This window comes from Cryptomeria japonica, chromosome 10 (assembly GCF_030272615.1).
Source record: "Cryptomeria japonica chromosome 10, Sugi_1.0, whole genome shotgun sequence".
Classification (NCBI taxonomy): Eukaryota; Viridiplantae; Streptophyta; class Pinopsida; order Cupressales; family Cupressaceae; genus Cryptomeria; species Cryptomeria japonica.
Genome location: NC_081414.1, coordinates 140,875,357 through 142,028,789, shown reverse-complemented (window position 1 = coordinate 142,028,789; position 1,153,433 = coordinate 140,875,357).

Here is a 1,153,433-nt window from a genome sequence, read left to right as displayed (position 1 = left end):
GGGTTCTGACTTTTTTATGGTGACTCATGCGTAGACGGTTTTGATATACCTGGAGATGATTCAAGGCCTTGAGGCACCTTTCATCTAACAATTCTAGCTCTTGTAAGCAAACAATTCTATATTCCTCATCTGGTAAGATATTTTGTAACAATACCCTTAGAGAGGGGTTCTTAATCTCAAGGGGAAGGATGGCTTCAGAACCAAATACTAGGGAATAAGGAGTGGCACCTGTGGGGGTGCGGATGGAGGTGCAGTAGGCCCACAACACAAGATGGAGTTGGAGGTGCCAATCATGGCCTGCTTCATTGACTATCTTTTTGAGGATTTTTATTAGGGTTTTATTAGAAGCTTCGGCTTGGCCATTGCCTTGGGGGTAATATGGAGTGGAGAAGCGGTGTTGGATGTTGAATTTTTGGTAGAGTTCTTTGACATCTTGGTTTTTAAATTATCTTCTATTATCTGTGATGATAACTTTTGGGATGCCATATTGGCAGATTAGGTAGTTCAGGATGAATTTGGATATTTGCTTGCCAGTGGTGAAAGTAAGAGGGATAGCCTCTACCCACTTGGTGAAGTATTCGGTGGTGGTGATAATGAATTTATGTCCATTGGATGATGAAGGATGGATTTTTCCAATGAGATCGAGCCCCCACTATGAGAAGGGCCATGGTGTTATAAATGGCTACAATTCTTGTGACGGTGCATGAATTTTGTTGCCATGTTGCTAGCAAGGGATGCATTTCTTCACATAATTATATGCATCTACCTCCATTTTAGGCCAATAGTATCCTATTCTAAAAATATTTTTAGCCAATGTGAGCCTACTTGAGTGTGCCCCACAGATACCCTCGTGTACTTCGCATAATTCCCATTCCACCTCTTGTTTATGTAAACACCTTAGGAGGGAACCATCGAAATGCCTTTTGAATATGGTATCTCTGAGGATGGTGTAACGAGCACATCGACGGATGAAGGTTTGTTGTTGGGTTTTTGTGAGATGTGGGGGAATGGTGTTGTCTTTGAGGAAAGCGAAGGTTTCTTGGTACCAAGGGGACTCAGGACCAATGAGAACACACACCATTTCAGACTCTGGTAGGTCATATGCTTGTATTAATAATTGCTCAACCAAGAACTTGCACTTCTGACTATGTGCTAGCATTTGAAGGAGGGAGCCAATGGTGGCCATTGCATCTGCAACCCTGTTGTTTGCTCGTGGGATTTGATTAAATATGATTGCTATGAAATGTTGCTTAAGATCTTCAACCATGGTACGATAAGGAAGGGGTTTATCATCTTTTCTCTAGTATTCATCATTGACTTGTTTTATAACGAGCTGAGAATCACCATAAACTTGTAACTCCTTTATTTTCCAGTGGATAGCCAGACGCAAACCTGTGATGAGTGCCTCGTATTTTGCTATGTTATTGGTACATGCAAAGGCTATTTTGTATGATTTGGGGATGCCATCTCCTTGAGGTGTAATCGATAATATTCCTGCCCCCGAACTGTTTTGAGTGCAAGAGCCATCAAAGTATAATTGCCATGTGGGGGATGTGGTGACAGCCATAATGAACTCATCTGGTAATTCTGTGAGAAGAGGATGGTCACCTGGAAGTGGAGCTTCAGCCAGCTAATCTGCAATAACTTGTCCCTTGATTGCCTTTCTGTCCACGTATTCAATGTCAAACTCACTCAAGAGCATGATGCATTTAGCAATTCTGCCAGTGAGAGTAGCTTTAGACAAGAGATATTTAAGTGGGTCTATCTTGGCAATCAGCTTTGTTTTGTTGTTCAGCATATAGTGTCGAAGTTTTTGTGTGCTAAACACTAATGCCAAACATGCTCTTTCAATGGGGGTGTAATTGAGTTCATATCCTACCAATGTTTGACCGATGTAGTAAATGGTGTGTTCCTTCCCTTGATCATCTGTTTGAGCCAATAATGCCCCCAATGCCACTATAGTAGCACATATGTACAAAATGATGGGTTTTACAGGGGTAGGTGGCATCAAAACTGGAGGTGATGCTAGATATTCTTTTAGTTTGTCAAAGGCCTTTTGAAATAAGCAATCCCATTTGAATTTTGTGTCTTTATGCAATAGGTGTGCAAATGGATGGCACTTGTCTACTAGCTGTGAAATGAAACATTTGACTAATTGAAGTTTTCCCTGGAGACTCCGCAGTTGTCTGAGAGTCTTTGGTGGAGGCATTTCCATAATAGCTTTTACCTTTGCAGGATCAACCTTAATGCCTCTGTGGGAAACAATGAATCCTAGTAGTTTTCTCGATGTGATGCCAAACACACACTTTTTGGGATTCAGGCGTAACTTGTATTTTTCCAATCTTTCAAAGATCTATTTTAGAATAGGAATGTGCTCTTGTCTTGTCTTGGATTTGCCTAGCAGATCATCCACGTAGTCCTCCATAATTTTGTGAAAGAGGTCATGAAAAATTATTGTCATTGCATGTTGATATGTAGCTCCAACATTTTTAAGGCCAAAAGGCATGACCCAGTAACAAAAAGTACCCCATGGTGTTGTGAATGCGATTTTATGTTGATCCTCATCTGCTATCCTGATTTGGTTGTATCTAGAAAACCCATCCATTAGTGATAGCATTTCATGTCCTATTTTAAGGTCCACAATCATGTCTATATTGGGGAGCGGGAAATCATCTTTAGGACAAGCTCTATTTAGATCTCAAAAATCTATGCAGATGCAGATGCCCCCGACAGGTACAATGTTAGAGACCCATTCAGCGTAGTTTATGGGTTTGATGAATTTTGCATCTAACATCTTTTGGAGTTCCACCTTGACCAGGAGAGCAATATGCGGGTGCATTTTGCGTAGTTTTTGTTTAATAGGTTTTGCATCTAGGCAGACAGTAAGATTGTGAACCACCAAGGCAGGATCCAACCCTGGCATGTCGCCATAGGACCATGCAAAATTTATTTTTACCTCTATAAGGAAGTTGATGAAATCTTGTTTCTCTTTTTCTGTGAGGGACTTGGCAATGAGAACATTTTGTGAGATGGCTTCAGTGCCCATGTTGATGATGTCTGTTTCTTTTATCAGTAAATTTGATTTGTCCTGTGGAGGGTAACCAATGGTAGGGAGGTCAAATCCCTCATCGTCAAGTGCCTTTTCCAAGTTTTCACTTTCGGATATGCCCTTTGTTTTTATTTTTTGTTCATCCAAAGGTGCCTCAGGGAGGTTTTCACCTAGGGAATCATGTCTTTTCCTTTTATTATCTTTTTTGTGGCTAAGGGTATTGTCCCGATTACCAAAGTATCCCTTTTCATGTAGTTGAATACCTTCGATTCTGTTACAATCTTCCAGATTTTGCACTGTCAGGAGAGCAATGAGAGCATTATCGTCGGCGCAGATATCCAAAGTGGGTTTGTCTTGTTGGCCCCAATCAATGAGTTCAGGATGGACAAGATGTAGCTCATGTGAAGTGGGAGGGGTTAAGGGGGTGATGGTATTGATGTAAGCATCAAAGAAGATATCTTTCTCGTATTTATAAGGCATTTCATGGAATTCCTCTTTGTCAACACTTTCGATATCCAAAGAAGGACTAGAAGGGGCACCAGTGATAGTAATCTTAGGCACCGGGGTGTACCCTAAGCCTCTGTTGTATTTGTAGAAGATAGGATTTATGGGTGTTTTTCTTCCTTTCTCCTCTGGTCCTAGGCCATGTCCTTTGTAACCCATTTTCCAACTATGACAGATGCTTTTGGGTACATTTTTTTGGATACCTTTGCTGGATCGTCATCCTCTTCCTGGTACAACCAGGAAGAGACATCTGCTTCAAGGCTCTCCTCATTAAGTGGGCCCCATCATTGGAAGGTGGTATTTTGGCATCGCATGACTGGTTTCAGTCCTTTTTTACCTCTTTTGGTTTGCCAAATGACTTAGGAGAGAGAGGGAGGTTGCCTATTAATAAGATGTCCTCCAATTTGTATTCTCCAGAGCCATTGTCCAAGATCTTGATTTGATTATCTGGTAGGGATGAAGTGGAGGCAACATTTGATGTGTCAGATGGAGGCATTGGTGAGGGTCTATTTAGTGGACAATGATACGGATGCTTCCCCTCTAATAGTTTGCAATATTGATAAGGTTGGGGATCACCTTTGATAGTGATCTCTCTTCCATTATAAGGGAATTTGATGCATTGGTGATAAGTGGAGGGTACGGCCTACAAGGAATGAATCCATGGCCACCCGAGGAGAATTTTGTAGGGGAGATCAAGATCTAGCACTTGGCAAGGGGTTTCAATTGTAATGGGGCCCACTTGAAGAGGTAAGGTGATCATGCCCTTTGAAACTCTTTCTGCATCATCATATGCCTTTATTGTGATCCTTCCTGATGTGTCTACCAGATCCTCAGAAAGTCCACATTGTTTTATTAATTTGTATGTACACAGATTAAGCCCGGATCCACCATCTATTAGGATACATTTGATCTTATTCTTGTGGATAAGAGCTTCGACGTGCAAAGGTTTGTTATGATCTTCATCTGTGGAAGCATCTTAGGAACTAAAGACAAGGTGCTATTGGGCAGCAAGGTTTCCAATGAGGTCTTGGAATTGGGTGGTGTTGATGTTATCAAGAATGCGTGATTCAAAAAGGGCTTGTTCCAAAATTTCTTTATGGACCAGGGAAGTCTTGAGAAGTTCCAAAATGGAGATCTGTGCGGGGATCTTCCCAAGTTGGTCAAGGAGGTCATATCGGTGGGTAGAGGACATGGGCGGGGGGTTTGGTGGGTGATGGACTCCTTGGATGGTGACCTTACCTCGGCGTGTAGTTACGTTGTAGTCATTCTAGAAATGGGAGGACTATCCTAGCAGGATTTGGTGTGCTTTGGGAAGAAGGAGGATTAACTCCTTGGATGGTTATGACATTGACATGATTGTCTCTAGGTTCGATGTGACCTATTAAAAAAACAAAGTCAGTTATGTGATTAGCATAGTCATAACCCATTGCGTTAGATGATGAGCCTTTTCCTTTATCATTCTTTGGGAAGGTTTCCTGGTACATTTTGAGTTTGTCATTGTTATTACCAGGTTTTGCATTTGCTACTTCAATCTCACCTCTATCAATGAGATCTTGTATGTAGATCTTTAGTTTCATACACTTTCGTGTATCATGTCCCTTGATACGATGGTATTCACAATACTCATTTTCATTATACCATCTTGGTTTAGGTTGATTGGGGTCAAACAGGTGAGTGATTGGAAAAACCACTACACCTGCTTGGATAATTTTTTGAAACACCATTTCAAAAGGCTTAGCCAGAGGAGTGAAGTCTCTTGGAGTCTAGTTATTCAATTGGGGTGGTCGTCCCTCAATTGAGACATTGTTGTGAGGTTTTTTGGATTTATTTTGATTGTTTTGATTATTGAATTGATGATCATTGGTGGTGGATTTTGGGGGAGTGGCCACGGTTTGGACCTACTTTGCTTCAGTTACACCATCATTGACCATGTTTTTGTTTTTAGAATAGAAATTTGGCTTGTCGTTATGATAAGAGGGAGAACTTTGTGTCGACTTCTGGTAATGCTTCAAGGTTCCTTCCTCCAACAAGACACGTTTGAGGGTGAGGCCCTTATCGATCAATTTTTGGAAGGATTTGATACATTGGGATATTAAGGGTCTCAAAAGTTTAGGTACCAAGTTCTTTTGAAATAGTTCAATTTGATGTTGTTCTGGCATGTCCCACTGGAATTTCTTGATAATATGTTGCCATCTTTATAGGAAATTGGCAAAGGTTTCTCCGAGCCATTTTTTTGTATTGCATAGGTCCATCATAGAAACATCATTAACCATGTTGTAAGCATAGTGGGCCACAAATTTATCTGCCAAGTCTGGAAAGGAGAAAATGGAACCTCGTGGTAGAGATGAGAACCATGCAAGGGCATCTCCTGAGAGACTCTTGGGAAAGAGTCTGCGAAGATAAAGGTCACTATAGGAGACTTCTTGGCATAAGATGTGGAATTCTTGGACATGGTTGTGGGGGTCTCCTTTGCCTTCATACTTGGTGAATTTGGGGATCTCAAATCCTGGGGGGTAGGGTGCGACTGATATAGACGTGTCATAAGGACAAGGGAAAAACTCCTCAAATGAGTAAGTTTTCCTTTTGTTAGTCCTTTTTTTCATGTCCTTGATGATATTTTTCATGTCTTGAATTTCCTTAATGAGGTCTTGTTGTGGACTTTGATAATGATGAATCGTATTTGCCCCAAGAATTGGATGAGCCAAAGATGGTGCACCACCACTGATATATTGATATGATGAGGAGGTGAGAACTTGGGATGTGAGGACCGATGTCATAGGGATTTGTGTGATAGTTGGTTGCGGTCCACAAACTGTTGTGATAGGATTGAGTATAGCCTGGAGAAAAATTGCGACATTTTTGGCACAAAGGGAAGTTTGTGGAATAGAAATATGTGGTTGAACGGAAGGAGGTGGTATAGAAGCATGTTGGAGAATGGATGAGATTGGATTCGATAATGGTATAGATGGTAGAGAGGAAGGAGGCGGAATGGAGACCACTGTGAGGCACTGCGGGTAGCATTGATTGATCCTGGATGATTGATGGGGCTGCAATTGATTGAGTTTGGATAATAGGTGCAGCACTTTGTGTGGGAGCAAGGTGTCCTTGTGGTGGCTGGGCGAGAGCGGATCTATTGAATTCGAGCAGAAGTTGAGCTCCATTTTCAAGGAGAGATTTTAGAAGTGCAGTAGGATTGTGTTGAATAAACTTTTCCATCATCTCTTGGTTATAAGAATCTGCTAGGAAAGTTTTCACTTCCAGACAGAGTTCATCTTGGCTAACCATGTTAGGATTTTGGCTTTGATCTTGATTTCTAGGTTGCCCACTTTGTGTAGGATCTTGCGTGGGATCTTCATATAAGACAGTAATGTCCGACATGCCATATTGTTGTTCAACCATCTTTCTCTTTTGGGATTGAGTTGTGACCATACATGAATAACCTTAGAAAATCTTGGAGGAAGAAATTTGTGATGAAGGACTTAGCAAGATATTTGTGGAATTTTGGATTTTGTCTTTTATGACAAGGGATTTTGTTGATTGGTGGGGTTCTTGGATTAGAGCCCAAATTTGATTAGGATTTGTCACCTTAGTTCTTGGGTGAGGATTTTAGGTGGTGAATGAAACCACCTGAAAGGTAATGACCAAGTTGGCTAAAATTTAGACCTGGGAATGATGATTAAAAAGCCTCTCTTACACCAAGGGTTGACTAACGACCCTAAGCAAAGTGAAGACGTGAGTCAAGAGTCTTGATTGAATCAAAAAGGATTAGGCAAAAGGTACTTGGAGAGGATTCTTCTTCAAGCACAAGAGCCAATTGATTAATGACGAGGTCTAAATGAAACTTCACAAGGCATGTGATCTGAACGTGAGGTTAATTTGGATGAAAGGATGATTGGATTTGAATTTTGATAATTGATTTGATAGTGGAGGGAGATTGATTTGATGTGCTAAGTCCTTGGGAAATTTGAGGATGATTGATGGAGGAGGCGTGATAGAGGTGACTTAGAGGAAACTTTATGACTAGGTTGTTCTTGGCATGAACATGACTCAATAGAGGATTAACTTGAATGGCAAAAGTTGTATGAAGGGATACGACCACCCTGATTTTGGTGATGATTGGTGTTTTAAAGGATGAGTCTAAACCTTGATGGAGAGCATGAACTCTTAGTTTCTCACTTAGGCTTATGAGACATGGGACAGACAGAGTTTTGATGCAATTTGGGACCTTGTGTGGGTAGTGATTTGGATAGTTGTTTGTGTTTGGACAAATGTTTTGCAAGGTGCTTGAGGACAATGACAAGTTTTTAGTCTTCTCTTGGCAAGTATGTATCAGACAAAGAAAACACAATGATTAAATGCATTTTGATTCAAAGACACTCATGCTCATATACAACACTCTTAAGGCTGGCAAGGACAATAGTCATTGGATCCCAATCAGTTTCCCAGCTACGCCTACCTAGAGCGAACACTTAGATGCTTGCCCCACTAGCTCCCCTCCATGGCACTCACTTCTCCTACCTTTATGCTTTTCTTAAACACACATAAGACAATGGTTCATTCCATTTTAATTAACATGTAGGTGCCTATCTTAAATACATGCATAATATTTGGTTGAATCAGCTAGGCAACCTGCAAAACAACGAGACTAGTAGTTTTTTCTGATTTTCTGAGTCTTGGATGGTTGTATTAAACTGCAAAACTAAAAGACTAGAAATTATTCCTAACTGCACTGTACAGATAGTGCATGCGTTGAAGTACAGTCAGTCACACCGAAACGCCTGTGCAGGCACCAAAATGCCTCCGTATGTGCTGAACTAAATAAAATAGTAAGGAAAAAAAATGACAGAACCCACAAAACTAGAAAGGATTTTATACCTGTCTATCCCACTAGTTGAAATTGCTCGCATTGAAATGCCTATGCTCATGCCAAAATGCCTTCGATCGCACTGAAATGCCTATGGTCGCACAAACCAAGAACATATATCAGCAGGAGTTAGTTGGTAAAGTTTTCAAAATTTAAATTGAAATAAACAAGGTGAGAATGACATAAAAACGCTCGCGTTGATTTAAATATGATGCGCTAAAATGCCTACGCTAGCACCGAAATGCATGTGCACATAGTGAAAAAAAAAAAAGAGAACAAAAATTCAAAATATGTCAAATAGCCGCGCTGATGTGCCTCCACTCGCGTTGATGCATCTATGCTCACGATGAAGTAGGTTTTTCTCTCGTGTTGAACTCATGATGCTCACGCTGGTTTGCACTCTCTCTCACTATTCAGAAACCTGCATCTCACAACTCACAAAAACTCACAAAAACATTAGTTTTTAGGGATGTCGTCCCACTGGGCATGCCAGAATGAAGAAGGGAAAAGACCTGTGAGGTGGATTAGATGACAAATATTCAAATCAAACATATAATCACATGAAATCAAAAGACATGCATTGAAATGCTCAAAACATGCATGAAATGCATATACCTCACAAACCAATACCTTCTCCTTCGGATGGAGCTTGATCAAGTGAAGGCACCCTTGGATGATGCTCCACTTGATGTGCTCCTCTTTCTTGCTTGATGTGGATTCCTTCTCATTTACCAATGCTAAGTCATTCTCTTTTGATAGTTTACAACCAGTTATCATTGGTGTACCAACCAGTTTGTTGTCTTCCATGCCAAAGGTCTTCAATACCTCTTTGACATACTTGGACTGAGTAATAAAGATTCCATCTTTCATTTGCTGAATCTGTAGTCCAATGGAGAACTTAATCTCCCCTATGAGTGACATTTCAAACTCCTTCTTCATCTCATCAGAAAATTCATGACTCATCTTGTCATCACCACCAAAGATTATGTCATCAACAAATACTTCATAGATCAGAATTTGATCTCCTTTTTCTTTCAAGTAGATATTGCTATCTTCACTTGTTCTTTCAAATCCAATCTTCACAAGATGGGAGTGCATGTGTTCATACCATGCTCTAGGTGCCTGGTTTAGTTCATACAAGGCTTTATGTAGCCTGCACACCATGTCACTATCCTCAGATAGGGTAAACCCATCTGGTTGCTTCATATATACCTCCTCTTCAAGTATTCCATTTAGAAATGCAGATTTTACATCCATTTGGTATACCTTGAATCCTTTAAAAGCTGCATATGCAAGAAGCATACACACTCCTTCCAATCTTGCTACTGGAGCAAAGGTTTCTCCATAGTATTCTCCTTCTTCTTGGGCATATCCTTTACATACTAGTCTGGCCTTGTTCCTTACCACTGTGCCATCCTCATTCAGCTTGTTTCTGAAAACCCATTTGGCTCCAATGATAATTTTATGCTCCGGTCTGGGTACCAAAGACCATGTACCATTCTTCTCTATCTGATCAAGTTCTTCTTCCATAGCCTTGATCCAGTCTTCATCTTTATGTGCCTCTTTGAATGATTTAGGCTCAAATTCAGAGATCATGCATGAGTTTTCTCTAACCTTTCTTCTTGTAAGAATTCCTGCATCTTTGTCTTCTATGATCTGCTTTGGATCATGATTGAGTTTTACATACCTAGGTATATTCTTAATAGATTCCTCTTGCTTCTCTTCTTCATCCTCATCTTCATTAGCATCAACATCCACCGGTGTAGGAGCACTATTACTAGTGCTTGGCTTTTTTGCAAGCGGTTCCGAGAAGGTTACTACCGGTTCATCTCATAGTTTCTCACTGCTAGTTTCCTCAGATTTCTCAGTGGTTTGATAACCTCTAACATTGATGCTTTCAACAATTATTTGAGTCCTATTGTTGAAACATTTGAGAGATTTACTTTTGGTGGAATATCCTAGGAACATTCCTTCATCATATTTTGCATCAAACTTGCTCTAATGTTCACTCCTCTTGATATAACATTTTCTACCAAATACTCTAAAGTAGCCTACCACAGGTGTCTTACCGGTCCAGTACTCATAAGGATTCTTATCCTTTCCTCTGTTGATGAGTACCCAGTTCGTTGTGTAGACTGCAGTGCTCACCGCTTCTCTCCAAAAGGTGTGAGCAACCTTTCCTTGGATCAAAAAAATTCTAGCCGCGTCAACCATAGTCTGGTTGTTCCTCTCTGCTAACCCACTCTGTTGTGGAGTCTGTGGAGTAGACAGTTGCCTCTTGATGCCATTCTCTTTATAACATTTGTTGAATTCACCGGAAGTGAATTCCCCTCCTTGATCAGTTCTAAGGCATTTGATTCTATTATCACTGATTAAAAATGGGTTTTTCTTTTCCCATAATTGGCTATGATTTTTTGAAATTTTGAGTAAGGTGCATTTTCAATTGCTTCAGCTCTATGTTAGGTCTTAAAGGTTTAAGGTTTTTGATTTTAAATTGCCTAATGTCTGATAAAAAACCTTCTGGTTTCTATTCTTTCATTACTTTACCTACTTAAGTAATGGGTCATCAGATCGTAGAAAGTGTCCCCCCTTGTTTTCTTTGCCCAAGCGGTCATGTGAATTAATCGCAAAAATTTATGCCTTATGTGTATCCCTCCTAAAGTTGTTGGGCCTAGTAAGTAGTGTGCATCTCGCAGGTGGATCTATGACTTTTGCTATTTCACTAGGCAAAGTTGCACATGGTTTAAAGCCAGTGAAGTTGCGAAAATGACATGGCATGCCAACTGGGCGGTCTAGCTGGTTAATAAATCAACTAGAATGGCACCGTACAACATAAGCTACAACAGTCAGCAAGTCAGGATTAAAGGTTAAAGGGCGGGACCCAGAGGTGAGTCGGATCGCAAGATGGGAGATGACCTGGTAGATACAAGTGTCAAGAATTAATCGGAGCCCATTGCTTTCTATTAGAAAATGAAAAAATGACATGTCAGCTCTAAAGGTGACTGGATACCAGGCGTTCAAAGTTGAGTTAGATGGCCCACCCCTCTCGGAGTCCGTTTAGATGGTTAAGCACCGAGCAACTAGAAAATGATATGACGGCTCACGCTATTTCACAAGGGTAAGATGGTCGTGCTTTATACCCTGCGAAATAGCAAAAGTAAATGAGGACCATCCATGTGTCATGATAGATGGTAACATGTCCATGGACACATGGTCTTAGAAGAAGCCATGGGCCTGCCAAGGTGGAACCGGTGGTATAAAAGAAAGACACGCGGCCGATGTTGAGTTGAATGCAAAAAGTCTTTCAAAGCCAGTAGTCGAGTGCCATGTGGTAGCATGTAGTCAACAAAGAAGCGGGACCCAGTGCGGAGCCAAGGTTGTTAGTGTAATGGCTGATCAATTCTCATTTAACCAGATGGTCCGCGTTATTTCACGAAGGTGAAGTGCTCCCATTTTAATTCCTATGAAATAGCAAAAAGGTTTTTCATTCTTAAAGGCAAAGAGAACATGAAGTGTAAAAGACGATCGAGTGTGCTCTGATCTAACGGCTGGTGCTATTTCGCACTTGTAAGATGCCTGAAGGATATGCTCAGCGAAATGGCAAAAGTAAAGGAGATTCACTTCGATGCCAGGCTAAACGGTGACGTGTACATGAGCACGTGGCTTCCACAGAGATTGAAGGTGCCAAGGTGGAACCAGCAGTTTTAAAAGGAGGTATAACATGCGACTGACTTAGATTAATCTTAATAAGTTTCCTAGGGAAAATGGTTAGGTGCCATGTGGTATCCAATAACTAGAAGAGGAGCGGAGTAAGTACATTAGTATAAGAGTCTTCACTTAAAGGACAATCAAGTGTGGTTTCATTTGACGGTTGGCGCTATTTCACAGCCTAAAGTTGAGTGCAAATTAAGCTATGCGAAATAGCGAAAACCCATTAGCTGTCAGGTGAAGGCACAGTTAGTGAAAAAGCTAACTGTCCAGGTAAAGGTTAAAGGTCATGCAGTTCAGGTCCCATCCAACACCTGGTGTGGTTTCGCAAAGGTAAAGTGCTCACTAGATAACACTTGCAAAATGGTGAAACGAAATAAGGCCCAGTGAAAAGGGTAGAAGTATTAAGCTAGTGTAAAGGCCAATCAACTCTCATTTGATCGGACGATTGGCATTATTTCGCAAAGCAAAGTTGCCAAGAAATTAAGTCTTGTGAAAAAACAAAAAGAAAATTTGCATGGGCTTTGTGAACCATTGGAGCGAAAACTTTGAATTCTTTCATGAATTCAATTCTGAAAGGATGGCCAAGCATGTGGAATCAATGTCGGAGTTAAGAGAACAACCGCCATATATGATTTTGTATCAATTGAATTGAGATATCATTCTGAAGAGCACTTGTAAAGAAGCAGTTGCAGAGTGGACTTCTTCAATTGCAAAGTTAATTCCTTCGAATACAAACAGGTTTCTCTATACTCTTGTTCAACCATCATTTTTTAAATTGTGTACGTTTGATTGAGGTTTTAATTTGTCATAGAACAATTGAAGGAAATTGTTGAATCACTTGCTTAACTTTCTAAAAGAGATGGCACCTAAAAGGGAGTTCTCAGGAAAAATCAATTATCATGAGAGGGCAATTTGTGATGATTTCCTTGAACAGTTGACATTGTCAACTAATGTAGCTTCCAAAATGAAAGAATTGGTGCCAAGAGCTTCTCGCTTGAAAATAGGAGAGGGTTTATATGATAAAGGGAATTGGTTAAGAGACCCTCAAGTAGGGATGTCTAGGTTAGGATTATTCAAGGTTGGGTTTAGTATGAGAAATTCTCAAGCCCCTTAGAACAGTATATGGGAATTGGATGTTGGAAAGTTGGTGGTTCCAGGGGTTTTCTTTGATGCAGATCTTCTGACTCAGATTGCACATAGCTATGACCCAACTTCAAGAAGTGTAAAGGATATCAGTGGGAAGACCCTCATTGAAATTAACAATGAGGAATTCAAGAATTCCTTTGGGTTAAATGAATACACTAATTTTCTGGAGCCTATTGATTTTAAATCATTAGCTCAGGTGTATAATGTGCGAAGAAATCACCTAAGAAATGGGCCACTCAAAGAATTCTTTTTGAAGATAGGCGGGTTGACTGTTGTGGGACCTAATAATGAAGAGCCCTTCTCTCTAAATTTGTTTACCCTTAGGGCTAAAGGATTATAATGGTCACTCTGCCAAATCCTAGGGGAAGATGCTGAAGTGAGTATGCCCACTCATTACATGTTGATGGTTACTCAGATTTTGAATCCTTTTGTGGCAATAACATTTGATAATACTTCTTTTATAACTGATGCTATCCATAATGGATTGATAGGGATCAGGAATGGGAAAGTAGATAGGCCCTTCAGGTGGTACTCCCTTCTTATGCATTTTTTTTTATTCAAGGGTGGTTACTATTTTGCAAGTGGGATGGACATTGTAAAAGAAAAGGATGGGGAGAAGATGCCAGTGCAATTATGGAGCACTGTTCTATCATGGGACAGAGAGGATGCAAGCATCCTAAGGTTTGATAAATATTTTGCATAAAAAATTAGGACCCTTATCTGTTTGGAGAACCCAAGAGTCCCTAAGGTGCTTTTGGAATTCATTAGGCCACAAGAGTTTACAAAGGACATAAAAATTGTCCACTATTGGGGTGATATCCACCTATACCTGTTTCAATAGTTTTCAGAATATATGGTTTCACAGGTACCCCATTTTTGTTACCTTATCAGGTCCCTCTTAAAGTGGGAATTGCAGAGATACTTACGCAGATTGGTGCTGTGCAAGAGGCAGAATTGACAGGTAGAGGCAAAGGGACAATTTTCTCTACAATTACCGTGGCACACCAATTTGTAATAACTAAAGGAGGTTGGAAATGTTTTGGAGATTTTCTCTAGCCATATCATTTATCAACTACAGTCTCTCGATGTGCTGACCCCAAAGATTTATTCAATGGTATGTTTAGGAAGAGGGCTATATGCAAGGCCAAACCCCATCAATTTTAGTTCCTTGAGGACCTCATCAAGAATGAATTTGATTTGGATGAACAAGAGCTGAGAAAGGAAAAGTAAATAGCCTATAAGAAGGCCTTAGACTTGGTGCATCAACTTGACATAAGCTATGACCCTTTGTCTATCTTTCACCCCTTTGTAGAGAAGATGAAGTTTTTAATTCTTAGTTTTGAGGAGGTGATGCAAACACTAAAAGAAAAGAGGGAGGTTGTAATCAAGAATAACCCTGAGAAAGCAAGATTGATTTTGAATAGGTCTGTATCTACTAGGCCGATTCCTCTAGGTAATTATATGTTACATTAGAGGTCTAATTATAGTGTACTTATGCCTGCTTCAGGGGAGCCCTTTACCTCTAAAGGTAAAAGGAAGATACATGATGTCATTGATATCCCTAGTAGCCCAAAGAAACAAAGATTGGGAAAAGAGGTACAACCTGAAGAACCTGTGTACTCCCCATCTCAATCACCTATCCATATAGGAGATGAATAGGCAGCAGCTGAGCAATTATTGCAGTTAGGCAGTCTAGGGGAAATTGCCTACACCTATGATGAAGTAGAGGAAGGAATGCCAGAAGAGCCCTTAGATGCTGAAATGAATATCACCACTAGTGAATTCAAAGGCTGAGAATGGGACCCTAAGATCAAGTGAGCCAATGAAGATTTCTTAGATGATGACAAGTTCATCACATCATAAGCATTCATGCAATTTGTGTGGAAGCAGAGCATTGATAAATAGAATGCAAGGTGCGAGAAAAGGAAGGGTGGGCAGCCTCATAAAGAACTAGCTACAGTTGAGGAAGAAATAAAGCAAGAAATGGCTGAAGAATTTAAGACCATCACTCCTCAGCAAGGAAGAGACATGGTGGGGAAGGCTGGGGTACTTATTCTCCCTGAATTGGATATAGCAGATGCTCTACTCCTGGAAGGAATAAGAAAGGAGACTAAACCTATGGAGGGAGTCACTTTCAGTAAAGACAATGTTGCATTAGTTATGTGGTCTCTGAAAAGAGATGAAAATAATAAGAAAAAGGACACCTCAATGTCAAGTTACCTTGGGGGGATGATGGTAAAGAGGGTGCAGACTACTGGGGTAGTGGAAGCTACTAGCACTATACTAGAAACTGCAAAATCTAGTGTTGCAGTGGTACAAAGGGAAGCTAAGGAAAAGGCAGATCTCTAGGTTAAATTGGAGACAATTTTGAAAGCTTACACTAATGCTCAAGAAGAGGTAAGGAATAGAGATAGCATCATTGCTAAATTGCAGAAGCAACTAGCAGGACATCATCATCATGGTGAATCCTCAACACTGATGATTTCCTCTTCTCCTGCTAGACCTCCACCTACCAGCCCTATTATTGAGTTCCCACCGTCTCCAACACCTTCTGGCTCCTAGATGATTGAGATTACTCCTCAAGAGTTAGAGAATATAAAACAAGCCAAAGCTATGTATGCAAAGAAGTATGAGGATAGAGTGAAGGCCACTGTCACTAGTTTTGCAGATACCGTGAATGCCTCATTGTTATACAATAATGTAAGTAAAATTGTGGTTATATGGAATGAGCTCAGGGGAGACAAGGCCATATTTACACTTATTTTTGACAAATGGAGGCCTAGGGAGCAAGATTTAGAGTTTATGTGTGTATCTTGTGATGAAGCAAGAACCAATCCTATCATTAGATCCACTTCTAACATCACTAAAGATTTAGTACAATTAGAAGCAGGGGTGGATAATGTTGATAGGAAAGTTAATTTGTGCAAAAAGGAATATGCTGATCAAGTTTTTGAGTTGCTCCCAGGAGTTTTTGCTAGCCCAGATCAACTGAAGGACAAACAAATGTGGCTTAAGGAGATAGAAGCCAAACTGTCAGCAAGAATTAAGGGAATTATTTATCTAGATGATGCTTCTTTCTTTGTTGTAACAATACAAGAGATAGAGAAAATTAAGGCACATTATAGTTTTCTCAATTCAAAAGTCAACAAAATGAGAAACTCTTGGACAAGGTTGACTAAGGCTGAGGCTAAAGTGATTAATTTATCATGGCCAACAGATGATGTGTATGATGAGTGGACAACAAAATATGCCACCCATGATTTGGAATAGTTGGGAAGTGCCCCTAAAAAGGTAGAAGAGGTTACAACCAAATAGCCTGTTGAAGAAGCTGTAGAGGCCGAAAAGAACTTGTAACTATTTTTGTGAAAGGCTTGGAATTTCTTTGTTTTGAAAGAAATGATTGTAACAAACTCTCCTCAAAAAATCCAAAGCTTTGTACATCCATGTTGTTATAAATGGATACCAGGACTAGAGGAAGAGGGATCACAAAATAATTGTAAGTAAATGTTGCACAAATTCATCTGATCTTTTCTAAGTCTAATGGGGAATATTCAAAAACTTCTTGTAATATTTTTCTGAATATAATATCAATATACAGGCCAACGGTTTTGAGTAAAGCTTTGTGTTGTCTTCAAAGTGTGTTTACAATTTGTTTACTATTTTCATTCTAAATAATCCAGGGTTATTTTGTTTGAATGGGGTAGCAAGGCTATTTTCAGTAGATGTGCTCACTGGCTTTTCTCTTTAGGAGGGAAATTAAAGATGCGAGGATCACTCATACTAGTAAATTCTTTGGAAGAAAATTTGAATCTTGATGATCATAGTTTAATTTGGGATGCATAAATTCTTATAAGTGTTAGGCATGTATAAGGATTAATAGAAACTAAGCTAATGGGATGCATAAAGATATTTTGTTTGATGAGTATTATCTAAGTTTTAGATGACTCTGTGACCTTGGATAAGGCACTGGTATTGATTGAAGTTGTTTATTGCATGTTTTGTTGATCAAAATACTGAATTTGAGTATAATTTTCATTCCTTTGTTTCAGTTAGTTTCAAGGTGAATAGATCCACTGGTTTTCTGGACTGGTTTGCTGTGGATTTATCTTTTGAAAGTGTGAATTCAGTTCACAAAGGTATACCTGCCTGGACTCTGAATAAGTCCAAAGTGTAGAAGGTTGAATCAAACCTTGTCATATGTTGTCCTAAGAGTTTCCTTCCCCTTAACATCCTTCTTGCATAGAGTTTGATCATCTTATTATAAGGATGTTGAAATGAGTTAGATTTTGAAGACAACAAAAGTGGAGACTCTGCTGGGGAAAGTCAGAATAAGGATATAAATGCAGATTTGTGTTGAGGCTTATAAAGAAAATTGTTGTGTGTTTGTGGATTAGACTGCTTGTTTTCATAATTCCCATAGTTTTGTGGGTGGTGACTCTGTTACTTTTGAACCAGACCTTGTGAGATACAAATATTTCTAAAAGGAAGACAAGCAAGATGTAAGGAGCAAAAAACACAAGATCATTCATGAAGAAACATCCTCGTGAAACCTTGCAAGAAGGTCTGCCAGAATAGTCACGAAGAGGCTAGAAGAGGTCAGTGCTTTACGAACCATCGAACACTACTTGGATACAGAAAAACAATAATACTAGTAAGATGCATGATCGACCTATTTATGCAAAGTCTAATTCATCTTCTAGAGATTCAGAACATGATATATTAGGTTTCCATTCAGGATTGTTTGGAAATATTGATAATGCACCTATTTTAAATCAAGATTTATCTCATGTTAGTGTTTTTGCAAAAGATAGAACCAGTTCAAATGCAATTAGGCACTCTGTTCCCAGGACAATAGATGGGAACATTAGTTTCATTGACATAGATCAAGTTAATGCATCAGACTCTGAAGAAAACTTCCTTGATGAGGATAAAGTGTCTCAAGAGATTGAAGACTTAAATAGAAGAGTCCACCACTTAATCTCCCTAAGAGCCAGAAGAGTCCACCACTTAATCTCCCTAAGAGCCTAAAAGGAAACAAATAAGAAGGAAGTCAAAGCCAAATTAATGGAAAGGGATAGGCTTCTTAGACAGATAGCTGATCTTGAAGTACTTGCTAAGGAGAAAGAAAAGAGTGATGAAGAAGGCCCTGTGATTAGAGAGATTCTAATTCCCAAAACTAAACAAGCTTGTAAGTCAGTAGTTCAGCCAACTAGGGAAGTATTTAGTGACTCCTAGCTTCCTAGAGCTAATATGGATAAAGGAAAACAAAAATGGGTAGATGATGGAATAGAATATAAAACTATAGAAGAGATCTCTCATAAGCTTCTAGCACATGAGAGAGAAATGGAAAAGATGAGGAAAGAAAAGGAAGATCTCCAAATGGAATTAGAAAAGGCTAAGTTAGAAGCAGCTAATCAAGAAGTAAAAAGAAAGATCAACTACTTAAAGGTTCCCCCTATTACATTTCCATCAGAAGATCTTAGCAAGCCTAATCCTCAACACATCTCCCTTCCTCAGGCCAATACTCAACCTGCAGTGCAAGCTAATATTACCTCAGTAAGTCAAATCCCTGTGAATAAACAGTACACTCAAATACCACAATCTCCAATCCCAAAAGTTAAAATGACCATGGGAAATAATAATGCTATTACCCCTTTTCAAAGAAGTCCAATCAATTTAGAACAATATAGACAATTGTTCTTTGATGGGATCCTGGGATATCCAAACCATCTTCCTACTGAGTTAAGAGACAGACTCCATAAATTTGCTGGGAACAATGCAATTAGCACTGAAGAGCATCTGAAATCCTTTGGGGATCTAATAAATGATTATGAGATAGTAGATGAAGATGTTATTATGAAACTGTTTGTTCAATCCCTGGTTGATGATGCAAGAGATTGGTACAGAGGTCTCCCGGTTAATAGCATAGGGTCATGGGAAGAGTTTAAAATTTTTTTTCAAGAGCAGTATGGTGACAAGACTAATGTGAGTTTCATGCTAAATGAATTCAACAATATCAGAAAATCTAAAAATGAAATGGTCACTGATTTCAATGCCAGATTTCAGAAGGCCATGCACAGATTGTATCAAGTGATGAGGCTAGATGATAACATGTGTCTTAATACATATTACAATGCATTTGATTCTAAGATGGCCTATATCTTGAGAGATAAGAACCCACATAGCTTGAGAGATGCTTTTAGAATTGCCATTAACATAGAAAGTAATAGAAAAGCATCCGGGAAGTTAGGAAGAAGGACATATGGTAGATTGTGGCAAGAAACAAAATAGTAACCTAATAAAGTTGCTAAGGAAGCTGATAAGATAGAGAAATTGGTTACTGCTATGAAGGATCTGACTGCCAAGGTTAACAAAAATGATAAATGTCATTATAACTGGCAAGATAGACCTCCTAGATTGCATGATATGCCATATAATACCAATTGGAAAGATGGAAAGCCCCAAATTGAGAAGCCTAAAATTGCCCAAAGTCAAGACACTCCAGATCCCTGGAAAGGGAAAGTTGTTCACAATATAGAAAATACTCCTTGGTGTATTGCTTGTGATGGACCACATTCTCCTTATCAGTGTGTAGTGGCTCAGGCTCTTGAAGAATCTATGAGACCAGAAGCAGAGCCTGACATTAATATGTTTGAAACCATCATAGAAAGTGATGACGAATCTATGCAAAGTGGATATAGTGATGTGTTGGATAATGAAAGGTTAGTGAAAGGAAAGTTAACCCTAGATTGGCATCCTATATTGAATGTGGTAACAATTGAGGATGAAGAGGTTCATCTTAGAAGGCCTAGTGAGGAAGAAGTTAGAAATCTCACTAAAGCTGCAATTGCCAAAGCAAAACACAATTATAACTTGAGAAGCACTAAGAGAGATACTGATCAGGGTGAGCCAGGTTCTATGTTCATAAAGGAGGTCACTAAGAAGGGGGCATCAAGTAGTGCTACCACTGTTCCCAAGGCCGGTCAAGAGAAAGAGGAACAAGTTAAAGATGTACCCAAAGGAAAAAATGATAAAAATGTTGATGATGTACAAGGAATAGCAACAGTGAAAAAGGCAAGCCAGTTCAAGACAGAAAGGGTCAGAACTAACACTAAAACATGAAATAGTTCTACATTTGACATGGCCCAAGCTCTTACTCAAATGAAGGTCACTGTTCCATTAGTAGAATTACTAAAGATTAAAGAACATAAGGATGCAGCTTTGTCTCTATTCTCTAGTATATCTGACAGTGACACAGTCTTACCCACTGGTTCAACTAGAGTTGGAAAGGATCAAGAGTTCCAAACCCCAGAGGTTTATGTTGGAACCACTATCACTCAAGAGCCCTCATAGGTAGATCCCTTCTATGTTACCCTATTAGTCAATAACCGACTGATTAAAAACTGCATGATAGATTCAGGAGCTGCTGCTAATGTAATGCCCTATGGTGTTATGAAAGAATTAGGATTATTAGTAACCACTATGTATGGGAAGTGCTATGCCATGGATAATAGAGAAGTTCCTGTGATAGGCACAATGAAAGATGTTGAGGTAAAAATAGCAGCATTCATTGCTGCCACTTACAAAATGGATGTTATTGTTACTGACACTAAACCCCATTATGGTATGTTACTTTCTAGATAGTGGGCAGTAGCAGTAGGTGGAAATGTTCAACTAGACTTATCCTATGCTACCATTCCAATCAATGGAAGTTAGGTCAAATTGTATAGAGAGCCACGAGCTCCTAGGGTAATTGAAAATGTAGACCCTAGTATGCTCAACTGTATGATGGATATAGATCTAGATAACTTTAGGTTTCAACCAATTCTACCTCAACTAAAGAATACTAACCCTATTGTGATTGAATTACAAGAACAACAGTGTGGACTATGGCAGATGTATTTTGATGGAGCTTGCTCCAAGGAAGGATTAGGAGCAGGGGTTCTTTTTGTGTCCCCATCAGGTATAGCTTTTAAATATTCATTTTTGCTGGCCTTCTAGTGCACAAATAATACTGCAAAATATGAAGCCCTGTTACTGGGACTTGAGGTTGCAAAAAGGCATGGAATCCAACTGTTGAAAGTGATGGGGGATTCAGAATTGGTTGTCTCTCAGGTCAGATCTAAATAAGCATCCAAGAATGATAGATTAAAGTAGTATAAGCATGTTGTTTGGGATGTTATTGAACATTTTGATGCATTTTCTATTAATTGGATAGAGTGAGCAAAGAATATTATGGCAGACTTCCTAGCTAATGTTGCTTTGAAAAATGATGATGCAACACTAACTGGTATCTCCACTATGGAAATAAAATCTAGGCCTGCTATTCCTGACAATGTGTACAATTGGCAAGTTTTTGCTGATGATGAAGACATTCTTAGGTTTATTCAATGTGTTGATGATTATGATGGACAAAATATTGATTGTAATGCATTGGTGGAAGTGGTAGATAATAGAGAGACAGTGTTTGGAAATGATTTGGTCCAGTTGGAAACTAATGAAATACCTAAAGGGCTGGTAGAGCTGGAGAGCATGTTCAGTTACAATGATAGTCACTTACGTCAGCAATCTACCACCAAATTAGAAGAGTTAGAGGAGGTAAATTTGGGGACTGAGTCATCCCCTAAGTTAGTATATATTGGCAAAAAATTACCTTCTCATGTCAGGACTAACCTTATTAATTTATTGAAAAGGTATAAACATGTTTTTGCTTGGTCTTATGAAGACCTAAAGGCGTATAGACAAGATCTTTTTCAGCATGAGGTTCCTTTACTTCCAGATGTTAAGCCTTTTAGGCAAAAACAGAGACCTATTAACCCCTTATTAGAAGCTAAGATGCCGCAGGAGCTGACTAAATTAAGGGAAGGGGGGATTATCAAACCTATAAGGCATTCTTCATGGGTCTCCAATCTGGTCCCAGTAAGGAAGAAGAAAGGGGACATTAGATTGTGTGTAGATTTTAGGAATTTAAATGTTGCTTCCTTGAAGGATAACTACTCATCCCCAAATATGGAAGCCATGCTATAGAGAGTGACAGGATGTGACCTTTTATCCATGATGGACGGTTTCTCAGGATATAATCAAGTGTTAGTAAAGGAGTTTGAACAGTTTAAAACAGCCTTCACTACTCCATGGGGAACTTATGTTTATGTGAGAATGCCATTCGGATTAAAAAATGTTGGAGTTACATTTTAGAGAGCCATGGATGTAGCTTTTAAAGAATTCATTAACATCATCATGGTGGTTTATCAAGATGACCTAACTTGTTTCTCTAAGAAGGTTGATGATCATTGTGGACATCTGGAGAAGGTGTTCAATAAAGCCTTGAAATTTGGTGTATCACTAAATCCCAAGAAATGTCATTTTGGGGTCACTGAAGGAAAGCTATTGGGACACATAGTTTCCAAGGAAGGGGTAAGGATAGACCTTGAAATAATTGAAGCAATCAATAAGGTGTTTGAACCAAGAAATGTGAAAGGTATTCAATCTTTTTTAGCCAAAATAAATTTTGTTAGAAGATTCATTGCAAACTTTGCAGAGATAGTGAAGCCTATTGTCAAGCTCCTCAAGAAGGATACCAGATTTTATTGGGATCAAGAAGCCTCAAAAGCTTTTGCTGAAATTAAGAAGGCAATCTAGGAGGCACTAGTGTTGAAATCTCCTGATTACAGTAAGTCTTTTTCTCTATTTTCCTTCACTTCATATCATACAGTAGCAGCAATATTGTAACAAAAGGATGAGGAAGGATATGAACATCCTATAGCCTTCTACAGCAAGTCTTTGCAACCAGCAGAATTGAAATATGAGACCATGGAGAAACAAGCTTATGCTCTAGTTAAAGTTGTTAAGGATTTTAGGCCATACTTAGTGAATGCAAATATCATTGCTTATGTCCCACATGCTGCAGTTAAGGATATTTTGTCTCAATCTGAGGTTACTAGGAAGAGATACAGATGGATTAACAGAATTCAAGAATTTGACTTGGAAATAAAGATCACCAAATTGGTGAGAGGTTCAGGTTTGGCTAAGCTCATGACTGAGGCTAATCTCATGAATGTAGAAGTACATAATGTTGAAGTTAGAGATGCTTTAATCACTAGTATTGAGAGGCAACCTTGGTACATAGAGATAGTCCAATTTTTGAGAGGTGCTACATTCCCAGAAGAAATGACACATAATCAGAAAAGAACTCTGAAACTCAAGTCCCAAAAATATGTGCTCATTCAGGGTGATCTTTTTTGGAGGAAAAGAGATGGAGAGCTACTAATGTGTTTGGATGAATTCCAAGCTAAACGGGTGTTGACTGCAATGCATGACGGAGTATGTGGAGGTCCCTACTCTGCTAAGACTACTGCTAGTAAGATAATCCGGGTTGGATACTATTGGCCCACTCTATTTAAGGATACTCATGCATATGTTCAGAAATGTGACCCATGTCAGAAATTCTCATCCAAGCTGAAGTATGAAGGAGCCTTACCCTTAAATCCAGTCTTTGTAGAAGCTCCTTTTGTTCAATGGGGCATTGATTTTATTGGAGAGTTTCTTGAGATGTTAGGGAGAGGTCACAGATGGATCATAGTGGCCACTAATTATTTCACAAAATGGATAGAAGCTATCCCTACTAGAAGAGCTACTAGTAAAGTTGTCATTGATTTCCTGATGGATAATGTTGTAACTAGATTTGGAACACCTGCAAAATTGGTGATGGATAATGCCATGTGTTTTGAATCAGAAGAGTTTGTAGGCTTTTGTACCAGTCATGGTATACTCATGTCATACTCTTCACCTTATCACCCTCAGGGGAATGGACAAGCAGAATCCAACAATAAAAGCCTTTTGAATATCATTAAGAAAATCCTGGAAGAGAATAAAAGATCATGGGATCAAAAATTGAAGTTAGCTCTATGGGCAGATAGAATAACAGTTAAGAAATCCATTGAAATGTCACCTTTTGAACTAGTCTATGGTGCCCAAGCCAGATTGCCAGTAAACAATCTTCTTCCAGTTTATAAGTTTTTGTAAAATGAGGATATGGAAATATCTGAACCGATGGAGAATAGAATGATCCAAATTGTAGAGATGGAAGAGCTTAGAACTTCTGCCCATAAGAGAAATCAGAAGATCCAATTGCAGTCAAAATACCTTTTTGATAAAAGGACATCACTAAGGAAATTTCAAATTGATGACATGGTTCTTCAGTGGAATGCAAAAGGACAGGATAAGGGAAAGCACAAGAAATTTGAATCACTGTGTATTGGCCCTTTTGTGGTCTGTGACTTAAATGGTAAGGATTCATATTTCTTGAAGAATATGAATGATGAAATACAGGAATTTCCAGTGCATGGACAATTCCTGAAGCATTATTTCTCTTAGTGTCCATGCACAGTAGGTCCTTTGTTTGTACATATGTTGTTTCTTTCCTACTTTTCTATTTGGGTCTGTGTTTTGGTTTGTTTCTCTAGAGTTTTTGAGTTTTCTTGTGTTGACCTTGCAATCAACCATCCCTAGTCAGAGCTGTTGTTATCACTGATTAAAAATGGGTTTTTCTTTTACCATAATTGGCTATGATTTTTTGAAATCTTGAGTAAGGCGCATTTTCAATTGCTTCAGCTCTATGTTAGGTCTTAAGGGTTTAGGGTTTTTGATTTTAAATCGCCTAATGTCTGATAAAAAACTTCTGGTTTCTATTCTTTCATTACTTTATCCACTTAAGTAATGGGTCATGGGATCGTAGGATGTGTCCCCCCTTGTTTTCTTTGCCTAGGCAGTCATGTGAATTAATCGCAAAAATTTATGCCTTATGTGTATCCCTCCTAAAGTTGTCAGGCCTAGTAAGTAGTGTGCATCTCGCAGATGGATCTATGACTTTCGCTATTTCACTAGGCAAAGTTGCATGTAGTTTAAAGCCAATGAAGTTGCCAAAATGACATGGCATGCCAACTGGGCCATCTAGCTGGTCAATAAAGCGAGTAGAATGGCGACGCGCGGCATAAGCTACAATAGTCAGCAAGACAAGATTAAAGGTTAAAGGGCAGGTCCCAGAGGTGAGTCGGATTGCAGGATGGGAGATGACCTAGTAGATATAGGTGTCAAGAATTAATCGGAGCCCATTGCTTTCTCTCAACAAATGAAAAAATGACATGTCAGCTCTGAAGGTGACTAGACGCCAGGTGTTCAAAGTTTAGTCAGAGGGCCCACCCCACCCGGAGTCTATTCAGATGGTTAAGCACCAAGCAACTAGAAAATGATTTGACGGCTCGCGCTATTTTGCAAGGGTAAGATGCTCATGTTTTATACCCTATGAAATAGAAAAAGTAAATGACAACCATCCATGTGTCATGATAGATGGTAACGTGTCCATGGACACGTGGTCTTAGAAGAAGGCGTGGGCCAGCCAAGGTGGAACCGGCGGTATAAAAGAAAGACATGCGGCCGATGCTGAGTTGAATGCAAAAAGTCTTTCAAAGCTAGTAGTCGAGTGCCATGTGATAGCATGTAGTCAACAAAGAAGCGGGACCCAGTGCAGAGCCAAGGTTGTTAGTGTAACAGTCGATCAACTCTCATTTGATTGGATGGTCCATGTTATTTTGCGAAGGTGAAGTGCTCCCATTTTAATTCCTGTGAACTAGCGAAAAGGTTTTTCGTTCTTAAAGGCAAAGAGAAATTGAAGTGTAAAAGATGATCAAGTGTGGTCTGATCTAACGGCTGGTGCTATTTCGTGCTTGGAAGATGCCTGAAGGATATGCTCAGTGAAATGGCGAAAGTAAAGGAGATTAATTTTGATGCCAGGCTAAATGGTGACATGTACATGAGCATGTGGATTCCACAAAGATTGAAGGTACGAAGGTGGAACCAGCAGTTTTAAAAGGAGGTATAACATGTGGCTGACTCAGATTTAAACTTAATAAGTTTCCTAGGGCAAATGGTTAGGTGCCATGTGGTATCCAGTAACCAGAAGAGGAGCGGAGTAAGTACATCAGTATAAGAGTCTTCACTTAAAGGACAATCAAGTGTGGTTTGATTTGACGATTGGCGCTATTTCGCAGCCTAAAGCTGAGTGCAAATTAAGCTATGTGAAACAGCAAAAACCCGTTAGCTGTCAGGTGAAGGCGTGGTTAGTGAAAAAGCTAACTGCTGAGGTAAAGGTTAAAGGCCATGTAGTTCGGGGCCCATACAATGCCCATACAATGCCCGATGTGGTTTCACGAAGGTAAAGTGCTCACTGGATAACACTTGCGAAATGGCAAAACGAAATAAGGCTCAGTGAAAAGGGTAGAAGTATTAAGCTAGTGTAAAGGCCAATTAACTCTTGTTTGATCGGATGGATGGCGTTATTTCACGAAATAAAGTTGCCAAGAAATTAAGTCTTACGAAACAGCGAAAAGAAAATTTGCATGGGCTTTGTGACTTGTTGGAGCAAAAATTTCAAATTCTTTCATGAATTCAATTCTAAAAGGATGGCCAAGCATGTGGAATCAATGTCGGAGTTAAGAGCCCAGCCACCATATATGATCTCGTATCAATTGAATTGAGATATCATTTTGAAGAGCACTTGTAAAGAACTAGTTCTAGAGTGGACGTCTTCAATTGCAGAGTTAATTCCTCTGAGTATAAACAGGTTTCTCTATACTCTTGTTCAGCCATGATTTTTTAAATTGTGTATGTTCGACTGAGGTTTTAATTTGTCATAAAACAATTCAAGGAAATTGTTTAATCACTTGCTTAACTTTCTAAAAGAGATGGCACCTAAAAGGGAGTTCTCAGGAAAAATCAATTATCACGAGAGGGCAATTTGTGATGATTTCCTTGAATAGTTGATGTTGTCAACTAATGTGGCTTCCAAAATGAAAGAATTGGTGCCAAGAGCTTCTCCCCTAAAAATAGGAGAGGGTTTATATGATAAAGGGAATTGGTTAAGACACACTCAAGTAGGGATGTCTGGGTTAGGATTATTCAAGGTTGGGTTTAGTATGAGAAATTCTCCAGCCCCTCAGAATAGTATATGGGAATTGGATGTTGGAAAGTTGGTGGTTCTAGGGGTTTTCTTTGATGCAGATCTTCTGACTAAGATTGCACATAGATATGACCCAACTTCAAGAAGTGTAAAGGATATCAGTGGGAAGACCCTCATTGAAATCAACAATGAGGAATTCAAGAATGCCTTTGGGTTAAATGAATACACTAATTTTCTAGAGCCTATTGATTTTAAATCATTAGCTCAGGTGTATAATGTGCAAAGAAATCACCTAAGAAATGGGCCTCTCAAAGAATTATTTTTGAAGATAGGTGGGTTGACTGTTGTGGGACCTAATACTGAAGAGCCCTTCTCTCTAAATTTGTTTACCCTTAGGGCTAAAGGATTATACTGGTCACTCTACCAAATCCTAGGGGAAGATGCTGAAGTGAGTATGCCCACTCATTACATGTTGATGGTTGCTCAGATTTTGAATCTTTCTGTGGCAATAAATTTTGATTATGCTTCTTTAATAACTAATGCTATCCATAATGGATTGATAGGGATCAGGAACGAGAAAGTAGATAGGCCCTTCGGGTGGTACTCCCTTCTTATGCATTTGTTTTTATTCAAGGGTGGTGACTATTTTGCAAGTGGGATGGACCTTGTAAAAGAAAAGGATGGGGAAAAGATGCCAGTGCAATTATGGAGCACTGTTCTGTCATGGGATAGAGAGGATGCAAGCTTCCTAAGGTTTGATAAATATTTTGCATCAAAAATCAGGACCCTTATCTATTTGGAAAACCCTAGAGTCCCTAAGGTGCTTTTGGAATTCATTAGGCCACAAGAGTTTGCAGAGGACATAAAAATTGTCCACAATTGGGGTGATATCTACCTATACCCAATTTCAATAGTTTTTAGAATATATGGTTTCATAGGTACCCCATTTTTGTTACCTTATCAGGTCCCTCTTAAAGTAGGAATTGCAGAGATACTCAGGCAGATTGGTGTTGTGCAAGAGGCAGAATTGACAGGTAGAGGCAAAGGGACAATTTTCCCTACAATTACCATGGCACACCAATTTGTAATAACTAAAGGAGGTTGGAAATGTTTTGGAGATTTTCTCCAGCCATATCATTTATCAACTGTAGTCTCTCGGTGTGTTGACCCCGAAGATTTATTCAATGGTATGTTTAGGAAGAGGGTTGTATGTAAGGCCAAACCCCATCAATTTCAGTTCCCTAAGGACCTCATCAAGAATGAATTTGATTTGGATGAACAAGAGCTGAGAAAGGAAAAGTGGATAGCCTATAAGAAGGCCTTAGACTTGGTGCATCAACTTGACATAAGCTATGACCCTTTGTCTAGCTTTCACCCCTTTGTAGAGAAGATGAAGTTTTTAATTCTTAGTTTTGAGGAGGTGATGCAAACACTAAAAGAAAAGAGGGAGGTTGTAATCAAGAATAACCCTGAGAAAGAAAGATTGATTTTGAATAGGTTTGTATCTACTAGGCCGATCCCTCCAGGTAATTATATGTTACATAAGAGGTCTAATTATAGTGTACTTATGCCTGCTTTAGGGGACCCCTCTACCCCTAAAGGTAAAAGGAAGATACATGATGTCATTGATATCCCTAGTAGCCCAAAGAAACAAAGAGTGGGAAAAGAGGTACAACTTGAAGAACCTGTGTACTCCCCATCTCAATCACCTATCCATATAGGAGATGAATAGGCAGCAGCTGAGCAATTATTGTAGTTAGGCAATCTAGGGGAAATTGCCTACACCTATGATGAAGTAGAGGAAGGAATGCCAAAAGAGCCCTTAGCTGCTGAAATGAATATCACCACTACTGAATTCAAAGGCCGAGAATGGGACCCTGAGATCGAGCGAGCCAGTGAAGATTTCTTAGCTGATGACAAGTTCATCACATCATAAGCATTCATGCAATTTGTGTGGAAGCAGAGAATTGATAAATACAATTCAAGGTGCAAGAAAAGGAAGGGTGAGCAACCTCATAAAGACCCAGCTACAGTTGAGGAAGAAATAAAGCAAGAAATGGTTGAAGAATTTAAGACCATCACTCCTCAGCAAGGAAGAGACATGGTGGGGAAGGCTGGGGTACTTATTCTCCCTGAATTGGATATAGCAGATGCTCTAGTCCTAGAAGCAATAAGAAAGGAGACTAAACCTATGGAGGGAGTCACTTTCAGTAAAGACAATGTTGCATTAGTTATGTGGTCTCTGAAAAGAGATGAAAATAAGAAGAAAAAGGACAACTCAATGTCAAGTTACCTTGGGGGGATGATGGTAAAGAGGGTGCAGACTACTAGGGTAGTGGAAGCTGCTAGCACTGTACTAGAAACTGCAAAATCTAGTGTTGCAGTGGTAGAAAGGGAAGCTAAGGAAAAGGCAGATCTCTAGGTTAAATTGGAGACAATTTTGAAAGCTTACACTAATGCTCAAGAAGAGGTAAGGAATAGAGATAGCATCATTGCTAAATTGCAGAAGCAACTAGCAGGACAACATCATCATGGTGAATCCTCAACACTGATGATTTCCTCTTCTCCTGCTAGACCTCCACCTACCAGCCCTATTATTGAGTTCCCACCGTCTCCAGCACCTTCTGGCTCCTAGATGATTGAGGTTACTCCTCAAGAGTTAGAGAATCTAAAACAGGCCCAAGCTATGTATGCAAAGAAGTATGAGGATAGAGTGAAGGCCACTGTCACTAGTTTTGCGAATACCATGAATGCCTCATTGTTATAAAATAATGTAAGTAAAATTTTGGTTATATGGAATGAGCTCAGGGGAGACAAGGCCATATTTACACTTATTTTTGACAAATGGAGGCCTAGGGAGCAAGATTTAGAGTTTATGTGTGTATCTTGTGATGAAGCAAGAACCAATCCTATCATTAGATCCACTTCTAACATCACTAAAGATTTAGTACAATTAGAAGCAGGGGTGGATAATTTTGATAGGAAAGTTAATTTGTGCAAAAAGGAATATGCTGATCAAGTTTTTGAGTTGCTCCTAGGAGTTTTTGCTAGCCCAGATCAACTGAAGGACAAACAAATGTGGCTTAAGGAGATAGAAGCCAAACTGTCGGCAAGAATTAAGGGAATTATTGATCTAGATGATGCTTCTTTCTTTGCTGTAACAATAAAGGAGATAGAGAAAATTAAGGCACATTATAGTTTTCTCAATTTAGAAGTCAACGAAATGAGAAACTCTTGGACAAGGTTGACTAAGGCTAAGGCTAAAGTGATTAATTTCTCATGGCCAACACATGATTTGTATGATGAGTGGACAACAAAATATGCCACCCATGATCCAAAATAGTTGGGAAGCGCCCCTAAAAAGATAGAAGAGGTTACAATCGAATAGCCTGTTGAAGAAGCTGCAGAGGCCGAAAAGAACTTGTAATTGTTTTTGTGAAAGGCTTGGAATTTCTTTGTTTTGAAAGAAATGATTGTAACAAACTCTCCTCAAAAAGTCCAAAGCTTTGTACATCCATGTTGTTATAAATGGATACCAGGACTAGAGGAAGAGGGATCGCAAAATAATTGTAAGAAAATGTTGCACAAATTCATCTGAGCTTTTCTGAGTCTAATGGGGAATATTCAAAAACTTCTTGTAATATTTTTCTGAATATAATATCAATATACAGACCATTGGTTTTGAGTAAATCTTTGTGTCGTCTTCAAAGTGTGTTTACAATTTGTTTACTATTTTCATTCTAAATAATCCAGGGTTATTTTGTTTGAATGGGGTAGCAAGGCTATTTTTAGTAGATGTGCTCGTTGGCTTTTCTCTTTAGGAGGGAAATTAAAGATGTAGGGATCACTCATACCAGTAAATTCTTTGGAAGAAACTTTGAATCTTGATGATCATAGTTTAATTTGGGATGCATAAATTCTTATAAGTGTTAGGCATGTATAAGGATTAATAGAAACCAAGCTAATGGGATGCGTAAAGATATTTTGTTTGATGAGTATTATCTGAGTTTTAGATGACTCTGTGACCTTGGATAAGGCACTGGTATTGATTGAAGTTGTTTATTGCATGTTTTGTTGATCAAAATACTAAATTTGAGTATAATTTTCATTCCTTTGTTTCAGTTAGTTTCAAGGTGAATAGATCCACTAGTTTTCTGGACTGGTTTGCTATGGATTTATCTTTTGAAAGTGTGAATTCGGTTCACAAAGGTATACCCGCCTGGACTCTGAATAAGTCCAAAGTGTAGAAGGTTGAATCAAACCTTGTCATATGTTGTCCTAAGAGTTTCCTTCCCCTTAACATCCCTCTTGCATAGAGTTTGATCATCTTATTATAAGGATGTTGAAGTGAGTCAAATTTTAAAGACAACAAATTCTTCTACCACTTTCTTTTTCTACCAGTGCTCTGAAAGCTTTGAACTTTCCAAAGGCTTCAGACTTGTCCTTCAAGAATGTGACCCACATCATTCTTGAGCAATTATCTGTAAGAATCATAAAATACCTATCTCCCTGCACACTCCTAGTTTTCATAGGACCACACAAATCAGTATGCACAAGATCAATGAAATTGTTTGTTGTGAAAGATTTACCTTTGAAAGTTGAGGAAGACATTTTCCCCAGTTGACATTCTCTACACAAAGGATTTTCCAGTTTGCTCAACACCGGCAATCCTCTAACTACCTTGATCTTATTGGCCTTCACAATGTTATCAAAGTTAACATGGCAGAGTCCCCTATGCCATATCCAGCTATCATCAAACTTAGCCATAAGACATATACTAACATTTACATTAAGCTGAAATAGGTTACCTTTGGTCTGCATACCAGTGGCCATCAGTTCACCATTCTTTTCTTTGATTTTGCACACTCCATTTTTGAATTCTAGAGTGAGTCCACTATCATTTAGCTGGGCAACACTCAATAAGTTGTGTCTGAGACCTTCCACCCAATACACATTGTTAGCACTACTCTTTCCATTCACAGAGATGGACCCTCTTCCTTTGACCATACATGGTGCATCATTACCAAAACGAACCACACCACCATCATATTCTTCGAAAGATAGAAAATTTCTCTAGTCACTAGTCATATGGTGAGAACAACCACTGTCAATAATCCACTCATTCGAATTATCAAAGCGGGAGACAAGAGCCTTCTTGGCTGATATATCTTCCTTTACTGCAACAAACACAATATCTTCATTTTTCTTCACGATCTGATTCCTCATCTGTTACACCTTCATCAACTGCTACAAAATAGTTTCTCTGGTTTCCACCTTTGAATTTCTTGAACCTTTCTGGTTTGTCCTTGTTGTCACCATTAGGACAGTTTACAACAATATGTCCTATCTAGTTACAAAAAAAGCATGTCAAAGTGAGATTACATTTGTATTTACTGGTTACCTTAGGAAGTCTCTTGGCAAGTAGAGCTTCAAATTCAATTAGAATCTCCTCATCATCCATTTCTCTACTCTATCTTGGTTCACCATTGGTACTTGCTTCTTTTCCATTTCTGGATGGTGCAGTAGAAGCTCTAAAAGTTGATTTAGTCTTTTGAACACTACCATCAAAACTATTTAGCTCATAGGTTATCAATTTTGGAATGATGGAGTCTAGGGATACCTTAGTCTTGTCTATTGACCTCAACTTCTGAATAGCAGTGACCCTTATTACATAGACCGGTAACAAGGACCTCAAGACTTTACTAATAATAGTAGAATCTTCCATTTTACCACCTGCACTCTTGATATCTCCAACAATAGTTTTGATTATTATTCCATATTGTTGAATGGTCTCTCCTTCAACCATCTGCATGTCTTCAAACTTTCCCCTAAGGCTTTCTTCCTTATCTTTTTTTACATGCTCATCACCACCATAGATATCCTCAAGAGTATCACATACTTCTTTGGGATTATCTTTATCCTTGACATCAATAAACTCAATGTCAGAGAAGTTGCTGATTAGGGCTTCCATGACTTGATCATTCTCTTGTCTCTCTCCCTTTTTATCATCGGTAGAAGTACCGGTAGGAATAACAAAAGCATTCTCAACATAGCTCCAGTGTTGAGCACACATGCTTCTGATTTATATTTTCATTTTGTCCTTCCATATTTTGAAATTGTCTCTATTGAACTTTGGACCTTCCCTCTTCATCATTACTATAGGATCTTTCCCTCAAGCAATTAATCTTAGAACACAAAGGACCTAGAGGATGCTCTGATACCAATTGATAACTCAATGATCAACAGTGAGTACAAAATGGGTACTTAGAGGGGGGGTTGAATCAGTACAAACACAAAAAAATTTCCTCAACTAGTTTGACTGCAAAGAGTGAACCTGACTGACAATCACTAACACTAGTCTGAACTAGATTACTTCTAGTTAAACACAATGCGACTGTGAAAGACATAAACTGGAAACACTTGTCTTTCCACACAACTTACACCTTTATTTCCACTTTATCCTTATGCATAAATAGGTAATCTACCATCAGAAATATATAAAAACTTGCTAGATCAACATGATTCACCACTAATTAGGAAATAACAAAACATCATAGGAAATAGGCATCACCCATAACACACATATTTTTCACGTGGAAACCCAACTGGGAAAAACCATGGTGGGGATGAATACCCACAAGCTATTTTTGAACTCTTTAGAAGTCCGCTTTGTTAGTAGCCTAGTCCAGTTAAAGACTGTTGCAACAGGTTCTGTTAGGAACCGATCCTATTAGGGCTCACCCGGTTAAGGGATGGCTAGAATACCCAGTTAAGGGTTAAACCCTGTTAGAGGTTACCTTATTAGAGGATTTTCTGAACTCAATGGCTTTGAGTCACCCTATTAAAGGATTTATAGAAAGCTGGTTAAAGCTAACCTGTTAAGGGATTTTCCAACTGTTGAAGTGGTTAAAGATCAACAGGTATTACAATGATCTGGTAACAACACACAATGCCAATGCAGATCTGGTTTTGTTCCTTCCTTTTTCACAAACACTTTGTAGGTATCAAATCTCTTATTTAGTCTGGCAAGAACCACATATCTTGGCACTTAGATATACACACAATATTTGCCAACAACCTCAACAAGGAACACAACATCAACCTTATAGGAAACAGATAGGTCGGTAGCAAAACCCTTAAACCATAAACTTTTAGGTTGAGCAATTCAGTCGGTTCAATCCTGACCATTGAACACTTTGCATTTGAATACAATGGTCTCAAATAGATCTCAAGACAATCTCCATTGTTCATTCTTCACCACTTCATGGAGGCGATAACCTGTCATGCGTTCTCCACCATTTGTAGAGACTTCGCACATTCCTGAGGTAGATAGGATCAATCCCCTTCATTCAAGATCCTTCATGCACATGAGGCTGACATGGCAACATGATCTGATCACTATCACAATGATAACTCATCACATAATGTCATCGGTTGAGTCGCACAGGCTCAAGTCACTCCAACTGGAAACCCTAAGGCTAAGACTACCAACCAGTAGTCATACTATATTAAAAATTAATAGAAAACATTCCATATACTGGTTCACATTACATCATACCAGCTCACCTAAACAAGCATACAACATATCCTTTTGCACATATACGGGTTCACAGTATTATACCAGTTCACTTTGCTAGTTGCTTAATCAGTAGTTTCTTAACCGGTTCACCCATCAACATATTGACATCAATGACAACATAATATCATCATGTCAACATACTCTGCACAAAAGCCAACAATCCCCCCCTTTGGCATTGATGGCAATATACAAAGATATCTCTCTTTCTGCATCACATCTTCTCCCCCTTTGACAACAATGCCAAAGTGAAGGCACGAGCTTCCCTCTTCCACTATGTTGCTCCCTCTGACAAGTGCCATCCTTCAACACATCAAATTTGAAAAGATATAGCAAAGTAGAATCTGACTGATGTGGAGAACAAATGTTTAGTTTACCTCTTGAAGGGGCACCACCCCTAATTCACCTCTCAAATAGGTAAATGTAGCCTTTGGTAGAGGCTTGGTGAATATGTCTGCTAGCTGCTCCTTACTGGAAACATGTTCCAATACCACCTCTTTGTTCTGAACCTTTTCCCTTAAGAAATGATACTTGAGTTCAAAGTGCTTGGTTCTAGCATGTAAAACCGGATTCTTGGAAATGTTAACTGCACTTGTATTGTGACAAAATATACTTACCAGTTCAGATACAGGAACTTTGAAGCCATTCAATACATGATTCATCCAAATAGTCTGGGTGCAGTTCATAAAAGCTACAACATACTCCGCTTATGCTGTAGACTGAGAGATACAAATCTGCTTTTTACTCATCCATGAGACTAGTCTACCACACAAAAATAATGCACCACCAATTGTGCTCTTTCGGTCATCCACATTACCAGCCCAATCAACATCTGTGAACAATTTCAGGTTGAAATCATCACTGTATGGATACCATAATCCATAGTCAATAGTTCCCTTTAGATATCTAAGAATCTGCTTGACTGCTACCAAATGGGATTCTCTTCGGCTTTTCTGAAACTGAGTGGTAATACCCACTACATGTGCAATGTCTAGTCTGTTATGCACTACATAATGCAACTTACCAATCATTGATCGGTATTCCATCTCATTTACCAAAGTTGAGTCATTCTCCTTTCATAGTTTACAACCAGTTATCATTAGTGTACCAACTGATTTGTTGTCTTCCATGCCAAAGGTCTTCAATACCTCTTTGACATACTTGGACTAAGTAATAAAGATTCCATCTTTCATTTGCTAAATCTGCAGTCCAATGAAGAACTTAATCTCCCCTATGAGTGACATTTCAAACTCCTTTTTCATCTCATTAGCAAATTCATGACTCATCTTGTCATCACCACCAAAGACTATGTCATCAACAAATACTTCACAGATCAGAATTTGATCTCCTTCTGATTTCAAGTACATATTTCTATGTTCACTTGTTCTTTCAAATCCAATCTTCACAAGATGGGAGTGCAAATGTTCATACCATGATCTAGGTGCCTACTTCAGTCCATGCAAGGCTTTATGTAGCCTACACACCATGTCACTATCCTCAGATAGGGCAAACCCATCTGGTTGTTATATATATACCTCCTCTTGAAGTATTCCATTTAGAAATGCAGATTTTACATCCATTTGGTATACCTTGAATCCTTTAAAAGCTGCATATGCAAGAAGCATATGCACTCCTTCCAATCTTGCTACTAGAGAAAAGGTTTCTCCATAGTCTTCTCCTTCTTCTTGGGAATATCCTTTACAAACTAGTCTGGGTTTGTTCCTTACTATTGTGCCATCTTCATTCAGCTTGTTTTTGAAAACCCATTTCGTTCCAATGACATTTTTGTGCTCTGGTCTGGGTACCAAAAACCATGTATCATTCTTCTCTATTTGATCAAGTTCTTCTTCCATATCCTTGCTCTACTGTTCATCTTTATGTGCCTCTTTTAATTATTTAGGCTCAAATTCAGAGATCATGCATGAGTTTTCTCTGACCTTTCTTCTTGTAAGAATTCATGCAACTTTGTCTCCTATGATCTGCTTTGGATCATGATTGAGTTTTACATACCTAGGTATATTCTTAATAGATTCCTTTTTCTTCTCTTCTTCATCCTCATCTTCATCAGCATCAGCATCCACTGGTGTAGGAGCACGTTTACTGGTGCTTGGCTATTTTGCAACTGGTTCCCGGAAGGTTACTACCGATTCATCTCATGCTTCCTCACTGCCAGTTTCCTCAAATTTCTCAAAGGTTTCATCAACTCTAACATTGATGCATTCAACAATTCTTTGATTCCTACTATTGAAACACTTGAGAGCTTTTCTTTTGGTAGAATATCCTAGGAAGATTCCCTCATCACATTTTGCATCAAAGTTTCTCTGATGTTCAGTCCTCTTGATATAACATTTTCTACCAAATACTCTAAAGTAGCTTACCACTAGTGTCTTACCGGTCCAATACTCATAAGGAATCTTATCCTTTCCTTTCTTGTTGAGTACCCAGTTCATTGTGTAGACTGCAGTGCTCACCGCTTCTCTCCAAAAGGTGTGAGCAACCTTTCCTTGGATCAACATAGTTCTAGCCGCTTCAACCATAGTCAAGTTGTTCCTCTCTACTAACCCATTCTGCTATGGAGTTTGGGGGTAGACAATTGCCTCTTGATGCCATTATCTTCACCGATGTAGGAGCACGTTTACTGGTGCTTGGCTATTTTGCAACCAGTTCCCGGAAGGTTACTACCGATTCATCTCCTACTTCCTCACTACCAGTTTCCTCAAATTTCTCAAATCTTTCATCAACTCTAACATTGATGCTTTCAACAATTCTCTGAGTCCTATTGTTGAAACACTTGAGAGCTTTACTTTTGGTGGAATATCCTAGGAACATTCCCTCATCACATTTTGCATCAAAGTTTCTCTGATGTTCACTCCTCTTGATATAACATTTGCTACCAAATACTCTAAAGTAGCTTACCATTGGTGTCTTACCGGTCCAGTACTTATAAGGAATCTTATCCTTTCCTTTCTTGATGAGTACCCCAGTTCATTGTGTACACCGCAGTGCTCACCGCTACTCTCCAAAAGGTGTGAGCAACCTTTCCTTGGATCAACATAGTTCTAGCCACTTCAACCATAGTCAGGTTGTTCCTCTCTACTAACCCATTCTATTGTGGAGTCTGGGGGTAGACAATTGCCTCTTGATGCCATTATCTTCACAATATTTGTTGAATTCACCGGAAGTGAATTCCCCTCCTTGATAAGTTCTAAGGCATTTGATTCTTCTGCCGCTTTCTTTTTCTACAAGTGCTCTAAAAGCTTTGAACTTTCCAAAGGCTTCAAACTTGTCCTTCAAAAATGTGACCCACATCATTCTTGAGCAATCATCTATAAGAATCATAAAATACCTATCTCCCTACACACTCCTAGTTTTCATAGGACCACTCAAATCAGTATGCACAAGATCAAGTAAATTGTGTGCGGTGAAAGATTTACCTTTGAAAGTTGAGGAAGACATTTTCCCTAGTTCACATTCTCTACACAAAGGATTTTCTGGTTTGCTCAGCACCAGCAATCCTCTAACTGCCTTTATCTTATTGGCCTTCACAATGTTATCAAAGTTAACATGGTAGAGTCTCCTATGCCATATCCAGCTATCATCAAACTTAGCCATAAGACACGTGCTGACATTTGCATTCAGCTGAAATAGGTTACCTTTGGTCTGCATACCAGTGGCTATGAGTTCACCATTCTTTCCTTTGATTTTGCACACTCCATTTTTGTATTCTAGAGTGAGTCCACTATCACTCAGCTGGGAAACACTCAATAAGTTGTGTCTAAGACCTTCCACCCAATACACATTGTCATTACTACTCTTTCCATTTAGAGAGATGGACCCACTTCCTTTGACCATACATGGTGCATCATTACCAAAACAAACCACACCACCATCATATTCTTCCAAAGATAGAAACTTTCTCTGGTTAGCAGTCATATGGTGAGAATAACCACTATCAATAATCCACTCATTGGAATTATCAAAGCAGGAGACAAGAGCCTTCTTGTCTGACACATCTTCCTTTACTGCAACAAACACAATATCTTCATTTTCTTCATCTTCTGATCCTCATCTATGACACCTTCATCAACTGCTACAAATAAGTTTCTCTGGTTTCCTCCTTTGAATTTCTTAAACCTTTCCGGTTTGTCCTTGTTGTCACCATTAGCACAGTTTACAACTATATGTCCTGTCTAGTTACAAGAAAAGTATTTCAAAGGGAGCTTACCTTTGTATTTGTTAGTTCCCTTAGGAAGTCTCTAGGCAAGTAGAGTTTCAAATTCCATCAGAATCTCCTCGTCATCCATTTCTCTACTATTTCTTGGTTCACCGCTGGTGCTTGCTTCTTTTCCTTTTCTGGATGGTGCAGTAGAAGCTCTAAAAGTTGATTCAGTCTTTTGAACACTGCCATCAAAACTATTTAGCTCATAGGCTGTCAATTTTGCAGTGATGGAGTCTAGGGATACCTTAGTCTTGTCTATTGACCACAAATCCTGAATAGCAGCAACCCTTATTACATAAACTGGTAACAAGGACCTCAAGACTTTACTAATAACAGTAGAATCTTCCATTTTACCACCTGCACTCTTGATATCTCCAACAACAATTTTGATTCTTATTCGATATTGTTGAATGGTCTCTCCTTCAAACATCCGCATGTCTTCAAACTTTCCCCTAAGGCTTTCTTCCTTAGCTTTTTTTACATGCTCATCACTGCCATAGATATCCTCAAGAGTATCCTATACTTCTTTGGGATTATCTTTATCCTGGACATCAATAAACTCAATGTCAGATAAGCTATTGATTAGGGCATCCATGACTTGCCCATTCTCCTGTGTCTCTCTCTTTTGATCATCGGTAAGACTACCGGTAGGAATAAAAAAAGAATTCTCAACATAGCTCCAGTGTTGAGTACCCATGCTTCTGATGTATATCTTCATTCTATCCATCCATATTTTGAAATTGTCTTTATCAAACTTTGGTCCTTCCCTCTTGATCATTAGAGTAGGACCTTTGCCTCAAGTGGTTAAGTTTACAACACAGAAGACCTGGAGGACACTCTGATACCATTTGATAACTCAATGATGAACAGTGAGTACCATACCAGTACTGAGAGGGGGGGTTGAATTAGTACAGACATAAAAACTTTTCTGTAGATAGGAAAATGGAATGCATCAAAAGCAACTTTAAACTAGCTCAACCACAAAAAATAGATTGCAATGACAAATCCTAATTACAATCAATAAAGGGATGAAGATGAAATACTAAAACGAAATGCAAACAAAAGCATGTATCTCCTTAATTGTTCCTCCATTGTCCTTCTTTCTCCTTCAAATTAGTGTGTTTGTGGATCTCACCTACAAGTGCAAAAGCGTAGTATAAAAGCAAGATGACTAGAAAAATGGCAGCATAGGGATACTAGAAGCATGGTTTATTGATTGATTTGATTCGAAAATGTGATTAATTGATTTTTTCATTGAAGAAAATCATCCAATTTATAGACAAATTGGAGAGAGGACAAGATTAGCATGAAGAGATTTGAAAGGAAATTCAAATCAAGAATGGCAAAATTATGACAAGTGTATGACAAATTTCTATGCAAGGTGTTATGACAAATTATGACAATTTATGATAAAATTATGACAAATTGCTATGCAAGATGTTATGACAAAAATTTGAAATAGAAATAGAAATTAGGAGAAATTAGAAAATTAGGTTAGAAATGATGAATTGGAAATTAGGAAATTAGAAATTGATGAAATTAGAAAATTAGGTGAATTAATTAATAATTTTCCATTCATTAATTAATTCACAAAAAGAGAGGGAATTAATTATCCAATTAAATAAATATTTAATTGTGACAAGAAGACTTAGGATAAATAAATAAATTATTTAACCTAGAGGGAAAATGACAAACAAGATTAAATGAATAAACCATAAAACCCTAGAAGATGAATTAGAAATGCAAGGACGACAATTAGGTATTGACAAAAGATAATTGATGTAGGGTCGATCATGATTTTGACTAACAAAGGACCAATGTTGATAAATGATTAAAATTGGTTGACAAAAATCAATGACAAATTGACCAAGATTGACAAGGAGACCAATTGATAAGCGCCAATTGACGAGGAACAATGACTAATTGATCCAAATTGACATGATTGAAAAGGACAAAGATCAATGACGAATCAATGACAAATCGATCGCAAAATGACAAGATTGACAAGGACAAGGATCGATGACAAATCGATCGCAAAATGACAAGATTGAAAAGGACAAGGATTGATGACAAATCAATCGCAAGGTGACAAGATTGACAAGAGGAAGGTTCGATGACAAATTGATCGCAAGATGACAAGATTGACAAGAGGACAAAACCCTAATTCTATCATCGATTAGGATTGACAATGTCCAAAATGATGATAAATGAGCACACACATTGATGCGACAGGATAAGATCGACCAAAATCATGATTGAAGATTGTTATCGACAAGACCAAATTCGAAAGCAAGAAAAATGAAGAATGCAGAAGAAGTACTCAATGCTTGCAAATGATAAAGACCAAGTGCACAACATCGAAGAAATGTTAATGCGATGCAAGAACTCTAAAATAAGGCAATGCACCAATGTTAAAGTATGACTCCGCAAGCGTTGACCATTTTTAGATGTCTACATTTTGCCCCTCTTTGAGACAATAAGATTGTAAGCGTTGTTTCAAAGAACAATAATGAAAATGCCCCTAGACAATAACAATGACATATGCATGCCCCCTCGAGGAATTTGCCAGAAACATCCAGAAAAGAGGCCAATTGATCGATAAGAATGACAAAAGAGGATTTATTTGAATGGACGGCCAAGACTGACGGAAGAAATGTTAGTGAGAAGAAATTAGATAGAGGACAGTTAGAGATGAAGGAAAACTTTCTTTCACAAATGCACATAAGTAGGTGAGAACCTTTATTTAATGTAGCAAAGTGGATGTAGAGCATCATGGCATTGAAGGCCAGAGCTGGAACGCAACCCCTTTTGCAAAAGATAGACACATCGCACACCAGGAATGAGTGAAGCATCCTAGGGTGCCTACATCAAGGGTAGAGGTATGTGTAGTGTTCACCAAGTGAACGTACTTATCTCAGACACCCAATGATATAGTTGCCCCAGTTTGTGACAAACATTCCACAAACAGCAAACACAACAAAAAAGGAAAGGGACCATGAACCATCCCGGTCACTCTAAATCACTCAGTGACATCATCAAGCAACATAGGAACATGATCTAAGCCAAAGATAAATCATTAAAAAGATAAGATGCACAAACTCAACCAAGTCAAACAAACAGTCTGATTGTCATTGTCAAAAGTGGAAAACAAGAATGGTCATGCTGTCTGGTTCCAGGGAATGCGGTACCCCATCTAAGACAGGACACAGTCTGGTTTCGAGTATAGCACACCCTGTATAAGACCCATGATAATGTTGACAAGGACCAATGGTAATGTTGATGCTATTTTGATTGATGTGACACCTGTGATCAGGTTGAATGCCTGGTTTGATTGAAAAGTTCATTTGTTAATACATGATTTCATTAAAGCACAATGTTTGATTGATTGTCATTGGATGTATGCTCAGCGATCTGTCTATGCACAAAGGGAACCATTTATTGACAAAATGCAAAATGCCAAAGAAATTGTTTTTGGATTTTGATGTTTTTCACTTTGTAGGAATTTCGAGTTTTTACAAATTTTTTGCTCATTTTTCAGGACTTTATTTGACATTTTAGGGATTTTTTCAGGACATTATTTGATTTTTAGGGATTTTTTTCAAGACATTATTTGATTTTTTTGGATTTTTTCAGGACATTATATGATTTTTAGGGATTTTTTTAGGACATTATATGATTTTTAGAGATTTTTTCAGGACATTATATGATTTTTATGATTTTGCCCCCAATGTCTAGCAAGGCAAGGAATATGACAGGTGACTAAGTAGGCTTTCTGAAATGTTGGTGGATAGAGGGAAGACAAAGGCCTTTTATCATGGAGACAATACAGATGCAATTTTCAAGGGCTATTGCGTGATGGGACAAGAGATTGGATATGACAATGTAAAGCAGGAACATGGCATGAGGGATATGTTGAGGTTTTTGAAAAACATGTTTTGCATTTCACGTCCTTATGTCAGACCAAGATCAAGGAATGAAAAAAAGTGTATGGATAGTGATAAGATATGGATAGGATAAGAAAGACCAAGAATGGATAAGGGACATGGACTAAAGGTCGGGATAGGATACGGGATAGTGGCAGAAAGTTGCAATAAGCCAGGGAATATGGATGAAAGGTTGTAATAAGAAAATGGATAAAGACCAAAAGCTATAATGGACTAAAAGTTGCAAACAAGATGCATGATGCTCATGATGATCCTCAGCCTTGTCAAGATCAAAGGTGGAAAGAGGAAATGGATATGAGGGACAATAGGATAATGGAGGAGTATGACATGGTATGATAGGATAATGAAGGGCAATAGGATATGAAGGAGGAAACTTGCCCCCAAGTATGATGTGTAAGAATTTCATAAATTACGCATGATGCCTATTTGCCAGGTTTTCATCATGGTACTTTCCCAAGGTGCTTGTTTACCAGGTTTTCACCAGTGGACGGATTATTTTTGCTTTACTTTTTTTCTTTTTTTCACCCCTTTTTTTTTTGTATTTTGACTTTTTCAATAGAAGATGGACACATGATAGGGGATGGAAGAAGGACTCAAGCATCTTTTTTTTTTTTGTTTTGGATAGTAGCCTTGAAAAAAATGGACCATGACCGTTAAAAGTATGCTCAAAGACGTTGGTAGGATAAGGTCATGGAAAATAAGATGAAACTAAGGAAAGGATTTATGCAAAGGATTGGACCAAAGGAATGGAAGGATGGAAAATATGCATTGGATAATAGATAGGGTATTGGAAGAATTGGGCTTCAGTGAATGGAAATGAAGGCAAGATCAACATTGGCACACACCTTGACGGGTGGTGAATTGATGGAGGAAAAATGGATCTCAGATTGTGAGATTTGGATGGAGGAATAACTTGGGATTTTGGGACATAAGGGCCAAAAATGGATGAAGAAGGTGGTGGAGAAATAGACTTGGAAGGTTTGGATGGAGGAATAGCAACTTTGGATGCCAAGTTGGATGTTTCTTTAGGCTTTTTTGCTTCAAGGAGCCACTTAGGGATCCACATGGTTTTTTATTTTTCATGCTTTTGTGGTTCCTTGGAGTGCATTGCTTGCACAAGGGATTTAGGAACACATATATATTTTAAATTTTGTTTTTGAGCAATGGGCCATTGTAAGCTTTTGGATTTTTATTTTTCTTTAGAGATCATATTTTTCTTTCTTTTGACATGTTGATTATATTGGACATGTTGATCCTTGAATACATGTGGATTGCTAGACTTATGACTTTTATACTTGGCATCCAAATTGCTTGGAGGGGGAAATGAATGCATGGATGGATATGAATGCAATGGAGTTCTTTTGGATTGATGAAATTTACTCAAGGATGTGTGCCTTTTCTGACCTTGCATAGAGAACGAAGGAATATAAGGACCTAAGATGGATGGAAAGTATGATGGGGAAGGGATATGTTTGGATTTTGATGGAGGGATACCAACGTCTTGAGAAAGAGTTGTGTAGACATGACCCTTAAGATCTTCTTTGATATGGAGGGGTTCTTTCTCATGAAGGTCTACTCCTTTTCCTTTATGAATATCTTGACTTGTAGCATACTCTTTTCTTTGGGAAGAAGACGCGAGTCCATTATGAGGTGGATATGATATGAGAGAAATAATGAGATCTTGGAGTGGATCGGATTGCACCAAAGTGGAAGAACCCATTATGCATGTCGAGGGTTCATGAACATCTTGCACTAACACATTAGAATCATGAGGGGGATTAGGATCATTAGGGGGACTAGGATTGTGTAGTGGACATGGTTCAATGACATGCTCTTCAAAAGATGGAATGGGAGAAATAATGGGATCATCAAAAGAAATGCGATCTTGGAGTGTATATGGAGCATTAAGACAAGGAGATGGAGGAACAAAAGGATCTTGTGGAGGATTTAAAGGAATAATTTGATCTTGAAAAGGAGGAAGATCATTGGAATCCTCTTTAAAGGTTCTTTTCTCTAAACTTTTAATGAGATCATCGGAAAGGATGGAAGGGATATCTTGATCTTTCTCAGGGAATGGAGTGTCAATGGGACTTTGGATAGGATGGACAAGAATAAGGGAATCATCGTGAGTGTCTGGGGAAATGGGATCTTGGTCAAAAATTGGATGGGATGATAAGAATTCAAGATCTTGATCTTCATCTATTTCGAGACACGTTTCTTCATGCTCTAAATTATCCTCTTGACATGAGGTTGGACTTTGGATATGCATGGGGGATTCTGACAAGAAATCAATGTTTTGGCATGAAGGAAATGCACTTTGAACATTTGTGATGGGTTCTGGCAAGGAATCAATGCTTGAACATGAGGAAGAGGGACTTCGAATGGGGTCCTCTAAAATAGGTAATGGCAATAAAGTGCATGGTGGCATTGGGTCTTGTATTTCTGAAACATGACAAGGATGTGAATCATGAATTGGATTATCTTGGCAATCAATTATGGATAGCCCTTGGATAATTGTATCCTTGGGTGTATTATTTGATGAGGACAATATGGAAGGTTCTTGTGAAACTTCTAAAGGTGTAGGGATAGATGCCACTGGAGAGTCAATTTGTTTGTGGGGGGATGAGGCATTGCTAGACATAAGTGTATTATCTTGATCTTCCTCAAAGAATTCACTTGGTAGGCTCCTTTAGATCCTTGCAATAAGGCCACCTTTCTTTCGAGGTTTTGACATAGTTGAATCTGGAATTTGAACTTGTTTGGAAAGAATTTGGTCTTGGTTTGATGTCATGTTTTGATATTGGACTTAGTTCAATTGTTCCAACATGTTTGAAACTTGGCTTGGTGTGGGCTGCAACCTTTGTTTTTGAATGTTTGGTTGTGGTTGTTGACATTGATATGTTGGTTGAACTTGTTGATATTCCACCATTGGTTGTGTTGGTTGTATATGTTGGACCATTGGTTGTGTCTGTTGGATATGTTGTTGATTCGAGATTTGATTGAATGAAATTTGACCAAATGAATTTTGATTTGGGACTTGATTGAAATTTGTGCTTGTTTTTTGAAATTGTTTCATCATCTCTATTTGAGAGATGAGAGCTGGTATGTCTGATCGTTCGATAAGAGATTTTACATCAATTGGCTCAAATTTTGGGTTTGGACCTTGAAATTTTTTAAATGTTTTGTACATTTGTGATCTATTCTTCTCAATGTTTTTCACTTTTTGTTCCAAAATCTCCTTTTCTTGAACTAGTTTCTCCTCTAGTTTTTGTATTTGGACTTTTACATCATCATGATAAGTTTGATCCAAGCTCCGAGACATGTAGAGATTGGATTGACATGATTGATTTCTCAATTGTGATGACATGGCTTCGTAAGAAGGTTGAGACCTCATTTCAACAAACATATCACTATGCAATGCAACTAATGGGATTGACAAATGCAACCTAAAAGGATGACAATGCAACTTAATGTTTTTGTACATTTTGAATTTTTGGAGACAAACTTTTGAAATGCAAAGCTAAAGACACAACCTTGGGAAATTGAAATGAAGTCAAGACCTTAAAGGACAAAGGACAAAATGACAATAGGAGAAATTGACAATGTCTCACCTATATGCTTGGATACTAAGCTAGGTTTGACAAAAATGATATCAATGAAAGGACAAATTTTAGACAAGGTCAAGACTCCCTAACAACAACTTAGGGTATCATCCAAAGTTTTGATTTTTCAAGTTTGACAAACCAAATTTTTGAGACTAAATGCAAGAAGGCAATGATTATGACAACGACTTAGGATATGACATGAAAATGATCAAAGGATATGATATGACAGGATGAAGCCAAGACAAGATGACAATACAATGATAAGGATATGCAAAGACCAATGACTTGGAATATGCAAAATGCAACCTAGGCAAGACCTAATTTTAGCATGACAAGGATAATGCACAAATGTCACCTAAATGGAAATCTAGCTTGGATATGACAATGAAATGCAAAATTAGGGAAATGATTTTGAACCTAAGTGCAAAATGAGGACGCTTGCAATGAAAAGGACTAAAATGAAGGGAGATGACAATATGCCCTAGGACCTAAGTTGGACTATGCAAAACCTAGCCTAAAGTGACATGAATTTTGAAACAAAGATATTCAATGTTTTGACAAGCGATGTTCAAATGTTGGATGAATACTTGGACAAATTTGGACTTTTGTTTGGATTTTATTTGAATTGAAGGTTGTTAATTTTGAAAACCCAAGTTGATTATGAGCACTTTTGAAAGTTTGTTTTTGATTTAACCTTTGACAATCATGGAAGAAAAAATGTTTGTTTGACTTTGACTCAAGACAATCAAGCACATTCACAACAAATACTATGGTTGGCAAGGGCAATATCTGTTGAATCCTCTAACCATAAAATACAACACTTAGCCGGATAGCTAGACACTTGGTAGCACTGGCTCCCCCTTACAATGCACTCACTTCTCGGGCATACCAAGCTTCGAGTTCAAGGGGCATCACTTCCCAAGAACTTGCTATCTCTAACAGAGGAGCATGCACGTATCACAACGCTTGAGCCAATAGATAGAAGGATTTTGGCATCTAAACAAGAGATTCTAGTAAGGGCATCTGTTCGGGTGGGTATTGATCTGGTGATTAAATCATCGCAATACCATTCCAGCACCCATTGTCTACAACTTTTGTTGCATCCACAGTTATTTAGAGTGGTTCGGAAGAGCTTGGCTTTAGCCCGTCACCACTTTGGGTCGTTCCCTCTCACCAATGCCTGTGCGAAGTGCTAGGCAGATCGGGAGGCAGGCCCAATTCTAAGGGTTAAAACATGCAATCAAATAAAAAACAAACAAAGCATGCATGGTGTTTCTTAACCTTTAAGAAATGAAATGTGCAACTACTTAAAAAAATCGCAAGCAAGATGTTTAAGTGAAAGTCTTTGACCGCGTCCTGCATAAGATTCGTTAGTAGTTATATTTTTAGTCTTCGTCACACATAATGCCAAGATGCTGCACAGAGAATTAGCACCAAAGAAAAACCAGAATGAAAACAAACAAATTTGCAAGTAAAAACATTTTTTTTTTTTTTTTTTTTAACATAGGTGTAGAAGTATTAACACACACGCAAAATGCCTCAACACAAGCACAATACCCTTCTACACAGGCACAGAAGTGCCCAAAAAGCTCCGAGTCACCTTGTTTCTTGAGTTTTTCACCTGCAAACAGCTCAAAAGCACTCAAAACATGGTTAAGGGGTTAGTTCATGTTGGGTTCACCAAAAATGTAGATAGGAAAATGGAATGCATCAAAATCAACTTTAAACTAGCTCAACCACAAAAACTAGATTGCAATGACAAATCCTAATTACAATCAATAAAGGGATGAAGATGAAATACTAAAATGAAATGCAAACCAAAGCATGTATCTCCTTCATTGTTCCTCCATTGTCCTTCTTTCTCCTTCAAATTAGTGTGTTTGTGGATCTCACCTACAAGTGCAAAAGAGTAGTATGAAAGCAAGATGACTAGAAAAATGGTAGCATAAGGATACTAGAAGCATGGTTTATTGATTGATTCGATTCAAAAATGTGATTAATTGATTTTTTCATTGAAGAAAATCATCCAATTTATAGACAAATTGGAGAGAGGACAAGATTAGCATGAAGAGATTTGAAAGGAAATTCAAATCAAGAATGGCAAAATTATGACAAGTGTATGACAAATTGCTATGCAAGGTGTTATGACAAATTATGACAAATTGCTATGCAAGATGTTATGACAAAAAATTGAAATAGAAATAGAAATTAGGAGAAATTAGAAAATTAGTTTAGAAATGATGAATTGGAAATTAGGAAATTAGAAATTGATGAAATTAGAAAATTAGGTGAATTAATTAATAATTTTTTATTCATTAATTAATTCACAAAAAGAGAGGGAATTAATTATCCAATTAAATAAATATTTAATTGTGACAAGAAGACTTGCGATAAATAAATAAATTATTTAACCTAGAGGGAAAATGACAAACAAGATTAAATGAATAAATCATAACACCCTAGAAGATGAATTAGAAATGCAAGGATGACAATTAGGTCTTGACAAAAGATAATTGATGTAGGGTCGATCATGATTCTAACTAACAAAGGACCAATGTTGATAAATGATTAAAATTGGTTGACAAAAATCAATGAAAAATTGACCTAGATTGACAAGGAGACCAATTGATAAGCGCCAATTGATGAGGAACAATGACTAATTGATCCAAATTAACATGATTGAAAAGGACAAAGATCGATGACGAATCGATGACAAATCGATCACAAAATGACAAGATTGATGAGGACAAGGATCGATGACAAATCGATTGCAAAATGACAAGATTGACAAGGACAAGGATCGATGACAAATCGATCGCAAGGTGATAAGATTGACAAGAGGAAGGATCGACGACAAATCAATCGCAAGATGACAAGATTGACAAGAGGACAAAACCCTAATTCTATCATCGATTAGGATTGACGATGTCCAAAATGATGATAAATGAGCACGCACATTGATGCGACAGGATAAGATCGACCAAAATCATGACTGAAGGTTGTTATCGACAAGACCAAATTTGAAAGCGAGAAAAATGAAGAATGCAGAAGAAGGACTCAATGCTCACAAATGATAAAGACCAAGTGCACAACATAGAAGAAATGTTAATGCGACGCAAGAACCCTAAAATATGGCAATGCGCCAATGTTAAAGTATGACTCCGCAAGCGTTGACCATTTTTAGATGTCTACATTTCCTCAACCGGTTTGACTGCAGACAGTGAACCTGAGTGACAATCACTAACACTGGTTTGTACCAAATTACTGGTAGTTAAACACAATGCGACTGTGAAAGACATAAACTGGAAACACTTGTCTTTCCACACAACTTACACCTTTATTTCCACTTTATTCTTGTGCATAAATAGGTAATCTACCATTAGAAATATATAAAAACATGCTAGATCAACATGATTCACCACTAATCAGGAAATAACAAAACATCACAGGAAAGAGGCATCACCCATAACACACATATTTTTCATGTGGAAACCCAACTGGAAAAAACCACGGTAGGGATGAATACCCACAAGCTGTTTTTGAACTCTTTAGAAGTCCACTCTATTAGGAGCCTATTTCGGTTAAAGACTATTACAACAGGTTATGTTAGGAACTGATCCTATTAGGGATCACTCAATTAAGGGTTAAACCCTCTCAGAGGTTACCTTATTAGAGGATTTTCTAAACTCTATGGCTTTGAGTCACCCTGTTAAAGGATTTACAAGAAGTTGGTTAAAGCTGACCTATTAAAGGATTTTCCAATTATTGAAGTGGTTAAAGATCAACAGGTATTATGATGATCTGGTAATAGCACACAATGCCAATGCAGATGTGGTTTAGTTCCTTCCTTCCGTACACACACTTTGCAGGTATCAAATTTTTTATTTGGTCTAGCAAGAATCATGTATCTCTGCACTTAGATACACACACAACATTTGCCAACAACCTCAACAAGAAACACAACATTGACCTTATAGGAAACAGATAGGGGGGTAGCAAAAACCTTAAACAGTAAACATTTAGGTTGAGCAATTCAGTTAGTTCAATCCTGACCATTGAACACTTTGCATTTGAATACAATGGTCTTGAACAGATCTCATGACAATCTCCATTGTTCATTCTTCACCGCTTCATGGAGGTGAAAACCCATCACGTGTTCTCCACCATTTGCAGAGACTTCACACATTCCCGAGGTAGATAGGATAAATCCCCTTCATGCAAGATCCTTCACGCGCACAAGGCTGATGTGGCAACACAATCTGATCACTATCACAATGCTAACTCATCACATAATGTCATTGATTGAGTCAAACAGGCTCAATTCACTCCAACCGGAAGCCCTAAGGCTAAGACTACCAACCACTGTCATACTATATTAAACCTTAATAGAAAACATTCCATATGTTGGTTCACATTACATCATACCGGTTCACCTGAACAAGCATACCGCTTCTCCTTTTGCACATATACCGGTTCACAGCATTATACCGGCTCACTTTGCCAGTTGCTTAAATGGTAGTTGCTTAACCGGTTCACCCTTCAACATATTGACATCAATGACAACATAATATCATCATGTCAACATACTCTACACAAATGCTAACAATCTCCCCCGTTGGAATTGATGCCAATATACAAAGATATCTCTCTTTCTGCATCACATCTTCTCCCCCTTTGACAACAATACCAAAGTGAAGGCACGAGCTTCCCTATTGCACTATGTTGCTCCCCCTAAGAAGTAGCATCCTTCAACAGATCAATCCTTAAAAGATATAGCAAAGTAGAATCTGACTGATGTGGAGCACAAACATTTAGTTTACCTCTTGAAGGGGCACCACCCTAATTCACCTCTCAAATAGGTAAATGTAACCTTTGGTAGAGGCTTGGTGAATATGTCTGCTAGCTTCTCCTTACTGGAAACATGTTCCAATACCACCTCTTTGTTCTGAAACTTTTCCCTTAAGAAATGATACTTGAGTTCAAAGTGCTTGGTTCTAGCATGTAAAATTGGATTCTTGGAAATGTTAATTGCACTTGTATTGTCACAAAATGTACTTACCAGTTGTAATGCCCCGCCAGAAAACCCCTAAGGGTTTAAGTTAAAAACACTCAAATAGAGTGTAAATATTTTTTTTTTAATAATAATTAAGAGCATTAATAATAAGTTACAACATTAAGATAATTAGGAGCCATCTAAAACTTAGATACCACAGCGCAAGGCTAAACGAACCTAAGGAGTTTCCCAACGTGATTACGTAACCTTACTCCCAACTCAACTCATGTGAATTGATCCAATAAGCCGGATATCTTAATTACAAGATAACACATAAGACATGGTTATATATATGTTCAATGATTTGACATCTTAGAATTTTTAGGAAGCATTCATTTATTTTGGGTGGATAGGAGGCCATCACGTGGTTATTTACTCATTGCACTTTAATTCATAATTACATTAAGAGGCCTCCCAAAAGGTTCAAAGCGTTTAATATAATGAAGTTCATTCATTTGGGTTTAAGGCAACCACCCACAATTGTTATCATCCTTTATAATTAAAAGTATGGCTAATAAGGTGAGATTCATTCATTAAGGATTAAACTACAATTAATACAATGAGGTTCCCTCATTAAAGTTTAAGCATAACCAAACTAAAGAGTCGTAGTTCTTTTATGGAGGATAAAATGTAAGAAGCCATAGAATTCATTCATTGAAGTTTTAATAATGCTAATAAATGGACTAATTTCATTAAGGTGAAAAAGTATTAGGAACACATGAATTCATCCTTTAAATTGAAATATAGTTAGCAAGGTGATATTCATTATTATAGGATTAAAACATAAGTACATAGTGACGTTCTTCCATTAGGATTAGAATATAACTATCTTATTGCATGCCACTCCTTTTAGTTAAATGAAGTTAATATGAAAAGATAAATTTACTAAGATTAAGATATAAACAACTATACGAATACTTCCCTTTTCAGTTCAATTTTAGCAAACATAAAGAGATTCTTTTATAAGGGTTATAATTATGGATAAATAGTTGAGTTCACCCAATTATCAAGTTAATTTGGTAGGGATTATTTGTTAGGATTAAAACATAAATAACTAAACAAATTCATCCAATATAGTGAAGTATGATTAACATGGCGATACTCATTTAAGAAGATAAAAAGTAAATACCTATATGATGTTCATCCTTTAGATTTTCAACTTAGAAATTACAACATTAATTCTAACTTTGTTACCCATTCACATTCATTCAATTTACCAACTTATATCAAGCTAAAACAATAATGGTAACCTAGCGATATTCATTCCCCTATTACTTCTTTATTTAACATAAACCAAATACTTTTCCATAATCATAATTTACAATGTTTTATGAACCTGATTACTAGATTTATCAAGATGAATAATTTTATGCACTTGATTTAGCTTCATTAAATTCCCATTATACACTTATGAAAAGCAACCATACATGATAACTTAAAGTATGAAATAAAAGAGACAAGGCATCGCATAACATGGATATGATCTCAGAGTTCACCCCTAAAGGGCTACATCTCCGGGTCTGCTCAACTGCAAGACCCCTCTGACATTCAATATAGTTAGGAATTTACATAATCACATGTCTTTTACATCTTTTCCACTTAGGCAAACACAACCAATATACAATAGACACCTGGGTCAGAATTTACATAATGATCCCTTTTGAAGCGGATCCAACTGAACACTTCAAGCAATTATAAGTTCAAATGACGGACGCTACTCTATCTAGGGACGTAACCAACCATGACCTACACAAGTAAACAGATGACAGAGTCCAAAACAAACCTAGCAAAGCCTTGCTAGTACTTAACACAAGCAAAAAACATAAAATAAACTTGCCATCTTTTCCATTATCTATTTCACATCACCAGGGAAGAAATAACTAAACTATTTATTTTACTAAAAGAAGGTATCATTTTCTTCCAAACTTCCAATCGACACATTATTAAGTTTCTGATGATCTTGTTAGCATATCAGTTGAGTTTTCAAAATTTCCATGACGAACTTTAAATACTTTAACATTTTTGATTCCTATTTCTAAGTTCTCAGAATGCTCAGATAGAATCACTATGTGTTTTCTGAATATTGTATTAATTAAAGATCACCAGTTATTAATTACTATTCGATATATTATATAAATTTCCTTAAAAATATATATATAAAAATATAATTTAATAACTTACAAATTTCATATTAATTATTTATTAATATATATATTAATCCTCACCTAAAATATATATATTAATAAAAAAAATAATTATCAACAAAGAAAAACTATATTTAAAAGGGCTGTCATTAAAATTAATTAATTTAATTTATTATATATATATTTTTTAAATAATAAAAAAAAAACCTAAAAAATAAAAATAAAAAATAAAAATGGGGGCACTGCGGGCCCACCTTCCAACCCGGAAGGTGCGGAAACCCCACAGCTCCCTCGCTGCCTTGCTACAGGCACAGGGACTCCCCCTGCGGGCCACCGTGGACGCAGGGTTTCCCTACAGACATTGTGGTCGCAGGTTTTACCCTGCGGCCACAGTGGACACAGGGATTCCCTGCGAAGCCACGGGGGTAGGGAGGAAATGGGGGAGGGGGCGGCAGCGCGAGCTGAGCTTTGGCTCTTCCGCCCACCAAACCCTAACCCAAAATATATAATTTCTTTTTTGTTTCTTTTTTTTATATTTTTTTTTTTTTGTGTTTCTTCTTTATTTTTTTGGAAGATTCACAGTGTATAGCTAAGTCCAATTTTTTTTTTTAAATATGGATACAAAAAAAAACCAAAACACAGTCACAGCCATAGTCATTTGTTTTATACATTTTTTTTTTGTTTCCCCTTTTTTTTTTTTCAGAATGTTTAAGCAATAAAATGGGGAAGATTTTCTCCTTTCAATATGTTCAAGAAATCCATAACAAATTCTGAATCCAAGAACAACCCAAAATTCAAAACTGGAACTAAATCTTAGAAACATTCATGGGTATTTTTCTTTCCTTTTCTTCTCCAGCATTTCATGGAGAACATTCAAACACCATTTTTTCTTATTCAACAATAACTAAAAGGGTAAATGAAATCCTACCTCATATCGCATTTCGAGCAAGCCTTTGAAGGAGAGCTCCACCTGCAACTCAAAGCAAAACTCCATCTTTTCCAAAATTTCCGCATCTCCATTTTTTTTTTTTCCAAAAAAAAAACCCAAGGAAAGAACCCCCAAAAATATTTCAAAAACTAGGTTAAATGTGAAACCCCCTTTTTTGACCTAATTTTCAATTTCGAATTTAGGCATTTATTTTTAAAATAAAAGAAAATGAAAATGGAAATCATTCCTTTCCATTATTCAATACATCTTATTCGCTTTTCTTATTAAAATTAAAATGCTTCTATTTCTTATTTAATTCAAATTTTAATTTCTCCATATTACTTTAGCCAACATTTATATTTTGAACTATTAACAAGGGTAAGGTATTTAAATTAATTTAAATTTCCAAAAATCAATCCTTTATACTATATCAACCTAACAAGTAAAAAGAATAATTTCCTTTAAATAATAAAATTTACCCTTTTCTTTTCCAAAATGCGAAAATGATTAATTTATTTCTATTTCCCAAATGACTTTAAATCCTTCCTTTCTAAAACGCATAACTCATTGAATTCGTTATTTTAAAATTAACTATTAAATTAACTCACTGTAACATAATAAAGCGACCTTTTTATTAAATGACTAATCTCATGAAAGAAATCTATTTATTCTAATTTTCTCAACTACTAATGCGTAAATGAACACATTAATTCAAGTTAAATACTTTAAGCTTGCTACAATTATAATTAAAGCGATCTCTTTAACTTAACAATTAATCATATAAAAGAAAACTACCTCTTTTAAATTTCTAAATTACAAATGCGTACATCCTCATATTAAATTGGATTAAATACTTAGGATAACAAACTCCACTTACCCTGCGCAAGGCATGCAAACCGAGGAAGTCCACCAAATCACACGACATGCAACCCAACGAAAAGAAGGCCCCATGAACCACAGATGACGCTCACCTGACCATGGCTACGGCAAGACGAGAGTTTTATGACCACCAAATCCGAATTCTAAGGATGGAGGTATACTCAACCCTGCAAATCCCAAAGGAGATGAACCTCACCCTAGGCGGTGTTGTACCTGCAATCTCCTGCACCCATGAATTAATGCAAGCATACATATACATATACATATTGAATGAGGGCGTTAGCTTGAGATTTATCACAAGAGTTAGGAAACAATTACATTTACACAAGAATCGACGCAAGAGCACAATAATAAGTATGCACAATTATTTATATTATCTAAACTACACATTGCATCATAGATAACCTACCATTCAAGAATGCCACATAGGAAGTCAATCAAGGTCAAACGGGTTTTACAAGTCTGACTAGGGGAGGGCCATTACATTCTCCCCCCCTAGGCTCCGACTTACTCGTGGAAGTCACAAGGCTAAACAGAAGTCATACAACATGTATTAGCCCTTAAACTCAATTAACAATTATCAATTTGCACAACCAACTATTTTGTCATCATCTTAGAACATTATTCATAAATCCTCTACGAGTGTCATTATCCATTAACAAAATGCATCTAACATCATTCACATCTTAGAATATTCTAGAATTTACACACAATCATAGTAGAGAAATGAGACTTTTTCCCTTTTTATTACACCAAATTTGAGCAATTTAAATATATAGACACCGTTATCATACTCATTTATCAAACATGACAAGAAAATATGCTCTCAAGGTCAATTTCTTTCACCAATTCATCTCTTTCACAAAACTTTATTGCATAGAACTAGCTTCAAATATCAATTTCTACAACCAAGTTAACTTTCGACAAATATGAGCAACATAAGAACTCAATTGTTTACACTTTTCAGACATACAAGAATCCTTTCCAATGACTATGCCCCATAACATAGTGACAAGTTAATACCATTTAATCCATGATAACACAAAATATCCATTCACAAGACTGGTTTGCACAACACAAAAGGCCACATGTGAGCATGTCTAATGCTCGGTCAAAGGTAACATATACAATCCACATCTCTATGCCTGCTCTCAGAACAAGTACATAATCAACAAATATCCAACATCTCACTCAAGGTCTTGATGGTGCTAAGGTACACCATAGCGGTGCTACCTTCCATACAAGTCCCTCATGAATATCCCTTGTTGCGTAAGGTGTTTAGCCTCCAAGAGATAGTCACCACTCATAGGTAGGTAGTGGATCCTAGCTATCTCACAACCTCACACACCTCCATCCTCAAGGTTCCCTACGTCTACTTCCTCGTATACACTCATCCAAGACCGTCTCCTACATTCTTGGAGAGGAATTCACATTGCAACACAAGACCAGCATATGAAAACAACAAGGATAAACTAGTTTAGCCACCAAAGTACAAAAGAATAAGGATAATAATTGTCAATTCCAACAATAAGACAAGAAAATAATTTCCAGATTTGCAACATCAAATCAAGTAAAATCAAGATTGCAAGATCATGGCTAAACTGTCAAGGTCAAAGTAAAATAAATTGCTGGCCCACAAGGAAATAAATAAATAAATAAAAGAAAATCATAAGTGCACATTACATCACTACGTGACTAGCAGCTAGCCACCAACAAGGAAGGAAGGGACAATCATCTAGCTATCATAGCAGCTCATCATGCGGTGTGGCCAAGTCACACATCCGCATGGCATGGCAGTGTGCACCTTGACATCACCCCGCATCACGTCATCACGCGGCATGGCTCTACCCTATACCTATCGGTAGGCCGCATGGAAATGTCTACTACATCTCGCATCATGTCTCAGCACGACATGGAAAAACTCCAAGTAGACAGGGCACGCAATGGACGTATCCCACATGGCAGTGTACCCCACAGATAAGGCATGCATCGGTCACACTCCGCATAGCGATGTTCCTCTCAGGATACTCGCCATAATCCAGAGGTATACATGGCTAAGGTCTACCCACAAGTCTACCAACACTAGTCTGTTGGCAACTCATGTAAGAAAAATACCACGCCTCTCATGAAAACAAGGCAAAAGATGCTCAAATAAAATCCATCCATATGCTCAAGAACTGTCGTCTATATACTCAAAATAAAGGATAGGAATTAGGCTAGCACACTCGTAAATTGGTTCATCACAAGGGGAAGTATTGAGTACACCTATGTTATAGTTTCATTACAAAACTATATTTTTCCTCAAAATAGGGAAGCTAAAGTCACTTCGCGTCGATATTACTCATACGCTGTTCATACTATTCAAGGAATGGTGACTTCTACTACTACCCCTTCACATACTGACTTATCAACAACCCGTGGGTTGGCACTCAGTAAGGAAAAAAATAAGAAACATCACATAGATAGGTATGGTTTCCCATACTCATAAGAAAACATATTCCCTAGGGTTGATTACTTCACCATCCCATGGGCACACATAGCAAGTACGGGTTTCTTACAACACACACAAAATAGCACCATTACTAGTTTAGTCACATTTACGGGGAGTACTTTACATTATGCTAACATATACTTAAGGGAAGTTTTAATTATGCTTTACACAAGAATCACTAAATAAGGTTTACTCTAGATACACGTACTGAAATTCTTAACAATTCAAATTTACACAAAGAAATAACATCATCCTGATATCTTTCTCAATTTCCCCTAGGCATTTTCATTCACATTACTAACTATGCAATTCCCTTTCCAAGACGAAAAACTTTCCCCTTTCAATTAGAAGCCCAAAGCAACATACAATTTCACATGCGTTATAAGAATTTCCTTTAAGTCACTGCATTCTAAATAGTATTTTAAAAACAACGAATCCTATATTTTAGGCAAGAGGAGGAAAAGAGTTGGAAAATCAACTATTTCCTACGAATACACAAGAATTTCAAGATCACACCATATGCTCGGACATATGTCTATCATTTTAGTTGCATGGTTTTCATTTCACTATCTTTTAGGAAGGTGTCAAAGCATCCTAACATGACATTTCTAATCATTATTGTTGCACTATAATGTTCTAGTTTTCCGAACAAGAATTCAAGACAACCAAATTTTCTTTTGTAATACAAGTCTTCTTGAGAACAATCACTATTCGTAACACAATACAATACAATAACACATCAAATCTAACATTGAAAATTTGTAATACGACAAGAAGGTAAATGAAGAGCTATCTACTAGATATTACACATTTAATGCATACAAATTAACAAGTCTTTCATTTACTCTTTTCTAAACGTAATAAGACAATTACCCATATCCAAAGCAAGTTAAAAGGTGCGTTACTAAATTATATTACTCCTACCAAGCGCATGGAGAATCCTTAAAGCAAACATATAATTTTCTATCATTAACCAAAAATTAAATCCCAAACCAATTCCCTTTTACAATCTAAAACACAAAAACGTTATAAGGCTCACACAAGGGCTCAAGATATATCATCCTTTCTCTTGCAATAAGAGATAATTACACATATCAATTCCTTTTAATTTACTAGAGTGAGAAGAGGAAGAGTCATAATCACTCAATTTACCACATAATAAGCATTAATATTTGCCATACTAGTCTTTCAGGTGGACAATCATTAAGAAAGATCAAAACCATTAACAAACACATTTCGTACTTTTAGATTCAAGATACTACCAACCAACCCAGATGGATTAGTCGAAAGAGTAAAAAAAATCAAGAACGAAGGTACATATGACTCCCTTTCAGAGTAAGATAACTCGTAGACCAAAACCTCAATAAGTAAACAAAACCCCTATAACTATTCCCAAAACACCCACATCAATAAGGTGAAAACAAGGTGTGAACACTCACGTTACACACAAGTAGGGTTTGTTAAATCACACCCTCACATCAAGCTGGACAAGCACACAACATAAGGTAGACACACACACACCGACTAAGGGCACAAGCGAAACCAGAGATCCCAGTGTTGCAACTTGGCTCTAATACCAAGTGTAATGCCCCACCAGGAAACCCCTAAGGGTTTAAGTTAAAAACACTCAAATAGAGTGTAAATATTTTTTTTTTTAATAATAATTAAGAGCATTAATAATAAGTTACAACATTAAGATAATTAGGAGCCATCTAAAACTTAGATACCACAGCAGAAGGCTAAACGAACCTAAGGAGTTTCCCAACGCGATTACATAACCTTACCCCCAACTCAACTCACGTCAATTGATCCAATAAGGCGAATATCTTAATTACGAGATAACGCATAGGACATGGTTATATATATGTTCAATGATTTGACATCTTAGAATTTTTAGGAAGTGTTCATTTATTTTGGGTGGATAGGAGGCCATCGTGTGGTTATTTACTCATTGCACTTTAATTCATAATTACATTAAGAGGCCTCCCAAAAGGTTCAAAGCATTTAATATAATGAAGTTCATTCATTTGGGTTTAAGGAAACCACCCACAATTGTTATCATCCTTTATAATTAAAAGTATGGCTAATAAGGTGAGATTCATTCATTAAGGGTTAAACTACAATTAATAGAACCGAGGTTCCCTCATTAAAGTTTAAGCATAACCAAACTAAAGAGTCATAGTTGTTTTATGGAGGATAAAATGTGAGAAGCCATAGAATTCATTCATTGAAGTTTTAATAATGTTAATAAATGGACTAATTTCATTAAGGTGAAAAGGTATTAGGAACACATGAATTCATCCTTTAAATTAAAATATAGTTAGCAAGTTGATATTCATTATTATAGGATTAAAACATAAGTACATAGTGACGTTCTTCCATTACGATTAGAATATAACTATCTTATTGCATGCCACTCCTTTTAGTTAAATGAAGTTAATATGAAAAGATACATTTACTAAGATTAAGATATAAACAACTATACGAATACTTCCCTTTTCAGTTCAATTTTAGCAAACATAAAGAGATTCTTTTATAAGGGTTATAATTATGGATAAATAGTTGAGTTCACCCAATTATCAAGTTAATTTGGTAGGGATTATTTGTTAGGATTAAAACATAAATAACTAAACAAATTCATCCAATATAGTGAAGTATGATTAACATGGCGATACTCATTTAAGAAGATAAAAAGTAAATACCTATATGATGTTCATCCTTTAGATTTTCAACTTAGAAATTACAACATTAATTCTAACTTTGTTACCCATTCACATTCGTTCGATTTACCAAATTATATCAAGCTAAAACAATAATGGTAACCTAGCGATATTCATTCCCCTATTACTTCTTTATTTAACATAAACCAAATACTTTTCCATAATCATAATTTACAATGTTTTATGAACCTGATTACTACATTTATCAAGATGAATAATTTTATGCACTTGATTTAGCTTCATTAAATTCCCATTATACACTTATGAAAAGCAACCATACATGATAACTTAAAGTATGAAATAAAAGAGACAAGGCATCGCATAACACGGATATGATCTCGGAGTTCACCCCTAAAGGGCTACATCTCCGGGTCTGCTCAACTGCAAGACCCCTCTGACATTCAATATAGTTAGGAATTTACATAATCACATGTCTTTTACATCTTTGCCACTTAAGCAAACACAACCAATATACAATAGACACCTGGGTCGGAATTTACATAATGATCCCTTTTGAAGTGGATCCAACTGAACACTTCAAGCAATTACAGGATCAAATGACAGAGGCTACTCTATCTAGGGACGTAACCGGCCATGACCAACACAAGTAAACAGATGACAGAGTCCAAAACAAACCTAGCAAAGCCTTGCCAGTACTTAACACAAGCGAAAATCATAAAATAAACTTGCCATCTTTTCCACTATCTATTTCACATCACCGGGGAAGAAATAACTAAACTATTTATTTTACTAAAAGAAGGTATCATTTTCTTCTAAACTTCCAATCGACACATTATTAAGTTTCTGATGATCTTGTTAGCATATCAGTTGAGTTTTCAAAATTTCCATGACGAACTTTAAATACTTTAACATTTTCGATTCCTATTTCTAAGTTCTCAGAATGCTTAGATAGAATCACTATGTGTTTTATGAATACTGTATTAATTAAAGATCACTAGTTATTAATTACTATTCGATATATTATATAAATTTCCTTAAAAAAATATATATAAAAATATCATTTAATAACATATGAATTTGATATTAATTATTTATTAATATATATATTAATCCTCACCTAAAATATATATATTAATAAAAAAAATATTTATCAACAAAGAAAAACTATATTTAAAAGGGCTATCATTAAAATTAATTAATTTAATTTATTATATTATTTTTTTTTAAATAATAAAAAAAAACTAAATATAAAAAAAAACTAAAATAAAAATGGGGGCACTGCGGGGCCCACCTTCCAACCCGGAAGGTACGGAAACCACACAGCTCCCTCGTTGCCTTGCTATAGGCAAAGGGACTCCCCCTACAGGCAGCCATGGATGCAGGGTTTCCCTACGGTCGCAGGTTTTACCCTGTGACCACAGTGGACGCAGGGATTCCCTACGAAGCCATGAGGGTAGGGAGGAAATGGGGGAGGGGGCAGCGGCGCGAGCCGAGCTTCGGCTCCTCCGCCCACCAAACCCTAACCCAAAATATATAATTTTTTTTTTGTTTCTTTTTTTTATATTTATTTTTTTTTGTGTTTCTTCTTTATTTTTTTGGAAGATTCACAGTGTATAGCTAAGTCCAATTTTTTTTTTTAAATATGGATACAAAAAAAAACCAAAACATAGTCACAACCATAGTCGTTTGTTTTATACATTTTTTTTTTTGTTTCCCCTTTTTTTTTTCAGAATGTTTAAGCAATAAAATGGGGAAGATTTTCTCCTTTCAATATGTTCAAGAAATCCATAACAAATCTTGAATCCAAGAACAACACAAAATTCAAAACTAGAACTAAATCTTAGAAACATTCATGGGTATTTTTATTTCTTTTTCTTCTCTAGCATTTCATGGAGAACATTCAAACACCATTTTTTTTGATTCAACGATAACTAAAAGGGTAAACGAAATCCTACCTCATATCGCATTCCAGGCAAGCCTTTGAAGGAGACCTCCACCTGCAACTCAAAGCAAAACTCCATCTTTTCCAAAATTTCCCCATCTCCATTTTTTTTTTTCCAAAAAAAAAAAACCCAAGGAAAGAACCCCCAAAAATATTTCAAAAACTAGGTTAAATGAGAAACCCCCTTTTCTTGACCTAATTTTCAATTTCGAATTTAGGCATTTATTTTTAAAATAAAAGAAAATGAAAATGGAAATCATTCCTTTCCATTATTCAATACATCTTATTCGCTTTTCTTATTAAAATTAAAATGCTTCTATTTCTTATTTAATTCAAATTTTAATTTCTCCATATTACTTTAGCCAACATTTATATTTTGAACTATTAACAAGGGTAAGGTATTTAAATTAATTTAAATTTCCAAAAATCAATCCTTTATACTATATCAACCTAACAAGTAAAAAGAATAATTTCCTTTAAATAATAAAATTTACCCTTTTCTTTTCCAAAATGCAAAAATGATTAATTTATTTCTATTTCCCAAATGACTTTAAATCCTTCCTTTATAAAATGCATAACTCATTGAATTCGTTATTTTAAAATTAACTATTAAATTAACTCACTGTAACATAATAAAGCGACCTTTTTATTAAATGACTAATCTCATGAAAGAAATCTATTTATTCTAATTTTCTCAACTACTAATGCATAAATGAACACATTAATTCAAGTTAAATACTTTAAGCTTGCTACAATTATAATTAAAGCGATCTCTTTAACTTAATGATTAATCATATAAGAGAAAACTACCTATTTTAAATTTCTAAATTACAAATGCGTACATCCCCACATTAAATTGGATTAAATACTTAGGATAACAAGCTCCACTTACCCTACGCAAGGCATGCAAATCGAGGAAGTCCACCAAATCACATGACACGCAACCCAATGAAAAGAAGGTCCCACGAACCACACACGATGCTCACCTAACCATGGCTACGGCAAGACGAGAGTTTTATGACCACCAAATCTGAATTCTAAGGATGAAGGAGGTATACTCAACCTTGCAAATCGCAAAGGAGATGAACCTCACCCTAGGCGGTGTTGTACCTACAATCTCCTCCACCCATGAATTCATGCAAGCATACATATACATATACATATTCAATGAGGGCGTTAGCTCAAGATTTATCACAAGAGTTAGGAAACAATTACATTTACACAAGAATCGACGCAAGAGCATAATAATAAGTATGCACAATTATTTATATTATCTAAACTACACATTGCATCATGGTTAACCTACCATTCAAGAATAGCACATAGGAAGTCAATCAAGGTCAAACGGATTTTACAAGTCTGACTAGGGTAGGGGCATTACATTGGTTCAGATATAGGAACTTTGAAGCCATTCAATACATGCTTCATCCAAATAGTCTGGGTGTAGTTCATAAAAGCTGCAACATACTCCATTTCTGCTATAGAATGAGAGATACAACTTTGTTTTTTACTCATCCATGAGACCAGTCTACCACCAGGAAAGAATGCACCACTGGTTGTTCTCTTTTGGTCATCCACATTACTAGCCCAATCAGGATCTGTGAACACTTTCAAGTTGAAATCATCACCGTATGGATACCATAATCCATAGTCAATACTTCCCTTTAGATATCTAAGAATTTGCTTGACTGCTACCAAGTGGGATTCTCTTGGGCTTTTCTAAAACTGAGCAGTAATACCCACTGCATGTGCAATGTCGGGTCTGCTATGCACTACATAATGTAACTTACCAATCATTGATCAGTATTCCTTCTCATTTACCAATGATGAGTCATTCTCCTTTCATAGTTTACAACTGGTTATCATTGGTGTACCAGTTGGTTTGTTGTCTTCCATGACAAAGGTCTTCAATACCTCTTTGACATACTTGGACTGAGTAATAAAGATTCCATCTTTCATTTGTTGAATCTGCAGTCCAATGAAGAACATAATCTCCCCTATGAGTGACATTTCAAACTCCTTTTTCATCTCATCAGCAAATTCATGACTCCTCTTGTCATCACCACCAAAGATTGTGTCATCAAAAAATACTTCACAGATCATAATTTGATCTCCTTCTAATTTCAAGTAGATATTGCTATGTTCACTTGTTCTTTCAAATCCAATCTTCACAAGATGAAAGTGCAAGCATTCATACCATACTCTAAATGCCTGCTTCAGTCCATAAAAGGATTTATGTAGCCTCTAGACCATGTCATAGTCCTCAGATATGGAAAACCCATCTGGTTGCTCTATATATACCTCCTCTTCAAGTATTCCATTTAGAAATGCAAATTTTACATCTATTTGGTATACCTTGAATCCTTTAAAAGCTGCATATGCAAGAAGCATATGCACTCCTTCCAATATTGCTATGGGAGCAAAGGTTTCTCCATAGTCTTCTACTTCTTCTTGGGAATATCCTTTACATACTAGTCTGGCTTTATTCCTTACCATTGTGCCATCCTCATTCAGTTTGGTTCTGAAAACCCATTTGGTTCCAATTACATTTTTATGCTCTGGTCTGGGTACCAAAGACCATGTACGATTCTTCTCTATTTGATCAAGTTCCTCTTTCGTAGCCTTGATCTAGTCTTCATCTTTATGTGCCTCTTTTAATGATTTAGACTCAAATTCAGAGATCATGCATGGGTTTTCTCTGACCTTTCTTCTTATAAGAATTCCTGCATCTTTGTCTCCTATGATCTACTTTGGATCATGATTGAGTTTTACATACCTAGGTATATTATTAATAGATTCCTCTTTCTTCTCTTCTTCATCCTCATCTTCATCAACATCAGCATCCACCAGTGTAGGAACACTATTACTGGTGCTTGGTTGATTTGCAACCAATTCCCAGAAGGTTACTACCGGTTCATCTCCTACTTGCTCATTGCCAGTTTCCTCAGATTTCTTACAGGTTTCATCAACTCTAACATTGATGCTTTCAACAATTCTTTGAGTCCTATTATTGAAGGATTTGAGAGCTTTGCTTTTGGTGGAATATCCTAGGAACATTCCCTCATCACATTTTGCATCAAAATTTCTCTGATGTTCACTCCTCTTGATATAACATTTGCTACCAAATACTCTGAAGTATGTTACCATTGGTGTCTTACTAGTCCAGTACTCATAAGGAGTCTTATCCTTTCCTTTCTTGATGAGTACCCTGTTCATTGTGTAGACTACAGTGCTCACCGCTTCTCTCCAAAAGGTGTGAGCAACCTTTCCTTGGATCAACATAGTTCTAGCCACTTCAACCACAGTTCGGCTGTTCCTCTCTGCTAACCCATTCTGTTGTGGAGTCCAAGGGCCAGAAAATGGTCTCTTGATGCCATTCTCTTCACAATATTTGTTGAATTCATCAGAAGTGAATTCTCCTCCTTGATCAGTTCTAAGGCATTTGATTCTTCTGCCACTTTCTTTTTCTACCAGTGCTCTGAAATCTTTAAAATTTTCAAAGGCCTTAGACTTGTCCTTCAAAAATGTGACCCACATCATTCTTGAGCAATCATTTGTAAGAATCATAAAATACCTATCTCCCTACACACTCCTAGTTTTCATAGGACCACACAAATCAGTATGCACAAGATCAAGTAAATTGTGTGCTATGAAAGATTTACGTCTGAAAGTTGAGAAAGACATTTTCCCCAATTGCCATTCTCTACACAAAGGATTTTCCGGATTGCTCAGCATCGATAATCCTCTAACTGCATTGATCTTATGGGCCTTCACAATGTTATCAAAGTTAACATGGCAGAGTCTCCTATGCCATATCCAGCTATCATCTAACTTGGCCATAAGACATGTACTGACATTTGCATTTAGCTGAAATAGGTTACCTTTGGTCTGCATATCAGTGGCCATCAGTTCACCATTCTTTCCTTTGATTTTGTACAGTCCATTTTTGAGTTCTAGAGTGAGTCCACTACCATTCAACTGGTTGTCCATTTTTGAGTTCCAAAGTGAGTCCACTACCATTCGAGATCAAAATCTGGATATTATCCTGGTTCAGGAAACCAAAATGAGTAAAGAGAAAGTGGAGAAACTAAAGTTTTTTAAAAATGGAGGGGTTTGTGGCAGTAGCTCAAATGGAACCTCATGAGGGGTTGCTATATTCTGGAATAAAAGCACAACCCCTAGAGATATGATAGATGTGGATGGCAATATTTTATCCCTAAAAGCTAGAAGCATCTTTGATGGTAGGGATTTTGTTATCACTAATATCTATGCCCCTAACTCCAAATCTGCTAGAAGTAAATTCTGGAATAGAGTTCAGCATAAAAGGAAAAATTTCTCTATGCATAGTTGGGTTGTGATGGGAAATTTCAATACTCCTCTGCAAGACATAGAAAAATTTGGAGGTAGTCAAGCTCAACCAGATAGAAGATCTGACCTGATGGACTTTATTAATGACAATGCTCTCATTGATTTGGATCTCAATGGGGCTTCCTACACTTGGTCTAACCGAGGAGATGGTGATGATCTCATCTAGGTAAGACTTGATAGATCCCTTATCTCTAATGATTGGATTCTTTCTCATAGCTATTCCCTTTCTGTTATTAATAGAATTGGGTCAGATCATTATCCCATTTCCTTTGTTGTTGAGAACTCTAAGAATAATCAGAGATTCCCTTTTCATTTCGAAAAGATGTGGATCTCCCACCCTAATCTTGAAAACTCCATTGCTGAATGGTGGAATCTTGATGTTAATGGAACTACCATGTATAAAGTTGCCAAAAAACTTAAATATGTCAAAACCAATATTAAGACCTGGAACAAGAAGGTCTTTGGTGATATTTTTTATTCAAAGAAAAAATTAAAGGAGGAATTGGACCAGATACAAAAGTTCATCCAGAAAGAAGGCTATAGAAAGTATTCCAAAGTCATGGAAGATAAGGTCCTAGGCAACATCGACAACATTATTTCTAGGGAAGAAATATATTGGAGACAAAGTTCTAGGGCTATATGGTTGAAGGTAGGGGACAAAAACACTAAATTTTTTCACGACTTCTCTAAAACATAAGGCAGCAAATAGAATTACAAGACTAACTGTTGAGAACAACACTCTGCTTAATAAGGATGATATTAGGGATGAAGCTATTATATTCTTCAAGTAGCTCCTTTCTAGTAACAAGGACCTTGATCAGACCCATCAACTCAATTTGGTTAATAATATTCCTAAGATCATAAACCCTATGCAGAATAAGGCCCTTTCTGTCATCCCGTCTGCTGAAGAAATAAAAAAAGCTGTCTTCTCTTTTTAAGGGGATAAAGCTCCAGGCCCTAATGGCTTCCCTATGTTCTTCTTCCAAGAATTCTGGCATATTGTGGGGGAGGATACGGTTAATGCGGTTAAAGAATTTTTTGGATCTAGAAGAATCCTTAAGGAATTGAATTCCACTTTTATAGCCTTAATCCCCAAAGTTGCTGGGGCAGATTCTATGGGAAAATTTAGGCCAATTAGCTTATGCAACTCTTTCTACAAAATTATATCCAAAGTTTTGACTACTAGAATTTTGGCGGTGCTTCCCTTCATCATATCTGAAGAGCAAAAAGGCTTTGTTCCTGGTAGGAAGATTCTGGACTCAATCATTCTTGTTCATGAGAACATTCATTCCCTCAGTGTTGCAAAGAAAGAAGGTTTCTTGATAAAGCTGGATCTAGCAAAGACTTATGATAGAGTTGAGTGGGATGTTCTATTTAAGATCATGGGGGCTTTTGGTTTTGATGATAAGATTATCAAAATAATCAGAAAACTAATCACTACTCTTATGTTCTCTATTTTGGTTAATGGATCTCCAACAAACTTTTTTAAAACTTCTAGAGGGGTAAGACAAGGAGATCCCATATCTCCTATCCTTTTTACCATTTTGGCTAAAAGTATGAGTAGATTGTTTATAAGTTGAAACAAAGCAAAACTATCAAAGGTCTTCAACCTTCCTCTGCCAATGTCTTTTGCACTCATCAACAGTTTGTTGATGACACTATCCTCATGGGATATTCTTCAGTCAAGGAGGCTCATGCCTTCCAAATAGCTCTCAACTCCTATGCCTTGGCAACTGTTTAGCAAGTAAAGTGGGACAAATCGGCTATATACTTCCTCAATACTTCGGTCATAAGACAACAGAAAATTGCTAACATTATTGGGTGCAAAGTGGAAATGCTCCCTTCCACCTATCTGGGTCTTCCTTTAGGGTTGGCACCCCCAAATTCCTTCTGGAATATGATCATTGATAAAATTAATAAGAGACTTGCAGGATGGAAAGGCTCAATGTTCTCTCAGACTGGGAAAATGCAGCTCCTCCAAGCTACCCTTCAAAATCTCCCTGTTTATGCCCTTAGTCTGTTTGGTATTCTGGCTAAATTTGTTGAAGCTATGGAAAGAATCTAGAAGAGATTCTTATGGTCAAGAGTGGAAGAAAAAAAGAGAATACCTTTGATTGCCTGGGACAAAGTGTGTAGACCAAAGAGCAAAGGAGGGTTGGGGATAAAAATTATAAAAACCTTTAACAAAGCTCTTCTTGCCAAGCAGTTATGGAGAGCCTATGATACTAAGAAAGACTGGAATCAAATTTGGTTTGACAAATACATTAAGAGTCAGACTATCCAAGGAATCCTTAACTTTGAAGATATCCCGGTCGGATCCTTCATCTAGAATAGTATAACCAAATCCACAAAAGTTGCAAAAGCTGGGGTTGGATGAGTCCTTGGAAAAGGTGACAGAATAAGGTTTTGGGAAGACCCCTAGATGAAAAATGAAGCCCTTTATGATCAAAACAATAGTCAAATTATTGAAGAGTGTAAAAGGACGTTTGGGATTATGGTATGTGACTATTGGAAGGAGAATAAGTGGGTTAGACTTGAGGACATCCACTCTGGATTTTCCTCTCTCCAGAAAGAGTTGCTGTCCTTTTCCCCTAATAAAAGCCACGATGATGTTTTCCTTTGGAAAAGTGATCCTAAAGGTGAATTCATAGTTGCTTCTGCCTATAAAAACACTTTCTCTCAAACTAGCAATCCCATTTGGAGCAAAGTTTGGAACAACATCCTAATCCCTAAAGTCAACATTTTCTTTTGGCTTGCTTATCATAATAGCACCCTTACTCTTGATAATTTAATCCGAAGGGGCTTCAAATTCCCTAACAGATGTGAGCTCTATCAGAAGGAGGGGGAATTAGTTGATCACCGATTTTTTCATTGCTCCTTCACATGGGAAATTTGGTGTAAAATGTGGGAAAAATGGAAAATTAACTAGGTCATGAACAAGAACATTAAGGATATCATCTGGCAATGGAATTTTCCTACCAAATGTCAAATCATCAAGAACCTATGGTCTTTGATCCTCCCCATGATATGCTAGGGCATTTGGAAAGAAAGGAATAACATGATATTTAGGGAAGATAAGTGTAATACTTAGGTAGTTTTTGAAAAAATATGCAGGGCTATAAAGAAGAACATCAACATTCCTCACAAGAATAATCAACAATGGGCTATTATTGATATGAATGATATGGAAAAAGACATCCTTACTAAATGGAACCTAATACATAAGGTCTACAAATCAGACAATAAGAAGAATAGAGATAACATTGTATGGAGATTTTCTGATTATGACTGGATAAAGGTTAATTTTGATGGGGCAACTAAAGGGAACCCTGGAAAGGCTGGTGGAGGTGGAGTTATTAGAAATGATCAAGGAATTTGCATTGCTTCTTTTGCTTCCCCTTTTGGAACCCAAAATAACCATGTGGTTGAAGCTATGGCCATGCTAAAGAGCCTCCAGTTAGCTCAGGAATTCAAATTCAAAAAAATTTGGCTCGAAGGGGACTCTTTAAATATAATACAAGCCCTTAAAGGTATTAATTCTGTTTCTTGGAATATTTCCAATATTATTAAAGATGCTAAAGATATTCTAAGTAACTATGTTAGCATTATTATAACCCACACCCTTAGAGAGGGCAATAAGGTAGCGGATATCCTTGCCAATGAAGGGGTCAAATTGGAGAAGGACGTCAAATACATAGGGGAAAATCACATCAAATGGGAGATTAAGGAGCAATTATACTTTGATCGCCTCAATGGATCAAGCTAATATTATGATTAATTTATGGGGAATGAGTACCAATGACAGATTTTGGGGGCGAATGAACTGTCGGATGATGAGTGTTTCTTGGCATCATAACCAAGATCATATGTGTGCAAAAGATAATAGTAATAATAGCTGGGTTTGTATGAACATGAGTAGCAATCTCAAAACTGTGAAAGAGTCTTTACAAGGGGAAACCAAAAAATCAGAGCTTTATCCATGGATTGAGACCTGCAGTAGAGGATATCATTACTTCGAAAGCAAAATGGGAGGCAACCCAAACAGGAATGAGCCTTCAGGTTGTGAGAACTGGAAGAGCGAAAGAAAGGTGTGGAGAAGGCTCCACAGACACGGTTTCACTGATTATATGGAGAAGCTCCATGGTAGTAGAAACTCTGTGTCTCATGGTTTTGCTAAAAGCTAGAGCAATAACAGGGCTACCCTGTTTGGGGAAATTTGGCAAATCAATGAAAATTTGATCTCGGAGGTCACAGGACTCAAGATGGAGGGGACAAAATTCTACAAGGATAGAAAGTATGCTGCTGAGGCCTTCAAAATTTTCCCAAAGATGGAGGATGAGAAGGGAAACCTGGCGAAGAAGGACAACATATCATACTACACCTCCCAACAAGTAAAAGCTTTCTAGCAAATAGTTCTTAGGGCTTTAATGGAATATTTGACTGTGGATGGCAGATTTATGAAAATTTACAACTATCATTTCGCTATCCTGAACCACTTCCGCCATGGGGCTAAAATATCTTTGCCCTTCTATTTAGCCTCCTCTCTAAATGAGAGCCTGGCTAACCATGCAAAAAAGCCCAGCTCCTATCCTCTAGCGCACCAGGGACTCTTTCTGTTGATTTATGAACATATTAAGGATAAGAGTAGGGCTACCAAGGATGATCCTTTGATCATCAATGCTCAGATATCTGAAAAATGCATTGACTCTGATTCGATTGGGGAGCCCAACACCCCTACCCATAAAAAAAGGAAGGTTGAAACCGAGGAGGATGAAAAGGATGTGCATTTTGATGAAGAAGAGGGAAAGGATAAGGAAACTGATTCTGAAATGGAGCTTAACAAGGAGGAGAACTATGGGGAAGGAGAGGAAGGGGGAAATTCTGAGAATCATCACCCCAACCTTAAGGGATTAGAAAGTGAGAAAGAGGTTCTGAAGCCTAAGGAAGATGAAAACCCTAATGCAAAGGAGACTGAACAGAGCAAGGACTTTGCGGATACCATTTTGGACACCGCCCACAACTGCACCCTTGAATTCTTCAATTTTTAGAAGTGGGTGGTTCAAAACATCACCAACATGTAGGGTAAACAAAGGGAGTTGGAAGTTAAGTTCAACAAGCTGATGAAGATGTCTGACTCTGGGAAACAGAATGAGGAGATGGAAAACAGTGAAGCAGAGGAGGAAATGGAAATGGAAGACTGGCTGGAGAAAGATCTGATAAAAGGCGACTTGAAACATTTGGAGGACGTCATTAAAATCATGAAGGAACAGGTAGAGGAGGAAAAGGACAATGTCAATGCCCGAATTGCTTGAAATGAGAAAGCCTTATGAATCACAGCCTCCAGGTTCTTAAAGTCTCCTCCCAGAATATGAATGCGCTGGTGAATCATCTAGAAAAGAAAAACCAGGAGAAGAACCTGGTAATTATTGAAGATGCTCCTACCTCCAGCCTAACCCATCAGACCCCTAGGCACAGAACCAGGCAGACTACGACTGAGAAGGACACGAAAATGAAAGAGAGTCAGATTGCTCAGGAAAACACCAACTTGAAGGAAGTGGCCAAGGCAATGATGCTCTTGGTGTAGGATGCAGAAGAAACCATGAAGAGTTTTTAAATTTCTTGCTATGTTGGGCTTGGGGTCAATTTCTTCCTGGCCTCTTGTTGTCCTTTTCTCTGTTGCTATTTTTTTTGCTGGTCTTTTGCAGCTGTTGTGTTTTATTTCTTTCCTGAATATCTTTTGAATGTAAATGGGTTTCGGGTCCCTTAAAACCTATTTTTACTTAATCAAAAACATGATAAACCACTAATCAGGAAATAACAAAACATCACAACAAAGAGGCATCACCCATAACACACATATTTTTCACATTGAAACCCAACTGGGAAAAACCACCGTAGGGATGAATACCCACAAGCTATATTTGAACTCTTTAGAAGTCTTCTCTATTAGGAGCCTAATCAGTTTAAAGACTGTTACAATAGGTTCTGTTAGGAACTGATTCTGTTAGGGATCACCCTATTCAGGGATGGCTAGAATACCCGGTTAAGGGTTAAACTCTATTAGAGGTTACCTTATTAGAGGATTTTCTAAACTCAATGGCTTTGAGTCACCCTATTAAAGGATTTATAGCAAGTTGGTTAACGCTAACTTGTTAAGGGATTTTCCAATTGTTGAAGTGGTTAAATATCAATAGGTATTACAATGATCTGGTAACAACACACCATGCCAATGCAGATCTGGTTTAGTTCCTTCCTTCTGCACACACACTTTGCAGGTATCAAATCTCTTATTTGGTCATGCAAGAATCACGTATCTCTACACTTAGATACACACACAACATTTGCCAACAACCTCAACAAGAAACACAACATCGACCTTATAGGAAACAGATAGGTTAGTAGCAAAAACCTTAAACCGTAAACATTTAGGTTGAACAAATCAGTTGGTTCAATCCTGACCATTGAACACTTTGCATTTGAATACAATGGTCTTGAATAGATCTCAAGACAATCTCCATTGTTCATTCTTTACCGCTTCATGGAGGCGATAACCCATCACATATTCTCCACTGTTTGGAGAAACTTCACACATTCCTGAGGTAGATAGGATCAATCCCCTTCATGCAAGATCCTTCACACGCATGAGGCTAACATGGCAACATGATCTGATCACTATCACAATGCTAACTCATCGCATAATGTCATCGTTTGAGTCACACAAGCTCAAGTCACTCCAACCGGAAACCCTAAGGCTAAGACTACCAACCGATAGTCATACTATATTAAACCTTAATAGAAAACATTCCATATGTCAATTCACATTACATCATACCGGTTCACCTGAACAAGCATATCGCTTCTCCTTTTGCACATATACCGGTTCACAACATTATACTAGTTCACTTTGCTAGTTGCTTAACTAGTAGTTGCTTAACCAGTTCACTCTTCAACATATTGACATCAATGACAACATAATATCATCATGTCAACATACTATACACAAATGCCAACAATCTCCCCCTTTGGCATTGATGGCAATATACAAAGATATCGGTCTTTTTGCATCACATTTTCTCCCCCTTTGACAACAATGCGAAAGTGAAGGCACGAGCTTCCCTCTTCCACTATGTTGCTCCCCCTGAGAAGTAGCATCCTTCAACACATCAATCCTGGAAAGATATAGTAAAGTAGAATCTAACTGATGTCGAGCACAAACTTTTACTTTACCTCTTGAAGGGGCACCACCCCTAATTCACCTCTCAAATAGGTAAATGTAGCCTTCGGTAGAGGCTTGGTGAATATGTCTGCTAACTGCTCCTTACTGGAAAAATGTTCCAATACCACCTCTTTGTTCTGAACCTTTTCCCTTAAGAAATGATACTTGAGTTCAAAGTGCTTGGTTCTAGCATGTAAAACTGAATTCTTGGAAATGTTAATTGCACTTGTATTGTCACAAAATGTACTTACCGGTTCAGATATAGGAACTTTGAAGCCATTCAATACATGCTTCATCCAAAAAGTTTGGGTGCAGTTCATAAAAGCTACAACATACCCCCCTTATGTTGTAGACTGAGAGATACAACTCTGCTTTTTACTCATCCATGAGACCAGTCTACCACTGAGAAATAATGCATCACCAGTTGTGCTCTTCTGGTCATTCACATTACCAGCCCAATCAACATCTGTGAACACTTTTAGATTGAAATCATCACTATATGGATACCATAATCCATAGTCAATAGTTCCCTTTAGATATCTAAGAATCTGCTTGACTGCTACCAAGTGGGATTCTCTTGGGATTTTCTGAAACCGAGCAGTAATACCCACTGCATGTGCAATTCCTTGTCATTTACCAATGCTGAGTCATTCTCCTTTCATAGTTTACAACTGGTTATCATTGGTGCACCAACCGATTTGTTTTCTTCCATGCCAAAGGTCTTTAGTACCTCTGTGACATACTTGGACTCAGTAATAAAGATTCCATCTTTCATTTACTGAATTTGTAGCAAATTCACGACTCATCTTGTCATCACCACCAAAGATTATGTCATCAACAAATACTTCACATATTAGAATCTGATCTCCTTATGATTTCAAGTAGATATTGCTATGTTCACTTGTTCTTTCAAATCCAATCTCCTCAAGATGGGAGTGCAAGCATTCATACCATGCTCTAGGTACCTGCTTAAGTCCATACAAGGCATTATGTAGCCTACACACCATGTCACTATCCTTAGATAGGGCAAACCCATCTAGTTGCTCTATATATACCTCCTCTTCAAGTATTACATTTAGAAATGCAGATTTTACATCCATTTGGTATACCTTGAATCCTTTAAAAGCTGCATATGCAAGAAGCATACACACTCCTTCCAATCTTGCAACTGGAGCAAAGGTTTCTCCATAGTCTTCTCCTTCTTCTTGTGCATATCCATTACATACTAGTCTGGCTTTGTTCCTTACCACTGTGCCATCCTCATTCATCTTATTTCTAAAAACCCATTTGGTTTCAATGATATTTTTATGCTCTAGTCTGGGTACCAAAGACCATGTACCATTCTTCTCTATCTGATCAAGTTCTTCTTCCATTGCCTTGATCCAGTTTTCATCTTTATGTGCCTCTCTTAATGATTTAGGCTCAAATTCAGAGATCATGAATGAGTTTTCTCTAACCTTTCTTCTTGTAAGAATTCCTGCATCTTTGTCTCCTATGATCTGCTTTGGATCATGATTGAGTTTTACATACTTAGGTATATTCTTAACAGATTCCTCTTGCTTCTCTTCTTCATCCTCATCTTCATCAGCATCAGCATCCACCAATGTAAGAGCACTGTTACTGGTGCTTGGTTATTTTGCAACCGGTTCCCAGAAGGTTACTACCGGTTCATCTCCTGCTTTCTCATTGTCAGTTTCCTCATATTTCTTAGAGGTTTCATCAACTCTAACATTGATGCTTTCAACAATTCTCTGAGTCTTATTGTTGAAGCATTTGAGAGCTTTGCTTTTGGTGGAATATCCTAGGAACATTCCCTCATCACATTTTGCATCAAATTTTCTTTGATGTTCACTCCTCTTGATATAACATTTGCTACCAAATACTCTAAAGTAGCGAGTACTCATAAGGAGTCTTATCCTTTCCTTTCTTGATGAGTACTCGGTTTGTTGTGTAGACTGCAGTGCTCACCGCTTCTCTCCAAAAGGTGTGAACAACCTTTCCTTGGATCAACATAGTTCTAGCCGCTTCAACAATAGTCTGGTTGTTCCTCTCTGCTAACCCATTCTACTATGGAGTCTGGGGGGTAGACAATTGCCTCTTGATGCCATTCTCTTCATAATATTTGTTGAATTCACCGGAAGTGAATTCCCCTCCTTGATCAGTTCTGAGGCATTTGATTCTTCTACCACTTTCTTTTTCTACCAGTGCTCTAAAAGCTTTGAACTTTCCAAAGGCTTCAGACTTGTCCTTACAAAATGTGACCCACATCATTCTTGAGCAATCATCTGTAAGAATCATAAAATACCTATCTTCTTGCACACTCCTATTTTTTATAGGACCACACAAATCAATATGCACAAGATCAAGTAAATTGTGTGTTGTGAAAGATTTAACTTTGAAAGTTGAGGAAGACATTTTCCCCAGTTCACATTCTCTGCACAAAGGATTTTCTGGTTTGCTCAGCTCCAGCAATCCTCTAACTGCCTTGATCTTACTAGCCTTCACAATGTTATCAAAGTTAACATGGCAGAGTCTCCTATGCCATATCTAGCTATCATCAAACTTAGCCATAAGACACATGTTGACATTTGTATTCAACTGAAATAGGCTACCTTTGGTCTACATACCAGTCGCCATCAGTTCACCATTCTTTCCTTTGACTTTGCACAATCCATTTTTGAGTTCCAGAGTGAGTCCACTACCATTAAGCTGGGCAACAGTCAATAAGTTATGTCCGAAACCTTCCACCCAATACACATTGTCAACACTACTCTTTCCACTCAGAGAGATGGACGCTCTTCCTTTGACCATACATGGTGCATTATTACCGAAATGAACCACACCACCATTATTATCTTCCAAAGATAGAAACTTTCTCCTGTCACCAGTCATATGGTGAGAACAACCACTGTCAATAATCTACTCATTGGAATTATCAAAGTGCGAGACAAGAGCCTTCTTGTCTGACACATATTCCTTTACTGCAACAAACACAATATCTTCATTTTCTTCATCTTCTGATTCCTCATCTGTGACACCTTCATCAACTACTACAAAACAGTTTCTCTGGTTTCCTCCTTTGAATTTCTTGAACCTTTCTGGTTTGTCCTTGTTGCCACCATTAGGACAGTTTACAGCGACATGTCCTATCTAGTTACAAGAAAAGCATTTCAAAGGGAGCTTACCTTTGTATTTGTCTATTCCCTTAGGAAGTCTCTTGGTAAGTAGAGCTTCAAATTCCATCAGAATCTCCTCATCATTCATTTCTCTTCTCTATCTTGGTTCACCACTGGTGCTCGCTTCTTTTCCTTTTCTGGATGGTGCAGCAAAAGCCCTAAAAGCTGATTCAGTCTTTTGAACACTGCCATCAAAACTATTTAGCTCATACACTGTCAATTTTGCAATGATGGAGTCTAGGGATACCTTAGTCTTGTCTATTGACCACAACTCCTAAATAGCAACAACCCTTATTGCATAGATCGGTAATAAGGACCTCAAGACTTTTGTAAGAATAGTAGAATCTTCCATTTTACCACCTGCACTCTTGATATCTCCAATAACAATTTTTATTCTTATTCCATATTGTTGAATGGTCTCTCCTTCAACCATCCGCATGTCTTCAAACTTTCCCCTAAGGCTTTGTTCCTTAGCTTTTTTTACATGCTCAGTTTTCTCAGCACCGACAAACCTCTAACTACCTTGATCTTACTGGCCTTCGCAATGTTATCAAAGTTAACATGGCAGAGTCTCATATGCCATATCCAGCTATCATCAAACTTAGCCATAAGACATGTGCTGACATTTGCATTTAGCTGAAATAGGTTACCTTTGGTTTGCATACCAGGGGCCATCATTTCACCATTCTTTCCTTTGATTTTGCACACTCCATTTTTGAATTCTAGAGTGAGTCCACTACCATTCAGTTGGGCAACACTCAATAAGTTGTGTCTGAAACCTTCCACCCAATACACATTGTCAGCACTGCTCTTTCCATTCAGAGAGATGGACCCTCTTCCTTTGACCATACATGGTGCATTATTACCAAAATGAACCACACCACCATCATATTCTTCCAAAGATAGAAACTTGCTCTGGTCACCAATCATATGGTGAGAACAACCACTATAAATAATCCACTCATTTGAATTATCAAAGTGGGAGACAAGAGCCTTCTTGTCTGACACATATTCATTTACTGCAACAAACACAATATCTTTATTTTCTTCATCTTTTGATTCCTCCTTTAAATTTCTTAAACCTTTCCAGTTTGTCCTTGTTGTCACGATTAGGACAGTTTACAGCGATATGTCCTATCTAGTTACAAGAAAAGCATTTCAAAAGGAGCTTACCTTTTTATTTGTCGGTTCCCTTACTAAGTCTCTTGGCAAGTAGAGCTTCAAATTCCATCAGAATCTCCTCATCATCCATTTCTCTGCTCTGTCTTGGGTCACCGCTAGTGCTTGCTACTTTTTATTTTCTGGATGGTGCAACAAAAGCTCTAAAAGATGATTCAGTCTTTTGAACACTGCCATCAAAACTATTTAGCTCATAGGCTGTCAATTTTTCAATGATGGAGTCTAGGGATACCTTAGTCTTGTCTATTGACCAAAACTCCTGAATAGCAGCAACCCTTATTGCATAGACCGGTAACAAGGAACTCAAGACTTTACTAATAATGGTAGAATCTTCCATTTTACCACCTGCACTCTTGATATCTCCAACAATAGTTTTGATTCTTATTCCATATTGTTGAATGGTCTCTCCTTCAACCATCTGCATGTCTTCAAACTTTCCCCTAAGGATTTCTTCCTTAGCTTTTTTGACATGCTCATCACTGCCATAGATATCCTCAAGAGTATCCCATACTTCTTTTAGATTATCTTTATCCTGGACATCGATAAACTCAATGTCAGATAAGCTGCTGATTAGGGCTTCCATGACTTGCCCATTCTCCTGTGTCTCTCCCTTTTGATCATCGGTAAGAGTACTAGTAGGAATAACAAAATCATTCTCAACATAGCTCCAGTGTTGAGCACCCATGCTTTTGATGTATATCTTCATTCTATCCTTCCATATTTTGAAATTGTCTCTATTGAACTTTGGACCTTCCCTCTTGATCATTACAGTAGGATCTTTACCTCAAGTGGTTAATCTTACAACACAGAGGACCTAGAGGATGCTCTGATACCAATTGATAACTCAATGATGAACAGTGAGTACCCAACCAGTACTGAGAGGGGGGGGTGAAATAGTACAAACACAAAAAACTTTTCCTCAACCAGTTTGACTGCAGACAGTGAGCCTGACTGACAATAACTAATACCGATATGAACCAGATTACTATTGGTTAAACACAATGCGACTGTGAAAGACATAAACTAGAAACACTTGTCTTTTCACACAATTTACACCTTTATTAGCACTTTATCCTTGTCCATAATTAGGTAATCTACCATCAGAAATATATAAAAACTTGCTAGATCAACATGATTCACCACTAATCAGGAAATAACAAAACATCACAGGAAAGAGGCATCACCCATAACACACATATTTTTCACGTGGAAACCCAACTAGGAAAAACCACGGTGGGGATGAATACCCACAAGTTGTTTTTGAACTCTTTAGAAGTATAGTCTATTAGGAGCCTAGTCTAGTTAAAGACTGTTACAATAGGTTCTGTTAGGAACCGATCCTGTTAGGGATCAACCAGTTAAGGGATGGCTAGAATACTCAGTTAAGGGTTAAACCCTGTTAGAGGTTACCTTATTAGAGGATTTTCTAAACTCAATGGCTTTGAGTCACCCTGTTAAAGGATTTATAGGAAGATGGTTAAAGGATTTTCCAACTATTGAAGTGGTTAAAGATCAACAGGTATTACAATGATCTGGTAACAACACACAATGCCAATGCAGATCCGGTTTAGTTCCTTCCTTTTGCAAACACACTTTGCAGGAATCAAATCTCTTATTTGGTTTGGCAAGAATCACATATCTCAGCACTTAGATACACACACAACATTTTCCAACAACCTCAACAAGAAACACAACATCAACCTTATAGGAAACAGATAGGTCGGTAGCAAAAACCTTAAACCGTAAACATTTAGGATGAGCAATTCAGTCGGTTCAATCCTTACCATTGAACACTTTGCATTTGAATACAATGGTCTTGAATAGATCTCAAGACAATCTCCATTGTTCATTCTTCACCACTTCATGGAGGTGATAACCCGTCACGGGTTCTCCACTGTTTGCAAAGACTTCGCACATTCCCGAGGTAGATAGGATCAATCCCCTTCATGCAAGATCCTTCACGCACACGAGGCTGACATGGCAACATGATCTGATCACTATCACAATGCTAACTCATCGCATAATGTCATCGGTTGAGTCACACAGGCTCAAGTCACTCCAACCAAAAACCCTAACGCTAAGACTACCAACCGGTAGTCATACTATATTAAACCTTAATAGAAAACATTCCCTATGCTGGTTCACATTACATCATACCGGTTCACCTAAACAAGCATACCGCTTCTCCTTTTGCACATATACCGGTTCACAGCATTATATCGGTTCACTCTTCAACATATTGACATTAACGACAACATAATATCACCATGTCAACATACTCTGCACAAATGCCAACAATCTCCCCATTTGGCATTGATGGAAATATACAAAGATATCTCTCTTTCTACATCACATCTTCTCCCCCTTTCACAACAATGCAAAAGTGAAGGCATGAGCTTCCCTCTTCCACTATGTTGCTCCCCTTGAGAAGTAGCATCCTTCAACACATCAATCCTGAAAAGATATAGCAAAGTATAATCTGATTGATGTGGAGCACAAAGATTTAGTTTACCTCTTGAAGGGGCACCACCCCTAATTCACCTCTCAAATAGGTATATGTAGACTTTGGTAGAGGCTTGGTGAATATGTCTACTAATTGCTCCTTACTGGAAACATGTTCCAATACCAACTCTTTGTTCTGAACCTTTTCCCTTAAGAAATGATACTTGAGTTCAAAGTGCTTGGTTCTAGCATGTAAAACTGGATTCTTGGAAATGTTAATTGCACTTTTATTGTCAAAAAATATACTTACCAGTTCAGATACAGGAACTTTGAAGCCATTCAATACATGCTTCATCCAAATAGTCTGGGTGCAGTTCATAAAAGCTGCAACATACTCCACTTCTACTGTAGACGAAGAGATAGAACTCTTCTTTTAACTCATCCATGAGACCAGTCTACCACCGAGAAAGAATGCACCACTGGTTGTGCTCTTCCAGTCATCCACATTACTATCCCAATCAGCATCTATGAACACTTTCAGGTTGAAATCATCACTATATGGATACCATAGTCCATAGTCAATACTTCCCTTTAGATATCTAAGAATCCTCTTGACTGCTTCCAAGTGGGATTCTCTTGGGCTTTTCTGAAACCGAGTGGTAATACCCACTCCATGTGCAATGTATGGTCTGCTATGCACTACTTAATGCAACTTACCAATCATTGATCAGTATTCCTTCTCATTTACCAATGTTGAGTTATTCTGCTTTGATAGTTTACAACCAGTTATCATTGGTGTACCAACTGGTTTATTGTCTTCCATGCCAAAGGTCTTCAATACCTCTTTGACATACATCGACTGAGTAATAAAGATTCCATCTTTCATTTGTTGAATTTGCAGTCCAATGAAGAATTTAATCTCCCCTATGAGTGACATTTCAAACTCCTTTTTAATCTCATCAGCAAATTCATGACTCATCTTGTCATCAACAAATGCTTCATAGATCAGGATCTGATCTCCTTCTCATTTCAAGTAGATATTACTATGTTCACTTGTTCTTTCAAATCCAATCTTCACAAGATGGGAGTGCAAGCGTTCATACCATGCTCTAGGTGCCTACTTCAGTCCATACAAGGCTTTATTTAGCCTGCACACCATGTAACTATAACCAGATAGGGCAACCCCATCTGGTTGCTCTATATATACCTCCTCTTCAAGTATTCCATTTAGGAATGCAGATTTTACATCCATTTGGTATACCTTGAATCCTTTAAAAGTTGTATATGCAAGAAGCATACGCATTCCTTCCAATCTTGCTACTGGAGCAAAGGCTTCTCCATAGTCTTCAGCTTCTTGTTGGGCATATCCTTTACATACTAGTCTGGCTTTGTTCCTTATTACTATGCCATCATCATTCAACTTGTTTCTAAAAACCCATTTGGTTCCAATGACATTTTTATGCTCTAGTCTGGGTACCAAAGACCATGTACCATTCTTCTATATCTGATCAAGTTCTTCTTCCATAGCCTTGATCCAGTCTTCATCTTTATGTGCCTCTTTTAATGATTTAGGCTCAAATTCAAAGATCAGGCATGAGTTTTCGTTGACCTTTCTTCTTGTAAGAATTCCTACATCTTTGTCCCCTATGATCTTCTTTGGATCATGATTGAGTTTTACATACCTATGTATATTCTTAACAGATTCCTCTTGCTTCTCTTCTTCATCCTCAACCTCATCAGCATTAGCAACCACTGGTGTAGGAGAACTGTTACTGGTGCTTTGTTGTTTTGCAACCGGTTCCTAGAAGGTTACTATCGGTTCATCTACTACTTGCTCATTGTCAGTTTCCTCAGATTTCTCAAAGGTTTCATCAACTCTAACATTGATTCTTTCAACAATTCTCTGAGTCCTATTGTTGAAGCATTTGAGAGCTTTGCTTTTGGTGGAATATCCTAGGAACATTCCCTCATCACATTTTGCATCAAAATTGCTCTGATGTTCACTCCTCTTGATATAACATTTGCTACCAAATACTCTAAAGTAGCTTACCACTGGTGTCTTACCGGTCTAGTACTCATAAGGAGTCTTATCCTTTCCTTTCTTGATGAGTACCCAGTTTATTGTGTAGACTGTAGTACTCACTGCTTCTCTCCAAAAGGTGTGAGAAACCTTTCCTTGGATCAACATAATTCTAGCCACTTCAACCATAGTCCGATTGTTCCTCTCTGCTAACCCATTCTGCTGTGGAGTCTAGGGGACAGACAGTTGCCTCTTGATGCCATTCACTTCACAATATTTGTTGAATTCACTGGAAGTGAATTCCCCTCCTTGATCAGTTCTAAGGCATTTGATTCTTCTACCGCTTTTTTTTTCTACCAGTGCTCTGAAGGCTTTGAACTTTCCAAAGGCTTCAGACTTGTCCTTCAAAAATGTGACCCACATCATTCTTGAGCAATCATCTGTAAGAATCATAAAATACCTATCTCCCTGCACACTCCTAGTTTTCATAGGACCACACAAATCAGTATGCACAAGATCAAGTAAATTGTGTGTTGTGAAAGATTTACCTTTGAAAGTTGAGCAAGACATTTTCCCTAGTTGACATTCTCTGTACAAATGATTTTTCAGTTTGCTCAGCACCAACAAACCTCTAACTACCTTGATCTTACTGGCCTTCGCAATGTTATCAAAGTTAACATGGTAGAGTCTCGTATGCCATATCCAGCTATCATCAAACTTAGCCATAAGACATGTGCTGACATTTGCATTTAGCTGAAATAGGTTACCTTTGGTTTGCATACCAATGGCCATCATTTCACCATTCTTTCCTTTGATTTTGCACACTCCATTTTTGAATTCCAGAGTGAGTCCACTACCATTTAGTTGGGCAACACTCAATAAGTTGTGTCTGAAACCTTCCACCCAATACACATTGTCAGCACTGCTCTTTCCATTCAGAGAGATGGACCCTCTTCCTTTGACCATACATGGTGCATTATTACCAAAATGAACCACACCACCATTATTATCTTCCAAAGATAGAAACTTTCTCCTGTCACCAGTCATATGGTGAGAACAACCACTATTAATAATCTACTCATTGGAATTATCAAAGTGTGAGACAAGAGCGTTCTTGTCTGACACATATTCCTTTACTGCAACAAACACAATATCTTCATTTTCTTTATCTTCTGAGTCCTCATCTGTGACACCTTCATCAACTGCTACAAAACAGTTTCTCCGGTTTCCTCCTTTGAATTTCTTGAACCTTTCTGGTTTGTCCTTGTTGCCACCATTAGGACAGTTTACAGCGATATGTCCTGTCTAGTTACAAGAAAAGCATTTGAAAGGGAGCTTACCTTTGTATTTGTCTATTCCCTTAGGAAGTCTCTTGGTAAGTAGAGCTTCAAATTCCATCAGAATCTCCTCATCATTCATTTCTCTTCTCTGTCTTGGTTCACCACTGGTGCTTGCTTCTTTTCCTTTTCTGGATGGTGTAGCAAAAGCTCTAAAAGCTGATTCAGTCTTTTGAACACTGCCATCAAAACTATTTAGCTCATAGGCTGTCAATTTTGCAATGATGGAGTCTAGGGATACCTTAGTCTTGTCTAGTGACCACAACTCCTGAATAGTAGAAACCCTTATTGCATCGACCGGTAATAAGGACCTCAAGACTTTTGTAATAATAGTAGAATCTTCCATTTTACCACCTGCACTCTTGATATCTCCAATAACAATTTTGATTCTTATTCCATATTGTTGAATGGTGTCTCCTTCAACCATTCGCATGTCTTCAAACTTTCCCCTAAGGCTTTCTTCCTTAGCTTTTTTTACATGCTCATGACCACCATAGATATCCTCAAGAGTATCCCATACTTCTTAGGGATTATCTTTATCCTAGACATCAATAAACTCAATGTCAGATAAGTTGCTAATTAGGGCTTCCATGACTTGCCCATTCTCCCGTGTCTCTCTCTTTTGATCATCGGTAAGAGTACTGGTAGGAATAACAAAAGCATTCTCAACATAGCTCTAGTGTTGAGCACCCATGCTTCTGATGTATATCTTCATTCTATCCTTCCATATTTTTAAATTATCTCTATTGAATTTTGGACCTTCCCTCTTCATCATTACAGTAGGATCTTTCCCTCAAGCAGTTAAGCTTACAACATAGAGGACTTGGACGATGCTTTGATACCAATTGATAACTCAATGATGAGCAGTGAGTACCAAACCGGAACTAAGAGGGGGGGTTGAATCAGTACAGACACAAAAAATTTTCCTCAACCGGTTTGACTACAGACAATGAACCTAACATACAATCACTAACACCGGTTTGAACTAGATTATTGCCAGTTAAGCACAATGCGACTATGAAAGTCATAAACCGGAAACACTTGTCTTTCCACACAACTTACACCTTTATTTCCACTTTATTCTTATGCATAAACAGGTAATCTACCATTAGAAATATATAAAAACTTGCTAGATCAACATGATTCACCACTAATCAGGAAATAACAAAACATCATAGGAAAGAGGCATCACCCATAACACACATATTTTTAACGTAGAAACCCAACTAGGAAAAGCCATGGTGGGGATGAATACCCACAATCTATTTTTGAACTCTTTAGAAGTCTGCTATGTTAGGAGCCTAATCCGGTTAAAGTTTGTTACAACAGGTTCTGTTAGGAACCGATCCTATTAGGGATCACCCGGTTAAGGGATGGCTATAATACCTAGTTAAGGGTTAAACCCTATTTGAGGTTACCTTATTAGAGGATTTTTTGAACTCAATGGATTTGAGTCAACTTTTTAAAGGATTTACAACAAGCTGGTTAAAGCTACCCTATTAAGGGATTTTCCAACTGTTGAAGTGGTTAAAGATCAATAGGTATTACAATGATCTAGTAATAGCACACAATGCCAATGTAGATCCGAGTTAGTTCCTTCCTTCTGCACACACACTTTGCAGGTATCAATTCTCTTCTTTAGTCTAGCAAGAATCACGTATCTTTGCACTTAGATACACACACAATGTTTGCCAACAACCTCAACAAGAAACACAACATCAACCTTATAGGAAATAGATAGGTTGGTAGAAAAAACCTTAAACCCTAAACATTTAGGTTGAGCAATTCAGTCAGTTCAATCCTAACCATTGAAAACTTTGCATTTGAATACAACGGTCTTGAACAGATCTCAAGACAATCTCCATCATTCATTCTTCACTACTTCATGGAGGCGATAACCCATCACACGTTCTCCACTATTTGCAGAGACTTCACACATTCCCAAGGTAGATAGGATCAATCACCTTCATGGAAGATCCTTCATGCACATGAGGCTAAGGTGGCAACATGATCTGATCACTATCACAATGCTAACTCATTGCATAATGTCATCAGTTGAGTCACACAGGCTCAAGTCACTCCAGCCGGAAACCCTGAGGCTAAGACTACCAACTGGTAATCATACTATATTAAACCTTAATAGAAAACATTCCATATGTCAGTTCACATTACATCATACCAGTTCACCTGAGCAAGCATGTCGTTTCTTCTTTTGCACATATACCGGTTCACATCATTATACCGGTTCACTTTGTCAGTTGCTTAACTGGTAGTTGCTTAACCGGTTCACTCTTCAACATATTGACATCAATGACAACATAATATCATCATACTCTACACAAATGCCAACACCTAAATGATAAGTCATAAGCATTTGAGAGATTCAATATTTTTGGGTAGATGGTAGAAAATGAAAGTGGATATTGGATAAAATGCTTAAGATCAGACCAGGGTGGAGAATTTTCTTCCAATGAGTTTGTTGAATATTGTGAGAGACATGGAATACGAAGACAGTATTCAGCTACAAAGACACCTCAACAGAATGGGGTGGTAGAAAGGAAAAAATAGGACTGTAGACACCTAAAATTAATTAAATTAATATTTAATTAATTTAAGCCTATCAACATAATTAATTAATTTAACTGTGTTGTCCGCATTCCTCTCAGAATCAATTAAATCTAATTTAATTAATTCTATCACTATTGTCCAATAATTAATTTATCAAATAAATTAATTATTCCCCTATTCTTCTAAAGTCCACTCCAATAATTATTTCCTCTGAACCCACTCAGTTAATTAATTTTAATTAATTAACCTAGTCATGTGATTCCTACAAATCACTTTTTGTAGTCCCACTCAACCTAAGTAATCCTTCTAGAATCTCCCATAATAATGTTTATCATTATCCCTGAATTTTTAATTCCCACTCATGTCACATCAACATTGAGTCTCTCAAAGAAATTCAAATTTCTTTGAATCCCTCAATGCATCCTTATTTTGGAATTTTTAATTCTTCATATTTGAAATTCAAATTTCTCCCCCCTTTTTCCCAAGGGATTTTATATTCTTGTTTATTTTCCCAAGACACCCTTGATCCATGCCTTTTATCTCAAATCAATCTCAACCCTTCATGATTATTGTTGAGAAAAGGAGATCAAGCAAGAAGCACATAAGGTGGAGCATCAAGGGTGCATCCTCATCCATCCACTTCATCAAGCTCTATCTAAGGGAGAGGTAAAAAATAGCATGGTATAAATGGTTATTCTTTGTGTTTTGTGTGTTTGAATGCTTCATTTGAAAACTAACCATCTAATCTTACCTTGCTACGTTTTTATCCTCTTCAAGGACAATGAAGGAGATGGCTAGGACAATGTTGAATGAGGCCAACAATCGGATATATACTGGGAGGATGTAGTTCATACTATAGTCTACACATTAAACTGAGTACAATTAAGAGTGAACAGTAGAATGACTCCTTATGAGTTATGGAATGAGAGAAAACCATCACTCAAGCACTTTAGAGTGTTTGGAAGTAAGTGTTTCATCAAGAGAGATGTTGATGGATTAGGAAGTTTTGATTACTAGAGTGATGAAGGAATCTTCTTGGGATACTCAATGAATAGTAAAGCCTAAAAATGCTACAACAAGAGATTGAGAAGGGTGGTTGAAAGTGTAAATGTCAGAATAGATGAAGACTCACATAGAGGAAAATCTGCACCGACACCTTACATTGATGATTCAGATGTTGAATATGAAGAACAATTTGACAATGGACTGGTAGAAGATGCACCAAACAAGATCCCCAACCGGTATGTGCAAAAGAATCATTCGGAAGAATAAATCATAGGAGATAGGAATGAAGGTGTGCAGACCAGAAGGAGATTAGCCCAGGAAAGTGAACAGGTAAATTTCTGCCTCATGATAGAAGTAGAGCCCAAAATTTTTGATGATGCTAGCAAAAGTGAGAAGTGGGTAGATGCCATGGATGAAGAATTGAGACAAATTGAGAAAAATCAAACTTGGGAACTTGTTCCTAGACCAGCAGACAAGAATGTCATAGGTACCAAATGGATCTATCGGAACAAGATGAATGAAGAAGGTAAGATAGTCTGGCATAAAGAAAGGTTAGTTTGCAAAGGGTATGCTAAAGTGGAAGGTATTGATCTTGAAGAAACCTTTGCACCAATAGCTAGGTTAGACGCAATAAGAATTTTTTTATCCTTCTTAGCCTATAAGGGATATAAAGTAAATCGGGTGGATATAAAACATGCCTTTCTCAATGGTAATCTTGAAGAAGAGGTGTATATAGAACACCTGGAAGGGTACTTGTTGCATGAAGATGAGAGTTTTGTATGCCAGTTAAAGAAAGCCTTGTATTATTTGAAGTAGGCTCCCAGAGCATGGTAATCCTGGTTAGACAAATACTCGAAGGAGCAAGGATTCCGGAAAGGGATTGCAGACAACAACTTGTATTTCAAGATAAATGGAGATCATATGATTACAGTTGTTGTATATGTGGCTAATATTATCTTTGGTGGAGACAAGAATATCATGTGCAAATAATTTGCAGATCAAATGAAAATAGAATTTGAGATGTTCATGCTGGGTGAGTTGTCCTATTTTCTTGGTTTGCAGATCTCACAACAGGAGAAAAGAATTTTCATCTCCCAAACCAAGTATGCAAAAGACATGCTAAAGAAATTTCAAATGGAGGACAACAAACTAGTAAGTACTTCCATGGTTACCTGTTGTAAGATGAGAAAACTAGATGAGTCACAGGAAGTTGAGAAAACACTGTATAGGTCTATGATTTGTAGTCTGTTATATTTAACAGCCTCTAGACCAGATATAGTATAAGTTGTTTACATGGTAGCAAGATTCCAAGTTGCTCCTTAAAAATCTCACCTAAATGCAGTTAGAAGGATCTTCAGGTATCTACAAGGAACTATTAGCTATGGTTTGTGGTATCCAAAGAAAGGAAACTTTTCTTTGCAGGCTTATACTGATGCAAATTGGGTAGGAAGTATAGATGACCGGAAAAGTACAAGTGGAGGTGCTTTATACTTAGGAGACTAGTTAGTATCATGGCACAACAAGAAGCAAGATTCAGTGTCATTATCTACTGCTGAGGTAGAGTATATGGCAACTACTACATGTTGCTCATAGGTTTTATGGATGAAGTAGACACTGAAAGACATATAGGTGGAGATACTGGATCCTATTCCAATCTGGTGTGATAAATCAAGTGCAATAAACATCTCCAAGAATCCAGTAATGAATCCAGTAATAAACTTCTTGAGGGAGAGGGTAGCAGACAAGGAGGTCATTGTAGAATATATTCCAACTGGTGAGCAAATTGCTAACATATTTACCAAGCCACTTCCTTTGGGCCCATTTGAGTACTTAAGACAAAAGATGGGAGTTGTCCCAACATCTGGTAGCACTTAAATGCATAAGAGGATGCATGATTCAAGGGGAGTCAACCATAGTTACTATCTTATGACTCTTGAATCATGAAGCATGGACACAGGGGGAGAGTGTGTCTTAACCAGATGTAGTCAAGGGAGAGATAATTGGTGTTAGACTAAGGTTCCCTTTGCCATTGCTATCAAAAGGGGAGAGAAACTAGAAAAGACAATGTTGACATCAATGCCAAAGGGGGAGATTGTTGGCATTGAGTTGTCATTGATGTTAACCAGTATCATAGGCTACCAGTAAAGGTATGTCACCCCCGATATAAAGAAGATTGAACTGGTATAAGGAAGATTAACATGAAGGCTTGTCAACCAGTATGGTGGAAGACACGTAGGTATTGAGACTATGAGTAACTTCACAGGTATGAGGTGAAATGCATGTGTATGTTAGTATGTTGAGTGATAACCAGTAGAGCATAAACTGGTTTGGAGGTTGGATTCCTGTTTATGATGAAGAGGCTAAATGTTAAAATGATCACAAACCACCGGAGGTGAAGATGTGCTACTAGTGTTGTGTGCACTAGTGGTTAGCAGAAAGAGAAGGTCTCACTAGTAAGGGCTTGTGTCAGTATGAGTTTGTTGAATGTTCAAGTGTAAATTGACCTTGTGTCGGTGAGATGAGTGTATGATCAATGTGATGCAAAGTGGAGCTGAGGTGGCAACCATGCAGAGGTCAGTGAAGTTTCCATCAACATGGTAGTTGAAACAACTAGTCGATATTAATGAAATAACCAAAAATCATAGGATAATAACAGATTGATGTGGCTCGAGGAAGAAAGAGTGACAAAGAAAGATTAGGGAGTTGTTGGCACCTAGATCTAAGAAAAGAAATTAGACTAGAAGAGGATGTCGAGAAGGAAATAGCTGGGTCATAAATGAGTCGACATATTTCAAGGCCAAAAATCATGGTCGGGATTGCTATCTTTAGCAAATATGCATTGGATAATGGAAAATGCGTACAGATGCATTTATCCAATGTAGGTGATCGATCCAAGGCAGATTGGATCAAATCTAATGCAGATTTGGTCGGGTGAAGGAAACCCTAACCGCCCTTAGTTGGAATTGATTCTTGGTGGGAAAGATCAAGTTTAAAAATAATGTCTTGAGACTATGATTGCTACTGCTGTAGAGAGAAGGCAAGTGTGAAATTGTTGTCTGAGAGCCGAAGAGAAAAACACTTGAAGTGTTTATGAGTGAAGACAATACTGTTAAGGAGAAGTAGGTTAAGCATGTGTAAGGAACAAATTGGTAGAGTGAGAATAGAACTTAGAGGTGACAAACCAACAAAAGTTGTACCTGATAAAGAGAGATCAAATGTGAGTTGAAGAGTGAACATTGTGAGAGGGGACTTAGTATAGTTATCAATAAAGAAAATTTGCAGAGTGGGTGGAGAGAACATAGACCGGTAAGGTTGAAACTAGCATAGCTAAATATTGTAAGGTTGCAAAACTTATTTTGCAATAGAGATCTCATTTTGTATTTAGAATCTTTATATTGTTTTTCACTAAGTTGCAGCTTAGTGCAGGGGTTGTAGCTCCTTTAAGTTGTAACCTATAAATTGTGCAGGGGTTGGTGCTCGTTTGAGTTGGTGCTCATAAATCAGGGGTTCATGCTCTTTGGGTTGGTGCCCTAAAATTATAATCAAATCTTTTACATTGTGAGGTTGGATTGGAGCAGAAGATCTCTAGCTGCTATTCTCACCGAGGTTTTTCCCACATTGGGTTTTCCTTGTATATCTGGTGTTGTGTGATGCATTCTTGTGCATTTGTTATGTTAATGTTTTAGAAAATACTTTCACACACCAAGTTTGCACTGTTTGAGCTACCGGTTAGCACTTAGTTTATTTTATATATTACCGATATCTCCCTATTGAAGAAAAAGTTTTTAGATCACTGATTCATCCCCCTCTCAATGCTCCATTGTGTCCAACAACACTTTGTGCACATTTGAAAGAGTTCAAAACAATGTTGAATTTCTATATGACCTCATACCTTGTGTATGCAGCCACCTTTATGAGGAAATATCCATGTTTGTCTACAAAGGGAGATAGAAGGTTAGTACCTATTTGGAACTATTATGATTATCTCACAATGAATAATCAGAAAATTCATTTCACAAGGGTCAATGATGCCTTATTTGTTGTCTGGAAATGTATGTTTGATAAATATTTAGATAAAAGAAGACTTCCAGAAGCGGCTTATACTAGAATTTCTTTCTTTGGCTGTATGTTTCTCCAATTTCCCACTTTCACATATATCCATATAGGATGTTATATAGGTGAACCATTCATGCTACCAAGGTATCCTTCGGATAAAATTGTTCGCATGGAATTATGTCAACAATTGATCAATGTGCATGAGAAGTAGTCACAAGCTCATAAGATTGGCCTAAAATTTCCATAAGCCATTGGTCGATATTCAGTTATGACGAACCCAAAGGCAAAAAATATGGAAGAGGAGATGCAATGGAACACCATGAGGAGGTTTAAGGCTCAAAATAATTTTGATTTTCATGGAATGAAGAAGAAAATTAAAAGGATCTATACACATGTATATCAGCTCAAGGATGTTTGGGCAGACTGTGAAAATGAGGAAGATGCGAGGAGAATGGATTTTAGTCATCTCACTCTGGAACATATTGAGAATCTAGATTTTGTTAAAATCCCAATGACAATGGAGGATACTTATGATATAATAGATCCGATCTATTTTGAATGGAAGATTTTTGATTATCAATTTCCACCCATCCAATGGTATAAAAAGGAAAAAAGTCTATTACTCAAAGAATTGCCCCTATTCTAGCCAATGCTAATGCATGGTTATTGAAAAAGAAGATCAAAATGAAGCAACTTCCTACTAGTTCTGGGATGATGATAATAGTGATGGTCCAGTTGGTAAAATGATTGAATTGAGAACCAAAAGCAAATCGGATGTTTAAGAACCTCCATCAATCTATTCAACACGATCTAAGGGAAAAGAACATAAAATCAAATTCACTATCAAAGGGTCAAAGAAAGGAGAATCTTCATCAGCTGCACAAGTGACACAAGTAGAAGAGCTTGAGAAAGCTGTTGAAGATTCTGAGAAAGATGTTGAAGAGGCTGAGAAAGAAAAATAACAAAAAGAAGGAGAAATTCCTCATGAAGAGGAAATGCAGGATGAAGAACCAACTTATCAAGGTGACAGTGATACCCCTGCCACTTCATAGGTATCAACTCCTACACAAGGAATCATTCATTCTATTGAATCAAATTCAGATCAAGAGGAAGAAGAATATGATAATGAAGGGTTGAATACAAAAATACCACACCAAGAGGGTGATCAACAATATGTTACATTGTCTAGTCTGTCAAGTTTTGATGATGTTCCCACATCCATTATTGAGTCTTCAATTTTGGACTTTATAGAATCGATGGAACTGGTAATTGTAGAGAAACAGTTGATGACCCTACCTTCCACAACAATCATCACTGAAGCTCCACCTAGCATGAGCACCATTGTTTCCACTAATGCACCATCCACAATTGCAACCACAGTTGTTTCCAAGGAGGCATGAATAATAGCTACAACTGCTTCATTAACAGAAACACCATCTGTATTCACAACCCTAGTACCTATAATTCCATCTTCTACTACTACAACTTCAAGTCAGAATTTTCCTCATATATCGGTTGCCATTTAGAAGGACACCACAACTCCATCTACTAAAGCAGATTTACCACCATGGATGGATATAGTAGCACCTAAAAGGAAGAAACATGTAATTTCACCAGATGAATTTGATTTTGAATAGTTGGCTACTCCCAAATCCAAAAGCACTAAAAAGCCAAAGACCATTTCTCGGGTGCTGGTGGATCCTGCTACAAAAAGAAAATATGTTGAGGTTATGGTGCCATCTTCAGATAAGAACAAGGATAATATTCAACCTGAAGATTATACTATGCAAACTATAGAACTTCGAGTAGAGACACATGAGAATGTCAAGTTAGACTCTCAAACTGCTTTCAATTATGTTATGTGAAGGTTTGATCAAAAAAGAGATGAAAAGAATGAATTGAACCAGAAATGTGAGTAGTTGACCAGTGTGCTTCTTAAGGTCACACAATCTTATCAAGAAGTTGAGCCAATTCTTTTCTCAATTGATACTGAGGCTCTCAAGAAAGTGGAACAAGTGGGCATAAAGGGCCGAGTAGTGGATGAATGGATTGCTCATTTGAAATCAGAAGGTTCTCATCTTCTGGATTCAACAATTAAATTGTTTACTGACTTTGAAGTTGTTCAAATTCAAAGGCAAGGTGTCAAAACTTCCTTATCTCAAGAGGTAGATGATATTGAAAAGAGCGTAACTCTTTGGGGTAAAATGGAGGATTTCAGAATTGACGTCCTTGTAGCAAAGTCTTCTATTGGTTCATCATTAAAATCTATAATGTCTTCCTCATCTGATATCTAGGGTTAGGCTTAAATGATCTTATAACTCTTTCTTCAAATCTTGAATTCCTTTCAAGACATCTAGATGTAAAATGACCAATCTTATTACATGCAAAACATTTAAAAGGTTATTTTCCTTCATACTTACTTCCTACCAGTCCGTTAGATACTCTTCTAGAAAATAGTGCTTCAAGTTTCTCAAACTCATCATCTTGTTTCTTCATATATTCTAATTCCTTTGCATACAAAGCTTTCTAGCCTTTCTTACCGGTTGTAGATGTAGATGCATGAAAAGCAGGTTTAGTCTTCACAACTCCAGAAGCTCCAAATTCTTCAAGATCAAAAGTAGACAGTTTCCCAACCAAAGTATCTATATTGATAGATGTATTAGTCATTGTTCTCAACTCATTAATAGTAGTAGCCTTCATTTTGTAAGCCAGTGTTAGGGCTCTCAGGACTTTAGAAACAATTTCATCTTCGCTCAGAGTTCCACCACAACATTGAATTCCCATAACAATCTCATTTAACCTTTCCATGAATGCAGTAATCCTTTCATCTTGTTCCATCTTCAGGTTTTCATATCTCACCCGATAACCATAAATTTTAGCAATATTCACTGTAGGTTCACCTTCATTAAGAGTCTCCAACTTATCCCATATAGAATTTCTAGATGATTTATCAGTTGATCCCATTATTTTCTCATTAGAACGTGTACACAAGAGGGCTTCTCTTTCTCTACAATCATTCTCAAGCTCCTTGTCTAGGTTTGTTGGGGGAGGATTGCTAGATCCTGAATTATAGGGTGTGACACCATTCTATGTGATCTCCCAAATCTCCTTGCCAAGACATCTTAGATGAGTTTCCATCTGAATCTTACATACTGTGTAATTTGTTCCATCAAGCCTCAGAATATCCCTTTGAAATATATCTCCAGAAGAACTGGATGAACTTGAATTGTTATTCACCATAGGATATTCCTCAAGTAGTTAAGCTTTCTGTAGAGAGGACCAAAGCTCTAATACCAATTGTTAGATAGTTCAAATAGCTGGAAGATAATTGTTAGGGGGTGGGGGGGGGTGAATCAGTTGTCATAGATTATCGGAACCATTAGAAATTTAAACTTTAATACCGAAACCCAAAACATTAATACCAGAATAGTAGTTAAACCAATTAAGCATAAACAATAATCATAAAATAAAATCCATCCATATAACACCAAGATTTGTACTTGGAAAACCTGGCAAAGGGAAAAACCATGGTGGGAAGTCTTCCCACAGTCAAATAATACTTCTGTAGTAAGTATGTGAATTACAATTGAGGGGCGTACACTTGCAAGAAGGCCAACAGCCTAGAGCGTACTGCTCATCACAAGAGGAGCCTCACTGACTACATATAAATCTAGACTACAATCTGGAGAAGTGTTAAGCTCAATACCGGAGGATTAAATCCAGACTATAAATACCTGAGAATAGTTCTAGTTAAGCTCAATACCGGAGGACTAAATCATCTTACACAAAACTAGTTTGATCTCCAATGATCAATGAACTACTCTGCCTGAATGATATTACATTATTCGCACATTACATTCCCTGACCATGACCTCTAACATAACCATGATGATCTACAATAAGATCTTACATCTATATATACAAACCCTCGACCATAAACAATCAGGTTGGGCACCAGATAATAAACCAATTACATCATTACAAACCTTGTCAGCTTTAGACCAAACAAATAATATCCAACACATAAGACATCCCGAAAATACATTGATAGGTCCAATCCACATGTTACATTAAAGTCGGTCCATAACCTAGATCAACTGAGACCCAATATAGGTCCACATGCTTCATAAATGATCTCCATCCACCAAGTCTCGAACATGATCACCAACAACATCCTGAAACTCCACCAGAAGCTACACCAAAACCACTTATGCAATTCATCAAAGATCTCCACCAAAAGCTTTGCCGATGAAACCCTCGCCAGAACCAGAAACCAAGCCTCCAAGCAAGCAGGATAGCATCCAATCACTAGACCAAAACCAACTAACCAAATATGAGCATGAGTATCATGAACAAGCCAATTCCAACACCAAACTATATCGGAGCCTACCGGATCATGCCGGATCCAGATCAACCAGAAACCACTCATCCTACTAGGACTAGAAGGGTGTCCATAAAGCATGAAAACATCTAGTGTTGGCATCAATAACAAAACATCAATGCAACACATAATCAATTCCACCAAATGGCCAACAATATATACCAGTAACTGGTAACACAATGCAAGAAATAACAGAAAGAACAATCAGTAACATCTCAAAATACATAACTAGTAAATAGTATGAACAAATATTATTATAGTCTGAAGAATTACATATGCCACATGCTGGACCACAGCCCAGGATTACAAAACAACTCTTACAACTTGGATCTATGATCCACAGATAATTCTCTCAACAAATCATCATTCGGTAACATCTTCCATTGTTCTGCATTAATCCAAACCTCAGCCATCCATACTTCAGTCTCCCCAGACCAAAATCTTGCCGGAATCAATATACAAATCTAAGATCCATAGATTTTTTGCTTGACGAATAGGTCTCTGGTAACATTCGACACTGTTCTGCACTAATCCGGACTCCAGTCATCCCAACTTCAATATCTCCAGACCAAAATCTCTTCAGAAACTACATCTTGCTTGATCTTGAACTTTAGTCTTATATCCTCTATCTTCTATCTTCTATCTTCTCAAATGATTCACAAACTTCTATTTATACTATCTACAAATAATTAGCTTTATCAAGTCGGCCCAAAGACCAACCGGTTCATGAAATGTGTAAACAATAACAAGTCAGCTCAAATCACTAAGAACATCTTCCAAAATGCATAAAATATCACATGGTTCTCTGAGAACATCATAGAAGGAACAAGAAACATAAATCAATGATCCACAAGTCATGGGAATCAATAGCAACCCGATCCAACTTTGCCCAACACTCTGCCAGACTAACCGGTAAGAACATATTAACTAGACCAATACTAGAATTGATATCTCACCAGGATCAGATCCAAATGCCATGAAACTCGAATAGAAAAAAGAAAATGAACTCAAGGAAATAAACCCAAATCCACAATGCTAAACTCTCAAACAAGAAGAAATGCCATGATCTCCGAGCAATTCTATTGCTAACTGCCTCAACCGGTAAGAACTACACCGGTGCTCCTATATCAAAGAGAAAGAAGGACCTACAAAGAGTTGCATGGATAAAGGACAAGTTGCAGAAGAATTGGAATTGTACGTTAGGAAATAGGAAATCATCACAAGACAAGATAAAAATACTAATCATTTAGCTCAATCACAAAAGCACTCATTGCAATGATCTATCCTAAACACACTCAATAGAGACATGAAATAAAAACATTCACAATTAAAGACATATGCAAACCAATGGTAGACTTGAATGCTTCTTCATGCGGCTCCATTGTCCTTCTTTCTTCTCCAAATAGCCTTTGTTTGTGGATCTCACCTTCAAGTGCACAAACCTAATGTGAAAGCAAGATTGATATTGGCACAAGAGTACTAGAAGAAGTGATTATTTCTCATTATCTGATTCTATGATTATGTGAATGCAAAAGTGATTACCAAATTAGCTTTGATTGATGAAGATCATCCAATTTATAGATAAATTGGAGATAGGATCAAATTAGCATGAAATGGATATTAGAAGCAATTAATTTCAAAAATGGCACAATTGAGTCAAAAGAAGAAGGTTATGACACCTTCTATGTCATGAATTATGACATATTGCCAATGCAAAGCTTAGAAAACTAGAACCTTATGACATCTTGCTATGTCAAGAGTATGATGCATGAGAAATTCATGCTTCCACCGAAGCACAAAAATAGGGAGAACTAGAGACAAGTTAATTAGGTGGAAATTAGGAATTAGGAAATTTAGAAAATTAGAAATTAGGAAATTAAGAATTAGAAATGATGAAATTAGGAATTTAGTAAATTAATTAATAATTTCTCATTTATTAATAATTCACAAAGAGGGAAAATTGATGAAAGATTAGGAAATTTGGTGAATCAATTAATAATTTTTCATTTATCAATTAATTCACAAAAAGAGGAATAATTAGCCAATTAAATAAACATTTAATTGTGACAAGAAGACCTAGGATAAATAAATAAATTATTTAACCTAGAGGGAAAATGCCAAACAAGATTAAATGAATAAATCATAAAACCTTGGAAGATGAATTAGAAATGCAAATACGACAATTAGGTCTTGACAAAGGATAATTGACATCGATTCGATTTGATCATGATTCTGACTGACAAAGGACCAATGCTGACAAACGATTTGATTGATAAATGCACCAATTGATGAGGAACAATGACAAATTGATCCAAATTGACATGATTGAGAAGGACGACGATCGATGACAAATCGATCACAAAATGACAAAATTGACAAGTTGATAAGGATCGACCAAAATCATGACTGAAAATTGCTATCGACAAGACCTAATTTGAAAGCGATAAATGAAGAACACAGAAGAAGGACTTGATGTTCGCAAATGATAAAAACCAAGTGCGTGACATAGGAGAAATGTTAATGCAATGCAAAAACCTAAAATGAGGCAATGCGCAAATGTTAAAGTATGATACTGCAAGTGTTGACCATTTTTAGGTGTCTACATTTTGCCCCTCTTTGAGACAATGCGATTTTAAGCGTTGTTTAAAAGAATAGTAATGAAAATGCCCTAGACAATGACAATGACATATGCATGCCCCCTCGAGGAATTGGCCGGAAGCATCCAGAAAAGAGGCCAATTGATCGATAAGAATGATAGAAAATGATAGGTTCGAATGGATCAAACGGACTGCCAAGACTGATGGAAGAAATTTTAGTAAGAAGAAATTAGACAGAGGACAGTTAATGACGAAGAAAAACTTGCTTTCACTAATGCACTTTGTAGGTGAGAACCTTTATTTTAATGTAGCAAAATGGATGCATAGCAACATGGCATTGAAGGCCAGAGCTGAAATGCAACCCTTTTTGCAAAAGACAGACACATTGCAGACAAATAACAATCACAACAAAAAAAGAAAGGGACCATGAACCATCCCGGTCACTCTAAATCACTCAGTGACATCATCGAGCAACATAGGAACATGATCGAAACCAAAGATAAAATCAGTAAAAAGATAAGATGCACAAATTCCAACAAATCAAACAAACACCTTGATCTTTGTTGTCAAAAGTTGAAAGTGTTGATAGGATGATCATGCTATCTGGTTTCAGGAATTGTGGTACCCCATCTAAGATAGGACATAGTCTGGTTTCGAGTATACCATGCCCTGTATAAGACCCATGATAGTGTGCCAAGGATGAATTGATTTGCGGTTGATTGACATGACAAGTGCGATCAGTTCGAATGTCTGGTTTGAGTAAAAAGTTCATCTGTTTAAGCGTGATTTCATTAAAGCCCAATGTATGATTGCGTGTCGTTGGATGTATGCTTAGTGATTTGTCTATGCACAAAAAGAGATCCTTTATTGACAAAATGCTTGTTTTTTTTTGGATTTTAATGTTTTGAAATGTTTTTGTTCATTTTTTTCAGGACTTTTTATGACTTTTTAGGGATTTTTTTCAGGACATTTTTCAATTTTTTATTGAATTTTTTCAGGACATTATTTGATTTTTTTGGATTATTTCAGGACATTTTTCAATTTTTATGATTTATTTCAGGAAATTTTTCAAGTTTTTTGAATTATTTCAGGACATTTTTCAATTTTTTTGAGGTTTTTTCAAGACATTTTTCAATTTTTATGAGATTTTTTCAGTACATTATTTGATTTTTTTGAATTATTTCAGGACATTTTTCAATTTTTTTTGAATTATTTTGCCCCTAGTGTCTAGCAAGGAAAGGAATATGACAGGTGAATAAATAGGCTTGCTGAAATATTGGTGGATAGAGGGAAGACAAAGGCCTTTTATTATGGAGACAATGCGGATGCAATTTGCAAGGGCTATGGCATGATGGGACAAGAGACTGGATATGACAATGTAAAGTAGTGACATGGCATGAGGGACATGTCAAGAGGTTTTTGAAAAATATGTTTAAATTTTGTGTCCTTATGTCAGATCAAGATCAAGGGACAGAAAGAGTGTATGGATAATGATAAGATATGGATAGGATAAGCAAGACCAAGAATGGATAAGGGACATGGACTGAAGGTCGGGATAGGATACGGGATAGTGGCAGAAAGTTGCAATAAGACAGGGAATATGGATGAAAAATTATAATAAGCAAATGGATAAATGACCAAAAGCTATGATAGACTGAAAGCTGCAAACAAGATACATGATGCTCATGATGATCGTCAGCCTTGTCAAGATCAAAGGTGGAAAGAGGAAATGGACCTGAGGGACCATAGGATATGAAGGGTAATGACATGGTATGATAGGATAATGAAGGGCAATAGGATATGAAGGAGGAAACCTGCCCCCAAGTGTGGTGTGCAAGAAGTTCATAAATTACGCATGATGCCTGTTTGCCAGGTTTTCATCACGGTACTTGCCCAAGGCACCTGTTTGCCAGGTTTTTACCAGTGGACGAATTATTTTTGCTTTACTTTTTTTCTTTTTTCTTTTTTTTTTCTTTTTTTTTGAATTTTGACTTTTTCAATAGAAGATGGACACATGATAGGGGATGGAAGAAGGACTCAAACATCTTTTTGTTTGGATAGTAGCCTTGAAAAAAATGGACCATGACCTTTAAAAGTATGCTCAAAGACGTTGGTAGGATAAGGACATGGAAAAAGAGATGAAACTAAGGCAAGGATTTATGCAAAGGATCGGATCAAAGGGATCAAAGGATGGAAAATATGCATTGGATAATGGATAGGGTATCGGAAGAACTGGGCTTTAGTGGATGGAAATGAAGGCAAGATCAACATTGGCACACACCTTGAGGGGTGATGGACTGATGGAGGAAAGATGTATTTTGGATATTGAGATTGTGACGGAGGAAAGGCTATGGATTTTGGGACATAAGGGCCCAAAACGGATGAAGAAGGTGGTGGAGAAATAGACTTGGAAGGTTTAGATGGAGGAATAGCAATTTTGGATGCCAATCTGGGTTGTTCTTTTTGTGCTTCAAGGAGCTTCTTAGGGATCCACATGGTTTTTGATTTTTCATGCTTTTGTGGTTCCTTGGAGAGCATTGCTTGCACAAGGGATTTAGGAACCCATATATATTTTGACTTTTCTTTATTTTTCTCAGTGGGCCTCTGTGGCCTTTTGGATATTTCTTTTTCTTTATCGATCATATTGTTCTTTGTTTTGACATGTCGATTATATTGGACATGTTGATCCTTGAATACATGTGGATTGCTAGACTTATGACTTTTATACTTGGCATCCAAATTGCTTGGAGGGGGAAAGGAATGCATGGATGGATATGAATGAAATGGAGTTCTTTTGGATTGATTAAATTTACTCAAGGATGTGTGTCTTTTCTGACCTTGCATAGAGGACAAAGGGATATAAGGACTTAAGATGGATGGAAGGTGTGATGGGGAAGGGATATGTTTGGATTTTGAAGGAGGGATACCAACGTCTTGAGAGTGAGTTGTGTAGACATGACCCTTAAGATCTTCTTTGATATGGAGGGATTCTTGCTTATGAAGGTCTACTCCTTTGCCTTTATGAATATCTTGACTTGTAGGATACTCTTTTCTTTGGAAAGAAGATGCGAGTCCATCAAGAGGTGGATATGATATGAGAGAAATAATGAGATCTTGAAGTGGATCGGATTGCACCAAAGTGGAAGAACCCATTATGCATGTCGAGGGTTCATGAACATCTTGCACTGACACATTAGAATCATGAGGGGTATCAGGATCATGAGGGGGACTAGGATTTTGTAGTGGACATGGTTCAATGACAGGCTCTTCAAGAGATAGAATGGGAGGAATAATGGGATCATCCAAAGAAATGGGATCTTGGAGTGTATATGGAGTATTAAGACAAGGAGATGGAGGAACAAAAGGATCTTGTGGAGGATTTGAAGGAATAATTTGATCTTGACAAGGAGGACGCTCATTGGAATCCTCTTTAAAGGTGCTTTGCTCTTGACTTTCAATGGGATCATCGGAAAGGATGGAAGGGATATCTGGAATGTCAATGGGATTTGAAAGGACATTTTTTTCATGAAATGGAAGGGGATCATTTGGGATTGGATGGACTAGGATATCTTGATCTTGCTCGGGGAATGGAGTGTCAATAGGAATTTGGATAGGATGGACAAGAATAGGGGAATCATCGTGAGTGTCTGGGAACATGGGGTCCTAGTCAACAATTGGATGGGATGATAAGATTTTGGGATCTTGATCTTGATCTATTTTAAGACACATTTCTTCATGCTCTAAATTATCCTCTTGACATGGGATTGGACTTTGGATATGCATGGGGGATTCGGACAAGGAATCAATGTTTTGGCATGAAGGAGATGCACTTTGAACATTTATGATGGATTCTGGCAAGGAATCAATGCTTGAACATGAGGAAGAAGGACTTCGAATGGGGTCCTCTAAAATAGGTAATGGCAATAAAGTGCATGGTGGCATTGGGTATTGTATTTCTGAAACATGACAAGGATGTGCATCATGAATTGGATTATCTTGGCAATCAATTATGGATAGCTCTTGGATAATTGCATCCTTGGGTGTATTGTTTGATGAGGACAACATGGAAGGTTCTTGTGAAACTTCTAGAGGTGTAGGGATAGATGCCACTGGAGAGTCAATTTACTTGTGGGGAGATGAGGCATTGCTAGACATAATTGTATTATCTTGATCTTCCTCAAATAACTCACTTGGTAATTTCCTTAAGAGCATTGCAATAAAGCCACCTTTCTTTCGAGGTTTTGACATAGTTGTATCTGGAATTTGAACTTGTTTGGCAAGGAGTTGGTCTTGGTTTGATGTCATGTTTTGATATTGGACTTGGTTCAATTGTTCTGACATGTTTGAAACTTGGCTTGGTGTGTGTTGCAACCTTTGTTTTTGAATGTTTGGTGATTGTTGTTGACATTGATATTCCACCATTGGTTGAACCATTTGTTGACATTGTATAGTTGGTTGGACATATTGTTGAAATTGGACCATTGATTGCGTTGGTTGAATATGTTGGACAATTGGTTGAACCATTGGTTGTATTGGTTGAAAATCAGATTGATAGTAAACACCTTCTTGTTCTTGTTGTGGAGGCACATAATGTTGAAATTGATGTTGTCTCCTTTCTTGAAATTGTTTCATCATCTCTATTTGTGAGAGGAGAGCTAGTATGTCTGATCGTTCGATAAGAGACCTTAGATCAATTGGCTCAATATTTGGATTTTGACCTGGAAGTTTTCGAAACATTTTGGACATTTGTGATCTATTCTTCACAATGTTTTTCACTCTTTGTTCCAAAATCTCATTTTCTTGAGCTAGTTTCTCCTCTAGTTTTTGTATTTGGAGACTTGTTTCATCATAAAAAGTTTGATCAATATTGCCTTGTTGTTGGGTTGGATAGAATTGTGATTGCATTATCGGTTGATATGTCAAACTTTGTTGCATCATTGGTGCTTGGAACCTTGTTTCAATAGACATGTCACTATGCAAATGCAATATTTTTGGAATTTTTCAAGGATAATGTATGATATGCAACTAAATGCAAACTAGATAGACGAGCATGCAATCTATGTTTTTGGTTGTTTTGAAGATTTTGACAAACTTTTGAAATGCAAATCTGAAAAGAGACCCTTAGGAAATTGGAATGATGTCTAGACCTCAAAGGACAAAAGGACTTAAGTGACAAAAGGACAAATGACAAAGTCTCCCCTATATGCTTGGATACTAAGCTAGGTTTGACCAAATGATATTGATGACAAAAGGACAAAAGGTTGACAAGGTCTAGACTTCTTAACAATGACTTAGGGTTGCATCAAAGATTTGGATTACCCAAGTATGACAAAACCTATTTTTGACACTATATGCTAAGGGACAATTAATATGCAAGTGACCGTAATATGATATGATAATGACCTAAGCTTAATGAAGAGACCTAGGGTATGAAATGTATGACAATGGTATGACTTTAATGCAAGAGGACATATGCAAATGGGTGACCCTTATTGATATGCAAAGGAGTATGACTTAGGTGAAACATAACCTTGGTACTTGACAATGACTTTTGCAAAATGCAACCTAGGATGAACCTAAATGTAAGTGACATGCTTCTTGAGACAAGATCTTGGACAATATTTGACAACCATGTTTGAAGATGAGTTTTAAACTTTGTTGAACCTTTGTTGGATGAATGTCTCTTGTGTTTAATCTTATGTTGGATCAATTTGTTTTGCTCTTTGAAATGGGATGCAATTCAACTTTTGACAAGCAAAGAATACAAGATATTGCAACTTAGACTCAAGACAATCATGCTCATTTCCACATTTCTTATGGTAGGCAAGGACATTAGGTACTTGAGAGGTAGAATCATTATGGGATTCAAGGAGAATACATAGATGCTTGACCCCACGGGCTCCTCTCCATGACACTCACTTCTTAGGATAGCCAAGCATCAGTCCCCATGGAAATCTCCCCATGGCGAACTTAGTATCTCTTCCAAGTATCCGAACTTGTCCTTCTCAAGAAACTAGAAGGGTTTTTGGCCTCTAAAAACAAGGTGTTTAGTAAGGATTTCTGTTAAGCGTTACTCCTTGATTTCACGCAAGCGTGATTGAGACATTAAGCCCATCAAGATACCAAACAAATGTAGTCGCGCAAGCACGATTTAGACCAAGAGGCCCTACTTAGATGTTGATATGAGAAAGAGTCCAAGGGTCATCACTTCCCAAGTAACTACAATTCCCACGTAACCCTTCCTTCAAAGCTTTCACTCATCCAACATTTTTTTATAGTGAGTTAGAATGCCAAGGTATTCTAGCCATACTCACTTTGGGTCGTTCCCTTCTCACAATTATCACTTGCTTGCAAAAACAAATGGTCGGGAAGGCAGGCCCTCTAAAGGTGACACACAATCAAGACAATAACCATGGTATCAAAGATCTGGATTTCTGATCACCCTAAGAAGGATGAGAGCATACTTTCCTACTCCAATGTCAAACTCAACAATCAAAGCAAAAATACATTCATTCCAACCTATTTAGAAATCATACTAGGTGCCTAATTAAAAATAACAAACACAAAGTTTGGTTGGAATATAAGGCAACCTACAAAATCACTAAGTTAGGAGTTTGATTCGTTTGGTCTTTGACTAGCAAACCTGCAAACAATTCATTAGTAGTTTGTGAAATAATTATTTGTCAAGCGTTTCACAACAAAGCTACCAACAATGTTAGAGAATCAAGAGAAATGAATCACCATAAAAATTAATCCATAAAAGTTGTGATTCTTTATCCTTTTAGATTAATCTATGTAAAATTTATCAAATTTACCACCCTAGATTAATCTAGATAAAATTTGCATGAATGCATGATTAATTTGCCAAGCTAAATTAATCTAGATGAAGGTTGCATGATTTTGTTTTTTTGAAACTTTTGACCATTTACAGCAGCCTAATTAAAAATGTCATAACTTCCTCAATATTTATCCAAATCACAAACCGTAAAATTATCTGGAAAGGTAATAACGTGATATAATAAACCCAGAAATAGTTTATTTTAATTCTGTACGAAATTTTTTACGTGATCAATTGATTATGACTATTTTTTTTTTTGAAGAAAAATCTGCAATTTCTCCACAAAAAAATCTGCAACTTCACAAAACATTCAAAAAAATATTAGATCCAAGCATGTTCACGTCGGGTTCACCAATTAATGTAGATAGGAATCTAGAAATCATCAAAGCAAATATAAACATTAGCCTAGCTCAATCACGAAAACTAAAATGCAATGATCTATCCTAAACACACTCAATAGAGACATGAAATAAAAACATTCACAATTAAAGACATATGCAAACCAATGGTAGACTTGAATGCTTCTTCATGCGGCTCCATTGTCCTTCTTTCTTCTCCAAATAGCCTTTGTTTGTGGATCTCACCTTCAAGTGCACAAACCTAATGTGAAAGCAAGATTGATATTGGCACAAGAGTACTAGAAGAAGTGATTATTTCTCATTATCTGATTCTATGATTATGTGATTGCAAAAGTGATTACCAAATTAGCTTTGATTGATGAAGATCATCCAATTTATAGATAAATTGGAGATAGGATCAAATTAGCATGAAATGGATATTAGAAGCAATTAATTTCAAAAATGGCACAATTGAGTCAAAAGAAGAAGGTTATGACACCTTCTATGTCATGAATTATGACATATTGCCAATGCAAAGCTTAGAAAACTAGAACCTTATGACATCTTGCTATGTCAAGAGTATGATGCATGAGAAATTCATGCTTCCACCGAAGCACAAAAATAGGGAGAACTAGAGACAAGTTAATTAGGTGGAAATTTAATTTGACAAATTAGAAAATAGGTGGAAATTAGGAATTAGGAAATTTAGAAAATTAGAAATTAGGAAATTAAGAATTAGAAATGATGAAATTAGGAATTTAGTAAATTAATTAATAATTTCTCATTTATTAATAATTCACAAAGAGGGAAAATTAATGAAAGATTAGGAAATTAGGTGAATCAATTAATAATTTTTCATTTATCAATTAATTCACAAAAAGAGGAATAATTAGCCAATTAAATAAACATTTAATTGTGACAAGAAGACCTAGGATAAATAAATAAATTATTTAACCTAGAGGGAAAATGCCAAACAAGATTAAATGAATAAATCATAAAACCTTGGAAGATGAATTAGAAATGCAAATACGACAATTAGGTCTTGACAAAGGATAATTGACATCGATTCGATTTGATCATGATTCTGACTGACAAAGGACCAATGCTGACAAACGATTTGATTGATAAATGCACCAATTGATGAGGAACAATGACAAATTGACCCAAATTGACATGATTGAGAAGGATGACGATCGATGACAAATCGATCACAAAATGACAATATTGACAAGTTGATAAGGATCGACCAAAATCATGACTGAAAATTGCTATCGACAAGACCTAATTTGAAAGCGATAAATGAAGAACGCAGAAGAAGGACTCGATGTTCGCAAATGATAAAAACCAAGTGCGTGACATAGGAGAAATGTTAATGCAATGCAAAAACCTAAAAAGAGGCAATGCACAAATGTTGACCATTTTTAGGTGTCTACAGGAATAATGGGAAGAATGAGAAGACTAGCATTCAAGAGGACTTGAATTTTCTTTTCTCTGGGAGTTTGGTGTAGGAGCACCTAGTAGACTTGATGCCTGCATGAGGCCATTTTGTAAATATTTTATTTAAATAGTTTTTGGGTAATGTAATAAGGTTATTTATACCATATATAACATGTTTGAGTCATTCAATAGGTTATTAGATGATTATGATTTCATTTTGTCAAAAAATGTCAATTCTTGGAAAAATTGTCTTGTTGTAAAAATGAAAAAATTGGGAATATGAAAGGTCGTCATTTGAAAAGTCATGTGGGAGTTGGTTGGAAAGTTACCAATAGTTAAGAATTAATTTAAATATGTTAAAATACTTCATATAAGGTCTAGAGGAGAAGGGTAGAAGTGGAATGTAAAGTTTTGAGAACTTATTGAATAAAATACATTGTGTTTTTTGCATTTTCCAACATTCTTCTCTTCTCCAAACCATTGTATGGCCTTGTAAGGCCTATGGGTTATTTTTCATGCATTGGGATTTATGAAGATCTGATCCTCTTTCATTTAATTTTTGTTTCATTTATTTTCACTAAGTATTTTAAAAGTTATGATCATTTTAGTGACTGCAACTTCTAGATTTTCGAGTAACAGTCATGTTGCAGTGAATAGTATGAATTTGTATGGATTTTATATGATATTAAATTGGAATGGTTGGATATATTATTGAATAAAATTTCCATTTTGACTATTCTCATCCGTTTTTGTTTATTTTTTAGTATTTTACAGATGTTTTACTGAGACAGGGTCTTAAAAACCTTGGTGGATGAGCGTAATGCAGATTACCAGTCAATTTTAGGCCCTTGTGTTGCAAAACAATCTACCCTAAATTTTATATATGCTATATAAATCCCAAATGGGTATAAAAAAAAAAGTCTTAAATCCTCTAGGTCAGGTTTTGATCAAAAGTTATGACCAAAAAACTCAATTTGTTGTACCAATTAAGCCTAGGATTAGAATTACCAATCAATATTTAATCCTGATGTTCCAAAAAAAACCTATTCTCATTATTAAATATGTTTAATTAATTTTAAAAGGTTACTCAAAATAGGTTTTTTTTGTGAAGATCACACTTGGGCTGAAAGTTATGCCCTAATTTGCAGTTTGGAAATACTACTAGCCTATAGGTCTATTGGAGGGGTAAGAATGTGAAATACGTACCTCCTAAATTATTGGAATCCCAATCAGTTTAGTCATGTCATTTACACATATTTTTCAGTGTTGCATGAGTTTTTTTAATGGATTGGAGAGTTGGAGCCATTTGGTGATATGAAACTTGAGTAGACCTTGTCGAGTTAAGGTGCAAGTGGAAGTGATCCCTCATTGTACTACATCATACGCAGACTTACCAAAATACCATTAAATCTAATAATTTTTTTCCTTGGATAAATCAGTTATGTTTTATTTTTCTTTTCTTTTAATTCTTGTCCTTTGAATCTTGTCAAAAAGCACACATGCAATGGATAAAATAATTAAGAATTTAAGTGACCTACCACAAGACTATGGCCTAAAAATATTGAAAGCACATGTTATAAAGTGCGATTCTTAATTTTATACAAAACATATACATATTTTATAGGAATAAGACTTAGTATTTGAGCATGTTCTAATAGTTGTGATAGCATTTTTTGATTTAATATTTAACATTTTATAATAGTATAGCATGAATAGTTGTGAAATGAAAAATTGTTAGTTTTCATCATGAATACTCATAAATCTGAAATATACTTCATAGATCTAGAAAAAAATAAAGTATGTGATGCTGCATTGGCACATCAATAAAACATGAATCAATGCACAACTATTAGTCTACCTTTGTAAGGGGATCAATTTTTACACCTGGACAAAAAAGATACTATGTGACATCATATTGATGATATAGACCTAAAACTTAATTATAGATAAGTTCTATTTTAAATAAATCTGTAATCGTTGGACAATTAGGAATTAGGGTTTCAATTAATAAAACCACTAAGAAGCAAATTTTACCATTACATTGAAACATGAGTGAACCTAATAGATCTAGCCACAATCCAAATAAGGAAAGGGTTGAATTTTGACTTGATTCACTAGATGGTTAATTGTTGTTGAATTTGGAATGTAATTGTGAAATTAGGGTAAAACAAGAAATGATTGAATTCAACTATCGAAAATATATTGCTACAGATATCCCACAAAGACACAAACTAAGATCTAGGCAATTTAAGATATTTAGACCTATTCCTAGAAGTTTGTCTTGATTTTTTGGGACCAGGTAGTACGGATTCACCCTGGTCCTCTAAATTTCCTCTATTGAAAGTTGAACCTATTCATCACTATTGACTCTACTAGAATTCTCAAGTCAACTCTTGAACCTATTCCTGCACATAGAAAGAAATAAAAGAGGGCTCTTAATAGGGGTTTTCCTTAGGTCAAACCCTAGTTTAGGAATTAAACTTGAACGGAATAATGCAAACACTAAAATAGCTACTACAAAGATATACCTCAAATTGGAAATTGTTGATGATGATGCAGTTCTCTTTGAATTAAATCACAAATGTTGAATTTAATGGAATGAAAAACACATAAACATGAAAAACCTAATCACAAACACATATGGTTGCATGAAGATTGAAGTAACTTTTATCCACAATGCTTGAAGGATGAAATGCAACCTTGAATCTCTGAAAATGCTTGATAAGGAATATTTCACAAATGCTCGAATATTGGGTATAGAGGCTTAAATCTAAATTGAATTGATAAAATGTTTTAATATGAGGTTCCCTATGTAAATTTCTGATTAAGCTGACCTCTAATGGTCAAGTGTAGCGATGGGTACCGAAATCCATTTGGGAGATAAGGCCCTACCTCATTTCAAATTAGGGATTGTTTATGGGGGACCAGGGTATTTTGGGGTGCCCTTATCTAGACCAAGGTGCTCCATGCCTCAGTTGTCCAACAAAAACCACAAACATAAAGGAAAATGGAGAAGAGACCTCTAGGAAGGGGCCCACTCAATGGTGTTCATGACATTAGGGTTGGAAAAATAGACCAAAATGGACCTAGAGAGGGGATGGTGATAGGACATGCTAAAGTAGGAGCACAAACATGAGATGTAAATTAGACCATTTACAATCCAAATGAATCTAAATTTAGCCCCCAATTTAATGAGAGTATGAACTTGTGTATATACTCATGGTAAAATAGAAAAAAGAGAGAAGAGAGATTAAGAATGAGATCATAAGGAGATAAGACATCGGTAGTTTTGAGGAACCAAGCCCCTAATCTTAAGATCTTAATGTTGGAAATTGAAACTCATTGGATTCATATGTTGTCATTGATGGAAACAAGATTCTATAGAAGGCATGTACCGACAGATATCGACATTGGAGGCATACACTGGGAGATATCAAAATTGGAGTAATTAGGATCATCATCGACACTGACACCGACATCCAACACTTCAGTGAAGCCGACATCAATCTAGGATCCAAAAAGTTTTATTTGTAAAATAATTTTGTAATTATTGTATAGGGCCGACATTGAATATCTTTTGTAATGTATTGTAAGCTGACATAAGGCATATTATTTGTAAAGGGTATATAAGTCAGTCTGTCAGGTCATTTTGATGAAAAGGTAGTAGAATAAAGTGATGTGAAGGATATGTATGTAGATTATTTGCATGTGAAAGTAATATCATGCAATGATCAGTAGATGGTTTGTAAAGCATTCTTGGAGGAAAGGAGATACCGGTAAAAGGGTTCAACATTTATGAACCGGTACAGAGCAGAGTTATAACCGAAACTCTTTTTGGCATTGCAGATGCATTTTGTGAGTTCACCATTACTATTTTATCTCAGCAGAAGCTTGTAGTCAATGAGACTCTTTTGTGTTGAGTAGTGTGCTCTATGAAGTGTTCCTTCCTACATGTGCAAACCCCCATGCTATGTAATATCTTTCATATGGCTAGTGAATTGATATTGTGGGTCACAAATCCCACCATGGTTTTTCCTCTTTGAGGTTTTCCATGTATAAAATTTTGTGTATTATGGTGTTCATTCATGTGGCTGGTTTATTTACTTCATGTTATATGTTTCTTCATTTACTAGTTTATATGTGTATGTTATAAAAAGTTAAAATCTTGTTTTACCAGAAGAACACTGATTCACCTCCCCCCTCTCAGTGTTCTTGGATTCATTGTATTGCAACAATTGGTATTAGAGCTTGGTACATCGGAGGAAGTTTAACATCTTGAGGAAGATCCTGAAGCCGGAATCATTGAACATGGCTTTGGAGAAGCAACTTGAGATGGCCCTTGAGGATTATGATGTTGAAAGGATGAAGAACTTAAAGATTCAAGATGAATTGAATTCTGCTAATGAATTCATTCTTGTTCTGCAAGAAAGGTTATCATCAACTCAAGCTAGGAGGAAGGATCTTTTGCAAAACCAGGATGATGAATAGAAAAATGCACTTAAGGAAAAATATCAAAAACTAAGTCAAGAAAACATTCTCACGAAGAATGAAATGCAAGACCTAACTATGAGGATGTCAAAAGATATTGAGGACAAAAAGAAGAAGGAAGAAAATCTTGTTGTATCTCTGAAGAACAAATTTGAAGAATGTGGCAGATTGGCTCATGAGAATGATCTATTGAGAATTGATTTGGTACAATCCCAGAATAATGAACAAGAGTTAGAGAGACAAACAATGAATCTGAGAGATGATTTGACTACTGCAAGTGAGTATAAAGAAAAATTCAGGATTAGTGTTGCACAGTTGGTGTTGGCAATATGACGGAATTGATTATGTGTTGCATTGATGTTTTGTCATTGATGTCAGTACTAGCTATTATGACTGGTTACTAGTAGACAGGTTTTGGTTACCGGTAGAAGAACTAGTGTTACCAGTAAGGGTTTAAGGTTTTACCAATAGAGCTTTTACTGAGAATCTTTGACAGGATGCATAAGTGGTGTTGGTGTGACTTCTATATGGAATTTAGGATGCAGAAGGTGATCTTTGTTCATGCCTTGACTGATTGGAGACATTGCTTTGGCATGGTGAATCTATTTGGGTCCAGGTTATTGACTAGTATCATGTTAATGTGTTCTCTACACGTTACTGAGATGTTTTATTGATTGGTTAATGTTTTTTTGGTCTAAAGACGACATGGCATATCATTGTAATATGTTTGTATGTAATGATCTTATTGTAATATATTTTAGGTGGCCAATCTAATTGGTTTAGGCCTTAGGGTTTGTATAAATTGATGTAAGATCTCATTGTAGATCATGGTGGCAATGGTTGTGATCATGTAATGAAATATCATATGCGAAGGAGATTTGGTCAATCAGAGGTGATCGAATTGGGTTTAAGTAAGAGGTCAAAGGCCTCTGCTATTGATCTTAACCGAGACTGTAGCAGGCATGGTAGATGCTATCTCTGGTAGTTCATTCTTCTAGATTGTTGTCCAATTATATTGAGGTGGTTATAACCTCTCTGTAGTTAGTGAGATTGCTTTGTAATGAGCAGTAGGCTCTAGGTAGTGTGCCTTTCTACATGTACAGGCCCCTTATTGTATCACATACTTTCTACAGAAGTATTATCTGATTGTGGGTAGGATTCCCACCATGGTTTGTCCCTTTACCAGGTTTTCCATGTACAAATCATGGTGTTATTTGGTATGGTTGCATTGTGTTAACTCTCTATTTCATTCTTAAGTTTTATTGCTTACCGGTATTTGTTTCTACTATTCTGGTATTCAATGTTTATGTGCTCCGGCTAAAGGTTATAAAGTGTTTTGATTAATATAATCTATTGACAACTAATTCACCTCCCCCTCTCAGTTGTCCACTGGTTATTCTAAAAATTGGTATCAGAGCTTTGGTCCTCTCTTGCAGAAGCTTAACCGCTTGAGGTAGATCCCATGGAAACTAATACTTCAAATCCACCGACAACTATTTTCAGAAGAGAAATCCCTAAGCTTGATGGAACAAATTATGGGATATGGAAAATCCGAATGGAGACTCATCTTAGATGTCTTGGCAAGGATATTTGGGAGATCACTAAGAAAGGATATACACCTTATGATCCGACATCTGGCAATCCTGCTCCTGTAGACTTGGACAAGAATATTGAAACTGATTGCAGAGCAAGAGAATCCCTCTTGTGTGCACTTTCTGATCAACAAATCATGGGATTGACTGATAAATCATCTCCAAAGGTTATGTGGGATAAATTGCAAACTTTGAATGAAGGTGATGCTACTATCAAAATTGCTAAACTTGATGGTTACCAGGTACGATATGAGAACTTGAAGATGGAAGATAATGAAAGAATTGCTACATTTATGGAAAGAGTAAATGAGATTGTCATGGGAATTCAATGTTGTGGAGGATCTCTAAGTGAAGATGAAATATTTTCTAAAGCCTTGAGAACCCTTCCACCTGCTTACAAGATGAAGGCTACTGCAATTAATGAATTAAGAACAATGGCAAACACGTTAGTTAATAGAGACATTCTGATTGGGAAATTATTTGCTTTTGAGCTTGAAGAATTTGGACCCTCTGGAGCTGCAAAATCTGAACCTCCTTTTCATGCATCGTCATCTACTGGCAAAAGTGACTGGAAAGCCCTATATGCAAAAGAATTGGAAGATATGAGGAAACAGGATGAAGAATTTGAGCAACTTGAAGCCTTATTTTCTAGAAGAGTGCCTAAAAGACCGACAGGAAGTAAGTATGAAGGAAAAACACCTTTTAAATGTTTTTCATGTAATAAGATTGATCATTTTACATCTAGATGTCTAAAAGGAATGCAATATTTGAAGAAAGAGAACAAATCATTTCAGCCTAATCAGAACAGATATAGATTCAAGAAAGACAAACATTGCTACATTGTGGATGAGGAAGGAGTAAGTGATGATTTAGAGGATGAATTGGCAGTAGACTCTACTAGTGGATCCGACAATGGAAAGGAATGGGTGTTCTATGCTTTAAAGGAAGATGAACCAGAACCAACTATCAAGAATGAAGAAAATGCCTTGGCAGCAAAAGTTGAAGATAGACATGAATGGGTAATTGATAGTGGATGCTCACATCATATGACTGGAGAGAAAAGAAAATATTTGTCCCTGCAAGAATAAAATTCCGGTCAAGTCAAATTTGGGGATGACAAAGAATGTATGATGAAAGGTAGAGGTATCATTTCTTTGGATGGCAAGCATAATACTAATAATTTCTATTATGTAGAAGGTTTAAAGCATAATCTTTTAAGTGTTGGTCAATTGGTGGACAAGGGATTCCACCTTCAATTCAAAGATAGAAAATAAAAAATCATTAACAAAACTAGCTTGGAGATTGCAACCGGTACTCAGACTGGAGGTAATATTGTTGAACATAGAGTACCACTAAGAGGGGGGTGAATTAGTGGTTCCTAAACTTTTTGACTTTTCAAAGCAACTTTAGAATATTGATTATTAACTTAAGCACTAAGCAATCAAACCGGTGAAGTAAAAAGGAAGACCAAAGAGATCAATCACACAAATGCAACCCACAACACCAGATATATGAGGAAAACCCAATATGAGAAAAACCTCGATGAGAAATTTTGTTGGAGACTACTACTCCAATCCAGCCTCACAAGTAAAATACTGGATTACAAAGATTTAGGGCACCAACCCAAGGAGCATCAACCCCTGCACCAATCTCCAACTTGGTGATGTATATTGAAATACAATTCAGATATAGTTAAGGCTTCTTGTTGCAAATAAATTCTACAACTCTTGATTAAATATCTTACTGTTGATTGACTGTCTTTTCTCCTCCACTGAATCTCACACTACCAGTTGTGAGATCACTTTCTCTGATTCTTGGCCTCTATTATCTCTCTCTCTCTCTCTCTCTCTCTCTCACACACACACACACACACACACACACACACACACACACACATACACATTGTCTCACAACACACTATGTCACACTTGGATGTTGTCTTTCTCTACCACACCTCACTAGTTTCCCTAACTGTTGTACTATAGTTATACCGGTACTCAATCACTGCCAATTAAACCCTTTCACCAGTTTGCTTGCTCACTTACTCTACAACTTTCTTAGAATAAATTCTAAGGAAAAATGATCCTATTTTGCACTTAATCTCTCTTCTCTCTTTTTCTTCTCTACAACATCACCTTGCTCTGTTTCAAGCTCATCTATTTATCACCATGGTTTCCCACCAAGAATGCATCCAAATACTGAGCGGTTAGGGTTTCCTTTACCCAACACAATATTCATGAGATCTGATCCAGTTTGTCTTGGATCGATCACCTATACTCTAGGAATGCCTTTGTATATATTTTCCATTATCCAATGCATACTTGCTAAAGATAGCAATCTCGTAAATGATTTTCTACCTTGAAATCTGTCAACTCATAAAACACTCAATTGTTTCCTTTTTGAAGTCTTCTTGCAGTCTGATTTCCTTTGCATTGATCTAGGCACCAACTACTCCCTGATCTTCCTCTGTTATTCTTTATTCCTCAAGCCGCATCAGTTAGTTACAATCTTGTGATTTGTGGTTGTTTCATTAATGTCAACTAGTTGTTTCAACGACCATGTCGATGAAGGCTTCACTGACCTCTGCATGTTTGCCGCTTCGGCTCCACATGGCATCACAACGGTCAATAACTTAGCTAACCGACACATAGTAGGTTCATACTTGAACATTCAGCAAACTCATATCGGTACATGCCTTTATCGGTGAGACCTACTCCTTCTGCTAACCAGTAGTGCACACTACACCAGTAGCACATCTTCACCTCTAGTAGATTGTGATTACTTTAACATTCTGCCTCTTCATCATAAATAGGAAGCCAACCTCCATACTAGTTTATTTCTCTACCAGTTATCACTCAACATGCTAACACACACAGCCTTAATCCCGATTTTTGCCTTACCAGTAAGCCTTCCTTTTGTCTACTCACTCTCATGTGTATTTCCATCATATTGGTCACCCCTTCTTACTTATCGGTGACCTTGCCAAGCCAGTTGACATCAATGACAACTTCATGCCAAAATGCCAACAATCTCCCCCTTTGGAATTGATGTCAACTTATCGCAAGACACTTCATACCGGCACTTTTCTCCCCCTTTGACACAATGAAAAAGGGTATGGTACACTCCCCCTTTTATCCATATCGAGCTCTCCCTATGACAGCTATGAACTCCCCCTGAGCCACACCAATTGTTCCTAGGTAGATGACACAACTCCCAACTTGTGTTGGAGGTACTCAAAAGTGCTTACCGATAATGGTTTGGTGAAAATGTCTACTACTTGTTCTCCAGTAGGGACATAATCCATCCTCACCTCCTGGCCTTTAACCTTCTCTCTAAAAAAATGATACTTAATAGAAATGCGCTTTGTTCTAGAATGCATCACTAGATTCTTTTCTATATTGATTGCACTCAAATTGTCACATCAGATGAGAATAGGAGCAGTGATGTCCAACTATATGTCTTTGAGGGTCTGCTTCATCCAAAACACCCAAGAGCAACATTTAGCAGTAGCAATGTATTCAACTTTGGCAGTGGATAGAGAGACTAAGTCCTGCTTCTTGGTATGCCATGAGACGAACTAGTTGTTGGCATTTTCAAATTGTTGGCATTTTGCATATAGATTGCACTAATGATATGTTGTCATTGATGTCAATTGAACCAGTAAATGATGTTCATGATATTGTTGATGTTATTGTTGTTATTGCTATTGTCTTGAAATCAGTATGATTAACTTTTAGGAAGATGTTGTAAACCGTTATATGGTAGTTTGTAAGTTGAACCAGTGTGAAGGGTTAAACCTTTCTATGTTATGTAACTGGTAAACCCTACCAGTTGTTTTATGTTAAACCCTAACCGATCAAGTTTGTTGGTTTAAGATCTTATGTTCAGTGGTAATGATGGAGACATGTGTGATCTTTGAATGAGGATTAGTTTAGATTGATTTTTTGTGTTTGTTATCTTGGAAAGGAGCAAAGTGGATTGCATCTAATGCATAGTGCATGATGAGTTACAAAGTCTGATGAAGCAATGATCATGGAGTGGTTATAATTTTCTTGAAGAATGTGAAGAGATTGTTATGATTTCTAATGGTCAAGATTGTATCAACTTGTTTGTAATCTCGATGATGAGAATTAGGTTTTTTTTGTGTTACTGACCTAGTTGATTTGTATTTAAGGGTGATGATATTATTTTGTTAAGTGTTGGAAAAGTTGACAAGATTGGCAGAAACCAATTGAGTGTGTGGTTGTCTAACTGACGGATGGATCTGTAGTATGAGTAAAGGTAGATTGAAGCTTAAGAAGGATCTGATCAAGTAGATGTAGTGCTATTCAGATAGATCAAGAAAACCTATTGTTTTCTAACAATTATAGCAGAAATTGAAATCCCCTAACCGAGTAAGCTCTAAAAAGCTTGGTTACTTTCTAAATCCTCTAACAAGGTGGTCCATTAGTTTGGATTCTCAAATCCTCCAGTGAGCTTACTCCTAACAGGGTATTGTGCTTTTCATCAAGGCATATTTGTAAATCCCTTAACCAGGTGATTCCTAACAAGAATTAGTTCTTAACAGGACTTATTGTAAAAGCCTTAAGAGGCTTGGCTCCTACCAGGGCAAACTTTTGAAGAGTTCAGATAGCTATCATTTTGAGTCTCATCTCACCGTGGTTTTTACCTATTTGGGTTTTCCACATATAAATATTTGTGTCAAGTGGTGAATACTTTTGTGGTTATGATCTTCTTTGTTGATTTGGTTAACTACTTAACTACTTTGATAAGGCATGATAATTGGAAGAATTGAGAGATGAATATGTTGACATATGATTAAGAAATTTTTATTTTTACAAGATTGAAGTTGTTTATTATTAAGCTGTCATAACAGTCAAACCGGTTGATATTGGTTGATGTTGAGTATTGATCTTGATAAGTGAAAGTTTACTTTGTGAGTTTGAATTTAAGTTTGGGAGTTTGTATTAGTTTTTCAGTATACTGATTCACCCCCCCTCTCATTATTCTACCAGATACTTATTCTTTCATCATACGGTAGACATCTAAAAATGGTCATTGCTTGTGGAGTCATACTTTAACATTTGCGAATTGCCTTATTTTAGGGTTCTTGCATCGCATTAACATTTCTTCTATGTTGCGCACTTGGTCTTTATCATTTGCGAGCATCAATTCCTTCTTCTGCATTCCTCATTTTTATCACTTTCAAATTAGGTCTTGTCGATAGCAATATTCAATCATGATTTTGGTCGATCTTATCCTATCACATCATGGTGTATGCTCATTTATCATCATTTTGGACATCGTCAATCCTAATCAATGATAGAATTAGGGTTTTGTTCTCTTGTCAATCTTTCAATCATCTTTATCTTGTTAGTAATAATTTGCGATTATCAACTTGTCAATCTTGTCATTTTGCGATCGATTCATCATCGATCCTTGTCATTGTCAATCTCATCATTTTGCGATCGATTCGTCATCAATCCTTATCCTTGTCAATCTTGTCATTTTGCGATCGATTTGTCATCGATCCTTGTCCTTTTCAATGATGTCAATTTGGATCGATTAGTCATTGTTCCTCGTCAATTGGCACCTATCAATTTGATCTCCTTGTTAATCTTGGTCAATTTGTCATTGATTTTTGTCAACCAATCTCAATCATTTATCAACATTGGTCCTTTGTCAATCAGAGTCATGATCGAACCTACATTAATTTCTTATTGTCTTGACCTAATTCCTTGTCCTCTTATTTCTAGGGTTTTATGATTTGTTCATTTAATCCTTTTCTTCTTCTTTGTGGGTTAAATAAATCTATTTATTTAGTCCTAGGTCTCTTTCATGAATTAATTAATGGATGAAAACCTATTAATTAATTCACCTAATTTCTATTTCTCCTATTTTCTTTAATTTTTTCTAATATTTCCCCTAATTTCATTCCCTCATTTTCTCCTATGTTTATGCTTCCATTTGTTGCAATCATGGAGGCTATTTTCTCTCTTCCCTTTTGTCATGGGAATGGAATTTCAATCTTGTCATAATTTGTCATAATTTGTCATACACCTTGCATAGAAATTGTCATACATTTGTCATAATTTTGCCATTCTTGATTTGAATTTCCTTTCAAATCTCTTCATGCTAATCTTGTCCTCTCTCCAATTTGTCTATAAATTGGATGATTTTCTTCAAAGAAAAGGAGATCAATCACATTTTTGAGTAACCTTATACTGCGAATTTCATCTCTCAACAACTTTCTTTCCACTTGCATTTTACACTTGTAGGTGAGATCCACATAAAATTTGAAGGTGAAAGAAGAACAATGGAGCCACATGAAGGAGATATCTGCATCGGTTTGTTTCGATTTCATTTGATTTGAATATCTTGTCTTTATGTCTTCATTGATTGGATTGGGATTGCTTTCATAGCAGCTTTAGGTTTTGTGGTTGTCCTAATTGCTATTATTTTGATGATTTTCAATTTCCTGATCTACATTTCTAGTGAACCTGATGTGAACTAACCCTTAACCATGTTTTGAGTGCTTTTCAGCTGTTTGCAGGTGAAAAACTCAAGAAACTAGGTGACTTGGAGCTTTCTGGACACTTCTGCGCCTGTGTTGACATTTTATGTGCCTGTGTTTGAGTTTTCTGCACCTGTGTTTGAGTTTTTTGCGCTTGTGTTGAAGTTTTATGCACCTATGTTGATTGGTTATGCGCCTATGTTGAGGCATTCTGCACCAAGGCCAGAAACAGAGGTGAAATTAGTTGTTTTTACTTGCAAATTTGTTTGTTTTCATTTTGTTTCTTGCATTCTGGTTTTTCTTTGGTGCTAATTCTCTGTGCAGCATCTTGGCGTTACATGTGACGAAGACTAAAAATGCAACTACTAACGAATCTTATGCAGGATGCAGTCAAAGACTCTCATTAAAACATCTTGCTTGCAATTTTTAAAGTAGTTGCACATTTCATTTCTTAAAGGTTAATGAACACCATGCATGCTTTGTCTATTTTTAATTTGATTGCATGTTTTAACCCTTAGAACTGGGCATGCCTCCCGATTTGCCTGGCACTTCGCACAAGCATTGGTGAGAGGGAATGACCCAAAGTGCTGATGGGCTAAAGCCAAGCTCTTCCGAACCACTCTAAATAACTGTGGATGCAATGAAAGTTGTAGACAATGGGTGCTGGAATGGTATTGCGACGATTTATTCACCGGATCAATACCCACTTGAACGGATGCCCTTACTAGAATCTCTTGTTTTTAGATGCCAAAATCCTTCTATCTGTTGGCTCAAGCATTGTGATATGCGCATGCCGAAGGCACCTCTCATGTACTCCTTAGTTAGAGATAACAAGTTCTTGGGAAGTGATGCCCCTTGAACTCGAAGCTTGGTATGCTCGAGAAGTGAGTGCACTGTAAGAGGGAGCTAGTGCTACCAAGCGTCTAGCTATCCAGCTGAGTGTTGTATTTTATATTTAGAGGAATCAACAGATATTGCCCTTGCCAGCCATAGGATTTGTTGTGAATGTGCTTGATTGTCTTGAGTCAAAGTCAAACAAACATTTTGTCTTCCGTGATTGTCAAAAGTTAAATCAAAAACAAACTTTCAAAAGTGCTCATAATCAACTTGGGTTTTCAAAATCAACAACCTTCAATTCAAAACAAAATCCAAACAAAATTCCAAATTTGTCCAAGTATTCATCCAACCTTTAAACATGGCTTGTCAAGACATTGAATATCTTTGTTTCAAAATTCATGTCACTTTAGGCTAGGTTTTGCATAGTCCAGCTTAGGTCCTAGGACATATTGTCATCTCCCTTCATTTTAGTCCTTTTCATTGCAAGCATCCTCATTTTGTACTTAGGTTCAAAATCATTTCCCTAAGTTTGCATTTCATTGTCATATCCAAGCTAGATTTCCATTTAGGTGACATTCGTGCATTATCCTTGTCATGCTAAAATTAGGTCTTGCCTAGGTTGCATTTTGCATAATCCAAGTCATTGGTCTTTGCATATCCTTATCATTATATTGTCATCTTGTCTTGGCTTCATCCTGTCATATCATATCCTTAGATCATTTTCATGTCATATCCTAAGTCATTGTCATAATCATTGCCTTCTTGCATTTAGTCTCAAAAATTTGGTTTGTCAAACTTGAAAAATCAAAACTTTGGATGATACCCTAAGTTGTTGTTAAGGAGTCTTGACCTTGTCTAAAATTTGTCCTTTCATTAATATCATTTTTTGTCAAACCTAGCTTAGTATCCAAGCATATAGGTGAGACATTGTCAATTTGTCCTATTGTCAGTTTTAGGTTGCATTTAGTTGCATATCATACATCATCCTTTTAAAATCAAAAAAATCCCAAAGATATTGCATTTGCATAGTGACATGCCTGTTGAAACAAGGTAAAAATCTAAGAAGATCTATGAACCAACATATCAACCCATTGACAACGTATCAAACTCATAGTTTCAACCTAGTCAAACATTACAAATTGAAGGTTCATCAAACACATCATTACCACAATATGGAATGGTTCAACTTGGACCACCTCCATTATATGAGCCAGTGTTTGTACCCATGAAACTGAGATATGGGAGTGTTCCACCAATGCCAAGGGAAAATGCACCTTTTGACTGGAATCAACTAAACCTGCAACATGAAATTCAAACTTAAACATTACATGAGGAACAAACTCTTTCACAACTATATCCAACCCAACAACAAGGCAATATTGGTCAACCTTTTTATGATGAAATAAGTCTCCAAATACAAAAACTAGAGGAGAAACTAGCTCGAGAAACAAAGATCATTGAACAAAAGGTGAAAAACAGTGAGAAGATTAGATCCCAAATGTCCAAAACATTTAAAAAATTTCAAGGTCCAAACCCAAACTTTGAGCCAATTGATGTAAGATCTCTTATTGAACAATCAAACATACCAGCTCTCCTCTCACAAATAGAGATGATGAAACAATTCAAGAAATGAGACAACAAAATTATGTACCTACACAACAAGAACAAGAAGGTGTTTACTATCAATCACATTTTCAACCATCACAACCAATTGTTCAACAGTTCCAACATTTCCAATAGACACAACCAATGGTCCAACATATACAACCAACACAACCAATGGTCCAATTTCAACAATATGTCCAACCAACTATTAATTATCGACAACAAACTCAATGTCAACAACTACAACCAAAAGTTCAAAAACAAAGGTTGCAACACACACCAACCCAAGTTTCAAAAATGTCAGAACAATTGAACCAAGTCCAATATCAAAACATGACATCAAACCAAGACCAAATTCTTGCCAAGAAAGTTAAAAATATAAATCCAATCATGTCAAAACCTCGCAAGGATTCAAATGCATCTCCAAAGAAAGGTGGCATTATTAGACAAATCTTAAAGAGAGTCCTAAGTGATTTTCCTGAGGATGATCAAAATCATACACCAATGTCTAGCAATGGCTCATCTATCCATCAAGAATTTGACCCTCAATTTGCCTCCACTTCCCCTCCCATTCCATCATATTTTAAAGTTTCACAAGAGCAATTTACACCATCGCCTCCAAATGATGTATCAAATAATTCATCCTCCCAAGGATTGTTTGCCACAGAAATACATGCTAATCAATTCATTTATACAAATCCCTTGTACTATTTGCAAATGCAAGATTTAATGCCATCAACTGCTTCTCTTTTAGAGAGTCCCATTCAAATTCCATCCCCTTTGTGCCAAAGCATCAATCCCTTGCCAAAATCCCCCATGCATATCCAAAGTCCAACCCCATGTCAACAAGATAATTTAGAGCATGAAGAAATGTGTCTTGAAATAGATGAAGATCAAGATCTTGAAACCTTATCATCCCATCCAATTATTGACCAAGATCCCATTTCCCCAGACACTCGCAATGATTCACTTATTCCTATCAATTCTATCCAAGAACACAATGTCCTTTCAAATCCCATTGACATTCCACTTCCTAAGAAAGATCAAGATATCCCTTCCACCCTTTCCAATGATCCCATTAAAAGTCAAGAGAAAAGCACCTTTAAAGAGGAATCCAATGATCTTCCTCCTTGTCAAGATCAAATTATTCCTTTAAAGCCTCCACAAGATCCTTTTGTTCCTCCATCTCCTTGTCTTAATGCTCCATATACACTCCAAGATCTCATTTCTTTTGATGATCCCATTATTTCTCTCATTCCATCTCTTGAAGAGCCTATCATTGAACCATATCCACTACACAATCCTAGTCCCCCTCATGATCCTAATCCCCTTCATGATTCTAACGTATCAGTGCAAGATGTTCATGAACCCTCAACATGCATAATGGGTTCTTCCACTTTGGTGCAATCCGATCCACTTCAAGATCTCATTATTTCTATCATATCATATCCACCTCACAATGGACTCGCGTCTTCTTCCCAAAGAAAAGAGTATCCTACAAGTCAAGATATTCATAAAGGTAAAGGAGTAGATCTCCATAAGCAATAATCCCTCCATGTTAAAGAAAATATTAAGGGTCATGGCCTCAGTGAATTCCTCAAGACGTGGGCACCCCTACTAAATCCAACATCCCTTCAAAATCCAAACATATCCCTTCCCCTTTATCCCTTCCATCCATCTTAGGTCCTTATAATATCCCTGCATCTTGTATGCAAGGTCAACAAAGGAACACATATTTGAGTAACTTTCATCCATGCAAAAGACCTCCACTTCATTCCTATCCATCCATGCATTCGTTTCCCCCTCCAAGAAATTTGGATGCCAAGCATAAAAGTCATAAGTCTTAAAGTCCACATGTATTCAAGGATCAACATGTTAAAGAAAAGAAAAATATGATCCAAAAAGAAAAGGAAAAATCTAAAAGGTCACAAAGGCCCATTGCTCAAAAACAAAAGGTAAAATCTATAGGGGTTCCTAAATCCCTTGTGTTGGCAATGCACTCCAAGGAACCACAAAAGCATGAAAAATCAAAAACCACGTGGATCCCTAAGCGGATCCTTGAAGCACAAAAGCCTAAAGAAACATCCAACTTGGCATCCAAAGTTGCTATTCCTCCATCCAACCCTCTCAAATTTGTTAATCCATCACCTTCTTCATCCATTTTGGGCCCTTATGTCCCAAAATCCCAAGCTATTCCTCCATCCAAATCTCACAATCTAAGATCCATTTTTCCTCCATCAATCCACCACCCATCAAGGTGTGTTCCAATGTTGATCTTGCCTTCATTTCCATCCAGTGAAGCCCAATTCTTCCAATACCCTATCCATTATCCAATGCATATTTTCCATCCTTCGATCCCTTTGATCCCATCCTTTGCATAAATCCTTGCCTTAATTTCATCTCTTTTTCCATGTCCTTATCCTACCAACATCTTTGAGCATACTTTTAAAGGTCATGGTCCATTTTTTTCAAGGCTACTATCCAAACAAAAAGATGTTTGAGTCCTTCTTCCATCCCCTATCATGTGTCCATTTTCGACTAAAATGTCAAAATACAAAAAAAAAAAAAAAAAAGTGAGAAAAAAGGAAAAGAAAAAAAAAAAGTAAAGCAAAAACAATTCGTCCACTGGTGAAAACCTGGCAAATAGGTGGCTTGGGAAAGTACCATGATGAAAACCTAGAAAATAGGCATCATGCGTAATCTATGAACTTCTTCCATAGCGTACTTGGGGACAAGTTTTATCCTATCATATCCTTTTGTCTTTCATTGTTCCATTATCCTATTGAACCCCTATCATTACCCTTCATATCCTATTGTCCCTCATGTCCAGTTTCCCTTTCCACCTTTGATCTTGACAAGGCTGAGGATCTTCATGAGCATCATGCATCTTTTTTGTAGCTTTTAGTCCATCATAGCTTTTGGTCTTTATCCATTTGCTTATTATAACCTTTCATCCATATTCCCTAGCTTATTGCAACTTTCTGCTACTATCCCTTAGCCTACCCTGACCTTCAGTCCATGTCCCTTATCCATTCTTGGTCTTTCTTATCCTATCCATATCTTATCACTATCCATACACTCTTTTTCATTCCTTGATCTTGATTTGACATAAGGACGCAAAATTTAAACATAGTTTCAAAAACCTCTTGACATGTCCCTCATGCCATGTCACTACTTTACATTGTCATATCCAGTCTCTTGTCCCATCACACAATAGCCCTTGAAAATTGCATCTGTATTTCCATGATAAAAGGCCTTTGTCTTCCCTCTATCCACCATCATTTCAACAAGCCTATTTATTCACCTGTCATATTCCTTGCCTTGCTAAACACTGGGGGCAAAATCATAAAAATTTAAAAATGTCCTGAAATAATCAAAAAAATTGAAAAAAATCTTGAAAAACATTCAAAAACATCAAAAAAATCATGTGTTCATTTTAAGCTAAAATGTCAAAATACAAAAAAATCATATAATGTCCTGAAAAAATCCCTATAAATCAAATAATGTCCTGAAAAAATCCCTAAAAAGTCAAATAAAGTCCTGAAAAATGAACAAAAAAATTGTAAAAAACTCGAAATTCCTACAAAGTGAAAAACATCAAAATCCAAAAACAATTTCTTTGGCATTGTGCATTTTGTCAATAAATGGTCCCCTTTGTGCATAGACAGATCACTGAGCATACATCCAATGACAATCAATCAAACATTGTGCTTTAATGAAATCACACATTAACAGATGAACTGTTCGACCAAGCAAGCATTCAACCTAATCATAGCTATCATATCAATCAAAATAGCATCAACATTACCATTAGTCCTTGTCAACATTATCATGGGTCTTATACAAGGTGTGGTATACTCAAAACCAGACTCTGTCCTATCTTCGATGGGGTACCACATTCCCTGAAACCAAACAACATGATCATTCTTGTTTTCCACTTTTGACAATGATGATCAGACTGTTTGTTTCACTTGGTTGAATTTGTGCGTCTTATCTTTTTACTGATTTATCTTTGGCTTAGATCATGCTCCTATGTTGCTCGATGATGTCACTGAGTGATTTAGAGTGACAGGGATGGTTCATGGTCCCTTTCCTTTTTTTGTTGTGTTTGCTGTTTGTGGAATGTTTGTCACAAACTGGGGCAACTATATCATTGGGTGTCTATGATAAGTACATTCACTTAGTGAACGCCGCACATACCTTGACCCTTGATGTATGCACCCTAGGATGCTTCACTCATTCCTTGTGTGCGATGTGTCTATCTTTTGCAAAAGGGGTTGCGTTCTAGCTCTAGCCTTCAATGCCATGATGCTCTCCATCCACTTTGCTACAATAAATAAAGGTTCTCACTTATGTGCATTTGTGAAAGCAAGTTTTCCTTCATCTCTAACTATCCTCTATCTAATTTCTTCTTACTAACATTTCTTCTATCAGTCTTGGCAGTCCGTTCGAACCTATTGTCTTCTGTCATTCTTATCAATCACTTGGCCTCTTTTCTAGATTTTTCCAGCCAATTCCTCCAGGGGGCATGCATATGTTATTGTTATGGTCTAGGGAATTTTCATTATTGTTCTTTGAAACAACACTTAGAATCGTATTGTCTCAAAGAGGGGCAAAATGTAGACGTCTAAAACTGGTCAACGCTTGTGGAGTCATACTTTAACATTTGTGCATTGCCTTATTTTAGGGTTCTTGTGTCGCATTAACATTTCTTCTATGTTGCACACTTGGTCTTTATCATTTGTGAGCATCGAGTCCTTCTTTTGCATTCCTCATTTTTATCGCTTTCGAATTAGTTCTTGTTGATAGCAATCTTTAGTCATGATTTTGGTCGATCTTATCCTGTCGCATCATGGTGCATGCTCATTTATCATCATTTTGGACATCATCAATCCTAATCGATGATCGAATTAGGGTTTTGTCCTCTTGTCAATCTTTCAATCATCTTTAGCTTGTTAGTAATCATTTGCGATTATCAACTTGTCAATCTCATCATTTTGCGATCGATTCATCATCGATCCTTGTCCTTGTCAATCTCGTCATTTTGTGATCGATTCATCATCAATCCTTGTCCTTGTCAATCTTGTCATCTTGGGATCGATTTGTCATTGATCCTTGTCCGTTTCAATCATGTCAATTTGGATTGATCAGTCATTGTTCCTCGTCAATTGGAGCCTATCAATTTGATCTCCTTGTCAATCTTGGTCAATTTGTCATTGATTTTTGTCAACCAATCTCAATCATTTATCAACATTGGTCCTTTGTCAATCAGAATCATGATCGAACCTACATTAATTTCTTATTGTCTTGACCTAATTCCTTGTCCTCTTATTTCTAGGGTTTTATGATTTGATCATTTAATCCTTTTCTTATTCTTTGTGGGTTAACTAAATCTATTTATTTAGTCCTAGGTCTCTTTCATGAATTAATTAATGGATGAAAACCTATTAATTAATTCACCTAATTTCTATTTCTCCTATTTTCTTTAATTTTTTCTAATATTTCCCCTAATTTCATTCCCTCATTTTCTCCTATGTTTATGCTTCCATTTGTTGCAATCATGGAGGCTATTTTCTCTCTTCCCTTTTGTCATGGGAATGGCATTTCAATCTTGTCATAATTTGTCATAATTTGTCATACACCTTGCATAGAAATTGTCATACATTTGTCATAATTTTGCCATTCTTGATTTGAATTTCCTTTCAAATCTCTTCATGCTAATCTTGTCCTCTCTCCAATTTGTCTATAAATTGGATGATTTTCCTCAATGAAAAGGATATCAATCATATTTTTGAGTAACCTTATATTGCAAATTTCATCTCTCAACAACTTGCTTTCCACTTGCATTTTGCACTTGTAGGTGAGATCCACATCAAATTTGAAGGTGAAAGAAGAACAATGGAGCCACATGAAGGAGATATATGCATCGGTTTGTTTCAATTTCATTTGATTTGAATATCTTGTCTTTATGTCTTCATTGATTGGATTGGTATTGCTTTCATAGCAGCTTTAGGTTTTGTGGTTGTCCTAATTGCTATTGTTTTGATGATTTTCAATTTCCTGATCTACACATACCATCAATTGGTATCAGAGCATCTCAGGTCCTCTTTAAGCTAAATCCTAATAGCTTGAGGAAAAGATCTTGTAGATCATGATGAAGAAAAAAGGTCTGAAGGTCAACAAAGATAACTATAGGATATGGAGTGATAGAATGAATATTTACATTAAGAGTCTTGGTAGTTAGTATTGGGATCATATAGAAACTAAGTATATTGCACCTACTGGAACTCTGACTGATGATTAGAAGAAAGAACAACTAGAGAATGATCAAGCATTAGAGGCTATTATCAGTTCCCTGTCTGATGTTGAATATGTAGATGTTCATGATCTTGAAACTGCATATGAAGTATGAAAAAAACTTGAAGATATTAATAGCGGTGATGAACATGTTAATATTGCTACAGAGGATAGTTTAAGAGGAAAATTTGATGACATGAGACTGTCTGAAGGTGAGAATATCCAGTAGTATGGTCAAAGGATAAAAGAGATAGATGGTGAAATAAAAAGTACAGGAGGGAAAGTGGATGATGCCACAGTGATCAATAATATACTGAGAACCTTGCTACTAGTGTATGCTATCCGAGTTGTAGCTATTCAAGAGCTAAAATCCATTGACAAAACAAAGGTAACTCTTGACTCTATCATTGGCAAACTTACTACTTTTGTACTAAATGGCTATGATGGTAGTGTAAAAAAATCAGAATTTGCATTCAGAGCTTCTATCTCTAACCCATTTGTGAGAAGAAGTAGAGATACCAGCCATAGCTATGAATCTAGATCTAGCAGAGATGCTGATGATGAAGACAGTTTAGTGGAGCTTGAAGCATTATTGGCAAAATGACTGCCTAGAGGCATTGGTAAATACAAAGGTAAGCTACCATTGAAATGTTTTGATTGCAACAAGATTGGTCATATAGAAGCTAATTACCCTAATGGTTAAAATGAATATAATAGAGGCAAATTTAAGAAGTATAAGGGTAAAGGTAAGAGAGATTGTCTTGTAGCTATTGATAGTGGTATTACTAATGAAGAATTTGATGATGATGCTAGTGAAGATATTGTGTTTGTAGCTATTAAGGAAGAGATATCAGATCAGAAGCACTAGTGTCCAGGATGGATAACTCTGATGATTTGGTCATTGATAGTGGCTGTTCACATCACATGACCGATGATCGAAGCAAATTTCTTTCCTTGAACGAATTTGATGTCGGTGTTGTAAGATTTGGAAATGACTCACCCTATATGGTTAAAGGTAAGGGATTTATTTCTCTCAATGGGAAGAGTAGTGCTAATGATGTCTATTGGGTTGAAGGCCTAAAGCACAATCTTCTGAGTGTGGAACAACTTAATGATAGAGGATACCCACTAAAGTTTAGAAATGGTATGTGCAAAATCTTTGAAAATAAAGGTGAATTGATTGCAACTGGGAAACAAACCAAACGTAATCTATTTCATCTTAATCCTAAAGTTAGCAACTATTTGACTGAAAAAATAGATGATAGTTGGCTTTGGCATAGGAGATTTTGTCATATAAACTTTGATAACATTGTTAAAGTGAGCAAGTCTAAGACAGTAAGAGGTCTACCTCAGCTAGGCAAACTGGTTAATGCTCTTTGTAAAGAAAGTCAGTTAGGAAAGATGACTTCTTCAACTTTCAAGACCAAGTCCTTCTCAGCAAAACACTTGTTAGATTTGGTTCATACAAATCTATGTGGACCAATAAGAACTAGAAGCATTTCAGGTGATAGATATTTTATGATCTTCACTGATGATTGTTCAAGGATGATGTGGGTCACATTCTTGAAGGATAAGAATGAAGCTTTTGGTAAATTCAAGGCATTCAGAGACTTAGCTGAGAAAGAGAGTGGCAAAAAGATAAAATGTCTGAGAATAGATCAAGGTGGTGAATTTACTTCTGAGGAATTCACTAAGTATTGTGATGAGAATGGTATTAAGCGATAGCTGTCTGCACCAAGGACACCACAACAAAATGGTATAGTAGAAAGGAACAACCAGTCAGTAGTTGAAGCAGCTAGAACTATGTTGATACAAGGAAATGTAGCAAAAACATTTTGGAGAGAAGTTGTAAGTACATCGGTCTACACAATGAACCAAGTTCTAGTGAAAAGAGGTAAGGACAAGACACCTTATGAGTACTGGTATGGAAGATCACCTGATGTTAGTTGTTTTAAAATATTTGGTAGCAAATGTTTTATTAAAAGAGGTGATTACATAAAAAAGTTTGAAGCTAAGAGTGATGAAGGCATATTTCTTGGCTATTCCACCAAGAGTAAGGCCTACAAATACTTCAACAACTGGACACAAATAATTGTTGAGAGTGTTGATGTTCATGTAGATGAATGTCCTAAAATTTCAGAAGGAACCAGTTCAAAGAGAAAGGATGAAGATCCTTGCATTTTTCTTTTGGAACCTAAAACTATTAAATCAGAAATCGATAAAGCAAATCTTGATGTACTTGTTTAACCGGAATAAATAAATTCAGAGGAAGAAGACAATGAAGAAGTTGAACCTGATGAGAATGATTATGTTATTCCTAGGTATGTGAGACTAAATCACAGTCCTGAGTAGATTATTGGGGATAAGGATGTTGGAGTACTAACTAGTAGGAAAATTAGAGAGAACTCTTGCATGATCTCCATCATTGAACCTAGAAGTGCTAAGGAGGCATTTAGTGATGATCATTGGGTGAAAGCAATGGAGGAGGAATTGGATCAAATTGAGAAGAACAACACTTGGACCCTGGTAGCTCGACCGGTAAACAAGAATGTTATAGGTACTAAATGGGTGTTTAGAAACAAGTTAAATGAACATAGTGTTCTAGTTCAGAATAAGGCAAGATTAGTTTGCAAAGGTTATGTGCAAGAAGAAGGAGAAGACTATGGTGAAAATTTTGCACCAATAGCAAGACTAGAAGGAGTTAGAACATTACTTGCATTTCCAGCCCATAAGAAGTTTAGGTATACCAGATGGATGTTAAGTCTGCATTTTTGAATGCGATATTGGAAGAAGAGGTTTATATAGAGCAACCTGATGGTTATGCATTGACAGTTAAGGAAGACATGGTATGGAGATTGCATAAAGCTTTGTATGGATTAAAGAAGGCACCCAGACCATGGTATGAATGGATTCATACACATCTAATGAAGATAGGCTTTGCAAGAACCAATGATCACATCAACATTTATCTCAAGTCTAAAGGAGATGAAATACTGGTTAGTGATGTATTTGTTGATGACATTATATTTGGAGGTAATGATGTCATGAGAAACAGTTTTACAGATGAAATGAAGAATTATTTTGAGATGTCATTAGTAGGGGAAATAAAAAAAATCATAGGCTTGCAGATGTAGCAGATGAAGAATGGTATTTTCATTACTCAATCTAAGTATGTGAAAGAAGTTATGAAGAATTTTGGCATGAGTGCCTATAAACTAGTTGGAACTCCAATGATTATAGGTTGTAAATTGTCCAAGGAAGATGCATCTAAGTTTGTAGATGAAAAGGAACAAAATTCAATGATTGGTAAATTACACTATGTTGTTCACAATCAACCAGATATTGCCCATGCAGTTGGTATAGTTGCTAGATTTTAGAAAAATACAAAGGAAGCACATCTGATAGCAACCAAGAGAATTTTTAGATATCTGAAAGGTGTAGTTGACTATCTGTTATGGTATCCATATGGAGGTGTAGACGTCTAAAACTGGTCAATGCTTGTGGAGTCATATTTTAACATTGATGCATTGCCTTATTTTAGGTTTTTGTATCGCATTAACATTTCTTCTATATTGCATACTTGGTCTTTATCATTTGCGAGCATCGAGTCCTTCTTCTGAATTCTTCATTTGCCTTGCTTTCGAATTTGGTCTTGTTGATAATAATCTTCAGTCATGATTTTGATCGATCTTATCCTGTCGCATCAATGTGCGTGTTAATTTGTCATCATTTTGGACATCGTCAATCCTAATTAGGGGTTTGTCCTCTTTTCAATCTTTTCATCTTGCGATCAATTCATCATCAATCCTTGTCCTTCGATCAAATTGTCATCAATCTTGTTGTCTTGCGATCGATTTGTCATCGATTGTTGTCATTTTCAATCTTGTCGTTTTGCGATCAATTTGTCATCGATCGTTGTCATTTTCAATCTTGTCATCTTGCGATCAATTTGTCATCGATCCTCGTCCTTCTCAATCATGTCAATTTGGATCAATTAGTCATTGTTCCTCGCTAATTGGTGCATTTATCGATCAAATCATTTATCAATTCAAAATCATAATCGAATCGACATTAATTATCTTACATCAAGACCTAATTGTCATCCTTGCATTTCTAATTCATCTTCTAGGGCTTCATGATTTATTCATTTAACCTTGTTTGTCATCTTTCCCTCTAGGATTAATAATTTATTTATTTATCCTAAGTCTTCTTGTCACAATTAAATGTTTATTTAATTGGCTAACTAATTTCTCCTCTCTTTGTGAATTAATTAATGAATGAAAAATTGTTAATTAATTTACCTAATTTTCCAATTTACTAATTTCTCCTAATTCCTAATTTTCTAATTTCCATCAATTTTCTAATTTCCTAATTTCTAATTCATCTAATTTTCAATTTTCTCCTATATTTCTCCTAATTTCATGGGAATGACATAGTAAATTTGTCATAATTTGTCATAATTGACAATCAATCAATTTTGACATAGCAATTTGTCATAATTATCAATCAATCAATCTTGCATAGAAAGTGTCAATTTGTCATAATTTGTCATAATTGTCATTCTTGATTTGAAATTTCCTTTCAAATCTCTTCATGCTAATCTTGTCTTTTCTCCAATTTGTCTATAAATTGGATGAATTTCTTCAATCAAAGCCCCTGGTCGAATCAATCACGCTTCTAGTACCCTTATGTTGTCATCTTGTCTTGACAAATCTTGCTTTCACATTAGGTTTATGCACTTGAAGGTGAGATCCACAAAACAAAGCTATTTGAAGGAGAAAGAAGGACAATGGAGCCACATGAAGGAGACATCTACATTTGGTTTGCTTAGATTTCATATTGAATGTCTTGCTTTCATGTTTTCATTGAATGTTTTTACGATTGTTATCACTGCATTTTAGTTTTCGTGATTGAGCTAGGCTAATTTGCTATTGCTTGTGATGAATTCTCAATTCCTAGCTACATTAATTGGTGAAACCGACGTGAACTAACCCCCTAACCATGCTTTTGAGTGCTTTATGTTGATTTGTAGGTGAAAAACCCAAGAAACAGGGTAATTCAGGGCTTTCTGGGCACTTCTGCGCCTATGTAGGACGGATCTGCGCCTGTGTCAGTGTATTCTGCGCCTATGTTATTGCATTTTGTGCCTATGTAAGACATTCTGCACCTGTGTAAGGACAGAAACAGAGGTTAAAAGTAGTGTTTTTACTTGCAAATTTACTTTGTTTTGCATTTTGTTCTTGTATTCTGGTTTTCTTTGGTACTGATTCTCTGTGCAGCATCTTGGCATTACGCATGGCAAAGACAAAAATGAAACTACTAACAAAGTTTATGCAGGTTCGCTAGTCAAAGACCAAACCAATCAAACTTTTAACTTGATGATTTTGTAGGTTGCCTTGTATTTCAACCGAACTTTTGTGTTTGTGATTCATAATTAGGCACCTAGTATGATTGCTAAGTAGGATGGAATGAACGTGTGTTTTCTTTGATTGTTGAGTTTGACATTGGAGTAGGAGAGTATGCTCTCATCCTTCTTAGGGTGATCAGAAATCCAGATCTTTGATACCATTCTCATGGCTCATATTGTTTGTTACCTTTAGAGGGCCTGCCTTCCCGACCATTTGCTTACTTTTGCAAGCAAGTGACAATCGTGAGAAGGGAACAACCCAAAGTGAGCATAGCTAGAGTACCCTGGCATTCTAACTCACTATAAATAAATACCTGATGGGTGAAAGATTTGAAGGAAGGGTTACGTGGGAATTGTAGTTACTTGGGAAGTGATGACCCTTGAACTCTTTCTCATATCAACATCTAAGTAGGACCTCATGGTCTAAATTGTGCTTGTGTGACTACATTTGTTTGGTATCTTGGTAGGCTTAATGTCTCAATCATGCTTGCATGACACCAAGGAGTAACGCTTAACAAAAATCCTTACTAAACACCTTGTTTTTAGAGGCCAAAATTCCTTCTAGTTGCTTGAGAAGGACAAGTTTGAATACTTGGAAGAGATACTAAGTTCGCCATGGGGATTGATGCTTGTCTGCCCTGAGAAGTGAGTGTCGTGGAGGGGAGCCTGTGGGGTCAGGCATCTATGTATTCTCCTTGAATCTCATAACGAGTCTACCTCTCAAGTACCTATTGCCCTTGCCATCCATAAGAAATGTGTGAATGAGCATGATTGTCTTGAGTCTAAGTTAAAATATCTTTTCTTCTTTGCTTGTCAAAAGTTGAGTTGTGTCTCATTTCCAAAAACAAGACAAATTGATTCAAAACAAGGTTAAACACAAGATTATTTCATTCAACAAAGTTCAAAAACACCTTCAAACATGGTTGTCAAACATTTTTCAAAATCTTGTCTCAACATTCATGTCACTTAGCTTTAGGTTCATCCTAGGTTTGCATTTTACAAATTCATTGTCAACTACCAAGGTTAGGTTTCACCTAGGTCATACTCCTTTGCATATCAATAAAAGTCATCCATTTGCATGTGTCCTCTTGCATTAGAGTAATACCATTTCATAATTCAACCTTAGGTTTTGCCTTAGGTTGACATTGTCATACATTTGCATTTGCATACCCTAGGTCTCTTCATTAAGTTTAGGTCATTATCATATCATATTAGGATCATTTGCATAGTAATTGTCCCTATGCATATAGTGTCAAAACTAGGTTTTGTCATACTTGAGTAATCCAAATCTTTGATAAACCCTAAGTCATTTTTAGGAAGTCTAGACCTTATCAAACCTTTTCTCTTTTTGTCATTATTGTCATTTGGTCAAACCTAGCTTAGTATCCAAGCATATAGGGGAGACATTGTCATTTTGTCCTTTTGTCACTCGGTCCTTTTGTCCTTTGAGGTCTAGACATCATTTCAATTTCCTAAGGGTCTCTTTTTAGATTTGCATCCCTAAAAGTTTGTCAAAATCTCGAAAAGAAACAAAAACATAGGTTGCATTCTTGCCATAGATTGCATTCTCATCTATTTTAGTTTGCATTTAGTTGCATATCATATATTATCCTTGAAAAATTCCAAAAATATTGCATTTTGCATAGTGACATGCCTGTTGAAACAAGGTCAAAATCTAAAAAGATGGGCAAACCAACGTATCAATCCATTGACAACATATCAAGTTCACAGTTTCAAACTAGTCAAACAGTACAGATTTAAGGTTCATCAAGCACATCATTACCACCATATGGAATGGTTCAACTTGGACCACCTCCATTATATAAACTAGTGTTTGTACCCATGAAACCAGGACATGGGAGTGTTCCACCAACACCAAGGGGAAATGCACCTTTTGATTGGAATCAACTGAACCTGCAAAATGACATTCAAACTCAAACATTATATGAGGAACAATCTCTTTCACAAGGATTTGGTTTAGATCAAGGCATTCAACAAGAAACAAATCCAAATATTTTACCAGATTCTTCATCAGATTCCGATGCCTCTAATGATGTTGATATGTTCCTTCAAGATCCAAAGTTGATGAAAAAGATGGATAAATTCTTGAACAAGGTCTTTAAGATGTTCCCACAAAAATATCTTGACATGATGAGTAATGTGACCTCCTCAAGTGAGCAAATCAATGTGCAAAAACAACAAGGCAGTGAGCTGTTAAGTTTCTCCCCGCATCCAAATGAAGAACATGTGCAACAAGAAACTCAACCTACCTTGATGAGTAAATGTGCTTCAAAGGCATTGACAGTGACTATTCCTCAAAAGTCACCATTTGAGACAATAAATAATCCATTATTTAACACAACACCTGTAACACAAGATCAAATGAGGACCACACAAATATTGACAGTTGTCCCTCAACAAGAAGTGGTTCCTCACATGCATAAAATTGGATCAAAATCTAAGATGCAAGAAAGCTTCACGACTGGAATGCCTGATCTCACCAATATCCAAAATAATTCCACAATGCAACAAAGTTCCTATGCCCCACCAAGTTCAATATATTTGCCAAACACTCAAGTACCTATTATGCAAACTATTGTGACAGATCCGTCGATAATGGCAACACAAAGAGCTACAGATAATGGTTTACACCCACAACAAATGTTGCAACAATTGAGTAATACACAAAAGGTACAATCGAATGTGCAAACAAACAATGCACAACAACAACAATGCCGCATTCGAGAACAAGTTGTAGTGCCCTGTACACCATTACAAGTTAATGCAAACTTGCAACCACCACAATGGATTGGACAAACAACACAGCAAGTCAATGCAAGTGCCACACCCCATCTTAAGGAGAAACAACAAAAACCACCCAAACAAAGTTTTTTGCAAATGATGGGATTTACACCGTGACAACAATTGGCACAAAGTTAACAAATTTTGATTCATCAGCATCAACAACAACATGTGCCTCAATATGTGCCAAGACAAACAAGCTATCATACTTCACAACCACAATTGACGTTTGTGTAATATCAACAACACCCTCAATTGCAATATCAACCTAGGCTACAAATGATGATTCCACCACAAGAAGCACAACAACAAGGTCAATATCAAGGCATGGCACAACCACAACAACAAGAGGTGTACCAAGAACATTATATGCTGGAGACACCAAAGATGGCAATTTCAGAGCATCAACAACCAATCGCAAACATGATGTATCGACAAAGAGTACCCACCAGGATTAATGATGGACCTCCAAAATCTGACACAATTGCACAATAGCTTGAGAAGTTGCAATGACAAGTCGACGCATTAGAAACCAAAGGAACAAAGAAGTTGTACACAGATCAAGATTTATGTCCTAATCTATTTGACAAGAGCTTATATATGCCTCCCTTACCTAAGCATTTTGAGGCACCTAATTTTGAGAAATATAAAGGGAATGGCAATCCAAAAGACCACATTCGAGCATTTTTCACGGCATGTACTGAAGTGAGTTATGAGGAAACATATTTAATGCACTTATTTGCACGAAGTCTCATGGGACAAGCCATGGATTAGTATTTGCATCCGCCAGGAAATATAACGACTTGGTCAGAACTGGCTCAAAAGTTTATATCTCACTTCGCATTCAACATCGACAGTGACATGACCATGTTAGATTTATGTAATACCAAGCAAAAGCAAGGTGAACCATTAGTGACTTTCTTGCAACGATGGCGAAGCTTGTATAGTCATTCTTCCCTAGATATACCTGAAGAACAACAAGTGAACTTGTTTATCCAAAATTTGGTCCCAGAAATGATGTATGAACTCAAATTGAAAAGTCCCAGTACTATTGAGAAACTCATTAAGAAAGGGATGAACATTGAAACTGCCCTTGTAGAGAAGGGAATCATTAAGCTCAATAAAGATAGTGACAACACAAACAATTTGGGGGACCAAAATAGATTTTGGTACAAAAACAAGAATGTCACTAATGATGGAGTTGTTGACACAAGAGCGGTGAATACAAATCAACCCCCATTCACAATAAAGAAATTGAGTGCTCCTAATATGTCAACTATGGAACAAAATCAAACACTAGTGAGCAATGCTACTCAACAACCGCCATATCAACAATACACTCAACAATATAATCAACAACAAGGTCAGCAACAAAACCAGCAACGAAGACCTTTCCGATCAAGGGATGGGCCTCCTCAAAAATTTACGCCATTGGGAGAGCCTATTGAATTTGTAATGAAACAATTAATACAAGCAAAATTTATCAAGTTACCAGATATCAAGGCAGAACCATTAGTAAAGCCGCATTGGTGGAATGATAATGCATATTGTGAATACCATCGGTCAAAAGGACATAAAACTGCATCATGTTTTCAATTGAAACATATGATTCAAGACTTGTTAGAGCAAGGAGTAATTGAGGTAGATCCACCCAACATGACCTCTAACACTGATCACACAATTTTCAAAACTCCTTTGCTTGATCATGACAAGGGTAAAGCATCTTCTTCAAACTCTACCCAAACAGCAAATTATGCAAATACTGGTTATAACAATGTCATCAATTGTTTTCGAGTGTCAAATGAGTATGTTTCCACCCTAAGAATAAAGGGACAAGATCCTTCTTGTGCAGTCACCACTCGTCGATCCAAAATAGTCCTAAAAGGAGCTCTTATAGTTCCTCCCAAACCAACTCCTGCAAATCAATATAATCTTTTAGATCATTTGGGAGAGACACCTGCACAAATATCTATCCTTGAGTTGTTGAAAATGTCCCCTATGCATCATCCAGTCTTAGATAAAGCTTTAATTGAGTCCACTATCCCGATAGACATTGATGTTGACCAGTTTCAAGCCCAAATAGGACATCTAGTTGTTTCCCAACACATTGCATTTTCTGATAACGATATTTCACCTAATAAGCTCCCTCATAATGATCCTTTACATCTTGAAGTCTTTGTCCATAATTGCAAAATCCGACGAGTCTTGATAGATGGCGGAGCAGGTCTTAACATCGGCACCTTGAGAGTGGTCATTGGTCTTGGTTATACAGAAAATGATATTCATTCTTCTAGAAGAATAACAATCAAAGCATATGATGATGTTGAGTGCCCATCTAAAGGGATAATTACATTGCCTATCAGAGCTGGTCTAGTAATAGAAAACACTTTCCTGTAGGTCCTAGACCTCGATCTCCCTTACAATATGATTCTTGGTCGTCCGTGGATGCACACAATGAAAGCAATTCCATCCACTTATCATCAATGTTTAAAATATCCTTACAATGGAACTGAGATAACAATTTCAGGAGATCCTAATCCATTTCAATTTTGTGCTACTCTAAAGGATTCCCCACAGTAGCAAGTCCCAGTCAATAGGGAGGCCAAATCACATAGTTATGTGGATCCTAATGAATTGTTAGAAGCTGTCAAAGGTAAACTGAAGATACAGGACCAAGGATGCAAAGAGTATTCAATGGCTCAAACATTCCTCATTGGGAATTTACCAATATCTCCAAAATCACATGGCAAACCACATTTGTTGCAAAAGGAACCTAAGATAGTCATTCAATATCAGCCCCCCACTACATTTACAAGATGGGTTGAACTTGACAAAGAAACCTTGGATGACGATGTCATAGATTGGCTTTATAAGGATCCGACTGAGACCCCACCTATCAGGTTTCCAGTGGAACGATACGGCAAAGGATTTACTATGCTACAGAAGAAAGGATATGATGGCTGCAGTGGCTTAGGCCCTGACAAAAAAGGATGGCTAGAACCTATTATACCCAAGATGCGACCTCCAACTTTAGGGTTAGTTTTTGTACCATTGCGAATTGGACCCTTGTCTACCAAAATGACCATGTGTAGAAAGGGGCATGACTCTAATGATGAAACAACACCTGAGGATACCCGACCCGAAACTGATTCCAATGAATGGGAGTGGAGTTCTTTTTCCTCTAGTTCCTATGCCCTTGACAATGTTTTCCTTGACCCTGATGATTTACCCATGGAAGACAAACATGAAATAACTCCCCCTCCAAAAACATGTCCTAATGCTTGGATAAAGTCATTCTGGGACCCAAGCTCTGAATCAGATGCAAGCAGTTCAGACAGTGATACCATAGACATTTACATTTTTACCATCTCAGCCCTCTCTCTCCTTCAAACTAATGATGACATGCCCCTCGTTTATCCCCAGCTTATCCAACATGACCAACAAGAACCACTCACATTGGACTATTTTCAAAATGATGAAGCAATTGCAGAATTCTTGGGACTACGAGAAGGCATACCACAAGGAGATCATAAGGCAGGATTTGCTATTGATCTAGATTCCATAGTGTATTTTGGGGAGTCAACTCCATCTTCCAGTCATCAAAAGGAAAAAAGAAAAGAAAAAGTACAAAATCAAAAAGATAGGTCTTTGAGTGAAAACCGTAAGGCACTCTCTGATCATACAAAAGTAAAAATAAAAGACGTACCTGCGGATGAAAACCTCTCTGAGGCACCCAAAGGTAGAAGAGTGGACATACCCCTATCAAGTTAGGATAAATCAACATTGCTTGTGGAAATGACCGTGGAAATCAATCTGGGTACACCTAACAACCCTAAGGTCATTCATTTCACTGCTTCTTTATCAAAATAGGAAAAGATAGATTTTGTCAATTTCTTCCTTGAGAAAAAGATCAATTTTGTGTGGTCCTATACAGATATGCCTGGCCTTGATCCAGAATTAGTCCTTCATCACTTGCCATTAAAAGCAGATGCTAAGCCTATCAAACAGAAACTCAGAAAGATGCGTCCCTAGGTGGCTCTTTTGGTCAAGGTAGAACTGAAAAAATTACTAGATGTGGGCTTTATTAGACCCATTGATTATGCAAACTGGATTTCAAATTTAGTACCAGTTAGCAAGGTAGCTGGGGGCATCAAAATCTGTATGGATTTTAGGGATCTGAATAAAGCATGCCCTAAAGATGATTTTCCACTGCCAAATATAGACATCATAGTTGACATGACTGCTGGATATGAGATGCTCTCATTGATGGATGGTTTCTCTGGCTATAACCAAATTCGCATTGCTCTTGAAGACCAACATAAGACTACATTCACCTATGCTTGGGGTACCTATTGTTGGAATGTGATGCCCTTTGGTCTTAAAAATGCTGGCGCAACATATCAAAGAGTGATCACGACAATTTTCCATGATTTCATGCATACTTTGATGGAAGACTATGTTGATGACTTATTATGCAAATCTGTCACAAGAGATAGTCATCTAGCCATCCTGGGCCTAGTCTTTGACCGAATGGAGACCTACAAGCTCAGACTCAATCCAAAGAAGTGTGTCTTTGGTGTAACAGCTGGCAAATTACTAGGGTACATTGTTTCTCATAGAGGCATTGAAGTCGACCCTGCCAAGGTTAAAGCAATAATGAATATGCCTCCTCCTTCCAATCTCTGGCAACTAAGAAGTCTACAAGGAAAGCTACAGTCAATCTGCTGCTTTATAGCTCAATTGGTAGACAAATGTCATCCATTATAGCATTTATTGCATAAATGAGTCACTTTTAAATGGACTGAGCAATGTCAATCAGCATTTCAAGCTCTCAAGGATTATCTGTTGTCGCCACCTATTCTAATGCCTCCTATAGAAGGAAAGCCATTTATATTGTATATTTCTACCACTGAGATGTCACTAGGAGTTCTCTTGGCCCAACAAGATGAGAACGGTAAAGAGCGAGCTATTTATTATATTAGTCAGACACTAGTAGGCTATGAGTTGAATTATTCAACTATTGAATGGGCATGTTTAGCAGTAGTCTTTACAACATAGAAGCTTCAACACTATATATTAAGTCATCAGACATTGCTAGTTGCAAAAATTGATCCCTTGAAATACTTGCTTAGTAGGGCAGCTGTGACAGGTCACCTCGCAAAGTGGGTGATGATCCTCAGTGAGTTTGATATTGAGTACATGGAGCGAAAGGCAATAAAAGGACAAGTCATAGAAGATCAACTTGTAGAGGTTCCTATTTATGATGATCATCCCATGTTGACCGATTTTCCAGATGAATCAGTCTTTGCTCTTACATCTTCTAATGAATGGAAGTTATACTTTGATGGATCCCATACCAAGTTCGGGTCCAGAGTAGGCATATTGTTTGTCACCCCTCAAGGTGATGCTATTCCAAAATCCTACAAAATAACTTTCCATTGTACCAATAACATTGCCAAATATGAAGCTCTGGTCACAGGACTCTGAGTAGTGGTCCACTGGAATATCACACATTTGCAAGTCTATGGAGATTCTCAGTTAGTCATCCGTCAGGTGAATGATGACTACGAAACAAAAGATGAAAAGCTTATTCCCTACAAGCACATGGTAGATATCTTCAAGACAAAATTCATGGCTATCCATTTCAGTCAAGTTCCAAGAATTCAAAACAAGTCAGCAGATGCGATGGCTACGATTGCTTCCATGTTGAATATGCCCCACAATATGGACAAATGTGAATTTTTGGTCAAATAGTTGCTTGTCCCTTCTTTTGAAATTCTGACAACAGATGTGATGTGTGTTCTTGTTGGCCCTAACTCCCCATGGTACAATGACGTCTATCAATATTTGAAATCCCAAACCTTACCACCTAATCTTTCCACTAACCAATGTCGAGCCTTCATCTGACAGACAACCAAATATGTCATCATTGCCGACACCCTTTACCGTCGTTCCATTGACCATACCCTCCTTAGGTGTTTGGATTCTGACGAAGCACAAATGACTTTACATGAGGTTCACGATGGTATATGTGGGGGCCATTTCAATGGTCTTAGCTTAGCCAAAAAGTTGATTCGTGCTGGGTATTATTGGCCCACTCTGGAAAAGGATGTTCATGATTTTGTTAAGAAGTGCTACAAATGCCAAATCCATGGAAATTATATTCATGTGCTAGCCCAAGAGCTTCATTCTGTCATATCTCCATGGCCCTTTTCTCAATGGGGATTGGATCTTATTGGCAAGATTCACCCGACATCTACAAATGGACACAAGTTCATCATTATAGCCACAGAGTATTTTACAAAATGGATCGAGGCTATCCCCATGACCTATATCACTGGTGTGCAAATTTCAAAATTCCTACAGAATTATATCATATGCCGATATGGGGTTCCCCTTGCCATAGTCACTGATAATGGTCGTCCCTTCAAGAATAAAGATGTCAAGGAACTCTGTGAAAAGTTTCATATCCAACATTGTTTCTCCAGTCCATACTATCCACAGGGTAATGGTCAAGTCGAAGCATCAAATAAAACCATTATCAAGATCCTGAAAAAGGTTGTCAATGATGTTGGTCGAGATTGGCATGTACAATTGAATCCAGCACTATGGGCTTATCGCACTTCTATCCACACACCTACTGGAGCAACACCTTATTCTTTGGTGTATGGTGCAGAAGCCATTTTACCCTTGGAAGTGGAGATTCCTTCTTTGCGTGTTTCTTTGCAACATCTAATTGATGATGAAATGCATAGAGTCTCTCGATTGCATCAGCTTGAGATGTTAGATGAGAAGCATCAGACAACTCTGACACATTTGCAAGCATATCAAAACCGTCTCCGTCGCTCTTATAACAAGAAGGTCAAAGGGCAACACTTCGAAGTGGGAGATCTGGTTTTAAAGGAAAACCCCAAGAATGCAAAATCTACTGACGTCATCAAAGGAAAGTTTGAACCTAATTGGGTTGGGCCTTTCATAGTAACTATAGCCTATGGCTCGGGGGCATATCAGCTTGCCACTCTAGAAGGTGAACCTTTATCAGATCCTATAAATAGCATGCACCTTCGCAAGTACTAGGCATAATTTTTTATCTGCACTTTTTCAAATATGATCCTAAAAAAATACAAAAAATCAAAAAGCTCAAAAAAAATACAAAAAAAGTGAAAAAAGAGAAACAAAGAGAAAGAACAAAAAAGTAAAGAAAAATGATTCGCCCTCTAGTGAAAACTTGGCAAACAGGCACTTTGGGCAAGTACCATGGTGAAAACCTAGCAATTAGGCGCCATGTGTAACGAGATCATTGCTCCGTCATCTGTCATGACCTCTAGCTATGTTGTCTCTCTGCAGGTTTATCAAATCTATCTTTGTCCTGACCTAATGTTCTATTCCAGGCCTGTGATTGGTCAACATCATTGTCTTGCATACTCCAGTTTCTTGTGCATATGTTTTGGTCCTGGTCTCTATATATGTCTCTCTGATATGCATTGGGTGTGTTCCCCTTGTCATGATCAATCATTGGAACTTAAAAATTGAAAAATGTCCTGAAAAAATTATAAAAATCAAATAATATCCTGAAAAAATCATAAAAATTGAAAAATGTCCTAAAATAATTTTAAAAAATTGAAAAATGTCCTTAAAAAAATCCAAAAAAATCAAATAATGTCCTGAAAAAATCATAAAAAAATCAAATAAAGTCCTGAAAAAATGAACACAAAAAAAAAATAGTAAAAACTCGAAAAACAAAACAAAAATATCCCCTTTGTGCATAGACCGATCGCTGAGCATACATCCAACGACAATCAATCACACACTGCGCTTTAATAAAAATCACGCATTCACAGATGAAATTTTTCAATCAAACCAGACATTCAAACTGATCATAATTGTCTTCTCAATCGAACATCGACATCAATGTCATTTGACCTTGTCACTACTATCATGGGTCTTATACAGGGTGTGGTATACTCGAAACCAGACTGTGTCCTATCTTGGACGAGGTACCGCATTCCTTGAAACCAGACAGCATGATCGTCCTATCCACACTTTCAACTTTTAACAATGACGATCAGACTGTTTGTTTGACTTGGTTGAATTTGTGCGTCTTATCTTTTTACTGATTTATCTTTGGCTTTGATCATGTTCCTATGTTGCTCGATGATGTCACTGAGTGATATAGAGTGACTGGGATGGTTCATGGTCCCTTTCCTTTTTTTGTTGTGTTTGTTGTTTGTGGAATGTTTGTCACAAACTGGGGCAACTATATCATTGGGTTTCTGTGATAAGTATGTTCGCTTTGTGAATGTTGTACATACCTCAACCCTTGATGTATGCACCCTAGGATGCTTCACTCATTCCTTGTGTGCGATGTGTCTGTCTTTTGCAAAAGGGGTTGCATTTCAGCTCTAGCCTTCAATGACATGATGTTGTGCATCCGCTTTGCTACATTAAATAAAGGATCTCACCTACTTATGTGCATTTGTGAAAGCAAGTTTTCCTTCATCTCTAACTATCCTCTGTCTAATTTCTGCTTACTAACATTTCTTCCATCAGTCTTGGCAGTCCATTTGATCCATTCAAACCTATCGTCTTTTGTCATTCTTATCGATTAATTGGCCTCTTTTCTGGATGTTTCCGACCAATTCCTCAATTGGGCATGCATATGTCATTGTCATTGTCTAGGGCATTTTCATTATTGTTCTTTGAAACAACGCTAAGAATCGCATTGTCTCAAAGAGGGGCAAAATGTAGATGTCTAAACCTGGTCAACACTTGCGGAGTCATATTTTAACATTGATGCATTGCCTTATTTTAGGTTTTTGCATCGCATTAACATTTCTTCTATGTTACATACTTGGTCTTTATCATTTGTGAGCATCGAGTCCTTCTTCTGCATTCTTCATCTGCCTTGCTTTTGAATTTGGTCTTGTCGATAACAATCTTCAGTCATGATTTTGATTGATCTTATCCTGTCGAATCAATGTGCATGTTAATTTGTCATCATTTTTGACATCGTCAATACTAATTAGGGTTTTGTCCTCTTTTCAATCTTGTCATCTTGTGATTGATTCATCATCAATCCTTGTCCTTTGATCAAATTGTCATCAATCTTGTCATCTTGCGATCGATTTGTCATCGATTGTTGTCATTTTCAATCTTGTTGTTTTGCGATCGATTTGTCATCGATCATTGTCATTTTCAATCTTGTCGTCTTGCGATCAATTTGTCATCGATCATTGTCCTTCTCAATCATGTCAATTTGGATCAATTAGTCATTGTTCCTCATTAATTGGCACATTTATCGATCAAATCATTTATCAATTCAAAATCATAATCAAATCGACATCAATTATCTTACATCAAGACCTAATTGTCATCCTTGCATTTCTAATTCATCTTCTAGGGTTTCATGATTTATTCATTTAACCTCGTTTGTCATCTTTCCCTCTAGGATTAATAATTTATTTATTTATCCTAAGTCTTCTTGTCACAATTAAATGTTTATTTAATTGGCTAACTAATTTTTCCTCTCTTTGTGAATTAATTAATGAATGAAAAATTGTTAATTAATTTACCTAATTTTCCAATTTACTAATTTCTCCTAATTCCTAATTTTCTAATTTCCATCAATTTTCTAATTTCCTAATTTCTAATTCATCTAATTTTCAATTTTCTCCTATATTTCTCCTAATTTCATGGGAATGACATAGCAAATTTGTCATATTTTGTCATAATTGACAATCAATCAATTTTGACATAGCAATTTGTCATAATTATCAATCAATCAATCTTGCATAGAAAGTGTCAATTTGTCATAATTTGTCATAATTGTCATTCTTGATTTGAAATTTCCTTTCAAATCTCTTCATGCTAATCTTGTCTTTTCTCCAAATTGTCTATAAATTGGATGAATTTCTTCAATCAAAGCCCCTGGTCAAATCAATCACGCTTCTAGTACCCTTATGCTATCATCTTGTCTTGACAAATCTTGCTTTCACATTAGGTTTATGCACTTGAAGGTGAGATCCACAAAACAAAGCTATTTGAAGGAGAAAGAAGGACAATGGAGCCACATGAAGGAGACATCTACATTTGGTTTGCTTAGATTTCATATTGAATGTCTTGCTTTCATGTTTTCATTGAATGTTTTTAGGATTGTTATCACTACATTTTAGTTTTCGTGATTGAGCTAGGCTAATTTGCTATTGCTTGTGATGAATTCTCAATTCCTAGGTACAGGAGGAAACTTTGATTTGAAGGCATACACTGATGCTAATTGGGTAGGAAATATTGATGACTGGAAGAGTACTACTGGTGGAGCATTCTTTCTAGGAAGAAGGATAGTTTCATGGAGTAGTAAGAAGCAGAGTTGTACTTCACAATCTACTACGAAAGCTGAGTATGTAGTAGCCTACATGAATTTCACACAACCTATTTGGATGAGGCACATTTTTGAAGGTTTTAAGATGAAGATATCAGAACCTATAAAGATTTTGTGTGATAATACAAGTACAATAAATGTTTCTAAGAATCTTGTTTTGCATGCAAGGACTAAGCACATTGAATTGAAGTATCACTTTTTGAGGGAAAAAGTTCAAAGTAAAGATGTTATCTTAGAGCATGTTTCTACCTAGGAGAAGCTTGCATATATCTTTACCAAACCTCTGCCTAAGACAACTTTTGAGTATCTTAGAAGTTAGTTGGGGGTTGTCCCTCTTCATGAAGTCAGTTGAGCCTGATGTTAATTGCTTCAATCCCTAAATTACTTGGAAAATCTTACATAGATTGATTGTTTTTAGAAGTGGATGTATTCCATAGGGGGAGCATCAAGTTGGAGTATTTTGATGCATAGTGAGAATTTGGAATTACATGTTTTACTTTCAATTTGGCATTACTGTCAAAGGGGGAGAAGAATTATGTGATTGAGGAGAAGAATTATGTGTCTGATTAGGTGAACCAGTGACAGACTGAAGACATATAGACCATGGTGAAAACTTGGTAATGTAAACTAGGATTCCTATTCACCAATCCATAGTAGCAATCAGAGGCATTGATATTTGTATTGCCATCAATGCCAAAGGGGGAGATTGCTGTTATTTTTGGATTGTTGGCATTTTGCATATAGATTGCATTAATGATATGTTGGAATTTATGTCAATTTAACCAGTGAATGATATTCATGATATTGTTGATGTTATTGTTGTTATTTCTATTATCTTGTAACTGATATGATAAACTTTAAGGAAGATGTTGTAAACTGGTATATGGTAGTTTGTAAGTTGAACCAGTGTAAAGGGTTAAACCTTTCTATGTTATGTAACCGGTAAACCCTACTAGTTGTTTTCTATTAAACCCTAACCGATCAAGTTTGTTGCTTTAAGATCTAATGTTGAGTGGTAATGAAGGAGACACATGTGATCATTGAATGAGGATTAGTTCAGATTGATTTGGTGCATTTGTTATCTTGGAAAGGAGAAAAGTGGATTGCATCTAATGCGTAGCGCTTGATGAGTTACAAAGTCTGATGAAGTGATGATCATGGAGCAGTTGGAATTTTCTTAAAGAATGTGAAGAGATTGTTATGATTTCTAATGGTCAAGATTGTGACTTGTTTGTAATCTCGATGATGAGAATGAGGTTTTTTTTGTGTTATCGACCTAGTTGATTTGTATTTAAGGTTGATGATATTGTTTTTCTAAGTGTTGGCAAATTTGACAAGATTGGTAGAAACCAATTGAGTGCGTGGTTTCCTAACCAATGGATGGATCTGTAGTTTGAGTAAAGGTAGATTGAAGCTTAAGAAGGATCTGATCAAGCAGATGTAGTGCAATTCAAATAGAACAAGAAAACCTATTGTTTTCTAACAATTACAACAGAAATTGAAATCCCCTAACCGAGTAAGATCTAACAAGCTTGGTTACTTTCTAAATCCTCTAACAAGGTGGTCCATTAGTTTGGATTCTCAAATCCTCTAGTGAGGTTACTCCTAACAGGGTATTGTGCTTTTCATCAAGGCATATTTGTAAATCCCTTAACCGGGTGATTCCTAACTAGAATTAGTTCTTAATAGGACTTATTGTAAAAGATTTAACAGGCTTGGCTCCTAATAGGGTGAAGTTCAAAAGAGTTTAGTTAGCTATCCTTGTGAGTCTCATCTCACTGTGGTTTTTACCTATTTGGGTTTTCCACATATAAATATTTGTGTCAAGTGGTGAATGCTTTTGTGGTTATGATCTTATTTGTTAATTTGTTTAACTACTTAGCTACTCTGATAAGGCATGATAATTGGAAGCATTGAGAGATGAATATGTTAACATATGATTAAGCATTTTTTATGTTTACAAGATTGAAGTTGTTTACTGTTAAGTTGTTGTAATAGCCAAACCGGTTGATGTTGGTTGATGTTGAGTATTGATCTTGATAAGTGAAAGTTTACTTTGTGATTATGAATTTGAGGTTGGGAGTTTGTATTAGTTTTTTAGTATACTGATTCACCCCTCCCCTCTCACTATTCTACCTGACACTTATTCTTTCATCCTACCATCATCGGTCACATAGAAATAATGCACCACCACTTGTGCTCTTCTGATCATCAATGCAACCCTCCCAATCAGCATCAGTGTATACTTCCAAGATAAAATCTCCTTGTTTTGGATACCACAATCCATAACTGAGTGTCCCTTGTAGGTACCTAAAGATTCTTCTTACAACATTCATATGTGACTGCTTAGGTGCAACTTGGAATCTGGCCACCATGCATACTTCATGTACTATATCCTATCTAGATGCAGTTAGATACAATAGACTTCCTATCATGGATCTATATAGAGTCTGATCCACCACTGGTGATTCATCATTCTTGCTCAATTTACTGTCGGTCACCATGGGGCTACTTACTTTTTTACAATCCTTGAGTTGGAATTTCCTCAACATTTCCTTTGCATACTTGATTTATGAGATAAAGATTCCCTTATCTTACTATAGTATCTACAAACCAAGGAAGTATTTCAATTCACCAAGCATTGACATCTCAATTTTTGACTACATTTGATCAGAAAATTCTTTGTAGAGGGTGTCCTTGTTGCCTCGAAAGATAATGTCATCTACATACACAACCACAATGATCATGTGGTTCCCATATTTATTTATGTACAAATTGTTGTCAGCACTCCCCTTTTTGAATCCCTACTCCTTCAAGTACTGATCTAATCTTGAATACCATGCTTTGGGAGCTTTCTTTAGACCATACAGGGCCTTCTTCAATTGACACACAAATGTTTCATCATCATGCAACAAAAATCCTTCCGGTTGCTCCATGTACACTTCTTCCAAATTTCCATTTAGGAAGGCAAATTTTACATCCATTTGATATACTTTATAACCCTTGTAGGCAGAGAAGGATAGAAACATTCTAATTGCTTCTAATCTAGCTACCAGTACAAATATTTCTTCAAAGTCAATCCCCTCTACCTAAGAGTATCCTTTGCACACTAGTCTATCTTTATGCCTAACAATCTTACCTTCTTCATTAATCTTATTCCAATAGACTCATTTTGTGCCAATGATGTTCTTGTCTTCCATTCTAGGGACTAATTCCCAAGTCTTGTTCTTCACAATCTATTGCAGTTCTTCTTCCATGGAATCCATCCATTCTTGTCTTTTGTTGGCCTCATTGAATGTTTTGGGTTCAACTTCATTCATGAGGAAGAGGTTGACTTGTTCATCAATCCGGGCAAGTCTTCTTGTTGGGATTTTGGCACTATGTTGTCATTGATGTCAACCGGCATGATGACAATCCACATAAGGTGAGCATAAAGATTGAAGTTCTACTGGTAAAGAAACTGGTCTGCAGGATACAGAAACCGATCTGAAGGATGGTTGCTTGTTTATGACGAAGAGACAAAATGTTAAAGTTGTCTCACACCACCAGAGGTGAAGATATGCAACTGATACAAGATGCTCTACAGATTAACAAAAGAAGAAAACTCTATCAGCAAAGGGATATACCTATATGTGTTTTTTGGACTGACTGTGTGTTGGTGGGCCATGTCTTGATTGTTATGACGCCATGTGAAGTAGAGGTGGAAAACTAGTTGTGGTTGGTGAAGCCTCATCGACAGGGATGATGAAACAGATAATCACCATTAATGGAGGAGCCACAAATCATAGGATTATATCTGACTGATTGCGGCCTGAGGAAGAAGGAATAATAGAGGAAGATCAGAGATTAGTTAGCGCTTGAATCTATGCAAGGGAAATTTGATTCAGGAAGTCCTCAAAAAGAAAACTTCTAAAGTGCCTTATGTGTCGACTGATTTCAGGATAGAAGATCTGATTTGAGATTGCCATTTCCAGTAAATGTGCATCCTTCTAGGATAGGTGATTGATCCAAGATAGCTGGGATGGGATCTCATGAATATTGTGTTGGAAAGAGGAAACCCTTACTGCTCACATTTGTGAATTGCATTCTGGCGTGAATTCACCGTATAAGAAATGAGAGCTCCAAACAGAAAATGTTGTTGATGTTGTGAAGATTGAGTAGAGAAGAGAAGTGAGAGGGAGGAAGGAGAAAAATTTAGAAGGAGTTCTGAGAAAGTTACAGTGTGAGTGAGCAAGCAAACCAGTGAGAGGATTCTAGCAGTAATAGCATAGTCTTGCAGTTGAGCCCAAATGGTTAGGTGTGCCAGAGAAGGAAGCATCCTAGTGTGACACAGAGTGTTGAGAGATTGTGTGTGAGAGGGAGAGAAAGATAACAGAGGATGAGAAATAGAGACAACAATCTCACAACTAGCAATTTGAGTTTTAGTGGAGGAGAAAAGACTATCAACCAACAGAGAGTTATTTGATTCAAGAGTTGTAGAATTCATTTGTAACAAGAAGTCTTAATTGTATTTAAATAGTATTTCAATATACATAACCAAGTTGAAGCTTGGTGCATGGGTTGATGCTCCTTGGGTCGCTTCCCTAAAAGTGCATGGGTTGGTGCCCAAAATATTTGTAAATCTATGTTGTACCTGTGAGGTTGGATTGGAGCAGTAGTCTCCAGCAGCTTTTCTCACTAAGGTTTTTCCCATATTGGGTTTTCCTCATAAATTTGGTGTTGTGAGTTACTTGTGTGTGAATAGTCTCTTTGGCTTTCTTTCTTGTATTACCAGTGTGACTATTTAAGTGGTTAAGTAAATAACTGATATTCTCAAGTTAGTTCAGAAGAGGAAAAACTTAGGAACCACTGATTCACTCCCTCCTTAGTGGTATTTTGTGTTCAACAATTGGTATCAAAGCTTAGGTTCCCAGTTATCTTTAAACATTGGGTAGATTCTAGATTTTGAGCACAATGGCAAGAAGTGAGTTTGCTTCCTCAAAAGCCCCCATGTTTGATGGATCCAACTATGCCATCTAGAGCAGAAGAATGGAGACCTATATTTCATCTCTTGGTTTTGATGTGTAGATGTCGGTCAAGAATGGGTATTTTGTTCCTAATACTCCTCCCTCTGATCCGGATGCAAAAAAGGAGTATGAGAATAATGCAAAGGAAAGACATGCTATCTTGAGTGGACTGTCCGATAATGAATTTGTCAAAGTCATGCACTGTATTTTAGCAAAGGATACATGGGACAAATTACAGAGGTTGTTTGAGGGAGATGCAAAAGTCAAGGAAGCCAAGTTGCAAACACTAAGGTATTAGCTTGAAAACATCAAAATGAAAGATGATGAAAATATTGTAGACTATCTTCACATATTTGATGAAACTATGAATACCATTAGAGGACTTGGAGAAGATATTGCAGATGAGATTCTTGTCAAAAACATACTTAGATCTCTCACTCCCAAATATGATACTAAGGTGTCATCCATTGAAGAAGCCAAGGATCTGAAGACTTTTACAATGGATGAGCAATTTGACTCCCTGACAATCTATGAGGAGAACAATCAGTGATACTTCCTCAAGGAAAGAAGCAACATTCAACTTCACCAAAAAGGGAAAATAAGTTGTTACTCACAAAGAATCTAGTGAAGATTCTGATGCAGAAGTAGCAAAATTTGTCAGGAAGCTCAAAAGAGGATCCGACCGGTACAAAGGAAAGCTACCACTTAAGTGCTTCAACTGTGGAAAGGTAGGACAATTCATTGCAAATTGTCCCCACAAAGAAATTGGTGGAGTTGAGTCAAGAGAGTTCAGAAGATCTGACAACAAAGATAGTGAAAGGAATGACTACCGATAGGGAAGAAGAGGCTACCGGAACCAGAACAACTTATATAACTTTGAGGAGGACACAATAGATGATGAAAATGCATCAGAAGATGATGAGCATGAGAACAACATAAAAGTCAATCTCTTCATGGCACTTGACAGACCAGCTGATGAAGATGAGGAGGAAGTGGATGTTGAAGCTGAAGTGGATTTGGAGAGAAAACTTATAAGTTCTCTTGAAGAATTGAGTAAAACAAGAAGAGAACTCAAGAGGGTTAAGCTTGTTGCAGTAGATGAACAAGATCTTTTGAAACAATCTCTAGAAGACTTCGATCAAGTCATATCTGAATTGAAGCTACAACTAGAAGAAACTAAGAGGATTAGTGAAGCTACAACCTTTGATCTGACAAAGAAAGAAAAGGATCATCAAGAGCTAGAAGCTGAAATAATAAGGCTCGGAAAAGGAGCTTGAAGAAAGCAAGGAAGAAATAAAAATAAGGAGTAAGTATGAAGCCAACAATGAGGCCTTAGATAAGATGTTGAGAAAACAAAAGAAATCCAAAGACACCGATGGATTAGGTTTTGAAGAAGGTCAAAGTTCAACCCACAAAGATAAATCCAACAAAGAAACAATGTTCACCTCTTCAATTGAAGGTGAAGGACAGAAGACATTCATTGTAGGCAAGGATACCAGCAAAAAGACATATGTAGAAGCTGTTGGAAATCATCACTCAAACTGGTATGCAAAAATGAATTGAAGGCCACACTTCTTACACCAAAATGCAGATCCAAGGAAAATTGCTAGAATTTATCACAAAGGATTCACTAGATTTAACAACATGAAGGGAAGACCCTCCATGAGGTAGTTCCATTTAGGACCAAGATAGCTTAATTGGTATGTTTCAAACTTTCATGGTTACTATTACCGGTGCAATAAATTTGGAGACAGAATAGATGATTGTAGATTAAAGAATAAGCCTTCTATGAATTATGAAAGTAGAAACCCATTTAATACACCCCAGGATATGAATGTTCTCTACTATCAGTGCAATGGATATGGTCATAAGAGTTTTGATTGTAGGAAGAATAAACCTACACCCTAAAATAATTTTAAGGACATTCCCTTTAATGAAAATGTAAAATGCTATAACTATCAAGAATCTGGACACATAGCGAAGTTATGCAAAAACAAGAAGATCAAGCAAATGAAGGAAAATCCAGATCAAGGGTCGGTAACTGAACCCGAGCTAAATATAGCAGCAAATGAGAAGAAGGAAATCAAACCAGTTTGGGTTGAGAAAGAAAAGGAATAGGCCGAATCAAGTCTCTTAGTACAGATGACCTTGCATGCTGAAAGGAAAAATATATGGGTGGTAGATAGTGGTTGTTCAAAACATATGATTGGTGACAAAAAGAAATTCATCAAACTTGAAGACTACAATGGTGGATCAGTAAGGTTTGGAGACAACTCTAAGAATTGATGGAAAACTGAAGGCACATGATGTATATTATGTTGAAGTCCTCAAACATAATCTGCTAAGTGTGAGTCAGATGTGTGACAAAGGTTACAAACTCACCTTTGACTCAACCAATTGCCAGATAAAGAAAGACAGTACCAGTAAAGTTGTGCTAGAAGGAAAGAGGACTGATGGAAATGTTTATAATCTCAAGGAATGCTATGAGTCCCAATGCATGTTAGGACAAGTAGATGAAAGTTGTCTATGGCACAGAAGATTAGGTCACATCAATTTTGATAGCTTAGTTGCAGTAAGAAAAAAGGGGTGTGTGAGGAATATTCCACCCATCATCAGACCGGTAAACACATTTTGTGATGAATGTTTAAAAGGTAAGCAAACAAAAGTGAGTTTTAGGAAAAAGGAGCACAACGCCTCAAGACCACTTGAAATTGTGCATACAGATCTGTGTGGTCCAACTCAAACAAGAGTACTTGTTGGTGAAAGATACTTTATTCTCTTCATTGATGACTACTCAAGGATGACATGGGTCACCTTTCTACAAGATAAATCAAAAGCATTTGAAAGATCCAAGATCTTTCGGAAAATGGTGGAAAAGGAAAGTGGGAACAGATTAAAATGTCTAAGATCGAACAGGGGTGGAGAGTTCACATCAAATGAATTTGAAGATTATTGTGAAAAAAATGGAATTAGAAGGCAATACTCTACTCCTAGAACACCGTAGCAAAATGGTGTGGTAGAAAGGAAGAATAGGATAGTCAAGGAGATGGCTAGAACCATGTTAAATGAGGCTAGTCTACCAAATACATATTGGAAAGAAGTTGTTCACACTTCTGCATATACTTTGAATTGGGTTCAATTAAGAACAAATAACAAATTGACACCTTATGAGTTATGTTATGCCCGGAAGCCGTCTGTGAAAAGCTTCAAAGTATTTGGAAGCAAGTACTTCATCAAGAAAGATGTGGATGGTTTAGGAAGTTTTGACTCTAGGAGTGATGAAGGAATCTTTCTTGGTTACTCATCTAACAACAAAGCCTACAAACGCTACAATAAAAGGCTAATAAGGGTCATTGAGAGTGTGCATGTAAAATTTGATGAAGATATGCATAGAGGATGTCAACCACAGGTTAACTGGTATGATGACTACGGTGATGAATATTGTGAAGTTCAGATAGATACTAAACCAGAGGTAGCATCCAAGAAGGCCCCCAACCGGTATGTATAGATAAATCACCCAAAAGAGAAAATTTTGAGAAATAAGAGTGATGGTGTGCAAAGTAGAAGAAGACTTGCCTGGAATGATGAAAAAGTTAACCTATGCCTCATGACTGAAGTTGAACCCAAAAATTTCAATGAGGCTAGAAAGAGACAAGAATGGATGGATGTCATGGAAGAAGAACTGCACCAGATTGAGAAGAACAAGACATGGGAATTAGTCCCTAAACTAGAAGACAAGAACATCATTGGCACAAAGTGGGTCTACCGGAACAAGATGAATGAAGAAGGTAAGATTGTAAGGCATAAATCTAGACTAGTGTGCAAAGGATACTCTCAAGTAGAGGGGATTGACTTTGAAGAAACATTTGCACCGATGGCTAGATTAGAAGAAATTAGGATGTTTCTATCTTACTCTACCTACAAGGGCTATAAAGTATACCAAATGGATGTAAAATCTGCTTTTCTAAATGGAAATTTAGAAGAAGAAGTATACATGGAACAACCGGAAGAATTTTTGCTACGTGATGATGAGACATTTGGGTGTCGTTTAAAGAAGGCTCTATAAGGTTTAAAGCAAGCTCCTAGAGCATGGTACTCAAGACTAGATTAGTATTTGAAGGAGTAGGGATTCAAAAAGGGAAGTGCTAACAACAATTTGTACATAAGGAAAGATGGGAATCACATGATTATTGTGGTTGTGTATGTAGATGACATCATCTTTGGAGGTAACAAGGATACTCTCTGCAAAGAGTTTGCTGATTAGATGAGGTCAGAATTTGAGATGTCAATGCTTGCTTAATTGACTTACTTCCATGGCTTGTAGATATTATAGAAAGATAAAGGAATATTTATCTCACAAGTAAATTATGCAAAGGAGATGCTGAAGAAATTCCAACTGGAAGATTGCAAACCAGTAAGTACCCCTATAGTGACCGACAACAAATTGAGCAAGAATGATGAATCACCGGTGGTGGATCAGACTCTAAAAAGATCTATGATAGGTAGTCTACTGTATCTAACTGCTTCAAGACCGAATATAGTTCAGGTAGTGTGCATTGTAGATAGATTCCAAGCTGCACCAAAGAAGTCACACATGAATGTTGTTGGCAAAATTTTTAGGTACCTACAAGGAATGCTCAGCTAATGTTTATGGTATCCTAAATAGGGAGATTTTATCTTGGAATCATACATTGATGTTGATTGGGTAGGATGCATTGATGATAGAAAGAGCACAAGCGGTGATGCATTCTTTCTAGGTGACCGGTTGGTCTCTTGGCATAGCAAGAAGTAGGACTCAGTCTCCTTATCTACTATTGAAGTTGAGTACATTGTTGCTACTACATGATTCTCTTAGGTGCTTTAGATGAAGCAGACTCTCAAAGATATACAGGTGGACATCACTGAACCTATTCTCATCCGGTATGACAATTCGAGTGCAATCAACATAGAAAAGAATCTAGTCATGCATTCCAGAACAAAACACATTGCTATCAAATATCACTTTCTTCAAGAGAAGGTTGAAGGATAGGAGGTAAGGATGGATTATGTCCCCACTGGTGAACAAGTAGCAGACATTTTTACCAAACCGTTACCGGTAAGCACTTTTGAGTACCTCCGACACAAGTTGGGAGTTGTGTTATCTGCCTAGGAAGGCATTATGTGGCTCAGGGGGAGATGAGAGTGATCAAAGGGGGAGCTTGGTATGGATCAAAGGGGGAGTGCACAAGTACCCTTTGTCATTGTATCAAAGGGGGAGATTGTTGGCATTTTGGAACTATGTTGTCATTGATATCAATCGACATGATGGCGATCCACATAAGGGGAGCATAAAGAATGAAGGTCTATCAAAAAAGAAACTAGTACAGGATGGTCGCTTGTTTATGATGAAGAGGCAGAATGTTAAAGTTGTCTCACAACAATGGAGATGAAGATGTGCAACTGGTACAGGATGCTCTACTGATTAACAGAAGAAGAAAAATCTATCGGCAAAGGGATATACCTGCATGTGTTTGTCGGACTGATTGTGTGTTGGTGGGCCATGCCTTGATTGTTGTGATGCCATGTGAAGAAGAGGTGGCAAACATGTTATGGTTGGTGAAGCCTCATCGAAAGGATTGATAAAATAGATAATCACCATTAATGGAGGAGCCACAAATTGAGGGATTGTATCTGACTGATTGCTACTCGAGGAAGACAGAATGATAGAGGAAGATCAGAGAGTAGTTGGCACTTGAATCTATGCAAGGGAAATATGATTCAGAAAGTCCTCAAAAAGAAAACTTCTAAAGTACCTTATGTGTCAACTGATTTCGGGATAGAAGATCTAATTCGAGATTTCCATTTCCAGAAAATGTGCATTGGATAATGGAAACCGTGTGCAGGTTCATCCTTCTACGATAGGTGATTGATCCAAGATTGGTGGGATTGGATCTCATGAAGATTGTGTTGGAAAGAGGAAACCCTTACTGCTTAGGTATTTGAATTGCATTCTGGCGAGAATTCACTGTATAAGAAATGAGAGCTCTAGATGGAAAATGTTGTTGATGCTATGAAGATTGAGTAGACGAGAGAAGTGAGAAGAGCAAGGAGAAATATTTAGAAGGAGTTTTGAGAAATTTGCATTGTGAGTGAGCCAGCAAACCAGTGAGAGGATTCTAGCAGTAATACCATAGTCTTGCAGTTGAGCCCAACCGGTAAGGTGTGGTAGAGCAGGCACCATCCTAGAGTTACACAGTGTGTATGAGAGGGAGAGAAAGATAACAGAGGTCAAGAAACAGAGACAACAATCTCACAACTAGCAGTGTGAATTTCAGTGTAGGAGAAAAGATTGTCAACCGACAAAGAGTTATTTGATTCCAGAGTTGCAAAATTCATTTGCAACAAGAAGCCTTAATTGTATTCAAATACTATTTCAATATACATTGCCAAGTTAAAGCTTCGTGTAGGGGTTTTTGCTCCTTGGGTTGGTGCCCAAAATCTTTGTAATTTTGTGTTTTACCTGTGAGGCTGGATTGGAGCAGTAGTCTCCAACAACTTTTCTCACTGAGGTTTTTCCCATATTGGGTTTTCCTCATAAATTTGGTGTTGTGAGTTACTTGTTTGTGAATTGTCTCTTTGGCTTTCTTTCTTGTATTATAGTGTGATTGTTTAAGTGGTTAATTAAATAACTGATATTCTCAAGTTAGATCAGAAGAGGAAAAACTTAGGAACTACTGATTCATCCCCCTCTCAGTGGTATTTGTGTTCAACACTTCTTCTAATCAGCACACCATCACTCTTATTTCCCATAATTTTCTCTTCTGGGTGATTCAATTGTACATATCGGTTGGAAGCCTTCTTGGATGCTTCTTCTGGTTCATTATATGACTAAGATTCATCATCTTCATCACTAGAATCATCATTTCGATTAACCTGTGGTTGACATCCTTTGTGCATATCCTCATCAACTTTTACATGCACACTCTCATCGACTCTTCTTAGTCTTTTGTTGTAGTATTTGTCGGCCTTGCTGTTAGATGAGTAACCAAGGAACATTCTTTCATCACTCCTAGAGTCAAAACTTCCTAGACCATCCATATATTTCTTGATAAAGCACTTGCTTCCAAATACTTTGAATTATTTGACTGATGACTTCTGGTAATACCACAACTCATAAGGTGTCATACTATTTTTTGTTCTTAATTGAACCGAGTTCAAAGTATATGCAGTAGTATGAACAACTTCCTTCCAATATGTGTTTGGTAGACTAGCCTCATTTAACATGGTTTTGGCCATCTCCTTAGCTATCTTGTTCTTCCTTTCTACCACACCATTATTTTGTGGTGTCCTCGAAGCTGAGTATTGCCTTCTAATTCCATGTTTTTCACAAAAATCTTCAAATTCATTTGATGTAAACTCTCCACCCCGGTCTGATCTTAGGCATTTTAACTTGCACCCACTTTCTTTCTCCACCATCTTCCTAAAGATCTAGAATCCTTCAAATTATTGTGACTTATCTTGCAGGAAGGTGACCCATGTCATTCTTGAGTAATTATCAATAAAGAGGATAAAGTATCTTTCACCTGCAAGTGCTCTTGTCCTAGTTGGACCAAATAGATCTGTATGCACAATTTCAAGTGGTCTTGAGGTGTTGTGCTCTTTTGTCTTGAATCTCACTTTAGTTTTCTTACCTTTCACACATTCATCACAAAATGTTCTTACCAATTTGATGATGGGTGGAATATTCCTCACACACCCCTTTCTCCTTACTACAATGAGGTTATCAAAGTTAATGTGACCTAATCTTTGGTGCCACAACCAACTTTCATCAACCTATCCTAGGATGCATTGGGACTCATAGCATTCCTTCATATTATAAACATTGTCATCCATTCTCTTTCATTCTGCCACAATTTGACCGGTACTGTCTTTCTTTATCTGGCAACTGGTTGAGTCAAAGGTGAATTTGTAACCTTTGTCACACTTCTAACTCACACTCAGCAGATTGTGCTTTAGGCCTTCCACATAATATACATCATGTGCCTTCAATTTTCCATCAATACTTAGAGTGCCTTTTCCCTTTATTTTGATGGATGAGTTGTCTCCAAACCTTACTGAACCACCATTCCACTCTTCAAGTTTGATGAATTTCTTTTTGTCACCAGTCATGTGATTGGAGCAACCACTATCTACAACCCATAGATTTTTCCTTTTAGCATGTAAGGCAGTCTCCACTATGAGACTTGATTCTGCCTTTTCCTTTTCTTTCTCAACCCATACCGGTTTGGTTTCTTTCTTGTTAGCTACTATATTGTGCTCAAGTTCAATTACCAGTTCTTGATCAAGATTTATCTTCTTTTTCTTGATCTTTTTGTTTTAACAAAACCTTTCTATGTGTCCAAACTCTTGATAGTTATAGCATTTTACATCTTCATTTAAAGGAAAATCCTTAAAATTATTGTAGGATACTGGTTTATTCTTCCTACATTCAAAACTCTTATGACCATATCCATTGCACTGATAATAGACAACATTCATATCCCAGAGTGAGTTAAATGGATTTCTACTTTCATTTCTCATAGAGGGCTTATTGATTAATCTACAATTGGCTATTCTATGCCCAAATTTGTTACACCAGTAACAATAACCATGAAAGTTTGAAACATACCAGTTAGGTTGCCTTGGTCCTACAAAGGATTGCCTCATCAGGGGTCTTCCCTTCATTTTGTTCATTTTGGTGAATCCTTCATGGTCAACTCTTGCATTTCTCCTTGGATCTACATGTCGGTACAAAGAGTGTGGCCTCTGGTTCATTGCTTGTGTATACCAGTTTGTGTGGTGATTTCCAAAACATCTACATATGTCTTTTTACCGGTATCCTTGCCTATAGTGAATGTCTTCTTTTCTTCACCTTGATTTGAAGAGGTGAACTTTATTTCTTTGTCGGATATATCTTTGTTGGTTGAACTTTGACCTTCTTCAAAGCCTACGCCACCGGTGTCTTTGGATTGCTTTTGTTTTCTCAATATCTTGTCTAAGGCCTTGGTGTTGCCTTCATATTTGATCCTTGCTTTTATTTCTTCCTTACTTTCTTCAAGCTCCTTTATGAGCTTCACTATTTATGTTTCCAACTCTTGATGCTCCTTTTCCTTCTTTGTCAGATTAGAGGATGTAGCTTCACATATCCTCTTAGTTTCTTCCAACTGCAATTTTAAGTCAAATATAACTTGACCGGACTCATCCAAGGATTGCTTCAAGAGATCTTGTTCATCTACTGCAACAAACTTGACATTTTTTATTTCTCTTCTTATTTTACTCAATTCCTCAAGAGCACGGATAAGCTCACCTTCCAAATCCACTTCAGCTTCAATATCCTCTTCTTCCTCATCTTCATCAACTGGTTCATCAAGTGCCATGAAGGGATTGATTTTTCTGTCATTCTCATGGTAATCATCTTTTGATGCATTTTCTTCGTCTGTTGTATCATCCTCAATAGTATATAGGTTGTTCTAATTCTGGTAGCTTCTCCTTCCTTGCTGGTAGATGTTTATTTCTCTATCTTTGCCAGCATATTTACTGAACTCTCTTAACTCATCTCCACCAGTTTCTTTGTGGGGACAATTTGCAGCAAAGTGTCTGACCTTACCATAGTTGAAAAATTTAAATGGTAGCTTTCCTTTATACTGGTCGGATCCTCTTTTGACCTTCCTGACAAAGTTTGCCATTTCTACATCAGAGTCTTCACTAGATTCTTTATGAGTAGTTGCTTCTTTGCCCTTTTTAGTGATGTTGAATGTTGCTTCCTTCCTTAAGGAATTATCACCGATTGTTCTCATCTCATAGGCTGTTAGTGAGCCAAATAACTCATCCATTGTAAAATTCTTCAGATCCTTGGCTTCTTCTATGGTAGACACCTTAGTATCATAGTTGGGTGTGAGAGATCTAAGTACCTTCTTGATAAGAATTTCATCTGCAATTTCTTCTCCAAATCCTTTGATGGTGTTCACAATTTCATCAAGTCTGTGAAGGTAGTCTGCAATGTTTTCTTCATCTTTCATCTTGATTCCTTCAAGTTTTCCCCTTAGTGCTTGCAGCTTGGCCTCTTTGACTTTTTCATCTGCTTCAAATAACCTCTATAGTTTATCCCAAGTCTCCTTGGCTGATACACCGTGCATGACTTTGACAAACTCATTATCAGACGACCTGCTCAAGATAGCATGTTTGGCCTTTGCATTTTTCTCATACACCTTTTTGGAATCCAAATCAATGGGAGGAGCACTAGGAACAACATACCCATTCTTGACAAACATCCACACATCAAAACTAAGAGAGGAAATATATGTCTCAATTCTTCTGCTCCAGAAGGCATAGTTGGATCCATCAAACATGGGGGCTTTCGAGGAAGCAGACTCATTTATTGCCATTGTGTTCTAAGTCTTGAATCTACCCAAGGTTTTAGATATAACCAAGAACCTAGGCTCTGATACCAATTGTTGAACATAGAGTACCACTGAGAGGGGGGCGAATCAGTGGTTCCTAAAGTTTTTGACTTTTCAAAGAAACTTCTGAATACCGATTATTAACTTAAGCACTAAACAATCAAACCGGTGAAGTAAAAAGGAAGACCAAAGAGATCAATCACACAAATGAAACCCACAACACCAAATATATGAGGAAAACCCAATATGGGAAGAACCTTGGTGAGAAATGTTGCTGGAGACTACTTCTCTAATCCAGCCTCACAAGTAAAACACTAGATTGCAAAGATTTAGGGCACCAACCCAAGCATAACAAACCCCTGCACCAAGCTCCAACTTGGTGATGTATATTGAAATAAAATTTAGATACAGTTAAGGCTTCTTGTTGCAAATGAATTCTGCAACTCTTGATCAAATATCTTACTTTCGGTTGACTGTCTTTTCTCCTCCACTAAATTTCACACTATTGGTTGTGAGATCACTTTCTCTGATGCTTGGCATCTATTATCTCTCTCTCACAGTCTCACAACACATTGTGTCACACTTAGATGTTGTCTTTCTCTACCACACCTCACCAGTTTTCTTAACTGTTGTACTACAGTTATACCAGTTAAACCCTTTCACTAGTTTTCTTTCTCACTTACTTTGCAACTTTCTTAGAATAAATTCTAAGGCAAAATGATCCTCTTTTGCACTTAAACTCTTGGTGCAGGGCACCTAACACTCCAAGCATGCAATTTTGTTTTCTTCTAATTTTTTGTGTTTTCTTTCATGATGTAGTAATGGACCAACCATTTGGGACTTAGTAGAGCCATGGTTGAGTTGTCCAAGTTTTTGGTTGTGTCATTTGTGTTCAGGATGCTATTAGCCTAGGAGGTTGTAATGCTAATGTTGATCACAGGCATAGTACTCTAGATCATTTTAATCATGTAATAGGGATCTATTTTATTATGTTTAGGTCTTTTAGGATGCTTGAGGGCCTTTAGGAGCCATGGAATGCACTTGAGTGCAAAGTTGCAACCAAGGTGTCAAAAGATGTAAAAGTTGTTGAGAAACATTTTGCAACATTTTGCAAAAGTTGCATTTTTATTATTCGCGTTGCAAAGTTGGTTCAACCAACTAAATTTGTTAGGACCCGAAGGCAACTAAGAGGGGGGGAGGTGAATCAGTTGTTTATTAATTTCAAACCAAATATAACTTAATCAAACTTGATACATAATACTGGTAAACCAAACTTAATGTCGGTTAATAGATTAACAGTTAATATCAATACTGGTGAAATTTAATGCATGAAACAGAAAGAGAAACAACATCCACAACACATGAAATAGAGATTTGTATGTGGAAACCCTATAAGAGAAAAAACCATGGTGGGAAATCTTACCCACAATCAGATGATACTACTGTAGATAGTATGTGTATACAAATGGGGCCTGCACATGCAAAAAGGCCAGTTGCCTAGAGCTCACTTCTCAATCACAAAATATGAGTCACATTGACTACAATTGGATGATTAAATCCAATAATAATGTACTAGTCAAAGTAGCATCTCCAATGTTGGATTCAATACTAGTTAAGCTCTTATTATCTCCTTCTCTATGGTCTTCTCATATGATCTTCAATATTCACACATACCATGTTACAATACCATAACCTTACATACCATGTTCATACATCTCATAATTGACATCTTACATATATACCAAAACCTAAGACCAAATGTGTAGGTCGGCTCACTAAGAATATTACAATAAAATCATTTACAAGTAAGTCAAGATGTGATGCATCAAGTCAGCTCAACAATAATATCAATTGATTAAATCATCTCCATAATGTGTCGTGCTAATCTGGAATAGATAATGCATGTTGGTCCATAACCTAGACCAATTTGCTAGTAATAGCAAATATGTCAACCTGATTAGACCAAAAACCAAATCACCAAAACCAAGTGTCCAAACCATGTCTTCAACATAACCAAGTGTTCTCCAGATGAACCAAATATAATCTGTCGATGAACCAAATACCGGTGACTGTGCATAAGTCACTGAACTTGGCAGTGAACATAACCAAAGATCTCCAGAAGGATAAGTGTTGATAAGTGTTGACATCAATGACAAAACCAATGCAACATATCCATAATACCAACAATCTCCCCCTTTGAAATTTATGGCAACACAAAGATGGAAAAACCATCTAAGTGTCAAAGCAGAAATGCCAAAAACCAAAAACCAACAATCTCCCGAATAGATCAATACCATAAATCAAAATACAAAAGCAGAGAGTAAAAAAAACTCTCCCCTAATGAATAATCTCTCCCCAAAGGATAATGTTTTTCCATAGATATCTCTCCCCCTTTGAAATCAAATACCAAAACAATATAAATAACAAATACAACCAGTTCATATAACCAATTACAAATACCAACTGTTATAACCAACTACTCCAACTAATCCCCTTGAGAAGAAGATCTCCTCCATCAAAGCTAGAAAAAGGTTTCTCTATAAATTTTGTTGGTTTGATGCCAAGCATCAACTGTCTAAGTCTCTACTAGTGAGGGTATAACCCCAAGTTGCTCTCTAAGATATTCAAAAGTTTCCTTAGGCAAAGGCTTAGTAAAGATATCTGTAATCTGTTCTTTAGTATTCACATAAACCAATCTCACTTCTTTTGCTTCAACATTCTCTTTCAGAAAATTGTATTTGATAGAAACATGTTCAGTTTTAGAGTGAAATACCAGATTCTTAGATATATCAATGGTTACTGAATGATCACAATAGATGATTATAGGTTCTTTTCAATTTACCTTTATGTCCTTCAATATTTTCTTAATCCATAATACCTAAGTACAATTATTTGTTGTTGCAACATATTCTAATTTTGTTGTTGATAATGATGTACAACTCTGTTTCTTTCTCAACCATGAAATCAATCTGCTACCAAGAAAGAATGCCTTGCCAATGGTGCTCTTTTTGTCATCTACATCTCCTACCCAATTTGCACTGTTGTATGCACATAAATAAACAAATTCATCTTTAGGATACCATAGACAGAGATTTGTTGTGCCTTGTAAATACCAAAAATTCCTTTTTACTATTGATTCGTGATTTTCTCTAGGATTACTCTGAAATATTGAAACAATACACATTGCATTCATTATATCAGGTCTTGTTTGTGTCAAATATAGTAAACCTCCAATCATATATTTGTATCTTGTCGGATTAACAGGAGCTGAATCATCCTTCAATGATAGTTTATTAGTTGTAGTCATAGGAGTACTTACTAGTTTAGAGTTTTCCATACAAAATTTCTTCAGTAGTTCCTTCAAGTACTTTGTTTGACATATGAATATACCTTTATCAGTCTATGAAATCTGCAATCCTAAAAATAATTTTATCTCCCCAATCATAGACATTTCAAATCCTTCCTGTATCTTATTAGAAAAGTATTTACATAACCCATCTTCTCCTCTAAAAATGATGTCATCAACAAAAAACTTCAATAACCAAGATGTCTTCATTAGTCACTTTGAAATATAAGTTGTTGTCAGCATTACCTTTACTATAACCAAGATTCATAAGATATTTTTCCAATCTAGCATACCAAGCTCTAGGAGCTTGCTTCAATCCATAAAAGGTTTTCCTTAATCTGCAAACAATATCTTTATCATTTATCAATGAAAATCCATTAGGTTGTTCAATGTAAACTTCCTCTTCAAGATCACCATTCAAAAATGCACATTTTACATCCATTTGATATACTTTATAGTTCTTGTGTGCTGCAAATGCAAGAAATAATCCGATTGCCTCAATTCTAGCTACTGGTGCAAAGGTTTCATTGTAATCAATTCCCTCTTTCTGTGAATATCCTTTACACACTAACCTTTCTTTGTTTCTTATTACCTTACCATCTTCATTAAGTTTATTTCTGAATACCCATTTAGTTCCAATTACATTTTTATCTTTATGTCGGGGAACCAATGTCCATGTATTGTTCTTTTCAATTTGTTCCAATTAATCTTCCATAGCTTTAATCGAATGTTTATCTTCACATGCCTCAATAATAGATGTTGGTTCAATTTGAGAAATTAAACATACCTCTTCATTTTCCAATCCTCCTCTTGTAATAACTCCTTGATACTTATTACCAATTATCTAACTTTCAAAGCAATTCAGTCTTACATACCTGGGTGTGTTCACTTGCGGTTGTTCTTGAGTCACTATGGAATTCTCTGATGATGCCGGTGTGACTGGATCAACATTTTGTGTTGATGCATTCTGTATAGGTTCATTTGTGATTATCTCAACTACCACTTTAGAATCCATAGACCTTGAATTTCTTCTAAAGTGTTCATCTATCTTCACATTTGCACTCTCAATGATTTTCTGTAATCTTTTATTAAAACATCTATATGCTTTTCTCTTAGATGAATAACCAAGAAATATTCCTTCATCACTTCTAGGATCAAATTTACCAATATACTCATCTCTCCTAATGTAACATTTGCTTCCAAATATTCTGAAGTACTTAAGAGTAGGAATATTACCAAACCATAATTCATAGGGTGTCTTACCGGTTTCACCTTTGATGTGAACTCTATTGAAAGTGTAAACCACTGTATTCAGTGCTTCTCTCCAATACACATGAGGTACATTTGCTTCTGATATCATGCTTCTAGCTACATCTAGAATAGTTTTAGTCTTCCTTTCCACAACTCCATTTTGTTGAGGTGTCTAGGGTACTAATAGTTGTCTTCTAATTCCATTCACTTCAAAAAATATATTGAACTCCTTAGATGTAAATTCACGTCCTTGATTTGATCTCAAACATTTGATTTTCTTACCAGTTTCATTCTCCACAAGTGCCTTGAATAATTTGAATTTCCCAAAAGTTTCTGATTTTTCCCTCAGAAAGGTAACCCAACACATTCTACAATAATCATCAATAATTAGCATAAAGTATCTATCTCCCTGTAGACTTCTTGTTCTTGCCGGACCACATAAGTCAGTATGAATTAAATCAAGAACATCATTTGTTTTCTCAGAAATACTCTTGAAAGTTGTTCTAACTTGCTTTCCCATTTGACATTCCTTACATACCAGATTATGAGGTTTTACAATCTTAGGTAAATCCCTTACTGCCTTAGATGAACTAATCTTCACAATGAAATCAAAATTCACATGACAAAGTCTTTTATGCCATAACCAACTTTCATCAATATGTTCAATCAAGCATGTCTTTTGATTGTTATTCAAATGAAAGATATTACCTCTAGTTTGATTACCGGTTGCAATTTCCAAACCAGTTCTGTTCATGATTTTGCATTTACCATTCTTGAATTGTAACTGAAATCCCTTTTTAACTAATTGACCAACACTCAAAAGATTATGCTTCAAACCTTAAACATAAATAACATTGTCAATATTGTGCTTACCATCAAAAGATATAGTGCCTTTTCCTCTGATCAAACAAGCTTTGTCATGTTCAAATCTTACTAGACCTCCATTGTATTCCTAAAAAGATAAGAATTTAATTTTATCACCATTCATATGATGTGAACATCCGGAATCTATAATCCATTCATCCTTTTCTTCAATTTTAGCTGCCAGGGCCTGCTCTACCGGTGGAACAATAGGTGTCGGTTGAACTTCTGTTATTGCAACAAAATCCCATCCATTGTCTTCCACTTCTTCATCAAAATCATCAGTAACTCCTTCATCAACATAGTAACATGATTTGTCTCTATTCATCTTAAATTTGTATCTTTGATATTAAGGGTTAGGCTTGTATGTTCTTTTAGCTTCTTCTCTCAATCTTGCATGTCTGTCAGGGCATCTAGAAGCCATATGACCAACTTTATTGCAGCTAAAACATTTAAAGGGTTCTTTACCTTCATACTTACTTCTAATAGGACCTTTAGGCATTTTCCTTGCAAACAGTGTTACAAGATCTTCAAGTTCTTCATTTTCCCTCATGATGTCTTCAAGTTCTCTTACATATAGTGCTTTCCAATCAGATTTATTAGATGATGATGATGTATATGATGATTCTTTGAAGGCTAAATCTATTTTAATTGTAGCAACAAGACCAAATTATTCAAGCTCAAATGCTGAAATTTTTCCATCCAGGGTATCTCTAGATACTGATGTATTAGGCATTGTTCTCAACGCAGTTACTTTCATTTTGTATGCCGGTGGCAATGCTCTTAAAACTTTAGAAACAATTTCATCTTCACTTAAGGAACCTCCATAGCATTGTATTCCCAAAACAATTTCATTAACCCTTTCCATAAAAGCAAAAATTCTTTCATCTTCTTCCATTTTCAAATTTTCATACCTGACCCGGAAGCATTCCAGTTTTGCAATTTTGATAGTGGTATCTCCTTCATTCAATGTCTCCAATTTATCCCAAATATCTTTAGCAGTAGATTGGTCTAATAATCCCATGATTTTCTGATCTGACAAGGCACTCAAAACTGATTCTCTTGCTTTGCAATCATTCTCTTGATCCTTACCCAATGTAGGTGGATTAGATTCACCCAGTGTAGGGCCAACATAGCCATTCTGTGTAACATCCCATATGTCTTTTCCAATGCAATTCAGATGTGTCTCCATTCTGATCTTCCATATACCGTAGTTAGTTCCAACAAGTTTTGGATTGTCCTTCCTGAAAAAGTTAGTTGCCATAGAATCTCCTCAAGTTGTTAAACTTTTGCAAAAAGAGTACATGGCTTTGATACCAATTGTTAGGATCCAGAGGAAACTGAGAGGGGGGGAAGGGTAAATCAGTTGTCTATTAATTTCAACCCAAATATAACTTAATCAAACTTGATACATAATACCAGTAAACCAAACTTAATGTCGGTTAATAGTTAAAATCAATACCGGTGAAACTTAATGCATGAAACAGAAAGAGAAACAACATCCACAACACATGATAGAGATTTGTACATGGAAACCCTATAAGCAGAAAAACCATAGTAGGAAATATTACCGACAATCAGATGATACTACTATAGATAGTATGTGTATACAAATGGGGTTTGCACATGCAGAAAGGCAAGCTGCCTAGAGCTCACTACTCAATCACAAAATAGGAGTCACACTGACTAAAATTCGATTATTAAATCCAATGATAATGTATTGCTCAAAGTAGCATCTCCAATGATGGATTTAGTACCGGTTAAGCTTTTATTATCTCCTTCTCTATGGTCTACTCATATGATCTTCAATATTTGCACATACCATGTTACAATACCATAACCTTACATACCATGTTCATACATCTCACAATTGAGATCTTACATATATACCAAAACCTAAACCAAATGTGTAGGTCGGCTCACTAAGAATATTACAATAAAATCATTTACAAGTCAAGATGCGATGCATCATGTCAGATCAACAATAATATCAATTGATTGAATCATTTCCATAACATGTCATGCTGATCTGGAATAGATAATGCATGTCGGTTCATAACCTAGCCCAATTTGCCGGTAACAACAAATATGTCAACCCGATTAGACCAATAACCAATTCACCAAAACCAAGTGTCTAAACCATGTCTTCAACATAACCAAGTGTTCTCAAGATGATAACAAGTCATCTTCAGTGTTGGTGAACAATATAACCTACCGGTGAACCAAATATCGGTGACTGTGCATAAGTCACTAAACTTGCCGGTGAACATAGCCAAAGATCTTTAGAAGGATAAGTGTTGATAAGTGTTGACATCAATGACAAAACCAATGCAACATACCCATAATACCAACAAAATCATGATCATATAAGCCAAAATTAACTTCATTGTATGGGTTGGAGAATTTGGAATGCAAGAACAAGTTTTTGAGTTGTAAGAAAATCTTGTTTTCTTCACCGTTTAATAGTTTTCTTGGTTTTTGTTGCATTGTACGGTCTAGTACAAACTTTTCAATAGAATCTATTGTATGAAATTAGAGTTTTTTGAAACATCTTTCCAGTAAGGTAGATTAGCAGTTCTAAGTTTATTTGGTTGCAGAGATCTCATTCATTCTTTGTAACTAGGTCTAAAACCCTTGCAAGTAGGGTTTAAGAAAAAAAATGGCTCTAACCTGGGCATACATTGATGGCACCTATTGAAATCAAGTGGAATTATACGTTATGATCTGTACATATGAGTAGAGTAGGTTTTTTTGTTTTGCAGGCCTTTGTGGTGTTGGTGCAATGAAGCCTTAGACTCACAACTAGGGGTTGGTGAGTTAGGATGACAGGAGATGTGTGGTTTCAAAGCACAAGTGGGTTGGTAGAAGAAAAAATGACACATGGTTGGAAAGCCCTTTGAGTTCCCTTGAATACTCCCCAATTAGCTTTGGCAGATGATTTTACTGGTGAACCTTTTCAAGCACAAATTTGTGAGTCACGCAGGTAGGCTTAAACCCTTCAAAATAGGATAGTTTTGGTGCCCACCTATGTACAGGAAACCTAGTTGCAATTCTTCAATATTGTATGCAACCATGAAAAGGGTACTCGAATCTACAAATTATTTGTGGCCTTGTTTAGGGAAATTTCAATCTAAGCCCTAAAAACCGCCAATGGAGGGCTAATTGAATTAGGCCTATTTGAGCCTGGTGGAGACAAAGAGAGGTTAGGAAACCTTAGTGATGGGTTTGAAGGTGCACAAACCCCTAAAAAACTTCAAACACACTATGTAAATGTATTTTTCCCACCTATAACAAGTTGGTGTGTTGTGATCCTTTGTAGAGGTTGTTAGAGCCTTAGTAGTGGTGTTGGGGATTGAGGTGGAAGCCTCAACAAGAGGTGTTGGTTGTCTAAGATCAATGGTTATACCTTGGAGGAAAGCCAAAGTGGATCAAACCTTGGATGTCTAGATAAAAAACCCCTACCAAGTGCCTTTGGATGGGCTTGAGGAGTTAGAGGGTTGAGTAAGACAAGAAACCAAGAAGGTGAATAGAACAAGCTCCAAGACTCTCTGCATCAAAGTGGTATCAAAGCCACCCTTTGAAAGATTTGGTGTATGTTAGATTGTGAAGAATCATAAGAAAGTTCAATGCCTCTAAAAGCTATGACTCCAGAAGCCGTCCAATAGATGGTGGCAGAGATGATAGAAGGATTGAAGGATGAAGGAAGTAAGGGAACCAGAGATGTTAAGAAGGGGAAGGAGAAGGTTAAGATAGAATGGGGAGATGAGACAGATGAAGAAGTGGAAGATGGAGAGGAAAAAGCTATAGTAGAAATGCCTCAAGACCAAAACATATTCTTGGATGTAGTCAAAGCCATCTCCAAGGATAATTTGGATGGATTACCCAACTATGGAGGAAATCTCAATGGAGAAGAGTTGCTAGATTGGATACAGGCCCTAAATAATCACTTTGATTATAAGGAGGTAGTTTTGGTATTATGGATGTGTTTCATTGGTTTTGTCATTGATGTCAACACTTATCCTTCTGGAGATCTTTGGTTATGTTGAACTAGCACATTATGTTCACCAGTAAGCTTAGTGACTTATGCCCAATCACTGGTATATCACTCACCGACAGGTTATACTGTTCACCAACAATGAAGATGATTTCTTATCATCTAAAGATCACTTGGTTATGTCGAAGACATGGTTTGGACACTTGGTTTTGGAATTTTGGTTATTGGCCTAATCGGGTTGACATATTTGTTATTGTCGGTAAATTGGTCTAGGTTATGATTGGCACACATTATCTATTCTAGATCAGCACAACACATTATGGAGATGATTTAATTAATTGGATATTGTTGTAAATGTATTGAGCCGACATGATGCATCACATCTTGATTTAATTGTAATATTCTTAGTGAGCCAACCTACACATTTGGTCTTAGGTTTTGGTATATATGTAAGATCTCATTTGTGAGATAATGCAAGAGAATAGAGAGAAGGTATATGGTTATTGTATTGTAACATGGTATGTGCGAATATTGAAGATCTTATGAGCAAACCATAGAGAAGGTTCAAGGAAGGTTTGAAGGTGATTAGAAAAGCTTAACCAGTACTAAATCTAGCATTAAAGACGCTACTTTGAGCAGTACATTATCATTGGATTTAACCATCCAATTCTAGTCAGTGTGACTCTTATTTTGTGATTGAGTAGTGAGCTCTAGGCAGTTCCCCTTTTTGCATGTGCAGACCCCATTTGTATACACATACTATCTGCAGTAGTATCATCTGAATGTGGGTAAGGTTTCCCAACGTGGTTTCTCCCCTTACAGGGTTTCCATGTACAAATCTTTGTGTTATGTGTTGTGGATATTGTTTCTCCTTCTATTCTATGCATTAAGTTTCATCGGTATTAATATTAACTACTAATCTATCTACCGACATTAAGTTTGGTTTACCGGTATTAAGTATCAAGTTTGATTAAGTTATATTTGGGATGAAATTAATAGACAACTGATTCAGGCCCCCCTCTCAATTGCCTTTGGGTCCTAACAATTGGTATCAGAGCTAAGTCCTCCTTTTGCAGAAGTTGAACAACTTGAGGAGATTCTATGGCAACTAACTTTTTCAAGAAGGATAGTCTGAAAGTTGATGGAACTAGCTATGGTATATGGAACATTAGAATGGAGACACATTTGAATTGTATTGGAAGAGACATATGGGATGTTCCAAAGAATGGCTATGTTGCTCCTTTACTGAATCAACCTCATCCACCAACATTGGCTAAGGATCTAAAGAATGATTGCAAAGCAAGAGAAGCACTTTTGAGTGCATTGTCAGATCAACAAATCATGTGATTATCAAACCAATCTACTGCTAAAGCTATTTGGGATAAATTGGAGACATTAAATGAAGGAGATACCACTATCAAAATTGCAAAACTGGAATGCTTCCAGGTTAGGTATGAAAATTTTTAAATCGAAGAAGATGAAAGAATTTTTTCTTTTATGGAAAGGGTTAATGAAATTTTTTTGGGAATACAATGTTGTGGAGGTTCCTTAAGTGAAGATGAAATTGTTTCTAAAGTTTTAAGAGCATTGCCACCGACATACAAAATGAAAGTAACTTCTATTAATGAGTTGAGAACTATGCCTAATACATCAGTATCTAGAGATACCTTGGTTGGAAAACTTTCAACATTTGAGCTTGAGGAATTTGGTCTTGTTGCTACAATTAAGATAGATTTAGCCTTCAAAGCATCATCATCTGGAAAATCTGTTTGGAAAGCACTTTATGCAAGAGAACTTGAAGATATTAGAAAGGAAAATGAAGAACTGGAAGAACTTGAAGCACTATTTGCAAGGAAAATGCCTAAAGGTCCTATTGGTAGTAAGTATGAAGGTAAAGCACCATTTAAATGTTTTAACTACATTAAAGTTGGTCATATGGCATCTAGATGTCCTAATAGACATGCAAGATTGAGAGAAGAAGCTAAAAGAACATATAAACCTAACCCTGAATATCAGAGATACAAATTTAAGAAGAATAGAGACAAATCATGTTACTATGTTGATGAAGGAGTTACTGATGATTTTGATGAAGAACCAACAAACATTGGATGGGCTTTCGTTGCAATAAAAGAAGAGAAATTGACACCTATAGTTCCACCGGTACAGCAGACCCTGACAGTTAAAATTGAAGAAAAGGATGAATGGATTATAGATTCCAGATTTTCACATCATATGACTGGTCATAAAAGTAAATTCTTATCTTTTCAGGAATACAATGGAGGTCTAGTAAGATTTAGGGACGATAAAGCTTGTTTGATCAGAGGAAAAGGGACTATATCTTTTGATGGTAAGCACAATACTAACAATGTTTATTATGTTGAAGGTGTGAAGCATAATATTTTGAGTGTTGGTCAATTGGTTGAAAAAGGATTTTAGTTACAGTTCAAGAATGGCAAATGCAAAATCATGAATAGAACTGGTTTGGAGATTGCAACCGGTAATCAGACTAGAGGTAATATCTTTCATTTGAATAACAGTGAAAAGACATGCTTGATTGCACATATTGATGAAAGTTGGTTATGGCATAAAAAAATTTGTCATGTGAATTTTGATTGCATTATAAAGATTAGTTCAACTAAGACAGTAAGGGATTTACCTAAGATTGTAAAACATCATAATCTGGTATGTAAGGAATGTCAAATGGGAAAGCAAGTTAGAACAAATTTTAAGAGTATTTCTAAGAAATCCAATAATGTTCTTGATTTAATCCATACTAACTTGTGTCATTCAGAAAGAATAAGAAGTCTACAGGGAGATAGATACTTTATTCTAATGATTGATGATTATTCTAGAATGTGTTGGGTTACTTTTCTTAGTGAGAAATCAGAAGCTTTTGGGAAATTCAAACTATTCAAGGCAATGGTAGAGAATGAAACCGGTAAGAAAATCAAATTGTTAAGATCAGATCAAGGAGGTGAATTTACATCTAAGGAGTTTAATGCATTTTGTGAAGTGAATGGAATTAGAAGACAACTATCAGCACCCCAGACACCTTAGCAAAATGGAGTTGTGGAAAGGAAGAATATAACTATTCTGGATGTAGCCAAAAGCATGATATTAGAAGCAAATCTATCTCATGTGTATTGGAGAGAAGCAGTGAATACAACAGTTTACACTTTTAATAGAGTTCACATCAAAGGTGAAACCGGTAAGACACCTTATGAACTATGGTTTGGTAATACTCCCACTCTTAAATACTTCAGAATATTTGGAAGAAAATGCTACATTAGGAGAAATGAGTATATTGGTAAATTTGATCCTAGAAGTGATGAAGGAATATTTCTTGGTTATTCATCTAATAGCAAAGCATATAGATGTTTTAATAAAAGATTGCAGAAAATCATTGAGAGTGCAAATGTGAAGATAGATGAACACTTTAGAGGAAATTCAAGGTCTATGGACTCTGAACTGGCAGTTGAGATGATCATAAATGAACCTATACAAAGTGCACTGGTACAAAATGTGGATCCACTCACACCAACATCATCGAAGAATTCCACAGTGACTGAAGAACAACAGCAAGTGAACACACCCAGGTATGTAAGACTGAATCACTTTGAAAGCCAGATAGTTGGGAATAATTATCAAGGTGTTATGACAAGAGGAAGACTAGCAAATGAAGAGGTATGTTTAATTTCTCAAATTGAACCAGCATCTGTTATTAAGGTATGTGAAGATAAACATTGGATTAAAGCTATGGAAGATGAATTAGAACAAATTGAAAAGAACAATACATGAACATCGGTTCCCTGGCATAAAGATAAAAATGTAATTGGAACTAAATGGGTATTCAGAAATAAACTTAATGAAGATGGTAAGGTAATCAGAAACAAAGCAAGATTATTATGTATAGGATATTCATAGAAAGAGGGAATTGATTACAATGAAACCTTTGCACCGGTAGCTAGAATTGAGGTAGTCGGATTATTTCTTGCATTTGCAGCACACAAGAACTATAAAGTATATCAAATGGATGTAAAACATGCATTTCTAATGGTGATCTTGAAGAGGAAGTTTACATTGAATAGTCTGATGGATTTTCATTGGCAAATGATAAAGATATGGTTTTCAGATTAAGGAAAGCTTTGTATGGATTGAAGCAAGCTCCTAGAGCTTGGTATGCTAGATTGGACAAATATCTTTTGAAGCTTGGTTACACTAAAGCTATTGCTAATAGAAACTTATATTTCAAAGTGACTAATGAAGACATCTTGGTTATTGAAGTTTTTGTTGATGATATCATTTTTGGAGGAGAAGATGGATTGTGTAAAGACTTTGCTAATAAGATGCAGGAAGAATTTCAAATGTCTATGATTGGGGAGATAAAATTCATTTTAGGATTGCAGATTTCACAGACTGATAAAGGTATATTCATATGTCAAACAAAGTACTTGAAGGAACTATTGAAGAAATTTGGTATGGAAAACTCTAAACCGGTAAGTAATCCTATGACTACAACTGATAAATTGACAATGAAGGATGATTCAACTCCTGTTAATCTGAGAAGATACAAATATATGATTGGAGGTTTACTATATTTGACACAAACAAGACCTGATATAATGAATGCAGTATATATTGTTTCAAGATTTCAGAGTAATCCTAGAGAAAATCATGAATCAGCAGTGAAAAGGATTTTCCAATATCTACAAGGCACAACAAATCTTGGTTTATGGTATCCTAAAGATGAAAATTGGGCAGGAGATGTAGATGACACAAAGAGCACCATCGGCAGGGCATTCTTTATTGGTAGTAGATTGATTTCATGGTTGAGAAAGAAACAAATTTGTACATCATTATCAATAATAGAATCAGAATATGTTGCAACAACAACTAATTGTACTTAGTTATTATGGATTAAGAAAATGTTGAAGGACATAAAGGTAAAATGCAAAGAACCTATAATCATTTATTGTGATAATTCAGTAGCAATTGATATATCTAAGAATCTAGTATTTCACTCTAAAACTAAACATGTTTATATCAAATATAATTTTCTAAAAGAGAATGTTGAAGCAAAAGAAGTGAGATTTGTTTATGTGAATACTAAAGAGCAGATTGCAGCTATCTTTAGTAAGCATTTTCCTAAGGAAAATTTTGAATATCTTAGAGAGTAGCTTAGGGTAATACCCTCACCAATAGAGACTTAGACAGTTGATGATTGGCATCAAACTGACAGAATTAACAAAGAAAACCTTTTTCTGGCTTTCATGGAGGGAAGCTACTTCTCAGGGGGAGTAGTTGGTTCTAACAACTGGTTATTGTAATTGGTTCTATGAATTGATTTTATCTGGTATTTATATTGCTTTAGAATTTGATGTCAAAGGGGGAGAGATATTTATGGAAAAACATTATTCTTTGGGGAGAGATTATTCATTGGGGCAGTGATATATACTCTCTACTTTTGTATTCTGATTTCTGGTATTGATCTATTCTAGAGATTGTTGGTTGTTGGTTTTTGGCTTTTTTTTTTAGCACTTAGATGTTTTTCCATCTTGTGTTGCCATCAATGCCAAAGGGGGAGATTGTTGGTATTATGGATGTGTTGCATTGGTTTTGTCATTGATGTCAACACTTATCCTTCTGGAGATCTTTGGTTATGTTGAACCGACACATTATGTTCATCGGCAAGTTCAGTGGCTTATGCATAGTCACTAGTATATCACTCACCAACAGGTTATATTGTTCACCAACACTGAAGATAACTTGTTATCATTTGGAGATCACTTGGCTATGTTGAAGACATGGTTTGGACACTTTGTTTTTTTATTTTGGTTATTGGCCTAATCGGGTTGACATATTTGTTGTTACTGGCAAATTTGTCTAGGTTATGACCGGCATGCATTATCTATTCCAGATCAGCACGACACATTATGGAGATGATTTAATTAACTAGATATTGTTGTAAATGTATTGAGACGACATGATGCATCACATCTTGATTTAATTGTAATAATCTTAGTGAGCCGACCTACACATTTTGTCTTAGGTTTTGGTATATATGTAAGATCTCATTTGTCAGATAATGCAAGAGAATAAATAGAAGGTATATTGTTATGATATTGTAACATGGCATATGCGAATATTGAAGATCTTATGAGAAGACCATAAAGAAGGTTTAAGGAAGGTTTGAAGGTGATTAGCAGAGCTTAACTGATACTGAATCCAACATTGAAGATGCTACTTTGAGAAATACATTATCATTGGATTTAACCATCCAATTGTAGTCAGTATGACTCTTATTTTGTGATTGAGTAGTGAGCTCTAGGCGGTTGGCCTTTCTGTATGTGCAGACCCCATTTGTATACACATACTATTTGCAGTAGTATCATCTAATTGTGGGTAAAGTTTCCCACTATGGTTTTTCCCCTTACAAGGTTTCCACGTACAAAGCTTTGTGTTATGTGTTGGGGATATTGTTTCTCCTTTTGTTCTATGCATTAATTTTCACCGGTATTAATATTAACTGCTAATCTGTTTATTGACATTAAGTTTGGTTTATTGGTATTAAGTATCAAGTTTGATTAAGTTATATTTGGGATGAAATTAATAGACAACTGATTCACCCGGCCCTCGCTCGTAGTTGCCTCTGGGTCCTAACATGTAGCAGAGGAAAAGATTAAATATGGCCAAATCAAGATTGAGGGGATCATCCCTAGCTTGGTGGAACATGATGCAAGAAGAAAGGGTACAAGAAGGTAAGAAGAAGATAAATTCATGGGAGAATATGAAGATAAGGCTTAAGGCTCAATTCCTACCAAGGTATTATGAATTTCAATTCCACAAGAGACTACAAAATTTGAAATAGAGGGAAATAGATGTCAATGCATACACTGAGGAATTCCACAAACTTAGTTTGAGGGCTAAGAAGCATGAGAATGAAGTGGAGAAATTGGCAAGGTACATGAATGGACTTAGGCAAAACATACAAGATGAAACAAGCATCCTCACACCAGACTCTATCCATAAGTTTTTTCAATTGGCATTAAGGGCAGAGGAAAAGACCAAGAGGACAAGTGAGCACAATCATAAACATAGAGGTGGCAAGCATTTTAGAGGTAGAGGAACGTTTGGTAGAGGGCAGAGTGCTCCAAGAAATGAAGAGTAAACAAACCAAGAAGGAAGTGGGGACATATAAAGAGGAACATTTAGAGGATCCTTTAGAGGAAGAACCAATTTTAGGGGCAGGTTTGGAAACTCAAGAAGAGGAAATATAGACTTCACCGACAGGTATTATCACTGCAATCAAGTTGAACATGCCATGGGTAGGTGCCCGGGAAAAGCCTCAAGTTCAATAAAATCATACATGGGTGAAAGGAGGACTCAGTTAGTGCAGGAGGAGGATACTCAAAGTGTGGCTTCTCTAATCAGCAAGGCAAGGCCAGTGATAGATGGAGAAAATCTGATGATGAGAAGATCAATGCTCAAGATACTCGAAGCTCAAGAGCCATCATAGAGTAAAAGATTATTTAGGACCACTTGTAAGTCACATGGGAAAAATTGTAAGGTGATTGTGGATTCAGGTTCCACAGAGAATATTGTGTCAGTTGAAATGGTGGATAAGCTTAAACTGAAAAGGTTACCTCATCTCACTCCCTATAAGGTGTCATGGCTCAACCAGGGTCAACATGTCTTAGTTGATGAACAAGCATGGGTGGACTTTGAAATTGGTGAGTATAAGGAGAAACTACTATGTGACATATTGCATGTGGATGCTTGTCATCTGCTTTTGGGCCATCCATGGCAATATGATGTGAAAGCTAGTCATGATAGAGTAAAGAACAACTATCTCATCACCAAGAATTGCAAGAAGTATCAAATGTATCTATTACATAATCCAAAAGAGGAAAAGGAAGTAGGGTCAAGTGTCATGTTGTTGAGTGGTAAAGAGTTTCTCAAAGTATTGAAACAAAAGGGTAATTGGGGCTATGCTACAGTGTTAAAGCCTAAAGATGAAGCTAAGGTAGATCCAATGAGTGAAGTGCCCCAAGAGGTGCAAGATTTATTAAACCAATATGAAAAAGTTATAGGAGATGATATGCATTATTCTTTGTCTACAATGAGAGATGTAAATCATCAAATAGACCTGATACTAGGGGCAAATCTGCCTTACAAAGATGCTTATAAATTGACACCTAGTCAAAATGAAGAGATCACAAAACAAGTGCAAGAAATCTTAGACAAAGGGTTTATTAAAAAGAGTTTGAGTCCATGTGCTGATCCTACTTTACTAGTGCCTAAAAAAGGAGGAAAATGGAGGATGTGCACTGACTCAAGAGCAATCAATAAGATAACTATAATGTACCTGTTTCCCATGCCAAGGATTGAGGATCTATTGGACGATTTAGGTGGAGCGAGATACTTCACAAAGGTGGACTTGAAGTCTGGTTATCATCAGATAAGAATTAGACCTAGTGATGAATGCAAGAGAGCCTTTAGAACCAATCCAGGCCTATATGAGTGGTTGGTGATGCCTTTTGGCCTCACCAATGCACATAGTACCTCCCAAAGGCTCATGAATGAGGTCTTAGTTGAGTTTATTGGTAGATTTTTTATTGTGTATCTTGATGACATTTTGATCTTCAACAGGTCCAAGGAGGAACACCTTAAGAATGTGGAGATGCTCTTGAATAAGTTGAAGGAGGCTCAGCTCAAAATCAATCTTGAAAAATGTGATTTTTTGAAAATAGAGTTAGTTTACCTTGGTTTTGTTATTTCACAAGGTTGTTTAAAGATGGATCCAAGTAAAGTAGAAGAAATACTTAATTGGCCTACACCTAGGGGTGTAAGTGATGTTAGGAGTTTTCATGGAGTGGTATCTTTTTATAGGAAGTTTGTGAGAAACTTTAGCCAAGTTTGTGCTCCTATACTCAAGACCATTAAAGGAGGGATTAAATGTCACTTTAAGTGGATAGAGGAAGCCAATAAGGGATTTGAATTTTTGAAAGCTAAGATATTAGAGTTAACAACCCTTAGATTGTCTGATTTTAGTCAGTAATTTACAGTAGAATGTGATGCCAGCCAAAGGGCAATAGGGGCAGTTTTAAGCCAAGAAGGTCATTCTATAGCCTTCTTCTCAAAGAAGTTAAATTTAGCTAAGAAAAGATACTCCACATATGACTTGGATTTGTATGCAATGGTACAAACATTGAATAAGTGGTGTCATTACCTGCTGCCTAAAGAGTTTGTAGTTTCACTGACAATCATGCCCTTATTTTCCTGAATGGGCAAGATAAGTTGAACCAGAGACACCTAAAGTGGTTTGAATACCTACAATCCAATACCTTCACTATTAAGTACAAAAAGGGCGCAACAAACAAGGTACCTGATGCATTAAGTAGGAGAGTCATGACTGTAGGATATACTATTTCTCAACCTCTGTGTTGGAAATTTTCTTTCCAGACCCTTGGGTAAGCCAGTGGCAGCTTGAATATCCTCCTTCGTGATCATGTAAGGCCTATCTATCCAAATAAATTTGTTGTGAACCCTTCTCAAAACATATCTGATAACTTCATCTTTGAATTCCAGTATGTACAAAATAAAGGTTAACCTTAGATCCTCAATTGATTTGTATTTCAATTTGATGGTTCCAGAGTCTCCTAGTATCATAGATTGATACATTCTTTTGATGTCCTTTGTTCCCAAATCCTCAAGGGTCCAGTGAATGTATGCCCTCACATCTTCAACATACATTACGTCGTCAGGAACCCTAGAAAATTCTCTCACTGAGTCTTCCTTTTTAGCAATTTTGGGAACCTCCTTAAATATTGTCCTTAACCTATCCTTGAATTAGACAATGGTGGGATTTGCAATAAAAGTAGGAGTTGAAAATCCATATGCCATTTCGAAAAATACCTAAAAGTGAATGTCAGTGGAAGATGAAGTGCTTCAGATAACTACTCAAAAATCTTTTCATAATGCTTTTGCTCATTCTTAACTCGTCTTTACTTCGCTTTGAATGCTTGAATGCTCAGTGAGTGAAAATGAATTCACTTAACCCTTTTTATTAGGGAATAAAACCCTAATTATCTATGACAAATTCTTCACCAACAACCCTATGAATGTCAGTTTCACAGTCATGTGTTGGGTGAACCTTCATCGATGATGAGCACAATTCTCCAGATCTCTTTCAGATCTCCTTATGTCTCTTCCAGGGTAATATGAAATATTTAGCAATGAATTTCCCAACCCCTTAGGCTTATGCCTCATTTATCGATGGAATTTCCTATCGGAGCAGGAATACTTTGTTCTACCAGTGGAGTTACCAGTGTAGATCCATCTCCACTTGGTTCTTCAAATTTTCTAACCCATCTCTTGGTGTGATCTTGTTCTATTTCATCTACCTTCTTCTTTCCTTTATCCTTATCTTTATCATTATTAACCGGTTGAGTCTTGCTTCTACAATACTTAGCAATATGACCTATTTTGTTGCATGCATAACATGTAACATTATTCTTCTGAATTGCTTTGACATATCCAATATCATTTCTACAACGATTAGCAAAATGTCCAAACTTTCCACATGCATGACATTTAACATTCATTCTGCAATCTTCTGATCTATGACCATATTTCTTGGAATTTGTGCATTGACCGGGAACATAATTATAGTTTTGATTTTCCTTTATTTCTACATTGTTTAGCCATATGCCCAAACTTATTGCAAACAAAAAATCTACCATTGAATTTATAAGCATTAGATTGCCTTATCGGTTTCCTCTGTTCTGATGAGTTTTGCATATCAGTTGTCTGATCTTCATTTGCAGTACCGGAGCTTTCACCTTGTACAAATCCGAGTCCTCTAAAATCATCAATCTATCTTTGTCTTTTCAATAAGTCATCCAACTGTGTAGCACTGATCCTAAAATTTTCTTTATACTCACTTGCAGTAGTCAAATCATCTCTTAGAGTAGTTACTTGTCTTTCAAGTTCTTGTTCATTGTTCCAGGAGTGTGCCAAATTAGTTCTCAACAAATTATTCTCATGAGTCAATCTACCACATTCATCAAATTTGTTCTTTAGAGATATAACAAGATTATCTTCCTTCTTCTTTCTATCCTCAATATCTTTAGATAACCTCATAGTTAGATCTTCCATTTCATTCTTCATTAGCATGTATGCTTGACTTAGTTTCTGACATTGTTCCTTAAGAGCATTCTTCTCCTCATCATCCGGTTTTTGCAAATGTTTTTTTCTCTTGTCTTGAGAAGATGATAACCTTTCTTACAGGATAAGAATGAATTCATTTGCAGAATTCAATTCTTCTTGCAATTTCAAGTTCTTCATCCTTTCAGCATCATAATTCTCAAGAGCCATCTCAAATTGCTTCTCCATAGCCATGTTCAAAGATTTTGGTTTCAAGATCTTCCTCAAGCTGTTAAACTTCTTCCAAGGTACTAGGCTCTGATACCAATTGTTGGGATCCAAGAACACTGAGAGGGGGGGGTGAATCAGTGTTCTGCCAGAATGAACAATTTTTATCTTTTTATACCATGCATATATAAACCGATAAACAAGAAAACATATAACAAGGAGCAAATAAACCATCTACATAAATGAACACCATAAAACATAGGATTTATACATGGAAAACCTCAATCAGGAAAAACCATGGTGGGATTTGTGACCCACAATATCACTTCACTGGCCATATCAAAATATATTACATATAATAGGGGCCTGCACTTACAGGAAGGCACACTGCCTAGAGCATACTACTCATCACTAAAGAGCCTCACTGACTACAAGCTTTTTGCTAAAGTAAATTACTGAAAATAAACTCAAGAATGCATCTTCTATGCCAAATAGAGTTCTGGTTCTGGTTCTACTCTATACCGCTTCATAAACTATGAACTGCTAGCGATATCTCTTCACCTCGAAGAATTCTTTCCAGACTATCTACAGATCATTGCATACAAAATGATCTTCATACATATATTTTGCATTATACAGTTCTTCTATGTTCTCCTATATCCACACATATCATGTATCACATTACTTATATTATATCTCAAAATAACCTAGCAGATTGACCTATATACCCATTACAAATGATATGCCTTATGTCATCTTAAAATACATTTACAAAAGATATTCAATGTCAGCCTTGACAATATTTACAAAATGATTTATTAAGTAAATCCTCCTTGATGTCAGCTTCCAAAGAAGTATTGATGTCGGTGTCGGTATCGGTGTTGGTGTCGGCATAGCCCTGAATGCTCCAAATTCAATATCTGCTGGTATATACTTCCTAGTGTCGGTTTAGGACTTCCATTAGATCTTTTTTCCATCAATGACAAAAAAATGAATCCAATGAGTGTCAATTTCCAACATATGTAGCATATAATAACTATAAGGTCTATCAAATGCATGTTAAATGTGGATTTTTGAATGGTGAACTTGAAGAAGAGGTATACAATGAGCAACTTGATGGATTTTCACTGACAGATGATAAAGATATGGTTTTCAGGTTAAGGAAAGCATTATATGGATTGAAAGAATCTCCTAGAGCTTGGTATGCAAGATTGGAAAAATATCTTTTGAAGCTTGGTTTTACTAAAGGCAGTACTGACTATAATTTATATTACATGATCACTAATGATGTTATTCTGGTTATTGAAGTATTTATTAATGATATCATTTTTGGAGTTGAAGATAATTATCCATGGAATTCTCTAATAATATGAAGAATGAATTTGAAATGTCTATGATTGGTGAGTGTTGTTCTCCATTTTGAAAATTTTTGTTCCTTCTCTTTAAAAGTGAAAATTACTGCCTCTGTGCTGCAATGGAAAAGAACAAAAAAAGTTTGAAATAAAGACAACAATATGAGGTTATAGAATTAGAAAACCTCCTACACTTTAAGCTTATAAAAGATTGGGTAGGTGAACCCTTTTAAAGACTATTTTCTCACAAAAATAGTAAATGGTTTGCAGAAAACCAGTGTAAATTCCTGCAAACATTCCTTACTGACCAGTACAACTAGCCTAAATGGAAAATAGATTTGACTTTTTTTTTAAAGGATCACAAAATGTAACAAAAACCAATAGATAAACCAGTTCCTTATCTGGGCAATAGAGTCATCTATAATAGACTGCAACCTAACAAGAGAAACTAGTACACAAGTCACAAGTTCCTAATCTATCAACTCTGAATATGCCTAACATACACAGAGTCCTAATTCGCACCAGATTTCATTATCAAATCCACACCAGAAATGCTGATATCAATGACTTTGTTCAAAGTATATTTATATTTTTCTCCTTAAGAAAAAGACTCAAAACAACTTCATTAGATGCCTAGCAAATCATTCAAATAAGCAATCCTTGATTACTTAAATGGAATGAACACCAGTACAATGACATAGAGACAATACAAATCTGAATTAAAATTCTCAAGACTGTATATTTTATTCCTCTATCAGAAGGTTACAAGTACTTCATATTTGACTCAGAAATTGCTAAGACAAAGGCCTGTATTAATTTTGTCAGAGTTTAGCTACAAAATTTGTGTCCCCCTTTTCTAGGTAGCCTTGGTATCCTTTTATAGAAATCAGGATGCAACAAGCTTCAGACTACCTAGAAGAAAAATCTTACCCTAACAGTCATATTTATGTGCCATTGCAGTTGAGGGAGAAACCTAACATTCTTTCTAGGATACGTGCTTCATTAATTCATGGGCCATTCATTTGGAAAATGGTCGAAAGGGTAGGCCCCTATTACCCAAAATTGGTTACAACAACCGCCAACCTCATAATGTCAGTGTATTATCTTGAGCTAGAGCATTGATGGTTCTACCTAAGAAAAAATAGAGTCGTGCACCATTATGTCCTCTGCAGATCTCCCTATAGATCTCCCTAGATACCTCTCACCAACCCCTTTTCACCTTGAAGCAATGTCAAATGTAACTTGCACACCTTTGTTGCTATTTCTTTTGAATATTTAAAATTTTTGGTGCCAACGGATCAAGAGGTCTCCTTTCTAAGCACCTTTCCTTTAGTTGCCATGTTGCGGCCTTTAAAGTTTGGACGTGTTTCCATTGCAGTATAGAGATAGTCATCTGATAATGGGAAACTAACACGCCCCTTAACTTTCTTGAGTAATTTTTTTAGAAATGAGCCCTACCACTTGGTCTCTAGTTGTTAAAAACTTAACCGCTACCCCTAGTTTGCCGCCATAACCGCTTACCTTAACTATTGGCATTAACCACTGTCACACTTGGTCTACAGAAAATCATCACCTTTTGTCTAAGAAATAACTTCTGAGATCCCAAGGTCACTGCATCAAAAATACTTTACGTGGGCTACACTTGAATATAGAATCAGATTCCTCAGATCGAGAGCTTTCCAACGATAAATCCATATTTGGGCAAAAATTCAACCCTCAACCATCAATCCCTCTGCAAGTCAGTCATTTAAGCTTTTTCCTTTTCACCATAGTCTGAAACTATATTTTAACATGACTTTCCCACACAGGTTTCATCCACATGTCAACTCCTAGTTCGCTCGTGAGTCCCTCTGGACTCCACCTATCTTTCCACCTCACTAGTCGCCAAGTCACGACCATTAACATTCGACCACCTCCATCTTGCGGTATGGCAACAACCGTAGATCTTCCTTGAACTTGCTTATTCTTTATTTCCTCTATACTATTCTTCCTACAGGTCCCACTGCTTAGTCACCAAGTCATGCCTCTTAGCCATTGAGCATCTTTCCATCATGACATGGTGACCACTGTCAGATCCCTCTTGACATGCCCATCGGTTAATTCACCTAGGCTACTCTCTCCTCTGGCAGGCCCGCCATGTGTCACTTCCTAGTTTGTTAGGCCTCAGTCTTTCGGCCAAACCTCCCCTTCAGCAAGCTGCTTTCATGTTTTATCAAAACCCTAGTTTCATCGACACCTTTTATGTTGATGAAACTGATGCCTTCGGTGAGTCCCTATAGTGATCCATCGAAGCCAAGGTCTCATCAATGTTCATTTTGATGACACGCCACTTGTCTTCCTCCTATTACCACTGGACCTTCCACCTAATTAGTTGCATGTCACCATGTGGCACCTCATTATTTTCTCAGAGTCCACCTCGGCACCACCTGTTGTGAGGGTATTCACTCTAGGCACTTCACAACCATAGTACAGCGACAATCATGGTTAGCCCTGGAATTTCACCCCACCATTGATCTATCGTTGGATATCAGTGATTTGCTCAATCATTAGCCTCTCTTGAGTGGCTCTCTCTTGTGCCACGGCATCACCACATGTCCACCACTTGTCTACCACCTCATCAGTCACCAAGTCGCGGTTATTAACATTTGATAACTTTCACATGGCCGTATAGTGATAGTCGTTCGATCGACTCAAACCTGCTCGATCCTTAACCTGAACTGTCTACCCCTTTTCGACATGTGCTTTTTTTCCAAGTTGCAATGATATCTAGCGATAGTTGTTGGATCTTTTGTGATCACCATTGATCTGCCTGACTTGCTTGATGATTATTTTTCCTTTTCGCTGCAAAATTTGGGCACTTTGAGATGCACGCGAGGGGTCCATCACTTCTAAGCTGCTACTTGCCAAAAGCTTGTAAGCTTTGACACTTAATATGTATGGGGCTTTGCCTTTAAATACTAAAATGCTCCTCCCTACAACTAATGTGGGATAAATGGACCATGCCTGGGCCTTTCCATTGGGTCATCGAGACCCCTCCAAACATACTAACCCAATGGCTGATGGCATCTTCATGCTTCGTACCTATTTGCACTATCCATCGGGTCATTGGGATAACTTCATAACTTCACCTCCAATGGCCGATGACTTACCACGCACTGGATGATGTTCCATCGGGTCATCAGGATAACATTATATTGCGTTATTCCGATGGCCGATGTCACCAATGTATATCTCCCCTACTTGCACCATGTCATCAGGTGGTTGGGATAGCATGAAACCACTCCACCCAATACCCAATAACACTACACACACTACCTACAACCTCATTAGGGTGAGTTCTGTCGATCAAGGTAGGTCTTGTTGATAAGGCAAAATTTCAAAACTGCCAAAAACACGCCAGGAGGAAGTGCACATGCAAAATTTTGAAATGGGCCTCCCAAAATACTCAAATTTTTATGAGTCCCAATAGCTTTAACCTTGAACCAATTTGCAAATGGTTCAAAACTAACATAACACATTCTCACTTGCTTATTAAAATACATGACAAAGCCACGACTCAAAAAAGAGAAACAGTTGAACCTTGAACCTTGAACTGAAAAGGTTCAAGGGTTCAAGTTCAATATGAATTACAATAATGTGCTACAAAGGTATAATTTTTCCTAAATGTTTTCATGAAAAAGAAAAAACCCTAAACCCTCAAGATTTTATAGGTCCCAATAGTGAGATGAGATTTTTCTTAGGTTTGTAGATTACTCAAATTGACAAAGGCATTTTTATCTGTCAAACAAAGTATCTAAGGGAATTGTTGAAGAATTTTGGTATGGATAATTCCAAACTGGTAAGTACTCCTATGGTGACAAGTGATAAATTATCTATCAAAGACACATCTGCACTGGTAAGTTTGACAAGGTATAAGTCTATGATTGTTGGCTTGTTATATCTAACTCAGACTAGATTGGATATTATCAATGTAGTAAGTATTGTTTCAAGATATCAAAGTAATCCTAAAGAAAATCATGAATGTGCAGTAAAGAGGATATTACGATACTTGCAAGGAATAACAAAATATGGCTTATGGTATTCTAGAGATGATAACTTCACTTTATATACATATACAGATTCAGATTGGGCAAGAGATACTGATGATAGGAAGAGCACTTCTAGTGCAACTTTCTTTCTTGAAAAGAAATTGGTTTCATGGATCAACAAAAAATAGTCATGCATTTCTTTATCTACTATAGAAGTTTAATATGTTGCAGCAACAAATAATTGCACTCAAGTCTTGTGGATGAAGCAAATGTTGAAGGATGCCAAGGTAAATTGTAGTGAACTGTTAGTTATCTATTGTGATAACTCTACAGCTATTGACATGTCTAAGAATCTAGTATTTCACTCTAAGACTAAGCACATTTCAATAAAATATAACTTTCTGAAGGACATAGTGGAAGAAAATAAAGTCAAATTTGTTTATGTGAAAACTAAAGAACAGATTGCATATATATTCAGTAAAACACTGTCTAAGGAATCATTTGAGTATTTGAGAGACAGGTTTGGGGTATGTACCCCTCTAGAAGATACTTAATTGATGGAGTAGACCATCAGTCCGGTATGCATCATCAACTATATCCTTTGCTCTGGGTTGATGTAGTTGTGCTACAACTCAGGGGGAGTGGTTAGCTTTGAGATTCACAAAATTTTGATATCTATGTCATATCTTTGGCATTAATGTCAAAGGGGGAGAGTTATATGTGAAAAATAATGTTATATGGGAGACAGATTCAGATCAGTTTCAGATTCGAATACACTCGTCAAGGGGAGTTGCTGGGATTTTTCAATTTCTCATTGTTATATCTTCTATGAGAAATGTTTAGCATTTCTTGGCACTTAGATGTTTTTTGTTTCACATCTAGTGTTTCCATCAATGCCAAAGGGGGAGATTGATGGCAATATGACAGAATTGATTATGTATTGCATGTTGGCAAATGCACACTCCAATGAGACATTGTAGGTGATTGAAGGTATTGTCATTGATGGCAACCATACAATCATGTCATATCGGAAGGCAGACATAGGCACCGGCACCGACAGACTCTACATTGGCATACAGATCACCAGCATTGAAAAGGAAGATTACTGACACCTTGGCCAATAGCAATTTTGTATAAATGTATTTTGTAATTAATTGTAAAATATTTTGTAAGTTGACATGGCGGATTGTAATATGACTCATAGATGTAAGGAATATAGCAGACCTAATGTGTGAATTATTAGGTTAAGGGTTTATGTATATTGCAGAGCTTAAACCGGTATTGAATCTGGCATAGCAGATGCTGATCTAAAGTAGTACAAGACACTGGATTAGTATAATCTATTTTTGTAAGTCAGTGTGACTTCTTTTGTAATTGAGCAGTGAGGTCTAGGCACTTGGCCTTCCTACATGTGCAGGCCCCTATTGTAAAGCAATAATATTCTCTTATTGGCCAGTAAGTGAATATTATGGGTCACAAATCCCACCGAGGTTTTTCCCACACCAGGTTTCCTCGTTAAAATATTTTGTTATGGTGTGCTTTTCATGTTGTGGTTGTTATTCTTATTTGCTGCATTATTTATGGTTTACCGGTACACAGTTTTAATATGCTTTTCATGTTATAAGTCAAGAAAACTCTTACATCAGTTAGATACTGATTCAGCCCCCCCTCTCTCAGTATCTCTGGGAATCCTAACAATTGGTATAAGAGCCTGGTCTTCTATTTTCAAAAGCCTAACAGCTTGAGGAAGATCTTGTCACCAGTAGAGATGGAAAACTTGAGAAAGCAATTGGAAACATCTCTTTCTGACTATGATGCAGAAAAAGTAAAGAATATCAAACTTGAGGATGATCTGAAGGCTGCTCAAGATATTATTCAAGGACTTCAAGAAAATTTCACTATAGCAAGGAATAAAAGAAGAGAACTTTGTGAGAAGATGCAGAATGAGGAAGATGAAAACAAAACTCTTAATGATCTGGTGAACCAACTGAGACAAGATAACTATACAATGAAGAATGAGATGCAAGATATGACTATGAGATTTTGTAAAGAAATTAAAGATAGAAAGAAGAATGAAGATGACTTGGCTAGAAGACTAAATGATGCTAGAAATGAAAACACAAGACTCGGTCATGAAAATGATATGTTAAAGATAGATTTGATGCACACACATAATGACATAACAGAACTCATAAGACAAAATGGAATCTTGGAAAATGAACTAACTACTGCAAATCAACACAAGGATAAATTCAAGAAAAGTTCAAAAGAACTTGTTGACATGCTGAAGAATCAAAAACCTAATGGTGATACAAATGGCCTTGGCTTTGAAACTGGTGAAAGCTCCAGTACTGCAAACAATCATGATCATAGCAAACTAGTAAGACAACCTAATGCTTACAAATTCAATGGGAAATGCTTTAACTGTAACAAGTATGGTCATAGAGAAAATCAGTGTAGATCTAGAAATTATCAGAACACTAATACACCCACCGGTCAATGTTCTAAATGCAACAAAGTTGGTCATATTTCAGAAAATTGCAGAATGAATGTAAGATGTTATGTTTGTGTAATATTTGGACACCTATCTAATCAATGCAGAATACATACTGGCATAGGATATGGGAAAGCTATTCAGAAAAACAATGTGACTTGTTATGCTTGTAACAAAATTGGACATATTGCAAAATTTTGTAGAAGCAAGACCCCACCGACAAATAACAAAGGTCCTAGTTTGAAGGGTAAAGATAAGGTTGAAGAGGTAAAGAACGAATTCTCAAAACAATGGATCAGAAAGTTAGATATGAATGTTGATGGGAATACTCCTCCACCGGTAGAATAGAGTATCACTCCACCAGCAAGAGACTCTTCATCTAATTGAAGAAAACTCCTTTGGGCGTTTAGCAACAAACTGAAAAATATGCTATCATACCCTTGGTTGATGGTGAGAAGTTGAATTACTTCTTTACAAGCCGATAAGTTAATTTATGACTTAACCGACAAGCATTAAATGCAGTAGTTGGAGAAAAGAACATTATAAAGCAAGTGTTTTGGCTCCTTTTTATTCACCGAGCAGTCAAATCTTTGAGAGCGTGAAAATTCTCGAGCAAAGGAATTCTTAGCAAAGAAGAAAAGTAGTTCATCCAAGCAATCATACCTAAGGCAGATTGAGGTATTTATAAACATGGCATCCTCCTCTTTTCCAGAATTTATAGCAAACCCTACTGTAATTGAGGTTATCAAGTACCCTAGACCCATTTTCAAGCTTGTTCCCAAAATAGCTAAGAGAGATGATAACATAGGTGCATTCTCTCAAATTCCTAAAGGAGTAGTATATGTTGAAGATCCTAGAATATACATACACTGTCATATAGAGGAATTAGGAGGTGATGAAATCAAGAAAATCTATAGCACTGTGATTTGTGATGAAAACGACAATGTCAAGTCGGAACACAAGGTAGTAGAAACCCTAGGTTTTCTAGATATTCATAACATTCCTGATTTTCCTAAAGATGTGATAAGAATAGTTTTAAGAAGAGTCCATGGTTACTTCTTCTAGTTAGATTTGATTCATAAAATCACAAAAGAAGTCGTTAAAGCAGTAACAGGGTTACCTTCCACCGGTAGCCGACCTGATAGAACTAAAAGGGTCTCAAATGACATAGTGATAGATCTAACCGGTGCAACATCTAACAAAAGGTCTCTAAGGGTAAATGATGTAAAGGAAATCAATGTCAGATTTATTAGTATGATCTTAGGCTACAAAGATACACATGCAAATAGGTTGAACGCAATTTCTAGCCTATGTATTAAAAGTGCATATGACATGGTAAATGATAATGCTAGAATAGATGTGTGTGAATGGCTCAAAGATGAATTGATAGACAATCTAAAGAAGTTTAAAGGAGATAAGAAAGGAACCTTTAGATTTGGAAATTTTCTTGTTTTTTTAATGTTGTATATTACTAAACAAGTACCCAGTATTGGTAGAAGAGATTTTGTCTTTGATATACTAGTAGGAAAGCAACTATTGGATCTATTAAACAATGTGGGAGAAAATAGAGAGAAAAAACATAAATGAACATTTTCAAGCATTAAAGGCTCGAATGAAAACAAGAGTAAGACTGTCACAGGCAATTGTGGATAAATATTAGAAGGAAATATGTTTTGTAATCAAGAAAGATGAAATCTAGATGAAGGTAGTTGTCCCTAAAGCTATCTGGGTAACTAGAATGGGCTATGAAATAGATGATAATATCATAGAAACTTATGCAAAAGTCCTCCTTGAAGCACCAAAGGAACCCACTGAGAAAGTCTTTGCAAATGCATAAACAATTGAAAGTGGAATTCAGTCAAGAAAAAGGGTTAAGAAGGTTGAAGAAAAAGTAAGGAAAGGAACCCAACAGGCAAAGGCAATTAAGGAAGATGTTTGAAACAAACTGGTATAAAAGAAAATGAGTTGGAAGGACTTCAACCGGAAGGTCATCTTTCACTGGTTGGAACTTCCTCTGAGAGTGATATGCTAGCAGTATTCAAAAGGGTAGAAAGGAAAAGAAAACCCTCACCGGTACCCTCACCCACTCTTAGAAAAATAAGACAAAAGCAACAGGCAGTGAGGCCTCCAGTGAAGAAGTTGACTCCTAAGAAGAAGAAGAAGGTAAAACAAGATATTGCTCCACTGGATAAACTCTTAAGTGAAATAACTGAAGATGGAAAGTTGAAAAACATTAGCAAACTATACAGCACACTATCTGTTGATGAAAAAGAAAGCATAGAGAATAGTGTAATTTTACACTTGGACATCTACAAGAAATTCTTGATGGAAATTATTGATGAAATATCAAATGATTCGTATAGAAGATTAGAAGCTAGAAGGGTAGCCATTGTTGAGCTGGATGAGAAAATAAAAATTGAAAAATTACTTGCAGTGCATCCAGTTAACTCACCTGATGAAACAGACAAATTAATCAGTGAAGCTAACTGGACAGTATTTTCAACTGCTCATCGGCATGTAGCACTAATGGCAGGTAGAGTAAATGAAGTCTCTGAGGAAATAGTAGATGCATGGGACATATTCTCTGTAGAAAAAGAGAAACATGAAGAGTTACTAAGACCCAAGAGTATAAGAGTATACCAAAAGGATAGGGATAAGGGAAAAGGTAAGGTAGGTGGACCTCCAAGCCTTAAAATAACTGATAATGTGCTCCCACCTCTTATTGATACTCCACCGACACATACTATAGACAGTCAACCGGCCACTGAGACTATGGAGACTCCACTAGAGGATACTAATCCTAAGTCCAAAATTTTATACATTGTAAATATAGACACACAGGAAGTAAATGTTGTGGTTGACAGAGAAACCACCAAGGATAAGAAGGAAGAAGTGACTACTGAGTCACCGATTGCGGATGTTGAGGTTGAGGTTAATAACACTGTAAACATGAGCATAGAAAAACCTACTCTAACAGAGCAACTAGTAGAGGACACCACTGATAAAACATTAGAAGAACAGGTAGATAAAACTAAAAAACAATCAGGAGAACTAGAAATGGATAGTCCATAGGTACAAACTAAGAAACCGGAATTGCATATAGAGACATAGATTGAGAAACTGGTTGTTGAGAGCTCAGAGAAACCCTCTGAGACATAGATGGAGAAACTGGAACATAAATAGATTGAGACACAAGTTCAGACAGAGACAATGCCACTGGATAAAAGTGAAAGGCCTAAACATTTGATAGTAGAAATGCAAACACAGATTGACCTACCAAAGGTTGAATCAAGAAAGGTAATTACTACAACCGACAGCATGGATATTGTGAAAACAGTTGGACAGGCATCCAGTACTTCAATAGAAGAATTCTGACCTACAAATGTAATAGAGGTCTTATTGGATTCAATAAAGAAGATCACAGAGTGCAATGCACAAGCCTATAAGGCTATAGATGATACAATCCCTATTCTTAAATTGATAGCACCTAAATGCATTGTGAATAATAAGGATTCTTTAGGTCAATTAGACACATTGTCTAAGTTCATCACTGAAAACATTTTGATAGTTGATCAAATAAATGAGGATACATTTAAGGAGAGAATGATTAAAGAAAAGGATAAATTCTTTGAGGAAATTGTGAAGAAGAATAAGAAGAAAATGGACACCTTATTACCGGATCTAGGAAAAACAACTTTGGATTTTAAGAAAATGTATAGGGATACTTGCAAAACAGACATCTTGACACAGGATATAGATTCAGAGATCAGCATAACTCAAACTGAAATAAACAATGTTGCTAACAATCTGATAGGTACATCCGATTCATTTTCGGAGATAGAAAAGAAAATTGCAGATCTAGAAGAGAAAATTGAGAAGTTAGAGAAGGACAAAGAGAAAGTTAAAGATAAGGCAAAGAGTTTAAATTGTAAACTTGGTCCAAAACTAGACTACCTCATTTCTTTGAGAAAAGAAATTTATGCGGCTCTGGTTCCCGGACTTAAGACACCGGAAGAGAAAATGCACATACTCACTAATACAGTTCAGAGAACACAAGAGGCATTATAGGAAAACAAAAGATTCAGCAACAATTTAAATCTGGTTTTGGCAAATATATTCCAGATTGTAACCCATCGGTTACAAAAATCTAGGCAGGAACCACACTCCACTGACAACGAATGACAACCTTTGCCATTGATGTCAAAGGGGGAGTAGTGTGATGAGAAAAATGATCAGAACAGGACATCATTAGCTTAGGGGGAGAATACATTTTTGGGCACAAAGTTTTGGTAAGACAATTTTGGCAAACCATTGTTGGATATATTCTTTTTTATTTTTCTCACGAGTGTTGTCATTAATGCCAAAGGGGGAGATTGTTGGCAAATACACACTCCAATGAGTAATTGTAGGTGATTGAAGGTATTGTCATTGATGGTAACCTTACAATCATGTGATACTAGCAGGTAGACACAGGGACCGGCACCAGCAGACTCTACATGGGTATATAGATCACTGGCACTGAAAAGGAAGATTACCGACACCTTGGCCGACAACAATTTTGTATAAATGTATTTTGTAATTAATTGTAAAATCTTTTGTAAGCTGACATGGTGGATTGTAATATGACTCATATATGTATGAGATCATTGTAGATCATTTAATAAGTGATAGATGTAAGGAATATAGTAGACCTAATGTGCGAATTATTAGGTTAAGGGTTTATGTATATTGCAGAGCTTAAACTGGTACTGAATCTAGCATAACAGATGCTGATCTAAAGCAATACAAGACATTGGATTAGTATAATCCATTTTTGTAAGTTAGTGTGACTTCTTTTGTAAATGAGCAGTGAGCTCTAGGCACTTGGCCTTCCTGCATGTGCAGGACCCTATTGTAAAGAAGTAATATTCTCTTATTGGCCAGTAAGTGAATATTGTGGCTCACAAATCCCACCGATGTTTTTCCCACACCGGGTTTCCTCATTAAAATATTGTGTTATGGTGTGCTTTTCATGTTGTGTATGTTATTCTTATTTGCTGCATTAGTTTTGGTTTACCAGTACATAGTTTTAATATGCTTTTCATGTTATAAGTCAAGAAAACTCTTACACCAGTCAGATATTGATTCACCCCCCCTCTTAGTATATCTGGGAATCCTAACATTGCATTGATGTTTTGCCATTGTTTTCAAGACTAGCTGTTATGATTGGTTACTGATAGATAGGTTTTGGTTACCGGTAAGGGTTTAAGGTTTTACCAGCAGAGCTTTTACTAAGAATATTTGAGAGGATGCATAAGTGGTGTTGGTGCGGCTTCTAGATGGAATTCAGGATGTAGAAGGTGATCTTTGTTCATGCCTTGACTAATTGGAGACATCACTTTGGTGTGGTGAATCTATTTGGGTCTAGGTTATGGACCGGTATCATGTTAACGTGTTCTCTACACATTACCGAGATGTTTTATGGATTGCTTAATGTTGTTTTGGTCTAAAGCCGACATGGCATATCATTGTAATATGGATGTATGTAATGATCTTATTGTAATATCTTATAGGTGGCCGACCTAATTGGTTTAGGCCTTAGGGTTTGTATAAATTGATGTAAGATCTCATTGTAGATCATGGTGGAAATGGTCATGGTCGTGGAATGAAATATCATATGCGAAGGAGATTTGGTTGATTAGAGGTGATCGAATTGGGTTTAAGTAAGAGGTCAAAGGCCTCTGGTATTGAGATTAACTGGGATTGTAATCAGGCATGGTAGATGTTATCTCTAGCAGTTCATTCTTCTAGATTGTTGTCCAATTATATTGAGGTGGTTATAACCTCTATGTAGTCAATGAGACTTTTGTAATGAGCAGTTCACTCTAGGCAGTGTGCCTTCTTGCATGTGTAGGCCCCTTATTGTATCACATACTTTCTATAGAAGTATTATCTAACTGTGGGTAGGCTTCCCACCGTGGTTTTTCCCTTTACTGGGTTTTCCACGTACAAATCACAGTGTTATATGGTATGGTTACATAGTGTTAATTCTTTGTTTCATTCTTAAGTTTAATTGCTTACCGATATCTATTTTTGCTATTCCAATATTCAATGTTTATGTGCTCCAGTTAAAGGTTATAAAGTGGTTTGATTAATATAATCTATTGACAACTAATTTATCCCCCCCTCTCAGTTGTCCACTGGTTATTCTAACAGTTGGATGATTTACTGAAATGACAAAGGCAGATTGAAGATTCTAGAGGACTTGGATTTGTACAAGGCGAAAGCTCTTGTACTGCAAATGATGATCAAACAACTGGTATGAAAAACTCATTAGACCAGAGGAAACTGGTAAGGCAATCTAATGCTTACAAATTCAATGGTATATGCTTTGTTTTTAATTAAATTGGGCATATGGCTAAACAATGTAGAAATAGAGAAAATCAAAACTACAATTCAGTTCCCGATCAATGCACAAATTGCAAGAAATATGGTCACAAGTCAGAAGATTGCAGAATGAATGTTAAATGTCATGCATGTGGAAAGTTTGGACATTTGGTTAATCAATGTAGGTCAAGGAATGACACCGGATATGTGAAATAAATTCAAAAGAACAATGTTACATGTTATGCATGCAATAAAATAGGTCATATTGCTAAGTACTACATAAGAAAGACTAAACCGGTTAGCAATGACAAAGCAAATGACAAAGGAAAGCAGAAGGTAGATGAAATACAACAAGATCACACCAAGATCACACCAAGAGATGGGTTAGAAATTCTGAAGAACCTAGTGGATATGCAACTACACCGGTAGAACATAGCATTCCAACATCGACAGGAAATTCAACTGGTAACTGAAGCATATGCCTTAGGGGTTGGAAAATTCATAGAAAATATTGTATATTCAATAAAAGAGATCTGGAAGGAGATCTAGAGAGTTGTATTGATCATTGATGGAGGTTTACCCAACATAAAACTAAGAAACCGACATCCGATAGGGCGCACCGCTAAGCATTTATGATAGTGAAGGATTAGGGTTTATGCACTGATAAAAAGGGAAAATGGACTCATTTTCACTCACCCAACACTAGAGAAAACCAGAGCGAAGCAAAGGAGAATCACAGGTGATCAAGAGTGAGCAAAGGCATTCTAAAGGATTTCCAACAGTTATCTGAGAAGTAATCAAAAGCTTTCAACCGACGATCGTTATCCAAGCATTTCTTTGAAATGGCATCTGGATCATCATCTGATCCTACTTTCATTGTGAATCCCACTATTCTTGAGGTTAAGGATAGGCTTAGACCTATTTTCAAGGAAGTTCCTCAAATTGCAATGGAGGAAGACTCTATGGGCGCATTTTAAAGGGTTCCCGATGGCATAGTTTATGTGGAAGATGTCAGCGTTTATATTCACTTCACCTTGGAGGATTTAGGCACTAAGGAAATCAAGGGACTGTATCTATCAGTGATACTAGGCAGCTCCAGAATAATCAAGCCGAAATATCAAAATATTGAAGACCTAGGGTTAACCAGAATCCTGTATATACCAAAATTCAAGGATGAAATGATTATATATGTTCTGAGCAAGGTCCATAATGAATTCATTTGGCTGGACCGACCTCACATGATCACCAAAGAAGCAATTTAGGTGGTCACCGGCTTACCCAAAGTTGGACAGGAACTAGGGAAGAAGATCTCCAACACTGAGGTTGAAAAGCTCATCGATGCAACCCATGATGGGAGGTCGATGAGGGTCAGCACCATCAAAGATACATATGTAAAATTTTCCAGCATGATCATCGGCTACAAGGTAACACAATCAAGTTGATTAAACTCTATTTCCAGTTCCTATATCCATATTTCATATCAAATGATAAAGAATAATGGAAAGTATGATTTGTGTGAATGGTTGAGAAGTGAATTAATGTTAAATCTTGGCAAAAATCAAAGGTGTTAAGAAAGGAAATTTATGGTTTGGCAATCTTATTGTCTGCTTGATGTTATATTTCATGAATGAGCTACTAGGTTTGGGAAAGAAACGTTGGGTTCATGACATACTAGTAGGTATGCAGATTAAAGATGCAATCACCAGTCTTGGCAGCAACACGGATGAGAAGTTATGGGGATTCTTTAAAACTTTTCAAGAGAACATGAGACTGAGGGACAAAATCTCCAAACACATTGTGGAGAAATACTCCACTAAAATCTGCTTCATGGTAAAAAAAGATGAGACACTCATGGAAGTGGTAGAACCTAGTGTTGGCATTATAACAGACAAGGGGAGATTGTTGATATTCAGTAAGGATATTAAGAAGGTTGTTAAAGATTATTGATATAACTAAAGAAGGATGATAACTATCTTTATAACATTATTTTGTCATTGATGTCAAGAGATTGATTATCTGATTCAGTATGATGTTGCCATATCTTGAGAAGATTCATTAGAAGAGAATTAAGATGTTGGTAAAAGACACAGAAAGAATGTGATGAATAAAGGGAGGAATAAGTTATTCAATGGGCAACTATTACCGAGTTAGACAATGATGAGATTATGATGTTTATATTGTTTTGATATTCTACATATGTTGTTAATTGTAAGGTTTATACTATACTATGTTACCGAGCAAAGAACCTAGTCGGTAAACCCTAAGGAACCTAGTCAGTAAACCCTAAGGTTATCGATATCGGTTAATGAAGGTGACATGTCTACCAAGTAAAGTTTAGTATTTACCAAGTTGCAACTGAGTTATGACAATGCGCATGGGATGGATAAAAGCATTATTTAATGAAGGACAATGATTAGCTCGAGATGTATAAATGATTAGAATGTCGTGCATGAAGTTTGTTAATGATCTATGGCAAAGGAAAATCGGCAGGAAGATCTACAACGTAGATTGAACCGTAATAACCTTGTGCAAGTTCCAAGAAAGGACTGCAAGTCCCGAGGTGATGTAAAACATTTTTAGATCGAAGGATACATTGAACCTAGTCAAGTTTGAAGATCTGATGGCTAAGATTGATCATGGGAAATGTGATCAAGGAGATTAAGCGGATAGCAATTATTTATAAGTAAGAATTTATTGATAAACAATGTATGCGGGCAAGTGTATGCACAAGGATGCTACATAGTGATTACCGAGCACAAAAGCTTGAAGACCTGTTTGAATAATAGAGTATGAAGCCCAACAAAGGGACAAGATAAGTCCTATGACTAGATTGTTTTGAGCATATAAGAATCTACTTTAGCATTTTCGATGTGAAGTTGCAGATAGATTTGTATTACGGTTATTTTGTAAGTGACAGAAAATCTCTTAACCGAGTGGACTTAACAGTCTTATATGTAAACCCTCTAGCAAGGTGACATTCTGATTGAGTGTTTGAAATCCTTTAACTTGGTCACTTCAAAAAAAAGTGAAGATCCTAACTGATCTAAGGGAAATCCCTTAACCGGGTCAGATCTAGCAATGCGTTTGTAATCTTTAACAGGATTTGCTTTTAACCAAGCATACTCTAGAAGAGTACATTTCTTAGTGGGTCCGAAATCCCACAGTGGTTTTTCCCTATTTGGGTTTCCACGTTAAATCTAGTGTTATGTGTGTTATGATGATTTTATGCTTATGAGTTTGCATGTTTGGCAGTTTTGGTTATATTACTGAAATATAAGTTACCGAGGTTGAATCTGTTGTTTTTATGGAAGTTTAAGTTTGTATGATTCACCCCCCCCTCTCATCTTGTTAGCTATTGGCATCTATACTTACATTAAGTATCAGAACTATCAATTGATATCAGAGCTTTGGACTCCAGAAGAAAAGTTTTAAGGTACTTGAGGAAAAGATCTGAAGATGTATAAAAGGGATGCACTGAAGCTAAACAAGTCGAGTTTCTCCACATGGCAGAAAAGGATGAAGCTGCATTTATCAAGAATTGGAGAATATGCAACATATTATCTAGAGAATGATTACATTGCACTGAGCACCAACCCTATGACCTTGGAAGAGATTAAGGAAAAGCAAGAACATTTTCAAGCTATGATTGAAATAACATCTGCATTGACTGATTCAAAGTTTAATGATCTAGAGGGCTATAATGATGCAAAGGCAATGTGGGACAAGCTCATATCTATGTATGGAGGTGATGAACATGTTCAAAGAGAAAAAGTAGATAGTCTAAGAGGACAACTTGAATCCATGAGAATGAATGAAGGTGAGAACATAACCCAATACAGTACAAGACTAAAGGAGATTGTCAATCAAATTAAAGGACCAGGTGGAACTATTGAAGAAAAGGATATAACAAGTAAGTTGTTAAGAACCCTTCTACCAGCCTATGCTATTCGAGTCTCTACAATCAATGAATTGAGGTTTGTACCTTACATGCTAGTTTCTTTAGATGCTACTATTGGTAAGCTACATGCATTTGAGTTAAGTAATTTTGATAATAGTGGGTCTTCGGTAAATAAAGTTGAATCTACATTCAGTTCTTTTCATATTAGTGAATCTAATGATTACAATGATTGAATGAGTAAGTACTCTAAAGGAGATCACAGTGGAGCAAGTGAAAGATTTCGCAAGAACATGGAAAAAGTGCACAAACTATATGAGGAAATCAAGAAGCAAGAAGAGTTTGAAGCATTATTAGCCAGAAGGTTACCGAGAGGCAAAGGTAAGTATAAAGGGAAGCTACCTTTAAAATGTTTCAATTGTGATAAGATAGGACATATGGCTTCTAACTACCTTGACAAAGAATCTAGTGAAAAGAAAGAATACAGAGATAACAGGTAGAAAGACAGCCAATACAGAGGACACCGAGACTTCAGAAGGAGAGATAGAAAGACATGTCTAATAGCTGATGAGGAATCCAATGATGATGAATCTGATGAAACTGATACTGAGGAAGTTGTTAATGTGGCTATTAAGGATGGATCTGATAAAGAAAGGTATGAAGAAAAAGCCTTAATATCTCACATAAATAATAATGATTCTTGGATCATAGATAGTGGATGCTCACATCATATGACAGGTGATAAACACAAGTTTGTTAAATTAGAAGACTATGATGGAGGCTATGTAAGATTTGGTAATGATGCACCATGTCTAGTGAAAGGTAAAGGATCTATAACACTTCTTGACAATGCTAAATGTGATGATGTATACTGGTTTGAAGGATTGAAATACAATTTGTTAAGTATAGCACAGCTAAACAATACAGGATACCGAATAGAATTTCAGAAAGGAATTGTCAAAGTTCATGACAAGCATGGAAAGTTAGCTGCTACTAGGACACAAACAAAAGGTAATACATTTCATCTTGACTCAACTCAGAACAAGTGTCTTTATGCAAAGATAGATGATACCTGGTTATGACATAAAAGGTTTTGTCATGTAAATTTTGATAATCCGATCAAAATAAGTAAGAAGAACTAAGTAAAAGGTCTACCAGGTCTTGAAAAACCTAAGAATGCTATGTGCCAAGGATGCCAGATGGGTAAGATGACAAGATCAAGATTTACAAGTAATTCCTACACTTCAAAAGGAATTTTAGATCTAGTACATACTGATCTTTGTGGTCCTATGAAAGTTCAAAGTTATTATGGTGATAAATACTTCATATTATTTGTGGATGATTACTCAAGGATGATGTCAATCATGTTTTTAAAAGAAAAATCAGAAGCTTTTCAAATGTTTAAATGGTACAAGGCAACAGTTGAAAATGAAACAGGAAGACAACTGAAATGTCTTAGATCTGATAGAGGAGGAGAATTCACTTTTGATGAATTTAACTTATTCTGCAATGATCATGGTATAAAGAGGCAGGTATCTACACCGAGAACACCTCAACAAAATGGAATAGCTTAGAGAAGAAACAAATCAATTGTGGATTGTGCAAGAACCTTGATGATTGAAAAGAGGGTACCTCAAACATTTTGGAGAGAAGCAATCAACACTGCAGTCTATACCCTGAACCGAGTTCAATTGAAGAAAGGAACTATGAAGACAAAGTATGAGATCTGGTATGACAATAAACCTAATGTAAGTTATTTTAAAATATTTGGAAGTAGATGCTATGTTCACAAAGATGATAGAAAAGGAAAGTTTGATCATAAAAGTGAAGAAGGAACATTTCTTGGTTATTCTTCTAGATGTAAAGCATTTAAATGTCTGATCAAATCATCTAACAAAATAGTAGAAAGTGCAAATGTGAAAATTGATGAATTTGCAAAAAGAAATGATGAAGGAAATTCTAAAGAACCAGAAGATTATGAAGAATTTGTATATGTTCAACCGACAAGTCCTACCGAGAAAGCTGCTGAAGAAAATGAAGATAATGTCTAGTTACCGAGTGATGAAGAAGATCATACAGAACCTACCGAGCCTATATTAGCCAAATATGTCAGAAGAAATCATGCAGAAAGTCAAATGATAGGAGATAAAGATGATCCAGTGATGACAAGGAACAAACTGAGATAGAACACATGTTTAATATCTAAATTTGAACCGAGAATATTGAAAGAGGCATTTAACAGTGAAGATTGGGTAAATGCTATGACAGAAGAGATTGATCAAATCAGGAAGAATGACACATGGACACTAATCCCAAGACCAAAGGACAAAAATGTAATTGGTACTAAGTGTATTTTTAGAAACAAGCTAAATGAGAAAGGTGAAGTTATTCGCAACAAAGCAAGACTAGTTTGCAAAGGTTATGCTCAAGAAGAAGGAATTGATTATGGTGAGACTTTTGCACCTGTGGCTAGACTTGAGGGACTAAGAACATTATTGGCATATACTACTTTCAAAATTTTCAAAGTATATCAAATGGATGTTAAATCTGCATTTCTAAATGGTATATTAGAAGAAGTTTACATTGAACAACCTAAAGGATTTGTTGAAGACAAGAGTAAAGATCAGGTATGCAAACTAAACAAAGCTTTATATGGTCTGAAACAAGCACCTAGAGCATGGTATGAAAGATTGCACTCTTATTTGATCAAGATTGGTTTTATAAGAACAAGTGAAAACAACAATATGTACATGAAGAAAGATGAGGACAATGGAATACTGATCTCAGCCATATTTGTTGATGACATTATATTTTGTGGAAATGACTCCTTATGCAGGAACTTTGGAAATGAAATGTGCAAAGAATTTGAGATGTCACTAATTGGTGAGATAAATTATTTTATAGGTTTACAGATATTGCAAATGAAAGATGAGATTTTCATTACTCAATCAAAGTACAGAAAGGAAATCTTGAAGAAATTTGGAATGGAGGATTCTAAACCAGTAAGTACTCCTATGACTACTAACTGTAAATTATCAAAGAATGATGAATCTGCATCTGTTGATGAGACACTTTACCGATCTATGATTGGAAAATTGCAATATGTTGTGCATAGTAGACTGGATATAGCACATGCAGTAGGTATTGTAGCAAGATTCTCTATAGATCCCAAGGAAACACATATGACAGCAATCAAGAGAATTTTCAGATACTTGAGAGGCACTGAAGATTATGGCTTAGTATATGAAAAGAAAAATAATTTTTTATTTAAAATTTTATACTGATGTTGATTGGGCAGGCAACATTGATGATAGGAAAAGCACAAGTGGTGGAGCTTTCTTCTTAGGAGAAAGACTAGTGAGCTGGTTTAGCAAGAAACAAGGATGTATCTCACAATCAATAGTAGAAGTTGAATACATTGTTGTAGCATTGAATTGTACCAATATAGCATGGATCAAACAATTGTTGGAAGGTATAAATGAGAAAGTCACTGAGCCAGTAACTATATTTTGTGATAATACTAGTGCCATTAACATTTCAAGGAATCCAGTGATGCACTCTAAGACAAAGCACATATCTATAAAGTATCATTATCTTAGAGAAGAAGTTCAAGAGAAGAAAGTGGTGTTGGTGTATGTTAGCACAAAGGAACAAATAGCAAATATCTTCACCAAGCCACTGCCAAGGGACACTTTTGAGTATCTCAGAAGCAAGTTAGGGGTCCAACCATTATCTTCTACTCACTAACCGAGTTTGGTGAAAGCATCAGTTTGATGAGTCTATAGAATATTATGTGTGGATTGATGCTAATTTATGCACTTTAGGAGGTCACCTAAAGTTGTGCAGGAAAAAAGTGAATAGAACCAGTTACTCTAACCAAGACTGAGATGTTACACAGCAAGGTAAATCACTTCATAGAGGAAGTTATCATGATTTAGTTCTTTTACTTTTTGGCATTGTTGTCAAAGGGGGAGAAGACTAAATGGTTGAAAGGCTAAATTGTTGACTGAATGAAATCCCTGAATGATGGAAATAACAAAAGACTAATGACAGGGGGAGAAGATTGCAAAGAAATGGAGAAAATTAAATGCAAGTCAATAGCTCAAACGCCTAATGAAAAGGAAGAAGACTTCAGAAGATTTTAACAACTCAAAGATAACAGGAGAAGTCTTATAGCAATCTGAATCCGAATCAATTTGAAAATCTTGTTGGTATTACCATTTAATTGTTAGTTTTGCCATCAATGCCAAAGGGGGAGATTGTTGGCATTATAACAGACAAGGGGAGATTGTTGATATTCAGTAAGGATATTGAGAAGGTTGTTAAAGATTATTGATATAACTGAAGAAGGATGATAACTATCTTTATAACATTATTTTGTCATTGATGTCAAGAGATTGATTAGAAGAGAATTAAGATGTTGGTAAAAGACACATAAAGAATGTGATGAATAAAGGGAGGAATAAGTTATTCAATGGGCGACTATTACTGAGTTAGACAATGATGAGATTGTGATGTTTAGATTGTTTTGATATTCTACATATGTTGTCAATTGTAAGGTTTATACTATACTATGTTATCGAGCAAAGAACCTAATCGGTAAACCCTAAGGAACCTAGTCAGTAAACCCTAAGGTTATCGATATCAGTTAATGAAGGCGAAATGTCTACCGAGTAAAGTTTAGTATTTAACGAGTTGTAACCAAGTTACGACAGTGCGCATGGGATGGATAAAAGCATTATTTAATGAAGGACAATGATTAGCTTGAGATGTATAAATGATTAGAATGTCGTGCATGAAGTTTGTTAAGGATCTATGGCAAAGGAAAATCGGCAGGAATATATATAGTGCAAATTGAACTACAATAACCTTGTGCAAGTTCCAAGAAAGGACTGCAAGTCCCGAGGTGAGGTAAAATGTTTTTAGATCAAAGGATACATTGAACCTGGTCAAGTTTGAAGATCTGATGGCTAAGATTGATCATGGGAAATGTGATCAAGGAGATTAAGTGGTTAGCAATTGTTTATAAGTAAGAATTTATTGATAAACAATATATGCGGGCAAGTGTATGCATAGGGATGCTACATAGTGATTACCAAGCACAAAAGCTTGAAGACCTGTTTGAATAACAGAGTATGAAGCCCAGCAGAGGGACACGATAAGTCCTATGACTAGATTGTTTTGAGCATATAAGAATTTGCTTTAGCATTTTAGATGTGAAGTTGCAGATAGATTTGTATTACTATTATTTTGTAAGTGACAGAAAATCTCTTAACCGAGTGGACTTAACAGTCCTGTATGTAAACCCTCTAGCAAGGTGACATTCTGATTGAGTGTTTGAAATCCTTTAACTAGGTCACTTCTAACAAAGTGAAGATCCTAACAGATCTAAGGGAAATCCCTTAACCGGGTCACATCTAGCAATGTCGTTGTAATCTTTAACAGGATTTTCTTTTAACCGAGCATACTATAGAAGAGTATATTTCTTAGTGGGTCCGAAATCCCATAGTGGTTTTTCCCTATTTGGGTTTCCACGTTAAATCTAGTGTTATGTGTGTTATGATGATTTTATGCATATGAGTTTCCATGTTTGGTATTTTTGGTTATATTACTGAAATATAAGTTACCGAGGTTGAATCTGTTGTTTTTATGGAAGTTTAAATTTGTATGATTCACCCGCCCCCTCTCAGCTTGTTAGCTATTGGCATCTGTACTTACATTAAGTATCAAAACTATCACCTAGAACAACATGGGTCACTGAACTGGGATATAAAGTTGATGACAACATTCTGGAACTATATACCAAAATACTGATTGATGCTCCTTTGGATGATAAGGCTGAACACTTTGGTACTGTAGAGGAGAAGGCTCTTGAAGTTAAAATTGGTTTCAACAATAAAAGAAGGGAAAAGAGAATAGAAAAAATGTCTACCTTCATTCAAAATGTAATTCACAAGATAGATAAAGAACTAGGTTTTGGATCTAAACCAGTAGATCAACCGACAATGGCAGTTGTAGCAACTGTGGTGAAAAGTGCTCCTGAGGTAAAGAGGCCAGCAAATTTAATATCTCCTATCACTTCTAACTTTGATCCAGAGGATAATCAACCTCTTACATTTAGAAGGGTATAGAGGGAGAAAGTTGACAAGCCTCCGGTGAAAGAGAAGAAGCTCGAACCAAGGAGGAAGCTAGTAGTAACAAAGGTGACAACAACATCCACACCTTCGGCAAGGAAACCTACTCAGAAGAGGAAACCTGCTCCATCCACTCCTACAACCCCCAACAAGAAGAGTAAGAGTGATGAAGCAAATAAATTTGGTAATATGACTTGTGCAGAGTTAATTGATGAGGTAACAAAAGATGGAATTTTGAAGAATGTGTCAAATTTATATGACCGTTTAGATGACAATGAACAAAATGAAATAGAAGAAGCAATTTTGTTACATTTAGACATATATAAGAAGGCTTTGGTAGAGATTTTGAAAGAAATTCCTTTATCATTGTATAATAGGTTAGATGCAAGGAGATTAGATGCAATCAAGAGGGATAGAGAGATTAAAGAAGTTGAACTTTTGAGTATGTGTGGTTCTATATATAAAGAGGAAATGACAATATGTATAGAAGTTGCAAATAGAACAATCTTTAGCAGCAAACCCCAACAAATAAACTTAATGTGGACTTGTAAATAACTGAGCGAGGGGGGGGGTTGAATCAATGACACCAAAAATAGTACTACTTTAAACACTGACCGGTAGATAAACTTAACAAGTTTGTTAAACAATATGCATGCAATAAAAAATGATATAACAACATCCACAATAAGTAAAACATCCACCATAACATGTGTTTATATGTGGAAAACCCAAATAGGTAAAAACCACAGTGAGATGGGACTCACAAGTTAACTATCTACACTAATAGATAACTGGCTAGATAGGGTCTACAAAATGCTCTTCTAGGAGCGAATCTTGTTAAAGATCCCAAAGCGTAGTTAAAAGATATACCCTGGAAGGAGTAACCTCGATGGAGGATTTCTAAATCCAAACTAATGGACCACTCGGTTAGAGGATTTGAACAATGAAGCTTGTTAGAGCTTCTATAGTTAGGTGATTTGACTGTTGCAGTGAATAGAAAACAATAGGTGATGTGATCTAGTAGTAGCACAAATTGCTTGTATAGATCCTCTTCTATGCACTTAACACTTCTGCCTTTACACATAGCATATCACTTTTTCTCATACAAAATAATTCAATGTGATGTCAATATATAAACATTTAAGATTTCATGTCGGCCTCTATAAATCATAACACAATTACCTGGGTGCAGTGTATCTAGTCAAGTGATCATAACTCATCACAAAAATATCGCCAAATCTTGTCAGTAAGGATAACTCATCACATAATCAATGAATACCGGTTGGAACAATCAATACTGGTTGGAGTTAAACATATAAACCATTATCCTTGATGCTCATGTGATAATCTCCATTGGATCTTCATGTTGATGCCGACTTATGTATATCCACTAGTTGTCTCCATGCATATAGATACCGGTTGTCACCATGTACCTGTTAGAAATAAACCTCTAGTATATAGGTTGTACTATAAACAACTTTGAAGTTACACCAATAGACAATATGAACATATGTGTGTGTATGTGTTTCATCAATGACAACATATGATGAATTCATTACAATCATCATCAAGCCAACAATCTCCCCCTTTGGTATTGATGGCTACACTTAGAAAATTTTACAATAATACTGCTAAGTGTGCTTACCAAAAAAATTTATACACATATACGCATACTCCCCCTTACTACATACATCATACAAAATTTTCAAAAACACACTTACATATTTCTACTCCCCCTTTGACAACAATGCCAAATTAAAAAGAAATATATATATATAGAAAAGTTTGTATCAAAATTTTTTACATATACAAAAAATTTGAAAAACTGAATCAAGATTCATGCATTTGCAAGTCTCATAAAAATAACATTAAAGTTCCTCTTGAACTATGATAAGGTATGTTTCCATGTTTCCAGCATGTTCTCAGTGTAGACATAATCTGTGTATGGAACTCTTCCATGGAATCAAGTGTATAGGTTTCTAGAGTAGATAAAATAGCTTCTGCATTCGTGTAGGCTCTCTCTAGTATGTCCACTTGGGATGTGAGTAGACTCTTCAATTCCTTCAATGACTAGAGTATTTTTGCTTTCTCAAGATCATAGGTATCCAACCTGTTGTGCAAATCATCCACAGATTTGCTAAAATAAAAAATAGAGTCTTGAAGTGGTATATATTAATTGCATATATTTTCTAGCTCTTGCTCTATTTCAGTTCACCTTTTATTGATATCAAAATAAAAGAATGAAACATTAGAAGTAGAAGCAAGATATTTGCCTCTTGTTTCAATAGCTTTTCTTAACAAATCTTTATCGAAAGATAGAGAAAGTTTCCCTGAATCAATCTCTTTCATAAGTTGCTCTCCATACTTCTTCATGTAACTTTTTTCAGCATAAGTTTGTGATGCTTCTTCAAGTGACTTAATTTGGTCAGATGCATCAGCAACCAATTGACAAAGTTTGCTAATAGGGGTTGTCAGATGTCCTATATAATTTTATGGTAGTAGACTTGATAAAATATCTACTACATTTTGAATTGTTTCAACTTCCATTCTTTTCTCTTTAAGTCTCTTCTTGTGTGCTCTAGATTGCATGGCAGTTGCAATCTTCATCATTTCAGATGCACTCATATTATCAACAATTAAAGGCTCTGATATGCCTAATGAGTCATCATCAGCTTCATCAGTATGTTGAATGACTAATGTTTTTGCCAGTTCAAAAGATGTTACCTTAACAGTTGCTTTCTCTTTCCCTTTCTCCATTTCCTGTTTAGAAATCTGTGTATCAATTTTTTCATTAGATACGTTCTGAATGTTCTATGAAACTAGTGGGGATTGGGGTTTCTCAAGTTGTTCCTTTGCTTGTGGAATATCCACTCTTGGTTGAGTTGCCCATTTCTCAACTGAAGTAAGCTGTAATTCAGTGATTTCAGGTGGTTGTTGTTGGAATTTTTTATGATTATGCTATGATTGTCATTGATGGACACACACTTGCTATGTGATCACCTTTTGTATGTATAAGTTAAAGCTCAACTGGCATTTGTTCCAACTGGTATGATGTATTATATTCTTTAGACTATCGATGTTTTATAGAAAGTGTTTATCGATCTGAAGCGGTACGTTGACCCCAAGTGGTTCAAGGATCTCAAGCGTTATGAAGGATCAAAGCGACAGAACACATATTTTCTAGTCTTCATTTTGTCAAACCGGCAACCAGTATTTTTCTTCAACCGGTATTCTGTATGAACCGGTAATACTCTGTGATGAGTTACCAACCGGCATTTTGTGATGAGTTACCATCCACCGATTGTTTGGTAGTGCCGACAATCTGGCAGTGCTTTTTGTGTCATGTTACCAAATATTTCTAGATGCATTGAACCTAGGAAATTATATTGTAATCCTATTGGACCGACATGAAATCAGATTCCTTTATAAGGACATCATGTCTAGGGTTTTATGGTGTTGCAAGGGTTTAAGGTGGTTGATGAGTTTTTGTAAGTGTGAACATAGAAGAGAAGTTCAGGTCTGCGAGAAGAGGCAGAGAGTGAATGTGTTGAAGACTGAAGTAATGCTGGAATGCATTAGGAATGAGCTATCAAGGATCTAGCCAAGCAATATGTGTTATTTGCTAGATCACTCACTTGTTGATTACTCACATCTTTGACAAGTCTGTAGCCCTTAACCGGGTAGGCCGAAAAGCCTTTTGTAAATCCTCTAACAAGGTGGTTCACATTTGTGGATCTAAAATCCTCTAGCAAGGTAGTCTTTAATCAGACTTATCTCCTAATAGAGATTGAGATTCCTAATAGGATTTGTTCTGGTAAAGAACATTGTATGACCTTAACCGGTCTGGTTCCTATTTTGCAGATAGTTACTTGTGAGTTTCATCTCACCGTGGTTTTTCCCATTTGGGTTTCTACATCAAAATCTCTTGTGTTATGGCATTTGTGCTTCTGTGGGTGAATGCATTATTTTCTATTTGGTTTGCATGTGTGATAATCGGTTTTTTTGCTAAACTATTTTACCGATCTATTGGTAGTCTAGTAAAGTGTTTAAGTACATTGATTTTTGGCATACTAATTCACCCCCCCCTCTTAGTATTCATCAATTGGTATCAGAGCCAAACTTTCTATAAGTCTAACCACTTGGAAAGAGATATGGGGGAATACACATTGAGGGAGCTTACTCATCAGCTCACTCAGTCTGAGCAAGCCTATGATGATCTTATGGTCAAATATAAGGCCTCTCAAGTAAAAAGGAGAGAACATGCTTAAAATCTAATGGAGCTATCTGAAAATAGTTCTTCTGATGAAGCGAACATGGAAGCCCTGATTCAAGAAGTAGAAAATATGAATAAATCCAATTCCAACCTAAGAAAGGAGTTGGAAGGACTGACTATTCGAATGTGTCAAGAGCTTGAGAACTGGAGGAAGACTAAAGATCTGATCAAGGACAAAGATCATGAAATCTTCAAGTTGAAGCAAGAGATCAGTGCACTTACTACTCACCTTCATGAGAGCAGAATGGAAAAAGAAGAAGTACAAGGTGAACTGAACATAGCCATCTCTAAGAATACAAACTTGATGGAGACAAATGCTGCTATTTCCAAAGAACTCTCTAAGTCAAAAGAAATACTTGCTAAGTTCAACAAGAGTATTGTTAAGCTAGAGAAAAAGCTTGAATCAGCTAAACCGATAAAGAATACCAATGGACTTGGTTTCTCTAATCATGAGCAAGGTGAGACCTCAGGAGAAAATGTTGAAGCATCAAAGAAGCAACCGACATTCAAAGGTAAAGGTAAGAAAAAGTTCAAACCTGTTTGTTTTAACTATCTTAAAGAAGGACATACTACCAATGTATGTAGGAGAAAAGCCTACAATAATTTTCCTTACTTTATAAACAATGTACCTAGATCCAATAAGTTCAATGGTAATTGTTATGCATGCAACAAGTTTGGGCATAGAGCATCTAAATGCAGGTTTGTTATGAACAACACTGGAAGATATCCTTAGAGGAATCAAGGAGTTGGTCCAGAACCTTTTGTGAACCGAAATCACAACCAGTTTAATACCTATAATCATCAGTCATATAGCAGTGGCTATCAAGCAGCAACTGGATGGAGAGCAAACGATTGGATTTGCCATGGTCATGGTCACACTGCTCCAACATGTAGGAGGAAGAATGGAAACATGAATAATGGACCTTGGAGAGCACCTGGAATGGTTTCTTATCATTGTGAAAAACCGGGTCATTCAGCGAGATTGTGCAGACATAGAAAGAGTATATCAGATGATATACCAGTCACTCCAAAAGCAAAGATTGATGTTGAAACCGTTAAAGCGGATATGAACAAAACCTGGAAGAAGACACTAGCTGTGTTGCAAGAAGAACCGATTTCTGCACCTAGTGTGGAAATCACGAAACCGGCAAATGATGAATACTAAGAGGGGGGGTGAATTAGTATGCCAAAAATCTTTGCACTTAAACACTTTGCAAGACTAACAGTAAACTGGTAATACAATTTAACAAACAAACCGGTTATCAAACATGCAAACCAAATAGCTAATAATGCATTCACCCATAGAAGCACAAACAACATAACACAATAGATTTTGACGTGGAAACCCAAATGGGAAAAACCACGGTGAGATGGAACTCACAAGTCACTATCTACAGAATAGGAACCAGACCGGTTAAGGTCTTATAATGTTCTTTACCAGAATAGATCCTGTTAGGAATCTCAATCTCTGTTAGGAGATAAGTCTGATTAAAGACTACTTGCTAGAGGATTTTAGATCCACAGATGTGAACCACCTTGTTAGAGGATTTACAAAAAGGCTTTTGGGCCTACCCGATTAAGGGATACAGACTTGTCAAAGATGTGAGTAATCAACAAGTGTTTGATCTATCTAATAGCACAGACTACTCGGTTAGATCCTTGATAGCTCATTCTTAATGCACTCCTGCATTACTTCAGTCTTCTACACATTCATATTCTTTCCAACTCCTCAACCACCTTAAGCCCTAGCAACAACATAAACTTTTTGCTACGACCTCATCAACAACCTAAAACCCTAGACATGAAGTCCTTATAAAGGAATCTGATTTCATGTCGGTCCAATAGGATTACATTACAATTTCCTAGGTTCAATGAACCTGGACATACTTTGTACCACAACACAAAAAGCACCATTAATGTGTCAGCACCGTCAAACAATCGGTGGATGGTAACTCATCACAAAATGTCAGTTGGTAACTCATCACAGAGTATTACCGGTTCATACAAAATGTTGGTTGTCGGTTTGACAAAATTGAAGACTAGAAAAAATGTGTTATGCCACTTTAATCCCTCATACCACTTGGGATCCATGAACCGCTTGGGGTCAACATGTCGCTTTAGATTGGGAAACATATTTTACAAAACATCAATAGTCTAAAAACTATAATACAACATACTGGTTGGAACAAATAACGGTTGTGCTCTAACTTATACATATAAAGAGGATCTTAATGCAAGTGTGAGGCCTCACCTCGACTCAGTTTGACATTCAGTGGATTTTATATTTTAGACTACTATGGATACTTTGTTTTGATGCATTTTGAGATTTAGAACTTTTATGATTTCAGGATATTGGATAACATTGCTATGAATTGATGTTTTACTTACATGCTTTATGAGATAGAACACTACATGATTATTAGAAAGAATGATATTGCAATGATAGATGTCGTTATTGAATTTGCAGGACTTTACTTTGAATATAGAACTATGATGTATGTTTAGTTTATGTGAATTGGGATGAAAATTGTTTATGTGAATTTGCTTGACAAAAGATGTATTCAATCTGTGCAGATGAAAATTGTATGCAAGTAATGATGTGCATTGTTGTATTATTGAATTATATTTTATATGAATATTTGGGAGTACTAATGTGTAAATTGAGATGCGCAGGAAATTTACCATGTGACCATGGAAAATTACGGAGAATCAAACCTAGACTTATGTATGTTCGTAAAGCCAGGGTTTGTCTATTTGGAGAGACAACACCCCGTTTGTGTTGTATTTTATTCGTATCAGTATATGCTGCATGTGTGCTATGTGTTATTTAAATTTATTGTGTAAAAACCTCAAGAGACAATTTCATGTTTATTTTTGTAAAAGTATTTTATTAGTGTCACTTGACACATGTGTGGATTTAAATTTAAATATTTTATCTTGTCTCTTGATGGGAAAGTGTTAATTATTATTAATTTTAAATAAAATAATGTGTTGTCAAAAAGATATTTTGAGAATATAATATTTGGAGTGGTCAACTTATGTTTGACCCGAAAATAAACTTCAGAGGGGTTTAAAATGGGTTAAATGAACACCTAGGGGTAGTTTATTAGGGTTTCCTGAAGCCCATAAGGTATACCTAGGGGTTAGGGGTAATTTTAGGCAAGTTTCTACCTTATTATGATCTTTTTAACGCTTTAAAAATTGGTTTTTTTTGAGTTGAGCGAAAATGGAAAATGGAAGTGAAATCAAATCAAGATTTTTCCCTCTTGGAAGGAAAGTCTTTTGTGCATTTTTGCTTTCTTCCTTCTTTTTGTTGATTTTTTTTAGAATCCTGTGAGAACTCAGAGAGTGAGCTTCTTAAGGAAGATTTTTGGGAATAGCTGGTTAATCACCCACTCTCCATTTTTGGAGACAGAAGAAAATTTGGAAGAAAAATAATGTTATGGGATAAAGAAATTGATTAAGGAAAATAAAGAATTGTGGATTGGGCAGCTCTTCTTCAGATATCATTATAACCTTTGGGCAGATTAAGGTTGGTTTCATTTTTACTTTTAATGACTTGTTTTTTGTTTATTTCTGAAAGTTGTTGAATAAGAAAATCTGTATTCTTGAAAACGAATGTTTGAAAATCTTTTGGTTTTGTTTAATGAATGAATGTGTTTTGGGAGTTTTCTCAAGATTTCTCTTTCTCTTGGGAGAGAAGAGGATCTTGAGGGTGGTAGCAGTGACAGCCCTCGAGTGAGAGACTCTCTTTAGAGAGCGATCACAAGGGATCTTTGTGTGACCCTTGCTGCATGGCCTGTTTGTGCAATGGGGGTCATAAGGAGGGTTATAAGGCTAGAATGCCTTTGGGGGGCATAAGGAATTTATGGGGTTGAGATTTTGATATGTTATTTGTGCCATGAGGTGGCTTCTTGTTATTACATACTTGCAGATTCTCCTCAGGGTATTTGGTCCACTACCACCCTTTGAAATTATTCACCACCAGAGTGTGGTGCTGTGAAAGCCAGGTTGGGAATGTGTCTGTAATATTTGTATGTTTTGTGTTTCTTTGTGTTGCCTGTTTGTTACCCGTCTAGGAATTGGTTCTCCGAGCTCGGGGGTGGCTACCAGTTAGCCTAGGCTGGGAGGTGAGCACTCCGTGGTCAGTTTTGTGTTTTCTTTTATGCAGGAAATTCAGAAGAAAGAGGATAGGATTCATGAAAGATATTCAGAAGATTGTATTTGAAGATATTTGAATTCAGTTGCAGATGTATGTTTAAAGTTGTTGTAAATAAATGCCTCAAATTCAAGAGAAAGGAGAAGCAAGTTGAAATTTGTAATAGTAGACTTGAAGTCTTAATGTTGTGACTGTTCAGAGAAATCATTCTGTAAATTTGGTAGAATAATTTAGAGATGTTTTAAAGAAAGAAAAGCTTGTTATTTCTACTTCTGGTTTATAAAAAAAAAGGGTTAAATTGTGTTGCATGCAAAAAGCTTCTTGTATTATGGAAAGAAATAAAAGATTTGTTTTTTTCATTTTGACTTTAATTATATTTCACTTGTGGCAAATAAAAGATTATTGTTGTTGAAAGATTTCTATGTATTTTTTTATAAAAAAAAGTTGTTTTAAGTGAATATTCTATTTTAAAAAAAATATATATAAATGGCTTTCTTTATTTCCAGAAAAAGTATAATGTATCTTTATAAAATACTTTGAATTGTATTTTGGTTAACATTGATTTAAAAGCTAGTTTTATAAATGAATTTATATATATATATATATATATATATATATATATATATATATATATATATATATATATATATATATATATATATATATATATATATATATATATATATATATTTCTATTTTTGATTAAACTTAATGTTATCTTTTTCTTTATTATATTAGTTTAGAATTTTGTATGTAAAATTCTCTTAAAAAAAAAACCTTATATAAATTTATATTGAAATAAACTTCATTTTTATTTTTACTATGCTTATTTAAGTTATATATATATATATATATATATATATATATATATATATATATATATATATATATATATATATATATATATATATTTATATTTATATATATATATATATATTTATATAAATATATATATTTATATATATATAAATATAAATATATATATTTATATATATATATATATATACATATAAATATTATTATGTATTTTAATTTTAAAAAAAAATTTATAAAAAAAAAAATGTTTGGGGCCCCCCGCGGACTCCACTGTGTGTACGCACAGTGGACGACCGCGCGGCGCCCACTGTGTGCACACACAGTGGAGCCGCTTGCGGCACCCATTGTGTGGGCACACAGTGGACGGCCACGGCCGCCACTGTGTGGCCACACAGTGGGGAGCCGCTAGCGGCGCCCACTGTGTGGGCACACAGTGGTGCCGCGGCACCACTGTGAGCTCACACAGTGGTGCGCGCGGCCAGCCACCACTTGAAACCCCAGCGACCGGCAAGCTTGGTATTCATGGCCGCTTGTTAGCTCTTCGGCCCAGCATGAATCTTCATCTGTTAAAAAGGAAATGGGTTAAACCCTAGCCCGATAGGGGCTAGGGAAGTTTAGTTTTTAAAATATATAAAAAAAAAATAATATGTATTTTGGGTTTAGGTAATGGTTAAATAAGAATTTAGAACCCTAATTAGGGTTGAGGAATTAAGAGATGATATTTAGAAAGTTGCAATGGATTTAGGAGGTTAGGATTAAAATATTGGTATATATGTAGAATATATATATATAAATATATATGTTTTCATATATATATATATGGGAATATATATATGTATATATATGTATGTTTTTTTTGAGCTTTATTGATTTAATAAATTAAATTATTGATATTCAAAATATATGCATAATCTATATGTATATATGTGCATTTTATATGTACACAATATTGATTTGAAAAAAAAAAATTGTAAAGGAGAAATTAATTAAATTGCTAAGACTATATAGTCATAGTGGGAAATAAATTAAAATATCTCTCCTAATACTTTTAGTTTGTTTAATATAATAGAGCTATTAACTAAATATCTTTTGGAAATAGAATCTAAACTATTAGGCTTTTCCGCAATTAAGATATAACATTTTCAACGAAGCTTAGTTCGTTCGAAATTAGTCAGAATTTAATAATGAAATTTTCTTTAACGCTTGTCGCAAGAGTGTGTTTATTAATTAAATTAGAATCTTTAAAAAAAAATTTGTACCGTTTTTTCCCTAAATTTTGGGCATGACAGCAAGTGTGTGTCCATCAATGACAATCACAACATAAACATCAAAAATGCCAACAATCTCCCCCTTTGGCATTGATGGCAACACTTAGGAAAATAAAATTTTGACATCTAAGTGTTTTACAACAAAATCATGCCATTAACAAAATTGCTCCCCCTAAGCATATACATTATCCCTTTAACAATACAATGTATAACACTTTTTCATATAGAGCATAAACATTGAGATACTTAGAGCATATATCAAAATTTTGATTACCAGATACTTCTCCAAATAGAATTCTTCTCCCCCTTTGCCAACAATGACAAAGTATAGATGAACAACCCTATTTTCATTTGATATTAAAATAATAAAAGTTTATGACAATAAGGATGAATACTTGTCAAAAACTGATTTAAAGTCCTATAAGAATTGTTTCATCGATAAAGACTAGGACTCAAGTAGGGAGGTGGCTACTTCTTGCTCTATCTGCATCTGGGAGACCTGTTCTTCCATGGCATCAATTGTGCTCATCTCCTATGTAACTATTAAGGCATCCAAGTTCAGATAGCACTTCTGAAGAATTTGCAATCGTGGGAGTAGAACCAGTTGTAGCTCCTGCAAATCTCTAGACTGAGTGTTGATCTCTTGCTCCATTTTTGCTGACTGGATGTGAAACCGGTGAACGGTTTGCCCATAAGTTGTAAAGGAATCATAAGGCGGCTTGAATGTGCTCAAGTAGGACTGCAAGTCCATTTCAAGTTTTTGCTTTTGAGCTAGCACATCATCATAGAATAGATGGTGCTGGCAGATCTTGCTGAGTAGCAGATTCCCCTCATCTAGAGCATTCCTTATGTCCTTTTGGTCTTTTTGCAATTCAGACCAGAGCTCATTCAACTTCTTCACCAAATCTATATTAAGAGCTTTTTGATGCTCCTTCTTGACATTTTCCTCTACTGCCTCTTCTAGGCTCTACAACTGATCATCCACTACTGTACATAGGAGCTTAAGTTTAGCTAGTGATGAATCGGTGTTTGGAAGATTTGTATCGGGTATCAAACCAGTAAGAGTGTCCACAACTGCTTGAATTACGTCCTGTTCCTTCTTCCTTCAAATAATTTCAAGGCGCTCTTGAGCAACCTTGATGCTCTACAGTAGCTCCATTTCACTTGCAGACTGGAGATTGATAGGACTGGTGAGGTCAGTCGGTTTGGCTTGACTACTAGTTGCCTTCAGAGTCTCCATCTGGGTTCTCTTTACCACTTCTCTTTCCTTATCCTCTTCTACTTTCTTCCTTGCCACTTCTCTTCTCTTTTCCTCTACTTTGTCTTCCTCTACCTTTTTCTTTTTCTATGCTTCTCTCCTCTTCTCTTCTTCCTTATCTTCCTCTTCCTTCTTGTTCCTCTCTGCTTCCTTCTTCTTCTCATGTTCCTTATCTTCCTCTTCCTTCTTTTTCCTTTCATCTTCATGCTTCTTTTTATCTTCATCTTCTTTTCTTTTCTCTTCTTCCTCCTTTTTCTTCTTCTCCTCTTCATCTTTCTTCTTCTTCTCTTCTTCATTCTTCTTCTTTTTCTCTTCTTCATCCTTTTTCTTCTTCTCTTATTCATCCTTTTTCTTCTTCTCCTCTTCATCCTTTTTCCTCTTCTCTTCTTCATCCTTTTTCTTCTTCTCCTCTTCATCCTTTTTTCTCTGCTCTGTCTGTTCCTTTGCCACTTCCTATCTATCCTCGGCTTGCTTATTAACCTGTTCAACCTGTTGCTCCCATCCTATTGCCTTAGATAGTGTTTCCTGTGTAACATCTTCTTCATCCAAGGCATCGACATCAATAGTGTCGACCGGTTCATCAACCGGATTTCCTTCATCATCAAGTACTTCACCCGGTTTGGATATAACCGGTTCAGTTGGCTTCAGCCACTCGATGCATCTTCAGAGCATCTAGAGCATGAGTGTGTGTATCCTTGACCACTTCCTTACCCTTTCCTTCCAGTAACAGGAGTCTTCTTCTTCTCATGAAGAAAAGACCTTTGTATTTGTTCATTACATCGAACAGTTCCGAATTTGATACATTAGGAAAATGTTCAGGAAAAACTTTTTCTCTCATTTCCTATTCTTTCTCTATGGCAATGTGCCATTTATTGTCTAAGGACTTATACAAAGAATCTGGTGTTTCAGATCTAATTTCTGAAGGGGACCGGTCATTAACACATAAATATTGAATTGTTTATTTTTCCACTGCCTCCTTTTCATCATCATTAAAATCATCAAAATAATCAATTAAATCATTCAATACTTTTCTCCTAATGTTTTTGATGGTTCTTTGATAATGTGTCAAAGGTTTGTAGGAGGAGATATCAATATTTACCAGTGCCGATGATGTCGGTTCATTCTTTGCCTTCCTTTTTGCTTGACATGTTTTCTTTGGCTTTTCCTCAGACATAGTTTCTTTTGAGTCTAGAGAGGTATTCCTTGTCTTCCTCTTTCTCTCGAACACTTTAGCCGGTGCTGCTTCTGGTTTCTTCTTGGTTGGTGACCGCTTGGTCACTTTTGGAGTTGCAGTAGTAACCAGTGCTGATGCTGCAGGCACTGCGTCTGCCTTCTTTACTACTGGTACTTTTTCTTTCATTGCTGGTGGTTCCTCAACCAATGCTATCCTCTCTAGGTAGGTGTCGGTTCTCTTTGCCTTAGGATCAAGTGGTGAGGCAATAAGGGTAGAGGCATACCCTTCTAGCATATCGTACATCACCTCATAGCCCATTGGCTCCACTTCTTCCTGTCTAGGCTCAACAGCCTCCATTATGCATTTATCCACTTGGATGATGAAACAGATATCATCTTCATATTTCTTGACGATGTCACCTGATATCCTCATTCTTTGGCTCATTTTCCATCTGAACTCATCAAAATACTTGTTCAAAACATCAGGGTAACCAGTTCCAATTGCTTGAATGCTTTCCTTGATTTGCTTGGTCACCAGTTGGTTAGCAGACCACTGGACATCTCCTACTCCTGGAAAGTAGCCTTGGAAATAGAAGAACAACCCAACCAGTAGTTTTCCAAACTTGAACCTTAGTGCATTATCCTATTTGATCGACTTCAGATTCAACAGGAGTTGTCTCTGCATACCGGTGCACAGATCAAATGATGCATCCTCCTTTATCATCTGGTAAACAGCATTTACCGCTGCAGCAGATACAGAGTTAATTCTGCTGGCTGAGAATGTCCGGTATCTAGTCACCATACATGCATACTTCACCAGATCATCCTTGATAGAATTGATTGTCATGCCTCATGAGTCGCTCACTGAACTGGTGAGCTTAGTCATTTCAGTTTTCCTTATTGTCCTAAGGGCTGGCACTTCCCCTGTGTTGTAGAGTCTGGTGACTACATGAATTTCCTGCGGCGTGATGTCATGTGTTCTCTCCATGTACATCTTATCACCATGGACTCTACTTAGAATGATCCTTATATGATCCTCTATGAAATCTTCCAGGAAGTAAACAGCATTGTGGAGCTTTTTCTTCTCCAAAATATTGTACTCCGATTTGATCTTCTTATCCTTTCAGCAAAATAAACCTAATTGGGAGTGGATAGCTAGAGACCCTAGGTCTTAAATCTTGCAATCTATGTATTCATAAATTCTCTCTTCTACTATCACACCAGCCAGAACTTGTGATAGGGCATTATACTTGGACTTTCTTTGAATAAAACTTACAGACTCGATAGATGCACTAGAACTAGTATGAGATGCAGAAGCCATGATAGAAATCTTAAGAACTCGAGAAATATCTTTTGAAACACATGAAATTAGGGCTTGCTGATTCTCCTTCACTTCACACTCCATCAGTTGCTGAATCACTGCTTTGTGTTCTCCACTTGACCATTTGTAGTTTGAATTTGAATCTCCTTTGCAGTTTCTAAATTTCTCAAAATCTCTGCTCAAATTGCTTTATCATCGCTCTGCTCTTTGAAAAACTTTTCTTTACTCGAAAACTGATAGTGAGAAATGATTTGAAAAATGCTTTTAAACATATTCCTCACCTACCGTCATTAATGCTCCTCCATTAGGGCGTAAACCCTAATTTGCCTTTTTACCATTTCCAGTCTTCTGCCAAACGACAGGTATCACATACCAGTTAAGGTCTTTTACTGGTGTAAACTGGGGGTTTGAAACATTTTGCCGTTTGCTCCCCCTAATCTTTTTGAAGCTTAGTTTGCCGGTTCCATGATTTCCACACTAGGTGCAGAAATAGGTTCCTCTTGTAACACCGCTAGTTTCTTCTTCCAAGTTTTGTTCATGTCCACTTGAACAGTGTCAACATCAATGTTTCCTTCTGGAGTGACCGGTATATCATCAGATATGTTCTTTCTTGATCTACAGAATCTAGCAATGTGACCTGGTTTGTTGCAGTGATAGCAGACCAATCCAAGGGCTCTCCAAGGTCCATTGTTCATGTTTCCATTCTTTCTTCTGCATGTTGTAGTTGTGTGACCATGACCATGATAGATCATACAATTTTCTCTCCATCTGGTTGCCGCTTGATAACCACCACTTCTTGGCTGATGATTGAAGGCATTAAACCAGTTGTGATTCCGGTTCACAAAAGGTTCAAGACCAACTCCTTGGGTCCTCTAAGGATATCTTCCAGTGTTATTCACAACAGACCTGCATTCCAATGCTCTATGCCCATACTTGTTGCATGCATAATAGTTACCATCAATATAGGATCTAGGCTTATCATTTAGAGAATAAGGAAAATTATTGTAAGCCTTACTCCTACACACATTTGCAGTATGTCCTTCTTTAAGACAGTTGAAACAAACAGGTTTAAACTTTTGCTTACCTTTATCCTTTGATGTTGGTTGTTTCTTTGATGTTCCAGCATTTGTACCAGAGGTCTCACCTTCCTCATGACCGGAATAACCAAGTCCATTGGTATTCTTGACCGGTTTGGCAGATTCAAGCTTTTGCTCTACCTTGATAGTGGTCTTGTTGAACTTAGCAAGTATTTTCTTTGACTCAGAGAGTTCTTTGGAAATAGCAGCATTTGTTACCAATAGGTTTTCATTTTCAGAGATGGCAGTGTTCAGTTCTCCTTGCATGTCATCCTTTTCCACTTTGGTTACATGGAGTTGAGCATTTAGGGCACTGATCTCTTGTTTCAGCTTGGATATCTTATGATCTCTTACTTTCCTTAGATCTTCAGCTTTCCTCCAGTTCTCAAGCTCTTGACACATCTGGATAGTCAGTCCTTCCAACTCCTTTCTTAGGTTGGAGTTTGATTCATTCAACTTATTTACTTCAGCAATTAGGGCTTCCATGTCTGCTTCATCTGAAGAACTATTTTCATATACTTCCATCAACTTTCTACCTATTCTCTTCTTTTTGCTTGAGATGACTTGTATTTGACTATAAGATCATCATAGTCTTGCTCAGACTAAGTGAGCCAGTGGGTAAGTTCCCTCAAAGTGTATTCCCCCATATCTCTTTCCAAGTGGTTAAACTTATAGAAAGGTTGGCTCTGATACCAATTGATGAATACTAAGAGGGGAGGTGAATTAGTATGCAAAAAATCTTTGCACTTAAACACTTTGCAAGACTAATAGTAAACCAGTAAAATGGTTTAATAGACAAACCGGTTAACAAACATGCAAACCAAACAGCTAATAATGCATTCACCCACATAAGAACAAACACTATAACACAATAGATTTTGACGTGGAAACCTAAATGGGAAAAACCACGGTGAGATGGAACTCACAAGTCACTATCTACAGAATAGGAACCAGACCAGTTAAGGTCAGACCGGTTAAGGTCTTACAATGTTCTTTACTAGAACAGATCCTATTAGGAATCTCAATCTCTGTTAGGAGATAAGTCCGATTAAAGACTACCTTGCTAGAGGATTTTAGATCCACAGATGTGAACCACCTTGTTAGAGGATTTACAAAAAGGCTTTTGGGCCTACTCGATTAAGGGCTACAGACTTGTCAAAGATGTGAGTAATTAACAAGTGTTTGATCTATCTAATAGCATAGACTTCTTGGTTAGATCCTTGATAGCTCATTCTTAATGCACTCCTGCATTACTTCAGTCTTCTACACATTCATATTCTTTCCATCTCCTCAACCGCCTTAAGCCCTAGCAACAACATAAACTTTTTGTTGTGACCTCATCAACAACCTAAAACCCTAGACATGATGTCCTTATAAAGGAATCTGATATCATGTCGGTCCAATAGGATTACATTACAATTTCCTAGGTTCAATGAACCTAGACATACTTGGTACCATGACACAAAAAGCACCGTTAATGTGTCGACACCGTCAAACAATCGATGGATGGTAACTCATCATAGAGTATTACCAGTTCATACAAAATGTCAATTGCTAGTTTGACAAAAATGAAGACTGGTAAAAATGTGTTATGCCACTTTAATCCCTCGTACCACTTGGGATCCACGAACCGCTTGGGGTCAACACGCCGCTTCAGACCAGGAAACATATTCTGCAAAACATCAATAGTCTAAAAACTATGATACAACATACCGGTTGGAACAAATACCGGTTGTGCTCTAACTTATACATAGAAAGAGGATCTCAATGCAAGTGTGTGTCCATCAATGACAATCATGAACATAAACATCAAAAATGCCAACAGCAAACTAAGCATCAAAAAAGCTTAGGGGGAGCAAACGGTGAAATGTTTTGAACCCCCGATTTACACTGATAAAAGACCTTAACCGGTATGTGATACCTGTCACTTGGCAGAAGACCAGAAATGGTAACAAGCCAATTAGGGTTCCTAATGGTGGAGCATTTATTATGGTAGGTGAGGAATATGTTCAAAAGGAATTTTCAAATCATTTCTCACTATCATTTTTTGAGCGAAGAAGTTTTTCAAGTGCAGAGTGAAGAAAAAGTGATTTGTGTTGCGATTCAAAGAAATTCCAAAACCCTGAAGAAGATTCAAAAGCAAATATCAAATGGTCAAGAGAAGAACTCAAAGTGGTGATTCTACAACCGACAAAGTCTGAGGCGAAGTGGAGTTAGCAAGCCCTAAATTCTCGATTTCCAAAAGGTATTTCTGAAGTTTTCTGTTTTATCATGGCTTCCGCATCTCATGATAGTTCTAGTGCAACTGTTGATTCTATGGACTTCATTAAGTGAAATTCAAAATACAATGCCCTATCTCAAGTACCGGATGGTGTTATAGTAGAAGAAGGGATTTTTGATTACATAGACTACAAAATCGAGGACCTAGGGTCTCTCGCAATCCATTCTTAGCTAGGTCTATTCTATGGGAAGGATAAAAAGATCAAACCAGAGTATAGCATCTTGGAGAAGAAGAAGCTTCACAATGCAGTTTACTTCATAGAGGATTTCATAGATGACCACATTTGAATCATTCTGAGCAGAGTTCATGGTGACAAGATGTATCTTGAGAGAACACATGATATCACATCGCAAGCTCTTCATGTCATCACCTATTTTTGTAATATAAGGGAAGTGCTAGCCCTAAGGAAGGTTAGCAAAACTGAAATGTCAAAGCTCACTGGTTCAATGAGCAACTCACATGGCATGAGTGTCAACTCAATCAAGGATGATCTGGTCAAGTATGCTTGCATGGTGATAGGCTACTAGACATTCTCTGCTAGTAGAATTAACTCTGTCTCTGTTGCAGTGGTAAATGCCGCATACAAGATGATCAAGGAGGATGCATCATTTGATCTGTACACCTGTATGCAAAGATAATTTATGTTGAATCTTAAGTCAATCAAACAAGACAATGCATTGTGATTCAAGTTTGGACAACTACTGGTTGGGTTGTTCTTTTACTTCCAAGGCTACTTTCCAAGAGTAGGTGATATTTAGTGGTCTATCGACCAACCGGTAACAAAACAAATCAAAGAGAGCCTGCAAGCAGTTGGAACCGGTTACCCTAAATTTCTGAACAAGTACTTTGATGAGTTCAGAAGCAAGATGAGCCTAAGAATGAGGATATCTAATGACATTGTGAAGAAATATGAAGAGGACATCTGCTTTATCATCAAAGTGGATGAATGCATAATGGAGGCTGTTGAGCCTAGACAGGAAGAAGTAGAGCCTATGGGCTATGAGGTAATGTATGATATGCTAGACGGGTATGCTTCTACCCTACTTGCCTCGTCCCTTGATCCTAAGGCAAAGAGAACCGAAACTTATTTAGAAAGGGTTACACCTGTTGAAGAACCCTTAGCAAAGAAAGAAAAGGTAGTGCCTTCAGCATCAGCACCGGTTACTATAGCTAGTTCCAAAGTGACCAAGTAGTCACCAGTTAAGAAGAAACCAGAAGCGGTACCTACAAAACTCTTCAAGAGGAAGTGGAAGACAAAAAAAAATACACCTGACTCAGAAGAAACGGTGTCAAAAGAACCGCCTAAGAAGAAGACTAGGCAATCAAAGAAAAAGACAAAGAATGAATCGGCATCATCTGCACCAGTCAATATTGACATTTCTTCTTACAAACCTTTGACACATTGTCAAAGAACTACAAATAATATTAGGAGAAAAGTGCTAAATGATTTAATTGATTCTTTTGATGATTTCAATGAGGATGAAAAGGAAGTAGTTGAACAGGAAATCATTAAGTATTTGTATGTTAATGACCAGTCGCCTTCAGAAATTAGATCTGAGACATCGGATTCTTTGTATAATTCTTTAGACAATAAATGGTGCATTGCCATAGAAAAGGAACAGGAAATGAGGGAGAAAATATTTTCTCAACATTTTCCCGATGTATTAGATTCAGAACTTTTCAAAGTTATGAATAAATACAAAGGCCTCTTCTTCATGAGAAGAAGAAGACTCCTGTTACTAGAAGGAAAGGGTCATGAAGTGATCAAGGATACACATACTCTGCTCAAGAAGCTCTTAAGATGCATCAAGTGGTTGAAGCCAACAGAGAAGCTGAGCGAGAACCAGAAATTGGCAAACTGGATGTAGTGTATGACAGTGAAGAAGAACCGGTCACAGAACAAATGGACCCCATTTATTTAGACGCCTTAGATGGTGAAAATGTTACTCAGGATGCACCATTAGAAGCAACAGGATAGGAGAAGCAGGTAGAACAGGTAGAAAAACAAGAGGAAGAGAAGAAAAAGAAAGAAGCGGAGAAGAAAAAGAAGGAGGATGAAGATGAAGAGAGGCGGAAAGAAGAAGAGAAGAGGAAAAATGAAGAGAAGAAGAAGAAGAAGGATGAAGAGGAGAAGAAGAAGAAGGATGAAGAGGAGAAGAAAAGGAAAGAGGAGGAAAAGAGAAAAGAGGAAGAAGAGAAAAAGAAACAAGAAGATGAGAAGAAGAAGAAAGAAAAAGAGGATAAGGAAGAGGAAAAGAGAAAAGAAGCGGAGAAGAAGAAAGCAGAGAAAGAAAAGGAAGAGAAGAAGCTGAAAGAAGTAGAGAAGCAGAAAGTAGAGAAGGAAAAGGAAGAGGAGAAGCAAAAAGAAGCGGAGAAGAAAAAGAAGGAAAAAGAAAAAGAACAAGCAGCAAAAAGCACTGAGATGGAAACTCTAAAGGCAACCAGTAGTCAAGCCAACCCGGCTGACCTCACCAATCCTATTGACCTCCAGCCTGTAAGAGAAATGGAGCTGCTACAGAGCATTAAGATTGCTCAAGATTTCCTTGAAGTAATAAGGAGGAAGAAGGAGGAAGATGTGATCCAAGCTGCGGTGGACACTCTTACCGGTTTGATACAAGGTAGAAACCTCCCCAATACTGATTCATCCCTGGCACAATTGAAGCTCCTATGCACAATAGTGGATGATCAGGTGTAGAGCCTAGAAGAGGTAGCAGAGGCAATTGCCAAGAAAGAGCATCAAAAGGCTCTGAACATTGCCCTAGTGAAGAAGCTAAATGAGCTCCGGTCCAATCTGCAAAAAGCTCAAAAAGATATAAGGGGTGCTATAGATGAGGGCAATCTACTTCTTAGCAAGATATGTCAACCTCATCTATTTTGTGATGATGTGCTAACCCAGAAGGACAAACTGCAATCAGATATGTAGTCATTTATCAGCACCTTCAAGATGCCATATGATTCCTTCTCCACATATGGGCAAACTGTTCACAGGCTTCAACTCTAGTCTGCAAGAATTGAGGAAGAAATAAGCAACTGGACAAGGAACTTGCAGGAACTCCAACTGGTCCTACTGCCCAGGCTGCAAATTCTCCAAAAATGTTATCTCAATCTGGATGCCTTAACAGTGACTCAAGAGATGAGCATGATAGATGCCATTGAATAATAGGTCTCCCAGATGCAGACAAAGAAAGAAGTGGCTATCTCCCTACTTGAGTCATGGTCCTTATCTATGAAGAAATTTTTGTAGGACTTTAAATCAGTTTTCGACAAGTTTTATTCCTTATTGTCATAAACACTTATTATTTTAATACAACTGAAACAGGAGTTAGTCTGCAATTTTTTTTGGTCATTGTTGGCAATGGGGGAGAAATATATAAATTTTGATGTTTTTTCATGTCTATCTCTGATAAAGAGTAGTATACATGTATTTTCTGCAAAAGGGATAGTGTATATGCTTAGGGGGAGTAATTTTGATTATGGCATATTTTTGTTGTAAAACACTTAGATGTCAAAATTTTCCTAAGTGTTGCCATCAATGCCAAAGGGGGAGATTGTTGTCATTTTTGATGATTATGTTGTGATTGTCATTGATGGACACACACTTGCTATGAGATCACCTTTTTTATGTATAAGTTAAAGCTCAAATGGCATTTGTTCCAACCGGTATGATGTATTATAGTCTTTAGACTATCGGTGTTTTGCAGAAAGTGTTTACTGATATGAAACGGTATGTTGACCCCAAGTGGTTCGAGGATCTCAAGCGGTACAAAGGATCAAAGCGGTAGAACACATATTTTCCAGTCTTCATTTTGTCAAACTAGCAACTGGTATTTTGCTTCAACCAGTATTCTATATGAATCGGTAATACTTGTGATGAGTTACCAACCGACATTTTGTGATGAGTTACCATCCACCGATTGTTTGGTGGTGCCGACACTCTGGCGGTGATTTTTATGTCATGTTACCAAATATGTCTAGATGCATTGAACCTAGGAAATTGTATTGTAATCCTATTGGACCGACATGAAATCAGATTCCTTTATAAGAAGGACATAATGTCTAGGGTTTTATGGTGTTGCAAGGGTTTAAGGTGGTTGATGAGTTTTTGTAAGTGTGAACATAGAAGAGAAGTTTAGGTCTGTGAGAAGAGGCAGAGAGTGAATGTGTTGAAGACTGAAGTAATGCTGGAATGCATTAGGAATGAGCTATCAAGGATCTAACCAAGCAATTTGTGCTATTTGCTAGATCACTCACTTGTTGATTACTCACATCTTCGACAAGTCTATAGCCCTTAGCCGGGTAGGCCCAAAAGCCTTTTGTAAATCCTCTAACAAGGTGGTTCACATCTGTGGATCTAAAATCCTCTAGAAAGGTAGTCTTTAATTAGACTTATCTCCTAATAGAGATTGAGATTCCTAACAGGATCTATTCTGGTAAAGAACATTGTATGACCTTAACCAGTCTGACCTTAACCGGTCTAGTTCCTATTCTGCAGATAGTTACTTGTGAGTTTCATCTCACCGTGGTTTTTCCCATTTGGGTTTCCACGTCAAAATCTCTTGTGTTATGGTGTTTGTGCTTCTGTGGGTGAATGCATTATTTTCTATTTGGTTTGCATGTGTGATAACCGGTTTGTTTGCTAAACTATTTTACTGATTTACTGGTAGTCTAGTAAAGTGTTTAAGTACATTGATTTTTGGCATACTAATTCACCCCCCCTCTTAGTATTCATCAGTTGTATATCTGGTACAATGATGTCTCCAGATAGATCAACTGTATCCTGAATATCATCAACAACTTGGATGATAGTACCATCCTTCTTTTTGATAGGATATACAACATCAACTTGCACAATTTCTTCTTCATCCATTTCAGGTCGATCAATAGTATCTTTCTTATTCTTAGAAGAATGTATAAGATCTTCCATGTGTTTGATATTACAAGCAATCTGATGAGTCTCAGTCTCAACAAATTGCACTTTTCCATTGATTAGCTTCAATCTTCTCATTTTGTAAGCAAAATAAACTTTATACTTATCAACCAATTCATTCAACTCATCCTTTGACAACTTAGGAAAATTTTGTACAAATACATCATCTATGATTCCTTTTTCTTTCTTTATTGCTTCCTGTTGAATGCTTTTCTCCTTTTCATCTTTAGTGAAAGAATCAAAATGTTCTTTGACATTGTCAAATCTGTTTCTCCCTAATGTCTTCACTATCCTCTCAAAGGTAGTCTCAGGCTTGTAAGTAGAAATATCAAAAGGCACAGTTGCCTTTAGCACGTCCTTCACTTGCTTTGTTGCTCTACCGGTTGTTTTCATTTTCTTGGGTTCTTCTTCAGTGTTAGTACCTTTAGATTATTCTTGTAGAATTAGTTTCCGACCTCTTTTCTTAGATGTATTCTCCTTCTTTGCATAAACTTTGGGTGTTGGTTCCTTTTTGGTTTGGACACTTCGTGTCACTCTTGTATTTTTCATCACCGGAGGTGCTTGCTCAACCTTCTTTTTCTTGCCTTTACAGCTCGTGGTAGGAACAATATTGGTTCCAGCTTGTGCATTTTGATCTTCAACAATATTCAATTTTTCCTTCCTTTTATCCTTTGGAGATGCTAACAGGTTATTAGCATAACCAATCAGTAAGTCATAGTTGACCTCATAATTCATATCTTCTATTTCCTCTTCTCTAGGCTCAATTGCCTCCATCAAATAGAAATTAGTGGTAACTATGAAAACAATGTCCTTAGCAAAGTGTTTTACCACATCCTTAGGCAATCTTACTCTCATGCTCATTTTCTTTTGAAATTCATTGAAGTATTTGTTCATTGCAGAAAAAAAAGGTGTTCTTCACAGCTATGATACTATTCTTAATATGGGTAGATATTGGTAGATCCTTAGATTATTCAAGATCACCTATTCCCAATAGGAAATTATGGAAATAAAAGAATAGACCAATCAATAACTGTCCAAATTTAAACTTTAGACTGTTGTCCTTCTTGATAGAGTGAAGATTCAATTATAATTGGCTCCTTATGGCCTCACATAGGTCATAATTAGCATTTTCAGCTATCATCTTGTAAGCAGTATGCACCGCTGCTGATGGAACACCATTTAATCTGCTAGAATAAAATACCCTATGGCCTATAACCACAGCTGTCGATTTTACCACTGGGTCCCTAATGTTATTGACAGAAAATGCATGCTTATCAAATGTTGATCTGGTTAAAGTGTATACTGTCTCTTTTGAAATACGCCTCAACACAGGTACTTCACTGATTGAGTAAAACCCAGTTACAGCTTGAATATCTTCCTTGGTTATAGTATGAGTCCTTTCTAAATACATGTTTTCTCCATGAACTCGACTCAAAATGATTCGGATATGTTCTTCTTCAAAATCTTCAAGAAAGTAGGCTGGATTATGAAAACCTTTTTCATAAACCCTAATATATTCTGATTGAATCTTTCCATTTTCATCGCAAAGGGATTTTAACTAAGAATATATCGACAATGATCCTAAATCCTTAATCTTGCAATCAATGTAGCCTGACAAATCTCCTTTCACTATAACACCACTAGGAACTTGTGATAAAGCATTATAAGACACAATTTGTTTCACTTCAACAACTTCCATAGGTTCAGATATAATCATTGATCTCTCTATTGGTTTAGAAGATGATGTCATTCCTAATAAACTAGATTCAAAGTAGGATTTTTCAAAGAAATACCTTATTTTACGCATGCTGCCTCATTTACCAGCTGAATGCTCAAGTGCACACAAGTTTAGTCTTCACCAACCTTCAAATCTACTTGATTACTCAATCACAATGCAACTTCGACAAATATCAGCCAACAATCCTTTCTTAGCTCTGTAAGTGCTCAAAGATTCTTTCTCGTATGTGTTAGGGTAAAAATAACAAAGTGAAAACTTGCTTTTATCCTTTTTACCTACTGCATTAAATGCTCACTCATTAGGGTTACAAACCCTAATTACACCGCTTAATGATACATAGATGTAAAACCGGTTGATAACCGATTGACAAAAAGTGATCAAAATTTCATGCATTTAAATTCTCTTACCACAAATGTATTTATCATTAAGCTCCCCTTAGCCATATTCAAAAGGCTTAATTCACCGGTGTAGGATTCTCCATATTTGGCGGTGAAGGAACAATTTCTTCTCTAGGTGAGTCATCACTCTTCTTCTTCCATATTCGATTCATTTCTTCTTTGGTTTCTTCAATATTAACTTTTTGCTTTCCTTTCTAGTCTTTAGAATGATTGACTAGTTTCCTCTTTCTAGATCTACAGAATTTTGTCAAGTGTCCCAATTTGTGATAATGATAGCAGGCCATACCAGATGATTTCCAAGGTATTGCATTGCCTCTCCTAGTTCTTCTTCTACAATTCATAGCCACATGACCAAAGTTGTTACAGATGGTGCAAATGATATTTGTTACCTTTTCCATCTCAAATGGACTAAACCGGTTGCCGTAGGATCTTTTCCAGTTCATTTTGACCCTATTGTCAAAATTTCTCATCTAGTTGCCATTTGGTCTTGAATGCATATGTGGTACAGGATTATTCGCTCCATATCTGCATTCAACTGATCTATGTCCATACATTTTACATGTGAAGCAATGACCTTCAAATTTCTTGGATACATACCTAGCATTAGTATTGTAGCTTGCATTTCCACTAGGTTTGTTTCTATAAACATTTGTAGTGTGACCAGGTTTATGACAAAAAAAAACAAATAGGTTTAAAGACCTTCTTACCAATAGGCTTTTGACCTTAGGAGCAGATTTATTCTTAAGAGTGTTGCTCTTGGTACCAGAGGATTCATGTTTTTTAGATGTGTGAAAACCAAGTCCAGAGGTATCACCATTCATCCTTTGTAATTGAATTTGTTCTTCCAGCAAGATAGAACTTATGTTGAACTTCTCCAATTTGCCATTCGCTTCAGTGAGCTATCTGAAGAGATCTTCATTATGTTTTGACAGGTTCTCTCTCAGAGATGAGGCTAATTCAAGATCTAGTTGTAGGTTCTCTTTTTCTTCTCTTTCAGTATTCAAATGCTCATGCAAGGTAGCATTCTCTTGCTTGATCTTTGCAATCTCATGATCTCTTTCTTTGGTGAGATCTTGAGCAGTTCTCCTAGCTTCCATTTCCTGACTCATGCAGATAGTAAGACCTTCTAGCTCTCTCCTCAGATTTATCTTTTCACTGTTTAGTTTTTCAACTTCCTCAGCTAAAGCATCAATATTGGCCTCATCTGAACAATGATTATCAGATATTTTTAATAGTTGTTCAGTCATCTCTCTTCTTTTGACTTGAGAAGCTTTTAGTTTGACCCTTAGAGTTTCAAGCTCATTCCTACTAGCCTCAAGCTCTCTAGCCATCTCAAAGTAGCTCATATCCCCCATGATAGCTTTATGATTTTCTTCCAAGCGATTAGGCTTTAAGGAAGTTAGGCTCTAATACCAATTGATGGACTTGTAAAGCACTAAGAGCGGGGGGCTGAATCAGTGACACTAAAAATAGTACTATTGTAAACACTGATTGGTAGATCAACTTAACAAGTTTGTTAAACAATATGCATGCAATCAAAAATGATATAACAATATCCACAATAAGTAAAACATCCACCATAACACAAGTATTTATACGTGGAAAGCCCAAATAGGTAAAAACCATGGTGAGATGGGACTCACAAGTTAACTATCTGCAGCAATAGATAATTGACCTGTTAGGATATACAAAATGCTCTACTAGGAGCGAATCTTGTTAAAAATCCCAAAGCCTAGTTAAAAGCTATACCCTGTAAAAGGTAGTACACTGTAAGGAGTAACCTTGGTGGAGGATTTCTAAATCCAAACTAATGGACCACATGGTTAGAGGATTTGAACAATGAAGCTTGTTAGAGCTTACCCAGTTAGGGAATTTCACTGTTGTGGTGATTAGAAAACAATAGGTGATGTGATCTAGTAGTAGCACAAATTGCTTGTATAGATCCTCTTCTATGCACTTAACACTTATTTACCAACATACTTTGTGACTTAACACTTCTTCCTTTACACATAGCATATCACTTTTTCTCATACAAAATAATTCATTGTGATGTCAATATATAGACATTTTAGATTCCATGTCGGCCTCTAGAAATCATAACACAATTACCTAGATGGAGTGTATCTGGTCAAGTGATCATAACTCATCACAAAAATACCACCAAATCTTGTCGGTAAGGATAACTCATCATGACTTGTGATAACTCATCACACAATCAATGAATACCGGTTGGAGTTAAACATATAAACCATTATCCTTGATGCTCATGTGATAATCTCCGTTGGATCTTCATGTTGTTGCCGAGTTATGTATATCCATTGGTTGTCTCCATGCATATAGATACCAGTTGTCACCATGTACTCACTAGAAATAAACCTCTAGTATACTGGTTGTAGTATAAACAACTTTAAAGTTACACTAGTAGACAATATGAACATATGTGTGTGTATGTGTTTCATCAATGACAACATATGATGAATTCATTACAATCATCATCAAGCCAACATAATGATGGGTAGAGTCAATGAAATAATATATAAGACCAGAGATGGTTGGGTTAAATTCTTCCAAAAGAATCCTAATTTCCTTACTTCTAAAGAAGAATTTGCTAAGGCAACAACTCCCACCATTCCGAACAAATCTAAAGGGAAAGTAATTTTGGGAAGTTTAGATCAAATTTTGAATGAACTTGTAGTTAATACTTAAATTGATGATAGTGTACAGACTAAGCAAACAGATACAACATTTGTACAACCTGAGCAAGGTAATATATTCAATGTACAGGATACTGATAATATTGTGGATAATACTCCACTAGTAGTAACAAATATTGCACAAAGTGGTGAAGCCACCAGTGAAAAAGAGGATGAGAAAAGAGATAGACCAGGAGAGGATAAGGAAAAGGAGACTGATAAGACACCCAGTACCATACCGGTAGTTGATTCCCCAACAAAACTTTTGGAAATTGATACTTCTCAAGTTGAGAACAAATCAATCATAGAGATGAGTCCCGCGGAGCTAATGATGATGGCTACTCAAAAGCTAATGAAGGAGAGATATGTAGACAAAGGAATAATAGATCAGTAAATAACAGTTTTGCATAGATTGACTCTTGATTGTATGATTGAAAATGAAGCAATCCCTTCTGATAAGATTAAGGTATTGACAGAGCACATATCTAAAAACTTTCAATCATTACAGTAGATTTCCGACCGGAAAGCACTTGAAATATTTACTTTGGCTAAGAAAGCCCCTTTTGACTAGATTATTGAGACAAAAAAGAGGAAGGTTGAAGAGAAACTTATACTTATTGAAAATTATTTGAAACAATTTACTAACATCTATAGGGTCTGTTGTAATATAGAGATTCTTACAGCAAATGTAGATAAGAGGATAAAGGAGTTACAAGAAAAGATTGCTAATATTGCAAATTCTTTTGATGGACTAACTTCACTTACTGGACAAATTTTGACTTTGGAGAGCCAAATTTTTTCTTTTGAAAAGGAAAGAGAAGATTATTCAGAGAGAAAGAAGTCTCAGAGGTTTGGTGAGTCCAAGATTGGATTCACTTGGTGTACATAAGAAGGAATGCATGGAGATGCTTGCAAAGCCCACACCGGCAAAAGTCATTGCGAAAGAAATACTTGCACATTTACTGAGTGGACTTGTATCCATATCTGGAAAACTCAAAACCGGTTGGGATACCTATATACAGTTACTAGAGAAATCTTATCCAAAAATCTTGAAATTGGTCAAGCTCCGATAAAGTAATCTGTAATTGTTCTTTCAATTCTTTCACCAGTATTTTACATTGATGACAAAGGGGGAGTATATGTATGTGAAAAATATGTATGTGTATATAATCCTAGGGGGAGGATATCAGACAGAGATTATATTGCAAACATAGTCAATCAGCTCAGGGGGAGCATGTTTCAGTTGAACCAGTAGGGAATCCACTTTTCACATGAGTGTTGCCATCAATGCCAAAGGGGGAGATTGTTGGAAATTGACACTCATTGGATTCATATATTGTCATTGATGGAAACAAGATTCTATAGAAGGCATATACCAACAGATACCCGCATTGGAGGCATACACTGGCAGATACTGACATTGGAGTAATCAGGGTCATCACCAGCACCGGCACCAACATCCAACACTTTAGTGAAGCCGACATCAGTCTAGGATCCAAAAAAATTTATTTGAAAAATCATTTTTTAATTATTGTATAGGGCTAACACTGAATATCTTTTGTAATGTATTGTAAGCCAACATAAGGCATATTGTTTGTAAAGGGTATATAAGTCAGTTTGTCAGGTCATTTTGATAAATGACAAGGTAGTAGAATAAAGTGATGTGAAGGATATGTATGTAGATCATTTGTATGCAAAATTAATATCATGCAATGATTAGTAGATGGTTGTAAAGCATTCTTGGAGGAAAGGAGATACCAGTAAAAGGGTTCAGGGTTTCTGAACCAGTATAGACTAGAGCTATAACTGGAACTATTTTTGGCATTGCAGATGCATTTTGTGAGTTCACCATTACTACTTTATCTTAGCAGAAGCTTGTAGTCAATGAGACTCTTTTGTGTTGAGTAGTGTGCTCTAGGGAGTGTGCCTTCTTGCATGTGCAGGCCCCCATGCTATATAATATATTTCATATGGCCAGTGAATTGATATTGTGGGTCACAAATCCCACCGTGGTTTTTCCTCTTTGAGGTTTTCCACATATAAAATTCTTTGTGTTATGGTGTTCATTCATGTGGTTGGTTTATTTACTTCATGTTATATATTTCTTCATTTACCGGTTTATATGTGTATGTTATAAAAAGTTAAAATCTTGTTTTACCAGTAGAACATTGATTCAACCCCCTCCCCTCTCAGTTTTCTTGGAATAATTGTATTCCAACATTTAACTCACACAGTCTCATGCAAGGGAACAAAAAGAAAGAAAAAGACAAAAGACACACAACACAAGGAGTTAGTACTAAGAACAAAAAGGTTCCATGTAAACTAGTTGTAGAGACCTAGATAATCAGATGTCTTAACCACTAATATCCTTCTAGGAATGCTATCACAAGAACACAACTAGTCACATAAAAAGAGAAATAGCATGCATCAAATGGAACCATGATCCATAAATAGAAAAGATATGAGTTCATGGGAAAGAGAAGGGAAAAAACATTGACACCATGGGTTGGTAAGTTGTGTTATGCTAGGTGATCCATGACAAGAAGAGAGAAACCATGGAATCAACAAGCTAGCAAGTTGTGTTATGCTAGGTAACCCACGGGAGAACCTGAATACTCATGAGACAAAAAGTTGTGTTATTTTGTGTGATTCATGTAAAGAGGGAGAGTCAGAATATTCTATCAAGTTTTTTTATGCTAGTCAACTCGCCCTACTACATTTGTTATTGTCTAGTTTTAGGAGTTAAGCATCTCACATAAGAATTGGTGGTCTAGTTTTGAGCATGCAACAACCTATATAATACATGTAATAAAAAAAAAATGTATATTTTCAAGAATGAAGCATCTCATATAAGACTTGTTGGTTTGGTTTTGAGAATGATTATCATGTATAAGAAATATAAAATGCTATGTCTGGTTTCAGGCATGAAACATCTCATATAAGACTTGCTGGTCTAGTTTTGAGAATGAACACCCTGTATAAGACATGCAATATATAGTACAAAAATATAGTACAAAGTGAGCGTTATGCAATGCCCCACCTTAAGATGTCCACATAGTCCTATGTTGATGTCTTGAGAAAGCTACAAACAAGGATACACACCTTCAACACCAAGGAGATATTCTTTTAGGCAATAATGTACATAATTCCAAGCTAAAGTGATAGGACTCTTAGAAGCAAGGAAAATATAGTTGAAAAAGAGATATCTTGCAACAAGTGTAAAGGGAATCCTTAGGAGGAGAAGGAGGAAGAGATCTTTGCTCAAAAGACATCTACCTCCAAGAGGAGATTTTTAACAAAAATATACATTCCCCCTATTGGTAAGTAAAAGAGTTTCTTGATGAAAGATAAAACACTTTTGACACAAAGTGATAGGTTTGTTTATAATAGATATACATTTCCAAGTGAAGAAGAGGTTGTACACAAGGATACACACCTCTTGCATAAGAGAGAATCCTTGAGAAAAAAAGCCACATCACACAAGGAATAACATCGTATTGTAAGAAAAAACCACTTCAACAAAGGAAAAGTGGATCCTTAGAAAGGATAGGAGAGATCAATGCTCCCCAATCATGGAGACAATGAGAAGGATTACACAAGTTTCAATGAGAGATTATTCATGAGAACATGAAGAACTTCAAGAAAAGAAAAGGTCCTAACAGGGAACACACATGTACTCACATGAAGCAATATTCAATGCGAGAAAAGACATCAAGATATACAAAATGCAACTCTAAACAAAAGGTAATCTTCCAAAAGGAGAGAGAGTTAAATATATTTTCCTTTCCCCCCAACTGAGGACACAAGGAAGAATTATGTTATTGTCCAAGTATGATTGGTATTGAAAAAGAATCACCACTCATGACAAAGAGCCCCCAATGAAGTTTACTATTATTTCCATAGGGTGAGGAGCAACATGATAAGGTTATGGAGTGCCAAGGTACTACCTCTTCACTAATGAAAAGTGTAAGATCAGTTGTCAGAACCATGTGAGCTCAATCATATTGGTCTTGAACAAATTCTTTAAAAGATTTACAATTTCTAAGAGAATGAGAATAACTACAATGAAAAAGGTAATGGTTGTCACCTTCTTTATTCTTATAATTGTAAATCTAATGAAGGGAAAAACAACATTCTTATCATACTTCAACCTCCAAAATATTCTTGTAGCCAATTTCCCTTGATTATCAATAGGGGTAGGTTTTTTCTCTTGAGATGTAGGACAAGGCTTGCTAGAAGAAGAAGGGTTGTTTTATATGATTTTGATAGTTCCATTCTCAACGAGAAATTATTTTAGTCCCTTTTGAAAATCGGGATATTCATTCACATGATGATCATTAGTTTTATGATATGAGCAAAAAGAATTATTTGATGAAGAAGCACCTTTAGATGGATGATAGAGTTTATGTCTTGCAAAATACTTGTTAAGATTTTAAACTTTAAGGACATCATGCATAGGTGAATGATGAAGATGTCCTAAACCATCTATAATAGCTTGTGAAGAAGGTTTTATAGGGACTTTGATTCCTTGTTCATATTTTCCAAGTCCTTGTCCAATGTAACCTTGTTTTGAGATTAATATTATAACCACTCCTATAAGAACTTTTCAATTGTGAAGAGGGACTATGATCATGAATTTCTTTAAAAAATTTAGTGTAAGGACACACAGAAGGGTCAAAGGGAGAATGAGATGAAGAAGGAATATCCTTGATAGGGAAATTCTATTTTCTATCACCATTATTCATACCCTCTTTGATTGGTTGGGAAGGATGGTCCTTATCATCTAAGACTTAATCTTTTAATCCTATGTGAGGAGATAGATCATGAATAAAATGCATAAAATCATCTTCTCTAAAAATATATTGATGATTAAAATAAGTACTAGGAGAATAAGTAGGATCTAAGGAGATTGATAAACCAATATTTTGATCTTTCCCCTCTTTCACTAGAGTATGAGAAGAAGATGGTGTCATGTTTCTCTACATTGGTTCCTCTCCATTGGAGAGATCATTGATAGGAGTATTGAGTCTTTCCTCATTCTCATGAGATACCCTAGGAGAGGGGTATATGCACGAAGTTGTGGTACCAAAAAGGTGCCACACTTCAAAAAAAATGAAAAATTCTCATAAAGCACATGCCTTATAAGGCACGCACACTATAGGGTGCATGCCCTATAGTGCATGCACCTTATAAGGTGTGTGCCTTATGTGCATTTAAAACTTTAAAAAAGCCTTGGTCTACATTTTGGATGCATTCTGCATTCCCAAACCCGCATTTTGGCGATTTTGGGTATCATTTTCTTGTGCTCGCCCTTTGTAAAAGCTTGATATTGGGCACTAAGTTGTCCATCTCTCATCAAAATTCCGCCACGCCATCGAAGATCTTGAAGAGGTATGTATATTTATTTTCTTATTGTCATTTTTTTATTAATTTGAAGATTAAACTAGGCTTATTGATTTAAATTTATTTTCATTATTAGGAAATGAGATTAGATAAGAAAATGTTGAAAACACTCAATCACCTCCTCATGAAGACCATATTGAAGAATAAGCACATCAATCACCTCCGCATGAAGATCATATTGAAGAAGAAGCACATCAAGAACCTCCTACAATCCCTAGACTTCCCATAGGTACACAAGAAAACCTATTAGGTCAAATAGAAAATAGTCAAAAAGAGCTTGAAGGTTTAATCACAAGGCTAAAAGATCCCATTGGAACAAACTCCCATAGGACAAACCTTGCTAGTTCTTTGCAATCTATTGTATCTCACATACAATCTGTAAGTGGGCAAATAAATTTTTGGTCCAGTAAGAAGGAAGAACAAAAGCAATTTTATGCTGACAAATTATCATATGTGGCAGTGCAGAAAAAGAAAATTAATAAATTTGACTTGTGTGCTCTTTTTACAAACCCCCGAATGAATCAACCTTTACACCCTAGATGTAGGAGATTCCCTATTCATTGGTCTCATCATGAAGGGATTAAGAACAATTTTTGGGATAGGTGGTGGATGGTATTTGATCAGCCCCCATGCAATAATCATGAGGTACCCCAATACTTTTTGAGAAAACTGTATTGTGAGTTTGTCCTTAATGAGATCCTGAACTATTTTGATTTTCTAGATTTCCAAGGTAGAGGTGGGGGTTCCTCGCATGATAGAGAGGGTGCACACCGTGACCTAAATCTCCCACCAAGACCCTTGGTGAGACCTATGGTGTAGCATGTTATTATTCCTTCCATTGTGAAGGAGAGTATTGAGGTCAAAACTCTAGACTCGATTAGCTCACTCACTCAGACCCTTATACAGTATGTTAGGCCTCTAGTAGACGGTGATGCGAGTGATGATGTTGATTCTTCTAGGCATCTATTTCTAGCTCATTTTTGTCGATCTTGTGGTTCTCTTTGCACTTATGATCCTAATAGTTCTAAGAATGCACGTGCACGAATGAAGTTTGCTACAGAGAACATTGTCATGACAGAATCCTTGCTGAACGAAAAATTTGGCATTGATACCCAGGTGAATTTCATTACAAGTTCATTTAATTCTTTTTATTAAATCTTATATGTAAATTTGAGAATATATCTAAATTAGTAAATTATTATGATAAAAAATCAGGGTCAAAGTGTTCACAATACTAGCAAGATTCCTACAACACCCTTTTTCATGACTTTGTCAAATCCACGGGTATACAACGAGTGAAGAAATATAATTATTATATGTAGATAGTTGAACCTTATGTGAATGATTTTCTAATTGCTCATTTTGGATGTCAAATAGTTTGATGCTAGAGCTTCAACATCAACACCTCGTAGTGTATTTCATCGACAATCTTTCACCCAGGTAAACAATTTATCTTTAATGTTGTTATTAAATAATATAGATAGTTTTGGCGATTAATCAATATACTTTGTTTAATTTTTAGATGTTGACATTAGAGACTCCTCCTACTGTCCGCATGTCAATGGAGCACGGTGTTGCTGCAGCAATAGCAAGTTTAACTGCTTTAACAGAAGTATGAGACATATTTGTAAATTTAGTAAATTTAACATTACATTTGTTATCTTAATAATATGTTATTGAAAATTTTAACGACACTTGTATTTAGTTTAATTTATATTGTGATGCTTACAGGAGGGGCTTGTCACTCCAGATCATGAATGTGCACCTGTTGTGGATGAAAATCATGATTATTTGTATGTGGTAAATGACTATTCTATTATATGACATTCTAAAATTCAATTTTTGTATATGCTAACATCATTCTTTTCATTGTATCAAGTGGAGTTTTAAAAAGTCTGGAGAGGAGGTCGAGTGGATGTACTCGAAAGACACCTGCATCATATACATCTCCATTCCCTCGATAGGAAAAGATATCTCATGATCTGTTTGCTTCCCCTAGAGGGAAATGAATAGAATAGGGTCCTATGTTGTATGCCTATATGGAAATTTTGAAAATATGTTTTGTATTACAAATATATGACATTCTATCTCCATATGGCTTTTGGCAAGCTCCTATTTGACTTTATTGGATACCATGTTGTATGCCTATATGGCAAATTTGAACATATGTTTTGTATTACAAATATGTGACATTCTATGTCCATATGGCTTTTGGCAAGCCCTTATTTGACTTTATTGGATATCATGTTGTATGCCTTTATAGCAATTTTGAACATATATTTTGTTTTATGAATATGTGAAATTCTATGTTCATATGGCTTTTGGCAAGCCTATTTGTTTTTATTGGATATATTTGATAGTTTTAACAGTATACAATGTTGCATGGATTTGTAGCTTTTTGGTTAATGCAAATAATTTATCATGGTTATCCATAATTGCAGTAAAAATGATTAAATGAATAATTGCACAAAGTTTATTGTTACTTAAGCTTTGAACCTAAATATGTGTTTGTAATCCAAGATATAAGCTTATGGAGATCAACACAAATTCAATAGTTATAGCCGAAATAAGACTATATAAAGGAAACATGGAAAGAACCAAAATTAGACAATGTAAGACACCATTGTACCAATACCCATTCTACAAAATTGCATAGCCCATAAACTTATATTCATCTAATGCATGCACTTAGGCGATTTTGCTGCTAGGGTGTGGCCCGCAATGATCGGGTGAGTTGGAGAGTAAAACAAAGGCATTCCTAGCGTAAACTCGACCACCCCGACACGTAGGAGCTGACGGTTCAGTGCTACAATGAGTGGATTGAAAGATGGGGCATTGTGCAACTTTTCATTGAACTCATCTAATGCTTTTTGTTACAACAGAGAAAGTGTCGCCACGAGCAACTGGATCCGAGTCTACCGAAACCAACAGAGGGTTTTTTAGAGTGCCATAACACGACCCCACAAGATCAGACGACTCGGTCTTATGATTAATGGGCGCCAAGAAACGCGATGTCAAATATTGACAACTTTGAGCAACTTGAGCACTTAGGCAATTTCGCTACCAGGGTGTGGCCTAGAACAATCAGGCGAGTTGGAGAGAAAAAAGAAGGCATTCCTAGCATAAACCTGACCACCCCAACGCGTACGAGCTGATGGTTTGGTGCCGTGATGAGCGGATTGAAAGATGGGGCATTGCACAACTTTTCATTGAAATCATCTAACACTTTTTGTCACAACCGAGAAAGTGTCACCACGAGAAACTGGATCCGAGTCTACTGAAATCGAGAGAGGCTTTTTTAAAGTGCCATAACACGACCTCAAAGGATCAGATGGCTTGTTCTTATGATTAATGGGTGCCAAGAAACGCGATGCCAAATATTAACAACTTTGAGCAACTTGAGCACTTAGGCGATTTCGTTGCCAAGGTGTGGCCCGCAATGATCAGGTGAATTGGAGAGAAAAAAGAAGGCATTCGTAGCATAAACCCGACCACCCCGACACATATAAGCTGACGGTTTGGTGTTGCGATGAGCGAATTGAAAGATGGGGCAATATGCAACTTTTCATTGACATCATTGACGCTTTTTGTCGCAACCGAGAAAGTGTCACCACGAGCAACTGGATCCGAGTCTACCGAAATTGAGAGAGGCTTCTTTAGAGTGCCATAACATGACCCCGTAGGATTAGACGGCTCATTCTTATGATTAATGGGTGCCAAGAAATGCGATGCCAAATATTGACAACTTTAAGAAACTTGAGCACTTAGGCTATTTCGATGCCAGGGTGTGGCCCACAACGATCAGGTGAGTTGGAGAGCAAAAAGAAGGCATTTCTAGTGTAAACCTGACCACCCTGACGTGTAGGAGGTGATGGTTTAGTGCTACGATGAGCGGATTGAAAGATGGGGCATTGTGCAACTTTTCATTGAACTTACATGACGCTTTTTGTCGCAACCGAGAAAGTGTCACCACCGAAATCGAGAGAGGATTTTTTAGAGTGCCATAACACGACCCCGCAGGATTAGATGACTTGTTCTTATGATTAATGGGCATTGAGAAATGCGATGCTGAATATTGACAACTTTGAGCAACTTAAGCACTTAGGTGATTTCGCTGCCAGGGTGTGGCCCGCAATGATTAGGTGAGTTGGAGAGAAAAAAGAAGGCATTCCTAGCTGATGGTTTGGTGCCGCGATGAGCGGATTGAAAGATGGGGTATTGTGCAACTTTTCATTAAAGTCATCTTACGCTTTTTGTCGTAACCAAGAAAGTGTCACCACGAGCAACCGGATCCGAGTCTACCGAAGATGAGAGAGGCCTTTTTAGAGTGCCATAACATGACCCCACAGGATTAGACGGCATGTTCTTATGATTAACGGGCACCGAGAAATGCGATGCCAAATATTGACAACTTTGAGAAACTTGAGCACTTAGGTGATTTCACTGCCAGGGTGGGCCTGCAACGATCGGGCGAGTTGGAGAGAAAAAAGAAGGCATTCCTAGCTTAAATTGGGCCACCCCGACGCATATGAGATGACGGTTTGGTGCCGCAACGAGCGGATTGAAAGATGGGGCATTGTGCAACTTTTCATTGAACTCATCTAACGCTTTTTGTTGCAACCGAGAAAGTATCACCACGAGCAATTGGATCCAAGTCTACCAAAACTGAGATAGGATTTTTTAGAGTGCCATAACACAACCCCGCAAGATCAGATGGCTCATTCTTATGATTAATGTGCGCTGAGAAATGCGATGCCAAATATTGACAACTTTGAGCAACTTGAGCACTTTGGCGATTTCGCTGCCAGGGTGTGGCCCACAACAATCGGGTGAGTTGGAGAGAAAAAAGAAGGCATTCCTAGCACAAACCCAACCACCCCAACATGTACGAGTTGACAGTTCAGTGCCGCGACGAGCAGTCTGAAAGATGGGGCATTGTGCAACTTTTCATTGAAATCATAAGACGCTTTTTTCGCAACGGAGAAAGTGTCGTAACGAGCAATTGGATCTGAGTCTACCGAAACCGAGAGAGGTTTTTTAGAGTGCCATAACATGACCCCACAAGATCAAATGGATCATTCTTATGATTAACGAGTGCCAAGAAACGAGATGCCGAATATTGACAACTTTGAGCAACTTGAGCACTTAGGCAATTTTGCTACCAAAGTGTGGCCCGCAATGATCAAGTGAGTTGGAGAGAAAAAAGAAGGCATTCCTAGTGTAAAACTGGCCACCTTGATGTGTATGAGCTGACAGTTCAGTACCATGATGAGCGGATTAAAAGATGGGGCATTGTGGAACTTTTCATTGAACTCATCTGACGCTTTTTATCGCAACTGAGAAAGTGTCGCCACGAGCAACTAGATCTGAGTCTACCAAAATCGAGAGAATATTTTTTAGAGACTAATAACATGACCCCATAGGATCAGATAGCTTATTCTTATGATTAATGGGCACCGAGAAACACGATGCCGAATATTGACAACTTTGAGCAACTTGAGCACTTAGGCGATTTCGCTGCCAGGGTGTGGCCCACAATGATCAGGCGAGTTGGAGAGAAAAAATAAGGCATTCCTAGAGTAAACCTAACCACCCTAATGCGTACAAGCTGACGATTATTGAAAGATGGGGCATTGTGCAACTTTTCATTGAACTCATCTGACACTTTTTATCCCAACCGAGAAAGTGTCACCACGAGCAACTGGATCTGAGTCTACCAAAACTGAGAGAGGTTTTTTTAGAGTGCCATAACATGACCCTACAAGGTCAGATGGCTTGTTCTTATGATTAATGAGTGCCAAGAAACGCAATGCAGAATATTGACAACTTTGAGCAACTTGAGCACTTAGGTGATTTCATTGTCAGGGTGTGGCCCGCAACGATTGGGCGAGATGGAGAGAAAAAAGAAGGCATTCATAGCGTAAACCTAGCCACCCTGACGCATATAGGATGATGGTTTGGTGTCATGACGAGCGGATTGAAAGATGGGGCATTGTGCAACTTTTCATTGAACTCATGTGACACTTTTTGTCGCAACCAAGAAAGTGTCGCCACAAGCAACTAGATCTGATTCTACCGAAACCAAGAGAGGCTTTTTTAGAGTGCCATAACATAACCCTATAGGATTAGATAGCTTGTTCTTATGATTAACAAGCGCTGAGAAACGCGATGCAGAATATTGACAACTTTGAGCAACTTGAGCACTTAGGCAATTTCACTGCCAAGGTGTGGCCCACAATGATCGGGCAAGTTGGAGAGAAAAAAGAAGGCATTCCTAGCATAAACACAACAACCCTGATGTGTATGAGCTGACATTTTGGTGCCAGAACAAATGGATTGAAAGATGGGGCATTGTGTAACTTTTCATTGAACTCATCTAACGTTTTTTGTCAAAATCAAGAAAGAGTCGCCATGAGCAACTGGATCTGATTCTACCAAAATTGAAAGAGGCTTTTATAGAGTGCCATAACACAACCCCACAGGATCAAATGGCTTATTCTTATGATTAATGGACACCGAGAAAAATGATGCCGAATATTGACATCTTTGAGAAACTTGAGCACTTAGGTGAATTCGCTGCCAGGGTGTGGCCCACAATGATCGGGTGAGTTGGAGAGGAAAAAGAAGGCATTCCTAGTGTAAACCTAGCCACCCTAATGCATACAAGCTGATAGTTTGGCGCCGCGACGAGCGGATTGAAAGATGGGGCATTGTGCAACTTTTCATTGAACTCATCTGATGCTTTTTGTCGCAACTGAGAAAGTGTCGCCACGAGCAACTAGATCTGAGTCTACCGAAACTGAGAGAGGTTTTTATAGAGTGCCATAACATGACCTTGTAAATTTCTTATGATTAACACGCACCGAGAAACAGGATGCTGAATATTGGCAACTTTGAGCAATTTGAGCACTTAGGCAATTTCACTACCAGGGTGTGGCCCGCAACAATCGGGCGAGTTGGAGAGAAAAAAGAAGGCACTCCTAGCGTAAAATCATCCACCCCAATGCATACAAGCTGACAGTTTGGTGCCGCGGCGAGGGGGTTGAAAGATGGGGCATTGTGCAACTTTTCATTGAACTCATCTGATGCTTTTTGTCGCAACCGAGAAAGTGTCGCCATGAGCAACTGGATCTGAGTCTACCAAAACTGAGAGAGGCTTTTTTAGAGTGTCATAACACGATCCCGTAGGATTAGATGAATCATTCTTACATGTCACTAACATCGAGAAAAACCATGCCAAATTTTGACAATTTTTCACACTTTGAGTGATTGACAACAAATGAGCAATTTTTACATCTTTTACCATATTAGCAGGGTATACTTCATGAAATGATCCCCTGTGATCTCTAATGGTCTGAAATGACATTATTTACATAAAATCACACAAAACAAGACAAAAACACATTTTTTTATATTACAATGCCTTGAGTAGTCAAAAATAGAAGTCATGTACATATATCAAAATAAGATTTATATTACAATTTTTTACATTTACATTTAATCCAATGAGCCATCTGGATCTTCTCTACTCTTTATCATGTATAGTATGCCCTCATGGTCAAACTCACGAACCTTTCATAGGTTCTTGTTTAGTGGTCTACCCCCATATCTGATCAAATAAACATTTGAAGCTACAACAAGGTTAGAATAATGAAGAATCTTCCTATGTGTCTCGAAGTCCTCGAACAACCACAAGTTAGACTTCTTCACTGGGTACCTTCTAAGCCATGTACCAGTAACAACTACTGATCCTATGGGGTACTCAATATTTTCTCCATCTACCACAGGGCCATCCAATTTCTGTTTTGCATCCACACAATGACACAGGTAATAATATGTTCCTTCTTCATTGTCTTCAGCTGCAATTACTACATAAACATGCCCTACAATGATAAAGTGAGAAGAATTTAGCAAGCAACTGAGGTAAAATATTAAAGTACAAAAAATTGCATGTGGATAATTTACCTGGTTGGACTAAATCTGACACATGGTCAAAGTCAATTGATGCTTCCATCTATGTGAGTTGTAGTGCACTCGGAGATCAGTATGTCTCAAGTGGGATTAGAGGCCTCATACACCATTTTTCCACCCACTCCTTTGACTCACACTCATTATAGGTACCATCTCTACATGAATAACAATAACATGCCATCCACTACGTATGGATAGTCCATGAACCTGCATTAGAGCTTTTGAAAGAGTGTAGCTCACTCGATCCTGTCAATGTACAACAATCTTCTAATTTTGCAATGTTAGTATCATATACCAGCCAAAAAAATCTACGAACTAAAGACTTACCTTGATTACCTGGACCAATTGTACCATTGCACCACTAAACAATTGATTTTACATCTTTCAAGTTTGCATTCCCTTTGTACTTTAACTCTTCTCATGCTAAAGCTCTTTTAATACATGCTCCTGCACCATCATGCTCCCATTTTCCATGCCCAACCTCAGAAAAATTCCACATATGTTGAATAGCAGTCAACTTATGCATCCTACTCAAACAATAAAATATCCGAGAGTTCTTAAATTGCGATGCACAATTATCTGACCATATGATATGTTGATAGAATGATATGCCTCGGCTAGCCAAATCATCGTAGAATATCTAAAAACAACCTTGCACAAACTCTATAGAGTGTGAGCGATCATCACTGATGTAAAAATGATACTCCCTCAATATCTTCCTATCCTCTTCCATACAATCATGTGCATGAATGAATGCTATATGCACAAATATAGCAACTTGTGTGGAGTTGTAATATTGTTATTGCACCTCATTCTGCGGTTGTAGTGTGTAGTTCTCTGCAAAGTCAACAATTGAAACGATTGTATGAAGTGGAAATGTGTCCTTGCATAACTTAAATTGTGAGTCCAACCAACGAGCTTGATGGTTATGCCTTGAATACTCATACAATATATTCTCATGAAAGATGCCCATAAACTGATACACTAGAATCTTCTCACTAACCAATTCACACCTTTTTGCTTCTTTTCCATCTTTTAGCATGTAGGCCATTGCTTTATATTTTCCAAATTCAACTAATTCATTACCAATTTCTTGTCCAATATCCATATGTTGAAAAATATGTAAATGTCGCAATCCACCACAATCGACACATGTGCCATCCAAGCAACACTTATTGTAATATACTTGACCATCTACTCTTTCACATAAGACGCTAGATATGAATTCCCTTGAAGATGTCAGTGGACCATTTATGTTGCATTCCTTCAAAACATTGTTAGCATGCAAATTTCTACATATGTGTATATAAACATCATAATGGTTAGAAAATTCAACATGTACTCTACAACAACAAGTTGTGCATGTGTGATTTATTTTGACATATAAAGGCTTTACCATTTCAAAGAATCTTTGACTAATTTTTATTTGAGGATACATATGTTGAAACTTGGCAAAAAATTATGTTTGAGTCATATCCAAAAAATGTTTCGGATGTAGATCACAGATTTTACTACAAATCCTCCTTCTTACAACATCTCTTTGATTTGGAGAGACCCTTGTGTTATTCTTCCAAAAATCTTCTATTAGGGATCTCAAGGCTTCAACAATTGCTTTATCTTTAAGTGGTAATCTACTGGAAAATGTCCATAACTCATTGTTATATGGATCCTCCACTCTTTGTCACCTTCCCATAGCTCTCATTAGAGTTTATCTACTTATCTTCAATTGTTTACTTGTCTTTCTAAGGAGGCGAGCTTTCTTAGTTTGAGTGCTTACAATTGTTGATGTAATGACATGTCATGTGGCATTACTATCTTTTGTGCGTGAGTTAGAACCAAAAGTATCATATGCATTCATCAGATTCTTCACAATAGATTTGTCGCTTGATTCAATTGATGTTCTTAGCCCAAGAATCTTCATTATGTGCCTAAATTTCAGATTTCTCATCATTTCAACAAATACTTGACATCTTCCTGTCTCATTTAAAGGCTCAAAAAATATTTGCCATATCCGGTTAGCATGTCTTTGACAAGTACGCTTTAGAATCTTGTCAACCATTGGTTTCAAAACATTAGCATCAATATCAATCAAATTCTTAGCCTTTCTATGCAAAACTCTAGGAGGTGTTCTCAAACTTTGAGTTACCTCAAGATTAGGAATGTCAACAACATTAGGGATAGGTGGCATACCTTCAACCGGAGATGAAAATGATGACATACCTTGAAATTGAGGTGTACAAGATGGTGTAGCTCCAATACTTGATGTCAGTCATGAAGTACTTGCAATGTCAAATATCATAGAGGGAGTGCATTCAATATGAGACGTTGTAGACACCAACGGTGTGCCAATAAGAGATGGTGAGCCTTCAACTTGAGATGTAAGAGATGGGGTGCCTTCAACTTGAATTGTGGTAGACATGCTCTCAACCTCAAGATTCAATTGTCTCATTGCACAAAGGTTTTGCATCTGTTGCCTTTGTGTGGCCAATTTTGTCTCTCTCTTAGATTGGATGGATATTTCCTGTTCCTCTTCTTCTATGGTATTCAATTTCCTTTATTCATGAAGTTGCTTCATTCCTTCTCTTTTTTTGCATTCTTAGATTCACGCTCTTCCGGTGTTACATTTTTTGGTCATTTCCTCGGCATGATGATGATTTCTACATGTACATGCACATAAAAGAGAATAAAGTGAATTCATAAAGAGATTTCAAGAGGCATAAGGGGAAGTCCTAATGGATCTATGGCTGTCCTAATTATGTTAGGACATTCCTAATGCATCTATGATTGTCCTAATTATGCATATGTTAAAATGGATATATGAAATTGAAATTATTTCATGTATTCCTTTTTTAAATTATTCCATAAGATCTTAAAAAGGATGTATGAAATTGCCAATTTTGTTTTAAACCACTAAACAAATAATTTTCTTATGCAACTTCCTTCAAATGCATTGTTAAATCTAATGTAAATCTAATAGGATTATAATAAATTTTGAATCACACTTTTATTCTAACATTTAAACAAAATAACACTTAATAAATATTTGAATTCTAAAAACAAGAAAATATTACCTCAATTATTCAAATTTGATAAAAAAAACTATGTTCTTCCTCTTTGACGTTGCCAAATGAAAAAAAAGGTGGTGGAGAGCTAATGGAATGTATAAAATAACCTTGCATAAAATGTCAACACCATGCAAAAAGCATTTTTTTGTCTGATCATGCGCAAAAAGAAGACAAAATGAGAGAATGTGGGCTTGGATCATGGGTCAAGGGTCCCATATAACCGTTTTTTAGTGCAGCTCATTTGGCTAGCACCAAATGACTTCCATTGAAATTTTTTAACCTTTGATAAATTTCTACTCTATACCCTATAACCATTTTTTAGTGCAGCTCATTTGGAAATGACTTCCATTGAAATTTTTTAACCTTTGATCAATTTCTACTCTATACCCTATAATCTATACTCTATACCCTATAGTTTGATAGCCACAACCATACAAACTAAACCATTTCAAACCTATAACAAATACCCTAGATTGTATGACCAAATATGCTAAATCTTCAACCCTATACAATAACCATAGACCCTATAACCCAATATGCTAGACTATATGGTGTTCTAAGGGGTCACATGGTGTCATAAGGGGTCATATGGCATCCTATGACCCCTTAGGACACAATATGGTGTCGTTATGGGTCCTATGGTGTCGTAAGGGGTCATATGGTATGCTATGACCCCTTAGGACACCATATGACCCCTTAGGACACAATATGGTGTCGTTATGGGTTGTATGGTGTCCTAAGGGGTCATATGGTGTCCTATGACCCCTTAGGACACCATATGACCCCTTAGGAAACAATATGGTGTCGTTATGGGTTGTACGATGTCCTAAGGGGTCATATGGTGTCCTATGACACCTTAGGACACCATATGACCCCTTAGGACACCATATGACCCCTTAGGACACCATATAGTGTCATTATGGGTCGTATGGTGTCATAAGGGGTCATATGGTGTCCTATGACCCCTTTGGACACCATATGGTGTCTTTATGGGTCGTATGGTGTCCTAAGGGGTCATATGGTGTCCTATGACCCCTTAGAACACCATATGACACCTTAGGACACAATATGGAGTCATTATGGGTTGTATGGTGTCGTAAGGGGTCATATGCTGTCCTATGACCCCTTAGGACACAATATGGTGTTGTTATCGGTTGTATGATTTTGTAAGACGTCATATGGTGTCTTATGAACCCTTTGGACACCATATGACCCCTTAGGATGTTAGGATTCCCATAGATACTGAGAGGGGAGGGTAAATTAGTATCTAACCGGTGTACAAAATTTCTTATCTTAAAACATGCAAAACATATTTTAACAGTGTACCGGTATGCAAGAAATAATGCAATGAACATAATCAAAAACATCCACATGAAAAGCACACCATGACATAAGGATTTAATGAGGAAAACCGGTGTGGGAAAAACCTTGGTGGGATTTGTGACCCACAATATCCACTTACTGGCCAATAAGAGAATATTACGTACAAGAGGGGCCTGCACATGCAGGAAGGCCAACTGCCTAGAGCTCACTACTCAATGGGAAGTCTCACTGACTTACAATGTGGATTATACAAATTGAATATCTTGTACTACTTTACAATAGCATATATAATGCCTGATCCAGTACCGATTGCTCTACTCCTTACATAAACCCTTTAACCTATATTTTGCATAATAGGTCTGCCTTAATATTTCACATACATCACTTTTCTTACTTGCTTAAAAAATGTCTACAATGATCTCTTTTATATATAAGAGTCATTTTACAACATGCCAAGTTGGCTTACAAATTTTTTACAATAATAATAAAAAATATAATCTAACAAAATCTTGTCGGCCTCTATGTTGGTATACTTCTTTTCTTTGTGTCGGTGCCGGTGTAGAGTGTGATCTGTTGATGTCGGTGAACAATCTTGCCGGTGTAATGCCTTGTCGGTATAATGCCTTGCCAGTGCCATAGGATTGTAAGGTTGTCATCAATTACAAAACCTTCAATCACCTACAATGTCTCATTGGAGTGTGCATATGCCAACAATCTCCCCCTTTGGCATTGATGGCAACACTCATGAGAAATTTCAAAAGTGCATCCAAAAATGTGAAGTCCAAAAAATGTTACCAAAAATGTGTGCTCCCCCTGAGTATATGATTCCCGTGATATTTGAATTTTCTCATCCCACTACTCCCCCTTTGGCATCAATGACAAAGGTTGTCAAGATGTCAATAGAGTTTGTAGTTTCAACCTTGTAACTGAGTAGTTACAATTTGAAATAGATCCACGAAAATCAAATTTATACTCTCCATAAACTTTTTACTATCTCTTATTGTTGTCTCTGTTCTTTTAGTTGTACCGATGAGATGTTGCAAATGCTCTGTCAATGTTTTCTATCCTTGTATTAGTGCCTCAGATCCTTCCTTCCTCAATGATGCTAGATAGTCCAATCTTGGACTCAGTTTTAATCTTAGATGCTTTGCCTTAATCACTATTCTCTCTTTTTCTCTTTCTAATTTAAGTATTTCTTCCTCAAAATTTGTTATCTTCTGTTCAAAAACTGATAATGTATCAGGTGAGTTAACAAAATTATCTGCAAGTTTATTGATTTCATCCTGTACCTTTCTCATCTTCTTATCTATATCTACAGTCAAAAATTTTGTCTTACAGGTGTCTTTGTACAGAGTTTTGAACTCTTTCAATAAATTAGACAGTTTCGGTAGAAGTGTGTCAAAATCTCCGATGCACTTCTTTATCTGCTCATCAAAGAACTTTTGCTTTTCAATTTCCACTTTGTCCTTCAATGTCTCTTCCTTTATTTTCTCAATGTTTTCTGTGATATATTTGATGTCATGGAAATGGGGACAAGGCAACAACAAAGTTCAATGTTAATAAGTTAGTTTCAACCATAAAAACAAAACAAAGAACTAAAAACCATTCCAAACATATCAAGAGAGATTTCAAAAAGTATGAAAGAAGTTTAACAAAATAAAAGAAAGGAGAAGAGCCTCCCTAAGATGCTTCCATGATGCCTTTTGATGCTTCTCCCTTGTTTCTCTCCTCTCCAAGTCCCAAATGAGTGTAGCTCTCAGCTTTTAGCACTAGCCATGGATGCCATATGGAGATTCAAGATGGTTGAATATGATAAGCAAATACTATGCAAGAGTAGATAGTGATGCTATGAAAAAGCTCTATGCTAATGCCAGTATAACAACAATACTCTAAAATGCTTCTCTTTGCTTGAGGAGAAGGGTTCTATTTATAGAAGAAATGGGGAAATGAAGGGTTAAGATTGAATGGTTTAATCAAGGGTCAAGTTTGAAAGTTGGGGATCCATGTGCACAATTGGCACCAATAAAATGGTGACAAGTGTCAACATAGGATTGGGTTGAGAGAAGAGGTTGGAGGCATTAAAGGCCTGAGAAGACCTCATGGTTATCTAGAAGGTAAGGGTCAAGTCTAAATTAAGATTACCCACTGGATTAAGAGTTAATCCAAGGATAAACCTTTGTGCAAATGTTTAAGAGATAATCATGGTCAAAGCATTAATGGCCTGATGAGACCCTTGGGTTGGGTAGAGGTTGAGTCAAAACAAATGTTTTAACCATGTGGGAGGGTTGAATTAACCATTAATGGTTATTGGAGACTTTGGGGATTAAGTGGTTGAAGATTGAAAGCTTTCAAAGGTTATCCAAGACTTTGAGGGTTAATTTGTTGAACACACAAAGCATTAATTGCTTTTCAAAGACTTTGGAGTCTTTGAGAAGTGACTCCAATTTGCTTAGGAATGTGACAATATTTAGGGGATGGATTAGGCTAATTAGGAAGGGTTTAGAAGAATCTAGAAGGGGTTTAGGCATACAAGTGGATTTTGTAGGAAAATGCAAGTGGGAGAAATTTTGGTATTTTCAATTAAAATAAAATCATTTATTTCAATTAAATGGTGTAAGTTGAATTTGGATAAATATTTAAATAAATATTAATTTATTTAAATGAGAAAAAGAAGATAAAGAATTTAAAATGCTTGAAGACTTTGAGGGAAACCATTAAAGGCTTGAAGACTTTAAGGAAAACCATTAAAGTCTTAAGAAGACTATAGAAGGAAGCCATCAAGTTTGAAGACTTTAAAGCCATCAAGTTTGAATACTTTAAGGGAAACCATTAAAGGTTTCAAGTGGGTGAGGATAAATAGGATTTTAAATAAATAATTTATTTAAAATAGTTGTGCAACTTGCTTTTGTAGGAAAATACAAGTGGGTGGAGGATAAAGGTGATTTAAATAAATTATTTATTTAAAATAATTGTGCAACTTGTATTTGTAGGAAAATGCAAGTGGGTGGAGGATAAAGGTGATTTTAAATAAATGATTTATTTATTTAAATGTGAGAGGTGGGATTTTGGGGGTTTTAAATAAATATTAATTTATTTAAATGTGAGAGAAGATTTAATTAAATAAATATGATTTATTTATTTAATTAATGGTCTGAATTTGGTTAAGTGAATTAAATCAAATAAATTGAATAATTTATTTAATTAATAGGAGAATAGGGTTAAGATGAATTAATTAAATATTAATTTAATTAATTATTAATTGATGGTTAAATAATCAAATAAATATTAAATATTCATTTAATTAAGTGGACAGATTTATGTGACTACATTTGCCCCTCTTTGAGACGGTGCAGTTTATCACGTCGTTTCAAAGAAATAAAAATAGGTGTGAAGAAATGCCCCATAAAATGTAAATTTAATGGGTGGTATGCCCCCTCGAGAGATGGGCCGAATGTTTTTTTTTTTTTTTGAAAAATCGGGCGATCTCTCGAAAAAGAATGCAAAGTGGAGGGGAGGTAGAATAGAAGAAATTAGAACTAATGATGAAAGAATGGGAGAAAATGGAGTGAATATGAAGAAACAACAAGCCAGCGAGTACCCTGAGGTCATGCAAGAGATACATAGCAGATGTAGTGTGGGGTTTTGATTGATGCTATACAATTGATCAAAATTGGTTGGACAATCTGGTGCAATCGGTTGAATTGCCCCGGTCAAGTCAAAGCGTGACAGTTGATGTCAGTTGGTCGCTTGAACATGATAAAGTCTGAGTAAGTGAATCAAAGTGACCTGATGGTGACTTAGACAATTGATGTAATTGTCCGATGAAGTCAAGGTATATGAAGCAAAATACTCGTTGAGACGTAGACAATTGATGTAATTGTCCGTTGGATTGTGTTTGATTGGTTGATCAATTGATAGTGTGTACGTGTGATGGATGGTTGTGGGGAATCATGGCAACCCTGTTGAGACTAGGTCATTATGATAAATGCCTGTTGTAGTCTAAGTTTTCCATAATCGATTACCTGTTGAGACCCGAAGATACTTGATCAGAGTATCTGTTGATAGTCTAGGTGTGTGGGAGTCGATGTATCTATGTAGACAGAGTAACTAGCTTGACTTATTGGATGACTTAGGATAGGAAACACAATCCCTCCTATTTAGAGATGGATGGTGATGAACGTGGCTTGATTAGGTTGATTGGGACACGATGTAGGGTATGTGATGCTGATTGTTGAGATGGGGAGGGTGGGGGGGGGGGGTTCAATGTTAAATAGAAGAAATGGAGGACCTATTACATTCCTATGGAAGAAGAGGAAAAATAGAGTATCCATTGTCATTACTATGTATGAATGATATGCAGCTATTTATGAATGTATGGATGGATGGAATGCAACGGAATGCAATATATACAAATGAGATGGAATGATGATCCATGGTGCATTATTTTTCATCATTGAGCTTTAAAATGTTGTAAGAAAATACAAGCAACTTGACATAAAGATTCAAGATGACCAGAGTCTTTCTTACATGGATTTTGATATAGCAAGTTAATACAAGCAACTTGATATAATGGATCAAGTTGACCTGAGTATTGCTTGCGGAACAGATAAGGATTATCTCCTTTCATGCATGACTTGGAACGTCCTCCTTGATCTTAGGTTGATCATATCCTGAGACAAGTGCATACTGTAATAAGAGATAAAACCTTTATCCAGTTTGGATGAGGTAGGAGGAACCAAAGAAAGAGAATTGTACCTGCAAACAAACAATATATACATAAAGAATAAAGAATATGGATCCTTGGTAATGGTTCATGCTCATATGGTCGAGGTATACGTTGTAGTCAGCAAGCCGTAATGATCTATGACTGCATTTTGCATAAGATCATGTAGCTTGGTGAACTTCCCACGTAGACACCATTAGTACATGCCCCAATACTTCATCGGAAGTAATGCACAAACGATACAAAACAATGTTGAAAGATCCCGATACAGATAAACAAATGATTGTACTCATAAATCAACCAAGTATTTGATAGCTTAACATAATTTTCTTGTCAAAGAAAATGTCATCTTGTCTTTGTTTTGATAAGGAAGGATGCATCCTTGTTTAAGACAGTTTGGATTGTTGATGTTGATTGTGTTGGTCGTTTGGTAAGTGGTCATTTTGTGAGTATTTTATCAATGCTTGTTTTGGTATCGGCATGGATGAGTATGTACAATGTGTTGCCATGTTTTTGTGTGATTTTTCAATGGTTTTTCAATGTTTTTTGGATTTTTGTATTTGTTTTTGAATGTTTTTGGTATTTTGAAAGTTATTTTTGAATGTTTTTGGATTTTGTATTGTTTGTGAATGTTTTTGATATTTTCTGGGACATTTTTGAATGTTTTTGTATTTTCTGATGATCGCCTGAATGAAGAGTGTAATGACACATAAGACAATGTAGAATCCACTTCCATTACTAGGATAAGGGTATTGCTCCCAGTTTGTAGACCTGACTATGAAAAGGTGGGATGCTAGACGCATGGAGTACTTATCATAATTGCAGAGAAATAACAAGCCATGGTTTTCGGATGGATGGATGTATGTGTGCATGAATGTGATCGCAACGAGCCTGAAAGATACTGGAGCCATTGCCTTTACGAGTGGCGCCTGTTTGCCAGGTTTTCACCATCGCACTTACCCAAGGTGCCACTGGAGTGGTTGTTCACCGTTTGGATGCATGATTTTTCTTTACTTTTTTTTGTTTTGAATGGTTTTGTATTTTCTTTAGGACATTTTCTGAATGTTTTTGATATTTTCTAATATGTAGGGGAGCCTGATGCTCTGTATACCTTAGGTATAAAACCGTTTGAGGTGCATGCTATTGATTGGATCTGCAAGCGGTTCTCCGTCTGATGTAGCCAACTGATATGCCCCGGACCCGAATACAGCAGTGACAACATATGGGCCCAACCAGTTTGATTCAAACTTGCCTTGATGTTCTCTGTTTGGTTGGTTGCGAGGATTTTCTCGAAGAACAAGATCACCTACCTCAAATGTACGAGATCTAACTCGGTGATTGTAGCTTCTACGCATGCGCTGCTGATAGGCTTTGAGGTGATTGTATGCAGATTGTCGCTTCTCATCTAGTAACTCTAAGTCCTGAAGACGAGATACTCTGTATGCTTCATCATCGATGAGATTGTGCAATGAAACTCGTAAGGATGGTATCTCGACCTCAATAGGTAAGATAGCTTCAGTACCATAGACCAATGAATAAGGAGTTGCACCTGTAGGGGTCCGAATGCTAGTTCGATATGCCCATAGCGCTGGATTCAATTGAACATGCCAATCATGGCCGACATCATTGACTATCTTCTTTAGGATCCTCAATATGTTTTTATTGGATGCTTCGGCCTGACCATTGCCTTGTGGGTAATAGGGAGTGGAAAAGCGGTGTTGGATATGAAATTTCTCACAAAGCTCACGAACATCCTGATTTTTGAAAGGAAGACCGTTATCTGTGACAATGGACATGGGCACACCATACCGGCAGATGATGTAATTGAGGATGAATGAGGTGATCTGCTTGCCGGTGACTTGGGTAAGTGGAACAGCTTCGATCCACTTGGTGAAATATTCGGTGGCGGTAATAATGAATTTATGGCCATTGGATGAAGATGGATGGATTTTACCCACAAGATCAAGACCCCATTGACAAAAAGGCCATGGTGTTGTGATTGGTTGTAGTTCTTGAGCTGGTGCATGTATCAGGTCACCGTGAACTTGACATTTCTTGCATTTCCTGACAAAGTAGTAGGAATCCTTTTCCATAGATGGCCAATAGTATCCAGCTCGCATGATCTTCTTAGCTAGTGATGGACCACTTGAGTGAGTCCCGCAAATTCCTTCATGTACCTCTTCCAAAGCCTTTGTTATCTCATCTTGTTCCAGACACCGAAGGAGAGTACCATCAAGACTGCGTCGGTATAGGGTTTCGGCAATAATGGTATATCGAGCAGTTTGGCGAATGAAGGTTTTTCGTTGGTTATTCGATTGGTTGGGAGGAAGGGTGTGATCACGGAGATAGGTGTAGAACTCACCGTACCATGGGGATTCAGAACCGACAAGGTGACATATCATCTCGGATTCAGGGATATCATAAGCAGGGATCCAAAGTTGTTCTACCAAGAACTCGTAGCGTGTTGAATTCTGTGGAAGATCTAGTAGAGATGCGATGGTAGCCATAGCGTCAGCAACTCGATTCTGATCTCTTGGTATCTGCTCAAAAGTGATAGTAGTAAATTATGTCTTTAGATTGTCCACCATTTGCTTGTATGGCATGAGTTTATCATCTTTGGTCTGATACTCATCTGTTGCTTGTCGAATGACCAGTTGTGAGTCGCCATATACTTGTAGTTCTTGTAATTTCCATTGTACGGCTAACCTGAGTCCTGTGATCAAGGCCTCATACTCTGCTATGTTGTTTGTGCATGGAAATGTGAGCCTGTAAGACTTCAGGATGCTATCACCTTGAGGTGTGATAAACAGAATGCCTGCCCCCGAGCCGTGCCTAGTGTATGAACCATCAAAGTATAATTTCCATGACTGTGCTTCTATGATCATGAATACCTCTTCATCTGGAAAATTGGAAATGAGAGGATGATCGCCTATGAGAGGTGCATCAGCCAACTGATCTGCAATAACTTGACCTTTGATAGCTTTACGGTCCACATACTCAATGTCAAATTCACTTAGAATCATTACCCATTTGGCGAAGCGACCTGTCAATGCTGCTTTGCTGAGTAAGTACTTGAGTGGATCAATCTTTGCAATGAGTTGCACCTTGTGTGTCAACAGATAGTGCCTCAGTTTAGTGGCTGCTAAGATTACTGCTAGGCAAGCTCGCTCAATAGGTGTGTAATTGAGTTCATAGCCCACCAGTGTGCGAGAGATATAGTAAATAGCACACTCTTTTCCTTCTGCATTATGTTGTGCCAGTAGCACACCCAGTGCTGTACTTGTCGCTGAGATATAAAGTAACAATGGTCTACTTGGATCTGGTGGCATCAGCAATGGTGGATTCATGAGATAGTTTTTAAGTGCCTGAAATGCTTGCTGGCATTTGTCATCCCACTGAAAGCGGATGTTCTTGTGTAGCAGGTGTGTGAATGGGTGACACTTATCAGCCAATTGTGCAATGAATCTGCGGATGGATTGAAGCCGTCCTTGTAGTGTTCTTAGCTGACTGATATTCTTTGGAGGTGGCATGTCCATGATTGCTTTAACCTTTGCTGGATCGACCTCAATGCCTTTGCTTGAGACAATGTATCCTAGAAGCTTCCCGGAGGTCACTCCGAAGACACATTTCTTTGGGTTGAGTCGAACATGGTATTGTTCCAGTCTATCAAAGATTTTATCTAAGATGTGAATATGTCCTTCTCTAGTAAGTGATTTTGCTAGTAAATCATCCACATAATCTTCCATCCTAGTATGCATCATGTCATGGAAGATGGTGGTCATTGCTCTTTGATAGGTCGCTCCTGCATTCTTTAGACCAAAAGGCATTACATTCCAGCAGTATGTGCCCCATGGACATGTGAAGGCTGTCTTATGTTGGTCCTCTGGTGCGATCTTTATTTGATTGTATCCTGAAAAGCCATCCATGAGTGAAAGCATGGCATGTCCTGCTGTCAAATCTACTATGATGTCGATATTTGGTAGAGGGAAGTCATCCTTAGGACATGCCTTATTCAGATCTCTGAAGTCTGTACAAATGCGGATGCCCCCTTTTGGTTTTCCAACTGGTACAATCTTGGAGATCCATTCTGCATAATCAATTGGTCTAATGAAACCAACATCCAGGAGTTTCTTGAGTTCTGTTTTGACTAGCACGGCAATCTGAGGATGCATCTTACGAAGCTTCTGCTTGACAGGTTTGGCTCCTTTTGCTACTGTGAGATGATGCATGACTAAATCCGGATCAAGCCCAGGCATGTCTGCATATGACCATGCAAAGTTGATCTGACGCTGTTGGAAGAACTCTATAAATTGAGGCTGTTCCTCTAGAGTGAGAAGAGATGCCAGATGTATGATATGAGGGTTTTCAGGAGTCCCCACATTGTATTCTTTAGTCTCCTCAATGAGAATCGTTGATCGTTCCTGTTGTGTATTAGCAGGGAGAATGTCAAACCCTTCATCCTCAGGCGCCTCAGAGAGGTTTTCACCGTTGGATACGCTCTTTCTTTTTACTTTTGTTGGATCAAACAGTGCCACAGTGTGGTTTTCACTGGAAGATCCATGTTTTAATGTTATATTTTTGCAGCTGAAGGGTTTGGCATCCGCCCCGAAGTATGCTGCGCTATTAAGTTCAATGGCGAATCCAGCTTTGTGATCCCCGCTTGGTAGATTATCCCTTAATTCCAAAAAGTCAATGATAGCCTCATCGTTTTGGAAGAGGTCAAGACATGGGGGATTTGGTTGGTTCCATTCGATGAGTTCAGGGTGGATAATGGGCATTACTTCATCGATTAAGTTAAGTGCGGGAGATGTATCAGTGAGGGTTAAGACAGTGTGGTGAAGGTCGTTGATGGTACTCTCCCTATCAGAATCCGGCGTAGGATGAGACGTAGGGTCTGTGGAAGATGTTTCCAGCTCAGGTACCCAAGTGGTCTTTATCTGTGCTTCTCCGAAAACAGGAATGTCTTTGCGTGGCGGAGGTGGTGACGTGTCTTCCTCATCTGAAGTGTTAAGTTGTACAGAATCAAATTCCCACTCACGTGAGTCGGTCTCTGAATCACTCTCCAGCATCCGATTGCTATACCATACTGGGATGTCTTTGGAGTTAAACACGGCAGGTGTGATTGGTTTATGTATCTTTGTAGTGATCGGTGTTGCAGGAACTATGATGGGGATTAAAGGATTTGTTACTGGAAGTATCGGCAATGTTGATTTAGTGGCTTTTGTTGGAATGGCTGGTGCCATACATGTTGCTGTAGGTTTCCATACAGTTGTTGCTACAAATGGTGTTGTTGATGGGATTACTGGTTCGTTTGGTGGGATGAATGATATTGATGATGGTTGCGGTGGGGTTGTGAGCCTCGATGGGGCAGTGGGGATAGTGCTTGATGGTGCTTTGATTATGAAAGGTGTCCTCTTTACAGTAGGTGGGCAAAATGGTTTGCTAGGTTTTCCTTTAAATCTGAGTTTAGGAAGGATCTCTTTTTCAAAGCCTAGGCCTGTATTACCTTTGGGCTTGAATTCTGGTAGTAGAGGTTCGTGTCGTCCTTGTTGGCAGGATCCCAAAGCACTCTGACCATCATACCCCATTCTCTGCATAATGAGGAGGCCTTTACCATACTATTCCGTAGGAAGTGTAACTTGCGGTTTGTCAGTGGTGATGGGATCTTTATAGATCCAGTCCGCTAGGTCCTCATCTTGTGTTTCTTCCTCTTGACTCTTTCCAAGGATGAAAGGCATCCAAGCACATGCTGGTGTGATTAGTCGTTGCTGGAGTAACTGCTGTGGTTTACCATGTGTTCTAGGAGAAGTGGGCATTTGTCCCACACAAAAGAGTTGACTTAATTTATATTCCCCAGGACCTTCCTCTGCGACTTTCATCTTAAGCTTTTCTTGCTTGGGTATAGGAGTGTTCGAACTGGCAAGAGAGGTGGGATTTACATATGATGTGGAGGAAATGGCTTCCCTATTATTAGGAACAGTAATCTCTGGTTGATGGTTGATATTATGGCAAAATGCAAAGGGATTTGCATCGCCCAGGATTGTGATCTCTACACCGTTATGTGGGAACTTGATACATTGATGGTAGGTAGATGGCACAGCTTGCATGGCATGTATCCAAGGTCTCCCTAATAATAGATTATATGGCAGAGGAAGGTCCAGAACCTGACAAATTATGTGTTTTACCACAGGGCCCACTCGGATTGGTAGGACCACAGCTCCTTTAGATGAACGCTCTGCATCATCATAGGCTTTGATGGTGATCTTCTTGCGAGGATCCACTGATTCTATTGCATATCCCAATGCTGTGACCAATTGCAGTGTACAAATGTTTAGGCCTGCTCCATTATCAATCAAGACTCGCTTGATCCTGTGTTGGTTGACAAAGCCTTCAATGTGTAGCGAAGCATTATGAGGTTGTTGGAAAGAAGAGTTGTCACTTTCAGAAAAAGTGAGACAAGGTGATGACTTTAGATTTCCAACCATAGCTTGAAATTGGTCCGTATTTAGATTTGTGGGGACTGACGCTTCTTGGAGTGCGTGATCCAAGATAGTTTTATGAGAGGGTGACAGACGCAAAAGCTCCAAAATGGATATAAGCGCAGGGGTTTTGTCTAATTGTTCCACAAGATTGGACTGCTTTGGGATGGAGGTGGTGCCTTGTGGAGCTGCCTTTATGGTGACCTTGCCACGACGTGTAACAACATTGCAATTTGAGGTGGGATTTTTGAAGGTGATAGTTGCAATTTGTTCACTGGCATCATACAGGTGATTGACAATGTAATTATACGCAGCTTGCGTATAATCAGTGGTATCAGGACCTCGTCTGGAAGTGGAAGGACCCCTTTGATCTTACGATGGAAGTGGATTTTTAAACATCTGATGATCATTATTTGTCATTTTCGGATCATGTCCTTCAATCTCAATTTCTCCTCGATCAATAAGATCTTGAATGAGATCTTTCAATCGGTGACAATTACTTGTCTTGTGTCCTCTTCCTTGATGGAACTCACAGTGTTCAGTATCTCTCCACCATGCTGGTTTGACTTGAGGCTCATAATTCGATAACTTAGGTAGAGTGATCAAATTCTGAGAAATGAGTTGTCGCAACACTGTTTCAATGGGTTCCCCTAAGGGAGTATATGCGCGTTTTTGTTTTTGTGGACGAGGTCTTGGTTCATCATGAGATGTGATGCGACCTTGATTAGGAAGAACATTTGTGTTATTTTGAGGTGGAGGATTTTGTCCTGCAAATCGAACCACAGGTTGTGCATTTTGGACAGTTCGAGCATCCACAACTCCATCGTTGACGATATTCTTATTCTTGTTCCAGAAGTTTGGTTTATCGCTATTGAATTGCGGGCGAGGACCATCTTTTGGTTCATTAAAGATTTTGATGAGTCCTTTCTTGATGAGTGCCCTTTCACATTTTATACCCTTGGTGATCATATCGTTAAAGGAGTCTGTGTCTTTGACATCCAAGTGAAATTCTATTTCTTCGTTTAAGTTGGAAATGAAAATTTCCACTAGTTCTTGTTCAGGTAACTGAAGAGAACGTCTGCTAGACATTTGGTGCCATCGTTGCAGGAATACTGAGAATAATTCACCTGGTTTTTGTTTGGTGTTGCATAGATCAGCCATGGTGATGTCGCGTTCAATGTTATGAGAGTAATGAGATAGGAACTTCTGGATGAGTTCCTCAAATGTTCTAATGCCACCTGGTAGTCGGGAAAACCATGATGTGGTGGTTCCTCCCAAGCTTTGGGGAAAAAGGCACATTAGGTATGTGTCCTCATAAGCGACTTCAAGACAAGCGGAATGAAATTCTCGGACATGATCGCGGGGATCTCCCTTTCCTCTATATTTTTCGAATTTTGGTGTTTCGAACCCGCGTGGAAAGGGTGGCATATAAAGATTCCTATCAAACGGATAGGGACAGATGTCGTTAAGTGAGAATTGATTGGTCTTAACACCACTATGAAGTTGTTGGGCGAGATTCTCGACTTGTTGCCGCAACATCTCCATTTCATTTGGAGGAGGAGGTGGTGGGTTACCTCGAGGGATGTTATATCTGATGTGATTTCTACCTCTTTCCTCCTCATGGCAACTTTGTCTTTCTGATGCTTGTCTTAATTGGGCAAGATCAAAGTCTGAGGGGAGTTTGGCTCCTTCTTGAGCGAGTCTTAAAAAGTGAGCATCCGCATTGCTCCTTAATATTTCATCAAATAATCTGTTAAAATGAGGGTTATGCTGAACCCTTTCGATTGTAGAAGGAGTGGGAGTACTTGGGTTTTCATCATTCACATTTCCTCCAAGTGCTTCTTGAAATTCATTGAGGTTGTCCTCTTCTTCCTCAATTTCTATTTCTCGTTGCCTTGATCGTGATCGGGTTTGAGCCATTTTGTTTGCAAGTTTGTTTTGAAGTTGATTGAAGATGATGATGAGTTGGTGATGAAATGAAAGATTGATGGTTGGTGGATTATAGATCTCTAGCACTCTAAAGGTAAATGTAACCAGAATTCTTTCTTTGAATTGCTTGTTTGTTTTGATGATTTTGGATGTGATAAGGTGTAGAGAAATCTAAGATGTGTTACAGATTTTGACTACCTAGTAATGAGAGGATTCACTCATGAACTAGTTTTAACCTGCGTAGATGTGTCTCTTAGGATGAGCTTATCCTAGATGTAGAAACAATCTAAAAGTGATGTGATGTGTTTGATTTCAAGCAATATCTAAAAAGGAATCGTGGGACAAGAACCTCTTAATGTTTTGAGAGTTGGGATGGATTGATGATGAAGTGATGATGTATGAGTGGGATGATGGATGAAAATGTTTTCAACTTTCAATAAAAACTTTGTGTCACAAATGGGACAAACTCTTCTTCTTCCCTTTCAGACGTTGGTGGCACTTCTCGAGCTGTGTTGTAGGTGATACAGATGTTTGGGAAGAAATTGGGATTAATCTTTCCTCCTTGATTTTTGTGATAACTCAGAGCTCTATATTGCATAAAAGCTCTGCGGTTCAATGATTCTGAATCAAACTCATTTGTTTTACCTTGAAGGTATAGACGCATGCGATGTAGAAAGACTCTATGGGAGACAAAGATTTGTCGATTGATATAGAAGAATTTCCTCCTTTTGATTAAAGCCTTTGAGCTTAGTGGTCTCCTTTTCAAGGTGATACTCTGATGACACTTCTTCTTTCGCAAGATGTGAAGAATGGTCATAAATTTTTGACTCTTTGTTTGTTTGCACTTTGTTTTTGGTATTTTTGGTTGTGTTGACAGATGTTGGATGAATACTTTGTTTTTGGGATTGATTTTTTGATTTTTCTTTGACAAGAAAACAAAGCAAGCACACAAACACAAAATTGTAGCCTCAAAGGCACAAATGAGTATGGGTCTAGATCAACCCAATCCTTGGACTTGTTTTTGACCCTTCCTTTAGATGTATTTTAAGGTGTATTTCCAAAGCCTGAAGTCGGCTCAATTTGCACTAGGTCTGTAAAATGAACACACTTCAAACACTTTTTATCCCTAAGGTCAAATGGCCAGTTGTGATAAATTTAGCCCACATCTTGATATTTCTTCGACTTTGGTACTACATACCTTATGAATCCCGCCGTGGCAGGTAAGGATGTGATATACTAAGTCTTGCACGAGCATAACAAATAGATGATCCCTATGATGGGGGAGTCACCACTTTTATCAAGCCACAAGTGACTTTTCAAAAAGCTATGTTTCTACTCAAGGAAATATGTATGGTGAGTATCTTGGGAGCAAAACCTTCTATGCTCTTGCACTAAATTATACCTCAAATATCCTCAATCAATAGAACAGGTGGGCTACTACTTAAAGATGTTTAGTCATGTTCGATGTTTTTGGACATAAGTTCATTCTGCAGTGACTCACTTAAGAGCCTTGTAACTGGTGGTGGGGCCCATTTGTCCTTTCGGCCAGTTACACTGTAGGAACAGCTATACCCAAGGCTACAGCTTTCGCTCTCACCTGATTTCTATAGCGACTCGAAGGATTTACCGCTCGAGGTCGTTCCCAAGAGTATCGATCCCTTGGCAGGCCTCTCTTAAAAAGATAAAATTTGAGTGTTACTAACACTTTTCTCTTGCACGTAGGACCACGAAAGCCAAGGGAGAGGATAGTGTGTGTTAGAAGTAGGACCACTCGACTAACTCTTTGCGCAAGTGTGCCAAGCACGAAAAACACTTGTTCTTTTTAATCTATCATTGCAATGTGATCTAACTATTTGGAGATGTTGCTCCAACAATCATGGTGTTCTTTTTAATTTTCAAAGGCAATTGTTTGAGTAAACTAGAATTTGAAAATCCTGGTCAACTTAATGAAAAACACGTTTGCCTGAAGTAAAATTGCTTTAAAAATGAGACAAGTTGATTGTGAATTTTATTTGCACCAAAAATGGAAGTGTGGATTGTGAGTTTTATCTTGATGCAAGAAATAAAATTTGCCTTGTTGATTTTAAGCACCAAAACGAAGTTTGTTTCCTAACTTGCAAAAAAAAAAAAAAGTTGTTTTTGTATAAGTTTGTGGTTCTTTTTACCTTGGAACAATGAAATTCTTTTTAAGAGCCCCAAACAAATGTGTGATTCTTTTTTTAAAAGCCCAAATTTGAAATGCGAAGTTAATTTTAAACCAAAATAAAAAGTGAATTCATTTTTAAAACCAACTTCAAAAAACAAGTTAGTAAAAAATATAAATCTACTTTTTAATCTAATTTAAATCTGCACAAAAGAGAAAAATAGTTAGTAAAATCCGCCTATTTGGTGGGCTTCTACAAGCCTAATTTTTTTTTTTTTTGGTTTTTTTTTTTTTTTTTGGTTACAAGGTGATTTGTACAATGTTTTGTTACAATAGCGCTACTCTGCGTTTGAACAAAGGCACTATTTAACACAAATGCACTAAAAGAAAGGGAAAGACAGAGAAGGGAAAAGCACTGAAACAGAGTGAATAGTGCCAAAATAATGTCAAACGCACCAAAACAGTGTCAAAAGCGCAACCTGTGTGACATTTTCAACATTCAAACATGTTATTGGTTAAAAAAAAGTTGATCTTTTTGGTGTTGGATTCACGTCGGGTTCACCAAATGATGCTCTGCAAAAAGGATTAGAAAATCTGTTTGATGGCAACACACACAAGAGCACAAGAAACAAACGTTAGTGTTAGCAACAAAAGATTATCCTAAACAGGCATATCAAGAGAGATATTAAGCATGAAATAGAAAGCATATAAACATAGAATGAAATAGCTAATCAAGATGCTCATAGTTGCTCCTCCCTTGTTCCTCTCCTCTCCAAGTCCCAAATGAGTGTAGCTCTCAGCTTTTAGCACTAGCCATGGATGCCATATGGAGATTCAAGATGGTTGAATATGATAAGCAAATACTATGCAAGAGTAGATAGTGATGCTATGAAAAAGCTCTATGCTAATGCCAGTATAACAACAATACTCTAAAATGCTTCTCTTTGCTTGAGGAGAAGGGTTCTATTTATAGAAGAAATGGGGAAATGAAGGGTTAAGATTGAATGGTTTAATCGAGGGCCAAGTTTGAAAGTTGGGGATCCATGTGCACGATTGGCACCAATAAAATGGTGACAAGTGTCAACATAGGATTGGGTTGAGAGAAGAGGTTGGAGGCATTAAAGGCCTGAGAAGACCTCATGGTTATCTAGAAGGTAAGGGTCAAGTCTAAATTAAGATTACCCACTGGATTAAGAGTTAATCCAAGGATAAACCTTTGTGCAAATGTTTAAGAGATAATCATGGTCAAAGCATTAATGGCCTGATGAGACCCTTGGGTTGGGTAGAGGTTGAGTCAAAACAAATGTTTTAACCATGTGGGAGGGTTGAATTAACCATTAATGGTTATTGGAGACTTTGGGGATTAAGTGGTTGAAGATTGAAAGCTTTCAAAGGTTATCCAAGACTTTGAGGGTTAATTTGTTGAACACACAAAGCATTAATTGCTTTTCAAAGACTTTGGAGTCTTTGAGAAGTGACTCCAATTTGCTTAGGAATGTGACAATATTTAGGGGATGGATTAGGCTAATTAGGAAGGGTTTAGAAGAATCTAGAAGGGGTTTAGGCATACAAGTGGATTTTGTAGGAAAATGCAAGTGGGAGAAATTTTGGTATTTTCAATTAAAATAAAATCATTTATTTCAATTAAATGGTGTAAGTTGAATTTGGATAAATATTTAAATAAATATTAATTTATTTAAATGAGAAAAAGAAGATAAAGCATTTAAAATGCTTGAAGACTTTGAGGGAAACCATTAAAGGCTTGAAGACTTTAAGGAAAACCATTAAAGTCTTAAGAAGACTATAGAAGGAAGCCATCAAGTTTGAAGACTTTAAAGCCATCAAGTTTGAATACTTTAAGGGAAACCATAAAGGTTTTAAGTGGGTGAGGATAAATAGGATTTTAAATAAATAATTTATTTAAAATAGTTGTGCAACTTGCTTTTGTAGAAAAATACAAGTGGGTGGAGGATAAAGGTGATTTAAATAAATTATTTATTTAAAATAATTGTGCAACTTGTATTTGTAGGAAAATGCAAGTGGGTGGAGGATAAAGGTGATTTTAAATAAATGATTTATTTATTTAAATGTGAGAGGTGGGATTTTGGGGGTTTTAAATAAATATTAATTTATTTAAATGTGAGAGAAGATTTAATTAAATAAATATGATTTATTTATTTAATTAATGGTCTGAATTTGGTTAAGTGAATTAAATCAAATAAATTGAATAATTTATTTAATTAATAGGAGAATAGGGTTAAGATGAATTAATTAAATATTAATTTAATTAATTATTAATTGATGGTTAAATAATCAAATAAATATTAAATATTCATTTAATTAAGTGGACAGATTTATGTGACTACAATATTTACACAAGGTATCAAGTTGTCCTAAATAATCTTTATTGTCTATATTACAGTTAGGAGCAATTACCTTCAAAATTGGTATGGTGTCATCTATTGCCTTATAAGCTTGTTAGCTGCAATCTGTTATCTTTTTAATTGAATCCAATAGTACCTCAGTCACATTAATTGATTTGTATCCTGATGATGAACCTACATTCTGAGTATCGCCAGTGGAAGTAACCAAGCTTGTATTAACCTCTGGTAGGTATGTTTGTGTTTGCATTTCCTTAAGCAATGGTTTTTCCACTTCTCCAGTTGCCGGTGGCACTATTTCCTTATGAACCTGTTCCTGTTTCTGTTGTTGTTCCTATTCAGGAGCCTTTTGCCCTGTTTGTTTCTCTGTTTGTTGCATTGTCTCAGTTTGAGTCTGAGTTTCTACCTATTGCTCTTTGTCATTTGTTGGTTTCTTTTGTGTGTTATCAGTTTGCTCAGCTACCGGTGGCTCACTAGCCATTTCAGTCTTATCAGTTATATCTTTGTCTACCACAATGTTGATCTTTTGAGTATCAACATCCACTGTATATAAGACTTCAGGATTAGGATTGACATCATCTACATCCATACTTTCAACTACCAGTTGATCTTTTGTAGCTGTTGTTGTTACCGGTGGAGTAATAAAAGGAGGTGGGGGTAAGTTGTCTTTAACCTTGATACTGGGTGGTCCACCAACTTTACCTTTACCCTTGACTCTTTCTTTCTGATATACCTTTATAGGTTTGTGACTCATGTATTCTTCTTATTTTTCTTTTTCCACTAGGAAAATGTCCCATGCATTTTCTGTCTCCTCAGTCACCTCATTAACTCTTCCAACCATTAAAGTAATGTGTCGGTGTGCAGTAGAAAATACTGACCGGTTGGCTTGAGCAATTAAGTCATCAATTTCTTTGGGTGAGTTCACTGGATATATAGCAAGTAGCTTTTCTATCTTTATTTTCTTGTCAAGTTCTACTACTACTTGTCTCCTTGCTTCCAATCTCTTAAATAGTTCATTTGGTAATTCATCTACTACTTCCATCAAAAATTTCTTATACATATCCATATGCAATATATATAACACTGTTTTCTACTTGTTCTTTTTCATCAGCTGTTAGAGTGTCATATAGTTTCTCTATATTCTTCAATTTCCCTTCCTCTGTAATTTCATTCAACAGTATGTCAAGAGGGGCCAATTCCTTGTTTGTCCTCTTCTTCTTCTTGGGTGTCAGTTTCTTCTTCTTTGGTGTAGCCTTTCTTACCAGAGATCTCACTACTTGTTGTTTTTGTCTTGTCCTCCTAGGTGAGGGTGTGGTTGCCGGTGAGGGTGTGGTTGCCGGTGAGGGATCTCTTTTCCTTACAACTCTCTTGAAAGTTGCAGGCATGTCATTCTCCGAAGAAGTACCTACCAGTGATAGGTGAGTTTCAGGTTGTGGAGCTACTAACTCATCCTCTGATATACCAGTTTGTTCCATTACTTTATCCCTAATCTCCTTTGCTTGCCTAGAACCTTTTCTTACAACTGCCTCAACCTTTTTCACTCTTTTCTTAGATTGTATTTGGATTTCAATAGTTTCTGCACTACCAAATATTTCTTCCTTAGGTTCTTTAGGGGCTTCCAGAAGTGCTTTAGCCTATGTTTCAATTATATGATCATCTATTTCGTAGCCCATCTTTGTTACCCAAACTGTCCTAGGGATGACTGCTTCCATCCAGATCTCATCCTTCTTGATTACAAAGCATATTTCATCCTTATATTTGTCAACAATCTTTTGTGATAATTTGATTATTTTCTTCATTTTGGCCTTAAGTGCTTGAAAGAAATCATGGATATTGTTTTCCTTATCTTCTCCCATATTATTGAATAGTTTTGTTAACTGTTTACCTACTAGTATATCATATCCAAGTTCTTTGTAGCCTATACCGGGAACTTGTTTGGTTATATGTAGCATCAGACATACTAACAGATTTCCAAATTTAAAAGTTCATTTCTTGTCCTTCTTAATCTTGCCTAAGTTGTCAATTAATTCATCCTTCAACCACTCACATACATCAATCTTTGCATTATATGTGACCATATCATAAGCACTCTTAATGCATAAACTTGAAACTGAATTGAGTCTATTTGCATGAGTAGCTTTATATCCTAATATCATGCTGATAAATCTCACATTAATATCTGTTACATCATTTACTCTTAAGGACCTTCTGTTGGATGTGGCACTAGTTAGGTTTATAACTAGGTCATTGGATACCTTCTTAGTTTTGTCTAGCCTTTTACCGGTGGTCAGTAACTCTGTGACAACTTTCACAGCTTCCTTGGTAATTTTGTGAATTGCATCTAACCAAAAAAATTCACCATGTACCCTACTTAAGACTATCCTAATCACATCCTTGGAGAATTCAGGAATGCTAAGGATCTCTGTAAATCCTAGGGTTTCAATGATCTTGTGTTCATCTTTTACATTGTCGGATTCATCACATATGACAGTTTTAAACATGGTTTTAATCTCTTCATCTCCTAGTTCCTCAATGTTACAATGAATGTAAATTCTGGGGTCTTCAGCATAAACAACTCCCTTAGGAATATGAGAAAAAGCACCTAAGGTATCATCTTTCTTTGCTACCTCGGGAACTAATTGAAATACGAGCCTAGGTCTTTTTATAACTTTGACAACAATAGGGTTTGCTATATATTCAATTGCAGAGGTGGATGCCATGATAAAATACCTTTTACTACCTTTAGGATGGATGATTGCTTGAAGTGTTCTTACCTCTTGCTCAAAATGCCTTAGCTTGGAATCTTCGCGCTCTTCGTAGGTTTGAAATCTCGGTAAAATGAAATGGAGCCAAAACCTCAAATTTATAGTGTCTTTTTGCAATCTACCACATTAAATGCATGCTGGTTAAGTATTCACTTAACATTGTCTGCGGGTAAAAAGTAATTTTGAACTTCTCATCTCTAACCGAGGGAATAATAGCACATGTGTCATTAGATTGCCAAACCCTCAAGGAAACTTTCTTCAATTAGATGAAGAACTTCCTGTCGGTGGAGCACTGCTCTATCCTGTCGGTGAAGCATCACTCTATCCTGTCGGTGAAGCATTGACTAGTTCTACTGGTGGAGGAATATTCCCAATATTTAGATCAGCTTTTCTAATCCATTGTTTTGAGAATTCTTGCTTAACCTCTTCAACTTTTTCTTTACCTTTCAAGCTAGAACTTTTGTTGTCTACCGGTGATCCTTTACTTCTACAGAATTTTGCAATATGCCCAATCTTGTTACATGCATTACAAGTTACATTATTCTTCTGAATAGCTTTCCCATAACCTATGCCGGTTTGTGTTCTGCATTGATTAGATAAATGTCCAAATCTTCCACAAACATAACATCTCACATTCATTCTGCAATTTTCAGAGTTCTGACCAACTTTGTTGCATTTTGAACATTGACCAGTGGGTGTGTTGATATTATGATAATTTCTAGATCTACATTCATTTTCTCTATGACCATACTTATTACAGTTAAAGCATTTTCCATTGAATTTATAAGCATTAGGTTGTCTTACCAGTTTGTTGTGATCCTAAGTATTTGCAGTACCAGAGCTTTCACCAACTTCAAAGCCAATTCCAGAAGTGTCACCTTTAGGTTTTTGATTCTTCAGCAAGGTGCCAAGTTCCTCTGAGCTTTTCTTGAATTTTTCTTTATGTTGATTTGCAGTTTCTAGTTCTCTTTCTAAGACCTCTTTCTATCTCATTGGTTCATTGGAGTCATTCTGAGTGTGCATCAGATTTGTCTTCAACATGTCATTTTCATAGCTAAGTCTTGTGCTTTCATTTGCTGCATCACTTAGTCTTCTGGTCAATTCTTCTTCATTCTTCTTCCTATCCTCAATTTCTTTACAAAAACTCATAGTCATATCCTGCATCTCATTATTTGTTGTCATGTTCTCCTGTTTCATCTTGCTTATCTGATAATTAAGTGATTCCATTTCATCATTCTCATTTTGCATTTTTTCACAAAGTTCTCTTCTCTTGTTTCTTGCAACAGTAAGATTCTCTTGAAGTGCCCGAATGATATCCTGAGCTGCCTTTAGATCATCTTCTAGTTTGATGTTTTTCAATTTTTCTGCATCATAGTCTGAGAGAGCTCCTTCAAGTTGCTTCATCAGATTTTCCATCTTTACCTGTGTCAAGATCTTCCTCAAGCTGTTAGGCTTCTGAAAATAGAGGATCAAGCTCTGATACCAATTGTTAGGATTCCCACAGATACTGAGAGGGGGCGAGTGAATCAGTATCTAACCGGTGTATAGAATTTCTTATCTTAAAACATACAGAACATATTATAACAGTGTACCGATATGCAAGAAATAATGCAATGAACAAAATCAAAAACATCCACATGAAAAGCACACCATGACACAAGGATTTAACAAGGAAACCCGGTGTGGGAAAAACCTCGGTGGGATTTGTGACCAACAATATACACTTACTGGCCAATAAGAGAATATTACTTACAAGAGGGGCTTGCACATGCAGGAAGGCCAATTGCCTAGAGCTCACTGCTCAATGGGAAGTCTCATTGACTTACAATGTGGATTATACAAATCCAATATCTTGTACTTCCTTACAATAGCATCTATAATGCTTGATCTAGTACCGGTTTCTCTTCTCCTTACATAAACCCTTTAACCTATATTTCGCATAATAGGTCTACCTCAATATTTCGCATACATCACTTTTCTTACTTGCTTACAAAATGTCTACAATGATCTCTTTTATATATAAGAGTCATTTTACAACATGCCAAGTTGGCTTACAAAGTTTTTACAATAATAAACAAAAATATAATCTAACAAAATCTTGTCGGCCTATGTGCCGGTATACTTCTTTTCTTTGTGTTGGTGCTAGTGTAGAGTGTGATCTGTTGATGCCAGTGAACAATCTTGCCAGTGTAATGCCTTGCCGATATAATGCCTTGTCAGTGCCATAGGATTGTAAGGTTGCCATCAATGACAAAACCTTCAATCACCTACAATGTCTCATTAGAGTGTGCATATGCCAACATAGGATACAATATGGTGTCGTTATGGGTCGTATGGTGTCCTAAGGGGTCATATGGTGTCCTATGACCCCTTAGGACACCATATGACCCTTTATGACACAATATGGTGTCCTAAGGGGTCATATGGTGTCCTATGACCCCTTAGGACACTATATGACCCCTTAGGACACAATATGGTGTCGTTATGGGTCGTATGGACACCTAAAGGGTTATATGGTGTCCTATGGGGCCATAGGACACCATATGACCCCTTAGGTGTCATTAGGGGTTGTATGTTGTCATAAGGGGTCATCTGGTGTCCTATGACCCCTTAGGACACCATATGACCACTTAGGACACAATAAAGGTGTTGTTTTGGGTCGTATGGTGTCCTAAGGGGTCAAATGGTGTCCTATGACCCCTTAAGACACCATATGACTCCTTAGGACACAATATAGTGTCGTTATGGGTTGTATGAACACCTAAGGGGTCATATGGTGTCCTATGGAGCCATAGGACACCATATGACCCCTTAGGTGTCGTTAGGGGTCGTATAGTGTCGTAAGGGGTCATATGGTGTCCTATGACCTCTTAGGACACCATATCAACCCTTAGGATGCAATATGGTGTCGTTATGGGCTGTATGGTGTCATAAGGGGTCATATGGTGTCCTAAGACCCCTTAGAACACCATATGACTCCTTAGGACACAATATGGTGTCATTATGGGTCGTATGCTATCGTAAGGGGTCATATGGTGTCCTATGACCCCTTAGGACACCATTTGACCCCTTAGGACACCATATGGCCCCTTAGGACATAATATGTTGTCGTTATGGGTCGTATGGACACCTAAGGGGTCATATGGTGTCCTATGGGGCCATAGGGCACCATATGACCCCTTAGGTGTCGTTAGGGATCATATTGTGTCTTAAAGGGTCATATGGTGTGTTATGACCCCTTAGGACACAATATCGTATCGTTATGGGTCGTATGGTGTCATAAAGGGTCATATGGTATCTTGTGACTCCTTAGGACACCATATGACCCTTTAGGACACAGTATGGTGTTGTTATGGGTTGTATTGTGTCCTAAGGGGTCATATGGTATCCTATAACCCCTTAGGACACCATATGACCCCTTAGGACACAATACGGTGTCGTTATGGGTTTATGGTGTCATAAGGGGTCATATGGTGTCCTATGACCCCTTAGGACACCATATGACCCCTTAGAACACAATATGGTGTCGTTATGGGTTGTATGTTGTCCTAAAGGGTCATATGGTGTCCTATGACCCCTTAGGAAACAATATGGTGTCGTTATGGGTCGTATGGACACCTAAGGGGTCATATGGTGTCTTATGGGGCCATAGGACACCATAATACCCCTTAGGTGTCATCAAGGATCATATTGTGTCTTAACAGGTCATATAGTGTGTTATGACCCCTTAAGACAACATATGACCCCTTAGGACGTTGTGCAACCCATAACGATGTGTAAGGGGTTATATGGTATCCTAAGTGGTCATAGGACACTATATGACCCATTAGGACACCATATGACCCCTTAGGACACCATATGACCCATAACAACACTATATTGTGTTCTAAGGGGTCACATGGTGTCGTAAGGGGTCATATGGTGTCCTATGACCCCTTAGGACACAATATGGTGTCTTTATGGGTCGTATGGTGTCCTAAGGGGTCATATGGTGTCCTATGGGCCCATAGGACACCATATGACCCCTTAGGTGTTATTAGGGATCATATTGTGTCTTAACAGGTCATATGGTGTGTTATGACCCCTTAAGACACCATATAACCCCTTAGGACACCATACAACCCATAATGACACCATATGGTGTCCTAAGGGGTCATATAGTGTTCTAAGGGGTCATAGGACACCATATGACCCCTTAGGACCCAATGTGAACCCTAACAACATGTAAGGGTTTATATGGTATCCTAAGGGGTCATAGGACACTATATGACCCATTAGGACACCATATGACCCCTTAGGACACCATATGACCCCTTAGGACACCATATGACCCATAACGACACTATATGGTGTTCTAAGGGGTCACATGGTGTCGTAAGGGGTAATATGGTGTCCTATGACCCCTTAAGACACAATATGGTGTCGTTATGGGTCGTATGGTGTCCTAAGGGGTCATATGGTGTCCTATGAGGTCATAGGACACCATATGACCCCTTAGGTGTTGTTAGGGATCATATTGTGTCTTAATAGGTCATATGGTGTGTTATGACCCCTTAAGACACCATATGACCCCTTAGGACACCTTATGTTGTCATTATGGGTTGTATGGTGTCCTAAGGGGTCATATGGTGTCCCAAGGGATCATTTCACACCATAAGACCATACTAACCCCATATGGTGTACTAGGGGCTCATATGGTGTCCTAAGAGGTCATAGGACACCATACGAACCATACTGACAGCATATGGTGTACTATGGGGTTATATGGTGTTCTAAGGAGTCATAGGACACCATATAACCCCTTAGGACACAATATGACCCCTAACGACACCTAAGGGGTCATATGGTGTCCTATGACACATTAAGACACCATATGGTGTCATTATGGGTTGTATGGTGTCCTATGACCACTTAGGACAGAATATGGTATCGTTATGGGTCCTATGGTAACCTAAGAGGTCATATGGTGTCTTATGACCCCTTAGGAACCATATGACCCCTTAGGTGTCATTAGGGGTCATATTGTATCCTAAGGGGTCATATGGTGTCCTATGACCCCTTAGGACCTAGAGAGAGGAGGGAGTGAGGAAGAAACTGAGGGAAAGAGGTGAGAGAGGGCATTAGATAGGTGTAAGGATGAAGAGGGAGATAGCTTGAGGGATAGAAGAATAAGGGAATTGTGAGAGATAGAGAGGGGAGGGACAATGAAGAGTATGCATCTATAAGAATGAAGAGCTCGATAAGAGGTAAGGGGAGAGAGAGAATATGAGATCTAGTTCATAGAGAGAGATGGAACTACGAGGGAAGGGAGATAAAGAAGGGAGAGGTGAGATGGGGGTTTCTATGTACACATTTGGCGCTCTCCCTATTTGGCGATAAAGAAGGGAGAGGTGAGATGGGGGTTTCTATGTACACATTTGGCACTCTCCCTATTTGGCGTGAAGGGAGATAAAGAAGGGAGAGGTGAGATGGGGGTTTCTATGTACACATTTGGTGCTCTCCCTATTTGGCGATAAAGAAGGGAGAGGTGAGATGGGGGTTTCTATGTACACATTTGGCACTCTCCCTATTTGGTGCACGCCAAATAGGGAGAGCACCAAATGTGTACATAGAAACCCCCATCTCACCTCTCCCTTCTTTATCTCCCTTCCCTCATAGTTCCATCTCTCTCTATGAACTAGATCTCATATTCTCTCTTCATTCTTATAGATACATACTCTTCTTTGTCCCTCCCCTCTCTAGCTCTCACAATTCCCTTATTATCCTATCCCTCGAGCTATCTCCCTCTTCATCCTTATTTGGTGCATGCCAAATAGGGCGAGCACCATATTTGGCATGCGCCAAATAGGGCAAGTGCCATATTTGGCGTGCGCCAAATGGCCTGCTTTGGGAAACACCAAACCTATGGTTTAGATTTTCCTTGGGCATCCAACCCAAAGGTTTGGACAACCATTTTAGGCTAGAGATGTGTTTTTATCAGAACATTGAAAATTTTGACATATTTTTGGTCGTGCTCTCCGTCAGGTTTGCACGTGTTTCAATGAAGTTAAAAAAAAATATCGTGGTAAAGTTGAGCTCCCTCTTAGCTATCCGACAATGTAATTTATTTCAAATTTTGATTTCGTTAAGTCTTTCATCTATAATTTCTTTTGTCAGTGTGTCTGTTTTTTGTCAAAAACCAACGTGCACTATTTTGGGTATAGATTTTTACACATTCGTCAGATTTTGAAAAAACTTACATGTTTAGAAACTAGACTCCATTCTACACCGTTTAAAAAAAAAAAGTTTTGATTTTTGATTTGTTTTCAATGATTTTAGGGAGCACTCTCAAATTTTTGTTTTTCAGGATGTGTCCACTTCGAAAATTAGTAAAAAATCATGTACTCATTAAAAAATTAGCTGAAAAAATTGGCATAAACTACAAGGTGTTAGCTAATTTCTCATAGAAGCAATTTTAAAAATTCAAAAAAAAAGTTAACATTTTAGGGGGGCCACTAGACGCTATGTTATGTTTTTTGCATAAAAACAGGACCACTTTTTGTGGCCCCCCTTTTTGAAGCCCTTAATCTCCACCATTTTCAAAAAAAATTAGTAGTTTAGAAAGTAGACTCGAAGCACTTTGACTCTTGTTCTTGTTGCACCTTCAAATTTGGAGTGTAACTATCTTCAATTTGTCGTTGAAGTTCCGACTTTGCTGATTTCAGAAAAAAAAAGTGGCATCTTAAGACCCCCTTTTGGTACCACAACTTGGGGCATATACCCAAAGGTACAAGTGTTAGCTTTGTCAATAATGAGTCTACAAAAGATTTTATGTGATCTACACATGTAATGCATGTTGTTAAAAATGTCATCATGAAACAACATATAACATGGATAAAAGCTTTGAGATATGATTTTCAAGTAGGAAATATCTTTGAAACTCTAAAGATGCAATACGTAAGAGTATTATTAATAAAAAGAAGTAATGTGAAGTGAAAGAAACCATTATCCAACACATGGTTTTGATAGATGTAACTAAAAATAAATTTAATCATATGTGAAATGGTAAGCAAATCATATTTAGTAAATTACATTATGAAAAACCCTAAATCAAATCTAAAAACACAATTGAAAAATTATGCAATCCATAAGTCAATTTTCTATTAAAAAAATTAGGTTTTTTATGAAATCAACCACTAAATTTATGTAATTTAATTGCAAATATGATCTATGAGTGCAAAATTTTATTATTTAAATGTCTACCAATTAGATTTGAGATCATAAATTAGAAATATGCATGCAAGGAGTCGGGTTCACCAAAATGTATTGGTGGGAAAATAATAGGAATCATGGTTTCAATTAATAAAATCACTACAAGCTAGATTTTCCATTACATTGAAATATAAGTGAACCTAATGGATCTAGCCACAATACAAATAAGGAAAGGGCTAAAATTTTGATCAGATTCATTAGGAAGTTAAGCTTTATCCTCTTTCATAGTTAAATTTGGAATGTAATTATCAAATTAGGGTAAAACGGTGAATGATTGAAGTCAATTGTCTAAAATAGACTGCTACAGATATCCCACAGAACCATAAACTAAGATTTGGGCAAAATAAGATATTTATAATTTGTTCCCAGAAGTTCAACTTGATTTTTTGGGACCAGGTAGTATAGATTCAACCTAGTCCTCCAATTTTTTCTCTATCAAAAGTTGAACCTATTTGTCACTGTCAACTTTGTCGAAATTCCCAAGTATAGCTCATGAGCCTGTTCCTACACATAGAAATAAAGGGAATAGGGTTGTGGATAGGAGTTTTCCTTAGGTCAAATCCTAGTTTTGGAATTAACCTTGACTGAAATAATGTAAATAATGAAATAATGAAAAGGAGATATACCTCAAATCTATAATTGTTGATTATGATGCAATTCTCTTTGAATGTAATCACAAATGTTGAATGTAATGGCATGAAAAACATGTGAACATCAAAAACCTAATCACACACACACACACACACACATGCTTGCATGAAGATTGAAGTAACTTATCTCCACAATGCTTGAAGCATGAAATACAACCTTGAATATCTGAAGATGCTTGATGATGAATTCTTCATAAATGCCTGAATATTAGGTATAGAGACAAATCTAAAATGACTTGATAGAATATCTATATATAGGGTTCCCTAGGTAAATTAATAATTAGGATGGTCCTCAATGATCAAGTGTAGCCATGGGGACCGAAATCCATTGGGGAAATAAAGGGCCTATTCCATTTTAAATTAGGGCCTATTTAAGGGGGACCAAGGCATTTTGGGGTGCCTTGGTCTAGACCAAGGTGCTCCACACACAAGTCCTCCAACAAATAGGACCATCACAAAGGGAAATGGGGAAGAGACCTCTAGGATGGGCCCCACTCAATGGTCTTCATGATATTAGGGTTGGAAAAGGGACCAAAACGGACCTAAAGAGGCAATGGAGATAGGACATGCTAAAGTAGGAGCACAAACATGAGGTGTAAATTGGACCAGTTATAATTTATGACACTACAAAACCATTTAAATTATAAGTGGTTTTCAATTGTCACATATGATTTTGAAAGAAATGAAGAAGTATCCTCAAGTAATAGAACTTATCTCCTAGTAATTCTTCCTTTCTAGGGCTCGACTAATTCAATCACCTAAAAAACCATTATATGTGACATTGTATTGATGATATAGACCTAAACCTTAATTATTGATAAGTTTGGTACTAAATAAACCATTGAAAAATATAAGTGATTTTCAATTTCTATGTGTGATTTTGAAAAGCATGAAAAATATCCTCAAGTGCTAGAACTTCTCCTCTAATAACTCTACCTTTCAAGGGGGATCATTTTGAACACCTCAACAAAAAGGATTCTATGTGACATTATGTTACTGATGTAGACCTAAATCTTAATTATGTATGTGTTCCATACTAAATAAACCATTCAAAGAAAACATGTGATTTGTAATTGTCATGTATGATTTTGAAAGGCATTGGAAAAGATCCTTGAGCATTAAAACTTCTCCACTAGTAAGTCTACCTCTCTAGGGGGGTCATTTTGAAGAACTCAAAAACAGATTTTATGTGACATCAAATTGATGATATAGACCTTAACCTTAATTATTAATAAGTTCAATACTAAATAAACTATTTAAAAAACTAAAAGTGGTTTACAATTGTCCTGCATGTGAAATGCACGAAAAAGTTCCTCTCCCACTAGTACATGGCACTAGAGAAGGCTTAAAATGAAGCAACTTAAACAATTGGCACATTTATCTCACACCTACTCATTCAATATAACTATACAACATTTTATCCTCCCTAAATCAAAGGAAGTATTGCAAAGCTTGTAATATTGAATCTGATAGCCTTGAATTCCCCACTAGAATTGAGTGACCTACCACAAGACTATGGCCTAAACAACAAATTGAGAACACATGTTATAAATTATGATCCTTCTTTTTCTGCAAAACATATACATATTTCATAGGGGATAAGACTTAGTAGTTGAGCATGTTCTAATAGTTGTGATAGCATTTGTTGATTTAATATCCAACATTTATAATAGTATAGCATGAATAGTTGTGACATGAAAGTTGCTATTATTCATCACAAATGCTCATAAATGAATGAAATATACTTTATAAATTTAGAAAGAAACAATTTGTGATGCTGGATTGGCACACCAATAATACATGACTCAATGCACAATTAGTCATCTATCTTTCTAAGGGGGTTGATTTTTACACCTGAACAAAAATGATGTTATGTGACATCATATTGATGATATAGACCTAAAACTTAATTATAGATAAGTTATGTTCTAAATAAACCATTTACAAAATAAAATTGATTTGCAATTGTCACGTATGATTTTGAAACACATGAAAATAGATCCTCAAGTGATAGAACTTATCTCCTATTAATTCTACCTTTCAACACCTCAAAAAAAGATTCTATGTGACATCGCATTGATGATATAGACCTAAACCTTAATTATTGATAAGTTTGGTACTATATAAACCATTTAAAAATAAAAGTGATTTGCAACTGTCATGCATGATTTTATAAAGCATGAAAAAATGTCCTCAAGTGCTAGAACTTCTCCCCTTGTAACTCCTCCTTTAAAGGGGGATCATTTTGAACACCTCAACAAAAAGGATTATATGTGACATTATGTTACGAGTATAGACCTAAACCCTAATTATACATAAGTTCCATACTAAATAAACCATTTAAAGAAAAAAAGTGATTTGCAATTGTCATGTATGATTTTGAAATGCATTGAAAAATATCCTCAAGTGCTAAAACTTCTCCCTTAGTAAGTCTACCTCTTAGGGGGTCATTTTGAACACATCAAAATAAGATTCTATGTGACATCATATTGATGATATAGACCTAAACCTTAACTATTGATAAGTTCAATACTAAATAAACTATTTAAAAAAATAAAAGTGATGTACAATTGTCACATATGATTTTGAAAAGCACAAAAAAAAGATTCCCTTCCATAGCACATGGCACTAGAGATGGCCTAAAATGAAACAACTTAAACAACTGTCAAATTAATCTCACACCAACTCAATCAATATCTACAACATTTTATCCTCCCTAAATCAAAGACGATAAAGGGGAGCTCGTAATCTCGAATTTGACGGCCTTGAATTCCCCAAGGAATTGAAAAATATCCTCAAGTGCTAAAACTTCTCCCTTAGTAAGTCTACCTCTTAGGGGGGTCATTTTGAACACATCAAAATAAGATTCTATGTGACATCATATTGATGATATAGACCTAAACCTTAACTATTGATAAGTTCAGTACTAAATAAACTATTTAAAAAAATAAAAGTGATGTACAATTGTCACATATGATTTTGAAAGGCACAAAAAAAAGATTCCCTTCCATAGCACATGGCACTAGAGATGGCCTAAAATGAAACAACTTAAACAACTGTCAAATTAATCTCACACCAACTCAATCAATATATACAACATTTTATCCTACCTAAATCAAAGATGGTAAAGGGGAGCTCGTAAGCTCGAATTTGACAGCCTTGAATTCCCCAAGGAATTGAAAAATATCCTCAAGTGCTAAAACTTCTCCCTTAGTAAGTCTACCTCTTAGGGGGGTCATTTTGAACACATCAAAAAAAGATTCTATGTGACATCATATTGATGATATAGACCTAAACCTTAACTATTGATAAGTTCAGTACTAAATAAACTATTTAAAAAAATAAGAGTGATGTACAATTGTCACATATGATTTTGAAAGGCACAAAAAAAAGATTCCCTTCCATAGCACATGGCACTAGAGATGGCCTAAAATGAAACAACTTAAACAACTGTCAAATTAATCTCACACCAACTCAATCAATATATACAACATTTTATCCTCCCTAAATCAAAGACGATAAAGGGGAGCTCGTAATCTCAAATTTGACGGCCTTGAATTCCCCAAGGAATAGAAGTAACTGTTCTAGACAACCCATAACTGACTATACATATAATACAAAATTCTTTTTTTTTTTTTTTTGCTCATTAAAGAACTGAAGCCGAATCGCTTTTATCTCGAGCTACAAACCAGTAAGATCACATGTTCCACATTAACAACCTATATATAATACAAAATTCTTGATACAGTGGTATTTTTGTTTTAACCTTATCATAGCTAAACTGGAGAACGACGGATGGGCTATCAAGTCAATGGAGGAGACAAAGATTTGAGCTGCATGTTAATGATGATGATGACGACGTATTTACCGTAGATTCTCAATGATTTAGATGTAGAAACAAAGTGAGCTGATAATTGAAAAGAAATTCACAATGAATAAAAAATATCTGTAAAGCTTTTTCTTCACTTCGAACGATTTTGGGGAGTGTCGTATGTCTGAGTGGAATCCATTATTTCCACAAGGCGGCCCACGTGTCTTTTGTTTGAGGAAAGCAGAAAGTCAGTCAAGAACAAATGGCCTCCTTATATTACGCTAGGTATTCATTGCCGTGTAGGGCTCGGCAAAAAAAGAAGAGAATCTGATTTGGCAAGTCCCAAGTACTGAAGTGATGGACAAGTTTTAGGGCATGCTCGAGTGAAGAAGTGATTGATTTTATATTTCATTTTTAGTGATTGTCACTTGAAGGGGGTTTTTGATTTTTGTGGTAAGTCACTTCATTATGAGGTTCAAGAGTTTCAATAGGGACAAAATCTGGTTCACTTGATGTGATTTAGGGGTGTCTATGCAAATTTTTTAGTCAAATGTTTTGAAAGGAAGTTCATGTCATTTTTAAAAGTGTTCAATGGGCATGAAATTATTTAGAAAAGTGAAATTATACAGTTATTTTATGATGATGTATTTTATATGTAAGGTGAGAGAAAATGGTATTTTTTAATAAAAAAAATTAATGGTCAAAAGAATCAAAACTAATAAAAAACAGAACTTTCGTTCAAAAGTTGCATCATTAAAATAGCAACATGGATAGAGATGGAAAGCTATAGTGTATAGTTCATGCACTATGGTATGTTCCAATTCATCAAAATAAATTAAAAAATGTCAATTCTTTAGACAAAAAAATGCACATCTTAGGACGAGTTGGGGCTTAAAGTGATTGATTTTATGAAAGTTGTATGTTTTGATTTGAATAAAAAAATAATTGAAATAAGTGAATGTTATTTTTATAGTCACTGTGATAAGTTAAATAAATCAATACTTTTAAGCTTTGGAATATGTATTTTATCTAATTCTATGGGTTAATTGAAAAAAATTTGTGAATTGGATAGGTATGAGGGTTGGAAACTTACACAAATAGAACACTATTATAAGATGAACGTCAAGTACAATTGGGTAAGTGCACCAAGATGTGAGACCAAATGGGGGTCTTAAATTGCCACTTCTTTTCTAAAATCAGTAAAGTGTGAACTTCAACAAGAAATTGAAGATAGGTACACTCAAAATTTGAAGATGCAACAAGAACAAAAGTTGAAGTGCTTTGAATCTACATTCTATGAAAATGATGGAGATTAAGGGTTTCAAAAAGGGGTCCCACATTTATTGGTCCTATTTTCACTAGAAAAACATAACATAGCACCAAATGTGGTGACCCTAAAATGTTAACTTTTCTTTAGAATTTTGAAAATCATTGTGCTGAGAAACTAGCTAACACCATATAGTTTGTGCCAAAATTTTTAGCTAATTTTTTGATGAATATATGTTTTTTTACGAATTTCCAAAGTGGACACATCCTAAAAAATGGAAATTTAAGCATGCTTCCCCCTAAATTATTTGAAAACTAATCAAAAATCAATTTTTTTTTCAATCCATGTAAGAATGAAGTCTAGTTTCTAAAAATGTAATTTGTTTCAAAACCTTATCAACAAGTAAAAAACTATGCCCAAAATAGTAGATGTCAATTTTTGACAAAAAAATGACACACTAATAAAAGAAAATAGAGATGAAAACCTTAACATAATCAAAATTCGAAAAGAATTATACAGTTCAATAGATAAGAGAGATCTTAACGTTATTGTGGTATTTTCATATTTCTATTGAAACACATGTAAACCTGATAGAGAGTACGAATGAAAGTGTGAGAAATATTTTTTTCAAAAAGACACATTTCAGGCTTGAAATGGTTGTCCAAGGCTTTGGGTTGGATGCCCAAAGAAAATACAAATGAAAGGCTTGGTGTTTTCTAAAGAGAGACATTTGGTGTGCACCAAAGTTAAAAAATACATATTTTGTATTTGACATGCGCCAAAAGCTTCACATTGAAAACATATATTTCTATTTCTCTCTTTCTCCCCCAAATTATGGATTGAATTTTGTCTCCTACTCTTATTGTTTATATCTATTCTATGTTAGAATCAATGACAGTCCCAAAGACACTGAGAGGGGGGGGGGGGTGAATTAGTGTCTAACCAGTTAGCAGAATATTTAAACTTATTAAGAACTTTGTATCCCAAAACAGTGTACCGGTAAATAAGAATTAATGCAGCAATTAAGAATAACAGAGACATCATAGAGAACACACCATAACACAAGATATTTAACAAGGAAACCTAGTGTGGGAAAAACCTTGGTGGGATTTGTGACCCACAATATTTACTCACTGGTGAATGAATAAATATTACTTACAATGAGGGGCCTGCACATGCATGAAGGCTAGTAGCCTAGAGCTCACTGCTCAACTACAAAATAGAAGTCTCACTGACTTACAAATGGATTATCAAAATCCAATACAATATACTGCTTCAGATCAACATCAACTATGCCAGGTTCAGTACCAATTTAAGCTCAGTCTATAACCAAAACCTTCGTTGTCAACTATATCACCTTATACAAAATTGCCTTATACTTATCATCTATATTCCCCTCTCTCTCTCTCTCATATCTAAATGACCTATAAGATCTCATACATGTATGACTCTTTTACAATATGCCATGTTGGCTTTTACAAGAGATAATTACATTATAAAACAATAAACAAAAGTTTATTCCTTGTTGGCCTGAGTGTCGGTATGCATTGTTGTTGTTGCCAGTGAAGTGTCTGTCGGTGTATGTAGAAGTCTATTGCCGGTGTCGGTAACTACTGATGGGTTTCCAGATGATTGCCAATTGGTTGCCATTAATTACAACATCAACTATTCTCATAAGAGTGTAGAATGCCAACAATCTCCCCCTTTGGCATTGATGGCAACACTCATGAGAAAAATCCAAACACTATTTCCAAAAACTGGTCTAAAAAAGTTTCCAAAAAGATGTGCTCCCCTTGAGCAAATGATCTCCTCTAAATAAGCATTTTTCTCTCCACTACTCCCCCTTTGACATCAATGACAAAGGTTGTCAAAAATAGTCAAATGAGTGCAAAAATTTCACCTCAAAGTCTGTAACGAGTGCCAACACTAGATTTAGACTTTACATAAACCTTTTGTTGTCATTCAAGGTTACCTCAGTTTGTTGGATCGTGCCGGTGAGATAGTGCATGTGTTCTTCCAGTGATCACTCTCCCTGAAGTAATGCCTTAGATATTTCAATTCTCTGAGAGAAAAGATTGTCCAACTTGGGACCAAGTTTATTTTTAAGTTCTCGGGCATTTGACCTTATCCTTGCCTTCTCTTTCTCAAGTATCTCTATTTTCTCCTCAAAACCTGTCATTTCCTGCTCAAAAACTGATATATGTCCGGATGAACCAATTATGTTATCAGGTATGTCATCAATTTCTTTCTGTGTTCTACCGATCTAATTATCTATGTCCTCTGTCAGAAGGTGAGGTTTGCATGTTTCCCTATAAAGCTCTTTGTACTCCAAAATTGTAGAGTTAAGTGTCAGTAATAATGTATTCAAGTGTTTTGTACACTTCTTTATGGTGTCTTCAAAGAATTTGTCCTTCTATTTTTTAAATCTCTCCTTTATTATGTCATTCACTTTATCAATGTTTATTACATTGTCAGCAATAAATTTGGACAATGTGTCCAATTTACCTAAAGAATCCTTAATATGATCTATGTTACAATTTGGTGCAATCAATTTAAGAATAGGTACAGTGTTATCATTTGCCTTGTATGCCAATGCATTGCAATCAGTTATCTTTTTTATTGAATCCAAAAGTACCTCTGTAACATTTGTAGGTTTGAATTCACTTGTAGATGTGTCGGGTGTCTGGCCAATTACCTTTATTACCTTTGTTCTTTCAACAGGTATAACCACTTTGCTTGCATTTACCTCTGGTGGATCAGTCCAGGTTTGCATCTCAACCTGCAAAGGTTTCTCAGATTGTTTTAATGTCTTAGTGATTGCCGGTTTTTTTGACTCAGTGTGTACCTCTGCCACAGATTGTTTTTCTGAAAGTTCAACTGTTGGTATCTCTATCTTCGGTGGCCCTGTGCCAGCATCTATACCTTCAGTAGCTTTTTCAGTTTCTGATGGTTGCTCTGTTTGGGTTGGGATCTCAACTTCAACAGTTTCTACCGTTTTTTCTGTCATGTTGCCACTGTCAACATTGTCTACCTTAACCTCTGAACTATCCTTATCCACAACAATATTTACTTCCTGAGTATCCACATTCATGGTAAAGAGTATCTCAGATTCAGGATTTGTATCATCATGTGTAATACCTTCAGTGTCAATAACTAGTGGATCATCTGTGTGTACTGGTGCAATATCCAAAGGTGGTGGCGATAGATTGTCAGTAATCTTGATGTTTGGAATTCCACCAATTTTTCCTTTGCCCTTGTCCTTGTCCTCCTGATACACTTTAAATGTCTTTTTCGGTCGGTTCATTTCCTCTTGTTTAAATCCTTCTCCACAAAAAATATATCCCAATTATCTACAGTCTCATCTGCAATCTCTTTTACTCTTCCTGCCATTAAGCTTACTTGTCGGTGCCCACTGGCAAAAATGGATCGGTTAGCCTCAGAAACCAATTCATCAATTTATGCTTTTGAATTAACAGGATGTACAACTAGAAGTTTTTCAACTTTCAGTTTCTTGTCTAATTCCATCACTGCTATCCTTTTTGCTTCCAATCTTCTATACAATTCATTTGGTAAATCATCCACAACTTCAATTAGAATCTTCTTATACATGTCTAAGTGTAAAATAATAGTGTTCTCAATGCTTTCCCTATCAGAGTCATTAAATGTATTATATAGTTTATGTACATTAGCCAAATTGTTGTCATCAGTTATTTCATTTAGTAAATCATTCAAATAAGGGTTAACAGGTTGTTGTTTCTTCTTTGGTGTTAGTTTCTTGGGCGGTCCCCTTACTGCCTCTTGTTTCTTTCTCAAGGTCCATGTTCTCTTAGGTGAAGGAGAAGGTACCGGTGAAGGTTTTGTCTTCCTCCTTTCAACTCTTTTAAACTCTATTGCCTTCTCACTGTCAGCTCCAAAAGATGTGTCAACCGGTGAAATATGTTCCTCCGGTTGAAGTCCTTCAAGCTCACTATCTGATATGCCACTAAGGTTCATGACATTTTCTTTGATTTCCTTTACTTTCTTAGAAGCATCTCTAATATATTTTTATCTTTTCTTTATTTGCTTCAACATGTTTACATCGCTCTCAATAGTCTCAGCACTACCAAAGACCTATTCTAATGGTTCTCTTGGTGCTTCTAGTAAAGCTTTGGCATATGTCTCCAGAAGAGTAAGATCTACTTCATATCCCATCTCGGTGACCCAGATAGTCCTAGGGAGTACTGCCTCCATCCATGTCTCATCTCTTTTGATAACAAAATAAATCTCTTTGTTATATTTGTCTACTATATTCTATGGTAACCTTTCTCTAGTTCTCATTTTAGCTTGGAAAGTTTAAAGTAGTCCGTTATGTTGTTGTCTCTAGCAGTTCCCATGTCGGTAAAAGCTTCTTGTAGTTGCTTTTATACTGCTATATCATATCCAAAGTCTTTGGGTCCAGTACTAGGGATCTCTTTAGCAAAGTACAACATCAAGCATACCAAAAGATTTCCAAAGCGGAATGTGCCTTTCTTATTTCATTTAATCTTTTTCAAATTGTCAATAAGCTCATCTTTTAACCATTCACACACATCTATCACTGCATTGTTGTTTACCATCTCATAAGCACTGTGTATACAGAGGCTAGAAACAAAGTTGAGTCTGTTGGTATGTGTGGCCATGTAACCTAGCACCATACTAACAAATCTCACATTGATGTCCTTAATATCATTTACTCTTAATGATCAATTGTCAGATGTTTCTCCAGTTAGGCTTATCACTTTGTTGTTGGGAATCTTCTTTGTCTTATCAAGTTTGCTGTCGGTTGAGGGTAAACCAATTACTGCCCTACTTGCTTGCCGGATTATTTTGCAAACAGAATCCAACCATAAGAATTTTCCATGTGCTCTACTCAATACAATCCTTACTACTTCCTCTGGAAATTGAGGGATATTCAGTATTTCCACAAAACCTAGAGTTTCCATAATTTTATGTTCGGGTTTAACAACACCATGTTCATCACAAATTACCTTTGTAAACATTTTCATTAGTTCCTCAAAACCTAGTTCTTCTATCTTGCAATGTATATAAATCCTAGGGTCTTCTGCAAATGCTACACCTTTAGGAATTTTTGAAAATGCCCCTACAGAGTCATCTTGTTTAGCAATTTTGGGAATTATCTTAAACACGGGCCTAGGGTGTTTCACATTTTCTACAATGGTAGGGTTTGGAATAAACTCAGGAGAAGAAGAAGATGCCATTGAAAAAATACCTTTTACTACTTGAAAATATTCTGAATGTCTAAAGAAATCACTCCACACCTTCACCTTGAATGCCTTCACTTAGTTTTCATGCTCTCTGCTAATTTGAATGTTTGGTGAGTCAAAAATGAGGGAAATCAATTGATTTATAATGATATTTCTTCCACCAACTGCAATAAATGCTCATCGGTTAAATGAAAACTTAACAGATCTGCCGGTAAGGAAGAAATCTATCTTCTCACCATTGACCGAGGGTAATCTGCATGATTTTCAACTTGCTGCAATACCCCCAAAGGGTTACTTCTCAGTTGGATGAAGAATCTCCTGCCGGTGGAGGATTACTCTATTCTACCGGTATAGAGATAGTTTCATCAACTTTCTGATCTCTCTTTTTAATCCATTATTTTGAAAATTCTTTCTTTACCTCATCTACCTTTTCTTTGCCTTTCAAACTAGATCCTTTATTGTTTGCCGATGAAGTCTTGCTTCTACAAAATTTAGCAATATGTCCAATTTTGTTACAAGCATAACAAGTCACATTATTCCTCTCAATAGCCTTTCCATATCCTACGTCAGTTTGTGTTTTGCATTGATTAGATAAATGTCCATATCTTCCACAAACATAGCATTTCACATTCATTATGCAATTTTCTAAATTATGACCAACTTTGTTGCATTTGGAACATTGATCGGTGGGTGCATTAATATTCTGATTATTTTTGAATCTACACTGATTTTCTCTATGATCATATTTGTTGCAATTGAAACATTTGTCATTAAACTTATAAGCATTAGGTTGTCTTATGAGTTTGTTTGCAGTACCAGAACTTTCTCCAATTTCAAATCCAAGCTCATTAGTATCTCCATTTGGTTTCTGACTTTTCAGCATGTCATCAAGCTCCTCTGAAATTTTCTTGAATTTGTCTTTGTGTTTATTTGCAGTAGCCAACTTATTTTCCATAATTCCCATTTGTCTCACAAGCTCAATTTTATCATGTTGCATGTGAATCAGATCTATCTTTAGCATATCATTTTCATGTCTAAGTCTTAGATTTTCATTTCCAGCATCATTAAGTTTCCTAGTCAACTCTTCTTCATTCTTCTTCATGTCTTCAATGTCTTTACATAACCTCATAGTCATATCTTGCATTTCATTCTTCATATTATTGTTTTCTTGTCTCAACTTGTTTGCAAGTTCTCTAAGAGTTTCTTTTTCATCATCATCTTTTTGCATCTTCTCATGAAGTTCTTTTCTTTTATTTTGTTTTATGGCAAAGTTATCTTGAATTCCTTTAATAAATTCTTGTGCAGTCCTTAGATCATCTTCAAGTTTGATATTCTTCAATTTCTCTACATCATAATCTACAAGAGCTCCTTCCAATTATTTTCTTAAGTTTTGTTGGTATTTTGGTATGGTTTTTTCATTGATGTCAACACCTATCAACACTTATCAACTCTGGCACTTTGGAGGATTGGAAAATGTTCACCAGCAAGCAAGTAACTTTATGCACAGTCATCAATATCTGGTATACCAGCTGGATATATTGTTCACTGACACTTGGAATGACATGGAAAACATCTAGTTATGTCGAAGACATCATTTGGACACTTTGTCTTGGAGATTTGTTCATTGGCATATTTGTATTTGCATATTTGTTGTTACCAGCAAATAGGTCCAGGTTATGCATCGACAGGCTTATCAATTCCAAATCAGCACGACACGCTTTGGAGATGATTTTGTTGTTATTGTAAATACACATTAAGCCGACATGCTGAATTAGATATTGCATCAGTTATTGATTTACTTGTAATTTTTTTATTGTAATATCTTATAGAGCCGACCTACTAAAATTGGTCTTAGGTTATGGTATATATGTAAGATCTTATTTATAAGATCGATATGCGATTGGGATAAGGAATTGTAAGAAGGTATATGCGAGATTAAGAAGAGCTATACATGCAGACATCATTTGAATGTGAAGCAAGGTTTTTGTAAAGACAATCAGAACTACACCGGTACTGAATCCAGCATATGAAGATGTTATTTTGAGCAGTACCTTCTTATTGGATTTAACCATCCAATTATAGTCAGTGTGACTCCTATTTGTGTTTGAGCAGTGAGCTCTAGGCACTTGGCCTTTCTGCATGTGCAGACCCCTTTTGTATACACATACTATTTGTAGTAGTATCATCTGATTGTGGGTAAGGTTTTCAACTATGGTTTTTCCCCTTACAGGGTTTCCACGTACAAATATTGGTGTTATGTGTTGTGGATGTTATTGTATTTCTATTTCATGCATTAATTTTTACTAGTACTACAATTAACTGATAAAATGTCTACCGACATAAAGTTTGGTTTACCGGTATTAAGCATTAAGGTTGGTTAAGTTGTTTTGGTTTGAATTTATTTGACAACTGATTCACCCCCCCTCTCAGTTGTCTCCGGGACCTAACAATTGGTATCAGATCCTAGTCCTCTTTTTGCAGAAGTTTAACAGCTTGAGGAGATCCAATGTCTACTAACTATTTCAAGAAGGTCAGTCCTAAACTTGATGGAACCAACTATGGTGTATGGAAGATCAGAATGGAGACACATCTAAATTGCATTGGAAAGGACATCTGGGATGTTACAAAGAATGGCTACATTTCTCCTACTCAAAGTCAGCCTAATCCACCTACCTCAGGAAAAGATGAAGAAAATGATTGCAAAGCAAGAGAAGCACTTTTGAGTGCATTATCAGATTAGGAAATCATGGGATTATCAGATAGGTCTACTGCTAAAGCTATTTGGGATCATTTGGAAACATTAAATGAAGGATATTCCAAAGTCAAAATTGCAAAACTTGAAAGCTTCTGGATCAGGTATGAAAATCTGAAAATGGAAGAAGAGGAAAGGATTTCTGCTTTTATGGAAAGAGTAAATGAAATTGTTTTGGGTATTAAATGTTGTGGAGGAACCTTAAGTGAAGATGAAATTGTTTCAAAAGTTTTAAGAGGATTGCCACCAGCATATAAAATGAAAGTTACTATTATAAATGAGTTGAGGACAATTCCTAATACATCAGTAACTAGGGATACATTGATTGGAAAACTTTCAGCTTTTGAAATTGAGGAATTTGGTCCTATTGCTACTATAAAGATAGATTTAGCTTTTAAGGCATCAACATCATCTGGACCATCTTTTGACAAATCTGATTGGAAATCCTTTTATGCAAGAGAACTTGAGGAAAGTAGGAGAGAAAATGAAGAACTTGAAGAACTTGAAGCATTATTTGCAAGGAAAATGCCTAAAGGTCTAGTTGGAAGTAAGTATGAAGGTAAAGCACCCTTTAAATTTTTTAACTGTAATAAGATTGGTCATATGGCTTCAAGATGCCCTGATAGACATGCTAGACTAAGAGAAGAAGCTAGAAGAACATACAAGCCTAACCCTGAATATCAGAGATACAAATTTAAGAAGAATAAAGATAAATCTTGTTATCTTGTTGATGAAGGAGTCACTGATGATTCTAATGAAGATCCGACAGACAATGGATGGGTTTTTGTTGCTATAACAAAAGATCAATCGGCACCTACTGTTCAACCGGTAGAGCAGGCCTTGGCAGCTAAAGTTGAAGTTAAGGATGAATGGATCATTGATTCAGGATGTTCACATTATATGACTAGTGATAAAGGTAAATTCTTGAACTTTTAGGAATATAATGGAGGTCTGGTAAGATTTGGAGATGATAAAGCTTGTTTGATCAAAGGAAAAGTTACTATATCTCTTGATGGTAAGCATAATACTGATAATGTTTACTATGTAGAAGGTTTAAAGCATAATCTTTTGAGTGTTGGTCAATTGGTTGAAAAAGGATTTCAGTTACAATTCAAGAATGGAAAATGGAAAATTATGAACATAACTGGTTTGGAAATTGCAACTGGTAATCAAACTAGAGGAAATATATTTCATTTGAATAACAGTGAAAAGACATGCTTGATTGCACATATTGATGAAAGTTGGCTATGGCATAAAAGACTCTGTCATGTACATTTTGATTGCATGGTAAAAATCAGTACTTCTAAGGCAATTAGAGATTTACCTAAGATTGTTAAGCCTCACAATCCGGTATGTAAGGAATGTCAATTTGGAAAACAAGTTAGAGCATCTTTTAAAAGTATTCCAGAAAAATCCAATAATGCTCTTGACTTAATTCACATTGATTTATGTGGTCTAGCTAGAACTAAAATCTTACAAGGTGATAGATATTTTATGCTAATCATTGATGACTATTCTAGAATGTGTTGGGTTACTTTTCTCAAAGAAAAATCAGAAGCACTTGGGAAGTTCAAATTATTCAAAGCAATGGTAGAAAATGAAACTAGCAAGAAAATCAAATGTCTGAGATCGGATCAAGGAGGTGAATTCACATCTAAGGAATTTAATACATTATGTGAAGTGAATGGAATCAGAAGACAATTATAAGCACCCCAGACACCACAGTAGAATGGAGTTGTAGAAAGAAAAAACATAACAATCTTCGATGTAGCTAGAAGTATGTTATCTGAAGCAAATCTACCACATGTATATTGGAGAGAGGCAGTAAGCACAATGATCTATACATTCAACAAAGTTCACATCAAAGGTGAAACTGGTAAGACCCCTCATGAACTATGGTTTGGTATTACTCCTACTCTTAAATATTTCAGAATATTTGGAAGTAAATGCTATATTAGAAGAGATGAGTATATTGGCAAATTTGATCCTAGAAGTGATGAAGGAATATTTCTTGGTTATTCATCTAAGAGAAAGACATACAGATGATTTAACAAAAGATTGCAGAAAATTGTTGAGAGTACAAATGTGAAGAATGATGAATAGTTTAGAGGAACTTCAAGGTATTTAGACTCTGAACTGGCAACAGAGATACTGACAAATGAATCTACATTGAATCCACCAGTACAGAATGAAGATCTAGTTACACTGGTATCATCTGAAAATTCCATTGTAACTGAGGAACAACAACAAATGAAGACACCCCGGTATGTAAGATTGAACCACTCTAAAAATCTGATAATTGGGAACAAGTATCAAGGAGTTATGACAAGAGGAAGACTGACAAATAAAGAGGTATGTCTTATTTCATAGACTGATAAAGGTATATTCTTGGGTCAATCCAAGTACTTGAGAGAGTTACTAAAGAAATTTGGGATGGAAAACTCTAAACTAGTATGAACACCTATGACTACAAATGACAAATTATCACTAAGGGATGAATCTACACCTGTTAATCCAACTAGATACAAATATATGATAGGAGGCCTACTGTATTTGACACAAACAAGACTTGATGTTATTGTAGCGTCATAAATTGTACGCACTTGCTAGGGTGGTGCAATTTCACACCTAGTTTAGCACCCGCCTTGGCGCATTTTGCATTTTGTATTGCATTTCCCCTTTAGCACTTAATTAATCAAATTAATTAGGTCTAAGGTTCTATTTTATCATCTCCCACATCATAAAGTTGGGCCCTTTCATTAAAGTGTGCCCTTTTCATTTTATTCCTCCTATACATCATTTAATCAAAAACCCTAATTAGGTCCTATTTCGAACTTGGGGGCTTGATTTCGGGGTCAAAACATCTCGAAATCACCTGTAACTTTGGGATTCTCTCTAAAATCATCATATCCGACGGCCCTGAAAATTTGGTGAAAAGTTGTCGGGACCATGGCGCCCGGACTGCAACATGGTCCCGGACATTTTTCCCGAAATTTTAGGAGCGCGATCCAATCATAAAATAAAGCTTAACCCCAAGAAATTGGTGGGATATTCAATCTCTAGGTCAGCCAAAATACGAATTTATGATGTAGGGTTTCCTACATAAGAGCTCTCTTTCTTCATTTGAAGGGATCCGATTTTTGGTTTTTAGGAACCTCATATGCAGCGAAAGAGAAGATCTTTGAAGACTTCAACAACATTCAACATTCCTCTATCAAGCACTTATCAAATTCATTCATCCACTTAGGGCTTGGAAGACATTGAAGAACAATAGGAAATTACCGACTGAAGATTGGCTTGTACTCCTCCCTTGAGGGTTGGGTATGATTTCATGTTGTTTTCATGTCTTTGCATAAGCTTCAATATATCCTTTATTCATGCTTTAGATCACTTTGCATCTTGATTTAGAGAATTTACATTATCATTTACAAGCAATTAGGGTTTACTTTCTAGGTTGCTCTAGTTTGCTTTCTTACATTTTAGGACCTTGCACACACACTAGGTCTGCACACACAATACATTTTACAATACAACTTGGCTATTCATAGAGGTGGAAATCACCGAAGCGGGGGTTTGACTAAGGCAAAACCCTATATAGCCACCCAAACACCTTTTTAGATATAAGTGCAGGTTTCAGAATTCGGACGACGCCGCAAGTTGCAGATCCGGAAGAAGCAGACTGAGACCGACCTTCCCACCAAATCTCAGAGCAAAAGACCAGGACAAGGGCGTGGGGCACCCTGGTCCTACCAGGACAGGGGCACTGGGCGCCCTGGTCCCTGGGACAGGGGCGCTGGGTGCCCTGGTCCTCCTGACAGACAGCAAGTTTCAGCATTTTGACAGCTTTTTCAGGTTGCAAAACAGCAATTTTCGGAGCAGTTTCAGGGGCAGAATCAGGACAGTGGCGCCCGCGCCCCCATCCTGAACATTTTCAGTCAGATTTTAACTCCAGGTACGCATTTGCATTCTTTTCTTGTCCTTGTGTTTACAGCTTTCCATTGTTTAAGTTCAATTCTGCAATCTTTTTATTAGTTCATACTTGCACTTTGGGGTTAGGGATTGAACTTGCATCATTTCATCTTTCAATTGCAACAAAGGAATAGAAATCCTAATAGGTAGCCCGTGGCTCTCTCTTCCACAAGAAGAAGTAGCCAATTGTGTGATACCTCTAGGCTCTTTCGTATTCCACAAATGTGTGATTGAAAGTGAGATTAAGGCATGTTTGCTTAGTGTCACTTTTTCCCCCACACATTTTGGTGAACCCGACGTGAATTCCAATCTTCTCTAATTCTGATTTATGTTTTCAAATTTGAGTGTTTATGCTATTCAAATTTGCATTTACAAGTTCTAATTTCTTGCAAGATTCAAAAAATTTAGAGGAAATTTTTGCTAAAACACTAATTTTGTTGAACTTGTGGATAGCTTAATTGGGATCAATAATTTCAAATCTGATTTAGGAACTCATTTGAATCATAAATTTCATTGTCTAAATCTACATTCTAAGTGCTTTCATTGAACATTTCCTTCTATTTTGCATGTGTTATCATTTGAAAGAGGAAAATTGTTGTCATGATGCATTCATCTCATAGATGTGATAATGGGTTAGCTTCCCTTGTTTCAATTTTTCCTTCTCCTAAGGAATCTCCCCCCATCTATAACAACATTTTAGTGCCTAAAAGAGTTGCTACCAATCCCTTTGAGACTCTCCCATGCTCTAAGGATGAAGACTTTAAGAGTGATCTTGACAATTCTCCTGAAATGTGCCCTTCCTATTTATCTATCCTAGAGGAAGAGAATGATATCATAAACACATTTCTTAATGTTACTTTACCTTCCCTACATGATGCCTCTCTAAGTGAAAAGGTATTGATTGACATTGACTTATTTTCTCCTAAATTTGGTCCTTCCAATGGGGGCATGTTAGTGCAACAAGAGGTTATGAACACTTCTTTCAAAGATCTCTTTCCTAAGCATGAATCTTTGGAGAAATATGTTCATGTTCCTCCCAAAAAACACTCCCTTCATGAGGATCCTTTTGTGCAAGAAGATGACATGATCCCTACATTCCCTAGTGATGGAATTTCCTTTTCCAACAAAATTCCAACTAGAGATGATGAATTAATGATAAATGCTTACCCTTCTCCTAAAGTTTGTCTTACCCATAAGCATCCCTTAGAGAAAGAAGATGAAATAATAAGCAATTTCCTTAATTCTCTCTCCCCTATTGAACATATTTTGAGGAAAGAGGATGAGTTTAACACGTCTATTGATGCTCTCCCTCCTAAGGATGAGGAATTAATAAACAATGTTATCTCCTCTCCCGAAATTGACAATACTTCAAACATTCCTTTCAACAACTTCAGTATTTGGGATGAACCATTAGAAGAAGGTATAGATTATTCTCTACCCCTAGCCAAAGGGGATGAAATCAAGATTGGAAACTCCCTTGATAGTTTCTCTCCTTCCTTGAATCTCAATTATTCTCCCTCTAAAAATAAAGCATCTCCCTCTCCTCAACTTGGTTCTACTCATAAGCATACCCTAGTTCAAAGCAAGATGGTTAACATTTCTTTCAAAGATATCCCTCTCAAAAGTGAGACTTTAGAGAGTAGTGTTGATCCTTCTCCTAGAGAGTTTATTCTCCATGTAGATCCTATGATGATAAAGGATGATATGACCTTTCCTAGTGTTACTCTCCCTACTAGAACATCAATGCCTATCCCTTGTCTCCCTCCTAAAATTGATTTGATCCGTGATAAGATTTTAGTGCAAGAGAAGACTATCAATAATTCTTTCAACACTTTTGTTCATTCCTCTAAACCATCCTCAATCAATTTGATACATGTGAATGAGACACCTAACAAACCTCTCTTCACTGTCCAAGGTGCTTGTCCTTCTCAAAATTCTCAACCTTTAAATAAGCCTATCTTAGTGGTTCAAGGTGGTTATGTTAATGATTCTTTTTGCACTCCTAAGAAACCTATTATTACTGTGCAAGGAGGTTATTCTTCTAAGAGCCCTTATGAGTATGCTAAACAACTGACTAGAGAGAGTTATCATGCGATTGCCCATACCTATAACACAAGAAACAATACGCAACCTAATCCTCCTCTAGTTATCCCCACTTCGCTTCCTCCTTCCCAACCTATTCTTCCTCAAGCTCCACGTATTTCACAAGTTCTTGGTAAGGAATATGATCTCATAGAACAACTTAAAGCTACCCCTGCTAAGATATCCCTTTGGGATTTGATCCAAACTTCTTTTGTTCATCATGGAATGTTACAAGATGCCTTGAAAGATTTGAATGTTCCTCCACCTAATACATCTAGTAATATAGTGTCTTTGGTTAACTCTGTGATGAATCCTAAAGCTCAAATTGTGTTTACTCAAGATGAGTTGCCTACTAGTGAAATTCAACATCAATATGATCCCTTGATGATTGTGGTTATCATAAATGACACGGCTATAAGATGAACACTGGTAGATAATGGCTCTGGCCTTAATGTGTGTAGCATTAATCTATTGCATAAGATGAATGTAGATACATCCCTTATTGAGCCTGACTGTCATCCCATTCGAGGCTTTGATAATGTGGCTAAGTCTTCATTAGGTATTATCACCCTACCCATCACAGTGGGACCTGTTACTTTGCCTACTCCTATCCATGTTATGTTGGGAAATCTAACATACAACTTGTTATTAGGGAGACCTTGGATTCACAGTATGCAAGCTGTCCCCTCTACATTGCATAGACAAGTTAAATTTATTTATAACAATAAGACATATACCTTGATAGGTGATACTAATCTTCAAGCTTGTTTGCAAACATCTACTTCCAAAGGGAGTTTTTCTAAATCTTCCTCTTCTAATGACGACTCTTTAAACAAGATACCTATGGATGAATCATCACCCTCTAATAATCAAAATTCTTTGGATGAGTCTGAAGCTCCTGAAGAAGATCCTTCTCGACTTGAGCCTACACATGAAAAGGATTTTGATCCTGAGAAGGTTCTCGCGGAAGACAATTGGGGATCTCTTGATTTTAATCCCACCTTTGTAGGTGAGTATAGGGTTCCTCCTAGAGAGCTTAAAGTTAAAAAGAAGGAAGAAACTAGAGATCAATCAGTCTTACTTGAACCTATGAGCAATAATTTTGTGGCCACCTCTCAAACTTCTTCTCCTCACACCTCTAATTATGAAGAGTTTGATTCTTTGTCTTATGAAAAACCACCTCCTCTTTCTGAAATGGCTGATCGTTATGGTCGTGGTTTTCGTATTTTTTCTAAGCATGGGTATCATGGAAAAGGTTGTGGTGCTCATGAACAAGGGATAAAAGTTCCTCTAGAGACTAATTTTCACAATTATGCCTTTGGACTTGGCTATAATCCCTGCAAACGCACTAAGGCATCTAAAAGACCATCTCTTAATGTGAATGCTATATTTAGTAGTGATGATGATCTCACTTCAACTAAATCATCTTCTACTTCTATCAACTCTCATTCCCCTCATAAGGAAATCTTGGTGATGAGAAAATCTCTTTATGACTCCCCTCAAATTTCTAAATCCACTTATGAATCTTTATCTCCTATTCATCATAAAGTCCTTTCCTTTAGGGATAAGGCTCTAATAAATTACACTTATCCCTCTTCTAAGATTTCTTGTGACTTTTCTTCTTCAATTTTTATCATTTTATACATGTTTTTGATCTCACTTATAGTTGAGCATTTAGCATGTCATATTCAAATACCTCATTCAATCTATCATGTCTTTAAATAACATTAATGGCTATTATGTTGCTCATCATTATGTGACATTGGTAGCTCATTTACTGGGGGCTCATTGTCATTCATGATGGTACAATTTCAAGTGCAATCATATTTTTGAAGCAACATAATAGCCTAATTTTTCTATGTTATCTCTTGTTCCTATGGGGTAATAATGTGGAAATATTGATCATCTTTTCTTTAGAATCCTCTTTTCCTAGATATGGGAGAAGATGTGTATTCTCTTTCTTACCTTACCCACTTCTTGTGAGGAGCATTTTACATACACTAATGTCTTTCTTGCATGAACTCATGTGAGTATGTAGTACATTTTGTTCATGTCTAAATCTCTCCCTAGAAGATTGTGTAAGTCCTTCTCATTATCCTTATCCTTGGGAGGCAATGATCTTTCCTTATTTTTTTCTAAGGATCCACTTTTTCCTATTTCGTGGATGGTGTGAACTTTATTACTTGATGTTATTCCTTGTATGCATTTGTTGTTGTTTGTTCAAGGATTCTCTCTTACAAGAGGTGTAAGTCCTTGACTACAACCTCTTTTGCACTTGGTAAAATACATCCATAATGAATTCACTCTCTCAATTGGGTTAAAAAGAGCATCATCCTTCATTAAGAATCACTTTCACCTCGCAAAAGAAGGAAGTATTGCATTCTTATTCTCTTCTTTGTCTTATTCTAGAAGATGTTATATTTGTCTAAGACAATTCCTCTCGGGGATAGGTGTCTTTTGTACAAAGATCTCTTCTCCTCTAAGGATCTCCTTTACACATACTACAAGATATCCCTTTTCAACTATCTTATCCTTGCTTAAGGAGTGCAGAACTCTCTTGCTTGGATCTATGACGTTGTTGCATTTTTGGGGTATCTTCTTGTGTGATGAAGGTAGGTATCCTTGTTCTACTTTTCTTATGACATAAAACTTACACTTTTTGAACAATGGGTCATTCTCGGAACTAGAGCACAGACTCTTAGAGCGAGATGTCATGCTTTTGTATTATATATATACAGGTTGTAGCATACTCGGGCATAGACTCCTATGAGGTGCTTCTAACCTCCCTTACACACACATGCACGAGGTTGAGTGGAACTAGCGGCATAAGGATAGACTTTCTCACTCTCCTCCCTTACATGGATCACCTAGATAGACTCTAGGGGCTAGTTTTCCATGTCCTTTTTCCCATGGATCACCTAGACATGATCTAGGGGCGAGAAGTCCATGTTTTCTCTCTCACTATTCTTCTCATGGATCACCAATATGTGTATTCATGCTTTTTTGTCTTTCTTTTCTTTTCTTTGCATTTTGTTTCCATTTACATACTTCATCTTATGTTAGAGAACTCTCAAATCCTCACACTCTTTGTTGTGTTGGAATTTAGGTTTAGTCCTCTTTCTTACCAAATGATTCTCCATTAGTTTTTGATCTCATATCAAATCTTCTTGTGAGTATTTGTCATCAATATTCTTTAACAATTCGAAGTGGTAAACATGATACCCTGTTTCAACTCACCAAAATTAGCAAGCCGAAACAGGGGGGGGCATATAGCTACCCTCGAATTTTCATCACCTTCCTTAGTAAGCATTAGGTGATTTTGTGATCTAACGTGTGTTTTGTAGGGTGCGGTTCCTAACTGTGTACTGCAGATGCCGCTGGGGGCTTCGTCCGACAACTTATGGATATATCCTTTTTCAAATAATGTTTACTTTTCTGTACTTTAGCTTGCATATGCACGTAGTGTTCATATGACCGCTAAAGTGGGGGCTAAATGTAGCGTCACAAATTGTACGCACTTGCTAGGGTGGTACAATTTCACACCTAGTTTAGCACCCACCTTGACGCATTTTGCATTTCCCCTTTAGCACTTAATTAATCAAATTAATTAGGTCTAAGGTTCTATTTTATCATCTCCCACATCATAAAGTTGGGCCCTTTCATTAAAGTGTGCCCTTTTCATTTTATTCCTCCTATACATCATTTAATCAAAAACCCTAATTAGGTCCTATTTCAAACTTGGGGGCTTGATTTCAGGGGTCAAAACATCTCGAAATCACCTGTAACTTCGGGATTCTCTCTAAAATCATCATATCCGACGGCCCTGAAAATTTGGTGAAAAGTTGTCGGGACCATGGCGCCCGGAGTGCAACATGGTCCCGGACATTTTTTCTGAAATTTTAGGAGCACGATCCAATCATAAAATAAAGCTTAACCCCAAGAAATTGGCGGGATATTCAATCTCTAGGTCGGCCAAAATACGAATTTATGATCTAGGGTTTCCTACATAAGAGCTCTCTTTCTTCATTTGAAGGGATCCGATTTTTGGTTTTTAGGAACCTCATATGCAGCGAAAGAGCAAATCTTTGAAGACTTCAACAACATTCAACATTCCTCTATCAAGCACTTATCAAATTCATTCATCCAATTAGGGCTTGGAAGACATTGAAGAACAATAGGAAATTACCGACTGAAGATTGGCTTGTACTCCTCCCTTGAGGGTTGGGTATGATTTCATGTTGTTTTCATGTCTTTGCATAAGCTTCAATATATCCTTTATTCATGCTTTAGATCACTTTGCATCTTTATTTAGAGCATTTACATTATCATTTACAAGCAATTAGGGTTTACTTTCTAGGTTGCTCTAGTTTGCTTTCTTGCATTTTAGGACCTTGCACACACACTAGGTCTGCACACACAATACATTTTACAATACAACTTGGCTATTCGTGGAGGTGGAAATCACCGAAGTAGGGGTTTGACTAAGGAAAAACCCTATATAGCCACCCAAACACCCTTTTAGATATAAGTGCAGGTTTCGGAATTCGGACGACGCCACAAGTTGCAGATCCGGAAGAAGCAGACTGAGACCGACCTTCCCACCAAATCTCAGAGCAAAAGACCAGGACAGGGGCGTGGGGCGCCCTGGTCCTGCCAGGACAGGGGCGCTAGGTGCCCTGGTCCCTGGGACAGGGGCGCTGGGTGCCTTGGTCCTCCTGACAGACAGCAAGTTTCAGCATTTTGACAGCTTTTTCAAGTTGCAAAACAGCAGTTTTCGGAGCAGTTTCAGGGGCAGAATCAGGACAGTGGTGCCCGCGCCCCCATCCTGAACATTTTCAGTCAGATTTTAACTCCGGGTACGCATTTTCATTCTTGTCTTGTCCTTGTGTTTACAGCTTTCCATTGTTTAAGTTCAATTCTGCAATCTTGTTATTAGTTCATACTTGCACTTTGGGTGTAGGGATTGAACTTGCATCATTTCATCTTTCAATTGCAACAAAGGAATAGAAATCCTAATAGGTAGCCCGTGGCTCTCTCTTCCACAAGAAGAAGTAGCCAATTGTGTGATACCTCTAGGCTCTTTCGTATTCCACAAATGTGTGATTGAAAGTGAGATTAAGGCATGTTTTCTTAGTGTCACTTTTTCCCCCACACAGTTATGAATGCGGTATGTATTATTTCATGATTTCAGAGTAATCCTAGAGAAAATCATGAATCAACAGTAAAAAGGATTTTTCGGTACTTACAAGGCACTACAAATCTTGGTTTATGGTATCCTAGAGATGAAAACTTTGAATTATGTGGATACACAGATACAAATTGGGTAGGAGATGTGGATGATAGAAAAAGCACCACTGGTGGAGCATTTTTTCTTGGAAGTAGTTTAATTTCTTGGTTGAGTAAGAAACAAAGTTGTACATCTTGATCAACAGCAGAATCGGAATATGTTGTACCAGCAACTAACTATACATAGGTATTATGGCTTAAGCAAATGTTGAAAGACATAAAGGTAAAATGCAAGGAGCCTATAACTATCTATTGTGACAACACTGCAACAATTGATATATCTAAGAATCCATTAGTACATTCTAAAACTAAACATGTTTCTATCAAATTGAATTTTTTGAAAGAGAATGTTGAAGCAAAAGAAGTAAAACTGGTTTATGTGAATACTAAAGAGCAGATTGTAGATATTTTCACTATTCTTTGCCTGAGGAGACTTTTGAATATCTCAGAGACCAACTTGGGGTCATACCCCCACCAGTAGAAACTTAGACAGTTGATGTTTGTCATCAACTGGTAGAATTAACAGATAAATCTTTTACTCTGGCTTTGATGAGGAGAGCTACTTCTCAGGGGAAGTAGTTGGCATACTGAATTGGTTGGTATTTTGTATTTGAACCTGGCTTTTGTATAGGCTTTGGCATTTGATGTCAAAGGGGGAGAGATTGATATGCAAAAACACAAGGAAAACACATGTTACTCTCAAGGGGAGAGATTGTTACTTTGGGAGAGATTGATTACTCTCTGTATCTGAATTTTGATTTTTGGTTATGATCTCTTTTGGGAGATTATTGGTTTATTGGTTTTTGGCACTTTGATGGTTTTTCCATCTTGTGTTGCCATCAATGCCAAAGGGGGAGATTGTTGGTATTTTGGTATGGTTTTGTCATTTATGTCAACACCTATCAACACTTATCAACTCTAGCACTTTGGAGGATTGGCAAACGTTCACCGACAAGCAAGTGACTTTATGCACAGTCACCGGTATCTGGTACACTGATAGGATATATTGTTCACCGGCACTTGGAATGACATGGAAAACATCTAGTTATGTTGAAGACATCGCTTGGACACTTTGTCTTGGAGATTTGTTCATTAGCATATTAGTACTTGCATATTTGTTGTTACCAACAAATAGGTCCAGGTTATGCACCGGTAGGCTTATGTATTCCAGATCAGCACGACACACTTTGGAGATGATTTTTTTTGATTGTAAATACATTAAACTAACATGTTGAATCGGATATTGCATCGGTTATTGATTTACTTGTAATTTTTTTATTGTAATATCTTTTAGAGCCAACCTACTAAAATTGGTCTTAAGCTATGGTATATATGTAAGATCTTATTTATAAGATCGATATGCGATTGGGATAAGGAATTGTAAGAAGGTATATGTGAGATTAAGCAGAGATATACATGCAAACATCATTTGAAGGTGAAGCAAGGTTTTTGTAAAGACAATCAGAACTACACCGGTACTGAATCCAGCATATGAAGATGCTATTTTGAGTAGTACATTCTTATTGGATTTAACCATCCAATTGTAGTCAGTGTGACTCCTATTTGTGTTTGAGCAGTGAGCTCTAGGCACTTGGCCTTTTTGCATGTGCAGACCACATTTGTATACACATACTATCTATAGTAGTATCATCTGATTGTGGGTAAGGTTTCCCACCGTGGTTTTTCTGCTTATAGGGTTTCCACATACAAATATTGGTGTTATGTGTTGTGGATGCTATTGTCTTTCTGTTTCATGCATTAATCTTTACCAGTGCTGCAATTAACTGATAAACTGTCTACCAGCATAAAGTTTGGTTTATCAGTATTAAGCATTAAGGTTGGTTAAGTTGTTTTGGTTTGAATTTATTTGACAACTGATTCACCCCCCCTCTCAGTTGTCTCTGGGACCTAAGAAGTTCTCCATTTGTACCAGTGTTAGAAACTTCCTCAAGTTGTTAGGCTTTTGAAAATAGAGGACCAGGCTCTGATACCAATTGTTAGAATCAATGATAGTCCCAAAGACATTGAGAGGATGGGGTGACTCAGTATCTAACTAGTTAGCAGAACATTTAAACTTATTAAGAACTTTTTATCCCAAAAAAATGTACCGGTAAATAAGAACTAATGCAACAATTAAGAATAACAAAGATAGTATAGAGAACACACCATAACACAAGATATTTAATGAGGAAACCCCGTGTGGGAAAAACCTTAGTGGGATTTGTGACCCACAATATTCACTCATTGGCCAATGAATAAATATTACTTACAATGAGGGGCCTTCACATGCAGGAAGGCTAGTAGCCTAGAGCTCACTTCTCAACTACAAAATAGAAGTCTCACTAACTTACAAATGGATTATCAAAATCCAATACAATGTACCGCTTCAGATCAACATCAACTATGCCAAGTTTAGTACCAGTTTAAGCTCAGTCTAGAACCAAAACTTTAGCTGCCAACTATGTCACCTTATACAAAATTGCCTTATACTTATCATCTATATTCCTCTCTCTCTCTCATATCAAAATGACCTATAAGATCTCATACATATATGAGTCTTTTACAATATGCCATGTTGGTTTTTACAAGAGATAATTACATTATAAAACAATAAACAAAAGTTTATTCCATGTCGGCTTTAGTGCCGGTATGCATTGTTGCCGCTGCCAGTGAAGTGCCTGCTGATGTATGTAGATGTCTATTGCCAATGTCGGTAACTGCCGGTGGGTTGCCAGATGATTGCCAGTTGGTTTCCATCAATGAAAACATCAACTATTCGTGTAAGAGTATATAATGTCAACATTTTGTCTATCATTACATATCCCTCCGAACCTTTATTTTCCTCCCTCTTTACCTCAGTACCTCTCTACCCCTAGGTCTCTCCCTCACTTTCCTCCTCTCCTTCTCTATCTCCCCATCCCTCCTCACCTCTCTCTCTCTATGAAATTTTGTCTCTTGGGACCTCTCTCTCTCTCTTGTTTTCTCTCATGTCTTCTCCCTCCATTCCCTCTATTGTGTTGGTATTATGGATGTGTTTCATTTCTTTTTTCATTGATGTCAATACTTGTCAACACTTATCCTTGTGGAGATCTTTGGTTATGTTCACTGGCATGTTCAGTGACTTATGCACAGTCATCGGTATCTAGTTCACCAGTGGGTTATATTGTTCACCAATAGTGAGGATGATCTATTATCATCTAAGATTACTTGGTTATGTTGAAGACATTGTTTGGACACTTGATTTTGGTGATTTGATTATTGGTACAATCAAGTTTGCATATTTGTTGTTACTGACATATAGGTCTAGGTTATGGACTGACAAACATTATCTATTCCAGATTAGCACGACACATTATGGAGATGATTTGTTATTATTGTAAATGCATTGAGCCAACATCATGCATCACATATTGATTCATTTGTAATTGATTTAATTGTAATATCTTAGTGAGCCGACCTACACATTTGGTCTTAGGTTTTGGTATATATGTAAGATCTCATTTGTGAGATTAAGTAGTAGAGGAGAGTGAAAAAGGATTGTAATAAGGTATATGTGAATATAAGAAGTGTTAGGATTCCCAAAGATACTGAGAGGGGGGGATGAATCAACATCTAACCAGTTAACAGGTTTTCTGATCTTAGTAAACAAATTGCATTCCAAAACAGTGTGTCGGTAAACAAGAATTAATGCAGTAAATAAGAACAATAAGCACAACATAGAAAGCACACCATAACACAATATTTTTTACGAGGAAACCTGGTGTGGAAAAAACCTTGATGGGATTTGTGACCCACAATATTCACTCACTGGCCAATAAATGAATATTACTTACAATAGGGGCCTGCACATGTAGGAAGGCCAACTACCTAAAGCTTCACTACTTAATTAAAAAGGGAAGTCTCATTGGCTTACAAAATGGATTATGCAAATCCAATATAATGTACTCCTTCGGTTCAACATCTTCTATGCCAAGTTTAGTACTGGTTTAAGCTCATACAATAACCATAAACCTTATTCCAAAATCTGCCTTAATATTTGCATGTTCGCATCTACCTCTTACTTACATAAATGATCTACAAGATCTCATACTTAAATATGAGTCCTATTACAATTCGCCTTGTTGTCTTACAGAAAGATATTAAAATTAAATACAAAATGCAATAATCAAAATCTTGTCGATTGGGGTGTCGGTAATCATCTTTGTCGCTACCAGTAAACTATCTATCGGTGTAGAGTCTATCAGTGTTGGTGCTTACTGGTGCCATAAGATTGCAAGGTTTCCATCAATGACAATACCTTCAATCACCTACAATTTCTCATTGGAGTGTACAATTTCCAAGAATCTCCCCCTTTGGCATTGATGTCAACACCCATGAGAAAAATCCAAAAATGTATCCAATATTGAAGTCCGAATTTTTTTTTGCCAAAATTGTGTGCTCCCCCTGAGAAGATGATCTCTTATGTTCATTATTTTTCTCATTCCTACTACTCCCCCTTTGAAATTAATGACAAAGGTTGTCAAAAATGTCAACTGAGTGTAGTTCTCAATTGGATCCCTGTAACCAGTTGGTTACAATCTGAAATAGATCTGCCAGTACAAAATTTAAGTTGTTAGTGAACCTTTCACTGTCTTTTAATATTGCTTCTGTCCTTTGTATTGTATTGGTGAGTATGTGCATTTTCTCTTCCAATGTCTTAAGTCTAGGAACAAGTGCCTCTGATATCTCTGATGTCAAAGAGATGAGGATGTCAAGTTTCGGACCAAGTTTGAATTTTAGTTCCTTAGCCTTGAACTTTATTCTTTCCTTTTCCTTCTCCAATTTCTCAAGTTTTTCCTCAAATTCTCCTATTTCCTTCTCTATTACCAATAATGGTTTAGGTGAACCAATGAGATTATCAGCAATATTATTTATTTCTTTCTGTGCTTCACTGATTTTCTTGTCTATATCCATTGTTAAAACATCAGTCTTGCATGTCTCCCTATACAACTCCTTGAATTCCATTATTGTTTTTCCTAGTGCCGGTAATAAGGTATCAATGTGTTCCTTGCACTTCATTATTGTCTCATCAAAGAATCTTTCTTTCTCTTTATTCATTTTCTCACTGAATGTCTCCTCATTAATCTGATCAACTGTCAATAGGTTGTCGGTGATATACTTAGACAATGTGTCTAGTTGACTCAAAATCTTTATTCTCCACATTGCACTTGGGTGCAATCAATTTGAGGCATGGTATCATCAATTGCCTTATATGCAAGTGAATTGCAATATGTTATTTTCTTGATTGAATCCAACAATACCTCTATTACATTTGTCAGTCTGAATTCTATTAAGGAGGAACCAAAAGATTGTCCAACTACCTTAACAATCTGCATTCCGCCGGTGTGAGTAACCTCTTTGCTTATGGTGACCTGTGGTAGGTCAGTCTGAGTCTGCATCTCAACTAGCAAAGGTTTGGGTTTCTCAACTATTGACGGTGGCACTATCTTTGTCTCAACCTTTTTCTCTTATGATTTCTCAGTGTGTACCTCAGTATGTTTCTCCATGCTTTCTTCTATCGGTTTCTCTGATGAAGTCTCATTGTTTTCTATTGGTTTCTCTGTGTATCTCCGAACTAGTAGTATTCCTCCTCGTTTCAACTCATTAGACTCATATTTTATTGTTGTTTACTTTCAGTGGATACATTACCATGATGTGTTATTTAGACTTATATTACATTATTTCATGCTTTATCTGGATATGAGATGCATAATTTATTTGCAGTATTTCAGTACTTGTGATTTTTTGCATTTTATGGATTATTGCTATGTACTGACACTTTACTTTATCTATGCAATGTGAAATTATATGTTGTGTGTCTGTGAGTGTATTTGATGCAAGGGGATGATTTTCCTTCACTCACTCCGGTGAGACAGGGAATGTCGTGATTGTCCTTCATCGGTGTGTATGTCATGTTTTCTATATTGTATATATGCATGTGTGGTTCGGTGATGCAGGATATTGCAAGTACAAGTACTGGGTAGGTATGGGGTATCATCTCCACCTAGCTTCACAAGTCTAAGCGTGCCTTATATTGTCCAATGGAAGTGGAGGAGGTAGTAGTTGACCCTATTTTAACCAGTTACACTCTTGTGAGTGTCGTCAGTTGGTCGTCCTGTCAGATTGTTCGGCCTTCGTGTATTGTCGTTTGACTTTTTCTGAGTCTTTGTTTGGGGTTTGTTCAGTTTGTGTGTTTTAGTGGATTTAATTAATTAATTAAATTTATGGAGTTATCTCATAGTTGGTATTTTTGAATTATATATTTTATGCATTGAGATTATAAATTTAATTAATTAAAAGAAGATATTAAATTAAGTTGCAAGCTGCATGATATTAGAAATATATTTTATTTAAATTTAAGTGAAAAATAAATTTGATTAATTTCATTTATTGTTTCCTAGAATTTTAAATAAATAAAAGAATAACAGAATAAATAAATAAATGAATAAAAGAATAAATTAGAATTAAAGTGTTGCTTTAATTTCTTTTTTTAGGAGATTAATTAATTTGCATGAGAAAAGAAAAGAAAAAAAAATGATTTTGTTTATTGCATGTTAACTTATTCCTTTGTGAGGAATTAGAAAAGAAAAATTAAATTGATTTTTAATTACTAAAATTAAATATTAGGGTTTTTTGGGAAAAATATATGCAACCTAGAATTTTAGTTTAAAAGGGGAATATATCTTTTTTATTTAAAAAAAAAAAGTCATGGGAAAGAGGCAGAGATTTTGGTGAAGAAAAATAATTGGAAGCTTAGATTTTGGTGAAGAAAAATTATTGGAAGCTTGTTGAAGAATTTAATCTCTCCTACAAAGTTCTTCCAAGAAAGCTATACCAGTTTGGGTGGCTTCTTCTGGTTGTTTTTAACAAAAATATTTTATTTCTTCCCTCTTTCTGAATGATGTGTGTGTTAAAATGTTTGTCAAATCTAAAATTCTTTCTGGTTATTTCTTGTTCTTGGCTAAATTCCATTTTTGAAGTTAGTTTCTAGTTTATGGAAAGAATTTTTTTCCTAGGTGTTTGTAGATTAAAATTTTGAGAAAATTGGGAAAACTTATTCTCACAAACTTTGCCAAGATGCTTTACTGTGCATGAAAATTGGAAGATTTGGGAGAAATGGGTTTTGCAAGATAAAATGTCCTTTGGTTTCACTTGCTATCATAAGGTAGCATGTTCTACCGATGGTAGTACCTGCTACCATACAGTAGCAGGGGGGTTTTATTTTCACTGTTCCCTAAATAAATTTTGTGCAAACCGAAATATTGTACTTTGGATTTTTGTGCCAGAAATATAAAATTTGGTTTCTAATTAATTTATTATATATATATATATATATATATATATATATATATATATATATATATATATATATATATATATTAATATATAAGTTTACTTTAATTTTTGGACATTATATCATTTAAGTATTATTTTAATACTATGCTAATTAATTTAGAATTTAGGTATTTTCAGAAAAGCTTATAATTTAAGATTTTATATTTATGCTTGGAATTACATTAGGGGGTTAATTTTAATGCAATTTTATTTAACCTTATTGGACAAATGACAACATTGATTTCTTTGTATTAATATAGTTGTATTTTCTTATGTTCTCGAAAAATCTTTAATTGCAAGAATTTTATGCTTTTGGCTGTTTAAAGAAAAGATTGCCTGTATTAGGATCTTGTGTAAATGGTATTTGTAGTCAAGCTTAATTTCATTGCAATTCTGGTTGAGTTGTCGTTATGTCATATGTGGTTATACCCCCTTGGTCAGGTGTTGTTGTATAACCTCGTTGATGTGAGCCATTGTGTGTTTTGTTCCAAATGGTCAATCCTGGGTTAGTGATTGTGTATCCATCACCTATGGTTTGTTAGGATTAGTTATGGTTGTCTATTTCACCACAAAGTTCTCATAGAGAGACCTTTCCTGTTAGTGTCCTATGAGAGAGAGTGGCTTTCAAGCGGGAGTCGCGCCCGAAGTGGATGGCATGATAACCCTTTGAAAGTCAGTTAAGAAGTGATAACCTAATGATTGATTAGGGGGTGGGCAGTTTAAATATTAATTAAGATAATGTGCCTCGCACATGGTTGGGTGCTTGTATAGGCTCAAGATGTGGTGAGAAGGCCTGGAATGGTAAACCTATCACCTTGTCTTCATGAAAGGATTGGTAGGGTCCGCATGAGGCTTAGATGGAGCCAAAGGTTCGGGAGAGGTTACCAGGATAACCCAGGATGGGGGCCGAGACCTATGGAGGCCTACCAGGGTCACCACCTTAAGCCATGCAATGACACTCTCTCCTTAGAGTCACTAGTGTTATTCAGTTGAGTCACATGGATGTTTGCGAAGTTATGTAGTTTTGTCATACTTGTCTTATTTTGCTTGCTTGAGGGTCTTCTACTATCTCCTAGCACGGTGGGGTGGTTACATTTTGGGATCACATGGTCAGGGGTGGTAGTGCCACTTCCCATTGGATGTTCTGTATTGTATCTTCAGGCAACGAAAGGCTTCGCTGGTGTTTCTTGGTCTATGGTTCATGTACCAGCTCTTGTTCATGAACATTGTTCCATTGAGACCTTGTGGTCATTGTATCAAACTTTTATGTAACCTTGATATTGTAAATTTTGTATTCTGTGGTATTTTTGGAAGCCATGTATTTATGGATATTGTAATATTATGTCAGTGGAATGTATGTTAATTCAGTTGCTTTGATCTTTTGTATAGATGGTTTATGGATAAACAAATGCATTGGAATACTTTGATTCTTTCATTATGGAATTTGGATGTATGTGTAGGTTTTATCTTAAGCATTTAATTTTCCTAATTGGATGGACAATTGGATTAACCATGGTGTTAATATAATCTGTGAATTTAATCTTCATTGGTAATCCTTAGGAAATCATGTGTTAGACTTTCGCTATGTTATTAAACATGCTATTGTTATAATTAATGCACTTAATCTTTTAAAAAAAAAAATTTCACCCTTTAGTTGTCTAGTTGTGTTGTTTTCCTTTAGGGTTCCTGGCAAGGCATTACATTTGGTATCAAAGCCCATGTTTCAACACTAGGTACTCTAGGTTTGTAGTGAGCACATTCAGTTTGACCTTTTTACTTAGGTCTTAATGTTTTTGTTTTCATTGGATATTCGTGGTATGCCTCCGTAGTGAGACATAGACTTTTGCATTGATTTGGTTCATGGTGCAGAACCAATTTTGAGAGCTCCATATCGGATGACTACTTAGGAGTTGAGTGAGCTGAAATTTTAGATAGAGGAATTGTTGGCCAAGGGATTCATTCATCCTAGTGTTTCTCCTTGGGGTGTGCCTGTTATCTTCGTTAAGAAGAAAAATGGTTCTCTTCAGTTATGCATTGATAATCAACAACTGAATAAGGTGACCATCCATAACCGATATCCATTGCCTTGTATAGATGATCTTTTTGATCAGGTTAAGGGAGCCAAGGTCTTGTCTAAGATTGACCTGAAACCTGGATATTGTCAGTTGTGCATTCAGGATGTAGACATTCATAAGACAACGTTTTGTACTTGTTATGGTCACTATGAGTTCACAGTGGTGCCATTTGGTTGACGAACGTGCCTTTAGTTTTCATGAGCCTCATGAATGGGGTTTTCTGCACCTACCTTGATCATTTTGTAATTGTATTCTTAGATGACATTCTGATTTATTCTAGAACTATGGAAGAGCATTAGGGTCACTTACGTCAGGTATTGCAGTGCTTGAGGGAAAATCAACTTTATGCAAATTTGGCAAAGTGTGACTTCTTCCAGTTTGAGGTGAACTATCTTGGTCATGTGGTTTCGGGAGAAGGTATATCCATGGATCCTTCAAAGATCCAAGCCATTATTTATTGGCCAGCACTGACCAATGTTTCAGAAGTTAGGAGTTTTATGGGTTTGGCTAGATATTACCGTTGCTTTATTGAAGGCTTTTCCTAGATAGGACACCCAATTACTTCTCTTCAGAGGAAAGGGAAGAAGCTTGTTTGGTCAGAGCAGTGTGAGGTAGCTTTTCATACCTTGAAGGAACTCCTTGTCAATGCTTCGATTTTGGCAGTTCCTAATCCATCTAGAGATTTTATGGTATGTATAGATGCCTCCTTGGAAGGTATAGGTGCAGTGCTTATGTAGGATGGACGTGTGGTTTCTTATGAGTCTCGCAAACTCAAGAACCATGAGTTGAACTATCCAGTTCATGATTTAGAGTTGGCAGTTGTAGTTCATGCTTTGGTTAGATGGCAACATTTCCTATTAGGGCATTGGTTTGAGCTGCATAGTGATCACCACAGTCTACAGTATATATTCACGCAGCCAAACTTGAATGCTCGATAGTAGAGATGAATGGAATTCTTCTACGAGTATGATTTTGAGGTTCGTAATATTCAGGGGAAAGAGAGCGTAGTGGCAGATGCTTTGAGTCATAGATGGCATGAAGTTTCAGCATTGTCCCTTAGAGTAGACTTGAGAGAGAGGATTCTAGGATTTCTTCCTCAAGATACTTGGTATCGGGATGTTAGAGCCATGATAGAGTCCAGAAGGCCTTTAGAGGGTAGATTTTCTGGATATAACCTTGAGGTAGATGGACTTCTTCGTCACCTTGGATGGATTTATGTACCTCCTTTGGAGGGTCTTCGTCTTTTGATCATGACTAAGGCCCATCATGCACCTTATTCAGCACATCCAGGTGTCAAGAAGATGCACACAGATCTTAGACAGGTTTATCATTGGGCTGGTATGAAATGTGACATAGCTGATTTTGTGTCAAAGGGTTTAGAGTGTCAGCAGGTGAAGGAAGAGCATAAGCACCTAGCAGGTTTTTTGCAGCCTAATTTGGTATCGGATTGGAAATGGGATATCATTTCCATGGATTTTATTATTGGGTTGCTTGTCTCTTCATGTCATCATGATGCTATCATGGTCATTGTTGACAGATTGACAAAGGTTGCTCACTTTGTTCCTATTTGAGCTTCCTATATGACAACAGTGGTGGCACGAGTCTTCTTGGAAGATGTAGTGAGATTGCATGGCATTTTGAGGTAGATCATCTCTGATAGAAATCCTATCTTTACCTCAACATTGTGGACCTCACGTCAGCATGCTTTGGTGACTCAGTTGAAATTTAGTTCAGCATATCACCCAGAGATAGATGGTCAGACCAAGCAAGTGAATCAGGTTTTGGAGGACATGCTTTGCATGTATGTTATGGACCAACAGTCATGATGGGAGGATTATATCTATCTAGTGGAGTTTTCTTATAAAAATGGATATCATAGCTCCATAGGTATGTCCCCCTTTCAGGCATTGTATGGTTGTCCTTGCCGCACTCCTTTGAGTTGGGATCAGCTAGAGGATAGGGTGCTTATAGGACTGGATATTCTTCGAGAGATGGTTCAACAAGTAGAGTGGATTTGCGAGCATTTGGTAGTTGCACAAGATAGGCAGAAGAAGTATGCAGATGCTCATAGAGTAGATCGTCAGTTTTCTATTGGCAACCGTGTGTTCTTGAGGGTGCGTCCATGGAAGAGTCTGATCCGTTATGGAAAGGGTTCTAAGTTGGCACCTCAGTTTGTTGGCCCTTTTGAGATCCTTGAGAGGATAGGACCTGTTGCCTACCATCTTGCCTTGCCACTGAGTCTATCCCGCATCCATGATGTCTTTCATGTTTCAGTTCTTTGACCTTATCATCTTGATGTGACACATGTTCTTGATTGGAACTCCTTGCAGGTCGAGGACGGGCAGCTTGCCATGGAGCCCGTGCATATTCTTCAGCATCGGGATTTGATCCTCTGGGCTCACACCATCGACCAGGTAAGGGTTGTATGGGACCCAAATAATGAGACCTTAGCGACTTGGGAAGATGCAGCAAAGATGAGAGAGCTGTATTCTTATTTATTTTAGGCTTCCTGGAGTAAGCCTAGTTTTGGGGGGGAGAATGTAGTACCCCTCCTCATTTGAACTCATTAGACTCATATTTTATTATTGTTTACTTTTAGTGGATACATTAGCATGATGTGTTATTCAGACTTATATGACATTATTTCATGCTTTATCTAGATATGTGATGCATAATTTATTTGTAGTATTTTAGTACTTGTGATTTATGGCATTTTATGGATTATTGATATGTACTGACACTTTACTTTATCTATGCAATGTGAAATTATATGTTGTGTGTCTACGAGTGTATTGGATGCAAGGGGACTATTTTCCTTCACTCACTTTGGTGAGACAGGGAACATCACAATTGTCCTTCATCAGTGTGTATGCCATGTTTTCTATATTGTATATATGCATGTGTGGTTTAGTGATGCAGGATATTGTAGGTACAAGTACCGGGTAGGTACGGGGTATTGTCTCCATCTGGCTTCATAAGTTTGAGCGTGCCTTATACTGTCTGATGGAAGTGGAGGAGGTAGTAGTTGACCCTATTTTAACTCTAGTTACACTCTTGTGAGTGTCGTCAGTTGGTCGTCCTGTCAGATTGTTTGGCCTCCGTGTATTGTCGTTTGACTTTTTTTGAGTCTCTGTTTGGGGTTTTTTCAGTTTGTGTGTTTTAGTGGATTTAATTAATTAATTAAATTTATGGAGTTATCTCATAGTTGGTATTTTTGAATTATGTATTTTATGCATTGATATTATAAATTGAATTAATTAAAAGAAGATATTAAATTAAGTTGCAAGCTGCATGATATTAGAAATATATTTTATTTAAATTTTAGTGAAAAATAAATTAGATTAATTTCATTTATTGTTTCCTATAATTTTAAATAAATAAAAGAATAACAGAATAAATAAATAAATGAATAAAAGAATAAATTAGAATTAAAGTGTTTCCTTAATTCCTTTTTTTAGGAAATTAATTAATTTACATGAGAAAAGAAAAGAAAAAAAAAATGATTTTGTTTATTGCATCATAACTTATTCCTTTGTGAGGAATTAGAAAAGAAAAATAAAATTGTTTTTTAATTACTAAAATTAAATATTAGGGATTTTTGGGAAAAACATATGCAACCTAGAATTTTAGTTTAAAAGGGGAATATACCTTTTTTATTTAAAAAAAAAAAGTCATGGGAAAGAGGTAGAGATTTTGGTGAAGAAAAATTATTGGAAGCTTGTTGAAGGATTTAATCTCTCCTACAAAGTTCTTCTAGGAAAGCTATATCAGTTTGGGCGGCTTCTTCTAGTTGTGTTTTCTTAAAGAAAATATTTCTATTTCTTCCCTCTTTCTGAATGATGTGTCTGTAAAAATATTTGTCAAATTCAAAATGTTTTCTGGTTATTTCTTGTTCTTGGCTAAAGTCCATTTCTGAAGTTAGTTTCTAGTTTATGGAAAGAAGTTGTTTCTTGGGTGTTTGTAGATTAGAATTTTGAGAAAATTGGGAAAATTTATTTTGGCAAATTTTGCCAAGATGTTTTACTGTGCATGAAAATTGCAAAATTTGGGAGAAATGGGTTTTGCCAGAGAAAATGTGCTTTGGTTTGGTATTGGATTCGATATTTTGCTATGGCTATTCCTTATGTATATTTGTGCATCTCTGTATATTTAGTTGTAAAATTATTTGGGAATTAAATCTAGTAGTTTATTAAGTGTATGGGAAAATTTGTATTAAGTAGATTCCCTTGAAATAAATTTTATTGGAAATAAAATTTAATATTTTTTTTAGGTTATTGAAATTTAATATTATTAAGTTATTGAAATTTAATATATTTTAGGAAATAAAATTTATTGTTTTTAAGTTATGCAGATTTTCTTTTAAAAAAAATTATAAAAAAAATAATATTTAAAAAAATGGTTTTGGTGGGGGGTCAGTAGCACCTACGGGCGGTAGCAGCGGCTACCGTGCGGTAGCACCTGCTACCGTAAGTTAGCATGTACTACCGATGGTAGCACCTGCTACCGTAAGTTAGCATGTACTACCGATGGTAGCACCTGCTACCGTAAGTTAGCATGTACTACCGATGGTAGCACCTGCTACCGTAAGTTAGCATGTACTACCGATGGTAGCACCTGCTACCGTAAGTTAGCATGTACTACCGACGGTAGTACCTACTACTGCAAGGTCTTTGTGCAAACCGAAATATGGTACTTTCGGATTTCCATGCCAGAGATATAAAATTTGGTTTCTAATTAATTTATTATATATATATATATATTTAAATAAATATATATATGTATATATATATATATAAATATATTTAAGTAAATATATATATATATATTAATATATAAGTTTATTTTAATTTTTGGACATTATATCATTTAAGTATTATTTTAATACTGTGCTAATTAATTCAGAATTTAACTATTTTCAGAAAAGCTTATAATTTAAGATTTTATATTTATGCTTGGAATTACATTAGGGGGTTAATTTTAATGCGATTTTATTTAACCTTATTGGACAAATGACAACATTGATTTCTTTGTATTAATATAGTTGTATTTTCTTATGTTCTCGAAAAATCTTTAATTGCAAGAATTTTATGCTTTTGGCTGTTTAAAGAAAAGATTGTCTGTATTAGGATCTTGTGTAAATGGTATTTGTAGTCAAGCTTAATTTTGTTGCAATTTTGGTTTTGTTGTCGTTATGTCATATGTGGTTATATCCCCTTGGTCAGGTGTTGTTGTATAACCTCGTTGATGTGAGCCATTGTGTGTTTTGTTCCAAATGGTCAATCCTCGGTTAGTGATTGTGTATCCTTCACCTATGGTTTGTCAGGATTAGTTATGGCTGTCTGTTTCACCATAAAGTTCTCATAGAGAGACCTTTCCTGTTAGTGTCCTATGAGAGAGAGTGGCTTTCGAGCGAGGGCCGCACCTGAAGTGGATGGCAGGATAACCCCTCGAAAGTCATTTAAGAAGTGATAACCTAATAATTAATTAGGGGGTGGGTAGTTTAAATATTAATTAAGATAATGTGCCTTGCACATGGTTGGGTTCTTATATAGGCTTAGGATGTGGTGAGAAGGCCTAGAATGGAAAACCTGTCACTTTGTCTTCACGAAAGGATTGGTAGGGTCCGCATGAGGCTTAGATGGAGCTAGAGGTTAGGGAGAGGCTACGAGGATAACCCAGGATGGGGGCTGGGACCTATGGAGGCCTACCAGGGTAACCACCTTAAGCCATGCGATGACACTCTCTCCTTAGAGTCACTAGTGTTTTGGAGTTGAGTCAGATGGATGTTTGTGGAGTCATGTAGTTTTGTCATACTTTTCTTATTTTGCTTGCTTGAGGGTCTTCTACTATCTCCTAGCATAGTGGGGTGGTTCCATTTTGGGATCACATGGTCGGGTGGTAGTGCCACTTCCCATCGGATGTTCTGGATTGTATCTTCAGGCGAGGAAAGGCTTCACTGGTGTTTCTTGGTTTGTGGTTCATGTACCAGCTCTTGTTCATGAGCTTTGTTCTGTAGAGACCTTGTGGTCATTGTATCAAACTTTTATGTAACCTTGATATTGTAACTTTTGGATTCCATGGTATTTTTGGAAGCCATGTATTTATGGATATTGTAATATTATGTTAGTGGAATGTATGTTAATTCAGTTGCTTTGATCTTTTGTATAGATGGTTTATGGATAAATAAATGCATTGGAATACTTTGATTCTTTCATTATGGAATTTGGATGTATGTGTAGGTTCTATCTTAAGCATTTAATTTTCGTAATTGGATGGACAATTTGATTAACCACGGTGTTAATATAATCTGTGAATTTAATCTTCGTTGATAACCCGTAGGAAATCATGTGTTAGACTTCCGATGTGTTATTAAACATGCTATTGTTATAATTAATGCACTTAATCTTTTAAAAAAAATATTTCACCCTTTAGTTGTCTAGCTGTGTTATTTTCCTTTAGGGTTCCTGGCGGGGCATTACAAAATTGTTCATTGCTGGTATCTCAAAAGATTTTACTATGTTATTAGTAACATGTTTCTCTAACTCAATAGGTTTCTCAGTGTGTGCACCAGTGGTATCTATCACCATTTCAGTTCCAGGGGGGTCAACTGATTGTTCAACATGTGTTTCAGCCCCAATCTCAACATTTCCAATTGTATCCTCAACATGTGTTTCTATAACAATATTCTCAGTCGGTGGCTTAGTTGCCACATCTTTCTTCTCAGTGGTTTCCTTATCAACCACAATGTTAACCTCTTGTGTGTCAATATTCATAGTATATAACACCTCTGAATCAGGATTGGTGTCTTCAAGTGTAGTCTCCATACTCTCAATATTATCAATTATCGGTGGTGTATCAATAGTTTGTGCTGGTGGAGTATCAGAAGGAGGTGGGGGAAAATTGTCTATTACTTTTATGCTGGGAGGACCACCTACCTTACCTTTACCTTTATCCTTATCCTTTTGATAAACTCTGAAGGCTTTGGGCCTTTTAAGTTCTTCTTTCTTTTCTTTCCCCACAAAGAAGATATCTCATTTGTCCATTGTCTGTTCAATGATTTCATTCACTCTTCCAGCCATTAAAGCTACATGTCGGTGACTAGTGGAAAATATAGTCCTATTAACCTCACTTATTAGTTCATCAATTTCTTCTACTGATTTCACTGGGTGAACTGCAAGTAATTTTTCTACCTTTATCTTCTTATCTAATTCCACAATTTCTAATCTCTTTGCATCTAGTCTCCTATAGAAGTCACTTGGTAAATCATCTACAACTTCTATCAAAAATTTCTTGTAAATGTCTAAGTGTAGAATGACACTATTTTCTATGCTTTCCTTTTCTTCATTAGTGAAAGTATTATACAACTTGTTGACATTGGACAAGTTTCCTTCTTCAGTAATTTCATTTAGAAGATTATCAAGTGGAGGGATAAATTTTTTTTCCTTCTTCTTCCTTGGGGTCATTTTCTTTGTTGGTGGCCTTACTGTCTGTTGTTTCTGTCTTGTTCTCTTGGGTGAAGGAGAGGGTACCGGTGAAGGTTTCCTTTTTCTATCTACTCTTTGAAACTCTGTCGATATTTCATTATCAGAGGAGGTACCAACTGGTGAAAGATGTGCTTCCAGTTGTAACCCTTCCAGGTCACTTTCCTTGATACTAGTCTTATTCAACAAGTCTTCCTTGATTTCTTTTGCCTATTTGGTTTCTTTTCTGATTGTTTGTTCTCTTCTCTTCCAATGTTTTATGGTTTGTACTTTGCTTTCAATGGTTTTAGCATTTGCAAATACTTCTTCTTCTAGTTCTTTGGGGGCTTAGAGGAGGGCTTTAGCATATGTTTCTATTATGTTTTCATATACCTCATAACCCATTTCAGTTACCCAAATTGTTCTTCGAACCACTGCTTCCATCCAGATTTCATCCTTCTTTATAACAAAGCATATCTCCCTTTGGTATTTGTCAACTATGGATTGAGATAATCTTTCCTTTGTCTTCATTCTAGCCTTAAATGTCTGAAAGTATTCAATTATGTTCTTTTCCCTATCATCTCCCATGTTGTTAAAGATATCCAAAAGTTGTTTGCCTACTGGTATGTCAAAACCAAATTCTTTTCTACCTATGTCGAGAACTTCCTTAGTGATGTATAGCAATAGACATACAAGTAAGTTACCAAATCTGAATGTTCCTTTCTTCCCACCCTTAATTTTCTTCGGGTTGTCAATCAATTCATCTTTTAGCCATTCACATATGTCAATCTTAGTGTTACTATTCACCATGTCATAAGCACTATTTATAAATAAACTAGAAACAGAGTTTAATCTGTTGGCATGTGTAGCTTTGTATCCTATAATCATGCTAATGAATCTTAAATTATCATCCTTTACATCATTTACTCTCAAGGATCTGATGTCATGGGTTGCACCGGTTAGGGTCATCACAATGTTGTTTGGAACCTTTTTAGTTTTATCATGCCTGCTACCGATGGAAGGTAAGCCAGTCAGTGCCCTAACTGCTTCTCTTGTAGTCTTATGGATAAAATCTAGCCAAAAGAATTCCCCATGAACTCTGCTAAGTACAATTCTTATAACTTCTTTGGGAAAATCAGGAATGCTAAGTATTTCCACAAAACCTAGGGTTTCAATTATCTTGTGTTCCGGTTTCACATTACCATTTTCATCACAAATTAGAGTCCTATACATGTTCATTATCTCATCAGCACCAAGTTCCTCAATATGACAATGTATGTATATCCTAGGGTCTTCAGCATAAGCAACTCCTTTGGGTATTTTAGAAAATGCTCCTAGGGTATCATCCTGCTTCGCTATTTCGGGTATGATTTTAAATACGGGCCTAGGGCATTTAATCACTTCAATTATAGTAGGGTTTGCAATGAATTCAGGTGTAGAGGAGGAAGCCATTTGATAAATACCTTAATCTACCTTTAGGTTTGAATGCTTGATAGATTTTGCTTCACTTCTTGTTGTAGATTCCTTCTCTCAGGTTTTTTGCGCTCTTAGGAAATTTGAATGCTCGGTGAGTGAAAAAGAGTGAAAACACTTGCTTTATAATTTCAATTCCTTCAACTACCATAATAAATTCTTGTCGGTTAAGTGAAAACTTAACTCATCTGCTGGTATAGAAGCACTTCATCTTCTTACCATCAACTGAGGGTAAACTACCATGTTTTCAATTTTTTGCCATACCCCCAAGAGATTTCTTTTCATTTAGACGAAGAATCTCCTGCCAGTGGAGTGATACTCTATTCTACCAGTGAAGGAATAGCCTCATCAACATTCTAATCTATCTTTCTAATCCATTGTTTTGAAAATTCTTGCTTTACCTCATCAACCTTCTCTTTACCTTTCAAACTAGGTCCTTTGTTATTTGTTGGTGATGCCTTACTTCTACAAAAGTTTGCAATATGTCCAATCTTGTTACAAGCATAACAAGTCACATTATTTTTCTGAATAGATTTTCTATATACTATGTCAGTATGTGTTCTGCATTGATTAGATAAGTGTCCAAATCTTCCACAAACATAACATCTTACATTCATTCTGCATTTTTTTGAATTATGACCAATTTTGTTGCATATAGAACATTGACCAGTGGGTGCATTAGTGTTCTGATAGTTTCTAGATCTACACTGATTTTCTCTATGACCATACTTGTTACAGTTAAAGCATTTCTCATTAAATTTGTGGGCATTAGGTTGTCTTACCAGTTTACTATGATCATTATTGTTTGCAGTACCAGAGCTTTCACCAACTTCAAAGCCAAGTCCATTTGTATCTCCATTAGGTTTCTGATTTTTCAGCATATCATCAAGTTCTTCTGAACTTTTCTTGAATTTCTCCTTATGTTGATTTGCAGTAGCCAACTCATTTTCTAAAATATCTTTTTGTCTCATGAATTCAGCTTTATCATGTTCCAAGTGAATCAGATCTGTCTTCAACATATCATTTTCATGACCGAGTCTTATATTTTCATTTCTAGCATCATTGATTCTCCTAGCCAAGTCATCTTCATTCTTCTTTCGGTCTTCAATGTCTTTACAAAATCTCATAGTCATATCTTGCATCTCATTCCTCAAGGTCATGTTTTCTTGCTTCATCTTGCTTACAAGATCATTAAGAGTTTCTTTTTCATCATCATCATTATGTATCTTCTCATGAAGTTCTCTTCTTTTTCTTCTAGGAATAGTAAGATTCTCCTAAAGTCCTTGAATGATTTTCTGTGCAGCCTTCAAATCATCTTCAAGTTTGATATTCTTCAACTTTTCTTCACCATAATCTGCAAGAGTTGTTTCCAATTTCTTTCTCAAGCTATCCATTTGTACCGGTGTCAGAATCTCCCTCAAGCTGTTAGGATTTTGAAAAATGAGGACCAGGCTCTGATACCAATTGTTAGGATTCCCAAAGATACTGAGAGGGGGGGGTGAATTAGTATCTAACTAGTTAACAGATTTTCTGATCTTATTAAACAAATTGCATTCCAAAACAGTGCATCGGTAAACAAGAATTAATGCAGTAAATAAGAAGAATAAGCAAAACATAGAAATCACACCATAACACAAGATTTTTAACAAGGAAGCCTGGTGTGGGGAAAACCTCGGTGGGATTTGTGACCCACAATATTCACTCACTGGCCAATAAATGAATATTACTTACAATAGGGGCCTGCACATGTAGCAAAGCCAACTACCTAAAGCTTCACTGCTTAATTACAAAGGGAAGTCTCACTGACTTACAAAATGGATTATGCAAATCCAATATAATGTAATGCTTCGGTTCAACATCCACTATGCTAGGTTTAGTACCAGTTTAATCTCATACAATAACCATAAACCTTACTCCAAAATCTGCCTTAATATTCACATGTTTGCATCTACCTCTTACTTACATAAATGATCTACAAGGTCTTATACTTATATATGAGTCCTATTACAATTCTCCTTGTCGACTTACAAAAAGATATTACAATTAAATACAAAATACAATAATCAAAATCCTGTCGGCTGGGGTGCTAGCAATCATCTTTGTTGCTGCCAATAAACTATCTACTGGTGTAGAGTCTGTCGGTGCTGATGCCTGCCAGTGCCATAGGATTGCAAGGTTGCCATCAATGACAATACCTTCAATCACCTACAATTTCTCATTGAAGTTTGCATTTTCCAACAAGTAGAGCTATACACGGAGACATCATTTGAAGATTTAAGGAAGGTTTGGAGAAGGCAAATTAGAGCTTAACTGCTACTGAATCCAGCATATGAAGATGCTATTTTGAGCAATACATTATCATTGGATTTAACCATCCAATTGTAGTCAGTGTCACTCCCATTTGGTGATTGATCAGTGAGCTCTAGGCAGTTGGTCTTTCTGCATGTGCAGACCCTATTTGTACACACATACTATCTGCAGTAGTATCATTTGATTGTGGGTAAGGTTTCCCATTGTGGTTTTTCCCCTTACAGGGTTTCCAAATACAAATAACTATGTTATGTGATGTGTATGTTATTTGTCTTTCTATTTCATGCATTAAACTTTACCGGTATTGTTATTAATTGCTAAACTATTTACCGGTATTAAAGTTTGGTTTACCGGTATTATGCAGTAAGTTTGGTTAAGTTATATTTGGGTTGAAATTAATAGACAACTGATTCAACCCCCCCCCCCCCCACCCTTCTCTCAGCTGCCTCTGGGTCCTAACAATTGGTATCAGAGCTAAGTCCTCTTTTTGCAAAAGTTTAACAACTTGAGAAGATTCTATGACAACTAACTATTTCAGGAAGGATGGTCTGAAACTTGATAGAACCAACTATGGTATATGGAAGATTAGAATGGAGACACATCTGAATGGCATTGGAAAAGACATATGGTATGTTACAAATAATGTCTATGTTGGTCCTACACAAAGTCAACCTAATCCACCAAACTTGGCTAAAGATCAGGAGAATTATTACAAAGCAAGAGAAGCACTTTTGAGCGCATTGTCAGATCAACAAATCATGGAATTATCAGACCGGTCTACTGCTAAAGCTGTTTGGGATAAATTGGAGACATGGAATGAAGGTGATACCACTATCAAAATTGCAAAACTGTAATGCTTCTAAGTTAGGTATGAAAATCGGAAAATGGAAGAAGATGAAAAGATTTCTACTTTTATGGAAAGAGTTAATGAAATTGTTTTGGGTATACAATGTTGTGGAGGATCCTTAAGTGAAGATGAAATTGTTTCTAAAGTTTTAAGAGCTTTGCCACCGGCATACAAAATGAAAGTAACTGCTATTAATGAATTGAGAACAATGCCTAATGCATTAGTATCTAGAGATACTTTGGTTGGAAAACTTTCAGCTTTTGAACTTGAGGAATTTGGTCGTATTGCTACAATTAAGACAGATTTGGCTTTCAGAGCTTCATCATCTATAGCATCATCATCATCATCTGAAAAATCTGATTGGAAAGCACTCTATGCTAGAGAACTTGAAGAAATCAGAAAAGAGAATAAAGAACTTGAAGAGGTTGAAGCACTATTTGCAAGGAAAATTCCTAAAGGTCCAGTTGGAAGTAAGTATGAAGGTAAAGCACCATTTAAATGTTTTAACTGCAATAAAATTAGTCATATGGCATCTAGGTGTCTTGATAGACATGCAAGATTGAAAGAAGAAGCTAAAAGAACATATAAGCCTGACCCTAAATATCATAGGTACATATTTAAGAAGAATAGAGACAAATCATGTTACTATGCTGATGAAGGAGTTACTGATGATTCTGATGAGGAACCGACAGAAAATGGATGGGCTTTTGTTGCAATAAAAAAATATCAACCGACACCTACTATTCAACCGGCAGAGCAGGCCCTAATAGATAAAATTAAAGAAAAGGATGAAGGGATCATTGATTCCGGATGTTCACATCATATGACTAGTGATAAGAGTAAATTCTTAACATTTCAGGAATACAATGGAGGTCTAGTAAGATTTGGAGATGAAAAAGCTTGTTTGATCAGAGGAAAAGGGACTGCATCTTTTGATGGTAAGCACAATACTGATAATGTTTACTATGTTGAAGGTTTGAAGCATAACCTTCTGAGTGTTGGTCAATTATTTGAAAAAGGATTTCAATTACAATTCAAGAATGGTAAAGGCAAAATCATGAACAAAATTGGTTTGGAAATTGCAATGGGTAATCAAACTAGAGATAATATCTTTCATTTGAATAACAATGAGAAGACATGCTTGATTGCACATATTGATGAAATTTGGTTATGGCATAAGAGATTGTGTCATGTAAATTTTGATTACATTGTGAAAATCAGTACAACTAAGGCAATAAGGGATTTACCTAAGATTGTTAAACTTCACAATCCGATATGTAAGGAATGTCAATTTGGAAAGCAAGTTAGAGAAAATTATTAGAGTATTCCAAAAAAATCCAATAATATTCTTGACTTAATTCATATTGATTTATGTGGTCCAGAAAGTGTAGGATAGGAAATAGGAAATCATCACAAACAATGATAAACATAATCATCAATCACAAGTGCATTCATTGCAATGATGTAATCCTAAGACACATTCAATAGAGACATAAAAACAAAGCATTCAAAAATGAAAGATTATGCAAACCAAATGCAGACTTGAATGCTCCTTCCATGCGGCTCCATTGTTCTTCTTTCCTCTTCAAATGGTTGGATTGTGGATCTCACCTACAAGTGCACACACACAATTGAAAGAAAGATGGATATTGATGATTGTTGATCAAGAGTACTAGAAGCATAAGTTCGATAGTTTGATTAGGGATTTGGGGTTCGGGATTCGGGATTCAAGGGATTAGCTTTGATTGAAAATCATCCAATTTATAGAAGAATTGGATAAATGACAAGATTAGCATGATGCAATTCAAATGGAAATTGCAAATCAATATGACAAATTATGCACTTTCCATGCACAATTTGATTGATTGATAATTGATGACAAATTATGACACATTCTATGTCAAAATTGATTGATTATCAATTATGACAAATAATGACAAATTTCTATGTCATTTCCATGAATTTAGGAGAGAAATAGGAGGAATTTGAAATTAGGAAATTAGAAAATTAAGAAAATTGAAATTGATGAAAATTAGGAATTTGAAATTAGGAAAATTTGATAGAAATTAGAAATTAGGTAAATTAATTAATAATTTGTCATTTATTAATTAATTCACAAAGAGGAATAATTAGCCAATTAAATGAACATTTAATTGCAATGAGAAGACTTAGGATAAATAAACAATTTATTAATCCTAAAGGAGGAAATGACAAACAAGGTTAAATGATTAAATCATGAAACCCTAGAAGATGAATTAGAAATGCAAGGATGACAATTAGGTCTTGACAAAGGATAATTGATATCGATTCGATCATGATTTTGAATTGATAAATGACCAGTGTTGATAAATGATTTGATTGAGATTGGTTGACAAAAATTAATGACAAATTGAGCAAATTGACATGATTGGAAAGGACAAGGATCGATGACGAATCGATCGCAATATGACAAGATTGACAAGGACAAAGATCGACCAAAATCATGATTGAAGATTGTTGTCGACAAGACCAAATTCGAAAGCGAGATAGATGAAGAATGCAGAAGAAGGACTCGATGCTTGCAAATGATAAAGACCAAGTGCGTGACATAGGAGAAAATGTTAATGCGACGCAAAAACCTAAAATGAGGCAATGCGCAAATGTTAAAGTATGACCTCGCAAGCGTTGACCATTTTTAGGTGTCTACATTTTGCCCCTCTTTGAGACAATGCGATTTTAAGCATTGTTTCAAAGAACAGTAATGAAAATGCCCCAGACAATGACAATGACATGTGCATGCCCCCTCGAGGAATTGGCCGGAAACATGTAGAAAAGAGGCCAATTGATCGATAAGAATGATAGGATCGAACGGACTGACAATCAGAGATTGGATGCATGAAGGACAAGCCATTTATGGTGCAAAAGACCGCAACCAACATAAGATGGAGAGAGTGCATGTCCATCTATGCACTGACAAAGATCTATAAATGAAGCAAAGAGAATGAAATTTGCTCATTTGCACTAGCCCAAGAAGAGGATTTGGTCCTCTGGAAAAGGACACTTGCAGAGACAGGGCGAACATTCTAATGGCAGATCACCTTGGAGAACATGTACACTTGTACAAATGACCGGACGATGTGGGAGAAGCGATATGTATCTCAAAAACCCATGTTTTCAATTTCATGAATTTGACTTGCTTGCGGGACATTATGGGGCCCACAGGGGATGCAGAAACTGACTTCTGCGCTTGTGTAGGGTCTTTTGTGCTTGTGTCATGTCTTCTATGCTTGTGTGATCTCTTCTGCACTTGTGTAAGGGTACACAGGTGCAAGAGTCAAGACACAGGCGCAAGAGTCAAGACACAAGCGCAATTGTGCATGTAAGACTCAATTTAGGTTCAAAACTGCATGCAAAGGACCTGAAAAGGGGGGACAAGGGTAGGATAGGTCAGAATAGATGAAAAACACCTTGATTTGAACATGAAACAAGGAAATGCAACCCGTAGGAGCAAACCCTAAAACTGACAAAAATATGCCCCAATTGTGATGCAGAGTCGACAGTATCCGTTGATCACGCGGGAGAATCGACCAGACTGCTTCATGCTACAACACAGACTTAGGAGCATAGAGAGAGATACTTTAGAAAGACTTGAGACATGGTAGGGATGAGGAGGATAGAGGGAGAACTCAGTGACAGAGGCACGTGCTCCTTATGACAGATAGTGGACATTATGTAGTTCGACATTATATAGTCAGCCTGCGGGCCATACTTAGGATAGATAGTCCAATTTTGTACTCCGATATTATTTTGACATATGATATGATATGCATCGATATGATGGGATGCAATGTGTTATGACTGATGTTATTTTCCATGTATGGATGACTTATGCACTGTTGATGTATGAATTGTGGAACATGTATGGATATATTTTTTTATGTGTTTTTGATGCATTGATAATATGAAATGGATAAAATGCTTGATATGATGCTTAATGTAATGCAAATGTACTAACCAAATGGATGCAGGATGCAGTATGTATGGTTGGAAATCGGAGCACTAGACCAAACTGACCAGCCGACCGGACGGAAGAAATGTTAGTAAGAAGAAAAATGAAATAGAGAATAGTTAGAGATGAAGAAAAACTTGCTTTCAGGAATGCACTTTGTAGGTGAGAACCTTTATTTTAATGTAGCAAAATGGATGCGTAGCATCATGGCATTGAAGGCCAGAGCTGAAATGCAACCCATTTTGCAAAAAATAGACACATCACAGACAAACAACAATCACAATCAAGAAAAGGACCATGATCCATCCCGGTCACTCTAAATCACTCAGTGACATCATAAAGCAACATAGGAACATGATTGAAGATAAATCAATAAAAAGATAAGATGCACAAATGCCAATAAATCAAACAAACATCTGGATCTTCATTGTCAAAAGTTGAAAGTGTTGATAGGACGATCATGCTGTCTGGTTTCAGGACATGCGGTACCCTGTCTAAGACAAGACATAGTCTAGTTTTGAGTATACCACACCCTGCATAAGACCCATGATAATAGGAACAAGGAAAATGATTTTGATACTGATATTTGATTGATATGACAATTGTGATCAGTTTGAATGTTTGGTTTTGATTGAAAAAGTTCATCTGCTTAAGCGTGATTTCATTAAAGCACAATGTGTGATTGCGAGTTATTGGATGTATACTCAGTGATCTGTCTTATGCACAAAAGGGATCATTGATTGCAAAATGCTTGTTTTTGGATTTTAATATTTTGAAATGTTTTTGTTCATTTTTTCAGGACTTTTTATGATTTTTAGGGATTTTCAATTTGTTGATTTTTAGATATTTTTTTTTTCAGGACATTTTTCAATTTTTAAGAGATTTTGCCCCTAGTGTCTAGCAAGGCAAGGAATATGACAGGTGAATAAATAGGCTTGCTAAAATGTTGGTGGATAGAGGGAAGATAAAGGCCTTTTATCATGGAGACAATACAGATGCAATTTCCAAGGGCTATTGCATGATGGGACAAGAGACTGGATATGACAATGTAAAGTAGGAACATGGCATGAGGGACATGTCAAGAGGTTTTTTTGAAACTATGTTTTGCATTTCGCGTCCTTATGTCAGATCAAGATCAAGGAATGAAAAAGAGTGTATGGATAGTGATAAGATATGGATAGGATAAGCAAGACCAAGAATGGATAAGGGACATGGACTAAAGGTTGGGATTGGCTAAGGGATAGTGGTAGAAAGTTGCAATAAGACAGGGAGTATGGATGAAAGGTTATAATAAGCAAATGGATAAATGACCAAAAGCTATGATGGACTAAAAGCTGCAAACAAGATGCATGATGCTCATGAAGATCCTCAGCCTTATCAAGATCAAAGGTGGAAAGAGGAAATGGACATGAGGGACAATAGGATATGAAGGGTAATGATAGGGGTTTGATAGGATAATGAAGGGAAATAGGATATGAAGGAGGAAATCTGCCCCCAAGTGTGGTGTGCAAGAAGTTCATAGATTACGCATGACGCCTATTTGCCAGGTTTTCATCATGGTACTTGCCCAAAGCGCCTGTTTGCCAGGTTTTCACCAGTGGACAAATTATTTTTGCTTTACTTTTTTCTTTTCTTTTGTCTTTTTTTTTTTCACTTTTTTTTTTTTTTTTGTTTTGTATTTTGACTTTTTCAATAGAAGATGGACACATGATAGGGGATGGAAGAAGGACTCAAGCGTCTTTTTGTTTTTTGGATAGTAGCCTTGAAATAAAATGGACCATGACCTTTAAAAGTATGCTCAAGGACGTTGGTAGGATAAGGATATGGAAAATGAGATGAAACTAAGGCAAGGATTTATGCAAAGGATCGGATCAAAGGGATGGAAGGATGGAAAATATGCATTGGATAATAGGTAGGGTATTGGAAGAATTGGGCTTCAGTGGATGGAAATGAAGTCAAGATCGACATTGGCACACACCTTGAGGGGTGATGGACTGATGGAGGAAAAATGTATTTTGGATATTGAGATTTCGATGGAGGAATAGCTTGGGAGTGTCGGACATAAGGGCCCAAAATGGATGAAGAAGGTGATGGAGGAACAAATTTGAGAGGGTTGGATGGAGGAATAGCAACTTTGGATGCCAAGTTGGATGTTTCTTTAGGCTTTTGTGCTTCAAGGAGTTGCTTAGGGATCCACATGGTTTTTGATTTTTCATGTTTTTGTGGTTCCTTGGAGTGCATTGCTTGCACAAGGGATTTAAGAACCCATATATATTTTGACTTTTGTTTTTGAGCAATGGGCCTTTGTGGCCTTTTGGATTTTTCTTTTTCTTTATAGATCATATTGTTCTTTGTTTTGACACGTCGATTATATTGGACATGTTGATCCTTGAATACATGTGGATTGCTAGACTTATGACTTTTATACTTGGCATCCAAATTGCTTGGAGGGAATGAATGTCGGTGTGGATGGGAATGATATGGAGGCTTTTGGGATGGATGGAAGGTTCTCCAAGATGTGTGCCTTTTCTGATGTTGCATAGGAGATGGAGGGATATAGGGACCTAGAATGGATGGAAGTGATGATGGGGAAGGTGGACATTTGGATTTTGACTTTGAAGGGATACCAACGCCTTGAGTGTGAGCTCTATAGCCATGACCATTAAGATCTTCTTTGATATGGAGGGGTTCTTCCTCATGAAGGTCTACTCCTTTGCCTTTATGAATATCTTGACTTGTAGGATACTCTTTTCTTTGGGAAGAAGACGCGATTCCATTATGAGGTGGATATGATATGAGAGAAATAATGAGATCTTGAAGTGGATCGGATTGCACCAAAGAGGAAGAACCCATTATGCATGTCGAGGGTTCATGAACATCTTGCACTGACACATTAGAATCATGAGTGGGATTAGGATCATGAGAGGGACTAGGATTGTGTAGTGGACATGGTTCAATGACAGGCTCTTCAAGAGATGGAATGGGAGAAATAATGGGATCATCAAAAGAAATGAGACCTTGGAGTGTATATGCTAGATTAAGACAAGGAGATGGAGGAACAAAAGGATCTTGTGGAGGATCTGAAGGAATAATTTGATCTTGACAAGGAGGAAGATCATTGGAATCCTCTTTAAAGGTGCTTTGCTCTTGACTTTTAATGGGATCATCGGAAAGGATGGAAGGGATATCTTGATCTTTCTTAGGAAGTGGAATGTCAATGGGATTTGAAAGGACATTTATTTCATGAAATGGAAGGGGATCGTTTGGGATTGGATGGACTAGGATATCTTGATCTTGCTCAGGGAATGGAGTGTCAATAGGACTTTGGATAGGATGGACAAGAATAGGGGAATCATCATGAGTGTCTGGGGAAATGGGATCTTGGTCAACAATTGGATGGGATGATAAGGTTTCAGGATCTTGATCTTGATTTTCTTTAGGATTCATTTCTTCATGCTCTAAATTATCCTCTTGACATGGGGTTAGACTTTGGATATGAATGGGGGATTCTGACAAGGGATTAATGCTTTGGCATGAAGGAAATGCACTTTGAACATTTGTGATGGATTCTGGCAAGGAATCAATTCTTGAACATGAGGAAGAGGGACTTCGAATGGGGTCCTCTAAAACAGGTAATGGCAATAAAGTGCATGGTGGCATTGGGTCTTGTATTTCTGAAACATGACAAGGATGTGCATCATGAATTGGATTATCTTGGCAACCAATTATGGATAGCCCTTGGGTAATTGCATCCTTGGATGTATTGTTTGATGAGGACAATATAGAAGGTTCTTGTGAAACTTCTAGAGGTGTAGGGATAGATGCCACTGGAGAGTCAATTTGTTTGTGGGGAGATGAGGCATTGCTAGACATAATTGTATTATCTTGATCTTCCTCAAAGAACTCACTTGGTAATTTCCGTAAGAGCATTGCAATAAAGCCACCTTTCTTTCGAGGTTTTGACATGGTTGTATCTAGAATTTGAACTTGTTTGGCAAGAATTTGGTTTGATGTCATGTTTTGATATTGGAATTGGTTCAATTGTTCTGACATGTTTGAAACTTGGCTTGGTGTGTGCTGCAACCTTTGTTTTTGAATTTGTGATTGTGGTTGTTGACATTGATATGTTATTGAACTTGTTGATATTCCACCATTGGTTGAACTATTTGTGGACATTGTATAGTTGGTCGGACATATTGTTGAAATTGGACCATTGGTTGTGTTTGTAGGAAATGTTCGAAATGTTGAACAATTGGTTGTGATGGTTGAAAATCTGATTGATAGTAAACACCTTCTTGTTCTTGTTGTGGTGGCACATAATGTTGAAATTGATGTTGTCTCTTTTCTTGAAATTGTTTCATCATCTCTATTTGTGAGAGGAGAGCTGGTATGTCTGATCATTCGATAAGAGATCTTACATTAATTGGCTCAATATTTGGATTTCGACCTGGAAATTTTCGAAACACTTTGGACATTTGTGATCTACTCTTCTGAATGTTTTTCACTCTTTGTTCCAATATCTCTTCTTCTTGAGCTAGTTTCTCCTCTAGTTTTTGTATTTGGAGACTTGTTTCATCATAAAAAGTTTGATCAATGTTGCTTTGTTGTTGGGTTGGATAGAATTGTGATTGCATTGTCGGTTGATACGTCAAACTTTGTTGCATCATTGGTGGTTGGAACTTTGTTTCAATAGACATGTCACTATGCAAATGCAATAGTTTTGGAATTTTTCAAGGATAATGTATGATATGCAACTAAATGCAACCTAAATAGATGAAAATGCAATCTATGGCAAGAGTGCAATCTATGTTTTTGGTTGTTTTTCAAGATTTTGACAAACTTTTGAATGCAAATCTAAAAGAGAGACCCTTAGGAAATTGAAATGATGTCTAGACCTTAAAGGACAAAAGGACCAAGTGACAAAAGGACAAATGACAAAGTCTCCCCTATATGCTTGGATACTAAGCTAGGTTTGACCAAATGACAATAATGACAAAAAGAGAAAAGGTTTGATAAGGTCTAGACTTCTTAACAATGACTTAGGGTTTATCAAAGATTTGGATTACTCAAGTATGACAAGACCTAGTTTTATATGCAAAGGGACAATTGCTATGATATGATAATGACTTAAGCTTAATGAAGAGACTTAGGGTATGCAAATATGAATGTATGACAATGGTATGACTTTAATGAAAGAGGACACATGCAAATGGATGACTCTTATTGATATGCAAAGGAGTATGACTTAGGTGAAACTTAACCTTGGTACTTGACAATGAACTTTGCAAAATGCAACTTAGGATGAACTTAAATGTAAGTGACATGCACGTTGAGACAAAATTTTGAACAATGTTTGACAACCATGTTTGAAGATATGTTTTGAACCTTGTTGAGCTTTTGTTGGATGAATGTCTCTTGTGTTTAATCTTATGTTTTGAATCAATTTATCTTGTTTTTGAAATGAGACAAAATTCGATTTTTGACAAGCAAAGAATACAAGATATTGCAACTTAGACTCAAGACAATCATGCTCATTTCCACATTTCTTATGGTAGGCAAAGACATTAGGTACTTGAGAGGTAGACTCATTATGGGACTCAAGGAGAATACATAGATGCTTGACACCACGGGCTCCCCTCCACGACACTCACTTCTCAGGGCAGCCAAGCATCAGTCCCCATGGAAATCTCCCCATGGAGAACTTAGCATCTCTTCCAAGTATCCGAACTTGTCCTTCTCAAGCAACTAGAAGGGTTTTTGGCCTCTAAAAACAAGGTGTTTAGTAAGGATTTCTGTTAAGCATTACTCCTTGATGTCACACAAGCATGATTGAGACATTAAGCCCATCAAGATACCAAACAAATGTAGTCGCGCAAGCACGATTTAGACCAAGAGGCCCTACTTAGATGTTGATATGAGAAAGAGTCCAAGGGTCATCACTTCCCAAGTAACTACAATTCCCATGTAACACTTCCTTCAAAGCTTTCGCTCATCGGGTATTTGTTTATAGTGAGTTAGAATGCCAAGGTATTCTAGCCATACTCACTTTGGGTCGTTCCCTTCTCACGATTATCACTTGCTTGCAAAAGCAAATGGTCGGGAAGGCAGGCCCTCTAAAGGTGACAAACAATCAAAGACATGAGCATGGTATTGAAGATCTGGATTTTTGATCACCCTAAGAAGGATGAGAGCATACTCTCCTACTCCAATGTCAAACTCAACAATCAAATCAAGCATAGATTCATTCCATCCTATTTAGAAATCACTAGGTGCCTAAAAATTAATTGCAAACACAAAGTTTAGTTGTAGTCCAAGGCAACCTACAAAACCCAAGTTAGAAGTTTGAGGTGTTTATTCTTTGACTAGCGAACCTGCAAACAATTCATTAGTAGTTTGTGAAATAATTCTTTGTCAAGCGTTTCGCCACAAAGCTACCAACAATGTTAGAGAATCAAGAGAAATGAATCACCATCAAAATTAATCCATAAAAGTTGTGATTCTTTGTCCTCTTAGATTAATCTATGTGAAATTTATCAAATTTACCACCCTAGATTAATCTAGATAAAATTTGTATGAATGGATGATTAATTTGCCAAGATAAATTAATCTAGATGAAGGTTGCATGATTTTGTTTTTGAAAATTTTGACCATTTATAGAAGCATAATTAAAAACATCATAACTTCCTCAATATTTATCCAAATCACAAACTGTAAAATGATCTGGAAAGGTAAAAACGTGATCTAATATACCCAGAAATTGTTTATTTTAATTATGCATGAAATGTTTTACGTGATCAATTGATTATGACTGTTTTTTTTTTTAGAAGAAAAATCTGCAACTTCTCCACAAAAAAATCTGCAACTTCACAAAACATTCAAAAAAAATAAATATTAGATCCAAGCATGTTCACGTCGGGTTCACCAATTAATGTACATTAGGAAATAGGAAATCATCACAAACAATGATAAACATAATCATCAATCACAAGTGCATTCATTGCAATGATCTAATCCTAAGACACATTCAATAGAGACATACAAAACAAAGCATTCAAAAATGAAAGATTATGCAAACCAAATGCAGACTTGAATGCTTCTTCCATGCGGCTCCATTGTTCTTCTTTCCTCTTCAAATGGTTGGATTGTGGATCTCACCTACAAGTGCACACACACAATTGAAAGCAAGATGGACATTGATGATTGTTGATCAAGAGTACTAGAAGCATAAGTTCGATAGTTTGATTAGGGATTTGGGGTTCGGGATTCGGGATTCAAGGGATTAGCTTTGATTGAAAATCATCCAATTTATAGAAGAATTGGATAAATGACAAGATTAGCATGATGAAATTCAAATGGAAATTGCAAATCAATATGACAAATTATGCACTTTCCATGCACAATTTGATTGATTGATAATTGATGACAAATTATGACACATTCTATGTCAAAATTGATTGATTATCAATTATGACAAATTATGACAAATTTCTATGTCATTTCCATGAATTTAGGAGAGAAATAGGAGGAATTTGAAATTAGGAAATTAGAAAATTAAGAAAATTGAAATTGATGAAAATTAGGAATTTGAAATTAGGAAAATTTGATAGAAATTAGAAATTAGGTAAATTAATTAATAATTTGTCATTTATTAATTAATTCACAAAGAGGAATAATTAGCCAATTAAATGAACATTTAATTGCAATGAGAAGACTTAGGATAAATAAACAATTTATTAATCCTAAAGGAGGAAATGACAAACAAGGTTAAATGATTAAATCATGAAACCCTAGAAGATGAATTAGAAATGCAAGGATGACAATTAGGTCTTGACAAAGGATAATTGATATCGATTCGATCATGATTTTGAATTGATAAATGACCAGTGTTGATAAATGATTTTATTGAGATTGGTTGACAAAAATTAATGACAAATTGAGCAAATTGACATGATTGGAAAGGACAAGGATCGATGACGAATCGATCGCAATATGACAAGATTTACAAGGACAAAGATCGACCAAAATCATGATTGAAGATTGTTGTCAACAAGACCAAATTCGAAAGTGAGACAGATGAAGAATGCAGAAGAAGGACTCGATGCTCGCAAATGATAAAGACCAAGTGCGTGACATAGGAGAAAATGTTAATGCGACGCAAAAACCTAAAATGAGGCAATGCGCAAATGTTAAAGTATGACCTCGCAAGCGTTGACCATTTTTAGGTGTCTACAGAAAGAACTAGAAGTTTACAAGGAGATAGATATTTTATGCTAATAATTGATGATTATTCTAGAATGTGTTGGATTACTTTTCTCAGGGATAAATTAGAAGCTTTTGGGAAATTCAAACTATTCAAGGTCATGGTAGAGAATGAAACCGGTAAGAAAATCAAATGTTTGAGATCTGATCAAGGAGGTGAATTCACGTCTAAGGAATTTAATACATTCTGTGAAGTGAATGGAATCAGAAGACAATTATCATCACCTTAGACACCCCAGCAAAATGGAGTTGTGGAAAGAAAAAATAGAACTATTTTGGATATAGCTAGAAGCATGATATCAGAAGCAAAACTACCTCATGTGTATTGGAGAGAAGCAGTGAATACCGCTATTTATACATTCAACAGAGTTCACATCAAAGGTGAAACCAGTAAGACCCCTCATGAACTATGGTTTGGTAATACTCCTACTCTTAAATATTTCAAAATATTTGGAAGCAAATGTTAGATTAGGAGAGATTATTATATTGGAAAATTTGATCCTAGAAGTGATGAAGGAATATTTTTTGGTTATTCATCTAAGAGCAAGGCATATAGATGTTTTAATAAGAGATTACAAAAAATAATTGAAAGTGCAAATGTGAAGATTAATGAACAGTTTAGAAGGTCTATAGACTCTGAAGTAGTAGTTGAGATAATCACAAATGAACCTACTATGAGTACACCAATATAGAATGCTGATCCAGTCACATCGGCATCATCTAAGAATTCCACAGTGACTGAAGAACAACATCAAGTGAATACACCCAGGTATGTAAGATTGAATCACTCTGAAAGTCATATAATTGGGAATAAGTATCAAGGAGTTATGACCAGAGGAAAACTGGCAAATGAAGAGGTATGTCTAATTTCTCAAATTGAACCAACAACTATTAATGAGGCATGTGAAGATAAAAATTGGATTAAGGCTATGGAAGATGAATTGGAAGAATTTGAAAAGAATAACACATGGACATTAGTTCCTCGACCTAAAAACAAAAATGTAATTGGAACTAAATGGGTATTCAAAAATAAACTTAATGAAGATGGTAAGGTAATCAGAAACAAAGCAAGATTAGTGTGTAAGGGATATTCATAGAAAGAAGGAATTGATTACAATGAAACCTTTGCACCGATAGCTAGAATTGAGGCAATTAGATTATTCTTAGTTTTTGCAGCACACAAGAACTATAAAGTATATCAAATGGATGTTAAATGTGCATTTCTGAATGGTGATTTTTAAGAGGAAGTTTACATTGAACAACTTGATGGATTTTCTTTAATAGATGACAAAGATATGGTTTGCAGGTTAAGGAAAGATTTATATGGATTGAAGCAAGCTCCTAAAGCTTGATATGCTAGATTGGACAAATATCTTTTGAAGCTTGGCTACACTAAAGGTAATGCTGACAACAACTTATATTACAAAGTGACTAATGATGACATCTTAGTTATTGAAGTTTTTGTTGATGATATTATTTTTGGAGGAGAAGATGAATTGTGTAAAGACTTTTCTAATAAGATGCAAGAAGAATTTGAAATGTCTATGATTGGGGAGATAAAATTATTTTTAGAATTGCAGATTTCACAGACTGATAAAGGAATATTCATAAATCAATCAAAGTAATTGAAGGAATTACTTAAGAAATTTGGCATGGAAAACTCTAAACCGGTAAGTACACCTATGACTACAACTAATAAACTATCATTGAAGGATGAATCGACACCGATTAATCCGATAAGATACAAGTCTATGATAGGAGGTTTATTGTATTTGACACAAACAAGACCTGATATTATGAATGCAGTATGTATAGTTTCAAGATTTCAGAGTAATCCTAAGGAAAATCATGAATCAACAGTAAAAAGGATTTTCCAGTACCTACAAGGCACAAAAATCTTGGCTTATGGTATCCTAAAGATGAAAATTTTGATTTATGTGCATACACAAATGCAAATTGGGTAAGAGATGCAGATGATAGAAAAAGAACCACCGGTGGAGCATTTTTTCTTGGTAGCAGACTAATTTCATGGTTGAGCAAGAAACAAAGTTGTACATCACTATCAATAGCAGAATCAGAATATGTTGCAGCAACAACTAATTGTACATAGGTACTATGGATTAAGAAAATGTTGAAGGACATAAAGGTAAAATGCAAAGAACCTATAATCATTTACTATGATAATATGGCAACAATTGATATATCAAAGAATCTGGTATTTCACTCTAAAACTAAACATGCTTCTATCAAATTCAATTTTCTGAAAGAGAATGTTGAAGCAAAAGAAGTGAAATTGGTTTATATGAATACTAAAAAGAAGATTGCAGATATCTTTACTAAACCTTTGCCTAAGGAAACTTTTGAATATCTAAGAGAGCAGCTTGGAGTTATACCCTCACTGATAGAAACTTAGACAGTTGGAGCATGGCATCAGACCGATAGAATTAACAGAGAAACCTTATTCTAGCTTTGATGAAGGAGAGCTACTTCTCCCAAGGAGTAGATTGAATAAATTTGGTTATAACAATTGGTTTTTGTAATAAGTTCTATGAACTAATTGTATTTGGTTTTGTATTGCTTTGGCATTTGATGTCAAAGGGGGAGAGATGTATATGGAAAAACACATTATCGTTTGGGGAGAGATTATTCATTGGGGAGAGATTGTTACTCTCTATATCTGTATTTTGATCTCCGGTTAATGATCTCTTTGGGAGATTGTTGGTTTTCGGTTTTTGGCACTTAGAAGGTTTTTCCATCTTGTGTTTCCATCAATGCCAAAGGGGGAGATTGTTGGTATTATGGATGTGTTGCATTGGTTTTTTCATTAATGTTAACACTTGTCAACACTTATCCTTGTGGAGATCTTTGGTTATGTTCACCGACATGTTCAGTGGCTTATGCATAGTCACTGGTATCTGGTTCACCAGCTTATTATATTGTTCACCGACACTGAGGATGATTGTTATCATCTGAGATTACTTGGTTATGTCGAAGACATTGTTTGGACACTTGGTTTTGGTGATTTGATTATTGGTACAATCGAGTTTGCATATTTGTTGTTACCGGCAAATAGGTCTACATTATGGACCGGCAAGCATTATCTATTCCAAATCAGCACGACACATTATGGAGATGATTTTTTATTATTGTAAATGCATTGAGCCAACATCATGCATCGCATATTGATTCATTTGTAATTGATTTAATTATAATATCTTAGTGAGCCAACCTACACATTTGGTCTTAGGTTCTGGTATATATGTAAGATCTCATTTATGAGATTAAGTAGTAGAGGAGTGTGAAAAAGGATTGTAATAAGGTATATGTGAATATAAGTAGAACTATACACATAGACATCATTTAGAGATTTAAGGAAGGTTTGGAGAAGGCAAATCAAAGATTAATCGGTACTGAATCCAACATATGAAGATGCTATTTTGAGCAGTACATTATCATTGGATTTAACCATCCAATTGTAGTAAATGTGACTCCCATTTTGTGATTGAGCAGTGAGCTCTAGGTAGTTGGCCTTTTAGCATATGCAAACCTCATTTGTACACACATACTATCTACAATAGTATCATCTGATTATGGGTAATGTTTCCCACCGTGGTTTTTCCCCTTACAGGGTTTCCACATACAAATACCTGTGTTATGTGTTGTGTATGTTATTTGTCTTTCTGTTTCATGCATTAAACTTTAGCGGTACTATTATTAACTGCTAAACTATTTACCGACATTAAATTTTGGTTTACCGATATTATGCACTAAGTTTGGTTAAAATATATTTGGGTTGAAATTAATAGACAACTGATTCATGCCCCCCCTCTCAGTTGCCTCTGGGTCCTAACATATGGGTCTCCCCCCTCTCTCTCTCTCATTATCTCTCTCTTGTTTTACAATTTGTTGAAGGTTAAAAAATTTCAATAGAGAGCATTTGGCATGCACCAAATTTGGTGCTTTCAAAATGGCTTGCACGTGAAATAGAAAGGCCCACATTGTCTAGTTTTGTTTGTTTTTGCTCTGATTATGACAAAGAAACACATTTTCATGTTTAGCATATTTAGCATATTCCATTACCATTTGACAACCTTCTCATTGGTTGGATAAGGTAGAAGACAAAAATTTGAAGGTTTTGGAGTGATCTTTATTATATGAGGTAATTTTCTCATCTTTTTATAGTTGAAATGCTCATTATGAGATTTTTTATTTAAATTTTGCAATATAAACTTGTTATTTTTATTATTTTTACCAATCATATTAGCTATTTACATCTGAGGTTTACACTAGGCATGCCCCTATTTCTCTAGCAAGGTCATTGGAAATGTTTCAAGCCATACCCTAGCCATGCATTCTCTCAAGTGCCCTAAGTGTGTAAATTGTCAAACTTTGATAGAGCATTTCTTAAAATCTATGGCACACACAAACAAGTCATTTGAAACTATGTGATCATGTTAGATTCCTCTCTCCAATAACCTCTCTCATATTCCAAATTCTCAAATCCATTTTCCTATGGCGAGGCTTTTTTAACTGCCCTAGAAAGCATTATATGCATCTAATGAAAAGTTGTAATATACCCTAAATTTCATTCTATTTGTTGTGGGCACAAAACATCAATGTGAGAACATCCAAGAGGTTTTTTTTTATGCTATGTATGCTGCTATTTTTATTTCCAAGTTGCCCAAATGTTCTGGATCATACCCTAGCCATGTGTTCTCTTGAGCATCCTAAGTGCAAAAATTGCCAAACTTTGATAGAGTGTTTATCAAAGTCTATGGTACATACTAACATGTTGTCTAAACCTACATGGTTGTGTCATGACCCTCTCTAATAACATCTCTTAAATTTGAAATAATCAAATCCATTTGTTCATGGTGAGACTTTTTTGTTGTCCCAAAAAATGATATGCATTCAATAAAAAATTTCAATTTACCCTAACTTTAATTATATTCATCATGGCCACAAATTGCTAATGCAAGTGCATGTGAGATGTTATTTTTATGCTAGGAATACCCCTATTTTTCTTTCCAAGTTGCCCAAATATTATAGGTCATACCCTAGATACACATTCTCTTGAGTTCCCTAAACTCAAAAATTGTCAAACTTTTATGGAGAATTTATTAGAATCTATGGCATGTACCAAAAATTTGTTTGTGTTGGTATTATGGATGCGTTGCATTAGTTTTATCATTGATGCCAACACTTATCCTTCTGGAGATCTACATTGTTGATTTGGTCTATGGTTATATCGGTTTACTGATGAACTGGCACATTATGTTCACTGGCAAGGTCAGTGACTTATGCATAGTCACTGGTATATGCTCACCGGTAGGTTATATGGTTCACCAACACTGATGATGACTTGTTATCATTTGGATATCACTTGATTATGTCAAAGACATGGTTTGGATACTTTGTTTTGGTGTTCTAGTTATTGGTCCAATCAGGTTGACATATTTGTTGTTACCGATAGATAGGTCTAGGTTATGGACCGATATACATTATCTGTTCCAGATCAGCACAATATGTTATGGAGATGAATTATTGATTGGATATTGTTGTAAATGTATTGACATGTTGTATCTCATCAAGACTTATTTGTAATTGATTTAATTGTAATATTCTTAGTAAGCTGACCTACACATTTGGTCTTAGGTTTTGTATATATGTAAGATCTTATTTGTGAGATGTGATATGGCATGGTTATTGTATTGTGGTATTGAGGAATCATATGAGTAGATGATAGAGTGAATCAAGAAAACATCATTTGAAGGTTCAAGGAAGGTTTGAAGGTCTTTATCAGAGCTTAAACCGATACTAAATCCAGCATTGGAGATGCTATTTTGAGAAATACATTATTCTAGGATTTAACCATCCTATTGTAGTTATTGCGACTCTCATTTGAGAAATGTGCTCTAGGTGGTTGACCTTTCTCCATGTGCAGACCCCATTTGTATACACATACTATCTATAGTATTATCATTGGATTATGGGTAAGGTTTCCCACAATGGTTTTTCCCCTTATAGGGTTTCCATGTCAAAATCTTTGTGTTATGTGTTGTGGATGTTGTTTCTCTTTCTATTTCATGCATTAAGTTTCACCGGTATTGTTAATAACTGCTAATCTGTTAACCCACATCAAGTTTGGTTTACCGGTATTAAGTATTAAGTTTGATTAAGTTATAATTGGGTTGAAATTAATTGATAACTGATTCACCCCCCCTCTCAATTGTCCTTCTAGTTCCTAACAATTGGTATCAGAGCTAAGTCCTCTTTTTGTAGAAGTCTAACAGTTTGAGGAGATCCTATGGCAACGAACTTTTTCAAGAAGGACAGTCCTAAACATGATGTGACTAACTATGGTATATGGAAGATCAGAATGGAGACACATCTAAATTGCATTGGAAGAGATATATGGGAAGTTACAAAGAATGGCTATGTTGGTCCTGTTCTGAATCAACCTAATCCACCAACATTGGCTAAGGACTTGGAGAATGATTGCAAAGCAAGAGAAGCACTTCTGAGCATATTATCAGATCAACAAATAATGGGATTATCAAATCAATCTACTGCTAAAGCCATTTGGGATAAATTGGAAACATTGAATGAAGGAGATATAACTATCAAAATTGCAAAATTGGAATGTTACTGGGTCAAGTATGAAAAATTGAAAATGGAAGAAGATGAAAGAATTAATGCTTTTATGGAAAAAGTTAATGAAATTGTTTTAGGAATACAATGTTGTGGAGGTTCCTTAAGTGAAGATGAAATTGTTTTTAAAGTTTTAAGAGCTTTGCCACTGACATACAAAATGAAAGTAACTGCTATTAATGAGTTGAGAACAATGCCTGATATATTAGTATCTAGAGATACCTTGGTTGGAAAACTTTCAGCATTTGAGCTTGAGGAATTTGGTCATGTTGCTACAATTAAGATAAATTTAGCCTTCAGAGCATCATCATCTGCATCATCATCATTTGACATATCTGATTGGAAAGCACTTTATGCAAAAGAACTTGAAGTTATCAAAAGGGAAAATAAAGAACTGGAAGAACTTGAAGCACTATTTGCAACGAAAATGCCTAAAGGTCCAGTTAGAAGTAAGTATGAAGGTAAAGCATCGCTTAAATGTTTTAATTGCAATAAAGTTGGTCATATAGAATCTAGATGTCCTGATAGACATGAAAGAATGAGAGAGGAAGCTAAAAGATCATATAAGCCTAACCTTGAATATCAAAGATACAAATTTAAGAACAAAGATAAATCATGTTACTATGCTGATGAAGGAGTTACAAATGATTCTGATGAAGAACTGACAGAAAATGGATGGGCATTTGTTGCAATAACAGAAGATCAACTGGCACCTACTGTTCCATTGGTAGAGTAGGCCCTAATAGCTAAAATTGAAGAAAAGGATGAATGGATCATCGATAGTGGATGTTCACATCATATGACTAGTGATAAGAGTAAATTCTTATCTTTTCATGAATATAATGGAGGTCTAGTAAGATTTGACTATGATAAAGCTTGTTTGATCAAAGGAAAAGGCACTATATCTTTTGATGGTAAGAACAAAACTGACAATGTTTATTATGTTGAAGGTTTGAAACATAATCTTTTGAGTGTTGGTCAATTAGTTGAAAAGGGATTTCAGTTACAATTCAAGAATGGTAAATGCAAAATCTTGAACAAAACTGGATTGGACATTGCATCCAGTAATCAGACTAAAGGTAATATCCTTCATTTGAATAACAGTGATAAGACATGCTTAATTACACATATTGATGAAAGTTGGTTATGGCACAAGAGACTTTGTCATGTAAATTTTGATTGCATTGTAAAGATCAGTTCAACTAAGGTAGAAAGGGATTTACCTAAGATTGTGAAACCTCATAATCCAGTATGTAAGGAATGTCAAATGGGAAAGCAAGCTAGAACAACTTTTAAGAGTATTTCTGAGAAGTCCAATAATGTCCTTGATTTAATTCATACTGACTTGTGTGGTCTAGCAAGAACTATAAGTCTACAAGGAGATAGATATTTTATGCTAATTATTGATGATTATTCTAGAATATGTTGGGTTACTTTTCTCAGGGAGAAATCATAAACTTTTGGAGAATTCAAGTTATACAAAGCATTGGTAAAGAATGAAACCGGTAAGAAAATCAAATTTTTAAGATCTGATCAAGGAGGAGAATTTACATCTAAGGAATTTAATGCATTATGTGAAGTGAATGGAATCAAAAGATAACTATTAGCACCCCAGACACCACAGCAGAATGGAATTGTGGAAAGAAAGAACATAACTATTCTGGAAGCAGTTAGAAGCATGATATTGGAAGCAAATCTACCTCATGTGTACTGAAGAGAAGCAGTGAATACAACGACTTACACTTTCAACAAAGTTCACATCAAAGGTGAAAGTAGTAAGACCCCTTATGAACAATAGTTTTGTAATACTCCTACTCTTAAATACTTCAGAATATTTGGAAGCAAATGTTATATTAGGAGAGATGAGTATGTTGGTAAATTTGATCCTAGAAGTGATGAAGGAATATTTCTTGGTTATTCATCTAAGAGCAAGACATAGAGATGTTTTAATAAAATATTGCAAAAAATCATTGAAAGTACTAATATGAAGATAGATGGTCACTCTAGAGGAAATTCAAGGTCTGTAGATTCTGAACCAACCGTTGAGATGATCATAAGTGAACCAATACAAAGTGCACTGGTACAGAATGTAGATCAAGTCACACCGCCATCATCAGAGAATTCAATAGTGGCTGAAGAACATCAACAAGTGAAATAACCTAGGTATGTAAGACTAAATCACTCAGAAAATTAGATAATTGGGAAGAAGTATCAAGGTGTTATGACAAGAGGAAGACTAGTAAATGAAGAGGTATGTTTAATTTCTCAAATTGAACCAGCATTTGTTATTGAAGCAAGTCAAAGATGAACATTGGATAAAAGCAATGGAAGATGAATTAGAACAAATTGAAAAGAACAATACATGGACACTGGTTCCCTGGCCTAAAGACAAAAATGTAACTGGAACTAAATGGGTATTCAGAAATAAGCATAATGAAGATGGAAAGGTAATCAAGAACAAAGAAAGATTATTTTGTAAAGGATATTCACAGAAAGAGGGAATTGATTATAATGAAAATTTTGCACTGGTAGCTAGAATTGAGCCAATCAGATTATTTCTTGCATTTGCAGCTCATAAGAACTATAAAGTATATCAAATGGATGTAAAATGTGCATTGCTGAATGGTGATCTTGAAGAGGAAGTTTACAATGAATAGTTTGATGGATTTTCATTGACAAATGTTAAATATATGGTTTGCATATTAAGGAAAGCTTTGTATGGATTGAAGCAAGCTCCTAGAGCTTGGTATGCTAGATTGGACAAATATCTTTTGAAGCTTGGTTACACTAAAGGTAATGCAGACAACAACTTATATTACAAAGTGACTAATGATGACATCTTGGTTATTGAAGTTTTTGTTGATGATATCATTTTTGGAAGAGAAGATGGATTGTGTAAGGATTTTGCTAACAAGATGCAGGAAGAATTTGAAATGTCTATGATTGGGGAGATAAAATTCTTTTTAGGATTTTAGTTTTCACAAACTGATAAAGGGATATTCATATGTCAAACAAAGTACTTGAAGGAACTACTGAAGAAATTTGCTATGAAAAACTCTAAACTGGTAAGTACTCCTATGACTACAACTGATAAATTGACATTAAAGGATGATTCTTCTCCTATTAATCTGACAAGATACAAATCTATGATTGGAGGTTTACTATATTTGACACAAACCAGACCTGATATAATGAATGTGTTGGCAAATGCACACTCCAATGAGAAATTGTAGGTGATTGAAGGTATTTTCATTGATGGCAACCTTACAATCCTATGGCACTGGCAGGCACTGACACATGCATAGGTAGTGGCACCAACAATGACAAAGATGTTTACCAGCACCCCAGCCGACAGGATTTTGTTTATTATATTTTGTATTTTATTGTAAAATCTTTTTGTAAAGCCAACAAGGTGAATTGTAATAGGACTCATTTAAGTATGAGATCTTGTAAATCATTTGTATAAGCAAGTAAGGAATGTAATAGGCAGATGCAAATATTAAGGCAGATTTTGGAACAAGGTTTATGGAACTTGTATGAGCTTAAACTGGTACTGAACCTGGCATAGAAGATGCTAAACCAAAGAAGTACACGATATTGGATTTGCATAATCTATTTTTTTAAGTCAGTTAGACTTCGCTTTTGTATTTATGCAGTGAGCTTTAGGCAGTTGGCCTTCTTGCATGTGCAGGCCCCTATTGTAAGTAATATTCATTTATTGGCCAGTGATTGAATATTGTGGGCCACAAATCCCATCGAGGTTTTTCCCACACTAGGTTTCCTCGTTAAAAATATTGTGTTATGGTGTGCTTTCTATGTTGTGGTTATTGATCTTATTTACTGCATTATTTCTGGTTTACTGGTACACTGTTTTGGCATGCAATTTGTTTAATAAGATTAAAAAATTTGTTAACCAGCAAGATACTGATTCACCCCCCCCCCCTCTCAGTATCTTTGGGAATCCTAAAAATTGGTATCAGAGCTTGGTCCTCTATTTTCACAAGCCTAACAGCTAGGGGAAGATTCTGACATTGGTATAGATGGAAAACTCGAGAAAGCAATTGGAAGCAGCTCTTGCAGATTATGATGCAGAAAAGTTGGAAAATATGAAACTTGAAGATGATCTTAAGGCTGCATAGGAAATCATTCAAGGACTTCAAGAAAATCTCACTATTGCTAGGAACAAAAGAAGAGAACTTCATGAGAAGATATAGAGTGATGATGATGAAATAGAAACTCTTAATGATCTTGTAAGCACGTTGAAGCAAGAAAACATGACCTTGAGGAATGAGATGCAAGATATGACTATGAGGTTTCGTAAAGACTTTGAAGACCAAAAGAAGAATGAAGATGACTTGACTAGGAGAATCAATGATGCTGGAAATGAAAATCTAAGACTCAGTCATGAAAATGATATGTTGAAGACAGATATAATTCGCTTGGAGCATGATAAAACTGAACTCATGAGATAGAAAGATTTCTTAGAAAATGAGTTGGTTATTGCAAATCAACACAAGGAGAAATTCAAGAAAAGTTCAGAAGAACTTGATGACATGTTGAAAAATGAGAAACCTAATGGAGATACTAATGGTCTCGACTTTGAAGTTGGTGAAAGCTCTGGTACTACAAATAATCATGATCACAGTAAACTGGTAAGACAACCTAATGCCTACAAATTTAATGGGAAATGTTATAATTGTAACAAGTATGGTCATAGAGAGAATCAGTGTAGATCTAGAAACTATCAAAACACCAATGCGCCCACTGATAAATGTTCTAAATGCAACAAAGTTGGTCATAATTAAAAAAATTGCAGAATGAATGTAAGATGTTATGTTTGTGGAAGATTTGGACACTTATCTAATCAATGCAGAACACATACTGGCATAGGATATGGAAAAGCTATTCAGAAAAACAATGTGACTTGCTATGCTTGTAACAAGATTGGAAATATTGAAAATTTTTGTAGAAGGCATCATCGGCAAATAATAAAGGACCCAATTTGAAAGGTAAAGAGAAGGTTGAAGAAGTAAAGCAATAATTTTGAAAACAATGGATTAGAAAGTTAGATATGAATGTCAATGAAGCTATTCCTTCACCGGTAGAATAGAGTATCACTCCACCAGCGGGAGATTCTTCATCTAATTGAAAAGAAATCCTTTTGGGGGTATGGCAACAAATTGAAAAACATACTAGTTTACCCTCGATTGATGGTGAGAAGTTGAATTACTTTTTTACCGAAAGATGTGTTAAGTTCCACTTAACTGGTAGGCATTTAATGTGGTAGTTGAAGGAAATGACATCATAAAGCCAGTGTTTTTCACTCTTTTTCACTCACCGAGCATTCATATTTCCTTAGTGTGCGAAAAACCCGAGCGAAGGCATCCACAACGAGAAGTGAAGAAAATCATTCAAGCATTCAAACCTAAAGGCAGATTAAGGTATTTATACAGTGGCTTCCTCCTTTGCACCTGAATTCATTGCAAACCATACAGTAATTGAAGTGATTAAACGCCCTAGGCTCGTATTTAAAATCATTCCTGAATTATCGAAGAAGGATGATAACCTAGGAGCATTTTCTAAAATACCCAAAGAAGTTGCATATGTTGAGGATCCTAGAATTTACATACATTGTCATATTGAAGAACTAGGTGCTGAAGAGATTATGAACATGTATAGGATAGTAATATGTGATGAAAATTGTAATGTAAAACTGGAACACAAGAAAATTGAAACCCTAGGTTTTGTCGAGATACTTAGTATTCTTGATTTTCCCAAGGAGGTTATAAGGATTGTATTGAGCAGAGTTCATGGGGAGTTCTTTTGGTTAGATTCTATTCATAAGATAACAAAAGAAGCAGTTAGGGCAGTGACAGGCTTAGCTTCCATCGGTAGCAGGCCTAACAAGACTAAAAAGGTTCCAAACAACACTGTAATGACCCTAACCGGTGCAACCTATGATAAGAGATCCCTGAGAGTCAATGATCTAAAGGATATCAATGTAAGATTCATTAGCACGATTCTTGGATACAAAGATACACATGTCAATAGATTAAACTATGTTTCTAGTTTATGTATCAAGAGAGCTTATGACTTAGTAAAAAATATTGCAAAGATTGACATATGCGAATGGTTAAAAGATGAGATAATAGACAATCTGAAGAAACTTAAGGGTGATAAGAAAGGCACATTCAGATTTGGCAGCTTACTTGTATGTCTATTGTTGTATATCACCCAAGAAGTTCCCGGTATTGGTAAAAAGGATTTTGGTTTTGACATTCCGAAAGGAAAACAAATTTTGGATATTCTTAATAACATGGGAGATGATAGGGAGAAGAACATAATTGAAAAATTTCAAGCACTAAAGGCTAGAATGAAAATTAGGGAAAGACTATCTCAATCCATAGTTGATAAATATCAAAAAGAGATATGTTTTGTTATAAAGAAGGATGAAATCTAGATAGAGGCAGTGGTTCCAAGGATAGTTTGGTTTACAGAGATGGGTTATGAGGCTGATGAGAACATAATAGAAACCTATGCAAAAGCACTTCTAGAAGCCCCTAGAGAACCAACAGAAGAAATATTTGGTAGTGCTGAAACCATTGAAAGAAAAGTTCAATCACAGAAATGAATCAAGAAAATAGAACAAACAATCAGAAAAGCAACAAGATAGGTAAAAGAAATCAAGGAAGATATATTGAATATGACTGGTATTAAGGAGAGCGACTTGGAAGGATTACAATCAGAAACACATCTATCACTGGTTGCTACCTCCTCTGACAATGAAATACCGACTGAATTCAAAAGAGTAGTAAGGAAAAGGAAACCTTCACCGGTACCCGCTCCTACTCCTAAGAGAGCAAGATAGAAACAACAAGCAGTAAGGCCTCTAGCAAAGAAAATGACCCCAAGGAAGAAAAAGGAAAAACAAGTTACCCCCCACTTGATAATATTTTGAATGAAATAACTGAAGATGGAAACTTGTCAAATGTCAGCAAGTTGTATAACACTTTTACTAATGAAGAAAATGAAAGCATAGAAAACCGTGTTATTCTACACTTAGATATTTATAAGAAAATTTTGATAGAAGTTGTAGATGATCTACCCAGTGAGTTGTACAGAAGGTTAGATGCAAAAAGGTTAGCAATTGTGGAACTAGACAAGAAGATTAAGGTAGAAAATTTACATGTAGTTCACCCAGTAAAATGAGTAGAAGAAATTGATGAAGTGATAAGTGAAGCAAACAGGACTGTATTTTCCACCGGTCATCGACATGTAGCATTAATGGCTGGTAGAGTAAATGAGATCACTGAAGAGACAATGGTCAAATGGGATATCTTCTTTGTAGAAAAGGAAAAGAAAGAAGAGCTTAAATGACCAAAGACTTTTAAAGTTTATCAAAAAGAAAAGGATAAAGGTAAAGGTAAGGTAGGTGGACCTCCAAGCATAAAGATAATAGATATCTTGCCCCCACCTTCTTTTGATACTCCACCGACACAAACTGTTGATACACCATCAGTAACAGATAATATTGATAGTATGGAGACAACACATGAAGATACCAATCATGATTAGGAGGTGTTGTATACCATGAATATTGACACACAAGAAGTCAACATTGTGGTTGATAAGGAAACAATTGAAAGAGAGATGTGGCAATTGAGTCACCGACAGAAAACATTGTAGTTGAGACAAATGTTGAGGATACAGTTGGAAATGTTGAGAATGGGATTGAAACACATACTGAACAATCAACTGATCCCCTAGTTACTAGAAAGGAAGACACCACTGATGCACACACTGAGCAACTGGCTACTAATAAATCTATTGAGATACCGACAGTAGATAGTTCAAAGGTACATACAAAAAAACTGATAGCTGACACTGAGACAGAATCAAAGAAACCTGAAGTGGAAAGCACAGAGAAATCGACAGAGGTACATTCTAAGAAACATGAAGAAGAAAAGGTTTAGACAGAGACAGTGCCACTGACAACAACTAAGAAACCCAAACCTTTGCTAGTAGAAATGCAGACTCAAACTGACCTACCAGAGGTCAACATAAGCAAAGAGGTTACTCACACCAGTTAATTTCAGATCATTAAGGCAATTGGACAATCATCTGGTTCCTCCTTAACATAATTAAGACCAACAAATGTAATAGAGGTATTATTAGATTCCATCAAAAAGATCATAGAGTGTAATGCACAAGCATATAAGGCTATTAATGACACTATTCCTTTATTGAAATTTATTTCACCCAAGTGTAATATGGTAAATAAAGATTCTTTGAGTAAACTAGACACATTGTCTAAGTACATCACAGACAATCTTTTGACAGTTGATCAGATTAATGAGGAGACATTCAATGAGAAAATGAACAAGGAAAAAGAAAAATTCTTTGAAAAGACAATAAAGAAGTGCACAAAACACATTGACACCCTTCTATCGGCACTAAACAAAACTTTAACGAAATTTAATGAGTTGTATAGAGACACCTGCAAGACTGATCTTTTGACAGTGGATATCAACAAGGAAATTAGCATAGAACAAAAGGAAATAAATGATATAGTTGACAATCTCATTGTTTCATTAGAACCTATATCATTTATAGAGCTAGAGATAGAAAGGTTTTGAGGAGAAACTTGGGAAATTGGAAAAGGAGAAGGAAAGAATAAAATACAAGGCTAAGGAACTCAAATGCAGACTTGGTCCGAAGCTAGACATCCTCATCTCTTTGAGAAAAGAGATTTATGAGGTTCTTGTTCCAGGACTGAAGACACTAGAAGAGAAAATGCACATACTCACCGGTACTATCCAAAGGATAGAAGCACATTGAAGGATAGTGAGAGGTTCACTAACAACTTGAATTTTGCATTAGTGGATCTATATCAGATTGTAACCCACCGGTTACAGAGATCCTGAGAAGACTACACTCAATTGACATTAATTGACAACCTTTGTCATTGATGCCAAAGGGGGAGTAGTAGAATGAGAAAAATGATTGCTAGTAGACATCATCTACTCAGGGGGAGCACACAGTTTTGGAGCACACGGTTTTGGAAGATATTTTGGACAACACATTTGGATACAATTTTGACTTTTTCTCATGAGTGTTGCCATCAATGCTAAAGGGGGAGATTGTTTACAAATGCACACTCCAATGAGAAATTGTAGGTGATTGAAGGTATTGTCATTGATGGCAACCTTACAATTCTATGGCATCGGCAAGCACTGACACAAGCACTGGCACTAGTAGCGACAAAGATGTTTACCGACACCCCAGCTGACAGTATTTTTTTTATTATATTTGGTATTTAATTGTAAAATATTTTTGTAAAGCCGACAAGGTGAATTGTAATAGGACATATAAGTATGAGATCTTGTAAATCATTTGTGTAAGCAAGTAAGGAATGTAATAGGCAGATGTGAATATTAAGGCAGATTTTGGAATAAGGTTTATGGAAGTTGTATGAGATTAAACTGGTACTGAACCTGGCATAGCAGATGCTGAACCAAAGCGGTACATGATATTGGATTTGCATAATCTATTTTAGTAAGTCACTGAGACTTCCCTTTTGTATTTAAGCAATGAGCTTAGGCAGATGGTATTCCTACATGTGCAAGCCCCTATTGTAAGTAATATTCATTTATTGGCTAGTGAGTGAATATTGTGGGTCACAAATCCCATCGAGGTTTTTCCCACATCGAGTTTCCTCATTAAAAATTGTGTGTTATGGTATGTTTTCTATTTTGTGGTTATTGATCTTATTTACTTCATTATTTATGGTTTATCAGTACACTGTTTTGGCATGCAATTTATTTAATAAGATTAAAAAATCTGTTAACCGGCAAGATATTGATTCACCCCCACCCCCCCCTCTCAGTATCTTTGGGAATCCTAATAGAATGCAACATGTACTGTTTCAATATTTTAGAGTAATCCTAAAGAAAATCATGAATCAACAGTAAAAAGGATTTTCTAGTATCTACAAGGCACAACAAATCTTGGTTTATGATATCCTAAAGATGAAAATCTTGATTTATGTGCATACACTGATGCAAATTGGGCAGGAGATGTAAATGACATAAAAAGTACCACTAGCGGAGCATTCTTTTTGGGTAGAAGATTGATTTCATGGATAAGCAAGAAGTAGAGTTGTACATCATTATCAATAGTAGAATCAGAATATGTTGCAAAAGCAACTAATTGTACTAAGGTATTATGGATAAAGCAAATGTTGAAGGACATAAAGATAAAATTTAAAGAACCTATAGTCATTTATTGTGATAATTCAGCAGCAATTGATATATCAAAACATTCGGTATTTCATTCTAAGAGTAAGCATGTTTCTATCAAATATAACTTTTTGAAAGAGAATGTTGAAGCAAAAGAAGTAAGATTGGTTTATGTGAATACTAAATAGAAGATTGCAAATATATTTACAAAGCCTTTGCCTAAGGAAACTTTTGAATATCTCAAAGAGAATCTTGGGGTAATACCCTCACCGATAGAGACTTAGATGATTCGAGATTGGCATCAAACTGATAAAAACTAACAGAGAAATCTATTTCTCGGCTTTGATGGAGAAGAGATACTTCTCAGGGGGAGTAGTTGGTTACTTGATTATTGGTTAATTGATTGATTGTATGTTTTGGTATTTATTCTTAAACTACTTTGGTATTTGATGTCAAAGGGGGAGAGATATCTATGGAAAAATACTATTCATTGGGGAGAGATATATACTCTTTGTATTTGATTTCTGGTATTGACCTATTTTGGAGATTATTGGTTTTTGGGTTTTGGCATTCTATTTTGGCACTTAGATATTTTTTCCATCTAGTGTTACCATCAATGCCAAAGGGGGAGATTGTTGGTATTATGTATGTGTTGCATTAGTTTTGTCATTGATGTCAACACTTATCCTTCTGGAGATCTACATTGTTGATTTGGTCTATGGTTATATTGGTTTACTGATGAACTGACACATTATGTTCACCATCGAGGTCAGTGACTTATGCATAGTCACCGGGGTATATGCTCACCGATAGGTTATATGGTTCACTGGCACTAATGATGACTTGTTATCATTTGGAGATCACTTGATTATGTTAGAGACATGGTTTGGATACTTGGTTTTGGTGTTTTGTTTATTGGTCTAATCAGGTTGGCATATTTGATGTTACCGGAAGATAGGTCTAGGTTATGGACTGGTATACGTTATCTATTCCCGATCAACACAACACATTATGTAGATAATTTATTGTTTGGATATTGCTGTAAATGTATTGAGCCGACATGTTGTATCACATCAAGACTTATTTGTAATTGATTTAATTGTAATATTTTTAGTAAGTCGACCTACACATTTGGTCTTAGGTTTTGTGTTGGCATTTTTGATAATAATGTTGTGATTGTCATTGATGGACACACACTTGCTTTGAGATCACTTTTTGTATGTATAAGTTATGCTCAACCGGTATGTGTTCCAAATCGGTATTATGTATTATAGTCTTTAGACTATCAGTGTTTTGCAGAAAGTGTTTACCGATCCCAAGCAGTATGAAGACCTCAAGCGGTTCGAGGATCTCAAGCAGTATGAAGGAACTGAAGCGGCAGTTATGATTTTCCTAGTCTTCATTTTGGACAACCGGTAATCAGTTTAATATTTGAACTGGTATTATTTTGTGATGAATTACCAACCGGTAATCGGTAAAGTTGTATGAACTAGTAATACTCAGTGATGAGTTACCAACCGGTATTTTTGTGATGAGTTACCATCCACCGACACTTTGATGGTGATTTTGTGTCATGTTACCAAATGTGTTTAGATGCAATGAACCTAGGAACTTGCAATGTAATCCTATTGGACTAACATGAAATCAGATTCCTTTTTAAGGACATCATGTCTAGGGTTTTAGATGAGGTAGCTATTAGGGTTTTTGGTGGTTGATGAGTTTTTGTATTTGTGATCTTAGAAGAGGAGATCGAGTCTGTGTGCTATAACAGAGTGTGGATTTTATTGAAGACTGAAGTAATGCTAAAATGCATTAGCAATGAGCTATCATGGATCTAACCAAGAAGACTATGCTATTTGCTAGATCATTCACTTGTTGATTACTCACATTTTCAACAAGTCTGAAACCCTTAACTGGGTAGGCCCATAAAAGCCTTTGTAAATCCTCTAACAAGGTGGTTCACATATGTGGATCGGAAATCTTCTCACAAGGTAGCCTTTAATCGGACTTATCTCCTAACAGAGATTGAGATTCCTAATAGGATCTGTTCTGGTGAAGAACATTGTATGACCTTAACCGGTCTAGTTACTATTCTATAGATAGTTACTTGTGAGTTTCATCTCACCGTGGTTTTTCCCATTTGGGTTTCCACGTCAAAATATCTTGTGTTATGGTGACTGTGCTTCTGTGGGTGAATGCCTAATTTGTTATTTGGTTTGTATTTGTGTTAATCGGTTTGTTAGTAAAACTGTTATATCGGTTTACTGCTAAAATGTTTAAGTGTTTAAGTTCAGTATTTTTTGGTATACTAATTCAGCCCCCCCTCTTAGTATTCATCAACTAGTATTAGAGCCAACCTTTCTATAAGTTTAACCACTTGGAAAGAGATATGGGGGAATACACTATGAGGGAACTTACTCATCGGCTCACTCAGACTGAGAAAGCCTATGATGAACTCAAAGTCAAATATAAGGCCTCTCTGGCAAAAAGAAGAGAGCATGTTGAAAAACTAATGGAACTAACTAGAAATAGTTCCTCTAATGAAGCGGACATGGAAGCCCTAGTTGAAGAAGTTGAAAAATTGAATGAGTCTAATGCCAACCTAAGAAGGGAATTGGAAGGACTGACTATGAGGATGTGTCAAGAGCTTGAGAACCGAAGAAAATTTGAAGATCTAGTAAAAGACAAATATCATGAGATCTCCAAGTTGAAGCAAGAAATCAGTGCACTTACCGGTCATCTCCAAGAGAGAAAAGTGGAAAAAGAAGATATGTAAGGTGAACTAAACATGGCTATATCTGAGAATGCAACCTTGAAGGAATCTAATGCTGCTATTTCCAAAGAACTCACTGAGTCAAAAGAAATACTTGACAAATTCAATAAGAGCAATGTTAAGCTTGAACAAAAGCTTGAATCAACTAAACCAGTAAAGAATACTAATGGACTTGGTTTCTCTGAATATGAGGAAGGTGAGACCTCTAGAACAAAAGATGGAGCATCAAAGAAGCAACCGACACCAAAGGCTAAATGTAAGAAAAAGTTCAAACCTGTTTGCTTTAATTGTCTCAAGGAATGACATACTGCTTATGTATGTAGAAACAAGGCTTACAATAACTTTCCTTACTTTCTAAACAATAAGCCTAGATCCAATAGATTCAATAGAAATTATTATGCATGCAAAAAGTTTGGGCATAGAGCATTTGAATGCAGGTCTGTCATGCACAACACTGGAAGGTATCCTCAAAGGAGTCAAGGAGCCTTTCATGATCATGGAAGATGCCCCATTTGATTTATGCACCTATATGCAAAGGCAAATTATGGTGAACCTGAAGTCAATCTGTCATGCCCAAAATTTGGGCAAAAATGGAATGATTTTTTTTTTTTTAAAACAACTAGTTAATTAACAAAGTTTGCTATCACGACATGTGTTAACATGTTGGCCATAACAAACAAAAATCGAACAACTCTGATACTAACTAGGTATCGAACTTAATTAAAATTCATTTGCGGAAACTAAATGTTTTAATCTATTTTCTCATCAAATATAGTCGTTAGTTTAATTTATTAAACTCATTTAAAGTGGTAGACGTAGATAAAAATTGATCTCCAATAAAGCCATATTGTCTAATTTTCATTTTAAATCATTAATTAATTTAATGGATTAAAGTGTCAAATTAATTTCTAAATGACATTATTCGATGAGGAAAATTATCTCTCCAAAATCAAATTTAGTTTTCAAGGAATTAATTTCCCTTTCCATTTAACCAAGGCTTCACCATGAGTTAATCTAAATATAATTAATTGGAATTTAAAAAAAAAACAACTCCTACGCCTATTTAGAATTGAAACCCTGACTTCTTTTAAAAAAATAAATTTCTACAACCTTAATGATAACTTTCATGATAACCCTAATTTAATTCATAATATATAATTACTTCTTGACACTTTTTTTTTAGAAAGAAACCATAAACTTGTTTAATTTTCCCCTCTACCCTAGCTCTAACCGAGGTAGGGTTTTCTCTTTTTAAATTTATTATTATTATTATTATTTTTTGACCCCATTAACACGTAGGACGGCCATGGTGGCGGGCGGGTTGAGCGAACGCAGAAGGAGGCGAAAGCAGGGAGGAGGCGCCACCGAAGTCTCCACTGTGCAAGGCACAGTGGGCTCGGCCGCCGGCCATTGTGTATCACACAGTGAGCATGGCCGCTGGCCACTGTGCAGTGCACAGTGAGCTCGGCCCGTCGGCCACTATGAAATACATAGTGGACTTGGCTACCAGCCACTATGCCATGCACAGTGCGCTCGACCGCTGGCCACTGTGCATTGCACAGTGCGCTCGGCACCCGGCTGAAACCCTCCGCTTAAACATTTTTTTTGTTTTAAATTTTAAAAAAATATATATATCTACATATATTATATATAAATATATATATATATAAATATATATATATATATATATATATATTTGTTATTATGAATATTAAAAAAAACAGTGAAAGAAGTTTATTTATATTTTCAATTACAGAGATGAATAATGTTTTTTTTTTGTCCATTTGCTTTATGAATAAAGGATTTAGATGGAATTTATATATTTTTAACACTCTGATTTTTTTTTCTTACTGTATATTATCAAAGGCATAAATATGATATTGCTGGAGTCTAAGGTAAATAAATATAAAAAGAAAAAATAGCAAAGTAAATAGCTATAGATTTATTTCCTACAATAAAATAACCATAGATATCAATAAATTTAATAGCAACTTAAAAATCTAAAGTTTAATAAACTCAAGTTAAGGGGTTAGAAGAGAGGTATGCTTAAGATTTTATTCCTAAAATTAATTGTGAAATTTCACTTCTTGCAACTAATATTTTCTAGGGTTCATAAAGCTTAGATCTTACAATAGGAAAAATAATCTACATTATACACCTTTAAAACAACATGCATACATTCATTAAAATGTTAACAATACATACTACTCATATTTTTCTGCAAGTAGAATGAAGGTAAAATTAATTAAAAACTGATTTTTCCATATTGCAAAAAAAACTATCGCATGCAAATCAAAGCAACCCCTTTTTTTTTTAAAATAGAAAATAGAAGCATATCTAGCTTTTTACAACTCTATCAATATTCTACAAATTTACAGAATGTTTCTTTATTTAACTACAACAACAAATCTCATGTCTATTTTCAAAATTACAACTTGCCTCTCATTTCTATGAATGAGGATGTATTTCTCCTATCAAATTTTAAAACTAATAACTGCAAATAAATCTGAAAATTCTTTCAACAATATTCTTCTGCAACCTTTCACTTTTCCTAGTCTTTTCTCCTGGCATTCCTGCATAATAGAAACACAAATATGACCACGGAGTGCTCACCTCCCAGCCTAGGCTAATTGGTAGCCATCCCCGAGCTCGGAGAACCAAGCCCTAGATGGGTAACAAACATGCAAACACATAGAAGACAAAAATACACACACAGATATTTAGACACACTCCCAACTTGGCTTCACAACACCACACTTTGGTGATGACCTTTTTAAGGGTGGTAGTGGACCAATACCCTGAGGAGAACTGCAAGTATGGAAAAACAAGTAGCCACCTCATGGCACAATAAATACATCAAAAAAAAATCTCAACCCCTTATTCCTTATGCCCCCCAAAGGCATTCTCGCCTTATATCCCTCCTTATGACCCCCATTGCACAAATAGGCCATGCAGCAAGGGTCACACAAAGATCCCTTGTGATCGCTCTCAAACGAGAGTCTCTCACTCGAGGGTTGTCACTGCTACCACCCACAAGATCCTCCTCTCTCCCAAGAGTAAGAGGTCTTGAGGAAACTCCCAAAACACAACAAAGCATAATGCAAAAATTCCAAATGAAATTCTAAAACAAGACATTCAAAAACACAGATTTCTTACACCAATCATACTCTCAAACACATAGAAGAAAATAGACATTTTAAAGAATAATCAAACCAACCTTAATCTGCCCAATGGTAGTATAATATTTGAGGAAGAGCTGCCCAATCCATGGATCTTCTTCTTCTACCCTTAGTCAAATTTTCTATTCCAAACTATTATTTTCTTTTCAAAAATTCTCTTGTCTCCAAAAATGGAGAGTGGGTGATTACCCTCCAAATTTTCCAAATCTTGCTTAAGAAGCTCATCCTCTGAGTTCTCACAAGTTTCTAAAAACCAAAAAGGAAAGTAAAGCAGAATGCAAAAAGACTCCCATTCGAATAGGAAAAATCTCAATTAGATTTAAACTTCTAATTTTCAATTTTCGCACAACTCAAAAAAGCCAATTTTTAAAGCGTCAAAAAGGTCACTTAAAGGTAGAAACTTGCCTAAAATTACCCCTAACCCCTAGGTATACCTTATGGGCTTTAGGAAACCCTATTAAACTACCCCTAGGTGTTCATTTAACCCATTTTAAACCCCTCTGAAGTTTATTTTCGGGTCAAACATATGTTGACCACTCCAAAGATTTCTTTCCAAAGGTATTTATGACAACACGTTATATTATTTAAGAAAAACTATAGTTAAACACTTTCCCTCCAAGAGACAAAAAATATACATTTAAATTTAAATCCACACATGTGTCAAGTGACACAAATAAAACACTTTTACAAAATAAAACATGAAATCGTCTCTTGTGGGTTTTACACATTAAATTTAAATAACACTTAACACTCATGCAACATATACTGTTACGAATAAAATACAACACAAACGGGGTGTTGTCTCTCCAAATAGACAACCCCTGGCTTACAAACATACATAAGTCTAGGTTTGGTTCTCCGTAATTTTCCATGGTCACATGGTAAATTTCCTGCGCATCTCAATTTACACATTAGTACTTTCAAATATCCACATATAATATAATTCAAAGGAATAACAATACACATCATCACTTGCATACAATTTTCATCTGCACAGATTAAATACATCTTTTATCTAGCAATTTCACATAAGCAATTTCATTCCAATTCACATAAACTTAACCATACATCATAGTTCTATTATCATAGTAAAGTCCTGCAAATTTAATAACGACATCTATCATTGCAATATCATCCTATCTAACAATCATGTAGTGTTCTATCTCATAAAGCATATAAGTAAATCATCAAAACATAGCAATGTTATCCAAATCCTGAAATCATATAAGTTCTAAGTCTCAAAATGCATCAAAATAAAGTATCCATAATAGTCTAAATATAAAATCCACTGAATGTCAGACTGAGTCGAGGTGAGGCCTCACACAATCAATCAAGACAATGCCTTGAGATTTAAATTTAGACAACTATTGGTCGGATTGATCTTCTACTTCCAAGGCTACTTCCCAGGAGTCGGTGATATTCAGTGGTCTACTGACCAACCAGTTACAAAGCAAATCAGGGAAAGTCTTCAAGAGGTTGGAATTGGTTATCCTGACGTTTTGAACAAATACTTTGATGAGTTCAGATGCAAGATGAGCCAAAGGGTAAGAATATCTAGTGATATTGTCAAGAAGTATGAAGAGGACATCTTCTTTATCATCAAAGTAGATGAGTGCATAATGGAGGCTGTTGAGCCCAGAAAGGAAGAAGTGGAGCCTATGGGTTATGAGGTGATGTACGACATGCTAGATGGGTATGCTTCTACGCTACTTGCCTCACCTCTTGGTCCTAAAATGAAGAGAACTGACACCTATCTGGAAAGGGTTACATTGGTTGAGGAGCCCTCTATGAAGAAAAGAAAGGTAGTACCATCTGTATCGGCACCAGTTACTTTGGCTAGTCCTAAAGTGACCAAGCAGTCATTGGCAACGAAGAAACTAGAAGTTGCACTTGCCAAAGTATTTGAGAGAAAGTGGAAGACAAAAGGCAACACACCAGACTCAAAAGATACAGAATCTGAAGAACAACCTAAGAAGACTAGGCAAACAAGAAAGAAGACAAAGACAACCAGCAATGAACCAACATCATCAACACTAACAACAAATGGCACATTGCCATAGAAAAGGAATAGGAGATAAGAGAGGAAATCTTTGCTCAATACTTTCCTGATGTGTCTAATTCCAAACTTTATGAAGTTATGGAAAAATATAAAGGCCTCTTCTTTATGTGAAGAAGGAGACTCTTGTTGCTAGAAGGGAAAGTCCCAGAGGTGGTGAAAGATACCCACTCTCATGCCAAGGCAGCTCTGAGATTTCACCAAGTATCCAAAGCCAACAAAAAAGTTGAACAAGAACTAGAAATTGCAAAACCGGATGAGGTGTATAATAGTGAAGGAGAACAGGTCACTGAGAAATTGGACCCTATTGATGTTGATGCTTTGGACGGTGAAGATGTTACTCCGGATACACCTACAAAAATGACAGGACCGGAGAAACAAGACAAGGAAAAGATAAAGGAGGAAGAGAAGAGGAAACAGGTAGAAGAAGAGAAGAAGAGAAGAAGCAAAAGGAAGAGGAGAAGAGAAATGAAGATGATAAGAGAAAAGAGGAAGAGAAGAGAAAAGAAGAAGAGAAGAGAAATGAAGAGGAGAAGATAAAAGAGGAAGAGAAGAGAAAAGAAGAGGAGAAAAAGAAGAAGAAGAAGGAAGAAGAGAAGAAATAGGAAGAGGAGAAGAAGAAGAAGGAAGAAGACAAGAAATAGGAAGAGGAGAAGAAGAAGGAAGAGGAGAGGAAAGAAGAAGAGAAGCAGAAAGAAGAAGAAAGGAAGAAGGAAGAAGGAAGAAGAGAAAAGAAAGAAAGAAGTTGAGGAGCAGAAGAAGGTAGAAGAAGATAAGCAAACAACCAAGGAAAAGGAGGAAGCAGCAAAGAGTGTACATGTAGAGACCCCAAAGGCAACTAGTGGTAAAGCCAAACCAGCTGACATCACTAGTCCCATTGACCTCTAGTCTACAAATGAAACAAAGCTACTACAAAATATTAAGCTTGCTCAAGAGAAATTGGAAACACTAAGGAGGAAAAAGAAGGAAGATGTGATTCAAACTGCGGTGGAAACTCTCACCAGTTTGATTCCCGGTACCAATCTCCCAAGTACCGATTCCTCTCTAGCTCAATTGAAGCTCCTATGCACAGTTGTAGAGGACCAAGTACAATGTCTGGAAGATGTTGCTGAAGCCAATGCAAAAAAGACGCATCAAAAGTCTCTGAGCATTGCTTTGGTAAAGAAGTTAAATGAGCTCCAGTCCGATCTACAGAAAGCACAGAAGGACATAAAAGATGTTCTGGATGAGGGGAATCTACTGCTCAGTAAGATATGTCAACCCCATCTATTCTATGATGATGTGCTTGCTCAGAAAGACAAACTGCAAACTGATTTGCAGACATTCATAAGCACCTTCAAGATGCCCTATGATTCCTTCATCGCTTATGGGCAAATCGTTCACCGGTTTCAACTTCAAGCTACAAGAATAGAGCTAGAGATCAGCAACCGGACCAGAGATTTGCAGGAACTTCAACTAGTTTTACTACCACAACTCCAAATACTTCAGAAATGCTATCTCAATCTAGATGCCTTAATGGTGGTAACTCAAGAGATGAGTACCTTGGATGCCATGGAGGAACAGGTTTTCCAGATGCAAACGGAAAGTGAGGCTGCTACCTCATTTCTTGAGTCATGGTCTATATCCATGAAGACATTTATGCATGACTTTAAATTAGTTTTTGACAAGTTTCACTCTTTATTGTCATAAACTCTTATGATTTTAATGATAATGGAAATAGGGGTTATTTAGCTATAATTTGTCATTGTTGGCAAAGGGGGAGTAGTATTATGTATTTAAAATTTTGATGCATGTTATATATACTTTCATGTTTATCTCTGTAAGGGAGTAGTATACATTGTATTTTCTACAAAAAGGGTAGTGTATATGCTTAGGGGGAGTAATTTTGATTATGGCATATTTTTGTTGTAAAACACTTAGATGTCAAAATTTTTCCTAAGTGTTGCCATCAATGCCAAAGGGGGAGATTGTTGGCATTTTTTATAATAATGTTGTGATTGTCATTGATGGACACAAACTTTCTTTGAGATCACTTTTTGTATGTATAAGTTATGCTCAACTGGTATGTGTTCCAAACTGGTATTATGTATTATAGTCTTTAGACTATCGGTGTTTTGCATAAAGTGTTTACTGATCCCAAGCGGTATTAAGACCTCAAGCAATTTGAGGATCTCAAGCAGTACGAAGGAACTAAAGCGACAGTTATCATTTTCCCAATCTTCATTTTGGACAACCAGTAATCGGTTTAATATTTGAACCGGTATTATCCTATGATGAATTACCAACCGGTAATTGGTAAAGTTGTATGAACCGGTAATACTTAGTGACGAGTTACCAACCGGTATTTTTGTGATGAGTTACCATCCATTGACACTTTGATGGTGATTTTGTGTCGTGTTACCAAATGTGTCTAGATGCAATGAACCTAGGAACTTGCAATGTAATCCTATTGGACCGACATGAAATCAGATTCCTTTTTTAAGGACATCATGTCTAGAGTTTTAGATGAGGTAGCTATTAGGGTTTTTGGTGGTTGATGAGTTTTTGTATGTGTGATCTTAGAAGAGGAGATCGAGTCTGTGTGATATAACAAAGTGTAGATTTTATTGAAGACTGGAGTAATGCTGAAATGCATTAGCAATGAGCTATCATGGATCTAACTAAGCAGACTATGCTATTTGCTATTTGCTAGATCATTCACTTGTACTCACATCTTTGACAAGTCTAAAACCCTTAACCGGGTAGGCCCAGAAAAGCCTTTGTAAATCCCCTAACAAGGTGGTTCACATATGTGGATCAAAAATCCTCTCACAAGGTAGTCTTTAATCAGACTTATCTCCTAATAGAGATTGAGATTCCTAACAGGATCTGTTCTGGTGAAGAACATTGTATGACCTTAACCGGTCTGGTTACTATTCTGCAGATAGTTACTTGTGAGCTTCATCTCACCATGGTTTTTCCCATTTGGGTTTCCATGTCAAAATCTCTATTGTGCTTCTATGGGTGAATGCCTTATTTGTTGTTTGGTTTGCATTTGTGTTAATCGGTTTTTTAGTAAAATTGTTATACCAGTTTACTGCTAAACTATTTAAGTGTTTAAGTTCAGTATTTTTTGGTATACTAATTCACCCCCCCCTCTTAGTATTCATCATTTTGTATATATGTAAGATCTCATTTGTGAGATATGATATGGTATGGTTATGGTATTGTGGTATTGAGGAATCATATGAACAGATCATAGAGCGAATCAAATAGACATCATTGGAAGGTTCAAGGAAGGTTTGAAGAAGTTTATCAGATCTTAAACCGGTACTGAATCTAGCATTGGAGATGCTATTTTGAGTTGTACATTATTCTAGGATTTAACCATCCTACTATATTCATTGCGACTCCCATTTGAGCATTGTGCTCTAGGCTGTTGGCCTTTCTGCATGTGTAGACCCCATTTGTATACACATACTATCTGCAGTAGTGTCATTTGATTGTGGGTAAGGTTTCCCACCATGGATTTTCCCCTTAGAGGGTTTCCACATCAAAATCTTTATGTTATGTGTTATGGATGTTGTTTCTCTTTCTGTTTCATGCATTAAGTTTCACCGGTATTGCTAATAACTGTTAATATGTTCACTGGAATCAAGTTTGGTTTATCGGTATTAAGTATAAAGTTTGATTAAGTTATAGTTGGGTTGAAATTAATTGACAACTGATTCACCCCCCCCCCCCACCTCCCCTCGCCCCAATTAGTTGTCCTTCTGGTTCCTAATAGTTTGAACCTTTGAATCCATGTGAGGCCCCTCTGCAATAACCTCTTTCAGATTTTGAATACTCAATTTCATTTTCTCGTGGTGATACTTTTTTTGTTGCAACAAAAAGAGTCAAATGCATTCAATGAAAAGTTACAATATACCCTAACTTTAATTTGGTTTGTCATGGGAATGAACTATCAGTGTGAGCACATCTAGGAGGTTGGTTTTACACTAGACATGCCCCTATTTGACTCACCAAGTCACCTAATCTTTCTAGGCCATAACCTAGCCACACATTCTCTATAGTGCATGAAAGTCATCCTTCTTGTCATAACTTCCTCAATTTACCTAATAATTAAGATCTAAGACTGATTTGATATACCCTTTTCACCCTTATTAATCACATGTGAAAATTAGATAGGGTTGTTTTGTATGGAATAGATAAAATTTGTTGTTTACAATCAAATTAAACATATTTTTAGGACTATTTTAGGACAACGAATATCAAATGGATTGATCAGGCCCTAAGATTTATAAGGAAGGTGTAAATAGATATATTATCATGTTTAAACAATTTAACAAAAAATACTCATTTAGGCACTAGAAATCACAAAAATTTAGTTTGCACGTGTGCGAAGAGTATGAAACTTGGCACACTTTTTTGTAAGCATATAAGCATCAAGAATCCTTCTCTTTTTTAATTCCTCCAAGATGATTTTTGTAAGGGTCTTCACATCTCCATGAACTATGAAAAAATTGAAATTGTATTTTAAATCTTGGAGAACCTACTTCCAACCTAGGCATTCAAGAGGGTACAAATTGTAACTTGCATTCTTATGTTGAGTGCTTAGATAGTGATTGGTGCAATAGAGACTTTCCATTATGATTATATCAATCAATACCTCATGGCACCCCATGTACTCAATGCACCTTATCTCATTGAACAAAGGTATACACAAATAAGACATGCCACGACTTCCCATGCACCATGTACTTTATTGTTATATTATTTGGTTGTACTCCATGCACCTTGTCCCATTGAATAAAGGTATGCACAAATAAGACATGCCATGACTTTCCATACACCATGTACTTCATTCTTATATTCTTTGGTTATTTTCTTAGCATGATGATGATATATACATGTATGCACAAATAAGATGTAGATATTAGTTCATAAAAAAATAGGATTATCATAACTTCATTAGGAATGTCTTAGCTTGATTGTTAATATTATCAAAACTTTACTAGGATAGTCATAGGTTCATTAGGACTATATGTTACATTCTTAGGGTAGTGATAGGTTCAAATTGGGGTATTCATAACTTCATTAGGACAATCATAAGCTATTTAGGACTTTCAAAGTTTCATTACACATGCCATAACCTTGTTAAGATAGGATTTAGCTTCATTAGGACTTTCATAGGTTTTGAAAAAGTAAAATTTTCCAGACCCTTGTCATTTTCTAGTTGTTCCTAGTTTTTATATAGTTAAGAAAGATCATATTATGTAACTAATTTTAACTCTTAATTAGCATGTAAATCACAACCTTCATGTCTCTATGGACTATGAAAAACATGAGATTATAGGCATGAAACTATAAAATATTTCATAGTTACAAACTTATGAAATTGAATTGTGGAATTAAAATTGATTTCAGTTAAGAGTTAAATAAGAATTATAGACAAAATAGATATAATAAATATAATAACTTGGAGCACATACCTTAACAACCTCTTAAGAACCTCACAACCTTGCTCACAACACAAAAAAAACTAGTAGAAACTTTGAAATATCCATCTAAAATGTTACTCTAAATCATTTTCTTACCCTCCTTGATGCTTAATTCAAACTTTTGATTATTTAAAAAGTTAGGTAGAATTTAAGAAATCCCTAGACTAAGTAAGAGAACATTTATATTATCTAATTGTCACAATATAAAAAATATTGATACAATTAGAGAATCTTGATTTCAATCATCAAATGTATATGCAATTGTGGATAATAGTTGTAAAAATGATTTGCATTAACCAAAAAACCATAAAGTCATACAACATTTCAACTCGATAAGAGTATAACATATATATTAAATACAATGATACAGGCTTGCCAAAAGTCATATGGACATATAATGTCCCACATCTGTAATACAAAAAATATGCTAAAAAATGCCATATAGGCATACAAAAAAGGTAGCTACTCTACTGATTTCCCCCTAGCATGAGGAAAGAGATCACAAGTTGCCTTTGATTGTTTAGGGAATGGAGATGCATGTGTTGTTGGTGTCTTTCAAATATAGACAAATTATTCCTTATTCCTTTATGGTGGCACTGATGGATAGTTGATTGGTTCGAGGGTCCATGAAATATGCACACAAGTTAACACTGTTAATTTTATTTTTCTTTACTTAAGCATATGATAACATGTGATGTAGGAGCACTAGAGTAGTTCAAACTAGTATTTGGATTTGTTTCTAGTGAGACATCGATCCCAGTAGTAGCCTGGTATTGTTATGTTCTTATCGGTGGGTCTTGCAATGTATGGAGAGAAGATGAATCGGGTTGCGGGTGGTTCCTATAACTTGCCGATCATTGAGAGATGTTGTTTTGAGCCTTGACCGATATTCTCGGAGTTTTATGCATTTTGGAGGTGTTCTCGGTGATGTGGGCAGACATGTTATTGTTTACACATTTCATTTTGAACTGGTTGGTCTTAGGCCAACTTGATTGAGTTGTATTGCTTGCAAATGGTGTAAATAGGAAGTTTAGAGATTCATTTTGCAGGATGAAGGTCCGAGGAGGAAGAGATCGAGTGAAGATGTAGTTTTTAGAGATATTTTGGTCGGGGGGGATTGAAGTTCGGAGGGACTAAGGTCCGGATCAGTGCAGAATAGTGGAGATTGTTATTAGAGGCCTATTTATCGAGCAGAAGATTTGCGGATCTCTGATTTGTGTTGCATGGATTGTTTTCCTAGGTTGCGGTCCAACATGTGTAGCCACTGAAGGCATATGTAATTCATTAAATGGTTATAATTATTAATTTATCTGGTTACCAGTTATATCATATGTTACTTCTACTAGCTGGGTTGCTATTTATCTGCTTGCCGGTTATATCATATGTTACTTCTACTAGTTGGGTTGCTATTTATCTGCTTGCCGATTATATCTTGTGTTATGTTATTGGTTGCTGGTATCTTGCATGGTGTTCTCTGTTATAGGCTGCAAGGCAAGGATGTCCTTCACTAGATCTCCCTACCTTGAGTACATCAAGTGCTATCGAAGCTGGTTTGTGAACCTATTTATGGAAGAAGACCTGGTTATGTACCAGTTGGAAGAAGACCTATTATGAACCACTTGGTTGGAAAGGAAGTTGAGGTAGCTTATGGACTTGTTCAGATCACCGAACACTGAGGCAGTACAAGGCTTGCAGGTAGACCTTTGAACCTAGAGCTTGACCTTGAGGTAGTTAGTGGGTGGAGACTTGAACAGATCGTCGAACCGAGGCAGGCTATAGGGTGCACTGGTAGATCGCCAAGGAGAGGCAACCAAAATCTGTAGTCAGACCACCGAACCCCTGAGGCAGTTGCAAGTACCTACTAACAAATCGTAGAACCAGATCAAGTGATGGGACTCACTTTTCAATTAACCCCAAGAGTCTGATGTAGGAGCACCAGATTAGTTCAAACCGCCATTTGGATTTGTTTCTAGCGAGACATTGATCTTGGTAGCCTAGTATTGGTATGTTCTTACCAGTTGGTCTTGCAGTGTATGGAGTGAAGGTGAATCAGTTTGTGGGTGGTTCGCATTACTTGTGGATCATTGAGCAATGTTTTTTTGAGCCTTGACCGATGTTTCCATAGTTCTATGCATTTTGGAGGTGTTCTTGGTGATTTGGTCCAACATGTTATTGTTTACATGTTTCATCTTCAACCGATTGGTCTTGGGCTGACTTGATTGAGTTGTATTGCTTGCAGATGGTATAAATTGGAAGTTTAGAGATTTATTTTGTAGGATGGAGGTCTGAAGAGGAAGAGATCGAGTGAAGATGTAATTTTTGGAGAGATTCTAGTCTAGGGGGACTGAGCTCCGGATCAGTACAGAACAATGTAGACTGTTACCGGAGGCCTATTTGTCGAGTAGAAGATCTGCGGATCTTAGATTTTTTTTGTATGGATTGTTTTCCTGGGTTGTGGTCTAGCATGTGTAGCCATTGAAGGCATGTGTAATTCATTAAATGGTTATAATTATTGATTTATCTGGTTACCGGTTATATCATGTGTTACTTCTACTGGTTAGGTTACTCTTTTTCTTGTTACTGGTTATATCTTGTGTTGTGTTACTGGTTGCTGGTATCTTGCATGGTGTTCTATGTTATAGGCTGCAATGTGGGGATGCCCTTCATTGGATCACTCTACCTTGACTGCATCAATATGTTTCCATAAAATTATTTTTATTTTTGTCTTTTATTGGACCACATATTAATTTGTCTACTCACTGAACCTACATGGGCCATGATAAATTTTAGGGAGTCAACAAGGTTTATCCTATGAGAGGTTGTGGAAGCAAAATCTTTAAGCCTATTGATCAACTCAAGTTATTTTTTGTTATTTTCAATTTTCCCTAATATGTTTTCTTGTGTGTCTGGGAGATGTTTGTGAATTAAAGGAGGGGTTGGTTGTTACTCTTCTTCAGAAGGCTCTTGATGAGGAGGTGATGGTGGGTTTTGAATATTTTCAAATGGATTTTCAATTCTTGAAACTCAAAATATTTTTTTATTTAAAAACCTAATTTAATTGAAATTTGTGAGTAAAAAATTAAAATACCCACCTCTTTGACCCCTTGACATCACACTATCATTTTGATGATCTCACACCTCCAAGAGCAAAAACATGGTCTTCTTTTGGTGTGCACACTCTATAGGGCAAAAGAACTAGAGAAACCCAAGGGATATAATAGAAAAATGAGACAAAGGGTACAATTTTTTGTTTTTATAACATTTAACATATTTGGAACATGCCAAATGTGGTTTACACCCTATTTGGTGCATGCCCTATATGGCATGTGCCAAGTGCTTGATGGGGGTGAACATAATTTTTTGACAAATTTTTGGTCCCCCATATTCGTGCACTCACCCAATTGTTTTTCAAACAAAAGGTAATAGATTTTAGTTTTAAAATAATTCTAATTTATAAAAAAATGTGTCTACTATAATAATTTTCTTTTCCCATTCAAAGAATTTTTTTTGGTAAAAAAAATAAAATTATTTAAATAAATTAAATCGAAAGACAACAAAGATACTCCCAAACAACAACAATTGTCATAACAAACACAATAAGAAAGGCCCATAAGAGGTACCTAAAAACCATTCGACAACATGCCTACCAAAATGAGAACTCCAACTAGGATCTATGTGAATAAGCTTTAGAATTTGTTGGGATTTAAGTAGATCCAAATCTCCCCAAATACCAACATTCCATACTCTCTCATAATTCCATTTTGCCAAATAATTAGCTACCTTGTTCAATTCGCCATAAGCTTGAACAAAGTAAATAGAGTCACGGTTTTTTGCCAAATCAAGAATCAACTTTTTGACCAAATATAGTCTCCAAGAAGCATCTTATAACAAGTTTTCCTTAAAAGGAGAGACCAAAATTAAATATAATCTTTTTCGAAAATAAACTATTAAATATTTTTTAGATCTTTAATAATTTTCAATGATTCCATCAGATTATAACAATATTTCCCTCCATAGGTAGAAAATAATAATCCTAAATTACTATATTTAAAAATTTGGTTGTTTATGATATTTTTTATAGTAATTCAAAGCAATAAGAACTTGAATAATAATATAAATAGAAATCCATTATATTACACATTTAAGAGTACCTCTCAAGTCCACATTATGACAAACATGTTCGAATTATTTATGACATTATAAATTAATCTAGTTTATTCAAAATGTGTGTAATTTTATAAATATTTATTTCAAATAATTTTAAATATGTTGCTCATATAAGGGAAATTAGATCTCTAGATTGTGAAAAATAAGTGGAAACTATGTAGAGAAAAGACTCCAATTTATTTGGAATTAAATTATGTCTAATCCAAAAAAGGGGCCATGGATCCATATCATTTGAAATGGTAAACAATGGGATATTAATTAGCACATTGAGATGCACCATTTTACAATCAAGAGTTGGATCTAAAGGATTAATAATAGAATTGGTATTTTACTTGGGGAAAATATTAAACATATAGAGCTATTCTACTAGATCTTAAACTAATGTGTTAAATTTGTACATGAAGGAAAATTAATAATAAAAAAAGGGATAATCATAAGTCAATATTTGATAGATGGCTCTTCACATTAGACACATTTTTTAAGACATCATGTGGTGTGCCTTATATGATTTACACAAGATACATTTGGATGAATTGTACACACCCCAAATTTATAACCAATTTGGTAGACTAACTTCATCGTAAATTAATTAAATAATTTATTCTTTATTTAATTTTCTTCATCATTCATAATTAATTAATTTTTTTCTAAGGTTGACTAATTAATTATTTGTAAGGTTGATTAATTAATTTTAGAAACAAATGGCCAAAACATATGAGACTAAGAGGGTCTTTGAGTATGAACTGCTCATCCAATGTCCTGGATCAAAAAAGAAGCCAATAAACTTGCCTCATAAGAAAAAGGGCGATGAAAAGAAGAAAACTTATGAGAAGTTTGTAGATGCTCTAGGATGGGTTAGACATGTAGTTGTTCCATCTCCTAGGTGTTATCTATTTGAGCATTGGTACATAAAAATATATTCAAGGCTCCCTTTGAGAAATGGATGGTATTTGGAAATGGGGAAGGTTGTGTTACCTAATGTGTTTGTGAGTGCAGAATTTGTCAAATCAATGGCAAAGAGATACAATGTCCAATAAAAGATGGTTTTAGTATCTATTGGAACCCCAATCATTGCATTCACAAACTCATATATATGTGAAGGGGGAAAATGATTTCCCTAGAGCTTCCACCCAAAAAATGAAAACAACTAGAGAAATTTTTCACATGAGGCCTCCACATTCAAAAGAGGATGGGAAATTCACTAGATCCAGTCATGAATTAGATGAAGGATAAATGCTAACTAAATTTGGATTAAAGGGGATTTCCTCTTTTGTAAGTTGAAGTGCTAAATTACGTAAAATGCTGAAAAATGAAGGTAAGAGCATGAAAACATTGAGCTACAGTCGTAGGATTTTTGCACACACTTGAAATTAAGCAATGTAAGTTGAATCTAATCTACTCCCTGAACTGCTAATAAATTATCGGGACCATGGTGCATCACAATGGTCCTCTAAAATTTTCGCACACCAAAGGGAGATGATTTGTCATTGTGAATGAAGCCTAATCTGAGGAGTATAGCTCTGTACTTGTTTCCTACACACATAAAGAAAGGGAAATGTGTTGGGAATAGGGGTTTGCCTTAGGTCAAACCCCGGTTTTGGAATTAACTAGATGTAATTGTTGGAGATTGTTGGCATTTTGAGTTTGTTGGCATTTTGCATAGAGATTGCATTAATGATATGTTGTCATTGATGTCAATTGAACCAGTAATGGTATTCATGTTTTTGTTGATATTATTGTTTTTGATATTGGCTAGTAATCGGTAAGAAGAGATTTGTGGAAGATGTTGTAAATCGGTATGTAAAGTTTGTGAGTTGAACCGGTGAACTGGTGTAAAGGGTTAAACCTTTCTAAGCAATGTAACCGGCAAACCCTATCAGTTGTTAAACCCTAACTGATCAAGTTTGATGGTTTATTATTTTATAAGCGGTAATCATGGAGACATGTGTGATCATTGTATGAGGATAAGTTCAAATTATTTTGGCAATTTTTTTTTTTGTCTAGGGAAGGAGCAAAGTGGATTGCATCTAATGCACAACATGTGATGAGTTACAAAGTCTGATGAAGTGGTGATCATGGAGCGGTTGGAGTTTTCTTGAAGAATGTGAAGAGATTGTCATGATTTCTAATGGTCAAGATTGTACTGACTTGTTTGTAATCTCGATGATGAGAATTAGGTTTTTGTTGTGTTACTGACCTAACTGATTTGTATTTAAGGTCGATGAAGTTGTTTGTAAAGGTTGTTGGTAAGATTGATTGAAACCTGTTGAGTGTATAGTTGCCTAACCAGTGAATGGATCTGCACTTTGAGTGAAGGCATATTGAAGCTTAGAAGGATTTGATCAAGAAAATGTAGTGCTACTTAAACAGATCAAGAAAACCTATTGTTTTCTAGTAATTACAATAGAAGTGAAATCCCTTAACTGGGTAAGCTCTAACAAGATTGGTTACTAATTAAATCCTCTAAAAAGGTGATCCATTAGCTTGGATTCTTAAATCCTCTAGTGAGGTTATTCCTAACAGGGTATTGTGCTTTTCATCAAGGCATATTTGTAAATCCCTTAACTGGGTGATTCCTAATCGAAATTAGTTATTAACAGGACTTATTGTAAAGTTTTAACAGGCTTGGCTCCTAACAAGGTGAACTTTAGAAGAGTTTAGATAGCTATTCTTGTGAGTCTCATCTCACCATGGTTTTTACCTATTTGGTTTTTCCATGTATAAACATTTGTGTCAAGTGGTGAATGCTTTTGTGGTTATGATCTTATTTGTTGATTTGGTTAACTTCTAATAGGGTATGATAAGTAGAAGAATTGAAAGATGAATATGTTGAGTTATGATTAAGCATTGTTGATGTTTGCGAGATTGAAATTGTTTACTATTAAGTTTTCATAGTAGTTAAACTGGTTGATGTCAAGTATTCTTATGAATATTGATCTTGACTGAGATATGTTTACTTTGTGTGACTAAGTTTGAGATTGGGAACTTTGTATCTATTTTTCAATATACGAATTCACCCCCCTCTTAGTATTCTACCAGATACTTATTCTTTCATCATACCATCAGTAATTGAAATAAATGTAATTGAAATGACTAAAAGGAAATTATCTCCTTTCGAGGGAGATGTTGAATTATGGCTTTAGAATTGAATTATGATACCTTGTGAAGTTTTGCTTGCCTCCACATGGATTGAAGTCTTCAACAAAATAGGATGAATAATGTCTCCTTCAATGCTTGAAACTTGACTTTACATTTTCTCCTAAGATGAAAGAAGATATATTATGCTCAATTGCTCTTGGATGCTTAAATGCTTTCTTGATTTCTTGTTGATAGATTGATGTGATGATAAAATGAGAGGGGAAATCCTCTTTATATACTTGTCTGTTAGTAAAATTGGCCAATTTTCTGACATGAGCTAACATAGAGAGGGAAATCCTGCTTAATTTTGAGATGGGTAAAGGGGTTTGAATTGGGCCCCAACTAAGGAGGACCATGGTGTGGTGCCATGGTCTTGCACTATTTTGGGGTAGGCACAAGGTGCCAAGTGAGGTCCCATTTGAGTTATATGTCATTTGTGATGTGCAAGAGCATAATCAGGTCTTCAGTCGAGCTGAGGGGTGCAAACACTAAGGTGAAGACCCAAATGTAGTTGAAATTGCAAAGGGTGCAATTTTTGGATGCTATATTTAGTCCCCACTTTAGAAAGCATATGAAGTCTATCATACTCTCGGTAAATTACAAAGAGTTCAAATTGAAAAAATTTCACCAAGTCATCAAGGAAGCAAGATACACCAAGCCCGTAGTGGACTTTAGGATCTTAAAACTTTGATAACAAGATAAAAGGGACATTATGAGAGAGATAAAGAGAGAACCATGACTACACACTAGTAAGGTTCTCTTACTATAAGTCATGAAAAGAAAAATACAAAAAATTACAAAGCAAAAGGAAATGTTTTCTAAGTAACTTAAGTATCAAGAGAGAAATCCATTGAGTGGAGTGTATGCCCACACATTAATGTTGGAATCAAGGAACACTGAGAGGGGGAATGAATTTCTGCAATTTTTAACTTTTTCAATCTATCCTTTAAACCACTTAATGCATATGAGGGAAATTAAAGTGCAGAAACATAAAGTAAAGATCATCAACACCATAACACTAATATTTTAATGTGGAAACTCGGTTAAGGGAAAAATCACAATGAGATTCAAACCCACAATATTAATATAATCTGTTAGAAGTATAAAAATATTACATAAAGGGAATGCACATGCATTTAGGCACACTACCTAGAGCTCACTGCTCAAAGTTTACAATAAGGGCTACAACCCAGAAGGCTCACTTCCTTAAAAAATCAATGTAAGAGATACAAGAGAGTTTGAACTATTTGATAGCATCAACAAATGCTTGAGTATAGTTCCAGTTAAGAAAAAAGCACATATTCTTACTCTACTCTGCAATACTGCTCTGTTATGATATTTTGCAACTTACCGAAGCACAAATCTTCACCTTGCACATGTGAAACTATGCACAATCTATCATTCACACATCCCACATAACCATTGATCTCAAAAATGATCAAATCAATCCATCTTATATATCTGCATCACCAATTTTAGGTCAATTCCATGTTGGTCCAAAAATGACATACACACACAACATGAAACTCTTGGAATCCAAGAACACTGAGAGGGGAAGGTGAATCATTGTTTTCCCAAAATGATTGATTTTAACCTTATTAACACAACAACTTAGCAACGGGTATGCATAAAAGAAAATAACAACAATTAATAATGTAAACACAAAGATGAATACCATAACACAAAGATTCATATGTGGAAAAACTCAATGAGGAAAAACCATGATGGGATTGGAGACCCACAATATCTATCCATTGATTAGATGAATAAATATTACATATAAGGGGTTTGCACATGCAGGAAGGCCAATAGCCTAGAGTGCACTGCTCATCACAAAAGGAGCCTTGCTGACTACAAGAAATATTTGGACTATAATCCGGAAATAAGAATGAACTACAAGAATAGCATCTCCTATGCTTGAGTACAACTCTGGTTTAAGGTCAATGTCGAAGGTCTTAAACATCTTACACAAAACTAATTCAACCACCTATGATCAACCAAAACCTCTGCATATGATTACAGCCTTATTCACACACAGATAATCCCATAACCCATGACCATGATCTACAAAGAGATCTTACATCATATTTATACCAACCTGGGACCTAAACAATTAGGTCAGCCACCTAAAAGATAATACAATAAATCCATTACGTAAACTTGCAAACCAATGATAATCCAAGGTGACCTAAGACTGAAAAAAAATTAACCAAATAATAAATCCAATTGGTAACACATCAAGAGCATCCACCAACATGTTACACAAACCAACACTTATTGAATTCATCAAAATATCTTCAACAAATCTCTATCGGTAAAACCCTTATTGGTAACCAAAATGCTTACTAGAACATATGATAGATTTCAAATCACCAAATCCCAAACCAACTTAATGTGAAATGCACATGAATGACCAAACCAAATCAATTCCACCAATCTAAACATATCGAAGAATACCGGAGATGATCTATAGATCAACATCATAATCCAACCACTCTACTAGAACCTGATAGACAGCCAAACAAGCTAGTATTGACATTAATGACAAACATCAATACAACACATAATCAATTCCTCCAAATTGCCTACAATCTCCTCCTTTGGCATTGATGGCAACACTAAATGTGAAAAACATCCAAGTGCCAAGAAATGCCAAACAAGTCTTCCCCAATGGATGACATCCAATAAATGATATAACAATGAAGTTCTCAATCAGTTATCTCTGCACCAATTAACCATCCATAAACCTGAACCAACTCCCCCAGTGGGATACAACTAATCTAAAATTTTGTTCCTCCCCCTTTGACTGATATCTCTTTTAAGCTCTATTTTTCACATGTATATCTCTCCCCCTTTGACATCAATGCCAAAAATCTAACATAAACATCAAAGAAAAACCATAGATCCTCTAAACCACACAGCTAACTACTCCCCCTAAGTAGTAGCACTAACTCAGCAATCCAGAATGAATGATAGTTCTGATAATGAATACCAGACTGATACCAACCATCATCATTTAAGTCTCTACCAGAGGGGTAGAGACCCCCAATCTCTTTCTAAAGGTTTAGTGAAGATATCTACAATTTTCTCTTTAGTGTTCACATAAAACAATCTAACTTCATTTGATTCCACCTTTTTCTTCAAAAAGTTATACTTGATTGATATATTCTTTTTCTTAGAATGAAATACAAGATTCTTTGATATTTCAATAGCAACAGAGTTATCACAGTGAATAACTACCAGTTCATCACAATCTACCCTTATGTCTTTCAACATTTTCTTCATCCATAGAAATTGTGTACAACTAGTAGCAGCAACAACATACTCAACTTCAGCAGTAGATAAAGAAGTAAATGATCATTTCTTTCTAATCCATGAAACAATTTTCTTTCTAAGAAAGAAAACTTCACTGGATGTTCTTTTCTGATTACCTATATCTCCAGCCCAATCTGCATCTATATATGCACATAGTGTAAAGTCATCATAAACCATAAACCATACCTAAAAATTGTTTCTACCGAAGAAAGAGATTCATCATAATCAATTCCTTCCTTCTTAGATTATCCTTTGCAGACCAATCTAGCCTTGTTCCTCACAACTTCTCCATCTTCATTCAATTTATTCCTACAAACCCATTTAGTTCCAATAACATTCTTATGTTTAGGTTGGTGAACTAAAGTCCATGTGTTGTTCTTTTCTATCTGATCCAATTCCTTTTCCATAGCTTTCATCCAGCATTCATCCTTACATGCTTCATCTACTGATGCCGATTCAATTTGAGAAATTAAGCATACCTCATCAGCTACCAACCTTCTCCTTTTCATCACTCCTTTGCTTTTATCTCCAATGATCAGATCTTCTAAATGAGTCAACCTTACATACCTAAGAGTCTTCTGACTTTCTGTTTCTCTGCTCTGATCTTCAATTACTATTTAATTTTTTGATACTATTGGAGTAACTGGTTCAACATTTTGTTCTAGTACAGGTGCTACCGGATCAGTTATGATCATTTCCACTTCCAATTCTCTTTCATAAGTTCTAATTTGACCTTTGTAACACTAATCCACCTTGACATTAGCACTGTCCACAATTCTCTACAATATTTTATTATAACATCTATATGCTTTGCTTTCATTTGAATAACCAAGAAATATCCCTTCATCACATCTAGGATCAAACTTTCCAATTCACTACAAAAGATTCTAAAAAAATTAACTATAGATGTATGACCAAACCATAACTTATAAAGTGACTTACCAATAAACCAAACTAGATCCAACAAATCTTTGTCGATTAACCTTCAAACTGACTTCTCTAAAGTCTGAAATAGGCTTTCAGACCACTACTAGGGGCAATGCAAGATTTGTCATCAATTTGCCTCCCCCTAAGGCATCTGCCTTAGTTACCAGATGAGATTCTTGTTGCGAGTGCAAGAACATTCTATTTTTTTGATTGAGTAACTAGGGTATATGCTTCAGCCGGTTGTCCTTCAATCTGTCTAATCCACTTCTTCTCATGCTCTTTCTAAATATCATCAACTTTTTGTTTTCCCTTCTCATCAGATTTGTCATTTCCAGTCGGTAGGTTCTTGCTTCTACAAAATTTAGCAATGTGTCCTACTTTGTTGCATGCATAACAAGTAACATTGTTCTTTTGAATTGTCTTGTTTTAACCTTGATCATTTCTTGACCTACATTGATTAGCCATATGTCCAAACTTTCCACATGCATGACATTTTACATTCATTCTACAATCTGTTGTCCTATGACCATATTTTTTGCAATTGAAACATTGATCAGTACCTGAATTATTATTCTGATTGACACCATTTTTGCATTGACTTTCCATATGACCAAACTTATTGTAAACAAAACATCTACCATTAAATTTATGTGCATTGGGTTTTCTTACCGATGGCCTCTGATTTTGGTTGACTGATGGATTCTTCTGATTGTTCTTCTAACCGGATGTATTATCCTAATTTGTAGTACTAGAGATTTCTCCATGCTCAAATCCAAGGCCTCTAGTGTCTTCACTATCCCTTTGATTCTTCCATAATTCATCAAGCTTTGCAAAACTGACCTTGAACTTGTCTTTGTACTCATTTGTAGCATCCAGATTAGCTCTTAGGACTGTCACCATTCTTTCCAACTCTTTCTCATTGTTTTGGGATTGCACTAATTTAGTTCTTAATATATCACTCATGTGCCAACTTAATGTATTCTTTAGATCTATCTTTCAGAGATTTAGCAAGATTTTCTTCATTCTTTTTCCGATCTTCAATCTCCTTGGACATTCTCATGGTTAGGGCTTGCATTTCATTCTTCATGACACCATTTTCCTGACTCAATTTCTGACATAGTTACTTAAGAGAATTCTTATCTTCATCATCCTGATTTTATAATTGATCACAAAGTTCTTTCCTTTTGGCTTGTGCAGATGACAACCTCTCTTGCAGAGTAGAGATGAATATTTTTGCAAATCTCAACTCATGTTGCAGCTTCATGTTCCTCAACCTTTCAACATCATAGTATTTAAGAGCCACTTGAATTTCTTTCCTCAAACTCATCTCCATAGATTCCAGATACATGATCTTCCTCAAGCAGTTAGACTTATTTCGAGGCACCAGGCTCTGATACCAATTGTTGGAATCCAAGAACACTGAGAGGGGAGGGGGGTGAATTAGTGTTCTCCCATAATGATTGATTTTAACCTTATTAACACAACAACTTAGGAATTAGTATGCATACAAGCAAATAACAATAATTAATAATGCAACCACAAAGATGAACACCATAACACATAGATTTATACGTGGAAAACCTCAATGAGGAAAAAACATAGTGGGATTGGAGACCCACAATATCTATCCACTGATTAGATGAATAAATATTACATATAAGGGGCCTATACATGTAGGAAGGCCAACAACTTAGAGCACACTTCTCATCACAAAAGGATCCTCACTGACTACAAGAAATCTTCGGACTATAATCCAAAAATAAGATTGAACTGTAAGAATAGAATCTCCTATGCTTGAGTATAGTTCTAGTTTAAGCTCAATGTCAGATGTCTTAAACCTCTTACACAAACCTAATTTGATCACCTATGATCAACCAAAACCTTTGGATATGATTACAACCTGATTCGCACACAGCTAATCCCATAACCCATGACCATGTCTACAAAGAGATCTTACATCATATTTATACCAACCCAGAACCTAAACAATTAGGTCGGCCACCTAAAAGATAATACAATAAATCCATTACATAAACCTACAAACCAATGATAATCCAAGTTGTCTTAATACCAAAACAACATTAACCAAATAATAAATTCAACCGGTAACGCATCGGGAGCACCCACCAACACATTACATAAATCGGTCCATAACCTAACAAAATAGCACATAATAGCATTAGGTCTTGTACTAAATGCAATAGCACCAATCAACTGGAACACGAACAAGATAACCATTAGCATCTCGAGAACCTTCTAGAAGCCACACCAACACCACTTATTAAATTCATCAAAAGATCTTCAATAAAGCTCTATTAGTAAAACCCTTACCAGTAACCAAAAGGCTTACTATAACATATGATAGCTTCCAGATCACCAAATCCCGAACCAACTGAATGTGACATGCACATGATTGACTGAACCAAATCAATTCCACCAATCTGAACATACCAGAGAATACTAGAGATGATATCCATATAAACATCATAATCCAACCACTCTACTGAAACCCAATAGACAACCAAATAAGCTAGTGTTGACATCAGTGACAAACATCAATGCAACACATAATCAATTCCTCCAAATTGCCAACAGAAACATGTTACCAAGTCAGCTCAAACTGATCCAAAAATAACTAAACAAACAAAAAAAAATGACCACACACTTTCCAAATGTTGGCTCAACGATCTCAAACACATAAACACTCACCAAAATTGATCCACAACATCCGGATAATGTGTTTCCACACGTTACTACTGATAACCACTGTCTCTACTAGAAACCAATCTACTAGACCTTACCAACCAGCACAAAACTTAATACTAGAGGCAACAAACCTGGAATAAGGTAAATTGCATATCCACAATACATTTCCCAAATCTGCAAAGCAAAATACTCAACCAAAATAATCCGCTAACCAACAAACTGTACACTCTACCAGATACACTGATCTACTCACCGCACCATACAAATACTTGATCAATTTTCATTCAATCTTCCATAATGATGAAAACATTAACTATGGATGCCAAATCTAATATGAGTTTCCAACAATGATAACATCTTAACATTCATGCAGTGTCTCTTGCCAACAATCTCCCCCTTTGGCATTGATAGCAACACTTAGTGAAAAATGACTATGTCAGACCAAAACCAAAATATAATACACTATAACAAAAAATATAATCACCGAATCCCAAAGAATTAAAGAATCAAATAACTCCCTCTAAGATCAACATTTTTCACTTCTCTACTCTTCCCCTTTGACATCAATTGAATGTTGGAATCAATGAACACTAAGAGGGGGGAGTGAATAAGTGTTCTGCAATTCACAAATTTATTGAAATAATTCTTAAACCACCAGATGCATAAGAATGAAAGTAAAGTGTAGAAACATAAAAAAATCAACCACAAAACCATAACACCATAATTTTTATGTGGAAACCTGGAAAGGGAAAAACAATGGTGGGATTTGAACCAACAATATTATTATACTTTGATCAGGAGTATGATAATATTACAAAAGGGGAATGCATTTGCATTCAAGCACACTACCTAGAGCTCATTGCTCAAATACAAAGGAGGGATACAACCTGGAGAACTCACTATCCTACAAATGATTATAAATTATTACAATAGTGTCTAAACTAAAGAATAGCATCTACTAATGTCAAATAGCAGTTCTAGTTAAGTACAATTTGTCTTCTGCAATTGTTCTATCTTTTTGCTCCATTTTGTTGCTCTATCATATATCGGAGCACTAAAACCTTCAATCACATTCATAAAAATTTGCACATTCACTCATACATACAGTCTTCTCACACTCATACCATCTCTCAAAATGCTCAAATGAATCGATCTTATATATCCACATTAACAAAATAAGTCAATTCCCATGTTGTCTTCCAAAAACCACATAACACACAACATGAAATGTGTACTAACAAGCTGGCTCAATCCATCCACAAATCCATATGCCTACCTAAGCAAGATGATAGTAAGATGCACACATGTTAGCTCAATCTCCTCAAACTCGAAACCAATCATCAAAATCATCCCAAATATTCTGGATCACACATTACACCAAAATAGCTTTGTTCCTCTTGAATCACTGGATACCAGACCTTCAATCTTGCTCATGAATCAACACCAGATACTGGGATTACAAAATACGCTTCCTTGAACCTTGAATCATCTGCCTCTATTACCACAACCAAAATCAAGATATGCACACTGTACTCATACTCTATTTGATACAATATTCTACCTTCCAGACTTATGCCTAATGATATTACTGTTGGCATTATACACTCAGATGAGATTGGTAGATGTTGTCATTACAGTGGCAACTAACTGGCAACATGGTTCACAGGTTATACTGGCAATAGACTTCACCTACCGACACCAACATCCAGTTTACACTAGCTGCAATTTACACCAGCAAAAGAATATACTGACAGTTTAAGTTGACTTGGAAATAATATTGTTTATGTAATATAATTTGTAATTGTATGGCTGACATGATGTATTGCAAGGACTCATATATGTATGAGATCTTGAAGGTCATTTGGTATATATAGAAGTAAGTAATGTGTGTTGGTATGTGTGTATGTAAGTGATATTTGAGATGAGATAGGGATATGATACTGGATAGTTGTTTATGCACCTTGATGTATTTATTTTGAGAGCAAATAAGAAGCAAAGTAGAGCGAAGACTATTCCATGAAAGCAAAATCATTTACCGGAAAGGTTTTTGGCAGAGGTATCAGACACAACTTAAACCAATATTAAATCCAGCATTGCAGATGCTATTTTGAAGCAGTACATTGTTATTGGATTTAACCATCCAATTGTGTAGTCAGTGGGACTCCATTTTTTTTTTTGAGCAGTGAGCTCTAGGCAGTTGGCCTTCCTACATGTGTAGGCCCTATTGTACTAAGTAATATTTATTCATATTGGCTAGTGAGTAAATATTGTGGGTCACAAATCCCACCGAGGTTTTTCCCCTACCAGGTTTCCTCGCCAAAAATATCTGTGTTATGGTGTGCATTGATGCCAATTCTTTTGTTTCTCTTTACTACATTATTATTTGCTTACCAACATATTAATTTCAGTTATAAAGTTTCAAATAAGTTTAAATCTTTCATCTACCGGTCAGACACTGATTCACCCCACCCCCTCTCAGTGTCTTTGGTGTTAACCTAATATCTAACAATTGGTATCAAATCTTGGTCCTCTATTTGCAGAAGCTTAACAACTTGAGGATGATTCTGAAATAGGTACTGATGGAAAGTTTGAGAGAACAGTTGGAAGTGGCTCTTGAAGATTTTGATGCAAAAAAGTAGAAGAATATCAGATTGGAATATTAACTTAGATCTGCTCGGGAATTCATCAAAGCACTTCAAGAAAACCTGGTCATAGCAAAGAATAAGAGAAAAGAATTACATGTGCAACTAAAAAAACAAAATGATGAAGAAAAAGAAACTCTTAGAGATATTGTAGAGAAACTGAGACAAGAAAACAATAACATGAAGAATGACATGCAAGATTTAACCATGAGACTATGTAAGGATATTGAAGATAGAAAGAAGAATGAGGAAGATTTAGTCAGAAGACTTAATGAAAGATCAGATGAATCTCTAAGGCTTAGTTATGATAATGATATTCTTAAAAAAGAGTTGACTCACATGAAACATGACAAAGAGGAACTTATGAGACAATTTGGCACTTTGGGAAGTGAGTTGGTCATTGCAAATGAATACAAGGACAAATTCAAAAAGTGTTTAGACAAGCTTGATGATATGCTAAAAAGTCAAAAACCTAATGGAGAAACAGTTGGAATTGGATTTGAACATGGAGAAAGTTCTAGAACTACAAACAATCATGATCACAGCAAACTGGTAAGGCAACCTAATGCTTATAAATTCAATGGCAAATGTTTTAATTGCAACAAATTTGGTCATAGATAAAATCAATGCAGATTTAGGAATAATCAGAATACAAACTCATCCACCGATCAATGTTCCATATGTAATAAATATGGTCATAACTCAAAAAACTATAGAATGAATGTAAAATGCTATGCTTGTGGTAGATTTGGACATCTATCTAATCAATGCAGAACTCAAACCGAGCAAGGTTATGGAAAAGCTATTCAAAGAAACAATGTAACTTGTTATGTATGTAACAAGATTGGGCATATTGCAAGATTTTGCAAAAGCAAGAATGTACTGGCAAACAAAAAAGGATCTAATGACAAAGGCATGGAAAAGGTGAATGAAATCAAGCAATAATTCACTAAACAATGGGTCAAGAAGAGAGATCAGAGAAATGATGAATTTGTCTCTGCACTGGCAGAACAAAGCAATCCTGCACTGGTAGGAGATTATTCATCTAACTAAGGAATAATCCTTAGGGGTAAAGCAACTAATTGAAGATCATGCATTTTACCCTTGGATGGTGGTAAGAAGTCATAATTCTTCTTTATGGGCAAAAATGTTGAGTATTCAATTAACCGGTGCAACATTAGATAACAAATCACTTAGGGTTAGCGATATAACTAATAATAATGTCAAATATGCAAGTATGATTATTGGATACAAAGTTGCTCATACTAATAGGCTGAATTATGTTTCCAGTCTATGCATTCATAGTGCTTATGAGATGATAATGAACAATGCTAAACTTGATATTTGTGAGTGGTTGAAAGATGAACTAATAGAAAATTTGGATAAGATTAAAGGTGATAAGAAGGGAACTTTCAAATTTGGAAATTTACTTATATGTTTAATGCTATATTTCTCAAAGGTGATTCCTAGTATAGGTCACAAAGACTTTGCCTATGATATTTCTGTTGGAAAATAGATAAAGGAGGCATTTACCAGCATGGGTTCAGATGGTGACAAGTAGGTAAAAGAATACTTCAAGGACTTTCAAGCTAAAATGAGACAAAGGGAAAGAATCCCTCAAAGCATTGTTGACAAATATGACAAACATATATGCTTTGTTATTAAAAGAGATGAAGTATGGATGGAGGTATTTAGACCTAGAACTGTCTAGATAACTGAGATGGGTTATGAAGTGGATTCACACTTCTTGGAATCTTATGCCAAGATACTCCTAGATGCTCAATCAGAACTGACTGAAAACATCTTTGGCAATGCTGAAACTATTAAAAAAGATGTTGAAATTCAAAAGTAGAGGAAGAAAAGATATAAAGTAATAAACGATGCTTCAAAGTTTGTTGAAGTTGTTACAAAGGGATTGTTGAAACTTGATCTGATGAGTGGTGTTGTTGCACAATAAACAAAATCAAGACAACAATTGGTAGCACATATTTCTCCTATGACTACCTCATCCAACTCTGATAATGACAAGGTTGTTGAATTCAAAAGGGTGGATAGGAAGAAAAGAAAACCCTCACCAGAACCTGATCCATCACTGAAGAAATCAATGACTCTAAGAAAGAAACAACAGGCTGTGAGAGAGCCCAGTGGTCCCAAGAAGAAGGTCACATAGAAGAAATAGGAACAAAAGGTACCTGATACACTTTCACTAGAAGAGCTTATCAATGAAATAACAAAGGATGGCAATCTTGGAAATGTTAGTAAGTTCTAGCATTATTTTAAAAATTCAGATAAGGATACCATTGAGGAAAGTATAATTTTGTATCTAGAGATATATAAGAAGATTCTTATTGAAGTTATATATGTTCTCCCAAATGATTATATTTGAGACTTGAAGCCAAGGGAATGTCTAAAAAAGAAATAGATGATTTAATAGCTGAAGCTAACAGGACTATTTTTGCAGGTGGTCACTGACAAGTTAGTCTCATGGTCGATAAAATAAAAGAGATAGCAAACGAAATAGTGGATAAGTGGGACATATTATTTGTTGAGAAAGAGAAAAGGGATAAAAAAGATAGACAAAAAGTTGACAAATCCTTCACTAAGGTATATCAGAAAGAAGGTAAGGGTAAGAGTAAGGTTGGCAGTGTTCTTGATTTCACAATAAAAGACAACTTACCTGCACTAGCATAGGACACCCCATCGGTAGTAGCAAAGGCACCGACAGAAATGCAAAATCAACATAAAGAGAAGTCAGAGGAAGTGAAAGCAGATGATGTTGATCCCAAGTCAAACATTTTATTCACTATGAATTTTGACACTTGGGACATCAATATTGTAATGGATAAGGAAATTGTTGAGGAGAAGAAATCTGAATCTATAAATATTGAAAATGTCGACTCACCGGTCAAGACTGTTGACACACAACAAAATGTTGAGATACCGGTAGAGAAAGAACAAGAACAAATAAAATCTAAACTGGCAGAGAATAAGAGTGAGAATAAGGAAGAGAAACTGAATAAGGAAGTGGTTAAGGTGGCTAAACAGGTATCTAGAGAAGAGAAGAAAATTATTGCAGAACCCAACACCTCTCCCAGTACTTCTAGTGTGGAATTCAGACTAACAACTATAACAGAAGTACATTTGGATTCTATCAAGAAGATAACTGAGTGCAATGACTTAGCATTTAAGGCTATTGATAAATATCTACTGATTTTGCAAATGATTGCACCAACGTGCAAGGTAGATCACATTGTTCGTTCAATAGGTAACTTGGACACATTGTCCGAATTCATTTCTTCTAACATTCAGTCAGTAGATAAAATAAATGAGGAAACTATTCAAGAAAGAGTTAATAAGGAAAATGAAGATTTCTTTGACAAAACAATAAAGGATTATGCAAAACAGATTTATTCATTGCTACTGGTATTCAATTCCACCATTTTGGAATACAAGGAATTGTACCTAGAAGCTTGCAAACCTCATCATTTAATGGAAGACATTGATGAACAGATCAAGAAAACTTAGAAAGAGATTGATGACATTGTAGATAACATGATTGGTTCTTCAGAACTAACATCAGTTTTGGATAAGGAAATGGCTACATATGAAGAGAAAATTGAAAATATGGAAAAAGACAAAGCAACGTTGAAGATGAAAACCCGAGAGTTAAAGAATAAACTTGTTCCAAGATTGGATAATCTATTAACACATCGGAATGCACTATCCAAGGCAAAAATTCAAGGAGAAATATCACTGAAGCAACAGATGCATTATCTCACTAGGATGATCAGGCAGACAGAGACAATAATATGTGATAGTACAAAATTCTTGTAAGGTCTTAACTTGGTTTTGGTAGATATTTTTTAGATTGTACATAACCGACTTCAAGGTGCTAAGTAAATTTTTGAGTTTTTAATTCTTTTAACATCCTTTGTCATTGATGTCAAAGGGGGAGTGGTATAATGAGAAAAATGTATAGAGTAAGGCATGGTGACAAGTGAACAGAAGGAGATGATTTGCTCAAGGGGAGCACTTTCAGTTTTGGATTTCAATTTTTTATTTTTCTCATGAGTGTTGCCATCAATGTCAAAGGGGGAGATTGTTTGAATTATACACTCAGATGAGAATGGTAGATGTTGTCATTGATGGAAATAGTGGTAATACAATGGTAACTAACTAGCAACATGGTTCATAGGTTATACCAGCAACAAACTTCACCTACCGACACTGATGTCCAATTTACACCAGCAAAAGATTATACCCACAGTCTAAGCCAACATGGAAATAATATTGTTTATGTAATATAATTTGTAATTGTATGGCTGACATGATGTATTGTAAAGACTCATATATGTATGAGATCTTGAAGTTAATTTGGTATATATAGAAGTAAGTAATGTATGTAGGTATGTGTGTATGCAAGTGATATTTGAGATGAGATAGGGATATGATACCGGATAGTTGTTTTTGCACCTTGATGTATTTATTTTGAGAGAAAATAAGAAGAAGAGGAGAGAAAAGACTATTATGTGAAAGAAAAATCATTTACCAGAAAGGTTTTTGGCAAAGGTATTAGATAGAGCTTAAACCGGTACTGAATCCAGCATTGCAGATGGTATTTTGAGACAGTACATTGTTATTGGATTTAACCATCCAATTGTGTAGTCAGTGGGACTCCATTTTTGTTGTTGAGAAGTGAGCTCTAGGTAGTTGGCATTCCTACATGTGTAGGCCCTTATTGTACTAAGTAATATTTATTCATATTGTCCATTGAGTAAATATTGTGGGTCACAAATCCCACTGAGGTTTTTCCTCTACTAGGTTTCCTTGCCAAAAAATATTTGTGTTATGGTGTGCATTGATCTTGATTCTTTTGTTTCTCTTTACTGCATTATTATTTGCTTACCGGTATATTAATTTCAGTTATAAAGTTGCAAATAAGTTTAAATCTTTCATTTACTGGTCAGACACTAATTAAGCCCCCCCTCTCAATGTCTTTGGGGTTAACGAAATATCTAACAAATACAACTTTCGGTAAATGAAATCTACATGTACCAAATATGATTTATGAACTGAGTTGCCATCAATGAAAACTCCTAAACATTTCTATTACATCAATATTCACCAAAATAGTGTCTCTTACCAACAATCTCTCCCTTTGGCATTGATGGCAACACTGTGAAAAATGACACTATAAAAATTGTTTTCAAAACTTCAAAATTACAATACCTCAACCTCAACAAATCAATACGCTCCCATTGAGAATTTGCACCATTTTTCACTTCACTCTCTTCCCCTTTGACAACAATGCCAAAGATAAGAATCTGCCAAAATTTATATACAGGAGTGTACATAGTTACTTACAAAAATTTGAAAATATCTGCAAAATTTGTCTTTAATAACAACAGGTGGTCATCCCAACCCTTCTTCAAGCTCTCCAAAATATTGATCCAACCAATGAAAAGATAGGGGTGCATTTGTGCTCCTCTTCAATTTTTTATAACACTTATTTAGATCATTCATTTCATCTTTCTTACTACTAATTAGTGAGTCTATCTAGAGAGTGATAAGGCTTCTTACTTCTCCCACTCTACCCAAAATTATATCCTTCTCCTAATTTAAGCTCTTAATCTTATCAAGTATACTCATGACTTGAGCTTCAAAATTGCTAGCCGAAACTTATTGAAGTGCATAGGATCGAGATATGCTAGCTAGTTTCCCTTCACACTCTTTTATTTTCTGGTCAATGTCAATAGTAAATAGGAAAAATAGACGTGACTTGTGTATTTGACTGCCTTAATCTAATGCATCTTGTGTATTTTTCATAGCATTTATCAAACTAACCCTATGTCCTTCAATTATCTTCAAAATTATCATCAATCTCATAGCATTAAACTTAGTCAAAACTTTAGCATCTGACGCACTCTCCAAAGACACAAAATGAGATTCTACTACATTTAGCATGCTTCTAATCTTACTAGACATGGAGTATCAGTTGTATCTAGTTTGAATGATGGAAAAAATTTCTCTAACACATCTGTGGCCAAATTTATCAACTCTTTGTCTATTGCGTGAGACTTGAGTAAGTCCACACTTGCTTTTTATTGAGAAAGAGTTGCAAGCTTCAGTGCTTGAATAGGAGATAGTGAACGCAGATCTATTGGCCCTTGAGTGAAATCATCTGAGTTAATGACAATCTATTTTCCCTTATCAGTGTCTCTTGCCACTATCACCGGAGCCTGATCATCCTTCTCTTCTCCTTTCACCTTCTCTACCACCTCTGCACTTGAATCTTTCATAGCATCTTCACCCTTCTTAGCATTAACTTCTCCAATCTTCTCAGCTACCTTTTCAAAGTCAACCTCTATCATCAAAAAATTTTGTTCAACTTCACCAGACACTCCAACATTTGGGTCATCAACATCTCAATAATTGTTGCATACACATTGGTCTTCTTTACCAGAATGGCTCACTTAGTTGGATATTCTTTCAGCACATCAAAAACCTTTGTTTGAACTTCTGAAATGGAGGTGCCTTGTGCCCACTCATCTGGTTGGGTGCAATCTTTAGCCAAATTAACTTCATATCTGTTCTCTTTCAAAAATTGTTTTAAAATTGCTTCGGTCTCTTTAGTCACTTCATCTATTTTCCCAATCATGATTTTATTAACTCTATTCTTGCTTCTGAATCTATCTTTTGAAATTTTAAGCAATCTATCAACTTCAGCTTTAGAAATTTCATAATACAAATTAATTAATGCATATTATTTTATTCTTTTATCCTCTAAGCTAGTTGTATGCCTCCTAGCATCCAAAATATCATATAGGCTCTTGGGTATCATAGATGATAACTCTATTAATTCTTTATTGTATATAGTCATATACTATACAATAACTTCCTCTATAGCTCTTTGATCATTATCATCACAGTTTTTATAATATACAGGTACATTATTCAAATTACCTTCCTTTATCACTTCATCAACTATTTCACTTATTGGGGGCACAATAGTATAAGTACATTTTATCTTTTCGGACTTCAGAGCTTCATCCAACTCAAATTTAGGGTTTCAGCTTGATATGGCTTTACTGGATGTCTCTGTTAGGATTCCCAAAGATACTGAGAGGGGGGGTGAATCAGTATCTAACTGGTATTCAAATTTAATTGACTTAAAACATGAAAAGCATATTAAAACTGTGTACCAGTAAACGAAAAATAATGCAATAAATAAGAACAATAACAAGAACATAAGAAGCACACCATAACACAATGATTTAATGACGAAACCCAGTGTGGGAAAAACCTCGGTGGGATTTGTGACCCACAATATTCACTTACTAGCCAATAAGGGAATATTACTCTTATAATAGGGGCCTGCACATGCAGGAAGGCCAAGTGCCTAGAGCTCATTGCTCAATTAAAAAAGAAGTCACACTGACTTACAAAAATGGATTATACTAATCCAATGTCTTGTACTACTTTAGATCAGCATCTGCTATGCCAGATTCAGTACCAGTTTAAGCTCTGCTACAACATAAACCCTTAACCAATATCTCGCATATTAGGTCTTCTTATTTCGCATCCTATTTCACACATTTCCTATTACAAAATGATCTCATACATATATGAGTCATATTACAACTCGCCATGTCAGCTTACAATGATTTTATAATTAATTACAAAATACATTAAAACAAAACTGAAGTCGGCCAAGGTGTCGGTATCCTTCCTTTCAGTGTCAGTGTTCTATATGTCAGTGTAGAGTCTGTCGATGCTAGTGTCTTTGTCTTGTTGGGGTCATATGATTGCAAGGTTGTCATCAATGAAAAAAACTTCAATCACCTACAATTTCTCATTGGAGTGTGCATTTGCCAACAATCTCAACTTTAGTTCTTTGTTTCTTTCTTAGTTGGGCTCCATTGGATTGAGGGTTCTTCACTACCCTAGCAAAGGTAGCTTTCTTTTTCACCTCTCTCACCACTTCATAAAACTTTTTCTCTACATCTTTAGTAGTGGCTACAACATATTCCCTTTTATGCTTCTCCTTCTTCCTCTTGTTTGCTCCACCGGTTGACTTGGTTTGTGGCTTTGGTGGAGAAATAGGCTTTTGTGCACTAGAGGTGGATACAGTCTTGGTTTGTCTAGGTTTGGTTTTCTCGGGAGGAGTGCAGACCATTTTTGTCTTCTTAGGATTTACCATGTTCCCCTCCTTCAGAATATTCTATTCCCTATCCCTTTGAATGACTTCCTTTGTTATTCCCATTTGTTCTGCAATCTCTTCAACTTCCTCTTTCTTCTGGGCTCAGTAAATTTCTTTTGCATGTCTAGATCTTTCTCCTTATAAGTGCCAAAACTTTCTTCTTTCTCATCAACAGGTGTTGAGCATATGCATCAAGTGTGTTTCCATCTACTTCATACCCCTTGGGCATGATCAAAATGGTTCTTGGTTCTACTACCTCCATGTGGCATTAATCTTTGTCTATCATGAAATAGATGGTATCCTCATAATTTTCAACAATGTCCTTTGGAATCCTCTCTCTTCTTTGCATCATAGTCTGAAATGATTTGAAATAACCCCACAAATAATATTTATGTGCTACTACATCACCCAATCCTTGCAAACCTTCTTTAATCTGAATTGCCACCAATTTATCATAAGCCCACGGTACTTTTCCAGTACTGAGGATTTCATTCAAAAAGTAAAGTGCAAAATAGATAATCAAAGAACCAAAATTGAAAACATGCTTCTTATCTTGCTTAATCTTCTTTAGGTTACTCATTATCTCACTAAGAAGCACTCCACATAGATCATATCTCTTGTCCTCCTTGAGTATCTGATAGGCTGCATATATTGTAGTACTAGATACTGAATTTTGTTTGTTGGACTGGTACACCTTATATCTTGTCACCATCAAAGAAAATCTCATATCATGTTCAATGATATCACTTATTGTCAATGATTGGTTATCATGCTAGGATTTGGTTACCTCTATCACTATTGTGTTCTTAACATGCCTTAGATTGAGGATCTCATTGGTTGCATTCAAATAGTTTACCACTTTAATGGCTTGCAATGTGATCTTATGAGGTCTATCTATCCATATAAACTCATCATGGATTTGGCTCAAGACATACTTGACCCATTATGGTTCATAAAAAATCAGAAAGTGAACAAACAAGATAAAACCCTTGTCTTGCAATGATTTAAAATTGGTCTCCAGATTCCTCATCTCATCCATCATATGCTTGGTGTATAATGATAGAATATCTACATTTCCAAGCTCTTCTATATTACAGTGAATGTATGCCCTAATATCCTCATTATGCAACACTCCATACAACATAGAATAAAATGCTCCATCTGGATCATCTTCGACTGATTTTAATGGATGTTTCTTGAATACTAGCCTTGCCCTATCAATGATTTCTACTACCAATGGAGTTGCTACACTAAATGATGATTCCATTTTGAAAAAAATACCTTTTAAATTTCAACTGGATGCTAGGAATCACTATCTGATCACTTCAAGCTCTATTTTTCATTGCTTAATCTTGTTCAGCTTCCTCTCCTTCTCTTTCTCTTCATTCGAAATGTCGGGAATGAATGATAGAATTCCTTTTTATTCATTGAAAACCTAATTATAAGTTGTAATAAATGCACAACCCTAAAGGCTTTCTAGATACCCTATTTTCCAATAATTCATCACTGGATTCTCAGATTGAAATGTAATCTTCTAGATATCAACTGCACAACTAATCTCAATCATCTGCAACCTTCCCTAGCTGGTTGCAAATCTCTAAAATGGGGTTTTGAGGATCTCCATGAAAAGATTCCCCCTAAGGTCAAATACCTTAGTTATTGGATGAGGTTACAACACTGGAATCAGGTGTGGAGTTGTTCGGTACATTTCAATCTTCCTTCTTAACCCACATCTTCTTATTCTTCTCTCTGACCTCTTCAACCTTCTCTTTGCCCTTTTCATCTGATCTTTTCTTGTCTACCAAAGAATTCTTGCTCACATTATTTCTTCTACAATATTTTGCATTTTGACCAAATTTGTTGCATGCATAGGAAACAATATTTCCTTGCATAGGCCCGAAGTTCATCTGATTTGGTCTCATCCTGCATTAGTTAGAAATGTGTGCAAAGATTCCACAAGCATAACATCTCTTATTTTGGAAATTATTCATCACTACTCTGCACATGTTTGACTTATGACCAAAGTTGTTTCATTTGAAACATTGACTGGTAAAGGTAGGACCATTACTCATCATCTTATTTTAGCATTGACTTTCCATATGACCGAATATTTTGCAAACAAAACATTTACCTTTGAATTTATAAGGATTAGGTTGTCTTACCGGAGGTCTCTTATTCTTTTGATGATTGTTTTGTCTAGAACCAAAGAATTCTCCTTTCTCATATCCAAGTCCTCACATGTCTTTTCCACTTCTTGGACTTTCTAGCATCTCATCTAACCTGGCTGAGCTAGCTTTGAATTTTTCTTTGTACTCATTAGTAGTGGAAAGTTAATCTCTTAGAGTTGTGATCTTCCTTTCAAGTTCTTTCCCATCATTCTTGGATTGCACCAATTCAAGTCTCAACTGATCATTCTCATAGTTCAATTTGCAACATTCTTCAGATCTATCCTTCAATGAATGAGTAAGATTTTCCTCATTCTTTTTTTGTCTTCAATCTCCATTGTCAACTTCAACACAATGGATTGCATCTCATTCTTTAGCACTGCATTATCTCTAGCAAGCTTCTCACGTTCATTAGTCTTGTCTTGTAGGGCTTGATTGTGAAAGCTTTGTTCTTCTTTCTCCTTGAGTTTATCCATTAGTTCCTTTCTCTTCTCTCTAGATGTGTTGACTTGTTCTTTCTGAGTTTCAATGAAATTTTAAACAACATCTAGACTTCTCCTCGAGGTACTTTTTTCTTTCATCATTGCATCAAGATATTTGAGTACCACAATAAGTTGCTTCTGCAAACTGGAGTTCATTGATTCAATCTTCTAGATCTTACTCAAGCTATTAGGCTTCTTTTGAGGAACTAAGATGTGATACCAATTGTTGGAATCAATGAACACTGAGAGGGGGGGGTGAATCAATGTTCTACAATTCACAAATTTATTAAATTGATTCTTAAACCACCAGATGCATAAGAATGAAAGTAAAGTGTAGAAACATAAACCAATAAACCACAAAGCCATAACACCAAAAATTTTACGTGGAAACCCAGAAAGGGAAAAACCACGGTGGGATTTGAACCCACATAATTATTATACTTTGATTAGGAGCATGATAATATTACAAAAGGGGAATGTACTTGCATTCAGGCACATTGCCTAGAGCTCACTACACAAATACAAAAGAGGGCTACAATCGAGAGGACTCACTATCCTGCAAATGATTACAAATGATTGCAATAGTGTCTGAACTAAAGAATAGAATCTATTAATGCCAAATAGCAATTCCGATTAAGCACAATTTGTCTTCTGCAACTGTTCTATCTTTCTTCTCTATTTTGCTACTTTGTCATATACCAGAGCACTAAAACCCTCAATCATAATAAAAAACATTCGCACATTCTCTCATATAGTCTTCTCACACTCATACATTCTCTCAAAATTCTCAAATGAATTAGTCTTATATATCCGCATTAATAAAATAAGTCAATTCCCATGTCGGCTTCCAAAAACCACATAACACGCAACATGCAACATGTACCAAAAAGTTGGAGCAATCCATCCACAAATCCATATGTGGACCTAAACAAGATGATAACAAGCTTCACACATGTTGGCTCAATCTCCTCAAACTCAAAACCAATCACCGAAATCATCCCAAAGATTCTGAATCACACGTTACACCAAAATAGCTCCATTATTCTTGAATCACCGAATACTAGACCTTCAATCTCACTCATGAATAAACACCAGATACTAGGATTACAAGATAAGATGCCTCAAACGTTGAATCATTTGCCTTTATTACTGCAACCAAAGTTACACAACCAAAATCAAGATATGCACAGTGTACTCATACTCTATCGGATAAAGTATTCCACATTCCAGACTTATGGCTAATGATGATAAAACTTCCGGTAAACAAATCTACATGTATCGGATATGATTTTTGAATTGAGTAGCCATCAATGAAAACTCCTAAACATTTCTCATCCATCAATCTTTATCAAAAAAGTGTCTCTTGCCAACATGGAAAAGGTAGGATACTAGAAATAAAAAATTGAAGCCAAAAATGCTATACATATATGTACATATAGACTTCACAAGAACTTGAAAATATCTGCATACATATTCTTCAAAGATTTGAAGTGACTATCCCAACCTTTTTGTATATTCTCAAAAACTATTATAAACCCACTGAGAAGATAAGATTGTGCTTCAATTGTCTTGAGATCATTTGGATCATTTGCCTTGAGAGCATTCTGAGCATCTTGAAGAGTATTTAGCTTTATATCCAACTTAGGTACATTATGTCTCCTAAGTTCTCCAACTCTGTCGATTAACCTTTCCTGGTCATAGCTCAAACTCTGAATCTTTTGAAGCAATGAAATTACCCGATTTTCATGATGGTTCAATGAATTTGAAAAAGGATCAATTGACTGAGATAAGCTTTCCAACTGATCCTTGAAATCTTGAGACTTCTTCTCAATATCCACAATGAACTTGTTCAGGGATAAGCATGATTTATACAAGTTTCCACCTATGGTCATTGCATCCTTCATGCTTTTCACATAATTAATTAATGTGGCTCTATCATTTGAGATCATTTTTGACCTTTTCTTCTGCAGACTTTTCAAAAGATTCAAAGTGGGAATCAACAGAATCAATTAGGCTTTTCAATTGCCTGGATGGAGTATTAGATGTATCTTTTGGAATGAGGGCATTAACTTCTCCAAAGTACACATGAACATCAAAAATATTCTCCCAAATATATGATCATACCGAAGCATAATGAATCAAATACTACAATATGCCAACCACTGAGCAGAAAGACTAAACTTCAAATTGGATAAAATGATTTGATCAAGTAAACTTCTAGATCACTGAAACCAATAAGGAATGAAGTATTCCACCATCCCAAATAGATAAACCAACCATATCAACTCAATACAACACCAAAGAAGAGGAATATGTTGACATCAATGACAACAACATATCCTAGCAGCAACAATATCCAACAACCTTCCCCTTTGGCATTGATGGAAACAAATGAATGTGAAAAACAATCAATGAAAAAGAATGAATCAACACCAAAAAACTGAAAAAAACTCCCCCTAAGATCATGCACACAAAGCTTTTGTCCCTACCAATTTTTGACTGCATTAGGATCTTCATGCATGTGAGATCCAATCCTCTAGCCTAATCGGAGATCGAAGACTACTCAACCCTCAGAATTAGCTTATTTCTTGGCCTTCGCACCACCCTGTCTACACTCTACCCTAGAGAAAGGGGTAGGACAGGGTCATGGCACCCTTTTCCTCTCAAGACAGGGGCATGGCACCCCTGTCCCTTCCCTATATTAGGGCATGACCCTTCCTAAGCTTGCATTGGGGCAGGAAACTCCCCCGATGTCGGCCTATGATGAAAATCAAATTCAACATGTATTTAAGGGGAATTTGTCATCTCATTTTCATAAGTGGATAAGTTGGATAAGGTTCAATAAGGTGAAAATTGGTGATCAAGCGTTCAAGAGCATTCAAGCATTCTTTTCCAGTATTGAGCATTCTCAAATCTCCCTTCAAGGCTAGGTGTTGCATTCAATTCAACCATTGAAGAAGAGATTGATTCCAACATTCAATTTCACACAAGAATTTCTATCAACATTGCTATTACAACCTCCCTTGAGGTGATTTACAATTCAGTCTTTCATTTACATCTACTTACAAGTACTTTCTTTCATTACTTGGTTCATTGCAAAATTGGGGTTTGACCTTAAGGAAAACCCCCAATCCCAACCCATTTTACTCTCTTTTCTATGTGTAGGTTGCAGGTACGTAGCTATACTTTCAGATTCAGGCTCCATTTGCAGAGTCGGAAAAACCCTTTTTGTTCTACGGATGTTTTGGAGGACCGTGTACATTCCTGCCACGGTCTAGGAAACGTTCCCTCAAATTCGCAGGACAACTTCATCTCGACATATTACTGCTAGATCTAGTTGCACAACCTCATCCCATACTCCGATCTCAAGTTATAATCAGTTCTTTGTCACTTTTGCACTACATAATTCAATCAATTCCTTTCCATTTCAAATAAGGAAGAGGGGGGATCAACTTATCACTCCCATTTCATTCATAATTATATCTCCATCTTTGGAGGTTTAATCTAGTGAATTCTCCTCTCCTCTTCCAATGTAACTAGGTGAAAAGTGTTTGAAGGTAGATCCATAGTGAAACTCTCATCTCTTCTTGGAGGGAAAGGGTAGTTTTCCTCTTGATCTCTAAGTCACATTTCACCACATTACATTTTGGTGAACTCGATGTCTTGCATGCTTTCCTTTGAATAATATTGGATATTTTTCATTTGCAAGTTTCAAATTTCTACAAAGTTAGTGGTTAAATCATTAAAAAACCCTAGTTTTTAAAATTAAAATTGAACTTGTGATTTATAAAAATTGTTTGTGGTTATCTTAGATCTGAAAATTGTCTTGTTTATCAAATTCAATTTCCTCATTATCTTGTTCAGTTTGCAAATAAAATTTACAAAATTAAGAGGTTACTTATTAAAACACTAATTTTCAAAAACCATCTTGAACTTGTGCAAAAATTGGATGTCCATTTAATTTTCAGATTTTTGATTGTTCTCAGATTTGTCTTCGTTCCTACAATTTGATTTTTCAATTTCCCCCGTTTTTTCCCAAAATTCAAATTTTAAAATTAAGTGGTTAGGTCATAAAACCCTAATTTTCAGAATTGATTGGATTTTGTGCAAATTTCAAGTCAATTTCATTTACATTCAAATTTCTAAATATTTTCCAAGGTGTCCCTATCCGTTAGGTTTGACCTTTTTCAAATTTGTAATTCAATTCCTCTTTTTCTTCAAAACCCTAATAGGGTCCTATTTTTACATTTGCGCCTTCATTTCACCCATCTAGAGGTCGTAAAATTCATCAATTTTTTAGGGTTAGCTTTGAAATCATCATAATATTCATCCTTGAAAATTTCAAAAAAAGTTGGTCAGACCATGTGCGTTCCCACCACAATCCTCGGCTTTTTTCCTGAAATTTCGGGAGACTGTTATGACTGTATTTAATAGCCTAAATCCAGAAGATTGGCTGATTTTGTTGATTTTTGATCCCTCTAGAATTGGAAATACCTCCAAAATTCAACATTTTAAATTTCAAGAAATTTTTTTAAATTAAGAGGTTAATTATAGTCTATCCTGATTTTAAAATTAAGTGGTATTCCCTTGGCCCTAATTTAAAAATTCCAATTTCCTTTCATTTTTGGAAATTGTGTCATCCTCTTCCCCCAACAAAGTTCAAATTGAGTAATCATTATTTTCTTAAATTTTACATTAATCAATTTTGTAAGCTTTGCTCCAAAATTCAAAATTCAAATTTTCCCTGTAGTGCATGAGTTTTGCCACTATTCATCCTACCTATCCTATCCTTGTTAGATGAAGCATTAGAATTAAGGCTTCCCAAGGTTTAATTACCGAGGAGATGGAGCCTAATTTAGGTGACTTCTTTAATGAGGATCATGCTAATTATTCCCATCCTAATCATGTGCCTATTCACCCCATTGACGAATCCCATGATGAAGAAGATGCTTTAACTAGGGTTTCTGTAGATCAACTTTCTACATTGGACAATCAATTTGATAACTTTCAACAATGGATGTCCCAAGAATACCCTAATAATGAAGCTCTCCCATTAATTCAAGGCCTTAAATGCATGATTCAAAGTGATAAGAATGGAATTGATATTTTGTGTGGCATTGCACATATTGTTGATTCTAATGTCATGCCTATCAAGAGTTGTGCTGAAACCCTACATTATTCACAACCTTCAACACAAGTCAATTCTTCAATTCCTTTGACTACTCTTATGACTAGTATTCCTACTTTTACCTCCAACATCATGGATACGTCAACTCAAAATGTCATTCCTACAACCATGGGTCAAGGGGGAAACCCCTCTTCTTCATTTAATCCTCCATCTTTACCTATGTCTTCCATAAGTGTTCCTATTATCCCTCAACCAATCAGTGTGACACAAGGTGGCAATTCCTTCAACAACTTTATTCCTCCTTTAAGTGTCCCCTTTCCTACCCAATCATCACCTATGCCTACTTATCATAATCTCCCACCACCTTATTCTCAGTCCATGCCTTCTTTCAATATCACGCCACTATCTCAATCAACTATGTCTAACATCAATTCTTCTATCGGAATGATAATTAACAATCTTTCTCAAACCATGTCTTCCTTACAAAAACAAATTGTTTCTATGAGTCAATACAAGTTTAGTGTGCCCACCTTTGATGTTGTGAGCCCACTTTCTATTGATATTTTTAAATTCATGCCACCTAAACATGTTGATATCCCTCAATTGGAACTCTCTAATGGAAAAGGTGATCCTCTTATGCATGTCCAAATATTTCAAACCTTGTGTACTGATTTTTCTTATGATCAAAGATTGCTTGCAAAATTGTTTACAAGAACACCAAGAGATAAGGATTTACAATGGTATTTATCTTTTCCTTCTTATTCTATCACTTCCTTTCAACAATCAGAAAATTATTTCATCCAACAGTTTCAAAACAATATTGGACCTAAAATCACTTTGACTGATTTAATTCATTGTAAACAAGGTGTTAAAGAAAAAGTGACTGATTTCATTGGTAGATATAAGCATTTGTGTGCTCAAATTTCTTTTCATGTAGCTGATAATGATATTCAAAGAATTTTGATTTCTAATTTACAAAAAGATATCAGGGAAAAGCTTCTTTTTTTTGAGTTTACTTCCTTTCCGCAGTTATGCGTAACACTCCAGAATTATCAACTAGTTGTGAGTCAAATGGAGCAATCCATTCCTATGGCTCAGAGTGATAAGGGGGAGAGTGTTTAACAACCGTTTGTGAAGTTCAAACCAATAAAAAGCTTCATCAAGTTCAATGATACAATCATCAACCACAATGTGAATGCTACAACATGTGTGCCTTCTATTTCTAAATTTTTCCAAAGAGAAAGACAGTTTACTTCCTTGAATGAATCTTTACATAGTATTATGTCTCAGTTGTTGCACATAAATGTTATCAAATTTCCTCCTATAAAACAAGTTGATCCTTCTAAACTTGCATCCCCTTATTTTGATAACAATTCCTTCTATCAATTTCATCGTCAGCATGGTCATGATACTAAGAAATGTTTCGCAGTGAAGAATAAGATTCAAGACTTGATTAATAATAATATTGTTAGATAGTTCAGATAATTAGAAGACAACTGAGAGGGGGGACGTGAATCAGTTGTCACAGATTATCAGAAGCATTAGCAATTTAAACTTCAATATCAGAACCCAAAACAATAATATTGGAATAGCAGTTAATCCTATTAAGCATAAACAATAATCACAGAATAAAGCTATCCACATAACACCAAGATTTGTACATGGAAAACATAGTAAAGGGAAAAACCACTATGGGAAGCCTACCCACAGTCAGATAATACTCCTGCAATAAGTATGTGAATTACAATGAAGGGGTATGCATTTACAGGAAGGCCAACAGCCTTGAGAACATTGCTCATCACAAAAGGAGTCTCACTGACTACATACAAATCTGGACTACAATCCAAAGAAGTGTTGAACAAAAAAAGGTAGCATCTCCTATGCCTGAGTACAATTCTGGTTAAGCTCAATACTGGAGGACTAAATCCTCTTATACAAACCCACTTCGACCTCCAATGATTGACCAACTCCTCTGCTTGAATGATATTACATTATTTGCGCATTACTTTCCTTGACCATGACCTCTTACATTAACCATGATGATCTACAATGAGATTTTACATCTTATTTATACAAACCCTTAAACATAAACAATCAGGTCGACCACCAGACAATAAACCAATTACATAATTACAAACCATGTCAGCCTTAGACCAAAACAAATAACATCAACACATAAGACATCCCAGAAATACAATAATAGGTCTTATCCACATGTTACATTAGTGACAGTCCATAACCTAGATCAACCGAGACCAAGTATAGGTCAACAAGCTTCAGCAATGATCTCTGAATGCCAAGTCTTGAACATGATCACCAACAACATCCTACAACTCCATCATAAGCTGCACCAACACAAATTATGCAATTTATCAAAGACCTCCACCAAAATCTTTGTCGGTGAAACCCTCACCGGAGGAACTAGAAACCAATCTTCTAAGCAAGCAGGATAGCATCCAATCACCAGACCAAAACCAACTGATCAAGTATGAGTATAAGAATCATTAATAAGCCAATTCCATCACCATATTATACCAGAGCCTACCAGATCATGTTGGATCCAAGTTAACCAGAAACCACTCAACCTACCGAGACCAAAAGGGTGTCGATAAAGCATCCAAATAGCTAGTGTTGACATCAATGACAAAACATCAATGCAACACATAATCAATTCCACCAAATGGCCAACAGTCTACCCCTTTGGAATTACTGGCAACACTAGATGTGAAAAATATATAAGTACCAAGAAATGTTAAACAAGTCTCCCCCTATGGAAGACAACCAACAATCTCCTACATATAGCACTGAATATCAATGTCTCTCCCCCTTTTACAAATATCTCTGTAAAGCTCTGAATTTCTTTTTCACGTCACTATCTCTCCCCCTTTGACATCAATGCCATAAATTTGACAAAAATATCAAAGAAAAAACATAAGCCTCTGAATCTCAAAGATGACTACTCCCACTGAGCAGTAGCATCCCACATTAGTGTTGGAATGAATAATATCTCTGATAATGCATGTTGGGCTGATGTCAAACCCCATCAATCAAGTCTCTACCAGAGGGGTAGAAACTCCCAATCTATCTCTCAGGTACTCAAATGATTCCTTGGATAAAGGTTTAGTGAAAATATCTATAATCTATTCTTTAGTGTTCACATAAACCAGTTTAACTTCATTTGCTTCCACCTTCTCCTTCAAAAAGTTATACTTGATAGATATGTGCTTTTTCTTAGAATGAAATACCAGATTCTTTGATATATCAATAGCAGTAGAGTTATCACAGTGAATAACTACTGGTGCATCACAATCCACCTTTATATCCTTCAACATTTGCTTCATCCATAAAACTTGTGTACAGTTAGTAGCAGCAACAACATACTCAACTTCAGTAGTAGATAAAGAAGTACATGACTGTCTCTTACTGATCCATGAAACCAACTTCTTTCAAACAAAGAAAGCTCCACTGGAAGTACTTTTCTAGTCATCAACATCTCCAGCCCAGTCAACATCTGTATATGCACATAAAGTAAAGTTATCTTCCTTAGGGTACCATAAGCCATATTCTGCTATACCTTGCAAGTATCTAAAAATTCTTTTCAGCACCATCTCATGATATTCTCTAGGATCACTCTGAAATCTTGAAATAATACAAACAACATTCATAATGTTAGGCCTAGTATGAGTCAAATAATGTAGACCTCCAATCATAGATTTGTATCTTGTAGGATTTATTAGTGCAGAAACATCTTTTCTTGTCAATTTCTCACTTGTAACCATAGGTGTACTTACCATTTTAGAATCTCCCATACCAAATTTCTTCAATAATTCCTTAGCATATTTTTTTTGACAGATAAAAATACCTTTGTCAGTCTAAGTAATCTGCAAACCTAAGCATTTTTTTCTCAGCAATCATAGAGATCTCAAATTCTTTCTCCATATTCTTAGAAAATTCTATGCATAGTTTATCTTCACCTCCAAAAATAATGTCATCAAAAAATAATTCAACAACCAGTATATCATCATCAGTGATTTTATATTATAAATTATTGTCAACATTGCCCTTAGTAAAACCAAGCTTCAAAAGATATTTGTCCAACCTTGCATACCAAGCTTTAGGTTCTTGTTTCAATCCATATAAAGATTTCCTTAACCTACAAACCATATCAATACCATATGATAGTGAAAACCATCAGGTTTCTCATTATGAACTTCCTCATCAAGATCCCCATTCAAAAATGAACATTTAACATCCATCTGATAAACCTTGTAGTTTTTATAAGCAACATAGGCAAAAAATAATCTTCCAGCTTCAATCCTAGCTACCGGTACAAAAGTTTCTCCATAATCAATTCCTTCTTTCTGAGAATATCCTTTATAAACCAATCTATCCTTATTCCTTATAACTTGACCATCCTCATTGAATGCATTCCTAAAAACCCATTTAGTTCCAATAACATTTTTATTTTTAGGCTGAGGAACCAAGATCCACATGTTATTTTTCTCAATTTGATCTAATTTTTCTTCCATAGCTTTCAACCAATGTTCATATTTACATGCCTCAATTACTGACACTGGTTCAACTTATGAAATTAAATATACCTCATTAGTTGCCAGTCTTCTTCTTTTCATCACTCCATTTCTCTTATCCCTAATGATTTGATCTTCTGAATGATTCAATCTCACATACCTAGGGGTCTTCTAACTTTCTATTCCTCTTCCCTGTTCTTTAGTTACTGTAGAACTCTCTGATGTTGCTAGAGTAACTGGTTCAACTCTCTATTCCTGTAAAGGTACTACCGGTTCAGATATAATCATTTCCACTATCGGTTCCTTCTCATAAACTCTTATTTGACTTATGTTCAACTCATCTACTTTAACATTAGCACTCCACAATTCTCTACAATCTCTTTTTATAACATCTATATGCTTTGTTTTCATTATAATAACCAATAAATATTCCTTCATCACATCTAGGATGAAATTTCCCAATAATATCATCTCTCTTGATATAACATTTACTACCAAAAATTGTGAAATACTTAACTATAGGTGTATTGCAAAACCATAATTCATAAGGTGTCTTACAAGTTTCTCCTTTGATATGTACTTTGTTGAATGTATAAACCGTTGTACTCACTGCTTCTCTCTAGTAGATATGAGGTAGACTAGCTTCCATCATCATTGTTCTAGCAGTATCCAAGATAGTTTTGTTCTTCCTTTCAACATCTCCATTTTGCTGAGGTGTCTAGGGAGCAGAAAATTGTCTTCTTATACAATGCTTGTCACAAAAGTCATTAACCTCACCGGATGTGAATTCTCCACCATGATCTGATCTCAAACATTTAATCTTCAATCCTATCTTAGTTTCCACTTTAGCCTTAAAGATTTTAAACTTTTCAAATGCTTTAGATTTTTCTCTCATAAAAGTAACCCACATCATTCTATAATAATCATCAATGATTAGCATAAAATATCTATCACCTTGAAAACTTTTAACTCTAGCAAGACCACACAAATCAGTATGAATAAGATCAAGAACATTATTTGATTTATCTTGTATACTTCTAAAAGAGGTTCTTATCTATTTACCCATTTGACATTCTTTACATACCAGATTATAGGGCTTCATAATATTAGGTATATCCCTAACTTCCTTAGTTGAACTAGTCTTTACAATGCAATCAAAATTCACATGACACAACCTTTTATGCCATAGCCAACTCTCATCAATCTGTGTAATCAAACATGTAGTCTCACCGAAGTTTAAGTAAAATATATTACCTTTTGTCTGTGTACCAGTTGCAATCTCCAAGCCAAATTTGTTAATGATTTTGCATTTCCCATCCTTAAACTTTAATTGAAATCCCTTATCTACCAATTGTCCTACACTCAAAAGATTATGCCTCAAACCTTCAACATAATAAACATTTCCAGTATTGTTCTTACCATCCAATGATATAGTTCATTTTTCTTTAATCATACATTCCTTGTCATCTCCAAATTTAACTAGACCACCATCAAATTATTGCAAAGAAAAAAACTTCCCTTTATCTCTAGTCATATGATGTGAAGAACCATTGTCAATTACCCATTCATCCTTGTCTTCAATTTTAGCAGCAAATGCCTTCTCTTTAGGTACATTCTCTTCTAGTGCCGCACCATCTTCCTTGATAGCCAGGAATACCCATTCCTTCCCATTGTCAGATCAACTAGCAGAGGCTTCTATCTGTTCATCATCTGAATCAGTAATGCCTTCCTCATCTACTATGTAGCATTATTTGTCTCTGTTTTTCTTGAATTTATACTTGTTCTAATATTGAGGGTTAGGCTTAAATGATCTTCTAACTCTTTCTTCAAATCTTGAATTTCTTTCAGGACATATAGATACTGTTGGTATTTTGGTATGGTTTTGTCATTGATGTCAACACCTACTAAAAACAAGCACTTTGGAGATCCAGCAACATTCACTGGCAAGCAAGTAACTATTGCACAGTTACTAGTATATGGTTCACCGGTAGGATATAATGTTCACCGGTATCTGTAATGATATGGAAGACACTTGGTAATGTCAAAGACATCGTGTGGACACCTTGTTTTGAAGAATTAATCATTGGTATATTCATATTTGCATATTTACTTTTACCGGTAAATAGGTCAAGGTTATCTAGGGTTACACCAGCATGTTTATCTTTTCTAGATCAGGATGGCATGCTATGGAGATGATTTATTATTGATGTAAATGAATTAAGCCGACACGTTTAATCGGTTATTGCATCGGATATTATATTGTTTGTAAAATGTTTTTATTGTAATCTCTTGTAGAGCCGACCTACTAAAATTGGTCTTAGGGTATGGTATAAATGTAAGATCAAGTGGGGAATGCGAGAAAGAATTGAGTGAAGGGGTATGCGAGATTAAGTAGAGGTATACACGAAGACATCATTTGAAGGTGAAGCTAGGTTTTTGTATAAGCATATCAGCATTACACCAGTATTGAATCCAGCATATGAAGATGCTATTTTGTGCAGTACATTCTTATTGGATTTAACCATCCAACTATAGTCAGTGTGACTCCCATTGTGTGATTGAGCAGTGAGCTCTAGGCTGTTGGCCTTTCTGCATGTGCAGACCCCATTTATGTACACTTACTATCTGCAGTAGTATCATCTGATTGTGGGTAAGGTTTCCCACCATGGTTTTTCCCCTTACAGGGTTTCCACATACAAATATTGGTGTTATGTGTTGTGGATGACTTTATGTTTGTATTTCATGCATGAGTCTTTACTGGTATAGCAATTTACTATTAACATTGTGTATCGGCATACTTAACTGGTTTACTGATATTAAGCATTAAGTTGGTTAATTGGTTTTTTATTTGAATTTATTAGACAACTGATTACCCCCCCCCCTCACAGTTGTCTCCAAGACCTAACAATTGGTATCAGAGCTTAGTCCTCTTTTCCAGAAGTTTAACAACTTGAGGAGATCCAATGTCTACTAATTATTTCAGGAAGGACAGTCTTAAACTTGATGGAACCAACTATGGGATATGGAAGATCAAAATGGATACACATCTCAATTGCATTGGTAAAGACATTTGGGAAGTTACAAAGAATGGTTATACTACTGCTATAGCTGGTCAGACTGCTCCAACTACCTTAGCGAAAGATGAATAAAATGATTGCAAATCAAGAGAAGCACTTTTGAGTGCATTATCAGATCAACAAATCATGGGATTATCAGATAGGTCTACTGTTAAAGCTATTTGGGATCATTTGGAAACACTGAATGAAGGAGATTCCACAGTCAAGATTGTAAAACTTGAAAGCTTCCAAGTCAGGTATGAACATATGAAAATGGAAGAAGATGAAAGGATTTATGCTTTTATGGAAAGAGTAAATGAAATTGTTTTGGGTATTAAATGTTGTGGAGGAACTCTAAGTGAGGATGAAATTGTTTCAAAAATCTTAAGAGGTTTTCCACCAGCATATAAAATGAAGGTTACTGCTATAAATGAGTTGAGAACAATGCCTAATACATCAGTAACTAGGGATACATTGATTGGAAAACTTTCAGCCTTTGAAATTGAGGAATTTGGTCTTGTTGCTACTATAAAAACTGACTTAGCCTTTAAAGCATCAACATCATCTGCTCCATAATTTGACAAATCAGACTAGAGAGCCTTTTATGCAAGAGAACTTGAAGAATTCATAAAGGAGAATGAAGAGCTTGAAGAACTTGAAGCACTATTTGCAAGGAAAATGCCAAAAGGTCCAATTGGAAGTAAGTATGAAGGTAAAGCACCCTTTAAATATTTTAACTGCAATAAGATTGGTCATATGGCTTCAAGATGCCCTGATAGACATGCTAGACTAAGAGAAGAAGCTAGAAGAACATACAAGCCTAATCCTGAATATCAGAGATATAGATTTAAGAAGAACAAAGACAAATCTTGTTACATTGTTGATGAAGGTGTGACTGATGATTCTGATGAGGATCCAGCAGACAATGGATGGGTTTTTGTTGCTATAACAGAAGATCAACTGACACCTACTACTCAACTGGTAGAACAAGCCCTAGCAACTAAAGTTGAAGCAAAGGATGAATGGATCATTGATTCAGGATGCTCACATCATATGACTGGAGACAAAGGTAAATTCTTAAAGTTTCAAGAATACAATGGAGGTTTAGTAAGATTTGGAGATGACAAAGCCTGTTCAATCAAAGGTAAGGGTTCAATATATCTTGATGGTAAGCATAACACTAACAATGTCTACTATGTTGAAGGATTAAAGCATAATCTTTTATGTGTTGGTCAATTAGTTGAAAAGGGATTTCAGTTACAATTTAAAAATGGAAAATGCAAAATCATGAATAGAACTGGTTTGGAAATTGCAACCGGTAATCAGACTAGAGGCAATATCTTTTATTTGAATAACAGTGAAAAGGCATGCTTGATTGCACATATAGATGAAAGTTGGTTATGGCATAAGAGACTATGTCATGTAAACTTTGATTGCATGGTAAAAATTAGTACTTCTAAGGAAGTTAGAGATCTACCTAAAATTGTGAAACCTTAGAATACAATTTGTAAGGATTGTCAATTTGGAAAACAAGTTAGAGCTAGTTTCAAAAGTATTCCAGAAAAATCCAATAATTCTCTTGATTTAATTCACACTGATTTATGTGGTCCAGCTAGAACTAGAAGCTTACAAGGTGATAGATATTTCATGCTAATTATTGATGATTATTCTAAAATGTGTTGGGTTACTTTTCTTAGAGAAAAATCAGAAGCACTTGGGAAGTTCAAACTGTTCAAGAGCAATGGTTGAAAATGAAACTATTAAGAAAATCAAATGCTTAAGATCAGATCAAGGAGGAGAATTCACATCTAAGGACTTTAATACATTCTATGAAGTGAATGGAATTAGAAGACAATTATCAGCACCTCAGACACCACAGTAGAATGGAGTTGTTGAAAGGAAAAATAGAACTATCTTGGATGTAGCAATAAGTATGTTATCAGAAGAAAATCTACCACATGTGTATTGGAGAGAGGCCGTTAGCATTTTTGTCTATACATTCAACAAAGTTCACATCAAAGGTGAAACCAGTAAGACCCCTCATGAACTATGGTTTGGTAATAGTCCTACTCTTAAGTATTTCAGAATTTTTGGAAGTAAATGTTATATCAAAAGAGATGAGTATGTTGGCAAATTTGATCCTAGAAGTGATGAAGGAATATTTCTTGGTTATTCATCTAAGAGCAAGGCATATAGCTGTTTTAATAAGAGATTGCAGAAAATTGTTGAGAGTACAAATGTAAAGATTGATGAACAATTCAGAGGAACTTCAAGGTATATAGACTCTGAACCAAAAATAGAAATTGTGACAAATGAACCTATACTGAATCCACCGGTATAGAATGAAGATCCAGTTACTCTGGTATCATCAGAGGATTCCACAGTAATTGAAGAATAATAGCAAATTAAGACACCCCAGTATGTAAGATTGAATCATTCTGAAGATCAGATAATTGGAAACAAATTTAAAGGAGTTATGACAAGAGGAAGATTGGCAAATGAAGAGGTATGTCTTATTTCTCAAATTGAACCATCATCTATCAATGAGGCATGTGAAGATAAATTTTAGATTAAAGCTATGGAAGAAGAATTAGGACAAATTGAGAAAAATGATACTTGGACATTAGTTCCTCGGCCTAAAGATAAAAATGTAATTGGAACCAAATGGGTATTTAGAAACAAACTTAATGAAGATGGTAAGGTTGTCAGAAATAAAGCTAGACTAGTGTGTAAGGGATATTCTCAGAAAGAAGGAGTTGATTACAATGAAACCTTTGCACCAGTAGCCAGAATTGAGGTAGTTAGATTATTCTTGGCTTTTGCAGCTCACAAGGACTACAAAGTTTATCAAATGGATATTAAATGTGCATTTTTGAATGGAGATCTTGAAGGAGAAGTATATATTTAACAGCCTGATGGATTTTCTTTGATAGATGACAATGATATGGTTTGCAAGTTAAGAAAAGCTCTGTATGGATTGAAACAAGCCCCAAGAGCTTGGTATGCAAGGTTGGATAAGTATCTTTTAAAGATTGGTTTTACTAAAGGAAATGCAGATAGCAATTTATATTACAAAATAACTAATGATGACATCTTGATTCTTGAAGTATTTGTTGATGATATAATCTTTGGAGGAGAAGATGGATTATGTAAGGAATTTTCTATTAAAATGCAGCAAGAATTTGAAATGTCTATGATTGGAGAAATAAAATTCTTTTTAGGCTTGCAGATTTCACAGACTAGTAAAGGTATATTTTTGAGTCAATCCAAGTACTTGAAATAATTGCTAAAGAAATTTGGGATGGAGAACTCTAAACCGGTAAGCACACCTATGACTACAAATGACAAACAATCTCAAAGGGATGAATCTACACTTGTTAATCCAACTATATACAAATCTATGATAGGAGGTTTACTGTATTTGACACAAACTAGGCCTGATATTATGAATGCAGTATGTATTGTTTCTAGATTTCAAAGTAATCCTAGGGAAAATCATGAATCAGCAGTGAAAAGGATTTTTTGATACTTACAAGGCACAACAAATCTTAGATTATGGTATCCTAGAGATGAAAATTTTGACCTATGTGCATACACAGATGCAAATTGGGTAGGAGATGTGGATGATAGAAAGAGAACCATTGGAGGAGCATTCTTTCTTGGAAAGAGATTAGTTTCTTGGTTGACTAAGAAACAAAGTTGTACATCTTTATCAACAGCAAAATCAGAATATGTTGCAGCAGCAACTAACTGTACACAAGTATTATGGCTTAAGAAAATGTTGAAAGATATAAAGGTAAAATGCAAGGAACCCATTACTATATATTGTGATAACACTGCATCAATTGATATATCTAAGAATCCAGTATTACATTCTAAAACAAAACATGTTTCTATCAAACTAAATTTTCTAAGGGAAAAAGTTGAAGAAAAGGAGATAAAACTAATTTATGTGAATACTAAACAACAACTTGCAGATATTTTCACAAAACCTTTGCCTAAGGAGACTTTTGAATATCTCAAAGATTAGCTTGGAGTCATACCACCACCAACAGAGACTTAGACAGTTGATGATTGTCATCAACCGACAGAATTAAAAAGACAAATCTTTATTCCAGTATTTGATGAGGAAGCTACTTCTCAGGGGGAGTAGTTGGTATTTTGTATGGACTTGAATTTTGTAGCTTTGGCATTTGATGTCAAAGGGGGAGAGATATCTACGGAAAAATACATTATCTTTTAAGGAGATTTGGTATTGAAAATAAATCTTTGGATAAACACATGTTGCTCCTAGGGGGAGAAATGGAGATTGTTGGTTTTTGGTATTTGGCATTTCTATTTTGGAACTTTGATGGTTTTTCCATCTTGTGTTGCCATCAATGCCAAAGGGGGAGACTGTTGGTATTTTGGTATGGTTTTTTCATTGATGTCAACACCTTCTGAAAACAAGCACTTTGGAGATCCAGCAACATTCACCGGCAAGCAAGTAACTATTGCACAATTACTAGTATATGGTTCACCGGCAAGATATAATGTTCATCGGTATCTGTAATGATATGGAAGACACTTGGTAATGTCAAAGACATCATGTGGACACCTTGTTTTGAATAATTAATCATTGGTATATTCATGTTTTCATATTTGCTTTTACCGGTAAATAGGTCTAGGTTATCTAGAGTTACACCGGTAGGTTTATCTTTTCCAGATCAGCATGGCACACTATGGAGATGATTTATTATTGATGTAAATGCATTAAGCAGACATGTTTAATTGGTTATTGCATCGGATATTATATTGTTTGTAAAAAAAATTTATTGTAATATCTTGTAGAGCCGACCTACTAAAATTGGTCTCAGGGAATGGTATAAATGTAAGATCTTATTTGTAAGATCAAGTGGGGAATGCAAGAAAGAATTGAGTGAAGGAGTATGTGAGATTAAGCAGAGGTATACACAAAGACATCATTTGAAGGTGAAGCTAGGTTTTTGTATAAGCATATCAGCATTACACCGGTACTGAATCTAGCACATGAAGATGCTATTTTGTGCAGTACATTCTTATTGAATTTAACCATCCAACTGTAGTTAGTGTGACTCCCATTTTGTGATTGAGCAGTGAGCTCTAGGTTGTTGGCCTTTCTGCATGTGCAGACCCCATTTATGTACACTTACTATTTGTAGTAGTATCATCTGATTGTGGGTAAGGTTTCCCACCGTGGTTTTTCCCCTTACAGGGTTTCCACGTACAAATATTGGTGTTATGTGTTGTGGATGACTTTATGTTTGTATTTCATGCATTAATCTTTACCGGTATAGCAATTTACTGTTAACACTATCTACCGGCATACTTAACTGGTTTACCAGCATTAAGCATGAAGTTGGTTAATTGGTTTTTGGTTTGAATTTATTAGACAACTAATTCATCCCCCCTCTCAGTTGTCTCTGGGACCTAATAGATACAAAATGACCAATCTTATTATATGCAAAACATTTAAAAGGTACTTTTCCTTCATACTTACTTCCTATCAGTCCTTTAGGTACTCTTCTTGAAAATAGTGTTTCAAGTTTCTCAAACTCATCATCTTCTCTCTTCATATCTTCCATTTCCTTTTCATATAAAGATTTGCAATCTTGCTTACTAGTTGTAGATGTAGATGCATGAAAAGTAGGTTCAGTCTTCACAACCCCAAAAGGTCCAAATTCATCAAGCTCAAAAGCAGATAGTTTCCCAACCAAAGTATCTTTGTTGACAAATGTATTAGCCATTGTTCTCAACTCATTAATAGAAGTATCCTTCATTTTGTAAGCCGGTGGTAGGGCTCTCAGGACTTTAGAAACAATTTCATCTTCGCTTAGAGTTCCACCACAACATTGAATTCCCATAACAATCTGATTTACCCTTTACATGAATGCAGTAATCCTTTCATATTCTTCCATCTTTAGGTTTTCATATCTCACCCGGTAACCATAAAGTTTAGCAATCTTCACTATAGGGAGACCTTCATTAAGAGTCTCCAACTTATCCCATAGAGCCTTTCCAAATAATTTGTTGGTTAATTCCATTATTTGCTGATCAGAAAGTGCACATAAGAGGGATTCTCTTTCTCTACAATAATTCTCAACCTCCTTGTCCATGTTTTCCAGAGGAAGATTTCCAAATCCCAAATTATAAGGTGTGACACCATTCTGTGTGATCTCCCAAATCTCCTTGCCAAGACATCTCAGATGAGTCTCCATATGAATCTTCCATACTATGTAATTTGTTCCATCAAGCCTCGGAATATCCCTTCGAAAGATAGCTCTAGAAGAACTGGATGGACTTGAACTGTTATTCACCATAGGATCTTCCTCAAGAAGTTAAGCTTTCTGCAGAGAGGACCAAAGCTCTGATACCAATTTTAGATAGTTCAAATAACCGGAAGACAACTGAGAGGGCGGGAGGTGAATCAGTTTTAATAGATTATAAGAACCATTAGCAATTTAAACTTTAATACCAAAACCCAAAACATTAATACCAGAATAATAGATAAACCAATTAAGAATAAACAATAATTCACATAATAAAAGCCATCCACATAACACCAATATTTGTACATGGAAAACCCACTAAAGGAAAAAATCATGGTGCGAAGCCTACCCACATTTAGATAATACTTTTGTAGTAAGTATGTGAATTACAATTAAGGAACCTACACCTACAGGAAGGCCAACAGCCTAGAGCGCACTGCTCATCACAAAAGCAGCCTCATTGACTACATACAAATCTAAACTACAATCCAGAGAAGTGTTGAATTGCAAAAGATAGCATCTCTTATGCCTGAGTACAATTTCAGTTAAGCTCAATACCAGAAAAATAAATACTCTTACATAAACCCAATTTGATCTCCAATGATCAGCCAACTCCAATGCCTAAATGATATTACATTATTCGCATGTTACATTCCTTCACCATGACCTCTCACATTTAGATGATGATCTACAATAAGATCTTACATCTATATATACAAACCCTCGACCATAAACAATCAGGTTGGCCACCAGATAATAAACTGATTACATAATTACAAACCATGTCAGCGTTAGACCAGACAAATAATATCAACACATAAGACATCTCAGAAATACATCAATAGGTCTTATTCATATGTTACATTAAAGCTGGTCCATAACCTAGATCAACTGAGACCAAGTATAGGTCCACACGCTTCAACAATGATCTCCAACCACCAAGTCTCCACCAGAAGCTGCACCAACATCACTTATGCAATTTATCAAAGATCTCTATTAGAAGCTTTGTTGTCGAAACCCTTGCCGAAACCAGAAACCAATCTTCTAAGCAAGCAAGATAGCATCCGATCTCCAGATGAAAACCAACTAACCAAATATGAGTATAAGAATCATGAACAAGCCAATTACATCATCAAACTATACCAGAGCCCACTGGATCATGTTGGATCCAAGTTAACCAAAAACCACTCAACCTATCGGGACCAAAAGGGTGTCGGTAAAGCATCCAAACAACTAGTATTGGCATCAATGCAACACATAATGAATTCCACCAAATGGCCAATAGGGCATACACTCCGCTCATATTTACCTTCTTGGTACTTAGAATTAGTTAGTGAGCTTTGTTTTTCTTTGTAGTCTTTGGTATCTTTTCTTTCATGACTCATAGTGAAGGGAACTTTGATACTTGCAATCATTGTTATCCCCTTCTCAATCTTCCCTTTTACTTTGTTAATCAATGTCATAAGATCCTAAGTCCACTAGGGGCTTGGCGCATCTTGCCTTCGTTAGGACCCAGAGGCAACTGAGAGGGGGGGTGATGCAGGAGCATCCAGGAGGGCAAATGAACAAAGGAGGACACCAAGGACTAAGGAGAGTGATATGACATCACTAGAGGTCAATTGGAATGTTTTGAAGCCTATAATGGCCTATTGTAATGTTGAATTCAATAAATTATGTAAAAGTCCTAAAGGTCCTGATAAAGGCCTAAGGACCAAAATGCAATGTAATAGGATGATGGAGTCTAGATAGGTTGGATAGGAGTTTATTGTGATTTAATGATCTTATTATGTCAAAATAAGTTGAATGGGATAGGTTTTAGTTGATTAAAAGTATTAGAAATAAAGTTGAAAATTCAAATTTTGAATTTCAACAACTAGTTCCAGTTTTGGTGGGAAATAAGTTTTAGAGTTGTTTTGACATTTTAATCACTTGGATTAGTTGGAGATTGGTTGGAGTTGGTTGGGGAAGGTCTTATAAAGTCTCTAAAGTAATTTTTGTGTGGTTGGATGATGCTGGTACGGACTTGTACGGACTGTCTCAGAAAATTAATTAAAAAACTCTTTATTTGCTGTCAAATCCTTGTTTTTTCATGCTTTCTTTGCATTGAAAGGCTAAGGGATCATCATTGCTGTACATTGGGGGTTTATTGGTTATTCCTTTGATGTATTGAGTGCATTTTTGAAGTCTTGGAAGTATCATATTTTTATTTATTGCTGACTGTCCCAGAAAAGACAGTGATTTTTTCACTAATTCGTGAATTTCCAAGCATGTAAGGATCCATCCTATGAATGTACAGGTCTTCTTCTCATAGGATGGATGCCAAATAACATGTACAATAGTTTACTAACCCATGATTAACAGGAAGGAGTGAAGAGTGCAGGTGTACACCATGAAAGTTGCATGAAAGTTGAAGAAAAGTGACTGGAAATGAGTGAAAATGAAGGCTAGAGTGTAGCAGCAGAGAATCTAATTGAACAAGGGGGGTATTTTATGCATTTAAGTGTCTAAAAACACAATTTTAAAGGTGTTTGAACTTTGGTTGAGCCTTGGAAGTGATTGGAAGTGATATTTCTAGAAAGCCCTAGGGAAAGGGATGATTTAGTGAGGTTTTTGGTGTTTGGGTATCTAGGAGTGCAACCAAGATCTAAGACCTGAAAAATCCTTGGTTTGGGAACCTAATTGAATACTGTACAAATTTTTGCAACCTGGTGTTAAGTTTTTCTGGTACTTCCTTTGTAAAGTGGGTGGTTTTTAAGGCTAAAAAGGGGCACATTTGAGGACAGCAAAGGGTTCGTCCAAAACAACCTATATTGGTTTTCAGATATGTTGTGTAACATCCAAATGGGTGTCTAAATATGTAATTTTTTTGTCAAGTTTTTTGGGATGATTTGGAGAAAATTTTAAAATACCCGATTTGGAGGCTACAAGGAATAGAGCCTAGAAGAGCAAGTTTGGTTTATGAGTTTGAGTCTGAGTTTGGGGGTGTGTAGAACCTTTTCTTATGGTTTTTGGGATGTGTTAAGACCAATAGAGGTGTTGGAACAAACCATTTTGATGTTATCCTTGGTTGGGTGTGTTGAGTTGAGTTTGGTTTTGAATCACCTAGCATGTAGAGGATCCTTTGATGTGTCTCCTTGAGTTGATTTAATCCTTAAGGAGAGTTCCAGAGTTGATCTCTCTGCATCAGGGGGGGAGGAATCAGTTGTCTATTAATTTCAACCCAAATATAACTTAGAATAGGGCATACACTCTGCTCATATTTTCCATCTTGGTAATTAGAATTACTTAGTGAACTTTGTTTTTCTTTGTAATCTTTGGTATCCTTTCTTTCATGACTCATAGTGAAGGGAACTTTGATACTTGCAATCATTGTTATCCCCTTCTCAATCTTCCCTTTTACTTTGTCAATCAAAGTCATAAGATCCTAAGTCCATTGTGGGCTTGGCACATCTTGCCTCATTGATGTGGTAAAAGTCTTTCAATCTTGTTTCCTTGTACTTTACTGACAGTATTGGCATATGCTCATACTCTTGCTAAAGTGGGGGCTAAATGTAGTGTCATAAAATTGCAACCCTAGTAATTTTTGATTGCATTAGGGTCCTCACGCATGCGAGATCAAATCCTCTAGCCTAATCGGAGACCGGAGACTACTTAACCCTCATAATCAGCTTATATCTTGGCCTCTACACCACCCTGTCTAAACTCTACCCTGGAGAAAGCGGTAGGATAGGGGTGTGGTGCCCTTGTCCTCCCAAGACAAGGGTGTGGCACCCTTCTCCCTACCCTATTTTAGGGCAAGACCCTTCCTAGGCCTACATTGTAAGTTGTGCATTGGGCGGGAAACTCCCTCGATGTCAATGTATGACAAAAATCAAATTCAGCAACATGCAGTTAATAGGAATTTGTCCTATCATTTTCATAAGTGGAGAAGTTGGATAAGGTTCGATAAGGTGAAAACTGGTGATCAAGCATTCAAGAGCATTCAAGCATTCAAGCATTCTTTTCTAGCATTAAGGATTCTCAAGTCTCCCTTCAAGGCTAGGTGTTGCATTCAAGTCAAGGATTTAACCATTGAAGAGGATATTAATTCCAACATCCAATTCCACACAAACGTTTCTATCAGTATTTCTATCACAACATCCCTTGAGGTGATTTACAATTCGGTCTTTCATTTACATCTACTTGGAGGTACTTTCTTTCATTACTTGGTTAATTCCAAAATTGGGGTTTGACCTAAAGGCAAACCCCTAATTTCAACACATTTTCCTCTCTTTTCTTTGTGTAGGTTGCAGGTGTGTAGCTATACTTTCAAATTCTGGCTCCATTTGCAGAGGTGGAAAAACCCTTTTCATTTCGCGGATTTTTTGGAGGATCGTGTAAATTCCCGCCATGGTCCAGGGAACTTTTCCTCAAATTCGTAGGGCAACTTTGTCTTGACATGTTACTACCAGATCCAAGTGCACAGCTTCATCCCATACTCTGATCTCAAATTATAATCAGTTATTTGTCACTTTTATACTACATAATACAATCAATTCCTTTCCATTTCAAATAAGGAAGAGGGGGGAGGGGGTCATCTTATCACTCACATTTCATTCAAAATTCTATCTCCATCTTTGGAGGTTGAATCTAGTGAATTCTCCTATCCTCTTCCAATGTAACTAGGTGAAAAGTGTTTGAAGGGATATCTGTAGTGAAACTCTCATCTCTTCTTGGAGGGAAAGGGTTTTTTTCCTCTTGATCTCTTATTCACATTTCACCACATTACAATTTCAAAGATAAAGTAGTTTTTCACATGCTTCTCTCTCCCTTTGACAACAATGCCAAAGACAATACAAATTATGCTCTATCCCCTTATACAGGATAATTTCACCTAAAACTCATTGTCTAAGAATGACAATCTCCCAATTAAGATAAACTCACAACTGAACATCAAAATCACACATTGACTACTCAAATTGAGTAGCAACACCAACTCATAAACCTAGATAAAAAGATAAGGCTCTGAAATCCACCAGATTGATGCAACTCCATGCATCTAGTTCTCATCAAGAGGGCCAGAGATGCCTAACTTGTCTCTCAAATAGACAAATGTATCTACGGGTAAGGGCTTAGTGAAAATATCTGCAATCTGATCCTTTGTAGATACATATTCTAATCTGGCTTCCTCATCACTGACCTTCTCCCTCAAGAAATGATACTTTATGGACACATCCTTTGTTTTAGAATACAGTACCAGATTCTTTGAATTATTGATAGCACTTGAATTATCACAATATATAATAGTAGTTTCATCATAAATCACTCTAATATCCTTCAACATTTGCATCATCCAAACTATCTGAGCACAGTTACTAGCAACAACAATGTATTCAACTTCAATGGTAGATAAAGATACAACATCTTGCTTCTTACTAGACCATTAAATCAACTTCTTTCCCAAAAAGAATGCTCCACTAGTAGTGATCTTCTAGTCATCAACATCACCTGCCCAATCAACATCAGTATAAGCACATAGCAGGAAATCATCATTCTTCAGATACCACAAACCATAGTCAAGAGTCCCCTTCAAATATCTAAAAATCCTCTTCACAATAGTAACATGAGTCTCTTTAGGATCTTCTCGAAATCTAGAACAAAGACAAACAACATGCATAATATCTGGTCTATTCTAATTTAACTACAATAATCCACCAACCATAGATCTATACAAAGTCTGATTAACTTTCTGAGATTCATTATTCTTAGACAAATTGCATCCAGTCACCATAGGAGTTCCAATAGGTTTAGAATCAGCTAACCCAAACTTCTTCAACAATTCCTTCACATACTTAGATTGATAAATGAAAATACCTTTACTAGTCTGATTAATCTGCAATCCTAAGAAGAATTTCATTTTACCTATCATAGACATCTCAAATTCTTTTTGCATATCATCAACAAATTTTATACTCAAATCATCATCTCCTCCAAAAATGATATCATCAGCAAAGACTTCAACAATCAAAATGTTATCATTTTCAACCTTAAAGTATAAATTACTATCAACAATACCTTTACAAAATCCCAACCTTGTCAAGTATTTGTCTGACCTAGCATACATGGCTCTAGGGGCTTGTTTAATTCCATATCGAGCTTTCTTCAATTTTTATACCTTATCTCCTTCATCTGATGATGAAAATGTTGGCAATTGACACTCATTTGATTGGTTTCATATGTTTTCATTGATGGCGACATGTTATGGCTTCGTATTTTGGTTTGGTAGTTCACCGGCACCAATAGGAAGGATTCTATGTGTACCAGCATTGCAGGCCGACATATCTTACAATCAGGATACCGATATAGGAGGATGACATCATTTGGAGATCTGACAATTGACAATTCATTTTGATATTAATGTATATATGTATTGAGCTGACTTGTATAATCATTTTGTAATTATCTATGTAAGATGACATGAGTCATGAAGGATTGTAAGGGTATATAGGTTAGTTGATTAGATCAATTTGTAATATGAGATATATGTGAGAGTGATAATTGTATTGAGAGGAATGTTGATATTATGAGTAATGTGAAGATTATGTAAGAGGTTATTTTGTAAAGATCTGATGCCAATAGTTAACAAGATGAGAAGGGGGGGGGGGGTGAATCATACAAACTTAATCTTCCATAAAATCAACAGATTCAACCTCGGTAACTTATACTTCAACAATATAACCAAAACCTGCTAAACATGCTAACTCATAAACACATAATCATCATAACACATATAACACTAGATTTAACGTGGAAACCCAAACAGGGAAATACCATTATGGGATTTCGGACCCACTAAGAAATATACTCTTTTAGAGTATGCTTGGTTAAAAGAAAATCTTGTTAAAGATTACAAACACATTGCTAGATGTGACCTGGTTAAAGGATTTCCCTCAGATCTGTTAGGATCTTCACTTTGTTAGAAGTGACCTTGTCAAAGGATTTCAAACACTCAATTAGAATTTTACCTTTCTAGAGGATTTACAAATAAGACTGTTAGGTCCACTCGGTTAAGAGATTTCCTGTCACTTGCAAAATAAACAATAGTAAAAATATATCTGTAACTTCACATCTAAAATGCTAAAGCAGATTCTTATTTTCTCAACACTGTCTAGTTATACGACTTATCTTGTCCCTCTGCTGGGCTCCCTACTTTGTTATTCAAATAGGTCTTCAACCTTCTGTGCTCGGTAATCACTATGTAGCATCCATGTGCTTACACTTGCCCACATCCATTGTTCATCAATAATTTCTTATTTATAAACAATTTGCTAATCGCTAAATCTCCTTGATCACATTTCCCATGATCAATCATAGCCATCAGATCTTCAATCTTGACTAGATTCAATGTATCCTTCGATCTGAAAAATGTTTTACTACACCTAGGAACTTGCATTCCATTCTTGGAACTTTTTTGGGGAGACTATCTTCTTTTGAGCTTGAAGAATTTGGGCCTTCTAGAGCTGTGAAGACTGAACCTTCTTTTCATACATCTACATCAACAACCGGTAAGCAAGACTGGAAAGCTTTATATGCAAAGGAGTTGGAAGATATGAAAAGAGAAGATGATCAGTTTGAGACCGTAGGAAGTAAGTATGAAGGAAAAACACCTTTTAAATGTTTTGCATATAATAAGATTGGTCATTTTGCATATAGATGTCCTGAAAGAGTTTCAATATCTAAAGAAAGAGTTAGAAGATCATTTAAGCCTAACCCTGCATATCAAAACAAGTATAAATACAAGAAAAACAAAGACAAATCATGCTACATAGTGGATCAGGAAGGCATTACTGATTCTAATGATTAACTGATAGGAGACTCTACTAGTGGATCCAACAATGGGAAGGAATGGGTATTCCTGGCCATCAAGGAAGATGATCCGGCACTGGTAGAGAATGTACCTAAAGAGAAGGCACTTTCTACTAAAACTGAAGACAAGGATGAATGGGTAATTGACAATGGTTGTTCACATCATATGACTGGAGATAAAGGGACATTTTTGTCTTTGCAAGAATTTGATGGTGGTCTAGTTAGATTTGGAGATGACAAAGCATGTATGATAAAAAGAAAAGGAACTATATCATTGGATGGTAAGAACAATACTGACAATGTTTATTATGTTGAATGTTTGAGGCACAATATTTTGACTATAGGACAATGGGTAGACAATGGATTTCAATTACAGTTCAAGGATGGAAAATGCAAAATCATTAACAAATCTGGCTTGGAGATTGCAACCGATACACAAACGAAAGCTAATATATTTCACTTGAACTCTGGTGAGAAGACATGTTTGATTACACATATTGATGAGAGTTGGTTATGGCATAAAAGGCTATGTCATGTGAGTTTTGATTGCATTGTGAAGATCAGTTCAACTAAGGTAGTTAGGGATATACCTAAGATTATGAAGCCCTATAATCGGGTATGTAAAGAATGTCAAATGGGTAAATAGGTCAGAACATCTTTTAAAAGTATACACGATAAATCAAATGATGTTGTTGATCTTATTCATACTGATTTGTATGGCCCTGCTAGAGTTAAAAGTTTTCAAGGTGATAGATATTTCATGCTAATCATTGATGATTATTCTAAAATGATATGGGTTACTTTTTTGAGAGAAAAATTTGAAGCATTTGAAAATTTTAAAATATTTAAGGCTAAAGTGGAAACTAAGATAGGATTGAAGATTAAATGTTTGATATCATATCATGGTGGAGAATTGTTAGAAATTAGGATCTTAGGATACTAATCATTATAAACAAGATCATAAAGTAAATTAAATGAGAAACATACATGCATAAATGCACACATTACACAAGATATACATGGGGAAAACCTTTTCGGGTAAAAAACCCCATAAAGAATCTTTTAATTAAAACACTTACAAATATTGTCTATCATAAAATAGACATGAACCTGAGGATACTCCTCCAATACTTCCATTGGCTAATAATACCTCTTGTGCATAGTGATACAACTCACCATAAAGGCTCCAAATTCACACGCATCTCAAATGAGAGAGAACCTCCTTAAATATAGGAGGAAGGGTGGCTTCACTAGTCACACCTTTTCAATATCCCTCATTCATAAATAATCAATAATCTAATATTTATTATATTATAATTAATTTCAAATGGGATATGCTTATAAAGCATATAATATATAAGGTTTTATAACCCTATATTAGAAGATTATATATAAATGTAATTAGGATGTGACCCCTAATAACATTATGTTCTAACACTCCCCCTTAATGTTAATAGGGGATCTGTTGGCATATGGACACTCCAATGAGACATTGTGTGTGATTGAAGGTTTTGTCATTGATGGCAACCTTGCAATCCTATGGCACCGGCAAAGCATTACTCAGGCAACCTTGCAATCCTATGGCACCGACAAGACATTATACCGGCAAAGCATTACTCAGGCAACCTTGCAATCTTATGGCACTGACAAGACATTATACTGGTAAAGCATTACTCAAACAAGATAGTGCATTGGCATCAACAAGATCAATCTACACTGGCACCGACACAGAAGATGTACACCGACATAGAAAAGAACATGTATACCGGCACTGAGGCTGACAGGATTTTTGATATGTAATATTTTGTTTATTATTGTAAGCTGACTTGGAAAATTGTAAAATGACTCTTGTATATAAAAGAGATCATTGTAGGCATTTGTAGGATATGGATAGGAAGCATAATAAATTTTAAGGCAGACCTAATGTGCGAATTGTAGGTCAAGGGTATATGTAAAGAATAGAGCAAGAACCGGTACTGAATCTAGCATTGAAGATACTATTGTAAAGCAGTATAGAATATTGGATTTGTGTAAATCCTCATTGTAAGTCAGTGTGACTTCTTATTGAGTAGTGAGCTCTAGGCAGTTGGCCTTCCTGCACGTGTAGGCCCCTATTGTAAGTAATATTCTCTTATTGGCCAGTAAGTGAATATTGTGGGTCACAAATCCCACCGAGGTTTTTCCCACACCGGTTTCCTCGTTAAACATCTTGTGTTATGGTGTTCTTTTCACGTGGATGTTTTTTATTCTATTATTTACATTAATTCTTGCATACCGGTATACTGTTACTTTATGTTCTGCATATTCAGTTTCAAAAAAATTTAATTACCAGTCAGATACTGATTCACCCCCCCCTCTCAGTATCTGTGGGAACCCTAACAGGATCACATGTCAATTTCCATAAAGGAAAAAATGAAGTACCCTAGTAACATAGGTCTTCTTTCATAGTGATAAATAGGGACACAAATATATGCCAACATGAAGATCATGCATTCTGGACTACATGAAAGTCATCTTGTCATAATTTATAATCCTAGTGTGTTAAAAAATAATGCTATGAGGTCTTAAAAATTATATTGGAGTCACGGTCTCCTCAAATTAGCCTCTCCCTAGGTTCATTACATAGTGCCTGTAGGACTTAATACAATTATTTTGTAAGTGGAAGATTTACAAGGAGAAGAATTTATAATATGCTTGTAGGACTTAAAATTAGGATTTAGCCACAAGGTGGTGTCATTGACATGCACACTCCCCCTCAATGGCATCACCTAAGGCCAAAAATTATTTGAATTTGGAGCATATAGTTCCTAAAGGTCTTATTCCTATTAGCTCTTGCATCAAGGATTTAGCCATTGGGTGGTGTCATGTACACTCCCCCTCAATGGCATCACCTAAAACTAATCACTGCATAGAGGATTTCAAAGTGATGGCTAAAATTCCAATATATAGCATGTGCCCATGATCTTCAAAGTGTCTTTATTATAGAATTATTTCATTTGAGTGAGGTGCCCATGATCTTCAAGGTGTCTTTATTATAGAATGCATTCAATTGAGTGAGGTGCCCATGATCTTCAATATTCATTTTGATCTTTAGAAATGATATTCTCTAGAAAGAGTAAAGTAACTTCAAGTAAGATGATACTTTTACATGTATCCAAATGGAACTCTTCCATAAATCTTCGAGGCCATGTTGATTCTTTAGGAGCTACATTCATATTTTACCCATTTGATTCAAAGACACAAAGAAGATATTATTATTAAAGTATTGCACTAGAAGTTTTGAAGGCATAACCTCACCATAGAAGAAAAAATATAGTTATTAACATAGTGATCAATTAAACTTGATTTATTTTTTGGTTCAAAGAAAGAGCTTAATATTATACATTTGTCATTTTTCAAATATCATATAATATTCCTCATAAATTTAGAATATAATCCAATGATTAGTAGGAAGGAGATCAACATATATTTTCATAAGCATAAGCATGAATAATTGAGAGAAGTAGACATAGTAATGATCCATAAAAAAAATTAAAGCAACGGGTGATCTATCCTTTCTAGGTTTGCTCCCTAGACAGTTTATAAGGATGATAGCCACCCATTATAATAGTAAAATTGAAAAAAAAAATGGATAAAAAATAAAATAGAATAAAAAATCACTTCTATCTCTAAAAAATATGCTAATGAGAAATTTATCAAGGTTGAATGTACTTATGCATATTTACTAGCCTATACGTTTCATAAAAAATATTATAAAACACTTACAAGGGAATTATGAAGTGTCAACAAATATAATGGATGATCTAGGAAATTACAAGTCCACACCATCTCTTATAACATCATGAAAGTAACCCCCTTAAGAATGTTCTTATAATCTTACTTTAATCATAGAGAATGTTCTTTTCTTACATTTACCATTTTTAATGATAAGATTAATTATATGTATGTGAATTGTACAAGTTTGGTGGAGACTTCTAAAATATTCGACAACATGAAGGAATGAAGCATCTCATGGAGTACATCTAATTACTCATGAGACAATCACATTTCTTCAGAAGTAATAGGTCACCATTTTGATCTTTATTGTGAGAAAATTGAGCATAAGTTATATGAATTGATCCATTATACATTATATTTGGGGATGAGTCTTTAAAAAAATATTTGTATTAGACTCAATATTTGGGTGAAACAACTATTTGGATAGATATAAGAATATCAAATTCCCAACCTTATTAGTCTCAAATAAAGCTTGATATTATATCAATATCACATATTATTGAGAAAAAAAAACAATTCCAATATCATGCCCATCCTAATAAAGTAATAGTTGTTTGACTGTATAAAGTATAAATAAATGTATATAGATACTTATATATTATAAATATTAGTCATGATTAATATCAATAAAAAATAAAGACAACCAAAACAATCGAAGGCTTTAACAAGTGAATATTACAACAAACTTTCGAAAGAGTGACTTAGACTATGGCATCAAAATATTCCCTTAAAGATTTAATATAATCCACCAAACAAATAAGTAGAAACATATCCATAGTATGGCACAAAATTACATGAAGGATAAAACTTCCTTCAAAGGAAACATATACCATATTTTAAGTATGTTAGACATTGTTATAAATTCATGTAAGAAGAGGCAAACCTAAGAGAAAATATAATGCTAACATGATTATGAACTGTCACAAATGAAGGTGTCTTGACTTTTCAATGAAGATGCAAGAAAAACTTTCCAAAGGCGGAAGAGTTCCCCTTGTTATATTTGAACACACATGTAAAGTAGCAGAGACAAATGATAAGTGCACCATACACCAAATGGTTGCTTGTTCTCTAGTGAGGAAAATTGTGTTGTTTCTAAAATCGAATTAGCAAGGTAAGTAGGCAGTCCATGTAAGTGGCTACAAAAATAATCCATTTGATTGTAATTTTTGAACTTGAGCTCTCTCTATGGTCAATCATCATCAATAAAAGAACAAATGAGGCTAACCAAATGTTGTTTATTTCGAAGAGAGCAAAGATGGAATACTTTTGCAAAATGAGAATAGGTGAGGATGGCTTTGAGAGGGATTGAAAGAAGAAATCCTCAACCAAAACTATGGTAATGCAGGTGTCCTTTCCATTGTCTATCATTGAGCCAAAGAGAGAGAGAAAGGAATAAACGTTCCCATAAAAAAGGAATGATATAGGGTCATGCTTCTTTGTACTGAAGGTTGTGATTTATAAGCATTGCCACGCTCAACCTTTCAAAAATATGTCTTGTAATATTGAATAAGGATGTCTGAATTTAAAAAAATATGACAATGAAAAGAGAAGGATTTATTTGTAAGTCCTTTTATATTAGAATCAACATTTCAAAGGTTATTAATTGACTTGGAAATGAATGGTTTGTGTCTTATCCAACATTCACTTAATTCTAATTTGATTTGGGAAGATAAAAAAAATAAAAACTGATTGATTGTTGAGTAGTGTCTCAAAAAAAGATGTACAAAAATATTTGGTCATATTTATCTCATGAGGAGGAACTATTAAGTCATATTTATTATTGGTATCTTTATAAGATGATGTGGTTCTTATTGATATTTTCTTTTCTATCTTTTACTTGAAGATGGAGGTCATAATGATAAGACAAAAAGGATTATGAAGACCACTTGAGAATTGGTAATAATGAATCAAGGTTTCAAATGAACCTAAAAACATTTAGAACTATAATTTGATGGAATTTCTATCTCAAACTTCTTCACTCCAAAAAAAAATGTAAACAAAAATTAATGTGTCAATTTTTTCAAAATAAAAGAAAATTTATGATATCTATTTAAAAAATTCATTGTGTTTTCTTTCTTTTGATAAGAATAAACATCATTCTTTACTTAGTAATCAAATAGATGCTAATATGAAAAAACATTAGGTATCACTTTTAAAAAAATGATTAGAATTTTCTAACTTAGCCTTGATGAATTGATTTTAAAATAAGGAGAGGACATAGCAGATGCATTTAAAAAAACATAGCCTTACATATGTGTTGATTGACCATGAGAAAATTTTCCATCAAATTATATGTATCTTCTAATATAACCTATAAAATGATTAGTATAGCCTAACTTGCTTTGATACCATGTTAGAAATTAGGATCTTAGGATACTAATCACTATAAAAAATATCATAAAGTAAATGAAATGAGAAACATACATGCATAAATGTACACATTACACAAGATATACATGGGGAAAACCTTTTCAGGTAAAAAAATCCCATAAAGCATCATTTAATTAAAACACTTACAAATATTGTCTATCATAAAATAGACATGAACCTGGGGATACTCCTCCAATACTTCCATTGGCCATAATACCTCTTGTGCATAGTGATACATCTCACCATATATCAGATGGATGTAAAATGTGCATTTCTGAATGGTGATCTTGAAGAGGAAGTTTACATTGAATAGCCTGATGGATTTTCATTGACAAATGATAAAGATGTGGTTTGTAGATTAAGGAAGGCTTTGTATGGATCAAAGCAAGCTCCTAAAGCCTGGTATGCTAGATTGGACAAATATCTTTTGAAGCTTGGTTACACTAAAGGTAATGCTAACAACAACTTATATTATAACGTGACTAATGATGACATCTTGGCTATTGAAGTTTTTATTGATGATATCATTTTTGGAGGAGAAGATGGATTGTGTAAGGAATTTGCTAACAAGATGCAGGAGGATTTTGAAATGTGTATGATTGGGGAGATAAAATTCTTTTTAGGATTGCAGATTTCAAAAACTGAGAAAGGTATATTCATATGTCAAACAAAATACTTGAAGGAACTACTGAAAAAATTTGGTATGGAAAACTCTAAACCGATAAGTACTCCTATGACTACAACTGATAAATTGACATTGAAGGATGATTCAGCTCCTGTTAATCCAACAAGATATAAATCTATGATTAGAGGTTTACTGTATTTAACACAAACCAAACTTGATATATTGAATGCAGTATGTATTGTTTCAAGATTTTAGAGTAATCCTAAACAAAATCATGAATCGGTAGTAAAAAGGATTTTTTGGTATCTACAAGGCACAATAAATCTTGGTTTATGGTATCCTAAAGATGAAAATTTTGATTTATGTGCATACACCGATGAAAATTGGGTAGGAGATGTAGATGATAGAAAGAGTACCATTGGCAGTGCACTCTTTCCTGGTAGCAGATTGATTTCATGGATAAGCAAGAAGTAGAGTTGTACATCATTATCAATAACAAAATCAGAATATGTTGCAGCAGCAACTAATTGTATTAAGGTATTATGGATTAAGAAAATGTTGAAGGACATAAAGGTAAAGTGCAAAGAACCGATAATCATTTATTGTGATAATTCAGTAGCAATTGATATATCAAAGAATCTGGTATTTCACTCTAAGACTAAGTATGTTTCTATCAAATATAACTTTTTGAAAGAGAATGTTGATGCAAAAGAAGTAAGATTGGTTTATGTGAATACTAAAGAGCAAATTGCAAATATCTTTACAAAGCCTTTGCCTAAGGAAACCTTTGAATATCTCAGAGAGCATCTTGGGGTAATACCCTCACCAGCAAAGACTTAGATGATTGAAGATTGGTATCAAACCAATAGAAACTAACAGAGAAATCATTTTCCAGCTTTGATGGAGAGGAGCTACTTCTCAAGGGGAGTAGTTGGTTGTATGTTTTGGTATTTCTTCTTAACTGCTTTGGTATTTTATGTCAAAGGGGGAGAGATATCTATGGAAAAACATTATTCTATGGGGGAGAGATATTATTCATTGGGGGAGAGATATATACTCTTTGTATTTTGGTTTTGATTTCTAGTATTGATCTATTTTGGAGATTGTTGGTTTTTAGTTTTTGTCATTCTATTTTGGCACTTAGATGTTTCTCCATCTAGTGTTGCCATCAATACCAAAGAGGGAGATTGTTGGTATTATGGATGTGTCACATTAGTTTTGTCATTGATGTCAACACTTATCCTTCTAGAGATCTACATTGTTGACATGGCAAGGTCAGTGACTTATGCACAATCACCGATATATGCTCACCGACACATTGTGTTCACCGGCAAGGTCAGTGACTTAAGCACAATCACCGGTATATGCTCACTGACATGTTATATGTTTTACCGGCACTGATGATGAATTCTCATCATCTAGAGATCACTTAACTATGTCAAAGACATGGTTTGGATACTTGGTTTTGGTGTTTTGTTTATTGGTCTAATCGGGTTGACATACATGTTGTTACTGACAGATTGGTCTAGGTTATGATCCGATATGCATTATCTATTCCAGATTAGCATGACACGTTATGGAGATGATCTATTGATTGCGTATTGTTGTAATTGTATTGAGCCGACATGTTGTATCGCATCAAGACTTATTTGTAATTGATTTAATTGTAATATTCTTAGTGAGCCAACCTACACATTTGGTCTCAGGTTTTGTATAAATGTAAGATCTCATTTGTGAGATGAAGGGTGGAAGTGTGGAATTGTGCTATGATCATGGTATGTGTGAATATTGAAGATCATATGAGAAGATCATAGAGTGAATCAAGCAGATATCATTTGAAGGTTCAAGGAAGGTTTGAAGGTGTTTATCAGAGCTTAAACAGGTACTGAATCTAGCATTGTAGATGCACTTTGAAGAAGTATATTATTCTAAGATTTAATCATCCTACTATAGTCATTGCAACTCCCATTTGAGTAGTGTGCTCTAGATGGTTGGCCTTTCGGCATGTGCAGACCCCATTTGTATACAGATACTATCTGCAATAGTATCATCTAATTGTGGGTAAGGTTTCCCACCATGGTTTTTCCCCTTATAGGGTTTCCACATCAAAAATATCTGTATTATGTGTTGTGGATATTTTTTCTCTGTCTATTTCATGCATTAAGTTTCACCGGTATTGATAATAACTGCCTATTTGTTAACTGGTACTAAGTATTAAGTTGGATTAAGTTATAATTGGGTTGAAATTCATTGACAACTGATTCACCCCCCCCCTCTCAGCTGTCCTTCTAGTTCTTAATAGGTTTCACTAAAGGTAATGCTGACAATAATCTATATTATAAAGTCACTAATGATGATATACTGATTATTTAAGTTTTTGTTGATGACATCATATTTGGAGGTGAATATAAGTTGTGCATGAAATTTTATAAGAATATGGAGAGAGAATTTGAAATGTCTATGATTGGGGAAATGAATTTTTTCTTAGGTTTGCAAATTACTCAGAGTGAAAAAGGTATTTTCATCTATTAAACTAAGTATGCTAGGGAATTGTTGAAGAAATTTGGTATGATAGACTCTAAACCGGTAAGTACTCCTATGGTTACAAGTGATACATTGACAAGGAAAGATGTTTCTGCACCGGTAAATCCTACAAGATACAAGTCTATGATTGGAGGTCTTCTATATTTCACTCAGACTAGGCCTGACATAATGCATGTTGTTTGTATTGCATCTAGATTTCAGAGTGATCATAGAGAAAATCATGAGAGTGCGGTGAAAAGAATTTTTAGATATCTGCAAGGTACATTTGAATATGGTTTGTGGTACTCTAAGATTGATGACTTTACTATATGTTCATATACAGATGCAGATTGGGAAGGTGATGTTGATGACTGGAAAAGTACTTCTAGTGGATCTTTCTTTCTTGGAAAGAAGTTGGTTTCATGGATTAGTAAGAAATATTAATTTACTTCTTTATCTACTGATGAAGCTGAGTATGTTGTTGCTGCTACTAATTGTACACAAGTTCTATGGATGAAACAAATGTTGAAGGATATTAAAGTGCATTGCACTGGACTGGTAGTTATTCATTGTGATAACTCTATTGCTATAGACATATCAAAGAATCTAGTACTTCACTCTAAGACAAAGCACATTGTTGCCATTCGCATGAAGATTGCATTGATGAACTTTTATGTGGTCATTGATGTCAATTATAACTAGTAATGATGTTGTAATAATGTTGTTTTGCAACCGGTAAGTGATCTTGTGAAGGAAACCAACATTACTAGAGAAGAAGTGAGATCAACTGGTAAACCCTACTTGTTGATATGCTAAACCCTAACTGATGAAGTTTGGTGAATCAGTTGAATTGGTTTATGATCAAATGATGAGCGGTAATGATTATGACGCGTATGCATGTTGTATGAGAAGAGTTTCAAATGGTTTTTGGCGCATAGAGATAATGGTTTTTGTCTTGGGAATGAGCAAGTTCATTGCATGTAATGGAAACTATGTGATGAGTTACAGTGTTAAATGAAGCGGTGATCAAGGAGAGGTCGAGGTTATCTTGAATGATGTGCAAGTAATTACTATGTAATCCAACAGTCATACTTGAACTGATTTGTTTGTAATCTCTATGAGATCTTAGGTTTGTGGTGTGTTACTAACCTATTGTTTTGTTGTAGTGTTGCCAATTTTGGTTGAATGTAAGAGTGAATAGTTGCTGAAATAGATGATGTATACTGATTTGTTTGTAATCTCTATGAGATCTTAGGTTTGTGGTGTGTTACTGACCTATTGTTTTGTTGTAGTGTTGGCAATTTTGGTTGAATGTAAGAGTGAATAGTTGCCGAAACAGATGATGTATATGCAGTATGTGTAAAGGAAAATAGGAGCATGAAAAGGATCTGAACAAGCAAGTGTAGTGTTATTCAAACAGATCAACAAACCCCTGTTGTTCTCTAACAATTACAATAGTCAAATCCCTTAACTGGGTAAGCTCTAACAAGCTTAGTGTTATCTAAATCCTCTAAAATGGCGATCCATTAGCTTGGATTTCAAATCCTTTACCAAGGTTACTCCTAATAGGGTATTGCTTCTAATAGGGCATTATAGTCAATCCCTTAACCGGGTGGTCCCTAACAAGATTAGTTCTTAACAGGACTTATTATAAAGCTTTAGCAATCTTGGCTCCTAATAGGGTGAACTTCAGAAGAGATCAAAATACTTGTGGGTATTCATCCCCACTGTGTTTTTTCCCATTTGGGTTTCCACATAAAAATCATTGTGTCAAGTTGTGAATTTTTTTGTGGTTATGTTTGATATGGTTAATTTGCTTAACTGCTAAATCCACTTAGCAATGATATGATGACCGACAACAATCTGAAATGAGCTTTTAATTTTGTTAGTAAACTATTTGGATGTTTTGGTTAAAATGTTTGTGAGTTTCAGAGTTGTTTTACAATTATTTTGTTATGATAGTCAACCAGTTTACTTGACAATGATATTGCAATTTGTCAGTTCTGAGTTTGTCTTGAGAGGTTGTTTTTGTTTGGTGAAAAGTTTATATCAGTTTTCTATCTACTGATTCACCCCCCCTTCCTCTCAGTAGTTTACCAGATCCTTATCAATTCATCATACCATCAATTGGTATCAGAGCATTTCAAGTCCTCTAAGGTCTAATCCTAACAACTTGAGGTAAAGATTTCGAAGAACATGATGAAGAAAGAAGGTCTGAAGTTTAATGGGGAAAACTACAGAATATGGAGTGATAGAATGAAAATTTATATCAAGAGTCTAGGAAGTCAATACTAGGAACATGTTGGTACTCAATATGTTGCACCTAGTGGGACTATGACTGATGATCAAAAGAAAGAGCAACAAGAAAATAATAAAGGATTGGAGGTCATTATTAGTTCTTTGTCTGATTCAAGGTATGTTGATGTCCATGGTCTGAAGACTGCTTATGAGGTGTGTAAGAAACTTGAATAAATCTATAGTGGTGATGAGCATGTGAAGATTACCAAAGAAAAGAGTCTAAGAGGAAAATTTGATGACATGTGAATGGATGAAAGTGAGAATATACAACAATATGGTCAGAGGATCAAAGAGATAGTTGGTGAGATCAAGAGTGTTGGTGGTAAAGTGGAAGATGCCACAGTGATTGGTAAGGTGTTGAGAACCCTTTTATCGGTCTATGCTATTCAAGTTGCAACCATCATGAGCTAAAGTCTATTGATAAAACTAAGGTAATCCTTGATTTCATCATTGGTAAGATTACTGCATTTGAATTAAATGGTTATGATGGTAGTGTTCAAAAATCCTAATCTGCAATTAGAGCTTCAGGTTCTAACCCTTCTATGAGAAAAAGTAGAGATGTTAGTCACAACTATTAATCTAGATCCAATAGAGAAGTCGATGATGAAGATAGTTTGATTGAGCTTCAAGCATTGTTGGCCAAGCGGTTGCCTAGAGGTACCGGTAAGTATAGAGGTAAATTACCTTTAAAATGTTTTGCATGCAATAAGATTGGACACATTGTAGCTAACTGTCCTAATGGTGACAATGAGCATAAGCATGAGAAGTACAAGAAGTACAAAGGAAAAGGTAAAATAGATTGTCTCATTGCAATTGATGGTGATATCACTGATGAGGAATCTGACAGAGATTTTAATGAAGGCATTGTCTTTGTAGCCATTAAAGAGGAGAAATCTGATCAACAAGCATTAGTTTCTCACATGGATAGTTTTGATGATTGGATCATTGATAGTGGTTTCTCACACCACATGATCGGTGACCGGTACAAATTTCTTATATTGAAGGAATTTGATGGAGGAGTTGTGAGATTTGAAAATGACTCACCCTACATGGTAAAAGGAAAGGGAACCATTTCTCTTAATGGAAAGAGCAATGCAAATGATGTATATTGGGTTGTGTTGGAAAAAGCACACTCCAATGAGAAATTGTAGGTGATTGAAGGTATTGTCATTGATGGCAACCTTACAATCCTATGGCACTGACAGGCACTGGCATCGGCAGACTCTATATCAGCATACAGTTCACCAATAGTGAAAATATGTTCACCGGCACCTTAGCCGACAAGATTTTGTCTATTGTATTTTGTATTTATTTGTAAAATATTTTTGTAAGCCGACAAGGTGAATTATAATAAGGCTCATATATAAGTATGAGATCTTATAGAACATTTGATATAGGAATATGCGAGATGGATAATATGTGTGAATATTAAGGCAGATTGTGGAATAAGGTTTATGATTGTTGTATGAGCTTAAACTGGTACTAAACCTGCAATAGAAGATGTTGATCCAAAGTAGTACTTGATATTGGATTTACTTAATCCATTTTTGTAAGTCAGTGAGACTTCTCTTTTGTATTTAAGCAGTGAGCTTTAGGTAGTTGGCCTTCCTGCATGTGTAGGCCCCTATTGTATTAGTAATATTCACTTATTGGCCAGTGAGCGAATATTGTGGGTCACTAATCCCATCGAGGTTTTTACCACACTGGGTTTCCTCATTAGAAATATTGTTTTATGGTGTGCTTTCTATGTTGTGATTGTTGTTCTTATTTACTGCATTAATTCTTGTTTACCGGTATACTATTTTGAGATGCAATTCATTTAATAAGTTAAGAAAATTCATTAATCGGCAAGATACTGATTCACCCCCCCCTCTCAATATCTTTGGGAATCCTAACAATTGGTATCAGAGCCTGGTCCACTATTTTCAAAAGCCTAACATCTTGAGGAAGATTCTAACACTGGTACAGATGGATAATCTGAGAAAGCAACTAGAAACATCTCTTGCAGATTATGATACAGAAAAGTTGAAAAATATGAAACTTGAAGATGATCTAAAGGCTATATAGGAAATCATTCAAGGACTTTAGGAGAATCTCGCTATTTCTAGGAACAAAAGAAGAGAACTTCATGAGAAGATACAAAGTGATGATGATGAAAAAGAGACTCTTATTGATCTAGTAAGCAAACTGAAACAAGAGAATATGTCTTTGAGAAATGAGATGCAAGACATGACCATGAGATTTTGTAAAGACGTTGAAAACAGAAAGAAGAATGAAGATGATTTGGCTAGAAGAATCAATGATGCTGCAAATGAAAATATAAGACTCAGTCATGAGAATGATATGGTAAAAATAGATATGATTCACTTGGAACATGATAAAACTAAACTCACGAGACAAAAGGATTTCTTGGAAAATGAGTTGGCTACTGCAAATCAACAGAAGGAGAAATTCAAGAAAAGTTCAGAAGAACTTGATGATATGCTGAAAAATCAGAAACCTAATGGAAACACTAATGGACTTGGCTTTGAAGTTGGTGAAAGCTTCGACACTGCAAACAAACATGATCACAACAAACCGGTAAGACAACCTAATGCTTATAAATTTAATGGAAAATGCTTTAACTGTAACAAGTATGGTCATAGAGAAAATCAGTGCAGATCTAGAAACTATCAATACACCAATGCACCCACCAGTCAATGTTCTAAATGCAACAAACTTGGACATAATTCAGAAAATTACAGAATGAATGTAAGATGCTATGTTTGTGGAAGATTTGGACACTTATCTAATCAATGCAGAACACATACTGGCATAGGATATGGAAAAGAAATTCAGAAAAACAATTTGACTTGTTATGCTTGTAACAAGATTGGATATATTGTAAAATTTGGTAGAAGTAAGGCATCACTGGCAAATAACAAAGGACCCAGTCTGAAAGGTAAAGAAAAGGTTGAAGAAGTAAAGCAAGATTTTTCAAAACAATGGATTAGAAAGTCAGATTAGAATGTTGATGTGAATACTCCTCCACCAGCAGAATAGAGTACCACTCCACCGACAAGAGATTCTTCATCTAACTGAGAAATAATCCTTTGGGGGTATGGCAATAAATTGAAAAACATGCTAATTTACCCTCGATTGATGGTGAGAAGATGAAATGCTTCTTTACCGGCAGATGAGTTAAGTTTTCACTTAACCGACAGACATTAAATGTGGCAGTGGAAGGAAATGACACTATAAAGAAAATGTTTTGGCTCTTTTTTCATTCACCGAGCATTCAAATTTCCTAAGAGCGCAAAAATATTGAGCGAAGGCATCCATAGAGAGAAGTGAAGAAAATCATTCAAGAACTCATAACTAAAGGCAGATTAAGGTATTTATAGCAATGGCTTTCTCCTCTGCACCTGAATTCATTGCAAACCCTACTGTAGTTGAAGTTGTTAAGCGCCCTAGGCTCGTATTTAAAATCATTCCCAAAATTGCGAAGAAAGATGATACCCTAGGAGCATTCTCAAAAATACCTAAAGGAGTTGCTTATGCTGAGGATCCTAGAATCTACATACATTGTCATATAGATGAACTAGGAGATGAAGAGATTAAGAACATGTACAGGACAATCATATGTGATGAAAATGGAAATGTTAAACCGGAACACAAGATAATTGAAACCCTAGGTTTTGTGGAAATTCTTAGTATCCCTGAGTTTTGGAAGGATGTTATAAGGATTGTGCTAAGAAAAGTTGGAGAGTTCTTTTGGTTAGATTCAATTCATAAGATAACCAAAGAAGCAATTAGGGCAGTAACAGGCTTACCTTCCACTGGTAGCAGGCCTGACAAGACTAAAAAGATTCCAAATGACATTGTAATAACCCTAACCAGTGCAACCTTTGATAAGAGATCCCTAAGAGTAAATGATGTTAAGGATATCAACGTAAGGTTCATAAGCATGATTCTTGGATACAAGGCTACACATGCCAACAAATTAAACTCTGTTTCCAGCTTATGTATCAAAAGTGCCTATGACATAGTAAACAACAATGCAAAAATTGATATTTGCAAATGGTTGAAAGATGAATTGATAGACAATCTAGGGAAGATAAAAGGTGATAAGAAAGGTACATTCATATTTGCCAACCTTCTTGTATGTTTAATGTTATATATTACAAAGCAAGTTCCTAGTATTGGAAGAAAGGATTTTGGTTTTGACATGCCGGTAGGAAAACAACTTCTGGACATACTCAACAACATGGGAGATGGCATAGAAAAGAATATAAATGAACATTTTCAAACACTAAAGACTAGAATGAAAACTAGGATAAGGCTATCTCAAGCTATTGTTGACAAATGTCAAAACGAGATATGCTTTGTAATTAAGAAAGATGAAATCTGGATGGAGGCAGTGGTCCCAAGGACTATTTGGGTTACTGAAATGGGATATGAGGCAAATGAGAATATAATTGAAACTTATGCAAAAGCCCTCTTAGAAGCCCCTAAAGAACCAATAGAAAAAGTATTTGGCAATGTTGAAACAATTGAAAGCGGTATTCAATCCTAGAAAAGAATAAAGAAAACTGAGTAGATAGTTAGGAAAGGAACAAGGCAAGCTAAAGCTATTAAAGAGGATGTATTAAATAAAACTGGTATTAAGGAGAGTGACTTAGAAGGACTACAACTAGAAACACATCTTTCACCGGTTGCTACCTCCTCTGACAGTGAGATACCAACATAATTCAAAAGGGTAGAGAGAAAAAGAAAACCCTCACTGGCACCTACTCCTACACCAAAAAGAACAAGACAAAAACAACAGGCAATTAGGCCTCCAGCAAGAAAGTTGACACCAAAGAAGAGGAAACAAAAACAAGTTGTTCCTCCACTTGACAAACTTTTGAGTGAGATAACTGAAGATGGAAAATTGACTAACATTAGCAAGTTGTATAACACACTATCAAATGATGAAAAAGAAAGTATAGAAAATAGTGTTATTTTACATCTTGATATTTATAAGAAATTTTTTATGGAAATTGTTGATGATATACCCAATGAATTGTATAGAAGATTAGAAGCTAGAAGGGTAGCAATTGTGGAATTAGATAAAAATATCAAAATTAAAAAACTACTTGCAGTTCACCCAGTGAACTCAACTCAAGAGATTGATGAGTTAATCAGTGAGGCTAACTGGACAGTATTCTCAACTGGTCACTGGCATGTAGCACTGATGACAAGTAGAGTAAGTGAAATATCAGAAGAAACTGTAGACAAGTGGGATATATTCTTTGTTGAAAAAAAGAAACAAGAAGAGTTTAAGAGACCAAATACTTTTAAAGTCTATCAAAAAGAAAAGGACAAGGATAAGGGGAAAGGCAAGGTAGGTGGACCTCCGAGCATAAAGGTGACAGATAACTTACCCCCACCTTCCTCTGATACTCCACTAGCACAAATTTTTGATACTCCACCAGCAACAAAGAGTATGGAGACAACACATGAAGATACAAATCCTGATTCAAAAGTGTTGTACACAATGAATATCGACACACAGGAAGTAAACATTATGGTTGATAAGGAATCAATTGAGAAGAGAGATGTGGCAACTGAGCCACTGGTAGAAGATACAGTTGAAGACATTGAATTTAGGAATGAGAAACAAACTGAAACATCAAATGATCCCCTAGATACAGGAAAGGAAGATACCACAGGTGTACATATTGATGTATCTACTGGGCAACCAACAACCAATGAGACTGAAAAACCTACTGAGTCACTAGTAGTAGACAGTACAGAGGCACCATCAGAGAAACCATCATTAGAGAGCATAGAGCAACAGATAGAGACACAAATAGAGAAACAGGTAGAGCAATAGGATACTTCACAGGTACATACACAGATAGTGCCATCGACTACATCTGATAAACCTAAACCTTTGGTAGTGGAAATGCAGACACAAATTGAGCCCCCAGAGAAAGAGGAAAGAAAAGCTATTACTACCACCGACGGATTAAAAATTGTGAAGGTATTTGGACAGTCATCCGGAACCTCTATGACTGAATTTAGACCAACCAATGTGACATAGGTATTACTAGATTCTATCAAGAAAATAATAGACTGTAATGCACTAGCATATAAGGCTATAGATGACACTTTACCAAGTTTTAAATTAATATCACCTAAGTGTAATATAGAGAATAAAGATTCATTGAGCCAATTAGACACATTGTCTAATTACATAACTGACAACCTACTAACAATTGATCAAATCAATGAGGAGACATTCAAAGAGAAAATGAATAAAGAGAAGGAAAAATTCTTTGAGGAGACAGTCAAGAAAAATAAGGAACATATGGATACCTTATTACCAGTACTAGGCAAGACAATTTTGGACTTCAAGAAATTGTACAGAGATACATGCAAAACAAACATTTTGACAAAAGATAAAGATAAAGAGATCAACATAGCTCAAAAGGAAATCAATGATATTGCTGACAACTTAATAGGTTCATCGGATTCGATATCGGTAGTAGAATAGGAAATTACTAGATTTGAAGAGAAAATAGAAAAACTTGAAAAAGATAAGGAAAGGTTAAAATTTAAGGCAAAAGAACTGAAGTGTAGACTAAGTCCTAAACTAGATATCCTCATCTCTTTGAGAAAAGAGATTTATGAGTCTCTCATTCTAGGACTTAAGACACTGGAAGAGAAAATGCACTTTCTCACTGGTACAATTCAGAGGACTGAAGCAGCACTAAAGGAGAGTGAAAAATTCTACAACAGTTTGAATGTTGCCTTAGCAGATTTATATCATATCATAACCAACTGGTTACTAGGATCATGATAGGAACTACACTCAATTGACATTGAATGACAACCTTTGTCATTGATGCTAAAGGGGGAGTAGTAGAGGATGAGAAAAAGAAATAAGGATAAGAAAAATGTATGATAGAAGAGATCATCTTCTCAAGGGGAGCACACAGTTTTGGTAAGACAGTTTTGGACAATAGTTTTGGATACACTTTTGGCTTTTTCTCATGAGTGTTGCCATCAATGCCAAAGGGGGAGATTGTTGGAAAATGCCCACTCCAATGAGAAATTGTAGGTGATTGAAGGTATTATCATTGATGGCAACCTTACAATCCTATGGCACTGATAGGCACCGACATCGAAAGACTCTACATCGGCATACAGTTCACTGGTAGAGAAAATATGTTCACCGGCACCCTGGTCGACAAGATTTTGTCTATTGTATTTTGTATTTATTTGTAAAATATTTTTGTAAGCCGACAAGGCGAATTGTAATAAGGCTCATATATAAGTATGGGATCTTATAGAACATCTGATATAGGAATATGAGAGATGGATAATATGTGCAAATATTAAGGCAGATTGTGGAATAAGGTTTATGATTGTTGCATGAGCTTAAACTGGTACTGAACCTAGAATAGAAGATGCTGATCTGAAGCAGTACATGATATTGGATTTACTTAATCCATTTTTGTAAGTTAGTGAGAATTCTCTTTTGTATTTAAGCAGTGAGCTTTAGGTAGTTGGCCTTCCTGCATGTGCAAGCCCCTATTGTATCAATAATATTCACTTATTGGCCAGTGAGTGAATATTGTGGGTCACTAATCCCACCGAGGTTTTTCCCACACCAGGTTTCCTCATTAAAAATATTGTGTTATGGTGTGCTTTCTATGTTGTGGTTGTTGTTCTTATTTACTGCATTAATTCTTGTTTACTGATATACTATTTTGAGATGCAATTCATTTAATAAGTTAAGAAAATCCATTAACCAACAAGATACTGATTCACCCTCCCCCCCACCCTCTTAGTATCTTTGGGAATACTAATAGGTTGAAGGATTAAATCATAATCTTCTGAGTGTTGATCAACTCAATCATAGAGGTTATCTATTGGAATTCAAGAATGGAATGTGCAAAATCTATGGGAGAAAAGGTGAACTGATTACAACCAGCAAGAAGAAAAAAGGTAACCCATTTCACCTGAATCCTAAAGTCAACAACTGTTTAATTGCTAAAGTAGATGATAGTTGGCTTTGGCATTAGAGATTTTCTCATATAAATTTTGATAACACTGTTAAGGTCAGAAAGTCCAGGTTGGTAAGAGGTTTGCCTCAGTTGGACAAACCGATGAATGCTCTGTGTAAGGAATGTTAGTTAGAAAAGATGAAATCCTCAACTTTTAAGAGCAAATCTTTTTCAGCAAAACATCTATTAGATTTGGTTCATACAGACCTCTGTGGACCAATAAGGACTAAGAGTATTCAAGGTGACATATATTTTATGATCTTCACTGATGATTGCTAAATAATGATGTGGGTCACATTCTTGAAGGACAAAACATAAGACTTTAGTAATTTCAAGGCATTCACGGCCTTAGCTAAAAAGGAAAGTGGTAAGATAAAGTGTTCAAGGAATGATAAAGGTGGTGAATTTACTTTAGAGGAATTCACTAGATATTGTGAAGATAATGGAATCAGGAGGCAACTTTTTGCACTAAGGACACCACAATAGAATGGTATTGCAGAGAGGAACAACCAGTCAGTTGTTGAAGATGATAGAATGATGCTTATACAAGGAGGAGTAGCAAAAAATTTCTAGAGAGAAGCTATCAGCACAACTGTCTACACTATGAACCGGACATTGGTAAAGAGAGGTAAGGATAAAACTCCTTATGAATACTGGTACGATAGATCACCTAATGTCAGTTATTTTAATATTTTGGCAGTAAATGTTTTATCAAGAGAGGTGATTATGTCAGTAAGTTTGAGGCTAAAAGTGATGAAGGCATATTGGTTACTCCACCAAGAGTAAGGCCTACAAATGTTACAACAACTAGACACAAAGAATCATTGAGAGTGTTCATGTTCGAGTGGATGAGTATCTTGAAGTCTCAGGAGAAACCACTGAGGAGAAAAAGGATGAAGAACCTTGCATTCTGATTTTGGATCCAGAATCGGTGAAACCAGAAGTTGATGAACTGAATGTTGTAGTACCAGTTTAATCAGAATAGGTAGATCTAGAAGAAGATAATGATAGTGAAGAAGAAGAACCTGAAGATAATGATCATGTTATTCCAAGGTATGTGAGACTCAATCATAATCCTAACCAGATTATTGGAGATACAGATGCTGGAGTATTAACCAGAAGAAGAATCAGAGAGAATTCTTGCATGATTTCCACTATTGAGCCTAGAACTGCTAAGGAAGCATTTGGAGATGATCACTAGATTAAAGCTATGGAGGAGGAGCTTGACCAGATTGAGAAGAACAACACATGGACTCTAGTACCCAGACCGATGAATAAAAATATGAAAGGTACTAAATGGTTATTCAAGATTAAACTGAATGAAGATGGAGTAGTAGTCTGAAACAAAGCTAGATTGGTATGAAAAGGTTATGCACAGGAAGAAGGTGAAGACTATGGTGAGACATTTGCACCAGTTGCTAGATTGGAAGGTGTTAGGACTCTACTTGCATTTGCAGCATATAAGGGATTCAAAGTATATCAGATGGATGTGAAGTCAACATTTCTAAATGGAATATTGGAAGAAGAAGTATACATTAAACAACCAGATGGTTATGCTTTGACTGGTGAGAAATATATGGTGTGTAAATTGCATAAGGCACTATATGGTTTGAAGCAAGCACCGAGAGCATGGTATGAAAGGCTACATTCACACCTGATGAAGATAGGTTTTCAGAGAACTAGTGAAGACAACAATATATATCTCAAATTTGAAGGAGATAAGATACTGGTTAGTGAAGAGTTTGTGGATGATATCATATTTGGAGGCAATGATGACATGAGTGATGACTTTGCAAATTCAGCAGATGAAGAGTGGTATTTTTATCACACAGTCTAAATATATGAAAGAGGTATTGAAGACATTTGGAATGAGTGACTGTAAACTAGTTGGGACACCAATGGTTATAGGTTGTAAATTGTCTAAGGAGGATGAAGCCGCATCTGTTGATGAAAAGGAGTACAGGTCAATGATAGGGAAATTGCATTATGTTGTTCACAATAGATCGGATATTGCACATGTAGTTGGTTTAGTTGCCAGATTTCAAAAGAATCCAAAGGAGACACATTTGATAGAAACTAAGAGGATATTCAGATATTTGAAAGGTACTATTGACTATGGATTATGGTATCCATACGCAGGTAACTTTGATTTGATAGCTTATACGGATGCGGACTGGGTAGGTAATGTTGATAATAGGAAGAGCACAATCGGTGGTGCATTCTTTCTTGGAGGAAGACTTGTTTCATGGAGCAGCAAGAAGAAGAGTTGTATATCACAGTCCACTGTTGAAGCTGAGTATGTTGCAACATATATGAATTGTACCTAGGAAATCTGGATGAAACACATTCTCGAAGGATTCAAGTTGAAGATTATAGATCCTATAAGGATTTTATGTGATAACACCAGTGCAATAAATATTCAAAGAACCTACTTTTGCATGCTAGAACCAAGCATATTGAGCTGAAATATCATTTCTTAAGAGAAAAAGTGCAGAGTAAAGATGTGTTATTGGAACATGTATCTAGCAAGGAGCAGCTAGCAAATATCTTTACTAAACCTCCGCCTAAGACTACTTTTGAGTATCTTAGAGGTTAGCTAGATGTTGTTCCCCTACATGAGATCAATTGAGCATGATGTAAAATACATCAGTCCTGAAGTTAATTGAAGAATCTTGAAGAAGGATTGGTGTAGAGTGGAGTTAGTCCATAGGGGAAGCATCAAGTTGCAGGTTGATGTTGCAGACCAGTGAAGTATGACACTGCATGTTTTACTTTCACTTTGGCATTGTTGTCAAAGGGGGAGAAGAACTATATGATTGGGGAGAAGAATTGTATGATTGACAGAGAAAAGATCTATAGCCAGTTACCAGCCAAAGACATGGAGACTTAGTTGAAGGAGAGTACATGGTAAAATGTAAACTGAGATTCTTATTCACAATCATAGCAATCAAGGGTATTGATACTTGTATTGCCATCAATGCCAAAGGGGGAGATTGTTGGCATTTGCATGAAGATTGCATTGGTGAACTTTTATGCTGTCATTGATGTCAACTATAACCGATAATAATGTTGTAATAATGTTGTTTTGCAACTGGTAAGTGCACTTGTGAAGGAAACTGGTAAACCCTACCCGTTGATATGCTAAACCCTAACTGATGAAGTTTGGTGAATCGGTTGTATTGGTTTATGATCAAATGATGAGCGGTAATGATTATGACATGTATGCATGTTGTATGAGAAGAGTTTCAAAAGATTTTTGGCACTTAGAGATAACAATTTTTGTCTTGGGAATGAGCAAGTTCATTGCATGTAATGGAAACCACGTGATGAGTTAGAGTGTTCAATGAAGCAGTGATCAAGGAGCGGTCGAGGTTATCTTGAATGATGTGCATGTAATTACTATGTAATCCAACAATCATAATTGAACCGATTTGTTTGTAATATATATGAGATCTTAGGTTTGTGATGTGTTACTGACCTATTGTTTTATTTATAAGGTCAATGAGTTGTAAGAGTGATTGGTTGCTGAACCAGATGATGTATCCGCAATCTGTGTAAAGGCAAATAGGAGAATGAAAAGGATCTGAACAAGAAAGTGTAGTGATATTCAAATAGATCAACAAACCACTATTGTTCTCTAACAATTACAATAGTCAAATCCCCTAATTGGGTAAGCTCTAAAGAGCTTAGTGTTAACTAAATCCTCTAGCCAGGTGATCCATTAGCTTGGATTTCAAATCCTCTACCGAGGTTACTCCTAACAGTGTATTGCTTCTAATAGGGCATTATAGTCAATCCCTTAACCAGGTGGTACCTAATAGGATCTGTTCCTAACAAGACTTATTGTAAAGCTTTAACAGGCTTGGCTCCTAACAAGGTGAACTTCTGAAGAGTTCACAATACTTGTGGGTATTCATCCCCACCATGATTTTTCCCATTTGGGTTTCCACATAAAAATCATTGTGTCAAGTGGTGAATGTTTTTTTGGTTATGCTTGATATGGTTAATTTTCTTAGCTGCTAAATCCATTTAGTTATGATATGATGACTGACAACAATCTAAAATGAGCTTTTAATTTTGTTAGTAAAGTATTTGGATGTTTTGGTTAAAAGGTTTGTGAGTTTTAGAGTTGTTTTACAGTTATTCTATTATGACAGTCAACCGATTTACTTGACAGTGATATTGCAATTTGTCAGTTCTGAGTTTGTATTGAGAGGTTGTTTTTGTTTGGTGAAATTTTATATCAGTTTTCTATCTACTGATTCACCCTCCCCTCTCAGTAGTTTACTAGATCCTTATTGATTCATCATACCATCACACATATATGTCATGTATAACTTTTTGAAGGAGAAAGTGGAAGAAAATGAAGTCAGACTAGTTTATGTGAACACTAAATAGCAGATTGTAGATATTTTCACTAAACCCTTGGCTAAAGAATCATTTGAGTACCTCAGAGACAAATTAGGGGTTTCTGCCCCTCCAATAGAGAATTGATTGATGTTATTTGGCATCAATCTGGTATGCATTATCAGAGATTATTTATTCTAGAATTGATGTGGGGATGCTACTGCTCAAGGGGAGTAATTAGCCTTGTGATTCAATTGTTTTTCATTTTTGCTTTGATATTTTTGTCAGATTTCTAGCATTGATGTCAAAGGGGGAGAGATATATGTGAAAAATAGAGCTTTACAGAGATATCATTCATAGGGGGAGTTTGGTCTTTGTTTCAGAACTTCATTGCAGTCTTCCATTGGGGAAGACTTGTTTGGCATTTCTTGGCACTTAGATGTTTTTCACATCTAGTGTTGCCATCAATGCCAAAGGGGGAGATTGTTGGCCATTTGGAGTCATTGATTATGTGTTGCATTGATGTTTTGTCATTGATGTCAACACTAGTTGTTTTGGTTTCTTTACCGGTATCCTTCTGGTCCTAGTAGGATGTTTGGTTTTTGATTGGATTGGATCACCATGATCTGGTATGTTTGGGTTATGGAATTGGCTTATTCATGCTACTAAGATTCATCTTACATCAGTTGTTTTGATCTGGTGATCAGATGCTATCATGTTTTCTAGTAAGATTGGTTTGTTGTTTCAGCAAAGGTTTCACCGATAGAGCTTTGTTGAAGATCCTTGATGATATGCATAAGTGGTGTTGGTGCAGCTTCTAGTGGAGATTCAGGATGTTGATGGTGATCATGTTTGAGACTTGGCGGATTGGAATCATTTCTTTGTTGTGTGTGGACCTAAATTGGGTCCCAGTTTATCTAGGTTATAGACTGGCTTAATGTAATGTGTGGATTGAACTTCTTGATGTGTTTCCAGGATGTCTTATGGGTTGGCTATTATTTATTTGGTCTCAGGTTGACATGTTTTGTAATTATGTAATTATTTTATTATCTGGTGGTCAACCATATTGTTTGTGGTCGAGGGTTTGTATATATTCGATGTAATATCTCATTGAAGATCATATAGGAATGGGATATGGATATGTAATAGGAGCGAATAGTGTAATAATCATTCAGGAAGAGGATTTGGTCGATCATTGGTGATCGAGTTGGGTTTATGTAAGGATTTAGTCCTCTAGTATTGAGCTTAACCGGAACTGTACTTAGGCATAGGAGATGCTATCTTTGCAGTTCATTCATTTCTCCGGATTGTAGTCTAGATTTCAATATAGTTAGTGAGACTCCTTTTGTGATGAGTAGTGTGCTCTAGGTTGTTGGCCTTCTTGCAAGTGTAGGCCCCTCAATTTTAATTCACATACTTACTACAAAAGTATTATCTGACTGTGGGTAGGCTTCCCACCATGGTTTTTCCCTTTACTGAGCTTTCCACGTACAAATCTCAGTGTCATATGGATGGTATTTATTCTCTGATTGTTTCTTATGCTTAATTGGTTTATTTGTTGTTTGGGTAATTGGTTTATGCATTCTGGTCTTGATCTTTTGGGTTCTGGTATTAAATTTTTAATTGCTTAAGGTTTTGGTAATCTGGTGAAAACTGATTCACCCCCCCCTCTCAGTTTTCTTTTGGTTATTTGAATTGTCTAACAATATTTTCATCTTCTATCATCTTCAATGCTTCATACTTCCCTTTCAAGCTCTGCAACTTAGCAAATTTAACTTGCGCATCTCCTTCATACAGGGTCTCTAGGTTCTTTTAGATCTCATGTGCAGTCTGCAAACCCATCACATTAGTCATCTCTGAATCAGTCAAGGCACTTAGCAATGCTTCCTTCACTCTTATATTATGTTTAGTATCCTTGATCTCAATAATAGTAACCAGTCCATTCTAAGGAACATTATAAACATTCTTTGTAATCTTCCAATACTCATCTCAAAGACATTTCAAGTGGACTTGCATCTGGTCCTTCCAAATAGTATAATTGCTTCCATCAAATCTAGGACTCTCCTTCTTGAACACATAAGTTGCCATCCCGAAACTCCTCAACCGGCCAAGCTTCTTTCGGAGGATCTAGCTTTGATACCAATTGTTAGCAGCAACCAAGAAGGAAAACTGAGAGGGGGGGTGAATTAGTTTTGATCGAATTAAACAATTTAAGCACAATCTCAAATCTAAATAACTACAACAAGAATAAAGATAAACATAATAGCACCAACACACATAACACCAAGATTTTGATGTGGAAAACTTGGTTAAGGGAAAAACCACGATGCAAACCTACCCACAATAAGATGATACTCTGCAGTAGTATGTGTAAATATTACAATGGGGAATGCACATGCATTCAGGCACACTGCCTAGAGCTCACTGCTCAAAATAAGATGACCCAAAAGGCTACAACCCTTAGGGAAGGCTCATTACCTTACAATAAAATTTGGACTACAATCTAGATTACATGAGCTACAAATATAGCATCTCCTTATGCTTGATGACAATTCCGATTAAGCACATTTTTCTACCTTGTAACAATCTCTGCTCAATATACCACACCAAAGGATAAATTCGCTTAAGCACTACATATACTACTCTATGATAATACAGACACAACATCGATACCAAAATTACATGACTATACCACCTATTTATACAATTCATCAACCTTGACTATAAGGTCGGCCAAACCCTCAACTCTTAATAATAAAATTACATCACACGATACATATGTGAACCACCAGACCAATATAATGATATGTGCGACATAACATGGACCTAAATAAAATCTCCAAATACGCTTCACCACTGGAAATCTTGCCAAGATCAGCCGCAACACGTTACACCACCAAGAATACCACATAACATGAAGAATATAACCAGATCAACAAAATCACCCAGAATGTGCACAAGAATCAATGCAGACCACCAAAACAAATAGGACATGATTAGGAAAGACCAACAAGCACATTAGAACCATCTTCAATAGCTGCACCAACACCACCTATGCAAATCTTCATCAATCAACATGCTAACTCACAAGAACACTCAACAACAACAATTCAGATTGGAAGGATAGATTGCGAAGCACCAAATCATGAACCATCTGAACTGAAGATACACATGAACACCAAAACATTCTCCCAAATCCGCAACCAAAGATATGATCATACCGGAGCTCACTGGATCAAATACCAAACTCTGCCAACCACTGCACATAAAGACTGAACTATAAACTGGATCAAATAATATGATCAAGCAATCTTTTGGATCACAGAAACCAATAAGGAATAAAGTATTCCAGCATCCCAAACATATAAACCATCCATATCATCTTAGTGCAATCATTGAAACTCCAAACAACTCACAACAACACATGAATATGTTGACATCAATGACAACAACATATCCTAGCAGCAACAATATCCAACATACATACATACATACATACATACATAGTATGTATGTACATATGTACACACACACAGACACGTATAAACTTGTTGCTCCGAAAGAGATACTTAACCATTCTTTGGGTCAATAGTGAGAAAATAATAATGATTATCCAGGATAAGGTTGAAGAAGATGGAGACGTAGTTATAGAAGAGAAAAAAAAATTAACTTAAATATTTTAATGTTGAAGGGGAAGAAATCCGTACTATTTTCCTACATACAATGAATGAGATAAACACAACAAAAATATTCAAAGTGGTTAGTTATATAAAAAAGGGAAAAAGGTGTCATCATTGAAAGATTGACTAACAAACTCATTAACATAAATAAACAATTCTATTTTTTTCGATTTTGATAATTAATAGAAAATAACTCTATTGTACTCATACCTTCATCCAAAACTATCAACCCGATTCATAAATGTTTGCCATCCCATTTTTAAAAAAAAATTGTAATTTTACACATGTAATGATTCAAATAACTAAAAGTAATACATTTCAATTTTAGGACATCTAAAATATAAGCCATAAAAAGTAAGAAAAATCTAAACAAAAGAAAAAGATATGAAATTAAAAAAAAATTATTTCTATGATTTTGAACATTGCGGCCTACAAACGTATGATTCCAACCGTGTGTTTGTCTCGGTATAGAAAGTCAAAGTCAAAGAAAAAGCAATCGTTGAAGTCTACTTCACTCTTCTCACGCTATAATCCCGTCTCTATTCATTGCGTGCAGAGCCGGGCACCACTAAAGAAGAGAATAGGGTTTGGCAAGTTCCACTTTCTGAAATGACGGGCATCTATAAAACAAATTTTAGGGCATGCTCGAGTGAAGAAGTTTTTTATTTTACTTCACATGTTAGTGATTGCATGGGTTTAACTGAAAGCTAGTATTTACTTTTGGTAGAGATAAGTCACTTCATTAAGAGGTGCAAAGCTTTTATTAAAGATAAAAGTTCGTTGTTAATGTGATTGCAGGTAGATGAGAATCAAATCAATTAGAAAGAATAAATTACGTAAAAAGAAGTTTCATGATGATGTCTTTTATTTGTCCCCTTTTATTTTATTTGTGGGACAGGGTTAAAAGATGATTATTATGTTACAAACAATCAATAAATTTTTTCAAGCAAATCAATTTCTTAAAATAAAAGTTTTTTTTTTTCAAAGATTGTTTTATCAAAAAGAGTAATAAATAATGTCTTTATAATGGAATAAGATGAAAATTTATAGTGTATGCTTCATGCACGCATGATGATTGTTCGGACAAAAAATGGAGGCAAAACACAATATTAAAAAGTTTACATATTCTTTAATTCATTAGTTTTTTAATATTTGATGTGTTACATATTCCTTGTTTTATATACTTTTATCTTACCTATGTTATTACCAATGGCTTTCTTTTAGGTTTTTGTTTATCCAGTTCATATTATCTATTCTTATGCTTGCTTTGTCAACTTTGATCTTTTTTTATTCTTTTTAATTTATTGATTACATTTCTATGATTGCCATGATGTTAAACTTATGACCCTCATGGTTGTCCATGACATATGTTATCATGCATATGCCATTTACTATACCTAGACATTATACCTAGAATGCTTACACTTTATCCTATGACCATTGATTACTTATCATGATATAGAGCTATATCTTGAGTTTGGAGATAGAATTTAACATATCATACTTTTATTGTTATCTCTCTTCATTGTGAGCATCCTACCTTTGCCACTACATCGTGCATCTATTTTGCCATAAATATACAATCTCTTAAGAGTTATCTTGACATCAAGGAAACTATGTTTTCCTTATAGCACTTACCTTTTATTTCGATAGCCTTAAATTTGTAGACATAATTCCTTCCCTAAAATCATTTGTACATGTATTGATGTGGTATCCTTCTAAAGCTAGAAGCTTTGAGTTTGGTCACCTTTCTCTTGCCACTCTTTTACTATGCTTATTCTATTACATTGTGGGCAATGCCATATTCATTCTCATTGCCTTTAGAGAGTATGTTACCATTAGGGACCTATTGTTAGGCCCAATATGGAAAGCTAATGTACTGAGAGGGGAGGGGTGAATCAGTACTCCAAAACTTTTCTTGAATAATAACCTTACTGTTATGCATAAATAGAATAGTGTAGTAACATAAAATAAAGTTAAAGCAAATAGATAATAATCATACATGATTCACTCTATGACACATATATTTTGGTTACGCAGAAACTCTTGGTTAGAGAGAAAAACTATGGTGGGGATGGCACCCACAACTTCACTACTGCAATAATAAAGAGTGCTCGGTTAGAGCTACATTTTAGCTATTTCTAATAGCTTACCCTGATAGGAGTAACAAGATCTGTTAGATCTACCTTGCTAAAGGATTTTACAACATTTATTCTGAATGTTGCACCTGGTTAGAGGCTTTACAATTTATAGACTTGATTAGAGTCTTTTACCCTGTTAAAGGTTTCTCTTTCAACTTCACAATATTACAATAAAATCATTACAAATATCTACAGCTTTACATCTGAAATGTTATAGCAGATTCTATGTGCTCGGAATAAATTACCTTGCTTATAGCATACCTCGGTAACCCATATAGTAACTCGGTAAACCCTTCTATTTACTCTGTTCTTCGATTGTTCTCTGAAAACCTTCTCGGTGACCTTTGTGTCTTTGTAACAGTCTTCTTACACACACATACACCCTTAAGTCATGCTATATAAATAGATCTCTTAAGACGGTGATCTAATTCATTGCTTCGATCTTACAAACATGATTCCTCGAATGTATAACTATACAAAATATTTCATTGGTTAGATTGATCTCAAAATCATACACAATATTCTAGTGCAATTTCCAATGTGATAACGGTTCGATGTGCCTCAATCTTTTAATACGTTTTCATATGCATGTCCAGGTTCAATGTATCTGGTAACACGTTTCACTCGGTGTATGTCAAATCGGTGTGTCATCTTTGCTGCTCAGTAGTCATAAAAAGATATTCAGTAGACAGCTCAGTGTATACTACGTTCTGTGACTGCTTTCCTCTGTAACTGACTAGACTGTGCATACCGACTTCTCTGTGTATATCGACTGCATGATTCGGTAGTGCTAACCGACTAGAGTATATAGTATGACTTTGAATATAAAAACTAATGGCAACTTGATAAGTAGTAACAATCTCCCCTTTTGACATTAGTTGAGATGTTTGACAAAAACTACTTTCAAAGTCATAACTCAAAAATCTATATACATTGCAAAATGACTATACTTGACAATATATACAATAGTCAATGAAATAGTATATTTAGATAAACTCCCCTTATCATTATACTATACATAACTCTCATTTTGCATGCTCGGTTCTGTGCTTGTGTGCTCTGCTTATTGTTCTTGGATACTCTGCATACTCTGCTCGGTATACTCCCCCTATATACAATACTTCGAATACTATATCAAAACTGTATCACTCCCTCAATATATTATATTACTCCCATATATAGTATCACTCCCCCTTTCTGACAAACATCAAAAACTTAATTTCCATCTGCAGGTGGTAACTAATCAAAAATAGATTTATACTTTTTCTGGGCATCGGTGAGAGCGACAGAGAGTGCATCCTTTACACTTTCCATTAAAGAAGTTTGTGCTTGAATATCAACCAATAGGGAGTGCTTCCCTCTTGTGTAGTAGATATGCGTGTAGCTCGGTTAATCTATTCTTGAACTGATGAAAGATGAGGAAGGAATAATGTTTGGAGTGTCATTATATCCATCCTGATCTTGTGTTCTTCATTTCTTAGTTCCAATTGTTGAGCCATGAGCTGTTGAAGCTTTGTATAAAAATTTTGAACTGAATTGGGCTCTGTGGTCAACTTATTTGAGAGATCGGTGATCTCTTTCTCAATTGCATCAGCTTTATTCTTGATATCTTTAATGAATATAGAAAATGTGCAAAGTTTCTGAAATAAATAAAGAATATGCTTGAGTTGAGGGGACAACTCAGCAATGAATTTGACAAGCTTGACTTTCCCAATAGCTAGAGCTTTTTGTACTTCTTCTATCTTTTTTGCAATAAGCTCCTTGTCTTTTAGCTTGCTCAAGTATTTAGATGCATCAACTCCAGATGTTTCTATTTGATTAAGGAGTTCATCCAGTTGAATGTGGATGGCTTCATCGGTTGACATTGTAGCTAAAGGTAGCATATCTGTCAATAGTGTCTTCACCTTCTGAAGTAATTTATTCTTCTTTTGAATGGCCATCTATTTTTCTTGTTCGACCTTTGCTTTGCATAGTTCACCGAAATCAATGAGTGCTTGCCCCTTTAATTTTGAGATATCCACATTGGGCAACACTATTGGTTTAGATAAATCAACTTTGAAACTATTCTTTTTCACCTTCTTCTCTTTACCTTTGGTCGGTTGGACCAAGACAATAGCTTGAGAGGCTTGTTGACCCTCGGTAGGTTGCTCGGTAGAGGCAACACTTTGGTCGGTTCCTGTAGCTGCTGTGGTGTATTTCGGTGTCTCAGTACTGGGTGTCTCAACTGCTACATTTTCAGTGCTCGAGGGTGCTTGAGAGGTCTGTCCTTGAGTAGTCTCTTCTCCTATTGTAGACTTGTGACCTTCAGTGCCTTGTGCTGTATCCTGAGGAGCTTCGGTAGAGATAGGTTGATTGATCGATGGGTAAGGCTAAACTTGTTCTAAAACGGATTCACTAGATACAAGTTTTGCATATGTAGTGCCTTCTATCATTTCCTGCTCTGGTGCTTCTGCATCCATGACATCTTCATCAATTTGAATAGTGTCAGCCAGGTCTTGCTTGGTAGCATCAAGACAATGCTCGGTGACATTAGGATCGTGTTCGGTGACATCAATAATTTCAACTTTAGATTGTTCACTGACATCCTTGATTTTGAAGATTTCCTGCCATTTTGCTTTTGTCTCATTTTCTACATCAATATATAGCCCATTCATCAGTTAAGGCTCTTTGTTTGACAAGAAATTTTGAATTGTAGGTTGTCAAATGTTCCTTTATTTCTGCTACAAACAAATTAGGAAATAGATGGACTAGACTTCTTTCTCTAATTTGTTTCTTTGAGTCCATTGCATATTTCCACCTATTATCAATATGCAAGTAAAGTTCATTTGGAAGTGACTTTATTAGTTCTAATGGAGCTAGCCAAAACTTTAGAAGTGTGCAAACAATAGCTTCTTCAATTTGTCTCTTCTCATCATTATTCCTAGTCTCATACTTGACATATCTAAATCCTGCAAATCGACCATATTCTTTTAGATTGGCACAGAAGTTTTCAACACTATGTATATTTACCTTCTTGCTCTTTACAATCTGGAATTTATTTGCATCTTTGGATTCTGTATCACTAGACTCTTTTGCTAGAATGAGTCTTCGAGTAGATTTCTTGTAGGTCTTGGTTACCTTGGGAGCAGTAACACTCTTTTGTTTCTTACACGATGATGCAACTGTTGCTCTAGTGTTAGGTCTCTTTGTTGGAGGTGGAGTCGGTAGGGCCTTTGAAGTGTCTAGTTTCTTTCTTTTCAACACTTTACCCTTAGGTAGTTCGGTGCTCAATGTTATTGCTGCCTCTTGAGCTTCTAATTCCTCTTCGGTGATGGCAAGAGTGCCTTTGATAGGTGTAGAGGAGGAGTCTTTCCCAAATTTCTCCGTTAAAACCTTTATCATCTTTGTAGCCTTTCTTGTAGCTTTGGGTACTACAATGCTCATTTTTACTTTTCCCTTCACTTCTTCATAGGTTCCATATCTTAGTTCAGTAGCATGCCTTGGTAATGAAAGATATGCATCAATTTGTTGTTGTGTGATATCAAAGTCAATCTCGTAACCCATTGGTGGCAAAGATTGAGTTCTTGGTTCCACATCATTCACATAACAGTAATCAGTATCTACCTCAAAGCATATATCATCCTTATATTTCTCCACCAGCTAGGGTGGAATCTGGTACCTGTTGTGCATCTTCTCTTGAAATTTGCTAAAGTAGTCATCCATTATATCATTGAAATTATCTCCCAACTTCTTGATAAAGTCATTAATTTGATTGGTGATTGGTCAGTGTAGCTCCCAAACTACTTTACCGATGGATGGAAATAATTTCTCAAAGTAGAAAAACATGCATACAAGAAGTGAACCAAACTTTAGTGTATTTGCCAAGTTGTTCTTCTTCGGCTTCCTTATTGTGTTGCATGCCATCAAAACTGTATCTATTTGGAATGCAACTGTATCTATTTGGAATGCATTACCCAAACACTGCAATCGATCACTCGCACACGAAGTTCCACGAGTGTGATCTTTTTCAAATCCTAATATGATTTCTATCTCGTCAACCTCTAGAGGAGCCACCTGACTTGGCCCCACCCAAAACAAGATCCATTCTTCCCACTTTTCAAGATTGTATTTCTCTTCACTATCTTGCAGTTTCCCTCGTGAATTTTCAATTATAGTGTACAGTTCTTTACGGAGGACACCACCACATCGTCTAGAGTCTATGCTTTAATTTTTTTCTTTGATCCCATGGAGGCCAATAGTCCTTTGTTTGAGGAAGTGCTTCCTGAATAGTCATTGGGGAGAGAGGTAATTCTTGTGGTCGCTCTTCTATTGGGAGATTGTGTACATAACCTCCTAGTCTTCTGAAAGTTGACAATTATACTTCGAGTCCGCCAACTCTTGTTCCACACTATAGAAATTTTTGGATATTGACTTCCAAATATCCCTAGGTGCAAAAGTATCATTCTCATAATAGAAAAAAGGTGCTCCTTGCACGAACACATTGATTTCCTCCAAGCGTGGCCCAATAGGTTTCGCAGGAACTCCAAAACCAATTAGACCCTCCGAACATAAATTAGAGATGTCACATCAGACACTCCAGACATTGTTTGTTTGTATTGCATACTATCTATCTATTTATCACCCTTAAACACTTTCCTCTACCATTCTCCAATTGCTCTCTTCTAGGCAGCAGATGAGCTTGTTTCCATGTCATTCAAGATAATGTCGGCTTGCTTTCTTTTAGGAAATTTGCATGCAAGAGACTCTTCAACTTGTATGTTCTGCTTCCGTACAGATATACATTTTAATTCACGCTGAGATAATACTTAAATTAAATAAGCAATTGTAAAGAAAAATTTTAGTCATTCGATGTTACATTTTATCTAATGGAAAGGTCATAGACAATTCTTGGAGAAAGGAAACATCATTGATAATCATTTTTTGCAAATAACACTGAATCAAATAAATTAAAAATGTTTCATGTAATTTTTAAAAGTAGAACTTTTTCAATGCTTTCATGCACCGACGACAAAGCCGTCTGACCCACACCATTATGCATAATAGAACAAATCAATATAATAGGCTATTATAAAGAATATATACAAAAATATGAAAGAACATTAAATTACCATTACAAACCCATAAACCATTAAATAGTGAAAATAGATATAAATTTGTAAATGTCTCCCTATAAACACCACAACCATAACCAAAACAAAAAAATTCCTTACCTGCAAAAACTTAGCTGTTGAGTGGCAAGTCTACAACATCTCTCAGATGATCAAACCGTTTCTTAATTTTGTTCTTCTGGTTAGTCAATGGATTTAGTTGCATGTTCAAGTTTACTATTTGAAGCCTTCTGTTTCGCTATATTTGAGACATAATAAAACTCTTGTGAGTAGGAAATTGATTCAGGAGTTACGTGTGAAGAATTTGGCAAAGTAAATGATGACAATCAAACTCAAATTTTATTTGTCTTGATTAAAGACTTTTATCTTGATGGCATTAAATTAAAGTTCTTTCTCTATTTTTTGGTGATCTCTAGAGCAGAGGTTGCTTTGCATCGACCTGGGATACATTTAACTTGTGTTGTATCTGCGGAAATATGTATCCTAGGACGATGCAATGCAACCTCTGCTCCACCAATACCAAATAGAAGAGAAAGTACTTTAATTTAAAGCCATCACAATAAAATGCTTTCAAGACATATATTAGGTATAAAAGGAAGCCTACCCTGTCATTTGAAGGGGTTTACCTACAATTCAAGTGATCTCTTAATTATAAAATCAATTCAATTCCAAGTGAACGTGCAATCAAGCATTCATCAAGAATTGAAGGAGAAATCAAGTTAATAAAGATATTTAATAAAGATATCATCTTTTAAATTAAGAAATGGGGATGAGATTAAGAATACAAACCTTCCATATTGCACACTTCAAGGTATATTAAAATCAGTTTAAAGTGTATTCATTTAGGGACCTTTCATAAAATATTCTCAACTTACATATCATAAAAGGATCTGCTCCACCAATACCAGATAGAAGAGAAAGTACTTTAATTTAAAGCCATCGGGATAAAATGCTTTCAAGACATATAAAATCAAGTGATCTCTTAGTTATAAAATCAATTCAATTCCAAGTGAATCAACAATCAAGCATTGAAGGAGAATTCAAGTTGGTGCAGGTGAATTTGGAAGACAAAAGGACTCAATGAAGCCAGTAAAGACTTTTGAAGGTCTTAGGAGTGAAGAGCCAATCAATTATGCACACAATGAAGCCATTAAAGACAATCACTATTAGCATATATTGCAGGATACGCACAAGATGTGTTTGAAATGGATTTAGAAACTTCCAACCAAATGTGATTAGTGAGTATAGATGTTGTAGTGCAACTGCCCAGGTACACATGCATGCAAAATTTGTAAGCTTAGATAAGGCACATGAACTATTTGACATAATGCCTCAAAGATCACCCAATATCCAATGACGGTTGGGAGAAAGAAAACATCAATTTTTTCATAATCTTAAATATTTCTTTATTCATCACTATAAATCTATTATGAATATAGTGTCAGTATTGCAGAAATTTATTCTATTATGAAAACAATATTTAGGGATGTAATCTTTATATTTTTTTTTTAATTAGGAAAAGGTCCTAATACAATCCCCAACTAATTAATCTACAGAAAGATACCACTAAAGAAAGAAATTCAATCCTCACCACTATGGTCTTGAAGGCTTTTAAGACACTTGGATTCCTATTTTGGCCCGCTTTTCCTTGACCCTATGTTAAGATAGTAAACTAGTTTGAGAGAATCCATTGGGTGGGAAATTGTGTATGGTTGCAATTATTTTCCTGCATGGAAAGTGATTTTAAGTTTGGACCAATAGAGGATAAGTATTTCTTGAACCTTCAAGGACATGTGTAGAGCACCGCATGGATGTTTCTCCATTATTGAACTCTTTGAATATGTAAGTAAATTATTTTTGGTTGATGACACAATAAGTGTGGTATTTGTCTTTTTGATATGTTGTGGATAATATTGATCAAATATGGAATTTTTTTGATGCTATATACACTATGTTTTGGATTGAATTTAGGTAAGCGAAGAGGTAATGGAAGAATAAAAGAGGTACACAAAGGAAGAAGAGTGAAATAGGTGGTTTGGGATGGAGGTTACAAGTATATATGATAATTCATATGGATAATTTGTTGTCTATAAAGAGGCAAATAAGCTATCACAACTTCAACATGAATGAATGCCTCATCTACAGAAGTAAAAGGTACCTCTAATGGTTTCAAAATTTGTCAAAATAGTTATGATATACCAAATAATCAAGTGGAATATCCTTTAGGTAACTAATATTATATTCAAACTATTTATTTTGATTTTAATCATATCCTTTCCATGTGAATTTCCCTTGGTTTTAGTCCCATTTTTTCTTTATTTTATATATATTGAAAACAAAATTTATAGATGCATGCCTCTACTTGTCTCACCACTCATTAATTGTTTGGGATTTTCATTCCATTCACCAAGGTTGGCATCTATTCTAAGAATTTATGTCATGGCCAAGCTAAATTATTTGCCTCTAGTTTCTCTCCAATCTAGTCACCTAGTAGCATGTGAAATCTATCTCTTCCTAATTCTTATTCTCTCCATCTTGTTAATGACCATTTCATTAATGAATCCTTCCTCAAGATTCTTTCCCAAGTAATAATCTTACATATTGGAAACTAAATTATGCTTCTATTTTTCCAAGCTACTCTTCCTTATAATGTTTAGATTTATTCTAAAGTGCTCATTGTGACTCATGTTTACTACTCTTCCTATTAGTCTCATTCCAATATCTCCTACAAAAATATGGAATGATTACATTTACATTTTATTTGTGTCTCCTAAATATCCACAAAATTTGGAACAATAATATAATTTTTCAATAATATTTAATTGTAAAAGAAAGGATTAAAATGGAACTAAACACTCTAAATAAATTAATCAGGGTTAAAGGGATAAACTAGGATCCATCTTCTCACAGTCTAGGCCTTAGAATAGATTTTATTAACACTTCACCTTTTGCCCTTTTTTCAATTCAAGTTAGTTTAGGACAAAAAGCATCGTGAGATTGAAATATCAAATGATCAAGTTCTAGCTATTCAAGCATTCAACAATTCAACGTAAGTCCCCTTGTGATACCAGCAATCACATCAACCAACTATGTTTATCCACATGTCGTGACCCAACATACCAGAACCTTCGAGTTGTCTCAAGTGATCCTTAAGCAAATCTCCAGCATTTGAGTAACTTTGTTCAAGAGAGGATAAGATACTTTTGGGTATTTTATTCTACGTTTGCATGTGCATAAAAAACACATCAACACCTCCCACTTGTCAATGGATAGGCTAAAGTTTCTCTATAATGAATGGTTTATAAGGCACACCACTTGATGAAGGTTTTGCAAATGGGGTGGCAAGTTGAATGGGTTTGATCTTGGGACAATCTACATGGTTAAACATGCTTGATTTAGAGTAGTATTAGTATGGGTGACCTCCTAGGAATCCCTAATGCTTCACCGCTATGAGCATCACTTTGATGAAATGAGTACTAAGTGATCCATTCTTATGAGGGGTTCATGTAAACTACTCATGAGAATGGGTCAGCTTGACTCTAAAACTATGCAAGTGAATTTTGATATAACTATCATAGTATGAAAGTCTTGTGAAAACACCCATTCTTCTAGCATTGAAAGTTGTGAGAGAGTTATTAAGGGGATTCTCGTGTGTATAGATTCAATGTATAAGTTCAAGACAGATATTGAGGTGATATTTCTTTCCTTTTGGTACATCAATCTTTAAATTGGATGTTCTTTTGCCTTCATGGTAGGGAGTAAGTAATTTTTATGTGGGTTACCTTTTTCATTATTGGATTATTAAGGAAAACATAGTTTGTGAAGAGGAGGTTTTGCTTGTTATCTTATAAAAAAATTGGGTATTAGATATTATAATAAATGATAGACAAAACAATGTCCTCTAAGACTGTTGAAAAGAAATATCTATATGATGGATTCTCTTCCCAATTTATCTTCAAAGTTATTTAGTAAATATTTGGGAAACCAAAATAGGGTATGTTGATTTGCAAGGGAAGAACTAAATACAAAAATTCCCAAAAGAAGATGTGTTAGCTAATTATTTTTACAAAGTGATTATTGTACTACCTTACTTTGTTTTGTCTTAGCTTGAAAAAAAAAGTTTAGATTATTTTCCTATAAATAAAAATGGTCTAACAATATTGTTATCAAATGCAAATATTTAGAAGCTATTCCATATGATATTCTTGATAAAACCATTTCTTTTATAGAATCTAGAAAGGTAAATATTTTAAGATTTGACTATGGAGATGGCCACCCAAGATCTAGAGGTCTAATGGAAAGCACAACAAAATGAGAAGATCAATATGACACGAATAAACTATATTCCTATCAATGAATTCAAGTTTACAATATGAATGAATGAGATTATAAATAGAACCCCTTGATTATATAGGTCATGTAGGACAATAATAATTTGAAATAAATGTCCACCACACATCCGATCTCCTTCAAGATAAGCATTCAAATATGAAGTACACAACCTATCTTCCCTACAATGAGGAAAATACAAATTATCTAACACCAGAAGATGCAATCAACTTCACTCCAATGGCTTCCTGAAAACCAAAGCATGATCTATCTAGCCATAGTTGGAAATTTTTCATACCATTTAAAATAATGTCTCCCATTACCAATGACTAATTGATCAATGTTGGCCCCCGTTCCCCGATGCGACCGTGGCATATGAAGATATGATTACCATATTGATGTGTAAGCTACTGGTAGAGTCTCCCACACCTGGAGGGAAGTTGATCAGCCATCAAATCAGTGACCACTTTTCTTAATGGCTTACACTGAAACAATCTTATCACTTTTAGTTTGTCTAGAAGCAAAAAAATTAATGATACCAAGGTGACGTGTGTTATGTTCCACTCAACGCAAAAAGAATAAAATATTTCCAGGATCTTAACTCTGGTGACAGTTAATTTTTTTAACACGTTATCTATATTAAAGATTATTGGATATTTTTTCTAATTCTTGCTATTTTTGGAGAAGTTTGAAGGGAGGAGATAAAGGGTTAGAACACTTAGAGAATGAACAAAGAAGAAGCCAATTCCATAGATAAAAATTATAATTATCATGGGGAGGGACATTAAAATGATATGCTTCGAGTGGGGAGGTGCATTAAAATGATATGATATGCTTCGAGTGGGAAACTCCTTATGGGAAGTGACATGGATAACGAGACCTCCTATAATTGTGTGTGGAATTTAGGTTGAGTCAAGGGAAAATAATCTTTGATTGAGCAGGTATTAAAGAAAAGAATCTTTGATTGAACAAAATCAATATCATTTGTTTTTTTTCCGAGTTATTGGACTGCTAGTGATTTAGTTATGTTTATTAGTTATTTATGTAGCTTCAATTTTGTAATATTTAATTGTTTTATTCAATCTAAAAATAATAATAATTGATATTTACAAAATGCTACTGGTCAATAAAAATTAGATAATATGATTCTTAAACTTCCCTTAGTGGGACGATAAACTAACAAAAGAATGATACATTTTCAGATCCACTTTGACATACTATGTTAGTGGCCCTTAAATCTCCAAAAGATATAAAAAAGAAATGATAAAATGGAATCCTCCCTTTATTGGCTTTAAAACTGAACTTTGATGGGGTGGCTAGGTATAAACCTAAGATTTTTTATAATGAAGAGATTTTGTGAGCTATTAATTTTTTTTTTATCTATTGGTCCAGAATATGAGGCTAAGTTTTAAGCCTTCTTGAATAGTTTGAATCTCTGCAAAGAGAAGAATCTTGCTAATATAGATGTGAAGTGGATTCTCAAATTTAAATAAATGCAGTTAGAACACATAAATTTGTAAATTAGAAAGTTCAAAATATTACATGCTCCATTTGAAATTTTCTAGATAGCTTACACGATGTACGAGCGACTGCCAACTATACCTATGAACAATACATTTTGGAGGTCATTTTGAATGACAAAAAGCATTGGGAGAATCTATAGTTTGGATTTCATTCATATTGTATTCCCTCGGATTGGCCAAGGAGATCCCAAGGTAGGTTTTGGTTAATTATCTTTTCACATTCATGTGGCTGTCATAAGTGTCCATGGCCTCTCTTTTACTCGTGCTAAGTTTCAAAGGATGGACGATGATGTAAAAACTTAAACCAAGTGATTGTTGTAATGGATGGTGTTGTAAAGGCCATATGATAGGTCACTAATCTTTAATGTTTCCAAGGTAAACATTTACATGGAGGTATAGTGTATGAAGAATTTCTTATAACTTTCATTCTTATTCTCATAAAAAATCATTGTGTAGCTAGCAAACGCCTTCATCAAGGAGATGAAAGAGGTAGTTCACGATGAGAAGCCAAAAGGTTGGGTTTCTTGGTGGATATTCGATGTTAATTTTATGTCTTAACCAAGCCACCTTCTAACCATGATTAAAGATAAATATAAAAGGTTAAAACAAGACAAATATGATGAGCCCAATCTCATACAAAATTATGCGATTTATATATATACACATTAAGACATTCCCTTAAAAGGATTAAAAATGCAAATGAAAAAGAAATCATTTATAGAAATTTCACCATTATAGAATCAATAAGCCAAATGAATCTGAATCACCACATATCCTCCCAGTTTCTCCTCCGCACCACAAAAAATCTGATAAACTAAAGAAGTGATGGCCTAATATTTCAGTCAAGAAGCTATTTCTTCATCTGGTGAAGAAACTTACTATAGTTGTTGAATGAGGATCCTCCTTCCTTCACCACATCTCTACTGCTTCTCATCAATTTGGTGATGGGCTTCCTTATCTATGCACCATCTTCTCCCACCAGCAACCTGTCAACAGCTCTAACAATCTCCCCCTTCTCTATTATTCCATCCTTATTCGATTCCAGAGGCATGGAGGGAATATACCTTACTTTCTTCTCTTCTTTGGGAGCTCCTTCAATAACACCAAAAACAACCAATCTAACCAAAACGCAAGAAGGAAAAGAAAAAAATTATGAAGAAGTGTGACTCTGTCTTACCATCTTGAGCAAGGGTCCCAACAGAGATGAGCCTTGGAATGAAGTAGTGGATGGCACAGTTGGCGATGAGCGGTGCGTGGAAAGCAAAGAGAGGAATCTTATAGAAATTGGCTACTGCCTTTAACCCGAAACATGTCATTGCGTCTACTATTATACCGGTGATCTTGTGCTCTTCTTCCCTCTCGTTGATCTCCTCAATAAGGCTCTTAATTATGGAAGGTGCCATGCTATTTTCTAATGCTTGCAATAGATTTGGAATGTTGGTGTGTTTTTCATTAGGCGGCAAGCTTGTCACACCAATATTGATCTTCCCCGCCATGATTAAACCCACAGGTTCGCTACAGAGGCGGGACGAATGAGAGGTAGGATTTTGTAAAGAGGCGGGATTTATGAAATGACTTGGTCTTTTCTTTTTTTTTTAAGTAATGCATGTTGTCGTCGGAATTTCGACGAACGCGGGCACTTTTTGTAAAAAACCCTAAATGTCATTGCATTATCGTCGGAATTCCGACAAAATCGGGCATTTTTTCAAAAAAAAAACAAGTTTTATCACAATATACCTTCTCCATCGGAAACCTCCGTCGAAATTTTAGGCTAAATGTATTAGTAAATTGAAAAATTAGACATCTAAATCTGGAAAACATAAGCAAAACACCAAAATTCACTAATCAAATTTGACAAAAACAAAACATATTTTTCATTGTCCTATTCTTTATCGTATGGGATTTATCTTTTGTCATATGGCTTAGTAAGGTTTGTCGTACGAGTAATCTATTTTATCATGTGGTTCAGAAAATATTGTCATACGAACCTCTGTTGTTTCACATAAAAATCTTAGTTTGTCATATGGGCTTCTATTTCTTGTCGTTATGGGCTCTATAATTTTTCGTACGAGCCTCTGTGTTTACAAGTCCAAAACTGTTGTTTTGCATGACTTTTTTAGGTTTGTCATTTCTACTTGGTCAATTTGCAGTAGTCATAAACATTTGTTATCTGTTGCTTTATGCTTGGATTTTCTCCTTGGTTTGCTTGGTCAAGTTATCATCTATCAAAATTAGACTCTAGAAGATAAACCCCTTAAGATTTTCAAGTGATCACCCTTAATAAGTTTAAGATCTAAAACATTTCAAAGTGCATTATCACCCTCTTTGGTAAACTGATCACTCAAACATAGTTTCTCATCAGGATCAATCATCCTTTCTCATGAAAATGAAACATTTGGTTAGGATAATCTTGTCCCGCATTGTAGGATATATCATTTCTACTGGACTTGGTTCTTATCAAATCATCACCATTGCACTCCAAAACCGAAGATCGAAAAACTTGCAAACCTTTAAACACTTGAATCCTCTTTTAGTGTCATATCACTCTATCGTATCTACCTTGATAGTTGATCACATATCAAAATGACTCTTAAACAATTGAATCCTAGCACAATATCAAACACAATGGCCATTTTTGATTAGAGTGTAGAGACATAAGATCGCTAAAACATTGGAAATAGCTGAATATCATAGCAACATGGCATACCAAAGCAAAAGGCAAGAACACATAACAAGCCAACACATCAGAGAAATCAAACAAGTCCAGAATTAAAATCCAACTATGACTAAACCTAATAGGGATTCAAATACATATCCAAAGAAAGGTGGCTCTTTTATGCAACTATTAAAAATATCCTTAAAAGATTTGGATGAGAAAGATCACAATCGTGCACCTATGTCTAGCAATGACTCATCCCCCCAGAAAAAAATTGATTCTCCAAAGGCATCTATTCCTACACCTCCTGAAAGCTTGCAAGAACCTTCCATAGCATCATCACCAAAGAATACATCCAAAGATGAAGTTTCCCAAGAGATATCCATAATTGCCATCAAACCTATTTTAGAAAATCCTATTCAAAGCTCATCTCCTTCATATCCAATCATTAATTCATTGCAACATCCCCATAACACTCTCTTGCAAATCAAAGTCCTAATTCATAGAACACTTTTTAAATGAGTCCTAATAGATGGGGGAGTTGGCTTGAACATTTTCTCTTTGAGTCTTGTCTGTGCTCTGGGTTATTCAGAAGATGTAGTTGATCCCCGGAAAAGTATAAACATCAAAACATATTGCAAAGAAGAACATTACTCTAAAGGAATTGTGGTATTACCCCTCAAAGTGGGACCTTTGCAAAAATACACAGCATTCCAAGTTCTAGATGTGGACCTACCATACAACATACTCTTGGGGAGACCATGGATACAAGACATACAAGCTATTCCATCAACATGTCATCAATGCCTAAAATTCCCCTACAATGGACAGGAAATCACAATATCAATAGATTCAAATCCATTGCAGTGTTGTAGTAATCTAAAATCAGCTCAAGAGGTCATTGTTTCACATAACAAAGAGGAATCACCTTCAAGCACACAATCCAAGGAACAATCATTTGAATCAATTATCTCAAACATGGAAAAACAAAAGCAGCAAAGAGATCAAGAGAATGAAGAACATTTGCTATCAGGAAAAAACAAACAAGAGCAACTAAAAATTGAGAGGGATGAAGAAGCAGATATAGTAGTTGATGTAGTTCACATGTATGCGGGACAAGCATTAGGAACTAGCCCACTTGAATCAGAATCACATTCAACTGACATGGGCTTAACCGATGATGATCAAGATTTTCTTATATGAGGCCATTCTGATGAGAGTATCATTCTAGACATGGAAATACATACTGAAAGCTCTAACATCTCTATCATGACCCCTAATATCTTTGAAACTATTTAACCTGAAGATCCTTTATCCTTAAGCTATCCTGAACCTATGGACTACGAAAATGAAGAACATACTAACATTGATACCTTATCTAATGACCATGCCATATCCTTATATCTTGATGAAATCAAATCTGCAACAACTTTCACCAGGGATTCTGCTAACGTATCTTTCATTCAAGTGGGTGCCAAATCTCCTAGTCACAAAATTGAAAATAAAGAAAACAATATCAGGTCTAATGCTGAAAACCATTTATTGGCAACATTAGATCAGGAAAAAGTAAAAACAAAGGATGCATCTAACGGTGAAAACCTCCTCGAGGTGCTGGAATATGGGAGATTTGACACTTTACCTAAATTTTATCAAGAAAAGTCATCTATCCTAATAGAACTAGTAGAGGTAGTTATCATTGGCACAACTTATCTACATCAAACAATCTCTCTATCAGAACTAGCAAGACAAAAATACTTGAAACCATTCAAAAGATGGCAAGTCAATTTTACTTGTTCATATACAGACATTCCAAGGTTTGATCCATATCTTACAATACATCACCCGAATATCAGTATAAGAGTAGACATCAATAAAGGAACACAACATGGATCAGGAGCCGATATTCTACTCATCACACCACAAGGTCATACAATTCTGAAAGCATACAAATTAAGCTTTCCGTGTATAAAAAATATAGCAAAATATGAAGCATTGGTAACAAGTATCAAAATGGTTGTAGAATGGAACATTACACAACTTCAGGTCTTTGGAGACTCTCAGCTCGTCATCAATCAAATCAATGATGACTATCAAACAAAAGATGACAAACTCATGCCTTACAACAAGATTGTGGATGATTTCAAGAAATATTTTGTTAAAATCACTTTTGAACAAATTCCACAAACTGATAACAAAGCAGCAGATGCCTTGGCTACACTTGCTTCTCTCCTTCAGACATAGGAAAACCAACAACATTATGAATTCCTAGTAGAAGAGTTGTTTTACCCTGCTCATAATTGTCCTGATTCCTGAACCATCTATCAACTTATTAGACATGATTCCTCCCGCTATGGCCAAAATTACACATACCTGAAAGATAACATCTTACCTCCCAACTTATCAAAGAACCAAAAGAGAAAATTTATTCGCCAATCCTTCCATTATACTCTCGTCGCGGATACCCTATTTAAACTAGGTCTAGACGGTACTCTCTTAAGATGTCTCAAACAAGAAGAATTTGAGAAGGCCTTACATGAAGTCCATAACAAAATTTGTGGCACTCATTCAAGTGGTCTTACCCTTATGAAAAAACTCATATGCTTGGGCTATTATTGGCCAACTATGGAACGAGATTCTTTTCAGATAGCTAGAACATGCAAACAATGTCAGATCCATGGGAATTTGATTCATGCACCAACACAAGAACTACATGATTTAGCAACATCTTGGCCTTTCTGTCAATGGGGTCTAGATCTGGTAGGAAAGATAAATCCTTCTTCATCTAATGGACACAAATTCATCCTTTTAGCTATAGAATATTTCACAAAATGGATTGAGGTTGTACCTCTCATAAATATCAAAGGAAAACAAATTGTTGCATTTATGTTGAACTACATCATCTGTCACTATGGAATACCAATGACCATTATCATGGATAATGGGCAACCATTCAAGAATCAAGATGTACAAGAGCTATGTGAAAAATTCAAGATCCAACATAGATTCTCCACACCCTACTTGTTAGGTCCAACAAGGAAAGCTAATGTACTGAGAGGGGAGGAGTGAATCAGTACTTCAAAACTTTTCTCAAAAAACAATCTTACTGATAAACATAAACTGTAAATTGCTGATCTCATAATATAAAGATAACACATAATTATAGAACTAACATTCACACACATTTCACTCCATAACACAAATATTTTGGTTATGTAGAAACTCTTGGTTAAGAAAAACTGCGGTGGGGATGGCACCCACAACTTCACTACTGCAATAATAAAGGTTGCTCGGTTAGAGCTACATGTATAGCTATTTCTGATAGCTTACCCGGTTAGGAGTATCAAGATCTTTAGATCTACCTTGCTAAAGGATTTTACAACACTTATACAAAATATTGCACTTGGTTAAAGGCTTTACAATTTATAGACTTTTTTAGAGTCTTTTACCCTATTAAAGGTTTCTATTACAACTCAAATGATTCAATAAAATCTTTACAAATATCTGCAACTTTACATCTAAAATGTTATAGCAGATTCTATGTGCTCAATATGAAATTACCTTGCTCATAGCATACCTTGGTAATTGATAGATCAACTCGGTAAACCCTTCTATTGACTCTGTCCCTTAAAATATTCTCTGAAGACTTTCTCAATGACCTCTGAATATCTCTAATAGTCATAGTAGTCTCAACTCAATGTGTCCTTTTATGATTTTCCTTTTTCAACATATCTATCACACACACATGTCTCTCTCATTTTGATTCTCAAATCATTCTGTATAAATAGATCTTTGGGACTGTGATCTGTTCATGCTTTGATCTTACAAACAAGATTCATCGAATGAATAAACATAGAAATTATTTCATTGGATAAACTTCCTCAAAATCATACAAAATCTTGAAGTGCAATTTCCTATGCAATAACGGTTCCCTGTTCTTGAATCTTGTAACACATTTCCACATATGTGTCCAAGTTCATTGAATCTGGTAACATGTTTCTACTCAGTTTAGATTACTTAGTATACCTTCTTTGTTTCTCGGTAGACATAGAATGTTACTCAGTAGACAGCTCGGTGTATACTTAACTCTGTGACTCTTTTCTTCTGTAATCGACTGAATATTTCAGTAGTGTGAACCGACTAGAGTATATAGGATGACTTTGGACATAAAACTAATGACAACTTAGTAAATAATAACAATCTCCCCTTTTGAAATTAGTTTGGTATGTTTGACAAAACTCCTTTCAAAGTCATAACTCAAAAATCTATATACTACAAAATTTGACTAAAATGATAGTATATACAATTGTCAATAAATAGTAACATACTCAAATGTATACTCCCCTTATCAATATACTGTACATATTTGCATGCTCCTATGATCAATGCATTGTGTACTATGCTCCCCCTAACAAATTCAACTGTTCCTTTGGATATTCTATTTTGATCGATACACTCCCTCTTATACTCGGTACACTCCCCCTTTTTGACAAACATCAAAACTAGTTACCATTCGGTGGGGGCAACTGATCAAAAATAAATTTGTACTTTGTGTGAGCATCATTAAGAACATTGGAGAGGGCATCCTTGACACTGTCCATTAGGGAATTCTGAGCTGAAATATCAGCTAAGAGTGAGATCGGACCATCTAATGTGCTTCCCTCTTATTGAGTGGATAAGTGGGTAGCTTGGTTGATTTGCTCTTGGACTGATGATAGATGGGGAATACATAAATTTTGAAGAGTCATGATATCCATTCTTATTTTGTGCTCTTCATTCCAAAGTTCTAACTGTTGAGCCATAAGAGTTTGCAGCTTGGTATAGAAATTCTGAACAAAATTTGGCTCGGTGGTCAATTTATTGGAGAGATCGGTGATCTCTTTTTTAATAACTTCGGTCTTATGCTTGATGTCCTTAATAAATAATGAAAATGTACATAATTTTTGGAATAAATAAAGAATGTTCTTGAGTTGAGGGGACAACGCAGCAATGAATCCAACAAGTTTGACTTTACCTATAGCAATGGCCTTCTGCACTTCTTCAATCATTTTGGTAGTTAGCTCTTTTTCTTTCAACTTGCTAAGGTATTCTGATGCATCTACTTGTGATGCTTCTAATTTAGTGAGTAGTTCATCCAATTGCATATGGATGGCAACATCTTTATTCATAGTAGCTTTAGGTAGCATGTCGGTTAATAATGCTTTAACCTTATGAAGTACATGGTTTTTCTTCTGAATAGCCATTTGTCTTTCTTGTTCTACTTTGGCTTTGCATAGTTCTTGGAATTCAATAAGTGCTTGCCCTTTCGGTTTTGAGATGTCAACATTTGGCAACACAATGGGCTTAGACATATCTACCTTGAAACTATACTTCTTCACTTTCTTTTCTTTAGATGATGAGGCTTTCACCGGTTGAATTAGTACAATAGCTTTGGAGGCTTGTTCATCTTTGATAGGTTGCTCGGTAGAGACAACACTTTTATCAGTTCCCTTAGCCTCTAATGAGTCCTTCGGTGATTCCTTGCTTGGGGTCTCAGTAGCAATAGTTTCAGTGCATGCAGGTGCCTGAGAAGTCTGTTCCTCGGTGGCTTGGGAAGTAGTTTCAACTTTTGTAAACTGTTCACCCTCTTTGCCTAGATTAGTGTCCTGAGGTTGCTCGGTGATCACTTGTTGAGTTACTAGAGCATAGGACTTGACTTGTTCCAAAACTGATTCACTTGATACCAGTTTGGCATAAGAATTGCCTTCTATCATTTCTTGTTCCTGTACCTCAGTGTCCATGACATCCTCATCTTGTTGAATAGTTGAGGTAGGATCTTGCTCGATAATGTCAACAATTTCCACTTCACCTTGAGTTTCTTTAGTCTAAATTCTGAATATTTCTTGCCATTTTACTTTGGTTTCCTTTTCAACTTCAAGATAAAGTCCATTTATCATCTTCAAGGCTCTTTGCTTCACTTGAAAGTTTGTCTGGTAGTTTTTCAAATGTTCTCTTATATCTTCTACCGACATGTCTAGAAAGAGATGTACCAAGACTCTTTCTCTTATCTGCTTCTCCGAATTCATAACATATTTCCATCTATTGTCAATATGAGAATATAATGCTTTTGGAAGAAAGTCAGTTACTTCCAATGGAACTACTCAGAATTTTAGAAGTGTACATACAACTGACTCTTCTATTTTCCTCTTTTCTTCCTTTGTTCGAGAGTCATATTTGACATACCTAAATGACCCAAATCCTCCATATTGAATCAAATTGGCACAAAAGTTGTCAACACTGTGTACATCTTCCTTTGTACTTTTAACAATCTGAAATTTATTTGTCTTCAGATTCTATGTCACTTGACTCCTTATTCAAAATGAGTCTCCTGGTTGACTTTCTATAAGTCTTAGTAACCTTAGGCAATTCAACAGTTTTCTGCCTCTTACTGGGTGACACTGCAGCTGATCTAGTGTTGGGTCTTTTGACTTGTGGAGTCGGTGATACCTTAGGTGTATCTTGTTTCTTCTTTTTCAATATTTTTCCCTTTGGCAACTCGGTGCTCAAAGTGATAGCTGCTTCCCGAGCTTCAGATTCTTCTTCTATTGAAAGTTGATCATCTTTCCTACTTGTTGACTTAGTAGGTGTGGAGGTAGAACCTTTTCCAAATTTCTCCATTAAGTCTTTTATCATTTTAGTGGCTTTTCTTGTAGCCTTTGGTACTACTATGCTCATCTTTACCTTCTCTTTTACCACTTCATAGGTACCATATCTGAGCTTGGTAGAGTGCCTTGGAAGTACCAGATAGGCATCTATTTGCTGTTGAGAAATATCAAAATCAATTTCATAACCCATGGATGGTAGAGATTGAGTTCTGGGTTCTACTGCATTGACATAGCAGTAGTCAGTGTCCACTTCAAAACATATATCATCCTTATATTTCTCCACTAACTGAGGTAAGATCTTGTACCTGTTGTGCATTTTTTTTGAAATTTGCTGAAGTAATCATCCATTATCTCATTGAAGTTATCACCTAGCTGATTGATATAATCATTTATTTGATGGGTGATTGGTCGGTGTAACTCCCAGACTATGTTACCAACTGATGGGAAGAATTTCTGAAAATAGAAAAACATGCACACTAAGAGTGACCCAAATTTTAGTGTGTTTGCTGAGTTATTCTTCTTGGGTTTCCTTATGGTGTTGAGATATTCAAATAATTTTTTCAACAACACTTCACATAGATCAATCTTCATACCTTTCTTCACAATTTTGTAAGCTAAATCTATAGCTACACAAGGTACACTATTTTCTCTTGCTGATTGAAAGAAACAATAATTGATGACTCTAATTGCAAACTTTAGCTTTGCATCTGTAACATTATTCAATTTAAGACCTCTGTAATCAGACTCAACTACGGTTAAAGTTATTAATTCCTTCTCTGGAATCATTTTCTATGCACGGGGATGGTCGAATATAGGGTAACTGGTTATTATGTGGATGATCTCCTTAGTGATTTTGAACAGTTGCTCCTCTAACCACATAAAGTCATCATGAACTCTACTCAAAACAAATTTAACCCATTGGGGTTTGAAAACTCGAGGGTAGGTTAGGGCTTCGGTCAATCCTTTGACTTTGATATGCTCATACTTGCTATCTAGGATACCATCGGTGCATAACTCATCATACATGTCCTTGATCTTGGTATGACCTAGTTCTTCAACATGACACTTAGTGTAGAATCTGACACCTTCAACCAATAGAAACCTTTCTGGAATAAGAGAAAATGCAGTTTTATCATCGAGTTGAGATGCTATCTTAGGAGGTAAGGAATACTTCAGTGAGGGCTTCTTAATAGTCTCAACTACAACTGGGTTTTGTAACTTTGGAGCCATTTCGAACTTGGATTTGTACTAATGAAAGAGCTTAGGGTTTTATCTTGACAGAAAACACTCTTCGACTTAGTAAATATAATGAAGATGTTCACAACTGATATTGCCTGGTTAACTGGCTTAGAAAAAAAAACATTTGAGATTGCTATATAAATACCTTGATATTCACTTAGGATATGTTTGATCGCCTTTGAATCGCTTAGCTCTGCTCTTTGATAACTGGTGAGTTTAAAATGACCACATGAAACACTTTAAGTACACATTTTACCTTATCGGGCTTTGTGCAATTAGGTAAAAAATCATTAAATGCACTCGGTTCCACTAAACTGATTAACTCCGCTTTTACTCTTTTACTGACTAGACAAGATTCCTGTATTTATCGACTTCTCTGGTACTTCACAAGACTAGATAGAATTCCAAACTTGCTAAAGCATCTTAACTTATGTAGGTTTTGAAATTAAGTATAAGATAAAATAGGAACTATTAAGATTTAACCTTGAGAGAATGCAGTCCCTTTATACCTTTACTGGTTAATTTGAAGTGGATGCACCTAACTCGGTAGGTAAGGTGCTTTCTTCATTTTTTGACTCAATTTCCTTCTTTTTCCAGATTTTCTATAGTTTGATTTTTATCTCTTCATTATCTCTTCCAGGTTGATCTCTGCAATCTTTAGCCAAGTGTCCAACTTTATGGAAATGAAAGCATGCCATTCCAGGATTTCCCCATGATCTTCGGTTGTACATTCCAAACCTTATCATGCAGTTGGCACTTATATGTCCATATCTTCCACAACATTCACACCATATTCTTGTATTGTAGTCCCATGGTACTGTAGTATACTGTTGGTTAAGATCTGTGTGATTTCGGTAGCTTCTAGTATTTTCTCGGTGTGAAGACCTCATATAGTTTTTCTGCTTAAACCAACACTTCTCAGTACTATGACCATATCTATTGCAGTTTTTGCAAAATCCCTTGAATTTTGCTTTCTGAAAATTGCTAGCAGACTTTGTCCTACATTGTTTAGATGTGTGACCATACTTATTGCAATTGTAACAATAACCATCAGACCTAGTGACATTCGGTTGTTTACCTTTTTTGATTTGGTACATGTTGGCAGTATGTCCTTGTTTTCCACAGTAGTTGCAAATAGGCATCTTTCCTTTGATGTTCTCCTTGTTTCTAGCTTGCTTTGATGATTCTCCTCTCTTGGTGGTCTTGATCCCTTTCTCGGTAGAGTTTTTTTCTTTGTAACCGAGTCCTGCATCTTTGTTGGGTCTTCTTATATTCAGTTGCTCTTCCAACATTCTTGATGCTTCAAAACTTTTCTTTAGTGTTTCTTTTGATTTCTTCCTTGTTTCAAATTCGTTGGTCAATCTTGATAATTCAAGTGTCATGCCCAAACTTTTGGGCACAAATGGAATAAATTTTTTTTAAAAATACCTAACCTAGTACAACTAACTTACTAAAATAATGCAAAACAAGTTTAGTCTTAACTATGTTTGAGTGAATCTAACAACTAAATCAATAAGGCGAAAAATGATCTAAGTTAAAAGTGGGATAATAAATTCTCCAAAAGAATTATTATTATCTCCCATTTAATAAATAATTAAACTCACTTAACAGAATATCTCTAGATTAATTGATAAGGGTTATTAATAATCCTCATAAAGTCCTTTAATTGCCTAGGGTCTAAATTAATCTGCCCTAGCTCTTAGATTAAATAAACCTATTAAGCAAAATTTTCATTAATTAAAATACCTTATAATTTAAAATTTAAAGGGGGCCATCTTGACTTACAAATGTCATTTTAATTCCCTAAAGGTTAACCTCCAAAAGAGTTTAATTTTAAAGCATCTTATTAAAATGCTTCTACGTACATATAAAAATTGAAAGTGAATTAATTAATCTACAATTAGCTATTTTATGTCCATATAAATATAAAATTTTACTTATATATATATATATATGTGTGTGTGTGTGTGTGTGTAGATGACTATATATCTAAGACATATATATTTATATATATAGGTAAGTGTGAGAGAATGTGAATATATATATATATATATATATATATATATATATATATATATATATATATATATATATATATATATATTCAAAGGATAAAGGGGTTCTCTTTTTTTTTTTTAATTTACTTTTAAAAGAAATCCAAAAGTCCATATGCTAACCCTAACCCGAAATTGGGTTAGGGTTGCATATATAATTTTTTTGATACAACCCTAAATTTTTCATTCTACCCATACCCATTCTTTATTTCATAATTTTTTTTTGTGTTTTGCCCTAACCTGAAAATTGGGTTAGGGCTTTGTGTATGTGGGTGCATGGTTTGTTTTTTTTGTGTGTGTTTGTGTAGGCCTGTGGAAGCGGCGACCATGGGAGGCGTCGACTATTTTTTTTGGGTGGGGTTTAGGACTGTGCAGGGGCCTTGCCGAGCGACTGCGAAGGCGGGAGAAGGGGAGCAGAGAAGGGGTTTCCGCGGGGGCTCCCTGCAAGGATGGCCACAGCCATGCTTGTGGGTCGCGGCCCGCAAAGGTGGCCAAGCAGAGAAGGGGTTTCCGCGGGGGCTCCCTGTAGGGACGACTGCAACAGTGCCTGCAGGTCGCGGCCTGCAGACCGGCTGCGCTGCCGTTGCGGGTCACCGCCCACAGGGGGGACTCGAGGCTTCCCCATCTGTGGGTTGCGGCCCAAAGAGGTGGCTACGGCCGACACCCACAGCGCGGGGGGGCGCCTCCCTGCCCTCGCCTGCGTGAGGTTTCCACAGGGCTAAGGGGTATGCACAGCCCCAAAGATTTTTTTTTTTATATATATTATTTTTTTATATTTTAAAAGGAATAAAATCAATGTTATAAATATATATATTTTTAATAACTTGCTTAAGAAAACTTATGAGTTTTCTCCTTTTTTTTTTAAGTATTATTATGTTTATATAATCATGCATAAACTGGTAAAATAATGACAGTAAGCTATAGATGAAGGTTTCTTTTTTTTTTTTTTTTTAAATATGTTAATATGTATGCTTTATATCTTTTTTTTTTTTTTGTTGATTAAAGCATTCTGTTGATTTCTTTCTTATTTAAAAAAAACATTAACAACAAGCTCTAATCTATATATTTTTCCTTGTTAAGACTTAGATTCTAACTTTAGAAATGGATCACTAATTAGATTTATTTTTCTGCAAATATAAAAAAAAATGATAGAAAACAGTAATTTTATAACAGCAACTACATTAGCCTAGAAAACATGTAAATAAACTTAAAGATAGATAGTTTCAACCTATTTAACACAATTAGTGTTTGTATTTAGCTTAAGAGGCCTATATGCATGCTATTCCCTATTTCTATAATTTTATTTTCATGAAGAATTAAAGGAAGTTTAAAATTTAAAAAAAACAACATGAATGCAACAACTTTATTTTTGGTAACCATAGGACTTAATAAAACTTATGCATTTTATTTTTGCAAAAATAACTAAGTAAAATCATGCATTTCTTTAAGTATTTTTTTTTAATATAATGAAGATAACATTACAAATGGGATTGAAACCCTACTAGCCACTCCTTTCCATTGAATAAGAACTTGAAATAAATACATACATTTCTTTGCTTTTGGAAAATAAATACAACAATGGCTTCTTTTTTTTTTTTTGCAAGCTACAATAATAAATACATTTTTCTTTGAAACTTTTCTATGACATAAAATAGCAACAAATCTCTTCATCTTTTCTTTCCCATTCCAAGCAACCTGCAAATAGAATACAACTTGACCATGGAGAGCTCACCTCCTAGCCTAGGCTTACTAGAAGCCACCCCTGAGCTTGGAGAACCAAGCACTAGATGGGTCACAAACACACAATCACAACAAACATAAGGCAAACATTCAACATACATTTTCCCAACCCAAGCTACACTCTCACCACAACTTGTGATGATCTTTCCATGGGTGGAAGTGGACCAAATACCATTGGGGAGACTGCAAGCATGAAACAACTCAAGCCACCTCATGGCAATAAAAAATACAACAAATACATCTCCGCACCCTTATGCCCCCCGAAGGCATAAAAGCCATATTTTCTTACCTTATGACCCCAAAATGCATACACAAGGCTATGCAGCAAGGGTCACAAAGAACACCCTTGAGATCACTCTCCATAAGGAGAGCCTCTCACCCAAGGCTGTCATACTTCTTCCACCCCAAGACCATCCTACTCTCCCTAGAGTAGGAGGCCTTGGACACTCCCAATACATGAAAAACATAAAAAGACCAAGGGAAGGAAAAATTACATTTTTCTCCTTCAAACCAATTACATATACACATCTTCTTATACAAGCATTCTTTTTTTTTTTAAAACAACATATACAACATAACTAAAAAGAAGTAGAACCAACCTTAATCCGCCAAAAGGTATGATAGACTTAGTTGGGGATGAGCAGCCCAAATCCACACAAACTCTTCACCAACACTTCACCAAAAATTCTATCCTACAACTATTCCTTCAAAAATTGCATAATCTCCAACAATGGAGAGTGGGTGATTACTCACTAAGTTTCTAATCCTTGCCTAAGAAGGCCTCTCTCACTCTTCCCAATCCCTTGGGTGAAGTGAGAGTTCCCATTGGTTGTTCTTCCTAGCCTCTTACATGTTGCTAAAACTATAAAGGGAAAAGGTGAGAGAAGATGTGGAAGAGAGTTTGACACCAAAAGGGAAGGTTGTCTATCCTAGGAAGAACCTTCTAAGTTAAATTTTCGCTCACATTGGGAAAACCACTTTTTGAGGTGACTAAACAGACACATGGGAGTAGTCACATGTTTAAAAATACCCCTAACCCATAGGTATACCCTTTGGACCTTTGGAAAAGTCCTAAAACTGACCCTAGGAGTCCATTTGATCCCTTAGAAACCCAACTAAAGTTAACCTACGGGTCAAACCTGAGTTGACCACTCCCAAGACTCCCCACCCAAGGCAAATTTGGGACCACACTCACATGTTTGAATGGCTTTGGTAGAAACAAAACTCTCTCCAAGAGACAAGTTAAAATCAATGACACTAATAAGCACGTGTCAAGTGACACAATAAAATACAATATAAAAATCACACATGGAATTTGTCTCTTGTAGGTTTACACAATTAAATAAAATCAATTTAACACACATGCATCATTTACTTTCACAAATAAAATACAATACAAACGGGGTGTTGTCTCTCCGAATAGACAACCCTTGGCTTAATAAACTTTCATAGGTCTAGGTTTGGTTCTCCATATTATTTCCATGGTCACATGGATAATTTTCCTGCGCATCTCAATTAACACATTAGTAATTCCAAATAATCACAAATATATATAATTAAACACATGAATTCCTTTACACATCAAACACTCATACATTTGACAATAATAATTCAATATCTCATACATTCAAATTCGATTCCACATAAGCAATTATCATAATCCTCAAAATTGAACCATTCATATAATAAGCATCCTATTGCTATCATCAAAATCAAGTCCTGCAAATCCAATAATGACATACATCATTTCAAAATAATTCTATTCTAGCAACATATAAAGTTTCATAATCATAATGCACAAAATGAAGCATCAATATACGTCAATGTGATCCAAATCATGGAATCATATAAGTTCTAAATCCATAATGTATAAAATAAAGCATCCATAATAGTCTCAATATGAGAATAATAGAAATGTTAGGATGAGTCAGGGTAGGGCCTCACACCCTCCCCCTCTAGGCATGAACTTCCTCTTGGAGTTCATCAAAAAGGTGGGGGTACTGTGATCTCATACGTGCTACATCCTCCCATAAGGTTGTAACCTCATCATAGCAATCCCACTAGACCCTAATCTGGTCCAGCTCTCGACCTCGAAGGCCCAGTGTCCGGTGTGCCAAAATTTGAATGGCCTCCAAAGCTAGCTGCTCGTCCGACTCCACCTGCAAGGCATCCCAATCTAGAATGTGAGACTCATCATAGATATACTTCCTCAAAACTAAAACATGAAACACATTGTGGATGTACGACAGGCTAGGTGGCAATGTTAAATGGTAGGCAACTAGTCCTATCCTCTCAAGGATCTCAAATGTTTCTACAAATCAAGATGCGAGCTTAGAACCCTTTCCATAATGGATTGGACTCTTATGCGGTCGCAGTCTTAAGAAGACTCTATCTCCAACCAAGTAGCTACGATCTATCCTCTTCGCATCTGCATATTTCTTCTGTCTATCATGTGCCTCTCTAAGATGCTGCCTAATCAAATCCACCTACTGCTCCATATCCTAAACTCTCTCAGAACCAATAGCAACTTTGTCCTCTATGCGGTCCCAACTCAACGGTGTCCTACAAGATCTGCCATATAATGTCTAGTAGGGTGGCATCCCCAAAGATGTGTGATGCCCATTGTTATAGGAAAAATCTACTAAGGGAAGGTACTCTTCCCATCTGGTCTGGTGATCCATGACATACATGCGAAGCATATCCTCTAACACTTGATTAATCCTCTCTATCTGGCCATCCATTTCCAGATGGTAGGTTGTATTGAAATTGAGCTTGGTACCCATAGTTGCCTGTAATGCCTCCCAAAAGGAAGAAGTGAAGAGGGAATCCCTATCGGAAATGATGTTGCATGGAATGCCATGAAGTCTAACAATGTCTTGCAATAACACCTGAGCTACTGCTGGTGCTGTGAAGGTGGTATGAACTGGTGAAAAGTGGGCCACTTTGGTCAACTTATCAACTGTCACCAAGATGGCATCATGGCGACGAGATGACATAGGGAGACCAATGATGAAATCCATGGATATAGTATCCCACTTCCACTCTGGTATAGCATGAGATTGGAGCAACCCACCTGGATGGTGGTGCTCCACCTTGACTCTCTGACACTCAAGGCATTGGGCTACCAACTCAGTAATAAGCTATCACATTCCTAGCCAATGGTATAATTCCCTCAAGTCTGCATGCATCTTCTTAACCCCAGGACATGCTGCATAAGGAGCTCTATGAGCCTCTATGATAATGAACTCCCACAATCCCCTAGAAGAAGGTACATAGATGCGCCCCCTATGGCATAATAATCCATCGGACTCTAAGGAATAATCCACATATTTCCCTTCTAAAGTTTCCTGAGATCGTATAGCCTGGCAAACCTCTAAATACCATCCATCCTCTGGCAACTGCTGCATTATCTGATTCTCTCAAATCCATGCCCATAGATATGGTGTATACCTTGTCACATCTCCTACTCAAAGCATCTGCAACTATGTTTTATTTCCCTTTGATGTAGTGAATGTCAAAATCATACTCACACAAGAATTACATCCATCTCCTCTGACGTGCATTAAGATTCGGCTGAGTGAATATGTACTAAAGACTCTGATGGTCTGAGTGTAACTCAAAATGATGACCCAAAAGGAAATGTCTCCACCTCACAAGTGCATGCACTACTACTACAAGCTCAAGGTCATGAGTAGGGTACTTAAGCTCGTGAGTCTTGAGTTTCCTAGACTCAAAAGCTATAGCTCTACCATCCTGCATAAGGACTGCTCCTGAACCCTCTAGGGAAGCATCTATGCAAACCATGAAGTCAGCTGAAGGATCTAGCACTACAAGGATAGGTGCGCTAGTAAGTGCTTTCTTAAGTTCCTGAAAGGCCTTCTCACACCTCTCCATCCACTCAAATTTCTTCCCTTTACGCTAAAGAGAAGTAATACGATGAGCGACTCTAGAGAATCCCTCAACAAAATGTCGATAATATCCCGCTAAGCCCATGAAGCTCTTGACCTCTATCACACTGGTTGGCGTTGGCCAATCCATAATGGCTCTAATCTTTGATGGGTCTACTGAGATCCCATCACCGGATATAACATGACCAAGGTACTTGACCTCTGTTCTAAAAAAAGCACACTTTGACAAACTGCCATACAACTGATTATCCCTCAAACACTACAAAACCTATCTTAGGTGCTCCTCATACTCCTCCTCATTCCATGAATATATCAATATGTCATCGAGAAACATAATCATAGAATGGTCAAGGAATGTGCAGAATACTCCATTCATGAGACTCATGAAAATAGCTAGGGCATTTGTGAGACCGAATGGAACCACGGTGAACTCATAGTAGCCATATCTAGTGCAAAAGGCGGTCTTGTGGATATCGCTATCCACTATCCTCAACTGATGGTACCCTGACTTTAGATCAATCTTGGAAAATACTTTGGCACCTTGAAGTTGGTCGAATAAATCGTCGAACCTGGGCAAAGGATATTGGTTCTTGATGGTTACTTTGTTCAACTGACGGTAATCCATGCACAATCGGAGAGATTCGTCCTTCTTCTTCATGAAGATGACTGGTGCACCCCAAGGGGATACACTAGGACGAATGTGGCCTTTCTCCAGGAGTTCCTCAAGCTGCATCTTGAGCTTATTAAGCTCATTTGTGGTCATCCTATATGGTGCTCTTGAAACTGGTTCAGCTCCTAGAACAAGGTCTATATGAAAATCAATCTCTCTACGGGGCGGCATACCGGGTAACTCTGAAGGAAATACATCTGAAAATCCCTTAAGGATAGGATGGTCATCAATAGATGGTTCCTTTTCTTCTTCTTCTTCTCTATCACTAATAGTGATGGCAAATAACTGACATCCCTTTCACATGCTCCGCTTAAGTTGCATGGCAGAGATCATACGAAGAGACACGGGTCTATAAATTCTAGTGATTACTATGGGAGAACCATGATCATCCTCACACTCGATCCTTTTTAGGTGACAGTCCATCTTGGCTCTATGGGAATAAAGTCAATCCATGCCAAGTACGATGCCATATGATCTGAGTGGTGTAATTCTAAGGTCTACTAAGGTGGTGGTATTACCAATCTAAAGCTGACATCCCCTAACCTCTGATTCCACTGACACTCTAGCCCCTAAAGCTAATTCCACTTCCCAACTAACCTCTTGTCTAATTGCCACTAGCCCACAACACTCCACAACCAATGGAGATATAAAAGAGTCAGTAGCTCCTGAATCAAATAATATAGATACACTGCTAGCTCTGATCATACCTGCAACCTCAATAACCATGGCTTGATGCTCTGCCTGGCAGTTGTCAACCGCTGTGAAGACCCTATGGGACTTGCCCATATCCCCAACTGTCGGCTCTGATGCTGCCATCCTCTGACTACCTACCATATGAACCTGAGGACACTCTCTCACCATGTGTCCCATGGCTCCACATGTGAAGCAAGTGCCACGTGGCTAAAACTATACTCCCTATGGTCTGAAGAAAGACTGTCCCCCTGTCCTGCTAGAACCACTATACCCACCCTTGGAGGACTGCTGAGTCCTCGCCAGGGGTGTGTAAGGAGCCTGAGATCTCTGATCTTTCCTCTGACCCTGTGACTACCACTGCTTGGGCTTCATGCACTGCTAGCTCTGTGGAGGCCTTTTCCTCTGGTTTTGCTATGACTGCTGCGGAGGAGGGGGTTTGGAGAACCCTAATGTGTGTCTGTTGTTACCCTTCCCATGGGGTTTCTGAAATTTGTAAGTTTGTGGTGTAGGGTTATGGTTCTAGAACCGATCCCTCGAGTCCTGAGGTCTAACCTAAATCTCCTCTGCTATCAAAGCCTTTTCCATGGCAACTCGAAGGCTCCCTAGAGTGGCCATCCTCACTGGTCCTGCTATGTCGGTATTTAATCTTCTGATAAATCGGTTGATGAGAAGCTTCTCATCTTTCAGGTAGTCTACGTACGGTAAGAGTTCAAAGAACTTGTTCTCGTACTGGGTCACTGAAAGACCCTTCCACTAGAGGTCATGGAACTCATCCACCCTACGCTGTCTTTAATGCTCTGATAAGTACCTCTCTCTGAATCTCTCTATGAAAATCTCCCAAGTGAGAGTATCTATCACTAAGCCACACTTATATTCTTCCTATCTCCACCATGTGGAGGTTGTTCCTCGCAATAGGTGGACCGTTGCGCGTGCTTTTAGATTGCTCTCATAAGAGTGCAATGCAAAGCACCTATCTAGGCTCAAAAGCCATGCCTCTGCTTCTACCCCGTCAGTAGATCCCCCAAAAGATGGTGGCTGAAGACACATAACCTCTCTGATTAGATCCCCTGGATCTCAATGTGCCCTCTCATAATACACTAGTGCTATGACTGGAGGTGGTGTTGGTAGGTGAACGGACTCAGGCTCATGCCCAACCTGACTCTCTACGGGATTAGGAGGTGGACTTCTACTCCATTCCCGTTCTACTGTTCTACGGCTCCCTGAGTCCTGGTTCTCAACATTATGATCTACTACCGGAAGCCTATCCTGAACTATGCCAATCAGGTTTTGTAGAGCTACCAAGATGTCTCGATTCGGGTCAAGTGGTCGTTCGGGAGGAGCTTCTGGGTTCACTTCCAGAACTGATTCCTCCCTATCGAGCTCTTCGCGTGCCATGCGTTCACGCCTAGGGCCTCTACCATGTTTGCGAGCTTGTCGCATAGTTGGAGGCATCCTTAAGAGAAAATAAAATAAAATGAAATAAATAAATAATTTTTTTGGGAAAAAAATTTAACTAATTGAAAATAAATATAATAAAAATAAAAATAATTTAATTAATTAAATAATTATAGCAAAATGTACTGGAGAAAGGTTCCTAGTGTTGGAAACCTTGCTCTGATACCAAAATGTCATGCCCAAACTTTTGGGCACAAACGGAATAATTTTTTTTTTTAAATACCTAACCTAGTACAACTAACTTACTAAAATAATACAAAACAAGTTTAGTCTTAACTATGTTTGAGTGATTCTAACAACTAAATCAATTAGGAAAAAAATGATCTAAGTTAAAAGCGGGATAATAAATTCTCCAAAATAATTATTATTATCTCCCATTTAATAAATAATTAAACTCACTTAATGGATAATCTCTAGATTAATTGATAAGTGTTATTAATAATCCTCATAAAGTCCTTTAATTGCCTAGGGTCTAAATTAAGTTTCCCTAGCTCTTAGATTAAATAAAACTATTACGCAAAATTTTCATTAATTAAAATACCTTATAATTTAAAATTTAAAAGGGGCCATCTTGACATACAAATGTCATTTTGATTCCATAAAGGTTAACCTCCCAAAGAGTTTAATTTTAAAGCATCTTATTAAAATGCTTCTACATACATATAAAAATTGAAAGTGAATTAATTAATCTACAATTAGCTATTTTATGTCCATATAAATATAAAATTATATATATATGTGTGTGTGTGTGTGTGTGTGTGTGGATGACTATATATCTAAGACACATATATATTTATATATATAGGTAAGTGTGAGAGAATGTACACACACACACACACACACACACACACACACACACACACACACACATATTCAAAGGATAAAGGGGTTCTCTCTTTTTTTTAAAAATTTACTTTTAAAAGAAATCCAAAAGTCCATATGCTAACCCTAACCTGAAATTGGGTTAGGGTTGCATATATAATTTTTTTGATACAACCCTAAATTTTTCATTCTACCCATACCCATTCTTTATTTTATAATTTTTTTTTGTGTTTTGGCCTAACCCGAAAATTGGGTTAGGGCTTTCTGTATGTGGATGCATGTTTTTTTTTTTTTTTGTGTGTGTGTAGGTCTGTGGAAGCGGCGGCCATGGGAGGCGTCGCCTATTTTTTTTGGGCGGGGGTTTAGGACTGCGCAGGGGCCTTGCCGAGCGACTGCGAAGGCGGGAGAAGGGGAGCAGAGAAGGGGTTTCCCTAGGGGCTCCCTATAGGGACGGCTGCAGCCGTGCCTGTGGGTCATGGCCTGCAGAGGCGGCTAAGGCCGCCATTGTGGTACGCGGCCCGCAGACTGTCCGCGCCGCCGCTACGGGGCACCGCCCATAGGGGGGAGCCGAGGCTTCCCCGTCTGTGGGTTGTGGACCACAAAGATGGTTGCGGTCACCATCGGGGGTCGCTGCCCATAGCGCGAGGGGGCGCCTCCCTGCCCTCGCCTGTGTGAGGTTTTCGTAGGGCCGAGGGGTATGCATAGCCCAAAAGATTTTTTTTTAAATTTTTTTTTTTTTATATTTTAAAAGGAATAAAATCAACGTTATAAATATATATATTTTTAATAACTCGCTTAAGCAAACTTATGAGTTTTCTACTTTTTTTTTTAGTATTATTATGTTTATATAATCATGCATAAACTGGTAAAATAATGACAGTAAGCTATAGATGAAGGTTTCTTTCTTTTTCTTTTTTTTAATATGTTAATATGTATGCTTTATATCTTTCTTTTTTTTTGGTTGATTAAAGCATTCTGTTGATTTCTTTCTTATTTAAAAAAAACATTAACAACAAGCTCTAATCTATATATTTTTCCTTGTTAAGACTTAGATTCTAACTTTAGAAATGGATCACTAATTAGATTTATTTTTCTGCAAATATAAAAAAAAATGATAGAAAACAGTAATTTTATAACAGCAACTACATTAGCCTAGAAAACATGTAAATAAACATAAAGATAGATAGTTTCAACCTATTTAACATAGTTAGTGTTTGTATTTAGCTCAAGAGGCCTGTATGCATGCTATTCCCTATTTCTATAATTTTATTTTCATGAAGAATTAAAGGAAGTTTAAAATTAAAAAAAAACAACATGAATGCAACAACTTTATCTTTGGTAACCATAGGACTTAATAAAACTTATGCATTTCATTTTTGCAAAAATAACTAAGTAAAATCATGCATTTCTTTAAGCATTTTTTTTTAATATAATGAAGATAACATTACAAATGGGATTGAAACCCTACTAGCCACTCCTTCCCATTGAATAAGAACTTGAAATAAATACATACATTTCTTTGCTTTTGGAAAATAAATACAACAATGGCTTCCTTTTTTTTTTTTTGCAAGCTAGAATAATAAATACATTTTTCTTTGAAACTTTTCTACAACATAAAATAGCAACAAATCTCTTTATCTTTTCTTTCCCATTCCAAGCAACCTGCAAATAGAATACAACTTGACCATGGAGAGCTCACCTCCTAGCCTAGGCTTACTAGAAGCCACCCTCGAGCTTGGAGAACCAAGCACTAGACGAGTCACAAACAAACAATCACAACAAACATAAGGCAAACATTCAACATACATTTTCCCAACCCAAGCTACACTCTCACCACAACTTGTGATGATCTTTCCATGGGTGGAAGTGGACCAAATACCATTGGGGAGACTGCAAGCATGAAACAACTCAAGCCACCTCATGGCAATAAAAAATACAACAAATACATCTCTACACCCTTATGCCCCCCAAAGGCATAAAAGCCATATTTTCTTCCCTTATGACCCCGAAATGCATACACAAGGCTAAGCAGCAAGGGTCACAAAGAACACCCTTGAGATCACTCTCCATAAGGAGAGCTTCTCACCCAAGGCTGTCATACTTCTTCCACCCCAAGACCATCCTACTCTCCCTAGAGTAGGAGGCCTTGGAAACTCCCAATACATGAAAAACATAAAAAGAACAAGGGAAGGAAAAATTACATTTTTCTCCTACAAAGCAATTACATATACACATCTTCTCATACAAGCATTCTTTTTTTTTTTAAAACAACATATACAACATAACTAAAAAGAAGTAGAACCAACCTTAATCCACCAAAAGGTATGATAGACTTAGTTGGGGATGAGCAGCCCAAATCCACACAAACTCTTCACCAACACTTCACCAAAAATTCTATCCTACAACTATTCCTTCAAAAATTGCATAATCTCCAACAATGGAGAGTGGGTGATTACTCACTAAGTCTCTAATCCTTTCCTAAGAAGGCCTCTCTCACTCTTCCCAACCCCTTGGGTGAAGTGAGAGTTCCCATTGGTTGTTCTTCCAAGCCTCTTACATGTTGCCAAAACTGGAAAGGGAAAAGGTGAGAGAAAATGGGGAAGAGAGTTTGACACCAAAAGGGAAGGTTGTCTATCCTAGGAAGAACCTTCTAAGTTGAATTTTCGCTCACCTTGGGAAAACCACTTTTTGAGGTGACTAAACAAACACATGGGAGTAGCCACATGTTTAAAAATACCCCTAACCCATAGGTATACCCTTTGGACCTTTGGAAATGTCCTAAAACTAACCCTAGGAGTCCATTTGACCCCTTAGAAACCCAACTAAAGTTAACCTACGGGTCAAACCTGAGTTGACCACTCCCAAGACTCCCTACCCAAGGCAAATTTGGGACCACACTCACATGTTTGAATGGCTTTGGTAGAAACAAAACTCCCTCCAAGAGATAAGTCAAAATGAATGACACTAATCAGCACATGTGTCAAATGACACAATAATATACAATATAAAAATCACACATGGAATTTGTCTCTTGTAGGTTTACACAATTAAATAAAATCAATTTAACACACATGCATCATTTACTTTCACAAATAAAATACAATACAAATGGGGTGTTGTCTCTCTAATAGACAACCCCTGGCTTAACAAACCTACATAGGTCTAGGTTTTGTTCTCCATATTATTTCCATGGTCACATGGATAATTTTCCAGTGCATCTCAATTAACACATTAGCAATTCCAAATAATCACAAATATATATAATTAAACATATGAATTCCTTTATACATCAAACACTCATACATTTGACAATAATAATTCAATATCTCATACATTCAAATTCGATTCCACATAAGCAATTATCATAATCCTCAAAATTGAACCATTCATATAATAAGCATCCTATTTCTATCATCAGAATGAAGTCCTGCAAATCCAATAATGACATAGATCATTTCAAAATAATTCTATTCTAGCAACATATAAAGTTTCATAATCATAATGCATAAAATGAAGCATCAATATATGTCAATGTGATCCAAATCATGGAATCATATAAGTTCTGAATCCATAATGCATAAAATAAAGCATCCATAATAGTCTCAATATGAAAATAACAGAAATGTCAGGATGAGTCGGGGTAGGGCCTCACATCAAGTTTCAATGCTTGATTCTCATTTTCTTTTAGATTTGCTTCATGATGTGCATAACCCAATTGATCAGAAAGATTATGTTGAGTTCCAGTCATTCTTGTGATTTCATCATTCTTTTTAGACACCAATGCCTCTAGCTGTTGTTTTTCCCTTTGCATGTCTCTTGTTTTATCCTCAACTGTTCTTAATGCATCAATATTTGTAGTCAACTATGTGCTGAAATGCTCATGTTCTCTTTTCATTGCTTTAAGTTGTTGAGTCAGTGCTTCGTTCTTTTCTTTCAGTTCTCCAATCATTTGTTCAGTCTCTTCTGATATACTGTTCTCAGATGATGTCTCAATTTTGTTCAACCAACTCTTGAGAATCCTGTAAATCATTAGACAACCTTCTTCTGACTTTCAATGATCTTTACATTTGTCTCTGCATATCTGCAATCACTTGATTAGCATGATCCAATTCTTCTTGAAGATTCACAATTCTCCAAGATTGTTTGTAGCCTTCCATTCATAAGATCTTTTTCTTTAGGATGTTAAACCCATTTCCAACATTGAAGCTCTAAAACCAATTGTTAGGTCCAACAAGGAAAGCTAATGTACTGAGAGGGGAGGGGTGAATAAGTACTTCAAAACTTTTCTCAAAAAATAATCTTACTGATAAACATAAACTATAAACTGTTGATCTCATAATATAAAGCTAACACATAATTATAGAGGTAACTGTTGGCATTATGTGAACTAGCCTGAAGACTTAATGATATTGTATGTTGTCATTGATGTCAACATGAGACATAGTGAGAACCGGCACATGTGATAGGTGAAGAGAGAGGAACCGGCATATGTATGAACCAGTTTATATGCCAAAGTGAAGTGACATATTTGTTCAAAGATGAACCAGCATGTAGTTATGGGAACTGGCATATGGAAGCACTGTATGACTACCGGTTGGTAGGCATATTCCACTTCAGGGTTTCCAGTTGGAGTACCTCAAGTCTGTGTGACTCAATCGGTGATCCTTGTGTGATGAGTTAGTAGTATGATGGAGGACAGATTGTGTTACCACGTAAGCTCTATGTGTGTGAAGGATCTTGCATGAAGATGACTATTCCTATCTACCTCAAGAATGTGCAAAGTCTATCAAATGGTGATAACGCGTGATGGGTTATCAGCTGCCATGAAAATGGTGGATAATGGACGATGGAGAATGTCTTGAGATCTATTCAAGATTGTTGCATTTAATGCAGTATGATTCAACGGTCAGGATCGAACCATTTGAATTGCTTAACCTAATAGGTTTAGGGTTTAGGGTTTTTGCTACTGACCTGTATGTTTCCTATAAGGTCGATTTTGTGTTTCTATCTAAGGTTGTTGGCAAAAGTTGTGAGTGTGTATCCAAGGGAAGTGATACATGATTCTTGTCAGACCAAAGGAGAGAAGAGATATCTGCAAGTGAATGTGTAGAAGGTGAAGAGGTGCCAAAATGGATCTGCATTAGCATTGAGTGTTGTTAACAGATCATTGTAACACCTATTGATCTCTAACCACTTCAATAGTTGTAAAATCCCCTAACAGGGTAGCCTTAACTGGGTTGATTCAAAATCCCTTAAATCAGGTGGTCTTAACTGGCTTGTTTCAAATCCCTTAACCGGGTAACTCGAGGCTAATGAGTTATGAGAAGCTTGAGAATCTTAGGAAATCCTTTCAGCTATTGAGTTCTTGAAATCCTCTAACAAGGTGACCCTACCGAGTTTAACCCTTAATTGGGCACCCCTTAACCAGGTGATCCCTAACAGGATCAGTTCCTACCAGAACCAATTGTAATGTCCTTAATCGGATAAGGCTCCTAATAGAGCGGACTTCCAAAGAGTTCAAAAAGTATCTTGTGGGTATTCATCCCCATCGTGGTTTTTCCCAGTTGGGTTTCCATGTGAAAAATATGTGTCATGTGAAATGCTTTTGTCTTGTGATGCTTTGTTTTATCTATTAAGCACATGAAGGTTCTATGTTTTATGCTTGTCTATAAAACATATTGAACTCACTGTTGTGAAGATCTGATGGTTAATTTTACTTGCTTATGCATGAGAATATAATGATACTGTAGTATTGAGCTAAGAGGAAAGCTTATTGAGTGACCGGTTCATGACTGATTGAGCTATAATGGATGTTACCAGTTGCACTCTATTTTATTGGTATCCCTGTTTGTTAGTGTTTTGGAGTATTTGTTGTCAAACTGGTTTTGGATAGTATTTGTGTCTGTACTAATTCACCCCCCCTCTTAGTACCGGTTTGGTACTAGTGGTTCATCTTTGAGTTATCAATTGGTATCAGAGAACCTCTAGGTCCTCTGTGTTGTAAGCCTAACTGCTTGAGGAAAAGATCCTACTCAAATGATGAAGAGGGAAGGTCCAAAGTTTAACAGGGAAAATTTTGGTATATGGAAAGATAGGATGAAGATATTCATCAAAAGCATGGGTGTTCAACACTAGAGTTATGTTGAAAATGTATATGTTGTTCCTATTGGTAATTTCATCGATGACCAAAAGAGAGAGATACAAGAAAATGGGCAAGTCATGGAAGCCCTCATCAGTAGCCTATCTGACATTGAATTTATTGATGTTTAGGACAAGGCAAATCTCAAAGAGGTATGGGATGCTCTTGAAAATATCTATGGTGGTGATGAGCATGTAAAACAGGCCAAGGAAGAGATCTTGAGATGAAAGTTTGAAGACATACAGATGGTTGAAGGAGAGATCAATCAATAGTATGGAATAAGAATCAAAACAGTTGTTGGAGAAATAAAGAGTGTAGGTGGCAAAATAGAAGATTCCACTATGGTAAGTAAAGTCCTGAGATCCATGTTGCCAGTCTATGCAATAAGGGTTGCTGCTATTCAGAAGCTAAGATAAATAGACAAGTCTAAGGCATCCTTGGACTCCATCATAGCCAAGTTGACAACCTATGAGCTGAACAGTTTTGATGGTAGTGTTCAAAAGATAGAATCAGCTTTTAAAGCTTTTGCTATACCATCCAAAAAAGGAAAAGAGACTAGCACTAGTGGGGAACCTAATCAGAACAGAGAAATGAAGGATGAAGAGTTTCTGATGGAATTTGAAGCTCTTCTTGCTAGGAGATTTCCAAAAGGAACCAGTAAATATAAAGGTAAGCTTCCTTTGAAATGTTTCTCCTGTAACCGGATAGGACATATTGCTATGAACTGTCCTAATAGTGATAACAAGGATAAACCGGAAAGGTTTAAGAAATTCAAAGGAGGAAACCGGAGAAATTGTTTTGTGGTAGTTGATGAAGGTGTCACAGATGAGGAATCAGAAGATGAAGAGAATGAAGACATTGTGTTTGTTGCTGTAAAGGAAGATGTGGCAGACAAGAAGGCTCTTGTCTCCTAGTTTGATGATTCCAATGAGTGGATCATTGACAGTGGCTGTTCTCACCATATGACTAGTGACCAGAGCAAGTTTCTATCCTTAGAGGAGTATGATGGTGGTGTGGTTCGCTTTGGCAATGATGCAGCTTGCATGATCAAAGGTAGAGGGTCCATCTCTTTGAATGGAAAGAGTAGTACTGACAATGTGTACTAGGTTGATGATCTCAGACACAACCTTCTAAGTGTTGCCCAGCTAAATGACAGTGGTCTCACTCTGCAACTCAAGAATGGAATTTGCAGAATCAAAGGTAAAGATGGTAAATTGGTAGCTACCAGCATGCAAACTAAAGGTAACCTATTTCATCTAAATGCAAATATAAGTACATGTCTTATGGCTAAGATTGATGATAGCTGGATATGCCATAGGAGATTCTGCCATGTGAACTTTGACAATATTGTGAAGGCTAGTAAGATCAAGGCAATTAGAGGGTTGCCGGTGTTGAGCAAACTGGACAATACCCTGTGTAGAGAATGTCAATTGGGGAAAATGTCTTCCTCAACCTTTAAAGGTAAATCTTTCACTGCTGACAACTTGCTTGATCTTGTGCATACTGATTTATGTGGTCCTATGAAAACTAGAAGTGTGTAGGGTGATAGGTACTTCATGATTCTCACTGATGACTACTCAAGAATGATGTGGATCACATTCTTGAAAGACAAGTCTGAAGCTTTTAGGAAATTCAAAGCTTTAAGAGCATTAGTGGAGAAGGAAAGCGGTAAAAGGATCAAATGTCTTAGAACTGATCAAGGAGGGGAATTCACTTCAAGTGAATTCAACAAGTATTGTGAAGAATTTGGCATCAAGAGATAGTTGTCTGCCCCCCGGACTCCACAGTAGAATGGCCTAGCAGAGAGGAATAACCGGACTATGGTTGAAGGAGCTAGAACCATGTTGATCCAAGGAAAGGTTGCTCACATCTTTTGGAGAGAAGCGGTGAGCACAACAGTCTACACTATGAACCAGGTACTCATCAAAAAGGGTAAGGACAAAACTCCTTAAGAGTATTGGACTGGTAAGACACTTGTGGTTAACTACTTTAAGGTATTTGGTAGCAAATGTTACATCAAGAGGAGTGAACATTAGGGCAAATTTGAAGCTAAATGTGATGAAGGAATAGTTTTAGGATATTCCACCAAGAGTAAAGCTTACAAGTGCTACAACAATAGGACTCAGAGAATTATGGAAAGCACCAATGTAAAAGTTGATGAATCCTCTAAGAAGACTGAGGATACTGGCAGTGAGCAAGTTATAAATGAACTAGTTGCAACCTTCTGGGAACTGGTTGTCAGTCAACCTAGTACTAGTAACAGTGTTCCTAAACCGGTAAATGCTGATACTGATGAAGATGAGGATGAAGAAGAAAAGCAAGAAGAACCAATTAAGACCATTCCTCAGTATGTCAAGTTGAATCATGATCCCAAGCAGATCATAGGTGATAAGGATGCAGGAATCCTTACTAGAAGAAAGATCAGAGAAAACTTATGTATGATCTTTGAATTTGAGCCTAAGTCATTCAAAGAGGCTCATAAAGATGAAGACTGGATCAAGGCATTGGAAGAAGAACTTGACCAGATAGAGAAAAATGGTACATGGTCCTTGGTACCCAGACCAGAGCATAAAAACGTCATTGGCACCAAATGGGTGTTTAGAAATAAGTTGAATGAGGATGGCACAGTGATTAAGAATAAAGCCAGACTGGTATGCAAAGGATATGCTCAAGAAAAAGGTGAAGACTATGGGGAAACCTTTGCTCCTGTGGCTAGATTGGAAGGAGTTTGTATGTTTCTTGCATATGAAGCTTTTAAGAGGTTCAAGGTATATCAAATGGATGTAAAATCTGCATTCCTAAATGGTATGCTTGAAGAGGAGGTGTATATTGAGTAACTAGATGGGTTTACCCTATCTGAAGATAGTGACATGGTATGTAGGCTACATAAAGCATTATATGGTCTAAAGCAAGCACCTAGGTCATGGTATGACCGCCTACATTCCCATCTTGTGAAGATTGGATTTGAGAGAACAAGTGAAGATAGCAATATCTACTTGAAGTTTGAAGGAGATCAGATTCTGATCTATGAAGTTTTTGTTGATGACATCATCTTTGGTGGAGATGACAAGATGAGTCATGAGTTTACTGATGAGACGAAGAAGAGTTTGAGATGTCACTCATAGGGGAGATTAAGTTCTTCATTGGACTGCAGATTCAGTAGATGAAAGATGGAATCTTCATCACTCAGTCCAAATATGTCAAAGAGGTGTTGAAGACTTTTGGCATGGAAGATAGCAAACCGGTTGGTACACCAATGGTGACCAGTTACAAATTGAAAGAGGAGGATGATTCTGCACTAGTTGATGAGAAGGAATACTAGTCAATGATTGTAAGTTGCATTATGTAGTGCATAGCAGACCGAATATTACACATGTAGTTGGCATCACTACAAGGTTCCAGAAGAGTCCAAGAGAATCTCACTTGAGTGCAGTCAAGCGGATTCTTAGGTATCTGAAGGGAACAATTGACTATGGATTGTGGTACCCATACAACAATAATTTCAAATTGAAAGTATTCACAGATGTTGATTGGGCCAATAATGTGGATGATCGAAAGAGCACAACTAGTGGTGCATTATTTCTCGGTGGTAGACTAGTCTCATGGATGAGTAAAAAACAAAGTTGTATCTCTCAGTCTATAGCGAAAGTGGAGTATGTTGCAGCTTTCATGAACTGCACTAAGAAAATTTGGATGAAGCATGTACTGGAAGGCTTCAAGATCCCTGTATATGAACCAGTAAGTATATTTTGTGATAAGACAAGTGCTATCAATATATCAAAGAATCTAGTTTTACATTCTAGAACCAAGCATTTTGAGCTTAAGTATCATTTCTTGAGAGAAAAGGTTCAAAATAAAGAGATTGTACTGGAGCATGTGTCCATTAAGGAGTAGTTAGAAGACATATTCACCAAGCCTCTCCCAAAGACAACATTTGTGCATTTGAGAGGTAAATTAGGGGTATTACCCCTTCAGGAGGTGAACTAAAAGTGATTGTTCCACATCAGTCAGGTACTGAAAAGACAAATCTTTTGTTGATTGGTGTGTTTATGGATGCTACTCCTCAGGGGGAGCAGCATGATGAAACAGTAATGTTTGTACCTCCACTTTGGCATTGCTGTCAAAGGGGGAGAAGGAGTGAAATGAAAAGATATCTATAGCAAATGGGGAGAAGATGTGAAGCAAAGAAGATATCTTTTGTATATTACCATCAATGACAAAGGGGGAGATTGTTGGCATTATGTGAACCAGCATGAAGACATAATGATATTGTATGTTGTCATTGATGTCAATATGAGACATAGTGAGAACCAGCACATGTGATAGGTGAAGAGAGAGGAACCGGCATATGTATGAACCAGTTTATATGCCAAAGTGAAGTGGCATATTTGTTCAAAGATGAACCGGCATGTAGTTATGGGAACCGGCACATGGAAGCACTGTATGACTACTGGTTGGTAGACAGCTTCCACTTTGGGGTTTCCGATTGGATTACCTCAAGTCTGTGTGACTCAATCAGTGATCCTTGTGTGATGAGTTAGCAGTATGATGGAGGATAGATCATGTTGCCATGTAAGCTCTGTGCGCGTGAAGGATCTTGCATGAAGATGACTATTCCTATCTACCTCGGGAATGTGTGAAGTCTGTCAAACGGTGATAACGTGTGATGGGTTATTAGCCGCCATGAAAACGGTAGATAATGGATGATGGAGAATGTCTTGAGATCAATTCAAGATTGTTGCATTTAATGCAATATGATTCAATGGTTAGGATCAAACTATTTGAATTGCTTAACCTAACAGGTTTAGGGTTTAGGGTTTTTGCTACCAACCTGTATGTTTCCTATAAGGTCGATGTTCTATTTCTATCTGAGGTTGTTGGCAAAAGTTGTGAGTGTGTATCCAAGGGAAGTGATACATGATTCTTGCCAAACCAAAGGAGAGAAGAGATATCTACAAAGTGAATGTGTAGAAGGTGAAGAGGTGCCAAAATGGATCTGCATTAGCATTGAATGCTATTAATAGATCATTGTAACACCTGTTGATCTCTAACCATTTCAATAGTTGTAAAATCCCCTAACAGGGTAGCCTTAACTGGCTTGATTCAAAATCCCTTAAATTGGGTGGTCTTAACTAGCTTGTTTCAAATCCCTTAACCAGGTAACTCAAGGTTAATGAGTTCTGAGAAGCTTGAGAATCTTAGGAGATCCTTTCAGCTATTGAGTTCTTGAAATCCTCTAACAAGGTGACCCTACCGGGTTTAACCCTTAATCGGGTGATCCCTAACAGGATCAGTTCCTACCAGAACCAATTGTAATGTCCTTAACCGGATAAGGCTTCTAACAAAGTGAACTTCCAAAGAGTTCAAAAAGTAGCTTGTGGGTATTCATCCCCACCATGGTTTTTCTGAGTTGGGTTTCCACGTGAAAAATATGCATGTCATGTGAAATGCTTTTGTCTTGTGATGCTTTGTTTTATGCCTGTCTATAAACATTTTGAACTCACTGTTGTGAAGATCTGATGGTTAAGTTTACTTGCTTATGCATGAGAATATAATGATACTGTAGTATTGAGCTAAGAGGAAAGTTTATTGAGTGACCGGTTCATGACTGATTGAGCTATACTGGATGTTACCGGTTGCACTCTATTTTACCGGTATCCCTATTTGTCAGTTTTTTGGAGTATTTGCTGTCAAACCAATTTGGACAGTATTTATGTCTGTACTGATTCAACCCCCTCTCAGTACCAGTTTGGTACTAGTGGTTCATCATTGAGTTATCAGTAACATTCACACACATTTCACTCCATAACACAAATATTTTGGTTATGCAGAAACTCTTGGTTAGAGAGAAAAACTACGGTGGGGATGGCACCCACAACTTCACTACTGCAATAATAAAGGTTGCTCATTTAGAGCTACATGTTTAGCTATTTCTGATAGCTTACCCTTTTAGGAGTATCAAAATCTTTAGATCTACCTTGCTAAAGGATTTTACAACACTTATACAAAATGTTGCACCTGGTTAAAGGCTTTACAATTTATAGACTTTGTTAGAGTCTTTTACCCTATTAAAGGTTTCTATTACAACTCAAATGATTCAATAAAATCTTTACAAATATCTACAACTTTACATCTGAAATGTTATAGCAGATTCTATGTGCTCAATATGAAATTACCTTGCTCATAACATACCTCGGTAATTGATAGATCAACTCAGTAAACCCTTTTGTTTACTCTGTCCCTTAAACTATTCTCTAAAGACTTTCTCGGTGACCTCTGAATATCTCTGATAGTCATAGTAGTCTCAACTCAATGTGTCCTTTTATGATTTTCCTTTTTCAACTTATCTATCACACACACATGTCTCTCTCATTTTGATTCTCAAATCATTCTATATAAATAGATCTCGGGGACAGTGATCTATTCATGCTTCGATCTTACAAACAAGATTCATCGAATGAATAAACATAGAAATTATTTAATTGGATAAACTTCCTCAAAATCATACAAAATCTTGAATTGCAATTTCATATGCAATAACGGTTCTCTTTTCTCGAATCTTGTAACACATTTCCACATATGTGTCTAGGTTCATTGAATCTGGTAACACGTTTCTACTCAGTTTAGATTAATCGGCATACCTTCTTTGTTGCTTGGTAGACATAGAATGTTACTCGGTAGACAGCTCTGTGTATACTTAACTCTGTGACTCTTTTCTTCTGTAACCGACTGCTTTAGTGCTTACTGATTGAATATTTTGGTAGTGTTAACTGACTAGAGTATATAGGATGACTTTGGACATAAAACCAATGACAAATTAGTAAATAATAACACTACTATCCATAAGGAAATGGACAGGCAGAAGCTTCTAACAAAACTATTCTAAAAATCCTCAAAAAGACAATGAATGATGCTGGAAGAAATTGACATATTCAACTAAAGCCTGCTCTATGGGCTTACCACACTAGTATCCACACATTGATGGGTTCCACACCTTTCTCTCTTGTATATGGATCAGAAGCAATGCTACCAATTGAAGTAGAGATACCTTCTGTATGTGTATCATTAAAAGATCTTATCCCAGATGAAGAACAAAGAGTATCTAGACTACAAGAATTAGAATTGATCCATGAATGAAGACAAAATGCCTTTGATCATTTAAAGGTATATCAACAAAGAATGTGTTCGAGATATAATCATAAGGTTAAACCATGAGTCTTTCAAGTTGGGGAACTAGCACTAAAGGAAAATCCACACAACTAGGTAGATCAAGAAAAGAAAGGAAAATTTGAATCAAACTGGTTAGGTCCATTTGTGGTCACAACAGTATTTGGATCAGGAGCATATCAGCTATCAACATAGGACGTAGATCAGCTTGAGGAATCCATCAATAGCATGCACCTAAAGAAATTCTATGTCTGTAAAAAGCAGAAAAATCAAAACAGTGAAAAAGCAGAAAAATCAAAAACAGTGAAAAAGCAAAAAAATCCCAAAAAGGTGAAAAAGCAAAAAAAATGCAAAAAAAAGTGAAAAAGCAAAAAAATGCAAAAAAAAGTGAAAAAGCAAAAAAAAAAAAAAAGTAAAACAAAAATAGAAAATCGAAAAAAAATCAAATATGAGAAAAAAGTGCAATAAAAATAGATGGTGAAAACCTGGAAAATAGGCGCTATCTGTCGACTAGCTCTTCCATCTATTAGTTCAAGTATCTTTCCTCTTGCATTCATACTCCATCAGCGCTATCCATATCCATCATAAGCTTTTGTACATATGCAGGCATCACAGCTTCTCTCTCACCATGGTTTGATCATTGGGTATATCATAATGAATTTGTTTCTAGGCTTGGGGTAAAATCCTGCACTTAGCTGGGGGCAAAACTTTGGATCAATTTGAGCTTAATCAAACAGGTAGAACAAATGGCTAGACAACCCTTATCAAGAGAAAACTGAGACACATCCAACATTGAACATGAGATCAAATTATCAACCATCTAACTATCACAAAATCAGCCTAAACGCATGGATGATATCTTTTGGATAATTATTTTAACATGATTGTTTAACTTTTCTATATTGATTTTCATTATCATGATTTCCAAGTGACTCTAGGATGTCTTTGACTAGAGGAACAAGGAAGAAACATGATATTTTTCATGTCTGCTTTCTAAAAATTAATCATTAATATGTGCAAATTTGTCTCGGGACATGATCACCGGAGTATCATTGAAGACATTTCCGATTTGCATATTGAAATGATTAATACTGCCTGTTTTATGCAAGCAACCCTCAAGTCATCTCGATTCAATTATACCTCGATGCTTGTGCTAACTTGCTATATCAAAATCTAGGAAAGAAGTGCTCAGGTCATCCTTTAATTATACCATCACTATTTGCACTCACTTCCCACATTTCAAAAGCTCAATGATGGCAAGCAATAATCCAGTGACTGGTCTGGTCATCGCATTGCATTTCATTTGCATTTAGCTTACATTTCATTCTTGCATGGGATCCCTCATGCTCCTTTTATCCAAGGTTCAATCTATCACAGGAATCGTCAAGGTATCATCTTAAGTGTATACATAATCAAAATGATGACTCATCTCTCTCATGATATTATCGACCTAGCCCAAATCTTATGCTATCTTTCTCAACACAATCAACAATCATCATATCCAAAAATTTCTGCAACTTGATATCAACAAACTGTTAGTTCTTTATCTAATTAACCTTATCAAATCAAATCAATCAATCAAACCTAATTGATTCTATCATGTCTTATATAGGATGTATCCTTCCTAAAACTAGACATTCTAATCATGTCTTATAAAGGATGTATCCTTCCTAAAACCGGACGTTCTGATCATATCTTCTACAGGATGAATCCTTCCTGAAACCAGACACTTTGATCATTGTTGTCTTATACAGGATAAATCCTTCCTGAAACCAGACTAATTTTTGATCTTATCAATCTAATCGATCAAGATTTATCAATCTTACCAATCTAAGCAATCAAGCTAATAGAAGAACTCACATTTTCATCAAAACACAATTGCAAATATCAAATCACATCTATCTTGATATTAATTTTGCAAAAATTCAAAAAACTCCAAAGATCAATTATCTCAATTGATCTCTCGAGGGGGCATCATCATATCGTAATTTAGCAATCAAGAGATGGGGCATCCTATCAAACGAATATCATCATCAAAATGAGATTATTCTTTGAATCAATGCATCATCACACCTCACTTCAAAGAGGGGAAAAATGTATACACCTCAAAATGGTCTGAAGATAATTAATTAAATAAGCAATTATTTAATTAATCCCCCTTCCCAATTTAATTGAATTCCCTAAGCAATTTGATTAAATTCCCCTTTTCATCTACTTATTAATAAATCTAAGGATTTATTTAATAGGTTCATTTCATAATCCCCTTTAATTAATTAATTTAAATTAATTAATTCCCCCCCATCAAATTCATTTCTTCTAAATCCTATAATTTATTAAAACAAATCAATTCATGAGTTGTTGAAATTAATTAGCCTTTTCCTATTATTTGAATTTTTAAATTCAAATTCTCCTAACTTCTAACCACCATGTCCCCTTTCCTGGAACACTTTTCACTCTCATGAGAAAAGCCTTGTGACACTTGTCACTAAGTGTTCCCTTTCATCTAACCTCTTCTAGAAGCTTCTTGACACTTGTCACCATGGAGATGACAATTTTCCCTTTCATCCAACCCCTTCTCCTACCTACCACCAATTGTCCCCTTTCATTCAACCTCTTCTCAACCCACCTCCAATTTAACCCTTGATATCTTTAGATCAAATATCAATCATTGACTCATGCCACCTTACCCCTAGCCTTGGGAAATCCTATAAATAGACCTCATTTTGGAGCACAAAGGGTCCCAATTTCATATCATTTTTGCATCCCGATTGATTCATCTCATTTGCATTCAAGCATTGTTACTATAGGCATCTAGCTTCTAGTTTATCATTTCAAGCAATGTTATCATGTTCAAATCTTAGGTTAATTGCATCTTCATTCTAGCTTATTTCATAGCAATATCATAGAATCATGTAGCTTAATCATGCTATTATTGCTATATCATGCATCTTCATCATTTAAATCCTCCATCTAGATGTAGTCAAGTCACTGGAATTTGCATAACCAGATCTCAGAGAAAAATTTATACTCGCATTTAATAGGAGGCGATAGATCGCTTAGCTATGATTTTTTTTATTTTATTTAATTCACTAACCATTGCTTGTAATGATTTATTGAGTGCATTGTGTTTGTAGTTATAATAGGTACACTTCATAGATACATGACAGTAGTCAGATTATCTCTCAAAGTCATTATTTTTCCTTCAAGCTCTTGTTCATTATTCCAGGATTGTACCAAATCAGTTCTCAATAGATTATTCTCATGAGCCAATCTGCCACATTCTTCAAATTTATTTTTTAGAGATACAACAAGATTTTCTTCCTTCTTCTTTCTGTCCTCAATATCTTTAGACATCCTCATATTTAGGTCTTGCATTTCATTCTTCATGATCATGTTTGCTTGACTTAGTTTCTGAGATTGTTCCTTAAGTGCATTTTTCTCTTCATCATCATGGTTTTGCAAAAGTTCCTTCCTCTTAGCTTGAGCTGATGATAACCTTTCTTCTAGAATAAGAATGAATTCATTAGCAAAATTCAATTCATCTTGCAACTTTAAGTTCTTCATCCTTTCAACATCATAATACTCAAGTGCCATCTCAAGATGCTTCTCCATTGCCATGTTCAATGATTCTGGTTTTAGGATCTTCCTCAAGCTATTAAACTTCCTCTGAGGTACCAAACTCTGATACTAATTGTTGGAATCCAAGAACACTGAGAGGGGGGGGGTGAATCAGTGTTCTATTGGTAATATAAGATTTTACCTTATTATAACATACACATATAAACTGGTAAATGAAGAAAAATATAACATGAAGTAAATAAACCAACCACATGAATGAACACCATAACACACATAATTTTATACTTGGAAATCCTTAAAGAGGAAAAACCACGGTGGGATTTGTGACCCACAATATCAATTCACTGGCCATATGAAATATATTACATAGCATGGAGGCCTACATATGCAGGAAGGCACACTGCCTAGAGCACACTAGTCAACACAAAAGAGTCTCATTGACTACAAGCTTCCTCTAAGATAAAATAGTAATGGTGAACTCACAAAATGCATCTGTAATGTGAAAAAGAGTTCTGGTTAAAGCTCTATTTTGTACCAGTTCATAAACCCTGAACCCTTCTACTAGTATCTTCTTTCCTCCAAGAATTCTCTACAAACCATCTACTGATCATTGCATGATATAACTTTCGCATACAAATGATCTACATACATATCCTTCACATCACTTTATTCTACTACCTTGTCATATATCAAAATGACCTAACAGACTGACTTATATACCCTCTACAAAAAATATGCCTTATGTCATCTTACACTACAAAAGATATTCAATGTCGACCCTATATAATAATTACAAAATGATTTTACAAATAATTTTTTTTGGATCCCAAATTGATGTTGTCTTCACTGAAGTACTAGATGTCGGTGTTGGTGGTGGTGTATACCTCCAATGCTGGTATTTGTTAGTATATGCCTTCTATAGAATCTTGTTGCCATCAATGACAATATATGAATCCAATGAGTGTCAATTGCTAATAGTGTCATCGATACAATGGTCGATGAAGAGTTTTCAGTGGAGTAAGTGGTGACTGGTCGATATTAATGTCGATAGCATGTTTCATGAGTTGAGAGTAGAAGAGTGTGGCTCGAGATTGGTTAGAGGACAAATATATGATTTGATGACTTCATTATCAAGGGTGAGTGTACAAGTGTTGATCATGGTAGGTGAAGCTATCTGCGTAATCACTTCATAGGTGTTTGACAAGTGCAAACCAAAGAAGGTGTCATGTTTGCCAAATAGGAAAAACGTGTTTTGAATGCAATAGGATTGGTGGAGTCTAATTGATCTGTTGCAGGTGGTCGATCTCTAGATGAAGGTCTGATTGGATTTGATCTTCCTCAGGTTCAATGAAGAAACCCTAGCGAGCTAGAAGTTTGAATGTCGGTCATGGTGGGAAAACTCAAGTATAAGTATGTCAACTCATGACTAAAGATGTGTGATGATGCTGTAGGTCAGATGATAAATGATAGAATGTGAATGAGTAGTAGTGAGCCAATAAATCAAAGACTTCATTAAAAATTATATAGACTATGTAGTGAAGGTGCAACCAGTGAGAGGGTTTAGTAGAGGCTTAACCGGCAAGGTCAAAGTAACCAGTATACTGCAAAGTGAGTTGCAGTGGAGAAAAGAGGGAGTTGCAGTGTAGTGCAAGTAGTTGAGAAGATCTAGAAATCTAGAGAAAGGTGTAGAGTGAAGCCTAAAACTGAAGTAACCAACAAGTTGAGAATCAATAGTGTGGAGAGAGTAGAATTGACAGAGATCTGTAGATAGGAGAACCGGTGGAGAGACATACATGAGAGTTACAAAGTTCTTTTGTAGCAAGAAGATAACTTTTGTATTCAAAATATCATTTTGTAATCATTGAGTTGGAGCTCAGTGTAGGAGTTGATGCCCTAAAATTAGGGGTTGGTGCTCTTTGGGTCAATGCCCTAAAGTAGGAGTGGTACTCCTTAGGTTGGTGCCCTAAACGTTGTAAGCAAATGTTTTCACTATGAGAATGGATTGGAGCAGTAGTCTCCAACAACATTTCTCACCGAGGTTTTTTCCATCTTGGGTTTTCCTCATACATATGATGTTATATGGTGTCCCTTTCATGTGTGATTGCATTTTTGTTCCTCCCATCAACTAGTATGTCTACTTTATGTTAGATCTATTAACTGGTATACACACATAGGACAATTAAAGAGAAAAGTTTGCAAACCACTGATTCACCCCCCTCTCAGTGGTACATTGTGTTTAATAGAATACATTCCGGTATGGTTCTTTCATCATATGCTTGACATTTTATTTTTTGAATATGATACCAGGATATGGGAAGATTCAATGGCTTTTGATAGACTAGTTGCATCCCAAATTGCACAAGTATTAGACCGACAAGGTGATAAGAAGCAAAAGGCTAATCTATGGGAATTTTTCAAAACATTCCAAGAAGAAATTAAAAACATAGTTAGAATTCCAAAAGAAATTGTAGAAAACTATATAGATACTATTTGTTTCATGGTTAATAAAGATGAATGTATGATGGAGGTAGTCCAATCTACAATAGTCTGGATCATGCCGATGGGATATAAAGTGGATGAGGCCACACTGGATGCTTATGGACAACATTTATTGAAAGCTCCAGTTGATGAAAAAGAAGAAAAAATTAGCACAACACGGGAGAAGGGTCTTAAAGTTCACTAGGAACAAGTTTCACGTGCTATAAGAAAGAAGATGACAAGGGTTGCAGCTGAGATATTAATCAGTGAGGGTCATGATAGGGCTAAAATTGAACAAAAATTTAAAATCCTTGAATCTCAAAGAAAGGAAGAGATGAAGAAGAAGAGGAAAGAGGAGAGAGAAGCAAAGAAGGAAGCTTAGGCCACTCCTAATGTGGTCCTGGTTACAACAGAGTCATAAAAACAACTAGAAGCACCATCCAGTGAGCTTATCAACCCCAAGTCGAAGGAACCAGTAAAGAAAAAGAAGAAACCGACTAGGCAATACATGATTGTTTCTTCAAAGGAGACTGAATCTAATGAAGAGATCAAACAAGCTCCAAAGAAGAAAGGTGTTTTTGCAAAGGTTGTGAGAGAAAAGAAGGATGAACAAAAGAAACAACTTGAGATGGAGCCTCCTCGGAAGACTCCCAAAATCACAATTGTACATAAGTAGAAGCCTAAGTCAAATGAGCCATCTAAACCATAAACAAAGAGAAGAATCGACTTTAAACTAACTTGTACCAGAATTCCAAGCTAAGGAGAGTGCAAGCTCATCCAATAAATGCAAGAGTTAATTGAATACATCCCTAAGCAATATGATTCTTTGGTTAAGATTTCTATAATTGAAGCTAAAGAAAAATTTGTTGAGCCCTGGAAGTAGACATTTTTGGTGATGATTGCATCAGAGAAGGCAAAACTCCAAAATTGCTTACAATCTATTGATGATGCGTTAGCAGAAGGAGGAAAGGTATATAACACTTGTCTAGATTTTTCTAAGCTTACAACCTCTATAAACAAGCAAATTTTGGATTGTAAAGATCACTTGCTCTATTTTTCAAACTCCTATAATCTGACAGCAAATTTGACAAGTTCTTTAGAAGGTCCAGTTTTGGTGGTTATGGATCAGATTTTGAGGTTATAAAAGGAAAGGGAAAGCACAATAAGGCAAGCTATAGAGCTCTGGAATCTCATTGGTCCCCAGCTAGTGATGCAGCCATAACCAGTAAAAACCCTAAAAAGAGTCAACCGACTTATGAAACAAGAGAGACACAACAAAAGAAGAAAGAAAACATAACAAGTTCACATAAATAGATCATATTAAAGCCTTATAACTTATGACAATCATCATTTTATCATCAAAGAACATCTGGTAGTTATCGGTTACATGCAGGCTTCAAGCTAGATACAATCCAACTGGGACTCTAAGAATCAACCGGATCACAACATGCACATCTCAATCCTTATTCTAAGTTCTACTTCCTCCCCCCCTATAAATGATTACATAACATCATATTTATACCCATCGAAACACATACAGATGACCTCATAAGATTGCATTCACCAATGCAGGAAAATGAAACATGTAATTAGGTCGGCCCTAAGAATTAAATAAATATTTCTGGAAAATAACAACCAAGTGATGCGGTTCAGTAGGAAGGTCAACCACATGCCAAATAACATCAAACAAGACCCAAGATGGATCCATACGCCAAGAATCACATTGGTAAAGAAGAAAAACCAACCGGTAAGCACAAGAACTGTCTCGTAACCCATAAACAGTCAACTGAAAGTGATAACTAATCGAAAAAGAACCCAAATTAACTGGAAATCTAGAATCAAGCACATTAAACCATCTGGAAACCAAAAATAAGATCTACCATGAAGAACAAGAAACTACCTGTACATACTGGTAAGAACACATAAAACTGCACAAAGAACTAAATAAGAATAAAACTGAAAGGAAATATTTTTGGTTGATGCAAGATTTCTCATCAATCAGGGATGCTTCTGGATTAGCTACATAACCTACTATGTCACAATACAAAATGTATATGTAACATGCAGTAGGAGGATCCCACTAAATCCCAGGCAATTGAATATTATGCTAGTCTCTTGATTAGATTAACCTCCATTCTTGATTCTCTCAAGTAGGGTTGGGACTCATATTTTTCACTTCTGAAGACTTTGTATGCTGACATTTTGAAGCATGTATAGGAATTGATATGTATATATTTGTACAACATTTTTTGTGGGTACCCTTCTTTGCCATTAATGTCAAAGGGGGAGGAGTATAGTGAAAAATGGATGTACAGGTAAGGGGGTGCAAATTGAGAGATGATATCATTTTTCACATGAGTGTTTCCATCAATGCCAAAGGGGGAGATTGTTGGAAATTGACACTCATCAGGTAAGGTGAATTAAATTTAGGGTTTTCATTGATGGAAACTCATCTTTTGGTGTTGGTATTTCTCATCTAGATTCATTATCTTATCATTTTGCATTTATTGGGCCAACCGGTATACACACACTTTGCTTTATTCTTGTTAACTAGTTAGTCTTGGTACCGGTAACATATATTTGGGACCCGATTGAGTATAGAACCTAGCTAAGGTATTTTGGGACCTGATAATGTTTTTGAAGGAATTTAAGGTAGCATGTGGGTTGACATCAGATATGATCATCAAGATAATGCATATCATCCTTCATGATCCAAAAGCCGACAAGTTTATTTTTCACTATGAGGCCAACATGATAAACAAGTTACAAGGGTATTAAAGGGAGATCATTTAGTGATGGATTTCATGCAAGTGGATTGTGACTGGTTATGTGATACAGTCAGTGATTGATTGTATGTGATTTGGTCAATGAGTGGAAGCTTTTGTGTGTAGTTTCACGTGCGCAATCCCAACCGGTAGTAGAACAAAGCATAACAAAGTATCAATAAACTGGTTCAGAGGAGGTGGACAGAGCTTTAACCAGAACTTATCCAACATGGTCAGATGCATCGTATAAGTACATTTTTGTTTGTAATCATTGTGTAATGTTTTGCAAGTCAGTGAGACTTCTGTTTGAGCAGTGAGCTCTAGGCGGTGAGCTTGATTGCATGTGCAATCCTCTCTATGTAATATTTGTATGCCTTGATCAAGTATATAGATATTATGGGTATCATCCCTAGCATGGTTGTTCCCTTTACAAGGTTTTTCACATATAAATGTTGGTGTTATGGTATTATTTCTTTATGTGTTGTTTGGTTTATGCACTTTAATTTTATTTTATGTTAACCGGTTCATAAGTAATAAGTTCAGAAATTCATTTACCGGTAGAACACTGATTCACCCCCCTTCAACGTTCTTGGATTCCAACAGAACGTAACATCAAAGAAAAGGAAGCATTGTTGAGTTCCCTGACTGATTTAGAGATGACAAATGTAATGAGACTTCATACCACACATGAGATCTAGGAGAAGCTTGAGACCCTGTATGAATGAGATAAATAGGTCAAAGTTTCTAAGTTGCAGAGTTTGAAAGGGAAGTATGAGATGTTTAAGATGGGAGAAGATGAGAACACAAATACCTTTATGGCTAAGGTGAATGACCTTGTCCTAGGTATTAGATGTCCCAGTGGAACCCTAGAAGAAGATTAAATTGTTGCTAAGGTGTTGAGATCATTGCCTCCTGCCTATAAACATAAGGTAGCTTCTATTGATGAGATCCAGAGTGTGACTACAATAACAAGAGATATGTTGGTTGGAAAGATTTCTACATTTGAGATGAGAAAATTTGGTGAATCACATGGAAAGTCTAACACAACATTTAAAGCATCTGTATTTGGAAAGAAAAAGTATGATCTTGAAGAATGCAAAATATCCAAATAAGAAAAGAGAAAGAAGAGAGATGGAAGAGAAAGAAAGAGAACTGGATGAGCTTAAAGAATTGATTGCCTAGAGATTACCTAAGGGAGCTACTAATTATAATGGAAAATTTCCCTTGAAATGTCTCTCTTGCGATAAGGTGGGACATTTTTCTTCTAGGTTCCTAGAGAGAATGGCTAAGTATGATAGGCATGATAAATTTGATAAGCATGATAGAAATGATAGATATGAGAAGCATGAGAAGTATGATAAGCCTTACAAGTCTAATCAAAAGTATAAGAATAAGAAAAATTGCTATTATGCTACTGATGAAGGTGTTACAGATGAAGAATCAAAAGGAGATGAAGTTTTATTTCTTGCGATTAAAGAAGATGGACTGATACCTGTTGATTCCACTAGATGTACTATTGAGGAGAAATCTTTAGCTACTAAAGTTGAAGATAAAGATGAATGGGTAATTGACAGTGGTTGTTCACATCATATGACCAATGATAAAATCAAATTTGTGAGTATGGAAAGGTATGATGGTGGAATAGTGAGATTTGGAGATGACAAAACCCATGCGATTTGTTGTAGAGGTTCTATTTCTTTTGATGGTAAGCATAATACTGATGATATTCTATATGTTGAAGGTTTAAAGCATAACCTTTTAAGTGTTGGATAGATGGTTGAAAGAGGTTATGATTTACAGTTCAAGAATGGTAAATGTAAGATCCTAAATGCCTCTGGTATAGAGATTACATCTAGATCTAAGACAAAAGGTAATATTTTTCATTTGAATGCTGGTGAGAAAAGTTGTTTGATTGCTCAGACTAATGAAAAATGGTTATGGCATATGAGAATGTGTCATGTTAACTTTGATTCAATGATTAAGATCAGTTCTATTCAAACTATTAGATATTTGCCTAAGATTGTTAAGCCTGCTAATCCAGTATGTAAGGAATGTCAATTGGGTAAGAAAACAAGAATTTCTTTCAAGAGCAAGTAATATACATATGATGGATTGTTAGATCTTGTGCATATTGACCTGTGTGGACCTACAAATGTTAGAAGTGTGTAGGGTGACATCTATTTTATGTTGTTACTTTATGATTATTCTAGGATGATGTGAGTTGTCTTTTTGAAGGAGAAATATGAAGCATTGGACAAGTTCAAGATATTCAAAGGAAAGGTTGAGACTAAGTCAAGATTGAAGGTGAAATGTCTAAGGTCTGACAAAGGTGGATAATTTTGTTCTAGTGATTTTGATTTATTCTATGAAAAACATGGGATTAGAAGACAATTATCTATTCCAAGAACCCCTCAGAAGAATGGAGTTATTGAAAGGAAGAACATGGTTGTTTTAGATGCTGCAAGGACTATGCTGATTGAAGAGAATGTTCTAAAGATCTATTGGAAAGAAGCTATTAGAAATGTTGTTTATGTCATTCAACTGAGTTCATATTAAATGTGATACCAATAAGACTCCTTATGAGCTATGGTTTGGTCATGTTCCTACTATGAGATATTTTGGATTATTTGGTAGAAAATGTTATACCAAGAGAGATGACGACATTGGAAATTTAATGCAATAAGTGATGAAGGAATATTCACCAAAGAGAAAAGCCTACTGGTGCTACAATAAGTGATTGAGAAAGTGTTGGCCATTTGGAGGAATTGATTATGTGTTGCATTGATATTTTGTCATTAATGTCAATACTAGTTGTTTTGGATACTTTACCGGCACCCTTCTGGTCCCAGGAGGTTGTTTGGTTTATGGTTGGATATGATCTGGTATGCTATGATATGTTTGGGTTATGGAATTGGCTTATTCATACTACTCAAATTCATGTTTAGTTAGGTGGTTTTGTTGTGGTGATCGGATGTTATCCTATTTGCTAGAAAGCTTGGTTTGTGGTTGCGACGAGGGTTTCACCAGTAGAGCTATGATGAAGATCTTTGATGAAATGCATAAGTGGTGTTAGTGTAGCTTCTGGTGATCATGTTCAAAACTTAGTTGATTGAGATTATTGCTTTGGTGTGTATGGGTCTATATTGGGTCCCAATGTATCTAGGTTATGGACTGACTTAATGCAACGTGTGGATTGGACCTCTTGATGTGTTTCTGGGATGTCTTATGGGTTGGATATTATTTGTTTGGTCTTAGGAAAACATGTTTTGTAATTATGTAATTGTTTAATTGTCTGGTGGCCAACCTGATTATTTATGGTTGAGAGTTTCTATATATATGATGTAAGATCTCATTGTAGATCATCATGGAATGGGATATGGATATGTAAGGAGTGAATAATGTAATAATCATTCAGGCTGAGGATTTGGTTGATCATTGGTGATTGATTTGGGTTTATGTAAGAGGATTTAGTCCTCTAGTATTGAGATTAACTAGAACTATATTTAGGCATAGGAGATGCTATCTTTACAGTCCATTCCTTCTTTCAGATTATAGTCTAGATTTCTATATAGTCAATGAGACTCCTTTTGTGATGAGCAATGTGCTCTAGGATATTGGGTTTCCTACAAGTGCAGACCCCTCAATTGTAATTCACATACTTATTGCAGAAGTATTATCTGGCTGTGGGTAGGCTTCCCATCATGGTTTTTCCCTTTACCTGATTTTCCATGTATAAATCTTGGTGTCATGTGGATGGTATTTATTTTCTCATTACGGCTTATGGTTAATTGGTTTATCTACTATTTTGGTATTTGGTTTATGCATTCAGGTATTGATCTTTTGGGTTCCACTATTAAAGTTTTAATTGCTTAATGTTAAGGTAATCTTGTGACAACTGATTCACCCACCCCTCTTATTTGTCTTCCAATTATTTTAACTATCTAACAATTGGTATCAAAGCTCTAGTCCTCTTTACATAAAGATTAACCGCTTGAGGAAGATCCTATGGCGACTAACAATTAAAGTTCATCTAGTTCATCTGAAGATATCTTTCATAGAAATATTCCTAGGCTTGATGGAACAATTTACACAGTATGGAAGATTCAGATGGAAACTCATCTGAGATGTTCTCGAAAGGAGCTTTGGGAGATCACATAGAATAGTGTTACACCTCATAATCCAGCATCTGGAAATCCTCCTCTGAAAAACTTGGATAAGGAGATTGAGAATGATTGTAGAGCAAGAGAAGCCCTCTTGTGTGCACTTTTTGATTAGCAAATAATGGGACTAAGTGACAAATCATCTGCAAAGGCTATATGGGACAAGTTGGAGACTGTTAATGAAGGTGACCCTACTGTGAAGATTGCTAAACTTGATGGTTATTGGGTGAGATATGAAAACCTGAAAATGGAAGAAGATGAAAGGATTACTGCATTCATGAAAAGGGTAAATGAGATTGTGGTGGAACTCTGAGTGAGAATGAAATAGTTTCTAAAGTTCTGAGAGCTTTACCACTAGCTTACAAGATGAAGGCTACTACAATTAATGAATTGAGAACAATGTTTAATACTTCTATCAATAGAGATACCTTGGTTGGGAATTTATTTTCTTTTGATCTTGAAGAATTTGGACCAACTGGAGCTGTGAAGTCTGAACCTTCTTTTCATGCATCTGCATCATGCACCAACAAGCAAGATTGGAAAACTTTATATGCAAAGGAATTGGATGATATGAAGAGAGAATATTAATAATTTGAGCAACTTGAAGCCCTATTTTCTAGAAGATTACCTAAAGGACCGATAGGAAGTAAGTATGAAGGAAAAACACCTTTTAAATATTTTGCATGTAATAAGATTTGTCATTTTGCATCTAGATGTCCTAAAAGGAATTCAAGATTTGAAGAGAGAGCTAGAAGATCTTTTAAGCCTAACCTTGGATATCAGAACAAGTATAAGTATAGGAAAAACAAAGACAAATTATGCTACATAGCAGATGAGGAAGGTGTGACTGATTCTTATGATGAACCGGTAGAAGACTCTACTAGTGGTTCTGACAATGGAAAGGAATGGGTGTTCTGACACTGGAAGAGAATGTACCTAAAGAGAAGGCACTTGCCGCTAAAATTGAAGATAAGGATGAATGGGTAATTGACAGTGGATTTTCACATCATATGACTGGAGATAAAGGGAAGTTTCTATCTTTGAAAGAATTTGATGGCGGTCTAGTTAGATTTGGAGATAAAAAAGCATGTATGATCATGGGAAAATGGACTATATCATTGGATGGGAAGCACAATACTGATAATGTTTATTATGTTGAAGTTTTAAGGCATAATATTTTGAGTGTAGGACAATTGGTGGATAAGGGATTTCAATTATAGTTCAAGGATGGAAAATGCAAAATCATTAATAGATCTGGTTTGGAGATTGCAACTGGTACACAGACAAAAGGTAATATATTTCATTTAAATTTTAGTGAGAAGACATGTTTGATTAGACAAATTGATGAGAGTTGTCTATGGCATAAAAGGATATGTCATGTGAATTTTGATTGCATTGTGAAGATCAGTTCAACTAAGGCAGCTAAAGATATACCTAAAATTGTGAAGCCCTATGATCCGGTATGTAAAGAATGTCAAATGGGTAAACATGTCAGAACCTCTTTTAAGAGTATACAAGAAAAATCTAATGATGTTCTTGATCTTATTCATACTAATTTGTGTGGCTCTGCTAGAGTTAAACTTTTTCAAGGTGATAGATATTTTATGTTAATCATTGATGATTATTCTAGAACGATGTGGGTTACTTTTGTAAGGGAGAAATCTGAGGCTTTTGAAAATTTTAAAATCTTTAAAGCTAAAGTTGAGACAGAGATAGGATTGAAGATTAAATGTTTAAGGTCATATCATGGTGGAGAATTCACATCTGGTGAGTTTAATCTTTTGTGAGAAGCATGGTATAAGAAGACAATTTTCTTCTTCCCGGACACCTTAGCAGAATGGAGTTATGGGAAGGAAGAACATAACTATCTTGGATGCTGCTAGAACAATGATGATGGAAGCTAGTCTACCTCATATATACTAGAGAGAAGCAGTGAGAACAATGGTTTATACATTCAATAGAGTATATATCAAAGGAGAAACCGGTAAGACACCTTATGAATTATGGTTTGGCAATACAACTACAATTAAGTATTTTAGAATTTTTGGTAGTAAATGTTATATGAGGAGAGACAATATCATTGGAAAATTTGATCCTAAATGTGATGAAGGAATTTTTCTTGGTTATTCAAATGAAAGCAAGGCATAAAGATGTTTTTTTTTTTTATCGGTAATATGTTGATATTCCAGCTGCTCTGCAGCAATCCGCTAACTTAAGGACTATGGGGTCTCACCCCTACAATAAATTTCTTTTTTTATGACTAGAGCTATGAACCAGTAGGGTCACAAAGGGGGACCCCATCCCCATGGTAAACATGTTTGAAGCCTTAACACTTCCAATATTTGTCTCCTAGAGCTTATCAGTCCATCACACCATAAATCTCCTTATATCTCCCTTATCCTTATCTCTCCCCAAGACTCCTTATGCCTCCCTTCTTATCTCTCCATCCACCTTATATCTCCTACTACTTATCTCTCCACACATACCACCTTATCACTCCACCACCAACTTCTTATCGCTCCATGTTGTCTCCTTATCACTCCACTACAAATCCTTATCACTTCGTATCATTAGCCCCCTTATCACTCCGCTAGCCTATGGCTAGGCTAAGTCCTTCATCCACCACCATCGTGAAAGCTTGTCGGGAGACTTGAACCAATGACCTCCCCATTTTGGGGCTCGTGACATTACCATCACGCTGCGGGGTGAACCCCTAAGGCATAAAGATGTTATAACAAGAGATTGCAGAGAATTGTGGAGAGTGCTAATGTCAAGGTGGAAGAGTTGAATAGAAGTCAAATAAGAGTGTAGGAGCAAGAACTGGTAGTGGAAATGATAAAAAATGAACCAGTAACACCTTTACCAGAATAGAGTGTTGAACTAGTTACTCCGGCACTATCAAAAAATTCAATAGTAACTGAAGAACCGAGAAGAGGAACAGAGAGTCAGAAGACTCCTAGGTATGTGAGATTGAATCATTCAGAAGATCAGATCATTGGGGATAAGAACAATGGAGTAATGAAAAGAAGGAGATTGGCATCTAATGAGGTATGTTTAATTTCTCAAGTTGAACCGGTATCAGTAATTGAAGCATGTAAAGATGAATGTTGGATGAAAGCTATGGAAGAAGAATTAGATCAGATTGATAAAAATAACACATTGACTTTAGTTCCCCGGCCTAAAAATAAGAATATTATTAGAACTAAATGGGATTTTAGGAATAAATTGAATGAAGATGGACAAGTTGTAAGGAATAAAGATAGATTGTTTTGTAAAGGATATTCTCAGAAGGAAGGAATTGAATATGGTGAAAATTTTACACCTGTAGATAGGATTGAAGTTGTAAGATTATTTCTTGCCTATGCTACACATAAGAACTACAAGGTTTATCAAATGGATGTCAAGTGTGCATTTTTGAATGGGGATCTTGATGAGGAAGTTTATATTGAGAAACTTGATGGTTTTTCACTTTTAGATGATACAAACATGGTTTGTAGGTTAAGGAAAGCTTTATATGGATTGAAACAGGGACCTAGAGCTTGGTATGAAAGGTTAGATAAATATCTTTTGAAACTTGGTTTTACTAAAGGTAATGCTGATAGTAATCTATATTATAAAGTCACTGATGATGATATATTTATTATTGAAGTTTTTGTTGATGACATCATTTCTGGAGGTGAAGATAAGTTGTGCATGAAATTTTATAAGAATATGGAGAAAGAATTTGAAATGTCTATGATTGGAGAAATAAAAAATTTCTTAGGTTTGCAGATTACTCAGTTTGATAAAGGTATTTTCATTTGTCAAACTAAGTATGCTAGGTAATTGTTGAAGAAATTTGGTATGGAAGATTCTAAACCGATAAGTAATCCTATGGTTACAAGTGATAAATTGTCAAGGAAAGATGTTTCTGCAATGCTAAATCTTACAAGATACAAATATATGATTGGAGGTCTGCCATATTTGACTCAGACTAGGTTTGACATAATGAATCTTATTTGTATTGTATCTAGATTTTAGAGTGATCCTCAAGAGAATCATGAGAGTGTGGTGAAAAGAATTGAATTTTTAGATACTTGCAAAGTACATCAGAATATGGTTTGTGGTACCCTAAGGATGATGACTTTACTTTATATGCATATATAGATGCAGATTGGTTAGGTGATGTTGATGACCGAAAAAGTGATTCTGGTGGAGCTTTCTTTCTTGGAAAGAAGTTGGTTTCATGAATCAACAAGAAACAATCATGAACTTCTTTATCAACTATTGAAGCTGAGTATGTTGTTGCTGGTACTAACTATACACAGGTTCTATGGATGAAGAAAATGTTGAAGGACATTAAAGTGCATTGCACTGGACCAATAGTTATTCACTGTGATAACTCTGCTGCTATTGACATATCAAAGAATCCAATATTTTACTCTAAGACAAAGCACATATCTATCAAGTATAACTTTTTGAAGGAGAAGGTGGAAGAAAATGAAGTTACACTGGTTTATGTGAGAACTAAAGAATAGATTGCAGATATTTTAACTAAAACTTTACCTAAAGAATCATTTGAGTATTTGGGAGATATATTAGGGGTTTCTGCCCCTCTAGCAGAGAACTAATTGATGTTATTTGGCATCAATCCGGTATGATTTATCAAAGATATTATTCATTCTCGCATTGATGTGGGGATGCTTCTACTCAAGGGGAGTAGTTAGCCTTAAGTTTCTGTGTTTTTTTTTTGCTTTGATATTTTTTTCAGATTTCTGGCATTGATGTCAAAGGGGGAGAGATATATGTGAAAAAAAGAGCTTTACAGGGATATCATTCACAGGGGGAGTTTGGTCTTTGTTTCAAAACTTCATTGCTATATCTTTGAGTGGGAGATTGTTGGTTGTCTTCCATTGGGGGAGACTTGTTTTGGCATTTCTTGGCACTTGGATGTTTTTCACATCTAGTGTTGCCATCAATGCCAAAGGGGGACATTATTGGCCTTTTGGAGGAATTGAATATGTGTTGCATTGATGTTTTGGCATTGATGTCAACACTAGCTATTATGGATGCTTTATCTACACCCTTCTAGTCCTGGTTGGTTGTTTGGTTTCTGGTTGGATATGATCTGGTATGCTTTGGTATGTTTGGGTTATGGAATTGGCTTATTCATGTTACTCAAATCCATGTTTAGTCAATTGGCTTTATTATGGTTGTAGCTAGGAAATCTGGAAATCATCAAAGAAAATCGATATTAATCTAGCTCAATCACAAAAGCTCAAATGCAATGATCAATCCTAAAAACACTCAATAAAGACATGAAAACAAGACATCAATTAGAACGCATACCATTGCAAACTTGGATGTCTCCTTCCTGTGGCTCCATTGTCCTTCTTTCTCCTTCAAAAAGATTTGTTTGTGGATCTCACCTACTAGTGCATAAGCATAATGTGAAAGCAAGTAGACAAGATTGTAGTGCAAGAATACTTGAAGCGTGATTGATTCGATTAGGTAGGGGATTAGGGATCAGGGGATTCCAAAATGCGATCAATTGGGGATCTTTGATTGAAGAAATTCATCCAATTTATAGACAAATTGGAGAGATGACAAGATTAGCATGAAGAGATTCGAAAGGAAATTTCAAATCAAGAATGACAAATATGACAATTTATGACAAATTTGCACTTTCTATGCAAGATTGATTGATTGATAATTATGAAAATTATGACAAATTGCTATGTCAAAATTGATTTGATTGACAAATTATGACAAATTGAAATGTCATTCCCATGAAATTAGGAGAAAAATAGGATAGAATTGAATTAGAAATTAGGAAAATTAGAAAATTGGAAAATTAGGAATTAAGTGAATTAATTAACAATTTTTCATTTATTAATTAATTCACAAAGAGGGAGAAATTAGTTAGCCAATTAAATGAACATTTAATTGTGACAAGAAGACTTAGGATAAATAAATAAATTATTTAACCTAGAGGGAAAATGACAAACAAGGTTAAATGAATAAGTCATGAAACCCTAGAAGATAAATTAGAAATGCAAGGACGACAATTAGGTCTTGATGAAAGTTAATTGATGTAGATTCGATTTGATCATGATTTTGACTGACAAAGGACCAATCCTAACAAATCAATCGCAAGATGACAAGATTTAAAATGACAACGATCGATGACAAATCAATCACAAGATGACAAAATTGAAAATGAGAATGATCAATGACAAATTGATCGCAAGATGACAAGATTGAAAATGACAATGATCGATGACAAATCGATCGCAAGATGACAAGATTGATAACAGGACAAAACCCTAATTAGGATTGACGATGTCCAAAATGATAACAAATGAGCACACACATTGATGCGACAGGATAAGATCGATCAAAATCATGACTGAAGATTGTTATCAACAAGACCAAATTCGAGATCGAGATGAATGAAGAATGCAGAAGGACTTGAAGCTCGCAAATGATAAAGACCAAGTGCATGACATAGGAGAAATGTTAATTTGATACAAAAACCCTAAAATAAGGCAATGTGTAAATGTTAAAGTATGATTCTGCAAGCGTTGACCAGTTTTAGGTGTCTACATTTTGCCCCTCTTTGAGACAATGGGATTCTAAGCATTGTTTCAAAGAACAATAATGAAAATGCCCTAGACAATAACAATGACATATGCATTCCCCCTCGAGGAATTGGCCAGAAAAATCCAAAAAGGAGGCCAAGTGATTGATAAGAATGACAGAAGATGATAGGTTCAAACAGACTGCCAAGACTGATGGAAGAAGTGTTAGTAAGAAGAAATGAGACAGAGGACAGTTAGAGACAAAAAAAACAAAAAAAAATTGCTTTCAGTAATGTACTTTGTAAGTGAGAACCTTTATTTTAATGTAGCAAAATGGATGCGTAGCATCATGGCATTAAAGGCTAGAGCTTAAATGCAACCCTTTTTTGCAAAAGATAGATGCATCGCAGACAAATAGCAATCATAACAACAAATAAGAAAGGGACCATGAACCATCCCGGTCACTCTAAATCACTCAGTGACATCATCAAGCAACATAGGAACATGATTGAAGATAAATCAATAAATAATAAGACTCGCTAAGTCCAACAAGTCAAACAAACATCTTGATCTTCATTGTCAAAAGTTGAAAGCATTGATAGGACGATCATGCTGTCTGGTGTCAGGGAATGCGGTACCCCATCTAAGATAGGACATAGTCTGGTTTTGAGTATACCACACTCTGTATAAGACCCATGATAGTAGTGACAAGGAAAAATGATATGGGTGTGAAGTGATTGATATGACAATTGTGATCAGTTTGAATGTCTAGTTTGATTGAAAAGGTCATCTGTTAATGCGTGATTTCATTAAAACACAATGTAGTAACATGTTATCTATTTGTTGTCTACACAAATGTTTGATCAATGTGTCATTGGATGTACGCTCAATGATCTATCTATGCACAAAGGGGACCATTTATTGCAAAATGCTTTTCGAGTTTTTACAATTTTTTTGTGTTCATTTTTTCAGGACTTTATTGGACTTTTTTAGAATTTTTCTAGGACATTATGTGATTTTTAGAGATTTTTTTCAGGACATTTTTCAATTTTTTTTGGATTTATTTCAAGACATTTTTCAATTTTTTTTTGGATTTATTTCAGGACATTTTTCAATTTTTTTTTGGATTTATTTCAGGACGTTTTTCAATTTTTTTGGATTTATTTCATGATTTTGCCCCTAGTGTCTAGCAAGGCAAGGAATATGACAGGTGAATAAATAGGCTTGCTGAAATGATGGTGGATAGAGGGAAGAAAAAGGCCTTTTATCATGGAGACAATATGGATGCAATTTTCAAGGGCTATTGCGTGATGGGACAAAAGATTGGATATGACAATGTAAAGCAATGACATGGCATGAGGGACATGTCAAGAGGTTTTTGAAACTATGTTTAAATTTTGCATCCTTATGTTAGATCAAGATCAAGGAATGAGAAAGAGTGTATGGATAGTGATAAGATATGGATAGGATAAGCAAGACCAAGAATGGATAAGGGACATGGACTGAAGGTCGGGATAGGATATGGGATAGTGGCAGAAAGTTGCAATAAGCTAGGGAATATGGATGAAAGGTTATAATAAGCAAATGGATAAAGACCAAAAGCTATGATGGACTAAAAGCTGCAAACAAGATGCATGATGCTCATGATGATCCTCAACCTTGTCAAGATCAAAGGTGGAAAGAGGAAATGGACATGAGGGACCATAGGATATGAAGGGTAATGACAAGGGTTTGATAGGATAATGAAGGGCAATATGATATGAAGGAGGAAACCTACCCACAAGTGTGGTGTGCAAGAAGTTCATAGATTACACATGATGCCTGTTTGATAGGTTTTCATCACGATACTTGCCCAAGGTGCCTATTTGCTAGGTTTTCACCAGTGGATGAATTATTTTTGCTTTACCTTTTTTTCTTTTGTCTTTTTTTTTTGTATTTTGACTTTTTCAATAGAAGATGGACACATGATAGGGGATGGAAGAAGGACTCAAACATCTCTTTGTTTGGATAGTAACTTTGAAATAAATGGACCATGACCTTTAAAATTATGCTCAAAGACATTGGTAGGATAAGGACATGGAAAATGAGATGAAACTAAGGCAAGGATTTATGCAAAGGATGGGATCAAAGGGATCAAAGGATGGAAAATATGCATTGGATAATAGATAGGGTATTTGAAGAACTATGCTTCACTGGATGGAAATGAAGACAAGATCAACATTGGCACACACCTTGAGGGGTGATGGACTGATGGAGGAAAGATGTATTTTGGATATTGAGATTTTGATGAAGGAATAGCTATGGATTTTGGGACATAAGGGCCCAAAATGGATGAAGAAGGTGATGGAGGAATAAATTTGAGAGGGTTGGATGGAGGAATAGCAACTATGGATGCCAAGTTGGATGTTTCTTTAGGCTTTTGTGCTTCAAGGAGCCGCTTAGGGATCCACATGGTTTTTGATTTTTCATGCTTTTGTGGTTCCTTGGAGTGCATTGCTTGCACAAGGGATTTAGGAACCCATATATATTTTGACTTTGCTTTATTTTTCTCAGTGGGCCTTTGTGGCCTTTTGGATATTTCTTTTTCTTTATAGATCATATTGTTCTTTGTTTTGACATGTCGATTATATTGGACATGTTGATCCTTGAATACATGTGGATTTTTAGACTTATGACTTTTATACTTGGCATCCAAATTGCTTGTAGGGGGAAAGGAATGCATGGATAAATATGAATGAAATGGACTTCTTTTGGATGGATGAAATTTACTCAAGGATGTGTGCCTTTTCTGACCTTGCATAGAGGACAAAGGGATATAAGGACCTAAGATGGATGGAAGGTATGAAGGGGAAGGGATATGTTTGGATTTTGAAGGGATGTTGGATTTAGTAGGGGTACCAACGTCTTGAGAGTGAGTTATGTAGACATGACTCTTAACATTTTCTTTAACATGAAGGGATTCTTGCTTATGGAGATCTACTCCTTTGCCTTTATGAATATCTTGACTTGTAGGATACTCTTTTCTTTGGGAAGAAGACGCGAGTCCATTATGAGGTGGATATGATATGAGAGAAATAATAAGATCTTGAAGTGGATCAGATTGCACCAAAGTGGAAGAACCCATTATGCATGTCGAGGGTTCATGAACATCTTGCACTAACATGTTAGAATCATGAAGGGGATCAAGATCATGAGGGGGACTAGAATTGTGTAGTGGACATGGTTCAATGACAGGCTCTTCAAGAGATGGAATGGGAGAAATAATGGGATCATCAAAAGAAATGAGACCTTGGAGTGGATATGCTAGATTAAGACAAGGAGATGGAGGAACAAAAGGATCTTGTGGAGGATTTAAAGGAATAATTTGATCTTGACAAGGAGGAAGATCATTGGAATCCTCTTTAAAGTTGCTTTTCTCTTGAATTTTAATGGGATCATCGAAAAGGATTGAAGGGATATCTTGATCTTTCTTAGGAAGTGGAATGTCAATGGGATTTGAAAGGACATTGTTTTCATGAAATGGAAGGGGATCATTTGGGATTGGATGGACAAGGATATCTTGATCTTTCTTAGGGAATGGAGTGTCAATAGGACTTTGGATAGGATGGACAAGAATAGGGGAATCATCATGAGTGTCTGGGAACTTGGGGTCCTGGTCAACAATTGGATAGAATGATAAGGTTTCAAGATCTTGATCTTCATCTATTTCAAGACATGTTTCTTCATGCTTTAAATTATCCTCTTAACATGGGGTTGGACTTTGGATATGCATGGAGGATTCTGACAAGGAATCAATGATTTGGCATGAAGGGGATGCACTTTGAACATTTGTGATGGATTCTGGTAAGGAATCAATGCTTGAACATGAGGAAGAGGGACTTTGAATGGGGTCCTCTAAAATAGCTAATGGCAATAAAGTGCATGGTGGCATTGGGTCTTGTATTTCTGAAACATGACAAGGATGGGCATCATGAATTGGATTATCTTGGCAATCAATTATGGATAGCTCTTGGATAATTGCATCCTTGGGTGTATTGTTTGATGAGGACAATATGGAAGGTTCTTGTGAAACTTTTAGAGGTGTAGGGATAGATGCCACTGGAGAGTCAATTTGTTTTTGGGGGGATGAGGCATTGCTAGACATAGTTGTATTATCTTGATCTTCCTCAAAGAACTCACTTGGTAGGTTCCTTAAGAGCCTTGCAATAAAGCCACCTTTCTTTCGAGGTTTTGACATGGTTGTATCTGGAATTTGAATGTGTTTTTGGTTTGATGTCATGTTTTGATATTGGACTTGGTTCAATTGTTTTGACATGTTTGAAAACTGGCTTGGTGTGTGCTGCAACCTTTGTTTTTGAATGTTTGGTTGTGGTTGTTGACATTGATATTCCACCATTGGTTGAACTATTTGTTGACATTGTATAGTTGGTTGGACATATTATTGAAATTGGACCATTGGTTGTGTTGGTTGTATATGTTGGACCATTGGTTGTGATGGTTGAAAATCTGATTGATAGTAAACACCTTCTTGTTCTTGTTGTGGAGGCACATAATGTTGAAATTGATGTTGTCTATTTTCTTGAAATTGTTTCATCATCTCTATTTGGGAGAGGAGAGCTGGTATGTTTGATCATTCAAGAAGAGATCTTACATCAATTGGCTCAATCTTTGGATTTTGACCTAGAAATTTTTGAAACATTTTGGACATTTGTGATCTATTCTTCTGAATGTTTTTCACTCTTTGTTCCAATATGTCTCTTTCTTGAGCTAGTTTCTCCTCTAGTTTTTGTATTTGGAGACTTGTTTCATCATAAAAAGTTTGATCGATATTGCCTTGTTGTTGGGTTGGATACAATTGTGATTGCCTTGGATTAAAATTCAATTGCATTGTCGGTTGATATGTCAAACTTTGTTGCACCATTGGTGCTTGGAACCTTTTTTCAATAGACATGTCACTTATGCAATGTTTTTGGGATTTTTGATTTTAAAAGGATGATGTATGATATGCAACTAAATGCAACCTAAATAGATGAAAATGTAATCTATGGAAAGAATGCAACCTATGTTTTTGTTATTTTTTCAATATTTTGACAAACATATGAATGCAATTCTAAAAATGAGACCCTTAGGAAATTGAAATGATGTCTAGACCTCAAAGGACAAAAGGACCAAGTGACAAAAGGACAAAATGACAATGTCTCCCCTATATGCTTGGATACTAAGCTAGGTTTGACCAAATAACATTGATGACAAAAAGAGAAAAGGTTTGATAAGATCTAGACCTCCTAACAATGACTTAGGGTTTATCAAAGATTTGCAATTACTCAAGTATGACAAAACCTAGTTTTGACACTATATGCAAAGGGACAATTACTATGCTAATGACCCTAATATGATATGATAATGACCTAAGCTTAATGAAGAGACCTAGGGTATGAAAATACAAATGTATGACAATGTCAACCTAAGACAAAACCTAAGGTTGGATTATGAAATGGTATTACTCTAATGCAAGAGGACACATGCAAATGGATGACCCTTATTGACATGCAAAGGAGTATGACCTAGGTGAAACCTAACCTTGGTAGTTGACAATGACTTTGCAAAATGCAAACCTAGGATGAACCTAAATCCAAGTGACATGAATGTTGAGACAAGATTTTGAAAAATGTTTGACAACCATGTTTGAAGGTGTTTTGAACTTTGTTGGATGAAATACTCTTGTGTTTAACCTTGTTTTGAATCAATTTGTCTTGTTTTTGAAATGAGACACAATTCAACTTTTGACAAGCAAAGAAGACAAGATATTTCAACTTAGACTCAAGACAATCATGCTCATTCACATATTTCTTATGGTAGGCAAGGACAGTAGGTACTTGAGAGGTAGACTCATTATGAGATTCAAGGAGAATACATAGATGCTTGACCCCACAGGCTCCCCTCCATGGCACTCACTTCTTAGGGCAGCCAAGCATCAGTCCCCATGGAAATCTCCCCATGGCGAACTTAGTATCTCTTCCAAGTATCCAAACTTGTCCTTCTCAAGCAACTAGAAGGATTTTTGGCCTCTAAATACAAGGTGTTTAGTAAGGATTTCTGTTAAGTGTTACTCCTTGGTGTCACGCAAGCGTGACTGAGACATTAAGCCCACCAAGATACCAAACAAATTTAGTCACACAAGCATGATTTAGACCATGAGGTCCTACTTAGATGTTGATATGAGAAAGAGTTCAAGGGTCATCACTTCCCAAGTAACTACAATTCCCATGTAACCCTTCCTTCAAAGCTTTCGCTCATCAGGTATTTATTTATAGCGAGTTAGAATGCCAAGGTATTCTAGCCGTACTCACTTTGGGTCATTTCCTTCTCACGATTGTCACTTGCTTGCAAAAGCAAATGGTTGGGAAGGTAGGCCCTCTAAAGGTGACACACAATCAAAAACATGAGCATGGTATCGAAGATCTGGATTTCTGATCACCCTAAGAAGGATGAGAGCATACTCTCCTACTCCAATGTCAAACTCAACAATCAAAGCAAACATACGTTCATTCCTTCCTATTTAGAAATCATACTAGGTGCCTAAATATTAATTACAAACACAAAGTTTAGTTGTAGTCCAAGGCAACCTACAAAACCACCAAGTTAGAAGTTTGATTTGCTTGGTCTTTGACTAGCGAACCTGCATAAAATGTGTTAGTAGTTTCATTTTTTGTCTTCATCATGCATAATGCCAAGGTGCTGCACAAAGGATTATTACCAAAGAAACTAGAATGCAATAAATAGAATGAAAAACACAAAGTAATTTGCAAGCAAAAACATTGGTTTTACCCCTGTTTCTAACCTTACACAGGCACAGAATGATGCAACACAGGCACAGATCCCTTTGACACAGGTGCAAAAGTCTTTGACATAGGTGCAGAAGTCTTTGACATAGGCGCAGAAGTCTTTGACATAGGCGCAGATTGCTCTTACACAAGCGCAGAAGTTCTTAGAAAGCCCTGCATTACTCTGTTTCTTGGGTTTTTGACCTACAAATCATCTCAAAAGAACTCAAAAGCATGGTTAGGGGGTTAGTTCACATCGGGTTCACCAATTAATGTAGCTAGGAAATCTGGAAATCATCAAAGCAAATCGATATTGATCTAGCTCAATCATGAAAGCTCAAATGCAATGATCAATCCTAAAAACACTCAATAAAGACATGAAAACAAGACATCAATTCAAATGCAAACCATTGAAAACTTGGATGTCTCCTTCATGTGGCTCCATTGTCCTTCTTTCTCCTTCAAATAGATTTGTTTGTGGATCTCACCTACTAGTGCATAAGCATGATGTGAAAGCAAGTAGACAAGATTGTAGCGCAAGAATACTCAAAGCATGATTGATTCGACCAGGTAGGGAATCAGGGATCAGGGGATTCGAAAATGTGATCAATTGGGGATCTTTGATTGAAGAAATTCATCCAATTTATAGAAAAATTGGAGAGATGACAAGATTAGCATGAAGACATTCGAAAGGAAATTTCAAATCAAGAATGACAAATATGACAAATTATGACAAATTATGACAAATTATGACAAATTGCTATGTCAAAATTGATTTGATTGACAAATTATGACAAATTGAAATGTCATTCCCATGAAATTAGGAGAAAAATAGGATAGAATTGAATTAGAAATTAGGAAAATTAGAAAATTGGAAAATTAGGAATTAAGTGAATTAATTAACAATTTTTCATTTGTTAATTAATTCACAAAGAAGGAGAAATTAGTTAGCCAATTAAATGAACATTTAATTGTGACAAGAAGAATTAGGATAAATAAATAAATTATTTAACCTAGAGGGAAAATGACAAACAAGGTTAAATGAATAAATCATGAAACCCTAGAAGATAAATTAGAAACGCAAGGATGACAATTAGGTCTTGATGAAAGATAATTGATGTAGATTCGATTTGATCATGATTCTGACTGACAAAGGACCAAAGATGACAAATGATTTGATTGATAAATGCACCAATTGATGAGGAACAATGACAAATTGATCCAAATTGACATGATTGAGAAGGACGATGATCGATGACAAATCGATCGCAAGATTGAAAATGACCACGATCGATGACAAATCGATTGCAAGATGACAAGATTAAAAATGATAGTGATCGATGACAAATCGATCATAAGATGACAAGATTGAAAATGACAACAATCAATGACAAATCGATCGTAAGATGACAAGATTGATAAGAGGACAAAACCCTAATTAGGATTGATGATGTCCAAAATGATAACAAATGAGCACGCACATTGATGCAATAGGATAAGATCGATCAAAATCATGACTGAAGATTGTTATCAACAAGATCAAATTTGAGAGCGAGATGAATGAAGAATGTAGAAGAAGGACTCGATGCTCGCAAATGATAAAGACCAAGTGTGTGACATAGGAGAAATGTTAATGCGATGCAAAAACTCTAAAATAAGGCAATGCGCAAATGTTAAAGTATGATTCCACAAGCGTTGACCATTTTTAGGTGTCTAAAATGGTGATAGGATGTTATCCTATTTGCTAGAAATCTGGGTTTGTGGTTCTACTGAGGGTTTCACCGACAAAGCTTTGATGAAGTGTTAGGAATCGGGAAGGACAACTGAGAGGGGGGAAGGTGAATCAATTGTCAATAAATTATAACCCAAAACAAATTATTCCAACTTAAAACTCAGTGTTGGTAAAATAGATTAAGAGTTATATTAATACCGGTACAACTTAATACACGAAACAGAAAGCAAGACACATCCACAACTCATGACACAGAGATTTTGATGTGGAAACCCAGTAAGGGAAAAAACCATGGTGGGAAACCTTACCCACAATCAGATGATACTACTGCAGATAGAAAGTGAATACAATAATGAGGTTTGCACATGCAGAAAGGATAACCACCTAGATCTCACTACTCAATCACAAAATAGGAGTCACACTGACTACAACTGGAGGGTTAAATCCAATAACAATGTACTGCTTTAGTATAGCATCTTCAATACTGGATTCAGTACCAGTTTAAGCTCTAACCATGAGTGCCAAACACCTTCATAACCTTTCCTTCAACCTTCAGATAATATCTATGTGATTTGCACAAGGATCTGATTACTTTTCTCCTCATAATGATCTTCAATATTCGCACACACTCATAATGATCTTCAAATAAGATCTTACAATTATTTATACAAAACATAAGACCTCATCTTTAGGTCAGCTCCCTAAAGATATTACATCTACAAAATAAGTCTTGATGCAATACAATATGTCAGCTTCAATACATTTACACATTATCCAATCAATAAACCATTTCCAAAATGTGTCATCCTAATCTGGAACATGATATCTTGTACCGGTCCATAACCTAGACCTATCTGTCGGTTAAGGCAAATATGTGAACCCGATTAGTCCAATAAGAAAAGTACCAAATGTAAACGTCCAATCCATGTCTTCAACATAACCAAATGATCTCCAGATGATAAAAAGTCATCATCAACTTCCTGAGCTGCTGGTGAAACATATACCAATGATTGTGCATAAGGCAATATCCATGCCAAGATCGCAATGTGCCGATTCAACAAAAAACCAATATAACCAGAGTGCCAAATCAACAACGTAGACCTCCAGAAGGATAAGTATTGACATCAATGACAAAACTAATGCAACACATGATGAAGTCATCCATAGTACCAATAGTCTCCCCCTTTGACATTGATGGCAACACTACATGGAAAAACATCTAAGTGCCAAAAATAGAATGCCAAATACCAACAATCTCCCAAAATAGATCAATACAAAGTTATGTACCAAAAACAAAAACAATATAACCAAAACAAAAAACATCTCTCCCCAATATTCAAAGTAGAATGTTTTCCCATAGACATCTCTCCCCCTTTGACATCAATGTCAAAGTAGTCAAGAATAAAAAATCAGAACATAACCTACAACTAACTACTCCCCCTGAGTAGTAGCTCTCCTTCATCAAAGCCTGAAAAAGTTTTTTCTATTAGTCCCTGTCGGTTTGATGCCAATCTTCATCATTCAAGTTTCTGTCGGTGGGGTGATCACCCCAAGCTTCTCTCTGAGATATTCAAATGTTTCCTTAGGAAAAGGCTTTGTAAAACTATCTACAATTTGCTCTTTAGTATTCACATAAACCAATCTCACTTCATTTGCTTCAACATTTTCTTTTAGAAAATTATACTTAATAGAAACATGCTTTGTTTTAGAGTGAAATACCAGATTCTTTGATATATCTATTTCTGCTGAGTTATCACAGTAAATAATTACCGGTTCTTTGTATTTTACCTTGATATCCTTAAACATTTGCTTGATCCATAATACCTGAGTGCAATTAATTGTTGCTGCAACATATTCTGCTTCTTGCTGATCCGTGAAATTAATCTTCCACCAAGAAAGAATGCACCACCAGTGGTACTCTTTATGTCATCAACATCTCCTACCCAATTTGCATCTGTATATGAACATAACTCAAAATTATCATTCTTAGGATACCATAGACCAAGATTTCCTATGCCTTGTAGGTACTGAAAAAATCCTTTTTACTACAGTTTCATGATTTTCTTTAGGATTGCTTTGAAATCTTGAAACAATACACACTGCATTCATTATATCAGGTCTGGTTTGTGTCAAATACAATAACCCTCCAATCATAGATTTATACTTTGTCAGATTTATAGGAGCTGAATCATCCTTTGATGTCAATTTATCTATTGTAGTCATAGGAATCCTTACCGGTTTGGAGTTTTCCATTCCAAATTTCTTCAAAAGTTCCTTCAAGTATTTTGTTTGACATATGAATATACCTTTATTTGTTTGAGAAATCTGCAAACCTAGAATTTTTTTTATCTCTCCAATCATGGACATTTCAAATTCTTCCTGCATCTTGTTAGAAATGTCTTTACATAACTCTTCTTCACCTCCAAAAATGATATCATCCACAAATACTTCAATAACCAAAATCTCATCATTGGTGATTTTGTAATACAAATTATTGTCAGCATTACCTTTTGTGTATCCAATATTGAAAATATATTTATCTAGTCTAGCATACCAATCTTTGGGAGCTTGCTTCATTCCATATAAAGCTTTCCTTAACCTGCAAACCATATCCTTATGATCTGTTAATGAAAATACATCAAGTTGTTCAATGTAAACTTCTTCTTCAAGATCTCCATTCAAAAATGCACATTTTACATCCATCTGATAAACTTTATAGTTCTTGTGAGCTGCAAATGCAAGAAATAGTCTTACTGCTTCAATTCTAGCTACCGATGCAAAGTTTTCATTATAATCAATTCCTTCTTTCTGAGAATAACCTTTACAAAATAATCTTGCTTTGTTTCTGATTACTTCACCATCTTCATTAATTTTATTCCTAAATACCCATTTAGTTCCAATTACATTTTTGTCTTTAGGTTGGGGAACTAATGTCCAAGTATTATTCTTTTCAATCTGTTCTAATTCATCTTCCATTTCTTTTATCTAATGTTTATCCTGACATGCTTCAACAAATAATGTTGGTTCAACTTCGGAAATTAAACACACCTCTTCATTTGCCAATCTTCCTCTTGTCATAACACCTTGATTTTTATTTCCAATTATCTAATTTTCTAAATGATTCAATCTTGCATACTTGGGTTTATTTTGATTTCCACTTACAAGATGATGTTCTTCAATCACAGTTGAGTTTTGTGATGATGCCGGTGTGTCTAGTTCTTCATTCTTTTCTAGTGCAATCTCTGTTGGTTCATTTATAATCATTTCTACTACCAGTTCAGAACCTACAGATCTTGATTCTCCTCTAAAATGTTCATCTATCTTCACATTAGTACTTTCAATGATTTTTTGCAATCTTTTATTATAGCATTTACATGCATTGCTTCTAGTTGAATAACCAAGAAATATTCCTTCATCACTTCTAGGATCAAATTTTCCAATAGACTCATCTTTCCTAATATAGCATTTGCTTCCAAATATTCTAAAATATTTAAGAGTAGGAGTATGACCGAACCATAGTTCATAAGGGGTCTTACCAGTTTCACCTTTGATGTGAACTCTGTTGAAAGTATAGACCATTGTATTTACTGCTTCTCTCTAGTACATATGAGGTAGATTTGCTTCCATCATCATAGATCTTGCTTCATCTAGTATAGTTCTATTCTTCCTTTCCACAACTCCATTCTGCTAGGGTGTCTTAGGTGCTGATAGTTATCTTTTGATTCCATTCTCTTCACAAAATGCATGGAATTCCCTAGATGTAAATTCTCCTCCTTAATCAGATCTCAAACATTTGATTTTCTTACCAGTTTCAGTTTCTACCATTGCATTGTATATCTTGAATTTTCCAAAAGCTTTTGATTTCTCCCTGAGAAAAGTAACCCAACACATTCTAGAATAATCATCAATTATTAGCATAAAGTATCTATTACCCCAAAGACTCCTTGTTCTTGTTGGACAATATATAAATCATTGTGAATTAAATCAAGAATATTATTGGATTTCTCATAAATGCTCTTAAATGTTTTTCTAACTTGCTTTCCCATTTGACATTCCTTACATATTGGATTATGAGGTTTCACAATCTTAGGTAAATCCCTTACTGCCTTAGTTGAACTGATCTTTACAATGCAATCAAAATTCACATGACAAAGTATTTTATTCCATAACCAAGTATCATCAATTTGTGCAATCAAACATGTCTTATCACTGGTATTAAAATGAAAGATATTACCTTTAGTCTGATTGTCAGTTGCAATCTCCAATCTAGTTCGGTTTATGATTTTGCATTTTCCATTATTGAATTGTAATTGAAATCCTTTTTCCATTAACTTACCAACACTCAAAAGATTATGCTTTAAACCTTCGACATAATAAACATTATCAATATTGTGCTTACCATCCAAAGATATAGTGCCTCTTCCTTTGATTAAACAAGCTTTGTTATCTCCAAATCTTACTAGACCTCCATGACATTCCTGAAATGATAAGAATTTTATTTTACCACTAGTCATATGATGTGAGCAACCAATATCAGTGATCCATTCATTATTTTCTTCAATTTTTGTTGCTAATGCCTACTCTATCAGTTTGACAATAGGTGTCAGTTGATCTTCTTTTAATGCAACAAATGCCCATCCACTATCTGTTGGATCTTCATCAGAGTCATCTGTAACACCTTCATCTACATAGTAACATGACTTATCTCTATTTTTCTTAAATTTATATCTTTGATATTCAGGGATAGGTTTATATTTTCTTTTTGCCTCCTCTCTTAGTCTAGAATGTCTATCAGGACACCTAGATGCCATATGACCAACTTTATTGCAATTAAAACATTTGAAAGGTGCTTTACCTTCATACTTACTTCCTCCTGGACCTTTAGGCATCCTCCTTGCAAATAGTGCTTCAAGTTCTTCATTTTCTCTTCTGATATATTCAAGTTCTTTTGCATAAAGTGCTTTCCAATTAGACTTGTCAAATGATGATGATGATGCTGATGATGATGATGCTTTGAAGGCTATATCAGTCTTGATTGTAGCAACAAGACCAAATTCTTCAAGCTCAAATGCTAAAATTTTTCCAACCAAAGTATCTCTAGATATTGATGTATTAGGAATTTTTATCAACTCATTAATAGCTATCACTTTCATTTTGTAAGCTAGTGGCAAAGCTCTTACAACTTTAGAAATAATTTCATCTTCACTTAAAGATCCTCCATAAAATTGTATACCTAAAATAATTTCATTAACTCTTTCCATAAATGCAAAAATTATTTCATCCTCTTCCATTTTTAAATTCTCATACCTAACCCAGTAACATTCCAATTTTGCAATTTTGACAAAGGAATCTCCTTCATTCAATGTTTCCAGTTTATCCCAAATAGATTTTGTAGTAGATTTGTCTGATAATCCCATGATTTATTGATTTGATAATGTGCTCAGAAGTTATTCTCTTTCTTTGCAATCATTCTTCAAGTATTTAGCCAAGGTCGGTAGATTAGGTTTATTTGGAGTAGGAGCAACATATCCATTCTTTGTAACATCCCATATATCTCATCCAATGTAGTTTAGATTTGTCTCCATTCTGATATTCCATATACCATAGTTAGTTCCATCAAGTTTGGGACTATCCTTCCTTAAGATATTTTCTTCCATAGGATCTCCTCAAGTTGTTAGGCTTCTGCAAAAAGAGGACTAGGCTCTGATACCAATTGTTAAGAACCAGGAAGGACAACTAAGAGGGGAGGGTGAATCAATTGTGAATAAATTATAACCCAAAACAAATTATTCCAAATTAAAACTCAATGCCAGTAAAACAGATTAACAGTTATATTAATACTGATACAACTTAATACATGAAATAGAAAGAAAAACACATCCACAAAACACGACACGGAGATTTTGATGTGGAAACCCTGTAAGGGGAAAAACCACAGTGGGAAGCCTTACCCACAATCAGATGATACTACTGTAGATAGTAAGTGAATACAGTAATGGGGTCTACACATGCAGAAAGGGAAACTGCCTAGAGCTCACTGCTCTATCACAAAATAAGAGTCACACTGACTACAATTAGATGGTTAAATCCAATAACAATGTACTTCTTCAATATAGCATCTTCAATGTTAGATTTAGTATCAGTTTATGCTCTAACCATGAGTGCCAAACATCTTCATAACCTTTCCTTCAACCTTTAGGTAATATCTGCATGATTTGCAAAAGGATCTGCTTATTTTTCTCTTCACCATGATCTTCAATATTCACACAAACTAATAATGATCTTCAAATAAGATCTTACAATTATTTATACAAAACCTAAGACCTCATCATTGGGTCGGCTCCCTAAAAATATTACATTTACAAAATAAGTCTTGATGCAATACAATATGTCAGCCTCAATACATTTACAAATTATTTAATCAATAAACCATTTCCAAAATGTGTCGTGCTGATCTAGAACATGATATATTGTACCTGTCCATAACCTAGACCTATCTGTCGGTTAAGGAAATTATGTGAACCCGATTAGTCCAATAAGAAAAACACCAAATGTAAACATCCAATCCATGAATTTGACATAAACAAATGATCTCTAGATGATAACAAGTCATCATCAACTTCCTGAGCTTCCAGTGAAACATATACCAATGATAGTGCATAAGGAAATATCCAAGCCTGGACCACAATGTGTTGGTTCAACAACAAACCAATATAACCAGAGTGCCAAATCAACAATGTAGACCTCTAGAAGGATAAGTGTTGACATCAATGAAAAAACCAATGGAACACATGACGAAGTCATTCATAATACCAATATGAAGATCTTTGATGAATTGCATAACTAGTGTTGGTGCGACTTCTGGTGAAGATTTAGGATGCTGATGGTGATCATGTTCGAGACTTAGTTGATTGGGATTATTTCTTTGGCATGTATGGACCTATATTGGGTCCCAGTGTATCTAGGTTATGGACCGACTTAATGTAATGTGTGGATTGGACCTCTCGATGTGTTTCTAGGATGTCTTATGGGTTGGATATTATTTGTTTGGTCTTAGGATGACATGTTTTGTAATTATGTATTTTTTTTTATTGTTTGGTGGCCGACCAGATTGTTTATGGTAAAGAGTTTGTATATATATGATGTAAAATCTCATTGTAGATCATCATGGAATGGGATATGGATATGTAAGGAGCAAATAATGTAATAATCATTCAAGTAGAGGATTTGGTGGATTATTGGTGATCAAGTTGGGTTTATGTAAGAGGATTTAGTCCTATGGTATTGAGCTTAATCAAAACTATATTCAGGCATAGGAGATGCTATCTTTTCAGTTCATTCCTTCTTCCAGATTTCTATGTAGTCAGTGAGACTCCTTTTGTGATGAGCAGTGCGCTCTAGGCTGTTGGCCTCCCTGCAAGTGAAATCCTCTCAATTATAAGTCACATACTTACTGGAAAGTATTATCTGACTGTGGGTATTCTTCCCACCATGTTTTTTCCCTTTACCAGATTTTGCATGTATAAATCTCGGTGTCATTTGGATGATATTTATTCTCTGAATATTGCTTATGCTTAATTGATTTATCTACTATTTGGTATTTCATTTGTTCATTTTGGTATTTATCTTTTAGGTTCTGGTATTAAAGTTTTAATTGCTCAAGGTTCCGCTAATCTGGTGACAACTGATTCACCCCCCCTCTCAGTTGTCTTCCAATTATTTTGAACTATCGAACAGAAAGATAGTGGAATGTGCAAATGTGAAGGTGGATGAGAACCTTGGAAAATAGATTAGAGCTTGCAGATATGATGATGGTTAGCATATTGTTCTGAATCCTGTTCAAACTGAAGAATCAAAGCAGAATGATCTAGTATGGATAGTTAATTTGAATGTTGCTACTACCTATGGAGAGGTACAGGAACTTGAAAATCAGAACAATCAGAAGACCCTGAGGTATGTAAGATTGAATAATTCTAAAAATTAGATTATTGGAGATAAAAATAAAGGTGTGATGACTAGAAGAAGGCTAGTTGCTGAAGAGGTATGTTTGATTTCTAAAGTTGAACCTAAAGATGTTGTTGAAGCTTGCAAAGATTAAAACTGGATGAGAGCTATGGAAGAAGACTTAGATTAGATTGAAAAGAATAACACATGGGAGCTTGTGCCTAGACCTAAAGATAAGAGTGTGATTAATTCTAAATGGGTATTCACGAATAAATTGAATGAAGCCATCGAAGTTGTCAAGAATAAAGAAATATTGGTATGAAGAGGATATTCATAGAAAGAAGGGATTGATTATGAGGAGACTTTTCCTCTGGTAGCCAGATTTGAAGCTGTTAGATTGTTTCTTGCATATGCTCCCTATAAAGGTTTCAAGGTATATCAGACGGATGTCAAGTCAACTTTTATGAATGGTGATCTTGAGGAAGAAGTCTACATTGAGAAAACTAATAGATTTTCATTATCATATGATGGTGACATGGTATGTAAATTGTAATTGAAATCCTTTTTCCACTAACTGACCAACACTCAAAAGATTATGCTTTAAACCTTCAACATTATAAACATTGTCAGTTTTATGCTTACAATCCAAAGATATAGTGCCTCTTCCTTTGATTAAACAAGCTTTGTCATCTCCAAACCTTACTAGACTCCATGATATTCCTGAAATGATAAGAATTTGATTTTATCACCAGTCATATGATGTGAGCAACCAATATCAATGATCCATTCATTATTTTATTCACTTTTTGCTGCTAATGCATGCTCTACTAGTTTGACAATAGGTGTTGGTTGATCTTTTTTTAATGCAACAAATTCCCATCCACTATCTACTGGATCTTCATCAGAGTCATTTGTAACACCTTCATCTACATAGTAACATGACTTATCTCTGTTTTCCTTAAATCTTTATCACTGATATTCAGGGTTAGGTTTATATGTTCTTTTTGTCTCCTCTCTTAGTCTCAAATGTCTATTAGGACACCTAGACGTCATATGACCAACTTTATTGCAATTAAAACATTTGAAAGGTGCTTTACCTTCATACTTACTTCCTGCCGGACCTTTAGGCATCTTCCTTGCAAATAGTCATTCAAGTTCTTCATTTTCTCTTATGATATCTTCAAGTTATTTTGCATAAAGTGCTTTCCAATCAGACTTGTCAGATGATGATGATGATGATGATCATGATGTTGATGATGATGCTTTGAAGGCTATATCAGTCTTGACTATAGCAACATGACCAAATTCTTCAAGCTCAAATGCTGAAAGTTTTCCAACCAAAGTATCTCTAGATACTGATGTATTAGGCATTGTTATCAACTCATTAATAGCTATCACTTTCATTTTCTAAGCCGGTGGAAAAGTTCTTAAAATTTGAGAAACAATTTCATCTTCACTTAAAGATCCTCCACAACATTGTATTCCTAAAACAATTTCATTAACTCTTTCTATAAATTTAGAAATTCTTTCATCCTCTTCCATTTTTAAAATTTCATACCTAACCCAGTAACATTCCAATTTTGCAATTTTGACAAAGGAATCTCCTTCATTCAATGTTTCCAGTTTATCCCAAATAGATTTTGTAGTAGATCTGTCTGACAATCCCATGATTTATTGATATGATAATGCACTTAGAAGTGCTTCTCTTTCTTTGCAAGCATTCTCCCAGTATTTAGCCAAGGTCGGTAGATTAGGTTTATTTGGAGTAGGAGCAACATATCCATTCTTTGTAATATCCCATATATCTCATCCAATGTAGTTTAGATGTGTCTCCATTCTGATATTCCATATACCATAGTTAGTTCCATCAAGTTTGGGACTATCCTTCTTGAAGATATTTGCTTCCATAGGATCTCCTCAAGTTGTTAGGCTTTTGTAAAAAGAGGACTAGGCTTTGATACCAATTGTTAGGAACCAGGAAGGACAACTAAGAGGGAGGGGTGAATCAATTGTCAATAAATTATAACCTAAAATAAATTATTCCAACTTAAAACTCAGTGTTGGTAAAATAGATTAACATTTATATTAATACCAATACAACTTAATGCATGAAACAGAAAGAAAAACACATCCACAACACACGACACAAAGATTTTGATGTGGAAACCCTGTAAGGGGAAAAACCACGATGGGAAACCTTACCCAAAATCAGATGATACTACTGCAGATAGTAAGTGAATACAATAATGGGGTCTGGACATGCAGAAAGGGTAACCACCTAGAGCTCATTGCTCAATCACAAAATAAGAGTCACACTGACTACAATTGGATGGTTAAATCCAATAACAATGTACTGCTTCAGTATATCATCTTCAATGCTAGATTTAGTATCGCTTAAAGCTCTGACCATGAATGCCAAATATCTTCATAACCTTTCCTTCAACCTTCAAATAATATCTTTGTGATTCACATAAGGATCTTCTTATTTTTCTCTTCACAATGAACTTCAATATTCGCACACACTCATAATGATCTTGAAATAAGATCTTACAATTATTTATACAAAACCTAAGACCTCATCATTAGGTCGGCTCCCTAAAGATATTACATTTACAAATAAGTCTTGATGCAATACAATATGTTGGCCTCAATCCATTTACACATTATCCACAATAAACCATTTCCCATATGTGTAATACTGATCTGGAACATGATATCTTGTAGTTGTCCATAACCTAGATTATTCCAATAAGAAGAACACCAAATGTAAACATCCAATCCATGTCTTCGACATAACCAAATGATCTCTAGATGATAACATGTCATTGTTGGTATATGGACACTCTAATGAGACATTGTGTGTGATTGAAGGTTTTGTCATTGTTGGCAACCTTGCAATCCTATGGCACTGGAAAAGCATTACTCAGGCAACCTTGCAATCCTATGGCACCGGCAAAGCATTACTTAGGCAACCTTGCAATCCTATGGCACCGGCAAGACATTATACCAACAAAGCTTTACTTAAACAAAACAGTGCTCCGGCATCAACAAAATCAATCTACACCGGCACCGACACAAAAGATGTACACCGGCACAGAAGGAAATATGTATACCGACATAGAGGCCGACAAGATTTTTGATATGTAATATTTTGTTTATCATTGTAAGCCAACTTGGCAAATTGTAAAATGACTCTTGTATATAAAAGAGATCATTGTAGGCATTTGTAGGATATGGATAGAAAGCAATAAATAAAATTATAAGGCAAACCTAATGTGCAAATTGTAGGTCAAGGGTATATGTAAAGAACAGAGCGAGAACCGGTACTAAATCTAGCATTGAAGATGCTATTGTAAAGTAGTACAAAATATTGGATTTGTGTAAATCCTCATTGTAAGTCAGTGTGACTTCTTATTGAGCAGTGAGCTCTAGGCAGTTGGCCTTCCTACATGTGTAGGCCCCTATTGTAAGTAATATTCTCTTATTGGCCAGTAAGTGAATATTGTGGGTCACAAATCCCACCAAGGTTTTTCCCACACCGGGTTTCCTCGTTAAACATCTTGTGTTATGGTGTTCTTTTCACGTGGATGTTTTTTATTTTATTATTTACATTAATTCTTGCATACCGGTATACTGTTACTTTATGTTCTGCATATTCAGTTTCAAAAAAATTTCATTACCGGTCAGATACTGATTCACCCCCCCCCTCTTAGCATCTGTGGGAACCCTAACAATTGGTATCAGAGCCTGGTCTTCTATTTTCAGAAGCCTAATAGCTTCAGGAAGATCTTGACACCGGTAAAGATGGAAAATCTGATGAAGCAACTTGAAGGAGCTCTTACTGAATATGATGCAGAGAAGTTAAAAAATATCAAATTAGAAGATGATTTAAAAGTAGCTCAGGACATTATTCAGGCACTTCAAGAAAATCTTACTGTTACAAGAAACAAGAGAAGAGAACATTGTGAAAAAGTGCAAAATGAAAATGATGAAAAGGAATCACTAAATGATATGATAAGAAAATTGAAACAAGAGATCATGACAACAAAAAATGAAATACAGGATATGACTATGAGATTCTGTAAAGAGATTGAGGACAGAAAGAAGAATGAAGAAGAATTGACTAGAAGACTAAGTGATGCAGCAAATGAGAACACAAGACTTAGCTATGAAAATGACATGTTGAAGACAGATCTGATGCATACTCAAAATGACTCAAATGAACTAATGAGAAAAAAAGAGATCTTGGAAAGGGAATTGGAAACTGCAAATCAACACAAAGAAAAATTCAAGAAAAGCTCAAAAGAACTTGGTACCTTATTGAAGAATCAAAAACCCAAAGGTGACACTTCTGGAGTTGGATTTGAAGTTGGAGAAAGCTCCAGTACTACAAATACCCAGGATCAAAGCAAACTCGTAAGACCTTCTAATACTTACAAATTAAATGGAAAATGCTTTAATTGTAATAAATATGGTCATAGGGCAAATGAATGTAGATCTAGGAATTATCAGAACATCAATCCTCCCACCGGTCAATGCACCAAATGCAACAAAATTGGTCATAACTCTAAAAATTGCAGAATGAATGTAAGATGTTATGTTTGTGGAAGATTTGGTCATTTATCAAATAAATGCAGAACAGAAACCGGCATAGGTTATGGGAAAGCTATTCAGAAAAATAATGTAACTTGTTATGCATGTAACAAGATTGGTCATATTGCTAAATTTTGTAGAAGTAAAGGTACACCGGTAGATAACAAAAGTACTATCTTGAAAGGTAAAGAAAAGATTAAGCAAGAATTTTCAAAGCAATGGATTAGAAAAGGTGATCTAAATATTGGGGTTACTCCTCCACCGGTAGAACCAACAAATGCTTCACCAGCAGGACAATATGATGCTCCACCAGCAAGATAGAGAAATGCTCCACCGGCAGGAGGTTCTTCATCAAATTGAAGAAAATTATCTTGAGGGTTTGGCAATTTAATGACACATGTGCTATTATTCCCTCGGTTAGAGAAAAGAAGTTGAAAATCCTTCATTACCGACAAATAAAGTTGAGTTAATACATTGCCGGCAAACAATTAATGTGCTAGGTAGCAGAAAAGACTTTATAAAATAAGGTTTTTGGCTCCATTTCATTTCACCATGAATTCAAACTTTCAGAGAGAACGAAGATTTCTGAGCTAAGGCATTCCGAGCAAAGAGGCAAAGCACTTCAGCAATCAATCCATCCAAAGGCAGAAAAAGGTATTTATCATCATGGCATCCTCCTCTACACCTGAATTCATAGCAAACCCTATAGTAGTCGAGGTTATAAAATGACCTAGGCTCATGTTTCAGCTAGTTCCCGAGGTAGCTAAGAAAGATGACAACACAGGTGCTTTTTCCCATATTCCAAAGGGTGTTGTTTATGCAGAAGACCCTAGAATGTATATTCATTGCAACATAGAGGAATTAGGTGATGAAGAAATCAAAAACATGTATAAATTTGTTATATGTGACAATGCTGGAAATGTGAAACCTGAACATAAAATTGTTGAAACCCTAGGATTCATTGAAATCCTCTGCATTCCTAAATTTCCCAAGGAAGTGGTTAGGATAGTTCTTAGTAGGGTAAATGGCTCATTCTTTTGGCTTGACTCAATGCATAACATTACAAAGGTAGCTGTGAAAGCAGTAACAGGGTTACCTTCCACTGGTACCAGACCCGACAAAACCAAGAAGGTCTCCAATGACCTAGTAATGAAATGAACTGGTGCAACATCCGACAAAAGATCATTGAGGGTTAATGATGTGACCGATACAAATGTGAGATTCATTAGCATGATTCTAGGTTACAAAGCAACTCATGCAAATAGGCTTAACTTTGTTTCCAGTATATGCATAAAAAGTGCTTATGACATGGTTAAGGACAATGTAAAAATTGATATTTGTGAATGGTTAAAAGATGAGTTAATTGACAATTTGGCAAAAATCAAGAAGGATAAGAAATGAACCTTTAGATTTGGAAATTTGCTTGTATGCTTAATGTTACATATAACCAAACAGGGTCCCAGTATAGGCTATAAGGATTTTGGATTCGGCATATCGGTAGGAAAACAATTGTCTGACTTATTCAAAAACATGGGCGAAAACAGAGAAAAGAATATCAATAAGTATTTTCAAGCAGTAAAGGTAAGAATGAATAAAAGAATCAAACTATCACAAGAAATTGTCAACAAATACAAGGATGATATATGCTTTGTAATAAAAAAGGATGAGATCTGGATGGAAGCAGTCATCCCAAGAACAATCTGGGTTACAGAGATGGGGTATGAAATAGATGACCACATAGTGGAAACTTATGCCAAAGCACTTCTGGAAGCCCCCAATGAACCAAAGGAAGAAGTATTTGGTAGTGCTGAGACCATCGAAAGTCAAATTCAATCTAAAAAGAGAGTAAAGAAAGTTGAGGCATCTGTGAGGAAAGGAACCAAGCAAGCAAAAGCCATAAAAGATGATGTATTAAAGAAAACCGACATAACAAAAGAAGAGTTGGCAGCCCAATAGCCTAAAACTCATCTATCACTGGTAGATACCTCCTTAGAAGGAGATATGCCAGCAACTTTCAAAAGAGTTGTTAGGAAAAGAGACCCCTCATCGGTATCCACTCCTTCACCTAGAAGGACAAGACAGAAGCAACAAGCTGTGAGGTCTCCATTCAAGAAAGCCACACCTAAGAAAAAGCTAACCCCCAAAAAGAAGAAGAAGACAAACACTAACTTGGCCCCTTTTGACATATTATTGAATGAGATCACATAGGAAGGTAAATTGAATAACATAGGGAGAATCTATGACACCCTATCAGATGATGAGAAAGGACAAGTCGAGGAAAGTGTTATATTACACATGGACATGTATAAAATTTTTTTGATGCAAGTCCTAAATGAAATTCCTGATGAATTATATAAAATACTTGAGGCCAGAAGGCAAGGAATAGTTGAGTTGGATAAGAAAATTAAAATAGAAAAATTACTTGCAGTATACCCGGTCAACTCACCTAAGGAAATTGATGATTTGATAGCTCAGGCCAAGCGGACAGTTTTTTCCACTGCACAACGACAAATATCACTAGTGGCAGGTAGAGTTACTGAAGTTTCAAATGAAACAGAAGATGGTTGGGATACATTCTTGGTTGAAAAAGAAAACCAAGAAGAATATAGGAATCCCAAGCCCATTCTGGTATATCAAAAGGACAAAGGGAAAGGTAAAGTTGGTGGACCACCAAGTATCAAGATTAGAGACAACTTACCCCCACCTCCTTTAAATACTCCACCGATAAAAACAACAACTGTAGAAGATCAACCGACAGCTGAGAGCATGCACACAGAGGATAATAATCCTAATCCTGAAGTCCTATATACTGTGAATGTTGATACTCAAAAATCAACATAGTGGTAGATAAGGATACCACAGATAAATCTGATAACAAAGAGCAACTGGCAATAGGAAACAAAGAGCAATCGATAATAGATTCAGAGAAAAAGATAGAATCTGGAACACAAATAGAGCAACCAATAGAGCTAAAGGCTCTAGAATAGATGCCATGGGTAAGAAATGATGCAGGAAAAACTATGATTAAAGAGATGGAGACACAAACAGACCTACCAGAGGTCAATACCAGCATGGTCACTTCCACTGGCACTCAGTTTATTGGGTCACCATCAAATGTAATAGAGGTATTGCTTGAATCTATCAAGAAAATAACTGATTATAGCTCACAAGCCTATAAAGCGATAGATGATTCAATTCCAGTTTTGAAATCAATAGTTCCCAATTGTAATATAGCCAACAAAGATTCTTTAGGCCAGTTGGATACACTTTGTAAATATATTTCTAGAAATTTTGAGCAAACAAAGGTAGAAACTGTAAAGGAAAGTGTAGAAAAAGAGAAATAGAAATTCTTTGAGGAAGGAATAAAGAAGTGTAATAGGGAATTTGACACACTTCTATCAGAACTGTGCAATTTATTGAAAGAGTACAAAACTATGTACAAAGATACCTGTAAGATAAACTTTTTGACCACAGATGTAGACAAAAAGATGAGCAAGGTACAGGAAGAGATCAATAAACTTGCTGTTAATTTTGTTAACTCACCCAATACATTATCAATTTTTGAGGAAAAGATAACAAATTTTGAGGAAGAATTGCTCAAATTAGAAAGAGAAAAAGAGAAAATAATAAACAAGGCAAAATTTTTGAGATCTAAACTAAGTCCAAGATTGGACTATTTAGCGTCTCTGTGTAAGGAAATCTTAAAGACACTAACATAGGGTAGCAAAACACCGGCAGAGCACTTGCAGCATCTCACCGGTATAGTATACAGAATTGAGACAGCAATAAAGGAGAGCAAGAAGTTTATGGATGGCATAAACTTAATTTTGGGAGATATTCTTGAGATAATAACTACCCAACTACAAGGTTGAGGTTATGAATTGGTACAACTACAAAATCTACTAACCTTTGTCATTGATGCCAAAGGGGGAGTAGTAGATGAGAAAATTCAAAACACAGGGATCACATGCTCAGGGGGAGCTCTCACATTTTTGGTAACATTTTTTGGTCTACACATTTTTGGATATCTTTTTGAAATTTCTCATGAGTGTTGCCATCAATTCCAAAGGGGGAGATTGTTGGCATATGGACACTCCAATGAGACATTGTGTGTGATTGAAGGTTTTGTCATTGATGGCAACCTTGCAATCCTATGGCACCGACAAAGCATTACTCAGGCAACCTTGCAATCCTATGGCACCGGCAAAGCATTACTTAGGCAACCTTGCAATCCTATGGCACCGGCAAGACATTATACTGGCAAAGCTTTACTGAAACAAAACAGTGCTCCAGCATCAACAAAATCAATCTACACCGGCATCGGCACAGAAGATGTACACTGGCATAAAAAGAAATATGTATACCGGCACAGAGGCCGATAGGATTTTTGATATGTAATATTTTGTTTATCATTGTAAGCCAACTTGGCAAATTGTAAAATGACTCTTGTATATAAAAGATATCATTGTAGGCATTTGTAGGATATGGATAGAAAGCAATAAATAAAATTATAAGGCAAACCTAATGTGCAAATTGTAGGTCAAGGGTATATGTAAAGAATAGAGCAAGAACTGGTACTGAATCTGGCATTGAAGATGCTATTGTAAAGCAGTACAAAATATTGGATTTGTGTAAATCCTCATTGTAAGTCAGTGTGACTTCATATTGAGCAGTGAGCTCTAGACACTTGGCCTTCTTGCATGTGCAGGCCCCTATTGAAAGTAATATTCTCTTATTGGCCAGTAAGTGAATATTGTGGGTCACAAATCCCACTGAGATTTTTCCCACACTAGGTTTCCTCGTTAAACATCTTGTGTTATGGTGTTCTTTTCATGTGGATGCTTTTGATTCTATTATTTGCATTAATTCATGCATACCGGTATACTGTTACTTTATATTCTGCATATTCAGTTTTAAGAAAATTTCATTATCGGTCAGATATTGATTCACCCCCCCCTCTCAGTATCTGTGGGAACCCTAATAGTCATCATCAACTTCCTGAGCTGCCAGTGAAACATATACCAGTGACTATGCATAAGGCAATATCGATGTCGGGACCATAATATGTCGGTTCAACAACAAACCAATATAACCAGAGTGCCAAATCAACAATGTAGACCTCTAGAAGGATAAGTGTTAACATCAATGAGAAAACCAATGCAACACATGACAAAGTCATCTATAATACCAACATGAAGATCTTTGATGAATTGCATAAGTGGTGTTGGTGCGACTTCTGGTGAAGATTTAGGATGCTGATGGTGATCATGTTTGAGACTTAGTTGATTAGGATTATTGCTTTGGTGTGTATGGACCTATATTGGGTTCCAATGTATCTAGGTTATGGACCAGCTTAATCTAACGTGTGGATTGGACCTCTCGATGTGTTTCCAAGATGTCTTATGGGTTGGATATTATTTGTTTGGTCTTAGGCTAACATGTTTTGCAATTATGTAATTTTTTTATTTTTTGGTGGCTAACCTAATTGTTTATGGTCAAGAGTTTGTATATATATGATGTAAGATCTCATTGTAGATCATCATGGAATGGGATAAGGATATGTAAGGAGTGAATAATGTAATAATCATTCAGGCAGAGGATTTGGTTGATCATTGGTGATCAAGTTGGGTTTATGTAAGAGGATTTAGTCCTATGGTATTGAGCTAAATTAGAACTATATTCAGGCATAGGAGATGCTATCTTTTCAGTTCATTCCTTCTTCCGAATTTCTATGTAGTTAGTGAGACTCCTTTTGTGATGAGTAGTATGCTCTAGGCTTTTGGCCTGCCTCCAAGTGCAAGCCCCTTAGTTGTAATTCACATACTTACTAGAGAAGTATTATCTTACTGTGGGTATGCTTCCCACCATGTTTTTTCCCTTTACCGGATTTTCCATGTATAAATCTTGATGTCTTGTGGATGGTATTTATTCTCTAAATATTGCTTATGCTTAATTGATTTATCTACTATTTGGTATTTCATTTATGCATTTTGGTATTTATCTTTTAGGTTCTGGTATTAAAGTTTTAATTGCTCAAGGTTTTGCTAATCTAGTGACAACTGATTCACCCCCCCTCTCAATTGTCTTCCGGTTATTTTGAACTATCAAATAGAAAGATAGTGGAATGTGTAAATGTGAAGGTGGATGAGAACCTTGGAAAAGAGATTAGAGCTTGCAGATATGATGATGGTTAGCATATTGTTCTGAATCCTATTCAAACTTAAGAATCAAAGCAGAATGATCTAGTATGGACAATTAATTTGAATGTTGCTACTGCCTATGGAGAGGTACAAGAACTTGAAAATCAGAACAATCAGAAGACCTTGAGGTAGGTAAGATTGAATAATTCTAAAAATCAGATTATTGGAGTCAAAAATAAAGTTGTGATGACTAGAAGAAGGCCAGCCACTGAAGAGGTATGTTTGATTTCTAAAGTTGAACCTAAAGATGTTGTTGAAGCTTGCAAAGATTAAAATTGGATGAGAGCTATGGAAGAAGACTTAGATCAAATTGAAAAGAATAACACATGGGAGCTTGTGCCTAGACCTAAAGATAAGAATGTGATTAATTCTAAATGGGTATTCAGGAATAAATTGATTGAAGTTGTTGAAGTTGTCAGGAATAAAGAAATATTCGTATGAAAAGGATATTCATAGAAAGAAGGGTTTGACTATGAGGAGAATTTTCCTCTGGTAGCCAGACTTGAAGCTATTAGATTGTTGCTTGCATATGCTCCATATAAATTTTTCAAGGTATATCAGATGAATGTCAAGTCAGCTTTTCTGAATGGTGATCTTGAGGAAGAAGCCTACATTGAGCAACCTGATAGATTTTCATTATAAGATTATGGTGACATGGTATGTAAACTAAAGAAATTTCTTTATGGATTGAAACAAGCCCCTACAACCTAGTATACTAGATTGGATATAAATATTTGTTGAAATTGGGATTTAATAAAGGGACTGTTGATAGTAATTTGTATTTTAAGATTGAGAATGATAACATCTTGATTGTTGAAGTCTTTGTTGATCATATTATCTTTGGAGGAGATGATGACTTGAGGATGAAGTTTGTTGATGATATGCTAAAAAGAATTTGAGATGTCTATGATAGCTAAGATGAAATTTTTCCTAGGTTTGCAAATTTCACAAACTAGAAAAGTTATTTTTATATCTCAAACTAAATATGTGAAGGAATTGCTGAAGAAGTTTGGGTTAGATGACTCCAAACCAGTTGGAAATCCTATGGTGATTGGATGAAAATTGTCTAGCAATGATGAATTTTTGAAAGATAATTAGTGTTTGTATAGATCTATGGTTGATGGACTACTATATCTTACTCAAACTAGGCCGAACATTATGCATGTTATGTGCATGGCTACTAGATATCAAGCCGATCCAAAAGAGAGTCATGTCATTGTTGTAAAGAGAACATTTAGATACTTGAAGGGAACTATGGTTTACAGTTTGTGGTATCCGAGGATTGATGATTTTATGTTATGTGCTTACACTAATGTCGATTGGGCTAGTGATGTTGTTTTAGACACAATGTAGCACTGAGAGGGGGGTGAATCAATGGTTTGCAAACTTTTCCCTTTATCTATCCTATATGAGCATACCGATTAACAGATCTAATAGGAAACAAACTTATTGGTTAGATGGGAGTGATAATTATGATACTTAATATAAGTACAGATCCAATAGCCAACAAGATGAGAGAGGGGGGGTGTGAATCATACAAACTTAATCATCTAGAAAAACATCATATTCAACCTCGGTAACATATATATCAGTCATATACCCAAAATTGTCAAACATGCAAACTCAAAAGCATATGAACAATATAAACCTCATAACACCAAATTTAACGTGGAAGCCCAAATAGCGAAAAACCACTGTGGGATTTTGGACCCACTAAGAAATATACTCTTCTAGAGTATGCTCAGTTAAAAGAAAATCCTATTAAAGATCACAAACAAAATACTAGATGTGACCTGGTTAAGGGATTTCCCTCAGATCTGTTAGGATCTTCACTTTTTTAGAAGTGACCTTGTCAAAGGATTTCAAACACTCAATCAGAATGTCACCTTCCTAGAGGATTTACATATAAGACTGTTAAGTCAACTTGGTTAAGAGATTTTCTATCACTTTCACAAAATAACAATAATAAAAATCTATCTGCAACTTCACATCTAAAATGCTAAAGTAGATTCTTATTTGTTCAATACAATCTAGACATAGAACTAATCTTGTCTATCTGTTGGGCTTCTATACTCTGTTATTCTAACAAGTCTTCAAGCTTCTATGCTTGGTAATCACTATGTAGCATCCCTATGCATACACTTGCCCGCATACATTGTTTATCAACAGTTTCCTATTTATAAACAATTAGGTAACCACTTAATCTCCTTTATCACATTTCCCATGATCAATCATAGCCATCAGATCTTCAATCTTGTCCAGGTTCAATGCATCTTTTGATTTGAAAACATTTTACCCCACCTTGGAACTTGCATAATAGTCTTGGAACTTGTGCTAGGGTATTACGGTTCAATCTGAGCTGTAGATCTTCATGCCGACTTTCCATTGCCTTAGATTCACTAACAACCTTCTTCCACGACTTACCAATCATTGATCTGCTCCAGCTCATCAACTTCTTTCATTAAATACCACATGTAAACATTTAATGCTTTCTGTTATGGTTTGGTTACAACTTGGTAACAACTCAGTGCATACTAAACTTCACTCGGTAGACATTCTACCTTCATTAACCGATAGCGATAACCTTAGGGTTTACCGACTAGGTTCTTTGGTTGATAACATAGTATAGTATTAACCTTTACATTTTACAACATATGTATGTTGTTAAAACAATCTAAAACATCATGATCTCATCATTGTCTAACTCGGTAGTAGTTGCCCATTGAATACCTTATTCATCATATTCTTTCCTGTGTGTTTTACCGACTTCTTTATAATCTTCATATCATACTTCTCAAGCTATGGCAACATCATACTGAATTAGAAAATAATTTTTCTTGACATCAATGACAAAATAATAATATCAAGATAGTGAAACATCTTTAATCAGTTATATCCATAATCATCAACAACCTTCTCAATATCCTTAAGAAATGCCAACAATCTTTCATTGTCTGTTATAATGCAATATTGCCAATAATCTCCCCCTTTGGCATAGATTCAGATTGCTGTGATTCAGAAATGCTGAAATGCTCTCCCCCATACATTAGACTTCTCCTATTTTCTCAGTCTTCTTTCCAATCTGTAGTCTGCTCTTCTCCCCTTTCATAGGTATTCTCCCCCTTTGACAACAATGCCAAAAAGAAAAGAACTAAAACATAATTTATTTCTGTAAGAAGTTATTTCCTCTTGTTTTGTATCAACTAAGTCTTAGTTAGAGCATTTGTCTTCAATTCCTGTTCCCTGTAATATTCTCTATATGATTTCCAGTATTAATTCCAGTACACTTTTAGAAAACATCCGAAAGTGTATAACTCAGCATCAACTCCCAAAAAGACATTCAATAGAGTCATCAGATTGATGCTTTCACTGAACTCAGTCAGTGAGTAGAAGATAGGGGTGGGACCCCTAACTTACTTCTGAGATATTCAAAAGTGTCCTTTGGTAATGGCTTGGTGAAGATATCTGCTATTTGCTCATTTGTGCTAACATATTCCAACACCACTTTCTTCTCTTGAGCTTCTTCTCTAAGATAATGATATTTGATAGATATGTGCTTTGTCTTAGTGTGCATAACATGATTTTTTGAAATATTAATGGCACTAGTATTGTCACAGAATATAGTTACTAGCTCGGTAACTTTCTCATTTATACCTTCCAACAGTTGTTTGATCCATGCAATGTTGGTACAATTCAATGCTGCAGCAACGTATTCAGCTTCTGTTGTTGACTGTGAAACACATCCTTGTTTCTTGCTAAGCCAACTCACTAGTCTTTCTCCTAAAAAGAAAGCTCCACCACTTGTGCTTTTTCTGTCATCAATGTTGCCTGCCCAATCAGCATCAGTATAAACTTTTAAATCAAAATCATTTCCTTTCTGATATACTAAGCGATAATCCTCTATGCCTTTCAAGTATCTAAAAATTCTTTCGATTCCTATCATGTGTGTTTCCTTAGGATCTACATAGAATCTTGCAACTATACCTACTGCATGTGCTATGTCTGGTCTGCTGTGAACAACATATTGTAGTTTTGCAATCATGGATTGGTAGAGTGTCTCATCAATAGATGCAAATTCATCATTCTTTGATAATTTACAGTTGGTAGTCATAGGAGTACTTACTAGTTTTGAATCATCCATTCCAAATTTCTTCAAGATTTCCTTTATGTACTTGGATTGAGTAATGAAAATCTCATTTTTCATTTGCAGTATCTGTAGACCTATAAAATACTTTATCTCACTGATTAATGACATTTCAAATTCTTTGCTCATTTCATTTCCAATGTTCTTGCATAAAGAGTCATTTCCACAAAATATAATATCATCAACAAATATGGTTGAGATCAGTATTCCATTTTCATCATTCTTCATGTACATGTTGATGTTCTCATTTGTCCTTATAAAACCAATCTTAATCAAATAAGAGTGCAATCTTTAATACCATGCTCTTGGTGCTTGTTTCAAACCATATAAAGCTTTGTTCAACTTACATACTTGATCTTTATTATTGTCTTCAACAAATCCTTCAGGTTGTTCAATGAAAACTTCTTCTAATATTCCATTCAGAAATGCAAATTTCACATCCATTTGATATATCTTAAAGTTCTTGAAATTAGCATAGGCCAACAATGTTCTTACTCCTTCAAGTCTACCAACAGGTGCAAAAGTTTCACCATAATCAATTCCTTCTTCTTGTGCATAACCTTTGCAAACTAATCTTGCTTTGTTTCGAATGACCTCCCCTTTTTCATTTAGCTTGTTTTTGAAAATCCACTTTGTACCGATTACATTTTTGTCCTTCGGTCTTGGGATTAGTGTCCATGTGTCATTCTTCTTGATTTGATAAATATCTTCTATCATAGCATTTACTCAATCTTCACTGTTAAATGCCTCTTTTACTATTCTTGGTTCAAATTCAGATATCAAACATGTGTTTTGTCTCAGTTTGTTCCTTGTCATCACTAGATCATCCTTAGTTCCTATAATCTGACTTGGTGCATGATGTCTTCTGACATACTTGGCTAATATAGGCTCAATAGGCTCTGTATGATCTTCTTCATCACTTGGTAACTAAATATTTTCTTCATTTTCTTCAACAATTTTCTTGGTAGGACTTCTCGGTTGCACATAGACAAATTCATCATAGTCTTCTGGTTCTTTGGAATTTCCTTCATCATTTCTTTCTACAAATTCATCAATTTCACATTTGCACTTTCTACTATTTTGTTAGATGATTTGATCAGAAATTTAAATCCTTTGCTTCTAGAAGAATAACCTAGAAATGTTCCTTCTTCACTTTTCTGATCAAACTTGCCATTTCTATCATCTTTATGAACATAGCATCTACTTCCAAAGATTTTAAAATAACTAACAATATGTTTCTTATCATACTAGATCTCATATGGTGTGTTCAAAGTACCTTTCTTCAATTGAAGTTGGTTCAAGGTGTAAACAACTATGCTTATTGCTTCTCTCCAAAATGTTTGTGGCACCTTCTTCTCAATCATCAGTGTTCTAGCACAATCCACAATAGATTTGTTTCTTCTTTCAACTATTCCATTCTGATGTGGAGTTCTCAGTGCAAAGACTTGTCTTTTAATACTATGATCATTGCAAAATAAGTTGAATTCATCAGATGTGAACTCTCCTCCTCTATCTGATCTAAGACATTTCAGTTGTCTTCCTATTTCATTTTCAACTCTTTCCTTGTACCATTTAAACATTTGAAAAGCTTCTGATTTTTCTTTTAAAAACATTACTGACATCATCCTTGAATAGTCATCCACAAATAATATGAAATACTTATCACCATAATAGCTTTGAACTTTCATAGGACCACAAAGATCAATGTGCACTAGATCTAAAATTCCCTTAGAAGTGTAAGACTTACTTGTAAAACTTGATCTTGTCATCTTACCCATCTGGCATCCTTGGCACATAGCATTCTCAGGTTTTTCAAGACTTGGTAGACCTCTTACTCTGTGCTTCTTACTTATCTTGATCAGGTTATCAAAATTTACATGACAAAACCTCTTATGCCATAGCCAGGTATTATCAATCTTTGCATGCAAACACTTATTTTGAGTTGAGTCAAGGTGAAATGTATTACCTTTTGTTTGTGTCCCGGTAGCAGCTAACTTTCCATTCTTATCATGAACTTTGACAATTCCTTTCTGAATTATATTTGGTAACCTATGTTGTTTAGCTGTGCTACACTCAACAAATTGTATTTCAAACCTTCAACCCAATAAACATCATTGCATCTTGCATTATCAAGAAGTGTTATAAATCCTTTACCTCTTACCGGACATGGTGCATCATTACCAAATCTAACATATCCTCCATCATAATCTTCTAACATAACAAACTTGTGTTTATCTCCTGTCATATGATGTGAGCATCCACTATATATAATCCAAGAATCATTAGTGTTTTTGTGAGATATTAGGGCTTTTTCTTCATACCTTTCTTCATCTGATCCATCCTTGATAGCCACATAAACAACTTCCTCTGTATCAGTCTCATCTAATTTATCATCATTAGATTCTTCATCGGCTATTAAGCATGTCTTTCTATCTCTTCTTCTGAAGCCTTGGTGTCCTCTGTAAGGGTTATCTCGGTAATCTTTCTTTTTAGTAAAATCTCTGTTAGGACAGTTAGAAGCCATATGTCCAATCTTATCACAATTCAAACATTTCAAAGGTAGTTTTCCTTTATACTTACCTTTGCCTCTCGGTAACCTTTTGGCTAATAGTGCTTCAAACTCTTCTTGCTTTCTGATTTCTTCATATAGTTTGTGTAGTGCTTCCATGTTCATCTGAAATCTTTCACTTGCTCCACTGTGATCTCCTTCAGAGTACTTATACTTTCTTTCATTGTAATCATTAGATTCATCAAGATGAAAAGAACTAAATGCAGATTTAACTTTATTTACTGAAGATCCGCTGTTATCAAAATTACTTAACTCAAATGCATGTAGCTTACCAATAGTAGCATCCAAGGAAACTGGCATATTAGGTATAGACCTCAATTCATTGATTGTTGAGACTCAGATTGCATAAGCTGGTAGAAGGGTTCTTAACAACTTACTTGTTATATCTTTTTCTTCAATAGTTCCACCTGCTCCTTTGATTTGATTGACAATCTCCTTTAGTCTTGTACTGTACTGAGTTATGTTCTCACCTTCATTCATCCTCATAGATTCAAGTTGTCCTCTTAAACTTTCTACTTTTTCTCTTTGAACATGTTCATCTCCTCCATATACTGATATGACCTTATTCCACATTACCTTTGCATCATTGCAGCCTTCTAGATCATTAAACTTTGAATAGGTCAATGCAGATGTTATTTCAATCATTGCTTGAATATGTTGTTGCTTTGTCTTTATCTCTTCCATAGTCAATGGATAGGTGTTCGGCGTGACAAAATCATTCTCCAAATAGTATACAACATATTCTCCAACTCCTAATAGATGTAGCTTCATCCTTTTTTTCCATGTAGAGAAACTTGACTTGTTCAGCCTTGCTTTGGTGCATCCCTCTTATACATCTTTGGATCTTTAACTCAAGTTCCTTTAAACTTTCCTTCTGGAGTCCAAAGCTCTGATACCAATTGATAGTTCTGATACTTAATATAAGTACAAATCCAATAGCCAACAAGATGAGAGGGGGGGGGTGAATCATACAAACTTAATCATCCATAAAAATATCAGATTCAACTTGGGTAACATATATATTAGTCATATAACCAAAACTGTCAAACATGCAAACTCAAAAGCATATGAACAATATAAACCTCATAACACCAAATTTAACGTGGAAACCCAAATAGGGAAAAACCACTATGGGATTTTGGACCCACTAAGAAATATACTCTTCTAGAGTATGCTTGGTTAAAAGCAAATCCTGTTAAACATTACAAACACATTGCTAGATGTGACCTGGTTAAGGGATTTCCCTCAGATCTGTTAGGATCTTCACTTTGTTAGAAGTGACCTTGTCAAAGGATTTCAAACACTCAATCAGAATGTCACCTTGCTAGAGGATTTAGATATAAGACTGTTAAGTCCACTCGGTTAAGAGATTTTCTGTCACTTTCACAAAATAACAGTAATAAAAATCTATCTGCAACTTCACATCTAAAATGCTAAAGCAGATTCTTATTTGTTCAATACAATCTAGACATAGAACTAATCTTGTCTAATGGTTGGGCTTCTATACTCTGTTATTCTAATAGGTCTTCAAGCTTTTGTGCTCGGTAATCACTATGTAGCATCCCTGTGCATACACTTTCTCACATACATTGTTTATCAATAGTTTCCTATTTATAAACAATTAGGTAACCGCTTAATCTCCTTGATCACATTTCCCATGATTAATCATAGCCATTAGATCTTCAATCTTGTCCAGGTTCAATGCATCTTTCAATCTGAAAATGTTTTACCCCACCTTGGAACTTGCATAATAGTCTTTAAACTTGTGCAAGGGTATTGTGGTTCAATCTGAGCTGTAGATCTTCATGCCAACTTTCCATTGCCTTAGATTCATTAACAAACTTCTTCCATGGCTTACCAATCATTGATCCACTCTAGCTCATTAGCTTCTTCCATTAAATACCGCATGTAAACATTCAATGCTTTCTATTATGGCTTGGTTACAACTTGGTAACAACTCGGTGAATACTAAACTTCACTCAGTAGACATTCCACCTTCATTGACCGATAGCAATAACCTTAGGATTAACCAACTAGGTTCCTTATGGTTTATCGACTAGGCTCTTTGGTTGATAACATAGTATAGTATTAACCTTTAAATTTTACAACATATGTATGATGTTAAAACAATCTAAAACATCATGATCTCATCATTGTCTGACTCGATAGTAGTTGCCTATTGAATACCTTATTCATCCCTTTATTCATCATATTATTTCCTATGTCTTTTACTGACTTCTTTATAATTTTCATATCATACTTCTCAAGATATGGCAACATCATACTGAATTAGAAAATCAATTTCTTGACATCAATGACAAAATAATAATATCAAGATAGTAAAATATCTTTAATCAGTTATATCCATAATCATCAACAACCTTCTCAATATCCTTAATAAATGCCAGCAATCTTTCATTGTTTGTTATAATGCAATATTTCCAATAGGGAGACTATCACAAATGCACTCACACATAAAGGGGACATCACATAACACCAGCATATACGAGGAAAACCCAAGATGGGAAAAACCTCAGTGAGAAATGTTGTTGGAGTCTACTACTCCAATCCAACCTCATGATAAAATTTTGATTACAAGGTTTAGGGAACCAGCCCAAGGAGCATGAACCCCTGATTTAGGGTGCCAACTTAAGGAGCTACAACCCCTGCACTAAGCTCCAACTATGTGATTACAAAATCCTATGTTTATACCAAAGTTATCTTCTTGTTACTAAAGAACTTTGTAACTCTCAAGTATGTCTCTTCATTGGTTCTTCTCTCTATAGGTCTCTATTAGTTCTCTAATCACCTTTTCTCAGTAGAAACTGTATACACCTAAAAATGGTTTGAAGATAATTAATTAAATACGAAGTTATTTGATTAATTCCCCTTCCCAATTAATTGAATTCACAAGCAATTTAATTAATTTCTCTATTCATCTACTAGTAAATAAATCTAAATGATTTATTTATATAGTTCATCTCACATCCCCCTTTGATTAATTAATTCTAAATTAATTAATGTCTCCCCATATTAATCAATTCTTCTAATCCCTAATTAAGATTAACAAACCCAAGTTTGTTCAGATTAATTGCCAATTTCAAATAATTTGAATTTCTAAATTCAAATGAGCACATGGCTCCTAACTTTTAACCACCTAACCTAACCATCCCCTAACCTAACCCATTCAATCTAATCTTGGGTCTAACTAACCCTATCCTATCTTGCACATTCTAACCTCCTTATCCTGGCCTCCCATGGTGTGGATATTCTCTCCTTGAGACACATGGCACTTTTGCGACATGTCTCCTCCCTTGGATACTTTCCCTCTCATGAGCAAGGCTCCTTGACACTTGTCACCACAAAGATGACAAGTGTCCCTTCCACCAACCTCTTCTCCAACTTCCTCAATCTTGGCCCTTGATATCTTCAGATCAGATCTGGACCATTGATTCCTGCCACCTCAGCTTTGGCCTTGGAATTCCTATAAATATCCCCCATTTTGGAGCAATAAGGATCCCATCTCATATCAATTTAGGCATCATTACTATAGGCAATTTGCATTTCAATTATCTAGTAATTAGCTTTTGGATTTATCATAGCATGTTAATCTAGTTTCTTAAATCATGCATTTCATATCATCTCCATAGTCAATCATGATCAAATAGCTACTCAACTCTTGAGTTGCCACTTTGGAGGTCATTGCTCCACTAAGAGCCCATCAATCCAACACCTTCAAGGTCCTCAAGAATAGAGGAAAATGGGACATTTCAAGCAAGGCTAATGGTTTGCATTTCTAATATAGTTTTCAATTAAGCTTTTCAATTAAATTTTATTGTCTCATTATATGTGTATGCCTCCTTTCATATACCACATTTTTAGCATCACATTAATTGGAGTTCTTAGTCTAAACAATATCTCTCTTGGTCTAAAGGTTAGCTCCCTTGGTCTAATCAACAACTCTTGTGAGTTGCATGTCAAATTGCTCATGTTGCAGCATCAGATCTCCTAGTTTGTACTTGCTAGGTCTACATATCCATTCTCCGAGTCTGAAAATCACAAAGTTGGGTCAAAATTGAAATCTCCTAAGTTCATACACTTAATTTGCTAAGTCTACACATCATTATGTGAACTTTAGAGTCATTGTATTGCAGAGCAGAGTTCCTGGTCCATCTGACAACATTTCTGGTCTTTCTGTCAGCATTTCTGGTCTGTTTGTTAGCATTTCTGGTGTACAAAACAACATTTTTGGTCTATCTGTTAGCATTTTTGGTGTACAAGACAACATTTCTGGTCTATCTGTCAGCATTTTTGGTCTATCTGTCAGCATTTTTGGTTTGTTTCTCAGCATTTCTGGTTAGTTTAGCAGTGTTTCTGGTAAGTTTGTCAGTGTTTTTGGTCAGTATAGCAAAGTTCCTGGTCATTATGTCATCGTTTCTGGTAAACTGTATCAAAATCAGAAAACAAAAACAACCCATTTTTCAAACAGCCAAACATAGAGATTAGGTCATATTCTTGTGTCATTCAATTAGGTTATTTTCTATCAAAATAGATTCAAGAACAAGACACACAAAGGTCTCAAGTATTCACCTCAAACAAGTTTAAAGATCAAACACCTTAAAGTGCAACATCACATTTTCTTTGATAAACTGATCGTTCAAACATAGTTTCTCATTAGGATCTATCATCCTTTAATCACAAAACTACAACGCTTGATCAGAATATAGTCCAAACAGTTGCACATATGGTCAAAACAGTCGCATGTACGGTTAAAACAGTCACACATACAGTCCAAACGGTTGTAGATATGGTTCAAACAGTCGCACCTATAGATTAGCTCTTTCAGTCCAAATAGTTGCACATACAGTCCAAATAGTCGCACCTACAGATTAGCTCTTTCGGTCCAAAAAATCGCATCTATAGTTCAAACAGTCACACCTACAGTCCAAACTATCACATTTTCAATCCAAATGTCAGCTCTCTTGGTGTGAATGTCAAATTTTTCATATTTCAACATTAACTCTCCAAGGTTGAGCTTGCTAGGTATAAACATCAATTTTTTCATTCTACACATTAACTCTTGGGGTCAAAATAATCATTGTCCAATTTCTAACATCACTAGTTTAAGGTTCAGAGCTCTTGGTCTAAACGTCGACACTCTTGGTCTAAATGTCAGCTCTCTTGGTCTAAATCTCATCTCTTTCAGTCTAAATGCCAGCTCTCTTGGTCTAAACGTCAGCTCTTTTGGATTGAATGTCAAATTGCTCATGTTTCAATACTAAATCTCCTAGTATGCACTTGCTAGGTCTAAATTTCAGTCATCTGAGTTTGAAAATCAAAAAGTTAGGTCAAAACAACAATCTCCTAAGTTCAAACACCCAATTCGCTAAGTCTAAACATCACTATTTTGAACTTTAGTCACTGCACTACATAATAGCATTTTTGGTATGTTCCTCAGCGTTCCTGGTCAGTTTGTCAACGTTTCTGGTCAGTATAGCAACATTTATGGTCAGTTTATCAACGTTTTTGGTTAGTTTATCAGCATTTCTGGTTAGTATAGCAGCATTTCTGGTCAGTTTATCAACATTTTTGGTTAGTTTATCAGCATTTTTGGTCAGTTTAGTAACGTTTCTAGTCAGTTTAGCAACGTTTCTGGTCAATTTAGTAGCGTTTCTAGTTAGTTTGTTAGAGTTTCTATTTTGTTTCTTAGCGTTTCTGGTCAGTATAGTAGCGTTTCTGGTCAGTATAGAAGCATTTATGGTCAGTATAGCAGCATTTTTGGTTAGTATAACAACATTTTTGGTAAGTTTTTCAATGTTTCTGGTTAGTAGAGTAGAGTTCTTGGTCATTTTATCAGTGTTTCCAGTAAACTACATCAAAATCAGAAAACAAAAACAACCCATTTCTCAAACAGCCAAACATAGAGACTAGGTCATCTTCTTGGGTCCTTCAATTAGGTTATCTTTTGTCAAAATAGATTCAAGACTAGACACAATAAGGTTCTCAAGTATTCATCTCCAACAAGTTTAAGATCTAACACCTTAAAGGGAAACATCACATTTTCTTTGATAAATTGATTCTTCAAACATAGTTTCTCATCAGGATCTATCATCCTTTATCACAAAACTAAAACGCTTGATCAAAATAACCTCATTCTCTATCATAGGATATATCATTCCTATTGGACTTGGTTCTTATCAAATCATCACCATTGTACTCCAAAATTGAAGATCAGAAAACTTGCAAACCTTTAAACACTTGAATCCTCTTTTCATGTCATATCATGCTATCACATTTACCTTGATAGTTGATCCCTTATCAAAACAACTTTTTGGATAATCAAATCTAAGCACAATATCAAACACACGTGTATGATCGTTCTAACTAAAGCTCAGAGAAGGAAGATTGGAGAAATGGAAACAAAAACTTTTGAAATAGCTGAAATCATAGCAACATGGCATACTAGAACAAAAGACAAGAATGCATAACAAGCCAACATATCAGAGAAATCAAACAAGTCCAGAATCAAAATCCAACCATGTCAAAACCTAACAGGGATTCAAATACATATCCAAAGAAAGGTGGCTCTTTTATGCAACTATTAAAGAGATCTCTAAAGGATTTGGGTGAGAAAGATCAAAATCATGCACCTATGTCTAGCAATGGCTCATCCCCACATAAATAAAATGATTCTCGAAAGGTGTCTATTCCTACACCTCTTGAAAGCTTGCAAGAACCTTCAATAGCATCATCACCAAAGAATACATCCAAAGATGAAGTTCCCCAAGGGATATCCATAATTGCCATCAAACCTATTTCAAAGGATCCTATTCAAATCTCATCTCCTTCACATCCAAGCATTGATTCCTTGCAAATTGAAGTCCTCATTCATAGAACATTTGTTAAACAAGTCCTAACAGATGGGGGAGCTGGCTTGAACATTTTCTCTTTGAGTCTTGTCTATGATGTAGGTTATTCAGAAGATGCAGTTGATCCCCTGAAAAAGATAAAAATCAAACCATATGCTGAAGAAGAACATTACTCTGAAGGAATTATGGTATTACCCCTTAGAGTGGGACGTTTTCAAAAAGAAACGGCATGCCAAGTTCTAGATTCAAACTTACCATACAACATACTCTTGGGGAGACCATGGATATAGGACATGGAAGCTATTCCATCAACATCTCATCAGTGCTTCATATTTCCTTACAATGGGCAGGAAATCACAATATCAACAGACTCAAATCCATTGTAGTGTTGTAATAATCTGAAATCAGCTAAGAGGTCATTATTTCACATAAAAAAGAGGCAACATATTCAAGAACACAATCCAAAGAACAATCATTTTCATCTATTCTATCAAATATGGAGAAACAAATCTAGCTAAGAGATCGAGGGACCGGAGAATACTTACTATCATGGGAAAACAAAGAAGAGCAACTTGAAATTGAAAGGGAAGAAGAAGATGTAGAAGTCGATGTATTTCACACGTATGCAGGACAAATGTTAGGAACTAGCCTACTTGAATCAAAATCACATTCCATTGACATGGACTTAACCGAGGACAATCAGGAGTTTCTTATGCGAGGTCATTCTGATGAGAGTATCATTCTAGACATGGAAATACATACTAAAAGCTCTGACATCGTTATCATGACCCCTAATATCTTTGACATAATTCAACATGAGGATCCTTTATCCTTAATCGCTCCTTAACCTATAGACTAGGAAAATGAAGGACATATTGCCATTGATACCTTTCCTAATGACTAGGCCATATCTGTATATCTTAATGAAATCAAACCCGCAATAACTTTCACCAAGGATTCCACTAACGTATCTTCATGTCAAGTGGGGGTTAAATCTCCTAGTCGCAAAAATGAAAATAAAGAAAACAATATCAAGTCTAATGCTAAAAACCATGTCTTGGCAACATTAGATCAGGAAAAAGTAAAAATAAAGGATGCATCTAATGGTGAAAACCTCCTTGAGGCACCGGAAGATGGGAGATTTGACACCTTACTTGAATGTTATCAAGAGAAGTTATCTATCGTAATAGAACCAACAGAGGCAGTTATCATTGGCACAACTGATCCACATCCAACAACTTCTCTATTAGAACTAGCAAGGCAAAAATATTTGGAACCCATTAAAAAGTGGCAAATCAATTTTACCCGGTCATATGCAGACATTCCAAGGTTGGATCTAGATCTTATAATACATCACCCGAATATCAGTCCAGGAGCAAACATCGATAATAGAACACAACATGGATCAGAAGCAGGTATTCTATTCATCACACCACAAGGCCATACAATTCTAAAAGCATACAAATTAAGCTTCCCATGCATGAACAACACAAAAAAATATGAAGCTTTGGTTACAGGTATCAAAATGGTTGTGGAATGGAACATTACACAACTTCAGGTCTTTGGAGACTCTCAGCTCGTCATCAATCAAATCAATGATGACTATCAAACAAAAGATGACAAACTCATGCCTTACAAAATGATGGTGGATGATTTCAAGAAATATTTTGTTGAAATCACTTTTGAACAAATTCCAAGAAATGATAACAAAGCAACAGATGCCATGGTAATATTTGCTTCTCTATTACAAACACAGGAAAACCAAGAGTGTTATGAATTCCTGGTTGAAGAGTTGTTTTACCCTTCTCATAATTGTCTTGATTCCCAAACCATCTATCAACTTATTGGACATGGTTCCTCCCACTATGGCCAAACTTACACATACCTAAAAGATAACATCTTACCTCTTGAATTATCAAAAAATCAAAAGAGAAACTTCATTTGCCAATCCTCTCATTATACTCTTGTCGTGGATACCCTATTTAAATGAGGTCTAGATGGTACTCTTTTAAGATGTCTCGAACAAGAATAATCTGAGAAGGCCTTAAATGAATTCCATAATGACATTTGTGGCACTCATTAAAGTGGTCTTACCCTTTCGAAAAAACTCATACGCTTGGGCTATTATTGACCAACTATGGAACAAGATTCTTTTTCAGATAGCTAGAATGTGCAAACAATGTCAGATCCATGGGAACATGATTCATGCACCGGCACAAGAACTTCATGCTTTGGCAAAATCTTGGCCTTTCTGTCAATGGGGTCTTGATCTAGTAGGAAAAATAAATCCTTCTTCATCTAATGTTCACAAATTCATCCTTGTAGCTACAAAATATTTCACAAAATGGATTGAAGCAATACCTCTCACAAATATCACAGGAAAACAAATTACTGCATTCATTTTGTGTTGGAATATGTGCAGTATGTTGACATGCTGATACTATGTTGTCATTGATGATAATATGTTGAAGAGTGAATCGGCAATGTGCTAAAGAGTGAACCGGTTAAGCAACTAGCAAAGTGAACCGATATAATGTTGTGAACTAGTATACGTGAAAAAGGAGAAGTGGTATGCTTGTTTAGGTGAACCAGTATGATGTAATGTGAACTGGCATATGGAATGCTTTCTATTAAAGTTTAATATAGTATGACTACCACTTGGTAGTCTTAGCCTCAAGGTTTTTGGTTGGAGTGTCTTGAGCCTATGTGACTCAACCGATGACATTGTGTGATGAGTTAGCATTGTGATAGTGATCAGATCATGTTGCCGTGTCAGCCTCATGCATATGAAGGATCTTGCATGAAGGGGATTGATCCTATATACCTCAGGAATGTGCGAAGTCTCTACAATCAGTGAAGAACACATGATGGGTTATCGCCTCCATGAAGTGGTGAAGAAGAATGATGGAGATTGTCTTGAGATCTGTTCAAGACTGTTGTATTCAAATGCAAAGTGTTCTATAGTTAGGATTGAACTGATTGAATTGCTCAACCTAAATTTTTAGGGTTTAGGGTTTATGCTACTGACCTATCTATTTTTCCTATAAGGTCGATGTTGTGTTTCATGTTGAGGTTGTTGGAAAATGTTGTGTGTGTATCTAAGTGCAGAGATACATGATTCATGCCAGACCAAATAAGAGATTTGTTACCTACAAAGTGAGTGTGCAGAAGGAAGGAACTAAATCGAATCTGCATTAGCATTGTGTGCTATTACTAGATTATTGTAATACCTATTGATCTTTAACCACTTCAATAGTTGGAAAATCCCTTAACAAGGTAGCTTTAACTAGCTTGCTGTAAATCCTTTAATAGGGTGACTCAAAGCCATTGAGTTCATAAAATCCTCTAATAAGGTAATCTCTAACAAGGTTTAACCCTTAACCAGGTATTCAAGCCATCTCTTAACCATGTGATCCCTAATAGGATTGGTTCCTAGCAGAACTTGTTGTAACAATCTTTAACTGGACTAGGCTCCTAACAGAGTGGACACTTAAAGAGTTCAAGAACAGCTTGTGGGTATTCATCCCCACCGTGGTTTTTCTTAGTTGGGTTTCCACGTAAAAAATATGTGTGTCATGTGTGATGCCATTTTCATGTGATGTTCTGTTATTTCCTATTTAGTGGTGAATCATGTTGATCTAGAAAGTTTTTATATATTTCTGATGGTAGATTACCTGTTTATGCACAAGGATAAAAAGGAAATAAAGGTGTAAGTTGTGTGGAAAGACAAGTGTTTCTAGTTTATGTCTTTCACAGTTGCATTGTGTTTAACCAGCAATAATCTGGTTCAGACTTATGTTAGTAATTTTCAGTCAAGTTCATTATCTGTAGTCAAACTGGTTCAAGAAAAGTTTTCGTGTCTGTACTAATTCACCAAAACTTCTCAGTACCAGTTTGGTACTCACTATTCATCATTGACTTACCAATTGGTATCAAAGCATCCTCTAGGTCCTCTATGTTGTAAGCTTAACCACTTGAGGGAAAGATCCTACTGTAATGATGAAGAGGGAAGGTCCAAAGTTCAACAGAGACAATTTCAAAATATGGAAGGATAGAATGAAGATATACATCAGAAGCATGGGTGCTCAACACTAGAGCTATTTTGAGATTGCTTTTGTTATTCCTACTGGTACTCTCACTAATGATGAAAAGAGAGAGATATAGGAGAATGGACAAGTCATGGAAGCCCTAATCAGTAGCTTAACTAACATTGAGTTTATTGATGTCCAGGATAAAGATAATCCCAAAGAAGTATCAGATACTCTTGAGAATATCTATGGCAGTGATGAGCATGTAAAACAAGCTAAGGAAGAAAGCCTTAGGAGGAAGTTTGAAGACATGTGGATGGTTGAAGGAGAGACCATTCAACAATATGGAATAAGAATCAAAACTATTGTTGGAGATATCAAGAGTGCAGGTGGTAAAATGGAAGATTCTACTATTGTTAGTAAAGTCTTGAGGTCCTTGTTACCGGTCTATGCAATAAGGGTTGCTGCTATTCAGGAGTTGAGGTCAATAGACAAGACTAAGGTATCCCTAGACTCCATCATTGCAAAATTGATAGCCTATGAGCTAAATAGTTTTGATGGCAGTGTTCAAAAGATTGAATCAACTTTTAGAGCTTCTGTTACACCATCCAGAAAAGGAAAAGAAGCAAGCACCAGCGGTGAACCAAGACAGAACAAAGAAATGGATGATGAGGAAATTTTGATGGAATTTGAAGCTCTTCTTGCCAATAGACTTCCTAAGGGAACTGGAAAATATAGAGGTAAGCTCCCTTTGAAATGCTTTTCTTGTAACCAGATAGGACATATTGCTGTAAAATGTCCTAATGGTGACAACAAGGACAAATTGGAAAGGTTCAAGAAATTCAAAGGAGGAAACCGGAGAAACTTCTTTGTAGCAGTTGATGAAGGTGTCGTAGATGAGGAATCAGAAGATGAAGAAAACGAAGATATTGTGTTTGTTGCAGTCAAGGAAGATGTGTCAGACAAGAAGGCTCTTGTCTCCCACTTTGATAATTCCAATGAGTGGATTATTGATAGTGGATGTTCTCACCATATGATTGGTGACCAGAGCAAGTTTCTATCATTGGAAGAATATGATGGTGGTGTGGTTCATTTTGGTAATGATGCACCATGTATGGTCAAAGGAAGAGGGTCCATCTCTCTGAATGGAAAGAGCAGTACTGACAATGTGTATTGGGTGGAAGGTCTCAGACACAACTTATTGAGTGTTTCCCAGCTGAATGATAGTGGACTCACTCTAGAATTCAAAAATGGAGTGTGCAGAATCAAAGGAAAGAATGGTGAACTGATGGCCATTGGTATGCAGAGTAAAGGTAACCTATTTCAGCTAAATGCAAATGTTAGTACATGTCATATGGCTAAGTTTGATGATAGCTGGATATGGCATAGGAGACTCTGCCATGTTAACTTTGATAACATTATGAAGGCCAGTAAGATCAAGGTAGTTAGAGGATTGCCGATGCTGAGCAAAATGGAAAATCCTTTGTGCAGAGAATGTCAATTGGGGAAAATGTCTTCCTTAACTTTCAAAGGTAAATCTTTCACAGTAGACAATTTACTTGATCTTGTGCATACTGATTTGTGTGGTCCTATGAAAACTAGGAGTGTGCAGGGAGATAGGTATTTTATGATTCCTATAGATGATTGCTCAAGAATGATGTGGGTCACATTCTTCAAGGAAAAGTCTGAAGCCTTTAGAAAGTTCAAAGCTTTCAGAGCACTGGTAGAAAAAGAAAGCGACAAAAGAATCAAATGCCTTAGAACTGATCAAGGAGGGGAATTCACTTCCGGTGAATTCAACAAATATTGTGAAGAGAATGGCATCAAGAGGCAATTGTCTACCCCCCAGACTTCACAACAGAATAGGCTAGTAGAGAGGAACAACTAGACTATGATTGAATGGGTTAGAACTATGTTGATCCAAGGAAAGGTTGCTCACACCTAATGGAGAGAAGCGGTGAGCACTGCAGTCTACACAATGAGCTAGGTACTCATCAAGAAAGGAAAGGATAAGACTCCTAATGAGTACTAGACTAGTAAGACACCAGTGGTAAGCTACTTTAGAGTATTTGGTAGCAAGTGTTATATCAAGAGGAGTGAACATCAGAGCAAGTTTGATGCAAAATGTGATGAGGGAATATTCCTAGGATATTCCACCAAAAGCAAAGCTCTCGAATGCCTCAACAATAGGACTTAGAGAATTGTTGAAAGCATCAATGTTAGAGTTGATGAAACCTCTGATAAATATGAGGAAACTGACAGTGAGCAAGTAGGAGATGAACCAATAGTAACCTTCTGGGAACTGGTTGCAAAACAGCCAAGCACTAGTAACAGTGCTCCTACACCGATGGATGTTGATGCTGATGAAGATGAGGATGAAGAAGAGAAGCAAGAGGAATCTATTAAGAATATACCTAGGTATGTAAAACTCAATCATGATCCAAAGCAGATCATAGGAGACAAAGATGCAAGAACTTTTACAAGAACAAAGGTCAGAGAAAACTCATGCATGATCTTTGAATTTGAGCCTAAAACATTCAAAGAGGCACATAAAGATGAAGATTGGATCAAGGCTATGGAAGAAGAACTTGATCGGATAGAGAAGAATGGTACATGGTCTTTGGTACCCAAACTAGAGCATAAAAATGTCATTGGAACCAAATGGGTTTTCAGAAACAAGCTGAATGAGGATGGCATAGTGGTAAGGAACAAAGCCAGACTAGTATGTAAAGTATATACCCAAGAAGAAGGAGAAGACTATGGAAAAACCTTTGCTCCAGTAGCAAGATTGGAAGGAGTGCATATGCTTCTTGCATATGTAGCTTTTAAAGGATTCAGGGTATACCAAATGGATGTAAAATCTGCATTTCTAAATAGAATACTTGAAGAGGAGGTATATACAGAGCAACCAAATAGGTTTGCCCTATCTGAGGATAGTGACATGGTGTGCAGGCTACATAAAGCCTTGTATGGACTGAAGCAGGCACCTAGAGCATGGTATGAACACTTGCACTCCCATCTTGTGAAGATTGGATTTGAAAGAACAAGTGAAGATAGCAATATCTACTTGAAATCAAAAGGAGATCAGATTATGATCTGTGAAGTATTTGTTGATGACATAATCTTTGGTGGAGATGACAAGATGAGTCATGAATTTGCTGATGAGATGAAAAAGGAGTTTGAAATGTCACTCATAGGGGAGATTAAGTTCTTCATTGGACTACAGATTCAACAAATGAAAGATGGAATCTTTATTACTCAGTCCAAATATGTCAAAGAGGTGTTGAAGACCTTTGGCATGGAAGATAGCAAACTAGTTGGTACACCAATGGTAACCGGTTGTAAACTATCAAACAAGGATGACTCAACATTGGTAAATGAGAAGGAATATCGATCAATGATTGGTAAGTTGCATTATGTAGTGCATAGCAAACCGGAAACTGCACATGCAGTGGGTATGACTGCTCAGTTTCAAAAAATCCCAAGAGAATCCCACTTGGTAATAGTCAAGTGGATTCTTAGATATCTAAAGGGAACTACTGAATATGGATTATGGTATCCATACAGTGATGATTTCAACCTAAAAGTGTTCATAGATGCTAATTGGGCTGGTAATATGGATGACCAGAAGAGTACAACCGGTGGTGCATTCTTTCTCGGTGGTAGACTGGTCTCATGGATGAGTAAAAGGCCGAGTTGTATCTCTCAGTCTACAACAGAGGTGGAGTATGTTACAACTTTTATGAACTGCACCCAGACTATTTGGATGAAGCATGTCTTGAATGGCTTCAAAGTCCCTGTATCTAAACCGGTAAGTATATTTTATGACAATACAAGTGCAATTAACATTTCCAAGAATCCGGTTTTACATGCTAGAACCAAGCACTTTGAACTCAAGTTTCATTTCTTGAGGGAAAAGGTTCAAAACAAAGAGGTGGTATAAGAACATGTTTCTAGTTAGGAGTAGTTAGTAGACATATTCACCAAGCCTCTACCGAAGGCTACATTTATCTATTTGAGAGGTGAATTAGGGGTGCTACCCCTTCAAGAGGTAAACTAAACATTTGTGCTCCACATCAGTTAGATCTTACTTTGCTATATCTTTTTAGGATTGATGTGTGGAAGGATGCTACTCCTCAGGGGGAGCAACATAGTGGAACAAGGAAGCTTGTGCCTTCACTTTGGCATTGTTGTCAAAGGGGGAGAAGATGTGAAGCGAAGAAGATATCTATAGTACTAAGGAGAAGATGTGATGTAGAAAGAGAGATATCTTTGTATATTTCCATCAATGCCAAAGGTGGAGATTGTTGGCATATCTGTAGTATGTTGACATGCTGATATTATATTATCATTGATGACAATATGCTGAAGAGTGAACAGGCAATATATTGAAGAATGAACTAGTTAAGCAACTACGGGTTAAGCAACTTGCAAAGTGAATAGGTATAATGTTGTGAACCGATATACATGGAAAAGGAGAAGCAGTATTCTTGTTCAAGTGAATCAGTATGATGTAATTTGAACTGACATATGGAATGTTTTCTATTAAGGTTTAATATAGTATGACTACCGGTTGGTAGTCTTAGCCTCAGGGTTTCCGGTTGGAGTGTCTTGAGCCTATGTGACTCAACCGATGACATTGTGTGATGAGTTAGCATTGTGATAGTGATCAGATCATGTTGCCATGTTAGCCTCATGCACATGAAGGATCTTGCATGAAGGGGATTGATCCTATCTACCTCGAGAATGTGCGAAATCTCTGCAATCAGTGGAGAATGCATGATGGGTTATCGCCTCCATGAAGCAGTGAAGAATGAACGATGGAGATTGTCTTGAGATCTGTTAAAGACCATTGTATTCAAATGCAAAGTGTTCAATGGTCAGGATTGAACTGATTGAATTGCTAAACCTAAATGTTTAGGGTTTAGGGTTTATGCTACCGACCTATCTATTTTTCCTATAAGGTCAATGTTGTATTTCATGTTGAGGTTGTTGGAAAATGTTGTGTGTGTATCTAAGTGTAGAGATATGTGATTCTTGCCAAACCAAATAAGAGATCTGTTACCTACAAAGTGAGTGTGCAGAAGGAAGGAACTAAATCAGATCTGCATTGGCATTGTGCACTATTATCAGATCATTGTAATACCTATTGATCTTTAACCACTTCAATAGTTGGAAAATCCCTTAACAGGGTAGCTTTAACCAGCTTGTTGTAAATCCTTTAACGGGGTGACTCAAAGCCATTGAGTTCATAAAATCCTCTAATAAGGTAACCTCTATCAGGGTTTAACCCTTAATTGGGTGATCCCTAATAGGATTGGTTCCTAACAGAACCTATTGTAATAGTCTTTAACCAGACTAGGCTCATAATAGAGCATACTTCTAAAGAGTTCAAGAACAGATTGTGGGTATTCATCCCCACCATGGTTTTTCCTAGTTGGGTTTCAACGTGAAAAATATGTGTGTCATGTGTGATGCCTCTTTCATGTCATGTTTTGTTATTTCCTATTTAGTGGTGAATCATGTTGATCTAGCAAGTTTTTATATATTTCTGATGGTAGATTACATTTTTATGCACAAGGATAAAATGGAAATAAAGGTGTAAGTTGTGTGGAAAGACAAGTGTTTCTAGTTTATGTCTTTCACAGTTGCATTGTGTTTAACTAGTAGTAATCTGGTTCAGACCAGTGTTAGTAATTGTCAGTCAAGTTCACTGTCTGTAGTCAAACCGGTTCATGAAAAGTTTTCATGCCTATACTAATTCACCCCCCCTCTTAGTACTAGTTTGGTACTCACTATTCATCATTGACTTATCATCTTGAACTACATCATCTATCGCTATGGAATACCAATGACCATTATCACTGATAATGGGTGACCATTCAAAAATCAAGATGTACAAGAACTATGTGAGAAGTTCAAGATCCAATGCAAATTCTCCACACCCTATTATCCACAAGGGAATGGGCAGGCAGAAGCATCTAACAAAACTATTCTAGAAAAGCTCAAAAAGATAGTGAACGATGTTGGGAAAGATTGGCATATTCAACTAAACCCTTCTCTCTGGGCCTACTACACTAGTATCTACACACCAACAGGTGCCACACCTTTCTCTCTTGTATATGGATCAGAAGCCATGTTGCCAATCAAAGTAGAGATACCCTCTCTACGTGTAGCACTAAAAGGACTTATCCCAGATGAAGAACAACGAGTATCTAGACTGTAAGAGTCAGAACTCATCCATGAATGATGACAAAATTCCTTTGACCATTTAAAGGTATATCAACAAAGAATGTGTCAAATTTATAATCACAAGGTCAAACCATGAATCTTTCAAGTTGGAGAACTAGTATTAAAGGAAAATCCACGAAATCAACTAGATCAAGAAAAGAAAGGAAAATTTGAACCAAACTAGTTAGGTCCATTTGTGGTCACAACAGTACTTGGGTCAGGAGCATATCAGCTATCAACACAAGATGGGGATTAGCTCGAGGAACCCATCAATAGCATGCATCTAAAGAAGTTTTATGTCTGAAAAATCCAAAAATAGTGAAAAAGCAGAAAATACAAAAACAGTGAAAAAAGAAAAATCCAAAAAAAAATATCAAATATGAGAAAAAGTGCAATAAAAATAGAATGGTGAAAACCTGGCAAACAGGCACTATCTGTTAGCAAGCTCTTCCATCTATTGGTTTGCGCATTCTTTCACCTGCATTCTTTTCCATCAGCACTATTTAGATCCATCATAAAGCCTTTGTACATATCCAGGCATCCTAGGTGATTTCTCATCATGGTTTGGATCATTGACTATATCATAATAAAGGTTTGTTTCTAGGATGGGGGCAAAAAGTTGCGATCATTTTGAGCTTAATCAAATAGGTAGAACAACAGTCAGACAGTGCTTGTAAAGCAAAAAAATGAGATACATCCAACATTGAACATAAGTTCACATTGTCAACCATTAACTATGACATATCAATCTAAACATGACAAAACACATATCAATGGATGATATATCTTGACTCATGATTTTAACACTTTGGCAATAATGGTTCGACTATTTTATTTTGATTTTTGCTATCATGATTTCTGAGTAACTCCAAGATGTCTTTGACTAGAGGAACAAGGAAGGAACATGATATTTTTCTTGTCTACTATCTATAAATTAATCATTAATATGTGAAAATTTGTCTAAGGACATCATCATTGAAGCATCATGGAAGACATTTTAGACTTGCATATAGAAATGGTTAATACTGCTTGTTTTATGCTAGAAACACTCTGGTCATCTTGGTTCAATTATACCTTAATGCTTGTGCTAACTTGCAATATCAAAACCTAGGAAAGTAGTGCCCAGGTCATCATGGTTCAATTATACCATTGATGTTTGCTCTCATTTCCCACATTTTAAAGGCTCAATGATGAAACAAAGAAATGACTCCATGACTAGTCCGATCGCCACATTGCATTTAATTTTTACATTTACATTATAAAGTAGATCTGCATTTCATTTTGCATGGGATCACAAAAGCTCATCTTATCCAAGGCCAAATCTATTAGAGGAATCATAAATGTATCATCATAGGTGTATACACAATCAGAACGATGACTCCCCTCTCTACAGATATTGTCGACCCAAAGTGAATCTTATGCTCTTCCTCAAATATGCCAACATTAGCTTATCTGAATCATCCTGCAACAGGATATCAACAAAATGTCAGCTCTTTATCCAATCAATCTTATCGATTCTATTAATCAATCTCATCTAATTTATTCTATCATATCTTGTACAAGATGTATCTTTCCTAGAACTAGATGTCCTGATCAAGTCCTATACAAGATATATCATTCCTGAAACCAAACACTTTGATCATGTTTGTCTAATATAGGAGGTGTCATTCCTAAAACTAGACTTGATCTCAATCTAATCAATCTTATCAATTCAATCAAACTCTATCAATCATCACATCAAGAACCACATCAAAGTGATAAAAAAACTCACACTTTCATCAACCACAGTTGTAGGAATCATCCAATAGTCTATCAGGAAATCAATTTTGCAAAGATCCAAAAACTCCTAAGGTCAATTATCTCAATTGATCTCCCAAGGGGGCATCATTGTACCACAATTTATCAAAAAATTTCTGGGGCATCCTATCTAACCAATATCATCATCACATTGAGATTATTCTTTGTATCAATGCATCATCACACCTTGCTTCAAAGAGGGGCAAAATGTACACACCTAAAAATGGTCTGAAGATAATTAATTAAATACGCAGTTATTTGATTAATTCTCCTTCCTAATTAATTGAATTCACAAGAAATTTAATTAATTTTTCCATTCATGTACTAGTAAATAAATCTAAATGATTTATTTATATAGTTCATCTCACATCCCCCTTTGATTAACTAATTCTAAATTAATTAATGTCTCCCCATATTAATTAATTCTTCTAATCCCTAATTAAGATTAACAAACCCAAGTTTGTTAAGATTAATTGCCAATTTTTGATTATTTGAATTTCTAAATTCAAATGAGCACATGGCTCCTAACTTTTAACCACCTAACCTAACCATCCCCTAACTTAACCCATTCAATCTAATCTTGGGTCTAACTAACCCTATCCTATCTTGCACATTCTAACCTCCTTATCCTAACCTCCCATGGTGTGGATATTCTCTCCCTGAGACACATGGCACTTTTTCCATATGTCTCCTCCCTTGGACACTTGCCCTCTCATGAGCAAGGCTCCTTGACACTTGTCACCACAGAGATGACAAGTGTCCCTTCCTCCAACCTCTTCTCCAACTTCCTCAATCTTGGCCCTTGATATCTTCAGATCAGATTTGGACCATCGATTCCTGCCACCTTAGCTTTGGCCTTGGAATTCCTATAAATATCCCCCATTTTGGAGCAATAAGGATCCCATCTCATATCAATTTAGGCATCATTATTATAGGCAATTTGCATTTCAATTATCTAGTAATTAGGTTTTGGATTTATCATAGCATGTTAATCTAGTTTCTTAAATCATGCATTTCATATCATCTCTATAGTCAATCATGATCAAATAGCTACTCAACTCTTGAGTTTCCACTTTGGAGGTCATTGCTCCATTGAGAGCCCATCAATCCAACATCTTCAAGGTCCTCAAGAATAGAGGAAAATGGGACATTTCAAGGAAGACTTATGGTTTGCATTTCTAGTCTAGTTTTCAATTGAGCTTTTTAATTACATTTTATTGTCTCATTTTATGTGTATGCCTCCTTTCATATATCACATTTTTAGCATCACATAAACCTTATCTCATGTTGCAACTCACTCTATTTTGCACCTCGCTCTCTTTTGTACCCTTTCTGGTTCAACCTCTTCTCCTTATTTGACAGTTTTGTACTCTATCAGTTTTTCACTCTCCTGACTCTCTCTTCTCTCTACTACACCACTGCTGTCCACTAGTACCGCACTCTACTAGTTTTATGCTTGTCTTCTCTTCAATCTTTTCCAAATCATCTCTGCCAGTATGGTCATTGTTGGTTCTCCCTTCTGTCAGACCCAGTGGCTAACTATTGGTTACCTCATTGTTGCCGATTGAACACTTCAACCCTATTCTTCCTCACACTCAGTCTCTTCTTCTTCTTCTTGCTGAGAACTAGATTGATTTCATCTCATATGCAAAAACACTCTCATTCAGTGACAACCTTCATCGATTTTGACTTGTTTATTTATAAACTGGTTTTCTCACCAAAAGCCAATTCAAATTTCAGGCGGTTAGGGTTTCCTTTTCGACCTCGAGGAAAACCAAATATAATCAGATCTCATCAAATTTGATTGCCTGAATTGATGAACTATAATGCATCAATAAACCCTACCATTATCATGCCTTCTAGAACACGTCTTCTATTTTTAGAAACCTTATTTTTAACCTGTCAATGGATCTCTTGGTCAATCACCAAGAATGGCTTTGCAGTTTCCTTCACCTACCTCAATCTGCTCAAACAGTCTATGATGGATCTCTTCTATACATTTGAACTCAAGGCACAAACCTCTGATGTGCATCCCATGAATCTCATAGTTCACATAAATTTTGACTTGTCACCATCTCCCTCACCACTTGACACTTCATTGACTCAACATGTCACCTTGTGCATGCATGCCACTTCACCTCCATGTGGCCCCTATGTTGGTATGGATGGGATAACTGACCAATTCCATTACCGGGTTCATCTACTAGGTTACTAACCCTACTGGTTAAACCCTTAACCAGTTTGTCATTAGCCTTCCACATTTTTTGTCTTCCGGTGGAACACTCAATCGATTAGCACACTTGCAAACCTACCTTTGCACATCCTTATTAGTTGGGAGTCTTATGCATCTATACTTTGATAGCATTATCGGTGGACATACTCACCAGTAAGCATCTTGATGACACCATGTCATCAACCTTCAACAGACTCTATCTTCAATCTAGCAATGTCCTTTGTTTGTAGCTATTCCCACTTTGCCTTCTTCATCCTCAGCCTAGACATCATCTCAATCAGTTTTTCAAGGTGACAAACCTATCACTTCTTTACCTGTCCTAGTGGCATAACATGCCAACTCTTTCTGATCCGACGCACGTCTCTGATTCCATGCACTTGAGGAATCTTTGTGATTCACCAGTAGATGCAGTGTGAGCCTTCATACACCTGCCTTTAACACTTATGTCTTATCTCACAGAACTATGATGCATACTTTGCATAATAGGAGATAAGCTCCACCTATCGGTGGGAGTGGATCCATGTCATCCGCATCCTACAATTCACTCATGTGGCTTCCCTATTTATGCAACATATCTTTAGACAAGCACATGTGATCCAGTTGGGGCACATTCACTATCAACCATCTCTTCAATGGTGACTACATCATTATCTAGTGGGAGTCCTATTGTTCTACATCCACACAACATACTGGTAATGTGCACATCCTTCTCCTCCGGTGCTGATGTGAATTAGATAACATTCTTCCTCTTTATCACAAACAACAATCCAACATTTTGCCCACTCAAAGATGTCATTATTTACCGGTTGTCATATCATATTGGTCTCTTGTCCATATCTTCAACATAATTTACCCACTAACTTGTGTACTAGTGACTCCAATGGTCATTGTATTGAATGACATCCTCTCCCTTACTAGTGACCTGCAACACTAATTGACATCAAATATATCACATCCAATATGCATCAATGACAATGTTGCACATACTTCTCTTATATCGGTAGCCATCCTATATAGGTTGACATCAATGACAACACAATGCCAACAATCTCCCCCTTTGGCATTGATGTCAACACATGTTGCATCTAACATACTACATAATCTCTCTACCCCTTTGTGTGATTCAACTCTCCCCCTTTGTATAATCCATGGATTATCACACATGTAGTATGTGGTATACTATAGGATCTTTCTCCCCTTTTGACAAAAATGGTAAAGGGCACTGTCAGGGTTTCACTCCTTGTATTTACCAGTCACTGTCAGATATTTTTCTCCTTTTTTCTCTACTGGATGCTTCTCCTCCTTCAACCATCATTCATTGCATCTTCTCAAGTCACAAAACATGAGATGGATGACTCAATGATCAACTGACACCAATCGAGCATGCAAATCTGATACTAATTGTTAAAGCACTCAATTGCAGAAGGATGTGGCAGTGAATACTACTTACCTACTAGTCAAACTACATCTGCCCCTATCTAATCCCAAATTTCTTTAGAATCAAGTGTGATTGTACTATGAATACAACTAACCAAATGAAAATTAGATACCCTTAGCCACGAAATTATCCTAGGCATTCCTACAACAATTTTCATCATCTGTAGTTTAGGGAGTCAGTACCCTCACAAGTTCAAGCATGTTGGATCTACTTCATAAGCACTTGAATTCCCCTTGAGTCATACATCTTAGGTCCTCATTTCCTATCTAGTCCAATACTGGGCTTCCAATCAACTCCATATACCAGTTGAGATGTGCATATGTGATCATCTGATGATCTTTTAGCTCCCTTATATCCACCACAACCTATGACATGATCTTTAGACATAAACTCCTCATTCCATGCTACTGGGATTAATGCAATGACCTCAAATCTCATTGTCTTACATAACCTACAAGTACTTGTCAGTAATCATACTAGTAACATCCAGGACATACCGATTCCTTGTTTCGGTCCATCATCACTACCAAAGAACCTACCTGTAACTCCAAACATCTTATGTCAATTGTATGCTGGCATTTTTGTTGTTTATGTTGTGATTGTCATTTATGGACACACACTTGTATTGAGATCCCCTTTATATGTATGAGCTCATGCTCAACCCGTATTTGTTCCAACCGATATGTTGTATACTAGTCTCTAGACTAGTGATTTTGCAGAATGTGTTTCCTGGTCTGAAGCGGCATGTCAACCCCAAGTGGTACGAGGGAGAAAAGCAACACAACACATTCTTACCAGTCTTCATTTTTATCAAACTAGCAACCAGTATTTTGTATGAACCGGTAATACTCTGTGATGAGTTAACAATCCACCAATTGTTTGATGGTGCCGACACATAGACGGTGCTTTTTGTGTCGTGTTATTGAGTATGTCTAGATTCATTGAACCTAGGAAATTGTAATCTAATCCTATTGGACTGACATGAAATCAGATTCCTTTAAAAGGACATCATGTCTAGGGTTTTAAGTTTTGTTGCTGAAAGGGTTAATGTTGAGCTAGGGTTTGAGGTGGAAGTTGAGTTGTTGTGAGAACGATCTTATCTGAGAAGATCAAGTTGTAACTGTGAGAGAGAGAGAGAGAAGACTAAAGTAATGCTGGAATGCATTAGTTGTGAGCAATATTGGATCTAACCAAGCAGTTTGTGCTATTAGATAGATCAAACACTTGTTTATTACTCACATCTTTGACAAGTCTATAGCCCTTAACCAGGTAGGCCTCAAAGCCTTTGTAAAATCCTCTAACAAGGTGGTTCACACATGTGAACCTAAAATTCTCTAACAAGGTAGTTTTTAATTGGACTTATCTTCTAATAGAGATTGAGATTCCTAACAAGATCTATTCTGGTGAAGAACATTGTAAGACCTTAACGGGTCTAGTTTCTATTCTGCAGATAGTGACTTGTGAGTTCCATCTCACCATGGTTTTTCCCAGTTTGGTTTCCACATCAAATATCTTGTGTTATGGTTGTATTTCTTTTGTGGGTGAATGCTTTATTCACATTTTGGTTTGCATGTTTGGTAACTAGTCTGACTGTCAGACTGCTTTACTAGTTTATCTTTAGACTGTGTAAGTGTTTTAGTGCAGTAGTTTTTGGCATACTAATTCATGCCCCCTCTTAGTATTCATCAATTGGTATTAGAGCCTACCTTTCTATAAGTTTAACCACTTGGAAAGAGATATGGGGGAATACACCTTGAGGGAACTTACTCAATGGCTCACTAAGTCTAAGCAAGCCTATGATGATCTTATGGTCAAATACAAGGCATCTCAAGCAAAAAGGAGAGAGCATGCAGAGAGGCTAATGGAACTATCTGAAAGTAGTTCTGAAGATGAATCTAACATGGAAGCCATGATTGCTGAAGTGAATAAGCTGAATGATTCAAACTCCAATCTAAGAAAGGAGTTGGAAAGACTGACTATTCAGTTTAGTCAAGAGCTTGAGAACCGAATAAAAGTTGAAGATCTGGTAAAGGAAAGAGATCATGAGATCTCCAAGTTGAAACATGAGATTAGTGCACTAACTGCTCACCTTCATGAGAGAAGAATGGAAAAAGAAGACATGCAAGGAGAACTAAACATTGCCATCTTAGAAAATGCAAGTCTAATGGAGACAAACACTGCTATTTCCAAAGAACTCTTTGAGTCAAAGGAAATACTTGCTAAGTTTGGCAAAAGCACTATCAAGCTAGAGAAAAATCTTGAGTCATCTAGACCGGCAAAGAATACCAGTGGTCTTGGTTTTCCTGGACATGAGGAAGGAGAATCCTCAAGAACAAATGTTGAAGCATCAAAGAAACAACCAACACTCAAAGGAAAAGGTAAGCAAAAATTCAAACCTATTTGCTTTAACTATCTTAAAGAAGGACACACTGCCAATGTATGTAGGAACAAAGCCTACAATAATTTTCCTTATTTTATCAACAATGTACCTAGATCCAATAAGTTCAATGGTAATCATTATGCATGAAACAAGTTTGGGCATAGAGCATTTGAATGCAAGTTTGTAATGGATAACACTAGAAGATATCCTTAGAGGACCCAAGGAACTGGTCTTGAACCTTTTATGAACCGAAACCACAACCTGTTTAATGTCTTCAATCATCAGTCAAGAAGCAGTGGCCATCAAGCAGCAACTGAATGGAGAGAAAGTTGTATGATCTATCATGGTCATGGTCACACTGCTGCAACATGCAGAAGGAAGAATGGAAACATGTACAATGGACCTTGGAGAGCACCTGGACTTGTTTGCTATCACTACAACAAACTGGGTCACATTGCAAGATTCTACAGAAGCAGAAAAAGTATATCTGATGATATACCGGTCACTCAGGAAGGAGAAATATATGTTGAAAAAGTTCAAGGAGACATGAAGAAAACATGGAAGAAGAAACCAATATTGTCGGAAGAGGAACCGGTTTCTGCACCTAGTGTGGAAATATCAAAACTGGCAAACTAAGCCTCAAAGGTTTAGGGGGAGCAAATGGTGAAATGCTTTCAAACCCTCAATTGACACCTGTAAAGGTCCTTAACTGGTATGTGATACATGTTGCTTGGTAGAAGATCAGAAATGGTAAAAAGGCAAATTAGGGTTTACACCCTAATAAAGGAGCATTAATGATGGTAGGTGAGAGACATGTATAAATGCATTCTTCAAATCATTTCTTCCTATCTGTTTTCTAGCGAAGAAAAGTTTTCAAGTGCAGAGCAAAGAAAAGGTGATTTGAGCTTAGATTTCAAGAAATTGGATAACCTTGAAAGAGATTCAAATCTAGTTTACAAGTGGTAGTGGAGAACTCAAAGTGGTGATTTGGTATCCGACGAAGAGTGAAGTGAAGCAGAATCAGGAAGCCCTAAATTTGCATTTGAAGGGTATTTTTTCATGTTCTTGAAATACTCTTCAATGGCTTTTGCATCTCATACCAGTTCAAGTACATCCATTGAGTCAGAAAGTTTCATTCAGAGGAAGTCCAAGTATAATGCTTTATCACAAGTTCTAGCTGGAGTCATAGTCAAAGAAGGAATTTTTGATTATATTGATTGCAAAATAGAAGACCTAGGGTCTTTAGCCATTCATACTCAGTTAGATCTATTTTGCGGAAAGGACAAAAGGATCAAACTGAAATTTAGTGTCATAGAGAAGAAGAAATTCCACAACACAATATATTTCCTGGAAGACTTCACAGAGGATCACATCAGGATCATCTTGAGTAGAGTCCATGGTGACAAGATGTACCTAGAGAGGATGCATGATATCATGCCTCAGGCAATTCATGCAATCACCAGTTTCTGTAACATAGGGGAAGTGCTAGCCCTGAGAAAAGTGAGCAAAATGGAAATAACCAAGCTCACCAGTTCAACAAGTGATTCACAGGGTATGACAATCAATCCTATCAAGGATGATTTGGTGAAATACACCTACATGGTGATAGGCTACAGAACAGTCTCAGCCAGCAGGATTAATTCTATATCTATTGCAGTGGTAAATGCCACTTACCGAATGATAAAAGAGGATGCATCTTTTGACTTATGCACTGGCATGTAGAGGCAACTCCTGCTAAATCTTAAGGAAATCAAGCAGGGTAACTCACTGAGGTTTAAGTTTGGACAACTACTGGTAGGGTTGTTCTTTTATTTCCAAGGCTACTTTCTGGGTGTAGGAGATGTCCAGTGGTCACATGACCAACTGGTAACCAAGCAGATAAAGGAAAGCATGCAAGCCATTGGAACCAGCTACCCTAAGGTACTGAATAAATTATTTGATGAGTCTAGAAGAAAGATGAGTCAGAGGGTAAGAATCTCAGGTGACATAGTGAAGATATACGAAGATGACATCTATTTCACTATTCAGGTGGACAAATGTCTAATGGAGGCTGTTGAGCCTAGAATGGAGGAAGTGGAGCTTATGGGCTATGAGGTCATGTTTGACATGCTGGAAGGGTATGCTTCAACCCTTATTGCCTCGCCTCTTGATCCAAAGGCTAAGAGGACCAGAACCTACTTGGAGAGGATTGCACCAGTTGAAGAACCATCAGTGAAGAAGGGAAAAGAACCAGCAGCTAAGAAAGCTAAGGCAGTGCCTGCAGCATCGGCACCGTCTACCACTGCAACTCCAAGATTGACCAAGCAGTCACCAGCAAAGAAGAAACCGGAGGTAACATTGGCAAAAGTCTTCAAAAGAAAGAGGAAGACTAAGGAAAATGAACCAGACTCCGAAGAAACCGAGTTGATGAATAGCCAAAGAAGGCTAGATAGATAAAGAAGATGAAGAAGAATGAACCGGCAACATCCGCACTAGTAAATATAGATATCTCCTCTTACAAACCTTTGACACATTGTCAAAGAACAATAAAAAATATTAAGAGAAAGTTACTTCATGATTTAATAGATTATTATGATGAATTCAATAGTGAGGAAAAAGATGAAGTACTACAGGAAATCATTCTTTATTTATATAAAAATGACCAATCACCATCAGAGATTAAATCTCGGACACCGGATTCATTATTTAAAGCATTGGATAATAAATGGCGCATTGCCATTGAAAAGGAATAGGAGATTAGGGAGAAATTTTTTGCACAGTACTTCCCCAAACTCTCAAATTCAGAATTGTTTGATGCCCTCAATCAAAATAAAGGTCTCTTCTTCACAAGGAGAAGAAGACTTTGGTTGTTGTAGGGGATAGTTGATGATGTTGAAAAAGATACACATTAGCATATGGCCCATGCTATCAACTCTCACAAAGCACGAATGGCCAACCTCCAAGCGGAAAAGGAACCAATTATTTCCAAACCGGATGAGGTCTTTGATGAGGAAGGAAACCTAGTGGAAGAACCAATTGACACCATCGATGTTGATGCCTTGGATGTAGAAGATGTCACTCAGGACATACCTTCTGAGGGAACAGAATAGGGACAACAGGCCAATCAAGGTGGTGAACAAGCTGAGGACACACAGCAAGTGGCAAAGGAATAGGAAGAGAAAAAGAAGGATGAAGATGAGAAATAGAAGAAAGAGGAAGAGAAGAGAAAAGAGGAAGAGGAGAAATGGAAAGATGAAGAAAAGAAGAAGCAAGAAGATGACAAAGAAAAGAAAGAAGAAGAGGATAAGGAAGAAAAGAGAAAGAAGGAAGAAGAGGAGAAGAAAAAGAAAGAAGAGGAAGAGAAGAAAAAGAAGGAAATAGAAGAGAAGAAGAAGAAGAAAGAGGAAGAATAGAAAAAGAAGGAAGTGGAAGAGAAGAAGAAGAAGGAAGAGGAAGAACAAAAGAAGAAGGAAGAGGAAGCATAGAAGAAGAAGGAAGAAGAAGCAAAGAAGAAGGTAGAAGTAGAGCAGAAGCAAAAAGAAGAAGAAGACAAGAAGAAGATGGAAGAGGAAGAGAAGAAAAAGAGAGAAGAAAAAGAGAAGGAAGAGAAGGAGAGGAAAAAGAAGGAAGAACAAACAAGACAATCGAAGCGATGAAGAGCACACAGATGGAAATTCCTAAGGCAACTAGTAGCCAAGCCAAACCGGCTGCTATCTCGAGCCCCATTGATCTCCAATCTGCAAGTGACTCTGAGCTTATGTAGAGCATCAAGGTTTCCCAAGAGTGCCTTGAAGGCATTTACAGGAAAAGAGAACAAGATATTATTCAGGCGGCTGTAGACATGCTTACCAGTTTAATTCCTGGTACTAATCTTCCTGACACTAAATTATCACTAGCACAACTCAAACTTCTATGTACTGTAGTGGATGATTAGGTGCAGAGTCTAGAAGAAGCAGCAGAGCCCAATGTAAAGAAAGAACACCAAAAGGCTCTTAATGTTGCTCTAGTGAAGAAGTTGAATGAGCTTAGGACTGAACTGCTAAAGGATCAAAAGGACATAAGGAATACCTTGGATGAGTGAAACTTGATACTCACCAAAATCTGTCAACCTCATATGTTGTGTGATGATGTGCTAGCCAAGAAGCAACAACTTCAAATGGACTTACAGTCCTACTTGGGCACATTCAAGACTCCTTATGACTCCTTTGCAACATATGGGCAAACCGTTCACCAGTTCCAGATCTAGTCAGCCAAGATGGAGCAAGAGATCAGCACACAGTCTAGGGATTTATAGGAGCTTCAACTGGTATTACTCCCATGACTACAAATTCTTTATAAGTGTTATCTGAACCTAGATGCCCTGACAGTCACACAAGAACTGCGCACAATAGATGCCATGGAGGAACAGGTATCCCAAATGTAGATAAAGAAGGAAGTGGCAACCTCCCTACTTGAGTCCTGGTCCCTATCCATGAAACAATTTTTGTAGGACTATAAAGTGGTTTTTGACAAGTATTATTCATTATTCTCATAAACTCTTTTATATATATATGGAAACATGTTTTTCAGTGGTACTTTGTCATTGTTGGCAAAGGGGGAGAAGTACATCTGATTTTTTTTGTTTTTAAAATTTTGAAATTTTGATATATGCAGTGATATATGTTATATGCTCTGATGATTATGCTTTGAATGCAAAATTTCTATACACTCTATTGATTAAGAGATAGTGTATATGCTTAGGGGGAGCAATTTTGTTAATGGCAAGTTTTTGTTGTAAAACACTTAGATGTCAAAATTTTATTTTCCTAAGTGTTGCCATCAATGCCAAAGGGGGAGATTGTTGGCATTTTTGTTGTGATTTTCATTGATGGACACACACTTGTATTTAGATCCCCTTTATATTAATGAGCTCATGCTCAACCAATATTTGTTCCAACCGGTATGTTGTATACTAGTCTCTAGACTACTGATTTTGCAAAATGTGTTTCTTGGTCTGAAGTGGCATGTCAACCCCAAGTGGTACGAGGGAGAAAAGTAGCACAACACATTCTTACCAGTCTTCATTTTTGTCAAACTGGCAACCGGTATTTTGTATGAATCGGTAATACTCTATGATGAGTAACCAATCGACATTTTGTGATGAGTTACCAATCCACCGATTGTTTGATGGTCTCGACACATTGATGATGCTTTTTGTGTCGTGTTATTGAGTATGTCTAGATTCATTGAAACTAGGAAATTGTAATGTAATCCTATTGGACCGACATGAAATCAGATTCCTTTAAAAGGACATCATGTCTAGGGTTTTAAGTTTTGTTGCTGAAAGGGTTAATGTTGAGCTAGGGTTTGAGGTGGAAGTTGAGTTGTTGTGAGAATGATCTTATCTGAGAAGATCAAGTTGTAATTGTGTGTGAGAGAGAGAAGACTAAAGTAATGCTGGAATGCATTAGTTGTGAGCAATACTAGATCTAACCAAACAGTTTGTGCTATTAGATAGATCAAACACTTGTTGATTACTCACATCTTTGACAAGTCTGTAGCCCTTAACTGGGTAGGCCTCAAAGCCTTTGTAAAATCCTCTAACAAGGTGGTTCACACATGTGAATCTAAAATCCTCTAACAAGGTAGTATTTAATCAAACTTATCTCCTAACAGAGATTGAGATTCCTAACAGGATCTGTTCTGGTGAAGAACATTGTAAGACTTTAACCGGTCTGGTTTCTATTCTACAGATAGTGACTTGTGAGTTCCATCTCACTGTGGTTTTTCCTAGTTGGGTTTCCACATCAAATATCTTGTGTTACGGTTGTATTGATTTTTTGGGTGAATGCTTTATTCACATTTTGGTTTGCATGTGTGGTAACCAATTTGACTGTCAGAGTGCTTTACTGATTTATCTTTAGACTGTGTAAGTGTTTTAGTGCAGTAGTTTTTGGCATACTAATTCACCCCCCCCTCTTAGTATTCATCATTGTAAATATGTCAACCATTGACACAAGCAGTAGTGATCCATCTGTCATCTGTATATGTGTAGCCAAGGCAACCACTACACACACTTATCTTTTTATTTCCTTCTTTCTTACCAGAAACAACTTGTTCTTCCATGTGCCCTCTTCCACTAAGGGGGTGAATGATATGGTCAGTGTAGTAATCCCCCTAAGGTCCTGCATCTCCTTTAATCCTTTGGAGATATCACTTGTGCATTGAAAGCACAGTGTCGGTCCATGGTTGCATCTTCTTGCTTGGTCACATTCTTCTTCCCATTTTCAATCTTGGGAGTGGGTCTTACCTTCTTCTGTTGATGGGTCCTTGCATTTTTAGATTCTGCCACATTATCGGAAGTAGTGCTATAGTAGCACACATCATCCATCCCAACCTCATGATTGGGGAATCTTCTAACATGTCATTTAGACCATCTTCTTCTAGTCATGTTGTTGTGACCGACAACCGAAATTGATGGACCTCTTGATCCTGCAAGGAAATTTCTACTTTGGTTCCATGCAAGTCTCTGACTTCCATATGCTTTGTATCCATTTCTATGTTGAGCATACCTACTATACTGACTTCCATAAGACTACAAGTCCTTCTTTCTACATTCAAACTCTCTATGGCCAATTCCATTGCAGTCATAACAAACACTATTTGTATAACCAAGAGAGGAATAATGCATGTATCTACTCCTTGATACATTTTTCTCATATGCATGATAACTATGAGATCCTATATTATTCCTTCTAGATTCCTTTCCACATTCTTCTACCTTATGGCCATTACCATTACATGCAAAGAAATAGCTAGAGAAGGAAAGTTTATAACTTACAAACTTATTCTATAATACATGGGGAGATCTTACCAGTTTGGTAACTCCATGTTTGCTTCTTTGGGAATGGACCCTGGGATGTTCACATTTTGCAGTTCTTCCATTTGATTCCTTCCTTTCCTACACTTTCTTTGTCTTGTGAGCAGTAGCATTTCCTTTTCCTCTACTGGTAGGAGGTCTTGTTTGTTGTCTTCTCATGTTACAACTTCTAGTGAGGCTATCTTTTCCCATCTTCCCTTTTCCTTTGGGATCTACATTATTTCTCCATCTTGCAGCACCGGTACTCCTAGTTATCTACATGTCTTCACCAATTATGGTTAGATCAACCTTCTTCCAAGGAGCATTTCTAACTGTGAATTTTTGTCCCTTGTTTTCTCCATTTAAGGAGACAAACATAATGTCATTGTGAGGGACATTCTTGTTGGTAGATCATTAACCAACACCACTTCCTAATCCTTCAGTGTCCTTGACATGCTTTTACTTTTTCAACATTTTGTCCAAGGCATCACTGCTTCCATCAAACTAGATTCTCACCTTGAGCTCATCTCGACATTTCTCAAGATCATTTTGGAGAATCTCCATTTCTCCTAGCAACTTCTTATATTATTTATCTTTTACTTCTACCTGAGAAGCTAGATAATTACATCAACACTCCTTGGTGTCTTCTTGTTTAGACTTTAACTCTAAGACACATTTCTTAGTGTCTTCAAGGCATTTGATCAACCGGTTTTGCTCCACAACTGCAACATTCTTGAATAACTTGTATTCATTTCTTACTCTACTGAGTTATTCAAGTGCATTTACAAGTTCTCCTTCAAGATCAACTTCTTCTTCATCTTCTTCTTCACCTTCACTATCACTTCCAAACAAATCTTGCCAGTAGGAGTGATCTACATGATCAATCTTAGATGTGTGCCTCTCATCTTTTGATTCCTGATCCATGAAGAGGTGGGTTCCTTCTTCATCATTGATGTGGCTACTAGTAGATCTTCCTTCATCATCTGCAGATTCATGAGATGCATTTCTCATTCTATCTTCACAAGAAAATTCTATAGTAGTAGGCTCATTTCCATAGAGCTTCTTTAGTCTACCCCATAAGATTTTTGATGATCTACATCTGTCCACCTATGAGGAGATATCATCTAATAACTTACATTATTGCCTTCATTGTGGCATCATTACACATTTCTCTTCTTTCTACATCAGAATCGGTGGGAGGATTGACTTTACTAGGGCAATCATTTACAAAAAACATCCACACATCAAATCCTAGGGAGGAGAAGTAGACTTCCATTTTGCAACTCCAAATGGAATAGTTTGAACCATCAAATACTGGAGCTGGGATTGACACTAAGTAGACCATTGTGTCCTTAAGCCACAATCTACCCAAGCTAGAGAAATCTTATCAACCGGGAACCTAGGCTCTGATACCAATTATTAAACACAAAGTACCACTGAGAGGGGGGTGAATTACTAGTTTGCAAACTTTTTCCTTTATCCTATATGAGTATACCAGTTAACAGATCTAACAAGAAACAAACTTACCAGTTAAATGGGAGACTATCACAAATGCACACACACATAAAGGGGAAATCGCATAACACCAGCATATACGAGGTAAACCCAAGATGGGAAAAACCTCGATCAAAAATGCTACGAGAGTTTACTACTCCAATCCAGCCTCACAATGAAGCTCTAATTACAATGTTTAGGGCAGCAAACCAAGGAGCACCAACCCCTAATTTAGGGAACCAACCCAAGGAGTACCAACCCTTGATTTAGGGAACTAGCCCAAGGAGAACCAACCTCTGATTTAGGGTACCAGCCCAAGGATCTACAACCCCTGCATCGACTCTAACTTAGTGATTAGAAAATCCTAGTTTTATACCAAATTTATCTTCTTGTTATAAAAGAATTTTGTAACTCTCAAGTATGTCTCTTCACTAGTTCTTCTCTTTATAGATCTTTATCGGTTCTCTGTTCACGTTTTCTCTATAGCAACCTTATCTCCTATTGCAACTCACTCTCTGCTACACCTCACTCTCTGGTGCACCCTTATTGGCTCAACCTCTTCTCCTTCTCTGTTGGTTCTGCACTCTCCCATTTCTCTCTTCTGTTTGCTATACCGCTACTCTCCACCGATACTACACTCTATTGGTTCTATGCTTGCCTTCTCTAAAATCTTTTGTAACTCTTTTTTGTTGATATGGTCACTGTCGGTTCTCCCTTCTATCAGACCCAGTGGCTGACTACCTTTTACCTCGCTTTTTCCGGTTGAACACTTCAACCATGTTCTTCCTCATGCTTAGTCTCTTCTTATTCTTCTTAGTGAGCACTAGACTAATTTCATCTCACATACATCAACACTCTCTCATTCAGTGGCAACCTTTATCAATTTTGGCTTGCTTATTTATAAACTGGTTTTCCCACCAAAAGCCATTTCAAATTTTAGGTGGTTAGGGTTTCCTCTTCGACCTCAAGGAAAACCAAATCCAATCAAATCTCAATCGCCTAGATTGATGAACAGTAATTCATCAATCAACCCCACCATTGTCGTTCCTTCTAGAACACACCTTCTATTTTTAGCAACATTTTTTTTAACTTGTCAGTGGATCTCTTGGTCGATCACCAAGAATGGCTTTGTGGTTTCCTTCACCTACCTCGATGTACTCAACTAGTCTGTGCTAGATATCTATTGTCCATTTGACCTCAAGTCACAAACCTTTTATGTGCATCCTGTGAATCTCACAATCAACATAAATGTCGACCTATCACCATCTACCTCGCTACTTGACACTTCACTGACTCAACATGTCACCCTGTGCATGCATGCCACTTGACCTCCACATGGCCCCTGTGTTGGCATCTACCTTTCCTTAATCATCTGTGTTGGTATGGATGGGATCACAGACCAACTTCATTAATAGGTTCATCTACCAAGTGACTAACCTTCCCAGTTAAACCCTTAACCGATCTGTCATCAGCCTTGCACCTTTCTTCTCTTCCAATGGAACACTCAATCAATCAACACACTTGCTAGCCTACCTTATGCACATCCTCATAAGATGGGAGTCTTCTACATTTTTACTTTGATAGAGTTACTAGTGGACATACTTACTAGTAAACACATTGATGACACCATGTCATCAATCTTCAACAGACTCTATCTTCAATCAGCCAATGTCCTCTGTCTGTAGCTATTCCAAATTTCCCTTCTTCATCCTTAGACTAGATATCATCTCAACTGACTTTTCAAGGTGACAAACCCATCACTTCTTTACCTATCCTGGTTTCATAACATGCCAACTCTTTTTGTTCCAGTGCACATCTCTAATTTCATGCACCTGAGGCATCTTTGTGATTCACCGGTAAATCTGATGTGAGCCTTCAAACACCTACCTTTAACACTTTTGTCTTATCTCACGGAAGTATGATGCATACTTTGCATAATAGGAGATAAGCTCCACTTACCACTGGGAGTGGATCCTTATCATCTTCATCTTGCAATGTACTCATGTGGCTTCCCTCTTTGTGCAACATATCTTCAAATAGGCACATGTGATCTAGTTGGGGCACATTCATTGTCAATCATATCTTCAATGGTGACTGCATCATTATCAAGTGGGAGTCCTGCTATTCTATATTCACACAACATATCGGTAACTTGCACATCCTTCTCCTCTGATGTTGATGTGATTTAGATAAGATTGTGCCTCTTCATCACAAACAACAACCCAGCATCTTGCCCACTCACAAATGTCATTATTTATTGGTTTTCATATCATATCAGTCTCCTGTCTATATCTTCAACACAAGTCACCCACTAACTTTTTTATCAGTGACTCCAATGGTCATTGTATTGAATGACATCCTCTCCCTTATCGATGACCTACAACTCTAAGTGACATCAAAGATATCACATCTAGTATGCATCAATGACAATGCTCCACATACATCTCTTATACTGGTAGCCATCCTATACCAATTGACATCAATGACAACACAAGGCCAACAATGTTGATAATCAGAAGAGTACCTCTAGTGGTGCTTTCTTTTTGGGTAAGAAACTGGTTTCATGGGCTAGTAAGAAACAAGATTTAGTTTCCTTATCTACTACCTAACCTAAGTACATTGTTGATGTTGTTAGTGTGAGATACTTGATCAGTCCCAAAGACATTGAGAGGGAGGGTGAATTAGTGTCTAATCAGTTAGCAAAAGATTTAAACTTGTTTACAACTTTATAACCTAAATTAATATACTAGTAAACAAGTAATAATGCTGTAAAGAGAAATAAGAGAGACAACATCAATGCACACCATAACACAAGATATTTTAGCAAGGAAATTTGATAGGGGAAAAACCTCGGTGGGATTCATGACCCACAATATTTACTCACTGGCCAATATGATTAAATATTACCTATACAATAGGGGCTTGCACATGCAGGAAGGCCTACAGCATAAAGCTCACTGCTCATAAACAAAACTGGAGTCCCACTGACTACAAAATTGGATGATTAAATCCAATGACAATGTACTACTCAAAACAGCATCTGCAATGCTCAATTCAGTACCAATTTAAGAACTTTTAGATACCTCTTCCATAAACCTTTCTTCACTCTACTCTACTTTTATTCACTCATAAAATACTTACATCAAAATGCATATATAGATATTCACTCTCATATTCACTACCTAATTACATAATCATCTCCTACAAAATGACCTACAAGATATCATACATATATGAGTCTTTACAATACATCATTTTGGATACAAATAATTAATTACATTACAATATAATTCGCATAAACAAAACTTTATCTTTTGTTGGCCTGGGTGTCGGTATGATTCATTGCTAGTGTAAACTAGATGCCGGTGTGAATGAACTTTGTGTAGCTACTGGTGCCATTATGTGAAGTCTATTGCTAGTATAATCAATAGAATCCTATAGAACCCTATTACCAGCTGGTTTCCATCAATGACAACATCAACCATTCTCATCTGAGTGTGTAATTACAACAATCTCCCCCTTTGGCATTGATGGCAACACTCATGAGAAAAAACAAAAACCAAAATTGCCAAAATCGAAAGTGCTCCCCCTGAGCAAATGATCTCCTTCAGTATACCTTTTCTTTTTCTCTCCCCTTGAACAAATGATCTCCTTCAGTATACCTTTTCTTTTTCTCTATCACTCCCCCTTTGACATCAATGACAAAGGTTTTAAAAAGAATAAAAAATTCAAAAATTCTACCTAAAAGCTTGTAACCGGTTATGTACAATCTGAAAGATATGATCCACCACAATCAGATTAAGTCCTTGCAAAAATTTAGAACTATCATAAATGATATCCTCAGTCTGTCAGATCATGTTGGTTAGATGATACTTTTGTTCCTCCAGTGATCTTCCCTTTGGAATAGTAGCCTTAGATAGTCCATTTTGGTGTGTCAACATATTGTCCAATCTAGGACCAAGTTTGTTCTTTAACTCCCAAGATTTTAACCTTAATCGAGCTTTCTCCTTTCCAAGATTTTTTATTTTCTCCTCATATACTACCATTTATTGATCTAAAACTAAAGTGAGTTCAGAAGAACCAATCAGGTTGTTTGCTATATCATCAATTTCCTTTTGTGTTTGTTTAATTTGATCATCAATATTAGTAGTCAAATGGTGTGGCTTGCAAACATCTCTATACAGTTCCTTAAACTCCAAAATTGTTGAATTTAGTGTCGTTATTAAGGAATCTAGCTTTCCTCTATAGTCCTCAATAGATTTATTAAAGAAATCTACCTTCTCCTTATTTACCCTTTCTCTAATTGTCTCCTCATTAATCTTATCAATCGACTGAATATTAGATCAAATGAATTTAAAAAATGTGTCTAACTTACCAATAGAGCCTACAATATCATTTACCTTACATGTTGTTTCTATCTGTTGTAAAATAGGTAAGGTGTCATCAATATCCTTAAATGCCAAGGCATTGCATTTGTTGTTCTTCATTTTGAAAACTTTTGTTTCTTCTCTTTAAAAGTGAAAACTACTACCTCTATGCTACAATGGAAGAGAACAACAAAAGTATGAAATAAAGACAACAATATGAGGTTCCAAAATTAAGAAACCTCCTACACTTTAAGCTTATAAAAGCTTGGGTAGGTGAACCCTTTTAAAAACTATTTTCTCACAAAAAAAGTAAATGGTTTGCAGAAAACCACTGTAAATTCCTACAAACTTTCTTACTGACCAGTACAACTAACCTAAATGGAAAATTGAGTTGACTTTTTTTTAAAAAAGGGATCATAAAATGCAACAAAAACCAATAGATAAACCAGTGCCTCATCCAAGCAACAAAGTCATCTACAACAGATTGCAACCTAACAAGAGAAACAAACTAGTACACAAATCACAAGTTCATGATCTATCAACTTTGAATATGCCTGACATACACAGAGTCCTAATCTGCACTAGATTTCATCATCAAATCCACACCAGAAAAACTGATATTAATGACTTTGTTCAAAGTACATTTATATTTTCCTCCGTAAGAAAAAGACTCAAAACATCTCCATTAGATGCCTAGAAAATCATTCAAATAAGAAATCCTTGATTAGTTAGATGTAATGAACACCAATACAATGACATAGAGACAATACAAATCTAAATTTAAATTCTCTAGACTGTATATTTCATTCCTCTATCAGAAGGTTACAAGTACTTCATATTTGACTCAGAAATTGCTCAAACAAAGGCTCGTATTAATTTTGCTAGAGTTTAGCTACAAAAATTTGTGTCCCTTTTCTAGGTAGCCTTGGTATCCTTTTATAGAAATTAGGATGCAACAAGCTTCAAACTACCTAGAAGAAAAATATTACCGTAACAGTCATTTATTGCAAAAGTTATATTTTTGTGCCATTGTAGCTGAGGGAGAAATCTAACATTTTTTCTGGGATGTGTGCTTCATTAATTCACTGTGCACTCATTTCGAAAATGGCCAAAAGAGTAATTTCCTATTACCCAAAATCGGATACAACCACCATCAACTTCATAATGCCATTGGATCATCTTGTGCGAGAGCATTGGTGAGTTCTTATCTAAGAAAACACTCAGCTGTGCACCATTATGTTCTCTGCACATCACCTTGAACACCTCTCACTAGGATTTTCACTTGGAACAAAATCTGATGGGATTCACATGTCTCTATCATTGATTCTTTGAATATTTTAAGATTTGGTGCCAATGGACCAAGAAGGCCTTCTTTCTGAGTAGCTTTCCTCTAGTCGCCATGTTGCCTTTAAAGTTTGGACGTGTTTCCATTGTGATTTAGTGACAACCATCTGATCCTGGGAAACTAACACACCCTTTAACTTTCCTAAGTGATCTACTTAGAAATGGGCCCCACCACTTGTTCTCTAGCTATTAAAAAGTTAACCACTACCACTAGTTTTCCGTTGTAGTCGCTTACCTTAACTACTGGCATTAACCGCTGTCACACTTGGCCTGCAGAAAATTATCACCTTTTATCTGAGAAATAACTTCAGAGATCCTGAGGTAACTGCCCCAAAAATACTTGTCATGGGCTACACTTGACTGCAGAATTAGATTCCTCGAATCGAGAGATTTCAAACGATATATGACAATTCCATATTTGGGCAAAAATTCAACCCTCAACCATCAATCCCTCTACAGGTCGGTCATTTAAGCTTTTTCCTTTTCACCACAGTCTGAAACTATATTTTAACCTAACTTTCCCACATAGGTTTTGGCCACATGTCACCTCCTGGTTCGCCTGTGAGTCCCTCTAGACTCCACTTGTCTTGTCACCTCACCAATCGCCAAGTAATGGCTATTAACATTTGAGCGCCTTCATCTTGCAGTATCGCGACAACTGTAGGTCTTCCTTGAACGTGCTTATTCTTTACTTCCTCTGAACTATTCTTCCTACAGGTCTGGCCACTTAGTCGCAAAATTGTGCCTCTTAGCCATCGAGTATCTTTCCATTGTGACATGGAGACCACCGTCAGATCATCCATCCAACCGTTAGATCCCTCTTGACATGCCCAATGGTTAATTCACCTAGGCTGCTCTCTCCTTTGGCAGGCCCACCATGTGTCACTTCCTAGTTTTCTCCGAGCCCACCTAGACCACCACCACAACTGCCATGTCATTTGCTTTGTTAGGCCTCAGTCTTTTGGCTAAACTTCCTCTTTGGAAAGTTGTTCATATGTCTCATCAAAACTGTAGTTACATCAATGCCCATATTTTATTAGTGAGACTAGCTGATATTTATTTGATGTGCCTTTGTCGATGGAAATGAGCTTTCGATGAAACCATTTAGAGGTTCATCGCAGCCAAGGTCTACTCGATGTTCAAGTTTGATGACATGCCGCCTATCTGCCATGTGGAACTCCTTGATTAGCTTCGGGGTCCTTATCCTGACACCTTAGCATGACCTCCACTAACCATCAGAATGAACCTCTTCATAACTGTCTACCTTAACTGGTTCCACTAACTACCGGCCATAGTTCACCACTAGTGGTTTGTCTCCAAGTTGCGGCCTTTAATAGTCGAGCACCTTTGTGTTGCGGTATAGTGATGGTCATCAGATCTTTTGCACCATTGTCCGACCTTCTTGGACTTGCAGGCTGGTTAATCTCCCCTTTTGCTGCAAAATTAGGCCTCTTTGAGATGTGCGCACATGCAGGGGGCTCACCAATGCTAAGCTGCCACTTTGTCAAAAGCCTGCAAGCTTTGACAATAAGGATATAGGCAACCTAGCTGTTAAATACTGAAATGCACCTCCCTGCAACCAATGTTGGATAAATGGACCATGTCTGGGCCTTTACATTGGGTCATCAGGACCTCTCCAAACATGCTTACCTGATGGCCGATGACAAAATTCGCGCTCCACACCTCTTTGCACTATCCATCGGGTCATCGGGATAACTTTAGAACTTGACCTCCGATGGCTGATGGCTTACCCGCTCCGCATGATGTTCCATTGGGTCATCAAGTAGCATTACATTGTGCTACTCCAATGGCCAATATCACCAATGTATATCTCCCCTGCTTACACCATGTCATCAGGTGGTCAAGATAGTATGAAACTATTCCACCCGATACCCGATAACACCACACACACTGCCTGCAACCTCATTGGGGTGAGTGCTGTCGATCGGGGTAGGTCCTGCCGATAAGGAAAAAATTCAAAACTGCCAGAAACATGCCAGGAGGAAGTGCACATGCAAAATTTTGAAATAGGCCTCCCAAAATACTCCAATTTTTATGAGTCCCAATAGATTGAACCTTGAACCTTGAACCAATTTGTAAATGGTTCAAAACTAACATAACACATTCTCACTTGATTATTAAAAAACATTGCAAAGCCACGACTCATGCAAGAGAAATAGTTGAACCTTGAACCTTGAACCTTGAACGAAAAAGGTTCAAGGGTTCAAGTTCAATATGAATTACAATAATGCACTACAAAGGTTTAATTTTTTAAAATATTTTCATGAGAAAGGAAAAACCCTAAACCCTCAAGATTTTATAGGTCCCAACAATGGCTGTGATTGGGGATGGTTGGACACAAGACAAACACAAGAATCTGGAAAAAACTCTGGAATGGAAACCAATAAAACCCCAATGGAAGAAAACCTAAAATATATATAGCCTACCGCTACTGTGCATGGACTGAAACAGATCAAGAGAAGTAATATTTCATGAATTGGCCATGCACTGGAAATTCATGTACTTCGCCATTCATTCTTTGCAAGAATTATGAATCCTTTCAATTGATATCACAAACAATTAAAGGGCCTATCCATAGTGATTCAAATTTCTTATGCTTTCCTTTGTCTTGGTCTTTTGCATTCCACTGCAACACTATGTCATGAATCTGGAACTTTCTTACATTAGTCCTTTTATTAAAAAGGTATTTTGACTGTAATTGAAGTTTGAAATTCCTTTTATGGGCTGCAGTCCTCATTTCCTCCAGCTCTACCAACTGAATCATTCTTTCTTAATTCCATGGGTTCAGACATTTCTAGTTCTTCAATCTACAAAAATTGGTAAACTGGAAGCAAATTATTCATAGGTAACCTAGCTTTCACTCCATAAACTAGCTCAAAAGGGGATATACCAATGGCCTTTTTTACAGTCACCTTGTCAGCTCATAAAGCTAATTTGATTTTTTGATCCCAAGACCTTTTATTTTCCTCTAGGATCTTCTTGATGATGTTGAGGAGACTTTTATTACTTGATTATGCCTAGTTGTTTCCCTGTGGGTGGTAGGGTGAAGAGTATGACATAATAATCCCATAATTAGCACAGAACTCTACAAACTCCTCAGACTTGAAGCACATAGTGTTGTCCATGACTATTTTAGTTGGCACACCAAACTTTGTCACTATATTATCCATCAAAAAATTAATGACTACCCTACTAGTGGCATGTTTGGTAGGTATGGCTTCAATTCACTTGGTGAAATAGTCTGTAGCCACCAAAATCCATCTGTGACCTCTTCTTGATTTTTCTATTATCTCTCCAATAAAATCAATGCCCCATTGAACAAAAGGGGCTTCAACTACAACAAAATTCAAAGCCAAAGCACCAACATACCTTAGTTTAGAAGAAAAAATTTAACAAGGATCACATTTTTGAACATATTTATGAGCATCCTTGAATGAAGTTGGCCAATAATACTCTGCTTTGAATATCCTACTAGTAGTAGTCTTAGCTAAATAGTGGCCTTGACACACCCCACTGTGCATCTCTTTCAGAACCTTCTCTGCTTGGAATTCATCCAGGCAAACTAGTAACATCCCATTACTGTTCCTCCAATACAGGTTTCCCTAGATAAGAACATATTTATGTGATTTTAGCTTTAATGTTCTCCTCTGGCTATGTGTCATACCCTCTGGACATGAGGCATTCTTCAAGAAGTATACCAAATTTGAATACCATGGCTGCCTCTCAATGCTAGTTACAAAAGCTTGTTCAATCTCAACATTATTTATATCAATATCCTTAAAGTTTGTCTCAGTCATTAACTTGGCTAAGCCTAGACCTCTTATCAACTTTCTGATTTTGATCTCAAGATCAAATTATTGTATTCTTCTTATCCATCTGCATCTTTTTCCAGTTACTTCAGATTGGGACATGATATCCTTGATAGCTACATGTGGTACAAAGGCTACAATTTGGGCATTTACCAGATAAGGATGAAATACTTTAACAACCTTGACTAGAGCATATGCTTGTTTTTTCCATGATTTCATACTTTAACTCAGCAGCCTATAAAGATTTGCTATAGAAAGCAATTGGATGTTCATAACCTTCATCATCCTTTTGAAGTAGAACTGCTGCTACTATGTGATAAGAAGCAAAAGAAAATAATGAGACAGGTGATTTTAGCACTAGTGCTTCCTGAATAGCCTTCTTAATTTTATCAAAAGCCTGTGCAACTTCTTCATCCCAAGAAAACTTTGCATCTTTTTTAAGTAATTTAACAATAGGCTTAACTATTTCAGCAAAGTTAGCTATAAATCTCCTAACAAAATTCACCTTGCCTTAGGAAAAATGGATCCTTTTAACATTATTTGGCTGAGGTACATTATTTATAGCTTCAATCCTTTCAGGGTCTATTCTAACCCCTTCCTTGGAGACAATATGCCCTAATAATTTTTCTTTAGTCACTGCAAAATGACATTTATTTGGGTTGAAGGATACACCAAACTCGAGAACCTTGCAAAAAACCTTTTCCAAGTGACCGCAATGATCAACTACCTTCTTTGAGAAACACGTCAAATCATCCTATTAAACACCTATTATGATGTTGATAAACTCCTTAAAAGATACATCCATTGCTCTCTGAAAAGTAGCTCCAACATCCTTTAGACCAAATTCCATTCTCACATACACATAAGTCCCCCAAGGGGTAGTAAAAGCAGTCTTAAATTGCTCAAACTCCTTTACTAATACCTAATTATAACCTGAGAACCCATCCATCATTGATAATAAATCACAACCAGTTACCCTTTGTATCATAGCCTCCATATCTGGGGAAGAATAATTGTCTTTCAGAGAAGCAACATTCAAATTTCTAAAGTCCACACAAAGTCTTATGTCCACATTCTTCTTTCTAATAGGGACCAAATTGGACACCCATGAAGAATGTCTTATAGGTTTTATAACCCCCCTTCCCTTAAATTTGTTAACTCTTGTTGCATTTTGGTCTGCAAAAGGGGGTTAATAGGTCTTTTCTTATGTCGAAAAGGCTCAGCATTAGCATGCAGAGGAATTTCATGTTTGAATAAGTCTTGTCTATATGCTTTTAGGTCCTCATAGGACCAAGCAAAAACATGTTTATATCCTTTTAATAAGTTAATGAGATTGGTCCTAATACGAGGAGATAGGTACTTCCCAATATACACCAATTTAGGGGATGCTTCTATCCCTAAGTTCACCTCATCGGATTCCTCCAACTTTGTAGATGATTCTTGATGTAAGTGAACATCATTGTAACTAAACATACCCTCTAGTTCAACTAGTCCCCTAGGTATTTCATTTGTCTCTAATTGCACTATGTCACTTCCAAAAATTGTTTCCTATCCATCTACTATCTCCACCAATGCATTGCAATCAATCTTTTGACCTTCATAGTCATCCATGCATTGTACAAATCTAAGGGTGTCTTCATCATACTCAAAAACTTGCCAATTGTACATATTATCTGGGATGGTCGGTCTGGCTTTTGTCTCAATTATTGAAACTCTAGTAAATGTTACATCATCATTCTTTAATGCAACATTAGATAAAAAATATGCCATAATGTTCTTAGACCTTTGAATCCAATAAATGGAAAATGCATCAAAGTGTTCAATGGCTTCCCAAACAGCATGCTTGTACCTTTTTAACTTGTCATTTTTAAATGCATATCTTGACCTTATCCGAGACACTACAAGTTTAGAGTCTCCATAAACCCTTAACAACTTGATCCCATGCCTTTTAGCAATTTCTAAGCTCAATAACAGAGCTTCATACTCAATTGTATTGTTTGTACATTGGAATGCTAACAGAAAAGAATACTTGAAGGTAATACCTGATGGGGAAACAAATAGCACTCTCACTCTAGACCCTTCCTTAGAGAAAGCTCCATCAAAGTACATCTTCCATAGGCCTTCTTGTTGTGATTCCATCTCATCAACAATAGGATCAGTGTTCTTCAACTAAGGCTGAATGGATTCAATCCTAAAGTTATCAAGATCTACATCAATCATGCAATTAATCATGTTTGGGTCTATTTTTTCAATAACCACTGGGGCACATGGTTCTCTGTACAATTTTACAAAATTTCCATTCACTAGGATAGTTGCATATGACAAATCTAGCTGAAGATGTCCTCCAATAGTAGTAGCCCATTGTCTAGACACAAGCATGCCATAATGTGGCTTGGTGTCTGTAACAATTACATCCATTTTATAAGTAGCCTCAAGGAAAGCTACTAATTTTACTTCTACATCTCTCATAGTACCCACAATAGTCACTTCTCTATTATCCATGGAATAAAACCTCTCATATGAAGTGTGTACTGACAAACCTAGCTCTTTCATAACCCCATAAGGCATCACATTAGTAGTTGCACCAGAATCTATCATGCAATTTTTTATCAATTTGTTATTTACTAACAGTGTGACATAAAAGGGTTCTATCTGAGATGGTTCCTAATTAATAGTGGTGCCCACATAAAATTCTGGGACCCCTTGTTCTTGATCCTTCTCGTCCTTTGCATTTCCCCTTTTAGAAGAAGCATCTCCATCTGATATACTTGAAAGCAAAGAAAAAGAAGCCTCTCTATGTTCTTTTATTTTCAGCAGCTCTATCAAAGGTACTGAAACCTTCATATGTGTTAAAGCTTGAGTCATATGAAAAGCAATGTTAACATTAGACTCAACATGAGTTTTAACCTTTTCTGCCTTCTGGTGACTTATTCCCTTCTCACTAGTGGTTTCTACCTTACATCCAGTTGTATCAACAATACCAGGTTTCATAACTATGAAGTGTAGACCTGCAACTGCAAAACAAAACACTCAATAGATAATTACAAGCATGGTTAATGAATTTAAAGAAAAGAAAGATAAAACCATAGCTAAGCGATCTATCGCCTCCTAGTAAATGCGAGTATGAATTTTTCTCTCAGATCTAGTTAGGAAAATTCTAGTGACTTGAATACACCTAGATGGAGGATTTAAGATGATAATGATGCATTTAAGATAGAAAAGAGAATGATTAAGCTACAAGATTCAACAATTATGCTAGAAATATGCTAAAATGATGCAATTAAGCTATGATAACAATGCTCAAATGATAAACTAAGAGCTATTATGCCTATAGTAACAATTCCTAAGATACAAAATGAGATGGGATCCTTATTTCTCCAAAATGGGGTCTATTTATAGGATATCCAAGGCTAGGGGTGAGGTGGCAGGAATCAATGGTCAAGATTGACTCTGAAGATATCAATGGTGAAATTTGAGGAGATTGGAAAAGAGGTTAGATGAAAGGGAACATTTGCCATCTCTATGGTGCTGAGTGTCAAGAAGCTTTGCTCATGAGAGAGAAAGTGTCTAAGGAAATGGAACATGTGGCCCAAGAATGCCATGTGTCTCAAGGGGAGAGTAGGTTTAATTAAACCTAGGGTTAGATGGAAGAGGTTAGGTTAGGTGGTTAGAAGTTAGGAGGCATGTGGGTAATTTGATTTTAAAATTCAAATAAGACTAATTAATTCTCAACAACTCATAAATTGATTCATTTTAATTAATTAGAAGATTAGAAGAATTAATTGAAGATGGGGGGAAATAATTAATTAATTTGAATTAATTAATCAAAGGGGATTATGAAATGAACCTATTAAATAAATCCTTAGATTTATTAATAAGTAGATGAAAGGGGGAATTTAATCAATTTTCTTAGTGAATTCAATTAAATTAGGAAGGGGGATTAATTAAATAATTACTTATTTAATTAATTATCTTCAAACTTTATTTAGGTGTATACACCAGGCTTCGCTGAACTACTTGATTGGTCACCTTTAGTCTGACTAGCTTTGATAGAAGTTTTGTTCTCAGTGGACCTCTTAGAAGAAGTTTCTTTAAAAAACAAAGAACCAAGCATACCTTGACTTCCATCATCTTTGTTGCTTCTCATATTATAGTTATGCTTAGCTTTAGCTATTGTAGCCTTGGTGAGATTCTTGACTTCCTCCTCACTAGGCCTTCTAAGGTGAATCTCTTGATCTTCTATTGTGACTAAATTCAAAGTGGGATGCCAATCAATTGTCAATTTCTCTTGGCAATTTTCATTTATTCTTGAGACATCATATTCACTTGCTTTATCCTATGAAGACTCACAGTCAGTTTCCACAGTATACTCAAACATATTAACTGGACATTCATCCTCACTTCTCATGGATTCATTTAGAGCTTGAGCCACAGCACACTGATAGGGGGAATGTGGCCCATCACATGCCATACACCACGGGGTATTTTCCACATTATGTATGTTTCCTCCCTTCAAAGGATCAGTGGTATTCTGATTTTATGTGCCTTTTAATTTATCTTGCACAGGTTTGCCATCTCTCCATGCAATGTTATATGGCATATCATGCAATCTAGTAGGTCTGTCTCGCCAGTTGTAGTGAGGCCTCTTAGGTTTACTTACTTTAATAGTAAGATCCTTGATAGTAGTCATTAATTTCTCTATCTTATCCTCTTCTTTAGAGGATTTATTTTGTTGTGGTTTTTGTTCCTGCCACAATCTTCCATCAGTCCTTCTTCCCACTTTACCTGATGCTTTTCTATTACTCTCTACATTGATTGCAATTCTGAAAGCATCCCTCAAGCTATGTGGGTTCTTATCTCTAAGAATGTAAGCCATTTTGGGGTCAAATGCATTATAGTAGGTAGTTAGACACACATTTTCATCTAGCCTCATTACTTGAAAAAGTCTATGCATTGCCTTTTGAAACCTTGCATTAAAATTTGTGACGACTTCATTGTCAGATTTCCCGATGTTGTTAAATCCATTGAGCATGAAGCTCACATTTGTCTTGTCTCCATATTGCTCTTGAAAGCAATTTTTGAACTCTTCCCAAGAACCTATACTGTCCACAGGTAACCCTCTGTACCAATCTCTAGCATCCTCAATCAAGGATTGCACAAACAACTTCATGATTACATCCTCATGTGCAGTTTCATAGTCATTAATCATGTCACCAAAAGATTTTAGATGTTCTTCAGCACCAATAGCACTATTCCCAGCAAACTTCTGGAGTTTATCCCTCATTTCAATAGGGACATGGTTAAGATATCCGGGAATTCCATCAAAATACAATGACCTATACAACTCAATATTTATTGGTCTCCTTTGAAATTGATTTCCAATAAAGTTATTTCTAGCATTCACCCTTGGGCCTGAACCACCATCTCTAGGATTTTGATGACTTTGATTATGGGAAAGTCTATGACTCATTTGATTTGCTAGAATTGTACTTGAGGGAATATTAGAATTATTTGGGGCAGAATTTTTAGAGTGATTAACGGGTGGGATAGAACTTGTTTGTATCATTGGTTGAGTGTTCAACAAAGAGGCTGAAGTATGTTGGGATGTAGGATTACTATGATCTACAGGTGGGAAAGTTATAGGAGGAGCTTTCAAGCATTGTATCTTTCTCCTAAACTCAACATTAAGTGCTTCTATTTCAGCCTTTTCTAACTCCCTTTGTAGGTCTTCATTTTCTTTCCTTATCCTTTCTACCTCAATCCCATGCAACATCATTCCCTGGGTCCTTATGCACTTCCTGACACTAGACCCACATATCTATTATCCACTACTTTGTTTTTTCCTTTGTCAACAATGGGTCTGGTAGGTTGAGAATCACTGTGAACCTCCCTACTAGGTTGTATTGCAACTTTAGGTGCATAAACAATTTTTGGATCAAGGATTTCCCTAATAATAGGACCTTTCTCCTTACTTACAAGTTCTACTTGAGAAAATAACTCAAGCTCTGCAATATGTCTTAATAACATATCTGTTTCAATGAGTTTGGCTTTGGTTTCATTCTCCTTTTCCTTTTCTTTCTTTTTTCTAATGGCAATCAATTGATGTAGTCTCTGATTTAGACCCCCAATTTCCCAAGACACTTCATCTTGGTCTGGCAAGGTTTCCTCTGAATCAGACACATTTAGTTGTTCCATATCAATCAGGATAACATTTCCTTCCAAAATTTTGGGAATGGAACTGGCTCTATTACTTGTACTAAGTCTATCTCACCTAGAAACGCTAGTATTAGACAATCTTTGGTGAAAGGTTTGGATATCATCATTAGTGCCAAATAGACCAGCATGAAAATCCATAATATCATGGTTAGAGTCATGAGAAGAGGCAGTGGACCTTGCGTATATAGGACACTCAGAAGACTTACCTGTTTGATTACTCTTTTATTTCCATGACTGATTTGACTACTCAGGAATAATAGTTCCTCTCCAGGCCTTCTTGACAGGCTTAGGTAAGCCTTCATGCAATTTATCTTGAGGGTTTTTCTTCATATAAGATCTAGTATTCCTTCTCTTATTCATCTTGCAACCTTGTGATGTGACTGCGATTTTTCTTAAAAGAACATTGGTTTTTTTTTACTTCAAAGTCACCACCCAATATCTTGGGAATAAAATATATAGTTTAACATAGTGAACCACTTACAAGACACTTAAGAATGAAATTATTGATCTTTAGAAAAGGATAAAAAAGTATTCTAAGATGTTATGAGATAGATCAAGGATTTTGTTTAGAAAGACAAGCTCAATAATTTTCAGACTGAAACCAAGGGAACCTAATCTCAACACTTTAATGCAATAGAGACACAGATCTGTAGTATAAGACTTATCTTATTTGACTCTCCCTAGCAGAGTCACCAATTTTGTTTTGGTAACTTAGATGGGAAAACTCACTTACAATCTGATTCAACAATCTAAACCAAAGATCTTTAGATTACTCCTCAGTAGAGTCACCATTTTTTTTGTTCTCCATTTTCAAAACTTTTGTTTCTTCTCTTTAAAAGGGAAAATTACTCCCTCTGTGCTGCAATGGAAGAGAACAAAAAAGGTCTGAAATAAAAAAAACAATATGAGGTTCCAAAATTAAGAAACCTCCTACACTTTAAGCTTATAAATGATTGGGCAGGTGAACCCTTTTAAAGACTAGTTTCTCACAAAAATAATAAATGGTTTGTAGAAAATTAGGGTAAATTCCTGCAAACTTTCCTTACTGACCAGTACAACTAACCTAAATGAAAAATCAAATTTTTTTTTTTTAAAAGGGATCACAAAATGCAACAAAAACCAACAAATAAACTAGTGCCTTATCTGAGCAACAAAGTCATCTACAACAAACTACAATCTGACAAGAGAAACTACTACACAAATCACAAGTTCCTGATCAACAAATATCCTAACTGGTACTAAGAGGGGAGGGTGAATCAATACATGCAAAAACTTCTCCGACAACTTATCATATTAAATTAATGCTAACAGGTTGTCTTCATTACTAAACTTAACCATGGAAATACTAGTTAAACGTAGTAAGACTTCAGTTAACTTAAACCTGTAAAACTGAATGCTTCAAATATCATTCAATGCTTGATAATTACTTCAACCATAAACATATGCATGAGATGTATCAGTAATATCATAACCATTATCTCTACATGCATAATCACTTAAACAAATAATACTTAATCATCACATGACAAATGCACAACTCATGACATGCATATTTTTCACGTGGAAACCCAAATGGAAAAAACCACAGTGGGGATGAATACCCACAAGCTTGTTTTGAACTCTTTTGAAGCTTGCTCTATTAGGAGCCTACTTTGGTTAAAGACTTTACAATAAGGTTCTGCTAGGAATCGATCCTGTTAAAGATCACTCGGTTAAGGGATGGCTATATACCCTATTAAAGGTTGAAACCCTGTTAAAGGTTAGCTTGCTAGAGGATTTAAAGAACTCAATGAACTTGAGTCACTTGGTTTTCACTCACTGGTTTGGCAAGCATCTCATCACTTGGATACACACACAACTTTTGCCAACACTTACAATAACAAACATCATCAACCTTATAGACAACAATTAGGTCGGTAACATAAACCCTAAACCCTAAGAATTTAGGTTTACTATTACAAGCGGTCCAATCCTGACCATCCAAACACATTACATAGAATGAAACAATCTCAAATAGATCACAAGTCATTCTGGATCATCCATTCTTCACCGCACATAGAAATCAGTAACTCATCATGCTTTCTTCTCATACCGCTAAGAAGAATGTTCATTCCCGAGGTACACATTAAATGCAGTCGATCTTCACATGCAAGATCCTCAAGGAAATCCTTCAAGTTCACAAAACTGACGTGGTATCTTGATCTCATCCTTACTTCTTAGATAACTCATCATAGAATATCATCGGTTGCATCACACAAGCTAGATTGCCAATCCAGAAACCCTAGAGCTGAGACTACCAGCTGGTAGTAACACATAGTGAAACCCTGACATAGGTTCACTACATATCTTCATACCAGTTCTACAACTTCATCATCAATAAAAACTTCTTCCAATCTTCATACTGGTTTACTTGTACTTATTGACATCAATGACAATGTATATTATTATCATATTATCATACTAGTTCATCATATGCCAACAATCTCCCCCTTTAGCATTGATGGAAATACTCAGTGTAGCATTGAAAAAAACATCATAGACTAGTGCATCTAAAATATCTTCATCAGATATATTCTCCTCTATCATATCTCTTCTCCCCCTTTGACAACAATGCCAAAGTGGAGGCACAAGCTCCCATACTCCACTATGCTACTCCCTCTATAGAGTAGCATCCTTCAACACATCAATCCTAAAATATTTGTCACTGTAATACTTGACTGATGTGGAGCACACATCTTTAGTTTACTTCATGAAGGGGCAAAACCCCTAATTCACCTCTCAAATAGGTAAATGTAGTCTTCGGTAAGGGCTTAGTGAATATGTCTGCTAGTTGCTCCTTACTGGAAACATGTTGTAATACAACCTCTCTGTTTTGAACCTTCTCTCTCAAGAAATGATACTTGAGCTCAATGTGCTTAGTTCTAGCATGCAATACTGGATTCTTGGAAATATTGATTGCACTAGTATTGTCACAAAATATACTCACTGATTTAGATATTGGTACTTTGAAACCATCCAATACTTGTTTCATTTAGATTTCCTGAGTGCAGTTCATAAATGTTGCCACATACTCTGATTCAGTTGTAGACTAAGAAGTACAACTCTGCTTCTTAATCGTCCATGAGACTAGTCTTCCACCAGGAAAGAATGCTCCACCATTTGTGCTTCTTTGGACGTCCACATTACTTCCCCAATCTGCATCAATAAATACCTTCAGATTAAAATCACCATTGTATGGATACCACAATCCATAATCAACTGTCTCTTTCAGGTATCCAAGAATCCTCTTGACTGCTACCAAGTAGGATTCTCTTGGACTTTTTTGAAAATGAGCTACTATGCTCACTGCATGAGCAATATCTAGTCTGTTGTGCACCACATAGTGCAACTTACCGATCATTGACCAATACTCCTTCTCATTCACCAACACTAAATCACCTTCCTTAGTCAATTTACAGCCAGTCACCATCGGTGTACCAACCGGTTTTCTCTCATCCATGCCAAAGGTCTTCAATACCTCTTTGACATACTTGGACTGGGTAATAAATATACCCTCTTTCATTTGCTGAATCTATAGACCAATGAAGAGCTTTATCTCTCCAATCAGAGACATTTCAAACTCTTTCTTCATTTCATCTGCAAATGCATGGCTCATTTCATCATCTCCTCCAAATATTGTGTCATCTACAAATACTTCATAGATCAGAATCTGATCACCTTTAGATTTCAGGTAGATATTTCTATCCTCACTTCTTCTCTCAAATCCTATCTTCACAAGATGAGAGTGTAAATGTTCATACCATGCCCTAGGTTCTTGTTTCAATCTATACAAGGCTTTGTGTAATCTACACACCATGTTACTATATTTTGATAAGACAAACCCATCTGATTGCTTAATCTACACTTCCTCTTCTAGGATTCCATTCAAGAATGTAGACTTCACATCCATCTAGTATACCTTAAATCCCTTGAATGTTGCAAATGCAAGTAGCATTCAGACACCTTCCAGTCTTACCACAGGAGAAAAGGTTTCTCCATAGTCTTCTCCCTCTTCCTTTGCCTTAATCTAGTCTTCATCTGTAAGTGTTTCTCTAGAAGTCTTGGGATCCAATTCAGAAATCATGCAAGAGTTTTCTTTCACCTTTCTTCTTGTGAGTATCCCTGCATCTTTATCTCCTATGATCTTCTTTGTATCATGATGTAGTTTCACATATCTAGGAGTGACTCTAGCTGGTTCTACTTTATTTTCCTCTTCTTCTTCACTTACTTCTTCTTCTTCACCTACTGTAGCTTCTACCGGTATAGGAACACTAAGGTCTTTACTTGTTTCTTTCTTAACCAGTTCCTAGAAGGCTACACTTGGTTTATCTTCCACTTTCTCACTATAGGTTTCCTCAGGTTCCACTTTTTCGCTTTACTTTTAGTGGAATATCCTAGAAATATTCCTTCATCACATTTAGCATCAAACTTGCTCAGATGCTCACCTCTCTTGATGTAACACTTACTACCAAATACATTAAAATAAATCATAGAGGGAGTCTTCCCGGTCCAATACTCATAAGGGGTTTTAACTTTACCTTTCTTGATGAGTACTCGGTTCATAGTATAGATTGCAGTGCTAACCGCTTCTCTCCAAAAAGTGTGAGCAACGTTTCCTTGGATCAGCATTGTTCTAGCTGCTTCAAGTATAGTCCTGTTATTCCTTTTTGTTATGCCATTCTGTTGCGGTGTCCTTGGGGCAAACAACTGCCTCTTGATACCACTATTTTCACAGCACTTGTTGAATTCATCAAAAGTGAATTCACCTCCTTGATCAGTTATTAGGCATTTTATCTTTTGACCACTTTCCTTCTCTACTAATGCTCTAAAGGCTTTGAACTTTCCAAACGCCTCAAACTTGTCCTTCAAGAATGTGACCCACATCGTTATTGAGTAGTCATCAGTAAGAATCATGAAATACCTATCTCCCTGAATACTTCTAGTTTTCATAGGACCACACAGGTCGGTATGCACAAGATCAATTAAGTTCTCCGCTAAAAAAGACTTACCTTTGAAAGTTGAGGAAGACATCTTCCCAAGTTGACATTCTCTGCATAAAGAATTCTTCGATTTGTTCAGTAAAGGAAATCCTCTTACTACCTTGATCTTACTCACCTTTACAATATTATCAAAATTCATATGACAAAGTCTCCTATGCCATATCCAACTATCATTAAACTTCACCATCAGACACCAACTTATCTTGGCATTCAACTGAAACAAGTTACCTCTGGTCTGCTTACCAGTGGCAATAAGGTCACCACTTTTTCCAATTATACTTTAGACTCCACCTTTCAACTCTAGAATGATTCATTTATCATTTAGCTGAGAAACACTCAATAGGTTATGCTTAAAACCTTATACCTAGTAGACATCATCCACACTGCTCTTTCCATTTAGTGAGATGGATCCTTTACCTTTTACCAAGCAAGGTGCATCATTTCCAAATCTAACAACACCTCCATCATATTCTTATAGAGACAAAAACTTTCTCCGATCACTAGTCATGTGGTGTGAACAACCACTATCAATAATCCACTTATTAGAGTTGTCAATGTGAGAGACAGGTGCTTTCTTGTCAGACACTTCTTCCTTTACAACTACAAACACTATTTCCTCATTCTCTTCATCCTCAAATTCTTCATTAGTAACACCACCATCCACTACAACAAGAAAATTTCTTCTATTTCCTCCTTTGTACTTTCTAAACCTCTCTGGTTTATCCTTATTGTCATTGTTAGGATAGTTAACAGCTATATGTCCTATCTTATTGCAGGAAAAAATTTTTAAAGGAAGCTTACCTCTATATTTTCCAGTGCCTTTTGGAAGTATCTTGGCAAGAAGAGCTTCAAACTCCATCAAAATCTCTTCATCATCCATACCTCTGCTTTGCATGGATTCATAACTGGTACTTACTTCTTTTCCTTTTCTGGTTGGTGCAACAGATGCTCTAAAAGTTGACTCAGTCTTCTGAACACTGCCATCATAGCTATTCAACTCATATGCAGTCAACTTTGCAATGATAGAGTCTAAGGATACCTTGGTTTTGTCAATAGACCTTAGTTCCTGAATAGCAGCAACTTTGATTGCATAGACCAGTAACAATGATATCAAAACTTTACTGACAACGGTGGCATCATCAATTGTTCCACTAGTGCTCTTGATATCTCCAACAATAGTTTTGATCCTTATGCCATATTGCTAAATGGTCTCACCTTCAACCATCCTCATGTCTTAGAATTTTCCTCTAAGGCTCTCTTCCTTACCTTGCTTGACATGCTCATCACCACCATAAATAGTTTCTAGTGTGTCCCATACATCCTTAGGAGTTTCCTTATCTTGTACATCAATAAACTCAATATCGAAGAAACTGCTAATAAGGTCTTCCATGACTTGCCCATTTTCTTGAATCTCTCTTTTCTAATCATCAGTTAGAGTGCTAGTGGGGATTACATAGGCATTCTCAACATAGCTCCAGTTTTGAGCACCTAAACTCTTGATATAGATCTTCATTCTTTCCTTCCATATTTTGAAGTTATCTCTATTGAACTTAGGACCTTCCCTCTTCATCATTAAAGAAAGATCTTTTACCTCAAGTGGTTAAGCTTATATCACCGAGGACCTGGAGTTTCTTTGATATGAATTGATGAATAATGATGAACAATAAATATCCTAACTGGTACTGAGAGTGGGGGGTGAATCAGTACATACAAAAACTTCTCCGACAACTTATCATATTAAAATAATGCTAGCCGGTTGTCTTCATTACTAAAATTAACCATGGCAATACCAGTTAAACATAGTAAGACTTTAGAAAACTTAAACTTGTAAAACTAAATGCTTCAAATATCATTCAATCCTTGATAACTACTTCACCCATAAACATATGCATAAGATGTATCAGTAATATCATAACCATTAGCTTTGCATGCATAATCACTTAAACAAAGAATACTTAATCATCACATGAAAAATGCACAACTCATGACACAGTTTTTTCAAGTGGAAACCCAAATGGGAAAAACGACAGTGGGGATGAATACCCACAAGCTTGTTTTGAACTCTTTTGAAGCTCACTCTATTAGGAGCCTAGTCTGGTTAAAGACTTTACAATAAGGTTCTGCTAGGAATTGATCTTGTTAAATATCACCCGGTTAAGGGATGGCTATATACCCAATTAAAGGTTACCTTGCTAGAGGATTTAAAGAACTCAATGAACTTGAGTCACCCAGTTAGAAGTTTTATAATAAGCTTATTAAATCTACCCAGTCAAGGGATTTTCCTTCTCTTGAAATGGTTAGAAGACAATAGGTAAAACTCTGATCTGATAACAACACTATATGCTAAGGCAGATCCTTTTCAGTTCCTCTACTCTGCAATCACACTCTGCAGTTTTCACTCACTAGTCTGGCAAGTATCTCATCACTTAGATAGACACACAAATTTTTCCAACACTTACAATAACAAACGTCATCCACCTTATAGACAACAATTAGGTCGGTAACATAAACCCTAAACCCTAAGTATTTAGGTTTACTATTACAAGTGGTCCAATCCTGACTGTCCAAACACATTACATAGAATGAAACAATCTCAAACAGATCTCAAGTCATTCTGCATCATTCATTCTTCACTGCACATAGAAATCAGTAACCCATCACACTTTCTTCTCATACTGCTAAGAAGAATGTTCATTCTTGAGGTAGACATTAAATGTAGTCGATCTTCAAATGCAAGATCCTCAAGGAAATCCTTCACGTGCACAAAATTGATGTGGCATCTCAATCTCATCCTTATTTCTTAACTAACTCATCACAGAATATCACTGGTTGCATCACACAAGCTAGATTGCCAAACTGGAAACCCTAGAGCTGAGACTACCAGCCATTAGTCACACTTAGTGAAACCTTGATACCAGTTCACTACATCTCTTCATACCAATTCTCCAAATTGATTATCAATAAAAAATTCTTCCAATCTTCATACCGGCTGACCTATACTTATTGACATCAATGACAACATATATTATTATCATATTATCATACCGGTTCATCATATACCAACACAAAACTAACATAATGTATTCTCACTTTCTTATTAAAAAAAGTTGCAAAGCCACGACTCACGCAAGTGAAATGGTTGAACCTTGAACCTTGAACCAAAAAGGTTCAAGGGTTCAAGTTCAATATGAATTACAATAATGTGCTACAAAGTTTAATTTTTTTAAATGTTTTCATGAAAAAGAAAAAACCCTAAACCCTCAAGATTTATAGGTTCCAACAACATTCAGTGATCTTCTTGATAGAATATAATAAAACATCTGTCACATGGGTAGGTCTGTAATCCATGGTGGAAGTGCTAGGTGGTTTGGATGAAGAAAAATGTTGAAGGATATCAGACTTATCTATGATGAGCCTACTATCGTATACTATGATAATTCCAGGGCTATTAACATGTCAAAGAATCTTGTGCAACATTCAAAGACTAAACGTGTTAATAAAATATCATTACTTGAGAGAAAAAGTCAGTGAAGAAGAAGTGAAGCTGGAATATGTGTCTACAAAGGAACAAATTGTTGATATTTTCACTAAGCCTTTGCTTGCATATACATTTGTCTACTTGAGAGACAAGTTAGGGGTATCTGAATGCATGAAAATTTAACAAGTGGAATATGCATAAACTTATCCTATTCAAACAAGAACATGCAAACCTAAAAATGATAAGTAGCTTGATATGTTGATGATTGGTTGGAGATGTGGTTGTTCATTGATTATGTAGCATGATGGTATGATAAGAAAGACTGAGTGATGAAATAAATAACATAACAATAGTGTATCAAGATATGGTTAAAATGAGGGAAAAGGCCTCAATTTATAGATTTTCAAATTTGATATGGATAGTGGAGATCAAAAGATGATGAAGGGCCAAGATTGAATGTGAGAGGAGAGGACAAGTGGGAGATCCAAGAGATTTATCCATAAAGGAATTCCCTCACTCCACACTCCTCAAGGACACAGGGAAGAGGGACAAAGGAAATTGAAAAGAGGAACAAGGAATTAAAAATTCCTTGTGCAGGACAAAGGGAATTAAAAATTCCTTGGAAATAGGGAGTCTTGGAAGAATAAAGGATAAAAGGAATTAAAAATTCCTTGGGAAGAGTGGGCATGAGGAGATTCAAGAAATTCAAAATTTCTTGGATAGACAAAAGTGGGTGGCATTTAAGGTTGGAATCTGAGATGGAAGAGCCATTTATGGCATGTTGTTGACACATTCTTTATCTTGGAGATTAGGAATGTTCAAATGATTAGTGAGGATATTAGGTGGGGTAATGAAGGATTAGGATGCAATTGGGCAAGTTAGGAGGATGTGACATGAGGAGAGAGAATGAGTGGATGAATTTAATAATAGGGAAAATGGTAAGAGGGCTAATTAGCTTAAATCAATTAATTAAGTAGGTATTAAATAATTGATTTAGTAGGAGGATTTGTAGGACAAGGTTAGACTAATTAAATAAATGTAATTTTATTTAATTAAGGGTTTGGGATAAAATTTAATTAAATACATTTAAATTTATTTAATTAAAGGTGGTGGGTTAAGATAAAGAGTTAATTAAATAAATAAAAAATATTTATTTAATTAGCTAGAATGGGATAAGGTCAAGTGTGGCTAGGTATGGACAAATTTAGGTGTCTACAGTATCTACCCCTCCTGATTAGAAGTAGGAGCATTGAGTTGCATCAATCTGGTGGACTTCATAGTCTTATTTCTTTATCTGGATTGATGAGTTGGTGCTGCTCCTCTAGTGGAGTAGTTTGGTTATGTATTCTAAGGGGGAGAGTTTGGTTTTCTGTTTTGAGATCTTTGGCATTATTGTCAAAGGGGGAGAGAAGCATGTGAATTTTTTTTTATCTACTTGATCTTAGGGGGATTCTATTGGAGATATTTTCTTTCTTTGCATTGATTGTTTTTCACATTCATATGTTGCCATCAATGCCAAGGGGGGAGATTGTTGGACATTGTTGCTGCTAGGATATGTTGTTTTCATTGATGTCAACATATTCCTGCTTCGATGATTGCAAATTGGTTAATTAGGATTATGGTCTAGTGTATGGAGTATTTATTGTATCACTATATTCTTTTATATTGGTTTTGGTGATACGAGAAGCTTAATTGATGATATCATATGATTCGGTTTTGTAGTTTTTTTTTTATCAGTGCTTTGGAGAGTTCAGTATTTCCACCACTATATTCTGGTGTGATCAGATTTTGATGTGAGTCTTTAGGAGATTGCTTGGGATGCTCCTCTATATCTTCATTTCAGATTTTTTTTGATTTGGTTCTCTACAAGTTATCTTTCTTTGTGACAGTTGCTACTATTTGAGTGTTCTTGAGTTTTAGACGTTGGCATTTGAAGATTTGATAGGTTGTGTTGGTGCAGCTATTGTTGATGATTCTAGCATGCTTGCTAGTGTTTCCTAATTGTGTCCTATTTTCTTTGATGATTTGTATTGATTGTCATGCGATATTTTGGTGATTTTGTTGAACCGGTGATGTTCTTCATGTTATGCTATTTTCTTGGTGGTGTAGCGTGTTGCAGTTTATCTTGGCATAATTACCGGTGGTGTTGCATGTTTGGAGATGTTGTTCTCAATTTCTAATTGTTTTGTTTTCTCTATTATAATTCTCAAACCTCTATCGCTTATGGAGAGAAACAACATGAATTAAAAAAAAAGTTAACACTTAACAAGATTTACACAAAAACCTTCTTCAATTCAAGCTTAAACTTAAGCTTAGGTGGGTATACCTCCTAGATCACTTTATGCAATTTAAAATTTACAGAAGACCAGTATCAACTCCTGCAAACCCCACCTTTAAACATAATTGGATGTAAAAGAAAGAATTGTATTCATTTTCATTGATCATCAAAAAAATCATGAACCCTAACAAGCTATACTAGTGCCTTATTCGGGCTTCATAGTCACTTAGAATTGGGCAAGAACTAATAGAAAAGATTTCACATACATGACATTACAATTATTTAAACAAATCTACATATGCCTAACATACATAAACTCTCACCATGTGCATAAATCCAGTCATCAAATTCAAGTAAGAATCACTAGTTACCAATGAAAAGGGTTTAAGTATATCTAATATCCCTCCTTGAGGGAAAAACCTAAACTCATTCTCATAAATTGCCTTGCAAATCATTCCATTAAACAATCCCAAATCATTTAATCAAAATGGTAGCTAATCATAAAGACATGAAGACAACAGGAATTAAGACTTAAAATGCTCTGGTCTATATATTAATACTTTTCATCAAATTCTACACAACTCAAGAATAGTTTTCCAAAAACCAGACAAACCCTAAATACATTTTGCTAGAGTTTGTTAGGTCCTGGAGATAACTGAGGGGGGGGGTGAGTCAGTTGTATAATAAATTCAAACCAAAAACAACTTAACCAACTTTAATGCTTAATATCGGTAAACCAACTTTATGCCAATAGATAGTTTATCAGTTAATTGCAGCACCGGTAAAGATTAATGCATGAAGAAGAAAGACAATAACATCCACAACACATAACACCAATATTCGTATGTGGAAACCCTGTAGGGGAAAAACCACATTGGGAAACCTTACCCACAATCAGATGATACTACTGTAGATAGTATGTGTATACAAATGGGGTCTGCACATGTAGAAAGGCCAAGCACCTAGAGCTCACTACTCAAACACAAATATGAGTCACACTGACTACAATTGGATGGTTAAATCCAATAATGATGTACTACTCAAAATAGAATCTTCATATGCTAGATTTAGTACCATTTCAGTTTTGATATGCCTTCATAAAACCTTTCTTCACCTTCAAATAATGTCTATGTGTAAAGCTCTTCTTATTCTCACATTCGCATTTTGATCTTATAAATAAGATCTTACATATATACCATAACCTAAGACCAATTTTAGTAGGTCAGCTCTAAAAGATATTACAATAAAACAATTACAAGTAAATCAATAATCAATGCAATAATCGATACAACATGTCGGCTTAGTGCATTTACAACAATAATAAATCATCTCCAAAGCATGTTGTGCTGATCTACAATAGATAAGCCAGCATAGTGCTTATTCTAGATCAATTTGCTGGTAACAACAAATATGCAAGTATGAATATACCAATGAACAAATCTCCAAGACAAAGTGTCCAAATGATGTTTTCAACATAACCAAGTGTTTTCCATGTCATTCCAAGTGCCGGTGAACATTATATACTGCTAGTGTACCACATACCAGTGACTGTGTATAAGTCACTTGCTTGCCGGTGAACATTGCCGATTCTCCAAAGTGCCAGAGTTGATAAGTGTTAATAGGTGTTGACATCAGTGACAAAACCATATCAACATATCCATAATACCAACAAATTTTTCTCACATAATTCTTGTGATGATTTCCTAAATAGTCCTAGTATCCATTTATAGAAATATAGATGCAACAAGCTTCAGACTTTCCTAGAAAATTTTGTTATAACCATAATTCCCACTCAAAAGAGGGTTGCAATTCTTGCTAAAGGATATAGGAGGAAAACCAATTAGTTAATTAACTGGATAGAGGCCAAAAGACTTATCAGTATTCATAGGTCGAGTGCTAGGTGTCTTTAATTCTTTAAAAATCCGATTAGCCTAAAACATGTAGTTACAAGAGCTAACCACTTCCAACTTTCCTAAGGTTTGTTACAATGCTGCAACATCAATTGACTATTCTTGAGCCTCTGCTTCTTGCATCACATATTTATCTTTCCATTCTTTGAGCACACCATCACTAGGCCAAGAGAAGCTAACAATTTTGTTCTTCAACTTATTTAATCTTTTCCATGTATTCCTTAACTGCTTAACTTCAGTTTCAGAAAAACCATAATATGACTTCATCTTTTCAATTTCCTTAATTGTTCAAATGAATAAAGATGTATCATCTGAATTGATGACATCATTTATCCATTGTGACAATTTATGGCCTAACTCACCAAGCCATACATCTTCATCTTTCAACTTGTTAGTGCCAATAAAACCCCTAGGAAATAATTCAAACTTCTGGCCAACATACTCTTTTCTATACAGGTTTTAATTTCTTTCTAGACCAAATATTCCCTTTGCCAACCTAGACATACCTTTGACCAACTCACAAGTGGATTCAATAGTGGCATCTGCCTCTTCATGGGATGAGCACAAAAGTTCCAAATCCACTTCCCTAGCCATCCATTTATTTAAAATTGGCTCCAAAATAGCCTAGTCCTCCTTTAAAGAAGTCAACATGCTCAAAATTATTTTCATATATATATATATATATATATATATATATACACAATAGAAGCCCCTACCATGTCAGCAAACTTCAAAATTGTGCCCCTGATCTTCTCCTCATGTCAGCAAACTTCAAAATTGTGCCCCTGATCTTCTCCTCATATTTACTTGCAAACACAACCTGAGCCTGCTTCAATTTTTCCATTTCATCTTGGATATTCTCAATAGATTCAAAACTGGGAGTCATAGGGGAAGGGGGAAACTCAATTATTGGAATAGCAGATGGAGGTTTGGCTAGAGAGGAGGCAATCATCAAGGTAGAAGATTCACTTTTATAATGTTGCCCTGCTATTTGATTCTTCAATTTTGCAATTGTACTATCCTTTTGAGCTATTTCAATTTTCGCTTCATTATAGGCTTTTAGGATTAACTACAATTTTACTTGGAGATCAACCTTTTCCTTGGCCTCTTTCTCAGCTACAACCATATTGAATTTTGTAGATTCCAAAACTGTACTAGCAACCTCCACTACCTTTGTATCCTTCACTCTCTTCACAATCATGCCTCCAAAATAGCTAGCCTATGAGAAGTCTTTCCTCTTCTTTCTCTCCTCCCTTCCTAATGACCACATAACTAAGGCAACATGATCATTACTATAGGTCACTCCCTCTACGGGCTTTGTTTCCTTCCTTACTACTTCAAGAATTAATGCATCTGCTATGTCCCATTCAAGGAGAATCAAAACTCCAGCTTTTGCAATCATCTTCCTTCCTTTCTTTGGGTTAATGGTCTCAAATTTTGTCAACATTTCTTTCTTTACATCTGCCTCAACCACAGATGTATCTTTGTGAGGACATTCATTTTTCCTCTTCTCACATCTTGCCTTGAATTGTTCTATATTTTTTCTCCAAACAAACTGGAAAAAGGATCCTGTTTTAATAAAACTATCATCTGCCAGAAACTCCTCACTGGCCTGCTTAATGATAGGGTCCAGTTCTTTACCTCTAAATTCATCTATAGTCATGTCCATTTGGGCACTTGCTAGTCCCTTCAACAGTCCTTCTTACAACTCTTCATATGTGTAAGCAATTTCCCCAAGACCTCCTAATTGCAATAGTTGCTCTGCTACTACTTGCTCATCTCCTACATGTATTGGGGATTGGGAAGGAGAATACAAAAGCTCACTTGTCTGCACTTCCTTCCCGACCCTCTGCCTTTTAGGGGAATCTTGGACCTCAACCACATCTTCTATTTCCCTTTTTCCTTTTGAAGTAGAAGGCTCATCTCTTATTGGCATTAGTACACTATATTTTGACATTTTATGCATTACATATTCACCTGGGGGAATCACCTTAGCATAGGCAGGCTTGGCTAAAACTAGTTTAGCCTTTTCAAGATTAGCTTTCATCACAACCTCTTTCTTCTCCTTCAAGGTTTTCAATAAATCCTCAAAATAAACTACCAAAAAACTTTATCTTTTCTTCAAATGGATGAAAGCTAACTACTGTCAATCCTCCTATTTTGGCAAAGAATTCCTTCAAGGGGCCATTTCTGAGGTGATCGCTTTGTGCCTCATAGACCTTCGCCAACATTTCAAAATTGATAGGCTCCAGATAATTTGACACATCACTAAGTTAAAAAACTCTCCTGAACTCATCATCAATTATTTCAATTAGAGACCTACCATTTATATTCCTCACAGCCTTGGTATTGGGATCATAACTGTTTGCAATTTGGGTTAACAAGTCCACATCCATGAAAACCCCAGGGACTATAAGCTTCCCAACATCTAGCTCCCATATGCTATTAATTGGAGCAGGGGAATTTCGCTAACTGAACACCACTTTGAAGAGTCCCAAGCCCACCATTCCTATCTAGGCATCTCTCAACCAGTTCCCTTTATCATATAGACCATTGCCAATTCTTAGGCGGGGAGACTTAAGCACCAATTCCTTTATTTTAGTTGAACTATTAGTGGACTGAGTTAATATCGCTATAAAGTCATCTTAAATGGCTCTCTCCTAATAATAAACCTTCCCTCTGAATTCTCTTCATGGTGACATCTCAAAAATATATTTATTTCAATGGAATTTCAAACAGACTCTTTGGAAATTCAAACATCCAATGACACCAACCAAACTATAATTGTTAAACATTTGCAAGAAACTTACTTGTTGCCAAAGAAATTTTGCCCTATGCACTGGTTCTTTTGCAAGATTCCTTGACTGCATACAAAAAGCTTCAACTGAGCATTGATTAGAGTCAATTATGCCACATGCTTTGACAATTATTTCATAAATCAAATTGGCTCTAATGGACAGCTAAATTTCTCTAAGTGTTTTGCCTTTTGTTGCTGGTTCATGATGCTTAACAATCAAGCTTCTCCTCATAGTGGTTTAGCAACAGCCGTAAGATCATGTAAAACATGCACGTCATTTAGCTTACTTAAGTCATCCTCTTCAGAATGGGTCCCACCACATTTTCTCTATTTCGTGAAGGGTAACTCTCATGCTACTTCCCTTTGTGAAATAGTGACAGTCATCTGATCGACAACTAACCACTCAATCTTTATTCTCCACCGTAAATGTTTGCCTTTACAACTGACTTTAACGGCCACCACTAGTGGTTTTTCGCTGTTTTGCGAAGTGTAACCTTTGTGCATCTTCACATAGTGAAACAATGACAACCGCTAATCATCTTTCAATGTGTCTAATCATTAACTACCTTAGCCTTCAAAGTGGGCCCTTTATGTAAATCCACCCTCCTACATACTTCCACCAGATGTCTCCACGTGTCTGTCACTTATTTGCTCAAGAAATCTTCTAGGATCCACATTCTAACCAACATGTGTCTCACCAAACCAAAAGTTCCATCACCACTACTACTTTATTAAATAGACCAACTAAAAATTCATTTGGAGTCATGCGTCCTATCGACAAATCTCTGCTTCATCTACATGTCCAGCTGTCTCGCCACCTAACCTGCCATGTAACATCCCCTTCATCTGCCACCGAGCAGCCAACTCAAAGGTCATTGTTTTGTGAAGGGTAACCTTTGTGCACCTTCGAATAGAGAAACAATGATAACCATCCAATCATCTACAACTTGCTCGATCATTACCTTGGGAGCCGCTTACCTATTGGGCCCACCACTTTTTCACTATTTCGTGAAAGATAACTCTTGTGCCACTTCTCATAGTGAAACAATGACAAGTGCTCGATCATCTACAACCTGCTCGATCATTACCTAAGGAGCCGCTTAACTGTCAGGCCCACCACTTTTTGCCTATTTTGCGAAAGATAACTCTCATGCCACTTCGCATAGGAAAACAACAACAACCGCCCGATCATTTGCAACCTACTCGATCATTACCTCAGGAGCTGCTTACTTGTCGGGCCCACCACTTTTTTATTGTTTCACAAAAGATAACTCTCATGCCACTTTGCATAGCACCTTCAAATAGCGATACAATGATAGCCATTAGATCAATAGGAACTTGCATGAGAATTACGAAACCCGATAGACAAATAAAAGGTAAATAAAACTTAGGAAAAAGGAGACAAGTAAAAAAAATATCATAACCTACCTAAGCCAAGACTTTAAAAGGGGTCCCCTTTCTAATGGCAGACCAAACCTTCCACTTAAGTGGAAAAGATAATGAGGAAACATAAGTGAAGGGGCTGCATAGTGAAAATTTTAAAAATGCAAAACCCTAAACCCTAAGAAATTCAACAATTAGAAATGAATATAACTCTAAAAACCTAAAAAAATTTAAGGATTGCAAGGAAAAAATCCTAATACTCAAAATAATGACAACAATGGCTCTAATTGGGAATGGTTGGATGCGAGACCAACACAAGAACATAGAAAAACTTTGGAAAGCAGACCAGAACAAAAACAAGCCCAAAAACAACAGAAGTAAACCTACTATGCATGGACATGAGCGACAATTAAGATAAGTAATACTTTAGGAAATGTCCATGCACTGGAAATTCTTGTACTTCGCCATTCATTCTTTTCAAAAAGTATGAATCCTTTTTGTTGATATCAGAGACAATAAAAGGGCCTATCCATAGTGATTCAAATTTCTTATGCTTACCCTTATCTTGTCCTCTTGCATTCCATTGAAGAACCATGTCACCAATTTGAAATTTCCTATATGTGGTTCTCTTGTCAAAAAGATACTTGGACTATAAATGGATCTTCAAGTTTCTTTTATGAGCCAAAGTTCTAATTTCTTCCATTTCCACCATCTGAACCATTCTATCTTCTATGGGTCTTGATAATTCCAACTCCTCAGCTTGTAGGAATTTGTACATAGTGAGAAGGTTATTAACTGGTACCCTAGTCTATGTTCCATAAACCAATTCAAATGGTGAAACATCAATTGCTTTCTTCACAGTAATCCTATCTGCCCATAAGGCTAACTTGAGTTTCTAATCCCAAGACCTTTTAAATTTCTCAAGAACTTTCTTTATAATATTCAAGAGACATTTATTGCTATATTCTGCTTGGCCATTGCCTTGTGGATGGTATGGTGAGGAATACGAAATGATAATTCCATGGCTAGCACAAAATTTGGTGAATTCATTTGATCTGAAAATCATAGCATTAGCCATTATCAGTTTTACAGGCACACCAAACCGTGTTATCACATTACCCATCAGAAATTCAATGACAACTTTACTAGTTGCCCTTTTAGTAGGTATGGCCTCGATCCATTTAGTGAATTAATCAGTAGCCACCATGATCCACCTGTGACCTTTGCCTGACTTTTTTGCAATCTCCCTAATAAAATCAATGCCCCACTGGACAAAAGGGGCTTCCACTATAACTGGGTTAAGGGGTAAAGCTCCTTCATATTTTAACTTGGAAGAAAATCTTTAGCACAAATCACATTTCTGAACATGCTCATGGGCATCTTTAAAAAAAGTGGGCCAATAGTATCTTGTCTTGACTATTTTACCAGCAGTGGTTTTGGCAAGGTAATGACCTCCACATACTCCATTGTGCATTTCTGTCAGCATCCCTCAAGCTTGGGAATCATCTAGGCACATCAGCAATGCCCCATCTCTATTTCGCCAATATAAATCCCCTTGAATAAGGATATATTTTTGAGACTTCAATTTCAGTGTCCTTCTCTGATTCTGAGTCATTCCTTCTGAATAAGTTGCATCTCTCAGAAAATGCACTACTTCTGAGTACCAAGACTATCTCTCAGTACTAGTAACCAAGAATTTCTCAATTTCAACATTATTGACATCAACATCAACTAGATTTGATTCAACCATCAACTTAGCAAGGCCTAGTCCTCTTACTAGTTTTTAGTGATCTTGATATCTAAGTCAAACTCCTGTATTCGAGTTATCCACCTGCATCGTTTGCCAGTAACCTTAGACTGAGATAAAACATCCTTAACAGTTGCATGTGGGACATAAGAAACTATTTTTGCATTTACAAGATATGGCCTAAATGCCTTTACAGCCTTGACAAGAGCATATGCTTGCTTCTCCATGATTTCATATTTCAACTTAGCAGCTTGTAAGGATTTTCTATAAAAAGCAATTGGATGTTTGTATCCCTCACCATCCTTTTGAAGCAAAATTGTTGCTACCGTGTGATAAGAAGCAAAATAAAATAATGAGAAGGGCTTACTGTAATCAGGGGATTTCAACATTGGTGCCTCCTGAATGGCCTTCTTAAATTTGTCAAAAGCTTGTGCAACCTCTTCATCTGGAGAAAACTTTGCTTCCTTTTTAAGTAGTCTGACAATAGGCTTAACAATTTCACCAAAGTTAGCTATAAATCTTTTGAAACAATTGACCTTGCCCAAAAAAGACTAAATTCCTTTGATATTGTTTGGCTCAGGTACATTATTTATAGCTTCAATTATTTCAAGGTCTATCTAACCCCTTCCTTGGAGATGATATGCACTAGTAACTTCCCTTCAGTGACTGTAAAATGACATTTCTTTGGGTTCAAGGACACACCAAACTCCAGAGCCTTATTAAAAATCTTTTCCGAATGACCACAATGATCATCCACTTTCCTGGAGAAACATGTTAAATCATCTTGATAAACAACCATTATAATATTGATAAATTCTTTAAAAGCTACATCCATAGCCCTCTGAAACGTTGCACCAACATTCTTTAGGCCAAATGGCATTCTCAGATAAACATATGTCCCCCAAGGGGTAGTAAAAGCAGTCTTGAATTGCTCAGCCTCTTTTACTAATACCTAATTATATCTTGAGAAGCCATCCATCATGGACAACAAATAACAACCGGTTACTCATTGCAACATATCCTCCATATTAGGGGAAGAATAATTGTCTTTAAGAGAAGCAACATTCAAATTTCTGAAATCAACATAAAGCCTTATGTCCCCATTCTTTTTCTAGACAGGGACTAAATTGGACACCCATGAAGAATGTCTTATAGGCTTGATAATCCCCCCTTCTCTCAACTTTACTATTTCTTGTTGTATCTTAGTCTCCAAAAGGGGGTTGATAGGTCTTTGCTTCTGTCGAAAAGGCTTAGAATCTAGATGCAAAGGAATTTCATGTTGAAATAAGTCTTGTCTATACGCCTTTAGGTCCTCATAGGACCAAGCAAAAACATGTTTGTACTTTCTTAATAAGTTAATGAGGTTGGTCTTAACATGGGGAGGTACATTCTTCCCAATATATACCAACTTAGGGAATGATTTTGTCCCTAAGTTCAATTCCTCCAATTCTTTCAATTTAGTGGTTGACTCTTGGTGCAAATGACTGTCACTGTATCTGAACATACTCTCTAGTTCTACCAATCCTTTGGGTATTTCATTAGTTTCTAATTGAACCATGTCATTTGCAAATATTGTTTCTCTATCATCCACTACTTCTACCAATGCATTACAATCAATTTTATGTCCATCATAGTCATCAATGCATTGTATAAATCTAAGTATATCATCATCATCTGCAAATACATGCCAATTATACACATTATCCAGAATAGAAGCTCTAGCTTTAACCTCAACTATAGATACATCGGTCAATGTTACATCATCATTTTTTAATGCAACATTAGCTAAAAAATCCACCATAATGTTCTTTGATGTTTCAATCCAGTCAATAGAAAATACATCAAAATACTCAATTACATCCCAAACAACATGTTTGTACCTTTTCAAACAATCATTTTTTTATGCATATTTATACCTTATCTAGAAAACTACCAATTCTGAATCCCCAAATACTCTTAATGAATGAATTCCATGCTTCTTAGCAATTTCCAGCCCCAACAATAAGGCCTCATATTTAGCTGTGTTATTTGTACATTGGAAAGCCAATAGAAAAGAGTATTTGAAAGTGATATCTGATGGGGACACAAAAAGTACTCCTACTCCAAATCCTTCTTTAGAGCATGCTCCATCAAAGTACATGCGCCACAAGCCTTCTTGTTGAGATTCCAATTCATTCACAATGGGATCAGTATTCTTCAATTGAGGTTGAATTAGTTGTACTCTGAAATTGTCAGGTCCACATCAATCATACAATTCAGCATATTAGGGTTTATTTTCTCAATAACATTTGGGGAACATGGTTCCCTATACAACTTAACCTAATTCCCATTCACTAGGATGGTTGCATATGAAAGGTCTAATTGAATATTTCCCCCAACTGCTATAGACCATTGCCTAAACAACAACATTCCATAGTGAGGTTTAGTGCCAGTCACTATAACATCCATCTTGTAAGTGGCTTCAAGGAACGCTGCTATTTTTACCTCTACATCCTTCATTGTACCTATCATAGGTACTTCTCTATTGTCCATGGCATAGCATTTCCCATCCATGGTGCTCACTGATAATCCCAATTCCTTCATGACACCATATGGCATCACATTTGCAGCAGCACCAGAGTCTATCATACAATTTTTAATTAGCCTATTATTGACTAATAAAGTTACATAAAAAGGATCAACCTGGGAAGGATCTTGAGTGATTGTTGTTCCAACATATATCTATAGAATTTGTTGCTCCTGGTCCTTTTTATCCTTCTTGGTACCCACAAGTAAAGATGCATTACTTTCTGATATATTAGAAAATAAAGAAAGAGCAACTTCTTTGTGCTCGTTTATTTTTAACAGTTCTACCAATGACATTGTAACTTTTATTTGGTTCAAAGCCTAAGTCATATCAAATGTGGAGCTAACAATTGACTCAGTATGTGTTTTAAACTTCTCTATTTTTGGTTGGCTTTCCTTTTTAGCTGCAATAGTCCTTGATGAATTGTCAGTGGCACTGTTCTCAACATTTTCTCCCAAATATTTTGATTGGTCACTTTTTGCATGGCCATCTTGGGGTGAAGTGTTATTGCTTGACATCTTTTTCTGAGACACTTCTTTCATAAACATAGAACCAGGCTCACCATGATCTCCATCCCTTTTTTTGCTTCTCAAATTGTAGTTATGTTTGGCTTTGGCTATAGCATCTTTAGTGAGATTTTTTACCACTTCTTCACTAGGCCTTCTGAGATGAACTTCTTCATCCTCAATTGTCACCACATTCAAAATGGGGTTCCATTCAATTGTTAACAATCCTTGATAACCTTCATTGTGACTCAGTATATCATACCTGCTAGCTTCACTTTGTGAAGACTCATCATCACTTTCAACAATAGTTTCAAACATATTGAAAATAGGCCTATCCTCATTCTGATACCTCAACTCACCATCACCCCTCATAGATTCATTTAACACCTGAGCCACAACACACTGGTAAGGAGAATTTGGCCCATCAAAAGTTGTACACTAGGGAGTGTTTTCCATATTATGCACATTTCCACCTTTCAAGGGGTCAAGTGTATCTTGGTTATGTGTGTTTTTTGGCTTATCTTGGATAGGTTTACCAACCTTCCAAGTGGTGTTATATGGCATGTCATGTAACCTAGGAGATCTATCTTGCCAATTGTAGCGAGGTTTGTCATTTTTACTCACTTTGGCAGTAAGATCTTTTATGGCAATCATAAGCTTTTCAATTTTATCCTCTTCCTTAGGAGCTTTATTTTGTTGATGCTTTGCCTCTTGCCATAGTCTACCATCCATCCTCCTTCCTAGATGATTTCCTATTACTTTCTACATTTATATCAATTCTAAAAGCATCTCTTAAATTATGTGGGTTTTTATCCCTGAGGATGTAAGCCATTTTGGGATCAAAAGCATTATAGTAAGTAAACACACATTCTCATCGAATCTCATTATTTGAAAAAGCCTATGCATTGAAGTTTGTGACAACTTTATTATCAGACTTCTTGATATTGTTGAATTCATTTAGCATAAATCTCACATTGGTTTTATCACCATATTTCTCTTGGAAGTAGTTTTTAAACTCCTTCCAAGAACTAATGCTATTTATAGGTAAGCCTCTATACCAACCCCTTGCATCATCCACCAGAGACTGCACAAACAATTTCATAATGACATATTCATTGGCAATCTCATAATCATTTATCATGTCATTGAAAGAATTTGAATCCTCCTCTGCACTTATGGCATTGTTGCCAGCAAATTTCTGAAGCCTATCCCTCAGTTCAATAGGAGCATTGTTTGGGTATCCTGGGATTCCCTTAAAGAAAAGTTGTCTATACAACTCCAAATTAATGGGTCTTCTTTGGAACTAGTTACCAGTAGGATTATTTCCCATGTTCATTCTCATATTAGGACCATGAGTTAGAGGGACCTGGTTATTTTGATTGATAACAGGAACTTGATTTACTAGAACAATATTCAAAGGTAAGGTTGACTGGATTTTCACTGCAGGATGTGAGACATGCTGAGATGGTGGCTTATTTGGGTCTGTTGAAGGAAAGATTACGGGAGGAGCCTTTAAGTAATCAATTTTTCTTTTAACTTCTTTATTTCTTGCTTCCAATTCATCTTTCTCCAATTCCCTTTGCAAATCTTCCCTTTCTCTTCTCATTCTTTCTATTTTTGTTTCATGTGGAGATAATCTATGAGATATCTCTTCTGTAGTTTTAGACTCAGAGCCAGTCTCTATGACCTTCTGTTTTCCTTTGTCAATAGTATTTTTGGTGGGTTGTGGGTCACTAAGAACCTCTCTATTGGCTTGCACAATAATTTTATCTGTAGGATTGGTCCTAACAGTCAGATTTTCCCTGATAACTGGGCCTTCTTCCTCACTATTGGGATTTTCTTGGGTAAATAGTTCAAGGTCTACGATCTACCTCAACAGTTTGTCCCTCTCAATCAATTTAGCTTTAATCTTATTTTCTTTGTTCATTTCCTTCTGTGTTCTTAAAGAGATCAGCTGATGAACTCTCCTATTAAGAATTTCAATTTCCAAGGATACTTCATTTGAATCTGGAAAAACCTCTTTAGAATCTGATATATGGTCTTGATCAATATCAATCAAACTAATATTTTTGTCTATAGTTTGTGGTACAAAATCCATCCTAACATTAGAACTATTCTTATATTTTCCAGAATCACCAGTATGAGAGACTCTTTGATGCAAAGTTTGGACATCCTCATTATTGCCAAACAAACTCGAATGAAAACCCATAATGTCTTGCTCAGATTCATGAGAAGAAGTATTGGAATTTGCATAGACGGGTCTTTCAGAAAACTTACCCATATGATTACTCTTCTATATCCATGCAATTTTAACTGGTTCATGTGTAGCCATTCTCCTTTGACCTTTCTGGGCTTGTTCAGGCAATCCCTCATGCAATCTCTCTTGAGGATTTCTCCTCATGTAGGACCTTGTGTTTCTCCCCCTCTACATTATATGTTCTTCCTTAAAATGAATTATGCTTTGTCAAGAACACTGGTTTTTCTTTATCAGAGTCACCACCCAAATTTGAGAATATTAAGAAATTATTAAGCTCGACAAATCACTCACAGGAGATAATAGAATGGGAACACAATCTTTAAAGAGGGGAATGATAAGATGCAGGGATAAAGCGACCTATCACGAGGGCATAGGTACACAAATTTGAACAAACTTCTAGTAATACTAGCATTGATCTGCAATATAAATTTACACTATGACTCTCCCAAGAAAAGTAGCCATTTTTATTGTTCTCAATTTCTAATTGTTTGTTTTCTCTATTGGAATTATCAAACCTCTATTGCTTATGGAGAGAAACAACATGAAAAAGAAACAAAAGACAACATTTAACAAGATTTACACAAAAACCTTCTTCAATTCAAGCTTAAACTTAAGCTTAGGTGGGTATACTTCGTAGATCACTTTATGCAATTGAAAATTTACAGAAGACCAGTGTCAACTCCTGCAAACCCTACACCTTTAAACATAACTGGACGTAAAAGAAAGACTTGTATTCATTTTCATTGATCATCACGAAAATCATGAACCTTAACAAGCTATACCAATGCCTTATTTGGGCTTCAGAGTCACTCAGAATTGGGCAAGAACTGAAAGAAATGATTTCATATACATGGCATTACAATTATTTAACCAAATCTATGTATTCCTAACATACATAAACTCTTACATGTGCATAAACTCAGTCATCAAATTCAAGTAAGAATCACTAGTTACCAACAAAAAGGGTTTAAGTATATCTAATTTCCCTCCTTGAGGGAACAACCTAAACCCATTCTCGTAAATTGCCTTGCAAATCATTCAATTAAACAATCCTAAATCATTTAATCAAAATGGCAGCCAATTATAATTACATGAAGACAACAGGAATTAAGACTTAAAATGCTCTAGTTTGTATATTAATACTTTCCATCAAATTCTACACAACTCAAGAATGGTTTTCCAAAAACCAGAGAAACCCTAAATACATTTTCCTAGAGTTTTCTCACATAATTGTTGTGATGATTTCCTAAATAGTCCTGGTATGCATTATAGAAATATGGATGCAACAAGCTTCAAACTTTCCTAGAAAATTTTGTTATAACCATAATTCCCTCTCGAAAGAGGGTTACATTTCTTGGTAAAGGAAACAAGAGGAAAACCAATTAGTTAACCAGCTGGATAGAGGCCAAAAGACTTCTCAGTATTCACAGGTCGAGTGCCAGGAGTCTTTAATTCTTCAAAAATCTGATTAGACTAAAACAAGCAGTTACAAGAGCTAACCCCTTCCAGCTTTCTCGAGATTTGTTACAATATTACAACATCAATTGACTATTCTTGAACCTCTGCTTCTTGCATCACATATTTATCTTTCCATTCTTTGAACACATCATCACTAGGCCAAGAGAAGCTAACAATTTTGTTCTTCAACTTATTTAATCTTTTCCATGTATTCCTTAATTGCTTAACTTCAGTTTCCAAAAAACCATAATGTGACTTCATCTTTTCAATTTCTTCAATTGTTCAAATGAATAAAGTTGTATCATCTGAATTGATGACATCATTTATCCATTGTGACAATTTATGGCCTAACTCACCAAGCCATACATCTTCATCTTTCAACTTGTTAGTACCAATAAAACCCCCAGGAAATAATTCAAACTTTTGGTTAGCATACTCTTATCTATATAGGTTTTTTTGGCATTTTGGATATGTTGATATGGTTTTGTCATTGATGTCAACACCTTTCATCACTTGTCAACACTTATCAACACTTGGAGATCTTTGGTTATGTTCACTGGCAAGTCAGAGACTTATGCATAGTCACCGGTATTTGGTTCACTGGTAGATTATATTGTTCATCAACACTTGGAATGACTTGGAGAATACTAGGTTATGTCAGAGACATTATTTGATCACTTGGTTTTGGTGATTTGGCTATTTGTTTATTCGAGTTTGCATATTTGTTGTTACAGGAAAATAGGTCCAAGATAAGCACCGACAAGCATATTTATTCCAGATCAACATGGCACATTATGGAGATGATTTATTATTATTGTAAATGCATTGAGCTGACATCATCCATCGGATATTGATTTATTTGTAATTGATTTTATTGTAATATCTTTTAGTGAGCCGACCTATTCAATTGGTCTTAGGTTATGGTATAAATATAAGATCTGATTTGTGAGATTGATATGTGATTGCAAAAAGAATTGTAATAAGGTATATGCAAAAATAAGAAGAACTATACACGCAGACATCATTTGAAGGTTCAAGGAAGGTTTTATGAAGGCAATTACAACTAAATCGGTACTGAATCTAGCATATGAAGATGATATTTTATGCAGTACATTATCATTGGACTTAACCATCCAAATGTAGTCAGTGTGACTCTCATTTTGTGATTGAGTAGTGAGCTCTAGGAAGCTAGCCTTTCTGCATGTGCAGAATCCATATTGTACACACATACTATCTATAGTAGTATCATTTGATTGTGGGTAAGACTTCCCACCATGGTTTTTCCCCTTACAGGGTTTCCACATACAAATATTTGTGTTATGTGTTGTGGATGTTGTTGTCTTTTTGTTTCATGCATGAATCTTTACAAGTACTACAATTACCTAATAAAACTATCTACCGGCATAAAGTTTGGTTTACTGGTATTAAGCATTAAGTTTTGGTTTAGTTAATTTTGGTTGAATTTATTGGACAACTGATTCACCCCCCCTCTCAGTTGTCTCTGGGACCTAGCAGGTTTGCTTTTCTTTCTAGACCAACTCTTCCCTTTGCCAACCTGGACATACCTTTTACCAACTCACAAGTGGATTAATAGTGGCATCAACATCTTCCTCTTCATGGGATGAGCACATAAGTTCCAAATCCACTTCCCTAGCCATCCATTTATTTAAAATTGGCTCCAAAATATCCTTGTCCTCCTTTAAAGTAGTCAACATGCTCAAAATTATTTTCATATATATATACACAATAGAAGCCCCTACTGTGTCAGCAAACTTCAAAATTGTGCCCTTGATCATCTCCTCATATTTACTTGCAAACATAGCCTAAGCCTGCTTCAATTTTTCCATTTCATCCTAGATAGTCTTAGTAGATTGGAAACTGGGAGTCATAGGGGAAGGGGGAAACTCAATGATTGGAATAGTAGATGGAGGTTTGGCTGGAGAGGAGGCAATCATCAAGGTAGAAATTCATCTTTTTGATGTTGCCTTGCTATTTGATTCTTCAATTTTGCAATTGTACTACCCTTTTGAGCTATTTCAATTTTAGCTTCATTATAGGATTTTAGAATAAACTCCAACTTTACCAGGAGATCAACCTTTTCCTTGGCCTCTTTCTCAGCTACAGCCATATTGAATTTTGCGGATTCAAAATTGTACTCGCAGCCTCCACCACCTTTGTATCCTTCACTCTCTTCATAATCATGCCTCCATAATAGCTGGCCTCTAAGGAGTCTTTCCTCCTTTTTCTCTCCTCCCTTCTTAATGACCACATAACTAAGGTAGCATGATCACTACTATAGGTCACTCCCTCTAGGGGCTTTGTTTCCTTCCTTACTGCATCAAGAATTAATGGATCTTCTATGTCCCATTTAGGGAGGATCAAAACTCTAGCTTCTGCAATCATCTTCCTTCCTTGCTCTACGTTAATGGTCTCAAATTCTGTCAACATTTCTTGCTTTACATCTTCCTCAACTGCAAACCTATCTTTATGAGGACATTCAATTTTCGTCTTCTCACATCTTGCCCTAAATTGTTCTATATTTTTTCTCCAAACAAACTACAAAAAGTATCCTGTTTTGACAAAACTATCATCTACCCAAAACTTCTCACTAGCCTTCTTAATGATAGGGTCCAGTTCTTTACGTCTAAATTCCTCTATAGTCAAGTCCATTTGGGCACTTGCTGGTTCCTCTAACATTCCTTCTTGCAACTCTTCATATGTGTAAGCAATTTTCCCAAGACTTCATAATTGCAACAGTTGCTCTGTTCCTGCTTGCTCATCTCCTACATGTATTGGGGATTGTGAAGGAGAATACAAAATCTCACTTATCTACACTTCCTTCCCCACCCTCTATCTTTTAGGGGAATCTTGGACCTCAAACACATATTTTATTTCCCTTTTTCCTTTTGAAGTAGAAGGCTCATCTCTTATCGGTATTAGTACACTATATTTTGACCTTTAATGCGTTACATATTCACCTAAGAGAATCACCTTGGCATAGGCAGGCTTGGCTAAAACCAATTTAGCCTTTTCAGGATTATCTTTCATCACAACCTCTTTCTTCTCCTTCAAATTTTGCATTAAATCCTCAAAATAAATTGCCAAAAACTTGATGTTTTCTTTAAAAGGATGAAAGCTAACCAAGGGATCATAACTGTTGTCAAAATGGTGAATGAAATCCAAGGTTTTCTTGAAGGCTATCCATTTTTCCTTCCTAACTTCTTGCTCATCTAAATTGAACTCATTCCTTATTAAATCCTTAGGGAAGTGAAACTAGTGGGCCTTACCTACACATTTGGCCCTCTTCTTAAACATATTGTTAAAGAAATCCTCTAGGTCAACAAACCTCTCCATTGTAGTAGATAACCTATATGGCTGAAAAAAATCATCAAAATGTGTCCAACCACCCTTGGTGATTACAAACTGATGTGCTAGGGTAACAATTGGGAAAATTGTTTCCTTCCCCTTATTTGTCAATTATGCTTCCTGCAAGCCTCCAATTTGTCTCAGGACCTCAACAATTCCTATCTTCAAAGGGACTTGATAGAGCAGTAGATATGGAGTTCCTCTAAAACCCAAAACTCTGAACATAGTGGAGACTGGGTACAAATATATATCACCCTAGTTGTGTACAATTTTGATGTCTTCAGCATATTCTTTAGGCCTAAGGAATTCAAGGAGAGCTTTAGGAATCCTAGGGCCTTGTGGGCACACAAGGATTCTAAGCGTAGATCCAAAACATCTATCAAACTTTAAGTAACTTGCATCTTCTCTATCCCAAGACAAAATTGTGCTCCACAATTGAACATGCATCTGCTCTCCATCCTTTTCCTTGAGCAAGTCCATTTCATTAGCAAAATATTCAGCACCTTTGAATAAAAACATGTGCATGAGGAAAGAATACAATCTGAAAGGTCTATCCACCTTAGCATTCTTTATTCCTATCAATCCCTCATGAATGACATCTATGAGATAAGGTGCAAAATCAAATGTCACTACCAGAGATGGGTTCAAAATCTGTGCTATCATGAGCATATAGTGGGTTGGCATGGTAGTTTCTGGTGAATACGAAGAGGGGGGGTGAATTAGTATCCCAAAAAATACTATAAGCAAACTCTTAAATAGTTTAGTAGATAACCAGTGCAATAGATTCACTAATAAATTGGTTAAGGTAAATGCAAACCAAATAGCAAACAAAGCATTCACCCATAAGAGAACAATTACTATAACACAAGATATTTGATGTGGAAACCCGAATGGGAAAAACTACAGTGAGCCGAAACTCACAAGTAACTATCTGCATAATGGTAACAAGACTAGTTAAGGTCAGACCGATTAAGGTCATATAATGTTCTTCACCAGAATAGATCCTGTTAGGAATCTAGATCTTTCTTAGTAGATAAGTCCTATTAAAGACTACCTATTAGAGGATTTAAGATCCACAGTTGTGAACCACATTGTTAGAGGATTTACAAAGGCTTTGCTGAGCCTACCCGGTTAAGGGCTTTAGACTTGTAGAAGATGTGAGTAATAAACAAGTGAATGATCTAGATAATAGCACAATATGCTTAGTTAGATCCTTGACAACTCCTTGTTAATGCATTTCAGCATTACTTCAGTCTTCTATATCTACACACTCTATTTCTTCAAATAGACCTAACCTTCTCTTCAATGATCGCACATAATAACCTTCCCTTTTCTGTGTCACATACAAAACCTAGACATGATGTCCTTATAAAGGAATCTAATTTAATGTCGGTCGAATAAGATTAGACTAAAAGTTCCTAGGTACAGTGCATCTAGACACATTTGGTAACATGACACAAAAACACCGCCAAAGTGTCGGTGGATGATAACTCATCACACATTACAATAAGACTGGTTGATAACTCATCATAGATATCTATCGGTCATTACAATAAGACTGGAAGATCGTAGTCTTCTGATAAAAAATTGACTACCACTCAGGTCCTTTGTTCCACTTGAGATCCTCATACCACTTGGGGTCTTCATACTGCTTGGGGTCTTCAGTCAATCTATGACTGGTAAACCATCTTCTGCAAAATACCGATAGTCTAAATACTACACATTCAATGACATACAATACCGGTTGGTACAACTACCGGTTGAGAATAACTCATAAATCAAGTAAGTGTGTTTCCATCAATGACAATCAAAACATCATCAAAATACCAACAATCTTCCCCTTTAGCATTGATGGCAACACCTAGGAAAATTTTGACATCTAAGTGCTTTACAAAAAAAAATGATTCCATAATCAAAATTACTCCCCCTAAGCATATATACTCCTCCCTTTGCAAAAATTACAAGTAAGTGCATAAAATGGTAACTTTCACCAAAATTTTAATGTACACTACTCCCCCTTTGCCAATAATGACAAAGTAATGCAAAGTATACCTTTTATAAAATAAAACAGAGTAGATGTTCATGAAAATAAGGAATGAAATTTCTTAAAAACAGATTTAAAGTTCTGCACAAAAGTCTTCATGTCCAATGTCCATGACTCAAGTAGCGAGGTAGCAATCTGACTTTCAGTCTTTATCTAGAATTCTAGTTCTTCCATTGCATCAATGGTACTCATCTCCTAAGTTATCGTGATAGCTTCCAAGTTGAGAAAATGTCTCTGAAGAACCTGTAGTTTTGGCAATAGGAGCAGGTGAATCTCCTGTAGATCTTGAGTCTGGTTGCGGATTTCTAATTCCATCTTGGCAGTTTGATGCTGAAAATAATGAACAGTTGGTCCATAGATAGTGAATAAATCATAGGGCATCTTGAAGCTGTAGATGTAATCCTGTAACTTTGATTAGAGTTGAACTTTCTGTTTGAGCAAATCTTCACAAAATAGATGGGGTTGGCAGATTTTACTCAAAAGTAATTTACCCTCACCCATAGTAACACTGATATCATCCTTTTGCTTCAGTATTTGTGTCCTAAGTTCATTCATTTGCTTGACTAAGGTAATATTGAGTTCCTTTTCATGGTTATTTCTTGCAGTTGCTTGAGCAACATCCTCCAAGCATTGTACCTGGTCCTCCACTATGGTACAAAGAATTTTGAGCTTGGATAGAGAGGATTTAGTACTGGGGAGGTTAGTACTAGGAATTAGATTGGTAGGGGTGTCAACAACAAATTGTATGACATCCTATTCTTTCTCCATAATTCTTCCAGTCTCTCCTATGCAAGTTTAATGCTTCATAGTAGCTCAGACTCATCTGCTGATTAAGTCAGACATGCAAGAGTTAGATCACTAGGATTGGTGGAATCAACTTGCTTGGTTTGATCACTAGTTGCCTTAGGAGTGTACCCTCCTTCTTTGGCCTTGATCTCCTCTTGTTTTCTCTTCTCTACTTCTTTCTGCTCTTCCACTCTTTTCTTTTCTTCTTCTTTCTTCTTCTCTTCTTGTTTCCTCTTTGCTTCTTCTTGCCTTTCTTTTTCTTCTTGTTCTTTCTCCGCTTTCTCTTTGTCCAGTTTCTCTTTCTTAGCTTTTTCTTTGTTTGGAGTGAGATCCTCATTATCTAATGCATCAATATCAATAGGGTCATTTTGTTCTATCACTCTTTCACCTTGACTGTCAAATACCTTATCCGGTTTGACTGAGGATAGGTCAAGTTATTGATTAGCCTACCTATTGGCTTCAGATATTTGGTGCATTTCGACAATAGCTTTAACCTGTATATGTGTATCTTTTTCTAATTCAGAGGTTTACCTTCTAGTAACTTGAGTCACCTTATTCTCACAAAGAAAATATCTTTTTACTTATCAATAATTTCAAATAACTCAGAATTTGAAGCATTAGGAAAGTGCTATGGAAAAATTTTCTCCTTGATCTCTTGTTCTCTTTCAATGGCAATGCGCCATGTATTATCCAAAGAATCATAAAAAGAATTTGGAGTAACAGATTTAATCTTAGAAGGTGACTGATCATTAATACATAAATATTTAATGACCTCCTACTCTACATCCTCTTTCTCACTATCATTAAAGTCATCAAAATATTCCTTTAAGTCATCAAGCACTTTCCTCCTAATATTCTTCATTGTCCTTTGACAATGGGTCATTGGTTTATAAGAAGTAATATCTATATTTACCAGTGTAGAAGTTGCTGGTACATTACCGATAGACTTTGGCTTTTTGCTTGATTTCCTTGACTTCTTTATTTCAATATCTGGTTCAATGTCTTCTGACTCTGGTGAGTGAGTCTTGGACTTCCGCTTCCTCTTGAATACTTTTTCTGGAATAATCTTAGGTTTCTTTTTGGCTGGTGACCGCTTGGTCACTTTTGGATTGGCAGATGTAACTGGTGCTGATACTGATGGCACTACTTTGCTCTTTTCTACTTCGGTTCCTCAATCGATGTGACCCACTCCAAGTAGGTACCGGTTCTTTTCTTCTTTGCATCCGGTGGTGAGGCAAGTAGGGTAGAGGCATACCTGATCAATATGTCATTCAACACTTCATGCCCCATAGGGTCAACTACTTCCTTTCTAGGTTCCACCGCTTCCATTATGCAGTGATATGTCTTTATTGTGAAGTAGATGTCATCTTCATACTTCTTCAATAAATTACCAGATATCCTCATTCTCCATTTCATCTTTAGATTGAATTCATCAAAATACTTATTTAGAACCTCAGGATATGCAGTTCCCACTACTTGTAGAATCTCCTTAATATGTTTGGAAACTAGTAGGTTAGTAGACCATTGAACATCACCTACTCTAAGGAAGTAACCTTGAAAATAGAAGAATAGATCGACCAAAAGTTGGCCAAACTTGAACCTCAATGATTTGTCCTATTTGATGGACTTCAGATTCTCCAACAATTGCTTCCGTAAATAGATACATAGGTCATATTTACTATCTTCCTTAATCATCCTGTAAGCAACATTTACCACACTAGTAGGGACAAAATTTGTTCTGCTGGCATAAAATATCCTATAACCAATCACCATGCAAGAATATTTCACCACATCATCTTTAATGGTGTTGACGGTCATTTCCTGTTGGTCACTCATTGAACCGGTGAGCTCTGTCATTTTAGTTTTGGTGACCTTCCATAGGACTTGTACTTCTCCAACATTGTAAAATTTGGTGATGACATGAATCACTTCCGATGTGATGTCATGGGTTCGTTTGAGGTACATCTTGTCACCATGCACTCTACTGAGGATAATGCGAATATGTACTTCTAAGAATTCTTCCAGAAAATATACTACATTGTGCAGTTTCATCTTCTCAAGGATGCTATACTCTGGTTTAATCTTCTTGTCATCTCCATAGAACAAACTTATCTCGGAGTGAATTACTAGGGATCCTAGGTCTTCCAACTTACAATCTATATACCTTGAAATATCTCCCTCGACAATAACTCCAATAGGAATTTGAGATAGGGCATTGTATCTCATTTTCTTCTAAAGAAACTCAGGTGTATCTATGAGTGCACTAGAACTAGAGTGTGATGCAAAAGCCATAACCAAATGATAAGAATGAATTTCAAAAAATACCTTCACAATTTGAAATTTAGGTTTTGCCAATATCATGCACAATACACCACTTCGGTCGCTAGTTCACCACTTAGTGTTCCTCATTGATTGCTTGAAAATGATTGCAAGATTTCACACAAGATTTCTTCAAATGCTAAACAAATCTCTATGGTTTCTTTTCTTTTGAAAATTCTTCTTTTGAAAATAGATAAGTAAAAATGATGACGAAAATCCCTTTTAAACAAACTCTCACCTACCATAATAAATGCATCACTGCTAGGGTATAAACCCTAATTTTTCCTTTTACCACTTTAGATCTTCTGCCAATTGACAGGTAACATATACTAATAAAGGTCTTTAATGATATAAACTGGGGGTTCAAAATATTTCACCGATATGTAGTCCCTAAGTTTTTCTAAAGCTCAGTTTGCCGGTTCAGAAACTTCCACACTAGGTGCAGAAACAGGTTCATCCTATGACTCTTCTTCTGATTTCTTTTTTCAAGTTTTATTCATTTGCACTTGAACAGTTTCAACATCAATCTTCCCTTCTAGAGTGATCAGTATATCACCCGATAGGTTCTTTCTCAGTCTGCAAGTTCTGGCAGTGTGTCCTGGTTTGTTGCAATGATAGCATACCATTCCAGGTGTTCTCCATGGTCCATCATTCATACTTCCATTCTTCCTTCTACATGTTGCAGCAATGTGACCGTTACCATGATAGATCAAACAAGTTGCTCTCCAACTAGTTGTTGCTTGATAACCGACTGATCGATGGTCATAGGTATTGTACCGGTTGGGATTCCAATTCATAGAAAGTTCTAGGATAACTCCTTGAGTCTTTGGAGGATATCTCCCAGTGTTGTGCAAAATCGACTTGCATTCAAATTCTCTATGCCCAAAATTGTTGCATGCATAATAGTTTCCGTTGAATCTATTGGATCTAGGCACATTGTTTTGAAAATAAGGAAAATTGTTGTAGGCCTTGCTTCTACACACATTGGCAGTTTGTCCCTCTTTGAGACAATTAAAGAAAACAGGTTTAATTTTTTTCTTACCTTCACCCTTGGATGTTGATTTCTTCTTTGATGCTTCAACTTTTGTTCCAAAGGTCTCACCTTCCTTGTACCTTGAGAAACCAAGTCCAGTGGTATCCTTTGCTGGCTTTGCCGATTCTAGCTTTTTCTCTAGCTTAGTAGTACTCTGATTGAATTTGGCAATTATCTCCTTTGACTTAGTAAGCTCCTTGGAAATAGCAGCATTGGATTCCATCAAGGTTGCATTCTTAGAAATAGCCATATTTAGTTCACCTTACATTTCTTCTTTTTCCACTTTACTCTCCTGGAGATGAGCGATAAGGGTACTGATTTCTTGCTTCATCTTGGAGATCGCACAATATTTGTCTTTTACTAGATCTTCATCTTTCCTTCTATTCTCAAGCTCTTGACACATTTTGATAGTTAGTCCTTCCAACTCCCTTCTCAGGTTGGCTTTAGATTCATTCAGGTTTTCAACTTCTTCAACTAGGGTATCCATGTTTGCTTCATCAGAAGAGGTATTTTCAGTAAGTTCCATCAGTTTCTCAGCATGCTCTCTTCTCTTGGCCAAAGAGGCTTTATACTTGACTTTGAGTTTATCATAGGCTCTCTCAGTCTGAGTGAGATGATGAGTAAGTTCTCTCACACTATATTCCCCCATATCTCCTTCCAAGTGGTTAGACTTATAGAAAGGTTGGCTCTGATACCAATTGATGAATAATAAGAGGGGAGGTGAATTAGTATGCCAAAAAATACTATAAGCAAACTCTTAAACAATTTATCAAATAACCAGTGTAGCAGATTCACTAATAAACCAGTTAAGATAAATGCAAACCAAATAGAAAACAAATCATTCACCCACAAGAGCACAATCACCATAACACAAGATATTTGATGTGGAAACCCAAATGGGAAAAACCATGGTGAGCAGAAACTCACAAGTAACTATCTGCAGAATAGTAACTAGACCGATTAAGGTCATACAATGTTCTTCACCAGAACAGATCTTGTTAAGAATCTAGATCTCTATTAGGAGATAAGTCTTATTAAAGACTACTTGTTAGAGGATTTAAGATCCATAGTTGTGAACCACTTTGTTAGAGGATTTACGAAGGCTTTGCTGAGCCTACCTGGTTAAGGGTTTTAGACTTGTAGAAGATGTGAGTAATCAACAAGTGAATGATCTAGATAATAGCACAATATGCTTAGTTAGATCCTTGAAAACTCCTTGTTAATGCATTTCAGCATTACTTCAGTCTTTTATATCTGCACACTCTATTTCTTCGCATAGACCTAACCTTCTCTTCAATGATCGCACATAATAACCCCCCCTCTTAGTATTCATCAGTTTCTGCATATTCCCCAAGAATTTGACATAAGGACCAATACATTCCCTTATCCCTCAAAGAAAATAAATTTAAGGAGAAAGGTTCCATGGTACTTGGGCCTACTACTATCAGTCCTCCTATTTTGGCAAAGAATTCCTTCAAGGGTCCATTTCTGAGGTGATCTCTCTGTGCCTCATAGACCTTTGCCAGCATTTCAAAATTAATAGGCTCTAGATAATTTGAAACCTCACTAAGTCAAAAAACTCTCCTGAACTCATCATCAGTTATTTCAATTAGAGACCCACCATTTACATTCCTCACAGTCCTGGTATTGGGATCATAATTGTTTGCAATTTGGGTTAACAAGTCCATGTTCATGAAAAGCCTAGGGCCTATAAGCTTCCCAACATCTAGCTTCCATATACTATTAATTGGAGCAAGGTAATTTCACTGACTAAACCCCTGTTTGAAGAGTCTGAGGCCCACCATTCCTATCTTGGCATCTCTCAACTAGTTCCCTTTATCATATAGACCATCGCCAATTCTCAGGCGGGGAGACTTAGGCACCAATTCCATTATTTTAGTTGAACTATTAGTGGACTAAGTTAATTGATCTATAAAGTTGTTAGAAATGGCTCTCTCCTGATAATCAACCTTCCCTCTAAATTTTTTCTTCACATTGCCATCTTAGAATTATACTTATTGAAATGGAATTTCAAACAGACTCTTTTGAAATTCAAACATCTAGTGACACCAAGCAAACTGTAATTTTTAAATAATTGCAAGAAACTTACTTGTTGCTAGAGAAATTTTGCCCTGTGCACTGGTTCTTCTGTAAGATTCCTTGAATGCATACAAAAAGCTTCAACTCATGTAAGGATTATTACGGCAATTGAGCATTGATTAGAGTCAATTATGCCACATGCTTCGGCAATTAATTCATAAATCAAATTCCAAAATTGGCTCCAATGGATAGCTAAATTTCTCTAAGTGTTTTGCCTTTTGTTGCTAGTTCGTGGTGCTTAATAGTTGATCTTCTCCTCATAGTGGTTGATCAATAGCCGTAAGATCATGTAAAATTTGCATGTCCTTTACCTTACTCGAGTCATCCTCTTTAGAACTAGTCCCACCACCTTTTTGCTATTTTGCGAAGGGCAACTCTTGTGCTACTTCCCTTTGTAAAACAACAAAATTCGTTTGATCGATAGCTAACTGCTCAATCTTTATTCTCCACCATAACCATTTGCCTTTACAACTGACTTTAACCACCACCACTAGTGGCTTTTTGTTATTTCACAAAGGGTAACCTTCGTGCACCTTTGCATAGAGAAACAATGACAACCGCTGATCATCTTCGAATGTGCCTGGTCATTGACTATCTTAGCCTTCAAAGTGGGCTCTTTATATAAATCCACTCACTTGGATACTTTCACCAGATGTCTCCATGTGTCTGTCACTTATTTGTTGAAGAAATCTATCAGGCTCCACATTCTAATCACCACGTGTCTCATTGAACCAAAAATTCCATCAACACTACTAGTTTATTAAATGGACCAATTGAAAATCCATTTGGAGCCACGTGTCCTATTGATAGATCACCCTTTGCTTCATCTGCATGTCCAACTGTCTTGCTACCTAACCTTCCACATAACAGCTCCTTCATCTGCCACTAGATAGCCAGCTCATCGGTCAATGCTTTGTGAAGGGTATCCTTCCTACACCTTTGAATAGCAAAACAATAATAAGCATCCGATCATCTGCAACCTACTCGATCATTACCTTGGTAGCTGCTTACCTATCGGGCCCACAAATTTTTTGCTATTTCATGAAAGATAACTCTTGTGCCACTTCGCATAGCGAAACAATGACAATTGCTTGATCATCTGCAACCTGCTTGATCAATACCTTAGGAGCCTCTTACCTACCAGGCCCACCACTTTTTCACTGTTTCATGAAAGATAACTCTCATGCCACTTTGCATAGCAAAACATTGACAACCAACCAATCATTTGCAACCTGCTCGATCATTACCTCGGGAGCCGCTTAGTTGTCGCGCCCACTACTTTTTGGTTTTTCACACGTGGTTTTTCATTGTTTCATGAAGAGTAACCTTCATGCACCTTCAAATAGATAAACAACAATAGCCATCAGATCAATAGGAACTTGCACAAGCATTATGAAACCCGACAGACAAATAAAAGGGAAATAAAACTTAGGAAAAAGGCAACAAGTAAATGAAACATCATAACCCACCTAAGCCAAGAATTTAAAAGGGGCCCCCTTTCTAATGATAGATCGACCCTTCCACTTAAGTGGAAAAGGTAACGAGGAAACATAAGCGAAGGGCCTGCATAGTGAAAATTTAAAAAATGCAAAACCCTAAACCCTGAGAACTTCAACCCTTAGAAATGAATATAACTCTAAAAACTTGAAAATTTTAAGGATTCCAAGGAAAAACTCCCAATACTCAAAATACTAACGACAAGAGATTTGAATTAGGTCCATGTTATGTCATTTATATCATTATATTGGTCTGGTTGTTGATCCTTGTATCATGTGATGTAATTTTGTAATTGTCAGTTAAAGGTTTAGCTAACCTTGTTATCAATGTTGATGAATTGTATAAATAGGTGATATTGTTATGTAATTTAGGTATCGAGGTTGTGTCTGCATTATCAAAGAGTGGTGTATATGTGAACAAGGATTCATCTTTTGGTGTTGTAGAGAAGACAATTGTGTTTAACTGGAAATGTCATTAGGTATTTGGAGATGCTATTATTGCAATTCATTCATTCCAGATTGTAGTTTGAATCTTGTTGTAAATAAATGAGACTTCCTTGAGGGTTGTAGCATTTTAGGTCATTATCTTTTGAGCAATGAGCTCTAGGCAATGTGCCTAGATGCACTTGCAATCCCCATTGTAATATTTACACATATTACTATAGAGTATCATCTTATTGTGGGTAGGTTCCCACCATGGTTTTTCCCTTATCCCGGTTTTCCATGTCCAAATATTGGTGTTGTGTGTTGTTTTATCAATTTTCTTATCTTTGTTATTACTGTAGTTTATCAGATCTATTTATGTAATTAAGATTGTAGATCCGAAGAAAATTGATTCACCTCCCCCCTCTCAATTTTCCTCCATTGTTGATGCTAACAAAGAAAACTTGTGGTTGAGATGTATGCTCGAGTCCATACTTGAGTTAGGAATTTTTTTGAGTGAGATGTATGACTGTGGACTCCATGAGAGCTAATACAAATTATCAAATTCAACAAACAAGATGTAAGTCACAACTTGACAAATTGATCTTAAGAGATGTATTCCTACAACTATGCTTCTTAGATGAGAATTAAGCCACTTTATACCTGTTCAGGGAAATCGAAAGGTCCCCATATCTATGTCTTCTTGAGAAGTCAAATAGACAGTCTAAATTGAAAGGTTATTACAATTGAATGAGAACAAAAATTAAATAAAGATTAAAATGTTTCATTTAATTAGATACCCTAATTTATTTATGATCAATTAGGCATATTGAATTTTGAGTTGTTAAATAATAAGTCAACAAATGATAATCTGAATCAAATACATATAACACTTGATGTACATGGACAAAAACTTCTAGAAAAAATTCCACCAATTAAAGAGAGCATGAGTAATTTGTAAATCTTAGCAATGTGATACATTAATATAATGATTTTCTTTTTAGTTTGATAGTATTAGGGGTGCACTTATGTACCTAATTTTAAATTAACCCATGAAGCCTCTATCTCTCTCCTCTATTATATAGAGAGAATAGGATGTCGGTATGAACACAAGGTTAGTACCCAAGCCCCCCCATTTGCCCCAATTGGGCAATTTTTTCAAATATCATAACTTTCCATATAGGAGGCATTTTTCTGAAAACAATATATCATTTTAAAGCTAGATTAGTGAATTTTGTAGTGAAGCAAGTTTTTTTTTTTTTTTGTCTTTTTGTGCTATTTATATCTTGTTGAAGTTAGATCTTGATTTTTGACTTTCAAGCTCACAATGTTTTTTCAGAATCTTAGATTTTCTTAATGACTATGTTGTTGGAAAGGTATTGAAGATCTCTTTCAAGACATTCATACACTCTTTATAGATTTATCTCTAGGTACATTTTATTCATTTTTTTATTATATTTTCATTCTAAAGGATTACTTGGACATTCTAGTAGTTTTATCATATCACTTCATTTTGTTAGACCCAACCGATGCTGAGAGGGGAGGGGTGACTCAACACTATACCGGATAATTCTAAGTTAACCTTTAATAAAAGTTTCAACTCAAAATTAAAACTTATCAGAATAAGCAACATTAATAAGAAACATCCACACATAAAGTCAATCACACATGAACACCAAGGTTTATCTTGTGGAAACCCAAATGGGAGAAAACCATGGTGTGAGTAAAAACTCACAAAATTTGCGCTCTTCTGGAGTATGCCCAATGAGGAGCCATCCCTGTTAGGTGCCACCCAGTTAAGGGATTTTCTTCAAATCTTGTTAGAACCTTTACCCTGTTAGATGTAGCCTTGCTAAAGGACTTAGAATCATTAATTTATATGTCACTAGGTTAAGGGATTTTACAAAGGAACCTATTAAAGTTCTCTTGGTTAAGGGATTTTACTATTGTAGTTATTGGACAACAACAGAGAGAATGATCTGCTAAAACAACTACTCTTAGCTTAATCAGATCCAATTTAAGCTCTTGGTTTTGACCATCGATTATGCTTACTTTGCACTCTACTGGTGCTATGTACTCCTTCTCCACTCTATACACTATTCAATCTTTGCATACTCTCTTCACCACTCTGCTATTCACTTCCTAGTTCTTCACTTCTTCTCACCTTGCTGGATCACCTCTCTTCTTGATTGCACTTAGCAATTTTATGATCAAAACTCAATGGTTTTCACTAGAAACCTTTATACCATATTTTTCCAGCACACAACTGTTGTTTCCTAAATGAGTTCAAGCTTCAAACTTAGTACATTTCAAAGTCAAATCTTCCCACACTTTCTCCATGTGCTCTCCATCATTCTTGTCAACAACTCATCCTTATTTGCCACCACAACTCATAATATTAGCAGCATCTGAGTCGTGTTCTGACCCTTTTTTTTTTAGTGAACTAGAAAATCCACACAAATCTCGCCTTAACTAGTTGTTAACTTCTGTAAAATTCACTAGCGGTTTGTTTGAGGATATCTCTCTCTAAATGACTCACCTTTGGTCATCACATCCAACTTACTGGTCACCGCTCTGAGATTCTTGGTGGAAAGCAACCTTCAACCTATATCACCGGTGTAGTTCTTCATCTTTTGCCACTGGCCACTGATCATCAAGCAGATTGATCACCTATCTATCCAAAATGTTCCAGTTATACATAAGACTACCTAGCTGCAATTTGAGTCACCTCTTGTGACCACATCAGCATTTCAACTGATAGTTTGAGAAACTAATCTCAACACTTATCGAATGCTTGACAGACTGATCAACTACTCAAGATATCCTTCAATTTATTAGTTCTTCAACTAACACACTGCTTAAGTGTGTCAATAATACATATTAGGGAATCACTTAATCGTCCATATGGATTACAACCATGAGTAAACCATTGAGGTTTACCATACCTCCTCGCCTATGAGTTTGGACTTATTCACTGGTAATTGTTTGTCATCAATGACAATACTAATTGATAAACCGATTGTGCCAACACCATCAATTATGCCAACAATCTCCCCTTTTGGCATTGATGGAAACACTTCAAAGTTCTCTCTAGCAGCTAGTCACTTCTACTTTTGTTGTACCAATTAGCTACTCTGATTAATCTTGAGTAATGATCTTACTCCCCCTTTTCACTGGCTTCCATTCATAATGAACCGGTTGTGCCAACAATTACCAATCTCCCCCTTTGACAGCAATGGCAAAGGTGTAGTCTTAGACATCTTATTTCACATACTACAATTATTTCTCCCCCTAAGAGGAGTACTCCATAATCATCAATCCAAATACATAGAATTTTTAGGAAAATCATACCAGATTGATGTTGTTCATGTTAGGTCCCAGGGACAACTAAGAGGGGGGGGTGAGTCAATTGTCTAATAAATTTAAACCAAAAACAACTTAACCAACCTTTATGCTTAATACCGATAGACCAAACTTTATGCTAGTAGATAGTTTATTAGTTAATTGCAGTACCGGTAAAGATTAATGCATGAAACAGAAAGACAATAACATCCACAACACATAACACCAATATTTGTACGTGGAAACCTTGTAAGGGGAAAAACCATAGTGGGAAACCTTACCCACAATAAGATGATACTACTGCAAATAGTATGTGTATACAAATGGGGTCTGTACATGCAAAAAGGCCAAGCACCTAGAGCTCACTGCTCAGACACAAATACGAGTCACATTGACTACAATTGGATGGTTAAATCCAATAAGAGTGTACTGCAAAAAATAGCATCTTCATATGTTGGATTCAGTACCGATGTAGTTCTGAATGTCTTTCCAAAAACCTTACTTCACCTTCAAATGATGTCTATGTGTATAGCTCTTCTTATTCTCGCATATACCGAATTATATCTTCATTCGCATTCCACACTTGATCTTACAAATAAGATCTTATATTTATACCATAACCTAAGACCAATTATAGTAGGTCGGCTCTAAAAGATGTTACAATAAAATAATTTTATAAGTAAATCAATAACCAATTCAACATGTCAAATTAATGCATTTACAACAATAATAAACCATCTCTAAAGCATGTCATGCTGATCTAGAATAGATAAGCTTGCTGGTGCTTACAGGACCTATTTGCCAGTAATAGAAAATATGCAAATATGAATATACCAATGAACATATCTCCAAGACAAAGTGTCCAAATGATGTCTTCAACATAACTAGATGATTTCCATGCCATTCTAAGTGTCGGTGAATGATATATCCTGCCGATGTACCAGATACCAGTGACTGTGCATAAGTCACTTCTTGCTAGTGAACATAACCATTTCTCCAAAGTTCCAGAGTTGATAAGTGTTGATAGGTGTTGACATCAATGACAAAACCATACCAAAATACCAACAATCTCCCCCTTTGGCATTGATGGCAGCAGAAGATGGAAAAACCATCAAAGTGCCAAAACAAAAATGCCAAATACAAAAAGTCAACAATCTCTCGAAAGAGATCAAAACCATAAATCAATCTCTCCTAAACTAACAATCTCTCCCCCTGAAAGTAACATGTGTTTTTCCATATCAATCTCTCCCCCTTTGACATCAAATGCCAAAGTCAATGCAAAAGCCAGGTTCAAATACAAAATACCAACCAGTTCAGTATACCAACTACTCCCCCTGAGAAGTAGCTCTCATCATCAAAGCCAGAGTAAAATATTTCTCTGTTAATTCTGCTGGTTGATGACAAACATCAACTGTCTAAGTCTCTACCGGTGGGGGTATGACCCCAAGCTGATCTCTGAGCTATTGAAAGGTCTCCTTAGACAAAGGCTTAGTGAAAATATCTGCAATATGCTCTTTAGTATTCACATAAACCAATTTTACTTCTTTTGCTTCAACAATCTCTTTCAGAAAATTCAATTTGATAGAAACATGTTTTGTTTTAGAATGTAGTACCGGATTCTTAGATATATCAATTGCTACTATGTTATCACAATAGATAGTTATAGGTTCCTTGCATTTTACCTTTATGTCCTTCAACATTTGCTTAAGCCATAATACCTGTGTATAGTTAGTTGCTGCTGCAACATATTTTGATTTTGCTGTTGATAATGATGTGCAAATTTGTTTCTTACTCAACCAAGAAATTAATTTGTTTCCAAGAAAAAATGCTCCGTCGGTGGTGCTTTTTCTGTCATCCACATCTCTTGCCCAATTTGCGTCTGTGTATGCACATAATTCAAATTTTTCATCTCTAGGATACCATAAACCAAGATTTGTGGTGCCTTGTAAGTACTGAAAAATCCTTTTTACTCCTAATTCATGATTTTCTCTAGGATTACTCTGACATCTTGAAACAATACATACTGCATTCATAATATTAGGTCTTGTTTTTGTTAAATACAGTAGGCCTCCTATCATAGATCTATACCTAGTTGGATTAACAAGTGTAGATTCATCCCTTAGTGATAATTTGTCATTTGTAGTCATAGGTGTGCTTACCGGTTTAGAGTTTTCCATCCCAAATTTCTTTATTAACTCCTTCAAGTACTTAGATTGACTCAAGAATATACCTTTATCAGTCTATGAGATCTGCAATCCTAAAAAGAATTTTATCTCTCCAATCATAGACATTTCAAATTCTTGTTGTATTTCAATAGAGAAGTCTTTACATAATCCATCTTATCCTCCAAAGATTATGTCATCAACAAAAACTTCTATAACCAAGATGCCATCATTAGTCACTTTATAGTATAAGTTGTTGTCAACATTACCTTTAGAAAAAACAATCTTCAAAAGATACTTATCCAATCTAGCATACCAAGCTCTTGGAGCTTGCTTCAGCCCATACAAAGCTTTCCTTAACTTGCAAACCATATCTTTGTTGTCTGTCAAAGAAAATCCATTAGGTTGCTCAATGTAAACTTCTTCTTCAAGATCTCCATTCAGAAATGCACATTTTATATCCATTTGATATACTTTGTAATTCTTGTGTGCTGCAAAAGCTTAGAATAATCTGGCTACCTCAATTCTAGCTACCGGTGCAAAGGTTTCATTATAATCAATTCCTTCTTTTTGAGAATATCCCTTACACACTAGCCTTTCTTTATTTCTAATTACCTTCCCATCTTCATTAAGTTTGTTTCTGAATACACATTTTGTTCCAATCACATTTTTGTCTTTAGGCCAAGGAACTAATGTCCATGTGTTATTCTTTTCAATTTGTTCTAGTTCTTCTTCCATAGCTTTAATCCAGTGTTTATCTTCACATACCTCATTCATTGATGATGGTTCAATTTGAGAAATAAGACATACCTCTTCATTTTCCAGTCTTCCTCTTGTCATAACTCCTTGATACTTGTTCCCAATCATCTAATTTTCCAAGTGATTCAGTCTTCCATACCGGGGTGTCTTTGTTTGTTGTTGTTCCTTAGTTATAGTGGAATTTTCAGATGATACAGGTGTAACTGGATCTTCATTATGTACCAGTGGGTTCAATGTAGGTTCATTTGTTAGTATTTCTATTGCTAGTTCAGAGTCTACATACCTTGAAGTTCCTCTAAACTGTTCATCAATCTACACATTGGTACTCTCAATAATTTTCTGCAATCTTTTGTTAAAACATCTATATGCCTTTTTTTTAGATGAATACCAAGAAATATTCCTTCATCACTTCTAGGATCAAATTTTCCAATATGCTCATCTCTTCTAATATAGCATTTACTTCCAAATATTCTGAAATATTTAAGAGAAGGAGTAATACCAAACCATAGTTCATGAGGGGTCTTACCGGTTTCACCTTTGGTTTTAACTTTTTGAATGTATAGACCATTGTACTCACTACCTCACTCCAATATACAAGTGGTAGATTTGCTTCTGATAACATACTTCTGGTTGCATCCAAGATAGTTCTATTTTTTCTTTCTACAACTCCATTCTATTGTGGTGTCTAGGGTGCTGACAACTATCTTCTAATTCCATTTACTTCACAGAATCCATTAAATTCCTTAGATGTGAATTCACCTCCTTGATCTGATCTCAAACATTTGATTTTCTTACAAGTTTCATTTTCTACCATTTCTTTGAATAGTTTGAACTTCCCAAGTGCTTTTGATTTTTCTCTGAGAAAAGTAACCCAACACATTCTAGAGTAGTCATCAATGATTAGCATGAAATATCTATCACCTTGTAAGCTTTTAGTTTTAGCTGGACCACATTAATCAGTATGAATTAAGTAAAGAGCATTATTGGATTTTTTTGGAATACTTTTTAAAGATGCTCTAACTTGTTTTCCAAATTGGCAATCCTTACATACCAGATTCTAAGGTCTAACAATCTTAGGTAAATCTCTAACAGCCTTAGTAGTACTGATTTTTACCATGCAATCAAAATTTACATGACAGAGTCTCTTATGCCATAGCCAACTTTCATCAATATGTGCAATTAAGCATATCTTTTCATTGTTATTCAAATGAAAGATGTTACCTATAGTTTAATTACCAGTTGCAATTTCCAAACCAGTTCTGTTCATAATTTTACATTTTCCATTCTTGAATTGTAATTGAAATCCTTTTTCAACTAATTGACCAACACTTACAAGATTATGCTTTAAACCTTCTACATAGTAAACATTGTCAGTATTATGCTTGCCATCAAGATTTATAGTACCTTTTATTTTGATAAAACAGCCTTTATCATCTCCAAATCTTACTCAGCCTCCATTGTATTCCTGAAAGTTCAAGAATTTACCTTTATCTCCAGTCATGTGATGTGAACATCCTGAATCAATGATCCATTCATCCTTAACTTCAACTTTAGCTGCCAAGGCTTGCTTTACTAGTTGAATAGTAGGTGCCAGTTGATTTCTATTGTTGCAACAAAAACCCGTCCATTGTCTGTCGGATCCTCATCAGAATCATCACTGACTCCTTCATCAACAAGATAACAAGATTTATCTTTATTCTTCTTAAATCTGTATCTCTAATATTTAGGGTTAGGTTTGTATATTCTTCTAGCTTCTTCTCTTAGTCTAGCATGTCTATCACAGCATCTTGAAGCCATATGACCAATCTTATTACAGTTGAAACATTTAAAGGGAGCTTTACCTTCATACTTACTTCCAGCTAGACCTTATGGCATTTTCCTTGAAAATAGTGCTTCAAACTCTTCAAGTTCTTCATTTTCTCTCCTTCTTTCTTCGAGTTCTCTTGCATAAAAGGCTTTTCAATCAGATTTTTTAAATGATGATGCAGATGATGTTGATGCTTTAAAAGCTAAATTTGTCTTTATATTAGCAATGAGACCAAATTCCTCAATTTCAAAAGCTGAAAGTTTTCCAATCAATGCATCCCTAGTTATTGGTGTATTAGGCGTTGTTCTTAACTCATTTATAGTAGTAACTTTCATTTTGTATGCCTGTGGCAATCCTCTTAAAACTTTTGAAACAATTTCATCTTTACATAAGGTTCCTCCACAACATTTAATACCCAAAACAATTTCATTAACTCTTTCCATAAAAGCAGAAATCCTTTCATCTTCTTCCATTTTTAGATTTTCATACCTGACTCGGAAGCTCTCAAGTTTTGCAATTTTGACTGTGGAATATCCTTCATTCAATGTTTCCAAATGATCCCAAATAGATTTAGAAGTGGATCTATCTAATAATCCCATAATTTGTTGATCTGATAATGCGCTCAAAAGTACTTCTCTTGCTTTGCAATCAGTTTCTTCATCTTTTCCTAAGGTAGGTAGATTAGGCTGACTAGGAATAGGAGTAGTATAGCCATTCTTTGTAATTTCCTAGATGTCCTTACCAATCCAGTTCAGATGTGTCTCCATCTTGATCTTCCATATGCCATAGTTGGTTCCATCAAGTTTAGGACTGTCCTCCCTGAAATAGTTAGTAGACATTGGATCTCCTCAAGTTGTTAAACTTTTCCAAAAAGAGGACTAGGCTCTGATACCAATTGTTAGGACCCGATGACAATTGAGAGGGAGGGTGAATCAGTTGTCTAATAAATTTAAACCAAATGCATCTTAACCAACCTTTATGCTTAATACCAGTAGACTGAAATTTATGTTGGTAGATAGTTTATCAGTTAATTGCAATACTGGTAAAGATTAATGCATGAAACAGAAAGACAATAACATCCACAACACATAACATCAATATTTGTACGTGGAAACCCTGTAAGGGGAAAAATCATGGTGGGAAACCTTACCCAAAAATTAGATGATACTACTGCAGATAGTATGTGTATACAAATGGGGTCTGCACATGTAGAAAGGCCAAGCGCCTAGAGCTCACTGATAAAACACAAATAGGAGTCACACTGACTACAATTGGATGGTTAAATCCAATAAGAGTGTACTACACAAAATAAAATCTTCATATGCTGGATTTAGTACCGGTGTAGTTCTGATTGTCTTTCCAAAAATCTTGCTTCACCTTCAAATGATGTTTGCATGTATAGCTCTGCTTATTCTCGCATATATCAAAGTATATCTTCCTTCGCATTCCACACTTGATCTTACAAATAAGATCTTACATTTATACCATAACCTAAGACCAATTTTAGTAGGTCGACTCTAAAACATGTTACAATAAAATCATTTTATAAGTAAACCAATAATCGATGCAATAACCGATTCAATGTGTCGGCTTAATGCATTTACATCAATAATAAACCATCTCCAAAGCGTGTCGTGCTGATCTGGAATAGATAAGCCTGTTGGTACTTATTCAAAACCTATTTGCTGGTAATAGCAAATTTGCAAATATGAATAGACCAATGCACATATCTCCAATACAAAGTGTCCAAACGATGTCTTCGACATAACCGGATGTTTTTCATTGCATTCCAAGTGCCGATGAACAATATATCCTACTAGTGTACCAAATACTAGTGACTATGCATAAGTCACTTGCTTGCCGGTGAACATAACCATTTCTCTAAAGTGCCAAAGTTGATAAGTGTTGATAAGTGTTGACATCAATGACAAAACCATACCAAAATACCAACAGTTCCGATCTTCACTCACCTTAGAGTATGTAGGGGAATTACCCCTAGCTTACCTCTGAGATACTCAAAAGTATCCTTTTATAGCGGCTTGGTGAATATGTCTACAACCTGTTCCTTGTTTGGCACATATTCCATTCTAACTTCTTTGTCTGGCACCTGTTCTCTAAGATAATGGTATTTTATTTCAATATGCTTGGGTTTAGAGTGCATTACCAGATTTTTTGATATGTTGATGGCACTTATATTGTCATAGTGTATCACCATAGGTTCTGTCACCTTTTCTTGGATATCTTCCTAGATTTTCTTAATCCATACTACCCATGTATAGTTGATTACAATAGCCACATACTTTGCGTCAGCTATGGATTGAGAGATGCAATTATGTTTCTTTCTTGTCCATGACATAATCCTATTTCCAAGAAAGAATGCACCTCCACTAGTGCTCTTTCTGTCCTCAATTTTCCCTGCCCAATCTGCATCGGTGAAGACACTTAAGTTGAAATCTCCCTTATGTGGATACTAGAGACCATACTCATTAGTCCCCTTAAGATGTCTAAATATCATCTTAACCGCCACCATACGAGTCTCTTTTGGATTTGCAGCAAATCTAGCAACCAAGCCAACTACTTGGGCTATATCCAGTCTACTGTGAACTACATACTTCAACTTACTAATCATGGATTGGTATAGTGTCTCATTTGCTTCATTAGCCTCATCATCTTTGGAGAGCTTGCAACCTATAACCATCAGAGTTCCAACAGGTTTGGAATCTTCCATTCCATAGGTCTTCAATATTTCCCTTATATATTTGGTCTAGCTAATGAATATACCATTCTTTAGCTAAGATACTTGTAGACTGATGAAGAATTTTATTTCACCAATCATGGACATTTCAAATTATTTCTTCTGCAAAACCTCTGCTCATTTCATCATCTCCTCCAAAGATGATGTCATCTACAAAAATCTCTACAATAAGATGTTTTCCTTCTTGTCCAGCCTTCAAATACAACTTACTATTATCACTGGTTCTCATGAACCCTATACTTATCAGGTATGAGTGCAACCTCTCATACCAAGCTCTTGGTGCTTGTTTTAGCCCATAGAGAGCCTTTTTCAGTTTACATACCATATCTCTTCCATCTTCTAAATAAAACCCTTTTGATTGCTCAATGTACACTTCTTCCTCTAGAACACTGTTAAAGAGTGTCGATTTGACATCCATTTGGTAGACCTTGAACTTCATGTAGGAATAATAAGCAAGCAAGATTATAACTCCTTCCAGTTTGGCCACTGGGGCAAAGGTCTCTCCATAGTCCAAACCTTCTTCCTCTGCATACCCTTTGTAGAATAACCTTGCTTTGTTTCTTACTACTTGACCAGTTTCATCTATTTTGTTTCTAAACACCCACTTGGTGCCTATCACATTTTTGTTCTTCGGTCTAAGCACAAGGGTCCAAGTTTCTTTTTTCTCAATCTTCTCTAGTTCTTCCTCCATAGCTTTGATCGAGTCTTCATCTTTTAGAGCCTCCTTTTCTATTTTGGGCTCAATTGTAGAGAGTAGACAAGTACTCTCTCTTTCTTTTCTTCTAGTCAATACTCCTGCATTCTTTTCACCAATAATATTGTCAGCAAGGATGATTGTTTCTGACATACCTTGGTTGTACCAGTTCATTTCTTGGAGCTTCTTCTATTGGTTGTGTAGGTTCTAGTTCACATGTTTCCTCATTTGTAGCTACATTGGGATTCTCTGCAGTAGGTTCGACCGATATAGTGTAATCAAATCCTTGATAGTCCTCTAGTTCACTCTTGTTGTCTTGTTCATTTTTCTCAAAGAACTCATCTACTCTAACATTTGCACTCTCCACAATCTTACTGGTCCTTTTGTTCAAACACTGGTATGCTTTACTCTTTGTGGAGTAGCCTAAGAAGGTTTCTTCATCACTCTTAGGATCAAACTTTCTAGAGTACTCATTCCTCTTGATGTAGCACTTGCTTCCAAATACCTTGAAGTAACTCACACTGGGTGGGTATCCACACCATAATTCATAGGGAGTCTTATTTGTCCCATTCACTCATATCTAGTTCAAGGTATACACAACAATACTCACTACTTCTCTCCAGAATACATGTGGAATATCCTTTTGTATCATCAAATTCCTTGCACAATAAATTATAGTTCTCTTTCTTCTTTCAACAAATCCATTCTACTAAGGTGTTCTTGGTGCACACATCTACCTCATAATCCCCTATTCTTCACTGTAATTTATGAACTCTTGAGAGGTGAACTCTCCTCCTCTATCCGATCTCAAACATTTTAAATTCTTACTGGTTCCTCTCTCCACTCGAGCATTGAAAACCTTAAACATATGAAAGGCTTCAGATTTTTCTGTCAAGAATACAACCCACATCATTCTTGAGAAATCATCTAAAAATAACATGAAGTAATGGTCCCCATAACAACTCTTAGTTCTCATAGGACCACACAAGTCTATACATGCACTAAGTCTAGCATATTCTCAGATGAATATGATTTGCTATTGAAGCTAGATCTGGTCAACTTTCCTAGTTGACATTCTTTACACATAGCATTCTCAAGCTTCATAATGTTAGGCATACCTCTGACAGACTTCATTTTGCTAACCTTTTCTATGCTATAAAAATTTACATGACACAATATTTTGTGCCACAACCAACTATATTCTACCTTTGCTATTAGGAAACTTCCTACAGTGATATCTACATAGAATGGATTACGTCTACTTTGTTTACCGGTAGCAATCAAACCTCCTGATTTATCACTTATTTTCCATATTACTTCATCAAACTCTAACCAATAACCCTTATTGTTAAGTTGTGAAACACTTAACAGACTATAATTTAGCCCTTATACCCAGTAAACATATTCACAATTGGTTTTATCATTTAGGGCTATAGATACCTTACCTTTTACTACATAGGGAGCATCATTTCCGAATCTCACCGATCCTCCATCACAATCCTCCATGTTGAGGAATTTTTTCCTGTCACTGGTCATGTGGTGAGTGCAACCACTATCAATTACCCAGTCTCCACATGGGTTTGAACTGGAGATCAGTGCCATCTCTCTTTCCTCTATGCTATCTTCCTTTACCCCTACAAATGCAATTCCATCTCCATCAAATCCTCTCGATTCTTCATTGGTAACTCCTTCATGCTCTTCTCTTTGTATCTTCTAGAGTTATCCTTCCTATCATTGTCAGGACATCTAGATGCAATATGACCTATTTTATTTCAAGAGAAACACTTCAGGGGTATTTTACCTTTGTACTTTCCTTTTCCTCTTGGCATCCTTCATGCTATTAGAGCTTCAAGTACATCTTGTTCCTTTTCTTTAGATAATAGGTTGTCATGTTCATGAGAATGACCGGTTCTTGTAGTAGAACTGCTTCCAGTTTCTTTTCTTCTCCTTGTTGGTGCAGGTGTCAAGGAAGCTTTGAATGTAGCATCAATATTTGGCCTATTGTTATCATAGTTTCTTAGTTCAAAGGCAGTCAACTTACCAATTAGGGAGTCAAGTGTAACATTAACTATTCCCAAAGATCTAAGTTCCTGAATTGCAGAAACCCTTATGGCATATTGTGGTAGCAAGGTTCTCAAGATTTTGCTGACCACATCATCTTCTTCAAGTTTTCCTCCAGCACTTATAATGGAATTTACAGCATCCTTTATTCTTTTTATGTATTGTTCTATATTTTCTTCTTCTTGCATCCTCATCTCATCAAATTTGCCTCTTAAATTGTCCACCTTATCCTTTTGTACACGAGGATCTCCTCCATAAATAGTCTTTAGCTTATTCCATATCTCATAGGATATTTATAGATCTTGAACCTCAACATACTAGATATCAGATAGAGTACTAGCAATCACATCCATAGTTGTGATGTTATCTTTCCTCTCTTTGATCTGATTTGTGGTGAGAACCCATGTAGGTTCATTGTACTCTATGCTTACATGATTCTAGTATTGATCTCCTAGGGCTCTTAGGTAGAGCTTCAATCTACCACACCATAATGTGTAATTCTCGTTAGAGAAATTGGGGCCTTCCTTCTACATAATCTTGGATCTTTCCTTAAGCTATTAAGCTCTTCTGAATCTAAGGACCAAGGCTCTAATACCAATTGTTAGACCCAACCGGTGCTGAGAGGGGAGGGGTGAATCAACACCGTACCAGTTATTTACCATTTAACCTTTAATCAAAGTTTCTACTCAAACTTAACACTTATTAGGATAAGTAGCATTAATAAGAAATATGCACACATAAATTTAATCACACATGAACACCAAGGTTTATCTCATGGAAACCCAAATGGGAGAAAACCATGGTGTGAGTAGAAACTCACAAAATCTGCACTCTTTTGGAGTACACCTGATGAGGAGCCATCCCTATTAGGAGATTACAAAGACACTGTTAGGTGCCACCTGGTTAAGGGATTTTTTTCAAGGAATGTTAGAACCTATACCCTATTAGAGGTAGCATTTCTAAAGGACTTAGAATAATCAATTAATATGTCACCCAATTAAAGGATTTCACAAAGGAACATGTTAAATTCCACCTGGTTAAGGGATTCTAATGTTGTAGTTATTGGAAAGCAATAGAGAGAATGATCTACTAAAACATCTACTCATATATTAATGAGATCAAATTTAAGATCTTCGTTTTGACTACCGGTTATGCTTGCTCTATACTCTGCTAGTGCTCTGCACTCCTTTTCCACTCTATACACTATTTGATCTCTACACACTCTCTTCACCACTCTTCTATTCACTTAGAAGTTCTCCAATTCTTCTCACCTTGCTGGATCACCTCTCTTCTTGATTTCATTTAGCAAATTTATGATCAAAACTCAAGGGTTTTCACCAGAAACCTTTATACCATATTTTGCCAACACAGAACTATTGTTTCCTAAATGAGTTCAAGCCTAAAACTCAATAGATTTGAAATTCAAATCTTCCCACACATTCTTTGTGCACTCTCCATCATTCTTTCCAAAAAATAAATCCTTATCTGCCACTGCAACTCATAATTTTAGCAACTTCTGAGTCGTGTTCTGACCCTTTTTTTTTAAAGCGAAGCGGAAAATCCACACAAATCTTGCCTTAACTAGTTGTTAACTACTGTAAACATCACTAGCGATTTGTTAGAGGATATCTCTCCCTAACTGACTCACCTTTGTTCAACACATCCAACTTACCAGTCACCAGTTTGGAAAGCAACCTTCAACTTGTATCATCGGTTCATTGGTGTAATTCTTCATCTTTTGTGACCGGCCACTGATCATCAAGCAGTTTGATCACCTATTTGTCCAGAATGTTCTGGTTATACATAAGACTACTCAACTACAATCTAAGTCATTGTTGGCATTTTCATGATGTTTTGATTGTCATTGATGGACACACACTTTCTTGATGTATGAGTGATGCTCAACCGGTAATTTCTCCAACTAGTATTGTGTATTATTTAATGTATAGTCCTTAGACTATCGGTATTTTGCAGAAAATGGTTTACCGTTCACAAATTGTATGAAGACCACAAGCGGTATGAAGATCCCAAGTGGTACAAGGATCCCAAGCGGTTCAAGGAGCTCAAGTGGTATGAAGGAACCAAGCGGTAGTTAACTTTTGATTGGAACACTACGATCTACCAGTCTTCATTTTTGACAACCGGTAATCGGTATATTGTATTAACCAACATTACTCTGTGATGAGTTACCAACCGATATTACTATAATGTGTGATGAGTTATCATCCATTGACACTTTGGCAGTAATTTTGTGTCATGTTACCAAATGTGTCTAGATGCACTAAACCTAGGAACTTGTAGTCTAATCCTATTGGACTGACATGAAATCAATTTCTTTTATAAAGACATCATGTCTAGGGTTTGCATGTATGAGATATAGAATAGAAAAGGTTATGTGTGATCATCATAGAGAAGACTAGTTCTGTGTGAAGAGACAGAGTGTGGAGATATTGAAAACTAAAGTAATGCTGAAATGCATTAACAATGAGTTGTCAAGGATCTAACTAAGCATATTGTGCTATTGCCTAGATCATTCACTTGTTGAATACTAATATCTTCGACAAGTCTAAAACCCTTAACTGGGTAGGCCCAACAAAGCCTTTGTAAATCCTCTAACAAGGTGGTTCACAACTGTGGATCTAAAATCCTTTAACAAGGTAGTCTTTAACATGACTTATCTACTAACAGAGATTTAGATTCCTAACAGGATCTATTCTGGTGAACAACATTGTATGACCTTAACCAATCTAGTTTCTATTATGTAGATAGTTACTTGTGAGTTTCTGCTCACCATGGTTTCTCCCATTTGGGTTTCCACGTCAAATATCTTGTGTTATGTTGATTGTGCTCTTGTGGGTGAATGCTTTGTTTTCTATTTGGTTTGCATTTATCTTAAGTAGTTTATTAGTGAATTTGTTGTACCAGTTATCTGCTAAACTATTTTAAAGTTTATTTATAGTATTTTTTGGCATACTAATTCACCCCCTCCGCTATTAGTATTCATCAATTGGTATCAGAGCCAACCTTTCTATAAGTCTAACCACTTGGAAGGATATATGGAGGAGTACAGTGTGAGGGAACTTACTCATCGTCTCACTTAGACTGAGAGAGCCTATGATGAACTCAAAGTCAAGTATAAATCCTCTTTGGCCAAAAGAAGAGAGTATGCTGAAAAACTGATGGAACTTACTAAAAATAGCTCTCTTGATGAAGCTGACATGGATGCCCTAGTTGAAGAAGTTGAAAAATTGAATGAATGTAAAGCCAATATGAGAAAAGAGTTGGAAGGACTGACTATTAGAATGTGTCAAGAGATTGAGAACAGAAGGAAAGCTAAAGATTTGGTAAAAGACAAAGATCATGAGATCTCCAAGCTAAAGCAAGAAATCAGTACCCTTACTGCTCATCTCCAGGAGAGTAAAGTGGAAAAAGAAGAAATGCAAGCTGAACTAAACATCGCTATTTATAAGAATGCAACTTTGATGTTATCTAATGCTTCTATTTCCAAGGAACTTACTAAGTCAAAGGAGATACTTGACAAATTCAATCAGAGTACTACTAAGCTAGACAAAAAGATAGAATCAGGAAAGCCAGTAAAGTATACCACTAGACTTGGTTTCTCTAGGTATGAGGAAGGTGAGATCTCTGGAACAAAAGTTGTAGCATCAAAGAAGCAGCTGACATACAAGGATAAAGGTAAGCAAAAATTAAAACCTATTTGCTTTAATTGTCTCAAAGAAGAACATACAGCCAATGTGTGTAGAAGCAAGGCCTACAACAATTTTCCTTATTTTCAAAACAATATGCCTAGATCCAATAGATTCAATGGAAACTGTTATGCATGCAACAAGTTTGGGCATAGAGCATTTGAATGTAGGTCAGTTTTGCACAACACTAAGAGATATCCTCTAAGGACTCAAGGAGTTATACCGGAACCTTTTGTGAACCAGAATCCCAACTGGTACAATACCTATGACCATCGGTCAGGTGGTTATCAAGTGGCTACTAGTTGGGGAGAAACTTGTTTGATCTATCATGGTAGTGGTCACACTGCTACAACATGTAGAAGGAAGAATGGAAGTATGAATAATGGACCATGGAGAACACCTAGAATGGTATGCTATCATTGCAACAAACCAAGACACATTGCCAAAACTTGTAGACTGAGAAAGAACCTATTAGATGATATACCAATCACTCCAGAAGGGAAGATTGATGTTGAAACTATTTAGGTGGAAATGAATAAAACTTGGAAAAAGAAATCAGAAGAAGAGTCATAGGATGAACCTATTTCTGCACCTAGTGTGGAAGTCTCTAAACTGACAAACTGACCTTCAGAAAAGCTTAGGGGAACATATTGGTGAAAAATTTTGAACCCCCAATTTATATTGGTAAAGACCTTAATCGGTATATGTTACCTATCAGTCAGTAGAAGACTTGAAGAGGTAAAAGGAAAAATTAGGGTTTGTGCCGTAGTAGGGATGCATTTATTACGGTCAGTGAGAGTTGTTTAAAAGGGATTTTCATCATCATTATCACTTATCTATTTTTGAAAGAATAATTTTGAAGAGCAGAGCAACCAGAGTGATTTGTCTAGCAGTTGATGAAATCTTGTGTGAAATCTTGCAACCATCTTCAAGCAATCATTGAAGAACTCTAAGTGGTGAACTTGCAACCAAAGTGGTGTTTTGTGTGCGACATTGGAAAACCTAAATTCTAGTTTGTGAAGGTATTTTATGAAATTCTTACTTATCATTTGATCATGGCTTCTGCATCACACTCTAGTTCTAGTGCACCTATAGATTCAACCAAATTTGTTTAAAAGAAAATGAAATACAATGCCCTATCTCAAACTCCTACCAGAGTTATTGTTGAGGAAGACATTTTAGGGTATATAGACTATAAATTGGAAGACCTAGGAGCCCTAGTGATTCATTCCTAGCTAAGTCTATTCTGTGGAGATGACAAGAAGATCAAACCTCAGTATAGTATGCTTGAGAAGACGAAACTGCACAATATGGTATATTTTCTGGAAGAGTTCATAGAAGAACATATTTGCATCATGTTTAGTAGAGTGCATAGTGACAAGATGTACCTTGAGCGGACCCATGACATCACACTGGAAGAAATTTATGCCGTCATTGATTTCTGTAATATTGGAGAGGTACTAGCTCTACGGAAGGTCAACACAACTAAAATGACAAAGCTCACCAGTTTTGTGAGTAACTAACAAGCAATGACCATCAACACCATCTTTGATGATCTGGTAAAATATGTTTGCATGGTGATTGGTTACCGGATGTTTTATGCCAATAGAATGAATTATGTCCCTAATGCTATAGTGAATGTTGCTTACATAATGATCAAGGAAGACACTACATTTGAGCTATGTACCTATCTACAGAAGCAATTGTTGTTGAATCTGAAGTCCAACAAATAGGACAATTGTTGAAGGTTTAGGTTTGGCCAACTTCTGGTCAGTTTATTCTTCTACTTTCAAGCTTATTTCCCTGGATTAGGTGATGTTCAATGGTCTACTGACCTACCGGTTTCTAGAAAGATTAAGGAAAGTCTACAAGTAGTAGGAACTAGATATCTTAAGGTTATAAACAAGTATTTTAATGGATTCACGTAGAAAATGAGCCAGAGAATGAGGATATCTGATGATATTGTGAAAAAGTATGAAGATGACATCTGCTTCACAATAAGGATAGATGACTGCATAATGGAAGTGGTGGAACTGAGAAAGGAAGTAGTTGGCCCTATGGGGTATGAAGTAATGAATAACACATTGATAAGGTATGCCTCTACCCTACTTTTCTCACCACTGGATGCAAAGAAAAAGAGAACTGGTACCTATGTGGAAAGGGTCACACCGATTGAAGAACCAAAATAGAAAAGGGGTAAAGTGGTCACTAGCTAAGAAGAAACTTGAGATTATTCCAGCAAAGGTATTCAAGAAGAAATGGAAATCCAAAACCCACTCACCAGATTTAGAGGACATCGAATCAGAGATTCAAACAAAGAAGACAAGGCAATCAAGCAAAAAGCCGAAGTCTACCGGTAATGTTCCTGCAACTTCAACATCGATAAATATAGATATTTCTTCTTATAAGCCAATGACACATTGTCAAAGGACACTAAAGAATATTAAGAGGAAAGTGCTTGATGATTTAAAGGAATATTTTGATGATTTTAATGATAATGAGAAAGAGGAGGCAGAACAAGAAGTCATTAAATACTTATGTATTAATGATCGGTCGCCATCTGAGATTAGATCGGTTACACCAGATTCTTTGTATAATTATTTAGATAATAAATGGCACATTGCCATTAAAGAGAACATGAGATCAGGGAGAAAAATTTTGCACAATACTTTCCTAATGCTTCAAATTCTGAATTATTTGAAATAATGGATAAGAATAAATGCATCTTCTTCATGAGAAGGAGAAGACTTAGGCTACTAGAAGGTAAAGCTTCTGAAGTGGAAAAGGATACTCACATACATTTGAAAGTTTCTATCAAAATACATCAAGTATCTAAAGCCGCTAGGAAGGCTGATCAAGAACCTAACCTATCCTCAGGCCAACCGAATGAGGGATTTGATAGTCAAGGAGAAAGAGTGACAAAAAAAATTGACACTATTGATGTTGATGCATTAGATATTGAGGATGTCACTCCTGACAAAGAACAAGCTGAGAAAGAGAAATAGGGCAAAAAGAGAGCAGAGAAAGAGAAAGGGGAAAAAGCAAGGCAAGAAGAAATCAAGAGGAAAGAGTTAGAGAAAAAGAAAGAGGAAGACAAGAGAAAAGAGGAAAAGAAAAAGAAAGAGGAAGACAAGAAAAAAAAGGAAGATAAAAAGAAAGAGGAAGATAAGAGAAAAGAGGTAGAGAAGAAGAAAGAGGAAGAAAAGAAGAAAGAGGAAGAGAAGAAGAGAGAAGAAGATAAGAGAAAAGAAGAAGATAAGAGGAAGGAAGAAGAAAGGAAGAAGGAGGAAGAGAAGAAAAAGAAGGAAGAGGACAAGAAGAAGGAAGAAATGGAGAAGACACAAGAAGAGGAGCAAAAAAAGAAAGAAGAGGATAAGAAAAGACAAGAAGAGGAGAAGGAAGTAGAGAAGAAAAAAAAAGTAGAGATCAGAACAAAAGAAGGAGGGCAGACTCCTAAGGCAACCGGTGATCAAACCAAACATGTTGATACCACCAATGTTATTGATCTAACTCTTGCAAGTCTGACTGAATCAGCAGATGAGTCTGATCTACTACGAAGCATCAAACTTGCAGAGGAGAGACTGGAAGAATTGCGAAGGAAGAAAGAACATGATGTCATACAAACACGATTGACACCCTTACCACTCCAATTCCTGGTACTAACCTCCCCAGTACCGATTCCTCTCTATCCAAGCTCAAACTTCTTTGTACCATAGTGGAGGACCAAGAACAATGCTTGGAAGATGTTGCTGAAGCAATTGTAAAGAAGAACCATGAAAAGGTACTCAATGTTGCCTTAGTCAAGCAAATGAATGAACTGAGGACACAACTACTAAAGCAATAGAATTATATTAGTATTGCTATGGGTGAAGGTAAATTATTGTTGAGTAAAATCTGCCAACCGAAAGATAAACTCCAATCAAAGTTATAGGCATATATCAGCAATTTCAAGATTCCATATGATTCATTCACTACCTATGGACAAACCATTCATCATTATCAGCATTAGGCTACCAAGGTGGACTAGAGATCAGCAAATAGACTCAAGATTTGTAGGAGCTTCAACTGCTCTTATTGCCAAGACAATAGATTCTTTAGAAATGTTTTCTCAACCTGGAAGCTATTATGGTAACTCAAGAGATGAGTACCATTGATGCAATGGAAGAACTAGCATTCTAGATAAATACTGAAAGTGAGGTTTCTACCTCCTTACTTGAGTCATGGACATTGGCCATGAAAACTTTTATGCAGGACTTTAAATCTATTTTTGAGAAATTTCATTCCTTATTGTCATGAACATTTAGTCTAATTTTATTGTATAAGGAAATAGGGGTTACTTTGCATTATTTTGTCATTGTTGGCAAAGGGGGAGTAGTGTACATTAAAATTTTGGTGAATTTTACCATTTCATGTACTTTCATGTTACCATTTTGGGGAGTAGTGTACATTGTAATCTTTGCAAAAAGGGTAGTGTATATTCTTAGGGGGAGTAATTTTGATTATGGCATTTTTGTTGTAAAAACACTTAAATGTCAAAATTTTCCTAAGTGTTGCCATCAATGCCAAAGAGGGAGATTGTTATCATTTTAATGATGTTTTGATTGTCATTGATGGACACACAGTTTCTTGATGTATGAGTTATTCTCAAGTGGTAATTGCTCCAACCGGTATTGTGTATTATTGAATGTATAGTCTTTAGACTATCGGTGTTTTGCAGAAAATGGTTTACCAGTCACAGATTGTATGAAGACCGCAAGCGGTATGAAGACCCCAAGTAGTATGAGGATCCCAAGTGGTTCGAGGAGCTCAAGTAGTATGAAGGAACCAAGCGGTAGTTAACTTTTGATCGGAACACTATGATCTACCAGTCTTCATTTTTGACAACCGATAATTGGTATATTGTATTAACTGGTATTACTTTGTGATGAGTTACCAACCGGTATTATTGTAATGTGTGATGAGTTATCATCCACCAACACTTTGGCAGTGATTTTATGTAATTTTACCAAATGTGTCTAGATGCACTGAACCTAGAAACCTGTAGTCTAATCCTATTGGACCGACATGAAATCAATTTCCTCTATAAGGACATCAAGTCTAGGGTTTTCATGTATGAGATATAGAATAGAAAAGGTTATGTGTGATCATCATAGAGAAGATTAGGTCTGTGTGAAGAGACAGAGTGTGGAGATATTGAAGACTAAAGTAATGTTGAAATGCATTAATAATGAATTGTCAAGGATCTAACTAATCATATTGTGCTATTCCCTAGATCATTCACTTGTTGACTACTAATATCTGCGACAAGTCTGAAACCCTTAACCAGGTAGGCCCAGCAAAGCCTTTGTAAATCCTCTAACAAGGTGGTTCACAATTGTGGATCTGAAATCCTTTAACAAGGTAGTCTTTAATAGGACATGTCTCCTAACAAAGATCTAGATTCCTAATAGGATTTGTTCTCATGAAGAACATTGTATTATCTTAACCGGTCTGATCTTAACTGGTCTGGTTTCTATTCTACAGATAGTTACTTGTGAGTTTCTACTCACCGTGGTTTTTCCCATTTGGGTTTCCACGTGAAATATCTTGTGTTATGGTGATTTTGCTCTTGTGGGTGAATGCTTTGTTTTCTATTTGGTTTGCATTTATCTTAAACAGTTTATTAGTGAATCTGCTATACCGGTTATCTGCTAAATTGTTTAAAAGTTTGTTTATAGTATTTTTTGGCATACTAATTCACCCCCCCTCTTAGTATTCATCAGTCACCTCCTCTGATTCCATCATCATTTCAACTAACAGTTTGAGAAACTAATCTCAACACCTATCGGATGATTGACTAATCGATCAGCTACTTTGTATATCCTTCAACCGATTAGTTCTTCAACCATCACACTTCTTAAGTGTATCAATAATGTATATTAGGGAAGCACTGAGTCCTCCATACTGATTGCATCCATGAGTAAACCATTAAGGTTTACCACACCTCCTTGCCTATGAGTTTGGCCTTATTCATTAGTAAGTGTTTGTCATCAATGACAATACTAACTAATGAACCGGTTGTGCTAACACCATCAGTTATGCCAACACATTTTATCCATGTAATAGATATTTATCTATGATTTTATCATTTGCGGAGTATACCATAGTTTAATTATGAGTTATCCAACTCATACTTCTGTAATCATTCTTTAACAAAGGGGAGTCATGAGTCTTGGTAAAAAGACATTCTAACACATTGTAGGTGGATCAATATTTTGCCTCATCTTTATGGACTTATCCTTGAGTTGTAGAAAAAATGAAAGAAATTAGATTGATGTAATATAAATGATGATATCATAGGATTTATTGGTACTGTGTAGTGTGAAAATAGAATCGAGTAAACTAATAACTAATCCCACTCTCATTCACACATTGGAATACGAAATCTCCTAAGGAGATGATTCACTTTGACTACCTCTTATGAAAGAGAGTCAAGGAATATCTTTAGGGTTTGTATTCCTTTGCTGGCATAAAGAGGAGATGAGTTAAATGAAGCAAATGATGAACTAGGCTAGGGAGATGAACAAAATGGATGAGATAAACTAAAATAATAGAAAAATGCAAAATGTGAACTGAGACACAAATTGTAGAATAGGGAATGAAACTTAAATGTGCACCTGTCACATAAATTAAGCTGAATTTGGTAGGACCAGAGTGTTAGGCACTCTAGTCTCTGTTACTGCACAGTTCTGAAACTCTAGAATCTGCAACTTGAAGCCATGAGACATATAGCTACCATAGAATACCCAAAAATGTAGAGGAACAGGGCACTAGGAACTCTAGAGAGAATTGTGTGCTTAGGTACCAAGGATATAGGACCTCCTTCTAGATCTAGATCTGTACCTACAAATTTCAGCCTTTCTAAAGATCATAGCTCCATTGAATTTCTATAACTACACTTGCAACTTGAAAAATGGTGTTTGGGTGGCTATATAGGGTTTTTCCTTAGTCAAACCTCTTGTTTTGGTGATTTCCACCTCCACAAATAGCCAATAATGTATTGAAATGTGTGTGTACTATAATCTCATGTGTTTACAAGATCCTAAATGAGCTAGAATGCAATAATTAGAGTTCTACTACATGATTTGAGTATAAACCCTAAATGAACATAATGTAAATGATAATGCTTCAAATCAAAAATGCAATAATGGATCTAAATCAGTAATGTAGATCTGATCATATAAAGATACAAAAATAACATGGAACCATACCAAACCCTAAGGGAAAGGTACAAGCCAATCAATAGTTGGTGATCTCCTATTATTTTTCAATATCTTCAAAGCTTCAATTGATGATGAAAATAGTTGATGTAGACCTGATGAATACTTTATTTTTTAACTGAAGACTTCACATAACCTGTACTTTCACTTCACAAGAGGATAATTTAATTGCTAGAGAATGGATCCTTCAAATGAGGAAAGGAAAGGCTATATGTATGGATGTTGGAATCCAAGAACATTGAGAGGGGGGGTGTGTTGGTATTTTGGTATGGTTTTGTCATTGATGTCAACACCTACCAACTCTGGCACTTTGGAAATCAGCAACATTCACCGGCAAGGAAATGACTCATGCACAGTCACTGATATATGGTACACTAGCAAGATATAATGTTCACTAGCACTTGGAATAGCATGGAAAACACCTGGTTATGTCAAAGACATCATTTGGATACTTTTTCTTGAGGATTTTTTCATTAGCATATTCATACTTGCATATTTGTTCTTACCGGTAAATAGGTCCAGGTTATACACCGACAGGCTTATCTTTTCCAGATCAGCATGGAACACTGTGGAAATGATTTATTATTGTTATAAATGCATTAAGATGACATGTTGAATCAGTTATTGCATCGGGCATTAATTTATTTGTAAATTGATTTTATTGTAATATCCTTTAGAGTCGACCTACTAAAATTGGTCCTAGGTTATGATCTAAATGTAAGATCTTATTTGTAAGATCATAGGAGGAATACAAAAAAGGATTGTGTGAAGGTATATGCGAGAATAAGCAGAGCTATACACACATACATCATTTGAAGGTTGAAGGAAGGTTTTTGTGAAGACAATTAGAACTACACCGGTACTGAATCCAACATAAAGAGATGCTAATTTGAGCAGTACATCCTTATTGGATTTAACCATCCAATTTTAGTCAGTGTGACTCCTATTTTGTGTTTGAGCAGTGAGCTCTAGGCGCTTGGCCTTTCTGCATGTGCAAACCCCATTTGTATACACTTACTATCTACAGTAGTATCATCTAATTGTGGGTAAGGTTTCCCAACATGGTTTTTCCCCTTACAGGGTTTCCACTTACAAATATTGGTGTTATTTGTTGTGGATGACTTTGTCTTTTTGTTTCATGCATTAATCCTTACCTGTATTGCAATTAACTGATAAACTATCTATCGGTATAAAAGACTCATTTACCGATATTAAGCATTAAGTTGGTTAAGTTGTTTCAATTTATTTGACAACTGATTCAACCCCCCCCCCCCCCCCTCTAAGCTGTCTCTGGGACCTAACAATTGGTATCAGAGCCTAGTCCTCTTTTGCAAAAGTTTGATAGCTTGAGGAGATCCAATGTCTACTAACTATTTCAGGAAGGACAGTCCTAAACTTGATGGAACCAACTATGGCATATGGAAGATCAGAATGGAGACACATTTAAATTGCATTGAAAATGACATCTGGGAAGTTACATAGAATGGCTATACTACTCCTACTCAGAATCATCCTAATCCACCTACTTTGGGAAAAGATGAGGGAAATGATTGCAAATCAAGAGAAGCACTTCTGAGCGCATTATCAGATCAGAAAATCATGGGATTATCACATAGGTCTACTGCTAAAGCTATTTGGGATCATTTGGAAACACTGAATGAAGGAGATTCCACAATCAAAATTGCAAAACTTGAAAGCTTCTGGGTCAGGTATGAAAATCTGAAAATGGAAGAAGATGAAAGGATTTTTGCTTTTATGGAAAGAGTTAATGAAATTGTTTTGGGTATTAAATGTTATGGAGGAACCTTGAGTGAAGATGAAATTATTTCAAAAGTTTTAAGAGGATTACCACCGGCATATAAAATGAAAGTCACTGCTATAAATGAGTTAAGAACAATGTCTAATACATTAGTAACTAGGGATACATTGATTGGAAAACTTTCAAATTTTGAAATTGAGGAATTTGGTCTTGTTGCTACTATAAAGATAGATTTAGCCCTTAAAGCATCAACATAATCTACACCATCATTTGACAAGTCTGATTGGAAAGCCTTTTATGCAAGAGAACTTGAAGAAAGCAGGAAAGAAAATGAAGAACTTGAAGCACTATTTGCAAGGAAAATGCCTAAAGGTCCAGTAGGAAGTAAGTATGAAGGTAAAGAACCCTTTAAATGTTTTAACTATAATAAGATTGGTCATGTGGCTTCTAAATACCCTGATAGACATGCCAGACTAAGGGAAGAGGCTAGAAGAACATACAAACCTAACCCTAAATATAAGATATACAGATTTGAGAAGAATAAAGACAAATCTTGTTATCTTGCTGATGAAGGAGTGACTGATGACTCTGATGAGGATCCGACAGATAATGGATGGGTTTTTGTTGCTATAACAGAAGATCAACCAACACCTACTATTCAACCGGTAGAGCAGGCCCTGGCAGCTAAAGTTTAAGTAAAGGATGAATGGATCATTGATTCAGGATGCTCACATCATATGACTGGTGATAAGAGTAAATTCTTGAACTTTTAGGAATATAATGGAGGCTTAATGAGATTTGGTCATGATAAAGCTTGTTTGATCAAAGGTAAAGGTACAATATCTCCTGATGGTAAGCATAATACTAACAATGTTTACTATGTTGAAGGTTTAAAGCATAATATTTTGAGTGTTGGTCAATTAGTTGACAAAGGATTTTAGTTACAATTCAAGAATGGAAAATGAAAAATTATGAATAGAACTAGTTTGGAAATTGCAACCGTTAATCAAACTAGAGGTAATATCTTGCATTTGAACAATACTCAAAAGACATGCTTGATTGCACATATTGATGAAAGTTGGCTATGGCATAAGAGACTCTGTCATGTAAATTTTGATTGCACGGTAAAAATTAGTACTACTAAGGTAGTTAGGGATTTACCTATAATTATCAAACCTCACAAGATAGTATGTAAGGAATGTCAATTTGGAAAACAAGTTAGAGCTACTTTCAAAAGTATTCCAGAAAAATCCAATAATGCTCTTGACTTAATTCATACTGATTTGTGTGGTCAAGCTAGAACTAAAAGTTTACAAGGTGATAGATATTTCATGCTAATCATTGATGACTATTCTAGAATGTGTTGGGTTACTTTTCTTAGAGAAAAATCAGAAGCACTTGGAAACTTCAAACTGTTCAAAGCAATGGTAGAAAATGAAACCGGTAAGAAAATCAAATGTCTAAGATCAGATCAAGGAGGAGAATTTACATCTAAGGAATTTAATGCATTCTGTGAAGTAAATGGAATCAGAAGACAACTATCCTCACCTCAAACACCACAACAGAATGGAGTTATAGAAAGGAAAAACAAAACTATCTTGGATGTAGCCAGAAGTATGTTGTCTGAATCAAATATACCACATGTATATTGAAGAGAAGCAGTAAGTACAACGGTCTATATATTCAACAAAGTTCAGATCAAAGGTGAAACTGGTAAGACCCCTCATGAACTATGGTTTGGTATTACTCCTACTCTTAAATATTTTATAATATTTGGAAGTAAATGCTATATTTGAAGAGATGAGTATATTGGGAAATTTGATCCTAGAACTAATGAAGGAACATTTCTTGGTTATTCATCTAAGAGTAAGGCAAATATATGTTTTAACAAAAGATTGCAAAAAATTATTGAGAGTACAAATGTGAAGATTGATGAGCAATTCAGAGGAACTTCAAGGTATATAGACTCTGAACTGGTAACAAAAATTCTAACAAATGAACCTACATTGAACCCACCTGTATAGAATGAAGATCCAGTTAGACCGGTATCATTTGAAAATTCCACTGTAAATGAGGAACAACAACAAACAAAGACACCTCAGTATGTAAGACTGAATCACTCTAAAGATCAGATAATTGGAAACAAGTTTAAAGGAGTTATGACAAGAGGAAGATTAGAAAATAAAGAGGTATGTCCTATTTCTCAAATTGAACCATCATCAGTTAATGAGGAATGTGAAGATAAACACTAGATTAAAGCTATGGAAGAATAATTAGAACAAATTGAGAAGAATAACACTTGGACATTAGTTCCCCGACCTAAAGATAAAAATGTGACTAGAATAAAATGGGTATTCAGAAACAAACTTAATGAAGATGGTAAGGTTATTAGAAATAAAGAAAGACTAGTGTGTAAGGGATATTCTAAGAAAGAGGGAATTGATTATAATGAGACCTTTGCACCGGTAGCTAGAATTGAGGTAGTTAGATTATTTTTGGCTTATGCAGCACACAAGAACTACAAAGTATATCAAATGGATATTAAATGTGCATTTCTGAATGGAGATCTTGAAGAAGAAGTTTACATTGAACAACCTGATGGATTTTCTTTGACAGATAACAAACATATGGTTTGCAGGTTAAGGAAAGCTTTGTATGGATTGAAGCAAGCTCCAAGAGCTTGGTATGCAAGATTAGATAAGTATCTCTTGAAGATTGGTTTTTCTAAAGGTAATGCAGACAACAACTTATACACACAGACATCATCTAAAGGTTGAAGGAAGGTTTTTGTGAAGACAATCAGAACTACATCGATACTGAATCCAGCATAGAGAGATGCTAATTTGAGCAGTACATTCTTATTGGATTTAACCATCCAATTATAGTCAGTGTGACTCCTATTTTGTGTTTGAGTAGTGAGCTTTAGGTGCTTGGCCTTTCTACATGTGCAGACCCCATTTTAATACACTTACTATCTGTAGTAGTATCATCTAATTGTGGGTAAGGTTTCACACCGTGGTTTTTCCCCTTACAGGGTTTCCACGTACAAATATTGGTGTTATGTGTTGTGGATGCCTTTGTCTTTTTGTTTCATACATTAATCCTTACCGGTATTCCAAGTAATTGATAAAATTGTCTACCAGTATAAAAGATTGGTTTACTGGTATTAAGCATTAAGTTGGTCAAGTTGTTTTTTGTTTGAATTTATTTGACAACTGATTCACCCCCCCCTCTCAGTTGTCTTGGGGACCTAATAGGCTGAATTAGTGTTCTACCAGTAAAACTAATTCTAAACTAATTGCTTATGAACCTATTAACAGTAAATAAAATTAAAGTGCATAAGCCAAATAACACATAAAGAAGCACAACAATAAGACAAGTATTTATACATGGAAAACCCTGTAAAGGAAAAAACCATGATGGGGCTGATACCCACAATATCTATATACTTGATCAAGGTATACAAATATTACATAGAGGGGATTGTGCATGCAATTAGGCTAACTGCCTAGAGCTCACTAACTTACACAACATTACAAAGTGATTACAAACAAAAATGAACTCAAAAAATGTGTTTGACCATGCTGGATAAGTTCCGGTGCAAGCTCTGTTAACCCTCTATGTGTATCGGTTCACTGATGCTCTATTCTACCTTGTTTTGCTACTGGTTGAACTGCACACATGAAACTGTGCACTAAAGATTCCTATCACTGACCAAAATGAATACCATCAATCTCTGATTCATTCGCAACCAAAATTGCATTCTAATATATCACAAATCCATCACTAAAAGATCTCCTTAAATACCCTTATAACTTGTTAAACATGTCGGCCACAATGAAGAAAGTAAAATATATCAGCTACAGGATCACAAGGAATATCATACATAATCCCGATGACCATGTCAACCTTCATATGCTAGAAAAAATTCCATGAAAGAAATAATTAGGGCCACAAGGTATCTTAGACGGGTTCCAAAAACTATTGGTATTATGGATGAATTGATTATGTGTTGCATTGATGTTTTGTCATTGATGTCAACACTAGCTGTTATGGTTGGTTACTAGCAAATAGGTTTTGGTTACCGATAGAAGATCTAGTGTTACCGGCAGAAGAGACTATCTGTTGGACATTTCGAGCATGTTTGGATCAATGGAGTATGTTTGATTTTAAGTGTTACATGTTCCTTGAGAATGTTTTGGTCAGTTGGTATTGACTTGGTAATCGGGTGCTATCATACACTCTTGTAAACCCTTACCCACATTGGTTTAAGGTTTAACCGGCAGAGATTTCACTAAGGAATCTTGACAACATGCATAAGTGGTGCTGGTATGACTTCTAGATGGATTTCAGGATGCTGAAGATGTTCTCTAATCATGCTTCAACTGCTTGATGACATTGCTTTGGCATGGTGGACCCAAAATAGGTCCGGTACCTATCTATGTTATGGACTAGTATCATGTTAACGTGTACTCTACACATTACTGGGATGTTTCAAGATTTTCTATGGATTGATTATTGTTGTTTTCGTCTTAAGATGACATGGCATATCATTGTAATATGAATTTATGTAATGATCTTATTGTAATATCTTTTAGGTGGCCGACCTAATTGGTTTAGGCCTTAGGGTTGGTATAAAATAATGTAAGATCTCATTGTAGATTATAGGATGGGAATGAAAAAGTATTTGTGGTCTTGAAATGCAATATCATATGCGAAGGAGATTTGGTTGACCATAGGTGATCGACTTGGGATTAAGGAAGAGGTTAAAGGCCTCCAGTATTGAGCTTAACCGGGATTGTAATCAGGCATGGTAGATGCTATCTCTAGTAGTTCTTTACTCTGGATTGTTGTCCATTTATCTTGAGGTGGTTTTAACCTCTCTGTTGTTAGTGAGACTATTTTGTAATGACCAGTATGCTCTAGGTAGTGTGCCTTCCTGTGTGTGTAGGCCCCTCATTGTATCACATACTTTTTTGCAAAATAATCATCTGATCATGGGTAGGCTTCCTACCATGGTTTTTCCCTTTCCAGGTTTTCCATGTACAAATCATGGTGTTATATGGTATGGTTTCTTTGCATTGATTATCTTTTTTATTGTTAAGTTGTATTGTTTACTGATATCTATTTCTACTTTACCAGTACTTAATCTGGTTAAAGGATATTAAGTGGATTAAATGATATAATTTGTTAACAACTAATTCACCCCTGTGTGAGTTGTTCACCGGTTATCCTACCAATTAGTATCAGAGATTTGGTCCTCTTTTGCAAAAGCTTAACTGTTTGAGGTAGATCCTATGGTAGATAACACTTCAAATCCACCAACAACTATTTTCAGAAGAGAAATCCCTAAGCTTGATATAACAAATTATGGGATATGAAAAATTCAAATGGAGACTCATCTTAGATGTCTTGGCAAGGATATTTGGGAGATAACTAAGAAAGGATACACACCTTATGATCTAGCATCTAGCAATCCTACTCCTGCAGACTTGGACAAGAATATTGAAAATGATTCCAGAGCTAGAGAAGCCCTCTTGTGTGCACTTACTGATCAGAAAATCATGGGATTGACTAATAAATCATCAGAAAAGGTTATGTGGGACAAATTGCAAACTTTGAATGAAGGTGATCCTATTGTCAAAATTACTAAACTTGATGGTTACCGGGTAAGATATGAAAACTTGAAGATGGAAGATAATGAAAGAATTGTTGTTTTTATGGAAAGAGTAAATGAGATTGTTATGGGAATTCAATATTGTGGAGGATTCTAAGTGAAGATGAAATAGTTTCCAAAGTCTTGAGAGCCCTTCCATTGGCTTACAAGATTAAGACAAATACAATTAATGAGTTGAGAACAATGGCAAACTCTTCAGTTAACAAAGACATTCTAATTGAGAAATTATCTGCTTTTGATCTTGAATAATTTAGATCTCCTGGAGCTGTAAAGTCTAAACTTTCTTTTCATGCATCATCATCATCATCTATCAAAAAAAGTGATTGGAAAGTCTTACATTAAAAATAATTGGAAGACATGAGGAAAGAAAATGAAGGATTTGAGCAACTTCAAGCCTTATTTTCTAGAAGAGTACCTAAAGGTCCAACTAGAAGTAAGTATGAAGGAAAAGCACCTTTTAAATTTTTTGCTTGTAATAAGATTGGTCATTTTTCATCTAGATGTCCTGGAAGGAATGCAAGATTTGAGGAAAGATTTAAGAAATGATTTAAGCCTAACCAGAACAGATATAGATTCAAGAAAAGTAAGCAATGCTACATAGCTGATGAGGAAAGAGTAATTGATGACTCTGGAGATGAACCGACAAAAGACTCTGCTAGTGAACCGGTAATGGAAAGGAATGGGTGTTCTATGCTTTAAAAGAAGATGAACTAAAACTGGCTATCATGAATGAAGAAAAGGCCCTGACAACAAAATTTGAAGATAAGGATGAATGGGTAATTGATAGTGGATGCTCACATCATATGACAGGAGATAAAAGGAAATTTTTGTCCCTGCAAGAATACAATGGTGGTCAGGCTGGATTTGGAGATGAAAAAGCATGTATGGTCAAAGGTAGAGGTATTATTTCTTTGGATGACAAGAATAATACTGATAATGTCTATTATGTAGAAGGTTTAAAGCATTATATTTTGAGTGTTGGTCAATTCATGGACAAGGGTTTCCAACTTCAGTTTAAAGATAAACAATGCAAAATCATTAACAAGACTAGTTTGGAGATTGCAACCTGTATTCAGACTGGAGGTAATATATTTCACTTAAATAGTAGTAATAAGGCATGTTTGATTGCTCATATTGATGAGAGTTGGTTATGGCATAAGAGGTTGTGTCATGTTAATTTTGATTGTATTGTTAAGATTGGTTCAACTAAGGGAGTTAGAGATATACCTAAGATTATTAAGCCTCATAATCCGGTATGTAAGGAATGTCAAGTGGGAAAGAAAGTTAGAACTCCTTTTAAGAGAATATGATAAATCTAATGATGTACTTGATTTGATTCAACCTGACTTATGTGGTCCAACAAGGACTAGAAGCTTTCAAGGTGATAGGTATTTCATGTTCATTATTGATGACAATTCTAGAATGATGTGGGTGACTTTTCTAAGGGAGAAGTCTGAAGCCTTTGAGAAATTCAAGATCTTTAAAAAAAAGGTTGAAATAGAAACTAGATTGAAAATCAAATATCTAAGATCAAATCAAGGCGGTAAGTTCAATTCTCATGAATTTAAAAGTTATTGTGAGACAAATGGAATCAGGAGACAATTATCTACACCTAGCACTCCTCAACAGAATGGAGTAGTAGAAAGACAAAACATAACCGTTTTGGATAAAACAAGATCTATGATGATGGAAGCAAAATTGCCTCACATCTACTAGAGAGAAGCAGTGAGTACACCAGTTTACACATTCAATAGACTTCACATCAAAGGTGAAACTAGTAAGACTCCTTATGAATTATGGTTTGGAAGTAAATGCTATATCAAAAGAGATGATTCAATTGGAAAGTTTGATCCTAGATGTGATGAAGGGATATTTATTGGTTATTCAATTCAAAGAAAATCATATAGATGTTATAACAAAAGATCACAAAAAATTGTGGAAAGTGATAATGTGAAAGTGGATGAGCAGTACAAAAATCATTCTATATCATATGATAGGGACCCGATAGTGGAAATGATAATAACAGAACCAACAATGCCTCAAACAGTATAGGAAACTAAGATAGTTACACTGGCACAATCATAAAATTCAATTGCGACTAATGATTAGATTAGTGAACTTGAAGTTCAGAAGACACCAAGGTATGTAAGATTAAATCATTGTGAAGATCAAATCATTGGAGATAGGAACAAGGGAGTTATGAAAAGAAGAAGAATAGCAAATGAAGAGGTATGTCTTATTTCTCAAGTTGAACTGACAACTGTTATTAAAGCCTATAAGGATAAACATTGGTTAAAGGCTATGGAAGATGTATTAGATCAGATAGAGAAGAATGAAACTTGGACTTTAGCTCCCGGACCTAAAAATAAGAATGTTATTGCAACTAAATCAGTTTTTAGGAATAAACTAAATGAGGATGGTCAGGTAGTAAGAAACAAGGCTATATTGGCTTGTAAAGGATATTCTCAAATGGAAGGAATTGATTATGGTGAGACATTTGCACCTGTAGCTAGAATTGAAGTTGTTAGACTATTTCTTGTCTATGCAGCTTATAAGAACTATAAGGTTTATCAAATAGATGTTAAATGTGCTTTTTTGAATGGTAAAATTGAGGAAGAATTATACACTAAGCAACCTGATGGATTTTCACTTACAGATAATAAAGATATGGTTTGCAGATTGAAGAAAGCTTTACATGGATTGAAACAAGCTCCTAGAGCTTGGTATGCAAGATTGGATAGATATCTTTTCAAGCTTGGTTTTACTAAAGGCAGTGCTGATAGTAATTTATATTATAAGATCACTGATGATGATATTATGATTATTGAAGTATTTGTTGATGATATCATTTTTGGAGGAGAAGATAAATTGTGCATGGAATTTGCTAAACATATGCAGAATGAATTTAAAATGTCCATGATTTGTTAGATGAGATTTTTCTTAGGTTTACAGATTACTCAAACTAACAAAGACATTTTTATCTATCAAAATAAGTATCTAAGGGAATTGTTGAAGAATTTTGGTATGGATAATTCCAAACCGGTAAGTACTCCTATGGTGAGAAGTGAAAAATTATCTATCAAGGATACTTCTACACTGATAAATCCGACAAGGTATAAGTCTATGATTGGTGGTTCATTATATCTAACTTAGACTAGACCAGATATTATTTATGTAGTAAGTATTGTTTCAATATATTAGAGTAATCCTAAAGAAAATCACGAATGTGAAGTAAAAAGGATATTTTGGTATTTGCAAGGAACAATGAAATATGGTTTATGGTATTCTAAAAATGATGATTTTACTTTATGTGCATATACTGACTTAGATTGGGCAAGAGATACTGATGATAGGAAGAGCACTTCTGGTGGAGCTTTCTTTCTTGGAAAAGAACTAGTTTCATGGATCAAGAAAAAACAATCATGCATTTCTTTATCTACTCCAGAAGCTGAGTATGTTGCAACAATAACTAATTGCACTCAAGTCTTGTAGATGAAGAAAATGTTGAAGGATATTAGGGTAAATTTTAGTGAATGGGTAGTTATCTACTGTGATAAATCTAAAACTATTGACATGTCTAAGAATCTGGTATTTCACTCTAAGAATAAGGATATATCAATAAAGTATAACTTTCTGAAGGACAAGGTAGAAGGAAAGGAAGCCAAATTGGTTTATGTAAACACTAAAGAATAGATTGCAAATATATTCACTTAACCACTATCTAAGGAATCATTTGAGTATTTGAGAGATAGGTCAAAGGTTTCTGCCCCTCCAATAGAGACTTCATTGATGCAATTTGTCATCAGTTCATCATGCATTATCAGAGACATTATTCATTCTTGCACTGATGAGTGGTGCTACTACTTAGGGGGAGTAGTCAGCTTTGAGATTCAGAGGTTTACATTATTGCTTTGATATTTTTGTCAGATTTATGGCACTGATGTCAAAGGGGTAGAGATATTGATGTGAAAAAATAAAGAAAAAAAGGGAGTTGTATACATTAGGCGGAGAGTTACTAATATTGTTGGTTGTCTTCCATGGGGGGAGACTTGTTTGGCATTTCTTGGTACTTAGATGTTTTTCATATCTAGTGTTGCCATCAATGCCAAAGGGGGAGATTGTTGGAATTATGGATGAATTAATTATGTGTTGCATTGATGTTTTGTCATTGATGTCAACACTAGTTGTTATGGCTAATTACCAACAGATAGGTTTTGGTTACATGTAGAAGAACTAGTGTTACCGATAGAAGAGACTATCTGTTGAACACTTCCGACATGTTTGGATCAATGGAGTATGTTTGATTTTATGTGTTACATGGTCCTTGAGCATGTTTTGGTCAGCTGGTATTGACTTAGTAATCAAATTCTATCATACACTCTTACCGACATTGGTTTAAGGTTTAACCGATAGAGCTTTTACTGAGGAATCTTGACAAGATGCATAATGTCATGCCCAAAATTTAGGGCAAGATCGGGATAATTGTTTTTTAAACATAACTTTTAAAAACATTAAATCAACAAATATAAAATGCTACAACATGTTTTGTCTTAACTATGTTTAGATTAACTTTATCTACTAGCTCTAATATTCAAAATTAATTAAAATTAAATGCAAAATTCCAAGTGAATAGTTTTATTATCTACTCGAATTTAATAATTCAACTAATTCAGATAATTAATTGGCCTAGGCAAAATTAATCTCAGATAGCCATTAATTGATTTTAGAAAGCTAATTAAAATTAGTCTCCTAGCATCCATTTTAATCCATACTTAAAATGTGCTCAAATTAAGTTAGCTAAGGTACAATTAAGCCCATGACGAAAAATCATCCTATAAGATTTAATTCCAAAAAACTATTTCCAAGTATGTTAATTAAATCTCAACCCCTTTTTTTAAAAAGAAATACCCTTAGGTTGATTAAAAAAAAATGTTTGCCCACTTGATTTTCATATATGTGTATAGAAATATTTATATTTATATATAAATACATATATAAATATTTATATTTATATATAAATACATATATAAATATATATATTTAATTACTATAACAAATTCCCAACTTTTATAAAAACCAAGCCATGCAAACCCTAGCTAAAGATTTTGCATTATAAAATACCCCTATTTTATAATTTTACGCTTTTTTTATTATTACCCTAGCCCAGTAGGGCTGGGGTTTTATACTTTTTTGTTTTTGATTAAAAATTTTGGTGCAGGGTCAAATGGGAAACCCAAGCGGTAGCCATGGCAGATGGGCAGAGGCGTTGTTTGCTGGAGGGGGGGGGAGTGACGGTCTATCCCCAGCCAGCGCCGCCCACTATGTTCACATTATGGCAGTGCCAAGGGCGACGCCCACTGTGTGCTCACACAATGGCAGTGCCTTGGGCACCGCCCACTGCGTGAAAGCACAGTGGGTTTCGGCCCGACCCACCCCCTCATCTTTTTCCTTGCTTAAATTTTTTTTATTATATTTTATATATATATATATATTTTTAAATATAATTATATATATATATACATGAAATTGCATGTATATAATTATATATTTATATATAAATATATTTTATATAAAAGAGATTATATAATGAATAGACCATAGTATTTTGATTTCAAGTATGTATAAGTTTCCTAAATGCAAAAGTAAAAAAGATGGATTATGAAAAATTCTGATTCACTTACAAAAAAAGTAAAGTAATTAAACTATTTACTATAGATGTTATTCTCTGCATATAAATAATGCCAATATTTAATTAATCCAAATTTCAACTATATAAATGACTAAATTTAATAAATTTACCAGCAACTAAATAAAGCTAGATTTTATTTAAATAAAACTATAATAGATTATGATTTTGATTTTCTACAATAAATAAATTGACAGACTTTGCAAATTCTACAGCAACTATTTAAATGGCAAATTTTAATAAATTTAACAACAACTAAATATATCTATAAATTATTAATCTAGAAACCTTAGAGATGGCTATAAATTCTTTGCTCTTATTTTCTAAAATTTAAAAAAAAATACAATCACAGATAAAATAAAATCACAGAATTAAATAAAATGACTTTTACATATTCCTGGATTGATCTAAATGCTTTTATTTTTAGCCTCCTACTTGCATGCAAAACATATTCATTTCTTTCCTAATATTTGTGTTTAAATGCATAAAAGGAATAAACAAATCTCCTTTTTATCAAAATATCCTAAAACACAACAATGTTATCTTTCAGAAATTTAGAAAACTAAACCAAAGTTACTTCTTTCTTTTCTGCAGTATTGCATGAATAAATATTACATAACTTTAAACTTATTCCCAAGACTTTATAGTCACTTTACAAATATGTCTCTCCTTTCAATCAAGTGAGGACTTTCAAAGAACATATATTACATTTACATCATTTTTCTGCAACAACTAAATCTAGCCACATCTACTTGTCCTGCTATTTTTTTCTAACAACCTATAGTTAAATCAAAAGCTATGAACATGGAGAGCTCACCTCCCAGCCTAGGCTAACTGGTAGCCACCCCCGAACTCAGAGAACCAAGCCCTAGACAGGTAACACACATGCAAACACAAAAGACAGAAAATACACAAAAACACAATCCCCAACCCAAGCTACACTACACCACTCATTGTGATGTCCTTTCAAGGGTGGTAGTGGACCAAGTACCCTGAGGAGACTGCAAGTATGGAAAAACATATAGCCACCTCATGGAAAACCAAATACATCAAGTATCACAACCCCATATTCCTTATGCCCCCCAAGGCATTCATGCCTTATTTCCCTCCATATGACCCCTAATGCATAAACAAGTCATGCAACAAGGGTCACCTAAAATCCCTTGTGATCACTCTCATAATGAGAGCCTCTCACTCGAGGGTTGTCACTTCTACCACCTACAAGACCCTCCTCTCTCCCAAGAGTAGGAGGTCTTGATCACTCCCAAAACACATACATTGCATAAGCACAAAACACCAAATAAAATTCCAAGAAATACATGCACAAAAACTAGTCTTTTACACAAGCTTTTCTTTCAAAACAACATGCAATAAGAAAACATTATAAGAAAAATAGAACCAACCTTAAACTTCCCAAAGGTATGCTAGTTTTGTTGAGGATGAGCAGCCCAATTCCACAAGTCTTCTCTTTCTACCCTTAGCCAAATTCTCCAATCCCAAATCTATTTTTTTTCTTTGCAAAATTCTTTTGTCTCCAAAAATGGAGAGTGGGTGATTACCCACTAATTTTCTAATTCTTGCTTAAGAAGCCCTTTGTGAGAGTTCTCACAAGTTTCTAAAAACTAAAAAGGAGGGTAAGGTAAAATGGGAAAGGGAACTCTCATTCGAAAAGGAAGGTTTTCAACTTAGTTCAAGTCTTCTAATTTCAATTTTCGCACAACTTAGAAAAGTCACTTTTTAGGGTGTCTAAAAGGTCACATGGGAGTAGAAACTTGCCTAAAATTACCCCTAACCCTTAGGTATACCTTATGGGCTTTAGGAAACCCTATCAAATTACCCCTAGGTGTCCATTTAACCCTTTTTAAACCCCTCTAAAGTTTATTTTCGGGTGAAACCTATGTTGACCATCCCAAAGATTCTTTACCCAAGGCATTTATGGAATCACATTACATTAACTGAAAAAGCTATAGTTAAACAATTCCCTCCAAGAGACAAATTTAAAAACTCAAACATAAATCCACACATGTGTCAAGTGACACAAAGAAAATTCTTTTACAAAATTATACATGAAATCGTGTCTCTTGTTGGATTTAAATAAATCAATTAAATAACATTTAACACGCATGCATCATTTACTATTATGAATAAAATACGACACAAACGGGGTGTTGTCTCTCCAAATAGACAAACCCTGGTTTTACGAACATACATAGGTCTAGGTTTGGTTCTCTGTAATATTTCCATGGTCACATGGATAAATTCCTGCGCATCTCAATTACACATTAGTAACTTCAAATAACCTCATATAATATAAAACACAAGAATAATAATACACATCAAACACTTGCATACAATTCACATTTGAACAATTTAATACATCTTATATCCAAGTAATTTCACATAAGCAATTATCCTAATTCTCATAATTTTGATCCACACATAAAACATACATCCTATTTCTATCATCATAGTAAGGTCTTTCAAATCCAATAATGACATTTATCACCGCAAATTCATCCTATTCAAAATCATGTACTGTTCTATATCATAAAGCATATAAATGAAGCATCAATGTATAGCAATTTTATCCCAGTCATGGAATCATATAAGTTCTAAATCTAAAATGCATAAAAATAAAGCATCCATAATAGTCTCAACATAAAAACCACTAAAATGTCAGACTGAGTCAGGGTGGGGCCTTACACATAAGTGGTGTTGGTGCGGCTTCTAGATGGATTTCAGGATGCTGAAGATGTTCTTTGATCGCTCTTCAATTGTTTGAAGACATTTCTTTGGCATGGTGGACCTAGAATAGGTCTAGCACCTATCTAGGTTATGGACCGGTATCATGTTAACATATACTCTACATGTTACCAAGATGTTTTGGGATGATTTATGGATTTGTTATTATTGTTTTGGTCAACCCAACATGGCATATCATTGTAATATGAATTTATGTAATGATCTTATTGTAATATATTTTAGGTGGCCAACATAATTGGTTTAGGCCTTAGGGTTGGTATAAAATGATGTAAGATCTCATTGTAATAAGTGTTCATTATAGTGGAATGCAACATCATATGTGAAGGATAATTGGTCAATCATAGGTGATCGAATTGGGATTATGGAAGAGGTCAAAGGCCTCCAGTATTGAGCTTAACTAGGACTTTAATCAGGCATGGTAGATGCTATCTCTAGTAGTTCATTACTCTGGATTGTTGTGCATAAATCTTGAGGTGGTTTTAACCTTTTTAGTCAGTGAGACTCTTTTGTAATGAGTAGTATGCTCTAGGTAGTGTGCCTTCCTGCATGTGTAGGCCACTCATTGTATCACATACATTCTGTAGAAGTATCATTTGACTGTGGGTAGGCTTCCCACTGTGGTTTTCCCTTTTCCAGGTTTTCCACATACAAATAATGGTGCTATGTGGTATGGTTGTTTTGCATTGATTATATGTTTAATTGTTAAGTTGTATTGTTTACCAATATCTATTTCTGCTTTATTAGTACTTAATTTGGTTTAAGGTTAATGTTGGTATTCTACTCTCACATGAGAATGGTTGGTGTTGTCATTGATGGTAACCAACCGGTAACAGGATTCTACAGGTTCACCAGCAACATAGACATCATTCACCAACACTGGCTGGCACATCTAGTATATTCATTGACATCTGATGAATACTAAGATGGGGGGTGAATTAGTATACCTAAAAATATTGAACTCAAAAACTTAAACAGTTTAGCAGTAAACCGGTATAACAGTTTTACTAAAAACCCAGTTAACACAAATGCAAACCAAAAAACAAATAAGGCATTCACCCACAAAAGCACAATCACCATAACACAAGATATTTTGACATGGAAACCAAAATGGATAAAACTATGGTGAGATGAAACTCACAAGTAACTATCTATAGAATAGTAACCAGACCGGTTAAGGTCAGACTGGTTAAGGTCATACAATGTTCTTCACCAGAACATATCCTATTAGGAATCTCAATCTCTATTATGAAATAAGTCTGATTAAAGACTACCTTGTGAGGGGCTTTCAGATCCACTATTGTGAACCACCTTGTTAGAGGATTTATAAAGGCTTTTCTAGGCCTACCCAGTTAAGGGTTTCAGACTTATCGAAGATGTGAGTAATCAACAAGTGAATGATCTAGAAAATAGCATAGTCAGCTTGATTAGATCCATGATAGCTCATTGCTAATGCATTTCAACATTAGTTCAGTCTTCAAAATCTCCACACTCTATTACTTCACACAGACTTTCTCTTCTCTCCTATCATCGCTCATATAAAAAATAATGCAATATTAAAAACCCTAACCACTCCTAAAACCCTAGACATGATGTCCTTATAAAGGAATTTGATTTCATGTCGGTCCAATAGGATTACATTGCAAGTTCCTAGGTTCAGTGTATCTAGACACATTTGGTAACACGACACAAAATCACTGCCAAAGTGTTGATGGATGGTAACTCATCACAAAAATAATACCAGTTGGTAACTCATCATAGAGTAATACCGGTTCATATATTTACCTATTACCAGTTCACATTTTACCGATTACCGGTTTGACAAAATGAAGATTGGGAAAATGATAACAACCGCTTTGTTTCTTCATACCGCTTTGGGATCTTTGAACCACTTGAGGCCTTCATACCGCTTGAGATCGGTAAACACTTTCTGCATAACATCGATAGCCTAAAGACTATAATACATAGTACCGGTTTGGAACAAATACCAGTTGAGCATAACTCATTCATACAGAAAGTGATCTCAAAGCAAGTGTGTGTCCATCAATGACAATCACAATATAATCATCAAAAATGCCAACAATCTCCCCCTTTGGCATTGATGACAATACTTAGGAAAAATTTTGAGACCTAAGTGTTTTACAAAAAATATGCCATAATCAAAATTACTCCGCCTAAGCATATACACTATCCCTTTTGCATAAAATACAATGTATACTACTCCCTTACAGAGATAAACATGAAAGTGTACATAACATGTAGCAAAATTTTAAATACAGAATACTACTCCCCCTTTGCCAACAATGACAAAGTACAACTGAATAACCCTTGTTTCCATTAGCATTAAAATAATAAGTGTTTATGACAATAAAGAGTGAAACTTATCAAAAACTGATTTAAAGTCCTACATAAATGTCTTCATGGATAAGGACCTTGACTCAAGCAATGAGGTAGCAACCTCACTTTCCATTTGTATCTGGGATACCTATTCTTCCATGGCATCCAAGGTACTCATCTCTTGAGTGACCATTAATGCATCCAGATTGAGATAGCATTTTTGAAGTATTTGTAGTCCTGGTAGTAGAACTAGTTGAAGTTCCTGCAAATCTTTGGTCCGGTTGCTAATCTCTAACTCTATTCTGGCAGTCTAGAGTTGAAACCGGTGAATAGTTTGCCCATATGGGGTGAAGGAATCATAGGGCATCTTGAAGATGCTTATGTATGTCTACAAATTAGTTTGCAGTTTGTCTTTCTTAGCAAGCATATCATCACAGAATAGATGGGGTTGGCAAATCTTACTGAGCAGTAATTTCTCCTCATCCATTGCATCTCTTATGTCTTTATGTGCTTTCTATAGTTCAGATTGGAGCTCATTTAACTTTTTCACCAAGGCAATGTTCAGAGCCTTTTGATGCTTCTTTTGTGCACTGGTTCAGCAACCTCTTGCAGGCATTGCACCTGGTCATCTACAACTGTGCATAAGAGTTTTAGATGTGCTAGAGAGGAATTGGTACTTGGGAGATTGGTACTGAGAATCAAACTAGTAAGAGTTTCCACTACAGTTTGAATGACATCTTCCTCCTTTTTCCTCCTTAGTGCTTCCAGTCGCTCTTGGGAAAGTTTAATGCTTTGCAATAGCTCTGTTTCATTTGCAGATTGGAGGTCAATGGGACTTGTAATGTCAGCTAGTTTGGCTTGACTACTGGTTGCTATTGGGGTCTCTAATTGGGCACTCTTTGCTGCTTCCTCCTTGTCCTTGGGTTTTTTCTTGTCTTCTTCTGCCTTCTTTTGCTCCTCCGCTTCTTTCTTTCTTTTCTCTTCTTCATTTTTCCTATCTTCTTCTTTCTTCTTTTCCTCTTCCTGTTTCTTTTTCTCCTCTACCTCTTTCTTCTTTTCCTCCTCTTTCTTTTTCTCCTCTTCTTCTTTCTTCTTTTCTTCTTCCTTCTTCTTCCTCTCTTCCTCTTATTTCTTATTCTCATCTTCTTTTCTCTTCTTCTCCTCTTCTTTTCTCTTCTTCTCCTCCTCTTTTCTCTTTTCTTCTTCTTGTTGCTTCTTCTCTTCTTTTGCCTGTTTCCTCTGTCCTTCTTATTGATTTTGTTTCTTTTTCTTAGCTTGCTCCTTGTCAGCCTTTTCTTTGTCCTATTTCTCCTATCCTGTTGTTTTTGTTGGTGTATCCAGAGTAACATTTTCACCGTTCAAAGCATCAACATCAATAGGGTCCATTTGATAAGTGATAGGTTCTCCTTCACTGTCATACACCTCATCAAATTTATTGGTGTCTGGTTCTTTCTCAGCTTTCCTGTTGGCTTCAGCCACTTGGTGCAACCTTAGAGCTAATTGAGCATGAGAGTGGGTATCTTTCAACACTTCAAGAACTTTTCCTTCCAGTAACAAGAGTCTCCTTCTTCTCATGAAGAAGAGGCCTTTGTATTTTTCCATAACTTCATAAAGTCCTAAATTAGAAACATCAAGAAATTATTGTACAAACACTTCCTCTCTTATTTCCTATTCCTTCTCTATGGCAATGCGCCATTTGTTATCGGTGTTGATGTTTCCGGTTCATTGCTAGTTGTCTTTGTCTTCTTCCTCATTTGCCTAGTCTTCTTAGGATCTTCTTCAGATATAGTGTCCTGTGAGTCCGGTGTGTTGCCTTTTGACTTCCACTTCCTCTCAAATACCTTGGTAGGTGCAACTTCTGGTTTCTTCTTTGCCGATGATTGCTTGGTCACTTTAGGACAAGCTGAAGTAACCGATGCCGATACAAATGACACTTCCTTTCCCTTCTTTACAAGAGGTTCTTTTCCTTTCTTCACTAAATGTTCTTCAACTGGTTTAATCCTTTCCAGATAGATACTAGTTCTCTTCTCCTTAGGATCAAGAGGTGAGGCAAGTAGGGTAGAGGAATACCCATCAAGAATGTCATACATCACCTCATATACCATGCGTTCCACTTCTTCCTGTCTAGGCTCAACCACCTCCATTATGCACTCATCTACTCTGATGGTAAAGCAAATATCTTCTTCATACTTTTTGACAATATCACCAGATATTCTTATCCTCTGGCTCATCTTCCTCTTAAACTCATCAAAGTATTTATTCAATACTTTAGGGTAATTGGTTCCAATAGCTTGAAGACTCTCTTTGATTTTCTTGGTAACCGGTTGGTCAGCAGACCACTGAATATCTCCAACTCTTGGAAAATAGCCTTGGAAGTAGAAGAACAATCCTACCAATAGTTGACCAAACTTAAATTTCAAGGCATTGTCCTGTTTAATTGAGTTCAGGTTTATCAGTAGTTGCCTTTGCATATAGGTGCATAAGTCAAATGAGGCATCTTTTGTGATCATCTAGTAGGTGACATTTACCGCTGCAGTAGAGATAGAGTTAATTCTGCTAGCATAGAATCTCCGGTATCCGATCACCATACATGCATACTTGACCAGCTCATCCTTGATGGTATTGACTGTCATTCCCCATTGGTCACTCACAGAACTGGTGAGCTTGGTCATTTCGGTCTTGATGATTTTCCTTAGGGCTGGCACTTCACCAATGTTGCAGAAACTGATGACAGCATGAATCACTTCCGGTGTGATGTCATGTGTCTGCTCAAAATACATTTTGTCACCGTGCACTCTCCTTAGAATGATGTGGATGTGATCATCTGTGAATTCTTCAAGGAAATAGACTGTATTGTGAAGCTTCTTCTTTTCCAAGATGTTGTATTTTGGTTTGATCTTCTTGTCCTTCCCGCAGAATAAGCTTAACTAAGAGTGGATCACTAGAGATCCTAGGTCTTCAATTTTACAATCAATGTAATCTAAAATACCTTCCTCCACTATAACACTAGTGGGTATTTGGGATAAGGCATTATATTTTGCCTTCTGTTGGATAAAATCCACTGAATCAATGGATGTAGTAGAACTAGAGTGTGATGCAGAAGCCATGATAAATAGAGAAACTTGAAAAATACCTTCACAAGTTGAGATTTAGGGCTTGCAAATTCCACTTCACTGCAAACTACTTCGGTTGCTGAATTACTGCTTTGAGTTACACTTGACCAATTGATATTGTCTTCTGATTCTTCTTCCAGGTTTTGAAATCTCTCTTAGTCACAAGACAAATTGCCTTTTGTCACTCTGCACTTGAAAACTTCTTCGCTCACAAACTAATAAGTGAAAATGACTTGAAAATCCCTTTTAAACAAATTCTTCACCTACCATAATAAATGCTCCACTATTAGGGCATAAACCCTAATTTTCCTTTTACCATTTCCGGTCTTCTACCAATTGACAGGTACCTCATACTGGTTAAGGTCTTTTATCAATGTAAACTGGGGGTTTGAAACATTTTACCGATTTGTTTCCCCCTAAGCTTTTATGTAGCTTAGTTTACTGGTTCAGAGATTTCCACACTAGGTGCAAAAACTGGTTCTTCTTGAAACACTTCTTTTGGCTTCTTTTTCCATGCTTTCTTCATATTTGTTTGAATAGTTTCAACATCAATCTTTCCTTGCAGAGTGACTGGTATATCATCCAATATATTATTTATCGATCTATAGAATCTTGCTATATGACCTGGTTTGTTGCAATGATAGCCAACCATTCCAGGTGCTCTCCAAGGCCCTTTATTCATGTTTCCTCTCTTCCTTCTGCATGTTGCAGCAGTGTGACCACTACCATGCCAAATTAAATAGGTTTCCCTCCATCTTGTTGTCGCTTGATAGCCACCGCTTCCAGACTGATGACTATAGGTATTAAACCAGTTTGGATTCTAGTTCCCAGAGGGTTCAGGAAAAACTCCTTGACTCCTTTGAGGATACCTTTCGGTGTTGTGCATGAAAGACCTGCATTCAAATGCTCTATGCCCAAACCTGTTGCATGCATAATAGTTACCATTGAATCTATTGGATCTAGGCTTATCATTTAGAAAGTAAGGAAAGTTATTGTAAGCCTTATTTCTACATACATTAGTAGTATGTCCTTCCTTGAGATAGTTAAAGCAAACAGGTTTGAACTTTTTCTTACCTTTATCCTTTGATGTTGGTTTCTTCTTTGATGCTCCATCTTTTGTTCCAGAGGTCTCACCTTCCTCATATTCAAAGAAACCAAGTCCATTAGTATTCTTTACCGGTTTAGCTGATTCAAGCTTTTGTTCAAGCTTAATAGTGCTCTTATTGAATTTGGGAAGTATTTCCTTTGACTCAGTGAGTTCTTTGGAAATAGTAGTGTTGGATTCCTTCAAGGTTGCATTCTCAAAGATAGCAATGTTTAGTTCACCTTGCATTTCTTCTTTTTCCACTTTACTCTCTTGGAGATGAGCTGTAAGTGCATTGATTTCTTGCTTCAACTTGGAGATCTCATGATCTTTGTCTTTTACCAGATCTTCATCTTTTCTCTTGTTCTCAAGCTCTTCACACATTTGGATAGTCAATCCTTCCAACTCCTTTCTCAGGTTGGCATTAGATTCATTCAGTTTTTCAACTTCTTCAACTATGGCTTCCATGTCTGCTTCATCAGAAGAGTTGTTTTTAGTAAGCTCCATTAGTTTCTCTGCATGCTCTCTTCTTTTGACCAAAGAAGATTTATATTTGATTTTGAGTTCATCAAAAGCTTTCTTAGTTTGAGTGAGATGATGAGTAAGTTCCCTCACAGTGGTTAAACTTATAGAAATGTTGGCTCTGATACTAATTGATGAATACTAAGAGGAGGGGTGAATTAGTATACCTAAATATTAAACTCAAACACAAAATAGTTTAGCAGTAAACCGATATAATAGTTTTACTAGCAAATCGATTAACACATATGCAAACCAAACAGCAAATAAGGCATTCACCCACAGAAGCACAATCACCATAACACAAGCAATTTTGACATGGAAACCCAAATGGGAAAAACCATGGTGAGATGAAACTCACAAGTAACTATCTACAGAATAGTAACCAGACTAGCTAAGGTCAGACCGGTTAAGGTCATACAATGTTCTTCACTAGAATAGATCCTGTTAGGAATCTCAATCTCTATCGGTAGATAAGTCTGATTAAAGACTACCTTGTGAGAGGTTTTCAGATCCATAGTTGTGAACCACCTTGTTAGAGGATTTACAAAGGCTTTTCTGGGCCTACCCGATTAAGGGTTTTAGACTTGTCGAAGATGTGAGTAATCAACAAGTGAATGATCTAGAAAATAACACAGTCGGCTTGATTAGATCCATGATAGCTCATTGCTAATGCATTTCAGCATTACTTCAATCTTCAAAATCTCCACACTCTGTTACTTCACATAGACTTGCTCTTCTTTACTATGATCGCTCATACAAAAACTCATGCAATATTAAAAACCCTAACCACTCCTAAAACCATAGACATGATGTCCTTATGAAGGAATCTGATTTCATGTCAGTCCAATAGGATTACGTTGCAAGTTCCTAGGTTTAGTGTATCTAGACACATTTGGTAACATGACACAAAATCACCACCAAAGTGTCGGTGGATGGTAACTCATCACAAAAATAATACCAGTTGGTAACTCATCACAGAGTAATATTGGTTCATACATTTACCTATTATCAATTCATATTTTACTGATTACTGATTTGACAAAATGAAGACTAGGAAAATAATAACAACCACTTTATTTCTTCGTACTGCTTTACGATCTTGGAACTACTTGAGGTCTTTATACCACTTGAGATCAATAAGCACTTTCTGCATAACACCGATAGCCTAAAGACTATAATACATAGTATCGGTTTGGAACAAATACCGGTTGAGCATAACTCATTCATACAAAAAGTGCTCTCAAAGCAAGTGTGTGCCCATCAATAAAAATCACAACATAATCATCAAAACTGCCAACAACATCTAGTTTACATCGGCAATGAAGCATACCAACATCGAGGCCGACATGAGACAAGTTTTGTTTATGTGAACTATATTGTAATGTAATTAATTATTTGTATGCCGACATGATGTATTGTAAAGACTCATATATGTATGAGATCTTATAGGTCATTTTTGATATAGCATGGATAGGAAATTATGTAATGGTGTTATGTAGAAGATAGCGAAAAGATTTTGTAATAAGGCAGATAGGTTATGTGAGTGAATATCATTCACTGGCAGGTTTTTGGTTAAGGTTTCTGACAGTGTTTAAACTAATACTGAATCAAGAATTGTATATGCTATTTTGAGTAGTACATTGTCTTGGATTTAATGATCCATTTTGTAGCCAGTGAGACTCTTTCATTGAGAAATGAGCAAAAGGTTGTTGGCCTTCCTGCATGTCCAAGCCCCTATTGTAAGTAATATTTATTCATATTGGTGAGTGAGTAAATATTGTGGGTCACCAATCCCACTGAGTTTTTTCGCTTACCGGGTTTCCTCGGCAAAATATCTTGTGTTATGGTGTGCATTTTTGTTGTCTCTGTTATTTATATTTGCTACATTATTAGTTGTTTATTGGTACATTAATTTGAGTTGCAAAGTTATAAATAAGTTCAAATATTCACTAAATTAGTTAGACACTAATTCACCCCCCCCCCCTCTCAGTGTCTTTGGGACTATCATTGCATCTAACAATTGGTATCAGAGCCCGGTCCTCTATTTGCAAAAGCGTAATAGCTTGAGGAAGATTCTAAAACCGGTACTAATGGAGAGTTTGTGAAAATAGTTGGAAGGAGCTCTTGAATATTTTGATGTAGAAAAATTGAAAAATATCAAACTTGAAGATGATTTGAGGACTACTAAGGAATTCATTAAATGACTTCAGAAGAACTTGGTTATAGCACAAATCAAGAGGAAGGAACTTCATGAGAAAATGCAGAAACATGATGATGAAAAGGAAACTCTTAGATATATTGCAGAGAAGTTGAGGCAAGAGAACATTAACATAAGGAATGAAATGAAAGATTTAACCATGAGGCTATGTAAGGATATTGAAGACATGAAGAAGAATGAAAAAGACTTGACTAGGAGACTTAATGATGGAGCAAATGAAATTCTGAGACTTTGTCATGAGAATGATATGCTAAAGATAGATCTGACTCACATGCAACATGATAAAGAGGAGCTTATGAGACAAATTGGGATTCTAGAAAATGAGTTGATCACTACAAATGAACAAAAAGACAAATTCAAGAAAAGCTCAGAAAGGATTGATGACATGTTGAAAAGACAAAAACCTGATGGAGATACAATTGGACTTGGATTTGAACATGGAGAAAGTTTTGGGACTGCAAATAATCAAGATCATAGCAAACTGGTAAGACAACCTAATGCTTATAAATTTAATGGAAAATGTTTTAATTGCAACAAATTTGGTCATAGAGAAACTCAATGTAGATTTAGAAATAATCAAATACAAATTTACCCATCGGTCAATGTTCCAAATGTAATAAAGTTGGTCATAACTCAGAAAATTGTAGAATGAATGTGAAATTCTATGTTTGTCATAGATTTGGACATTTATCTAATCAATGCAGAACACAAAATAGTCAAGGATATGGAAAGGCTATTCCAAGGAATAAAGTAACTTGTTATGCATGTAACAAGATTGGGCATATTGCAAAATTTTGTAGAAGCAAGACTATACTAGCAAACAATAAAGGATCTAATGAGAAAGGAAAGGAAAAAGTAAATGAAATAAAGCAAGAATTTTCAAAACAATGGATTAAGAAGAGAGATCTGAGAGTTGATGAATCTATCTCTGCACCAGTAGGACAAAGTAACCCTCCTCTGGTAGGAGATTCTTTATCTAACTAAGGAATAATCCTTAGAGGGTATGGCAGAAAACTAAAAATCATGCATTCTACCCTTGGTTGATGGTAAGAAGTTATATTTCTTCTTTACTGGTGGATGTGTTAAGATTTCACTTAACCGGCAAGCATTTAATGCAGATGATAAAGGATTTTTTATAAAGCACCAAAAAATCCTCATTTCCAACCACCAAGCATCTAAGAATTCAGAGAGCGCAAAATTGAGCAAAGGCATCCTAAAGGCAAAGCAACAAGGTGTTCTTCAGGCATTCAAAGATTTCAAGTAAGAGGTATTTATCTTTTGAAATGGCATCTTCATCTTCTATACTTGAGTTTATTGCAAGCCCTATTGTGGTAGAGAATATTAAGTGCCCTAGACCTGTATTTAAAATCATCCCTGAGATCGCAAAGCAAGATGATTCCATTGGAGCCTTCTCTAATATTCCGAAGGGAGTTGCTTTTACCGAAGACCCAAGGATTTACATTCACTGCAACATAGAAAATTTAGGGTCTGATGACTTGAAGAACATATACAAGGATGTTATCACTGATGAACAAGGTCTGATTAAGCCAGAGCATAAGATTGTAGGAGATAGGATTTGTTGAAATTCTGAACATTCTTGAATTTTCGGACAAGATAGTTCGTCTTGTATTGAGTAGAGTTCATGGGGAGTTTATGTGGCTAGACTCTATTTTTTAAATCACCAAGGAAGCAATTAAAGCACTTACTCATTTACCCTCAACCAGTACTAGGCCCAAAAAAAGAAGAAGATACCAAACAAGGGTGTTATGGACCTAACCAGAGCTACATTTGACAATAGATCTCTTAGGGTTAATGATATCACTGATGCAAATGTGAAATATGTGAGCATGGTATTTGGATACAGGATGCAAATAGGTTAAATTTTGTTTCTAGTTTGTTTATTCATAGTGCATTTGAGATGGCTAAGAAAAATGCAAAAAGAGACATCTGTGAGTGGCTTAAGGATGAATTGCTAGATAACTTGGAGAAAATTAAGGGTGACAAGAAGGGGACATTCCATTTTGGGAATCTACTTCTGTGTTTAATGCTTTACTTTACAAAGGAGATACCTAACATTGGTCACAAGGACATTGGATATGACATCCCGGTAGGTAGAAAAATCAAGGAAGCTATTACCGACATTGGTGCTAACAGTGATGACATGGTAAAAGCCTATTTTGAAAACTTCCAAACCAAAATGAAGGCTAGAGAAAGGATACCGTAGGGCATTGTGGATAAGCATGATAAGCAAATTTGTTTTGTAATCAAAAGAGATGAAACATGGATAGAATTTGTTACTCCTAGAACTATTTGGATAACAGATATGGGATATGAAGTTGATCTGAATATTCTTGAGGCTTATACTAAGACACTTCTTGATGCACCAACGGAACCTTCAGAAGAAATTTTTGTAAGTCCTGAGACTATTGAGAGTGTTTTTTTGATGCAAACAAAAAGAAAAATAAGAGACAAATTCATCAGAGATGCATCCAAGGTGGCTAAAGAAGTCAAGGAAAATGTGATGAACTTGAGTGGTATTTCTGCTAGTAAACTGGAAGGACTCGAACCGGTAACTCATTTTTCACCAATTGTCACTTCTTCTGATATAGACAATGGTAAGGTAGCACAATTCAAGAGAGTAGAAAGGAAGAAGAGGAAACCTTCACTAGTGCCTTTTCCTTATCCTTAAAAGGCAAGGACATTAAGGAAAAAGCAACAAGCTATAAGGGAGCCTAAGAAAAAACTAACTCCAAAGAAGAAACAACCCAAGGCAGCGGATACCCTTACACTAGAGGAATTGGTAAATGAGATAACTCAAGATGGTAATTTTTACAATGTAAATAAACTTTATCATTCATTCAAGGATTTTGATAGGGACACAATAGAGGAGAGAATCATTTTGCATCTTGACATCTACAAGAAAGTTTTGATTGAGGTTGTAGATGATCTGCCTAATGACTTGTACATAAGATTAGAGGCTAAAATAATGTCAGTTATAGAATTGGACAGAAATTTAAAGGTTGAAGCATTTTTGGCTGTTCACCCCGTTAATTCTAGGGAAGAGATTGATGAACTGATTGCTGAAGCCAACCGATCAATTTTAATGAGTGGTCACCGACAGGTCATCCTAATGGCTGGGAGAGTGAAAGAGATGGCTAATGAAACTATAGACAAATGGGACATATTTTTTGTAAATAAATAAAAGAAAGAGGAAAGGGAGAGACAAAAAATGGATAAATCTTTTGCAAGGTATATCAAAAGGACAAAGGTAAAAGAAAAATTGGTAGTGTACCTATTATAAAGGTCATAGATAACCTTTCTCCACTAGCACAGGACACCCCTCCAATAAATTCAGGAACACCGGTACATACAGACAATCAACCGGATAAGGAGGCTAAAGAAATAACACATGATGATACTAATCCGGATTCTAAAATTCTCTTTACTATGAATGTAGATAAACATGATGTTAATATTGTTATGGATAAAGAGACTGTAGAGGTTAAGGCAGCTGATGCTATGAACATTGAGATCTCTGAGTCATTGGTTAACACTGCTGACTCTCGGAACATTAAAATACTGACAGAAGATAAGAAGCCTAACACTAAGAAATTGACAGATGTAGAGGTACATACTCAGACTTACAAAACCAGTAGAAGTAGACGTAATAACACAGAGTGAGAAACTAGCAGCAACTGTAAATAAAGAGGAAACAAATGATGGTAACAAGGAAGAAATTGTTAAGGTAATTGGTCAAGTATCTGTGGAAAAGAAAGTTATTGCAGAACCAAGCACATCTACTATAGACTTTAGACCTACAAATGTAACAGATGTTCTTTTAAATTCAATTAAGAGGATCATAGAGTGCCACACCTTAGCATACAAGGCCATTGATGATACATTGCCTATTTTGAAAGCGATTGCACCGACATGTAAGTTAGATCATATTGATGATTCTTTGAGTAAATTTTGAAAGAGATTGCATCGGCATGTAAGGTCAATGAAGAAACTATTAAGGAAAGGGTAAATAAAGAAAATGTTGAATTCTTTGAGAAAACTATCAAGGACTATACTAAGCATATTGTTTCCTTATTATCGGTAGTTAATTCCACAATTTTGGAATACAAAGAATTGTATAAGGAAGCTTGTAAGTCTCACCATCTAACTGAAGAAATTGATGAGAAGATTAAGGAAACACAAAAGGAGATAGATAACATAGCAGATAATATGATAGGTTCTTTAGAACTTACCTCAGCTCTTGATCAGAAGATGGCAGTTTTTTAGGAGAATATAGAGAAATTGGAGCAAGAAAAAGAAAGTATAAGGTTGAAGTCCCGAGAGCTGAAAAACAAACTTGGTCCAAAATTGGACAGTCTTATAACTAAGTGGGTTGAGATATCTAAGGCATTAATTCAAGGAGAACAATCACTAGAGAAATAGATGCATTATCTGACCGGCATGATCCAATAGACAAAAACCATTATCTCTGATAGTAATAAATTCATGCAAAGCCAGAATCTAATATTGGCAGATATCTTTCAAATTGTAAATAACTGGTTACAAGCTATGAGGTAGAATTTTTGTATTCTTTAATTCTTTTTGACATCCTTTGTCATTGATGTCAAAGGGGGAGTAGTATGGAGAAAAAATGATTATGAAAAATGCACAGAAGAAATCACTTGCTCAGGGGGAGCACACTCTTTTTGGGATCAATTTTTGGACAATAGTTTTCTGATTTTTCTCATGAGTGTTGCCATCAATGACAAAGGGGGAGATTGTTGGAATTCTACACTAACATGAGAATGGTTGATGTTGTCATTGATGGCAACCAATTGGTAACAGGATTCTGCAGGTTCATCGGCAACATAGACATCATTCATCGGCACATGCAGGCACAATAAGTTTATTCATCAACATCTAGTTTACATCAGCAATGAACCATACTGACATCCAAGCCGACATGAGACAAGTTTTGTTTATGAAAATTATATTGTAATGTAATTAATTATTTATATGCCGACATGATGTTTTGTAAAGACTCATATATGTATGAGATCTTATAAGTCATTTTTGATATAGCATGGAGAAGAAATTATGTAATGGTGTTATGTAGAAGATAGTGAAAAGATTTTGTAATAAAGCAGATAGGTTATGTGAGTGAATATCATTCACCGATAGGTTTTTGGTTAAGGTTTCTAATAGAGCTTAAATAGGTACTGAATCAAGCATTGCAAATGCTATTTTGAGAAATACATTGTCTTGGATTTGATTATCCATTTTGTAGTCAGTGAGACTCTTTCATTGAGCAGTGAGCTCTTGGTTGTTGGCCTTCTTGCATGTGCAAGCCCCTATTGTAAGTAATATTTATTCATATTGGCCAGTGTGTAAATATTGTTGGTCACAAATCCCACTGAGGTTTTTCCCTTACCGGGTTTCCTCGCCAAAATATCTTGTGTTATGGTGTGCATTTATGTTGTCTCTATTATTTCTATTTGTTGCATTATTACTTGTTTACCGATACATTAAATCGAGTTGCAAAGTTATAAATAAGTTCAAATATTCACTAAAGTAGTTAGACACTAATTCATCCCCCCTCTCAATTTCTTTGGGACTTCCATTACATCTAACAGTTAATTGTTGCTATTTTGGTATGGTTTTTTCATTGATGTCAACACCTGCTAAATACACCTACTTTGGAGATCCAACAACATTCACCGGCAAACAGTAAACTGTGCAAATAGTTACCGGTATATGGTTAACCGACAAGATATAATGTTCACCAGTACCTGCATTGACATGGAAGACACTTGGTAATGTCGAAGACATCATGTGGACACTTTACTTTTAAGTAATAATCATTGGTATATTCTCATTTGCATATTTGCTTTTACCGACAAATAGGTCCAGGTTATCTAGGGTTACACTGGTAGGTTTATCTTTTCTAGATCAGCATGGCACGCTATGGAGATGATTTATTATTGTTGTAAATGCATTAAGTTAACATGTTCAATTGGTTATTGCATCGGATATTGTATTGTTTGTAAAATGTTTTTTATTGTAATATCTTGTAGATCCGACCTACTAAAATTGGTCTTAGGGTATGGTATAAATGTAAGATCTTATTTGTAAGATCAAGTGTGGAATGTGAAAAAGATCTAAGGAAGGGTATATGCGAGATCAAGTAGGAATATACATGAAGACATCATTTGAAGGTGAAGTTAGGTTTTTGTAGAAGCATATCAGCATTACACCGGTACTGAATCCAGCATATGAAGATGTTATTTTGTGCAGTACATTCTCATTGGATTTAACCATCCAATTGTAGTTAGTGTGACTCCCATTTGTGATTGAGCAGTGAGCTCTAGGCTACTGGCCTTTCTGCATGTGCAGACCCCTCTTTGTACACTTACTATCTGCAGTAGTATCATCTGATTGTGGGTAAGGTTTCCTACCATGGTTTTTCCCCTTACAGGGTTTCCACGTACAAATATTGGTGTCATGTGTTGTGGATGACTTTGTGCTTATGTTTCATGCATTAATTCTTACCACTACAACAATTTTCTGTTAACATTGTCTACCGGCATACTTAACTAATTTACTGGTATTAAGCATTAAGTTGGTTAATAAGTTTTTGGTTTGAATTTATTAGACAACTAATTCACCCCCCCCCCTCTCAGTTGTCTCCAGGACCTACATTAATAAGTGCATTAAATGATATAATATATTAAGAACTGATTCACCCTACCTCTCAATTGTTCACCGATTATCCTAACACTAACTGCACTCAAGTCTTGTGGATGAAGCAAATGTTGAAGGATATCAGGGTAAATTGTAGTGAACTGGTAGTTATCTACTATGATAACTCTGCAACTATTGGCATGCCTAAAAATCCAGTATTTCACTCTAAAACTAAGCATATATCAATAAAGTATAACTTTCTGTAGGACACAATAGAAGGAAAGGAAGTCAAATTGGTTTAAGTGAACACTAAAGAATAGATTGCAGATATATTCACTAAACCGCTATCTAAGGAATCATTTGAGTATTTGAGAGACAAGTTAGGGGTTTCTGCCCCTCCAGCAGAGACTTGATTGATGTAGTTTATCATCAATTTGACATGCATTATTAGAGATATTATTCATTCTAGAACTGATGAGTGGTGCTACTACTTAGAGGGAGTATTCAACTTTGAGATACAGAGCTTAATATTCTTGTTTTGATATTTTTGTCAGATTTCTGGCATTGATGTAAAATGGGGAGAGATAGTAATGTGAGAGTTACTAATCTTCAGGAGATTGTTGGTTGTCTTCCACAGGGGTAGACTTGTTTGGCATTTCTTGGTACTTAGATGTTATTTCACATCTAGTGTTGCCATCAATGCCAAAGGGGGAGATTGTTGGCATGATGAATTGATTATGTGTTGCATTGATGTTTTGTCATCCATGTCAACACTAGCTATTATGGTTAGTTACCAGTAGAAAGGTTTTGGTTACCGCTAGAAGATATAGTGTTACCGACATAAGAGACTATATGCTAGACATTTTTCAACATGTTTGGATCAATGGAGTATGTCTGATTTTATGTGTTACGTGTTCCTTGAGAATGTTTTGGTCAGTTGGTATTGACTTGGTAATCAAATGCTATCATAAACTCTTGTAAACCCTTACTAATATTGGTTTAAGGTTTAATCACCAAAGCTTTCATTGGAGAATCTTGATAGGATGTATAGGTGGTGTCAGTATGGCTTCTAAACGGACTTCAGGATGTTGAAGATGTTCTTTGATCATGCTTCAACTCCTTGAAGACATTGCTTTGGCATGGTGGACCTAGAATAGGTCTGGTACCTATCTAGGTTATGGACCAGTATCATGTTAACATGTACTCTACATGTTACCAAGATGTTTTGGGATGTTCAATGAATTGATTATTGTTGTTTTGGTCTTAAGCCGACATGACATAACATTGTAATATGAATTTATGTAATGATATTATTGTAATATATTTTAGGTGGCCGACCTAATTGGTTTAGGCCTTAGGGTTGGTATATAATAATGTATGATCTCATTGTAGATTATAGGATGGGAATGAAAAAGTATTCGTGGTCTTGAAATGCAATATCATATGCGAAGGAGATTTGGTCGATCATAGGTGATCGATTTGGGATTAAGGAAGAGGTCAAAGGCCTTCAATATTGAGCATAACTAAGACTATAATCAAGTATGGTAGATGCTCTCTTTAGCAATTCATTAGTTTGGATTGTTGTCCATTTATCTTGAGGTGGTTTTAACCTCTCTATAGTCAGTGAGACTCTTTTGTAATGACCAGTATGCTCTAGGCAGTGTGCCTTCTTGCATGAGCAGGCCCCTCATTGTATCACATACTTTCTAGAGAAGTATCATTTTATTGTATGTAGGCTACCCATCATGGTTTTTCCCTTTTTGGGTTTTCCACATACAAATCATGATGTTATATGGTATGGTTGCTTTGCATTGATTATTTGTTTAATTGTTAAGTTATATTGTTTACTAGTATCTGTTTCTACTTTATTGGTACTTAATCTAGTTAAAGGATATTAAGTGGATTAAATGATATAATATGTTAACAACTGATTCACCCCGCCCTCAATTGTTCACCAATTATGCTTACAAAAAAACGTTACTGGGATCAGGACTTAACCTGTTATAAAGCAAAGTGAATATACCGGTTGAGTGTAGTGAATATTGGTTAACCCAAACATAGAAAAATGATGGATCAATGAATCCCAATAGTAGATATAGTCACCAAAAGATGAGTTGCTAGATGAGTTGCCATCAATGACAATCCTAAATTCCATTTTCCTTACCAGATGAGTGTCAATTGCCAACAATCTCCCCCTTTGGCATTGATGGCAACACTTGTGTGAAAATGACCATTCCTAAACCTCTTTTTGAATCTGCTCCCCCTGAGTTGTACATTCCTGCTTTATACATTTGATATACTCCCCCTGAGTGATATATACATTTTTCACTTTATTCCTCCCCCTTTGACATCAATGAAAAAGCGCGGTGCCTACAAAGAAATTCTCTACAGAGATATACATATCGGTTCTATACAAGTTTCAAAAATATTGCATACATAGTCTTCAAAAATGAAAAGTAAGCGTCCCAACCTTGCATGAGAGAGTCAAGTATGGACATGAATCCATTCAAGAGACTGGTGTAATATTCAATTGCCTCTGATTTGATGGGATCCTCCTTTTGCATATTAGAAATAAATTCGATCTTATGAAATAATAGATTATCCAACAGCTGACTTATGAAATTATAGAGCTCAGTTGCTCTCTTTATTATGATGTCCCTTTCCTTCTCCAATTTCAAAATTTGATCCATGACCGCCAAAATTGGACCATCCAAAGAACTGGTTTGGTTAACTACCGAGTTGTATGAATTAGAAATCTGAATCAAGTTATTTCTACAATCTGAGATCTTCTTGTCTATGGAAGTTGTAAGCTTTGCAAAATCTAGACAAGTTTTGTAAACTTTACCTCCCTCCACCAATGTTGCATCAATGCATTGTAAGAAAATTTGGAGTTTACCTTTCTTAGATGCAATCATTTGCAAAAATGTTTGTTTCTAGGCATCAACAAATTCGTTCTTAGCCTCAGTTATTGAAATCTTGAGCAAATAATCATAATGCTTAGGAATAAAATTAATAATCTTCTCCAATTTACTAGACAAGCTTGCACTCTCCTATGCCTAGAATTCAGGTACCAACTGGTTCAAAACTTCAAAATTGTGCTTAAATAATTCTCTATCTTTTGACTCCTCCTGAGCCAACTCCTGAGTTACTTGAGCCTAGAGTGCAGCTGCCGCCAAAATCTTTTTTGTTGGAGACATCTTATGATAAGGCTTATCAAAACTGATAGAATATTGTAACAAATTTCCTTTGGCTATGAATGAAGTGTCAATTTCCAAGCTGGAAGAAAAGTACTCCACAATTTCCTTGCCTTTGTCTAACAAAGATGTATCCTTTGAATCATTTATTTCTAGTGCACCAGCGGCTTTGCCACTTGGTGTCTTATCCTGATCTTGTGCATCCTCAACAACCTTATTGTCTATATCCTTATCCTTATCAATATTTTCCTCTGTATTTTGTACATTATCTACTAGGGTATCCTTTGCTACAAAATTGGACTCACTATCCAGTATAGTAGTATCTGGTGGAGTGGTAGTCGTTTGCTCAATATTTACATTTTGTTCCTTAGTATCTGTCGATTTCTTGTCCCCTGGTAATTGAATATTTTGAGACTGTACAAAACTAGGAGTCAACTCATATCCCAAACTCAAAAGAATTTGGAGCCAAATATCTATTGTTTCCTTTTGGATCTCCTCAATGATGGACTTGTAAAGCACTAAGAGGGGGGGGTGAATCAGTGACACCAAAAACAATACTACTTTAAACACTGATTGGTAGATATACTTAACAAGTTTGTTAAACACTATACATGCAATCCAAAATGATATAAAAGTATCCACAATAAGTAAAACATCCACCATAACACAAGTGTTTATACGTGGAAAACCCAAAAGGGAAAAACCACGGTGAGATGGGACTCACAAGTTAACTATCTGCAGTAATGGATAACTGACCGGTTAAGGTCTACAAAAATTTGCTCTGCTAGGAGCGAATCTTGTTAAATATCCCAAAGCTTAGTTAAAATCTATACCCTGTTAGGAGTAACCTCGATAGAGGATTTTTGAATCCAAAATAATGGATCACTTGGTTATAGGATTTGTACAATGAAGCTTGTTAGAGCTTACTCGGTTAGGGGATTTGACTATTGCAGTGATTGGAAAACAATAGGTGGTGTGATCTAGTAGTAGCACATCTTGCTTGAATAGATCCTCTTTTGTGCACTCAAAACTTCATTACCAACATACTCTGCAGCTTAACACTTCTGCCTTTTCTCATACAAAATAATTCATTGTGATGTCAATATATAGACATTTAGATTTCATGTCGGCCTTTAGAAAACATATCACAATTTCCTAGGTGCAGTGTATCTGGTCAAACAATCACAACTCATCACGAAAACACCACCAAAATTTATCAATTAGGATAACTCATCACATAATCAATGAATACCGGTTGGAGTTAAACATATAAATCATTTGTCCTTCGATGCTCCTTTGATAAGCTCCACTGGATCTTCAGGTTGATGTCGAGTAATGTATATCCATATATAAATATACACCAGTTGTCACCATGTTCCGGCTAGATATAAACTTCTAATATACCAATTGTAATATAAACAACTTTGAAGTCACACCAGTAGACAATATGAATATATTTGTGTGTATGTGTTTCATCAATGACAACATATGAGGCTATTAATTACAATCATCATCAAGCCAACAATCTCCCCCTTTGGCATTGATGGCAACACTTAGAAAATTTTATAGCAATACCGCTATGTAGTGCCCCTACCCTAGTCAGCTTTGTGACCTTGGTTGACTTTTCTATGTCGCATTCTTGAATACTCGATTTACCGTGATGTAATGTTATAGTCAAATATTATGATTATTATGTGTACCTTGTTAATGTGCTTTCGTATCAATTCTTATGTAAGTTTAATTGTTCCCCTGATTCTTGTTATTGATCTCGAGCTAACACCTTCATTAAATACATATATGTGTGTGTGTGTGTGTGTGTGTGTGTGTGTGTGTGTGTGTGTGTGTGCTTGTGTGACTCTTGGTTGCAGGAGATTTTAGGTACAGTACTACTGTGGTGCGAGGTTTGTCTTCACCTAGATTCACAAGGTTGAGTATACCTCTTTCGCCCTTAGAAATTGGGTTAGGTGGTCATAAAATCCTCATTTTACCCTAGTCATGCTCAAGTGAGTGTCACTTGTGGTTTGTCAGTTTCCCTTTTCGTTTGGGTTTGGGAGTCATATATTTGGTTGTCTTTCTTGGGTTGCATGCCTTGTGTGTGGTAAAAATTGAGTATTTTATCCTAAGTATTTAATTTGATTTAATGTGTTCATTTACGCATTAGTAATTGAGGAATTTAAAATAAATTGGTTTCTTTTATGTGATTAATCATTAATTAAAAAGATCGCTCTATTTATGTTTGTAGCAAGTTTAATTTAATGGTTAATTTAAAATCGTGAATTTATTTAGTTTATGCATTTTGAAAAGGGAAGATTTAAAGTTATTCGAAATAGAAATAATTCAATCCCTTTTTTGCTTTTTGGAATAGAAAGGTTAATTTTAACTATTTAAGAAAATCATTTTTTATTAGAAAAGCAAGTTTAATTTATAAATATATTTGGTATAGTGTGAAAGATTGATTTTGGGAATTTAATTTAATTAAAATAATTTACCCTCATTAATATTGTGAAATATAAATGTTAGCTTTGGTAATATTGAGAAAATTAAAATTAAATGAGAGAGAAGCATTTTAATTTAATTAGAAAAGCAAGTTAGATTATTTGAATAGTTGAAAATAATGATTTTTCATTCTTTTTTTTTTTTATTTAAAAAGTGTTTAAATTCGAAATTAGGAGATTAGGTCAAATCTGATTCCATTTAACCTAGGTTGGAAAATATTTTTGGGGTTGATATTTTTGGGAAAAAATATTTTTTGATGAAGAAAAATTGGGCATTTTGGGAAGGAAGGATTTCTATAGCTGCAGGTTGGGCTCTTCTTCAAAATCTTGCCAGGGATGCTAAAAGAGGTAGGATTCTTGTATACCTTTTTATTTCGTTGTTAAATCAAAAATTGTGTTGGTTTGTTCTTCATGAATTCTAGTTAAAAAACCCATGAATGTTCTCAAATTTGAGTTTTAGCTTTGGAAAAATTGGGTTGCATTGTGGAAAGATTGTTAAATTAGTTTTGTATTGTGGAAAGATTGTTAAATTTTAGTTGTCTGGAAATGAAAATGTTTGTTTAAGATTGGCTGAATCCATTCTCTGTTTGTCTCAAAAAATTTATGAGTCTATCTTTATTTGGGGGTTTTTGTTTTTAGGTTATCTGAATGCATTCATATGTCTGAGGGCTTGATCATGAGATTTATTTCTCAGAGATTTCTGAGTTTGAGACTGCAGATTGGGGTTTTTAGGTATTTTTATTTTATGGGTTTGTTGATTTAGTTTTAATATCAATTTTGGTATTCTTAGTCATTCTGGAAAATGTTACAGAGACTGTGAACAGAGAAATTTGGGGGTTTTAGTTTATTTACATTTTTATTTGATGGGGGTTGTTGATTTTATTTTAAAATCAAACTTGTTTTAATTGGAAACCGAAATTATTTGGGTGGGGGGGGGGTTAGGGTTTGGCAGGCAGAGGAGCCGAGGCTCAGCTCATGCCGCCTCCTCTCCCCTCCTCCCCACGGGTTCTACAGTGACCTGCGCCCACAGCGGCCACAGGGGACTCTATGCCCACTGTGGTGGCCGCAAGTTACCCCGCGCCCACTGTGTGGACAACGAGGGACCTGCGTCCACCGCAGCGGCCGCAGTCTCATGGCTAGGGCATGGTCACCCCACTCCCATGGATGGGAGGTGGGCCCGCAGCTGCCCTCCCCTCTCTTTCTTTTTTTTTAACTATTTTTTTATAGTTTTAAAATATATATATATATATATAATTTAAAATTATTAATATATAGTTTTTAATTGGAAATTAAATATTATTAATATATATGTCATTAATGAAGATTAATACTTATATATTAATTAATATTTATTTGAGTAATATTAAATTATTATTAATATATATTTTATTAATGGAGATTAATAAATATATATAATAAATAATATTTAGTTTGAAATTGTGCACTATTAAATTATTAATTGTTATATTTAATTATCAAGGGAATTGTTTTTCGATTTGAACAATATAGGGCATCTGGGAACTTTAGAAATGGAATACTAAAATATATAAGTAATTGAAAAATGAAATGTTCATCATTGGATATTCTGAAAACTTAAATGATAGGCTATTAGAATTATCAGAAATTTAATAATGCATCGATTTGAAAATTGGTAGGTTAATGATATCTTCATTTAGTAAAATAAATGGTTTAGTTATATTCTTCCTCCTTTATTGTGAAATAGACTAATGGTAATACTTCAATTATAGTATTGTATTCACCTTGTAATGGTGATTTTTCTGTTAATGTAATCTTGATAACTTAGATCATTTAGAAAACTTGATCGTCTATTACTGTTTAAACCAATAGGAGAGAAGATTGTCCTTGCCTTGATATTGCCTATGCAAGTTTAATTTCAGCTTTCACTTTTGTTTTAGAGTAATGTCAAGGTCTTGAATAGTTTGTTTGGACCCTGTCGTTTGGTTGATTTGGGGTACCTGTTTATGTCATCGGTCCCTAGTTTGGTTGTTGTTGTGTGATGGTGTTGTAATTGGTCTTGTCCTTTATGCTAGTGTTGAATGTAGAATTGTGGTTGACCATAGTTGGCTAGGTCTCTAGTGTTGGCAAATGCACACTCCAATGAGAAATTGTAGGTGATTGAAGGTTTTGTCATTGATGGCAACCTTGCAATCATATGACTCCATCAAGACAAAGATACCGGCACCGACACTAACAGACTCTACACCAGCATACAAAACACCGATAGTGAAAGGAAGGATATCGACACCTTGGCCGACTTCAATTTTGTTTAAAATGTATTTTGTAATTAATTGTAAAATCATTATAAGCCAACATAGCGAGTTGTAATATGACTCATATATGTATGAGATCATTTTGTAATAGAAAAGAAGTGAAGAAAAGTAGAGCTTAAACCGGTACTAAATCTGGCATAGCAGATGCTAATCTTAAGTAGTACAAGACATTGGATTAGTATAATCCATTTTTGTAATTCAGTGTGACTTCTTTTGTATCTGAGCAATGAACTCTAGGCACTTGGCCTTCTTGCATGTGCAGGCCCCTAATGTAAGAGTAATATTCTCTTATGGGCCAGTAAGTGAATATTGTGGGTCACAAATCCCACCGAGGTTTTTCCCACACCCGGTTTCCTCATTAGAATATTGTGTTATGGTGTGCTTCTCATGTTGTTGTTATTATTCTTACTTACTACATTATTTTTGGTTTACCAGTATACAATTTTGATATGCTTTTCATGTTTTAAGTCAAGTAAATTTATATACCAATTAGATACTGATTCACCCCCCCCTCTCAGTATCTTTGGGAATCCTAACAATTGGTATTAGAGATCGGTCCTCTATTTTGAAAATCCTAACAACTCGAGGAAGATCTTGTTACTGGTAGAAATGGAAAACTTGAGAAAGCAATTGGAAACAACTCTTTCAGACTATGATGCAGAAAAAGTAAAGAATATCAAACTTGAAGATGATCTAAAGGCTGCATAGGATATTATTCAAGCACTTCAAGAAAATCTTACTATTGCAAGAAACAAGAGAAGAGAACTTTGTGAAAAGATGCAAAATAATGAAGATGAACAAGAAAGTATTAGTGATCTTATGAGCAAGTTGAGACAAGAAAACACTTCAATGAAGAATGAGATGCAAGATATGACTATGAGATTTTTTTAAGAAAATGAAAATCGGAAGAAGAGTGAAGAAAACTTGGTTAGAAGACTAAATGATACTGGAAATGAAAACACAAGACTCAGCCATGAAAATGATATGTTGAAGACAAATCTTATGCACACAGAAAATGACAAAACTAAACTCATGAGACAAATAGGAATCTTAGAGAATGAATTGACTGTTGCAAATCAACACAAGGAGAAATTCAAGAAAAGTTCAGAAGAACTTGGTGACATGCTAAAGAATCAGAAACCTAATGGTGATACAAATGACCTTGGCTTTGAAGTTGGTGAAAGCTCTAGTACTGCAAACAATAATGATCATAGAAAACTAGTAAGACAACCTATTGCTTACAAATTTAATGGCAAATGCTTTCACTATAGCGAGTATGGTCATAAAGAAAATAAGTGTAGATCTAGAAACTATCAAAATACTAATACACCCACCGATCAATGTTCTAAGTGCAACAAAGTTGGTCATAATTTAGAAAATTGTAGAATGAATGTAAGATGTTATATTTGTGGAAGATTTGGACACTTATCTAATCAATGCAGAACACATGCTGGCATAGGATATGGGAAAGCTATTTAGAAAAACAATGTGACTTGTTATGCTTGTAAAAAAATTGGACATATTGCAAAATTTTGTAGAAGTAAGGCACCGCCAGAAAATAACAAAGGTCCTAGCTTGAAAGGTAAAGAAAAAGTTGAAGAGGTAAAGCAAAAAATCTCAAAACAAAGGATCAGAAAGTCAGATCTAAATGTTGATGGGAATACTCCTCCATCGGCAGAATAGAGTAACACTCCACCGGTAGAAGACTCTTCATCTAACTAAAGAAAAATCCTTTGGGGGTTTAGCAACAAAATGAAAAACATGCTATTATTCCCTCAGTTGATGGTGAGAAGTTGAAATTACTTCTATACTGGCAGATGAGTTAAGTTGTAACTTAACCGACGAGCATTAAATGTGGTAGTCAGAGAAAATAACAGTATAAAGTGAATATTTTGGCTCCTTTTTCATTCACCGAGTATTCAAACCTTCAAGAGCGTGAAAATTCTCGAGCGAAGGCATTCTAAGCGAAGAAGTGAAGCAATTCATTCATCCTTAAGGCAGATTGAGGTATTTATAGCTATGGCATCTTCATCTACTCTTGAATTTATTGCAAACCCTATTGTTGTTGAAATTCTTAAATGCCCTAGACTCAAATTCCAGCTAGTTCCCGAAATTGTGAAGAAAGATGATAGCATAGGTGCATTCTCTCAAATCCCTAAGGGAGTAATATATACTGAAGACCCTAGGATGTCTATACATTGTCATATTGAGGAATTAGGTGATGATGAGATTAAGAACATGTTTAAAACTATGATTTGTGATGAATCTAAAAATGTCAAGCCTGAACACAAAATAGTAGAAATGGGTATGTGCAAGCTAATGAGTCACAAATTCGCAGAAGTCTATGCATTGGAAAATGTGCTCTACAAAATGGGCCCCCGTTTTCAAAAAATGGGGGCCCGTTAATGGTTCGGCCTCCCGAGCTGAAAGGTCACAGGGTGCCGAAGCTAAATTAAATGGGGCCCCGTTTTGTTACAAAATGGGCCCCTGTTTATAGACAAAACGGGCCCCCATTTATAAACAAAATAGGCCCGTTTTGAAATTCTATTTTTACCGTTTTATTGGGCAAATTTTTCATTTTCACCATGATAGTTAATTGACAAGAAGAGATCAAAAATGGGCCCCCGTATTGTGGTTTCCACTTCAAGCCTCCACCACTATCCTAGGTACACATTTAGTCATCTATTTTCACATTTCATAATTTTCTTGTATATTTTTCTTGTTTTTTTGTGTATTATTTATTTATTTTTTTATTATTATTTTTTTTTTTTATAGTAGCATATAAATAAATTATTTTTTATATTTGTAAATTCTTGATTTTGATCTAAAATATTTTTAAACAGTTAACCCTAAACCGTAATCAACAAATTTAGAAATCAAAACCAAACTTAGATAATTAACAAAACGAAATCGACACAAACAAAAAAACAAAAATTAAATGGAAACAAAAACAAAAACGTTCGAAAATGAAATTGAAATAAAACCAAACATATGTACCTAAATTGTTCTTAATCCTCATTAGGCAATACAAAAGTTACCACTAAATTAGTATAACCTTAAAAGTAATTAACATTACTCTTCAAATTTTAGATATCAAAATTTAGGCTTAGGTTTATGCCATGTCATGGAATAAAGGTCCTATTATGGTCCTATTATGTCATGTGATGGTATAAAAGGATCAATTATGGACACAATTTTAGAGCAAAGCTAGATAAGTTACTAAAATTGGAGTTTGGTTTACATAGGTTCATAAAGGAAGCTAATATGCCAAATATATAATTCATTACTACAAAATAAAAAATATTCTTGATTTATAATGTTGATTGATAATGAGTTTTCTAAATGGGGTGCTAATTATATATACATCCGAAAGATTTGAAAAATATAATTCCCAAGATGTATTTTGAATATCTTTAGAAGTATATTGGTATATCTAGAATGTAATTTATATTATAAAAGATTTGATATATGATTTGAAGTTGGTAGATATTTTGAGGAAGATTTATTAGATTATGTTATGATTAAGCTAATATTAGAAGAATGGTTTTAACAACATCTTTTGGTTTTAAGAGGTGCACAAGGTTTGAAGTTGAAATCATATTTGATTGTATATAATATTAAATTGTTAAGGAGCTATTTTTTTTTAAAATAGTTAATTTAAGATATTAGTTGAAGCTATTTGAGAATGTGAGATAGTCCTAATGAACACACGAATTAAATTAATGAACCTAGGACAATCACAATGAACATATGATAGTCCCAATGAGCCTCAAATGATCCTAATGAATATAGGGCAGTTTTAATGAACCTAAGAAAGTCCTAATGAGCCTAAGAAAGCCATAATGAACTTGGGACAATCCTAATGAACCCAGGATAGTCCTAATGAATATAGGACAATCCTAATGAACCCAGGATAGTCCTAATGAATATAGGACAATCCTAATGAACCTAGGGTAGTGTAAACGGGCCTAGGATAGTGTAAGAAAAAATCACCACAAAAAGGACCTCAAATGCATTAAATGAATTTCCCAATAATGCACTCGTGTTTATCTTTTTTTGGTCATTTGGCTACCTTTTTTTACAACATCTTGGTGTATACGCCCCTAAGAAGACCTTTTCCTATAAAATTTCTTGGATCATGAACTCCTCATGTCCACCAAACATAAGTTGCCACTTGGAAGCTTCTAATGCACACAATCCTTTCAATCAATCTACTCCATTGATCTCTCAAAACAATCTTAGTCTTTAATCCTCTATCCTTCATGACTATAAATAAATCATTATATGAGCTATTTTCAAGAACTCTTGTAATGCAACGTTATGTTGCCAATTTAAGCACCTTACATCCTATCTTGGTCACAAATCCATCTTGAAGCCATCAACCTTTAGCTACAACAAGAGTTTTCTTTCTGAGATACTATTGTCTTTCATCTTTTATACATTATCCTTTAACTCGATCTAAAGGTGGTACTTATGCATAGCATAATGGTTTGAAATTCATAGTTTAAGTCCTTTATTGATTTTTTATGCTTGCTTGCATACACATATATTGCTAGAATTTAGCAGTTCTTTATAGCTTCTAATTTACTTTATTTATGAAAGAGTATTAAAGAAGCTATATTTAAAGTCAAAATTGTAAGATCCCCTCAATCATTGAGGTAGAATTCAAAATTGATTTCACCTCTAATTATATGAAAAATTTAATTTGTCTATACATATCAAAATCTTTCAAAATTTTGCATATTAAACAATAAAATATTGTGATGAACAAGTCTCTAGAGTCTTAAAAACCTTTATTTTCATAAAGTGCCAACACTGCATTTTTTCCCTAAAATATTCTCTTTGATTAATACGAAATTTTAAAATGGTTGCCACTAAAAGTATCAGGTCAATGAAAGGAATTGGGATATTTAAAAATAGGCTTGCATCACTTTTTTAGCTTCATTGAGTTGTAGTTTGTTCATTGACTTAATAATTAAGTGCTTGCAAGTATGATAGTGGACCCCTTTGTGCGTGAGCGCATCCCTAAAGCTTTCAATTATTAAAATAAAAAGCATTACGATGTGATGATTTGAAGGAGATGTATCCGTTAAAGAAATATTATGGATGGGTATTAATGAGGATCATATAGTATGTTAGGAATTTTATTTGGAATGTTAGTCAAAATAATATTCTAGTTGATAATTATAAATGCATGTGTAAAATATTGTTGAAATTGATTATTTTAAAAGTAAATATTGCAAGGTTAATTTTGTTTTTAATTGTTGGCATGTTGTGTTGATTTTTATGTAAGAGTTTCATTTCTTATTCAACTTTGTAAGAGAATTTGTGTATGAATTGATATCTTAAATTTTATAGAAAGATTATATATGAAAACAAATGATTGTGGATTTTTATAATAAATGATTTATAGGAAATAATATTTTTTGAAGGTTTTGTAAATTATAATCTTGTGTAGATTTGATTATGGGAGAAATTTAATGGTGAAATATGCTTAACTCTTCAAAAGTTTTGATGTTTTGTCTTTACATGACAACCACTTAGAATATAATATGTTTTAAGTAGGTCATTTATAGTCATGGGAGATTAGTTTTTTTTTAAGATTGTCTGAAGACTAATCAATGCAATATGAATTGATGGCAATTATCTCAAAACTATGTAATTGAATTCTAATAAATTGTCATGTACACTAAAACACTAGAAATATGGAGCATCCAAACACACACGTGCATTTTTGTAGATTTATTAATATTATTGTGTTGTATCTCATTATAATTTAGTTTCAAAATAACTTTAAGTTAAAGTTAACAAAATATTATGTTGTCTTAGTAATATTGTTTCCATGCTATATATTCTTACACTAGAAGGAAGATCATCTTATTTCTCACTTCTTTATTGATCTTATGTATGAAATATTTTATATTGATTTTAATAGTTGATGCATTTTACAAGAAATGAATTTATTAAATTGAATATATATTAGATTTATGATGTTTCATTGAAAGCTTTTATTAAGTTTTGTGCGCAAATTTTATATTTCAAGATTCAATAGTATGTACATGTATATTTTTTTAAGTTCAATATTATATTATATATTTCATGTGTATCTCATTCAACAATGTAGAAATGTTAATATTTATAAATGTTTTTTTTTAATTTAGTAAAATAGATTCTTCTTTGACATAGAGTTGTATATAATTCATCTATATCTTTATATATGCAGGAGTTCTTTGTTATCATGGATGTCTTTGACATAGATGAACTATTAGGTGAAAATCCCCCACCACAACCCCCTCCTTCTCCTCCTCCACCTCCACCACCTCCACCACCACCACCACCACAACAACAACCCCCTAGATTGGATGAAATTCATTTAAGAGAATGAATTAATGAAAACCTACAAGTGATTGAACACAACATTGCTGCTATCCAAAATGAGCAAATCACGCCACCCCATCTTCTAGAGTTTGTAAAATCAATGCAAACTATTGTCAAGTCAATTAGATCTATTGATTCTCAATTAGATCAATTTCATAGACGACGACAAGAGTTGCGTGATTTTTATGCTGATGGTTTAACTTATAGGCAAATCACTGATTTGAAAATAACCAAAGCTCATTTATGTCCATATTTTACCAACCCAAAAACAAGAGAACCAATGCAACCTAACCAGAAAAGAATTTCAATTAGGTGGTGTGTGCATCTAGAAATGGCTAGATACTTTTGGGATAGATGGTGGATGGTTTTTGATTATCCACCACATCGTAATTATGAGGTCCCATTTTATTTTTTGAAGAAATTATACTGTGAGTTTGTAATGAACCAAAAACCAAATTATTTTGACATTAAGTCATTCCAGGGTGTTGGTCGTGGAATGCCACAACATAGATTAGGGGCACGGAGTAATAATCCCCTACCGGATCCACCCATAGTTCCACTTGTTGCTCCATCGATTCCTGCAGATGTCCAAAATACATCATTCATTTCGACATTAGATGCTTTGACTTCCCTCATAGGTAACCTGAGTGAGCAAGCTTCTCACATGGCATCTGCTCCTTGATGGATGCCACATGTGTGTTTGAGTTGTCATGAGACATGTGTAGGTCCTACTGCTACTGCAGGATCTACTTCAGTTCTAGCTGAGCATGATGCAACAGATGATAGTATGATGACATCTTATATGGATTTTCTTTGCTCGGATGTTCATCTTGACCAGGTATAGATATATATACATGTACATGTCAATCTTTTTATACTTCATTAAATATAGGTATAAACTAAGTGCATCTCTTTTTTTATACAATCTAATACTTCATTAAATAAATTTTGTTTATGTAGATAAGAACTACACCTAATATTAGAGTCAATATTGCATCTACTAGAACACAACTCAACACACCTTATGGGGTATAGTTTAAATTTCTATCTAGACATTGTACTATCTTTTTAAGTTAATATGTTATCATCGTATACTATATAAATTTTCATGTTGATACATTGAATGCTTCTTTCTCTAGGATTCAGGTCATGAGGGACCCTCTACATCACATCGAGAAGAGGGTCTAACTATTGTGACACCATCTATGGTATGTATCTTATAATTCTTAAATTAAATATGAACTCTTACAATATTGTAAATTAACTTGAAATTATTTAGTACACATATATATGTTCACTAAATATGATTTCATTAAATGCATGTATGCAAGTGGACACTACCATTAGGATGGGTTATCCTCATAATTTTGATAAGAGCCAATTTGAACGCACATCGACATCCTTTGAGGTATTAATATGTAATACTTAATTTGATCTTATTTTGACTCTTAATTTAAGATTTAATTGGACACTTTGAATTTGACCTTGTACAGGAGTTAGCTAGCACTACATTTGGTGTTGATATTGCACAAGATACTGCTAGAGGAGATACTGCTAGAGGATCTGATGAGCATATGGTAAGTTTGTAACTTAATTTTTTAATTCTACTATATTTGATAAATGATTCTTTTAATAGTTAATTTCAAGTAATATTTTAATATTATTTTTTTATTGTAGAACATGAGACAGGTGGATCTGGACCACGTCCCAGGGACAAGAGAGATACTGCTAGAGGATCTGATGAGCATATGGTAAGTTTGTAACTTAATTTATGAATTCTACTATATTTGATAAATGATTCTTTTAATAGTTAATTTCAAGTAATATTTTAATAGTATTTTTTTATTGTATAGCATGAGACAGGTGGATATGGACCACATCCCGGGGACAAGAGAGATACTGCTAGAGGATCTGATGAGCATATGGTAAGTTTGTAACTTAATTTATGAATTCTACTATATTTGATAAATGATTCTTTTAATAGTTAATTTCAAGTAATATTTTAATAGTATTTTTTTATTGTACAACATGAGACAGGTGGATCTGGACCACGTCCCGGGGACAAGAGACCACGAGATGTTATTGATGATAGCACTTATATTTTACTGTTTATTTGGCTTTGATATGTACTTTTTTATGGACTTTACACATTTGTTTACACGTGCACATACTTTATATATATGGATAGTTGCATAATAGGATTAGATCATATATATTTTGTGCATACTTTATATATTTTGTGCACATTAGATATTATGTGGAGTGAACATCATGTTACCATCTAGACATATATATGGATTAGATATTATATGGATTATGTGGACTTGAAATTTTACTATTTAATTGGCTCTGATATGTACTATTTTATGGGCTTTACATATTTGTTTACACGTGCACACACATACTTTATATACATGGATAGTTTCATAATAGGATTAGATCATATATATTATGTGCATACTTTATGTGTATTGTGCCCATTAGATATTATGTGGACTTGAAATTATGTGCACATTAGATCATATATATTGACTTGAAATTATGTGGACTTGAAATTTTATTTATGGAAGTTGTGCTTAAACAACTTTATAGGCATTATGTGGACTTGTAATTTTATTTTTGGAATTTCATTTAAATAGTTCTTATGATTAGATAAACTAAAGGTGCATACATCATGAGCTAAGTATCGAAACATATCTTATAATTATAACATATTCTAAATTAAATAGTATCATTTAACAAATATAATGAATAGAACTTGATTAAAACATAATTATCTCATTCATAAATTTGACCAATAGTCTCTCATTTATGTATATTGTACACAAAATGTAATCAAGAAGACATATCTAAAATAAAATAAACAACCTATTTAAATAACTTTGTTTTCATTGATGCCTTCTACTTGTGGTAGACCTGAAACAAAATTTTACTAGATTCATTCCATTATACCATTTGCATCCTCTCTCTTTTGCAAAGCATATATAATTGTCTCGTGCTCTTCCATAGAGAGAGTCCATAATTGTTTATTAGCAGGCCTGCCACGATATCTATCCAATTTTATATTAGTTGCCACTACCAAATGCGAGTAATGTATAATCTTCTTCTCTAATTCATAGTCTTCAAATGCGGGCAATCCATTCTTTCTTGTTAGATATTTGCGTAGCCAAGTGCCAACAACAACCACAGATCCTGTTGGATAGTCATAACCATCATCATCTACTTGAGGAGTAGTTAGCTTATGTTTTGGCTCTACACATTGAGCCAACCAATACTCTGTCCTCTCTTCATTGTCCTCTGGTGCAACAATAGCATAGACATGTCCTGTGCACAAAACAATTTTATTTTAATATTTAATGAGAAATAAAAACAAAAATATACACTATAAGATTTCATAAATTTATGTACTATTTAATAAATCAAAACAAACTTCAAAAATAATTTTACCTTGTTGTATAAGATCTGAAATGCGATCATAGTCATTTGATGCAAACATTTGATCCATATCTTCATCAGTTCTTTCATGCGGATCATTTGCATCTATGGGTGTCAATGATCATTGTTGCCATTCTTCAACCCATTATTTATTCTCACAAAATTCCCAATCTCTGGAAACACAAAACTGACAAAAGCAAGCAAGTTGCCTTGTGAATATAGTCCATGTGTTTGAATTAGAACTCTTAAATGAATGCCATTTAGCTGATCCAATGATGGTATTACAATCATGCCGAATAGGAATACTATCTTCCTCTATCAACCAGAAGAAACATCGAATTGCAGAGTTTTCAGTTGATCCTTTTGACAACTTTGAATTGCACCAATCTACAACTGCACAAGCATCTCTAAATTTCATTGCATCCTCAAATTTCAATTGTTCTCTAGCAAGAGCTCTTTTTATATAGGCACCAGCTCCATCGTGTTCCCCCTTACCATGTCCCGCTTCAAAAAACCTCCATAAATGTTGGACATTGGTTATCTTGTGAACTTTGCATAGCCAATAAAACATTCTTGCATTTTTGAATTGTCCAGTGCAGTTATCTGACCATATCATATGTTGTTTCATGTCAATTTCTCTTTCCTTAAGATTATCATAAAATACCTTGAAGCAATGTTGAACAAACTCTGAAGAGTGTAATCGATTATCGCTAACATAGAAATGATACTCCCTCAAAAATTTTCTATTATCTTCTGTACTGTCATGGTCATGTCTATATATAATGTGCACAAATATGGCCACTTGCATTGAGTTGTAGTACTGTGATTGAGTTTCCTCTTGTGGTTTTAGAGTATAATTTTTTGCAAAATCCACAACTGATACTATTGTTCCAACTGGAAATGTGTTCTTGCATATGCGAAACTATCCATCAAGCCATCGGGCATGTTGGGAATGTTTCACATATTTTGGAACAATATGAGTTTTAAACTCACTAATAAATGCATTCACACTATTCTGTTCTGTAATCAATTCTAAACATTTCCCCATCTTTCCATCCTTTAGAGGGTATTCTATATTTTTAAATCTCCTAACATCAACCATTTTTTGTCCAAACTCAGATGAAACATGTTCATGCAAACATTCACCTATTGAAGAATAGTTCCCACATAAATTGCAAAGGCCATAAATGCATGAACTGGACAGAAATAATTGTTCATTAGGTGGTTTACAAAATAAACTTCCAATAAAATCTTTTATAGTTTCAGGTGGAACATAAACACCACAATCCTACACAAGATCATTACCATGCAACATACAACGTATATATCGAAAAACATCATAATAGTAACAAAACTAGACATGAGTTTTACAACAACAAGATATTCTTTGTTTATTGATTTTAACATACCAGGGTTTGCATTTTTCAAATGATCTTTGACTAATTCATAAATTCATTAACATAGATTCATCACTAAATTTTTTAAAGAATTCAGTTTGAGTCATGTCAAGAAGATGTTTTGGATGAGGATCACAAATTTTTGATCCCACCCTTAACTTTAAAACATCTCTAGCATTTGATGAAACTCTAGTGTTATCATGCCAAAATTTTGCAATTAATTGTTTAGTTTCATCATTTAATTTCATGTCCGACCTTTGAACTCTACCACTAAAACTCCAACAATGGTTTAGTGGATCAATTTCAATTGTGTCTCTTCTTTTGGCCGCTCTTGAAAAGGTTCTACGATGTAAGTTCAAATAGCCACTTATATCACTTAACATTCTTTTACTAACAATCATTTTGTCAACTATAGTAGTCATTATAACTCTATGTGCTGCATTCTTATCTTTAGATCGACTTGTTTTTCCTATAGAATCGATGGCACTGGCAACAGTACATACAACTTGCTTATATGATTCATCTTTTCTTTTTGGTTTTGCATAAATACCTATTTTTTTCATGACTTTACGCATTTTTAACATTTTTATTAATTGTAGCATTAATTGACATTGGAATCTTAACTTTTTATTATAGGAAAATTGTTTATATAATCTATTCGCATGTGTTATGATTTGTCTCCAAGAAACTAACCCATTAAGATTATCTAGCACATTGCTATCAATAGTAAACAAATTACATTCATTTTCTTTTAGAGAGGGTGGTGTAATATTTTCAATTTTTATTTCTTTTCGTATTGGTGTATGAAATTTATATCCAGCTTCATTTAAATCAGCAATTTGATTGGTATCATAGTCATCAGGATTTAAAAACATACCAGGATTCACATCCACATCAACATTTGCATCAACAGTCATACCCATGTGTGGTTCTACATTTCTTGCATACATCATGATGTCTTCAATGGTCTCATCTACAATGGGCACTGAACTAGATGCTTCAGAAGTGTTATTCAATTGTTGTTGTTGTGATCTTCGATCTTTTTGGTGTTTTGCCTCCTTCTCTCTTTGTGCTTGAATTTCGTCCACTGTCATTGTCCTCTTTTTTTTCTTTTGACGTTGCTTAGAGCCCATTTTTACAAACTCGTCTTCAAAAAATAATATCTTTTTACTAAGTTCTTCAAAAAATCGTGTAAAAAATATTAAAAAGTACTACCAAATGATGTAAAAAATCTTTGTTAGTAAGGATTTCAATGATAGTGTGGTAAATCGATGCAATCTATCTTTTTTTTTACAGTAATGGTTATTTAGAAATGGGGGCCCGTAATTAAATCCAACGGGCAAAAAATGAAATGGGCCCCCGTTTTAGAAATGGGCCCCCGTTTATAAAATGGGGGCCCGTTATGTAAAATTTGAATTCACAACCCGCCACTTGCCTCGGGATTAGGCCCGAGATAGGCCTGGGATGGCCACACCTGAGACATGAACCTACAAATTCAAAGCTCCATGAATGAAAGCACAAATATGATGAAATGAAATAGTTTACATGCCTCTAATCAGAGAATTTTTATACGAAATTGAAACCCATTTCAGATTATACTGTCTAGACTCTAAATATGTAAATTAATTTAAAAATTGATTATTTTAACTATTTTTCATTTAATTTATACTAAATCAGGTCCATAAATTTGAAATATTAACTAATTTTCTTAATTTAATAACTTTTTTATTTTAATGAATTTTGAAAAAAAAATTATGTCATCAATCTACAAAAAAATCTTTTCAATTTAAAAAAAATAAAATTCAAAACATGCTAAGTTTACGTCAAATTATGTGGGTCGTACACGTCAAATTTTTAAAAAGATAATTACAGCCACTAAAAAATTAATTAAAAAAAATATATTTGAAAAAAAATATAGAAAAATATGCTCATCAATGTTCAGTGTGTTAAAAACCATTTCCCAAAATGGTTTGAGAAAATAATTTTAATTGTGTCAAAAAGTGTGGGTCGTACACATGCATGGTATGGTCCTGAAACAGGCATTTTTAAAACATAGTTTTTAGAACTCCATTCAAAAAGTTATTTTTTATTATGTGGGTATTAAAATAAATTACATATTTGAAAAGTACACTCAGAGAGATATCTATTATATTACTGACTTTTTCCAAGATTCAATCTCTAAGTGTTTCAAAATTTAAGCTCAAGTGAGACAAAATCTGAAAAATAGGGAAAACACTTCCACTTTTTGGCCAAAAAGTGGACTCATCTTCTTGCACTGACCCAAACCCTAGGTTTTACTGAAATTCTTAGTATCCCAGATTTTCCCAAGGATATCATAAGGATTGTGTTAAGAAGAGTACATGGTGAATTTTTTTGGTTGGACTCAATTCATAAAATCACAAAAGAATCTGTAAAAGTTGTAATAGGGTTACCCTCCACCGGTAACAGACCGAACAAAACAAAGAAGGTCTCAAATGACACAGTGATAAACCTAACTGGTGCAACATTTGATAAGGGATCTTGTTGGCATTTTTGATGTTTATGTTGTGATTGTCATTGATGGACACACACTTGTATTGAGATCCCCTTTATATGTATGAGCTAGAGCTCAACCGGTATTTGTTTCAACTGGTATGTTGTATTCTAGTCTTTAGACTATTGGTGATTTTGTAGAATGTGTTTCCCAGTTTGAAGTGGCATGTCGACCCCAAGCGGCTCATAGATTGCAAGCGGTACGAGGGAGAAAAGCGGCATAACACATTCTTACCAGTCTTTATTTTTGTCAAACCGGCAACTGGTATTTTGTATGAACTAGTAATACTCTGTGATGAGTTACCAACCGACATTTTGTGATGAGTTACCAATCCACCGATTGATTGACGGTGCTGACACACTGACGGTGTTTTTTGTGTCATGTTACTGAGTATGTCTAGATTCATTGAACCTAGTAAATTGTAATGTAATCCTATTGGACCGACATGAAATTAGATTCCTTTAAAAGGGACGTCATGTCTAGGGTTTTAGGTTGTTGCTGAAAGGGTTTATGTTGTGACTAGGGTTTAAGGTGGTTGTTGAGTTGTTGTAAGAGCGATCTTGTCTGAGAAGATCAAGTTGTAACTGAGAGAGAGATAGAGAAGACTGAAGTAATGCTAGAATGCATTAGCAGTGAGCTATACTGGATCTAACTATGTAGTTTGTGCTATTAGATAGATCAAACACTTGTTGATTACTCACATCTTTGACAAGTCTATAGCCCTTAACCGGGTAGGCCGAAAAGCCTATTGTAAAATCCTCTAATAAGGTGGTTCACTTCTATGAATCTAAAATCCTCTAACAAGGTAGTCTTTAATTGGACTTATCTCCTAATATAGATTGAGATTCCTAATAGGATCTATTCTGGTGAAGAACATTGTAAGACCTTAACCGGTCTAGTTTCTATTCTGTAGATAGTGACTTGTGAGTTCCATCTCACCATGGTTTTTCCCATTTGGGTTTCCACGTCAAATATCTTGTGTTATGGTTGTATTGCTTTTGTGGGTGAATGCTTTATTTGCATTTTGGTTTGCATGTGTGATAACTGGTCTGTCTGTTAAACTATTTTACCAGTTTATCTTCAAACTGTTTAAGTGTCTAAGTACAGAGATTTTTGGCATACTAATTCACCTCCCCCTCTTAGTATTCATCAATTGGTATCAGAGCCTACCTTTCTATAAGTTTAACCACTTGGAAAGAGATATGGGGCAATACACCTTGAGGGATCTTACTCAATGGCTCACTTAGTCTAAGCAAGCCTATGATGATCTTATGGTCAAATACAAGGCATCTCAAGCAAAAAGGAGAGAACATGTAGAGAAGCTGATGGAGCTATCTGAAAATAGTTCTGAAGATGAAGCAAATATGGAAGCCATGATTGCAGAAGTAAATAAGCTGATTCAAACTCCAATCTAAGAAAGGAGTTGGAAGGACTGACTATCTAGTTTAGTCAAGAGCTTGAGAACCAGAGGAAAGCTGAAGATCTGGTAAAGGACAAAGATCATGAGATCTCCAAGTTGAAACAAGAGATTAGTGCACTGACTGCTCGCCTTCATGAGAGAAGAATGGAAAAACAAGGAGTACAAGATGAACTAAACATAGCCATCTCTGAAAATGCAAGCCTAATGGAGTCAAATACTGTTATTTCCAAAGAACTCTCTGAGTCAAAGGAAATACTTGCTAAGTTAAGCAAAAGTACTGTTAAGCTAGAGCAAAAGCTTGAGTCATCTAGACTAGTAAAGAATACCAATGGACTTGGTTTCTCTAGACATGAGGAAGGAGAATCCTCAGGAACAAATGTTGAAGCATCAAAGAAGCAACCAGCATACAAAGGAAAAGGTAAGCAAAAATTCAAACCTGTTTGCTTTAACTGTCTTAAAGAAGGACACACTGCCAATGTATGTAGGAGCAAAGACTACAATAATTTTCCTTATTTTATCAACAATGTACCTAGATCCAATAGGTTCAATGGTCATTGTTATGCATGCAACAAGTTTGGGCATAGAGCATCTGAATGCAGGTCTGTCATGAACAATACTAGAAGATATCCTCAGAGGACCCAAGGAGTTGGTCTAGAATCTTTTGTGAACTAGAACCCTAACTAGTTTAATGCTTACAATTATCAGTCAAGAAATAATGGTTATCAACTGGCAATTGGATGGAGAGAAAACTATTGGATTTGTCATGGACATGGTCACACTGCTGCTACATGTAGAAGGAAGAATGGAGACATGAACAATGGACCTTGGAGAGCACCTGGATTGGTTTGCTATCACTGCAACAAACCAAGTCACATTGTAAGATTTTGCAGAAGCAGAAAGAGTATATCTGATGATATACTAGTCACTCAGAAAGGAGAAATTGATGTTCAAATAGTTCAAGCAGAAAATGAACAAAACCTGGAGGAAGAAACCAATAATGTTGGAAGAGGAACCAATTTCTGCACCTAGTGTGGAAATATTAGAACTGGAAAACTAAGCTCCAAAGAGGCTTAAGGGGAGCAAATGGTGAAATGATTGTGAACCCCCTGGTTACACTGGTAAAAGACCTTAACCGGTATGGAATACCTGTCGCTTGGCAGAAGGCCAGAAATGGTAAAAGAGGAAATTTAGCGTTTACGCCCTAATAAAGGAACATTAATGGTGGTAGGTGAGAGACATGTATAAAAGGATATTTCAAATCATTTCTTACTATTTGTTTTCGAGCGAAGAAAAGGTGATTTGAGCTAAGATTTCAAGAAATTGACAAGTCTTGAAGGAGATTCAAATTCAATTTGCAAATGGTCATGGAGAACACAAAGCGATGATTTGGCAACCGACGAAGAGTGGAGTGAAGCAGAATCAGGAAGCCCTAAATTCATGTTGTAAAGGTATTTTTTGTATACTCTATAATGGCTTCCGCATCTCATACCAGTTCTAGTACATCCATTGAGTCAGAAAGTTTCATTCAAAGGAAGTCCAAATATAATGCCCTATCACAAGTTCCGGCTGGAGTAATAGTTGAAGAGGGAATTTCTGATTATATTGATTTCAAAATAGAAGACCTAGGGTCTTTAGATATTCACACCCAGTTAGGTTTATTTTGTGGCAAAGACAAGAAAATCAAACTGGAGTTTAGTATCCTAGAAAAGAAGAAACTCCATAATGCAGTATACTTTCTGGAAGACTTTACGAAGGATCATATCAGGATCATTTTGAGCAAAGTCCATGGTGACAAGATGTACCTAGAGAGGACACATGATATCACGCCACAGACAATTCATGTAGTCACTGGTTTCTGTAACACAGGGGAAGTGCCAACCCTAAGAACAGTAAGCAAAACGGAAATGGCCAAGCTCACCGGTTCAACAATGACTCACGGGGTATGATAGTTAATCCTATCAAGGATGCTCTAGTGAAATACACCTGCATGGTGATAGGCTACAGAACATTCTCAGCCAGCAGGATTAATTATGTATCTGCTACAGCAGTAAATGCCACTTACCGAATGATTAAAGAGGACGCATCATTTGACCTATGCACTAGTATGCAGAGGCAACTCCTGTCTAATTTGAAGTCGATTAAACAGGATAATGCACTGAGATTCAAATTCAGACAACTATTGGCTGGGTTGTTTTTCTATTTCCAAGGCTACTTTCTTGGAGTAGGAGATGTCCAGTGGTCCCCTGACCAACCAGTAACCAAACAGATCAAGGAAAGCATAGAAGCCATTGGAACCGGTTACCCTGATGTACTAAACAAATGTTTTGATGAGTTCAGGAGGAAGATGAGTCAAAGGGTAAGGATCTCAAGTGACATTTTTAAGAAATATGAAGATGACATTTGTTTCACCATCTAGGTGGACAAATGCTTAATGGAGGCTGTTGAGCCTAGAATGGAAGAAGTGGAGCCAATGGGCTATGAGGTGATGTATGATATGCTGGAAGGGTATGACTCAACCCTTATTGCCTTGCCTCTTGATCCTAAGGCTAAGAGGACTAGAACATATTTGGAGAGGATTGCACCAGCCGAGGAACCCTCTATTAAGAAAGGAAAAGAACCGGTTGCAAGGAAAGCAAAGGTAGTGCCTGCAACATTGGCACCAGCTACTACTGCAACTCCAAGAGTGACCAAATGGTCACCTACAAAAAAGAAACCAAAAGTGACAGCGGAAAAATTATTTGAAAGAAAAAGGAAGACTAAGTCAAATGAACCAGACTCTGAAGAGACCGAGTTTGATGAAAAGCCAAAGAAGGCCAGATAGATAAAGAAAATGAAGAAGAATGAACTGGCAGCATCCGCACTGATAAATATTGATATTTCCTCATACAAACCTTTGACACATTTTCAAAGGATAGTAAACAATATTAGGAGAAAATTACTTCATGATTTAGTGGATTATTATGATGATTTTAGTGATGAGGAGAAAGAAGAAGTATTACAGGAAATCATTATTTATTTGTGTAAAAATGATCGGTCGCCATCAAAGATTAAATCTCAGAGACCAGATTCTTTATATAAAGCATTAGATAATAAATGGCACATTGCCATTGAAAAAGAATAGGAGATTAGGGAGAAAGTCTTTGCACAGTACTTTCCCAACCTCTCAAATTCAGAAGTATTTGATGTTTTGGACCAAAATAAAGGACTCTTCTTCACAAGGAGAAGAAGACTCTAGCTATTGGAGGGAAGAGTTGATGATGTTGAAAAAGATACTCATCAATATATGAATCATGTTATTCAAGCTAACAAAGCATGAATGGTCAACTTGCAAGCAGAAAAAGAACCGATCATATCTAAACTGGATGAAGTTTTTGATGAAGAAGGAAACCTGGTTGAAGAACCAACTGACACTATTGATGTTGATGCCCTAGACGTAGAAGATGTCACTCAGGACATACCTTCTGAGGGAACATAATAGGGGCAACAAGCCGAACAGGGCAGTGAGAAAGCCAAGGACACACAGGAAGCGGCTAAGGAAGAGAAGAAGAAGAGGGATGAAGATGAGAAAAAGAGAAAAGAGGAAGAGAAGAGAAAAGAGGAAGAGGAGAAATGAAAAGATGAAGAGAAGAAGAAGAAGCAAGCAGATGATAGGAAGAAGAAAGAAGAAGAGGATAAGGAAGAAAAGAAGAAAAAGGAAGAGGAAGAAAAGAAGAAGAAGGAAGAGGAAGAAAAGAAGAAGAAGGAAGAGGAAGAGAAAGAAGAGGAGAAGAGGAAGGAAGCAAAGAGGAAAAAGAAAGAAGATGAAGACAAGGAACAAGAACAGAAGAAAGAAGCAGAGAAAAGGAAGAAGGAAGGAGTAGACAAGGCAGCGGAAGCGATGAGAGCAAAAAGATGGAGACTCCAAAGGCAACCGAGAGTCAAGTCAAATCAACTGATATCTCTAGTCCTATCGATCTCTATCCTACAAGTGAGTCAGAGCTTATGCAGAGCATCAAGGTTTCTCAAGAGCGCCTTGAAATCATTCCCAAGAAAAAGGATCAAGACATAACTCAGGCGGCTATAGACACCCTTACCGGTTTGATCCCCGGTACCAATCTTCCTAACACTGAATCATCTCTAGCATAGCTCAAACTACTATGTAATGTAGTGGATGATCAGGTGCAAAGTCTGGAAGAAGAAGCTAAGACAAATGTCAAGAAAGAGAATCAAAAGGCTCTTAACATTGCTTTGGTGAAAAAGTTGAATGAGCTCCGGTCTGAACTTCTAAAAGACCAAAAGGATATAAGCGACACTTTGGATGAGGGAAACTTGCTACTAAGCAAAATATGTCAACCCCATCTATTTTGCAATGATGTGCTAACTCAGAAGCAAAAGATTCAAATGGACTTACAGTCCTATTTGAGCACATTTAAGCCACCTTATGATTCCTTTGCAAATTATGGGCAAACCGTTCACCGGTTCCAAATCTAGTCAGCCAAAATGGAGCAAGAGATCAGTACACAATCTAGAGATTTGTAGGAGCTACAACTGGTTTTACTTCCATGTCTAAAAATTCTTCAAAAGTGTTATCTAAACTTGGATGCCTTGACAGTTACGTAGGAGCTAAGCATAGTTGATGCCATGGAGGAACAAGTATCCCAGATGCAAACAAAGAAAGAAGTGGCCACCTCCCTACTTGAGTCCTGGTCTCTATCCATGAAACAATTTTTGTAGGACTATAAATCAGTTTTTGACAAATATTATTCATTGTTGTCATAAACTTTTATTATTTCAATATCAAATGGAAACAGGGTTGTTCAACGATACTTTGTCATTATTGGCAAAGGGGGAGAAGTACTCTTATCTATTTTGGAGACAAATAGGGAGAAGTATCTAGTTTTAAAATTTTGATATATGTTTTGATATATGCTATATGCTCTAATATCTTAATGTTTATTCTTTGTATGCAAAATTGCTATACATTGTGTTGATTAAGGGATAGTGTATATGCTTAGGGGGAGCAATTTTGTTAATGGCATGTTTTTGTTGTAAAACACTTAGATGTCAAAATTTTATTTTCCTAAGTGTTGCCATCAATGCCAAAGGGGGAGATTGTTGGCATTTTTGATGTTTATGTTCTGATTGTCATTGATGGACACACACTTGTATTGAGATCCCATTTATATGTATGAGCTAGAGCTCAATCGGTATTTGTTTCAACTGGTATGTTGTATTCTAGTCTTTAGACTATTGGTGAAGTGGCATGTCGACCGCAAGTGGCTCATAGATCTCAAGTGGTACGAGGGAGCAAAGCGGCATAACACATTCTTACCAGTCTTCATTTTTGTCAAACCGGCAACCAGTATTTTTTATGAATCGGTAATACTCTGTGATGAGTTGCCAACAGACATTTTGTGATGAGTTACCAATCCACCGATTGATTGATGGTGCCGACACACTGATGGTGCTTTTTGCGTCATGTTACTGAGTATGTCTAGATTCATTGAACCTAGTAAATTGTAATGTAATCCTATTGGACCAACATGAAATCAGATTCCTTTAAAAAGGAAATCATGTCTAGGGTTTTAGGTTGTTACTGAAAGGGTTTATGTTGTGACCAGGGTTTAAGGTGGTTGTTGAGTTGTTGTAAGAGCGATCTTGTTTGAGAAGATCAAGTTATAACTGAGAGAGAGATAGAGAAGATTGAAGTAATGCTGGAATACATTAGCAGTGAGCTATACTAGATCTAACCAAGCAGTTTGTGTTGCTAGATAGATCAAAGACTTGTTGATTACTCACATATTTGACAAGTTTGTAGCCCTTAACCGGGTAGGCCCAAAAGCCTATTGTAAAATCCTCTAATAAGGTGGTTCACTTCTGTGAATCTAAAATCCTCTAACAAGGTAGTCTTTAATGAGACTTATCTCCTAACAGAGATTGAGATTCCTAATAGGATCTGTTCTGGTGAAGAACATTGTAAGACCTTAACCTGTATGACCTTAACTGGTCTGGTTTCTATTCTACAAATAGTGACTTGTGAGTTCCATCTCACCGTGGTTTTTCCCTTTTGGGTTTCCACGTCAAATATCTTGTGTTATGGTTGTATTGCTTTTGTGGGTGAATGCTTTATTTGCATTTTGGTTTACATGTGTGATAACCAGTCTGTCTATTAAACTGTTCTACCAGTTTATCTTCAAACTATTTAAGTGTCTAAGTACAGAGATTTTTGGCATACTAATTCACCCCCCCCTCTTAGTATTCATCAGATCTCTAAGGGTAAATGATGTGAAGGATATAAACGTCAAATTTATTAGTATGATCTTAGGTTATAAGGCTACACATGCAAATAGGTTAAACTCAATTTCTAGCCTATGTATCAAAAGTGCCTATGATATGGTCAATGATAATGCAAGGATAGATATATGTGCATGGCTTAAAGATGAGTTGATAGACAATCTGAGTAAGATCAAAAGAGATAAGAAAGGAACTTTTAGATTTGGAAACTTACTTGTTTGTTTGATGTTGTACATAACCAAACAAGTGCCCAGTATTGGTGCTAGAGATTTTGGTTTTGACATACTGGTAGGAAAACAACTATCAGATCTATTGAACAATATGGGAGAGAATCGAGAGAAAAACATAAATAAGAATTTTCAAGCATTGAAGGCTCGAATGAAGACTAGAGTAAGATTGTCACAAGCTATTGTGGATAAGTATCAGAAAGAAATCTATTTTTTGATCAAGAAAGATAAAATCTGGATGGAGGTAGTTATCCCTAGAACTATTTGGGTAACTAAAATGGGCTATGAAATAGATGACAACATCATAGAAACATATGCAAAAGCCCTCCTTGAAGCTCCAAAGGAACCGGAAGAAAAAGTTTTTGGAAATGCTAAAACAATAGAATGTGAAATTCAATCTAGAAAAAGGGTTAAGAAGGTTGAAGCAACCATAAGGAAAGGAACCCGGCAGGAAAAGGCTATCAAGGAAGATGTTTTGAAACAAAATGGTATAACTAAAAGTGAGTTGGAAGCACTTCAACCGGAAACTCATCTTTCACCAGTTGGAACTTCTTCTGAGAGTGATATACCAACAGTATTTAAAAGGGTTGAAAGGAAAAGAAAACCCTCACCGGCTTCCTCTCCTACACCTAGAAGGATAAGAACAAAGCAACAGGCAGTAAGGCCTCTGGTGAAGAAAATGACTTCTAAGAAGAAGGTGAAACAAACTATTACTCCTCTAGACAAACTTCTTAGCGAAATAACAGAAGATGGTAAATTGAAAAACATCAACAAATATAGAACACACTATCAGCAGATGATAAGGAAAGTATAGAGAACAGTGTAATTTTACACTTAGATATATACAAGAAATTCTTAATGGAAGTTGTCGATGAAATTCAAAATGACCTATATAGGAGATTAGAAGCTAGAAGATTAGCTATTGTTGAACTAGATAAAAAGATTAAGATTGAAAAATTACTAGCAGTGTATCTAGTTAACTCACCTGATGAAATAGACAAATTAATCAGTGAGGCTAACTGGACAGTATTTTCTACTGCTCACCGGCATGTAGCACTAATGGCTGGTAGAGTAAATGAAGTATCTGAGGAAAAAACTAATGAATGAGATATATTCTTTGTGGAAAAAGAAAAAGAGGAAGAATTACTTAGACCTAAAACTATCAAAGTATATCAAAAGGACAAAGATAAGGGGAAAGGTAAGGTAGGTGGACCACCAAGCCTAAAAATAACTGACAATTTTCCCCCACCTCTTTTAGATAGTCCACTGATAGACACTACTGATAGACAACCAGCCACAAAGAGTATGAAAACTTCGGTAGAGGATACAAATCTTGATTCCAAGATTTTGTATACAGTAAATGTAGACACATAGGAAGTTAATGTTGTGGTTGATAGAGAAACCACTGAGGATAAGGAGAAAAATGTGACTACTGAGTCACCGGCTGCAGAGGTTGAGATGAACATAGAAAAAACTACACAGGTAGAGCAACTGGTAGAGGATACCACTAAGGAACTGGTAGATACAATAGAAAAACCATCTGAAGAACTGACAAAAGAGAGTTCTAAGGTACAAACAGAGATCACATCTGAGAAATCGGCAGAGATACAGATAGAGAAACCAAAATAGGTATAGGTTGAAGCACAAGTTCAGATAGAGACAGTGCCACTAGCTCAAACTGAAAAGCATAAACCTTTGTTTGTAGAAATGCAGACACAGATAGACCTACCAGAGGTCAAATCAAGCAAGGTAATTACCTCAACCGATAGCATGGCTATTGTAAAGACTATTGGACAAATATTTGGTACAACTATGGCAGAATTCAGACCTACTAATGTAATAGAGGTCCTGTTAGATTCAATAAAGAAGATCATAGAATGCAATGCACAAGCCTATAAGGCTATTGATGATACAATACCTATTCTTAAATTGATTGCATGAAAATGCATAGCTGATAATAAGGATTCTTTGGGACAACTAGACACATTGTCTAAGTTCATCACCGGTAACTACTTTTGATCAAATGAATGAAGATACATTTAAGGAAAGGATGATAAAAGAAAAATAGAAATTCTTTGAGGATATTGTAAATTAGAACAAGGAGAAAATGGATACCCTTTTATCGGAACTTGGAGAAATAATTCTTGACTTCAAGAAACTGTACAGTGACACTTGTAAGACAAATATTTTGACAGAGGATCTTGACAAAGAGATCGATAAAGCACAAGAGAAGATAAACAGTATTGCTGACAATCTGATAGGTGCATCAGATTCATTTTTGGAGTTAGAGAAGAAAATTGTAGAGAAAGAAGAGAAAATCAAGAAACTAGAGAACGACAAACAGGGAATAAAGGATAAGGTAAAGGACTTGAAATGCAAACTTAGTCCAAGACTAGAATACATTATTTCCTTGAGAAAAGAAATATCTGAGGTTCTGGTTCCTAGACTGAAGACACAGGAAGAGCAATGGCACATACTCACCAGTATAGTACAGAGAACACAAGAGGCAATAGAAGATAGCAAAACATTCAGCAATGGTATAAATTTGATATTGTTAGATATCTTTCAGATTGTAACCAACCGGTTACAAGAATCCTGGCAAGACTCCACTGACACCGGATGACAACCTTTGTCATTGATGTCAAAGGGGGAGTAGTAGGATGAGAAAAATGATCAAAGGAAAGGACATCATCTGCTTAGGGGGAGCATACACTTTTTTTGGCAAAACAATTTTGGCAAACTATTTTTGGATATTATTTTGGACACTTTTGATTTTTCTCATGAGTGTTGCCATCAATGCCAAAGGGGGAGATTGTTGGCAAATGCACACTCCAATGAGAAATTGTAGGTGATTGAAGGTTGTGTCATTGATGGAAACCTTGCAATCATATGACTCTGGCAAGACAAAGATACCGACACCGACACTAATAGACTCTACACCGGCATACAAAACACCAGTAGTAAAAGGAAGGATACTGACACCTTGGCTGACTTAAATTTTGTTTAAAATATATTTTGTAATTAATTGTAAAATCATTATAAGCCGACATGGTGAGTTGTAATATTACTCATATATGTATGAGATCATTTTGTAATAGAAAAGTAGTGAAGAAAAAAGGTGTGATAGGATGTGAAATAAGCAGACCTAATATGCGAAATATTGGTTAAGGGTTTATGTTGTAGCAGAGCTTAAACCAGTACTGAATCTGGCATAGTAGATGCTAATCTGAAGTAGTAAAAGATATTGGATTAGTATAATCCATTTTTGTAAGTCAGTGTGACTTATTTTGTATTTGAGCAGTGAGCTCTAGGCACTTGGCTTTCCTGTATGTGCAGGCCCCTAATGTAAGAGTAATATTCCCTTATTGGCCAATAAGTGAATATTGTGGGTCACAAATCCCACCGAGGTTTTTCCCACACTGGGTTTCCTCATTAAAATACTGTGTTATGGTGTGTTTCTCATGTTGTTCTTATTATTCTTAGTTACTGCATTATTTGTGGTTTACCGGTACACAGTTTTGATTTTCTTTTCATGTTTTAAGTCAAGTAAATTTATATACCAGTTAGATACTGATTCACCCCCCTCTCAGTATCTTTGGGAATCCTAACATCTAGTTAGATTACTATCGGGCAATGGACCTTTGTATTTTCATTTAATATGTTCAGTTGGATCCATTTCTATGCAGGGATCATTTATGTATTTATTGACCAATGTGGTCGTCTGTATATTGGCTATGTTCACTTTGATGGCAGGATTGTAAAAGATGCGAACCTTATGTATCCTTAACTTATTTAAATGATCATAGGGGTCTTGCAGTTGAGCAGACCTAGATGTAGCCCTTTAGGGGTGAACTCTGATATCAATTTGGTGTTATGTGATCCTTTTGTTCTTATGTTTCATTTTTAGTGTTAGCATGCATGGATGGCATTTTGATAGAATGTATAAGTGGATTAGATGAAATTAATCATAAATACAAGTATGTTGTTGTCTTAATTAAATGCAGGAATGTGGATCATGAAAGGATGTAGATTTGAATAATAGAATGAAATCAATTTCAGTAATTGATAATACAATTAAGTATGCATGGAAAGAACTCACTTAGTTATTATGAAATTATAGTGTGTTTGGAACAAGATGCATGGCATGTGTTTAATGTAAAATTGAACGTAATGAATGGATAACAATTATTGAATGAACTCGTCATATTACCTAAATTGTAATTCTAATGGATGAACTTCATTTAGTTATTTATATTTTAATCTTAATAAATGAACTTCATCATAATAGCTATATTTTAACTAAAATGGATGAACTCATTTAGTTATTTATATTCTAATCTTAATAAATGAACTTCATCATAATAGCTATATTTTAACTAAAATGGACGAACTCATTTAGTTATTTACATTTTAATCTTAATAAATGAACTTCATCATATTAGCTTTATTTTAACTATAATGGGTGAGCTCATTAAGTTATCTATATTTTAACCCTAATGGATGAACTTCATTATGTTATTTACATGTTAACCATAATATATGAACTTCATCATATTAGCTATATTTTTAACTAAAATGGAAGATCTCAACATGTTATCTAATTGTAACTCTAATGGATGAACTTCATTAAGTTATCTAAGTATTTTTTTTACTCTAATGGATGAACCTTCACATGTTATCTATGTTCTAACTTTAATGGTTAAATATCCTCATGATAGATCCATCTCCAACCATAATGGATGAACGCATCCTATTATCTATACTTTTAATTTACTGAACAAATTATATTCATGTTTTAATTCATAACATGTAATTAAGATAACTTGCTTAATTGGAACAAATGTCGTGAGTTGAGTTAGGTGTTAAGTTATGTAATCACGTTGGGAAAACCCTTTAGGTGTTAGTTATGCCTTCTGCTATGTTATTGAAGCTTTGATAACTCAATGTATCTTAATGTTGTGTCTTATTAAAAATAAATAAAAAATATTTGTACTCCATTTGTGCATTTTAGTTCTATCCCTTTGGGGTTTCCTAGCGGGGCATTACATGCTAAGTGTGCTTACAAAAAAAAATTGTACACATATATTTATACTCCTACTCCCCCTTACTACATACAAAATTTTCACAACACACATATATATTTCTAATCCCCCTTTGACAACAATGCCAAATTGAAAAGAAAAATACATATACATATAGAAAAATTTGTATCAAAATTTTTTACATATACAAAAACTTGAAAATTTGAATCAAGATGTATGCAGTGCAATCCTCAGAAAAATCTCACTAAAGTTACTCTTCAATTGAGAAAAAGCATGTTCCCATGTCTCTAGCAAGTTCTCAGTGATCTCAATTGTGGTCATAATCTGAATACATAACTCTTCCATTAAATCAAGTGTACATGTCTCTGGAGTAGCCAAAATTACTTCTGCATTCTTGTAGGTTCATTGCAATATGTCTACTTGGGGTTTGAGTATATTCTTCAGCTCTTTCAGGGATCGAAGTCTTTTTGTCTTTTCAAAATCATAGGTATCTAACCTGTTTTGCAAATCATCCACAGATTTTCCAAAAGCAAAAATACAATCTTGTAATGGTACGTATGCATTGCATATCTTCTCTAGCTCTTGCTCTATTTCAATTTTCTTGTTATTGATATCAGAATAAGAGAATGAAAAATTAGAAGTAGATGCAAGAATTTTCCCTCCTATTTCAATATCTTTTCTTAATAAATCTTTATTAAGAGATGGAGCAATTTTTTCTATATCAATCTCTTTCATAAGATGCTCTCCAAGCTTCTTCCTATAGCTCTTCTTAGCATAAGTTTGTGCTACTTCTTCTAGGGACTAAAGTTGGTTAGATGCATCAACAACCAATTAACCAAGCTTACAAATAGGAGTTGACAAATGCCTTGTAGTAGTTTTTGGTAGTAGACTTGTCAGAATATCCATAACATTCTGAATGGTTTCTGCTTCCATTCTCTGTTCTTTAAGTCTCTTCTTTTGTGCCTTAGATTGCATGATAGTTGCAATCTTCATCATTTCTGATGCACTCATGTTATCAACAATTATAGGCCCCAAGATACCTAATGAGTCATCATCATCTTCACCAGTCTGTTGTATGACTAATGATTTTACCGATTCAGCAGATGTTACCTTATTAATATTTTCTTTCTCTTTTTCTTTTTCCGTTCTTGTTCAAAAATCTATGTATCAACTTTTTCATCAGGGTCCTTCTGAGTGGCCTATGAAACCGGTGGGAGTTGGGGTTTCACTAGTTGTTCTTTGGCTAGTGGAATATCCACTCCCGGATGAGTTGCCAATATCTCAACTGTAGTAGCCTGTGAGTCCGAAATTGTCGGTGGCTACATATCTGGTGCAGTAACATTTCCAGATAGATCTATTACTTCCTGAATATCATCAGCAAGTATGACTCATTTGGAAACAGTGCCATCCTTCTTCTTGACAGGATAAACAACATCATCTTGCACAATTTCTTCCTCATCCATTTCTGGTAGATCAACAGTATCTTGCTCATCCTTAGAAGAATGTATAAGTTATTGCATTTGTTGAATATTATGAGCAATCTGATGAGTCTCAATTTCAACATGTTGCATCTTTCCACTAAGTAGCTTCAATCTTCTTGACTTGAATGCAAATTTGGATTTGTACTTATCAAGCAATTCAATTAACTCATCCTTTGACAAATAAGAAAAATACAGCAAAAATACATCATCTATAATTTATTTTTCTTTCTTCACAACTTGCTCCCATTTATTCAAAAGAATAGTATGTAAGGAATAAAAAATATCTTTTTCAAGATCATGAGGTAATCTATTATAATGGCACAAATAACAGATTACCTGTTGAACAATTTGTTCCTTTTGATCTTCATTGAATGAATCAAAATGAACTTTGACATTATCAAATCTGTTTCTTCCTAATGTCTTCATTGTTTTCTCAAAATTAGTCTCAGGCTTATAAGTTAAGACATTAATAGGCACAATTGCCTTTGGAACTTCTTTCACTAGTTTGGCTACTTTACTAGTTGCTTTCATTTTCTTAGGTTCCTCCTCCATATCAGTACTTTCAAATTCTGCTTGGAGAATTAGTTTCCAACCTCTTTTCTTTGATGTAGTCTGCTTCTTTACATATAGATTAGGCTCTGGTTCCTTTTTAGTTTGGACACTTTGTGTCACTCTAGTACTTTTTATTATCGGAGGTGCTTACTCAACCTTCTTCCTCTTACCTTTACCACTTTTGGTTTGAACACTACTGGTTTCAGCTTTTGCAGTTTGAACTTCAACTGTATTGAATCTTGTCTTCTTTTTGTCCACTGGAGATGCCAACAGGTTATTGGCATAACCGATCAATAAGTCATAATTGACTTCATAGCTCATGTCTTCCATTTCATCTTCTCTAGGCTCAATAGCCTCCGTCAGATAGAAATCAGTGGTGACTATGAAAATGATGTCCTTAGCAGAGTTTTTCACCACATCCTCAAGTAGCCTTACCCTCATACTCATTTTAATCTAAAATTCATTAAAATATTTATTCATTACAGCAGAGAAGGTGTTCCTCATAACCTTAATGTCGTTCTTAATCTGGGTAGTTACTGGGAGATCCTTAGACCATTCAAGATCACCAATTCCCGATAGGCAATTCTAAAAATAAAAGAATAAACCAATCAACAACTGACCAAATTTAAACTTTTGACTGTTGTCCTTGATAGACTGAAGATTCAATATTAATTGTCTCCTTATGGCCTCACATAGGTCATAATTAGCATTTTCAGCTATCATTTTATAAGCAGTATGCACTACTGCAGATGGTACATTGTTCATTCTACTGGAATAGAATATCCAATAGCCTATAACCATAGTTTCCAGTTTAACCGCTGGGTCCTTAATGTTATTGACAAAAAAAGCACACCCATCAGAGGTTGATGAGGTTAAAGTGTTTACCGTCTCTTTTGAAATTCACCTTAGCTTAGGTACTTTACCAGTTCAGCAAAAACCATATTGCTTGAATAGCCTCCTTGGTTATAGTGTGTGTCCTTTCCAAATACATATTTTCCCCATGAACATGACTCAGAATAATTTGGATATGTTCCTCTTCAAAATCTTCAAGATAATAAGCTGCATTATGAAAACCTTTCTCATAAACCCTAATATACTTAGGTTGAATCTTTTCATTTTCATCGCAAAAGGATTTCAATTGAGAATAAATTGACAATGATCCTAAATCCTCAATTTTACAATCAATGTAGCTAGACAAATCTTCTTTCACTACGACACCATTAGGAACTTGAGATAAAGCATTATAAGACACAATTCATTCCAACTTCACAACCTCCATAGGTTCAAATGTGATCATCAATCTCTCTACTTGCTTAGATGATTCCATTTTAGATAATCTAGATTTGAAGTAGGATTTTACAAAGAAATACCTTAGTTTACGCACGCTTCCTTGTTTACTAGTTGATTACTCAAGTGCACACTAGTTCAGTCTTCACTAACCTTCAAATCAGCTTGATCACACAAATCATGATACAACTTCAACTAAAATCAGCTAGCAATCCTTTCTTCACTCTACAAGTGCTCAAGAATTCTCTCTCTAATGTATTAGGGTAAAAATAACAAACTAAAACTTGCTTTTATCCTTTTTACCTACAGCATTAAATGCTCACCATTAGGGTTACAAACCCTAATTACATCACTTAATGATGCATATAATATTGACAGATGTAAAACCGGTTGATAAACTTTTGAAAAACCGATTGACAAAGGTTATCAAAATTTCATGCATTCAAACTCTCTTACCACTTATTCTTTTCAAGGGTTTGGAAGTAGATTTACTGCTATGCTCCCCTTAGCCATATTGAAAGGCTTAGTTAATCGGTGCAGGATTCTCCACAATGGGTGAAGGATTAGTTTCTTCTACAGGTATATCATCACTCTTCTTTTTCCATATTTGATTCATTTCTTCTTTGGTTTCCTCAACACTTACTTTCTGCTTGCCTTTCTGATCTTTAGAATGATTAACCGGTTTGTTCTTTCTGGATCTACAAAAATTTGCCATGTGTCTCGGTTTATGACAATGATAGCAAGCCATCCCAGATGATCTCCAGGTGTAATACCCTAAAAATGTTCATCTAAACCATAAGCCCCTAACATCGACAATGCCACCAAGGTCCTAACCAAAGGCAATTAAATCAATCTTGAGCACACAATTAATTTTTAAAATCATCAATGTCACATGGCAAAATTAATCAACCAATATTAATTAAATATTTATTTAATTAATTGATCATTCCAAGTAAATCATTTTTAAACAATTATCCTATTTATTTTAATTAAATATCCTAGCATATTTAATTAAATAGATCGATTTTCCATAAATCTTCAAGAAAGGAAATAAATAAAAAAAGGAATTAATTGACTAAGAAAGAATTAAAAATTGAGAAAAGAAATCAATTGGAGATAATCTTGAAAAACAAATTAAAAATTGATAAATAATCTCAAAGAAAGCAATTAAAACAATTAAATATTAAAATTGAATGAAATGGAGAATAAATCAATTTTCCCATGATTTTATCTTAATTTTAGTTCAATTTCCTTTAAAACTGAGAAAAGCATCCAATCACATCAATTCATCTGGATCGTGCTTCCTCTTGGAAAATCTTGACTACTCATCATCATTTGATCTCAGCCTTTGGTTTCTTTCTGAATTTTCTATAAATTTAGACCTTCATCTCTCAAAAAAAGATGCTTGAGAATGTATTGTTATTATGTTGTTTTTGCTCTAGGTTCATTGAGAATTTGCATTGAGATATTGCATATTAGTTATTTCATATTGTTTAAATCATTTAGCTTAAATATTCATGTATTGCTTAAATCATGTTAGATTAATCTTGCATATCTAGCTTAAATCTTGCATCCATCTAGCTCATATTCATGCTCATATAGATTAAAATCCTTTGTTTAGGTGTTGTCTAGTCATTGGATAGCTTAGCAATCTGAGAGCAATGTAAACTCGCGTCTACTAGAAGGCAATGGGTTGCTTTTTAATGGTTTATTATTCATTGATTATTGATTTACTAACCATGCATCTAATGACTTAATTGAAGTGTTGTGTATTCCAGATACAGATACAGGTCCACTTTTCACACACACATATTTGGCGCCCATCGTGGGGCAGGAAACTACTTTTTCGGCCTCAAAATCATTTTTTTTATATCTAGCAGGTTTCGTCTATACAATCTCTGCAAAATATCATACGAGTAGTATTACTGCATCATACAACATTCTATTGAAGCCTTTTATTTGTCGTACAAATCAGAAAATGGTGTCATATGACATTCTATTCTGAATATTTGATTTTGTCTTATGTTGTCCTATGCTTAGTTCTAACTCGTATGACAAAAGCCTTTGTAGTTTTACTCTATGAGAATTGTTGTATGATTTACATTTTTGTCATATGAAAAACAGAGTTTTTTTTAGGAGTTTGCTTGAAATTAGGCTTGTGGAAGGTCAATATATATATGGAATATAACATTTAAGTATAAGTGACATTTCCTCTTCTCTTTTCTCTTTCTTATAATTTAAGTTATATTCCATATATATTGTCAGGATGTTTGAGAGGGGTTTCAAACCTCCAGGAGTTATAATGCAAAATCTAGTTTTTGGAGGATCTTCCAAATTTTAGATAGTCAAATTTCAGGGCATTTCAGCATTCAGAGTGAAAAATTTGTAACCACGATTTGAAATTAGGCTTGTGTAAGCTCACCAAGAGATTTGATATTTCACTAACTTTTTCTTCTTGCAAGTTTCTAACAATGTCTTGCAAGTTGGAGGAGTTAGATTAGGATTCTTTTTTTGAAAAACAAATTACTTTTCAGGGTTTTTCTATTTGAATTAAATTTTGATTATGCTAAAGCTAACCCTGAATTGTCTTCTATCTACCTGATATTTTCACAGCCTAACTAGTTTCTTGCAGGATGCTTGTCAAAGAATTTATCAATCAAACATACGCCTATCAAAGAATAAGAATAAAAACAACATGACTACTAACACGTTATTTTTGCAGGTTGCCTAAAGAGAATTAATCAAACATCGTGTATTCTTTAGTTTTTAGGTACTTAAATTGCTATCTAGTTAAGGAACAAATCTATCTTTTGTGTTTTCAGAAAAATCTAAGAGGTAGGAGAGTATGCTCTTGTCTTTTACAGATAATCAGAAATCTAGACCCTTGAGGCTTTTTCTAAAATTGAGATTTGTGTACCTTTAGCGGGCTTGTCACAGTGGGAAAAAGTAATCACCCTGTGAGAATGACCCAAGTGAGTACAACTAGACCTAAGCATTCCAACTCAGTATAATAAATAGGCCTCTGATGATTAAAGTCTCAGAGGATGGGATTATTTGAGTTTTCTCTTTGAGATCTTTCATATCGAGCATTTTGTAGGGCCTTGCAGTCTCAAACACATTTACATGACAACTTGTTTTGGTACCTTGTTGAGCTATAGGCCTCAAACATGCTTGCATGACTTCAAGGGGTAATTTAAAACGGAATCCCTTACTAGATCCAATTAAAATTAGAAGCTTCCCGATTCACCTCCGAAAGGTTGATAATCTTTGTGCAAGAGAGATAGTAACTATCCCAAGACACTTGTGATATCGTGCCCCCATTAGCGTTTGGAGTTGGCTAATACGACATTGAGAATCCATTGTGTGAGACTCGGTGACTATATTTTGATTAGCTATTGGGTGTGTACCTAAGTTAGCAAGCAAAGTTTTTCTTCTCTAAACCAACTTCCATAGGGTTTGCATGTTGTGATTGGAGTTACTATTCATACTACATGTTTTCTATGTTTTCATCCCTCAAACTAAAACTAGAATACTAAAACAGGAGAAAACAAATCAACAACTCAGTGATAAAACTCTATCCATGTCAAAATTAGTCTATCCTGGTCAAAAATCAGTCCACCTCAGAATTGGTCATACTCAGTTGTCATACTCAGCTATTGAAAAACTCAGAACTTTTGTCTCTGTCCTATTAACAGTCGTACAAACCTGATCATTTGTCATCCTACACCATATCCTGTGTCGTACAATTCTTCTAATTTTTCATCCGAGCTTAATCCTCTATCATATGAGACCCAGCAGTTTGTCATTTAAAGCTAAATCCTATGTTGTACTAGATAGAACTGCACTGAATCCTTTGTTGTTCAAGACATGCCCATTTGTCATACGATACTAGGCAACAACTCATTCAAAACATAATTGTTATTATCCAGAAGTTGTTATACTATCGTACGAGTCTCTAATTTTTCCATTCTAGAATAGTCAAACCTACCTAAAAATAGTCTACAATGAGCCTAAAACTAGTTATCATCCTCTTGAGCATAAACAGCCTTGATAGTGTACCCCTGTCGTTGTGTTGCACGATTTTGTCCCATCATTTTTTAGCTAGTTGAAACAAACATCTTATCAAACCTAAGTTAACTTAGATAAAATTTTACATAGGATAGATCATTCCTAAAACCAGACTAGATCTTAGTTACTTCACTCAATCACTACATTAAATGAATAACTAGCTACAATTTGATCTTGACTTCTGCAACACATCTAGCTCTCGGTCCCATCGGTTGTAAATGCCTGTTCAAACTAGAAGCTCTTCTAATTTTTTTTGACAAAAGTAAGCATCTCATAGATACCTTAGCTCCAATTCCCAAGGCTACCTTGGCTCAAATGCTTCAAGATATCAAGGAATAAATATATGACATGAAAATACAGCAAAATAAATCAATGACTCCATTTTAAAAACAAATGCATGATATCAAGAGTGAGAAACTTCAAGGAATGCTAAAATGATTATGTGATTTGATGATCAAATACTAGCAAATAATTGACAATCAAAGACCAAATCTCATACAAGATCACAAGACACCTTCACCAAGACATAAAGACATTTCCTCCAAATACCCTCTAGATAGACAGTTTACACCTTTGGAGCAATCTATTGAGTCAGCTTTGGAAGAGATTCTTAAGAAAAATCTTATCATATTGCCTAAAAAGACCACATGGGGATGTGCAGTTTTGAGTAGTTATTGTGCATATCATAGGCATAACAAACATAAGACTTCAATGTGTATGGAATTAAAACAAAAGATTCAAGATCTCATTGATAATGGTGTCATTGAAATTGAAGATCCTAATGACTCACTGAAAGAAAAAGAAGGAACTACATCTAAGAAGGATCAAAATCATGAACCTATTTCTAGCAAGGCTCCATATATAACCTCCATCCCTTCCATGATTTATTTATCTCCTCAAAACAATGAAAATTCTCATGTTTACCTTCAAGGGCTATCTCCTATGGAAATCCAAGTTAATGCCAATATTGATACAAGTTCCTATAAAGATTTAATAATCCCAAATCCTATGCCATCATGCATTCTAATTCCAAACATACCCACTCCAGACAGTCCCACTCAAAATTCTTCCCCATCATGCCAAAATATGGAGACCTTCCAAGAATCCCCTATGCCTATGCAAAATCCAATCCCTTCCTTAAAAGTGGTTCCATGCCAAGAGGGTAATTTGAAGAATGAAGAAACAAGTCCTATCATCAATCAAGACCAAGACACCAAAACTCCTTAATCCCATCTAATAATTGAAAAAGATCCTATTTCACTAGAATCCCATGATGATCCCTTTATACCTTTGTTGGCATTTCAATAAGTTTGTTGGTATGAGGATATTGAGAAGGTTGTTGGAGATTGTTGATATGATTGATAAAGGATGATTACTGTCTTAATAATATTATTTTGTCATTGATGCCAAGCAATTGATTTTCTGATTCAGTATGATCTTGCCATATCTTAAAGAGTATGTTTTGATGAGTATAAAGATGTCGGTAAATGACACAGAAAGAATGTGAAAATGAAGGGGAGTAATAAGTTATTCAATGGGCAACTATTACTGAGTTAGACAGTGATGAGATTATGATATTTTGATTGTTGTGATATCCTATATATGAGTATTCGAAGACTAAATAAGAAGGAGAAAATATTTCAAGCAATTGAATGAGTAAAGGTTTGATACTATTCTATGCTACGGAGCAAGGAGCTAGTCGGTAAACATGAAGGTTATCGATATCGGTTAAAGAAGGCAGAATGTCTACCAAGTAAAGTTCAGTATTAATCGAGTATCAATCGAGTAGTAATAGAATGCATTGGATGAATAAATACATTATTAAATGAAGGATGCCAATGAGATGGAAATTTATAGATGGTTGGTATGTCGTGCAAGAAGTTTGTTGAGGATCTATGACAATGAAAATACAAGAGTTAGATCTACAGCACAGATTGAATGGTCATATCTGAGCACAAGTACAAAGGAAGGAATACAAGTTTCAAAGTCAGATAAAACATATTTTAGATCAAAGGATTCAATGAACCTAGTCAAGTTTGATGATCTGATGTCTAAGATTGATCATGGAAAATGTGATTAAGGAGATTAAGCAGTTAGGAATTGTTTATAAATAAGGAAAAGTTGATTACCGAGGATGTGGGCAAATAGAAGAGTAGTGATACTATAGAGGTGATTACCGAGTACAGAAGATTGAAGATCTGATCAAAGAACAGATTGAGAAGCCCAACAACGATGAAGATAAGTCTTATGACAGGATTATTTTGATCACATAGAGTCTGCTTTAACATTTCAAATGTGAAGTTGCAAATATATTTTATTACTGTTATTTACTTTTGTAAGTGATAAGAAATCTCTTAACCGAGTCGACCTAACAGTCTTATTTGTAAATCCTCTAGCAAGGTAACATTCTGAATGAGTGTTTGAAATCCTTTGACAAGGTCTCTTCTAAAAAAGTGCAAGATTCTGATAAATCTGAGGGAAATCCCTTGACCGGGTCACATCTAGCATTGTGTTTATGTAATCTTTAGCAGGATTGGCTTTTAACCGAGCATACTCTAGAAGAGTATATTTTCTTTGTGGGTCCGAAATCCCACAGTGGTTTTTCCCTATTTGGGTTTCCACATTAAATCTGGTGTTAAATATGTTATGATGTTTTAAGTTTATCTATTTATGAGTTTGAATGATTTACAGTCATAGTTGCATATCAAGTAAGTTCTACCGAGGTTGAATCTAATGAATATATTGCATTGTGAGTTTATCTGATTCACCCCCCCTCTCATCTAACTAACAATTGGTATCAGAGCATAGGACTCCGGAAGAAAAGTTTAAAGGAACTTGAGGCAAGATCCGAAGATGTATAAAAGGGATGCACCATGTTGTTCACCAAAAGTGATAACCCAAGAACACCTACAATTGATCTATGATGTAGCCAATTCAATCTATGAAGAACCTCAGGGCTTGGACAACATAAGAAGGATATGAATCCTTCTACTCTTTAGGCTCTACAAAACCTAGGCAGGTATACCTTTGATGCTTAGAATTAAACCTATTACACACCTATGATAGCATCAACATAAACAGATGGATCATTTCACAAGCTCAATAGGTTAGGAAACACTACAGATTGGCTAGATCTATACAAACAATAAGATGAAATAGAGCTTGGAAAGAATGGAACACAAACCTCTAAACATAAAGGGAAATTAGATTTGTCTTTTAAATTGTTTGATCTGAAAACATCCCCAAACTTGCAAGACCAGTGCCTTGTTCATTGGGCAATAGAGTCTCACACAGAATTGCAAATATGTCAATCACAGCTGTAAATTTGTTTTCCTTACAAAATATCCTTGCATTAATACCTTATACTAATGCATTACTTAGATCCATTCACAACATTATCAAATCTGGGACACATTCCATTATTTATGATTGATTACAGAATTTAAAACCTTCATTGAAGGATACCCACAAACAATCACACAACTTCCTTGAAATTGACAAATTTCATCCTCCTTGAGGATTGAATTCATAATACTAAAATGCATACATAGAGACAATATGGTGGGAAATTACTCATGCCTAACACAAGTAAGACATGCAACTAAAACCACATTTATAGCACTGCACTGCAATCTCTATACCCTGAAACCAAACAGAAGCATTTACAAACTTGGGTCAAGATCTTTAGAAAATGGAAGCCATCAAATCTGGAGCATTTCTCCAAATTTATAGAACCCTTACAAATGAGAAGAATTGAGAATAAGAAGAGGAGGGAAAGATCAGATCTGCAATCAAAATTGTCAAGTGTCTATTTTCTCTAACTAAAATTCTTTACCTTCTTCTTTCCCATGGAAACTACTCTCAAAATATCCCATATTTGTTAAAATTAACTATGTGATCAGATTCCTCACTCTTAGAGCTTTCCGACAATATATAATACTTCTTATTTTGGCCAAAAATTGAGCCCTAAGCGAATTAATTCCTCAAGTGTGCACATCATTTAAATTTTCCACTTTTTTATATAGTCTGAACTATATAATAAACCTGATTTAACTTTGATTTTTGGCTCTTGTTGTGCCCTGATGCCTTGCCACATGGCAACCTCTGATTGGTCGATGGGGTCCACTAGGTGCCACTTGGGATGACACCTCGTCACTCTGCCACATGTCCGCTTGCTTATCGTCCACCTAGGCACCACCTCTGCGCCACATCATCGCCACCGGGATGGGACCTACCTATTGGACATCTGACTATACCTCCCACCTGGGCACCACCTGGCTTTCACCATTTCGCAATCAATGTGCATCGTCAGATCATCTCAGACCTGCTCACTTGTTAAGTTAGCCCTTCTTTGCAAAATGCACCCTCTTGCCTCAGGAAGTGTGCCCACATGAGGTCCACCTATCGCCACGTGTCATCCCCCTCAGTCGCCTCAGGATCCACACCCATGTGCCAGGGGTCCACCTTGGGTGCTCAATGGACATCATCCATCAAAAGCCTCTTGAGGCTTTGACATATTAGATATGTGGAGCCTTATACTTAAATACCGAAGAGTTACCCTCCATAGTGAATGTGGGATAATGCATTAAGCCTAGGACTGCATTTTTTAAGCTTTCTCTACAACTTTAATGGCTGGAAATGCATTTAGTTGGAGTTTAAATGCCTTTCACACTTCCTTCAACCTTCCACGCTACCTGTTGTTCCCTATCCACCACGCAATGGATATTAGCATTTGCTTTAACTCTCCAAAATACTCCACGCAAAAGGGGACTGCCAAGGTTTTAATTTGATGTGCATATTGCATTGATTTGAAATTTTCAATGACTTTCAATCTGCCACACCACACTTCACGCAAGAGGAGGGAAAATGGCTGGCACTTCACATGCCAAAAACATTTGCTTGAGAGTTTTTCTGTGTTGGCTGCTACCATGCCCCTTTTCAAAGATTTAAATGATTCATTTGCCATCTTCTACTACCACGCAGGGAGGGAGGACTGTTGAAGCATTGTAATTACTTTAATGTTTTAATTGCTTCTCTTTCTTACACACCACGCATAGCAAGGAGAAATGGGGAGACCACGTGATGGAGGATATTGCTGAAATTTGTTTATATTTGCTTTGACTTTTTTGCATTCCTCTTTCAAACACCATGTAGGAGGAATTGGGAATTTGATTGGTGTTTTGATTTGCTAAAATCTGCATTTTCTTGAATGTTTTAATTGCTGCTCCCACAGCCCCTTTCCCAAAAATGTGATCAGCCATAGCATGGAGGAGAGGATTGTTGTTTGTATTTTCTTTGTTTGCATTTACTTAAACTCTTCCGCATCCCCTTGAACCTTCCAAGATATATAAAGGGATATGTATATATGAGCATATGTTGTTCAAGAGTCCCCAATCAATAACAAGGTCCCAATATATACTAACAATGGTTACAATTGATGACATGAAGAAAGACATTGTTCTCCAGCCTCCACGTGACTCTCCGTATGCTGGCAATTGCATTTTGCTTGAAGTTTTAAACACCCCTCTCAAAAACCATGCAAGGAGCATATTGGAATTACACATTTCTTAATTCACCATGGGGACAAGACATAAAGGATCATAATATAGACTGAGCTGGTGGTAATGGCATTAGCATGCATGAAGAACAATTTACCATAAAATTGATGCATAGGCATGGGCCAAGTCGGGCCCCAAAGTGGGTCCGACTAAATTTTTTTTTTGTTTTCATGCAACTGACCTATGAAATGCTTCAGGAACCTCAAATACACCTCCGAAAATGATCGACATCATTTTCAGATCATTAAACTGAGTTTCACGACATTCAGGCAATTACGTCACATTTTCGCATTTAATCGCGAAGACGTAATTTTCAAGCCGGTCAAAACACCTTTCTGGACCATGCCATCTAACAAGCATGTACTCTGATATACAAGGATGAACTCTACCAAATGGTTTCTCAAGAAGAGTCTCGAGTGAAGAGATATTAATTTCCAAAAATGCCCAACTGGCTTTGTCGACACTGTGGACCTGATGAAGTCAATGTTCTGGCAACACATGATGCCTTTCTCAAAAATATCAAACGACCTCCGTAGACCCTCAAATTTGAAACACAGGTACCTTAAGTACATATTAAATCTTTGGATTATTAGTTTGACCAAAAGTTTGACTGGGTACAAATGGCGTGCTCATGAAAATGGCTACTTTAACTGATATAACACTGAAAGTATGGATCACTGAAAACAAAGGCTCAATGAACCCTTTTGAAAACCGATCAAACGGATTAGCAGAGGCTTGAAATTTGAAACATGACTCATCATTTATACCAACAATAGCCTGGAAGAAACATTCTGGCATAACAATCAGTGAGGCAAATTTTACACTTGTGCAAAATAGGGCTCCGAGTAGCTGTCAAAATAGGGGCTAGTCAAACCATACAAACTGCAAACAGATTGATCTTCAAAAACTGAGCAGATGGATTTGTTAAGACTTGAAACTTTGTAGGTTGACTCACATTTATGCATAAAATTTAATCCATTTTTAAATTCTCCATGACGATCAATAGGGAAAAAGATGTAATCGCTCAAAGTAGGCTACTCAATAAAATCTGCATTTGTGCCTAAAATGCACTTTCAGCTCACCCCTTGAAATGGGTACATCCTAAACTGATCCAAACTGAATTCTGAAAGTTGCACATCACTGAACAGGCCAAATGAAAGGTGTAGGACTTAATTCTTGAGCCTAACCCCCTGAAAATCAACTGGCTCCATTTTGACCTCTCTCTAACTAGGCCATTCAAACTGACTCATTTGAAAATGCAAAGCAAAAATTTGAATTGGGCCTCAAAACTTGACTCAATTTTAATGAATCCCAACACACCAAAGTTGAACAAGTCAAGTTTCTCCACATGGTAGAAAAGGATGAAGCTGCACTTATCAAGAATTGGAGAATATGCAACATATTATCTAGAGAATGATTACACTGCACCTAGCACCTACCCGATGACAATGGAAGAGATAAAGGCAAAGCAAGAACATATTCAAGCAATGATTGAAATAACATTAGCATTGATCGACTGAAAGTTTAATGATCTAGAAGGTTGTAAAGATGCCAAAGCTATGTGGAATAAGCTTATATTTGTGTATGGTGGTGATGAACATGTTCAAAGAGCAAAAGTAGATAGTCTAAGAGGAAAACTTGAATCCATGAGAATAAATGAAGGTGAGAACATAATCCAATATAGTACAAGGTTAAAGGAAACTATCAATCAAATCAAAGGAGTAGGAGGAACTATTGAAGAAAAGGATGTAACAAGTAAGTTGCTTAGAACACTTCTACCTGCTTATGCCATTCAAGTCTCTACAATTAATGAATTAAGGTTTGTACCAAACATGTCAGTCTCTTTGGATGCTACTATTGGTAAGCTACATGCTTTTGAGCTAAGTAATTTTGATAACAGTGGGTCTTCGATAAATAAAGTTGAATCTGCATTCAGTTGTTTTCATCTTGGTGAATCTGATGATTACAATGATAGAATTTATAAGTATGCTAAAGGAAATCACAGTGGAGCAAGTGAGAGATTTCGCAAAAACATGGAAGAAGTACACAAACTATATGAGGAAATCAGAAAGCAAGAAGAGTTTGAAGCATTATTAGCCAGAAGGTTACCGAGAGGTAAAGGTAAGTATAAAGGAAAGTTACCTTTGAAATGTTTTAACTGTAATAAAATTGGACATATGACTTCTAACTATCCTGACAAAGAATCTAGTGAAAATAGAGAATACCGATATGACATACAAAAAGACAATCAATACAGAGGGCACCGAGACTTCAAAAGGAGAGATAGAAAGACATGCCTAGTAGCTGATGAGGAATCCAACGATGATAAATCTGATGGGACTGAGACAGAGGAAGTTGTATATGTGGCTATCAATGATGGATCAGATGAAGAAAGGTATGAAGAAAAAGCTTTAATATCACACATAAATAATAATGATTCTTGGATCATAGATAGTGGATGCTCACATCACATGAAAGGTGATAAACACAAGTTTGTTAATTTAGAGGATTATGATGGAGGTTATGTAAGATTTGGTAATGATGCACCATGTCTTGTGAAAGGTAAAGGATCTATCACACTTCTTGACAATGCTAAATGTGATGATGTATATTGGGTTGAAGGTTAGAAATACAATTTGTTGAGTGTAGCGCAACTAAACAATACAGGATACCAAATAGAATTTCAGAAATGAATTGTCAAAGTTCATGACAAACATGGAAAGTTGGCTACTACTGGGACTCAAACAAGAGGTAATACATTTCATCTTGACTCAACTCAGAAAAATTGTCTGTATGCAAAAATAGAAGATACCTGGTTATGGCATAAGAAGTTTTGTCACTTAAATTTTTATAATCTGATCAAAATAAGTAAGAAGCATCGAGTAAGAGGTCTACTGAGCTTGGAAAAACCTGAGATTGCAATATGCTGAGGATGCTAGATGGGTAAGATGACAAAATCAAGCCTTACAAGTAAGTCTTACACTTCTAAAAGAATTTTAGATCTTGTGCACATTGATCTTTGTGGTCCTATGAAAGTCCAAAGTTATTATGGAGATAAATATTTCATATTATTTGTGGATGATTACTTAGGGATGATATCAGTTATGTTTTTAAAAGAGAAATCAGAAGCCTTTCAAATGTTCAAATGGTATAAGGCAAGAGTTGAAAAAGAAATAGGAAGATAGTTGAAATGTCTAAGATCTGATAGAGGAGGAGAATTCACTTCAGATGAATTTAACTTATTTTGCAATGATCATGGTATAAAGAGACAAGTGTCTGCACCAAGAACACCACAACAAAATGGGATAGCTGAAAGAAGAAACAGATCAATTATAGATTGTGCTAGAACTTTGATGATAGAAAAGAGAGTACCTCAAATATTTTGGAGAGAAGCAATAGCACTGCAGTTTACACCCTGAACCGAGTACAACTAAAGAAAGGAACTATGAAGACACCATATGAAATCTGGTATGACAAGAAACCAAGTGTAAGTTATTTTAAAATATTTGGGAGTAGTTGTTATGTTCACAAAGATGACAGAAATGGAAAATTTGATCAGAAAAGCAAGGAAGGAACATTTCTTGGTTATTCCTCTAGGAGTAAAGCATGTAAATGTCTGATCAAATCATCTAACAAAATAGTGGAAAGTGAAAATGTTAAAATTGATGAATTTGTAGAAAAGAATGATGAAGGAAACTCCAAAGAACTAGAAGATTATGAAGGGTTTGTATATGTACAACCGAGAAGTTTTACTGAGAAAGTCGATGAAGAAAATACTCAGTTACCGAGTGATGAAGAAGATCATACAGAGCCTACCGAGCCTATATTAGCTAAATATGTTTGAAGAAATCATGCATCAAGTCAGATTATAGGAGATAAGGATGATCCAGTGATGACAATGAACAAACTGAGACATAACACTTGTTTGATATCTGAATTTGAACAAAGGATAGTAAAAGAGGCATTAAGCAATGATGATTAGGTGAATGCTATGCTAGAAGAGATTGAACAAATCAAGAAAAATGAAACATGGACACTAGTCCCAAGACCAAAAGAGAAAAATGTAATTAGTACAAAGTGGATTCGGAATAAAGCAAGGCTAGTTTGCAAAGGTTATGCTCAAGAAGAAGGAATAGACTATGGTGAGACTTTTGCACCTGTGGCAAGACTTGAGGGAGTAAGAACATTGTTGGCATATGCTGCTTTCAAAAATTTCAAGGTATATCAAATGGATGTTAAATCTGCATTTTTGAATGGTATACTAGAAGAAGAAGTTTATATTGAATAGCCTGAAGGATTTATTGAAGAGAAGAATAAAGACCAGGTATGTAAGTTGAACAAAGCATTATATGGCCTTAAGAAAGCACCTAGAGCATGGTATAAAAGACTGCACTCTTACTTAATCAAGATTGGATTTATGAGGACAAGTGAAAACAACATGTATATGAAGAATGATGAGGATAATGGAATACTGATTTCAGCCATATTTGTTGATGATATTATTTTTTGTGGAAATTACTCTTTATGTTATAACTTTGGAAATGAAATGTGCAAAGAATTTGAGATGTCATTAATTGGTGAAATAAAGTATTTTATAGGTTTACAGATACTACAAATGAAAAATGGGATTTTCATTACTCAATCCAAGTATATAAAGGAAATCTTGAAGAAATTTGGAATGGAGGATTCTAAACCTGTAAGTACTCCTATGACTACTAATTGTAAACTATCAAAGAATGATGAATCTACATCTATTGATGAGACACTTTACTGATCTATGATTGGAAAGTTGCAATATGTGGTTCCCAATAGGCCAGATATAGCACATGTAGTAGGCATAACAACAAGATTTTCTGCAGATCCCAAAGAAACCCATATGACAGCAATCAAGAGAATTTTCAGATACTTAAGAGGCACTAAAGATTATGGTTTACTATATAAAAAGAGGAATGATTTTGACTTAAAAGTCTATACTGATGCTGATTGGGCAAGAAACATTGATGATAGGAAAAACACAAGCGGTGGAGCTTTCTTTTTGGGAGAAAGACTAGTGAGTTGGCTTAGCAAGAAACAAGGATGCATTTCATAGTCAACAGCTGAAGCTGAGTATGTCGTTGCAGCATTGAATTGTACCAATATAGCATGGATCAAACAACTATTGGAAGGTATGAATGAGATAGTTACCAAGACAGTAACTATATTTTGTGATAATACAAGTGCTATTAACATTTCAAAGAATCCGGTAATGCACTCTAAGACAAAGCATATCTCTATAAAGTATCATTATCTAAGAGAAGAAAGTTGTGCTGGAATATGTTAGCACAAAGGAACAATTAGCAAACATCTTCACAAAGCCACTACCAAGGGACACTTTTGAGTATCTTAGAAGTAAGTTAGGGGTCCTACCCCTATCTAGTAGTCACTGACAGAGTTTGGTGAAAGCATCAATTCTATGACTACAAAATATTATTTGTGAGTTGATGCTGATTCACACACTTTAGGATGTTGTCTAAAGTTGTGTAGGAAATAGTGAATGAAGTCAAGATGCTCTGACTAAAACTAAGATGATACATTTGTATATGTTTTAACAGAAAGTAAATTACTTCACAAGGGAAGTAATCATGCATTAGTTTTACTTTTGGCATTGTTGTCAAAGGGGGAGAAGACTAATGACAGGGGGAGAAGTTAATAGTAGATTGAATCAATTGGAATAAACCAAGTCGGTATTGCCATCAATGCCAAAGGGGGAGATTATTGGCATTTCAATAAGTTTGTTGGTATGAGGATATTGAGAAGGTTGTTGGAGATTGTTGATATGATTGATAAAATATGATTATTGTCTTAATAATATTATTTTGTCATTGATGTCAAGCAATTGATTTTCTGATTTAGGATGATGTTGCTATATCTTAAAGAGTATGTTTTGATGAGTATAAAGATGTCGGTAAGTGACACAGAAAGAATGTGAAAATGAAGGGGAGTAATAAGCTATTCAATGGGAAACTATTACCGAGTTAGACAGTGATGAGATTATGATATTTTGATTGATGTGATATCCTATATATGAGTATTCGAAGATTGAATAAGAAGAAGAAAATATTTCAAGCAATTGAATGAGTAAAGGTTTGATATTGTTCTATGTTACCAAGCAAGGAGCTAGTCGGTAAACACCAAGGTTATCAATATCGGTTAAAGAAGGTAGAATGTCTACCAAGTAAAGTTAAGTATTAACCGAGTATCAACCGAGCAGTAACAAAATGCATTGGATGAATAAATACATTATTAAATGAAGGATGCCAATGAGCTGGAAATTTATAGATGATTGGTATGTCATGCAAGAAGTTTGTTGAGGATCTATGACAATGAAAATACAAGAGTTAGATCTACAGCATGGATTGAACGGTCATATCTAAGCACAAGTACCAAGGAAGGAATACAAGTTTCAAGGCGAGATAAAATGTTTTTTAGATCGAAGGAATCAATGAACCTAGTCAAGTTTGATGATCTGATGGCTAAGATTGATCATGGGAAATGTGATTAAGGAGATTAAGTGGTTAGGAATTATTTATAAATAAGGAAAAGTTGATTACTGAGGATTTAGGCAAATAGAAGAGCAGTGATACTGCAGAGGTGATTACCAAGTACAGAAGATTGAAAATTTGATCAAAGAACAGATTGAGAAGCCCAGCAAGGATGAAGATAAGTCTTATGAAAAGATTATTTTGAGCACATAGAGTCTGCTTTAACATTTTAGATGTGAAGTTGCAGATATATTTTATTACTGTTATTTATTTTTGTAAGTGATAGGAAATCTCTTAACCGAGTCAAGCTAACAGTCTTATTTGTAAATCCTCTAGCAAGGTAACATTCAGAATGAGTGTTTGAAATCCTTTGACAAGGTCACTTCTAACAAAGTGCAAGATTCTGATAAAGCTAAGGGAAATCCCTCGACCAGGTCACATCTAGCAATGTGTTTATGCAATTCGTCCTTGTGTGAAAACCACTTCTTATGGCACCTTAGGAAAGTACCATGATGAAAATATGGCAAACAAGAGTCATGCATAATCCATTATTCTTTTGCACTTTACATTGGGGGCAAGTTCCATCCATGTACATCCATGTATTGTCCTTCTTCCTCCATTATCCTTCATCCTCCATTATCCCTCATTTTCTCTATCTACATTCATATCCCTTTTCCACCTTTGATCTTGACAAGGTTAAGGATCTTTACAGGTTTTGTATGTCCTATATATTGCATTTGATCCACACCCTTTAGCTCCTATCCATTGCTCACTTACATCCTTCATTACCACCTTTGATCTTGATTATCTATTTGTCCCTTATCCAAATCTATCCCTTGATCTTGATCAACACTATGGACAAAATGCAAAAACATTCTTTCCACAAACCTCTTGATATGGCCACTTCTTTGGACAATATGGCTTCATTACACTATATCCTTGCTTCGTTGCGCTAAATCCTTGCTTTACATTGCTAAAATCCTTGCTTTACATCGCTAAAATCCTTGGTTTACATTGCTATATCTGGACCCTATGCTTGGATTAACGTTGTGAGATAGTCCTTGAAAGCATCCACCATCATTCGCTTATCCATTCATGTGCTCAAAATCCCTTTTGCCTTGCTAGACACTAGGAGCAAACTTCAAAAATCATAAAAATCATAAAAAGTCCTGACAAAATCCTAAAAACCATAAAATGTCCTGAACAAACTCCTAAAAATCATAAAATGTCCTGAACAAAATCCTAAAAGAAAAAAAAGCAACCAAAAAACAAAAAACAAACTGACAAAATCAAAGCAAGAAATCATAGACAATCCTTCAAAGCAAATCAAACATAGACAAACTTTCAAACTCTGCAATCAAACTTATCTCATGTCTTGTTAATAAATCTATCAAACTCTATAAACCATCAACATGTCTTATACAAGGAAGGGTACACTCGAAACCAGACAAATTGGTCTTATATTGGGTACTAAATCTTTGAAACCAGACATTCCTATCAATGACTAAATCAAAACAATGACATAGAACCGTATGGCTGTTGGATTTTGTCTAGGTTGATCTTATCTCTTGTACTAAAATGTTGCATCTTTGCTTTCGTTTGTACATAACTTTTAGTCACTTTTGTGACATCCTGGTTCGTTGGAAACCAAATGGCTTGAAATTGATCAATGTCCTAGTCTTAGGTTAATTGATAGAACACATTACATGTCCTAAGTAGTATCAACCAAGTCATCTTCCAGTCAGTGGTACCCGGTCATCCACTCTGAGTTAGTCACCTATCTCCTAACTACTAAAGAGTTTTATCACTGAGTACACAAGCAAAACAAGATTACTCAAAACAATCACTAAATAGTTTGAGCCATGCATGAAATTTCATTTGTGTGTTGTCTTTTACATTGGCTTTCGCTTATTATTCTCTCTAAGTAACTCGAGGAAGTCTATCTTGACTAAGAGGAGCAAGGATTGGGGGCATAATATTTTCTTTGTTTTCTGCCTGTAGGAATGATTCTGATGATCTGAAAACATCTAATCAGCTGGGTGTCTGTGATAAGTGCCTTCACATCAAGGTGAAATTGCCACACATACCTCGACTCCACTTATTTGTATGCTATAGGGAGGTTGGACTCATTTCTTTGTCTGTTTTGAGGGAATTTCTTAAATGTGCAATCCAGATGCATGTGTAATCTGTCCAAGGATATGAATGAACAATGGGTCATTGCGTACAAGATAATTAATATTGCAATGAAAAGAAAGGAACTCTAATCTGCTTGCTATATTTGTAAAATGGTCAATGATGAAAATTAAGCTTTCAAAATCCAGTGACTAAGTTTAGGCTGCATTTTGCATATCATTTTGCATTTCATTCTACATCTTGTGACTTTAGAGTGATTTCAGTATGGTAACAATGATCTCTTTATTTTATGAATGAGAGTTGGAGCATCATCATTTCTTAGTTAAGTGGTCTCTTTTCATCGTTTCTTCGATCGAGTACATGTGTTTTGAGATATTAGTTGCATACATGAGCATCTTATATAGATTCATACATTCACTATCATTTATTTGCATTTATCTTATTGCATAGAAAAATGAAAAATTTGCATTGCTCATTACTCATTCACATTCATTTATTTTCATATGAAAAGAAAGAAAAATAAACATCCATAATCAATTGCATTACATACATCAATGCTGAAAAGAAATGCATACATATAGAATAAAGCATATAGAACGCATCTCATAAACAAATCAACACAAGTACGATGAAATCAAATCAAGAGCTCATAAATCGACTGTCCTAAGTCCATTTTCAAGATCGAAATTGAAATATGACATCAATTCTCTCATCAAAATTTCATGACGTTGACCACTTAGTGCTTTGATCAAACTGCTTATTCTTTCTCCAATTTGTGCTCAATTTCTCGTAAATCAACGTTGAATCTCAATTTATTCTACAAATCAACTTTGCGCTCACTTTTCTCATCATTCTTAATCTTCAAAAATTACTTGAAATCATTTGTGCTCAATTAATTATCATCGCTCAAGATTGCCTATCATCATGTACCCTCGCCATCTTTCGATTTCGCTCTTGAGGGGGCATACTTGTGACCTTATGACCTCACATCTTCAATGTCGAGAAAATTTCCAAATCTTCATCAAAAGACGAGAATAAACCTTTTCAACTAAAGAAAATCAGTCAAATCCTTATTGCTAAAGGGGCATCTCATCTTTATCACTTCACATCAAGTTGATATCTCTCGATTATCTGAATCAAATCAATCGCTAGGGGCATATCAGTTTCATCGCTTCATATCAAGCTGATATTTGTCTTCATCTGAATCAATATCTTAACATTAATCAGTTACATCAATATCGTTGCATAGATTGAGTGTGTGATCAAAGAAAGCAAGAGAATGGTTTAAAGAGAAGACTTGGCTCTCAAAACCTAAGCGTGATTTTACTCCTCTAGATGAATCATATGAATCGGCTTTTAAAACTTTATTGGCAAATAATCTGATAACATTGCCAGAAAATTATAGACCATATGACCCAGAAATAAGACCCAAATGGTGGAGAGAAAATGAATACTGTGACTACCATCAGAACAAGGGACATAACATAAACAACTGCATGAAACTCCGACATGAAATCCAAGATCTCATTGATGCAGTCAAGATCATTGTTTGGAATCATGCAACTAATGTTGATCATAAGGCCTTTAAAGATCCCTTACCTACTTATGAATAATGAGATTCCTCAAAATCCAAAGGAGGAGCTAGAGTCAATTATACCTACACTAACAATGATAATGTGATCAACATGATTGAATCTGCTCAACCTAAATATTGCAATGTGACCATAATCCAAGATCAACAAAATCCAACACAAACTGCTAATTCCATGACTCGTGCTCAAAGGAAGATCACTCTCCCAGGAGCTAGTTCCTCAAATTTCAATCAAACAACATCAAATATACCAAATAAACAAACAGATACAATCATGGCTAAATCAAAACAGCTAGCTTTATCATCTTCTCCTAGTTATAGTATTGTCGAACAATCGAAGAGAACCAATGCTCAAATCTCCATTTTGGAACTACTTAAGATCTCTTCTGCTCATAGAGAGGTCCTAGACAAGGTTTTGCTCACCACTAGTGTCCCTAAAGATTTAGACGTAGATCGGTTTCAATCTATGGTGGGTCACCTGACTTCACCTTGTTACCTCACCTCCTCTAAAGAAGATGATAACTCACTGAGTCACCCACATAACCAACCATTACACATTGAAGCCATGATCCATAAACACCAAGTTAAACATGTTTTGATAGATGGAGGCACTGGGTTGAATATATGTACCTACAATCTACTGACACAGCTGGGATTTTCGACAAATGTTATTGATCCAACAAAGTAGATAACAATCAAGGCTTATGATGAAGAAGAAAGAACCTCTAAGGGTCTGGTACTATTACCAATCAAAGTAGGATCTATAGAAAGAGATGTCACTTTTAAGGTCCTGGATCTTCATCTTTCATACAACATCTTATTGGGCAGGCCATGGATTCATGAATTCATGAAATGAAAGAAGTACCATCTATGTATCATCAATGCTTGAAATTTCCTTATAATGGAGCTGAAGTCAGTATTCCTACTGATATAAGTTATACCTGCAATGCATTAACGTAGAGTGTTGATGATTTTATTCCTCATAATAGAGCAACCTCTACAACTGAAAGTTTGGAATCTTTGCTGAAAGATTTACAAAAGAAATTGAAAATCACAAACATTGTCATAGATGGCTACAAAATAGAGCCTATTCTCTCACTAATGTCTCTTCCTCCATCACCAAGATAGTCGGGGAAACCATTAGAGGCTATGAAGCCACAAACTTCAGCTCCAAAAGTCCTTTATGATGGCACCTTTATACATTCCTCTACTTCTCTTGCAGGTTAAATAGAAGAGGACAATGTTCTCAAATTGTTTTTCAAAGAAGATGGTGCAAACAAAGAAATACGACATTGTGAGATTTCCTTGACACAATATGATCCAAGCTATAAGATGCTTCAATGCATGGGATATTCAAGTATCGGTCCTCTTGGCAAGTGTCAAAAAGGTATTATTGAACCTATTCAGTTACAAACTAAGTCTGCCAATGACAAAGCTGGATTGGGATATAATCCAAGAAAGTCATCAGATCAGAAGCACACATCCCACCATCAACTTAAGTGGAAGAAAAAGGTACTACCTTTAACAACACAAGAAATTAATACTCAACAAACTCAGGAAGAGTGTGACAATGAAAAAAAAGAATTGCCCACCCAGAAAGAGGAAACAAAGGGTAATCAAGTTCCAATTATATCAGCTATAATAACATAGGAAGTAGAAGTCCTAGAGGATATGAGAGATGAAGTATACAGAATCAGAGAATTGTTTGCACCGCTAAACATTTTGGTCACATATATTAGCAGACAACAAGTAGATGATTCAGAAATTGATTCAAATGAGTATGAATGGGGTCCTAACCATCTCTTAGATACATATACTATAGAAAGCCCTAAAGAATCTAGTGATATCATAGATGACTCACAAGAGCTAGTAAGCCTAAGAATGCAAAGAGAAATGGAAGAAATTAGACTAAAAAGACAAGAAGACTATGAACGATAGTTGAAGGAAGAAATGACATGAGCAATTTCTTCACCTACTAACTCTCCCTCTAACGAGATAGGACAAATCAGGTACAAAACTACAAAAGAAGAATTAGAAGCTACAGAAAAAAATCCAGTCATCCACCTAGAGGAAGCTAAATGGAACAGACGACAGGGATTAACAGAACCATCAAAGTTATGTCCACAAGTATGTCAAATACAGGTAATTAATGAACCAAATCATGAAGGAACTTGCAACATAAAAGATGTGGGTATTGACAATATATATACTTTTACTAAGACACGTGAAGATGAGTCAGAAACTTCATCTTATGACTTTGATGACTCAGAGAGGAGCTCTATCTATAACAACAACTATTCAACAATGCTTTATGACTACTCTGTCATGAATGTTGAGATGTTGTAACCTGACCCTATTACTATCACACAATGGTATGTAGTCCAGTCTAAAGTAGGTGACAATGCTCGAAGTAGGTCGGTTGGGTTAGGTCCAATAAATACTAACATGAATTTCGATAATTGTGTTGTAACTCTTCCTGGTCTCAAGACACATATGCAAGGTAGTCTTCTAGAACTCAACTAGTCGGTCTGAAGCCATGATGATAGTACTGTGAACTCCCTTGAGCCTATTCCAACCTTATCCTTAATACATCTTGAACTGATTGATTGTACTCTTTATAACCAACCCTTGAATGTACCTACTTTTGCCAATGACTATACGTTAGCCTATTATCTCAATGCAGTTGAACCCATGAACTCTTCCACCAATGAACAGAGTGAAAACAAGACTAAAATAGATATCAAGAATCTTAGTTGCAAAAATAAGAAAAATAAAAATTAAAGATGTGATGGTGAAAACTAGATTGTGGCGGTATCATAATCTAGAAAAGAGAAAATAAAGGACGTACCTAAAGGTGAAAACCTCTCTAAGACACCTGAAGGTGAGATACTTGATATATTGCCAAGTCACTTCTAGGAAAGGTCTTCCATATTAGTTGAGCCAACTCAGCCAATGAACATTAGGAGTCAAGAGACACCACACATCATTCATTTAGCTCAATCACTATCAGCAAAAGAGTTAAAAAATTTCAGCAACCTTTATTTAGAAAAGAAGATCAACTTTGCATGGACATACTCAGATATGCTAGGACTAGATCCCGATCTCATCATGCATCATCTCTCTATTACATCAAGAGTTAAACCAATCAAGCAAAAACTCCGTAAGATGCATCCTCATGTGGTACTGCTAGTCAAAGTTGAACTAGAGAAATTGCTAAAAGTTGGATTTATCAGAGCTATAGACTACGTAGAATGGATATAAAACATAGTACCTATATCAAAGGCAGACAAATCTATTAGAGTTTGCACATACTTTAGGGATCTTAACAAAGCATGTCCAAAAGATGATTTTCCATTACCGAGCATTAACATGATAGTAGATATGACTATTGGATATGAGATGTATTCATTAATGGATGGATTCTCTGGTTACAATCAGATCAAGATAGCACCTGAAAAATCAAGAAAATACAGCTTTCACATGTGCATGGGGAATCTTCTGCTAGAATGTTATGCCATTTGGGCTAAAGAATGCAGGAGCAACTTACCAAAGAGCAGTAACCACTATCTTCCATGATATGATGCATAAAAACATGGAAGATTATGTTGATGACACCCTAGTAAAAACCATGAAGAGATCTATGCATATTCAAGAACTAGGCCTCATACTAGATAGAATGGAAAGATTCAAGCTCCGGTTAAATCCTAAAAAGTGCGCATTTGGAGTAACATCAAGAAAGTTGCTTGGTTACATAATTTTAAAAAAAGGAATTGAGGTTGACCCTGAAAAGGTCCAAGCTTTAATGGGAATGCCTTTGGCCAATAATATCAGTCAAATGTGAAGTTTACAGGGTCATCTTCAATCAATAAGGCATTTTATATCTCAGCTAGCAGACAAAGCTCAACCCTTCACAAAGGTATTAAGGAAAGGAATTCAATACAATTGGGATAAAGATTGTGAACAACATTTACAACAAATCAAAGAATATCTTTCTAATCCACCCTTATTAATACCACCAATTCAAGGTAAGACAATGATTCTATACATATCAGCTACAAATACTTCACTGTGGTCACTTCTGGCACAATAGGATGACAATAAAAAGGAATGAGCTATCTATTACATCAACATAACATTGGTGTCGTATGAAATGAAATACACTATAATAGAGAAATCATGCTTGGCATTGGTCTTTGCATCACAAAAATTAAGGCACTATATGTTAGCACACTCTATTAAGATGGTAGCCAAGATTGATCCACTCAAATATCTTCTCAGTAAAGCAACACTTATAGGGAGACTGGCCAAATGGGTCATGGTTCTTATAGAATTTGATATTGAATACATGGAATGTAAGGCCATCAAAGGACAGGTTATTGCAAACCAACTTGCTGATGCTCCACTTGAAGATAGTCAACCTATGCATATAGAATTCCCGGATGAATCAATCATGCACCTTACTGAACAATCATGGAAGATGTTCTTTGATGGGTCTTTTACTCAACATGGTTCTGGTGCTGGAATACTTTTTATTACTCCTCAAAAATATTCAATTCTGAAAGCTTACAAGATTCTCTTCCCTTGCAAAAATAACATTGCATAATATGAAGCTTTGGTAAATGGGATCAAGCTGGCCATCGAGTGGAAGATTGTTGAATTACACATCTATGACGATTCTCAACTCATCATCAACCAAATCAATGACCTATATTAGACAAGAGATGAGAAACTAATGCCTTATAAAAGAATGGTGGGTGATCTCAATAAATAATTTACCTTCGTATCATTTCAGCAGATCCCCAGAACAACAAATAGAGCAGTGGATACAATGGCCACCTTGGCATCTATACCACAACTACAGGAATCTAATTTTTGCTTTTAATTCCTGGTGGAAGAGTTACATTATCTTGCCTATGATTCTCCCGAGTCCCAAATGGTTTGTTCTATTATTGGACATGACTCATCTTGTTATAGCCACATTTACACTTACCTGTGTGACCAAGTTGTCCCTGCTAAAATGAAAAAAGGAACCTAATCTGAAATGCGTCATGGTACGTCATCATTGCTAACGACCTATTTAGGCGAGGTTTAGATAATACTTTTCTTAGATGTCTAGAAACTGAGGAGTCCCAATGCACATTATCTGTGGTTCATGAAGGTGTTTGTGGATCCCATTCGAACAGTCTAACTTTAGCATGAAAACTAATAAGGGTTGGCTAATACTGGCCAAACATGGAGAAAGAATCTATAAAATTTGCTAAAACTTGTGAAAAATGCCAACTGCATGGGCACCTTATCCATGCTCTAGCAACGGATCTCATACCCATTGTGACACACTGGCCCTTTCAACAATGGGCATTTGATCTAATTGGCCAAATATATCCTGCATCATCTAACAGACACAAATTTATTATCTACTGAGTACTTCACTAAGTGGGTAGAAGCGGTTCCGCTCATCAATGATTAGCATGAAATATCTATCACCTTGTAAGCTTTTAGCTCTAGCTGGACCACATAAATCAGTATGAATTAGGTCAAGAGCATTATTGGATTTTTCTAGAAGACTTTTAAAAGATGCTCTAACTTGTTTTCCAAATTGACATTCCTTACATATCGGATTGTGGGGTTTAACAATCTTAGGTAAATCTCTAACTGCCTTGGTAGTACTAATTTTTACCATGCAATCAAAATTTACATGACAAAGTCTCTTATGCCATAGCCAACTTTCATCAATATGTGCAATCAAGCATGTCTTTTCATTGTTATTCAAATGAAATATGTTTCCTCTAGTTTGATTATCGATTGTAATTTCCAAACCAGTTCTATTCATAATTTTGCATTTTCCATTCTTGAATTGTAACTGAAATCCTTTCTCAACTAATTGACCAACACTCAAAATATTATGCTTTAAACCTTCTACATACTAAACATTGTCAGTATTATGCTTACCATCAAGAGATATTGTACCTTTTCCTTTGATCAAACAAGCTTTATCATCTCCAAATCTTACTAAACCTCCATTGTATTCCTAAAAGTTCAAGAATTTACCTTTATCACTAGTCATGTGATGTGAACATCCTGAATCAATGATCCATTCGTCCTTAGCTTCAACTTTAGCTGTCAGGGCCTGCTCTACCGATTGAATAGTATGTGTCGGTTGATCTTCTGTTATAGCATCAAAAACCCATCCATTGTCTGCTAGATCTTCATCAGAATCATCAGTGACTCCTTCATCAGCAAGAGAGCAAGATTATCTTTATTCTTCTTAAATCTATATCTCTGATATTCAGGGTTAGGCTTGTATGTTGTTATAGCTTCTTCTCTTAGTCTAGCATGTTTGTCAGGGCATCTTGAAGCCATCTGACTAATCTTATTATAGTTAAAACATTTAAAGGGTGCTTTACCTTCATACTTACTTCCAACTGGACCTTTAGGCATTTTCCTTGCAAATAGTGCTTCAAGCTCTTCAAGTTCTTCATTTTCTCTCCTACTTTCCTCAAGTTCTCTTGCATAAAAGGCTTTCCAATTAGATTTGTCAAATGATGGTGCAAATGATGTTGATGCTATAAAAGCTAAATCTGTCTTTATAGTAGCAACAAGACCAAATTCCTCAATTTCAAAAGCTGAAAGTTTTCCAATCAATGTATCCCTAGTTACTAATGTATTAGGCATTGTTCTTAACTCATTTATAGCAGTGACTTTCATTTTGTATGCCGGTGGAAATCCTCTTAAAACTTTTGAAACAATTTCATCTTCACTTAAGTTTCCTCCATGACATTTAATACCCAAAACAGTTTCATTAACTCTTTCCATAAAAGCTAAAATCCTTTCATCTTCTTCCATTTTCAGATTTTCATACCTGACTCTAAAGCTTTCAAGTTTTGCAATTTTGACTATGGAATCTCCTTCATTCAATGTTTCAAAATGATCCCAAATAGATTTAGCAGTAGATCTATGTGATAATCCTATGATTTGGTGATCTGATAATGTGCTTAAAAATGCTTCTCTTGTTTTGCAATCATTTTCTTCATCTTTAGTCAGATTTGGTGGATTAGGCTAACCATGATTAGGAACAGTATAGCCATTCTTTGTAATTTCCTAGATGTCTTTTCTAATACAATTCAAATGTGTCTCCATCTTTATTTTCCATATGCCATAGTTGGTTCCATCAAGTTTAGGACTATCCTTCCTGAAATAGTTAGTAGACATCAGATCTCCTCAAGTTGTCAAACTTCTGCAAAAAGAGGACTAAGCTCTGATACCAATTGTTAGGTCTCTAAGACAACTGAGAGAGGGGGGGTGTGAATCAGTTGTCTAATAAATTTAAACCAAAAACAACTTAACCAACTGTTATGTTTAATACTGGTAAACCAAACTTTTTCCAGTAGACAGTTTATCAATTAATTGGAGTGCTAGTAAAGATTAATGCATGAAATAGAAAGACAATAACATCCACAACACATAACACCAATATTTGTATGTGGAAACCTTGTAAGGGGAAAAATGGTAGTGGGAAACCTTACCCACAATTAGATGATACTATTGCAGATACCATGTGTATACAAATGGGGTCTGCACATGCAGAAAGGCCAAGAACCTAGAGCTCACTGCTCAAACATAAATAGGAGTCACACTGACTACAATTGGATGGTTAAATCCAATAATGATGTACTGCTCAAAATAGCATCTCATATACTAGATTTGGTACCATTTTAGTTGTGATATGCCTTCACAAAAACCTTGCTTCACCTTCAAATGATGTCTGTGTGTATAGCTCTACTTATTTTTGCATATACCGAGTTATTATCCTTCTCACATTCGCACATTTTATCTTTACAAATAAGATCTTACATATATACCATAACCTAGGACCAATTTTAGTAGGTCGGCTCTAAGAGATATTACAATAAAATCAATTTACAAGTAAATCAATAACCGATGCAATATCCAATTCAACATTTTGTCTCAATGAATTTACAATAACAACAAAATCATCTCCAAAGCGTGCCATGCTGATCTAGAATAGATAAGCCTATAGGTGCTTAATTTGGACCTATTTGCCAGTAATAGCAAATATGCAAACACAAATATACCAATGAACATATCTCCAAGACAAAGTGTCCAAACGATGTCTTCAACATAACCAGATGTTTTCCATGCCATTCCAAAAGCCAATGAACAATATATCCTATTACTAGATATCAGTGACTGTGCATAAATTTATTTGCTTGCCGGTGAACATAATCATTTCTCCAAAGTGCCAGAGTTGATAAGTGTTGATAGGTGTTCACATCAATGAAAAAACCATACCAAAATACCAACAAAAACTCTGTGAGAAGTTCAAAATAAAACAACACTAGTCATCAGTATATTACCCTCAAGGTAATGGACAAGTAGAGGCATCTAACAAAAACCTATTGATTATCTTGCACAAAATAGTGAACAAATCTGGGAAGGATTGGCATCTGCAGCTCAATCCTGCATTGTGGGCTTATAGAACAAGTATCAGAACACCTACTGGGGCTACACCTTTTCCTCTAGTGTATGTGTCTAAAGTAGTACTACCTATTGAAGTAGAAATGCCATCTCTAAGAGTTTCTTTGCAAGGTCTTGTTACTGATGAAGATCATAGAATATCTAGATTAGAAGAACTCGAATTGCTAGATGAGCATCAACAAGTGGCATTTGATCATCTTAGAGTGTATTAGAAAAGATTTTATAGAGGATATAACAAGAAGGTTAGACAAAGAGAATTTCAGATTGGTGACCTATCTGAGAGAAAATCCTAAAAAATCAATAGTTTTGAGACAACAAAGGAAAGTTTGAACCCAACTGCTGGGTCTCTTTATCATTACTGTAGCTTTTGGCTCTGGTGCCTATCAACTCTCAACATCAGAAGAAGAACAGCTCCGCAAACCAATCAACACCATCCACCTGAAGAAATTCTTCACCTAAATATTCTCTGCTCCAATAGCCTATACAGCTAAAAAGTCTTGAAGAAATCATAAAAATTAGAAAAACTCCTGAAAAAAATCCTAAATATCAGAAAAAGACCTGAAGAAATTCAAAAAAAAAAAAAAAAAGGAAAAAGAGAGAAAATGCCTTGGTGAAAACCTAGAAAATAGGCACCTTGGTAATAAAAAAAAAAAAGATGAATCTCTGCCAAGTAGGTGAAAACCTATCAAATAGGTGCCTCTTGTACTCAAGCACTCCATCTATCAACGCAACATTGGCATTCCTGCTTTCATGCATCTTTGCTCTCACTTATACATATTTCAGTAAGTTTTGTGACATCCTGGTTCTTTTGGAACCCTCATGGCTTGAAACCAATCACTATCCTAGTCTTAGGGTAATCAGCTAAGCAATTTACATGTCCTAAGCAGTATCAACCAAGTCATCTTTTAGTCAGTGATACTCAATCATCCACTCTAAGTCAGTCACCTGTCTCCTGACTACTGAAGAGTTTTATCACTGAGTACACAAGCAAAACAAAACTGAAAACAATTACTAAATGGTTTGAGCTATACATGAAAATGTTCTTTATGTGCTGTCTTTTATTAAATTTCAATTATTATCCCTCTGAGTAACTCGAGGAAATCTATCTTGACTAAGAGGATCAAGGATTGGGGGCATGATATTTTCTTTGTTTTCTACTTGTAGGAATGATTCTGATGATCTGATAACATCTAATCAGCTAGGTGTCTGTGATAAGTGCCTTCACATTAAGGTGAAATTGCCACACATACCTCGGCTCCGCTTATTTGTATGCTACAAGGAGGTTCCCATCATTTCTTTGTCTATTTTGAGGGAATTTCTTTATCATGCAATGCAGGTCCCTACAAAATCTGTCCAAGGATATGAACGAAAAAAGGGTCATTGCAGACAAGATAATTAATATTGCACATGAAAAGCAAGGAACTCTAATCTGCCTGCTATGGTTGTAAAATGCTTAGTGATGAAACTTAAGCATTTCAAATCTAGTGACTAGGTTTAGGTTGCATTTCATTGTGCATCTCATTTTGTATTTCATTTTGCATTATGTGAATTTAGAGTGATTTCGGTATAATAACAATGATCTATTTATCTTCTGAATGAGAGTTGGAAACATCATCATTTCTTAGCTAAGAGGTTTCTTTTCATCATTTCTCTGATCGAGTACTTGTGTTTTGAGATGTTAGTTGCATACATAAGCATCTTATATAGATCCATACATTTCATTTTATACTTATTTGCATTCATATTATTACATGAAGAAAAATAAAAATTTGCATTACTCATTACTCATTATCATCATTTATTTGCATATGAAAAAGAAACAAAACAACAAACATCCATATTCATCCACATTACATACATCCATACTGAAAATATATGCATACATATAGAATAAAGCATATAGAAAAACATCTCATAATCAATCAACAGAAGTACGATGAAATCAAATCAAGAGCTCATAAATCGGCTATCCCAAGTCCATTTTTTGGGATCGAAATCAAAATCTGACGTCAATTCTCTCATCAAAATTTCATGATGTTGACCACTTGGCACTTTCATCAACTACTCATTCTCTTCATTAATTTGCACTCAATCTCTTGTGAATCAACACGGAGTCTCAATTTTATTCCTCTAAATCACTTTCATGCTCAAATCATTATCATTGCTAAAGAAATTGCCTATAATCGTGTACCCTCGCTATCTTTCAATTTCGCTCTGGAGGGGGCATGCCCATGACCTCAAAGTCAATAATTTCTTTCAAAAATCTTCGTTGCAAGTCGAGCAGCCAATCTTTTCTAAACATCAAACAAGACCTCATTGCCAAGGGCATCTCAACTTCATCACTTTATATATCAAGTTGAGATTTCTTGATCATCTAAATCAAATCAATTGCTAGGGGCATATCAGTTTCATCGCTTCATATCAAGCTGATATTTGTCTTTTATTTGAATCAATCTCTTAACGTTAATCAGTTTCATCGCTTTTCATCCAGCTTATTATTCGTTTAAACTCAATCAAGGGTTTAAAGAGTGTCTTTGATCACACTCAATCTAAGAAGGTGTTCAGTTTCATCGCATCGAATCAAGCTGAACAGTTTATTCTTCACTCATCATATCTTGATCAATCAAGTTCAAGATCGATTTTTATCTTCACTCATTGTGTCTAGATCAATCAACTTCTAGATCAATAAGATTCACTTCTTGATCAATCAAGTTCAAGTTCGGTATCTTTGCTCTCTATCATTCCTAGTTCAATCAAGTTTGGGATCGGTATCTCTTTAATCGGACTTCACTCAGCTTTGTCGCTTTGAATCAAGCTTTACACCTTGATTTTCATCTAGTTCATGATCAATGAAGTTCAGAACTGGTATCTCCTAGACATCAAATTTTCTTTGAACCAATGCGTTATTCGCACATTAATTCAAAGAGGGGAAAATGTAATACCCTAAAAATGGTCATCTAAACCATAAGCCCCTAATCTTGACAATGTCACCAAGGTCCTAAACAAAGGCAATTAAATCAATCTTAAGCACACAATTAATTTCTAACATCATCAATGTCACATGGCAAAATTAATCAACCAATATTAATTAAATATTTATTTAATTAATTGATCATTCCAAATAAATCATTTATAAACAATTATCCTATTTATTTTAATTAAATATCCTAGCATATTTAATTAAATAAATCAATTTGCCATAAATCTTCAAAAAAGGAAATAAATCAAAAAAGGAATTAATTGACCAGGAAAGAATTAAAAATTGAGAAAAGAAATCAATTGGAGATAATCTTGAAAAACAAATTAAAAATTGATAAATAATCTCAAAGAAAGCAATTAAAACAATTAAATATTAAAATTGAATGAAATGGAGAATAAATCAGTTTTTTTCTGATTTTATCTTAATTTTAGTTCAATTTCCTTTAAAACTGAGTAAAGCATCCAAACATCAATTCACTTGGATTGTTCTTCCTCTTGGAAAATCTTGACTGCTCATCATCATTTGATTTCAGCCTTTGGTTTCTTTTTGAATTTTCTATAAATTCAGGGCTTCATCTATCAAAAAAAGATCCTAGAGAATATATTGTTATTATGTTGTTTTTGCTCTAGGTTCATTGAGAATTTGCATTGAGATATTGCATATTAGTTATTTCATATTGTTTAAACCATTTAGCTTAAATATTCATGTATTTCTTAAATCATGTTAGATTAATCTTGCATATCTAGCTTAAATCTTGCATCCATCTACCTCATATTCATGCTCACATAGATTAAAATCCTTCGTTTAGGTGTTGTCTAGTCACTAGATAGCTTAGCAATTTGAGAGCAATCTAAACTCGCATCTACTGGAACGCAATGGGTCGCTTTGTAATGGTCTATTATTCATTGATTATTGATTTACTAACCATGCATCTACTAACTTAATTAAAGTGTTGTGTATTCCAAATACAGATACAGGTCCACTTTTCACACACACACCAAGGTCCTGTATTGCCTCTTCTAGTTCTCCTTCTGCAATTCATAGCCACATGACCAAAATTGTTACAAATGGTGAAAATGAGATTTGTTACCTTTTCCATCTCAAATGGACTAAACCGGTTGACATAGGATCTTTGCTAGTTCATGTTACCCCAATTATCATAGTTTCTCATCTAGTTGTCATTTGGTCTTGGATTCATATGAGGTATTGGATTATTTAATCCATATCTACATTCAACTTATCTATGTCCATACATTTTGCATGTGAAACAATGACCTTCAAATTTCTTGGACATATACCTAGTATTTGTATTGTAGCTTGCATTTCAATTAGGTTTGCTTCTACACACATTTGTAGTATGACCTGGTTTATGGCAAACAAAGCAAATAGGTTTAAAAACCTTCTTACCAGTAGGATTTTTAGCCTTAGGAGTAGTTTTGTCCTTATGAATGTTTCTCTTTGTACCGGAAGATTCTCCTTTCTTAGATGTGTTAAAACCAAGTCCACAGGTAGCACTTTCATCCTTTGTGATTGAATTTTCTCATCTAGCAAGTTTGAACTTTTGTTAAAACTTTCCAGTTTCCCATTAGATTCAGTGAGTTGTCATGTAAGATCTTCATTATGTTTTGACAGAGTCTCTCTCAGAGATGATGTTGATTCAAGATCTAGTTGTAAGGTCTCTTTTTCTTCTTTCTTTGCATTCCAATGCTCATGCAAAGTAGCATTCTCTCGCTTGATCTCGGCAATCTTATGATCTCTTTCTTTGATGAGATCTTCAGCTATCCTCCTGGCTTCTAGTTTCTTACTCATGTAAATAGTTAGGCTTTCTAGCTCTCTTCTCAGATTTAGCTTTTCACTATTTAGTTTTTCAACTTCCTCATCTAAAGCATCAATATTGGACTCCTCTAAAAAACTATTATCAGATATTTCCAACAATTGTTCAGTTATCACTCTCCTTTTGACTTAAGAAGCTTTTAGTTTGACCCTTAGGGTTTCAAGCTCATTTCTACTAGCTTCAAGCTCTCTAGACATCTCAAAGTAGCTCATATCCCCCATGGTGGTTTTAGGGTTTCCTTCCAAGTGATTAAGCTTTAAATAAGTTAGGCTTTGATACCAATTTATGGACTTGTAGAGCATTGAGAAGGGGGGGGGGGTGAATTAGTGACACCAAAAACAATACTACTTTAAACATTGACCGATAGATATACTTAACAAGTTTATTAAACACTATGCATGCAATCCAAAATGATATAAAAGCATCCACAATAAGTAAAACATCCACCATAAGACAAGTGTTTATACGTGGGAAACCCAAATGTGAAAAACCATGGTGAGATGGGACTCACAAGTTAACTATCTGCAGTAATAGATAACTCATTGGTTAATGTCTACAAAAAGTTGCTCTACTAGGACAGAATCTTGTTAAAGATCCCAAAGCTTAGTTAAAAGCTATACCCTATTAGGAGTAACCTTGGTAGAGGATTTCTGAATCCAAACTAATGGATCACCTAGTTAGAGGATTTGTATAATGAAGCTTGTTAGAGCTTACCCGGTTAGGGGATTTGACTATTGTAGTGATTAGAAAACAATATGTGGTGTGATCTAGTAGTAGCACATCTTTCTTGAATAGATCCTCTTCTACACACTCAAAACTTTATTACCAACATACTCTGCAACTTAACACTTCTTCCTTTGCATCAAATCATCTCATATCATAGCTCCTTTGGTCATACAAAATAATTCATTGTGATGTCAATACATAGACATTTAGATTTCATGTCAGCCTTTAGAAATCATATCACAATTTCCTCGGTGCAGTGTATCTGGTCAAATAATCATAACTCATCACAAAAATACCACCAAAATTTGATGGTTAGGATAACTCATCACATAATCAATGAATACCGGTTGGAGTTAAACATATAAATCATTTGTCCTTCGACGCTCCTTTGATAATCTTCAGTAGATCTCCAGGTTGATGTCAAGTTATGTATATCCATATATAAATACACACCAGATGTCACCATGTATCAGATAGATATAAACTTCTAGTATACCAGTTGCAATATAAACAACTTTGAAGTCACACCGATATACAATATGAACATATGTTTGTGTATGTGTTTCATCAAAGACAACATATGAAGTTATTCATTACAATCATTATCAAGCCAACACTCAAATCATTCTAACATTAAATTGTTTATCCAGTGCTTTGGATTCAATTCAGATGCACATGTTTTATTTATCAAATCTACTATTTCTGGAGTGGTGGTTGTTGGACAAAGATTGACCAATTTTATCTCTTTTATTTATCGGTCCAAAGTTTGAGCATGCAATATCCTAGCCTCTAGCTTATCATATAATTCCTTAGGCAAAATTTTCTCTAACTCAAACAATGCTCTACTGAAAGAATGAAGATATAAAAGAATAGCTTCTTCAATCTACTTCTTATCCTTCTCATTAGATTCATCAAAGAATGTAGAAATATTGTCTAAGTTACCATTATTAATAATCTGATCTATTATGTCTTGAGCATCTAATTTCTTCTTATTGTTTCTTCTCTTGCCTTCCAGTTTAGACTGCTCACTGGAGTTTGGCTTTTATTTATGTACAATGGCAATCTTGGGTGACTTCTGAGGAGGCTCCTTAGCCGGTTCTTTCTTTAGCTCTTCCTTTTTTTCCATGACCACCCTTGCAAAAACTCCTTTCTTCTTCAGAACTTACTGGTTTGGTCAGCTTAGGATTGGCAGGCTCACTTGATGATGCTTCCAGTTGCTTGGAAGACTCATTTGTTATCGGGACCACATTGGCAGTGTCCTGAGTTGCCTTTTTTGCTTCCCTCTCTTTCTTCATTTTCTATTTCATTTATTCTTTCCTTCGGACTTCAAGGATTTTGAACTTTTGTTCTACTTTAGCCTTGTCATGTCCTTCACTTATTAGAGTTTTTGTTGCAACCTTAGCCATCTTTCTTTTGATTGTTGGTGCAACCTATTTTTGGTGAACCTTTAGCCCTTTCTCCTAGGCTGTGCCAAATTTTTATTCTTTTTTCATCAACTGGTGCTTGTTGTGGATATTGAGCATAAGCATCCAGTGTCTCCTCGTCCACCTCATAACCCATTGGCATAATCCAGACTATTCTAGGCTAGACTACTTCCATCATACATTCATCTTTATTTACCATAAAACATATAGTATCCTAATATAAATATCTACTATAGATTTAGGAATTCTAGTTTTATTTTTCATTTCCTCTTAAAAAGTTTTAAAAAATTCCCATAAATTAGGCTTTTGTTGCTTATCTCCTTGGCTATCCAAAACTTGGGCTATCTAAGTGGCTACCGAGCGATCAAAAGCCTGCTATAGAATGCCAAATATATAACAAAAGAACCATACTAGAAAGTATTTTTCTTGTCTTGTTTAATTTTCTGAAGGTTGGTCATCAGCTCCTTCAACATTACACTATAGAGATCATAATGTGCATCCACCTTTACCATTTGATGGGCAATAAGAATATAATTACAAGAGATAAATTTCAGCCAGTTTCACTGGTAAAATTTACATCCGATAATCATTCCTGCAAATTCAACATCAATTTCCTTAATATCATCAAACATCATTGAATGACCATTGAAGGTGGCCCTGATGAGTTTGCACAGTTCTGAGTTGGAAATATTGGACCTAGGGTCGAGCAACCTCCAATCTTGTGCAAGCAAGTGATATTCTTGATTACCCCCTTAGTGATCTTGTAGGGCCAGTCCAACTAGATAAATTCTCCGTGAATGGGGATGAGAATGTATTGGACCCATTCCAGCTCATCGAATGTTGGGAAGTCCATAAATTGGGTAAAACCCTTCTCTTGCAAATGGGCAAATTTTGGTTTCAATTAGTTATCCGTGATCAGATTCTCAGTGAAAATATAGGATAACTCAAAAACCTCTGAGCTCCTCAATATCATAGTGATTATATGCCCTAATGTCTTCGGTGTGAAGAACACCATGGAAAATGCTTGAGAATTCTCTAAGTGGATCATCCAAAAGGGATTTGAAGGGGTGCTTCTTGAATTCAAGATGGGGATGGTTCTTGATTTCCACCACCAAAGGAGTATCAACATTGGATGAAAAAGCCATGATATCAAATGTGGATACTAAAAATAGGGATTATACAAATGGAAAATACCTCAAGGTACCGTTGGATTGACTTCAAAAGAAAGTGCTTGTTGAAATCTTGAATCACTCTGGGAATATCTCTTTTGAATGCTTGATCTTTGTATGAAGAAAATAACTTAAATTTTCCTTTTCATTGCCACTAACCCTAATTTTCCACTATCATAAATGTTGTCGAGAAAGCTGACCAAGTCGCATAATCTGCAAGTTGGTTTCGGTAAACACCTAAAATCGCTTGAGTGTCCATACGCAATCAAAATTCTTTGACTACAGATCTAATCTGGGGTGTTTACATGATCTTAAATAATTTGCCTACCCCTAAGGTAGAGTACCTTAGTTACCGGTTGTTCCTACTTCCAGTGTAGGACTTGATGGCTCTACCAGTTGTTCTATCGATTGTGTGTCTGATCTTCTTACCCATCTTTTCTCATGCTATTTTTTGATATCTTCTACCTTTTTGTTTCCCTTCTCATCTGGTTTTCCATTAGTTATCGATGGGTTCTTACTCCTACAATATTTAGCAATATGTTCAATCTTGTTGCATGTGTTAGGGTTCCCATAGATACTGAGAGGGGGGGTGAATCAATATCTAACCAGTAATAAGAATTTCTTAAGTTGAAACATGCAGAACATAATATAATAGTGTACCAATATGCAATAAATATAATCAAGAATATCCACATGAAAAGTACACCATAACACAATATGTTTAATGAGGAAACCTAGTGTGGGAAAAACCTCGGTGGGATTTGTGACCCACAATATTCACTCACTGGCTAATAAGAGAGTATTACTTACAATAGGGGCCTGCACATGCAGGAAGGCCAACTGCCTAGAGCTCACTGCTCAATGGGAAGTCACACTGACTTACAATAAGGATTATATTAATCCAATTACTTGTACTACTTTATAATAGCATCTTCAATGCCAGATTCAATATCGGTTCTTGCTTTGTTCTTTACATATACCCTTGACCTATAATTCGTACATTAGGTCTGCCTAATAATTTCCTTTATGCTTCTTACATTCCCTTTTTTTAAATGTCTACAATGATCTCCTTTATATATAAGATTCATTTTACAATTTGCTAAGTTGGCTTACAATAATAAATAAAATATTACATAAAAAAAATCTTGTTGGCCTCTATGCCGGTATACATTTTTTCTTTTGTGTCGATGTCAGTGTCCTTGTTGATGTCGGTGCACTATCTTGCCTGTGTAATACTTGCCGGTATGATGTCTTTCCGGTGCCATAGGATTGCAAGGTTGCCATCAATGGCAAAACCTTCAATCACATACAATGTCTCATTGGAGTGTCCATATGCCAACAATCTCCCCCTTTGGCATTGATGGTAACACTCATGAGAAATTTCAAAAAAAGTATCCAAAAATGTGTAGTCCAAAAATGTTTACCAAAAATGTGAGAGCTCCCCCTAAGCATATGATTCCTATGTTTTGAACTTTCTCAACCCACTACTCCCCCTTTGGCATCAATGACAAAGGTTGTCAAGATGTCAGTAGAGTTTGTAGTTTCATTTATCCATATCCTCAACCCTGTAGCTGGGTAGTTATTATCTAAAAAAGATCTCCCAAAATTAAGTTTAAACTATCCATAAATTTCTTGCTATCTTTTATTGTTGTCTCAGTTCTTTTTACTGTACCAGTGAGATGCTGCAAATGCTCTACCAGTGTTTTGCTGCCTTGTGTTAATGCCTCTGAGATTTCCTTCCATAGAGATGCTAAATAGTCCAATCTTGGACTCAGTTTAGATCTCAAATGCTTTTCCTTGTTTATTATTCTCTCTTTCTCTCTTTCCAGTTTGAGTAATTCTTCCTCAAAATTTTCTATCTTCTCTTCAAAAACTGATAATGAATCTGGTGAGTTGACAAAATTGTCTGCAAGTTTATTTATTTCATCCTATGCCTTGCTTATTTTCTTGTCAATATCTACAGTCAAAAAGTTTGTTTTACATGTATCTTTATACAGATTTTTGTATTCTTTTAACAAACTACATAGTTCCAGTAGAAGTGTATCAAAATCTCTGTTACACTTCTTTATTTACTCATCAAAGAATTTATGTTTCTCTTTCTCTACCTTATCCTTTACTGATTCTTCCTTTATTTTCTCAATATTTTCAGAAACAAATTTACACAATGTATCCAATTGTCCTAAAGAATCTTTATTATCTATGTTATAGTTTGGAGCTATTACCTTCAAAATTGGTATAGAATCATCTATTGCTTTATAATCCTGTGAACTGTAGTCAGTTATTTTCTTAATGAAGTCAAGTAGTACCTCAGTCACATTTATTGACTTAAATGTTTATGATGATCCAATAATCTGAGTACCGGTGGAAGTAACCATGCTTGTATTGACCTCTGGTAGGTCAGTTTGTGTCTGCATTTCTTTTAGCACTGGTTTTCCCACTTCACTACTTACCGGTGGCACTGTTTCCTTATGAACCTGTTCTGGAGCCTTTAGCTCTATTGGTTTCTCTATATGTTGTGTTGTCTCTGTCTTTTTCTCTGTGTCCTCTACCAGTTTCTCTATTTCTCCTGCTACCGGAGGCTCTTTAGCCATATCTGACTTGTCAGTTGTATCTTTATCAATTATTATGTTGATCTTTTGGGTATCAACATTTACAGTATATAGGACTTCAGAATTAGGATTGCTATCCTCTACATCCATACTTTCTGTTGCCAGTTGATCTTCAATATTTGTAATTTTCACAGGTGGGGGTAGGTTGTCTTTAACTTTTATGCTTAGTGGTCCACCAACTTTGCCTTTCCCCTTGTCCCTATCCTTCTGATATACTTTTATAGGCTTAGGTTTCCTGTATTCTTCTTATTTTTCCTTGTCAACCAGGAATATATCCCAACCATCTTCTATTTCCTCTATTACTTCAGTAACTCTTCCTGCCATTAGTGAAATATGCCGGTGTGTAGTAGAGAATACTGACCAGTTTGCCTGAACAATCAAATCATCAATTTCCTTGGGAGAGTTTACTGGATATACAACAAGTAGTTTCTCTATTTTTATTTTCTTATCTAATTCTATCACTACTTGTCTTTTGGCCTCAAGTCTTTTGTACAAATCATCAGGAATTTAATTTGCTACTTCCATCAAAAATTTCTTGTACATGTCCATATGCAGTATCACACTTTCCTCAACTTGCTCTTTCTCATTAGTAGATAGAGTGTCCTAAATTTTTCTTATGTTTGTCAATTTTCCTTCCTCTATGATTTCATTTAACAATATATCTATAGGTGCCAAGTCACTGTTTGTCCTTTTCTTTTTCTTTGGTGTCAGCTTCTTCTTGGGTGTGGCCTTTCTAACCAGAGATCTTACTACTTGTTGCTTTTTCCTTGTCCTTCTAGGTGAAGGAGTGGTTGCCGGTGAGGGATCTCTTTTTCTAACAACTCTTTTAAAAGTTGTTGGCATGTCACCTTCCAAAGAAGTGCCTACCAATGATAGATGAGCTTCAGGTTGTGGAGCTGCCAACTCATCTTCTGTTATGTCAGTTTTCTTTAGTACATCTTCCTTAATGGCCTTTACTTGCCTGGATCCTTTCCTTACAAATGCTTCAACCTTCTTTACTCTTTTCTTTGATTGTATTTGGCTTTCTATAGTCTCAGCACTACCAAATATTTCTTCCTTGGGTTCATTGGGGGCTTCCAGAAGTGCTTTAGCATAAGTTTCAACTATGTGATCATCTGTCTCATAGCCCATCTTGGTTACCCAAATTGTCCTTTGGATGACCGCTTCCATCCAGATTTCATCTTTCTTAATAACAAAACATATATCATCTTTGTATTTGTCTACTATTTTCTGAGATAACCTTATTCTTTGCTTCATTTTGGTCTTCAATGCTTGGAAAAAGTCATGAATATTGTTCTCCTTGTTCTCACCCATGGTATTGAATAGTTCAGTTAATTGTTTTCCTACCGGTATGTCATATCCAAGTTCTTTATAACCTATACCGGGAACCTATTTTGTTATGTGTAGCATTAGACATACTAACATATTTCCAAATCTGAAAGTTCCTTTCTTGTTCTTCTTTATCTTTCCAAGGTTGTCTATTAATTCATCCTTTAACCATTCACAAATGTCAATTTTTGCATTGTCTGTTACCATATCATAAGCACTCTTAATGCATAAAATTGAAACTGAGTTAAGTCTGTTGGCATGAGTGACTTTGTAACCTAATATCATACATATGAATCTCACATTGATATCTTTTACATCATTAACCCTTAGAGATCTCTTATCGAATGTTGCACCAGTTAGTTTTGTAACTAGGTCATTTGGAACCTTCTTGGTTTTATCTAGTCTCTTACTAGTGGTCAGTAACCCTATGACAACTTTCACAGCTTCCGTGGTGATCTTATGGATTGCATCTAGCCAGAAAAATTCTCCATGAACTCTTCTTAACACTATCCTAATCACATCCTTAGGGAATTAAGGAATGCTAAGGATTTTTGTGAATCCTAGGGTTTCAATAACCTTGTGTTCATCTTTAACATTGTCAGTATCATCACATATTATGGTTTTATACATGGTTTTGATTTCCGCATCTCCTAAATCTTCAATATTGCAATGGATGTACATTCTAGGGTCTTCAGCATATACAACTCCTTTAGGGATTTGAGAAAATACACCTAAGGTATCATCCTTCTTTGCTATCTCAGGGACTAACTGAAATACAGGCCTGGGTCTTTTGATTACTTCAACAATAGTAGGGTTTGCTATGTATTCAATTGCAGAGGTGGATGCCATTATTAAATACCTTTTACTTCCTTGGATGGGTGATTGCTTGGAGTGTGCTTGCTTCTTGCTCGAAATGCCTTAGCTCAGAATCTTCGCGCTCTCTAAAAATTTGAAATCATGGTGAAATGAAATGGAGCCAAAACCTTATTTTTATAATGTCTTTTTGCCATCTACCACATTAGTTGCATGTCGGTTAAGTATTCACTTAACATTGTCTGTCGGTAATAAGTAATTTTCAACTTCTTATCTCTAACCGAGGGAATAATTAGCATATGTGTCATTTGATTGCCAAACCCTCAAGGAAATTTTCTTCAATTAGATGAAGAACTTCCTATTGGTGGAGTACTACTCTGTCTTGCCGGTGAAGCATTTGTTGGTTCTACCGGTGGAGAAGTATTCCCAATATTTAGATCAGCTTTTCTAATCCATTTCTTTGAGAATTCTTGCTTAACCTCTTCAACCTTTTCTTTACCTTTCAAGCTAGCATTTTTGTTGTCTACTGGTGTTCCTTTATTTCTACAAAATTTAGCAATATGCCCAATTTTGTTACATGCATAACAAGTTACATTATTCTTCTGAATAGCTTTCCCATAACCTATGCCGGTTTGTGTTCTGCATTGATTTGATAAGTGTCCAAATCTTCCACAAACATAACATCTCACATTCATTCTATAGTTTTCAGAGTTATGACCAACTTTGTTGCATTTTGAACATTGACTGGTGGGTGTATTGATATTCTGATAATTCCTAGATCTACATTTATTTTCTCTATGACCATAATTATTACAGTTAAAGCATCTTCCATTGAATTTATAAGCATTAGGTTGTCTTACCAGTTTGCTGTGATCCTGAGTATTTGTAGTACCAGAGCTTTCACCAACTTCAAAGCCAATTCCAAAAGTGTCACCTTTAGGTTTTTGATTCTTTGGCAAGGTACCAAGTTCCTCTGAGCTTTTCTTGAATTTTTCTTTGTGTTGATTTGTAGTTTCCAGTTCCCTTTCCAAGATTTCTTTTTGTCTCATTAGTTCATTTGAGTCATTTTGAGTATGCATCAGATCTATCTTCAACATGTCATTTTCATAGCTAAGTCTTGTGTTATCATTTGCTACATCACTTAGTCTTCTAGTCAATTCTTCTTTATTCTTCTTCGTATCCTCAATCTCTTTGCAAAATCTCATAGTCATATCCTGCATTTCATTTTTTGTTGTCATGATGTCTTGTTTCAACTTGCTTATCATGTCATTGAGTGATTCCTTTTCATCATTCTCATTTTGCAATTTTTCAAAAAGTTCTCTTCTCTTATTTCTTGCAACAGTAAAATTTTCTTGAAGTGCCTGAATGATATCCTAAGAAGCTCTCAAATCATCTTCTAATTTGATATTTTTCAATTTCTTTGCATCATAGTATCTAAGAGCTCCTTCAAGTTGCTTCATTAGATTTTCCATCTTTACCGGTGTCAAGATCTTCCTCAAGCTATTAGTTTTTTGAAAGTAAAGGACCAGGCTCTGTTAGGGTTCCCACAGATACTGAGAGGGGGGGGGTGAATCAATATCTAGCTGGTAATAATTATTTCTTAAGTTGAAACATGCAAAACATAATATATTTGTGTACCAGTATGCAAGAAATAATGCAATAAACAGAATCAAGAATATCCACATGAAAAGTACACCATAACACAAGATTTTTAATGAGGAAACCCAGTGTGGGAAAAACATTGGTGGGATTTGTGACCCACAATATTCACTCACTGGCCAATAAGAGAATATTACTTACAATAGGGGCCTACACATGCAGGAAGGCCAACTGCCTAGAGCTCACTGCTCAATGGGAAGTCACACTGACTTACAATAAGGATTATATTAATCCAATGACTTGTACTGCTTTATGATAGCATCTTCAATGCCAAATTCAGTACCAGTTCTTTCTCTGTTCTTTACATATACCCTTGACCTATTATTCGTACATTAGGTCTGCCTAATAATTTCCTTTATACTTCTTACATTCCCTTTTTTTAAATGTCTACAATGATCTCCTTTATATACAAGAGTCATTTTACCATTTGCCAAATCAGCTTCCAATAATAAACAAAATATTACATAACAAAAATCATGTTGGCCTCTATGCTGGTATACATCTTTTCTTCTGTGTCGGTGCCAGTGTCCTTGTTGATGTCGGTGCACTATCTTTCCTATGTAATACTTGTCGGTATGATGTCTTGCGGGTTCCATAGGATTGTAAGGTTGCCATCAATGACAAAACCTTCAATCAAATACAATGTCTCATTGGAGTGTCCATATGCCAACAACATGCATACAGACAATATTGTTCTTTTGAATTACTTTATTAAACCCTTGATTTCCTTGATTTCCTTTTGATCTGCATTGGTTAGCCATAAGACCAAATCTACTACATGCATGAAATCTTACATTTCCAAGACCAGTGATTGATGCATTATTCTGATTATTCCTGTTTGTGCACTGACTTTATATATGACCATATTTATTGAAAACAAAGCATGCAATATTGAATTTGTGAGAATTAGGTTGTCTTACCAGTGAATTCTAGTTATGGTTGTTGACATGAATCTACTTTTGACTAGATGATTGATCTTGTTGTGCAGCACTAGAGCTTTCTCCTTCTTCATAACCAAGACCTCTCTCACCCTTAGCATCTCTCTGGCTCTTCAGTAGTTCATCAAGTTTGGTAGAGTTAGCTTTGAGTTTTTTCCTTGTACTCATTTGCAATGACTAAGTCATCTCTCATGATTATGATCTATCTCTCAAGTTCTTGTTCATTATTCCAGGACTGGACCAACTCAAGTCTCAACATGTCATTCTCACATGTTAGTCTGTTGCATTCATTAGATCTATCCTTCAATCCTTGAGCTAGGTTTTCTTCATTCTTCTTTATGTCTTCAATCTCCTTGCAAATTCTCATGGTTAAGGCTTGCATCTCATTCTTCAAGATATTATTGTCCTGAGTGAGTTTCTGATAGTGATCATTCATAGCATCTTCCTCATCACTATTCTGATTTTGCAATTGATCAGAGAGTTCCTTCCTCTTGGCTTGAATAACTGAAAGCTTTCCTTGCAATGAAATGATGTGTTCTCTAGCTTGCATTAGTTCATTCTTAAGTTTACTATTTTCCATCTGCTCATTATCAAGATCCTCAAGAGCAAGTTGAAGTTGCTTTTATAGACAGGTTTTGATTGATTCCAAGTTTTGGATCTTAATCAAGTGGTTAAACTTTTTCTGAGGCACCAAGCTCTGATACCAATTGTTGGAATCCAAGAACATTGAGAGGGGGGGGCTGAATGATGTTGGCATTCTACACTCTTATGAGAATAGTTGATGTTGTCATTGATGGCAACCAACTGGAAATCACCTAGCAACCCACTGGTAGTTACCGACATCGGCAATAGACATCTACATACACAGGCAGTGGCAATAATGCATACTGACACTCAATCCGACATGGAATAAACTTTTGTTTATTGTTTTATAATGTAATTATCTCTTGTATAAGCCGACATGGCATATTGTAAAACACTCATATATGTATGAGATCTTATATGTCTTTGATATGATGTATGAGAGAGAGAGTATAGATGATATTTTTATAAGGTGATATAGCTGACATCAAAGGTTTTGGTTATAGACTGAGCTTAAGCCGATACTGAACCTGGCATAGTTGATGCTGATCTAAAGTAGTACATTGTATTGGATTTTGTTATTCCATTTTGTAAGTCAATGAGACTTCCATTTTGTAGTTGAGCAGTGAGCTCTAGGTTGCTAGCCTTCCTGCATGTGCAGGCCCCTCATTGTAAGTAATATTATTCATTGGCCAGTGGGTGAATATTGTGGGTCACAAATCCTACCAAGGTTTTTCCCACACTAGGTTTCCTCATTAATATCTTGTGTTATGGTGTGCTCTCTATGCTATCTCTATTATTCTTATTTGTTGCATTAATTCTTATTTACTAGTACACTATTTTGGGTTACAAAATTCTTAATAAGTTTAAATATTTTGCTCACTAGTTAGACATTGATTTGCCCCCCCCTCTCAGTGTCTTTGGGACTATCATTGAATCTAACAATTGGTATCAAAGCTTGGTCCTCTATTTTCAAAAGCCTAACATCTTGAGGAAGATTCTGACACTGGTATAGATGGAGAACTTAAGAAAACAATTGGAAGGAGCTCTTGTAGATTATGATGCAAAGAAATTGAAGAATATCAAACTTGAAGATGATCTAAGGACTACACATGAATTCATTAAAGGACTTCAAGAGAAATTTTCTATAGTACAAAATAAAAGGAAAGAAATTCATGAGAAGATGCAAAAAGATGATGATGAAAAAGAAACTCTTAGAGAACTTGCAAACGAGTTGAGACAAGAAAATAGTAATATGAAGAATAAAATGCAAGATATGACTATGAGGTTATGTAAAGACATTGAAGACGAGAAGAAGAATGAAGAAGACCTAACTAGGAGACTCAATGATGTTGGAAATGAAAATCTAAGACTTAGTCATGAAAATGATATGCTAAAGACAGATCTGATTCACATGCAACATGGTAAAACTGAGCTTATGAGACAAAAGGAAATTCTAGAAAATGAGTTGGCTACAACAAATAAACACAAAGAAAAATTCAAGAAAAGTTTAGAGGAGCTTGAGGACATGCTGAAAAGTTAGAAACCTAATGGAGATACTAATGGACTTGGATTTGAAGTTGGAGAAAGTTCTGGTACTGCAAACAATCTAGATTAGAACAAACTGGTAAGACAACCTAATGCTTGTAAGTTTTACTGGTAAATGTTTCAATTGCAAAAAATATGGTCATAGAGTAAACAAGTGTAGATTTAGAAATAATCAATATATTAATGCACCCACTGGTCAATGTTTCAAATGCAACAAAGTTGGTCATAATTCAGAAAATTGTAGAATGAATGTGAAATGATATGTTTGTGGAAGGTATGGACATTTATCTAATCAATACAGAACACAAACCAACGTAGGATATGGAAAGGCTATTCAGAGGAGTAATGTGACTTGTTATGTTTGTAACAAAATTGGACATATTTCTAAATTTTGTAGGAGCAAGAATTCATGGGCAAACAATAAAGGATCCAATTTGAAAGGCAAAGAAAAGGTAGATGAGGTAAAGAAAGAATTTTCAAAACAATGGATTAGGAAGAGAGATCAGATAGTTGATTAAACTATGTATTGGTAGAATAGAGTAATCCTCCACCAACAAAAGATTCTTCATCCAACTAAGAAGTAACCCTCTGGGGGTATTGCAGCAAGTTGAAAATCATGTAGATTACCCTCGGTCGATGGTGAGAAGATAGATTTCTTCCTTACTGGTAAATGTTTTAAGTTTTCACTTAAATGACAAGCATTTAATGTGGTTGGTGGAAGAAATGTTGTTATAAATCAACTGATTTCCTTCATTTTTGACTCACCGAGCATTCAAATTACCAGAGAGTGTGAAAACTAAGTGAAGGCATCCAAGGCGAAGGTGCAGAGTGATTTCTTCAAGCATTCAGAATATTTTCAAGTAGTAAAAGGTATTTTTCAATGGCTTCTTCTTCTGCTCCTGCGTTTATTCCAAACCCTACCATTGTGGAAAATGTGAAATTCCCTAGGCTCGTATTTAAGATAATTCCTAAAATTACTAAGCAAGATGACTCTGTAGGGGCATTTTTGAAAATTCCTAAAGGTGTAGCATTTACAGAAGACCCTAGGATTTATATACATTTCCATATAGAAGAATTAGGTTCTGAAGAACTAATGAAAATATTTACTAAGGTAATTTATGATGAACATGGTGTTGTTAAACCCGAACATAAAATTGTGGAAACTCTAGGTTTTGTGGAAATTTTGAATATCCCTCAATTTCCAGAGGAAGTAAGTAAGGATTGTATTAAGTAGAGAACACAAAGAATTCTTATGTTTGGATTCTATCTGCAAAATAACCTAGCAAGCAATTAGGGCAGTGATTGGTTTACCCTCAACCGATAACAAACCTGATAAAACAAAGAAGATTCCCAACAACAAATTGATAAGCCTAACTGGAGAAACATCTGATAATAGATCACTGAGAGTGAATGATATTAAGGACATCAATGTGAAATTCATAAGTATGGTGCTAGGGTACAAGACTACACATTCTAATAGGCCAAATTTAGTTTCTAGTCTTTGTATAAATAGTGCCTATGAGATGGTTAACAACAATGCAATGATAGATATATGTGAATGGCTAAAAGATGAACTTATTTACAATTTGATAAAGATCAAAGGAGATAAGAAAGAGACATTCCACTTTTGAAATCTTTTGGTATGATTGATGTTGTATTTCAGTAAGGTGATCCCCAGTACTGGACCTAAAGACTTTGGTTATGATATACGAGTAGGAAAAAAATTATAGGAAGATTTTATCGGCATGGGAATCGCTAAGGAAAACAATATAATAGAATACTTCAAAACTTTCCAAGCTAAAATGAGAACTAGAGAAAGGCTACCATAGAGTTTAGTGGACAAATATAACAAAGAAATTTGTTTTGTTATCAAAAGAGATAAGACATGGATGGAGGCAGTACTCCCTAGGACTATTTGGCTAACTGAAATGGGATATGAAGTAGATCTTACCATTTTGGAGACATATGCTAAAGCTTTAATGGAAGCACCAAGAGAACCATCAGAAAAAGTCTTTGGTAGTGTTGAGACTATTGAAGGAGATGTAAATTTGTTGAAGAAAAGGAAGAAAAGAGAAAAATTCATTAGACACGCCTCTAAGAAAGTTAAGGAAATCAAGGAAAATGTAATGAACATTAGTGGCATATCGGCTGGTGAGCTTGAAGGACTTCAACCAGAGGCACATATTTCACTGGTTGACACATCTTTTGGAACTAACAGTGAAAAACCAACAAAGTTTAAAAGAGCTGAAAGGAGGAAGAGAAAAACTTCACTAGTACCCTCTCCTTCACCTAAGAGAGCAAGGACTCCAAGAAAGAAATAACAAGCAGTAAGGGGACTCCCCAAGAAAATCACACCAAAGAAGAAACAACAACCTATTACCTCTTCTTTGAATGATTTATTGAATGAGATAACTGATGATGGAAATTTGGCTAATGTACACAAACTGTATAACACATTTAATGATTTTGGCAGGGAAAGCATTGAGAACAGTATAATTTTACATTTGGACATATATAAAAAGGTTTTAATTGAAGTTGTGGATGACTTACCTAATGAACTCTATAGGAGATTGGAAGCAAAAAGGATAACGGTGATGGAATTAGATAAGAAACTGAAAGTTGAAAAACTTCTAGCTATACATCCTGTAAATTCAAAAGAGGAAATTGATGAATTAATTTCTGAGGCTAACGGATCCATTTTTTCTAGTGGACACCGACAAGTAAGCTTAATGGAAGGAAGAGTAAAAGAGGAAATGAACCGATCGAAAAAGACATTTAAAGTGTATTAGAAGGACAAGGACAAGGACAAAGGAAAGATTGGTGGAATTCCAAACATCAAGATTATTGACAATCTATCACCACCACCTTTGGATAATGCACCGGTACACATAGATGATCCATCGGTTATTACCACTGAAGGTGTTACACATGATGATACAAATCCCGAATCTGAGATACTTTTTACCATGAATGTGGATACTCAAGAAGTAAATATTGTTGTGGACAAGGATAGTTCAGAGGCTAAGGATGACAATGTTGACAATGGCAACATGGGAGAGAATCCAGTTGAAACTGTTAAAGTTGTGATCCCAACACAAATAGAGAAACCATTAGAAACTTAGAAACCTACTAAAGGTATAGATGCTGGCACAGGGCCACCGGAGGCAGAGATACCGATAGTTGAACTTCTAGGAAAACAATCTAAGGCAGAGGTACACATTGAAACAAAGAATCCAACAATCACTGAGACATCAAAACAATCTAAGAAACCTTTGCAGGTTGAGATGCAAACCTAGACTGATCCACTAGAGGAAAATACAAGTAAAATGGTTACAACTAATGGAGATACATAGGTAATAAAGGTAATTGGTCAGACATCTGGCACATCAGCAAGTGAATTCAAACCTACCAATGTTACAGAGGTACTTTTGGATTCAACCAAAAAAATAATGGATTGCAATGCATTGGCCTACAAGGCAATAGATAACATTGTACCTATTCTTACATTGATTGCACTAAATTGTAACATAGATCACATTAAGGATTCTTTAGGTAAATTGGACACATTATCCAAATTTATTGCTGACAATGTAATTACCATTGACAAAGTGAATGAGGACACAATAAAGGAGAGAGTTGAAAAAGATAAGGACAAATTCTTTGATGACACCATAAAGAAGTGTACAGAACACTTGAATACATTATTATCGGCACTGAACTCTACAATTTTGGAGTACTAAGAGCTATACAAGGAAACATGCAAACCTCACCTTCTAATAGATGACATAGATAAGGAGATCGGTAAAACACATAAATAAATTGATGGCATAGATGATAACATAATTGGCTCATCTGGACACATAACAGTTTCTGAGTAGGAAATGACAGGTTTTGAAGAAAAATTAGAGAAACTTGAGAAAGAAAAGGCAAGGATAAGTCTAATGCCCGAGAGCTTAAAAATAAACTTGGTTCCAAGTTGGACAATCTTATTTCTCGGAGAATAGGAATATCTAAGGAATTACTTCAAGGAGAACAATCACCAGAACATCACATGCATTATCTCACCAAAATGATCCAATAGACTGAGGCAACCTTGGATGACAACAAAAGGTTTATGCAGAGTCTAAATCTAGTTTTGGCTGATATCTTTCAAATTGTAACTGATGCCCTCCTAAATGGCACAATTGTTAGTTTATGATCAAAGAACACAAAATCACAAGATGTTAGAGTTAATCAATCAAAAACTGAAACAATGAAGGCATTCCAAAAGAGACACTAAAAGAAACATGCTAAATATATCTAATAAATAGAACAAATGATCATGAGACATCTCCAACTGCCTCTTAGCATGGCCTTAGCTTCTTCTCCCTTGTTCCTCTCCTCTCCAAGTTCCAAAATAGTGTAGCTCTCAGCAGCTTTTTGCACTATGGATGCTTATGGAGGATTGAGATTTGTATAATAGCTCCAAATATGAAATGAAAAGCTAATAGTAATGCTAAAATGATGTATTTTAACTAAAAAGACAAGATTTAGTTATGCTATGCTAAAATGCTCTCTAAAATGGCTATAGTCTAAATGCATACAAGTTTTCAGGATCTGGATTATGAAGGAATGGGCTCTATTTATAGGAAAAATGGAGCAATGGAGGGCCAGGATTGAAAGGTTTAATCAAGGGTCAAGCTTGAAAGTTGGGGATCCATGTGCACAATTTGCACCAATGAAATGGTGACAAGTGTCAACACAGGATTGGGTTGAGAGAAGAGGTTGGAGGCATTAAAGGCCTGAGAAGACCTCATGGTTATCTAAAGGCTAAGGGTCAAGTCTAAATTAGGATTACCCACTGGATTAGGAGTTAATCCAAGGATAAACCTTTGTGCAAATGATTAAGAGATAATCATGGTCAAAGCATTGAAGGCTTGATGAGACCCTTGGGTTGGGTAGAGGTTGAGTCAAAACAAATGTTTTAACCATGTGGGAGAGTTGAATTAACCATTAATGGTTATTGGAGACTTTGGGGATTAAGTGGTTGAAAGTTGGAAGCCTTTAATGGTTTTCAAAGACTTTGGGGTTTTTGGTGGTTGAAGGTTGAAAACCTTCAATGGTTATCCAAGACTTTGGGCCATTTGAGAAGTGACTCCATTTTGCTTAGGAATGTGACAATAATTAGGGGATGGATTAGGCTAATTAGGAAGGGGTTAGAAGAATCTAGAAGGGGATTAGATTTTGCAAGTGGATTTGGTGGGTGAGGGAAAATAGGATTTTATTAAAATAAAAATTCATTTATTTCAATAAATGTGTGCAAGTTACATTTGTAGGAAAATGCAAGTGGGGTGGGGATAATGTTTTAAATAAATGTTTTATTTAATTTATTTAAAAGAGGAATAGGGGGATTTAATTAAATAAATAGATTTTATTTATTTAATTGATGGGAATTTGATTTAATGAATTAATTAAAATAAATTGAATAATTTATTTAATTAATAGAAGAATGTTTGGGGATGAATTAATTAAATATTAATTTAATTAATTGGTGGCTAGTGGATTTTTAATCGAATAAATACGAAATATTCATTTAATTAAAATGGACAGATTTATGTGACTACATTTGCCCCTCTTTGAGACGGTGCAGTTTATCGCATCGTTTCAAAGAAAGAAAAATTGGTGTGAAGAAATGCCCCATAAAATGTAAATTTAATGGGTGGTATGCCCCCTCGAGAGATGGGCCGAAAAATTGCGAAAAATCGGGCGAGCTCTCGAAAAAGAATGAGAAGTGGAGGGGAGGTAGAATAGAAGAAATTAGCAACAACAGTGAAAGAATGGAAGAAAAATAGAGTGAATACGGAGAAACAACAAGCCAGCGAGTACCTTGAGGTCATGCAAGAGATACATAGTAGATGTAGTGTGGGGTTTGGATTGATGCTATACAATTGATCAAAATTGGTTAGACAATCTGGTGCAATCGGTTTAATTGCCCCGGTCAAGTCAAAGCATGACAGTTGATGCCAGTTGTTTGCTTGGACAAGATAAAGTCTGAGTAAGTGAATCAAAGTGACCTGATGAGACTTAGGCAATTGATGCAATTGCCCGATGAAGTCAAGGTATATGAAGAAAAATACTCGTTGAGACGTAGACAATTGATGTAATTGTCCGTTGGATTGTGTTTGATTGGTTGATCAATTGATAGTGTGTGCATGTGATGGATGGTTGTGGGGAATCATGGCAACCCCGTTGAGACTAGGTCATTATGATAAATGCCTGATGTAGTCTAGGATTACCATAATCGATTACCTGTTGAGACCCGAAGATACTTGATCAGAGTATCTGTTGATAGTCTAGGTGTGTGGGAGTTGATGTATCTGTGTAGATAGAGTAACTGGCTTAATTTTGTGGATGACTGAGGATGGGAAACACAATCCCTCCTATTAGAGATGGATGGTGATGAACGTGGCTTGATTGGGTTGATTGAGAAATGATGTAGGGTATGTGATGGTGATTATCGAGATGGGGAGGGTGGGGAGGGGTTCAATGTTAGATAGAAGAAATGGAGGACCTATGACTCATTCCTATGGAAGAAGAGGAAAATAGAGTATGCATTATTATGACTATGTATGCATGATATGTAGCTATTATGAATGTATGGATGGGTGGAATGCAACGAAATGCAATATACAGATGAGATGAGATGACGATCCATAGTGCTCTATTTTCATCATTGAGCTTTAAAATGTTGGAAGAGAATACAAGCATCTTGACATAATGATTCAAGATGACCTGAGTATTCCTTTCATGGTTTTTAATATAGCAAGTTAATACAAACGACTTGATATAAGGGTCAAGTCGACCAGAGTATTGCTTGCGGAACAGACAAGGATTATCTCCTTTCGTGCATGACTTGGATCGTCCTCCTTGATCTTAGGCTTGATCAGATCCTGAGACAAGTTCATACCGTACTAAGAAAATAAAACCTTTATCCAATTTGGAGGAAGAGGAACCAAAGGATGAGCATTGTACCTGCAACCAAACAGCATATTTACATAAAGAATAAAGAATAAGAATCCTTGGTCATGGTTCATGTTCATATGGTCGAGGTATACGCTGTAGTCAGTAAGCCGTAGTGATCTATGACTGCATTTTGCATAAGATCATGTAGCTTAGTGAACTTCCCACGTAGACACCATTAGTACATGCCCCATAACTTCATCGGAAATAATGCACAAACAATACAAAACAATGTTGAAAAGATCCCGATATAGATAAACAAATGATTGTACTCATAAATCAACCAAGTATTTGATAGATTAACATAATTTTCTTGTCAAAGAAAATGTCATCTTGTCTTTGTTTTGATAAGGAAGGATGCATCCTTGTTTAAGACAGTTTGGATTGTTGATGTTGATTGTGTTGGTCGAGTGATAAGTGGTCATTTGTGTGAGTATTTTGTATCTGATCGGATGAATATGTACAAGGTGTTGTCATGTTTTTTTGGGTGATTTTCGATGGTTTTTTTGATGTTTTTGGATTTTGTGTAATAGTTTTTGAATGTTTGTGGATTTTGTGAGTCATTTTTGAATGTTTTTGGTATTTTTGCGAGACATTTTTGAATGTTCTTGTATTTTGCGAGACATTTTTGAATGTTTTTGCCAATGAATCACCAGTAATGTAGAATCCACTTCCATCATCTAGATTGTAAGAGCATTGCCCCCAAGTTGGACATGATTTATGAAAAAGCGGGATGCTAGACGCATGAAGTACTTTCTTGGATGACAGATCAAATAACAAGCCATGGTTAGATGGATGGATGTGTGTATGTATGAATGTGATCGCAACGAGCGTGAAAGATACTGGAGCCATTGCCTTTACGAGTGGCGCCTGTTTGCCAGGTTTTCACCATCGCACTTACCCAAGGTGCCACTGGAGTGGTTGTTCACCGTTTGGATGCATGATTTTTCTTTACTTTTTTGAATGTTTTTGTATTTTCTTCAGGACATTTTCTGAATGTTTTTGATATTTTCTTGATATGTAGGGGAGCCTGATGCTATGTATACCTTAGGTATAAAACCTTTTGAGGTGCATGCTATTGATTGGGTCTGCGAGTGGTTCTCCATCTGATGTAGCCAACTGATATGCCCCGGACCCGAATACAGCAGTGACAACATATGGGCCGAGCCAATTTGATTCAAATTTGCCTTGATGTTCTCTGTTTGGTTGGTTGCGAGGATTTTCTCGAAGAACAAGATCACCTACCTCAAATGTACGAGATCTAACTCGTTGATTGTAGCTTCTACTCATGCGCTGCTGATAGGCTTTGAGGTGATTGTATGCAGCTTGTCTTTTCTCATCAAGTAACTCTAAGTCCTGAAGGCGTGAGACTCTGTATGCTTCATCATCGATGAGATTGTGCAAGGAAACCCGTAGTGACGGTATCTCGACCTCAATAGGTAAGATAGCTTCTGCACCATAGACCAATGAATAAGGAGTTGCACCTGTAGGGGTTCGAATGCTAGTTCGATATGCCCATAATGCTGGATTCAATTGAACATGCCAATCACGGCCGGCATCATTGACTGTCTTCTTTAGGATTCTCAATATGTTTTTATTGGATGCTTCGGCCTGACCATTGCCTTGTGGGTAATAGGGAGTGGAAAAGCGGTGTTGGATATGAAATTTCTCACAAAGCTCACGGACATCCTGATTTTTGAAAGGAAGACCGTTATCTGTGACGATGGACATGGGTACACCATACCGGCAGATGATGTAGTTGAGGATGAATGAGGCGATCTGCTTGCCGGTGACTTGGGTAAGTGGAACAGCTTCGATCCACTTGGTGAAATATTCAGTGGCGGTAATAATGAATTTATGGCCATTGGATGAAGATGGATGAATCTTACCCACAAGGTCAAGGCCCCATTGACAAAAAGGCCATGGTGTTGTGATTGGTTGCAGTTCCTGGGCCGGTGCATGTATCAGGTCACCATGAACTTGACATTTCTTGCATTTCCTGACAAAATAGTAGGAATCCTTTTCCATAGATGGCCAATAGTATCCAGCTCGCATGATCTTCTTGGCTAGTGATGGACCACTTGAGTGAGTCCCGCAAATTCCTTCATGTACCTCTTCCAAAGCCTTTGTTATCTCATCCTGTTCCAGACATCAAAGGAGAGTACCATCAAGACCGCGTCGGTATAGGGTTTCGGCAATAATGGTATATCGAGCAGTTTGGCGAATAAAGGTTTTACGTTGGTTATTTGATTGGTTGGGAGGAAGGGTATGATCGCGAAGATAGGTGTAGAACTCACCGTACCATGGGGATTCAAAACCGACAAGGTGACATATCATCTCGGATTCAGGGATATCATAAGCGGAGATCCAAAGCTGTTCTACCAAGAACTCGTAGCGTGTTGAATTCTGTGGAAGATCTAGTAAAGATGCGATGGTAGCCATAGCGTCAACAGCTCGATTCTGATCTCTTGGTATCTGCTCAAAAGTGATAGTAGTAAATGATGTCTTTAGATTGTCCACCATTTGCTTATATGGCATGAGTTTATCATCTTTGGTCTGATATTCATCTGTTGCTTGTCGAATGACTAGTTGGGAATCGCCATATACTTGTAGTTCTTGTAATTTCCATTGTACGGCTAACCTGAGTCCTGTGATCAAGGCCTCATACTCTGCTATGTTGTTTGTGCATGGAAATGTGAGCCTGTAAGACTTCGGGATGCTATCACCTTGAGGTGTGATAAACAGAATGCCTGCCCCCGAGCCGTGCCTAGTGTATGAACCATCAAAATATAATTTCCATGGTTGTACTTCTGTGATCATGAATATCTCTTCGTCTGGAAAATTGGAAATGAGAGGATGATCACCTATGAGAGGTGCATCGGCCAACTGATCTGCAATGACCTGCCCTTTGATAGCTTTACGGTCCACATACTCAATGTCAAATTCACTTAGAATCATCACCCATTTGGCCAAGCGACCTGTCAATGCTGCTTTGCTGAGTAAATACTTGAGTGGATCAATCTTTGCGATAAGTTGCACCTTGTGTGTTAACAGATAGTGCCGCAATTTAGTGGCTGCCAAGATTACTGCTAGGCAAGCTCGCTCAATAGGTGTGTAATTGAGTTCATAGCCAACCAGTGTGCGAGAGATGTAGTAAACAGCACACTCTTTACCTTCTGCATTATGTTGTGCCAATAGTACACCCAATGCTGTACTTGTTGCTGAAATATAGAGTAACAACGGTCTACTTGGATCTGGTGGCATCAACAATGGTGGATTCATGAGATAGTCTTTAAGTGCCTGAAATGCTTGCTGGCATCTGTCATCCCATTGAAAGCGTATGTTCTTGTGTAGCAGGTGTGTGAAGGGGTGACACTTATCAGCCAATTGTGCAATGAATCTGCGGATAGATTGAAGCCGTCCTTGTAGTGTTCTTAGCTGACTGATATTCTTTGGAGGTGGCATGTCCATGATTGCCTTAACCTTTGCTGGATCGACCTCAATACCTTTGCTTGAGACAATGTATCCTAGAAGCTTCCCGGAGGTCACTCCGAAGACACATTTCTTTGGGTTGAGTCGAACATGATATTGTTCCAGTCTATCAAAGATTTGATCTAAGATATGGAGATGTCCTCCTCTTGTGAGTGATTTTGCTAGTAAGTCATCCACATAATCTTCCATTATAGTATGCATCATGTCATGGAAGATGGTGGTCATTGCTCTTTGATAGGTCGCTCCTGCATTCTTTAGACCAAAAGGCATTACATTCCAGCAGTATGTGCCCCATGGACATGTGAAGGCTGTCTTATGTTGGTCCTCTGGTGCGATCTTTATTTGATTGTATCCTGAAAAGCCATCCATGAGTGAAAGCATGGCATGTCCTGCTGTCAGGTCCACTATGATGTCGATATTTGGTAGAGGGAAGTCATCCTTAGGACATGCCTTATTCAGATCTCTGAAGTCTGTACAAATGCGGATGCCCCCTTTTGGTTTGCCAACTGGTACAATGTTGGAGATCCATTCTGCATAATCAATTGGTCTAATGAAACCAACATCCAGGAGTTTCTTGAGTTCTGTTTTGACTAGCACGGCAATCTGAGGATGCATCTTACGAAGCTTCTGCTTGACAGGTTTGGCTCCTTTTGCTACTGTGAGATGATGCATGACTAAATCAGGATCAAGCCCAGGCATGTCTGCATATGACCATGCAAAGTTGATCTGACGCTGTTGGAAGAACTCTATAAATTGAGGCTGTTCCTCTGGAGTGAGAAGAGATGCCAGATGTATGATATGAGGATTTTCAGGAGTCCCCACATTGTATTCTTGGGTCTCCTCAATGAGGATCGTTGATCGTTCCTGTTGTGTACTAGCAGGGAGAATGTCAAACCCTTCATCCTCAGGCGCCTCAGAGAGGTTTTCACCGTTGGATACGCTCTTTCTTTTTACTTTTGTTGGATCAAACAGTGCCACAGTGTGGTTTTCACTGGAAGATCCATGTTTTATCGTTATATTTTTGCAGCTGAAGGGTTTGGCATCCGCCCCGAAGTATGCTGCGCTATTAAGTTGAATAGCGAATCCAGCTTTGTGATCCCCGCTTGGTAGATTATCCCTTAATTCCAAAAAGTCAATGATAGCCTCATCGTTTTGGAAGAGGTCAAGACATGGGGGATTTGGTTGGTTCCATTCGATGAGTTCAGGGTGGACAATGGGCATTACGTCATCGATTAGGTTAAGTGCGGGAGATGTATCAGTGAGGGTTAAGACAGTGTGGTGAAGGTCGTTGATGGTACTCTCCCTGTCAGAATCAGGCGTAGGATGAGACGTAGGGTCTATGGAAGATGTTTCCAGCTCAGGTACCCAAGTGGTCTTTATCTGTGCTTCTCCGTAAACAGGAATGTCTTTGCGTGGCGGAGGTGGTGATGTGTCTTCCTCATCTGAAGTGTTAAGTTGCACTGAATCGAATTCCCACTCATGTGAGTCGGTCTCTGAATCACTTTCCAACATCCGATTGCTATACCATACTGGGATGTCTTTGGAGTTAAATACTGCAGGCGTGATTGGTTTATGTACTTTTGTGGTGATCGATGCTGTAGGAACCGTGATGGGGTTTAAAGGATTTGTTACTGGAAGTATTGGTAATGGTGACACAGTGGCTTCTGCTAGAACTACTGGCGCCATAAATGCTGCTGCGGGTTCTGATACAGTTGTTGCTGCTATGGGTGTTATTGACGGGATTACTGGTCCGTTTGGTGGGATGAGTGATATTGGTGATGGTGGAGTTGTGAGCCTTGAGGGGGCAGTGGGGATAGTGCTTGATGGTGCTTTGATTATGAAAGGTATCCTCTTTGTAGTAGGTGGGCAAAATGGTTTGCTGGGTTTTCCTTTGAATCTGAGTTTAGGAAGGATCTCTTTTTCAAAGCCAAGGCCTGTATTACCTTTGGGCTTGAATTCTGGCAACAGCGGTTCTTGTCGTCCTTGTTTGCAGGATCCCAAAGCACTCTGACCATCATATCCCATTCTTTGCATAATGAGGAGGCCTTTGCCATATTGTTCCGTAGGAAGTGTAACTTGTGGTTTGTCAGTGGTGATGGGCTCTTTATAGATCCAGTCCGCTAGGTCCTCATCTTGTGTCTCTTCCTCTTGACTCTTTCCAAGAATGAAAGGCGTTAAGGCACATGCAGGCGTGATTAGTGGTTGCTGGAGCAACTGCTGTGGTTTACCATGTGTTCTAGGAGAAGTGGGCATTTGTCCCACACAAAAGAGCTGACTCAAGTTGTATTCTCCAGGACCTTCCTCTGCGACTTTCATCTTAAGCTTTTCTTGCTTGGGTATAGGGGTGTTTGAACTGGCAAGAAAGGCGGGATTTACATATGATGTGGAGGAAATGGCTTCCCTATTATTAGGAACAGTAATCTCTGGTTGATGGCTGATATTATGGCAAAATGCAAAGGGATTTGCATCACCCAGGATTGTGATCTCTGCACCATTATGTGGGAACTTGATACATTGATGGTAGGTAGATGGAACGGCTTGCATGGCATGTATCCAAGGTCTCCCTAATAATAGATTATATGGCAGAGGAAGGTCCAGCACCTGGCAAATGATGTGTTTTACCACAGGGCCAACCCGGATTGGTAGTACTACAGCTCCTTTGGATGAACGCTCTGCATCATCATAGGCCTTGATGGTGATCTTCTTGCGAGGATCCACTGATTCTATTGCATATCCCAATGCTGTGACCAACTGTAGTGTACAGATATTTAGGCCTGCTCCATTATCAATCAAGACTCGCTTGATCCTGTGTTGGTTGACAAAGCCTTCAATGTGGAGTGAGGCGTTATGAGGTTGCTGGAAGGAAGAGTTATCACTTTCGGAAAAAGTGAGACAAGGTGATGACTTTAGACTTCCAACCATGGCTTGAAATTGGTCCGTGTTCAGGTTTGCAGGGACTGACGCCTCTTGGAGTGCTTGATCCAAGATAGTTTTATGAGAGGGTGACAGACGCAATAGCTCCAAAATGGATATAAGCGCAGGTGTTTTGTCTAATTGTTCCACAAGATTGTACTGCTTTGGGATGGAGGTGGTGCCTTGTGGAGCTGCCTTGATGGTGACCTTGCCACGACGTGTAACAACATTGCAATTTGAGGTGGGATTTTTGAAGGTGATAGTTGCAATTTGTTCACTGGCATCATACAGGTGATTGACAGTGTAATTATACGTAGCTTGTGTATAATCAGTGGTATCAGGACCTCGTCTGGACGTGGAAGGACCCCTTTGATCTTGCGATGGAAGTGGATTCTTGAACATCTGATGATCATTATTGGTCATTTTTGGGTCATGCCCTTCAATTTCAATTTCTCCTCGATCAATAAGATCTTGAATGAGATCTTTCAATCGATGACAATTACTTGTCTTGTGTCCTCTTCCTTGATGGAATTCACAATGTTCAGTATCTCTCCACCATGCTGGTTTGACCTGAGGCTCATAGTTGGATAGCTTAGGTAGAGTGATCAAATTCTGAGAAAGGAGTTGTCGCAACACTGTTTCAATGGGTTCCCCTAAGGGAGTGTATGTACGTTTTTGTTTTTGTGGACGAGGTCTTGGTTCATCTTGAGATGTGATGCGACCTTGATTAGGAAGGACATTTGTGTTATTTTGAGGTGGAGGATTTTGTCCTGCAAACCGAACCACAGGTTGTGCATTTTGGACAGTCCGAGCATCCACAACCCCATCATTGACGATATTCTTATTCTTGTTCCAGAAGTTCGGTTTATCGCTATTGAAGCGTGGGCGAGGACCATCTTTGGGTTCATTAAAGATTTTGATGAGTCCTTTTTTGATGAGTGCCCGCTCACATTTTATACCCTTGGTGATCATATCGTTAAAAGAATCGGTGTCTTTGACATCCAGGTGAAATTCCATTTCTTCATTTAAGTTGGAAATAAAAATTTCCACTAGTTCTCGTTCAGGTAACTGAAGAGAACGTCTGCTAGACATTTGGCGCCATCGTTGCAGGAATACTGAGAATAATTCACCTGGTTTTTGTTTGGTGTTGCATAGATCAGCCATGGTGATGTCACGTTCAATATTATAAGAGTAATGAGATAGGAACTTCTGGATGAGTTCCTCAAATGTTCTTATGCCACCTGGTAGTCGGGAAAACCATGATGTGGTTGTTCCTCCCAAGCTTTGGGGAAAAAGGCGCATTAAGTATGTGTCTTCATATGCAACTTCGAGACAAGCGGAATGAAATTCTCGGACATGATCGTGGGGATCTCCCTTTCCTCTATATTTTTCGAATTTTGGTGTTTCGAACCCACGTGGAAAGGGTGGCATATAAAGATTCCTATCAAACGGATAGGGACAGATGTCGTTAAGTGAGAATTGACTGGTCTTAACACCACTATGAAGTTGTTGGGCGAGATTCTCAACTTGTTGCCGCAACATCTCTATTTCATTAGGAGGAGGAGGTGGTGGGTTACCTCGAGGGATGTTATATCTGATGGGATCTCTATGCCTTTCCTCCTCATGGCGACTTTGTCTTTCTGATGCTTGTCTTAATTGGGCAAGATCAAAGTCTGAGGGGAGTTTGGCTCCTTCTTGAGCGAGTCTTAAAAAGTGAGCATCCGCATTGCTCCTTAGTATTTCATCGAATAATCTGTTAAAATGAGGGTTATGCTGAACCCTTTCGATTGTTGAAGGAGTGGGTGTACTTGGGTTTTCATCATTCACATTTCCTCCAAGTGCTTCTTGAAATTCATTGAGGTTGTCCTCTTCTTCCTCAATTTCTATTTCTCGCTGCCTTGATCGTGATCGGGTTTGAGCCATTTTGTTTGCAAATTTGTTTTTGAAGTTGATTGAAGATGATGATGAGTTGGTGATGAAGGATGGATGTTTTTAGTGGATTGGTGGTATGTAGGTCTCTAGCACTCTAAGGTAGATGTAACCAAAATTCCTTCTTTGAATTGCTTGCTTGTTTTGATAAGTTTTGATGTGATAAGGTGTAGAGAAATCTGAGATGTGTTACAGATTCTTGACTACCTAGCAATGAGAGGATTCACTCATGAACTAGTTTTAACCTGCGTAGATGTGTCTCTTAGGATGAGCTTATCCTAGATGTAGAAACAATCTAAAAAGTGATGTGATGTGTTTGATTTCAAGCAATATCTAAAAAAGGAATCTTGGGACAAGAACCTCTTAATGTTTTGAGAGTTTTGGGATGAATTGATGATGGAATAATTATGTATGAATGAGATGATGGATGAAAATGTTTTCAACTTTCAATAAAAACTTTGTGTCACAAATGGGACGAACTCTGTTTCTTCCCTTTCAGGCGTTGGTGGCACTTCTCGAGCTGTGTTGTAGGTGATACAGATGTTTGGGAAGAAGTTGGGATCAATCTTTCCTCCTTGATTTTTGTGATAACTCAGAGCTCTATATTGCATAAAAGCTCTGCTGTTCAATGATTCTGAATCAAACTCGTTTGTTTTACCTTGAAGGTATAGACGCATGCGATGTAGAAAGACTCTATGTGAGACAAAGATTTGTCTATTTGAGATAGAAAAATTTCCTCCTTTTGATTAAAGCCTTTGAGCTTAGTGGTCTCCTTTTCAAGGTGATATTCTGATGACACTTCTTCTTTTGCAAGACGTGAAGAATGGTCATAAAATGTGATTCTTTGTTTGTTTGTACCTTGTTTTTGATGTTTTTGGTGGTGTTGATAGATGTTGGATGAATACTTTGTTTTTGGGATTGATTTTCTGATTTTTCTTTGACAAGAAAACAAAGCAAGCACACAAACACAAAATTGTAGCCTCAAAGGCACAAATGAGTATGGGTCTAGATCAACCCAATCCTTGGACTTGTTTTTGACCCTTCCTTTAGATGTATTTTAAGGTGTAATTCCAAAGCCTGAAGTCAGCTCAATTTGCTCTAGGTCTGTAAAACGAACACACTTCAAACACTCTTTATCCCTATGGTCAAATGGCCAGTTGTGATAAATTTAGCCCACATCTTGATATTTCTTCGACTTTGGTACTACATACCTTATGAATCCCGCCGTGGCAGGTAAGGATGTGATATACTAAGTCTTGCACGAGCATAACAAATAGATGATCCCTATGATGGGGGAGTCACCACTTTTATCAAGCCACAAGTGACTTTTCAAAAAGCTATGTTTCTACTCAAGGAAATATGTATGGTGAGTATCTTGGGAGCAAAACCATCTATGCTCTTGCACTAAATTATACCTCAAATATCCTCAATCAATAGAACAGGTGGGCTACTACTTAAAAGTGTTTAGTCATGTTCGATGGCTTTGGACATAAGTTCATTATGCAGTGACTCACTTAAGAGCCTTGTAACTGGTGGTGGGGCCCATTTGTCCTTTCGGCCAGTTACACTGTAGGAACAGCTATACCCAAGGCTACAGCTTTCGCTCTCACCTGATTTCTATAGCGGCTCGAAGGATTTACCGCTCGAGGTCGTTCCCAAGAGTATCGATCCCTTGGCAGGCCTCTCTTAAAAAGATAAAATTTGAGCGTTACTAACACTTTTCTCTTGCACCTAGGACCACGAGAGCCAAGGGAGAGGATAGTGTGTGTTAGAAGTAGGTCCACTCGACTGACTTTTGTGCACAAGCGTGCCAAATACGTAAAACACTTGTTCCTTTTAATCCAGCATTTGCAAATGTGATCTAACTATTTGGAGATGTTGCTCCAACAGCCATGGTGTTCTTTTTTTTTAACTTCAAAGCAATATGTTTTGTAATCTAGAAGTTGAAAGTCCTGGTCAACTTAATGAAAAACACGATTGCATAAAGGAAAATTTGTTTTTGCCAAAAATAAAGACAAGTGGATTGTTCTTTTTACTGCACCAAAAATTTGAAGTGTGGATTGTGATTTTTTTAAGTCCCAATTGATGCAAGAAAGAAAGTTTGTTTTGTTGATTTTAAGCACCAAAACAAAATGTATCCCTAACTAGAAAACAATGAAACTATTTTTTTGTGTTTTTAAGTTCTTTTTAAGCACTAAATGAAAATTTTTTTTGTGATTTTTGTTGTGTTGTTAACCTGCACAAAGAAAAGAAACAAGTTAATAAAATCAATGCTCAAAGGGGGGCTTCCACAAGCCTAATTTTTGATTTTTCGGTTACAAATTTTACAAATCCTGATCCTAAAATGCCCTGAAATTTGACTAAGTCTGAAATTTGGAGGATCTTCCAAAAACTAGATTTTGCATTTCAACTCCTAGAGGTCTGAAACCCCTCTCAAACATCCTGAAAGTATATATGGAATATAACTTAAAGTATAAGAAAGAGAAAAGATAAGAGGAAATGTCACTTATACTTAAATGTTATATTCCATATATATTCTACCTCCCACAAGCCTAAATTTTTTTTTTTTATTGGTTACAAGGCCTTTTTTTATAACGTTCTGTTGCAATAGCGCTAGTCTGTGTTTTTGCAGAAGCGCTGATTCATGCAATAGCGCTAGTCTGCATGAGCAGAAGCGCTAATTTAAACGGTAGCGCTGAAAGAAGAGAAAAATCCGAGAAGACAAAAGCGCTAGAAGTGTGTCAATAGCGCTGAAACTGTGACAATAGCGCTAGAATGTTTCCAATAGCGCTGAAACATTTTCAATAGCGCTGCTTTATGGTCAATAGCGCTAAAAGAAATTTTTCAATAGCGCTAAAACGCGTTCAATAGCGCCGAAGCGCGACCTGTGTGGCAATTTCAACAAGAAAAATGTTAATTTCAAAAAAATCAATCAGAAGGTTGCGTGTTCGATTCACGTCGGGTTCACCAAATGATGCCCTCCTAAATGGCACAATTGTTAGTTTATGATCAAAGAACACAAAATCACAAGATGTTAGAGTTAATCAATCAAAAACTGAAACAATGAAGGCATTCCAAAAGAGACACTAAAAGAAACATGCTAAATATATCTAATAAATAGAACAAATGATCATGAGACATCTCCAACTGCCTCTTAGCATGGCCTTAGCTTCTTCTCCCTTGTTCCTCTCCTCTCCAAGTTCCAAAATAGTGTAGCTCTCAGCAGCTTTTTGCACTATGGATGCTTATGGAGGATTGAGATTTGTATAATAGCTCCAAATATGAAATGAAAAGCTAATAGTAATGCTAAAATGATGTATTTTAACTAAAAAGACAAGATTTAGTTATGCTATGCTAAAATGCTCTCTAAAATGGCTATAGTCTAAATGCATACAAGTTTTCAGGATCTGGATTATGAAGGAATGGGCTCTATTTATAGGAAAAATGGAGCAATGGAGGGCCAGGATTGAAAGGTTTAATCAAGGGTCAAGCTTGAAAGTTGGGGATCCATGTGCACAATTTGCACCAATGAAATGGTGACAAGTGTCAACACAGGATTGGGTTGAGAGAAGAGGTTGGAGGCATTAAAGGCCTGAGAAGACCTCATGGTTATCTAAAGGCTAAGGGTCAAGTCTAAATTAGGATTACCCACTGGATTAGGAGTTAATCCAAGGATAAACCTTTGTGCAAATGATTAAGAGATAATCATGGTCAAAGCATTGAAGGCTTGATGAGACCCTTGGGTTGGGTAGAGGTTGAGTCAAAACAAATGTTTTAACCATGTGGGAGAGTTGAATTAACCATTAATGGTTATTGGAGACTTTGGGGATTAAGTGGTTGAAAGTTGGAAGCCTTTAATGGTTTTCAAAGACTTTGGGGTTTTTGGTGGTTGAAGGTTGAAAACCTTCAATGGTTATCCAAGACTTTGGGCCATTTGAGAAGTGACTCCATTTTGCTTAGGAATGTGACAATAATTAGGGGATGGATTAGGCTAATTAGGAAGGGGTTAGAAGAATCTAGAAGGGGATTAGATTTTGCAAGTGGATTTGGTGGGTGAGGGAAAATAGGATTTTATTAAAATAAAAATTCATTTATTTCAATAAATGTGTGCAAGTTGCATTTGTAGGAAAATGCAAGTGGGGTGGGGATAATGTTTTAAATAAATGTTTTATTTAATTTATTTAAAAGAGGAATAGGGGGATTTAATTAAATAAATAGATTTTATTTATTTAATTGATGGGAATTTGATTTAATGAATTAATTAAAATAAATTGAATAATTTATTTAATTAATAGAAGAATGTTTGGGGATGAATTAATTAAATATTAATTTAATTAATTGGTGGCTAGTGGATTTTTAATCGAATAAATACGAAATATTCATTTAATTAAAATGGACAGATTTATGTGACTACAGTAACCAACCGGTTACAAACTTTGAGGTGAAATTTTTGCACTCATTTGACTATTTTTGACAGCCTTTGTCATTGATGTCAAAGGGGGAGTAGTGGAGAGAAAAATGCTTATTCAGAGGAGATCATTTGCTCAGAGGGAGCACATATTTCTGGAAACTTTTTGGACTTCAGTTTTTGGAACAATTTGTTGATTTTTCTCATGAGTGTTGCCATCATATTTACACTCTTATGAGAATAGTTGATGTTATCATTGATGGCAACCAACTAGAAATCACCTGGCAACCCACTAGTAGTTACCGGCACCGGCAATAGACTTCTACATACACTGACGAGCATTTCACCGATAGCGGCAATAATGTATACCGACACTCAAGACGACATGGAATAAACTTTTGTTTATTGTTTTATAATGTAATTATCTCTTGTATAAGCCGACATGGCATATTGTAAAAGACTCATATATGTATGAGATCTTATAGGTCATTTTGATATGATGTATGAGAGAGAGAGTATAGATGATATTTTTATAAGGTGATATAGTTGACAACAAAGGTTTTGGTTATAGATTGAGCTTAAACCAGTACTAAACCTGGCATAGTTGATGCTGATCTAAAGTAGTACATTGTATTGGATTTTCTTAATCCATTTTGTAAGTCAGCGAGACTTCCATTTTGTAGTTGAGTAGTGAGCTCTAGGCTTCTAGCCTTCCTGCATGTGCAGGCCCCTCATTGTAATATTTATTCATTGGCCAGTGAGTGAATATTGTGGGTCATAAATCCCACTGAGGTTTTCCCCATACTAGGTTTCCTCATTAATATTTTGTGTTATGGTGTGTTCTCTATGCTGTCTTTGTTATTCTTATTTGTTGCATTAATTCTTATCTACCAGTACACTATTTTGGGTTACAAAGTTCTTAATAAGTTTAAATATTCTGCTCACCGGTTAGACATTGATTCACCCCCCTTCTCACTGTCTTTGGGACTATCATTGAATCTAACAAATGAGTTTTCTACTAGTAAAACTAATTCAGAACTTATTGCTTATGAATTGGTTAAAAGTAAATAAAATTAAAGTGCATAAACCAAATAACACATAAAGAAGCACAAGAATAACACCAATATTTATATGTGGAAAACCCTATAAAGGGAAAAACCATGGTGGGGCTAATACCCACAATATCTATATACTTGATCAAGGTATACAAAAATTACATAGAGGGGATTGCACATGCAATTAGGTCAACTGCCTAGAGCTCACTACTCAAGCAAAAGTCTCACTAACTTACACAACATTACAAAGTGATTACAAACAAAAATGAAATCATAAATTGCATTTGACCATGTTGGCTAAGTTCTGGTGCAAGCTCTCTTAACCCTCTCTATGTATCAGTTCAGTGATGCTCTGTTCTACCCTTTTCTGCTACCAGCTGAGACTGTGCACACAAAACTGCGCACTAAAGCTTCCTATCACTGACCGAAATGCATACCATCAATCTCTGATTCATTCACAACCAAAATCACATTCCAACATATCACAAATCCATCACTAACAGATCTCCTTAAATACCCTTATAACTTGTTAAACATGTCGGTCATAATTAAGAAAGTAAAACCTGTCGACTGCCGAATCACAATGTATATCATACATAATCCCGATGACCATGTTGGCCTTCACATGCTAGCAAAAATTCCATGAAAGAAATAATCAAGACCACAAGATATCTTAGTTGGGTTCCATCCTTAACTGGGTTGCAAAAACATGTTACTGAGATCAGGACTTAACTGGTTATAAAGCGAAGTGAATATACTAGTTGAGTGTAGGGAATACCGATTATCCCAAACAAATAAAAATGATAGATCAATGAATCCTGATAGAAGATATAAATACCAGAAGATGATTTTCCAGATGAGTTGCCATCAATTACAACCCTAAATGCCATTTTCCTTAACAGATGAGTGTCAATTGGCAACAATGGAAACCTAACTTTGTTTTTTATCAAAGGATAGCCTAAAATTGATATATTTCACACAAATATGGATATAAACATTATACTACCACCAAAACATGATCTCAAAATTCAAGGAGAAAAAGTTGGGACCAGTGTGATTCACACTGGTCTGATCAACTTTTTCCCAAATTTTTAGGGATGCAAGGTATCATGATTATAAGGTGATTCCTAAGTTGGTGTGACAATTCAAGGTGTTTAGATAATCAAAATTAGGCCTCAAAGGTAAAAATAGGACCTAATTTGGGCTTTCATGAATTAATTGATTAAAAGGAAAAAATAAAAAGGGGCACACTTAAGGTTAAGGGCCCAATTTTATGATATATGGAGTGATAAAAGAGGACTTTAGATTTAATTAAATTAATTACTTAAATGCTAAAAGGAAATATAAAATGCAAAATGCAGCACACTAAGGTGGGTGCTAACCTAAGCGTGAAATTATACCATCCAAATAAGGGTAAACAATTTAAGATGTTACAAGTACAAGCATGAGAAAAAGAATCTTTAAGGAGACATGCTACCATATCTTTCAAATTAGGTGCCCACACACAATTTAGACAAAGGTTTCTAGGAGATCAACATACTCCATTACATAATGATCTTGCATTATATTTTCTCATTCCACTTGATGATGTTAGCAATATAAAAAACTGATGAGGATACATTAAAGGTGCTTGAATATGATGCATCACTTGAGCATCCTTATGACTAAGATACCTCTTATATAGATCCCAATTGTCCAATAGAGGTCACACATCCATCCTCTATTGGTTTATCAAATTATAGAGATGCTTCACTAAAATATTTTAGCGATTCTTTGCAACAAGTAAAACAATTTTTTTTTTAGATTCATATTTGTGGTATGGTTATGTTGGAGTTTATAGGTGTCTCTTGAACACTGATCAAATACCTACCAAAAGAAATAAACTTTCACAAGAGATAATATCAAGAATATCTTACACAATAAGGATGTATGAAATGATTGATTGAATATGAATTTGACAATTAGATGCCTTGGTTATAAAGGTAATGTGTGATGCAGTATGAAAACTAACATGACATAAATATTAAATTCCTAATGCAAATATTAAATTCTTAGGTAACAAAAAGTAAATCAAGTGAACATGGCCCCATTATAAATAAGTTCTACAATGCCACATATGATCTAATTAAACTTAACATGTGAATATGTCCCCATACTAGGAAAGTATAAGGTACAAGACCTTGACTAGGTACTATTAGTACAAACCAATATAAGCACAATAGAGGATTTTGGGTATGAGGATCTTTCGGAAATGACTCTAGTAGATCATGTATGCCTTACTACTTCATATCACATTAATTTAAGATAAATAACTATCTTCCATTGATGCTCAATCTGCAATACCAAAACTACTCATGCCACATCCGGTCCTAACCAGATCATCGAGTTTGACATTAATGACAACATTCACACAAATCCAACAACAAGTAGTGTATTGGGTTCAGAAGAAGTTTCTTGCTTCTGAGTATTCATGGAGTGTCCTGTTGGCATTGTGTTGTCATTGATGTCAAATGGTATAGAAGGACAACCAGTATGGGAATACAGTTGATGTGTATTAATTGATGTCAACTAGTGTTGTAGGTCACCGCTTAGGGAGAGGATGTCATTTAGAGGAATGATCACTAGAGTGTTGGAAACAAATAACACTAAGAGGGGGGTGAATCACTGTTATACCAGAATAGTATATTTTAGCCTTAAAAAAAACATTCATGCACCAACTGGTATACCGGTATAAATATAATTGAAATAAGTAAAGCAACCAATAAGCCAAAAACATAAATGAGAACCATAACACATAGATTTATACATGGAAAACCCCCATGAGGAAAAACCATGGTGGGATTTGTGACCCACAATATCAATTAACTGGCCATATGAAGAGATATTACAATATATGATGAGCCTTCACTTGTAGGAAGGCATACAGCCTAGAGCACATTGCTCAATCACAATAGGAGCTGCACTGACTACATAAAATGCCATAATACAATTCTGATTTAAGCTCTGTCTGTTACAATTAAAACCCTAAACCCCTTTCTAGAATAACCCTTACAATAAATTCCTCACATACATAATCTCTCTGAGTAATTTCACATTACATTAAATCCATATATCCATCACCATGTCTATTACAAAAATGATCTAATCTTAACTAACCTATATACCCTATACAAATTTATGCCTTATGTCGGGTTAGAAAGATATAAACAATATCAAATTACATCTCGACCAGATAACATAAAAATATAAACATTAAAAAAACTTGCCAATTCTAGATCAAAGATAATTCTGCCTCCAATATCAATAACCTTTACTATACCATGTTGGCCTGCATTATCGGTGACCAAAGAAATCTTCTCACCTTTTGGTGCCCATGCTAGTGCTGATGTAGAATCTGTGAAGTGCCTACCTCTACACCATATGAAGCCAACACTTAAAATCATGTTGCCATCAATGACAACATAGTGAAACCAATCAATAGAGTGTCAATTTCCAACAATCTCCCCCTTTTTCATTGAATGCAAAACTCATGTGAAAAATGGTCATGGTTTCATCTGCTAGTTTGATCCTACCCCGCTACCCTAAGCTAAATATGCAAAATACTCCATATCTCCAAAATTCTAAAAACTCTATAACTCCCCCTAATGTATGCAACCCTTTTATCCTTTTTTACATCTATACTACTCTCCCTTTGACATCAATGCCTAAAAGAAATGTCAAAGAATAAGTATTGTACACTGAATACCTCCAAAAATGTCTTACCGGAGCTTGTCCAGTTTTAAGATTTCCAAATAAGCTTTCTCCAGTAATTCCACATAAGTATTCCAGCTAGTTTTGAATGTGCCAAAGATAGATACAAGTTCACTCAATAAATATGCAAAAAATTCTTTCTCATTGACCTCTATCGGTGTGGGATTTCCCAGCATATCCATGCGTTCCTTCTTATGTACACAGAGTGAATCCAATATTGGACTCACTAAACCTCTCAAACTTCTACCTCTCCAAATGATTTTATCTCTTTCCTTTTCAAGAGTAGAAATTTGGTTCTCCAAAGTCAAAATTTTACCATCAATTGATGTTGTCAATGAAATTAATCCATCAAAAGAGTTAGCAATACTATCAATTTTCTCCTATATTTCTTTTATCTTTTCTCTACATTTGTTGTAACTATATCAGTATTGCAACATACCTTGTATATGTTTGTACATTATTTCAAAGAATTTTGAATTAGAATTAACTTAGATCCTCAATATTTTCTTCTCTATCTCAATGATCTGATCAAAAGCACCTCTCTTAGCCTAAGTAAATCTTTCTAATTCTCATCGGTTTGATATTTGTTGTAAGGATTGAAAGTCTTTTGATATATGCTCAATGATTACCTTCAGATTTTTGGAAGGGCTCACTTCATTTTCAATCTTACATTCCAGGACCAATCGATTTAGAACAGTGATTGATTGGTCTATAATCCCCTTTTCTATGGATCCCTCCTTCATCAATTTTTAAGTAGCCATCATCATCATTTCTATGATGGTTTTATTTTCTACTTGAGAAGGGTCAATTGTTAATAATGATGGGCTCCCAACTGGTACCCTACCGGATTCCCCTATTTTCTCTAATTATTTATCCCTTATTATCTCCTCACTTGCACTGGTGGCTTTGCCACTTGGTGTAGTCTGTGTTACTACCGATTCCTCTCTAGGAATAGTATCCTCAACCTATACATTAGTATCCGGATGACAATTATCCTCAATATTAGTATCTTGTACAGTGTTCTCTGTATTAACCGATGTTTCAATATTTGTCTATACATTTGTGTTTATTGGTGGCTGAATTTCCACTATCTTGATATTTTTCAAAACTGAGGGTGGAGTACCTATAATCTCTTTTCCTTTCCCTTCAACTGGGGTATCTACAGTGTCGGTCTTGGTCTCTAGTGAAGTAAAGAATCTTCTGTGTTCTCCCAAAAATTTAATCCAATCTTTCTGAGCATCTAACATGTTATATAACTCAGTCGATATTTGATTTTCTATCTCTATTAAGGCTTTCTTATAAATATCTAAGTATAACAAGACTGCTTCCTCTACCCCTCTGTGTTCATCAACCTCTAATTTGTCATAATAAAACTTAACATTCTTCAGCATGCCATCTTTACTTATTTCATCAACAATTTCTACACAAGTTTTGGGTGGTATGATAGTTACATTACCAGTTTCAAGTGCCAAATCAATGTCACTCTTCTTTCTCCTCTTGATAGTATTGGATGTTGTTGTAGGTGTAGCCTTAGGTGCTTGCTTCTAAGCTGGTAACTTGATTTTGACCTTTCTAATTGATTGCTTCTTTACTTCTACTTTAGGTTCTTCCAGTTTCTTCCTAACAACCCTCTTGAAGGCTAATGGTGTGTCATCCTTTGATTCAAAATCTATAGTAATAGGTTCAATATGAACTTCCAGATCCTTCCTCTTTCTCCCTTTCTCTGGGAAAACATCAATTAGTGCCTTTATGTCCTTTGAGACCTCTTGTACAAATTTGCTTGTTTTTCCTTCTTTTATTTCCCTTCTCTTCTAGTTGAACTTTGTTTCAACCTATAAAGTCTTCTATTGTGCAGTTCCATAGGGCTTCTCTGCCTCATCTATTTTTGCATCAATTATCATTTTCACATAGGCATCAAGAATATGTGCATCTACCTCATAGCCCATTTCCTCTGTCCAAATATTTTGGGGCTTGACTGCCTCCATGAGAGTCACATCCTTCTTAACCATGAAACAAATGTCGATAGAGTATTTCTCTATTATATGCTCAAGTATTCTTATCTTAGACCTCATAGATTTTTGAAAAGCCTTGAAATAACCCCATATCTTATCATCTCTTTGACTTCTTAATGTAGCAATTGATTGTTTTAACTATCTTCCTATGAGGATGTCAAAAGCCCATTGCTTTATGCTAGAGCCAAGTGTATCATTCAGAAAGTATAATATCAAGCAGACTAAAAAAATTCCATACCAAAAGGTGACCTTCTTCTCATGTTTAATCTTTCCTAAGCCAATTAATAACTCTTCAAGCATCCAACCGCAAAGATCTAACTTTACATTTTCTCTCATCATCTTATATGCAGCCAAAATACATGAACTCGAAACATAATTCAGTTCGTTTGACTAAGTTACCTTGTATCCTATAACCATGCTATCAAACTTGATGTTGGTGTCAGTGATAGTGCTCACTTTCATCGATCTCTTGTCAAATGTGGCGCCAGTGATCTGCCTCATGAATTCATTTGACACTTTCTTATCCAGATGTTGCCCTATCGATGGCAAACTAGTAATTGCCCATATGAATTCCTTAGTGATTTTATAAGGTCTATCCAACCATATGAATTCCCCATGTACTCTGCTCAATACATATTTGATTATTTCATCCTCAAACTTTGGAATATCAAGAATATCTATAAACCCTAGATCTTCAAAGTGTTGATCTGTCGGTTTAATATTTCTAGATTATCCCATTGGTTAATTCATATACATCCCTTTGATATCTAAAGTTCCTAAGTCCTCTGTATGATAGTGAATGTATGCCCTAACATCCTCTACATACACCACTCCCTCCAGAACTTGAGAAAACACTCCAACCAAATATTTCTTGTTAGCCACATGTGGATACAACTTGAAAATTTGCCTGGGGCAGTCCTTAACCTCCACTACAATTGGATTTGCAACAGAAATAGGAACAAAAGATGATCTCGCTTCCATGTTTCAAGAAAAATACCTTTTGATCACTCTTGGTGAAAACCTTCAATAAGTTCTTTTAGACATCAGTGAAGTCGCTCAAGGAGAAATTTGATTGCCTCTGAATAGCCTCTAATCTCACTTAGTCACTCTGAATCACTCTGAAATTGCTCTGAATGTATGGTGTTTAAAAATGAAGTGTATTCGACCTTTTATCCTTCGACAAAAACCCTAATCTTCCATCGTCATAAATGACTATCGGTGAAAAATACTGCATCTCGCTCAGAATATATCCATGCTGAATAATCCTTTCCAATATTTGGAACATCTTCCAGAAACTCTTCCCGGGGCATATGCAAAATCTTCATGAATTTTACCTACCCCTAAGGCATCTGCCTTAGTTACTAGATGAGCTCACTACCGATGTAGGAGTAGCCTCTTCTGTCGGATAGGTAAGCAGGACATTCCCATTGGATGATTGCTATTTAGTCTTCCTTTCCCATCTCTAAGTGTGATCATGTTTGATTTCACTAACCTTCTCTTTTCCTTTTTCATTTGATCCTCCATTACTAACCGGTGGATTTCTACTTCTACAGAACTTAGCAATATGTCCAATTTAATTGAATGCATAATATGTAACATTGTTCTTTTGAATTTCTTTCTAAAACTGGTGAAATTGCTTGACCTGCACTAATTAGCCATATGTTCAAATTTTCCATAAGCATATAATTTTACATTCATTCTACAATCTTCTATCTTATGACCAATTTTATTGCATTTAGAACATTTACCAGGAGCAAAATTAGGGTTCTGTTTTGCTCTGTTTCTACATTGCCTAGACATGTGACCAAATATATTGCAAACAAAACATCTACCATTGAGTTTATAAGCATTGAATTGCCTTACTGATGCCTTATGGTTTTGATCTTCATTAGTAGTACCAGAACACTGTCCTTGCTCAAATCCAAGTCCACTGGAATCTCCAATCTATCTTTGTCTCTTTAATAACTCATCAAGTTGTGTTGAGCTGATCTTGAATTTTTTCTTTGTACTCACTTGCAGTAGTTAAATCTTCTCTTAGTATTATCATTTGTCTCTCAAGCTCTTTCTCATTGCTATGGGATTGTACCAAATTAGTTCTCAACATATCATTTTCATGAACCAACCTACCACATTCTTCAAAGTTGTTCTTTAGGGATACAACAAGATTTTCTTCCTTTTTCTTTCTGTCCTCAATCTCCTTAGACATTCTCATAGTTATAACTTGCATTTCATTCTTCATAACCATGTTCTCCTAACTCAAATTCTAACATTGTTCCTTAAGTGCATTTTTCTCTTCATCATCTTGATTTTGCAAAAGTTCCTTCCTCCTAGCTTGAATAGATGATAGCCTCTCTTGTAGGACAACATTGAATTCCTTAGTAGAATTCAATTCATATTGTAGCTTTAATTTCTTGAATCCTTCAACATCATAATCTTCAAGTGCCATCTCAAGCCACTTCTCCAAAGCTATATTCAATGATTCTAGTTTTAGGATCTTCCTCAAGCTATTAAACTTCCTTTGAGGCACAAGGATTTGATACCAGTTGTTGGAAACCAATAAAACTAAGAGGGGGGGGGTGAATAAGTGTTATACCAAAATAGTAGATTATAGCCTTAACAAAACATTCATGCACCAACTGGTATACCGGTATAAACAAAATTTTAAGAAGTAAAGCAACCAATAATCCAAAAACATAAATGAGAACCGGAACACATAGATTTATATGTGGAAAAACTCAATGAGGAAAAACCATGGTGGGATTTGTGACCCACAATATCAATTCACTAGCCATGGGAAGAGATATTACAATATATGATGGGCCTGCACTTGTAGGAAGGCTTATAGCCTAGAGAACACTTCTCAATCATAATAGGAGCCCCATTGACTACATAAAATTCTAGACAATAATCTAGAGAAATGTGAACTACTAAGATAACATCTTCTGTGCTAGAATACAATTCTGGTTTAAGCTTTGTTTGTTCCAGTTGAAACCCTAAACCCCTTTCTAGAATAACCCTTACAATAAATTTCTCACATACATAATCTCTCTAAGTAATTTCACATTACATTACATCCATATATCCATCACCATGTCTATTACAAAAATGATCTAATCTTAACTAACCTATATACCCTATACAAATTTATGCCTTATGTTAGCTTACAAAGATATGCACAATATTAGATTACATGTCGATCAGATAACATAAAGATATAAACATTAAAAAAAGTTGTTGATGCTGGATCGAAGATAAGTCAGCCTCCAATACCGATAACCTTTACTATACCATGTTGGCTTGCATTTCCAGTGCCAGTGCTCGTGTAGAATCTATGAAGTGTCTGTCGGTACATCATATGAAGCCAGAACCCAAAATCATTTTGCCGTCAATGATAACATAGTGAAACCAACTAGTAGAGTGTCAATTTCCAACATGGAGTCATCGGTACACAAGTTAGTGGTTGAAATGTGTTGTTAAGATGGATAGCTTACTGGTATAGTTTATCACTAGTAAGGAGAGGATGTCAACTAGTAAGTGATGTGTTGACAATGAGTAGTTGCCAACCGGAAAGCTTATGACCAGTGTACAAGTAGGATGAGCAAGGTGCTTGAGCTATTGTTTGTGATGAAGAGGCAAAATGTTACCTAAATCACATCGACATAGGAGGAGAAGGATGTATAGGTCATTGGTATGATGTGTGGATGAACATCAAAGACTACCACCAGATAGAGATGTAGTCACCATGAGTAGTGTTGACTGACAGTGAATGTGCCCACACTGGATCACATGTGCCTGTTTGAAGATATGCTGCACAAATAGGGAAGCCACATGAGTGCATTTCAGGATGCAGATAACAAGGATCCACTGACACCGATAAGTGGAGCTTATCTCCTATTATGCAAAGTGTGCATCATAGATCTGTGAGATAAGTCAAAAGAGTTGAAGGTAGATGTTTGAAGGATCACACCGGATCCATCAGTGAAATACTAAGATGCCTCAAGTGTATGAAATAAGGGATATATACTGGACTGATAGAAGGCATGATGAGTTGCTGGGAAAGATGAAGAATGATGTGTTTGTCACTTTGACAAACCGGTTAAGATATGGTTCAGGGTGATGAAGAAGAAGGCAAGCCTGAGCAGCTGCAAATAGAGGAAAATGGCCAGATTGAAGATGGAGTCAGTTGAAGGTTGATGACATGGTGTCATCAAGGATTTTATTGATAAGTATGTCCACCAATAATATGGACAAGGTGTAGATGCAAAATATTCCCATCTGATGAAGATGTGCATAAGGTAGGTTAGCAAAAGTGCTGACTGGATGAGTGTTCCACTGAAAGAGAAGTAAAGTGAAAGTGGATGATAGACCGGTTAAGGGTTTAACAAATAGGGTTAGTAAGATGATAGATGAACTTGATAATGGAGTTGGTTGGTGATCCAATCCATATAGACACCAATGTTCAATCAAAGGTGGATGTCGACATAGTTTCCACGTGGAGATGAAGTGGCATGCATGCACAGGTTAGTGTGTTGGGTTGGTGAACTATCAAGTGGTGAGGTAGATGGTGACATGTTGACATTTATGTCAACTGTGAGATTCACGTGATTCATGGAAGAGGTTTGTGGCTCTAGGTTGGTAGGAAAATAGAGATCCAACTCAGACTGATTGAGGAGATCGAGATAGGTGAAGGAAACCCCAAAACCAATCCTGGTGATCCACTAATAAATCAGCCAATAGATGAAAAATAGATTGCCATAAATAGAAGGTGTGATCAAGAAGGAACGACAACGGAAGGATTGATTGATGAGTTACACTTCATCAATTTAAGTGATGAGATCAGATGAGCTCTGATTGGATTTAGTTTACCTCGAGGTCAATGAAGAAACCCTAACCGCCCGAAATTTGAATTGGCTTTTGGCAGGAAAACTAGGTTATAAATTTGCAATCCAAAATCATTGGAGGTTGTTGTTGGATGAGACAGTATTGCTTCATGTGAGAAGAAATCAGTCAAGGGATCATCAACAAAAATAAGAAGAGACTGAGTGTGAGGAAGAATAAGGTTGAAGTGTTTGATCGGTATTTGTGAAGCTACTAGTAGTTAGCCATTGAGTCTCACAAAGGAGTAAATTGACAGAGCTCAAACCGGTATAGAAAGTGCAGAATGAACAGAGAGAAGAACTAGAAGAGAGGGAGAAGAGGCTAAATTGGCAAAAGTGAATCAAAGAGTAAGGTTGCAGTAGTGTGTGGGCTAGCAGAGAACCGACAGGGAATTGGATAGAAGATCCAGTAAAGAGATTTGTAGAAGAGTTACAAAATCTATTTGTAACAAGAAGATAACCTTGGTATAAAAACATGTTTTTGTATTCACTAAGTTGTAGCTCGGTGTGGGGGTTGTATCTCCTTGGGTGGGTGCTCCTTGGGTTGGCACCCTAAACATTGTAATCAAAGATCTATTGTGAGGCTGGATTGGAGCAGTAGTCTCTAGCAACATTTCTCACCGAGATTTTTCCCGTCTTCGGTTTTACTCATATATGCTAGTGTTATGTGATGTCCCCTTTATGTGTGAGTGCATTTGTGTTTGTCTCCCATCTAACCGGTAAGTCTAATTTCAGTTAGATCTATTCACCAATATACTCACATAGGACAATTAAAGGGAAAAGTTTGAGAACCACTGATTCACCCCCCTCTCAGTGGTCTGGCTTAAGGACACAATGGTCTGTTTTCTGTCAATCCATGCTCCCATATTTGATGGTTCAAAATTTTCCATTTGGAGTTGTAGAATGGAAGTCTACTTGTCCTCCCTATGGTTTGATGTGTGGATGTCCATTGTAAATGGTTGCCCTAGTAAAGTTAGTCCTCATACCGATTTTGATGCAGAAATAAGAAACAAGTGCGATGATGTAGCAATGAAGGCTATAGTTTGTGGGTTATCAGATGATATCTCCTCACAGGTGGATAGATGGAAATCGGCAAAAATTTTATGGGATAGACTAAAGAAGCTCTACAGAAGTGAGCCTACTACTGCAGAAATGAGTTATGAAGATATAATGAGAAATGTATCTCATATATCTATAGATGATGAAGGCAGATCTACTAGCATCTACAATAATGATGAAGAAGGAACCCACCTTTTCATGGTTCAAGGATTAGAAGATGAGAGGCACACATCTGAGAATGATCATGTAGATCACTCCTACCAGCAAGATGTGTTTGTCAATGATAGTGAAAGGGAAGAAGAAGATGAAGTAGAAGGAGATCTTGAAGGTGATCTTGTAAATGCACATGAAGAACTCAGTAGAGTAAGAAATGAATACAAGGTATTCAAGAATGCTGCTATTGTGGAGCAGAACTGGTTGATTAGATCCCTTAAAGAATCTGAGAAATGTGTCTTAGAGTTGAAGACTGAAAAAAGATAACACCAAGGTGTTCCAACGTAATGATCTTGCATCTGAGCTAGAAGTAAAAAATAAAGAACATCAATAGCTAGTTGAAGAAATGGAGATTCTCCAAAATGACCTTAAGAAATGTAAGGATGATCTCAAGGTGAGAATCTAGTTTGATGGCAACAATGATGCCTTGGACAAAATGTTGAAAAAGAAAAAGCATGCCAAGGACACTAAAGGATTAGGAAGTGGTGCTGGTGAATGCTCCACTAGCAAGAATGTCTCCCACAATGACATTTAGTTTGTCTCTTCAAATGGAGAAAACAAGGGACAAACCTTCATAGCTAGAAATGCTCCCTGGAAGAAGGTTGATCTAACCACAACCATTGAAGACTTGTAGATAATAATGAAGACTAGTGCTGCAAAAAGGAGGAACAATACAGATCCCAAAGAAAAAAGGAAGATGGGAGAAGACAACTACACCAGAAGCAAGAACATGAGAAGATAGCAGAGAAAACCTCCTACTAGTAGAGGACAAGGAAATTCTACTTCCCACAAGATAGGAAAAATGTGGAAGATGAAAGAACCAGATGGAGGAAATTCAAAGAATGAACAACCTAGGATCCATCCCCGGAGAAGAAGAAATGGAGATTCTGGACTAGTAAGATCTCCCCATGCATGGAAAAATAAGTTTGTAAGTTATAAACCTTCCTTCTTTGGTTATTTCTATGCATGTAATGGTCATGGCCATAGGAAAAAAGAATGTAGAAGGGATCTAGAAGGAATAATCTAGGATCTCATAGATATCATGCATATGAGAAAAATGTATCCAGGAGTAGATACATGCATATGCCCTCTCTCGGTTATGAAAAGAGTATTTGTTATAACTACAATAGATCAGGCCATATAGAGAATTTTAATGCAGGAAGAGGAACTTGCAATCATATGGAAACTGGTATAGCAACTATGCTCTACATAGAAGTGTATACAGAGCATACGGAAGTTAGATACCTGCATGGAATCAAAGGAGAAATATCCCTATAGGATCAAATGGCTCACTAGTTCTAGTTGCCAGTCACAACAACATGACCAGAGGAAGATGGTCAAACCAGTATGATAGAAGGCTCCCCAATAATAAGGTTGGGATGGATATTGTGTGCTACTATAGCACTACTTTCAATTATGCTGTAGAATTCAGAAATGAAAGGACCCATTAGCAGAAGAAGGTAAGACCTACTCCCAAGACTCAAAATGGGAAGAAGAATGAGACCAAGAAGGTGTGGAGGAAGAAGACCATGGACCAGCACTGTGCATTCAATGCACAAGTGATATCTCCTAAGTCTTAAAGGAGATGCAGGACCTTAGGGGGTGTAGTACATTGAAATTATCATTCACCCCCTCAATGAAAAATGACACATGGAAGAACAAGTTGCTGTCAGTATGAAGGAAGCAAATGAGAAGATAAGTGTGTGTACAGGATGTTACCGACATGAATGCTAATAGGTAATTGCAGGTTATGTAAGACAATGAGGTTGGAGATCATTGCATTAGCCCCGGTAGCATGGAATGAGGATTTTATGTCTCAAGTGGTGTTGATAAAGACCTAAAAGACATATGTTGGCCCAGTCATTGATCATGCAGGCATGCATGTTTTTGGGTAACTGGTTTGATTTATGACTTGATGATGACATTGTATGGCATTGTGTACATCCTAGATCATGTCATAGGTTGTGGTGAATATAATGGAGCAGAAAGATCATCAGATGATCACACTTGCATAGCTCAACTGCTATATGGAGATGATTGGAACCTCGATATTGGACCTAACAAGCATTGAGGACCTAAGATGTATGACTTAGGGGAAGTTCAAGTGCTTATGAAGTAGAAGCCAACATGCTTGAACTTGCAAGGTACTAACTACCTAAATTGCAAATGATAGAAACTGTTGAAGGAATACCCAGGACAATTTCATGATTAAGGGTATCCACTATTCATCTAGTTGGTTGTATTCATAGTACAATCACACTTGATTCTAAAAAATTTTGGGATCAAATGGGAGGTGATGCAGTTTGACTGGCAGGTAAGTAGTATTCATTGACATATTATTCTACAATTAAGTGTTTCAATAAATAGTATCAGATTTGCATGGTCAATTGGTGTCAGTTGATGGTTAAGTCCTCCATCTCAAGAGTTGTAGCTTGAGAAATTGTACCAATTGGTATAAAAAGAGGAGATGCATCTCGTAAAGAAAAAGTGGAGAAAAATTTATGTCAGTGCCTGGTAGATACAAGGAGGAGTGTAACCTTGACATTTCCCTTTGCCATTGTTGTCAAAAGGGGAGAAAGATTATATAGTATACCGCATACTACATGTGTGAGAATTCATGTATTATACAAAGGGGGAAAATTGGATCACACAAAGGGGGAGAGAGGTTGTGTAGTATGTCAGATGGTACATGAGTTAACATCAATGCCAAAGGGGGAGATTGTTGGAATTGTGTTGTCATTGATGTCAACTGGTATAGAAGGACAATCAGTATGGGAATACGGTTGATGTGCAGATGTCAACTAGTGTTGCAGGTCATCGATAAGGAAGAGAATGTAATTCAAAGGAATGATCATTGGAGTCACCAGTAAACAAGTTAGTTGTTGACTTATGTGGTTAAGATGGATAGGCTACTGGTATAGTTTGTCACTGGTAAGGAGAGGATGTCAACTGGTAAGTGATGTATTGATAGTGAGTAGTTGCCAACTGACAATATTATGACCCGTGTACAAGTAGGATGAGCAAGGTGCTTCAATTGTTGTTTGTGATGAAGAGGAATGTTACCTAAATCACATCAACATAGGAGGAGAAGGATGTATAGGTCACTGATATGCTGTGTGGATGCAAAACAACAATACTCCCAATGGATAGAGATGCAGTCACCATGAGTAGTGTTGACTGATAGTGAATGTGCCCACACTGGATCACATGTTCTTATTTGAAGATATGTTGCAAAAATAGGGAATCCACATGAGTTAATTGCATGATGCAGATGAAAAGGATCCATCACCACTGGTAAGTGGAGCTTATCTCCTATTATGTAAAGTGTGCATCATATATCTATGAGATAAGTCAAAAGAGTTAAAGGAAGAAGTTTGAAGTCTCACATTGGATCCACCGGTGAAACACTAAGATACCTCAAGTGCATGAAATCAGGGATATGCACTGGATCGACAAAAGGCATGATGAGTTGCCGGGAGAGATGAAGAATGATGTGTTTGTCACTCTGACAAATTGGTTAAGATATGGTCTCGGTTGATGAAGAATAAGGCAAGGCTGGGTAGCTGCAGATAGAGGAAAATGGTCAGATTAAAGATGGAGTCAGTTGAAGGTTGATGACATGGTGTCATCAAGGGTTTTACCGGTAAGTATATCCACTAATAATATGGAAAAAGTGCAAATGAATAAGATTCCCATTTGATGAATATGTGCATAAGGTATGTAAGCAAAAGTGTTGACTTGATGAGTGTTCCACCAAAAGAGAAGCAAAGAGAAAGGTGGATGACAGACCGGTTAAGGTTTTAACCGATAGGGTTAGTAAGCTAGTAGATGAACCCAATAATGGAGTTGGTCAGTGATCCAATCCATATTGACATAGATGTTCGAGCAAAGGTGGATGTTGGCATAGTTGCCACGTGGAGATGAAGTGGCATGCATGCACAAGTCGATGAAGTTTCAGGCGGTGAGGTAGATGGTGACAGGTTGACATTTATGTTGAATGCAAGATTCATGGGACTCATGGTAGAGGTTTGTGGCTCGAGGTAAGGAGGACAATAGAGATCCAACTCAGACTAATTGAGGAGATTGAGGTAGGTAAAGGAAACTGTAAAACCAATCTTGGTGATCGACCAAGAAATCAGCCAACAGGTCAAAAACATATTTCCATAAATAGAAGGCATGATCAAGAAGGCACGACAATGGCAGGATTGATTGATGAGCTACCGTTCATTAATATAGGTGATGAGATCTGATTGGATTTTATTTTCCTCAAGGTCAATGAGGAAACCCTAACCGCTTGAAATTTGAATTGGCTTTTGGTGGGAAAACTAGGTTATAAATATGCAAGCCAAAATCATTGAAGGCTACCACTGGATGAGAGATTATTGTTGCATGTGAGAGGAAATCAGTAAAGGTTTCATCAAGAATAAGAAGAAGAGACTAAGTGTGAGGAAGAATAGGGTTGAAGTGTTCAATCAGTATTTGTTAAGCTACCGACAATAAACCATTGAGTCTGACAAACGAGTAAACCAACAAAGGTCAAACTGGAAAAGAAAAAGTATAGAACCGATAGAGAGAAGAACTAGAAGAGAAGGAGAAGAGGTTGAACAGGCAAGAGTGCAAAAAAGAGTAAGGTTGCAGCACTGTGTGGGTTAGCAGAGAACCGACAGGGACCTGGATAGAAGATCCAGTAGAGAGATTTGCAGAAGCATTACAAAATCTATTTGTAAAAAGAAGATAACCTTGTTATAAAAACATGTTTTTGTATTCACTGAGTTGTAGCTCGGTGCAGGGGTTGTAGCTCCTTGGGTTGGTGCCATAAACATTGTAATCAAAGATCTATTGTGAGGCTGAATTGGAGTAGTAGTCTCCAGTAGCATTTCTCACCTAGCTTTTTCCCATCTTGGGTTTTCCTCGTATATGCTAGTGTTATGTGATGTCCCCTTTATGTGTGAGTGCATTAGTGTTTGTCTCCCATATAACCGATAAGTCTAAATCTAGTTAGATCTGTTAACAAGTATACTCACATAGGACAGTTAAAGGGAAAAGTTTGAGAACCACTGATTCACCACCCTTTCAGTGGTGCATTTTTCTAACATGTTCTAGAAGTGTTTCTATGTTTAATATTATTGATGATGTTACTAAAAGTCTATTTCATGTGTCGGTTAATGATCTAGTTGTTTCCTTTTTGTCCAAAAGGTTTTGGTTTGTTTTAGTTTTGGTCCAATTTAGGGATAATGTGTTTCACCTTGGGTCTCGATGTATATTTTGGGTCCGGAGCATGGATATACATTACAATTATTTTTGTGGTGGAATCAATGGATATGTTTGTTCTTGTTTGGTATATATATGTAGAAGGAGGATGATGAGAAGATATATATATATATATATACATATATATATATATATATATACATATATATATATATATATACATATATATATATATGTATATATATGTATGTATATATATATATATGTACATATATGTATACATATATATGTGTATACATATATGTATATATATGTATACATATACATATATGTGTAGACACCCAAAAATGGTCAACACTTGCAAGGTCATACTTTAACATTTGCGCATTGCCTCATTTTAGGTTTTTGCATCGCATTAACATTTCTCCTATGTCACGCACTTGGTCTTTATCATTTGCGAACATCAAGTCATTCTTCTATATTCTTCAATCATCTCATCCTTGAATTTGGTCTTGTCGACAACAATATTCAGTCATGATTTTGATCGATTTTACCTTGTCGCATCAATGTGCGTATTCATTTGTCATCATTTTGGACATCGTCAATCCTAATTAGGGTTTTGTCCTCCTATCAATCTTATCATTTTGGACATCGTCAATCCTAATTAGGGTTTTGTCCTATTTTCAATCTTATCATTTGGCGATCGGTTTATCAATCTTGTCGATTTATCATCAATCCTTCAATCTTGTCATTTTGCGATCGATTTGTCATCGATCGTGGTCATGTCTAATCTTGTCATCTTGCAATCTATTTTGTCAATTTTGTCATTTTTCAACCGATTTGTCATCGATCGTTATTTGTCTCAATTGTGTCAATTTGGATCAATTTGTCATTGTTCCTCGTCAATTGGCGCATCTATCAATCAAATCATTTTGTCGCATTGGTCATTTATCAAATCAAATCATGATCAAGTCAATTATATACCTAATTATCATCCTCGCATTTCTAATTCGTCTTCTAGGGTTTCATGATTCAATCATTTAACCTAATTTGTCATTTCTTCCTTTAGGGTTAAATAAATTACTTATTTATCCTAAGTTTCCTTATTACAATTAAATCTTCATTTAATTGTCTAATTATTCCTCTTTGTGAATTGATTAATAAATGAAAAATTATTAATTAATTCACTAAATCCTAATTTCTAATTTCTTTCAATTTCTAATTTCCTATTTTCATTATTCTCTAATTTCCTAATTTTCTAATTTATCCAAATTCAATTTTCTCCTATTTCTTTCCTAAATTTATGGCAATGACATAGAAATTTGTCATAAAATGTCATAAATTGTCATAAAATTCTTGACATAGAAATGTGTCATAGAATTTGTCATGAATTTGTCATAAAATGTCATAAATTCTTGACATAGAAATTTGTCATGAATTGTCATAAGCCTTGCATAGCAATTTGTCAGGGATATGTCATAATTTTGCTATTATTGATTTTAATTTCTATTCAAATCTCTTTCATACTAATTTTCTCATTTATCCAATTCTTCTATAAATTGGATGTTTTCTTCAATCAAATCCTTCATGAATCTCGAATTTTTACCGAACCTTCGTTTCTAGTACTCTTAAGCCTTTTTGCTTTCAATTATGTGAGCACTCGTAGGTGAGATCCACAAAACTATTGAAGAGGAAAGAACAACAATGGAGCCGCATGGAAGAAGCATATGGTTTGCATAATTTTACTTTTGAATGCTTTGTTTCCATACCTCTATTGAATGTGCTTTGGAATTAGGTTCATTTCATGAGTATTCCTTTGATTATGTTATCATGTCTTGTGTTTTTGATTGATCTACTTATGTTTTGATGATTCCTAATTTCTACGCTACATTAACTGGTGAACCCGACATGAAAATACTAACCTTCTAACCCCTCTACTGTGTTTTTGAGTGCTTCTAAGTTGATTTGCAGGTCAAAAACTCAAAAACAGGGCCGTGCAGGGTATTCTGGAGACTTCTGTGCTTGTGTGAAGCATCTTGCGCCTGTGTTGAAGAGTCTTGCACCTGTGTCAAGACATTCTGCACTTGTGTTTGACAACTTGCGCCTGTGTTATGACTTCTGCGCCTGTGTAAAGTCCAGATCAGAGGGTAAAAAAATGCAGTTTCTTTGAAATTTTTGATGTTTTTGCATTCTGTTTTCTGTGTTTTGGATTTTGGTACTGATTATTTGTGCAGGATCTTGGCATACGCATGACAAAGACTAAAAATCAAATTACTAACATGTGTTGTGCAGATTCGATGGTCAAAGACAACAAATCAAACATCTAACATGTGTTTTGCAGGTTGCCTTGGAGAAACAACCAAATTGTGTGTTTGAGATTTTTTAATTAGGCACTTAGTGATTTTTAAATAGGTGGAAATGAACCTTTGTTTGCTTTGTTTGTTAAGTATGACATTGGAGTAGGAGAGTATGCTCTCATCCTTCTTTGGGTGATCAGAAATCCAGATCTTCAGTACCATACTTGTGTTGTTGATTGTTTGTCACCCTTAGAGGGCCTGCCTTCCCGACCACTTTGCTTTAGCAAGCAAGTGATAATCGTGAGAAGGGAACAACCCAAAGTGAGTACGGCTAGAATTCCTGGGCATTCTAACTCACTATAAACAAATACCTGAGGAGCGAAAGCTTTGAAGGAAGTGTTACGTGGGAATTGTAGTTACTTGGGAAGTGATGCCCCTTGAAACTCTTTCTCATATCAACATCTAAGTAGGGCCTCTTGGTCTAAATCGCGCTTGCATGACTACATTTGTTGGTATCTTGATGGGCTTAATGTCTCAATCATGCTTGCATGACATCAAGGAGTAATGCTTAACAGAAATCCTTACTACATACCTTGTTCTTAGAGGCCAAAAACCCTTCTAGTTGCTTGAGAAGGACAAATTCGGATACTTGGAAGAGATACTAAGTTCGCCATGGGGAGATTCCATGGGGACTGATGCTTGGCTGCCCTGAGAAGTGAGTGTCGTGGAGGGGAGCCCGTGGGGTCAAGCATCTATGTATTCTCCTTGAATCCCATAATGAGTCTACCTCTCAAGTACCTAATGTCTTTGCCTACCCAAGGGAATGTGGAAATGAGCATGATTGTCTTGAGTCTAAGTTATAACATCTTGTATTCTTTGATTGTCAAAAGTTGAATGTTATCCCATTTCAAAAGCAAAACACATTGATTAAAACAAGATCAAACACCAAAGACATTCATCCAACAAAAATTCAACAAGATTCAAAGATCATATTCCTAAAGCATGGTTGTCCAACATTGGTCAAAAACTTGTCTCAACTCTTATGTCACTTGCATTTAGGTTCATCCTAGGTTGCATTTTGCAAAGTCATTGTCAAGTATCAAGGTTAGGTTTCACCTAAGTCATACTTCTTTTGCATATCAATAGAAGTCATCCATTTGCATATGTCCTCTTGCATAAGAGTAATATCATTTCATAATTAAACCTTAGATTTCATCTTAGGGTGACATTGTCATACATTTGCATTTGCGTATCCCTAAGTCTCTTCATTAAGCCTAAGTCATTGTCATATCATATTAAGATCATTTGCATATTAATTATCCTTTCGCATATAGTCTCAAAACCTAGGTCTTGTCATACTTAAGAAATCCAAATCTTTGATAAACCCCAAGTCATTGTTAAGAAGTCTAGACCTCATCAAGTCTTTTGTCCTTTTTGTCATCAATATCATTTCGTCCAACCTAGCTTAGTATCCAAGCATATAGGTGAGACATTGTCAATTTGTCCTTATGTCACTCGGTCCTTTTGTCCTTTGAGGTCTAGGTATCATTTCAATTTCCTAAGGGTCTCTTTTAGATTTGCATTCATAAGTTTATCAAGATCTTCAAAAACAACCAAAAACATAGATTGCATTTTCATATATTTAGTTTGCATTTAGTTGCATATCATATATTATCCTTGAAAAATTCCAAAAATATTGCATTTGCATAAGTGACATGCCAGTTGAGACAAGATCAAGATCTAAGAAGATGGGAGAACCAATGTATCAACCCATGGATAACATAGCAAATTCGCAATTTCAAACTAGCCAACCAGTGCAAGTTGAAGCGTCATCAAACACATCTCTACCACCATATGGAACGGTACAACTTGGACCACCACCATTATATGAACCAGTGTTTGTACCTATGAAACCAGGATAGGGGAGTGTCCCACCAACTCCAAGAGGAAGTGCCCCCTTTAATTGGAATCAACCAAACTTGCAACATGATATTCAAACTCAAACCTTATATGAAGAACAAACTCTTTCGCAAGGATTTGGGTCAGATCAAGGCATCCAACAAGAAGTGAATCCGAATATCCAACCAGACTCTTCATCCGATTCTGATGATTCAAATGATATTGACATGTTCCTTCAAGATCCAAAAGTAACAAAAAAAATGGATAAATTCTTGAATAAGATCTTTAAGATGTTTCCACAAAAGTACCTTAACATGATGAGTAATGTGGCTTCCTCAGATGATCAAATTAATGTGCAAACACAACAAGGCAGCGGGTCGCTAAGTTTTTCCTCACATCCAAATGAAGAAAATGTACAACAAGCAACTCAACCTACATTGATGAGTAAACGTGCTTTAAGGGAATTGACAGTGACTATTCCTCAAAAGTCACCATTTGAGACGATAAATAATCCATTGTTTAATACAACGCCTGTAATACAAGATCAAATGAAAACCCAGCAAATATCGACAATGGTTCCTCACCAAGAAGTGGTTCCTCATATGCATAAAATTGGATCAACATCTAAGATACAAGAACATTTCACAACTGGAATGCCTAATGTCAATAATGTCCAAAGCAATTCCATGATGCAACAAAGTTCTTATGTATCTTTGTCAAACACTATTGCGACAGATCCTTCAATAATGGCGACACAAAGAACTATGGATAGTGGTTTGCACCACCAGCAATTGTTGCAACAATTGAGTAATGCACAAAAGGTACAATTAAATGTGCAAACAAATGATATGCAACAACAACCATATGGCAGTCGACAACAAATTGCAGTGCCTTCGACACCATTACAAGTCAACACAAACTTGCAACCATCACAGGGGATTGGACAAGCAACACAGCAAGTTAATGCAAGTGCTATACCCCATCCTAAGGAGAAGCAACGAAAACCATCTAAACAAAGTTTTTTACAAATGATGGGATATACACCGCGACAACAATTGGCACAAAGTCAACAACTTCTGAGTCGTCAGCACCAACAACATGTGCCACAATATGTGCCAAGGCAAACAAGTTATCCTACTTTACAACCACAATTGGTGCCTATGCAATATCAGCAGCCTACTCAATTGCAATATCAACCTAGGCTCCAAGGGGCACAACAACAAGGTCAAGGCATAGCACAACCGCAACAACAAGAGAAGTACCAAGAACTTTATGTGCAGGAGACACCAAAAATGACCATTGCAGAATATCAACAACCGATCGGAAATGCGATATATCAACAAAGAATACCAACTGGGATTAATGATGGACCTCTAAAATCTGATACAATTGCACAACAACTTGAGATGTTGCAACGAAAGGTTGATGCATTAGAAATTAAAGGAACAAAGAAATTGTATACAGATCAAGATTTATGTCCTAATCCATTTGACAAGAGTATATACATGCCTCCGTTCCCTAAGCATTTTGAGGCACCCAACTTTGAAAAATATAGAGGGAATGGCAATCCAAAGGATCATATTCGAGCGTTTTACGCGGCGTGCATGGAAGTAAGCTATGAGGAGACATATTTAATGCAATTATTTGCACAAAGTCTCGCTGGACAGGCCATGGATTGGTATTCACATTTGCCAGGAAATATAAAGACTTGGTCAGAACTGGCACAAAAGTTTATATCTCATTTCGCGTTCAATATCGATAGTGACGTGACTATGTCGGATTTATGTAATACTAAGCAGAAACAAGGTGAACCATTAGTGACTTTCTTGCAATGCTGGCGAAGCTTGTATAGTCGTTCTTCTCTCGATATACCTGAAGAACAGCAAGTGAATCTGTTTATCCAGAATCTGGTCCCAGAAATGATGTATGAGCTAAAATTAAAAAGTCCTAGTACTATAGAAAAACTCATTAAGAAAGGAATGAGTATTGAAATAGCTCTTGTAGCTAAAGGAATTATCAAGCTCATTAAGGACAATGACAATACAAATTCTTCAGGGGACAGAAACAGATTTTGGTATAAGAACAAGAATGTCACTAATGATGGTGTTGTTGATGCGAGAGCAGTAAATGCTAATCAACCCCCATTCACAATCAAGAAGTTGAGTGTTCCTAATATGTCGACTATGGAACAAAATCAAGCACCCATGAACAATGTTGCTCAACAGCCGCAGTATCAATAGCATGCTCAATAGCCGCAGTATCAACAGCATGCTCAACAGTCGTAATATCAACCGCATGCTCAACAGCCACAATATAATCAACAACAGGCTCCACAACAGCATGCTCAACAATATAATCAACAGCAAGGCCAACAACAAAATCAACAACGCAGACCCTTCCACTCGCAGGATGGGCCTCCTTGACAATTTACACCATTGGGAGAGCCTATCGAATCAGTCATGAAGCAATTAATACAAGCAAAATTTATCAAGCTACCAGATATTAAGGCAGAACCAGCGGTAAAGCCGCATTGGTGGAATGATAATGCGTACTGTGAATACCATCGGTCTAAAGGACATAAAACTGCTTCATGTTTTCAATTAAAACATATGATTCAAGATTTATTGGAACAAGGAGTAATTGAGATAGATCCAACCCATCTGACCTCTAATACTGATCATACTATTTTTAAAACTCCTTTGCTTGATCATGACAAGGGTAAAGCATCTTCTTCCAATTCTGCTCAAACGGCTAGTTATGCAAATACCGGTTATCACAATGTCATTAATTGTTTTCATGCGTCAAATGAGTATGTGTCCACCTTGCGAATAAAAGAACAAGATCCTTCTTGTGCCGTCACCACTCGTCGGTCTAAAATTGTCTTGAAAGGAGCTCCTGCCGCTCCTCCCAAACCAACTCTTGCAAGTCGGTATAATCTTTTGGATCATCTAGGGAAAACACCTGCACAAATATCCATTCTAGAGTTATTGAAAATGTCTCCCATGCATCGTGCAGTCCTAGATAAAGCCTTGACTGAGTCCACTATCCCGACAGATATTGATGTTGACAAATTTCAAGCGCGGATTGGACATTTAGCCATTTCCCAAAGTGTCGCATTTTTCGATAGTGATATCTCACCTGACAAGCTTCCCCATAATGACCCTTTGCACCTAGAAGTCTTTGTCCACAATTGCAAAATCCGGCGAGTCCTGATAGATGGCGGAGCAGGTCTCAATATCTACACCTTAAGAGTGGTCATTGGCCTCGGATATTCAGAAAATGACATAGATGCTTCCAAAAGGATAACAATCAAAGCCTATGATGATGCTGAACGCCCATCCAAAGGGATAATTGTCTTGCCCATCAGAGTTGGTCTAGTGACGGAAAACACTTTCCTACAAGTCCTAGACCTTGATCTCCCTTATAATATGATCCTTGGCCGCCCATGGATCCATGCCATGAAAGCAGTTCCGTCCACTTATCATCAATGTCTCAAATATCCTTACAACGGAACTGAGATAACCATTCCAGGAGATCCTAATCCATTCCAGTTCTGTGCTACCCTAAAAGATACTCCTCAACGGCAAATACCAGTCAATACAGAAGCCAAATCAGACAGTTATGTGGATCCCAATGCATTGTTGGATGCTGTCAAAGGAAAACTGAAGATACAAGACCAAGGGTGTGGAGAATATTCAATGGACCAAACATTTCTCATTGGGAATTTGCCGATGTCTCCAAAGTCATATGGAAAACCGCATTTATTGCAAAAGGAACCCAAGGTCGTTATTCAATATTAGCCTCCCACTACATTTGCAAGATGGGGAGAACTTGACAAAGAAACTATAAATGATGATGCCATAGATTGGCTCTATAAGGATCCAACTGAAACTCCACCTGTCAAGTTGCCAGTGGAATTATATGGCAAAGGATTTACTATGCTGCAGAAGAAAGGATATGATGGCTGCAGTGGCTTAGGCTTGAAAAACAATGGAAGGCTAGAACCCATTATACCTGAGAGGCGACCCCCAACTTTAGGGTTAGGCTTTGTACCGTTACGAATTGGATCCACATCTACCAAAAGGTCCACGTGTCGAAAAGGGCGTGATTCTGATGATGAAATAACACCTGAGGTTACCCAACCCGAGACTGATTCTAATGACTGGGAGTGGAGTTCTTTTTCTTCCAGCTCCTATGCCCTCGACAATATCTTCATTGACCCTGATCACTTGCCTATGGAGGATAAACATGAAATAACTCCTCTTCCTAAAACCTGTCCTCATGCTTGGATCGAGTCATTTTGGGATCCCAGCTCCGAATCTGACACAAGCAGTTCGGATAGTGACACCACAGACATTCATATTTTTACCATATCAGCCCATTCTATCCTTACAATCGATGATGACATGCCCCTTATATATCCCCAACTTATCCAATATGACCAACAAGAATTGCTCACGTTGGACTGTTTTCAGAATGACGAAGCAATTGCAGAGTTCCTGGGACTACGGGAAGGTATACCACAAGGCGACCATAAGGCAGGCTTTTCTATTGATCTGGATTCAACGACATATTTTGGGGAGTCAACTCCCTCTTCCAGTCATGAAAAAGAAAAAGAAAAGGAAAAAAATCAAAAGAATAGATCTTTGAGTGAAAACCGTAAGGCGCTCTCTGATCGTACAAAAGTAAAAATAAAAGACGTACCTGCGGGTGAAAACCTTTCTGAGGCACCCAAAGGTGGAAGAGTGGACGTACCCCTATCAACTCAGGACAAATCCACATTGTTGGTAGAGCTGACTGAGGAAATCAATTTGGGTACACCTGATAACCCTAAGGTCATTCACTTTGCAGCCTCCTTGTCAAAACAAGAGAAGATTGATTTCATTAATTTCTTTCTGGAGAAGAAGATCAGCTTTGCGTGGTCTTATGCAGATATGCCTGGCCTCGATCCAGAATTAGTCCTTCATCATTTACCACTGAAACCAGGTGCTAAACCTGTCAAACAAAAACTTAGAAAAATGCATCCTCAAGTGGCTCTTTTGGTCAAAGTGGAATTAAAAAAATTGCTAGATGTGGGCTTCATTAGACCCATTGATTACGCAGACTGGATTTCAAATCTAGTACCAGTTAGCAAAGTAACTGGGGGCATCCGCATCTGCACAGATTTTAGGGACCTGAATAAAGCATGCCCTAAGGATGATTTTCCGCTGCCAAACATAGACATTATAGTGGACATGACGGCTGGTTATGAGATGCTTTCGCTAATGGATGGTTTCTCCGGCTACAACCAAATCCGTATTGCACCTAAGGATCAGCATAAGATAGCATTCACCTATGCTTGGGGCACTTATTGCTGGAATGTGATGCCCTTCGGTCTCAAAAATGCCGGTGCAACATATCAAAGAGCAATGACGACAATCTTCCATGATTTCATGCATACCTTGATGGAGGATTATGTTGATGACTTGTTGTGCAAATCTGTCACCAGAGATAGTCATCTAGCCATTTTGGGCCCAATCTTTGACAGAATGGAGACCTACAAACTTAGGCTTAATCCAAAAAAGTGTGTCTTTGGTGTTACGGCTGGAAAATTGCTCGGATACATTGTTTCTCACCGAGGCATTGAGGTCGATCCCGCCAAAGTCAAAGCAATCATGGATATGCCTCCACCTTCCAACCTCCGGCAATTAAGAAGTCTGCAAGGAAAGCTCCAGTCAATTCATCGCTTTATAGCTCAGTTGGCCGACAAATGTCATCCATTTCAGCATCTATTGCACAAAGGTGTCACTTTTAAATGGACTGAGCAATGCCAATCAGCCTTTCAAGCTCTTAAAGACTATTTGCTGTCGCCACCTATCCTAATGTCTCCTATTGAAGGAAAGCCATTTCTACTGTATATCTCTGCAACTGAAACAGCATTGGGAGTTCTTTTGGCTCAACAAGATGGAAATGGCAAAGAAAGAGCTATTTACTATATCAGCCGGACACTAGTCGGCTATGAGCTAAATTATTCCACTATTGAAAGGGCATGCTTAGCAGTGGTATTTGCAACACAAAAGCTTCGACATTATATGCTAAGCCATCAAACATTGCTGATTGCCAAAATTGATCCTTTAAAATATTTGCTCAGTCGAGCAGCTTTGACAGGTCGCCTAGCAAAATGGGTCATGATTCTCAGTGAATTTGACATTGAGTATATGGAGCAAAAAGCAATAAAAGGGCAAGTCATAGCAGACCAACTGGCAGATGCTCCTATTTCAGACGATCATCCCGTGTTAACTGATTTCCCAGATGAATCAGTTTTTGCTCTCACATCGTCTAATGAATGGAAGTTGTACTTTGATGGGTCCCACACCAAGTTCGGATCCGGCGCAGGCATTTTGTTTGTCACCCCTCAAGGTGATGCTATTCCAAAGTCATACAAAATCACTTTCCAATGTACCAATAACATTGCAGAATACGAAGCATTGGTTACAGGACTTCGAGTGGCAGTTCACTGGAACATCAAGCATTTGCAAGTCTATGGAGATTCTCAATTAGTCATCCGACAAGTCAATGATGACTATGAGACAAAGGATGAAAAGCTTATTCCTTATAAGCACATGGTAGACTTCTTCAAGACTAAATTCACAGCTATCCATTTCAGTCAAGTGCCAAGAATACAAAATAAGTCGGCAGATGCGATGGCTACAATTGCTGCTATGATAAATATGCCTCATAATATGGACAAGTGTGAATTCCTGGTCGAACAATTGCTAGTCCCCTCTTTTGACATTCCGACTGTTGATGTGATGTGCATTCTTGTTGGTCCCAATTCCCCTTGGTACAATGATATATATCAGTATTTGAAATCCCAGACTTTACCACCTAACCTTTCCGCTAACCAACGCCGAGCCTTTATTCGACAAACATCCAAATATGTCATCATCGCCGACACCCTTTACCGTCGTTCTTTTGACCATACCCTCCTCAGGTGTTTGGATTCTGACGAAGCACAAACGGCTTTACACGAGGTTCACAATGGTATATGTGGGGGCCATTTCAATGGTCTTAGCCTAGCCAAAAAGTTGATTCGTGCTGGGTATTACTGGCCCACTTTGGAAAAAGATGTTCATGAATTTGTTAAAAAGTGCTACAAGTGCCAGATTCATGGAGATTATATTCATGCACCAGCTCAAGAGCTTCATTCTGTCATATCTCCATGGCCCTTTTCTCAGTGGGGTTTGGATCTTATCGGCAAGATTCAGCCAACATCTGCAAATGGACACAAGTTTATTATTACAGCTACAAAATATTTTACAAAATGGATTGAAGCCATCCCCATGACATATATCACTGGTGTCCAAATTTCAAAATTCTTGCTAAATTATATCATATGTAGATATGGGGTTCCCCTTGCCATAGTCACAGATAATGGTCGACCCTTCAAGAATAAAGATGTTAAAGAGCTTTGTGAAAAATTTCATATTCAACACCGTTTTTCTACCCCATACTATCCACAGGGTAACGGTCAAGCTGAAGCATCAAATAAAACCATTATCAAGATCCTGAAGAAAGTTGTCAATGACGCTGGCCGAGATTGGCACGTACAGTTAAATCCAGCACTGTGGGCCTATCGCACTTCTATCCGCACACCTACTGGCGCAACACCTTATTCCTTGGTGTATGGTGCGGAAGCCATCTTACCTTTGGAAGTCGAGATTCCATCCTTGAGAGTTTCCTTGCAACACCTGATTGATGATGAGACACACAAAGTCTCTCGGCTGCATCAGCTTGAGATGTTAGATGAAAAACGTCAGACAGCTCTGACACATTTGCAAGCATACCAAAACCGTCTCCGTCGCTCTTATAATAAGAAGGTCAAAGGGCGACACTTCGAAGTGGGAGACCTGGTTTTAAAGGCAAATCCCAAGAATACACAGTCTACTGACATCATCAAGGGCAAGTTTGAACCCAATTGGGTTGGGCCTTTCATAGTAACTGCAACCTATGGCTCGGGGGCATATTAGCTTGCGACTCCCGAAGGTGAACCTTTGTCTGATCCTATCAATAGTATGCATCTTCGCAAATACTGGGCATAGTTTTCTGTCAGATATTTCTTCAAATATGATCCTAAAAAAATACAAAAAAATGAAAAAAGCAAAAAATACAAAAAAATGAAAAAAAGCAAAAAATACAAAAAAATGAAAAAAGCAAAAAATACAAAAAAATGAAGAAAGCAAAAAAAGCAAAAAAATAAATGATTCGCCCTCTTGTGAAAACCTGGCAAACAGGCGCTTTGGGCAAGTACCATGGTGAAAACCTGGCAATCAGGCGCCATGAGTAATGAGATTATTGCTCCGTCATTTATCATGATTTCTCGCCATGCTTTCTCTCGGCCAGTTATCATGCTTATCGTTCACTCAACCCAATGTTTTATTCCAAGCCTGTTATTGGTCAACATCACTGTCTTGCTTATTCCAGTATCTTGTACATATGTTTTGGTCCTGGTGTATGTGTTTTTCAAGTGCGAAATGGGTGCTTTTTCCCTCGTCATGATCAATCACTAGAGCATAAAAAGAAAAATCTTAAAAAGTCCTGAAAAAATTCCAAAAAAATCTTAAAAAGTCCTGAAAAAATTCCAAAAAAATCTTAAAATGTCCTGAAAAAAATTCATAAAAATTGAATAATGTCCTGAAAAAATCTTTTAAAAAATTGAAAAATGTCATCAACAAAATTCATAAAAATCATATAAAGTCCTGAAAAAATTGAAAACACAAAAAAATTGTAAAACTTCAAAAACAAAACAAACATTCTGCAATAAATTATTCCCTTTGTGCATCGACAGCTCACTGCGTATACGTCCAACAATTTGCAATCAAACATTGTGCTTTAACTGAAATCACGCATTAACAGATGAACTTTTTCAGCTCAAACCAAGCATTCAAACTGATCCAAATTGTCTTATCAATCGAATATCAGCATCAAAATCATTTGTCTTTGTCACATTATCATATACAGGGTGTGGTATACTCGAAACCAGACTGTGTCCTGTCTTAGATGGGGTACCACATTTCCTGAAACCAGACAGCATGATCGTCCTATCAGCACGTTCAACTTTTGACAATAAAGATCAAGATGTTTGTTTGATTTGCTTGAATTTGTGAGTCTTATCTTCTTATTGATTTATCTTTGGCTTCGATCATGTTCCTATGTTTCTCGATGAGGTCACTGAGTGATTTAGAGTGACCGGGATGGCTCATGGTCTCTTTCTTTGATTGTGATTGTCGTTTGTTTATGCTGTGTCTGTCTTTCACAAATCGGGTTGCATTTCAGCTCTGGCCTTCAATGCCATGATGCTACGCATTCGTTTTGCTACATAAAAATAAAGGTTCTCACCTACAAAGTGCATTACTGAAAGCAAATTTTCATCATCTCTAATTGTCTTCTATCTCATTTCTTCTTACTAACATTTCTTCCATCCGGTCGGATAGTCAGTTCGGTCTAGTGCTCCGATATCCAAGCACATATGCTGCATCCTGCATCCATTTGGTTAGTACAATTCCATCACACATATTACATCAAGCATTTTATACATTTCATATTATAAATGCATCAAAAATACATAAAAATACATCCATACATGTCCATACACAATGCATAAGTCATCCATTCATGAAAAATAACATAAGTCATCACATATTGCATCCCATCATATCGATGCATATCATATCACATATCATAATAATGTCAGAGTACAAAATCGGACTGTCTGTCCTAAGTATGGCCCGCAGGCTGACTACATAATGTCCACTGTCTGTCATACGGAGCACGTGCCTCTGTCACTGGGTGCTCCCTCTGTCCTCCTCATCCCTGCCATGTCTCGCAGATGATGTACCTGGTCCTGGTCCTGGCTGCGGTGGTCTCATCGGTCCACTCCCTCCTATGCTGCTCAATGATCTCCGAGAGCATGACCTGCTCTCTGTCCTCAATCGTGCCTGATATGAAGGTGCTCTCCGCTCCGGTGGAACTGCACCCTCATATAGTGTCCTCCAGTACAGTCTCTCCTTGCCGGCCTCTACCAGCATTTGTGCCATCTCCCGTGCACTGGCATCCCTAATCGACCCAATGAACTCAGTGACTCTCTGTCCCTCTCGCTGTGCCTGAGCTATGGCTGTATCCCGAGCCTCTGTGATTCTGGCTATCTCCGCTCTGAACTGCTCATGCTATCTCTCCAATGTTGCAATATAATCCTGCTGGCTCGCTATGGTAGTCCTGTACCTGTCTATCTCCTCTGTCCTAGCTATCTCTGGCTCTATGGGAATATCCTGCAAAGTCTCCTGATCCGCTGCATCTGGTTCCTCATCATCCTCCCCACCATCATCTCCCTCATCCTCCTCATCACCTCCATCAACTCCATCCTCATCTCCATCACCCTCATCCTCATCATCCTCGTCATCCTCCTCGTCCTCATCATCTCCCTCCTCTCCTGTGAGTGGGAAGTCCTCCTGTCTCCTCGGTACTGGAATATCCAGATCGGTCAAAGGCACTGGCCGTTGCTGTGCGAACCATGTCTCATACTCCTCTGTAGTCCCAGCATCTACCACATCTGACATCCAATCCCACTATCTCTGCTATAACTGTGCAAAGTCGGCATATGCTATACGTGGCTGAATCATACTACCCCACTGACTCGTCTCTCGGTGAGACCGGGCAAAGCATGCAGTCCTCCAAGGAATGTCCTGTGTCTCTCCAAACTGTCATCTGACCCTCTCTGGCAGGTACAACTCAATCACTCTCTGATGGTTTACTTGTCGCCCAATCAGGTACCTCTCCTGTCTGTAGTATGGTAACTCCTCATGATCATCTGACCATCCGGGGCAATCTCGATATGGCCTCCATATAAACTCTCTCAGTCTATCTAGCTCATGTCGCCAGTATAATATGTATCCAAAAGGACCCTGTCTCAGTGCTCCACCATAGCTGTACACATATGGTCGGTGCAGTAGAACCTGTCTATCTGTGATCGGTCGACATATGGCAATATGCTCAAATGCCCATACCTGAAGCAATGTGACTCCACAACTCAGTGTCTGCACTCCCTGATACGCTATCTGATGTAGCTGGAAATATAACATTGCCAACACACATGGTCCCCATGCGTACACTGTCCCCTCTATCACCATCTGCTCTAATACTCTTCCCCAACCAATAGGGAATCCATGTCCTCGTCTATCACCTGCCAGAAGACATGCTATCACCACTGCTATCACCACACATCGCTGCTCATACTCGGCTGCCATCATCTCCCAGCGAATCTCCCTCTCGATAATGTCTAGATCCTCTGCGTCACACTCAAACAGTCTGCATAACGCATCTCTCCCTGTCACTAGGTCGTACTCTATCATCTCCCCATGTATCGGAATGCAGAGGATGCGCCATACATCCTCTAATGTCACTGTCGCCTCACCAGTCGCCAAATGGAATGAGGAAGTCTCTGAATGCCATCGCTCTGCCAATGCGGTAAGCAATCCTGTGTTTGCCCTAATCTCAGGCATATATGTGATGTAATACAATCCCAGTCCAGCTAATGTGTCTCTTTCTGTACTCCTGAGTCTATGTCGAAGCATGAAACAGTCCGGTCGATTCTCCCGTGCGATCAATGGATATTGTCGACTCTATATCACAATCAGGGCATCATTTTGTCAGTTTTTGGGTTTGTTCCTACGGGTTGAATGTCCTCATTTTCATGTCCAAATCGGGGTGTTTTTCATCTACATTGGCCTATCCTACCCTTCCCCCCCCCTGTCAGGTCATTTGCATGCCATTTCCAATCAACAGTGAGTCATTTTTCAACTCTTGCGCTTGTGTAAGCTAAATTGAGCTTGTGTCAGGTGAATTGCGCTTGTGTCTTCCTACACAAGTGCACAACTCCTTACACAAGCACAGGTTTAGATGACACAAGTGCAGATGTCCATTTTGGTATCTTCTGTGGGCCCCGCAATGTCCCGTAAGCCATCAAAATTCATGAAATCAAAAACATGGGTTTTCGAGATACATACCGCTGCTCCTATGTCCTCCAATCGTCTGAATGTGTGTACACGTTCTCCAAGGTGATCCACCATTGGAATGTTCGCCATCTATGTGCACGTGTCCTTGTCCAGAGCAACAAATCCTCCTCTTTAGCTAGTGCAAATGAGTCATTTTCACCCTCTTGGTCTCATTTATAGCTCTTTGTCATTGCATAGATGGACATGTGTCCTCTCCATCTTATGTTGGTCGCGGTCTTGTGCACCTTACATTGCTTGTCTGTCATGCATCCGATCTCCGCTTGTCAGTCCGTTCGATCCTGTCATTTTTATCGATCAATTGGCCTCTTTTCTGCATGTTTCCGGCCAATTCCTCGAGGGGGCATGCATATGTCATTGTTATTGTCTGGGGCATTTTCATATGTCATTATTATTGTCTGGGGCATTTCGTTATTGTTCTTTGAAACAACGCTTAAAATCGCATTGTCTCAAAGAGGGGCAAAATGTAGACACCCAAAAATGGTCAACGCTTGCAAGGTCATACTTTAACATTTGCGCATTGCCTCATTTTAGGTTTTTGCATCGCATTAACATTTCTCCTATGTCACGCACTTGGTCTTTATCATTTGCGAACATCGAGTCATTCTTCTATATTCTTCAATCATCTCATCCTTGAATTTGGTCTTGTCGACAACAATATTCAGTCATGATTTTGATCGATTTTACCCTGTCGCATCAATGTGCGTATTCATTTGTCATCATTTTGGACATCGTCAATCCTAATTAGGGTTTTGTCCTCCTATCAATCTTATCATTTTGGACATCGTCAATCCTAATTAGGGTTTTGTCTTGTTTTCAATCTTATCATTTGGCGATCGGTTTATCAATCTTGTCGATTTATCATCAATCCTTCAATCTTGTCATTTTGCGATCGATTTGTCATCAATCGTGGTCATGTCTAATCTTGTCATCTTGCAATCTATTTTGTCAATTTTGTCATTTTTCAACCGATTTGTCATCGATCGTTATTTGTCTCAATTGTGTCAATTTGGATCAATTTGTCATTGTTCCTCGTCAATTGGCGCATCTATCAATCAAATCATTTTGTCGCATTGGTCATTTATCAAATCAAATCATGATCAAGTCAATTATAGACCTAATTATCATCCTCGCATTTCTAATTCATCTTCTAGGCTTTCATGATCCAATCATTTAACCTAATTTGTCATTTCTTCCTTTAGGGTTAAATAAATTACTTATTTATCCTAAGTTTCCTTATTACAATTAAATCTTCATTTAATTGTCTAATTATTCCTCTTTGTGAATTGATTAATAAATGAAAAATTATTAATTAATTCACTAAATCCTAATTTCTAATTTCTTTCAATTTCTAATTTCCTATTTTCATTATTCTCTAATTTCCTAATTTTCTAATTTATCCAAATTCAATTTTCTCCTATTTCTTTCCTAAATTTATGGCAATGACATAGAAATTTGTCATAAAATGTCATAAATTGTCATAAAATTCTTGACATAGAAATGTGTCATAGAATTTGTCATGAATTTGTCATAAAATGTCATAAATTCTTGACATAGAAATTTGTCATGAATTGTCATAAGCCTTGCATAGCAATTTGTCATGGATATGTCATAATTTTGCTATTATTGATTTGAATTTCTATTCAAATCTCTTTCATACTAATTTGCTCATTTATCCAATTCTTCTATAAATTGGATGTTTTCTTCAATCAAATCCTTCATGAATCTCGAATTTTTACCGAACCTTCGTTTCTAGTACTCTTAAGCCTTTTTGCTTTCAATTATGTGAGCACTCGTAGGTGAGATCCACAAAACTATTGAAGAGGAAAGAACAACAATGGAGCCGCATGGAAGAAGCATATGGTTTGCATAATTTTACTTTTGAATGCTTTGTTTCCATACCTCTATTGAATGTGCTTTGGAATTAGGTTCATTTCATGAGTATTCCTTTGATTATGTTATCATGTCTTGTGTTTTTGATTGATCTACTTATGTTTTGATGATTCCTAATTTCTACGCTACAATATGTATACACATATATGTATACATATATGTATATATATATATGTATACATATACATATACATATATACATTTATATACATATATATACATATATATATATGTATACATATACATATATATGTATGTACACACACACACACACACACACACACACATATATATATATACATATGTATACATATACATATATCTATGTATATATGTATATGTATACATATATATATATATGTATATATGTATATGTATACATATGTATATATATATATATGTGTGTATATATATATATGTATACATATACATATACATACATACATATATATATATATATATATATGTATATGTATACATATACATATATATATGTGTGTGTGTGTGTGTATACATACATACATACATATATGTGTGTGTGTGTGTGTGTGTGTGTGTGTGTGTGTGTGTGTGTGTGTATATGGTGAATGTGAAATATTACAATGATTGTTTTGGGAGACTTTATGTAAGGTTGGTGATGTGAGTGATGCAAAGATATCAGTGGATGTAGAAATGGTTATTTGGAAGTCCAAAGAGTTCAATAAGAATAGAGATTGTGGTTTAACTATAATTGTAATCAACATATTGAGATGCTTCATTCTATACAATACTTTTTCTAAAATTTGTAATTTTGTATCTTGCCCTGAGTGCAGTTAACTTTAGGTTTGTAAGTCCTCTTTTATATATTTCATCATGATTAGTTAGCCTTGGTCTGCACGTTCAGAGTAGTAAGATGCCTTTTGTAATGATTTATATATAGTGGATTATCTTGTGAGTTAACACTCACTATGGTTTTTCCCACTTTGGGTTTTCTATGTATAAAATATTTGTGTTCTTGCGTGGATGATTGTTTGTGTTCTTGATTAAATCTCTTTGACATGAATATCTAGAATTAACTAGTTAAATTAAGTCTGCTGTCTAAAAATTTAATTGATGTTGATTCCCCCCCTCTTAGCATCCGATATGTATTCAATAATTGGAACCAGAGCTTGGTTCCTCTTGAGTAAACTTAATTGGTTGAGGTAGGTCCAAAGTATTAAACACTATGTTTGAAGAGGAACTGAATGATATGGATGTCATGAAATAGAGTGACTATGAAAGTGAAGGTGTAGTTGACATAGAAGGAGAACTAGGATATGCTCTTGTAGATCTAGATGAAATCAAATTTAAATTGAAGAAAGATGAAGGCAAGGTTGGTCACCTAAGAAAGTTGTTGGATGAAGAAAGAAAGAAAATATATGATCTTGATAGAGAGATTAATGATGAAATAGAGGATTGTACTAATCTTAAGAAATAGGTGCATAGGCTAAGAAAGGAATTGAAGGAGGTGAAGAAATAGATTTAGAAAGGCCTAAAGCTAAAAGGTGGAAGCAAAGTTCTTGATGTTGTACTTAGTTATTAGAAACAAGGCAAAGACAAAGAAGGCTCAGGATATGAAGAAGGAGAATGTTATAAGAGAAAAGAGAAGGTCAAAGATCCTCTAGTTCAGAATGTTTGAAAGTCTCCTTTGATTTCTAGAAGGTACACTTTTAAGGCTAATTGTTTCACTTGTAAAAGATATGGACATATATCTAGTGAATGTAGAAGTTAGATAAAAAATCACTCTAATGTGATAAGATGCTATTCATGCAACAAGTTTGGGCATAAAGAAAATGAGTGTAGGACTAGGATGACTTGGAATGGATATAAGAATACAATTGTTGGACAATCATTTCATGGAACATGTTACTCTTGTAATAGATATTGGTATAGAGCACTTGAATGCAAAGCATCTAATAGATCTAAAAATACTAGAAGGTATGGGAATTATCAATAGAGGAGTCTAGTTTTACAACTGCAATAGAGTAGGAAATTGGGTGAGAGATTGCGGAAATAGATCTAATATGTCTTCTAGACCAAAAAATAAGGTAGATATTAACCTTAAGAAGGAAAATATGAAGAAGATGTGGGTAAAGAAATACGATGAAAAGACTGCTCGCATAATATAGAGGTTGTACCAACACTGGTTGATGGTGCTTCTTTCTCTGAATGTTAAATTTTCTTGTTGGATTTAGGAGGAGAATTGAAGGAAAAATATGACACCCCTTCAAAATATGAAAAAGGTTTTGCAATGATTTAGAGTGTTTTTTGAGTGTTACTAAAAAATAAGGTTAAAAGGGACATTTGTTTTGGGAAGTACAATTGTCATTAATGTCATCCATCCAGAAGAAAATTTATTGAAAGTCACTTTATTATTTTGATCAATTGCAAGAACAAATCTTAAGAATTTAAAATACAAAGAGGAGCTCAATGTGTCTAGCTAAGAAACCCTAGTCCATGATATGTCAATTGCAATTGTTGTTGATCCTTCCTTAAAGCCTCGACCGGTATTGAAGCTGTATTCATACATCACAATGTTGACTAATAAAGATGGATAATTTTCAAGGGTGCTTGCTCACTATCTATATACTAAAGATGGGCATGCCTATATCCATGCTAAATGAGAAGAGGTAAGTCATCTAGATTTGAATGATTAATGGGAAAAGGTAACTGAGGATGATGGTATAACCCTCAAGAAAGAATATTAAAAATCTTAGAGAGGCTAGATTGGACATTTGGAGATCATTCCTTGATTTTTCTAATGAGGATGAATGAATTAGAATAATCTTGAGTTGAATTCATGGAGAGACAATGTATTTAGATAAACCCTACCAAATTTCCAAAAAGGCTCTTCGAACCCTAACTAGTCTTTGTCAAAAGAGAGAAGTTCCAACAAAAAATCCATAAAGAATGATATTGTTGCCACTCTAATAGATTCTAAATGTGATGGAAGAGTAATGACTATTCAAAATATCAATTATATTGGAGTAAATATTTCAATGAAATACCTGGCTTACAAAATTTACTCTCAGAATCGAGAAGGTATGACTATGATAATATCTACTTATACTGCATTTAGAATTATGATATGTAATGAGTCCTTTTATTTGTGTGATATTATTCTAAATGAATTAATAAAGAATCTGAATAAGACAAAGAATAATAAATACCCTTTCAAGTTTGGATCTTTGATAATTTATTTAGCATTTATATTCTTAAATCAACTTCCTGGTTGTGATAACGTTGATTAGGAGAAGTCATCTCCGTTGGAAAAGAAAATGGGTGATTATGTTAGGAGGTGTATGCTGGATGACAAAAAATATCAAAGGGATTTCTATGGTTGGTTTAAGGGATTGCAATCATCTATGCAAGAAAGATATAGGTTTCCATGAAACCTTGTGAACCATTACAAAGATACATTTACTTTCTTAAATAAAGGGATAAATTTTATATAAATGTAGTGGAACCATGAGTTGGGTGGATTTTGGAGTTTCCTTGTGAGGTTTCTAATGGAATAGTTGTAGCAAACATTGACTAGATGAAGAATTTGGATATTGATCCAATTGAGGAACAATTTGGAACAATGGATGAAACTGAAGATAGCATAAGGAAGGGAAAATCTACAAAGACTTTAAATAAAATGATGTATGCAATATTCACCAAGATGGGGCTTATAGAATCTATATAGAAGTATATACCCCGAACGTCTAAGTCTACACCTTTGTTGTCTCTTATTAAGACTAGTGCTTCCGAAGTAACCAAAAGTGCGCAAAGTGGAGGTATGTCTACAAAAAAGAAGAGGAAACCTAGGAGAAAGGCAAGAGCTCAAAGGAAAGAAGTGTCTAATGAGAGAACTGATGAGGAAGATAAAAAAGATAAATTTAAACTGAGTCCTAGGTAGCCAAATTCAAAGGAAACTGTTACCAGAGGAAAACTAAGAGGGGGGGCGGGTGAATCAATTTTCCACAAATTAAACAATTAATGTATATTATAAACCATTTACTGGAGCACAATATAAAAAACATAGTGAAAGATAAAGCATAGATCACACAACACCAATATTTTGACGTGGAAAACCCAATAAAGGGAAAAAACATGGTGGGAAACCCTACCCACAGTCAGATAATACTTCTACAACAGTATGTGAAATAATTATAATGGGGATTGCACTTGCAATTAGGCCAACCGCTTAGAGCTCACTGCTCATCACAAAAGGGAAGTCTCACTGAGTTACATTAACATCAAACTACAATTCAAAGAAAATGAACTATGAAAATAGCATGTCCTAATGCTTGATATAGTTCCAGTTAAGCATAAATGTCTTCCCCGCAATACCAAAACCTTTGCAAAACTTCATTGAATGATATAACATTGTTCACACAATTACCTCTCTTTGATAATACAAACATAACCATACTGATATCATCCTCTGCAAATTACATGAATAAGTCACCTATAAATATAGATCATCAAACTTCATAACAAGGTCGGCTAAACCCTAAACCCATAAACCCTAATTATAAAAATTTCATCACATGATACCACCGAACCAATATTATGATTTACATTACATAGCATGGACCTAATTCAAATTTCCAAACAATTATATCCACCAAAAATTCTGCTAAGACCTATATCAACATGTTTCACCAACTAGTAGAAACCCTCAATGTAATAACACAGAGTAACTAACCAGATCCAAATAGGACCACCAAATAATCACACTAGCTAATGCGAAGCCACAAAATAATTAGAAAATGATCAAGAATGCCTTCAACATGTTAGGAACCATTTCTATAAGCCAAACCAAAATCACTTAACCAAATCATTGAATATCACCAATTAGTACCGGGAAATATCAACCAGTAATCCTGAACATAAGCGATATCTTCCGAAGTACCAAATCATGAACCAACTAAATGTGACAAGAATATAACAATCCTAAATAACCATCCAAAACCAAATTAACCAATTTTATCATACCGGATCAGAATCACTCATAACCAAGTCCAACTAGTATAGGTCCAACCAAGATAGCGACAACCAACCGAGATAGCAATAACCAACCAATATAGAACCATATCCAACTAGAGCACATTGTTCACATCAATAACAACACATAAACAAATTCAACATATTGCCAACAATATCCCCCTTTGGCATTGATGCAAACACTGAATATGAGAAAACATCCAAGTGCCAAGGAATGCTAACAATCTCCCCAAACAATCAAGAACCAACAATATATCTCTCTCCCCAAGATTTTCTAATTTTCACATGAACACTATCTTCCCCTTTGACATCAATGACAAAGGGTTGATGCCAAACCAAACAACTAACTACTCCCCGTGAGCAACAACATCATCCCATCAACCCAGATCAAAAAATATATCTGATAATCTCACTAGATTGATGCATCCCTACATCTCTAAGTCTCTTCCAAAGGAGTGGTGACCCCCAACTGATCTCTGAGATATTAAAAAGTATCTTTAGGAAATGTTTTTATTAGAATATCTATAATCTATTTCTTAGTAGGCACATATACCAACTTGACTTCCTTTGCTTCAACCTTTTCCTTCAAGAAATTATACCTTATAGAAATGTATTTTGATTTGGAATGAAATACCAAATTATTTGACATATCAATAGTAGCAATATTATCACAATGAATAACAATAGGCTCATCATAACTTACCCTTATATCATTCAACATTGGCTTCATCCATAAAATCTAAGTGTAGTTAGGGGTAAGTGGACCAAGATGGTGAACAGAAAAGTGGCCACATACATACAAAAATGAATTTTTTATCTGCAATCTGTTCCTTAGTAGGCACTTATACCAACCTGACTTCCTTTGCTTCAACCTTTTCCTTCAAGAAATTATACCTTAAAGAAATGTATTTTGATTTGGAATGAAATACCAGATTCTTTGACATATCAATAGTAGCAGTATTTTCATAGTGAATAACAATAGGCTTATCATAACTTACCCTTATATCATTCAATATTGGTTTCATCCATAAAATCTGAGTGTAGTTAGGGGTAAGTGGACCAAGATGGTGAACAGAAAAGTGGCCACATGCAAAAAAAAATGAAAATTTTCATTACTCGTGCGTGTTCTGAAAATTCAAAAACGTGCTAGGCTTGGTAACACCAAGCCTAGCAAAACACAATTTAAAAAAAAAAAAAATTCTCAAAACCCGTATGGGTTTTGAGGAACATTATATTTTTTAGAAACTTGTGGGTTATGTTGAACTAGGAACCAAATAGGAAGTGGGGAGAGAGATAGAGGGAGAGAGAGAGGGGGGGGGGGAGAAAGAGAAGGGAGAGAGGGTGAGAATAGGATTAAGAGAGGGAGAGGAAGAGACACATAGAGAGTAGGGGGTAGGAAGAGAGGGATAGAATAGGATAAAGAAAGTGGGATGGAGAGAGAGTTAGAGATAGAGAGAGAAAGGGATAGGAAGAGAGGGAGAGAGATAAGGAAAGAAAGAGAAGGGAGAGAGAGAGAGGGAGAGAGAGAGAGAGGGGGGATGGAGGGAGAGGGAGAGAGGGAGATTAGGAAAAGGAGAGGGGGAGAGGAAGAGAGAGGGAGATTTGGAAAAGGAGAGGGGGAGAAGGAGAGGGAGAGAGAGGGAGATTGGGAAAAGGAGAGGGGGAGGGGGAGAGAGAGAGAGAGAGAGAGAGAGAGAGAGAGAGAGAGAGAGAGAGAGAGAGAGAGAGAGAGAGAGAGAGAGAGAGAGAGAGAGAGAGAGAGAGAGAGAGAGAAGGATAAGGAGAGGGGGAGGGGGAGGGAGGGAGATTGGGAAAAAGAGAGATAGATTGGGAAAAGGAGAGGGGGGAGGGGAGAGAGAGAGAGGAGAGAGAGAGAGAGTGGGTAAGAGAGAGAATAGGAGATAGGAAGAGAGGGAGAGAATAGGATAAGGAGAGGGGGAGAGAGGGAGAGAGAGGCCAAAGATGGGGAGTGTTGGCATTTGCATGATGATTGCATTAATGAAATATTGTGCTATCATTGATGTCAATTGTAATCGGTAATGATGTTGTTATGATGTTGTTTTGTAACTAGTAGGAAGAGCTAGTGAAGGGAACTGCAATCGGTAGGTGAGTTTGTGGAGTGAACCGGTATTGCTATATATTAGAGAGTTGAACTGGTAAACCCTACCTATTGATATTTGTTACACCTAATTTCAAACTCATCATATTTTAATTTTTTGTGTTAATGAGGGTCAAAACGAGAGCTCCCAAATCAATCGTGCACCACGTTGATCAAGTTAGTGTTGACCCTTTTGGCCTTGTTGTCAAAATTGTCTAAATAACAAATTAGACGCCTTGGTCAAGTTTTTAAAAATTGCTTTCATGGTGAAACCATTATAGTTTTTAGTGTCAGTTGCAATTGTCGTCAACAGTCAAAATTACCATCGACATGTTTGTGTTAGCAATAAAGTAGCCAAAACACAAGTTAGTTATTATAACTGACTTAGGAACATTAAAAATATGCAATAAAATGGATTTGAAGGTCTCAAATGAAAGAAGGTCAGTGTTCTGTCTAAGAAACATAAGTCATCAAAAGGGGAACATTTTGTTGTATTTTATATCTTTATTTGCAATTCTAACATCATCGGCTAGTTGTTTCAGTTTCCAAAAGAAGTCGAGGAAGTAGTTAGTTATTATAACCACCTTTTGATAACTAACAATCAACGTGATATGCAACTGCTCGACATAGTGTTTCAAAGAGATGCCATCTTAGGGTGTGAGGCGAAATGATCGCAGGGAATAAGAGTTTGTATCTTGGAAGATTTGACACAGAGTAAGAGGCAGCTGAAGCTTATGACATTGCTGCTACTGTATCATCTAATGTTGATCATGAACGAGTTTTTCCAGGTTACCCAGTGACAGCGCACCAGAATTTTTTGATAGTTGCCTCAAAAGATGTCATCTCATGCATTAAATGAAATATATTTGTTGAAAAAGGTTCTAGAAAATTTCAAGTAAACCGTGCAAATATTCTCGCTGTCTATACAGAATGGGTGCTCTCGAACAGATGTAAAGCTAAAAACTATGATCTTGACCACCATCCTTCTTGCCTGCGTAAAACGTAAACTTTGAGAATAGAGTATGGAGATACATTAAGGCATGTAAATATTTGACCAGGTATCTCACAAAGATATCATCTCACCGAAGGTAATAATTGTAGGGATCGTTAAAATAGAGATGTTGAGAAAGCTTTCGAAATTTCCAAACACATGCAATTCACAATTGCAACTGCTTTCATAGACATGTATTCAAAATGTGGAATCATATATATGCAGTAAAAGTGATTGGTTGAGTTCCTCAAAGGGATGTACTGGACTGGAATTCATTAGCCAAAGATGTCTGAAGATGTATTGATAATGCCAAATGTACAGAAGGATGATTGTTGACGTGATTTGTGAAATAATTCCCCCTTACATCGCTGCAGATCTCAAATATTTGAAGGGTGGCCAAAGAATCTGTCAGGAGATGATCAACAAAATAAATCAGCTACCCACAAAAAAAATCAAGATTAGCTTTAGATACAAGCATCTTGGCGGTTTACGAAAGATCTAGAATGGGTTGTAACAAACCATGATGAGGCACAAGATCTCTTGGGGAAGAGATTAGAAAAACAAAAAGTTTTTCTTGAAATTGATAATGTCTACACCAATGAATCATCCACACATAGTACTCAAATGTTCCTACATCTTGGACTTAGCAACGATAGCTTAGTTTTGGTCACTGCTTGTAGACATGAAGATATTTCAGAAGTGATTGGCTACGACATATTTGAGGAGTGCCATCATACACTTCTCCAAAATTCCCAACAAGAAAATGGATGCATGGGATATGGGATAGATTGGAATTTTAGTCAGAGGCAGCATGATTTTCACCCCTTGCAGGCACGATTTCAACATTTTTAGAAGGATTTAATCTCCTATTTGAAAGAATGATATACTATCTGAAGGGCACAATTTGCTAAAAAGTCATCTTCCGGTGTACTCAAACTCATCGATGGGCTTTGAAATGTGGTAGGGATGTCCATCAAAGCATGATTAAAATCGACATTTTTGTCAGATATTATAGTTGAAAAATACATACATATGTAGAAGCATGGAGACAACATGAAAAATGTTTGATAGCCGCTTCATAAGAGAGGTCATCCCATGAAACATAGTGATTCTTGAAATTTGCAATGAGAGGATTTGTTGAGGCCTTCATATAGGATGTAGTGGTTGTAAGATATGCACAAATTCAATTTGTTGAAACAGCTTTACAAATTATCTAACAAACGCAATGGCCAGGGCATCATAAACAATGTGCCCGAGTTTTGAAGAATGTGTTCTTATGATGGCTGGATGGTGAGATGGTTGCAAGTGCCAAGATGGAGCAGACGAAGATGGAAAGTACCTCAATATTACTCGCAACTTTGTTTTTCATCAAAGTTATAAAGTTTCAAATTGTCTTTTGAAAAAGTGACTTATGTCACTTATTGTAATTAAAGTTAGCCTTTTGAACTCAACTTTGTAAAAGTTAGGTAAATCCTAACTTATCTTCACTTAGGTAGTTATTTTAAGTGGTAACTAGGGTAGTTATCTTAAGTTGTTACCTAAGGTAGTTTCAAAACAGTTATAAGTAGTTATGAGGTAGTTATTTAGAAAGCCTTTAAATACAAGGCCAATTCATTTGTAAGGAGGAGGGAGATAGAGAGAAACTCTTACAGAGGGGAGATGCTAGAGATCTCTTGATTTTCACATTTTATGCACAAATCTTTTGGACTTGTATATTTTCAAAAGAATAACAAAGAATGCATTTGATTCGTATGTATTGGATGTGTTATGTATTATGATTATCTCTTTCTCATGTGTTAAATTGATAACCTTTTGTGTATTGGTGGAAGCCATTGATTCTCTATTCCAAATTCATGTAATTGATGAATCACATCATTTATTAGTATCTGGTATTGTAGGTGTTAGTACAACTTATTTCTTCGTATGTTGAGGTTTGTTATTCTTTCTTTCATCAACATTGCATAGTCAAAACATATCTTGTGCTTAAATCCCCCTTGGTATCTGTCAACATTTGTGAATCTCAAATAGTATTCGTATGTCTACTGTTGGGGTTTCTGTTATTTATTTTCTTTAGTTTAGTGTTTGCCTTCCTTTTTGTACTTTCAGGTCAAAAGTACACAAAAATCCTAAATATCCCCATCATATGAGGGAGCTGCCCCTCTCAAATGCAGAGGAAGATTGTGGCTACACCACGATCTCTCCAACTGTTGGAATGTTTGTCGCTGCCTTTCGGGCAAACGGGGTCAATTTTGAGGGAGAATTCACAGTGACAAATCTATTTACCAACAATATTATAAACCCTAACTGATTAAGTTTGGTGAATTGGTTGTATTGGTTTATTATCTACTGAAGAGCAGTAATGATTATGACATGTATGCATTTTGTATGAGAAGAGTTTCAAATGGTTTTGGTGTGTTGAGATAATGGCTTTTGTCTTGGGAATGAGCAAGTATATTGCATATAATGCAAACTACGTGATGAGTTACAGTGTTCAATGAAGTGGTGATCAAGGAGTGGTTGAGGGTATCTTGAATGGTGTGCAAAGATTGTTATGTAACCCAATGGTCATACTTGAACCGACGTGTTTGTAATCTCTATGAGAGAATTAGGTTTATGTTGTTTTATGAACCTATTGATTTGTTTATAAGGTCGATCAATTTTTTTGTTAAAGAGTTGCCAAATTTGTAGTTGAGTGTGGTTGCCGAACCGGATGATGTATCTACAGTTTGTGTTAAGGCAGATAGGAGCATGAAAAGTATCTGAACAAGTAACTGTAGTTCTATTCAAATAGATCAGCAAACCCCAGTTATTTTCTAACAATTACAGCAGTAAAATCCCCTAACCAAGTAAGCTCTAACAAGATTAGTGTAATTCAAATACTCTAACCAGGTGGTCCATTATCTTGGATTTCAAATCCTCTACTAAGGTTACTCCTCATAGGGTATTTCTTTTAATAGGGCATTATAGTCAATCCCTTAACCGAGTGGTCCCTAAGAGGATTTGTTCTTAACAAGGCTTTTTGTAAAGCTTTAATAGGATTGGCTCCTAACAGGGCGAACTTTAGAAGAGTTCAAAATACTTTTGGGTATTCATCCCTACTGTGGTTTTTCCCATTTGGGTTTCCATGTCAAAATATTGTGTCAAGTGTTGAATGTTTTTGTGGTTATGTTTACTATGGTTGAATTGATTAGCTGCTAAATCCACTTTGATATGTTATGTTAACCGACAACAATCTTAAATGAGGTTTTACTTATGTCAGTAAAGTATTTAGATATTTGTGAGTTTCAAGTTGTTTTACTGTACTTAATCTATTATAATAGTCAACCGGTTTATCTTGACAATGATATTCCATTTGTAGCTCAGTGGTTTAACTTGTCAATTCTGAGTTATCTTAGAGAGGTTGATTTTTGAGATTGGTGGAAGTTTATATCAGTTTTCTATCTACCGATTCACCACCCCCCTCAGTAGTTGACCAGGTCCCTATTCTTTCATCATACCATTAGGGAGAATAGGAGAGAGAGAGAGAGAGAGAGAGAGAGAGAGAGAGAGAGAGAGAGAGAGAGAGAGAGAGAGAGAGAGAGACTAAGATAAGGAGAGGGGGAGGGAGGGAGATTGGGAAAAGGAGAGGGGGAGAGGGAGAGAGAGAGAGAGAGAGAGAGAGAGAGAGAGAGAGAGAGAGAGAGAGAGAGAGAGAGAGAGAGAGAGGAAGATTGGGAAAGGGAGAGAGAGAGAGAGAGAGAGAGAGAGAGAGAGAGAGAGAGAGAGAGAGAGAGAGAAGAAGGAGAGGGTAAGAGACATGAGGTAGATAGATAACGAGAAGGAGAAAAGGGTGAGAGACATGGCAGAGAGAAGTGTGAGGGGGACAGAGATGATATAGAACTCAAGGAGGATAATTAGGGATTAGAATAGATAGAGACGGTGATGGGGGAAGGAAGACAAGAGAGAGGAAAAGAAGAGAAGCATGCATGTATACAAACATATATACATATATCTATATAAATATATGTCTATATAACTATAGATATTCATATATACATACATAAACACATATTATATATGTATGTCTATACATATGTGTAGTAAATGCTAAGTTTACAAGCATACATTATTATGTCTTCATAACCCGTATGAGTTTTGTTAAATACAAAATAATGGTTCTAGTTCTACATAACCTATACGGGTTATGTAGAACTATAAATAGTAATTTTTGTTTTTTCAAAACTCGTGTAGTATTTGTCTTGGTAAGAGGGTTGGAAAATGACCCTAAGGCTTGCAAGCCCATTTTCCCCCCATTTTTGTCCCTTTACACATTTTTTCATGTTTCAACATAATTTCTTGACTTTGTTGTCATCAGGTTTACAAATGATCAAGTGGGCATCTCTAAAATTACCACCATAATCTCACACGTCTTCTCAGTTTTCTGACCATATAATTTTTTCTATTTTTGGACAAAAATAGCATAGTAAACTTTAATTTTCTTTACTAGTGCCTTGACAGTCCTCACAGACATATGTCTACCATTTTTTAATAACTTTTGATATACTTGACCAAATTAAAAATAAATTATATATTATTGTTCTACACTAGATTCTATACACTTTTAAAAAAATAACTTTGCATTTTAGATTATGTTGATGCAACTTATGCCCAGTGCACCAACATGTACTAAATTTTTCAAGATGCGGTCACTTCAAAAAATCATTAAAAAAAAATACTCAACGAAAAATTACAAAAAAATACACAACTTCTAGATCTCACTCTTACCTATCATCCTAACAAAGGGTTTTTCAAAATAATAAATCTAACTATATATTTTGTGCAGTGGACGAAAACAATTATGTTATGTTTTTCTGAAAAAATTAGGAACAATTTTTCGTGCACGAGAGGGTTGACCCTCTTAATCTTATACAATTTAAAAATAATTTAGTAGTTTAGAAACTAGATTTTGAACACTACAATTCTTATTGTTTTCTCAACTCCTAGTTTTTAGTGCATGACATTCAAATATCTCTTTGAAGTTCAAGTTTACCTATTTTTAGAAGAAAAAAAAAGTGGCCACTTAGACCCCCCTTTTTGTTCACCATCTTAGTGCACTTACCCTTAGCTGTAGCATCTACATATTTAGCTTCAACGACTAGATAATGAAGTGTATGATTATTTCTTGCTAAGTCATGAAACCAATTTCTTCCCAAGAAAGAATGCACCACATGTAGTGTTCTTTTTGTCATCAAAATCTCCTACCCAATCGGAGTCCGTATAGGAACATAATCTGAAATCATCATCCTTTGGATACCATAACCCATACTCTATTGTTCCTACCAAATATCTAAATATTGTTTTAACAACTACATCATGACTTCCTCTTGGATCAGACTGAAATCTAGAAGCAATGAAGATAGCATTCATTATATCCGATCTGGTTTGAGTTAAGTACAACAATTCACCAATTATTGATTTGTATCTAGATGGGTTCACTCTAGGAGATTCATCTTCTTTAGAAAATTTGCAACCGGTTATCATAGGAGTACCAACAAATTTTGAATTTTCAAGACCAGATTTATTAAGTAGTTCCTTCACATACTTAGTTTGACAAATGAAAATACCTTTATCAGTCTAAGTAATCTGCAAACCTAAGAAAAATTTCATCTCTCCAATCATAGACATTTCAAATTCATTCTTCATATCATCAGCAAATTTCATGCATAAAATTTCTTCTCCTCCAAAAATGATATCATCAACAAAGACTTCAATGATCAATATGTCATCATGCTCAATCTTATAATATAAGTTACTATCAACATTACCTTTTCTAGAACTGAGCTTTGAAAGATATTTATCTAACCTAGCATGCCATGCTCTAGGGGCTTGTTTCAATCCATATAAATCTTTCTTCAATCTACAAACCATGTCCTTGTTCTTTGATAATAAAAATCCATTAGGTTTCTCAATGTAGACTTCTTCCACAAGATCTCCATTCAAAAATGAACATTTAGCGTCCATTTGATATACCTTGTATTTCTTGTGTGTAGCATAGGCAAGAAATAGTCTTACCACTTTAGTCCTATCAATCAAGGCATAAGTTTCATCATAATCAACTCCTCCTTCCTATGAATATCCTTTGCAAATCAATCTAGCCTTGTTTCTTACAACCTGACCTTCCTCATTTAATTTATTCTTGAAAACCCATTTGGTTCCAATAACATTTTTATCTTTAGGCCTAGGAACCAATTCCCATGTTTTATTCTTTTCTATTTCATTCAATTCTTCTTCCATAGCTCTCATCCAATTCTCATCTTTACTTGCTTCAATAAAATATTTTGGTTGAATCTGAGAAATTAAACATACCTCTTTAGTAGCTAACCTTCTTCTTGTCATCACACCTTTCCTTTTGTCTCCAATGATCTAATCTTTAGAATGATTCAGCTTCACATACCTAGGAGTCTTAGATTATCTTGACTTTCTGACTCTTTCTGTTCATCAACAGTTACTATGGAATTTTTTGATGTTACCGAAGTAATTGGATCGATGTTCTGAATTGATTCTTGCACAACCGTTTCTAATTTGACAATATCATCTTTCGATCCATAGTCATATGATCTGATCTGATTATTACCTTGCTCATCCACTTTGACATTTATTCTTTCCATTATCCTATTCAGTCTTTTGTTATAACATCTATATGCTTTTCTCTTAGTAGAATAACCCAAAAATATTCCTTCATCACATCTAGAATCAAATTTCCCTAATGCATCATCTCTTCTGATATACCATTTACTTCCAAAAATTCTAAAATATCTGACAATAAGAGTATGAATGAACCATATTTCATAAGGATTCTTACCGATATCACCTTTTATGTGTACTCTGTTGAAAGTGTATACCACAATATTGACAACTTCTCTCTAATAGATATCAGGCAAATTGACTTCCATCATTATTGACCTTGTTGTTAGGATAACTAGTGACCAACTGAGAGGGGGGGGCTGAATCTGTTGTTAACAGATTATAACATTTAATCCACTTAATAGCCATTAACCAGATTAAGTACCAATAAAGAAGAAATAGATACTGGTAAACAATACAACATACCAATTAAACAGATAATCAATGCAAAGCAACCATACCACATAACACCATGATTTTTACGTGGAAGACCCAGAAAAGAAAAACCCATGGTGGGAAGCCTACCCATAGTTAGATGATACTTCTGCAGAAAGTATGTGATACAATGAGGGGCCTACACATGCAAGAAGGCACACTTCCTAGAGCATACTGCTCATTACAAAAGTCTCACTAACTACAAAGAGGAAACAACCATCTCAAGATAAATGGACAACAATCCAATACAGTGAACTGTTAGAGATAGCATCTACCATGCCTGATTATAGTTCAAGTTAAGATCAATACTGGAGGCCTTTGACATCTTCCTTAATCCTAATTCAATCACCTATGATCAACCAAATCTCCTTCACATATGATATTGCATTCCAAGACAGTGACTTATTCCATTTCATACCATGATCTACAATGAGATCTTACATCATTTTATACAGACCCTAAGGCTTAAACCAATTAGGTCGGCCACCTAAAAGGTATTATAATAAGATCACTACATAAATCCATATTAAAATGATATGCCATGTTGGCTTAAGACCAAAACAACAATAAAAAATCCATAAAACATCTTGAAACATCCCGATAATGTGTAGAGTACACGTTAACATGATATTGGTCCATAACCTAGATAGGTACCAGACCTATTTTTGGTCCACCACACCAAAGCAATGTCTTCAAGCAATTAAAGAATGATCAAAGAACATCTTCAACATCCTAAAATCCATGTAGAAGTTGTACCAACACCAACAATGCATCTTGTCAAGCTTCCTCAGTGAGAGCTCTGCCGGTAAAGCCTTAAACTAGTGTCAATAAGAGTTTACCAGAGTTTATGATAGCATCCAATTACCAAGTCAATACCATATGACCAACAAATTCTCTAGAAGCATGTACCACATGTAACCAATCAAATTCCATAGATCCAAACATGTCGGAAGTGTCCAATAGATAGTCTCTTGTATCGGTAACACTATATCTTCAACTGATAACCAAAACATGTCTGCTAGTAACCAACCATAATAGCTAGTGTTGACATCAATGAAAAAACATCAATGCAACACATAATAAATTCATCCAATAGTGCCAACAATCTCTCCCTTTGGCATTGATGGCAACATTATATATGAAAAAACATCTAAGTACCAAGAAAATCCAAACAAGTCTCCCCCTATGGAAGACAACCAACAATCTCCTGAAGATTAGTAACTCTCGCCTTGTGAATGATATCTTTGTAAAGTTATGAATTTATTTTTCACATCACTATCTCTGCCCCTTTGACATCAATGCCAGAAATCTGACAGAAATATCAAAGCAAGAAAATAAACCTTTGTATCTCAAATCCGACTACTCCCCCTAAGTAGTAGCACCACTCATCAGTGTCAGAATGAACAATGTCTCTGATAATGCATGTCAAACTGATGACAAACTGCATCAATCAAGTCTCTATTAGAGGGGTAAAAATCCCTAACCTATCTCTTAAATACTCAAATGATTCCTTAGACACTGGTTTACTGAATATGTCTGCAATTTGTTCTTTAGTGTTCACATATACCAATTTGACTTTCTTTCCTTCTACCTTGTCCTCCAAAAAGTTATACTTTATTGATATATGCTTAATCTTAGAGTGAAATACTAGATTCTTAGACATGTTAATAGCTGCAAAGTTATCACAAAAGATAACTACCGGTTCACTACAATTTACCATGATATCCTTCAACATTTGCTTCATCCACAAGACTTCAGTGCAATTAGTTGTTGCTGCAACATACTCAGCTTCTGTAGTAGATAAAGAAATGCATGAATTTTTTTGCTGATCCATGAAACCAGTTTCTTTCCAATAATGAAAGCTCCACGATAAGTTCTCTTCTTGTCATCAACATCTCCTACCCAATCTGAGTCAGTATATGCGCATAAAGTGAAATCATCATTTTTAGAATATCATAAACCATATTTTGTTGTTCCTTGCAAATCCCACAATATCCTCTTTACTGTACATTCATGATTTTCTTTGGGATTACTTTGATATCTTGAAACAATAATTACTACATTCATAATATCCGGTCTAGTCTGAGTTAAATATAACAGACCACCAATCATAGACTTATACCTTGTCAGATTTATGAGTGTAGAAGTATCCTTGTTAGATAATTTCTCACTTGTCACCATAGGAGTACTTACCAGTTTGGAATTATCCATACCAAACTTCTTCAATAATTCCCTCAAATACTCAGTTTGATAGATAAAAATGCCTTTGTCAGTTTGAGTAACCTGCAAACCTAAGAAAAATTTCATCTCACCAATCATGGACATTTCAAATTGATTCTTCATATTGTTAGCAAATTTGATGCACAATTTATCGTCTCCTCCAAAAATGATATCATCAACAAATACTTCAATAATTAGAATATCATTATCACTGATCTTATAATATAAGTTACTATCAGCACTACCTTTAGTAAAACCAATCTTCAAAAGATATTTATCCAACATTGCATACCAAGCTCTAGGAGCCTGTTTCAATCCATATAAAGCTTTCTTCAATCTGCAAACCATATCTTTATCATCTATGAGTGAAAATCCATTAGGTTGCTCAATGTATACTTCTTCAAGTTCAAAATTCAAAAATGAACATTTAACATCCATTTGATAAACCTTATAGTTCTTATAAGCTGCATAGGAAATAAATAGTCTAACAACTTCAATTCTAGCTACAGGTGCAAATGTCTCACCATAATCAATACCTTTGATTTGAGAGTATCCTTTACAAAACAATCTAGCCTTGTTTCTTACAACTTAACCATCCTCATTTAGTTTATTCCTAAAAACCCATTTAGTTCCAATAACATTCTTAGTTTTAGGCCGGGGAACTAAATTCCAAGTTTCATTCTTCTCTATTTGATCTAATTCATCTTCCATAGCCTTTAACCAATGTTCATCCTTACAAGCTTCAATAATAGATGCTGGTTCAACCTGAGAAATAAAAAATACCTCTTCATTTTCCTGTCTTCTTCTTGTCATAACTCCCTTGTTCTTATCTCCAATGATTTGATATTCAGAATGATTTAATCTTACATACCTTGGTGTCTTCTGAACTTTAGGTTCACTACTCTGATCATCAGTCACAATTGAATTTTCTGATTGTACCGGTGTAACTATCTCAATTTCCTATACCAGTTGAGCCATTATCAGTTCAGTTATGATCATTTCCACTACCAATTCCCTGTCATATGATATAGAATGTTTTTTGTACTGCTCATCCACTTTCACATTTGCACTCTCCAAAATTTTCTGCAATCTTTTGTTATAAAATCTATATGCTATGCTTTGAATTGAATAACCAAAAAATATCCCTTTATCACATCTAGGATCAAAATTTACAATTGAATCATCTCTTTTAATATAGCATTTACTTCCAAAATTTTTGAAATACTTAATAGTAGGTGTATGTCCAAACCATAATTCATAAGGGTTCTTACCAGTTTCACCTTTGATGTGAAGTCTATTGAATGTGTATACTATTGTAGTCATTGCTTCTCTCTAGTAGATATGAGGCAATTTGGCTTCCATCATCATAGATCTTGTTGCATTTGCATGAAGATTGCATTGATGATATTTTATGTTGTCATTGATGTCAATTGAATTGGTAATGGTATTTATGATATTACTAATATTGTTGTTGTTATTGATATTGTCTTGTAACCAGTAGGAAGAGCTTTGAGGAAGATGTTGTAAACCAACATGTTAGTTTGTGAGTTGAACCAGTAAACCAGTGTATAAGGTTAAACCCTTTCTATGCAATGTAATCGGTAAAGCCTACTAGTTTTTTTTTGTTAAACCCTAACCAATCAAGTTTGTTGGTTTAAGATCTAATGATGAGCAGTAATGATGGTGACACATGTGATCATTGAATGAGGATTAGTTTAGATTATTTTGGCGCATTTGTTCATTTGTTTGATTGTCTAGGGAATGAGAAAAGTGGATTGCATATAATCCATAGTGCATGATGAGTTACAAGTCCGATGAAGTGGTGATCATGGAGCAGTTGGAATTTTATTGAAGAATGTGTTTAGATTGTTATGTAAATCCAACGGTCGCACTTGAACCGATTTGTTTGTAATCTCTATGATAGAATTAGGTTTTTGTTGTGTTACCGACCTAATTGATTTGTATTTAAGGTTGATGAAGTTGTTTGTAAAGTTGTTGGCAAAGTGTTGGCTGAAATCAGTTGAGTGTGTGGTTGCCTAACCAGAGAATGGATCTTCAGTTTGAGTATAAGAAGATTGAAGACTAAAAGGATCTGATCAAGCAAATGTAGTGCTATTCAGATAGATAAAAAAAAACCTATTGTTTTCTAATAATTACAAGAGAAGTGAAATCCCCTAACCGAGTAAACTCTAACAAGCTTGGTTACTTCTTAAATCCTCTTACAAGGTGGTCCATTAGCTTGGATTCTCAAATGCTCTACCGAGGTTACTCCTAATAGGGTATTTGCTTTTCATCAAGACATTTTGGAAATCCCTTAACTAGGTGATTCCTAATAGGATCAGTTCTTAACAAGACTTATTGTAAAATCTTTAACAGGCTTGGCTCCTAACAAGGAGAACTTTAGAAGAGTTCAGATAGCTATCTTGTGATTCTCATCTCCCCATGGTTTTTACCTATTTGGGTTTTCCACATATAAAAATTTGTGTTAAGTGGTGAATGGTTTTTGTGGTTATGATCTTATTTGTTTATTTGATTGACTACTTAACTATTATGATAAGGCATGATAACTAGAAGAATTGAGAGATAAATTATGTTGATATCTGATTAAGCATTTTGATGTTTACAAGATTGAAGTTGTTTATTATGAGTATTGATCTTGATGGTGAAAGTTTACTTTGTGAGTTTGAATTTGAGATTGGGAAGTTTTTATTAGTTTTTTAGTTTATTGATTCACCTTCCCCCCCCCTCTCAGTAATCTACCGGATACTTATTCTTTCATCATACAATCAATTGGTATTAGAGAATTGCAGGTCCTCTTTAACCTAAAAGCCTAACAAATTAAGGAAAAGATCTTGTAGATCATGATGAAGAAGGAAGGTCCAAAGTTCAAAAAAGATAACTATAGGATACAAAACGACACAATGAAGATTTACATTAAGAGTCTAGGAAGTCAGTATTGGGATCATGTAGAAACTTTGTGTGTTACGCCTACTAGAACTCTGACTGATGAACAAAAGAAAGAACAACAGGAAAATCATCAAGCATTGGAGGCTATTATCAGTTCCCTGTCTGATGTTGAATATGTAGATGTTCATGGTCGTGAAATTGCATATGAAGTATGGAAAAAACTTGAAGAGATTTATAGCGGTGATGAACATGTTAAGATTGATAAAGAGGAGAGTCTAAGAGGAAAGTTTGATGACATGAGAATGTCTAAAGGTGAGAATATCCAGCAATATGGTCAAAGGATAAAAGAGATAGTTGGTGAAATAAAGAGTGTAGGAGGGAAAGTGGAAGATGCCATAGTGATCAGTAAGGTACTAAGAACCCTGCTACTGGTCTATGCTATCCAAGTTGCAGCTATTTAGGAGCTAAAGTCCATTAGCAAAACTAAGGTAACTCTTGACTCTATCATTGGCAAACTTACTGCTTTTGAATTAAATGGCTATGATGGTAGCGTACAAAAATCAGAATCTACATTCCAAGCTTCTGGCTCTAACTCATCTATGAGAAAAAGTAGAGATACTTGTCATGGTTATGAATCTAGATCCAATAGAGATGTTGATGATGAAGAAGGCTTAGTGGAGCTTGAAGCATTGTTGGAAAAAAGACTGCCTAGAGGTACTTGGAAATATAGAGGTAAAGTACCTTTAAAATGTTTTGCATGCAACAAGATTGGTCATATAGTAGCTAACTGTCCTAATGGAAAAAATGAATACAAGAGAGACAAATTCAAGAAGTATAAGGGCAAAGGCAAGAGAGATTTCCTTATTGCTATTGACAATGGTATTACTGATGAAGAATCTGATGATGATGCTAGTGAAAATATTATGTTTATAGCTATTAAGGAAGAGATATCAGATCAGAAGGCACTAGTGTCTAGGATGGATAACTTTGATGATTGGATCATTTATAGTGGTAGTTCACATCACATGACTGGTGATCAAAGAAAATTTCTTTTCTCGAAGCAATTTGATGGCAGTGTTGTCAGATTTGGCAATGACTCGCCATGTATGGTTAAAGGTAAGGGATTTATTTCTCTTAATGGGAAGAGCAGTGCTGATGATGTCTATTGGGTTGAAGGCCTAAAGGACAATCTTCTGAGTGTGGCACAACTTAATAACAGAGGATACCCACTGGAGTTTAGAAATGGTATGGGCAAAATATTTGACAACAAAGGTGAATTTATTGCAACCGGGAAACAAACTAGAGGTAATCTATTTCATCTTAATCCTAAAGTTAGCAACTGTTTGATTGCAAAGATAGATGATAGCTGGCTTTGGCATAGGAGATTTTTTCATATAAACTTTGATAACATTGTTAAAGTGAGAAAGTCCAAGACAGTAAGAGATCTGCCTTAGCTAGATAAATTGGTTAATGCTCTTTGTAAAGAATGTCAGTTAGGAAAGATGACTTCTTCAACTTTCAAGAGCAAGTCCTTCTCAGTAAAGCACTTATTAGATTTGGTTCATATAGATCTATGTGGACCAATAAGAAGAAGAAGCATTCAAGGTGATAGATATTTCATGATCTTCATTTATGATTGTTCAAGGATGATGTGGGTCACATTCCTGAAGGATAAGAATGAATCTTTTGGTAAGTTCAAGGCATTCAAGGCCTTAACTAAGAAAGAGTGGCAAAAAGATAAAATGTCTTAGAACAGATCAAGGTGGTGAATTTACATCTAAGGAATTCACTAAGTGTTGTGATGAGAATGCTATCAAATGGTAGCTTTCTACACCAAGGATACCACAATAGAATGGTATAGTAGAGAGGAACAACCGGTCAGTGGTTGAAGCTCCTAGGACAATGTTGATAAAGGGAAATGTAGCAAAAACATTTTGGAAAGAAGCTGTAAGTACAACTATCTACACAATGAACCGATTTCTGATGAAAAGAGGTAAGGACAAGACCCCTTATGAATATTGGTATGGAAGATCACCTAATGTTATCCATTTTAAGATATTTGGTAGCAAGTGTTTTATTAAAAGAAGTGATTAGATTAAAATGTTTGAAACTAAGAGTGATGAAGGCATATTTCTTGGCTATTGCACCAAGTGTAAGGCCTATAAATGCTTCAACAACCGGACATAGAGAATTATTGAGAGTGTTGATGTTTGTGTAGATGAATGTCCTAAAGTCTCAAAAGGAACCATTTTAGAGAAAAAGGATGAAGATCCTTGGATTTTTCTTTTGAAACCTGAAACTGTTAAATTAGAATTCGGCAAAGAAAATCCTAATGTACTTGTTCAACTGGAACAAATAAATTCAGAAGAAGATGATAATGAAGAAGCTAAACCTGAAGAGAATGATCGTGTTATTCCTAGGTATGTGAGACTAAACCACAATCCTGAGCAGATTATTGGGGATAAGGATGTTGGAGTACTAACTAGAAGGAAAATAAGAGAGAACTCTTGCATGATCTCCACCATTGAACCTAGAAGTGCTAAGGAGGCATTTGGCGATGATTATTGTGTTAAAGCTATGGAGGAGGAATTGGATCAAATTGAGAAGAACAACACTTGGACCCTGGTACCTTGACAGGTAAACAAGAATGTTATAGTTACTAAATGGGTATTCAAAAACAAGTTAAATGAAGTTGGTGTTGTAGTTTTCAACAAGGCAAGATTAGTTTGCAAGGGTTATGCTCAAGAAGAAGGTGAAGATTATGGCAAAACTTTTGCACTAGTAGAAAGATTGAAGGTGTTAGAACTTCACTTGCATTTTCAGCCCATAAGAAGTTCAAGGTATATCAAATGGATGTTAAGTCTACATTTTTGAATGGGATATTGGAAGAAGAGGTATACTTAGAGAAGCCAGATGGTTATACTTTGGTAGATGAGAAAGACATGGTATGCAGATTGCATAAAGCTTTGTATGGATTAAAGCAAGAACCCAAAGCATGGTATGAGTGACTTCATACACATGTGATGAAGATAGGCTTTGCAGGAACTAGTGATGATAGTAATATTTATCTCAAGTTTGAAGGACATGAAATACTAGTCAGTGAAGTATTTGTTGATGATATTATTTTTGGAGGTAATAATGTCATGAGCGATAGTTTTGCAGATGAAATGAAAAATGATTTTGAAATGTCTTTAGTAGGGGAAATAAAAAATTTCATAGGCTTGCAGATACAACAAATGAAGAATGGTATTTTCATTACTCAATCTAAGTATGTGAAAGAGGTTTTGAAGACTTTTGGCATGAGTGACTGTAAACTAGTTGGAACACCAATGGTTACAGGTTGTAAGTTATCCAAGGAAGATGAATCTAAGTCTGTTGATGAAAAGGAATACAGGTCAATGATTGGAAAATTACACTATGTTGTTCACAACAAATTGGATATTTTCCATGTGGTTGGTATAGTTGCAAGATTTTAGAAGAATCCAAAGGAAGCACACCTAATTTCAACCAAGAGAATTTTTAGGTATTTGAAAGGTACAGTTGACTATGGATTATGCTATCCATATGGAGAAAACTTTGATTTGAAGGCATATACAGATGCTGATTGGGCAGGAAATGTTGATGATCAGAAAAAGTACTACCACTGGAGAATTATTTCTAAGAGGTGTTGGGAGTATTTAAAATTGAGTCAAAGTTTGTAGGCCTATTTCAAAATTTTGCTCAGTATGTCAGAAAGGCACCTAAATAAGTCATTTTGAATGGCCTAATTTGCGAGAAGGTAAATGGAGCTGTAGTGTCCTAAAATTGTGACACTTGCAATTTCGACTGCATTTGGGTCCTCACGATGGCGGCGCAACGTTGAACCTGAATGGAGACCCCGAAACCTATTTACGACATCAAAAGCTGCATCTTTTTGCACCTTGGCCTGATCCCTCCTTGCACCCTGTTGTCCCGGGAGGTGGGACCATGGCGCCCAGCGCCCTGGTCCCTGGCCCTATTTTGGGCCCGGTCTCCTTTTCGGCATCAGGTCTTGAAGTTTGCAAATTGGAAAATATTGTTTCTAGGTCAGCCTAAGGTCAGGAAAATCAGTCTCTCAACCCTAATTGACAAGTATATAAACTACATTTCCTCTTCCAGAAAAAAGGGAGGAAAACATATGTATGCAAAAGGCGGAAGCGATACTCAAACATTCAAGCATTCAAGCATTCCTTCAAGCAATTGAGCATTCTAAGTCAACATTCAAGGCTAGGTGTTGCATTCAAGACAAGGATTCAACCATTGAAGAGGAGATCACATACAACATACAACATACATTACACCTTTGCATGTAAGAATACAAACATTCTTACAACAAGGTATCAGTACTTGTTTACATTACAAACATTTACATTTATAGCATTCTCATTTCTTGGTTAATTCCAAAACCGGGGTTTGACCTAAAGGAAAACCCCTAATCCCTAACCCCCCAATCGTCCTCTCTTTTCTATGTGTAGGTTTTAGGTACGCAGCTGTAATTGAAGATCTGGAATCCTTGTACAGAGACGAACAGATCCCCCTTCGTTTCATGGATTTTTCGGAGGACCATGTGCACTCCAGGCACCATCGTCCCGTCAAATTTCACTCAAATTTGTAGAATAGCATTGTCTCAACATTTTACTGCTAATTCCAGGTCCGTAACTTCAACCCGTATCCCTATCTCTGTTTATAAGCGAATCTTTCCTACTTTACATGCATTCCTAGTTCAATCATTCTATCTGCATTCTTTACAAAAGAGGGTATCCTTGATGTCTTAACCCTTGAAACTCATTTAGAATCCAGTCTTGCATTGTGTGGGATTGGATCTTGTGGGTTTCAACCCCTCTTTTGAATGTAAAGTCTCTCCTAAGTGAAAACCATCAACCCTAGTGACCTCCCTTCTCTCTCCTTGGAGTTGGGGAGGGGAGAACAACTAGGGTTCGATTTTTCCGCTTTACATTTTGGTGAACCCAATGTGAACATCCTAATTCTGATTATTCATGGTTAGATCTAAAAAATTTGCTTTCTTAGTTACATTTCCATGTTTGATCTTTTGCAAATTTTAGAGGTTGATTGCATAAAACCCTAAAATTTTCTTTTTAGTAATTGAGCTTGTGAAATGTTTAATTGTTAATGCTTGTTTCAGATCTACCCTTCTATTGTAAATTGTCAATTCATATTTGTGATTTAATTCTAAAAATTAAGTGGTTAAGTGCTAAAACCCTAATTTATAAAACCCTCCTGATTCAGCCTTTGACTGATAATTTCACTGATCAAAACACCTCCAAATCGGCTGTAACTTTGGATTCCGCAACAAAATCACAATATCTTTCATCCCTGAAAATTTGGAAAAAAGTTGTGAGGACCATGTGCACCCCGAGCGCCATCGTCCCCAACATTTTTTCTAAAATTTCGGGAGCTAGATCTTACTGTATTTTGCTGCTAAAATCCAGAATTTTGGCTGATTTTATCAATTCTAACACTTTCAAAATTAAAGTCAAAGTTGGTCTAGTGATTGCTTGGATAAAGGCTTATAATCATTCAAAAATTGTTGAAATTGACATTTGTGTCAAAATTGTGTTCCTTACTGTCCTAAATCTGAGAAGTGTGTTGGCATTCATTCGAAATTTCAGTGCTTTATTCAAATTTTTACAATTTGTGACTTTTGAAATTAAGTGTTTAATTGTGGCAACTTTGATTTCCACTTTCAAATTTGAATTTTGCATGAAATTGAGTCAACTTTTAAATTTCAAATCCTGCATTGCTTTCAGTATTCCCTCTAAAATCATAAAATTCAAAATTTCAGTTACCCTCTCTTTTTCAATATTCGAATTTTGCATTTTTCAACAATCTTGGTAGGGTTCAATTTTGAGATTGCAACTTTAATTTGGCCTATCCACATATTGTAAAATCGCTCAATTTTTTCAGATTAGCTTTAAAATCATCATAACTCTCATTCTTGAAAATTTTGAAAAAAGTTGCGAGGACCGTGTGCACTCCGTTCGCTATGGTCCCTGACATTTTTTCCAAAATTTCGGGAGATTGTCCTGATTGTATTTAATAGCTTAAATCTAGGAGATTGGATGATTTTATTGAAATTTGCTACCTCTAAAATTCAAAATCTTCTCTCTCTCTTTAGTGCATGAGTTTTACAACAATAAGCCCTACTTACACTATTCCCATTAGACGAAGCCTTAGAATTAAGTCTTTCCAAGGTGTAATTACCGAGGAGATGGAACCTAATTTGAATGGCCTTTTTAACGAGGACATGGCTAATTCCTCTAATCCTCTTAATGATGAAGAAGCTCTCCATGAGGTTTCTGTAGAACAACTTTCAAAATTGGATAACCAATTTGATGATTTTCGACAATGGATGTCTCAAGAATACCCCAATAGTCAAGCTCTTTCATTAATTGAGGGTCTAAAACGTATGGTTCAAAGTGATAAGAATGGAATTGATATTTTGCATGGTATTGCACACATTGTGGATTCAAATGTGATGCCTATGAAGAGTTGTGCTGAAACTTTAGGTTATACACAACCTCCTACTCAAGTTAATCATTCTATTCCTTTGACAACTCCTATTGCTAGTATACTTACTTTTACATCAAACATAATGACTACTTCAATACAAGACATTCCACCTATGATCACCAGTCATGGGGGCAATCCTTCTTCTTCAATCAACCCTCTTCCTTCATTCAATCCAACTTCTTCATTCATTCCTTCAATGAGTGTCCCTATTATATCTCCACAAATAAACATGACGCAAGGGGGCAATTCATTTAACCATTCCATTCCTCCTTGTAGTGTTCCTCCTTTCCAATCATCTCCTATGACTAACTATCATAGTGTCCCACCACCTTACTCTCAATCAATGCCTTCTTTCAATAACATAATACCTCCATCACAATCTAACATGTCTAATATGAACTCTTCGACTGAAGCAACCATTAACAATCTTGCACAAACTGTCTCTTCTTTACAGCAACAAATTGCCTCTATGAATCAATCTAAGTCTAGTGTGCCCACATTTGATGTTGCGAGCCCACTTTCTCTTGACATTGTTCGAGCTATCCGCCCTAAACATGTTGAAATTCCACATTTGGAGCTTTATAATGGTAAGGGTGATCCTCTAACACATGCTAAGACCTTTCAAACAATATGTACCGATTTTGCTTATGACCAAAGGTTGCTTGCAAAACTGTTTACTAGAACATTAAGAGACAAAGCCCTACAATGGTATTTCTCGTTGCCTTCTTATTCTATTACTTCTTCCGAACAACTTGCAAATGCTTTTATTCAACAATTTCAAAACAATATAAGTCCTAAAGTTACTTTGATTGATTTAATGCATTGTAAACAAGGTGTTAAAGAAAAAGTGACTGATTTCATCGGTAGATATAAGCATTTGTATGCTCAAATTTCTTTTCCAGTACCTGACAATGATATTCAAAGGATCTTTATTTCTAATTTACAAAAAGATATTAGAGAAAAACTTCTGTTTTTTGAGTTTACTTCTTTCCAACAGTTGTGTGCAACTCTTCACAATTATCAACTGACTGTGAGTCAAATGAAACAAGCAAATCCCATGGCTCCGAGTGATAAGGGTGATAGTAGTCAACAACCACTTGGGAAGTTTAAACCGAACAAAGAGTCCATTAAATTCAATGAAAACATCATCAACAACAATGTGAATGCAGCATCAGGTGTGCCTCCTATTTCTAAGTTTTTCAAGAAAGAAAGAAAGTTTACTCCTTTGAATGAATCATTGCATAGTATTATGAATAAGTTATTGGAACAAAATGTGCTTACTCTTCCTCCTATAAGGCAAATAGATCCTGCAAAGATTAATTCACCCTATTTTGATAACAAATCTTTTTGTCAATTTCATCGTCAACCTGGGCATGATACTAAAAAATGTTTTGCTTTAAAGGGTAAAATTCAAGATTTGATTGATAATAATACTATCTCTGTTTCTGGTGTGAATGATAAAGGCAACACATCTGTAGCTCCTTCTAACCAAAATCTTAAGATTTTTACCGATCCATTACCTTCTCATACCTCTAATGTGGTTGAGACTAATGATTCCTCTTTCTCACCTGATAGTCTTGTGTCTCTAACTCCTAATGTGATTAACTTTGTGGAACAGCAGAAAATCCCTAAAGAACTTTCCATCACATTTGATTCCAGTGAAACTATCAGGGCACCTGATGGTCCTTTATATATAGTTGCAAAATTCAAAAATACACTTGCCGTGGAGTGCTTATTGATCCTTCTTGCATGGTTAATGTCATTACTAAAGAATTTATTTTTACTTTGCAATTGAATCAAGTGATCTATGACGAAACAAATGTGGTTGTGAAACTATTTGATGCATTTTCTTCTCCTGCAATTGGTTCTATTACATTACCTATTGAGGTTCATAACAAATCCCTTGATGTGAGCTTTGCTATTATTCCATTGTCCGAACAATTTCGTGTGAAGCTAGGCTATCCTTGGTTATCTTCCATGAAAGCTATTGCTTCTCCTATTCACAAGTGTTTGAAATTTCCCCATAATGGTGAAGTTGTTACTATCAATCATAGTCTCTTTAAACCAGTTGAAAGAACTTCTAGCATTCCTATTGATTATTTTTGGCCTAAACAATTCCAATCTCTTCCACCGCGGAGTGATCATCTTTCCAAATCTTATCAAAAGTGGAAAAAAGATATGATCCTATCTCTAAGTGAACCTAGAACACCCAAACTTGATATTCCTATCGTTCTTGAGAAGTTCGTTCTTCCTTTGAAAGATAAAACTAATGTCTTTCCTCAAGAAGATTCCCAACCCATCCCTATGAATGTGACTATGCCTATGACTAATAAACTTCCTAAAAGCAGACCTATACCTCCTCGTCATGATGGACTTGGTCTACTTCCTAAACCAAATATTCCTCCTTTATATGGAGCAGTTCCTCCTCCTTCCTCTTATGGAGAGAAGAGACCTTCCTCTTCTCCTATTATTCAACCTAAGAGACCACAACCTAAACACCTAAGTGATAAGGATGAGAACATTCTTCCTCCTCAATCTTCTCAACTTCCTGCTAAGACTAGACGAAATTGTTCTGCACATGAATGCCGACGAAAGCATCGTATTAGAGCTCAGGCGGCTGCTTCTCAAACTTTGCAATCCCCAAAAACACCTTCAGCCAATATTATTCCATTTTCTCCTCAGCCGAAAATTGAGCCAAAATCTCCTAAACATAAGATGCATGATGGTCTTGATCCTGTGCGAGTTAAAGATCCTATTTTTATAAATCTTGATGATGATATAGATGAAAATGTTATTCATGATGAAAATGTTACTTCTGTTCATTCTGATAGTGAATATGAATATGTTGATGTCGATAATCATTTATCTAACGAATTTTCTAAAGCACTTATCCTAGCTCCTAGACAAGAACAACGTGGCTTGGAACATGAACATAGCCCTTGTTTGGATCTTGTGATAGCTCCATCTACTGTGTTGGATGTTCCTCCTCTAGCGTGTTTCCTTCCTTCCCGAAATATTGATCAGCAAGATCGGGGGGTAGATGATGTGCTAGACTAGTAACATTAGCATAGCAGACTCTCTCCTCCTCTCTTCATCTCTTTTGTTACTTCTTCTATGTGTTATTCTCATTCTTCTATTTGTTGTCCTTAGTGTTGTCTACTTGAGGAAAATGCAAAGCATTGAGATCTCTCTTGGTCTCTCTCATGTTGACTCAAAAGAAACATGTGTTCCCTTCTTCTAGGTGACCTTCCTTGATTGCGGAATAAAGAACAATTATGCATACATACATATGATATACATGAATTATCATACAGCATACTGACCCCGAGGAAAGTGAAGTCACCTCGTGCTTTGTGTTTTGTGTCTATTATCCTTGGGCTTATCTCACACTTGGGGGTTAAATCCTTGTGATAACATGCTCAGAGTACATGCCTGTCAAATGGCGAGCTCCAGAAAGGTGTTTTGACAGGTTTGAAAATTATGTCTTTGCAATTAAATGCGAAAATTGTGGCATAATTGCTTGAAGGTTGTAAAAAAGTGGATTAATGATCCAAAAGTGATGCCGATCATTTCCAGAGGTATGTTTGAGGTCCGTGAAGTATTCCAGGGGTCAGTTGCATGAAAACAAAAAAAAATTTAGTCAGACCCACTTTGGGGCCCGACTTGGCTCATGCCTGTACCGTATTAGTTTATTGGTGACTTTGTTCACTGAGAGTTTTTTTTTTCAGAATGTCTAAGTATGGATTGTAATCATGAGACATGTCATGAGGTTTGAAAAGACTGTAGACTTCCAGGCAATTTTAGATTGGCGATTTTAATGCCAATTTCTCCTCCAGCAACAGATAAGAGATTTAAAAAAAATGCAAATGTATTTTGGAAATAGTGTGGAATGGAGAGGGGATTGATCATTCAGCAAATATAATTCACATAATGAATTCTCTTTCTTTTTTCTTTTCACGTGGTGTTTGGGTTGAAGAGCCATTTGAAACTGAAACAATGCTTTTGGCAAATGACTTTACCAACAGCTCCCCTAAATTCCAGAGAAGGCAAAATAGCTTATGTTTGAATATGCTGGGCCAGATGTTTTACATTGCATGGGAAAGAGTTCATAGATAATGACTTCCTTCCTCCTTCACGTGGCATTGGTAGCCAATTTTCTTAAAAAAAAAGAGATGCATATTGGCTGATGTAAAGCCATCTTCCCAAGCTCAGAGGTAAATGTTGAAAGGGGGCAGCGATACCATGTTTTAAAACAAATGCCAATTGCCATGTGCACGTGATGTTGAAGGGGGCAGCAGAAGACTTTCATGCACTATGGATTGGGCAAGGTAACAATAGTTCTCCTCACGTGGCTATCCCTCTATGTGAGATACACAACAACAAATTCAGCAAATGCTATTGGCTGCTATAAAGCCATCTCCTCCCCTATGTAAAAACGTGGTAGATGGCATTTTCTTTTGAAGAAGAGTCTTCCTCCTTCATCCCTACATGGCTATCCCTCTATGTGAGTTAAATAGAATGGAAACATTCAAGCAAATGCAATGCTCAGCAAAGTAAACCTTCCAAATCTTCCTCCCTCACATGTGTGTAGGGAAAAAAGTGAGACTAGGTTAATCATGCCCTAATCCTACCTTTTGACACACATTACAGAATACGAAAGAGCCTAGAGATATCGCACAATTGGCTACTTCTTTTGGTGAAAGAGAGAGCCACAGGATATCTATTAGGATTTCTATTCCCTTGTTGAAATTGTAAGATCAAGTAATGCAAGTTCAAACCCTAATCTCAAAATGCAAGTATGAACTAATAACAAGATTGCAGAATTGAGATTAAACAATGAACAGCTGTAAGTGTAAGGATAAAATAAGAATGCAGATATGTACCCGGAGTCGAAATCGGACTGAAAATGTTCGGGACAGGGGCGCGGGCGCCACTGTCCTGAAAACTGCACTGGAAACCACTGTTCTGCACCCTGAAACACTATCGAAAAGTTGTCAGAAAGCTGTCTGTCCGGAGGACCAGGGCGCCCAGCGCCTCTGTCCCAGGGACCAGGGCGCCCAGCGCCCCTGTCCTGACAGGACCAGGGCGTCCAACGCCCCTGTCCTGGTCTTCTGAGCTACAATTTTACACAGGGTTTTGTCTCAGTCTCCTCTTTCCGGATCTGTGTCCTGCGGCGTCGTCCGAATCCCGAAACCTGCAATAATATCTGAAAAGGGGGAAGGGCGGCTATATAGGGTTTTGCCTTAGTCAAACCCCCGCTTTGGTGATTTCCACCTCCATGAATAGCCAAGTTGTTTTGTAAAATGTATTGTGTGTGCAGACCTAGTGTGTGTGCAAGGTCCTAAAATGCAAGAAAGCAAACTAGAGCAACCTAGAAAGTAAACCCTAATTGCTTGTAAATGATAATGCAAATGCTCTAAATCAAGATGCAATGTGATCTAAAGCATGAATAAATGATATATCAAAGCTTATGTAAGGACATGAAAACAATATGAAATCATACCCAACCCTCAAGGGAGGAGTACAAGCCAATCTTCAGTCAGTAATCTCCTATTGTTCTTCAATGTCTTCCAAGCCCTAATTGGATGAATGAATGAATTTGATAGATGCTTGATAGAATGATGTTGAGTGTTGTTGAAGTCTTCAAAGATCTGCTCTGTCGCTGCATATGAAGTTCCTGGAAACAAAAATCCGATCCCTTCCAATGAGGAAAGAGAGCTTTTATGTATGAAACCCTAGGTCGTAAATTCGTATTTTGGCCGACCTAGAGATTGAATATCCCACCAATTTCTTGGGGTTAAGCTTTATTTTATGATTGGATCGTGCTCCCAAAATTTTGGGAAAAATGTCCGGGACCATGTTGCATGGGCGCCATGGTCCCGACAACTTTTCACCAAATTTTCAGGGCCGTCGGATATGATGATTTTAGAGAGAATCCCGAAGTTACAGGTGATTTTGAGATGTTTAGACCCCGAAACCAAGCCCCCAAGTTCGAAATAGGACTTAATTAGGGTTTTTGATTAAGTGATGTATTGGAGGAATAAAATGCGAAGGGCGCGCTTTAGTGAAAGGGCCCAACTTTATGATGTAGAGAATGATGAAATAAGACCTTAGACCTAATTAATTTGATTAATTAAGTGCTTAAGGAGAAATGCAATGCAGAATGCAAAATGCGCTAAGGCGGGTGCTAAACTAGGTGTGAAATTGTACCACCCTAGCGAGTGCATACAATTTACGACGCTACATTTAGCCCCCACTTTAGCGGTCATATGAGTACTACGTGCATATGCAAGCTAAAGTACAGAAAAGTAAACATTATTTGAAAAAAGGATATATCCATAAGTCGTCGGACGAAGCCCCTAGCGGTATCTGCAGTACACAGTTAGGAACCGCACCCTACAAAACAAACGTTAGATCACAAAATCACCTAATGCTTACTAGGGAAAGTGATGAAATCTGTGAGTAGCTATATGCCCCCCCTGTTTCGACTTGCTTATTTAGGGAGGTGAAATAGGGTAGCATGTTTACTTGCGACAAATTGTGTAATAGAGTGTTGATGAGGGGTTTTCACTAAATAGGCTTCATCAGAGCACTTTTTGGAACATCCCGAGAGTAGGAGAAGGAAAATACGATTCCAACGCAACAAACGGCTCGAAAATCGCATCTCCCAAACCCAAGTTATGATAAAATGAATGATAGGGGAAAAATTAGGGTTTCGAGAAGTAAGAATAGACAAACGAGAGTATATACTTCGAAAGTGACACTTGTATTCGTCACTTTGCCGATTTCAGGATACTATTCAGTGCAGCAGAGCCCACCTAATCATCATGCCTTCACGACGACCGGAGCGTCCCACGAGGATCGAGATCCTGCGCCAGGCCGTGATCGACGACGAGCCACTGGATGAGGTGAGTTGACTGAATGTTTGACTTTTGATTTCTCGCATGTTTGACTTTTCCATGATCGAATGCGGACCCTGAACGCCGACCGGGGCCCACCTAGGGCGCCCTGGTCCCTGAGGGGCCCCTGGAGAGACATAGGAGAGTTTATGCATGGGGTCGGAGTATGCTTGCACATCTCTATCACGACCTTGAGGAGTATGTATTCGGACAGGGTTGTAGTTTGATGACATGCACACTTCTGCAGGTGTGGATCTTAGAGAACTTCACATGCACCAGGCCCGTCGGCTATCCACTGAGTATAGCGAGTGAGCGACCTAGGGTGTTCACTTATCCACTGACCAACGAGTGGAGATTTGGGGATTTGTTGTATTGGAGAGTGATTATTGACAGACTGACATCCGAGGTGATAGTGTGGAGACCTTACCTACTGATGCACAGATGGGATGGTATGGAGAGACAGTTAGCATGTCTACAGAGGAACCACCTACTGCGAGGACGATATGCACACATCATAGTCCCTTTCTACTTTGACCGAGTACGGAGGCAGTTCGGACTAGAGCAGTGTGTTCCAGCCGATGTGCCCATCTATACTCGACACTCACGGGTCCTTCCCAGACCTAGAGCAGTAGCGAGACCGACGGTGGATGATATCGAGACGACAGACTTGGAGGGATCAGATCAGGATGTAGTCACTGACTATTTTGCAGAGCCTAGAGCACAGTGTAGATATGTTTCATGGTTCATGAGATCATATCCAGGTCCTATCTTTCCACCAGATCATCCGACAGGCTATCCAGGCCCATGGAGACATGGAGACTGAGACGAGGACGAGGGATCCAGGTCAGAGGAGCCAGATGAGGGAGAGGGTCATGAGGAGACGGGAGATCCTGATCCACCTATAGGCGATCAGCCCAGTGATGAGGAGGAGGAGGATGCAGATAGAGAGGAGGACGAGGAGGATGCAGGTGATGATGCGGATAAGGATGAGGATGATGAGGAGGATGACGAGGAGGATGATAGAGATGATGAGGAGGAGTCAGATGTAGCTCCCCACCATTCAGGAGACGATACCATAGCTCTGGATCCACCTTTTATTCCCCAACAGGAGGAACAGGAGGCGATACGGAGACCTGTCACCAGTACCGTCCAGCCTACACCCATCATGGATAGAGTATTTGAGCGAGGGGAGCCTAGCGGTTCCCATTCACAGATGCTACCATATCATGATCCCTACTGGCGCGAGGGAGATCCAGGTATAGTAGGTTTATATTGATTTGATTAATGCTTTGATGATATAGAATGGTACTAACAAAGATCTATTCTACTACCACAGCTAATGTGCAGGACTGGCGTTCCTTGATTTAGCAGGCAATGACAGACATCTCCATGATAGCACAGATTCCTAGTTCCTCACAGATTACCTACAGGCCTCAGGGGAATGCGGGTCGGCATGAGGATTTGTTTTTCCCATTCCGATTACAGGTAGATATATGGAGGGAGAGAGAGAGAATCCTATCAAAGGATCTCCGTCAGGCGCGGCAGAGAGAGGGAGTCCTATCGGAGGATCTCCATCAGGCACGGCAGAGAGAGAGAGTCCTATCAGAGGATCTCCATCAGGCGGGGAAAAGAGAGAGAGTCTTATCAGAGGACCTCCAGCAGGTGCGGCGAGATCTAGTAGTGGCCCAGACCGAGGCTACCACCTATCGTGCGATCCTCATGGATAGGGATCGTAGGAGTTCCTCTCGGAGTCAATCATGATCTGTATCGCGCTACACACCCATGGGTCCACCTCCACGGCCAGATCAGGAGGGAGCATCCAGTCGACACTCTCCAGCCACTAGCCCTAGGGATAGGAGATGATTGTATGATGTAAGAGAGAGATCACATTTTGGATATACAGTGACCTATGTTTGTACACGATCCACACATATATATGTATATATACATGCTTCTCGTTCTATCTCAAATGTGTTATCTTTAATGCCTAAAACAATGTATATTTTGTTTTGATTAAATCTAATACATTTGGTAAATGTACATGTATGTTCAGAATTTTAATTTCTATGTGATCGATTTCTCAATGCTCCATGATTAAATTGATACATGTGTGACTTAATTAAAATATTTAATCAAGTACGACATTGACGATAAGGAAGAAATATGCATTAAGTCTAAGAATCATATAACTAATGTGATTTAATTTTGAACTTAAACACAACATGATACGATTCTACTTAACACATAAAGACATTGTATAATATGCTAGCATAATGAAAAAATGTAAATCTTTTACAATTTACATAAATGAATTCAAGACAAACCTATAAAGTGAGAAGACATGCTTGTCAGGAACGAAGCAATATAGATCAAACATCATAACATTTAATTCTATTTTGCTTTTAATTAAGAAACACTAACATATTATCCAATGTTGACGAAGATAGATAAGAAGTGAAGAATTTAAGCATAATATCTACGCAAGTGCATAGCATTGATAGGTTCTTTAAGAGGCGTACCATCTACATCCGCTATTTTGTAAGCACCTGATCCATAATCCTCAATAACGATATATGGTCCAAGCCAATTAGGACTAAATTTTCCCTTTTCGGCTGGCAAGGCATTCACATTGTGCTGATTCTCATAAAGGACTAAATCACCTACTGAGAAGGAACGTTGAATGACCTTATCATTATAGCTTCACTGTAGGGTTTTGTGATACGCTTGAATATGCTTAAGAGCATTTATACGCTGTTCATCAAGCATCTCAAGCTGTTGAAGTCGTTGTTCTCTATAGGAGTCATCATCTACTATACCTTTAAGAGAAAACCTAAGTGATGGAATTTCTAACTCTAAGGGCATAATAGCGTCAGCACCATAAACAAGATTATAAGGAGTAGTTCCCGTAGCAATTTGTACACTCGTTCGGTAGGCCCAAAGAGCGTAGATTAGCTGGTTACTCCAATCCTTACCATGCTTATTTACGGTTTTACGAAGAATTTGCTCAATTATCTTATTGGATGATTCGGCTTGACCATTTGACTGAGGGTAATATGGTGTAGAAAATTGATGTTTGATATGATATTTCTCGAGGAATTTCTTCACATCCTTGTTCTTAAACGATGTTCCATTATCTGAGATAATAGTGGAAGGTATCCCAAATCGAGAAATAATGTTTTCTAGAAGAAATTGACAAATCACTTCAGTAGTAGTAGAGCGAAGGGGAATAGCCTCTACCCACTTCATAAAGTAATCTGTTGCGGTTATAATGAAGGTGTGTCCTTGAGATGAAGGAGGAGAGATTTTTCCAATAAGATCCAAACCCCATGCGGAGAAAGGCCAAGAAGCTACTTGAGAACGAAGTTCTTGGGCAGGAGCATGAATCAAATTATTGTGTTGTTGACATTGGTGACATTTCTTAACAAATGAGAAGGAATCCTTCTGCATAGTTTGCCAATAGTATCCCATACAAAGCAACCTATGAACCAGGGATTTGCCCCCAAAATGCCCCCCATAGGCACCCGAATGTGCCTCTTCAAGAGCAACAGGGATTTCCGACTTGTTAAGACAATGAAGAAGAAGACCATCATAACCCCTTCGATAAAGGACATTAGAAAGGATGATATACCTAGCAGACAGCTTGCGGATTCTAGCCCTAGTGTTCCTATTAGCAGAATTAGGGAAGGTACCATCGGTCAAATATCTTACAATATGCGAGAACCATTCATCTGAGTCTACAAAGTCACAACATGTTACCAAGCTAGAATCATCTTCAATAGCTGGAGAAGTAAGATTGTGAATAACGAAGTTAAGATCGACCATAGGGTCCTCTAAAGATACTAACGAAGCCACACATGCCATCGCATCCGCATGTCGGTTATCTCTTCGAGGGACAAGTTCCATGGTATAAGAATCGAAATTTTGTAATAAAGATATAGCAAGGTCTTTATATTGTGATAATTTGTCTTGTTTTGCTTGATATATTCCTGTTACTTGTCTTATAATTAATTGCGAATCTCCATAGATATGTATGTGTTTTATATTAAGAGCTAGGGCTACTTTTATTCCTGCTATAAGAGCCTCATACTCAGCAATGTTATTGGTACACAGGAAATTTAGACGATATGATAAGGGAATAGGTTTCTTTGTAGGAGAAACCAAAACAACACCTGCCAATCCCGTACGGCACTTAGAGCCATCAAAATATAACTCCCAGGTCTCATCTTTCTCTATAGAAAGAATGAAATCATCAGGAAAGGACTCAGGGTTAGGGAATGAAAAAGGTGAAGGAGCCTCAACTAAGTGATCAGTCAACGCTTGTCCTTTAATTGCTCTTTGTGAAACAAATTTAAGGTCAAATTCAGTTAACATCATAACCCACTTAGCAAGACATCCTGATAAATCAGTTTTAGAGAAAAGATGCTTCAACGGATCAAACTTAACCATGACATGGACTTCTGAATTTAAAAGATAATGTCTCAATTTCTGAGTCGCAAACACCACGGCCAAGCATTGTCTTTCTATCACAGAATATCGGGTCTCATAATCGAGTAAGGTACGACTTATGTAATACACCGGACACTCCTTACCATCTTTATCATGTTGTGCTAACAATGCTGCAAGAGCATGAGAAGAAGCAGCTGTATACAAGATAAAGGGTTTAGAAGGTTCGGCAGGTTGAAGAATAGGAGGACTAGCTAAATACACTTTTAAATCTTCAAATGCTTGTTGACAATCCTCATTCCACTGAAAAGTGATATCCTTTTTAAGAAGTTGAGTAAAAGGAAAGGTACGATCCGCAAGTTGAGACACAAACCTACGAATAGCTTGAATCTTTCCTTGTAAGCTTTTAAGTTGAGATACATTTCGAGGAGGTGGCATGTTAACAATAGCATCTATTTTCTTAGTGTCCACCTCAATCCCACGATGCGAAACTATGAACCCTAATAGTTTTCCACTATCCACACCAAAAACACATTTTCGGGGATTCAAGCGCATGTGATATTTACGAATTCTTTCGAAGATTTGACGAAGGACTTTAACATGATCCATGCGAAGAAAGGATTTAGCCAAAATATCATCAACATAATCCTCTAAAATCTTATGCATATAATCATGAAAGATAAGGGTCATCGCTCGTTGATAAGTTGCACCGGTGTTTTTAAGTCCAAAAGGCATCATTATCCAACAAAACGTACCCCAAGGAGTGGTGAAAGCGGTTTTGTATTGATCTTGAGGGTTAATGAAAATTTGATTGTAGCCTGAAAAACCATCCATGAAGGATAAGAGGGCATGTCCTGCCGTAGAATCAACTATCATATCAATGTTTGGAAGAGGGAAATCATCTTTTAAAGAAGCCTTATTTAGATCCCGAAAGTCGGTACACATTCTTATTTTGTTATCTGGTTTAGCCACAGCGACAATGTTTGAAATCCATGGGGAATAGTCAATAGGGCGGATAAATCCAGCCTCCAATAACTTTTCAATCTCAACTTTAACAAGCAGAGCTATCTTAGGATTCATTTTTTGAATCTTTTGTTTCACGGGCTTAGCATCAGGTACTAAGACGATATTATGAGTAACAATCTTAGGATCTATACCAGGCATGTCAGAATATGCCCAAGCAAAAATCTCAGGGAATTCATGCAATAGTTCTTCATATTGTTTTTGTTCCTCTTCATCCAAACATTTTCCAATTTTAATGATTTTTTCTTTGTTGCAAGGATCCATCTTAACATCAAGGGTATCACTTATGAGGAGATTACTTTGTTGAGGAGTATCCTTTAACTAAGGGAATTCTTTCACAATCTTATCATTATCAATCTCTTTTCCAAAATAAGCTTCAGTGTTCAAACAATAAGGGAGTCCCCTATTGTGATGATAACGAGGAAGAGTGTCATAGGCTCCCAAGAACTCAGCTAAAGCGTCGTCGGTAGGGAAGATATCTAGAGCACAATCATCCGAAGAATCCTCATCAATATAATCAGGGTGTTGTATTGATAAAGATGTAGAGACGACATTAACACTAATGCATGGTCTTTTAGAGGCTTTAGTACGTCTGCAGGGATTATAGCCAAGCCCAAAGGCATAATGTTGAAAATTAGTCTCTAGAGGAACTCTAATCCCTTGTTCATTAGCACCACAACCTTTTCCATGATACCCATGCTTAGCAAAAATGCAAAAACCACGACCATAGCGATCAGCCATTTCAGGAAAAGAAGGTGGTTTTTCATAAGACAAAGAATCAAACTCTTCATAGTTATAGATGTGAGAAGAAGAAGTTTGAGAAGCGGCCACAAAATTATTACTCATAGCTTCAGGCAGGGTTGATTGTCTTTTAGTTTCTTCTTTCTTTCCAACTTTGTGATTTTCAGCTTCTTCCTTCTTTTCAACTTTAAGTTCTCTAGAAGGAATCTTATATTCACCCACAAAGGTAGGGTTAAAGTCAAGAGATCCCCAATCATCTTCTATGAGAACCTTCTCAGGATCAAAATCCTTTTTATATGTAGTTTCAAGCCGAGAAGGATCTTCCTTAGGAATTCCAGATTCATCCCAAGGATTTTGATCATCGGAAAGCGAAGACTCATCGATAGGTTTCTTGTTTAAAGAGTCATCATTAGATGTTTGTAGACAAGCTTGAAAATTAGTATCTCCCATCAAAGTATATGTCTTATTGTTATAGATGAATTTAACTTGTCTATGCAATGTAGAGGGGACAGCTTGCATGCTGTGAATCCAAGGCCTCCCTAATAACAAGTTGTATGTTAAATTTCCCGGCATAACATGGATAGGAGTAGGCAAAGTAACAGGTCCCACTGTAAGAGGTAAGGTGATGATACCCAATGAAGTCTTAGCCACATTGTCAAAGCCACGAATAGAACGAGAGTCAGGCTCCATAAGAGATGTATCCACATTTATCTTATGCAATAGATTGATGCTACACACATTAAGGCCAGAGCCATTATCTACTAGTGTTCGTCTTATAGCAGTGTCTTTCATGACAACCACAATCATCAAGGGATCATATTGTTGTTGGGCTTCACTAGTAGGCAACTCATCTTGAATAAACACAATTTGAGGTTTAGGATTCATCACAGAGTTAACAAAAGATGCTATATTACTAGATGTATTCGGTGGAGGAACATTCAAATCTTTCAAGGCATCTTGTAACATTCCATGATGAGCGGAAGAAGTTTGAATCAAATCCCAAAGGGATATCTTAGCAGGGGTAGCCTTAAGCTGTTCTATGAGATCATATTCCTTACCCATAACTTGCGAAATACGGGGAGCTTGAGGAAGAATTGGTTGAGGATTAGGAAGAGAGACTGGAACAACAGGAGGAGGATTAGGTTGCTTATTATTTCTGGTATGATAAGTATGGGCAACCGCATGATAACTCTCTCTAGTTATTTGCTTAGCATAATTGTAAGGATTTATAGGTTGTCTTCCTTGCACGGTAATGATTGGTTTATTTGGAGTACAAAAGGAATCATGATCATACCTCCCTTGGACAGTAAGGAGAGGAGTCTTAGGAATTTGAAAGGTGGGAGAAGGATAAGCACCTTGGACTTCAAAGAGAGGTTTGTTATATTCATTCAAATTTATCATGTTAACCAACTTAGAGGTCTTGTTTTTGTTTATAGGTTTCGACAAGGCCACAAAGTCATCAAGGGCATCATCCAACAAAGCATAATCATATCGGTTAAAAGGTTTGTCTTTTGATTCAAAAGGAGACATCTCCTAATAGAGGGGATTATTGAAAACAACCATGTTACTAGATTCAGGGGAAGAGTGGATAGGAATGTATCCTTGAGAGGAATCATTCGACTTATCTTTCTCATCACACCTAAATGGCATAGTAACAAGGTTTATGAGTTTTTGGTAAAATGAAGGTTTAGCATCCTTAGGGTTTAAAAACTCATCTAAAGCTTCATCTAATTCATCTTGGCTATACTCATAATAATCATCAAATGCATGAACATTTTGCAAATAAAAATCTGACATTTTGAAAAGATTCAATAAAATTTAAACACACAATGCAAAGAAACACAAGTTCTCTCTCTTTTTTTTTTTCTTTTTCTCTTTTAATGAAATGAAATGAAAACACACTAAATCTAGATCTAGATCTAACACATGCAATGCAAGAGGAAGCAATGATAGATTCACGTCGGGTTCACCAAAATGTGTAGGGAAAAAAGCGAGACTAGGTTAATCATGCCCTAATCCTACCTTTTGACACACATTACGGAATACGAAAGAGCCTAGAGATATCGCACAATTGGCTACTTCTTTTGGTGAAAGAGAGAGCCACGGGATATCTATTAGGATTTCTATTCCCTTGTTGAAATTGTAAGATCAAGTAATGCAAGTTCAAACCCTAATCTCAAAATGCAAGTATGAACTAATAACAAGATTGCAGAATTGAGATTAAACAATGAACAGCTGTAAGTGTAAGGATAAAATAAGAATGCAGATATGTACCCAGAGTTGAAATCAGACTGAAAATGTTCGGGATGGGGGCACGGGCGCCACTGTCCTGAAAACTGCACCGAAAACCACTGTTCTGCACCCTGAAACACTGTCGGAAAGTTGTCGGAAAGCTGTCTGTCCGGAGGACCAGGGCGCCCAGCGCCTCTGTCCCAGGGACCAGGGCGCCCAGTGCCCCTGTCCTGGTAGGACCAGGGCACCCAGCGCCCCTATCCTGGTCTTCTGAGCTGCAATTTTACACAGGGTTCTGTCTCAGTCTCCTCTTTCCGGATCTGTGTCCTGCGGCGTCGTCCGAATCCCGAAACCTGCAATAATATCTGAAAAGGGGGAAGGGCGGCTATATAGGGTTTTGCCTTAGTCAAACCCCCGCTTTGGTGATTTCCACCTCCATGAATAGCCAAGTTGTTTTGTAAAATGTATTGTGTGTACAGACCTAGTGTGTGTGCAAGGTCCTAAAATGCAAGAAAGCAAACTAGAGCAACCTAGAAAGTAAACCCTAATTGCTTGTAAATGATAATGCAAATGCTCTAAATCAAGATGCAATGTGATCTAAAGCATGAATAAATGATATATCAAAGCTTATGTAAGGACATGAAAACAATATGAAATCATACCCAACCCTCAAGGGAGGAGTACAAGCCAATCTTAAGTCGGTAATCTCCTATTGTTCTTCAATGTCTTCCAAGCCCTAATTGGATGAATGAATGAATTTGATAGATGCTTGATAGAATGATGTTGAGTGTTGTTGAAGTCTTCAAAGATCTGCTCTGTCGCTGCATATGAAGTTCCTGGAAACAAAAATCCGATCCCTTCCAATGAGGAAAGAGAGTTTTTATGTATGAAACCCTAGGTCGTAAATTCGTATTTTGGCCGACCTAGAGATTGAATATCCCGCCAATTTCTTGGGGTTAAGCTTTATTTTATGATTGGATCGTGCTCCCAAAATTTCGGGAAAAATGTCCGAGACCATGTTGCATGGGCACCATGGTCCCGACAACTTTTCACCAAATTTTCAGGGCCATCGGATATGATGATTTTAGAGAGAATCCCGAAGTTACAGGTGATTTCGAGATGTTTAGACCCCGAAACCAAGCCCCCAAGTTTGAAATAGGACTTAATTAGGGTTTTTGATTAAGTGATGTATTGGAGGAATAAAATGCGAAGGGCGCGCTTTAGTGAAAGGGCCCAACTTTATGATGTAGAGAATGATGAAATAAGACCTTAGACCTAATTAATTTGATTAATTAAGTGCTTAAGGAGAAATGCAATGCAAAATGCAAAATGCGCTAAGGCGGGTGCTAAACTAGGTGTGAAATTGTACCACCCTAGCGAGTGCGTACAATTTACGACGCTACAACATGCCTTTCCATTTCCTTGTTGGCGGTGATGTTTAGAGCAGGCAATACAAATTTCATAGCATATACAATAATGAAAAGTGTAATAGTATCCTCCCCTACGTGCTTCAGAAAGCCATCAAACCTCATGCAAATGAATAAAACGACCATTAAAGCTCAGACCAAGCTTCAAAAAATGCTTTCTCAGGAAAACGGTTTATCCCACATTGGCTAGGCGAAAGCATTTTTTGATATTTATATTGAAAACCTTACAACAATAATATGTTTAAGCCATAAAGGCTTTTGACGGATGGTGCCTATGGGTGCCCAAGGTGGGCCCATGCATGGATCTCATGTAGGCACGCTTCCTGAGGCAGATAGGCAAAATTTTGCAGAGGAAGGCCGGCTTAACAAGTGAGCAAGTTTGAGATGGATCAACGGTGCGTGCTATTTTGTGAAAGGAAGATGCATGCGAGTTACACCCTACGAAGTTGCGAAAGCCAGGTGGCGGGTACAGTCAGTAGTCTAGCAGGTGGGTCTCGGTGAGGTGGGGCCTAGGTGGCAATGACGTGGCACTGAGGTGGTGTACACGTGGCAGCCAAGTGATAGTGACAAAGCGGATGACATGGTGGTGATGAGGTGTCATTCCAGGTGGCACCCAATGAACCCCATTAGCCAATCAGACCCCGCCACGTGGCAAAAGCATCAGGACCAAATGAAAGCAAAACTCAAATTTAAAATGAATAAATGATATAGTTCTGACTATATTAAAATTCAAAAAATTTAAATGATTGAGCACAAATGGAGATTAATTCGCCTAGGGTCTAAATTTTGGCCAAAATATAAAGTGTTATATGTTTTCAGAAAGCTCTCAGAGTGAGGAATCCGATTATGGGGTTAATTTTGACAAATGTGGGATATTTTGGAAGCAGTTTCCATGGGAACAAAATTTAGTTAGAGAGAAGACACTTGGCAATTTAGTTGCAGATTTGATTTGGTTCCCTCTCCTTTTTATTCCCAATTCTTCTCAGTTGTAAGGGTTCCAGAAATTTGGAGAATGCCTCCATTTTTTCATGGCTTCCAATTCTAAATATTCTTCCAGATTGTACAGAGAAGGGTTATCCTTTTAGTAATGGAGTTCGATTCTTTGCTATAGGTGTTCTTAGCTACAGGTTCTTGTGTATGTAAGGCAGGCACAAATTCACACAAAAGTTGTCTCTGGATTTGTATTTTCATTATATTCAGATCAGATCCTCAAGGAGGATGAGATTTGTTATCTCAAGGAGGTAACTGTGATTGTTTGCAGGGATTCTTCAAGGAAGAATTTAAATTCTATAATAAATCATGAATAATGGAATATAGTGTCTGGATTTGATATTTTCTGTGAGTGAGCTGAGTAATGCATTTATGCAAGGCATTAAATGCATGAATATTTAATAATGAAGATGGATTTGCAGTATAAGGTTTCATTTATAGTTTAATGAGTGACTCTGTTGCCTTTCGATAAGGCACTGATCTTACAAGTTTGGGGATGCCTTTCAGATCCAACATTTTAAAAGATAAATCTATTTCCCTTTATGTTTAGGGGTGTGCTCTTCTCATTCCAAGCTCTGTTTTCATTTATGATTTATACAGATCTAACCAATCTGCAGTGTGTTCCTAATTTGGTGAGCTTGTGGAATGGTTTGTCTGCTCATTGTTGATGCAGTCTTATGTTTGTGATTGTTGTATTCAATGCATCAAAAGGGTGTCCCCCCTAGGTCTAGCAGAACCTGAAGTGTAGGAGGATCATTAGGATCCTATGTTATGTTGTCCAAGCCCTGAGGTGTTTCATTAATTGAGATCGGCTATCTCATAGATAGATTTGCAAGTGTCTTGGGTTATCACTTTTGGTGAACAACAAAAATGGCGACTCTGCTGGGGACAAAGGTGTAAGAATTTTATCAAGTCAAATCCATGAGTCTGACCATATCCATTTGAGGAAAGAGTCATAAAAGTGTTGTAAATTTGAAAGTGTTTTCAGATCTATTGTTGTCTACCTGGTAGTGTTGTATGAAGTTAGGAATGTCTTCTCTGTATCATGAGAGTCAATTCCTATCCAAGTGTTGAAAGTCTGATATCTCTTTATTTTTGTGTAAGTCCAGATCTGTTCATGTTCTGTAATGATTTTATAAATCCTCATAGTAGTGAGTGGCGACTCTGAAAGATCTCTGCACCAGTGTGCACTATTGTAAAAAAAATTAAAGGATTTGGTGAGCTTGCAGCAAAGAGGTAACAGAGGCTTGGAGTTTTGAGATTGAAGGTCTCAGTCAAAAGGAAAATGAAGTGAACAGCAGCAGCATTGATTTTACCAGGGATTCCTCAAGGTTTTTTGTGAAATTATGTGTTCCTTATGAGGTGGAAAAGTCACCGTTAAAAGGAAAAGAAATTTACAATTTACATACTTCATTGAAATAAGTTTTTAGTCAGAAATATGGTGAGAAGTGTGTATGATTCCGAAAATTAGTGATTGCATATGTTTTGGAATGAATTTATGACACAATAAGATGCATGGTCAAAAAATAATGGTTCAGTGACTGTTATAAAACCTGATGGATCCAGATGTAGTTCCTAGATCCATGAATCGTTTGTCAAATTTGAAAGAGATCAATATAGAAATTGAAAAATGTCTTCAAATGATTAAAGAGAGATTTGTCTGGTTGTTAAAAGGGAAAGAAGGGCTAAGAAGTAAAGGAGAATCATCATATGTCTTCTATGAAATATTTTTAGCTGCATTGAATGAGCTTTCAACTGATAATAGACCCCCCGAGTCTGTTTTAATTGAGATATTCTTAGAGCTTTATGAGCCTAACTCAATTAATTGGTCTACTACCTTCAGAGAAGAATGTGTTGAATCTATTAAAGAATGGATAGATATGATTGAAAGTAACCAATCTGAAAATATACACAAGATTAAAAATAATGAAGGAGATGAGCCCCTGAGTGGATGTACCTCCTATAATGCTGAATGTGATTATTCTCAGCATGAAAGTTCAGATGTGTATTCAGAGCGAGAAGAAATTTGTGAGAACAGTGATTGTTCAGCTAATTATGAGCTCATTGAGGTTTCAGATGCTAATGATGTAGATTACCTTGTTGTTGATTTCAATCCACAAGATGTTTGCAACCCCAATTATGAAACTATGTTGCAACATGTAGCAACACATTATGAGCAGCGTGATAAAGGATATGATGCAGATCCAAGTTGTTGTGATGATGAAATAAATGTGCATAGAGTCATGAGCATTGTAGATCCAATACCTTTATTAGATTGGGACAATGTTTACAACTTCGAGGATGAAGCCAAGGAAAATGAAAATGAAGGAGGTTCATTAAGTAGTGAACAAATTTTAGAACTCTTAGTTGCTGATTTTCAAAGATGTGGATTCAAAAATGTGCCCAATCTTTCATACCCATTCAGTATATGTTTTGATACTGATGATGTTTTTGAGGGTGTGAAAAATGATACATATGATGTTGATTCTCTTCCTATGTTTGATAGACAAAATGATAATGCATATATGGTTGATAGGTATGATAATGAAGATTCATATGTTAATATGAATTCTGGCTTTGATATGCATTCTACCTTTAAGAAGACATGATAGATCTGAGATGTTTTTCTCAAATTTGCAAGGAGTAAATGAACTATTGGCAAGTAAAAATCATGTATTTTCATGTGTGCAAAGTGCTGATAGAAAATGTGATCAGCAAGTGGATGTGTAGTCATGTTATGAGGAAGTTTTCCTCTCTAGTTTGCAAGCCATCATTGTGGAGGAGTGTTCATCATTTAAGAAAACTAGTAATATAGATGCGTCTAATGTTTTCAACTTTCAGAGGGAGTCAGATTACTTCTCATTTCAGCAGAGAAGTAATGGTAAAAAATGTGGCACTCTTTGGTCGCCTAGTGACCAAACCTCTCAGCATGTGTTTGATTTCTAGAGATATCATGATTATAAACATGTTGATGATTATGCTTTATATGACCAGCTAATTAGAAGTGGAAGTGTTTTTGATCAGGCATATTGGAATGATGATCTCAACTTACCTCTGGTTTGTGGGAAAGAGAATCATGTTTTTGACAGAGGTAAGAATTGATTTTAGTTTTGATGGCCCGGACCATTTATAAGTTGTATATTTTGTATAGTTGCTTTGCTTCAGTTGTGTGGTTTTCAATAAAGTGCCTTGCTGTTTGGGTAGAATAAGGAAGCCCTATTTTTGAGACGAGAAGAGAAGGGTTGAGAGAAGAGTGATCTATTTTTGGGTGGTCTGTTTAAGCAAAGATATCTGGATTCTTGTGTTGATCTTGCAATCAACCATCCCCACTCAGAGCCACTATTGGGAGTATTTAAAACTGAGTCAAGTTTATAGGCCCATTTCAAAATTTTGCCCTGCATTTCCAAAGTACCTAAATGAGTCAGTTTGGATGGCCTAGTTAGCAAGGGGGTAAAATGAAGCCAGTTGATTTTCAGGGGGTAAGGCTCGGGATTCATGTCCCACACCTTTCATTTGGCCTATGCAGTGATTTGCAACTTTCAAAGTTCAATTTGGATAAGTTTATGAGGTACCCAGTTTGAGGGGTGAGCTAGAAGTGCATTTTAGGCACAAATGCAGTTTTTGTTGAGTAGCCTACTTTGAGCGATTACATCTTTTGCCCTATTGATCCTCATGGAGAAATTCAAAATGGATTCAATTCTATGTATTAATGTGAGTCAACTTGCAAAATTTCAAGTCTTTACGAATCCATTTGTTCAGTTTTCATAGCCAAATCCCTTTGCAGTTTGTATGCTTTGGCAAGTCCCTGTTTCGACTGCTAGTTGGAGCCCTATTTCGCATAAGTGTAAAAGTTACCTCAGTAAGCATCATGTCAAAATGTTTGTTCCAGGCTAATGTTGGTATAAATGGTGAGCTACATTTCAAATTTCAAGCCTTTATCAATCCGTTTGATCGGTTTTCAAAAGAGCTCATTTTGCCATCATTTTCAGTTATCCGTACTTTCAGTGCTATATCTGTTAATGTAGCCATTTTTGTGAGTGCACCGTTTGCATCCTGTTAGTCTAGTGATTGAACTGAAGATTCAAAGATTTAATATGTACTTCAAGGTACCTATGTTTCAAATTTTAGGGCCTACGGAGGTCGTTTGATATTTTTGAGAAAGGCATCATGTGTTGCCAGGACATTGAAATCATCAGGTCTGCAGTGTCGACAAAGCCAGTTGGGCATTTTCGGAAATTATTATCTCTTCGCTTGGGACTCATCTTGAGAAACTGTTTGGTAGAAGTCATCCTTGTATATCAGAGTACACACCTGTCAGATGGTGAGCTCCAGAAAGGTGTTTTGACGGGTTTGAAGATTACGTCTTCGTGATTAAATGCGAAAATTGTGGCGTAATCGCCTAAAGGTTGTAAAATGCGGATTAATGATCCGAAAACGATGCCGATCATTCCCAGAGGTATGTTTGAGGTCCGTGAGGATATTCCAGAGGCCAGTTGCTTGAAAACAAAAATTTATTTAGTCGGACCCACTTTGAGGCCCGACCTGGCTCATGCCCATGCATTAATTTCATGGCGAAGTGGTCTTAATTTAGAGTAATGTATATCAATGTTAGCTTGACTGTAATTCACCAGTAGGATGGAGTGAGGCAACTTTAGTGTACTTGTTGTTTATGGATTGATGGATATATATTTGAAATGAAAATGTATAAGCCATTTAAAAAAAAAAGTGTTTGATGAACTAGATCTTGCTCGCCATTTTTCCAATGAGATGCCATATTGCCCAATAATGCATGGACTGATTTAGGCAGCCATTAAAAAACTCTCAACAAATCCAATTGATGGATTAGAACCTTCAGAAAAGTGGTAAATGGGCACCATAGTGAATAGTAAATGCAATTAAATTGCAATGTCTTCCCTCCAATGGCAGCATAGAAGTTGAAAGAGGGCATCATGAACTTTCTAGCAAATGAAAATTGCCATTCTTTCCTCTCATATACATCAGCCCCATGGTGAAATTCCAAGCAAATGCCTTTGGCTAGTGTAAAGCCAAATTCCACAACCTTCCCTGCATTCTCCTTGTTGTGTGTGATGGCTGGGAGTGCAATTTTTAACTCCAAACAAATGCAATGTAGAATTTTTCCCCTCAATGTGGAGTTTGTGCAGCATAGAAAACTCAAGCAAAATGTGATTGGCAAGTGTAGTGCCAAATGCCATAACCTGTGACATCTTCCTTGCTGCGTGGAGATTAGAGAGGGGTTTTATAATGGAAAGCAAATAGTAGCAACTTCCTCCCTCACGTGGCCTGTGAAAAGGGGGTTGAAACTCTAAACAAATGCAAATGGAAAGTGTTTTGTCCCAAATCCTCCTTGTTGTGCGTGGTTTCTGAGCAGTAGCTTTAATGTTTAAAGAATTTGCAAGCTATTTCAAAATCAGCACCCCCCTCTTTCACATGGAACATGAAGCACAGGCTCACGTGATAGCTGAAGAAGGTAGATGAACTTGCAATTCAAATTCCATTGGAAATTTTGCCAGGTTTAATGCATTTTTTCTATGCATGGTAAATAAAATTAGCAGCAATTAAATCATGAAGGTAATGAAAAGGGCTTTAGAAATCTTTCAAACAAATGCTTCTGCCAGCATCTTTTCCCTATGCGTGGTGGGTAATGGAATGGTTTAAAATAGAATTCCAAGCAAAACCTTAAAAACACAGTCTCAGGAAAAACACTTTATCCCACATTGGCTGGGAAATGAACTTTTTTGATATTTAAATATAAGGCTCCACCATACTATAATGTCAAAGCCTTAAGAGCCTTTTGACGGACGATGCCTATGGGTGCCCAAGGTGGGCCCACATGCGAGCACGGATCTCGAGGTGATGGAGGAGGTGACTGGATGACAACTAGGTGGACCCCACGCAAGCATGCTTCCCAAGGCAGATAGGCAAAATTTTGCAGAGGAAGGTTGGGTTAACGAGTGAGCAGGTTTGAGATGGATCAATGGTGCACGCTATTTCGCGAAAGGAAGATGCACGCGAGTTACACCCTGTGAAGCTACGAAAGCCAGGTGGCGGGTACAGTCGACGGTCCAGCAAGTGGGTCCCAGTGAGGTGGCAATGATGTGGCACACAGTTGGTGCACAGGTGGTAGTCCAGTGGTGATGACGTGGCACTGAGGTGGTGTACATGTGGCGACCAAGTGGCAGTGACAAAGCAGATGACATGGCAGTGATGAGATGTCATCCCAGATGGCGTCTGGTCAACCCCATCGACCAATCTAATCCCACCATGTGGCAAAGCATCAGAGCACATATGGAGGCAAAAATCAAAATTAAAATGAATAAATGATATAGTCTAAACTATATTAAATAATTCAAAAATTTAAATGATGTGCACATTGGGGAGTTAATTCGCCCAGGGCTCAATTTTTGGCCAAAGTATGAAGTGTTATATATTTTTGAAAAGCTCTCGGAATGAGGAATCTAATTATGTAGTTAATTTTGGCAAAGATCAGATATTTTGGAAGCAGTTTGGCCGGGAGTAAAATTCAGTTACAGAGAAGATATTTGATAATTTCAGTTGCAGATTTGATTTTCTTCCCTCCTCTTTTTATTCCGAATTCTTCTCAGTTGTAATGGTTCCAGAATTCTGTGAGGAAGTACTCCAGTTTTCATGGCTTCCATTTTCTGAAATTCTTGACCCAAACTTGTAAAGTTCTATGGTTCTATTTAGGGTATAGAGGCTACATTGCAGGATGATAGATTGTTTTTCTAGTTGCAGGTCTTACTTCTATTAGGCATGAGTAAATTTCCCACAATATTGTCTCTGTGTATGCATTTAATTGTTATGAATTGAATCCTCAAGGAGATTGTATGATTGTTTGTAGGCATTCTTCAATGAAGAGTTTAAATTCTATAATCAGTCATAAACAATGGAATGTATCCCAGATCTGATAATTTTATGAATGGATTGAGTAATGCATTAGTACAAGGTATTAATGCAGGGATATGTTGTAAGGAAAAGCAATTTGCAGCTGTGATTAACATTTTGTAGTTCTATGTGTGTGACTCTATTGCCCAATGAATAAGGCACTGGTCTTTGATAGATTTGGGGATGGTTTCAGATCAACATTTTAAAAGACAAATCTATTTCCTTTTATGTGTAGGGGTGTGTTCTTTTCATTTCAAGCTCTATTTTCATTTATGATTTATACAAATCTAGCCAATTTGTAATGTGTTTCTAGATTTGGTGAGCTTGTGAAATGATCTATCTGCTTAGTGTTGATGCAGTTATGTGTTTGTAATTGTTGTATTCAAAGCATCAAAGGTATACCTGCCTAGGTTTTGTAGAGCTTGAAGAGTAGAAGGATTCATATCCTTGTCATGTTGTCCGAGCCCTGATGTGTTTCATAGATTGAAATTGGCCATTTCATAGAAGGATTGTAGGTATACTTGGGTTATCACTACTAGTGAACAACACCAGGACTAGAGGAAAGAGGATTGCAAAGAATTGTAAGAAAATGTTGTAGAAATTTATCTGAGCTTTTCTAAGTCTAATGGAGAATATTCAAAACTTCTTGTAATATTTTTCTGAACTTAATATCAATATACAGACCATCGGTTTTGAGTGAAGCTTTGTGTCATCTTCAAGTCTATTTACAATTTGTTTACTATTTTCATTCTGAATAATCTAGGGTTATTTTGTTTGAATGGGATTGCAAGGCAATTTTCAGTAGAAGTGTTTGCTAGCTTCTCTCTTTAGGAGGGAAATTAAATATGCGGGGATCACTCATGCTAGTAAACTCTTTGGAAGAGACTTTGAATCTTGATGATCATAGTTTAATTTGGAATGCATAAATTCTTATAGGTGTCAGACATATACAAGGATTAATAGAAACCAAGCCAATGGGATGTGTAAAGATATTTTGTTTGAGGAGTATTATCTGAGTTTCGATGACTCTGTGACCTTGGATAAGGCACTGGTATTGATTGAAGTTGTTTATTGCATGTTTTGTTGATCGAAATGCTGAATTTAAGTATAATTTCCATTATTTTGTTTTCAATTAATTTCAAGGTGAATAGATCCACTGGTTTCCTGGACTAGTTTTCTATGGGTTTATGTTTGAAAGTGTGAATTTAATTCACAAAGGTATACCCACCTGGGCTCTGAGTAAGTCTGAAGTGTAGAAGGTTCAATCAAACCTTGTCATATGTTGTCTTGAGAATTTCCTTATCTTTGATGTCTCTTCTGCACTGAGTTCAATCATATTATTTTAAGGATGTTAAAGAGAATCAGATTTTGAGGACAACAAAAGTGGCGACTCTGCTGGGGAGAGTCACAATAATGATATAAAAGCATATTTGTGTTGAGGCTTATAAATAAAATTGTTGTGTGTTTGTGGATTAGACTGCTTGTTTTCACAATTCCCATAGTTTTTGTGGGTGGTGACTCTGTTATTTTTTGAACCAGTCCTTGTGAGATAAGAATATTTCTAAAAGGAAGACAAGCGAGATGCAAGGAGCCAAAAACACAAGATCATTCATGAAGAAACATCCTCATGAAACCTTGCAAGAAGGTCTGCCAAAATAGTCACGAAGAGGCTAGAAGAGATCTGTGCTACATGAGCCATCAAATGTTGCTTGGGTATAGAAAAACAATAATACTACTAAGATGCTTGATCGACCTATTTATGCAAAGTCTAATTCATCTTCCAGAGATTCAGAACATGATATATTAGGTTTCCATTCATGATTGTTTGGAAATATTGATAATGCACCTATTTTAAATCAAGATTTATCTCATGTTAGTGTTTCTGCAAGAGATAGAACTAGTTCAAATGCAATTAGGCACTCTATTCCCAGGACAATAGATGGGAATGTTAGTTTGATTGACATAGATCATGTTAATGCATTAGACTCTAAAGAAAACTTCCCTGATGAGGATAAAGTGTCTCAAGAGATTAAGGACTTGAATATAAAGGTTCACCACTTAATCTCCCTAAGAGCCCAAAAAGGAAGCAAATAAAGAGAAGGAAGTTAAAGCCAAATTAATGGAAAGAGATAGGCTTCTTAGACAGATAGCTGATCTTGAGGTATTGGCTAAGGAGAAAGAAAAGAGTGATGAGGAAGGCCTTGTGATTAGAGAGATCCTAATCCCCAAAACTAAACAAGCTTATAAGTCCGTAGTCCAACCTAACATGGAAGTGTTTAGTGACTCTCAGCTTCCTAGAACTAGTGCGGACAAAGGAAAACAGAAATGGTTAGATGATAGGATGGAATCTAAAATTGCAGAAGGGATTTCTCATAAGCTTTTAGCACATGAGAGAGAAATGGAAAGAATGAGGAAAGAAAAGGAAGATCTCCAAATGGAATTAGAAAAGGATGAGTTAGAAGCAGTGAATCAAAAAGTAAAAAGAAAGATTAACTACTTAAAGGCTCCCCCTATTACATTTCCATCAGAAGATCTTAGCAAGCCTAATTCTCAACATATTTCCCTTCCTCAGGCCACTACTCAACTTGCAGTACAAGCTAATATTGCCTCAATAAGTCAAATCCCTGTGAATAAACAACACACCCAAGTACCTCAATCTCCAATCCCAAAAGTTAAAATGACCATGGGAAATAATAATGCTATTACCCCTTTTCAAAGAAGACTAATCAATTTAGAACAATATAGACAATTGTTCTTTGATGGGATCCTAGGATATCAAAATCATGTCCCTACTGAGTTAAGAGACAGACTCAATAAATTTGCTGGGAACAATGCAATTAGCACTGAGGAGCATCTAAAATCTTCTGGGGATTTAATAAATGATTATGAGATAGTAGATGAAGATGTTATTATGAAACTGTTTGTTCAATCCCTAATTGATGATGCAGGAGATTGGTACAGAGGTCTCCCGGTTAATAGCATAGGGTCATGGGAATATTTTAAAAATTGTTTTCAAGAGTAGTATGGTGACAAGACTAATGTGAGTTTCATGCTAAATGAATTCAGCAACATCAAAAAATTTGAAAATGAAATGGTCACTGATTTCAATGCCAGATTCTAGAAAGCCATGCACAGATTGTATCAAGTGATGAGGTTAGATGATAACATGTGTCTTAATACAAATTTAAAATGCATTTGATTCCAAGATGGCCTATATATTGAGGGATAAGAACCCACATAACTTGAGAGATGCTTTTAGAATTGCCATAAATGTAGAAAGTAACAGAAAAGCATCTGGGAAGTTAGGAAGAAGGACAAATGGTAGATTATGGCAAGAAACCAAACAACAACCTAATAAAGTTGCTAAGGAGGATGATAAGATAGAGAAATTGGTTATTGCTATGAAAGATTTGACTACCAAGGTTAACAAAAATGATAAACCTCATTATAATCGGTAGGACAGACCCCCTATATTGCATGATATGCCATACAACACCAACTAGAAGGATGGCAAGCCCCAAATTGAGAAGCCCAAAATTGCCCAAAGCCAAGATACTCCAGATCCCTTGAAAGGGAAAACTGCTCATAATATAGAAAATACTCCCTGGTGTATTGCTTGTGATGGACCACATTCTCCTCATCACTATGCAGTGGCTCAAGCTCTTGAAGAATCTATGAGACCAGAAGCAGAGCCTGACATTAATATGTTTGAAACCATCATAGAAAGTGATGAGGAATCTGTGCAAAGTAGATACAGTGATGTGCTTGATAATGAAAGGTTAGTGCAAGGATAGTTAACCTTAGATTGGCATCCTACATTGAATGTGGTAACAATTGAAGATGAAGAGGTTCATCTTAGGAGGCCTAGTGAAGAAGAAGTTAGAAATCTCACTAAGGTTGCCATTGCCAAAGAAAAACATAACTATAACCTGAGAAGCACCAAGAGAGACACTGATCAGGGTGAGCCGGGTTCTATGTTCGTAAAGTAAGTTACTAAAAAGGGGGCATCAAGTAGTGCTACTATTGTTCCTAAGGTCAGTCAAGAAAAAGGGGAACAAGTTAAAGATGTACCCAAAGGCAAAGATGATACAATGAAAAAAGCAAGTCAATTCAAAATAGAAAGAGTTAGAGCTAACACTGAAACGTGCAATAGTTCTACATTTGACATGACCCAAGCTCTTACTCAAATGAAAGTCACTATTCCATTAGTAGAATTACTAAAGATTAAAGAACATAAGGATGTAGCTTTGTCTCTATTCTCTAGTATATCTAATAGTGACACAGTCTTTGTTGGTATTTTGGTATGGTTTTGTCGTTGATGTCAACATGTGCTAAATACACCTACTTTGGAGATCCAGCAACATTCACCGGCAATTAGTAAATTGTTCAACAATCACCGGTATATGGTTAACCGACAGGATATAATGTTCACCGGTACCTGCAATGACATGGAAGACACTTGGTAATGTCGAAGACATCATGTGGACACTTTTCCTTGAAGTAATATCATTGGTATATTCTTATTTGCATATTTGCTTTTACTAGCAAATAGGTCCAGGTTATCTAGGGTTACACTGGTAGGTTTATCTTTTCCAGATCAGCATGGCACGCTATGGAGATGATTTATTATTGTTATAAAAGCATTAAGCCGACATGTTCAATCGGTTATTGCATCAGATATTGTATTATTTGTAAAATGTTTTATTGTAATATCTTGTAGAGCCGACCTACTAAAATTGGTCTTAGGGTATGGTATAAAATTAAGATCTTATTTGTAAGATCAAGTGTGGAATGTGAAAAAGATTTGTAAGAAAGTATATGCGAGATTAAGCAGAGGTATACACGACGACATCATTTCACGGTGAAGCTAGGTTTTTGTAGAAGCATATCAGCATTACACTGGTACTAAATCCAGCATATGAAGATGCTATTTTGTGTAGTACATTCTCATTGGATTTAACCATCCAACTATAGTTAGTGTGACTCCCATTTGTGTTTGAGTAGTGAGCTCTAGGCTATTGGCCTTTCTGCATGTGCAGACCCCTCTTTGTACACTTACTATCTGCAATAGTATCATCTGATTGTGGGTAAGGTTTCCCATCGTGGTTTTTCCCTTACAGGGTTTCCACATACAAATATTTGTGTCATGTGTTATGGTTGACTTTGTGCTTATGTTTCATGCATTAATTCTTACCGATACAACATTTCCTATTAACACTGTTTACCGGCACACTTAACTATCTTACTAGTATTAAGCATTAAGTTGGTTAATAAGATTTTGGTTTGAATTTATTAGACAACTGATTCACCCCCCCCTCTCAGTTGTACCTGGGGCCTACAATTGGTATCAGAGCCTAGTCCTCTTTTTTGCAAAAGTTTAACAACTTGAGGAGATCCAATGTCTACTAATTATTTCAGAAATTATAGTCCTAAACTTGATGGAACCAACTATGGAATATGGAAAATTAGAATGGAGACACATCTGAATTGCATTGGTAAAGACATCCGGGAAGTTACTAAGAATGGTTATACTGCTGCTGTAGCTAGTCAGCTTACTTGTATTACTTTAGGTAAAGATGAAGAAAATGATTGCAAAGCAAGAGAAGCACTTTTGAGCACATTATCAGATCAAAAAATCATGGGATTATTAGATAGATCTACTGCAAAAGCTATTTGGGATCATTTGGAAACACTGAATGAAGGGGATTCCACAGTCAAAATTGCAAAACTTGAAAGCTTCTGAGTTAGGTATGAACATTTGAAAATGGAAGAAGATGAAAGAATTTCTGCTTTTATGGAAAGAGTAAATGAAATTGTCTTAGGTATCAAATGTTGTGGAGGAACCTTGAGTGAAGATGAGATTGTTTCAAAAATCTTAAGAGGTTTGCCACCAGCATATAAAATGAAGGTTACTACTATTAATGAGTTGAGAACAATGCCTAATACATCAGTAACTAGGGATACATTGATTGGAAAACTTTCAGCTTTTGAAATTGAGGAATTTGGTCCTATTGCTACTATAAAAACTAATTTGGCCTTCAAAGCATCAACATCATCTACTCCATCTTTTGACAAATCAGACTAGAGAGCCTTTTATGCAAGAGAACTTGAAGAATCCAAAAAGGAGAATGAAGAGCTTGAAGAACTTGAAGCACTATTTGCAAGGAAAATGGCAAATGGTCCAATTGGAAGTAAGTATGAAGGTAAAGCACCCTTTAAATGTTTTAACTCCAATAAGATTGGTCATATGGTTTCAAGATGCCTTGATAGACATGCTAGACTAAGAGAAGAAGCTAGAAGGACATACAAACCTAATCCTGAATATCAGAGATATAGATTTAATAAAAACAAAGATAAATCTTGTTACATTGCTGATGAAGGTGTGACTGATGATTTTAATGAGGATCCAGTAGACAACAGATGGGTCTTTGTTGCTATAATAGAAGATCAACCGGTACCTATTGCTCAACTGGTAGAACAAGCCCTAGCAGCTAAAGTTGAATCAAAGGATGAATGGATTATTGACTCAAGATGCTCACATCACATGACTAGAGACAAAGGCAAATTCTTGAACTTTCAAGAATACAATGGAGGTTTAGTAAGATTCAAAGATGACAAAGCCTATTCAATCAAAGGTAAGGGTTCAATATCTCTTGATGGTAAACATAACACTGACAATGTTTACTATGTTGAAGGATTAAAACATAATCTTTTAAGTGTTGGTCGATTAGTTGAGAAAGGTTTTCAGTTACAATTTAAAAATGGAAAATGCAAAATCATGAATAGAACTGGTTTTGAAATTGCAACCGGTAATCAGACTAGAGGTAATATCTTTCATTTGAATAACAGTGAAAAGGCATGCTTAATTGCACATATAGATGAAAGTTGGCTATGGCATAAAAGCCTATGTCATGTAAATTTTGATTGCATGGTAAAAATCAATACTTCTAAGGCAGTTAGAGATCTACCTAAAATTATGAAACCTCAGAATACAATTTGCAAGGAATGTCAATTTGGAAAACAAATTAGAACTAGTTTCAAAAGTATTCCAGAAAAATTCAATAATGCTCTTGATTTAATTCACATTGATTTATGTGGTCCAGCTAGAACTAAAAGCTTACAAGGTGATAGATATTTCATGCTAATTATTGATGATTATTCTAGAATGTGTTGGGTTACTTTTTTCAAGGAAAAATCAGAAGCACTTGGGAAGTTCAAACTATTGAAAGCAATGGTTGAAAATGAAACCGGTAAGAAAATTAAATGTTTAAGATCAGATCAAGGAGGAGAATTCACATCTAGAGATTTTAATACATTCTGTGAAGTAAATGGAATCAAAAGATAGTTATCAGCACCTCGGACACCACAACAGAATGGAGTTGTTGAAAGGAAAAATAGAACTATTTTGGATGCAGCAAGAAGTATTTTATCAGAAGCAAATCTACCACACGTGTACTAGAGAGAGGCATTAAGCACTACTGTCTATACATTCAACAAACTTCACATCAAAGGTGAAACTGGTAAGACCCCTCATGAACTATGGTTTGGTAATACTCCTACTCTTAAGTATTTTAGAATTTTTGGAAGTAAATCTTATATTAGAAGAGATGAGTATATTGGCAAGTTTGATCCTAGAAGTGATGAAGGAATATTTCTTGGTTATTCATCTAAGAGTAAACCTTTTAGATGCTTTAATAAAATATTATAGAAAATTGTTGAGAGTACAAATGTAAAGATTGATGAACAATTCAGAGGAACTTCAAGGTATATAGACTCTGAACCGGTAACAGAAATTATGACAAATGAACCAATAGTAAATCCACTGGTATAGAATGATGATCCAGTTACTCCGGTATCAACAAAGGATACCATAGTAATTGAAGAACCACAACAGACTAAGACACCCCAGTATGTAAGACTGAATCATTCTGAAGATCAGATAATTGGAAGAAAATTTAAAGGAGTCATGACAAGAGGAAGATTAGCAAATCAAGAGGTATGTCTTTTTTCTCAAATTGAACCATTATCTATCAATGAGGCATGTGGAGATAAATTTTGGATTAAAGCTATGGAAGAAGAATTAGGACAAATTGAGAAAAATAATACTTGAACATTAGGTCCCTGACCTGAAAATAAAAATGTAATTGGAACCAAATGGGTATTTAGAAACAAACTCAATGAAGATGGTAAGGTTTTTAGGAATAAAGCAAGACTAGTGTGTAAGGGATATTCTCAGAAAGAAGGAGTTGATTACAATGAAACCTTTGCACCGGTAGCCAGAATTGAGGCAATTAGATTATTCTTGGCCTTTGTAGCTCACAAGGATTACAAAGTTTATCAAATGGATATTAAATGTGCATTTTTGAATGGAGATCTTGAAGAGGAAGTCTATATTGAACAACCTGATGGATTTTCTTTGACAAATAACAATGATATGGTTTGCAGATTAAGAAAAGCTCTGTATGGACTAAAACAAGCTCCAAGAGCCTGGTATGCAAGATTGGATAAGTATCTTTTAAAAATTGGTTTTACTAAAGGAAATGTAGATAGCAATTTATATTACAAAGTAACTAATGATGACATTTTGATTATGGAAGTATTTGTTGATGATATAATCTTTGGAGGAGAAGATGGATTATTCAAAGAACTTTCTCTTAAAATGCAACATGAATTTGAAATGTCTATGATTGGAGAAATAAAATTCTTTTTAGGATTGCAGATTTTACAGACTAATAAAGACATATTTTTGAGTCAATCTAAGTACTTGAAAGAACTACTCAAGAAATTTGGGATGGAGAACTCTAAATCGGTAAGCACACCTATGAATACAAATGACAAATTATCTCAAAGGGATGAATCTACACCTGTTAATCCAACTAGATACAAATCTATGATAGGAGGTTTACTATATTTGACACAAACCAAACCTGATATTATGAATGCAGTATGTATTGTTTCAAGATTTCAAAGTTATCCTAGAGAAAATAATGAATCGGCAGTAAAAAGGATTTTCTGGTACTTACAAGGCACTATAAATCTTGGATTATGGTACCCTAGAGATAAAAACTTTGAATTATGTGCATACACAGATGCAAATTGGGCAGGAGATGTGGATGATACAAAAAGAACCACTGGAGGAGCATTCTTTCTTGGAAAGAGATTAGTTTCTTGGTTAAGTAAGAAACAAAGTTGTACATCTTTATCAACAGTAGAATCAGAATATGCTGTAGCAGCAACAAACTGTACACAGGTACTTTGGCTTAAGCAAATGTTGAAAGACATAAAGGTAAAATGCAAGGAACCTATTACTATATATTGTGATAACACTGCAGTAGTTGATATATCTAAGAATTCAGTATTACATTCTAAAACAAAACATGTTTCTATCAAACTAAATTTTCTAAGGGAAAAAGTTGAAGAAAAGGAAATAAAACTGGTTTATGTGAATACTAAAAAATAGCTTGTAGATATTTTTACAAAACCTTTGCCTAAGGAAACTTTTGAGTATCTCAGAGATCAGCTCAGAGTCTTACCTCCATTGGTAGAGACTTAGACAGTTGATGATTATCATCAACCGACAGAATTAAATGGACAAATCTTTTATTCCGGTATTTGATGAGGAAGCTACTTCTTAGGGGGAGTAGTTGGTATATTGAAATGGTTGGTATTTTGTATGAACTTGAACCTTTTGTGACTTTGGCATTTGATGTCAAAGGGGGAGAGATATATGGAAAAACATTAAGGAAAAATATATGGAAAAATGCATTATCTTTTCGAGGAGAGATTGGTATTGTAAATAAATCTTTGTATAAACACATATTACTCCTAGGGGGAGAATTGGTTTTTGTACTTGCCATTTCTATTTTGGCACTTTTATGGTTTTTCCATCTTGTGCTGCCATCAATGCCAAAGGGGGAGATTGTTGGTATTTTGGTATGGTTTTGTCATTGATGTCAACACCTGCTAAATACACCTACTTTGGAGATCCAACAACATTCACCGGCAATCAGTGAACTGTTCAACAATCACTGGTATATGGTTAATCGACAAGATATAATGTTCACTGGTACCTGCAATGACATGGAAGACACTTGGTAATGTTAAAGACATCATGTGGACACTTTTCCTTGAAGTAATATCATTAATATATTCTTATTTGCATATTTGTTTTTACCGGCTTATAGGTCCAGGTTATCTAGGGTTACACCGGCAGGTTTATCTTTTCCAGATCAGCATGGCATGCTATGGAGATGATTTATTATTGTTATAAAAGAATTAAGCCAACATGTTCAATCAGTTATTGCATCGGATATTGTATTATTTGTAAAATGTTTTATTGTAATATCTTGTAGAGCCGACCTACTAAAATTGGTCTTAGGGTATGGTATAAATGTAAGATCTTATTTGTAAGATCAAGTGTGGAATGCGAAAAAGAATTGTAAGAAGGTATATGCGAGATTAAGCAGAGGTATACACGAAGATATCATTTGAAGGTGAAGCTAGGTTTTTGTAGAAGCATATCAGCATTACACTAGTACTGAATCCAACATATGAAGATGCTATTTTGTGCAGTACATTCTCATTGGATTTAACCATCCAACTCTAGTCAGTGTGACTCCCATTTGTGTTTGAGCAGTGAGCTCTAGGCTGTTGGCCTTTCTGCATGTGCAGACCCCTCTTTGTACACTTACTATCTGCAGTAGTATCATCTGATTGTGGGTAAGGTTTCCCACCGTGGTTTTTCACTTATAGGGTTTCCACATACAAATATTTGTGTCATGTGTTATGGTTGACTTTGTGCTTATGTTTCATGCATTAATTCTTACCGGTACAACATTTCCTATTAACACTGTTTACTGGCACACTTAACTGTCTTACCGGTATTAAGCATTAAGTTGGTTAATAAGATTTTGGTTTGAATTTATTAGACAACTGATTCACCCCCCCCTCTCAGTTGTACCCGGGACCTATAGTCTTACCCACCGGTTCAGTTAAAGTTGGAAAGGATCAAGAGTTCCAAACCCCAGAGGTTTATGTTGGAACCACTATCACTCAAGGGCCTTCTCAGGTAGATCCCTTCTATGTTACCTTGTTAGTCAATAACCAGTTGATTAAAAACTACATGATAGATTCAGGAGTTGCTGCTAATGTAATGTGTTATGGTGTTATGAAAGAATTAGGGTTATCAGTAACCAATGTGTATGGGAAATCCTATGCCATGGATAACAGAGAAGTACTTGTGATAGGTACAATGAAAGATGTAGAAGTAAAAATAGTAACATTCCCTGAAGCCACCTACAAAATGGATGTTATTGTTACTAACACTAAAACCCACTATGGTATGTTACTTTCCATGCAATGGGTAGCAGTAGTAGGGGGAAATGTTCAACTGGACTTATCCTGTGCCACCATTCCTATTAAAGGTAATCAGGTCAAATTATACAGAGAGCCACGAGCTCCTAGGGTAATTGAAAATGTAGACCCTAGTATGCTTAGTTGTATGATTGATGTAGATCTAGATAACTTTAGACTTCAACCAATTTTACCTTAATTGAAGAATACTGACCCTATTGTGGTCGAGCTACAAGAATAGCAGTATGGATTGTGGTAGATGTATTTTGATGAAGCTTGCTCCAAAGAAGGATCTGGAGCAGGGGTTCTTTTTGTGTCCCCATCAGGTATAACTTTTAAGTATTCAATTTTGTTGGCATTCCAGTGCACAAATAATACTGTAGAATATGAAGCCCTGTTACTGGGACTTGAGGTTGCAAAAAAGCATGGAATCCAACTGTTGAAAGTAATGGGGGATTTGGAATTGGTTCTCTTAGGTGAGATCTAAATATGCATCCAAGAATGATAGACTAAAGTAGTATAAGCATGCTGTTTGGGATGTTATTGAGCATTTTGATGCATTTTCTATTAATTGGATAGAGCGAGCAAAAAATATTATGGCAGATTTCCTAGCTAATGTTGCTTTGAAAAATGATGATGCAACACTAACCGGTATTTCCACTGTGGAAATAAAATCTAGGCCTGCTATTCTTGATAATGTGTACAATTGGCAAGGTTTTGTTGATGATGACGACATTCTTAGGTTTATCCAATGTGTTGATGATTATGATGGATAGAAGATTGATTGCAATGCACTGGTGGAGGTGGTTGATGATAAGGAAACAATGTTTGGAAATGATTTAGTCCAGTTGGAAACCAATGAGATACCTAAAGGGCTGGTAGAGCTGGAGAGCATGTTTAGTTACAATGATAGTCACTTACATCAGCAGTCTACCACCAAGTTGGAATAATTAGAGGAGGTAAACCTGGGGACTGAATCATCCCCTAAGTTAGTATATATTGGAAAGAAGCTACCCCCTCATGTCAGGATTAACCTTATTAATTTATTGAAGAAGTATAAACATGTTTTTGTTTGGTCTTATGAAGACCTAAAGGCATATAGACAAGATCTTTTCTAGCATGAAGTTCCTTTACTCCTAGATGCTGAGCCTTTTAGACAGAAATAGAGGCCTATCAATCGCTTGTTAGAAACTAAAATGCAACAAGAGTTGACCAAACTGAGAGAAGGGGGAATTATCAAACCAATAAGGAATTCTTCATGGGTTTCCAATCTGGTCCTAGTAAGGAAAAAGAATGGAGACATCAAATTGTGTGTAGATTTTAGGAATTTAAATGTTGCTTCCTTGAAGGATAATTACTCATCCCCAAACATGGAAGCCATGCTACAGAGAGTGATAGGATGTGACCTTTTATCCATGATGGATGGTTTCTTAGGATACAATCAAGTGTTAGTGAAGGAATCTAAACAATTCAAAACTACCTTTACTACTCCATGGGGAACTTATGTTTATGTGAGAATGCCATTCGGATTAAAAAATGTTGGAGCTACATTTCAGAGAGCCATGGATGTAGCTTTCAAAGAATTCATTAACATCATCATGGTGGTTTATCAAGATGACTTAACTTGTTTCTCTAAGAAGGCTGATGATCATTGTGGACATCTGGAGAAAGTGTTCAATAAAGCCTTAGAATTTGGTGTATCACTAAATCCCAAGAAATGTCATTTTGGAGTCACTGAGGGAAAACTATTAGGGCACATAGTTTCCAAGGAAGGGGTAAGGATAGACCCTGAAAGAATTGAAGCAATCAATAAGGTGTTTGAACCTAAAAATGTGAAAGGTATTCAATCTTTTTTAGGCAAAGTAAATTTTGTTAGGAGATTCATTGCAAACTTTGCAGAGATAGTGAAGGCTATTGTCAAGTTGCTTAAGAAGGATACCAAATTTTGTTGGAACCAAGAAGCCTCAAAGGCTTTTGCTGAAATCAAAAAGGCTATTCAGAAAGTACCAGTGCTAAAATCTCTTGATTACAGTAAACCTTTTTTTGTGTTTTCTTTTTCTTCATATCATACAGTGGCTGCAGTATTGCTACAAAAGGACAATGAAGGATATGAACATCCTATAGCCTTCTATAGTAAGTCTTTGCAGGCAGCAAAACTGAAATATGAGACCATGGAGAAACAAGCTTATGCTCTAGTGAAAGTTGTTAAGGCTTTTAGGCCATACTTAGTGAATGCAAATATCATTACCTATGTCCGACATGCTGCAGTTAAGGATATTTTGTCTCAGTCTGAGGTTACTGGGAAGAGATGCAGATGGATCAACAGAATTCAAGAATTCAACTTGGAAATAAAGATTACCAAATTGGTGAGAGGTTTAGGTTTGGCTAAGCTCATGACTGAGTCTAATCTCATGAATATAGAAATACATAATGTTGAAGTTGGAGATGCTTTAGTCACTAGTATTGAGAGGCAACCTTGGTACTTAGAGATAGTCCAATTTTTAAGAGGTGCTACATTTTCAGAAGAAATGACACATAATCAGAAAAGAACTCTGAAACTCAAGTCCCAAAAGTATGTGCTCATTCAGGGTGATCTTTTCTGGAGGACAAGAGATTGAGAGCTACTAATGTGTTTGGATGAATTCCAAGCTAAATAGGTGTTGATTGAAATGCATGATGGAGTATGTGGAAGTCACTACGCTGCTAAGACTACTATTGGCCCACTTTATTTAAAGATACTCATGCATATGTTCATAAATGTGACCCATGTCAGAAATTCTCATCCAAGATGAGGTATGAAGGAGCCTTACCCCTAAATCCGGTCTCTGTAGAAGCTCCTTTTGTCCAATGGGGCATTGATTTTATTGGAGAGATTGTTGAGAGGTTAGGGAGAGGTCATAGATGGATCATAGTGGCCACTGATTATTTCACCAAATGGATAGAAGCCATCCCTACAAGAAGAGCTACTAGTACAGTTGTCATTGATTTCCTGATGGATAATGTTGTAACTAGATTTGGAACGCTTGCAAAATTGGTGATGGATAATGCCATGTGTTTCAAATCAAAAGAGTTTGTAGGCTTTTGTACTACCCACGGTATACTCATGTCATACTCTTCACCTTATCACCCTCAAGGGAATGGACAAGCAGAATCCAACAATAAAAGCCTGTTGAATATTATCAAGAAAATCATGGAAGAGAATAAAAGATCTTGGGATCAAAAACTGAAGTTAGCTCTGTGGGCAGATAGAATAATAGTTAAGAAATCCATCGAAATGTCACCTTTTGAACTAGTCTATGGTGCCCAAGCCAGATTGCCGGTAAACAATCTTCTTCCAGTTTATAAGTTTTTGCAAAATGAGGACATGGAGATATCTGAACCAATGGAAAACAGAATGATCCAAATTGTAGAAATGGAGGAGCTTAGGACTTCTGCCCATAAGAGAAATCAGAAGATCCAGTTGCAGTCAAAATATCTTTTTGATAAAATGACATCATTAAGGAAGTTTCAAATTGATGACATGGTTCTTCAATGGAATGCAAAAGGACAGGATAAGGGAAAGCACAAGAAATTTGAATCACTGTGGATTGGTCCTTTTGTGGTTTATGACTTAAATGGTAAGGATTCATATTTATTGAAGAATATGAATGACGAAATATAGGAATTTCCAGTGCATGGACAATTCCTGAAGCATTATTTCTCTTAATGTCCGTGCATAGTAGGTCCTTTGTTTGTACATATTTTGTTCCTTTTCTACTTTTCTATTTTGGTCTGTGTTTTGGTCTGTTTCTCCAGAGTTTTTGATTTTTCTTGTGTTGACCTTGCGATCAACCATCCTCAGTCAGAGCCACTATTATCACTGATTAAAAATGGGTTTTTCTTTTCCCATAACTGGCTATGGTTTTTTGAAATTTTGAGTAAGGCACATTTTCAATTGCTTTAGCTCTATGTAGGGTCTTGAGGGTTTAGGGTTTTTGATTTTAAATTGCATAATGTCTGTTTAAAACCCTCTGGTTTCTATTCTTTCATTACTTTATCCACTTAAGTAATGGGTCATGGGATCGTAGGAAGTGTCCCCTCTTGTTTTTGCCTAGGCGGTCATGTTAATTAATTGCAAAAAATTTATGTCTTATGTGTATTCCTCCTAAAGTTGTCAGGCCCAGTAACTAGTGTGCATCTCGTGGATGGATCTACGACTTTTGCTATTTCACTAGGCAAAGTTGCGCATAGTTTAAAACCAGCGAAGTTGCGAAAATGACATGGCATGCCACCTAGGAAGTCTAGCTAGTTGATGAGAGAAAGTAAAATGGTAGCACGCAACATAAGTCATAACAGTCAACAAGTCGGGATTAAAGGTTAAAAGGCGGGCCCCAGAGATGAGTCAGGTTGCAAGTTAGGAGATGACTTGGCGGATACAGGTGTCAAGAATTAATTGGAGCCTAGTGCTTTCTCTCAGCAAATGAAAAAGTGACATGTCAGCTCTGAAGGTGACTGGATGCCAAGTGTTCAAAGTGAGTCAGAGGGCCCACCCCTCCTGGAGCCTATTCAGAAGGTTAAATGCTGATCAACTAAAAAATAATCTGACGGCTTGTGCTATTTTGCAAGGGTAAGATGCTCATGCTTTATACCTTTTGAAATAGCAAAAGTGAATGAGGACCATCCATGTGTCATGATAGATGGTAACGTGTTCAGAGACACGTGGTCTTAGAAGAAGTCATGGGCTCGCCAAGGTGGAACCGGCGGTATAAAAAGGAAGACACACAGCCGACATTGAGTTGAATGCGAAAAGTATTTCAAGGCCAGTGGTTGAGTGCCACGTGGTAGCATGTAGCCAATAGATAAGCGGGACCCAGTGCAGAGCCAAGGTTGTTAGTCAGTGTAATGGTTGATCAGGTTTCTTTTGATCGAATAGTCGGTGGTATTTTGCAGGACCAAGCTGCCCAATAGTTATGCTTCGCGAAGTTGCGAAAGAGCGAAAAGAAAGACTTGTAGGAACTTTGTGACCCGTTGGAGCAAAAAATATGAATTCTCCTATGAATTCAATTTTGAAGGGATAGCCGAAGCATGCGGAATCAATGTTGCAGTTAAGACCCTAGGTACAATATATGATTTTCCTATCAACTGGATGAAGATATCCTTTTAAAAAAATTATTGAAGAGCTATCTTCTTTAGATATAGAGCAAGTCAATTCAATTGCAGAGCAAATTCCTTTGAGTTAAGAACAGGTTTTCTCATACTCTTGTGTAGTAAATTTCTGTGTGGTGTGTTTCAGATAAGATATTGATTCATCACAAAATTATTTAGGGGCAGTATTCATTTCTTACATTTTTTTTAAATGGCACCTAAAAGAGAATTTTCTAGCAAAGTCAATTATTCAGAAAAAAGTATCTATGATGATTTTCTTGAACAATTGATGTTGTTAACTAATCAGGCGTCGAACACAAAAGAATTAGTGCCTAGAGCTCTCCCTTTGAAAATAGGAGAAGGACTGTATGACAAGGGTAACTGGTTGAGAGACCCACAAGTTGGATTGTCTAGGTTGGGGTTATTTATGGTTGGATTTGGAATGAGAAATTCTCCAACTCCACAAAATAGTATTTGGGAATTAGATGTTGGGAAGTTGGTAGTGCTAGGGGTATTTATGGACATAGATTTGTTGACCCAAATTGCACTCAACTATGATCTAGTCAAAAGAAGCATTCAGGACATAAATGGAAAAACCCTTATTGAGATTAATGCTGAAGAATTCAGAAATGCTTTTGAGCTTAATGAGTTTATCAATTTTCTAGAACCCATAAATTTCAAATCATTAGCTCAAATTTATAGTGCACAGAGGAGTCATCTCAGGAATGGGCCTCTCAAGGAGTTTTTTGTGAAGATAGGTGGGTTGACAGTTGTAGGACCTAGCATAGAAGAGCCCTTTTCATTGAGTATGTTCACCCTTAGGGCTAAGGGAATGTATTGGGCACTTTGCCAAATTTTGGGAGAAGATGCTGAAGCAAATATGCAAAATCACTACCTGTTAATGATTGCTCAGATTTTGAATCCTTCTCTTACAATTACATTTGATTATGCTTCTTTCATTACTGATGCTATCCATGGAGGATTAACAAGAATAAAGAATGGAAAGGTGGATAGGCCTTTCGGATGGTACTCACTCCTGATGCATCTATTTCTTTTCAAAGGTGGTGATTATTTTGCCAATGGATTGGACCTTATTAAGGAGAAAGAAGGAGAAAAGATGCTAGTACAACTATGGAGTACTGTGTTGTCATGGGATAAAGAGGATGTCAGTTTCTTGAAGTTTGACAAATACTTTGCATCCAAGATCAGGACTCTCCTCTACTCAGAGAACCCAAGAATCCCCAAGGTTCTTTTGGAATTCATAAGACCAAAACAATTTGCAGAGAACATAAAAATTGTTCACAATTGGGGTGATATTTATTTGTATCCAGTCTCAACAGTCTTTAGAGTGTTTGGTTTTAGAGGCACCCCATTCTTGTTACCTTATCAGGTTCCTCTCAAAGTGGGAATTGTAGAGATCCTTAGACAAATTGGTGGTGTACAAGAGGCAGAGTTGACAGGCAGGGGTAAAGGGACTATTTTCCCTATACCTACCATAGTCCACCAATTTGTAATAACAAAGGGAGGTTGGAATTTCTTTAAGGATTTTCTCAAGCCCTATCATTTGTCTACTCCAGTGTCCAGGTGTGCCGATCCAAAAGACTTCTTCAATGACATGTTTAGAAAGAAAGTAGCATGTAGAGGTAGGCCCCATCAATTTCAATTTCCTGAAGACCTCATCATAAATGAGTTTGATCTAGATGAGCAGGAGCTGAGGAAAGAGAAATGGGTGGCTTATAAGAAAGCCTTGGATTTTGTGCATCAATTTGATGCCAGCTATGACCCATTATCTAGTTTCTTCCCTCTGGAGGAGAAAATAAAGTTTTTAATTATTTGCTTTGAGGATGTGATGTAGACCCTGAAGGAGAAGAGGGAAGTTGTGATTAAAGGCAACCCTAAAAAGGCAAGAGTGATCCTAAGTAGGTCACCTTCCAGCAAAGCAATCCCTCCTAGTGATTATACACTACACAAGAAATCTAGTTACAGTATGCTGATGCCTACAACAGGGGAGCCCTCTACCTCTAAAGGAAAGAGGAAGATACAAGATGTCATTGACATCCATGAGAGCCCAAAGAAGCAAAGGGTAGGGAAAGAAGTACAATCAGATGCACCTTTGTATTCTCCATCCCATTGCCCTATCCACATAGGAGATGAGCAAGCAGTAGTTGAGCAACTCCTACATTTAGGTAGTCTAGGGGAAATCACCTACACTTATGATGAAATGGAGGAAGGGATGCCAGAAGAACCCCTTGTTGCTGAAATGGACATTACCACCAGTGAACTCAAAGGCTAGGAGTGGGATCCTAAGATAAAGCAGGCAAGTAATGCCTTCTTGGCTGACAACAATTTTGTCACATGAGAAGCATTTATGCAGTTTATATGGAAACAGAACATAGATAAATATAATGCTAGATGTGAAAAGAGAAAGCTGAGCAGCCTAATAAAGATCCAGCCCTGGTAGAAGAGGAAGTAGAGCAAGAGATGATGGAAGAATTCAAGACCATCACCCCTGAGTAAGGGAGAGATATGGTGGCACAAGCTAGAGTGCTTATTTTACCCAAGTGGGATATAGCAGATGCCCTGGTACTAGACGCAGTGAGGAAGGAGACTAAACCCATGGAGGGAATTACTTTCAGTAAGGATAATGCTGAACTTGTCATGTGGTCTCTCAAAATAAATGAGAGTAAGAAAAGCAAAGATACCCTAGGGTCAAGTTACCTTGGTGGAATGATGGTGAAAAGAGTACAGAATATAGGGGTAGTGGAAGCTGCTAGCACTATGCTAGAGACTGCAAAATTTAGTGTTGCAGTAGCAGAAAAGGAAGCCAAAGAAAAAGAGATCCTCCAAGTCAAGTTGGAGACAATTTTGAAGGCCTATAATAGTTTTAAGGAGGAGGTAAGAGGCAAGGATAGCATCATTGCTAAGCTGTAGAGCTAGTTGACTGGACAATACCATCAAGGTGAGAATTCAACACTAATGATTTCCTCTTCTCCTACAAGACCTCCACCTACTAGCCCTATCATTAAGTTTCCACCATCTCCAGCACCCTCCAACTCTCAAATGGTTGAGATTACTCCTCAAGAATTAGAAAATTTAAAACAGGCTCAGGCCTTATATGCAAAGAAGTATGAGGAGAGAGTAAGGGCTACAATTTCCAGTTTTGTAGATACAACGAATGCCTCATTGCTCTACAAAAATGTAGGTAAAATTTTGGATATATGGAATGAGCTCAGGGGAGACAAGGCCATTTTGACACCTATTTTTGACAAATGGAGGCCTAGGGAGCAAGATTTAGAGTTTATGTGTGTATCTTGTGATGAAGAAAGGACCAATCCTATCATTAGATCCACTTCTGACATCACTAAAGATTTAGTAAAATTAGCAGCAGGGGTGGATAATGTTGATAGGAAAGTTAATTTGTGCAAAAAGAAATATGCTAATCAAGTTTTTGAGTTGCTCCCAGGAGTTTTTGCTAGCCCAGATCAACTGAAGGACAAACAAATGTGGCTTAAGGAGGTAGAAGCCAAGCTGTCAACAAGAATTAAGGGAATTATTGATCTAGATGATGCTTCTTTCTTTGTTTTGACAATACAAGAGATAGAGAAAATTAAGTCACATTATGTTTTTCTCAATTCAGAAGTCAACAAAATGAGAAACTCTTAGAAAAGGTTGACCAAGGCTAAGGATAAAGTGATTAATTTCTCATGGCCGATAGAAGATGTGTATGATGAGTGGACAACAGAATATGCCACCCATGATTCGGAACAGTTGGAGAGCACCCCTGAAAAGGTAGAAGAGGTTGCAACCGAATAGCCCTTTGAAGAAGCTGCAGAGGCCGAAAAGAACTTGTAACTATTTTTGTGAAAGGCTTGTAACTTCTTTGTTTTGAAAGAAATGATTATAAAAAACTCTCCTCGAAAAGTCCAAAGCTTTGTGCATCCATGTTGTTATAAATGGATACTAGGACTAGAGGGAAGAGGATCACAAAGAATTGTAAGAAAATGCTACAGAAATTTATTTGAGCTTTTCTAAGTCTAATGGAGAATATTCAAAACTTCTTGTAATATTTTTTTGAACTTAATATCAATATATAGACCATTAGTTTTGAGTGAAGCTTTATGTCATATTCAAGTGTGTTTACAATTTGTTTACTGTTTTAATTCAGAATAATCTAAGGTTATTTTATTTGAATGGGATTGCAAGGCAATTTTTAGTAGAAGTGTTTGCTAGCTTTTCTCTTTAGGAGGGAAATTAAAGATGCGGGGATCACTCATGCCAGTAAACTCTTTGGAAGAGACTTTGAATCTTGATGATCATAGTTTAATTTGGAATGCATAAATTCTTATAGGTGTTAGGCATATGCAAGGATTAATAGAAACCAAGCCAATCGGATGTGTAAAGATATTTTGTTTGAGGAGTATTATCTGAGTTTAGATGACTTTCTGACCTTGGATAAGGCACTAGTATTGATTGAAGTTGTTTATTGCATGTTTTGTTGATCGAAATGTTGAATTTAAGTATAATTACCATTCTTTTGTTTTCAATTAATTTCAAGGTGAATAGATCCACTGGTTTCCTAGACTGGTTATAAGAGTTAAGAAAATACAACACCACAGGAGCCCAAATAATCTCTGCAAGCTGAATAACCCGTTACAAGGAGAAGCAATGAAGCAAATCACAGAAAAACAAATACACAAAGAATATGCTCAAAAAGAAAGAGCTCAATATTCACAAAAATATGTAATGTGATTCTTACAATGAAAAGAAAGAACTCAACCTTTAATAGGTCAAGAAACCCTAAAAAGGGAAAACCTAGGTTTGCACATAATAATTAATTAAAACAATTAATTATATGCACCTAAAGTTAGATTAAGTGTAAAAGAGATAAAGGGAACTTAAATAATTAAACAAAGAATGTTTAATTAATCAAGTAAATACTTGAATACTCTAACACCCCCCGCTTAAGCTAGATTTAGGGAGAAGCTAAAACCTAGAATAGCTACTAAAAGCAATAAAGATGGGCCCTGACAATAAGGCTTGATCAGGTACCCAAATACAATGAAATCTCTATGAACTGGAGAAATAGAGAAAACCACATGGGAACAAAACTCTACTTCAAAAAGAGATGGAAAAGAATACCACTGAAGCATGAAGACCCTGTAAACTCTGTCGAAGAATAACTGCTGATCTGAAGAACATCCACTGAACTAGAACATGACCAAGTAGAGAAGACTATAATCTGCATGAGTGCCCTCAAATGACACTACTCGAATTAGGAGACAAACAAGGCAAAAAAACCAAAATCAATGATATAGATGGCATGAGAAACCAAAGCCTAAAGAGTTGATCAGTCAAACCATGGAAGTATTAGAACCAACAGGATAAACCTCCCCATAATGCGAAAGTGGGAGAGGGATAGGAACACTGAAAATGACAGCCAAAAACAACTGCATGACGAAGAACCAAGAACATCAAAGGTGCTGAGACACATCATCATGAGGCTAATGTCATGGAAGGAACACTCACTTGAAAAAGGAAGATGACAAACAATAGGAAAACATCAACCCCCTCATGGCACTTGATCAATAGTGCATGTACAACAAGACACAAGATATGAAAGATTCCAAGTAAACAATGCATGATGGCACTTTATCTCAGTGCATTTGCATAATTACAAGCTACAATGATAAGAAGACTGGAAATAGAAACGAGAATCAAAATAGAGACACCCTACTCAGAAAAGAGATCCCAGGACCTGAAACAACCACGATATCCACCAAAGTGTTGAAAAGAAAAAACTAAATAAAATATGCACGAAGAAGAATCTGGGAATAAAACCTATTTTTCTAGAAAGTACACAGCACAAGCTTTCCAAAAATATAAAGTTTCTGAAAAACGGAGTTTGGATGCTCATTTTACATCTCCCGGAGTGCAAAAAAGAGACCTCACTTTGACTATAAAAAAACATAGTAAAAAAAAAACATTGGAAAAAATTACCAACACCATGAGGTCGGCCTTAGAACCAGCTTTCTGACACGTATTTGTTTTCAAAAAAATGACTTCGTATGCCCAAGATAGGGCCAAAAAACCAAACCCCCCCTGAAAAAGCCAAAAAAGGGAGTCTGGTGGCCTGTGGGTGGTCCGGTGGCCTGGTGGCAGAGTGGCAGCTGGGTGGCAGCCTAGTGGTAGAGTGATGGCTAGCCAGGAAAAAGGGTCAGGTGGGCTGGCGGCGAGGGCCAGGCGGTGCTATCGGGAAGTGGCAACCGAGGACAAAGCGGTGCCGGAGGCACTACCGGAAGGGGGTCGGTGCTGGAAAGAGAAGAGATGCCAGTCGGGGAACGGTTGCATGGAGGTCGGTGGTAGGGAGACCAGTGGCAGCGGGAGTGGATAGCGGCCAGCGGGAGCCGAAGCTGAGGCCGACAGGGGCTGGGATCTAGAGACTAGTAGGCGCGGGGCCCAAGGAAGCTGTTGGTGTCCGTGCGCGGTACTAACAATGGTAGGGATAGGTAGTGGCAGGGGCCGTACTGACACCTACAGGGGTCCCACAACACCATAGGAGCCCAAATAATCTTTGCAAGCCGAATAACTTGTTACAAGGAGAAGCAATGAAGCAAATCACAGAAAAACAAATACACAGAGAATATGCTAAAAAAGAGAGCTCAATATTCACAAAAATATGTAATGTGATTCTTACAATGAAAATAAAGAACTCAACCTTTAATAGGTCAAAAAACCCTAAAAAGGGAAAACCTAGGTTTGCACATAATAATTAATTAAAACAATTAATTATATGCACCTAAATTTAGCTTAAGTGTAAAAGAGATAAAGGGAACTTAAATAATTAAAAAAAGAATGTTTAATTAATCAAGTAAATACCCAAATACTCTAACACTGGTTTGCTGTGGGTTTATGTTTGAAAGTGTGAATTTAATTCACAAAGGTATACCCACCTGGGCTCTGAGTAAGTCTGAAGTGTAGAAGGTTCATTCAAACCTTGTCATATGTTATCTTGAGAATTTCCTTATCTTTGATGTCTCTTCTGCATCGAGTTCAATCATATTAGTTTAAGGATGTTAAAGAGAATTAGATTTTGAGGACAATAGATTGCTTGAATAGTTAAGGAATTCATGATTTTCCTTATTTTCTATTTAGCAATGATGATTTGAAGCATACACATTTTGGTGTGCCTGACGTGAAACAATAACTAATTAACCCTCTAGTTTTCTTTTGCATTTTGGCAAGATTGTATGGATTTTTCAAATTTTTTGCGGGTTTTGTACAAATTTCAAAGGTGGATTTAAATCACACATTAATTCAAACACAATCACGCAACTGTATAAACAGTTTCACGCATTCGTGCAGCCATGATTAGGCATTCTTGCAAAGACTATTACACATTTGTTCAAACAAGATTGTGCATGCTAGGTATGTTTGTCATTGCGCCAAAAGCTCGAGCTATCAACTCCTGCTACAAATGCTAGACTTACCCAGATCCATGGGAGGTGGTTAATTCATGTTGCAAATCCCGAGGGCAAGTTGAACACCTCATTGACTAGGGGGCTAGCTCACTACCTACAATCCCCCCCTCAATGAGACCTGTGGGATTTGAACCCATGAACCAAGGCTCTAATACCATTTGTTAGGTATCTTTATTGTTGTGCCAAAATCTCTAGCTATCAACACCCGCTACAAATTCCAAACTTACCCAGATCCACAGGAGGTGGTTAAGCCATGTCGTGAATCCTAAGGGAAAGTTGAACACCTCACTGACTAGGGGGAAACTCACTGCTAACAATGCATTCATAGTTAATATTTAGGCATTCTATTTATTGTATTTTTCTGATTTACAATTCTCTGTTCTATCTAAATTCTGTAAATTTGAATATTTTATCCTTATATGATGCTTTCAATATAATATCTCATGGTGCATAAGGTGAAGTTTAGGATTTTAGGTGCTCAAAGAATAGCTAAACAAAGAAGGCAAACCAGACATTACCAACAAATCCTAAAGGCAACAAAGAGAATATAAGACCTAGAAAACCAAGAAGCTATTGCTAGATTTGACAACCTATTTCTATCATACACGGTGAAATATGACCTAATTAATATAGATTGGTTGATGAGAGAATTGACTAGGGTCTAACATTCTATTTTGCAGGTTTCTAGTTTAAGTTTGTGTTTTTATTATGGTTTTTTAATTGTTTATCTTTTTGTCACACATTCATGCTAATAATATTATGCTTTTGTTTAGTCAATTTTACACATTCATCCTATCATCTTCATGCATTCATCCAGTTAGTTTCATGCATTTATTTGATCAGTATCACACATTCATTTATTAGATAGTTTGGCTTTTTGTTTTCTGGTTTTTCTGTGTTTTTCTAGTTATATATTCCTTATTTGCAGGGTGTGGGGTAATTACAAAGAAGGCTTGATCATCCTATATTTTTTTTAAATTACTAAAAATTTGATTGTAGGATCCTTTAGGGTTAACTCAGTTTAGGATTTTGGGTTTAAAATTGACATGCATGCTCTCACACTTCATATTGGTGCTTAAAATAAATCTTGGATTAAAATTGATATGCATGATCTCACACTTCATTTTGGTGTTTAAAATAGACATGCACATGCTTATCTCACACCTCAATTTGGGCTTTAAAATTGACATGAATCTGCCTTCTGAATAGAATAAATCACACATTGTGATATAAGGGAAAAATAAATTTTTTGTGTCTTTGGTGGACCTATTGTTGCATAAAGTACCTTTCCACCTGCCTTCAGGGTCTTCAGAGAGAGGGAAAGGTGATAACAACACCCACTTTTTATTTTTAGTAGTGAGGGATATCTTTGACTAGGGATTTCATCACTCCACATAGGTATTTCAAATTGGGATGCGTTGGGGATATCATCTCTCCCAGCGTACTCTCGAGCGGGTTTTTTGAGCCGCTATATAAATATACTAGTTAGGCGGCTAGAGTGTTGAGTCAATTCGACATATTTCTGGGCCTTCCCTGCATTGATAAGGTTAACTAAAGCCTTAAGTGGCTTCCTCTGAAAATTCTTCATTGGAGTGGGACCCCTCTAAACTTACAATAAGGACCAACTTAGTAGCCCAAATTTCACATTCATTAATTCTGGGAGTATGGATCATACCCCATAGGTACCCTTCATGTACCTTGCATTATGAGACATAAATCCCTCAGTTATATGATCTATAGATCTTCAGGGTAAGAGAGACTAGCATGCCCAAAAAGTGTGTGTCGTGGAGTGGAGCTAGTGCTGCCAGACTCTATAGTTGTTCATCTTGTTTTGGTATTTTATTGTACGAGGCTCTTTGAATGGTTTCTAATATCCATCCTAGGATTGTTGTATGTGTTTTTGTATGTATCCTTGTGCTAGACCAATATTGATTTTGTATTTGGGCTATTTTAGGCCCTACCTTGCATAGCTCTAAATTCTTAGATTTTGTCAAAATAAAGTTCATCCAGCTATACTTATCATCAAACAATGTTCTTAGAATTGAAAAATAGACTTGTCCCACAAATAGTGTTGCTTGAAACAATGTCTATCTTGGAAAATCAGACAGTCCAACAAAGTCCAACATTTTACATACTTGTGACCATAGGTTTTCTTAGAGTCCTTGCATCGTCCTCATTACCATCCTCATAGTAGTCCTTATTATCATCCAAATTGTAGTCCTCATTTACATCCTTAAACTTTTCATAAGTCCTTGCATTGTCATCATTGTCATCCTCATTATCATCCTCATAGTAGTCCTCATTTATGTCCTTACTTTGCATGTTTTTGGATAAGTCCTCATTTACATCCTTAATTTGCATAAGTCCTTGCATAGTCTTCATCTATGTCCTCATAAAGTTTTCATATACGTCATCATAATCTTTGTGCAAGTCTTTACATAGTTGTACATAGTTCTTATAAAGTCCTCATGTGTGCCTCATTAGCTTCCTCGTAATCTTCACATAACTCCTTGCATAGTCATCATAATCTTTGCATAAGTCCTTGCACAGTCATCATAATATTAGTTTTATTCCTTGCATAGTATTCATCCTCATAAGAGATAGGGTAAAATAATTATCTCCATTTTACATTATCTTCAAAATTAGGGTGTTCCCTAGTCCAAGTCCATCGTTGCATTGTCACTCTTTATGATTTCATCTTGTCATTCCTAAATCCAATTTGTCAAAAAAAATAAAAAACATAGGTTGCATTTGTCCATTTTCAAAATGATCAAAATCCAAAAACAAATATGGTTTCCCTTTCATCCTTTAGTTGCATTGCATTTCATCCCTAAACGTCAAAAATCCAAAAAAAATGGCATATATTGCAATGGTTGAAACAAGTTCTCAAACTTCTAGGAGACAACATTACCCTTATCAAACTTCCAACTTTTGTGGGACCATGCCATTGCAACCAAACAATCAATCATCTCAATCCAACGTATGGATGTCCCAAAATGTGAATCAAACTTATTAGGAACAAACAAGTGTCATACCTATTTCTCCATCACTTGAAGAGAAACTAGCTCGAGAAATAGAGATCTTAGAACAAAAGGTTAAAAAAAGTGAATAGAGTAGTTCCCAAATGTTCAAACTATTTTAAAAATTCAGAAGACCTAATAAAAAATTAGAGCTAGTTGATGCGTGAGCTCTTATTATGGAATACAATGTACCATCTATTCTCACACAAATAAACATGAGAAACCAATATCAACAGCAAACACATTCAACAATGCAAGTCCAACAACTAAGACAACAAACAACACAACTCTCAGCACCACAAATTGTGCAAACAAGTCAACCCCTACCAAGGTCACACACAATTACACAATCAATATTTCCTTTAGTCACATCACACGTCTATGAATATCCTCCTATAGCTATCATGCAACAAGGTCATCTGCCCATGTCTAGCAATGACTCTTCCCATCAAGACTTTGCACCTCGAGTAGCCTCCATATCTTCCACCATTTCCTCATACCTTAAATTTGTTAGATAGTTGGAATAACTGGAAGACAATTGAGAGGGGGGGGAGGGGGGTGAATCAGTTGTCACCAGATTATCGAAACCTTAAGAAATTTAAACTTTAATACCAAAATCCAAAAGATCATTACCAGAATGCATAAACCAATTACCAAAATAGCAGATGGACCAATTAAGCATAAGAAATAATCAAAGAATAAATACCATCCACATGACACCAAGATTTGTACGTGGAAAACCCACTAAAGGGGAAAACCATGGTGGGAAGCCTACCCATAGTCAGATAATACTTCTATAGTAAGTACATGACTTACAATTGAGGAGCCTAGAGCACACTGCTCATCACAAAAGGAGTCTCACTAACTACATAGAAATCCAGAGTACAATCCAGAGAAAAGAACAAACTGCAAAGATAACATCTCCTATGCCTAAGTATAGTTCCAGTTAAGCTCAATGTTGAAGAACTAAATCCTCTTACATAAACCCAACTCGATCACCAATGATCGACCAAATCCTCTGCCTGAATGATTGTTATATTATTCTCTCCTTACATATCCATATCCCTTTCCTATATGATCTACAATGAGATCTTACATCATATATATACAAACCCTTGACCACAAATAATAAGGTCGGCCACCAGACAATAAATCAATTACATAATTACAAAAAATGTTAGCCAGGGACCAAACAAATAATATCCAACACATAAGACATCCCAGAAACACATCGAGAAGTCCAATCCACACGTTACATTAAGTCATTCCATAACCTAGATAAACTGGGACCCAATTTAGGTCCACACACGCTAAAGAAATGACCCCAATCAACTAAGTCTCAAACATAATCACCATCAACATCCTAAATCTCCACCAGAAGTCGCACCAACACTACTTATGCAGTTCATCAAAGATCTTCATCAAAGCTCTACCGATGAAACCCTCGTCGGAACAACAAACCAAGCTTATCAGCATACAGATAGCATCTGATCACCAGATCAAAACCAATTGACTCAACATGAATCTGAGTAACATGAATAAGCCAATTCCATAACCCAAACATAGCAGAATATACCAGATCATGCCAAATCTAATCCAATCAGAAACCAAACAACATACCGGGACCAAAAGGATATCGGTAAAGCATTCAAAACAGCTAGTGTTGACATCAATGACAAAACATCAATGCAACACATAATCAATTCCTCCAAATGGCTAATAGAAGTCACACAAGAGAAGTCCACACCATCTATATCCAATAATGCAACCTCCCAAGGGCTATCGACAATAGGTTTCCAAGCTAATCCAATTCATGATGCTAGTCCCTTCCATGCTTCAAAAATTCAAGACCCAATCACACCATATACTCCTATTATAGTGAGTGCCATTCAAAATCCTTTCTCATCAGTCCAAAGTGTTGAAACCTTCCAAGATTCTCACATGCATATCCAAAATCCTACCCCATGTCAAGGGGATAATCTAAATTAAGAAGAAATGAGTTCTAAAATAAATCAACATCAAGAACAAACCCTTCCGTCCTACCCAATTTTTTATCAAGATCCCACCTATGAAGAATCTCATGAAGATCTCCTCATCCTTCTATATTCCATTCATGATGATCCCCTTCCATCTCAAGAGAAAAATTCCTTTCTAAGTCCCATTCAACATCTAATTCCTTAGAAAGATCATGATATCCCTTCCATTCACAATGATCTAATTCAAAATAATGAGAAAAGCGCAAAATCCAATGATCCAATTCAAAATCAAGAGCAAAGAGAAAACTCCAATGATCCGATTCAAAATCAAGAGAAAAGCACAAACTCCAATGATCCTATTCCAAGTCAAGATCAAATATTTCATTCATCTCCATGTCATAATCCTCTCAATCTTCCACAAGATTCAATCACTCTTTTCAAGGCTATTCATGAACCACTTAACTATCAAATGGGTTCCTCCACTTTCAATCAAGTAGGTCTACTTCATGATCCTCTTCCATGTCAAAATCAAAGTGTTGCTTCTTCTAAATTCCAATATAAACATATCTATTCATCCTTCAAATCCATTTTGGGTACTTTTATTCCAAAATCAAAGTTTTCCTGCCTTCCATCCATCTTAGGACCCTACATTGAACCCCCTCCCACGCAGGGAGGGGCCCATAGAATGTTGCGGGACCACCACAAGTACACAGTGAGGCTACAGTGCCTACGGACACCCACAGGTACACTATGGGGCCACAATGATTACGATTACCCATAGGTACACTACGGTTACCCGTAGTGCATGCGGGACTGCAGGTACACTATGGTGTACTCACAGTACTATGTGAACCCCCAAAAAAAATTTTCACCTGCCCTTTTTTTTTAAACCAAAAAAAATTAAAATGCCCTGCCCCCCCTAAATTAATAAAATTATTTTTTTTTTCCGAAAAAACATAAATCGGAAAAAATAAAAAAAAATTTAGACCTATACCTGCAAGTCCATATGGCAGGCCAAGAGGGGAGATTTTTTCAACTCGGGGTAACAGAGGCTGATTTCGACAAATTGACAGCCGATCTTGGGGCTTTTGGGCATTCTGAGTGCAATGGCAATGACAGATTTGGCCAAAAATGCTCCAAAATTGCAGATCATTGTCGGGACAAGTCACCACCCTCCACCTTCAAATGGTTCTAGATTTGACCTCGGATGTCAGATTTGGATGAAACAAAAGATGATTCTTAATTGCTAAAACCTCCTCAATCCAATGGTGACCTTAGATCTGACCCAAAAAGCTTCAATAATAACCTGCAATAGAAAGCTCCAAAATGCAAACCCCAAACTACTCTCAATTAGCAAACCAATGGCACTCTAATGGCTCTGATACCATGTGAGATTTTGCCAAGATCTAGAGGCAATGGAAAGAACAAATAAGAGAGACAAAATAGATGATAGGAATAAACTGTATTCTATCAAGATGTAAAATATGATCAACTGGATCATTACAAGATAATTGATTGATTGCACGTACAAACAATGTAGATGAGCTTGCTTATATAGGCAAGGATAGGGATATGTGAGCACACAAACATGACAAGTGGCTCAATAAGAAACAAGGGTAGGTAGGAAATAGGTATGGGTAGGTAGGAGAAATAATAAACTATTCCACATGAGGTGGAATGTAGCAACAAGATAAGATCAACACCATAAAAGGTGGAAATTCTCCTACACACACTATCCCAATGTGGCACAAACACCCAAGTGTCTCATACCCAAACTACTATGAAATGCATTTCCTAAGTAAACTTAAGTATAGTGTAATATTATCCAAGATGAATAATTATTTACACCAACACAATCTTCTTCATACCAGGTTGACATACCCTACCGGTAGCCTATAATATCGGTTGACATCAATGACAAATCAATGCCAACAATCTTCCCCTTTGGAATTGATGTCAACATTATTTGTTCTGGTTTCTCTCCCTCTTTTACAACAATGGAAAAGGGAACCTTAGTCTAACACCAATAAACTCTCCCTTGTCTACATCCGGTTAGAACACATTCTCCCCCTATGTTGATGCTTCATGATTCAAGAGTCATAAGTTAGTAACAATTTTTGACTCCTCCTAAACCATACATCCTCCTACACATTTAAGTGCTACCAAATGGTGGGACAACTCCCATCTTGTTTCTCAAGTACTCAAATGGACCCAAAGGAAGTGGCTTGGTAAATATGTGAGAAATCTACTCACTAGTTGGAACATATTCTACTATGACCTCCTTGTCTTCTACCTTCTCCCTCAAGAAGTAATACTTGATTGCAATGTGTTTTGTTCTTGATTGCATTATTGTATTCTTGGAGATGTTGATTGCACTTGAGTTATTACACTATATTGTAATAGGATCCGGCAACTCCAACTATATGTCCTTCAATGTCTGCTTCATCCATAGAACTTGTGAACAACATGTGGCAACAACTATATATTTGACCTCAGTAGTGGATAATAACACTCAATCTTAGTTCTTGTTGTGCCATGATACTAACCAGTCTCCTAAGTAGAAAGAAACACCACTTGTGCTCTTCCAATCATCAACACATCCTTCCCAATCTACATCAGTATAAGCCTGCAAAGATAAGTCTCCTTTCTTTGGATACCACAAGCCATAACTGATAGTTCCTTGCAGATACCTGAAGATTCTTTCGACTACATTTAAGTGAGATTGTTTAGGAGAATCTTGGAATCTTTCTACCATGAAAATCGCTTGTACAATATCTGGTCTAGATGTTGTTAGATATAATAGACTACCAATCATAAACCTATATAGTGTTTGCTCAACTTTTGGTGATTCATCTAGTTTTCTCAACATACAACTGGTAACCATAGGAGTACTTACTGGTTTGCTATCCTCCATTTGAAACTTCTTCAACATATCTTTAATGTACTTGGTTTGAGAGATGAAAATTCCTTTCTCCTACTGTGAGATCTACAAACCAAGAAAATAGAACAACTCACTCACCGAGCATGGACATCTCAAATTTTGTCTTCATATGATCTACAAATTCTTTGCACATGATGTCCTTGTCTCCACCAAATATAATGTCATCCACATACACAACAACTATGATCATATGATCTCCATTTACCTTGATGTACAGGTTGTTGTCTGCATTCCCTTTCTGAAATCCTTGTTCCTTCAAGTACATGTCTAATTGGGAGTACCATACTCTGGGGGCTTGCTTCAAACCATACAAAGCTTTCTTCAACTGGCATACAAAAATCTCATCATCATGTAATAGATATCCTTCCAATTGTTTCATATACACTTATTCTTCAAGGTTACCATTCAAAAATATAGATTTAACATCCATTTGGTAAACTTTGTATCCTTTATAAGCAAAGAAAGCTAAAAACATTCTTATTGCCTCTAACCTAGCAACTGATGCAAAGGTTTCTTCAAAGTCAATACCTTCCACTTGAGCATACCCTTTGAAAACTAATCTTTCTTTATGTTGGATTATTTTTCCTTCTTCATTCATGTTGTTTTGGTAGACCCACTTGGTACCTATGACATTCTTGTCTACCAGTCTAGGAACAAGTTCCCATGTTTGATTCTTCTCAATTTGTTTCAACTCTTCATCCATGGCATCTACCCCTTTCTCAGTTTTTCTATCTTCATCAAAAGTTTTGGGTTCAAGTTTTGTCATGAGGCAGAAATTTACTTGCTCGTCATTCTGGGCTAGTCTCCTTCTGGTCTGGACACCTTCATTTTTATTTCCTATGATTTTTTATTCTAGATGATTCTGCTACACATACCAGTTGGAGTTCTTGCTTGGTTCTTCTTCTACCGATCCATTATCAGATTGATCTTCATGCTCATGATCTGAAACATCAATATAGGGTGTCAGTTCAGATTCTTTCTTATGTAGGTCTTCATCTATTCTCACATTTATACTATCAACCATTTTTCTCAATTTCTTGTTGTAGAATTTGTAGGCTTTTCTCTTGGTTGAGTAACCCAATAATATTCCTTCATCACTTTTGGAATCAAAACTTCCTAATCCATCAGCATCTCTCTTGATGAAGCACTTAATTCCAAACACTCTAAAATGCTCGAGTGATGGTTTCTGGTCATACCATAACTCATAAGGAGTCATTCTACTGTTCACTCTTAGTTGTACCCAGTTTAATATATAGACAACAATATGAACTGCTTCCCTTTAGTAAGTATTTGGTATGCTAACCTCATTCACCATTGTTCTAGCCATTTCCTTTATTGTCATATTCTTTCTTTCTTCCACACCATTCTATTGTGGTGTTCTTGTTGTCAAATACTATCTCTGGATTCCATGTTTCTCACAGTAGTCAATAAACTCATTTGAAGAATATTCTCCACCATGGTCAGATCTTAAACACTTGAACCAATATCCACTGTCATTTTCAACCATCCTTCTAAAAATATTGAATCTTTCAAATGCCTATGAATTTTCATGCAAAAATGTCACCCAAGTCATCCTTGAGTAGTCATCAATGAATAGCATGAAGTATCTCTCACCGGTCAGAGCCCTTGTCCTTGTTGGCCCACACAAATCTATATGCACTAATTCCAGATGTCTTGAGGTATTGTACTCTTTGTTTTTGCAACTTACTTTTATTTTCTTGCCTTTGATACATTCATCACAAAAAGTTCTTGCTAGTTTTTTTATTTGTGGAATGTTTCTTACATATCGATTCTTTCTTATCTTCACCAAATTGTCAAAGTTCACATGGCCTAATCTCCAGTGCCACAACCAACTTTCATCAACCTATCCCATCATGCATTGGGACACATTGATTTCCTTGATATTGTAGACATTACCATCTGTTCTCTTTCCTTCACCCACAACTTGACTGATACTCTTCTTTCTTATCTAACAATTGGTAGAGTCAAATGTGAACGTGTGCCCTTTGTCACACATTTGACTTACACTTAGTAGATTATGCTTTAGTCCTTCCACATAGTACACATCATGAACCTTAAGCTTTCCATCAATATTCAATGTACCATGACCTTTAATCTTGATGGAGGAGTTGTCACCAAAATGGATAGAACCACCATTCCAATCATCAAGCTTGATAAACTTTTTCTTATCTCTAGTCATGTGATTTGAGAAGCCACTATCAACTACACATAAATTCTTCCTTTCAGCATGTAGAGCAGTCTGCACAACCAAGCTTGACACTATCTTGTTCTTCTCCTTATCTATCCAAACATGTTTCTCTTCTTTCTTCTCCTCTTCTATCATTTTATGTTCCAGTTTAGTCTCTATCTTCTGATCTAGTACTATTTTCTTTTGCTCACCAGTTTGCAGCTTAGAATGCCTTGCTATGTGACCAAAACTTTGACACTTGTAACATTTTACATTAGCATTGAAAGATGTAACCAACTCCTACACTCATAACTCTTATGACCAAACTCATTGCAATTATAACAAGTGCCATTTGTACCTTGTAATGCAGCAAATGAATTTCTACTCTCAAAACTGGGGTTTACATTCATTTTCCTATAGTTTGCCATTCTATGATCAAACTTATTACACTGGTGACAATAACCATGAAAGTTTAGAACATACCAGTTAGATTGTCTTGGTCCTGCAAATGACTTCCTCACCAGGGGTCTTCCTTTCATGCTACTAACTCTGGTGAATCCCTCATTGTTAGCTCTTGCATTTCTCCTTGGATTTGCATGTTGGTGCATTGAGTATGGTCTCCAGTTCATCGATAGTGTATACTGGTTTGTGTGATGGTTCTTAAAAACATCTGCATATGTCTTCTTATCGGTATCTTTGCTTATCATGAACGTCTTCTTCTCTTTGCCTTCATTTGAGGAATTAAACAATATTTCTTTACTGGATGTGTCTTTTCTATTTGAACTTTGACCCTCTTCAAATCCTAAGCCACCAGTATCTTTAGATTGCTTCTATTTTCTCAACATCTTGTCTAAAGCTTTGGTGCTGCCTTCATATTTTCTTCTCACTTTCATTTCTTCCTTGCTTTTCTCTAATTCCTTTTGGACCTTGACAATTTCTTCTTCTAGGTTCTAATACTCCTTCTCCTTTTTACTCAAGCCAGTGCTAGTAACTTCACATATCCTCTTGGCTTCTTTCAATTGAAGTTTTAGATCTGCAATTATTTTCTTGGACTCTTCAAGAGATTTCTCCAACATCTCTTGTTCTTCAGTTGTAGCCTTTTTCACCTTCTTCAAATCTCAGCTTGTTTTCTTCAGCTCTTCCAAGACATTAATGAGCTCTACTTCATGATCTACTTCTCCTTCTTTAGGTACCAGAACCTCTTGGGCCATGAAAAGGGTTGCACTAACTTCATCTTTACTGCAATAGTCATCTGAGACACTCTCCTCATCAGTGGTATCATTTTCATGTGTGTAAATAATGTTCTACTTGTGATTGCCTCTTCTACCATATTGGTAGACATTCTTCTTCCTATCCTTACCATATGATCTGCTACCACTTGATTGATAATCTTCATTCTTATCACCATATGGACATATGGTAGAAAAATATCCAATCTTTCCATAGCTGAAACATTTGAGGGGCATCTTGCCTTTATATTTTCCTAAACCCATCTTGAGTCTTCTGACAAATTTTGCCATGATATCATCAGATTCCTCACTGGTTGCATTATGAGAAAACTCTTCTTTTCCTTTTCTTGATGTTTTGAATGCAACTTCTTTCTTCACAGCCTCAGTATTGCTAGTCCTCATTTCATATGCAATTAGGGAAGCATACAACTCATCCATTGTAAAGACATTTAGATCTCTTGCTTCCTCTATTGTTGAAACCTTTGTATCATACTTAGGTGTGAGTGATCTAAGTACTTTCTTCACTACCACCTCATCTTTTATTTCTTCTCCATGCCCAATAATGGTGTTTGTTGTTTCATCAATCCTTTGGAGATAGTCAACAATCTTCTCTTCATCTCTCATCTTCAAACCCTCAAGTTGTGCTCTCAATGTTTGTAACTTGGCTTCCTTGACTTTAGCATTGCCTTCAAATATTTTTTGCAAATTATCCCAAGTTGATTTGGTAGATGAGCACTGCATGACCATAACAAACTCATTATCAGACAACCCACTAAGAATAGCATTTTTTGCCTTAGCATTGTTCTCATATTCCTTCTTAGCATCTAGATCAGTAGGAGGATTATTAGGGATTGTAACACATTCACAACTGACATCCATACATCACAACCTAGAGAGGAGAAATAGGTTTCCATTCTTCTGCTCCAAAAGGCATAGTTGACACCATCAAACATAGGGGCTTTTGAAGAGGTTGATTCATTTCTTGCCATTGTGAATACTTAACAAGATCTAGCCAATCTAGAGAACGCTTTGACAAAATAGGGTACCTAGGCTCTGATACCAATTGTGGGACACAATGGATCACTGAGAGGGGGGTGAATTGGTGATTTAAACAATTTTTACTTAATCAGAGCTATATTGGTTCAATATGAAATATACAAAAAATGCAGATCGGTTACCAAAAAAATGCAAACAAGGTGTGTAGGAGATATAACTGAAAGATTAATACATCACACACATGAAGATGCAACACATAACACCAGATGTACAAGGAAAACCTAATATGGGAAAAACCTCGATGAGAGTAGCTGCTAGAGATCTTCTGCTCCTATCTAGCCTCACAATGAAAATATTTGATTATAAATTTTAGGGCACCAACCCCTGATTTATGAGCACCAACTCAAAGGATCACCAACACCTACACAATTTATAGGCTACAACCTAAAGGAGCTACAACCCCTACACTAAGAACCTACTGAGAGAAAACAATATGAAAACTTAGATACACAAATGAGATCCCTATTGCAAATGAGGTTTTGCAACCCTTCAATACTCTTCTCTGCTAGTTTCAATCTTACCTGTTTGTGTTAACTCAACACACACTGCAACTTAGCCTTTATGTTGATTTTAATTCTGGTAAATCTTCTCTCCCTCTATTCTACTGAATTCAACTCACACTTGGTCACTCTCTATCAGGTACTATTTCTTTCGATTTGTCACCTCTGCATTCTATGCTCACTCTGCCAGTTTGTTCCTTACACAGGTTTACCCTGCTTCTCCTTATCGGTACAATCTTCACTCATAAATACTAAAAGTGTTTTTATCTTCAGCTCTCAAACAAAAATTTCACTCTCTTCTTCACCCTCCAATAGTGCCATATCTATCTTAGGTTGTCATATTTAAATTGAAGCTTTCTCACCAGGAATCAATTAAAACAGAGGGCGACTAGGGATTCTTCTTTGAACCATACCATATCCGATCAAATCTCCTCAAATCATGTTTTAGAGATGATTGCCTATACATCACTACCAACATCATACCTTCCAGTGCATGCCTTCCATATTTAGTAATCTGCATTCAATCTATCAGCTCATATTTTGTTCAATCGCCATAAATGGTCCGATGATTTGCTTAACCTACTTTGATCTATATCCAGACATCCTACAACAAATCAATCAAGCTCCACCAATCTCGTGGCTTCTGATATATGTTTGCTAAATTTAGAAAACATGGCCCTATCTATCAACCGACATCTGTCGAATGCCCTAAATGGCTCATCTTTTTTCTTTGACAAGCGAACACAAAGATTAGATCGTTCTTCCTTGATCAACTCACCCAGCTGCTCCTTCAATCTCCTTCGAGCTGCAAACACCTGCAATCAATCTATGATTTTTCAAATCACATTAAATGTTGACCTGTCACACCTACCATGCCTTATTGATGTGGACACCGACCTTTTCCTTTTTTCCAACTAGCATCCACCTGTCAAACATGTCGATAATCAACCCATCAACATTGAATCGGTTCATGCTCATTCAACAAATCCTCATACCGGCACAAACCCTTACTAGTAAAACCTTCTCTTGCTACTTTTCGACAACATGTACTACACCAGTAGTGTAACTTCACCTCCAGTGTTTTTTGATCTCTCTGACACTCTGTCTCTTCATCATAGACTTTAACACAAACAAACAACCAACCTACATATCAGTTACAACTTGCCATGCCAACACACAACTTCATATAACCTCTTACCGGTGATGTTACTGACAATCTCAATGTCAGCTTGTCTTCCATGCCTTCATACTAGTTTTGTCTTCCACCATATTGATTGACAAGACTTCATGTTAATCTTCCTTATGCCAGTTCAATCTTCTTCATACTAGGTTGACATACCCTACCGGTATCCTACAATACTAGTTGACATCAATGACAAATCAATGCCAACACTATAATTAATCAAGATCAACGAAGGTACACATCTTGGAGCACCTTCTGACCATCTACCTACATCAATGCATCTAAAAGACCTCCAAATCATTCGTATTCATCCATGAATCATGTTCTGTTTGAAATCAATTCAGATGTCAAGCATAAAATCCATAAGTCCAAAAGTCCACATACATCAAAAGATCAATATGTTTCATCTAAAAGACATGCTAAATCAAAGTTAAATTTGATCCAAAAGAAGAAAGAAATTTTTAAAAGGCCACAAAGACCCATTAAACAAGAGGAAAAATTAAAAACTATGTGGGTTCCTAAATTGCTTGTAGAAGCAATGCATTCCAAAGGATCAAAAAGAAAGGAAAGTTCAAAATCAATGCAGATTCCCTTATAAGAATTGCATTCCAAAGGAAAATTAAAACTAGCATCTAGACTTGCTCTTCTAATAAATTTCTTCAATCATCCATTTATAGATCTCCCACTTTACAAGTCTATTCTTCCATCACCTCCTTTATCAATTTTGGGTTCTTATGTCCTGAATTCCACTTCCACTCCTCCATCAAAATCTCAAAATCTGAAATCCAACTATCCTCGATCACTCCACCACTTCTTAAGGTGTGTGCCAACATTGATCTTAAACATATTTCCATCCATTCTCACTGAAATCTTCCAAAATCCTATCTATCATCCAACACCTATTTTCCATTCTTGCATCCTTCCCATTCAATCCTTTGCATAAAATATTCATCGATGAAATAGGCATTTGTCATTTTATCCTATCCTCACCCACACTTAATCTTGTGTTCAGTCCATTTCCTAGATATCTATTCATGAAATGCTTCTGAATCTGAGGTTGTTCCTCTTGAACAGTATCTTTTGGCTAGGATGCATACTCAATCTAGAAAGAGAATCACTTGTTGTATCTTGATACTGACATCTTCAAATGACTATATCCCACACACTTAATCAATCACTCTATATTATTGCGATCCCTTAGGTGAAGACATGGCTAGTGAAAAATATTAAATCCTACTTCAGTGCCACTATAATTCTCAAACACATGTAAGCTTCATTTCTTACAAGCCAATGCACAAAAGAATCAATAAGAGAAAAAGAAATATCAAAGGATCAAAAAGAAAAAAAAGAGCAAGAAAAGCAAAAATGCAATGAAATGCAATCTCAAAATACTTGGTTTTGGGAAAATGCGAGTAACTCCATCAGGGCTATGCATGCCTAGCTAGCAATGGAGAAATAAATGTGAGATTACAAAGATAACCTTGTCGGATCTATGAATTCTTGCTGGCAACGAGGATCTATCTAGGATGGTTTTGAAGTTAGGATAACTCATGTAGCTAGTCATGTCGAATTCTAACAACTACAATAATCATATGACCTAGAATAAACCCACTTACACACACATGGGTAATCAAAGACTAAGTACCTTGATCCAATTTTGGATTCTTTTTCCCTTTTGAGTATTGTTCCTAGTCTCTAGATATGTTCGGTTGAATTTTCCGAAGGTTCTAAGTGTGGCTTAGGTTTCTATCTTTAAAATATTTAGGAACACTTATTTGGGTAGAACTAGATGTTGTGATGATTTTACACATCACCCTTTTGCAAATGGAGACCTATACACTTGGGGGAAAGTTTCATCCACTCTATCCTTTATGTCACATCTCCCATTATCCTTCCTCCAATGTCCATTACCCTATCTATATCCATCTTATTTTTCCATCTTTGATCTTGACAAAGATAAAGATCTTCATAAACATCATCCATCACTATCTATAATATTGCTTCACCTTATCCATACCTTCTAGTCCATATTCCTTATCATATGTATTCCTTGTTTCCATCACCCATCACTATCTACAATCTTGCTTCTTCTATCCATATCCTATCTCTATCTGTATCCCCTTTCGATTATCTTTTTTTTTCATCTTTGATCTTGACAAAGCTAAATATCTTCATAAACATCATCCATCACTATCTATGATATTGCTTCCCCTTATCCATAACTTCTAGTCCATATTCCTTATCATCTATATTCCTTGCTTCCATCACCCATCACTATCTACAATCAATGTGCCACACTATTATGAATGATTACAGGATGTGATATCTTTGATATCACCTTGTGTTGCAGAACACCGCTAAGGTAAGGAAAAGTGATCACTGGTGACACTAGTACAGAAGTTAGTGGCTGACTTATTTGTGGATGAAATGGTACCAGCACAGTGTATCACCGGCAAAGAAATGATGTCAACTAATAAGTGTTGTGTTGATAGTCTGTGGTTACCAAGGATGAGAAAGATGGAAGGGAAGGATGCTTGGATGGTGTTTGTGATGAAGAGGAAGAATCTTACCTGAATCACATCAACAGTGGAGGAGAAGAATGAATAGGTCATAGGTATGTTGTAAGGTTGCAGGACAATAGGACTTCCACCTGATGAAGATGTAGTCATCATGAGAAGCAATGACTCACAATGAGTGTGCCCACACTAGATCTATCGATGAAACAAAGGAATGCCTTAAGTACATGAAATCAGGGTTATAAAATGACCAACAGAGAAGGCATGTCAAGATGTCAATACAGATGAAGAGTGATGTGTTTGTCATATTGACAAATTAGTTTAGATTTGGTCTGAGCTGATCAGGAGAAGGCAAGGCTGATTAGAATCAATCAAAGGAGAATGGATGGACTGAAGATGAAGTCTGCTGATAGTTGATGATAGAGTGTCATCAAGAAGGTTTACCAGTATGTAAGTCCACAAGTGATATGTGCAAGGTGCAGATGTAGATGTCTTCCCACCTTGTGGGAATGAGAATGTTTTGGATAGACATGTGTGTTGACTGGTTAAGGTGTTCCATCGGTAGTTCAGTAGAGAGAAGACATGGTGTGTTACTCCTGATAGCTGTTATGGACTGACGTGGTTGTTGCTCGATTGATGTTCTACACTAGAAAGATTAAACTATTGTGGGCATGAAGGTTTACTAGCAAGGCATTATATGATGATAGGGTTTGTTTTTAGGTAAATGAAACTAGTTATTTGTGTGTTTAGTGACTAGGCATGAATCGATAGATTAGTGTGATGAGGTGGATACTAATAGTGATGCCACATGAAGATGAAGTGGAAAACTTGCATGAAGTGGCGATTGAAACATGCATAGGTTGGTGAAGTGAGGTCGGTAAGGTAGTTGTGTTTGGTCAGACATTAATGGTGACTGCAAAGCTTGAGGTAGAGTTGTAGAGTTGTGTGGCTCGATATCTATGACATACTGATTGTGTGGATCAAAGAAGGCAAAGGAGATAGTTGGGTCATTTATGGTGATTGACGGAGAAAAGCCAACAAATTGGTTGCAGCTTACTGAAGAAGGAAGGTGTGTTTTGGAAGACACAATATTAGCAGAAATATGCAGGTAGTCATCGTAGAGTTGTGCTCTGATTAGATCTGATTGGATTCAATGTGCCTCGTGATCAGTGGAGAAAACCCTAAGGTGCAAAGTTTGAATTAGTTTTTGGTAGGAAGTTTGGGTTATAAATATGCAAGCCTAATAGATAGTTAAAGGTTGCTGAATGTAAGAAGATAAGGCTAATGCAAAGTGACTAAGTGTTACTTATGCATGTGAGAGCAAAATAGCCAAGTTCTCAATGAGTATCTGAAAAGAGAGTGAGAGTGTGTGAGAATTAGGTTGAAGTGTTCAACCGGTAGCAGAGTAGAACTGGTAGTGACCATACCGACAGAGCAGAAGTGAAGGAGGGTGCAGAGAAGGTAGATAGAGAACTAACAAATTGTTGTACCAGTAAAGAGTAGAGAGTAAGGTGGAGATCTAGAAAAGTAGAAGAAGAGAGGAGGTGTACTAGTAGAGCTTACCGACAATTAAGGAGTAGATGAGAGTAGCAAAAGAGTGAGTTGGTGTAGCAAAGAAGGTATCTCACCGACAGAGAAAGGTATATGAAATGGTTGCAAGATTCACTTGTAACATGATAACTACTTTTGTAATTGAATTTTACATTGTGATCATTGAGTTGTATCTCGGTGCAGGGGTTTTATCCCATAAAATTTGGGGTTGGTGCTCCTTGGGTTGGTGCCATAAATTAGGGGTTGGTTCTCCTTGGGTTGGTGTTGCTTGGGTTGGTGCCCTAAATATTGTAATAGTTTTCATTATGTGGCTGGATTAGAGTAGTACACTCTAGCAACATTGCTCACTAGGGTTTTTCCCATCTTGGGTTTTCCTTATATATGTTGGTGTTATGTGGTGTCCCCTTGTGTGTGTTTGGATTTGTGTTAGTCTTCCCACTAACTAGTAAGTCTGCATTGAGTTTGATCCATAAATTGGTATGCTAACAAAGGATAGCTAAAATGGAAAAATTTGAGAACCACTAATTCACCCCCTCCCCCTCTCAGTGGTGCATTGTGTCTAACAATTGGTATCAAACCATAGGTTCCCAGCTAGAGGATCTTTCTCTAGTTTGGGTAGTTTCTGGCTTAAAGACACAATAGTTTTTCTAATGTCAATACCTTCTCTAATGTTTGATGGATCAAACTATGCTATTTGGAGTTGCAGAATGGTAATCTTCATGTCCTCCCTAGATTATGATGTCTGGATGGTGGTTGTTAATGGTCTCCCAAGGAATGTCAGTCTTCTCACTAGTCTTGAATTAGAAAGAAGATGCAAGTGCAATGATGAAGCCATGAAGGCTATTTTTTGTGGACTTACGAGTGGTGTTCCCTCATAAGAGGATAAATGTAAATCAGCAAAAAGTTTGTGCGACACACTAAAGAAACTCTATGGAAATGAACCCCTGCACCACTGAATCAACTTGTGAAAGTGAGAAGAACAATGCAATAGATACATGTGAAGATGGCAGAGGCAGTTTAGAGTGTTCCAGTAGCATTGGTGATGTAGAGACTCATCTCTTCATGGCCCATGAGACATACATTGAGAATCACACATCAAAAGGGGATAATGCAGATAGATCCCACTAGTATGGTGTGTTTGGAAGTGACCTAGAAGAAGGTGAAAATGAAGAGGACAAGGTAGATAGATCTATCTAACAAGATCTATTTAGAAATGATGATGAAGAAGACAATGCAAAAGTGGATCTTGAGTGTGAACTAGTAAGTGCTCTAGAAGAGCTTCAAGATGTTAGAAATGAGTGTAGAAACTACAAAAGATCAATTCATAAGGATTGCAACCAATTGAGAACGTGCCTTGAAGTGTCAAACCAAAAGGTTGGTTTATTGACCACTCAACTAGATGAGACAAAAATATTGACTGATGATTTGAAATTAGTCTTCAACTCCAAGGAAAGTGAAATGGAGAATCTGAGAAATGAATACAAGCTATTTAAGAATGTTGCAGTTGTTGAGGAAAATTGGTTGATCAGATTCCTTGAAGAATCTGAGGAATGTATCTCAGAGTTAAAGACTCAAAAAAAGGACACCAAGGAATGCAGGTTGAAAGATCTAAGGGATGAGCTAGAGACAAAGGATAAAGAGTATCAGCAGGTAATAGTGGAAATGGAGTTCCTTAGGAAAGAACTTCAGAAATGTCAAGATGAGCTCAAGCTGAGGATGAAGAATGATGTTGCATGGAGAAACAATGTAGATCTAAAAGGAAAAGGAAATATGAGGGAAGATAGTGTTACTAGTAGCATGAATAGGGGAAGACCTCCTATTGGTAGAAGACAAAGAAATCTTGCTTCCACCAAGTCAAGACAAGCATGGTAGAAGAAGAGATCAGATGGAAGATCTGTAGAGAATGGACAACCCTAGATCCATTCTTGGAGAAGCAAAAATGCAGATGCAAAACTGGTAAAAACACCTCATGTTTGGCAGAACAAATTTTTAAGTAATAGGCCTCCTCTCTGGTTATTGTTTTGGATGCAAAGGTTATGGCCATAAGGTAGAAGAATGTAAAATGAGGTCTAGGAATAGACAAAGTGTTCTTCCTAGGTATAATAAATTAGATGGCTATAGATTTTATGCATATGAGCATAATGAATCTAGGGGTAGAAGCATGCATACCCCCTCTTCTGGTATTGCTAATGTTGTATGTTTTAACTGCAATAGACCTAGCCATAGATGTTATTATTGCAGGAGGAAGTACTTTCAATCCTACAACAACAGGTGGAATAGTCATGCTCAACATGGAAGCAATTACATATGATACAAGTAGTAAATACCTACATGGAATAAGATGAGTGGTGTTCCTTCTCAAGAAAGGTATCCAAGGAGACCGGCAGATGGCTACAATGATATAACAAGAAGAAGAAGAGTGAACTGCTACAATAGAAGGTTCCCTTGTCATGAGGTTAGCATGGATGTTGTGTGGTACTACAACACTTCTTCCTATCTTGGTGCTGAATCTAGAAGCATAAGGATCATTCAATAGGAGAAGAAGAAACATGCTCCCTAGACTAAAAAGGGGAAGAAAAGCAAGACCATGTAGACATGAAGAAAGAAGTAGGTAAATAAGACCATGGACTAACACTGTACATTCAGTGCATAGGTGATATCTCCTAAGGCCTAAAGGAGATGCATGATCTTAAGGGGAGTAGCACATTGAATTTATCATTCACCCCCTTAGTGAAGAAGGCAACATGGAAGAACATGTTGTTGTTGGTATGAAACAAGAAAATGAGATAATAAGTGTGTGTAGAGGCTTCCTTAACTACACACCTACAAATTAGTGTTGGATCACTGTTGCATGTGTCAATAAGTGGAGGTTAACAATTGGCATCAAATGTTAACTGGTATGTGCAAGATGTTACCGACATGAATGCTAAATACGTACTTGTAGGTTATGTAAGACAATGAAGTTGGAAATCATTGCATTAGCCCCAATAGCATGGATTGTAGAGTTCATGTCTTAGGTGGTATTGGAAAATACTTGAATGACATATGTTGGCCCAGGGGTTGATCATGTAGGCATGCATGCTTTTGGGCTAACCGGTTTAATTTATGGCATAGCAATGTCATTGTATGGTATTGTGTGATTTTGGGATCATGACATATGTTGTGGTGGATATAATGGAGCTAAAGATTTTCAGATGATCACATATGCACAACTAAACTAGTATATGGAGGAAATTGGAGTCACGCTATTGTACTTGACCAGAGTTGAGAACCTAAGATGTATGACTCAGGGGGAGTTCATGTTCTCATGATGAAGAGCTGGCATGCTTGAACTTGTAAGGATACTAACTGCCCAAACTGCAGGTGATGAAAATTGCAGTAGGAATACCTAGGAGAATTTCATTGTAAGGGGTATCTACCTATCTTTTGGCTGGTTGTATTCATGGTACAATCACATTTTATTATAAATAAATTTGGATCAAATAGGAGATGTTGCAGGTTGACTGACAGGTAAGTTGTATTCACTAACACATATATAATTGGTATCAGTCCTTCTACAACTGTGTGCTCTATCAAATAGCATCAGACTTGCATACTCAGTTGGTGTCAATTAATGGTTAAGACTCCCATCTCAAGTGTTGTGACTTGAGAATATGTAATAGTTGGTGACAAGATAAAAAGTGATATCAAAGTCAGAGTTACATCCAATGAAGATAAAGGGGGAAAAATAATTCTGTCAATGACCAGTAAATGCAAGGAGGAATGATATCCTCATAGTACCCTTTGTCATTGTTATCAAAGGGGTAGAAGAATGATTGTAGTATACTACATACTACATGTGTGAGAATCCATTGGATCACACAAAGGGGGAGAAAGACTATGTAGTATGCCAGATACTACAAGAGTTGACATTGATGCCAAAGGGGGAGATTGTTGGCATTGTGTTGTCATTGATGTCAAATGGTATGGTATGATTACCGATAGTAGAGATGTATGTGCAACACTATTATGAAGGAGTACAGGATGTGATATCTTTGATATCACCTTATGTTGCAAAACATTGCTAAGGTAAGGCAAAGTGATCACTGGTGACACCAATACACAAGCTAGTGTCTGACTTGTGTGTAGATGAAATGGTACTGACATAGTGTATAACCAACAAGGAAAGGATGTCAACTGATAAGTGTTGTGTTGACAGTCTGTGGTTACCAAGGATGAGAAAGAAGGAAGGAAAGTATGCTTGGATGGTGTTTGTCATGAAGAGGCAGAATGTTACCTGAATTACATCAACACTAGAGGAGAAGAATGAATAGGTCGCAGGTATGTTGTAAGGTTGCAGGACAAAAAGACTCCCACATGATGAAGATGTAGTCATCATGGGAAGAAATGACTCACAATGAGTGTGCCCACACCAGATCTATTGATGAAACAAAGAAATTCTTTAAGTACATAAAATCAGGGTTATACATTGACCAACAAAGAAGGCATGTTGAGAAGCCAGTACAAATGAAGAGTGTTGTGTTTGTCATCTTGACAAACCGGTTGAGAGTTGGTCTGAGATTATCAAGAGAAGGCAAGACTAAGTAGATGTAGTCAGATGAGAATGGGCAGACTGAAGATGAAGTTTATTGATAGTTGATGACAAAGTGTCATCAAGAAGGTTTACCGGTATGTAAGTCCATCGTTGATATGTGCAAGGTGCAAATGCAGATGTCTTCCCACCTTGTGGGAATGAGCATGTTTTGGATAGAAATGTGTGTTGATTGGTTAAGGAGTTCCATTAATAGTTAAGTAGAGAGAAGACATGATGTGTTACTCCTGATAGCTATTGTGGACTAGCGTGGTTGTTGCCTGGTTAATGTTCTATACCAGCAAGATTAAGCTGGTGTGGACATGAAAGTTTACCAGAAAGGTGTTATATGTCGGTAGGGTTTGTTTTCAAGTAGATGAAACTAGTTATTTATGTTTTTGGTAACTAGGCATGAACCGACAAAATAGTGTGATGAGGCGGATACCAACAGTGATGCCTTGTGAAGATGAAGTGGAAAACTTGCATGAAGTGGTGGTTGAAACATGCACAGGTCGGTGAAGTGAGGTCGGTAAGGTAGTTGTGTTTGGTCCGACATTAATGGTGACTGCAAAGCTTGAGGTAGAGTTGCAAAGTTATGTGGCTTGAGTTCTAGGGCAGATTGATTATGTGGATTAAAGAAGGCGAAGGAGATAGCTAGACCATTTATGGTGATTGCTGAGAAAAGCTGATAGATTGGTTGCAGGTTACTGAAGAAGGAAGGCATGTTTCTGAAGACACGATATTGCCGAAAATGTGCAAGCAGTCATCTTAGAGTTGTGGTCTGATCAGATCTGATTGGATTTGATGTGCCTCATGATCAGTGGAGAAAACCCTATGGCACCAAGTTTAAATTGTATTTTGGTAGGAATTTTGGGTTATAAATATGCAAGCCTAAGAGATAGTGAAGGGTTGTTGAATGTAAGAAGATAGGGTTGTTGTGAAGTGACTAAGTGTTATTTCTGCATGTGAGAGAACAAAAAACCAAGTGCTCAACAAGTATCTGAGAAAAGAGTGAGAGTGAGTGAGAATCAAGTTGAAGTGTTCAACCGGTAGCAGAGCATAACCAATAGTGACCATACCAACAAAGTAGAAGTAAAGGAGGCTATAGAGAAGGTAGATAGAGAACTGAAAAAGTGTTGTATCGATAAAGAGAAGAGAGTAAGTTGGAGATCCAACAAAGAAGAAGAAGAGGAGTAGTGTATCGGTAGAGCTTACTGATAGTTAAGCAACAGATGAGAGAAAAAAAAAAGTGAGTCGGTGTAGCAGAGAAGGTATCTCACTGATAGAGCAAGGTATATGAAATGGTTGCAAGATTCACTTGTAACAAGATAACTACTTTTGTAATTGAAGTTTACATTGTGATCACTGAGTTGTAGCTTGATGCAGGGTTTGTAGCCCATAAAAGAAGGGATTGGTGCTCCTTGGGTTGGTTCCCTAAATTAGGCATTGGTGCTCCTTGGGTTGGTGCCCTAAATTAGGGCTTGGTGCTCCTTGGGTTGGTGCCCTAAATATTGTAAGGGTTTTCATTGTGAGGTTGGATTGGAGTAGTAGACTCTAGTAGCATTGCTCACTGAGGTTTTTCCCATCTTGGGTTTTCCTCATATATGTTGGTGTTATGAGGTGTCCCCTTGTGTGTGTTTGGATTTGTGTTAGTCTCCCCACTAACCGATAAGTCTGCATTGAGTTTGATCCATAAATTGGTATGCTCACAAAGGATAGGTAAAAGGGAAAACTTTGAGAACCACTAATTCACCCCCTCCCCCTCTGAGTGGTGCATTGTGTCTAACACTAAGGAGATAAAGAAAATTTCAAAAACATGGTTTCAAAAAATCTCTTGACATGTCCGTTCATGTAGATCACTTGCCATTCAATGGAACATTTCATCACCTTACATTGTCAAATCCCTTAGCTTGGAAATATTTTATCCATCGTGTGATAGTTCTTAGAAACTAACTCATCTCTGATTCCCTAATAAGTTTAATTCATCTTTCTCATACCCATATTCACCTCAATAGTTCATTAATCCACTCATAATATTCCTCACCTTGCTAGACACTAGAGGCATAGCTGAAAAAAGAAAAAAAATCATATAATGTCCTTAAAAAATCTAGAAAAAATCATATAAAGTCATGAAAAAAGCCTTAAAAATTGAAAAAAAAAATAACTAAAAGTAAAAGCAAGAAAGTGTAAATAATTTGTCGAATCAAATCAATAATAGGCAAACTCTCAAAGTCTACAATCAAACTAATCACATGTCTTGTTAATCAGTCTACCAAAAAAAACTCTATGAAACATCAATGTGTCTTATACATGGAAGGGTACACTTAAAACCAAACAGATTGTTATTAGAAGGGGTATTCACTCTCTTAAACTTGACATTCCTATCAATCATCAAATGATAAAAACAATGACATAGATCAATATAGCTACTGAATTTTGTTCAAGTTAGTCTTATCTTTTATTGAGTTATCTTAATCAATTGGTGATAGATCATGTTTCATCTTTCAAGATCCAAAAACTTTGAAAAACAAAAAATACCAAAAACATTCCAATACGATCCTAAAATAATACCAAAAAATTTCTGTGGTAGAGGAAAAAGCGAGACCGGGTGACTAGAACCTAATCCCACTATTGCCAAAAGTTTGTGAATATGAAAGAGCCTAGGGAGATAGCTCACTTTGGATACTTCTTGTGAGAAAGAGAGAGCCAAGGATTCTCTCTTAGGGTTTATATTCCTCTTGCTGTATATGAAGAGAAGGTGTGAAAAATAGGGTGTGATTGATTAACTAGACCAGGAGATGAACAATGAAGCATATATGAACTGAAATTGGAAAAAATTGCTAGACTGAAACTGAGATAGTGAAAGTAGAGAATGGGGAGTAATTTGAATGTGTACCTTGTTAGATAGTTCAAATAACTAGACGGCAAATGAGAGGGGCAGGTGAATCAATTGTCACTAGATTATAGTAACCTTTAGAAAATTAAACTTTAATACTAAAACCCAAAAGATCAATACCAGAATGCATAAACCAAATACCAAAATAGAACAACTTGTAGGAAGGCCAACAACTTAGAGCCTACACTTAGTCAGATAATACTAAATTACAATTGAGGAGCCTACACTTGTAGGAAGGCCAACAACTTAGAGTGCACTGCTCATCACAAAAGGAGTCTCACTGACTACATAGAAATCCAAACTACTATCTAGAGAAATGAATGAACTACAAAGATAACATCTCCTATGCCTGAATACAGTTTTGGTTAAGCTCAATACCAAAGGACTAAATCCTCTTACATAAACCCAACTAGATCACCAATGATCGACAAAATCCTCTTGCTGAATGATTATTACATTATTTGGTCCTTACATATCCATATCCCATATCATAATCCTCTGCACATGAAGAGATTAGGAAAAAAGAACACTAGAGTAACATATAACAAGGTTTTAGAACCTTCTACACTTTGAACTTATCTGAAGTTCAGGTGGGTATACCTTCTGTGAATATTTTCACACTTTAAAAATGAGATCCACAGTAAACCAGTGTCAAAAACCAGTGGATTTCATCACCTCAACGTAAACTGAAATATAGGAATAAAAACTTGTATACATTTTCAATATTGATCTTCAAGAAAAAATAGAAAGAATCCCACAACAAGTACCAGTGCCTTATCTGGGCCACAGAGTCACCTAAATCAAGCAATAATTTTCAGAACTAAACATTCTCATACATCTCATTATCTCAACTTTCATGAAACCCCATACATGCCTAACATATACATAGGTCCTCTCCTCTATAACTAAAACAATTCATCAAATTCATAGCAAAAAACAATAAACTTGCTAACAGAAGTATTTCATCCACATTTAATCCCTCTCCTGAAGAGAAAAGCTAGAAATAATGTCTATAAGATTGCCTTACAATCCATGCTCATTCGAACAACCCTATATTATCCAAATAAAACCAACAAAATATATAATGCACACTAGAAGACAAAAGAGATTTTAGGCCTAAATCTTTGATCTGTATATTCATATTCATTCTTGAAAAATATTACATCACTCAGAGTAATTTGCTTAAAACAAGAAAAACCCTAAATATATTTTTCTAGAGTTTTTTTTACAAAATTCTTGAGATCCCTTTTCTATTAGTCCTGGTATCCATTTATAACATCATGGATGCATACAAGCTTCAGACAAGCCTAAGAATAGTTTGTTACAAATCGCAATGTTCTTCAAGAAACAGTTACAAGTCCTTTTCGGTATGAACGGCCTCTTCAACTTGTTGTCCCTCTGCAACATCTTCTAACTATTTGGGAACTTCTTCCTTTTGTCTGGCATATTTGTCCTTCCATTCTTGGAACACGTCATCATTCAGCCAAGAAAAGCTAACAATCTTCTTCTTCATTCCTTCTAGCCTTTTCCAAGTGACTCTCAACTACCCAATCTCTGTTTCTATGAAACCATAATGTGATTTTATCTTTTCAATCTCCTCAATTGTCTTGACAAATAAGGATGTGTCATTAGTATTAATGATTTCATTTACCCTTTTGGACAAGTTGTGATCCAACTCTTCTAGCCATGCTTTCTCCTCTTTGAACTAAGTTGGACCAACAAAACCCACTAGAAACATCTCATACTTGTGATCAGAATATTCTTTCCTATATAGTTGGGCTTTTCTTTTCACACCTGCCCTTTCTTCTGATAGTATATTCATTTCTTTTATGAATTCACTAGTGGACCTGAGATTGTCATTTCCCTCTATATCTCCATAAGATGAATACATGAGCTCTAACTCCTTACCTCTAGGCATCCACTTATTAAGAATTGGTTCCAATGTGGTTTCATCCTCTCTTAATTTGGTCAAAATATTCAGAATCCTCTTCATAGAAATGTGAACGACAGAGGGCCTAACTAAATCAACAAACTTCAAAATTGTGGCTTTTACCTTTTCCTCATATTTGGTTGCAAACAGGGCTTGTGCCTGTTTCAACTTTTCCAACTCATGTTGAACAGTTTCAACTGACTGTAAACCATAAGGCATAGGAGAAGGGGGATATTCTATGATAGGGATCATAGGTGGAGGTATTGCTAGAGAAGAGGCTATTATAAGAGTAGAGGATTCACTTGGATGGTGTCGACCTGCCAACTGACCCTGAAGTCTAGCAATAATATTGTCTCTATTGGCTATTCCTTCTTTGGCCTCATTGTAATCCTTTAAGATTGTTTCCAATTTTAATTGGAGATTAGCCTTTTCTTTTGCCTCTTTTTCTGCCATTGCTACACTAAACTTTGTAGTTTCCAAGACTGTGCTTGCAACTTCCACCAATCCTGTATCTTGGACTCTTTTTACAATCATGCCTCCTAGGAGACGAGAATCTGATACATCTTTCCTTCTCTTATCTCCATCCTTCTTTAGTGACTACATGACTAAAGCAACATTATCTCTACTGAAGGTCACTCCTCCCAAGGGTTTAGTTTCCTTCTTGACTGCTTCAAGTACCAGAACATCAACTATATCCCACTCAAGGAGGATTAAAACACCAGCTTTTGATACCATCTCTCTTCCCTTTTTAGGAGTAATGGTCTAAAATTATTCAATCATCTATTGTTTCACCTCTTCCTTCACCTGAGTTATATCTCTATGAGGCTGCTCACCCTTCCTTTGTTCACATCTAGGTTTAAATTATTCCATGTTTTTCTTCCATACAAATTGCATGAAGGCCCCTATTGTAATAAAGTTACTATCAGCCAAGAATTCCTCACTGGCTTTCTTGACAGTAAGGTCTAACTCCTTACCTTTGAGCTCACCATTAGTCAAGTTCATTTCAGCACTAGATGGCTCTTCTGGCATCCCCTCTCGTGTCTCCTCATAGGTATAGGTAACCTCCCCGAGACTCCCAAACTATAACAACTGCTCGGCCACCACCTACTCATCTCCTATGTGGATGGGGGATTGGGATGGAGAATACAAAGGCTCATTGGTTTGCACTTCCTTCCCCACTCTTTTCCTTTTAGGGTAGTCTTGGATGTCAATGACATGTTCAATTGCTATTTTTCCTCTTGAAGTGGAAGGCTCGCCTATCACTGGGATCATCACACTGTATTTTGATTTCTTATGCATGACATAATCACTTGGTGGGATAACTTTAGCAAAAGAAGGCTTAGGTAGAGCCAATTTAACCCTATTAGGATCATTTCTTATTATAGCTTCCCTTTTTTCTTTCAAAGTTTGCATGAGATCTTCAAAATAAAGAATTAGGAATTTTATTTTCTCCTCAAAGGGATCTAAACTAGACAGAGGGTCATAACTGCCATCAAACTGATGAGTGAATTCAAGAGCCCTTTTATATGCAACCCACTTCTCCTTCCTTAGTTCTTTCTCATCCAAATTGATATCATTCCTAATTAGATCTTTAGGGAACTAAAATTGGTGAGGCCTACCTTTACAAAGTGCTCTCTTCCTAAACATGTCATTGAAAAAGTCTTCAGGGTCTGTAAATCTTGAAATGACAGTTGACAATCTATATGGTTTAAAGAATTCTTCAAAATACTTCCAGCCACCTTTAGTGATCACAAAGTGATGTGCCATGGTAATAGTTGGGAAAATGGTCTTGTTACCCCTATTTGTTAGCTCTACCTCTTGTACACCTCCAATTTGCCTTAAGACTTTAGCAATTCCTATCTTCAGTTGGACTTGATAAGGTAACAAATATAGAGTGCCTCTGAAACCATATACTCTGAAAACTGTAGAAACAGGGTACAAATACATATCTCCCCAATTATGAGCAATCTTACTATCTTCTACAAACTCCTTGGGCCTGAGGAATTCCAAGAGAAATCCTAGGGTTTTCTATGCACAAGAGAATCCTAATCTTAGATGCAAAGCATCTATCAAACTTTAGATAGCTAGAATCTGCTCTATCCCAGAACAAAGCAGTACTCCAAAGTTGAACAGGCATCTCTTCCTTATCTTACACCTTGACCAAATCCATTTCTTTTGCAAAATAAACAGCACCCTTGAACAAAAACATGTGCATTAGAAGAGAATACCATCCAAACGGTTTGTCCACCTTACCATTTTTTATCCGTACTAGCCCTACATGAATTGCTTCCGTGAGGTATGGCACATTATTAAATGTTATTTCCATAGAGGGGTTTAGAATCTATACAATCATCAGCATGTAATGAGTTGGCATGTTTTTCTTAGCATCTTCTCCAAAAATCTAACAAAGTTCCCAATACATGCCCTTATCTCTTAGAGTAAATAAATTCAAGGAGAAGGGTTCCATTGTACTGGGGCCTACAACTGTTAACCCTCCTATTTTAACAAAGAAATCTTTCAATGGGCCACTCCTAAGGTGATCCCTTTGTGCATCATAAACCTGGGCCAGTGATTCAAAATCAATAGGCTCTAATAAGTTTGAACCCTCACTGAGCTTAAACACATTTCTAAAGTCATCATCTTTAATTTCAATTAGGGTTGATCCCTTCACATTCCTGATACATCTAGCTATAGGGTCATACTTTTGTGCAATCAGAGTCAACAAATCTACATCCATGAATATGCCAGGGACTATAAGCTTCCCCACATCCAATTCCCATATGCTATTTAAAGGGGCAAGGGAATGTCTATGACCAAAACCTACTTTGAACAATCCTAAACCTAACATCCCTATTTGTGGATCCCTTAACCAATTACCTTTGTCATACAGGCCATCCCCAATTCTTAGATGAGGGTTCTTTGGTACCAATTCTTTAGCCTTGGCCCCGACATTAGTAGACATAATTAACTGTTCCATAAAATCATCACAAATATTCCTATCCTAGTAGTTTACTTTTCCTATTAACTCCCTTCTTGGTGCCATCCCATTAATGCAACTATATCAATTGAGATTCGCATAGAAATCTAATGAAAAAATTCACACAGCAATCACCAATTTTTCAGACTGAAATTAGCAAGAAAAAGCACTTAAAACCTACTATTCGCTTGAAGAAAACCACTCTGCACTAGTTCGTCTGCAATAGGCTAATCAAAATGATACCAATATTCAATTGATGTGGACCTTAATATGGCAAGTTGGCATTGAATTAAGAAATTAATCTCGCATGCTTCGGCCATCACCTCAAAATTGAATTCATAAAAATCAAATTCAAAATAGGCTCCAACGGACCACAAGTTCCCTGAGTCTTTCTCTATTTTAGTCATTTCACCATTTCATAGAGTTTAAAACCCCTGCACTTTTCTTTCATGAAGCAACGATGATTGTTGGATCTCGGGAACTTGCATTGCCTTTACTCCTTCTGGTCTTTCTGTGTTAGTGACGGGCCCTACCTTCTTTTCGCTATTTCGTGAACACTAAACCATGCACACTTTTACCTCACGAAACAATGTTGGCCATTAGATCATCATCTACTTGCTTGGTCTTTACACCCTATGGTGACCACCGGTCTTCTTAACTAACCGCGCTCAACCATGATGGCTAACGGTTTTTGCCATTTTGCAAAGACTAAACTATAGGCATCTTCGGGCTGCAAAACAATGACAACCATTGGATCGACCACAAGATGAACACCATTTAACACACTTTAGACCCTCCAAGTGTGCCCTTTAACTCGGAGACCACTTTCTTTATTGCATCACCTGTTAAAAAAAACCATGTGGTAGTCGATTATTTGCTCAGGAAGTTCTACCAGGCTCCATTCTGAAGCCGCCACATGTTTTACTTCACCATTCTCAACATAACTACTGGTTGAACCAAGGCAAGCCCTCAACTACCCTTCAGAGCCACATGTACCTGACAAGTCACTAATACTTTCCATGGAACAACCCATTTTTCCTGCCATGTCAACTGTCATGTGATTGCCACATCATTTCACTATTTCACGAACATTAATCTCTGCTTGACTTGAGGCTACGAATCCACAACAACTGTCCGATCAAATCCCACTTAATAGGCCTTTAAAATTGATGACATGCTTGTCCTTTGGTCCCACTGACCCTTTTGCTATTTCATAGAGCTTAAACCTCAAGCCACTTATCTTCATGAAGTAGCGACAATCATTGGATCTCGAAAACTTGCTCATCTGCTACCTTTACCTTGACCGCCTTTGTCGGGCCCTCCACCTTTTCACAACTTCACGAAAGGCAAACAATGGGTATCTTTAGGCCGCAAATCAACACGAGCCATTGATATTTTCTTAGTTGATCATTATTTTACCAATTACCTTACTCACCTCTAGGACACGCCAAGTCTTTCACTACTTTGCAAAGGGTAGATCATGTGCACTTTGGGCTAGTGAAGCAACACAAGCCATTGGATTCAAAACAAGATGCAGTCGTTTAATCAGATGGGCAATCATTTGGTCAGGCCCACCTAGCCTTTTCACCATTTCATGAACATTAACCTACTAGCATCTTTGCCTAGCAAAACAACGACAGCCGTAGGATTAACAATGAGTTACACAATTATTCAGGAGCTTGACAAACATTAGAACAAGATATAGGCAAAGGCATAAATTTTGGAAATATTTGAAAGACCGCAAAGGGAAAACCTATGGGGGAACACTTTTAATGATAAACCGACCCTTCTTTAATTGGCAAAAGTAACAAAGAAATAGAAGACAAGGGTTTTTCAAACATATGAAGGGTTAAACTTCAAAAGACGTTAAACCCTCATTTGACCCAAGAAACACAGAGGAAACAAGGCCATGCTAAACACATTTTTACAGACTTCTAGCCAAATATGGGACAAGAATACCTAATTTTTTAAATAGTGATAACAACGGCTTTGACTGGGGATGGTTGATTGCAAGATCAACACAAGAATTCAAAAACTCTGGAGAACAGACCAAACAGAAGCCTAAAAAACAACAACAAAAGCAAACCTAAATATGTACAGACCAAGACCTATTGTGCATGGACATTAAGAGAAGTAATGTTTTAGGAGTTGTCCATGCACTGGAAATTCCTCTACCTTGCCATTCATATTCTACAAAAAATATGAATCTTTTCCATTAAGATCATAAACCACAGAGGGGCCTATCCACAATGACTCAATTTTTTTATGTTTTCCCTTATGTTGTCCTTTTGCATTCCATTGAAGAACCACATCACCAATTTGAAACTTTCTCAACAAGGTTCTTTTGTCAAATAGATATTTGGATTGCAATTGGATCTTAAAATTCCTCTTGTGAGCCAAAGTTTTGATTTCTTCTACGTCCACCATTTAAATCATCTGGTCTTTCATAGGTTCAGATAACTCCATGTCTTCAACTTGTAGGAACTTATACACTAGAAGAAGATTATTGATGGGCACCCTAGATTGTGTGCCATAAACCAATTCAAAAGGTGAAACCCCAATTGCTTTCTTGACAGTAACCCTGTCAGCCCATAGAGCTAATTTTAACTTTTGGTCGCAAGACCTTTTATTTTCATCCAGGATTTTCTGAATAATGTTCAAGAGACTCTTATTACTTGATTCAGCTTGCCCATTACCATGAGGATGATAGGGCGAAGAGTAGGACATAACCATTCCATGGCTGGTGCAAAATTCAGTGAACTCTTCTGACCTGAAGCTCATGGCATTATCCATTACTAGTTTTATAGGGACTCTAAATTTGGTTATAACATTATCCATCAGGAAGTCAATAACAAACTTACTTGTGGCTCTCCTAGTGGGTATAGCTTCAATCCACTTGGTAAAATAATCAGTACCTACTATAATCCACCTATGACATCTTCCTGATTTCTCAATGATTTCCCTAATAAAATCAATGCCCCATTGGACAAAAGGGGCTTCCACTGTGACTAGGTTGAGGGGTAAAGCTCCCTCATACTTCAATTTTGATGAAAAATTATGGCATGGGTCACATCTCTGGACATGTTCATGGGCATCTTTAAACAAAGTAGGCTAATAATATCTATCCTGAACTATCTTACCAGCAGTTGTCTTAGTAGAGTAGTGACCTCCATACACTCCATCATGCATTTCAGTTAACACTCTTTTAGCCTAGGATTTATCCAAACACATCAGCAATGCCCCATCTCTATTCTACCAAAAAGGATCACCCTGAATGAGGACATACTTTTGTGACTTCAACTTCAATGTTCTTCTCTCATTATGGGTCATCCCTTAAAAAATGTACTATCTCTGAGTACTAGGGTTGTATCTCAATACTGGTGACCAAGATATTCTCAATTTCAACATTATTCACTTCAACATCAAGAAGGTTTGATTCAACCATCAGTTTAACAAGGCCTAAACCTCTCACTAATTTAGTAATCTTAATCTCTAAATCAAACTCCTAGATTCTGGTTATCCATTTGCATCTTTTACCAGTGACCTCAGACTAGGATAGAATATCTTTGACAGCTGCATGTGGGACATAAGCAAATACTCGTGCATTTACAAGATATGGCCTAAATACTTTAACCACCTTGACCAAAGAATATGCTTGCTTCTCCATAATTTCATACTTTAATTCTGCAGCTTGTAAATATTTGTTATAAAAAGCTATAAGATGTTCATATCCTTCATTATCCTTTTGTAAAAGAACTGCAGCCACTGTATGATATGAAGCAAAAGAAAAAAGAGAGAAAGGCTTATTGTAGTCAGGGGACTTCAACACTGGTGCCTCCTGAATAGCCCTTTTGATTTCATCAAAAGCCTTTGAAGCTTCTTCATCCCAGTAGAACTTTGTATCCTTCTTACGCAGTTTAACAATGGGCTTGACTATCTTTGCAAAATTTGCAATAAATCTTCTAACAAAATTTACTTTGCCTAAGAAATATTGGATACCTTTAACACTCTTTGGTTTAGGTACATTTTTTATGGCTTCAATTCTTTCAGGGTCTATTCTAACTCCATCCTTGGAGACAATATGTCCAAGCAGCTTCCCTTTAGTGATAGCAAAATGACAGTTCTTTAGATTTAAGGAGACACCATATTCAAGAGCTTTACAAAAAACCTTTTCCAAGTGCCCACAGTGATCATCTGCCCTTTTGGAGAAACATGCCAAATCATCTTGATACACTACCATGATAATGTTAATGAATTCCTTGAAAGCTACATCCATTGCTCTCTGAAAAGTAGCTCCAACATTTTTCAAACCAAAAGACATTCTTACATATACATATGTTCCCCAAGGGGTGGTAAAAGAAGTCTTGAATTGTTCATATTCTTTTACTAACACCTGGTTATACCCTGAGAACCCAACCATCATATACAATAGGTCACAACCAGTTACTCTCTACAAGATTGCTTGCATATTAGGAGAAGAGTAATTGTCTTTCAAGGAAGCAACATTTAGTTTCCTAAAATCAACACAAAGTCTTATGTCCCCATTCTTCTTTCTAATTGGGACCAAATTTGACACCCATGATGAATTCCTTATAGGCTTGATGATTCCCCCTTCCCTTAACTTGGTTAATTCTTGCTACATTTTAGATTCCAACAGGGGGTTGATAGGTCTTTGTTTCTATCTAAAAGGCTTAGCATCTGGAAGCAAAGGGACTTCATGCTGAAACAGATCTTGTCTATACGCCTTCAGATCTTCATAAGACTAAGCAAAAGCATGCTTATATTTCTTTAATAAATTAATAAGGTTTACTCTGACATGAGGAGGAAATTTTTTTCCAATATACACAAACTTAGGGGATGATTCTGTCCCCAAGTTTATTTCCTCTAGTTCATCTAACTTAGTGGTTGATTGCTGATGCAGATGACTATCACTATAACTAAACATACCTTCTAGTTCTACCAATCCTTTAGGTATTTCATTAGTTTCTAACTGAACTAGGTCATTTCCAAACACAATTTCTCTATTTTCAACCACTTCTACCAAAGCATTGCAATCAATTTTTTGTCCATCATAGTCATCAACGCATTGTATAAATCTGAGAATATCTTCATCATCAGCAAACACTTGCCAATTATATACATTTTAAGGAATGGAAAGCCTAGCTTTTACCTCAACTGTGGATACACCTATTAATGTTATATCATCATTCTTTAATGCAACATTTTCTAAGAAATCAGCCATGATATTCTTTGACCTCTCTATCCAATTAATAGAGAATGCACTAAAATGTTCAATCACATCCCATACTGCATGCTTATATCTTTTCAGTCTATCATTCTTAGATGCATACTTAGCTCCAACCTGAGAAACAACCAATTCTATGTCTCCTAACACCTTTAACAACTGAATCCCATGCTTTTTTGCAACTTCAAGCCCCAATAACAAGGCTTCATATTCAATAGTGTTGTTTGTACACTGAAAGGCTAGCAAAAATGAATATTTGAAGGTTATACTTGATGGGGACACAAAAAGAACTCCTACTCTAGATCCTTCTTTAGAGAAAGCTCCATAAAAATACATGTGCCACAAATCATGTTGTTTAGATTCCAATTCAATCACAATAGAGTCAGTATTCTTCAATTGAGGTAAAATTGGTTGTATTCTAAAATTGTCAAGATCCACATCAATCATACAGTTGAGCATAATAGGGTCTACTTTCTCAATTAACCTAGGTGCATGTGGTTCTCTATACAATTTGACTTGGTTTCCATTAATTGGGATAGTAGCATATGACATATCCAACTGAACATTTCTGCCTATTGTCGCAGCCCACTATCTAGATAACAACATGCCATACTGAGGTTTAGTGTCAGTTACAATGACATCCATCTTGTATGTTACTTCAAGGAATGCTGCTATTTTTACTTCAACATCTTTCATTGTGCCTATCACTTGCACTTCTTTGTTATCCATAGCATAACACTTCCCATACATTGTACTTACTAACAATCCTAATTCTTTCATGACACCATAAGGCATTACATTTGCAGTTGCACCAGAATCTATCATATAGTTTTTAATTAACCGGTTATTCACTAACAAGGTAACATAAAAAGGATCAACCTATGAAGGCTCTTATGTAATAGTTGTTCCAACATATACCTCTGTTGGTATTTTGGTATGGTTTTGTCATTGATGTCAACACCTACTAAACTCTTATCAATTCTAGCACTTTGGAGAATCAACAACATTCACCGGCAAGCAAGTGACTACTGCATAGTCATTGGTATCTAGTACACTAGCAAGATATAATGATCACCGACACTTGGAATGATATGGAAAACACATGGTTGTGTCGAAGACATCATTTGGACATCTTGTCTTGGAGTTTTGTTTATAGGTATATTCATATTTGTATATTTGCTATTACTGGCAAATAGGTCCAGGGTTACACCGGCAGGTTTATCTTTTCCAGATCAGCATGGCACGCTATGGAGATGATTAGTTATTATTGTAAATAGATTAAGCCGACATGTTGAATTAGTTATTGCATTGGATATTGTATTGTAATATCTTGTAGAGCCGACCTACTAAAATTGGTCTTAGGTTTATGTATAAATGTAAGATCTTATTTGTAAGATCAGATGTGGAATGCAAAAAAGGATTGTGTGAAGGTATATGCGAGAATAAGAAAAGCTATACACACAGACATCATTTGAAGATTGAATGAGGGTTTCTGTGAAGACAATCAGAACTACACCGGTACTGAATCCAACATATGAAGATGCTATTTTGTGCAGTACATTCTTATTGGATTTAACCATCCAACTGTAATCAGTGTGACTCCCATTTTGTGATTGAGCAGTGAGCTCTAGGTGGTTGGCCTTTCTGCATGTGCAGACCCCATTTATGTACACTTACTATCTGTAGTAGTATCATCTAATTGTGGGTAAGGTTTCCCACTATGGTTTTCCCCTTATAGGGTTTCCACATACAAATATTGGTTTTATGTGTTGTGGATGACTTTGTGTTTATGTTTCATGCACTAATCCTTACCGGTATAGCAATTAACTATTAAAACTATCTACCGACATATTAAACTGGTTTACCGGTATTAAGCATTAAGTTGGTTAAGTTGTTTTTTTTTTAATTTATTTGAGAACTGATTCACCCCCTGTTTCAGTTGTCTCCGGGACCTAACAACCTTTGGGGTTTGCAACTCATGATCCTTTTCACCTTCCATTGAACCTGAAGGCAAAGCTGTGCTACTGTCAAATATCTTAGAAAATAAAGATAGAGCAGCTACCCTATGTTCCTTTATTTTCAATAATTCTATTAATGGGACAATGACCTTCATCTAGGTAAGAGCCTGAGTCATATCAAATGTGGAATTATTAATCAACTCAGTATTAGCCTTAACTTTCTTTGTCTTATGCTGACTTGCCTTCTTTATTGCAGCAATTCCTTGTATATCATCAGTAGCATTATTATCCATACCTTTGGCCATATCTTTTAATTGGTCATTCTTTTTTTGACTATCTTAGGGTAAGGTGGCATTACTTGCTACTTTCTTTTGGGATACTTCTTTTATAAACATTGAACCAAGTTCACCTTGATCCCCATCCTTCTTAGTACTTCTCAAATTGTAATTGTGCTTGGCTTTGGCTATGGAAGCCTTAGTGAGATTTCTTACTTCTTCGTCACTGGTTCTTTTGAGATGAACTTCTTCATCTTTAATTGTTACCACATTCAAAGTGGGATGCCAGTCAAGTGTCAACTATCCTTGGTAAGACCTTTTACTATTCAGCACATCACATTCACTAAGTTCACTTTGTAATGACTCATCATTACTTTCTATAATAGTTTCAAACATATTAATATCAGACTTAGCCTCTTGTCTCATGGATTCTTCAAGGGCTTGAGCTATAACACATTAATAAGGAGAATGTGGTCCATCACAAGCCATGCACCAATGAGTATTCTCCATATTATGAACATTTCCTCCTTTTAAGGGATCTAGGGTATCTTGGTTCTGAGTATTTTTTGGCTTCTCATTTTGAGGTTTGCCATCCTTCCAAGTAGTGTTGTAAGGCATATCATGCAACCTAGGAGGCCTATCTTGTCAATTGTAATGAGGCTTATCATTTTTACTAACCTTGGTAGTAAGATCCTTCATGGTAGTCACTAATTTCTCTATTTTGTCTTCTTCTTTAGCAACTTTATTGGGTTGTTGTTTTGATTCTTGCCATAACCTACCATTAGTTCTCCTCCCTACTTTCCCAGGTGATTTCCTATTACTCTCCACATTGATGGCAATTCTAAATGCATCCCTCAGACTATGCCGATTTTTATCCATCAGAATATAGGCCATTTTAGAATCAAAGGCATTGTAAAAAGTATTCAGACACATATTATCATCTAACCTCATCACTTGATATAGCCTATGCATTGCTTTTTGAAATCTAGCATTGAAGTCTTTGACAATTTCATTATCAAACTTTCTGATATTATTGAACTCATTGAGCATAAGGGTCACATTTGTCTTGTCACCATACTGTTCTTGAAAGCGATTTTTAAAATCTTCCCAAGACCCAATGCTATTCATAGGGAGACCTCTATACCAGTCCCTTGCATCATCTACTAAGGACTGTACAAACAATTTCATGATGACATCTTCATCTATTATTTCATAATCATTAATTAAGTCACCAAAAGATTTTAAGTGTTCTTTTGCACTGATTGCATTGTTGCCAACAAATTTGTGGAGTCTATCCCTTAATTCTATAGGAACATGGTTGGGCTAGCCTGGGATTCCATCAAAGAAGAGTTGCCCATACAGTTATAAATTAATGGGTTTTCTGTGGAATTGATTAGCAGCAAGATTATTTCCCATGTTCATTCTTACATTAGGGCCATGAGCTAGAGGGATTTGGTTACCTTGGTTATTAATAGGGGCTATACTAACTGGGATAGTACTCATAGACAAGCCTGACTAAATTTTGACTAGAGGGAGTGAAGCTTGCTGAGGAACAGGTTTATTTAGGTCTGCTGAGGGAAAACTTCTACAAGGAGCTTTTAGATAATTAATTTTTCTTTTAACTTCTTGATTGGTTGCTTCTAATTCAGCCTTTTCCAACTCCATTTGCAAATCTTCTTTCTCTTTCCTCATCCTCTCCATCTCTCTCTCATGTGCTGATAACATATGAGAGATCTTTGTTGTAGTCTTGGATCCAGACCCATCTTCCATGCACTTCTGCTTCCCCTTATCTAAATTATTTCGAATAGGTTGTGGGTCACTAAGGACTTCCCTATTTGGTTGCACAATAGATTTGTATGGAGGGTTGGTCTTCGGGACTAGAATTTCTTTGATCACTGGACCTTCATCCTCACTCTTGGCTTTCTATTAGGTAAATAACTCAAGATTAGCTATCTGTCTTAAAAGCCTATCTCTCTCCATCATTTTTTCTTTTACCTCTCTTTCTTTATTAGCTTCCTTTTGTGTTCTCAAGGAAATTAAATGATGGACTCTTTTATTCAGGACTTCAATTTCTTGGGATACCTTATCTTCATCAGGGAAGATTTCTTCAGAGTCTGACACATTGACTTGGTCAATATCAATTAAACTAATGTTTACATCAATTGTCCTAGGCATAGAATCTCTCTTAATATTTGAACTATTTCTATCCTTCCTAGAAAAACTAGCATGGGAGATCCCCTGATTTACAACTTGGAAATCTTCAATATTCCCAAACAAACCATAATGGAAGCCTAAAATATCATGCTCAGATTCGCGGGAAGAAGAATTTGAATTTGCATAGATGGGTCTCTCAGATGACTTACTCATATTGATGCTCTTCTATACCCAAGCAACATTAGATGGCTCATGTACAACTGATCTTTTCTGGCCTCTCCGTGCCTATTCAAGTAATCCTTCTTGCAATGTCTGATGAGGATGCTTCCTCATGAAACACCTGGTGTTCCTTCCTTTCTACATTATATATGTTTTCTTAAAAGAGTTACACTTATTTAAAAGGACTGGTTATACTTGTTAGAGTCGCCACCCACAAAGACTGTGGGAAATAAGAAAAAAAGCTTAAACAAATTACTTGCCAATATTCAACAAAATCATGAAGATTTTCAAAGAGAAAAATAACACAAATGAGAGATCAGGCAATCTTCCACAACATAGATATCCGAACAAACTTCTGAACTAATTTAGGAACCAATCTGTAACATAGATATGCATTATGACTCTCCCTAGTAGAGTCACCATATTTGTTAGTCTCAAATTTTGATTTCCCTCCTATCCTCCTATAAGAAAATGGATAACTTTGTCTGCATATGAAGAGATTAGGAAAAATGAACTCTAGAGTAACATATAACAAGGTTTTATAACCTTCTACACTTTGAAATTATACGAAGTTCAGGTGGGTATACCTTCTGCGAATATTTTCACACTTTAAAAATGAGATCCACAGTAAACCAGTGTCAAAAACTAGTGGATTTCATCACCTCAACATAAACTAAAATATAAGAATAAAAACTTGTATACATTTTTAGTATTGATCTTCAAGAAGAAATAGGAAGAAACCCACAACAAGTACCAATGCCTTATCTGGGCCATGGAGTCACCTAAATCAAGAAATATTTTTTAGAACTGAACATTCTCATACATCTCATTATCTCAGCTTTCATGAGACCCCATACATGCCTAACATATACATAGGTCCTCTCCCGTATAACTAAAACAATTCATCAGATTCATAGCAAAAAACAATAAATTTGCTGACATAAGTATTTCATGCACATTTAATCCCTCTCCTGAAGAGAAAAGCTAGAAATAACGTCTATAAGATTGCCTTACAATCCATGCTCATTTGAACAACCCTAGATTATCCAAATAAAACCAACAAACTAAAGAATGCACACCAGAAGACAAACAGATTTTAGGCCTACAACTTTGATCTGTATATTCATATTCATTCTTGGAAACTATTACTTCACTTAGAGTAATCTGCTTAAAACAAGAAAAACCCTAAATATATTTCAGAGTTCTTTTTACAAAATTTTTGAGATACTTTTTTTATTAGTCCTGGTATCCATTTATAACATCATGGATGCATACAAGCTTCAGACAAACCTAAGAAAAGTTTGTTACAAATCATAATTTTCTTCAAGAAATAGTTACAAGTCCTTTTTGGTATCAATGGCCTCTTCAACTTGTTGTCCCACTGCAACATCTTCTAACTATTTGGGAACTTCTTCCTTTTGTCCAGCATATTTATCCTTCCATTCCTAGAACACATCATCATTCGGCCAAGAAAAGATAACAATCTTCTTCTTCATTCCTTCTAGCCTTTTCCAAGTGACTCTCAACTGCCCAATCTCTGTTTCAATGAAACCATAATGTGATTTTATCTTTTCAATCTCCTCAATTGTCTTGACAAATAAGGACGTGTCATCAGTATTAATGATTTCATTTACCCTTTTGGACAAGTTGTGATCCAACTCTTCTAGCCTTGCTTTCTCCTCTTTTAACTAAGTTGGACCAACAAAACCCCCTAGAAACATCTCATACTTGTGATTAGAATATTCATTCCTATATAGTTGGGCCTTTCTTTTCACACCTGCCCTTTCTTCTGATAGTATATTAATTTCTTTTATGAATTCGCTAGTGGACCTGAGATTGTCATTTACCTCTGCATCTGCATGGGATGAACACATGAGCTCTAACTCCTTACCTCTAGGCATCCACTTATTAGGAATTGGTTCCAAGGTGGTTTCATCCTCTCTTAAATTGGTCAAAATAGTCATAATCCTCTTCATAGAAATGTGAACGACATAAGGCCTAACTAAATTAGCAAGCTTCAAAATTGTGGCTTTTACCTTTTCCTCATATTTGGTTGCAAATAGGGCTTGAGCCTATTTCAACTTTTCCAGCTCATGTTGAACAGTTTCAGTTGACTGGAAACCAGAAGGCATAGGAGAAGGGGGATATTCTATGATAGGGCTCGTAGGTGCAGGTCTTGCTGGAGAAGAGGCTATCATAAGAGTAGAGGATTCACATAGATGGTGCTGACCTACCAACTGACCCTAAAGTCTAGCAATAATACTATCTCTGTTGGCTATTCCTTCTTTGGCCTCATTGTAAGCCTTTAAGATTGTTTCCAATTTTAATTGGAGATTAGCCTTTTATTTTGCTTATTTTTCTACCACTGCTACATTGAAATTTTTCGTTTCCAAGACTGTGCTTGTAGCTTCCACCACTCCTATATCTTGGACTCTTTTTACAATCATACCTCCTAGGAGACTATAATTTGATACATCTTTCCTTCTCTTATCTCCATCCTTCTTTAGTGACCACATGACTAAAGCAACATTATCTCTTCTGAAGGACACTCCTTCCAAGGGTTTAGTTTCCTTCTTGACTGCTTCAAGTACCAGAGCATCAACTATATCCCACTCAGGGAGGATTAAAACACCAGCTTTTGATACCATCTCTCTTCCCTTTTCAGGAGTAATGGTAATAAATTATTCAATCATCTCTTGTTTCACCTCTTCCTCCACCTGAGTTACATCTCTGTGAGGCTACTCACCCTTCCTTTGTTCACATCTTGCTTTAAATTGTTCCATGTTTTTCTTCCATACAAATTGCATGAAGGCCCCTATTGTAACAAAGTTATTATCAGCCAGGAATCCCTCACTGGTTTGCTTGACAGTAAGGTCTAATTCCTTACCTTTAAGCTCACCATCAGTCAAGTTCATTTCAGCACTAGGTGGCTCTTCTAGCATCCCATCTTGTGTCTCCTCATATGTATAGGTAATCTCCCCGAGACTCCCTAGCTGTAACAACTTCTTAGCCATCGCCTGCTCATCTCTTATGTGGATGGGGGATTGGGATGGAGAATACAAAGTCTCATTGGTTTGCACTTCATTCCCCACTCTTTGCCTTTTAGGGGAGTCTTGGATGTTGATGACATCTTCAATTGCTCTTTTCCCTCTTGAAGTGGAAGGCTCACCTGTCACTTGCATCATCACACTATATTTTGATTTCTTATGCATGACATAATCACTTGGTGGGATAACTTTAGAAAAAGAAGGCTTAGCTAGAACCAATTTAACCCTATCAGGATCATTTCTTATTATATCTTCCCTTTTTTCTTTCAAAGTTTGCATGAGGTCTTCAAAATAAAGAATTAAGAATTTTATTTTCTCCTCAAAGGGATTAAAACTAGAGAAAGGGTCATAACTACCATCAAACTGATGAATGAAGTCAAAAGCCCTTTTATATGCAACCCACTTCTCTTTCCTCAGTTCTCTCTCATCCAAATTGAATTCATTCCCAATTAGATCTTTAGGGAACTGAAATTGGTGAGGCCTACCCTTACAAATTTCTTTCTTCCTAAACATGTCATTGATAAAGTCTTCAGGGTTTGCAAATCTTGAAATGGCAGTTGACAATCTATATGGTTTAAAGAATTCTTCAAAATACTTCTAGCCACCTTTAGTGATCACAAAGTGATGTGCCATGGTAATAGTTGGGAAAATGGTCCCTTTACCCCTATTTGTCAACTCTCCCTCTTGTAAACCTTCGATTTGCCTTAAGACTTCAGCAATTCCTATCTTTAGTGGGACTTGATAAGGCAACAAATATAGAGTGCCTTTGAAACCATATACTCTAAAAATTGTAGAAACAGGGTACAAATACATATCTCCCCAATTATGAACAATCTTAATATCTTCTGCAAACTCCTTGGGCCTGAGGAATTCCAGGAGAGCCTTAGGAATCCTAGGGTTTTTTGTGCACAAAAGAATCCTAATCTTAGATGCAAAGAATCTATCAAACTTCAGATAGCTAGCCTCCTCTCTGTCCTAGGATAAAACAGTACTCCAAAGCTAAACAGGCATCTCTTCCTTATCTTTCACCTTGACCAAATCCATTTCTTTTGCAAAATAATCAGCACCCTTTAACAAAAGCATGTGCATTAGAAGAGAATACCATTCAAACGATCTGTCCACCTTAATATTTTTTATCCCTACTATCCTTGCATGAATTGCATCATTGAGGTATGGCGCATAATCAAATGTTATTGCCAGAGAGGTGTTTAGAATATGTGCAATCATCAGCATGTAATGGGTTGGCATTTTTTTCTCACCATCTGCTCCAAAAATCTAACAAAGTGCCCAATACATGCCCTTAGCTCTTAGAGTAAACAAATTCAAGGAGAAGGGTTTAATTGTACTAGGGCCTACAACTATTAACCCTCCTATTTTAACAAAGAACTCTTTCAATGGGCCACTCCTAAGGTGATCCCTTTGTGCATCATAAACCTGGGCCAATCATTCAAAATCAATAGGCTCTAACAAATTTGAAGCCTCACTAAGCTTAAACACATTTCTGAATTCATCATCTTTAATTTCAATCAGGACTGATCCCTTAACATTCCTGATACATCTAGCTATAGGGTCATAATTTTGTGCAATCATAGTCAACAAATCTACATCCATGAATACACCAGGGACTATAATCTTCCCCACATCCAATTCCCATATGATATTTAAAGGGGCAAGGGAATGTCTCTGACCAAAACCTACTTTGAAAAATCCTAAACTGGACATCCCTATTTGTGGATCCCTTAACCAATTACCTTTGTCATACAGGCCATCCCCAATTCTTAGACGATGGTTCTTTGGTACCAATTCTTTAGCCTTGGCCTCGACATTGGTAGACATAATTAACTGTTCTAGAAAATCATCACAAATATTCCTATCCTAGTAATTTACTTTTCCTATTAACTCCCTTCTTGGTGCCATCCCATTAATGCATTTATATCAATTGAGATTTGCATAGAAATCTAATGAAACAATTCACAAAGCAATCACCAATTTTCAAATTGATATTAGCAAGAAAAAGCACAAAAAACCTGCTATTTGCTTGAAGAAAACCGTTATGCACCAGCTCCTCTACAACAGGCTCATCAATATGATACCAATATTCAATTGATGCAGACCTTAATATGGCAAGTTAGCATTGAATTAATAAATTAATCCCGCATGCTTCGGCCATCACCTAATAATTGAATTCATAAAAATCAAATTCAAAACAGGCTCCAATGGACCACAAGTTCCCTAAGTCTTTCTCTATTTTAGTCATTTCACCATTTCATAGAGTTTAAAATCCCCACACTTTTCTTTCATGAAGCAACCACGATCGTTGGATCTAGAGAACTGTCATTGCTTTTACTCCTTCCGGTCTTTCTGTGTTAGTGACGGACCCTACCTTCTTTTTTCTATTTCGCGAACACTAAACCATGCACACTTTTACCTCATGAAACAATGCCAGCCATTAGATCATCATGTACTCACTTGGTTTTTACTCCCTATGGTGACCACTAGTATTGTTAACTAATCGCGCTCAACCATGACGACTAACAGTTTTTGCCATTTCACAAAGACTAAACTATAGGCATCTTCGGGCTGAAAAAAAATGACAATCGTTGCATCGACTAGGAGATGAACACCATTTAACATGCTTTAGACCCTCCAAGTAGGCAGTTTAACTCAGAGACCACTTGCTTTATTGCATCACCTGTTAACAAATGCCATGTGGCAGTCGGCTATTTTCTCAGAAAGTTCTACCAGGTTCCATTCTGAAGCCGCCACGTGTTTTACTTCACCATTCTCAACATTACTGCCAGTTGAACCAAGGCGGGCCCTCAACTACCCTTCAGAGCCATGTGTATCAGACAAGTCACTAATCCTTTCCATAGAAGCACCCATCTGTCCTGCCATGTAAACCGTCGTGTGATTGCCACATCATTTTGCTATTTCATGAACATTAATCTCTACTTGACTTAAGGTTGCGAATCCACGACAACCGTCTGATCAAATCCCACTTAATCAACCTTTAAAACTTATGACCTACCTATCCTTTGGGACTACTGACCCTTTTGCTATTTCACAGAGCTTAAACCTCAGGCCACTTATCTTCATGAAGCAGCAACAACCGCTAGATCTTGGCAACTTGCTCATCTATTACCTTTGTGGTGACCACCTTTACCAGGCCCTCTACCTTTTCACAACTTCACAAAAGGTAAACAATGGGTATCTTTAGATCGTGATCAACACGAGCTATTGATCTTTTCTTAGCTGATCATCATTTAACCAATTACCTTACTCGCCTTTGGGACTCACCAAGTCTTTCACTACTTTGCAAAGGGTATATCACATGCACATTGGGCTAGCAAAGCAACTTGAGCTGTTGGATTCAAAACAAGATGCAGTCCTTTAATTTGATGGTCAATCATCTGGTTGGGTTCACCTAGCCTTTTCGCCATTTCGTGAACATTAACCTACTAGCATCTTTGCCTAGCGAAACAATGACAACCATAGGATTAATAATGAGTTACACAATTATTAAGGAGCCCGAAAAACATTAGAACAAGACATAGGAAAAGGCATAAATTTTGAAAATATTTGAAAGACCACCCAGGGAAAACCTATGGGGGAACACTTTTAACGATAAACCGACCCTTCTTTAAGTGGCAAATGTAACACAAAAATAGAACACAAGGGTTTTTCAAACATATGAAGGGTTAAACTTCAAAAGACCTTAAACCCTCATCTGACCCAAGAAACATAGAGGAAACAAGGCCATGCTAAACACATTTTTGTAGACTTCTAGCCAAATATGGGACAAGAATACCCAATTTTTTAAATAATGATAACACATGTAAAAGTTCTCAAACTGGTTAGCTGTGTCATTCATATCAAGGATATTTGTTTTGGTAATGGCTTGGGCTACACTAAGTAAAGACTTATGCTTAGAAAGCCATATGGTTTAATCCTTAATTACTCCTACATCGTCTACCAAATGGGGAACCCCATGCTGAACAATTTGTTGGCATTCGTCGAATTCATCATGTGTGATGACAAAACCCTAAACCTTCTTCTTTACTTTTTCCTTGGTCGATGCATCTTGTAGTAACAAGTTAATTCTATCTCGAATTCTGGTATTTGAAACCATATTGTCCATGTTCCTCTGATATACTTCCTAGAATTCGTCCAACGCCTTCTCCATATTGTCATAACTTTTACTCATCAATACACAAGCAATATCAACCCCGATACTCTTCATGTCCCTCTTCAACTTAGTATGCTCATAAGCTAATTTTTTAAAATTCTTCTTTCAGTGGCCTCCTCAATCAGTAATTTGAGGGATCGGGTGCCCACTTCTTTTAAGATTTTCCTTATATAAGGCCTTATATTTATTCTTCTCTACTATCTCATGTTTCATTTGAGCCTTATTGAATTTTGAGATATTAATACCTATGTCAGCAATGACCATAGGATCTACCTCTCCAACTTTCAAGGTCATCATGTGACCAAAGGCTTTGTCCACATCTATGATTTTTGGCCTTTTTTGGGGGGGGAGGTACAATGCCCATAACAACATTGCTTGTTCATCAGGATCATACCTCGATCCAATGAATATATCATTAACCCCTTGGAAATTTAACTTGAAGTCCTTATTTTCTACATGTAATCAGCTGTCAATAATGAATGATGCACTGAAATCCCATCCTGGGAAAAGAATAATACCTGCTTTCACTAGCAACTGCCTTCCTCTCTAAGGAGTCATTGTCTCTATTTCTGCATCAATATCAGCTTTAAGATTCTGCAACATTTCCTCCTCATTCTTTGGTGTGATATTTGGCATTGCTTCCCTCAGCTTCTTCCCTTTGAAATGGTATAAAAAGGATGTAAATACTTTAGACTTGATGAATTGTTCATCTGAAACAAATGAAGTGTGTTTTGTAATCCTCTCATCTGCTTCTAAATTTAACACAATGAGGAGCTTATCTTGTGCTTCTGGCTCCTTCTCCTTATCAAGTGCATAGAGTTTGGAAACTACTTCATTCTCCCCTGAATCACTTTGAGTTGGGTCTCCCTCCATGTTATCCAACCTCTGTCTCCTCTCCTCCAATTTCTTCTCCAAGGTCTCCATAACCTCTACAAGCTCCCCTACTTCCTTATTTTTGCACATGTGTTCAATCTCATCCTCTTGATGAAAGTAATCTCCCAACTCTTGTCTCTTCCTGTTTGAGTGGATGTAACCCTCAGGATCATAATGTGTTCTAGACATGTGTTGGAATAGGTTGTACTCATCCACCAACTTCCTATCAATAAACTAATATGCTTTGGTAGATACAATTTTAAAATCCTAGAAATGAAGTGTACCAGAGAGGAAGGCCTACTTGTGTGCACCCTCAAAATGCTTGGCATTAGAGACACTTAATTGCCTTATAATTTCCAAAAAAGTGATCATGTCTGGTGCAGGTTTCAGCAACACATAGGGATAACATTCGAATCCATAGCACTGAACAAAAGTGAAGTTTTGGCATGAGTACCAATCACCCCAATTGTGATTAACCTTTGGATTTTTGTGCTCGTGAGGCCTAAACTTCTTGACATCCTCAGAAAATGATCCCTACAGAGGCTCACCAAAAAGAAAGAAAATTGGCTTAACAAAGTATTCCTCAAATTTGAGGTAATGAGAATTTACATATCTGTAATCCGAGAGAGAAACCCACAACTACACTGGTTGATCTTGTCCATTCTTCCCTACTATATTTACATTCAAACCTTCTGACCATAATCCCCTGAATCTCCCATAAAATAAAATATCATGCATTAACAATGAATAATGCTTGAAATGTTTGTTTGGATTATCTTTCAAGTTCATGAAGCCTTCATGAAGTCTGTCCACCAGGTATCAAGCAAAATAAAAAGCTCTAGGATCATGTCTCTAGATATCTGCTGCTAAAACCAATGGTCCTATGTTTTCCATATAAGGATCTTCAACTCCTCCAACCTAGCCACAAGCCATATATGTATACTGTAGATACTTCTTGAAAATAGTCATATCATAAGGAGGACCATCTTCCTCTATTAGCATCCCCTTCTCTACTTTGTGGATAGAGAGGTTCCAACCCTGGTATGTAGTATCCATTTTTCTGTATTCCTCTTCCAAATCCACAAATGATAAAGGCACATTTGCCTCCAGATCCACTGCAAAAACTTCTTGAATTATGGCTATTGGAAAGTGAACAAAATTAGTAACATCGGCCAACAAAATGCATCATTTTTTTGCATCATAATGTCTTACCAGGAGCTTCAACAAGTCAATATTTACAAAGACATTAGGTACCATGAGTTTACATAAATAGGTACTCCATGGGTTTGAAATTGGCATAGGCTCATCCCTGAGGAGGTAATGAAAAAGAAACAACTTGTTCCCACACACTGTTGTGAGTGCATCTCCAATCTCTCTGTATCTGTCCTCCAACTGGTCACAAATAGGCAAATTTACCTTAGCTCTGTGTGACCTAGCTCCTGGAGAACCCATCTAATCTATCATATCTTGATTTAATTTTCTTCAAGCCTCACTGACTTCACCCTTTGATTTTTTCATCATGGTACTAGATACTTCAACAACCTTTCACTTCCCTTTTGAGCTTGACCCTTCCATCTCTGCAAATTTCTTTTCTCTATGTTCAATAGCTCAGAATATTTCTCAATAAACACCTGATATCTTTTTGCAATAACTTTGTGCAAAATGCTATTATGCAACACTAGCTATATATCCCAAGGAGTCCAATCCTTTACTTAATTACTACAATCTTGATGGATCTACTTCGTGTGGCAACGGACCTACTCAATGGATGCATTTAATGGAAGCCATTATGTTAGTTTTTCACATCAAGACCTCCAACGGCTAATTGGTGAGACTTTTCCCAATGATTAAATTATTTGGCATCGTTTGTTATGAATTTACTACTTTTCACCTTCTGATCAGTACAAGCTATCCCAACCGACTTATCGGGTCTTGGGATAGAAATTTTTCTCCTATCCCGATGGTTCACTTTATCCCAATGGTAACTCCTTCAGTTTCAGCTTTGGTTTTTCTTTTCACACTCCATCAGCATAACTCTCCTCGATGCATTTGCCTTCGGTTTTGTTTTACTTAACCCATCGGGTTTTGACATAGTTTATTTTATGTCCCTCTGATGCCCCAATGATCTCAATATATCAATTTGCATTATGACTAAATCCTTTGTGTTGTCGGCATAACTCACCCCTAAGAACTCTTTTCAACTCACCATCCATCTTAACAGTTCTATTGGGATTTGAAATAGCATAAAATTCCTTTTTCCAATGTCCCGATGAGTCCTCACTTAATGTTTACTTTATTGGTATAATTTACACTGATATCCCCACAGGTGCTTTTATCTTCATCGAGGGTCAGAATCACCTTTTTCTATTCCTCCTGAAGTCTTGATGAGTCTTCGATGCACTTTTATGCTTTATGCTTCCGAGTTTTCTTTATCGGTATAGGTAATACCGATGGTTCCACCTTCCAATTCTCCATGTCATCGAGGATCGGTCTAACTATTTTTTTGTTATCCCTATATGGTCTTTTTCTCCGATGGGTCCGCCTTCAGTCCCCTTCAATCATCGGGTATTGGGATAGAGTTTTATTGGTATTTCCAATCTCCTAATGCTATAAGTCCATGATTTTCATTTCCTTATCATTACAAGTTACACCGATAGCCTCATAGGTTATCGGTATAGCACTTTTTATGCTTTTTCGATAAGCTGATATATGTTGATAACAAACACCCTCCTTTTGCCTCATCAGAACAAGCTATCTCGATGGTGTGACTTTTCCAAGACTACGTACCATGCTAAAAATTACTTAAGTGCCTCCATGAATCCGCCCTCTAATTTATCAATATATGTAATACTGATAGTCCTTCTTTTGCTTGCTAGTGTTGTTTCATCAGAACTATTTATGCTGATAATTGAAATTTTACAACTTTGAACAAATGAGCCATCCACCTTGAAGATTAATGATCCCAACTATCCCATAGGGTCTGATAAATACTTAATAACAATCTTAGATTATACCATGATGACTTTTCTGTTGATTAAATGCTTCCATACTGGGTTCCTTGTGTAGTCTATACCTAGTGCATACCCTTAGTGTGCCCAAGTGATATCTTGACATTCCTAACACAACTAATCCTTAGAGAAATTTACTCATGCTAATAAGATTCCTGCATATCCAAACTAGCAGTAAATGCTCATATGATAAAAAAGGCCTCCATATAGCACAAAATGTTTTGTTAAAAATGTGTGCTAATAGTGGCTCTTTCTGGGGATGTATGTTCTCTTTAAGGACATAGAAAGATCCTAATTATCTCTGGAAAGTAGACCAAAAAATGAAAATTGAAATCAAAAAGCAAAAAGAAATTTAAACTATTACGATATAGAAATACTCCCTCCTCATCAGGAGAAGAAATGCTTAAGATACTGAGCATGAACCTTGAACTCCTGCACCTGACCATCAATATCCTTCAAGTAATAAATGTTTTCTCCACTTTTTTCTTAAATGATGAAAGGTCCTAGCCATAGAACATCGAATTTTCCATGCTTCCCTTTATCCTGATCTTTGGCATTCCATTTTAACACCCATTGCCCTTCTTTAAAAGACCTATCACATGCCTTCCTATCATGTAAAGCCTTTACCATTTGTTATCTTTATAGGTTTCTTTCCTGAGGTTCTCTTCTACATTTGTCCAACTCAGCCAACACCATCAACCTATCTTCCATAAAGTTTACTTCTAAAAAATTCCTCTATAACAAATTTGTAAACTAGGAGCAAATTGTTCAAGGGTAATCGTGCTTCTTTGCCATATACCAACTCATATAGAGTGAATCATGTGGACTTCTTAACTGTCACTCTATCATCCCATACTGCTAAGAGAAATTTTGAATCCCAAGCCTTCTTATTATTACCCAACATCCTTTTGATAATCTTCAACAAGTTTTTATTGCTAGATTCTACTTGTCCATTTCCCTGAGGATGATAAGGTGATGAATATGACAAAGTGATACCATAGTTTTCACAGAAATCAAAGGACTTATCTAATCTAAAACACATCCCATTATCTACCACAATCTTCTGAGGTACCCCAAATCTAGTCAAAATATTTTCCAAAAGAAACTTTATCACAACTTTTCTAGTAGCCTATTTTATGGGAATGACTTTAACCCACTTAGTAAAATAATTTGTGGCCACCAAAATCCACTTATGCCCACCACTAGATTTGTTTGCTATCTCACATATGAAGTCAATACACCACATCTAGAATGGTTCTTCCATATGCATGGGTCTGAGAGGAATGGCTCCATTATACTTAAGCTTCCTTGAAAACTTGAGGCCAGTAATAACCGGTATTAAGAATTTTATGAGCAGTGGTCTTAGCTGAGAAGTATCCCCCACATACACCTTCATGTAAATATTTTAAAACAACAGAAGCTTGACACTCATCGAGACATAATAAAAGAACACTATCTCTATTATTCCAGTATAAGTCTCTATTAAGTAATACATACCTAGATGTTTGAAGCTTTAAAGTTCTCTTCTGACTATCATTTAAATTATCTGGATATTTCATGTATTTTAGGGTAATATACAATATTTGCATACCAGGGACACCTTTCAATGCTAATTTGTACATCCTCCAACTCTACCTGATTTACTTGTGCTACTTCAAGATTAGATTCTACCATCAACTTTGCTAGACCTTGACCTCTTACCAATTTTGTGATTTATAGATCAATATTGAACTCCTGGATCTAGTTTATCCATCTACATCTTCTTCCAATAGTTTTTGATTGTCTAAAAATGTCCTTAACAACAACATTTGGTACATAGGAAATAATAGTGGCACCAACTAAATAGGGTCTAAAAGATTTCACAGCTTTCACAAGAACATAAGTTTGTTTTTCATTTAGATCATAATTCAATTCTGATGCTTGTAATGTTTTGCTAAAAAATGCCACTGGTTGTTCATGACCCTCATCATTCTTTTGTAACATGATAGAAGCAATAGTATGGAATGAGGAAAATGAAAATACTTGAAAGGGTTTAGAGAAATCAGGTGATTTTAAAACATGGGCTTCCTTGATGGCTCTTTTGATATTTACAAAAGCTTCAAGAGCTTCATTAGTCCATTTTATTTCAGCACCCTTTTTCAACATTTTACCAATAGGCTTTATGATTTCAAAGAAATTTGAAACAAACCTTCTCACAAAGTTGATTTGACCGAAGAAAGATTGGATTGCTTTAACAATTTTTGGAATTTGAATTTTATCAATAGCATAAATCCTTTTTGGATAAATTCTAACTCCATCTTTAGAGACAATATGACCTAACAATTTTCCTTTAGTAACCCCGAAATTACATTTTTTAGGATTCAAAGCTATGCCATATTCTAGTGCTCTAATAAAAATCTTTCCTAGATCATCACAATGATTTTCTACCTTTTTAGAGTAAGCAGTCATATCATCCTGATATATTGCTAAGATACAATCAATCATGCCCTCAAAGGCCATGTCCATAGCTCTCTATAATGTAGCTCCTACATTTGTCAGTCCAAAAGGAATCCTAGCATAAACATAGGTACCCCAAGGTGTAGTGAAAGAAGTTTTGAACTTTTCTGCTTCCCTTACTTTGACTTGATTATAGCCTGAGAAGCCATCCATCATAGATAACAACTCATTCCTTGTGACTTTCTTCAACAAAGCTTCCATGTTAGGCAAAGCATAGTTATCTTTCAAAGATGAAACATTTAGATTTCTAAAATCTGTTGGCATTATAGTAAGAAAGATTGTTTATATTCAATAAGGATATTGAGAATTTTGTTGAAGATTATTGATATAACTGAAGAAGGATGATAATTATGTTTACAACATTATTTTGTCATTGATGTCAAGAAATTGATTATCTAATTTAGTATGATGTTGCCATATCTTGAGAAGATTGATTAGAAGAGAATTAAGATGTCGGTAAAAGACACAGAAAGAATGTGATGAATAAAGGGAGGAATAAGTTATTCAATGGGAAACTATTACTGAGTTAGACAATGATGAGATCATGATGTTTAGATTGTTTTAATATCCCACATATTTTTTTAATTGTAAAGTTAATACTATACTATGCAGCCGAGCAAATAACCTAGTCGGTAAACCCTAAGGTTAGCGATGTCGGTTAATGAAGGAGAAATGTCTACCGAGTAAAGTTTAGTATTTATAGAGTTGCAACCGAGTTATGTTAGTGTGCATGGGATGGATAAAGCATTATTTAATGAAGGACAATGATTAGTTGGAAATGTATAAATGATTGGTATGTCGTGCATGAAGTTTGTTAAGGATCTATGGGAAAGCAAAATCGGCAGGAAGATCTATAGTGCAAATTGAACCACAATAACCTTATGCAAGTTCCAAGAAGGGAATACAAGTATCGAGGTAAGGTAAAATGTTTTCAGATCGGAAGGATACATTGAATCTAGCCAAGTTTGAAGATCTGATGGCTAAGATTGATCTTGGGAAATGTGATCAAGGAGATTTAGTGGTTAGCAATTGTTTATAAATAAGAAATTGTTAATAAACAATGTATGCGTGCAAGTGTATGCACAGGGATGCTACATAGTGATTACTGAGCACAGAAGCTTGAAGACCTATTTGAAGAATAGAGTAGAGAGCCCAGCAGAGGGACAAGATAAGTCCCATGACTAGATTGTTTTGAGCAAATAAGAATCTGCTTTAACATTTTAGATGTGAAGTTGTAGATAGATTTTATTATTGTTATTTTGTAAGTAACAGAAAATCTCTTAATCGAGTGGACTTAACAGTCTTATATGTAAACCCTCTAGCAAGGTAACATTCTAAGTGAGTGTTTGAAATCCTTTGACAAAGGTCACTTCTAACAAAGTGAAGATCCTAACAAATCTGAGGGAAATCCCTTAACCGGGTCACATCTAGCAATGTGTTTGTAATCTTTAACAGGATTTTCTTTTAACCGAGCATACTCTAGAAGAGTATATTTCTTAGTGGGTCCAAAATCCCATAGTGGTTTTTCCCTATTTGGGTTTCCACATTAAATCTTGTGTTATGAGTGTTATTATGATTATGTGTTCATAAGTTTGCATGTTTAACAGTTTTTGGTTAAGTTGCTGAAGTATAATTATCGAGGTTGAATCTATTGATTTTATGGAAGTTTAAGTTTTTATGATTCACCCGCCCCTCTCATCTTGTTAGCTATTGGCATCTGTACTTTACATTAAGTATCAGAACTAACAAAATCTACACATAACCTAATATCACCATTTTTCTTTCTTACTGGTACTAAATTTCATACCCATGTTGAGTGCCTTATAGGCTCAACAATCCTTACATTTCTCATTTTCATTAACTCCTCCTTCATCTTAGGAGACAAGGTAGGATTTATAGGCCTTTTCTTTTGTCTGAAAGGTTTTGCATTAGGCTTCAAAGGTATCTCATGCTGGAACAAATCTTCCCTGTATGCTTTAAGGTCATCATATGACCAAGCGAAAACATGCTTATACTTCCTCAGTAGATTAATCAATTTTGTTCTGATTTTCAATGTGAGCCTCCTTCCAATATACACTTCTCTTGGGTTGCTTTCACTTCCCAAGTTTACCTTTTTGACTTCCTCACATCCTCCTAAATTAGGCCTGAAATTCATTACATCTTTATCATCAAACATTCTTTCAAGCTCTATCAATCCTTTTGGGATTTTATTAGTTTTTAGTTCCAATATTTCTTGCCCAAGTACAGTTGCTTTGTCATCCTTGTCCTCCACAAGTCCATTCCAATCAATCCATTGGTGCTCATACTGATCTTCACAAAATATTTTTTTTAGTAAATCTCTGTCATCATCAAAGACTTGCCAACTTTTTACATTATCAGGCACTGACGGTTTGGTCTTGATCTCTGCTTGGGTAATGTCATCCAAAGGGACGTCATTGTGCTTGATAGCCAAGTTTTCTATGAAATCTGCCCAAATATTGTTGGATATTTTAGTCCAATTGATGGAGTAAGTGTCGAATAATTCAATGTGATCCCAAACTTTGTTCCTATAGTTTCTTAATTTTTCATTTTTGCAGCAAATTTGCCTCTAACTTTTGAAATGGCTAATTCTGAATCACCATAAACCATTAGTAACTTAATACCATGCTTATTTTATAGTTTAAGACCTATTAAGAGGGTCTCATATTCGGCAACATTATTAGTACATTCAAAATTTAACAAGAAAGAGTATTTAATTTTTTTTTCATTAGGTGAATGTTACCTTGTCATTCGTCCCTCATAACAAGAGTGAGCCGCCTTGCAAAAATTTTAGTTGAGTCTTTGTCTTGTTAAAAATTTGTTGGTTCAATCCCTTATCCACTTGTAAATCATTTTTTTAGATCCTTAACATTAAGGTTCAATGGTCTGTTGAACCTCTTGAACCCCTTGAACCATCTTGAATAGAGTTCGTAGTGTTCATTTAGGTACCACAGGTTCTAAGTTGTGTCTAAGACATTTTCGGGCTAACATTCACTTAAGTGTTGTGCAAGTGATATGTCATATATTGTTCAAATAGTTCATTCAGTTCAATCGGGTTCATTTAGTTCAATCAAGTTCACTCAGTTCAAGTAGGTTCATTCAGTTCAATCAAGTTCAAAAGTTTAGTCGGGTTCAAAATGGTTCAAAGTAGTTCAGCAGGTTCCAAAAGTTCAAGCAGTTCAGGAATGTTCAACATGTTCAATGAAGTTCAAAGGTTCAATGCACAACCAAAATGGAGAGACAAAGCAATTAGTGGACAAATTTGGTCAACCAACAAAATTTTGGAAGAGGAATTTGATTCACCATTTACTTAGGCAGCAATTGATTATTTTTCCTGGAGGATTGTGAAAGAATTTATCATGAAGAATGTTTATAAATTTCAATGCAGACTGTAAATACAAATTTTCTGAGATAGCAAAATCAGTCTCTGTGCAGGGGGTATATCTCTCACTTCAATCATTGGATCAAGCTGGATTTAGGATATGTTTTATGAAACCTATTTTTACAAGTTCTCACCAAAGGAATTATGGAAATTCAATCTGGTTTGCAAGATACACTTAATAGAATACAAGTGTAGAACAAAGAACATGTTCTGATTTTTGTGACAGAAAAACCGTCATGTTGCAGGGGGCATATCTTTTGATTCCACCGTTGGATTTTTCTCATTTTTTGATATATTGTGCACAGACAAGTTGCACACATTTTTCAGTGGAGTGATTAACTTTATGTCTCCTTCAAAAGATATGGTGGACTGAGCGCGGGTTTGTCCAAAGTGACCAACAACAACCAAGTTTACTATTTTCAAATATTAACTAAGCACGACTTATATTTGTAATGGTGGAGCCCATAGTTAATTCATAAATATTATGTATTTTGAGTTATAATGTTTTCAGATTAAAACATTATGATTAAATATTAGATTGAAGCCAAGAAAGTGTGGAAGGAATGAAGACAGTTATTTATATCCAGCTGTCAACATATGATATGCCAGGATTCAGTTTTTGGTAATTGAAAGTGTCTCACTGAGGGGAAAAGAGGGACAATAGCCAAAGGAAAGGAGGGGAGATTGTCTGCAGGATGGAATGGTCTTTGAGCCATGTTTTTGGCATTTGTAAAAAGAAGAGAAATGATGTTAAATATTTGAGTTTAAGTATGTTTTCTTTGATTGGAGATGATCTTTGAGTTGTCCCAATCATTTCAGATGTTGTCCTATTCATTTGAAATGCGTATGCATTTGTTAAAATCTTTGAATTTTAATTACTCATATATCTGAAATGAAATGTCAATCTTTCTTTTGTTTCCTTGAAGTTGGAAGATTAGACAAATGGCCTTTCTGCCTTTCATTTAGTTTTCTTTAAACTCATTAAATCTGTAATCACATTCATCTCATGTTAATGGATGAATGTTAGTTTACCTTCTTTATCTTCGGGTTAAAGGCATAGCAAGTTGTTTGATTCTTTGCAAATCATTCGAAGGTAGCTGCGCCTTGGAAAATAAACAGAGAACACTTGTATATAATTGTGGCAAGTGACTCAACTGTTGTGTTGCAAGTTTGTCTTTCAGCCTTGGGTGTTTAGGAGTCATTTTGTGCAGGTGTTTTGAGAAGATAAATCTATTCACTAATAGTGAAATAAGTACAACTCTTCCTCCATTTCCTTCCTTACTGCAAGCATCGTAAAAGTATAATTTCCAAATTAAGTTTTCATTTTGTTTAACTATTTGTGTAACTTTATTGATTTCTAAAGGTTTAGAAATACTTACCTGAAAGTTGTCCATATCTGAATGGAAAAAGTAGGTTGCTTTATCAGGATCAACCTCTTCTATGAGATATGGAGATCTTGGCTCTCTGTTTATCCTCACCATTGTCCCTTCAACTGGAATAGTAGCATAGGATAGATCAAGTTGAACATGACCATCCACCAAATTTGACCATTTCCTGGACAACAACATTCCATAGTTTGTAGGAACTTGTACCACTATGATGTCTGTCTTATATGTGGTATCCAAGCAAGATGGAAACTTGAACTCTACGTCTTTCATAATACCCACCATAGGTACAGACCTGTTGTCCATGGGATAACACTTACCATAAGGTGTGTCAACATGCATCCCAAGCTCTCTCATGACATCTTCAGGCATGATGTTCATTGCTGCCCTTGAATCTATCATACAGTTCTTGACCATTTTATTGTTAATTAACAATATCAAATAGAATGGATCAACTTGTGTGAGGTTTTTTGTGATAGATGTGCCTAAGTAGATCACTAGAGGGTCCTCTTTCAACCTCGAAACAACTTTTCTTATATCACCAACATTTGATATAATCTTCATGGTCTCATCCTTATATTCTAGAAATTTCATCACTTCAAACAAGGGCATAGAAACTTTTACCTGAGACAACACTTGAGACATGAAAGTTCCACAGTATGAAGAAGGTTTACTGATCTGTTTCTTCTCGACTGGTTTGACCAATTTTAGCATTTCAATTTGTTTAGTTTTTTCCTGTTATGTCCCTCTCTTGGCACCTACATCCTTGCCCTTGACCGTGTTACTATTGGTTCCACCCAATTTTGTGACCTTAGCGAAGATGCCTGCTGGCTTGCCCTGCTCATTATTTACATTCCTATTCCTTAGCTGGTAATTAATTTTTACTTGTTCCACAGCTACAATAGTTAAATCTTTCTTCTCCTCTTCAGTTAGATTTCTCAAAGAAGGCATTGCTTCCTCTTGAAACATTTTTCTCAAGGTAGGGATATCTTCATCATCATCAGAAAAAACTTGCTATATACTATACTGCAATTATTTTCTTCTTTGATGCACATCAGAATATTCTTCTTCTTCAGATAAATCCTCATTCCTTCCCCAATATGGATCAGATGAGAGGGCATTCATAGTTGGTTCATAATCCTCATTTTTATCTTCTTCTTCTATCAAGCCCTGGGCAATCATGCACTTTTCTGTAGCATGAGGTAGATTACATACATCACACCATGGATACTCATTTACAAAGTTTGTGGCTTTCTTTAGTGGGTCAGGAGTCTCTTTGTTGGTATTTGGTTTTATTGGTTTTCCATCTTTCCAGTTTGTTTTATATGGCATGTCATGCAACCTCGGCCTGTTGTAGCTTTTATGCTTATTGTTCCTATATGGTAGCCTTTCATTATGGTTTTGCTTACCCTTTAATTCCTTAAGAATGTCCATGATCTAAGTAAGATCATCCTTCCTGGGAATCTTGGAGTTGTACAGCTTTGGATCATCTCTCTTAGCAACCTTCCCAGCCACCTTCCTATTATTTTCAATAGTAGCTGCTATTTTGAATGCTTGTTGTAAAGTCTTAGGTCTATGAGACAAAATTTCATAATGAGTTCTGCTATCAAAAGCACTCAAATAAAAGTTAATAAAAAATGAATCAACTGGTCTAACATCTTTGGGTATTCTATTTAATACTTTATTGAATCTTTTATTAAATTCAGCAACTGATTCATTTTGATTATTCCTTATGCTTGTTAATTCATGGGATGCAAATGAAGGATCATTGTGATCTCCAAATTCTTTGAAGAATAGCATTACAAATCACTACTAGCTGCAAATACATCTGTCAAGAAGGCTTCTATACCATTCCCCTGCATCCTCTATCAAATATTGAACAAATAACTTCATGAATACATCTTCATGAGGAATCTCAAATTCTTTGATGATATTTTTTAAATTAATTACATGCTCAACTCCATTTCCTGAGAATTTTGGGATTGCTAATCTCAAATCATTAGTGATCTGATTTGGGTAACCAACAATGCTAGTGAAATCAAATTGTCTGTATCTTTCAATGATTAAGGGTTGCCTGCCAACATGATGGTTGCTTTGATTGTTCATAATTCCTCTATTGAATCCACCATTGTTGCCATAGTTTCCGTTATTACCATTGTTTCCACCCCCATTATTATTTCCATTATTATTACCATTGTTATTGTTCCTCAATAGTCATGATCTCGTCATGGCTATGTCTATTATCCTTTGAATTTATTTTATAAAAAGGATTTTCCTCTCTATTCTCATATTTGCCAGCAAATGAGGAATCTTCCTCCCTACTAGGAAATCTCTTATATCTTTCAAATGCCATGTTTGATTTTTTCCCATCGTTCCTTTTCTTGGGACTCAACTAAACAAGATCTTTGTGTCCTTTGTGCAGAGACCTCCTCCCCTGCATAAATATTAATGACAAACTTCTAGGGGTTTCTTTTATTTTCTCAACATACCAACTATTATTCATATATTAAATGTAGAGTCACCACCTCCTAAAAGGAACAATATCTTTTATTAATCTTCCAGGCTCTTTCCTCCAGTAGAGTCTAAAGTGAAACCACCAAAAATTTTGAATACTTCTTATCACAACTCCCCAGCAGAGTCGCCAAATCTATTGGTGCGCAAAACCATAGATTGGAAAACCTAAGGGCTTTCCAAATCCTCAAATAATCCAACTAGCCTTGGCCAATGAATAGGGATGGTCGAAGACCAAATCCCTATGCACTTAAGGCTCCACTGAACCAAGCTAGGTATACCTCTTCCTCTCAAGCACAAAAGAGATTATTTAAAGTGGATTTAAGCCTTGTAGCAAATTACAAAAACTGGCAAATTGTTGTTCTGCAATTATTCTTTGTTATGTGCTTTAAGTGAATGCCTTTGAAAAGAAATGAAAAATGACTCTGATAGTATAATGAGAATAAGGATGTTTTTAGGACTTAAAAGAAATATGTAAAGGTCAGTTCATATAGAATTTAGGAAGAATGTTTCTCTATCAAGGACCTTGAATACATGGTCAACCGAAACCTTAAAAGATAAATAACAGACCAGTGCCTCTACCCAGGGGTATTTATGACACTTTGTGGACAGAAAATCCTATCAAATCCTGAGACAATATTAATCATCAACTATGAAGGTTTCAGTATGTGCTACAAAACAATGAAGAACCCAATCTCACATTTATTGTAACAACATGTGATTGCACATCATAGCAACTCATATGATAGATTTATCAAGAGGACAAAAAGAAACTCATCAAGACAGAAGTATAAACAATACTTAGAAAAAGAAACAATGAACCTTCGTATATTAATACTTAAGAGATGATTGCATACATAAGATGCACTTGAAAATACTCAATCACGGTCTATTTGCATAAAAAGATACTTCTTTGTCCTATAGACTTCCCTAATACATATAACTTGTAGTCCTTCTAGGCAGTATGTTTTTTCATGAGTCTTAGTTCCCTTTGCATACAAAATAACTCATTATAAATACACATTCTAAGATATACAAATGGAAGGACACACCCTTCCATTATCCTAACTAACTGAACAACAATTAAAAATTCTAACTAAAACATCAATTACATTACAAAAACTAAACAATGGACTAAGACTTTCGATCCAACCACTATCCACACTTCTGAATATGTTGCAAATAGCCCACATCCTTGTAGGTTGTAGCATTGAATATCGCATCCCTGGCTGCATTATCAATCATGTAAAAGTTCTTGAACTAGTTGGCCATATCGATCATATCAAGGATATTTGTTTTGGCAATGGCTTTGGCTGCACTAAGTAAAGACTTACACTCAAAAATCCATACGGTTTAATCCTTAATTACTCCTACATCATCTACCAAACAGGGAACCCCACGCTTAACAATTTGTTGGCATTTGTCAAATAAAGATTTCAATTCCTTTTTGAATTCATAATGTGTGACGAGCAAACCCTGAACCTTCTTCATTAATTTTCCCTAGTTGATGCATCTTGTAGCAACAAGTTAAGTCTATCTCCAATTCTAGTGTTTGAAACCATATTGTCCATGTTCCTCCAATATACTTCCCAAAATTCATCCAACGCCTTCTCCATATTGTCATACCTTTTATTCATCAATACACAAGCAATATCAACCCTAATTCTCATAAGCTAATTTTTTAAATTTCTTCTTCCGGTGGCCTCCTGAATCAGTAATTTGAGGGATCAGATGCCCACTTCTTTTAAGAGTTTCCTCATATAAGGCCTTATATTTATTCTTCTCTGCTATCTCATGTTTCATTTGAGCCTTATTGAATTTTGAGATATTAATACCTATGTTAGCAATGACCATAGGATCTACCTCTCCAACTTTCAAGGTTATCATGTGACCAAAGGCTTTGTCCACATCTATGACTTTTGGCCTTTTATTTGGGGGTACAATGCCCATAACAACATTGCTTGTTCATCAGGATCATACCTCGATCCAATGATTATATCATTAACCCCTTGGACATTCAACTTGAATTCCTTATTGTTTGCATGTAATAAGCTATCAAAAATTAATGATGTACTCAAATCCCATCCTAGGAAAAGAATAATACCTGCTTCCACTAGCAACTACCTTCCTCTCTAAGGATTCATTATCTCTATTTTTGCATCAATATCAACTTTAAGCTTCTACAACATTTCCTCCTCCTTCCCTGGTGTGATATTTAACATTGCTTCCCTCAACTTCTTCCCTTTGAAGTGGTATAAAAAGGATTTAAATTCTTTAGACTTGATGAATTGATCATCTAAAACAAATGAAGTGTGTTATGTCATTCTCTCATCTGTTTGTGAATTTAACACGACGAGGAGCTTATCCTATGCTTCTAGCTCCTTCTCCTTCTCAGGTGCATGGGGTTTGGAAACTACTTTGTTCTCCCCTGAATCACTTTGAGTTGGGTCTCCCTCCATGTTTTCCAACCTCTGTCTCCTCTCCTCCAGTTTCTTCTCCAAGGTCTCCATAACCTCTACAAGCTCCTCCACTTCCTTATTTTTGCAAATGTCTTCAAACTCATCCTCTTGATGAAAGTAATCTCCCAACTCTTGTATCTTCTGGCTTGTGTGGATGTAACCCTCAGGATCATAATGTGTTCTAGACGTGTGTTGGAACAAGTTGTACTCATCCACCAACTTCTTGTCAATAACCTCATATGCTTTGGTAGATACAATTTGAAAATCCTAGAAATGATGTGTACCAGGGAGGAAGGCCTTCTTGTATGCACCCCCAAAATTCTTGGCATTAGAGACACTTAATTTCCTTAAAATTTCCAAAAAAATAATCCTATTTGGTGTAGGTTTCGACAACACATAGGGATAGCCTTCGAATCCATAGCACCCCAAACAAAAGTGAAGTTTTGGCATGAGTACCAATCACCCCAATTGTGATTAACCTTTGTATTTTTGTGCTCATGAGGCCTAAGAAACTTCTTGACATCCTCAGAAAATTATCCGTACAGAGACTCACCAAAGAGCAAGAAAATTGGATTAACAAAGAATTCCTCAAATTTGAGGTAATGAGAATTTACATATTTGTAATCCCAGAGAGAAACCCACAACTACACTAGTTGATCCTATCCATTCTTCCCTACTATATTTACATTCAAACCTTCCGACCATAATCCCCTGAATCTCCCATAAAATAAAATAATATGCATTAACAATGAATAATGCTTGAAATTCTTGTCTGGATTATCTTTCAAGTTCATGAAGCCTTCATGAATTTTGTCCATGAGGTATGAATAAAAATCAAAATCTCTAGGCTCATGTCTCTAGATATCTGCTGAAAAAACCAACGGTCCTATGTTTGCCACATCAAGAGCTTCAACTCGTCCAACTTGGCCACAAGCCATATATGTATATTGTAGATACTTCTTGAAAATAGTCATATCATAAGGAGGACCATCTTCCTCTATTAGCCTCCCCTTCTCTACTTTGTGGATAGTGAGGTTCCAACCCTGGTATGTACTATCCATGTTTTTGTATTCCTCTTCCAAATCCACAACTAATAAAGACACATTTGCCTCTAGATCCATTGCAAAAAATTCATAAATTGTGGCTACTACAAAGTGAACAAATGTAGTCCTATCGAGCAACAAAATGCATCATTTGTTATCATCATATTGTCTTACCAGGAGCTTCAATAAGTCAATATCTACAAAGACATTAGCTACCACGAGTTTACCTAAATTGGTATGACATGGGTTTGAAATTGGCATAGGCTCATCCCTATGGACGTAATGAAAAAGAAACAACTTGTGCCCACCCATTGTTGTGAGTACATCTCCAATCTCTCTATATCTATCCTCCAACTGGTCACCAATAGGCAAATTTACCTTAGCTCTGTGTGACATAGCTCCTGGAGAGCCCATCCGATCTATCATATCTTGATTTAATTTTCTTTGAGCCTCACTGACTTCATCCTTCAATTTTTCCATCATGTTACTGGATACTTCAACAACCTTTTGCTTCCCTTTTGAGCTTGACCCTTCCATCTCTGCAAATTACTTTACTCTATGCTCAGCAGCTCAGAATATTTCTCAATAAACACCTTATATCTTTCTGCAATAACTTTGTGCGAAATGTTGTTATGCAACATTGGCTATATATCCCAAGGAGTCCAATCTTGTACTTAATTACTACAATCTTGATGGATTTGCTTTGTGTGACAATGGACGTACTCAATGGATGCATTTAATGGAAGCCATTATGTCAGTTTTTCCCATCAGGACCTCCAACAGCTATTCAGTGAGACTTTTCTTGATGATTTAATTGTTTGGCGCCGTTTGTTATGACTTTACTGCTTTTCACATTTTGATCAGCACAAGCTATCCCGGCTGACTTATCCGGTCTTGGGATAGAAATTTTTCTCTTATCCCGATGGTTCACTTTATCCTAATGGGAAATCCTTCAATTTCAACTTTGCTTTTTGTTTTCATGCTCCATTGGAATAACTCTCCCCGATGCATTCACCTTTGGTTTTGTTTTACTTAACCCATCGAGTGTCGACATAGTTTATTTAATGTCCCTCTGATGCCCCAAGGATCTCAATATATCAATCTGCATTATGACTAAATCCTTCATGCTATCAGCATAACTCACCCTGAAGAGCTCTTTTCAACTCACTATCCATCTTCATAGTTCTATCGAGATTCGACATAGCATAAAATTCCTTTTTCCTGATGTCTCGATGAGTCCTCACTTAATGTTTACTTTACTGGTATAATTTAGACCGATATCCCCACAGGCGCTTTTATCTTCATCGGGGGTCAGAAGAGCCTTTTTCTTTTCCTCCTGAAGTCCTAATGAGTCTCTGATGCACTTTTATGCTTTATGCTTCTGAGTCTGCTTTATTGGTATAGGTAATATTGATGGTTCTACCTTCCTTTTCTCCATGTCATTGGGGATCGGTCTAACTATTTTTGCATTATCCTGATATGGTCTTTTTCTCTGATGGGCCCACCTTCGGTCCCCTTCAGTCATCGGGTATTGGGATAGAGTTTTATTGCTATAATTCCATGATTTACATTTCCTTATCATTACAAGTTACACCGATAGCCTCATAGGTTATCGATATAGCAATATTTACACTTCTCCGATAAGCCAATATATGCCGATAACAAACACCCTCCTTCTGCCTCATCAGAAGAAGCTATCCTGATGGTGTGAATTTTCCAAGAGCGCACACCATGCTGAAAATTACTTAAGTGCCTCCATGAATCTACCCTCTAATTTATGGGTATATGTTATGCCGATAGTCCTTCTATTGGTTGCCAGTGTTGTTTCATCGGAACTAGTTATGCTAATAATTGAAATTTTACAACTTTGAACAAATGTGCCATGCACCTTGAAGATTAATGATCCCAAATATCCCATAGGGTCTGATAAATACTAAAAAACAATCTTAGATCATACCATGATGACTTTTCTATTCACTAAATGCTTCCATACTAGGGTCCTTGTGCAGTCTATAACTAGTGCATGCCCTTAGTGTGCCCAAGTGATATCTTCACATTCCTGACATAGCTGATCCATAGAGAACTTTACTCGTGCTAATAGAATTCTTGCATATGCAAACCAACAGTAAATGCTCATATGATAAAAAAGGCCTCCATATAGCACAAAATGTTTTGTTAAAGATGTGTGCTAACATGGCCAACAATATCCCCCTTTGGCATTGATGGCAACAATAGATGTGAAAAACATCCAAGTACCAAGAAATACCAAACAAGTCTCCCCCAATGGAAGACATCCAACAATCTCCCACTCAAAGATGTAGCAATGAAGTTCTAAAACAAAGACCAAATTCCCCCTGTGAATGATATCTCTATAAAGCTCTATTTTTCACATATATCTCTCCCCCTTTGACATCAATGCCAAAAATTTGACAAACTAATCAAAGCAAAAACAAAAACCACTGAAACATAAGGCTAACTAATCCCCTTGAGTAGTAGCATCCCCACATCAATGCTAGAATGAATAATGTCTCTGATAATGCATACAAGACTGATGCCAAATAACATCAATCAGTTCTTTGGCAGAATCCCCTAATTTGCCTCTCAGGTACTCAAATGATTCTTTAGGAAAAGGTTTAGTGAAAATATCTGCAATCTATTCTTTAGTGTTCACATAAACTAGTATAACTTCATTTTCTTCCATCTTCTCCTTTAAAAGTTTATACTTGATAAATATGTCCTTTCTCTTAGAGTGAAATACCAGATTCTTTGATATGTCAATAGCAATAGAGTTATCACAATGAATAACTACTAGTCCAATGCAATGCACTTTAATATCCTTCAAAATTTGCTTCATCCATAGAACCTGTGTACAGTTAGTAGCAGTAGCAACATACTCAGCTTCAATAGTAGATAAAGAAGTACATGATTGTTTCTTGTTGATCCATGAAACTAACTTCTTTCTAAGAAAGAAAGCTCTACTAGAAGTACTTTTCTACTCATCAACATCACTAGCCCAATCTGCATCTGTATGTGCACATAAAGTAAACTCATCATCCTTAGGGTACCAAAAACCATATTCAGATGTACCTTGCAAGTATCTTAAAATTATTTTCACTGTACTCTCATGATTTTCTCTAGCATCAATCTGAAATCTAGATGCAATACAAACAACATTCATTATTTCAGGTGTAGTCTGAGTCAAATAAAGAAGACCTCCAATCATAGATTTGTATTTTGTAGGATTTACTGGTGTAGAAACATCTTTCCCTGTCAATTTATCACTTGTAATCATAGGAGTACTTACTAGTTTAGAATCTACCATACCAAATTTCTTCAACAATTCCCTAGCATACTTAGTTTGATAGATGAAAATACCTTTATCAGTCTAAGTAATCTGCAAACCTAAGAAAATTTTCATTTCCCCAATCATGGACATTTCAAATTCTTTCTCCATATTCTTAGAAAATTCCATGCACAACTTATCTTCACCTCCAAAAATGATGTCATCAACAAATAGTTCAATAATCAGTATATCATCATCAATGAACTTATAATATAGATTAATGTTAGCATTACCTTTAGTGAATCCAAGCTTCAAAAGATATTTATCTAACCTTGCATACCAAGCTCTAGGTGCCTATTTCAATCCAGATCAAGCTTTCCTTAACCTACAAACCATGTTTTTATCATCTGACAGTGAAAATTATCAGGTTGCTCAATATAAAATTGTTCATCAAGATCCCCATTCAAAAATGCACACTTGACATCCATTTGATAAAGCTTGTAGTTTTAATGTGCAACATAGGCAAGAAATAATCTTATAGCTTCAATCCTAGCTACAGGTGCAACAATTTCACTATAATCAATTCCTTCCTTTTGAGAATATCCTTTACAAGCCAGTCTAGATTTATTCCTTACAACTTGTCCACCTTCATTCAATTTATTCCTAAAAATCCATTTAGTTCCAATAACATTCTTATTTTTAGGTCAGAAAACTAAAGTCCATGTGTTATTTTTCTCAATCTAATCTATTTTTTCTTCCATAGCTTTCATCCAATATTCATCTTTACATGCTTCAATTATTGATACCGGTTCAACTTGAAAAATTAAACATACCTCATTAGTTGCCAATCTCCTTCTTGTCATCACTCCATTGTCCTTATCTAAAATGATCTGATCTTCTGAATGATTCAATCTCACATACCTAGGATGATTTTGACTCTTTATTCTTCTTCCTGGTTCTTCAGTTACTATTGAATTTTCTAATACTGTAGGAGTAACTGGCTCAAAATTCTATTCTGGTAAAGGTACTACCGGTTCAGATATGATCATTTTCACTGCCGGTTCTTTCTCATAAACTCTAATTTGACTTCTATTCAGTTCATCCACCTTGACATTAGTACTCTCTACAATTATATGCAATCTCTTGTTATAACATCTATATACTTTGCTTTTATTAGAATAACCAAGAAAAATTCCTTCATCACATCTAGGATCAAATTTGCCAATGATATCATCTCTTCTGATATAACATTTACTACCAAAAATTATGAAATACTATTGGCATTTTTTATGATTGATGTTGTGATTATCATTGATGGACACACACTTGCTAGGAGATCACTTTTTGTATGTATAAGTTAAAGCTCAACCGGTATTTGTCCCAACCGGTATCATGTATTATAGTCTTTAGACTATCGTTGTTTTGCAAAATGTGTTTACCTGTCTCAAGCGGTATGAAGACCCAAGCAGTTTGAGCATCTCAAGCAGTACGAAGGAACGAAGAGGCACAATTCATATTTACTAGTCTTCATTTTGTCAAACTAGCAACCGGTATTTTGTATGAACCGATAATACTCTGTGATGAGTTACCATCCACTGATTGTTTGGCGGTGCCGACACTCTGGCGGTGCTTTTTGTGTCATGTCACCAAATATGTCTAGATGCATTGAACCTAGGAAATTGTATTGTAATCCTATTGGACCGACATGAAATTAGATTCCTTTATAAGGACATCATGTCTATGGTTTTAGGTTGTTGCAAGGGTTTAAGGTGGTTGATGAGTTTTTGTAAGTGTGAACATAGAAGAGAAGTTCAAGTCTATGAGAAGAGGCAGAGAGTGAATGTGTTGAAGACTGAAGTAATGCTAGAATGTATTAGGAACAAGCTATCAAGGATCTAACCAAGCAATCTATGCTATTTGCTAGATCACTCACTTGTTAATTACTCACATCTTCAACAAGTATGTAGCCCTTAACCGGGTAGGCCCAAAAGCCTTTTGTAAATCCTCTAACAAGGTGGTTCACATCTGTGGATCTAAAATCCTCTAGCAAGGTAGTCTTTAACTGGAATTATCTCCTAACAAAGATTGAGATTCCGAACATGATCTATTCAGGTAAAGAACATTGTATGACCTTAACTGGTCTGACCTTAACCGATCTGGTTCCTATTCTACAGATAGTTACTTGTGAGTTGCATCTCACCATGGTTTTTCCCATTTGGGTTTCCACATCAAAATCTCTTGTGTTATGGTGTTTGTGCTTCTGTGGGTGAATGCATTATTTGCTATTTGGTTTGCATGTGTGCTAACTGGTTTGTTAGCTAAACTGTTTTATCGGTTTACTAGTAGTCTAGTAAAGTGTTTAAGTATATTGATTTTTGGCATACTAATTCACCCCCCCTCTTAGTATTCATCAATACTTAACTATAGGTGTATTTCCAAACCATAATTCATAAGGTATCTTACCGGTTTCTCCTTTGATATTTACTTTGTTGAATGTATAAACCGTTGTGCTCACTGCTTCTCTCCATTAGATATGAGATAGACTAGCTTCCATAATCATTGATCTAGCAACATCCAAGATAGTTATGTTCTTGCTTTCCACAACTCCATTCAGTTGAGGTGTCTAGGGAGCAAAAAATTGTCTCCTTATACCATGAGTCTCACAAAAGTTAGTAAACTCACCAGATGTGAATTCTCCACCATGATCTGACCTTAAAAATTTAATATTCAATCTTGTCTCTATCTCAACTTCAGCCTTAAAAATTTTAAACTTTTCAAAAGCCTCAGATTTATCCCTTAGAAAAGTAACCCACATAATTCTAGAATAATCATCAATGATTAGCATTAAATATTTATCACCTTGAAAATTTTTAACTCTAGCAGGATCACACAAATCAGTATGAATAAGATCAAGAACATTATTATATTTATCTTGTATACTCTTAAAAGAGGTTCTGACCTATTTTCCCATTTGACATTCTTTACATGTACTGGATTATAGGGCTTCATAATTTTAGGTATATCTCTAAATGCTTTAGTTGAACTAATCTTTACAATGCAATTGAAACTCACGTGACATAGCCTTTTATGCCATAGCCAACTCTCATCAATTTGTGCAATCAAACATGTCTTCTCACCAAAATTCAAATGAAATATATTACCTTTTGTTTGTGTACCAGTTGCAATCTCCAAACTAGATCTATTAATGATTTTGCATTTTCCATCCTTGAACTATATTTGAAATCCCCTATCCACCAATTGTCCTACACTCATAAGATTATGCCTTAAACCTTCAACACAATAAACATTATTAGTATTGTGCTTACCATCCAATGATATAGTTCCTTTTCCCTTGACCATGCATGCTTTGTCATCTCCAAATCTAACTAGATTGCCATAAAATTCTTGCAAAGATAGAAACTTCCTTTTATCTCAAGTCATATGATGTGAACATCCACTATCAATTACCCATTCATCCTTATCTTAAATTTTAGTAGCAAGTGCCTTCTCTTCAGGTACATTCTCTTCCAGTGTTGGAACATCTTCCTTGATAGCCAGGAACACCCATTCCTTTCCATTTTTGGAACCACTAGCAGAGTCTTCTGCCAGTTCATCATCATAATCAGTCACACCTTCCTCATCCGCTATGTAGCATGATTTATCTTTGTTTTTTCTGTACTTATACTTGTTCTGATATCCAGGGTTAGGCTTAAAAGATCTTCTAGCTCTTTCTTCAAATCTTGAATTCCTTTTAGGACATCTAGATGCAAAATGACCAATCTTATTACATGCAAAATATTTAAAATGTGCTTTTTCTTCATACTTACTTCCTATAGGTCCTTTAGGTACTCTTCTAGCAAATAGGGCTTCAAGTTTCTCAAATTATTCATCTTCTCTCTTTATATCATCCAATTCCTCTACATATAAAGCTTTCCAATCTTGCTTGTCAGTTGATGATGCAGATGCATGAAAAGAAGGTTCAGTCTTCACAGCTATAGAGGGTCCAAATTCTTCATGCTCAAAAACAGATAATTTCCCAACCAAGGTATCTCTGTTGACATAAGTATTAGCCATTGTTCTCAATTCATTAATTGCAATAGCTTTCATCTTGTAATTCGGTGGTAAAGCTCTCAGAACTTTAGAAACTATTTCATCTTCACTTAGAGTTCCACCACAACTTTGAATTCCCTTAACAATCTCATTTACCCTTTCCATGAATGTAGTAATCCTTTCATCTTGATATCTCACCCAGTAACCATCAAGTTTAGAAATTTTTATAGCAGGGTCACCTTCATTAAGAGTCTCCAGCTTGACCCATATAGCCTTTGCAGATGATTTGTCAGTTAATCCCATTATTTGCTAATCAGAAAGTGCACACAAGAGGTCTTCTCTTTCTCTACAATTATTCTCAAGCTCCTTATCCAGGTTTTCTGGAGGAGGATTGTCAGATGTCATATTATGAGGTGTAACACCATTCTGTCTGATCTCCCAAATCTCCTTACCAAGATATCTTAGATGAGTCTCCATCTGAATATTCCATACTGGGTAATTTTTTCCATCAAGCTTAGGAATATCTCTCTGAAAGATAGCTCCAGATCAACTAGATGGACTTGAACTATTAGTCACCTCAAGATCTTTCTCAAGTGGTTAGGCTTTCTACAGAGAGGACTAGAGATCTGATACCAATTGTTAGACAATTCAAATAATCGGAAGACAACTGAGAGGGGGGGGGGGGGTGAATCAGTTGTCACCAGATTATCGAAACCTTAAAAAATTTAAACTTTAATACTAGAACCCAAAATGTCAATATCGGAATGCATAAACCAAATACCAAAATAGCAGATAAACCAATTAAGCATAAGAAATAATCAAATAATAAATACCATCCACATGACACCAAAATTTATACGTGGAAAACCCGGTAAAAGGAAAAACCATGGTGGGAAGCCTACCCACAGTCAGATAATGCTTCTGTAGGAATTATGTGAATTGCAATTGAGGGGCCTACACTTGAAAGAAATCCAATAGAGTACAATGCTCATCACAAAAGGAGTCTCACTGACTATACAGACTAGAATCCAGAGAAATGAATGAATTGCAAAGATAGCATTTCCTATGCCTGAATACAGTTCCGGTTAAGCTCAATACCGGAGGACTAAATCCTCTTACATAAACCCAACTTGATCACTAATGATCGACTAAATCCTTTTCCTGAATGATTATCCCATACCATGATTCTCCTATATGATCTACAATGAGATCTTACATCATATATATACACACCCTCGACCAAATACAATCAGGTTGGCCATCAAACAATAAAACAATTACATAATTACAAAACATGTCAGCCCAATACCAAACAAATAACATCCAACCCATAAGACATCCCTAAAACACATTGAGATGTCCAATCCACATGTTACATTAAGCTGGTCCATAACCTAGATACACTAGGACTCAATCTAGGTCCATAAATGCCAGAGCAATTATCCCAATCATCTAAGTCTCAAACATGATCACCATCAGCATCCTGAATCTTCATCAGAAGCCACACCAACACCACTTATGCATATCATCAAAGATCTTCATCAAATCTATGTCGGCGAAACCCTCACTGGAACAACAAACCAAGCTTTCTAGCAAACAAGATAGCATCCGATTACTAGAACAAAACCAACTAACCAAACATGAATAAGAGTAGAATGAATAAGCCAGTTCCATAACCCAAACATACCAGAGCATGTCAGATCATACTCGATCAAATCCAACTAGAAACCAAGCATCCTACTAGGACCAAAAGGGTGCTGGTAAAGCATCCCAAACATCTAGTGTTGACATCAATGATAAAACATCAGTGCAACACATAATCAATTACTCCAAATGGCCAACATACCTGGTGTTGAAAAATGAGCCAAACTGATCAGCATAGGGGTGCCACGCCCTGGTCCTATTTTGTTTGACAGAAAACTGCAACTGAGGGCCTACAAATCTGATTATCTGAACTTCCACCCTGCTCAAATTCACCTAAAAGTGGGAAGACTAGGGCACCACACCCCTATCCATGATGATTTTGGGATAGATATGAGGCTTTGGAACAATCATTGTGTCTTTCAATGGTCTTCAGAGACTTCCAGAAACCTATACCTGCACCTATAATTGAAAATAGGGTTTTGGGTGGCTATATGGGGTTTTGCCTTAGTAAAACCCTTGTTTCGATGATTTCCAACTCAACAAATATCTAGTTTGTATAGTAAAATAGTGTGTGCAGGAATCTTGTGTGTGTGCAAGACCCTAAAATGAGAAAGATAAGAAAACTAGAGCTACCCTATGCTTTGGAGAGTAAACCCTAAATGTATGTAAATGTAAATGTAAATGTAATGTAAATGAGAATTCTCTAAATCAAATATGATAAATGATCTAAAGAATGCATGTAAATGTGAAAATGAGTGTAAAGAAGCTCATACAATGACATGAAAATAACATGAAACCATACCAATCCCCAACATAGAGATAAAGGCCACTTGATCTCTAATTATTCTTCAAAGTCTTCAAGCCTCCTAATTGATGATTAATACTTGATAATTACTTGATGAATTTTGTTGAAGACTCCACATAAGCTTCTCTTTCACTACATAGAAGGCTCCTTGTAATTTCTTAGCCAAAAACTCTTCTTTTTTTGCTTAGATTAGATTAGATCCCTTCAAATGAAGAAAGAGAGCTCTTATGTATGAAACCCTAGATCTTAATTTCACCTTTAGGCCGACCTAGGATTTTAATTTCCCACCAATTTCTCGGGGTAAGCATTATAATATCATAGGTTTATGCTCCCAAAATTTTGGGAAAAATGTCAGGGACCGTGTTGCACTTGCATACGGTCTGACCAACTTTTCACCAAATTTTCAGGGCCATTAGATATGATGATGTTAGAGTGAATCGTAAAGTTACAATTGATTTCGAGATATTTTGATATGCAAAATCAGGCCTCAAAGGTCAAAATAAGACATAATTAGGGTTTATGATTATTGGACGAATAAATTAAAAAGGGGCACACTTAGGGTAAAAGGACCAATTTTATGATGTGGGGAGTGATGAAATATGTCTTTAGATTTAATTATTAATTAAATATATGCTTAAAGGGAAATTACAATGCAAGATGCAAACACACTAAGGCGGGTGCTAAACTAAGTGTATAATTATATCACCCTAGCAAGGGTGTACAATTTACGACGTTACATTTAGCCCCCACTTTAGTGGCCATATGAAACTATGTGCATATGCAAGCTAAAGTAAAGAAAAGTAAGCATTCATGAAAAAGGATATATCCACACATTGTCGGACGAAGCCCCCAACGCTATCTATAGTACACAATTAGGAACCGTACCATAGAAAACCACATGTTAGATAAAAACACAAAATCACCTAAATGCTTACTATGAAAGGTGATGAAAATTAGAGGGTAGCTATATGCCCCCCTATTTTAGCTTGCTAATTTAGTGAGTTGAAATAGGTTATCATGTTTACCACATCAAAATGTGAAATAAAATTGATGACAAATTCTCATTGTTAGGTCCCGGAGACAACTGAGAGGGGGGGCGTGAATCAATTATCCAATAAATTCAAACCAAAAACCAATTAACCAACTTAATCCTTAATACTAGTAAACTAGTTAAGTATGTCGGTAGACAGTGTTAACAATAAATTGCTATACCGGTAAAGATTAATGCATGAAACACAAACATAAAGTCATCCACAACACATAACACTAATATTTGTATGTGGAAACCTTGTAAGGGGAAAAACCATGGTGGGAAACCTTACCCACAATCAGATGATACTACTACAGATAGTAAGTGTACATAAATGGGGTTTGCACATGCAGAAAGGCCAACAGCCTAGAGCTCACTGCTCAATCACAAAATGGGAGTCACACTGACTATAGTTGGATGGTTAAATTCAATAAGAATGTACTGCACAAAATAGCATCTTCATATGCTGGATTCAGTACTGGTGTAATGCTGATATGCTTATACAAAAACCTAGCTTCACCTTAAAATGATGTCTTCATGTATACCTCTGCTTGATCTCACATATACCTTCACTCAATTCTTTTTCACATTCCACACTTGATCTTACAAATAAGATCTTACATTTATACCATACCCTAAGACCAATTTTAGTAGGTCGGCTCTAAAAGATATTACAATAAAATCATTTTACAAACAATATAATATCCGATGCAATAACTGATTAAACATGTTGGCTTAATGTATTTACATCAATAATAAATCAGCTCCATAGCGTGCCATGCTGATCTGGAATACTTTTGAAACTAGCTCTAACTTGTTTTCCAAATTGATATTCCTTACAAATTGTATTTTGAGGTTTCACAATTTTAGGTAGATCTCTAACTGCCTTAGAAGTACTGATTTTTACCATGCAATCAAAGTTTACATGACATAGTCTCTTATGCCATCACCAACTTTCATCTATATGTGCAATGAAGCATGCCTTTTCACTGTTATTCAAATGAAGATATTACGTCTAGTTTGATTACCGGTTGCAATTTCCAAACCAGTTCTATTCATGATTTTGGATTTTCCATTTTTAAATTGTAACTGAAATCCCTTCTCAACTAATTGACCAACACTTAAAAGATTATGCTTTAATCCTTCAACATAGTAGACATTGTCAATGTTATGCTTACCATCAAGAGATATTGAACCCTTACCTTTGATTGAACAGGCTTTGTCACCTCCAAATCTTACTAAACCTCCATTGTATTCTTGAAAGTTCAAGAATTTGCCTTTGTCTCCTATCATATGATGTGAGCATCCTAAGTCAATGATCCATTCATCCTTTGCTTCAACTTTAGCTGCTAGGGCTTGTTCTACCGGTTGAGCAGTAGGTGATGGTTGATCTTCTGTTATAGCAACAAAAACCCATCCATTGTCTGCTAGATCCTTATCAGAATCATCAGTCACACCTTCATCAGCAATGTAACAAGATTTGTCTTTGTTCTTCTTAAATCTGTGTCTCTGATATTCAGGATTAGGCTTGTATGTTCTTCTAGCTTCTTCTCTTAGTCTAGCATGTCTATCAAGGCATCTTGAAGCCATATGACCAATCTTATTGTAGTTAAAACATTCAAAGGTTGCTTTACCTTCATACTTACTTCCAATTGGACCTTTTGGCATTTTTCTTGCAAATAGTGCTTCAAGTTCTTCAAGCTCTTCATCCTCCTTTCTGGATTCTTCAAGTTCTCTTGCATAAAAGGCTCTCCAGTCTAATTTGTCAAATGATGGAGTAGATGATGTTGATGCTTTAAATGCCAAATCAGTTTTTATAGTAGCAACAGGACCAAATTCCTCAATTTCAAAGGCTGAAAGTTTTCCAATCAATGTATCCCTAGGTACTGATGTATTAGGCATTGTTCTCAACTCATTTATAGCAGTAACCTTCATTTTATATGCCAATGGTAAACTTCTTAAGATTTTTGAAACAATTTCATCCTCACTCAGAGTTCCTCCACAACACTTAATAGCCAAAACAATTTCATTTACTCTTTCTATAAAAGCAGAAATGCTTTCATCTTCTTCCATTTTCAGATGTTCATACCTGACTCGGAAGCTTTCAAGTTTTGCAATTTTAACTATGGAATCTCCTTCATTTAGTGTTTCCAAATGATCTCAAATAGCTTTAGCAGTAGACCTATCTAATAATCCCATGATTTGTTGATCTGATAATGCACTCAAAAGTGCTTCTCTTGCTTTGCAATCATTCTCTTCATCTTTAGCTAAGGTAGTTGGAGCAGTCTGACCAGCTAGAGTAGTAGTATAACCATTCTTTGTAACTTCCCAGACGTCTTCGCCAATGCAATTCAAATGTGTCTCCATTCTGATCTTCCATATCCCATAGTTGGTTCCAACAAGTTTAGGGTTGTCCTTCCTGAAGTAATTAGTAGACATTAGATCTCCTCAAGTTGTTAAACTTCTGCAAAAGAGGACTAGGCTCTAATACCAATGATTAATTCTTCAAAACAAAGTGTCCACACAATGTCTTCGACATTACCAAGTGTCTTCCATATCATTCCAGATGCCGGTGAACATTATATCCTGCTGGTGAACTATATACTAGTAACTGTGCAATAGTTGCTTGTCGGTGAATGTTGCTAGATCTCAAGGTGCTAGTTTTCAGTAGGTGTTGACATCAATGACAAAACCATACCAAAATACCAACACTCACAACAAGATTTGATACAAGATCAAAAACTAATGGAGAATCATTTGGTAAGAAAGATGACTAAACCTCAATTCCAACACAACAAAGAGTGAGGATTTGAGAGCTCTCTAACACAAGATGAAAGATTTTAAATTGAAACAAGCACAAGAGATATAATCCAAAAAATGCAACTCCATAAAGGAAATTGGAAAAGAATGGAGGATTGAAATTTCATCAAAGAGAGATTATTTATAGAAACACTCTTCTAAAAGAAGGCAAGAGATTCTCATCAGGGACATGCACATTCACAAAATAGAAGGGTTTATTATAAAAGATATTGATGAATGATCAAAGACGTCCAACACCAAGGAGGAGGTCCCAAATAAAAATATGTACTTAAGATCCCCATTAGGGATGCTTGTTCCAATATGAGAGAAGGAATTCAAATATTAATACACCTCTATAATCAATAAGAAATCCTTATAAAAGACACTACTTCACAAAGGGGAAGTTTTAATCTTAAGGAGAGATGTTTAAATCACTCTTTCCCCCCATATATAAAGGGAGAAGAGATGAGATAGAAATAGGACATTATGTTTCTTCCAAAAGTATGTTTGCATGCATAATTGTACCATCATGAATGAAAATGAGCCCCCAGTAAGTGAGATACCAATGTCACATAATGATGAGCAACATAATAGCCATTAATGTTATTTAAAGACATGATATATTGAATGAGGTATTTGAATATGACATGTTAAATTCTCTACTATAAGTGAGATTAAAAACATGTATAAGATGATGAATGTTAAAAAGTATTTAGAAAGAGAAGTTTATAGGAGAAGAATAGGCCACTAAGTCATACTTTTCTTGCACACAAGAAATATTAGGAGAGGGATAAGTGTAATTCATTAGAGCCTTATTCCTATAAGAAGGGATTTTAGATTAAGTGGGATTAGAAATTCTTGAGGGGATTCATAAAGAGATTTGTTCATCACCAAGATTTACTTATGAGGTGGATGAGTGTTGAAATAAGTAGAAGTTGATTTAGTTGAGGTGAGATCATCATCACTACCAAATATAGCATTCACATTTAGAGATTGTCTTTTAGATGCTTTGGCGGGCTTTGAGGGATTGTATCCAAGTCCAAATGAAGCTTCATGTGTGTTATGTTCTAAAGGAACTTTGATTCCTTGTTCATTTGTGCCACAGCCATTTCCATTATAGCCACTCTTACCTAAAATGTGAAAACCAAGACCATAAAGGGATGCCAAATCAGAAAGAGATGGTTGTGCCTCATAGGCCTCAATGCTATATAAATTAGAGGAAGGATTTGAAGAATTATTTGAATTAGAAGCAGCCACAAAGTTGTTAATTAGTTTTTTAGATAAAGTGGGTTTCTCTTTAGGTTCCTCAGATTTATCCTTCTTGATCTTAGATCCTTTCCAAGATACTCTATACTCTCCTATAAAAGTAGGGTTAAAGTCTAGAGATCCCCAATCATCATCTGAGAGCACTCCTTTGGGATAAAAGATATCTTTGGGAGGAGATTTTGATTGAGTACAAGAATCAGGAGTACTAGAAGGAACAAGATCATTAAAGGAAATAGATGTATTTGAAGTAGGAGGATTCGGAGAAGAATGGGAAGTATTTTAACAAGAAGATCTAGCTTTTAATGGAGCTTGAAGATTGGTATCAACTAACAAGGTGTATTTCTAATTTTCTTAAATGAACTTGACTTGCCTATGCAAAGTTAAGGGGACATCTTGCATGCTATGAATCCATGGTCTCCCTAATAGAAGGTTATATGCCAAATTACTAGTCATGACATTAATAGGTGTAGATAAAGTAACATGGCCTACCTTAACATGAAAGGTTATGATACCTAAAGATTGTTTAGTAACATTATCAAAGCCTCAAATAGAAATAGAAGTAGGTTCGATGAGAGAATGATCCACATTAATCTTATCCAATAAGTCCACACTGCAAACATTAAGGCTAGATCCATTGTCCACAAGGGTTCATCTTATAGCATTATTATTGATAATAACCACAATCATAAGAGTATCATATTGATGTTGGTTTTCATGAGCAGGAAACTCATTTTGTGTGAATTCAATTTGAGATTTGGGTTTGTTTGTACGATCCATCAATGAAGTCATGTTATTAGGTGTCACTATAGGTGGGACATCCAAGTTTTTCAAAGCATCTTGCAACATCCCATGATAAGCAAGTGAAGTTTGAACCAAATCTAGAATAGAAATCTTAGAAGGAGTAGTTTTAAGTTTTTCAATGAGATCATACTCCTTACTAAGAGTCTATGATATACAAGGTGCTTGTGGAAGAGTAGGTTGAGAGGGAGGAAGTGAAGTTGTGATAACTAGAAGAGGATTAGGTTTCCTATTGTTTCTTGTGTTTTAGATATGAGCAACCACATGAGAACTCTCTTTAGTGATTTTCTTAGCATACTAATAAGGGATCTTGGTAGGATAACCTCCTTTCACAGTAATAATAGGTTTCTTAGGAGTGCAAAAAGAATCATTAGCATAACCACCTTGAACCACTAAGATAGGCTTATGTTGAGAACTTTGAGAAAGACAAGAACCTTGAACTGTGAAGAGAGTCTATTAGGTGTTTCATTTATATCTATCAAATTAATTGAAGAAGGTTTAGGAATATCAAAGGTGTCCTTATGAATTTTAGAAGAATAATTGACAACATTGTTGGAAGAATTGTTGATAGTCTCTCCTTGCACTAAAATGTTATCATGGATAAGATCAATTTTAGGAGGTAGACTAGTAGGCATTGATGTTTTAGAAGGAAGAGTATTAGTAGGAAAGGTCAAATCATCCTTTATCATCAAAGAATATACATGGGGATTAGACTCTCTAAATTTTCACCTTTGAGAGGGAGACCTTTGAAAGAGATGTTAACAATCTCTTCTTGAACTAAGGTATCCTTATGAGTAGAACCTAGTTGGGGAGAAGGAGATGCCTTACCTTTAGAGGAAAAATGATTGAGATTCATGAGAGGTGAGATGCTATCAAGGGGGTCACTCTCATAAGGTAGAGAATAATCAACACCTTCTTCTAATGGTTCATCCCAAGCATTGAGGTTATTGAAAAAGTATTAGAAATATCTTGCACAAAGATGTCCTTATTGTTATTGCCAATTTTGGGAGAAGGGATAAAATTGTTCATTAATTCTTCATCCTTAGGAGGGAGAGAATCACTACCTGTGTTTAATGTTGGCAATTGACACTCACTAGATTCATTTTGTTGTCATTGATGGCAACAAGATTAGATGGAAGTCATATACCCGCACTAGGAGGCATATACCGATAGATACCGGCTTTGGAGAATTCAAGGCTACACCGACACCGACACTGACACTGGCATCAATACTTCATTGGAAGCCGACATCAAGAAGGATTTACTTAATGAATCATTTTGTAATTATTGGCAAGGCCTACATTGAATATCTTTTGTAAATGTATTGTAAGACGACATAAGACATATTATTTGTAATAGGTATATAAGTCAGTCTGCTAAGTTATTTTGAAGGATATGAAATGTGTGGATAGAGGAGAATATAGGAGAATTGTATAATGCAAAATATATGTATGAAGATAAATTTGTATGTGAATGTTATATCATGCAATGATCTATAGATATCTTGGAAAGCATTCTTGGAGGAGAAGAGATACTGGTAGTAGTTTAGGGTTTATAAACCGGTACAGAGCAGAGCCAAAACCAGAACTCTATTTGGCATAGAAGATGCATTCTTGAGTTCATTTTCAGTAATTTACTTTAGTGAAAGCTTGTAGTCAGTGAGGCTCTTTAGTGATGAGCAGTATGGTCTAGGCAATGTGCCTACTTGCATGTGCAGTCCCCTATTATATGTAATATCTTTCTTTTCAAATGGCCAGTGAACTGATATTGTGGGTCACAAAGCCCACCATGGTTTTTCCTCTTTGATTTTTTCCACATATAACCTCTGTGTGTTATGGTGTTCATTTATGCAAATGGTTTACTTTCTTCTTGTTATATGTTTATTTGTTTATCGGTTTATATGTGTGGTATAAAAGGATAAAAATTATTCATACTGGTAGAACACTGATTCACCCCTCCTTCTCAGTGTTCTTGGATCCCAATAATTGGTATCAGAGATTGGTACCTCAGAAGAAGTTTAATAGCTAGAGGAAGATCCTGAAACCAAAATATTTGAACATGGATATGGAGAAGCAACTTGAGATGGCTCTTGAGGATTATGATGCTGGAAGGATGAAGAACTTGAAATTGCAAGAAGAGTTGAATTCTGCAAATGAATTCATTCTTATCTTGCAAGAAAGGTTATCATCTACTCGAGACAAGAGAAAAGAAAATTTGCAAAAAATCGATGATGAGGAGAAGAATGTTCTTAAGGAACAATGCCATAAACTAAGTTAAGCAAACATGCTCATGAAGAATGATATGCAAGATCTAACTATGAGGTTATCAAAAGATATTGAGGATACAAAAAAGAAGGAAGATAATCTTGTTATATCTCTGAAGAACAAATTTGATGAATGTGGCAGATTGACTCATGAGAATAATTTGTTGAGAACTGATTTGGCACACTCCTGGAACAATGAACAAGAACTTGAAAGACAAATAACTACTTTGAGAGATGATTTGACTATTGCAAGTGAGTATAAAGAAAAGTTTAGGATCAATGCACCACAATTGGATGACTTATTGAAAAGACAAAGGTAGATTGATGATTCCAAAGGACTTGGATTTGTACAAGGTGAAAGCTTCAATATTGAAAATGAAGATCAGACAACCAGTATGCAGAACTCATCAGAACAGAGGAAACTAGTAAGGGAATCTAATGCTTATAAATTCAATTGTACATGTTTTGTTTGCAACAAATTTAGGCATATGGCTAAACAATGTATAAATAAAGAAAATCAAAACTACAATTTTGTTCCTGGTCAATGCACAAATTGCAAGAAATATGATCATAGATCAGAAGATTGTAGAATGAATATTAAATATCATGCATGTGGAAAGTTTGGACATTTTGCGAATCATTGTAGGTCAAGAAATGGTACTAGATATGTCAAAGAAATTTAGAAGAACAATGTTACATATTATACATGCAACAAAATAGGTCATATTGCTAAGTATTGCAGAAGCAAGACTCAATAGGTTAATAATGATAAAGATAATGAGAAAGGAAAGAAAAAGGTAGATGAAATAAAAAAATATCACACCAAGAGATGGGGTAGAAAATCCAAAGAACCAAGTGGCGATGGATCTACATAGGTAACTCCACTAGTAGAATAGGGTATTCCTCCACTAGTGGGAAATTGCATCGGTAACTAAGGCATAAGCCTTAGGGGTTGGCAAAGTCATTGCTAAATTTTGCATATTACCTCGAAAGATATCTGGAGAGTTGTGTTCATCATCGATGAAGGTTCACCTAACACATGACTATGAAACCGACATCTGTAGGGTTGTTGGAGAAGCATTTATTATAGAAGATTAAGGTTTTATTTGCTGATAAAAGGGGGCAAGTGAAATCATTTGCACTTACGAAGCATTCAAGCATTCAGAGTAAAGAAAAGGAAAGTTAAGAGCAAGCAAAAGCATTGTGAAAGGATCTCAAGCAGTTATCTGAAGCACTCAATCTTCCACTGGCATTCACTTTTAGGTATTTTTGAAATGGCATATGGATCTTCAGCTCCTACTTTCATTGCAAATCCCACCATTGTCGAAGTCAAGGATAGGTTAAGGCTAGTATTTAAGGAGGTTTCCAAAAGTGCTAAAAAGGAAGACTCTGTGGGAGAATTTTCTAGGGTTCCTGATGATGTAATGTATGTTGAAGATGTGAGCACATACATTCACTGCACCCTAGAGGATTTGGGAATAGAGGACATCAAAAGAATGTATCAATCTACGATACTAGGAGACTCCAGAACCATCAAACCAGAATACAAAGATATTGAGGATCTAGGGTTAATCAGTATTCTGTACATACCGAAATTCAAAGATAAGGTTATCAGATATGTTCTGAGCAGGGTTCACAATAAATTTATTTGTCTAGATAGGCCTTACATGATCACAAAGGAGGTTATTCAAGTAGTCACCAACTTACTCAAAGTCGGACAAGAACCAGGCAGGAAAATTTCCAACATAGAGGTGGAGAAACTCAACAATGCAAATCCTGATAGCAAATCAATGAGGATCAATACAATCACCGACACTGATGTAAAATTTGCAAGCATGATAATAGGTTACAAGGTAATTCAATCCAACCGATTGAATTTTGTTGCTAGTTCATGCATTCATGTTGCATATCAAATGCTAAGGAACAATGTGAAGTATTATTTATGTGAATGGATGAGGAGTGAATTCATGTTGAAACTTGGTAAGATCAAAGGAATCAAGAAAGGAAATTTTAGATATGGAAATTTGATTCTTTATTTAATGCTTTACTTCCTGAATGAGCTACCCAGTCTAGGGAAGAAGCATTGGGCTCATGAAATACCGGTAGGTATGTAGATCAAGGAAGCAATCACTAGTCTTGGTACTGGCAGAGATGAAAAACTTTAGGGGTATTTCAAGACATTCCAAGAAAACATGAGGCAAAGGGAGATAATATCAAAGAACATTGTGGATAAGTATTCCACTTATATCTGTTTTATGGTAAAATTGATGAAACTCTTATGGAAGTAGTTGGTTAGGACAATATGGGTGATAGAGCTTGGATATGAGGTGGATGATAGAATTTTTGAACTCTATGCAAAGATGTTGTTAGATGCCCCATTAGATGATAAAACAAAGCAATTTGGTATAGCAGGAGAGAAGGCTCTTGAAATGAAAACCATTTTTAACAGGAAGAGAAGAGACAAGAAAATAGAAAAGATGTATGCATATGTACAAGATGTAATTTATAAGATAGACACTCAACTGGGTTCAGGATCCAAATAGGAAGCTAAACTGGCAAAGGTTGGTACTGCAGAAGTGAAGAAGCCACAAGTTCACATTTCCTCTATCACTTCTGATTTTTATTCTGAGGATAATGACCATCTAGCTTTTAGAAGGGTACAAAGGAAGAATGTGGTAAAACCATCGATAGAGAAGAAGGCAAATCCTAGGACACTTGTTAGAAAGGAAACTAAGCCTACTACACCTCCACCACCAGCAAGGAAGCCTATGTAAAAGATGAAATCGGTCACACCAACAACCATAAGAAAAAAGAAGAACGGTGATGATACTAAAACTAGTAAGACCACAATGACCTGTGTTGAGCTTACTGATGAAATTACAAAAGATGGAATATTGAAAATGTATCAAAGTATTATGAATATTTAGAAGACAATGAGGAAAATGAATTAGAAGAGGCTATTTTGTTGTATATAGACATTTATAAGAAAGCCTTAGTTGAAATTTTGAAGGAGATACCTTTATCCTTGTATAATAAACTTGAGGCTAGAAAACCTAATGTTGTCAAGAGAGATAGGGAGATTAAGGAAGTAGCACCTTTGGAAATGTGTGGTGTTGTAAATAATGAAGAAATGAAAAGATGCATAGATACTACAAATAGGACAATTTTTATTAGTAAACCCTCACAAATAAGCCTTATGATAGGGAGAGTAAATGAGGTGATAAATGAGACTAGTAAGGGATGGACCCAATTATTTTAGAAAAACCCATATTTTCTCACATCTCAAGAAGAATTTTCAAGGGCAACATCTTCCACCATTCTTGACAAATTAAAAGGGAAAGCTATTTTGGGCAGTTCAACTCCAATTTTGACACAATCAGCAGTAACTATAGACATTCAAACACAACCGGTAGTTAAGAAGAGTGTGCCATCTATACTGATACAAGCCATTTTTTAGCAAGGCAATGTACATGACACTATAACTATTATGGATAATACTCCACTGGCAATAACTGACACTGCACCAAGTGGTGAATCCACCAGTGCAAAAGAGGTTGAGATGGACAAGGTAAAACCAACTCATTCCATACCGATAGTTAAAATTGATTCCCTAGCAAAGGTATTGGCAATTGACACTTCTCAGGTTGAGAAGAAATCGGTCTCTAAGTTGAGTCCAACTGAATTGATGATGATGGCTATTTAGAAATTATAGAAGGAAGGTACTACAAATAAAGGAATAATTGATCAATTAGTCACAATGATGCATAGATTAATACCTAACTTCCAAATTGAAGATGGAGCAAGCCCTTCTAAAAAGCTCAAGACTCTAATAGAGCATATCTCCAACAATTTTGAATCTCTGAGGCAGATTGCAGACCGACAGGCTTTGGATAAATTCATAGTAGCTAAAAGAATACCTTTTGATCAAATTATAGAAATAGAGAAGAAGAAAATTGAGGAAAACTTATTCCTATTGAGGTTTGTTTAAAACAATGTACAAATATCTATAGTGTGTTGTAACATATAAATTCTTATGGCTAATGTAGATAGCATATTAAAGGATTTATATGATAAGATAGCTAAAATTTCTAATTCTTTTAATGGATTTACTGCACTGACCACATCTATTGATGGACAAATATTGTCCTTGGAAAACCAAATTTTTGCTTTTGAGAAGGAGAGAAATAAAATCATGAGAAGAGAAAGAAGTCTAAGAGGACTAGTAAGTCCTATATTAGATTCATTGGGTGTTCATAAGAGAGAGTACATGGACATGATAGGTAAACCCACACTAGCAAATGTCCAAGAGAAGGAAACACATGCCCACTTACTAAGTGGACTAGCATCCATTTCTGATACTTTCAAAACCGGCTGGCATACATATCTTAAGTTATTGCAAAAGGCATACCCAGAAATATTGAAGATGATTAAGCTCTGGTGAAACTAATAGTATTCATTTATTCTTTTGTTATGGAAGTCTTTCAATTATTTCACTACTCTTTGGCATTAATTTCAAAGGGGGAGTATGCATATGTGTGAAAAATATCAGAGAATACCAGATAAAAACACATGAGAAGGATATCAGGATATCAAATAGAATGTATTGCTCAGGGGGAGCATACCAGCAGAGAATCCATTTTTTGCATGTGTTGCCATAAATGCCAAAGGGGAAGTTTGTTGTAAATTGACACTCATTGAATTCATTTTGTTTTCATTGACGACAACATGATCAAATGGAAGTCATATACCGACATTAGGAGGCATATACCAGTAGATACCGACTTTGGAGTATTCAAGGATACACTGGCACCAACACCAACATCGACATCAATACTTCATTGGATGCCAACATCAAGAAGGATTTACTTAATGAATCATTTTGTAATTATTGTCAAGGCCAATATTGAATATCTTTTGTAAATGTATTGTAAGCCGACATAAGACATATTATTTGTAATAGGTATATAAGTCAGTCTGCTAGGTTATTTTGAAGGATATGAAATGTGTGGATATAGGAGAATATAGAAGAACTGTATAATGCAAAATATATTTATGAAGATCATTTTGTATGAGAATGTTATATCATGCAATGATCTGTAGATATCTTGGAAAACATTCTTAGAGGAGAAGAGATATCGATAGTAGTTCAGTGTGGTTTATGAACTAGTACAGAGCAAAGCCAGAACCAGAACTCTATTTGGCATAGCAGATGCATTCTTCAGTTCATTTTAAGTAATTTATTTTAGCAGAAAGCTTGTAGTCAGTAAGGCTCTTTAGTGATGAGCAGTATGCTCTAGGCAGTGTACCTTCTTGCATGTGTAGGCCCCTATTATATGTAATATCTTTTCATATGGCAAGTGAACGGATATTTTGGGTCACAAATTCCATCATGGTTTTTCCTTTTTAAGGTTTTCCACTTATAAATTGTATATATTATGGTGTTCTTTTATGTGGATGGTTTACTTGCTTCTTGTTATATATTTATTTGTTTAGAAGTTTATATGTGATGCTCATCAAAAAGCATTAGAAAATATATTTGATGGAAACACACACAAGAACACAAGAAGCAAACTTTTGTGTTAGCAACCAAATATTATCCTAAATAGGCATATCAAGATAGATATTGAGAATGAAATAAAAAACATACAAACATTGAATCGATAAACTATGCTCCTCCAAATGCTAACCAAGATGCTCATAGTTTCTCCTCCCTTGTTCCTCTCCTCTCCAAGTTCTTCATGAGTGTAGCTCTCAACTACGCACTATTATGGAAATCTTATGGAGATTCAAGATTGTGATATGATTGTTAAAGTATGCAAATGTGAACAAGCTAAAAGAAGATATTATCTAATAATCTAATATTAATTTTATCCCAAAAAGATAGATGTAGATGATTATGCTAAATACTCTCTAAAATTCACTATAGGTTAAATGCATACAAGTTTTTAGGATCTAGATTGTGAACAAATGATCTCTATTTATAGGGAAAATGGAGCAATGGATGGCTGAGATTGAGTAATTTGAGCAAGGGCTAGGATTGAAGGGCTTAAGATACATGTGAGGACTTTCAATCCAATCCCAGGATGAAAAATGTCAACAAGAGATGGGTTGAGAGGAGAGGGAATAAATATTAAATGCTTGACATGACTTGAGGGTTAGCTTGGGAGGTAAGGTTAATGTTGAGTTGAAAGAGTAAAGTCATTATCCCATAAATAATGTCTTTATCCAATGGATAAACTCTTGTGCAAGAGTTAGTGAGGATAACCATGGTCAAAACAATAAATGCTTGAAGAGACACATGGGTTAAATGAGGGTTGAGTTAGAGGTAAAGTCTCTAACCATGGGAGCAAGTAGATTTAACCATAAATGGTTATGTAAGAGCCATTAATGGTCATGTAAGAGCCATTAGTGGTTTGGAAGACTTTAGGGGTTAGCTTGTTGAACACATAAAGCATTAAATGCTTTTCAAAGACTTTTAAGGCTTTGAGAAATGACTCCAAGTTACTTAGGAATGTGACAATATTTAGGGGATGGATAAGGCTAATTAGGAATGATTAAAAAGTGGTTAGAAGGGTCTAGAAGGGGATTTAGGATTGCAAGTGGGTTTGGTGGGTGAGGGAAAATAGGATTTAAATTAAAATAAAATTAATTTATTTCAACTTCTGGTTGCAACTTGAATTTGTAGGAGAATGCAAGTGGGGGGGGATTTAATGATTTAAATAAATGTTTTATTTATTTATTTAAAAGAGGAAAGGGGATTAAATTAAATAAATAGGATTTATTCATTTAATTGATTGTGAGTTTGGTTTAATGTATTAATTAAAATAAATTGAATAATTTATTTAATTAATAGGAGAATGTTTGAGGATGAATTAATTAAATGTTAATTTAATTAACTGATTGTGGATGGTTTATTTAATCAAATAAATAGTAAATATTAATTTAATTAAAATGGACAAATTTATGTGAATACATTTGCCCTTCTTTGAGACGGTGCAGTTTATCGCGTCGTTTCAAAGAAAGAAAAATAGGTGTGAAGAAATATGCCCCATAAATGTTAATTTAATAGGTGGTATGCCCCCTCAAGAGATGGGTCGAAAAATTTCAAAAAATCAGGCGATCTCTAGAAAAGGAACGAGAATTGGTGGAGAGGTAGAAGAGAAGAATTTAACAATAACGGTGAAAGAATAGAAGAAATCGGAGATTAAATGGAGAAATGGGAGGCACTGGAAGTTCAATGGAACCACGACAGTGAGTGCGGTAAAATTAGGGTTAGGGCAAAGGGTATATATGAGGGTGAAGGGGTAAAAGCAGGGTCATTTGCATCCATCTCCACAGTGATTTAGAGCTTTGATAGTGACTACTTGGAAAGAGTGAGTAGTAGTCAGGATGCCAGTACCTATAGAAAATCATTGGCTAGAGAAATTCTACCGATTCCAACGGCCAGATGACTATGAACTAGTGGTACACAAATTTGAATTTTTGCTTTTCACGAATTTTTGATGTCTTTTTTCAAGCGTCCAAGTTGAGTCAAGACAATAGCGCTAAAATTGTTTTTTAGCGCTATTGTGAGGTTTAGCGCACTTGAGTAGTTGTTTTAGCACTAATGTAGTCTTAGCACGATCAAGTCCTTGTAGCGCTATAGCCCTGAAATGGTGTTGTTGTGCAGTGGTTTTAGCATGATTGGTTTTGTAGCGTTAGTGTGTAGTTGTTTTAGTGTGATTGTTAGCATAATAGTGCTATTATCTAAAAAATAGACACTTCGATGTTAGAAAAATAATCTCCTGATGCCGATGGTGGATGGAAGGATAAGTTAGTTGTTTTGAATCATAGCAGCCCCATTGAGACTAGGTCATTATGATAAATGCCTGTTGTAGTCTAGGTGTACCATGATTGCTTACCAATTGACACCCGAGGATACTTGATCAAAGCATCTTTTGATAGTCTAGGTTTAAACTTAAGAAAGTTTGAAACAAAACAATTGATGATGATGGTTGATGTGCGTGTTTAGGAGGATCTTCCCATCTTATAGATTCGAGAGAGGCATCCAGCTACGCAGCAGTTAAGAGATTGGTTGATGGAGGTCGAGATTGATTGCATTGCAGTGACAAGCCTTTATGATGTGATGTACATGCTAGTGATTTGGATGAATCGCGGCCTGATGACAACATTAGCAGAGCGGTGGCACAACAAGACTTACACATTCCATCTGGCTATGGGGGAGATAACCGTGACACTGGAGGATGTGTGGTGGATCTTACACATTCCTATCTGAGGGGATTCTGTGACATATGACCGAGCATGGGGAATAGCAGCTTTGTAACATATTTTTGATGAGCATGTGTTTAATCATAATGGCTCGATAGCATGGGAGGAGATGGCTACATTATATGAGCCACCTCTAGCTATACTATTAGGGATTGTTGGGGGCCTGCTATGCCCGAATCGATGATCACATGGACTGGCCATGGGTTGGGGCTAGGTTATAGTGCAGATGGTGACTGAGGGTACCTACTTTACATGGGGACTGTGTGTTCTGGCACACTTATATCAGGATCTACATGAGGTGGTGTACCGAGAGATGAGTTTGCTAGGAGTTGGGATCACTCTTTTGCATATCTGGGCATGGGAGAACCTACCCGTGACATGATCTATTAGTCTGATATTTAGGGCAGTGGATCAGCCCTATATGTATATGTATGGTGGTATGATGAGTTAGCCCCACTTGGGGAGGTTAGAGTGGTGGCGATGGGCACTAGATAATCTAGATATAGTGATATGGAGGCTCTATATGGAGTGTGAGCCCTATAATGATGATGCAGAGGACTTGCCAGATGTACTTATGACATGGTACTTGATTGGTAGGACATCCTACAATGTTGAGAGACAGCTACCTAGCAGAGTGATGAGGCAGTTCGGTCAGAGGCAGGGATTGTCGAGTGGATCAGGGGACTATGCAGGGGTGGTACGGGAGAGATTCCAGTTGGGGCTAGTGTTACCGTATGATCAGAACTTAGTGGAGTTTCATACTTTATAGGAAAGACCGTGGCATATGAGGTCAAGGATTGTAGATGCAGGGGTGACAGATGAGTACACACAGTACATTATGACACATCCTATTCCATGTATATTGGATTCAATAGAGTCAATTCCAGCTTTTGAGGTTGATAGGAGATAGAGACGGAGGAGGAGGGGAGGTCAAATATTTGTAGTAGATGGATGAGGTAGAGCTAATGGAGGAGGAAGCGATGGAGGAGGAGGTGATGGAGGAGGAGGAGGTGGGGGTGGTGGATTTGGAGGTGGTGGGGGGTTTGGAGGTGGAGGTGGTGGAAGAGGACGGTTACAGTGGAGAGGGAGAGGTGGGAAGCCATTGCGACTAAGACAGGGGCCTTTTATGCAGGGAGGAGACAGATTAGGTGGCAGGGATATGGGGGAGGGAGTGGCATGTATGGATACTGGAGAGGGAGCCACTGGTGGAGGATAGGGAGCTACAGGTGGAGGAGATATGTGGGAGCATATGCTAGTATATATGTAGACTCGACTTACAGAAGTTAAGGCATAGGTGGAGGAGATGGAGGCAGAGGTTGCAGCTAGAGATGTTCAGCTATTTGCATGAGATTCAAAGTTGACTGTAGTGTTGTGGGAGAGAGATGAGGTAGTTGATAGGGTGATCCAACTATAGGAGAGAGTTTGGGCCTCAGAGTGAGTACAAGGACATGGGTCATCAACTGATTCATTGGCGAGGGAGTTATGGTGGGCAGGTGGAGAGGTTGACTATTGGCAGGGTCTATATGAGTAGGAAGTGCCATCCAGTCATTGGGCATTGACCTATTCACAGATGCGTCGGGCGAGATCAGAGCAGTCTAAGAGGATGCAGAGAAGTGGTGGTGTGATGGGTCCTCCACGGTGAGATAGTGTGGGTGGTGATGGTGGTGCAACATCTGGCCAGAGTGCTATTTGAGAGAGCTTTATGTATTTTATTACATTGTCATTTTGGACTGTGACTTGGATGGCTCTTGGTAGCTGATATTTTTGACATCACTATACTCTGATACATGTATGTTTTTGCGAGATGATATATGATGTGATAGATGAGGAGATCCCATATTTTGTGATGATATACATGTTGATGATATGTATGGGTTTATGCAGGATGATGATTTATGATTTATGCTTAGATGGATGTTTTTACTTGCTAGATGTATATGTTGATGAGATGATTTCTATATGCATGTTATGATGATTTTATGATGTCTATATGCATGTTTCTGAATGTGATGCTAACATGTGGATGCAGGTTAATATATGTATGATTTGTTGGTGTAATGCTTTATGTATGGAATACCATGATGATGATGTATGAAAAATGGTGAATGAATGATGTTGACTATGAGATAGATAGTACTTGTGTGTATGTTGATAAAATGATGATATGAAGTTGTGTTTGATATGATGAAATGTAATGAATCTAATGGTCTATATAAATGTGTATAGATGGTTAAAAATGAATGTAAAATGGAGAGACAAATGTAAAGTACAAATGTTTATGTGATGATTTCTAAATGAATACACATGTAAAATGTATAAACAAATGTTTATGTAATGATTCTAAAAGTATTAAAATATGACTAAGTGAAATGATAATGCAACTAAGGGGTAATGAATAACTACACCTTAATGCAATTAAAAGGATCATGAATACATCTTAATGATATTAAATGAAATATTTTTAAGATGAAATGAATGAGTATAAGAATATATTGGATGAATAGATGAAGGCACTTAACTAATGGATAGATAATAAATGCATGTAACTAAATGAATCTACACGAATGTATCGTAAACAAATTTTAATGATGATGAATGATTTTGAATGATTTTGAATGATTTAAGGATACTAATCTAAGTACATGATAATGAATGCAACTAAATGATATTAAATGCACTTTAATGAATATTAAAAATGAATGTAATGAACCTACATGTAAGTAAATGATAATGAATTAGATGCATTTAAATGAAACTAAATGTAATGAAATGATGATGCCATGTTTTCATGATAGATGAATGTAAGGTTGGTGAGAATTTGCATGATGCACTGATGATGTATCAGAGAACTCTATCATGATTGTATCCAAAACCAATTCATTTTTAAATAATTTCTCATAGTTAAACTTGTTCACACTTGCATAACAAACCATAAATATGAATAATGAATGATCAAATGGATGGGTGATATGCAATGAAATGCAATATAAACAGATGAGATGAAATGATGATCCATAGTGCTTTTAGTTTTCATCATTGAGAAATGGTAGTATCAATCTTGGATGAGGAAGTAGGAACCAAGTTTGGAGCATTGTACCTATAAGCAAGCAACATAGATAAAGAATATGGACCCTCCATAATGGTTGATGCTCATATGGTCGAGGTATATGCTGTAGTCAGCAAGCCATAGTGATCCATGCCTGTATTTTGCATATGATCATGTAGCTTAGTGAGCTTCCCACGTAGACACCATTAGTACATGCCCTAGAACTTCAATGGAATAATTCATAGACAACAAACAAAACGATACCTAGGAACCATCCTGACTACTCTAATCACTTGTGGATATCCCGGAGTAGCATAGGAACCTGATATAAATGAATAAATAACTTTATCAAACTAACAAGTATTTGATAGATGTAAACAAAATTTTCTTGTCAAAGGAAATGTAATCATGTCTTTGTTTGGGTAAGGAAGGATGCATCCTTGTTAAGACAGTTTGCATGTCAATGTTGATTGTTTGGTCGATGTGATAAGTGGTCATCATTTGAGTATTTCAAGATGTTTATTTGGTATCTTCTTGGATGCATATGTACAAAGGATTTTTATGCATTGCCATGTTTTTGATCAAGTTTTGATGTTTTAAGATGTTTTTTGGATTTTTGTGAGTGTTTTCGAATGTTTTTGAATTTTGTGAGATAGTTTTGAATGCTTTTGGATATTTTGAGACAATTTTGAATGTTTTTGGATTTTGTGAGATAGTTTTGAATGTTTTTGGATTTTGTGAGAGTTTTTAATGTTTTTGGATTTTGTGAGATAGTTTTGATTGAAGAACTCAATGAATCACAAGAAATGCAGAATCCACTTCCATCAATAGGTTAAGAGAATTGCCCCCAGTTTAGACATGACTATGAAAAAGCGGGATGCCAGATGCATGAAGTACTATCCTTCATTGCAAATCAATAACAATCCATGGTTTGAATGATGGATGAGTGGATGCAATGAATGTTATCGCAACAAGTATGAAAGACAATGGAGCCATAGCCTTTACGAGTGGTGCCTATTTGCCAGGTTTTCACCATCGTACTTGCCCAAGGTGCCACCGGAGTGGTTGTTCACTGTTTGGATGCATGATTTTTCTTTACTATTTTGATTTTTTTGTATTTTATTTAGGACATTTATTAGAATGTTTTTCGTGTTTTTCCAATATGTATTGGAGCCTGATTCTTTGTACAGCTTATGTATGAAACCATTTGAGGTGCATGCTATTGATCAGATCTGCTAGCGGTTCTCCTTCTAAAGTAGCCAATTGATATGCCCAAGACCCAAATACAATAGTGATAACATAGGGACCCGAATAGTTTGATTCAAACTTGCCCTGATGTTCTTTATTTGGTTGGTTATGAGGATTCTCTCTAAGAACAAGATAACCTACCTCAAATATACTAGGTCGAACCCGATGATTATAGCTTAAGCTCATGCACTATTGATAGGCTTTGAGGTGATTGTATACAGCTTGTCACCTTTCATCAAGTAGTTCCAAGTCTTGAAGATGAGAGACTCGATATGCTTCATCATCTATTAGATTATGCAAGGAAACCCATAGAGATGGTATCTTGACCTCAATATGAAGGATGGCTTCCACGCCATAGACCAGTGAGTAGAGAGTTGCGCCTGTAGGGGTTCGAATGCTAGTTCAATATGCCCATAGTGCTGGATTTAATTGAACATGCCAATCACGACTGATATCATTGACTATCTTCTTGAGGATTCTCAATATGTTCTTGTTTGATGCTTCAGCCTGACCATTTCCTTGTGGGTAATAGGGAGTGGAAAAGTGGTGTTGGATGTGAAACTTCTCATAGAGCTCACGAACATCCTGATTTTTGAAAGGAATCCCGTTATCTATGATGATGGAGATGGGTACACAATATTGGAAAATGATGTAATTAAGGATGAATAAGGCGATCTGCTTGCCGGTGACTTGGGTAAGTGGAACAACTTTGATACACTTTGTGAAGTATTCAGTGGCAGTAATGATAAATTTGTGTCCGTTGGATGAAGATGGATGAATTTTACCCACAAGGTCAAGTCCCCATTGACAAAAGGGCCATAGTGTTGTGATTGGTTGCAATTCCTATGCTGGTGCATGTATGAGGTCTCCATGAACTTGGCATTTCTTGCATTTTCTAACAAAATAGTAGGAGTCTTTTTCCATGGACGACCAATAGTATCCAGCGCACATGATCTTCTTTGTTAAGGAAGGACCACTTGACTGAGTCCTACAAATTCCTTCATGTACCTCTTCCAAGGACTTTGTCATCTTATCCTATTCTAGACATTGAAGGAGAGTACCATCAAGACTATGTTGGTATAGGGATTCAACAATGATGGTATATCGAGTGGTTTGACGAATGAAGGTTTTGCGTTGGTTATTCGATTGGTTAGGAGGAAGTGTGTGATCATGGAGATAGGTGTAGAACTCTCCATACCATGTGGATTCATAACCGACAACGTGACATATCATCTCAGACTCGAGGATATCATAAGCAGGAATCCAAAGTTGTTCTACCAAGAACTTGTAGCATGTTGAATTTTGTGGAAGATCTAGGAGAGATACAATGGTCTCCATGGTGTCAACAACTCGTTTATGATCTCTGGGTATCTGCTCAAAGGTGATAGTCATAAATGATGCCTTTAAACTATCCACCATGTGCTTGTATGACATCAGTTTATCATCCTTGGTCTGATATTCATCTGTGACTTGTCAGATGACTAGCTGGGAGTCACCATATATTTGTATCTCTTTAAGTTTCCATTGTATGGCTAGTTTGAGTCCTATGATCAAGGCCTCATATTATGCTATGTTGTTTGTACATGGAAAAGTTATCCTATAAGACTTCGGGATGCTGTCGCCTTGAGGTGTGATAAATAGAATGCATGCCCCTAAGCCATGCCTAGTATATGAACCATCAAAGTAAAGTTTCCATGGTTGTGTTGTTGTGATCATGAATATCTCTTCATCTAGAAAATTGGAAATAAGAGGATGATCACCTATGAGAGGTGCATCAGCCAACTGATTTGCAATAACTTTCCCCTTGATAGCCTTACAGTCCACATACTCATTGTCAAATTCACTTAGAATCATCACCCATTTGGCCAAGCAGCTTGTCAATGTTGCTTTGCTGAGTAGGTATTTTAGTGGATTGATCTTTGCAATGAGTTGTGCTTTATGTGTTAATAGGTAGTGCCTAAGTTTAGTGGCTACCAAGATTAGTACTAGGAAAGCTCACTCAATAGGTGTGTAATTGAGTTCATAGTTGACCAGTGTGCGAGAGATGTAGTAAACAACACACTCTTTCCCTTCTACGTTATGTTGTGCTAGTAGCACTCCTAATGTTGTATTAGTTGCTAAAATATAGAGCAATAGAGGTCTACTTGGATCTGGTGGGATCAGCATCAGTGGACTCATGAGATAGTCCTTAAGCATCTGGAATGCCTACTGGCATCTGGCATCCCATTGAAAGCAAATGTTTTTGTGTAACAGGTGTGTAAAGGAGTGACACTTATTTGCCAGTTGTGCAATGAATCTTTAGATGGATTGTAGCCACCCTTGTAATGTCCTTAGCTGACTAATGTTCCTTGGAGATGACATGTCCATGATTGCTTTGACCTTTGCAGGATTGACCTCAATGCCTTTGGTTGAGACAATGTATCCTAGAAGCTTCCCTGAGGTTACTCCAAAGACATATTTCTTTGGGTTGAGTCAAACATGATATTGTTCCATTCTGTCAAAGATTTTCTCTAGAATTACTAGATTACCTTCTCTTGTTAATGATTTTGCCAATAAGTCATCAACATAATCTTCCATTATGGTATGCATCATATCATGAAAGATGGTGGTCATTGCTTTTGATAGGTCGCCCATTTATTCTTTAGAGCAAAAGGCATTACATTCCAACAATATTTTCCCCATGGACATGTGAAGGACGTCTTATGTTGATCCTCTAGTGTGATCTTTATCTAGTTGTACCCTGAAAAGCCATCCATAAGAGAAAGCATGGAATGTCCTGCTATTAGGTCCATGATCATGTCAATATTTGGTAGGGGGAAGTCATCTTTAGGACATGCCTTGTTTAGATCTCTGAAGTCAGTACGAATACGGATGCCCCCATTTGCTTTGCCGATGGGTACAATGTTGGAGATCCAATTTGCATTATCGATTGGTCTAATAAAACCAACATCTAGGAGTTTCTTAAGTTCTTCTTTGACTAGTACCGCAATCTAGGGGTGCATCTTGCAAAGCTTCTACTTGATAGGCTTAGCTCCTTCTGCTATGGTGAGGTGATGCATGACTAAATCAGGATCAAGACCAGACATGTCTGCATATGACCATGCAAAGTTGATCTGATGCTTCTGGAAGAATTCAACAAACTTAGGTTGTTCCTCTAGAGTTAAAAGAGATGCCAGATGTATGTGGTGAGGAGTTTAGGGAGTCCCCATGTTGAATTCTTTTGTTTCCTCAATAAGGATCATTGATTGCTCCTGATTTGCACTAGAAGGGAGAATGTCAAACCTTTCATCCGTAGGCACCTCAGAGAGGTTTTCACCATTGGATACACTTTTTCTTTTTACCTTTTTAGGATCAAATAGTGCCACAGTGTGGTTTTCACTGGAAGATCCATGTTTTATTGTAATATTTTTGCAGCTGAAAGGTTTGGCATCCGCCCTGAAGTAGGTTGCACTATTAAGTTCAATGGTGAATCCAACTTTGTGATCCCTGCTTGGTATGTTATCTCATAGTTCCAAAAAGTTAATGATTGCCTCATCATTTTGGAATTGGTTAAGGCATGGAGGATTAGGTTGGTTCCATTTAATGAGTTCGGGATGGATAATGGGCATTACCTCATCGATTAGGTTAAGTTCATAAGATGTGTTAGTGAGGGTCAAGACATTGTGGTGAAGGTCATTGATGGTAGACGTAGGGTAATTGATCATAATTGGGTGTAGGATGTGACATAGGGTCTGTGGAAGGTATTTTCAGTTTAGGAACCCAAGAGATTTTAATCTGTGCTTCTCTATAAATAGGGATTTCTTTGTGAGGTGGAGGTGGTAATGTGTCTTCCTCATCTGAAGTATTGAGCTGCATGGAATCAAATTCCCACTCATGAGAGTTACTCTCTAAGTCACTTTCCAACATCCAATTACTATACCAAACCGAGATGTCCTTTGAGTTAAACACTATAGGTGTAATCAACTGATGTACCTTTGGAGATGGAATGGTTGGTTTTGCAGGAAGTATTATTGGGATTAGTGAATCCAATACTGGGAGTATAGGCATTGTTGAATCTACTGCTTATGATGGAATTGTCAGTGTTGTCGATACTATTGGGGGTTCTAATACTGCTAATGGTGCTATTGATGTGGTTTCTGCTGTTGATGGGGTTTTTGGTTTGATTGGTGGGATGATTGGTGTTGTGGATGATATTGTTGGGATTTTCAGCTTTATTGGGGTAGTTGGTGTGGTGCTTGGTGCTGCTGATATAATCAAAGATGGCCTCTTTAGAGTTTTAGGCTGATATAGAGGTTTGTTGGGTTTCCCTTTGAATATGAGCCTAGGAAGAGTCACCTTTTGAAAGCCTAATCTAGTGTTATCTTTAGGCTTTAATTTAGGCTACAATGGCTCATTTCATCCTTGCTTGCAAGGTCCCAAAACACTCTAACCATCATAGCCTATTCTTTGCATAATGAGAAGGCCTTTTCCATATTGATCCGTGGGAAGCTTATCTTGTGGGATTGCATGGTGATAGGGTCTTTATAGATCCATTCTGCTAAGTCCTCATCTCTGGTCTCTTCCTCTTGACTCTTTGCAAGGATAAAAGGTGCCAAAGTGCATGCTAGCTTGACCAATGGTGCTTGAAGTAACCTTTGAAGCTTACCATGAGTTCTAGGGGAAGTTGGTAGTTTCCCAACACAAAAGAGTTAGCTTAAATTGTATTCCCGAGGACCTTCCTCTGCCATTTTTATTTTTAGCTTCTCTTACTTTGGCATAGTGGTGTTTGAAATAGAAAGAGAGTTTGGACTTACATATGATGTGGATGGGATAGCTTCTCTATTGTTGGCAATGATGATCTCTAGTTGATGGTTAAAATATGCAAATGGATTTTCATCGCCCACGATTGTAATTTCTACACCATTATGAGGAAACTTGATACATTGGTGATAGGTGGATGGAACGACTTGAATGGCGTGTATCCAAGGTCTTCCTAAAAACAAATTATATGGTAGAGTAAGGTATAGAACTTTACATATGATGTGCTTCACCACTGGGCCCACTCAGATTGGTAACACAACTGCTCCACATCATCATAGGCTTTTATGGTTATCTTTTTGCGGGGGTCCATTGATTCAACTGCATATCCCAGTGTTGTGACCAGTTGTAATGTACATATATTTAGGCCTGCTCCATTGTTGATCAAGACTTTCTTGATCCTGTGCTGGTTGATAAATCCTTCAATATGGAGTGAGGCATTATGAGGTTGTTGGAAGGATGTATTGTCGCTTTCAGAGAAAGTGAGACATGGTGATGACCTCAAACTACCAACCATAGCTTGAAATTGATCTATATTTAGATTAGCAGGGACTAAAGCAATCTTGGAGAGCTTGATCCAAGATTGTTTTATGAGATTGGGATAGGCACAAAAGCTCTAAGATGGATATAAGTGTGAGCATCTTATCTAATTGTAACACAAGGTTATACTACTTTGGGATGGAGGTGGTGTCTTATGGAGCCGCTTTAATGGTGATCTTGCTACAATGCATAACAAAATTGTAGGTAGGGCTTGGATACTTGATGGTAATGGTTGCAATTTGTTCAGCCACATCATTTAGGTGATTCATAGTGTAATTATAGGTGGCTTGCATATAATCAGTTGTATCTGTGTTTCATCTTGAAGTGGAAGGACCCCTTTGATCTTGTCATGGAAGTGGATTCTTGAACATGAGATGATCATTATTTGAGGATTTTGGATCATGTCCTTCAATTTCAATCTCTCCTCGGTCAATAAGATCCTGAACAAGATCTTTCAATCTATGACAATTACTTGTTTTATGCCATTTCCCTTGATGGAATTCACAATGTTCATTATCCCTCCACCATGGAGGCTTGACCTGAGGTTCGTAATTAGATGTCTTTGGTAAGGTCACTAGATTTGAAGAGACCAATTGATGTAACATTGTTTCAATAGGTTCCCCTAAGGGAGTGTATTGACATTTTGGTTTATAATTTTCCTGTCATTGTCTCAGTTCCTCTTACGGTGCATTGCACCCTTGATTTGGAGAGGGAGCAACTGTGTTGTTCTTAGGAGGGCAGTTTTTCCAAGCAAATTGGACCACAAGTTGTGCACTCTTGATAATCCTTGCATCTACAACCCCATCATTGACGATGTTTTTTTTTTAATTCCAGAAGTTGGGTTTATCACTGTTGAAGCACGGGTGAGGGCCATCTTTTGGTTCATTGTATATCTTGATAAGCCCATTTTTTTATGAGAGCCCATTCACATTTTAAACCCTAGGTGATCATGTCATTAAAAGACTCTACGCTTTTCATGTCTAGATGGAATTCCATTTCTTTGTTCAAGTTTGAAATAAATATTTCCACTAGCTCGCATTCAAGTAACTGAAGAGAACGTCTGCTAGACATTTGTCACCATCATTGTAGGAAAGCTGAAAATAGCTCCCCTCATTTCTATGGTGACATCGCATTCTATGTTGTGTGAATAATGTGCAATGAACTTTTGGACCAGTTCTTTGAATGTCCTAATGCTGCCTATTAGTTAGGAAAACCATTGTGGGGTTGTCCCTCCCAAACTCTGAAGAAAGAGGCACATTAGATATGTGTCTTCATATGCCACTTGTAGACAAGATGAGTGATATTCCATGACATGATCTCGAGGGTCTCCTTTTCCCCAATACTTTTCAAACTTAGGTGTTTCAAACCCTCCTGGAAAAGGTGGCATATGTAGATTCCTATCAAAGAGACAGGGACAAATATCATTAAGTGAAAAATGGGTAGCTTTCACACCACTGTGGAGTTTTTGGGCTATATTCTCAACTTGTTGCCTCAACATGTCAATGTCATTAGGAGGAGGAGGAGGTGGGGATTTTCCTTGATGAAGGTCATATCTAAAGTTATCTTGACCTCTTCCACCCTCATTATGACTATGTTGTTATGATGCTTGCCGTAATTGTGCAGTATCAATATCAGAGGGTAGTTTGGCTCCCTCTTGGGCAAGTCTTAAAAAGTGAGAATCAACATTGTTCTTGACGATTTCATCAAAAATTCTATTGAAGAGGGGATTGTGTTGTGCCCTTTCTATTGCTTCAGGAGTGGGAGTACTAGGATTTTCATCATTTGCATTTCCTCCAAGGGCTTCTTGGAATTCATTGAGATTTTCCTCCTCTTCCTCTTCGATTTCTAGTTGTCTAAACCTTGATCTAGTTTGAGCCATTTTGTTTGAAAGTTGTTGTTGAAGTTTGGTGAAAATGATTATGAGTTGGTGATGGAATGAGAGATAAATGTTTGGTGAAGTGTTTTGCATATGGATCTCTAGCACTAAAGGTTTGATGTTACCAAAGTCTTTCTATGAATTGTTTGTTGTGTGTGTTGACAATGGTTGATATGATAAGGTATAGAGAGGTCTGAGATGTGTTATAGACCAAGCTATCTAGTAATGAGAGGATGCACTCATAGACTAGTTTTAACCTGCGTAGAAATGACTCGTAAGATGAGTTTATCCTAGATGTAGAGACACTCTAAAAAGTGATGTGTTTGTTTTTATTCAAGCAATATCTAAAAATAACTTAGGAAAAGACCTCTTTATGCTTCGAGAGTTGACCTGGATTGATGATGTATGAATGTGAGAATGGATGGAATGTTTAAACTTCAATTAAAACTCTGTGTTACATATGGGACAAATTCTTCCTCTTCTCTTTTGGGGGTTAGTGGTTCTTCCCGAGCTATGTTATATGCGATGCAAATCTCTGGAAAGAAGGCATTATTGATTTTTCCTCCCTTGTTTTTATGATAACTCAAAGCTCTATATTGAGTAAAGGCTCTGCGGTTCAAAGACTCTTGATCAAACTCGTTGGATTTTCCTTGAAGATATAGACACATGTGACATAAGAAGGCTCTATGTGAGAAAAATATTTGTCTATTGAGATAGAAAAATTTCCTTCTTTTGATGAAAGCCTTTGAGCTCAATGGTCTTTTCTTCAAATTGATATGTTGATGAAGATTCTTCCTTCTCCAAATGTGAAGGATGGTCAGATAGTTTGATACTTTGTTTTTGCACTTTGTTTTGATTTTTGCCAAACATTGGTGTTGAAAATTTGTGTTGGATGAATACTTGTTTTTGAATTTGGTTTTGATTTTCTTTAACAAGAAAATAGAGCAAGCACACAAACACAATAATGTTGCCTCAAAAGGCACAAATAAGTGTGGGTCTAAATCAACCCAATCTTTGAACTCTTTGACCCCTTTTCAAATGTTTTTGTGTATGTTTTTTCCAAAAGCCTAAAGTCGGCTCAATTTATCACTGGTCTGACATAAAAAAAGGACACTTCAAACACACTTTATCCCTAAGGTCAAATGGCCAGTTGCGATAATTTCAGCCCACATCTTGATATTTCTTCAACTTTGGTACTACATATCTTATGAATCCTGCCATAGCAGGTAAGGATGTGATATACTAAGTTTTGCATGAGCATAACAGATAGATGATCCCTATGATGGGAGAGTCACCACTTTTATCAAGCTACAAGTAGCCTTTCAAAAAGCCATGTTTCTACTCAAGGAAATATGTATGGTGAGTATCTTGGGAGCAAAACCATCTATGCTCTTGCACTAAAATTATCACAAATATCCTCAATCAATAGAATGGGTGGGTTTCTATATAAAAAGGTGTCTAGTAATTTTTGATGTTTTTGGACATAAGTTCATTCTGCAGTGACTCACTTAAGAGCCTTGTAACTTGTGGTGGGGCCCATATGTCCTTTTGGCAAGTTACACTGTAGGAACAACTATACCAAAGGATACAACTTTCACTCACACCTAATCTCTATAGTGGATCGATGGATTTACCACGTGAGGTCATTCCCAAGAGTGATGTGTCTCTTGGAAAACCTCTCTTAAAAAGATAAAATTTTGAGTGTTACTAACACTTTTCTCTTGCACCTAGGACCACGAAAGCCAAGGGAGAGGATAGTGTGTGTTAGAAGTAGGACCACTCGACAAACTTTGCACAAGTGTGCCAATCACCAAAAATACTTGTTCTTTTTAACTGATTTTCATTACAATTTGATCTAACTATTTGGAGATGTTGCTCCAACAATCATGGTGTTCTTTTTAACTTCAAAGGTAAAATGTTTTGTAAACTAAGAACTTTGAAATCCTGGTCAACTAAATTGAAAACACGTTCTTGCTTTGAAGTAAATCGCTTTGAGAACAACTTTGACAAATTGGGGGTTCTTTTTACCTTGCACAAATGAAGTGTTGATTGTGACTTTTTTAAGTTGATGCAAGAAATGAAATTTGTTTTGTTGATTTTAAGCACCAAAAATGAAGTTTGAAGTTGATTTTAAGCACCAAAATGAAGTCTTGTTTCCTAACTTGCAAGAAAAGCAAAGTTTGTCTTGTTGATTTTAAGCACCAAAAATGAAGTATGAAATTGATTTTAACTTAAGAAAAAAAAGTGAATTTATTTATCCTAACTTAAAAGCCAAAGTTAACAAAATAAATTAATTGACTTCCTAAGCTTAATTTCTAAAATCCTAAAAAAATGGGGTTAGTCAAAACCTGCACAAAAATCAACTGGTTAGAAAAATCCAAATTTTTGGTGGGCTTCCACAAGCCTAATTTTTTTTTTTTTCGGTTACAAATTTTTTTTTTTACAACTCTCTGTTACAATAGCGCTACTCTGTGTGAAAACAGAAGCACTATTTAACACGAAAGCGCTAAATAACAAGTGAAAGCGCTAAAATAAGCACAAACAGGCTACAAAAAGAGACAAAAGTGCTAAAAGAACGCTTTTAGACATAATTAATTATCTCAAACAAAGAGCCAAAAGTGCTAAAAGAAGATGCGATAGTGCTATTTAAGGGTTAATAGCGCTAAAAGATGGATAATAGTGCAAGTTGAGAAACAATAGTGCTATTATTAGGAACAATAGCACTAAAGTGCCCAATTTCGAAGGCGCTAAAGCATGAACAAAAGTGCTAAAGTGTGACCTATGTGTCAATTAAAACATGCAAAAAAGTTAGTAGTTTTTGGATAAATCATATCAGAAGGTTGCATGTTCGATTCATGTCAGGTTCACCAAATCATTCTTTGCAAAAAGGATTAGAAAATTTGTTCGATGGCAACACACACAAGAACACAAGAAGCAAACAATAGTGTTAGCAACCAAAGATTATCCTAAATAGGCATATCAAGAGAGATATATGAAATAAAAAGAATACAAACATAGAATAGATAAACTATGCTCCTCCAAATGCTAACCAAGATGCTCATAGTTGCCACATGAGTGTAGGTCTCAGCTATGCACTGCTATGGAAGTCTTATAGAGATTCAAGATTGTGATATGATTGTACAAGTATGCAAATGTGAACAAGCTAAAACAAGATATTATCTAATTATCTAATATTAATTTTTTCCCAAAAACATTGATGTAGATGATAATGCTAAATGCTCTCTAAAATTCACTATAGGTTAAATGCATACAAGTTTTCAGGATCTAGATTGTGAAGAAATGATCTCTATTTATAGGAAAAATGGAGCAATGGATGGCTGAGATTGAGTAATCTAAGAAAGGGTTGGGATTGAAGGGCTTAAGATCCATGTGAGGACTTTCAATCCAATCCCAAGATGACAAATGTCAACAAGAGATGGGTTGAAAGGAGAGGGAATAAAAATTAAATGCTTGACATAACTTGAGGATTAACTTGGGAGGTAAGGTTAATGTTGAGTTGAAAGAATAAAGCCATTATCCCATAAATAATGTCTTTATCCAATGGATAAACTCTTGTGCAAGAGTTAGTGAGGATAACCATGGTCAAAGCAATAAATGCTTGAAAAGACACATGGGTTAAATGAGGGTTGAGTTAGAGGTAAAGTCTCTAACCATGGGAGCAAGTGAATTCAACCATAAATGGTTATGTAAGAGCCATTAATGGTCATGTAAGAGCCATTAGTGGTTTGGAAGACTTTAGGGGTTAGCTTGGTGAACACATAAAGCACTAAATGCTTTTCAAAGAAATTGAAGGCTTTGAGAAGTGACTCCAAGTTACTTAGGAATGCGACAATATTTAGGGGATGGATAAGGATAATTAAGAATGATTAAAAAGTGGTTAGAAGGGTCTAGAAGGGGATTTAGGATTGCAAGTGGGTTTGGTGGGTGAGGGAAAATAGGATTTAAATTAAAATAAAATTAATTTATTTCAGCTTATGGCTGCAACTTGCATTTGTGGGAGAATGCAAGTGGGGGGGGCATTTAATGATTTAAATAAATGTTTTATTTATTGATTTAAATAAATGTTTTATTTATTTATTTAAAAGAGGATAGAGGATTAAATAAAATAAATAGGATTTATTCATTTAATTGAATGTGAATTTGGTTTAATCAATAAAATAAAATAAACTGAATAATTTATTTAATTAATAGGAGAACGTTTGAGGATGAATTAATTAAATGCTAAATTAATTAACTGATTGTGGATGGTTTATTTAATCAAATAAATAGTAAATATTCATTTAATTAAAATGGATAGATTTATGTGACTACAATATGTGTGTGGTATAAAAGGATAAAAACTGTTCATACTGGCAGAAGGCTAATTTACCCCCCGCCCGCCCTCTTAATGTTCTAGGATCCCAACATTTAAATCATCCTCTTGCTTCAAAATGCATTAAATAGGATGCTTAGGGGAGAGAGAATTAAGGAAATTTCTTGTGATTTCATCTTCTTTTTCTAGGGCATCTTTATTGGTAAGACAAGCCTTGGGACAAGGAGAAGCTTTTATCATTAATGCATCATCTCTAGTGGGAATTTTGTTGAAGTCAAAAGAAGAAATGCCACCACTAGAAAAAGTAAGGATAATACCATCTTCTTGCACAAAATGATCCTCATGAGGGGAGCACTCTTTAGTAGGGAGATGAACATCTTTCTCTAAAGATTCATGCTTAGGAAGGAGATCTTTGAAAGAAGTTCTCATAACCTCTTGTTGCACTAACATTCCCCCATTGGTAGGACCAAATTTAGGAGAAGATAAGTCAATGTCCATCAATACCTTTTCAATTAGAGAGGAATCATGTAAAGAAGGTAAAGTAACACTAAGAAAAGTGTTTATGATACCATCCTCTTCCTCTAAGATAGCTAGATGGGAAGGGCACATTTTAGGAGAATTGTCAAGGTTTCTCTTCAAATCTTCATCTTTATAGCATGGGAGAGTTTTGAAGTGGTTGGTAACAAATCTTTTAGGAACTAAAATTTTGTCATAGATAGGAGGAAATTCTTTAAGAGAGGGAAAAATTGAAACAAGGGAAGCTAACCCATTATCACATCTATAAAATCAATGCATCATGACAACAATTTTCCTCTTTCAAATGATAACATATGAAAAAATGTTCAATTTTAACCAATGCAAGAACTCTAAATGTTGATTTATAAAATGAAATTTATGAGTGAAATGTGTTCCTAAATCAGATCTGAAATTAATGATCCAAATTAAGCTATCCACAAGTTCAATTTTGAAAAAATTAGAGTTTTAGCAAATATTAACCTCTAAATTTTTTCAAATTTGAAAGAAATTGAAACTTGTAAATATAAATTTGAATGTGAAATAGAAAAAAAACTCAAATCTGAGAACATAAATCAAAGGTAAAGAATATTGGGTTCACATCAGGTTCACCAAAATGTGGGAGCGGAAAAAGTGAGACCGGGTGACTAGGATCTAATCCCACTTTTGCCAACACATTGTGAATATGAAAGAGCCTAAGGAGATAGCTTACTTTGGCTACTTCTTGTGAGAAAGAGAGATCCAAGGATTATCTCTTAGGGTTTCTATTCCTCTTGTTGTATATGAAGAGAAGGTGTGAAAAATAGGGTGCGATTGATCAACTAGACTAGGAGATGAACAATAAAGCATATATGAACTGAAATTGCAGAAACTTGTAGGACTGAAACTGAGATACTGAAAGTGGAGAAAGGGGGGGGGGAATTTGAATGTGTACCTGGTGTTGAAAAATGAGCCAAACTAACTGGGACAGGGGTGCCACGCCTTGGCCTTGTTTTGTCTGACATAAAGCTGCAAATGAGGGCCTGCAAATATGATGTTTTGAGCTTCCACCCTGTAGAAAATCACCTAAAAGTGGGGGAACCAGGGTGCCACATCCCTCTCCCTGATGATTTTGGGACATATCTGAGGCTTTGGAATAGTATTTGTGCCTTTCAGTGGTCTTGAGAGACTTCTAGGTACCTGTACCTACACTTGCAACTAAAAATAGGGTTTTGGGTGGATATATGGGGTTTTGCCTTAGTCAAACCCCTATTTCGGTGATTTCCACCTCAGCAAATATTTGATTTTTATAGTAGAATAGTGTGTGCAGGAATCTTGTGTGTGTGCAAGACCCTAAAATGAGAAAGATAAGAGAACTAGAGCTACCCTACACTTTGGAGAGTAAACCCTAAATGTATGTAAATGTAAATGTAAATGTAAATGAGAATGCTCTAAATCAAATGTGATAAGTGATCTAAAGCATGAATGTAAATGTGGAAATGAGTATAAATAAGCTCATACAAAGACATGAAAATAACATGAAACCATACCAATCGCCAAGGGAGAGATACAAGGCACTTGAGCTCCTATTATTCTTCAATGTATTCAAGGATCCTAATTGATGATTAATACTTGATAAATATTTGGTGAATGCCTGATGAATGCTTGATGAATGTTTTTGAAGACTCCACATAAGCTTCTCTTTCACTACATAGAAGGCTCCTTGTGATTTCTTAGCCAAAAACTCTTCTTTTTTGCTTGGATTAGATTAGATCACTTCAAATGAAGAAAGAGAGCTCTTATGTATGAAACCCTAAATCTTAATTTCATCTTTAGGCTGACCTAGGATTTGAATTTCCCACCAATTTCTTAGGGTTAAGCATTATAATATCATAGGATTATGCTCCCAAAATTTTGAGAAAAATGTCGGTGACCGTGTTGCACTTGCACACAGTCCAACCAAATTTTCACCAAATTTTTCAAGGCCATTAGCTATGATGATATTAAAGTGAATCCCAAAGTTACAGTTGATTTCAAGATGTTTTGATATGCAAAATTGGGCTTTAAAGGTTGAAATAAGACATAATTAGGGTTTATGATTTAATTATTTATTGGAGGAATAAAATAAAAAGGGGCACACTTAGAGTAGAGGGCCCAATTTTATGATGTGGGGAGTGATGAAATATGACTTTATATTTAATTAAATTAATTAATTAAATGCTTAAAGGGAAATTACAATGCAAGATGCAAACACACTAAGGTAGGTGCTAAACTAAGCGTAGAATTGTACCACCCTAGCAAGGGTGTACAAATTATGCCGTTACACATTCAAATACAATCCTATAAAAAATACCAAAAACATTCAAGTATGATCCTAAAAAAATCCCAAAAAACATTCAAATACGATCCTGAAAAAATACCAAAAACAAACAAATACGATCCTGAAAAATTGTCAAATAAAAATGTGCAATAAAATGTCTCACAAGAATCAAACACCCTAGCAAATATCTAGCAAACACTTCGCACGAAATTAACAAAGGATACAACTATCTAGTCAAACATTTGAAATCGACTGATCAAATCATCTTATCAATCGTATCATATCCATATCAAGTGATCATTATCTTGTCTTAAATAGAGATGGATACACTCAAAATCAGATAGGTCAATCTTAAATGGGGTCCACACTTTCTGAGATTAGACATTATCAACTATCACATCAAGAAATCAAAACAAAGACACAGATCAATATGGCTACTAAATTTTGTCCTAGTGAATCTTTATCTTTTATCATTTGGAAACAAAACATGTTCCTATGCTACTCAAGGATTTCCACAAGTGACTAGAGGAGCCAAGATGGTCATGACCTTTTTCTTTGTTTGTTGTTTGTGGTGTGAACCAATGATGTTCTAGGGCAATAGTTCTAGTGGGTGCCTGTGTTTGTACGTTCATTCAAAAAATATCCTATGCGAAAGTCAAGGATAGTTATGTTTGTGACTATCGTACATACCTTGGCTCCTGGCATTATTCCCAGAATGGAGGGTTCAGTCCTTGTCTACTACATGTTTGTTTCTTCAATGAGATATCTTTATATCTCAGTTCCTTATACCTTGATGTGTAAAGCTACATTGTTACATAATAAGGCTCAGTGATGAATATATATTGTGCTATGAATAAAGGCACAAAAGTTTGTGAAGACCATCATCTTCATTTTTAGTCTATCATTATCAATCTATCATCTCATATCAATCATCCTCAATTGCTTCTAATTCTCATATTTCATTCTATTTCATTCTAAGGTTCATTCTCTCATATTCTATCTCAATATCATCTTTAAACCACCTATCTCTATCTCTAATCAACTATCTATTCTATTATCTCACATTTTTCTTCTTTCGAGAGATCATTCATACCTTTAATGCATAAACAATCTCTCGAGGGGGTATTACACCCTAAGCGTTGTCGGGGCATACACACTAGGGCATATTGGGGTAATAAATCTTTCATTTTCTTTGAAACAAAGTCATTCTAACATTATCTCAAAGAGGGGCAAATGTAGACACCTAAAAATGTCTCATTCATCATGTACTAATTATTCGTCTTAATTGATTAAATAATTCTTTAGTTTTTTAATTAATTTTATTAATCTAATTCTTCTAAATTCATATTTCTTCATCATCTTACTAATTATTCTATTTTTATTTCTAATCATTTAATCATTAACCCTTTTCTAAATATTAATTGTTTAATTAATTATGATTTTAATTATTTAATTGAAATAATCTTTATTATTTAATTAAATTCAATTTCTAAATAATCAAATAGTTTCTTTATATTATTTAATTAACTAATTCATTCCTCAAATTCAAATTCCAAATCTGCAAATTTTAATTTCATTTAATTCATTAATTCTTCTAATTTCATTTAATTTCATTAATTCTCCAAATTCAAATTCATATTCTTCTAAATTCGTTTAAATTAAAATAAATGTGCATGATTTCAAAAATCAAATTGAAAATCAAAGTCAAGTTCTAAACATATTCAAATAATAAATTAATTTTAAAATAAATTCAATATTTGAATTAAATCTCATGCAAAAATAAAATTGAAAATCAAAGTCAAAGTTCAAGCACATGCTAAATTAATTGATTCAATTAATTAATTATTTAAATCATTATCTCTCCAATCTCTTTTTCTCTATCTTCCACTTTGCTTTTTTTCTAAAAAGCTTTCAATCAGTTAACTATTCAATCTATTTCAATCTTTAATTCAATTAATTGATTAATTGCAACATTCTTTAATTATTCTCCAATCATTCTTTTTCATCTTTCAATCAACTTTTTTCTCAATCAGTTAACTCAATTAACAATTCAGCCTTTTCTCTTCTACCTCCAAATCAATAGTTCACCTATCAATTAGCATGTGAGCTCACTTGAGTTCCACCTCTTAATCACTTTGTTCCACCTCTCAATCTACTGGCATTCTACACTCTAGTGAGAAATCATGGTGTTGTCATTGATGGCAACCTACTGACAACCTCCTAGCATTCATCTGGTAAATCATCGGCAGACACTTCACCAACACCCCAACCGGTTACAAACTTCAAGGTGATATTCTGCACTCATTTGACAATTTTTGACAACCTTTGTCATTGATGTCAAAGGGGGAGTAGTGGACAAAGAAAAATGGCTAATCAGAGGAGATCATCTACTCAGGGGGAGCACACATTTTTGGTAACTTTTTGGAAATAGATTTTTGGATTTTTCTCATGAGTGTTGCCATCAATGCCAAAGGGGGAGATTGTTGGCATTCTACACTCTAGTGAGAAATGATGGTGTTGTGATTGATGGAAACCTACTGGAAACCTCTTGGCATTCATTTGATAAATCACCGGCAAGCACCGACACCAACAGACACTTCACCAACAGCAGAAAGAATGTATACCGGCACCCCAGCCGACAAGAACAAACTTTTGTTTATTGTATTTAATTGTAAATATCTTTTTGTAAAGACGGCATGGCATATTGTAATAGACTCATATATGTATGAGATCTTGTAAATCATTTTGTATGAAATGATGAACATATGACGAATATGGTAGAAGTGATGAGCGAATATTAAGGCAGAGTTTGTATAAGGTTTATGGTTATAGTATGAGCTTAAACCGGCACTGAACTTGGCATAGCAGATGATGAATTGTAGAAGTACATTATATTGAATTTTCATAATCCATTTGTAAGTTAGTGAGACTTCCATTTTGTAAATTAAGCAATGAGCTCTAGGCAGTTGGCATTCCTGCATGTGTAGGCCCCTCATTGTAAGTAATATTTATTCATTGGGCAATGAGTGAATATTGTGGGTCACAATTCCCACCGACGTTTTTCCCACACTGGGTTTCCTTGTTAAACATCTTGTGTTATGGTGTGTTTTCTATGCTATCTTTACTATTCCTATTTACTGCATTAATAGTTAAGGAATTTGTGATTTTCCTTATTTTCCTTATTTTGCTTGAATAGTTAAGGAATTTGTCATTTTCCTTATTTTCTATTTAGCAATGATGATTTTAAGCATACACAACTTGCTCTGGAGAATATGTTTTGACCCTTAATTGGTTATACAAATGTATAGTGTGTGGATATGATGTTGGTTATATGCTCGTGATTGTGGATAAGTGAATTAATCTTTGGGAGATGTGTTTTGGTCTTCTCTTTATCCTAGAGTGGATCAACGTGTGTATTTTTGGTCCAAAATTATATTTTATTTCAAGACAACTTGGTTCAAGCTTTGATGATCTATCTTGTATATAAGGGTGTGTATGATTGAGCTATGTGAAAAAAGAAGAATGATGAGGTGTGATGATGTAGGATCATCCCCAGTTCTTGACAATCTTGCATCAACTAAAAACATTTCTTTTTCATTTTGATTTCTGTTTTGCAGTTGTAGCATTTCTTTCTGCATTTTCTTTCTTTTGCTCACCAGATCTTGTGGAGCTGGATTTTCCTTGTAAACATGATTATCTTCCTTATTCCTGAACCTTAAGATGTTTGGATCATTTTTCCAGCAAGTTATTACTTCTAGATTCTGAGACAATTTTCAGGCTAAAAATGTTGGAACCACTTGGACCTATTTGGTGAATCTTGCAGATCCTTTCCTTAGCTTGTGGAGCCCTAGTTCATTGTTTCCAACATTCCTAGGCATGTGGCTGACCTTCCTTTTATCTGCACTTCTTCCTATGAACTTTTCAGAGGATTCTCATTGGCGGAGGCCGACTTGGTGGCTTTACATGTTTCACCATGTCCATCATTGTTTGATTCTTCTTGGGCTGACCTAGATCCCTCTAGATCATATAAATTAATGTAATCTAGCTTGTAGTAATAAGTGTAGACACCTAAAAGTTGCACAACAAATTAAGTGAATTTTATTTATTTAATTATCCCTGATTCTTCCATTTAATTAAATTAAGATTTAATTAATATCCCTATTCTTCTAATTATCCTATTAATCAAATTAAAGATTTGATTAATATTTCCCTTCTTCTATCTAAACCATTTAATTAAATTTATATTTAATTAAATCTCCCCTCTAGCCATTTCAATTAAATTCACATTTAATAAAAAATCTCCATTTATCCCCTTTCCCCTTTTAATTAAACCCACATTTAATTAAAATCTCCTTTGCAAATAAATAAATAAAAATTTATTTATAAATCCCCCCACTTGCAACAATTCAAAATTCACAATTAAATAAATTAATATTTATTTAATTCTATCAAATGCAAGTTGCAACCAACAATTAAAATAAATCATTTTTATTTTAGTTAAATCCTATTTTCCTTCATCCACTTGTAAAATCCTACATCTTCCACTTGTCAGAGCCTAACTATCCTTCTAGAAACTTCTTAATCCCATTGTAATCATGTCATTTCCCTAAATTTGAGGAGGTCACTTCTCAAATTTGGAAGAAAGTCTTCTAAATGCATTAAAGGCTTCATTTCTTCAACAAGTTAACTTTTTGAGTTCCCCAAATTTGGAAGGACTCTTAGAAATTTGTCCCGCAAAGTCCTATTAATAGTTAATGGTTAATTTATCCTCCGCTCATGGTTAGAGACTTTCTCTCTAGCTTAACCCTCATCTAATCCAAGGGTCTCATCAAGCATTCATGGCTTTGACCTTAGTTATCCTATTAACCCTTGTACAAGAGTTTACCCCTTGGGTAAGGGCTTTATCCATTGGTTATCCACTAACCCAACCATAACCTTACCTCCTAAGGTAACCACCATGTCTCCTCGAATATTTAATGTCTCTTACATCTCCTCTCAAGTCCTCTCAAGGTGACATTTGTCAATTTGGGATTGGATTGAATCCCTCACATGGATTGACAACTTTCAATCCTAGTTATTGTTGAGATTTCTCAATCTCAACCATCTAGTTCTCTATTTTCCTTATAAATAGAGCCCATTCCTTCTTCAATTCATCTAATCTCTTTGTGACTCTAAATTATAGTCATTTTGCAGGTTAAGGAGCTCATTCAAGTCATCTTAAAGAATTATCATTAGCATTATAGCATTTAGCATTTGCATGATGTGTTAGGACACCATCTAGTTTAAATGCATATCTTTTCATAGCTTAATTAACTCATCTAGTATTATTTAATCTTTAATTTGTAATCAATCTAGTTTCATTATCTTCATCATCTTGAGCATTTAGTCTTTCATCTTGCATCCTAACTCTCATCCATCATCTTAGCATTCATTAGGATCTTAGTTGCATCCATTTTGATCCTAAAATCATTTAAATATCATTCTCTAGGTTGTCATCCAAGAGATCAAGTGCTCTTCCAAGTGAGGGCAACCTTGAATCTTGAGGATCTTTATAAATAGAGGACCATGAAACGATTTTAAAGATTTTAGATTCACTAACTTGTTTTATTGATTTCTAACCTCTAATGCAATGTTCCATGTGTGTGTTTGTGTTGTTTCCCTTGCAGAGCAAGTTGATCCCACATTTCTAGCACACAATAAGTTTTTTGAACTATGAAGATCTATCTTGAGGTTAGGAGGTCTAGTATAGATAGAAACTATAACTGAGTAGGTTGGTAGCAAGTCAGTGAGCCAATCATGTAATTGCATGTTGTCAGCAGATTGTAAACAATTTTTCATGATATAGTTAATCAGTTTTGCGTTGCCTCCATCATCTTGTCTTTCTTTCATTGTGTTTTACTCTACCTACATGGTTCAGATAGATCTCATTGAGGTCCCTCCTCACCATGACTGCATCATGCAGTATCAGAACTAGATTTCATTATGGAGATTGCGTTGTCCAAAAGATTTTTGTTGTGGGGTGGTGGATTGTGGATCCGACTTGTAGCTGTAGAAGACTAGCATGAAGATGACAAGAAGATGAAATATGAATGGTGGAGCACATGGGCATGTAGACCCTATTTTGATGGAAATATTCAGAGGAATTGTAGCTTGGTTGGAAGCTGTTGAAGTAGCCTAGAGAAGAGGCTGATATATTGAAGATGTGAGCAAAGATGAGGAAAAAGAAGCACTGACAGAACATGTAACAAATCCATTGATGATTGATCCAGATGAAGAAAGGTTCTTGAGATTTTTGAGTAGGGTGAACACCAAACCAAATTTTACCCCACCGAAGTATGATGGCAAGTTGGATTTGGATGAATTAATTGATTAGATCTCGGAGATGGAAAAGTATTTTGATTTTGAGAACACCATGAAGGAAAGAAATGTGAAATATGCCTGTACTAGGTTGAAAGGCCATGCATCTCTTTGGTGGGAATATTTGCAGGTTGATAGATAGAGAAGAGGTAAAGAGAAGATTACTTCATGGGAGCGGCTGGTTGCCAAGTTAAAATCAAAGTTTATGCCAATTGATTACCAAATAAATTTGTTCTAAAAGTTACAAAACTTGAAGAAAAAGGAATCAAGTGTGAAGGAGTATACCAAATCATTTTACAAGTTGAATATTAGATCCAAACATATCGATGATGAGGTTGAACAATTTGCGAAATATTTGAATGGGTTGCAGATGCCTATATAGGATGAACTTAGTTTGATCAAATTGCAGAGTATTGAGGAAGCTTACCAATATGCCCCAAAAGCATAAGAGAAGTTGAACAAAAGACAAGAGTAGAGATAGAGGTGGAAGGTTTTCTGGAGGAAGAGGATATTGATGGTATGATGAAAGAATAAGTATCCAGTAGAATACTGAGAGGGGGGCTGAATCAGTATTTTGAAAAACTAATACAAAGTTCCCATACTCGAATTCAATCACACAAAGTAAACATATCTCAGTCAAGATCAATATTCATAAGAATACTTGACATCAACCGGTTTGACTGTTACAACAAATTAATAGTAAACAACTTCAATCTTGTAAATATCAACAATGCTTAATCATAACTCAACATATTCATCTCTCAATGCTTCTAGTTATCATGCCTTATCAAAAGTTAATCAAATCAACAAATAAGAGCATAACCACAAAAACATTCACCACTTGACACAAGTGTTTATAGGAGGAAAACCCAAATAGGTAAAAATCACGGTGAAATGAGACTCACAAGGATAGCTATCTGAACTCTTCTGAAGTTCACCCTATTAGGAGCCAAGCTTGTTAAAGGTTTACAATAAGTCCTATTAAGAACTAATTCCGGTTAGGAATCGCTCGATTAAGGGATTTACAAATATGCCTTGATGAAAAGTAAAATACCCTGTTAGGAGTAACCTCATTGGAGGATTTAAGAATCCAAGCTAATGGACCACCTTGTTAGAGGATTTAATGAGTAACCAAGCTTGTTTGAGCTTACCCGGTTAAGGAATTTCACTTCTACTATAATTTTTAGATAAGAATAGGTTTTCTTGATCTATCTGAATAGCACTACATTTTCTTGATCAGATACTTTTAAGCTTCAATCTTCCTTCACTCAAAGTGCAGATCTATTTACTGGTTAGGCAACAATACACTCAACAGGTTTTTGCCAATCTTGCCAACAACCTTTACAAACAACTTCATCGATCTTAAATAAAAATCAATTAGGTCAGTAACACAACAAAAACCCAATTCTCATCATCGAGATTACAAACAAGTTGGTACAATGTTGACCGTTAGAAATCATGACAATCTCTTCACATTCTTCAAGAAAATTTGAACCACTCCATGATCACCACTTCATTGGACTTTGTAACTCATCACATGTTGTGCATTAGATGCAATCCACTTTTCTCCTTCCGTAAAAAACAAACAAATATGCCAAAACAATTTGAACTTATCCTCATACAATGATCACATGTGTCTCCATCATTACCGCTCATCATACACTAAACCAAAAAACTTGATAGGTTAGGGTTTAACAACTAATAGGGTTTACCAGTTACATTGCATATAAATGTTTAACCCTTTACACCGGTTTACCAGTTCAAATCACAAACTCACCATACGAGTTTGTAACATCTTCCACAAAGCTCTTCTAACCAATTACTAGCCAATATCAAAAACAACAATATCAACAATAACATGAATACCATTTCCGGTTCAATTGACATCAATGATATCATATCATTAATGGAATCTCTATGCAAAATTCCAACAAACTCAAAATGCCAACAATCTCCCTCTTTGGCATTAATGGCAATACAAATATCAATTCCTCTGATTGCTACTAAGATTGGTGAATTGGAATCCTGGTTTACATTACCAAGTATTCACCATGCTCTATCTATCTTTAGCCTACAACTGGTTCACCTAATTAGACACATAATACTTCTCATCTATCATGCCCAAAATTTAGGGCAAGAACGAAATAATATTTTTTTTTTAAAAGACCATAACTTAGAACATTAAATTGACTAATTTGAGATACTCTACATGTTTTGTCTTAACTACGTTTAGAATTAACTTTACCTACTAACTTAAATAAACGAAAATAATTTAAAAATTAAATGTGAATTACAATGGACTAGCTTTATTGTCACTCTATCTATTTAATTTAAAATTAAGTATCAACTTCATTCATATTTTCATTCGTAAACACCTCTATCTATTAATTTTTAAATAATTATTAATTTTTAAATAATTATTAATTTTCATTGATATTCAGTTCATAAGCATCTCAATCTATTTAAATTTAAAATAAATATTAACCTCATTAATATTTATTTCAGGAACATATTAATCTATTTAAATTCAAAAATTAATAATTAACTTCGTTCATATTTAAACACATCTCTACCCATATAAATTTAAAAATTAAATATTAGCTTCCTTTAATATTTAAATCAACTCAGCCTATTTAAAATTAAGATTAAATATTTCTTCTTGAATATTAAATTCATCAACATTATTTTTTTGTTTTAAAATGGTATATTAAAAACTATAAATATTTATATATATATAAATAATATTATACATATATATTTAAATATAATAGTATACAATTAAGTCTAAAGGACTTACCCATGCAAACCCTAATCCCATATTTAATCTAATAAATAAGCCTCCTTATTTTATTTTAACAAGCATTATCCATGTTTTACCCTAGCCCTAACTGGGCTAGGGTTTTCTCTTTTTTTTTTTTTCTTGGTTGTGCAGGGCTGAATGCAAAATGGCGGCAGCCATGGCGGAGGGTAGGGTTTTCTATTTTTTTATTGGGTGTATGTTACATAGAGGGGGGGAAAGGGCGGCGGCATTGCTATGACCGCCACTCACTATGGGTTCCACAGTGGCGGGAACCACTATGGCCGCCCATAGTGGTGGCCCCTAGGCCGTCCACTATGGATGCCACAGTGGCTCTGTCCACTATGGTGGCCACAATGGCGGCCTAGGCCACGCCACCCACTGTGCCGACCACAGTGGTTTGGCTTCCCAGCTGGCCACTGTGCTTTGCATAGTGCGTTCGGCCAGGCCCGTCCCCAACCCCCGTTTCAAAATATATAATTTTTTTTTTTTAAATACTTTTTGTTTAATTAAATTTTTTTTGTAGTTTATTTATTTATTTTTTTTAATTTTTTTATATAGAATTATATTATATATAGTATATATATATATATATATATTTAAATATATATATATGTATATATATTTATATGGATATTTGTATATATATATATATATATATTTAAATATATATATATGTATATATATTTATATATATATATATATATATATATATATATATATATATATATACATAATGGATGTATAAAGTGCATAATGTTTTGGCCAATTTACTTTGCAATTATAGATTTTAGTTACATATATTGTTTTTGAAACCCTTAGATTAATTTAAGTACTCAAATTTTTATCACTATTTATTATTATAGGCAAGAATATGATTTTGCTAAAATCTGAGGTAGAAAAAGAAAATATATAACTATAGGTTTATCTCTTACAATTAATTAATGACAGACTTAAATAAATTTATACCGCACTATATAAATATTGTTTTTATTATTATTTTTTAAACAGTAGTTAGCCTATTTAACTTCAGATTTGCTTTCTACACAAAAGTAATTAACAAAATTTATTGAACTTTAAACAACAATTATAGGGCTAGGAAACTATTTAAATCAACTATCTATTTTTCTAGATTTCTATTTCTACAACTAAGTAAATTCCAGAAAACAATAAATTTAATAGCAACTTAATAAATATAGAATTTATTAAATTAAAACTATAGAAATAGAAAATAAATACTTTTGATTTTATTTCTGCAATTAATTATGAAATTTTATTTTCTGCTACTAAGATTGGTGAATAGGAATCCTAGTCTACATTACCAAGTATTCACCATGCTCTGTCGATCTTTAGCCTACCACTGGTTCATCTAATTAGACACATAATACTTCTCATCAATCACATAATTCTTCTCCCCCTTTGACAACAACGCCAAAGTGAAAGTAAAAACATGTAATTCTTCTCTCACTATGCATCAACATCATACTGCAACTTGATTCTCCCTTGTGGAATACATCCACTTCTTTATCAATCCATGATAGATTCTACAAGTAATTCAAGGACTGATGCAATCAGCATCATGACCAACTAACTTCATGAAGAGGGACAACCCCTAATTGACTTCTAAGATACTCGAAAGTGGTCTTAGGCAAAGGTTTGGTAAAGATATCTGCAAGCTGCTCCTTGGTAGAAACATGCTCCAAGATAGCATCTTTACTTTGAACTTTTTCCCTCAAGAAGTAATACTTCAATTCAATGTGCTTAGTCCTTGTGTGCAAAACAAGATTTTTTGAAATGTTTATTGCACTTGTATTATCACACAAAATCTTTATTGGTTCTAATATTTCCATCTTCAAACCTTCCAAAATGTGCCTCATCCACATAGCTTGTGTGCAATTCATATAAGCTGCTACATACTCAGCTTCAACAGTAGATTCTGAAGTACATCTTTACTTTTTCCTACTCCATGAAACTATCCTTCCTCCTGGAAAGAATGCTCCACTGGTAGTACTCTTTCAGTCATCAATATTTCCTACCCAATTAGCATCTATGTATGCCTTCAAATCAAAATTTCCACCATATGGATACCATAACCCATAGTCAACAGTAGCTTTCAGATATCTAAAAGTTTTCTTGGTTTCCATCAGATGTGCCTCCTTTGGATTCTTCTAAAATCTAGCAACAATACCAACTACATGGGCAATATCCGGTCGATTGTGAACAACATAGTGTAATTTGCCAATCATTGACATTTATTCCTTTTCATTTACAGACTTAGATGCATTTTCCTTGGACAACTTACAACCTGTAACCATTGGGGTTTCAACTGGTTTACAGTCACTCATACCGAAAGTCTTCAAAACCTATTTCACATACTTGGATTGAGTAATGAAAATACCATTCTTCATTTGTTGTATCTACAAGCCTATGAAATTTTTTGTTTCCCCTACTAATGACATCTCAAACTCATTCTTCATTTCATTTGCAAAACAATTACTCATGTCATCAACAAATACTTCACCGACCAGTATTTCATCTCCTTTAGACTTGAGATAAATGTTGTTGTCATCACTGGTTCTAGCAAATCCTATCTTCATCAAATGAGTATGAATTCATTCGTACCATGCTCTAGGTGCCTGCTTTAATCCATACAAAGCTTTATGCAATTTGCATACCATTTCTTCCTTATCTGTCAATGCATAACCATCAAGCTGCTCTATATAAACCTCTTCTTCAAGTATCCCAATCAAGAATGTAGACTTAACATCCATCTAGTGTACCTTGAACTTCTTATGAGCTGCAAATGCAAGTAATGTTCTGACACCTTCCAGTCTTGCTACTAGTGCAAAAGTTTCTCCATAATCTTCTCCTTCTTGCACATAACCTTTGCATACTAATCTTTCCTTATTGCGAACTACAACACCATCTTCATTTAACTTGTTTTTGAACACCCATTTAGTACCAATAACATTCTTGTTTACTAGTCGGGGTACTGGGGTCCAGGTGTTGTTCTTCTCAATTTGAATGAGCTCCTCCTCCATAGTGTTAACCCAATGATCATCACCAAATTCTTCCTTAGCACTTCTAGGTTCAAAGGTGGAGATCATGCAAGAGTTCCCTCTTATTCTCCTTCTAGTTAGGACTCCAACATCCTTATCCCCAATAATATGTTCATGGTTGTGATTCAGTCTCACATACCTAGAAATAACATGACCATTCTCTTTAGGTTCAACTTCTTCATTATCATCTTCTTCTGAATTTATTTGTTCTGGCTGAACAAGTACATCAGGATTTGCTTTATCAGTTTTTGATTTAATAGTTTCAGGTTCCAAAAGAAAAATACAAGGATCTTCATCCTTCTTCTCAGAACTAGTTTCGTCTAAAACTTCAGGACATTCATCTACATGAACATCAAAACTCTCAACAATTTTCTATGTCTAGTTGTTGAAGCATTTATAGGCCTTACTCTTGGTGTAATAGCCAGGAAATATGCCTTCATCACTCTTAGCCTTCAAACTTGCTTATGTAATCACCTCTTTTAATAAAACATTTTCTTCCAAATATCTTAAAATAGCTAACATTAGGTGATCTCCCATACCAATACTCATAAGGGGTCTTGTCCTTACCTCTTTTCACAAGAACTCGATTCATTATGTAGATAGTTGTACTTACCACTTCTTTCCAAAATGTTTTTGCTACACCTCCTTGTATCAACATAGTCCTAGCAGCTTCAACCACTAACTGGGTGTTTCTCTCTACTATACCATTTTGTTGTGGTTTCCTTGGTGTCGAAAGCTACCACTTGATACCATTCTCATCATAGTACTTAGTGAATTATTCAAAAGTAAATTCACCACCTTGATTTGTTCTCAAACATTTTATCTTTTTGCCACTCTCTTTCTTAGCTAAGGCTCTGAATGCCTTGAATTTACCAAAAGCTTCATTCTTATCCTTCAAGAATGTGACCCACATCATCCTTGAACAATCATCAGTGAAGATCATGAAATATCTATCACCTTGAATGCTTCTTTTTCTTATTGGTCCACATAGATCTATATGAATCAAATCAAACAAGTGCTCCACTGAGAATGACTTGCTCTTGAAAGTTGAAGAACTCATCTTTCCTAATTGACATTCTTTACAAAGAGCATTAGTCAGTTTGTCTAGCTAAGGCAGACCTCTTACTGTCTTAGACTTGCTTACTTTAACAATATTGTGAAAATTTATATGACAAAATCTCATATGCCAAAGCCAGCTATCATCTATTTTTTCAATCAAATAGTTGCTAACTTTATGATTAAGATGAAATAGATTACCTCTTGTCTATTTCCCGGTTGCAATCAATTCACCTTTGTTGTCAAAGATTTTGCACATACCATTTCTAAACTCCAGTGGGTATCCTTTGTCATTAAGTTGTGCCACACTCAAAAGATTTTTCTTTAGGCCTTCAACCCAATAGACATCATTAGCACTGCTCTTCCCATTAAGAGAAATAACTCCCTTAGCTTTAACCATACAGGGTGAGTCATTGCCAAATTTGACAACACCGCCATCAAATTCCTTTAGGGATAGAAATTTTCTATGATCACCGGTCATGTGATGTGAACAACCACTATCAATGATCCAATCATCAGAGTTATCCATCCTAGATACTAGTGCATTCTGATATGATATTTCTTCCTTAAAGCTACAAACATAATATCCTCACTAGCATCATCATCAGTAATACCACTGTTAATAGCTACAAGATAATCTCTTTTTCCTTTACCCTTATACTTCTTAAATTAGTCTTTCTTGTATTCATTTTCACCATTAGAAAAATTAGCTGCTATATGACCAATCTTGTTTCATCCAAAACATTTTAAAGGTAGCTTACCTCTATATTTACCAGTGCCTCTAAGCAGTCGTTTTGCCAACAATGCTTCAAGTTCCACTAAGTTGTCTTCATCATTATCATCTCTGCTGGATCTAGATTCATAACCATGGCCAATATCTCTACTTCTTCTCATAGATGGGTTAGAGACATAAGCTTTGAGTGAAGATTCTAATTTTTGTACACTAGCATCATAGCCATTTAGTTCAAAAGCAGTAAGTTTACCAATAATAGAGTCAAGAGTTACCTTTGTCTTGTCAATGGATTTCAGCTCCTGAATAGTTTCAACTTGGGTAGCATAAACCGGTAGCAGGGTTCTAAGTACCTTACTGATTACTGTGGCATCTTCCACTTTCCCTTCTACACTATTTATTTCACCAACTATCTCTTTAATCATTTGACCATACTGTTGGATATTCTCACCTTCAGACATTCTCATGTCATCAAAATTTTCTCTTAAACTCTCCTCTTTGGAAATCTTAACATGTTCATCATCACTATAAATCTCTTTAGGTTTTTGCCACACTTCATGTGTAGTTTCAAGACCATGAACATCTACACATTCAGCATCAGACATGGAATTGATAATAGCTTCTAATGCTTGGTGATTTTCCTGTTGTTCTTTCTTCTGATCATTAGTCGGGATTCTAGTAGGTGTAATGTACTTAGTTTATATATGATCCCAATACTAACTACCAAGACTCTTAATGTAAATCTTCATTTTGTTACTCCATATTCTATAGTTATCTTTGTTGAACTTCAGACCTTCTTTCTTCATCATGATCTACAAGATCTTTTCCTCAAGTTGTTAGGCTTTTAGATTAAAGAGGATGTGAGACACTCTAATACCAATTGATAGTATGATGAAAGAATAAGTATCCGATAGAATACGGAGAGGGGGGGTGAATTAGTATATTGCAAAACCGATACAAAGTTCCCAAACTCAAATTCAATCACACAAACTAAACATATCTGAGTCAAGATCAATTTTCATAAGAATACTTGACATCAATTTGACTGTTATGACAACTTAATAGTTTACAAATTCAATCTTGTAAACATCAACAATTCTTAATCATAACTCAACATATTCATCTCTCAATGCTTCTAGTTATCATGCCTTATCAAAAGTTAATTAAATTAACAAATAAGATCATAACCACAAAAACATTCACCACTTGACACACATGTTTATACATGGAAAATCCAAATAGGTAAAAACCACGGTGAGATGAGACTCACAAGGATATCTATCTGAACTCTTATGAAGTTTGCCCTGTTAGGAGCCAAGCCTGTTAAAGGTTTACAATAAGTCCCGTTAAGAACTAATTTCAGTTAGGAATCACCCGATTAAGGGATTTACAAATATGCCTTGATGAAAAGCACAATACCCTATTAGGAGTAACCTCGTTGGAGGGTTTAAGAATCCAAGCTAATGGACCACCTTGTTAGAGGATTTAATAAGTAACCAAGCTTGGTAGAGCTTACATGGTTAAGGGATTTCACTTGTGTTGTAATTGCTAGAAAACAATAGGTTTTCTTGATCTGTCTAAATAGCACTACATTTTCTTGATCAAATATTTTTAAGCTTCAATCTGCCTTCACTCAAAGTGCAGATCCATTCACTGGTTAGGCAACAACACACTTAACAGGTTTCTACCAATCTTGCCAACAACCTTTACAAATAATTTCATCGACCTTAAATACAAATCAATTAGGTCAATAACACAACAAAAACCAAATTCTCATCATCAAGATTACAAACAAGTTGGTACAATCTTGACCGTTAGAAATCATGACAATCTCTTCACATTCTTCAAGAAAATTCCAACTACTCCATGATCACCACTTCATTAAACGTTGTAACTCATCACGCGTTGTGCATTCGATGCAATCCACTTTGCTCCTTCCCTAGACAATAAAAAAATGTGCCAAAACAATTTGAAATTATCCTTGTACAATGATCAGATGTTTCTCCATAATTACTGCTCATCTGATAATAAAACAACAAACTTGATTAGTTAGGGTTTAACAACTGATACGGTTTACTAGTTACATTGCATAGAAAGGTTTAACCCTTTACACCGGTTTACCAGTTCAACTCACAAACTTACCATACCGGTTTACAACATCTTCCACAAAGCTCTTCTAGCTGGTTACTAGCTAATATCAAAAACAACAATATCAATAATAACATGAATACCATTACCAATTCAATTGACATCAATGACAACATATCATTAATGCAATCTCTATGCAAAATGCCAATAGATATTCCAGAGGAAGAGGAACCTATACAGATCAAAACAAGGACAAGGAAGTAAGCAAGGATGGTAGTTCATACCAGAAGGATGACAAAAATTTCTACCCAAGAAGAGAACTTTATGGTTACTGGATTGAGGGTTTTGGAAAAGATGACATAAGGTAGGAAAAGAGAGTATTTAAAGGAACTTTCTTTGAGTGTGGAGGAGAAGGACATTGTGCATTCAAATGTAGGAAGATCGAGAACAGTGGGAGAACAACATTGGTAGAACAAGACCCTACTAGATTGGCTAACAAACAAGAAGATGGAGACCTATTGATGATGAGGTGAGGTCTATTTCATATCGAAGAGGAAGAGGAGCCATTACAAAGGAGAAATTTTTTCAAGACTAGATGTATGGTATTCGGTAAGTGTTTTAAAGTAATTATTGATAATGGTAGTTTGGATGATCTTGTTTTAGAGGAGATGGTGAATAAGTTGAAGTTGGAAAAATTGAAACACCCTAAGCCTTACCAAATATCATGGATTAAAGATGAGCATAAGTTGTTAGGAAGTGAGAAAAGTTTGGTGAAATTGAAAATTGGGAATTATCATGATGAAGTTTTGTGTGATATTATGCCTATGGATATTTGTCATATTTTGTTAGGTAGGCCTTGGTAGTTTGATAGACAAGCAATACATGATGTGAGAAAGAACATATACACAAGTGTTGCAAAATGGGATGAACAAAACCTTGTTACCCTTGGAGGAGCCCTCGAAGAGTGAAGTTTGTACAAATGGTAGAATCTATTTGGTGGATGGAAGGAAATTCCTAGATGGAATGAGACATGAGAATGTGTGTTTTGCCTTAGTTCCTAAAAAGACTAAGAACCTGAAGCATGAAGAACAACTGGAGGAGATAAAGGAATTTCTGATAGAGTATGAAGACATCATTTTAGATAATATGCCTAATGGATTACCACTTGTAAGGAGTATCAGTCATTGCATGGACCTAATTCCGAGAGCTAGTTTTCCTAACAAAGTTGCACACTAGATGACACCAACAAAGAATAAAGAGTTGAGATGGCAAGTGTAGGAGTTGTTGAGGAAAGGTTTGATCTGAGATATTCTGAGTCCTTATGTAGTTCCAACACTATTAGCACCTAAGAAGAATGGAGAATGGAGGATGTGTATCAATACCAGAGCAATAAACAAGATCATAGTGAAGTACCAGTTTCCTTTGCCTAGGATGGATGACATAATGGATTGTTTGAGTGGAGCCAAATACTACACAAAGATAGATTTGAAGAGTGGACATCATCACATAAGAATCAGAGAAGGAGATGAGTGGAAGACAACATTCAAGACAAATGAAATTTTTTATGAATGGTTGGTGATGCCTTTTGTGTTGAATAGTGCACTGAGTACTTTCAGGAGATTGATGAATGAGGTATTGAAGAAATTCTTGGGTAAGTTTTTTATTGTGTATTTGGATGACATTCTAATTTTTAGGAAGATAAAGGAGGAACCTATGTTGTGTTTAAGACAAGTTTTGTAGAGATTGAGAGAATAAAATTTACTGATAAATCTTAAGAAATGTAGATTCATGAAGGAAGAGTTAGTCTATTTGGGATTTGTGATATCTATGGATGTATTGAAGATGGACCTTGAGAAGGTAAGAGAAATTATTGAATGTCCTACACCAAAAAGCATCGAAAAGGTAAGATCATTTCATGGATTGGCTAGTTTCTATTAGAAGTTTATTAGAAATTTCAGTTCAGTTTGTAGCCCTATCACTGAGACAATGAGATAAGATAGGAAAGAATTCAAGTGAACAACCAAAGAAAATAAGAGTTTTTAAATATTGAAGTAGAAGGTGTTTGAGCAGCCTATATTAGCTTTACTGGATTTCAATAAAGTATTTCAAGTAGATTGTGATGCAAGTGGTAATGCAATTGTAGCTGTGTTGAGTCGGGAAGGGAGAGTAGTAGCTTATTTCATTGAAAAGTTGAATGATTCCAGAAGGAAATATTTAGTATATGATTAGGAATTTTATGCCATAATTCAAACCTTGAAGAAGTGGAGACATTACCTATTTCCTAAGGAGTTTGTGTTGTATATTGGTCATCAAGCCTTGCAGAGTTATACCTTTTTATTGAAGCATAGAAGTGGAAAGTCAAACAAATTTGTTGATGCATTGAGTAGGAGAAGTTTACTGACCAAGATGAGAGTGACAATATTAGGATTTGAAGAGTTGAAAACCTTGTATGATGATGACCCAGATTTTGCATAACCTTGGAAAGAATGTAGAGCACCGTTTATGGTAGATAGAAGTAAGTGGCTGGATTATTTCATTTAGGATGAGATGTTGTTCCAAGGAGTACAATTGTGTGTGCCTAAAAGTTCCATGAGGGAGAATCTGATAAAGGAAAAACATAGTGGAGGATTACCTAGACACTTTGATGTTCACAAAACAATAGCATTGGTAAGTGAACATTAATTTTGGCCTTAGATTCATAAGGATGTCGGGAAATTTGTGCAGAGCTCTAGAGTTTGTTAGGTTGCAAAAGGTAGTAGTCAAAATGTGGGATTGTATAAGCCTTTTGCAGTACCATAGAGTTGTTGGGAGGACATAAGCATGGATTTCATACTTGGATTGCCTAAGACATAGAGATGGAAGGATTCTATATTTGTAGTGGTGGATAGATTCTTGAAGATGGCTCATTTCATACCTCGTAAGAAGACATCAGACGTAGTGCATGTAGCTAACTTATTTTTCAAGGAGGTAGTGAGATTACATGGATTACCTAAGAGCATAGTTTTAGACAAAGACACTAAGCTTGTTGATTATTTTTGGAGAATGCTTTGGAAGAAGATGAAGATAGATTTGAAGTTCAGTTCTACTTTTCATCCTCAGACTGATGGACATAAAGAAGTAGTAAACTGGAGCTTGGGAAATTTATTGAGATGCTTGGTTGGAGAGAAGATCGAAAGTTGGGATTTGATTCTTGCACAAGCTAAGTTTGCGTATAATAATTTAGTGAATAGGAGTATCAAAAGGACACATTTTGAGATTGTTACTAGAGTACAACCTAGAGGTATACCAGAATTGAGGGATATCAGTAATGAAGACAAGAGGAGTGCAGAAGCAGAAGAATTTGTAGATCATATGAAGGCCTTACATGTTCAGGTTAACCAACAATTGGAGGATATGAACAACAAGTATAAGGTGCAAATAGATTTGAAGAGAAGACATAAGGAAATTGAATTTGGAAATGAAGTGATGGTGTACCCGAGAAAAGAAAGATTTCCAGTTGGAACCTATAATAAGTTGCTGATGAGAAAGTTTGGACCTTGTAATATTTTGAGGAAATTCAGTTGCAAAAATGCATATGAAGTAGAGTTACCAAATAGTTTGGGTATTTCACCTATATTCAACATTGTAGATCTACATCAATATCATGAATCAAAATTTAGTGAAGATGGTATCAAAGACTTGGAGAAGTAGATGCCTAAGAAGGAACCAGATCAGATTGAAGACATTTTGGACAATAAGATTGGGCACAACACCCAAAGAAATTAGTATAGAGAGTATCTTATGAAGTGGAAGGATACACTAGTTGAAGATTCATCTTGGATTTCTTAGGGAGAGGTAGATCACCTTGGTTTTACTCTAATCCTAGCAAAGTGAGTGAAGCAGTCATCGGTGAGGAGGGACCTCAAAGAGATCAATCTAGACTAGTCAGAAAGAGTAAACATAATGGAAACACAAAGATATGATGGATGCAATGCAAAAAAAATTGTTTTATTGCGTAAAAAGTGACTACATCCAACTGGTAACAACCGGGTTACAACATACTAGCTCACAAGACTAGCATAACATATAGAATAGGTCACAATTGAGACCTTGAATCATGTGATCTATCTTCTACACACAATATAACAACTTTATCCTCTAATTTATTATATTCTAATTTGCAATTAAGATTATATATATCGATCCAAAGGATCCATTCAGCCCAAAAAGGGATCAAAACCTGAAGAACAAGACCTAATGTGCAAAATAAACAAGGTCGGCCTCCGCCAAGAGATTCTTCTGGAAAATCCAAAGGATGAAACATAGATCATAGTAAAGGTCAGCCACATGCCAAGGAACATCAGAATCAATGCCCAAGGCACTGCAAGCTTCGGAAGGGGTTCTGGTAGATCACCAAAATAGGTCCAGGCAATAAAGGACTGCCAACCGGTAACATGAAACTGTCATGGAAATCGATAGTGATATCATGCCAAAAAATGATCCAAATACGATGCGGTTTGGGAGAAAGAAAGATGTTCAAGTCTTCAAGTAGAATCCAACTCCATAGGATCCGATGAGCCAAAATTGAGACATACAAAAAGGAAAACTGAAATTGCAAACAAAAAGAAAATAAAAAAAGAAAATGTTTTTGGTTGATGCAAGATTGCTATGAACTGGGGATGCTTCTAAATTAGACATCTGAGGTTATTGAAAAAGTGAGCCTCATACCACTTGAAGCAGTCACCGGTGAGGAGGGACCTCGAAGAGATCAATCCAAACTGGTCAACAAGAGTAAACACAACGAAAACACAAAGATATGATAGAGGAAATGCATAACAGATTGTTTTATTGCATGAAGAGTGACTATATCCAACTAGTAACAATCGGATTACAACATAAAGAATAGGTCACAATCAAGACCTTGAATCATGAGATCTATCCTCTACGCATAGTATAGCTACTTGATTCTCTAAATTATTAAATTCTAATGTGGAATTACAATTATATATATCAATCCAAAGGATTTAGTTGGCCCAAAAAGGGATCAAAACCCAAAGAACAAGACCTAACATGCAAAATAAACAAGGTCAACCTCCGCTAAGAGATTCCTCCAGAAAATCCAAAAGATGAAATGTAGATCATGGTAAAATGTCAGCCACATGCCAAGGAACATTGGAATCAATGCCCAATGCTCTGCAAGCTTCGGAAGGGGTTCTGGTAGATCACCAAATAGGTCCAGGCAACAAAGGATTGCTAGCCAGTAATAGGAAACTTTTATGGAAACTGGTAGCGATATCATGTCGAAAAATGATCCAAATGTGATGCAGTCTGGAAGGAAGAAATATGATCAAGTCTTCAAGTATAATCCAACTCTAAAGGATCCAGTGAGACAAAACCAGGATATACAAAATGCAAAATAGAGGAAAATGTTTCTAGTTGATGTATGATTGCTATGAACTAGGGATTCTCCTGCATCAAACATCTGGGGTTATTGAAAAAGTGAGCCTCTCACTTTTCTGGGGTGAGAGGGAAACCAAGGTTGTCTACCTATGCCTCTTTATCTCCTCCTTATACTTTTTGTTCATGACTTCCAAATTCTTCTTAACCTGAATATACAATGTTACCTTGTGATCTACAAAGTCTTATGTTTCTAAATTTAGCTGGTCTTCATTGCTAATGTCTCTCAATTTTGATATACCTCTAAGATGCACTCTGGTAACAACCTCAAAAGGTGTTTTTTGATACTTCTATTGAAATAATTTTTATAGGAAAAATTTTCTTGTGTAAGGATCAAATCCCAATTTCCAGTTTTATCTCCCACTAAACATCTCAACAAGTTTCCCAAACTCTGGTTAACAACTTTAGTTTGTCCATCAATCTATGGATGAAAAGTAGAACTGAACTTCAAATCTATCTTCATCTTCTTTCAAAGTGTTCTCCAAAAATATCCAACAAACTTAGTATCTCTATCTGAAACTATGCTCTAAGGTAATCCATGCAACCTTACGACTTCCTTGAAAAATAGGTCTGCTAAATGCAATGCATCTGATGTCTTCTTACAAAGTATTAAATGAGCCATCTTCTAGAATCTATCCACTACCAAAAATATACAATCATTCCCTCTTAGTGTCTTAGGCAATCCAAGTACAAAATTCGTGCTTATATCCTACGAAGGTCTTACCGGTACTATGAAAGTTTTATACAATCCCACGTTCTGACTACTACCCTTTGCAACTTGACAAACTGTACAAATATGCACATATCTCTTAACATCCCTATGAGACTGGGGCCAAAAGTACTATTCACTCACCAATGCTACTATTTTATCAATGCCAAAATGTCTAGCTAGTCCTCCACTGTGTCTCTCCTTTATCAAATTCTCCCTCATAGAACTCTTAGGTATGCACAACTAAACTCCTCTAGACAACATCCCATCTTGAATGAATTAATCCAACTACTTTCTTCTATCTACCATAACATGTTCTCCAAGGTTCTGCAAAATCAGGGTCAACATCATACAAGATCTTCAAATCCTAATACTGTCACTCTCATCTTTGTCAGCTAATTCCTTCTCTTACTCAATGCATGAGCAAATTTGTTTGATTTCCCACTTCTATGCTTCAACACAAATGTGTAACTTTGCAAGAATTCTACCCATCTCATATGTCTCTGATTCAACTTACTCCAACTGCTCAAATAATGCAAAGCTTGATGATCTGTATACAACACAAACTCCTTAGGCAACAAGTAATGTCTCCACTTCTTGAAGGCTTGAACTATGGAATAAAACTCCTAATCATACACTGAATATCTCCTTTGGGCATCATTCAATTTCTCACTAAAATACACTACTGCTCTCCTTTCCTGACTCAAGTCTACTGCTATTGTTGTTCCACTTGCATCACAACCTACTTGAAATAATTTATTGAATTTTGGTAAACTCACCATAGGCTACCTAGTCACTTTTTGCTTCAATAGTTCAAAACATTTGTTTGCTCTGGTGGTCCATTTGAATTCCTTCCAATCTCCTCTCATGGTCCCATTCCTAGGGTTACAAACTGAACTAAAATTTTTGATAAACTTTCAATAAAAACTAGCTAATTCATGAAATGATCTTACCTCTCTAATGCTCGGTGCATTAGTCAGTCTAAAAGGGATCACCAACCATTCATACTATCCTTCATTTGTCTTAAATATTGTCTTCCACTCATCACCTTCTTTGATCCTTATCTAATGATATCCACTCTTCAAATCTATCTTTTTAAAGTATTTTGCTCCACTCAAATAGTCCATTATGTCATCCATCCTAGGCAAAGGAAACTGGTATTTCACTGTGATCTTGTTTATTGCTCTAGAATCTATACACATTCTCCACTCTCCATTCTTCTTAGGTGCTAATACCTACTGGTACTATACAAGGTCTTAGACTCTCCCTAATCAAACCTTTCTTCAACAACTCCTACACTTGTCTACTCAGTTCTTCATTCTCTATTGGTGTCAACTGGTGTGTAGCTTTGTTAGGAAAACTAGCTTCGGGAACCAAGTCCATGCAATGACTAATACTTCTCATAGGTGGAAATCCATTAGGTACATTATCTGAAATGATGTCTTCATATTCTATCAACAAATATTTTATTTCTTCCGGGTGTTCTCCTTTCGGTTCCGATTTCTCAATCTCTTTAGGAATTAAGGCAAAACACAAATTCTCATGTCTCAATATATCCAAGAATTTCCTTCCATCTATCAAAAAAATTCTAGCATTCATACAGACTTCATTCTTCAAAGGTTCATCCAAGGGTAACAAGGTTTGCTTCATCCCATTGGCCACAATAGTGTATGCATTTTTCCTTGCATCATGTACTTCTTGTCTATCAAACTACGAAGGTCTACCCAACAAAAGATAACAAATATCCATAGGCATAATATCACACAATAATTCATCATAATAATTCCCAATTTTCAATTTCACCAAAAATTATTCACTTACTAACAACTTATGTTCATCTTGAATCCATGCTATCTAATAAGGCTTAGGGTGTTTCAATCTCTCCAATTTTAACTTATTCACCATTTCTTCTGAAACGAGATGATTTGAAATACCACTATCAATAACAAATTTACAACACTTACCAGATACCTTACATCTGGTCTTGAAAAGATTCTTCCACTATAAGGACTCTTCATCTCCTCCCGTATGACATAAAGCTCTCCTCATCATCAACAATTCTCCATCTTTTGGTTTGTTGTCTGATCTGGTAAGGGATTTCTTCCACCATTATTGCTCTTTAGGTACTTTCTATCTTCTTATACTTGAATGCATGAATTACCTTATTTTCTCACTTCATTGTCTTTGCTCTGATCTGTAATAGTTCCTCTTCCTCTAGTATATCTTCTTCCTCCTTGAAATCTTCCTCCGGTAAACCTTCAGCCTCTGCCTCTCTGCCTCTACTCATGTCTTTTGTATAACTTCTCTTCTTCCTTTAGGGCATACTAGTAAGCCTCTTCAACACTCTCCAATTTGATCATACTGAGTTCATCTTGTATAGACATCTGCAATCCATTCAAATATCTTGCAACTTGTTCAACTTCATCATCAACATGTATGGACCCAATATCCAACTTGTAAAATGCTTTGATGTACTCATTCATACTAGATTCCTTCTGCCTCAAATTATGCAACTTCTGGAGCATATCCACTTGATAATTCATCCACACAAACTTAGATTTCAACTTAGCAACCATCCAATCCCAGGTCTTAATATTCTCTTTACCTCTTCTTTGTCTATCAACTTGCAAATGCTCCCACCAAAGAGATGCATGACCTTTCAACCGGTTATAGGAAAATTTCACCTTCCTCTCTTCTATAGTGTTTTCAAAATCAAAATACTTCTCCATCTCTGAGATCCAATCCATCATTTTATCCCAATATAACTTCCCATCATATTCTGGTGGGGAAAAATGACGTTTAGTGTTCACCCTACTCAAAACCTTCAAAAACCTTTCCTCATCCGGATCAACCATGGGTAGGTTTGCTTGTTCTGTCAGGGCTTCTTCTTCATCATCTTCAATATGTTGGCCTCTTCTCTAGGATATCACCATGGCTTCCAACCGGGCTGCTATACCTTGCAACATCTCCATCACACAAGGGTATGCATTCCCATGTGTTCCACCATACCTATCTCCTCTTCGTGCCATCCTTCACACTAGTCCATTGCAATTGTAGGTTGGATCTGCAATCTAACACCCTACAACAAAGTTTCAAGACATCCAACCTACGGACCAAAACTTCGCTCTGAGACCACTTGAAGAAAACATCAATGAGGAGGGACCACAAAGAGATCAATCCAAACCAGTTAGCAAGAGTAAACACAACGGAAACACAAAGATATGATGGAGGTAATGCAGAGTAGATTGTTTTATTGCATGACAAGTGATTACATCCAACTGGTAACAACCAGGTTACAACATACCGACTCATAGGCCTAGTAGAACATATAGAATAGGTCACAACTAGGACCTTAAATTGTGAGGTCTATCTTCTATGCACAATCTAGCTACTTGATACTCTGATTGATTACATTCTAATGTGCAATTAAAATTATATATATCGATACAAAGGATCCAATCGACCCAAAAAGGGCTTGAAGCCCAAAGAACAAGACCTAACGTGCAAAATAAACAAGGTCGGCCTCCACCAAGAGATTCCTCTAAAAAATTAAAGGATTAAATGTAGATCATGGGAAAAGGTCATCCACACACAAAGGAACATCAGAATCAATGCCCAAGGCTCCGCAAGCTTTAGAAGAGGTTTCGGTATATCACCAAAATAGGTCCAAGCAACAAAGGACTGCCAACCGGTAATAAAAAACTATCATGGAAACCGATAGTGAGATCATGCCAGAAAATGATCCAAATGCGATGTGGTTTGGAAGCAAGAAAGATGATCAAGTCTTCAAATAGAATCCAACTCAATAGGATTGGGTGAGCCAAAACTGGGACATACAAAAAGGAAAATTGAAACTGCAAATAGAAAGGAAAATATTTTTAGTTGATGCAAGATTGCTATGAACTGGCAATGCTCCTGCATTAGTGAGGAACTCACTTTTTCATCAACCTCAGATGTTTGATGCAGGAGCATTCCTGATTCTTGGCAATCTTGCATCAACCAAAAACATTTCTTTTCACTTTGTTTTCTATTTTGTAGTTGCAACATTTCTTTCTACATATTCTTAACTTTGGTCACTAGATCTTGTGGAGTTGGTAAACATGATTATCTTCCTTATTCCTGAACCTTGGGATGTTTGGATCTTTTTTCTAGCAAGTTATCACTTCCAGATTCTGAGACAGTTTTCTAGCTTAGAACACCAGAACCAATTGGGCCTGTTTGATGAATTTTGCAAATCCTTTCCTTAGCTTGTGGAGCCCCAGTTTGTTGTTTCCAGCATTCCTATTCTTGTGGCTGACCTTCCTTTTGATCCACAATTCTTCCTATGTATTATCCAAAGGATTCTCATTGGTGGAGGCTGACTTGGTGGCTTTACACATTTCATCATGTCCATCATTGTTTTATTCTTCTTGGGCTAACATAGACCCCTCTATACCATATAAATCAATGTAATCTACCTTATAGTAATAATTTTTCTAAACTCAGAAGATCTATCTTGAGGTTAAGAGGTCTGGTATAGACCAATACTATAATTGAGTATGTAAGTAGTAGGTTAGTGAGCCAAATCTTGTAGACTCATGTTGTCGACAGAGTGTAAATAGTTTTTCATGATATAGTTAATCAGTTCTGCATTGCCTCCATCATCTTGTCTTTCTTTTGTTGTATTTTACTCTTGATGCACAGTCCAAATAGATCTCATTGAGGTCCCCCCTCACTATGACTACATCATGTGAAATGTAGATGCATGATGCAAATATAATCAGCAAGGTTCGATGAAGTGCAGAGAAGAAGAGTTGTGTTCAAATGATATGCAAGTTGTGTTGAGACTATGAGAGAGATCTAAGATATAGTGTTGGTAGTTAAGGTCTGAGTTGCATGTTCTGATGTTGGTTTCTTGATCCAGAGTTCAAGGATAGCTTCATGATCAAGAGATCCTTCTTTTCATATCATTTTGGTATCTTGCCCTGAGTGCACTTATCTTCAGGTTTTGGAAGTCCTCTTTTGTATCTTGTGCCATGATTAGTTAGCCTTGGTTTACAAGCCTAAAGCAACTAGCTCTTTTCTTTGTAATCTAATATACATAGTGGTTATATTTTGTGGGCAAGTGCTCACTATGGTTTTTCCTTGCTTGGGTTTTCCATGTAGAAAATATTGGTGTTCATGTGTCCGATGTGTGTTGAGGTTTAATTGTTTATGTGTTGCTGTAGACACCTAAAATTAATTAATTTAAGCCTATCAACATAATTAATTGACATATTGTGTTATCCTCATTCCTCACAGAATCAATTAAATCTAATTTAATTAATCCTATCACTATTGCCCAATAATTAATTTATCAAATAAATTAATTATTCCCCTATTCTTCTAAAGTTCCCTCCAATAATTATTTCCTCTAAACCCACTTAGTTAATTAATTCCAATTAATTAACCTACTCATAAGATTCCTACAAATCACTTTTCCTAATCCCACTCAACCTAATTAATCCTTCTTAAATCTCTCATAATCATGCTTATCATTATTACCTCAATTTTTAATTCCCACTCATGTCACATCAACATTGAGTCTCTCAAAGAAATTCAAATTTCTTTAAATCCCTCAATGCATCCTTATTATGGAATTTTTAAGTCCTATATTTGAAACTCAAATTTCTCCCCCCTTTTCCCTAGGAATTTCATATTCGTGTTTATTTTCCCAAGGAACCCTTGATCCATGCCTTCTATCTAAAATCAATCTCAATCCTCCATAAGGAAATCAATCTTGGCCCTCCATTGGCCTCCTCCAATCTATAAATTGGAGCCTATTCTCCTAACAAATAATCCACTTCTCATGCATTGTCATGCTGCCTATTTCTTCTCTCATCCTCTTCTAATCCAAATCCTCATCTATCTATCACAATCCAATCCAAATATTGATCCAACCTATCTTTTTGAGCACAAGGAGAGAAATCCACATTCACTCCATCTCTCCATTAGTCAAACTTTGGAGCTAGCAAAGTTTGTGGAGGCGAGGAGGACAAGGAAGATTTGCTTGCAATGGGAGCTTCATGAGTATATTCCATTTATGTTGTCTTGTTTTCATGATGTTCTTGTTTAATCTTTCTTGATACCTCATTTAAATGGATTTTGGTTTTATTTAATATTAATCATGCACTAACTATTTTATTGTGATTGGGGCATCATAATACTAGTCTTTATCCTTCTCTTCATATCATGACTAGGGCGTCATGCTACTAGTCTTTATCATTTCCCTCCACTATGTTTTATTCTTCTTTGATATAACATCATTTCATGATGCTATATCAAAGAGGGGGAAAATGTAGACACCTAATTAATTGTGCTATCCTCATTCCTCTTAGAATCAATTAAATCTAATTTAATTCATCCTATCACTATTGTCCAGTATAAAAATTATTAAGTGAATAATGACTCTGCAAAAATTTGCAAAACCCACAATGAGTGGGAAATAGTTTCCTATGATCAAGAATTCATAGCCACTACCAAATTCCATCCTTTGCCCAAAAAATTTCCATTAGTCATAGAGGTTTGCCCCTAGGTAGGCTAATTATTTCTCTTAGAATGCCCACAACAACAAGGTGGGTTCAAAAAATATATTTGAAGCCCTTTCATCTTTGCAATCCTGCGCTACGGGAGTAAATTCAATTCCGATTACCCTGAATCAATTCTTCTTTAATGTGGCTAGGGTTTCAAGTGGCCCTCCAATCAGCCATAATAAATCTAAATTGGATATCTTTGTATCTACCACAGTCGTTATTGATTGCTCTAGGAAATAAAGGAACCTTAGACCAGCACTGGTAATCTACAAGGGCCACTTGGCAAGAAAGGTCAATTGGTGGCCACCTCTAGGAACAATGCATTTTGATGCAAATTCTATTGCTACAGGTGCAAATAGGGTAAAACTTGGAAAAAAAAGGTCTCATGTGGTTTCTTTGCCGAAACTGCCATTGGCCCGTCCTTGGGTTTTTAACTTTGCAAGTAATCCTCAAATTCATAATACAGAGAACCAAGCCAATCCTCATATCAACTCTGGTAAAAAAAGAATTATCATAAGTAACCAGTATTCAAATAATATTTAAGAGGATTGCAAAAGATGAGGTCTCTTTGGCTTATTGAGCGGTTTCTGCGCTTCCACCCAAGATATCATCCAGTGGTTGATCTCCACAACCCTAGAAGATAATTATATGTTTATTCATTGCAAAAAATCAACATTAAGGGATAAATTACTAAATTTTCAACCTAGTTTCTTTGAATGGCAATCGAATTTTTCCCCTAAAATGTTTGAAAATCATTCCGTCCCAAGGTGGGTAGAGCTACCTAACCTCCTAGTAGAGCTTATTCACGATCATTGGCTTGTCAGAATAGAAGACTCACTTGGGGGTTTTGAAGGATTAGAAGAAAATTTTAGAGTTTCTACAACCATTAGGATGTTGGTTAAAATGCCAATCAAAACTATCAACATTGAGCCTATTAAAATTATAACTAAGCACTCTTTGTACTTGATCAAACCATAATTATTTAAGGGCCAAGTGGTTTCAAAAGAAGTAATCCTTCTAGTTTTCACCCTTCCTAACCCTAAACCAAAAAAAAGAGGTTCAACTTTACCCCCTAAGGATAATATTGTCTTAACTCTCAATCTTGATGGAGGAGGCTTCACCTTAAATACTTTTAAGAAGGCTACCATAGAGAAATTGGACCTATGTAATACTACAAGGGATAGGAAGGTAAAGGAAACCTTAACTCGGGAAATAGAGGAAGGGGAAATAGCCTATGATGAGGGAGGCATATTTGAGATTCCCTCACTTATGGATATGGATACCCTTGTCCCTCTGTTCAAAGAGCTTTCCCTCATGGATTGGTGCATGTAGGGTTCTTCCAGAAAGAATTCAGAATTGGCATCTAATGGAGGGGTTATCGACAAATGCACTCTAGGGGAAAACCTAAATATTAACTTTGGAATAAGAATAGACTCAGGAAAGTAAATAGTTATCCCCCTGGGGAATCCTTCAGAAGTTAAACTTCCCATTTCAGAGCAACCATTGGTGAAGGACATGTGTCCCCCTCTTAAGGATAATGGACCTAAGAAAGAACAGGCACCAACTCATGATAAGGATATTGGGAAAATTGGGGGGGGCAGAGGAAAATATACTACCCTTGAATATTGATTCAGTGGTGGTAGAAGTGGAAGAGAGAGAACAAGTAGAAAGGGAAATCAACATTATTTCCAACTTTATCAGGGAAGAAGTAGTTAATGATCTAATGGAACAGTTTGTTGATGAGATTTGTGACTCCAAAGAACTAGAAAGGCATAGGGAGCTATATGTGGAAAATTTACTGGATCGGGCTAGAGTGAATATGGAAACAGAAGAATTGTTCATGAACCTAGATAATTTGGAAATTGAGAACCCAAACATTCTAGACATTCATAATACAGAGGAAAGAAAAGTCTCTCTTGACTGTGCCAAGTCCATCAATAGGAGGGGTAGGAGATCCCTTTCTAAATAAAGAGCCAAGGATGGGGAAGATGTGGGCCAATCCAAAATTACATCACTATTTAACATAGGGGAGGGGAAGTTCCTCTGCATAGAGCCATGAAACTCTTATCATGGAATGTAAGGGGCATGAATGCCCCTAACAAGAATGTATTATAAAATGTTTTATTTCTGAATCAAAACCAGACATAATTATGATCTAAGAGACTAAAATGAACCTAACCAAGATGGCCCTCTTTGAGAAGAAATTAGGTCTTAGAAAAGTGAAGTATTCCCTAGCACTTGGGGCTTTAGGAGGCTTAGCAATCATGTGGGATCATCGATATTCCTCTTTTACACCATCAGAGATAAACCAGAATTGGATAGGTGAAAAGGTAAACTGCTATAATAATAAGTTAAGATTTAACCTGATCAATGTATATGGCCCTATCTAGAACAAAGATAAAGCCCAAGTTTGGATGGAACTTGAGACTTTCTTAAGAAACAATCTAAATGAGATGTGTATTATTGGGGGAGATTTCATTGCCATCACTAAGCCATCAAACAAAAGAAGAGGTTGTAATAAGTTACCTACTGCGACACTCGACTTCATTGATTGGATCAATAGGAATTCTCTATTGGAAATCTAGACAGTAGAGAACTCCTTTACATGGAACAACAAAAGAAAGGGATTCAACAATATTGCTGAAAAGCTAGACAGATTTTTTTATTCATGGTGTGCTTACAAATTTCAATCACACTATGGAAGCAGAGATCCTACCTTTATCTGGTTCAGACCATTATCCAATCCAACTTATCATTCTGGTAGAACAAGGACCAAGAAAATGCCCGTTAAAATTTGAGAACATGTGGTATAAGGATGATAACATCATCAACTTGATTGAACAATGGTGGTGTGAATTAGTATTCTTAGGCTCAAAGATGTATATTGTTGCAAACAAACAAAAGTTAATCAAAAGAAGGCTCTTGGAGTGGAATAGAGAGCATTTTGGTAACATCTTTGATAGGAAACTTTTAGTATAACAATAGCTCGAGGATGTTAACAAGGAAGTTCTGGATCGAGGGATGGATGAACCTCTCTTCTTAAAGGAAAAAATATTACTAAAAGAGTATTAATCAATTCTAGAAAAAGAAGAAATCTTCTGGAGACAAAAATCCAGAGAAACATGGCTAAAAGATGGAGATTGCAACACAAAGTTCTTTCATAACAGTACTAAGCAGAAAAGATGGGTAAACCAAATCTCTAACATGAAGAGCCACCAAGGAGTAAATCTGGAAGAACCATTTGAGGTGGCAGAGGAAGCGGTAAGGTTTTTTGAAAGAATCCTTAACAATACAGCTGGTTTCAACCTTAGAGGCCAACATAATATAACTAGAAATATTCCAAAACTCATTGATGTAGAACACAATAGATGTCTGCTCAAATAATTTACAGAGAAGGAGGTTAAATCTGCTCTCATGAAAATGAACCCAGATAAGGCTCTGGGCCTAGATGGCTTCCCAACTAGTTTCTTCCAAAGATGCTGGGGTTTTATGGGTCATGAGATCATGGAGGCCTTAGAGGGTGTTAGAAACCTAGGTAAGATCTTGAAGGAGATTAATAATACTTTCTTAGTTCTGATTCCAAAAAAAGAAAAACCGGATAGCTTTAACGAATATAGGCCCATAGCCTTGTGTAACACCCTTTATAAACTACTTACCAAAACTCTAGCAACTAGACTTCAGAAGCTTCTTCCTATCATCATTAGCAAAGAACAAATAGGCTTTGTGCTCGATAGATCAATCTATGATGAGGTAATCATAGCTCAAGAAGCTATTCATTTAGTCCAGCATAATGGAGCACCAAGCATGCTGGTCAAATTAGATATTAGTAAAGAATATGACAAAGTGGATTGGATATTTTTATGCAAATGTTTGGAATAATTTGGCTTTGCCAAAACTTGGTTCAAAATTATTTTTGAATGCATATTCACCCCCAAATTCTCTTTCCTGGTTAATGGCACACGTGAAGGTTCTTTTAGTAGCTCTAGGGGACTTTGGCAGGGAGACCCATGTCTCCTTCCCTTTTCATCATTATGGTAGAGGCTCTTGGTAGGTCTATCTCAAAGGCTAGGATAGAGGGTGGAATCACAGGTATACCCATTACCAGAGGTCTAACTCCCATTACCCACCAACAATTCATAGATGATACAATGCTTTTTGGTCGAGGTGACATTAGGGAAGCATGGGCCTTCAAAGGTATCATCAAATCCTACATGGAGGCCTTGGGTCAAGAGGTCATTTTGGAGAAGTTAGAAGTGTTCATGTTCAACATAGAAACTGCATCCGAGAAAGAGGTATGAAGGGTCTTGGAAATCAAGCATGGTTTCCTCCCTTGCAAATATTTAGGCATCCCTTTGGATAAGGGAAGTAGGACATCTAATTGTTGGGATCACATGGTGGAAAAAATCAAGAAGAGAATTAACACTTGGAAAGGGAAATGACTATCCTCTGTAGTCAGGGAAACCTTGCTCAAATCAGTTATGGAAGCAATGCCCATTTACCAACTATCTTGTTAAAATTTATCAGATAAAAAATGGGATGAGCTAAATACACACATCAAAACTTTCTTTTGGCAAGGTGCCAATGAAGATAAAAAAATATCACTCCTATCTTGGGATATGTGAGGCGCTACCCTGACTCATCCTAGCATTTTAGTGATTTTCATGTTGAGACTATTATGGATGCTTTATTTTTATGCGTTATGGATTTAGAACTTATATGATTCCATGATTTGGATAACATTCATGTATATTGATGCTTCATTTCTATGCATTATAGATATAGAACTCTATATGATTCTAGAATAGGATAACTTTGAGATGATGTATACCATTATTGCATTTGTGGGACTTTACTATGATGATAGAAATAGAATGCATGTCTTATGTATGGATCAAAATTATGAGGATTATGATAACTACTTATGTGGATTTATTTGGATATATGAGATATTGATTTGTTTAATGTCAATTGTATGCAGATTGTTCGATGTGTATTCTTATTCATGTGTTTAATATTTAATGAGGTTATTTGGAAGTACTAATGTGTAATTGAGTTGTGTAGGAAAATTATCCATGTGACCATGGAAATACTATGGAGAACCAATCCTAGACCTATGTACATTCGTAAAACCAGGGGTCATCTATTTGGAGAGACAACACCCCGTATGTATTGTATTTTATTTGTAATAGTAAATGATGCATGTGTGTTCTTGGAGGGATTTGTTTTTACCATAGCCTTTTCAAATATTTAAGTGTGGTCCCAAATTTTCCTTGGGTAAAGAGTCTTGGGAGTGGTCAACTTAGGTTTGACCCGAAGGTTAACTTCAGATGGGTTTCTAAGGGGTCAAATGGACTCCTAGGGGTAGTTTAAAAGATTTTCCTAAGGCCTATATGGTATACCTATGGGTTAGGAGTATTTTTAGGCATGTGACTACTCCCATGTGACTGTTTAGTCACCTCAAAAACTAGGTTTCCTAAGGTGAGCGAAAATTCAATTTAGAAGTTTCCATCTAGGTTAGATAACCTTCCTTTTTGATGTGAGATTCTTTTCCCATTTTCTCTTACTTTTTCCTATTTCAGTTTTAGAAACCTATGAGAACTCTCACTAAGGTCTTTTTAGGCAAGGATTAGAGATTTTGTGGGTAATCACCCACTCTCCATCTTTGGAGATCTTGCAATTTTGAAAAGAATATTTTTGGGATAGAATTTTGGCTAAGTGTAGAAAGAAGAATTGTGGAATTGGGCTGCTCATCCTCAAAATAGTTCTAGCAAACCTTTGGGTAGATTCAAGGTTGGTTCATCTTCTCATTTTGTTTCTTTTTACGTCGCATGTTTATGTTGGAAAGATTGCTTATAAAAGTTGGTTTCTTGTATTTTCCCTTGTGAAACTTATTATGTGACCTATCTGTTACTTCTTTTTTGCATTTTCTTATGATTTGGGAGTAACCAAGGCCTTCTACTCTTGGGAGAGTAGGATGGTCTTGTGGGTGGTAGGAGTTTGACAACCCTCGAGTGAGAGGCTCTCATTATGAGAGTGATCTCAAGGGGTGTATATGTGACCCTTGCTGTATGGCCTGGTTTATGCATTTGGGGGTCATAAGGAGAGAAAGTATGGCATGAATGCCATTGGGGGGGCCATAAGGATGTGGGGTTAATGAACTTATGATATATCTTTGTTTTCCATGAGATGGCTTTGTGATCTACCATTCTTCCAGTCTCCTCAAGGTATTTGGTCCACTTCCACCCATGTAAAAACATCACATTTTGTGATGAAGTGTAACCTTGGTTGGGAAATTGTTTGTTATATGTTTTTCCCTTGCTTGTTGTGTTTGCCTAAATGTAACTTGTCTAGGGTGTGGTTCTCCAAGCTTGAGGATGCCTTCTAGTAAGCCTAGGCTAGGAGGTGAGCTCTCCATGGTCATAGCCTCATGATTTATTTGCAGCTTGCTTGGAAAGAAAAGAAAAAGACAAGTTGGAAGTTGTTGGTTTTACTTGATTGCAGAAACAGATTTGGGAATGAGATTTTATATTTTAGTTGCAGCAATGTAAAAGAAAAGCTATATGTTGTATTTATTTTGAAAAAGAAATGTATTCATTTTATCTAAAGTCCTCATTTAATAGAAATGAGAGACTAGTTGGGGTATCTCACCCATTTGTAATGTTGACTACATTGTATTCTAAATATGCTATAAATAAATGTATTATTCTATTAAGCTATTATTGCAAAAATGAAATGTTTATTTTTGGATTAAGTTCCTATAGTTATTGAAATAATATTTGTTATATGCATGTTATTTTTGAAAATAAAAGTTCAGTTTATTTCCTTATGCATGTTGAAATAATGGAAAAGAAAGAAAAGTAAACATATCTATACCCTCTTACAAATTTTGGTTAAAAAGATTTAACTTGTCTATCTCTAAGGATTATTTCAAAAGATTTCCAGTCTATTATAGTTGCTGTTAAAATTTATTAAATTTTGTCACTTTATTTATTTGCAGTAAATAAATCTAGAGTTAGTAATCCATCTCTAAAGTTAGCAACTAGATTGTGAATGGAAAAAGAAATGCCTTATTTAAGTATGTTAGTTTGAAAATCTACCTTATGTGATTAAAAATATATATATATAAATAGATTGTTTAAAGTAGATAAAAGAAAAATTGCCCCTATTTCCATGTTGTCGGTATTTTAATAATTTTTGCATGATTTAAAAAGTTAAGAAAATAAAATATCTACTCAGATAATCCTGCATTAAATTATTCTGGCATCCCGCATGTTTACCGAAGGCTGGACCTTTTGCATGGCTTGCTGTTCAAGACAGGGTTCTTATTGGGATGAGACTGGATAGGATGGGTTTATCTATTGTCTTCCCTTGTGTTCTCTGTAATCAGAAATTGGAATTGTCATCTCATCTTTTCCTTCATTGTGATTTTTCTCAATGGTGTTGGAATTGGTTTTTTGAGAAGTTAGGTCTCTCTTTTGTTACTAGTGGGGACCTCCTCTCACACTTCAGAACTTGGCCTCTTTTGCTCTCTTATTCTTTTTATGCCTGCCTTTGGATCATAGCTTCATCGATCATTGTCTGGAACATATGGTTAGAGAGAAATAATGGGATCTTCAAAAAATCATCCACGTCGCTTTCTGATATTTTAGTCAACATAGAGGCTTCTATCTCGAAGGTGGTCTTGTCATATATTCATAAGAATTTAGATCATCTAACATCCTTCTCCCATTGGGATGGCATGATCACAAGGACATGGAAATCCCTATCTATTATTCCCTCTCATGGGCCAGTTTCAAAGGGTGTGGCTTTTAAAAATAAGAGAATTATGGCTACCTAGGTTCCTCCTCCTCCGGGTCATTATAAACTCCATTTTGATGGTTCCTCCAGGGGAACCCGGGCAAGGTGGGGGCTGGTATGGCCATTCAGGATCATAATGCAGTTTTAATATCTGCTCAATGTCATGCCCTTGGTTTTCATTCAAAAAACTTTGCTGAATGTCAAGCTCTGTCACTTGGGATTGACATGGCTATTTCCCTTGGGATCAAACATATTCACATTTAGGGGGACTCAATGGTTGTTATCCAAAGTATTTTGAATTGTAAAAGTAATTGTTGGTATTTGAAGTATTTAATTGACAACATCTTGGAGAAATTATCTTTTTTCGATACCTATATGTTATCTCATTGTTTTCGAGTTAAATAAACTAGCGGATTTCCTGGCTAATTTGGCAATTGACTCGGCTGCTTTTCATGAGAATGTGGAAATTGGTGACATTCCTCAAGATGTCTTCCCCGGGTATATGCCTTTTCCCAAAGATTAAGTTCATCTGTTTTGAGTTCTTTCCTCCATTTCTTATTGAAGTATATAGATTATGCCCTTCTCAGATTTTATATGTGGGGTAGATGGTAATATATGTACTTCTTGAGGATTGGGGAGGTAGTATGTCAAGTGGAAATACATTATGATAAGTTCCTTCTCTTTATCTTCATTTCTTACTGAAGTATACATATTATCCTCTCCCCAGTACAACCTATATCTATTCTTTTTTGTGCTATTAGGAGTCCTTTATTTCTATATGCATTTGAAGTACTTATACATCTCTACTCTTGGGGTGGATGTTAATGTGTGTATTCCTTGAGGATTGGAGAGGTTTGTTTAGTTTATTTTATTAACCCATGAGTTACATATGTCTTGGAGGTATACCTGGATTAAGCAGAAGTATGGGGTATTTTTCACAGGCGTTTTGGCTTATTTTGTCAATTATGGGAGCTTGTTCTATTAATTGTAAATGTTGTTATTAAGTATGCCTTATATTATTCACATTCAGACATAAAAGTTTAAAGTGGTGGTATCCTACTTTAGGACATTGCTTCATTATTTTTACATACTTGTGTATAGTCCCAAGTAGGGCTCGAGGCCTTTTGCTTCCTCCATTCAGTTGGTCTTATGGTGCACAGAAATTGTTTTTTATCTTGCTTCATTCTTTGGTGCCACTTTAAGAGTTTTCATTTCTTTCTCATTGGCAAAAAGCTTGTATATGTATAGTGGCTGGAAGATTAATTATAGGAATGCACTTCTATTTTTCACCATATAGGGTGTCTTTATTGAGAGTTATGTTTGCGTGTTTTTGGGGTATGGGGGAGTTCTCTTGTATGAGAGTAATCCTTTCTCATAAATTCATCATTTGTTTCCTCCTGTGTTGTTTTGCACAGTTTTGGTTGCTTCATGTTCATAACGTGGCAAAGTTTGGGATCTCTTGAGAATTCTTGTTCGTGTGGATATCTTGAGTCATTAATTGGCTTGGCTGGCTTTATGCTTTGCATGGACATTGTCATCATCTTTTAGTAACATGGCGGCTTTTGTTTCTATCTTGCATTCTTGGTGCCATGTTTCTTTGAAAATGTCATCATTTTTGTTTAGGGTGGCGGCTTGGATAATGAAATCATTTTTTATTAGTGTGTCATCCTCTCGTGGTTGTTTTTACTATCTTATGATGACATTGGGTTCTTTTATTCTCCCTGGCTCTCTTGGCTTTGCATTTGCTTTCCTGATGGAATCAGTGGGTTACTGCATTCTATTGCCCCACAAACACTATGATTTTCAAGACACTTTTCTTTTGGATGATGAAAAGCTTGGGCATTTGTTTCAAATTCATTCGGTGGATTTTTCTTTGGCTTTTTTTAAAGTTTTGGGAAAGCGATGGCTTGTGGATAACCCAGGTTGTTTCCTTGCTAATATTGCATCTTGGTTTCTCACTGTATGTATGGACGTGCTTCTAGATTTTGATATGGTTAGGGCAATTTTTGATACATATTTCAACTCACACTTCTATGCTTCGGTTGATTTGGATAATGCTCTCTCTAATTACCGCTTTGATTTTGGTGATTTTGAATATGCTGGCTTTATTACTCATTTTCAGTTATTATCCTCTAGGTGGAATGGGGAAATTCTTTCAATTTTAAGGAATGGGCTAATATCTAACATATATGATGACACATTACTTGAATTGGCAGCCCTTTTAGACTATGTATCACCAGATTGTCTGGCTGTAGCGGTTAATGTTTTGGCAAGATTACATTTTCTTTTAGAAACAATGTCTAATGTTCGAGCTTTGCCAGTCTAGATTCCTCCTATACAAATGGTGCCTCCTTCCTCTCCGCCACTAGAAGGGCCTAGCTCATGGCTCTCAATTCCTTGACTTCATGCTCTTGGGTTTCTGTTTGAGTGCAGCAGGTTTTTTTGTCCGCAGGTTCTTTGTGCAAGGATATGTTTTCATCTGGCTTTTTCCTCATTTTGGCAAGCAAAATTGTTGTTCGTGGGACATAATGGGTGGTTTTCTACACACCTATTGGACATTATGGTGTTGAGTGGGTGATACAAAATCTTGTCAAGCATGGAAGCTTTGTGGCTATGTTCCCCCTTTTTAAAGTTTACTCCTCAAAATTCTTTTTTGGATATAATAGAGAGTGATATGCATCTTCATAGAATCATGTAAGGGGAGGGTGTGAATATCAAGTATGTAATGGGTCTATGGGGTTTTCTGGATATTGTCAGGTATATCCTAATAAGCTTTGTAACGGGAGGGTGTTTAAATTCAGATGTGTAATTGGGTATATGGGGATCTAAACTTTAGTTTTATTTTTCTCTTTTTTGGGCAACAACCGAAGGTTTTCTCGTGGGTTCTTTCCTACCGGTATGCCCTTTGAACCCATTCTATATTTTCAAATCTATAATTTAATAAAATATAAGTTTAGTGGCTTGTCCACTTTTATCAAAATATATATATATATATTTATATAAATATAAAAAAAAGAGTTTAAAATATATTTAAAAAAAAAAAACCAAAAAAATAAGGGGGACCTCGGTCCCTGTGGAACTCCTGCAGGGCGGGCCCCCCCGCACTATGGGTAGTGACCCCCAGCGGTGGTCGCAACCGCCACTGTGGGCTGCAACCCACAGTCAGGGAGGTTTCAACCCCCTTATGGGCGGCACCCCATAGCGGCGATGCAGCCAGGCTGCGGGCTGCGTCCCACAGCGGCGGCCAAGGCCGCCTCTGTGGACCGTTACCTGCAAGCATGGCTGCGGCCGTCCCTGCAAAAGTCCCCTCCTTGGCTCCGCCGTAAATCACTGCCACCTGCAAAACAAAACCCCTGACCCATCCTCTCCCTATGTAAAACATGAAACCCTAACTCGGTTTGGGTTAGGGTATTTTGGAGTTAGAAAAGAAATAAAAAAAGATGTTAGTATTATTTGTTTATAACTATTAAATTTTAGGGTTCATGGTTATTTTATAATTTAAGAAATTAAAAAACCCTATATCCTTATATATATATATATATATATAGATATATATATGTATATATATATATATGTACATATATATATACATATATATATATGTACATATATATATATGTATATATATATGTAGATATATATATATACATATATATATCTACATATATATATATATATATATACATATATATATCTACATATATATATATATATATATATATGTATATATATATATGTAGATATATATATGTACATATATATATCTACATATATATATGCATATATATATACATATATATATTTATTTATATATATATATATATATATATATGAACGTATAATCTCTAACTTTAGATTGATTATATTACGTTCATATTTTATATATTTATATAAACATTTAAATATGATTAAAATTTTAATTCTTTTGAAGCTTTATATTTTAGGAAATTATAACAATTTCTTTTGTATGATTTTTGGCCATAGGGGATTAACTTTAGTCTACCTAAATTTAGGCTTGCCGAGATTAAACTTTATAGGGCAATTTTTATTATGAATTTATTTAGCCCTTTAGTCGAATTTTAAACACATTATAATTATTGTTAAAATAAATCATGGAATTAAAAATGATCCAATTGCTAGAGTTGATTTAATTAATTCCTACGATGGTTAAAAGATTAATTGAAATTAATATTATCTCTTGTCAATTAATTTAGGGGTTTTTGCTTAAATGAATTTATTATTTATTAATTGATAAGATAATAATAAATTCTTTGGTGAGTTAATTTTCCGCATGTAATTTAGATTATCCCACTTACTTAATATAGTTGTTTAAATTATCTTTAGTTGAAGAAGAATTCAAACGTAGTTAAGTCAAGACTTGATACTACATTAATTTAATAAACGAAGCTTCATTAGGTTATGTTTAAAAAAAAATAAATTATTTCGTTCATGCCCAAAAGTTTGGGCATGCCATTTTGGTATCAGAGCAAGGTTTCCAACACTAGGAACCTTTCTCCATTACATTTCGCTTTAATTATTTAATTAATTATATTATATTAATTTTCTATGATATTTAATTTTAAATTAATTAAATATTCCTCCGAAAAATTATTTATTTTATTCATTTTATTTTATTTTGTCATAAGGATGCCTCCGACAATGTGACAAGATCGCAAGCACGGAAGGGGTCCTAGGTGTGTACACATGGCACACGAAGAGGTCGATAGGGAGGAATTGGTTCTGGAAAGGAACCCAAAGGCTCCTCTCAAATGACCGGTTGACCAAACTGAGACATCTTAGTAGCTCTCCAGAAATTGATAGGGATAGTCCAGGATAGGCTTCCAGCAAAGGATCATCATGTTGAAAACTAGAACTTAGGGAGCCATAGATTGGCAGATAGGGAATAGAGTAGGAGTACACCTCCTAATCCCGTAGAGAGTCAGGATGGGCATGAGCCTAAGTTAGTGCATCTTCCATGACCACCTCCAGTAGCAGAGCCAGTGTATCATGAGAGATCATGTCAAGATCTAGGGGATCTAATTAGAGAGGTTATGCACCTCCAGCCACCATCTTTTGGGGGATCTATCAATGGGGTAGAAGTTGAGGCTTGGCTTTTGAGCCTAGATAGATGCTTTGCATTGCGCTCCTATGAGAGCAATCTAAAGGCATGTGTAGCAGTCCACCTATTGAGAGGAACAACCTCCACATGGTGGAGACAAGAGGAATACAAGTGTGGTTTAGTTGTTGATACCCTCACATGGTAGATTTTTACAAAGAGGTTGAGGGAGAGGTACTTGTCAGAGCATTATAGATAGCGTAGGATAGATGAGTTCCATGACGTCCATGAGAAGGGTCTCTCAGTGACCCAGTAGGAGAGCAAGTTCTTCAAGCTCTTGCCATACATGGACTACTTGAAAGATGAGAAGCTTCTCATCAATAGTTTTATCAGAGGGTTGAATATCGGCATAACAGGACTAGTGAGGATGTCCGCTCTAGGGAGCCTTCGGGTTGCCATGGAGAAGGCCTTGATAGAAGAGGAGATTCAAGTTAGGCCATAGGACACAAGGGATCAGTTCTAGAATGGAAACCCTATACCCTAGACATACGGGTTTCAAAAACCCCATTGGAAGGGTAATAATAGGCACACATCAGGGTTCTCCAAACCTCCTCCTCCACAACAGTCATAGCAGAACCAAAGGCAGAGGCCTCTGTAGAGTCAGCAGGGCGCAAAGCCCAAGGAGTGGCAGTCTCAGGGTCAAAGGCGAGATCAACGATCTTAGGTTCCTTACACACCTCCGGTGAGGACTCAATAGTCCTCCAGGGGTGGGTATAGTGGTTCTAGTAGGACAGGGGGACAACCTTTCTCTAGGTCTCAGGGCGTCCAGTTTTACGCACGTGGTGCTTGTTTCATGTGTGGAGCCATGGGGCACCTGGCGAGAGAGTGTCCTCAAGGTCTGATGGTAGGAAATCAGAGGATGGTAGCATCAGAGCCTATAGTTTGAGATATTGGCAAGTCCCATAGAGTCTTCATAGCGGTTGACAACTGCCAGGTAGAGCACTAGGCCATAGTCATTGAGGTTGCAGGTATGATTAGAGGTAGCAGTGTATCTATATTATTTTATTCAGGAGCTACTGACTCCTTTATATCTCCATTAGTTGTGGAGTGTTGTGGGCTAGTGGAAACTAGACAAGGTGTTAGTTGGGAAATGGAGTTAGCTTCAAGGGCTAGAGTGTCAATGGAATCAAAGGTTAGGGCATGTCAGCTTCAGATTGGCAATACCACCACCTTAGTAGACCTTAGAGTTACACCACTTGGATCTTATGGTATCGTACCTGGCATGGATTGTATTTATGCCCATAGAGCCAAGATTGATTGCCACTTGAAAGAGATCGAGTGTGAGGATGATCATGGTTTGCCCATAGTAATCACCGGGATTCAGAGACCCATGTCTCTTTGTATGATTTCCACAATGCAGCTTAAGCAGAGCATGCAAAAGGGATGTCAGTTATTTGCCATCACCATCAGTGATAGAGAGGAAGAGGATGAAAAGGAAACATCGATTGATGACCATCCTATCCTTAAGGGATATTCAGATGTGTTTCCTTCAGAGCTACCAGGAATGCCACCCTATAGGGAGATTGACTTTCATATAGACCTTGTATCAAGAGCTGAGCTAGTTTCAAGAGCACCTTATAGGATGACCACAAATGAGCTTAATGAGCTCAAGATGCAGCTTGAGGAACTCCTAGAGAAGGGTCACATTTGTCCTAGCGTATCCCCTTGGGGTGCACCAGTCATCTTTGTGAAGAAGAAGGATGGATCTCTTTGGTTATGCATGGATTATCATCAATTGAACAAAGTAGCCATCAAGAACTGATATCCCTTGTCCAGGATCAATGATTTATTCGATCAACTTCAGGGTACCAAAGTATTTTCCAAAATTGATCTGAAGTTAGGATACCATTAGTTGAGAATAGTGGAAAGTGATATCCATAAGACCACATTTCGCACTAGATATGGCCACTATGAGTTCACCGTGGTTCCATTCGGTCTTACGAATGCTCCAGCTATTTTCATGAGCCTCATGAATGGGGTATTTCACACATTTCTTGACCATTTTGTGATTGTATTCCTTGATGACATATTGATATATTCTCGGAATGAGAAGGAGCATGAGGAGCACTTGAGGCAGGTTTTGTAGTGTTTGAGGGACAATCAGTTGTATGGCAGTTTGTCAAAGTGTGCATTCTTTCGTTTAGAGGTCAAGTACCTTGGGCACGTTATTTCCAGTGATGGGATCTTAGTTGACCCATCAAAGATCAAAGCTATTATAGATTGGCCAACACCAACCAGTGTGATAGAGGTCAGGAGCTTCATGGGCTTAGCAGGTTATTACTGATTCTTTGTTGAGGGATTCTCTAGAGTTGCACATCCTATTACTTCTCTTTAGTTCAAAGGGAAGAAATTCAAGTGGATAGAAAAGTGTGAGAGGGCCTTTCAGGAACTCAAAAAGGCACTTACTAGTGCACCTATCCTTGCAGTGCCAAATCCCTCAGCTGACTTCATGGTTTGCATAGATGCTTCCCTAGAGAGTTTAGGAGTAGTCCTTATGCAAGATGGTAGGGCTATAGCTTTTGAGTCTAAGAAACTTAACACTCATGAGCTTAAATACCCTACTCATGACCTTGAGCTTGCAACAGTAGTACATGCACTTGTGAGTTGGAGACACTTCCTTTTGGGTCATCATTTTAAGCTTCATTTAGACCATCAAAGCCTTCAGTACATATTCACTCAATCGAACCTTAATGCACATCAGAGGAGATGGATGGAGTTCTTGTGCGAGTATGATTTTGACATTCACTACATAAAAGGGAAAGAAAACATAGTTGCAGATGCTTTGAATAGGAGACATCATGAGGTATACACCATATCTATGGCCACAGATTTGAGAGATCGTATATTGCTGCAATTGCCAGGGGATGGATGGTATTTAGAGGTTTGTCAGGTGATACGATGTCAGGAAAATCTAGAAGAGAAATATGTGGATTAATCCTTAGAGTCTGATGGACTATTATGCCATAGAGGGTGCATCTATGTACCTTCTTCTGAGGGATTGTGAGAGTTCATTGTCACGGAGGCTCATAGAGATCCTTATGCAGCACATCCCAAAGTTAAGAAGATGCATGTTGACTTGAGACAGTTATATCATTGGCTAGGAATGCGGCAGCTCATTGTTGAGTTAGTAGCTCGATGCCTTGAGTGTCAGAGAGTCAAGGTGAAGCACTACCATCTAGGTGGGTTGCTCTAGTCTCATGCTATACCAGAGTGGAAGTAGGATACTATATCCATGGATTTCATCATTGGTCTTCCTATTTCATCTTGTCACCATGATGCCATCTTGGTGACCCTTGACAAGTTGACCAAAGTGGCCCACTTTTCACTAGTTTCGACTACCTTCACAGCACCAGCAGTAGCATAGGTGTTCTTACGAGACATTGTCAGACTTTATGGTGTTCCACGCAAGATTATTTCTGATAGGGATTCCCTCTTCACTTCTTCCTTTTGGAAGGCATTATAGGAAGCTATGGGCACCAAGCTCAACTTTAGTATAGCCTATCATCCAGAAATGGATGGTCAAATCGAGAGGGTTAACCAGGTTTTAGAGGATATGCTTCACATGTACATCATGGATCATCAGACCAGATGGGAAGAGTACCTTCCCTTAGTGGAGTTTTCCTATAACAATGGGCATTGCACTTCATTGGGGATGCCACCCTATCAGACATTATACGGCAGCCCTTGTAGGACACCGTTGAGTTGGGACCGGATAGAGGATAGAGTTGCTATTGGGCCTGAGATAGTTTGGGATATGGAGTAGTAGGTGGATTTGATTAGGTAGCATCTTAGAGAGGCACAAGATAGACAAAAGAAGTATGCAGATGCAAAGAGGATAGATCATAGCTACTTGGTTGGAGACAGAGTCTTCTTGACAGTGTGACCGCATAAGAGTCCAATCCATTACAGAAAGAGTTCTAAGCTTGCACCTCGCTTTGTAGAACCATTTGAGATCCTTGAGAGGATAGGATGAGTTGCCTATCTTTTAGCATTGCCACCTAGCCTGTCACGCATCCACGATGTGTTTCATGTTTAAGTTTTGAGGAAGTATATTTATCATGAGTCTCATATTTTAGATTGGGATGCCTTGTAGGTGGAGTCGGATGGACAGCTAGCTTTGGAGCCCAATTGCATTTTGGCACGCCAGACGCTGGCCCTTCTAGGTCGAGAGCTGGACCAGGTTAGGGTCCAACGAGATTTCTATGATGAGGTTACAGCTTCATGGGAGGACACAACACATATGAGATCACCGTACCCCCATCTTTTTTATGAACTCCAAGAGGAAGTTCATGCCTAGAGGGGGAGGGTGTGAGGCCCTACCCTGACTCATCCTAGCATTTCAGTGATTTTCATGCTGAGACAATTATGGATGCTTTATTTTTATGCATTATGGATTTACAACTTATATGATTCCATGATTTGGATAACATTGATGTATATTGATGATTCATTTCTATGCATTATAGATATAGAACTCTATATGATTGTAGAATAGGATAACTTTGAGATGATGTATGCCATTATTGGATTTGCAGGACTTTACTATGATGATAGAAGTAGAATGCATGTCTAATGTATGGATCAAAATTATGAGGATTATGATAATTACTTATGTGGATTTATTTGGATATATGAGATATTGATTTGTTTAATGTCAATTGTATGTAGAGTGTTTGATGTGTATTCTTATTCATGTGTTTAATATTTTATGAGGTTATTTGGAAGTACTAATTTGTAATTGAGTTGCGTAGGAAAATTATCCATGTGACCATGGAAATACTATGGAGAACCAATCCTAGACCTATGTAAATTCATAAAACCAGGGGTTGTCTATTTGGAGAGACAACACCCCATATGTATCGTATTTTATTTGTAATAGTAAATGATGCATGTGTGTTAAATTTTATTTATTGATTTATTTAAATCCAACAAGAAACAATTTCCATGTATAATTTTGTAATGTATTTTATTGTGTCACTTGACACGTGCTGATTTGTGTCTTGATTTTTGACTTGTCTCTTGGAGGGAGTTGTTTTAACCATAGCCTTTTCAAATATTTGAGTTTGGTCCCAAATTTGCCTTGGGTAGAGAGTCTTGGGAGTGCTCAACTCAGGTTTGACCCGAAGGTTAACTTCAAATGGGTTTCTAAGGGGTCAAATGGACTCTTAGGGGTAGTTTAAAAGCTTTTCCTAAGGCCTATATGGTATACCTATGGGTTAGGAGTATTTTTAGGCATGTGACTATTTAGTCACCTCAAAAAGTGGGTTTCCTAAGGTGAGCGAAAATTCAATTTAGAAGTTTCCATCTAGGTTAGATAACCTTCCTTTTTGATGTGAGATTCTTTTCCCACTTTCTCTTACTTTTTCCTTTTTCAGTTTTAGAAACCTGTGAGAACTCTCACTGAGGTCTTTTTAGGAAAGGATTAGAGATTTTGTGGGTAATCACCCACTCTCCATCTTTGGAGATCTTGCAATTTTGAAAAGAATAGTTTTGGGATAGAATTTTGGCTAAGTGTAGAAAGAAGAACTGTGGAATTGGGTTTCTTTTTACATTGCATGTTTATGTTGGAAAGATTGCTTGTATGTAAAAGTTGGTTTCTTGTATTTTCCCTTGTGAAACTTATTATGTGACCTATCTGTTACTTCTTTTATGCTTTTCTTGTGATTTGGGAGTAACCAAGGCCTTCTACTATTGGGAGAGTAGGATGGTCTTGTGGGTGGTAGGAGTTTGACAGACCTCGAGTGAGAGGCTCTCATTATGAGAGTGTGATAGTTCTGATACTTAATATAAGTATAGATCCAATAGCCAATAAGATGAGAAGGGGGGTGAATCATACAAACTTAATCATCCATAAAAACATCAGATTCAACCTCGGTAACATATATATCAGCAATATAACCAAAACTGTTAAACATGCAAACTCAAAAGCATATGAACAATATAAACCTCATAATACCAGATTTAACATGGAAACCCAAATAGGGAAAAATCACTGTGGGATTCTAGACCCACTAAGAAATATACTCTTCTAGAGTATGCTTGGTTAAAAGCAAATCCTATTAAAGATTACAAACACATTACTAGATGTGACCCGGTTAAGGGATTTCGCTTAGATCTGTTAGGATCTTCACTTTGTTAGAAGTGACCTTGTTAAAGGATTTCAAACACTTAATCAGAATGTCAGCTTGCTAGAAGATTTACATATAAGACTGTTAAATCCACTCGATTAAGAGATTTTCTTTCACTTTCACAAAATAACAGTAATAAAATCTATCTGCAACTTCACATCTAAAATGCTAAAGCAGATTCTTATTTGTTCAATACAATCTAGACATAGAACTTATCTTGTCTATCTGTTGGGCTTCCATACTCTGTTATTCAAACATGTCTTCAAGCTTCTATGCTCGGTAATCACTATGTAGTATCCCTGTGCATACACTTGCCTGCATACATTGTTTATCAATAGTTTCCTATTTATAAACAATTAGATAACCGCTTAATCTCCTTGATCACATTTTCCATGATCAATCATAGCCATTAGATCTTTAATCTTGTCCAAATTTAATGCATCTTTCGATCTAAAAACATTTTACCCCGCCTTGGAACTTGCATACTAGTCTTGGAACTTGTGCCAGGGTATTGCGGTTCAATCTGAGCTGTAGATCTTCATGCCAACTTTTCATTGCCTTAGATTTGATAACAAACTTCTTTCACGGCTTACCAATCATTTAATTGGCTCCAGCTCATCAGCTTCCTTCATTAAATACTGCATGTAAACATTTAATGCTTTTTGTTATAGCTCGGTTACAACTCGGTAACAACTCACTGAATACTAAACTTCACTCGGTAGACATTCCACCTTCATTAACCGATAGTGATAACCTTAGGGTTTACTGACTAGGTTCCTTAGGGTTTACCGACTAGGTTCTTTGGTTGATAACATAGTATAGTATTAACCTTTACAATTTACAACATATGTATGATGTCAAAACAATCTAAAACATCATGATCTCATTATTGTCTAACTTGGTAGTAGTTGCCCATTTTATACCTTATTCATCCCCTTATTCATCATATTCTTTCCTATGTCTTTTACCGATATCTTTATAATCTTCATATCATACCTCTCAAGTTATGGCAACATCATACTGAATTAGAAAATCAATTTCTTGACATCAATGACAAAATAATAATATCAAGACAGTAAAACATCTTTAGTCAGTTATATCCATAATCATCAACAACCTTCTGAATATCCTTATGAAATGCCAACAATCTTTCATTGTCTGTTATAATGCAATATTTCCAATAGAGTGATCTCAAGGGGTGTATATGTGACCCTTGCTGCATGGCCTAGTTTATGCATTTGGGGGTCATAAGGAGAGAAAGTATGGCATGAATGCCTTGGGGGGGCATAAGGATGTGGGGTTAATGAACTTATGATATATCTTTGTTTTCCACGAGATGGCTTTGTGATCTACCATTCTTGCAGTATCCTCAGGCCATTTGGTCCACTTCCACCCATGTAAAAACATCACATTTTGTGATGAAGTGTAGCCTTGGTTGGGAAAGTGTTTTTTGTATGTTTTTCCCTTGCTTGTTGTGTTTGCCTAAATATAACCTGTCTAGGGCTTCATTCTCCAAGCTCGAGGGTGGCTTCTAGTAAGCCTAGGCTGGGAGGTGAGCTCTCCATGGTCATAGCCTCATGATTTATTTGCAAGTTGCTTCGAAAGAAAAGAAAAATATAAGTTGGAAGTTGCAGGTTTTACTTGATTGTAGAAACAGATTTGGGAATGGGATTTTATATTCTAGTTGTAGCAATGTAAAAGAAAAGCTATATGTTGTATTTATTTTGAAAAAGAAATGTATTCATTTTATTTAAAGTCCTCATTTAATAGAAATGAGAGACTAGTTGGGGTATCTCACCCATTTGTAATGTTGACTACATTGTATTCTAAATATGCTATAAAGAAATGTATTATTCTATTAAGCTATTATTGCAAAACTGAAATGTTTATTTTTGGATTAAGTTCCTACAGTTATTGAAATAATATTTGTTATAGGCATGTTATTTCTAAAAATAAAAGTTCAGTTTATTTCTTTATGCATATTGAAATAATGGAAAGGAGAGAAAAGTAAGCATACCTATACCCTTTTACAGATTTTGGTTAAAAAGATTTAATTTGTCTATCTCTAAGGATTATTTCTAAAGATTTCCAGTCTATTATAGTTGTTAAAATTTATTAAATTTTGTCAATGGAAACAAAAATGCTTTATTTAAGTATGTTAGTTTGAAAATCTTCCTTATGTGATTAAATATAAATATATAAATATATATATATATATATATATATATATATATAGATTGTTTAAAGTAAATAAAAGAAAAATTGCCCCTATTTCCATGTTGTCGGTATTTTAATAATTTTTGCATGATTTAAAAAGTTAAGAAAATAAAATATCTACTCAGATAATCCTGCATTAAATCCATCCTTTAAATCACACACACACACACATATATATATAAATATAAATAAATAAATAAATAAATATATATATATATTTATATAAATATAAAAAAAAAGAGTTTAAAATATATTTAAAATAAATAAATAAAAAAACCAAAAAAATAAGGGGGACCTCGGCCCCTGCGGAACCCTCGCAGGGCGCCCCCCCTCCCCCCCCCCACGCTGTGGGCGGCAACTACTAGTGGTGGCCACAACCACCACTATCGGTTGCAACCCAGAGTTAGGGAGGCTTTGGCCCCTCCTATGGTTGGTGCCCCACAGTGGTGGTGCAGCCGGGCTATGTCCCATAGCGGCGGCCAAGGCCGCCTCTATGGGTCGTGACCTGCAGGCACAGCTGCGGCCATCCCTACGGGAGCCCCCCCATGACCTCCCCTCCTTGGCTCCATTGTAAATCACCGCCACCTGCAAAACAAAACCCCCGGCCTATCCTCTCCCTTTGTAAAACATGAAACCCTAACCCGGTTTGGGTTAGGGTATTTTGGAGTTAGAAAAGAAATAAAAAAAGATGTTAGTATTCTTTGTTTATAACTATTAAATTTTAGGGTTCATGGTTATTTTATAATTTAAGAACTTAAAAAACCCTATATCCCTATATATATATATATATATATATCCCTATATATATATATATATATATATATATATATATATATATATATATATATATATATATATATATATATATATATATATATATATATATATATATATATATATATATATATATATATATATATATATATATATATATATATATATATATATATATATATATATATATATGAACGTATAATCTCTAACTTTAAATTGATTATATTACGTTCATATTTTATATGTTTATATAAACATTTAAATATAATGTTTAAAATTTTAATTCTTTTGAAGCTTTATATTTTAGGAAATTATAATGATTTCTTTTGTATGATTTTTGGCCATAGGGGATTAACTTTAGTCCACCTAAATTTAGGCTTGCCGAGATTAAACTTTATAGGGCAATTTTTATTATGAATTTATTTATCCCTTTAGTCGTATTTTAAACACATTATAACTATTGTTAAAATAAATCATGGAATTTAAAATGATCCAATTGCTAGAGTTGATTTAATTAATTCCTACGATGGTTAAAAGATTAATTGAAATTAATGTTATCTCTTGTCAATTAATTTAGGGATTTTTTCTTAAATGAATTTATTATTTATTAATTGATGAGATAATAATAAATTCTTTGGTGAGTTAATTTTTTGCATGTAATTTAGATTATCCCACTTACTTAATATAGTTGCTTAAATTATCTTTAGTTGAAGAAGAATTCAAAAGTAGTTAAGTCAAGACTTGATACTTCGTTAATTTAATAAAATTAGCTTCATTAGGTTATGTTTAAAAAAAAAAAAAATATTCCGTTCGTGCCCAAAAGTTTGGGCATGACAGGATAAGATTTGCATACCAAAAGAAGATGGAGGAGTGGACATTAAAAATATCCCCAACCAAAGCAGGGCCTTAGGGGCAAAATTAGTATAGAGAATGTTCAAACATCCCCATTTAAAATGGGTAAAAATGTTGTACCATAAATACCTTAAAGATGACTATCTTATCCAAATATTTAGAGAAAACAATCCGCCTAGAGGCTCCCGCATTTGGAACTTTATTCTGGAATGCAGAAATATTATCATAGATAAATTCACATGGAACCTAGGGTCAGGGGAAGATGCCTTTTTTGGTTAGACTCTTGGGGAGGGTATAAGGCGATAGAGAAAATCCATGATTTTGGGCCCACAAGATCACTCCTAGAATCAAATAGAGGGGTATCGATTGGGAACAACATTTCCCCCTCAGAGGATGGAGCGGGGTGGAAATCGATAGTTAGAAAGAATGAGGATATCCCTGTAAGGGACAAAGATAAAATCATGGCAATCCTAAAAGATAGAAACATCTCCTTTAGTCTAGGAAAGGATAGGATCATGTGGGATGGCTCCAAGAATGGAGAATAAAACTCCAAGGATGGGTATAATCACATCACTAAAGCTCAACTTAGACCCAAGATGAAGCTTCCTTTGAAACTCTGCTACGACAGATACTGCCTACCGAAGGCTGGTGTCTTCACATGGCTTGCTCTCTAGAATAAGATCCTGACTTCTGAAAAAATTTAGGAGGATGGGGTATGAGGGACCTAGTAGATGCCCTTTATGTGAAAAGGATGAAGAGGATAGAAATCACCTCCTCCTTAATTGCAGTTATGCAAACAAATGCTTGGTGTGGTTTACCCAGAAACTAGGCTGGTCCTTTGCCTTTCCTCAAACTATTTTAGGAATGCTCAAAGCTTGGCCCATCCTAAGAAGAGGCTATCTATTTGAAGGCTTATCGAAGGAAAGGAACAGGCATCTTTTCATAGATAAAAAATTAGAGGTGAAATGGGTAATCAATAAAATTGAAGTTGCTATGATCGAAAGACTCAATAGTTTGATCAACTTTGGTTTGAAGAAGAATGCCATAGTAACTCATTGGGATGAGAAGATGAAGGGGAAATGGCAGGGACTATCTATCCCACCCTATATTGGAGTTGGTCCTAAAGTAAACCTAAGGAAAAGAGATGAATGCACATGGCAACCTCCAGGTGAGGGTTGGTTGAAGCTAAACTTTGATGGGGCCTCCAGAGGCAACCCAGGGATGGTAGGGATAGGATTCTCTATCCATAACTGGGAAGGGAAGGAAATTGCCCTCAGGGCTTACCCAATAGGCAATAAGACTAATAACTGGGTTGAATTGGTTGCCCTACTGGAAGGCCTTAATATTTACAGAAAGATGGGAGTGAAGAAATTGGAAATTGAAGGGGACTCAACAATTATTATCAATGCCCTTAGAAAAGGTAGTATGCCCAATTGGAGACTCAAATCACTATTGACATGGGCCATTAATTTATGCAAATGTTTCAAGAGATTTACAGTCAATCACATCTACAAGGAAGGCAACAAAAGGGCTGATGAGTTAGCTAACTTGGGAGCTGATGGCATTCATCTTCCCTGAAACTAAAATTTGATCATACATCACAATCGAAAATGCCTAACACACAAATCTTTCAATTAATTATACTCTAGTAATTAATATTCTAAAATTATCAATAGAACCCTTGGCATTTCTACCAACATCAGAATCCTAAAATTATCGCTTAAACCAGAATCATCAGCCATTCATTCTGATCCTTCACCGAATCGCCCAATCTGACTAAAATGACTTTATCGATTAAGCTTACCATTATTTTATCGATAAAGTGACTTATCGAACTAATCATGGCTGTGATGAACTTCCAAAAGTATTCTTTGATAATTTTGGTTCCATCGAGGAAATCAGGAGAGGCCCCACCAATTAAACCAAGGGTTTTGATGAAACTACAGTTTCAATTAGTCATGTAATCAGATCGTCGAGGGAAGTAGTCTAGCCAAAAGAGTGATATCGTAGGAACCATTGGATATTCTATCGACAAAGCTATTTTGAGGAAGTGAGCTTATCGATGTGGCACAAAAGATGTTGACCAAAGATAGCTCTCTCATCGATTAGAATTTTTGAGAAAAGGAAGGTGTCATAGAGGGGCAAAAGGTTTTAGCTGACTAGCATAGTCCCATCGAAATATGACAAGTCGAAGGAGGAATTTTTTTTTCTCTCACCGACATAATATATTTTTTTAGTGACTTGACCAATAAGATGGGTGCAAAACATGGTGATAAAAGGCTTCTCACTATAAGTAGGGTTTTGATGAGCCGATGGAAGTTTTCATCGACATAAACAAGTGAGGTTGAGCCTTTCAGTGAAAGGGTAGAGTGTGATGTAGCTACAAAGCTCCTTATCGATGATGGTATTTTCATCGAAACTCAAGAGACATCGATGAAACATGTCATGTCGAGGGAAATTAAAGTTAAATCATCAAAGTCCATCAGTCCATCAGAAATGGGGATGACCATAAAATTGATGAGCACCGATGGTTGATTTTTAGTGCTTCTAAGAGAACGATCACCTTCTACCATGAGGATCTACACAAATCTTAAAAATGTTACTTCATCATAATTTCAAATAAATGCCTTTTGTAACCGCTATGCAATGGGTAAAGATAACTGATAAAAACTACCATGATTGCTCAAAAATTTGACAAAAGAGGATACGCTGCCAAGGACAAGTGGTTTAAGTCACCACGTTCCTCCCTGAAGATCCATAATTTGTTTGTTCTGGTGATATCCGGTTTCCACCCCCAGATGGTACTATGCTATACAACTCCTTTCTTTGGTTCAATTTAGGATTAGTATAACTGAGTCAGAGTTCCATTTCAATGTGTTTCTAGATCCGGACTAACATATGCTAATAGGGTAATTCAAGATGTTTGTAGACTTTTTGAGTGTATGGTGTTCTATTTTGCAGGGCAAGGATACCATGAGGTAAAGATAATATCTTTCAAGCCTCAACCCAGGACCTATATCTAAGAAAATATAAAGCTTCTAAAACTAACATAAATTCCACAAAATTTGTATAATTTTCACGTTTTTGTTTCAGTGGTAATAATGCCAAGCAATGTAAGGTAGAAATACCATCATAAGATTCTATACTTTTCTAGGAAGTTAATCTTCCTTGGGCTAGACTGGAGGTTTTCTTGCCTCGGTTCTTTCCTACCAGTGCCCACACTGAATCGAGATGTAATATAATTTAAATCAATATAAATTTCAGCCATTGGCCTATTAGCTATTAAAAAAACAACAAAAATTTTTTTTATCAAATAAATAAATTATTCCCCTATTCTTCTAAAGTCCCCTCTAGCAATTATTTCTTGTAAAACCCACTCAATTAATTAATTCCAATTAATTAATCTAGTCATGTGATTCCTACAAATCACTTTTCCTAATCCCACACAACCTAATTAATCCTTCTTGAATCTTTCATAATCATGCTTATTATTATTCTCTCAATTTTTAACTCCCACTCATGTCACATCAATATTGAGTCTCTCAAAGAAATTCAAATTTCTTTAAATCCCTCAATGCATCCTTATTTTGGAATTTTTAATTCCTCATATTTGAAATTCAAATTTCTCCCCCTTTTCCCAGGGAATTTTATATTCCTGTTTATTTTCCTAAGGCACCCTTGATCTGTTCCTTCTATCTAAAATCAATCTCAACCCTCCATAAGGAAATCAATCTTGGCCCTCCACTGACCTCCTCCAATCTATAAATTAAAGCCTATTCTCCACACAAACAATCCACTTCTCATGCATTGTCATGCTGCCTATTTCTTCTCTCATCCTCTTCTAATCCAAATCCTCATCTATCTATCACAATCTGATCCAAATATTGATCCAACCTATCTTGTTGAGCACACAGAGAGAAATCCACATTCACTCCATCTCTCTCCAACTCTCCATTAGTCAAACTTCAGAGCTAGAAAAGTTCATGGAGGCAAGGAGAACAAGGAAGAGTTACTTGCAATGAGAGCTTCATGAGTATATTCCATTTATGTTGTCTAGTTTTCATGATGTTCTTGTTTAATCTTTCTTGATACCTCATTTAAATGGATTTTGGTTTTATTTAATATTAATCAGGCACTAACCATTTTATTGTGACTGGGGCATCATGCTACTAGTCTTTATCCTTTTCTTCCACTATGTTTTATTCTTCTTTGATATAACATCATTTCATGAAGCTATATCAAAGAATGGCAAAATGTAGACACCTAAAATTAATATTTAATTAATTTAAGCCTATCAACATAATTAATTAACTTAATTGTGTTATCCTCATTCCTCTCAGAATAAATTAAATCTAATTTAATTAATCTATCACTATTGTCCAATAATTAATTATTAAATATTCCCCTATTCTTCTAAAGTTCCCTCCAATAATTATTTCCTCTAAAACCCACTCAGTTATTAAATTTCAATTAATTAATGTTGTCATGTGATTCCTACAAATCACTTTTCCTAATCCCACTCAACCTAATTAATCCTTCTTCAATCTCTCATAATTCATGCTTATCATTATTCCCTCAATTTTTAATTCCCACTCATGTCACATCAACATTGAGTCTCTCAAAGAAATTCAATTTTTTTTGAATCCCTCAATGCATCCTTATTTTGGAATTTTTAATTCCTCATATTTGAAATTCAAATTTCTCACCAATTTTCCCAAGGAATTTTATATTCCTGTTTATTTCCCCAAGGCACCCTTGATCCATGCCTTCTATCTATAATAAAATCTCAACCCTCCATAAGGAAATCAATCGTGGCCCTCCATTGGCCTCCTCCAATCTATAAAATGGACCCTACTCTCCTCTTCTCATGCATTGTCATGCTACCCATTTATTCTCTCATCCTCTTCTAATCCAAATCCTCATCTATCTATCATAATCCAATCCAAATATTGATCCAACCTATATTTTTTAGCACAAGGCGATCAATCCACATTCATTCCATCTCTCTCCAAATCTCCATTGCTCAAACTTTGGAGCTAGAAAAGTTCATGGAGGCAAGGAGGACAGGGAAGAGTTACTTGCAATATGAGCATCATGAGTATATTCCATTTATGTTTTCTTGTTTTCATGATGTTCTTGTTTAATCTTTCTTGATATCTCATTTAAATGGATTTTGGTTTATTGAATATTAATCAAGCACTAACCATTTTATTGTGACTGGGGCATCATAATACTAGTCTTTATCCTTTTCTTCATCTCATGATTGGGGCATCATGCTACTAGTCTTTATCCTTTTCTTCCACTATGTTTTATTCTTCTTTGATATAACATCATTTCATGACACTATATGAAAGAGGGGAAAAATGTAGACACCTAAAATTAATATTTAATTAATTTAAGTCTATCATCATAATTAATTGACTTAATTGTGTTATCCTCATTCCTCTAAGAATCAATTAAATCTAATTTAATTAATCCTGTAACTATTGTCCAATAATTAATGTATCAAATAAATTAATTATTCCTCTATTCTTCTAAAGTCCTCTCCAACAATTATTTCCTCTAAAACCCACTCAGTTAATTAATTTGAATTAATTAACCTAGTCATGTGATTCCTTCAAATCCCTTTTCCTAATCCTACTCAACCTAATTAATCCTTCTTGAATCTCTCATAATCATGCATATCATTATTCCCTAAATTTTTAATTCTCACTCACATCACATCAACATTGAGTCTCAAAGAAATTCAAATTTCTTTGAATCACTCAATGCATCCTTATTTGGGGATTTTTAATTCCTCACATTTGAAATTCAAATTTCTCCCCCCTTTTACCATGGAATTTTATATTCCTATTTATTTTCCCAAGGCACCCTTGATCCATGCCTTCTATCTAAAATCAATCTCAACCCTCCATAAAGAAATCAATCTTGGCCCTCCACTGGCCTCCTCCAGCCTATAAATTGGAGCCTATTCTCCTCACAAATAATCCACTTCTCATAAATTGTCATGCAACCTATTTCTTCTCTCAACCTCTTCTAATAGAAATCCTCATCTATCTATCACAATCCAATCCAAATATTGATACAACCTATCTTGTTGAGCACAAGGAGAGAAATCCACATTCACTCCATCTCTCTCCAACTCTCCATTAGTCAAACTTTGGAGCTAGCAAAGTTCATGGAGGTGAGGAGGACAAGGAAGATTTACTTGGAATGGGAGCTTCATGAGTATATTCCATTTATGTTGTCTTGTTATCATGAGTTTCTTGTTTAATCTTTCTTGATATCTCATTTAAATGGTTTTTGGTTTTATTGAATATTAATCATGCACTAACCATTTTATTGTGAATGGGACATCATGCTACTAGTCTTTATCCTTTTCTTCATCTCATGACTGGGGCATCATGCTACTAGTCTTTATCCTTTTCTTCCACTATGTTTTATTCTTCTTTGATATAACATCATTTCACGACACTATATGAAAGAGGGGAAAAATGTAGACACCTAAAATTAATATTTAATTAATTTAAGTCTATCAACATAATTAATTGACTTAATTGTGTTATCCTCATTCCTCTAAGAATCAATTAAATCTAATTTAAATAATCCTGTAACTATTGTCCAATAATTAATTTATCAAATAAATTAATTATTCCTCTATTCTTCTAAAGTCCTCTCCAACAATTATTTGCTCTAAAACCCACTCAGTTAATTAATTTGAACTAATTAACCTAGTCATGTGATTCCTTCAAATCCCTTTTCCTAATCCTACTCAACCTAATTAATCCTTGTTGAATCTCTCATAGTCATGCATATCATTATTCGCTCAATTTTTAATTCCCAATCATGTCACATCAAGATTGAGTTTCTTAAAGAAATTCATTTTTTTTTAATCCCTCAATGCATCCTTATTTTGGAATTTTTAATTCCTCATATTTGAAATTCAAATTTCTCCCCCCTTTTCCCAAGGAATATTATATTCTTGTTTATTTTCCCAAGGCACCCTTGATCCATGCCTTCTATCTAAAATCAATCTTGGCCCTCCATTAGCCTCCTCCAATCTATAAATGGGAGCCTATTCTCCTCACAAATAATCTGTTGGTATGATGGATGTGTTGCACTGGTTTTGTCATTGATGTCAACACTTATCCTTCTAGAGATCTTTGGTTATGTTGAACCAGCACATTATGTTGATAGGCAAGTTCAGTGACTTATGCACAGTCACCAGTATATTGTTCATCGACACTGAGGATAACTTGTTATCATCTGGAGATCACTTGGTTATGTCGAAGACATGGTTTGGATGCTTGGTTTTGGTATTTTGGTTATTGGTCTAATCAAGTTGACATATTTGTTGTTACCGGCAAATTGGTCTAGGTTATGGATCGACATGCATTATCTATTCCAGATCAGCATGACACGTTATGAAGATTTAATTAATTGGATATTGTTGTAATTGTATTGAGCCGACATGATGCATCACATCTTGACTTATTTGTAATTGATTTAATTGCAATATTATTAATTAGCCGACCTACACATTAGGTCTTAGGTTTTGGCATATATGTAAGATCTCATTTGTGAGATGATGTAGGTAAGGAAGAAATAGCATAGAGAGATGGTATATGGTTATGGTATTATAACATGGTATGTGCGAATATTGAAGATCATATGAGTAGACCATAGAGAAGGTTCAAGGAAGGTTTGAAGGTGATTATCAGAGCTTAACTGGTACTGAATCCAGCATTGGAGATGCTACTTTGAGCAGTACATTATCATTGGATTTAATCATCCAATTGTAGTCACTGTGACTCCTATTTTTTGATTGAGCAATGAGCTCTAGGCAGTTAACCTTTTTGTATGTGCAGACCCTATTTGTATAAACATGCTATCTGCAATAGTATCATCTGATTGTGGGTAAGGTTTCCCACCGTGGTTTTTCCCCTTATAGGGTTTCCACATATAAATATTTTTGTTATGTGTTGTGGATGTTGTTTCTATTTCTATTATGTGCATTGAGTTTCACTGGTATTAATATTAATTCTAATATGTCAACCGACATTAAGTTTGGTTAGTGGTATTAAGTATCAAGTTTGAGTAAGTTATATTTTGATTGAAATTAATAGACAACTGATTCATCCCCCCCCCCTCTCAGTTGCCTCCAGGTCCTAACAATTGGTATTAGAGCCTAGTCCTCTTTTTGCAAAAGTTTAACAACTTGAGGAGATTCTATGGCAACTAACTTTTTCAGGAAGGATAGTCTGAAACTTGATGGAACTAACTATGGTATATGGAAGATCAGAATGGAGACACATCTGAATTTCTTTGGAAAAGACATATGGGATGTCACAAAGAATGGCTATGTTGGTCCTACACCGAATCAACCTAATCCACCAACATTGGGTAAGGATCAAGAGAATGATTGCAAAGAAAGAGAAGCACTTTTGAGCGCCTTGTCAGATCAACAAATCATGGGATTATCAGACTGATCTACTACTAAAGCTATTTGGGATAAATTGAAGACATTGAATGAAGGAGATACCACTGTCAAAATTGCAAAACTGGAATGCTTCCGGGTCAGGTATGAAAATCTGAAAATGGAAGAAGATGAAAGAATTTTTGCTTTTATGGAAAGGGTTAATGAAATTGTTTTAGGAATACAATGTTGTGGAGGATCCTTGAGTGAAGATGATATTGTTTCTAAATTTTTAGGAGAATTTCCACTGGCATACAAAATGAAAGTAGTTGCTATTAATGAGTTGAGAACAATGCCTAATACATCAATATCTAGAGATACCTTGGTTGGAAAACTTTCAGCATTTGAGCTTGAGGAATTTGGTCCCATTGCTACAATTAAGAAAGATTTAACCTTCAAAGCATCATCATCTACAACATCATCATCATCATCATCATCATCATCTGACAAATCTGATTGGAAATCACTTTATGCAAGAGAACTTGAAGATATCAGAAAGGAAAATGAAAAACTGGAAGAACTTGAAGCACTATTTGCAAGGAAAATGCCTAAAGGTCCTATTGGTAGTAAGTATGAAGGTAAAGCACCATTTAAATGTTTTAACTACAATAAAGTTGGTCATATAAAATCTAGATGTCCTGATAGACATGCAAGATTAAGAGAAGAAGCTAAAAGAACATATAAGCCTAACCCTGAATATCAGAGATACATATTTAAGAAGAATAGAGACAAATAATGTTACTATGCTAATGAAGGAGTTACTAATGATTCAGATGAAGAACTGACAGACAATGGATGGACTTTTGTTGCAATAAAAGAAGATCAACTGACACCTACCATTCCACTAGTAGAACAGGCCCTGGTAGCTAAAATTGAAGAAAAGGATGAATGGCTTATAGATTCTATATGTTCACATCATATGACTGGTGACAAAAGTAAATTGTTATCTTTTTAGGAATACAATGGAGGTCTAGTAAGATTTGGGGATGAAAAAGATTGTTTGATTAGAGGAAAAGGCACTATATTTTTTTATGGTAAGCACAATACTAACAACATTTATTATGTTGAAGGTTTGAATCATAATGTTTTGAGTGTTGGTCAATTAGTTGAAAAGGGATTTCCATTAAAATTCAAGAATGGTAAATGCAAAATAATGAATAGATCTGGTTTGGAGATTGCAACCGGTAATCAGACTAGAGGTAATATCTTTCATTTGAACAACAATGTAAAGACATGCTTGATTGCACATATTGATGAAAGTTGGTAATGGAATAAAAGACTCTGTCATGTGAATTTTGATTGCATTATAAATATTAGTTCATCTAAGGCAGTAAGGGATTTACCTAAGATTGTAAAACCTCGTAATCTGGTATGTAAGGTTCATGTCAAATGGGAATGCAAGTTAGAACAATTTTTAAGAGTATTTCTGAGAAATCCGATAATGTTCTTGATTTAATTCATACTGACTTGTGTGGTCCGCCAAGAAGAAGAAGTCTACAGGGAGATAGATACTTTATGCTAATCATTGATGATTATTCTAGAATGTGTTGGGTTACTTTTCTCAAGGAGAAATCAGAAGCTTTTGGGAAATTCAAATTACTCAAGGCAATGGTAGAGAATGAAATTGGTAAGAAAATCAAATGTTTAAGATCAGATCAAGGAGGTGAATTCACTTCTAAAGAGTTTAGTACATTTTGTGAAGTGAATGGAATTAGAAGACAACTATCAGCACCCCAGACACCTCAGCAAAATGGAGTTGTGGAAAGGAAGAACAAAACTATTCTAGATGCAGCTAGAACCATGATATCATAAACAAATCTACCTCATTTGTACTGGAGAGAAGCAGTGAATACATCAGTTTACACTTTCAACAGAGTTCACATCAAAGGTGAAACCAGTAAGACACCTTATGAATTATGGTTTGGTAATACTCCTACTCTTAAATACTTCAAAATGTTTGGAAGCAAATGCTACATTAGGAGAGATGAGTATATTGGGAAATTTGATCCTAAAAGTGATGAAGGAATATTTCTTGGTTATTCATCTAAGAGAAAAGCATATAGATTTTTTAATAAAAGATTGTAGAAAATCATTGAGAGTGCAAATGTGAAGATAGATGAACAATTTATAGGAATTTCAAGGCCTATGGATTTTGATCGACAATTGAGATGATCATAAATGAACCTATATAGCGTGCACCAGTACAAAATGTGGATCTATTCATACCAGGATCATCATATAATTCCACAGTGACTGAAGATCAATAACAAGTGAACACACCCAAGTATGTAAGACTCAATCACTCTGAAAGTCAGATAATTGGGAATAAATATCAAGGATTTATGACAAGAGGAAGACTAGAAAATGAAGAGGTATGTTTAATTTATCAAATTAAACCAGCATCTATTATAGAGGCATGTGAAGATAAACATTCGATTAAAGCTATGGAAGATTAATTGGAACAAATTGAAAAGAACAATACATGGACATTAGTTCCCCGGCCTAAAGACAAAAATGTAATTGGAGCTAAATGGGTATTCAGAAATAAACTTATTGAAGATGGTAAGGTAATTAGAAAAAAAGCAAGATTAGTGTGTAAAGGATATTTATAGAAAGAGGGAATTGATTACAATGAAACCTTTGCACCGGTAGCTAGAATAGAGGCAGACAGATTATTTCTTGCATTTGCAGCCTACGAGAACTATAAAGTATATCAAATGGATGTAAAATGTGCATTTCTAAATGGTGATCTTGAAGAGGAAGTTTACATTGAACAACTTGATGGATTTTCATTGACAAATGATAAAGATATGGTTTGCATATTAAGGAAAGCTTTATATGGATTGAAGCAAGCTCCTAAAGCTTGGTATGATAGATTGGACAAATATCTTTTGAAGCTTGGTTAGACTAAAGGTAATGCTGACAACAACTTATATTTCAAAGTGACTAATGAAGACATCTTGGTTATTGATTTTTTTTGTCGATGACATCATTTTTGGAGGAGAAGATGGATTATGAAAAGACTTTACTAATAAGATATAGGAAGAATATGAAATGTCTATGATTGGGGAGATAAAATTATTTTGAGGATTGCAGATTTTCTAGTCTAATAAATGTATATTCATAGGTCAAACAAAGTACTTGAAGGAACTATTGAAGAAATTTGGTATGGAAAACTCTAAACTAGTAAGTACTCCTGTGACTACAATTGATAAACTGTCATTAAAGGATGATTCAGATCCTATTAATCCAACAAGATACAAATCTATGATTGGAGGTTTACTATATTTGACACAAACAAGACCTGATATAATGAATGCAATATGTATTGTTTAAAGATTTTAGAGTAATCCTAGAGAAAATCATGAATCAATAGTGAAAAGGATTTTCTGGTATCTAGAAGGCAAAACAAATCTTGGTATATGGTATCCTAAAGATGAAAATTTTGATTTATATGCATACACTGATGCAAATTAGGTAGGAGATATAGATGATAGAAAGAGCACCACCGGCGAGGCATTATTTCTTGGTAGAAGATTGATTTCATGGTTGAGCAAGAAACAGAGTTGTACATCATTATCAATAGTAGAATCAAAATATGTTGCAGCAGCAACTAATTATACTCAGGTATTATGGATTAAGAAAATGTTGAAGGACATAAAGGTAAAATGCAAAGAACCTATAATCAGTTATTGTGATAATTTAGTAGCAATTGATATATCTAAGAATCTGGTATTTCACTCTAAAACTAAACATGTTTCTATCAAATATAATTTTCTGAAAGAGAATGTTGAAGCAAAAGAAGTGAGATTGGTTTATGTGAATACTAAAGATCAGATTGCAGATATCTTTACTAAGCCTTTGCCTAAGGAAACTTTTGAATATCTTAGAGAGTAGCTTGGGGTTATACCCTCACTGGTAGAGACTTATATAGATGATGATTGGCATCAATCTGACATAATTAATAGAGAAACCTTTTTCCAGCTTGATGGAGGAGAGCTAATTCTCAGGGGGAGTAGTTGGACATAACAATTGGTTATTGTAATTGGTTCTATGAATTGGTTGTATCTAGTATTTATATTGCTTTGGCATTTGATGTCAAAGGGGGAGAGATATCTATGGAAAAACATACATTATCCTTTGCTGAGAGATTACTTATTGGGGGAGTGATATATACTCTCTGCATTTGTATTTTGATTTCTAGTATTGATCTATTACGGAGATTGTTGGTTTTTGGTTTTTGGCATTCTGTTTTGGCACTTAGATGTTTTTCCATCTTGTGTTGCCATCAATACCAAAGGGGGAGATTGTTGGTATTATGGATTTGTTGTATTTGTTTTTTCATTGATGTCAACACTTATCAACACTTATCCTTCTGGAGATCTTTGGCTATGTTGAATAGGCACATTATGTTCATCGACAAGTTCAGTGACTTATGCATAGTCACCAATATATTGTTCACCAGCAAGTTATATTATTCACCGACACTGAGGATGACTTGTTATCATCTGGAGATCACTTGGTTATATCAAAGACATGGTTTGGACACTTGGTTTTGGTATTTTAGTTATTGGTCTAATCGGGTTGACATATTTGTTGTTATCGGCAAATTGGTCTAGGTTATGGACTGACATGCATTATCTATTCTAGATCAGCATGACATGTTATGAAGATTTAATTAATTGGATATTGTTGTAATTATATTGAGCCAACATGATGCATCACATCTTGACTTATTTGTAATTGATTTAATTGCAATATTATTAATTAGCCAACCTACACATTAGGTCTTAGGTTTTGGCATATATGTAAGATCTCATTTGTGAGATGATGTAGGTAAGGAAGAAATAGCATAGAGAGATGGTATATGGTTATGGTATTATAACATGGTATGTGTGAATATTGAAGATCATATGAGAAGACCATAGAGAAGGTTCAAGGAAGGTTTGAAGGTGATTATCAAAGCTTAATCGGTACTGAATCCAACATTGGAGATGCTACTTTGAGCAGTACATTATCATTGGATTTGATCATCCAATTGTAGTCAGTGTGACTCCTATTTTGTGATTGAGCAGTGAGCTCTAGGTGGTTGGCCTTTCTACATGTGCAGACTCCATTTGTATACACATACTATCTATAGTAGTATCATCTGATTGTGGGTAAGCTTTCCCACTGTGGTTTTTCCCCTTACAGGATTTCTACATACAAATCTTTGTGTTATGTGTTGTGGATGTTGTTTCTCTTTCTGTTATGTGCATTGAGGCTCACCGATATTAATATTAATCTGTCAACCGACATTAAGTTTGGTTTACTAGTATTAAGTATCAAGTTTTATTAAGTTATATTTTGGTTGAAATTAATAGACAATTGATTCACCCCCCCCCTCTCAGTTGCCTCTAGGTCCTAACATAATCCACTTCTCATGCATTGTCATGTTGCCCATTTCTTCTCTCATCCTCTTCTAATCCAAATCCTCATCTATCTATCAAATCAAATCAAAATATTGATCCAATCTATCTTGTTGAGCACAAGGAAAGCAATCCACATTCACTCCATCTCTCTCCAACTCTCCATTAGTCAAACTTTGGAGCAAGAAAATTTTGTGGAGGTGAGGAGGAAAACCAAGAGTTACTTGCAATGGGAGCTTCATGAGTATATTACATTTATGTTGTCTAGTTTCCATGATGTTCTTGTTTAATGTTTCTTGATATCTCATTTAAATGTTTTTTGGTTTTATTGAATATTAATCATGCACTAACCATTTTATTGTGACTGGGGCATCACGCTACTACTCAATATAATTTTCTTCCATTATGTTTTATTCTTCTTTGATATAACATCATTTCACGATGCTATGTCAAAGAGGGGCAAAATGTAGACACCTCAAATTAATATTTAATTAATTTAATCCTATCAACATAATTAATTCACTTAATTGTGTTATCCTCATTCCTCTCAGAATCAATTAAATCTAATTTAATTAATCCTATCACTATTGTCCAATAATTAATTTATCAAATAAATTTATTATTCCCCTATTCTTCTAAAGTCCCCTCCAACAATTATTTCTTGTAAAACCCACTCAGTTAATTAATTCCAATTAATTAACCTAGTCATGTGATTTCTACAAATCACTTTTCCTAATCCCACTCAACCTAATTAATCCTTCTTGAATCTCTCATAATCATGCTTATCATTATTCCCTAAATTTTTAATTCCCACTCATGTCACATCAACATTGAGTCTCTTAAAGAAATTCAAATTTATTTGAATCCCTCAATACATACTTATTTTGGAATTTTTAATTCCTCATTTTTGAAACTCAAATTTCTCTCCCCTTTTCCCAAGGAATTTTATATTCTTATTTATTTTTCCAAGGCACCCTTGATCCATGCCTTTTATCTAACATCAATCTCAACCCTCCATAAGGAAATCAATCTTGGCCCTCCATTCGCCTCCTCTAATCTATAAATTGGAGCCTATTCTCCTCACAAATAATCCACTTCTCATGCACTGTAATGCTGCCTATTTCTTCTCTCATCCTCTTCTAATCCAAATCCTCATCTATCTATCACAATCCAATCCAAATATTGATCCAACCTATCTTGTTGAGCACAAGAAGAGAAATCCACATTCACTCCAGCTCTCTCTAACTCTCATTTAGTCAAACTTTGGAGCTAGCAAAGTTCATGGAGGCAAGGAGGACAAGGAAGAGTTACTTGCAATGGGAGCTTCATGAGTATATTCCATTTATGTTGTCTTGTTTTCATGATGTTCTTCTTTTATCCTTCTTGATATCTTATTTAAATGTTTTTTGGTTTTATTGAATATTAATCATGCACTAACCATTTTATTGTGAGTGGGGCATCATGGCAATAGTCTTTATCCTTCTCTTCATCTCATGACTGGGGCATCATGCTACTAGTATTTATCCTTTTCTTCCACTCTGTTTTATTCTTCTTTGATATAACATCGTTTCATGACACTATATCGAAGAGTGGCAAAATGTAGACACCTAAAATTAATATTTAATTCATTTAAGTCTATCAACATAATTAATTGACTTAAATTTGTTATCCTCATTCTTGTCAGAATCCATTAAATCTAATTTAATTAATCCTATCACTATTGTCCAATAATTAATTTATGAAATAAATTAATTATTCCCCTATTCTTCTAAAGTCCCCTCCAACAATTATTTCCTCTAAAACCCACTCAGTTAATTAATTCCAATTAATTAACCTAGTCATGTGTATCCTACAAACCACTTTTTCTAATCTCACTCAACCTAATTAATCTTTCTTGAATCTCTCATAATCATGCTTATCGTTATTCCCTCAATTTTTAATTCCCACTCATGTCATGACAACATTGAGTCTCTCAAAGAAATTCAAAGTTTATTGAATCCTTCAATGCATCCTTATTTTGGAATTTTTAATTCCTCATATTTGAAATTCAAATTTCTCCCCCCCTTTCCCAAGGAATTTTATATTTCTGTTTATGTTCCCAAGACACCCTTGATCCATGCCTTCTATCTAAAATCAATCTCAACCCTCCATAAGGAAATCAATCTTGGTCCTCCATTGACCTCTTCCAATCTATAAATTGGAGCCTATTCTCCTCACAAATAATCCACTTTTTATGCATTCTCATGCTACCTATTTCTTCTCTCATCCTCATCTATCTATCACAATCCAATCCAAATATTGATCCAACCTATCTTGTTGAGCACAAGGAGAGCAATCCACATTCACTCCATCTCTCTCTAACTCTCCATTAGTCAAACTTTGGAGCTAGCAAAGTTTGTCGAGCCAAGGAGGACAAGAAAGAGTTACTTGTAATGGGAGTTTCATTTGTATATTCCATTTATGTTGTCTTGTTTTCAAGATGTTCTTGTTTAATATTTCTTGATATCTCATCTAAATAGTTTTTGATTTTATTGAATATTAATACTGCACTAACCATTTTATTGTGACTGGGGCATCATGCTACTAGTCTTTATCCTTCTCTTCATCTCATGACTGGGGCATCATGCTACTAGTCTTTTTCCTTTTCTTCCACTATGTTTTATTCTACTTTGATATAACATCATTTCACGATGCTATATCAAAGAGGGGTAAAATGTAGAGACCTAAATTTAATATTTAATTAATTTAAGTCTGTCAACATAATTAACTGACTTAATTGTGATATCCTCATTCCTCTCAGAATGAATTAAATCTAATTTAATTAATCCTATCACTATTGTCTAATAATTAATTTATAAAATAAATTAATTATTCCCCTATTCTTCTAAAGTCCCCTCCAACAATTATTTCCTCTAAAACCTACTCAATTAATTAATTCCAATTAATTAACCTACTCATGTGATTCCTACAAATCACTTTTCCTAAACCCACTCAACCTAATTAATCCTTCTTGAATCTCTCATAATCATGCTTATCATTATTCCCTCAATTTTTAATTCCTACTCATGTCACATCAACATTGAGTCTCTCAAACAAATTCAAATTTCTTTGAATCCCTCAATGCATCCTTATTTTGGAATTTTTAATTTCTCATATTTGAAATTCAAATTTCTCCCCCCTTTTCCCAAGGAATTTAATATTCCTGTTTATTTTCCCAAGTCACCCTTGATCCATGCCTTCTGTCTAAAATCAATCAGAGCCCTCCATAAGGAAATCAATCTTGGCCCTCCATTAGCCTCCTCCAATCTATAAATTGGAGCCTATTCTCCTCACAAATAATCCACTTCTCATGCATTTTCATGCTGCCTATTTCTTTTGTCATCCCCTTCTAATCCAAATCCTCATCTATCTATCACAATCCAATCCAAATATTGATCCAGCCTATCTTGTTGAGCACAAGGAGAGAAATCCACATTCACTTCATCTTTCTCCAACTCTCAATTAGTCAAACTTTTGAGCTAGCAAAGTTGCTTGAGAGGAGGACAAGGAAGAGTTACTTACAATGGGAGCTTCATGAGTATATTCCATTTATGTTATCTTGTTTTCATGATGTTCTTGTTTAATCTTTTTTGATATCTCATTTAAATGGTTTTTGGTTTTATTTAATATTATTCATGCACTAACTATTTTATTGTGAGACAGTTGCATTTAATTTTTGTTTTGGACCGATTCACCTCCCCTCGTAGTCTTGCCTTGGGTTCAACAAGTGAATCAATCTATAACTTCATAATTAATTATTAATAAGAAACACTAACTTAATTATAAATAATACATTAATCATCAACACATAAGAATCAACCATCAACACAAGAACACTAGATTGACATGGAAAAGCAAAAGAAGAAAAAATCACACTAAAAATGTAGTTCACAATATGAATAACAATGTTTACAACATTTTAGGCTTACTACCAAGGAGAAGGCACACAACCTTAGGCAAGATACAAAGAGGACTTGGACAACTAAAAAACACTTTTCAGGAGAAAATACAAACTACTTCTGAAGGACTCACTATCAATTAGCAATGAATGAAATAGATAAATTGAAATTTAGAAGGATTCTCCTAAACATGAAATTATCCTTGAACACTTGGATCAAGAGACCATCTAGATCAAGCAACCATCTTCACTGTCACAACATATTGTATTGTAGAATATATCACCTTCAAAGATCTTCTCAAACTATCTTTCACTTCACCACAAACTTAAATCCTCTTGCAAATCATTCACATACACTTCTCTTACAATTACCTTCTCATCTAAACATCTTAATTATAAAATACAACATTGAAAACCCAATAAAGGGTTGACCAAGATAAAATAAGTAATATTACACAAAATAAGCCAATTATACCTAAAATTCTTAAATTGGTCCACTCTAGGAGAAAGAGGGTACCAAAAAATATCACAATACATCATTTCATGAATGATCCAACAATCCACACATGCTAAAACAAACTCCAAAGGTGTTACCAAAAGTAACGTATAGACATAATCAACGACTCAACCACATATCCTCTTCTAATGCAGAATACTCCATGTGTGTCTCCGCATGGCATGGTGAGACACAAATTAACATTTCAACACATATTCGAATACATATCTTGACCAAAAGAATCTGATCTAATAAACCACAATATAATTAGAAACATATTTAGAGGGAACTCAAAGTATTCCCGATTAGCTTGAATACAGGATGACACAACCAAAAATATTAAATGCAACATTGAACATAATTATGCAATTACCAAAAACATATCTGGACCAACATCCATCCGGATAATCAGGTTTGACATCAATGACAATGATACAAGCTCATGGTATCAACAAACTCCAACAATCTCCAACATCTTTTATCCTCCTCTAAAAGTAGTGTTAACAATCATAACTATTGTCAAGGTGACCAAGGGAAATATGGGGCCTATTGGTTATGTGGAGTTTTTAGTGATAAATTAGGTAGGTTTCTATCAAAGGTTGCACTCCCTTTAGGAATTTAGAGAAATCACCATGTTGAAGTGAACGCTGATTACCATTACCCTAAAATTGCTCATTCTCAGGGGTATAAGAAAGTCTAGATTGAAGGTGATTCTCTCAACATAATCTAGTGTTTAAAATTATCTTAGAATCCTAGCTAGTCTATTGAGACCTTGATAAATTATTTGCTTCTTTTAATTGGCTATTTTACATAATTTTAATATCCCATATTTTTTAGGGAAGGAAATGCCTTGCTAGATTCCTTCACCAATATTGGTTTGTTAAGGGGAAATGAATTTATATCACAAACCAATGATCCCCTTCCCCCTATTGTCAAAAAAACTATTAAATATGATTTATTTTTCTTTCATTTTATTAGGTCTTTATTGGAGATCAGGTGGTAAGCTTAATTAATGATTGTAAAGGTAATATGGGCCATTTTGTAATTACCAAATGGATTATGGGTGTTATTCTTTCCTATTTTTCCTTTTGGGGGAGCCGAAAGTTAGTTTTCAAGGTGTTTTTGTTGACTGCAATTGTGTGGGATAGGTTCCTAGCTATGATCATTTGACATCTACTCATAATGGGTTGTGAGAGGAATAGGCTTGAGCCTATAACATGTGATAATGTTAAAATAAATCCAAAGGTTTAGAGAATCATAATGATGGATGGAGTGATTCCATAATTAGGATACCACCATGGCTCGAATCTAAAACCTTTGAAAATATTCTTCAATGGTTGGAAGGACCTAACTCTTTCAATCTATGGTAAGAGTGTTGAGATCACCTAGACTTCATTGCATAGATAACTGGCCTCCCAATGGAGGAAAGGAAAATATTGGAGACAAGAAATTCTTAAAGGTGGTTATGGATAAATTTCTCATAAAAAGGAGGTAAATAAATTGTTGAAGTAGGATAATGGTGAGTATTAGTTCATATCCCTCAAATTTATTTGGGTATCTCTAGTTAAGGAAATTATGAAATACTTCACCTAGGATGGTAGATCTATGATAGTTTTTTACTTTCATTTCACTTTTTGAGCAATTTTAAATATAAGAAAAATGTGTCTTTTGCTTATTATCTATTACCTCCTTTGGAGTTATGTATTAAAGAGCATAGAAAGAATAAGAGAAATATATTCATGAGGGTTTAATCCTCCTTATCCTTGAGCATGTCAAGGCCCTTCTCTCTCCATTTAAAGGTAGAAGATGGAAAGAGGGTTCCTCTCCTCCAACTAATAATTAGGGATCAAGGTCTCAAATAGGGGATGCAATAGATACTGAAACAAAATATGCCGAGTCTACAGATGACAAGTGGACAACTGAGGAGAGTGAGTTTGGGTAAAAGCACAAAGCTATGGCACACGTTTATAAGGGAAATGGCCAATGTCAATTCAACTTTTTGAATTGAATCAATAGAAAGTGAAATATATGTTTTGAATTTTGAAATGATGTAAACTAATAAAATGCATTTTTTTTTTGTGTATTTTATGTTTGTAATTTTAAAAAAAATAAAAAATAATTTGAATATACTTTCTTATAAATTAAACACTATAGTTAAGTTGCTAATAAAATACTAACATTTAAGTTACATGAGGCATCACACTTTATATAGTAAATTTAACCTTTTTGTCTTTATTTTTTTTGTGCATATTGATCGTAAAGATCTGATGCCAATAGCTAACAAGATGAGAGCGGGGGGGGGTCTGAATCATACAAACTTAATCTTCCATAAAATCAACAGATTCAACCTTGGTAACTTATACTTCAACAATATAACCAAAAACTGCTAAACATGCTAACTCATAAACACATAATCATCATAACACATATAACACCAGATTTAACATGGAAACCCAAATAGGGAAAAACCACTATGGGATTTCGAACCCACTAAGAAATATTCTCTTCTAGAGTATGGTCGGTTAAAAGCAAATCCTGTTAAAGATTACAAACACATTGCTAGATGTGACCCAGTTAAAGGATTTCCCTTAGATCTGTTAGGATCTTCACTTTGTTAGAAGTGACCTTGTCAAAGGATTTCAAACACTCAACTAGAATGTTACCTTGCTAGAGGATTTACAAATAAGACTATTAGGTCCACTCGGTTAAGAGATTTCCTATCACTTACAAAATAAACAACAGTAAAAATATATCTGGAACTTCACATCTGAAATGCTAAAGCAGATTCTTATTTGTTCAACACTATCTAGTTATAGGACTTATCTTATCCCTCTGCTGGGCTCCCTACTTTGTTATTCAAACAAGTCTTCAAGCTTCTATGCTCGGTAATCACTATGTAGCAACCTTGTGCTTACACTTTTCCACATACATTGTTCATCAATAATTTCTTATTTATAAACAATTTGTTAACTGCTGAATCTCCTTGATCACATTTCCCATGATCAATCATAGCCATCAGATATTCAATCTTGACTAGGTTCAATGTATCCTTCGATCTGAAAAATGTTTTACTATGCCTAGGAACTTGCATTCCATTCTTGGAACTTGTGCTAGGTTATTGTGGTTCAATCTGTGTTGTAGATCTAGCTCTTGAATTTTCAAAGTTGTAGATCCTTAACAAATTTCTTGCACATCATATCAATCATTTATTCATCTCCAGCTCATCATCTTCCTTCATTAAATAATGCTTTTATTCATCCAATGCATTCTATTATAACTCGGTTGCAACTCGGTAAATACTAAACTTCACTTGGTAGACATTCTGCCTTCTTTAACTAATAGCGATAACCTTAGGGTTTACAGACTAGGTACCTTACGGTTTACCGACTAGGTTCTTTGCTCAGTGACATAGTATAGTATTAACCTTACAATCAACAACATATGTAGGATATCAAAACAATCTAAACATCATGATCTCATCATTGTCTAACTCGGTAATAGTTGCCCATTGAATAACTTATTTCTCTTCATTATCAAATCCTTTCTGTGTCACTTAACGACTTCTTAGTTTTCATCAAAACATACTTCTTAAGATATGGCAACATCATACTGAATCAGAAAATCAATTGCTTGACATCAATGAAAAAATAATATTATTAAGATAGTAATCATCCTTCTTCAGTTATATCAATGATCTTCAACAACCTTCTCAATATCCTCTTAAAATGCCAACAATCTCCTTTTTCTGTTGTAATGCCAACATTGATAACTTGAAACTTTAGTGAAAAAATATGTTTTTAACTATGTGTGTGTGTGTGTGTGTGTTAATAATTTTGAAAAGTTGTGTGTACTGAAATATAACTCTTTCCATTTGGCGTCGCCTTTTTTCTTAATTATTTATCCAAATTAGAAAAGAATTATATCATCTTGAAATAGGCTCTTTTCCCTACTACATTTATTTTTACCAGATTTTAAAATAAATTTTAGTATTTTTCCTTTACAACATAATCAACCTTATATTTTAGTTTTGATGACCTACTTTCAATATAAATAAAATATAAAATATAAAAACTAATTAAAATATTAAAAGATATATATTTTGGAAAATTCACTTATAGATCTATAAAAGGTTATTTTTAAATTTCAAAAAAAATATTATTTGTAAGAGTAGGAGTTTTCGAAACATATAGTTTTTCAATTTTTTTTGGTAATTAAACCCAAATTGGTATATAATATACATTTAGCAAATAATTCCAATTGAAAAAGTTATGATCCATATGTAAGATAGCTATAATGAATCTCTATGGACCATATGTTTGACTAAAAATTTTTTTAGTTAAAATTACTTAAATACAGTTGTGCTGATAAGTTGGCCTAAAATGTGGCACAGTTTTGTGCTTTTACCCGTGTAATTCCCTGAATATAGATGTCTTCCTAAGTCTAGATGTGAAGGGTAAGATAAAAAAAAGGAAGAGGGCTAATATGGCTACGTTGCAGTCTAAGGATCTGGGTTTTCACAGGTGATTATTCAATATGGATGTATAATTCTAGGGATGAAGGAGAAAATAATCCCAATTCTAAAATTTGTAATACCACTAGCAAAGGTATTCTTGGGGTTTCCTCTTCTCCTCCCTCTTCTCGTAGGATTGGTGATGACTTGGAAAGGCTTGTGTTGATTCAAATGGTATTGATAAGGGTAATCAGGGTGCTGATGAGATGGGCCTATGTTTTCAAACTTGGGGAAACATAAAATAAGTCTACTGAGTAAGCTCAAATTGATATGCACGAGATGAGTAATATAGCTTAGTGTTAGGATACCCAGTGGACAACTGAGAGTCAATAGATTATGAAACTTTAAGCACACAAAACCTTTTATTGGAATGCATAAACCAAAAACTGGAATAGCAGATATAACAATTAAGCACAAACATAAATCACAGAACAATTACCATCCATCCACAACACAGAACACCAGGATTTGTACTTGGAAAACCTAGTAAAGGGAAAAAACACGGTAGGAAGCCTACCCACAGTTAGATAATACTTCTACAGTAAGTATGTGATTATAATAATAGGGGCCTGCACATGTAGGAAGGCCAACAGCCTAAAGCGCACTGCTCATCACAAAGGAGCCTCACTAAATACAAAAGAAATCTAAACTACAATCTAGAAAGATGAACGAACTGCATGAATAACATCTCATATGCTTGGGTATAGTTCTGATTAAGCTCAATACCAGAGGTCTTAAACCTCTTACACAAACCCAATTCAATCACCTATGATCGACCAAAACTTTTGCATATGATTACAACCTTATTTGCACACAGATAATCCCATAACCCACACACCACAGTCTACAAAGAGATCTTACATCATATATATACAAACCTGGGACCTAAACAATTAGGTCAACCACCTAAAAGATAATACAATAAATCTATTACATAATCCCGCAAACCAATGATAAACCAAGTCGGCCTAAGATTGAAACAACATAAACAAAACAATAAATCAAACTGGTAACGCATCGAGAGCATCAACCAACACGTTACATAAATTGGTCCATAACCTAACCAAATAGAATAGCATTAGGTCTCATTCTAAATACAACACCACCAATCAACTAGAACATGAACATGATAACTATCCACATCCTAATAACCTTTTAGAAGCCACACCATCATCGCTTGTTAGATTCATCAAAATATCTTCAACAAAGATCTATCGGTAAAACCCTTTCCGGTAACCAAAAGGCTTACTAAAACAAATGATAGCTTTCAAATCATCAAATTTCGATCCAACTGAATGTGATACACATCAGGAACACATGAATAACCAATCCAAATTAATTCCACAAGTAGGAACATACCAGAAAAAATATCTAGATCGACATCATAATCCAACCACTCTACCGGAACTTGGTAGACAGCAAAACAACTAGTGTTGACATCAATGACAAACATCAATGCAACACATAATCAATGTCTCAAAATTGTCAACAATCTCCCCCTTTGGCATTGATGGAAACACTACATGTGAAAAACATCCAAGTGCCAAGAAATACCAAACAAGTCTCCCTCAAAGGAAGACATCCAACAATGGCCCCAAAATGATATAACAATGAAGTTCTAAACCAACAGACCAAACTCCCCCTGTGAATGATATCCCTGTTAATCTCTGATCTCTATTTTTCACATAAATATCTATCCCCCTTTGACATGAATGCCAAAAATCTGTCATAAACATCAAATAAAAATCATATATCCTCTGAACCACACAGCTGACTACTCCCCCTGAGTAGTAGCACCAACACATCAATCCAGAATGAATGATAGTTTTGATAATGTATGCCGGACTGATGCCAATCAGCATCACTCAAGTCTCTATTGGAGGGGCAGAAACCCCCAATCTATCTCTAAAGTACTCAAATGATTCCTTAGGGAAAGGTTTAGTGAAGATGTTTGCAATCTTCTCTTTAGTGTTCACATAAACTAGTCTAACTTCATTTTCTTCCACCTTCTCCTTTAGAAAATTATACTTGATAGAAATGTACTTTGTCTTAGAATGAAATATCGGATTCTTTGATATGTCAATAACAACAGAGTTATCACAATGAATAACTACTGGTTCATTACAATCTACCCTTATATCCTTCAACATTTGCTTCATCCATTGAACTTGTGTACAACTAGTAGCAGCAACAACATACTCAACTTCATCAATAGATAAAGAAGTACATGACTGTTTCTTGCTGATCCATGAAACAAGTTTCTTTCCAAGAAAGAAATCTCCACCGAATGTGAATTCACCACCTTGATCAGACCTTAGCATTTAATCTGCAACCATGTCTTTGTTTCAACTTTAGCTTTAAAGATATTGAAGTTTTCAAAAGCTTCAGATTTCTCCCTCAGAAAAGTAACTCACATCATTCGAGAATAGTCATCAATGATTATCACTTAATATCTATCACCCTGAATTTTTTTTATTCTAGCAGGACCATATAAATCAGTATGAATAAGATCAAGAACATCATTAGATTTGTCTTGTATACTATTAAAAGAAGTTCTGACTTGCTTTCCCATTTGGCATTCCTTACATATCGGATTAAAGGGCTTCACAATCTTAGGTATATCTCTAACAACCTTAGTTACAACCTTAGTTGAACTGATCTTTACAATGTAACATGACACAACCTCTTATGCCATATCCAACTCTCATCAATTTGTGAAATCAAACACGTCTTCTCACCAGAGTTCAAATGAAAGATGTTACCTTTAGTCTAAGTACCGGTTGCAATCTCCAATCCATATCTGATGATGAGTTTTCATTTTCCATCCTTGAACTGTAACTAAAATCCCTTATCCACCAACTGTCCTACACTCAAAATATTATTCCTTAAACCTTCAACATAATAAACATTATCAGTGTTATGCTTACCATACAATGATATAGTTCCTCTTCCTCTGATCATGCATGTCCTGTCATCTCCAATTCTAACCAGACCACCATCAAATTCTTGCAAAGATAGAAAATTCCTTTTATCTCCAGTAATATGATGTGAACATCCATTGTCTATCACTCATTCATCCTTTTCTTCAATTTTAGAAGCAAGGGCCTTTTCCTCATTTTGAATGACAGGTTATGGATGCATCTTCCTTGATAGCAAAAAATACCCATTCCTTTCCACTGATGGATCCACTAGCTCAATCTTGTGTTGGTTCATCATCAAAATCAGTCACACCTTCCTCATCCACAAAGTAACATGATTTTTCCTTGTTCCTCCTTTACTTATTCTTGTTCTAGTAATCATGGTTAGGCCTAAAAGATCTTCTAGCTTTCTCCTCAAATCTTGAATTCCTCTCGAGACATCTAGATGAAAAATGACCTATCTTATTACATGCCAAACATTTAAAGATGATTTTCCTTCATACTTACCTCATGTCAGACCTTTAGGTACTCTTCTAGCAAATAGGGCTCCAAGTTGCTCAAGCTCTTCATCTTCTTTCTTCATTTTCTCTTTTTCCTTTTCATATAAAGCTTTCCAATCACTCTTGTTGGTTGATGATGTAGATGTATGAAAAGAAGATTCAGTCTTTGCAGCTCCTTGAGGACCAAATTCTTCAAGCTCAAAGGTAGATAACTTTCCAACCAAAGTATCCCTATTGACAAAGATGTTAGACATTGTTCGCAACTCATTAATTGCAGTCACCTTCATCTTGTAAGCCAATGGAAAAGCTCTCAATACTTTAGAAAAAATCTCATCTTCACTCAGAGATCCACCACAACACTGAATTCCCATAACAATTTCATTAACTCTTTCCATAAAAGCAGTAATCCTTTCATCTTCTTCCATTTTTCAGGTTCTCATACCTTAACCGGTAACCATCAAGTTTAGCAATTTTAACAGTAGGGTCACCTTCATTTAGAGTCTCCAACTTATCCCATATAGCCTTTTTAGATGATTGGTTAGTTAATCTCATTATTTGTTGATCAGAAAGTGCACCCAAGAGGGCTTCTCTAGCTCTACAGTCATTTTCAATGTTCTTATCCAGGTCTATTGGAGGAGGATTGCCAAATGCCAGATTATAAGGGGTATAGCCTTTCTCAGTGATCTCCCAAATTTATTTTCCAATACATAGGTTAGGAGTTTCTCTTTGAAAAATAGTTGCAGATGAACTATTAGATTCCATAGGATCTTCCTCAAGTGGTTAAGCTTCTACAAAGAGGACAAGGCTTTGATACCAATTGTTAGGATAACTAGTGGACAACTGAGAGGGGGGAGGTGAATTGGTTGTCAATAGATTATGCAACTTTAAGAACATAAAACCTTTTACCAGAATAGAAGATATAACAATTAAGCACAAACATAAATCATAGAACAATTACCATCCATCCACAATACAGAACACCATGATTTGTACATAGGAAATCCTAGTAAAGGGAAAAACCATGGTGGGAAGTGTACCCATAGTCATATAATACTTTTGCAATAAGTATATGATTACAATAAGAGGGGCCTACAAATGCAGGAAGGCCAACATCCTGGAGTGCACTAATCATCACAAAAGAGCCTCACTAACTACAAAAGAAATCTAGACTACAATCTGGAAAGATGAATGAATTCCAAGAATAGAATCTCCTATGCCTGAGTATAGTTCTGGTTAAGCTCAATACCGAAGGTCTTAAACCTCTTACACAAACCCAATTCGATCACCTATGATCGACCAAAAATTCTGCATATGATTGCAACCTTATTGGCACACAAATAATCCCATAACCCACACACCACGATCTACAAAGAGATCTTACAACATATATATACCAACCCGGGACCTAAACAATTAGGTTGGCCACCTTAAAGATAATACAATAAATCCGTTACATAATCCTATAAACCAAAGATAAACCAAGTTAGCCTAAGACCAAAACAACATAAACCAAACAATAAATTCAACCGACAATGCATCGGAAGCATCAACCAACACGTTACATAAAGTGGTCCATAACCTTACAGAATAGATTAGCATTAGGTCCAGTTCTAAATGCAACACCATCGATCAACTGGAACACGAACATGATAACCATCAGCATCCTGATAACTTTCTAGAAGCCGCACCAACACCACTTACTGGATTCATCAAAAGATCTTCAACAAAGCTTTGTCGGTAAAACCCTTATCGGTAACCAAAAGGCTTACTAGAACAAATGATAGCTTCCGGCTCATCAAATCTCAAACCAGCTAAATGTGATACGCATTAGGAACACATGAGTAACCAATTCAAATAAATTCCACAAGCCAGAACATACTGGAGAAGATCTCCATATCAACATCATAATCCAACCACTCTACAAAACCCAATAGACAACAGAACAGCTAGTGTTGACATCAATGACACATAATCAATTCCTCCAAATTGCCCACACTTAGAGCATAGACCACCTAGAGGCCGAGGTTGTTGAGTCCTTAAAGAAGCTCCATTAGTGTTTCATAATTTAAAAATGAAATAAAAGAGAATCAATGATGAAATTTTATATTTAAATAATATTCGATTGATTTTAAATTTTTTAAACTTCATCAATTTATGAGAGAAGTTTTATAATTTATTTTACGTTTAAAATTAGCTATATTGACCAAATATAATAAGGTTTTCTTGTTTTATTGAATGATATGTGCTTTTCACGATAAATGTTTTTTCTATAAAATAACCTTTGGAACTTTAAATAAAAAAGAAAAATGCTAGTTTTAAGTTTTACTTAATTTAAAAAAGTAATCATACAAATGTAGTTTAGGATATTAATAATTTTATGGGTCTTACTTTTGTTTTAATTCTTCAACTATAAGTTCTTAAGTTATTCTATTTATAGTTTAATTAATATTTTAATTTTATTACTTTAGTAAACGTGAAATAAATCTTGAACTAAAATATAACAAATGATGCTTCTACCCATGTTTATGAGTAATATCATCACACTTGATCTACTTAATATATAGTCAAGCATGGTTTTAGCAATGGTGTCTTTGGCATCATCTCTATAAATCAAATTATAAATTAACCAGATAAATCTAATGAACCAAATAATGTTAATACAAACAAAAAAAAACTCCAAACCAAATTTTTATGATGTGATGTAAATTTTACTTGGATTTAATTTAATCTTTCAAGCACAAAAAATATTTTCTATATATTTGAGACAAGTGAAGGGTGATTTTATTTATAGGACTAAGATCTAGATGGAATTAAGAAAAGTAGTAATGGTCATTATGATCATTACTTAATTGCTTCTTTTCATCACTAAATTGTCTAGGAAAAAGGTATTTTAAAAAATGTTGTGTACCCACATAAACAATTCAAATCAAAATTATCTTTAAGTACATATAATTAAGATAAATCTAATGAACCAAAGAATGTCAATAGAAACATAAAAAGCTCCAAAAATCATTTTTGTGATGTGTTGTAAACTATTTGATTTGGATTTATATTTGCTCTTTGATGTATAAAATTATTTGTTATAATATCTGACACACAAGTCAAGGGTGGTGCTATTTGTAGGATTAAGACCTAGATGAAATTAAGAAAACAAGTAATGGTCATGATGATCAATTGCCAAAAATGTTCTTAACACACAATTGTTATTTATGAAGGGAAAATAGGTTTTGAGGGGACTCGAAGCCCCTTACAACAAGTTTTGGAGGGACTCGAAACCCAATAGATTCTACTAGGATCTAGAACCCTACAAAGCAGATTGCTAAAAGATATAAACAATGAAAGAATGCAACCAAAAACTAGCACAGCTGACTAACACCAGCAAGACACTAGCATAGCCACACCAAAATAGACAAAGCTACAACACCAAACTATAGCATGAAGAGTAATGATCGAGCGTATAATAGGTACCCTCAACCAACTTTTAGGGTTTTGAAAGGTACCCCTAACCTTCATCAACAACACCAAATTACTGCAAATTTTCATACAATTTGAATCTGGCCAGTAAGGGTTTTGAGAGGCTCGCCCAACCTTCAAATTGGGTTTTAAAATGGTACCCAAGACCAACAACATAGGGTTTTGCCTAGGGATAACTTTAAGAAACCCCCCTGGGCAACTGTGTAAAATCCTAGCGAATCAAACATTATTTTCAGGGAGAAATTTTCATATCAATGGTAAAATGTTTTTTTTAAATGAGGAAAAAACTATTTTGTATTGGTGATTTTTTTTCTAGGGTACGAAAATGTCATAAATTTCTGGCGCATAATACCTTGTTCTATGGGGAAAATATTTATTGTGGGAGGTGAATAATTATTGTTAAAAGGAACAAATATATAATTGTATGAGCAAAAAATTTTACTCCGAAAGAAAAATTATTTAAATGTATTGGCGATTTTTATCCACCACTTGAAAATTATTTAAATGTATTGGCGATTTTTATCCACCGCTTGAAAATTATTTAATTTGTTTTGGCGAATATTTTGTTTTTGATGGTACAATATATAATTCATTGGCGATTTCATAAATTCATTGCCATTAATAGAAAAGGCACATCACATCATATCAGTACATCACATCACATAATACATTGAGTCCAGACTCTGCATGATGTATCAATAAGCACGGCCTCTTTGACACATAAAGGGTGACACATACCAAAATCTATCAATGATTTTAAACCGTTCAATGATCGTGGATCAATGGTTGAAGTTTTATTTCGGTCCAATTTTTTGAAAAGAACATAGCTCACTAGAAAGTGCCTAGAATGGAATTGGATTCAATAGACACATATCAAATGTCACGAATCACGATCGATAATTTCATTCATTTAATATATATATCTATTTACTTACGCCAATCCACTCTATCCCCACGACTTCCAATGTGATCCTTGGCAATTTGGTACTGGTTCATAGCTGTTTCCAATTTTGCACACTCATGCATTTCTGGGAAAGATTTGCAGAGATACGAAAGATTTAAAAAAATTTATAGCAGTTAATACTGTTAAACAAGTAATTATTACAATCAAGAGCTTCAACAATTTATATACGATCTCTTCTTCTTTCATCTTCAATTAGCCTTTGCCATTTGGTAGATAAATCGTCAGAGCTCATGGTATTTGAGGTTTATAGGCTCACTGCTCAGGTTGTTTAATTTGTTAATCTGTTTTCTCAAGATGGACACTCCTATCCGCTTGAGAAGCATTTCTGCAAAGGACCAAAGGGCCTTTCTAGGCTCCGTTAGAGACCCAACCCTCCAATCAGTCTGCAAGGAGGTTGGGTTGTTCACCAATGAGGCTGTGCAGATGGTGCTGGGTAGAGAATTTATGCGAAATGAAAATAGGTACCGTGTTAACACAAACCTTACATCCCGCTTCTTAGCGTCTCTTCTGGACCTGGGAGGAGACAAGGTGGATATGATGATGCTGTTCAGGAAGGTTTTTAAGGAAGACTTCCTCAGAGATGACATTACTCTTGTCGTTCTTGCAGAAGTAGGGGTGGGGATCCCTTGGGTGAGTGATTTATCCAAGCTTCTCCTCCCTGACCAAACACTACCAGTGGCGAGGCAACTGTTTCTCCTAAACCTGAATGCGAAGCAGCTGACGCATCATAGAAAGTGGGCACAGATTGGCAGGGACTTCCTCTAGAAATGGTTCCTCCTGGATGACTTTCCAAACTACATGTGGCTTGAAGAATTCTCTCAGCTTATGTTGTCTGAAGAATTCTACATGGAAGGAGGGCTAGATTCTTAGGGCAAAATTGTAAACAATTCCACTACCTGTAGTTTTTTTTTCCTATGTCCTTGAACCCTAACAGGTTGAGTGCCAGTGGCTCACTCATTTTGGCTTTTAAGTTTTTTGGGGACTCAAGTCTCTAACGAAAAAATTGCAAATTTCAAAAGCATAAATATTAATGATAATTTTTCAAATTCCAGTTTGTTTCAGTTTGCCTCTTACAATCTTATGGATATAAAAATGCTTTCTATAATTTTATTTCATTTTTATTGATCAATTTCTTTTAAATGCTTTTTGTATATGAGCTACGTTATTTCAATTATTTGTTAAATAAAGGAAATAAATTTAATACCGTGATCTTTTTTATGTAATGCTATAAAAAAAAAAAATTCAATTTGTTCAATTAATTATTTGTACATTGATTATAGTTGATTATAATTTTATAAATATATACTATATAGTCATTCAAAATACAAAATTTCAAAAGTATCAAGATACAAAAGTTTATCGGTAAAGGTTTATTCATTCTATTAATTCAAAAGTTTCAAGATACAAAATTTGCCCACAGCTTATAGCAAGCAGACAAAAAAACTAGTTCATTGCCAATAGGCCGCTCACTCAGTCTCACTATCCCCCTGGGTCGCCTCCTCCCAGTCCCTTCCCTCCTCAGAGGTCGATGCTTTGGCTTTCCCTTTTTCCACTTCAGCTTTCATTTTTGGAATGCAGTTTAGGAACCCGAAGTCAGGGTTGCCCTCCAAGCTTGTCAGTAGCTGTATGGCCCTTCCTTCTTCAGCCCTATCTCTCAATGCCCTACCAACCCCCATCCTTGCCACCACATGCAAAGCGTTCAGGACTTCATCCACCCTCATTAATTTAACAAAGAGTTTCATAGCTTCCCACCCCACTCATGCTCGTTCATGACACTAGTATTTGATTTCATCCTCTGGGCCATGAATAAAAGGAAGCAATTCCTCCTGGTCGTCCCCTTCCTTAATTCGAATGCCAACTCCCGACACCACCCACTCCAAGATTGAATCCAAGGTAATCAAAAACTCCCCATCAATCAATTTGACCAATGTGAGTTTTACCTTTTCCACTTCGGGTTCGAATTCACAGGCCCATGCCATAATCAGAGTGTAAACCTCCACGTTAGTTTGATACCGGTGACTGATATGTGCCACCTCCTCTACAAGCATCAGTCGAGCTGCCGCCCACAACTTCTCCTCCTTAAACCTGAATAGTCCTTGCATTCGTTTATCAGATACTTTTCCCAAAAAGGGCACCAACTTCTTGTTTGTTCGAAGTGTAAAATTGGCCTCCATTGTCACCTGCAAATTCAAAATCACTTCCTACAAAAAATGTCTTACAGAAGGTACGATTATACAAACTACAAATTTGTTTTGCAGTTGCTTCAAAGAAAAAAGTGGTACATAGATCAAAAGGTTAAAAAATCTGCCTCCATCTTATAGGCCGGGTAATGAATGTGCACGATAAGACATTAATGCCATGAGATCAGGAAAAAGATTTCCTGCCATCCTCCCCTTTCTCCTTTCGTGCGGTATGCCGCAAACAACTCCTTGTGAAACAATTAATCGCCACCTTGGCATTTGTACTTTCCAAATTTGCTCGCCTTAACAGGTTGAGGACTGCAGTTGCACATTTTTTGAGATTAATACACTAAATTTATGTTGAACTTTTATATATATTTTTAAACTATTTTTGAAAATTATATATCGTAAACATATTTTCAAAGAATTTTTTTAAACTTTAAATTAATATTTTAGATTTAATATTGAATGTTTTCTTTTTAATATTAAACTTTTACCTTTCAAATTGCATATCAAAATTTATATTTTTATTTATTTATTTGTTTTATTCTGGAAACTAAGTTTCATGTTTTATACTATTTTTGAATTTCAAATTTTTACAAATAATATTAACATTATATTTAATAGTTATCTCAAACTATTGCCTGGAATCGAACATTTTAAATTTAATAAAATAGAATTAAGTCTATAGTCTATAGAGTCATAGACTATAAATCTCTTTTTCGGGCGGAATTTTAAAATGATTAAATAGACTTTAAAAACAGACCCGAAAAGTAACACGAGTATGGTGACGTGCCAGAAAAATGGCAAAAGTCATGGGACCCACTTCATCTTAAATAGGTACCATGGACCGTTGGATGAACAAAGATCAATGGCTAGGGTGGATTTCGGCCCAGATGTGGGAAGTGAACACCTTTCTGAGAACTTCACCCGGAATTGGACATTTTAAATGTAATTAAATATAATTAAGTCTATGAAGCTTTTTTTGGGGTGGAGGCTTAAAATGATTAAATAGACTAAAATTCAAACCTGGTAAGTGACACGAGTATGATGATGTGCTAGAAAAATGGCAAAAGTCGTGGGACCCACTACATCTTAAAATAGGTAATATCGACCGTCAGATGAACAAAGATCAACGACTTAGGGTGGATTTTGGGGCGAATGCGGGAAGTGAACAGATTTCTGAGAACTTTGCCTAGAAAAGTGACACGAGTATGGTGACGTGCCTGAAAACTGGTAGAAGTGATGGGACCCACGACAACTGACAACAGGTACCATCGTCCGTTGGATGAGCAAAGATCAACGACTTAGGGTGGAATTCGGCCCGAATGTGGGAAGTGAACACATTTGAGAGAACTTCACCCGGAATTGAAATGTTTTAAATTTAATTAAATATAAATAAGTCTGTAAAGCACTTTTTTGGATAGAAGTTTAAAATTATTAAACAGACTTAAAAAATAGACCCGTAAAGTCACAATAGGTACCTTGGTCCCTCGTCTATTGGATGAACAAAGATCAACAACTTAGGGTGGATTTTGGCCTGAATGTGGGAAGTGAACACATTTGGGAGAACTTCGCCCAGAATTGAACGTATTACATTTAATGTCCTCAGAATTTATACTAAAGCAGTGAATGTTTTGTCCTTCAGCATTGAATAGTTATTAATAATAATTAATAAAATTACAACATGATTCTTAATATCCTTGGAATTTATACTGAAGTAATGAATTTTTAGTCCTTCGACATCAAATAGTTATTAATAGTAATTAATAAAATTACAACATGATTCTTGATATTTTTCTCTTTAGGTTTTACTTTTCTACTTTTTAGAGTTTTCAAAATAAGAGACTCGTAAATCATAATCGTCTTTCATTTCTTGGATAAACCTATAAATCGAGGGAGATTCAAAAACAACTACTAGATTGAGGAATGCAAGTACAACAGACAGATAGATACCCTTCCCGGTAGGGGCCCTTTCCTTCTCTTTCTCCTTCTTGAGGGAATGGATCCTATCTATTACTAGCTTCCCATGGTACCTTTCCTTTACAAGTCCTTGCCTATCTATTGCCTTCCTTTCCTATCTATCCTTTGCCTTACTTTGGCTTGCCTATCTTTCTTTGGTAACCTTCCTTGCCCATCTCTAACTAGCTCAAGATCGGTCTAGAAAAGCGAGGAGAACCTTACCATGGATCCTATAAATTAGCTATGGATCCATAGGGATAACTAGCTACCACTACTAATAGGTTCATCTCTAGAATAGCTAGTAGTAGGCAAAACCGAGTGGGCATATATTCCCCCTCAATCGACATATGCAACAGAGATTGTCTGCGACAACCTAGCAAAAAAGAAATTCCAATTTCCGGGTAAAATCTACAACACCTACATCTCGCCTTTTTTGCTTTTGGTAATCTCATGGTCCAATTTGAGGGTTAGCATTTTTAGGTTTTTATCTAGCATTATTTTGAATTACTGACACTAACAGTGATGGGGAAAACAGGAAGCAGTAGTTCAATAAGAAGCCAAGTGAAAAACAAAATGTACCTAACCGAACTGGTTAAAACACCAAGTTTCACTGATGAATACCATGATATTTATATGACCCTTCTATCCATGGTGATAAGCGTATCATAGATATTAGATATATACATTGTCTAGTAAGGCGGGAGATGCAAACAAGGTAAAATTTATTGTTTTCAACCCAATGTTACAACAAAAAACAAATAAAATCGCATCGTGGGATGTTGGATTGGGAAGCATGGTGTTTCCTGAAGTATTCCCTTGCCCTGATTTTGTCATGGTCTATGCCAAAAATTATGATGAAGATAAAAAAGCAATTGTCAATAAAAATATAAAAGAGGAAATTCTATCCATAAACGAGGGAGAATTTGCTCATTTGTTGAACCTAGGATTTGAAGCCCAAAACTCAAACGTCCAAATTGACCTTGAAAAGCTGGCAGGGAATTATGAGAGTCTCGATCCAAGTAACAGATATTCATTTATCAAATCTCTAATAAAGAGTGGTACTAGTATTGTGTTGGATCAAAATCATAAGCCTCCTTATGATTCTAACATTTTTGTTCCATGGGCTGGGGATACTATTTCCTTGCTGTCGTTTTGCCTAGGATTGGAAAATGATAGGGAAGTGGGTGAAAGCCTTCTTGAAATGATTTATAATATCCATTGTGTAGGTCAGCCAGTAAGATATAATTTTGTTGAGCACGTTGTTCAATCCATGCAAAAATAATTACTAATTATCAAAAAAGGTTCCTGTAAGACATTTAGGTTTTCATCCTACTTGTGCTATCTCCTTCTATCCAAGTATCGTGCAATATTTGAGACCAACAAGCTTCAAATTTTGAGCTATAAGATTGATGAGAGGACTGGGAAGAGAACAGACTGTCCAATATATGATTGGACCCCAAAGATAAGGATGCATGATAATAGAAAGAACTACAACCATTTTGTAGACTTCTTTTTGGTACCAATGTATAATGAAATTACAAGAACTCTAATGCCTAGGTTGCCTATCTCTTGTAGAGATTGCATTCAACTCAGAAGTCAAATAGAATTGGCTAACTGGTTCTTCATGGAACAATTCATTGTGTTAAGGTTTTACGGATTGGCAGTAAAATCATATAGACTTCCAATACATGTGACAGAGAGGGTATTTTCATTAGAGTATGTACGACAATTGGAGAGCATAGATAGGTACTTCCATGGTCAGCAAAAGAAGGGCATATTTCCTTCCTTGCCTTTCTCATGTGGAGGGTTCACATTTGAGAGAAAAGCATTCATTGTCGCACATCATTTCTTGACAGTTTTTAACTTTGGTGATGAGGGTCTCTGGCAGTATGATCCAATCGGTGTAGTTCAAGCAAGGCTTAAGAAAAATGGGAACTCTTCAGCGTTATGTCAACATGAAAGTAAACCATTGCTAGAAAAGCTTAGAAACAAGGACTCCTGGGATGAGGTTAAAAAAGAGATGGAGAAAATTGCAGCTGACAATAACATTTCAACAGAAGAAATTTCATCACAAATTATTGAGGGCCAGGGCATCCAAAATAGGAGGTGCTACAATTTCTACCTAAAATTTGCCAATCCATCTAAGAAAACTATTCCCAAATCAATTATGCACGAATGTAAAGAGAATTATTGGACTCAAACCAAAATAAATGATTTTTGGACTATGAGGAGGAATCTCGGTGAACCAAAGACAAGTGCAGAATTTGAGAGCATCGATGAGAATGTAGAGTTTAGCAAATTGTGGAATATGGAGCATCCCACAACATCATATGAAAAGAGTGAAGATGTTGATCAGTATGAGCTTGAGGTTGAGACTATTGAAACAACTACTACAGTCCCTAAAATATTAGGTGCAGTTAATGAGGCAATGAAAGAGAAATATATCAAAGGGGTAAGCATTGTGGAAAAAATAGGATTTGAAGGTGGTGGTCTATGTCCTAGAGGAGAGGGCATTTGGTATCCACTTTAGGTACAAAATCCATCAGGGTCAAAATCAAAAGGTCCTTATAGACCAGTCATTGGACTTGATTCTTCAAATTCATTAGGGATAGGTACTACTCAATATCCTTAGGGTCCACCTACATTTTTTTCTGGTTCAAATCCATAACCACCACCACATCATGGTATTCCCATTGGTGGTGAATCAAGTCAAAGTGCCACTGCCACTAGTGGGGAATCTAGGGATGGTATTCCTATTATTGTTCAGTCAAGTACCACTGTGATTGGTGTTGGACAAGGGCAACAACAAAATATCTCTTGCAAGAGGCCACTAGAGGTAGATACTCAATCTCATACTATTGAGAATCCTATATCAAGTGCCACTGACACTACAAATAAATCATTTGTAGCTTCAGATAACACACCTCAAAAGACTATGAAAACTACACATGAAAGTGTCAGTGGGAGTGGGACAACATCAAGAACTGTTGTTGGCAATCTTGGTCAAGCATTAGTTAAAACCATAGGAATAAGTGAAACTGGAGCCTATGGTATTCCTATGTCACCTTTCAAACATTCAATTGCTCCAGCACGCCCAGATTTTCAATTTCGTGATTACTATGAAAAATATGAAAACACAAGAAAAGAAAATAAAGAAAAAAAGAAAGTATTTCATAGGAATTCTGTATCTGAAGTTGTAAATGAACAACCTGCAAGGAACATGGTATTTCCAACATATGACCCATAGAAAGATATGATGGAGTTCATGGTTGCTATGCCCCCGGGCCCATCTAAAGATAAAAATCCACCACACAGTCAGATAGATGCCTCTCAATTTCAAGTTAGCACCCTCCAAATAGATTTTTCCAAAGTACATAATGTGGACACAATTATTGTGTCAGAAAGGACTAACGAAGTGGTCTACACTTCAGTGCTAAAGGTGGAGAGAGAAAAAAATAAACTAGAGAAACAAATAGAAAAGTTACAGGCAGACCTGGAAAACAAAAAATAAAGGAGGAAGTAGCAGATAGCAAGTGCAATGATTTACAGAAAAGGATAAAAAATTTGGGCTCTGAAGTAGAAATTGCAGAGCAGGAGAAGAAGGATGCAAAATTGAAGGACCTGACACAAAAACTCGCTAAAAGCAGTAATAAAATTGTTGAGGAAAAAGCCAGTTTTCAAAAATTATACAAATGTTATGAGTTTGCTGCTGCCGAAATGAAAAAATTACAGGACCTATTGGATCATAGGAAGGAAAAAGAAAAACATTTGCAAGAGGAAGTAGAGGAAGAAAGAAAAAAATGTGCACAAATGAAAGAAGACCTGCACAATGCAAATGATAAAATAAAAACTTTGGAGGATAGATTGAAAGATAATATGAAAAATACAACGAAGTATATACAAGAAAATATTTGGCAGCTAATAATGTAGAGGAGTGAGAAGTTGTGTGAATGGTTTCAATTGACTAAAAGTATGAGACAATTTTTTTTTAAAATCAAAGGGCACTATGAGAAGAGCACACATGTTTATTCAAAAGAGAAAAAGGAAAAAAATATTTTGAAAGTAGTCTACAGTTCCAATGACAGCTACTTGGCATCCAAGGGAATTAAGAGCCGCATTTGTGCCATAGTTAAGACATCATCTACCATTCAAAAATGCCAAAAGCTAAGGGAAACATCAGAAGTTATGGACAGTTGTGGAAAAAAGATAATGAAGCTACAAGAAAAGAAAAATAATTTGATTAAACTTGGTTTGCCTAAGCCTGTTGACACAGAAAATAAATTCATTGCAGAAGAATCTTACAAAAAAATCATGGAGATAAAACTGAAGCCTGATTTAGACTTGCTTCCAAAGGACACAACTCCCAAAAGCTTTCTAGAATTCATCCAACCATTTACAACTCTAAAATCAGTATTGGATGAAATAGTGATGTCAAGTAAATCTTCTAAATATGGAATGTTGACGAAGTTGGAGTTGATTTTCCATAGTTTACAGAATATTGACCTTCCATCAAACGAAGAGTGGAGCACCCTACAAAAACTGGCATAGAATTCTTAAGAATCATAGTATGTATTGCACAATTTTCTTCTTTTATTCTTAATTTCAAGGTTTTATGTTTTTTTTGTTTCCTATTTTGCTAATCCAACCTATGAATCTAATTTATGAATAGGAAAAAAATAGCACTCACTATTGCTATTTTTCTAATCCAGCCTATGAATCTATGATGCACAGTGCAAAACTTCAGCTAGTACATTTGTATTCTCAAATTCTCCCTTGCTTTAACATTTGTGCATTTCTCTATTTCTAATTAGTAGGTTTTAGGCACTGCTATTATCTATGTTTAATTTGTCATGGCATGAATTAATATTTAATTTTGAACTCTATTTTTTGAACAGGAGACATCAAACATGTAGCAAATGTTAAATTGCTAATACGGCTTGTGATGGCCATATAAGTATGTGCTGAGTTTGTGATTTTGATGTTCAATGTTCACATGTTGCAAACTTGCAATTTGACCTAAAGCTGTTGTTGCTCCCTTGTTTCTATAGAAGGGAATTCGGGGTCATTTGCAATTTTGCAAAGGGTTCTGAAACTTTGTATTCACTTTTGCATGGACATTGGAGAATCACACAGGGGTTGTTGTTGCTCTCTTATTTATATAAAAGGGAATTCAGGGTCATTTGCAAAGGGTTCTGAAACTTTGTATTCACTTTTGCAATTGGCATGGAGAATCAAAAAGAATTGGTGTATTACTATTGAATGAATTGTATCATATGGCTATATTTTGAAAGAATTAATGAAAATCTAAATTCTCGACATGTGTATTACTATTGAATGAAATTTATCGTATGGTTCTGAAATGTATCACATAGATTTGAGACTCAAACATGTATAAATAAACAATAAACATCTCTCTATCAATAAAAACATTATGGTTTTTTTTTTATTATGCTATTTTCAATCTAGAAATAGAAAGTTGAAAAATAAAATTACAAATCAATATTAAATTCTAATTGCAAAAAGTAATATGATTTTGTAATATGAATGATGAGATATAGTATAAGATTAATAAATACCAATCTCTTATAGTTGCCATTCATCCTCATAAAATTAAGTGCTTTCTTGATTCTCGTCTGTGATTTCTTTACTCTGAGTCTGAGTCTGCATATCTTTGCCGAACTGCATCTCAATGCTACCAGTAGGTCCACTAGTCCCACTGACACTTTGGTTTGAAGTGTTTCCCAAACCTCTTCTTTCACATTTGGACCTCCAGATTTGCAGTGCCCTATCGTAAGGAAAAGTGTGGACATCATACCTAGATGTATAGAGCCTCAAGCAATTTTCCAAATTTTTGCCTAGTTTGTTTCTTAGCTTTGATTTTAGGAACCCCAAAGAACTGAAAACTCTCTCATCTTCCACCGAGCCCAATATCATGGTAAGACATAAATCAGCAAGCTTCACATATTCTGGCATTGAATCACGCAAGGATGCGTTCTCAGCTATATATTTTCAAAGCCTTGTTACTGATCCCTCTTCATGGGGGTTCTCCATTTTGACATATTGTTCTTTCATAGTGTATGCAAAATGATATAATTGCTCTCGAAGATGAATTTCATCTAATATTGCATTTATAGTTACTCCATTCAATTCTTTGGATATGCAAAATTGTATCAAAGTCAGTAGCTTACTTCGAAAATCAAATGCACTGTTGAGGATCCAATAATGAGGAAACACAATAGACATGGCTTCAAGTAGGTTGTCTAGAGGGAATCTGCTTCTAATTTCTGAGGAAAGATCATATGCAATTTTCTTCACAAAAGTAGTTACAGTCTCAACAATCTTGTCGAAATATTCCTTTGTAACTCTTGCTAATTTCTTCCTAGGTAGCTTTTCTAGTTCCTCGGGGTCAACCATGGCATAAAAGTGCATTGGTATCTCAACTCCCCATACATTGGCACATACCTCCCCGTCTGCACCGATCTGTAAAAAGTTATCAGGATTGTTCAAATCTATGAGTGTCCACCACTTAACAAATTTTTCATCAGATAGTGCTGGTTGATTTTGATAGAGATTGTTGAGGGTCATGCATGTCATCTTACACAATGTAGCATATTCTGCAATATACAGAGCTCTTTTTTGGGCAGCCTTCATAATATTCCTCATTTCCTCTAGCATGGGTAGAAGAGCTGCTAAAGTTAAGAGTGTCTCTAAATTACTTAACTTGCCAAGAAGTTCAAGAAATTTTGGTTGATCTGATTCGTCGCGAGTTGTGTGAAATAGTCCAATCAAAGATGAATATTCTGAAAACACTCGATGTGTTAGACCATCCAAAGAGATTCATCTGGTATCATTATCCTTGAGAAGCTTGTTCCCATTAGTTAATCCATTAGCAAAGTGTTGAAATTCCATAAATCATTTGGGACTTCAATAGAAGTGTGAGTAGAGCTCTCTGATTAAAATTTCAATTTTTTTAACCAAAGCAAACTTGCTCACAATTCCAAAAGCTAGATTCATTTTGTGAGCCATGCAATGAATTGTAGCAATGTACAGTGCAAATGAAGTTTCAATCTTTGTACAAAGACCGTTCCTGTGACCTTGCATTATTGAAGCTCCATTTGCTCCAACTCAAACCAATTTTTTGGCTACCATCATGTCATCCATACCTCCATATTCAATTAAACTTCTCTTTACTAGTTGAAATAAATTTTCCATTGTCGCACTCTCCTTCATTTTAGCAGCAGATAGTAGATGAGGTTGGTGGGTATGATTCTCTATTGTATAAACATGCATGCATACCCATGGAGTATTGTCTACTACCGTAACTTCATCTAAAGAAAATGCAATGAAGTTTGACTCTCTTATTTTTTCCTGTACATCTTCTTTTTCAACCTTAGCAAGACAACTTGCCCATTCCCATCCACTATTTACTAACCAGTGTCTATTAGGATAGTTAGGAACTTTCAAAAAGTGTAATAAACCACTAGTTGATGGGAAATCTATCATAGCACGCCCTTTGCTCAAAATATGAAAAACAACGCTTAACTGAACAACTTTTCCCAGTTGTTCTATTTGCATTGCTTTTGCAAAAATAGCTTCAATAGAACCTTTAACTTGAGTAGGCTTCGTCTATAATTTCTCATGAAAATAATACTCTTTCAAATTCCTCACATGCTTACATTCATCCTTTGTTTTCCATCTTATCACTGATTTTTCAACCGCGTCCATCATTTGTTTTTCATAAACTTTACCCATATGATATTCTATGGTGTCAAATTTGAGCTGCAACCTAATTTCCTTCTTATTTTTCCAAGTGCAAATCTTACACCTGCATTCTATTGGAGGGTCACCTTCAATTGGATTCTCTAGTAGTTCAATGAATGGATACTTTGATGCCCAATTAATTTGAAAATTCCTCACTAACATATCCCACTCCCGATCCTTGTTTGATTGTGGTTCACCATTTTTTGATATGGCTTTTCTTTTCCCCTTTTGTGCATTATCATCAATGGCATTATCACCCAAGTTGATTATATCATTCCAGCTAACTTGGGTATCTACAAGATAATCTTCTTCAAGATCATCCTGATCTGAGATATCAGGTTCGTTGTCATCTTCAACATGCGGTGCAAGTGGTGAATTTTGTACTTATACTTGTGATGATGTACCTTTCTGATTTTCACGAGTACCATAATCTTTTCCAATGCCAAAGTACGAAGACAACGTTCTACTTTTTGTTGGCCTCTCCTGGCCTTCCCCACATTCAAGTTTCCTACCCCTCTTCCTGTTCGACATCTCCGACGAAATAAATGCTGCCAAAAAAATATCAATTTGCTGAAGAAGCAATAATAGACTATAATGTATAATATACCACTTCAAAAATATGATCACTCACCTTTAGCCTTTAGGTAACCAGCAGTCGCCAATACAGTCAACAACAATGATTTTCTTTGATCTTAAACTTCGCTATTGATTAGAATTCAGAGCCTAGAACCCACCAGATTGTGTTGAGATAGATATGATCTTTGCATGTATTTATACCAATCCTTATATGGCAAATTCCATGGGAATTTTATATGGTATACAAATATTTGGCGAATCCCGCGTAACTATAACACGACTTATGTAATTTTCGAGGTGATTATAGGTCATCCAAATATGACATGTAATTTTTGAGGCAATTATAGGTCATCCAAATAATAGGCAAATACAATATAGTTGGCGAAAGTTGGGGTGACTGGAGACACGCGTCGGCAAGATGTCGGGCGAATTGGGTCCCCTTGGCTAACAAATCTTCACATGCCTATAGGAAAATTAAGGTCATCTATTAAGGCAACCTCGGAGAGTGTAGGCAAAATAATTAAATTTACCGTGTGTCCACCATATATTGTATTGGCGAAATCATCGCATAGAAACATTTAATTGCATAAAACATATGGCGATCAGGCCATGACTTTGATGGAAATTAATAATGTTCTGGTGACATGGCCACCCCCAAACAGTACAAAATATTCGCCATTTCCGACATGGCCGACGTGAAAAATTCGCCATTGGCAAATATTCGCCACTAAAGTAATCTTTGGTTTTCCCAGACACCCTCAACCTTAAATGAAGAGCTTAGAACACCAAACATAAGACTTGCCCTTAACCAAAAACAACAGAAGGACAGGCTGGGCCCTTTAAAATTGTTAGCAACTGGCCTGCCTATGGGATTAGCTAGGAACCCATAATGAGAAAAAGGGGGATCTTAATACACAATTGTTTTGGGTGGGGCTTAAGAAAGTATTAGAAAAAGATTAGATAATTAATAAAAGAGAATAATCAATCAAGAAAATTATTTCATTAAGAGAATGGATAAAATATCTAATATAAATATGAAGATAAAATATATTCACTCTTTACTCCAATGAATCTAGTTGATGGATTTGCTTGTCTTTCAAAGGCTTTAGGTCAAATTTTTGAATCAAGAATCAATCATTTATTTATTATATATTTGAATGATAACAATCTAGAGAAACTCAAGGTGATAAATTATCCTTATAGAAAACATGGGGTGGTAGGCTATTCTTAAATCTAAGACTGGCTAGAGCATTCAACGTACCATGTATGGATTGATGCTTATCTTGTTTTAATGATAGATGCTTGTCCTATTTGATGGATTGATGTCTATCATATTATATGGATAGATAATTATCTAACTATATAAATGAATAAACAATTAATATTATAATAAAAATTTTAAAAAAGAAAACAATAGGTCAAAATTTTTTGTAAATCCAGACAATTTAACATTCGAAAAATTTAGATTTCATTTCTATTTTTTATATTCTTATAAAATTTCATTTTGTTTCTGGTTTACCAAACGCCTCTAATGTTAATCACATTTTGAATGCTATAAATTGGGAGTCTTTGTCTCCTACTAGATCTTTGTAGTTCACTTGGTTCTTATAGAATGACTTGGTTAGACCATTCTAATCCCTTTTTCTTAATAATTTCATCTTAGATTGATTTTATGGATTAATTGGCTTTCTCAAAATAGAGGATCTATGAACAACCTCCCTAAATTTTTAAAACTCTTGACTATCAATAATTATCACTGTTTGAAAATCTTTTTCAATCTTATAATTTATTTACCCTTTTTCTAAAATATTGTTAATTGTTTACCTACCTTATTTTAATAAACTTCAAAACTCACTATTTATATATTTCATAATATTACGTTAAGAGATATTCCTTCACTTTTTAAATCTTAAGACAATGAACTCCGATATTGGTGTGAGGCCTGAGAGCTTGCATCAGATGGTGGGCCAATGTTTACTATAATCTCACACATTTATACATTTCATAATATTAAATTCAAAGATATTCCTTGTTATTTTTAACTCTGAAGGCAATGAACTCCATGATGAATAAGCAAATGTATGAGGATTCTGTAAGGCGTGAGAGCTTGCATCAGATGGGGCCCAATGTTAACTATAATCCCACATGATGACGCCTGCAGATGAAATATCATATACATAAAATTACTGTATCCAATAAACGTTGTCGTGTGGCATCTCTTTAATCACACAAATTTGTTCATTTCAACAATTATTCTGGCTAAACCAACCTTAAACAATTAAAAATCAAATCATGAAATCGGTGGAGAGAAAGAAAACTATTAATACTTTCAGCAGATATTCACTCCATAGAACGGTAGTTGCATATTCTTTTTATATTCATTATGCCCATAATTTTGGCCTGTTGTCCAATGTTCCTCCAATTATTTGTACAGACGGTGGCCTAAAAAAGAACACGTTGTGGGAATGATTGGATTGCATCGTAGCAGAGTTATATACCAAAAAAAATAATGGATCTGATTTGGTCGATGGGGTTTACCGCAACACTCCAAACATAAAGATGTCGGCAATTTCAAATGACAGAAAGTTTATTTTGTTATCTTTGGGTATTAATCACTCTTCAAAACGTGGCGTGGAACGAAGATCAACGCAGAATGATTTGGATGTCGGAGTCCCATTGATTAAGTCGAATTATAAACCTTAAAATAATCAGATGTATTATCAGTATCGTATAAATTAGGGTTTCAGTGACTGCCATAATGTATAGAGAGTTGAGAATTTCAGTCACCGAACAATAGTTCAAAAGTCATTATCATAGCAATATAAAGCTTTAATAATATGTATGGTGCTTTAGGTGAGATGTATTAGTGGAAGATACCAAATTTTAATTCTAATATGTTAAAAACCCTACAAGTGGAGTTCAAGTTTAAATCATTGTCTTAAATAATAAGTGGAATGTTTCAATTAATACAAATTTTAATATTCTCAAACGGCAAGTGGAGTATTTTTAGGTGTAGTTTATTGTGTTTTAATATAGGTGAAGGAGGGTATTTTTAAATGATCTTAAGTATAATATATCCTTATAAATTATAAGGACGGACATTATAATAAATGTGGTTGAGATGTGGCAAATTTGTTGAGGACAAGACAAGATCATTTGGTAAAATTCTTTATCTTTGATAAAGATATGTGCAAATATGTTTGGACATTTTTGGGAATAGTTTAAAAAGAGCTTTTGGAATATGTGTCCCTTCATCAAACCATATGATAAGGTTTCAAGTTAGTTAGCCCATAGTTTTTCAATACAAATAGTAGTTTCCAAGTTAGCTACTTGTCTGTATAAACAAGTCTTGGGTGATTGGTGTATTTTTATAAAATGCAAGCTTTACAAATATTGAAGGTGGAAAGAAAGGTTTGATTCTTCGAGTATTTTGAAGATTACACTGTATAGTAAATAAGATTTTTATTGAAGAAGTTGTATTTTTTGTGGATGGGTGATGAAAAATCTACTCTGGAGAATCAAAATCCATTCAACATTGACATGATTCAATAATAATACATAGATGTGAAGATGGAGGAAGATAATTGAAATACCCTACTGTATTCATCAGTAAACTCATGAGATAATCTTATTGTGGCTACAACCATCACCATTTCAAAATTCAAAATTAAGGAGATAGTTGGTACCTTATTATTTAAATGTATGTAAGATAATATTATGAATCAATCAAGGATGCTTTAGTTATGAAAAGTCTCTCAAAGGAGAAAGAAAGATGATCATAAATCTAAGTTGAAAGTTAGATGAAATTTTTTATTATAAAGTCAAAACTAAAATGTTGGAGCTGCAAAGTAAACACCGCATTTGCAAGATCTATAATGGGAACAAAAATAATGATAATAATAATGATATAGAATCCACAACCTATATAAAAGAGTTTGAAGATGTGTTGTTGGCATCTTTAGGCATGCATGAATACATTGATAGATGATTGATCAATTATATCACTTTATACTGCATGACTCTTCACAAGGAAAGGTTTTTGAATAGGAAAAACATGAGAGAGGTAGAGTATTATTGGGCATGGGTTTTAATAATGAAGATGTGTTGTTGGCATCTTTAGGCATGCATGAATACATTGATAGATGATTGATCAATTATATCACTTTATACTGCATGACTCTTCACAAGGAAAGGTTTTTGAATAGGAAAAACATGAGAGAGGTAGAGTATTATTGGGCATGGGTTTTAATAATGAAATGATGAAATAACTCACTAATATATTAAACACATTCTCGGTCTAATAAGAAATGTATTTTTATAAATAAAATGAATGGTGTATGAATGCAAGTTGTACTAATCAAGGATGCATGTTGGTTATAGGAGCTATAGGAGCTAAGCCACATTGATGGAAAAGGTATAAGGACCTTGAAGTATAAATATATGGTTTAGGGCCTTATTCATTGTTAATTAAATTTTAATTTGCATGAGCATTACAAATATGAGAAATAATGTTAAATTCTACTTTGATTCTTCTATGCAAAAATGAATTTTTTATTTTGTTAATAGTGATGTATTTTCATATGTTAATGAAGCTTAAGTAAATTATTTTACTATATGTACATATTTTACTCATTATATCTCTAGTTAAGGTTAGGGTTTCTTTTGAGATCATAAGTCTAAATTTTCTACATATTCAAAGAATTTAAAAATCTTGTCGAGAGCCAAAGTGACAAGAAGACTTAGAATTTGAGAGTAGATACTAGTAGAGAACTCTACTCAATGAAATTCAAAAATTTTGGTAAGGGTAATGGAATTCAAGACAAAAGACAAATTCATACACCCCTTAGTGGAATGAATTTGCAAAGTATGAGATATATAACTCTCAAAGTGCACAACAATAGATAATAATGTAGGAATATGTCAAAAGGACAATAACCCACTTTCTATTTGTTTAATAAAATGGATTTATAAAATCTAAAATTGTGAAGTTGCAACCACATGAGCATAACTTATTACAAATAAAATCAACTCCCTAAGAAAACTATACAATTAAGAGCCACAAGAAGTACTAATGGAGTTGCACCCTCTTACCTTCATTTCCCTCTTTAATTGGCACCAATAATTGTCTTATAATGGTTTCAAAAGTGCAACCATTCATTTTGTTGCCTAGAAAGAATTTTATTTGAAAGTTGAACTATTGTAGTACAAATTATATAAGCCATAACTTTTGACTTGAGCATCTAATTTTATTACTATAGTATTTTTTTGGAAAACTTGCAAAGATATTTGTAATGTTGAAATCATTTGAAGATATTTTTATCTATTTTTTGAGTTTTTTTAGGCTTCCAAGGTTTCCAAATTTGGTTTCAAAATTCTATATGTGCCAATATAGTTTGACTTCATAAAATAGAATGTGACTATTTATGGACTTTATAAACTTTTGACTTTCCTAAACCTCATAATAGTCATGGTGGGATTCAAAAAACTAATGAAACCTACAAAAATAGAAGAAAAATACATTTCTGGGGGTGATGCAAGATTGCACTTACACCCTACTAGATACTCCTACATCAGGTTCAAAGAGTTTAAATCTCTCATGGAGAACTAAAGTGATAGGAAGATTTAGAATTTCATAATTATAGACAGTGGTGGAGAATTCTACTCAATGGAAATTTTAAAAAAAATGTAAGGATAATAGAATTAAAGATAAAAGACAACTCCATGCACCCGTTACTGTATTGTATTCATAAAATACATGATATAAAACTATAAAAATATAAGAGTATTCTCATTTGTTGAAGTATTTAGTATGTCCTTCTATCTTATCAATATCCTTTGCCAATATTAGTTTCTAAAATACTGAAGGACATCTAAACAAGAAAGAACCACTCACTTCACTATCTTTGATTGTCTAGTTGTGATGAAAACATACCTGTTTCTAAGTAGAAGGAATACAAGTTTTATTACTAATATAAGAATTACATATTCTTAAGTTATAATGAAAGTGTGAGAGGAAAAAATATTTGGAGTCCTACAAAGAAGCTATAAATACAATAGAAATTTTATCTTTGGAGAAATTGGATCATAGATTCTATTGAGCTTCTTAGACATGGATAGCAATAAATAATACAACTATATTACCATATTGTGAACATCATAGTAAAGATTTAAGAAAAACAGTAGCATGTACATGTTGGCGAAGTAAGAGTAGATGAAGGAATAGATGAAGTAAAAATCAAGGAATAAAATTATACCTTAATTGTTGCAACGTCTAATGACCAACATAGATAACTTGAAAGGTATATTATATCCCATTATATTTAGATATTTTTAAAAATTTGATAACTAACATTTATGAGCCTAGAATAGTGAACAATGTATTAGCGCCTATTAAAAAGTTCTTGGAAGAAGATATGAATTAAGAATAATATATCATGGTACCTCTTTGGGATAAGAGACCTATTAGGTTAAAATTAGCTTTTACTTGAACAAACTTAGTTATGAATGAAAAATCTAAAATTTCAAGACAAGTTTAGTGGAAAACTATTATTCTTACATTTAGGGAATATAATTTTATAATATTTTAATCAATTACAAAATTAACTTTAATCATATTTTTATTATTTTATTTGTTGTATAATATTGATATCGAACAACTACATTTAAAAAAAAATATTCTTGTATGGGAAGACATAAAAATTAAACCTACCAAATAAGCCTAGGTAGTATTTTGAAAAGTAAAAAATATATTTTATATATTGAAAACTTCTCTATATAATTTAAAGTCAAAATGAAGGATGTCTTATTAGACCAATCATACTTATGTTTTAAAGTTATAATTTTATAGAAGAAAATATGATTACTATACATATTTATTTTAAGAAATTTGATAGTCTTTTGTTATCATTTTATATGTCGATGACACATTATTAGTTAGTAACAATGTATCATATATCAAGATTCTTAAATATTAGATTTTATCTTACTATGAAATAAAGGACCTAGTGGATATCGAATTCTCTATTGAAATGTAGCCTAGGAGAAACAAAGTTAACAAGAAATTTTGGTTAAGCTAAAATATATTAACATTATTTTACAATAATTCAAGCTACATGTTAGTAAGCTTTAACTGTTCATATCCTTGTTGAAATAATTTTTTTAGTAGTGCAAAGTCCCAAGACTCTTATCAAAATTCAATACTTAATTTATGTTCAATATAATATTGTTGTTGGGATACTAGTTTATATTATGGTCTATGGAAGACAAAATATTACCTAAATAGTATGGATTTTGAGTATATTTGTTCCATGTCGAAAGGAATACTAAACTCTATTGAAAGGAGTCTTGAAATACTTTTCTCACACTTTAAAGTATTCAATTTTCTATTAATGAGGACCTTATTTAGGTAAGGAATAAAATATATAAGGTTTTATTGATGCAAATTGGGATACATATGTTGAACATACGAGATTCTCTAGTAGTTATGTCTTGAACATCTTTGATAGTGTGGTTAGTTGGATGAGTAAGTAGAACCTTATTGTTGGTTTTTAAATGCTAAATTTGAGTATATATAAACTAGCATGCTTAAAGAGCTTATGTGGTTCCAATGATTGTGTTAAAATATTGGAATGAAACATTTTTTAGTATGGATTGGTTATGATAATCAAAAGACAACTAGCCTAGCAAAGAACACTAAATTTCATGCAAGGATAGAGAAAAATGATATGAATACAATTTATTTTAGATATGGTGGAATAAAAAAAAGATTTTTTTGAAGATAGGCGGATTTCATAGGAAGCTTTGTATTATTTGATAAAACCCACGTGCACAAATAATTTCTCCTACTACAAGAAAGTTATGCGTCCTTTAACTCCTAGCTTGTAATCTCATGGTTATTGCATATTTATAACATATATAATATAGTTTCTTGAAGTTCCCTTATCATTTATATCCAAGATAGTGTATATTCAAAAGTTTCTCCCCTTATGTATATATTTTGATTGGGTATTTCTCAAATTTTCATTTTGTTTTAGTGCTCTAACATAATGATACTTTAATTATTCTGTATAGAAAACTACAAAAGTAGAAAAGGAAATTGAAGAGGGGGAAACAAGAAATTGTAGATGCAGCTAGGGTTTACCCTTTTTCTTTCTCTATTGGGAATATTAGGGTACCCCCAATGAATGGGTCTATTTTAGCCATATAAGAAGATGTTGAGGATAAATAACATGATGATGTAGGATTTTGAATGCATAAGGTGGGAGAAGTGGAGAGCGGGAAAGTAGAGACTTTAGATGAAACTAGGGTTTTCCCTACAACTTTCTCTACTAGGAAAGCTAGGTTTTCAAAGACAATAGTATATTTTTCTCCTATGGAAGAATATGTTGAGGATGCAAGAGATGGACTACACTAAGTGAGAGATGGGTGCTCAATACTCCTATTTTTCTACTTCCTTCTAGTGATATGGCTAATGCGAATAATTATGGTGACCCTTTTGTGTTTTATTCTTTTGATTGCAAGGATATGGTAGGAATTTATCCTTCATGTCCCTCTATTGGGGTTCTCTAACTTTTTGATGGTGATGAATATGTGTATCCTACAGATTATATTGATGAAGGGGATGATAAAATCCTCTTGGATATCCTTTTGGAAGTGTATTTAAAGGAAATAATATCAACTTATGTGGATAAATTTGATAGAGGTTGAGGCAAACTAGTTACTTGGAGGGGATGTGGTCAAGGGTGTTGGTGCTCCTTTTTTTAGTTTGAAAATAGGTTTTTGTCTTCCATTTAAAAAAAATCTCTTTGGTGCCTTATTCCACTCCAATGGAAAATGGGTTTTAGGAAAACACCTCAACATGGGAGATGTATTATCTCCTTCTATGGGCCAAAGAGTTTCAGATGTAGTTTCTTCTTCATTCTAGAGCGTGTGAGGGTTTGGAGGTGGTTTCTACTTCTTCTTATTTTGAAGATGAGGATATTTCTTTTCCTCATAAAGCCCCTACTCATGTTGTCTTTTTTGTCTCTTCATCAAAGGTTTCAAAGAAATCTTGTATGTTGGGGAGTGTAGTGGTTGCGACTACTACTTTTCCCCTTGTTTCCTTGGGACAAATTAGTTGTTCTAGTTTCAATGAGCCATTTGATGTTATCAAGGAAGGGCAAGTTGAATTCATCATTCTTGATTCTATTCAAGTTGAATCGATGATTTCACTTGTTGGGATATTTTAAGGTAATCATCCTAAAATTTATGCTATGCAATGATGGGTCATTTGGATATGGAAACTTAATGGATAGTTTCAGGTAATTGCAATATTGAGTGGTTTATTTCTTTCTTCCTTTTCCTAAGTGGAGGATTTCTGTATGATTTTTATTAATTCCCCTAGGTTATTGGGTATGAATGGTCTTAGTATTCATATTTGGTCTCCTATTTTTAAACCTATAATAGAAACTCTCAAGTTTCTTGTTTGTGTTTGTTTTAGAGTGCTAACTTTAGAGTTTTAGAATGAAAATGTTTCTATGATTATTCCCAATTCCGTTGGGCAATAATATGCTACGCATAAGATCACCAATTTCATGAATAAATTTTTGTTTGATAGATTTTGTGTTTATGTGGAGAAAAACTAAGTGCTCCCTACTTAATTTAAATACCATTGCCTAGCTAGATTTAGTACGTGTGCACAATAGATTCAATTTGAAGAATCTCCAACTATTTTTTGCTCTTGTGGTAAAGTGGGCCATGCCTCCATTAATTTCTTGAAAAATAAGAAACAATACTCTATTTGGAAAATGAAGTATCAAATCCTTGTTCCTATGTTTTCTTCCTTTCTTTTTGTTCAGGAGGTTCATAAAGTAGATAAAAAGAGAAGGCCCCTTATGCATTGTTCTATGAAGGATATCATTTTGGTGTTGGAGGAAGGTTATGCCAATGATTTTATGACTCTTCTTTGTCTCAATAAATTTGAATTTGGAGAGAAGGACCCTTGTTTTGAGATAAGAAAAAGCTCCCTAGAAAAAACAATTAAAACATCTTGGCTTTGTGTGGGGCTATTGTAAAGTTTTGTTTTGCCTTCTTTCTCGTTGTGTTATTGTTGTTTTTTTGCTGATATTGGAATTTTTGTTGGGCTTAATCCTTTATCTTTATCTTTGTACAAGTTGTCAACACCCTTTCAAAATCCATGCCTAACTAATCAAAGCCATATATAATATATACAATAGTTAAGAGATTTATAAGAAGGTTTTATACACCTTACATATTCTTGGTATAATAAATATTGATTAATTGTTGTAAAAGAAAAATCCATGGGGATCTTCACTTAAAAAAAATAAGAAAAATCTATTTGTTATAATTATAGAATATCTTTCAAGTATGTGCCACACCATTGAATAACTTGATGATGTGTCATGTTGGTTATCCCATTACATTGGATACCTCTAATAGTGTCTAGTTTCCCATACAAAAGTATTGGGTGTGTGGTTCATTCATTAGAGGTGGTTTATTTCTGCAAATATTGAAGGTGGAGAAAACTATTATATTCTTTAGATTTGCTAATATTTCTATTAATACACCAAGACTCCTTATTTGTTAATTTTTTCTTATCTATCGAGTTTTCCAAAGTATGTGATATGCTATATTCTTTTTCTTTTCTTTATTTCTTTATAATTATCATTACTCTATTGGAATTACTTTTGGATATAAATTTATTGTATTTCTTTTATCATAAAGTTAAATGTATAATTTTTACATTTTACTACATTATTTTCTTTAATAAAATGACACAAATATCACATAAAAATAACTACAAATATTGTAATTAAAATGCAACAACAACATAAAATTCTATTAGCAAATAGAAGATTTTAATCACAATTTATAAATAAATTCAAATATTTTTTAAAATTCATTGGAATTACTATTTCAACTATCTCACAAATAAATAATTCCCATCCCTCCTTAATATACAACACTATGAATTTAAAACCTATTGATTTATTTATACTCTACCAACTATTGTAAATTGTCATACTAAACCATTGATGATAAAAGAGTTCCAATCACTCTAACCTACATGTGTATTGCTACAGATAAATAATTAAACACATCACAAACAATAATATGTTTAAATTGATTCCATGACAATAATATATTCATATTAAAATGTATGTTGTTTTATAGGTCTATTAAGTTTTTTTTTAAATTTCGAATAACATCAAAACATCACACATTAGTCAATATATTTCAAATGGTTATTTGTATTTTTCATTAGAAATGTCCACTCAAAATGTCCCTACTCTTGATCTTTCATAGTTGACTTTAATTTCGATGTTATTTCTAAATAAAAATGGATTTTAGTTGCTAATACTACAAGAATAACTACACACCATAATGTAACATTTTTTAAAATAATGTTTTTTTTAATTTAAAAATTATAAATTAAAGTGAATCTCGAGTGATTAAAGGATGTCTTTCAATAGATTTTTTTTGTCGTAAATTCACGCAATCAAATCTAAAAATAATTGAAATTAATATAATAAAATAAGAATTAAGAAGCCTATCAGTTGGATTGTCTTCTTCAAAGACCTAGAAAATGGTCTATTTAAAACTACTACTGTGAAAGCAACTCCAATATGGTCTATTTAATGAGGACCTTATTTAGGTAAGGACTAAAATATATAAGGTTTTATTGATGCAAATTGGGATACATATGTTGAACATACGAGATTCTCTAGTGGTTATGTCTTGAACATCCTTGATAGTGTGGTTAGTTGGATGAGTAAGTAGAACCTTATTGTTGGTTTTTAAATGCTAAATTTGAGTATATATAAACTAACATGCCTAAAGAGCTTATGTGGTTCCAATAAGTCTACCTTTAATAGTATTATAATTCTACTAGAAATGTCCCTACTCTTGATCTTTCAGAGTTGACTTTAATTTGGATGTTCTTTCTAAATAAAAATGGATTTTAGTAGTATGTTTTTCATGCCTCGAGTTTGCCCCAGGGGTCGGCTATTTGGAATTTTTTGGTGAAATGTAGAAGTGTCTTGTTGCCTCATCTTTCTTGGGTTGTGCATAATGGTAGTAAAGCTATATTTTGGGATGATGCTTGGAATGGTTATTGTCCTTTGGATTCTATTAGGGACTGGACCCCATTAAAATCAATCCTTTTAGACAGTTGGGGGATTTTTTTGTTTGATTATTTTGATATTGTACATAATGGGAAAGTGAAGATGGCTAAATGGAAATCAATTGACTGTCTGAATGTTAGTCCCATTTTGAAAGTAGAATTTTGTACTATCCTCAAAGAAAGAGTTATCATCTTGTCTGAGAGGGAAGATGAGCTTATTTGGACTAAGAGTGCATCTAGCAAATACTCTATGAAAGATGGATATAATTCCCTTATGTCTGCTAAGGAATTTTCTTCTTGGCCTTTCAAATTATTCTGGCATTCAGCTTGCCTTCTGAAGGCAAGTGCATTTGCTTGCCTTGTTGTACAAGACAGGGTTCTTACAGGGATGAGATTGGATAGGATGGGTTTGTCTGCTATTTTCCCTTGTGTTTTGTGCAATAAGAATTTGAAATCGTCCTCTCACCTGCTTCTTCATTGTGATTTTGCCTTTGGATGTTGGCAATGGCTGTTTGAGAAACTAGGTCTGTCCTTTGTTATTGGCTATGACATTCTCTCCCACTTTAGAGCCTAGCCTATCTTGTTTTCCTTATCCTTCTATGCCTGTCTCTGGCTCATCTCTCCTTCGATTATCATTTGGAACATATGGTTAGAAAGAAATAATAGGATTTTTAGAAAGTTATCAGCTTCGCTCTCTGACATTTTAGTCAAGATAGAGGCTTCTATCTCGGAGGTAGCTTTGTCATACATTCATAAGAATTTGGAAAATCTGACATCCTTCTCTCATTGGGATGGCAGGATTACAAGGACATGGAAATCTCTCTCTACCATCTCTTCTCATGGGTTTGTTGCAAAAGGTTTGGTTACTAGTAATAAGAAACTTGCTGCTAAATGGGATCCTCCTCCTCTGGGCCATTTTAAGCTTCATTTTGATGGTGCTTCTAGGGGTAACCCAAGGTTGGCTGGGGCTAGTATTGCTATTTTTGACCACAATGTAGTCTTAATAGCTGCTCAATGTCATGCCCTTGGTTCCCAGTCAAACAATTTTGCTGAATGCCAAGCTTCATCCCTTAGGATTGATTTGGCTATTTCTTTAGGGATTAAAAACCTATTGATTCAGGGGGATTCGATGGTCATCATTCCGAATGTTTTGAGCTGTAAGAGTAATTGTTGGCACTTGAAGTACATTTTAGATCATATTTTGGAGAAGTTGTCATTTTTTGATACATTCTCATTTTCTCATTGTTTTAGAGAGCTGAAAAGGCTTACAGATTTTCTGGCTAACATGGCAATTGACACCGGTGCTCAACTTAAGTTTGTGGATGCAAGTGATATTCCTCAAGACATTCTTCTCGGGTATTTGATCTAATCCTAAGGTTTTAAGGTAATTGTTTTGGGCTACTTCTTTCCATTATCTCTTGAGGTATTCTTATTATCCTTTACTCTGATCAGATTGTATTTGTACCACATGTGTAGATAGGAGGATGATAGGCTCTATTATGTTTCTGTTTACATATGGTGTATTCTTACAATTCTGCATTTGGGCTAGATGTTGATGTGTATATCTCGTGAGGTGTGGTTAGCAGGTAAACTGCAGTTTGCAAATCATTCTAAAGATCAATTTATATTCTATTGAGGTATGGGTTCTCAGGTATTTGATCTAATCTATGGGTTTATGGTAATTCATTTCGATTTATCTGTTTCTATCATCTCTTGAGGTACACATGTTATCCTTTACTCTGATCAGATTTTATTTGCACCACATGTGTAGATAGGAGGATGATAAGATATATTATGTTATTTTTTACATATGGTGTGTTCTTAAAATTTGCTTCTGAGCTAGATGATGGGGTGTATATCCCATGAGGTATGGTTAGCTGGTAAATTGCATTTTTTGCCGAATATGTATGTTATTCTAAAGATAAATTGAAATACTATCGAGGTAAGGGATATTCCTCAAGGCTATGTGTAAGGCAATATGATGCCTTGTATAGGCCCTCTATCTGATGTAGAAATCACATTTTTACTTTGCGTATCAGTCTTTGATAAAGTCATTTATAGGGTGGCGGCATGTGTGTTTTGAGTAGTTTTCAGTCCTTCATAGGTTGTGTCATGCTTGCAACTTTTTAATGTGCACTACGTTCTTGGGCTTTTATTACTTGTTAAAGTATTAGTACTATATCATTGGCCGCCTTGTGTGTGTTTTCGGCCTTGATAGAATTGGTTTTATGTGATAATCATTGTTTGAGGGTGGCGTCCTCTCATGCTCAATATTCATTTATGGATGTTAGTTTAAGGGTTGTTAATCTGTGTGAAATGTTCAAATCAAGTAAGGTTGCACTAGATATTTTGCATTTCCATTATGGAAAGTTAAGGGCGGTTTTCTCATTTATATTATCTTGTTAAGCAACTTTTTATGTTTATGTTTCTGTGGCTTTTTCGGAGCTCTTCCTCTTGCAAATGTCTTCTTCTCTGTCCATTGGGGCATACAGAGTGGTTTTAGAAGACCGAATAGTGGAAGAAGAAAATGAGGAAAATTTTGTCAAGCTTGGTAAGGTCTTTAATTTGTTTACTCCTGCGGTGGATTTTGAATTCCATAGGCTTATGGGGTGTCCATGGCTGGAAGTTTGCCCTCATGTTTCTTATGTTGAGCTACTGTCTCACTTTGTTACTATTTGTTATGATGTTTTACTTGATGAGGATTTGATCTGCCTCTTGGTTTCCACGTTCATTTTTCCGACAGTATGTAATTGGGCCTTGGTTTCTTCTACATTGGCTGATTATCGTTTTGATATGGGGTCTTTTTACTACTGTGGCTTTCTTCTTCGTCATGAGCTTATGGTTAATGGTTGGTCTGGCCAATTATTGCATAAATTATGAATGGGATTGATATGTGATTCCATGGAAGACACTCAAGCCTCAATGGACTTTCTATTGTATCTGGCTCTTGATCAGTATGTGGATAAAGCTTGGGTCGTCTTTGAGGCATTGCATTTGTTGATGACTCTGGGCTTTTTGTTCTTTGCTCCTGCTTGTTTGGCTTTTCCTCTAAGGGTTATTCCTCCTCTGGTCTCAGCTCATGAACCTTCGGAGGAGAGCACTAGCTCTTGGTTTTTGGATATCTGACTGTTTTTTGGAGTTGGTGGAATGGTTTTTGTTGTTGCAGATTTGGAGGTTCTTTGGCTTCTATTATGCTCAGATGTCTATATATGGCTTTGGTAGGAACTTATACATCTCTAGTATCTCCTTGGTGGTCCTTCATGGCATTTTTGTTCAGCCCTTCATTTGGTGGCAGTCTGGTTTTTTGTAATTGTCCTATGGGACCCTTGTAAAAATATTAGAGGTAGGGGGTTGGGGGATCTGACTGGACAGCAACAAATGATGTAAGGGTAGTGCCTAGTTTTTTATTTTTTGAAGGCTACAATCAGAGGTTTTCTTGTGGGTTCTTTCCTACGGGTATGCCTTTTTTGAACCCGATGTAAACATTTTATTAATAATATATAAGTTTAGTGGATTTTCCACTTTTACCGAAAAAATTTAAAAAAATGGATTTTAGTTGCTAATACTACAAGAATAACTACACACCATAATGTAACATTTTTTTAAATAATATTGTTTTTAATTTAAAATTTACAAATTAAAGTGAAATGTATAACATCTCGAGTGATTAAAGGATGTCTTTCAATAGATTTTTTTTGTCGTATATTCACGCAATCAAATCTAAAAATAATTGAAATTAATATAATAAAATAAGAATTAAGAAGCCTATCAGTTGGATCGTCTTCTTCAAAGACCTAGAAAATGGTCTATTTAAAACTGCTACTGTGAAAGCAACTCCAATGGTGCAGAGTATTGCTACATAAATTATTGAAACGTCCAAATCAAAGATAGATATATGAACTTTATTGACGCTATCTGTCCACAATCTTCCTCCGTTGAACTTTACTGAATGAGCTGTGCTTTCGTCACTCAACTTTACAATCCCTTTCTATTCATAAGAGTATGATTGAAGAAGTTCGCAATTTTAAATCTCCAGTGAGGGAGCAATTACAATATTATAATAATAATATTAACAAGTCAAACCTTACTGGAGGAGGATTGCAAATATTTTGGAATGAATTATAAGGCATGAGGGTGAACAAGTAAGATTGATTGTTTTTTAATTTTTGGATTGTTTTCTCTTTATAACATTGGATTGTGTTCTTAAGTAGAAAGAGAACGGCTTAAATCACACATTAAGTTTCATCTGTTATTTATCATGTCTAAATCAAATTTCATCATCTTTGTCATTTTATATCTTTCTCATGATTAAATTAATTTTGGAGATAGATTGCTAACATTCTGAAAGTTAATTGCTCTTCTTCATTATTATAATGAACCGAATATTTATTCTTAGAATCAAATATTTTTTATGCAAATGTACTTTAGGAGAACGTCTTCTTCTTCATATATTAGAAATCGAAATTTACATTATCACAAAATGATATGAAAGGGATGATATTATAGATGATTGCATAGCAATGTAAATTGTTGAAAAGAATGGAGATTTCGTCATTTCTATTTGAGCATAGTGTTTGATCTCAATATTCTATATTCTTAAGTTTAAAAATGATAAGCACTTTAAAAATGGTAAGCACTTATGACATGTTTAGACTCAATGGTTCTATTTATTATCTTTAATATTTCTTTGAGCCATCTTAATTAAAACAAAAATTCATGTCCCTACATGGTTATGATTATAATAATGAGAAGAAAGATTCTACTAAACCATCCCAATTTCAAGTATTGAATTTAAATTATTGTTTTCTAGTTATTGAAGGTCACTTTTCAAAGCCGTTTACTATTTTATTGATTTTTATATTTATTTCTAATAAATATTCTAATGAGTGGTATAAAAGCTATGATTTGAGCTTATAATTTTTTTTCTTCTAAAGTCTACAACCCATTACAAATATAGAGAAAATTATTTTTCATTTTAATTCAATGACAATCAAGAAATATTTCCTCAATAATTTAGATTTCTAAGATTTTTTTGTGTTATGCTATCACACAATTATATATTTTCATTAATTTTCTCTATAAGCCACAAGTTTTGAATAGATCAATTCTTAATGTTTTTGAAAATCTTGTGAAAAATAAGGTAGTATCAAATGTTTATCTTATAAAAAAATAAATAGGAATTTTTTTATAATTTCTCATTAGAGAAAACAATTATGGCATGATTTAGTAGTTTAATTTTCATTAAGATTAACAAAATTAATTATAGTTCTTATAGATACAAATTGCATCAAATAAATTCTTACATTACTTAATAAAAACTATATTTCAAAAAATAAATAAGTTTATACCTAGATTCCTTACAAACAAACAAAAAAGAGAGGCAAAAGTCAAAATTTTAAACCACTGTTAAGCTCAAATCAAACCTACATCTACAATGTAAGGGAAAAATGGAATTTTTATCCCAACACATATTACATATGCTACCGCAAGATAATTCAATCAATTAAAATAATAGAAACAACTTAGGCTTGACTCAAAATTTCAATAGAAAAATAAACATATTAAAATTCGCAATAACTTAATTCTCTTAAGAAACCTATTCACAACATAGAAAATTGAATTTTTTTTTATCTTAATAGGTTTTCGCTGGTTCTCCCTTCTATATGTTGGCACAAGTTTCTTGCTTACAAGTGAAAAATAATAATATGCATTTATCAAATATATGACTTGTTGGAACAAAAGGGTAATCAATGCATTGCAAATCTCCCTATGATCAAGCTCGCTATTATGTGGATAGCAATTTACATGATTATTTTTATTCTCAAATCATTTTAGAAATCCACTCTTTCCTTCAAAAGTAATATAATAATCACTTTAGGTTGAGAATTTAACTATATCATTTAATTTACATTAAACTATTCCGTATTATTAAAGAGAAGTTTTCAACATGATATCATATTTAAATGACATTTACTGCTTACACTTACCCCAGGTTCACCTTTTTTTTCTGAATTTGAGCCACCATGATCACACCTGGTTATAATTGACTAGTGATACACTTCAATTCTTTCAAACCTCGAAGGTCCTAGTCCATTTCTAGATATTATCCTTACCAAGAGACACATAATGCATTAGTAACCATTTCAACTAGAGTTAGGTACACATCATCCTTGGATCTATTTTGTAAATTGTCCTCATAATATAATGTATTTTGTATGTAATCTCAAACTCTTGTTCTAACATACATTCTTAGTAGGTTTGATAGCCAACTATCCAATTATTTTATAATTTAGATTGATAGCAACCATTGCTCAATTTAAGATTAGAGAGTCATAGGGTCTAAACATATAAATAAAAGTTTACAATACCTTTGAAATATAAGACATATGATAAGGTGTAAAAGCAAGGGTATCCATATCAATAATTTACAAAATAGAGCATATAAACTTTCTGATAGTAACACATGCTTCCAACATAATGCTTAAAGAGTGTAAGAATGGAAGATTTAAACCATAAGATATGCCAATGGATTCTAAAAGAAATTTCGTACCAAATCAATATTGGTAATACCTAATTTGATTATTCAAATAGAAATGAGCACACAATGCAATTATAAGTACAAAAAAATTTGGGCCTTAGAAGAGCTATATGAAAAAGTTGAATATAATCAAGCTGCCAAAAACATTTAAATACTCAAAATATTTATTTAGCATAGGAAAAAACATAAAATTCCCATTTAGAATTAAAAATTATTGAACCCTAAAAAGTGGAGATATTAGAGGTTATGTCATTAAACTACAAAGGAAAAATGGACAAATCAAGCAAAAGAGATTAGCAAAAAAGCATGTCAAACTATGACTAGAACAATGCCATTGAGAATTGATTATCAGGCCTACCCTCAACCATTGAATGTTGGAATCTTGTAAAAAAATGAATCATGAAGATGATCAAAGATATGACAAACATTGAAAGCCTATCATCCACAAAATTTGGATAATTTAAACTTCATTGTTAGTCATATCCCTTTTTCAAAAAAAAGCAATTTACTAGAAAATGTTAAGTTTGTAGCCCCATAGCAAATTAGGAGTAGTTGATAGACTTTAAAATAAAATAAAATTTTCTGATTTGGTTGATATAAGAATGCTATTTAAATATCAAATATATTTAAATTTAAATACTCTCCCTTATTTTGGTGTGTGGATTTAGGAAAATGTATATGACTCATCTTTCTAAAAACTAATGGTTATTTAATAGTTTTGAAAAATGGAAAGTTTCTTTGGCACTGGGAATTTGGTAATGAATTTGAGTTCTAGAATTGGTTGCATATATTCTTCATTTTAGTTCCAAGTTATTCAATTTTTATATTTTGATAAGCTTGTACTTATCTCTTCACTGGTTGATAAATGCATGGAGAAAGAGACTATAGGACAAGAGTTAAAAAATTTCTGGGTGATCTAAGGTTGTGTGTCAGAGGAATACCATGTTTGTGTAACTATTACAATAGTTATGTTGTTTTGGTTAATGAAAGTGGGATAGACTTGAAGCTTTTACATAACCACTCTAGAGAAACTACCTAGGGTGTATGGGTAGTGCACACCCAGCCAAAAAACTAAAGGAGACCAAAAAATGCAAAAAACCAACAAATGACCAGGACATAACCACTAAACATAGAGAAAAAAAAATAGACTAAACAACTAACCACCTACCAAAGAACCAAAGGAATATCTATTGAGTGGGGGAATTATCATCTTGCCATTCATGGCATACAAATTTAACTTTCATAGAAAAAGATACCTTTTTGTTGGAATGTTTCCTAGAGGCTAGAGTGACCAAATCTAGAGTAGCCTTGATAGAAAAGGTGAGGGGGTCTGATGCCACTGAAGAAGACTCCAATTATATCTTCATCTTCACCCTCCTTCATTTTATCTCCTCCTGGATTGCATGTAGCGAGTCTAGATTCTTCATCACCATTTCCTAGCTCAATTCAGTCATTTCCTCTACTTTTGTTTTTAGAGATTTGTGGTTTTCCTGTAGATCAACTACATACTTCCTCTCACCCCTCAAAGTAATATTTTTATTAATATCCTTAAGTTTCTCCTCCAGAGTCTCCCATCATTCTAGTTTCTCAACCATGTCATTGGCAGCCTTCCAAACCCTCTCATCATTTTCAACTAGTGCCCCGCTATTGTTGGTATTATGGATGTGTTACATTTGTTTTGTCATTGATTTCAACACTTATCCTTCTAGAGATCTTTGGTAATGTTGAACCGACACCGGCAAGTTCAGTGACTTATGCACAATCACCAGCATATTGTTCACTGGCACTGAGGATGATTTGTTATCATCTAGAGATCACTTGGCTATGTTGAAGACATGGTTTGGATACTTCGTTCTGGTATTTTGGTTATTGGTCTAATCGGGTTGGGATATTTATTGTTACCAACAAATTGGTCTAGGTTATGGACCGACATGCATTATCTATTCTAGATCAACACGACACGTTATGGAGATGATTTAATTAATTGGATATTGTTGTAAATGTATTCAGCTGACATGATGCATCACATCTTTACTTATTTGTAATTGAGATTATTGTCCTAACAAATATCACCACGAGCCTCTGTCTCAGCCACTGCTTCTAGCTCGTTGATCTTCTTGGCCATATCAATTACACTATTAATATTTTTTGATGTAATTGTTTACTACATAACTATTTCTCTTGATCACCATTACTCCGATATACATACATACATACATACACACACACACACACACACACACACACACACACACACACACATATATATATATATATATCTTTTCATTTCAACAAAAATAATCAAAACATTTTGATTCTCTCTCCTTCATATGGAATCAAAGTAATTTATTCTTGAGGGATGCATAATACAAAATATGATAGTGAAGTTGCACCTACACTAAAGGAATATGTTTGAAATCATGTATTATAGAGATGGTATAGTGATGTGCTACTTATGCGGGTGTTTTCAAGAAAGGTTCAAGTTCATTTCTCTTACATAAAGAGTCTAAAATTTATGAGTGGTGTTTAAAGTTTTATTTTTTTAATACATAAATAATTTGCAAGAATCTAAAGTAATAATGATGACAAGGAGGCATGGGATAGGCAATCTACAAGATCTAAAGTAAGAACTGGAAACATAGAGTTTGCAATAAGAAGGAGCTTGTTATCTGCTATTTAGATAAGTTCTTGTTCACATACAAGGCTATATTTTTAGTGACATGTTTTGTATTGGATTCACAAAAAAACTATTGTTTTAAAAGACAAAGAAAGGCATGATTTTGTTGTGAAAAGTTTAGTTTTGACAAATGATAGGCCACCCCTCTTTTATAGTTTGTATTTGAAGATATTGAAAGAATTTTCTAGCATATAAGAATTAGCCAAACAAGTGGTAGTTATTGTTTGTTCCAAAATTTTACTTAGAGGTTATTTATGTTGTTCTTTAAGAATAATGAGCCATATTTTATAGGTTGTGGAATCAAATATGGGATTTAATATATGTTTGTGAAGATAATTTAAAATACCAATAGAAAAAAAAATTTAAGGAGAAGACAAGCCAAATGGGACTAAATTTTTTCTCTTGGAAACATCTACAAGCATTCATGATAAGGTACGATTTTTCAATTTGAAATATATAATATCTACGCACATTGATAATAATAGATCACAAGTTTGAAGATATATGGAGCATATTGTAATTGTTAGGTCCCAGAGACAACTGAGAAGGGGGAGGGTGAATCAGTGGTCCAATAAATTCAATCAAAATTAATTTAACCAAAACTTAATGCATAATACTGGTAAACCAAACTTTATGCTGGTAGATAGTTTTATCAGTTAATTATAGTACCGATAAAGATTAATGCATGAAACAAAAAGACAATAACATCCACAACACATAACACAAATATTTGTATGTGGAAACCCTGTAAGGGGAAAAACCATGGTGGGAAGCCTTACCCACAATCAAATGATACTACTGCAGATAGTATATGTGTACGATATGGATTCTGCACATGCATAAAGGCCAGCTACCTAGAGCTCACTGCTCAATCACAAAATGAGTCACACTAACTACAATTGGATGGTTAAATCCAATGATAATGTACTGCATAAAATAGCATCTTCATATGTTGGATTCAGTATCGGTTTAGTTCTGATTGCCTTCACAAAAAAACTTCCTTCAACCTTCAAATGATGTCTACGTGTGTAGCTCTACTTATTTTCGCATATACCTTATTACAATTCTTTTTCCCAATCGCATATCAATCTCACAAATGAGATCTTACATTTATACCATAACCTAAGAACAATTGAATATGTCGGCTCACTAAAAGATATTACAACAAAATCAATTACAAATAATTCAATATCTGATGCATGATGTCGGCTCAATGCATTAATAAATTATCTCCATAATGTGTCGTGCTGATCTGGAATAGATATACCTATCGGTGCATATCCTAGACCTATTTTCCAGTAACAACAAATATGTGAACCTGAATTAAAAAATAACCAAATCGCCAAAACCAAGTGATCGAATAATGTCTTCGACATAAACAAGTAGTCTCCAAGTCATTCCAAGTGCCGGTGACCAGTATAATTTGCTGGTGAACCAAATACTAGTGACTATGAATAAGTCTCTGACTTGTCGGTGAACATAACCAAAGATCTCTAAGTGTTGATAAGTGTTGACAAGGGATGATAGGTGTTGACATCAATGACAAAACCATATCAACATATCCAAAATACCAACAATCTCCCCCTTTGGCATTGATGGCAACACAAGATGGAAAAACCATCAAAGTGCCAAAACAGAAATGCCAAAAACCAAAAAACCAACAATCTCCCAAAGAGATCATTAACCAAAAATGAAAATACAAATACAGAGAGTAATCAATCTCTCCAACAATCTCTCCCCAAATTAATAATCTCTCCCCCAAGGGATAATGTGTTTTTCCATATCAATCTCTCCCCCTTTGACATCAAATGCCAAAGCATTACAAAAACCAGTTTCAAATACAAAATACCAACTTATTATACCAACTACTCCCCCTGAGAAGTAGCTCTCCTCATCAAAGCCGAAATAAAATATTTCTTTGTTAATTCTTCCGGTTGATGACTAACATCAATTGTCTAAGTCTCTACCGGTGGGGGTAGGAGTCCAAGTTGCTCTCTGAGATATTCAAAAGTCTCCTTAGGGAAAGGCTTTGTAAAAATATCTGCAATCTGCTCTTTAGTATTCACATAAATCAATTTCACTTCTTTTGCTTCAACATTCTCTTTTAGAAAATTGAATTTGATATAAACATGTTTATTCTTAGAGTGAAATACCGGGTTCTTTGATATATCAATTGCTGCCATATTATCACAGTAAATAGTTATAGGTCCCTTGCATTTTACCTTTATGTCCTTCAACATTTGTTTGATCCATAATACCTATGTACAGTTAGTTGTTGCTGCAACATATTCTGATTCTGCTGTTGATAGACTTGTACAACTCTATTTCTTGCTCAACCATGAAATTAGTCTGCTACCAAGAAAAAATGCTCCACCAGTGGTGCTTGTTATGTCATCCACATCTCCTGCCCAATTAGCATCTGTATATGCACATAAGTCAAATTTTTCATCTCTAGGATACCATAAACCAAGATTTGTAGTGCCTTGTAGGTACCGGAAAATCCTTTTTACTGTTGATTCATGATTTTCTTTAGGATTACTCTGAAATATTGAAACAATACATACTGCATTCATAATATCAGGTCTTGTTTGTGTCAAATACAGTAAACCTCCTATCATAGACTTTTATCTAGTCGGATTAATAGGTGTTGATTGCTCCTTTAAAGATAATTTATCAGTTGTAGTCATAGGTGTGCTTACCAGTTTACAGTTTTCCATGCCAAATTTCTTTAGTAATTCCTTCAAGTACTTAGATTGACATAGGAATATACCTTTATCAGTCTGTGAAATCTGCAATCCTAAAAGAATTTTATCTCGCCAATCATAGACATTTCAAATTCTTGTTGCATTTTGTTAGAAAAGTCTTTACACAAACCATCTTCTCCTCCAAAGATTATATCATAAACAAAAACTTCAATAACCAAGATGTCATCATTAGTCACTTTGTAGTACATATTGTTGTTAGCATTACCTTTAGTGTATCCAAGCTTCAAAATATATTTGTCCAATCTAGCATACCAAGCTCTAGGAGCTTGTTTTAATCCATATAAAGCTTTCCTTAACCTGCAAACCATATCTTTGTTATCTGTCAAAGAAAATCCATCAGGTTGTTCAATATAAACTTCTTCTTCAAGATCTCCATTCAGAAATGTGCATTTAACATCCATTTGATATACTTTGTAGTTCTTGTGTGCTGCAAAAGCCAATAAAAGTCTGACTACCTCAATTCTAGCTACCGGTGCAAAGGTTTCATTATAATCAATTCCTTCTTTCTGTCAATATCCCTTACACACTAGTCTTTCTTTTTTATTATTACCTACCATCTTCATTAAGTTTATTTCAGAAAACCCATTTAGTTCCAATTACATTTTTGTCTTTAGGTCAGGGAACTAATGACCAAGTGTTATTCCTTTCAATTTGTTCCAATTCATCTTCCATAGCTTTAATCCAATATTTATCTTCACATGCCTCATTAATTGATGTAGGTTCAATTTGAGAAATAAGACATACCTCTTCATTTGCCAATCTTCCTCTAGTCATAACTCCTTGAAATTTATTTCCAATTATCAGATCTTCAGAATGATTCAATCTTACATACTGGGATGTTTTTACTTGATGTTGTTCTTCAGTGATTGTTGAATCTCCAGATGATGTCGATGTAATTGGATCACCATTTTGTATTGGTGTGTTCACAGTAGGTTCATTTGTGATTATCTCTATTGCCGGTTCAGAGTTTGTGTACCTTGAATTTCCTCTAAACTATTCATCAATCTTCACATTTGCATTCTCAACAATTTTCTGCAATCTCTTGTTAAAACATCTATATGCCTTGCTCTTAGATGAATAACCAAGAAATATTCCTTCATCACTTCTAGGATCAAATTTGCCAATATACTCATCTCTTCTAATATAGCATTTACTTCCAAATATTTTAAAATATTTAAGAGTAGGAGTATTACCAAACCATAGTTCATGAGGGGCCTTACCAATTTCACCTCTGATGTGAACTATGTTGAATATATAAACTACTATATTGACAGCTTCTCTCCAGTATATATGAGGTAGATTTGCTTCTGATATCATACTTCTGGCTGCATCCAAGATAGCTCTATTTTTCCTTTCCACAACTCCATTCTGTTGGGGTGTCTGGGGTGCTGATAACTGTCTTCTGATCCCATTCACTTCATAAAATGTATTAAATTCCTTAGATGTGAATTCACCTCCTTGATCTGATCTCAAACATTTGATTTTCTTGTCGGTTTCATTTTCTACCATCACCTTGAATAGTTTTGAATTTCCCAAATGCTTCAGATTTCTCCCTGAGAAAAGTAACCCAACACATTCTATAACAATCATCAATGATTAGCATAAAATACTTATCTCCTTGTATACTTCTAGTTCTTGCTGGACCACATAAATCAGTATGAATTAAATCAAGAACATTGTTAGACTTTTCTAGAATACTCTTGAAAGTTTCTCTAACTTGCTTTCCAAATTGACATTCCTTACATACCGGATTGTGAGGTTTAACAATCTTAGGTAAATCTCTTACCACCTTAGTAGTACTGATTTTCACAATGCAATCAAAATTTACATGACGAAGTCTCTTATGCCATAACCAACTTTCATCAATACGTGCAATCAAACATGCTTTCTCATTGTTGTTCAAATGAAAGATATTACCTCTAGTCTGATTACCGGTTGAAATTTCCAAACCAGTTCTATTTAATATTTTGCATTTACCATTCTTGAATTGTAACTAAAATCCTTTCTCAATTATTTGACCAACACTCAAAAGATTATGCTTATCTTCAATTTTAGCTATCAAGTCCTGCTCTACCAATTGAATAGTAGGTGCCAGTTGATCTTCTGTTATAGCAACAAAAACTCATCCATTGTCTACTGGATCTTCATCAGAATCATCAGTAACTCCTTCATCAGCATAATAACAAGATTTGTCTCTATTCTTCTTAAACTTGTATTTCTGATAGTTAGGGTTAGGCTTATATGTTCTTTTAGCTTCTTCTCTTAATCTTGCATGTCTATCAGGACATCTAGAAGCCATATGACCAATCTTATTATAGTTAAAACATTTAAAGGGTGCTTTACCTTCATACTTACTTCCAATTGGACCTTTAGTCATTTTCCTTGCAAATAGTGCTTCAAGTTCTTCAAGTTATTCATTTTGTCTCCTGCTTTCTTCAAGTTCTCTTGCATAGAAGGCTTTCCAATCAGATTTATCAGATGATGATGATGATGCTGCAGATGATGATGATGCCTTGAAAGCTAGATCTATCTTGATAGTACTAATAGGACCAAATTCCTCAAGTTCAAAAGCTAAAAGTTTTCCAACTAAAGTGTCTCTAGATACTGATGTATTAGGCATTGTTCTCAATTCATTTATAGCAGTAACTTTCATTTTATATGCCGGTGGAAAAGCTCTTAAAACTTTAGAAACAATCTCATCTTCACTTAAGGTTCCTCCACAACATTGTATACCCAAAACAATTTCATTTACTCTTTCCATAAAAGCATAAATTCTTTCTTCTTCTTCTTCTTCCATTTTCAGACTTTCATGCCTAACCCAGAAGCATTCAAGTTTTGCAATTTTGATTGTGGAATCTCCATTCAATGTTTCCAGTTTGTCCCAAATAGCTTTAGCAGTAGATCTGTTTGACAATCCCATGACTTGCTGATTTGATAATGCGCTCAAAAGTGCTTCTCTTGCTTTGCAATCATTTTCTTCATCTTTAGCCAAGGTAGGTGGATTAGGTTGACCTTGAGTAGGAGCAGTATAGTCATTCTTTGTAACATCTGATATGTCCTTTCCAATGCAATTTAGATTTGTCTCTATCCTGATCTTCCATATGCCATAGTTAGTTCCATCAAGTTTCAAACTGTTCTTCTTGAAATAGTTAGAAGACATTGGATCTCCTCAAGCTGTTAAACTTCTACAAAAAGAGGACTATGCTCTGATACCAATTGTTAGGTCCCGGAGACAACTGAGAGAGGGGGTGAATCAGTTGTCCAATAAATTCAATCAAAATTAATTTAACCAAAACTTAATGCATAATACCAGTAAACCAAACTTTATGCCGGTAGATAGTTTTATCATTTAATTGCAGTACCGATAAAGATTAATGCATGAAACAGAAAGACAATAACATCCATAATACATAACACAAATATTTGTATGTGGAAACCCTGTAAGGGGAAAAACCATGGTGGGAAGCCTTACCCACAATCAAATGATACTACTATAGATAGTATGTGTGTACAATATAGATTCTGCACATGAAGAAAGGCCAGCTACCTAGAGCTCACTACTCAATCACAAAATGAGAGTCACACTGACTACAATTGGATGGTTAAATCCAATGATAATTTATTGCATAAAATAGCATCTTCATATGCTGGATTCAGTACTGGTTTAGTTCTAATTGTCTTCACAAAAAAGCTTCCTTCAACCTTCAAATGATGTCTATGTGTGTAGCTCTGCTTATTTTCGCATATACCTTATTACAATTCTTTTTCCCAATCACATATCAATCTCACAAATGAGATCTTACATTTATACCATAACCTAAGACCAACTAAATAGGTCGGCTCACTAAAAGATATTACGATAAAATCAATTACAAATAAATCAATATCCGATGCATGATGTCATCTCAATGCATTTACAATAATAATAAATTATCTCCATAACATGTCGTGCTGATCTAGAATAGATATACATGTCGATGCATATCCTGGACCTATTTACCGGTAATAACAAATATGCAAACCTGAATAAAAAAATAACCAAATCTCCAAAACCAAGTGATCAAATAATGTCTTTGGCATAACCAAGTAGTCTCCAAGTCATTCCATGTGCCGGTGAACAGTATAATCTACCGGTGAACCAAATACCGGTGACTGTGCATAAGTCTCCGACTTGCCTGTGAACATAACCAAAGATCTCCAAGTGTTGATAAGTGTTGACAAGTGATGACAGGTGTTGACATCAATGACAAAACCATATCAACATATCCAAAATACCAACAGTTATTGGTGTCATTAAAAATGTTGTAGTACTTATTTGGGTTCTATTTTTTGAGTGATAGGGATTGCAGTTGTTTGCATTCTTTAATGGAGATTCTATTAGACAAGTATTCTAGATTCAATTTCCATACTTGGAGAATGAAAATTTAAATCCAACTAATGAATAAGAATTTATGGGGTATAGTAATTGGAGAAGAAAAGAAACCTATAGATGCAACAAATTTATTGGATTGGAATAGTAGATATGATAAACACAAGGACATTATTGGTCTTTCTATTTCTATTTCTAAACTACATCATATATATTTTGATAAATTATCAACAAATTTTTTGGATAATCTAAATAATTTGTCTGGAGAAAAAATTGTCAATACAAAATTCTCCCTAAAGCTTCAACTGTTTAGGTTCAAAATGGAAAATGGAATCGTAATGTCAAATCATATTAGTAATTTGAGTTCTCTTGCTAGGTAGTTATCAACAATTAAGGCTTCAATACATGATGATGATGAACTAAAGATATCTTTTTTAAATAGCTTACCTTCAAAATACAATAATGTCATTTATTAGAGTAAAACTAGTTTTACAAGCACCCGAAACCGAAACAAAAAAAAAAAAACTAGTCACAAGGACAAACCAGACACCAAGCCACAACGGGCCTATAGAAACAACACAACAAAAACCAAGGTCAAGCAACCCAAAGACTACACAATACTGTTCAACATTTGAACTATCTTAACATTCTTATCAATAACATTCCTATTAATCACAACTAAATCTTCCATAGTACTTGTGTTCATCTACTTACATTTGTCCCTCGTATGAGTGAAAGTTGATGGTACTAGAGAGGCTTGAGTATCACCTTCCAAATTTGGCTCTTTCTCCTTACCTTTTCGATAGACCAAAATGGAGGGGGAGGCATGAGTTGTAGAGGGGGACATAGTGAGGGATTGAACTTTTTCATTGAGTCTCTGAAGACCCTTTTTGTTGTTTCTCATGCTTGTCTTGCTATTAGCAATGACTTCTCTCAACTTCCCATTAATCTTGTCCATTGCCATCTCTAGGTTCATGATGTTTTTCTTCATGGTCAATATTCATAGCCTTCACATCCATCACTAGCTTCTTGCTTAGGTCTAGTAGGTTGTCTACATTATCTGAGGAGGGGGTTTTCAATGTGCTTTGTCCAAAAGTTAGGTCATTAATTATGTATTTCAACCTTGAAATATCTGCAACCACCCAATTGAGGAAAATATTATGTCCATCCATAGCTTTCTTCACCACTTTTTGCCCATCACCTGTACTCATATCCAAGGATCTCATATTCTTACTCACCGAAACTTCAATAATGTTATTTTTACACGCATTACAATAACTTCACAAAATTTAGAAGATATGATTGCAACCATTCTACCAAAATAAATTAGGACAAAATAAGATATATAAGATGATGCACAAGTGGATAACAGACTATATTCATGGAGCAATGATAAAGCATCAGGTACAATCAAAAGAGAAAATACATGTTTTCACTACAAGAAAAAGGGTCACATAGTACAATTTTGCAAAATGTGAACCAAAAAAATTGTTAAATTAAAAATCAAAGATCAACTAGATGAGGGCAACTTATCCTACATTAAGGATGAGGATTCACCAGATGATGAAGCTTGTATGAATGATTCTTCTTTTTTTGTCTCTAGCCATAAATTAATACTTTTAGCCTCCACACTTAGAGGCTAGTTGTAGTAGCGGATGTAGGAATTTTTGTCATCTCAAGCTAGCTTGTCACTTTGAGAGAGTGCTTTGCATGAGAAGTTTTTTTGGAATTTCTTTCCTTCTTTCCTTTAAATTTCTTTTTTTTATGTTGACAATTTTTGAAGAATACATGTACTCTATAGTTTCTTTTAGACAAGTAAGGGGTTTGGTGTATAACTCACTCTGGATAGTTTCCTAGGAGTTCACAAGATTTTAATTGAGAATTATCACCCTTATGAGGGTTCTAGACAGCACGATGGAACCCTATGTGTGCAGATCACAATGTTGATTATTGTTAAGAATAATTTGGTGTCTATGATTTGAGAGTTTGGGATTGAGAGATCAAGAATTCAATTTGGAGCTACACATTTAAGAGGGTTAATCTTTTGGTCCATGAGGTAGTATGATGGAGTTTCACCTAATTCAAGATTTGTTGTTTCAAGAAAATATTTTCTCAAAAATGTGTATTCATACTATGTAATGAGCATGTGTTTGTGATGTAATCCTTAAGAGGGGGTCCCTTTGTACATTTTTAGGATAAATTTAATAAGGAGGGGAATGTTTGAATAACTATTGCATTGGCTATACCATTAATAGTTTTTCATGTAACTTTTTGTTGTATAACTATCACTCCAATATATATTCTCTGTTTCACTTCAATAAAAATAATTTAAAAAAAAATGTTTTCTCTCCTTCAAACAAGGTGTAAGGAGCATGAGAGCCAAATAATATCATAGAATAATCTCATTTAGAGATAATCATTATGCTAAAAGATTTGGTAGTGTCGATAATATTCAATATTTTGGGTTGTATGTTGCTTTCTGAGTGTTTCGAGTATTTAAGAAGTTTTTGGGAGCCTTGACTCCATGGGATTGATGTTATTTTATATATTTTCATGATATTTTATCATTAATTAAGTTGAATTTATTTTTTGTGAGTTATTCCTAAAGTTTGGTGAAGTTTGTAGTGAGACTGCTTTAATTTTCAGTAGATGTAATGTGTTGTTTTAGATATAAAATCAATGTATTTTTCTTAAAATAAATCATAGATAGTCATTTAATATCATTTTCAATAAGTTTCTTGAATTTTGGGTAAAATTCAAGTATTTTCTTGCGGCCAGTCTATTTGATTTAAGTTGTTTGGAAGAAAAAAATTTAAATTAAGTTGGATAAGATAATTTCAAAATTTTGGAAAGATATCAATTCCACATGATGTCCATTTCTAAAAAAATTGTTAGTTTATTAAATTAAATTCATTTGGGACATTACATTGTTGGTGGCCAAGAGAATCTTGGTACCTAATAGGAGTTCCCATAATTCTAGGAACCATGAAAAGCCTTGACAAAAATTTCACCTTCCCGCCTCATCACTAAAAAAATAATGATTGGTAGGGAACTTGAAGAGTTTGAAGAAGAACTAGAATAACCAACATGTTTCGCAAAAGAAAAGATAGGGTGAAATTTTGAAACAACATATATTGCACAAATAAATGCCAAACCCTAACAAAATTGAAACACAAGAATGCATTGGGCTTCAAAAAATACGAGGGCAACACTTAGCCGATAACAAATTATAACATTATGAACATTAAGAAAATACTCAGATATTATTTATGAGGGACCATAGTACACAAGCTCACATATAAAAAAGGGACATGGAGTGAAAAATGACAACACACAATTGAGCTCCAAAACAGGATATTTATTGTACTTATATAGAAAAAGAATGCTTCAAGAGATCATATTTATCCCTCATATCCTTCTTTCTCTAGTGGATTTATTTTATTTTCCCTCTTTTTGAGAATGTTTTCTACCATGAGGCCTTCTCCTTTTCTTGAATTATAAGTGATTCATTTATTTATACATGGGTAAGTCATCAAGCCTTGTAGGAGGGACCCATCTGTGGATCCATAAAATTTACATTCATCATTAGGTTTCTTATTCTTGTCCATAACTTCAAATTAAGAGGGGATGTTGAAGTAAATAGGTCATTACCTAATTAATGAATCATTAATCAACTTCATTAAACAAGTAGGTGCCCTTTTAATTTACTAATGTAAACCAAATTTAGGAGTTCTTTTCTATTTTAAGGTCATGTTGTCTCATAGCATAGGATATAGAAAATTGTGATGATTTAACTTAATTAAAGAGAGTAGGAAATATGTGGTTTTGATTTTTAGTGGAGAGCTCATTATTTTTTTATTTTTTTCTTAATCTTAAAAACATCTAAATATGGATTTTGTAGAAGAAAATAGATTAAATATGAATTGAGTTGTCTTAAACTTTTTATGTTGGGATACAATAGTCCATGCTTTTATCCTTCTCACATGATTCTCTCTTAATGCAATTCTTGATCTCTAATGCATATAGAAGATATTTTCCTAAAGTATATTTGCATAGTGAAAACTAGTGTATCACTATTGTGACTTAATAAAAAAATGGAGAATCATAATTAATTTCTTAGTAATAGTGCCACCTCAAAATAGTTTAACAATAATAGAGATAATTAATAATAGAGATGTTAGATGTCCATTTAGAGATAATAGCTCATAGAATTGAACATTAAGAGTTAGGCATAGGTATATAAAAATGTGTTATCTTATTTTAATTAGATCCTCCATGTTATATTCATCCTATGATAACCTTTAAATGAATAAAATAATACCTATATAATGTTGAACATAGATATACATATGCGCTATCATAATCTAATTAGATGCTCTACATGATATTCATTCTATGACAATCATTTGATAACTAAAATAGTACCTTTAAGTCATTAGATTTAGATGTTTAAAGGCTCACCCTATAAAGATAAATGTGTTGCAAGGTGTGTGCCCTTGGTTTCCTTGTGTTGAACAACACAATACTCGGGTTTGTGACATGGCTTAACTGTCGCCTGTCGATTCTATAAGTCTACTGGTTGCACCGGGCATTAATAGGTTGATTTTTTGGTGCAATGGCAACCACACTTGTAACAAGTGGTAACAGATCAACCGCATTTGTAACAAAATGATCCAAACTATTAGACTAAACTCTTGATTTCTATTGACTAAAAATATAAATGAACAAACAAATAACATTTAACTATACTCAATTTTCTTGACTACTCAAACAAAAAAAAAATATTTTCAACTATGGTATTATCAGTTTTATTGTTCCACGACTAATCTCACATGTTCACTCTCATGCACTATAATCCATTTAATCATATGTCCACTCTTCCTCTAGTAAGCAGTGATTCCAGATTTGACATCTTAAGATATTGTAATCCCTTGCTCATCAAAAGTTAAAAGGATTTCTGCTTTGTGCCACAAACATGGATCAAAATCTTCGAGTACAAAATCCTTTCAAAATGCGATTAGAAAGCCACGAGAACTTCATATAATTCGACACAGATAAAAGCAGAATATTGTACATAAAGTTCCACGGATAAAGATTGTGGTCCTTCAACGTCGATATACATCGAATCACTGTGTCTGAGTGGCTAATCAGTCTGGACCACCCACCATGATTTGGACGCTGCACTAATTAGTGTAGCAAATTGCTCTCTCCACCACTCTAGTTGCTTTCGCTCTACTATTTTTGAATAGAGGATAGTCTTCTAGAGTAAACGGTGTATCGGATTTCTTGGTATTGAGAAAACAAGATATGATAGTGATATTAGATTTTTCCTATTCATAATCTTCATTACTGTCATTTTTAGATTGAATTTTGTATGAGTTTTTATATCAATATTTTGGGCCACATTTTATGGTGATAACGTTTTGGGATCACATTTCATAATTTATTATGAGAATATTATAGAGTTCAAGAAAAAAGCTAAATTCTACTATTTTAGTGATAGTTGTGAGATAATCATTTGTTTGTACATTGGTACATTATCAAGACATGTAGCTAAGATCCATCTATACATCCATATTGCATTCATCGGACATTTTAATTAATTAATCATTAATTAGTTAGATCTCTTTTTATTTTATCCACTTAAACTAAACCTAAGAGTGATTTTTTATATTTTGATAATGTTGTCTCCTAGCATAAGATGACAATACTTGTGATGATCTAACTTAATCATCACTTAGGATTTCATCTAAGATTTACTTTTTTCTTTTATATGTATTCATCAGTGTACATTATAGTTATATAGGTTAATCTAATAATATTCATTCAAATGTAATCAACATATAAGCTCAATCACATAGCTCTTTTGAATCAATCCTCTTCCCAAAGTTGCATTAGCACAATCATAAGGTTTTCTCTCTAAAAGTAATAGACATTTTGTTTGTAAGCAGTTTTTGGTAGTTTTGGGTTTCAATATCAACTTCAAGATACACTGTTGAATTGAAATTTGGAGAGAGTACGGATTATCTAGTTCTGATTGTTTTGCTTCTTTATTGAGCTCAAAAATCTAAATATGAATGTGATAGAAGAAAAATGATAAAATCTAAATTTCGCTGTCTTAAATTTTTTATATTGGGATACAATAGTCCATCCTTGTATCTTTCTCACATGATTCTATCTTAATGCAATTCTTCATCTCTAATGCGTAGATAATAGAAAAAAGAATTAATTACTTACTAAAAGTACCACGTCAAAACTGATTCAACAATGATAGAAATAACAAATAATAGTCGATACATTAAATGTTCATTTACACATAATAGCTCATAAAA